Source organism: Triturus cristatus, chromosome 2_1 (genome assembly GCF_964204655.1).
Source record: "Triturus cristatus chromosome 2_1, aTriCri1.1, whole genome shotgun sequence".
Classification (NCBI taxonomy): domain Eukaryota; kingdom Metazoa; phylum Chordata; class Amphibia; order Caudata; family Salamandridae; genus Triturus; species Triturus cristatus.
Window position 1 is genome coordinate 992674289 of NC_140581.1, and position 1153433 is coordinate 993827721.

At 45.0% G+C, this 1153433-nt stretch overlaps 2 protein-coding genes, 1 long non-coding RNA gene and 1 other non-coding gene across 5 annotated transcripts; 3 read left to right on the forward strand and 1 right to left on the reverse strand.

The window, feature by feature from the left end:
* The first annotated feature begins 77077 nt into the window (after window positions 1-77077).
* Window positions 77078-581918, forward strand: MLLT3 (MLLT3 super elongation complex subunit). 2 transcript variants are annotated; one of them, XM_085634429.1, is made up of 12 exons: window positions 77078-77545; window positions 78962-79142; window positions 228566-228717; window positions 308912-308994; window positions 364248-364391; window positions 376953-377555; window positions 507177-507249; window positions 524104-524230; window positions 524524-524620; window positions 559109-559180; window positions 560879-560950; window positions 579208-581918. In XM_085634429.1, exons 3-12 carry the CDS (start codon window positions 228660-228662, stop codon window positions 579337-579339), a joined length of 1461 nt encoding a protein of 486 aa, XP_085490555.1. In that variant the 5' UTR covers window positions 77078-77545; window positions 78962-79142; window positions 228566-228659; the 3' UTR covers window positions 579340-581918. The 2 variants fall into 2 exon arrangements, with proteins under 2 accessions (XP_085490555.1, XP_085490550.1); XM_085634424.1 differs by lacking the exon at window positions 228566-228717 and having other exon boundaries at window positions 77122-77545.
* On the forward strand, window positions 576666-576799 carry LOC146866199 (U12 minor spliceosomal RNA). The gene has a single exon (XR_014976827.1). It is a non-coding gene; the product is annotated as a U12 minor spliceosomal RNA (small nuclear RNA).
* A 367938-nt stretch (window positions 581919-949856) lies between the features above and the next one.
* LOC146866200 (uncharacterized) lies at window positions 949857-953279 on the reverse strand. The gene is made up of 3 exons (XR_014976770.1): window positions 953142-953279; window positions 952089-952254; window positions 949857-950844 (listed from the first exon to the last, which is right to left on the reverse strand). It is a non-coding gene; the product is annotated as an uncharacterized LOC146866200 (long non-coding RNA).
* Window positions 953280-1080829: 127550 nt separating this feature from the next.
* LOC146866201 (syncytin-B-like) lies at window positions 1080830-1081555 on the forward strand. Its single transcript, XM_085640467.1, has one exon. It carries the CDS (start codon window positions 1080830-1080832, stop codon window positions 1081553-1081555), a length of 726 nt encoding a protein of 241 aa, XP_085496593.1.
* Window positions 1081556-1153433: the final 71878 nt, after the last annotated feature.

Below are 1153433 nucleotides of genomic sequence, written 5' to 3' on the forward strand. Positions count from 1 at the left end.
CCTAAATAGTGATAGTGGAGCTGGCTCCTGGCCCGTGTTCTCGCAGTATTTTCCGTAGTCTCGACCTTGACACAAGGCAGCAGTGAATTCAAGAAAAGCTATATAGAGGGCCATTTTGTTAACTGTGTTGTACTTAAATATAATGTGTATCAATAAAAAATCAGGTCTATTGTGGAAAGATTGCCTCCGAAGCCATTTTGTAGCATGTTTAGAATGTTATCTTGCTTGATCTAGTCTTCAAATGCACCGAGTATCAACCTTGAATAGTTTTTACAGTCAATGTTGATTAGACTAATAGGTCCGTCGGGATTTTGGGTTTCTTCAGGCACCCTTTTTGTACACCGGGATGATTACACTATTTTCACAAGACAGTGAACAAGTAATGGACATACAAATGGCTGTAAATACTGTTGTTATAATTTTTGACCAATTTTGGGGGAATACTTAAAATTTTCAGAGATAGATAACAACCTTCTTCTGCAGAACAGCACTTCTATTGTTCCATTATGGTATGCAGGTGTTGCAGCGGAAGCAATAAACTGGTTTCTTCCAACACTGGGCACACACGAGTAACTGTTTTACTCAGATTTCTATATTTCACCTCAGAGGCGATGGTCCTCTGATGGATCTTTCTTTGCTGTAGTGCAGGGTGAGAAATCAGGATGTCCCACTGTCGGCCACACAATGAGGAACATTAATTGGTAGCCAACTCACAAATTGGTGATCAGATTAAAATATATAATTCCTAGAACCATGCTGTAAAAATAGATTATAGCATTTGGAAGACCCAACCTCCTAAAGAAGTTTAGTTTGACAAGAATGATACAAACCAAGCGGCCTGCTGTGGCTACACAGAACAAGAGCAAAGAAACCTAATGTTCTGAAAATAACCTATGACTCTCTCTATTAGGCATTTTAAAGTCAGATGAATGTAGTCACAGTTTCTGTAAAAAGAACATTAAGACAATAAAAAACTCAGACAAATTTAGATAATTTGATTATTATATTAAAGATCCAAAATCAATGCATATAAGTAACATTTTAAGAAGCTTAGTCATGAGTCTTACAGCTTGAAATATAAAATCACACATCTAGCCAAAGTAAATCTATTGCTGAATACAGGCATCCATAAAAGGATGATTCCAAACGTTAGAGATTCCTACCACCAACAAAGGCAGGAGGATGGTTCACAAGGGTTCTCTTAGCATGGGCAAGAGGATCAAGCTAAAGTTCACTACGGAAAAGTCCATGTGCATGGGCAAGTAGAATGGAGCATAAATCAGGAAAGTTCAAGTCTGGTCTCTTATCATATTGCTCCAAATCGTCCAACAGGCCTGACAAGCCACTCTAATATCCTCCAAGGCTTGTTGTCTTCTCGTGAGTCTGATCCACTTGGGCTGTCCAGTCAAGCCAGCACAGGTGCCCTACCAGTATGTCATGGTAGTACCTTCCAAATTGGTAATCGCAATTCCAAGGGTACCAGGGGGCCTAAGGCCCCCCTGATGCACCCCCCCAAAAGGTAAGTGTGCACATGTGGCGCACACACATGCCCTAAGTGCATGTGTGTGCGCCACATGTCACATTGAAAAATGCACTTTTGTGCATTTTTCAAAGATTTGCAAATTACCATCAACTCGGTAATTAGTGTTTCCTAAATGCAAAGTCGCATTTAGGAAAAGCTTGTTGCATCTCAAATAGGGAATCGCAATTTGCGATTCCCTAAATGCATTCCCAATTTAGGTAATCACAATAAATTGTGATTACCTCTATTGCGAATGCAAAAAGGTACATGTATCGGAAAAGGCCTTTTTCCGGTCGCAAATGGGCCAATTCTGCAAATCGGCCCGTTTGCGAATGGAAAAAAGATTAATGCATTTGGCCCTTAGTTCTCTGACGTAGGCCCAACAGAATTCCTCTAGCCAAGTAAAGAGCAGATTGGGGGACAAGTGACAGATTATTTAAACGAACTAAAGACATCCAGAATACCTTTATTTTCCAGAGATGTCCTTCTTATGGTTAAAAACAGAGAGATGAACCCAGTAATGTTCCTTGAGTTCAACATGAAAGTTAGTGTGAGGTCAACATGTTTCTTGCCTAGGTGTGAGATCAGTGGGAATTCATCAGGACCATGAAAAATGTAATTTCTAATCTACTATAGGTGAAGCTCTTATGCCATTATGGTGGTTATGAGGCCCGTATTTCTGCAAGGATGAGATCTAGTTTATCTGAGGTTTCGTGTTAGAGCCCATGGGGTGGGAGGATGTTGTAGGTACCCTTGAGGACCCTTAGTGTGCCATGATCTCCTCCAGTGCACCATAGCACAAAACTGCTGTTTCGTGATATGATGCACTGGAGGAGATCAGCTGCCCCCTTCTGCCCCATCCCAAAGTTCTTTGGGGGCTGTGGGGAGGTCCACTCACCACACCTTGGCTATGTGGATATACGGCCAAGATTCAGCACCCACGGGTCTCGCCCCCTGGGAGTTACATCATTCAGCACCCAATAGTGCTTTAAGAACATGAAGAGTCAATCCAAGCCTCTGTGGGCTCAGTAGTCCGAGTTACAGTGCGGTCTCCATCGCCGGAGCGCATCAGAGCTGTGGGCCCACTAGACACCCCTGTCAACCCCGTCACACTCAGCCTGACCTTCGAATTCCAACTCCCTTATGGATGACTCAGCGCCCGCAGCCTCCATCTTAAGGCGAGGCAGGCAGAGATCGCCTATTCAAGCTACCAGTCCGGAGGAATGGCTCAGTCGAACGGGGCCACGGCAGCAACTCACAAGGGCTCTCTGCCCCCCTGTGCTGCTCCAGCCCTTGGCCCTGCGATCCATGAGTGTGGAAGGGCAAAAGGCCGCTGGATTAGGCCCAAACTTGGTCCCAGTCTCTCCCGCTGTCGCCCTCCATCCTGTTGTAGTGAAATCCCTCTCTGGGCGGCAGGATGATGGATGCCAGGCTGCCCAATAGAGCTTCACAAAGTTGCAGCTGCCGTTATAAGCAGCTAGCCACGCCTCCCAACAGGAAACTGAGAACATACATTGATAACTCACTAATTCAATTGTAAACAGTTTTCTTTTAAACTTATTATTATGCCACCTTATATTTCACTTTGTTTAGCATTAATCTCGGAATAAAACATCAGAGTAATAACCTATGTTTTAAAAAACTATAGTTGTCCTTATTTTTCACAAAACATGTGTGCAACAATTTTACTCAAAAGTTCAGACTCGAAACAAAACTCTGAGTGTTCACCTACCCTGTTACCTTACAGTTGTAGATCTTCTAGTCAGATGTTCTAACCCCCAAAAAGGAAAAAATCTTGAAATGATATGTTTTCCATAATCCAGTTTTAGTCTTCAATACCATGTCTTTAAGAAAAACGAGAGTAAATAGAGAGGGGCCGTACAGCCAGGGGGGCAGGGCACCATACAAAACTATCAAGTCAAAAAATCTCCCCTTGGACACTTAATCAAAAGCTCATAGGATCACTCAATCACTCACCTATATTGTCTTCATACTGTACTCAATTGCACCCCCAATACAGGCAAAGTTAAATACCACAAACGTATCGGATTGCTAAGAGCTTTAATACCACGTATTCCAAAACCACATCTATTTCTTTATATAAATAGACATTTGCATACCACAACTCATCTAGTTATCACGTTAGTGTATCTGACTTATTATTGATTAAAAACACAATACAAATATTATAAACAGGCAAATAATTGAAAAACAAAAAATCATACAAAGGGAGAACACATAAGACAACCATGTATGTCTTTATCCACTGATAATCTGTTAGACTCATTATTCAAGACACATGATTTTCCCAAATGATCGTCATCTATTGCATCCAGATGTTCACCAGATTTAGTTCAAAGTGTACGTCCAAGGGTTTTGGTGGGTAACCAAACATTTGGCCACCTGTTAGACTCATTATTCAAGACACATGATTTTCCCAAATGATCGTCATCTGTTGCATCCAGATGTTCATCAGATTTAGTTCAAAGTGTACGTCGAAGTGTTTTGGTGGGTAACCAAACATTTGGCCACCTTCTTGAAGACAAATAGATATCTCCCACATATATGTATATAAAAGCAAATTACTCCTGTATAAAAATAAATCCACAAGTACCACAACAGTCAAAAACAGATTTTAAAAACAATAATATATATATATAAGATCCCGTGAGAGGTCAAAACGACTTTTTGCATCCCAAAAACCAGAGTGGCTCATCGTCTTACCTCACCGTGGTAGGATTTTCATTTGTGTGTGTATGTATATGTGTGTGTGTATGTATATATATGTATATCTTCCCCAGTAAAGTTCTACACAACCTTACACAAAAGTGGTAACTTTAATAACGTATTGGGGTCACCAATCATGTCAATTACAAATAGCAAATTAGCAATTACAAATAGCAATCATGCCCCACTATACACTAGCCTGTCCCATATGGTTCATTTATCCTCAGGCAATATCGTTACTCATACTACCACTCCTCATCACTCATTCATTGTGTGTCTATTATATGGTGATCTAACCCCAATCAGTTAGACTCACCAACCTTGTAATTCTCTATTTCGGGTTTGTTTAACTTTTTTCTTAAGTCCCGACAAAACCAAATAGATCCAAGTTTCTTACCGTTTTGAGATATTGAAAGTGCAGGAGGAATAAATTGCTAAGGAAAAGATAGACAACTTTTTGGGGGGTTTAGCATCCTATCCTCCTCTACTTTTTTTGTTATTCCACAGTATAACAATTCTATAGGTCTCCTCATATCCTACCTTGTCAGTATACTCAGTCCTCCACAATTTCCATTAGATTCAAAGGGCCTTGAGCATTTGATATATTACGATCACCCACAAGTGGATGGGGTTTCTGCCTGTTTAATCACTTTGCAGGCTTATAGGTTCCCCGTAACTAAATAGTTAATTTAAAAGAAAAGGATACCTATTAATATCTCAAAGGCCCTTAAAGTCTGCCAGCAGGTTACATGATCAAAACACTTAGCTTATTATTTAAAATATAGACACAGTCAGTATTTAGTGATGTATACTGGCTCTAATCCTCTCTAATTGCGATTGTGATGCTACGGATCTACTTGGACTACGTACCATTGGTCAGCCACCATTTAAATGGTACGGGACCGAGTACGTGATTAAATTCACCAGTTAATAACTAAACATGACATAAAGCCAATCTGTATGTGTATATACAGCAAGGCATATATCAAGCGCCATACAACTTCAACATCTTTATGATCATTCTGCCTACGGTTGCCCACCTCGCTTCCCAGGTTCAATCGGTACCCTAACAAGCACTTAGCCTCAGCGTCTTTTGTGTTTATTAATTAACTGATGAATTTAACCAGCTTTAAATGTACATAACCAGCTTTAAATGTACAGAACTCTATATCCTGCACAGGGCCTACCTCGCTCCCAATGCCTGCATCTCATATATCTGTCCACCACAAACCATTTGCCTTTGCTGCTGGGCAAACTCTGCCGACTGATCACATGTTTTGGAACTGTAGGTGCTATATAATTATTGGGACATGGTACTGTCAGACGTCTCATGGGCCGCAAGAGGCTTAAAACGGCGCACCACTGCCTACTTGGCCTGTTCTTTTTTTATTTTTTTTATTTATTTGTGCATTTTTCAAAGTAAGGAACAACATACAGTTATCCAAATCAAAGCATTGTTACAGCATAGGCATGTTATACAACTCATTAAGCATGACAAAGTATCACAGAACTCAATAGTGCAGGTATTCATAGACATGGCATTCATTAAAAGTGTACTTGGCCTGTACTTCCATCCAAACACAAAAAGCCACAACCCACTTCACGGACCTTGCCCTACTCTTGGCTGAACGAGCAGTGAAGAGCTGAAGTAATATGGTGGGCGCAGGCAGAGAGCATGACTCCCTAGGGAGGAGAAACGATGCCTGCAAAAATACCCCCTGGCGACTTGCGGGTCACAATCCTTCAGGACTTCACAGACCAAGCTAGATATGACACCTGACCACCGTAGCCTCCCCAACATACACACCCCTACCTCCATCATGCCTGACCTGATCCCTAACACCCTGCCACTACCCCAGGCGCTTCCCCCACACACCATTACTCAGAGATGAGATTAACGGGCCCAACCCCCGCTTAAACATATGAGTGTAACCTTTTCCCGTGGTGAGATGGAGGGGTTAATTCCTTTCTCCGAGTTCCTATTACATTTAGAAGAAGACGTGTTGCCTGATATTCTTCCAGATACTAGCTCACATACCTGCAACCTTCAGATACTGAGGGTTATCCTTCAATTCTCTTGTGCAATTGTCGTCACCCTTATTTCGCACCTATACTTATCCGATTGTACAATCACTGCCTGTTGACCATATCACGACTGTCGCTTGGCAACAACATTCCTTTAGATTGTGTTAACGCCAATAAAAACATATTTAAAATACTTGCTTGGTCACTGACATCCTACCATCTCTGTAGTAAAGATTACACCGATCAGGAATAATAACAGATCTTACCCTGTTTGTAACACAATACACACAAAATTCCTGACAACTGCTAGATACAATGAACTGCTTTCGCTGCTATGCGGATGGATACCTCCATGTCTAATTCCACAAAGAACACTCAGTGGGACCACTGTACTGCATACACTGACAGCTCACCATCCTTTTATGCATAGGTTCTGTATTTTGATACAAATGTATGTTTTTATTCCACATGTTTCTAATTACAGGAACCTGAGAACCTGACCAGGACTTTTCTGGCATGGTGCAAAGCCGTGCACTCTTCATAATTTCTTGAATAGTACGCAGAGGGTGGCTAAAGCGTTTGATATAATGCAGTCTCTTTGAAAAGCTCTGGAAATTAAACGTCTTGGCATCTAAGGCTATCAGCAACACTTTTTTCTGCATGTCTGGAACATCATCTTTCTTATTCGCATCATTCCTCAAACAACAAACTTAGGCTTCACAGCACTCCTGGATCATCAGATATAGTTGGCTTCAAATCAAATTATTCACATTTCCCATATTAGGTTTGGGAGCAGGGCTTTGTCTTCATCTGACTTGCATACTATAGTAGCTAGTTGTACTTTTAGTATTCTAACCTATGCCTCTAAAGAAAGGTTGGTATGGAATACACAAAGCATCACTGTCTTTAAGATATCTTGGGGTGCGCAGCCAAGATGGCGGGCTGATAGGACGTGCCTTGTGGTCCTTCCGATTTGGCCCCGGCGGGCCCCTAAGTATTCCCGGACTACTCAACAGCAAATGCCCTGATAGGGTCTCTAAGCTTCGGGGAATCCAGCCTGCACGATCTGGAGTCGCAGACAGGGCTGCTGAGCATTTCATAGCCGTCCTGGGGTCGCAGCTGGGTGCAGAGGCTTGCGGTTAAAAGGAGACCACGGACTGTGTGAGGCGGGGTGTGGGACACCCTTCTAGTCTGGGCGTGTTCTGTTGGCCCTGCGGGATTCCGGGGCCCAGCACCAGAATTTCTTGAGCAGAACTACGCAACGAAGCTGAGAGCTGCAGGGCCCCTGTAATCGACAACTGGAGAGCGACGCAAGAATGTGGCTGCTTGGGTACTCTGCATCTGAGAAGGAGGCGTGGTCCAGGCTCGGCGATTCCCAGACATGAGAGAGGGGGCTGCGGCATTCGGACTCTCCTTTGGCAGCTCCTGGAGTATGTAGCGGCCCCCGGGGCTGCGATGCACGAAGGTGGCCTGGGACAGCCGGAATTAACAGGTGTCGGCGGAGAGCTCTGTGTGCCTGGGGCCGGGGCCGGGCTCGGACTGGGCAGCCACATGTGGGGACTGGAGGTGTTGGATTGCTGGGGACCCGGCCACGGGGATCACAGGCTGCCCTTTCTACGTAGCCTCGTAAGACAATAGTGAAAGGAAGGGCTCCCAGCCTGATGAGAGAACAGTGATCTGAAGCCCAGACAACGGCAGTGAGCCACCTCATCCATATACAAGGCAGAATGCTCATGGGGCCCAAGCTATATGCTGGCTGCCACAATTGAGAAAGACTGCAAGAGAGAGGGACTTCTGAGACTGTGGGATCACTGGGAGTTGGCAGGCGTTCTGTGGGGGTGCTTTGTGATTGAATCAGCCCCTCGTCCTCCACTCAAAGGACACACTATGGGGACTACGGCCTACCTTCGCTTGCCGTCCAACCCCCCCATCCCCCGTATTCACTGTATACAGTGAGAATAGATAGGGGAGAGATATTGAGAGCTCGGTGGCAGCCCGGCGGCTGGGGGATACTCGGCTGCTCTCTGGTGTGGTCTGAATGCGATTCTGAGTGGAGTAGCTGCGAGACGGCTGGACATCCCTGAGCGAGAGACCTGAGCCAGAACGACTGTTACTCTGTGAGCGCTTGCCCCCTGTGCACTCCTGTCAAGCTCCTTAAGCGAGTGCCAGGGGCTTATACCGACGTTCTCAACCCTAAAGTTGACAGCAGCGCACTGCAAAAAAGACTGCACACTCAAAGACAAGCTCCTAAAACCGGTTGAGCCCTTCCTGAAGGACCAGTCACAGACATCTATCTGGGCCCTATCCCAAGAGAAAGATGATGCGGAGGTCTCAGTGACCCGCGCCTATTTAGATGCACTTTTTGCCTCTCTCCGAGATGACTAATAGACTGTCAAGAAAGAGCTCTTCCACAAGCCTCAAGCAGTCTGGAAAGATGGAACCAAAATAGGGGACTGAGTCGACCTTTAGATGAATGTGAATCTACGAGAGACGGCGAGAGCGAACAGGTGCAATAGGAAATCATAAGACTCTCTGACCAACAACTGGAACTTCAAGCACACGCGGAGGACCTAGAAAATAGACCCCGGCGCAATAGCATTAGGATCCGCGGAGCATCCGTTGTGGCAGAGGGATAAAATATATTGAGCATATGTGATGACCCTCTTCTCCCAAATCCTAGGTGCCACGCAGGCTACAGACATCTGCTTAGACAGGGTCCATTGAGCAGGCCTGCCTTGGCCAGAGGTCTCTCACCCAATTGACATTTTGGCATGTGTTCACGACTTTCCCCTAAAAGAACAGATACTACACAAGTCCAGAGAAAAACAGCTGCTACAGTTCAGGAGCCACACGTTGCAGCTATACCAGGACCTCTCCATCATAACGCTCCAGAAAAGGAGGGAGTTTTGCCCAGTGACTGCCTTCTTACGTGATAATACCATTGCATACTCCTGGGGTCACCCCTTTCGCATGATCTTCAGATGGGAGGGAAAGCTCCTTCAACTTCGCTCTATCACGACGGCCTGCAAACTGCTTGTCACAAGCGATACCCTCCAGGGGTAATGAGTCACGATACTCGGGATTAGGTGGGTCTGGTTTCTTTATTGTTCCAAGGTACAAGACACACTATAGGGGGTTGCTACAACGTCTTCCTGCTTGGCTCGCCTTCTCTTGGTAGGTGTCCCACTGGCTTAGGTTCCTCTCCGATTCTCCAGGGCGATATACCAAAGAAAACAAAAAAAACACGGGAACACACGTGAGATGAAGGACCTTCTAATGGTAGTGAAGTAGGGTAAGGGGAGTGACGGGTCACCGGGGCTGCCACCACGTAGTACTCAAAAAAAAGAGAAAAAGAATCTTCGTAGGTGAAGGTGAAGGGACAAGCGTGAAAGAACGTTACCGGTGTCCAAACACTCATGCCTCTGTGACCACCCCAACTCAAGCCTACCCCGTCCCTCCCCGTGGAAAAGCAAAACCCAGGACTCGGTCCCGTACCTTTCCCAGCCACGCTCCTCCGGGAACGTGGCGGGGCGAGTCGCGTCTCCATTGGCCTCCTGGCTTCTTCGGAACCTCCTCCTCCGCTTCCTCGGTCCCTCCGCTCGTTTTCTCGCCGTCTCCTCCTCGTCCTTGCTCCTGTGTTTCCTCTCTCTCTCCGCTCCTGCTTCCTCCACCGGCTTTCGCGCTGTCTTGGTCTTCCGGGTTCTCTTTACAGGCCAACACGTCTCCGGATTGGACTGCTGTTGCTGACGTGGTTGTGACGGGCTCCTCCCACAGGGAAGTCCAGTTCGGGTTATAAAGGACCCGCTCTCGTCCTGTGGCCGGGGTGGAAACGAACAGACATTATCGTCTCCAGCCCGTTCCTCCTCCGGAGTGACCCCACGACAATTCCCTCCCCCTGGAGTACCCTGATCGGGGGAACAAGGGAAACGGGAGAGAAAGTCTGCATTACCCTGAAGCGCCCCTTTCCGATGCCTAACGTCTATTTGGAAAGGTTGTAAGGCCAGAAACCAGCGGAGAATGCGTTCATTATGGCCTCGGTTCCTTTATAGCCAGGTAAGGGGAGCGAGGTCTGTATACAATATGAAGGGTCTACCCTCTAAGTAGTATCGGAGTTTCTCAACCCCCCATTTAACCGCCAGACACTCCTTCTCTATGGTGGAATACGCTTGTTCTCTTGGGAATAGCTTTCTGCTGAGATAAAGAAGGGGACGCTCATGGCCATTCTTGTCCGGTTGTGACAGGACCGCCCCTATCCCTGTACCAGAGGCGTCTGTTTGTAAGACAAAGGTGTTGTTGAAGTCCGTGGTCACGAGCACAGGGGAGGTAGTTAACGCGTCTTTTAGGGCTTGAAAGGCCTGGGCTTCCCGATCGGAGGGGGCTTGTAATCTGGGAGATGTGTGTGTCTTACGTAATAGGTCTGTAAGGGGCCCTGCTATGGTAGCGAAGTGGGCAATAAATCTACGGTAATAACCGACTAAGCCTAAAAAAGCTCTTAAGTCACTCTTGGTTTTCGGATAGGGAACTGTAGGTGAGGGGCCAGGAGGATGTCCATGGCCCTTTGAAAGGTGGCCGGGGCTCCATGCAACCCAAAGGGAAGGACGGTAAAGTGGTAGTGGCCGGACGGGGTGGAAAAAGCAGTTTTTTCCTGGTCGGCTGGGGCCAGTGGTACCTGCCAATAGCCCTTGGTGAGGTCGATGGTGGTTATATATCTGGCCTCACCAAGGCGTTCTATGAGTTCATCTACCCGGGGAAGGGGATACGCGTCTTGCTTGGACACTCGGTTCACTGCCCTGAAGTCAATACAAAACCGGATGCTACCATCCGGCTTGGGTACCAGGACGACAGGAGAACACCAATTGCTGTGAGAGGGGACTATAACCCCTGAGGCCAACATCCTCGCGATTTCGTCTTGGAACGCGGTTCGTCGGGCTTCAGGTATTCGATACGGTGTTTTGCTTAACCACTACTCCGGGTGGGGTGGTTATGCAGTGTTCTGCCAGGGAGGTCTTTCCTGGCTGGTCAGAAAACACGTCTGAATATGTCAAAAGGAGGGAACGTATCTCCTCTTTTTGTATAGAAAGGAGATCAGGATTGATGGGGGTCTCCGCGACTGTGTGCGGTAGGGGGAAAACTGCGGACACCGTATGGTCTACGGACGGAGGGGGTCCCAACCATTTTTTGAGCAAATTGATATGGTACATTTATGTCCTGTTCCGGGTCATCTGTAAGATGTAAGTGGTTTTCCCTATCTTGCGGACTACTTTGAAAGGGCCTTGCCACTCCTTTTTCAATTTGTGGGTGGACGTGGGTAGTAGTACCAGCGTCCAGTCACCTACGCTCAATTCTCTCCACTTAGTACCCCGGTCGTAAAAGGTTTTTTGTTTGGTCTGTGATGCCAATAGCTGGGTATGGGCCAGTGTTCTCAATTTATGTAATCTGGTTTGCAACTGTCGGGTGTAGTCAAGGAGAGCTTCTGCCTCCTGGAGACCTTCACGCTCCCAACTATCTTTGGTGATCTCAAGTAAGGTTCGTGGTTTGCGGCCAAAGAGTAGCTCAAAAGAGGAGGTCCCCAAACTTGATTGTTTCTGACTACGGAGAACAAAGAGTGCTAGGGGGAGTAGTTGATCCCAATCCTTTCCATCCCCAGACAGAAGTTTTTTTAAGGTAAGTTTTAGACTACCATTATAGCGTTCGACTAGTCTGTCTGTCTGGGGGTGATAAACAGAGGTGGTTATATGTTTGATCTGCAATTGGTCGCAAACTTGTTTTAGTAGTCGTGATACAAAGGGTGTGCCTTGATCGGTGATGATCTCGCGGGGAAATCCCATACGGGAAAACACCTCTACGAGTCTTTGAGCTATGGCAGCAGAGGTGGCGGCTCGAAGGGGGAAAGCCTCAGGATATCTGGTGGCATAGTCAATCAACACCATAGCATACTGGTGTCCGCGTGCTGACTTGGGCAACGGACCGATAATGTCCATACCCAGTCTATCAAAGGGGGTGCCGATAATGGGCAAGGGGTGTAAGGGAACTGGAGGGGGAACATAGGGATTACGACGTTGGCAGATTTGACACTCCTGACAATACTTTTGGATTTGGGCATAGACCCCAGGCCAGAAGAAATGTTGTAAGATGGCCTGCCCGGTCTTTTCTGCTCCGGAGTGGCCCGCCAACAGGTGGGCGTGTGCAAAAAACAAGATCTGGTCCCAGAACTCCAGGGGGACCACTAGTTGGGGATCTGCGTCTTGTTTTGAGAGGTGATATAGCAGGCCATTTTTCTCAATAAAGGTGGGAAAGGTCTTGTGTAAGGGGTTCTGGGGGTCTCGGGCTTTTTGCCATGCGTGAGGGTGGCGTCATTCAACTGGGCCATCCTGAAATGGTTATCTCTCGCCCAGGGTTCGGGCGTAAGTAAGACATCATGTTTTGGAGGACCCAGGGCCGCGTGCATTAAGGGAGTAAAACACGGGGTGTCTATCCCTATGATTAGGGACTCCGGGAGGTTCTCCAATACCCCCACTACTACCTCCACCTGCAAATGTCCCTCAGTAGCTAATACCAGCCTAGTCAAAGGGTATTCCTTCACATCCCCATGTATGCACCGGATACGCACGGTTTTCCCAGGTAGAAGCCATGAAGGGTGTACCAGTTCTTTCTTCACGACCGAATGCCTGCATCCGGAGTCAAGGAGAGCCCTTACCACCCGCCCATCAAGAGTTACACTTGCGTAGAAGATCGGCCCAGTTTCTTGGGCGAAAAAGACAGAGCGGGGTGCATAGCTCACGTCCATTGGTTCTTCCTCCTTCTCTCTTTTCTTGCGACAGTACCGGGCAATATGTCCCCACTCCCCACAGTCATAACATTGGGGGCCCGAGTATGTCGGGTTTTCCGGTCGAGACATACGAGGACGGTTGTTTTCGGGTAGGGGTCGTGAGGGTTTTTTCTCTGGCTTTCCCGGGCCGGTTGGTCGAATGTGTCTCTCAGGTTCTTTTACAGGAGGTCGGCCTTGGGCCCTGGCGTATGAAGTCGCCATCTCAATGGCTTGTTCCAAAGTTAGTCCCGCGTGTTGCTTTAACCAGCGTTGGGTTGAATACGGGAGGGCCTCACGAAATTGCTCTAAATAGATCTTATTCATGACCTCTTCCATGTTGGCTTCATGTGGTTTAAGCCAGAGGTCAGCGGCTCCCTTTAGCTTGAAAAATAGTGTCTTTGGCAAATCACCTGGGGCACCACGTTCTTGGCGGAACTTTAACCTGTGGGTCTCGTCATCCACACCCAACCTATCCAGGACGTACTGTTTCACAACTTTCGAAGTTCAAAAAGAATGCCAAGGGGTCGTCTCCCGGTACGAATTTCTGCAGGGGGACCACTGTCCCGGGTGGATTGCTGGCCCTACCCTGTCCCAGGGTGACCAGAAGTTGGGCATGTCCCTCGGCGAGTTTTAATAGACTATCGGCTTGATTCTGGATTGCTGAAGTGAATACAGCACGATCCGCGTCGGCCTGACTAGAGGATTTCTCCACTGCCCACTCGAGTTTGGCCTGGCCCTCCTTCATCTGATGGATAAGGGCTTCCATCCTGTTTCGGATGTAAGGTGTTACCTGCTCCTATCTGGCTCGCCACTTGTCACAAGCGATACCCTCCAGGGGTAATGAGTCACGATACTCGGGATTAGGTGGGTCTGGTTTCTTTATTGTTCCAAGGTACAAGACACACTATAGGGGGTTGCTACAACGTCTTCCTGCTTGGCTCGCCTTCTCTTGGTAGGTGTCCCACTGGCTTAGGTTCCTTTCCGACTCTCCAGGGCGATATACCAAAGAAAACAAAAAAAACACGGGAACACACGTGAGATGAAGGACCTTCTAATGGTAGTGAAGTAGGGTAAGGGGAGTGAAGGGTCACCGGGGCTGCCACCACGTAGTACTAAAAAAAAATAGAAAAAGAATCTTCGTAGGTGAAGGTGAAGGGACAAGCGTGAAAGAACGTTACCGGTGTCCAAACACTCACGCCTCTGTGACCACCCCAACTCAAGCCTACCCCGTCCCTCCCCGTGGAAAAGCAAAACCCAGGACTCGGTCCCGTACCTTTCCCAGCCACGCTCCTCCGGGAACGTGGCGGGGCGAGTCGCGTCTCCGTTGGCCTCCTGGCTTCTTCGGATCCTCGTCCTCCGCTTCCTCGTTTTCTCGCCATCTCCTCCTCGTCCTTGCTCCTGTGCTTCCTCTCTCTCTCTCCGCTCCTGCTTCCTCCACCGGCTTTCGCGCTGTCTTGGTCTTCCGGGTTCTCTTTACAGGCCAACACGTCTCCGGATTGGACTGCTGTTGCTGACGTGGTTGTGACGGGCTCCTCCCACAGGGAAGTCCAGTTCGGGTTAAAGGGCCCGCTCTCGTCCTGTGGCCGGGGTGGAAACGAACAGACATTATCGTCTCCAGCCCGTTCCTCCTCCGGAGTGACCCTGCGACACTGCTACAAATAGAGAATACAGAGGGGACTCCTACCGGATCAGACACCAGAGAGTGGAAGACCAACAGGCGCCCATGCTGATGACGGAGCGTATCCTGCTCCGGGGTCTCCAGACCTGACTCTGTCACAATTGCTCAAGAGCGACAGGCGGTCCTGAAAAAACTATCTGAAGACTCAGGAACATGTCTGTCACTGTCAGGGCCCTTATTTGTGTTTTAGATTCCGACGGGGGTTGTCTGCCTGGGTCGGGGAGGTTTGGGAGCTTGTTCTTTAGAGGTATGAAGACCATAGTACCCATTCATTCTATTTCCACTGGACATGCTCAGTGTTTTCTCCGTCCCAGGGACATTGACTTGGTTAATTTTTTTGTTGTTTTTACTTTTTATATGGGGGTGCTCACAAAGACAATACATTCATTATGCGTGCTATCTACATTGGAGGGTAGGGGGATCTCCACTAAATTCATCGTGTGGAGTGATTCGAGGCCCATGGTCAGGGAGCACATGAACCCTACGGATATCTCACTCTAATGACACACAAGAAACTGAGGGTCGTCACTCGTAATGTGAAGGGACTCAAAAACCCAGTCAAGAGTTGGGCCATAGTCTCCTATTTGGATTGGATGAACATTGATATATACTTACTTCAGGACACACACCTGGTGGTGAGAGATTGGTATCACCCTAAGACCAAGAGCTTCCCTCAACAATATTTTTCCTCCATTTCGAAACAAATGACTGGGGTATCAAATCTGGTGGCTTGGTCCTTCCGGGAGAAAATGGGACCCACAATTGCAGAATTTAGAGGCAGATTGCTTGTCCACCGGGAACAGCTGAGTCCCCATTCGTTAAAAATAGGATCCTTAAATGCACCCAATTAGGGACCGAAAGGGTTTCTGTGGAGGGCAATGGCCGAAACTATGACAGCACTTGATAGGTTGGTCCTGCTTTGGGGCGACCTAAATCTGTTTTTTCTTAAAGATTTGGCTCGTTCGTGTGCAGGGATGGGTGGGTGGGAGTGGTATCATCAGATTGCACCCTCTTGTTGCAAGAGATCAGGTTGAGGGATCGGTAGTGTCATCCGCAAACGTGGGACTACACCTTTTTATTCACACGCACATAGATCCTATGCCCGTCATGATCATTTTCAGGGCTTTAGCGATCATCACCTAGCGGATTCGTCCTTTGAAATAGAACCCCGATTGCTCTCAGACCTCTCTGCTGTTTCTTTAGATATCAAACTGCTACAGGCAGACGGTAGCCCCTGGCCATTGCATCTCAGGGAAACCCTCCTGAAGAGACCAGCGGTGGTCCAGCAGATACAGAAGAAAACTACTGACTATCTTAGTGTCAATGATGGCTCAGACATTCCTGTTCGCTGGTGTAGGATGCTTTGTAAGCCGTTATCAGGGGAGAATTTAAAGCGATATCTACGGCAGATAATAAAATGCAAAGAGACAAAAGATGGCAACTACAACAATAGGTACAGGAGTTGGAGCGAATTCACCATCCTACTGGTGCCCCATGAATCTGCGTAATTTTGAAGCGGCAAGGAAACAACTGGCAGGGCTCGATCCCGATGGGGCTGTGTATTTGTTACTTTGCCTAAAGCACACTTTCTATGTGGGGGGAATAAATGTGGAAGGCTGCTGGCTAACAAACTACAGGTGTAGACTCCCTATTAACGAATAAGGGAGCTTTTATAGAGGGTGATGGTCCCATCACTTCTACCTTCTGTGATTTTTATAAAGACATTTATTCGGAGCAAGCTCTGCTTGTGGAGAACCCTACCCTCTACCTCCAGCGTTCGAGCACAACTCGCCTGACTGGGGACCAGGCATCTGAACTAGACATTCCGATCCAAATACAAGTAATTTCGATCATATCGAGACAAAAGCTTCTAAAATCCCAAGGACCAGACGTTCAAGCGATCTTTTACAAAACCTTCTGTGCTTTTCTAGCCCTCCTCTTCACTATGCTCTTTAACTCGATCATAGGACCTCACAGGACCTGGCACAGTTCCACCCTCAATAATGGAGGCGTTGATCATGGTCATCCCCAAGCCTGGCAAAGACAAGCGCCAATAGGCGTATAGGCGTATTTCGCTGATGAATGTCGACGCCAAACTGTTTACTGGTATTCTGGCAGCTCGCCTTACCCCCCCTAATGCTGGGACTGGTAGCGCCAGACGAGGCGGGCTTTATCTCTAAGAGGCATTGCGCTGATAACACCAAGAGGATCCTTCATCTCATAGATAAAGCTAGCTGCACCAATAGAGAGATCATGTTAGTCTTTATCAACGCCGAGAAGGCGTTTGATCGCGTCCACTGGCCCTTTCTGGCTAGGGTGCTGGCTCACTTTGGTTTTGGGGAGAAGTTTTGCTCCTGGATACTGAGCAATTATGGGAATCCAAGGGCGACAGTCAGGTTTAATGGCAGCGATTTCCTATATGCTGGGGCACAAGACAGGGGTGCCCACTATAGCCCCTGTTATTTGCGCTCTAAATGGAGCCATTCACCCAGAGGGTAAGAGATCACCCCAAGATCACCAGGGTAAGATTTGGTGGGTAGGAATACCTCATAAGCTGATATGCTGACTATGTTATAGTAGTGCTAGACAACCCCAGTGAGGCATTGCTGTTCTTCATAGAGGAGACGAGAGTTTAGGGAGGCTTCGGGCTTCCGCATGAATCTCAATAAATCTCAGGCCCTTAATCTCTCAGTTCCATTCAGGACTGTGGCTCATCTAGCCCAAGAATAGCCCTTACAATGGACAACTGGCTCTATTCCCTATCTGGAATCAACACTGGAGGTTATTACCAAACTCAGTTACCAAGCCCTTTTTCAGCAGGTGAGGGCTAACCTGGCCCGCTGGAAGCTATAGCCCCTTTCCTTACTCGTTCGTGTTGCAGCCCAGAAAATGACTGTTCTATTGAGGATTCTTTTCCTATTTCAAACCCTTCCTCCGCAGCCTCCCTCCAGGACGATACAATCCTTGCAAGAAGCCATACTGCACTTTGTTTGGGTGGATAGACATCCCTGTATGAGACGGGAGCCTAGCTGGCGCACTCCAGCCGAGGAGGGACTGGGGATTCCATGTTTGATCCATTATTACCACGTGACACAGCTCCCATATTTAGTCGACTGGTCTAGGGTGGAATCAGAGAAGCCCTGGTTATTCATGGACCGGGCAGTTCCTGGCACTTCGCTATGGAAAATCCGGTTCTTGCCGCAAACACATAGGCTGTCTGGCCTTTATATATCCGATCACTAGATTGACCCTGAAGGTTTGGGTGGATAAGTGGTGTGTAAGAGACTCTCATCATTCCCCTCCCCTCTAACTCTGGTGTTGGGAAATCTAGACATCACACCGGGACTGGACAGCGCCTAGTTCCGGGAGTGGCAGGGCACTGTCTGTCACTCTATTGGGCAACTTTTTTTGAATGAGGAGGGACCCATCTCATTTGATAGACTGCGGGAGGATTTCGCTTTTCCAGAGAGGGAGAGGTTCCACTACTCACAGATTAGGCATAGGCTCATGCAAAAAAAGCAGCACAAAGACACGTAAGGAACTTCAAAAGATGGCTCCCCATCAAACACACGGACAAAAACCTTATTACAAAGTTGTATAGCATGCTGCTCAGAGAGGAACTGGGAGCGAGTTCCGGGCACAGATCCCCTGGCTGGAGGAGCTGGTTTGACAACTGACCCCCTAAGAATGGCAGGACATATATTCTAGGGAACGACACGGAACCCGCAATACAGCCAGCATAGAAACCGCCACTACAATTGTTACCTGTTGGTACTTGACCCCCGCTTGCATAGAAGCAACTAGGCATGCAGGGCTGAATGCTGGAGGTGATGTGGATCCCCTGGAACACTTCTACATATTCTATGGGAATGCCCCAAGCTAGCACGATTTTGGTAAGAGATTGTAACTGATGTAGATACACATTGTAACACCCAACTCCCCCGATTTCCAGCCTACACCATTCTGGGGCTACGCAAATGCACTTATATACCAACTCAAATCCATCATGAGGCTGCCACATTAGTTTAGCAATTGGGGCGGCACATCAGGCAATTCTGGCACATTGGGGAACAGAGAGGCAACTGACACACCTGGAATGGCTCCATCGTATCTGGCATGTGCATGGGATGGAGAAACTTACTTTGACAATAACCATGCAGAGGGGACTCCTACTGGCAGCTGTGGCAACCATACAGAGCGCTTCTCTCTCAGGAATTTGTAGAACTGATCTGTCCCCGCTATCTGAGACTGCTCCGGTTGCTGGAGCAAGAGCCGGCAACGAAAGAGGAGACCCCCTCAATGCTGTTTACCACTTTTCTATTGCTCTTATCTCTAATGCCTGTGACTTTGTTGTGAGCACATCTGGAGGAGAGGGTGGGGAGGGAGGTTTGTTGTGGGAGTTAAGTTGTTGCATTATTGTCATAAGAAACACCATCAAGAGTGCTACAGCGGCCACACTGGTTGCTCATGTTATGCTCATGTTTTGCAACAATAAAAACAAGTTTGAAACATAAAAGATAGATATCTTGTTAAGATTCCTGGTCCCTAAGGGAGTGGCATGGCCCTAGGCACTCAACCATAGAAGTGGTGTAAAAACATGATCTCCAGATTGCTCAATTGCTTCTATTGTCACTCATCCCGACGCTCAAATATCCAAGGTGTCCACTTGAATGGAAGGGAATTTTCATTGCACTCACAGTAATGACCCTGATGCACAAATCTGCCCACTACTTAGCTGCATTTCTCTATTTAAGGGTAAGAACTTCCTGATATCAGTGATTCATTTACCAATCCTTTAAGCCAAGGCATTTTGTGTAGAGGGGGCCTTTGTACTTTGAAAGTGGCCCAAGGCCTCCTATTCTGCAATTCTCTTTCTCGTTACAAAATTGATATTACTTGATAAGTTCTTAAGCGAATGATGTGTTCTTGATTCATCCTCTCCCCACTACTACACAGAGCTCAGATCTTGTGCAATGGCCTTTAATTAATTAGCCTTTGTGCAATTTCATAAATTGGCAACTATTTTCTTGTTTACTCTTTGTTGTTTATTAGCTGGATGCTGTGCTCTTCACACAGGCCAAAGGCAGATTCAGCGAGGTAGATCACATGCTTGCTTCAAATAGTTTACCTGCCTGACTTTTTCGATGTCTTCTCGGCCGTAGGCCACCATGGCCCTGTTCTCCAAGTTCAAGAATGTAGGCTCATGCACACCTTCAGATTTGTTCTCGGTGTGGTGTTTACACTAGCTGGCTATTTCACCTCTTCCTTGTTTACCTGCTCGTGGCTGCATGCTTATCTGTAGTCCAGATCCGGGTCTTCCGTTGTCTGAGATAAGGGCAACTATTTCTGGAAGCCACAATCTCACCCCACATTGGAATATATGGTAGGCAAGTGCTCTGGAGAATCTGCCACCTTCGCAGGAAGGAAAATCCAAAGGCGCAAATAAACGTCCTTGTTAATGGAGTCTTCACAAGGATGGAAGAAACAGGAGTCAAAAGTTCAGGTAAGGAAGTCCCAAGATTGAAGAGTCTGATCAGTAAGAGGAAGGATCGTGGAAACAAATGACGGAACACTGCTTTGTAGCAACGCACACACCAATGAGACTCAGGTCTTTAAATAGTAAACGAACAGGATAAGGAGATAACAGCAAACACCACATGAAAGAAAACATAATGGATTGGGAATGACAGGACGAAATCAAGGGAGAAACAGCCATGGTGGAAAAGAAAAGAGAACAAAAATCTGAAGTGATCTAGCCGCGGAGTCGCTTTAAAAGACAGCTCCAAGCCTTCAGGCAGGTGACTGCCATTTTGGAGTTGAAGACAGAAGGAGCAGCAGCCAAGAGCATGAGAGGAAACGGACCCAGGTGTGAGACTCTCCCAGCCCACAGCTGTGGGCTTCGTACTAAGTCTTGTGGGCCCCAAGAACCGCAGAATCCCACAAAGTACCTCAGTTCTCTGGTAACCAAGGGGCCTAGTGTCAAGGGCGCTAACCTGTATGTTCATCTGAATGGCTGGAATGATGGCCAATCACTCCCCCAAACAAGGTATGCCCAACCTCTGGATCACAGTGAGAATGTCACAGCACGTGCTTTATGTTCGTCCTGTACACCACCATTGTCCTCAGTACCTTTATTGTGACTGCCCCGCGCCCCCGCTGCCCTCCCTTTGGCGCATTATTTATACAACATTATATCTGACCCCTAAGCACGCCCTCCACATCCCTTGAAATGCCAGTATCTTTAGATTCTTTCTTCTAAAATAGCACAGTCATTCCCCCTCTTCATATCCAGAATGACCTCCTTTAATTCCTGCAACAATGGTGACGTGATATCTCGCCCGCCTACTTTCGGTGGCCATCTTGGGGCGTGGTCTATAAAGACCGCACCATAGGCCTCAACACTCACTTGGCTTTGAAGACCTACCTGTAGAAGGTTCTCTGGTCCCCGCCCCCCGACGATTCTGCATCCCCAGTGGCCCGATCTCGACCTGCTGCATCTTCTGACTCCACCAGCGGCTCTCTGCCTCTTGAAGAAAAGATAAGTGATTAGTCAAGCATCAGGGTTCGTGCTTGGCGCATCGCATCACTACAAAGTCAGTGCTCTGCACCTTTAGAATATTGCATAGTAGAATACAAGCAAATAGCAATTGGATCACACAGCGGACTGATTACAGAAAAGACTTTGAGCAGTCATTGAACATAGTCATTTCCAAACTATGACAGAATAGGTTTTATGCATCACAGAACGCTCTAACTTATTAGCAAATAGGTTTTGGGTCACAGAGTGATTTCACCAATGAGAAAATAGGTTCTGTTGAACATTGAGTACCTTTATGCCCACTGAATAATAACCTATGATGCAATAGGTTTGATCCCTTTCGACGTGATTTAAACCAGTGTTGATGGTGAGTGTTGTGGATAACCGTGGGTAGACCAAGTGTATGATGGTGGATTACAATATATTACATTTAGCTTGTATGTAATACTATTGTCCTTTTATCTCCTGCAAAGGTGCATATCCCTCGACAGCAGCCGAGGTGTAGCATTTCCAAGCCAGACCATGACACAAAGCAGGTGGTTAGGTAACAATTCATACAGCAGACCGGTGGATTCTAACCTCTTCTTCCGTTTCTCCAACTTCCATTTCCCTCTTCCCCTGAAGGCTGATCACCCGCACTTGTGCCTATTCGAGAGCCTGAACGTGAGTTGGAGGTTTGCTCTTCTTTCCAGCGGAACCTCGATTTCAGGTGAGTAGTTCCTGGTGCATGACAGAGAACAGCGATTCAAAACATATCTGGGTATGAGTGGTGGGGTGATGAAGGTGATTTTCAGAATTCTGATTCTTTTGATCGGGGAGATGTTTGGTCCTGGCAGTTGTAAATACTATGTCAGGACCGTAGGCAACGATTACGCAGTTCTTTCTTCACTTTATTACTGTCTGCAGTCATATTAAGAACTATGGGCTAGATGAACGACCATTTGTTTTGCGACTCACAAATTGGGAAAAATTGTGAGTCACCTAAGCAAATGTACAACAGTGTCAGAGACACTGTTAGCGATTCCCAATGGGGTCGCAAAATGCGAGGCTCATGAATATTAATGAGCCACTCGCAATTTGCAGTCAAAACATTCACACATAGGGCTGCGAGACACACTTAGGAAGGGATGTCCTTGGAACGCCCCTTCCTAATTGCGAGTCGCTAAACATTATTTTGCGAGTCGCAATTTTTTGGGACTCTCAAAATAGTGTTTGTACATGGCCCACAGTGATTTTGCATGCGCAAATGGGTTGCAAACCCGTTTGCGCATTCAAAATCAAGTCGTACATCTAGCCCTATAACCACAAAACGAACTACATTTCCCATGAACCATTGGGAAAAGCAAAGAACTTGAATCCAGCCAATCAGCAGTCAGGATCTTCCTATATACTCCTGTGGAGACGCTCCTGCCTCCTCTTTCTTTGGTGCTTCAGCAGCCAACAGATAAATGTTACCGGCCTTAGTGCCAATTGTTTTGTGATTTCTTGTATGCTGTGCAATGCTGGGGCTTAACGTTGGTGCTCAGTCACTGTATTCTTTACAGTGCGGCTGCGGAAATGCTTAGACGCTCTTTCGCGGCCGCCGCAGTGTAAGATTGTACCATAGTGAGGCAGAAGGGGGCTCCAGGCGTGGTGTGGTCCACCGACCGCTAGAGGGCGCCACAACCCTGATTACATCGCGCCCAGCGCATCTGATAAAGACATCTAGCCGCAGATTCCTTACCTCTGACCCTCCAGGCATAAGGCTGTATCCGGAACATTTTTCTTAGCAGTATCCTACGCTCCGGTAGGTGACGTCATTCGACTCCGCGTGACAGCTTCTTCGTCGTGTTTGTCGTCATCGTGACATCCGCATTGTTCATATAACCTCCACTCTGGCGCTCTAATGTCCGTTCTTTTCTTTCCACGCCAGCCAGCGCCAATCCGTTTGACAGAATTTTTTCGCCTCTTTTGTGGACTTCGTTGGTGTGTTTAGGTATGTCGAGCAAGCAGGCTTCGGAGTTCAAGCCATGTGGCGCCTGTCACAGCGCTATGTCGGCCACGGACCCCCATTTAGTATGTCACTGGTGCCTGGACCGCAACCACGACTCAAAGTCACTCTCCAACTGCTGGGCCATGGTGCCGAAGGCTTTGAGGGAGCGGTCCCTAAAGTTACTTACGGTCCAGCACCGCAGAGGTCACCTTGTCGGTCTCGATCCCGGCCCAGGTCTCGGTTGAGAGGAAGGTCCAAGCACCGCTCCAGTGAATCGAAATCCTCTTCGTCAACGTTGTTGAAGTCAGGTAAGAGGCAGCACAAGAAGTCGAAGGTCGAATTGTGTAATTGATATCCTGATACTAATGCCATTGTTTCTATGCATGAGGTTCACCTCTATATTGGTATATTTAGCCATGGCCTCCTGGATCGGAATTGTACATCTGTTTTCCGAGGGGCAGATTAATCTAAACAAGAATGAAGGCTAGGATTGTCAGCTTTTGTCGCAGGAAGAAGGAGAAGGAAGGAGCGTCTTCACAGGAGTATAAAGGGAGATCCTGACTGCTGTTTGGCTGGACTCAAGTTTTTTTCTCAGAGGTTTATGAGAAATGTAGTTTGTTTTGTTATTATGGTTCTTAATATGGCTGCTGTCAGTAATAAAGTGAAGAAAGAACAGCGTGTGCTTAATAGAATTGAGACTTTCTGTTATGATAGCCAGGAAACGTGTCATTCACCCTTCTTGTTATTCACCAAATTCCTCTTTCATCGCTTAATAAACTTCAGAACTTCTCTCTCCAATAGAAATTTCAGTTTGGTCCGTTGATTTCTGGCCTTCTTCTGAAGGATTGCCAAAATAAGAATTCTCACTCTTTTCCTCCAGTGGAGCCTCTTGCTATTTGTAGCTCTTTTCTTAGCTGAGTTGGTTTGAGTTAAAAAAATCATGCAAGACCCCTTACTCACTTGCCTGCTATGTGGACTTTTCTTTATCAACTTGTCACTTGAGTGCACTTCCTTGGTGCAAGTTCATTGTTCAGCACTGCTGTCATAATAGCTGGTTCACAGGGATGAATGGGGTGTTTTCATGTTAATGTGTCTGCTACTTGCAGATTGTATGCCAACCAGTTACTTGTGACATTTCTGCCCATTCTTATTTTGACCTCCTGCTCAGCCCATGCCCACTGCTACCTTTAATAGCACGGTGAGCTCACCATCAGGGGAGTCACAATCATTAGCTGGTGTTCTTCAAGTTTGTTCCCCTGTGTCACCAAATCCACTGCCATATTGGCCCACCCCATGTGGGCTGACTCAAGTTCATCTGTTCTTCAGCTTGCAAGCAGCAACTGTGCCACACAGCACTTCATTGCTTTATTCATTTTGACATTTAGCGCAATGTGTTTCATCAACCAGTTCTTTCTTTGCTAGTACAACCACAGTCTCTTCTGACAACTTTATTGTCTATCCTAACAGCAGTAGGCCATCTTGCTACCATAATAGTAACACCTTTGCATTTATCACAGCCTTTAACTGCACTTGTTTCAACAACACCTCTTCAACTGTGACTTCTTTTATGTCCGAGACAGGCACATCTGTTAACTCTGTTGTCTTCGTAGTCATCTCTATCACAAATAAATATTATAATAAATTACTGCTTAATCTTGCTCCAGCGGTGAGGGTATAGTGAAACAGCGCACTAGTTGATTAAATACATTGAAAAAATGTTGGTGCTCCCTCTTCGTGGTTCACCGCATAACAACCACCCTAAATTGCACAATAATCTTCAAAGAGGAGGAGCGCCAATATTTGATTGAGTAACAATTAGAAGTTGTGATCCATATAATAATAAGTCCTCAAACAATTTAATTCCATTAGAAAGATCCTCTTCTTTATTTGATGATCCAACAAAAGTTCATTAGAAACATATTCTAGAAGGTTTTTCTCGACCAAAATTTACATTCCAATATTTGGATCATGTGAGAAGTTGGCCTGGCATATGCTGTTCCTAGCTATAGGGACACCTTGCACCAGTCCAATTCGACTCTTATTGATGATAGGTTTAAGACAACCTTTAAAGAAAGCTATCCTTGTGGTAGCTGTGGAGAGCAGCCTTCAGGCTAAGTCTTGAAGAAGTGTTAAGCTTATTGTTTTACCATAATAACCTCTTGAATAACCAAATGAAAGAGTAGCCCACACAGGTGTATATATATATAAAATATATGTATTTATTCTAGACAGAATCCCACAGTCGCTTTATGTGACTAGTGGCAAAGTTACACTTCAACAAGCATTTATAAACACAATAAATAGCACAGAAATCAATGGGCCCCAGGGGGGGACCAAGCCATATATCAAAAAAGTGGTATAAGAACCACGACAATTCTACAGGCAATGCCTAGGGCATTCAGGATCGCTTGCTCCTTCAGAATCCACCCACAGTTACGAGGAAGGGGACCCACGGGAGACGCGTGCAGTGCAAAGAGCTGCTATCGGGATCTCAGTGGTAGCCTATGGAGAATGTCGCGGTTGGAAATAAACAGTTTAAAAATACTTCTAGCAGGAGTACAAAGTTAAAACTTTAGACTTAAGCTTTTGAGATGCCCCCAACCACGAGAGTACCGAGGTACCACTGTTACCTGCCCCAGGGAAGCCGGGTGCATAGGTCGTTTCTGCTGTCGGGTCGCGGGCTGATTTTCAATGGGAAAATAGTCAAAAGTTCTGCTAGCCAAAAGCGTCGATGATGCCGTGAAGATCAAAGATGTGAAGAATGTAGAGAAGAACCTGAAAGCAGAGGGGACAGAGTCTGGGTCACGGCAAAGTGACCAGGGGGCTCAAAGCAAAGAGCCCTTCGATGTCGGGTGCTTCAGGTGGAAAGTGGTGTAGCTTGGATCTGCAGCCACGGGCTCCGGGAGGCTTCAAGGAAGGCCAGCTTCAGGAGGGTGACTGTCCCACGTCGGATGAGGGTCGCTGCGGTATTAGTGTCCGGAATGGATCCACTAAGCCTTGGCAACCGCAACCCATGAAGAATGAACAAATCTGCTACAGTGCAGACCCACAAGGTCTGGGAGAGGTCTCCTTCAAGGAGACTGTAGAGCAGGTCTGGAGCAACCAGGGGAACTCTTGTTTTCAAAGATAGACTTCCGCTAGGGCCCACAAGTTGAGAGACAAGGGACCGCGGGAGGCGGCAATTTGGCGTGCGTAAAAGGGCACCCACGGGCCACCGGAGGGGGCTAGGGTGCTGGTCTTTGGCACAATTGCTGTAGAGTGGTTGGCTCAAAAACGGACCAAAGCACAACTTCCCCACTAGTCAGGGTCGTGTACTATGCAAGAGGTGGCCGGTGTCCTGGGGTATTGGGGATCTCGGCACCCACGCGGTCCACGGTGCCCAAACTCGTTGAGCACACTCACTGGTCTCTGGGATGCGCTGGAAACCCACCTCAAGGGTGCTGGAAGTCGTCGAAGTCCGTTGGAGCAGCGATGTTCCAACCGGGTCACTTGCAGTGTTTCAGGTGCCTGCCAAGCAGGGGGATAACTCCTTTATCCCAAGGGAGATTTCTTCAGTCAGCTGGGCAGCAGCTCGTCGAAGGTCGGTTCTGTGAAGTTCCAAATTAATCTGAGGCTCCGGGGCCACGTTATTCACCTTTATCCCCAAGATTAGGGGAGTGTCCAGAGTAGTGTCCACCAATGAGTGGTGAGGCGGGAAAGGGTGGCTACACCCTCTCCCCTTTGTGTGTTTCCCGCCTGGGTGAGGGGCAGGATGCCCCTGAACCGGTTCCAAGCGGTGTATGCAGAATTAGGTCTCTGCAGCTGCCTACGTGTTGGTGCACCCACCCTGTTCCAATCCACATCATCCTGTCTGGGGAGATGCTAGCACCTCCCTGCCACAGGAGCCCTATTGTCCAGCCAGCAACAGCCAGCCAGGGTCGTGTAGGTGGCGGGCAGTAGCCATTTTGTGTAACTTGTGCACTTTTAAATTGGTGTCTAAATTCTACCGCTTTTCCCATATCGCCCCTCTAGCAGGGGGTAGTCGTACCCTCATGCCCATGGCTGGACTGGGGGTATGATTCCTACATGTTTGACACCAAACACGATATGGTTCTGTGTAGCCATTCTCGAGTTATTGCGGTATTGCGATAGACTTATAATGCGGTTAAGAGTATATGGTATGGCTACACTACAAACAACCCAGTAACGATTTTACGAAGGTTGCAGAGAGTATATAGTATATATAAGTATATAAAAGAAGCTTGTAAAGCGCTCGAATACCTGAGGTGTCTTGGCGCTGTGGTGTGTATGGTCGGCAGAAGAACAAGATTAGTGCTAGATCTGGAAAAGGTGATGTTTCAACCTCTTTCTAAAAAGGGCATAATTGGGTTGCAGTCGCATCTCCACCGGCAGGTGATTCCATAGTCTTGCTGCACACGTGCCAAAGGAGCGACCGCCCCATCTTGCAAATTTAAATCTGGAGGTGCAGATAAAACCTAGATTAGCAGACCGCAAAGCACGAGGCGGAAGGTAGGGTCTGAATCTGTCACTTCCGTCGTTCGCGCCACCTCCAAAATGGGCCCGGTGAACTAGACAGAGAGCCTTAAACTCGATCCTCTGTTGGATCGGAAGCCAGTGCAAAGATTTCCTGCCTTCGGAGTTTGGGGAACCCCTAGGCAGATTCAGAATGACCTGAACCGCAGCATTTTGCAAGGACTGGATTTTTCCCACCTGAAACTTATCAATCCCCAAAAGCATGGCGTTGCAATAGTTTAGTTTAGACATAAATAAAGCAGCCATCACAGTCTTCTGGAGCGCCAAAGGGATGTACAGAAGAATTTTTCGCAGGGTTTTTAAAAGAAAGAAACATGATGAAGTTAGGCTGTTGACCTGGGCAGACATATCTAGTTTATCATCGAAAAGCACACCCAGGTTCCTTACCTTAGTGACCAGGAGGGGACACTGCCCAGCCTCCGCAGGCCACCAGAGGGAATTCCAAATTGAAGGACCTTTCCCAAACTCCATCATTTCAGTCTTGTCAGTATTAATTTTTAAAAAGCTCAGGCGCATCCAGTTCATCACGTCGACCAAACAAGTGTGAAACTTAGCCGCTGTTTGGTCAGGGTGATCCACAGTTGATATCACTAACTGTGAATCGTCTGCATATGACACCAGCATAAAGCCATGTTTCCTGACCAAACTAGCCAGCGGTCTGACATAAATGTTGAAAAGGGTCGGAGACAGGGCCGACCCTTGTGGGACCCCGCAAGGTAGGGAAAAATTGGCCGAATGTAGTCCGGCCCATTGTAAGCTTTGTGTACGATTGTTCAAAAAAGACTTAAGAAGGGCCAAAGCCCGGTCCACAATCCCAACCCCCTTTAGACGCTGCAGCAACACCTCATGGTTGCCAGTATCGAACGCAGCGGACAGATCCAGAAGGACGAGCACCGCTCGTCCCCCTCCATCCACTGCTGCTCGAATGCCGTCAGCTGCGGTCAAAAGAGTCGATTCCGTGGAATGTCTAGGTCGAAAGCCATGCTGAGACCTATCCAGTATGGCATTCTTATCCAGATACTCCATCAGACTCTGGTTAATGGCCTTCTCAGCAATCTTAGCCACAAGAGGAAGGCCAGAGATAGGACGGTAGCTAGCAAATTCAGAAGGGTCGAGCGTGGACTTCTTCAGAAGGGGTTTTACACTCGCTGTTTTCCAAGTGCCTGGATAAGATCCAGCGGCTAGTACCTGATTAATCAAAGCTGTGAGAGTGGGTATGATCTTATCGGCAGCCTGATGTAGAATATAGGGAGGGCAAGGCTCTGAGGCGGCTCCCGATTTCAAGGAGCCTAATATTGTCTTAAGCTGGTCTCTAGATAAGGGAGGAATATCTGACAGGCTGCAACTAAGTGTCCCCTGTGAAGGAGACGAGAATGCCACAGTTTTTAACAGATCGTCATAGATGGTGGTAACCTTGGTCTGAAAGAAATTGGCCAGCTGATCACAGAACAACTGATCCGGACAAAACCGGTTTGTCTGCTGGGGATTCGCCAAAAACGCTACCGTTTTAAATAGTTCCCTAGATGAATGCCCTGCCTCCGAGATTTTCCGAGAGAAATAATCCCTATTAGCATTCTGGATGGCAAGCTTATAGTTGGATAGCGCCTGACAGTAACCTTGCTTGCAAATCCTGTCATAGCTTACTCTCCATAACCGTTCCTGCCGCCTACATTCCACCTTGAGACGTTTCAACTCCGGCCCATACCAAAGAGCACCAGGTGGACGTCGGTTCTGGGTGGCTACCTGGAGAGGGGCGACCTGGTTAACAGCATTAGTAATCCAGTCCGTAAATTGAGCAGTAGCTGTGTCATTATTAGTGTCAAGGGTGGGGGGGTAACCCAGCGCCTCGGAAAGAGATGAGTGTGTAACTTTGCTCCATCTTCTAAACATAATCCTGATAGGTCTCTGCGGACCCCCAGTGGGTCTGGTCTTAACACCCACACTGAAAAACACAGCCCGATGGTCAGTCCATGGGAGAGCTTCCGTCCTAAGATATAGGAAGTCTGGATGGCTGGAGAATAAACCATCTAGCTTGTGTCCCCCAATGTGGGTTGGATCGAAAACCAGCTGCTGGAGCCCATATCCCTCCATACTATCAAGCAATCTAGCAGTATCCGAATTTTCCTTGGCCTCCAGATGGAAATTTATGTCCCCAAGGATAATATAAGACTCAAACTTAGTGCAGGACTCTAAGTATTTTTGCAATGCACCCAGAAATGCGGCCCGTGGGCCAGGTGGTCTATAGACCAGAAGCCCATTGGAGACAGTTGTGTCCTTTAAAAATATACTGAACTGTACTGCTTCTGCGTACAAATTTTCAACCGCCTCGATCTGTACCTTCAGATGATCTCTATAGATAATAGCTAGGCCGCCCCCTCTGCCATCCTGTCTGTCCAGACATTGTAACGCATAGCCTGGGGGCAGAGCCATATTCCAGTCAGGACAGGAGGCCACATTGGTCCATGTTTCCGTGATAAAAGCAAAATCAGGAGAATGAGCCGTCAACAACAATTCCAATTCTACTTTATGCTTGGTCATGGAACGTGCATTTAGGAGAAGACCCAACAAGTGGTTCCCTAAATTTGCTGGAAGAGCTGGGATTGGGGGTAGAGTCTGCATGTTATAAGGATCAGCCTGCGGTCCAACCCCCGCCCTCTTCCATTCCCCAGTCCTACGGGAGGTGATACTCAGGTCTGCTCCATCATTAATGGCCTCCTTGGCCACAGAGTAACAACACCCTGGGCACACATACTTATGTATATCATCATGCCAAAGCAGAGGGGCACACTGAGTATGTGTCCTCACCTTTAAATCCAGCAACATCCCGCGAGTGTACTGTAAAACATGCTTAACGACCAAAGGCCTGGCTTCTGGCGTGTCCCGGGCGCAGACGGGCTTACCTTTGACGCGCCTTTGGCGCGCTGCCGGCACGTTTGCTGCGCGCTTGCGCCAGCGTGCATAATATAGGCAGCAGAGGCTGGTAACTAGACTGCTAACTTCCCCGGAAGGAGGTGGGCGGGCCCGCTCGCACGGACGGGCCCCGCGCACCAGAGGAGTGGAGCCGGGAGAAGTGCTCCGAGGGACAGAGGTGAAAAAACGGTACGTTTTAAAAGCCCAGAGTCTTTACAAACAGTATCTGCAATGTTAAAAACTTAACTAAAGATTAAAACAGCACACTCCAGTCACGTTAGCAATATAAATAAAGTGGTCACACAGCTGTTAAGAGAATTTCAGGGAGCACATTTCGCAGCCCGTACCCCACTCTCAAATGCTTTCTGCTGCTCTCAACACACGCTGCGCGCTTGCGCCAGCGTGCGTAATATAGGCAGCAGAGGCTGGTAACTAGACTGCTAACTTCCCCGGAAGGAGGTGGGCAGGCCCGCTCGCACGGACGGTCCCCGTGCACCAGAGGAGTGGAGCCGGGAGAAGTGCTCCGAGGGACAGAGGTGAAAAAAACGGTACGTTTTAAAAGCCCAGAGTCTTTACAAACAGTATCTGCAATGTTAAAAACTTAACTAAAGATTAAAACAGCACACTCCAGTCACGTTAGCAATATAAATAAAGTGGTCACACAGCTGTTCAGAGAATTTCAGGGAGCACATTTCGCAGCCCGTACCCCACTCTCAAATGCTCTCTGCTGCTCTCAACACACGCTGCGCGCTTGCGCCAGCGTGCGTAATATAGGCAGCAGAGGCTGGTAACTAGACTGCTAATGTAGGGGTCATGTAGGGGTCCCCCCTCACACATACCTCAGCACCCTGCCTTGTAGGATTTACCAAGGCCTGCTATAGGGGTGACCTATGAGAGTATATGTGTTGTAATGTGGTGGGATATAGGATACCTATACCCCTGTAAGGGGTGCTAGCACCACCTTACCCAGACTACAGTAGTGGTCTGGTGGTGTCAGTTTGTATGGCTGTCCCAGGGTTGCACAATAAGTGCTGCAGCCCTGGTAGGCCTACTGAGGGACCCATGCCCTGGGTACCTAGGGTACCATCTACAAGGGACTGTCAGGGCATCCTCAGCATCCAATTAGTTTGTACCTAGGGTACTTCACATCAGTTTTAGGGAGAAAGCAGATAGGCTGGGGTCCTGGATAGCAGGATCCCAGCCAGACTAGTCAAAAACCACTCAAATACCAGGCAAAAAGTTGGGGGCAACCATTAGTCAGATTCCACCTTCCTACAGATCAGATTACACTTTTTATGTCCGCTGACGCGTTGCGTCCTAAACGGACATCATCAGGGCAAAATTTATATTCAAATTGGCGGTATTTATCGGGGCGCGCTGATGGTGAACACACACGGAATGATGGAATTGTTGTTTTAAAAATTGAATAAGAGGACAGTTTAAGAATTGACGAAGTGAAGTTGGAATTGGGATATTGATTATTTCGCTTGAAGATATATACTTAAGGAACTGAATGCTGGACTAATTATATGAATATAAATTTTGCCCTGATGATGTCCGTTTAGGACGAAACGCGTCGGCTGACATAAAAAGTGTAATCTGATCCAAATATTGGAATGTAAATTTTGGTCGACAAAAACCTTCTGGAATAAGTTTCTATTGAACTTTTGTTGGATCATCAAATCATCAGGTCCCCAGGGACTATCTTTTTTTGGGGGGATCCGCCCCCCGGCAAAGGGCTAATCCTCCCCCACCCCCGGGCCCCAACAGATAAGAGGTGTTTAATTGCCCTGGTGGGAGGAGCGTAAAGCCCACTAGACACCTGGGAGTGTTTTATTACTACAATCTTTACCCCCCTCTGGGTACTGAAACATCCCCATATTTTTGGCCCGAAGGGAAATTTTGATTTTGGATGCTTTTTTATGCACATGAGTGGCAGAGTCCCAATATCGTCCTACTTCTTTGCTCAAAGGCTGCACTTTTTCGAGCTCGGGTCAGCTGCCACCTGGGGAAACCTACCAAACCCAGACATTTCTGAAAACTAGAAATCCTGGGGGAGTCTAGGATGGTATGCCTCGTTTGGATCCCACAAGATCCCAAAAGGTTTGTTTTACCCACAATGCCCTGCAAACCACAATTTTTGGTTAAAATTGCACATTTCCCATGCATTTCTGTGACATAAACTTTTGGAATCAGCAGGAATCCACAAAACTTCTACCACCCAGTGATCCACCACATGGCCTGATAAAAATGCTGCCCCACTTGTGGGCCTTGGCTTAGCGCCCTGAACAGACACAAATCAAACCAGGATCAATGAGAGTTGCTCCCCGAGATTCCTATTGACCGGGGTTTGATGTTTACCTGACACTTCCACTTGGCCCAGCCACACAAGTGAGATGACATTTTTGTGGGATCCACATGAATCATACCACCCTGGACTCCCCTGGGTGTCTAGTTTTCAGAAATGTTTAGGTTTGGCAGGTTTCCTGTCGATCCCAGGCCAACAAATGCCACTACCCCATTGCCAAATCAGATCATTTTTGTGACAGGAAATGTTGATGGCTCTACATTGTATTTTGCGGCCTTTCCTGTCCCACACAAGTGAGATACCATTAGTGTGTTTTTTAGTCGAATTTTGAGGTTTGCAAGGGATTCTGGGTAAAGCAACCTCATGAGAATCACGCAAGTCACCCCATTGTGGATTCCCCTAGGTGTCTATTTTTCAAAAATGTACAGCTTTGCTAGGTTTTGTTGCGCGAAAACTGAAATAAAGAAAGAGAAGACTTCTTTTGGCAAGACAAAGGTAGATTTACTCATCTCTGCCGGGAGAACAGCTGCCCTCGCAGAGGTAAACAGCTGAACTCAATTTGCTGTTTGCAGGCAGATGGTTATATAATTCAACATGTGATGACCTAAACACAGTTATCTAAAAAGCCAATAACAGGTCAAAGAATACCTTTCTAAATCATAAACTGCTACATCAACATCACATCACCTGTGTCCTTTAAACTATTAACCTTTCTTCGACATTCTCTAATCAGAAGTCTAACATGCTTTGAAAAAACATTAACTTCCCCTCAAGTGTGTGTGCTCGTTTACTACTCTGCCCCCAGTACGTCTTATCTGACTCGGTATACTCTTAACTGAAGTTACCTTTCACCAATTTTCTCACCAATATTCTCCAGGTCATGTTTCCATTATCTAGGAGAATGAGATATGTCATGTGCTTCTGTGCTGTGATCATAAACACTTCAAGGCTTCTTTAAACACATGTTTCCATTTAACTGAAACTTGCTGATTGTGCATTCTAATTTCTAGTGAATTCTCATCTATTTTGCCTCGCTGTAAAGCTGAGGCCTGGACTGTTCTTTAACCACGGATAGTTCTGCATCACTTTCTACTGATTTCTGTTGTAGTGAGATTTCTTAGTGTTTCATTTTCTCCTTAACATTCTCCACTCTAGTTGATATTTCAACTACTGTCTCTAATCATGGATCTGCACTTGGTAACAAATGATATGTATTGCCCTGAGGATCTACTATTTGCGTAGGTGGCCTAACTGTGAACATCCCTCCCACCTTTGTACTCATCTTCTTACAACAAGCTATAACTAATTGACTACCACAACATGGCAAGAGAAATGTCAATAAAGCATTAAACATTCTGACATCCAGAATGGTAGCCAACTAAAACACTCTTTAAACCATTCTTCTGGGGCACCTCCTTTATCCACCATTTTCCTTTGCAGATTGTGCAAAGTTTGCATGGCTACCGACAATGTTCCATTTGCCGCATCATTTGATGGTACGCCAACACAACAAGCAGTTCCTATCTTGGTGCATACTCCTCCTTCCATGCACATCATAAGATCAAGTACATAACAGGGCTGCATTATCATCATTCTTATGGCACACAACTCTTCATGGCATTGAATCCGTTTATAGTGGCATTAATCGCTTTCAGGAGTTTCCATCTAGTTATTTGTAACCATCAACCAGGTGCTTTTGCCTGAATGAATGGTAGAACACTTCAAAAGAACAACTTAGCATCATTGAACAACCAGTGTTTTCAGGGAACATCTTCCCAAGTGGTAGTACCATAATATTCTGCAGCTCTTCTCCAGTGATAATATAGTATAGTTGTTAAATGGCTCATAGGGTGATCATGTAGTCTTGAGATGTTAATTCACGGAATGACCAAGGCTGGTGTATGCAAAGTAACCAAGGAACAGAGGCCATTCCATTTAGGTGGCATTTGGGTTTATAACAGTTCTCTGCACTGACAATAATAGTCCATGAGGCTGGAGGTGCCCTCCTGCATGTCGCCGTTATCTATCGTGGTATTGCAGTTGATATTTTTCCCTACATTGTCGGTGCCATTTCTTCCGAAACATAAAGAAAAAGACATTAATCTCATGATTGTTTGCAGGCTCACTGTACTATCCATCCAAGTGTATTGCGCATTATTATCATCTCATACAGGTGCACACTTACCTACCGCATCCTGTCTAATATCAGTATCATTCCACAGGGATATGGCCCTACTCAATATCAGAATGCCATTGATTAGGGGCATAAACTGATCCAGTAATTCTGATTCGTGGCCTACGAACACAATCCGGGGATAAGGGGTTTACTAAGTAACTATCACATTTGGTGGGCGGGCGTGTCACTCCTAAAAAGCCTAAACCTAGAACCATTTCTATCCATTCTGCACTGTTAGGGCGACCTATTTTCTGTATTCATGCTATTTCATCCTAATGTCCTGCCTATCAGTAAGGTTATATAATACTTCTACATAGGGGTTGTATTTTGTGGTATTAACTAACAAATGTGATACCCTAACGTGTCTGCTGCATTCAGGACTTATTCCTACAGTGATAGAGGTGTAAGAGACATAAAGCTGTTTTAGGGGGTTCTTGTTTAGTCAAGTGTAATCTAGCTGATCCTGTGACGTGAGGTATCAATGAGCAAACAAAATATGATTTGTTGGTGCTTTCTAATCCTATTTCTCACATATGTTGATACCACATGTTACCGAACAGACTAGCATGAATATCATGAGACATATTGGCGCTGCGGCCAGGGCGACTTACTCTGGAATCGGGGGATCACGGTTCGATCCCTGGTGTCGGCGGCAGATCAGCCCAGCACCATGTGACTCTGGGCAATAGCTTGCTTAATCTTCCCAACGGCCCCCAGCGCCTAGAGACCCTTACGGGTGATTGTTCGCGCTTTACAAATGTGGATTATTATTATTATTATTACAAGTAGACAGTTTTCTTTGCAGGTGTGTGATATAGTAAGTAGAGCTTAAACATGCATCACTATATAAGAAAGCAACAACAGCGATAACAGTTTCAAAAGACAAAAAAGAAAACAAAAATGCATAACTTTCCATTTGTGAAATTCAAACATTGTCCCAAAACAGAGGTGGATGGGGGATCTTTACAGTCACAATCTTCTTCCACTCATCTTTTTCCATTTATTTCACTGGCAGTGCTTGGCGTGAAGCAGGGTTCATCTAAACATCTAATAGGTGAATCCATGGGTTTCTGCTGTTGACTTTGATGGCAGTAGGAGTGCTCGTCGTCACAGATAAAGGCCATCGAGCTTGGGATCTTTCCATTTCTGAACAAAGTTCCTGACAAAAACTTGATCTCTGATTTGCACAGCTGGGAGGTCGACCTCGGCACATGGCGCACTTCTCCTGTCTTCTGGTTGCCTGTTTGGAAATGAACTTTGCAGACTTCGTTAATTCAGAGAGATAGACATGCATTTCATCATTCAAAATTTCAGCTGTACTTTTTCCCCTGCACCTTATATCTAGTGCCAGGTATTTGCGTATTCATGAATCTTCCTGTCACTGTCTTATTGGAAGTTAGGTGGTGATCGGAACTAGGTGTGTTACCTAAGGGAGAATAGTGCTAATGGTAAACAATACAACTAAGTTTTGTGCAACGTGGCGCATAGCTTGCTCATCTTATTTTTCAGCAAGCCATAAAGGCGCTCAACTATGCTATTACTCTGGGGATGACAAACAGAAGATAATTTATGTTTTATCCATAGCATTGTTGTGAGATGTTTAAAAATAGCATTGACAAAGTGTGTGCCATTATCAAATATTATCCTGTCTGGAATTACACAACGGGGAATCACCACACCAATCGGAAAAGTAGCAGCTGCCTTAGCATCACAGTGGACACAAGATCCTGCTACAACCCCTCGAGGGAAAAAGGACAAACCACAACTAAGAGGTAATGAAAGTTGCTGCATCAATAGATCATGTTGATAAAATCAATGTGAAGAGCCTTAAAAAGACCTTGTGGTCGTGGTATGGTAGAATTTATTATCTTTAATGTGGGGTTTGGAGAAAATTGTTGGCAAATAGTACGATTAGGAATGTAAATAGTAAGAATATCATGCAAGTTAGGAACAAACCAATCTTGTATTTGCATAGACAAGTAATCTCTCGAGACGTGAGCTGAAAACGGCAATTGATCAAGAGGTAACCTGAGTAAAGCCTGAGGCATCACTGGTTTACCTGTAGATATTTGTCTATAGATCAAATCATCCCCTGACTGGGAGCACCCTCTACTCTCCCATAATTGTTTCTAATGTAATGGAGCAACTTCCTGTAGTTCTGTAAGATGTCAATGTGCTGTCTCAGCATAATGAGATGCAATAGTTTCTGTGGTAGTGTTTGACTCAAGCTCACGCCGGGAGGCAGCCTGGGCCACTAAAACCAGAATATGTTGTGAACCTGTTGGCACAGATGGGGATGTGAGCCTAGCTGCGTCTTTAAGTGCCCAATCTGCTAATGCATTTCCCCAATAAATCAATCAGGGTTTTGTATAGCGCAGCTACTCACCCATGAAGGTCTCAAGGCACTGGGGGGAGGGGCTGCTGGTCAGACTGGGTGGAGGATCAATCGAAAAACCAGGTATTGAGGTCCTTCTTGAATTGGGTCAGTGACGCAGATTGCCTGAGGTGGAGGGGCAGAGTGTTCCAGGTCTTGGTGGTGAGGTAGGAAAATGACCTTCCTCCGGTTTGGGTCTTGTGGATCCTGGGGACGGAGTCAAGGGCGAGTTGAGAGGATCTTAGTTGTCTGGCAGGTACGTGGAATGTGAGGCAGTGGTCCAGGTATGCTGGTCCTTTGTCGTGTAGAGCTTTGTAGGCGTGAGTGAGGAGCTTGAAAGTGATTCTCTTGTTGACTGGGAGCCAGTGTAGTTGTAGGAGGTGTTGTGTAGTGTGGCTGTGGCTGGTGATGTCGAGTACCAGTCTGACTACGGCATTTTGGACGTTCTGTAGTTACTTGAGCTGTTTCTGGGTGACGCCGGCATGGAGTGCATTGTCTTAGTCGAGTCTGCTGGTGATGAGTGCGTGGGTGACCGTCTTTCTGGATTCTGTGGGGATCCAACTGAATGTCTTTCAAAGCAGGTAGAGCGTGTGGAAGCAGGCTGAGGAAACTGCATTTATTTATTTGTCTTGTTAAGCACCCGAATCACCCCCGAAGGGGTATCCTCTTGCTATGGGAGTGCTACAGAGTCACAAAGGGGTTCAGAAGATTTCGGTTTTAAGAAACCTGCGAATTGCAGATAGTTGGTGTATTCGCGGAGGTGTAAGGGAAGTTGATTCCAGTAAAAGGAGGCTAAATGATAGAAGGCTTTCCCACCTATGCGAGATTTCTTTACACGAGGTACCATGAGGAGCGATTTAGAGCCAGAACGGAGAGTTTTGGAAGGCTGGTATCATATGAGTCTATCTGCGAGATAGCTGGGGGCGTTGCCGTGTACTGCCTTGTGCACTATGCAGCAGGTCTTAAAATGGATCCGCTTGGGGACGGGCAGAAGGTGTAGTCCCAGGAGCAGCGGCAAGGAGGCGGTCCTGGCAGGAGCATTGAAAACTAGGCGGGCCGCGGTGTTTTGGATCAACTGGAGTCTGTTAAGAGAGGATTCGTTGGCTGAGATCAGACGGCATTGCAATAGTCAAGATGACTTGTTACCAGTGCCTGAAGGAGTGTTTTCCGGACTGTCATAGGGAGGAAAGGGAAGACCTTCCTCAAAAGACTTAATGTGTGTAAGCAGGAACTCGCGGTGGTTGTGACTTGCTCTTTCATTGTGAGTTTCTGGTCAGGATGTACTCCTGAGTTTTTCACCACTGCTTTTGGGGCCGGTGCAGGACCCAGGTTGGTGGGCCACCACTCCGGGGACCAAAGTAGAGGCACATCTCCAAAAAGCATAATTTCAGTTTTACTAGCATTCAGTTGAAGGAGGTTGTTCCTCATCCAGTCCGAGATGGCTGTCATACCTTCAGAGAAGGCTGACTGGGTATTCGTGGAGTTTTTGTCAAATGCCATTAGGAGCTGGGTATCATCAGCATATGAAATTAGGATGAAGCCCAGTTCCCTAAGTAGATCTGCAAGGGAAGCCACATAAATGTTAAACAGTGAGGAACTAAGGCAGGATCCCTGGGGCACACCTTTAGTCAGCTCTGATGTTGGAGAGCGAAAGGTGCCGAGATTGACAGTTTGGGTACGATGGGTTAGGAAGTTTGACAGCCACTGAAAGGCAAGACTTTGGATTTCAACGTTTGTTAATTTAGTTAGCAGGATGGAATGGGATACCGTGCCAAATGCTGCTGACAGATCCAGAAGCACCAATAATGCTGCCTGTCCATTATCCAGGAAGTGCCTAAGTTTGTCTGTGACTGCAATAAGTGCTGACTCCATACTAAATCTGGGACGAAACCCAGGCTGCGAGGGGTTGAGGCCTCCTGTTACTTCCATATAGTCTGAGAGGTATTTATCAATATGTTTCTCCAAAGGTTTGCTCAGATATGTTAGCAGGGAGATAGAACGGTAGTTTGACAAGTCTTCCAGAGGAGCATTAGGTTTCCTTCTGATAGAAATTATTTGGGCAGCCTTCCATTCGGAAGGTAATTTGCATTTGTTCAGGGTGGAGTTCAGGATGGAGCAGATCGTGGGTGCCAGCTGTGTGTGAAGTAGCGAGGATACTTTAGCAGGTAGGATATCCTGAGCGGATCCAGATTTTACAGTTTTCATTAGGGACTCCACCGTGTTAGTTGGTGGTGGGAAGCGGTCCAAGGAATGTGCAGTGTGGGAGAGTGAGGTAAAGAGCGTGATGATATCTTTGTGAGGGTCCTTATCTTTGGTGATACTGTCGTAAATACTTTCAATCTTCTGAGTGAAGTGGTTAGCCAGTTTGTCACAGAGGTCTTGTGTTGGAGTTACTCCGATATTACAGGCCTTAGGGTTTGTGAAAGAGTTAAGAATGCAGTAGAATTCTTTAGAAGATTTTCCTGCCTAATTAAGTTGTGACTCAATGTGAGTTTTGCGTGCCTTCTTTAGATTTTTATGGTATAGAGCCAGAAGGCTCTTGTAGGCTTCTTTATCAGTAGTATCATGGGAAAGGCGCCTTTCTAGCTTTATGCAAAGGCTTTTTCCTTTCCGTAAATTGGGAGAGAACCATGTTGCCTGTGATCTGCCGGACTTGGTAGGGTAGGGTTTTAGTGGGACCAGTTGGTCTAATGTTGTGTTAACTATATTGTTATAGATGGCCAAGTCCTCCTCAATATTATTTAGTGTTAAGTTAATATTGGTAGGTAGGGCATTTGCGAAGCGGTCGGGCGTGATTTTATGCCATTGTCTTCGCAAGCTCTGGGAAGGTATAGTAGGAGTGGAGGTGACCTTTACCTCTTTTATATGAAAGCGAAGTAGGGATTTGTCAGTTCATGGTGAGCGATGAGTCCAGTTTGATACCAAGGCTGCGTGCCTGATCCGTCGGGGTAGGGGGAGATCCCAGAGCAGCTATCCACCAGGAGTCATACCAAGCTGAAGTGGTGGATACCAGGATGAGTACTTCGGTCTTGTCCAAGTTGAGCTTGAGGTAGCTATCTTTCATCCAGGTAGCAATGGCCTTCATTTATTTATTTATTTATTTATTTAAAACATTTATATAGCGCAACTGTCACCTGGCAGGTATCCTGGCGCTGAGAGATTACTCCTAAGATGAAAAGAGACGGGAGACTGGGGAGGGGTTGTGAGGGATTTAGGGGAAGAGCCAAGTTTTAATCCGCTTTCTGAATGGAAGGAGTTGTGAAATTTGGCGGATATCGACCGGCAAACTATTCCAGAGTTTAGCGGCGGCCACTCTGAAGGATCTTCCCCCAGTCCTTACCTTGTTAAATCTGGGTACCCTCACAAGGCAGGCTGAGGCGGATCGGAGAGTTCTGGTGGGGGTGTACCAGGAAAACATTTTTTGTAGGGATCTGGGGCCAGTTCCGTGTAGTGCTTTGAAGACAAGGCAGAGTGCTTTAAAGGCTATTCGCTGCTTCAAAGGGAGCCAATGTAGCTCAGCTAAGGCTGCTGTGGCCGAGGATCTCCTGGTCCATCCGAGGGCTAGTTTGGCTGCGGCCGACTGGACTCTTTGGAGTCTGTCCAGTAGCACAGCTGGGGACTCGAGCAGAAGTGCATTGCAATAGTCAAGGCGACTAAGGATAGTGCACCTGACTATTAGTGCTTGAGCCTGTGCGGGGAGTAGTGGCATGATTTTGCGTAAAGAACGCAGTAGGGCCGAGCAGGTGGAGACTGTTTTGGTTACCTGCGTTTCCATGCTGAGTTTGTTGTTTAGCATAACACCCAGATTGCGGACACTAGTGACCGGCTGTGGTTTTTCTGGGGTTTCCGGGGGCCAGAATTCCGTGGGGAATAGGCGAGGAATCCGGCTCCCAGTGCAGAACAGTACCTCGGTCTTGGAGGAATTGAATTGCAGGGAATTATTGTGCAGCCAGCCGGCTGTGTCTCTTAAGCAGTCGTGGAACGATTCCATGGGAATTGAGTCTTCCCCCTCCCAGGAGAGGATAAGCTGGGTGTCGTCCGCATAGTTTATAGTTTTCAGTCTGTGGGATTTAATCAGGGTGATTAGTGGTTTCAGATAAACATTAAAAAGGATCGGGCTGATGGACGAACCCTGGGGCACCCCGTGAGGTACTGGGGAAAAGGCGGATTGACACCGCCTGTTTCCTATCTCGCAGGTATGAGTGGAACGAGAGCAAGGCGGTGCCGTCGACCTCTGCCTATCTGAGCCTCTTTAGCAGAATTACATGGTTGACCGTATCGAATGCGGCAGACAGGTCCAATAAGATCAAGGCCACTGCGTGGCCCCTGTCTGCACGCATACGAAGTTCTTCCATGGCTGCAAGCACAGCCGTTTCGGTACCATGGGCTGGGCGAAATCCGAATTGGAAGTCGTCCAGAATGTGATTCTGCTCTAGATGTGTCGATAGACAGGAGCTAACCCAGCGTTCCACAACTTTCGCCGGAAAGGGTAGGAGCGATATAGGCCGAAAGTTAGATAGACACTCGGGGTTCAATGAGGGTTTCTTTAGCAGCGGGGTGATGAGTGCTTGCTTCCAGGGGGTAGGGACAAATCCACAACACAGGGATTGGTTGCAGATCCTACGGAGGGTGCGGAAGAGTTCAGTTCCACACGCTTTCCATGTTTTTGGTGGCAACGGGTCGAGGGGGGACCCAGAGGTGATTCCGTGTGCCATTCTCTCGAAGTCTGCTTCCGAGATAGGGGGGAGAGTCTGCAAACATTCCCTGGGTAGGAGTCCTGGGCTCAACGGATCGAGGTAAGTCGTGGCTGCCCCGGGGGAGTTGAGATTATCTTGCGAAGGGGGAATGGCAAGATTGTGGATGATGGTCTCAATTTTGTCCTTAAAGAACTGTGCGAGATTATCACAGAGGGTCTGTGTGGGGGGGATGGTTTTTTTGGCACAGTCGGGGTGGATAAGGTTGTCGAGGATCTGGAAGATGCTTTTGGAGCTATTTGCGGCATTGACTATGGTGGAGCAGTAGTAGGTGGATTTGCTCTCAGCGATGGCAGATTTATATTCCAGGAGCTTGTTTTTCCAGATAATTTTGTTTGTGTCGCAATAGCCTTGTCTCCACTTCCTCTCAGCCTGTTTACAGGCTAATTTGAGGGTTTTCAGGGAGTCATTATACCATGGGGCAGATGCTCTGCCTTTAGGTTTGCATCTTTTTAATGGAGCTATGGAGTCCGTAGTGGATAATATCCTCGTGTAGAAGGCTCTGTAGTTGTCTTCAACCGAGTTGATAGGGGAGAAGCTGTCTTCCACTTCCACTGTGGAAGTCGGTTCTGGCGGTTGTGGGTTCATGGTGAGGAAGAGTATTAGCTGGGTGTTGTAGAGTATGAGACGATATTGAGTCCGTGGCTTCTTACGATGGCTGTGAGGGGCGCCATGTAGATGTTGAAGAGGGTGGGGTTCAGGGACGAACACTGGGGCACTTCACAGCTGATCTCTGTGAGTTCTGAGAGGAACGGTAATAGTCTGACTCACTGGGTTCGGCTGGTGAGGAAGGAGTGGATCCAGTCCAGAGCTTTGTTGCGGATGCCAGCATCGTGGAGTCTCGTGATTAGGGTGCGGTGGGAGACGGTGTCGAATAGCAGCCGAGAGGTCTAGTAGGATAAGGGCTCTGGTCTCGCCCCAGTCAAGGAGGGAGCGGATGTCGTTGGTGGCGGCGAGGAGAGTGGTCTCCATGCTGTGGTTCCCGACTGCCACTACTTGTGGTGAATGCAAAAACAACAATTGATGGACAGAATGCAGAACAATGTCATACATTCACCCCAGTACAGAGATCTGGGCCTAAATCCATCGTTTTGTTGCTCACCATGCCATTCCAGTTTGAACCCAGCCATATGCAAATCAGTCTTGACCCTGTGCCTCATGGGAACAGTCCAGCCCGAACTGCCAAGCCAGGTCCTCCCTGGACTGGAACAAGCATCCTAGGACCGGCTTCGGGGTATCACCCCTCTTCAGCCATGATAGCTTGATTCCAGTGGCATGGAGAGCACGGGACTCACGTCTGAGCATACCCGTCCCACTCGGGGTGACAAATGCAAAAACAACAATTGATGGACAGAATGCAGAACAATGTCATATATTCACCCCAGTACAGAGATCTGGGCCTAAATCCGTTTTTTTGCTCACCATGCCATTCCAGTTTGAACCCAGCCATATGCAAATCAGTCTTGACCCTGTGCCTCATGGGAACAGTCTAGCCCGAACTGCCAAGCCAAGTCCTCCCTGGACTGGAAACAAGCATCCTAGGACCGGTTTCGGGGTTTCACTCTTCTTCAACCAGGATAACTTGATTCCAGTGGCATGGAGAACACGGGACTCACGTCTGAGCATACCCGTCCCACTCAAGGTGACAAATGCAAAAACAATTGATGGACAGAATGCAGAAAAATGTCATACATTCACCCCAGTACAGAGATCTGGGCCTAAATCCGTTTTTTTGCTCACCATGCCATTCCAGTTTGAACCCAGCCATATGCAAATCAGTCTTGACCCTGTGCCTCATGGGAACAGTCCAGCCTGAACTGCCAAGCCAGGTACTCCCTGGACTGGAAACAAGCATCCTAGGACCGGTTTCGGGGTTTCACCCCTCTTCAGCCAGGATAACTTGATTCCAGTGGCATGGAGAGCACGGGACTCACGTCTGAGCATACCCGTCCCACTCGGGGTGACAAATGCAAAAACAACAATTGATGGATAGAATGCAGAACAATGTCATACATTCGCCCCAGTACAGAGATCTGGGCCTAAATCCAGCGTTTTTGTGCTCACCATGCCATTCCAGTTTGAACCCAGCAATATGCAAATCAGTCTTGACCCTGTGCCTCATGGGAACAGTCCAGCCCGAACTGCCAAGCCAGGTCCTCCCTGGACTGGAAACAAGCATCCTAGGACCGGTTTCAGGGTTTCACCCCTCTTCAGCCAGTATAGCTTGATTCCAGTGGCATGGAGAGCATGGGACTCACGTCTGAGCAAACCCGTCCCACTCGGCGAGGAGAGCGGGCTCCATGCTGTGGTTGCTTCAGAAGCCGGATTGAGACACAAAATCCTGTCCATTTGTATGTGCCTCACACTTCCCGACTGCCACTGCTTGTGGTAAGGCAAGTTGCTCTATTAAAGTCTCTAATAGACTCCTATGCATGACAGGACTCCTGTCAGATTTGAGTAAGCCTCTTCTGCTCCATCTCATGATGCTTGAATGTACTGTGGTAGTTATGTAAGCCAAATCCGAATAGATAGTCATAACTTTTCTTATTCCTTGTATGAGAGCCACTATCAAGATTATCAGTTCTACTGCTTGTGCAGAAAAATGTTCTAGCAGCGTTAGCTTCTCAACTATATGAAGCGTGTCTAAGGAATTGTGCCGCTGTGCTCTGACCAATGCTGCACCTGTGTCTTATTCCTGTGTCCTGGTCAATGATAGAGGAGCCATCAACAAAATATGCAATGCTGCTGGGAATAGGATCCTCTGTTGCTTGGCTACATTCATTAGGGATGTATGTTGCAGAATCATGTGCATCATCCTCAGAGTCCAATATAGGATGAGCAAATGAATTTGACACTTTACAAACTTCAAAGATGGGACTGACAGTATTACCTCGTATCCTGACACACTCTATGTAGTTAAGGTAGTCTTAGCCTTCTTAATCATAGCAAATGCTGCATGTTCTGCATAGAGCATCAGAGGTGCCCCCATGACAATGGTGGTGCCTTTCTCTACTGCAAAGGCTGCAGTGGTGAGAGCATGCTCACAGGGGTGATGGCCTTTCATTACTGAGTCCAACAGACCAAACAAGTATGCAATGGGTTTGTGTCCTAAAGGATATTTTTGTGTAAGGACAGCCTTCATCACTTCATCATTGCTATGACAAAAGAGGTAAAACTCTTTAGTATAATCAGGAGTCCCCAAAAAGGTGGCGTTTGTTATCTTAGTTTTCAACTTTTTGAAGTTTTCCCTTACTTCTGGTGTCCATGTTATCTAATCATATCTGAGTTTTGCCTGTTTAATAGAGGTCAGCAGGAGTGCTATTAAAGTGCTGTAATCAAAGACCCATCGCCTCACATAATTACAGAGTACAAAAAAAGTCTGCATTCCCTTAACAGTCTCTGGCTCAGTCATTTTGCTTATAGATGCTGCTCTTTCATGAGTTACTTGTCGAGCAGAAGCAGACAGTAATTGCCCTAGATAATGGACCTTCTGTTGGCAATACTGAACTTTATCTTTCTCCACTCTATCTCCTCTCTGTGTAAGAGTAACCAGAGGAGACACAGTATTTCTCCTACACTGTTGTTCTGTGGGTCTGCAGACTAATGTCATCAACATATTTTAACAACGTTTTTTCACATTGAAAGTTTGACAGATTATTTTTCACCACCCTGTTGAAAAGGCTAGAGGATTCACATTATTCTTGAGGCAAAAAAGAATACAAATACTAAGTGTTGCAAGAGGAGAACGCTGTCATATAATGACTGTCTGGATGAAGACGGATGCTGAAGAAAACATTCTTAAGATCTATGACAGAGAAGAGTTTTGCATGCTTACGAATGTTTTTGAAAATAACGGATGGGTTGGGAACGATTGGGAATTCTGGTACCACTACATCGTTAAGGGGGCGCAGGTCTTGAACCATATGCCAAGCATTACCCATAGATTTCTTAACCGGGTGTTACAAGGAGACTTCCCAGGGTAAATTACTCGGTGTTCTAATAACGCCTGTATAGTGGGGGTAATGCCCTCATCTGCTTCTTTGGAAAGGGGATACTGTCTCACCTTAGGTAGTATAGCACCATCTTTTAATGTTATTCTGAATGGGGTGGGGGTGCAAATTATATCGACATCATGGGGTCCCTTGGGGCACAGAGTATCCGGTGCTTGGGAAAGATCTGCATCCCTAACAGAATGAAAGGCTCTACCTGGTGTGGGCGTGCTTACTTCAACCACTCTCCTTAGTGCTATGTCATCCTGCAAAACTATGACCGTTTTCTTAGGATCATCATCAAACAACTGATCACCCAGTATTTCCCTAACTGTTTTACCTAGCTAAATGAATATAACACATGCCTAAAGGACATGGTTATAATCGAAGACAGTCAGAGCACCATAGCTCAGTTTTATTTTAAGGCCTCTATTTGTAATATCAACTCACCATGAGGTATCCAAGAATTTTGCCACTGTCATCATAAAAGGAACTCCTTTTCGTTTCTGCTATTATTGTATATATCGCTGTGGGAAATGCCTCTATGTCAGCAGGTCAAGCTCTGATTTGGTCTCCAGTAGAAAAATCTACTGTTACAGCCATGATCTGGGAAGGAGGGACTCCAGGGTTACAATAACCCATAGTACCATCAGGCTCAAAATGGATAGTCATGATTAGTTTAGCAATAAGATCTCTCCTCAATATATTTGCTGGGGCAGCTGGAGAAAATAATAAACAGCCAACAATAAACCTCCCTCTTATCTCCATCTCCACTTGTTTAGCAAACGGAATCCTCATTACCGCCCCAGAGAATCCTTGTGTGTCCATTGATCTGTTCGAAATTGGAAGATCTCCCTCTCGGATTCAAAATCGGGTTGCTCCCGTATCTATGAGGAATGCACACCTCTTATTATTTATAGCTACCGTCACTGTGGGTTCCTCACAGGGATGGAAGAGCATCACCCCACTGCTCTTTGAGCAGGAAAACAAAAATTATAATAACGTAGTTCTTATGATTTTATTTCTTGCAGGTCCGGGGCTGGGTTAGGGCGGGGGGGCTGGAGGCACAGGCGAGGAGTGGTTTGCACACTTCAAGAGCCCATTACTGCTTGGCTGGTCGTCTTGACCTGGCCAGTCATGCGCACTTTGCATGTTGCTTCATGGGTGCTTCCTGATTCCGGGACTCGAGAAGCGGAGGAGAGATGCAACCGGCAGGAACAGGTAAGTGGTATTTTTTTTGTTTTTTTATTGTCCCCTGCCTCTCCACCCTCATTCTCTGCCAGCCGCTACTGGCTCATCATCTGGCCTGTGCATCACTGACAATACTGGACACATGGGACTACTCTGTAAGCACCTTCATTGCGTATAACCTTCGACATAATTTGTTTGTAAGGGGTTTCCTTCTCTCACAATTACACCTCCCTTTCCACTTTGGGGTGAAGCCACCATTGGGGGGCTTAGTAGCTTTGCTGTGGCGGCATCTGTTGCACCTGAGGCATTACTGCATGCTGTGTATTTTGCTATTGTGCTTTGTCTCAGGTAAATATAATATTTGCGGGTATAACTGGTTACATTACTGCATTGCCTGACTGGTTGTAAACCCCTGTCCTTCCACCTTGTTCATCCCATCTCTTGGTCCTACAATCTTTCATAAAATATCCATATCTGTGACTATAATGACATGTCTGATCGATCCTCTGGGGGCCTGTCCTGCCTCTTCCTATACCTCCTCGTCCCCCTCAACTACGTCCTTGTCTCCTGCACTATCCTGCTGTCCTGGGTACTTTTGTTGGTCGGTCCTGGGACCGGTCCCACAGACATCACCTTCATATTAGTAGTGGCTGCTACTACAGCCCTTTGGTTTCTCCCTTCTTTGTCAACCTTTGCTGCACCAACTTGGCTGCTGCTTTTTTCATTACCTCCTGCTTGTTCCTCTCTTTCTCTTGTTTCTTTTTACAAAAATGTATTATGTGTGTCAGTATCTCAGTCCAGTGTTTGACCTTCAATGCCTCTATATTGGCGAGATTATCCTGCACGTCGGAGGGTAAATCCTTTACTACAATATAGAACAACACAGTATTTGCCCCTGTTATTTCCCTGCCCTGGCCTACTTCTTGAGTCCATTTCTCTGTCATCCTGCTGTGAAATGGAGCAGGGTTCTTATTCAGCTGCATTGATTGAGCCATGAGAGACCCAATGTCTGGCCTACTGGGATACATTTTCCCTAGCTGGTCCCAGGCTACTGTCCGTACTGAATTAAATGAAGACCCATCATACCTGGTTTCAGTAAGGGTGACATTTCTCACTCTAGTCTTATCAAAGACCGTATCTGTCTCAGCTCCTATAAGAGAGGTAAGTAGACACCTTATGTCCCCTATTGCCTGCAGTTTGTTTGTGAAAGATCCTAATCCATTTCCCTGCTCCCTCTGTAAGAGGTGTTAACATCTTTTTGAAGTTTTCTTTATCCCTTTGTGGCCAGAAAATATAATGAGGTGCCAAAGGTCCCTTACGTATTAGGGGCACCTGGTGAAGGAATGTTGGGGGTTATGCACTCTGGCATACTTTTGCCCTACGCGTGGACCCTTATGCATATAAGGGTAATCCCAATCTGGATCCTCCTCACCATGGTGTATGCAGTTTTCAGTGTTTGCCATGTCACGTGGCTCTAAGGACACTTCTCATGGTCATGGACTCATCTGCGGGGCTAAACCTCCAGTCCATCCTGCTAAGTTGTCCACATAGGGTATGACGTTATACCAACTGTTTTCCCCTTTGGCAGTTACCTCATTGGGGGTGAGGTCAGTGCAGGGTAGAAGCGATTGAACACTCCTCTGTTATATCGGTCTATCGCGTAACATCAAGCCCCCAGTACCCTCTTAAGATCCCATCCTGGGCTATGTCTAACCATGTGTTCCTGGAAACCGTAACTGCTCAAGCTCTTTGGCTTGGGGTCTCCTAGTATTAAAGAAAGTGCTCTCCTTCTCTAGTGATTTTCGTTAGCATATCAATGCGACTGGGTGACCCCATCGATCCCTCCATATGGTTATGGTCGATGAGGGGTCTTTCTCGAGTGATATTGTTATAAGTAGATAAATAATTAAACTTGTGGGGTTGGATATAATTGTCTCACAAAAAATGTGGTTTATGGCATTATTTGCTCATGCAAAAAAACTGTATATTGGAAAAACAAATCAGGAAATACGCCAAAGAATAGTCCAACATAAATCACGGATTTGGAAGAAAATAACAACTGCACCCTTATTGAATCCCTTATGGAGAAGGGGCACACAGGAAATGATTTGAAATGGACAGTGACACTGAAAGAACTGTAGTCCAAAAAAAAGCCTATATTATTTTATGATTTAATACTACAATAAAAGGCCTTAATAAAATGTCAGAAGTCCAAGGCTCTGAACAACAACATGGCTCTGAGAGGAACGACATCTGCTTCGAAAAAACTATGTGTTACATCAGGCATTGTGGAGATATCCTCAAGATTAGAAAAATGAAAGTGCTTGAATTATTTCAAACATTGCAATGAAATTGTATTTTAGCATAAAAAAGGTCCAATAAAGAGATAACGAAGAAGCCATATCAACATTTTCAACTTGCAACTTTAAGGAATTGACAAATGTAAATAGCAGTCCATAACTGCCTCATTTAAACAACACTTACCAACATGCATTGGAAAACACCTCTATTGTGTAAATTGTTCCAAACATTGAAAAATAATTTCTTACACATAAAAGGAAAAAGGTCCATGATCGCATCTAGTATAAAAGAAACAACCAAGTCAAGCGTGAAAAACTGGCAATCGACAACATTAAATTGCAAAAACAATTAATTGGGATATGTTATTGGCTTCTCACTACTGACGAAGGCGATGAAAAGAAGAAATGGTGGCACAGACAATGTACGCGTGTAAAAGTGGAGAAGAAACCTTTACGAGTTCGGCCAGCATTTATGAGACGGTGACAAGCAACAACAAGGTATTTACAAAGTAGCTGACGCCTCCACGCTAGGCAGGAACAAACGAGTGAAGAATTTCCCGTTTTTAACTTTCAGATTGCAACAAAGTACCAAGCAATTTCAATGTGAAAAATGCATCCAGCTGTTAGAAGCGCTCACAGTAGAATCGATTGAAAATCTAAAGCGAACTTATAGGCAAGTAGCTAAATAGAAATGAGTAATTGAAGAACAGAGTGAGTGCTGGAGTCAAAAAGGAAACCGCTAAAAAGTTCACAAATTCGTTTTTCAACAACAAAGAAACTTAACTCGGGCTAACACCACCATATCAGGAATTTAATTGTACAGCAGTGTTCAATCTCAACAAGAGAAATAAGGTATGATGAGGTCTGCAGGCTATATTAAAAAAGCAATGAGTCGCTGGAACACAAAAAACAAAGAGCTCAAGGTAAATTTGAAATTCAACCTGTAAAGGTTTCACTACCCTTACTTTTTATTATTCTATTTTAATTTACAATTTTTTAAAAACAGGTCTTGGTCCTGAAGAGACCTCAAACTGAAAGGGCTTGAACGCGTCAACTTTCAACCACATTAAGGGAGTTGTTGGAATTAAATCTAGTCTTCCTTTTTAGGCAACCAAGAGACAGAGATATGTGCCCGGGCATTCATGAGTCATAGAACAGTTACATTTCTATATATGCACCGAGTACTCTTTTAATCTTGCCACCTCTCCTACTGAATAAAGTATGTTTGGGCAGAAGAGCTAAGCAATTCTAACTCACTTCACTTTTTTGTTCACTTTATTCCTGATCGCTACTGCTAAAACCAGTTGGTCAACCTCCAGGTGGAAGAAAGCATACTACCAAAAGAGACCCAATGATGATGCTTTCACGTCCTTAGAGAAGCAGAGGATCAAGATGTACCGCTCTTTCGCTCCTGCACGTGAATGAGGGTTTCCTAAGTTGGTTACCCACGCCTGACCCTGGGATTCCAGGTACAAGTGATCTATTCTCCCCTTGATTGTTTACCTCTGACAGGAAACTGAATAGATCATAGCTTTTTTCTCCCCCTGTTGATTACATAATGTTCTCTGGTGTAACCAGAACACTTCCTTTCTGCTTTTCCCAAGATGACAAATCATCTCCAGTCTTTTTAAAATCCTCATTCTTTTCTCGAGGTACTGGCCATCGGGCTATACCCACAGCCCTATCTACATCATCATTCCTCCTTGCATCATCTGCATCTCTCCGTTGTAGGGTAAACACCCACTCTTTAACTATTTTTCCTGTTAGATGTCTGTTTTGTAACAGGTGTGTCATTGCTGATGAAACGAGCTACTGGTCGTCACTGTCCTTTGGACCTGACCCTTTGTCTCCACCCTCACTTGATCTAAATGTAGTGTAAACTGTGCTTCCAATTGTCCTAAAATCTGAGAGTCCCTCATCCTTGTTTGTTGTCTGGGAGTGTGGAAATGTAGAATCTGAATTCTCTTGTTTTTTAATTAAGCCGTGCCTCATCCATTTTCACCCCTGCCCTGCTTTCAGCCTGACTCTATCCTTGACACCGCACCTGCATAAACATTGTTAAAAGAGTCAGCGCAAAAGAACAGCTGGTTTTTTAAACAATGGTAAAGCCTTAGATAAAGTTTGTTCAGATAGCCTATCTTGTTGTGCAGCTTCAGGACGCGACAGTTACACAAGGCACCAAGGCTGTTGATTCTTACCGATTGTCTCATTTGTGTGTTTTCCCCAAAAATCTATTTACCTCTGGGCGTCCCTTGTCTGTGATCTTTGCTATAAAAACCCATGTAACCATCATTCAATGTACTCTCTCCTTGAGTATCTCTATGGTGCTTGTCGGACGGAGCCCCATTCATGAATGCTTAATAAAGGACCTATGGTTTGAACTTCGCTCCAGTGTTGATTCCTCCTTACTTGTTAAGAACCCGTGGACGAAGTGGAGACCCTGCACCAGCGGATTATTAATGATCTGCTCCACAAATTGCCGTCCAAACGTGGAGCCCCATCAAGGGCTTGCAGTCAGACCAGGGGAGGAGATCGGGTTGGTAAGACGAACTTCGCTGAGGGGCGCCCCACCTGAAGAGACTAGTGTTGCTCGTGATCCAAGGTGATATTTCAGCTCTCCGACTCTGATCTTCCTGGCGGCTGCTGGCCTTGACTGGGGCCTTCGGACAGTCATTTTTGGATCAGGGAGGATCGACAGGTGGGAGTCGAAGACTACACATAAGGTAAATCTGTATTGAACCGGTTCATTTGGTTAGGATTTATTTTGTATCTGCCTTGGCATTTGTCTGGTATCCGTTCGGAAATCTGTTTGGAATTTTGAAACGTAGACTCTGTTTTGGAACTTGCTATTTCTTTTGATTAACATTTTTCCTTACAGGTAATGTGAGAATATTTTTTATTTCTATCTGTTTATAAGTTTATTTACATCTTGTATAACATGGCTGTGATTAGCACTCTTTGGAAGTTTTGTTGTTGCTGCTGCGATAAGCAGAGTATTTTGGAAGCAAGTCAGCCGGCGCCACCAGAAGGTACGCCGAATTTTGAGATGTACATCAAATATGGTATTTGACCCATCATGTATAATGCATTGTGGAACAAATATACAAAAGGGGATCCCCAGTTGCAATGGCCATTAGAGGGAACAATGGACCCTCACAAACTTGAGTATTTAGAGAAGCGATTGGTTTTAAAGAAAGTTAGGCCAGCTATGTTTGACAGTTTGCGTATGTGGAGGAAAGAAGTGAAGGAGCGGCAGCTTAAGGCAGAGAAGGTACAAAGGAAACAGGAAAGGAAGACAGAGTATCAGAAGAATAAGGAATTGAAGGATAAGGAAGTTCAGGAGAAAAAGGAATGTTTAGATAGAGAGCATAGATTATTAAAATCTAAGGAATATATAGTTAGAGCGACATTAGCAGTTCAGGTCCACCAAGAAGATGTGGATTCAGATATTGATGGATTATTGATTGAACGACCCCCGTTCCCATATGTACCTTTAACACCTCTTTCCCCTGGACCACTCAATGTCGTTCCCCCTGTACCTCTGGCTCCCCCTCCTTTGCCCACGGTTGCCAGCTCCCTATTTTCCAACCAGTACCGGTACATTTTTTACCCCCTCCATCCCAGGCCACTGCGCCCCCATCCCAGGCCTCTGCGCCTCCACCTCAGGCCACTGCACCTGAAATGACTGATGATCCCATACTTCCTGTATCTGTCTCCACCCCTCGAGTTCTTTGTTCTACTTTACCTCAGTTTCGTCAGGATGCGATGAGGTTGATGGTATTAATTGGTTAAGTGATCTAGAAATGGATAGGAGAAATGATAGATCAGATACAGGATTTTTTCTGAGGGTGGGCTTTCTCATCAACTTATGGTTCAATGGGAGATGACTACAGGACAGAATGGTCCTGACGATGTTAGAGTTATTAATCAACAGTGTCAGATAGGAGCCTTCCCTTTAAGTAGAGTTAACACTGCCATAGCAACGATAATTGGATACCGTAATGAACTCTCTTCCTCTCCTCGAATAAGACCCATGAGGGAAGCTGCGCCATAGTTCATTCCTGGAAGAGGGAATGCAGACAATGATGACCCAAATAGCGCTGATGCTAGAGCCCATTTTTTGTATAATTGGATATATACGCTCTGGAAAAGGACGGATGTACTCACTTTAAAAGCCTCCTTACCAGACATACGGAAAAATCCTAGAAGATTTTATGATGATGTACAGGCAGCCATTGATTCTTGTATCATGACCTTAGCAGATATTGATATGTTTTTTGGTATGATCCTGCCACCAGATAAGTGGCGACTTACCCGGAAACAGGATCATGCTGTTGACTTGGGAGGAGATTGGGCTGCCATAATAGCAGCTGATAGGGATAGGAAACCTGGTCAGAAACCTAGTCAGCTCATACTGGATCTTCCTGGTAACATACTTACTTATATAAAAACAATGGTTCCAGCTAGGAAAATAGACTGGGCATTCCTTACTGCTGGTAAACAAAAACAGGGAGAGGCCATCCCTGATTTCTTTATTCGTTTTGAGGAAGTGTTCCATGATTTTAGTGGGCAAGATACATCTACACCTACGGGTGCACATTTATTTGTAGATCGATTTGTGGGAAATTTACTTCCTCAGATATCGCTTCGCTTAAAGAATTCTGAGAGTACATGGGCTTCAGTGACTCCAAAAGCTATATTAGATATGGCTCAGTATTCTCAGAATCGGGTGACCACTGACCAAGATCGAAAAGGAGGGAAACTAAAAGAATTGAAAACTAAGGTAATGATGGTTCAGGCCTGTGGACCCCAAGGTCGAGGCCGTGGCCAAAATTATGGTCAGAATTATAGACAAGCACCTCCAGTGGGGCCACCGCGTAGACAAACTCCACTAGGGCTGGATCAATGTGCTTATTGCAAGGAGAAAGAACATTGGCGTTCTGAATGTGCTGTTTTAGCTGCTGGTGGAAGAGGAAGGGGACAAGTGAATAGTAATCGAGGGACTACAGCTCCCCGACAGCAGCCACTGCCGATTCAAGATCCAGAGAGAAATAGGTCAGGAAATTATTTTGATCAATGAAATAATCAATATTCTATGGAGGATTGGGAATCAGAGGAAACTGTGGGAACCCATTTTGCCTAGGACAGCGTAGGACAAGGAGGACCAGTTGAGATACCTGTAGATCAGTCAGGGCCCTATATAACAGCCACTATACTTGGGCAGGATCAGACATTTTTAGTGGATACAGGGGCAACACGTAGTGCGATATCTCAGAAACTGGTCCCTGGGACACCCTTGTCTGGCCAAGTGATCACATCGATAGGGTTTGATGAAACACCAACTCCTAGCCCTGTGTCTCAAAAACTTATTTTGCAGGTTGAGAATTTCATCACTACAGCCCCCTTTTTACTTCCCCCCACATGCTCCAGATAATCTGATGGGACTTGATCTTTTGAAATATTTCCATGCTACTATACATTGTTCCCCATCTGGAGTACGTGTCATTTTTGGGAAAAGAACATTGCCTAAACAAAATAATTTTTCTTCATGTTCAGATCTTCAGTCTGTCCCTGCATGTGTTTGGGCTACTGCTTACACAGATGTTGGAAGAATGGACATTTCCCCAGTACACATACAGGTTCGGGAGGATGCTTCCTTACCAAGGGTCCCGCAATATAAAATATCAAAAGAAGGTGAGGATGCATTGATATCTATCATTGACGACATGATACGTACAGGAGTTGTTACGGAAGTTTCCTCTAATGTATGCAATAGCCCCATTCTCCCCATTCTAAAACTGGGCGATGGAAGAGGGGATAAGATTTACAGATTTGTGATTGATTTAAGAGAAGTCAATAAAATAGTGATCCCTCAATATCCTGTTGTCTCTGATATTACGACTTTGTTGACATTAATCCCACCGACAGCCACTGTATTTTCCGTTATCGACCTCATGAATGACTTTGTCTCTATTCCTATACATGAAAACAGTAGATATCTTTTGGGGTTTTCATAACGGGCCGCTCATTTAGATTTTGTAGGGCTCCACAAGGCTATTCAGAAATTTCTAGCATTTACAGTCAGGCACTTAAGCGACAGTTAGATGAACTACTTTTGCCACCAGGAGTTACACTTGTGCAATATGTCGATGACATTTTGCTAGCCGCAGACACAGTTGAGCATTGTAAAGAGGCCACTCTCTCTCTCTTGCATCACCTTGCTGTTAAGGGACATAACGTCTCTAAGAATAAGCTTGCAATATTGCCAGTCTGAGGTCACTTATTTGGGCCGTCTCTTGTCTAAGGAAGGCCGTACTCTGACTAAAGATGGTATTCAAACTATCCTAAAAAATCCTATTCCAAGTACTCAAAAGGAAGCCATGGCACTTATTGTTATTACTTCCTGCTGAAGACAGTGGATCCCGAACTTCTCACTTATCATCAAACCTTTTTTGTCCCTTGTTACTAAAGACATTCCCTCTCCTCTACCATGGACATCTGAATGTCAGGAAGCATAGCAGCAGCTTCGTGCATCCCTTTGTTCAGATCCAGTGTTAGGCACTCCAGACTATGCAAAGCCTTTCATACTATATGTACACGAGAGAGAAGGATGTGCATTGTCAGTTTTGACACAACCATATGGTAATAAGCATCGTCCATGTTCTCAGCTGTATTAGACCCAGTGGCCAGAGGACTCCCAGGTTGTCTCAGAGCGGTTGCCACCACAGCGATTTCTATACGACAATCTGAGGGAATAGTGTTGAGTAACAAGCTTATGGTCATGGTACCACATTCTGTGGATGCACTCCTGAATCAGACTAAGACACAACACTTGACGAGCGCTAGACTCACAGGATATGAACTTACTCTTTTGGCACCTCATATCACACTCAAGAGATGTTTGACATTAATCCCAGCTACATTGTTACCTTTGCTATCTGAACAAACTCAAGATTTACACAACTGCATTTTCTTCACAGAAGAACAGACTAAGGGAAGAATAGATCTAAAGGATACACCTTTGTTAGACCCTGAGGGAGAACTATGGGTGGATGGCTCTTGTTTAAGACTACCTGATGGCACTACCTCTGCATCCTATGCCATAACTACATTATAGACTGTGGTAGAAACAGCACGTATCCCACAAACATCTGCCCAAGCAGCTGAACTCATTGCGCTTTTGAGGGCTTGCGAACTCAGTCAGAGATTTAGAGTAAATATTTATACGGACAGCCAGTATGCATTTGGTGTGGCACACAACTTTGGCAAGCTCTGGAAGGAACGGGTATTCCTAACCTCCCATGGTTCTAAAATACAACATGGCAAATTGGTAAATAGTCTTCTTACTGCCTTGACATTGCCAAAGAGTGTAGTCATTATCAAATGTAGTGCCCACAAGAAAGTTACAGATAAGGTGGGACAAGGAAATGCTTTTGTTGACGAAGGTGCACGAGAGACTGCAAGTGCACTCGCAAGTAAAATGTATGTATTATGATCTCAAGCTGAAAGATGGGAAAACATGTATACAGAGATTAAGGTCATACAGCAGTCAGCCACTGAACAAGAAAGGGCAGAATGGCAAAAGGAAGGAGAGTTAGATGATGCGGGATGTTGGACCTCAAAAGATATGTCAAAATGGAAATTGCCCTATGCCTATGTATTGCCTTTTGTGACTATGGCTCATGGACCTGCTCACGTTAGTGCCAAAAACACCATCTCCCAAATAGAACAGGTTTGATATAATAAGCACATTTGGAAAACGGCTAAGCGTTTGGTTAAGCACTGCATGATCTGTTTACAGCACAATCCTGGGAAGGGAGTATCAAGCCCTACTGGTGGATTTTCCCCACCTCAGGTTCCTTTCGAAGCACTCCAAATGGACTACATACAGTTAGAGCGCTGTAACAATTTAAAGTATGTACTAGTTGTGGGTTGTTCCTTTAGTAAGTGGGTAGAAGCCTATACCACCAAAGACAACACAGCCTTGACAACAGCCCAAATTTTGTTAAAGGAGTTCTTCCCCCGTTTTGGAACTTGTAGAGTTTTATGGAGCGACAACGGCCCCCACTTTACTGGCTAGATAATAGAATACCTAATGAAAGGTTTAGGGGTAAAGCAGAAGTTTCATGCTGCTAATTATCACCAGGCAGCTGGTCTGGTAGAAAGGTACAATGCCACCTTGAAGTTAAAGCTAGCAAAAATACAAGCAACAACAGGCCTTAATTGGCCAGATGCCTTGCCTTTAGCTTTATCTGTTCATTCATCCCACATAGTAAGATTGGACTTTCTCCCTATGAGTTTTTGGTAGACCTATGAATGTATGGAGACCTCCAAGACCAAATATAATCAAAGAAATACAGTACCCTGTTTTTGAGTGATTATCTTAAAACTTGACTGAAAAACTGTCTCTGATTCATCAGCAGGTGCATGAAGCTATTCCAGACAAGTCAGAGGGTCCGGCTCATGGTCTTCAACCTGGGGACTTTGTCCTTGTGAAGAATTTCCAGCGTTCTAAGAATTTGGAGCCTCGCTGGAAGAATCAAGAGCAGATCCTGCTTGCGACTCGAACTGCTGTCCGTGTTACCAACAGACGCCACTGGATTAATGCGGGGCACTGCAAGCGAATCCCAGCAGCTGTTCTCCAGCCAGAAAGCAGAAACGATCTGAAAGATATATTACAGACTCAGAAAAGTGTTGCTCCTCTAATGAAGATACTTTGTTTCCTGCTCAAACTACGCCTTCAGCAACAAGGTACGATTTACAACCAAGGAAGGGAAGGAGCAGATAGAGATAGCGGAGGACTGATTTCAATTAGTGGAACAGTTAGGCTGTGACACGGTAGGATCACCACATCGGCTGAACTAGGTTCGGAGGAGATTGTGATACGTGTTCAGTATTGCCTGGATCTCTCTCCGACCTGTGGTTGTATTGATACCGAGAAGTAGAGATGCAGAAATTGGGATCTAAGTTGCAGTTGCGAAGCAAAGACAAGACTCTGTGTATGGTGACTCTGATCATATTATTTACACCGAATGTCCTACCTCAATAATACTTTCATACAAATGCTACATCATATCCACAATGCTACGAAGATTACCAACTGCTGGGTATGTATAATGATGCCAGCTCATCAGAAGAAGGGAGGAACACCTTTTATCCCCTTGCCATTTTCACATGATGGCTCCTGTAGAGCCTGGTTTGCATTGTTGTGGGCCTCTGAAATTAGTCAAAAGGTTTTTGCTGATGTAGGAAGACTCAATGCCCAGCTAAACAAGGTTTGTTACCCCGATGAAGAAGGAGATCCCCAAGCCAAAGGAACTGTATGGGAAATGGAGTATATCGCAGAGGGGATTCCTCCACCAGATATGTCTTCCCCAACACTCGAACAGCCTAGGGTAATGGGCCTCCTGTTATCGCTGTAACCAGAGCCCGAGCAGAACTTTGTGTGAGCAGTATTGGCAGTATTCCCGTGGGAAAAAGTGACTGTACCACTGTTATGAAAATTACTGGAACGAACATTAGCACCTTTTTATCTTCCCATAACACTTACTTCATTTGTGGAAACAAGGGTTATTATCATCTACCACTCAGTTGGTCCGGCATCTGTTATGTGTCCTTTTTGCTTCACCCTGTGTTCTTAGCACCTGCCTCTTATCACAAAGGCCAGAAATTGTGTAATGACATTTCTTTAAATAGATTCAAAAGGACCATAAATAATGATGAAGTAGATCAGACTGATACAGCCTTGCAGTAGTACGTTGATTTTAATGTGGGACTCTTTTTCTTTGTTGGTGCAGCCCTAAACAGTAGAAAGATTAGATGCCTGACCCAAGTGGTAGAAGCAGTGACTAATCAGACAGCAATGGCTCTAGGGAATATTACAGAAGAGCTCCAAATTACAAGGATTGTAACTCTTCAAAATAGAACGGTTCTGATGTAGTGCTCGCCGATCGTGGTGGAGCATGTCCCATCATCGGTAGTAGCTGTTGCATGTTCATTCCTGACCACGCCCCTTCTGTCTATAACGCCATTTCCAAATTACATAAAATAGCTGCAGAAAAACATCAAGACCAAGGAACATGGTCCTGGTCTGAGTGGTTACAGGGACTTATCTCCACTTGGGGTTGGAAATTATTAATGGGAATAGTAATTATAGGAGCAATCTTTCTAACTTGCTGCTGCTGCATTCAATGTGCCCCTATGATATGCACCACTTGTATAAATGCTTGCAATAGTATTAAACCTTTCCCAGTTAATGTTCATGAATTGAATCGAGAAATGATTATGCACACTGAAATTTACGAACTCATTAATATTAATATACACGATTAATATATCTACCTGTAAAATAGATTCAGCACAGCTGAAAAGGAAGCACTGTGGAAGTGTAAAATCTGAATTCTCTTGTTTTTTAAGTAAGCTGTGCCTCATCCATTTTCACCCCTGCCCTGCTTTCAGCCTGATTCTATCCTTGACACCACACCTGCATAAACATTGGTAAAGAATCTAGATTAGGACAATGTAGGCTGCATAAACATGCAGAGTCAGCGCAAAAGAACAGCTGGTGTCTGCACGGGGTTTTTTAAACAATGGTAAAGCCTTAGATAAAGTTTGTTCAGATAGCCTATCTTGTGCAGCTTCAGGAACGACAGTTACACAAGGCACCAAGGCTGTTGATTCTTACCGATTGTCTCATTTGTGTGTTTTTCCCAAAGCTCTATTTACCTCTGGGCGTCCCTTGTCTGTGAACTTTGCTATAAAAACCCATGTAACCATCGTTTAGTGTGCTCTCTCCTCGAGTATCTCTATGGTGCTTGTCGGACGGAGCCCCATTCATGAATGCCTGATAAATGACCTATTGTTTGAACTTCACTCCAGTGTCAATTCCTCCTTACTTGTTAAGAACCTGTGGACGAAGTGGTGACCCTGCACCAGCGGATTATTATTAATCTGCTCCACAGGAGTACTCATGTGTTTCATCTTTAGTGTCTGTAGGGTAGGGCAACACTAGGGGGTCTCTTTGAAGATAGTGTAGGGGTCTCAAACTCTGGATTCTCGAATCCCACTGCGGCTTTCTGTAACTGTGCTAGTGGATACATGCCGGGTGCCTTTTGGAGAGATATTTATAGGTTCATATGGAGATGGGAGTGCAGACAGGGTACAAGATATGTTGGTATTTGAAGAGTCTTTAGACATTTTTCACACAAAAAACTCACCACAAGGCTAAGGTGACTTCTCGCTTCTGCAACTTGACTTCTGTGTATTTACTTTTAAATGTCCCTTCCTTTGGCCAGAGGTACTTGTGTCTCTGGGTAGCTTTAAACCATTCTTTACAATGTTCCTGTAACCTTTTCTGATCACCTGGAAGGTCCTTTCCATATTTTCTGAAGGAGTCTACATAATCCCCCGTATTTCTGCCAACTTTTTATAGTCTATCTTTTTATCTGTCCACTCAAAAACTTATTTTCTTAGGTTTGTACACTTTTTCTCTCAAAATAAGGAATCCATCAATTTGCAACATTATAAAACAACATTACTCTGTGGCCACATTTCTACTTATATGTACATACATACATACATTCATCATCAACATATTTAAAATATAAACACTTTAACTATTTCTAAAATCAATCACAGTTCTTTACTCTAAACCTGTGGTACTCAGAGAGTACGGCCCGTGGGCCGCCAGCTGCCCGGAAGAGCTTTTTTATGGCCCCCTTCTTGCTGGGGCAAGCTCAACACAGCTGCTACATAGCGGGACCCTCTCCCCCACGGCTTTCATTAAAGACAAAAGAGGGCCGTTCAAGCTTGGCGACAGCAACATTACCGCACATGCTCCAGTGACTCTCTTTTGTTTGTACTGAAAGCCTTAGTGAAACACGCGGTGGGAAGCAAAGGGTCTTTAAAGGTCAGCAGTTACAGATTCACAGCTAACCTTTAAGGAGCCTTTCAGCAAACTTCCTTCTACCTCTGCCAAGGATGTACCCCCACCCCCCCCCCCGCAGTCTTCATTGCCCATGCCACTGCAGCCTGCTCTCTATAAGGCCTGTAGATGCCTTTGCCGCAGCCTGCCCTCCTCAGGTCAGTGTGTGAACTGTTTTTTAAAAAACTTTTTGTGGGCTTGTTTTACAGTCTACTGGTCCTGGTTTTACTGTTAATTACCCAATATTAAAAATAACATTGCGTGCAGCAAGCTTAAATCCATGCAGTCTTCCACACCTTACAAAAAAACATATACAGCATGTCGTTACAAAATAAAAACTGTCACAAACTGGTGACATGGGCCACGTTTTTAGTTTTCTAGTATACTAAAGGGGGCACTTTTATATTGATACCGGGGCCTATTTTGTGCCCCCCATGTCACTTCATGTCTCTGTTTTTTTATAGGGTAAAATCAGACTATATGTCTCTGTTCACAGGTGAGCTGCATCCCTCTTGTTTTTGCCTGTCTGTTTACAGGTGAATGCTGGCTCACCTGTAACTGCATGTGTGTTATTGGTGAACATTACTCATCTATCATTGCATTTAAACCTCTATCAAAGAGTGCTGTACCAAAGGTAAGTACATGGTTTATTTATATATGATGTTAAAGTGTTTCTTCAGTTTAATTGCAGTTCTGGCTTGCAATTTACAAACATGGCCCACTTTTTTTTTTTACTTATCTAATTCACAAATGAGGGCCACTTTTTTTTGTGCACGGTCTATTTTCTGTCCCAGTCTAACGCTGCAAATTAAAAAGGAATGCTGATAATAATGAGGGTGACATAATTACCGTGTTTAGGCCTCTGCAGAGCCTTATAACTAGTGGTGTTATCCTCGAGATGGGGGGGCATCCTTGTGGAGCACTACCAGTAATTGCCTTGACCCCAACCCCCTGCATCACCACCAGCTGCAGTCAATACGTTTTGTTTTACAAAAGACACCCAGCCTGGGAACAGCTGTGTTATTTCTTGAGATTGTATTCACTCTAAAATTCCCTGTGTTTCATTTTTTTTACTAGGATGTTGTGTTTCTGTAGGTAAATTCATGCAGTATATTAATTTTGTGTTCCATACTGTGAAAGAGTTGCCTTCATATCTGTGTGCGCTCACGTTGGGTGCAGGTGTTTATAACAGTAAACAGTTGAACTGTGCAGTTCAGGCCTAAGGCAAAGCAATCAGTTAAACCTGTGCTGTATTGGGCCTGTACTGAGTATCTGGGTAATATTTCGAAAAGGTGGTGAATTATTTTTTTTTACTCAAATAACCCCACTCCCCACCCGCAGGCCCATTGGGGCGGCCCTCTGCCACAAACCAGAATGTACCTTTGGCGCCCGAGAAAATGTTTGTGAGTACCCATGCTCTAAACTATATACTAAGTCGGTCGCCACTGGTCGCTTCCCTCTACACTCAAGTGAGGATAGCCCTCAAACCATGCTCCTCATAGGCCATGGAATGACTTCCAGACATTAGGTCTGGGACAGTGATTTAAGTGTTCAATTCTTACTGGATATAAAGTTTAGCAACATCGGTCTTTCAACCATCCCTCTATGTCAAAATTTTGGAACACATATTGGACTCTCAACTTCGAATCACCCACATTTGCCCACTTCCAACTTTATATTGGGAAAAACTTGCTACTGACTAAGTAGAACCTTAACCTAACATTGTGCAGTGTTCATACACAATCTTGCATGTGATAACCCTATATACATTTCATCCATTGCCATAGAAACAAATCATATAATATACAGACATGGAACAGAGTCTTAATTGTTCTCACCTTAAATACAACAACTCCAGGTTCTACCCGCCCCGTGAATAGGCAGAACTTTAGGAAACACTGTGTCTCCTAACCTTGTCAAAAGTGCGCAATTGTCTATGCAGCCAAGGTAGGCGGTATTCCAGTGGCAGCAGTCGGTTGAGGATAAATGGGACTCCCGGCTTGGCTTGCTAACTATTGCAGAAAAACTGAAATAAAGTAAGACAAGTCTTCTTTTGGCTAGGCAAAAGTAGGTTTGGGTTATCTTGGATGGAAGAACTGCTGCCCTCACATAGGAAAACAGCTGAACTCAATTTGCTGCTCGCAGGCAAGTGCTTATATAATTCTAAAAGTGATGACCTAAACACAATCATCTAAAAAGCCAATAACAGGTAAAAGAATGTATTAGTAAATCATAAACTATTACATAAACATCAGATCACCTGTGTCCTTTAAACTCGAAGCCTTTCCTCTACTGTCTCTTATTGTAAGTCTAACAAGCTTTGATGAAACAATAACTTACCCTCGAGCAGGTGCACGTGTTTATTTCTCTGCTCCCAAGACTTCTTATCTGACTCTGTGTACTCTTAACAGAAGTTACCTTTCACCTATATTCTGCAGGTTACGTTTTCATTAACTAGGAGAATGGGATACATGCCTGTGTGCTGTGTTCTTAAACTGCTCAAGGCTTGTTTAAACATGTTTTCTATTTAACTGGAACTTGCTAATTGTGCATTCTAATTTCTAGTGAACTCTCATCTATTTTGTATTGCTGTGAAGCTTAGGCCTGAACTGTTCTTTAACCACGTATAGTTCTGCAACTTGCTCTACTGATGTCTGCTGTAGTGAGAATTCTTTGTGTTTCAGTTTTCCTATTTGCCAGCTGAGCTAGGGCCCAAAATTCACAGCTACCCACTTTGCAAATAACGGGTCAGTTTTGAGTGGAAAAATGTGATGTATCCATGTTGTGTTTTGGGCCATTTCCTGTTGCAGGCACTAGGCTCATCTGCACAAGTGAGGTACCATATTTATCAGAAGACATGTAGTAGCATAGAATATTAAAATATGTATTATTACTAATTGGATTTTTCTGCATTTGTGCCTTCCAAATGTAAGCCAGTGTGTATGAAATTAGACATTTTGAAAAATACCCTCTAAATCATATGCTCATATTGTGGAAAAGTGTAAATTCTATGTTAGCATAAGTGGCCGCCATTTTGACTGTCACGTTCATTTTGTTTCTGTCGTATTCATTGTACTCTCTGCAGTTCGCCTTTTCACCCAGCCTGTGTCCTTAACTTTAGCTGACCTCTCTGACATGGTCAATCTGATGTACGTGCTGGGGGGCTGAAGCTGCCGGTGCACCTGGTCTCAGATGTTATCAAATGATTGCTTATTGCCGCCATAAACATTCCTTACTCCCCCTCCTCATCTCCTGACCACCTGGTCCCCCATCTGCTCTTGTTTGCCTATAGCTATTTCCGTGCTTAAACTTGTTTCTTCCAGTTTTCCTTCCCATGCAATTACACTGCAACAAACAGTATATAAGGGTGAGGGTTTTTTCATTCAATGTACTTCCTCCCACAACACTTGAACACTTAAGGGTGTTGTTTGGACGCGGTCCCGCTCATGTGTGTTTAATAAACTTGGTTTGTTGTACTTCACTCCAGTGCCGATCTCTCTTTTGTTAGTCTTTGGACCCGTGGACGAGAGGGTGACCCTGCACCAGTGTGCCCTCACGGGGGTACATTTTCACAATTGGCACCCAGCACGCGGGGCCCCATCGGTGACGCAGCCGCCTGAAGGAGTGGTCTTGACGGAAGATCGAAATTATCACTGAGGACGCGCACTGCATGAGAAGACCTTTGTCTTTGCAGCCAACGTGAACTTTCCGGTTTTCCTGACTTGACCCTCCGGGTGGTGACCGGTCTCGACTGGGGCTTCTTTGGCGAATTTGGAGTGACCATTAGGTCAACCAGAGATCGGTAGGTGGGAATGGAAGACTTCTGTTTGGTAAGGTCTTGATTGCTTGGTTTGGTTTTGGTATTCATTCTTTGCAAAGACTGAAGGCAGGTATTGTGGAGATTTTTCTCCTTATGAAGCTTGTTTGGATAGTAATATTTGACATATATTTGTTAAAACATGCCTGCTGTTAGTAAACTTCGTAAGTGGTGCTGCTGTTGCAGTACCAGAAATGTTTTGGAACAAAGTCAGCCGGCTCCTCCAGAAGGGACGCCGAATAGAGATATGTGTATAAAATATGGTATTTGTCCCATAATGTATGGCTCATTGTGGAACAAATACACAAAGAAAGAACCCGACCTACAGTGGCCAGTAAATGGGTCATTTGATTTTAAGAAGGTTCAGTACCTTGAACAGTGTTTGCTTAAAAGAAAGAGTAGGCAGGATATGTTTGATTGTTTGCGTATGTGGGATAAGGAAGTGTGAGAGAGAGCAAGGAAAGTGGAAACTATAGCAAAGAAAGAACAGCGGAAGACGATATATCACCAATGTGTTGAATTAAAAGATAAGGAAATGCAGGAAGGAATAGAAAAGAAAGATAGAGAACGCCAATTGCAGGTAAATGGCCAGTACCCTATTAGACGTCCTGTCTATCCAATACTTGATACGCTTCATGATGATTTCATCATACTAGAGCGACCCCCGCCCCCGTATAAATCCCCTGTTCCGAGCGCTCCTGAGGGTGGTGCTCCTGATGAGCAGCTCTCCCCCTCAAGAGATATGGACAAAGATCAGCGATACATGCGGCAGACTCGCTCTACTCTGTCTAGTGAAGATAAAGATAAATTGAAGGGCAGTGCTACAGAGGAATCTCGTCGGACTACTACAGCGACGATCCTCACAACTTCAGTTCAGGCTTGAGAAGACGCAAAACAGTTATATTTTTTTTTTTTTTTTTTTTTTTTTAAAAACCTTTATTTGTGCATATTAAAAGAACAAATACGGGCCTACAACCATCAGGCCGGCCACAAAACGGTTAAGCACTGAGACAAACATTACATCCCCTGTGCATCAATGGTCAAGATTAGCAACGATTCAGGAGTTATACGCTGGAGAGATCCTTGACACCAGGGGAAGGAGAAGTAAAGGTTAATTTTAAGGTTTTCAAAATAATTTTATCGAGGAAAAAAGTCAGTAGAGGATAGAACCAAGGAGATTCGAGTCCGCAAGATGGCTTCATCACACAGGAGAGCAGCAGCATCATTAGAAACGGCCATAGAAAATCTCAGACAGTGAGGCGTTGCAGTTATATAACAGGATAGTCACATTAGTAAATACGCACCCCTCCAAAGCCGCCCCCACTCAATCCACCCCACACCCGGACCCCGAATCGGAAACAAGGATAGCGCAGAGACATAGAAGAAAAAGGCCCATAGAACTAAAAAGAAACAGTTAATTACCCCCCCACCCTACACCAATGCGGAGGCTACGGCCTGCCCCCCCCCAGCATAGTGCCTGTCGCCCAATGAACCCGAAATATAGACAAGAGAGAAAGTAGGAATAAAGGAAAGAAAATAAGAAAACAAAGAAGAAAGCGGGGAGGAGCCCACGTAACCTCGGAGCGCCCGAAACCACCGGCCAACTACGTCTCCACACACTGAGAACCCACTACACCCAAAGGCGGTCGTGTGAAGATAACGTATCACCACAATATAAGGAAGGCAGACAAATCGCGACGAGTGCGCACAACCTATGCAGACAGTTCCAGTCCCAGTCCAGCCCATCCGTGAAACCATGGTGATAGAAAGCAATCTAGCCCTGGCCCGATCGCGGGCGTAAGATTAGACTAGCCCCCACATGAAGGCCCCGCAGCCCGTGCAAACAAAGACAATATGGCCGCTTGGGAGAAGATGGAGAAGTAGAGTCACAAAATGGCCGCCGATCATCTATTGAGGTCCCCTTGTGCACCATATAAAATCCAGACCTGGCCTGTAAAGTACAGGAGTTCCACATAAAAGAAGCCGTAGGCCACCGTGAACAGTTCCTCGAGGACGTCAGGTGTCGCTCAGCTGGATACTCTTGCGGGCGCGGTGAGGCAGGCAACAACAAAGCAGGCAGCAATGAACGGGGAAACAAAGTGTCCACAATTGAGCAGGAGATCGATTGATCCTGGGTGCCGGGAAAGCCAGATGCAGACACCAGTGCAGCACGGTTATACCCAGTCGTTGCGTCCCCGCAAGAGGACAGAAGCACTGGCAGACCCACATCTTGTTGAGAACAAACGGGGCGCTCACGACCCGCAGCCGACAGTATGGAGTCGAACCGCTCACTCAGCGTTTGCAAGCCAACACACAATTGCAGACGAAAGTCCCGCAGGGCAGCCAGAACGGAGCCGCATGTCAGCGGAAGCTGCGCCCCCACATCGGCAGCAATCCGGGACGGCACTGTGGAGCTGGAGTCCGGTAGAGGGAGGGCGAAGCAGGCAGCGGGCGAGACCGGAGCATCACCCCCCAGCAGCGAGCAGGCAATCAACGCCATGTTTTACCGCTGAACGGTACAGTGGCCAGGGGGGGGTCGTAACAAGGAGGCAATTCCCCGCAGGTCTGCGCCGCATCAGGTGAAAGCCAACAGTCGCTTCCCCTCTCTCGGACTCTCTTTGCAGCCGACTAGGCAATAGAAGAAGGGGGTCTGCAGCCTTCCACAGCGCGGGCCACAGAGCGGGGCAGGAGACCCGCCACACCGGGGCTTACCCTATAGCTCCAGCCCGTCAGGTGAAAGGTGAAGGAGGTGTCCGGGCGTCTCTCCCCCGGCTCGTCTGGCGACAGTCCGTGGTGTGAGGCGGGATCGGGGCCGCGGGGCTCTGATTTGCGCCGGGGGTCCAGTGACTGCGGAGCTTCCAGGGGGCCGACCAAGGCCACAATGGAGCAGGGGTCCAGCGCGGAGAACAAAGGCACCAAGAGCTCCGGCATCCGGGCGGGCTCAGACTCCGGGAAAGCGGCGGCGCGGTCAGCGCGTCGTCGCGCACGTTGCACCTCGAAAATCGGCGAGGATAGGAATCAGGATGATAGTCCGAGGCCAAGGGCCGGCGGAGCCGGGCGCTCAAGCGTCTGCTCCGGTCGCCATCTTGGCTCCTCCCCAGTTATATTTTTTTTAAAACTTCTGTTGGGATGTATTATATAATTGGCAACATATCTCTGACGAACCAGGCCCCAAAGACTTGAATGCAGATTATAAGCAGTTAGGAGATGGGATTTACCCTTTCAAAAACATACCTGATACAATTAGACGAGTGGTTAAACTACAGGATGACACATTAAAACTGCAAAAGGAGAAAGAATTAGCTAGAAAGTGTAAAGTCGTAGAAACAGAATAGTCTCAGACAGAGAAAACAGATGTTCTGGTGGATGAGGACAATCCTAGTAGTAGTAAAATTGATATGAGACCAATGCGTGAACCCGCACCCCTGTATGTTCCCCCGAAGGGTGCGGGAACTAATGATGATAAGACTGCCGATGATGCAAAGGGATATTTCATATATAATTGGGTCTACACTCCTTGGAGTAGAGCAGATGTTATGGCCCTTAAGACTGCCGTGCCTGACCCCCGGAAAAACCCTGCTGCCTTCTATGAGGAGGTGGAAGGAACTATCAGCTCTTGCACTATGACCTTAGCGGATATAGATATGTTCTTTGGGCTTATTTTGCCCCCCTGATATGTGGAGAACAATACGTAAAATTATAGACGCTGTGGCATTTGGTGACACCTGGGAAAAATTTGAAGAAATAGATGCGGACAGGGAATCTGCCCAGAAGCCCCAACTGGAGATATTAAATCTTCCTAAAGCTATTATGACTAAATTGAAGACTCTCATACCCCCTAAGAAAATAGATTGAACTACGTATGGTTCCTGTAAACAGAAAAAGGATGAGTCTGTTTCTGATTTCTTTTCAAGATTTGAGGAGACATTTCATGATTTTATTGACCAGTCGTTGGCTGACGAGACTGGCAAACACTTGTTTGTTGACAAATTTGTTGCTAATATTTTACCAGAAATATCTAGTCTCCTCAAGGCCAGTGAAAGTTCTTGGACCACGTCCTCCCCAGTTTCCCTTCTGACAATGGCATAATATAATGAGCGACAGGAACAGGAAGCGAAGGGAAGGGAGGATAAAAGGGTTAAGGATTTAAAAACAAAGGTTATGATGGCTCAGGCGTATGGTCCACCATTTAGGAGAGGTGGAGGAGGTGGACGTGCAATGCATACACCCGGAGCACTCCCTCTCCTTCGGGCAAATTTGTCTCCTGATCAGTGTGCCTATTGTAAGGAGACTGGGCACTGGCGTTCAGAGTGCCCCCTTTTACAGGGCCAACAATACCAGCGAGGAAGGGGAAGTATGAGAGGGCGTCTAGGGAATGTAGGAAGCAGGGGAGGTGCAAGTGCTCGCCCCCGGTTTGAGGCAGTCGAACAAGGACCGAATTACCCTAACACTTTTAACAAACAACATCAGTACCAAATGACTGACTATTCTGCTGACACACCCACAGATTCTGATTATGCATAGGGATGCCTAGGATGGGGTGTGGGACCGGTTGAGGTGCCAGTAGATCAAATGGGTCCCTATGTTGACGCAAATGTCTTGGGATCTACTGCTTGATTTCTGGTTGATACAGGGGCTACCCGTAGTGCCCTGTATAAAAGACTGGTTCCTAGGGCTCCCCTGTCTGGCACATTGATAACATCTATAGGGTTCAATGGAACACCTACACCTAGCCCACTATCACAGCCACTTGAATTCGGACTAGATAGATTCACTGCAACATGTCCATTCTTGCTCTCCCCTAACACTCCAGATAACATTGTAGGTATCGATATGCTAAAATATTTTCGTGCTACGATACACTGTTCCCCATAAGGTGTACGTGTTATCCTTAATTACAACTATTCAATAGTTGATAGATCTTGCATTATCAATGAGGACGTCGCTCTAGCATCCCTACCTTTCACTCTTTGGGCTAGATTGGACACTGATGTGGGTCAAATGGTTATTCCACCTGTACAAATTCAAGTGAGAGAGGGTGCCTCCTTGCCTCGTTTGCCCCAATATAAGATATCTTGAGAGTACGAGGAAGCATTAGCAGGTATTATTCAGGATTTGATTAAAGTAGATGTAGTGGAAAAGGTTCCCTATAATACCTGCAATAGCCCTATCCTTCCTATTTTGAAAAAGGGCAATGATGCTAAGATTTACAGGTTCATTATTGATTTGCGTGAGGTTAATAAAATAGTGGTGCCCCAATATCCGGTAGTTTGTGACATAACAACCCGCCTCACTATGGTCCATCCCACTGCCACCACATTCTCCGTGATTGATTTGAAAAATGCGTTCTTCTCAATACCCATTCACCCGGACAGCCGTTATCTATTTGGATTCACACTGAAAAACAGATCATTCAGGTTCTGTAGAGCTCCACAAGGCTATACAGAAAGTCCCAGTATTTACAGTCCAGCATTAAAGACACAACTTGATTCCTTTCCTGTACCAAAAGGGGTGGTTCTGATTCAGTATGTGGATGATATTCTACTTGCTGCAGGCACTCCTGAGCTATGTGAAGAAGCTACATTCTTACTGTTATTTCTTGCATCACATAATCACAAAGTAGCTAGAAAGAAATTGCAATACTGTAGACAGCTGGTTACCTATTTAGGTCACCTCCTGTCTAAGGAGGGACGTGCGCTCACACCAGATCGCATTCGGACCATTCTAGACACTCTTGTACCCCGTACTCAAAAAGATGTCCGTGCATTGATTGGCCTTACTCACAAGATGATGGACGGAATGTTGCACATTGGCAAAACATTCACCCCCAGTCACAGATCAGATTTGATTGGCCTTACTTCCTTTTGTAGGCAGTGGATCCCCTGTTTTTTGCATATTATCAAAACCTCTGTTAGCCCTTTTGACCAAAGACACCCTGATGCCCCTCCCATGGACTGCTGAGTGCCAGAGCACCTTCCAACAGTTACGTCAAGCTTTGTGCTCTGACCAGTATTAGGTACCCCAGATTAAACTAAATCTTTCACACTCTACGTACATGAAAGGGAAGGTTGTGCCCTCTCGGTCTTAGCACAGATGCACGGTGACAAACAATGCCCATGTGCATATTTTTCAGCTGTTCTCGACCCAGTCGCTCGCGCGCTGCCTGGATGTTTCCGAGCAGTGGCAGCAACGGCTGTATCCATACGCCAGAGTGAAGGAATAGTTCTATCACACAAATTGCTTGTGTTAGTGCCCCATTCAGTTGATGCGTTGCTAAACCAAACAAAGACGCAGCATTTGACTAGTGCTCGCTTGACAGGATACAAATTGACACTTTTGGCCCCCCATATCCCGCTAAAAAGATGTTTTGACACTAAATCCTGCCACATTACTGCCATTACCATCCACTCAGCCTCAGTCACAAGAGTCACATGATTGCATATTTCTCACTGAAGAACAAACAAAAGGTCGAGTTGACCTGCAAGACACTTCCTTCTCCATTACAGATGGGGAGTTATGGGTTAATGGGTCATGTTTGAAATTGCCCGATGGCTCTACATCTGCTGCCTATGCTATTACGACACTCCAGACAATAGTTGAGACAGCTTGTATCCCACAGAAATCAGCTCAAGCAGCTGAATTGATCGCTCTAACCAGAGCATATGAGCTTAGTACAGACCTGATTGTCAATGTCTACACTGATATTCAGTATGTTTTCGGGGTAGCGCACAATTTTGGCCGCCTGTGGAAAGAAGGTGGTTTTCTCACTTCACATGGAACACAGATAGTGCATGGAGAACTAGTGTACAATCTTCTTACCGCCTTAACCTATCCTAAGAAAATAGCTATTGTCTAGTGTAGCGCACACAAGAAGGTGACAGACAAAATAGGAGCAGATAATGCCTTTGCAGATTGTACAGCCTGTGAGACTGCAACGCAACAAAGCACCACGTCTATATATGTGGTTATATCACAAGCTGAGCGTTGGCATGATGCTAGACAGGAAGTGTTGGATATGCAACAATCTGCCTCCTTCGATGAATTAGACCAATGGTCTAAGGAGGGAGCATTGGACGATGAGGGCTGTTGGAGGAGCAAAGATATGACTAAATGGAAGTTGTCCACTGCATAACTATATCCTCTGATTCATATGGCACATGGTCCAGCCCATGTTGCTGCATCTTCAATAGCAAAGCAGCTTATGCAAGTCTGGGACCATCCTGACATTGCTGCTACCGCTAAGAAGATAGTCCTGTTTTGCCTGGTTTGCCTCAGTACAATCCTGGGAAGGGAACTCAAACTCCAGCAGGGGGGTTGCGACACCATCGGCACCCTTTGAGGTCCTTCAGATGGACTACATCCAGTTTTAGCGCTGCAATAACCTTAAATATGTCTTAGTAGTAGTTTGCGCCTTCAGCAAATGGGTGGAGACCTATGCTGCGAAAGACAATACAGCCCTTTCAACTGCGAAAATACTCCTGAAGGAATTCTTCCCTCGATTCGGTGCTTGGCGAATTTTATGGAGTGATAATGGGCCTCATTTCATTGGACAGGTTGTAGAGTATGCTATAAAAGGGCTAAGGGTCAAGCAGAAGTTCCATGCTGCTTTTCATCCACAGGCAGCAGGCTTGGCGGAACGTTATAACTCCACATTGAAACTGAAATTGGCAAATATACAGGCTTCCAATTGTTTGAAATGGCCTGATGCTTTGCCCTTAGCGCTGCTTCCCATCAGATCAATACCTCATACACTCTCTAGGCTTACCCCATATGAGGTTGTGTTTGGCAGGCCCATGAATATTTGGAGGATTCCTAAGCCTCGACCTATACATGAGGTGCCTCACACATTAATGAGTGATTATCTCTCAGTTAACTGACAGTTTCCTTTCCATTCATCAGCAGGTTCGAGAAGCTTTCCCGGACAAGTCACAAGGTGACAGACATGACTTGCGCCCAGGTGACCATGTGATGGTCAAACTATTTCCGCGAACGAATTGTTTAGAACCTCGCTCGAGGGGCCCGGAACAGGTCCTCCTCGCCACCCGAACCGCAGTCCGAGTGACCAACAAGAAAAACTGGATACATGCTAGCCACTGCAAGAAGGTTCCACACACCTTAGTGGACCCGGCTGCATTAAAGGATCATCGAGACATTTTGGTCACAGACATAGGACGAGCTGCATCACCTGAAAGAACTGAGGACGTTTTTACGGATCACACTATGCCCGGTACATCCAGGTACCTACTCCAACCCAGGAAGGAAGGCGCTCCAGTGCAAAACAAGACAAGTGAAGCCATTGTCCTGAGTGGTTAAGTCTGACTACAAAGGGGGGTCTGCCTATTAGTGGCCACTCGTCTCAACGTCAGTGAAGAAACCAATGTCCACTTAGGACTCTTAGGGCGCTCCCTTTCTTGTTGTTTGCCAAAAGATGATCCCCCCTAAGGCGAAGAAGAGGATTGCTGCAACAATGTGTAATGGCTGTACACTTTGCATCCTTCGTTTGACTTTGAATGCTGCTCTTATCGCTATTATAATGTGGGTAGTGGAGGAAGTAATGCCTGGGGCTTCCTTGCTCAACATTACTGCTACATCGCCTACTACAAAGGAACACCATCATTTTGATTTGCCACAACATGAACAGGGGTTCCGGCAAAATCTGAGAAACAATTCCTTTCTTCAAATGTTGCATCAGACATACCAGCTAAGCAATGCTACTAACTGTTGGGTTTGTGGCAAGATTTCTCTTCATCAGAACATGAAAGGAATCCTGTTGCCACCACTGCCATTTTCGCACAATGGCTCATGCCAAGCTTGGTTTGAGCTTCTATATGCTTCCTACAAGTTTAACCTCAGAAACATGGGATGTGGGCGACCTCAACGCCAAACTGAATAAAGTATACTATCCCAATGAAGATGGGGACCCACAAGCAAAGGGGACCGTCTTGGAAATGGAAGAATATAGTAGAGGAAATGCAGCAACAAAATGCAGCTAAAGGAAATGGGCCACCTGTTATCTCTGTTGTTCTGACTACTGGCCCCCTCTGTGTACAGAGTACAGGCAATGTGCTAATGGGTCACAGTAACTGTACTACAGTGTTGCAAATTTCTACAAGGGGCCGAAGCAGCTTCCTTGCATCACGTCATACTTATTTTGTTTGTGGAGCTAATGCATTCTACTTCCTACCTTCAGGCTGGTCTGATACCTGTTACATAGCCTTCCTTTTACCACCTGTGTTTCTAGCTCCCCCAACATACCACCAAGATTTGCAATTGTTCAATCACCACATTGGTAGTAGGGGAAAACGTGTCATCGATGTCTCTGTAGTTGATCAGACAGAGACCACATGGGAACAATATACAGACTTTAATAAAGGATTTTTCTTCTTCGTTGGCCCAGTACAAAACAGCAAGCTGGTCCGTCGCCTCACTCGTACAATGGAGACAGCGATTAATCAGACAACTGCGGCCTTAGGAAACTTGATGGAAGAACAAGCATCGATCAGCATGGTCACTTTACAGAATAGACTTGTTTTAGATGTTGTTCTAGCTGACCGAGGTGGAGCATGCCATGTCATCGGATCCAGCTGCTGTGTTTTCACACCGGACAATTCACCATTCTGTCTATGTGGCCATCTCCAAACTACACAAGATAGCCACCAAAATACATCAAGACCCAGGAACATGGACTTGGACTGGGTGGTTTTGGGACTTACTTTCCGTTTGGGGTTTGAAAGTATTATCAGTCCTGTTCATATTAATAGCTATTATCTTCTCTTGTTGTTTGTGTATTAATTGTGGACCTATGCTCTGTTCACTCTGTACTTCTGCCTGTATACCATCTAAAGTGAATGTCCAAAATGTAAATGCCCGTTTAGCAGTGGAACGAGAAACAACAAGACTAATGGTAATAGCTGTTGAGGGTGTACGCTATGCCCCTTAGAAGGGACAAAAACTGTCTTAGCTTATGCTAAAAGGGTCAGCTGTGGAAAAGTGTAAATTCTATGTTAGCAGAATCTGCAGCCATTTTGACTGTTGCGTCCATTTAGTTTCTGTCGTATTCATTTTACTCTCTGCAGTTCACCTTTTCACCCAGCCTGTGTCCTTAACTTTAGCTGACCTCTCTGACATGGTCAATCTGATATATGTGCTGGGGGGCTGCAGCTGTCGGTGCACCTGGTCTCATATGTTATCAAATGATTGCTTATTGCTGCCATAACATTCCTTACTCCTCCTCCTCATCGCCTGACCAACTGGTTACCCATCTGCTCTTGTTTGCCTATAACTATTTCCGTGCTTAAACTTGTTTCTTCCAGTTTTCCTTCCTGTGCGATTACACTGCAACAAACAGTATATAAGGGTGATCTTTTTTGCATTCAATATACTTCCTCCCACAACACTTGAGGGTGTTGTTCGGACGCAGTCCCGCTCAAGAGTGTTTAATAAACTTGGTTTGTTTTATTTCACTCCAGTGCCGATCTCTCTTTTGTTAGTCTTTGGACCCACGGATGAGAGGGTGACCCTGCACCAGTGTGCCCTCATGGGGGTACATTTCCACAATACGGGTACCCAGAAATTCAGAGATGTACAAATAACCACTGTTCCTGCACTCCATATCTTGTGCCAATTTCAGAAATTCATAAGATTCCTTGATACCAGTTTTTCTCTCTACATATTTCACCATATAAATAGGTCTATACTCAGTACACAATGAAAAGCCATTGTATGGTGCAGCTAAGTTGTTGGCACTGGGTACCTCGGGTTCTTGGAGAACTTACAAACCCTATATGTCCCCACAACCAAAAGGGTCTAGCAAACGTAATGGTACATTGCTTTTGTAAATTGTCTATTTTGACAAACAGTTACAGAATGAAAATATTATCACAAATAGCTATTTTTTCCTTCTCTTTTTCAATATTTCTTTTTTTCAACATTTAGTTTCTTTGGGAAAACCTTGAGGGATCTATACATAACACCCCTTGCTGAATTCAGAATTTTGTCTACTTTTCAGAAATGTAGAGGTTCCCTGGCTGGATCCCCCATGGGTTTCACACTGGTTTGCACCACAAACTGGAAGTAGGTTGAAAGCGCAAAAAAATACATACAAAAAACGGACTACTTCTTTGAAAAATGGCAAAACTGTGGTAAAAAAATTGACTTTTTGATTCAGCACTGCATGTTCCTGAAACTAGGAAGGTGGGGACTTTAGTACATCAAATCGCTCGTTTATGCTATTTTCATGAGAAAAAAACAGACACTTTTATTCAGAACACTTTTTTCTTATTTTTCTTCAAAAACTCAAAACGTAGCTATATTTTGGCTATTGTATCGTTCCCTCCAGAGGATTCTGAGAGGTAAGGAAAAATAGTCCTAACCCTGGGTATGAGCAGAAGCACACTGACCCTCTGCAGGCAGTGTAACTCTCGCTCGTCTCCCTGCCCCTCCTCTTACTGCTGGTCAGCCAGTGGAGGCGGTGGCTGCTGTAATTGGCTGGGACCGGTGTGTGCCCTGCTCGTTCATTGGCTTGATCGTTTCACCTTGCTTAGCTCTCTCTCCTCGCCCCGTGTCAGGCCGGCGTAGAGCGCGCATGCGCCCGTTGTGGCTGGGGCTGAGGCTGGAGTTGAATGAGAGGTGCAGGGAACACCGGCACTGGAGACAGCGGCGCTGCATCCGCACCGTGGCCTCGGACCGGCAGGAGCCCCGCAGCTGCATTGGCGCCCCTTCACAAGCGGCAGGAGCCGTCACCCGTGCTGGACACAAGGAGAAACAAAGCACCTCAAACTAGCGCCAGGCACCGGCGACTGGAGGGACCCGGCACCGAGTAGGGAGGGCATCCGTAGGCGCCAGGCTTCTGCAACGGACGCAAGGAGCGAGAGGAGCCACGCAGCGGCAGGCTGGATGATGCCCGCCAGCATGCCGAAGCTCCGCTCTGAGGGGCAGCAGTGAGGCGCCGGCAGCGCTTGCACCTTCCACTGCACAGAGCGGGGCCGCGGCCACAGCATGGTGAGTGTCGTCCTGGCGCTGCCACCGGGCACTGCGAGCCAAGAGCCCACTCTCCGGGGAGGGGCGAGCATAGGGGAGCGCGAGAAAGGTGGGCCACACGTTCTTGGCTCGTGAGGGGGAAGGAATTACAGACGGCAATTATATGGTGCATTTCTGCGCTGAAAGGAGGTGCATGCTACGTGCCTCCCCGGGCTGGTCTACGGAGGTGGCTCGCGGCTCCATATGGTTCGTCGCTTCTAAGCATATTATGCGCTGCTCTATGCGAAGCTGCCTCTCGAGCCGGACTGATGTGCGCCGCTGCCGGAGCTTGGCTCTCTCTCCTGGCTGGTGAGCTGCGGTCTCTGCTCCCTTTCCTTGGTCGCCGCTGTCAGCGCCTGCTCACACCTCACCAGGGCTCTGCGGGGTAACTTCCCCGTCTTAATATGTGTGTTTTCACAAGCGGAGGGGTTCTCCGTCTTCATGCAGCGTTAGGGTTTTCTGAGGCTGGCCTTGCTGTTGCCGAGTAAGAACAGTATTCTGGTAGTTTTGTGTTAACCACCTTTGAGGATTCATTGTCTTCGATGCCTTTGGTATTCTTTCAAAAAGATTTCCAAGTGCTTCTAACTGGATTTTGTTGGATGTAATGTTTTTTTCTGTGGGTCATGGTTCTGCTGTCATTAAAGTTGAACTTTTCGTGGGGTTTGTGTTTTGTTGGAAGTAGTGATTCAATTGACTTTAACAATGTTTTGCATGCAAAAACTGGGTTTTCATTGTTATACCCCTTTGCAGTGTCTATTATCGAGCTTTGTTAATGGGTTAGTAATTGAGCAGTTAGTTGCATTTGGGGTTTCTTTGGAGTGGGGGCAAACTGATTTAGGATTGCTGCCTATCGTGTTTGGTTTTCTTTGAAGTAGTAGTTCAGCTGTTGGCGGCTTTGGATATAATTTCATGCTGGTTGTTTGTCTTTCTTTCCTCGCGTTCTCTTTGGAGTGTTGGGAACAGTGGTCTAGTTGCCTGATGACTGGAATTTTTGGGTGATCTTGCTATAGGTGTAGGAAAACAACGTGGTTTTCTGAATAGTTGCGACCGGTTCATTTGCCCCTTTTGCATGTTTTGGCTGAATGGAGTATCTGGCATGTGGGTGTGTGAAATGTTTGTGAGGAAATACAATTTGTATTTCGGATCTGCTAATTTATGTTGAATGGCTATTAGTTTCAGTTGGTATTTCTATATACCAAGGTTTCCTCCTCCCCCCCCCCCCCCCCCTTTTTTTTTTCTTCTTCGGCCACATATACATGCTCTGGTCACTAGTAGGCCACCACTTGTTAGAGTAGGAGCCGGGGAGAGTGACACTAGTTTGGGGATTCTTGTGGTTCTTTGGGGATGCATGGACGTACTGTGCTGATAAGGCTTCACCTTGTCCATCCCTGCCCACAGTGTGCCGTTCAGGTGAAGCTGGAACTGGGGCACCGCGCCCAAGTGCGTAAGAAGCCCACCCTGGAGGGATTTACTCACGATTGGATGGTGTTCGTCAGGGGTCCGGAGCACAGCAACATACAACACTTTGTGGAGAAAGTCGTTTTTCACCTGCACGAGAGCTTTCCCAGGCCCAAGAGGGGTAAGAGTTTGTTGAAAGCTGATTTCTAGCTGTTAACTGCACATGCATGTCATCATCTTCCACGTATAGGCTGATGTGGCATACGGGCATTCATTTGTTGTGGAAACTTCTGCTCGAGTTTCAGCCTTGTGACGTAGGGGCTGTTTGTTTTATGTGGAAACAAATCTAAGCAAAGGGCACATGTTCTGATGTTTCTTAATTATTTCCAATTTAGAACTTTAGTTGCATAAAGGAGAACCGTGCACTAGATTTACCAACGAGCAGCAGCAGCATACCCTTGAAGATTTGCTCCCGGGTAATATCGGTCCTGTTTGATGTAGTGTATTAACATGTGTTTTTCAGACCTAGCAACTAATCGTACTGCTTCTTGAGTCACACACTGTGGAATATATAGTGAGTCCCAAGCATGGTCAACACTGTTTTGTTGCTGTGGGTGCAGCGTTCTGTGCCAATATTAAGCACTATTGAAGTGGTGACAGAACTACCTTATATACTATATGTAATGCAAATCCCCCTCCAATTTTTTTGGCCAGATTACAAGATCTAATAGAGGGCTTTATATGGGCGGGTAAGAAACCAAGGATGGCCACACATTGGCCTATTGTATTCCTGAAACAAGCGGTCTTGGCACCCTGAAGCTAACTAATTAATACCTGGTGGCTCAAACTTGCTATGTTGTGGAAGTGAATAGGGCTGAATCTGAGAAATACTGGTGTTTCACAGGCCAATTAATAGGGGGTATTCATGTCTGGAATGTGACATGGCTTCTTAAGAAACACAGGGTGTTTGGCCTCACTTTGTCCCTGGTCATACGGGCCACAGTTGCCTGTGACTGGTGGCACTGGCGATAGGACTCACAACAGTCACATTTAAAATCTCTTATTAATAATTCTGACTTTATGCCAGAGCTAACAAGAGAATTTTATTGGGAATGTCAAATAGGCTACATAAGAGTCTGAATTTCTTTTGATCTTAAAGGGCTGTGACCAAATCATAAAGGATTATAGGATGACAGAGGAAGAAAGAGTTTATCTCTAGTTATGACACTGGGGAGCACACCAAAACTAAACAATGAACACCTATTATCTGAAATATGAGTTCATCTTACTTGCTCCAGCAGCAGGCAGATACCCGTCACAGATAAAATGGGAAGCAAGAGTAGATCGACCTATGGTTAAGTAAGGGATGGAGTGATGTACATGGGAGAACTCAGATATTGAGTCGTAGCATAGCAGATAGTCCTTGATAACAAATCACCTCTTTCTGGTACCCTTACACTGGAATGGATCCATGCATGGAAATCCTCTTCGCACCCTGCTAGAGAAGTGTGAGGGGCAGGCACACTGCTACACCTACTCTGGCACTGCCCTAAGTTGAAAACCTATTCAAAGACGTTCCATTGTGCCTAAAGTGGAGAGACTGCAGGGGGTCCACAAGCACATAACTGTGGGAACTCAGCTCTTTTCGTAGTTGCTAGGAGTTCTTGAGCCTGTAGTTGGCTAATTTGGAATCCTCATCCTAATGCTCTACTGTGGTATCAGTTGCGGATTGTGATGTAAATGTTGAGTCCCCCTCACCCACGCCAGAGAACGGTTGTAGGCAGGAGAATGTGTATTTTGAAATTAACAGTATTGTACCATAAAGCGGTGACAGAGGGAAAAAGAGTTGATGAGCAAAAATGGGGCCAGAAAAATGATCATTATTAAATAGAATGATCTTCTCCTTGTCTGGCAGCGTTGGCTTGCGAAGTTTGAACGTGATGGAGTGTAAGTAACTGTGAGCCAGCCCAATTTCCTGAGGGGCGTTTTCATTCCACAAGAACGTTTGGAAAAAGAAAATGACAAAAAGGTGCATTTTACAGTCCAGTTTTATCCATAGCTTCTAAAAGAATAGTATTGAAGTACTACTTCAATTGTGTGGTGTGCTAGGCAAGATTTACCCTCCAGGGTGTGAGAACTCTTCCCCCGAAGAACTCTTTGAAAAAACGTTCACAAAATTGTGGCTGTTTCAACATGATTTACTCAGATATTTAGAAAAAAGCTGTACGTATTACATGCGGATAAATAAAATGATTATGCAATTTTCAAAATGTATAGAACATCAGTCTCAACGTTATTCACCCACATTTCCTCGTCTATGTAGATTCTCAATCGTGCTAAGACCGATTAATATGTTTTCGAAGGGAGAAGGCTGTACATTTAAATTATGCAAACATCACATCCGCAGACTGTAGAAAGCAGACCATGGCACGTTCTAAAGGCTCATAAAAGCAATGGTACTCCTTAGTTATATAGAACTTACAGGATCAGATAGCAGACAGGTTAAACCAGTCTTGCTGCATAATCCCCAGACAGTGATATAGAAAGGTTTATCACTATATACACAATGAAATGCTACACACAAGTCATGAAATAAAAGGCAAAGTTGTAAGTACTCACTAGTGTCAAGGAGATAACAAGCACTCACAAAGCCAATAGGCCTGTCCTTGGCATGCCTGCTGGGGGGGGGGGGGCGGTGGGTGGGTGTTGTGCAGTTTTTTTTGCAGACCACTGCAATGTAAAAGTAATAAAAGGAAAAATCCTGCGGTCTTTAATGTAGCCCACGTGTTTGCCCAAAAAAAGACCCAGAAAAAATAAACCATTGCAAGATTATATTTAAAAAAAAATGAAATGAACAGAAATTGATTTACCGGCCCTTGCACTAAGTGGACAAACTTTTAGGAGGATGTGCACACGTGCAAGAGCAAAATGCCATTGCTTACAGTCGAGAGAGCCAGCGGCTGAAGTGGGCTGCTCCATTGCCATTTGTTATCTTGTGCAGAAGCAAAATGTGTATTGTACTTGAACAAATCAATTGGGGAAGTGGGCCATCCAAAAGCCCCCCTATAATTGTCTCTGTATGTTTCTGTGTGTATTTTGAGATAGATCATATTTTAGAAAACATGAGTTTGGCTAGGCAGCTAAAGCAGTATCTGGGCCAGGCCTAAAAGGCAGGAGTATTCACCCAGACTAAACATGAATGTATATCTCTAATACCTGTGTTAAATGTATTATTGAAATGAAGCAATTTTATTCAAAACGTTAGCTTCCCAGTTTCTGAAAACGTAGTCTTTTCACAAGGAAATAAAAAGTTTAATTTTGGATAAACAAGCTTAAATTTCCTAAACAGCATCCTAGAGAATCTCAGCTTTTCTTTTCTAACTTCATGTAGGCTACCAAACATTAGATTGTCACCCTCACTACGTTTTGCATGTACTACTTTCAAACATGCAAAGATTTTGTCTTTTCTGTCCATTTGTCATTAATGTGCAATACTAGGGTTTTCCGCCACATGGGAGGGTTTTTTCCACGATTATGTTGGGACAGTCAGATTTACTTCATGGAGGGACACCATTTTGCCAGGACCATTGTCATGCAATTGATAGGCACAAAAGTGTTAACACCGCTCACATGTCTAGGATGGCAATCGCAATGGCCAGGATAGCCAGAATGCTGCCAGGAATGTCCACAGTACGGGTTAATATGCTACAATTGGCTACGGTATTCTTTGTGATCTGTCCATCTCTCATTAATTCTTAACTCCTCCCCTCATTGGATGACCATTTGAAGGCTCTGCCAAAGGACGGAGGACACGGGCATCTGATGGCTCTGCTGTAGTCAGCCTTAGGTTTACAAAACGTGATGGACTCGACCACTGGTAATTTATTCTGGGCCATATCCAATTCTATTGTTAATTTGAACTCCATGCAACCTCAGTTTGGACACCGGTATATGCAAATCAGTCTAAACCCTGCTCCAGCGGGAACAGTCCAGCCTGAACTGCCAAGCCAGGTCCTCCCTAAACCAGAACACAAGCAACCCAGGGCTGGTTTTGGCCTAGTTATTGGCTCATCAGCCGGGTATAGCTTGGTTCCAGTGATGTAGTGTGCACGGGACCCACGTCTGGGCAAACCTGTCCCATATAGGACGACATACTAAAGTATACAAATAGTGATGGCTGGAATGCTTAAATTAATCTTAGTCACTGGTAATTACTTGAGCTGCATCACAATCCATCGTTGTTTTGCATACTATGGCACTTCAGTTTTGGACCCAGCTGTATGCAAATCAGTCTCGACTCTGCTCCAATGGGAACAGTGCAGTCCGAACTGTCAAGCCAGGTACTCCCTGAAACAGAACACACACAACCCTGACTGCTGTTGTCTGAGCGAACACTTTCTTATCCTGATATCAAGAAAGCCTAACACTTTAGCAAGGTCTTACTGCTCTCACCAGTGCCTCACAGATGTGCACTTGACACACAAGATTGTAGGGCAGTTGAAGGCAGTGGCCCACTCATGGCCATTATGTGTCTGTACACTGCTCTGCTGCACTTTAAAAAAAAAAACATTTAAAAAAACACATTTTATTGTGTTTACAGCCGAATACAGTTTGAAACGCTCAATCTCTGGGGGCGATTGCCGTACGTTACACCACATATAATTGATATTGACATCTGATTTATATTCCCAACAAATGAAATTTATATAATAAAATAGAACATAAACGTTTTGAAGCCAAACCCTGTGTGCTGCACCTGTGCTACCATCAATCGTGTTTGACATGTAGCTGCAATGTTAACGCATGGATAGAACTCCCATACCCACTATTATCTAGCTTTCTGCTGTACCAATGTTGATGCATGTGTTCCTGTCGGGATTATGGGCTCTAAACGTAAGCCCTGGTAATCGGCCCATCTCTTCCAGATTTTGGGACGTTTCTGCGGGCATCCCCTAGCCTTAAACACCGGCGCTCAGCGGCACTTTTACTGCTTCCTTGATTATATGGTTGGGCTTTGATACAAATAGCATTGTGGGTGAGCCTCTACTATCATTTGATGGTATGATAGTATAGTGTGAATAGGTGGCTTAAGGCGTATGATAGGCTGGAAGCAAGAGTTAAAACAAGCATTTACAATGCAATGGTCTCGGCATTGTTAAAGTTAGAGCTATTGGCATTGCTCATGACATTATTTTTTGTTTGTTTTTTGTTTTTAAAACTTTTAAAGAAACGGCATTGTTATTTACAATGTCAATAGCTTAATCACTCTCACAGCAATGAAAGAAAGGAGAAGAGAAAAAATAACGGATCGCCTTCTCAGAAAGTTAAAATGTATAATTTAATTTGTGGAAACGTTGAGCCCAACAATACAGTTTAGAGGAAAAGTAAAACCCAGATGGTATTGCTAATGGATTAACAAGTGCATAAGAAAGAATAACAGTATGTTGCTTAGGGTGGTTCAAGCATGGTTCAGCAAAACAAACTGGAGAGGAAATTGCACCTAAACACAAACAAGGAAAACACGGATAGAGAAGCAGAGCCCGGGGGTAAGGCAAGCCCGGCAACGTATGGGAGGAGTGGCTGAATGCCAGGCTAGTCCGGAGAGATGAAGCAACTTCGCAACACACAAAATAAAGGATTGCTCCCTGCTCACTAACAAAACACGCTTGCAAAAAGGCAATACGGGGGCGACTGGTCTAGCTATGTTATAGGTATGGAAAAGGTAGGAACGGCAACAAGAATGGGAGAGAAGTGATGATTTTTTGGGCAGCCCAAGTTCCAGTGAAGTACCACAAATAAGTACATTTAGTAAGGCCATTCTGGGTGAGAGAGCACGGAATCTAGAGTGGTACGTGGGAATGGGTGGACAAGCGCAAGAAACTGAAGAGTTCAAAGGAGGCTACAAAATAGTCATAACAGGGTGCGAGCTGCAGTGATTAGGCTTGATGACAGGAGAGGTAAACAGCGGTCGGAAGGGGGCTAGTTGCTGGCTGGGACTGAGCAGCATACACATGAGGGGGTCAATTAGTTGATACGGTGAAATTTAGTATGACAAAACACCGAGAGAAGAACAGGGGGTGCAGATAGAGATGCTAGGAGGGAGCACAAGAGAATACACGTGGGAATATAGGATGATAACAGGGAAGCATGTGCAAGGAAGGAAGCATGCACGCAAAACAAAACGGACGGAGAAAATGCATGAGGACACAAGGAGTGAGCATGCACAGTGCAAATGTGCAGGAGGGCATGATAATAAGGGAGTGCACGTTGTGATCACACAGAAGAGCTTCCAGATGTACATATGGGGGCGGGAGGGTGTTCATGAGACGGGAGAGCATGAAGAGAGGAGCAATACACAAGGGAAATAAAAAATAGCACTGAGAGGGCGGGATCCAATGCATTGGATGAAACAGATGAGCAAGGAGAAATCGTCTAAAGGAAAGGGCGCATTTAGGACTGACGAGAACGTGAACATAGGGCAGAAGGAGTGGGTATAAATACACATGGGGCAATGGATGACATGCACTAGAACCGAGATAGTCAGCAGAGAACATGCATACAGTATACATGCATTGGGCGACATAGAAGGATGAAGGCGAGGGCAACCTCAAGCCCATTTTGTTGGGTGACAGCAGCGCGAGAAAGGGTTGTAGGGTCACAGTAACACAGTAATGCATCATCCCCAGTCTGACTCTGCGGGCAGCCCAGACCCTCCTTTACCTGATCATCGAACCTGTTCATCACGGCCTGCACCCACTCCATCGGCTTGTGAGCCGCCATGTCCGGGCGCCCACCCGCCCTCCGTGCTGCTGTGGCCGCGCTTCCTGTCCGTGCTCAGCGCTATTCCGGGGGCCGCGACTCTCTAAGCCTCCTCCGCCTCCGTGCTTAAGACAAGTGAGATGTGACTAGAATGCGCGCCGACTAAAGCCATTGTCTGTATAACAAGCAAAAACCCAGTCTGCTCATTAATTTGTAAAAGAAAAAGACGATCCGAAAGTAGTGTTGGCTGGCCCAATTTGTACTGAAGAACGACTCGGTATAAAATATTCGTCTGCGTTTCGCTTGCTGTGGTGTTTTCCTTGCTCTCTCAACTTTAGTTTCGGACACTAATGCCCCGCGCGACGTTAATAAACACTGACAGCGTCACTGTGGGCCCCTTTCCATCTCCGTGACACGGAGTCGGCCATTACGCAGTGACTCTCTGAGCCGCTTTAACGACACAAGGCGTCTCCGATTGCTAATTCCCAGGCCAAAGGTTCGGAAGGGCGCTCGCAGGCAGGAAGGTCGCCAGTTCAGGGCTCACTGCTTTCCTCCAGAGTAGACCAGAATGAAAGTATTGTTCACAAAACGGTCATGCGAGTCACATATTCATACATGCCAATTTGGAGGCCAGTGCCCTTAAAAATAAACTCTGCTCCTCACGGCTGAATTAATATTTGGCATACAGAGTTTTTGTAAATAATTGCTTCATACACAACTGTAGGAAATTATATTGGAAGTGACGATTCACTTCCGATGAACTTAGAGTGTATGTGTCGATTTTAGAGAATTTCAAACATCTGTTTGCATAACTGGGAAGTGAGAATATCAATATTTCCTTGTTTTACCTGTCAAGATAATGTGCTCCAGAAATTATTTTACCATCGCACACAGAATTAAAAATAAATGTAAGTCAACTTGTTAATTGGAGTAAAAATAAGCGGTAAGAGTCTATGTGGATCTTAAACCAGGTAAAACATTAAAACTCTTCGGTTCCCATGACACATTCCAAGATGAAATGAAGCTGAAAGGATGCCAGGTTAGCGCACGCGTGGACTTATAACATTCACATTTTTAAAATAAAAGAGTAACACTTTTAAGTGGACTTTGCGGATTTTGTGAACAAAAAGTGTTTGTAGAATGCAACATATTGGGGGATCAACTCTTTCAGGTTTCTGATGTTTGCCTGCTAAACCGACCTCCGTCTATTACCTCGGTTGGTTAGTACACAATTGATGAAGTGAGACACCTACCTTCAAAGAACAGAAAGCGAGAGACTGTATAAACACACTAACGCAACCACAAAGCATACTTTCAAAACATTTTATTTATAAACAATATGCTGATTTTTTTATTTTATTTTAAACACGGGGAGAGGACAAGCACACCACTGCCTTTCTCCGAGGCGAAGCAGAAATGCCTCGGAGAAACGCAGTGTCGTTTTCGGATTCGGGGGCGTGTTTTGCTGTTCTCCTCTTGCCATTGGCTGGAGGAGATAATTAGACTTTCTGCAAAAAACACGCCCCCCGATCCGAAAAGGACGGGCCCTGATCGGAGTGATGGGACCTCTTCTCCAATGGCTGGCCAGCATTGAAGAGGCCAGCCAATGGAGAACAGGGGAGAAGAGTGGCGGGTTCAAGCCCCTCTTCTCCAGGTCATTAAATCTCGGATCGAGACTGCGCAAGCGCAGCCTTCGAGCCGAGACCTAAACAAGAGGGAAGGAAGCAGCAATTGGAGATTGTTTTGACAAGATGACAAACCCGGGACTTAAAGACACTTAAACATCATTGTAGATGGTTAAAGGATGAGCTAGCCCATAGAGCCCCTCCGTAGATTCTTGACTTTCATGCTAACTTTACCTGTCTAATAAATTTACCTCTGGACTCTGAGCTGCTGGTGGCAGGGAGCATCGAGGGAAGCATTTCTCTCAATTCTATAGGTGCTTGGGAACTAAGTGGCACGAGGCTTCAGGGTTTAAGGGGAACCATCCACACCTGCAAATTCCATGCCCTGACACTTGTCCTAAACTAGGTCTCTAGAGCTTAAAACCTCACCCTGGGTTGCTGTTCTAGAGAGGTCACTTTGATGTTGGTCGAACGTGGGATTGAGCTTGTATTTGGGAATCTTGGAGGACATTGGCTTTATAGCGTTGCCTTTTTCTCTTCAAGATTCTGAAACCATGTGAATGAGACAAAATTGCTGATCCTGTTTAATAGTAACAGAAAAGCTTGACTTTTAAAGATGGCTCTCATGCTCAATATGCCTCTTGCTCCCATTCTTCTAAAACATTTGTCAGCGTTTTTCGGCATTAAAATGGGCAGTTGATGGATCGGGGCTATGTGTTTGGTCTTTAAAGACGACAGCCCTAAAGACAAATTCGTAGAAACCCAGCAAATTCACATATGGAAATCCAAACTGGACAGTGCACTCCAGACATGGTTGAAAGTACAAACCATGAAGGTTTATTTAAAATGTAAGAATCATTACAGAATGGCAAAGATAATGGTTAATCAAGTCAAAATGCGTAAAATGCAAATAAATGTAAATCAGGAAGATGACCCCTGATCTAATTAATTACCAGAAACGAATACGTTCTAGCAGATGGCATATAATGAGTCCGAGCATTCGTCATAAGGACTGCTCAGTTTAGTTGGAGAGAAGGAACATGAAAAATATTTTAAGTACGGACCAGCAGTAAACGGGCTTACATGTAGTCTGCTGTTAATGAGACTGGGAAGGAACCTTAAGAAAATAATCTGTGTGCTAAAGGCTTGAGGTGACATCTGCTGTTAAGGATTATAACCCAAATGGAGAGTTTTTATACTTTTTTTAGGCAGAGAACTCGTACAGTCACAGTCCTGTGGAGCAAGAGATACATTATTTTGTCCAATGGCAAAACAGAAAACACATCACATGGTACAATGATTTTCGCTCTAGTACTAATAAACAGTCCTGTATTACATCACATAAGAGAAAACAAAGGCACATTTAAATTATACACACAACCTCCGCTAGCCAGAGGAAGTGGCCTTCAATCGAATACCATTAAACTTTCCTCTCCTTCAGCAGCATTATGCACACATGAAGAAACAGTGCAAGAAAGACCATAAAGCGAACTGAATTTCGTACAATTAATTAAATCCCGATTCGTCTCATTTAAGGCTCTCGGTGCACATTCAGAGTCAGAGAGAACAGTTGGTGTTTTGACACTGCCCATCACACACGTTTGACAGTGCAATGGAAACTCGACTAGACCCACTTGTGTCAACTTATAAAACGTTGCTCTCTTTAACGCAGTAAAAACATTGTATTCACAGCTCTCCATTATTAATTAAAAATGGAGACTTATTCATTGTAAAAGCTGCTTTCACTCTACCAAATACCGCTTGGGGCGAAACCTGTCTACAGTTACTCTTGTGAATAAGCCACCACTCACAGCTTCTGCTCACATATCCTTTGTGGTGGGGCATTCGCCTTGTGTTTCGTGTTTTGAACCATGAGGAGCAGGATTTATGACCGCAGAGCCGTACAGTAGCAGAATGGCTGAGGGGCAGGGTTCTGGTTTTCAAGGAATGCAGCATGTGGCAGGGCAGGTAATTGTACTGACGTTTTGGGTTTAGATGAAAAGGAGTGTATCAGTGTTGTGGTGAGTGATTGGCATATGGGTGGAGGAAGCTGAGAGACCTCTGCTTCCTTTTGAGAAGGTAGCAGTGGTAATTTGGTGTTACAGGTACAGGAATAGCGCCGAATATGTACGCCCTTGGTAGGCATACGTGGAGGGAAAAGTATGTTATGGCAAAATAATTTTTATACTCTGTTTATAGCGTATTTTGGCATGGCAAATATAGTATGGTAAAGTACACATACAGACAAACCAATGCATGAAAGCAGTGTGTTAGCCACACCCAAACGCTACTGATAATTGTATTTGATCCAACCAAACACTAGATAGTCAAATGTTTAGGGTATTACCTGCTGTCATGAGGCTACTGCAGTTTAGCACAGGACTTCAAAACTGCAGGCCTGCAGTATGATGTCCTTTGTTATTGTTTTATATTGTGCTTCATTCTGTCATAACATTTGATTAGGTAGCTAGATTACAATATCGGAACAACCACTGGCAAAACCAATAGGTTTCTTCTTTGAAAGGCCTAAACGTACCCATAGATTGTTCCAGTGCTTGTTGCAGATGATTAATAGTACTGTCAAAAAAAGCGAAAATATCTGGTCCTGGCATGTTGACATATTTGTGTGCGTGCGTCGCTACTGGGGCCATAATGGCTTTTGTTTTATTTGAAATTTACCTTTCCAAGATGGCAGATGCTCTTCTTGGAGCCGTTAGTTTATAGAATAAAAGGTGTATGAAATTGTACTGTAGTGAAAGATGCTGCCTGATAATAAATTGCAGCAGCCGGGCCCTCGGAAAGAGCAAAAAATAAGAAAAGTAAAAATAGTGAGGTAGGGGAGCAAACTTGATGACGATTGATAGAGGAGATAGGGGGAGACGGTTGAGAGGGGCAAAAAAGCAGAGCGGGAAGAGCTGGGGAAATAGTGGACAGAGCCAACACACAGAGAGCCGGGGTGTGAGGATGTAAGTGGGGAAGCACACATGAAAGCTAGAAAACGCAATGACACCTTTTGGAGTGCTGAAAGCAAAAGACAAGCCTTGGCTTTGCGTTTGTCTCTCCTTTGTGACCTATTGGCTTTGCCAATGGTTGTTACACAGGCTAAACAAAAACATTTTAAAGTGGACAGGAAGTAAAGGGAGGGTAGGGAACATGGAAGCAACACAGCGGAGGGTGCGGGAATGGATGCTACGCGGAGAAGCACACTGGTGCGCACAACAGGAAGGGGGCAGGGAGAAGCACACCGGGACAGGCAGCAACATGAGGGTGGAGAGAAGTACTCGAGGAAGACTGCTCAAAAACACAGGCACTCTCTGAGTGCTTACACAAAAAGAAATACGTTTCCTGAAATCTAGCACAGACGCCAGGCACAAACCCACATTATAAAGAGGCAGTTCTGCATCGGAGGGACTGACACATGATTGACAAGCCGAGACATAAATTTGATTCCGGCAGTTGGAAGTGACAAGGAAAGATAAGCAATGGGCGTTCTCTAAGCCCCTCTGTTTTCATGGTAAGGCACTAAATGCCTTGCAACAGACAGCGCATGTGCTGTCTAGGAGGCTCAACCTAAAAACAAGTGCCATGGAGCTCAACCATGAAAGGATCCAAGTCATCCAATTAAAAGTATGGCAAAGAAGCTAAGCTCCAAATAAAAAGCAAGTAAATGACATTGACAAGAAGGAGACCCAATGATAAGCATACGCTGACCCAAAGCCCATGCTTTGTATTAGTATTATGCACAATTGGTATTCGACAACCTACCGCTTTTGGCAAGAACTACAAATCACTCAAGATGCTAACATATAATCTGTATGAAACATTAGAGTTCATAAATAAACATCTGTGGAAGTATAAGTAAATAAGAATCATTTATGTTGTTATAAAGAGATATTAAATTTAATTTCACATCTTCAGTAGCCTATATATTAATAGACCTAACTTATGAACGTTTCTTAGTGTTCCACGTGCCATATAGTGGGCATGCTGGGCTGGTACATTCTTGCATTGCTCAAGCACAGCGGTTTCAAAAGAATCTGGAGCAGCTACCTTTAGACTGTGCCTACCAGACCATGCAAAAGACCTATTGTGGGCTTACCATAAAATGATAGGAGCTTACAGCCCACCCGTTATTTATTGGTTGGTTTTATCTTTCATTGTCGCTTGCTTTTTATTCAGTGGTTCTCCTTATCCCAGCTTGTCCCTAAAGTGTTGGTCCTTCCTCCCATTGAGCATAACCTCTTAACCATGTATCTGATTGGCTGGCTTCTACCCTTCCACTGCTCACTTTTAGCAAACATTTTTCCATTTTGGCTAAGCACTCCACAAGAGTGCATTTGTTTTTCGGCTCTTTCCTTCTCTCACGTGTACTCCCCCGTCCCCCACCTCCATGCTCGCTGTTTCTCGCTTGTGTACTTTTCCTCTCCTTCCCTTGTGCTCAATGTTCCCGCGCTCGTGTGCTTCTCTCCCGCTCCTCATATTGCTGTCACTTCTGTGTGCTGATTGCTCTCCTGTGTGCTTCACCCCTTCCCAGAGCTCTGTCAATTGTTCTCTTTCCTGCCCCATGCTCTGTTTCTTCTCTCCATGCCTTCTTAGCCACCTGTCCTCCATGCTGGTTTCTCCCTCATGCGTTTCCCCCCTCCTCGTTCCCACCCCATTCACTCCTCCGTATCCTCCCCACACTCCACTAGTCTATCACACTGATAAAACTTTTTTAGGTCTCGGCTAGCGAAGGCTGCGCTTGCGCAGTCTCGCTCGTGAGATTTAATGACTTGGAGTAGTGGGGCTTGAACCCGCCCCTCTTCTCTCCTCTTCTCCATTCGCTTTCCTCTTAAATGCTGGGCAGCCATTGGAGAAGAGCTTTGTTTCTCCAAACAAGCCCCGTCTTTTTCGGATTCGTGGGCGTGTTTTTTCGATTCTTTCTCTCCTCTGGAATGTAAACATTCCAGCCAATGGCAAGAGGAGAGAAAGAAAAACACGCCCCCGAATCCGAAAATGCCGCTCCGTTTCTCCGAGGCATTTCTGCTTGACCTCGGAGAAACATGGTTACAAAGTCGGCGGGGTCCTGGGGTCGGTGTAAGCCATGCTGCTGTCTGTGGGGCACGATTTCTTTTTCAAGCGCAGTAAACGCTAACAATGTTGCAAATTAAAAGACCAATTTAGAACGGAGCAGTCCAATAGTCGTTCCCAGGGGGCGTGGTCTCGATGCGACCCAGTCTTGTCTCTGCCTATTGTAGGCGCGCCTGCGCTGGGAGGGTGGCGGCTATTTTGTTTTGCCCGCGCTTCTGATTCCATTCGCTCCAGCGGGCGGGAGATTGAATGAGCGGTGTAGCTACTATAGCCGGGTAGAGGAGCCGTCAAGCACCGCCGCAGCGCGCCCATCGGAGCACGGGGTGTCCCCCCCTCCCCCTCGCACCCTACCCTTCCAGGCAGTATGGCGAGCCGCAGCAGCACCCTGAGCCGCAGCAGCACCCCGAGCCGCGGTGCCGGGCCCGGCACCCCCTCTCACCCACCCGCATTACCCGCTTGCAGGAGAAAGAGGAGCTGCGGCACCTCAACGGCCGCCTGGCTGTGTATATCGACCGCGTGCGCTCCCTGGAGCTGGAGAACGACCGGCTCATGGTCAAGATCTCGGAGAAGGAAGAGGTCACCACGCGGGAGGTGAGCAGGGCGTAACTGGGTGTAGGGCAGGTTGTAACGATCCCTATGGAGGCAGCATCATCAATAGGTGCCTTTCACTGGAAGGGTGAGCTTCCAAAGCTCGCTGGATCTGACTTTTGCAATGCATTATTTTTGTATAATTTATATATAGGTGTCATGCCAAAGGATGCTATAGGGTAAAGCATGAATCTTTTATTTAGGGCCGTAGTTTAGGCATACTCTGGGAGAAGTAATTTAGCAACATTAAAATAACGGAGTACATTCAGTGTGTCCTTTGACAGGATCAGTTCTATTTGTTTTTGGGGAAGGAGTAGCAGATGAACCATGTATCTTTATTTGAGGCGTCCCGGGTGACATTTAACCAGGGTCCTCCTTTCGTTGTTTAAGATTGTGAAGAGGTGGGTGTGGCATGTGGAGTTCATGATATTTTGCGTTACTCTTTATGGCACACCTCGGTTCGACCGCCTTCAGCAGTGCTGACAGTAACATATTTAAGCGAGATTAAATCTGAAGGCGCCAGTTATTACAGTAACGACCATCCCAGAACTGAGCCGTTCATGTGTGCTTAACTGCTAGTCTCTAGTCTTAAAGTTTCAAGTTTGGTTAATTATTTAGTTCAACGTTGCAGTTCCCGGAGTGACAAATTGTATGGCAAAAAATAAGATTGATCGCTTTGAACTACGCGTGCTGGTTTAACAGGTGCTTGTTACATTGTCATCAAAGCACGCTGCACTATGTATACATTCGGATGAAGGTTGTAATAATTTGAGATACTCTGGGAAGTGGCGACTATTGGCTTTTTTCATTGGTTTTCTGAGCCTCCCTAATTGCACCAGAGTTCATTTGTTAAAGTAGCTTCCCCTGGATCCATTCATGTATCAAGCCCTGATTTGTCTGCATTCGCTTTGGTCACGTGGGGGCATACCTACAACCCTTTTGTAAAATGCAATTGAAAGTCTTCGCAAGAACGATTAGCTCGGATTTGATTGGCTAGCCTCGAATCCCGTCCCTCTTTAAACATTTAGGTTTTGATTGCCAAGTTGTGCATTGCAACCGTAGCTTTATGGCTTTTGTTTTAACTTTTTACATGCATCTATCTGTCGGGTCTGACGTGAGTGGGTGACTCTGTGTGTGGGTGGGTGGCTCTTTTTGTAGCTGGCTCTAAGCGTGGTGGCTCTGTCTGTGTGTGGGTAACTGTGTGTGTGTGTGTGTAGGTGGCTCTGTGGGTGGCTCTATTTTTGTGTGGGTTGCTCTGTGTGTGGGGCTCTGTGTGTGTGTGTGGGGCTCTGTGTGGGGGGCTCTGTGTGTGGGTGCAAATGCAATAGGTCTCGCATTTGAGTGATTAAGCTATTGACATTGTAAATAACAATGCCGTTTCTTTAAATGTTTTAAAAACAAAAATAATGTCATGAGCAATGCCAATAGCTCTAACTTTAACAATGCCGAGACCATTGCATTGTAAATGCTTGTTTTTATTACTGATCCATGAGGTATCCACTATGTGTAATGATGTCATCATGCATGCACTTGCAAGTGGAATAACCCCTCCAAACGAGTTTGTTTCATTTCTTTTTTTAGTTCCCTTTTATTTTTTTTATATTTAAAGAACCTGCACAGCATCGGAGGAAAAAACAATGTTGTAAAGCATCACCAAAAGACATTCGCAAAACCAGTAGGTTCCAAAGGCGAGACTTATTGGCATTGCTATTGCTTCTCTTCTTTGGAAGGCTGCTGTATTGAGGAGACGAGTAGATCATAAACCAGTGTCTAATCTTTTGTGTGCAGTTGTTTCTACTAACAGCAACTAAGCAGATCTTGGGTGTCAAACGGCCCTAGTTCTAACAATGTACATAGTGCGCTGTGGTTCACCCCTTTGAACAATTGACTTTTTTTTGACTAGCCCCTTTACGCCTCGGCTGCAGACTTTTTCACTCACGTCTTGACTGTCCGCAGTGGAGTCCTACTCTCTCCTCTAAGAGAAAGTAGTGTAACCATCCCTCTGTACTGAGTGTTTGGATTGAACTGCAAGATGGTGTACTCCCACAAGCCTCTCTACTGTGCTAATGCAGTGTGTGTGAGCACATTAAACCAAGTCCTGTTGGCTTTGCTTTTGCAAGTACTAGTCTAAGCCTTGGCTTTGCCTAGAGAATTTTACGTTATTCTCTTAAATATACCTTGTCTTGCATCATTGTCCAAATTTTTGAGCCGCCGTCAGTTTTTTCTGCGGCACTATAATTTTCTCCATGTTATTGGCGATTTAGGTATAGAGTACCTCCTGAGTGAGATTGGCATGTAATAGGAAGGAAATCGCAGGTTTGCTCAATTTATGCTACAGCTTTTTGTTCACGTGCCACCATGGGCACAATGGAAACGCTCTTTGATGTTTGATTAGGATTGAAAAAGAAGCAGTGAAAGGTCTTTCCAGACTTGGAACTGCGCGCCCTCAATTGTTAACCTTTTCCTCTCAAATGCCCTTGTTTTGGGGGATTAGTGGTGATAACACAGCACACACAATTGGAGCGATTGTTTGGCAGAGGCCTTGCTCGTCCAGTCGACACACTGGTTGAAGCTATCGTGCCTTTGATCTGCTATCTTTATTGCCATCGAACTATTGCTGTGACTTAGAAATAAATTCGGGTACCGGTTTTAGCCTCAATTGGGTGACTATATTAACCCAGCCGACTCCTTTCTATGAACTACTGTCAATTAACAGTGCTGCCTGTTTGCTGTTGGTTCGTAGGTACAACTATCCCAGAATACATAGCGCCAGTATCATTACCCATTGTGCCTCAGTTCTCGGCTTTTCGTGCTTGCACAGGTGTTTGTTACTCAAAAGGAATATGTGCATAACCTCTTTCTTTTTTTTATTAATGATTGTTTTTCCTGAGTTGGTATGCACTTAGTCCATTTTCCTACATTTCTGCCTGACTTAGACTGCTGTTCTTTTGTGCTCTGGTTTTGACCCACAATACGTTCAGAACAAGGTGTCTGTTTTTCTGTTTTTGTTGTACTTGATAGGCTATTCTTTTTGCTTTGTTTTTTGTTTGTATTTTTCTATCCCCTTTTTATGTTTCATTTATTTTGTGTAGTCTCACTTAGATACTACCCAGGTGTGTGTCCCTGTTATTCTAGGCCAGTGGCTAATGTTTTGGGAGAAAACTCCATAAACAAGGAGCGAGCATTGCAGGCTTGTGCTAGCCTCTGATTTGTGTCCATTGATTTGAATTACCAGATGTTCCTGATCAGCTGACCGTAAGGCTCAATTAGGGAACTGCAGCTTGGCATTCATTTTCAAGGCACCAGAACTCCATGTCGTGATGGCACTTGAGGACCACACTGACCAACTCAAAAGTCGACCTGCGTTCTACCAGAAGCCAAAATAGTGAACATCTGCACTCTTGTATAGAATTCCATAGGATTAGTTTCCTTGACGGCAAACATCAACTTGGCTGCAGTTTTCTGTACTGGCTGTAGCTTTTGGATTTAGTAGTTGATTAGCACAATCTTAAAAGAATCAAGTGATGCAGATGTGAGGGAATATGGTTAGAACGTTGGTGCAGTTAACACAGCTTGAAAGTTGCCCCTGGAAAACAATAGTTTATTTGTAAATTTCAGTCGAGATCCTAAGAGATTACATTTTTGGGGCAAACAGCACAATGTGAGCAACGTGAGAGGAGGAGAACATGCTGCCTTATTCAACAATAGATTAAGGGATCTTGGAGAGGCTATAAATAAAACCTCTTCTGTTGACACTTAGATTAATACTGTGTCTGTCTAGTCATGCTCTACCTTTACAGGTTGAGAGCCTCTTCCAAAGGGGTCCTGTGAAGCCACTCGTGCACAGATAAATCTGTCTTGTTAGCATAAAATTGTGAACAGATCCCTTGATCCCCTAACACGTTCATGAGCGTCTCACATTGGTTATTACAAAACTATCAAGGATCACAGAAGAGAACCCCACTGTATAGTTTTTTTTAATTTAAATCTTTTTATTGGGTTTTAGACATAAACCTTCATCAATAATCCCACAGTATAATCTTGACCCACTCATGCACTGTGTCACATACTTCTGATTAAACCAGGCCTTCATGTTGAGGACACTGTTCACACTGGCAAAATTACACATTCAATGCCAGCATAATCAAGAGACAAGTTCCATTGTCAGCCTTCCCCTAGAACTACAGCCCAGGCTGTAATATCTATATCTCCATCCCATGTTGGGACCCAACTCCAGATTGTTGACTGCTCTTTAAACCCTCTCTAAATAAAATTCTGAAGTTTCTTTATCATCCCTTTCTTCATAACTCTTTGAGAAGTCCAGAAGGCTAAAACAGTTCCTATGAGGAATATGAAAAGTAGGGGGTTACTCTGAATTTTTAAGCTTGAAGGACCCTAGTCCCGAGTTACAGAAGAGATGGATGACTTTGGCAACAAAAGATGCCGTAGTATCAGGCTGCTCGCTTGTCAGTGCGAGTAGGAAGTCTTAAGTGAAGAAGGTAAGTTTAACAGAAATTAGAAAATATCCTGCTTTCTTCAACGAAAACTAGCTGGAAACGGAATTTACTCATCTGTTACAGATAAGCGGCCTGTGCCTTCCTCCCAGTAAGCATTGCTGATTTTAACTTGTTTCAAATTTTTAAAAAATGAGTTCAAAGCTTCAGCGAAATTCTTGAGATGTTGTAGCCTCTGGCATACTGCAAGCTGAGGAAAGTTTTTAATTATACAAAAAATAATCTCTTGATTTATTCACTGCAATGATCATCTTCTCTGGTAAGAAGCTATTTGCTTAAAATGTTGAATTCTTGTAGCAAATTTGGGCCACTCACAGTTAATGACTTCGCAGGGATGCTGGGAGAGGAAATGAAGATGGCTGCATCTCTCTTCTATTACTACCAAATCATGAATAAACCAGGGAGCGCTCTGGTCTGGTGGTATGTGTCTTACGCCATAATCCATGTCTTTGTACTCCTGCTCCCAATACAATTGTTCTGCCTTTGAGTACAGAACTTTTGCACCCTTTATTCTAGTGTATATTTTTTGCACCTATTGTAGGCTTCATTGGTGGTCACCTGGGAATGTGTTCCCCGTCACTGCTGGCTGTGGAGTATCACCACGGGGTTCATAATTCTAGATGTTGATTTCAAGGCCATTCCCCACCCTACGCATATGTGATTGGGATGCGTGTGCTGTTACCTTTGTTCTTGCGGTGAGATGTGCCTTAGAAAATGTGTCAGCTGACATCATTTTCCCATTGTCCAGGAAAGGATGGTTGCTCCGAGGACCATTTTTAAAAAGAACTCAAATGTTTCTATTGTAGATGGAATTACATGGTTACTAAGTCTTTTTATGGTGAGTTCTTAAGTTGTTTACTGGGATGCTAGTGTTAAACTATCTTACTAAGTGGCTTGACCAGGAAACCAGAAAGGTCTTAGCCAGTTATAGATCTCTGTTTATGAACAGTATGTGGTCAGTGCCATTTATTATGGAAAGGGAAAGAGGTAGGTGAGCATGCAAATCCCTTGGGCAAAGAACACTGGTGAATGCAACAGTGTCTGTGTTGGTGGTTCAATCCTATTAAACACTGAATTGCCAACCACCAAAGTGTTATTCAGTTGTCAAGTTGCAGTTCAGGATATTAGAGTAGGTCTCTGTGCTGGATTACGTTGGGCCCTATGAGTGGTAGTGTACCAGGGATCTAATCTCCAGCGACTTGTTTGCTATGCTTTCGCATACTGTAGCCTGAGTCTGATTGTTCTCTCCATTGTCACATTATTTCATTTTGGGGGGCCTCACAGAGACCAACTGGTGGGTGTGGGGGTCCCTAGATCCTTTATATGATACAGTAAATGTTTCTTAGTTTAGCTGTTCCTGATTTGGCATGTTGAGTTAATGATCAGATTTGTGGGTGAACCATTGCTCGTGATATGGATTGCGCTATCGACCTGATAATAGCTTATTTAAACAAAACATTAACAAGATGGAGAAGCAGGAATTGTGTTTACCAAATAAGTGTGTTTAGCTGAATAAATAGTTATTTGTGCTACCGGTACAGTTACAGGGTATACATAAATATAGTTGGGAGAACGTAACGTTTGGGAGAGTACATGCTGGTAAGCCATCCTTAAGACCGTTATTTGTTGATAGCCACTACAAAATAAATATTTAAAGTGCATGAAACCCCGTAGCTCTGCGGGAGAAAGAGTAGTACAACAATAACTGTAGGTTGTTCCAGGGAGCAATCCGTTGTAAGAATATGATGGAAAATGGAGAATTAATTAACATTCAAATGGTGGTCAAATTCCTTTCTAAACTTTTCAGTTTAAAGTGTCCTGGGAGAAGCAGAATTGTTATGCAGCGGTGACGTGAAATGTGCAGCCATTGCTTTGGAGCCTAGAGGCCCAACCACTACGATACCACCTACAGTCAGGGGTGGTTCATGGTGCCCCCTCCCCTCTTCTTCACAGTCCTGAGGAAGACCCCGCCGTAAGGGATTAAGCAACCTACATTTCTTCAGGGGTCGAAACATCGACTTTGTAACTTGTCACATGCCAGTTTGATCAACAGCGATTTCTCACTGTGATATTGAACTTTCAATCATGGCTATACATGTTTTTCATCTTTTTAATTGTGAGGCTTAAGGATAAGCCGTTCTTCAATGTAAATAATTGTGTGATGAGTATAATGTCACTATCTTTTCTTTACACTTCTTCAGCCCTCACTTGATGCACAATACCTCTCTCCCCCAGTCTCTTTATTTGTCCCCATGTGGGGCACTTGTTTTTGGTATATTCCTTGATTTATTCGCTGACTCATAAGCAGTTGCAATGTTCAATGTGATTAAATAACACTGGACTTAATATTTACAACATATTGGTTTATTTATGCTTACTGTGTTCTCAACGGTGTGTTGTGTTGATTAGTGTTCTACTGGGACCAATTCTATATTGTATTATTTTGATCAGCACACTAATTATTTGTTGACAAGAAATCCATTTAGCTCTGCGTTGCATATTTTTATATTTGCACCTGTGAAAATGCTGCAATCATTCACCACTTGTGAATAACCCACAGCATATTTAGATAACCCATTTGGAAATAAATGTATGTCAACTGATGGATACAAAATGGTATGGTCCGAAAACTATAGAAATGGGCATTGTGAGGCGCAATACTGGCATGTTGTTGCTGGCTGTTATTCGTTGCAGAATTCGTGATACCAAATATATTGTTTTATTTTTCCTCAGGAGCTCCCCTTATTTGTGTCAGCAAATCTGTCCTCATAAATGTTATTTTGGGCTTTCTTCAGTACAAAGTAGACCACAGTGTTTACATTTTAGCTGTATATTGACGTGTTCCCACTTTTGGTAGACATGGCTCGTACGTTTTTGGTGGTGTATCTTTGTCTTAGCTGCAATGTGCTTCTCGTTGACAGCTTTGACTGTCCCTTGTATAATGTGATTCTAGTTTCTATAGCATATCTTATACAGTTCAGTACCTGTCTTTTCTTGCCCTTTGGACTCTGGTATGGTCCATGTACGCCAGTCTATTTCTATTGAGAGGTGTAGACCTGAGAGGTGGTCGAAAGTTGTCAAATTTTGAAATCTGGTTTGCATCAAACCTTGCTCTGCTTTCAAGAGGTTCCTAAACTAAGATCTGTCAACCAACTAGTCCATACCAGTAGAAGACGATCGAGTCGTTCCCTCTCCTTATCATGCCACAGAAACAATGTATCTCGACTAGCAGAGAAATAAGACTTGCTCTGCTGCTCAGAGTTGAAAACCTGATTGACCCTTTCCCCAGACCTAGTGGTCACATGGCAATCCTCTTTTAGGTAGTAAGTGCTCAGCCGCGCCGTTTAATGGGGAGGAAAAAATGAAATTGCGGAGCATGCTCCCCCCCCCCACCCCTCCCCGTTATTCGTGGTAGTTTTAGAAATCCTGGGAACTTCTGTGTTTGGCCCTGCAGGCCCGACTTGTGAAAACTGTTGGTGCTTCCTACGGAGCCAGCCTGCAGTAAATTATCGGGCTTCGCGGGGAAGCGTGTATGGACAATGTCCACATTGTGTGCGAGCTCTTTCATGTGCTGTCATTCGGCACCTTTGTGCGCGCTTTTCAGCGGCATTTCACGTACGTCTCTTAAGCGCATTTCTGTTCCATATTTTCCCTATCACAGGTTTCCTCGTGCGCGTCTGTAAGAGAAGGTGCGGGAGCTGGATCCTCCTCCGCGTCACGGGTTGTGAAACAATGGAGCATCTTGCAGTCCGTGCTGCAAGACAGGGGAGGGTGCGCGTGACCCTTCCAGAAGCAGCATTGGCCCATCCAGGCCGTGTGCAGTAACTGAAACAACCCCCTTCTTGGAACTAACTATACAGCCTATGCTCGTGGCGTGGGCCTTCAGCAGGCAGCTCTGATAGAAATCAGTGCGTCACCGTGAACAGCCCGCTGAGGAGAACCACAGCGAAAAGTGTCTACCCCCACACCCCACCCCACAAAGAAGATATTGTGCAGAAATTAGACCCCGTCGGAGTGAAACAAAAATTACTACGTGCTGCGTTATAATTAAACCTGTGTTATGTGGCAGTACTCGTTGTTCGTTCCGCGCACATCATTCGTTTTCTCTCGCCTCGGGGAAATTGAGTTCAGCCCCGGTGACAGCTTCCAGGCGCGGAGGAGGCTGCAGAGGGAGGCTGCAGAGGGAGGCTTGTGTTTTGTTAGTTAACTTGTATGTGCATAATGGCTGGCTGAAATGTTGACTGTTTGATATATTTTTTGTTTAAAAAGAAGGTGGGAGGATAGGGCTAGTGTTTAGTTTTTTTTTTTTTTTACTTTATTTGTATTAAATATTTAGTTGGTAGGCTGCTGTATCGTGATAAGGCCTTGTGGATAAACGCACGTTTCCATCGATCAGGCCAGGATAGGCCTCGTATTGTGATTGAACACAATTCCGAAGGGCTCCTTCTCGTCTTTATTCTAACAGTTGAAATTTCTAGGTATGTGCCTGCTCAGGTTCCTAACTTTTTGGATTTTTTTTGTGTGCTCTGCGTGGCAATGGGTCAATAAGCCTTTTAACCTTGTAAAGATAGTTGAGTCATGTCCAACCACTGTTACTACATCATCTATAATTTAGGTCATAGTAAAAAAATATATATATTGTGCCAATTGAACTCCTAACCAAAGCACCATGGTAGTTGTTGCAAAATAGTGCACACAGCACATCAAATATTTTCGAACAGTTATTGCTAATGGAAACATATATTAATAATATCCCTTAAGAATACCAAGGCTGGTCTCTCCTTTTACTGCCCTACGCTGATGCAGGTTCCTACTGATTAAACTGATTCATGGAGTCATGGCAGCGCTGCAGGGGCATTCATAATACAGTCATTTTGTACTTAAATTTGTCATTGGAAAGGGCTTAACAATTATTTAAATTAGGACGTAAAGCGTCAGAAGAGCTTTTGCTTATGTTTTTAGCGGGTTGCTGGTTCGTGGAACATTTTAAAAGTACACTTGGGCTTTTGAACATGAGGACCAGAGGCTGAACCCAGGACTTCAGTTATTTGATTCTGGGAAAACCATTTATTTACCCCATGCTTAAACATATTTGTGTAACATGCAAGTGCAAAGATGTGACACCTAATTGTGTAACTTCAGGATTTAAATCTCAAATAGTTTATAGTGCTCTGAGGCTCCCAGCAAGGTTTGCACTATATAAATACTTCATTACGTTCTTTGAAGACAACAGTTGGCTGTCAGGAGAAGATTCTGACCAGATTATGGTGGTGCAGCAATGTTATCGATCTGACTTTTGAGTTTTGCCATTGGACGGTCGCGCATTACCAAGCAGTGCGTACTCCACTAGATGATAGGAAGGGGTGGGAGCACACTGCTTCACCTCCCAGCACAGTTGGCCCATTAGCATTCTGGTCAATGCAGTTCATGGTACATGCTTACTTCAAATTTCACTGGAGTATTCCACCAAAGTTGGTGCAGGTTAGTGCTGTAAATCTGTAGACACGTGTTTCTTGGATATCATCCGTCATCAGTACAGATAATAACAAATTTAATTTAGGGTTGCTGAGCAGGCTGCCACAATCTTTTCAGGTCTCAGTACCTCTCACAGGTGCACTCCACTACATGATATGATATCTTGTCAGTAATTACAAGAGAAGTGAAGTAAAACCTCCTTCCATTTTTCGGGTAGTGTTTTTTTTTTTTTTTTTTTTGCGCTTTAGCCTCATTTGTCTCAGGCTTTCTGAATTCTTGACCTGTGTTAGAAGTTGGTCAAGAGGTGTGCTGAGTTTACATTGTCCTCCCCAAAAAGAAAGAGTTCTCTTAAAGACTCTTTAAAAAGTGTGCGGGGAGTGGGGTGGCGATAGAGGTGTGTGTGTGTTTGTGGGGGGGGGTCATCCTCCTTAGGAATTATGCATTAATTTAAAGACCGTTTATTAAATATAGATAACCTTGATGGGGAAAACATGCCAGCATTCGCCGGTTTGTTAGGAAAATTGCAATATATGTGAATTAGATTGTTACTCTCAATTTAATTTTAGGTGACTACGGTTAGAAAATGTTAGCAGTTCAGAGACATTTGAAAGCATGTTTTCCGACCTGATCGAAATTTTGTAGAAGATTTCAACTAAAAAGCAAATAATGTTTAATTTTTCTGTGTTTAAAATGGGCAGTTTGCCATGGTTTTATTGGGACTATCATGACATAATAGTGATTTAAAATAGTTTGACAAATTGCAGATTCTTCTGTAACAGCAGTGATGAACAAGTGGTGTTTATACTAATGAGTCACCTATAGTATAGCTAAGTGGTGGGACAATATTATGGACACATGTCTTTGCAGGTAAATCGGTCTACCCTGTAGAACCATGACCTGGGCGAAATGTTGCCATGTTCACACCTGAATGGTGAACTAACACGAGAGAAAGTAGATTGAGGTTTCACGTGATCAGAGTGCTTCCAATTTACCATATCCTATCGGGGTTTGTTTTATTCAGGTTTTTTGTTCTGGGTTTGCCAGTCTGTTAAACATTCTTGGTAAGAGATTTTGTTTTTTGCAGACCTGCTCGCTCCCACTATCCCAGAACAAATCCATACTGGTTTGTTTCGGATTTATAAAGCACTGCTTACTAACCAGCAAACTGAAAGATACTCACAAGAAAACCGTTTTAAAAACGTTGGGAGGAGGGCCCCCTGTCTTATTAAGTAGTTCTCATGCCAAAGTAATCAGTTCCCTTTTATAGTTTGTTAATAAAACTTTCTAGTAATAATATCAAATACGTTTGTGTACTCCACTCGTTGCCTCCATGGTGTGGTATCCCCTGTCATATATACTTTGGCTCTCAGTGTCTAGGCATTTTTAAAGTCCAGCGCTGCTCATTTAATGTCAAGCCTGGAGGCTAGCATTATATCTTTTTATTACCAGCTCCTTGCAGCACTTTAAAGCAGACAACACTGACATCGAAATTCCAGAATCTTGCTATTCTCATGCTGGCAAGTTGCTCGTGAAGATAAAGGTGACCTATTATTATTCTCTCCGTTTCGGGCACTTACGACAAAAGCTTTATCTAATTGAACATGTAGGAAATACCCTTCCAGGAGGTCTGAGTGGAACACTGCATCTGTCCTTGCTTCATACTGGTGTGGGAATGACTCAAAACCTTAACTTTTACCCAATTATTTTTTACTGTGCTGTAAGTAGTTTGCGCCTTGAAGACCTCCTTAAACAAAAAACCTCTGCAGGACTTTAAAGCAGTTAATTTACACAGGGCTGATGTTTCCGGTCTTAACCTTACTACCATTGCTGTTAAATGCTTTGTCATTCCTAGAGACCATCATTGGAAGAGTTGTTTCAAGAGTGTTGATTTCCCCACTGAAGGAAACTTCGACACCACGGGGGAAAGGGTCTAGCTAGATATACTGACATAATCTGGTCAGTTCAGAATTTATTCCAATGTCCTATGTTGATTGCTCTGTTGGTCCTTCAAATATCAGTGATTGTAATGATGTAACTGTACTTTAAAAAATAATAAAGACAGTAAAAAAAAAAAAAAGTACATTTCCGAAAGTAAAAAGAAAAAGAAGATATCCACGGTTATTGTAAACCATTAGGACTGTTCGATTTAAATGTCACTGAGAAGACAACACTGTTGGGTTTCAAAATCCCATTCGTAAATTCGTTGCAGTACCTGTGAAACTCTGCACCTTTAACACCTGTAAATTTGCAAGTCATTACCATAAACAACTATAGAGTTGAATGTATTTGGAAAGGTGTTGGATACCTGGGTTGGGCAGGTTAACAAGACTGCCTCAGGTGGGGTTAACGAAGGGCTGTTATGCTGCAAGCAAAGACCAGTGTAGAACTGACAAAAGCTTTGTGGATCCAAAATCAGCAATGTATGCTATCTGTAGCACCAGCTTGATGTACTCTGTCAGTAGAGGTGAATGAGCGATGACCTTGCCAGATTGTGATCCATTTATGTTCAGCAGCAAACTAAGCCTGGCTAAAAGTTTGACTGCCCAGATGAAATTATATCTGCTGTCAGAGCAAGCAAGCATCTGAGCCATTGATGTATCCCAAAACCATCCTTATTCAATGAGCATTTGGTGCATTGTAAGCTGTGAACTTATGACCGAGCATGCCACAAGTCCATGCAAAAATACAGGAGTGTTACTTATGATGGCACTCGATAGAACGGAGTGCTGTAGAAATGCTTAAGCAATAATCTTTAATTTGTAGTGTGAGAAAAAACCTTTCAGTAAATGAGGTGGAGTGTAAACCATTGATTAAGCAAAGAAGCCACGAGAAACCCATACTTGGTTGAGGCATGGCTCACTGTTAAATTGTATTAATGTAAAATATTTTTAATTATAAAGGGTGATGAGTGGAGTGGTCAGTTAGACATGGGGTGAAGGTGAAGACGAGAGTGCAGATTTATTCATTTAAACAGTACTTGTTCAAACAAAGTACACCAAGCAGGTTACAGTGGGCCACTTGTTCGGTGTTACGGATTAGGGAAAAGGCAATGCTATTATTGCCCTCTGGTTTGAAGGAACATTTCTGCCCTCGTTAACCTTTTTCCTTTGGCAAGATTTGTTGTGGCTCTGGAAAGAGATAAAGTAGTTTATCGGTTATAAAGGCCCTTTGAAGGAAATCGTGTGTAGTACATGTGATTATGACTATTATTGGGATCAAAAGAATTCCCTGCCATTCAGGAGCTCACCAAGTTGAACAGTCTTCCGACAGATGTTAGACAAATGAGTGTCCATTTCCTTTGTAGGCTGGGCTGCTAAGACGGCTCAATACATCCACTGCAGAGTTCTGGTGGGCTTATTCAGCAGTTGTTGCTTCCTTTGCGTTTGATGTAGAGATAGATTATTAGTTCCTTTTGATGAGTCGGTTCATAAAGTGTGCTTCCTGCATCTGCTTATGTTTTTTTTTTAATATATTTGTATCTTACTAGAGTTTCCTCTTCCGAACACCATTCCCTAAGTGTCTTGAACTCACAAAGTTGAGTTAGTTGTACTGCACTGGTAGCCCACTCGATTTGTGAAGCCTCTTCATGCAGCGCTATAAAGATTCAACTTAAACAACTACCACATTTTCACTGTGGAATTAAACCTGTATATATCATGTTTTCTATGTAAAACCTGAAGTTACTGTTTTACAGCTGTTTTTCTTTATTCGTTTATTACCTTTTCTTTACTTATTGCATTTCTGGTTTTCTAAATGGAAAAATAACCAGATTAGCAAGCATTTAGTATTTTGTGAATAGCACATTTTGTACAGTTGGCACGTTTTACTCGCATTGAAAGGTTAGTTTCCAATTCCCTGATGAGTTGAGGTGCTAATTGAGTGGGATAGTAGCGGAGGAGGCTTTTTAGTTTTTCAAATGTTCCAGGAGCAGGAGAGTTGCTTAGGCTTGAGGGTGCGGTATTTTCAACTTGCAGTTATGAATCACTTTTATCTGAGTTGTGCAGTCCTTCCTTTCTAAAAGCAGAACCTGTACTTTTTCCAATGAACTATGTTCACCTAAGTATGAGGTCACATTAACCATTACGAACAAGGATGCATTTTAACTTTTCATGAGTTGTTTGTTCCTTATGCTATCACCTTGTTGTAGATTTTTCGATCATTGCTTGTATGAATCATTCTAAAGTGTTTTTTTATAGATATTTAGGACTGTCAAATTAGGGAGTATTCCAGGAGCCGTGGGAGAAAATCTGCTTCTAAATAAATATATATTGGCTTGTCTACTACCTGTTTAATTTGGTACTGGTGTAGCTTAATTGTGGTGCGGTTTCATACAACAAATTGACGCATCTTTCTGATTAGGGATTTAGAGTATTGGGCATCGAAGGTTAGTCAACTAAAGTTGTTTGTACGGGTGTGTAAGGCTAGAGTTTTCTTATGCAACTTAATCAAGCTTTTTTTTTTTTTTTTCTAAAAACTTTCACTATCTTTTTCAACTTCCTAACTTTCTAATAATCATTGAAATACAAACAGCAAAGGGATCATTGGAATAAAAAACATTTTTAGGTGGAGAATTCCTTTGAAATAATGTTTTTGTTTTGTAGAAAACCTCTCGAGTAAGAACGTACTTTCTTAGTTATTTGTGTCTGTGGAGCTGCACAGGAGCTAGTTACATTGTGTCAAGCCACAAGGCCTGTAATGTCACCTTCAAATGCAAAGTGATTTTGGCTGCTTGTGACTCCAAATTACAGTTGGGTAGAGCCTGAGAAACTAGTAGGGTGTGCTGCGCTCTCCTGCCCTGACAGGGGTACCTTTTGAGGCCTCTGTAAGAGAAAATGTCCCATTGTAGTGCTTGCTTAAAGCCTTAACCTATTTACAGCCAGCTCCATTAGAACTATGGGCAGTGGACTCTCATTTTTATGGACCAAAATTGTTGAGCTGCCCCATTCAGTATAGAAAATAAATGACCAGCAAACTTTGATACAGAACCACATATGAACTGCTGGGGTTCCTTTTGACAGAGATGAAAGAATTACTCTATCAAATGAGTAGGGCGGTGTGGCTGTGAGAGCAGGTGGAGGTATGTCATCGCACAGGGTTATTGAGTTCCGGCCCAGGTGCCATCATTTAGATCTAACTGGCCGACAATTAATATACATTCTTAGATTTTGGAGTACAAAGAGTGCATTGGGGGGGGGTGGGTCTTCAAGCTTACTAGGAGCCATCCACCCAGTTTTAGCTATGAAAGCATCATGGTGCATTTAAGAGGAATAACGATCTGTGGTCTTTTTACCACATAGGTAAGACTAAAGTTACTTTTTTATGTTTTGATAATGTCTTTAGTTAGGTTGAGAGGGTTGACTGTATTTATAATATTTGTAAAGTATCTCGTTCAGTTGTCCATATTGAGACACTAAAGCAATTGATGGTAAGTGTTGAATACAAAATCAGAAATCATCCACTGAAATGGCTAATCCTGAAACAGAGCTTCTTATAGTATGCAGGTCCGTGCAGACTCTGTGGCAGTAGAGAAGGTCCTACCAACCACCACTCAACCTGCCATATCAGTCAATCTCTGCCATTACCGGGAGGCTGCGGGAATAGGAGAAAAAAAGCACACAGATTGCATTTTATTCTCCCTCTGCCAGGTTGCTCGTCCACTTCAACCCAGAAGAGAAAGGTCAGGTCTGCTTACAGATGCTCACCCCTTCCTGTCTGTAGCACGCAACTGGTGGCTGAGCATATTTCATGTTTGATCCGTCCACACCGGCACATGGTGCCCCTGGGAGCATCTCTAGCATTTTGTCTACATTTTGTTTTGTTTTTGAATTTACTAATTAAATATTAGAGGTTTTCAGAAATATCCATCTGGACTATAGCAGAATAGGTGAATCTGCACTACTACTTTATGCCTTTTTCTATTTCGAGTTTTATATAGAGCTAGCTAGACCCGAAGGTATCCGAGCTCTTAACATGTTATGAGAATACATATAACATTGAATTACATGGGAGATTCATGAAGGTCGAAATAGTCATAAAAAGTATAGGAAACATTTCATTAAAGTATTAAAACGTAAAAACGCAGATGTCAATAACCATACCGCAATAAGATAATGGTGATAAGAATGAATGAAACATTGAATTGGTCAGACGTCCGTCTTGAGGTCTAGTTGATGCAGGTTGGGTCTTTAGGAATACTCGATCAGTTCACGTATGTGCTGCTGTAGTTAAGCAGTAGAGATTTGAGGTCCTGCTTGAAACTGATGAGGGTGCAGCGGAGATGTTTGAGGAGAGAGTTTCAAATCCTAGAGGCATTTCCTGAGAAAGTGCAGCTGAAAGGATTTCTTCTTCAGCTTTGGAGGCATAAGAAGAAGAGAGTTGGAGCTTCGTAGAGCCCTGCTTCTTCCTGCTCTTGAGAGTTTGGTTTCTAGGTATCCAGGGTTTGTTGTATGAAGGGCTATGCGTGCGGTACAGACTGTCTTGAGGATGCACCTTCTTTCAGTGGAAGCCAATTGAGACTTAGGAGCGCAGGTGAGATGTGAACAAACGGTTTAATTCCTGTGAAGATTCTGGCTGCTGCATTAAGGACTGCTCTTAGGGGGGCAAGGTGAGTTTTAGGAGTTACTGTGATGATGGCGTTACCATAGTCGTTTTTATAGGACTAATGATTGTATTACTGTTTCAAGATAATCAAGGGAATGAACGGTTTGATTTTCTTGGGGTGTTGTAGTGTGAAAAGGCGCCCCTTTACCTGATTTATTGATGTGCTCCTTCATTGACATGTTTGTTATCCAGGGTGACACCCAAGGACTTTACAGAGTTAGATAGAGGACAGTATAGATTGTCCAGATTCTTGAGTCAGTCTTGTATTTGTTTGGGTTTGTTTTTTGGGAAGATGAGTAGCAGATCAGTTTTATCGGGGTTGAGCTTTAGATAGTTATTGTTTAGCCTTGATTGTATTTTGATAAGTGTCATCCAGATGCCCGATGTTGTTAGGTGATCTAATTTCATAGTAGAGTTGCGTGTCATAAGCGTAAAGGTTGTACTTGACACCTGCTTGATTCAGAATAATTGTGAGGGGTTCCATGAAGAAAGTAAAGCGGGCAGGGAGAGGAGTGATCCTTGGGGCACCCCTTTGGAACTGGTGCAGGCTTTGAGAGGCAGCTTTTGATTTTTATTTGTTGCGTACGGTGCTGTAGATAGGATCGGTGTAGGTTCGGTGCTGTAGATGGTCCTAATTTAACTGATTTAGGACTGTGCTGTTGATGCCAGTGCAGTTCTTGAGTATCTTGTGTAAAGCAGGGTGGTTTACTGTATCAAATGCCGCAGATACATCGAAGAGGATTAGGAGGCAGGAGTAGCCTCCATCTAAGGATCTATGAATATCGTCTTTTATATTTAGCGGGGCAGTTGTGCTGAAGCCTGATTGGAATGTGTCATGGAGGTTGAATTCATCTATGTGTTGGTTGAGTTGTAGCAGGACACACTTTTCAATATCTGTGGTTAGGAAAGGAAGGTTGTTGATAGGTCTGAGGTTTTTGAGGTCATTAGGGTCCGCCTTGGCGTTTTGAGAATGGGTGCGACTTCTCCTAGTTAGAGGGAGTCTGTTACTGAGCCAGATGAAAGAGAGACGATGATTTTGGTCCAAAACGGGAAGATGTGGTTTTATGTTCTGTACTAGGGTGGAGGGGTGGGTATCAGCAGTGTGGGATGTGAGCTTCATATGTGCGATTATATTTAAGATTTCCCCCTTCTGTCATAGGTCTAAAGTCTGTTCATTTAGCATTGTTTTTCAGGGGAAGGTGATCATAGTTGAGTTTGTTTTTTGGGGGGCATTCCAGACTTTAGCTTGATCTTGAGGGCAAGTTTCACGTTTGGCCTGAGTGACAGTAGGACAGATGGGCTGGGTTTGCCAACTTGTGTCTTGGATAAGAGAGTGTTCAATTTTTGCAACTTTGTCAGTAAAAAAGTTGGCTATATCGTCACAGCGTTCATTGGTGGCTGTTATTTTGTGTTTGGGGGCCAGGGTAGTTTGTTTGATTATATTAAAGAGCTCCCTAGGTCTATTTTTCGAACGGTCAAGTTGGTTATGAAAGAATGTGGCTTTTTCCCTAAATGTGTTTTTTGTAGGAGAGCCGTTTGGATCTTAGGAGTGAGTGCCGAAGGGTGGTTCTGTCTCCAATGTCTTATGGTCTCTCAGTTGTCTCCTCTCGATTCAGATCACTATTGTACCAGTATATAGGTTAGATTTTTCTGGATCGCTTTAGTTTAAGCTGTGCCATTTGATCAAGAATATCTGTCATTGCTGAGCTGTAGTTCACAATAAGATCATCTACTCTGGGAGGGAGGGGTTGTATATGTAATTGGGCACTGATCTTTGATTCCAGCTCTGTTAGTGGGAATTGTTTGATGTACTTTGACCAGTGTTTAGTCTTTGTGGATGGGGCCGGGTCGGATATGGGGAGGTCCATTAGGCTGAACAGTATTAAATGGTAGTCTGACCAGTAGATAGGCATGATGGATCGAAGAGAAGCAAGATCACTTCTGGTAATAATCACATCTAAAGTAGAGCCTTTGTTGTGGGTCGGCTTGCTGCAGAGTTGCATGAGGTTTATTTCTATAAGGTTTATACTGTGGCGTTTTCAGTGTCTCTCCACTGCAGGTTGGAATCTCCTCGGAACACTTAATTGGTGTTGATTAGGGGGAACCGTGTTATTAGGTCGGTTAGTTCTATTGTGAAGAGTATTCGTCACCAGGTGGGTGATAGATGGCGTGGAGTTTGGTACGCGTGTTGCCTTTCATTGTGAGTTCAGTTCCAAGGTATTCTAAGGTTGAATACCAAATGGTCTCAAGGGTGTTGAGCTGACTTTCTTCTCTGTGAATGATAGATAGCCTAACACTAATTTGACCTGGCTGGTCATGTCTGAGGATGGAGCAGCCTGGTGGAATGATGAAGTCTAGTATATGGTTTGAGTGATCATTAAACCAGATTTCCGTAAGGAAGGCAATGTAAATTCCTTCAGCAAGACAATATATGTATCAATCTAGTCCAAATTAACAGTTGTTTTACATAATGCACAGGCTTCATCGTATTCGTTCTTAAAATGCAATTTCGTTATTCATAATCTTCGATTTAAAAATAAAAAAAAATAAAACTCTTCCTCTGCGAGTAGCCAAAGCTTTTCGTCCTAGAAGGACTTCTTCAGGGCTACAAGGCACAAAAAATACAATTTTAAAAACAATACGAAAGATACTTGTACATAATAGAAACAAGCATTTGCAATGCAATAGGTCTCGCGTTTACGAGAGTTTGAGCTATTATCATTGTAAATGACAATGTCTTTTATTTATTTGTTTTTAAAACAGATAAATAAAAGGCATTGTCATTTACAATGCCAATAGCTTAAACTCTCACAAATGCGAGTCCTATTGCATTGCAAATGCATTTGGCGCCCGTGCTGTAAATCTTTTTTTTTTTTTTAAAGCGTTAGGAGAGGGCATGTGCTGCCTGCAACAGCAGCATTGTAGTGTTAAGTCATGATGGAGTCAACATCAATGAACACATAAGTAATGTTACTCAACTGAAAAGGAAACAATATAGGGGAAAGGGAAACCAATAAGGTCAAACCACACCGCTATAGCTCTAGTGCCAGCAGTTTGAGTAAGTGTAAATGGTTGTGCGCAGAGTGGGAGGTTAAAGTACCAGGTGTAAGTCAGTTGGAGAGTGTTGCGAGCAATGGCCCCCAAGCAGTTTGGGGGGCTCAGGGGCTTAATGTCCTAATTGACCCCAAGTTATCTCTGATGGCCCAGATTTCTGCAGTATCCAAATGCCTGATTTTATCATCTCTTCATCTTTAAACATGCCCTGATCTTCTTGAGTTTGGCCAAGACGCTATTGGTCTTTAGTGGATTTGTGTACCCATGCCTATACTTTCTAATTCCTTTTGCCAAGAGCTTCTGAAAACGCTTTGCATCTGCTACATCATATCCAGACATCTACAGCCTGGAGTGGTGGTGAGCTTGAAGATGTCTTGTTGCATCTCAGGGAGACTTAGATGACAATATGTGTTGGTTTCTAGTAAGGAAGAGGGTATCTTTTAGAGGTTTTTTTGTTGAACCCTCTCTTTTTTGCTAGTAAACATCACAAGTATAGATCTAGGGTAACTTGCATTCTGCTTAACTTTTCTAAGAAGTTTCCTGAGACAAACAGCTAGGTGGTAAGCATCTTTTCTTTTCTAATGAGCATAGTTTTTTTTTTGATAAACAAGTTTTTATTGTTTTAAACAGTACAACAACAGAAACAGTCTGGTATTCCGAAGCAGTACCACACAGCAATACATTAGGAAGCACCCCCCGTTCCCCCCCGCCCCCAGAAGCCCCCCTCCACCCCCCGAACCGCCCTACTAAAGTATGTTGCCTAGCCATTTCCCCCAAACTTTCCGGTATTTCTTGGGGCATCCTCGTGCCCGATAGAGAGTCCGCTCCTGCGCCGCGCACCAGTCCACCCCAGCTCCCCATTTAGCCACACTTGGCGGCAACGGCTGCTTCCATGCCGCTGCAATGTCGCGCTTGGCCACCATCAAGGCCGTCATGAGAAACAGCTGCTCTGAACGCGTGCCATCTAAGCCATCTGTGATGCCCAGCAGCGAGTGTCGGGGGTCGTGTGGCACCTCCCACCCCAGGACCTCCGTAAGCTCGGTTTCAATGCCTCTCCAGAACCCCTCCAGGGCAGGGCAGGACCACACCATATGCAGGAAGTCTGCCGGCTCGGAACCACATCGGGGGCAGGCCGCGTCCCCGGAGAGGCCCGCACGGTGAAGGCGAGCCGGTGTGAGGTATGCCGCATGGAGATAATAGATTTGGATGAGTCGCAGCTTAGCGGAGGCTGTCACCAAGCGGGGGGCCATAAGGGCGTCCCGCCAGTCGGCCTCATCCAGGGGACCCACCCATCCCTCCCAGCGCTCCTTAAGACCCGCAAGGGATGTAGGGGTGCAATTGACGAGGGAGCGGTACATCCTGGAAATGCCCCCCCTCCCCAGGTTGCCCAGCAGGACCTGAGCCTCCGGGGGGCTGTGGTCTGGCAGCCGGACGTCCAGTGGGGTGTAGGTGCGTATGGCGTGGCGCAGCTGGAGGTATCTATAAAATTGAGAGGAGTGAAGGGAAAAACGTGCCTGCAGCTCTGAAAAGGAACACATCCGCCCCCCCCCGCCAGACGTCCCCCAGTTGGGAAATGCCGATGAGGTCCCAGGATTTGAAGCCTTCCAGCTTTGTGACCTCCTGCAACCACGTCCCGTGCCACAGGGGAGTGACCCGGGTCAACCGTCCCGTCCATCGGGTGAGGCGGAGCGCCGCTCGCCAGGACAGGAATAAAGCCCTGGTGATGTCCGGGCAAGAGGCAGGGATGGGGGCGCCGTACAGGCGATCTTGGATATCGGAGAAACCCAAGCCGTTAAGTTCCACCCTGTAGGCCGGGTCGGACCAACCCCCTCCAAACCAGTCGTGAATGACCAGGAGGCGGGTGGCCATGTAGTAGAGGTAAAGATCAGACATGCCCAGGCCCCCGTCAAAGGTGGGTATGCGGCACGTCGACAGAGCTAGCCGTCGCCTCCCCTCGCCCCAGAGAAATCTCGTCGCCATCCCGTCTAGTTCGCGGAACCATGGTCGCGGAAAGGAGAGGGGGGCGTTTTGCAATACGTACAGAAACCGGGGAAGGATCATCATTTTGTAGAGGGCGACCCTCCCTAGTGGGTTAAGGGGCAGCTGTTGCCATCGCGCCAGGTCGACCTTGGCTCTCTTGACCAGGGGGGCGACGTAGAGCGCCCAGCTCAGCTCCGGGAGGAGGGAGACCCAGATGCCCAGGTACTGAAATGATAAGCGGCGCAGAGGGATGGTCTCCTGCCAGTCAAAGCATTCCCTGGAGGGGTGCAACGGAACCAGGACCGACTTCCGCGGGTTGAGGGAGAGACCCGACGCCCGACCGAAACGGCTCAGAATGGATAGTGCCGCGGTCCGGAGCGCGCTGGGTCCCCAAGGTATAGTAGGACATCATCCGCATAGAGGGCGATTTTGTCGGCTTCCAGGCCAGGCCATTCCCACCCCCGAAGGAGGGGGTTAGATCTAATCAGGGCGGCCAGAGGCTCCATCGCCAGAGCGAAGAGAAGGGGCGACAGTGGGCAACCCTGCCTCGTCCCCCGGCCGATCCGAAAGGGCCTTGACAACGCACCATTAACCAATACTCTGGCACGGGGCCGGGCATAGAGCACTCGCACCATCCCCACGAACCGAGGGCCAAAGCCCATGCGGGACAGGACGTCGAAGAGGTAAGTCCACCCCACCGAATCGAAAGCCTTTTCGAAGTCGACGAGGAGTAGAGCGAGGTACGGGGTCAGACGCTGGCGGTGGGCCAAGGCCACATGGAGACGGCGCAGACAGTGGCGCGTGCCCCGAGCGGGCATGAAGCCACATTGATCCGGGTGGACCAAGGTAGACAACAGGGGCCTAAGCCGCTGGGCCAAGACCGCCGCATAGAGCTTCACATCGGTGTTGATGAGCGAAATTGGGCGGTAGGCAGCTCTATCGGTGGACGGCGGCGTGGATTTGGGCAAAACCACAATCGTGGCCAGGTCAGACTCCGGGGGGAAGGAACCCCTCTCAAGCGCCTCCGCATAGTGAGCTCTCAGCCGCGGGACCAGGGTGTCCCTATAGGCCGCAAAGAATTCCTGAGGAAAGCCGTCCGGGCCTGGTGTCTTCCCCGCTGACGTACGCCCGATTGCCTCCCCGATTTCTTCGACGGAGATGGGGGCCTCCAGGCTCTCCATTTCGTCCGGCCGAAGCCGGGCCAAGCAGGCGTTCCCGGGCGCGAGCAGGGCGTCCAGAGAAAGGTCCGGCGCTCGGTAGAGCTGAGAATAGAACTGGGCAAATGCCGCTGCCATCGCCACGGAGGAGGACTGGAGCACCCCCGACGAGTCGGTAATCGCCGGAATGATGCGCGACGCCCTGGGGTAAGTGGCCAGGCGGTGCAACAGTGCGCCGTTCTTGTCCCCCCAGCCATACACCCTCGCTACCGAGGACTGCCAAAGAAGCTTGGCCGCCTCGAGGGACCGCTGACAAATCTCCTGACGAAGGAGCCGCAACTGTCGGTCCACCGCCGGGTCGTCGTGCTCGGAGAGCGACTGCTCCAGCCGCAGCGCCCGGGCTTCGCAAGCAGTGAGCTGCCGCAGCTGTGTCTGGCGGTGCCGCACCACATGTGCCTTGGCCGCCCCCCTGATGGTTGCCTTGCAAGCCTCCCAGAGGGTGCCCGCCGACGAAACGGAGCCCTCATTGGCACCGTAATAATGAGTAAGCTCAGTGCCAACCGCCTCCCGCAATGTCTTATCCTGGAGGAACCAGGCGCTGAACCTCCACACCGGCCTAGCCGCGTGAGGCGGGGGGCCCAGACCCAGGAGGACTGGTGAGTGATCCGAAATGCCCCTGGGAAGGATGCGGGCATCCTGGACGCTTCCGCACTCGGTGGGAGGGACAAAAATCACATCAATACGGGCGTGAGAGTGGTGGGCGGCTGAAGTGTGGGTGTATTGACGATCGTGAGGATGCCAGAGCCTCCAGGCGTCGCAGAGGCCCTGGGCCTCCGCCCATCCCGCCAGCTGTCTCGCCCGCGCGGCGCGGGAATCCGAAATCGGTCCCGACGAATCCAGCTGTGGGGCCAGGACCGCGTTAAAGTCGCCCCCAAGCACGGTAGTGCCCACGGGGAGAAAGTCCAACAACGAGGCAGCGTGGGATAAAGCCTGCGACAATCCCGAGGGAGGCACATAGAGCGAAAGGAAGCTGACCGGGCGACCCTCCAGTGTACCACAAATAGCAATCCCGATTCCATGGGGCGCACGGGCCACCCTCTGAAGGACGAAGGGGAAGGAACGACGCAGCAGGACCGCCACCCCGCGGGAACCACGGGAAAACCCCGAGTGCCACACCCGGTCGTACCCGTAACGCGCCAAGAAAGGGCATTTTTCCCCAAGGAGATGGGTCTCCTGAAGGAGGAGGACATCGGCCCCAACGCGCTGAGCATACTTAAGGACCGCCGTGCGCTTAAGCCTATCCAGCAGGCCGTTCACATTCCAGGACAGGATACGCAGCTGCGCCCTGGGGGCTACGTCAGCCATAGATACAACGGGCGCAATGGGACGCCGCAGGGTCGGAGCCACCCCAGGGGAGCCAGGAGGACCTCATGCCGCACCGGCGCGCAGGGGCCAGGACCCATGGGGAAGGCAGGGGACAGGCAATAGGGGGCCAGGGGCGCCAGGCTGGGAGCGGGTGGCAGCAGACAGTGTGTGTGAGCCAGCGCGGAGCGCTGCAGTGACGCCCGCGGGAGGAAGCCAAGGGGCGCCAAGACGGGAGCGGGCAGCAGCAGGTCGTGTGTGTGAGCAAGCGCGGAGCTTTGCGGTAACGTTCGCAGGAAGCAGCGATGCGGCGCACCCAGGAAAAACCAGACACAAACGAAGAGGACCACCCTCCCTAGGAGGAACATCCAACAAAACATCCAACAAAACCCACCCCCCAACCCCCCACCCTACACTTCGAGAACTGAAGCATCTGTCGCCCTAACTTCAACAACTATTACAAAAGCCCCAAGCGAAACGCTCGGGTGTCAAGAGCGTGGTGGACCCCTCCAGAAGTACGGATGCAAGTGTTCCGGCCTAGACTACTACCCCTGAGCGGAGATCCGCGGAGTCCAGGACCGTGGCGGAGGCCTCAGCCGCGGGACCGGGCCGCCAGAGCTGCTGCCAAGACAGAAGACCACCCAGAGTCAAATGGCCGGGCTGCGGGAGAGATCAGAAAGGTCCACAGGCGCGATGAGGGGGGTCAGGGACGGGTCCGGCGGGCGCGGTGACCGGCTCCGGAGGCCCCCAGCCGCCTGAGAGGATGTCCCGGATGAGGCAGACGAGTCCCTCGGCCTCCTGCCCGACATGCTCGTGGAGCGAGGCCCAGCTGCCAACCCCCCCCGGGGCCGCCGGGACTGTGTGCGTCTCCTGCGGCGTGGGCGAGGAGGTCTGGTTGTATCCAGGTCCGAAGGCCTCCGAGCCGGGGACGCCCGCCCAGATTGGCGCAGGGGTCGTTCCTCAGTGAGCCAAGTCCAGGCCGCCCGGGGAGTGTCGAAAAACAGGGTCTTATCCTGAAAGACCACGCGGAGGCGGGCCGGGAATTGAAGTTGGTAGCGAAGACCCAAGGAGCGCATCTTATGTTTCACCTCCAGGTATGAGCGGCATTGCTCTTGAACCTCCCGGGTGTAGTCGGGGAAAACCATGATGGCGTGGTTATTGAAGGACAGAGGAGACTGCACTCGCGCCTCCTTCAGAATAGCATCTCTGTCTCTGAAATTGAGGATCCGCAGGATGAAGGGGCGCGGTGGGGCCCCCACCGGAGGTTTGGCGGCCAGCGACCGGTGCGCTCTTTCCACTACGAACCAGGTGGACAAGCTGGCCGCCGGCATCCAGGACTTGAACCACTTCTCTAGAAAGTCGTCGGTGCGGCCAGATTCGACCCCCTCCGGAAAGCCCACCAGGCGGAGGTTGTTGCGGCGGGCCCGGTTTTCGGCATCCTCCGCCCGCCGGTGCAGTTCCTTGGAATGGGTCGTGAGCTCCCGGACCTGATCCTGGAGCTGCCGGATGTCGTCCTCCGCGGTCGAAATTCGGGACTCCGTCTCGGTGATGCGGGCCGTGGCATTGCGGAGATCTTGTCGTAGGAGCGCCACGTCCACCTTCACCTCCCCGACCATCCCCTCCAAGGACGTGCGGGAGGCGGTGATGGCCTGCAGAATGGCGGCAAGGTCCGTGCCGGGAGTCGGCGCCGCCTCCCCCCCAACACCCGGGGGCTCGGAGGTCGTGAAACGGTCAATCTTGGTCTGGTGGGGCGCGGCCGCCGTCTTGGCACCCCTTTCCTTGCCCATGACTGCCCTCGGGGCACGTGCGCCGGTGCCCAGGCGCTGTGTGGCTCGTCGTCCCAGTGTCCCAACAGCCAGCTGGTGCGGATTCGAGGGGCAGGAGCGGTGCCCTCCTCCCGCTGCGACGGGCCAAGAGACCACCGGGGGTGCCGCAGCCCCGCGTAAAGGTGATCCGGCGTGGTCTAGTCCCACCGTTCTCTCAGGCACAGGGCCCGTGTCCAATCAAGCCCCCACAGCGGCCACCCGGGCATACTATGGCGGCGCTCCCCGCCGCGATCTGCAACTGAACCCCCCCCAAGGAGGGGGGAGGAAATAGGGGGCCCTCTCTGCCCAGGCGGCGACGGGGGGGGGGGCACACGGACCCTCGTGTGGCGATGGGCCCCCGCCGCCGACGCCAGTACCTGTTGTGGGTGCTACACGCTGTCTGCGCCAGTTCTAGGCCACCACAAGGAAGGAATCCAGGCCCGGCCCCACGGGGCCGCTTACTCAGGTGCGCGCCTCTCTCCTCGGATCGGCGTTGTCTCGGGGTCCCTGCAGGGCTCAGGAGTCCCGTGGGCACAGCATGCACCCCTCCAAACCGGGATCAGGGATCAGCAGCTCCGGACAGGACCGGGACCCTCTTCTGCGGGTCCCGCGCTGTAAGACCAGTCGCCGCCGGCCACACGGCCCGTGCCTCCCTCGGGCGCCGCGGTCTCGCGTAGCCCCCGGCGCCGGCCTCAGATCCAGCCAGCCGCGTCCCTCGCGGCCGCTAAGCGAAAGTCGGCAAAACTCGGGCCAGGGAGCATGTAGACGGCCAAGAATGTCACCGATGGTAGAGCCCCGGTCCCGCAGAAGATGGGGACCTCCGGGGCGCTGCTAGGTCAGCGGAACACGGAGAAAGGCCGGATGCGAGGGGTCGAGCATCGGGAGCCTCACATCAGTGCGGCCATCTTGCAGTGCGCCACCTAGCGCTCTCCTAATGAGCATAGTTAAGAACTAACCTTCTCGTCTTGAACTGAGGAACCTTACTACCCTCCTTAGCTGTTGTAAACAGTTGAAAACACTATTGCTTAGGGCTCTGGTGGTGGTTTGGTTAAAGCTTTGTATATAATCGCATCTGTTACAGCACCGAGAGACCCTCCTATCAGGGTGTACCTGGCGCTGAATTGCAAACTGGAATGGAATAAGGGCCAAATCAAGGGCCGTAAACAGGTATGTTTAAACAGTGCACTAGCATATTAGAATTTAGCAGCTAAATTGATTTTTTTCCGTTAGTGTAGATTTACCACATATATTCACTCATTGTTTTTTTTAATGGTTTGTTTATGTGCTGCACAGCATATGCAGATAAAGCACAAAAGATTCACTGCACTTTAATTTTCACTGCAAAACAAATTTGTATTTCTGTTGCCATCTCCCAGCCCCCTTCTGCCTCCTCATGCCAATTTACCACTGGACAACAGACACGCAACAGTTGGCTCACTCTATGGCGATCTCTCATTAAGTGTTATTTTTCTGAGAAACTGTAATCTTAAATATGTGCGTCAAGAAAATCGATAATACTGGTAACATTGACCCAGATGATGGCATAGATGCTTTTTTCTAAAACTCTTTTCGCTGAGTCTGACAGTGAAAATTTTGCTAACGTGCAAACACGGAAAAAACACGACTACCTTTTCCCTTTAATGCAAAACTTCCTGATCTTTTTAATATTTAAGAATTCTTTACAAGTGATACTTGTGGCTACTGTTCTAGTTTAGGAATCTATGTAGTAAAATGCTTCGATAGAACATTGTTCACATTATTTTACCTTTTCTTAATATCTGATCGTTTTGTGGATGTACTTTCATTTATTTTCAGTCTTTAATAATTTAGAAAATGAGTGAGTTTTCATACTGTATCAAATAGATGTGCACAAAAAGGTTTGTGCATTTAGTTACTATTCATTTTTATCGTTACCGATTCTTAATTTGTAGTATTACAACTCCATTGGCATCCAGCCTATGGTCTGACTGATTTGCTTAGTACATACAACATGTGGAAGTTTCTTCGAACTGAACAGCCCTATCACTTTAAACGTGACCTCCTCACAGAGCAGAATTGTTGAAATATGAAAGTGCAAAATAAAGTGCTGATCTTTGTGTAGCAGATATTTAAAGTAGACTGTATCAGCTTTGGGCTATTTAAGGGGCCAGGCCCGTTTTTTGAGCTCTGATCCTTGGCCTTTAGTCGGAACTAAAAGAGGCTTTCTTTTGTTGCAGTTTGATAATTGTGTTCACAGAAACAGCAAAGGCTCCCTACAGAAGGCGTTCAAATGTGAGAGATTAGCGCACTCTTTAATTCTCACCTTGGTCCACAGCACTACACAGGCAATTTGAGCTGGGTTGAATTTACGCTGCTTCTCCTATTACAGATGACCATTGTAAAAACTCCTAATTACTTTGTTTCCAACTGCTAGGAGACTTTTTTTTCCCCTTCAAGTATGATTTTGTGCAGGCAAGTCTTTTCACAAGGCACCGCTCCGTGGTATTACTCCGGTGGCATAATAGGGTGGTGCCCCCGACTGCCCCGCCCAGTAGAGACAAGGAAATGTTAGCAGATACAAAAGTAATCTCCCAGATCACAAATTACCCAGGGCAGTATAGGCATCTGAACATGGCCTGTGTCGGATTTCGTAGGCCTCTCGCCTGCGGTTCGGTTTGGTTTCCTTTTTCAGTGCAGCTGAAGCTTTTTGATCCTCAAATTTAGTTCATGTTGTTACTTAAGCCTCTGCTAATCCTTGGTTGCTTGCTGTGGCTGGCTGCTTGTTAGCATCTATGAATAGAGGGAGATGGCCCGCTGTTTAACACGCTTCAATTTGCGCACCTACAAAGTCACAGGTTCAGATTTCGACAGTTTCCACCTTTAATCCTTCTGAAGTCGACACAATTGACATTTTGTAGGGTAGTAATAATTCTGTAACAATATTTGTCAAGTGCATGAATACTCAGGAGTGAGTATTAGGCTTAATTCTAAATATTGTGCAGATTTCCATACATGTTGCAATAATTAAGTGATGGAAGAGGAGCTCTTTCTGAGCACCACATAAGTTGATAAAAGCGACACCTTTCTGAAACACCTACCACTGCTCATCTGATGAAAGCTCCAAAAGGAACGTGTGGAGCATTGCCTGAGTTTTGAATTTTAATAGCAGCTCAGATGGGTTTCAGGCAGGGTGAGCATCTGCGCAGTACACCTTTTTAGGTCGAGCCTGGGCAGCACATGCGCTGCTGTGCGAGGCATGCTGTATTCGACTATGGCCTTGAAGCCCTGCCCATATTTTTCATTGGCTTGTGTCATTGTCATTTCTAAATGCTGGTTTCTGATTTGTTAATAGGCTTGTTAGTCCCTCCTTAGTACCGCCTTTTCTTCATTTGTAACCTCCCATGAAGACTGTCCCTTTTATTTCAGTTGTTACATGGTATGTTTAATTATTCCGGAAGCACTATTTTCTTTAATGAGTTTCTCTTACAGCAACATGACATGCTTTCCTGCAACATACAGCGTGTCATGTGTGCTTTCCCTCTCCAAGCAGCCTCTTCTTTTAAATTAAATGGGTCCCGCATTTACAAGAATTTGAGCCATTGTAAATGACAATGCCTTTTATTTATGAGTTAATTATCAAGCAGATAATTATAAGGCATTGTCCTTTACAAATCTTAATAGCTTAAACTCTCGCAAATGCGAGACCTATTGCATTGCAAATTCTTGTTATGTAAACACCTGAACCCGGCAGCCCAGTCTCTGAGTGACTCACTCCTATCGCCTACAAACAAATGCAGCAAAGGGGGGTGAGGAAAGGTGTGTGTTTAAAAAAATGGCTTAAGGGCACAAGCTGTTGTGAGTTTTGTGTACAATAAGTGTGATGAAGGCTGAGACCTTGACAGTCTGGACTCACAAATTATAACTGAAAGGAGATGTGAGTGATGGGGACAGAGGCCCTGCATATTTCAGTTAGCTTGCACTTGAATAGTGAAAATAAATACAGCGAGTGTAGTTTGATGCATGGTGTTTGGGCATTAACCAAAAAACATGATTTTCACTATTATTTTTGCAGATTTTACCTCCCTTTCCTACAAAAATGTAAATGCTTATGTAGCAGTCCATGTTTTTACCTATATTTGTACTGCCCAGCTTATAGTCTATTACACTGAAATCCACATACAGACGAGTCTTTCTAAAAGTGCAACACCTGTGTTTAAAAATACATGTACAACATAACACAGTCCCAGGCTTATTGAATCTCTGTAACACAGATCAACATCTCACATTGATAATTTGTTCCCAAAGCGCTTTTAACAGACAACTCGCATAATTTTTAAATACCTAATTTAAAAAAAAATGAAGTGAGGAAACTGATGGTAAACTTCACAATGAGCATCTTAAGAAATGGCAACTATCTCTTGTCTGTAATCAACCTGGGAGGTGGGTACGAAGCAGCAGTGGATTTTCCTTGCACACAACCAATCTGAGTAGTCTCTAATGAAAGATTCAGACTGCGTGCTTCCAACAATGTTTGCACTTCTATATCCTTCTCGGATGCCATTTTGGAAACTAACATGTACTGTAGCGTAGGAAATTAATGGGATCTTGCATAGCATCTTTGCAAGTGAAATCCCTGAAATGCTCGTTTAGGAGGTGGACCAGGGCATGTGGCTGTTTCCCATGCCGAATCCAAACAGGGTGGTGTTGGAGCAGTGTCTCCCGTTGTGGATCACCAGGATTCCATGTTATTGCTTATGGGAAGGGTAATTATTTGTGTTTTGATTCTCTTTTCAAGATCATCCACCACGAGATTGGTACTTTGAGTGCAATTAATGATTGAATGGCTCCATTAATTTTTTTTTTTTAAATCCCTTGCCTCCAGTATGCTAATTCTGTTGAACGGTTTCATGTTAGCCAGGCTTGTTCATTTAAAAAAAAATATCTTTATTGGTATTTTCTGATTTTATCATAACTGACATATTTTTTTATACATCTTTTTCAGTTGTCCATCACGAAGTTACAGAGCTCAAGTGATTTACAATAGTGCAGCTGACAACAAGCATCAAGCTAATGTTAACACTTTGTTCCTGCTTACAGACATATACATTATTTTTGGGTACACATGAAGTCTCAGTGTGCTATTGTTCGCACATGTTGCAGCATCGTGGTTGTTATATTTGATGCAAGGCCATACACAGCATAACCGGGTCATATCTTGTCTGGGCTAGTACCATAATATCCAATATATAGTCTATTCCATCACATTATAACAACCTATCGGTCAAACTTGAACAACATTATGAATACAATCGTGTAAATCAGTGTATGATAAGAGGTCACGTGTAGATACCAATAAGATCTTTTTTTTTTCTCCAAATAAACATATATTCAAAACTCAAACTTACAACACTGCAAACTGCCATCCAAACTATGTGAGTCGAGTCGCTGTTACATGTCGTAGCATGACAATGTATTGTCTACACACCAATGTCTAATGGCTCACCTAGCCAGGGGCCAAATAAAGGTATCTGTGTGTAACTATGAAACCAAAATGGAGCACCCCTTCCCGGCAGCGCGCGGGGCTCCGGTAATCACTAGTAGTGTATCGGGATTTCCTGGATAGGTGACTGTATGGCAGGGTACAGCAACGTCTTGTAATCAGATCACTGGGCACTACCATGTCTATTGTAAATCAACGGGTTGCACCTCCTCTTCGTTCACTGCGGCACCACTTTGAAGAGCCACTAGCATAATGTCACAGCCCTGCGCCATAGGATATTTGCGAAGCCCTGCCGTCTCCTCCGTGTGTAGCGCCGTGCTCTCCGCCGTGCCCATATTACAAGTGAGTGCTTCCAACCCGCAACCTCTGGTGGATCCGCACGTTTCCATCTTTTCGTTACTAACCTTTTCACCGTGATTAAACCTAGATCTGGGAATCTCGAGGTGATCTTATTTTTTTGGGATCTGGCATAGAGTCCCAGTAAACAAATCTCCCAGGACAGTGGCAGGGGCGTGTCTGTACATGAGGCTAGTGATGTGACTACCTCTTGCCAGTAGTGCCGCAGGGATGCGCACGCCCAGAGCATTTGTAGCAAATCTGCATCTAACTGCTGACAGCGCGGGCATGTAGAGGTGGTAGTGTGAAAATATCTATTTATCTTGTCCGGCAAGAGATATCCCTTTGTATGATGTATGTCTGTAAAAGTATGAATCTGGAGTTCCTTTGTATGTGTCTGGAGCTTGCTAGCACAGCTTCCCATTCTTTGTCAATCCATGGCCGGCCTCTGTCTCCCAATTAACTCTGAGCCGTGACATTGGCTTGAGAGTGTGTGTAAGGAGCGCTTCCACTAACCAATGCACCACGTGGGAGCCCGCCCCCATAACGTGTAGATATTAAAGTAGCAGATGTGTTGGTGGTTCCGTTGTCCAATCCCCCCAGGCGTCTGATAGTGCTTTCAGAAGGGAGGCGTGTAAGAGAAATTTGCCTACTGGCAACTCAGCATCCTCAGCTAGTGTCGCAAACAGCAATAGCGTTCCGTCACTATAAAGATAACCCAGTGTGGCTACTCCTGCGGCATGCCAAGTCGACAGAGCTGCTTCTGCTGTATCTAGCCTGCCCCGTGGCGTATTGAGTAGTGGCAGGACAGGGGCATATGCGAGGGTCGCGCGAGTAATATATAAGCTCCTCTTATAACAACGCAACGCCAAACCCACATGTAGTTTTTCTGGCCCTAGAAGTTTCGCAACAGGGTGAAACAGATGGCAGATCTGAGAGCGGGTCCAGAGCTGTGCCGCAGTCGCTGTGTCCTCCAAACCCCGACCATCAAGCCATTTAGTCGCCCATTGGAGTTGAGCAGCCAAGTAATACAGTTCCATGTTAGGGACAGCCAACCCGCCCGATCAGTGGGAGCGTACAGTTTCCACAGAGCTACTCGCGGTCTCCCGTTAGTCCATATGAAATCCCGTAACAGCCGCTCTAATTCTCAAAAGAGCTTAGGCGGAACATAGAGTGGGAGATTTGAAAAATAGTACAGCAGCTTGGGCAACACAATCATTTTCACCAGAGCGATGCGGCTCATGACATTTAGAGGAAGTGTCTTCCAGAATCGCATTTGAGCCCGGAGGGCCGAGATTGCTCTTGTCAAATTACCCTCAAATAAATCGTCAGGCATCCGATCTATAAATATCCCGAGGTATCTAAATGTGGTGGGGTACCATGTGAGTGGTGAGTCATTGAGGACCACGGCTTCTTCTGCAACGTCAGTGCTGAAGGGATAAATCCCTTACTTGGCCCAATTAACCCGGAGTCCAGATATTTCCTCAAAGGTTCCGAGTATATCTGCAATGGACGTCGGGATCGCGGTAACATCCAGAAGGTATAACAGATCTGCGTATAGGGAAATGGCGTGTAGCCCATCCCCTAACTGTATGCCCCATGCCTTCCCATCCCTCCGGAGCATCATCGCTAATGGCTCCATTGCCAGGGAAAACAGCAACGGGGACAAGGGGCAACCCCGACGCATCCCACGTCTTACCCTGATTGGGTCTCAGATCAGCCTACCGGTGCGGACTCGAGCAGTAGGCCGTTGATACAATAGATGGACAATATTTAGAAACTTATCACCCAGTTCAAATTTGCTTAAGACTGCCGCCAGATAAGGGCACTCCAGAGAGTCAAAAGCCTTCTCCAGATCAAGCACCAGGCAGCCTGATCTGGGCCATCTGTGTTGCATAGCGCTGTATCCTAAAAAATCTACGAATGTTAAGGGAGGTACACCGTGCTGGAACAAAGCCATTTTGGTCCGGATGTACCAATGTTTTCTCTACGGGAGAGAGGCGCTTAGCCAATAGCGATGCAAAAACTTTGTAATCGGTATTGAGGAGTGCTAATGGGCGATAGGAGCCCATGAGGTCGGGGTTTTTATCAGGCTTAAGGAGGGAAACAAGCAGGGCCCCGTTTTTGTGTATTTGTAAGGGTGGAACCATCTAGCGCAGTTTCGTACACTTTCAATAACTGTGGTATCAAAATGTAAGCGTATGCTTTGTAAAATTCAGTAGGGAGACCATCGGGTCCTGGCGTTTTTCCGTTGGACAGTGAAAAAATGCTATCACGGAGCTCCTCTGAGTGGAGAGGAGCATTTAGGTCCTCGCATTGGGTGTTTATCGGCTTCAGTCGATCCGGGTCTCCCAGGTAGGCTTGCAGCTCTAGGAGAGTGGCTCGCACGTGCAATTTATATAAGCTCTGATAATGCATGATGGATGCGTCATGAATGTCATGTTGTGTATAAACAACTCCCCCGCTCGCCGTCCTCACCGATCGGCGCAGACGAGTCATTTTGGCGAATGAGCCACGCAAGTAATTTGCCTGCCTTATCGCCCATTTGGTGCGTCCACGCCGAGTGAGCAGCACAATTTAGACACTTTAACTTCTCCAACAAGCACTTGTGTTCCATTGTGCTTGCGGCCAGCTGCCCTCGAGCACCATCTGTGGCAACTTGTTCATTAGTAGCCAGTTGCTTCTCTAACGTGTTAAAAGCTCCCTCTCCAGTTGCACACGTATGCCTGCCTGTGCCCCCAGACAGTGCCCTCTGACGACCACCTTAAAGGCGTCCCACTCCACCAGTGGCGAAGTAGCCGTGCCCGCATTTTCATCAAAATATTGTGCTATCGTAGTGGCCAGTAAATCACGGAAAGATGCATCTAATAAGGCATCTGGCTGAAGGCGCCACACAGGGATTGGCGGCATCTCAGCCTCCCATCGTAACTCAATCAAATGTGGGTTGTGATCAGAGTGTGTGCGTCCTAGGTATGAGGTGTTGGAAATATGTGGGAGGAGGTCATTGGACACCATGAACCGGTCTAGGCGCACATGTAGCTTATGGGCTCCAGAATAGTAGGAGTATACCCTGTCTAGTGGGTTCCTGAACCGCCACACATCAGTGAAGTGCCATTGCTCTGCCCAGTTCGTTGAAGCTTTTGCAGCTGCACGAGCAAGGGAGGAAAGGAGCAATCTAAGGAGACATCCAGCACACAGTTATAATCCCCGCCTAAAATCTTGGGTGTGTTGTGCCATGTTGAGAGTTTTTGCGAGGTCTGGTCCAGGTAGGCAGCATGTTCAGTATTGGGCGTATATAGTTGAGGCCAATACTACTGGTTTGCCGTCCAGCACCCCCGAATCATGACATATCTGCCCTCCGCATCAACTATTGTATCTGGCACCCGAAATGGAGTAACTGGTCTCAACCATATGAGGGCCCCACGTGCATAAGCAGAGTAGCCAGTCGCATACAATTGCCCTCCATCGTCTGTGAAGGCGAGTGACTTCTGTGTGGGATAGGTGTGTCTCCTGAAGAAGTGCAATTTGTATGTGATGCCGCTTTAAATAGGAATATATAAGATAGCGAAGCTTCAGACTGTGGATTCCCCTCACGTTCCACGTTCCTATCCTAACAGGTGCCATATCTTATGCGTGTCAGATGTACCAGTAGCTCCCTCCAGCTCAAGGACCGGGGGCGTTGGTGAATATAAGTGACCCATGCTTATACACATTAATGTATGAGGATTACCGTTACAGCAATCATAACCTCGCTCAATATTGATGGCATAAAAAACATAAAAACAACTTACAATAAAGAATACCATGGGAGCAATTCTACAACAGGCAGTTGCTCAAACTATTAATACAATAGCACACAAATAACGTCTGGGGGAGACTATAGCACACAGCAAAATGGAGGCTTGCAGTGACCAATCACAGATGAAGATAATATCGTTCCTGACAGTTAGGCCCAATTCTGGCTAGTCACAGATATAGTCAGAACAGTTATTCGTTTGATATACATAATATTTCCATATAAGGAGGGATCTATGAGGGGAGCTCAACGACGGGTCCAGCCCTGTGGTAGATCAACTACACCACCCCCGACTACCCCACATTAACCCCACAATGCATTAATAGAAGACATAATCTCTTATACTTGCGTGTCCAACAGGGTTTAGTATCAAGTGGCCGAGGAAGAAAAGGAAACACAGATTTGCATTTGATGCATTTCTAAACTATATCATCTGAGGTCTGTGGAGTAACATGCGGAAGTGCACAAGAGTCCTGGGACACATGGATATTGTTCGACAGATCATCCTCGCTGGGCGGCCCTTGCATGTCAGAGACGGAATTGGTGTCTTCAGCCGGTGAGACACTAATGTTCGCCACAGCTTGCATTGCTTCCAGTTCTCCACTTAGTATCAGTTCGGGTGATGGGCCATTTGCCTGCAAAGTCGGGGATTGTGATTTCCGTCGTCGTCTTCGGTGTCGTCGCAGAGGGTCTTCCGCCATTGTCTCCGTCCGCCCCGGATGTGATGAACCACGAGCGTCCAACCATTCCTCCTCACTCTCCGGGGTGGTGAAAAAGTGAGCTTTACCATTCGCATTGACTCTCAGCTTTGCAGGAAACAATAGAGAGTATTTTAGATCATTCTGTCGCAGGCATCGCTTCACTGCAAGTTATGAATGCCGCTGCCTTTGTACTTGGAGGGTGTAATCTGGGAAGATCATCACTTTGTTGTTCTCTACCTGTATGTCTTGCAATTTCCGGGTTTCCTGTAGCACTGCGTCTGTCTCTGTAGTTTAACAATCTAATTAGTAGTGGCCTCGGATTTGGGCCCGGGGGCGGGGGTCTGGTAGGTACTCTGAGCGCTCTCGACAACGAAGTGTGGGGACAGGGTTTCTACTGGCAGCAGCATTCGGATCCAGTCTTCTACATAATGTACTGCGTTCCTCCCCTCAATTCCCTCCGGAAGGCCCACGACGCATAAGTTGTTGCGGCGGGCCCTGCTTTCTGCATCCTCTGCTCTGTCTTCCAAGAATTCCACTCTGTTGAGCAGATCGCGAATGTGTGTCTCAGCCGTGGACACCCGTCGTGTGATCTCCGCAATGTTCCCTTCTGCTGCTGCAGTTTGAGCCACGAGCTTTAGGTGATCAACATGCAGCAGCATGAGAACTAGTGCCAACTTGTCTATTTTACCTTCCAAGGAGGTGCGTGTTTCGTTCATTGTCTCTCTCCGCTTCTCCACTGCCGCCAACACTGCGTCAAGTTTGTGCGACATGGAATCTGTCGCCTCCGCGCTTGCCATCTTATCCGCCTGCGCACGGGTCTGAGGATGATCGGCCGCTGCACCCCTGGTGCCATTCTTTGTACGCCCCCGCGACATGGGGTAACAAGCAGTGAAGACTAGGCTGGACCCAATGCTGCTTCAATACGCCGGAGATATCTATCCAGGACCTCCCCTGCCAACAGCTTCCATCCAGGCCCAGCGCAAACCAGACTGGGCAGACGCGGCACACCCGCCCTTTTTACTTCAAACTCCGTCTTCTAGACACTGGGATAACCAGTCTTGTCCCGCAAGTGTTCAGCACAGCAACACGATCGCAAGGGTCCAGGCGCGGCAAGCGTATCGCACATCAGTGTTTGTCTGTCCCGGGGCCGTGTCCTGCCTGTTAACAGGCGCCGGAATGAAGAGCACGGGATATGGTGGATTGCTTTAATTTAGAACTCCCAGGGTTTAAGCAGCACTAGTCTGGTGCATGGGTCGTTTGTGCAAAATCTTTATGTTCTCCATGCAGAAATAATAGCACTGCAAAGCTTTCCAGGCGGCCCGGCCACCACTTTGCAGCTGGCCCTTGATGACACGCAACAGTATGGGCAGCGTGGGATGTAGTAGTCACACCCTAAAGGTCCCGCATTTCCACCCCGTAGTATCCTAAAGCATGTTGATGATACAATGTGAATAGAGAGCTGCAGACCGGGCCCTCCTGTGCAGGGGGCGGGGTCCTTACTTTGGTAGATGGGCCTCATTCTCCACATCTTGCTGCATTAATTTCTCTCGCGCCGTCTCCTGCCAAGACGGGTCCCCGTTGTGGGCCCGGAGTCCCCACCGAGGGCCGCATTGTAGATCGATGCCTGGGCGCCCACCTGGGTCTGGAGAGCAGGATAAATCCCCGTCTCCGCCCGCCGCTAAACAGGCAACTGCGCAGCTCTTCTGCCGCCCGCTGCGCTCTCGGTGTAGTTTACCGGTGCGCACAGATGCGTCAGCCTCCTACCTCCACATCGGCCCAGCCAGGTCCGATGCAGGCTTTTTTTGACCGCTAGCCAGACTGTTGAAAGAGGGTTCTTTTGTAGAAATGATGGTTCTTGAACGAAGGTTAGGTTTGAAGACCTTTATTGGTTACATGCGTGATAGGTAGCACAACCCACAACCGCTCATCCTGGTGTTCCCGCTGCAACTGTCAAATTAGCAGAAGCACAAGAACTCCAGAATGAATGGCGTATCAAATAACAATAGCGCACAAGGGCAGGCGCGCGGACCTGACAAGTTGTCCTTAAAGAAATAAGGACAACTTGTGACTATAACATCACCCTCTTTTTTTTGACAGAAAAGGAGCATTATTAGCAAGCACTGAGAAAGTCAAATTTAACAAAACGCACAGAGCAGACAAAGGCAATGAAGAGAGAACAGAAATGAGCATTGGAACAGAAGTTGCATATGATGAAAATAATAGTCTATGAGAATGAATGGAGAAAGGCAGGAAGGACAGCAGGAAAGATAAATACAAACACCTCATGCACCTTTCTCACAAAAGATAAGCACCCACTCCCTCACACAATTAAATAAAACAACAACCCAAGTACAAACATAGTGAGAGCTGGCCAGGCTAACAAGAGTAAAGTACAGGGTTGAAGCAATCAGTTGAAGAAGTGATATGATGAAAGAAGTACAGGGAGCAGTAAAAGAGTGAAGGATAGGTGTAGACCGAAAAAGCTAAATGAATTAATGTACTGCAATAGTAAGAAAAATAGTAAAACCGCAAAACACTGAAGAGTAAATGACGAATCCACAAGAGAATGCAACGGTCATTGTAAGTGACAAACCCACAGAAAGTGGAACGGTCAACCTACTGGTAAATTTTAGAATACATTCTAAGTGACGAATCCACGTAAAGTGGAACGGTCAAACAACTTGTACCACATGAAACAATATGTAAAATGCGCAAGTGTGGTTGTACCACATTAAACAATATGTAAAATGCGCAGATGTGGTGTAAAATACCTCTGAAGTGTGAACATGGCACACTGAACAAAACAAAATGGACGTGAAGTACCTATGAAGTGTGGACATGGCACACTGAACAAAACAAAAATGTACATGTGAATTACCTATGAAGTGTGGACATGGCACACTGAACAAAGCAAATATAAAGTACCTATGAAGTGTGGACATGGCACACTGAACTCATTGTATATGAAATTATAAAAACTGCAATATTTACGTAGGTGTGGCATTTGGCATATAATGCCAGACAGTATAATGTAACACCGTAGAACTACACCAATTGCAAGCTGGATGTAAAGGTGTGACAATCACACGGCAGCAGGAACAAACTGAGCATGCAAATCATGAAATTACTTATTACAAATATGAACGTAAAGGTATTCAGGAAATACTTTTATTAAATATAACTGCTAAGAATATCAGTCGCATGGAGAATACCTAAAGAAGATTGTGATAAAAAATAAAGTGATCAGATCCACATGTACAATTAGGCTCATTCAATAAAAGAATTATACGGAATACAAAGGAAAGAAGAAAAACTGTCCCCAAGAAAACAATAATTTAAAATAATTAAAGTGGTCACCGTAGTCTTACTGGATAATTCACCCCGTCTGCTGAATAACAATGTCTCACGTTGTAGCTGAAGAATAAGGTTGCTAGGAGACATCCATAAAATGCGAAGATCGGGGAGTGCTGAAAACAGTTATATCTGCCTCAATTATTAAAGAAGAAGATGGAGGCACGCAGTTGATGTAGGGCAGAAGAAAACTTGGAGAAAGTAGTTCTCAGTAACTTTAATGCAATGCGTGGTTGGTAAAACGTGGTTGGCAGGAGACGCGGTGAAAGATGAACTTGAGGAGACAGCGTGGTTCCAGTGCAGAGTTGCGGAGAAAAGCCAAGATGGCAGCACGTACAGCACGCAGTGCCGGATGGCTCACGGGACGCTGAATCAGCTGGGTGTCCTTCAGCAGCAATAAGAAATGAGTCACAGACGTCACAGTGGAGCGAAGCAGGCAGCATGAGAAAGGTAACGCTGTGTGTGCTGAGAGGGTTCACGTGGTGTGAAGCTCGTGGAATGTTTGAAAGTAACCAAACCAACTGCCAAGGTGTAACGGCAGACAATTGATTCACCGAAATACCAAAATAAAGTGCCCACACCCACCACACAACGTGCAAACTCAGACTCCGGTGCTCCAAAACGTACATCTTCTCAGGAAAGGTGCTGCACCACACATGAGAAGTCATTGTGGCAGTCACTCTTGGGAGGAGGATAAGCTCACCTGTGGTGTGACTCCTGCTGGAACTAATCACAAGGTTGAGGTCTAATGGGCTAGACTAGTTCACTGCCTCGCTGCCGATAATGCGGAAAGCGTAGCGTAATGTCTCTCGAATTACGCGGACAGCAAGGACATAAGTGCCTGAACTCTGTCAAAGTGCAGTGGCAGGCAAACGGGAGGGCAGTTTTAAGAAAACTTGCATACTCGAGTTGGAGCGATAAATGAAGTGGTGTAACAATGCGAAATCGATAGTCATACGAAAAGTTCTTGAATGGTTTTCTTAGTTACAATCCTTAAGGTTGCTAGAAGTACGTAGCTTGAAGTACATTGCTTGAAATTGTTTGCTTTGAGCGTTGGAGTCGGTCGGTGGGTTGTGATGATAAGTGGGATACCAGGGTTTTTAAATGTGCAGCTCAAAGTTAAGAAAGGCTTTACCTTGGTAAGTTGTTTAGTTTCCAAATTTTCCGTGATAAAATAGATGGGAAGGGAAGGTTCTTTCCTCAGAATCGTCGCCAAATGTTGAAAGAGGGTACTTGTGTAGAAATGATGGTTCTTGAACGAAGGTTAGGTTTGAAGACCTTTATTGGTTACATGCGTGATAGGTAGCACAACCCACAACTGCTCATCCTGGTGTTCCCGCTGCAACTGTCAAACTAGCAAAAGCACAAGAACTCCAGAATGAATGACGTATCAAGTTGTCCTTATTTCTTTAAGGACAACTTGTCAGTTCTGCGCGCCTGCCCTCGTGCGCTATTGTTATTTGATACGCCATTCATTCTGGAGTTCTTGTGCTTCTGCTAGTTTGACAGAGTTGCAGCGGGAACACCAGGATGAGCGATTGTGGGTTGTGCTACCTATCACGCATGTAACCAATAAAGGTCTTCAAACCTAACCTTCGTTCAAGAACCATCATTTCTACACAAGAACCCTCTTTCAACACAGAGATTTTCTCGGCGCACGATGAGGCCTGAGGGGCGGGGCCAATCCACAGTTTCGCTCTGGGTGACCCGGAGCCTCTGTCAGCCAAGGTTCATGCGGCAACGCCCGCTGCTGAAATACGGGAATAACGTTGAACTGCTACCATACCGGAGCTCCGAGGTCCCCTCCTGGGCAGCACAAGTGTATCGCTTCCTCCGCTTCTCAGCCGTGTGCGGATATTTGCAGCCAGAAATTGGAACCAAGGACGGAGCTGTACAGCAGCACGTCCGGCTCCATTGCTGGCTAAGCCACGCCCCTGTTAGCCAGGCATGTTCATGGCATGTATCATTTCTGTTCCATATCAATGATCGAGTCAGCGCAGTTACAAACAACTGCTTCTCCTGAGCCTCTGTGTCATGTCCTCTCTAAGTTGCCTTAAGTGTCTGTGAGCGACTACTTTATGATCAAGGGGACCCAGCCATCGTCCATTCCCAAATACTGAATTCCTGGACCCCGAATTTTTCAGATCTTTCCTGGGAGACGGCCAGATAAGCGAAGGTTTGTTCAAGTGTAGTGAGTGAGGACTGAAGGTGCGTAATTTTGTTAAGGAACGTGGGGAATGTTAAATGTGCTGCTACGTTTTTCAGTTGCATCAAAGGCCTCGTTGATGAAAGGAGTTGGGAGTCGCCGGCACGTGTGTTCATTTCTCTCTGGCAGACGTCTGAGGCGCCATGTTCTCTGTCTTGTTTCAGTGACGTGCTCATCTGGAGAGGTCGGAGGCCCCCGCAAAATTGGTTATCGGTGGGATGCCGGCTTCGCGTTGCCTGGGTACTTATGTCTATAAAAACCTGCTAAATCAATGTTGAAGTGTTCAAGTTGTCAGTATCGTTCTATGATTAATTGCCTCCCTCGTGGATTCTTCCGAAGGTGTTAATTTTGTAATGGTAATGGGCTTGGAGTGCCAATCAGATGTGATTGATTGCATCCCTCAGTGCCGGCTGCGCTATGCCTTTTATTTTCACCTTGTAGTAGGCTGAGCTCACGTTAAGACTAATATTGGAGTGCATTTGAAGAGTGTTTTTTGTTATTTTATTCGTTTTTTCCGGATTTAAACCATTGCTGTGAAGATTTCTTTCCAGCAGGTAGCAACTGTGCAATATAAAGTAACTTTAATATTACACCTCCCTGTTTTAGTTAATGTTATGTGCATTTTTATACTGCAATTCTACCATTTATATAGTTTAGAAGTGCTTTCGGAGTCTGGGCACACTTTACTGCTGTGACTGGAGTAGAAGTACACTGGGGTCGTACCACTTGATTGTGTGTTGTAGTCTGTAAAGGTGAATCATGTTGGATAATGGCTGGCCAGGTTAGGATGATGTGGTGTTTAGTACTCGATTATATTGAAAAATGTCTGGTTAAATCATGATGTATTGCACTGCAGTACTTGTATAGAGCTTTCTTACCACTGAGAGGCTTAAAGCGTTTCTTGGTGGTAGAGTAAGACACAACTACTTTTGTTGTGTGGCTGGTAGTATTTTTTAATTTAGTACTTTAAATTGGACGTCATGTGTGATGCTCCAAACTTGTTATGGCAAACTTGTATTTGCTATTTGCACTTAAGCATGGTGTGAAGTGGAAAATTTAGTAAGGGATAGTGACATTTGCATATACTTACCAAACATGCAGTCTTCTGGTAACGAGGTAAGTTAATTTGCGAAACAGACTAGAAACATCCAAAATGATAAAAGGTGCAATGCAAGTAGTCGGCAGACACCACTTAGGTCTGGAATTAATGTCGCTTACCCAGAAGCATCAAAGGTGTAATACAAAAATAATCATCAACACTGTAGTTCTAGGACTTTGGCGTTCATCCAGTTGCGGAGAGTTGTAAGTCACAGGAGTGGTTGCTTCTAGGCAACCAACGAGCAGAGGCGAATAATGGTAGTCTTGTGGATGGAAGTTGTATTTAGATTTAAGGGGATAAAAGATGATTCAAAAGGTATTTAAGGTAGCAAGCATAATGGTGACTAGTGCAGCAGTTTTGGTCCTATGGGTCCTGCTTGACCTACAATTGGAAGATGCCATAGGATTGTGCACATAAGCTGTTGTCTCTCATCTCTAGCGGGATGAGTCATGGAAGCTGAACTTCATTGAAGGCTTGAACATGTCTAGTTCCTATTGTAAAACTGAGAGAAGGTAATCTGTTTGACCCATCAGCTAGGGCACACTGTCGCAGTGGAGAGCTTAAGAATGGCTTAGGGCAAACTTTCAGAGAGAAAAGTTGGGAAAAATAAGCATAGGAATAGAAGCATAATGCAAATGGTACAAGTATCATTCAAACAGGAGGCCATGCTACAAACCACCCGTAGTAAGCTAGCTTTAAACAAGCATTACATTTGGCTAGCTTACCACAGTGTACAAGAAACAGGTTGGTGTTTGTCATGCAAAGGGCAAGATGGCCATCACGGTAGTGGTCAGTGATAAGTAGTTCTGTGTGGCCCTGATGACGTTTTCCATACCCAGAGTCACCTGAATTTCTTTCAGAGCGATGTAGTAGATGTGGTAAGAGTGTATTTTGAAAATTTGTAAATCAACATCTTGGTGATTGTGATCTCTCCTAGACTAATAATGATGTGAAATGTTTAGTCCTGCTGGCCGTGACTACATCTGATCTGTGTTTTTGTATGCGCCTTTGTTTCAGCCTGTTGGTGTGTGTGTCTGTCTATTGCTCAGTTTCATGTGTCTGTTAATTTCGGAGGCATTGTTGATAGTTATGTGGCTTTTGATGCAACGTTGTGCTCACATGGCTGTGATATGTTCATGTGAATAACTTGTGAATGGAAGGTGTTGGGACTAGAGTGTCCCCTGCATGGAGTACGGTTATTTTCCCCTACATGGAGTACAATTTAGTTTCCTGGCTCTAAGTGCCCAATTGAGTGTATCTAGTATCCTGGTCTTCAGGTCTTGCTTGAGACTGCCAATGTGCTATTGATTTGAGACATTCTGTTTACTTACAGGGGTGGTTAGAGCCCATCCATTGCTTACCATAGTTTGGCTTCATCATCACTCTTATTTCCTTTCTTCATTTTGGCCAGAGCATGCCTGCTTCACTTTCCCTTTGTGTGTTTGTTTCTCCCCTGAGGCATAACCCAAGTACTGCTCCCGTGTCCAGCGCTCTCCCACTGCTAGTGCTTTTGGGGCAACTTTTTTGTTTTAGTTGCAATCACTGCTTAAGAGTGCATATGTTTGCAGGTTGTCTCTCCCCTCTCATCCTGCTTTTCATTGCCTCTTGCCTCCTCCCACCCCATTGATACTTCCTTCCTCTCAGTCCTGCTTTGTTGCTTGCTCCCTCACTCCCTGTTTCGCATTTTTGCTTGGCCCTAGCAAGCAACCAACCATTCCTCCCTCATTGTTGCTTGTGTGTTGTTGCTTGCTCACTCCCATCCCACATTATTGCTTGCCTGCATTATTGCTTCACCCTCCCTGCGTTGTTTTGCCTGGTCCTGTTTTCCCCTCCCACGTTGTTGCTTGTCCCCTCCCAGCCTGTTGCTCCCCTCCCACCCTCACTGCATTGTTTTCACCCTCCCTGCGTTGTTTTGCTTGCCCCTTCCCACCATCCCCTTCCTCTGTTGCTTACTCCCTCCTGCCCTCCCCTCTTCCATTGTTGCTTACCGGAGTTGTTGCTCTCCAAGTCCCACGCTCCTGAGTTGTTGCTCTCCCCATCCCTGTATTTTTGCTTCCTGTCTCCCGTCCATCCATTAAAAGGAAGCATTGGCAAACCTAATAGTAAGAGTCTATGCTACCAATTGGCTTTGCGCAGCTGAAAGCGTAAACAAAAATACACCATGAAGCACCTCGGTGTTTTAATTTTTTGTATTTATTGCTAGCAGGGCTGAAGGCATCTACAGCCTGTGTTGCGCAGCCTCTCTCCCTTCCTAGTTGCCTCACACCCTGCCCTCCTACCAGCAATTTTTTAAGAGGCCCTATGACACGGCTGCATTGGATGCGTCATAGCATTTTTTGAAAACTTTCAGCCATGCTGCACAGCAGCCATGCTGTTGTGCTACACGGCTAAAAACAAAGCCAATAAGTGTCACATTAGCGAGACCTGTGCTTGTAGATTTTTGATTCCGACTTCATGCTAATCTAGCATACATGCAGAGGTCTAGGCCTGTCCCTTGACACTCGCTCACCCTTACAGCAAATCATATGTTATGTACTTGATGGTGTTCAATATTATAACTACTATACTGTTCTTCGTTATGGTTGGTGAGTTTTATATGAGAAAGGAGGTTCATCAGATGCAAAAAATCTAAATCGTTACTGTTAATGGCTATTTAATATTGCACATATGTTAACATGCACAGATAATGCAGTGCACGTGCCACTGTACTAAACTCCATCATGTGTGCTTGATAATGGAAACTAAATGGTTTTATATTTTTATCCCCATAATGTTTTATCAGTTTCATGAGCCTCTTTAATCTTGAATTTAAATATTCTTAATTTCTTTTTTTTTATTCATTTCTGCATGCCAACATTGTTGCAACACTAGTTTACACACACCTTTAGAAAAAAATGGCACAGTGCATTACCTCTGAAGTAAGCCATGATGCACATGCTAGAAGGCTTTTGATATGAATTGTCGCTTTTTGTCTCCTTTTAAAGATGGCTCATATTACATCACTTGCATCCACCTAGTTTTTAGTATGTGTATGTAAGTATATATGTGTTTGTGTGTGCGCGCATGTATGTAGTATCAAATCTGCCATGTTTGAATGAATATACATGTTGAATATTGTAGAAATTTGCATAATGATAAAAACGTAATGGCAGTTCAAATTATTACCAAAGAAAAAATTATTACCATATTTCAATTGCATAGAACTCAAATCACTTGAAAAACAGGCAACCAAAAAATTAATTGTTTGGTTGTGCACAACAGCAGTCTTAGAACTGCAGGCTATTTAATCTTGAACACTAACGTGTGTGATTTTTGTGTATGTATGTGTGTGTGTGTGTGTATGTATATATATATATATATATATATATATATATATATATATATATATATATATATAAAATATATATATTACCTACTGGCGGTCGCCAGTAGGTAGTTCTAGTTAGGACCCCTTTTCCATAGGAAATCCGCAACATTCTATTTTGAATAACTTTGGCGCCGGTCGACGAATCCTCGCGAATTTCTCAAAATAGGTGGGGCGCTACGCTCCGCTCCTACCCTGAAAGTCTCGGGGGGATTCGTCAAGCGGGGGCTGAGATAAAAGGGGGGTCCCAAAACGCATTTTTCCCATGCATTTTTCCATAGGACCTTTAGACAGGGCTACAGCCCGAACGGCTGAACAGAATTACTAGAAATTTGGCAGAGAGGTAGTCCTCAGGTCAAGGAAGTGCCTTTTGTAGGTTTGGTGTAAATCTGTTCAGTAGATTCTGAGAAAATAGCCTTTAAATCAATATATATATCTGAGCCAGCTTACGGTACGCTTACCGTAAGCTTACCGTACGGTGGCGTGCGCAAGCGCGATTCTGATTGGCTGTTACATCTAAGTAAACATTCGAATCGGTCGAAACCAGGAAGCGGCGGCCGCCATTTTCTCTCTCGCACTCTGAGGGGGGGGCTGTAAATAAAGGCAAAAAACATATAAAGGGGCTGTTTAGACAGCGCCCATGCACATAGCCATGTTAGTTGAGTCCTCAAAGGCCAAAAACGGTAAATTTTTATTTTTTGAAAATTTCGCCGATTACGCTTACCGTACGCGTACGGTGCGCTTACGCTAAAAATTTTAATTAAAAAAAAAAACACTCTCTGTGCATGGCATATTATTGTCATCACTTACAAATTAAATTTAACAGATTACCTATCACAAGGAAGCGCATAATATGTCCTCCATGTGCGCACGGTGCGTAACGTGGGCACGCGATGCTTGTAGAGCACTGCGTGCCCACCTTGCGTGTATGGCACTAACTGCGTAAACCGTGCGAAGCGCACCGTGCGCGCACGGAACGAACTGCGTTAAGTGGGCGTGCACGCCACGAATGGCGTAAAGTAACTTAGCATTTAAAAAACCGTACAAATTCACGGAAAAAACCATAGGTTTCACACACGTTATAGTTAGGAATTAGCATTTAAAAAACCTTGCAAATTCACTGAAAAAACCATAGGTTTCAGACATGTTATAGTTAGTGGAAATTTTACTGATAAAAAACCAATGAAATTCCCCCGTTATAGTTAGTGCAGGCAACTATAACTCACGCGACCGCAATCTTCTGCTGATGACATATGTGTCTTTATGAAAAAAAAATATTTCTAATATATGTATAGCTAAAAATTTATGGAAGAAGACCTGGGCAAATAAGTGTCTAAATACAGTATTAGCATCAGCAGAAGATTGCGGTCGCGTGAGTTATAGTTGCCTGCACTAACTATAACGGGGGAATTTCATTGGTTTTTTATCAGTAAAATTTCCGCTAACTATAACATGTCTGAAACCTATGGTTTTTTCAGTGAATTTATATATATATATACACACACACATTCAGTTGGAAGTTTGTTCCAGAAACTTCCAACACCACACCCACTCCCCTCATTATTTCTTCTGATTCCCTGGGAGAAGGAGCTGAGCAGCTTTTCCAGTACTTGAGAATGGCAGAGCAGCAGTCATCTTCTGGGAGTGAGCAGGAGACCCTTGTGCCACAGAGACAGAGGAAACAGACAGTGTCTTTTATAGGGCATTTTTTTACATTTCCAGAGCGGCAGAAGAAGGTGAATGCTCCGAAAGTCACCTGCACTATTTGTTGTGTTGTCTTATCAAGAGGACATCCTAAAAAGAAATACTCTTTTAGTTTTTTCACTATGATCAGGCACGTTAAAGGAGTACATCCTGTGGCTTATGCTCGAGCTGCTAGAGACAACCCTCCAGCAGCTCAGCCGAGCACATCCGCAGCAGCTCAGCCGAGCACATCATCGGCAGCTCAGCCGAGCACTTCATCTGCGGCGGCAGCTTCACCTGCTTCTGTTCCTCTGGATATACACTCTCTGTTCAAGAGGGTGCATATACGGTGCAATGCGTGCAATGCTCTTCTCTCTTATGGTGACACCAGCATTCCCCTAATAGAGAGCAAGATACAGCCGCACACATGCGGCACCCCATAATTTGTTTCATTTTTTTGTTCCTCAATTAACACAACAGCTCTTTTTAGAGCCACCTAACATCTAAACACTTAAATTTGATTTTTAATTCTATTTTTTTAATGATTTTTTTCCGCTGTGCGCGCACCGTGCGACGGTGCGCGCACCTCGCGATTTTTTTGAAATTTTTTAAAATGTTTTTTTCACCCTTCGGGGTCCTTCAGGGACCCCCTGACAAAAGCTAGAGGGTCAGGAACTCTGTACCCTGCCCCCTTTTCACGTTCTCCACCTTTCTTTTTCACTGCCACACACAAAATGGCATCCGACACTTCCTGATTTCGACCGATTCGAATGTTGACTGACATCTAACCACCAATCAGAATTACGCTTACGCACGGCAATGTGCGCGCACGGTGCACGCTTATATATTTTTATGTACTTTTAACTGCAATTTTCTCAGGAACTACTGAACAGATTGACGCCATATATGCAAAAGGCACATCCCTGACCTGAGGACTACCTCTTTGCCAAATTTCAAGTAATTCTGTTCAGCCGTTAGGGCTGTACCTTCGACTAAAGGTCCTATGGGAAAATGCATGGGGAAAACGCGTTTTGGGACCCCCCTTTTTTCTCAGCCCCCGCTTGGCGAATCACCCCTAGACTTTCAGGGTAGGGGCTGAGCAGAGCGCCCCATTAGTTATGAAAATTTCGCGAGGATTCGTCAACCGGCGCCAAAGTTATTCAAAATAGAATTTTTAGATTTCTTATGGAAACTCGGTCCTAACTATCTACTGGCGACCGCCAATAGAATATATATGTATGTATATGTATATATATATATATATATATATATATATATATATATATATATATATATATATATATATATATATATATATATATATATATATATATATATATATATATATATATATATATATATATATATATATATATATATATATATATATATATATATATATATATATATACACACACACACGCGTCGCCTCGCGCTGCTACAAGAAGGAACCGCACTCCAGGTTTCTTTGAGCGATATTTTTATTTAAGACTGATGTGTTTCGACCTTCCCGGTCTTCATCTGAGTCAGTCCTCACACGGACGTGCTCTACTTTTGTCAAAAACAGTGATTAGAAAATCATAGGCATAGAAGACAGACCTGGTGGGAGAGAGAATTAATGCATTCTCAAGGAGAAAACAGACTGCTTTTTCGCAAGATCATACATACAATCAATTTAATGGCAATATTCTACGGAGTGTCTGAGAAAATGCCACAATTCATAATTACACCATTTAGGACATATTAAACCTTAGAAAATGATGGTTAATAGTTCATTAGTGCCAATGATGGCCAGTGCCATGTCCATAAACAGTCTTTCCCTGTTAATTCCAACTGGTCAAAGATATTCACATTCTCTATTTCATATGGCAATTTCGAAGTTAGCAGTACTGTGTAACATCGCTCAGTGGCGGATCCACTCCTGTGGTACAAGCTGTATCCCACAAGGTAATTATCTTCCTATGAGCTACTCAACTTATAATAAGCAAATAGTGCAACAAATAGAAGGAAAAGATGAAAAAAACTGTCTAACAAAAAATAAAGCATCCCTATATTTTCTGTACATATGTTGCAGAAACTCCTAAAATCATGATGCAGATGTAAGAAGTTGGCCTAGTATATGCTGCCCACTAGTTATAGTGGGCACCTTGCACCAGTCCAAACGACCCTTATTGATGATTAGGTTAAAGACAACCTTTATTGAGAGCTATCCTAGTGGTAGCTATGGAGAGCAGCCTTCGGGCTAAGTCTCGAAGGAATGTAAAGCAGCTTGGTTTACCAGATTATAAACCACCTGAATGACCAAATGAAAGGAGAACCACACAAGGTATATACAAAATATATGTATTTATTTCTAAACCCTCTCTACTAACCTCTTTATAAGATTAGAGAACAAGGCACACAATATTAATACAGTGGAACGACAGTAAATATCACAATACACAGTGGGCCCCAGGGTGAGACCAAACCATATATTAAGAAAGTGGAGGAGGAGCCTAGCGCGCAACCAAGATGGACGCGTAGGCACAGGGCTCCCGGGACCCTCGCGGCCTCCCACGTCTATCCTGGCTATAATCCGGTTATTCTGAAGGAATATTACTGGTGAACCGAAGCGGAGGTGATTCCCGTTTTCGGGACTTAAATCGGACTTTGGGAACTCGACTTATCCTGTACTCCAGAAAGAGGCCTGCTCCGTGGCGCCACCCCGGACTTGGGTTGGCACTGTCCCCGAGCTCCAATCGAACAACAACGGCGCTGGGGTCTTGGGCGGGCGTCCCCCCCTGTTTTCACTTTCGTTTTTGACTTTCCTCTACGAGTCTGGTGGCGGGCGCTCGCAGTCGCTCGGCGTTGGGACCGAGCTGTAGCGGTCGAGTGGCGTTGACAAGGAGGCTGTCCATCAGTCAGGTGGACTCCCCAGGGTGATTGCTGCGCCTAACAGGTATACTGGATCTGCTCTCCCTGCTGAGTGATGACGACCCGGCTGGACGGCGACAAGCACAAGTCTAGAGCTCCCCGGAGGGGTAGCTACGTGCAAGCGAACAACATGGACCGCTATGCCCAGCAGAAGGGATCTCCCGGATCGAGTGGACTTTCAGATGCAGCCAAGGAGGGCCCGTCACCCTCCACGGAATTGACACTACAGGATGTCATGGGTGCCATCGACGCCATGAAGGCCTCGGTCGGCCAGCAATTTGACTCGCTGGCCCACAAGCTGGACACCGTGTTGATCGATATCAACTTACTTAAGGCTGATCTGTCGAACTAGTGAAGGTCAAATCACTCGATCTCACGTCATCTGGCCTCAAGACGGATGTCTCGGAACTGCAGACGGAGATCTGTAGTTTGCGGGCCCTCAGCGACCTCTCTGCCAAGAGACTGGAGGATTTTGAAAGCAGGGCCCGGCGGAATAACGTACGCATCATCGCATTATCTAGATTGGACTATGTGCTGATGCCGGCCGCCCAAGCCCAAATGATCGGGGAGGTCAGACATCTGGCCCGTGGCATCTCTGACCATTCCCCGGTCCTGCTCCACTTAGATGTGGCCATGGGGGCAGAGGGGAGGGTGGCCCCGATTAATCCCTGGTATTTGCATGACCCCACAACTCGTGCCCTTTTGGTTAAGTCTCTGGACCGTTATTTTGAGGAAAATCAGGGTTCAGTCTCATCGGCCGTAACGTTGTGGGAGGCTTTCAAGGTGGTCATCCGTGGGCAGGCCCTATCTTTGATCTCCCATGCTAAGAGGCGTAAAACTGAGGAGGTGGTACGCCTGGAGTCGGACATAACTGACTTGGAAGAAGATCTCGGGCGGGGGGGTCACGCGGGACAAACTCCATACCCTTTGCCTGAAACAAGCGGATTACAGGGCGTTGGTTACAGATGCTGCCAAGCTCGCTAGTAGGGAGCAACAGGGGCGCCTGTATGATGTTGGTGACAAGGCTGGAAGGTTGATTGCATGGCTTGAGAGGAGAGAGCGAGTGAGTCGTGTGGTCCCGGTGATTGTGCGTGCTGATGGTGTGAGTGTTACGGATCCGAGGGAGATTGTGAGCTGCTTTGCGGACCATTTGCGGGACGTCTACTCTCCGGTCTCGGAGAGGCCAGAAGACGACTCTTGTCAATTGCTGCGAGATATTGCATTGCCGTGCCTTTCGGTCAATGATAAAGAACTGCTGGACGTGGCGCTTACAGACGATGAGAGCATTGGCGATTCGCTCGGTCCGTTCAGGAAAGGCTCTCGGCCCCAACGGCCTTCCGATCGAGCTTTACAAGCTTCGTCCAGATAGGTTGGCACCCCATCTCCGCGAGATGTTTCTTGCATCCCGAGAGGCCGGCGCCCTGCCGCGTGATCAATGTCTAGCGACCATTGTGGTGCTCCATAAAGAGGGCAAGCCGCGTGATTGCTCTGCGTCTTATAGGCCCATCTCACTCCTAAACGCTGAACCTAAGATTCTCGCTAAAGTGCTCGCTAATCGTCTGATTAAAGTAATCGGTGACCTGGTACATCCGGACCAGTGTGGTTTTATTCCGCATCGCAACACCGCGCTGAAACTGCGGCGCCTCCATGGAGTCTTCGCGAGAGTTGACTCTATTCGGGAGCCTGCCATTTTGGCGTCACTGGACGCCACGATGGCGTTTGATACGCTGGAATGGCCGTATCTCTGGGCGGCGCTGGCTAGGTTTGGTTTTGGACCTGGGTTCATCGGATGGGTGAAGTTGTTATACGTGGAACCACTGGCGCAGGTGGTGGTGAATGGTAGAGTCTCTGCCCCCTTTTTGCTTGGCAGGGGCACGCGGCAGGGTTGCCCCCTGTCCCCGCTTCTTTTTGCTCTTGCGTTGGAGCCCCTGGCGGCGTGGCTCCGGTGGGAACCCTCCATGACGGGTATTCGGTGGACACCGACGTTTGAGGATCGCGTATCACTCTACGCAGATGATATTTTGCTCTATCTCACCTCCCCGCGGAAATCGTTATTAGTGCTATTTGATGTACTGAACTCCTTTGGTCGCAATTCAGGGCTTGTCATTAATTGGGTGAAATCCTGTGTTTATGTGCTGGTTGGCGACCCCCCTCTTCTCCCGCGTGGCTGTCCAATTCAGATTTCACATTCTGGATTTAAATATCTAGGTATCCACGTGTCCCTCGATCCGGCGGTCCGTTATGCTCTGAATCTGTTGCCCCCGCTCCAGCGGCTGCGGGCCGATGTAGCTCGTTGGCGTAGGCTCCCGCTATCGCCGCTTGGCCGGGCAGCCTTATTCAAAATGATGTCTCTTCCAAGCTTTCTGTATGCATTGCAGAATACGCTGGACGTGGTGCCCGCCCGATACTTTAGTGAGGTAGAGAGCTTACAGAGGCAGCTAGTTTGGGATGGGAGGCCGCGCATTGCTCTCGCTAAACTGACCCTACCGTGGTATGACGGTGGCATAGCTCTCCCTGATATTAGACGATATTATTGGGCGTCCCAGTTGGTGGCGGTGAATCATGGGACATACGGCCCGGCGGTGAACCCCGCGTACGAGATGGATAAGCTACTGTTGCCGGGCAGAGATTTCAATAGGGCGCTTTATTCTACGAAGGGAAGTACTAAATTGACCGGTCCTACGAAAAATGCGGTGCGCGCCTGGCACTGCGCCACCGCTGCTACGGGATGGACGGGCCGTCTGTCTCGTGCGACTCCACTGTATGCGTCGGATGCGTTGGGAGGTTTATGGCGTTCGAAAGGCTTTGAGAAGTGGGATTTGATCGGAATTAGTCGTGTGGGGGATCTTTGGACTAAGGGCGCTTTTAAATCGTTTGAAGCTCTTCAGACGGAATATAAGCTGAGCGATAGGGAGTTCTTTCGTTATGCGCAGATGCGCCATGCGCTGCTTTCTGCTTTCCCGAATCCTGCAGCTATCCCCGAAGCCTCCCCGTTGGAAGATCGTGTGCTTGATGGTTACCTGCCAGATAGTACTATCTCCCTGATCTACAAAAAACTGATTAATACTCGAGCGGACCTCCTCACGCATTAGCGAGAGGTCTGGGTCGCTGATGGCCTAGAGTTGGATGATGAGGACTGGGTTGCGGCCGTAGCCTCACCGAGGGAGGTTGCTATACCGGCTCGCCTTCGATTTGTGCAGTTGGAGATACTACATAGGGTCTATGTCACCGGTCCCCGCTTGCTTCGCATGGGTTACACAGATGATGGTTTATGTCGGCGTGGTTGTGGCTTGCTTGGTACTTTTCTTCATATTCTGTGGGAGTGCCCGAAGGTGATACGTTTCTGGACTGGTGTACATGCAGTGATGGAGGAGGTTACGGGTGTGGCACTGCTCCCTGAGGCTTGGCGATGTGTGTTGAATGTATGGGAACCGACTGACTGCGATGTGGCACAAGAACGCTGGGTGACTTTGGGCAACATGATCGCTAAAAGGGACATTGCGCAGCTCTGGGGATCCGGTCGGCCCCCCACAGTTGCGAAATGGAAAGAAAACATGGATTGGTGCATGTTCCGAGAGAAGACGGTTTACGTGGCCAGGGGCAAACCTAGGGCATGGAGTAAGATGTGGGGTCCCTGGAATTCCTATCGGGGGAATATCTGCGCCCCCCCCCTTGGTGATTGCACCAGACGTAACGATGTCCCCTTGACTTTGATGTTCCTGGTCGCTTTGCGGGATTGATGACCGATCCTCTCCCGGCCCCCCCTGCCCCTTTTTCACACGAATAACTGTGTAATTGGCTGCGTTGTCGCTGTTGTCCCCCGCCCATGAGAGAGCAAGTCCCTGTTAATGGAGTTCTTCTGCCTGGTATAAGTTTCTTTTTGTTGTTTTTCTATATAAAATAGTTAATAAGAAACCTTTCTGTAGTGTTATGTTCAGTTGTGGGCGGCTGCAGCCGTTATGCGTGCGGCTCGCTCCGGCTCTTATGACTGCTGTATTATTGTCTTACATTAGCGGCCGGCCCATGCGGTTGTAGGCCCATGACAGTGAATATTCGATGTGCAAATAAAGGTTTTAAAAAAAAAAAAAAAAGGAAAGTGGTGTAACAACCACGACTTGATTAGACACCGTGCCAAGAGCACGTAGAATCACTGGGACCCCAAGGAACCACCCACGGTAGTGACACAGGGGACCCACGGGGGATGCGTGCAGTGTGAGAACACAGGCACGAGCTCCGTACAATCCTATGGTAAAAGCGCGGTTGGAATTTTAAAGATTAAGGACACTTAGGAGTGGACTTTGAGCAAACCCTTTCAAACTTAGAATGTTCTAAGGCCAGCACCCATGTGAGCACTGGTGTACTCGTGTTACCTAACCCAGGGAAGCCGGGTGCATAGGTGTCAAATGGTGTCGGAACTCTTCGTCGTTTTAAATGGCGTGATACTGCAAAGTGCTTCTGCCGGGAAGATGAGAAGTGTCCGGTGTGATCAAAGCCAGGATCGGAGCTGAGAAGAACCAAAAAGCACAGGGGACAGAGTCTGGGTCACTTCAGGGTAACCAGGGGATCAGTAGACGAATGTCCACCGATGTCTGGTGTTTCAGGTGAGATGAGGTGAAGCTTGACTTTGCAGCCACGGTGACCAGGAGACGACGACGACCAAAGTCTGCAGGTGAGCTTGCCCACGAAGGATGTCGAGTGCTGGGGGTGGGGTCAGTGTCCGGATTGGAGGCCAACAAGCCTTGGCAACTGCAACCCACGCAGTCAGAGAAAAGATGCTTCGGTGAAGGACCAGCAAGATCCTGGAGACTCTCCAAGTGATGGAGAGTTAGGGCATGTCTAGAGCAACCAGGAAAGCCCACTGAAAGTTAAAGTTCCCTTCTCAGGGACCCACAGGTCGACGGACCAGGGATCGCGAAGGGACTTCGAGGGTAATCACAAAATACCAGCCCATGAAACGCTTGTGGAGTGTAGGCTGGTAATCTTTGGTAGATTCACTGCTCGGGGTCTGGACTACAAGTAGCCCAAAGCACAGCCTCGGGGATCGTCAAAAAGCATACGCTGCTGCAAATGTGCACGGTGTCCAGGGGTACGGGTTGCACGGTCCCCACGAGGGCTGCGGGTCTCGGGTTTGCTGAGAGCACTAGTCGACCTCGGGGAAGCTTGGGAACCCACCTCCTGTGTTGCAAAATCTTCGGAGTCCTTCAGGAGCTGCGTAAATGCAAACCGGTCAGATGCGTTTCAGGTGCCTGCCTTGCAGGGGAGTAACTCCTTTGCTCAAGGGGAGATTCTTTGGTCATCCAACGTAGTGTAGATAGTTGAAGTACTTGGTTTCTGTAGCAGTGTTTCGTCCAGGTAAATCTAAAGTCCTGTAGCCAGGGGTTTCTACATTCTACCCTAGGAAAGGGTGGGACAAACTCTGGGGACCCACCTATGGGAGGTTCAGGACAGAGGGGTGGCTATACCCATGTCCTTTGTCCAGTTTCACGCCAAAGCAGGAGCAAATGGCTCCTGCATCCGGTTTGAGCTGGACTATGCACAGGGACACCACATGTGTCCCCAGTGCAGACTTCAAAGCACTTTGAGTGCACCCACCCAGCCCCAATACACTAAAGCCTGTCTGGGAGGTGGTCACACCTTCCTGTGATAGGAAACCTATTGTCAAGCCTTCCCCTGCTCGAGCTTGGCTCAGCAGCAGGAGGGCAGACTCGTGTCTGTGGCTGGCAGCGTCCATTTTGTGATGCCAGGGTCTGTGAAGTTGGTACTGGGTGTACCGGTGCGGTCATATTTCTCCCTCTAATCGGGTGGAATTATACCTCCCACACCAGTTACTGGTGTGGAGGTATGATTCCAAGGTGTTTGACCCCAAACACATGTTTCCATGCAGCCGTTTTAAAGTTAGCATTTACCGCAAGGTTATAATGCACTTGGGTATATATGGTTGGCTGCATCACAAACCACCCCGGAATATAGGTTCCAAAAGCTTCAGAGGGGCTCTCCTCATGCATGGGCACCCTCTCACATGAAACCCAGCACCCTGCCTTCAGGATTGATAAGGCCTGCCATAGGGTGACTCTTGGGTTTATATGTGGAGTGATATAGGATAGATATAGTGAACCTATATCTAAGTAAGGGGTGCATGCACCACCTTACACAGGCTGCTGTAGCAGACCTGTTGTGTCATTTTGAATGGCCTCCCATGGCTGGCATAATACATGCTGCAGTCCCTGAGAGGCCTCTGGGGTACCTATGTCCTGGGTACATAGTATACCATATACTAGGGACTGATAAGAGCACCCCAAAATCCAATCTGGAGTGTACCCAAAGTACATGATAAACCAATTTAGGGAGAAAGCAGATAGACTGGGGTCCTAATTAGCAGGATCCCACTCAAACTAAGTCGAAAACCAGCAAAACACCAGGCAAAAAGAGGGGGGTAACCATGCAGTCAGATTCCACCTTCCTACAGAAGACACCTGAAATCCCAAGAGGGGATGTTCTCCACAGATATGGCTACCCTAGGTGAACATGGAATTCCTCATCGTGGTTGAGGCCACCAGGGTACTTGCTTCCTAAATCGATGATGTAATCCGACTCCATTCATCTCCCCCTCTTGCGTGACCTGGAATCCTGTCAATACCAAAAAACAACATTTTAGACGATATATTGGCAACAGACCCATGTGTCAATTCACAATGTTTTGCCAGTGAGTATGTCATATCCTTATTCCTAACCGCCCGGATATGTTCAAGATCTCGGGTTTTCACTGGCAAGATAGTGCTGCCCACATACCTGAGACCACACATGCATACCAGGACATACACAACATAATTGCTATAGCAATTCATAAATCTATGTATCTTGGATGTTCTACCTGTGGGGAGCAAGTACTGTTTGATATTAGTGCTGTTGGTACACGCCTTGCAGTGCCCGCACTTAAAGAATCCCGGGAGTTCCCTCAACCAGGACCCTGTTTGGTTAGGATTTTTGCTTAGATAGCGATGAACCAAGATGTCCGTCAGGGAGCTGCATTTGCGGTACGTGATGTGCGGGCTTGGACTTGCCAATCTGCCAATAGTCAAGTCAGACCTCACTAGGTGCCAATGCTTCCTCACTATGCTGTGAATAGCCTTGGACTAATGGCTGAAAGTGGTGATCAATCTCACTTTATTTTTCTTAGTCTCTTTGGGTTTGGTTGTTAATAGACTATTTCTGTCTACGCTACAAGCTTTTTCTATGGCTGCTCCGATGGTTCTTCCGGCATAGCCCCTAGATCTAAAACGGCCAACCATAGTGTTCTCTCTTCTGTGTATGCTTCCCTTATGTTGCAATTCCTTTTTGCTCTTAAAAGTTCCCTGTAGGGGATACTTCGTTTAAGATTGTCCGGATGGTAACTCCGGGCATGCAAGATGCTGTTGCCAGCTGTTTCTTTCCTATATAGTCTGGTGGTGGTCGCTTCATCTCTTACCTCAATTTGTACATCCAGAAACTCTTTGGTATCTCTGTGAGTCTTGCTAGTGAATTTTAAGTTCAGATCATTGTTGGCTATACTCACCAAGAAATAATTCAATGATCCCAGTGGACCGTCCCAGATGAGAAATATATCATCTATGTAACGAGTCTACAGGATCAGATGCCCAAGCCATTCTTCGTGTCTTTCATTCCAGATGTGCTCTGTCTCCCACCACCCCATGAACATGCAGGCATAGCTGGGAGCAAAGCAACTGCCAATCGCGGTCCCAGTGACTTGCTTATACCACTGTTCCTCAAAAAGAAAAAAGGTATGTTCCAAACAGAACTGCAACATTTCAATTAAAGCGATACCAAAGGGGATGATGGACGGAGCGTTTGAGCAAATCAAACACTCACCCCCATTTAACTGATCTGGGTTTAATCCATCATCATTCTTTAGCTCACTCCACCATCCCAGTTCAGACATGGCCATAATATGCAAATCAGTCTGACCCTGTGCCTCATGCGAACAGTCCAGCCCGAACTGCCAAGCCATGTCTTCCCTGGACCGGAAACAAGCATCCTGGGACCGGTTTCGGGTTCATAACCCTCATCAGCCAGGCTATCTTGAATCCAGTGTTTTTGCATTTGTCACCCGAGTGGGACGGGTATGCCCAGACGTGGGTCCCGTGCTCTCCATGCCACTGGAATCAAGCTATCCTGGCTGAAGAGGGAGGAAACCCCGAAACCGGTCCTAGGATGCTTGTTTCCAGTCCAGGGAGGACCTGGCCTGGCAGTTCGGGCTGGACTGTTCCCATGAGGCACAGGGTCCAGACTGATTTGCATATGGCTGGGTTCAAACTGGAACGACATGGCGAGCAAAAAAACGATGGATTTAGGCCTAGATCTCTGTACTGGAGTGAATGTATGACATTGTTCTGCATTCTGTCCATCAACTGTTGTTTTTGCATATTTCAATTAAAATCATGGAGTGACCATACTAGGCTAGTGGCCTATCCTTGAAAAAGTACTTGCATGCTTCAAGGCCTAGTTCATGTTCAATACAGATGTATAGTGCCACCACATCCTCAGTTGCAAAAATGTATGTGTCTTTCCTCGGGATATCCTACATTTTGCAGATAAAATCCATACTACCCCTACAGTACAAAGGGAGATTGACAACATAGGGGCATAGGAAATGATCAAGGTAAATGGATGACTTTTCAAGCAGACTGTTTGCTGATATAATGGGTCTGCCAGGTGGATCTGTAGGGTGCTTATGAACCTTAAGTAACATATAGAACACAGGCGTGCCAGGAATTTTCACCATAATGAACTCCAGCTCATTGGTATTGAGCATTACTTTTTGGTGCCATTCGCTCGAGATTGTGGTAAATGATTGTTCTGTTGTACTGGGCAACATTGGATCTCAGGTAGTTCCCAGAGTACTCTAGTTGCTGCTTTGCCTCAGCCCTGTATTTTCCAAGATCCCACTAGACAACATTTCCTCTTTTGTCGGAGGGTTTAATTACAAAGGTTTCTGAGCGACGCAAGGCCTTTTCTCTGCCCCTCCGTTAGATTACCAGCAACTTGATTCTTGTCGTCTTTCCATATTTCCATGAGGTCATGTAAAATAACCTTATGGAAGGTGTCAATATTGTCATGTAGGGTCACCGGATTAAACCTGGATTTAGGTTTGAAATCATTTCTACTTCTCTGGTCTGTCGCTATGCCCATGTTACTGGGCAGTTTACTGTCACTTTCCCAGTCCTTCATCCCAATGGCCCAATGGTCATTTCTCTCACAGATGCCAGGGTCTCAATGTCCCCAATTGATAATACATCTGCCACTGGATCAGGCATAGCCTCCACAGCCTCCCTTACATTCCCTCTTTCATTCCTAAGGGCATGTACTTTGAGGAGTTTCAATTTTTTCACAAACAAGATGTCAATGTGTGTGTGTGAGTATTTAACGTTTGCTATGGGACTGAAGGACCGACCCATTTCTAGAACAGACCATTCATCGTGTGTTAGTGTATGTGAGGATAGATTAACTATGGTCTCGCCCATCATTGCTTGTTCCGTTTGCTCTGCCATGTTCCTCTCCCACGTGGATTCTCTGTGTCTTTGTCCTGTACCTCCTCGCCTTGTTTTTCTCCTACGTTTTCTCCTATTCATGGCTTCTTTTTCATAGTCTGATTGGGCATCTGAGCTGGAGTCTGAGCTTGCAATCTCCTGTTGCCTCAGTGATTCCATGCGCCTGAAGTCCCTTCTGGGCCCATCATACTTCTTCCAGAAAGTGAGTATCCAGCCCATTGCATATTCACTTTTTTCCCAGATCAATTTCCACCGTTTCTTGTTTTTGATGCCTTCTTCATACTTCGCTAGCTTCCCTTCCATTTCAGTGGCGGTTTCTCTTTGAGGGCGTCGGGGCTCCTCCCCAGGTACATTTTTTCATTTGCAAGAGAAGAATAGAGATCACATTTATTTAATAAAAAAAAAAATCCAGAAGAACACAGGGCACGGTCTCAGAGTCTGCAGTAGTCTGCCCACTCACCAATACCTCCGTGCCAGCTCCGCTGTTCACACTACGTCACATCACGTGACTGAGTGATTGCTTTGCTGCTCCCGGGCCCAAAGGAGCCTGCTATGTGTTTTCCGGGCCGACAACCTCACAGCCCTGAAGGCTGTGATGTCATCAGCTCGGCAAAGACCTAGCTGCAAGGCCCAGTCTCCACCCCCTGATGGCGTGGAGGTCAAGTTAGCCCCGGGCGTTTTTAATACAAGCCCGGGATCGCTAACTCTCCACGTCAATCAGAGAGTGGAGGAGAGCTTGCCATGGTGTCACCCCACCCCTTCCCAACTCGTCACAGGGCGTGGTGGGACCCACCCTGTGACGAGTTGGGAAAGGGTGTGGCAGGCGGGCAGCCAAGGAGTCGAGTGACCGTCTGCGCAGGCTCAGACTGCTTCCCGCGCGCGTGAGTCGGCAGTTGGAGGAGTGGCAGCCATTTTATCCAGACGGACGGTCACAGACTGCATTAGAGCGGAGCGGAAAGCCGGGGTCGAGGAGCCTCAGTCAGTCTGTCCTGAAGGAAGCGGACCGGTCGTGCCCTGCAGCAGCAGCTAGTCCATATGGTTGCAGGCTGCCAGGTTGCTGTCCGGAGTAGACTTGTGAACTCGGGCAGTTCACCAGGTAAGGCCCCCAGGCGGGCAGTTTTTAACTTATAGGCCTGCGTGTGTTAGTCTACTCTCTCTGATGGTGGAGCGGAGGAATAAGGGGAGATAGTTTGGCTTATTATGTAATCTTTCTTATCTGTGGCAATAGTGTTAGTACAGGCCAGCCGCGCCAGAACAGATAATGCAGTGCGCGCAATTCACTTCAGACATTTGCTGCACTCCGTCCTACGAACGTCCTCGACGGGTATTTATCCTTCAGCGAGAGAACAATGAGTGAAGAGAATGTAAACGAAATGTAAACCACGACGCAATGCGAATTTAATTACGGACATCCCATTTCAGAAGCCAGCCTACAAGATGGAGGGTAAAAAATGAGCAAACTTTTGTTTTCAACTTTCCATCGGGAGCAAGACAGAATTTTAAGCAACTGGGTGTTGAGTATTTATTACTCCAAGGAAGCAGGCAGACATTGTGTGACAGGCCTGCATTAGATAAAGAATGATCCGCGATAACACAGATGGCCGGTTTGAAATTAGCAATCACGGCCATTGAACTTGCTTGGAAAATATAATTGTTGTTCTTTCAACACATGCTGTATGGGGAAGTCTGAAAATAAATAGAGATACGAGCAGTGAAGGTGATCGACTGAATGTGAAATTGCCAGAGAAAATGAATTTGTGAAAGCAGTTGGCGATGATTGAGTAGACTTTGACACACAGAAATATTGTTCTTAAAGACAATCTGCCGATAGTCCATTAGTTCTTTTGGGAATGCGGCCCATTAACTGTTATATTTATTAAGCTGAACGCAGTGGTGATACTAGAAAATATTATACCACAAACTGCATATTCATACTGTGCTAAGTTAGCGTGCCATTGGCTCTCCCGGGACCTACAAAGGTTATGCTAATGAAGCGAACACCGAGAGCGCTAAGGAAGGGATTCGGAAAGGAGCACTTCCTTTTTCGATCGTGCTGGAGACGGGCACTTTTCAGGACACTAAATTAACATTTGACCATTTTGTAATTACTTTAAATGCACCTGGCCAGTTGCTTTTTATTTCGACACTAACTCTGTGCAGGCGAAAACAAAGAGAAGGATTTCCTTACCTGGATTGTAATGAGACTTTTGCCTGCATTATGGGAATTGTATTTTCAATAGACTGGTCATGTAACACCCAGGTGTTCACCCATATGTTCGCATGTGCATCAAGCTACTTATGTGATTAACACCGATCCACCCTAATATGCACATACAGTCAGCCAACAGTCTCTTTAACTATGTATTCCTCTTAACAGCCATCAGAGCATCCTTTGACAACCACATGTGTTTGCATGTTGCCTTTTATGTATTGTCTCACTGCATATCTCTCTACAGTAGCATCCCTTCTTCCAACTAAACTGCGCTCAGAAAAGGCCCACTAATCTCCAAACTACAAGTGGCAGGGCATGTGCTGGGTGTATTAAAAGATTAGATAGATAGGTTTGATGTTATTTAAGGTGTTGTGCTTGAGCCTCATTGCAGTTCCTGTTGAAAGAGTTGGGCGGTCTCTGTCTAAACGTACATTAGTTGAATTTCTGGAAGCATGCTGATGAGCATGTATGTGCACCTCATGCCACCTTCACAAATGCCAAATTGTGCATTTTTAACACTACAAGTTGGTGGTAATTTGCGATTTCTTGACCTAAATTCGCAAGTCCAAAATGCTACATACATAGCATTTAAGGAATCACAAAATTGTGATTCCTTAAATGCTAAAGCAAAATAAGGAATCGCACATTTTTGCGATTCCTTATTGTGCGAATTGTTGTTGCATGCCAAAACGTGCAAAAAGATCGTTTGCGGTTCACAAACGCCAGAATTCTGCGAATTCCGGCATTTGCGAATTGCAAACTGCTTGATACATCTAGGCCATGGTTTTTAACTTAGTGAAACTGTTCATTTTGTGATAGGTGTATGTTAATGGAAAACACGATAGGGAAGAAGCTACTACTGAAAATGATCCAGACAGCTTTAAAGCAGTATTGAATGTGATGACATGGAAATTGTTGAATATACTTTAGTATGTGACTGCAGTACACTGATGTAATGAAACCTAAAGAGGCCTCATGCAAGGTGCATTAAGCATGCCTGCGCCCCCAGGATATTCCTATTTTCAACTGTTTTTTCACCGTCTGAGTATATACAGGACTGTAGGTTTCAATTGTGGTGCAGGTCCACCATGTCTCAGGAGAAGTGCCACAGAGCACTACTCCGTGACTGCCTATATTATTTCATATGCTTCCACCACAGACCCCAACGTCAATGTACATGAAACCTATAAGAATGCATTTAACCCTATATTACTGAGAAACCTACACACCGCAGTCCCTGTGGCGTTGAGGCATCTGGTTTTGATGCAAATGTGAAATTAACAGCTGCTTTCAAATTGTTCAAGCTGTTCAGTGGTTTCTGCTGTGTATCCAGTGGACCCTATTCTCAAAGCTTACGTCCTTTTTACCTTTTCACAGGTACCAGGGAGGAAATCAGCAGATAGTTTAACAGGCAGCGGAGAGTAAACCAGCAGAAGGCTTTTCAACAGGCACCAGAGAAAATCAACAGATAGTTTGACAAGCACCAGGGAGGAAATCAACAGATAGTTCGACAAGCACCAGGCAGAGGAAAACAACAGATAGTTTATCAAAGAAACTACAGGCAGCAGAGTGGAAAGCAGCAGAAAGCTTTTCAACAGGCACCAGAGAAAAACAGATAGCTTGACAAGCACCAGGGAGGAAATCAACAGATAGTTCGACAAGCACCTGGCAGAGGAAATCAACAGATAGTTTATCAAAGAAACTACAGGCAGCAGAGAGGAAACCAGCAGAAAGCTTTTCAACAGGTACCAGAGAAAATCAACAGATAGCTTGACAAGCACCAGGGAGGAAATCAACAGATAGTTTATCAAAAGAAACTACAGGTCAGGCAGCAGAGAGGAAACCGGCAGAAAGGTTTTCTACAGGCACCAACAGGAAATCAAGAGATAGTTTGATAAGCACAAGGAAAGTGGGTGTCCTCTGTTAGGTGATACATCTATAATCTAGTTTAGGCTTTCTTTGAACTGTTCATTTTATTGTTTGTCAAAATGAACACAGTTGACAGTTTACTCACAAAACCATTTTTGGGAATGACACACGAAGATAAACTTCGGGTGAAAGGACTTGGGCCTGATAAACCTGAAATAAACATTGAACAGTCTACAAAAGACCGGGGCAGGGGTTACACACGTAGATTTACACGGAGCTGGTTTGATAAAATGGAGTGGTTAACTGCCAGCTCTTCTAAGAATGCCTTGTTCTGTTTCCCCTGCTTGCTCTTTGGGGGTGAAGTTAGCTGGACTAAAACAGGAGTTACTGACCTTAAACATCTGGCAGAAAAAATAAAGAGGCATGATTCCAGTGAAGCCCACTTGACCAATGTATTAAAGTTGTCTTTGTTTGGAAAATCAAATATTGCACTACAGTTAAATGAAGCCTACCGCAACGGGGTAATCAAACACAATGAGGAGGTTGATAAGAATCGTTATATATTATCCAAACTGATTGACTGTGTAAAATTTTGTGGAGCTTTTGAATTGGCATTGCGCGGCCACGATGAAACTGAACATTCCCAAAATCCTGGCGTCTTCAAAGGGCTGGTTGATTTTGTATCCAGTATAGACAGTGCAATGGAAGCGCACTTAAAAAGTGCAACTGTATTTAAAGGCACTTCCAAGACAATCCAGAATGAGTTGCTTGACTGTATGCTGGAGGTAACAAAAGAAACTATTGTACAGCAAATAAGAAGCACTGATTACGTAGCTATCCAGGCCGATGATACAACTGATGTCTCTACCAAGACGCAGTCAGTACTTGTTTTCCGCTACATTGATGGCAATTCCAAGGTAGTAGAAAGATTTTGGTGCTTTTCGAATCTTAAAGATTCAACTGCAGATACAATTTCAGCATCTATTCTTAATGAACTTGAACATATTTTCCCAGAGCACAGTGGTAAAGGGAAGCTAATTGCTCAGAGCTATGATGGTGCCAGTGTCATGCGTGGTGCCTCTGGTGGAGTTCAAAAAAAGATCAGAGACATCTATCCAAATGCGCACTATGTCCATTGCTATGCCCACCAACTAAATCTAATCATGGAACAGGCTGCTTCAAAAATAACCAGATGCAGAATTTTCTTTAAAGAGTTGGGTGGTATTACTGCTTTTTTTTCCCGTTCGCCAAAACGGACTGAAGTGCTTCAACAGATAGTGGCAAAAAGAATACCGAGAGGGTCTGCAACTCGCTGGAACTTCAACATCCGAGCTGTCAATATAATTCACGAACACAGGGGTGACCTTTTAGAATGCATGAAATCTATTACAGAAGACCATACATTTGATTCCACTTCGGTGTGTGAAGCTAAGGGCTTTACCAGGACTCTGGAAGACAGGGAGTTTCTATTTTTTCTTTATTTGTTCCACGATATAATGCCACACGTCAATTTGTTGTATGAGCAATTACAAAAACGAGACATTGATACTGTATCTGCCCAAAAAAACACTTCAGCCTTTATGATCAGCATCAACAAAGTACGAGAATCCATTGATAATTTGGACTCTGAATTGCCAGATGATTCTCGATTTACAAACCGCAAACTACAGATAAACACCTTGAATCAGGAAGGAAAGGAAGTATGCGACATTATTGTGGTGCATGCCAAGGAGCGCTTTGCATTTACAAGGCATCTAGTCAGTGCAACACTACTGGATAGTGGCCTGTTTCAAAAACATAGCAAAAATTTTCCTACTGCCGCACTTAATGAAACAGTGGAGGCATATCCAATGCTAATTAAGTCACGATTGCGCACTGAACTATCAATCCTGTATGGAAGACAGGACTTTCAGCAGGCTACCGGTGGTGCCATGGCTTTATATATATTCTTATGTCAAAACAACTTGCATACTTCTTTTTGTGAGACTCTTAAATTGCTGAGAATTGTCATTACGACACCTATGACAACATCTGAGGCTGAAAGATGCTTTTCCACACTGAAAAGGATAAAAACATTTTTAAGGAACACAATGACCCAAGCTCGACTTAATGCATTGGCCATGCTGTCAATGGAAAAAGAACTAATAAATCAGATTCCAGATTTTAACAAGAGAACGATTGAAAGGTTTGCTCACATTAAAGAACGGCGTGCAAACTTTCTGTACAAATAGAAACCATAGAAATGCATGTGGTGCTGTGAATCATTGGTGCTAACAAATATAGTTTTTGTTTACTTCTTTGTATTGCAAGCAGCCATTCAAGTATACTGCAGGTCCAGGAACCTATGAAAGCAAATGCACCAAGTGTTAAATTTATGTTTCAGTACCTTGCATGACTTGAGAGTAATTCAGACATATCATTATAAAGCCACATAAGCTTAGTGTTGTTTCAGGGTATTAGTTAATGCATCTCTCTCTCAACCTTTTTACAAAGTTCCCCAGCAAACATGACCCAGTTTTGTGAATATCCTACACTCTGGCAAGCTTTGCATTAACTTTCAAACTATAGCCTGACACACTGATACCATGCTCCTTCCATTACATGCTTAAAGATGGTGCATACTGGGCTACAGTCAGTCTTGTAAGAATTTCAGGATATTGTTTATTGGTTTCATCTTTATAATCAGTCCTGATCCTGGTATTATAGTCAGTCCTGAATACAGTCTCGTTTTACAAACTTTTGCTGTAATGCAGTGCCCTTTAGGAATAACAATTGTCTTCTGGCTATTCGTTAGATGAAGCTGTAGTTTGTTTGCTCTTTTCCTAATTGCAAACTGATACACTGTAGTGTTGCTGTGTGGTAGAGGCCTGTAGAATCCTGGACGTATATTTTTTTAACGATCTCTACCACTGACCATCATGGACTGATACTGAGTGGATTTGTTAATAATATTACTTCATTTATAATGATAGGGTTCATTTCTGAACTGAAGAGCATACTAGATTTGACACTATTGCATATCTTTAGATCTACTCATGACTCATTACCTCATACTTAATACTCAACACACCATAAAAAAATTCAATTATTTTAAGGCGGCAGCACTTCATGTTCATCAACTCCATTACTTTAGCAGAATCTGATGCGAATTGCCATCTGCAGTGATGCAACATCTGTAAGGGAGCACATATTTGCATGCAAGGAGTCTGAATGTTGGCTCATTTCACTTTCATAAATGATATAACCATGTTTGTTTTCTTGTTGGAACATATAGAGTTATCTACTAGTAATATTTTGTTGGTGGCCTCATGGGTGTAAAATAATATAAATGTGTGAACCCATACAACTTTGAGAAAGTTATGTTTCTTCCATGCACCAATGCATATTTCATGTAAATATACAAGTTTTTTTAAGTACTGGTTCACCAGACACTTTAGCAGTGATGTACAAAGTATTTAAATTTAAAGTATATAAAACATACTTCTTGTACTATTAAACCTTCTCTACACAAAGGTTTTGGTCATCTTCCTGCTCCTTATAAATTTTTTTGAAAGGATTTTACCATGCTTGATTGTTTAAATGTAAATCTATATAAAGCATTCTAAATTACTGTTTGAACAATTGGCTTTGGGGTGAGGGATATTTACGTTTCGTCTTTCAACTGTAAAGCTAGCCGGCTCAAAGTTTGGTTGACAGTCTATAAGATTGGATTATTTTTTTCTTCAAATGAATATTTCTATCTGTAGCCAATTATATCATATGAAGATTTCATTCACCTCCTGTGTACTTGGCTTTGAACAAATGATTCATAAAGGAAACAGACAAGCACAGGTAGGGGAAACATTTTATGTGTTGCATGCATGTATATATTTTATCTCTGTATGCTTATGTGTTTTTTGTTTATACATGGTGCCTTTATGCATGCTATTGAGTTCCAAAAAATGAACACTAACCAATATGAGATTCAATTCTATATGGAAAAAGAAGGCATTTTACTCTGATGGGCTACCTTGAATGCAATTTTATCTCAAGTAGCCACTTGGTCAGTAGACAGATCCAACCTATTTATGCAACATTGTTAAAATTAATTGTGGTTTATTGCAATTTAGAATGGTTTATTCATGAGGCCTTGGAACTGATGATAGTTTTAGGGGAGGCAGTGGCCTGTTTCTGTTAAGCACAATGGCTTCCGAAAGTCTTGAAAATCCACCATTTGGCTGCTAATTTTTCAAAATTTTCTCGGGGGGGGGGAACCCCCCCGAACCCTCCGTAGGTGGTTCGGGCTCGCTCGCTGCGCTCGCTCGCGCGCCATTCGACACCCAAAATTTTCAGCCCCACCACTTTAAAATCTCACCAGCCGCCACTGTTCCATTTCCTTTAGGCATTTCTCTATTTCATCTCTGGAGGCGTGCTTATCCAGTGTCTCCTTTAGTTTTTTGATTTCTGCCCCTACTTGGTCCAATTCCACTGCTGCATACTTTCATAATAGGCCAAGCATCTGTCTGCATGTGGATGCCATTAGTAGGGACCATTCCTCCAAGAGCTTTGGGCTGGGGTTCTGGTACGTTGGTATTATCAGGATTCTTAAGCCCCTTGTTACCCTACCAACCTCTATATAGTTATTCAAGGAGATGACCTCCCAGCTCCTGTTCACCTCTTTCCTGCACAATCTCTCGTACATGAACAGGTCTTGCTTCAAATGATTGTGCCCCTCCTTTGTCGCCAGAAGCCTCCACTGTCGCTGCGTTCTCTGGGCGATTGTCTGCCTTGCTAAATAAGCTTTTTGCAACCTAAAGTCTCTTCCGGATTGCTTCACACATTGTCTGATTGCCGCTGTATTTTTAATAGGGATAAAAAGTATCTTTTGGAATCTTTACCCTTATCGCTGATGAAAAACCTCCTGCCGCTTGACGAGAAACACACGCTTGTGTTCAATGCCAGCAGTAGCACTTCTGCCGTTCACAGATTGCCCTCTGTTTCCTAGTTACCGTGGTGTCTCTACGGCTGCGAGGCCTCTCTCTGTCCCATTCCTGGGGTTACGTTTAGCCTCTCAGTCCCGAGTAGACGTCTTAAGCACTTCCACAAGTAAGCCCCATACGAGGGGATCCACGGTTACAATAGCGGTGGGAGCCGGGTAAAGATGGGGCATTGCAAACCGCTCCTGCTGTTCTTCCGGCCTCTTGCACCATTTGTCCTCCTTAGTAAACCGTATGACTCATGTTGTTATTTGTTATAATTCTGGGAATTGTGTGCCTCCTTTTACAGGTAGCCCACACAGATTATCACCAATTGTGTCATCCTCTCTTGTAGTATGCATGCGTGTTATATAGGTTCTGTCATGTTTACATGTGTACATTGGCTGTTGTAGTCTGATAGCTTAGTATTCTTCTATCTACAGAGCTTATTTGCCTTATAATGTAGGTCCCACCGTATATATTTAGGATCCCAATTGTTTTCAGCTGTTTAATGTTTTCAGACCCGTACTTTAAATTGTCTGCTAATGCTGTCCAGATATCTTAATTTGCATTCGCAGTCCACAACATGTCCCACAAAACTTCTGTTTCACTTAATGAATTGGTTAATTTTATGTGCCCCTCCCAATTATAATATAAATATTTTTTCCTCTTAACAAATTGGAAGCTATTTCAATCATTGCAGCTGTGAAAGCCAGATGGTTTGCTGGACAACCACTTGCCTCTCTTCAGTTTTGGGTGATGATACAAACCAAGTTTCAGATTGTGTTTACTTTGAGTTAGATGATTTTAGGTTTGACAGATAATTAGTTTGCCTACTTCATCAATCAGGCTACCTGTAAAAAACAAAAATAAAGTGGGCAGTGTGTCTGTAGACTTTATAAATGTCATTACTTAAGATGTTGTATTTGTAGTCAAAACAGAGGAACATTTAGTAATGGTTTTAGTTTTAACTTTCAGCGTGTCCTCTTTTTTTTGATTTTTAAAAAAAACTTTTTGTTCAAACAATCTTCACTGTATCCCCCTCACTGAAAATTGGTGTTTAATGTGTACTACAGCCTCAACAAATACCTTTTGTTCACTGCTGTTACATCTAATAATTACCATCTTACCATATACAACAGTTTAATTGATGGTATAATTGGCCATTGTGTTTAAAAAATGAATTCTTGGATACAATTATATTCACTATTTCTGGTAAATGGCTTACCTTTCTTGATGTCAAAAATCATTTTAAGACCGTCCGACCAAATTCCTTGCGACTGCAAGCACATAGACTTGTTTCATCCTAAGTTACAAATGACATAATTTGTTTGTCGCATGTGATATCCTCTAGTTTGTTCAAGATACCCTATCACATGTGAAAGATGGTAAATTGCATGCATAAATCTGTAAGTATTTATCCACATATTACGATCCACATATTACAGTGTGTTCTGTGGGAGAGTTTATACCTGATATAGTGGGTCTAAAACTGCTTTTTATGGACTTTTGGCTAAATGTATGTACATGTTTATATTTGATTACTTTCAAGCAAGTGTCTATATTAATTATCTGAAATGAGTGCCCTTTCCTTCCAATCCATTAATCCCATGTTTTATATAATTTGTAGATTCCCTAGCTGGAAATTAAGACCTATGAAATCTCAATTGTTGTATTAGGCATGTGATTATTGTACATATAATAACGGTTGGATAAACCAAAATTAAAAATAACTAACCCTTTGTCATCTTCCACGATAACCTTCTGCAGAACTCCACTATATAAGACATTTTGTAATATCATGCAATTAACATTGGCTGGTATAATGGTCATGTTTGGATTATTGGTAAAACGTCAATGGACAAATGCATGCCATTCATAGGGTAAAACAGTGAATTTCCTTTGTAAAAAGAACAATTCATGCTAATATTAAACCAAAAGTGGTCTAATCTCTTATTTTTTTTAATTTATATTATTAAATCGGTATACATTGACATTGGGCTTTAAAGTATAGATGTTCTATAAGTTTTGTTATAGTGCTGAAGAAGTTCCTGAAAGGGGAACAAAACTCTGACTTTTTTGTGGTATCTTTAATATAATGAAAAGAGTTAAGAAGTGCTTGAAGGCAACCAGAACTATCTGTTCATTTACTTAGGAGTTTGAACAGTTAACAAACCGTTTATGCTAAATGTGTGATATTGACATTTGAGAGTGCATTCCTGTTCTTATTGAAACACTAAATTGTGTTACTATATGTTTGTGTAGTATGTAGTTCAAATATGCATTACAGTACTCTTCTTTCTTGAAAGTCGAGCACTCGTACATTTATTTATACACTGCTGTGACTGTTGGGCTCGACCACCTCCACACTACCTCATTGAGAAGCCTGGGACTGCTTGCCATTGTCACCACTGAGAGTCCAATGCTGGAGATGTTGTACCTGGCCAATTTGAAGGACCTTGTTTTACCACCACTCCTAGGTGTATTTCAGACACACATGATGCCAGTCCAGAATGAACGCTAAAGTTGGTGCAATGCTGTGAAACTTGGGTTACAGAAAGGTTCCATAGCAGATGATTATTTGAGGGCACATCAGAGTCCTACATTGGCGACCAGTCCCCAACCCTCACCTAGGCAGGGTACAGATGTGAAGGCCATGATCCCAAAAGACATCCTAGTTCCTTCATCCACCCATGTTATTAGTCCTGCATCTCCCCTCGATTTTCAGGCAGATCGCTGAGCACAGCCCCGCGACCACAGAATGTTACAAAAATGAGGCCCCTCCATGGACCAAGGCAAGATACTTCATGTTTTCTTCTCTGGTGTTTGCAGTGTGAGTTGTCTGGCCCTGGTGTATTGCAGACTGGGACTTTATTTGCTGTTCCAAAGAACTGTACTGCCATGACTCCAGCTTCCTCTGCAATTGTATGCCTGAGGTTACATACAATGAAGCTGCTTCCTCAGACTGCACAGCTATTCCTCCTACAATACTGTAACTGCTGCTTCAGGTCTCCGCTAACGGGGCCTTCCCTTAGAAGACCAGGAAATGCTAAATGCCTTAAATACCTTTAGGCAAGACCCAGATCTGAGCAAAACACAAATGTTGATGGGTGGAATGCTTGTAAAAGTTGTAACCTGTAGAATTTGCTCAGACTGCATTTCAGTCCATTGTTTCTTGCCCACCTTGTAACTTAAGGGAGAGACTAGCCAAATGCAAACCAACCATAGTCCTGCGCCAACCCCAACTGATAAGGTGGGGTCTTGTCTCATTCGGATCTGAAGCAACCCTAGATAGGTTTTGACCTAGTTGGCTTCATCAGTAAGGTATAGTTGAGTATATGTAACAGCGAGCATGTGAGCCACGTCTGGGCATACCAGCAGCAGGTGAAACACTGGGAAAAATACAAGGCGGATTAATGGAATGCTGTGCCACAGCAATCAAGCTATTGACATCTTGGAAATAGACAACATACCCATAACCAACATCATGTGACCACAGTTGTCAAACTATTATGCAAATGTAATCCGCACATGTAATTAGTTTGCACTGACGAAGTGCTTTACGGGGGATGATAAAGGAGTGGGTTTGACGGTTAACCTTTGTAGCACCGAGTTTTGCAGGCCGCAAACACTAAAAAGTGCTTCTTTCACTTCTGATTAGTAACAGCAGCTAGCAATGATGTCATCTAACAGTGTGCCAGAAATACGTCATTGTATGAATGCTGCTGGATCCTTCCTGCCTATTGATGCCAGTATGTATGGAATAGGAGCTGTCTTACCTCGACAGTGGAAAACAGGCGTTGAATGTGGCGAGTGCTTCAGAGACTGAACAGCTTAGAACGCAGATGCGCAGTTATTGAAAAACAACTTCTGGCTGGACTATGGGATGTAGAATATTTTGGAAATTATATTTGGGCAAGTTAGCTTGTCAGAAGGGTTTGATCAAGCAGATTCAATCTCACGTACTGTGCCCCATTACTTTATTTTCCACTTCTAATTTACTCCGCGGTTGGATCATTTAACTCCACCTTACATACTTTTAAACTTGGTCCTCCGATAGACCTTTTTGTGTTGCACTGAGGGGAAGAGAGTTGGCATTCTCGTCCAGTCAAATGATTAACAGTGCAGCTACTTGGCTACACAATGAGGACGAGGAATCTGTAGTTAATCCAGTTTTTGTTTTGCAAGTTAGTAATCAGATTCAAATAAATCGCTCTCACTATGACTGTATGAATACAGTATTGCAACGGGGAGGCCTAGCCACCTAAATAAATTCAAGCAAACGAGAATCAGTCATGCAAGCAGCTTCGTAGCCGATCTACAAAACAATAACATTAGAATCTGATGCTCAGAATATGGTCTAGCTTGTTCTTTCTTAGACATTAGCAACTTAAATCTCTTAAAGATAAGTTAAGGCACATAATTCTTCAAAGTATAAACCTACAAAAGACCATAAGAATTTCGGCTCAAGAAGTATTAGCAATAGCATTTCAGAAGCTGTCAAGAGTCTCCAAAGTATCAGGAAAACTGTTGGTCTAAACAGTACTTGGGGAATTTAACATGGCATGGAAAATGTCTGCGAGAGTTTGTTTAAAGGGGCCAAAGGATCTGGGGCTTTGGGAAAAGTTCTGGCTCAGGTTTGGAGTCTGAAGGAAACTCTGGAAAAGACCAGAGAAAGTTCAGCATGCAGTCTCAAAAGAAGGTCCAAAGTCATCTGCCCATCATCTCTCGTCTGTGATCAACCGCATCTCTCTATCTTGTTCCAGGACAGTCGATATTATCATTCACACGGTATATTGTTAACTCCCATTTTGGTACGTCATCAGTAGTAGTTCATTGTAATTGTTTGAAAAGTTCATATAGTCTCCATATAGTATATTCTGCAACAGTGGAAAAAGGTCGCACACTAGACATGAGGACACCATTTCAGTAAAATAAAGTAGTGTTACCCCACTGGGGTTCGTCCCCTATTGCACTGCCTTGTGTCCCTATAAAAGGGATTGTATCAAGTTCATTACTGTAAATCACGAGTCGTTGATCAAAGTTCAATCTGTATTTATTTTTCAATTGTGGTATTGGGTATTCTTCATCCCACCAAACATTGGTTTTTAAATTTTCATCCTAATTAAAAATCAATGTTTCTTATTCTTGAAATCGGGTATAAAGCTACAGTGATAAAACGAACACAAACGTATTTAACAGCATAGCCATAGGGCCCCCCCTTCCTGGAAACCGTGTCCTAGTCCTCCTCTTCAAGAAGGGAGATGGGGGCTGTCCGACAAACTATAGACCCATCTCCCTTCTGGATACAACGGCAAAATTAATGGGCCGGCTATTATTAGCCAGACTGGAGGCATGGGCACTGGAACGAAACATCTTAATGCAGGCACAATATGGCTTCCAGAAGGGAAAGGGGACGGTGGACCAATGTCTTAATCTTTCGCTGTGTTAATGAATTGATACCTTTCCAAAATATTCTCTTTAAATCCTAGGTATACATTCTAAGTGAGTAATCATAGTAGTAATAAAATAGAGACTCTGCATCAGCAGTATCAGGCGCAACGTGTGAGAATCTTAAAGGCACATAACTTTCATGCGCATGTTCATTTGGTGTGTCATGAATCGGTCAATTTTTGACTTTTTGTGACTTGTAAAGAGTGGGCAACTTTACTCTGCACCATTCCCCCTTCTGATGGTGAATCAAGCCATAACATCAATCTCCTGTCAGATGTTCAGATTACAGCTTTGTTGTCTGTCGTTTTTCTTCTTGATTCCTCCAGACATTTCTTGTCATCATAAAGATTACTTTGTCTCTCTTCTAATTCTAGATCTGTTCTCTTCCTCTTCACTCCCTTCTTCACTTGTGCACGCCTGCACACTTTCAGTACTAGAAACAAAAGGAATCTACAAAGAACGATTATCACTAAAGGCCACATGTATCAAGCATTTTTGCATTCGCAAATGGGCCAATTCTCAGAATCAGCCTGTTTGAGAATGCAAAAAATTATTATCACATGTATCAAACACGGTTTTGCAATTCGGTAACCTGTTAATGAATCACGAATGGGTTTGCGATTTGGTATTTTGAAGGGTCTTGTTTAGGGCTTCCCTTCCAAATACTGAATCTCTGCGGTGTGTATGAATGTTTTGGGACCGGGAATGCGGTTGCAAAACATTCACATTTTACCACTAACTTCAAGTTGGTGGTAACCCATTCGCACATGGGAAGGGGTCCCCAAGGGACCCCATCCCCTTTGGTAATGGTTGCAAAAACAGTTTTTAGAGCGCGGCCTACTCGTAAAAAATGAAAAGAAAACTTTTAATTTTTATTTTTTAAACACTACCTATTTTCCTTTAAGGCTGCATTAAAAATAAAGGATAGCTTTATTTAAAAGCAATCGCAGACATCGGGGTCTGCTGACCCCAGTAAGCTACCATCCATGTGAATTTAGTTATTACTAGGGGGTTGCAAATTGCGACCTTCCTCATTAATAATATTGAGGTAGGTCGATTTGTGACCCCCTACGAATCGCTATATGAAACTCTTTCATACTTTTGTGATTGCGGTTTTCTGCTAATTGCAATTAGGTAATCGCTATTAGGTAATCGCTATTAGGTAATCGCTATTACAAATGTTGATACATGTGACCCATAGGGTCTTGAGATGCTTCCAACTAGTCCACTTCCTAAGTTACCAAACCATCTACCTCTAGTGGAAAGTACATTCCCTATGGCTCCACAGGCACCTATTGCTTTTAACCCTTTCAAATTCTGGTCAGTAATGTTACTCATGTATTTCTTCAGGCCCTTACTCCTGTCTGAGATGTAAATACAACATTGTTGAACCTTTAACATCCAGCAGACTCCACCCTCCTTCGCGAGAAGGATGTCTAAAGCAAGTCAGTTCTGCAAAATCATCTATCTGATAGCAACCATTTCTGTATCGGCAACTAGTAACCCCACAGCTGTACTACTAGACAGCTTAACTGCAGTAGAAAGTTTTCTAATCTTGTGAGAATGAAGTATCACTCCTACAGTTGGAATCAAGGCACCAAAAAATATCACTATTATTTCACTGGCACCCACATACCTCTTAGTTCTCAACTTTCTTCCCCCCTTTGGGATCTGTAATTTGGTCCACATGATACATTTTTGGAAATACTCTCAAATAACTCATGCCGTATGATCTCTTGGTTAACTTGTAAAATGCACTTTTCCCACAAACGTAATAAACTCCAGGGAACACAGGGTCTCCTCCATCCAAATATAATCTCCAATTTCCTTGAACTTCAAAAGTGTGATCACATTCACTCATTCAAAGTTTACATCAGTTGTGGATTTTCTAATATTGAATCATAAGCTCCCTTTATGTTGCAAGTCTAATGCAAGTGCAGCCATATTTGCTACTTTTCGGTGTTCACTGTCTTCTTTTGTCCAAGGTGGAACTTTAGAATTGTTTGCAGCTTTGCTAACAGGTCTCTCCTCCAGTCTTCTACTGAATCAATAAACTTCTTTTCTACACTAGTGATGGAACAGGTTACATTGTGTCAGTGTGCTTTAGTGTCTAGGGATTTAGTGGGCTTAAAGAAGAAGTGTCCCATTATCTCCGCATTCTTGGTGTCTATTCAGGAATACTGGAAATGACCTTTCCCGTAAAATAGATTTGTCAACAGACTACAAGTAACTCCATATTTTAAGGGAATGTGATGATATGCAATCCCTGCAGTAACTGAGGCACGTAATGGCATACAAACGTAGCAATCCCTAGCATCCGTGGTGTCAACATATCCATACAATAGTTTAATGCACACATTCAGTTAATCTCCTCTAAAAGCACCCATGTGTAAGCTTTTATCATTTAAGGTGGTCAAACTACTACTATTAGTGCGATTAGGCTTTTTGGGCTGTGGTAGTACCTGTAGGCTCATCAGGAATGTGGTACAGCAGACTAAGAATTATAACCAGAATACCTAATACTATAGTGGCAACAGCAAATACAACTACACACGTTTGCTTCTAAGGGAATTTGCAACAGGCTCCATTAGTTCTTCAGTGAAAGACCATTGGCGTTAGAAGATTGCAGCACTATATTTTCTTGCAGTTCCTTCTTTCACTAGGCACAAGCAGTAATGCATAGTTCAAATGCGTCTTTGAAAAATCAAAGTGAAATCCTTTTAGTAAATGCACAGTTCGAAATCACTAATGATCACTTTCAGAACAAGTTGAGTTAGTCATTTGAGTGGCAATGCAATTTCAAATCTCAATTCAGCCACAAAGTTAAATTCTAGAAGGTTCAGGTGGATGTAAATGTTTTATAGCAAAAGGTTTAAAACACTCTCTCCCTATCATTGGCTGCCATGTAAGTAAATTTGTGGGGAGAAGTACCTCTTGCAGGGTACTCTAGCTCTTTTCTATCTTCTCGCTGTTGGTTCTTTGCCTTCACTGTCACTTTGGATGGATTTGCCAGTGTCCGCGGTATGGTGCTGGGCACTTGTACTTCGGTTAGACAGCATCTTCCTCTTTCCTGTCTTCTGGGCCACCGGTCTCCTGGCACTACTCGCATTACTTATTCAGTTCAAAACTCTTTATTCAGCCGATCCAGCCATAAAAGACAAAATTAAAACAGAAATAAAACAAATGGAAATCCAACATAGATTAAAATCATCAATTAATACACAATTGAAACGGCATAGCTCCTTGGTCAGCTATTAACATCCGTCAATAAAATAGACTCCTTGGTGTTTATTTAATTTTTAAATACATAGGTCATAAGGGCTCTAAAATTCCAATAACCGTAATAATGAGAAATTGGCTACACAAATGACCGTGATAAAAGAAGGTGATTTCCTTGACCTGGGGGTAATATTAGCCGTCATTTGATCTCCTGGCTCTTATAGCAGATTTTAAAAAAGACATTACACTAAAGCAAATGCTGGGAGCATTCGGCAATTGTAAATGATATAAGGCACGGGTACTCACAGTACGGCCCGCGGGCCGCTGGCGGCCCGCCCGGCCTTCATTGGCAGCCCGCGGTCCGTTGTCATTGAAGGATTCTTTACCGGACGCCATTTGTCCGTAATCTTAACCGGGCACCGATCGCACCGGCACAGCTTCCACCCACCTCCCTTGACTCCGATGCTGTTGAGGTCGGATGTGACAGACTCCGATGCAGCACCAAAGCTCAGATACCAGCAGCATTAGAGACGCACAGCGGGATGGCAACCTTCACACCTCAGCCCTTGATGAGCTGTTAAGAGGTGCTTGAAGGTGACTGAGCGGGAGGGGCTGACGCTTCAGGAGCAAGGACATCTATTCAGCCCTGAATGTGTCATGTCTCTGCAATTTAGAGGGGCCTCACACATTCCCTTTCTGCCCAGGGCCCCAAACATCCTAGAGCAGGCCTGGACTACCCCGAGGCAGCACGTTTCTAGTGTGAATCGTCCTCAAAATGTCAATGATCTGGTGAGTTACAAACATCAGCCATAAGGTGGTTTTCTGACTAAATCTGTGAATTACTTGTATTGCCAACATCTCGAAGTTGCACAACCATCCTCACACCGAAACAGAATGTTTCTAGCCGCAGAGGGCAAGAGAGAGACAGATACGTATCTACTTCCTGCTCATTTCGGACAAAGCACTCGTCACTGACGGTCAACTGTAGACGGACAGATGCACACCACGCTTCTCTCCACTGTGGATAAGTGGCTTCACAGGATTTTTAATGTATGAAGGAATAATTTACGGCTGGCACATTGAAGTATGAAATATGTGATTGCAGATCTATTTCAATTTAGAGGGGCCTCACACATTCCCTTTCTGCCCAGGGCCCCAAACATCCTAGAGCAGGCCCGGATTACCCCGAGGCAGCACGTGTTTATCTTCACAGAGCTTAATTACTGTCACTAAATTGTAAGCAAACCTCCGTTCTTCAAACATGCAGTCAATAATATAATAAAATAAAGAAATGGCACAATCACACCCACACTGATTAACAAAGTATGGCGGCCAATCAGTTAAATCAGTTCTCTTGAAGTATCTCCTTTAAGTACTGTACATCACAGTGGGGGATGGCAAAACTTACATTTTAGAAAGAGAGCCTGTCTTCTCGTTGTTTGTCCAGGAGTGGGTGAGGAGCCCTGCCCCACCCTGAAACCAAGATACTAGAATACTGCATGCCCACCCTGGTGGATCCTGTTCCCCCTCCTGTGATGGCTCCTGTCCCCCCTGTGGTGGATCCTTTCTCCGCCCTGGGTGGCTTCTGTCCCAGTCCTGGAATGGCTCCTGCATCGAGGGTGAAGTTCTTGATGGGCCTCTTCTCAAAAGGCTCAGCTCAAAATTAATATGAAAAGTTGAGCGAGTGAGTAAGTGAAGGGATGGGTGGATGGCTGGATGAATTGGTGAAAGGGTGAATGGATGAAGGAACGATTGAATAGATGGATAATGAGAGGCTGGATGGATTAATGAGAGAGTGGAAGGATGGATGAGAGGAAAGGTAAATAGCTGGATGAATGGCTTGAAGGGTAGCTGGATGGGTAAAAGGGTGGATGGATGAGTGAAAGGATGGATGAGTGAAAGGATGGATGAGTGTAAAGGTGGATGATGAGTGAGTGGGTGGATGAGTGAAATGATGGATGGATTGATGAATTGATAAGGGTGAATGGATGGACGGATGAGAGAAAGGGTGGATGTAAGGATGGATGAGTGAGTGAAAGGGTAGGTGGACAAAAGGATGAATAGATGAGTGAAGGAGTGAAAAGATAAATGGATGAGAGAAAGGATGGATGAGTGATAGGGTCAATGGATGGATTCATGAGTGGATGAGTAGATGGGTGGGTGGAAGGAAGGATGGCTAAGTGAAAGGGTCGATAGAGAGAGAAAGGGAGGATGGATGGATGACTGAAAGGGTGGATGGGTGGAAGAAAACTAATCGGTGACATGAAATGTAAAATAAGTTCGTAGTGTTTGTCTTTAACATATCTATTTTTGGGACTCTGAAGCCTGTGCTGCACTGGGCATGTGCTGAATATCCGGTTACTGCAAATTGCCATGCAATCCCACTTAAGATTGCTATTGTTTATAAAAACATTATAAACATGTGCTCCATGTAGTTACATCTGCTTTGGAAATACAGCATTGTCTAGTAATGTTTTGAAACGGCATACACAGGTCCATGAACTCTAGATACAGGGGGCAGGCAGCGCTATGCCAAAGTGTATTTATGCATAATTAATTCATTAAACTCTGGTACAAACACTGCTCAGTTGATCCTAAACCACTACTAAACCCATGCTGAAAGTGAAAAAGAATATAATGCTTTGCAGCCACCTCCACAAGACGGGTATATATTAATCTCTCAATTTTAAGAGTGCTGTCGATCAGTGAGCTAGGCCTATAGCACCTGGGGGCCATGCGGTCCAGTCCCCCCTTTTAAAAATAGGCACAATGGCCGATAGAAACCGGGATCTCCTTATGTGAGTCTTAAGTGAACTATTAAAAGCATTTGTAAACAACGGTCCCCATAATTCTTTATTACTCTTTAACAAATCGATTGGCCACCAAACAGGACTCGTCAAACAACTGTGGCGCATCCATGGCACCCTGTATGGGTTTGGGGAGAAACCTATTTGTGACCTAACAAACTATTATAGTGAGATAGCATAGAATCCTCACTGGTTTCTGCTAAACAGTTGAGAGATAATCCTTGGAGCAAACTCAGAATGATGACTAATGTGTCGGAGGGGTTTTTATGTTTCCAGGAAAGCCTCGAGCCATGACCTGAACAACTCACTGGGAGTCTCATTGGGATAACTTGGGCATCTACTTAAAGGTAGGTACCCCGAGATAGTGAGTGCGTTATGGGCCCCCGTCTGTCCACACGACTCCCTCACTGTTGAAGGAATGAAACGTTTTCAGGTACCAGAGATTTAATCAATAGTGGACGACCGTTACCTCTATAGTTGGGGGGGGGGGGGGGGGGGGGGGGCATGATCTTCACCAGAAAGTGCTTCCACCAAATTTACCAGATTCCGCATTGCTAAGTAACTAAACAACTCGCAGCCCCTCTCATCACGGATTTCTTCCTGGTCTTCTCTTACCGAGGGGCCTTCCTTCTGCAAAATGTTGCCTAGTTTGGCGGTAACATCTCCACATAGCAAGTACAGGGGTTGCATTGATGTTCTGCCTTGTGTGGTAACAAATTAGTAAGAAAATCCAACAATTGAGCCAGATGTATACACTTTAAGTTAACAAAGTAATTATTCTAAATAAAGAACTAAATAAAATGTAAAATGGGTGTCCCCATCTCTACGCTGTTAAATTTGAAAAGATGTGGTTCCAGTTTCAAAAGATTTGACATCCACACACAGATTTAGGTGGACCCAGACCGTAAGGACGCCCACTGCTCTCCCCTGGGGGGAGGGGGGGGGGGGGGAGCGATCGCTTGGCTTGATTAATAGGCATAACCTTCTAATGTAATTGGTCTGGTTGCATAGGTCTCCTACGGTGTCAAATTTGTTTATAAATGTCTGCCACTCTGGATAATTAACTTTCTCCTTGAGTCCTACAACATTCTGGCTCAAAAGGGAGAATAAACCATCACTGCGAGAGCTGTGGGAGGCACCAATCTGGCAAGGAATAGGTGCCTTATGTCCAGAATCAGATGCAAAAGATGAACCAGCGGTGTTAGTAAGCCAATTAGTTGAAGAGAGGGCATCAAAGTGGTTAGCCGTTGGAACGGAAAAGTTAGTGTAAGAACTTTTGCCACAATGTGCTGGACCTTGAGTAGAAATCTCAAGTGGCGGTCTCGGAGAAAGAGTCAACGGGACCAAAAAACTGCAGGGGCTGACCGTCACGGTGGGATCTGTAGAGAGATTGGGGATTTCAGTAGAGAAGTGCCTCAAACTGTTTGATAGATGGTTAACTTGCTTATAGAAAAACCCCAAAGGTACCAATTAATAGCACTCCTGGGGGTGGGCTGTGGACTTACCCATTATTAGTTAAAAAATTATTTAGGGTATCTGAAATTAACAATATCAGTCTTCAAATAGGGCATCTTTGGACCATTAAAATATCTTTAGCGTGCACTGTGAGAGAACCTTTGTCTCACTAACAAGTTTAGATTTTTTTTATATACAGGTCCTCCATTGATTCATGTTTGCCCCTCGATAGGGGTGGAACTCCCTTGAGTACTGCCACATAAGGGCAGGCCGCGGGTGGGAGGTTAATCACAACTCTGTTTGGTGCTTGGTTTAGGGTACTTGCTGTTGGTACCGATATTCAGGCGCAGTTCCGTGCTTGTAACAAGTGTGGTGTTAGATGAGGATTGTGGGGGGGGGGGTATGAGCCCTGGGCACTTCTAAAATGCCAATTAAAAAGGCTTATAAAAAAAAAAAGAGCCCTGGGCACTTCTTGTCTGTTTTAAGATGGATGAGCCACCATCGGCCACAGACACCAGATTTGAGGACTCTGCTACAGCTGTGGAATGAAAATGGGATGATACCGGGCACGAGGTTCCAGTTGATTGCAGGATATGAACTTTATGCGAGGAAATCGGGTGGGACGGAGACGCTAAGAGTTTAGATTGCTACGCATCTAGGCACGCAGCGATCTGGGTAAATTCCGCTTTTAGCGAGGTGCTAAGGTGAGTAAAATGGGCTTGAAGTAACTGTTCTGCACCCTTTTGGGATAAGCAAATGGTTTTATTTCTCAGTGAACAGCAATGTGCGCCAAAATGTGAGGGGCGAGGTCGCTGATTTGTCTTTCTCCTTGGTTTGGCAACTAGCCAGTGTAGAAGCCTGTATCAAAGAAGTGACTGTGTTATGAGGCTGTTTAGGGTGAGCTCTGCGCTTGGATTTCCTTGGAGTTGCGGGCGAATCAACCACAACCACACCCCTGGAGGCAAGATGGCTGTTTCCCATTGCTCGGCTCACAGACAGAGAAACTGCAATAGGGGAGTTGTAAGATGAGTCTGCAGCACTGAGGGTAGAAGCAGGTGTCGCAGAGGGAACAAGTGGTGAGCTAGTGCCCAAATCACCTGCATGACCACTGCTCGTTCAAACATCCAGTCGATTGATGTGCCCTAAGGGGGCGGAGTGGCGACTTGGCCATCACCAGTTATCATTTTTCCCCATGTTTAAGGGCAGACTGTAGATATGCAACAGTAAAGAGAAAGTAAAAGAGAGCTAAATCACACCTCTACTTTTGTTAGAGTACTCATGTTACTATTGCACTAGGCCCTTCGTTGGGGGTCTAAACCTAGCGTAGTCAACTACTGGATTTCACCTTTCGGAACCAACAGTTGACTCTCACAACCCCCTCAGAACAGACGAGTGCTGTCCCAGCAGCTTGGTTATCCCCAACAGCTCGAGTAACCTGTTCCTATTGTCTCACTGTAACCTCAGCACATCAGAGACTGGTGCTATTATTTCATCAAGCGGACACTGGACTCTGCGAGTTTTAGCAGCATGTATCCAGTTCAGGAGACCTCTACACTTTACAGCAGTAGTGGTAACCAGAGTCACTTGGTACGGTCCATGCCAATGCGGCTCCAAGCACGACTTGCGCTCGTGCTTCACCATTACCCAGTCACCAGGACTGAGGTCATAGCACTGCTCCTGAAGAAGTGGGTCATTCGCCTCTCCAACCAGGCGGGACACAGAACGCACCACGTCCGCCAATTCTTTAAAGTACTCCGGAATCATGTCATCTGTAATGTTCACAAGCACATTCGCAGGCACAGCTGATTGTCTCCTATCTCTCCCCATGATGATATCATGGGGCAATAATACTGTCTGGGGTACTTTGCAGACTCCTCAACACAAGAGGCAACGCATAAGGTCAGTTTAGAGACCTGGAAGCACACACTTTCGCCAACCTGGATTGCAATGTGCCATTCACTCGCTTGGCAATGCCGGAAGCCTCCGGGTGATAGCTGCAATGTTGCCTTTGCTCGACTTTTAATGCTGCGCACAACATCTTCAGAACCTCATTATTAAAATAAGTCCTTCGGTCTGACTCTAGAGAAGTCTGGAAACCAAAACACGGAATTCTCTTCCTCAACATAGTTCAGCTACTGTGAGACTGTCATTTCTCCTAGTCGGGTAAGCTTCTGCCTACCGGGAAAAGATGCTCACAATGACCAGGACATATCTCAGCCCATTAGAAATGGGTATCTCTATGAAATCCATCTGCATTCTGTTGAAGGAACCTCCATATCTCCCTATGTGACTCATGGTTACTGGTGTTTTCCTGCCAGCATTCTGTTGTTACAACAAACAAATGATGGACGGAATGCTGACAATGCAGACATTCTCCCCCAGTCAAGAGATCTGGGTTAAATCCATTGTTCTTTTGCCCACTACGCCACCCCAGTTTAGACATGCCCATATGCAAATCAGTCTTGACCCTGTGCCTCATGGGAACAGTCCAGCCCGAACTGCCAAGCCAGGTCTTCCCTGGACCGGAATCAAGCATCCTAGGACCGGTTTCTGGCTATCAGCCGTCATCAGCCAGGATAGCTTGACTCCAGTGGCGTAGTGAGCACGGGTCCCACGTCTGGGAATACCCATCCCACTTAGGGCGAAAAGGGCTTGGGGAACCTGCATCGAATGAGGGGGGCACATTGGGATTTTGTAATCTTTGCCTCTGTCACTGCTGTGCTATACTACTTCCTTGGACTGCACAAATCCACCATTCTGAACCCGATTTCCATCATTCACATTGCCTGTATTAAACAGACACTCGAGTTTCCAAAGCCCCAGCCTGCCGCAGATTTGGCAAGAGTTTGATTTCTTCAACGTCGGCACACCAACACCCATTCTCGGATCAATCTGCACAACGCTCCCTCTACCCTGTAGTGGGAAACCTCGCTGTTGGAAACCACTAACACCATGCATCTTTAGAATTTGCAGATATCCTCCTGCATAGTAGCATTATCAATGTAAGGCTGATTCTGACCTCTATATGCGTCCTTCATTTGTGCGATCATCAGCTTCTCCTTCAGCTTTTTATGTTTCCTTTCCAATTTGTCGCTGCAATACTTTGCATATCGCAGGATCTCATCAATGGGCTTGCTCTGCCAGCAAATCAAGTGCTGTTCAATTATTGAACTTACCTCCGTTCTCAACCCATGCACAAATCGGTAAATAAAATGTCACGTCTCCTTCTCTAAGATATTCTCTGTGCCACTGAACTGTTTAAATGGCTACTACAATCTTTCATAGTAGGCATGAATTGATTCTTTGATCTCCTGGGCCGTCTGGTCAGCTTTGACCCAGTCAACCTCTTTAGGAGAAATTTCCATTTCCAATTCGGTAATTAACTGATGATATTTCTTCATTACCAGTAAGTATGGATCTTGTGTACAAGGCTGACTAATCCGCTCCGAATCTGGCCAATCAGCTGCCACCTTACACTCCGTCCACAAGTCACTTGGAACAACAATCTCAAACAACATGTCTAAAACTTTCCACAAGACTGCCTAAAGTTACACAAATCTCTCAACCTGTCTGAAACATTCCACAGGATTTTCCCTCTATTTGGGGAAATCATTTGCAAATGAGGTAAGGTAATCTCTACACCATGACACAGTTCTATACCCTCAACCAGGGACCTCTCTCACCGGAAGTAGGTGTACATTTTCTTTGTCCTTCTCATTACCAGATGGAGGAATCTGTATCCTAACCTTCTTGGACTCCTTTTTTGTTTGGACCATCTACCTTCCCATTTATCAAGCTCATTCCACTCTTCATGACATAGGGTATTAATTCTATAATCTTCAGTTTCATTCCGGGCTGGCGCATGTTAAGTGTCTTGATCACTAAAGTCAAACCTGTAGCTTATCTGTAATACTTAAAACCTCTGGATAGCTATCCCATGTTTCTGTTCTAGTTCTGAAAGACGGTCATGAGCTTTTCCTGCATGCCTGGTAATGTCTTTGCATAAGAACTATAGTTCATCCTCTTTGTAAACCTCTAATCGGTTCGAACTAAGGGTGCCAGCTATCAGTTCCTCCAAGTCAATTTTCAGTCTGGTCACATCTATAACCCTATCTCTCTCTCTGGAGTTTGAACAGTATTGTCATTTGCAGCGGCATTCCCACTAGTCGTCTGGGTATCCTCACTTTTTTGAGCCAGTCCTCAAATTCTCACGTGGAAATACCTGGTTGGTTAGCTGGAGTATTCAGAATTATTGCCACTATTCAAAGTAGGCGGTGAGTGCAAAAGGGACATGTCTGAAGTGGCTGTTCCCATAGGTACTTCTGTCCTCAGGGAAACTATGATTCACCATTGGTGGGGCAGTTGAATTAGACATGAAAAAGGGTGATGGTCTCTGGGAAAATCTTCGAGGCAAGTCCATCCATATCTGGTTAGAAAAAGACATTGTATTGGAAACCCATGAAGTGTTTCCTTGTATCAGAAACTAGTGAGTCTGTGGAACTTGTCTTGGCACTGAGCTTGTTGAAGTGTCTGTTACAGTGGTTGTCCCAGTAGGAACAGCCAAAGTTTGCATAGCAGTTCCTGTGGATCCGCGCTTATACAAAGGAACCACAGATCCTGTAGTGACAGGAACCGTCATAGCCTCTGGAGTGTTTAAAGCATGTGATATGGAAGGAAATGTTGCTACTGAACTCTCTTCTGGTAGGTTTAGGTTTGAAGTTAATGGTGCAGAAGGCACATCAAAAACATCAACTGGTATGTTACTTGCTCCAGCAGGTGATCCTTCGTTGTATGGAGGTGGAAGATTTAGTAATAATTCAGTCACAAAATCCTCATCAAATTCACTGTCACTTTCCTCAGGAGTTCTCTTTTCCTTGTGCTTTCCCTTCTCCTCCTCTGTTGTCCGTACAGGATATAATAGAAATTCCCTCTTATGTCAGCCCTCCAAGCTTTCTGTTGAGCATCCCACTTAGCATACGCACAAGTGCGTATGGCTCTCTTGACTCAACTGACATTTTTCTCTCTCCTTGAGATGCACAGTATGTTTCCAAGCATTAAGTACTCCAAATTGGATAGGTCTAGGAGGCGGTTACATTTCATATAACTTTCTCCTTGAATTCTCTGTCCCACAGCAGGGAAACTGCAATACCCCATCTTGCTCAGTGATTTTATGCCATTACGAGAGCCAAAGACGTATTAAATATTTTATCGGTCGCCATATCGTGAACTGGTGTACCCTCAGGTGGTGTTTCCTCTCCTTCTCTAATGGGCACAGTCACATCTCCCCTTACTACATGCTTTAGGGCTTTTAGAAATGTCATTTCAATTCAATTTAGTAAGTCATTCACAAATGACTTTTCGTGGAAACCAGGAATTGAATTTTTCCTACAGTTCTCCTGTCCCTCGATCACAACCAATACCAGGGTGACTCTGACATATTCAACCAATTCCACTGTGACTCTACACTAACCGACCTATACCAGTGCAGCACACTGATGTCAATCTCACTCCCTGCACCTGCTCACCCTCCTTTACAATTTTCTGCCCACTTGCGTTTTCTAAGCAATTAACACAATACAATGCAAGCAACTTGAACAACTAAATCGGTCTGCTCCACTAATAAAAGGAAAGATTTCCATACAGTCAAGATAATTCGGAACTACACGTTTCAATTTAATCTAGCACTCCCCTCGAGGGAGACTTCGAACAGCGGGATGTTGCTCAGATTGATACAGTTATTGCCTGTGCACTGAGATCAATTATACCAACCGCTTCTCACAACCACCAAAGAACAAGTCCCTGTTTTAAGATGCTGTCGACTTATCACAACAGACACCACAACACAGCAGACCACTACACCCAGTGTCTTCTACACTGAGGTCACCTCGTAGGTGTGCATATATATCTATATCCCGGGATCTTAGGCCATGAGGACCCAATAACCACTTCAACTTCTTTGCATCAGGCACCACACTTGTGCATCAAATTAAACCATCTTCCCATTACACCATACATACATTAAACAAACGTCAATCTAAGCATAAGCAATTGTAACGCACAACAATATTGATACTCACACTCCTCTGCTGCTACAAGTTGTCTCCACTCTGTGTTACTCCATTAATCCTCCGACCGAACCATGGGCATTGGGTTTGGACTGGGCTTAGGCAATTTCTAGATCGATTTCCATCATGTCAGTGAATAGAACCATCCTCTGCTACCAGATTTGATTTAGTGAATTCAATCTTGCGTACTTGTCCGATTACTTTATTTTCCACTTACCTTCACCTTACTTGCCAACTTGGTCTACCGATGGACCTTTTTGTGTTGCACTGAGGGGAAAGTGTTAGCATTCTCATCTGATCAATTAATTAACAGTGCAACCACTTGGCTATACAAGGAGGACCAGGAATCGGTAGCAAATTCACTAGGTTTTATTACAAGTTAGATATCCGATTTAAATAAATCACTGGATATTAGTCTGTACAAATAAACCATCAGAACAGAGAGGCTTAGCCTCCTAAAGAAATGTAAGCAAACAAGAGTCAGGCACCCAAGCAACTCTGTAGCTGCTATACAAACAATAACATTAGAAACTGATGCTCAGAATATAGTCTAGCTTGTTCTTTCTTAAGCATTAGCAATTTAAATCTTTCAAAGACCATTTAAAGCACATAATTCTTCACAGCACAACCCTACAAAAAACTAAGAATTTTGGCACAAGAAGTATTAGCATTTCAGGAGCCTCCAAGGTATCTTGAAAGTGTTGGTCTAAGCTACACTTGGGAATTTACCGTAGCATGAGAAAGGTCGATAATATTTTGTTTAAAGGGGCCAAGGGATCTGGGGCTTTGGCAAAAGTTCTGGTTCAGGTAGGAATCTAAAGGAAACTCTGGAAACCACCAGGGAAAGTTTTGCATATGGTCTCTAAAAGTCCAAAGCCATCTGCCCATCATATCTCGTCTGTGATCAACCACATCGCTCTTTCTTGCTCCAAGGTAGTAGATATTATAATTCACAGGCTACATAGTTAACTCCCGTTTTGATAGGTCATCAATAGTAGATTGTTTCAAAAGTTAATATCGTTTTCATGTAGTATATTCTGCAACAGTGGAAAAAGATCCCACACCAGACATGGGAACTCCATCTCAGTCCCATGCTCGCCATTGAGCACAACAGTCCATTGTTTACAGAGTCTTTGAATTCCATTCCCTGACATGTATCCAATATTGCTACAAGAAATGTCTTGATTCAAACAGTTAGTGAGAACTCCTGCAAAGTAAGCAAGTCAGCAAAATTGCAAAAGCAAATGAATTCTCATGGAAACAAATTTTAAGCCTTTAGTATAATGTGGCCACTTGAAATACTAAATCTATAGTGCACCCTTATATATGTGTGTGCATAGTACACCCTTCTATGTGTGTGTACATTTAAAACACCTATGCAACATGGTAATCCTTTTTAATACTTTAGCCTAATAATTCACGTAGTAAGCAATGAAACTGCTTAACAGTAAGTATACTTGTGAACTGCATTCAAGTGTACATACGTGTGATATTAATGTATACATTGACAAAAAGTTAACATTCGACCTAATTAGGTGTAAGGCACATTTAAAGCTAAGACTGACATTTCTATGAATGAATAGATTTCCATAATATTCTCTTTAAAGCCTCAGTATATATCAAGTGAGTAATTATAGCATTCTAAAAATGAATACTCTGCATCCTCAGTATCAGGTGCAACATGTGTGAGAATCATACAGACACAACTCTCATGATCTCTGCATGATCCTTTGGTGTCATGAATCGGTCTTCTCTTTTTATGTGACTTGTAAAGAGTGGACAACTTTACTCTGCACCAGGATCATAAACCATTGGTGGGAATTTGCTCCTCTGATGGAGTGTGAAGTCCCACTGCACAGATTTCTTCGTTGTCATCCATACTGCAGGAATATTGTTTTACAGTGAAGTATGTTTCAGGGAAAAAATTTAATTGCAGCCTGTTTGCCAAGGCTTCCTACTGATGATGATGCGAAAAGACGGGAGTGGCAATGTCAAGTTTACATGATAACTGTAGAAAGTGTGATTGCTGAATGTTTCAGTGGGAGAACAGAAAATAAATTCAGAGAAGCTGACTAGAAAGATTTTTTTTTAAAAGAATACAATATTTTTCTGTGATTATTGAAAACCAATACAATACAAAACATTTTTCTTGTTGACTAGGAGCAAAGTAAAAGTGCCATGGTTTGTGAATAAAGTGTCGTACAAGTGCAGTAGCAGCATACTGCAAGCTCCCTGATCCGGTGTGAATTCAATGAATGATATTGACCAATTTCCTGATAAAAAAAATAATAATAATAAGTTGCATTAAAACAGTGAAATCCTGCTGCATTGCAGGATTTTAGTCCCAATCTCTTAAAAGCTTCGATTGAAAAAAAAAAGTTGTCCTTTGCCAAGAAAATTTAGGATAGAAGCAAAAGTGTGCTAGACTTTCTTTGTAATAGCTATAAAATCTACAGGTAAAATGGAGCCTTTTGTATTGCCATTTTTTTTTAATTTCCCTGGCATCAAACAGACCAAAGAGTAATTGTAGAAAATTAATTCTTAGGACCCAGAGAATGATAAACACATGAATACGAGGAGAAACCACTTTTGCATAATTATCTTTAAGCAAAAAAGCATGATCGCAAGAGCTGCATTTTTTTTTAAGGTCTCTTGCATGTGAGAGAGAGAGCGAAAATATGTTTATTTAATAAGCTCTTTAAAGTGGGTTTAGAAGTAGCCTGATCCCGTCTGTCCTTTCCATTTTCAATATTCATTCAACATTTTGGCTATTCAGTGTCATGTTGTACTGTTTTGTTTTGGGCAATCAAACTCTTGGTGAAAAATACCTCTAAGAATATTTGACTCTGGTATTTTCATGTTAAACCAGTATATAACCAGGGCACCATTTGCTCTTAATTAATCTATCTAAATGCAAAACTAAGTTGTGCAGGCTTGCCGATTGTGGGGTTCTGAAGAGCTTGCTCTATATTATCCCAAGCATTGTTTTTTTTCTCAAAAAACTTCCGTCCCGTAAGGTAACTCTTGAATATGTTTAGCTTTATTGATGTTTGAGCGGCATAACGGATGTTCCATCTAGATTTTTAGATTGTTTTAGCAGAACAGATCGCAGTGATATGGCTTTTTTTTTTAACCTTGCACAAATGTGCTCTGTGGTTGCCTTTTGTATGCAAGGTATCATCAAGGTAAGTGTAGAAGTCTCACACAAACATTGGAGCTTAAGAGGGAAAATAGGGTAAAACTTGAACACTCTTCAAAATAGGACTCTACACTCCTTTAAAAATGCCAAGTGACAACATAAACTGAGCTCATGTACCAAGTAAAGGGAAATATTTATTTCAGCAAGTGCCCATATATAAAATGGCAATAATGCATATATAAAATAAATGCATATAGTAAATGTATATACACAAGAAAAAATGCACAGAACGATAACTGTATGTACACAAAAATACATGCATAGAAAGAGGACTACGTGTACACAAGAATGAGAAATGAAAACTTGGAATACTTCACTGGCTGTCTTGTCTTGCATCATCGTACCACCACGATTGGGGAACCCGTTGACAGTCTCAGCAGGAGCTTTTCAGCCGGGCAAGGGCTTTAGGCAGTGCGTCCACTCCCAAAGAGAGTTCCTGTCCAAACGCCAAGAGGTCTCTCTCTTTATAATCTTACTAACATAGAGAGAGGCTTCTAGAAGCTCCCCCTCCCGTCATCTGCACTGTAGGTGCTGGCTGCACACTCTGCGTCTAGGTCTCTCAACAGAGCTGGCCAGGCTCCTATGAGAGCTGAGGCAGAATTCTTCACTTTCTTATCCTTGGGCATTGTACGCAGCCCACACTTGTTTGTTGTAGCAGCTTATCTCTCCAGCTCAGTTAAGTGAAAAGCATAAACATTTCTGTGTGCGTGCAAGTAACCCGGGGCCTGCCAGCGTTCGCAGCTTAAAGGCAGGGTCAGACGGGCATAAGATTAAACCGTGCTCACAAAATTTAAAATAAAACATGGAATCAATGGTCAACACATGATCTCACAATATATAAATGTCTGTAGCATTACACCACTAGACTGTTAACTCAGCAGACGCCATCTTGAAATCAAGAAAAAAAAAAAGTAAAGATGGCTACTTGTAAGTGACCGGTAATGAAAACCCCAAAACATGGCTATGGTGATCATTTCCCCATTGACAGATTGCGTCTGAGGCAGCAGTCGATCATAGTGACATCCCAAAAGAGAATGCCCACTCATCACAACAAATCAAATAGCGGAGATGAAACCTGCCATCACAGCCTATGAAGAAGTAGAAAGACACAAATGTCTAAAGCACACCTAGACCAAGCACCATATTGTGAGTTTGATAAAGGCGCCTAAACATACAGGTAATGCCCTGGGGGCATACAGCTTCTCATCTTATTTACACTAATACATTATGAAATCAGAACATTTTTTAGGTACAGTAATCCTCCTACCAGAGTTTAACACATTTTCAATATTAGCAGATCTATGAGTTTCATTGGATTGTGAATTGTCGTCCTGTGAAACGGGTGATCAAAAATCTTTCAAAACACTATAGCCACCACCCTCCTGTGATACATCATCACGTAAAACATTTCCACTTTCTACAACATTATTGCCTGTCTCATTACATACAGTACACCTTTCTTTTGAAAATATTTGTAAGGAAAATCAAAATACAATTGACTATCATCAGTTAGTGTCACACTTTTATCTTTCCAGAATTTCTCCTGGTCAGCAGTTTTAACAAAACAGCATTGTTACTCCACCATCCTTTATTTGTAAGCAATACTGCACTATTTGAGACCTTCATTACTTGTACAGGTGAAGAGTACACGGAATTTGTAATACTGTATTTTTCTAGATTTGGGTGTAAGAATATTGTTTACCTCTACCACGCAATAAATAAAAAGGGGAAAATCCAGTTTTATTTATTATTATAGTAACTATTCACCTTCTCAAAAATAAAATCACAAATGCACAAATAAGAAGCAATAGCCATTTGTATTCTTTCCTTAAGAAATCTATTGACCCTTTCAACTTGGCCATTACAAGAAGGATATAGAGAGGTGTTTTTTCCTGTTTGATACAATTGTAGTGCTAGAGGCACTCTTGTGGTTTGACACCCAGTGATGACCTTTGACTATCATCATTTTAATTGACTTTGATGTGTTATTTTATCCTAGCCTGGGTGTACGATGTCCTGCATATGCCTTGTTTCTCTGAAAGGTTTCTTTCTTGTAATCTTGCAGTCTTTCAGTGGGTGCTGTCTATATACATTTGCATTTGGCATCTGGAAAAGCCTTTCTGTTAGGGAGCATTGTAAAATAAAACCCCAATCCTTATTCTATAAATAGTCTTTGCATTTTGTAAAATAAAACCCTCTTCTAGGTGTTGTTGTGTGTTACGTTTTGCTTCACCGTGTTTGAACCACCGTATGGGAGAGTCTGTATTATCTGAAAGGCGGAGCAAGACATACCATTTAAAGCCAAACATTTTGACATTTTTACTGACACCAATTGTGTGCCATTGTCTGACACTAAAATATTGGGTAACCCTATAATGTCAATTTTTTATTTTAATTTAAGAACTACATCCGCTGTTAGATTAGAACTTAAATCATAGTGAATCTACTTAAAATATTAGTCAGTGAGAACAACTAAACGTTTGCCTGCTTCCAAAATATTGAATGGACCACACAAATCTATGGCCACTTTGGACCAAGGTCCACTTGGTATGTCTACCAAATGCATTTCATTTTAGTTACTCTTGCAGTGTTTGCCAAATTTTACACCCTGTGCACAATTGTCAATGAAAATATCCACATCAGAACCTATTCCCGGCCACCAATAATAGTTGTGAACCAACTTCTTTGTGGCAGTAACCCCAGGGTGACACTTATAAGCTAAAACCAAAAGCTTACTACGCAATTGTTGTGGTGGTACAAACAAATCATGTCTCAATAAAAATTCACATTAATTTGTTAATTCATTAGCTACTGGAAAGTAACTCTAAAATGCTGTATCAAAATTTCTGATCTGTGGCCAATCCCCAATTACATATCTCATTACCTGTTGAATGGTCACATCAGATTTTTGCATGTAATGTTGATAAAACCTTGTTCAGAATTTCATTGTGCTCCTCAATACTCTTTGCATGTATTAAGATATTGTTGTGGAGCTTCTGAACTCCTTGTAAGTTAATAAACATAACATCCATCAATGTTTGAAAACACTTGCAGCAGAAGCTAACCCAAATGGTAGTCAGACATATCTGTAGACACCAAAAGGTGTTTTGAAAGTAGTGTAGTCTTTAGACTCACTAATCGTACTTGATGATATGCTGACTTAAGATCTATTAACGAAAAATATTTGGAACCAATAGTAGCTTCTAACATTTCCTGTATTTTTTGTTTTGGGCGATAGGCCACATTAATATTTTTGTTAAGTTATCTCAAATCAGCATAAAGCCTAATTTCACCAGACTTTTTCTTAGTAATATCAGCAGCCGATAACCCATTCGGATGAGTCTGTGGGTTCTGTAATACCCTCTTTGCATAATTTCTCCAATAGACTTTTCAATTCTCCCTTAACAGATAGTGGTACAGATCTTACTTAATGTATAGCTTTTTCCTTTAACTTTATAGCATTTTCAACCCCTTTCACACAACCTATGTGGTCTGCATTAACTTTTTTTATTGTCTTTAAGTATTAGATCAATACATCTTTCAGTATCATAAGGAACACAAGATATTGGTAAGTCTCCAAGCACTATAGGCTCCGGTGTGTCAGGTTTGAGAATTATACCCAGCCTTCCCAAATCTCTCCACCCAACTATGGTTCTGCCTTTTTCTGTAGCATAAATATTTGTTTCAATTTTTCTACCCTTAAATTCTAAAGTGTCTTCAAAGTATCCGAACATATTTGTCATATTCACCTAAAGCTTTTGCATTAATATCCGCTTTTTTTACTCCACATTTCTCTATAAATTATAAAACATTTGATCTGCTAAAATAGTAATGGCTGACCAGCCCTAATATCCAAATCTACCTTACCAATATGTACTGTTCTTCATGGTCCCTTGAGTTTACCAGAAACCTCTTCCACAGTGAGAACAATGTTCGAACACATTTCATCATTGAAATCATCCACAGAGTTTACTTTGACATTTGAAAAAGTTTTACTTTTTATATTTTTACAAACATCACTAAAGTGTCCAACTTTACTACACTTAAGCATTTCTTAACAACCGTGGGGCGTCTCAGATATACTGCCAAATGTTTTTTAGTACCACATCTATAACAGATGAGGTTTTTTTTATTACTATATTTCCTACATGTTTTCTCAAAAGATGTATCATTGCCCTTCTCACTATCACACTTTTTTATCACTAACCGCATGTACAGTAGATGTATGTGTACTATCATTCGCTAATGCCTTAGATGATATCATTGATCGTTCAATATACTTGGCAATGTCTGTGACTTCTTGCAATGTTGGATTTCTGCAAGCCAACAACCTTTCTTGTATCTTCAAATGTCAATGAAAAAACAAATTGATCCCTTATGTAGAGATCCTTCGTGCCTTTGTAATCGCATGAGGCCGCAAGAACCCTTAAGGCAGCTAGCTATACACTCTTCTATATTTTCCTGTTCCGATTGTTTGCACATGCAAGAACTGTCTATCCACCATAAGATTAGGTTCTTCAGTAAACTTTTTCCATGTGTTTTACTGCTTCACCAGTTTTTCCATTTCAAAATGGGATTCCATTGATTGTTAAGAAATAGAGCTCGTTGGTTGATGGCATTCACTTATGCCATTGTGAACTAGCAGGATGTTTTACTGTGTGCCTCTGCCTATCAAAAAAACCCAAAATACTTGTTTGGTTAAAAAAAAATACAATGTGTGTTTGTAAATACTGTTAAGTCAGCACAAAATTAGCTTGCTGGTCACTGTGCAGGATCAGGCAAAGATTCAGATAGCCAACACTTCAATAGTGTGCTGATCACTGAAAAGTTCTGGAATGTATCCAAAAGGTGGCAGTGTTAAACATGATTCTCCTTTGACCAAGAAGACTTTGGTCCTGTGTTTATTTTGGAGATTTTGTTTGCAGTGCCCTTCTTCACTTTTAATTATTCCACATTATCAAAGCACTTTTAATTACCCGTTTTGATGGAGAAAGGTTTGCCAACATTGCTTGAATTCTACACTTGCGCTCCCTTGCATGGAGTTTATGAAGTTGCAACTCATGAAATTTCAGCATACGCTGATGCAATATTCAGCAAGGCTTGAGAAATTAAGTTAGATTAGGCCTCAATGCAGCCAAATTCTTCGTATGTGCCCAATCCAAGATGGCGGCATGCAGTATGACGCTAGTCACATTGATTTTCAATGTTCTCCGATAATCCTCCTGCCTAATATGGCGCACCAGTCGCATTTGCTGGCCTGATCAGCGCGTCATGGGAATCGTATGCAACAGCTGTGGCTGTTCAAAATATGCGCCGTTAACGCCCGTATGATTAACATTATGCAGTAACTCAATTTTTGCCCAAAATACCTGCTTTAGTTGTGCAGGCAGATTTCAACATCCGGAACATGTACTCCCTCACCAGGTAAATTTCAAAGCATTCCTCACAGTCGTACTTCACCGTCCATTTATTGTAGTGGACCATCCAAATCTTCTGTTTGTCTAATTGTCGCCAAATTGTTGTATTCAAAAGTCACATTTATCTTCTTTATTTTGTAAGTACAGCATAAGTGGGCCCACTTACAAACAACCGTGAGCATGACAAGCCTCAAGGAGTCTTCCTCGCAAAGCCCACAACATTCTTATGCCATTTAAATGCTCAATAAACATTCTATTTATTACGTGTGGCATCAAGTGGTTACTGATGGGACTATGACCTCGAGGCATGAGTTTGTGTGAGCGTATGAGTGACAGTAAGTGTGTAACATGTTTTATTGTATGAAGATTGTGTAAATGATTGGATGATTTAATGTATGAATGTAATGTATATAGTTCACACACTGCACTAACCAGCACAACAGTTAGTATGAAGAATGGGTTAAATGCAATGTCCTCGAAGTGTATTCATAGAGAAAGTGTAACAAAAACGGTCTGTCTGATGGATGCATACCGAGGCCTATTGTTTAGTCACCTCTGCATTGGCAACAGCTCTTGCTATATTAAAAAAAGATTTGTCTTGGCTTGTGCTCATTAACCCTGCGCTCTGGAAGCGAGCGCTTTTTTTTTAAATGTTTTTCCAAGATGAGTAGTACATACGATAAGCTAATGAGGTGAAAAGCTTACATGCGGATTTTTTTTTTTTTCTTTTTTTTTTCCTATTCCGTAGCAACAATTGCAGGACACCAAAAGCAAAACGTTCGGGTAAAGTCATCAAATCGAATTCCTTGCCTTTTGATTTTGGCCTTCATATCGCATTTCTTTTCTCTGTATTTTCCTTAGCCTCTGCGAATGTCATAGGGGAGTTGAGCACCCTCCCCTTTCTAACACCAAAGGTCTTCCTTTTAAACTTTAATCCTGATTGGCATGGAATTCCTGCTCTGGGAAATGCAGCCTGCTGATAATCACATTCATGTTGTGTAATGTCAATTGTGATAACTGTTCAGGGGAGTTTTAGTCATCTGTGGGACACTCTGTGTTGAGGAAATAAATCATTGTATGCAGCCATTTTGACTGCCAAGTTTCCATTCCCTGAGCAGGTAGTGAAGTTGCCATTTTACCCGTAGGCTGTGTCAGCAACCACGTACTCAACATATAACTTAATAAATACACTCTGACCGTTTACGATACATATAAAACTATTAACTGACAAACTTGAGAACAATTGCCTTCAATTATTAAACTTCAAAGCAAGCAGTTTTAATAGCTTGAATCTTATTTAGCGCACAATTAGAATACGTTTCGCTAAATATTTCCCGGATTCAGTGTTTCAAGTAATGCCTGCATCTATGCCATCCCCACTGTGCATAAAATGAATCCTGCTGCAATTCAGTCTAGCGTGTGTGTATATATGCACAAATATCTATATATATCATATATATATATCAAAGCTCCTGTGTCCTGATATATATATATTCAATCACTTATTTTTCCAGCATATAAACCGTGGATACCGTGAACAAGCCGCAAGGCGAAACGCGTCAGTGTGGGAGCAAAACCTTGCCATTAAATTGAGTGAAGCAGCCTTGGGTGTCCTGGAGTATTCTTTATATGCTGGAAGAATAAGTGATTGAATTTATAAGGGCTGCCGGGCCCTATCCAGGACCGCCACGTATGGAAGCTTCATACGTATGTGTGTGTATATATGTGCGTGTATATATGTGTGTGTGTGTGTGTATGTGTGTATGTGTGTGTGTGTGTGTGTGTGTGTGTGTGTGTGTGTGTGTATATATTCGGACATACATAGCGGTATAGTTGATTTGTTCATCCGGTGCTCGACTTTTCCCCTCTTGCTGCCTTTCATTTGCCCTTGGCTTTGCTGAGCTTCGAGTCCTGTGTAATAATTACCGCTAAGTTTCAATATGTTGCTGTGCCTGCGCGGTGATCCGCTCACTCCTTGATGAGGAACGAATGCTACGTAAACCCTTCCAGCCGGGGAAACAATGAATACATTATGCAGCCCTCAGAGTGAAATTAGAAGGGTCTGGCTGCCGGGGCCCGGTGCAGCCATTATATCACATCCTCCTGCGTTTGATATTCCAGCGAGCGGCACCCCACAACAGCTGCTCTAGATTTTGCCTCTGCCCTTGCATGAAAACAAATATTGAAGATATTAGTTTTGGATACTATGCTGTGCTTTGATTAGATACTTGCTGGTTCCGATTATGTTTTTTCTTACTACAAGACTGCGCTGTGTCAAACCTGCTGCAAAGGAAAAAGCAGGTTTCTGAATTTGTGGCGTTAGTTTGAATGTTTAGAACTTTCCTCGGGGGTCTCGAGACCATCAACGTGCCATTATAACAGTAAATCGCACCTGTTAATTTTAAGTGCGTCTGAAGCTGTAGACATTACCTCCACAGGTTATTTTTTGTAAAATTTGCTAGTTTATTAACTGTTATTACACAAGAGCTTCGAACGGAAAGGAAATGAGAATTCCTGTACAATTTTAAATTCTGAAATTAAATGTTGAATTTTTAAGTGTGCATTAATGTGGTTGTTAGCAGTTTTCAGCCTGTTTCTAAACACACACAAAGCTGGTAGCTACACAGACGGGTGCACATGAGATGAATTGCCTAGCCCCCCCCCCCCCCCAAATGGTTATCCGCGGAATCCCATGTCTCCTGTATCTGCGCTGTAACCACACCTCCACATCAGGCCCCGATTGGAAGCACAAGCCAGTGGCTGGGTATTTACATTGATGTATTTCTTTTGAGTATGATGGTGCATGTTCTGGTGATGGTGTTTGGATAAACGCCCACGTTTCATCCACGCAATTTCTTGTTTTTTTAGTTTGAAATTTTGTTATGGGTAATGTGCACACCAGCTATTTTATTGGTAGCCTTTTAAGCTAGCCACTTTATGAATCCCCACTTTTAAACCTAAACTGTTAGGAGATTTTTCTGGGTTTTGCATCCCCTTCTTTCCTTATCCAACCTAGAAACTCCTTGTGCATAGAAACAACGCTCAACTAATCCTAAAATGAGATAGTTGGAAGAGTTTGAGAACAGCTGTAGGCCATTCACTGGAGTCAGAGAGCCGGCTATCATTTACTTGGAGCTGCATTTTTTTAAAATGTAATCCTTGAGTTGTACTTCTCCAGTGTGGCTTTTTGTGTCTGTGCTCATTTATGAATCCAGAATTGACCTTGGGTGCACTGCAGATGCGCCTGGAATAGTTTGTTGGGCATAGTATCTGTATTTCACGATTAGAGTTGCTTTGGGAATTTTAGATGATAGTCAGATAGCAGTCTGGAAAATGGTTAATGCTTTATTTAATTCTTTTATTATCCTCATATTCAAGTTTGTTCCATTCCCCCACCGTTTCATTACACAGATGTCTATGCACAAAATAGTTCTGTATAATAATTTATCATACTGGGTGGTATGATTTGAGCCCAGCAGCTTTCCTTAGTATAAAACCTAAAGAAGTCTTTTGCTACCATCTAGATAATTAGATTTTATTCCCTTTTGTCCAACATGCCATTCAAACAAGGTCCTGATATTAAAATGAAGGTTAAGCTAAAGAATGCAGAGTATATGAAAATATTCTAATATTGGAAGCTTCATTGAAAACAGTGGAATGACAGAGGGACCATAAGGGGTTGGTATTAAGATTTCTGCTCCAACATTCGTTTTTCTGTTTCCTTTTGTTTAATTTAAAGTGCACACCCTGAGTGGGTGGTATGTTTTAATTGCAATATAGCCCTTTAGCCTCTAACTAAATTGGTTATTAAAGCCAGTCCTGCGTTACCATTATAGGCCCTCACCCTAGACTCCCACCTTCGATTCTGTCCGTGACTCGAGAGTGTGTCTTTTAAGAACTGTGATATTAATGTCTGTGGCAACAAATCTTAGTGAATTATTAAACGTTTGTTATCCTGAATGTCATTCAGAAATATTTAATCCAGCTGACCACCCCAGAATGTTCAAACTGCTTTCCACTTGGTTTGTCCTCTGTACCTCATCCTGTTCACTGAGGAAAACAAGCCAGCTTGTTTATGATGGTAATGATGACATACTAGCATCTGTCTTGGGAATGCAAGTTTTATCTTCATAAGATTGTTTGTTTTAACAGCAACTTGGAAGATGTATCACTCTTATATTTAATACTTGGGAATGCTCAAGTCGTAAGTACTTGTTTCAGTATTATTTGTAGAGTTAAAAAGCATAGTATTTGGCGAACGGCTTGCTCTGCTCCACAGTTTTGTAGGTGTTAAAACCAAATTGATTTATTTTTACTCTTTAGTCATATGATGTGGTAAGAATAAAGATTGGCAGCCTCATATGTTTATTAGTAAAAACCAAATCTTGAACCAGTCATCCTTTGCTGTGATTCTGCTACAGAACAAATTTGGGAACCACCATGTAGAGATGGTCCTAAAGGCTGACGGCTATACAATCTTCCATATAATGGCATGTGGAAGGTCAAGAAATATCTAAAACATATGACAATATTGAAAGCTGAAAATACTTTATTTCTTTAAAACACCTTTGTTGAGATTTGACCCAGGGCGAATTAAAGAATACTAATAAGCAGTAAAAGGGATATTGGAACAGCGTATATGTAGGCAAATCACAATCCGGTCTTTGCACAATTAATTATATCGCTAGGTGGAGGGCTGTGTCCTCTGACTGCAGAAGATTGATGACCAATATTGCAGCAAATGATAATCGGTGGCATATGAACATATTCTATGTAATCTATGGTGTTTTGATGTGTTGCAGTCAATGGTTTTAAACCCTTGATGTCTGAGAGGGAGAGAGCAATGATCAAAGCAGAGATCTCCCACGTAAGAAATCATATTGGTATGAAATGATTAACTGGGAAGGAGTAGAAGATAATTGGTGGAGGGTCCATTATCTTTCCCCCCAACATACAGCCTCACTGGGGAGCTGTGTTGTATATTCACGGTGGCCACGGAGTAGCATTTTCACAGTGGTCTAACCTGTGTAGCCAGGTCCCATAGTAGTCTGTCACTGGTTAGGAGATCTTCTTACCGTGCGCAATTACCCATACCCACCAAGTACATCTGAATAGTTAGTTTTCTTGTTTCCAGTGAGATGTTTAAGTGTAATTGCTACAATAAGTCTAGCAATAACTGATCTCTGATAGAAAGGAGGTGTGTCTGTGTGGGTAGCTTTGGAGCTCGGGCAGAAAAGTACTAGGTTATGTACAAGCAGCATTGGTAGATTAGTTGTTAATTTTCATTCTATTTAAAGTAACCGTTTTGTATTAATAAAGTTTGTGTAGCAAATATTCTTAACTTTTCTATCAGTGCCATCACAGTGAGGCTGGATGGACCATTAATTGGCGCATTTTCTTTAGAGCCAAAGTGACTTCCAACTGTGATAAATTAGGACTGAAGTTGTCAGAGGCCTTAAAGGGAGACTCGCATCAGTTTTTCTTTTTAAGGGGGAAATATGGAGTTTATACAGGGCTTTGTTCCATTTAATAATTATATTCGTTGCATTGGGTCTAGTGTTGATTAAAAATGGTGTTTATATTCAACGCCACATTACCTTGCATATTAAACTTCATTAGGATATAGCTGGTGTCAGGAATTCACAGCTCTTTTTCTTCTTAACAGCCTGAAAATACACTGTTAAGCTGCCTAATGAGTATTAATTTTAGCACCTTCCTTATACCACCCTAGATTAAGCTTGGTTTTGGTTTCCGATGAAGCATTTATCCTCCTTAGAGATCACACATATGCCAAGTAACCAGTTCTCTAAAAATGGCTGGGCCCATAACCTAATTGTAGTGAAATTTCAAAGGGTGCATTATTTTTATCAGTTTTTCATAAAATTGCATTGTAGATGATGTTGATGGTATTCATCCAAAAACTTTTAGATCATTAACACTGCTGCAGGCCCGCTGAATTTGTTATTTTCATTTGAATATGCAATTTTTATTGTTTTATTTGGAAAGTAAAGACTATTTAAGCTACACTATAGTGTGTCTTAAACTTAAGTGTTAAGTAAAATTGCAAAGGTAAAGCCCCATTTTGGAAATGATAGGGAGTGGCAAAGAGACAAAAAAGCGGGTGAGTGAAATAGTGCAGGAATTTGCATTTTTATGTTTTCATATTTTCTTTTTTGATTGTGGTTTCATTTTTATTGTATTTACTCGTACGGATACTCTCTCAAAACTCTAAGATTAATCATTGTTGATACTATGGACTTGACTATGTATTTTTTTTTTTTTTTAACATTTGTTGAAACAATAAAAAGAAATATAGAGGTTTTACCATAATGAGCTGTAGTGGTATTATGAAGAGTTAACTTGAAGACCTATACCATAGAGTATATAATTCCAATTTACTTCCATTTATGACTGATGTTCTCCAGGTCGTTGGTAGTACTTCATCAGCACATTTTTCAAGAAAGCTCTCTAGACGATGGGGCAGATGGATGCCCTCAAATGTTGGAGTCTGACCAGTCAGTGCCATGGACCATAAAGTTGGTGCCTAGATCTTGACATTGTCGCAGTGCTTTTGCCAGTCTGATCTGCGGAGGCTGGCTAAGGAAGGAGGGATCCATGTTCCTTGTCCGGGGGGGTTGGGCTTTGAGATGGTGCAGATTTCTGCCCTGGCACTGAAATGATCTGACAGATGAGGGTAGAAATGATGGTAATGTGGTAGTAGTAATCCCGATCGTCATTTCGGTGTGATCGGCCTACGTGAGGGCCGGGGAGATCCATCTAGGAGTTGTGGCTAAAAAGGAGATGGCAGAATTAAATGGCTTCGAGGTTAAAGTCACAGTGAACTTTGTTAAAAGGGTTGCTTCAGCCTGAAGGCTGGAGAAGTTGTATTGTGTTTAGGACTGGGAGGTTTAGGTTTGGGATGCAATTCGCCATGAATGATGGTGCATTTCGCAAACTTTGATTTAGAACATTAAAGGAGGTTTTTTCCCCATAGGATTATGTGGATTATTGTACACTGTAGCCCAGGCCCTGAATGAGGAGGGCAGCTGCTGCAGCAGAATCTCTTCTCCTTCTGCCTGGGTGTGACGTGTGTTGAGCACCCCAGTGTGTACTTCAGATGCTTCCTGTTGTCGGTGCAGTTGTGTGTGGCGCATATTCAGTGGGTTCGGCTTGTGCCTGTAAGCCCTGTTCATAATGCAGTTTTGCTTTACAATTTTGGTAGACACATGACATAGATTTAGCTTCTTTTCTGCCCCCATGCGTCGGTCTGAATATACCGTAGTAGCCATCCTTTTTACGGAACTTTGGCTTTTGTACTGCATTGTTCATTTTTCTCTAATAATTACAGTTGCCTCTTGCTGTTCGTGTTCTTCCAGACTATTGTGCGCCCTTTCTCAAAGTTCCCCTGCGCCTCTCTCGGTGCCTGCTGTTCCCAGAGCCGGTAGGGTCGGCTCCGTGGTAAGCTTCCCTCCCTCAGGCTGCAGACAACAGTTTTCGGAAGTCAGCACTTGAGTGAAGAAAGGTTTTCTTGTCCAGTGGTTTTCAAAGAGAGTGGCCAGACCGAAACGCTGTATTGTGTCCTCACGGGGCACGCGGGTACAAAGAGCTACAAGGAAAGCGAAATAGCACCGCTGTAAAGTCAAATCCCCAGAGAGTTGTCGAAGTATGTTGAACACACAGCAAAACGAATAAGTTATTATTTCTTTGTGTTCCGTGGCATGTTAACACTCAAATGAAACATGGTTTTTGTGTTTCGTTTTCATTTTAAACGTGCAGTAGCAGTTTGTGGTTGCACATGGGAACAGTGGTTTTACATTAACAGTATCGGCAATAACACGCAAAAGACGTGGTAGGAACAAATGCAAAATTCAGCTTTGACCAGCTATTGGCTGTTGAATTCTAGTGCGGCTCGCCCACAAAGCAACCGTGGACGCCGTTTACTTTACATTACATCAGACACCGGAGCAAGACTATAGAAAACAGAAAGCTGGGCTGCTCTCGGAGGGGGGAGGGTCGGATTTTCGGGACAAACTGTGTAAAAAGGAGGGGGGGGAGGGGGGGCTAAATTGACCAGTTTGAGTTGCACCTTCTTTGACTATCGAGCACACACGTTAACTAATTGTACAAGTCACTTGTGATAATGGCTTGTACTAGTATGAGACCTGACGGTGTCCTTCATAACAAGCAAAAGAGCCTATACACGAATTGTGTTCAGGGTACTGGGGTTTGGACCGAGTTGCATTGTATAATGTATACAGCGATTGATCCAATGCTTGGGGACTTAATAGGGTACAGAGCTCCCAAGTGTCACGGTCCGTGGTGGGACGTTCAGGTTTTTGTTTTGGATTCTGGCATTTAAAATCTGGGTTGGATAAACAGGACTACATGTACCAGAATGCAAATTAAATAACAGTGTGCGCATGCGCTGCACACGGAGAGGACTGGGGACTTGAACGCTCTGTGGGAAGGTGCCAGTTCACAGATGAGAACGAGGCGCAGTAGTATACGAGAGTTCGAGACAGTGTGAGTGAGGTGTCTGAGGGCTTGAACTGTGTCTACTGTCGCTATACATGCAAACACCATAAGTTAGAGACGTGAGGAAGGTATTTTCTAACAGTTTCATCACCTTCCACAGACCTGTTTACACTGTACTGAGCAGTTAAAGGTATTTTATCCTGCTACGTTAAGTAAGGTTGCGAATATGATGTAGGAAAGACACGGGTTCCTTGTTGAATCAAAGGAAAGCTGTCTGGGTTATTTATTCCAAACATTCAGAAACGTTGTCCGTTTCCCTAGTAATTTCTGGCACGTGATATTTGGTTGCACTTTAACCAACTGTTCATCTAATGAATAATTTGTGCGTAGCTGTTAATAGTTTCTGTTTTAAACCTATCTCTTTTTGCGACACCTCAGGTTTTCGTTTCATATTCAAAGACCTAACGATAGCCATTGACCCAGAAATAAGTTTACCTTTCTTTTTCGCCCCAAATAAAAGGAGCGACTCGGGTGAGTTTCGGAATTGGCGGAGGATGTGACTGATATTGTGGGTTGAACGGTGTATGGAATAAGTAGACTGTGACACGTACAGCACGTATGCAGTCACTTCCCTTTGTTCTCACGTCGCTTCCTGTCTTCTCTGGTCCACTCTTCCTTCCTCCCTTAGTCTTTCCTCCTGTATGCTTTCTAGACAAGAGTCAAAGTTTGGTAAAAACAGCATTTGTCCAGCCCTGAGCACTCTGGGCAGACCTCCTCCTGAATGGACGAATATTTTGTTTACGTTTGTCTCTGGACCCAAATGTCGTTCTATGAACATTCGCCCATTTCATAACAGTAGTAGTCATCGTTGGTGTTTTCAAGGCAGCATGTGGCTGCGTGGTGACTTTTATTATTTTATGTCACTGTCTGGTGCACACATGCCTTTCCTGTTTATATTCTGCAGTAAAGAGCTGGCAGCCTACCAAAAAGCACCTTACGTTATTTGACCATAATAGTCGTCCGTCTTATTACTTGGAGTTAAGGGTTTCAGCCATCCTTTAAAAAAAAAAAAAAAGCTTCTGGTGCTTGCACTGGGTTAAAGTGCATAGATTGCATTGGTGGGCAAATGCAAGCTGGGGGTTGCAAGGAGGTGTATCCTTTGACATGGAGGCCCATGCGTAGTGTCTTATCTTTATTATTATTTTTATAGTTTTTAGAGATTTCGGGGGGGGCGGGGGGCGGTCAGGGGGAGCTACCTTAATCTGGTAAGGGGCACTGTGGCAAGTAGTGGTGGAACAACCCAATTATGGTTGCACGCCCAGTAATTTTAATATTCACGTAGATCTGAGAGTTACGGGTTCGGATCACCGCAAAGTCAGTTCAGCCATCTATGCTTATGGGGGTAAGTACATTGAGCGCCATTACAGCGACTTAGAGTAACACCATATATTTAATATGCAGAAAAGTGCTGCAGTGTGTTATTAAAAAGGCACTAGAGTTACCGTTTTTATTCTCCTCAGATCCCACTTAACCCACAACGTATCGGTTATCTAGTGCTTAATTTGTAATTAATAAAGTGCCAGGGCCCAAGTTATTGCTCACGAAGCCACTGCAGGGGACACATTTCCTTTCCGTTGTGCCATATAAGTTAGTTTGTGTGCCTGAATTCTGTCTGTGTTTAGGCTGTCTGCAGATGCTGTACTGTAGGAACCTTTGAAGCCTCCTGGGCAGGTTGTTGATATCAAAGGGCCCTAGGAATGTGACTGTAATTGTTTTATAACTCGCCAGAAATCAGACACCCTTGTGTTGGTAGCTCCCAAAATGGCTGGGATTTGACAATTTGTTGCTGTTTATGCCCTGCTGTAAAAAGGGAGAATAAAGGGACAAGTTAAAAGGCGGGTTTTGGAAACAGGAACTGAGCTATAAATGCAAATTGCTCTTGTGGTTACTCAAAGGGGGGTAAGAATGCATGGAGCGTCGAGGAAGCGTTTTATTATAGTCCCCTTAACAAGGATCGGCCTGCTTTCACAAGCACTTTAATGTGTTGCTCACACGGTTAGAGCCTTTTTTAAAAGCATTTTCTTCGAGTGCTGCCCGCCTGGAAAGAAAAGGAAAAAAAATAGCTACATGTCCGTCCTCTATTTACCCTTTCCTCATGATAAAATATGCGCTGTTAAAGCATATGTCCCTGCTCAAAACAGTTCAAAGGAATATGAAGGACATATTAGCTATCAGCTGTGAGGGCTTTACCAGTCATTATAACAAATGGAATAGGGCATTTAACACCGGTATTAGGCCCCAGGCGTCTTTGAGAGCAGAATGCCTCACTTTACACATACACAGGAAGGTGGAATAGGGGAAGCGAGAAGTTTTACCCCAGCCCCTTGTATGTCCCTTTTAGAGTCCTTGTCAGTGGAGCTTCTGAGGGGGCTGTTTTGCTGCTTTGGAGCAGGGGTGCCTGCTCTGAGCACTGTCGGGACTGGCTATGCAGTCAACCCATGTGTCCAATATCCAAAAACCTGTTGCTTATAACAAAGGAAGAGTGTATAAACCTTTACAAATATTTTATGGAGACCAATCTCATAATATCCCATCAGATCTTAGAAGTGCTTTTTGGGGGTCACAGGCCTGAAGACTCCCCCAAACCATTCACGCGCACACATACAGGCAAACAAGCGTTCAACTAGAATGGCAAACACTCACATATTCGTGCGCGCAAACAAGCACATACACACGCCACTCATAACCTAGATTCATAGCACACATTCACCCCCCTCCAACCCATATCCTTCAGACTCCCACCGGCGCACCACATGCCCCACTTTTCACACTCACAAAGCTGCCACTCGAATTGAAATTCACACCTCATCCGTCTGTCTCACAGCACACTAACATGACACTCCTGTCACACACACCAGCGCACGGTACTCGAATGGCAAAACACTTGCACGCTGCATTACACTCAGAGCGCACACCAGGGTCACGTCGCACGCACACAAAGAAATGCACTACATATACAGTCGCCCTTACTGGTAACACAACACGTGCACCAGTGAACTCTGCTGGCCTTTGCTGCCCTTTTGGCTGTGCAACAGTTGGCAGTCGAATTTGGCTATCAACGGCTTTGTTAAAGAAGCCTTAATCCGTACTCTGAAGAAGTCACATTGTATACTTTTGTGTTCTCTTTCCCAGCTATTGCAATAGCCTATCTTCTTCAGATGTTGGCGGCGTTAAAGTTACAAAATCTTAGCAAACCAGGTTATTTTGTTCAGCTTTATTAGTCTTGCCAGGAGGGGGGAGGTGCAGTAGAAACTTGTATCCGACGTTTCTATTTAGGCAGGCCGATCAGCAAACTAACGAGTAGTGTGTGACGAAACGGTTTATTAAGGTTGGGGAGCAACACCCTGGCTTTGGAACTATGGTAGTCTTTACCTCTGACCTCTAGGGTTAAAAAAAAAAAAACCTCCTCATTTGCCCATTCTTAGATTGCTGGTAATTCTGGAGATAAAAACGAGGCCCAAAAACCAGGGTGTGATTGGTCCTCTACCTTGCCATGCCCGTCCAGCTTAGCTTGAAGCATTAGAGATGAGTACACCTTTTGAGGAGCGTGAAACACAAAGCTGGAAGGCAACTTCATGATTGTGTTCAGCTGCCTATTCGTTTGATATTGCATCTCTCTCTCTCTCGCTCTCTCTAATGGGGTCCAAGGACCCTGACGTTGCAATTGAGGACATGAGGCACTGTGATCAAACCCCAGTTACACAGCATGCAAAGTCTTCTTTGTAGTATTGGAGTATGCTATGGTAAATAATTTGTAAAACACAAGGATCGCTCATAGGCTTCTGAAGCACTTGAAGATGGGTTGGAAAAAGGAGTGCAATCTTTAGGGAAAGAGACAGATTTCCCCCTGCATGGAGGTAATATTTTTAATTGCATAGTCACATTTAATAGTTCGATTTGTATTTACAAGGTTTCTAGTTTGTTGTAGAAACGTAAGAAAAGCTCTACTAAAAGTAATGTCTTAGCAGCTATTACAAACTAAAGACGATCTTCTTAGTTCCGCAATTTGAAGACCAAGAAATAGAATGAGTGTTTTCAAAGTCTTACTCCGTGGCTGTCTAAAGTTCTTTATTGAGGTATCGGTGTGCTCTGCTGGCAACAAGCTCTCAGACATTTTCTTTCATAGATGGTGCAGCGTAGGCATTAGCTTTTATGTGAAGTGGACCAGACTTGAAGTACATTCCATGTTGAGCTGGCAGCCGATGCACTGTGTCACTGGCTGGTGAAAGAGGATCATGTTTCCACAGAATCTGTCGCCTCTTTGCAAAACCATCCCGTGCTGTCTAAAGCCTCTTAGTATTTTTTTCTGGGAATCCTAGTTAAGACAGTGTTGCAGAAGTCCAGACGAAATAGACATTTACCACTGCAATTTGGTGCTAGTATGACAGGTAGCATAGAAGACGTGCAATTCCACAAAGCTGGGGGGAAAATCTGACAAACTACTGTCGCTCTAGGAACAAAAGAAAATTCTGCATCCATAAAAACGTGGAAATTGAGTACTTAAACTGGTGTAGGGCTCCTCCAATGTAGATACACGTTTCTAAACAGGCAGGCTAATAGACCGTGGTCTAAGACAATATCACAGGACCAAGAACATTCAAGTTCCCGGTTGTCCAGAACCAAGACTGCTTGCTTTTGTGTTCTTGAAAGGTACGGTTGGCCTGTGACAAGTGTTTGTTTGATATTCACCTTTCCTACAAGGGAGAGACGAAAATGAGCCTGGATCCCTTATGCTTTGAAACTGTCAGGATCTTAACTTTGCTCTGCTGCTACTTGTTTTGCACAGTTAACTGACTGACACCTTTTTACCCGTTTTTAATTAAATACTGATTTTATGCATGAATTGTATTGTTCTAGAATTGAATTTGAATTGAAACTCTGTCAATTGATTAGTTGTGTTTTGGAATTGAACCCTTAATTAGGAAAAGCCCTCTGATCAACACCTCCATTTTGTTTTTACTGTGCGGTCTAGTTGTCAAATCTGCCGACTACAAAACAGGACGCTGCGCCAGCGCGCCATAGGCGCGCCTAAGGCAAGCCCATCAGCGTCCTGGAGGAGGCCGGAGTCGGAAATGCTGCTGGTTATTCTCGCTCACGCAAGGATATGGTGTTTTACAACATGTCAGACCTCCTAGATATTGGGAAACGGGGGAGATGCTATGCTCCTAAAAGTATTAGGATGACTGCGAACATACTCTTATGTACCCTGTGTAACGGGATAGCTGATCCTTCAAACAGTAAACATAATGGAGGAAGTGTAACTAAGAAGAGTAATGGTATAGTCTTGGACCGGGATTTACGAGATAACGGCCTTCTGAAGGTCCTACTCTTGAACACTGGCTCTATTTAAAAAAAAAATATGAAGCTCAATTATATGACCTCCTACTTGAGTCCGACCCCGATTTAATGTTTGTGACTGAGACATGGTTTAATGGGGGCTCAAACCCCACGATTGCGGGGGCTATCCCGCCTGACTATCGGATTATAAGGAAGGATCGGCCAGTGGGTAGAGGGGGCGGAATTGGCATAATTAAAAAAAAAAAAAAACATTCTCATGCTCTATTCTACCCGTGCAGGATATTGAGGTTGCTGAAAGCCTGAGTTTTCTGTTTACCGCTTCTGACCATCAATCAAGTGCTGGTATCCTTATTTATAGGCCACCTGGTCCTGCAGGCAAGTTTGCCGAGTCACTCAGTCAAGCCATCTCTCCAATTTCTACCAAATATAGGCATTGCCTATTAGGAGATTTTAATATTCACATGGACGATCCATCTGATTCTGAGGCTTTAAGGCTGCTGGAATCTTTAGAGATTTTTGATTTGTTCCCCTATAATTATCTCCCTACCCATGAAAAGGGTCATATCTTAGATCAGATATTCTCCAACGTTAGAGTTGAAACAGATACTCCACTACCGTTGGTGTGGTCTTATCATTTTCTTCTGAGTTTTAAAATCCATAAGACTCTACCCTATCCTCAATCTATGGATAAGCCCCGCCCTTACACCTAAGACTCTTCAGCCAGGTCACTCCTAACAACATGAGGGCAGCTATGGGTCAGTACCCGATTTCCTTTAGCGGCGATCCTGAGATCAACGCTCTTAGTCTGGAGAAGTGGCTCGAAGATCGTGCATCTGAGTTGGCACCCCTCACTACTCATAAAGCTAAATCTGTTCACCCCTCCGCACCGTGGTTTACAGAAACCCTTAGGAAGAGCAGGAGTGCCTGCAAACGACTAGAGCGAGTGCTGTGTTACAAGTTTAACTCTGAGGACAAAGCCATCTATAAACAAGCTCTGATTGCCTATTACAATAATGTGCGTACTGTAAAGAAAAATTTCTTCACCTCTAAAATCAAGGGTGCGGCTAACCAGAGCAAAGACCTTTTTAAAATTGTCAAGGACTTTTCATCCCCCACTTCCGTTTAGGTTCATCAGATGGCTAGCTTTTTCCATGATAAGATCTGTTTGATACAATCATTTGTTTCTACGGACACACTTAAAATCCATGTGGCATGGGGTGCTGACCCCTCGCCCTCTAGGGTTGGTTACTCAATCACCCAATTTCCCCCCATTTCTTTAGAAAATCCCTTGATCATGGCAACACTGAAGTCGGGCTCCCCCTCAGACCCGTGTCCTGCAAAAACTGAATATTGCGGCGACTATAAATCCTGCTGTTAATTTAGTTTGGAATACTTCGCTGGAAAAGGGAACAGTACCCAACTGCTGGAACAAGGCAGAAATCATTCCACTCTTAAAGTAATCTACGGCTGGTCCTGCCGTTGCCTCCAACTATAGGCCCATATCTTTGCTGCCTTTTTTCTCAAAAGTTCTTGAAAAGTACGTTAATTCAGTAGTAACGGAATATGTGGAAGTGAACCATGTTCTCCATGATAGTCCGGCTTTAGAGCCTTCCTCAGTACTGAAATAGCGCTGCTGGAAGTTTCTGAAATTATCAAAACACAGCTGGATAAAGGGGGCAGCGCTGTGGTGATATTATTGGACCTGTCTGCGGCCTTTGATACCGTGCCCCATGACCGGCTCCTGCGAAGGTTGATGGAGTTTGGTATTGGGGGCACGGTATACAAATGGTTTGCCTCCTTTCTGAGCGAGCGGCAGCAGGAAATCTGGTCCACTCCCCTATCAGCCGTAATTCCACCTATGAAGGTGGGTGTCCCACAGGGTGCAATTCTGAGCCCAAAGCTCTTTAACATTTATATGGCCCCCTTGCTCTGCTAGCAGAGTCGCACGGTGCGAAGATTATTTCTTACGCCAGTGATACACAACTGTTGTACACGTGAGACAAAGGGTCGAACTTCAGAGGGAATGAGATTAACAGATGTTTGACAGAGGTCTTTTCTTGGATGTGACTCGGCCAACAGAAGTGCAACCCGGAAACATCTGAAATGACCTTTTTTGGTTGCCCTCCATGTGAGGATTGGAGCCTATGGTGGCCCCGTGACATGTCTCCTCCCTCTGCTCCAGTTAGTACGGTAAAGAACTTGGGGAGTTAAACTGGATGCTAGTTTAGCGATAAAGACTCAAATTCAAACCGTTCCTGGCACATGTTTTGGTCTGCTATAAATGGTAAAAAACTTTCTCCCTCTGCTACCGGTTGAATACCGGAAAACCGCAGTGCAAGCCCTAATTTCATCCAGGTTGGACTATGTGAATGTCCTGTATCTGGGTTTACCAGAATATCTACTCAATCGACTGCAGGTTAAACCGAACGCCACAGCAGGGCTAGTCTTATGGTAAATCCCATAATGCATAGGTCACCCCACCTGAAGGCATTGCACTGGCTCACGGTCAGAAAGAGGATCCAGTTAAAGGCTCTAGTGCTGGCCTATCGAGCATTCCATGGTTCGGGTGCCGTTTATCTGAGAAGGAGGGTCTTGAGGTCCTCAGGGCGGTCCCTCATGTTCAGCCCCAAGTTTGCCCGTTCCTGGGCGGGGGAACACTCCTTTCAGGTTCTAGCGGCACGTCTGTGGAATGATCTGCCTCTGCATCTCAGACAGGCCCAGGACTTTCTGCTTTTTAGGAGACAACTAAAAACTTGGTTGTTTCAGCAATAGCACTCTGGTAGGCAAGGTGGAGCTCATTCTGTTTCGGTTTCTGGTGGTTTAAGCGCCGGGACACTCTGTGAGTAGCCGTGCGCTTTATAAATAGCCATTTTCATTTCATTTCATCCTAATGTTCTGTAGGGTTTGTTCAGACAGGGCAACCATGTTTCAGCTAAACCGGGATGATTTTGGTAAAAAAAAAAGTGTCCCTTAAAAAATGTAGCGCTTCTGTTTTATTACTTTGCAGTGAGACGGACACCCAACAGCAATTTGTTAGTCTTCCTTAAATTTCTTGTAGAAACACAGTGTAAAACCTCCCTTTGTCTACTAAGGGAAAAGTTCTTTTGAAAAGTGTGATTTAGTTGTCCTATTCTAGGAGAGTGACCAGCAGATGTTTGGCAATAGACAGGAAAGCGGTGGGCACAAAGTGCATATTTTAAGCACTATTCTTTAATTCAGAACACTTGTGGACTACTGGAATATCGTTCCAGACCCATTGCCTAAGGAAAAGGTAGGCGATAAATGCTCCTGGGACTCTGTAAGACTGAAGTTCGTCTTGTTTAGTGAGGTGAGCTCAGTTGTTGCAGTGTCAGCAGTTGTAGTCCAAGATCCGTGTAGGCCCAATTAGAGGGGTTGCCACAAGGAGATGTCCTTTGCCTCTGACACACAATTGCAAAGTGATAGCATGGAATAGCGAGTGGTTCTTTTTTTTATATTGTACTCCCAATTCCCTGAAAGGCAATTTATCAATCGCCACCAGTTCAGTAGAAGAGCTGACCTCTGGTCACAATCATGTCAGACCATATTACCCTGGTGTCCTGTCACAGTTAACATCAAGGAAGGGGGCCTGAAGGGCGTTCAGTTTTGGAAAAACAAAGGAAAGCCATGCTGCCAAAAAGTACATAATAAAAGGTCTGCAACTGGGTTTGGGGGTTGGAGGAGCTTGTTTAGGGAGGCTGTTTGGGAGGGTGGTGAGGGCGAGCAAGATCACGAGTAGGCAGAAGTCTGTATTCGAGAACTGATTACTGCGTGGGTGAGTGGAGGATACACAGAGACCTTTGAAGGGTATTGTGTAGGCGTTGGTGCCAGAAGCAAGACAGGCAACTGGAATAGAGGCAGTAACCCAAAAAACGAGGCTATATGGACAGGAGTAGATCCACACACGTAAAGAAAAAAGGGACACCCATGTGACACAAAAGCTTGGTGAAAGAGCAGCAGATGCTAGCTATTTACAGTACTCGAATGGCTGTGTGAAATTTAGTTTGGGCAGGTATAACTCTGGGTTCTCCAAACTTTCCTTAATTAAAGCTACTAATGTTCAATTAAATGCCTCCCGAGCTAATAGTGTTGGTAGAGAAGTAATAGCAATCACATAAGACAAGGTTACATTTGTGGCCACTATATGCAAGAATACCAGCAGTGATCAACTCAGTGCATCAGGCCAGGTTGCCAGCAGTGTTGTAAAAGAAAAAAAGGCTTTGGCAATGTGAAATGCCTCTACAAGGGTAACACATAACAGCCATCGCTGGAATGCCACTAGCACCAAGTCAATAATATTAGTAAAACGTGCTCCACAACACTGTTTGATTTTTATCACCCAAATATCCGCTTTGAGTTCATATTGGAAATACAACCATTTCCCCCAAACATCAACTTATGAGTTCTGCAAACACACATTTCCAGCTTGAATACATGCTTTATAGTTTTACAGTGCATATATTAATTCAGTCAGTCAAAAGCTTCCAATTTGGTTCACTGGGCTGCACTCACGGGTGCTACCCGCAGGTGGCTGGAGAGCTACCAGTAACTCACAGGCTACTCGTTGGAGAAGCATGGTAGAACTAGAGTTTGTCAAACAGTAAGAGCAGGTGACGTGCTGTCCGCCTCCGCCCTATGTTTCTTGAAGTTGTGCCATTGGCTGCCTACCGTTTGGATTTTACTAGCAACGTTAACAAAGGGCAATTAAAAAGTTTTAGCCTCGGGCATACATGAGTAACCATTCTCTTCTAACCACAATCCTACTTTTGCAAAATAGCAATGCAAGGGGAAACACACCTGAAAGAACAGACATTCCTGACTAATTCGGTTATAGTTGGTGTGCAAATAAGGTAGCAACACAATCTTCATTATACAGTGCTTAATACTACAGGTTTGTAACGGGTCTTACTACTATCCAATGCACTGGCCATTAAAGAAGTATGACAAACTGAGTTTGCTCTTGTGGGTTTCAAACGTGTGAAATGCAGGACACTCCACACACTCACTTCTCTGAGTTACTCTGCTTTCTGTCATATGTTTGTCATTATTCTGTTTTTATGTGAAACAATCAGATGTTGAATGTTGGCACTACATAGAATCCAAGAAACCTAATTATAACCCCAAACAAGCTCATTCATTTATAGGTGTCCGCTGGAGCTCTTTCACATAGAAGGAAGTTTGCCAGATCATATTGGAAGATAGACTGTGGAATTTGCCAGCTGTGGTCCAGCATTGCCAGCCTTTTGACGGTATCAGTCTGTTAAAAGATTTCATATTTTCCCTAAAGGCCAGCAGGTCTCGATCTGGGAGATGTAGTCTAGCAACTAAGTTGGTTACTGTTGTATCACCTGGGCTCTAATTCTGGTTTACCCAGTTGACCACTTTGTGTGATCTTGTGCAGATAACTTCAGCTTTGTGTACCTTGATTTCCTTGGAAAATGTATATATGTGTATGTATGTATGTGTGTGTGTGTGTGTGTGTGTGAATCCATGTATGTGCAGGGATGCAGGATTCACCTCTCACAGGAAGAGTGCTGCCTATTGTTTGCATAGAGTACATACAAAGATGGCTGAGGAAATTATCAGTTGCAGGCCTTTGTGAAAAAGTGCCATCCTTTAGATATTTCCCTGATTGGCTCCAGTCTACACATGGTGCGAGTTTGACATGATGGATGTTCTTGATGACTTAAGAACGGGGGGCGGGTGTATGGTGTTGGAGCGTGAGTACTCCTCTTTTTGGACTTAGCTGCTTTTTTGACACCGTAGACCCCTCTCTTCTTGCTAGTCTTTGGTAGTGCTGGACTCGAGATCCAGCTTTAGAATGGACTGGTTTCAGTTCTACCTGAAGGATAGGTGCCAGGTGGTGGATGGTGTATATGCTATTTTACTATCAATCATCCATGCTGAACCTGGAGCAGTCTTTTAACATTTTCACAATATTTTCTGAACTTCTTTGATACACTTACCAGCTTACCAAGATGACACCTAGCTAGTAATTTAGATGTTAACTACAACTGTTGATGGTAAACAACATTTTGGTAGTTGACTAATGTACGGGGGCAAATTCCCTAAAACTAACATTTTGCTGTTGTGTAATGGGCAGCAGGGCTGCTGCTTTGTCACTGTGAGGTGTATGGTGGGTAGAAATTGATTCATTATACCTCCCACTGCATAAGGCAAGAATCTTAATAGTTAATACCGAACTTTCAATAACCGTACACTTTTCAGGTGTAATTTTGGAAAGCTCTCTTTTTCATGCATGCATATGGTCAAAAATATATTTAATTTACTGAGCTTACCCTACCAAGCACAGTGCCTGGTGGTTGTACTCCTATCTTGACTGGACTAGGTAAATGGATTTTGCTAGAATATCTTGATATACCTTTTTTAAAATCTTCGAGTGCAAAATACAGCGCACATTCCATGATGGGACTGAAATGGGGCAAGAGCCTGCATCCCCAACTTTTCTTTTTGTGCATTGACTGCGAGAGTAAGAGTAAAATTCCTTTTTTTACCTTGTACATAGGTGGCCAAATTGCTCAGCTCACTGATCCTACACCGAATTTAGTGAACATCACCTAATCCTTAAATGTTGAAAACTGATCTCTTTCCCAGGTCACATTTTAGTACTTTTTTGTGGGCATGTCTTTGAGGAACTATCTCCTGAGCAAAGAGACCTTCACAAGGCATGTGTTGCCTCAAAGTAACCACTAAAATAATATAGCTGAGAAATGTCTCAAAATACAGCCCTTTTAAAATGTTTCTTAAACACCTCTTTGTATACATATTTTTAAAAAAATTGTATATCACTGATAGTTGCACCAGAGTTCTAGGGAGGGAACACAAAACAGGTAGGTGAACAGTCTTGTGTTGATTACAGTCCAGACAGTTGTAGGGCGGTTTGATGTGAGGGAGAATTGAGGTCTGAATCAGAACTTTTTCCCAAGATGCAGATATTTTACACAAAATGAAGTTGCTCAATGGTGAGTGAGAAGAAGGAAGGTGATTGTTAGTATTACAAGGGGGTTCCAGCCAGGTGTTCTCTTATTCATTTGTATATATTTGTTGTATATATTGTATATTGGCACTCCACTCTCGCCCCTTTTTGATCTCTTCACAAGCACTTTTCTAATCACCTTCCTTCTCAGTCAGGCGTAAGCAACTTCATTTTGTGTAAGATATCTGCATAAATGCCTTTGGTATTTAAATTTATGATAAAACTATGATTTTTTTCTCACATTTTTGAGTGTTATTAATTTTTGGGTACTAAACATTCCTGTCTGAACCAATTGTGCTTTGTACCATTTCATACCCCGGTCCTACGGCTTTTGGGGTTTCCCCATTGTTTTGTAATGGACTCTGGCTGAGGAGCAACAATTCAATCCAGTCCAAGGCCAAATCTGATACCGCTACCAGTTCTTTAAGCCTTTGTAATAGTATGCTGTGGTCCACCCTGTCATATGCTGCCCAGAGATTCTGGAGAATTAAAGCCTCTTCTTTGTCTTCGTCAAGGGCGATGAGAAACTCTTCTCTAATATCTACCAAAATTGATTCTATGTCTGATTGAGGTATTCTTTATGAGGTTCTTTTGAAGGCCCTTGTGGAGTGTTCTGGTTACTTGTCTTTCCAAGATTTTGATGTATGGGAGTTTAAAAATTAGTAGTTAATAAGAAATTGCGGGCTGGTGTTGGCTCCTTCTGGAGTGTGGTGATGTTTGAGTGTTTCAGCATATCACGGTCCATGCTGCTGAGAGCGGAGGCATTAATTACTTTTATGACATCTGCTATGGGAGTTGAGAATCCTTTTTTTTTCTTGACTGTTGTGTGTGTGTGTGTGTTTAGAGGATAGATTTTCTATATCTTTGCTAGAATAGCAACTTCCTTCTCTGTTTTGGAATTGAAGGAGGGCTGAGAGGATTGTTATGGAGATTGATCAGAACGTTGTACTATACAGTACTGTTAGTAATGGTTTCCCAGATGTTTGATTTTTATTTGAAGAAATTAATTAGGTCTTCTCAGTGTTTGAGTGAGCACAGTTTTTTGTTACTTCAGAGTACGTTATTTCTTGGATATTCTGATAATTTCCTTTGTTTGATTAGGAACTTCAACAATTTGTTTAGAAACGTAAACTTACTTCTGCAGGTTTTTTTTACCAGCTTTTTTTGTATCTCCTCTGATTCCTACATCTGGCATTGCTACCCTTTGACATGAAGATGTACATATTACATTTATGTATCACACTACCTTTTAATTTTGGTCATCTCGTAAGAGTGCCACCTGAAAGCAGAAGCTTTCGATTTTTTTTTCTAAAACCTGAGGAGCCATCTCGTCCATCAAGTTCTGGCCTTCTACTTAGACCTCAATTTTTTTTATTGTGTTCTCATGTGCTTTCTTTGTTGCTCTTTGCTGTTGTTGCTGAAGTGGCTGACGTGCCAGATTTTGTGGGGGCAGGACTGCAAGCTTCAGCCTGCACCAGCACACTTGAGGCCAGAAAGCAGGGTCCTGAAATTTGCACCAGTCGGGCGCATAAACAACGGATCTTTCACCCGCTGCGCAGGTTACTCCCAGGCAAATACCGGGCCAAAAGCAGGCCTGTTTGAGCCCAGAAGAGGCTGGGCTGGACTGGGCCATAGCCCTTGGTTTTGCGGCTAGGGGAATTGTAATTTTGGACTACAAGCCTGTAATGTGCGTGACCTACAACTTTAATCGGCTGTAATTGTCTATTAAAAGCATCCTAGCTTATCTAGTTTTCTGCCCGCCAGCGTTGTTGGATGGCTAAGCGAAAGCTAGGTCCTAACATGGAGGGAACCACTGACAAAAAAAAGATCAGTACACTAGATTGGTATATTAAAAAGGTTTGAAGATTCCCTGGCTTAAATATCTCAAGATGGAACTGACAAATCTGTGAAGGCCATCCCTCTTCTCTAATCCAACCACAATGACTATATCAGATATAGTCTGGGCTAAAGCATTTTTTTAAAGCATTGAGGCACTGCCAAAGGGAGGAACCTGAAATCTCAAAAACTACTATTAGGGAGTATGTTATGTTACAAACCTCACCAGCCTTGGGGCCGTACGTATCTTGAGCGGGTGGATAATACTGGGGCAGATTGCTCTTAATTTGGTTTCGACAAGGCTTCATGAGATGGCCCCTCGGTCTCCCCCTTGGGCAGTTTGATCCATCTAGAGTTTTAATATGTCCATCAGATGAAGTCTCCCCTCAGTCTGCTACATTTTTGGGGGGTCAATTTTACTCTGTTTTACTAAAATAAAATGTAATTCCATTCATAAGGGAATGGGGTATTAAGAGATGTGGAGCATCCCAGGTCTATTTGCAACAACTAAACTCCCCTTCCAGCTTTGTTAATTTTTGTTATGTTTTTTTATAGAAAGTTACGTTAATAAAGGACAACTTACGTTATTCTAATTATTAGCAATTTTGGTACATGTTGAGAATGCTCTTTTCTTTATGAAATGTTTATATGTGGGCATCATGAATTTTTATGCTCTTCCACTGTTTATTTATCATCTTTTTATGTGGCTTGGTTAACTATCTCTTTTCTCCATATATATATTTTTTATCTGCCCTTATTCTGTCAGGCAGTAAACAGAAAAAAGGCCCTGACTAGGCTTGGTCTTACTTATGCTGCTGGAATATTGAGGCCTTTTACAATTTACTCTATATCGAGCTTGTTTTGTCTGGCCTCACTGTTTTTATATGCTGTATTTTGCACAATTAAACAAAATGTATATATCATTGATGTGATATTCGACACAATTTTATGGTTACTTTTGCAGCCGAAATAACGTTTTTTGACTAACTGGCTAAACATGTGACTCTTTTTAGCGTTAACAAAATCTGTTTGCTTTTAAGGAGTTTAGTGGCTGAATAAAGTGTAGCCTGTCTGTGTGGAATCTGAGGTGCTGTTTGAGGTGTTCAGGGTTAGAAACACAGACACTGGACCACAGAAAATTAAACACACTAAAAAATAGAACTTTTATTGGGAGACAGGTGAACAAACATATTGTAGAAGCAAACATGAACATACCAGCCTTTTCTGGTGCAAAATAAGACCCCAAAGGTTTTTATAACTCTTTGGCACTTGGTGAAATACTTTTCTATGAGTTTGGCCTGGCCATTGTTAGCAGAGTTGGCTTTTTTTGGGTGCACTCTAGGTTCTCTACACTAATCAGGCCGTACCTACTGCAAGAGTTTTTTTCCTTGCAGTTGATACAGTTTTCTGGTATGTGTGCAGGAAGCCCTGCCAATAACCAGGTCCTTGGATTGGTCCTTCTCCTGATCTTCTAACCCCTGTAGGTAAATCTGTGCTTAACGTACTGTCGCAAAAAGCTGGCCTAAAGCAAGTGACTAGTTCCGAAATTACACACCAAGCAAAACTGGAACATAATTCTACTCAATGTTATTGTATGGTTGGGTACCACAGGGTACACTCAGTTTTTTTTAGTTTAGTTAACTGGTCACTGATATTTAATGAGCCAATGTCTCACAGTGAGTCCACCTGGGTTTCCAAACGGGGCCCTCCAATGTCTTTGAGTTTCTCTTTTTTGGTAAAGGTATATTATTTATTTTAATCAACTATATGATCGTGGAAGGACCACAAAGCAATAGAATCAAATGTAAATATAATTTTGCACACAAACCGAAGCGTTTATCCTGTATATTTTACATACATATTAAGATTGAAAAGGGGATCCTGTTCAGGTTTGTGAAACACAAGAGGTCTGTGACCCAACTAATATCTCCATTCTTTTCGAGAAGTTATCCGACATCTTGCACTACTCTTAAAAGTCATTGTGTACTTTATCATCTGTCCGCACCATTCTCACCTGGATCTACTCCGCTAGAAGTCACCAAGACGTCCTGGTACCACTACCGCAAGGAGGGGCTCTGTGGTCATCCAGTGGATTATTATAATCCTGCAATTGGCTAGTAATAATAACAAATAAGAGCATGTAGAAATTGTTCCCTTAAACTTTGGATGTAATCCTAATATGCAATAGTGTATGGATTTAGTGCCTCTGCCACCCCTCACCAGTGTTCGCTGACCACCGGGCAAGCCTAAATCATATGTAGGTGGGCGCCCCATTCAGTCAACATTGGGGACATTCATCCATCCATGTTGAATATATTTTGCTGAGTGTTTGCGGTGTAATGTAGGGCTAATGTGGTATCTTAAATTGGACTCGACTGAAGTGGGCGTCACTGGATACTATTTTATGATACGTGAATACTTTGGCCCAGTCTGAATAGGTTTAGTGGGGTAGCCAGGTCACATTCCCACCAGCCTTGGACGGCCAGTGGTCCCGTCACTCTGATTTGTAACAGAGCCCTATTATAATAGAGACACCTGCCTACTACCCTCTATAACTTTGGTGTTTGTTTGAAGTGCAGCAGATACCAGGGGGTCGTCGCAGGAAACTCGCCCAACATGGCTATGCTGTGGCAGCCGTCTTTGGGAAGGTAAAAATCAAGCCAGGTCCCACTGAGAATTTCTGCCTTGCCTTTTCTAAGTTGATAACTATCCCACCACCATAGAACTCACCTAGTTAGCTACATGCTCCGTCAATCCACCTCACCTTCTCTGCCACCGATTTCAGCTTATGAAAAGCTGGATAGCTCCATATCTCTGCACTGACTGAAAGGGTTCCCTCCCACCACGTATCTACAGAAATGTCTGAGTTTTTAAAATTTCTTATTGGGATCAAAGTTGTGTGTCTTCTCTCAATACTCTGCTCACGGGGGTGACCGAACTTTAAGGGCTTTTATCTGTGGATACGTTGATTGCTTTCAAGATTTTCCAGTGTGGTGGCATCCACTGGTCCTAGGGCATGCACTGACTCCCATGGCCTTTACAGTTTCCACTGGCAGCTGGACTTCAGGAGGTATTTCTGGAACAGTAAGGGTTAGAAAAGATGATACCTATAGTTACGGAATTGGCACGACCATCTTCAGCCTACAGAACCTACGCCCTCATTGAGATTGTGAAGGTGGAAGAGTTCCTAGCCTCTCTGGTACAGCACTGAGCAGATACACCTAGGTGTGCAGGCTCATCCACTCAGTGTTGTAAAGACTTCTCTTCCACTCCGCAGCCTTGATAACTTTTGCCCTTGTTCATTCTCCTGTGCAGTGGTGATCTTTTAGCACCTGGGTGATCTTGGTGCCTTGAGGTGTGCTCAGTGCAAAACCTCCAATCGGCTGCTATTTGTGCAGATCTCCCTGGGATCAGAGCGATTATCTTGGCTCCACAATCCAGGTACCCTTGAAAGCGGAGTTCAGCTGTCTTTATGGGTCGCAGCAGCATGAATCCAGTCTTGGGCTCAGTCTGGAGATACAGGAGCAATCCTGCAGAGGTTTAGTTCTTAACAACATTTTTGCTTTGCACTGGTGTTCAGAGTTCCATGAGTTTTAAACGTGCAAATCATGGACAATTTACTGGCTCAAGGATAACAGTATCTATCTTACTCTGGTGGCTAAGGGCGGAAGCTTTGTTTCAGAGGCCACCGTTTTTTAAAGTTCAGACACTTAACTCTCATCATTGCGAAGTGCGTCTTCCCTTTGTGTTCTGTTTTTCTGGGCCTTTAGGATTAGGAGTCACAAGTAGGACCAGGTTGAACTGGTCAAGGAGAGACTGACAAAGGTAGATAGGGCCAAGCACAGGTTAGCCTTGCTAGATGACCGATAGCAAGTCACTGAAAAGGCATGGGTTTCATTAGAGTAGGAGAAATCCTCCTTTTACAAAGGAATGGCATGGCAGACTCCCCCGCCCTCCCACCACACCCACAAGGTAGAATACGTATCAAGGAGGGGCCTTGGGGAGGTGTATTCGCAAGCTAGCACATCCTCCCAAATGAATGGCAACATGCAAGAAAAAGGTCAGCATTTTGAGCAGTGTGCAAACTGGGTCCAAGTGGAGCGTGCCAATGATTCAGTATGTAAAACACACTGTGGTATGTGGCTCCTGACGTGCCTTTGCATGGAGTTGTGGTTAATGGGTGGAATGTAAGTTGAAGGAGGAACAGCAGTTGAATGGAGGACCAGAGGGAGATGAAATCTACTTACCGATTAGCTGTTTTGTTGATTGACACTGTAATCAAGTAAAGGTTACGTTACAGATTGAATTGTTGACCGAGCGTTCTTTACCACACAACCCAACTATAAACACAGCTTCCACGTATGTGTCACACATAAAGGCATTGGAACTCAGTTAAGGAAACAGGATAGACATTTAACTCTGGCAAATAAACCTTTTACTGGGGAGCACAAAAGCTTCCCCCCCCCCCTCCCCACCCCCCCCCCCCCCCCCCCCCCCTGCAGGGGTACAGGTAAAAAGGACTTTACACTTGGACTAGTAGACCATTCCAATAGAGACAGTCACCATATAACCTCCCTGAATGCCATGTAGCCACTCTGGCTCAGAACAGGATTATCTTGCTTGTCTCTTTGTAATTGGAACCAGGCTCTTATGTCACACACTACGTTTAAAAGGAAGACGCTGGTCTAGTAAAGAAAAAAAAAAGCAGAGCAGAGCGGCACAGATTTTTCAAGTCGTGTGTAGGGCTTTCACCTCAACATAAAGGGGGAGAGGAACCAGCAGTATTGTGGAAACCATAGGGAAGGGAATCTGTCATTGATGCTTTAGCTAGGTCAACAGCAGATCTGTCTGAATAAAGAAGAAAGTTTGATTGATATCCTCGGATATAAAAATTATGCTGACTCAGCCTCCCATCCTTCCAAGTTTGATAAGTTTAGTATGATTAAATTGTGTAAATAATGGTAATAGCTATTATGTATGGGTCTTGGAATAACAGAAGTACTGTATGAAGCACTATATAAAACAAGCATTGGCAAAGCCAGTAGATCTCGCCTATGCGAGACCTTTTGGCTATGCCAATGCCTTTAGCCTCTGTTATACAACAGCATGGCTGCACAGCATAGCTAAAAGTAAAGTTAGTCTCCTTGTTACGTTGTTGGGAGGTGTTTTCCTAACTGTGATGCCCTAGTACTCCCCTGCTATGCCTATAAGCTTTGGCCGCCTTACTACTATATATGAAATATGCAACTTCCCATTAGCTGTGGGGACCACTGTCGATGTAATGTACTGGAATATTGTGGCCTTGCTGTGTTCAAGGCATCATGGCCTTCCTTGTTGTCTCTGTACTAAAAAATTAGCAATAAAGAGATGTTTGACAAAAAATTAAAGTTCGAAAAAAAGCACTACGGCACGGCCAGCTTGGACACCATGTCATAGTGCTTTTTGTGGGGGGAGGGGAGGGACAGGCTAGCAAAGACAGGGGAAGGAGTCAGGGGATGGGCACTCAACGACAATAGAGAGGGGCAGGGTATGAGGCCAGCATCAACGAGGTGTCGGTGGGAGAAGTAACACAGAGAAGGGGTGGGAGAGAAGGGGAAGCGGCACCATGGCCAAGGGTGAGTGTGAAGGGAAGAAGAAATAGTACCTTGATCACACAGCGAGCAGCGGGTGGACACTAATCAAGAGAAAACAATCGGTGCTTAGTTCATGCTCCACAGAAAGAAAAGAAAGTGACATCTGACGTAGACTGGCCAATTAGGAGACTGGAAAGAAGAATGACAAAGCTAACGAATGGCAAGCAATGGGTGGACTCCAAGCCTTTTATTGTAAACAATTCCCCTCGCACTGACAGTGCATGCTGACACCTAAAAACTTTTTTTTTTAATAGAAAAGTTCTAAGACTGCCCTATAGATAGCAACTTCCTCGCCTCCTACGCAAAAGGGCTTTTGAACTAGTCTAAAACTAGCACCATCACGGGTGTAGCTTCCATTAGGGCAGCAGGTGCAGCAACACCAGGACCCAGAGACCTGCAGGCCCCAATAAACACCAATTTTGCTGTAGTTCAAACAGTGGTCAGTGGGTGTATTTCTTTCTTTGCACCAGGTCCCATGACACACTGGCTATGCCTCTGTACCATCACTAAAAATGTACTCAATTTTTACTTTGTGTATTCGGTTTTTATATTAGCTGTAAGTGAAACCAAAGAACACATACATTTAATGAATACCATCCTTACACCGGATTACTAAATCCTACAGTTTTATAAACCAAAAAGGCTTAGCAGTGTCAAAGCCTTCATCCGTCATTTACCTTTAGATCGTCTAAGGGGCTCAATGCTCTTCCTTTTTTGCAAAACATTTCATAAGCGTGGTGCTGCCAAGGCGTTCGCCTTGAATGGCGGAAACATCTTTTGAAGCACCATATATACACATGTAACAAGGTACTCAAATGGTTTGTATAATTTGTTTTAAAATGTGTCGCCTAGTGAGCTACTAATTGGATACGACTGGCCCATGATAATCCCTATTTGTTGATATTTTTTAAGTGTCGGTCGGTCAGTCCGTTAGTGACGGGCTGATCGTGAGAGAGCCCGTGCCGTGCTGGCACCCAGGAGGTGTCTGGTTGTCAAGTTCACCCGTGCCCTGACGCAGGCTTCTGCCATAGGCCATGCTTTCAAGCGATTGCATCATTGAACAGCTCTTGTTTTTCTTCCTCGTGGAAATTCGATGTCATATTTTTGATTTCAGAGAGGAAAAGGTCAGTGGAGAAACCGATGAAGTCATTCATGCAGTAATATTGAAAGGTGATCACCATGACATGCCCTGACTCCTGATAGTGGGGATAACTTTGTGAATGTCACTTTTACCTCTCTAGTTATTTGAAAGCCACGATTTCCCCCCGATGGATTTTTTGGTCATACTGCTGCTTTTACATCAGGTTGCATTTATTTGTCCCCTGTCATGCTAATATATTCTCGTCAGACTTGTCTTCCAGTCGCAGATGGCATGTTTGGTTTAACGCAGAATTTCACCTGATGCTTTTAAAGGCTGTCATCACTGTATGTAGTTGCCCCTTTTCTATTTTGGTGGAGATATGCTTCAGCCGAGTGTTTTCCAGGCTATAGACGCTCAAGTTTCCAGGCTATAATTCTCAAACTTGTTCAAGCTGTAGATGTTTTAATCTAAAAACGTTGAAGGGTTCAATCAAAACAAGATTTCACCGTCCCTTAAAGTTATTTTTGGTGTGCGATGAAATTAAAATATTCTTTTTCAATATTGTATTTTTCTGCTCTTATCAGCTGACAGTTCCCCACATTGTACAACATAAAAAAGGGTGTTTTTCAACTGCTACCTAGATGTTTTGTGTCAGCCTTGCATCAAGCTGAGGAGGTGCATCTAGAAAGGTAAAAGATTTGAGTTGGACATTTCTGTGCAACAGAAGTGTATATTACGTCATCGCCAGGTGCTCAGTGTTGGGTATCCTGAACAAGAGGTCATCGTGTGTGAGGAGGCGGGGCATCATGAGATCTGGGCTTTGAGCAATTTATGGACAAGTGGGTAATGGTTGGTGGACATCAGGGTCAGTGAGACCACATTCTGCAGTTTACCTCCAATGTCATGGAAGCTAAGAGACCACCCTAGAACAGTGCTATTTGCCCAGTCTGTACATTCGATGGAAACACCAAGAATACTGATCCCTTTCTGGCGTGCTATTGTGCCAAATGCTCAATGTGAATGCACACTGAAACGAACAGCAGATTGGAATGGATTTTATGATGGTACATGAAGCACACCAGCAAACCAAATTGTTGGGCCCCATGAGGTGCAGTTTTGACTTGCAGAAATTGAGAGTAGCTGATGTGAGCCCCCAGTAAGTATTTCCCAACTTCTAGGATCTCTGAATCAGTGGTGACTACTCCTTGGGGGGGCATCATTTGCCCACTGACTCTCACCCAGTGTCGTAGCAAGGTCAGGTGGTATCCGGTGCAGAAAATTTCTGTTCACCCCCAGCTTGACAAAATGACAAAAATGTGTTTAAAACACATTTATGCAATTTTGTCACCCCCTCTACGATTTCTTGTCACCCCGGCTTGCCAAAATGGCAAAAATGTGTTTAAAATATTTTTGCAATTTTGTCACCCCCCCTCAGTGATGACACCCGGGGCGGTCCGCACCCACTGCACCCCCCTTCCTACGCGACTGCTCTCACCTCGTAGGGGATTGGCTTTCCTTGAAAGCATAAGCCCAGTAGTCAACTGGATTACTTTATAATCCGTTCCTGGTTTACAGCTTCCCTTTATTTAAGTGATAACTCCACTACGTCTAGACTAGGCCGCTGGCTTAAGGCATTGTCATCACGATTGCATTAGGTGACTCCTTGAAACGTCATTTGTGTCCCTCACCTCTGGGAGGGAGATCCAGTTAGCAAAATGTAATTTCTAAAGGGTACCCATTGAACAGTTTTGCATGGAATACGTTGGCACGCAAATCGCGCATCACTCTTGATATGCTGCATATGAAGAGCTCTTGGTTGGACATCCTAGTTACTGTTGTCTTCCTGCGGTTCTGCCGCTGGTGCCTGTTGACTGGCTGGAGCACAAGAATCCACCTCTAGCTTGGACATTGCGCCCTGGCTTCAGATGAACATAAGTCATTCTCTTTACAAACCAGGAAAACTAAGCTGCTGGTTAGATTCTCTTAGAGAAAAAAAATATTTATCAGTCGTGGGATGTAAATACATTTATGGTGGCTTTTTCGTTGTTAAAAAACTCGGAATGCAGCTCAATTATTAGATATGATAAAAAGAAACACAGCACCCCCTGCAGTAAATTCACTTTTTACTCTTTAAGGAGGCACCTACACTGATCAGAGCTTGATGCCTTCATTATAATATAATATTATCCAGCAAATATGACCATGCGTTTGATCAATAATAGATTACATCACAGTTTATTAATGTGGGAGACATTGGTTTGTCGAGTGCACGATCTTTATTCTATGATCTCTCACCTACTCTTGCAATGATTAGGTCAAGTAGCATAAGTGTTGGTTTAATTGCTTCATGGGAATAATACAATAAGATTTATCATCCTCCTATAAAGACATAGGCCTAATACTCAGAATTAAGATGTATCCACATCCGCATAACAAGCTCACTTTAGTTGAATCTGCCCCTGTTACAAGGAGTTGTTATCCCCTCACCTCATAATCCAAATGTATGCACGCTCAGACCTACAGGGTCACACATACCAGTCGGTCACATCTTTTGACTCAGTCTGCGCCTGGTCATTGAATTTCCACAAAAACATATAACTGGTCAGCAGATGCTGTCATGTGGGCACCTCCATGTGTATTAGTTGTGGGACAAAGGAAGGAGTAGGGAACCTGCATCCTTTGTGCCATTCGCTGAGGTGTAACCGAAGGCATAGGTGGCAAACAGAATTTGTTTGCAACCTGGAAGGGTACATTTAGTTTGTTGCAATGTATAATTACTATTTAAGGGGTACTATTTAACCTGAAGCAGGAAAGCTATTATTGTTTCCCAGGTGTCAAGTATTTCCAGTGTGAAGAAAAGCACTCCATCATTTCAGTCAAAAAGACATCCGTGATCGCCAGCCTGGCAGAAGACTCAAACCTGGCAACATTCTGTGTGCTTGTGCTAGGTACAGCTCTGCTGGTTTAATAACCTTAAACGTATACATGCGCGAAATGCAACTGATTTGAAACTTTGTAACTGGTGCTCACGTAAAACGCTCTAGTACCTTTGGGTTAAGTTTGCACCATATAAAACTGCAAAAAAACAATCTAGATAAACAGTTTATTAGCAGGCAGAATACTTCGGGCTTCTAATATAGCCCTCTAAAATTTGCCTTATAAGCAAGTATAAAATGATAATCCAGGGTGAGAGATGTGGAAGAGCAGAAGAAAGCTGTTCAACGCTAGGTGATCCAATGGAGTTGCTAGTCGGCGGCACAGATTTGGCTCGAGAGGGTGGCTAATGGCAACTCGTCAGACCAAGTTCCATTGAAACAGACAAACTGATCACTGTATACATCTTTCACCTTGTACCCAAACTAGGTGACGTGGTAAAAGCTTTAGGTGGCAAGTTCGATAGCAAGCAGTTTGTTTGACTCCTCTTTTAGAGGTTGACAAAGACGCTTTGTTAATGTAGGCATGGATCTCAAAAACCATTATTTATACTCCACTCTAGTGTAGGGATTTGTTGGATGTGGCACCAGGTTAAGTCGTTTCCACGCCTGTTCAATATTAATGATCATGCTCAATCATTCATATCTTGAAGCTGACAAATGTTTTTCCTTTACTGACCCAATAATCACTTCATCTGTTTGATTACTGACAGGCAATCAGAATTTTCAGTCATTCTCAATCTGTTTCATCACAAAGTGATTATCCCTAGTGTATTTCGAGCCCGATGTGGCTTTTTTTCATGGGATAGCAATCGATATTCACACTCTACTTAAAATTAATGAAATGCTGTAAATCAGAAACAAATGTTAATTCATACAGTCAACAGGACTTATGGAAATAAAACTGTGCTTCATGTCGTACCTCTACATTTCTTGCACATTATTGTTAAAATAATCTCTTACATCTGAGTTAATATAGCCGGAGAGTCTGCCATAGCAAGCTCTACCGTCCATTAATGGCCCACTCCAGCGTCGTCTCTGGCCTCTAACAAGGGAGCGGGTCTTTATTGGCCAGTAGAGCCCGCTACAGAGGGCTCTAAGGCTATTAGAACATTCCGCCCCTAGAGGACAGAATGTTCTAATTTGGATAACAAAGGCCTCACAGAGCCCAAGGGGATGTAATTCCCCTTGGGCTCCGAGAGGCCTTTTGTTCACAGCAACAGATGTGAGCAAATATTAGAATGTTGGAGCTCCGGGCTTCTACCCCCCATTAGAAGCCTGGCGCACTCCATTGTTTTCAATGGAGCTCCCAAAATTCCAATGTTCTAATGCAAGTCTTAGATTGCCACATGTGTTCAGTCCTCATGATCGATTAACAAGCAAACTATAGTACAATCTCTTACTATATGTATGCTCTTCAGACTGTAAACTTTGGCATCTTTTGAAGAACAGTTATTGTTAATACATTAGAATGTGAACTGCTCAACCGTAAGGGTACCTACCCAAAGTCTCCTCGATTTTATTAACTACCTAGTGAACAGTTGCTGGCATTGTCTGGGGCTCACGCTTGTAGTGCCTTTGGAGGCTCTGGGCTGCCTCCATTGTCTGGTGCATTGAAGAAGGTCGGCCAAGGGCTAGATGGCCCTGACGTGCTGGGGCTGTCTAATGCCATATGGCCTGCAGGTGTGTTACACCCTTGGCTGGTGTCTTTGCAACTGATGCCGCATCACTGCATCTCCATGTTGCTCATGCCTCACTCGCTGTAAACGCCATATCACGCTAATGCCCCATTCTTGTAACTGGCTGCTGTAATTTCTCTACAACCTAATAGATATTATGTTCACACTATAAACAGATCGTGAATAAGGCTGATGAAAACCTCTGGTCTTGTCAGGCTATATTCTTGCTCGTAGAAAGCAAACGAAAGGTCTGCTCAGTTGTTGATTGTTGTCTTTGTGATCGCTCCAGTATGAGTGCGAACAAAGACCTAGGCTGAAAGTCCCTGGTGGTGAACAGTCCGCAACATAATGGTCAAAGACTCCTTTCATAGTGTAGACAACACATCCTATTTTCCTCACAGTCAAAAACATCTGATGCCTCTTGTAATTTAGTAATTCATATGAAAAGCACTTTACCTGTTTACACAGGTTAAAAAGTGATGCATGTAGTGCTTATGAAAATGAACTTTGTTTTTACTTTTGAGGTTTGGCTTTAAGCCCTATTTTTAACCTTCAATGTATTCAGTCGGTTCAAGTGTCTTTATATGCCGGGAAAGCCTGCTGCTGCCTTACAAATCGCAACAAGCATTTGCAATGCAATAGTTCTCGCATTTGCGGGATTTTAAGCTATTGACATTGTAAATGACAATGCCTTTTTAAAATCTGTTTAGCTAATTACTACATAAATAAAAGGCATTGTCATTTACAATGCCAATAGCTCAAACTCTTGTACATGCGAGACCTATTTCACTTCAAAGAAGCTGCGGCCATTGTCCTAGGCTGCTTGAAAAATGAAAGCGCTCATATTGCGCTGAATGTTGCAGGAAAGCATGTCGTGCCTGCAGTATGAGAAACTCATTAAAGAAAATAGTACTTGCAGACTAAATAAGAAATATCATTTAACAAGTCAAAGGGCCAGTCCTCATAGGAGGTTACAAATGAAGACAAGGCGGTACTAAGGAGGGACTAACAAGGAATCAGAAGCCGGCATTTATGGAGGACATTGACACAAGTCAATGACAAATCTGGGCGGAGAGAGGGCGGAACGTCAAGTCCATACTCTAATACAGCATGCCTCGCAGAGCAGCGCATGCGCTGCTCAGGCTCGACCTAAAAAGCAAGCCAATAAAATCTATTGACTGACACATCAGTTGTGCAAAATTATGTTCATCAAATGTAACATAACAGAAGTGTGTGTGTGTATGTATATGTATATGTGTTTATATATGTATATATACATATGTATGTATATATATATATATATATATATGTATGTATATATCTGTCTTAAGTTGGCGGTGACAAATTTTCCTTCAGGTTGCGGTCAGCCAATCAAATCACATTCCTCCACCCACTCCCTCCCCTTTTCTCCGCCTCGGTTGAGGGATCACCCCCAAAGCTTTCCAGAAAGGAGCAGAGGTGGATGAAACTTTCTTTTGGAAAGTTTTGTTAAGATTAGTCAAACTGCACCAAAGGTATTAGCAAACCAAAAAATCAATTTCCTATGGAAACATGGTCCTAACTTCAACTACCCAGTGGCAAATGGCTACTGGGTAATATATATGTTAGCCGGGGGAAATGGTTAATAGGACGTCATAGATATGTGAAAATGTAAGTTAAAACATTTTATACAAACTTGCAAAACCACTGAAATTCACCAGTGATAGTTTTCTAAAGTAACAGGAACTCCTGCCCTAAGTCGCACCCTTATAAAGGATGTCGTTTCAGATGTTGCAGTGATGTTATCGATGTCATAGAACGTCTCATGAGTGATGTAATATGTGAGGGAATTAGCAGTGAATGGCGGGGGTCCGACTTATAGTTACTTTAGAGCACAATTTCTAGTTACTTGCGATATCTGTAAATGATAACTTTCAGTGCTTCTGTTTGTTTAAAATGATATGTTTTAACGGACATTTTCAAATGACTGTAACGTCCCTTTAACCTTTGTTCTTGTTTAGTGAATTTCTAGGTTTTTTAAAAATGTAAGTCACTTATATAAAAGGCTGGCCTGTTGGTTTTCTCCAGGGATCATTGCAATGTCTGTCAAACATTTAAATAAAGTATGTATAGTCAAAACAACATAAAACAAGTGTCCGATTTTATTTTACGCTCTTCACGCCACATAAGACGCACCACCAACCACAAGGGGACCCTCCATTCCCGAGATGAAGAACAAAAACTCCAACTCAGGGAAGGCTTAAAAAAATCTAATCAAATTTTCATGGGGTCATGTTCTCTTACCCAAGGAAATATAGGGTGATTTAAAAAATGTTTTGCGGGGGTTGCTACACTCCCTGCAGCCCACCACAACACTTAATAGAATGTGCAGTAGGTGACCCTGCCCAAATTGGGGCATCAACTTACATCGAAATATATTTAAATTAGCCCAAGAAGGGCATTATGTGGCACCCTTTCCCAGAGAATATTAGATGAGCATCTTCGATTGCTCAGTATTTTTTCTGCCTTTTTAGTATTATTTTTGTGGGTGACCTGGTACACCCACCACTTTATACTTTCTGTTGGGGCCAGCGGGACATGGCCACATTTTGGTTCTGGTGTTCCCCAGTGTACACCCAGGACATCCACATCTCATAAATCTGTTGGGAGGTTACGGGGGAGCCCCAAGGCTTCTGTGGTGGGGTCCCCGGTGCCCATTATGTGCACCGACCTATCTTAAATCTCTTGGGGGCTGCAGGCAGAGTCCCAGGGCGCTCGTGGCCTTTGCCGGCTCCCTGGCCAGCACCCATTCTGGGTGATGCCGGCTACAAGTATGTTGTTACCCTGCTGGATCAATGTTTGCTCCTGTCCCAGCAGGAGTGTCACTGATTCTGCCAGAAGTGGGAGCCATACTTGAATCCCATGGGGATGGGGTCCCTGGGGCTGTAGTGCGGCTCTAGGAGCCCTCCCCCCCCCCCCCCCCAAACAAAAATACACCGGAGAATGAGCTCACCAGGACCTCGCTAAGGCTCAGGGTGGTGGCACTCATGCCCTCCCAAAAATTTAAAAATAGGCCCTAGGGGATAGGGTCAGCTGGGCCTCTCTGCAGCTCTGGGAGAGGGGCTACACACCCTCTCCCCTAAAAAAAAAAAACTAAGATGGCATCAGCCGTGATATCAATGCGGTTATTGAACATGTTATGAGAGATATAATATGTGAGGTTATAAGCAGTGTGCATGGCAAGGGTGCATGTTTCCCTATTAGCAGTAAGGTGTTTCAGTTGAAAAGCAAAACTACAGATCCTTTTGAGTTTTGAGCGTGTTGCGGCTGTGGCTTGATATGGGATATCACTGTGTATGCCAAACCTGGTCTTTGCTGCCAGAGAGTTGCAGGAATATCTGAAGCAGAACCTTCAGGAAGAGCCACTTCTCTGCAGCATTGACCATTGGTGGCAAAGATAGGTTGGCATCCAAGTTGACTTTGTTTTCAGCGTGGTTGGGAAAGGAATACCTTTGCAGATCCCTGGCCACAGTACTGTGTTGTGAAATGGATTTCTGTATCATCTGCAAATATCTGCCTGCTGAATTTGTACCTGCTAAGCTGGACTGCATGGAATGCTTTTAGGGGCTGTATGGAGAATGTGTCACAGTATGGCCTTGAGTGGCCTCCAGTTGATCAGGGTCACATGAATGGCGCAAGTTTCACCTGATTGATTGCGAGAGGGCCGGCATCATTAGAACCGCTGGAAAGTCGTTGCTTCAATGCCTGCCAGGACTTACAGCGGTAGAGGAGGGTGCTGTGGTCCTAGTACTGCTAATATGTCAAGTCGAACTAAAGGACAAGTATGACCCAGTTTTCTGGAGGTGGGCACCACTTTGTAGATGTTTTAATGACTCTTCTGGTTTCCTTTGAAGCCGTATTTTTATCAACAAGAAAAAGGGGGGCGGCGCTCATATAAAAGAAGAGTTTGGATTTAACAATTTTGGTGAAGTAAGGTTTCGGAAATTGTTCTCTAGTTTATTTTGCCTCAGAGTCCTCACAATAGGTATTGTAGATTTTCCTGGTGTTTGTCTTTAAGCTTCTGCGAAATCACCCCTTCTTGGAAAGAAACTGGAAGTGATTGTGGCATTAGGGTTAGGATGTCTCAGTATGTGGGAGTGGTAATGATGTTCACACAGTGTTTAAAGCATACCTGGACCCGACCTCTGTTTGGCCTTATTTGAAGGCTTCCAGTGGGGAGTACAAATGCCTTGACGACAAGAATAAATACAAATATACCTTGTTAGTTGTACAAGTGTACTTTAATGAGGAAAGGAGTGGGGGGTGGGATAAATAAAGTGTGTCTGATTAAAACCTTGTAAACAGTGGAGGAGAAACATCAGTTTGGAAAGATATCTTTTATGTAGGGCCTGGAATCCAGTTGAGAGGGTTTGTATATTTTTAAATAACAGGTGTTACTAATAACCCCCCTCAGAGCTACTCAATTTATCTTCCTTCACAGGGTAATATGATGAGACGGCCCTGCTGGACATCAAGCCAGTGATTTGCACGATGTACACAGATTTCAGCGGGGAGCTCTTACATCGCTGAGCTAAATGACTGTCAAGAACGAGTGTGGTTTTCACTACTTAAAGCTTCTTGAATCCAATGATGGTAAATGAAAATTCCTTACTGTTGTCACGAGTAAATCAAGTTTCAGCAGTGTAACAAACATTACCCATTTTCTGACTTTAAGTTCATAAAATCATCTGAATTCACACTAATCTGATCCAGTCCGACTTCCCGAGTTTCATTCCCAGTTCGGTTATGAATTTGGATTACCCCTTCGCATTACCACCTACAGACGAGAAAGGTCTAGCAAATGTCATGAGGGACTGGGTGCCACAGTAGTCCTCTTGACCTCACCTACAAACATGTTTCCAGTGTACCATACAGAAGCAGAGCAACACAAACTCCCCCCCCCCCCCCCCGCCCCCCCCCCCTACGGACACGCAGCTATTACCTGTTGAAATGTTGTTACCAAATGTAATACACTGCAAATTGTACCTGATTGTTGTACACCATATATGATAACGTAAAAATCCAATAAAAAGGTTTTTTTTCAAAAAGCCGAGCCAGTCCGAGCCTATTCCCAAGTGCTCACCAAGTGCTGTCTTTGAAGGTGATTAAAGTCCACCTGACTTTTCTAGTTATTTTAATCCATAATCAATTAAAGCACATCACATATATCCATAAATTCCTTAGGAAACCAAGCGTGGTTTTATTGTCAATCAAATTTCTTCTAGCTCAGTGGACCTCAGATCTGGGTTGTACCCCTGTTGACAGCCAGGAGGAACAGTTAAACAGCAGACACCTTGAATTGTTTTACATGAAGATCAAGTATTTATTTGAAAAATAGCTGTGCTCAAACACACGTCAATTGTGCAGATATAAATTGAAATATAAAGATATAAATTGAGCAGTCCCAAAGTAATCTGGCTTATATTTGAATCTCCCCTTCATTGCTGATGGCCATATTGAAGTTCATCAGTGTCGTTCTGCTCTTAAAACCAGAACACTGGATTTTGAGATGGCGCTTGAAACCATAGATGGATGTCCTGCTGCAATTATTTGTGTGTACCTATAAAGTACCAGCTCTGTGGGTTGTTAACATCTTAACAGTCAACAGTGGTTAATTTGTGCCAGTGGTTGAATTTGGCGGGGCACCTGCGCTCATTTTTTGGAACCTGGACTTATGTTTAATGATTACACCTTGACCCAGAGAAAAGCAAAAAAGGTTGAGTGGAGAAGGAAGTGTGAGATTAAGAGAACCGGGACACACGGAGAAAACCGGGATAGAGAAAACAATGCAAGTATATGGAGCTAGGAAGTGTAAGGCGATGGCTTAGTAAGAGGCACTACTCCTTTACCTAAATGTAAATCTCTCTTACAGGTGAAAAATGCATTTGTGGGATCTTTAGGTGACACGGAGGCGTGCAAAACGTTGGTGAATCAAACCCCGGCGTCGCAAGCAAAAGCTCTGATTGTCTTAATCCTGGAGGAGGTGTCTTAAAGCCAAACACTGAGAACCCTCCAGCGATGTGCCACATTAACAGATGCATTCCGTCTTATTTTGAGTGCATCTGTGCAAGGGGGACACAGATGTAATGCAGATGGGAGGCAGCTACCATAAACTAGAGGTGGGTGAGCCACCCTAATCCCGAGTCAGGCTCTAGCTCCGCTCGAGATCCTCTTGGGCTGGGCCCCCAAGCGAGCTTTCATGTAACTTCTGTCTGCCACCTATGCCCTTCCCCCTGGCTCCAGAGTTATAAGCCAAGCAATCAATAACCTTTCATGTAAAACGGGCAAGAAAAAAAGACACTTGTTTAGTAGTTGAACTGTACAATGTGGAACTAGAAAATCTGCGAATAATGTCGGCTACGCTGCTTCATAAAATTGTGTGATCCTTGACATGTTTTTTTATTTAACCAAGTACGTCATTGCACTGATATAACCAGGTGTACTAAGATGGAACGCTTTCACACATTAAACACACATGTTTATGTTTGAAGAAGCTTTTCCATATTATAACATGATGGTTGTTGTATTCTTTACATGACAAACATTTTCAGGGCTCGCTCGGTTCGTTTGGGCTCATAGAGGGTTGTCGAAAACTTTTCTTGGCTCTCCCTGTTTGTTTGACTCGCCCACATCTACCATGAAAAGTTGAGTGTTTGCTGTTTGCAGTAAGGGTTGTTATTTTTTAAGTATTACATGCACTTCCTGATTGCAGAAACTGTGAAATGGTATTATCAAATGTTATCTGTGCGGTCATTACATTTGTTTCTTTGTTGTTTTTGCACTATTGCCCTCGGAGGTTGGGCTCATAGCATAACTCCGATGTTCCCTGCCCGTTCTAGGTGCGGAGACTGAATGGCCATTGTCAAACCTCGAACCGTAATATGGCTGTGAATAAATTGTGTATTTTTACCGCTGCCACCTTCGGTGATTCTGGAAAGTGTTAGCTGAGGTCCCACCTCCCTGAGGTACTTCACTTCTATCTCCGGCACACAGGCCCCCCGGTTTAGCTAACAAGAGGACTCTTTTAGTCCGAGTCCCTCCGCCCCCACCCCGTCCCTCCTTGTTACTTCACCCGGCCACAAGTGCACAAACACGCCAAGTAATTCACCAAAAAAGCGAAAGAGAAGCATGTGTTCAAGGCGACCTTGGCACCGACGAGCCTTTCTTTAGGGATTTGACAGAAATGGTTTGCAGGCCATAAAAACAAGAAGCATGTGTAGCCGGGGTTCGGTTACATCCGAGAGCCGGAATGAAAACAAGGGCTTTACGTTTCACGTTAAAGGAACGCGAGTCTCGGCAGCAAAATGAGCGTTTGCTTGTTCATGGTCCGGTCAGGTAGTTTTATCGCCCTCTTGTTCTTCGTCTTGCCCCCCCCTCGCGACGGTCATCCGTCAGCGGACCCCTGAGTCTTGCCAGTAGGGTCACCAACTGACGTGGGTGCAAATTCAGGACGGTGAGTGTAAAAATTCAGGACAAAAAGCCAAAATTCAGGACAAAAGGTAAGTTTTACAGACACATCAGAGGAGGTTGCGGAATAGTATGTAAGTAAGTAAATAGAAAGCCACTTAAGTACAAGTGAAAATAAGTTTAAATTAGGTTGAGACAATTGTGCATTTCATGGTTTTTCATTATGCGCGCAGCTTTGAGCAAATGTGCGCCCACCCCACCTTTCCAGCCTCCCAGGGAAACTCCTAATGTCCGATCTGGCCAGTCCGGCCTTGCAGCCACACTCCAATGGTGCCCCTCATCTTCACAAAGACCCTCTCTCATATGTATTTAATTTCTTTTATAGTGCTACTCATCCCAAGTTAGTAGGACAGGGTGTCGGAGTGCTTTACATCACACACCTATTATAAAGAGACAAAGACTGATATAAATGTGAAGGTCAATGTATAGGAAATGTTACTTAAGATAATGAGGGTTACAAGGTGTAATCATTCTTTCATCATTCAGTCTTTCACCATTCATTCTGTCCTTCCATCTGTGTACCCAGCCATATCAATATTCAACCATTTGCAAACCTATCCATCTATCCTTCCATCCATCCATCGACTCATCTATCCCTCCATCCACCCTATCACTCATCAGTCCCTCAATTCATCCTTTCACCCTATCCATCCATCCACTCTTCCTCTCATCCATCCTGCCATTTAACCTTTCACCCATCCAGCCATCCTTTCAATTACTCATTCATCTACCTAATCACTCATCCTTTCACCCATTCAGTCATCCATCCTCCCTTTCTCTATCCATCCCCCTTTGACTTAGTCATCCATCCATCTACTCATCCACTCATGAATCCATCCATTGACCCTCACTCAGCCATACTTTCACTCATCCATCCACCCTTTCTCTCATCCATCCACCCTTTCACACCTTCACTCATCCATCCTTTCATCCATCAACCCTTTCGCACATCCACCCATCCATCCATTGATCAATCCTCCCATAAGTTCACTCCTCCATCCATCCACTCATCCATTCATGTACCCGTCCATCTACCCTTCCGCCCATACATCCATGTATTTACCTTCTCTCATCCATCCGCCCACTCACTCATCCGTCCATCCTTTCTCTCATTATCCATCCATTCACCCTTTCATTCACCCTTTCACTAATCCATCAGCCATCCACCCATCCCTTCACTTACTCGCTTTTACATATTAATTAAGAGCTGAGCCTTTGTCTGCTGAGTTGCCGACAGAAGAGGCCCATCAAGGACTTTACCCCTGCTGTAGTTCCTAAAGCAAGGGATGGGGCGGGGAGGGCTCAATCTGTCCCTGTACATAGGAAATCTGTAAAAGTTGAAGTCCTGAGTCCTGCATGATGTATAGTGCCACTGTGACATGGTGGTGTTTCCAGGGCTTTAAGTGGGATAAAAAACTGGGGGGACACTCCAAAGGGGGTGTTCGGTGTGATTAAGAACATAGCTTAAAACACCTAAGCTAAAAATCTGTGCTTAGCATAGTGTGCCGCCCAACTGGTAATTTGATGCTTCTGTCATTGCATCCCATATATAACACAACGCGTAGCGTTACACCTACAAGCCAGAACTATTGGCTTTATCAATGGTTGTCAGTTGCATAAAATAAAAAGGTAGCAACTATTGCTTTGTTGAATAGAACACTAAAATGATGAGACAGTGAATGACTCATAACCTTTTTTTATTAACTTGTTTCACCAGCTTCTTTTCATGAACTGGATTCTCACCTAGCAGCATGGGTGTTTTTGTGCATTTCTTCCACCTGACAATGTCCTGCCCTAGACCGAGACTGCAGGAGACCCACCACTCGCAGGAACAGCCCAGACTGGCCCATTGTTATTCTGTATGTGGAAATCAGCCCCCATGACAATGGGGGGGGGTGGGGCTGCTCTTGTGCTCAGTGGAGTGTCAGGTGCCCCATCGGGGAGCTGAGGCTTCTGGCAGGGGAACAGTGATGTTACCCCATGTCCAAAATTACGGACAAAAGGTGTCCGTAAAAGGGATCGTCACGGTCAACGGACGTGAGATCCAAATTACGTACAGTCTGTGAAATCTACGGATGGTTAGTCACCCTACTTGCCAGCAGGCGCGCAACTCCTATTGGGCTAAACGGACTTTAAGAATCCCCTCCCTCCAGGGCAGTTGTCGTGGGCTGAGGCCATCAACTTGGTCTGGCCAAGTCAGTCAAGGTAAAGTGTTCTCTGCTGACCAGGGCTGGCTTTAGCGCTCGGGCGCCCAGTGCGACTATCTTTTTTGGCACATCCCTGATATGACCTCCTCCTCGGATTCCCTCACTTCCACCTGGGCAAAAGTGTCCCTCATCTTTCAATAGTCCCTCTCTCAAATAATTTTTTTTCAAGCACTATTAAAAGCTGGCTTTACTATTTCCAATCACTCAGTTAGCCACATAAAATGCAGATCTGTTATTTGCGGCAGGTACATTAACCCTCTGTGCTACTTTATGGCGAGTCAAAACTGCCACTAGACAAAACTCTGATCTCTCTCTGTAACAAGAACATTAATCACAAGAATTATCTTCACGTTTTCACCACTGTATGAAAGCTGGGAGCACAAGGAACTCTGCAGCAGGTGCTTTTAAATCGTAGGCTATTGCTAAACACAGGCCCCCCTGAGGTCAGTGCACCCCTCCAGGTCAGCGCCCAGGGCGGCTGCACCAGTGGCACCGCCCTAAAGCAGTCTCTGCTGCTGACCTCTTAAATATGTTTACAGCGGGACAGATTATTTTTTGTTCGTTTTCCTCACTAAAGGTGCCCCTGTTGTCCGGGCCTCCCTGCCTAATCGTTTCTCTTTCAAAGTAAATGTCTATGGCACAGGTGTGAACACGGCAGCAGGGGATGAAAGCTGCTATGGGATCCCAACCCCAAAAAGACAGCAGGGTTGCACTGTAACACTCAGAACAACGAGAGGGAGTCAATAATCACCATCACAATGCTAATAAAGTTCAGACACTTATATGGTTAAAAAAAGGATTGATATTAGGACAGTACATGACATTGAAACACTGATATTAGAAGAACATCTTGTTCGAGGCATATGAGCTTCAGATTGTATACTTTTGCATAGATCGCCATCTGGTGTTGGGCTCGAATGTTTGCACTTTGTTTTTGTCTTGGAAGAAGTCTGTGTAGTCATGAGGTAGGTGACTCCTCCCTAGGACGATAATGTGCATGTGCATAGACTCCATCCTTGGATTGTTTTTGTCCACCATCGGGTTCGAATGTACATTGCTGCGCTCCCGGTCAACATCGGTTTCGAATCCCCCTTCGACACGCAATTCTCTCCACTCGACGGTATTGTCTCGATCGCGTTTCCCTTTTTGACACGAATCTTCAGAACAAACTTCTCGACTTCCATCTTCGACGCGGGCCGTTGGGCATCGCCGCGCCGACCACGCCTGCAGTCAATGGAAAGGACTCCCTTCAAAAAATGCCGCGGGTGTGTTGCTAAGTTCCCACACAGAGACTTGCACGAGGTGTGCAATCTCTGCCTCTCCCCGGAGCACGAAGAAAAGAACTGCAAGGCCTGTGCATCATTCAAGTCGGAGAAAAACATCTGTGATCGTTGGGCTCAATGTCACGAAATGTCTCGCGGAAGCAGCTTGATTCCGGACATCTTTGGAGCAGATCCCGAAATCCAGCCGGAACAATCGGGTGACGAAGACGACATCTACGTCTCCGAAGCTGATGACTCTGACGCTAAAGAGGAGACAGTCACCCTGGCTCAGCGGTCCGGGAGTACTGACCCTCTCGCCCAAAACAAACCGAAGGCCCCGGTAACACCCTCGCCCTCTGGCTCTGGTCGACACCGACAACATACTTCAGACGCCCAGCCTTGGGTCTGGTTCTGAAACAGAAACATAAGCCTTCCGACTCGAGCTCGAGTCAACCCCATTCCGGCGCCGGGAAGTCCTCCCTGGCACTGAAGCCACAAAGCAAAGCTTCTTCGTCGACGTCAAAGCTCTCGGTGTCAAAGCATACCAAAGATAAAGACTTGGGACCGACGAAATCTTCGGAGCCGAAAAAGGCTCCGGACTCCTAAAAGTCATCGGAGCCAAAAAAGGCCTCGGAGTTCAAAAGGTCGTCCCAGCTGAAAAAGCAGCGGAGCCGATAAAAGCCTCTGAGCAGAAAAAAAATACTTACAGACTCCGTCCAAGGAAGGCTCCGTTCCGAAATCTTCGGCACCGAACAAGGACAATTTGCCCACTCAGTCTGATTTTTCGGACCCAAAACAATAACTTTGTTTATTGATCCAAACACGGGCAAACTAGTCGCCAGGCCTTCAAAAAAGAGGAAACTGGACACTTCAGAGGACCTTTCAATACCTCCTAAGAAACAGGTCATGGGCACTAACACCGCCCCACCTCCTTCTCCTCCTCCAGTTAATCCACACCTATTGATTTCTCCACCACACTCCCCACAACCTATAGTTTCACCTCAGACATCAGATACTGACGATGACGTAGGTGGGGATACAGATCCACAGGGGGATGATGATGATAATGATGATTCACGTACCATCCCACATAACGTAGACCCTTGGGAGGACTACAATACAGACCCCGACCCACATAATGACCCGGATGTCTATTCATCTAAGCAGTCACCACCAGATGACAACAGTGGGTTCGCGCAACTAATCACCAGAGCTGCCCAATACCATGGAGTCCCCTTACACTCTGACCCCTTAGATGAAAATCTCTTGCTAGAAACCTTTGCACCCTCACAAAAAACAAGAAGCACCTTGCCATTGTTAAAAGGCTTGATAAAACATGCCCCAGAAGTTTTTAAGGACCCAGTCAGAGCCAGGGTTCTCAACCCCAGGGTGGATAAAAAATGCAAGGCAGCTCCCAGTGACCCAATTTATATTAAAAGTCAGATCCCCTTGCATTCCCTTGTGGTAACTAATGCATGCAAGTGGGCAAATTTACAGGGTATAGGCGACACCCCACCTCCTGATAAGGAATCCAAATTCATTGACGCATCAGGGAAACGTATCGCTTCACAGGCTGCAAACCATTGGCGCATCGCCAATGCCCAAGCTTTATTGGCCAGATACAACAGAGCCCACTATGACGAGCTTGAAAAGCTCATGGAACACCTTCCTGACCAGTACAAGCAAAAGGCTAACAACCTTATCCAAGAGGGCAAATTAATTACCAACACCTCAATAAAATGTGCGTTGGATGCGGCCGATACCGCATCTCGCGCAATTAATACTAGTGTCTTGTTGCGCAGACACGCCTGGCTCCGGATTTCCGGATTCAAGCAGGAGTTCAAACTGCTATTTTAAACCAGTCGTTTGATCAGGAACATCTTTTCGGGCTTACAGTGCCCTTCCCCTAGAGGCTCTTTTCGCCGCTCTTTCTACAGAGCCGGCTCAAAAACCACGGGTTCAGAACAGCCCTCTACCTCCTGCAAAAGCCCCACTCAACCATCCGCCAAAGGATGCTTTCGCGGAGGATACAGAGGCAACAATAATAAAGGAAGAGGTCGCGGCAACAACAACCGCACCTCCCCTACCACTAAACAGTGACTTTCCCCCCGATCATCCCACTCCTGTCGGGGGACGTCTTTCACAGTTCCTACCTGTCTGGAATTCCATCACAACAGACAAGTGGGTAAGACAAATTATCTAGTATGGTTATTGTCTGGAACTCACTTCTACCCCCCTAAACATTCCTCCCAAATAGCACCCGATGTCCTCAGAACATCTAACACTTCTCAAACAGGAGGTTCTATTTCTATTACAAAAGCACGCAATAGAACCAGTCCCCTTGCCTCATCAAGGCACAGGGGTTTACTCCCTCTACTTCCTAATTAAAAAAGGACGGCTCTCTCAGGCCCATATTGGACCTCAGGCCTCTAAACCTCTCAGTCATACCACTTTCACATGGTCACTCTACAACAGGTGCTTCCACTACTTCAACAGGACGACTTACTCTCCATTCTGGATCTAAAGGACGCCTACTTCCATATTCCCATTCACCTTTCTCACAGGAAATATCTCAGGTTTGTGATAGATGGTCAACACTACCAATTCAAAATCCTCCCGTTCGGCGTCACTACAGCACCCAGAGTCTTCACCAAATGCCTCGCAGTAGTTGCAGCCCACTTAAGGAGACAGCTCATTCATGTCTTACCTTTTATGGACGACTGACTCATAAAAGCCAAATCACACAGCAGCTGTGTACAACACAAACACAAGACAATTTAACTGCTTCACAGCTTGGGATTCACAATAAACCTCGCCAAATCCCATTTCCAACCGTCCAACATACAAAAATACCTAGGGGCTACAATAGACACTTCAATAGCTCTAGCATACCCCAATCCAATCAGGATAAGTGCCATACAGGCTGTAATCCAAAAATTTCAGCCTCAACACTCACTACCAGCGCAAGTGTTCATGCAGTTAACTGGGATGATGTCCTCCTGCATTCTCCTCATCCCTTATGCAAGACTCCAAATGCGTCCATTACAGGAATGTTTGGCGCGTCCGTGGAACCAGGCTCAAGGTTAGCTAACAGATCTGGTGTTGGTGGACGGCTGCACCCATTGCTCTCTGCAGTGGTGGAACACACAAAACCTTTCCAAAGGGCGGTCGTTCCGCGACCTGGTTCCACAGACTGTGCTAACAGCAGACGCGTCGCTCACCGGCTGGGGAGCTCCTCTGCAAACCCATACCATCCAGGGCATATGGACCCCCCCAACAAAGGCAATTCCACATAAACTACCTGGAATTGTTAGCAATCTTCCTAACGTTAATCTTTTCAACTCCACCTCCTAGGCAAAGCTGTCCTGGTCCGTACAGACAACATGACACCTATGTACTACATACAGAAACAGGGGGGGAAACGCACTCTCCATGGGCCATTCCGCAAAACCTATATCTGCTTGAAGAACACCTCCCAGGTGTAGACAATCCGATAGCAGATCTGCTCAGTCGTCAGACACAGCAGATCCACGAAAGGGAACTTCATCCTCAAGTTCTTCTTTCATTCTTTCGCATGTGGAGCCACCCAGATATAGACCTGTTCGAGACCCATCAAAACGCAACCCATCAAAATGCAACCCATTAAAACGCAACCCATTGTCCAAAGGCAATGCGCTATGGATGAACTGGTCAGGCAAATTTGCTTACACTTTTCCGCCTCTCCCACTCATTCCGTTAGTGGTTCAGAAACCGCATTCCCTCACAATAATCCTAGTTGCTCCAACAAAGGCCCGACAACCATGGCTCACAACCCTATTGGAACTATCAGTAGCTCCTCATCAAAACTCCGTCTCTCACCCAAGCTTCTCACTTAGAATCATGGAGAGATAAGACATCCAGATCCCAATCAACTCAACCTTGCGATCTGGCACCTGAGGTCATAGAGTTTGGGTACCTAAATCTTCTGCCAGACTGTATGAATATCATTAAAGAAGCTAGACTCCCTACCACCAGAGCATGCTATGCAGCAAAATGGAAACGATTTGCCATTTATTGCACAAACAACAAAATCAATCCACTAGATGCTTCTATTCAGAACATTATCTGCTACCTCTTGCATCTACAACAATGTAACCTAGCATATACATCTATTAGTCTGCATCTAGCGGCCATAGCAGCCTATCTCCAAAACAGACCACATTTGTCATTGTTTCGAGTGACCGTTATCAAAGCTTTTATGGAAGGACTTAAGAGAATAATCCCACAGAGAGTCCCGCCCTCTTCAGTGTGGAACCTAAATATGGTTCTTACCAGATTCATGGGTCCCCCTTTTGAACCTCTCCACAAATGCGAACTACAGTTCCTCTCTTGGAAGGTAGCTTTTTTGGTTCCTATCACATCTCTCAGGAGAGTTAGTGAACTCCAGGCATTAACCATAGTACACCCATTTTTACAAATCCATCATAACAAAGTGGTTTTTAGGACTAACTCTACATTTTTACCCAAAGTCGTATCTGCCTTCAATCTCAACCAATCTGTTGAACTCCCAGTGTTTTTCCCTCAACCAGACTCAGTGGCAGAACAAGCTCTTCACACGTTAGACGTTAAAAGAGCAATACTCTACTACATTGAAAGGACAAAATCCTTTAGAAAGACCAAACCACTCTTTGTGGCTTTCTCCCCACCTCATAAAGGCAATCCCATCTCAAAGGCAGGAATTGCAAGGTGGATTGTTAAATGCATCCAAATACGCTATATCTAAGCCAAACACGCACTAACCCTTCCCTCTAGAGCTCATTCAACACGCAAACTAGGGGCTTCTTTGGCATTCTTAGGGAACATTCCCCGAGATGACATCTGCAAAGCAGCAACTTGGGCTACACCACACACACCTTCACAAAACACTATTGTGTAGATGTGCAGGCAAAACAACAAGCTAGTGTGGGCCAGTCTGTATTAAGAACACTTTTTCAAACCACTGCCACAGATGCAGGTAGCCAACGCTAAGGAGGTAACTGCTGTATAGTCTATGCAAAAGTATACAATTTGCAGCTCATATTCCTCGAACCGAAAATGCTATTTGCCAGTATGCATCTTTTACTGGCATGTAGAGCTGCAGATTCGTATACGCCCACCCGCCTCCCCGGATACCTCTATCTGTTCCAGTACTATCTTACTTAGATACATTACACATGGACATCTCTTTCTACTTCTTACTACTCCATCGTAACCCTGTGTGGCAAAAACAGTCCAGGGATGGAGTCGATGCTCATGCGCACTATCTTCCTAGGGAGGAGTCCCCTACCTCGTGACTACAAAAACTTCTTCCAAGACCAAAACAAAGTGCAAGCATCCGAGCCCAACACCAGATGGCGATATATGCATAAGTATACGAATCTGCAGCTCTATGTGCCAAGAACAGATGCATACTGGTAAGTAGCATTTTCCTTTCTTTTTTTTTTCAGTTGTGAGTTAATTACACCTAACTAAGGATACAGTATCCTGACATAAGAGTTTTAAACACTATATAAATGCAAACCAAAACATGCACAAATATGCATCTTTGTATAGCTAGGAATATCTGCCTTCTACAGTGAACTAAAGTTCCAGCTCCAATTCCAGCAGTGGCATCTCCACTTTTCATCCTTCATGGACTAATACCATGGCAAAGACTACGGACCATTATGGTCCTGCAAAACTGTAAAATATCCTGTATTAATTACTACGCAGAACGCAATATATTCATAAAATGAAAAAAAACAGGTTTAGAAAATTAAGGCTGCATACTACAACACTTGCAAAAAAAAAAGTCGCAAAAGTACTAAAAGGAATCAGTTACATTACTGTTCAAAGTCCTCTCCAATTATCTCAACTGCTCCCGAATAATGGATAGAATGATGTCATGTGTTTGGAGTAGTGGTGGATATTCCGAACTAGATAAAGGGTTCTGTGTTTCTGTTCAAAAGTACCTTAATTGATGCACTTAGAAATTGTTACAATATATACTTATGTGCTATAGTGTGCACTTTTGTACCTTTAACTATGGTTTAAAGCTTTAAAATAAGTGACTTTCAGTGATTAAGGCCCATATTAAAATTGCACCAGTTAATTCTGTTATGTGTGTTAACTCCTGTTAAATCTGCAGGTTATGCCACATTGTTTTGAGCAAAACTAATAATTGGTGCTATTTATTGCACATGATAAATTCAGACTCCTGAGGTCTTAAATTTTGTCAAGTGAGGAGTCCTTTTCATCCAGGGTATTTTGTAATCAAAACGTAGGTCGAATTTGAATATCCATGTTTCCATATTTGTTTAGGAGCGGAAGTGAGCAATACTGCTTTTCCTGAACGGCCATAGCTTTTTGATGGTGTGTTTACTTTGTATGTGTTTAGTTTTGCAGCGTGAATCTTTCTGGATTCACTATGGTGTGCATTATTCCGCGGTCTAGTGGTTGGGTCCGGAATCGTAGTATTTTTGTATCTTTTTTCATTTTTTTTTTCGTGGCCCTGTTGGGCGTCGACGTCTCACCATTTGGTGTCCTCCCGTGATGTCGGCGTGCTTCCTCCGGAAGCTCCCACCTTTGGGCGCCATCTTCAGATTCTTTTTTCCGCCGTTGGGTCTGGATCGTCTCGAGGAGTTCCAGAATGTTTTGGAAAGAAGAGAAAATCAAGCAGAAAACGCCAAAAGTTGGAGTTTTTCATCGCACGACAGTAGCACAGAGCCGGTATGACGAAGAGGGTGAGACAGATTAAAAACTTCGACGTCCAATGGAGAATGCGTGCACAGGGGGCAACCTCTGCCTGCCAATCGACCACGAAAGCAAGGATTGCAACGCCTGCTCGGCATTTACCCCCAAGACCCTTAGAGTGAGAGAGAGACAGAGGAGTGCCAGTATTGTAAAAATGCACATTTCTTCTGTGAATAGAAATTCACTGATAGTATATTCTTTTGTGCAATTGTACATTTGATAGGCTCCAATATACTTTGTTAAACTGTTCATTGCTTATAATGAATCTGTATTCTCTTTTCCCAATGTACTTTCAATTGAACAAATGAACATTTGATTAGAATGAGATTGAACTGTAACAATTTACATTGTGTTGTGGTTGCTTTATTTTATAGTGTTCTACATTTGATAGGGCTCTGGTGAGCTTATTAGCGGATGGGTAACAAGCAAACCAAAGGTGTGCTTTGCTGGAAATTGTGGATTTATAGGGTGACCTGAATATAAAAAGAATTGCTGTCAGCCTGTGTACTCCTGGGCTGATGGTGTTATGATGCAGCAAATATCTAGCTGTCCTTAAGGTCGGAGTGAAGCGAAGATGAGTGAGAAATTATGCATACCACTGTTGTGCATGTTGGTGGGTTTATAGTCTGCGGCTGTCAAATAAAGGGATCCACCCTCGTGAAAAAATAGGGTACTGTTCTTCCAAACCAGTGTGTCTCCTAAAATGACGGAAAGCACACAGCTTTGTTAAAATACCCCTCACCCACCAAAAGAGCCCTTAGTGGCATGCTTTATCATCTGGGTCTTCCGGTCCCGCTGCAGGACAAGGCATGCGGTGACCTACAAATACGTGGGAGCACTGATTTTTACCACCACTATGTGTGGTGTAGGAGTGTGATTGGAAGGGTCAAGAGTGAGTGAAGGTGATGTATGATTAAAAAAATATTTGGCTCTACGGAAAAATAATTTAATGTTTCTTTGAGCTGATATTATTAAAAGTGGGGAATAAGATGTGTGCTTTCCATCTTTTTAGGAGACACACTTGTTTGGAAGAACACTACCCTATTTTTTCGCGATGGTGGATCCCTTTGTTTGACAGCTATTGACTACAGGAGGACGTATCCACCTCTCGTGCTCCTTCAAGCACTACCTTTACTCCCTTTTTGATTTTTGTGTTTATAGTGTGACCTTGGAGGAGACGTTTTGATGTGAGGCATGGTAAGCAGAGGCGTGCTCTTACCATCCTGCAGCAATATTGCAGATACACTTACACTTGCTGTGAAGCCAAGATGAGTGAGATATGCTAATATCTACTATCAGCATCAAGGTGACTGATTTAGCTCTTTTAAACTGTTAAGGTGTAGTGCTGCTTTGTAGTATGGATGTCACCTGTTACTTGATGGTTGCCACAAAGTTGTGTCTGCCAGTTAAGATAATCTTTTGATCTGAGAATGAAGGGTGCTGTGGGACTTACTTCTGAAATAGTACTCCAGTCATTCAGTTTTCATGACAAATTGGTCTGTAAGGGCCTCACACAGGGTGGTAGAGTATTCTCTGCAGGAGTGTACGCAGTGTTAAGGACTTATGAGAGGAACCCGTTTTCAAGCTTTTGGGCAAAGTACTGTGGTGCTGACAAAAATCCCACTACCTCTGTCGATAGGTAGAGTGCACGCACTCGCTCTCACACTCGCTCGCTCTCTCTCTCGCTATCTCTCTCGCTATCTCTCGGAAGGTAGAAGAGACATCGGCATAAATGGTCTGCTTCTTGGGTTCAACAAAGAGGTTGACAATCTAGGTAGTGAAATGTGATTCTTAGTCACAAAGAAATATATGTGTATGTATATTTTTTTATCTATCCAAATCCTTTAATCCATCATACTTCAAGCAAAGCAGGTACAGACTCCATTACAGTGTAAATAATTGCTTTATTTGTCTTCTATCTATATCCTTGGCTAAATGCCATCATCCATTTTATATATATATATATATATATATATATATATATCTCCTGCCAGTATAGACAGAGTTCTTAACAGCGTAGTCGTTCCGCATATTATTATCAGCTTCTCCCACTTGTCTCCGTTTATGATGGCAATTTACTTTTCTACTCGGAAACACCTGAATTGTGAAAACAAGAATATCAAATTACCAGGGAGAAGGACTCACGGTGACTGCTTCATGCTGCTAAAACTCACGTCCGTGTGTCCAGTGCAGCCAGACTCGACAAGCAGTAGTAAGGTCCCATGACACCACCGCTTCCTCGGCCAGTGCCATTTGCGGTGTCCAGCTCCATCGGAAGGGTAGTTTTGTATAGTTAATTTCCCATATTCAAGTGCATACCCAATAAGTGTTAAGAAAAGGGCATCTTCTATTTTTACAATTTTTTAACTTTAAAAGAAGCACCAATATGGCGCATGACAAGTCGAAGAAGGCAGCTAGACTGCCGAAACGCGTCCCTGTGGTGTTTGTGTGTGTGATGCAGCCTATGCAATAAACAGGAGAACACCCATGACTACGAGTGCCGGTTCCTTAATCATAGAAGGTTGGGGAAAATATTTTTCACATTTTCAGCGCTAGCGCCAATTCTTGTGCACCACCAGCGATCAGGCAGCACACCAGTTTACCGCAATTTGGATTTCGGAGATATATTTATATATATATAATATATAATATAATATATATATATATATATATCTGATGTGCAGCAATGACAGATTAATAACCACAACTAAGTAGTGAATATTGAATCTTTCTTACTTAACTCAATGGCGGATGCACTGTAATGTGCTCCACACTGTCAGTGAGCAAGGGACCCCCTCTGAAAGACGAATGAGGTCTGGGAGTAAGAGGGGAACTGAACCGACCAAAATGAATAAAAAAACACTCCCCAATGACCTATATTTCTTTTGCAAGAGATAGAATCTGGTATGGGTATCAATATGTCCAAAACATCAAATATTTATAACATTACAACAACATATTTAATTTTATGAAGTCATATTTATTATTTTTATTAACTTTATTTTTCCTTTTTTACCAGTGCATTAAATGCCATTTTTTTTAAATAGATAAACTTTTTTTTTTGCTTTTTCATAATAAGGTATGTACATGTAGACAATCATGCAAAGTTAAATACAATATTGTTGACCCCCAATTAAATAACAAATCTTCTTTTCAACTCATACATTCCTCTCAATCGTTCACACTCATACTAGACACTTATACACATCTGGATTTAAAGGGAAATGCAAGATGTAAACCATTTCCACCAAGATGAAAAAAACAATAAGGTCTGGACACAAGGTCGACACGTGTTTCAGTGAGTTAACACAAAACGTGAACCACCTTCTTCAGGACCTTGTCCAAATCTGGCACAGTGTCACACAGGCTAATAAACAGGGTGAACCGTTCGGATGTTCTATGATAACTGAGGTATCCGTGGTGTTTCTCGAATCTGCAGTTGTTAAGTTGTCACTTTCAGTAGTTATTTCTATATCGCTGTCTTCTGTCAGCTTACAGGCGGTGTGGAAAACTTCTGCTGGCTGTGAAGAGTTTTGGTTCAAAATCCTCCGCATGTAAGATGCTGTCAAATTCTTATACAAGCAGGATAGAATTACTGCAACCCTCCGTTACCTCTGTTTCTTAGGGCACTCTCGAACGCCACGTTAATCAATTAAAGCGGCCTTGCCGACTTGAAAGAGGTAGAATCAATTGTTCTGCCCTTAGAACTGCTTTAACTCCACTAGATGGCGTCCATGCGTCTCCGTTAGTTGCAGCGAGACAGGTTAATTCTCCCTGAAATAAATTTGTCTACATGTACATACATTATTTTTATCTATTCTGTTACCATGATCATGGTGTGGAACCCCGCAGTTCCAGGAGAGTCTAAGACTGTGTTAAAGGTAAGGAAGCACAGACAAAGTGCAATACGAAGGATTCTGCTAACATGAGGTAACAGAAAAAGATCTGTAGGAAATGGCAATCTTTTGTGGGGTGTACCCCCAAACATTTACGCAGTCTGATTTTGCGGACTGTCAAACTATTTGCCCTATACTCCTGCTAAATAGTGCCTGTGCTTCGTTTTTAAGCATGATAACATTGATATGCTCCTATCTGGCATTTTTAAATTGCCTACAAGTCCCTAGTACATGGTACACAGTGTACCCAGGGCCTGTTAGTTAAATGTCATAAGTGAACTGCTGCACCTATTGTACCATCCATTACTGTGACAATATAAAACATGGCTTCAGGCATACCAATTTTGTGTGACTAAAGCAGCTTTTAAGTTGTAATTTGACTTGTCAAAACAAACCCTATCAACAGGTCTACACTTAAAAAAAAAAATGACTGTCACTGCTAAGTTGGCCTCATTGCCCATAAGACAAGGTGCATGGTAATTAAAAGTAAGACATGTAGAAATGTAATGTTAAACATACCCCTTCCAGTAAAAAAAAGCCCCATAAGCTATTTTCACTGTAGCAAGACTGGTTTTTCCATAGAAAAATACTGGAATGTAATATTAAATATAATCGTTATTACGGGATAGGAAACAGATGGCAGTATTATTCTTAGACTCTTTGTAATATTTAGTAAAATACACAATTCACTGGTTTGAAGTGGTCACAGAGGAGAGGGTGCTTATGTTTCTGTCGACATCTCTGTTGGGGGGGGATATAGGCTCTACTCAAGGGAAGAAGGGTTTCACCATCTTGGATTTACACAAAGAGTAGCACTGTGGGATTGTTTGTTGTAGGACACAGAGGAAATGCTGCATAAGTGGGTAGGCTTACCATTGGAACGTTAATCCTATTGTTTATGGAGGGGCTAGGAGTCACCCCTACCACAGGCTAGTGTTGGACATAAATTTGGCACCCACAGTACTCTTCGCTAAACACTACTGGGAACCTGGAAAATCAAAAAAGGATTGAACCTGCTGTCTGAGAGCCGAGAAGAGGCCTCACAGTTTGGACCTGCTTTTCTTTATGTACCCAAGACAAATAAGAGAAGTCCAAAGGTTATACGGCTGATCTCCTATTCAAGCTACAGGGACACAACAAACTACAAGATGCAAGAGGTGTTGCCTTCAACTGCTCAGCTGACCAACTTCAACTTGACCTGCCCTGGACCCCGCTGGTTGTTCCAGCTGGAGTAAGTTTTGACCGCCAAGTGCTATTACTGAAATCATGGAACTTGTCAAAGTGTATTCCTCCTGTCGTTCCAAGAAACCTGGGACTTGAAAACTTTTTAACTCCAAAGACCTCGGGAGGACTGGGACAAACCTGCAGATCCAACTCAGGTGTGTTACCACTGGGCTGAAGATTCAGGTTTCCCTGCTCAGAACTTTTTCATAGCAGGAAATATGACTCCGAGCGACCTCACGGAGAAGGTATCTGGCTTCATGAATCCCTCTTCAGCTACAGCCTATTGCCCTACTCTGCTGGAGGAGTCTGCGCTTCAAAAAAGAGAGTAAATGTCGAAATCTTCACTGGGCCAAGGTGCCAAAACGATCTGTCTGGTGAGGAACCTTCTTTGGGCGTGAAATTTGAATTCCTCCCGCTCCGAGCTTCTCCGCCAAAAGTCAAAGGCTTCACCAGAACCTCGACCAACAACTAGGCAAACTCTTGGCTCCCACCTCGACCACAGCCTGCTGCCTTCACCGCTGAAGATATAGCACTTCCATTTCAGAGACTGAAGGTAAAACGTCTGACTGCGTCATACCTGGATTCTGTAGCCAACCCACGCTCATCACATTTGGCCTCAAACCTCACCTAAGTTCCGGTCCACCCTGACCATTTGACCACAGTTTGCACTTAGCACTTCATGCCGCTATTTTGATTTAAGGCTTTAAAAATTCATGTCCCTCGTTCCTCTAATTGGACTTTTTGTTTGTCTTTATCTTAAGCCAAATGAGATATCAAGGAAGCAGGAATGTGATGGTTTAGTGTGATTAAACTTAGTGTTTGAATGTCTGTGGAGGGTATTTTTGGTCTTTATTATTGTGAAACTGATACTGGTGTGCAGGTTAACATTGAAAGAGCTGAAGTGGTGGTCTCTTCAGATGACGGGAGGATTTAATTTCCAGTCACCATGTAGAGTCCTGGTGAGGAAATGATAACATCCAGAGTGTGGCCACCTGAGTGCGTTTTTGAAGAGACAATTGTGAAGAAGTTAAGAATCTTGGGTTTGACAGGGTTGTTGATGTTTGGGCGAGTTTTGATTGTTTAAACTAGATGCTCAAAGTTCCCCGGATGCAGAGGTTCTTGTGGGATTGAGTAGGGATGAGGAAAGGAGGAAGGAACCTTGTGGACAGAGAGTCTTCCCCAAGACATTGTTGTTGGCCTGTTGCAACATAAATAACTTGTATTTGTACAGCACACTTTCACCCCAACAGGGTATATTGGCACTGAATAACAGATGTTTATTGTTACCCAACTCAATGGTGCTCATTTTATCGACCTCAGATGGATGAAAGGCTGAGTGGACCCGCTGGGATTTGAACCTGTGACCATGAGGTTGAGCACAGGTCCCTGCAGTGGATGCATTAATCCACTGAGCCACCAGACCCGGTGATGGATGCAATACTTGAATTAATCTCCGCCATCCTAATCCATAATTTTTCGCTCACGATACCACCTAAGTTTGGACCCAGCCATATGGAAATCACCCTTGACGCTGCCACTCACTGGAACAGTCCAGCCCCAACTGCCAGGCCAGGTCCTCCCTGAACTGAAAAAGAAGCAACCTAGGACCAGTTTCGCCCTTATCATGGACTCATTAGCTATGTATAGTTTGATTCCAGTGTCGGTGTGCACAGGACCCACGTCTGGGCATACCAGTCATACCTAGGGTGGCAACTACAACGTGTTGGATGGGATGCTTGAATTAATCTCAGCCAGTGGCAATCGCTTGGGCTGCATCCCAATCCATCACTTTTCACCCACCGTGCCCCAGTCATATGCAAATCACCCTTGACCCTGCTCCTCATGGGAATAATCCAGCCCAGTCAGGCCAGGTCCTACCTGAACCGAAACACAAGCAACCAGAACTAATTTCACCCTTCGCCAAGACGTTGTTGTCCCGGGCACAGCATCTCGCTGTTCATAGGCATCTTGCCAAAAGGCAGACCTCTCATAATAGTTATGTTTAGCTAAAGAGGTATTGGGAGGAATAGTGTGAGCGAGAGGCTGGCTTCCCTGAGGACAGAGGCTAATAGGGTTAGAAATGTATCTATTGTTTTAAGGGGGTGAGGGTTGAAAGGTTGGGCTCGCAGGAGAGGAAATGCTTGAAGTGGACATTACTCAGTGTAGGTATTTTCCCTGTCTTTGAGTAATTGCTTCTTTTTTGCGATAAGCCATAGCTATACCTCTGAAGAAATGAGGATGAGATTATATTTGTATGCACTATTGCTTAATATTTTCATGAAAGGTATTGCTACCTAACAATTTGATCGCACTAGTATTTTAAGGGTGTGTTCCAAGTGCATCAGCACTATCGACAGAGTACATGCCTTCATTTCAAATGAGGAAATTCTTTTGCCTCTGCACCTGTGCCATAATATAGATGCGGGCGCATAGTAAGCGGTCAAGAGGCGCACAGTCCGTGCGCCCCCTGATGACATCCCTATGGAGGGTGGAGAGGGTGCCCTATGTACCCCCAGACACCCACTTGCATATACTGGGGACCTCCAGCTGTTGTTTTTGGGGGCTTCTTCAGAAAAAGATGTTTGTAACTTGAGTTTTTATTTTAATGGATAGACACAGCTGTAGCTATCACACAGGAGAAGTACCATGAAATGATTGAACGACTCTCCAACCAAATGCACTTTACATTAACACTGAACACTCCGCAAGGAGACGTGAGTCCCCTGAGAAGATGTAACATGCTGGGCCCTATTTGTGATGTCTGGAGTGTCTTCTGCTACCTATCACTATAAATAGCAAATTAAATTATCGCATCCAGTTAAATGCAGAAAACGTGCACAAATTGAATATGCAGTCTTCAAACAGTCTCCGGTCATTCCACTGTAGCACTTTGAGCTGCCTTGCAGACATACAGGCCAAGTGGGATTTAGTGTTGCCACAAAAGAAATATGCAATTTCGTATTTTAGCATTACACATTCTTTGCTATCCATCTGCTGGGCGCAGAAATGCTTGCTAATGTGAACTCTTAGTAAAAGATGGTGGAGAAGCAGTAATCCCAGTGTGGCCGGTGGAGGGTAATACTGAAGAGTGTTAATACATGCAGTACATGACACGCTGTACCAGCCTAGAAAAATTGGTGAAGCACTGTTTGTGCCACCTTTTAGAGACCCAAGTAAACTAATGAAAGCAGGCCTGCTATTGCAGACTGTAGGAGCAGCTCAAACTACTCGAAATTTTCCCTCGTCATGTGCTGCAAAGTCAGTGCACCATTTGTAATATTTGCCAGTCACCCCTGAGGAAGGACTCCTGAACCCAGGAGGCAGGGTTCATTTTACTAAAGGTGAGGATGAATCAGACCAAGCTCATGTTTCCACATAATGGCCTTTACCTTGAAGTGCTACTAAAAGTGATAAACGGTCCATAGAATAACATGGGCTGCCACCTGGACAAACTTGAGGTTGTCAGCTACATTAGAGTGCTGCTAAAACATGTCATATTTTGTATCAAACAACGTGCTTCATCACCCCTGACACAGATCTCATGTTGAGAACGATGTGGCATGCACCCAGGTGGCCACCTTAGAGGTTGCCCACCGGTTGCCCCAGCATTTCATGTGCTATGGCTGCAGCCAAGAAAGGAATCTGACACCCTGCCAGGAGGTGTGAACTCTCCCTGGAGTCCGAAACAATGGCCTGGACGGAAAGGTAGTCACACCTCCCTCACAGGATGGCTAGTGAAGTGGTACATCAATGTGGTGAGCTTCAAAGTCTTCATCGCCTTTGTTATGCAACCAGGCTGCCTTGCATAGGAGAAAACCTTCTTCCCCCAGGCACATTTGCACCTGGGCAGGTGGGAAAATTAGGTATTCAGGAGGTGTACACCCCCAGAAATCTAGCCACACCTCTAGGGTAGGCTATCTGGTCTGTACAGCTAAGTGTTCTGCCATGTTTTAAAAGTGGCAGAATAGAGGGTTCTGGGTTGAAAAGATGACAAACACCTCAAATGTGGTCCCCTCAGAGGTGGATTAGCTGCTGGGGCTTGTAGCTCATTGGACGCTTGCACCCACAGCCCTTTGCCCCTGATTCTAGGATTTAAGAGCTACCCCTGTCACCAGAACCTAATTTCTGATCTGACTTGCAACAAAGGACACAAGAAGAGACCCGAGTCTACCACAACAGGAGCTGCACTAACCAAAGGTGTGATACTCTGCACCTGTGGCAACTTTTGTGGAACTGCATGGCTGTGACTCGTCCTGGACACTGCAGGTAAAAACAAGGTACCAGAACCAAGAATTGGTGGCCATCGGGCCCTCTGAGGGTTCGTCCAAAAGTGGAAAGTCCAGTGCACTGTGGGAAACCTAGTCCTGACCTTGGCATGTTTCAAATGGCTACCGTTTTTCCGCAGACACTAAAATAACTTAATGCTTACCATACTGCTGCCAAGGCTTGTTGGTTGCCAGTCTGGCAACCACCACCGTTACTCAACGCTGCACCTGGAGGGAACCCTGCAAAACCTTTATTGACGGCAGCATTGGCTTTGTTGACTTTTTGAGCCCAGTTCCCCACCAGCACAGTGTAAGCAGTAACACCAGCTCTCCTGCGGCTCCCTTTTCAGCACCAAGGAAAGTCAGGACAATTCTGCACCCGGGCTTCTCGAGCTAGGTAAAATCGGACTGTCGTGACTTGGTCCTGGGATACACCTCACCTTTACACTCCTTGGGTTCCACACAACTCGACCTGCAAGCGACCGATCAGTACTAGTGCTTTTACGCGTTGACTGCAATTATAACGTTTTGCATTACTGATTTCATTTTGCTTCCAAAATCCTTATCTCTGGTTATAGTTATCCGATTGAGTTTGTTTTTATGTCTAAATTTATATTTTAAAAAATCTGCTTTATTTTTATAAATAGTCGTGTCATGTACTTATCGTCCGTCCACTTTGGTACTCTGAAATGCTTAACACATGTTCCTCTAGTAGAGCCTGACTGCTTTTTGCCACCCTACCAGGACTGAGCTAAGGATTTGATTATGAATCCAAGGACCATCTTTAGGGTATTGTATTGCACGATGAAGCCAAACCAGCATTATCACATAATACTCCACCTTCCTACACCCAGGATAGCAACACATTTAGTAATGGGGAAAAATAGGTGGTCAAAACATTATTTCTACAAATGACTTCACCCTAGTAGTGAAACGGATGCCATGTGCATCAGCTCTATATTCGAACTAATTTCCTGTGGCATGCATATCTGAGTTAAGGCTCTAGAGCAGCCTGTTGCCGTAGGACCCATGGGCTCCCAAGACGAAAACTGGGGCTCGTAATTTTTTTGTACAGGAGCCAGTAGAGCTTCAAGCTCAACTCCTTGCTCCCTTTATGGCTTGTGTGTAGTAGATCTTTTGAAGAACACCTGAAAAAAATAATAAAATATTTGATTTATGAGAGTTTTCTCTGAACTGCTTCCTTGTGACTGCCCGAGAAATTAACAGGACACACTTACATTGAATAGGTGGTCTCCAAGTGTGACCTGTGTGTTAATTCCCTCAGTTTTAGGCCAAAAAAGGCGGGAATATTAGGGATTCCGTATTAAATAAATTATTTTTGCAGTAACATTCTACTAGTATTTAATTTATTGCCCCGTCTAGCAAACTATTTTACATTTGGTGAATATTGTGCGGTCTAGTTGTGAATTAATAATTGTATCAATTGCAAGAAAAGGAAGTACCAGCTGCTTGTTTTCTCTCACTTAAAATAACAGTCCATTACCTTTAAAAAAAAAAAAAAAAAAATGTGTAGACTGAGTGGAAGGTAGGTAGGACTAGTCAATGACATGTAAGGTAGAACTGAAAATGTGACTGATTCTACCTAGCCACTGGCAGTTCCCTGTACAAGTCCAATTCTGTAATCTTGTGTTTACCTTCCAAAGATATTGGAATGAGATGGGGTATAAAGCCTACCTTTATGGTGGCTCTGTAGCAGTCACTTTTGCAGCAAAAAACATCACACAACTCTAATAATGTTGAATTTACATTAAAGGTGAAAAAGGGCGCAAGGGAGGAGAATTTACTAAAAGTGTAATTCTTTAAACCTTGTATTTTTGTTTAAATTGTGTCCTTATTTCGCCTACAACTCTCCATATAGTTGAACGTGACAATGTGGTGGGACATTGAGAGTTGTCTTTGCGTGGTCATGGAGATAAGTGTTGATAAACGTAGGACAAGAGTGTTTGGAGAGAGACAACTTACAGAGAAAGTATGGATGTGGGCAAGCATATCCTTAGGTGGTGACAGATGATAGGGTAGGATAGAGGTTAGGGAGAGAACTGATCTGTAACTTCAAATAAGGAAAGGATCAAAGCGGGTGCTGAGAGTGAAGGGGATTAGTCAGTGAGTTATAGACATAACATTTTACCCGGGTAAACTGAAAATAAATGCAGCAAAAATTAGGACAAACTCACATAAGATGCCTATGTGCAATTATTTTCTAATTTATACTCACCTGACATTGGTGGCTCTAGAAAATATGTATTGGCGCCTAGATTATTTGCTTTGGTATTATTAGCTCTTGTGGCAAATATTTTCCTGGAGTCCATCCTTAATTGAAATGTATGCTGTTTGTATTTTACACTTTTCATATTTGATATTTTTATTAGTGTCTTAATATTGATTCAGAAAGCAGCCAAAGAATATTGTACCATTTTGAAAACAAAACAAATAGAAAAAGAATAGTGTTTGTCCATATTAACATGAAGTAGTATTTGACTTTTGCTTCTAGCACCATAATATAAGGAACAAACTAAACACTCCTGACATATAGTTTGACATCTAGTGAAGAGATGGAACAAGGACTTTAAGAAACCTAACAAAATGATATGTCTGATACAAGACGACTTCATGAATGCGTGATATGCTGAGGAGTAGAAACGGGTCCAGCCAAGTCAGGACATCTCTCCTGTAAGACCTACAATCCAATTGCACCACAAGAACTTTAAGTGTCACTTCCAAATCACTTTATGCCCTACTCCCTTTTTTCCTCCTGAGCCCTTTCCCAAAGCGAGATGCTGGTTCTAAAGGTGGAAACACTGAATTTTTGCTCCAAGCGTAACTCATAATTGCTGAAGATCACAACTGTTCTATTCTCAAATCTAGTAGGCCCTTTCTCTATTCCTGCATATTCTTGCTCCTCTGTGTCATATTAAGAACTAGTTCAGGGAAGTTTATGTCCCTATGACCTCGATCATAATTTTTTTTGTTGCCTCTTGCTGTCTTCAAAGTTGGTTCCCGTTTCCCTTCTGCCTGTAGTTAAGCTGAAGTGGCTCCCAAACCATCATCCCCCTCACCCTAACCGGACAGTTTCACCCCCTTCCTAAGTTTCGTGGATTGCGCATCAGTTTCTGGATTCACCCCCAAAGAAAGAAAGCCCTTGATAATCTCTTTAAGACTTAAAACCTCATCCTTCTCTTTGGCGCTAAACGTGTTGGGCCTCATGAAACATTTTATTTCATTTATTTTTCTTCTATCCCTAATTAACCTCAGCTGCCGATACCAAAATCTCTTAGGTCCTCCCATGGATCTTGTTCTGTGCTGAAAGGGACCGGAGTGCTTAGGGGATGAACAATTATCATCTGAGGACCTGTAGGAGTAAGATCTTTATCATTCAACATTAAGAGTGAGCTGCCAAGTAAATCCACCTCTAGTTTAATTAACCACCAACTCAATTTGAACTTGGCCACAAACAAATTATGAGATCGACTCAGCAGAGTAAATTTATCTTAAATATCTTAAATTGTATTTTCTATTAAGATTCAAATAATTAGCACATAACATGGGCTTAAAATAGATCAGATTTAATAAGCATTTGCAAGCTCTGCAAGATCCAGATATGAGGGAACTAATCTTCAGCCGTAGGAAATGTTATCCTTAGGAAAATGAATTCGTAGGGAAATCAGTTGTCTCACATACCAACCCTATTAGGAAAGTTCAGTGAGTGTCCAGTTCATATATTACGGACAGAATAGTCTGCCTCTGTCTGCACTGCAGCGTCAATACCACAGTTGCTCTTACGCGAACCCCTTCAGCCGAAAAGGTTCCACTACGCTAGCATACCAGCCAGCAGCAAATCGCAGTAATTCGTCATAGTTTGCGTTGTTTCTGGAAGTCCCAAAAAGTCTCTGTACTGCAAGATGGGTAGAAGGGGAAAAACCCCTTAGTTCAAAATGTAGGCAATTCTACTCCATCAATTGCAGGTTTACACCCCTTGACATCACCAAATTTGTCGGACTACTCTGCCCCATTGGTTGCTCACTATAGGATGAGATTATGTAGCATGTAATAAATATACAGACCCGGAAGAATTAAGTAATCCATTACTGACCATTTCCTTAGAGCCACTGTAGTTTAGTCATTTGGTTATTTTTTTTTTGCATTTAGAAAGTAGGCGATTCAATGCTCTCATCTCTTGTCAGTCCATTCTCAAGCGTTTGCTCTAGTTTGTAACACTTTTGTTACAAGTCTAGTCAAGCAATCTAAAATCGTCAAAGAAGGCAAGTGAGTGTTAAAACATGTTGCAACTTTACGGAAAGTTCCCGTAGGCTTCAGACTATTCAATACATAAGTTCATACTAGGAGAGGAAGCAAAGTTTGAGGCCTTCATGAAATACAGCTCATGCACGATTAAATTATGCTAAAATATGAATCTTGCATTACACAGAATAGTGCATTAATTTCTTCAAATAAACATATTAATATCACTTTATTAAGAATTGCAATTAGTTGATGTAACTATAAGGTACCCATAATTTGTTTTAGTATTCACCATCATTTCACATATAATTTAATCCCCTTTGCACTTAAGATGTTATTACAGCATACAAGGTTTAAAGGTGCATCAATGATAAACTTTTACGAAAGGCAATCATCATAACATAACCTCGTGTAGCATCTACTTTTCTTGTCAATGCCAGTACTCCCATATATACATTCTAATAGTGTTATCCGTAACACATGAAGTATTTTATTATCACATAGAAGTATTCTGTATTATCGTTTATCATTTTACCTAAGCATAAGTACACATGCAGCTTAAATGTCCATTTTAACAGCTACTTATTGACTGTTGTGTTATCAGAAAACTACTGTGAGAAGTTGGCCTGATGTATGATGTCACTAGTTCTAGTGTACACCTTATATCAGTCCAAACAACCCTTATGGTGATTGGTTGTAAAGTCAACCTTATAGACCAGCTATCCTAGTGGTAGCATGGACAAGAGCAGTCTTAGGCTAAACTCTGAATGGCATGTGAAGCCAGCTGTGATACCATATATAATCCCTTGAATACCAAATGAAAGGACACCACAACAGATATATATCAAAATAAAGTGTATTTATTCTAGACAACCCTCAGCACTCTTTATGAGATTAGAGGTAAGTACAACACAGTCTTATTTAAGCATACATTAAGTCACACAGGTAAGTAATACAGTTAGGCCCTAGGGGCCACGCAAACCATATACTAAGTAAGTGGTATAAGGACCACTGTCACGGGAATAGGATAGGCCTAGGCCTAGGGAATCGCTGGGGCTACACTATACTACCAAAGGTTAGGAAGTGGGAGGCCCACAGGATTCAGGTGCAGAGTGGAAACACTCACGCGTAATGCGTATAATCGATAGAAATAGTACAGTTTTGAATTAAATAGATTTAGGACACTTCCGGAGTAGCTAGGAAGTCGAGACTGGAAAACTAGACACTAGGATAGTCACTACCCTGATGAGCACCGGAGTACCCAAGTTACCTAGCCCACAGGCTGCGGGTGCATAGGTGTGAAGTTGCGTCGGGTTTCGTCGTCGACTCCTATGGATGCCTGAAGAAAGATGCTGACAGGCAGTCAGTGAAGAGTGTCCGGTGGATCCCAAGGCTGGGATCAGGAAGAAAGGATACCTGCAAGCAGAGGGGACAGAGTCAAGGTCACTAGCCAGTGACCACGTGGAACCAGGAAGGAACCAGGCGATGTCGTTAAGATTGCAGGTGAAGGGGAAGCTTGTCGCTGCAGCCACGAGGACCAGGGAACGTCGAGGACGACCAGGACCAGGAGGCGAGCTGTCCCACGAAGGCTCTTGCTGTCGGCGGCGTCGAAGTTGGACTAGGACTCACCAAGCCTTGGCAAGCGGAACCCTCGAAGAACGGAGGACTTGCTTCTGGTGCAGACCAGGAAGGTCTGGGGTGCTTCTCTTTTTCAAAGAAGCGGGAGCCAGTCTGGAGGAGCCAAACCAGCGCTGAAGATTTCAGGGTGCGTCGTCTCAAAGGCCACTAGCCAGCGGGCAAGCAACCGGACAGACGCGGCAAGCAGGAAAATGCAGAAGGGCCCCACGCAGGACTCGTGGAGTGTGGGGGGCTGATCTTTGGTGCAGATGGTGCTTGGGGCTTCTCAATCCCCGGTGCACAACTTCGAGGGTGCCTCAGAAGCTGCGCTTGAAGATACTAGCCACTTTTCCCAGGTAGCCGGTCCCACGTCTCTCGTCGCCTCCACGGATCTCAGCGCGGCTGTGGATGTGGATCAGGGTCGGAGAAGTCTGGAAGTCAAGGCTCTGGTCAGGCTCTGCAGTCGGTCCCTCGTAGAAGTTTAGCAAAGCAAAGGGTAGTCTCTTGATGGTGCCTGTTTGCACAGGGTAGCCACTCCTTGGCCACAAGGGAGATTCTTCAGTCTTCTTCTTTCGTCGAATGTCGAAGGTCCAGAGTTTCTGTTCAAGTTGCAGGTTCAGGATAATCTAATCTCCTGGGGCCCAGCTACCACTCTTATACTAATCTGGGGGGCTGGGTTACCTGCTAGGTCACGCCTTATGGGTGGGACCTGGGAGGGGGGTGGTTACACCCCCTTCCCTTTGTCCAGTTTCACGCCAGGACTGGGGCTGGAGTGCCCCAGCACCGGTTTGAACTGGACTATGCATGGGACACCTTGTGTGCCCCAGGCATGTCTCATTCCTTTCAGCCCTCCCTGCCCCAATACACTAAAGTCTGTCTGGGGAGGTGCTAGCACCTCCCCAAGCAGGAAACCTATTGTCCAAGCCTCCCTTGCCGGGATCACTCCCAGCAGCAGGAGGTCAGACTCGTGTCTGTGGCAGCAGCATCCATTTTGTGATGCTGAGGCTTTGGTTAGAGTTAAACAGCAAAGTAGGATTTTAACATGTCTCTCCCTCTAGAAGGGGGGAATAATATCCTCATCACCAGAAATGGTATGGGGGTATTATTCGAAAGTGTTAGACACCTTACACGACATGTTTTGATAAAGCCAAACCATAGATAGTTACCATAACCGTTTAAGATTATAAGGCACTTTAAGAGTATATGGTAGGCTATATCATAGAACAGCTATAAAGACATGGTTCCAAAAGCTGCAGACGGGCTCAGCTCATGCTAGAGCACCATCTCACATGTTACCAAGCACTCTGCCTCCAGGATTGTTAAGGCCTGCCATAGGAGTGGCTGATTGGTACACATGTGTCTATTTTAAGGGTAGGTATAGGAATACTACACCTAAGCAAGGGGTGATTATACGACCTTGCCCCAGCTGAGTGATCAGCCAGTTGTGTCTGATTGGAAGGCCAGACCAGGGGTGGCATAATACATGCTGCAGCCCCTGGGAGGCCTAGGGTACACCTATGCCCTGGGTACCTAGGGTACACTGTACAGGGTCCAATAAGGTGATCCTTACCAATTGGTTATGTACCTAGGGTACATGGAGTCCATTTTAAAGAGAGAGCAGACAGCCTGATACCCTGAATGGCAGGATCTCAGGCCAACTAAGTCGAAAAACCAGCTAGACACTAGGCAAAAAGTTGGGGGTAACCATAGTCAGATATCCATCTTCCTACAACTACTTCTAACATTGTGCATACTGTGCATGCTTTTACGATGCAGTATCCAAATCAGAACTTCATTGCATGTAGTTTTTTAGAAAACTGAAGCCTAATTCAGTTTGTCGTTTTAATGTAAAATTGTTTCATAAACCATTTCCATGTACAATTGTCAAATAGATGAAAGGTAATGTCTCTGCTCTATCGCTCCACTGGCCAGTGATTATGAAGTAATGTCAGACGTTCAAGTATTTTAATGTTTTCCTCGAGTCTGACAAGTTACTGTACAGCATATTAACTCAAAGTTCTGGGTAGTGTCATCTTCCAGCAAGCAGATAGCACTTTCTTTTTGTCACCTTTGCTTTTAATGGCTGCACCCTTGTTCTCCATTTTGAATTCTCAAAATATCGATTTTTCCATATTATTGATCTTGGCAATCATTTTTCTCATAAATGGCATAAATCTGCCATAATCTCTTCCCCGTTTTTATTCTCTCAAAGTAACATACCTGGGACAATGGGCATTTCTGACATAACTGTTTTGGGGGACAAATGACTTGGGGAGTTTTGAGATGATTGTCAAGCCCTTCGAGGGTTACTCTTTTTGAGGTTTCTCATTTGTTAGTCAGACAGTAAATCTAATCCGAAATGGGATCATATATTATCGCCAGTAGGGTTGGAGAAGGGAGGGTTGACAGTGTGGTATTTCTCAGATGCTGTTTCACACTGCGGCTTGCCAACCTCTGCCCCATCCACAACATTTGGCATCCTGCTCTCTAATGCAGTCCCATCTTAGGAACTGGAGGCAAGAGATTTCTACTTTGCATGGATAAGATGCGTGTTTCCCAGCTGAGTCGCATGCGGGCTCTGGAGGTGAACCACTGTAGCTGGCATTTCAGCAGGGGTTCTACATGAATGCTTTCTGTGTACTGATGTAGATGGACACCTCCATCTTGAGCAGGGCTACATTCTGCATTGTTAAGAGTGGCGCACTACAGCTTCTCGCAAGAAGCTTATAGGGTAAACAGGTTTTCTAATATCTCTTTACCTGTCATGCCTTATCTGGATGCAGGGGAGACGTGGGCAGGAGCTGGTTGTAAATGGAGCTCCGATATCGGCAGCCATCTTGCAGCTCCTTTGATTACACTGGTCTTGCTGTATTTCACTGTGTAATTAGATAGTTGGTTTTTCTTCAGACTTAATTTGAAATTGCACCTAATTGTTTGTGATTTGAATGCCCCTAGAAAACTAAAGATGTGAAGGTTTTCATTTTTTTGTTCGTTTTTTAGTCAATCCGAACCCAAACATAAGAGCTGGATGACATTTCCTTATGTCAGTATGACACCTCTTTTGCATGATAGGCATATATGTTGGTGAAGCTTAATTCTACAAGGTCGCTGAGACATACTGAGAAGCAGTCCCCCATCACTCAAATGAGAAGTGTCAGTATGAAGCTGCAAGGTCGCAACACGCAGTAATGCAGCAGAGGCACGTCTGGCCTAAAGGAGCTGGGAAACACTGGTTAGAACTTGCTGTCATCATGTAGAAGAGATGTGGCTGAGTGTCACTGCGTTCACTTCACCCACAACTGAAGTTCTGATGCAGCTTCGCCAGTGCCACCAGAAGAGCTGTGGCTGGTTCTTCCTATTAACAAGTACCAGGCCCTTACTCATAGACGCCAGTGTGTCTGCAATCCTTGTGTGTGCCTCCACGGACCTCGCAGCAACACCGCCATTTAAAAAAAAAAAAATCTTTATAAGTTTCACAACAATAAAATGTACATTACAAGACTGTTCTGCTCGAGACAAGTTATACAATTGTGGTCCATGCCCGTACATAATTAATGACTAACAAAATAACTGTGTCTACTTGAGTCCTGGTCCAGTTGGGAGAGAGCCTACCTTCATCTTATGAACAAAGATAGTACTTGGTAGTGGGAATGTCTATTCACTTCCCCCTACCATGCTTACGGCTGGGGAATCTAGTCCACTCTGTGAGTTTTTGGACGTCTGTGCAAGCAAGTAAGATCGAAAAGGCTGCCATATATCCAGTGGTCTGGGTGTTGGGGGTTGCAGCTGGGCATACAGATCGCTGTCTATGATGCAGTAGGTCATGCTGAGTAGCCAGCTCTTCGGCGTTGGTGAGTGTTGAACATCCCCCTCCCCCCCCCCTGTAATGTGACCTCTTAGCCAATAATAAGCAACACCGCCGTTTAAACGAAAGTGGATTGGATTAGCCCACTCACTCTACAGATAGATCACATTTACATTGAACTCCGGCTTTTAATACAGAAACAACCTCATGGACATAAGTTCAAAAGGGTGTTATTGTATGGTTCTCCAAAACAACTTTGGAAGGGAACATTAGAACCCTGTGTTCAGTTTTGTTGATCTTCTGGCACATCCCTGCCTTAAGCAAACATTTCTTAATGTAGCACGTCAGGCATAGTCCAGTTACAGTGCCCGGGCTCTCGAGTTCTTAAGGTGGCAGAAGTTGAGCTGCAGGCGTCAAAGGAGAGTCATCAATTGCTCTGAGCTCAGGGCTTGTCATGTGATCGAACTCTACTTTTTTTGCCTTCTTAAAAGGTGAAAAGTTATGTTCTGCGTTAAAACGACCCTGTTTCACAACAAAGTGAAGAGGATAAAAATGGTTGTGTGAGGGTTCTATTTGCAGTGTTAACACAGGAAGTCACTTTTCTTCTTCATCTGGAAGTTGTAGTGTTCTAGTTTCGGGTCTTCAGTAAGTCTATAGCTCCGTCTTATAGATATTAACATCTTTACTAGAACACTGGAATTGTGAGGGCTCCACTGAAGACAGTGGTGTGGCTCAGGGCCAATCACGACTGGTACAGAATTTCTGCTCTAACATTACAATGTTTTCTCTTTGTTTATCCCTTTTTGATTTAAACAAATCTACCCTCGGTTAGTAGAATTTGTTAGTCTTACTGCTCTTCTGCATCGGGGTATACCGGGTGTTGAAGGCCCTCTCCCTCTTTATAGGTCTTCGTCAGTGGCTCGGGCCTATAACTCTGGTTTAAGGCCTTTAACTACTGGATTAGCCTGAGGCAGAAGGGCTGTAAGGACATATTAGTTATCTCTTGGGAACAGATCGATAGTAACGGGTTTGTTTAGGTATTGATCTTCCACCAGCAATAAACATCTTAGTCTCATACATCTATGGTGATCCAGGCAATATCGACATGCATTTAGACATAGCACAGCCTACACAGACAACACCTTAAGACAGTTGACTTTTTTCATCTTTCTAGCAAACCCAGTTTCATTGAAAACGCTCCCTTTCTTTGTGGAACAAGTTTAATTTCCATCCTTCTACCTAGACTGGTAAACCACCACAATGTTGACCTTTGCACTATATCACCCCTTTATTACAGAAACCTATCCAGTTTTTTTGTTTACGGGGTGGTGACGGTTAACTGCCTCAGTCGGTCCCTTGACAGAACATCTATGTCTACAGCAGTGATGGATTTACATATAGTATTCAAACGTAGCACATTCCTAATTGACAGAAGGTATCTCACCTTTTCTCTGCAGATAGAATTGTGTTTTGTGTACAAAGTATCAGTTCTTATATTGTGATCTCACAAGCAGTTTCCAGAGAAAAAGAAACACATTTTTTTCATGGTTTTCTAATTTTCTGTGGCAGATCAGTGAAATAGGCCACAAAAGGTTTTGCAAGTCCGTCCCTTCAAGACGTTTCTACATCAAACCGGTCTATTTTGAACACCTGGAAGTATCCTACAAACCTCTCAAACAAGTACGTTATCTATACCTTTTCTACTGGAGTATTTAAATGCGAAATTCTCTGGTAGAAAAGGTACAAATAGCGTTGTTCTTGTTTATAAGTGTTGTATGATACTTCCATGTATTCAAAATGGACAGATTTGCTGTAGAAAATTCAAGGTGAAGGTATATGCTTGGAAAACAATTTTGTGGTTTATTATTCTTTTCGTTTTTTTCATAAAATATTTCTATAGTTTTCTGAAAACTAGCAGCACTATCTTAATAGAACATGCCATGGTAGGATGCTTATGTTAAAATACTCACCCTAAAGCTTGGAACTTTACCTTGGCCTCTGCTCCTTCATCCCCTTCCAGTTCCGACTACACATCCCAAATCTTGTGGTATTTACGTGGGCAGCTAGGGACTTTATATACTGTTCATTCAGCTGTAGCACAAATATCCATCTCACATCTCCATTCATAAAGTTCAGAGGTATCGGAGGTGACCCAGTGTCTGACAATTGCTAGTTTTCCAATCAATAGGCCCATTGCTACAAAACGATGGGTCCCGGTAGTGTACGCTCCCTCCTGCTCAGTGCACCAAATAGCATATGTTAGGGGCAGGGGATAGGGAGTAGCCTACAACCTCACAAGTTAGCGTAGACAGCCGACTAGTAGCAGGCAACCTCGGGGCACCTTCATATTGTATGGAAAAAAAATTGCTTGTTCATTGCAGCGTGGACAGGAAGAGTCTTTTTGTTTACCTATATGCCAAAACTTAGTGGGATCCTAATAAATTAAATGGAAGTACTTAAACTGCAACAATCTCAGTTGGTCGAAAATGGCCAGAGCTCTGGCCTCCATCTTAGTTTCATCCTAATTGTTAGCCTATAGTGGACTAACATCTGTTTGCCTTCAACTGTAAGAAAGGGTGTGGGTAGAGAATTACTAATGATCTATAGGTACGTGATCTACCTTTCACTGTGGTTCCATGACAATTTTAGGTTCAAACGGACTGAACTCTGGGAGCGTATGCACTCGATGATATGGCTAAATGGCTCGCAGGAGTTAGATGCAACCAAAGAAATTGGTTGTAACGTATATGTAAGGTGTTTTCTACAGTTACAATGTCCTTCCTCCCAGACGTCCTTGACCCTCAGGATGCCTCTTAAGGTCCAAAGACCTGAGGCAGCCATGTACCCTGCCACAGGTAGGTTTTTCTCGAAATATTCATGAACCTCCAATATGTTTTAAGGATTTGTGCCAGCATGCAGGAGTTTATCATTCTTCAGTGTTATATTGGTAGTGAAGCTTATGGATCCAGAGGGGGCAGAGGGCAACTGTGTGTATGTTTGGGAAACGGTAGAAGCACCAGGTATGTTCGGGGTGGGGAGAGTGTGTGCATGTTTTGGGGAATGGAAAAGTGTGTGTGTGGTGGTGTGTATGTGTGTGGTAGATGTGTATATTTTTGGTGGTAGAGGTTTGTGTGCGTGTATATACACACACACTGGAAACACCAAAGGTTACAGAGAGGTTATAGTTAGGCTCAGGTTTCAATCGTACAAAACCAGTAAAATTCAGCAGTTGTAGTTAGTTGAGCTAACTATAACTTAGGCCCCTGAAATGCACTACTTATGATCTCACATTACATCACATGAAATGGTCAGTGGCACTAATGACATCAACCACAGAACCACTTTCACACCAATACAACCCCTCATACATCCACCCACACACCCACACACCCTCTCAACCACTCATACCCATTCACTGACCCATACATCCACCCACACACTCACTCGTCCATGGAACTACTCGCACACCCACTCACACATACAGCCACTCACACATACAGCCACTCAGACATACAGCCACTCAGACAGCCACTCAGACAGCCACTCAGCTACTCACACAGCCACTCAGCTACTCACACAGCCAGTCACACGGCCTAACATTCACCCATATATCTACTTACACACCCATTTATCCACCCATACAGCCAGTCACACACCCACTCACCCATACAACCAATCACTCATCCGTGATGTCATCAGTGATGTCACTGACCATGTCGTGAGTGGGGTACTATGTGAGGGCATAAGCAGTGCATTCTGTGGGCGCGAGTTATAGTTGGCTCAGCTAACTAAAACTGCTGAATTTCACTGTTTTTTTTATGAGAGAAATCTGAGCCTAACTAAAACGTCCCTGTAACCTTTGTTTTTTTTCAGGGAATTTCTATGTTTTTTTAAAGTAGTACTCGCGTTTGCAGAGTGGTAGAGAAAGGAGGCTTGTCCTCTGACCTGCTCTAAGGAATATTGCTGTGTAGGCCTTACAGGAAGTACTAGGCGGGCTTTTTGGCCCAGAAGGACCCTCAGCAACCAAGGGGACTTAATCCCCAACCAGCAGTGTGCCAGGAGGCGTGTTTGTGGAGTGGTGGAGAAAGGGTGCATGGTCTGGCAACCTCTTAGCAATCCCGCAGTGTGGGACTTACTGGCGGTATCTGAAAGAAACACGTTAGTTAGATTCCTCACCTTAGAATATCCCCAGGCGTCAGGCTGGACCCGGAAAGTTTTTCGTCAGCAATACCCCTGCGCATTGCTAGGCGTCATCTGCGGCTCCGCGTCCATCGTCGGCGTTGTGATGACGTCGTTGGAGTACTTAGACGCCGCCCTCGCGCGCTGATGTCAGTTCTTGTTCTTCTTTTTTCCGCGCCAGACAGCGCCTATCCGGGAAGAGCTTACCCCTTAGTCATTTTTTGACTAAACTTTTTTGACTCTTTTGGTCTCTTGTCGACTTGACTCTGGTGCCGGTAGGATACCCTGCGACTCCTGTCACCGACTGATGTCAGTTACGGACCATCATTGCCGGTGCCTGTTCTGCTTGGGGGCCGACCACACTTCCGAGTCGTGCCTCGACTGCCGGGCCCTCACTTCGAAGGCTAGGCGGGAGCGGTCCCGCAAGCTCCTGGAATACCGGCAGTCTGCTCCGTGCTGTTCACCGTCCCGGTCGAGGAGGAGGTTGAGGGACTGATCGCGGAGCTGCAGTCACCACCACTCGTCCGGTTCAAAGTCTTCGGGTAAGTGGAAGCATGGTAAGAAGTCCAAGAGGCGACATCGCTCTTCGGGCTCCCCTCGCCGGTCGCGCGACTCGGCTGAGGGCTTGGGTGGTACCACCCACGCGGCTCCATCGGAGCCGCAGGAGTCGCGTCCGTCCCCATACCTGCCGGTCCCTGGGACCGACGCGACTCCGGCGGAGATCCGTGCCTTCCTCTCGGCCATGAGAGACCTGGCTCTGCCGTAGACGCCTGCCGGCGCGCCTTCGGGCCCCACGGGGTCGACTGGGGGGGCCTAGCGGGCCGGCCTGGATCCCAGGAGATGCCGGTCGACCTCACGATCCCTCCGCCAGCGTCGCCTCCGGTACCACCTCCGGCGCTGCCTTCGGACGACGCCGTTCCCCAGTTCAGCCCCGGTCCGGGCCCGATGTCGGAGCGGCGCCGCCCAACGCCGCGTCCGACGCCGATGGGTGGCAATCTCATCTTTCGCCTGGCTCCGATCGTTCCACCTGTCTACCATGAATCGGATGACGGTGACGACTGGGAGGGGTCCTAGGACCCTCTGGCCTTGTAGGCCAACTTATCACAGGACTGGGCAGATGAGCTGGGGGATGCCAGTGGTCTGGACACCTCCCCTGACAATGGCTTCATCTCTCCTCCGACTGTGGCTTCGGAGGAGGGTGCTGCATTTTCCGTGGTGCTGTGCAAGACGGCCGAAGCCCTTGGGCTGGAGTTGCCTGCTGTGGTCGTGAGGACCAACCTCCTCACTGAAGTGCTCCAACCGTCAGCAAGCTCCTCGGAGCCTCTGTTGCAGTTTAATGAGGCACTTGTGGACGTTCTGAAGGGCACTTGGTCCAAGCCCTCCACAGTACCTCCTGTGGATCGGAACGCGGCCCAATGCCACCGCCCTGCACCGGGCGACCCCAGCTTTCTGTCCCAACACCCCACGCCCGAGAGTCTGGTTATCCAGGCCTCTACTTCCCAGTCCTCCTTCCCGTCCGATCCCCCGGATCGGGAATCCAAGAGGCTTGAACAGTTGGGTAAGAAGCTGTTCTCTTCCCTTAGTTTGGGACTGCGGTCTTTGAATACCGCTTGCCTCTTGGACCGTTAATTTCACTCCCTGTGGGATACGGTGGAGGCCGTGCTGCCCCAGTGTCCGGAGGAGGCCCGGACATGGCTCGCCCAGGCTCTTGCCGACGGGCGGGATGCAGCGCGACATGCTATCCGATGTGGACTAGACACTACGGACTCGCTGGGTAGGGCGATGTCAACCACGGTGGCTCTTCGCCGCCACGCCTGGCTGCGGTCCACGTCTTTCTCAGGGGATGTCCAGAGCACCCTCATGGATATGCCCTTTGATGGCAGTCGCCTTTTTGGCGAAAAGGCGGATAGTGCGCTGGTGCGCTTCAAGGACTCCCGGGCTATGGCCAAGTCCTTGGGCCTCTCGGCCCGCGCCCGCAAACTTCCACCTTTCGTGGCCAAGGAAGGGGCGCCCCCTCACGTCCGCCTAGCCACCGACCGCAGACCTTACCTGCACGCGGTCGCGGACGTGGTTTCCGCCGAGGCGGTACTGGAGGACGACGCGGTCAGTCCACATCCACCCCGGCAGCATCCGCCTCAAAGCCCTCCTAGTCCGTGCTTTCAGGCCCATTCCACGCCAGTGGGAGGCAGAGTTCGCCATCACCTGCTCCACTGGCGTTCCATCACGTCGGACAGGTGCTGCAAATCGTCCGAAGGGGCTACTCCCTCCCCTTCAAGACGACCCCTCCAGCCATGCCACTGCTGGACCACTGTATGTCGGGGGATCACTTGAATCTTCTGCGGGAGGAAGTTACGGCCCTCTTGGCCAATGGGGCCATCGAGCGCGTACCTGGTCCAGAAGAAGGTCGTGGTTGCTATTCCCACTACTTTCTGGTTCCCAAGAAGGGCAAAGGGGGCCTGCGCCCTATCTTGGACCTCAGGAGTGTTAACATCTTCCGGAAGGAACGGTTCAAGATGCTCACTTTAGCTCAGGTTCTGGCTGCCCTCGACCCTGGAGGCTGGATGGTAGCGTTGGACGCTTATTTTCACATTCCTGTCCTGCCGGCCCACCGGCGTTACCTGCGGTTCACGGTGGGCCAGGAGCACTTTCAGTTTACCGTGCTCTCCTTCGGCCTCACCAGTGCCCCTCGGGTGTTCACGAAAGTGATGGCGGTGGGCGCAGCTCATCTGCGCAGATCAGGGGTTCCAGTCTTCCCCTATCTCGACGACTGGTTGTTGAAGGCGGGCTCACCCCAGGCAGTCGTCTCCCAACTCCAGACTACGGCCGACCTCCTGCATTCGCTGGGGTTCACCATCAATGTGCCGAAGTCGCATCTGAGTCCCTCTCAGAAGCTCCTCTTCATCGGAGCGGTTCTGGACTCGGATCAGTTCCGGGCTTGTCCTCCGGAACAGCGGGTCCGGGATATTCAGGCCCTGATTCCCATCTTCCGGCCTCTACCCTGGGTTTCGGTCAGGTTGGTGCTGCGGCTTCTGGGTCTGATGTCCTCCTGCATCCTGTTGGTGCATTACGCCAGGTGGCGGATGCGGGCACTGTAGTGGGACCTGAAGTTTCAGTGGGCCCAGCATCGGGGCAACCTGTCCGACCGTGTCTTGATCTCGGAGGGCACTGCAAAGGGGCCACATGGGAGAGGTGGAAATCAGAGGCCTCTGGTCTCCGGCGGAGTCCCGACTCCATATCAACCTATTGGAGCTGCGGGCGATCCAGCTTGCACTGAAGGCATTCCTTCCCTCTGTTCGGGGAAGTGTAGTGCAGGTGTTCACGGACAACACCACCGCCATGTGGTATTGCAACAAACAGGGCGGGGTGGGGTCGTGGACTTTTTGTCAGGAGGCTCTGCGCCTCTGGACATGGCTGGAACATCAGGGCATCACCCTGGTGGTTCAACATCTGGCGGGCTCTCTGAACGCCAGAGCAGACAAACTCAGCCGCCGGTGCATGATGGATCACGAATGGCGTCTGAACTCCGAAGTGGCGCAAGGCCTCTTTCGGAAGTGGGGAGAGCCTTGGTTAGATCTATTCGCCACCGAAGAGAACGCGCAATGTCAGCAGTTCTGCGCATTGGAGTTTCCAAGGCGGCACTCGCTCGGGGACACCTTTCGTCGCGAGTGGAATTGCGGTCTGTTTTACGCCTTTCCGCCTATACCACTCCTGCCCATAGTGCTGAAGATCAGGCGCGACCGGGCCCAAGTCATCCTTGTGGCTCCGGATTGGGTAAGAAGGTACTGGTATCCCGAGCTACTCAGTCTGTCCATCGATCCCCCCGATCCGTCTGCCTCTTCAGGAGGACCTTCTGTCGCAGCAGCAGGGGACGGTCCTCCACCCGAACCTGTCCAGTCCCCACCTCCATGCGTGGAGATTGAGCGGCGGCAGTTGATGCCATTTGACTTCCCTCCTGAAGTCTGTGATGTTATTCTGGCAGCCAGGCGTCCCTCCACAAAATCGGTATACGCCTGCAGGTGGAACAAATTTGTGACATGGTGCACAGCAAAGGCTGTGGATCCCCTTTCCGCCCCTCTTTCTGAGGTTCTCCTCTTTCTTCTTTCTTTGGCACAGCAGGGCTCTGCTCTGGGCACCCTGAAAGGTTATCTTTCTGCTATCTCTGCTTTCCTACGGCTTCCTGATCAGCCTTCTCTTTTCAAATCCCCTGTTGTCTCTCGCTTTCTTAAGGGCATTACTCACATTTTTCCGCCTGTTCCTTTTGTAATGCCTCAGTGGGATTTGAATCTGGTCTTGACGTTTCTGAAGTGCGCTCCCTTTGAGCCACTTCATAATTGTCCCCTTCGTCTCTTGATGCTTAAGACTGCTTTCCTGGTAGCCATCACCTCTGCTAGAAGGGTGAGTGAGCTCCAGACTCTCTCCTCTAAGCCTCCTTTCCTTTCTGTCCATCCGGACAAGGTTGTTCTCAGAACTTGTCCTTCTTTCCTTCCTAAGGTTGTGACTGCCTTTCACATTGGGCAGTCTGTCACGTTGCCCACCTTCTTTCCGTCTCCGCATCCCTCAAAAGAGGAAGAGCGGCTCCACCGTCTGAACCCAAAACGGGCGCTGTGCTTCTATTTGGATCGCACCAAGCAGTTACGGGTGGACAACCAACTCTTTGTAGGCTATGTGGACGCTAAGAATGGACGGGCGGTGCACAAACGGACCATCTCTCGATGGGTCTTTTTGTGTATCAAGACATGTTACTCCTTAGCTAAAAAGGAACCTCCTGTAGGGCTGAGAGCCCATTCTACTCGGGCCACTGCGGCTTCCACTGCATTGGGACGGGGAGTACCCTTGCAAGACATCTGTCATCGCTGCACACATTTGCTAAGCATTATTGCCTGGATAGCCAAGTCCGGAGAGACGGCTTCTTTGGCCGTTCTGTTCTCCAGGACTTTCTGGTGTGATCTTGGTTCACAGACCCACCACCGGCGTTGGTATTGCTGGGGTATCTATTCGAAGGTGAGGAATCTAACTAATGTGTTTCATTCAAATGAACAAGATACTTACCTTCGGTAATGATGTATCTGTAAGAAACATTAGTTAGATTCCTCACCGACCCACCCATCCTCCCCGTTCTGCGAATCGATATCTAGCGTTGAGGTTATCCCTTTCAGGGCCCTAGAATTTTTTGGCACCAGTGTCGGTCTCTTGCATGGCTCTGCGTTCCTGGCGCGGAAAGCTACGTACAAGAACTGACGTCAGCTCGCGAGGGCGGCGTCTAAGTACTCCGACGTCATCCTGGCGCACGACGCTGACGACGGACGCGGAGCCACAGACGACGCCAAGCGACGCGCAGGGGTATTGCTGACGAAAAACTTTCCGGATCCAGCCTGACGCCTGGGGATTTTCTAAGGTGAGGAATCTAACTAACTAATGTTTCTTACAGATACATCATTACCGAAGGTAAGTAACTTGTTCATTAGGAAGGGTTCTTCTCCGCCAAGGACCCTTTGGGGGCAAGGGAACTCCATCCCCAACCAGCAGCTCATCAGGAGGTGTGTTTGCTGAGTGGTGGAGAAAAGGGGCCGAGGCCTCCGAGTTGCCAGTTTTTTTCGGGTTTTTTTTGGGGGGGGGGGGGGGGGAGTGGGGCCGCATATCGCCCCTTCCCTGGGCCTAGTACCAATCCTTCTTCCCCCGTCCACAAACACGTGTAGTCCCTAATCCAATTTATCTTCTCCCCCAGTCCTTTCTGATCTCCCCAAGCCTGCTTGGACTGTTATGCAGTGGACTTCCTGTCCTGCCTAGAAGACGCCCAAGGTTGACTAACCATAATGTATTATTCCTCACTGGAGAGTGCCTAAAGACCTTCTGAGGTAAGTATTGAAATGCACAGGGCTCATCTGATTCTTTCTCTACTGAGCCCTCTTCCTCTCACGATCCCATCAGGGCCGTTGCAGGATTGCACTAAGCGTTTACAAGCTACAATCATAAGGCAGCATTGACTCCAGAAGGATCCTGTATTCTCTGATTTCCCCCCCCCCCCCCCACTCCCACCCGCCCCCCATCGCCCCCCTTAACAAAAGAAAGAACCACCCGCTTCTAAGTTTCCTTATTTGGCTACTTTAACCTTTAAATGATCATTTGAGACGTTGAGAGTTGGGGGTGGTAGGCCATAAGCTCAAAGTCATTAAAAAAGCGAGCAACTGTTCTTTGCGTTATATTGGCCAGATGTAAACTGTGTGCTTGTGGCCCAAAAACTGTTTTTTACATGTACGCTATGCTGGCTAACAATGAGGACTAATAAGTTGACAGTTACTCTGCCCGTTCTATATCCCCAGCCTCTCCCACAGGAGCCAAACCATAGTTTATATTATAGATGTGTAAGATTGTGAGCCAATGTTCAACTGTTTTCTCTCTCATGTCCATGCTTCTTGGTGTTAAACAGTAGTGTTTTCAAGTGAACGTTGGGGATTTTTAGGGTGACTGACCCTTCAGAATCATAGTTTATACTAGTTTTCATTTTTTCCAGTAGTGTTCTCAAGTGAACGTTGTATTTTTTGGGGGGTGACTGTCCCTTCAAAATCATAGTTGATACTAGTTTTCCTTTTTTCTTTTCTCATTTGGCCCACAGAGAAACAAAAGCTGCCTTAAGTGAGCAATCCTATTGCTAGAAAAACAAAGTGCTTGGCAGAACTTCAAACAATGTCTCACTAAGTAGCTTTCTGAACGGGAGTGTCTTTGGCAGAGGAGTGTGCGGCGTTAATACTGTACTCTGGGGAAGAGAACAAGTCGAAGATAAACACTGCTGTCTCTCAAAAAAAATAATTGTATTAGCAGTTAGAAATTGTTTTGATGAGAACATTTCAACTAGCTGTTCCTAAACTTGATATTTTTCCTTAGCAGAACTTGATTGGATTTACGCCCTTGCATTCATACTGCAGTCATTTCGTTCAGGGCAGTTCAATCATTGTATTTTCCCAATTTGCTTAATATGTCCGAACTTCATTCCATGAACAGTAAGCATGACATGAGGGTAAAACTAAACTCAAGGGATTTTTGGGGCTTTTATTTTTGTCTGATGTTGGTGTGCTCAGGGTTACTACTTTATTTTTTATTTGATGCTTTGTATATCACTGACCACCCTTGGTGCAGTGACAGTTGAATATAGTCTTATGTAACACGGTTTCTTACACTTATAGATGTTTTCATGGTTACTGAAGGTGGAAACTGTATTTGACATTCTTTTGATATTATTTTTTCTGGTAGGAAATTGGGCAGGCTTGTACTCAGAAGTTATTCATTAGTGAAAACAGTGATCTGTTTAAGATGATTTTTTTCCTCCAAACCTTTCTGGAAAGAGATGTACGAGGTCATTACTCTGAGTGCTTGCGGAATGCTCTTCCCGATTCTTGGTGCCTCGTCAGAAAAAGATTGACCGACAGCTTTTTGTTTATTTAATTTTAGAATTACAACCATAGAATTTCTTTGTTCCTTGAATTTGTTTTTCCCTAGGGCATTTTTTTGCTGGACGAAAGAAAGAAAACGCAACTATGGTGGCAATATAGTTTAAAGTTTAATATAAAGCGTGCAGAAGGTCAATCAGCTCCGTAGAACTGGAATCTGAGCTTCAACTTGCAATGTGGCAGTCTGTTTCTTTTACGCACTTGTGCCTACAAATGTGTCATACATTTGCATATTTAATAAAGCATTTACTTATTATATCAAAAGTAATACTTTCTGCAAAACCAGCTAATTGCATGTTTATTGAATGCGACTTGTGCACGTGTTGTTCATTACACTTCTACACCACCGCTTGTACTACTGGTTGTCCTTGGCTGGTCTCTTTGAAGCCTAGAAATGCCCTACGTCCTACATGTCTACTGCTCCTTGAGGCCTAATCCCCCACCAATCCTGTGCCCCTGTGCCCCTGTGCATCTGTACACAACTTTCTGCTAATACTTGCATTGACATGAGTGGGCCTTTGTGAGAAGTTGGCCTGGTATATGATGTTCACTAGTTAAAGTGACCACCTTGTACCATGCCAAGCAACCCTTATGGTGTGGTTGTAAGTCAACCTTTTCGGACTAGCTGCCCTAGTGGTAGCGTAGGCTAAGCAGTCTTTGAGGCTAAACTCGTGAAGCGTGTTAACCCAGCGGTTTTACCAAATGCAACCCCCTTTTATACCAATGAAAGGACACCACACAGATATATATTCAAAATATATATGTATTTATTTCTCAAAGTAACCCCTAGTCTCTTTATGAGCACAGGAGCACAAATCGTCAAACAAGATTACAGTAGAATACACAGAAGTTGCACTTTATATGGATAGGCCCTGGTGGCCACTCGAACCATATACTAAAATAGTGGTATAAGTACCACGAACAGAAAAGGGAAAAGGCCTAGGGCCTCTAGAATCAATGGGCCTACAAGGAGCTAACTTCAGTTAGTGACCAGGAGGTCCACGGGTGGCGTGTGCAGAGCAAATAGTCCCACGCGTGCGTAAAAAGTACAAAGTTACTGCAAAGAGGATCTTCCGGATGGACTAGGAACTCAAGATTTGGAACACAGGCACTAGAGATGTAATACTACACTTGGGCACAGGTGTGCCAGCTTTACCTCACCCACAGGAAGCGGGTGCATAGGCCTCGAAGTGCGTCAGGTTTCTTCTATCTGTTCCGTGGAGCTTGAAGACAAAGATGCTGCAGGCGGTCGGTCCGGGAGAGATGCGGTGGATCCAAGAGTGGATCGGAGTTGTTGAAGACCTGTAAGCAGAGGGGACAGTGTTCAGTCACTAGCCAGTGACCAGCGTGGCACCAGGTGGGTACCAGGCAATGTCGGGTGCAAACAGGAAGAAAGGTGTAGCTTGTTTCTGCAGCCACGTGGTCCCTGGAGGTCGACGAGGAGTCGGTTCACGAGCTGTCCCACGCAGGCTCTCGCTGTCGGCGGTGTCGGCGACTTGATCGAAGCAAACAAGCCTTGGCAAAAGCAATTGTTGTAGGAGATGAAATAAGCTGATGGTTCTGACCAGCAAGGTCAGAGGGACTGCTCCTTTGGAGGGGAGCAAGGGCCAGTCTGGAGCAACCAGACCAGTGGTGTATTTCGTAAAGTTCGTCGCCAAGATGGCTACTAGCCAGCGGGCCAGCAACCGGTTAGGCGCGTCGAGTGGCAAAATGCAGAAGGGCCCCACGCAGATCGTGGAGATGCTGGAGGGCTCACCTTTGGTGCAGATGCTGCTCGAGGGTTGGGCTTCTCAGATCCCAAAGCACAACTTGGAGGGAGCCTCGGTTGTTGCACTTGTCAGCTTGTCGTGGTCGTTTCAAGATGGCTGGCTCCACGTGTCTCGGTGCCTCCACGGGTCTCCTCTTTTCAGGGACTGTGGATCGGGCGGTGAGAGGTCTGGAGGTCCAGGTCTTGTCAGTCTCTGGGCTCGGGCTCCGGCGGGAGGCGGCGGCAAAGCAGACGTTGATTCGCTGGATGGTGCTTGCGTTAGCAAGGTGGTCGCTCCCTGACCACAGGGGAGATTTCCTTCAGTCTTCTGTGCAGCAGAATGTCGAAGTTCCCGTCTTCTTCTTAGTTTCAAGTTGATTCCAGGATGTCTGAAGTCTTAGGACACAGCTCCTACCTTTAAGCGGATTCTAGGGGCCGGACTACCTGCTAGGTCCCTCCCTAAGGGTGGGACCAGGAAGGGGGGTGGTTACACCCCCAATCCTTTGTCCAGCTCGCCCCAGGCCCGGGACTGGTGTGCCCCAGGACCGGTTTGAACTGGCATATGCACCGAGGCTCCTTGTGAGCCACAGGCATGTCTGGTTTCTTTCAAGCCCTACCTGACCAATACACAAAATCCTGTCTGGGGTGGTGCATGCACCTCCCCTGGCAGGAAACCCTTTGTCCACACCTCCCAAGCTGGAAGGTCTCCCAGCAGCAGGAGGGCAGACTTGTGTCTGTGGTGGCAGCATCCATTTTGTGGAGCTGAGGCTATGTCTGATTTTACCCGGGTTTCAGGTACTGTCCATGTCGTGTCCCTCTAGAAGGGTGGAATGCGAACCCCGTCGCCAGAATTGGCGAGGGGTTAGTATTCCAATTCGTATGACACCTTACTCGACATGTTTTGATAAAGCCAAACCAAAGTTAGCATTTAACCGCGAGGTTCATAATGCACTTAAGAGTATATGGTATGACGATATCTGGAAACAGTAGAAGGAAGTTGTTCCGACCACTGCAGACCGGCTCAGCTCATGCCAGAGCACCATCTCACATGGAACCAAGCACTCTGCCTTCAGGATTGTTAAGGCCTGCCATAGGAGTGACTTATAGGTTAACATGTGTCCCATTTAAGGTTAGGTATAGGTATACTACACCTAAGTAAGAGGTGATTACACCAACTTACCCCAGCTGAGTGATCAGCCAGTTGTGTCAAATTGTTAGGCCAAGCCTGGGGTGGCATAATACATGCTTCAGCTCCTGGCAGGCCTTGGGTACACCAATGCCCTGGGTACCTAGTGTACACTGGTACAGGGGCTGAAAGGGTGATCCACTTCCAATTGGTTATGCACCTAGGGTGCATAGTTTTAATTTAGTAGAGAGAACAGCAGGCTGGGGTCTGATTGGCAGGCCCACAGCCTCAATATGTCAAAAACCAGTGAAGCAAAAATTTGGGGTGACCATAGGATAGCAGACCCTACTCTCCTACAGCCTTCTTCATTTTCTACATTTATTAGAACATTCCCTCTTTGGTTGATTTTTCAACTATTTCTTCACGTTCCATTTTTACTTGGAGTTATTAAGGTTTATACATTGTCCTCAACGTCCTGCATTTTATTGACCAACTTATTAGTAAACATCAACTTAACTTCTGATTAACCCTTTTGCAACATCCTGTCACTATCTGGATAACAAAGAACATCAAGAGCAATATCCCAAGAACAGGCAACAAGGCCTTAAATAGTCCTGACATCCAGGGTGGTTCCCAAGTGAAACCACCCTACAAACCATTCTTTGGCGCACCCCCTTCGTCCACCATTTTCTTTTGCAAAGGATGCAGAACTTGTATGGCCTCTGTGAGTGTTCCGTTGTTGGCGTCATTGGCTGATATATACCTACAACAGACCGTTTGAATCTTGACACATACTCCTTAGATAACCGTCCTTAAGTCCAACACATATCTATGCTGCATAATCATTACTCTAATTGCTCTCTACTCTTTCTTGGTCGCGTGGCGCAGTCTTTAGTGGCATTAATGGACTTCATTAACTCCCTACGGGTTATCTGAAGCCAACGTGCAGTTGCTTTTGCTTTGATGAATGGAAGGATGCTTCAGAAGATTTGCGCATCATTAAACAGCCTGTATTCTTGCAGGACATCTTCCCAGGCTGTAGTACCTTAATACTCTGCTGCTCTCTTCCTCCTATGATGGTGCAGCAAGGTCTTTGGATGGCTTATGTGATGATCATGCAGTTCTGAGATATTGACTCCTGGAATCACCAGGGAGGGAGTGTGCACAGTGACCGAAGAGGAGATTCCTTGCCATCTTTGAGGAAGTCTCGTATACAGCCTCTCACCACTGTTCCAGTAAAAATCCATTAGACTGGAAGTGCCCCATTGCATGTTGGCATATCTTGTAACATTGCTTTTGATCTTTCTCACACAGACCGTTCCATTTCCCCAGAAACAAAGAAGAAAAGAATGGGTTTTCTACCTGCTCAAAGAATTGTAGGCATTTCTATTCAAGGTAGTCTAGATATATTCTCATCCCACACTGCCTGATACCTTTGTCTTGTGCTATTATCAGTCTGGTTACACTTCCATACAGAAAAGGCCCTGTACCCAAATGTAGTTTAATGGTGCCAATGACCATGAACGTATGCTGACCCATTTACTTTGAAATATGGCCTTTCCATACAATCGTGGGGCTGTGGGTTAGCGGAGTAATTCTTGCCGAAAAGCGTAGGTCGGGATACCCCTAAAAATTCCTGCTGTAATATTTGAGCTCCAAGTTGTATCGTCGTACCTCATAATCCCCATCTTAGCCATTGCATCTAACGTCCCTACTAGCTCTTTGCGGTCTTTTGGGACATTCATTACATCTGCTAACTATTTTTCATATTGCGTGATGTTTACTAGGAATGTTCCCTGTTTGACCTGCAGTGGTTGCATCTGCGCTCTTATTCTACAAAGGAAAAGATTTAACAGACACATGGTAATATTTGGGGGTACCTATGTGGACAAGTGTAACCTATTTAAGTCGGTGGTGTGTGGAATTCTAAGAGCAAACAAAGCAAGAAGAATTAGAAGTTTGCATACTTACCTCTGTAATATGCTGATCCCACGTATTATTTAATAAGCCGGCATGAATACTATGGCATATATTTTTCTGTTTAGGTTCTGCTCGCTGCAAGCGCGTAATGCTATTACATAATTCCATACATGAAGTAAAATACTATCTCAATGTAGCCACCGGCATAAGAAGACCTAACAATAAATTTCAAACATCAATACATAACTGTTCGCTAGTAGTCGACAAAATACTCCACTTGCGCTTTGAAAGGAGACATTGTTACTATTGTGTCTTGCTTTCCCCCTCTTGTTTCGTTTCTGTCTGTAAAAGTGTCTGAGGCAAGGCGGGGTCTAGGCACCCATTCTTTATATGGGTCTGTAAAAAACTGTGGATTAATAAGTCCAAGTATGATAAAGCAATTTGTCTTCAAATGTACGTTTTTTCCCCTTCTTTTTGCTTCTTACCATTTAGGATTAAAATTAAGACGCTCCCCTAACAAATCGTAAGGAGAGGTTTGATATTTGCAATAATCCACTTGGTTTGCACTGGGGTTAAATTTAGTTTAAATTTGATTTCACACCATTATACAACAGTAGCAAGAGTTCTGTTTGGTCCTGACGAAAGCCTGATTAATAGTCCTCATCGGCTGAAACATGTTGACCTAATTTTTTGGACTTATGCAGTTATTGTGTCAAAACTGCGTCTACACTGTTTTTAACTGTTGCTACATGGATAGACATTAATAAATAGTTTTTCTTTCCATTGGGCATTTTTAACATCACTCTCTTTAAAAATGTATTGTTTTTTGCACCGCTTTTTGTCACCATTGTGTATGTTTGTCAGCCACACTATCACTGGATAGACACCTCCTCTCAAGATGTATAGAGATGCTCGGACTGATTGCAGCCTTGTTCGTTCTGATGGCTCAGACAGGGCTATCGAATCCCAAACGATGTGGGCTGCTATTTTGGTGGCTGATGGGACTCACGTTTCATGTGTAGACAATTTACATGTATGAATTGCTTGATCTTTTTTGATTTGACCCTAGATTTCTTTGTTGTGGTATTAGTCTGTGATTTCCTGCCTTAAACTTTCAATGCAGTGGGGGTATTCATTTTCACCATGAAGGGGTGGCTGTACTTTGGATCCTTCCGTTGTTGGACAAACGTCTGCACATAGACTTGTTGGCCCATGGATATTGGACTGGTCTGCTGGGCTAAGGTGGTCTTTTCTGTTCGCAATACCCATTTAGAGAAGAACTTGACCGATTTCATTAACTCAGGCAAATAACTAATTTCATCCTCTAAAACTTTAGCTGTCTTATGGGGGTTTTGTCTTTTGCCTCACTATCGTTAAAGGGGTGGGCATGGGACGTCCTGTCATTATTTAATGTGGTGTTAATGGTGATTGCTTCCTGGCTGATTTCTGAGGGCCAGTGGTAGGCAGTAAAGCCATTTCTTTTGTAGAGTAACACATTATTTGCTTATTTTAGTCTCAAAGAGGCTGTTTAGGTGTTCCACTATTTCATTACTGCGGAGGTGATAAACAGATGTCAGTTTGCTTTATTTCTAAGGCGGTGCAAATGTGTTGAAATATTGCATTGACAAAATGGGGTCAGTTAGAGCAGATCGCTTCTGTCGTGTCCCATCTCGGTATCAACTCTCTTCTCAATAAATTGGCTGCTGCTTTAAAATCAATATGTACACAGGGTCCTGCCTCAATCCATTGTGAGACTGGACAAACAACTACTATAAGAGACCTGTAATTGTTGCATCTCTCTATCATGTCAACAAAATCTAAGTGTAGATTTTTAAATGGACCTGTTGGGCGTGGTATCGTTGAGGGGATTACGTTTAAGGTTGGCTTGGTGCTATACTGTTGTAATATGGCGCATTCTGCAATATACATAGGGATACTTTTAAATAGTTGTAGAATAAGCCAATCTACCTGCAATGTCACAGGAAGATACTCTTTTGTGGTGTGTGCTGGGAGGTGTAGTTGCTCTAGAAGCATGTACAACAGAGCTTGTGGCATTACTGGCTTGCCTGTAAACGAAAATTGTTGGTGACTGAATGCAAGCATGCTGTTCCCACAACTCCCTTTCATGAAGTAATGCTTGTTCTTGCAATTCACACAAATGTAATTTTGCTGTCTCTGTATATGTTATGTATTGCTGTTTCATATTTGTTATGTCTCTGTATATGGGGGTGGTAATCCTGCTGCCTGCTTGTCATCATACCGAACGTGTGTTCATCAGATTGATTGTAATTAGGGGGCGCTTAAACTGCTTCTTTTGCTGCCTAATCTGCTACAGCATTACCCCTAGAGATAAGGTCCTGCTGATTGGTGTGTGCTGCCCACTTTATCACTGCTACTTTAGATGGAAATTTCAAAGCTTTTAGTAACTGTGCCAGTAAATCTTTATGCATCACAGAGGATCCATGAGATTTAAGAAAGCCCCTCCTTTCCTATCTGTGAATTTCTAGAATGTACAGAGGTGGTGACATATGCTGAATCTGAATAAATTGTGACCTTTAGTCCTTCAGCTCGCTGCAGTGCTTTAATGATGGCCTCGATCTAATTCAGCCACCTTTTTGGTCGTAATTACTACAAGAAAGAATTAAAAAGTAATTGAAAAGTGTGATAAAAGAGCCTGAGACCGAGCTTTATAAAGTTCTGTCCTAAAATGTCAAAATTAATCCGAAATATCTAGAAAAATTAGACCCAGCACATTATGTATAACTGGTACTCTACACCAAACAAGCTAAGGCGATTGTATAGACCAGACTTCTCCAACCTGTACCTCTCCAGATACCTGTAAGTGGCTCACCTGTGTGCAGCCCACCCTACTAAATTAGAAGCTTTTGCTTGGCTGGATTACTATATGTATGCCAGAATTGAAAAGTATGTATTGGAGATGAAAATATGTATATTTTCAGCACTCATAAGCTGATGTTTGGAGAAAAATGGTTGGATATTCAAAACATATTTAAAGCTGATATTCGAGTTTTAAATCATGTGACATTAGGGAGATAAATTGTACCTATTATTACCTTGTGCCTGATGCACTGATGTGTTCACATCCAACAATCTTGTAAATGATTGTCACTAATGTAATCTTGTCTGACGAGGTCACGATTACCACACTATTGATTGATTGATTGATTGAAGCTTTATTTCGATATAAAAACATATCATAAAAGCAATACATTACATCAATAGAAAAAAAACAGTTTAACAAAGCACAGTATAAAAGCCTACAGAATCAACAGTGGCATTTAAAAAAAAAAGTAAAATGGTAGCCAAATTTTAAGAGCCAGTACAGGCCGAAGCACATTACTGTATCAACTGTTTCTTTGCAGTTCTTATCCTCCAAGCCCAGCCCAGAAATTTAGCCATACAGCAGGCAAAAAAGGGACGGGCATCTGAACGCAATATGCGTAAGGCTTCTAAATGTGATCTTGTGCCCAGACTCCTACATAGGGGCTTCAACCATCTCAACCTAGGCACAGCATAAGCATGGCACTCAAACAACAGATGAGCTATGGACTCAACCCTTGAGTCACAGAAGGGGCAATAAGGTATAGTTTGAAATGGAGGTTTCCAGGTGGAAGTTAACAATCCTAAGGGAAGTACACCCACCCTAAATTTAAAATACAATGCTCTGTCGCCCGAGTTATGGATTAAGACCAGATAAGGTTCTCTAAGGGGGAGTTCCTTAACTATCAGGAACTGGGCAACAGATTTACAATGTTTAGGGTTGCACAATCTCTCGTTATCCACCCAAAACCAATAAGCCTTCTTTAGCATTTGTTTTGAAGGTGTTGTTCTGTTGACCCAAGCGTCTCCTAAACCCAACTCATAAAGAAGTCGCTTAACCTCCCTGAGCCAGGTTACCTTATGCCAGCCTGATAGGGATAAGAGTTCGCTTAGGGCATCTGCATAACTACTCAGTTCAGGGACGTTCCATATCCTGGCCCATAATAAAAGGGGGCGTAGCCTAGCTTGCTTGCAAATTGGGCGTGTACCTGCATCTAGCAAGAGGGGGATTGTAGGGGTACTGTGGGGTAACTTCATAAGATCTTTATGGAAGTTGTTTTCGAGGTGGGATAAGATGTCGACTCTCTGTATGCCCCACAATTCCGCGCCATACAATGCTGCACTCACCACCCTTGCCCTGTAAATGTCTAGTAGTGCCCCAATAGGTTTTAAGGATGAGGCACGATGTTCTTTGAGCAGGGCCCCTGCAACCCTCTTATGGGTCAGAAACACCTTTTGGTGGTGCCCCTTCCAACTCATATTGTCACAGAGTCGAATGCCTAGGTAGTCAAATTCTTTGACTTTTTCGAGTGGAACAGAGTCTAAAACAGGAGGGACAACAGATTTCCTGGGGGGGTTAAGAACAAGGAATTTGGTCTTGCTTATATTTATGGACAGGCCCTTGATGTCACAGAAGGCCTTGAAACTAGAAAGCAACTTTTGGATACCTGCTGGTGATTTTGAAATTAGGAGGGTATCATCCGCAAATAGGAGCGTAGGAACTTTCCTGCCAGCCAGGGATGGTGCATCTGACGGGTGTTGAAGCAGATGCTCCACCACTCCGTTAACATAGAGAGAAAACAGAGTGGGGGCAAGCACACACCCCTGGCGGACGCCCCTATCTACGGGAATACGAGATGTTTTTTCCCCCCTGGGTACCCCATCTAATCTGAGCAAAGTTGCTTTCATGAAATTTTATGAGCAAAGCCAACAAGTAAGGGGGTATGCCCAACCTATCGAGGACATTCCACAATTGGGCTCGTGGGACCAGGTCGAAGGCAGTTCGCAAGTCTATAAAGACTAGATACAAGCTGCCCCCACCCAGCACAACCACTTTCCAATATATCATTAGAAGGCGAAATGTCTGCTCGATGGTGCCTATCCCTGTTCTAAAACCTGCCTGGAAATCTGACAGAACCTGGTTTTCTTCGGCCCACTGCAAGATCCTACCTAGTACCACTTTGCCCGCAACCTTTTGTGTTGAGTCAAGCAGACTAATAGGGCGATAGTTAGCTGGGTCGTCCCGGCAGCCTTTCTTAAAAATAGGGACGACCTCAGCGCCCCTCCATGAGTCAGGGAGAGAACCTCCCAGCAGAGCCTCATTCAAGAGTGAGGCAATTAGTCTACTCCACAGTGATGGGTATTTCTTCAACAGGTCACCCGGAATTCCATCAGGACCTGCAGCCTTATTAGATACAATACAGCTGATTGCCCTTTCAACTTCCTCAGTGCTGAAGGGGCAGTCGTTAAATGAAATCTCGGCTGGAAAACTGGCAAGAAGACCCATGCTAAGTTGGGGAGCCCCCCGTGGAACAGAATACAGTTTGGAAAAGTGGGAAAACCAGACATCACCAGGGATATTACAGGTAAACTGAAGATCAAGAGGTTTGTCCCTGGCTCTCAACAGATCCCAAAACCCCTTGGAATCTTTCCTGGTACTTGCCTCCACTAGATCCCGCCAAAAACTGTATTCATGAGCCTCCTTAGCCTCAGCTACAACTTTTTTGTAAAGTTTCCTCGCAAGTCTGATATTGCCTGGATCCTTGCTTTTCACTGCGGAAATGAGTTCCCCCTTAGCAACCCGACATTTGGAGGAATACCACTTATCTCTTGCCCTAGAAGCACCTTTCACAGCAACCCTCGCGCTGGTTTGGGATATAATAAACAGATCGCTTAATGCCACAATGGTTTCTGTGAATATCGGTAAAACAATTTGGCTGGTGACATCTAAGGCATCGAGGCGCGACCCCATCGCTAACATGATGGTCCCTGCCTGAGCCATCCTTTCCTCATCCGCCGCTGCTTTAGCCCACTTTAGGCGCCTGCCACAGTTTGAAGGTACAAGTTCATGGGAGGTTTTCCACTTGTGGGGAAACTTGGCTAGGTTCCCGACCTGCCAAGGCGGAGTCAGGGTTAGAGAGAGAGGATTGTGGTCACTATCACAAGACGCTATAACCTCCATGTCATAGTGGAATGACCACAGATTGTAATTCAGCATGATATAGTCTATTCTGGAGGTATGTCCCATCCTGTTGTAGGTATGCGCACCCATAAGATCCGATTTGGATCGTCCATTAGTTGGTCTTAGGTCGTGTTCCAAGCAGAGTGCATTGATGTCTATCGCACTCTGCGTCCATTTAGGAATCGGGTCTAGGGTCAGGGTGGGGATACCTCTCCTTGTGTCCTCATCCCAAGTGTCCAGAATGTCCTCCCTAGCCAATGGTTCAAAGCAGCAGTTGAAGTCGCCTGCAAGAAGAACGTAAGAATCAATGCTGCAGGCGGCTAGATCACTGTTTAAACCTGTAGAGGATAGAGATGATGCCCCACCCCTGGCCCCCCTTAGATAGAGGTTAAAAACTTCTAACTTCCTTCCCCCTGGGCATAGTATAGTTATCCTCTGAAGGTCAGGAGAATGAGTGGACTTTTGGCTTACACTTAAACCTAGTGCGATATTGACCCATATAAGAAGGGTACCAGACGGGCGACCTTTGCATCCATGTTGTTGGGAAGCTGGGACGAAGTAGGTCGTGAAGCCTACTCTGTGCCTGGGTTCTAGGCACCAGGTTTCCTGCAAGAAACAGATGTTATAAGGGTCCAAAAAGGCGTTCCATTCGGGAATTTCAAAGTTGCGGGCAAGCCCTGCCACATTCCAACTTATGATCTTTAACAAGGGTTCGGCTGGGGTAATCTGCCTTGAAGGGTTAACAGGTATAGCCAGATTGAGCACAGGTCCTGCTACCCCCGCAGCTGTTCTATTTAACCTATGCAGTGGCTCAATCTGGTGATGGTAGGGAGCCATTGCTGCATCGGTCAACTTCCTATCTGTTGGGACATTCTGAGTAGGTGGCAAGGGAATCCTACGAGGAGAGTCCAGTCGTTCCACTACGACTTGGGAGCCTAAAGTGCATGACGTGTTCAATCCCCCCTCTGTAGGTAAAGCAAATGGCATTCCCTCTGGGCCTAGGGAGCTAACAGAAGGTTCAATCAACACAGGAAAAGATTCTGTGAGCCCTAGGACCTGTGGTGAAGGTGCTTGGATAGCAGATTGCCTTGGGAGTCAATCTACCTCCTCAAGACCACCAAACCTATTCGAGGTTGGGAGGTCATTCCAGTTTAAGGGGAAATCTTGGTGGATATTAGGATGACTCCTCCAAGTGTGATGGTGTACTAATGACCAGTCCTCTTCCCGTGTATGTCTAGGGCGTGGTGGATAAAAGAAGGACAGAGGCCTAGGTATAACAAGAGAACCTTCACCGATGGGCCAAGAACAGATGTGGTGTGCCATGTGAGGGTCCTCAAAGGTCACCACTATACAGTCCCCGGAACTGGTTTTCCTTGTGGGACCCACCCAGGGGATTCTACGTACCATCAGAACTCTGCTTCTCTGGCCATTGGGAATTGGTCTATTCACATTAAGCCAATGCATTATCTTATTCTTCAGAGACCAGTGGTTCTCGTATTGTCCGTTTCCAATCTGGGGGACACCCGTCAACACAACCACATAATCATTGGCCTCTGGAGGGAGATCGATATAGCCCCCTCTAAAATTGTTCTTAACAGGAGGGCCCTGGGTTGGTTGGTACGCCACTTCACTGGGAGGGGGTCTATGGTTGAGGGGTGGGGTGCTTGGGAGCCTTAAGTTTGGGGGCGGTGGTAATATGATCCACACCCACGGTCCGCGGTTTGGGAACCGGCCGTACAAAAGCTGGTACTGGAGGGGGGGGGTTGCGGGGCTTGTGAAATTAGGACTTGAGGTGGTGGGTCAACTACAGGAAAGCCCTGATTTTCTAGACTTCTCAGGCCGAGAGTGGCCAGGGCAATAATGCTCTTTTCCATCTCAAGCAAGTTATTCTCAATGCGTGAGAGTCTAAGATCAAGGGGGGAGAGAAGTTTCTTAAGAGTTTCCCAAACTAAACCTAGAAATTCCCCTTCATTCCTTTCCAGACCCTCTACGTGTAAGCCCTCATCCTCTGCCATGATGGTGGAAGAAGCAGTGGCTGTCCCCTCTTTGGCTCCCTCACATTGTGGTTGTTCCCTGGAAACACACCCTCCTATAGCATTGGATACCGGTACACTAATCAATTTCAGCTGTTGTGCAACCGCATTTTTAGCCTTCTTACGACAGTAAGCAGACCAAGAATTGCATTTTCTTTTAGGTTGTTTATCTTTACTAGTGATACACCTAGGTGAACATTACAGGGGTGGGGTAATTAAAACTAACATCCTGCTTGAGAGAAATGGTAGGTAGGTTCACTACACTTTCCTGAGTCGGAGGCTCTAAAGTAGGGGAAAATGGGGGAAGAGTCGGGGTGTGGTGAACATCAACCTGCGTGACTACACAATGGGGAATGGCTGGACGCTCCGGGGTAACCGCGGTGGCTATGTGGCCCAAGGAGGATTTTTTTGAGAGTTCGATTACCTGGGACAGTCTTCTGGTGGCTGCCAATTCCAGGGAGACACGAGTCTGAAGTTGAGAAATTTCATGGTCTATGGCTATATTGGTACGGGTGATGAAATCATCCATGGGGCCATTGATTGGAGGGCCACCCTTAGCGGCCTTGCTCCGTGTTAACCTGGTGCACATAACTTAACAACAAGGGCAACCCCCTGGCTTAACAGTGGGGATAAAATGATAGAATGGTTTGTCAATTTAGGCTTAGACGAGGAAATGTTGGAAAAAGAACGAAAGAAGGTGGCCCAGTCCAGTCCTCGCAGACCTCGAACGGCCTCAAACGGCCCGCTCTTAGCCCGGTCGTCGCTCCCGCTCGCTCCCGCGCAGCGGTGACTCCAGCTGGTTATCTAGGGGTGGGGCAGGGCTGGGGGCGTGGCCGGCAGGGAGAGCAGCCACAGGTGTGACACGCAGGGACTCCTGGGCAATGGAGTCCCTGCTGGGCTGCTCGCAGCCCTGCCGGTTCACAAGGGCTCAGTTCTTTTTCAGCTCGCCTCCCCACAGTGACTCCTAGCGCAGCGGGACCCGCGCAGCGGGTCCGGCAAGATACAAGTTCCTCCCCTCAGCACGGGGCACAATCCAACGACGGCAGGCAAAGACTCCATATCGCCCGGGCAGCAACTGCAAGCAGCAAGGTTTCCCGCAGTGTTACTAACACAGGCTGCTTTTACAGTGTCGGGGGGCGTGGCCGGCAGGGAGAGCGGCCACAGGTGTGACACGCAGGTACTCCTGGGCAATGGAGTCCCTGCTGGGCTGTTTGCAGCCCTGCCGGTTCACGAGGGCTCAGTTCTTTTTCAGCGCGCCTCCCCACAGTGACTCCTAGCGCAGCGGGACCCGCGCAGCGGGTCCGGCAAGATGCAAGTTCCTCCCCTCAGCACGGGGCACAATCCAACGACGGCAGGCAAAGACTCCAGATCGTCCGGGCAGCAACAGCAAGCAGCAAGGTTTCCCCTATTAATAGTAGCTCACTATAATATCCATGAAGTATATGTAGCTCTGATTATTGAAAAGTTGGAGACCCCTCGTATTGACCGAGATGATAAATGTTTGAGGAAATGTGTACAGAACTGAGGAATGTTAAAAACCTGGTGATCATGCACTTGCGTCATATATAGAGTACGTTCCCCATACTGAACGTTCCTCGGGAATGCTACTAGGAATACATTCTAACTCTTTGAGCCTATTGAACTGACAGGACATTAATAGTGTAAGTGTTATTGGCGGCAAACAATAGCAGCAGACTGGAAAAAAGCAATATCACCAATGATTGATAACTGGACACAAAGGAATTGGACGATAACTGCTATGTACATGTTGGCAGTGGATTTCAGGAACGAAAGACGACAATTCCATATATTTTGGGAAAGGCTGATAGCCTATTTACGTCAAGGGACAACTAGCATGAAATGACCCAAAAAGGTACTATTGGTGCAGTTTACCAGAAATTTCTTGCAGCTGTTAGTGATGACAGCTCACAGATCGCTACCAAATACAGGAGTCAATGGGTACGTTAATCCTAGTAGTAGCCTCTGTCAATTTGAAATTACAACAGCATCGGACCGTCTTTATGCTGTTCTACACGCCGGAGCTTCTCTCTAAATGGGCTACATCTCGATATTCTGTTAAGTCATTCTGGCCAAAATGTCAACTTTTTACTGCAGATTTAAGGTACATGTTTGACTGCCCTAGGCGTAGTATATTCTGGAGTGAGGTCTCCTCTATTCTCATTCCACACCATGGCTGTCTCTCAGTTTACTGAAAAGGAAATATTCCTTGGGATTAAATGTGAAGTAGCTAGTTATGAGGGTTTGCTAGCCACTATTATAATTGCATGTATGGCCAGAGCCTGGATCAATAATGTTAGCCCAAATGTCAATGAAGCTTGGGCTTTACTCAGACTTGTGAATGAGATGGAACTAGCTTTGACTAAGGACAGAGGCCCCGTTCTTGACTTAAATTAAAAAGGATCTGGTCTAGTCTTCAATGGGACTAATGTTGCACTGTCACTTTATCATATAACCCTTGTTACTGTTCCCCTTTAAATTGTAATTCTAAACTGAAAATAGCTGCCATTTCTCACTTGTTTGTTTTCTTTTTCTTTTTTTCCTTCTTTTGTCTCTCTTCTGGCTACAATGGAATAACTGACTGCTTTGGAATCATGTGATTTTTTTTTTTTTGAAAACCTTTATTAACCATAGTTGCATCAATTAGCAATGTACAGTTCTGCGCCAGAGCATCAGGTCGGCAATGTTCGAACACATGCAGTCAAATGATTAAACACAGCCGTTTAGCCGACAACCCGGAGGTCCGGCGGCGGAGTTCAGTTGAACATAGATAGAGGATTCGGGTGTGTGCATTGCGTATAAGCGAAGCGATGGTGCTTTTCTGGTATGTATCGCGTCGTTTCTCAGCTAAAGCGCATTGTCTGCGTGTGAGGGGGGCGCTGTGTAGCAGCCCGCTGCGCAGCATTGTCAGCTAGCCCCTAGGGTCACAGGAGGATGTGTGCTGGGTGCTGGGTTGTCTGTCAAGTGCCCTGAGTTGTGGGCATTGGAGTCCCGGTGGCCCGCGTGGAGCGTGGGTTGGAGCGCGACAAGGAGGTTGCAGCATAGCTCGCAAGGATGCACGTGGCGACCGTTGTTGTGATGGAAAACGTGCTCTGCTAGGGAGCGTAGCCAGTCGCCGAGCTGTTCCCCGGGTGTGCAACATAAACTTAGGGATCAAGGCCAGGGTCGAAAACTCGGGTGGGGGCTAGAATAAGAGGGGTGAGGGGGGGGGGGGGGGAAAGTGGAGATCCGCTTGCAGCAGTGTGTGAGGAGATAGGGGCTGTCCAGCGGGGCGAAACCGGGCCGCCCGGGGAGCGCGTCGAGCGGCTGGTCGCGGGGGGGGGGGGGTCACTAGTGTGCGCGCCCTCTCGAGCAGCAGCGGCGGTAAGTCCCGCGCGCGCGCCATGACACAGCGCAGGAAATATCCGACATTGGTAGCCTGTCGCGCAGTACACGAGATGTGCCAGGGGAATAAACAGACCGAGAGGGCCGGGAGCTATCCCCGCCAGGGTCTCAGATATGTCGCCATCGAGCTAATAGTGTATCGGTGCCCACCTAGTGTTTAGGTTATCCCACGGGTTCGGCAGGCCGTCTGAAAGGTGGCAAGGAGGCCATCCCAAAGGTGGGCGATGGGGTACTGCCTGAGTCCCGCAGTTTCCTCACGGAGGAGCACTGCACTTTCCGCCTGCGCCCAGTTGACGAAGGATGCCCTCCAGTGCCTGATGTGCGGAGGGGCCGTCGCCTTCCAATGCTTGGTGAGCAAGCGTTTGGCCGTAACAAGCCCCATGTCCCAGAAGCGTGCCTGTACTCTATTCGCTTTTGTGCGCTTGTACAGGCCCAAGATACATGCCTCCCACGTGCGTGGCAGCCGTCCATCCGCACCGCGCTCTATCAGTGACAGCACGTCGCTCCAATATGTCCGCACGTCAGCGCAATGCCAGAGCATGTGCAAAAGGTCCGCTCCTGGTGACGAGCACCGTGGGCAGGCGGCATCTGTCCGCGAGAAATATCTATTGATCTTCTCAGGAGTGAGATACGCTCGCTGTAGTATGTAATATTGTATGAGTTTGAAGCGGGGGTTGCGTGGAACATTAGTCGGGCTGGCCAGTATCATCGCCCATTCTTTATCCGTCCAGTCTCTGCCCCTGTCCGTCGCCCAGCGCTCCCGTAGTATCGAGGTGGACAGTCGCGAATGTGCGAGGAGTGCCTGCACCCGCCAGTGTATGACATGTGCGCCGTTTCCCATAATATGTAGATATTGGATGAAGGTATGTGTCGGCAGCTCTGTCGTCATGTCACCCCAAGAAGCCGAGAGCGTCTGCATGAGGGAGGCATGCAGGAGGAACTGTCCTGCCGGGAGCGCCGTGCCGTCAGCCAGGGCGGCAAACGTCAGCAAGTCGCCATCCTCATACAGGTCACCTAGCGTATCTACACCTGCCTGTTCCCACCCTGCCAAATGGGCCTCCGTGAGGGGTCCCGTCGGGCCAGGCATGCCCAATAACGGTAACTCCGGAGCGTACGGTGTGGTCGCGCGTGTGAGGCGAAGGCACCTCTGGAAACACCTGCGTGCCACCGCCAGGTAAACCTGGGAGGGGCAGGGCGCGCGAGTCAGCGGATGAAACAGCGTGTGGACTTGCGTCCGCGTCCAGGCAGCCACACACGAGGCAGTGTCCTCTAGTTGCTTGCCGCTCAGCCATCCCGCCACCCATTGCATCTGCGCTGCTAGATAATATAGCTCCATATTGGGGACCGCTAGGCCCCCAGAGTCAGTGGGCATGTACATTTTGGCCAGTGCTACCCGCGGCCTCCCCTTGTTCCAGATGAGGTTGCGCAGCAATACCTCCAGGTCGCGGAATAATTTGGCGGGCACATACAAGGGCAGGTTTGCGAAGTAGTACAATAGGCGGGGCAGCACTATCATTTTAGTCAGTGCTACCCTGCTAGGCACGCTGAGGGGCAGGGTGTTCCAGTAGCTAACCTGCGTACGCACGGATGTGATCGCTCTGAGGAGATTCCCATCTAGGACGTCCGCCGGGGATCTGTAGATCCGTATCCCCAGGTAGCGGAAGGTGGTGGGGTACCACCGCAGCCTGTCCCCCCCCCAGTCGGACGTCGCACTCAGGTGTCTCCGGGCCAAAGGGGTAGGCTCCCGACTTGGCCCAGTTAACCCTCAGGCCCGACAGTGCCTCGAAGGTGCGGAATACGTCAGCGAGGGAAGCAGGGATGGCGGTCATGTCTCTGACGTATAGCAGCAGGTCATCTGCGTATAGGGACACCGTGTGTAGGCCATCCGGCAATGGGATTCCCCATTCCAGTCCGTGTGCCCGAAGTGTCGCAGCCAGGGGTTCCATTGCCAGTGCAAATAGCAACGGTGACAACGGGCAACCCTGGCGGGTGCCTCTGCGGACCCGGATGGCGGCCGAGAGGATGCGGCCCGTGCGGACCCGGACGGTCGGCTCACTGTAAAGCAGGGCGATCATGGCGTTATAGCCCCCCCCCAGCTGGTATTTCTCCGTTACTGCCCTCAGGTACGGCCACTCAACGGAATCGAAGGCTTTCTCCAAGTCCAGTATAAGGCATCCCGCCCTTGGCCACTGCTGCGTGGCGTATTCCTGGTGCTTTGGAATCATGTGATGTGAACATTTCTAACCTTTGTATGAAACTTATGTTCTACCTATTTTGCTTCTCTTTGATTTGTACTGTATTGTGTCATACTAATGGCAAATAATAAAAAAAAGAATTGACCCAAAAAGATGCAGGTGCTGACTTCCAACTGCGTATTTGGAGAGGAAGAGTTGGTTTTGTATTATTGTTGGTAGAATCGTTTAAGAATGCTGGGTGAAGAGTTAGTCTCTCTAGAATTTGAAAGAGGTCGGAAAGGTTGTATACTTTGAATCTCTCTTATGTTTGCAAGCCTTAGTATACACTTAAACGTTCCATTGGGAGCGGAAAGGGCAGGAAGGTTAGGTTAGGGAACTCGGGTGTATGTATGTGTTAGAAGGTGGTTCTGACACTATGGGCCGCCTGCATTTTTTGATTTTTGAGCACCTAATTGTTGAGCTTTTACTGTGGGGGAGCCTCATAAGTTGGGACTTACCCACAGTGAACTCAGGATGTAAGAGACTGCATGGGTATTTTACTGGTGTTCCCCTGGCTTGACCAGGTCACTGCACAGCAGCTGGAGTAAGGGACACCGGGCTGGTTACATGCAGACACATGTGTACATGCGTGTGCACACGTGTACGGGCTGCGCAGGGGAGATTCCTAGCGTGCGCAGTCCAGGAGCAGCTACAAAGTGAATGGTGTGGCAGGACTTATGCCGTATTGGGTGGTGATATGGAATAGGCTTTATACGCTGCAAAGAAACATGCCAGGGAAAGTCAGTGTGTTTTACTGTGTTTTCACTTCATTATTTCCCTAAGGGAATGTGGGGCCCATGGCTAAATTAACTTCTACAAGGCCTACAGTTTCCAGACATGCACTAAAGTCCATTGTATTGGAGTTGAAAAGAAGTATTCTGCAGAGTCCAAAGTCATATTTGTACTGCTTTTGGGTCATCCAGAACTGTCATATTTCTGTGAGCCAGCCAGGACTAGACCCAGGCTGAAGGCTGACCTCAGCTGGATGGATTGATAACCTTTCTTCCACAAGCTAGGGCCACCTCTCCACGAAGAGAAGATGGGAGGGGCTACAGGCTCATCAATTAGCAGCTGTCACTGGGTGCCAGGCACCAGGCTGCACCAAGGAGGGAAGACAGCGTGGGGGATGAGGCTTCAGACATGTGGCCAGAAACCCTGGACGACACCATTTTGAACCAGCTCAGAGGCTGGACAAGAAGGAGGGAGCAGGGGCAGGGACGTGATGTGTCGCTGTTTGATAGGACCAACAGAGACTTCCTGCCAGTCCCCTACTCAACTTTTAAAAAGTGCTTGCACAGGAAGAGAAGGTCTCTCTGGGGTGTGGTCTGCTGAGGCTGAAGGTGCTGGAGCCTGGCACAATGGGCAGTTGGAAGGAGAGACCCCCTGACTGCCCCAGGACCCTATCAGCACCAGAAGAAGAGCCCAGGACTGGTGCACAGAAGCAGGGGTCTCTGCACAGGGAGAAGAAAGGCCCAGAAGGAGAGCCTGGCAAAAGGCTGGCGCAGGGAGCCAGTGATGACAGCACACTGCTGAATCTACCCCCTCAGAGTCCCAGAGGGCAGAGGAGAGTGTTCCCAGTGGCGGGGGCTGGTAAAGAGGAGCATGAAGCGCCCCATAATGCCTCGCCAGGCATTTGGAAATCTGCCGTTTTGGTGCTTTGTGGCCCCCAGAGGAGGGGGGGGTCACCCTCACTTGTGAAAAGGTGCTGGGGGAGCTGCTGGCGAGGCCCAGTCTTCCTACCCGCCCCCCCCAGCACGAAGAAATCTGCCATTTTGGTGCCTGGTGGCCCTCAGAGGAGGGGTCACCCTCACGTGTGAAAAGGGGTGCAGGGGGGCTGCAGGAGCACCGCAGTCTCCCCCAGCATAAAGAAGAACAGTCCACCCCTAAGTTTCACGGGGCATCTGAAAGAATAACCTCTCTAGGGCTCAGCCAGCCTTTAACACCTTCTAGGCTGGAACTTATGTTCTACAGCTGAGGGTGTACTATGAAGTGCATCACGGAGTGAAGGGCTGAGTTGGGGGATGTCTGGAGAAGGGCATCCCCTGGAGGTGAAGTGGTGTAATTGCACCGAAATGCATTTACTATTGGTTATGTCTTTTTAGGTGGACTGAAAGTCACAGGTGTAAAGTGAAGTACCTGTGTAAGGTGATGTTAAGCTAAATGGAGTTATGTTGCTGGACCTTCCTGCTAGGGGGTCTGGCTGTATTTACGTAATCTAATGCTTTTACCTGGGATTCCTTTTAAAGTGAAGAGGCACACTGCAGGAGAAGTGTAGTTGCCAGGAGTACTTCTTTTGAAGGGACTGTAAGTCACATGTGTAAGGAGATGTCATAAGCCAAGTGGGGTTATGTTGCCAGACAGTCCTGCTAGGGTGTCTGGCTGTATATGCGCAATCCTGTGATTTCATCTGTGATGCCCTTAGGGTCTGTAATTGCAATGCATTCAAATGATCAACCAAGGTGATGAGTACTGTCATTCTAAAGTGTGCGTAAACATGGATTCTTGCTGCTGCGCGTAGGTGAAGACCCCAGACTGCTAGCCCGTTAGATATAGAGGTGCATACTTTATGGTCAGTAGTAGATGCTCAGTCAGGGTCATGTGTCACCAAGGCAGGTTTACCCCTTTTTAATGCTTGTTGAGGTAATGGGGTGGGTCGCCACTGGGATGGTGCCAGTGCGCAGGGCCCTCGCTCCAGGTTATGTTCAACTATCTGCATTGGGGGCAAGTTGATGTGCATACATGAGAGTGGTGGTACTAGACCCCCCCCCCCCCCTTGCGGGAGGGGTGGAGATGTTGTGCAGTGTCACAAAGTAATTCCAACAGCTTATGTATATTTGTAAATTGATGCATAGTATTGAGTGGTGTGTGTGTTTAATAAATGTACTCTTACTTTTATAAAGCAAAGTACAGACTGGACAATCAATTATTGAGTGTTATTTTTGTGCACCTGCAAATGGCGATTACTAGCCCACACCACCTCCCTAGAGTAAGCCTCAGACTGCTCTGCAACGCTACCCTCTGAGAGTCAGGCGCTACAATTGGGTGTTTGGTTCCCAGTGAAGGACAAATGTAGTGATGTTATTTGTGCAGGCCTCACAGATGCTGCCTCGTTTTCCAACAGTATGGATATGTCAGTGGTCAATGGGAGTACAGTTATATACCACCTGTTAGTTGTTAACCTATTTCAAACTAATACAGATATCTTAAAAACAGTGATTTATGTGAAACACTGCAATAAAAGTGTTTAGAGGAGAGTACAGGCCTGGGCGGAAGGACCACTGGTCATTCTGGCCTGATTTCCACCACCCACCCTCATCGATTGATCCCTCAGCCTATGAGGTTTCATTGTAAATTATGTTTGATTATTGTATAAATATATTTTAGCCTTCTAGTAAATGCTGTGATGGACTGTTTTTGAGGTGATGTGTAGGGATTTATTTATGCAATTGTTTCTCCCACAAGTGGGTGTGTAGGTTAGTCATTTTTGTCTCTTAAAAGCATTGCACTTTTTTTTCAAAAGATAGCAAATTGTAGGAGTGATGAATCCTACTGTTTTTAGATCTGGGGTTTGCCAGCCTCATTTCCGCCATTGGCTTGAGGGTTTGGCAATCACATCTTGGGATCTCCCAGTCGTGTTTTTGTCCTTCACCTAATGCTATTGGCTGTTTGGGTGCATCTCTCCATCTCTACTCAACTGCTCACATCTGACTGCATGAGAGACTACTTTGCAACTCATCCTTCTGTCTTCCTATATTAAGTACTTTAATCCCATTACGTGGTTCACGCATATAGTAGCCTAAAACTTTGATATTGCATCGTAATATGCGGGTCGGCTTCCTTTCCGAACGCCTCATTACGATGGAGGCGGTCAGAAAGGAATCCGAATGGTCATTCCGAATGGCTTCCGACGGGCTCAGAGTCAGTCAGGCAGTCTGAATGTGGCCAGTATTCTCACGGATGGCTCTTTCCGCCCCTGGGATTACAATGTCTGGTTTCAGCAGCCTTTCCGTGCCGGGTCTTCAGACACAGAAAGGCTGTCTGAACTCGACTTTGGAGGCCCCCAGCAGGGCCTCCTTGGGTGTACGGCCTCAGATTGGAGGCCGAAGGTGCCCCCCCTGTTGATCCTTGCACCCCGTGGCAGGCACCTTCAGGTGCCTGCCACGGGGTGCAGGGATGAACTGCACCTCCTATTTTCAATAGAAGCATGCATTCTGACCGGAATACAGGCTCCCATTGTAAAGTATTGGAATGCGATTGAACAGTGTTCAGTCACATCCTAGTCAGTCGGTGGGTCCCATGACCGAGACTATGTCTGGCAGAGGTAGCTCCACCCGACATCGTAATAGAACCCTTAGTGTGGTTTAGATAGGTAGTACTCTGAAATATTCTTATCTGCTGCATTTGATGAAGTATTGCTTAATCCCATAGATTTAGATTGAGAATCAGACGGCAGTAGCAGTGTCTCAAGCTAATATGCGTATATTGGATGCATTAGCATAATAAACCTGGACTTTTTGACTTCTCTAGTGCTTGTTAGGTGTTGTATATGTATTGCGTGTCTTCTTACCTTTCCATTTCCGCTGCTTCAGAGCTCTCATATGTATATAACTTCCCTCCACAAAAGTGTCTGCCTTATAATATAAAGGTTTTGTGCCCCGATTTGTGTTCCAGATTATGACTATACATATTTTGCACCCCTTGATCAGTGGGCTCTAGTAGTAAGTCATGGCCTTCTCTACCAGCAGTTTTAGACTGAAGGCGCATCGAATAAGCCTGTTCACTTTCCATTGCAGCTGTCAGAAACCCTGTTCTCCTGAATCCCCTCCCTCCCATCCATCTCTCAAAATTCAATTAACTTGTGATGGTTTCGTTCCATAAATGAAAGTGCTGATCGCCCTGGTTAGAACAATTTATGCAAACTATGCATACTAAATTAGTCCATGAAGGCTCGTATGGATTGTTCTGTAGCATATCAAGGCATGACCTTGAGAGTCGTAAGGGCAGATGCTGACCCAAGCATCTGCTACAGTGATCTTTTGTAGCATGGCCAGGTGTACAGCAGCTTCTGTACGGCTATAAATTCAAAACAATGTATTCTTTAGCTTTGCAGAGAAGAAGGGAATCATTGCAGTCACCAAACTTCCTTTGCTGTTGTCGTTTGCTTTGAGTTTCCCTCTCAGGTGACATTCTAAAGGATCTTCTGAAATTGGTTAATGCATGATGACATTGGGTTGGCCTGTCTTGTAGCAGGATCTTGGCTTTGTCTGAGGCATCAGCAATTGGAGCGAAAGACTGTATTGTAGAAACGGCCTTGATGAACCAGTTGACCTGCTGTTGGCTTATGACATCGTGGCAGTAGGACATGGCGCATCTGTTATGTAATGGTAGACGTGACTTAAATAATTACTAGTAAGTGTCTTATTGGAAATTGAGGGCTTTCCTACTTTTGATAAGCCCAAATGGATTTTTTTGTCAGATAGGTTTCTATTTATTGGTTTTGTTTTGCATGGTTGCAAATCGATGGTTGCAGTGTAGCTTCTAGAAAGCATGTTTTGGTGTAGTGCATAAGGAACAGAAGTGTTCTCCATTCATGTTGTAATAGGCATACATGCATTATTCCAAGAGGAATGTAGTGTGTGAGCTTTAGAAATGTAAAAAACAGTAGTTACTGTGGGACTCACTGAATTGGTAGAGCTGGGCGAGCCAACAAATTAATAGGGAGAGTAGAGCCGAGACAGCTCATGCAGGAGGTGAGCCAGAAAATAATTGCTATGTAAATCACACAGCAAACATCCAAATAAAATATGGTAAAGTCTCTAAAAAATGTTTTAAAAAATCTATTTCTTTAACATGTGGAAGCTTTAACGTTAATAAGGCACATTAAGCACTGCACTGAGAAGTACTTACTAACTTGATAGTTTTGTTCAACGTGTAGGCTGAACTCACATATTGGAAACTGCTTTCATATGCAACAATAATTGAGAACAAAGAATTTAGGTGAAATGAGAATTTAGGTGAAATGAAGTATCTGCTTAATATCACACAATTTAAGCGGAGAAGCTGCAATTTATCCAGGTTTTCTGGTTTTACTTTGAACAAATCAGCCAGGCAATCGGCCTCTATTTATTTTTCTTTACTTTAGAGCTTTTTTGTACCTCCTAGTTCATTTTCTCCAGTTTTTAAATACAGCACAAATTCAACGCAAGCTCAAATTAAATGTGGCCAGAATCAACAAATTTTGAACCAACGCCAAGACCATAAACTGGCTCTCCAATTCCAGAGTTGGCAGCTCTGACAGTAATGCCACATCTAGGTAGAAGGAGGGAGGCAGGCAAAAGCCACATGAAAGCACGGCTCGTTATGGGCTCATGGTTCCAACAGGACCTTGAGCTGAGCCAGGCTTCAGGCTCATGCCTGGCTTGAACTTTCAGTGGCTAGCCCAGCTCTATCAATTGGTCTTATGTTCCAGGAAACTACCAGGTCTTTGTTACCATTTAATTTCTAGGCAATTGCTGATTATCCTTATTTTCTTTTTAAGGCTGTTGGTCAAGTCACAGTTACTGAATGAACAGTATTCACAATTAGAAGTGAGCTGACCAATGGCTTAGAATATTAGGATAAAATAATCACTGTAACAGATTTCTTCATAGCACACAGGAAAGGAATATGCAGCTGTTTTTATTTTACCCTACAATTTGCTTTTTCAATAATCTTTTGAAGTATTCCCAAAACTGGCTATGATTAAACTGTAGTTTCCAGTTGTGTGGCTAGTACGATCGTGTTGTAGTATAAATTGCAGAAATCCTATTAAGTGGTTCACGCTTATAGTAGCCGAACACTTTGGTAATGTAGTGTAATAAAATATATTTTATTGAGTTCCACTGAAACAACATGCAGAAAAAAGCATGCAATATTCACTGGTAAGTCTGAAACTTGAAAAAATACTTTAAGCATGTCTTTTGTGGTTATGGATTGGAATTATCCCAGAAATGTCTAGTTCACCTGCCACTTCAGTGCCCCTTTTGACATTTTAGTGCTGGTTAGATAGGTAGTAATTTGAAATTTTCATATCTGATGCATTTGATGAAAGTATTGTTTAATCCCATATAATGAGAATCGGTGGGCATTAGCAGTGTTTGAGGGCAATTTTCTTCAAGTTAGTCAACTTAAGTTTATATTAAAATCAGTAAATTGCAACAGTAACTCATCTGGCCGCATTGTCAGCACAAAGGTACTAAACTGGGCTTTTTTTCATCGCTAGTGCATTCACCATTAAGAAATTATGTTCACCTCATGGGGGAAGGTCACAAAGCGTACCTCATAAGGAAACAGCAGTGAGTTTCTCTTAGCAGACTCCCATCTTCCTCCAGAATCAAAGATTGAAGAAGTCTGTGGGTGGGTGCATTTGAAATATAGTTCAAAGGAAACCGAATATAAACTTTAATTTCCATTGTTTGGAAGTGTAATTTGGCCCTCCTGAATATGGATCAAGATCCCCCAGTAACATGCTTTTGTGTTAATCATCTGTTGCACATAAGATATTTCAGCTTGTAGTGTAAGTGGCTCTGAGACTTTAAGGAGTAATGTTTCATAGCTATGACTATGAAATGCAAAACTTTACATTGTAAATGCAAGTAAACGGGTGATCCGTGTGCTTTGAGCTAGAGAAGATAGCAAGCTATTTGATATGCTGATCTTTGAGCGGTTGTAGTTAAAGTGCCTCTTGTGATTATAATTGCTAGCAGCCAAGGCTCAGACTCTTGTGCTTTGTTTTACAGTGTACCCTAGTAAAAAAGGAATGCAATTTATAGGAAATCCTCCCAATAATGGATTTGTCTAAAGTTCTTGAAAAGGCTTTGAAGAATGTTCCAGCAGTTTAGAATTGTTTACCCTGCTATCCCTGCACAGCCTGTTCCCATCCTGAAACGTTGACATGATCATCATTCGGCACTCTGCCTTCTTCGCTGAACTTTCTACCCCAGTGCCTTATCCTGGCCTTCCAAAACTCCTCCCTAGTCACCCTGCACGACCCACCTGGCTGGTCTTCTTATGACAATGACGGTATGAGTCTGTTCCAAGCGGATGAAAACTTGAAAATGAGCTGAACTGCAGCAGTTGAATATCGGCTTGCCCAATTGTGGCAAATTTACCTTGATTCTTTTGCAGCTTTAAGAGGTACACCATCCTCTGTGTAGAACAAATGTATCCTGGGGAGCTGCTCAGATGGCAGGTGCTTGGTTAGTTAATATGGTAGTGTTTGCCTCTCATGGAATGGTCTCTCCTGGCACGCAGTATATTTTGGAAAATTTGTTCGCTGTAGTATGCTGGGAGTATACCACTGAAATGGTACGAATCTGTCCGGTTGCCTCGATGACTAGTGTTTTATTTGCTCTCAATTCTTCATAGAGCCCACGCACAGAAGGTAGGTTAGACGCTGCAGTCACACACGGTTTTCTTTTTTCTCTTTGAGCACAGACCCAGATTAGGTTTGGGTTTTGTCTATCCCTAGTACTGTAGCTCAACCATTGACCATGGTAAACAAACTTGAATAAATATCACAACATTTTCAGCTCTCTGGCACATATCCGACAGGCCACAACAGTTTCCGCCTTTAAAACTGTCTAAGAACACCTCTCACCAAAGGAGGGAGCATAATGTGCACCCTCATATTGTACTTGGACTGATAGTGCCATCCCTGCAGTATAGGTTCAATCTCAATGAACAACCTACATTGTTCTTAACATGTATTTGCTTGTTCGTTGTTTTTCTATTTCATATTGTAAAGCGCTCTGGTTCTTGACACTGTCAAAGTGCAAAAATAAATAAGCATTCACTTTTAAATTCAGATTCCAGTATGGATAGTCTAATAATAATTCGTAACTCTTCGATTTGCTTGTAAGATTTAAATTCTTGGAAGCTTTCCAGAACGTGGTTATATTTCTATAACTTTTATGCAACAAAAACTGTGGTTTATGTAGAAATACCTACTGAAAATTAATAATTAATAATGAGATCACTGGAATTTTGAGAGCTTTATGTACAACAATGGAATGGGTCAGGGCCAGTATTAGCTGTTCGAATCCTTAAGCGCCAACCTTCCAATGTTTGTCTTTCTAGTTCTCCTTTTTAATGTAGAACATTGTATTCTTTGTGGATATGTGACGATACAATATGATCATTTAGATCACAGTACGTTACATCGCAGTTATTACAACGCAAGTCGTTAATGCGACTTGCGCTAGAGGTGCTGGATTTAGGAATAGTATGATTTACTATTCCAACTCCAGTGTGTGTAACAGTAGGGAAGGTGTTGGAATAGTAAATCATACTATTCCTTAGTGTAGAGCGCCATCCACCGCAAGTCGTAACGACCGTGATGTAAATGTATCGCAGTGTAATGACCGCGTTGTAAAGGTTGTTACCCATTCTTCGTGAATGGAGTGTCCTAATAGGATTATAGCCCTTCTGCCTTGGGCTATACCTTTTGTTGAAGGCTGTCTTCCTCTTTATAGGTGCTAACCTGCAGCACAGGCAAATACCCCAAATTCAGGGCCTTTAACAACCAGCATAACCCTTGGCAGCGGGCTATACTGCCATAAAATAAATCCACAGATTAAATAGCTTCTGCCTTGGGTCACAAAACTAGTATTTGCTTGCTTGTTGTGTATATTGGGCCATACATATTGAAAACCCAAACTCTGAGGATTTTGGGTTAGGATTTGAACTGAAGTAGCATTTGAGCTCATGAGAAAATTTAGTACTAGCTTTAAAGTTGATGCAGTGCTCCACAATTTAATCACGTTGTTATGTGTTATTGTGTTGTATCATATCATATTGTGTTAGTTATATAGTGCTTCATACCCATCATTACTGCAGTGTACTTTTGGGTCACTTGCTTTATATATCACTTTATGAACTAGACTCTGGTTCACTATGTGGAATGCAGTTCTTTTATTAATACATGTCAGTAATCTCTAAAGGAGGGCTACGCAACAGTGTGTGCCCCTGCCCCGAGTCCTGACAGATTTTTCATGTTACTCCATGACCGTGTAAATGATTCGCTTTTATACGCATCGAACACATTTTTATCCAGTGTGGCTATCTTGAAAAGCTGGCACAACTCATGAATCTGAAAACAAAATAGGACCCCCCATTGCACAGATTTTTTTGTTCAGTTTTGTTTTTATAATATTACATTTTAAAAAGCAGATTTTGCTATATCTTAGAGCGAGTGCCACCTGGCTAACAGCTATCTGCTGTAACCTATTGTTGTTGTTGGTGCATCTTCCTCATTACTGTCCTGTCCCTTGCTGCTCAGCCATGAGTGATGTCACTTGGAATGTTGTGTGTGTGGGACTGGAGGAGTTGGCAGTTGGAAGAGATGGGCTGAGCAGCAGGGAGGCTGCTCCTGGTGGGGCTCATATAGGGACTTAGCAGAGGCCTTACAGGAGTTTTACTTGGACTTTGTAACTTAAGGAATAAACCTATAACCTGTTCTAAGTGACCTGTCTACGAGACATCCTTCATCATTACACTGGCGACGACTGGAAAGAACTTACGTGTGTGCTTCTATGGACTATGGTTTCTGACGCTTAAAGGATTTTTCAAGAGAAAAGGAAGGAACTTCAAGTGAATTTAAGTGCGGGTTTTTGAGGAACCTGTGTGTTACTGGAGGAAAATACTAGTACTGGAACTGAGGATGTGTATAAGGAAATTTAACTGGAACTGGAACTAGCTGTGCATTTTAGATAGTTAACATTTAAGAGCCCCACCAGTGACCTTTTCACCGGTCGCCCTACTGTTCAATTGCTAGTTCCTGTTGCCTGCCTACGAGAACCCTGAGGATCGATGGGGTGTTTGACAGCTTTAATCTGAGACAAGGCTGAGGACTAGCGTGAAAATCGGCAGCGTAAAAATCACAAGAGTTGAAGAGTTGGATGTCATTCTCCCGCTGCGAGTGCCTGGTTTAAAGTTGCGGCTTTTGTGCAGTGATTCCTGCTATGTGATGTGACATAAGACACGGAGACATGAACACGGAGGTGCACCCTGGTGAGGCGTACATCTTCTTCAAATGCAACCTTGTCCGGTGGTTTACTATTTATTCTAGAGGCTGCTGAGGTGACAATGCTTATAATGTGAACCTCGGTGCTCCAGTGGAAAGTGTGCGACGCGTTGTGAAGTAAATCAGCACTGCTGGTGTGAGTATTGTATTTCGGATTGACACTGCCTATGCCTTTGAGGTATTTACAGCAACAAATTGTGTGACCCTGGGCACATTTGAGGTCTTGCAACTTTGGGCGGTTTAACCGTTTACCTCAAGTTCAAATTCAGAAGTATCGGCGTGTGTCTTTTACCTTAGTCTTTGTGTGGCGCGTGGCTCCTGTAGGATCTTTGAGTGACGTCAATTGCAGTACGGAGCTCTTTGGCTGCTTATGAACGCATTGCAGTTTGGATGTGCTGTGAGCCTTCCGGCACGACGTGATGGGCGTGGCGCCATTTTGTGTTTACATTCGTGGAGCTGACGGAACATGTTTCTCAGAGCTAACTGCATGAATAGTGTACATACACTATCCTGGTACTATACATTGTACAAGCTGAAAATGCTCATATTTTACCAACCACGCATCGTCTTCTCGGTGCAGGAAAAGATTTTGGATACCTTTTCGAGCAGTATTACAACCGTGGAAATGTACTTTCTTCACGTCGTGGGATCCTCGTGTATTCGTTTTTTTGTTTTTTTTTGATCTAGTTTGGTTTGATGTAGTCATGCTTCACGATCTACGGGCAGGGTGACATCTGGGTCCATGTTCAGATATTTATGGGACATTTTGCAACAGCTCTACGGTAAGACTGTTCTTGTGCTCACTTAGAAGCAGCTGTGGTTGTAATATTCAGTGCAATAGAGTATTCTTGTTTACGTAGATTGTGTACTAATGTTATATGATGCCACAGTTTTGCTTGTGCTGGAATTACTAAGTTCTAAACTACTAATGCCATTTCTGGAGTTGAGTTTTTTTTTGTTTTTTTTAGGGAGGTATTGCCCCTATAGGGAGGTGTTTTTTTTTCCCCCCTATTACAGTATTTGAAATTTTGGAGTTTCATAGGGAAAGTTTTTCCTTATTACAGTGTTCTGAGTCTCATAGGGAGGTGTGTTTTCCCTATTACAATATTAGATGAGTCTTTGGGAGGTGTTTTCCCCTATAGGGAGGTGTTTTTCCCCTATTACAGTGTTCAGAGTATCATAGGGAGGTGTATTTTCCCTATTACAGTGGTCAGAGTATCATAGGGAGGTGTTTTTCCCCTATTACAGTGTTCAGAGTATCATAGGGAGGTGTATTTTCCCTATTACAGTGGTCAGAGTATCATAGGGAGGTGTATTTTCCCTATTACAAGTTCAGTGAGTCTTTGGGAGGTGTTTTCCCCTATAGGGAGGTGTTTTTCCCCTATTACAGTGTTCAGAGTATCATAGGGAGGTGTTTTTCCCCTATTAGAGTGTTCAGAGTATCATAGGGAGGTGTTTTTCCCCTATTACAGTGTTCAGAGTATCATAGGGAGGTGTATTTTCCCTATTACAGTGGTCAGAGTATCATAGGGAGGTGTATTTTCCCTATTACAAGTTCAGTGAGTCTTTGGGAGGTGTTTTCCCCTATAGGGAGGTGTTTTTTTTTTCCCCTATTACTAAGTTTTGGAGTCATAGGGAGGTGCGTTTCCCTATTACAATATTCGATGAGTCTTTGGGAGGTGTTTTCCCTATTACAATGCTCTGTATGTCTTAGGGAGGGGTATTCCTCTGTGGGGAGGTGTGTTTACCCTATTATTGTTAATTTGTTGGTGGTGAGTACCCATCTAATTAGTTTCCCTAGGGAGGGGGATGGGGCTCATTGTATTTTCTAGCGAGTATTTTCTAATTTGGGTGCCTTATGTATTTTCAATTGCTTGTTGTATCTCTTTATGAATTCTTTCAAGATGTGTATTTTTGTTTATGCAAACGAAGTTATTTTGTGCCATCCTGACTAAATGCATTTATATCTTTTGCTTAGTTTTTCTAAGGAAGGGAGATGTGCTGTAACCTATTGTTGTTGTTGGTGCATCTTCCTCATTACTGTCCTGTCCCTTGCTGCTCAGCCATGAGTGATGTCACTTGGAATGTTGTGTGTGTGGGACTGGAGGAGTTGGCAGTTGGAAGAGATGGGCTGAGCAGCAGGGAGGCTGCTCCTGGTGGGGCTCATATAGGGACTTAGCAGAGGCCTTACAGGAGTTTTACTTGGACTTTGTAACTTAAGGAATAAACCTATAACCTGTTCTAAGTGACCTGTCTACGAGACATCCTTCATCATTACACTATCCTAAGAACTTTTATAGAATTCTGAGTTTGGCAGGTTTAGAACTTTATTAAAATGTCACATTCTTTGGATTCGTAAGTTGCTTTATGGCACATGACCTTGAAGTTGATTTACTTCGTGTGAGAGGATGAAAAACACACTCTTGCTGACATGACTTTGCAAATCAGTAGCATTTGAGACTTGGTCGGAGCTAAATTAGTTAATGTTTACATTGATCTGAAGGGAGACTTGGGCAGCACCATTTATTGCACAGGGGTTTTAATTGTTTCGGCCAGGTTATTTCTGGGCATAAATATTCAGGATTGCATCCCCACCTGGGTAAACAGTGTGTTAATTGGCCTTCCACATTTCCAATAGCTTTTGCTCTCGGCTGATAATTTCCACACCTGCACTGTCAAAGGTCATTGGAGCAGTATAAACAAGGCCTCTCAACCTGACTGACCTTTCAGTGGCGGCAAATATCAGTTGGCGGAGCAGCCGGAAATACTAATGCTCAGTGTGACACGCCTTAACAAGAGTATGGTGCCACTGTGAACCTCCACATGTTAAGATTTATTTTTAAAAATCAGTCTTGGGCGAACTTTAAAATGTAATGCAGTTCTCGAATTCGATTTTATTAAAAAGTAGGCTTAATTATTGTTTACTTCATAAGTTAAGTAAAATACATTTTTCCTTCTAAATGTAGAAATAAATCGAAAATATACTGGCATGTAAGAAGACTAAAACGGGTTTAACTTTAGTCTGTTTCAAAGCAAATAGAACTTATAAATCAAGCTACCCTTACTAAGTCTCAAAGCCAGGCGAGCTAAATTTTAAATAAATACCAGCGGGTATGTATTCTTTTTTTATTGAAAGTTGTCTACAGGCTAGAGAGCCAGGGCAAGCTCAAACATGGCTCGAATCAGAGGCCTGGATGAACTTATTCCCTCTCCACTCTCCCTTCCATTATGCAACTCCTTAAAAAATGAAAAGTCAAACAACATCCTGCATATTGGAGAACTCCTGTAACACAGTATGATCATAAATAAAATTGGAACTTTATTTTTATCCTTTACAGAACTCATAGTTTTAATTAAATGCAGAACAAGAATGAGAAACTAGGGACTGAAGTCATACCCGACATCATCTCATGGGCTCAGCTTAAGCTTTGAAAGTAAGGTCAAGCCAAATTTATAGCTGGGGTCTGCTCTCCTTGATGATTTGGTGGCTTGCCCACCTCTACATTTAACTAATTGTGCTATATTTTCAGATGTGCAGTGTGTAACATATTTATTACCATTGTGTGTGGGAAGGGGCAATGATCATTAATGATCCTAAAAAATGTTAATAAGTATATTATACTATACGCCTCTACATATATGGTTTATGGCATTTGTTTTCATGGTTCTTTGTTTTAACAAAAGGTATTTAACCAACACCAGGATGCCAGGGGTTAATTTTGTGCAGGATGGTAAATTCGAATTGAAGAGATCTTGTGACTATTGGGCAAAAAGTTTTTGTGTTAGGTTATTGTTGCATGCAACCTGTCAGGCAAAATAAATTGGTATTATCATGTAAAATTTGCTGCACTGTGGTAATAAACCCGAATGCGACCTTTGCACTATAGTGATACATTTGCAATTAGTACTGTTACTCTAAACAATATATGCTTTTAGGCCACATTTATTTTCACTGCCATGACGTAAATACTCACACACACGCATACGCACACAATAACCACACATTTTTTTTTCTTAATCTTCTCATACAGGCACAGTTCTGACAAGTGAAATTTATTTTGCTTGCTTTCACTTACTAGAAGTAAATTCTGTACACACTCTTTGGCTGCAGTAGTAATAGTGTATGCGGCCTGTCCACACTGACAAAGCTGGAAAGTGGCAGGTGCCCACATGTTCTATCAGTTCAGCAGACGTGGCAAGCTTGTATGTTTCATAGAAAGCTATCCACTGTCGAAGAACTTGAGAAGCCCCATTTTTCTCCCTTTAAGGCGCTGAGGGAAATTTGATACCCGTTCTGCACAGTTGACACATTTTATGGAGATCGGGTATTGATGGTCAAGGCCCAGCTGTTGGTCTTTTTATCTGATTGAATGACTAGTGTAGTCAGGAGACATTGTTCTCTACAGGGGAGAGATGAACCCCAAAAATCTGAGTACCGGAATTAAATCTGTAGCTTTTTCTACATTTGACTGCTTACTTGAGACTAATTTAAACCCTTGACAGGGTTAAGAAAATTACTTACACTGAATACATATCTCGTTATGTTCTTTAAAATTGAAACTATGGCTGGAATAGCTATTTATCTTATTGAGCATTTTCCAGTAGGCCTGAAGAAGTTGGAGCCTAGTTATACCACAGTGGAAGGGAGTATAAAGAGAGAGTGTAAGCGACGGAGAAATCGAGCTGAAGAGAGATGGTAAAAAGTGTCTGGTTTGAACATACGTTTGCTGGCTGTTTTTGATTGCTGGCCGGCCCTGGAGAACCATTATTTGTATGCAAGTCTAAAAAGATTTGGAATGGTGCGTTAGGACGACTACGGGTAATAAGTCGATATCTGGGTACCTAATGAGGAAAGCAGGTGTGGTTGCATTTGTTGCAAGATATGTTAAGCTAGTTGAAGCTGATGGTCGGCGCCAATGCCTGGAGTGAACATTTTTTTCCAGTTTGGCGAGAATATTGTTAGGAACTCTTTTTAGTTTAAACCAGAGTTCTTTACATATTTATACCTTTGCAAATAATTTTGGCTTGTAGCTTGTTGATACTTTGTAACTATTACTTGCGAAACTACTACAAAGGAGACAGGCCTGGAGATGATTTTCTCGTTTTTAGGAAACGGGATATTTAGTGACAGAATTGGTTTGAATTTCATTATTAAGGTGTTTATGTAAAATATACCTGAGTAGTAGTGTAGCACTAGCAGCAGGTCAAACACCCCTCTACCAGTTTAGAATCGCCCTGTTCCAGATGTTGCAAGTGGAGAATTCCTATGTACCACAGCAGATTTTTTGGGATATATCAAACGGCATTAATGTTGTGAAGAGTAAGGAACTTGAGAAGAAAATCCTCTGTAATGTACTGTAGACAATGACCATTCCCCAATTTTAGCAACACACAAAAGCATGAGTTCAGTCGCTATCTTAATGTAAAACCTTGGAACAGCACTATGCACCGGCAATAATTTTCTGGTCTAAATAGTTGGTTCAAGGATTAACAAAAAGATAGTTTAAAATGTAGATTGGAAGCCCTTATCAGTGTTGGTAATAGAAATAAATGGTGGTCCACATATTTAAATTGGACCAAAGGGAATCACCAAAAGAGGAAATAATACAATATTATCTGGCTCATTCTGGACTAAAAGGAAATTCAAGTAATCATTTTTTGATAATCTTCTACACCAGTGGTTCTTAACCTGTGATACGGGGACCCCTGTGGTCTCTGCAAGGCCTTCTCAAAGGGTCCGTGACTGCCTAGAAAATTAAATAATATTAACAGATTAACAAAGTGTATCTAAATAAAGAAGCAAAATTTGCAATAGAACATTTGAAAACATTCGGTAAATGTGACGGAATTTGAAATTGGAATCTTAAAATCAAGGTATAGTAGACCTCAGATTGCTTCATGAGAGCAGTGCAAGCACATCAAACAGAATTTAGTATGAATAGTGAGTATTCTCAATAGAATTTTTAGAAAAGCTTAAAAATTTCCATTCAGATTTAGATTTTTTAAAATATTTGTTTGAGAATTGAGTAAAATATTTGATAATTTGTATATTTGTTTGATGAATGCTCGTTTCTGTATCCTTTTATGTATTGTTTTGCTGTTCAAATTATTGAAAATGTTTAGGCCGGGGAACACTGCTTCCAGTAACTACTCAGTGGGGGTCCCCAGATTCTAATAATGAGTTAACACCGCCCCCTCCCGCCAACCCCCTGGGTTCCAGTAATGAGTATTTGTGGGTCTACAGAAGTCTAAAGTTTGAAAACATTGAGCCACACAGCACCTGTGCAGCCTGTTTACAAGCTTTTTTGGGACAGAATACATGCACAGGCTGAAACAGCTATGCATACTGGGGTCACACATTTTAAAATTTTTTGTAAATTCCAAGCAAAGGTTCAATCTAACTTAGTATACAGACCAGCAGCTTTTAGTTTCCATGTGATTTACGTTAGGGAAAATTTGACACAGGCATTTCTCCCTGATTAATGCTCTTCAATCCAGACATGCTGATCTACTTTGATAATAGTGAAGATGGAAGTTTAAATAATAGTAGACCATATCAAAGGTACAGCGTAGAGTTAACAAAAAAAGTACAAATTTCACAGTGTGTCTTAGGAAAGAAACATACCAGATACATTCTATCTTATCCGATCTTTCAGCTTTGAAGAAAGATCTTGATGTGTTCACCCAGACACACTGGTTTGTTTGTGATATCGTCTTGCTTTGAATAAGAATACGTGGTTTTTCATAAATCCTAGTATACATAAACTGTATAAGGACCATAGATATTTGTACCAAATTTATAACAATGCCAGAGGTTTTCATTGCTGGGTATTATCTTACATCGCCTTGTTTGTGTCTTCACAGTGTGTAAGGATCCTCCATACAAAGTGGAAGAATCTGGTTATGCTGGCTTCATTCTGCCAATTGAAGTATACTTCAGGAATAAGGTAGGCAGTCTTATGCTTTCTTTTCAACTATATTAAAACCATTTTCTCTTAAATTTCTAAAGGTAGCAATTTGTTTTAATTTATCCCTCTTTTTTCTTCTTTAAGTTACCTTTTTTATTTATTCATTTTTTTGCAAATTGTATTGGAATTAAATGAATGTAATAAACTGTGCTGTACATCTTAAAATTGTAGGTATGCTTTCCTGATATTATAATCCAATTCTCAAATAGGTAACTGATGTATCACAGAATTGTGAATGTTATAGCAGTATGGCACATGGCAGCCAGAAATCTAACATATAAAATAAACAATATACAGATAGTCCTGCAATAATACAGACAAGTTGAACTATTCTAAAAACTCCTAAATAGATTTGTAACTAGAGTAGTATGATATGGCAAAGTTAGATTAGACTAACAAACATAACCAGCATTGGCATAGCCAATAGGTCTCGCCTTTGGGACCTTATAAGTGTTTAGCCATGCAACAGTTGCATAACTAAATACTTATAAGGTCCCAAAAGCGAGACCTATTGGCTATGCAAAGCGGCCGTGAAAGTGAAAGTGATCGCGATCACGATCAAACATCAAAGCGGCCCTGCGGCAGCGAAAGTGAAAGTAATCGCGGTAAAGCGTGGCGCGCGTGCCCGCGCACATGCACTGTAGCTCTAGGCTGGCCTGGTAGCACTTTTTGGAGCCCTCTCAATAAGTCTCGCCAGATCAGCGCATGCGCTGGGTCAGGCCAGACCTAAAAAGCGAAGTACAGTATGCTGGACTACTTTTAGCAAGAGTGAGGAGATGGTTGTACAGCTTTTGGTATATGTCTGAGGTGCAAAGATTATGTAGGTTTGTTTCTTTGCCATGTGTTACTGAAGATCCGACTAACAATTTACCAAATAGATAATTAGGCATTTGGAGCCATAGGCAAGAGTAAGTCAAGGGAGAGCAGATCATGCCCATCACAGCTAGGCAAATCTCGAATAACATTACCAGGTACGCAGACCACTATGGTATTGGGTGCGCTTTCATTCTGCATTGCCTCTTTAATGATCTTAGGTGTTTAGGATTAAAAGGGGTGCATTGGGTGCATTAAATCCCCTTCACCTTCTTGACATGCCAACATCTATCACTGAGGAGATGCCCTAACTTCGCTCACTTGCTGGAGTTCAGAACAGACCATGAACATTTAGGGCTCCTGTTTGGGCCAGGGTACTAGAGACTTGAGACAAATGCTGGATTCTATATGTACAACCATTGATCTCATGATAGAGATTGATGGCTATCTGAATTCACATTTTGGTCCCATTTAGTTGAGTTTGTGCTTTAATTTGGACATTGCCTCAATAAGAGTTTGTAGATTTTAAAGACAAGTTAATTTCTGTAACCCCCCCCCCCCCCCCGTCTGATTGGTGAATAGGCCCTGTGTGGCTTTGAGAGGCTTTCAGGTTTAACAATCTGTAGAAGTCTGTAGGTTGTATTTTCTTGATGCTTTTAATCCCCTACAATGAACTTTTCAGTATCTTGCTAACCATCCCAAAATATAGTGTACCACCTCAATTAAAATCTTTTTTTCTCCTACCATAACGAGATTATGGGAAGAGCAACAATTTGTTATTTTTTCAATAAATGAATGAAGTTGCTTTCAGCATCCAATAGGTTCAGTCAAAGTAGAGATAGCTCACTTTCTATCTGTATAGGGATTTTTTTTGTCTTTTATCACCCAAAGTGCACTTTTCCAAATTAAGTAGGCGGATTGATATTCATAGAGGTTTTCTAGATTTATCCTGTCCAGTTCTTCCTTCGCCTTGTTTTACTCGGAGATTCTGGGATTCCTCATATTCCAAAGAAATGAGGTGATTGCTGCATCATCTGGTTTGAAGACCTCATTAGAGAAGCAGGTGTTGAAGTAACTGTCTAAATTATCATTTGGATTCTTTCCCCCAAGGTTAGATATTTAGGTGCCCAGGAATCCATTGACTTTGGAATTTTTTTATTTTTCTTAGTCAAGGTAGATTATTGCATATCATAATTAACCTCTTCGACGCCGATGACGGAACGGTTCCGTCATGCACGTCGGTTGGGCTGTGCTTATGACGGAACCGTTCCGTCATGGCCCCGCCCGCGCTCAGAACTTTCAGCACCGCGCGGGAATCCGCGCAGCGCTGAAGAGGTTAAACCACATCCCAAGGTGTTTGAAGTAGAACGGTTGCCAGTGTATGCAAGTGTTGCCTACTACATCTGGGGTGTATAGAGTTTTAAGGCATGAATATCCAATTTGACTCTTCCTGGAGTATATTCCGAAATTGTCGGCAGATGTCAAGTAACACAGGCATAGAAGGTTGAGCATCATCTGTAAACACCTGCATGTCAATAACATAACCTGCATTTTTGTAGCCTGGTGTCCAGATTTAATTGCCAATTGGCGAATATGTGCTTCATTTTGAGGCTGACATGGATTTGATTGTGAACATGAACATTTATGAAAAGCAGGCAACCCTCCCTTGCGCTTTTCCCCAGGTCATATGGTTCTGATAAGTACCGGTCACTCACATTGGTTCTCAGGTTGCTGTATCTAGCCATAGCCTTAGTCATTTTAGTATTTTGAATTGATTTTGCACTGAATGTAGGAAGATTTGTATTAACTTGTCAAAGGCATTCTACTCTTTTTAAAAAAAATGTATTATTGTTTTTTTATTGTGCAGAGCCAAAAAGGAAATAGTCATTATTTACACATCACAAAAAATGTTGCACTGTAAACAAATCGCATCCTGATTAAGCACATAATAAATACATATAGCAACCAAAAAAAAAAGAAAAAAGACCCCATTATCAAATTAACAATCAGCAAAATAATCCCAGACCATCACATTTCTTAGTTGCCCCCACCGCTTAGCATAAGCTTCTTCAAAACATTTTGTACGTTTCATTTTACTCAACCATTTCTCAAATAACGGTATTTCCAATGATCTCCAGTTTTGTAAAATCAATGAACGGGCAACCAACATAGCGATAGCAAGAAAACGTCCCCGAAATTCGGAGAGTATAACCTCCTTACTCCCTATGCCGAACATAGCAGCTTCTACTGAAGGTTTATAAATTTTCCTAATCGCGCCACTAATGTATGCAAATATTTTTTCCCAAAAAACCTTTAACTTGGGACAGGAAAAAAAAATGTCGCCAACCTCCTGCTGTTTAAGTACCACAGCGAAAGCAACTATTTATCACCTCTGGATACATTTTATTTAGTGCTTCTGGAGTATAATATACCATCCAGGTGGCAAAAAATGCAATTCTTTTATAATTAGCAGCTCTCAAAAACGTATTCCCTAAAGATGAGATCTTTTGCCATTCCCGATAAGAAAAAACACATTGAGTATGAGCTTCGACTTTCTCCAACATCTTTAGTACCAAAGGAGATTCATCTTGATAATTCAATAAACTATACCAATTGCCCACTCCAGATAATCTGGCAACATATAGTGCGGAAGCAATTTTACCAGGAGGGATGTTAAAAATAAAATTATACTTTTTAAAGAAATTAATAATTTGGATGAATTCAAAAAAAGGTTTATTGGGACCCAGACTTCTAGCCTGAACTTCTTCCCAGGTAATCAACCTGCCCTGAATGCCCAATTGATTCAAAACCCACAAACCAGAATCGTTCAATTTTTTCAATTGAGTAGAGTGAATATATAAACCTAGATCTCGACACACAATTAATTTTAACGAAAAGATCGCCGAGAGATCCTTTTGTTTAAAAACGATACGCAATCGATTTGAAAAATCTAATAATGTTTTATATCGAGTTCTCTGTGGGAGTTTCGAAGTCTTTAAAAAGTTGAGTTCCGGCCTCTTGGATCATCTTGCTGATAAAAAAAATTATCGACCTGATAAGGTTTAGACAACAAACATGGCATTCTACTCATCTGTTAAGAAAGCAGTCATGAGGCTGTCCATAAATTGTGCCTTTTCAGTGAAGTGGCAAAGAAACATTGTGTCACTTCAATAATTCCTCTCCTGAAGCTTGTCTGTGATGGGAAAGAGTGGATTATCACCTTTTAAATTCTGCAGGCTGGAATTTTAACATGACATCGTTTTTACAATTGCAATTAAGTAAGGATATTGGCTTGTAACATTTGTATTACGACTATAATGGCTTCAGCAACTGAACTAGTGACTTAACCGGATGAGGTAAAGCTGTGAAATGAGTCTAACCCAGTAGGAGATTGTCTATGTAGGTCTTTTAGGAGAGGCAGTTAATCCACGTGGTCATTGTGATGTTTTTTCGGGCAAGACCAAGATAGCCATAGTTTCTGAAATGTTTTTGTTGGTTTATCTAACTGAGGTCCATCTTTCTCGAACCGTGATGAAAGGTCAGGCCTTTCAATATATTGACTCTACAGATGAACCAAATTCTAGTGTTTCAAGACAGTTAGGCATAGTAGTTCTGGAAGATCAAATCTATTTCACTGTATTTTGTGTGAACTTTTCTTGTATATATTTGATGGTGGTAACATGGGATTTTTGCCTTGGTATGTGTTTTTTGATTTTCGAATGGTTAGTCAAATAACTGCATTCCTTCATTGTATCCAGTTGTATTTATATTTAATGTTTTTGAGCTGGTTCGCCATTGACAGACTTAGACTGTATATGCTGTGATTCCAATTATATTGTTTCATGCTTCTAGTTTAACAATGTAACATGGTTGCTTTTATTTGTATATGACATAATGATAATTACTGTACTTCTCAAAGGATTTTAAGGCATCCCACATGATTTGCGCAGAGGAGCTCCTCTTTATTTTCGTCTACGATTGGGAAAATGTGGGATTTTTTGTAAGGAACAAAGGTAATTTAGTAGCTCTTAGTCTACCAATTTCTTGTTTTGAGGAGGAGATCACCCAGGGGTTATAACGCAGACATTGGCTTATTCTGAGGCTAGCATAGGTTCGTTATCTGTAGTGAGCCCCATCCACCAATATTGTAGATTTTTCAGTCCTCCTCTAGCCCAAAGTCAACTAAAAAGTAGCTCAAATTTAGCTCAGCAGTGCCGCTCCAAGGAAGGAGGGGAAAGGGCACTGTGATGCAGACCGGAATGAGCACTGGTGACTGTCCTGGCATACACCTGAATACGTTACTTGCTCCAAGACTATTTAGACTGGCAAACATGTGAGTGACAGCAGCATCTGGTGCAAATGAGGCCATGGTCATGATACCTATGTGTTGGTTTGGCTTCCTGCCTCGGATATGCATGACATTTTTGAAGTAGCTTGGTTGGTGACACAACCAATTTTGGCAGGCGATTCCCGACATTATTAAACCGTATCATGGTAAGTTACCTTTCAGCAGTCCCCGTTTAAAACAAACCAGATAAACGTGATTGGGTATTTAACAACTTAATGTTTACATATTTAGGCTCTGTCGGTGGCACCCTTCTTCCACGTGCAACAATCTAGCAAGCTGTCAGCCTCTTAGCTTAATGACCTCGACAAGCATGATTTTCACATATTGATGAGCAGCAGATCATGAGTTCCAGCTCGGCAGGGCAAAAAAGTTGAGGACTTCAAGTTTAGTTATAGCAACATGTTGCATCTACAGCACTGCATGAAAAAGATGATTTAACTTGGATTGTTCATAGACGCTACTGTTAATGTAGGTGAATAGGGCAACCGGATTAGCTCAGAGTTATCTGTGTAAATGTGCGTGACAAATTTGATTATTTTTTTTAAGTGCTTCAGTCGCACTTCTCAAGGGGTTGGCTCTGAGCTCCTGGCCAGTGCATGCATTGGCTAGAGCAGCAAAGACTTCGCCTGTCTCCAGCTGCCATTTATACCTAGTTTGTATGTTAACTGAAAGTCGACTCTAACCCAATGACCTAAAAGTATTTAAAAAAAATATATATATATTTTTAACTCCTGTACCGGAATGACGACACAGCAGTCTCCAACATGTAAAGTACACATTTTTATTTTCCTTTTGCTTGGGGCCGTGACGCTTTTCGGCAGGATCCCCTGCCTTGACCACACAAGGAGTAATTTTACTGAAACGCTTTTTAAAACAGTGATAACATCACATGGACTAGAGGACATGGACAAAATACTACACTCCTATGTATTTCACATTGTTCACAAGATGCATTTAAATTGAATTTACTTGAGTTGCATATTTTTCTGAATTCTTTTTCTTTAATTGCATTTTTTGTTAGTTTTGTTTTTCTATTTTTATGATTTTCCTGTGCAATGAGTATTTTCTTTTTCTTTTTTGTATTAAACTTTATTGTACCACTTGCTGAAACACCCACGAGCCCGTGAATGCTACCAGGTTGATCTTAGTGCTTATTTTGCGGTCGGTTATTGTTTGCTACTTTATCTCTTATATACAGCATGAAGCTGGTAATGATGTATATATACATGTACAAAATGGAAGTGTGCAGATATGCAATAGCAGTTTAAAAGATTGTACAAAATTCGCAGTAGCAGCAGATATGACGGGATTTGACATCAAATTAGCTGCATATTATTTTTTGTAACTTATAGGTGATGACATGTGCAAGTGCTTTCCTATAAGTGTGCAAATTGTGCAATTGCAGCCCATATAAATGTATGTGCAAAGTTGTAATAGCAGCCATAAATGCATAATTGCAAAAAACACTTTGGTTATGTGCAAAATTATTTGTAACTTCTAGACGTTGAAATGTGCAAGTGCTTTCCTGTAAGTGTGCAAATTGTGCAATAGCAGCCCATAAATATGTGCACATTTGCCATAGTAGCCATAAATGCAAAGTTGTAAAACACTTACATTATGTGCAAACTTGCAAATAGCAGCTCTTAACATCCTCGCAGGACGAATGCACTAATATAACAGTTGCTTCCATAAAAACAATTATATAATTAATCCAAAAACCGGCTCAAACATCCTATACATTTATGATTAAAACCTGATTTCTGATCTTTAACCACACGTAATCTCTCCTTGTGTCCCTTCCCTGATATGGGGACTGTGACAAAATACCATTTTAATTGATTATCCTCCTAAGCGCACATTCATTGAGTTGTTGGTACACATAAAAGTCTAATTCCATTGCTTAAAAATACTTTTTCAAGCCATTAAAAGATATAACCCGGGGGCATGGCTTGGGCGTGCATGGAGTGAGACGTGTGTCATAGAGTCTCTGCTCCAGCGCTTCCCGAATAAGCCTTTTCCCCGTCCACCGGGATCACCCTGCCACCTGTGGAGCCCTGATTTCTCTGGGGGTACCTGCTGCTACCATCTGCCGCTGCGGGGGCTGCCTGGGGACCCTGTCTGGCGACGTTCTTGCTCAGCGACTATCCGCTCTGCTCCCGCCACCATTTTGTCTGCTGGCTGCGGTGGAGCCTCGGGCGGTGCCTTCCCTTGCTGCCCCGGCATACCGCTCACGCTCCGGAGAGGTTTTGAGGGTCCAGACCTTCCCTGCACTATCTGGAGCCCTGTGTGCAGCCTGCTCTCCCCAACTGGACCCTGACGCTTGCGAGGGAAGGCGGTGACCGTTCCTGTGGCCTGCCGAGCCTCGCTGCATGGGAGATCGGCCCCATCGAGGAGCACTACGGACGAGGAGGACTTCACTGCTCTGCCCTTGGGCAGGAGGTACCGGGACGGGGGGTGCGCCATTGCAGGTGCGCTCGGCCTGGGTGACTTTCAGTGTGTTCCCCGGTGCTGACTCTTGTCATCCTCTGCGGCCTGCACTCCCCCAGCCGCGACGCTGATGCCCCTGCCTGTCCCCTTGGCTGTGGAGGTCAGCTTGCCTGGGGACCTACGCTGTGGCAGCTTCCCCTCTGCTCGCTCGCCTTGGCCTCTCCTGCTCTCTGGACCCTACTCTGCCACGCTCCTGCTTCCCGTGGGCCCTGGGGACCCTTTGATTCCTGCTGGGAACTGCTCTACATCCAGTGAGGCCTTGCTTCCTCCTAGAGACATTCTCCTTGGCCTGGTGACCCCCTTACCGGCCCATTCAGCCTCATCTCTGTGGATTTGGGGGACCACCCAAAAGTGCAGGGTCCACCCTTCGTCCACGGGTCCGGGATACAAACTGAGACCAACACTGGAGCGCCGAGAGAAAGGATATTTATTACAATATCATGAGATGGAGAGAGAGCATCGGCAACAGACACCCGCAGCTTGTCTGACGCGGCAATCTGCGGAGTGCTTTGCTTCTGCACCTTATATACCCTCCTCTCCACCCTGTGCGTGCTAGGTGAACAATAACAAACACCAATAATTTACAGACAAGCAATGGTCCGTTATGATACAATCAGCAGGTGGTGGCTGTTTGGCCCCTGCAGGGCATAGGTGAAAAAGGCATGATTATGTCAAACAAAGGTTAATCTGATAAGTCCACAGATGGTAATAGTGAAGCCCCTGCAGGGTGTAAGCTAAAAGCATGTTTATACGATAAGTAAAGTTCGATCGGATAAGTCCGTAGATGGTAGTTGTTGGACCCTTGCAGGGCACAGGCGAGAGGAATGATTACTCAGCAAGCAGAGGTCAATCTGATAGGCCAGCAGATGGAATCTGTTGGACGCCTGGAGGGCATAGTGTGCAGCGTGAGGACGATAAACATCTAAGAAACTTGCTGTCCGACTGATTGAGCATGGGCTGGTCAGTTTGTGGCAGGTCAAAGCACGAACAGGGTGTGAGCATCCGTGCAGGAATGTGGGAGGTCAGAAGTGAAGCTCCAGAGTGATCGTGAAAGAGAGCAAAGGTCAGTCATGAAGGGTATAGCACAAAATGGAGTGAATGGCAAGATAACAGACCTACTTTTCCACAGTCCCTCCTTTTGCCATAAGCGAAACCAATTTTTTTTTAGTCAATTACAATGTTCATCAATAGCTGTGTCTCACGTTCAGTCCTTATTTTATCGTTCTTGAACTGTGCATTTACGGGGACTGACTTGATAGCATTTGCTCAGAGGCCACAAAGTGGGGGACCACATTGAAGGCAAAGACAACGTAAGAGAACCAGGGCAAGAGGTATCAGGATGATCATTAGAACCTTCCATCCCCATGTCAGCAGAAGTTGCCATATCCATGAGTCTGTATCTTGATGGAGGTCAGAGGCTATTCGATGGAGTGCGGAAATAGCTTCGTAGACAGATGATGAATGATCCGAAACATACACACAGCAGCTGGTGCTGATGATGCGACATGCTCCTCCGCGGTCAGCTGGAATGACATCAAGGACCATGCGATTTTGTAGAGTGACGAGGCGTTCCGCTTGGAGCTCCGCAGTGTAGTTGGCTAAAATACCAGCTGTGATGACGGTGGCTTCCATGACTCTGGTGAGGTGGCGAATGGCTCCGCTGTTTGCTATTGGTCCCCAGAAGGGAAGGATGCCCTTCATGGCATCCAGGAATTGTTGAGAGGTTGTGTCTGTTTGTTCACACACATCGTTGCTGCGGTGGGCGCGATGATGAAGAGGAGAAACATTGTAGACGGGGGAAGGAGGAAAGCTATGTAACATGTGCCTCCCCAGTTCTCGTGAAGCCAAGTGTATGCCTTTGTTCCACACACGAAGTAGGTGTGTGGGGAGGCAACAAGGGGCTGTGGAGATGTCGCATTCAGAGTTGTCACGGCACAAGAGCTCTCCCCAACGTACTCAATACCTAAGCCTCTGATCCACATTAGTCCAGGAATGCGAACAACAGCTAGCGGTGGGGTCCGCTTAGCGGGTGTCCTTGCTTTGAAGCTGGAGAAGCGTATTCTACTGGTAGTCGAATACCAGCATTTCCTCCTTCTCATCCTCAACCATGCGTGTAGAATTGTTCTTTGGACAAACAGGATTGCCCGTTTTGTTCTGCCAGAACTCATCTTGCAATTGTTGGAGAGTGATGTCGGCAAGGCCGCTGGACCGATGGGCGTCTATGTTGAGCGACATCCAGGCAGCGCAAGAGGCGTGTATAGAGTAAGGGAGGAACAGTATGTTGTTCTCCGTGGAGTGGGGCAGGAGACCACAGACCCAACAGTTTGTTTTATTCAATAACTCATTATGTTGATTCAACATTTGGATGAAGGTGTTCCAAAACTCTTGTCGCCTATTTTGGAGATAAGGGGACAAGGAGACATGGGAGTGTTCAGGAGGCGTGGCATCAGTGGGCAATATGGTATCCTTGGCTGGTGCCCCTTCCTCTATGATCCAGAAGAGGATGGCAAAGATAATAGTGAGGAGGAGGACTGTCGTCAAAGCTATTAACCTGTTATTGTGCAGTTTGTTACATAGTGCTATCTTCTTGTTGGAAAGTTCCATGGTTTCGTTGTTTGTCATAATCAGTCTTCTTTTGGGCTGTACAGCTGTTTGAGAGAAAAGGTGAGCCCTACGCGTCGCCGGTATCTTGTGGTTGCTTCTCCTGGCTAGACTTCTCAGTACCCCGCTACCTGGAGTACCAATCCACCCTTCCAGATAATGCTACCACCCTGCGACTTTTGGCTCACCTCCCTGTCTGGTCGCTGGAGCTCCAGAGACCATGTGTGGGCGGAGGTCGTATCTTTCTTTAGTTGGCACGGTGTTATCATTGAATAATTCCAATTCAGGGAGACCACACACAGGGCGGTCGCACGTTAAAACTTCCTTGTAGGTGGACAAGGTAGGATCAGTTTGAGTGATGAGGTCGAGGGTCTTTTTCGCGTAGGCATGCCCCACCACCGTCCGTTCAACTTCCTCGTCGGGACCCCTCAACCTGGCAGCCGCGTCGCTGATCGTGCCCAACCTTGGGTGCCAATTGTGGATTTGGGTTTTTTTTGGGGGACCACCCAAAGGTGCAGGGTCCACCCTTCGTCCACGGGTCCGGGATACAAACTGAGACCAACACTGGAGCGCCGAGAGAAAGGATATTTATTGCAATATCATGAGATAGAGAGAGAGCATTGGCAACATACACCCGCAGCTTGTCTGAGGAGGCAATCTCCTGAGTGCTTTGCTTCTGCACCTTATATACCCTTCATACCCACCCTGTGCGTGCTAGGTGAACAATAACAAACACCAATAATTTACAGACAAGCAATGGTCAGTTATGATACAATCAGCAGGTGGTGGCTGTTTGGCCCCTGCAGGGCATAAGTGAAAAAGGCATGATTATATGTCAAACAAAGGTTAATCTGATAAGTCCACAGATGGTAGCGGTGAGGCCCCTGCAGGGTGTAGCCGAAAAGCATGTTTATATGATAAGTAAAGTTCGATCAGATAAGTCCGTAGATGGTAGTTGTTGGACCCCTGCAGGGCACAGGCGAGAGGAATGATTACACAGCAAGCAGAGGTCAATCTGATAGGCCTGCAGATGGAAGCTGTTGGACGCCTGCAGGGCATAGTGTGCAGGGTGAGGACGATAAACATCTAGGAAACACCCTGTCCGACTGGTTGTGCATGGGCTGGTCAGTTTGTGGCAGGTGAAAGCCCGAACAGGGTGTGAGCGTCCGTGTAGGAATGTGGGAGGTCAAAAGTGGAGCTCCAGAGTGATCGTGAAAGAGAGAGAAGGTCAGTCATGAAGGGTATAGCACAAAATGGCGGAGTGAATGGCAAGATAACAGACCTACTTTTCCACATCTCAGCCTGGCGACTTCCATGCTGCTCTGGGCCTGCACCCTGCCTTGGGATTTACCTCTACCTCGCTGGCTCTGTTTGGCTGCTCCTTGGTCACCTCACGTCTGCCTCCAGGGACACCTCTGCCTGTGCTTGTTTACCACCTTGCCGGCCCTATACACCTGTGAGCTACTGGCCCCGGTTTTCTCCCTGGGAGCCGGGGACCATGCCGTCTCTGTGCCACGCAACCCTCTGCTGCCTTGCTGGTCTCCCTCAGTTCTTCCCTGGTCTGCTCCCAGGTTCGACTGTGGTTCTCTCCCTGGCACAGAGCCCCCAGCTTCTCCGTCCTTTGCAGATATGCCTCCTAAGCATGGGGGCGCTAAGGATCCCGACGCTGCAACCCGGTGTCCTCCTTGTGGTCTAAAACACTTCCCAATACGCAGGAGGATCCTGCTTCTCCCTTGGCGTCCTCTGCGTTGCCTTCCTCTGGGGTGCCCATCACCCAGGCCTATATGTCGACATTCCTGCAGGAAATCAAGTCTGAAATTTGCTCCCTCCGCCAGGACTTCAAGGCTGGTTTACAGGATATTCGCAGAGAGGTTACTGAGGTTGGCGATAGGGTTGATGGCCTGGAATGAACAATGGACGCTAGGACGGAGGACATTGATGGACTCTGGGGAAAAAAGTGTCTGAACTTGAAGACCAGAATATCACCCTTCAGCTGAAGCAGGAGGACCTGGAAAAATGCAGTATGCGGAACAACCTCCGCATCTGAGGTGTCCCATTGGGAACAGAGGGGAAGGACATATTGACATACACGGCGGACCTCCTTCATGACATTGTGAAGGCGAGGGTTCCTCCCCGCCTATGTTCGATAGAGCCCATCAGATATCTGGACCTCGCAATAACCCTCATTTTGTCCCAGACATCATAACGCGGGTCCACTTCTTTGCTGACAAGGAAGCTATCCTCTGCAAAGTACAGGGAGTTCAAACGGTCTCCTACAATGGACTCTCTATCCAGGACCTCACAACTTCTACGCTCAGACGGAGGAAAGGCTTCAAACCCGTGACGGACAAACTAAGTGATCTTGAAGTTAAATATCAATGAGGCCACCCTTTTGCTTTGATGTTCTCTTGGGTGGGTAGGAGGCGGATTGTCCGATCCCTGCAGGAGGCGCAGCATCTCCTCCATCTTCCTGTTGACTCAGAGAGCGATGACCTTCCGCCCCCTAGTACACGTCTGTTACAAAGTAACTTCTCCCCACGAAGAAAGATACAGATGCTTGGAAAGTGAGTTCAAGTAGATTTATTCCAAGTTGTAAGTAAACAGCTCATCCACCCAACCGTCAGCAAGTTAATCACCACACTGACTCTAACATTCTACTCTCTATCATACAGTCACTTAACATTCTAGAACACTAGAGAACCCACAGAGATGCAGTGACATGTAACCAAGAAAAGAAGAAAGCCTTTACAACATATCTCCCTCCTTTACCCAACACAGAAGAGAACAACAACAAAATGATATCCCAAACATAACACATTACATAACATAATCATTCAAGTAAGACGGAGTGCGTGAAACCCTGTTGGGCCTCATAGTCGCCTCCAGAGTCACTTCTCCCTTTTTGACAACATGAGAGGAGTTTAAAACCTTTGCATTACATGGAGCAACATGTCCCAGATTCCACACCCTATGATCGGAGGTTCTTATAGCATTGTCAAAAACTCTTGTAACTCTTATAGGCTTTGAGAATTTGGAACCAGAGACACAAAACCCTGGTCTTTTGATCCGAACAAAATCACCAACCTCAACCTTTGTGGACTTAACAGCGTGACGCTTGTCATAGTTCTCTTTACTCTTTAAACATTTCAAATCTTCTTTCTCTTGCCATGAAGTAGAATCTAACCTTACACCTTTATCAGAAAGAAACCTGTTCACCCAGGGAGGTTCTAAAAAAGTATCAGGATTCCTTCCCCGAAACAACAGAAAAGGAGACTTGCCTGTAGTGGTATGGGGTGCAAAACGATACACACAAACTCGTTTCAAAACTTCATCCTTCCAATTGAGCCCACTTAATTTGGCTAGGGACACAGTTTCTTTTAAAACCCTATTGAAGCGTTCAACAGTGCCATTGGATTCAGGGTGATACAAAGCACACTTTTTATGGGTAATGCCACAATTACTGAGAAAAGACTCCATATCACTCGAGACAAGTTGTACCCCATTGTCTGTGAGTAAGGTTTCAGGAATTCCTTCTTTAGCAATGAGATCTTTAAGACAATTAATAATAGTGCTGGTGTTAACATTCTTTACAAAAAAAAATTCCGGCCACCTTGAAAATAGATCGATGACAACAACAATAAAAGTGTCAGACCCATCGCCATGAATCGGACCTAAAATGTCAAGGGCAATGTCCTTCCAGGGACCAGTAGGACGAGATCTCTTCTCCATAGGTTGTATCCTAGTCTTCAAACTCTTTTCGCTAAGGGAACACTGGACACACTCTCTAACTAAATGTTCTATTTGAGAGTCAAGCCCTGGCCACCAGTAACTGGAGCGTACTCTCTCTTTGGTTTTGGAGATGCCTAAATGTGCCTCATGTGGTAGATCTAATATTTCCTTCCTCAGGGATACCGGAGGAACTAGCCTATGACCTCTCAGCAAAAATCCTTCACAGCAGGAGAGTTGGTCCTTAACTGACCAAGTCTTTCACCGAGACACCGCCTTGTTCTCTATAACTCCAACCATCACAAATAAGTTTCAAAACATGTTGGATTATGGTATCATTCTTGCAGGCATCCAACCAACGCTCTTGAGAGATTACATTGTAATCCACCCCACAAACAAAATCATGAGGATGACCAAATGACGGATCACCATTCTCACCAGATACGTCAGATTGGTTAGTAGGAACTAGCCTTGACAGAGTATCTGCTACAAAATTATCAGAGCCAGGAACATGTTTGACAATAAAATCAAACCCCTGCAAACCAACAATCCATTTTGAGATCCTAGGAGATATGGAGTCAATGCCCTTGTTCGTCAACACCTCACAAAGAGGTTTGTGATCAGTTCTCACAACAAAAGAAGTACCCCACAGGAACTTTTTCAATTTCTTGATTGCCCAGTGTACCGCAAGAGCTTCACGTTCAATCACTGAGTATCGACATTCCGCACCCTTCAAACACCTAGAAATGAACATGATAGTGTTGTCGGGGGATGTACCACCTTGATACAAGACTGCACCAATCCCTTTTAAACTTGCATCGGTTGAAATAATGGAGCTTTTGTTCGGATCAAAATTCCGGAGATTTGGTGCATTCTGTAATCTGAGCTTTATGTCATTAAACTCCTTATTGCAAAGTTCATCCCAAACAAACTTTTTACCCTTTTTTAGCAGACTTCTCATGTTGAAAGTGGCTTCAGCAAAATTCTTAATGAACTTGTTGTAGTACTCAGCCATCCCAAGAAAACGCATGAGTTCCTCTTTAGAAGAGGGAGCCATTAAACCTTTGATGGTGTTCACCAGATCAGTTTTAGGAACTACACCATCAGCACTGATGGTATGTCCTAAATAATCAATTTTGCTAAGACCAAATTTACATTTTTCTCGTTTAATAGTCAAGTTGTGTGTAGTGAGTCTGTCTAACACTTGCCTGACCCTCTTGCCATGTTCAGTTACATCTGAACCGTATACCAAAATGTCATCCTGGTATACACAGACCCCAGAGATGTTAACTAAGACCTTTTCCATGACACGCTGGAAGACTGAGGCAGCAGAAACTAAACCAAACGGGAGTCTTATGAACCTAAATGTTCCAAAGGGGGTGACGAAAGCTGTTAAATCCCTTGAGGATTCATCAAGTAGAATTTGGTGGTATGCCGAAGTAAGATCGATAGAACTGAAAATCTTAGCGTCACCTACCATGCTCAACAACTCGGATATGTTTGGCAGAGGATACCTGTCCACAAGTACACACTTGTTGAGTTGTCTGAGATCAATACAAAGTCTCAGGGATCCGTCAGCCTTCCTGGCGGCCACTACCGGAGCTAACCATGATGTCCCCTCTACTTCCTCAATGATGCCCTGGGACTTAAGCTTGTTTAATTCCTTAAGCATGTCTTCCCTGACAGTAAAAGGAACATTGCGCACCTTACTAGATACAGGAACTGAACCCGGAGATAACTTAATTTTGTGACAATAGCCCTTAAGACAGCCTAATTTGTCCCCGAACACCTGTGGATATTCTCTTATCCACAAAAAAAAAGTAGAACCAAACGGATTTAAATGTCAGAGAGGTTGGAGGGGCAAAACAGTAGAATCAAACGGATCTAGATGTTAGAGACACACGGAGGTCCCCTTTTAAGTCAATAAATTAAAGCGCGGTGAGGCCACGATGCAGAGCCGAAGTTGAATAGTTTGTCACCAGTTTCTTTGAGATAAGTATTAAATAAGGAACATTCCCACCTGAAAGTTTAGTCCTGTTCACAGCAAACGAAACAGATAGGTCTTGAAGAAGTAGATGAGGGTTGGAGTTGAGCTGATGATGATCCCACTCTCGTCGCCAGTGTTACAAAGTAACTTCTCCCCACGAAGAAAGATACAGATGCTTGGAAAGTGAGTTCAAGTAGATTTATTCCAAGTTGTAAGTAAACAGCTCATCCACCCAACCGTCAGCAAGTTAATCACCACACTGACTCTAACATTCTACTCTCTATCATACAGTCACTTAACATTCTAGAACACTAGAGAACCCACAGAGATGCAGTGACATGTAACCAAGAAAAGAAGAAAGCCTTTACAACATACTATGGGCTCCCTTCGGCCGGAATAGTCCACTGTTCCTCCTCCAGGCGCCTCTCCAGAGATCTTGAATTGTCTGAAGCTAAACAAGGGGCCATTAATCAAGTTCGTTCCCCGAGTACCTCCCCGTCTCTCACGAACTAGTGGTCTCTTACATTGCGACATGCCTGACTGTGTTTCCACCTTGCGCCTCGCCCTTGGGGTCCCCCGACTAGGACCTGGTGGCTGGGCTTCCTTGTGCTTTTCTTCAATCTATGCACGGGATGCTGCCGGTGGAGGGTCTCTACCTCGTGTGCACACGCCACCCCCCCTCTTTGGAGTCCTATAGGTGAGTGACTTCTCCATGATGGTCTGCCTTCGGTATCCCGTACTATCCCGAATAGACTCTACATTGCATTGGCCCAGTTGGCCTGTTTATTCTTCATTTCTTTTCTTCTCTCTCTCTCCTCTTTTCTGCTCCCCTTTACAATGCTGTCTCCGAATGCGCCTTCCCTGATGACTGAGCTGCAGTATTTCGTTAAGGTCGCAGATAGGACCTATTGGTCACTATATGGGGTCGGTTGGGCCTTCGCCCCTATGCCTGCTTTATGTTCACTGCCGCTGCCCTCGTCGCCCTGCTTCCACCCCTCTTCTGCGCGACTCGGGGGGGCTATGGGTCTCCCAGGTCTGGGGTCTGTCTCCTTTAGCTCCCTGGGCATATCCCTGGCTGGAATGTGGTCTTGTTCCTTCCTGCGCATTTTTGATGCTGAAGCGCGCTGCCCCCCCTCTCTCACACTGAAACACACCGTCACATTCCTTTCCCTTAATGTGAAGGGCCTCAACTCTCCCTCTAAGTGTCGGCAAGTTTGGCGTTCTCTATCTCAGCACGATCCTGATGTTTTTTTTTTTCAGGAGACTCATCTGCTTTCCTCTGACACTCACCTTATGTCCCACCGCAAATACCCCACCCAATTTTGGGCGAGTTCCCCTACTAAGACTGGTGGGGTGGCGAATCTTTTTAAGCCTGGCTGACGAGCGACCTCCTCCCAATGCATAGCTGACGGTGACGGGAGATTTCTCAAGATTGACATGGTTTGGGGTCGGGGCTCCTGCACTTTTGCTAATATGTACGCCCCCAATCAGAAGCAGGATGTATACTTGCGACAGCATTTAGGGCCGTTATTACGTTCGGTCTCTACCCCTATTGTCCTTGGAGGCGATTTTAATCTGGTTTGAGATCCCGAGCGGGATCACACTGCGCAGGCGCACCATGTCTCTGGGGCGATGTCGGCGCTATTGAAAAATGCCATTACTGACCTTGGTTTGGTTGATGCCTGGTGGTATCTCCATCCGGACTCCCAGGATTATTCTTTTGATTCTCACGTCCATTGTTCCTATTCGCGGATTGATCACTTCTTCCTTCTTCCTCTCGCTTTCCCTGACCCGCGACCTTTGTACGGCGGACATCTCTATCTCTGATCATGCGCATGTTTTGCCTACGCTTCAACCTCCCACTATCCGATATGACCCCCTTCCACGATGGCGGTTGCCCCACCATGCTCTCCGAGACCCGGTGGACGTGGCGGACATCGTAAGGAGATGGAATCTTTCTTTGCGACTAATACTCTTGACGATACGCCTAAGGATGTTCATTGGGACGCCTTCAAGGTTACTGTTCGGGGGTTATCACCTCCATATCCATTGCCCGGACCAGTGAGGCCCGTTTAGTGGAAACCACTCTTTCCCGCGATATTAAAGATCTGGAAAGCGAGGACCATGCCTCTCCTTCTCTTGCGAAAAAAAGGCCGACTGGCTGCCCTTCGCGGTCAACTACGCTTGCACCGTACTAATAAGGCTGAACGGCGGCTTGTCAATCTTCAGCAAAAATTCTACGTCGGGGGTTGTAAGGTTGGAGTGTGTTTAGCGGGCTGAGGTTGCTCGTTCTCACATTTCCAAGCTCACGCGTCCTGATGGCTCTTGGGCCACCTCGTAGATGGACAAGGGTTGTACCCTCATGGCCTTTTATAAGTATCTTTGTGCTCCTGCTCCTTGCCCCCTGGAGGCAGTTGAGAAGTTACTTGTTGCCTGCCCTGGGACCCTATCGACCATTATTTCAAGGGGTTACTTGATGAACCGATCACCCATGGGGAAATTGCTAAGTCACTGAAGCAGCTACCGAAGGGCTAGACGCCGGGTCCGGTCTGTCCTCCGCATACTTTTTACCGGATCTTTTATCAGCAATTATGAGATCATCTGCTTTCTCTTTAATAGTTTTACGGATCGTACGGGCGGAAATCGTGCTGGTCCCTAAGCCTGGAAAGGACCCGACCCTGGCGACTTCCTTCCGCCCCCATTGCCTTGTTAAATACTGACGCCAAACTCTTCACAAAAATTTTAGCCAACGGTTGGAACCCCACCTTCCGGGGCTCATTGACCCTGATCAGGTGGGTTTTGTCTGCCACCGACAGGGTGCCGATAATATTCGGCATCTTGCCCACCTGGTGGGAAAGTCACGTATCAGGACATCCCTGCTTGTCTGGTCTCTCTTGACGCCGAGAAGGCGTTTGACCACGTGGACTGGGGCTTCCTTCGGGCAGTTCTTCGTAAGATCGGCCTGGGACCGGGCTTCATTTCTAAATTGATGGCCTCTTATGCCAAATCTACCACTTGTATACGTTTTAACGGCTCTACCACCGCCCCTATTTCTATTCACCGGGGCACACGCCAGAGGTGTCCGCTTTCTCCCCTTTTCGCGCTCGCTGTTGAGCCCCTGGCTATCGCCATCCGCCTCCATCAGGATATGGGGGGTTCGGAGCATAAGGATTCTCTCTTTTCTGATGACTTGCTGCTATCCCTGTCCTCTCCGTCGTCTTTCCTTCCTGCCGTGTCCGAGGTCTTGGACTCCTTTGAGGCTGCTTCGGGTTATCGAATTAATCTGGAGAAATCCCATGCTCTTAATCTCACACTATCTGCATCGGAGGTCCAGCGCTTGCGGGACCTACTCTCAGTGCAGTGGACTGATGAGTCGATTCAGTACTTGGGCTTAGACTTAAGGGACCTCCTCGAATTGGCCTAGATTCCGCAACTCTGTTTGTGAGGAAATGCGACATGAGGAAATGTAACGGTGGGAGGGTCTTCCTTAGGCATGGCTGGCCGTCTTCATGCCGTTAAGATGTCCCTTCTCCCTAAAATCCTCTACTTGTTCCAGTCTCTCCCTACACCAATCCTGCATACGGATATTCATGCCCTGCAACGTGAATTTACTAAGTTCATATGGGGGAAGTCGCGTCCCCGCTTCTCCCACAGGATACTCCTACTTCCCAGATCTTGGGGTGGCCTGGCCTGTCCTAACTTGCTGGAATACTACTGGGCCTGCCACCTCCGTTTTATATCGGAGTGGATCGTTCCTGAAAGCGAGAAACATTGGTTCCATATGGACGGTGCCGTGGCTTGTAGACCGCTCTGGGACCTCGCCTGGCTTCCGCGTGAGGCGCGCTGATGCAGTGCGTACTTGGCGATGCCAACGAGAACGGTCTTGGAGATATGGCCTCACAACCTTCCCTTCCCCTAACACCCCGTTCACACGCAATCCTGCGTTCCCCCCTGCTCTTCAGCCATCGGGCCTTTGAGGCTTGGACTATAGAGGGTCGACGTGTTCTCCAGGGCTTATTTCAGGGCTCTTCTCTTCGCTCTTTTAACCAATGTTAACAATTCTTCCGCCTAACTGACAATGCGCACTTACAGTACTGCCAAGCAGGTCACTGGCTGTCTTCTCCCGTGTACTCTCAGGAAGTGACTCTGCAACTCACCCCCTTTGAATCCCTGGTCCGTAGATTTGACGGACCTAAAGGCCTCATTTCTAAAACCTATTCGGTCCTACAACACTCTGGGCATCTACCACTCCATGGTTATCAAACTCGCTGGGCCTCTGACTTGACTGCTGATGTCTCCCCTGAGGAATGGGACTGCCCTCTGGAAGGACATTCCTAAGGTATACCGTAGCATTCCTTAGCACAAATCCGCCTACAAACTAATGACTCGGTCGTATTATACTGCTACTCGCCTCCCCAGATGTTCCCGGACACTTCTCCGACCTGTTGGAGATGCCAGACTGATAGAGGGGATTTTTTGCCTATGTGGTGGTTTTGCTCTGAACTCACTGTGTTCTGGAACGAGGTCCTTAGCCACATTAAGGAGGTGGTGGGTTTCCCGATCCCTGCTGCCCCGTTCCTGGTGCTCCTGAGCATTCGACCCAACATGCTAAAAGCCATGACCCCGTCCCTCTGGCACCTCATCCTTCACTTACTAGGTGCAGGGGAACAGACCATTGCCTTCTGCTGGAAGCGGCCCCACCCCTGCCTATTGCTGCATGGTTTCTCAGACTATGGGACGTCCTCTCCCTGGAGCTGCTTACTGCCCGTCTTACTCATACTGACACATGCTTTGATTGCGTCTGGCATCCCCTCGTGCACCACATTACTAAAACCGAACATTCCCGTCTGATGCCTCCTAGATTGCGGGCTCTACAACTGTTTGATGATCCCTTGGAGCCTTATTCTAGAGGCAAGAGGGCAGACTCCTCAGAGTAGTCCGCGACACCTGCTGGGCGGGCCCCCCGAGCCCTGGGATCACCGTCTTCGACTCTGGTTCTTGGCTTCGTTCCCTCCCCCCTCCCTCCCCTGGCGCATCCGCTTCTTTCCGTCCCTCTCTTCTTTGTCCTCGCCTTCTTCTGTTCCCTCTCCTCCCTTTCTTTCTCTCTCCTTTCTCTTCTTCGTCTCCCTCTTTCTTTTTCTTGTTCTATGATAGTTCTTATTTTTGCCACAAAATGTAATGATGATGTTGCAATGTGACCTGTGCCTTTCGAGTGGCGGGGGCCCTGTTTTGCCTAACTTTTGTTAACTTTGTTTCATTGTACGCTTCCTTGAGTACAGCTGGGGTCCTTCCATGTTAGTCAATCTCGTCCTCGCTGGACCTTGGTCTCTTGGTCCCCTACATGGCCTCTCCCTGAGAACTGAAAGAGAACCCTCCCCAGAAGACTGACATTTAAGTTTTGGACTTTCGCTATGTCCCACTCCCATATGTGATGCCACTTCTCGAACTTTATATCTTCTTTTTTTTTTAATTGCCGGGGCTTCAAACTGAGGGTTTAGCTTGATGTTTATTTGATATTCCCCTGCCCCTCCACTTTGTTCCCTGTGGCGTGCACAATTTTCTATTTGCTTCTGTTCAATAAACAGATATTACATTAAAAAAAAATATAGCCCAGGTAAATCCCTCCAAGGTGGCATCTTTGTCGTAATTTCAGGATTTGACTCATATAGTGTGTTGTTCATCATTCTCCTTGTATTTATCATGTCATCTCTCTTCCTTTTACTTTATTAAGGTCTCTATTCTACTCCATTCCTACTATTTCTCATCATAAGTGTACAAATAAATCCTCGGCAGTTTAAACCATTTGGGGTTTTTGAGTCCAACATTAAAATGTATCGGGACTCTAGTTGTCTTAATTTTCTTTCTTGTTTTTTTTTTTTTCCCCCCCCACTCCTCCTCTTTGGGACCGAATCCATTACAAAATAAGTTAGTTCCACACTTCTTCCACCATGTTTTTCATTAATGTGGCCAGCAAACAGATAGGCTTGATCCTTATTGCTGATTGCTCTAAACACGGTCATCCACCAGAATACAATTTATTCTCAGATTGTTTTGTTGTGAAAAAGATTAAAAATGTAACTCCTTACTTGTGGGTTCTGCACACATCGTTCAGATCTGTAGTTTGGAATATAGATTTTGCATTTGTTTGAGACTGAGAAATGTAATATAGGCCGTCAAGAATTCCATCCATAGGAAGGGTGATGTTCTAAAATAATGCTGTCTTCTGAGTTCACCTAAAAAAAACAACCAGTGGATTAATTTGTAAGGGTGTATGTGTTCATGACTTTCACATATTTGTTTCTACGTAAACCAATGAGTACCCCTCTGTCCTAGTCTGCTCTTGACATAATGATGGTCCATTTTGATTATTTTTTTTTTTTTAAATCGAAGTTGCATCTCAGTTTTCAGGTCTCGCCTACGCAGCACGCAAACGTTGCTTAGGGAACCTTTTGGAATCGCTCAGGACTTTACTTGAAACTCGTGCATATTTTGCATTGGTTTCTATTGGCACTCGTGCATGTTTTGCGTTTTCACTTGCGGGAGAGAGCACTGGTGCCATCTGTGAGCAATTATCACGCTTGCGCTTTTGAAACAGATGGCGCCCCTGCTAGCTCACGCAAGGTAAATGCTGTGCGAGTCTCGCCCTCGTCTGAAACCTTGCTTTTCTGTCCCGTCATGGTCCACAGGACCAAGCAACATTGAGACAATTGCAGAGCCTTTTTTCTATCCCGTCGCGGTCCCCGGCCTGAACAATGGGATTGCGCCGAGATTTTACATATCTCAATCTGCATTTTAACGTTTTTTTATTTACTTAAGGTTAATTGTGCCTTTCTTTTATTATTTTACTTTAAGGCAATCTGGTTTTTGTCGTTTCACGCGTTGGCAATTAGTTCCTTGCATCCTTCTACACCTTGCTTGCGCCTCGCGCTCCGATGCAGGGCCTGCGGCAGCTCTGCATTTCCCTAAACAACCAAGAAGTTAAGTCTGAACTGAGCTGGCCCAGTGGAATGAAGAGCACACTACATAATTAAAAGCTAGTCTCTGGCCTGATGGAAAAAAGGTAACTCCAGCAGCGTGCGCACACGCTAGTACAACGAAATGTGAATAATTGAGCATGCATTGCCCCGTCAGGAAGGTTAGGGGGGCGAGTCAGTGTGAGACTTCGTTGCTATGATTTTCTTGCGGTGCCGGTGATAAAATGGCGCCCACCAGGCAAGAAAGCAAACCACTGAGCTGTGCGGCAGGTTGCATCACTCAACACAACAGCTCATGCAACGTCTCCCTGGTACCAACTTGCAATACATTTTTCAATAGTCCGTTTAAATAATAGAAGGCCTGACTGGTGACAACAGTAATGAAAAATGAAATGTGTTGTGCACTGAAAAAAGAAAGAACCTTATGCGGTAATGTAAAATTTTCTTGCTCAATACAGAACTTTTTTTTTTTTTTTTTAAATAACCCACCAAATGTCTCTTCATCTGGTTTACTTATCTTGATTTTTACCTGGTACGCACAGTTTTTACACCCATCTGTTTGCGGGAGCACATTTTGTTTGTGGCTTGAAATTTGATCACATGCTTAATTGAAAACAAAATAAAACATGAAAACAATCCCTGCAGTGCACCAACTCTACACAAAGTCGTGCACGGCCTCATTTCAGACACAAAATGTTCTTTTGAGCAGACTAATCAGTGACGAGCTCCGCCGTATATATGCAGATCATGATGAAAGTACCAAAAATAACATAGGAACTAACCAGAGAGCAGGTAACAGGCTGATTACAGCTAACAACAATGTTGTTACCACATTGACGCGATGTTCCACTACCCAGACGTCCGATTTCTGCACCTGGCCTGTGTCTTTCTAAAATCTCTCAATACTTGTGTTTTTTTCGTGCTTGTCTTTTGTCTGTTGCAGCTGGGGTGGGAAATGTGGTGCGTTTGTCGGTGTATAGGGTAAAAATCACAGTAGTTCATAGGTTCTTGTAATGACATTTAATTTCTTTTACTGCTCATTTTACTGGTTATATCCACGTTTTTTTGCTATTTAGTATTTTTATCGAACAGTAATATTCCATCACTAGAGGTGGGCAAGCCACTAAAAAGCTTGAACTAGGCTCGAGCCAGAAGTGTGGTTTGGCTTAGCTCGAGATCCTCCTAGAACCACAAGCCCAACAAGCATTGGTATAGCCAATAGGTTTCGCTTTTGGGACCTTAGAAGTATTTAGTTATGCAGCACAAAATCCTTGGTGCAACATCAACTGTTGCATGGCTAAACACTTATAAGGTCCCAAAGGCGAGACCTATTGGCTATGCCAATGCTTGTTATTACTTTGGTCTTTTGAGCAAGTATCATTGCCTGAGATTCCTCACAACCAAGGCTACAATTAGAGAAATGTTTGATTTCAGCAGCAGGATAATGCTACCTTTAAATCTGCTGTAATAGTCAAGATGTTTTCTTTCTCTTGACTTGGTTGTTTAGCCCTTTTAGTGTTGAGAGATTATATTTTTTATCAACTCCATAGCAGCCTGATGTGTTATGTGGTTTTGCATCGTAAATCTTTTGGGGAATTTGCATGCTTTGCTTATTCCGCCATCTAGTTGTTGGAATTTGTTTTTCTTTCCGTGAGCTTTTTTGGCCATCATTTTGTGGTATGTCCACCCCCTCGCCTCATGACTTTAGGCATGTGCTCATAAAGCTTCAGTGCGTGGTCGCCATCTTCAGATTTTTCTGGGTCAGGAAGCAAAGATTGGAGCTAAAGGATTGGCGAATATATTTTGGGAGAATTCTCAATGAAACCGTGATCAGAACAGATCAACAGCAGATGTCACTGAAAAACATGCGTGACACAAAGAGAAGCCGACTGCAGGGTTAGGGAATGTTCAACCAGGGGACTGGAACAGTTAAGGTACATAAATGGAGACCACGCCCCATAGGCTCCGCACCAAAGTGCGAGCACAGTTCTCACAAAAGGACGGCCACAAAGTTTGCAGCTTCTGCCTGCCCAGGAACTGCAGCACTTGAGGCAGCAGTGTTCGCACGGAGTTTTAACTGAAGACCCTCAGGACCAGGAAAAACGAGCATTTGCAACGCAAGTTTGGCCGCGATTTGGAAAGCAACAGGAATTAGGGCGCTAGGATTTCAGGAATACAATTTATCAGACTAGTTGAGTGATCATGTTAATTTGAGAGTTCAAATTGGAACAAGTGTCACAGGGTATTTGTGGCTCATTGTAGTTGGCAGCCTTGACATTGACAAAGATGAGCAATGTATAGTTTGTCTCCTATACGGTTGGCTCCTGCTCCTGAGAATGAGTCAAACTGAAATTGAATCTATTGAAGCATCTTAGAACACTGTTTGGTGCTGCTTTGTGTGCAAATATGTATGTAACGATTTCGAAAGTGTGAACCTAGTTATGATACAGCTGAAGTCGGTAGACCTAGAGGGGTACAATATAGGTATTCCAGGAGAGGTTGTGAGGGTAGGGTGAGCCTGGGCGGCTAGGGGGTCAAGGAGTGACAAGATTTGCATATGATTGGCCCCATTCTTTGAAACAATAACCTATATGATGGAATTCTATCCTGATAAATTTTCAGTGCTCAATATTTATTCAAGCATTCCTACAAAGCACTTTCTTTATTGCATAGGACATACAAAAATGACACTGGGTTGTCCACATGTCAATGGTTTGGTGCATATGATTAAAAAAAAGATGATTAAGGAACCACCTGCTTGTCTCCAGCTGTTACCTGTGTTACGTCTGCGCAGGGCTCTTTCCAGACCCCTGGCTTCCAACCTACCTGACAGGACACTCACGTGGTGCTCTACAGTGTGCCTGGCTCCTCACAGGGAAACATCAGAGAAGCGGAAAAGCCTGGGACAAACTGGGGCAGCCTGTGGAAAAACAGACCATGGCCACACGGCCGGGTCCCTTTTTTTGAAAGGATCCTGCCGGGTAAAGTTTTAAAAAATTATTATTATAAATGTAGTGCGGTGTCCCTGAAGCAGGTGCCGCGCTCCACAACAAACTTTAAAAAATAAAATTTAAACTGAGCGCAGTGTCCCGAAGGCAGACGCCGCACTCAGCATGCAAATCCAACAAAAAAAGTGCGCTCAAACCAATCACAACGCTGCATTGTAGAGTTGGGATTGGCTTAGTGGTGGGAGCCCCGGGTGCATGCTGCCTGTTCCAACCTGGAGTTGGACACAGGCGAGCAGAATAGAAGACGCTAGATCCGGTCGCGGCAAGGTACTTTTTTTTTTTTAAAGCAGCCTGCCAACCCCTTCCCGCTCCTGCCCCCCATCTGCTAGCTGTGCTGGCCGCCCCATGCCTTGTAGGAAACAAACAAATAAAAACTGAAATGATCTGAAAGGAAAATGCAGAACGATCAGTAAACATGTAATCAAATAAGTACATGATCCCCATTGGCAACTAAAAGAAAAAGATAACAATTCCCAACCAGCCCTGTCACTGTATTAGGAGGTGCCCGAACCAGTAGGTGAATCAACCTGCTCTTCACCTCAGGTCACTTCCCTAATGGACCAGATATATCCTATGTCTTCAGGGGACTTTACAGTTTGGTGGCAGACCCTGCTTGCACCTGCTCATTACCATGTTCTTTTCTCAAGCTGTTAACTGGACTCTTCTGTGAAGTCTCCTTAGTTACTGTGATGAAGACTAAAAAGGTTTCATGCAAGAGGATATCATTGGTTATCTCTGGCTCCACAATGGCAGAAGGAGGAGTGCGCCCTTGATTCTGGATCTCTTGGAAATCAGAAAGAATACATGGACACCTTTCTGACAAGCTGCTTAGGTTATCAGCCCGTGTGTAAAGTTAACGTTGTCTCCCAGTGACCCACATATTTAACTGGAGGTGCCGCAGGTTAAACAGTTTTTATTGTTTATCTATTTATTACGTTTTTTGGATGTTTTTTTCTTTTTTCGTGGCAGGTCTCTTTAAAATCACTTCGAAGTACCATTTTGATGATGCATTTTGAATTTAATTATTTTAGTTCACTTACCATAGTTAACTTTCGCCATTAACCAGGTGATAAAACATTTCTTTCTAGTGTCGGTGTGAAAATTTTCACCTAGAGCAGAAATATATTTAGAGAGCAGAAATAGTCTTACTATCACCATAGTATATATTCTGCTCAATTTTATTTGTTTATATTAAGATGCATCCTATCAAAATATAAATTGGTAGGATTTTGACGTTAGATACAAAGTACTCAAGAATCCAAAATAAATAGTACACCAGTCAGTGCCTGTTTTAATATATCTCACTTTGTTCACCAAACGAGTTACTTTCTGTGGTACCATAGAGCGTGGCTTCCCACTCTACAACATAGTAGAGGTTAGTACACAGCGGTGGAACCATTCAAATTATACTGAAAAGAAGCCAAGGAATGTCGTCAAAACCAGAAAACCAAATATAAAAGAATTTAGTTAGTTAAAGCAAGAGCCAAGAAAAGAGGAGAAATGCGGCACCATAGATAAGATACCCAGCCTGAAAGGCATACTTGTAAATAACCAATTTGATTTAACGTTTTAGTTGTTCTGGGCAAACGTCAGGAAATGCTCCATTCCTTCAGAAGGCTCTAAGGGCCCTTAAAATGTGACATGCCAGACCACTGAGAAGGACAGAGCTAGAACCTTTCCACTTGTGATAGTGTGACAGTCATTTTGAAATCCCTACACAAGAATGTCAAATGCTGCTTTATGTAGGCATGGCTCCTCCACAATGGCGGAGGAGCATCGTCCCACTGTCTGAGCCAGCAGCTGAAAAGTAAAACAATATTTTAATAAGGTTTTACTTTTCAGCTGCTGGCTCTGAGCCAACGCTGTAGGGAGGGATGGGGTCGGGGCCATGGGAGAGGGGAGGAGAACTGGTTCCGGCACTGTAAATGTGCATGTGTTTGTCCAGCCATCTCAGGCTGGCCAAACACACATGCGCACTTAAGATCCTCCAACCTGGCTGTATTGAACAGCTGGGCTGGAGAAACGTCCTTAGCGGAGCGTCAAAGCAGTCCGCTCAGGCCAATCCCTACACTGCTCTCATTGCGTGAGAGCAGCGCAGGGATTGCACAGGTAGTCTGATGAAGAAAGTAAGAAGAATATCACCGAGGCCCGATGCAGGAGGGGGGCCCCAGCTTCAGGTAAGTCTTTTTTTAATTTTTTTAAATTATTATTAAACCCCGTGTTTAAACATGCCACGCTCCCCTCCACCCCACCCACCTGTCCTACCACTTTTTGTACATGGCAGCCGCCACTGGCATTTGTTAAACGTTAAAACAGGAGGTGTTGGTTCTTGTTGAGATGCTGTTGATGTAGCAGTATTTTTAAAGACTCTAGTATTGAGAGCCACATTTCCTGTAAACCTGTTGTGTACCCTGTTTGTTTTTAAACATCTTTGTCAAACTAGCTGTTTCTCTCTCACTGCCGTTTCCAGCTGCAGGACCTTTAACACAGATCTCTCAGCATATCACACCCACATCAAAAAGTGCATTATTACTGACCATGTTGAACGGTAAAAAATGTGTTCTGTTAAGTTAGCCTCTACTTCTCTTCCATTTTGTCTACCCGCCCCCATTTTGTGTTTCTGCGGGGACCTTTTGCAAAGTCAGAAGTTACATGTTCACTGAAAGCTGATTGTACTGATAATACTTATATGCCAGAGTAGAGGCCCTGCCCTGCCCTAAGGCTCCGAGCACTCAGATGTTCCTATCTAGAATTGGCGCCGGCAACGTGGGCCCCATTGAAGACCGCAGCTGGACCAGAAGGAGGTCGCTTTGACAAGACAAACACCAAGGGGCGCCCGCAGAGGAGACTTGGTTCTCGTGGCTGAGGTGACTTTCAGCTAATCAACCTGACCTTCGTGGCGGCTGCGTGTCTCAACTGGGGCTCTTCAGTTGGCATTTTGGAGGTGATCTATTGATCTGAGGATCAGCAGGTGGGAGTTGGAGAATTGCGATCAGGTAGGATCGAAATGGCTGTCTTTGTTGGTTTTGGCTTGATAAAAGCATATATTTCAATCAAAGTAAAGGGAGATAGAAGAAGATATGATCCATTCACCTTCTGGCGAGTAGTTTTTTAATAAAAAAAAAAACCTGAAAAATGACTATCAATAGCTAAATATGAACACACATGCAGTTTTTTGAAAAGATTTGCCATTTTTATATTTGCCTTTGTTTATCTCCCAAAACGAGTTACTTTACCAGCTGCGTGCTCGAACACCACTTGCTTTTTAAATTATTTTCTGATTTATTTTTTCCTAATGAGGCCAGATTCAATAATACTGCTTCTTCTTTTTTTTTTTTTTTTTTTTTTTTTTTTTGCAAATGCAAGCACTTTAATATTGTGGAAAGATATACATGCAACATACACTTACCTAGCTACACAATTTCATTATCATGTAATTAGACCATTGTGTTGGGTACACTGATGTGAACATGATGGGCCAACCATGGAAACTGTGTTGCTGTCTATCGCTGTTGCATTTCTTCTGTGGCACTCCACAAATGTGCTTATGTGGATGCGTTTTCTATTTTTTTTTTTTGAAAAACCTTTATTGACGTTTCAATCATTTACACGTATGGGCCTACAACCCCCCGGGGCCGGCCGCTAAGCAATCAGAACAATAAAAGCACGTGTAAACACAGGCGGCACCTCGGAGAGCAAAGTCTACAATACAGTATAGTCCGGCCAATGAGCCGCTCAGGTAGGACACCAGGAGAGAAAAGGTTTTTCATTTTATAATAAAACAAAACAGTAGGATCAGGTGCCAAACAGTTTCCCAACAGCGATAAGGGCTAGGATAAGAGACGCAAGCAGCAATACATTGAATCAATGGCGCAGACACGGGAAAGTACGGATAGGGAGAAATATCAAAGATAGTTGCGCCTACAGGTCCCCGTACCTAAAGCCCAGCGAACCCCCCGGAAACTGTGGCACACATTAAGAGCAAGCGATTCACGATAAGAGAGGTGTACCGCGCTGATCCCAGAAAAACAAGCAAAAAGAAACAGAGAAGAAAAAGGAGGCCATGGAAAAAGAGATAAAGACTAAAGAGTCCCCTCCCCCATCCCCCCACCCTGCACCTCTGCGAATGAGTATGGCCCCACCCCCCAGCAGTGTGCCTGTCGCCCTGAAACTAGACCCGAAATATAGAAGAGACAGGGAAAAAAGGAGTAAGAAAGAGCCCCCCCAGACGGGGGGGCGGAAGAAATGTAATAAAACTGGAGGAGGGCCTTCAAAACATACCCCCGGCTTCTCCCTCCCGCACGGTGAAGTCTCCCCACGGCAAACAGTTAGCAGCACCAAGTTGATCATATCAAAAAAAGGGGGGGGGGAGTGGGGAGCATTATGCACCAACTATGCGAATAACCATGAGAGCACGCAACCATGAGTCCGCCTGTCTACTAGGTGACCACTCCCGAAGGATCAGCCTCAGCCTTGACCGCTCTTTGCAATTCTGCCCATGCCTGCCCCTCGACCCAGCACCATGTCCGATGTCCCAAGGTACAGGAGTGTCCAAAAACAGTCGGGAAGCGACACACACGTGTGGGGTGGAAGTCTCTGAGCATCAGCACGGACCGCTTCATGGGGGGGCGTCTTTTCCAGTGCTGCCCCAGGATTTACACTGCACACAAGGTCCAGACAGGCTGAAGCAGTCGAATGAGACACACGCTGCCGGAATCGTCCCTGGGCCGCCAGAGACCGCGCACGGGACAAGGCCTCCATCTTCCGCTCAGGTCCAATACCTCCGGAGCAGATCAAGCCCACAGTTAGCCGACCACACGGTAGCATACTGTCCGGAGTGTCCGGCTGTACACTAATCGCGGGGGGGGCCGCAACATCTTCCTCCTGTGTGCAGTGTGGAAAGCCACTGTGTACTGGTGGACCAGCATGCCGCCACTGTCCCAACGCTGATACCACACCATCTAGCTTCCTCCCCAGGACCCCGGCGCCATGATCCAAGGAGTAATGAAGGGCACCAAGGGCCTCCAGGAGGTCGCCGTACCCCAGGGCAGCTCTCTCCGATCGCTCTGCCACACTCCCGACCGTCACACACCCCCAGTCCCGCTGCGTCCCAGCGGACAGGATGGTAGGCTGCATAGTGACAAAATGGCCGCTGGGAAGGCCCGACTCGTATTGGGGCCAGGACCCCGGGACCAATGCCTCAAGGTCCACGTCGCTGAAGACAAGGATCCTGGGGGAGGAACAGATGCAACCGTTGCGCGGTCACGGGCAATAGTCGTCTCCGCCACGGACCATCTCCCGCTAAAAGCCGGGAGCAGCCCGCAAGGATCAGGGCGAACCAGGGACGGCGCCCGGGCAGCTCACAGTCAAAGGCAGGGGCAAACACCACAGAATCCGAGAATCGCACACCCGGGCATGTCCTCGGTCCGCAGCGCTCAGCAGGGGGGGAGCGACCACAGCAAAATGCAGGCCGAGGGGAGCAACACTCCGGCGGACCGACTCCACCCAGTCACCACAGGCCGCTGTTGTTAAACTGCCGCCCGGCCAAGGCGTCCACTCGAGGTCCCGGCTTCGGGACCGCACGGGCCGCAAATTTCAATCGCTGATTTCTCCGGCGGTACTGCAGTCAGAAACCTCAGGATCACACGATCGGTTGCCACTTTCGTTTGCAAACACGATCGCGTAGCGCAGAATAAGGATCTCATGCAGGATATCCGTGCGGGATGCGGAGGTTCACGGAGCCGGGAATCTACGCTGCCGTCCCGGTCGCCATCTTGGCTCCTCCTCCAATACTGCTTCTTCTTAACTTGTTTTATTAGCGAACTGAATATTACAACATCGCCTTTTTTTGTTTGTGACTGGGTGCCCTGCCTAATCGGCAAGGACGCTTATGTTCCTTATTTCTTTCTCCTATCCTTCTCTCTCCACCACAGGTAAACAACTAGAGTTCTACAGAATGACATTTGAACTCCATAATTGATTTTGGGTAATACCCCTTTATCTTCCAACCCACTCAAACACCATTAAGGTCCTGACGTAAGCCCCCCGACCCTTCGGGGCGAATTAAGGGCTGAAACATGTCGACCCAGCACTTGGACTGAATGTGCAGTGGACTCATTATATGCCCTTTCTGCACACTCCTCCTTTCGTTTTTATTCTTTACCTAGCTCCAGACAAAATAAAATAATTGAGTCTAGGTAGCTTGAGGAATTTCTTTTTTAATAACTTTATTTCACCGATCACGAGCACTTCACTATTGTTTTTATCTCTGATCACTACTGTCAATATCCAGTGGTTCCCTCCGGGTGGAGGCAGCACAAAACAAAACCCAATGATGAGCTGTCACGTTTTCAGTAAAATTAGGCGGAGAATCAAGATATACCGCCTCACGAACCGCTTAAACGTGAATGAGGGTTTTCTGAAGGAATAGTTGTAAAATCGCATAACCCTGGAAAAGCAGGTACAAGTGATTCGTTCTTTTTTTGATTGATAAAAGCATATGCAAATGTTTTTAGACAGGTAATGTGAGAATTGTTTCTCATTTCTTGGTTTTTGGTATGAGAGTCACTTGACAACATTGTTAAGAAGAAATTTGGTAAACATGCCTGTTTTGAGTACACTTTGTGCATTTGAATTATGAAATGTACATTAAATACGGTATTTCTTCCATACTGTTTAGCACATTGTGGAACAAATATATGAAGGCAGATGGCAGTTTACAGTGGCCACTTAATGGTACCTTTGGTTTAAATAAACTGCAATGTGTAGAAGAGCAGCTCTTTAAGAGAAAAAGTAGGCAGAGTACGTTTGATGCCGTAGGATTATGGAGAAAACAAATTAAACCGAAACCGATTAAAGAAGATGAGGATAGGAAGAAATTTGAAGAACAGACTATTGTACAGAAAGTTAAAGAATTACAATTAAAAGCACAAGAAGAGAGTGTAGAAAGTGATGAGAGAAGGGTTAAAATTTAAATGCAAAAAGTATATGTGGCCAGGGCACTCCCTGGTTGCCTGAAGGCCGTGGCAGCAACTGCCATTTCAATCAGACAATCGGCAGAACTTGTACAGGATCATAAATTGACGGTTTTTGTTTCCTATTCAGTTGATGTATTATTGAATCAGACTAAGATGCAACATTTGAGTGCTCGTTTTACTGGGTACAAACTCACTTTGTTAGCACCACACATTACACTTAAACACTGCCTGATCTTGAATCCAGCCACTTTGTTGCCATTGCCCTCTGAGCAGTCCCGTGATATACGTGATTGTATTTTTACCACTGAAGAACAAACAAAGGGTCGAGTGGACCTGACTGACATGCCCCTGCCTGATGCTCAGGGTGAATTGTATGTAGATGGGTCTTGTTTTAAGCTACCCGATGGCACCATGACTGCAGCGTATGCTATTACCACACTGCATACAATTGTGGAGACAACATGGAGAGTTATTTCAAAATGTTCTGACTGCATTTACGCTACCAAAGCGAGTGGCTATTGTCAAGTGTAGTGCACACCAGAAAGTAGTAGATGATATTAATTGTCAGATTCCTGATGATGATGTCCATTTTAAAATGGCCCAACAAGAGACAGTTATAGCAGAAATGACAGTTGAAAAATTACCTTTTGATTTGAAAGAAATAAACATAGACAAAGAAAGATGTCGGATTAATAAAACCTGCAGAACACGTCTTACTCAAATTAGAACTAAATAACGTGTTCAAGATCACCGTCGGTTGCAGAGGTTTTACTAATAATTGGAGATAAACTGAGTAAAGGATTTTTGATGGAATTGATTGGAAGTTTATGTAACTGTCTGATCACTGGTTCACAGAAACTAAATGAAAAGAACAGAATAATGCAGGAGAGTAGCAGTATAACTTTTCTAGGTTGTCCTATGGTACCGAATCCAGCCAATATATTTGTTTTACATTCCATGTGCTGAAGAATGGCTTACTGTTATTGATTTTTGTCAAGTTCATGTCACAGTGCTATTGCATGAGAATAGTCAGGAATACTGTCAAAAAGAAGATGAGTGTCTGGGACACAGAATATAAAAAGGAGCTAGAAAGGTGTCACCAAAGAGTGTAAAAATAATTCTCCAGATGAATCTACCTCAAATTCAGAAAGAAGTCAGGATGTTTTTGGGGAATGGTTGGCTGCTGTAGTGAGTGGTTACCAAACCTTTTCTTAGTGGCTAAGCCTTTACTGAGGCTGACACACAAGGATGTGTCTGATCCGCTTCCATTGGACAACAGTTGCATAAAAGCATCCCTAGAGTTGAAAGAGAAAGTGTCGCGCCCCAGCACTAGGAGTGCAGGTTCATTTAAAAGAAAATGCACCATTTGGCAGTGAGAGGGAGGGCTGTGCGCTCTCAGTGCCTGTTCAAAAACATGAATGTGTTCAAAGGTCTGTGACGTATTTCCCAATGACCCTTGACCCCAACGTCACAGAAATGCCCAGCTGCCTTAATTTAGTAGCTATGGTAAAGATCAGTCTCAAAAAGAGTGAGAAAATAATGATAAAATGTCCAATTGCTAAAAAGGTTCCTTCCTTTGTAAAGTTGTTTTGGGAAAATATTATGACCAAGAAATGTCTGAATTCAAGTGTATTGGGCTTACAGCCAACAAATGAAATTGGTTGTGATGAAACTGAACCTGAATGTCTATGTGTCATGAATCTATGCATAAAGCCAAGGTTAAACTTTAAGGATGAACGTCTGATTGAGCCCAACAATTTCCATTTTGTAGCTTGTCCATGTTTGAAAGGTAACAATGACAGATTAGGAGCAGCACATGCTGTGCTCCCTATACATTATGTTGTTAAAGCTTCATGGTTTTCAGTAGTTACCTTAGCCCAAAATTCGAAATTGATTGCCCTTACCATAACATGCAGTATAACTGCTCAAATGGGAGTCATTATTGTCATGGGAGAGACAAATGCTAATTCAGTTGTACAATATTGTGTCCTGTTAGCATATACATTCAATGGAATTTTCACAGGTGAATCTGAAAAGGATACTGTTTATTTAATGCTGACACTTGTAAACAACTAAAAGAGGTACAAGAAAATATTTTAGAAGCAGAACAACAAGGATGTATCAGAGCAGAATCTGAGAAAAATGATAACTGTATAGTACAAAATGTGTTATTGCCAGTTTCTCTGAAATCAGATCATAATGAGGTCTCAAAGATGATGTGTACAGAACCACAGATTGGACAAAGATTGGATTGTAGCTACCTGCCTGAAGTTTCAAGCACAGTAAAGCAACACAAAGACAGCACAGAGTTACACTTTGAAAAAGACTGTTTCCGTATCACTGAAGTGGCTTGAATATGTACATCCAAATGCACTTGTGAAAAACACTGATGAAGAGACTAGCCATTGCTGTGAAGGTCTGGCTGATGTGGAGCGTGCAGTTTCTCACCAGATTGCAGCCGCTACACAAGATGTGCATATTGGTTGGTGCCAAAACTTTAATCTGAGAGATGCTGTGAAATGGAAAAGGCCTGTTCCAAATGATCCTGGCAAAGACTGTTGTGAAATGTGGTGCCTTCCAAATTGGGTGCATGTCTCTCACACACCAAGTCCCCATGTCCCCCTGATAAAACTGCTCCTCTTCAAGAAAAGATGCCAGCAGTGGTCAAAAGCCAGCAGAAGAGGGTCAGTCAAGCTGTAAGGGAACACACACAGTCTGAAACAGCACTAAACCAAACTGCAATAGAAAATTAAAAAGTGAAAACTGACTCGTTGGAAAGCGGTGTCAAAGGGGTGAATGAGTCAGGTGCAGCCTCTGAAGGAAAGATTAGTGCTGTGGGCCTACGAGTGGACGTAGAAAAAAGCTGGCTGAAAGGGTATTCAAAATGTCTACAGTGTTCCCTTGAAAAATCATTTGCACCCATAGCTGAAACGTCTGAAACTGATCAAAGTGAAAATAAAAGTGAAAGGCTTGGATTGAAAACGTGCAAAGGATTGATGGCGCTCTGTCAGAGTTTCTCGGCACCTGAGTGGTCAAATTGCATGGAAAAAGTGCAGAATGCCACATTGAATGAACAGTGTAATGCGAGGTTTGTACTGTATGAGCCACCCCGATGACAAGCTGATAACAAAGAGTCGAGAAATGCTGAAATAAATAACTGAAAACTGTCAAGAGCTGAAGGGGAAAGAATCTTTGAATGCAAAAAAATAAGAGGATTCGTAGTGCAGAAAACTGCTGATACTATCCGTGTGTACATTACTTTGCTCTGTCCAGGGTTGAAAATAGATTTTGAACTTTCTACCAGTTGACCCAGAAATATTTCTTTAAAAATGCAATCTATTTAAGATCCTTCAGGCTGTTGCAGATTAACTTGTGGATGACCTTTCCTGAAGTACTTGTTGTACTGACTTTTCATTGCTACAGTCATTTTGAACTGCAAAGTTTCAATGATCTTGTTCAGCTCCTGTCATAGAGCCTGTTTAAGTGAAACTGTGTTTGTTTGCCCAAAGGATTGCTTTTTCCTTTATTGACTATGTATCAAATTCAGAGTAACATTTGAGAAAGAACATTTATGATCTGAGTTGGTAAAAATGATAAGACTATACAGTGAGAGACATTGTTGACTTCGATATCATGGAGGAAGATCGTCTGGACACTACGAAGAAAAAGATAAAATTTAAATAGACATTTGTTTGGCAGCAAGTTTAATTAGTATTATAGGTATTTGTGCGATAGCTTGGTTTCTTCATATGAAATTTCATGTGAATATGCTTGTACGCCCAACACCTACACCGCCTGAACATTATTAGTTTACCCTTTAACTGTTAGATGAGAAACATAGGTTTTCTTACCAGAACAAATCATTTATTCGTATGTTGCATTACACGCATAGTATTGCTAATATTTCTGATTGTTGGGTTTGTGGATTGTTGCCTGCACACCAGGAAAAAGGGGTATTGCCTTGCATACCACTCCCATTCTCCGACAATGGCTCTTTCACGGCTTGGTTTGGAGTCTTGTGGGCAGCACATGCTAATAAGATTTTTAGCTTTGATATAGGAGGTCTTAATAAAGTGCTAAATATAGCATGTTATCCAGATGATGATGGTAACCCACAGGCAAAAGGATTAGGTTTAGAAGCGGAGGAATATGGTGCCCATGGTGATTATATCACTAAGTACGTTAATTTGTTCTCTTTTATGCTTTCTGTATTCATGAAGATTTATGTATCTGGAATATATATCTTTTATTATTTAATTAGACAAAATGTATTTTGTAGAGGCTAAAAGGTGGGACTGTTAAACAGTAAAAAATGTATTCTGTTAAGTTAGCCTCTACTGCTCTTCCATTTGGTCTACCAGCCCCCATTTTGTGTTTCTGCGGGGACCTTTTGCAAAGTCAGAATTTACATGTTCACTGAAAGCTGGTTGTACTGATAATACTTACGTGCCAGAATAGAGGCCCTGCCGAAAGGCCCCGACCACGCAGATGTTCCTATCTACAACCACTCTTTCCATCTTGACAATAGCTTGGACATTTCAGTATTAAATCAACTTTTAACTCTGAGCACTTTGAAAAATCATGTTTTACAAACACACCTGCATAGCAGGTTATCGTATTACATATAGAAATCCTGTTTATAATGATATTACCATGTTGGATGTTGATGTTTAAAAAGTATGAGCTAAATATCAAAGTGATTTATATGAAACCTTGTACTGAATCATAGTTGTAATTTGAAAGATATAGAAGCTGCAAAGTTCAGAAAACTGCATTTTCTGTCTCTTAAATGGAGTTCTCTGTCCAGCAGTATGTAGTTTGTGTTCAAATAACATTTAATGCATAGTCATTGGATTTTTAGGAGTTCCTAACACACAAAGGTATCGATTTGTGAGAGGGAAAAACTGGGGGAAAAATACCTTGCCACAAATTTTCATTACTTATATAAACCAAGAAGCAACCTTTATTCAGCAGGCAATTGTTTATAGAATGCATTTCATTATACAAAATTTCATCAGCTCTGCTGAAAAAATGTATCCATAAATGTAGCAATTTTTAAACAACTGATTTAGCCAAGTAGTACTTCTCTAGTTTGTTTGCAGAAGAGAGAATTTGTCATGTTTTCGATAAGCAACTTTGCATTTTTCAAAAATCTATTTAGCCATAGAGTATTACTAGGAGGACCTTGTCCTCAAGTGGCATTTTTATTGGAGAAAATATTATTCTTAAATGTAACTTTTATTTTTTTTAAACTTCAATAGGTTTCGTTAATTGGTCTGTTTTTTGACAGGGTATAGGCAATATATGTGTAAAGACGAACGCTAAGCATGATTGACCATGTACTGTCTAATTCTTAGAAACATGCTAATAACTTTCAAGACTTACTGATGAATAACTTTGAATTCTTATTGGCTTTATGCTTCCTCCTTTATTAGTTTCCCATTTCTTTGTCTTCCTTTTCTGGTTGTCAGGTGTTCGGTCCACCATTATTTATTCCTGTGTTATAGAGTATAGCTTACATATTTCCTTTTTTCATGTAGGGCATGTGGTATGATTATAGTAGGTGCTTTATTGTAGGTTTGTTTCATCAGTCAGATTTAACATAATACTCCTCCCACTTGGAATCTACTTAACTAGGTTGTCATTGTACCATTTACATGAAGTCATGTCAATCAAGAGGGAGGGACCAGGAGCTGTTGAAGGTCCTGTCACCTGTGCTCCTAACGCTAAATAAATATTCATACAAATATATGGAGCCTGGTCCTGAAGTGGGAAATTCAGGGAACGTAAGGTTGGAAAATCAGTTGATTCCGGGAAGTCTTCCTCTTTGGAAGATAAAGACCTCGCAAACCAAAATGGGTGTCATGCTTCATCATTGGGCTTTTGCTCCTCGTGGGGCCAGCGCTGCAATGCTCCACGGGTCCCGCAAGAGGACTCTTTGTCAGAGAACTTCACTTTTTTCTGTTTTGATGAGTGCAAGATTGTGAAAGTAGGGTAGTGTGTGAGATAGTGGGTTAAAACTCCCTATGGTGTGTAATATAATCTTTATTCAGGTAGCACCCTTGCTAGGGGTAAAAACAGTGATGTTAGTACTATCATTAGGAAACTTATGAACCCTGACAATTCCATAGTGTTTAATACTGTTTTTTTTTATTATTTCGATCGATATGTTTCATGCCTTTTTAGTCCCAACAGGATCCGTAGCGTTTCTTCAGGACCAGATTTTTACCTTACAAACTTGCGGGATTTGCTTCTAAGGATTAGGAAAAACAATTATGGGTTCACTAAACCTATGTGTATGCTGAATCTAAATCTTTAAATCCAACCCATCTGGTGTTACAGTAATTGCCCCTTAAACCGAGGCAGCGAACAGCATCCTAGCTGCGGTATTTTGTCCTACGCAGATTCTCGTCTAGGACCTACCCGCTCTGCCCTTCTGTAGGTCTACAGACTGGCAGAGCGGGTAGGTCCTGTGTGCAAATCAACGTAGAATTATGAGGCAATTACCAGAACACTGCCCAGCAATATGCTTGACTGGACCACCGCGGTCCCGCCAAGCATTTTAAGAGTTTTCTCTCCCCCACGGTTTTCATGGCGGTACCACCGCCCAGGTGCCTCACGCCATGTGGATGCATGCAGGGGGGCACAATATATGTATGCATGCACCCTAATTCCTGCACGACATGGACTTCATAGTCCATGCCGTGCAGGAACCGTTTTTAGTGTTCCCATTGCGGTGCCTACTTTCTGAGAAACCGTTGTGGGAATGCCAAAAAAGTCTGCCAGACAGGAGGGAACTCCTAATCTGGCGGGTGGCCCGACCACGGCTTTGGCGCAGCGAGAGCGCGGCGGTGGCGTACTGCCCGCTTTCGCTGCACCAAAAGTCGTAATTGGGCCCTATTTGTGGAGAGAGAGGTTTACATTGATTAGGTCCAGGCAGTCAAATGAGAGCCACAAAAAATATCCTTGTAATGTGTTGGCACCAATTTCCCTTACAGCACTTACTTTGTCAAGGATAAGATGGCCCTAAATTATAAGCCGTTCTTTCTCCCTACTGGTGCTTGAGGGTGTTTTTAAAACTGCTCTTGGAGTGAGTTCTACTTCTACATCTGGCATCATGTGTTATAATTTTATTTCAATTCAATTTTATTTAAATATGATTTTGGAACTCCTTGGAGATCCACATATTACAAAATAACAGCCAAAATATAATAAAATGAGTCCACATATAATCGACTTTTTCTAGCAAAAAATGTACAGATTATCATACCGTTCATCTAATACAATTCTAAAAAACATTTGAAAAAGTTAAAAATTCTGTTACAGAAAATTTCGTTTGGGGGACTGAAGATAGCATCTATCAGAGATCTTGCGGATAAAATACCAAACTGAATACATACAGGCTTTACCCACAGACGACGGTGGGCCATTAATGCTGGACAGACTAGCAGGACATGTATAGAGTCTTGGACTGAGATATTGCAAAGGTTACATATATTAGATATACCATGCCATTTGGCCAACAGCTTATTCAGTGGAAGGAGATCCTGCCTAAGAAGCAGCCAAAAACGGCGCAAACCGTGGGGTATATTCCAGGAGGCGTAAGGTTGTATTTGTTTAAACAAATAGGAATCAACAGCTTGAGTGGCCCCCTTCTTTTGTACAATCAAGTTACGATCCCTTTCGTAGCTTAGCTTCCATGTGGCTTGTTTTAATGTAAATTTTAATTGTTGCATAGAAAGGTCTAAAAGAGTGGCTTCCTCTAAGTCCAAGAGTGTAATGGCCTTCCTATAATTCTTTATAAGAATCGAATGCTCTTTTAGTGGGCCCATCAACTCTTTTGTGATTAGGGATCTTAGTGTGGCTGGCTTTCCTTTGACCAAACAGATAACCCAGCGAATGACTCCTGCCAGACCCTGTGCCCAGCTACTTCTTAGACCGAATTCTAAACGAAGGGCTGCTGCACTGCAACTATTATTAACTGAAGTTAAGCTTCTCAAGAGGGAACCCTCGATAATGTCCAAAAAACCCCATTCGACTAGGTCGATGAGTTCTATGCCGTAAAGCAAAGTTGGGGGGACTTTTGCCCGGAAAGCCTCCAGCAAATAACCAAAGTGTCTTTTACCGGTTGATTTGTATAAGGCTCTTAACCCATTTCCCTACGACTTTGCCTTGCGGGAACTATTTTCTATATGGGATTTGTTGCTCAAGTTGCTATTTACAACCTTACCCAAAAATACGTATGATTTTACTCTTTCTAGTTTTTGGCCTCCCAGCTCCCAGCTAATGTGTTCCAACTTCAGTTTTTTTCGCCCCTCCATACACATTACCTTGCTTTTGGAAATGTTTATTTTCAGGAAATGGTTTTCGGAGAATGCGTATAATGAATGCAGACGGTTGTTAAGGCCTTTTGGAGTAAGGTCTAGGATTAATATATCGTCCGCATACATTAAACAAGAGATATATCTGTCTCCCAGACGTGGGGCAATTCCTTCACATGCAGATATGATAAGGGGGAGATCACTAACGTAAAGGGAAAACAAAAGAGGAGCTAAAAGACAGCCCTGTTTAAGGCCATTTGCCGATGGAATAAGCTGGGATAAGCCCCTTTCACCCCCCAATAGCACTCTGCACCACGTGTTATCGTGCAAATCTTGTACCAAGCATAAGAGTCTATGAGGCATTCCCAGGGCATGTAGCTTTCTCCACAGTACTTGTCGGTCGACCTTATCAAAGGCCGTGGAGAAATCTATGAATGCCGCATAGACTCTCCCCTTTCTGGCTCCAATATATTTATCGGTTATTACCTGGAGGGCTGTTAAGTTGTCCATGGTACTGTGGTTTTTCCTGAAACCTGTCTGCTCGAGAGAAAGAATATTTAAATGCTCCACCCAATCATTTATTCGTTTGAGCAGACATCTTGTAAAAACTTTGCCGATTGCATCCAACAGTGCAATCTGGCGGTAATTCTGAGGGGATAAACGATCTCCCTTTTTAAACAATGGTACAAGGATACTTCCCTTCCAAGAGGGTAAAACCTTCCCTCTAGATAAACAAATATTGAAAATTGGACAGAGTAGCATACTCCATTTAGCCCTGTTCTGTTTTAGTACATTAATGGGCAATTCATCCGGGCCCATAGCCCCGGAGTGCCTCATTTCTCCAATAGCTAAGTCTATGTCCTTTTCTGTAAATGGCTCTAAAGACAAGCTCATTTCGTTTGGCCGTACTTGCGAGGTCACCGTATTATTGCTTGCATAAAGATTAGAGACAAAATCCCTCCATATTTGTTCCTCAATAGGGATGGGTAAAGGGCTTATTCTTAGTCCGCACCCCTCACCTATAAGGGACCAAAATTGCCTCATTTCCCCGTTAATAGCAGCTTCTCTTATTTTTACCCAGATAGCATCCTCTTTTTCTTTGCGTAATGTGGTTAATAGCCTTCTCCGTTTCCTTTTTAACATTGTTATTTTTTGTGCTATAACAACAGATCTATTTAAATATTGGGCCCTTACTCATTTATTAATTTCTATGTTAAGCAGTCTCAGAGGGCTAGTAAATATTCCAAAGGACTTTTTCCTATTGAGCTTTTTTGCCCCTGTTATCACTGACTTCAAGAACAGAGAGAAATTTTCAATTTCAGAGCCATACCAGGAAGGAAGCTCAGATATTGCTACATCGAGCATTTCTTCCAAATTTCGACACGCCCTTGCGTTCCAGTAGCACCTTCCTGATTTGGAACCGAAATTTGTTTGATCACTATTCAGAAACCACTGATCACATTTAGATGGCTTTACATTCATCGAGATGGAGAGGATTCTGTGATCACTTAACGGTGTATCAATAATATCGAGATCCTTCAATAACTCGAATGATTGGAACCCCATTATTACGTAATCAAGAATCGATTCCCCTTGGTAGGATTTGTGCGTGAACTTAGCCGGGGAATCCGAGGGGAGTCTCCCATTTGCAATAATCCCATCCATTTCTGCCAACTCATTTAGTAAAAGTTTGCCACGTTTATTTGTTTTTATATTTTCAGGAAACGCTGCCCGAGGAATATGGAGAGTTTCTTCTCTAAGTTTATCACAGAATAAGTTTATGCTTGAGTTGGAGATCTTGCAATTCAGGTCCCCGACTAAAATTATAGCCGCCGTTGGATCTTTCTCCCTGATACTCTGGCTATGCAAGAAAACCTTTTTTAAGATTGCATTAAAACCAGCTTCCGGTGGTATATAGACATTTATCAGAACCAGACGATTGCCAGTTTTAGGATTGCCAGACTCAAATAAGGTTACTACTTGGAAGAGTTTACTCGGATCCATATAGTGCACATAGTTCCAATTTATTCGGTTCGATAAGAGGCAGGCTATCCCCCCACTGGCATGTCCTTTTTTATTCGGGGTGGCGCTACCTTCCAATACATAATAATCTTTCCATATTTGAATTTTATCGGTACACCATGTCTCCTGGAGGCATATTATATTTGCCTCCAGGGACAAAAGGAATGCCGTTTTCTCTGGACTGTTTTTTAAACCGGCTGCATTCCAGGATATTATAAATAATTCTTTGCTAAAGATGCAAATTAGATAGTTGTTTATTTAGGGCTCTTTCTGCAAGAACTCTGGGAAGCCAATTCCATTGAACATTTTCCTCTCCGATATCAGATTGATAAGGTGGCAAGGTAGGGTTAGCATAGGATACTAAACGAGAATCCTTAGACTTGCATATTTTTAACTGTGTAAGCTCACCCACCTTATTTATACTACCTGTTGCTGCTTGCAACAGAGAAAAGGGGGGCTTCTGGCGAGTTTGGGATTTAAGGATATTGTTTTGTCTAGTATGCCCCAACACCGGGATTACATCTATTCCTCTGCTCTGCAGATCTTCTGAGCGTTGCAGAATTAGATTGGCTACTAACTTGGAGTGGAACTTCACCCTAGTTATCATCCCCACTTCTGATTTTAATAATTGTACCCTATCTAGATCGGCTGATTGTATTAGTTTCAAGTTAGCAGATTCTTGAAAATATTTAAGCAAGAGGGATCTGTTCAGAATGCATTCAGCATTAAAAAGGGGAGAAAATTCTACCCATACGGTATCTATGCTTTTCTCCTTAGACTCTATTAACGGGACACCTCTTGCAACTACTCCCAAGAAAGGTGTTGCTAGGGGGTTAAGTATTGGAGCTACTTGGCCGGAGGGGTTTTGCTCCTGTCCTGAAAATGTTGGATTTTTTGACCCAATTATATCCCTATTGATGGTAACTTGTTGGAAGAGGATATTTGTGTCAATTGTTGATGATGGGGAGGGGGAGGGAAGTAGATAATAATGCTGGAGTAGCCAAGGGCGGAGGCACAATATTTTCTTTAATGATCTTATTTTCAGGGTTATTATCCTTTTCAGCTACCACCTGAGTTTGATATACCTCCTTGTGTAAGGGGGAATTAAGATGTTTTCTAAAGAGGATTTTCCTCCGCCTATTTTTTTCTATCCGTCTCAATAGTTTCCTCTTATTATTTCCGTTCTTTTTTATTATCACTGACTTCCCTTTATTACCATTCCCTACCGGAGTGGCGTCCACCTCTCTATCTCCTTCTCCCTGTTGCTTCTTAAAAATAGGAAAAAGGTCATTCCCAGTTTTTGGAGGGAGTTCCCCACAAAATTTAATTTCTGAATCATTAACTAAAGAACAATTTAGGGTGGGGGATGGCTGGGTAGCACTTGTTTTTACATCCTCATATACTCTATTTGGAACATTATTAACTACAGATAATTGATCTTTTATTCCTACCTCATCTGATACTACAGAGGAGGACTGCTTCTTTTGGACTGCATCCTTCTCTTTTTGAGTGCCCAATAAAACTTTCAAAATTTGGGTCACTCTATCAAGTACACAGTCGGATCCCCCCACAAATTTTTCCAATAATTGTAAAATGGACGACAATAAGTGTTCTAATATATGGAGGGAATCAGAAATGGGTTTGTCTGTCCCCTGACATTGTAGTGCATTTATCCCAATCAGATTTAAATTGGGGCTTATGGAAAAATTTGAGTGTGAGGACTTGGAAGGGGTACTACTGTAAAGATGCAAGCCAGCATGGGTCGATGTTACCGGGGTTTTTAAGTCCATCTCGGCTTTGACCAGGTCAGTCTCTATGTACCTTTGACATAGGTCTTTGTCAAGGACCATTGGAGACAGACCATTGTTGAAAGAATCTTTTGTTGGTGATATATTTACTGTATGATGGGCCTCTTCGTGTGAAGTTTTCTCTATATGCAAGTTATCTTGTTCTATGTTTTTCTTTGTTTTTATGACTACTTCTGGTATCAGTTCAATAATATTTTTCATTGTAGAGAATAGGGGAGGAGAAAAACCACACTCAGAGGACAAAGGTGCTACTTTTGTTACTACTGAACTATTATCCACAATTACCTTTTTATTTTCAGGCATCTCTCTCGAAGTATTGGGTAATATGTCTGAATGGATAGCTCCAGAGTCCTTAATATCCTCCGACATATTGTCCGCCACTATAGCTTTATTCTTACCCCTTTCCCAAAGATTAAAAAGCTGGCAAGTGCTTTTCAAATTAGTGGCTTGGCTGAGCTTATTTCGGAGGGGATTCGATCTGGTTTTTGAGCCTGATCTTCCTACCAGTATTCTCCCAGACCTTAATTTCTTTGTCATCATCACAAACAAACAATGAGAAACGATAAAAAGTGTAGGGGAAATTACTATTTAGTGCATCTAGGCTGAAATACTTGGCAGTTTTCTCTAAGGTATAAATTTAATGAACTAATCCTAGGCCTGATAATCTATGTCTACAGAACCTCTCAGATTGTTGTAAACATTCTAAAACATTTCTCAGATGGGGCGAGGAGGTCACAAGACAGGTGGGGGTACTCTGGCCGAACAGTATGCGGATAGACAGATGTTAGGGGACTGGCCTAGCCTAGCCTTCTCGTGCCTCTGAGGGCCTCAGAGGGCCCGCCCTTGTCCCGGGCTTCTCCCGGGCGCTTCCCGCGCGCTCCCGCGCAGCGGAGCAGTGACCCGTTTGATATAGATTGGGTGTAGAGGGGGCGTGGCCTACAGGGAGAGCGTCACCAGGTGGATTGGGTGAAGGAAACAGCAGGGACTCTTGGAAGTTGGAGTCCTGCAGTATTCTCGCTCGCAGCCCTGTCTACCAAAAGCCCTCAGTGCGATGTGTCCAGGCTTCAGCAAACCACAGCACCGTGAAGCGGGTCCGGCGAAAGGTAGCGCCTTACAAAGCGCTAGCTGTGAGCCTCAAGACGCTTCCTCAATCCTCCAACGTCAGGATCAAACTCCAGCACAGCAAGTAGCAATGGAAAGGTAACCGCCGAGGTTCAAAGTCCAGAATCTTTTCACTGATTGCAAGGGGGCGTGGCCTACAGGGAGAGCGTCACCAGGTGTGTTATAATGCATGCTGTGTAAAATGAGGGAGCAATTTATGAAATGTAAATAGTGCCTAATGGATGGAGTGACTTTCTCAAACCATGTGAAAAAAATCACTGATAATTACTGGTAACAATGATAGTAAAGAAAGGATGTCCATGCCACTACTTGTCCAGAAAAACACAACCAGTGCCATTAGAGTGACATAATAGAGACACTCGAAATAAGGACAGTACACTTTATAGAGTGGGAACTCATTGGTTAAAATGACAGTTATTTTCAAAGATGTTGTAAAGCATCAGGCTGATTCTATACGATTTAATCCCTGAGTATTGGTGTTAAGTCTGTAAATCTACCTCTGTTCTCGATCTGGGATGATGTTCTTTGACTTATGGTATTGAGCTAGAACCCAGGATTAATCTGTCCGTATAGATCATTTTCAGTGTAACCTGCATTAAGAAAGTGGAAAGTGAGGCATGTCCTCGTTTTCTTAAACCACACATTGCTGCTTTTATGTTCACTTTTTATTTTTACTTTCCTTGTATTTACAACATGCTTCAACCATATCAGTACGTTATCAATTAGCTAACATGTCCTGATGTGCGAGTAGTGTGTTTGAGGGACCATGGAAAGGGTAGCCCAGCATCTATGCTTTTAGTTGGTATTGTGAGATGACACACTACAATTCCCACAGGGAAAATGTTCCTTTACTGTTGGGAGATTCCAGGGAGTGGACTGGTTCCTGCGTTCTGGATGGTTAGCATGATATGTACAAAGGTCTTACAGGTTAGAACTTCCTCTGTAAGTAATTTTGGTATATGGTGTATTCTATATTGAAACATAAATCAGTCTATCTTTTGTTCGTTTAGGTTTATTTCTAGTAGTGATTCTCAATTCTTGCTTTGGGACCTTTTTCTAGATTTGTCAGTAATTTCTCGAGGGTAGTTGCGGTTGTAAAGTTTTTATGTCAGCCTGTCAGTCATAGAGAGGAGCAATTGCAATGTAAGCAAAATAATTGGCAGATGAGTAAATGTTCCCAAGGGGTCTAGCGGGGAAAACTGTCAAAGGACAGAAGGTTGTTTTTGTCCCTCTATTTCCATTATACACCTTTTTCGAGGTATCCATGCTTGCTGAAGATACTATGACCAAGCAAAGTCAATTGTTTGTAAGGTAGTGTATGTCAATTTAATGAATTGGTTTTGAGGATTAATCCAGTGTAGCAATTCCTTGACTTAACTTGAGTACATTTCAAATGAATAAATAAGGACAATTTATTTGCATGATTAATTTGCTCTTGAAACTAAATTGCTGCATTGAATAGAATTCTGTTCATTTAGAATTCGCTAAACTAGGCCCTAACTCCATTTTGAAATGTAAAGCATGACCCAGATTTTCATACTTACTGTTTCCACACGCGGCAAAATGTGCCCTGAAAATTATTAAACTTAATATGTATTGTGATTATGCCATCAACTGATTTTGTAAGCTCTAGAGGAGGCTTTACTCTCAAAAGCTACCATTCAAGGTTGTTCCTGTTCTTCCTGATTAAAGCCTATTCATTTTATAGGTCTGACATTGTTTTATGTGTAACAAAATTGGTACTGTCACATCCAATAACTTAAGGAAACTGGTGACTAATTATTAATTTGCAGGGGTGATATGAGGCATTGTTGCATTTTATTCTGCATTGTAACTTGCTCAGCCTAATATTCTTTTGATTTCCTCACAACTGTATCATCATTTTACTGTGTATTTTGCTATAAAAGAGTTAATTTTGGATATGAGCCTTGTCTGGTGTTCCCCAGATAGCAGTCCCATGCTAGTCTTTCACATTCTTAGTATTTAGAATAATTGTAATATTTCCTTTGAGGTGTGCTTTTATCTCGGACCTCCTTCTGCATTTGAGTGAGCTTTATACTAATTCCCTGTCAATGAGATTTTGATTTTGATTGATAAACCATATTTGTTGCCTTCTGTATGATCTTAATCTTTATTAAACCTTCATGGTTTCAAACTTATGTTCTGTTTAAAGAAGGCTTATTTCACTGATTACGCTATTTAATTTATTGGCAATTCAAATCTTTGCTGTGACATATTTGCTGTGGATTTTATTTACTCTGATGATGATAACCCTCTACCAGGACTACATCAGGGCATGGTGTAGACAAATCGATGTGCTGTGGCAAGGTAACAGACAAAAAGCAGAGGAATTCTTACATTTAATTAACACCCGAAATCAATGCCTCAAATTGACTCAAGTAACGCACACACTCTGCCCAAACACACACATAATTGTAGTGGTTAAAACGGGCCTGATGATGAAGCATGCCGCAAAGAGAGGGTGACAGCTGCTTTATCTTGCCAGAGGGAACTGGAAATAAACATTATACCAACATAAAACTGATTGCTTTAGCCTATGCTTACTATTTGTGTAAATAGAAAAATACAAAATCATAATTTTAAAAATAAAAAATGCATATTTTTGGCCTCTAAAATGACTGAAGCAGGCATTTGTGAGGATTTTTTTCGGAGCTGAAAATAACTTTAAGTAATGCACTCTGAAATCTAGAGAGAGGCAGAGCTCGAGAGAGGGAACGGGACAGAGAGGGATTGAGAGAGAGAGAGAGAACTAAAGTCTTAGAATTGTATGCCCAAATTCACACCTAGATGGCTAAACATTGTCTCAGCCCAAATACAGCCAAAAACAGAATATCTATTGGTAGGAACAGACTGATGTATGAGAGAGAACCATGCCAAATGTAAGAATTCCCTGGTTGCGGGCTCAAATTAATGTCAGCACGTTTTTCAAAACTTAGAGTAGTATTCGATGCCATTAGGTCTATGAACAGTGAGTAATCTTCTCACCCTACTTTTATAATAAACTGCTTAAAAAAACAAGCTTAGGCAAAGCCAATAGCACTTGCCTATGCAACAGCTGTTTGCTTTCCCAATGTGTTTAAGCCATGTTGGAAACCAATGTGGCTGCTGTTCAGCATGAATAAAAGTTAGTGGCATAGAGGAGCGTGTAGTGTCATAGACTGAAGTACATTGTTGTAGACTGGAATGGATTAGAGTAGGGAGTCGTAGAGCTGAAGGGCACATAGTGATTTAGAGGGGCGTTGAGTGGTGTAGAGGAGCATAAAGTAGTGTAGAAGGGCGTAGAAGGACGTATAGTGGAGTGTTCTGCTTTCCGAAGTCTGATCTATTTGTACAGTTAATTTATGGAATTTAAATGTTATGTGCTAGGAAACATAGCATCCTACAGCCTTTCCTTTCACATCTCCAGTACCCAGCAAGATTATCACATAAATATTCTCATTTTGCAGTCAGAGGAAGAAATGTAAACACCAACCTCCCTCGGAAGACAAAGCTTAACATTGACCTCTGACTTGGACTGCACAGCAAATGTGACAAGATAAAAACTAAATTTAAAGGCCTGTTTATTCTTCATTCCCTCCTGGACTCTAGCATGGTTATTTTAGGAGTGCTTCAGCACCCCTCAATTCCTTAGTTGAAGCACCTATGTGATGGGTGTTAAATTGCGGAACAGGATTGTGTAAATTACGCTATTCCTAAAGAGCACTGACCAAAATAAACCAGCTCGTATACAGAACATTGTTCCACACAGGCATTTGAGATGGATGAACTGGTAGCGGCAGAAACAAATAGAAAGTCAAGCAGAAAGAAAGGAGGCAGGAAACCTTTTCAAAGAAATACAGCACCTTTACTGCTGTGAACTAGCATCTAAGGGAGACAACTTAAAGCACGTATTCTTATGGAGTGCCTCGCTAAAAAAAGAAAAAAAGAGTTCCCAGAAAGGGAGTACTCGTGGAAAAATACGAGGAGCCTGTCTGAGAGGTGGCAAACAGGCTATGCTCCATGGGAGGGACAAAGACTTGATTAATAGCCTAAAACAAATAAAGCCAGCAAATGTAAAGAAAGCACATGCGGATTACAAAACACTAAGCCAATGGTAATCAATAGGCGGAATGCATTCCTAGAGAAAATTTCATCATGTCCCTAATATGTCTTTGCCAATAGACAGCTTCGCTGTCTGGTAGGCTTCAACCTAAACAGCATATATTTTTTTTTCCTTTTTTTTGGTAAAAAGAAACCTTTATTTGACTTCAAAGAGTTACAGACATGGGCCTACAACCACTTGGGCCGGCCGCTAAGTAGTACGAGAAGAGTTAGTTCATCGGTATACAGACATGTCAAGCAAACGATCCCGTTAGTCCGTCCGCACTCTAAGTGAAGGCTGCAGTTGTATTCGAATACCAATATCAAAACAGCTTCAATTTTTAATTTAAAACTAATAAACATTTCACACGAACAAGGCAATAAGAATCATAAGTATCAGGACGTGCTCCCCGGGGTAGGAAAGTCCTCCTCATATAGTAATCGTGAATGGTATGCGACAGAGGAGGGGGGGGGGGGGCGGGAGTGGAGAAAAAGTCAAACTGTAACATACTCGTGCCATAGCAAAATAGGAATGTTCAGCTAGGGGGACAAAGGAGCATCCAATACTATCGCAAGAGGAGGGGCGCAGATGTCTCCGCGATAAGAATTCCACGGACCCCACACCTTAGACCATTTCCTGGGCTTGCCTCTCGCCACATACACCGTCTTTTTTCTAAACATGCACCAGTCCATATTCTCCTTCCATACCGAGAGCGTGGGTGACCTCTGAGAACCCCATAACTGTGCGATGTCGCGTTTAGCCACCATATTCCCCAGAGTTGCCCACTGCGTCTGCGCCACATCATAATCATTTGGCTCCCACACGTTCAGCAGACACCTTCTAGCTTCTGGTAACAGAGTGACGTAGGTAACCTCTTCCATTACCGTATGCACCCGACTCCAAAAGCGAGCCACCTCAGGGCATTCCCATATGACGTGAAGGAAAGTACCCAGCAAACCACAGCCACGCTTACACAGACCATCCACGGAGAGACCCATGCGCATCAGGCGGGGTCCAGTGATATACACTCTGTGGAGTATCTTCAATTGTACGAGCCGAAGGCGAGCCGGAATTGCCGCCTCCCTCGGGGAGGCCACCGCCGATACCCAGTCCTCATCGTCTAATACCAAACCATCAGCTACCCAGACCTCCCTCAGGTGGGTCAACAGGTCCGCCCGGTCGTTGATAAGCTTTTTATAAATCAAGGAGATTGTGCTGTCAGGCACGTAGCCATCTAGCACCCTGTCCTCCAATGGGGAATATTCCGGGATAGCAGTAGCATCAGGAAAAACCGAACACAGCGTATGGTGGACCTGCGCATACCAGAAGTACTCCCTATCGTTCAGCTTATATTCCGCTTTCAGCATGTCAAACGTTTTAAACTTCCCTTTCACCCAAAAGTCACTCACCTTACATATGCCAATCATATCCCATTTCTCAAATCCTTTTGTTTTCCACAAACAGCCCAGCCTTTCTGAGGCATACAGCGGGGTCGCTCGAGTCAGGCGGTCCTTCCATCCCATCGCAGCATTCGCAGCATGCCACACACGTACGGCTATCTTTTTTGGGCCTGTCAACTGGACACCAGGAGACTTCGAGTAAAGTGCCCTATTGTAATCCCCACCAGGCAATAACATTTTATCCATCGCAAACGCCGGGTTCAGGGCCGTGATTCACCGCCGCCAGTTGGGACGCCCAATAATATCGCTTGATATCGGGGAGTGCAATACCCCCATCATACCAAGGGAGTGTCAATTCTGTGAGAGCGATTCGCTATCGCCCGTCCCAGAACAATTGCCTCTGCAAACTCTCCGCCTCACGGAAATAGCGGGCCGGTATAACGTCAAGCGTGTTTTGTAGGGCGTACAGGAATCGTGGTAGTGACATCATTTTAAACAAAGCCGCACGTCCGAGCGGTGAGAGCGGAAGCCGTCACCAACCCAAAACGTCGGCCTTTAGTCGCTGAAGTGGGGGGAGCAAGTTCCGCTCATAACGGGCCACAGGGTCTAATGTTATGAAGACTCCCAAATATTTTAACCCCGATTGCGAAATCTGGATAGGGAGCCACGCGGGAGGAGAGGAGCATCACCCGAGAGTACGTAGACGCATGACTTAGTCCAGTTAATGACCAAGCCGGAGTTACGACCAAACGAGGTTAGAGCATCGACTAATACAACTAAAGACTGCCGGGGAGATGTGAGGTACAGGAGAATGTCATCCGCGTAAAGAGAGATGCGGTCCTCAAATTCAGGCGTCCACCGAATGCCCCGCAATGAGGGTTCCCATCGCAGCATACATTTTTAAATATGTTTTATTGATTTATTTTTCTCCCTTTAAACAGAAGAAAAAAAATTTAATTGGGGGATCGCAGCAATTACATTCATCACATGGTCTGACTGTCATCTAACAGAACGATTCCATAGTAGTAAAACAAAGCACTAGGGAGTGAAACTGCGCATTATATATTCTGATTTCCCCACCTACCTATTCAAACGACCAATAGTACAGTAAGAAATGCTGAGAAGTAGTCGGGCATCCTTCCGGGGAAGGTCCAACATTTTAACTTCTCTTTGAAATTCCTGTACTTCATACGCTGATTTCTCTTCATTCATAGACCAGTAAAACTCCCTTCTCCCACATGTTTAATATGGTTGTTTTAGACCGTGCCCATTCATCGGCAGTGTTCCCGTGAGCCAACATAAGACCTAAAGATTAGAGGCTCAGTTTTTATTTGGGCATGAACAACTCTTTTTATCCTCAAATCCCCAAAAGTGTCATGTATGGCAACTGCAAAGTGTAAGTCCTCCCTAACAGACATGTTCCTCATGCATCCCATCTCTGAACATGTTAAAACATGCTACATTCTCAAATCACATGCTACCTGTGAAGGTATACTCTGTGTAGGATCTTACCTTGAATTAGTCTGAAATTGGATTATATGGGTGCATCTTTAGCATATGAGTGTGTTGAACCAGTCATCAGTAAAGGGGCCCGAATTCACCTTACAACTGGTTTTTACCCCCAGCAAGGTGTCTGGCATAGTATTAAGGAGAGTCTTAATACTGCCATACTGCACAGTTCCTCCATTAGTAACTTGGCCTCAAATGGAATGTGGTCTTGTGTGTTGTCCCAGTCAAACCTTCAGTGCTGCTGATCATGGTTAACCTGGAGATAGCACAGCTGTTCTTTTTGAGAGCAGCTTAATTTGGCCGCATTTTGGAAACATTTCAGCATGCTAGTCCTGTTTTATGACACCTTGGCTGTACTCGTCATGTCCCAGGTTCTTTGAAAGCTCAAATTCAAGATCTTCCCTAATGTATTTCTTGCTCATATACAGGTTCTTTTAGCTATTTAGTTGTTCCACCCTACTAATTTTGCTTAAGAACCTGGGACCTTAAGAACTGTAGATGTTGTCTGAGGCAGGTCATTTATTTGCTTCTTTCTGCAGGGGTAGTTAAGGGTAATTCACACATTGGCCTGCACACAAGCATATTCCTGCCAAGCAGGTATTGCACTGTGTAGACATGCCAAATGGTGTGGCAGGCACAGAGGTTCCAGCCCATCCATTACTCTCGGGCATATGCCCTAAAATGTGTAACTCTCCCACCTCCCCTTTCACTGTGGCTGTCCTGAAGCAGGCACAGGCTGCAGCAGGGGAAATTGCATGCGGACAAGAAAAAAAATTATCCTGTCTTCATTGTGGCCCTTGCAGTCCACTGTTCATGGACTCCAGGAGCCATGGAGATCAGATTTAGAATTCAGTCCCTAACTTAATATGGAGCGGTATGGATTCTTTATGGCCTGTACATATTGTGAATATGGGTTTGGGATCTTAGACACCAGGAGACACCAGTCTCATGGGTTCTAGTGTGTAATATCGTGGAGTCCTGGCCTGAAACTGTAGGTAAGCCTGCAGGTTCCAGTTGATAACAGGGTCTTGGAGGCAAATTGCCTCTCTTAGCCTGGCAGTCACATGTTCATGAATTGGATCCAGTGTCCTGGAGGGGTTGAAAGCATAGTTATCACAATACAAACGTTAAACCAGTTATCACAATACTAAACATATTTATCGAAGTACTAGAAGGAAATAGCAATACAATGAATGCTGATATGTCTGCATAATGTACGTTGAACAGGATAGACCCAGATGCATGGAGTTACAGGTATGGGCATGCTTGTCTCTGTTTAAGGAATGTTGTGAAGTATTTAGGCTTAAGGTTATTCAAATCCATTGTGGGTTTGTGTCATCGGAGGCTGTTCCTGACTTGGGCACCCTTGAAGAATTTAAAGGGCATCGACTAGAGTCCTGGTTTTCCCCTCTTAATCTTCCAGAATGTTGGAAGAGCAGATGTACCAACATCCTGAAGGGGCTGTTTATGGGGGAGGAGGTTTCTACCTGCTTGTTCCCAGCTGGTGGAGCACAATATACAGGGTGGTACAAGTCCTTGCAAAGATTACAATGTGGCCTACATATTTTGAATGGCCAAGTCCCTTCAGATCATTCCAGTTATGGATGGTCTAAAGCGTCCTGGGAATTGTAGTCTTGTTTTGCTGCTATTGAACTAACACCTGAAATTAATGATTAGTAGATGAAGGATTCAGGACTGGATACAGAGTCTGTAATGCCATGGAGTGAGATGGCCAACCTGTATTTATTTTGTCTGCTTGACATAAATAGAGTGGTTCCCTTTTTTGGTGAGGGAGTTTTTACCTATGTTTTATCGGGGGGGGGGGGGGGGGGGTACATAGAAATTTGGAAAATCAGTCATTCTGTTTCCAGTTTTTATCTATAGAGTGCCCTGGGTCATGATAGTATTTTCTCCGCATCTCTCAGTTATTCTGCTTGACAGAATTTGACTGATAAACCATTCTGCGTCTTTACACACATTAACGCGAGTTAATATTTGAATTCCCATTGGCTATTTTTACTCCCTAGGAAGAGCCCAAGAAGGTCCGCTTTGACTATGACCTCTTCCTGCACCTGGAGGGCCACCCACCTGTGAACCACCTTCGCTGCGAGAAGCTCACCTTCAACAACCCCACGGAGGAGTTCAGACGGAAGCTGCTGAAAGCAGGCGGGGTGAGTGGGCGCCATGTTGGAATCTCTGACGGTTGACAAGCTTACTTATTATGACTGCCGCCTTTCTGATTGTCATAAAGACTTTAAGCGCGAAATTTCGTCTAGCTTTTGAGCGACATGCAAAGTGTTCATTGTTTGAAAGGCAGCAGGTGAGCAAACAAGAGGTCACTTTTCAACCAGCCTAATCCCAAAGCACATTTCAAGCCAGAAGGTTTGGCGTCGGCCTCTAAGGTCGAGCAGCTAAAACGTTTTTTTTTTTTGTTTAAAGGCAATCGGTTCCATTCGTTACGTCCGTAAAAAAATGAATGCAGATTGCCTCAGTAATTTCCGTATGAGTTTGAAATTCACATTGTGCGAAAATATTAAGCATATAATGTGCTCTGGTGTTTTTGACAACAGATATATAAATGCACTTTTTTTTGTTTTTTTGCTGGAGGCATCAGTTATACGTAGAAATGCAGACACTACAGTGGGTTAGTTGTTGGCACTAAAAATAATGAATGAAGGTACTGGTTTTCTTAAAATATCCCACAGATAGATGGATGGATGGATTTTAGTAGTGTTAAAATTGCCCACAGGGTCAGTATTCAAAAACAATAGATTGCTGCAAGCCTTACCCATGAATGTATTTGATTCTAAATAAGAAAATACAATGGAGCTGAAGTTAGTCACATTTTGCCAGCAGTTTTTAACTCTACTGGCTTTGTTTTATTTGTAAATTGCTATTTAATCCGGTATGTTTTAAATATTTACTGATCACATATAAGTTGGAAATTTCACCCTTTTCTGAATGCAATCCAGAATTATCTTTAGAAAAGTGAAAAGACTTGAGCAGACTCCACGAATCAAGACTGATGGTTCTCGCTACCTTATAAAGGGTCTGTGTTTTCATTGCTGTCACACTCATTCATCTGTTCATCAAGATCCTTTATTTTATTAACGAGAAGAGGCAAAATATCAATGTTGCCGCATGGTCAAGATTCATATATGTTCATTTATAAGCTGTCCTAGGAGGCTTATGAGGAAGTAGGAGGGAAGAGAGGGTGTTTGTTGCCTTAGAAAAGTTCATAGGTGGAAATGGTCTTTCTTGAAGAAGCCTCCTGGGTATTGTGAATCTCGCTAGTTATCTGCCACACGCTATTTATTGCTGCAAAGAGTCAACCATGGTCAAGGCACTGGCAAGGGTAGTGGGCTCTTTTAGAAGAATGTAGTGTGTAGAAGTACTGATTAGGATGCATGCAAGGCATTTCTGCATCCAGAATGAATGTTTTGTATAATGTGGTCCTGCAAACTGGATTGTCTCAAGATGCTTCCAAACTGGAGAATATGCATGTGGGCTTAACATTTTTTTTTTTTTAGATTTTTCTTGAAAGTGAGAGTTCTTATTGTCTTTGATCTAAAGGAAATAAATAATGCATTTGATAGTTAGGCCCTTAAACTTAGAGGTGTAAGTCTTCTTTAGTGCTGCAGCTCGTTTGGAGGAACTGGTGCAGGTTTTGTTTAGAAGAGGGAGAGGGTGGGAGCACACTGCCTCACATCCCACCACTTAATTTGCCCCAATGCATCATGGTAAATGCAGCGCATGATAACACTTCAGTAGTAGTCTTTAATTTTTCACCCTTGTTGGTGCAGCGTGTGCTGTGTAACTCAAGACAGTTGTTTCTTGACTCATTCCTTCATCAATAGAGAGCAAAAAGTCGTTTTGGGGGTTATGGAAATGCTGCCCAAAGTCTTCTCCGGTGTCTGTACCACTCACTGGGTGCAGGTGCATCAGCATAAGCTAGTCAGTTCAGTAGCTCAAGGGAGACTTTTCAAACAAAGAGGGTGGGTGCTCCCACTCTCTTTCTGCTTTGTTTAGAAGAGTGCAGACAGTGAGCTTTTGATGGATGCATTTGTGCATAACACAATAGTTGACCAAATATGAAAAGGGCATTGACTGGCAGCAAATGCAGTCTTTATAAATTAGTATCTCCCTCCATCAAGCAAATACTCCCAGGAATCCATAAGTGACAGCCCAAGCTAGTAACTATGATGATTTTCAATCAATCAATAATACTTTATTTCGACCTGTTTCGGCCATAAAAGCAGCATGTAAAAACACAGTACATTAAAATACACAATGGAAAACAACAATACTAAAATTCAGAGCTGATAAACCCTAATTTGTCTAGGCACTGTTTCGAATTATAAAACTCCTTTTTATCCAGAATGCATGGAGATACTTCGAAAGTGCAAACACAATATGACCTGCTGTATTCGATTTAAAGATTCTAAGTGCATCTGCATATTTGCGGAAGCCCAGGTTCCTACAGATCGGTACAATCCAGTACTTCCGGGCTTTACTGTACATAGGACAGAAGAATAAGATGTGACAATCATTCTCTATGTCCGTGCCGCAGCCTGGGCATTTGGAAACCCCGGTACTAGACCACTTGTTTTTAAGGCATGCTAGAGGGAGGCAACCAAACCTCCATTGAATATATAGCTTTCTGGCCAGTACAGGGTAAATTACATTCAAATAATCCTCAAAAGAGTATACAGTTTTTATCTCTAAGAATGAATTTACCATAGAACCATTACATGAGTCATGCAACCATGCACTAGTACATCTAGATCTATAAGACTGGGTAAACAGTTTCCCCGAGATCTCACTGCAGGCAGTTGCTGGCTGATGCCACATGTCTGCAAGGCCCATTGTCACTAGTTCATGTTTGACATAAGAGAGCCAGGGAATGTGCACAGCTTTACTCAAATTTAGTACTTCCTGAAGTTCAGTTCAGTTCTGTATTGTATAAGTTCAGGGGTTAGCCATAATCTCCTCAAATCTAAGGGGTTTTATAGATAGTTCCTCCTTAATTGGGAATAAACCCAAATCGAGCCTTAAAGGAATAAGAGGAGTGCTTTGTGGGAGCAAAAGCAGCTGCCTCAAGAATCTATTCTCCGCTTTGGTTATTTCGGGACTCACAACATGCCCCCATAATTCCCCACCATACAGAGCCGCTGCTCTTGCCCTGGATTTATAGATTTCAAGCCCTGGGCTTATGGGCCTATATGTTGAGGCATTATTCATTTTCAATATTCCGCCCGCTTTTTGGGTCAGTTTAAGCTGTGATTTTAAGAGATGGGGAGCCCAGGAAAGGTTTTCGCTCAGTGTGACACCTAGATATTGGAAGGTCTGCACTCTTTCTAAAGAGACTGTATCCAAAGTAGGAGGGGGTCTGGTGCATGGAGAGGGATTAAAAATCATAAATTTAGTTTTGTCTACGTTGATCTGTAGACCATGATCGATACAAAATTTGTGAAAACCATCCAGTATGCGCTGTATTTCCATGGGTGACTTAGATAGTAAAAGAGTGTCGTCGGCAAACATTATAGCCGCGACTTTCTTGCCTGCCAACCTAGGTGCGTCGTTGTTTAGTACTGCATCCAGGCAGGATATCAACCCATTCACATATAGGCAAAACAGGGTAGGGGCAAGGACACACCCTTGCCTAACTCCCTTGTTTACCGGAAACCTCGCAGACAAAACTCCTCCCCTCGCACACCTGACCTGTGCAAAATTCTGTGTATGCAATCTCACTAGTATTTCCAATAGTGCATTGGGGACTCCCAAGTCCCGGAGAACAGCCCAAAGTTTCCCCCTTGGCACGGTGTCGAATGCTGAACGGAGATCAACAAACACCATATAGAGGCTGCCACCCTCTATTATGACAGTCTTCCAATACAACATAACTAAGCGGAAAATCTGATCCGTAGTAGATGTTTTGCTCCTGAAACCAGCCTGGTAAGGTGACAGAATTTCATTCTCATTGATCCACTCTTGCAAACGATCTAGAATAAGTCGTGCAAATATTTTTTGGGGGACATCAATGAGACTGATGGGTCTGTAATTTACTGGGAGCAAGGGTGATCCCTTTTTGAAAATGGGTATAATTTCAGCTCCCAACCATGAGCCTGGAACTTCTGCACCTCGCAAGATAGTATTAAATAAAGCGCACAGGTACGGGGCCCAAATCATTGGTTGTTCCTTGAACATATCACCAGGAAGTTTATCTATTCCTGGTGCTTTGCCCCACATCAGTTTTCCCAAGGCAATGGTGATATCCTCATGAGTAAATTCCAGAACCTCATCCTCATCGTCTCCAGGTGTGGGTGATTGTATGGGCAGAACATCTAGATCGGAAGTTACTGCATAAAGAGACTTAAAATGGGATTCCCAAACCCCTGGATTTAGGTTTACTTCTATTGCATTGCGGGGTTCAGCAGACCCTGTGTTCACAATTGCCCAGAATCTCCGCGATTCCTTGTTAGTAAGTGCAGAGGCAAGATTGTGCCAACGCTCCCAGTCCCAGGCAATTTTTGCCTGTTCCATTACTTCCTTGTAGGAACGTCTAAGAGCACGAATAATTGTGCTATCAGTACCATCCTTGATTGCATTTAGCAGTTTAGTTTTTGACTTCCTGCACGCAGCATTATACCAGGAGGAAGGGCGGGGCACCATAGGTTTGTTAGTTGTTACAATTGGATTAAGAGTATCAGCTAACGAATCCACCAGATCCTGGTGAAGAGTAAGCAAGTTCACAGATGGAACAGGATACTCTCCTGCAGTCCAAATGTCCCTTGCCATAGTGAGGAAGGGGAGAATGGTTGAATATAGGCTGGAAAGTGCATCCCTCTTCTCTCGCAATTTCGCCCATTTCACACGCCGCCTATTGGTGGATAAAACAAGGCCAGGGTCAATTGGCACTTCAGTTGGTCTCCTTGAGACATGGGGGGGGATTCCATCTTTAACACCAGGGCGTTATGATCACTATCCGTCCTGGACAATACCTCCAGATCCACAATCTTAGGCCAAAGCCTGGTCTCGACCATGACATAGTCTAGGTGGGATTCGTGGTCTTTTTTGTTATACGTACACCTAGAAGGGATATCCGAAGGTTTTCTGCCATTGACCGCCCTAACCGAATTGTGGAGGGTAAGGGACATAATCTGTGTGGCTAGTGGAGACCAAGCCTTTGCAGAAGCAGAATTACAGGGAGGGATTCCCCAGAACTCATCCCCTTCCATCAGGGTCCCCTCGTTCACCCCATTTAAGGGCTCATAGTGGCAGTTGAAATCGCCTGCAATTATATACTGAGTTTCCCGATTCAGGGAGTCGAGAAAAACTGATAGTTCCCTAATAGTGTTTGATTCCTTTGCCAGTGTGGTAGGGCGGGAGTAGACATTAATTAGTGCTAATTTAAAGGAGGATGGCCATGTCATTAAGACACATAAAATGTCGTCTGAGTTGGTCTGAATTGATTCCGCTTTGCAGCCCAGGTGGATACCAACCCACGTGGTCAGGCCGCTGGAAGGCCGACCAATGCCTCCCCAACGCGCCAGGATATTAAAGGCCACAAACCCCAATCTGTGGGCTCCCTCCCTAGCCCAAGTCTCTTGAAATAAAATCACATCGAAAGTATCTACAAAAGTGCCCCATTCAGGGCACTTAAGTTTGGTACTTAATCCCGCCACGTTCCAGGAAGTTATAGTCATGTGCTGGACGTGACTCATGGATGAAGGTAAGAGATCAGGCGAGTGGGATAAACTCTCCTGTTGGTTGGGTTCAGTGGGGTGCGCGGGAGCAGTACTAGCATTAACTAGTTTTACTGGGAGATGTTGCTCACTAATACTGCAGCCGGTTCTCACTGGGAAGGAGCCAGTACTGGTCCCTGCAAGGTGGGAAGGAAGCTCCCAATTGCAGGAAAGCATGTTACCTTCACGAGTTACCTCTTTCTGATTGGAGTCCTGGATTCCATCTGTCGCCCTAACCAGTCAGTCAACCTGATCTAAATGGCTGAACCTGTTATAAAGGGGGATGGGAGGGCGAGGCAAGGTATAAGCATCTCGCCTTGTTTTCCCACCACGCCCCCAACGGGAGTAGGGTACATGGATCCATTCGATTTCCTGCCGGATCAGAGATTCACTAGGGTAGAAAGATGTGAGTGGACATACTGCAATTTTAGTTTGAGTGGGAAGATCCCCACCTGCAGATATACTCCACTGTTCTAGGATCCCTGAAGTTGACTATAACGCAGTCACCTTGAAGAGTTTTGGGGGTGTGTCCTATCCAACCCACCCTTCTGACCATGATGATCTCACTTCTGACGTGAGGGGGCAGGGGCCTATGGGTGCACAACCATTGCATCGTCTTGTTCTTTAGAGAATTAAAATCCTCCGTAGTAACTTCACTAATTTCAGGAACCCCTGTGAGTATGACCACATAGGGGCATGCTTCAGGAGGTAAATCAATTGTCGTAGTGGGCCCAGGTACCTCTCCCATGCCTCCCCTCCTTGTCGGTCTTCCATTAACACTACCTTTTGTCGCAAGAACCAATTCTGGAATATTGGGAACTGGGTGTTGAATATCAGAGAGCCTGTCTTTGTGTTGTAATGGGGGGGGGTTGGAAATATTAGCAGGAGCTGCCTGAACTGTTACAGGGGGGTTGATCAGTGGCTGGGTGTTTGAACAATTGGAAGAAGCAGCATGCGTTATCCCATCCGTCCTACTATTGAGGGTGCAATGGCAGGAGCATTGCAAATGTGTATTATTAAAAGCGTTACCAAATGCACCCTTAATATGAGTCTCAAGCTGTGCCAGGTGGGTTGCTATACTGTCTAACCTTTTTTCCAGGGGATCTAGTAAGGTATGCAACAATGAATTTAGTTGCAAAATTGTTACAGCCCCATCAGCTTGAAGCGAGGTGTTAGGAGGGGCACTTACATCATCCGTTAGAGGAGTAGAATCTAGGTGCGGGATACAGGGCTCAGAGTCTTCAGTGAGCATAGTGGGAGCCACAGTGGTTATATTTTCCCGACGTTTTGTAGTTTTAGTTCCCCCGGGGTTGGTTCTTTTCCCACTAGGAGCTTTGGACTTAGTTTTGGGAAGCATCACCAGAGTTTTATCCTTCTTGTTTCGCAGGGTTGGACCTGAGCTCAGCGGTGGAGGGGATCTGGCTTTCGGTGATGTTAGCAAGTCATCACAGCTCGTAGTATCACTTTGTGGTGTGTCATCTATGAATTGGGTCAGTGGTAGTGTAGATGGTTTGACACCTGTGCAGTTGGAAGTACCCTCCATAGCTCGGGGGGTGCAGGCAGAAGCTAAAAGACCCAGGGATGAACGTCTAGCCAGTGCGAGTTCCTGCGAAACTCTACGTTCCATGAGAACAATGCCCTGGTCTATCACTGAATTAGCTCTGATTATAAAATTGTCTAGAGTGCCCGTAAGATTATCATTATGAGCAAGGTTCCTGCCCACTTTGGTTGCCATTACGCTTAAAACAGAGTATATGACAAAATAGCGTTAGAGCGCCCACAGCTATGTCAAACAATAGCCTAACACCCGCTATACCCTGTCGGCCAACAAAATGCAAACAATGTATATATTAAGCCCAGTTAGAACCTACACGTAAGTCCGTGGATGAAAGGGAGGTGGCCCGGTCCGGACTCACTCGGGCTCGAACGGGCTACAACGGGCCCGCCCTTGGCCCGGGCTTCGCACCGCGCTTCGTTCCGCGCGCGTTCCGCTAGCGCGGAGAGAGTGGGCCGTATTTGTCCGGAGAGCACAGGAAGGGGGAGGGCCAGGGAAGAGGACCCAGCTGCGCCGATGTTGCTCCAGGCGCTGGAAAGCTGGTCCTCGCAGTCCCGCCCTCCCTGGAAACGGTAGTTCAATTGAGGCGTGAAGGCAGCAACGATGGGTCGGCCAGAGCACCGGGGCACACAGCGTCCTCCCAGCAGCGTTTCAGGGCAAGCTAGTAACTATGATGATTTTATTATTAATCCTAAAACTGATTGACCCACTGTGTTGCCAGTCAGTATAAGGCATTTCAGGGTTACGGAGATGGAATCAAATGGTTTCTTTCTTACTCTGTTTGGCTGGGATTTTGATGATCACCTGGAGGTGGGAGACATGGGTTTTCAGTAGTTCAATGTTGGGTGGTGGGGCATACTCAGGAAGGGAATTAGTCATTCCCACTACAGCTGGACGAAGCTCTTTAGGGGAGGCAGGATATGTATGTCCATCAAAAATAATTATTGATGGACAGAATGTTGAACAATGTCAAACATATACCCCAGTGAAGAGATCTGGGCCTAAATCCATAGTTTGTTTGCTCCCCATTGCATTCCAGTTGAGACCCAGCCATATGCAAATCAGTATTGACCCTGCTCCCCATGGGAACATTCCATCCTGAACTGTCAGGCCAGGTCTCCCTGGACTGGAAACAAGCATCCTGGCACCGGTTTGAGGTTTCACCCCTCATCAGCCAGGCTAGCTTGACTCTAGTGGCATGGAGAGCATGGGACCCAAGTCTGGGTATACTGTCCCATTCGGGGTGACAAATGCAAAGAGAAGAATTGATAGACACAATGTTGAACAGTGTCATACATTCACGCCAGTGCAGAGATCTGGACATACATTTTGCTTCCCATGCCATTCCAGTTTAGACCCAGCCATATGAAAATTCAGTCTTGACCCTGCTCTCCATGGGAACAGTCCAGCCCGAACTGCCAGTCAGGGTCCCTCCCTGGTCCAGAAACATGAACCCTCAGACCGGTTCCGGGGTTTTACCCCTCATCAGCCAGGCTAGCTTGACTCCAGTGCCATGGAGAGCACATGACCCATGTTTGGAGCTGGTTCAAGACTGGCTGATGGGGGGCAGGGGTGGGGGGGGGTGGGGGGGCGGGGGGTGGGGGACCCTGAAACCGGTCCCAGGAGGCTTGTTTACAGTCAAGAAAGGACCTGACTGTTCTCATGCGGAGCAGGGTCGAAACTGATTTGCATATGGCTGGGTTTGAACTGGGGTGGCATAGTGAGCAAAAGAACAATGGATTCAACCCAGATCTCTTGACTAGGGGTGAGTGGTTGAAAAGTTTCAGCACACGTCCAACATCTTGTTGTGTTTGCTATGTTCACTCTAAGTGGCCAAGGGTATGCCCAGATGTGGGTCCCTTGCTAGCTGTGCCACTAGATTCAAGCAAGCCTGGCTGAGGGGTGAAATCCTGAAGCCAGTCCCAGGATGCTTATTTTCGGTCTAGGGAGGACATGGCCTGCAAATTCGGGCTGAACTGTTCCCATGAGGAGCAGGGTCAAGACTGCTTTGCATATGGCTGGGTTTTAACTGGGGTGGCATAGTGAGCAAAAGAATAATGGATTCAGCCAAGATCTTTTGTGAGTGATTGATTGAAAAGTTTCAGCACTCTGTCCATCATCTTGTTTGTCTGTATGAATATGTGCATATGACTACCGACTGGATATGTAGTCATATGCAGATGTTTATAGAAGGTAAGCAACCTTGTTTGAGTTAGTCCTACCTGCTACAGGACATTCAAAATTGGATCAATTGCAACTTTCTCCAACGTGAACAGTAAAAATATCAGCTGATTATTTATGGCATTTAGAGACAACCACCCCTCCTCCTTGTGGTCTTAGGGAAAACCTGGATATCTTTGGGCTAAAACGTACCCCGGCAGATGAACTTAAAAGCTTAGGATTTCTATTTGATACAGAAACTTCCCTTAAATCGCAGATTCATATAGTTGTCATAAACATTCGTTTACAGTATCAATAGACTCACACTGGGGTTGGCACTCTTATCTTTGAAGAATTGAACATCAGTGGTCTGAGATGCTATAAAGACCAGACTACTATAATACTATATTCAGGTCCTCTTAAAACCTTATTGATGGACTGCAGAGCGTAGAAAATGCAACCTTTACAGTCATGTTTGGGTTAACAAGATGTGATCCTATATCTGGAGTCCGTTAACTTAGCTTATTTCCGATGCTGAATTGATTCACGGTTAAAACCTTGTGTATAGTATAGAAGAACCTTTATCACAGGCTCCCAGCTACCTGGCTTCTAAAACTGCTTAGCAATTCACTACAGATGATTTACCTAGCGATCACCAAGAGAGTCTAGCAATCTCAAACAAATATTTCCACAATTGGAGGTTCTCCCTCTGTTCAGGCCACTTTGGTATAGAATTTTCCTTTGGGTTGCTCTTTGGTACCCTTGGCATTGTCTGTCATCCTTGGTATCTGGTTTCATGGGTGCAGCAACATGGCCTGAAAAGGCCCTGTTTACTCTCTTTAGCGTCCCTCCTTGTGATTTGCTTCTGTCTCCCTAACAAATAAGAAGCTGTTGAGGGCTAAGGCTGCAATGTCATTCATCAGTTGTCAAAGAGTGCATGATATCACTTCTGCTACCACTGGCATTTTAGTGACTCTGCGTTGTTGGACATTGACTCAGTGGAAGACCGCTTTGTATTAAAATGACTACTGTTGTCTGGGAAATGTTTAGGGGCAACACAAACGTTTTTGGGACTCCGACTACTTCGAAATTAAGGAACATACATATGTCACTTGATTTTGTTTTGTTGAATTGATTCAGTGATTTATCAGAAAACATCTTCCTGATTCCCATAAGTTGGTAATGTATCAGTAGAGATCTTCATAATGTCTGCCACTAGTTGATTCAGGACTATTATTCATTATAGAGTCTAATTGCATGTGCGGCTTGTTTCATGAGTGATCATGAAATTGCTCCATTCAACTAAAGAGCAATTTACTAATCCCAGGGTGGATTCAATTACGCCAAATTGCTTTCTCGTGTAAGCAGGACTCGCCTATGAAGCAGCTGTCACCGGAATTGCAACAGTCCTGTTACACTGTGCAACTTCCACCAGTCCCCACTTCGAATTGTTTGAAAACCGCTCCACAGCCTTTCTTGAGTTTTTGCGAATTCTTTTCGTATGGGTTCTTGTAGAAGGTAGGAGGAACAAAAGAGTATTAGCGCTCAAACATAAATGTTTGAATGGCAGACAAATATTTATCAGAAGGGTTTTCAGGTAGGTCACGGGTTGAAGAGCTTTATTTTCTTTCGTTTTGTGGGACTGAAACTGCATAGCCCTTTAAAATCTCATGAATCCCATTGTGACCATTCTTCATGTGACGTTTATAGCTACCTGTGTTACAATATTTCGTTTAACTTTATTTATTGTTTGGACTTTTATGTATGTTCCTCTTCTCCAACACCGTATGGCGGACCCATGTGTATTTTTATTTTCCCCGGCGTATTAATTTACAAAAAGCAATGGCATAGTTAATTTGTGAAGTTATGTTTAAAAATCAGCTGATGAACTAAAACACCTTAGTGAAAGCATACTGATTTCCTGGTACAAATTCTGTTTGTCCCCCTCCCCTGCAAGCGTGACCCAGTGCTACCTTGTTTTCTATTAATGGAACATAAGTGACAATGGCTAGTGATATCAACATCCAGTGGTGCTGACTGAGAATTGCAATTTCTGAAGGTTCAGTCCATTGCCTTTCCCCAAATCCCCTTCTCCGGCCTTTGCCCTCTGCCCCCTTCCATGACTGCAGCAAGGATAGCAAAACAGAAGGCTAAAAGAAATGGGATGGCCTTCAAACTTGTGTTATGGAACTGCTATTATTTTTATCACCACCATCCATGCAGCTCATGAACTCCCTCAAGGAACCCGTTCACACAATCAAAGTGGGTAAAGTACACCATTCACTGAATAAATTCTCAAAATAAGTAGTCAATGGTTCTTCTATTATGGGTGTAGAATAAAAGGTCTGTACGCTAAACAATGTGTAGGAACTACAGTGGTCTTTTGGGATGTCTTGGCCAACGGTAGGGGGAGGCGAGGGACTAGCAAAGAGTGCTTGAAAAATCGGGAGTAGGCAGTGTTGCAAAGCCTTCCACAAAGTCTAAGTAAGGACTTTATTTATTACACTACTTTACGTTTTTGTTGGCTCTGACTTGCTTGTGTTTCTTCTGGAGTTAAATACGTTGCTGTGCTTTACATGTCTATTTTTCCTCTCCTTCCTGTCTTTTTCCTTAAATTTAATAACTTCCTCTGCTACATATGGTAAATCTTCCTCTCTCCTTTTTCTCTTCTTTATTATTTTGCTTGTTAGTTTCTTCTTGGGTTAAATATGTTGCCGTGCTTTACATATCTGATTTCCCTCTCCTTCCTGCCTTTTCTTTACATTTCATTATGTCCTCTCCTACACAAGTTAAACCGTTTTCCCTCCTTTTTCCTGTTCTCTTTTTAAACACAAAAATATTTTGAGTTTTATACATACATATCCAACAAAACAAACCCAACCCCCTCTGTAAGAAGCAAGCAGTTGAGAACATAAAGAATGGTAACCAAACCTCGTCCCTGGGGCCTGAACCTTGTCTGTTCTCTTCCACGTTTGTTCTCGTGCTATCTTGTTCTCTCTTTGTTTAAATCTTGGACTCTAAGAATTAACACACGAAAGCAGCAATTTTAAAAGTCATATTTGATTGCTTCTTTTGTAATTTTAGGGCTTGAGCTGTTGCTGTAAAGTAAAAATGCACAATTTAAAACAATTTCTAGACAAACAATCAGAAAAAATGTCTAACCTTGGATTCTGCCAACTGTTGCTTTTAACAGTTGTAGTAGAGCAGCTATATTAATGTCTATGTAGATGTGGTTGGTAATTATTCAACGTATGTTTGTAATTGTTTTGCAGGACCCAAATCGAAATATTTCCAGTGCTAGTAATAACAACAACCATCACCATCACCACAATTCATCAAAGCCTCACAAGCTAACAAAGGAGCATAAAGACAGACCGAAAGATACAAAAGAACATAAAAGTGCCTTCAAAGAACTTTCCAGGGAACACAACAAATCTTCCAAAGAATTCGCCAAGAAACCCAAAGAAAATAAACCACTCAGAGATGACAAAATCATTCCTAAAATGGCATTTAAGGAACCCAAACCAATGTCAAAACAACCCCGATCCGATAATAACAACATTCTAACTGTAACAAGTGTACAGCTACAAGATAAGAAGGCCATAGGCAAGAGGCCCAACATGGACTCTGATGAACTTGCAGCCAAGAAAAAGAAAAAAATCTCAGAGACTTCATCCAGTTTTTCGAATGCTCCAGTTTTGATACTTTCTTCTTCAGACAAGAAGCATCCGAAAGATAAATCTCTCTTTAAGGCTGGGAAAGTGAAAATTGAAAATGAGCCGTTGGAAAAGCAAAAGCCTTGTTTGCCGCCATTTGAGGATATGGTGGACCCCAATGACTCCGATATGGAAGATAACATGTCGTCCAAATCGGAGGTAAGCTTTTGGAGAGTCTCACCTTTTTAAAAGGGTTTTGTTGGATTTAAAATTGATTAAGCTCTTGCTTATCTTGATAATGAGTGATGACTGGTTTGAGATATAGGAACCTGTAGTGTATTGTAGACGAAAGGTGAACTAGCCCCTTCACAATATGCGATGGAGGTCTAGCTTTCAGCTGCTTAGAAGATTACACTGTCTGTGCTTGTAGAATGCACTGATTGTGTCATGAGTTATCAAGTGGCAAGGTATGGATTTTCATCTCTCTAAAGATCTGAATTTGGAGTTGTATGCTTCATATTCAGTGAAAAACTGTTGGGTTATGATGCAAGGTGCTAAACCTTCAGTAGGCTTTGTTGACTGGAGTATCCCTGTAACATTTAGTGCACTTTGTCTTTATCAAAATGTCACTCTTGTTACTAGATCAGCCCTTGTAAGCCGTTTAATGTATTGTACATTTTCCCCAAACAAATTGGTTGCTAAATGGTCATTTTGTTTGTCACTGTGGCCTTTGAGATGAACCTTCAAGTGTAGAACCCATTTATGATGGGAACGTCTACTTTCAGATTTTCGGCTGTTAAGTTTTTCCTTAATGTATTTATTTTTAGGACCTTCGTACAGAGGTTATGTAGTTAAACTGTCACAATGTTTTGGTAACTTTTTTTCTGTTAAGCTTGCTTTCGGAAATGAGCATTTTTAAAAAGGAAATGTGTATGTGAGGAACTGTGTTTTTTGCGTTCTGCTAGAGCTTTACATAATTGACTATCTTTTTGGTGTCCTTTTTAGGTCTCGCCTAGCGAAAGCAGCGCATGCGTAGCTCTCGCTATTGCGAGTTCCTTTTGGAACCTATTCTGCGAAGGGCTTGCGTGCACGCGTCTGCATGGACAAACATGGCTGTTCTTGGCATTTGTCCATAGCAGACAGCATGCGCGTGTCCGTAGGGACTGTGGACAGCCCGACTCCATTTTGCATTTTGGTGTCCTAGCAACGGAAATGCTTTTTCCTGTACGGCGTGTGAGTGCTCGCCCCCCTGGACCATCCCCCTGACCCTCCGTCTCTCCTCTCCCCGATTCCTGCCTCTGACACTCTGTCCAGTACCTGGCAGTGTTTGTGAGTGTTAATGCACGCCCCCTGTGCCCTCCTCCTGGTGTGCACGCCCCCGGGCCCCCCTCCTGCTCACCCCTGACCCTCCGTCACTCCTCTCCCCGCCTCTTTCCTGTGAGCTCACTTCCTGCAGCTCGGGGCTATTTCTAGTGAAGACTGTGCATGTGCCGAGCTGGGCGACTCTTGTGAGTGCGTGTGCACCAGCAGGTAGGGTGCGTGTGCTGCAGGTGGGGTGTACGGGTGCTGCAGGTAGGGCGTGCAAGCAGGGGCGGGGGGTGCAGTGTGCACCCATGGGCTCATGGTACCCCTGGGCATTGCTCCTACGTGGGGGGGGTTTGAGGGGCATGAGGGCCATCACAGAGCTGGGGGCGGGGGCTGTGGTGCCCCTCATGCATGCACACTGATCGACGTGTCCCTCGAGGCCGAGCGGGGACAGGGGTGGGGCGGGGCATACCTCGTGCACTGCGCGAGGGGGTGGGGCCCTGGAACACAACGTAAGAGCCCCTGTCGTGCAGACATGGGGTTCGACCCCTCACACATTAAATCACTGAAGGCTCGCTTGCACATGGAGCTGTGGGCCTTAACTCTTGTAAAAGGGTTGGGTGGGAGGGCTTCACTCTTGTGACAGCTGGAGGGCTTCACTCTTGTCGCAAGATGTGGGCTTCACTCTTGTGACAGATGGAAGGCTGTGGGCTTCACTCGTGTGAAAGCTGGAGAGCTGTAGGCTTCACTCTTACTAGGGACTAAGTTGTACAAAGAGTATTTTTTTCACAAGCGCAAGATCTGTGGTGCGTAAATTGACAGGGTCTGCCTTTCCATAAGCCAAATTTGAAATGTGATGGGGCACCAAGTACCCTTGCCAGGTATGCGAGCATGCATTAATGAAGGTGAATTAAAAGTGATATTGTGAGTCGCGAATGGCTTCGCGACTCAGGTCAATATTGCAATAAATTGCAAATCACAACAAGCATTGAAAATGCAATAGGTCTCGCCTTTAATTAAGTTAAAGCCATTTGCTTTGCTAATGGTATTGTATAGCAAAGCAAATGGCTTTAACTTAGTTAAAGGCGAGACCTATTGCATTTTCAATGCTTGTTAAAGTGTGCCACGCTTGCTTGTAAGCCTGCAGGGCACCGATATTTTGAAATCCTTTCAAAAGACTGATTGGAAATAAAGAAAGGCTGCAGAACTTGAGTTCATTTGCAAAACATTTTGAGGGTCTAGTTCTAAACATGGCAGTAAAGCAGAGCTTGTTGTACCTTTCAACGTTTGCATATGTTAGATTTATTGATCCAGAGAGTGTGTATTCTGGCTTTCTCTGACCACTTCTGAGCATTAAATACACACAGAAATAGTCTCACCCTGTAATGACAAGATCACAGCAAAGCCTGTCTAATAAACAATGATTTAGTAGAACGTTGGGAATCGGCCAGCCGTTTACAATGTTCCCTTTGCTGGCTATTTAAAGTTACTGGCCTGCAAAGTGAGCATCCTGTGGCTGGCCAAGCACCAACCCGCCTCTCCTCTATGCTATGGGCATATGGGGAATGCTGCAGGAGCACAGGCAGCCTCTCGCCCAAGAGTTTGGGTGTAAAGAAAACTGTCCATCCTCAAGCAGTAATCCTTTAGCCTTCTACAGCAACAGATTTGGCTTCTCCCCTTTGTTTTTGCTGAAGGCAAGCCCAATCAGGTAAAGGGAAATAGACAAAAAAAACTTTGTTCTATCTTTTGAAGGGTATTGGATGAGAATATGTGGAGACCTCGTCTTAGGTCTGTGTTTGGTTGCTGGAGTTTGATACTCTTTAAACCCCACAGGATACCAAAAGGGAAAACGTCACTACCTCCTTGGGTGATGGGGAGGTAGGCCTGCAGAATGCTACGGTGCCTGCAGGTGGCTAATTGTTTTTTTTTGCTCTTATATGGTAGTGGCTGCATGTGAATTCATAAAAGGAGTTCAGGAGCTTATTATTATTGTTGTATAGTAGCTACACATTTTAATAGTCTCACAGACACGTCTCTTTAGTCCTGCAATAGTCCTGTATTGTCTCCTAGAAGCAAGCTAAATCCCACCTGACTCCAGTAGAACCACAGAGAATGGCATACCAGAACAGCCTAAGCATTTATGGTTCTATCGGTTCTTAAAGCTACAACACTAAACAAATGGTTTTTAGACCGTTTTAAATTATACGTTTTATGCTGAGAGACCTCTAAATTAAAGTTCAGTCGTTTTACACCAGATTTGTGGGTAATAGTTGATACTTGTTTATCTAAATTATTTTGCTTTATCAATGTGTTCCATGTACATCCCTAAATACCAGACTCCATCCGCACACTATTTGGTTGTGCTCTATTCTTGCCGCTGTGGACATTCTTTATGCATGGCTTCTTTAATGTTTTCGGTTTGCTCAAGGAACTGACCCAATTCCAATGGCAAATAGATTTTAGCCATAATGGGATACAGATTTGAGCCATAATGAGATCAATTAGTTAACATCTACCTAAAAAGGAATGCTTACACCCTGAGTCACTTGGAAAGCCAAATAGACTGTGTGCGAATGCCTAGTGGTAAATAGGACTGTGTTCATGAATACAGAACTGCATTACTGTGCTTAAGTTATGTTTGCATTTCCTAAAAGAAAACATTTATTTGCCTAATATTATAAATGTTTTCCTAATTTCGACCTCTTACTAGTTACATTGGGCTAACTCACTGTACTTCCCAACTATAAGCGGCTAAGAAGAGGGGGGGGGGGGGGTTGTACTTTGCAGACGCATATATACAGCATTACTTCTGTACGGGTATCTTGATTTAATCTCTTTTGCAATTTTTTATAGTTTTATAAAGCCAAAACCTTTATCGCCGTGGTGTATGTCTCCGTTAGCTGTTCACTGTTTGGTGCAGCTCAATGTCTGTTTAGTTGTGAAGTTGTTTCTCGGTCTCATATTTTTAACTGTTGACATTTTCTTGAGTTAGGTGTCAAAACGTTCATTTTGCAGTTTTTAGACTTAACAAAAAAAATGTCATCTATGAATGCTGTTTTAGAAATCGTACTGTAGGTAAAGGTGTCAAAATAAAAAAATAATGTTAGTTGCTTGGTTATTGGGTACATGACTGAGCTGCTTCCTGAGCTGATGCTCTGCTTCCTGAGCTCTGTTTGGTGGGTTTCATTTGGTTCGTATCTGTTATTTGCTAGCACTTTAAGTATGGCCCCACGGACCGCTTGTAACATTTAAGGCCTGCATGGCCTGACTGACCTTTATGCAGTGGCGGCTCCTCCGCTTAAGGCTAAGGCAAAGGAGCGTTGCCCCACTACTTTTAAGAAGTGTAACAAAGGAAAAATAAAATGATAGTAACTGAACTTTATTACCATTTTATTTGTTCTTGCTGCGGGGGGGTTTCATTACAGACTGTTTTTAGAACATGCCCTGGCTCTCTCTGTTCCTGGCTGAGCGTCGAACCACGACGCTCAGATCAGTCACAACACTGCATTTCAGCGTTGTGATTGCGTTGTGATTGGTCAGGGGAACCGGGTGGTTCCTGGTTCCCAAGTGCTGACGGAGGAGAGGTGTATGTTGCTGTGTGTGAAAATCGGACGCCAAACTATTTTATCTTATCCTCCGCAGCCTCATCAGTTTTCGTGGCGTTCTCTTCCGATACTATTGAGTAATATGACAAACTTCTTAGGTTTGCTCTGGTCACCAACATTTACGGCTGCACCCTCTCAAGAATGTCCAAAAACTCACCTTTCGACGTATATTGCTCATATGGACATTTCACCATACTGTGCATGCTTCTATGAAACAGGAGTTGTATTTTGCCCTCCCAAATTGCAATTTTTGCTCCTAGCTAAACGGTTTGTAATGTTACTTATAGTGCAATTTATTTGCGACACAAGTTTGAATGCTTGTCAGGACAGGGGGACAGTGGAGTACTAAGGCAGCCATGGCGGTCCTACTTCAGTTGTATTTCGATCATCATAAGCCCAGATGTTTTTCTGTGGTGAAGCCTCTGTCCTGATTCCCAGCCTGCTTTATTCATGCAGCAGTTAAGGCTTTCCGAGAGCTCTTGTCTGAGCGTTTCTGCCCTGATTCGCGGCGCTCCGTGATATACTAGTAATGAGACATCTACTGTCCAAGCTTACATCATGCAAAATGATATCCGCATTGGATCAAGCTGAGGTGGTGGATGAGATGGACAGAAGTGGGTGAAATATTGAGAGAAGAAGCAAATTAAGTAGTACATCTGCTGGGCTTTATTGGGTAGTCAGAGGGCAGAGTCGATTGTGGATGCAGATAGGCAGCTGTGTTTAGTTTGAGTCCTGCAAATGGGGTAGGAGGGGGCTATGTAAGAGTGACGGTGGATGGGAACTTTGGTTTTTGATGGAGACATGGGTTAGGAAGCGAGGGGAGACAAAGGAAAATATGGAGAGTAGAGATGTGTAGGATGGGGAGCTCTGAAAGTTGGATGTCAAGGGGAAGTGTTCTGGGAGGTTGGTTGGCTGAGCTTAGCTAACTCTGCCACCAGGGCCTCCTGCAGCGGAAGCGCAAGGTAGTTGGGGAACAGACTTGTCTTGCCTGCAGACTTGTATCATTTTTATAGCAGAGAAATTAAAAATGAGACTGGCTTCCATCAATTCCTCAACACAAGAATTGCATAACACATGTATCCCCTTGCCTCTCCGTGCTACCTTGTCACTTCAGGTCCAATTTTTCTACCAATGCTTCATTACCTTGTGCTACGTGTAGAAAGCTGCATGCCCCTGTTGGATTTCTTCTATAATGTTGCAAGGATGCATGCATGTGTGTTTGTTTGAATGTGTATCAGTGTGGATATGTGTTTGGTTGACCGTGTACCTATTATGGCGTATCTTTGTGTTTTTGTGAAGGTGATCGACTGTATGAGATCGTTTTGGGTCAAAATAAGTTTCCCAGCTACATAATGGCTACCCTGAAACTTATGGGGTTTAGTATCGAACATCTTGTATCTGAAAGAAACACGTTAGTTAGATTCCTCACCTTAGAATATCCCCAGGCGTCAGGCTGGATCCGGAAAGATTTTTCGTCAGCAATACCCCTTGCGCGTCGCTAGGCGTCGTCTGCGGCTCCGCGTCCGTCGGCGTCGTGATGACGTCGTCGGAGTACTTAGATGCCGCCCTCGCGCACTGACGTCAGTTCTTCTTTTTTCCACGCCAGACAGCGCCGATCCGGGAAGAGCTTACTCCTTTTAGTCACTTTTTGACTAAACGTTTTGGACTCTTTTGTCTTATCTCGACTCGATACTGGTGCCGGTAGGATGCCTGGTTTCAAAGCCTGTGACTCCTGTCATCGACTGATGTCGGTAACGGACCACCACCGCTGGTGCCTTTACTGCCTTGGGGCCAACCACGATGCGGAGTCGTTCCTCGACTGCCAGGCCTTGACCTCGAATGCTAGGCGGGAGCGGTCCCGCAAGCTTCTCGAGCTCCGGCACTCGGCTCCGCGCCGTTCACGGTCCCGGTCGCGGAGCCGCAGCCATAATCACCGCTCGTCGGGTTCCAAGTCTTCGGGTAAGTCGAAGCATAGTAAGAAGTCCAAGAGACGACATCGCTCTTCGGACTCCCCTCGCCGGTCGAGCGACTCGGTCGAGGGTCCTGGTGGAACCACCCCTGCGGCTCCGTCGGAGCTGCAGGAGACACGTCCGTCCCCATACCTGCCGGTCCCTGGGACTGACGCGACTCCGACGGAGATCAGCGCCTTTCTCTCGGCCATGAGGGGCCTGGCTCCGCCGTCGACACCTGCCGGCGTGCCTTCGGGCCCCGTGGGCTCATCTGGGAGGCCTAGCGAGCCGGCTGCTCCGGCCCCGGCGTTGACTTCGGTCCCAACGCCGCAGGTCCCCGCGGGATCCAGGCCTGGATATCAGTCGGTGCCGGTCGACCTCACGACCCCTCCTCCGCCGACACCGTTGCCACCCCCGGCACTGTCTCTGGACGACGCCGTTCCCCAGTTCAGTCCCGGTCCGGGCCCAGCGCCGGTGCGGCGCCGCATCAAACAGGTGACCATTTTATCTTCAGCCCGGCTCCGATTATGCCACCTGTTTACCAGGAATCGGATGACGATGGCGACTGGGAGGGGTCTGATGACCCTCTGACCCGCCAGGGTCAGTTATCACAGGACTGGGCAGATGAGCTGGGGATGCCAGTGGCCTTGACACCTCCCCTGACACTGGCTTCATCTCTCCTCCGACTGTGGCGTTGCGTAGGGCGGCCGAAGCCCTTGGGCTGGAGCTCCCTACTGTGGCCGTGAGGACTAACCTCCTCACTGAAGTGCTCCAACCGTCAGCAAGCTCCTCGGAGCCTCTACTGCCGTTTAGCGAAGCACTGATGGACGTTCTGAAGGGCACCTGGTCCAAGCCTTCCACAGTGCCTTTTGTGGACCGGAACGTGGCCCGGCACTACCGCCCTACACCGGGCGACCCCAGTTTCCTGTCCCAACACCCCACGCCTGAGAGCCTGGTTATCCAGGCCTCTACTTCCCAGACCTCCGTCCCGTCCGCTCCCCGGATCGGGAATCCAAGAGACTGGAGCAGTTTGGTAAAAAGTTGTTCTCCTCCCTTAGTTTAGGGCTGCGGTCTATTAACACCGCTTGTCTCTTGGACCGTTACTCCCACTCTCTGTGGGATACGGTGGAGGACGTGCTGCCCCTGTGTCTGGAGGAGGCCCGGGCGCGGCTCGCCCAGGCTCTTGCCGAGGGGCGGGATGCAGCGTGGTATGCTATTTGATGTGGTTTGGACACGACGGACTCGCTAGGCAGGGCAATGTCGTCCACGGTGGCGCTTCGTCGTCGCGCCTGGCTGCGGTCCACGACTTTTTCCGGGGATGTCCAGAGCACCATCATGGACATGCCCTTTGATTGCAGTCGCCTCTTTGGCGACAAAGCGGACAGTGCCCTGGAGCGGTTTAAGGACTCCAGGGGTACCGCCATGTCCTTGGGTCTCTCGGCCCCGCGTCCACACACTTCCGCTTTTCGCCCCTTTTGTGGCCAAGGAAGGGGTGCCCCCTCACGTCCGCCTAGCCACAGGCCGCAGAACAAACCCCCACGCGGTCATGGACGGGGATTCAGCAGAGGCGGTACTGGGGGGACAACGTGCCGGTCCATCCACATCCACCCCAGCAGCATTTGCCTCAAAGCCCTCCTAGTCCGTGCTTTCAGGCCCATTCCACGCCAGTGGGAGGCAGAGTTCGCCATCACCTGCTCCACTGGCATTCCATCACTTCGGACAGGTGGGTGCTGCAAATCGTCCGAAGGGGCTACTCCCTCCCCTTCGGGACGACCCCTCCAGCCATGCCACCGCAATGCCACCACATGTCTGGGGATCACTTGAATCTTCTACATGAGGAAGTTGCGGCCCTCTTGGCCAAAGGGGCCGTCGAGCGCGTTCCTGGTCCAGAAGTAGGCCGTGGTTGTTATTCCCACTACTTCCTGGTTCCCAAGAAGGGCAAAGGGGGCCTACGCCCTATCTTGGACCTCAGGAGCGTCAACGCTTTCCTCCGGAAGGAGAGGTTCAAGATGCTCACCTTAGCTCAGGTTCTGGCTGCCCTAGACCCTGGAGACTGGATGGTAGCGTTGGACTTGCAGGACGCTTATTTCCACATCCCCGTCCTGCCGGCCCACCGGCATTACTGCAGCTCACGGTGGGTCAGGAGCATTTTCAGTTTACCGTGCTCCTCTTCGGCCTCACCAGTGCCCCTCGGGTGTTCACGAAAGTGATGGCGGTGGTCGCAGCTCATCTGCGCAGATCAGGGGTTCCAGTCTTCCCCTATCTCGACGACTGGTTGTTGAATGCGGGCTCGCCCCAGCAAGTCGTCTCCCACCTCCAGACTACGGCTGACCACCTGCATTTGCTGGGGTTCTCCATCAATGTGCCGAAGTCGCATCTGAGTCCCTCCCAAACGCTCCTCTTCATCGGGGCGGTTCTGGACTCGGCACAGTTCCGGGCTTATCCTCCAGAACAGCGGGTCCGGGATATTCAGGCTCTGCTTCCCATCTTTCGGCCTCTAACCCGGGTTTCGGTCAGGTTGGTGCTGCGGCTTCTGGGGCTGATGGCCTCCTGCATCCTGTTAGTGCATCACGCCAGGTGGCGACTGCGGTCTCTGCAGTGGGACCTGAAGTTTCAGTGGGCCCAGCATCGGGGCAACCTGTCCGACCAGGTCTTGATCTCGGAGGGCACTGCAAGACATTTGCAGTGGTGGCTCACAGACCGCGATTGTGTCAGAGGCAGATCCCTCTCCCTACCCCACCCGGAGCACGTAGTGACGGATACGTCCCTCCTCGGATGGGGGGGCCACATGGGGGAGGCGGAGATCAGAGGACTCTGGTCTCCGGCGGAGTCTCGGCTCCATATCAACCTTTTGGAGCGGAGAGCGATCCGACTTGCACTGAAGGCATTCCTTCCCGTTGTCCGGGAAAGTGTAGTGCAGGAGTTCATGGACATCACCACCGCCATGTGGTATTGCAATAAACAGGGCGGGGTGGGGTCATGGACCCTTTGTCAGGAGGCTCTGCGCCTCTGGACATGGCTGGAACATCAGGGCATCACCCTGGTGGTTCAACATCTGGCGGTCTCTTTGAACGCCAGAGCAGACGAACTCAGCCGCCGGTGCATGATGGATCACGAATGGTGTCTCAACTCGGACGTGGCGCAAGGCCTCTTTCGGCAGTGGGGAGAGCCTTGGTTAGATCTATTCGCCACCGAAGAGAACGCGCAATGTCAGCAGTTCTGCGCGTTGGAAATTTCCAAGGCGGCACTCGCTCGGGGATGCTTTTCATCGCGAGTGGAGTAGCGGTCTGTTGTACGCCTTTCCGCCTATACCACTTCTGCCCAGAGTGCTGAAGAAGATCAGGCGCGACCGGGCCCAAGTCATCTTGGTGGCCCCGGATTGGGCACGAAGGTACTGATATTCCCGAGCTACTCAGTCAGTCAATCGATCCCCCGATACGACTGCCTCTTCTGGAGGACCTTCTGTCGCAGCAGCAGGGGACGGTCCTCCACCCGAACCTGTCCAGTCTCCACCTCCATGCGTGGAGATTGAGCGGCGACAGTTGATGCCATTTGACTTGCCTCCTGAAGTCTGCGATGTGATTCTGGCAGCCAGGCGTCCTTCCACTAAAACGGTATACGCCTGTAGGTGGAATAAATTAGTGGCATGGTGCACTGCAAAGGCTGTGGATCCCCTTTCCGCCCCTCTTTCTGAGGTTCTTCTCTTCCTTCTTTCTTTGGCCCAGCAGGGCTCTGCTCCGGGCACTCTTAAAGGTTATCTTTCTGCTATCTCTGCCTTCCTCCGGCTTCCTGATCAGCCTTCTCTTTTCAAATCCCCTGTTGTTTCTCAATTCCTTAAGGGCATTACTCACATGTTTCCTCCTGTCCCTTTCGTAATGCCTTTTAATCTTGTCTTGCCATATCTGATGTGCGCTCCCTTTGAGCCACTTCATAATTGTCCTCTTCGTCTGTTGACGCTTGAGACTGCTTTTCTGGTAGCCATCACCTCTGCTAGAAGGGTGAGTGAGCTCCAGGCCCTGTCTTCTAAGCCTCCTTTCCTTTCTATCCATCCGGACAAGGTTGTGCTCCGCACTCGCCCTTCCTTCCTTCCTTCCTTCCTTCCTTCCTTCCTTCCTTCCTTCCTAAGGTTGTAACTGCCTTTCACATCGGGCAATCTGTTACGCTGCCCACCTTCTTTCCGCCTCCGCATCCCTCGAAAGAGCAAGAGAGGCTCCACCGTCTGGACCCAAAACGTGCGCTCTCCTATCTGGACTGCACAAAACAGTTCCGGGTGGATGACCAACTCTTCGTTGGCTACGTGGGCGGGCGGTGCACAAGCGGACCATCCCTCGGTGGGTCGTTTTGTGCATCAAAGCTTGTTACTCCTTAGCTAAAAGGGAACCTCCTGTTGGGCTGAGGGCCCATTCCACTCGGGCCATGGATGTGACGACTGCCCTGTGTCGGGGAGTCCCCTTGCAGGACATCTGTCAGGCAGCAACGTGGGCCTCGCTGAACACGTTTGCCAAGCATTATTGCCTGGACAGCCAAGTCCAGAGAGACTGCTTCTTTGGCCGTTCTGTTCTCCAGGACTTTCTGGTGTGATCTTGGTTCGCAGACCCACCACCGGGGTTGGTATTGCTGGGGTATCTATTCTAAGGTGAGGAATCTAACTAACGTGTTTCTTTCAGATGAACAAGCTACTTACCTTCGGTAACGATGTATCTGTAAGAAACATTAGTTAGTTAGATTCCTCACCGACCCACCCATCCTCCCCATTCTGCGAACCGACATCTAGGGTTAAGGTTATCCTTTTCAGGGCCCTAGACTGTTTTGGCACCAGTGTCGGTCTCTTGTATGGCTCTGCGTTCCCGGCGCAAAAAGCTATGTACAAGAACTGACGTCAGCGCGCGAGGGCGGCGTCTAAGTACTCCGACGTCATTCCGGCGCACGACGCCGACGACGGACGCGGAGCCGCAGACGACGCCTAGCGACGCGCAAGGGGTATTGCTGACGAAAAATCTTTCCGGATCCAGCCTGACGCCTGGGGATATTCTAAGGTGACGAATCTTATTAACTAATGTTTCTTACAGATACATCGTTACCGAAGGTAAGTAACTTGTTCATCTGTAAGAATCATTAGTTAGTTAGATTCCTCACCGACCAACCCATCGTCCCTGTTCTGTCTGCCCCTCTGCAGCAGAAACCAAGACAAAGAGCGTGTTCTCGACCGCCGCCACTCAACGCCTCAAAGTACCTCTGCACCCACGCTCCACAGCCAGAGTCCAAGGGAGGTGTTGGTGCCAACGGGATGCCCAGACTCGTAGGAGCTAAACCCACCCTTGTGTTTGCAAAGACTGGACTTCCAGTCACCACCTGCAGCCTCTTACTGCAGGCTCCGACTCCAGCACTGAATCCGATGCCAAAAGACACCACTGCACCCGAGCCTCACAGCCCGAGGAGAAGTGGACCAATGGTGTCCCTATGTGCCCTAGCAGCTCAAGGGTCGAGTCCCCCTTTGGGTTCCCCCTGACTGGTACCACAGTCCCAGCTTGCAGCCTCTTTCTGACTGAACCGTTCTGCAACTAAATGAATAAGACACCCGACGCCGTAACACACCTCTGCACCCGGACGCCCCAGAGCATCCCAAGGTAACCTGTTGGTGTGACCTTGTCCCGTACTCACCTTAAGTGCAGAAGAACAGTCCGTAAGTTGCTGTTAAGTGCCTAAATGCAGTACATGTTTTCCCCCATAAGATAACATTACTGCTCTCAAAAATTGCACTGTCAGCTTTTGAAAACTGCAAAAAATCATAACTGAAAGTACTTACCAAATTTCGTTTATCTTGGTATCTAAATTCTTATAAAGTTATGTTATTGTTATAAATTGGTGTTGGAATTCTTTGAGTGTGTCTCACTACCTTTTTGTGTGCAATAAATGCTGAGCACTACCCTCTGATATGCCTAACTATTCGCCCACACCAGCACAAAAGACTGTATTTGGGGTGTCATTTGTGTGTAATTCCTTTGGGGTTTGCCTGGACTCTTTGCATACTATACCTCTTTTTGGTTCACTATATAAAGAGCCAGCTTCCTATAATGATGGAATGGCAAATTTTGCTGATTCCAGGTTACATTGAAACTAGGTTGCATTGAGGGCCATCTCTGATTTTCATCAGCCTTGAAGGGTATTGTGATCCTGAGCAGTCAACCCCTGAAACAGTCAACCGTTTTAACTATATGAAAAACACCAGAAACGTTTTTGGAAGCCCAGGCATAATTGAGCAGCTCCATTTGCCTAATTCAGCAGACCTTTAATTCACAGAATATAAAAAAAAATACTACACAGTTGAATGTGTAATGGAAAGGATTTCCTAAAGGGAGAGAAAAATACAGATTGAGAAATGGGCTATGAAATTAAACAGGTGAAAGAAATCCAAAAAAGTAAAAGGAATGTTAATTGGAAGGGCTGTGGATATATATTATCCTGTGGATGCGGATTCCCCCCTCCCGATCGGTATGGCGGACGGTCCGACGAAGCGGCTGCTTCCTCTATTTGACCTGGGACAGTTTGGTGAGAGTTCTGTCCTGGTCCATTTGGTCCCTGTTGGAAAGTTTAGGTTCAGCTCCAGTTCCTTGTTTGAATGGAAGTTCATGGGTACAAGAGTTTAATTGCTGACTTAAACTATGATCTTTTACTCCTTTTGACTTCATTTTACATCATTGTTAAGAATAGATTCGAATTGCTCACACCATAGATAATCCAGTCTTTTGATAATAGTAGCTTTTGATAAGCTTTTCTTTTGAGGAATTTCAAATCTGGCAGCACAGCCATTCCAGGACCCACCATTTCTGATAGCCGTGATAGAACCTTTTAAACAGTGTCTCCCCTCTCCTTCCATTTCTCTGCTTTTGTTATGACCTTATTTGATTTCAGTTTAATTAGATAACGAAGGGCCTGTTTATATATTTGAATATGCTAATGCAGAGATACTCTAATGATTTCATTCCACCTGTGTGAAGCATGCGCCACTTTAGAAATTAGTTGGCTTACTTGGCATTATCTTTATAGTGGAACTAGATCATAATGGCTTGTGAAAACTACACTGTAGTTCCGTTACACAAGACAATTTATGGGACCACAAATGAAAACATAGGCTTTGAGAAAGAAGATGATCAGTTCCTTGGAAAAATGCGTAAAGAAGCATTTTGGAATAAAAGCAACATCCTGGAATTAAATGAAACTACCACAAAATATTCTGAAGTGGATTGTATGCTGCCCAAAAAGTACTTCAGTATTGAGCCTTTGAACTAGCTCAATTATAAAATAGCATACAAGTGACATAGAAAACATCACCCTGGTTTTGTCCAGCACAGGTGTGACTGTTTTTCAGCTTTTTTCCCTTCACAACATTTAATATACTACATCATATTTGAATAAATGCTATACATGTAGTCGAACAAGCGAGGATATCCCTAGGGTTAATTTATAAACAGCCATGGAGACGATCCCAGATGTATTTAACATCTGGTTATGAGTGATATTACTAGAATCTCTAGTTTTTATTCTTTTTTACTTTAGAACTACGTCTACTTAAAACTGATACAACACTTAAGCCTATAATTTGTTTTTCATTTGGGTCCGACACCTACTTAAATTTTAATGACCTCGTAGAAGATTGTAAACAACGCGTTTTCATTCCACATAATTTATCCAATCAAGTGTCCTACATTCTCCAAGAAAAATGTGTTGTACAAATCCTAATATTGGTGGCACACCTTTTCCTTAATATGATTTTTTTTGCTCCTCTCTGTGTTGGACACCTGTCCTTGCTCCCTATGTTTGCTTCACATATGCTACCAAGTCTGTTTCTTATGAATTGTTGTCGCTCTCTCAAGTACCATCCTAAAGATAACACTGAAGTGCTGTCTGGGGAGTTCAAGTGTTTGGGACACACGTGGAGCATAAAAGCATTCCTTCTGTTTGTTATCCGGTCGCTTCCTCCCTGCCCCTGGTTTATTTAGAAACAGTCGGGAGCCGGGTCATAAACACCCGGCTGTTGAGGAAGTATCCACCGGTCGCTCGTGGTGATCTGCGGGAGAGAGGAGGCCTCTTGGTTTTTAAAGTCTCTTCTCCCACTGCGCTACGAGGCTGTAAAAAGTATGAGTATGGCAGGCATGCAGCTGAAGTGTCCGCCTTAATTGTCAATTTCCAAAGCCTGAATAGGTTGGCTGCTTGATTGCCATTCTACATGTATAAAGATGCCACACTTTTCAAACAAAACATTTACATACTGGGGCCTTGCTGAAATGCAATATGCTAATCAACACTGCAAATTGATTTGTATTGTGAATGTAGCGCGTTATTAAATATTTTCAATCACCTGATTCAAAACCTTTACTATTAACTTAGTACATATATATGAAAACGTATTTGTGTATATATTTATGCCAGACCATTTTTAGCGCTTTACCTTCTGCAAATTTCGGGCCGCATAAAGCACTATAGGATTATTCGAAGTTCACAACTGAGGCTGGTCAACTAATCAATACATTAATTGAACGTGAAGCACATTAGGCTCCACAAGGAAAGACAGCGAATGATTACGTTTTCAAGCCATAAAGTTTTATTAAAGGTTGAAAGTTTTCCAGAAGAAAAAGTTGTCCAGCTAGTGTCAATCCAGTGCTTAATTTGAGCTGGTGGTTTCCGGTGCTTGGCATCCACACTTACTAATATTTGTCGGCCAAGCCATTCTTATAGCTTTAGGGCCTGGATTCGTCTAAATAATTGTTTTAGTGCTGGTAGGGACAATTGGTTGTGCAAGCTCTAATGGCCTCCTGACGAGGGCCTTGGCACTTACATTTTTACAGATTATGCTCTGTATTCAATCGGTAATCAATATATGAATGTGTCAGTTATTATAAAGTTCATATAAAAGTCCTAAAAGAAAGAAGACAAACTAGCCTGGAGCCGCCTAAAAGGGAGGGGTTAAAAAAAAGTCAGTTCTTCCATATAGTACTCTTAATCTTATTCTGCTCTAAACTGCTTGGGAAAACGGACTGGCTCATAATCTATTATGCACTACACTTAAATCACACAATTCTAACATTTGCTACACCTTACCAATACACCTTACCAATACAGCTTCTTTGAACGTTCTTCAAAACTGCATTATCTTTAATAATATGAGATACAGGGATAAGCCTCTTCCCAGAGGTTGTATCTTTGAGTATTCTACTCATTAAAACATCCCATAATTATCTTAGTGAAAAGAAAACCTTTAACAGGGAAAGAAATAAAAGAACATTGCATTCAATAATTAGGACCCCAGCTTGTTCTGAAAATAAAAGCACACACTTCACAAAGTAAGAGTATACTAAGCCTTACACAACATTGGCCCCAGGCACCTCAACAACTGCATAAACCTCCACAAACCTAGCAGACACCTCCACGCGGCTGAATTCCTACCCGCATAGCCCCCTTCCACCCCCACCGCATACGCACACAGATCTGGTTGTCGTGCCTTCTCCTAGCTCACTCCTAAAGCCTGGAATGACCTGCCTTTGCACATCAAAATCTGTTCCTCAGTTCTTGAATTCCGCAAGGCACTAAGGACCTGGCTCTTCACTTAGCCCGGACCCTGGCTCGGCCCATAGAGCTTTTGCTTCAGCAACGGGATACCATTCGGTGTGAGTAGTGCACTATACAAATACACATAATAAAGCAAAATGGCAACCAACGTCGGCCTTTTTAAAATGCAGGCATACATTACCTATAGTCCATCTAAATATAGTTATTAACATTTGCGTGTTTGTGTTAATGTCAACTTAATGCCAAAACATCGGTTTTAAAAACCCCTTTCAATCCCCCCTTCTGATTCTTGGAATCACCACAAACCACGCTTTCATCAAATGAAATCTCAAATTGTTGACTTTCACAGCTTGTCTGGACTCTTCCAAACCATTTAACTCATAATTAACTTTGTCTTGAATGCCCTTGAGTTAAAGTCCTTCTTGCTTAGCTTTTTTCTTCCTTTCGATTTGAGCTGCTGCTTATCTCTTGTAATTTGACCCACCCCTTGATGGAATCATTATTATCCAAATTATAAAAAGAAATCTGCATACCACACACATCATAATTAGTATCAGGGCTAGTATTGCCCTCGGTATTCCTCTGCCAATACCGCTGAACCACTCACCAATCTTGGAAAATCCTTTCCCTATTGCTTCTCAGACAGTTGTCTCCTCCAAATACTTAATCTCATGAGAAATGTCAGTCATATTAATAATGAATTCATCATTCAATTTACTTGTATCAGTTACATAAGTGCATCATTGGTGAGCGCGAAGCATGCTGCAGAGTTTATTGTGGTTAAGGCGGGGAAGACTTAAGCCTGATTACTAGAAAAATGATTTACCAAGTTTAACAGCTTTCTGAACTTCAGGTTAAGTATTAGGTGAGGAGTAGGTGGTGGTAAGTTACACCAGCTGCTGTGGACAGAGGTACATACATACATTCCAATTCTTTGCATTGATAACTTTAAAATACTCCTGTAACAATCTAAAATAACTATTGCATCAAAAATTCCCTTCAGAATCATCTTAGTGTAATATATTATATTAAATCTACATTGCTTATCTGAATAAGCCTGGTTAGTTTGAGTTTTGCTTGAAACCAGCTTGACAGAAGAGTTGAGTTTTACAAGTATGCCAATTGTTAATATGAATACAGCAAATACCAACTACTTTCAAAACTCTACAACTTTTCTGTGTGGTTGACACCATGGTTTCTCTGAATTCAGATCAAAGGCAAAAGAAAAATCAAAAATCTACTTTGTTGACTCTACTGTGCAAATCTTTCTGTTATTTTCTGTGTAAATCTGTTAGTTTGAGTTGACTTTAGGATTAGAAACCTACAGTCTTCAACTGGATACTTAAAGGGAAACTCTAGTCCTGTACTGTATACCTACTGGAACCTAATATCGTCACCTGTGTACCTAAGGTGTAAAACCTGAAATCTCAACATCCCAACGTATGTCTCTTGAATTTATGAGCTAAAAATATAATTCAACCTTTAATCATGGTAGCAGCATCGATGATTCTCAGTTTCATGAGCTCTCAGATCGGGCTTGCTTTTTACAAAATAGGTCCAATGTCTTTGATTTTGTATTCTTTATACTTTTGATCACCTGACTTCTGGTTGTTAGCTCTCACTCACGCTCTGCTGAATCAGTTCTATTTCTTCTCTAATCATTTCTGGGATGTTCTCTTTTGACAATCATGGTAAACTTCATCATTTTCAGTCACCCTCTCAAAGGGGTAAAAGAGTAGAGGAGTTTAAAACATTAGATATCCTATGCGAGACATTTTCTGCTTCTAAATTCACTTGTTTAAGTACGCCTCCTGTTTGTCATGTGCTAAATTTGAGTGTGGGCCAGTAACATCTCAACTGGAGGTGGAGCCATCACATAAGCGAATACCCCAAAACTTTGTATTCATACTCATGGACACTGACGCCCAATGCAGCTAGTGATTTAAGACATGACATCCAGAAAATGCCCCAGCCACTGGATTGAATGTGGCAGAGAAAGAAGCTATGGGTCGTTGTCCTTACCGGTGGGTCTGTCAACACAGGCAAGGCACACCCTTCACTCATGGCTGTACAATACAAAATCCTCATAATCAGGCTTTCCAAGTGCTGGTGCATGGCATAGTTTCTCGCCGAGCTCTAGGTAGGCACTCATGCATTCGTAGGCCCAAGGTAGCAGATCAGATAAACTGCATGCCTGATGATCACAAATGTGCTCCATCCGTGACCATTCACAGGAAGACAGAACATCCAATATTGAAATGGGGTGATGGAATTGGAAAGGGCAAAAGAGTAACTATATGTAGGTAAGTCATCCTTTGTAAATGCAAGAATAATATTTTTTCTAACCCACTGACAATGCCTTTAGACTATGTATAGGAGTTGACAACTGAAGAAGTCTTCGATAAAATAAGTGATTTTACTTGTGTATAGAGATGCTGTCTGTATAGCTTAAATTACTTGAAAGGCCAGATGGATGCTTGGTTGCCACAAATTATAAAGATTTGGAGGTGCGAATTTTTCATGGTTTGCCTTCTCCCACATTTGAAAGAAGGCCAACCCTCGAGCTTGCCTCTCATGCCATATATGTGGTAAAATGCATTACAGCCTCCTCTAAAATTTAGGAACGCTAAGTAATCTTAACCTGTTCCCTACAATGAACGCTTTGTGAATGTTCTTGTTTATGCTAATTCTTCGGAGGAGGACTGGGTTAGAGAAAGTGAGTGTGTCTCTGTGGTGGATTTACCATGTCAGAGTTTGGGTGGTGCCTCCCTAGCAATATTTTTTTGTAATTCAGTCTTTTTTGCTGTGTATCAACGAAGACCATCTCTAGACAGATGGGAAAAAAACTTCGACATGTGTGAGAGGAAGAACGGTACATTACACAAACAGTCTTTGCATTTATGAGCAGTATGGGGCTTGACTTCTTAAGCCTCAGTTCTCTATCAGAGTGCTGTACACTGAGCCCCAATATACAACTTGTCACACACTCGATGTGAGTGACACTCGCAAACCTGCCAATTGTCCCTTTATCTGCCTACCTCATGCTAATTCGCAATATTTCAAGCCCTGCACTCTCAACCACGTTGAGTGTGATCAAATGGTCTGATATGTGGAAATATTTAAGGAGCCCATCCGTGGTAATTGCTGGTTTGTAGGCATGAGTCTGTAAAAATCCAACAAAAATGCCAACTTTGTGTGTGTGTGTGTGTGTGTGAGAGAGAGTGCGCTTTTCATCCTTCAGGTCGCAGTGTCGCTCCCTAGTGACCTCATGATGTGGCCCTAAGTATCTCAGATGACTCCCACAAACATCTATTGTCCTCTGGCATATGGGTGGCAGTTATGGGATAGTTGACCCTACCCCTAGAGTAATGGTCACCCAATTTGGCCTGTTGTAAGCCTCCTTTACATGATGGTGCTTATGTCTGAAATAAGGCTGACCTTGACATAGTGGTAATAATCTTTTGTATAGTGTTTTGAATCGTTGGTGTGATGCTCAACCCAGCATAATGCTGTTCCTGGCATATTTGAGATAATTGTTCATATATTGTAAGCATCCTTAGCTGTATCATTCCAATCCAAGACTCACTCTGGCTCTGGAATAATGGTGGTAATGTGTGAGGTAATTTGGGACATCTTTGTGTAATAGTGCCTCATGTGGCATAATGGTGATCATGTTTGTGAACATTAGTGGCATTATGCCTACCCCTGACATAATTCTCCTCATTCTTTGCATATTGTAGGCATCATTTTCATTTTGGAGTCCACTCGGAAATAAGAATGGCTGTGGCATAATGATTCCCATCCATGATTTATAGGCAACCTTCTTGGCAGGAATGGCCATTCTTAGCCCTAATGGACATCAAATGGACATCTCGAGCATCTAATGGACATCTCAGGCATGTGATCGTGATGGCAAAGCATTAAAGATTGGACCTGTTCACGCATGTTAGCTGCATATGTTCCTAATAAAAATGGAAAGTGGATTTTCAATGAACTCTTGGTATTTCAGCACAATGTGTTTTAAGGGCAAGCTATTGTTTGGATACATTATGTTTATTTATCCACAATGAGGAGATTGTATTTGACAACAAAATGTTTGTATTTAAGAAACTAGCAATATATTTAAAACAAAATTGTTGCATTATCCAATATATTTTAAAATGTATGTTGAGTTGAGAGGTTTATTGGCGATTTGGGTTTCATTGGTGTCAGGCAGCACCTGCTGCTGTGGTTGACATTTCATGATTTTTGTGGAAGAGTTTAATCATCTTTAATTGACAAACCTGTTGGACATTACTACTACTAGTGTACGAGGCATGAGTATTGAAGATTTCTCTGTCCTGTCTTCTGTCTGAGTAAGCAAGATCTCTGTAACCTGGCTGTTGTATCTATGTTTAAGATATTTCTTACTGTGCTATCTATGACCTGTGATTGTGAGATCTATGTAACCTATGATTTCCGCGCTACCAAGTTAAATCTCAGTTATAGCATATAGAGAGGAGAATCTTAGAGTTAAAAGGTGAAAAAGTGAAAGATGGTTAACTGCACAAGTGAATTGCCAGATCTTTGGATTGGGCAGTTTTTACGAAAATGTGAGTGACACAAACGCTCTCTTGCCATGATCATTTCGCTTGTGGTAGAGTTCAGGGAGTGCCTGGCCTAACAGTTTAGGCTGGACTGTTCCCATTGGAGTAGGGTCAACACTGATTTGGATATGACTAGGTCGAACTGAGGTGGCATGGTATGCAAAGTAACGATTGGGATGCTATCCTGAGTAATTACCAATGACTGAGTGAGATTAATTCAAGCATTCCAGCCATCACCTTATTGTATACTTGTGTGAAGCTCTAGGTGGGACGAGTATGCCCAGACGTGGGTCCCTTGTACACCATCACTGGAACCAAGCTGACCTTAAGGGCAAAACCTACCTTGGGTTGTATGTATTCCGGTTCAGAGTGGGCCTGGTATTTCAGGCTCTATTGTCCCCATTGGAGCAGGCTCAAGACTGATTTGCAAATGGCTGTGTGCAAACTGAGGTGGCATTGTATGCAAAGTAATGATTGGGATGCTTTCCAGAGAAATTGCCAGTGGCCGAGATTAATTCAAGCATTCGATTCATCATTTTTATGTACACACCATAATTCCCAAATACTCTTGGGGAAGTTGAACCCACAACACTGCCAATGGAAGTGTTTTTTGAATGGCACACCACAAAAGCATTACAAAGATTGAGTGCAGGCTAGGAACCTTTGGTTTGTTAGCAAGTGTGTGTAAAAATGTTGCATTAAAATGCACTATTTAGCCTCATGTGTTTGAATGAACACCCCCACCCTCCAACAACCCTGTTGAAGATGGAAGTTGGGCTAATATTGCTGAGTGCAAATCTTTCAAAGTTTACCAGGCGCTCCTCGTGTGAGTGCAGCCATCCCACCAGTGTTTATACTGCGCTGTGTTTGTACATCTAAGGCCTGCACACAAAACTTACTATCAGGATATCACCGTCCACTGATGCACTTCGATCCTGAGGTGACCCTTTTAACCTGACAGGATCCTCTGGTTTGGAGCTGTGAAGGAGTAGTGGGTTCCAAACATCTTAAGTGCTGGCCCTCTGAAGTTGGTACTTTAAAAACCTAAGACAGCCATTGCAACATCCTATCATTATTTCCAAATTTGTGTTTTCTCTCACCAGTAGAACCGGCTGCTAGAACTTTGAGAAACTGCATTCATTTGCTTCACTTGATCACCCTCTGACCTGCCAGCGGAAGAGGCATAATCGTCCAAAAGTAAGGGTTGTGTGCAGCTCATCCCAGTTACTGTGCTGCGTTAGCCTTTGACTAGTCAGTCCAACCGCAACAGATTGGTGTGAATGACTATAGTAAACCTACAGTTTACAGATAAGTGAGAGAACCTTTCCTGGTCAGACATACCAGGATCTCCACTCCACCAGCATTAAACTAATGCCCAAGCATAGCTATTTCTTGGAGAGTGTCCGCCTGATTACCTTTCCACAGATTTCCTAAAGCTATCCGAGTGTCTGTGTGATGACTTTAGCAGATGAGAGCACCCCTAGGATGACTACCTTGATATCTGGGCAGGAACCTCTTCGCCTGCAGCACTTGTCATCTTGCCCAGTCCTTGCGCTTTACAATTTTTTTTTATTTGAAACTTTATTGCAGGTTACACATTTTACACAGCTACATGCCTACAACCCTGAGGCCGGCAGCATAAGGCACCTTACAGTTGAAATGTCATAACACAGCTTTTATGCCGACATCCCAAAGGCCCGGCAGCGATTTAGGACGCTTCGTGTTAATGTTGCATTAGTTGGGGGAAAAACTGCATGTAATACCAAAAGTGTACGACCTCGTGAACCAACAATAAAAACATTTGTAACCCCCCCCCCCCCCCTCACCCCACCTGTCATTTCCACAAGCTAACAAATTAGCACCTACACACCTGGTGACGTCTCAAGTGCTCCTATGGCGTGTCTCAGTTGTAACAGGCCATATACCCCGCCAGCGGCAAACAGCCCCCTGCAGCGTTGAGCATAACTCCATCTGCACAAAAATATGGTAAGGACAAGCAATCCCGCCAATGTGTAAAAAGACTGCCGCCCAGAATTGCGCTATTGTTCTGCAGTTCCATGCCAGATGTGTAAATGTAGCTTCAGGAGCACCGCATCTCCAGCATTTCGTATCCGGATGCAGTCCCATGCGGTGTAATTGAGGTGGTGTGCGATATACTCTATGCAAGAAGTTAAAGTGTACAAGTCGCAATCTATAATTTGGCGATAGGTGCTCCAGCTGGGAACAGCAGAATTGCCACTGTTTATCTGTGATAGATATGTCAGCCTCCCTTTCCCAATCCGCTTTAGTTGTGGTGAGGATAATAGGGGAGTCCTTTTGTGTTATACTATAAATGTGCGTGATCAATTTGCGGGGAGGTGGGTTAGACAATACAATACGCTGGTAGTGTGGGAGGCTCCTGCGGAAAGTCTGTATATCTAGCCCTACATGCCGCTCTGAGTTGATAATACAATAGCATGTCTAATGCTGTGGGTGTCTGCGATTTACACATCTGCTGAAGTGACATGAAGGTGGCCTCAGGGTACAGATCGCCGCCCTTCACCAAATCATGTGCCATTGCCCTCATAGTGGTAGCTTTGTCCGTTAGTGGCACTAGTAGTGGATTTCCCCCTTGGGGCATGGATGGTGCATATAGTTCCTTCTGACCTGCCCTCTTTGCTATTCCTTTCCATGCCCAACGAGTTTCCACAGTGTCTATTTCTAAATGAGGCCGCTTATACGGTTTGTAAACCGCCGCGTTGAGTGGGATAGGAGCAACACGATCTATTTCTATTGCCGCATGGGGCTGGAACGGAGTTGGGTGGTGCCAGAAGTACAAATATTGTGCCTGCGTGCTATATGCATAAAGCTCAGTCTGGAGCACCCAAGCCTCCCATAGCAAATGGCAGTGTCAGTAGGTTCCATGAAACACGGGGTTGTTTACCCGCCCATACTAATTCGAGGACGAGAGAACGGAGCCTTTAAAAAAAACAAAAAAAAAAAAAAAAAATTTGGCTAGGATCACTATTTTTGTAATCACTATATGCCCATGTCAAGGATAGTGGCAGTTGTTTCCATCTGTGTATTTTGCTTTCTATCCAATCAATCACGCATCCATAGTTGGCTAGCCATATTTCTTGTAAAGACCTGCTGACTCTGATACACAAATATCTCGTGGTATCCTCGGCCCAATGTATCGGAAATTCTATATCGAATGGAGCAGTGTCATCCGTGAGTGGGAACAACACGGATTTAGTCCAATTAAGCTGTATCCCTGTTAGCCCTCCATATCGAACCAATTCCCTCATAACCACGTTGAATTTGTCACTTGGGTTAACCAAATATATAGCCGTATCGTCGGCGTACATTGATACCAGAAGACCTCTAGAGGTAAATCCTATACTCCTTTGCGTGTGGTGCTGACTGAGTCTGGCTGCCAATGGTTCAGTGGCTATAGCAAATAATAATGGTGATAGAGGGCAGCCCTGTCTCGTCCCTCTCGTGATTTCAAAAGATTCCGACACCTGCCCATACACCCTGACTCTCACCATCGGTTTTGTGTATATTATTTGCATCTGCTTAATAAATAAGAGGCTGAGTCCCATTTTGGGCAGTAGGATAAAAAGAAAATTCCATTCTAAGGAATCAAAAGCTTTTGTGGCGTCCAGTAACGCAGCTATTGCCTGTACGTTTGGGGCCAAATAATGCAGGAGCCCGAAGATAGTTCTCAAATTGTGGGCGGTCGATCGCCCTGGTATAAACCCAGGTTGATCTGGCAGCTCAATCTGCGGGAGCATCGGTTGCAGTCTATTCGCTATTAATTTGGGAAATATCTTAGCATCCAAGTTAATTAATGACCGGCAACGATAGGATTCTGGTTGAGTGGGGTCTTTATCAGGTTTCAGTAGGGTAATTATAATTGCCTCATGTAAGGTGGGGGGGGCGTACCCGTTTCCATAGCCTCCAGATAGACCTGTAATGACCAGGGAGCAAGGACGTCAACATATTCCTAGTAGAATGCAGCGGTAAGCCCGTCCGCTCCCGGGGCTTTGTCCGCCGGCATGCCATTTATTACTTGCCTAATATCCTCCACCGTTATTGGCAGTTCCATGTTTTCTCGGGCCCTATTATTGAACCATGCTAGCGCAACGGTATCTAGGTAGTCAGTAACGTCTGTCTGGGATGGATTAGTTTGGGATGTGTATAGCCGTTGATAAGTGGGTCATGGTGTGCAGTATTTCCGGCGGTGTTCTGACCACTTCTCCTCTGTCTGTGTGAAGTGCGGTAATGTAATCAGTACCCCTCGGGGATCTGAGTAGACTAGTACCAGTGTTTTCCCAGCTCGTTCCCCCTCCCCATAGCGCCTCGCCTGTGTGACATTGTTTCCCTTTCTGACTCTTGCTGAAATTCCGTCAGTTTGGTCCTGATTTGGGCCGTAATTACCGGGGCGGGACTTATTAGTAACGATTGTTCTAACTCTTTGAGTTTGCGCTCTAACCTGTGTAGTGTATTGCGAATGTCCTTAAGAACCCCTGTTTTGAGCGCTATGCAGTTTCCCCTCGTAACCACTTTGAACGCTTCCCAGAGTACACCCGGAGAATCCACCGTTCCCTCATTCAGTGTGAAGTATTCGACAATTTTTTCACGTAACTCCTCACGGAATACCTGGTCCAAAAGTGCACTAGATGGGAATCTCCATGTAAATGGTTTTGTATGGCGCAGGTATTTGTAATTTTATCTGCGTGGGCGCGTGATCAGAAAATGTACGTGGGTGATGCCCGGCTTCCAGAACCCAGGCGTGTATGTCCTTGGATACTAACCAGTAATCCAGTCTGGACCATGTGTTCCGATGTGTCACACAGGTACCCTCCCTAGCCGTTGGGCATAAAGTTCTCCAGGTGTCCACCAGTTGAAGGTCTGTGATAATGTCGGACAACATACCTGCTGCTTTTGGGTGGTGTTCACGATACGTCTGTCTACTGTGGCCGAGAGCACAACATTAAAATCACACCCCCCACATCACCGTCATGTTACCTAGTGTCTGTATTTTCTGCCAAACGTGCTGGAAAAAATCAGGGCAGTCAGAATTCGGACCATAAGTGTTGATTAGCACTGCTGGGGTATTGTATGATGTGCCTTGTAGTATAATATTCCGTCCTTCCTTGTCTATTGTCGTGTGATGTGTTTTCCATTGTAGCCCCTTGTGTATGAGGATTGCGACACCCCTGGAGTAGTTCGAGTAGCCAGCTTCCACCACTTCCCCTCCATCTATTGTGTTTCTTGTAGCAAACAGATGTCCACCCCATGCCTCGTGAGATAAGAGTGGATCAATCTGGTCTTCCTGCTATCATTTAAGCATCTAACATTCCATGAAAGACATGCGAGGGCCGCCATTGCAGCGGCGTGGAAGAGTTATAGACCCAGACCTTTGGTCCGCCACTAATGCTTGATGTGTATACTGAGGTCAGTGACAGGGCGGAGCAATGCGTGAAGCTATAGTTTACGAAATGATTCACGGGTGTGATTAAACAGGTGCTGTGCCAATGCTGTTGTAACATACAACCTAATGGACTTGTGCAACAAAATACAGGCCATGACAGGTCTACATAACAGAACTTGTACCCCACCCACACCAACCCCCCAATTAGGTTGTGTCATTACCTCTCCCTTCCCCATTAACTGTAAACAAACCGGCCACAGTAGTGAACATGAGGGAATCATCCCATGGGGTCAAGTGGGGCTGCCAGCAATACTCCCCTGCACTCTTGGCAGGGTGGCCGAGGACACGACGTGCTAACATGAAACATTGAACCACCCATTACTAAATCACAATAGTTACTGTGCAGGAGAAAACATCACCAGCCCCCCAGTAACTGGCTCAAAAACGCTTGTTCAGTTTAGCAACTCCAGTAGATAAGCAACAGTCCACATGACCACTATAGCCCAAATGTGACACTTATCTGTGTCGCCAGAGTGCAGGTCGTAGGCCATCAGTCATTGTCGCTCAGATTGTTCTCGGCCTGTGCGTCGCCTTTCGGTGCACGTTGTTTTTGCTCCTTTGCCATCTGTTTCGCGTATGCCAAGGCAGCTTTAGCCTCCGTGAAAAATGTGGGTTTGCCATGTCCTTGTATCTGTAGCTTCTCAGGATATATCTGAGCATATTTGGTGCCATGTTGTTGAAAGATTTTTTTTCTGCAGGTATTAACTCTCTTCGGGCTGCCTAAACTTGCAGTGTGAAATCCGGATACAGTGCGATGTTATTATCTTTGTATTGGATATCTCCTTTCTCTCTATCCAACCTGAGTATCGTGTACCGCTCTCTATAGTTTAAAACTTTTGCCAGTATTGGTCTTGCCGGTGCGCCCGGTCGCGGTCTGGGGCCCAATGTTCTGTGTGCTCGTTCAATTAAAAACATCGCGGACAGGTCAGGCCCGAAGAGATCTGTCATCATTGTCTCTACGTACTTCTCCATATTTTGGATGTCCATTGATTCCGCAATTCCCGTGATTCTTATGTTTCTCCTCGACCTAGCTTCCAAATCCTCATTCTTTTGTCTAATAGCATGCAGTACCCCATCCATTTTCCACAGTTTCTTGTCCATGTCCGTCTGCCCTTCCTCCGTCTCTGTCACTCTTGTTTCCAGCACACTCATGCGGCCCTCCTGTTTGCCCCTTCGTTGCGTTATCCTGTCCATCCTCTCCGCAAGTGAGTCCATTTTCAAATCCAATCCTTGGAGGCTTGTTTTCAGATCTCTAGACATCACTTGAATGTCCTCTTCAGGTGGGTGGCCAGCGGCCCCCTCTTCGGCCGAATCCTGTTGACCAGTGTCACCGTCAGCCGCTTTGTTAGTCCTCCTGTCGAATGTTATCTTGGGTTGGCGCGTGTCCGGCTTCCCCATTGTGGCGAGCTGCTACGGCCTTGTCGCAAAACGCGTAGCAGACGTCTTAAACTGTTGCTCTCTGCACCCGTGCCCGGCACCCCACAGAGAACACCACTTGTCGATACGTTGCCACCCAAGGATTCACTGCTATCTCCAACTCCACGGTTAGCAGATCGTTCCCGTCAATATGAGTGCAAGAGCTGTGGGCCGCGCTGCCTAGTATTGCCTGTCCCCCATCACCAGTAGCCGCACCCTGCGAATGCTCGAGCGGCCGCATCCTCTGAACTTGCCGCGAGCAGAGGCACTAGAAGTTTTTATTGCAGTGACTCTGATATAACTGGGCAGCACCCCCGTAGTGGCATCAAGCACCAGCTGTATTGTAGCAAAACCGCGGGACTGGCAGAAGCAGTCGCACCCGACATTTGAGGTAGTCAGCCGTCTCCCGCCGCCAGCGCCTGCTTGTCTCCTCCTACGGAACGTGATCCTGGAGCCCCACTGTGGCACAGCATGCAGATTGTGGTCCCAGGTGCGTGTGGCCGTAGTGACGCGCAAGCTGCCACCCCGATATCTATCTCACCAGCCGCCTGTCGACTCCCAACAGTTTGCGCTCCCTGCCCCGGCAGCAGGGGCAAGCGTCCGTCAGTGCACACAAGTCCACAGACAACCCAACGCCAAGCAGTCAGCCCAACCAAGCAGCGACCCACGCCAGCTCTACACACGTCGCGGCAATCCCTGCTGCTTGTCGCTGTATTCTCGTGCAATTCACCGGCCCCACGACTGCAGCCTTTGTTTCAAGACATGGATATCACAGCTTTAATACTTGGCCACAGTTGTGTAACAGTTCCTTATTACGAACCCTTGCAGCACGTGTCACGATCGTGGGCCCCAAGCCGATCGGGCTCGCAGTCCTCGTGTGCGCCTAACAAATGTGAATGCGACTGGATGTCCCTGCATGTCCCGAAGCAGCCATGAGTCAGATGAAATCTCTCCTCTGCAGGATCGTACAAATCTAGGGGGCACCTTTGCATGTAGAGCGACACAGTTTACGTAGGTCGCACACTAGTTGCGGTGCGTGTCCCCAGTCGCTGCCACAGCGATAAATGGCGGACGATAGTTCCGCCAGCTACAGGCACTTCCAGTCCCCGCTTTCCATCGGGCCGCCCGTGAGACTAGGGTCGCCGCCCGCCCACTCAGAGACTCACTGTTATAAGTCCTGGTGGGTCGCTCCAGTGCACCGCGTGAGCTCTGCAACAGTGCCACTCTTGCTGACACCTCTCTCCCGGTTCCTGTGCTTCGCTCTCAGGGGTGGCGCCAACTTGAGGCCCCAGCTCCAGCGTGGCCGACTCCCAGGCGGGCCTCTTCCTTCTGCGGTTTTCTCGCCTGATAACTTCGCACGAGCCTGGAAGCATGCCACCGCACTGCCAGCTGATTCTGGCAGTATTACCTTATGAGTGGCACTCTAGCCTGCATAGCATGAATGGATTTTTTACGTATTTATGGAGCTCGGCCGGCAGAGCCGCTCTAATGTGCGGCCATTTCGCTGCACAGCGAAGGCACGCCCCCCCCCCCCCCCTGCACTTTACAATTGCCAGATAACCTATGTTGATACACGAGTGTTCACAGCCTCTTGCCAGTGCTCTGACCACATTGAAGGTCTTGACACACTTTTTCACGTTTCCCTGACCACCGAGATAGACCTCTGGTATGAAGACCTACAATCTTGTACTTGTATTATGTAAGACCTAAGCCACTTTCTTTGTAGCTTTCAGATTTCGTGGCAAGGCCCTACTTGCAAGGCAACAATACTAGCGTTGACAACAAAACAATATTGATGTCTAGCTGCACCAAGAACCTGCTGCTGTTCTCCGAGCCACGGTCACTCAGGACCTGAAGAACCCAGATCAATATTTGACCTCTAGGTTTCCCCTTCAGTGAGACGTGATGCACTATTTTACAGTAATGTCTGTCAGCTGACTTTCTCCTCCAATTTTAATACCTGGGGAGCCCAAAAACTCTCGTAAGGGAAGAGACCCACTGAAGCCCACTGTCGCTGTTTTTCTAATTACGAAAGCCCCCATTGAAATAGTAGGAGAATCCAGGACAGAGAATGAACTATCCAGGGTGTGGACTGCTACTGAGAAACATTATGCAGTGTAATTTACAATGAAGGTCGTAGAATGTATTGATTTTCAAGAACATGGAACATTTGGACCAGAATGATGTAGAATACCTATGGATATCATTGGACCAGTTTCCCTTGGCCCGCTGTCCTCCAGTTCTCCCTTTCTGTCTTTGTTCTACCTTTGAAACAATTTCAGTAAGATCGCTTTTGTTGCAAGTGCACCCCTTCTTCTGTATTTTAGTTAAGTTGTGGGCTAAGATCTATTGCATGTGTTAAGTCGATAACTATAGCTGGACAATGTACATCTGTATTTTAATAATACTTGTTCTTTGCTGTTGCCAAAAATCTAATAGTTCCGGCCAGTGATTTTAGGCTTTGGTTGCTCGACCGCTGCTACCAACCTCTGACTAGGAAGCTAAGACTTTTATAAGCTGCTTTCCTGGTGCTTGTCGACCAGGAAAGGGCGCATGCAGAACCATCCTTGGAATTGCTCAGCATCCCTTCCACGAGCTGGTGGCTGTCGTTTTAGCACCTACCACAATAAGAACATCAGTGTGTGTCAAGGTTTAATGCAATCGGATGCTTATTAACTTGTATGAGTAACATTCTTGTAAAGTTATGTCTGTTTAAATTGTTCCATCGCCAATTCCATGTATGACTGACCCCTGATTGAGAGCTGCTTGGAACTGTTTTAGATACAGATCTGTGTACCAGAGGGGTCAGCAGTCATTTAGGTAATGTAACGTCTAGTATTTCCAGTGGTGAGACATCTCTCAAAGGTGTAGAGTAGACACTTATTTGAAGATAGTGTAATATGGTTCCTTTAGGAGACTGAACCATGAGAGGCTGGTGGAACAAAGCAGATTTAGAAAAGCCAAGTCCTTGAAAATGTCATCTAAGAAATGTCAATCTACCTACCCTGCTCACTGCTGGTGGTCTCCTCAAAGCTTCTCTTGACATTCTTAAAAGCATCCTTTCGTAAGGTGCCGAAAGGTCACATGGTGACCAGCATTAGCTCCTTTTCTCTGCTCACTCTCCTTTCCACTTTATACTTTTGCAATTTTAGTCCTATGTCACTCTGTTTATCCCTTTATCGCGCTATTTAGGTATATAATCCAGGCAGAATCTCTAGATAAGCACATCTCTCTAAACAAAAAAAATGCTTTTTTTATAGCTTAACTGAGATTGAACTCTGTATCATCTTACTTGCCTTTGACGCAACTAGTTCTTAGACAAAGATCTCGTAATAGAGGGCTGGATTGTACCTGTTGTTCCTGTTTTTATTCCATGAATGGCCTGTTCATACCTTTTAAACACAGCATGTGATCTTTTATGAAAACATCTATTCTCCGTGTTTACTTAATTGTTGATAGTTGGAAAAGTTTTTCTTGTGAAATGCTCTTGCTTTCTTTAATTGAAAGTTTAAACTGAGTGAAGAGCAGGCTCGACAGCACTGACCTAGGTGACCTTCAAACATCTTCCTACACAAGTCTTCTTTTCTTATTGGTCACACTTGAAATGTAGCATTTGTTTAATATGGGTCCTTTCTTAGCAAGCATGTGTAATGAGTTGTTTTGAAAAGGAGCATTTTTTTTAAATTTCTATACTAGTTTTTTATTTTTTGTTTTATTGAGCATCTTATTTATATTTTAATGATTTTAAATAATTAAACCGTTAACATTTTTACGTGAGTTAGGAGTAGGCAGCAGACTTGAAACCAGTAAATACACGACATAAAAACGGTGACCGTGCTAATGCCGCTATTCAGGGTTGTAAACTTACTGCTAAGCATTTCAGGGTAAATATTAATGCATATGTCTTTTGACATGGAGGAACAAGTCAAATGGAAAATCATGAAGGCCAGTAGTGGGTCTTGCCCCATGGTGCAGGATATTCCTGCTCAATCAAAGCCTACTGACCAAGTGCAGGACCCTTTCTCCGGCTTACTTCAGTGGTGTATTAGTTAGTGGCCCCTGAGGACTCTAGGCTACCAAACTATTTGTTCTTACGGAAACTACTTTTTGGTTCTTAGAGGGGTATTTCTGAGGTTGCGTCATATGGGAAGTGGCATGAACAAAACATAAACAGGACTATAAGGGTCATATTCATTGTCTGCATCTTCTACTTGCTGCCCTCCATTAGTCCCTTAGCAGCAGATAGACCGTAATGGTGTTAAAATGTCAACCCAAGAGGAAGGTTCAAGGGCTTCATGAGGTCACCTCCACTGCCCTTGGTAGTTTGGTGATGTCCATGGTGAACTCCTATGGGAAGAAAAAAAAAGCAAATTCCTCACTCCAACTGTGCAGCCTCTATCAGACACTTTTGAAAATTTCTAAAGAGCTACATACCTCTTATTTTGACTGAACATATTGTTGCAGTGGCCATTTTGCTTTGTATAGGGTCCTCCAGCATACTGGTTTCTGTGAAACATAAGGTGAAATCGGTGTGGCATCAAGTATGTTGGGTGGAGGTAGTTAAATTGGGTAAAGCGGAATTGGGGCTTTGGAGATATCTTTTTGACCTGTTGCAGGGCCTTCACCCATGCTTTGTCTGTCAGTGGTTGTGGGAGGACTGCAGTCCGTTTGGCCCTAACCCCCTCGTGTGGTCCAATCGGAGTAGAGTTAAGAGCGGTTTAAAGCACAGTGATAGCTCTGCGTGCCTCTTTGTGCGTCAAGAGTGTGTGCGTAGGACAGGGGATTGGGACGGTTCGGTCACATCTGGTCTCCACGTGGTATGTATTACGTGTTGTAGTGCGTGATATAGCAGGAATTGTTTTGCTGTTAGCCCATAAGTGTCCATGGTGTCTTGCAAGGGCATAAGGGTACCATCGTCCTAAAAGTCTCCCATGCAGTTTATACCCGCCTTTCTCCAGGGTGCCAGGTCACATTTATGGAGCGCCTGTTGGAATGCTGAGTGCGGCCACACTGGTATCAGTGGAGAGTACGGTGTATGGGGTGCCCTTGTATATACAAACCTCTGCTAACTAAGGTGCACCACCTTCATCTTGAGTGTCTCGGTTCGAGGTGGTTCAGAAGGTCTGAAAGTCAAGTGTATAGCGGGGTGGTCCCCAGTACCTTGTGCACAGTCTTCTTTTCAGGGCAGGCGGTATCACTCGGCCACTGCATCGCCACTGTAGCTGCCCTGCTGCGTAGTATAGTTCATAGTTGGGGGCTCCAAGGCCCCTTTTGGTCAGAGGTCGCTGTAGTGTGGAGAGTGCCAAACTCCGCTTGTGTGGGCCCCATGTAAATTCAGGAAGGAGACCATGCAGTTCCTGGAAAAAGCTCTTGGGTAGGTGTATTGGTAGTGCCTTAAAGAAATGGAGGAGACTGGGCAGCATTAGCATCTTGGCAATTGCTATCCGTCCTATTGGGGACAGCAGTAGGGACCCCCAAAAAGGAGAGGGATTTACAAATCGAGGCGAGTGCTTTGTCTTTATTGCCTTCTGTAAGTTTGATGTAGTTTTGGTAGACCAGTACATCTAAGTACTTAACTGACTCAAAGCATTACTCAAGGTGTGTACTCTGCAAGTCCCCTCTGTCAGCGTCTGGGATCGGGAGAGGAGAAACGGGCATGATTTGGTCCAGTTCACCCGGAGGCCGGATATCAGGGAGGCAGCATAGAGCGAGACAACATGCTGTACACCTTAAGTAAAGATACCCCATTGGTGAGCTCATAATCCCAGGCTGCAAACCAGTGGCTCCATGGCCAAGGCGAAGATCAGAGGTGACAGAGGGTACCCCTTTGTACAGCTAAGCTTTTAGAAATTAATTGTCCTGTTCTGACCAGAGTAGTTGGGTTTTTGTAGAGGGTGCAAATCCACCCAAGGTATCCCGGTCCAAATCCCATTTTGTCATTTGGTTATCAGATATTCCCACCCCAAGGTATTAAAAGCTTTTTCGATATCCAACTATATCACCACCATAGTCTGTGCCCGTGTTGATGGGGTCCCAATGAGGAGCAACAATATATGGATGTTCAAGAAGGTACTACGTCATGGTATAAATCCGGATTTATCATTGTGAACAAGGGTTTTAATCACTGGGAGGAGCCTATCGGCCAGCACTTTTCCTAAAATCTTGTAATATAAGTTGAGGCGCGACAACGGAAGGTGAGCTTGGACATCCAGTGGGTCATGACCTGGTTTGGGAAGGACCATATCAACTCAACTCGGAGTTAGTCCAGGAGTTGGCTAAAAGTACGAGCCTCGTTATACATTTCTAAAAGATGTTGGGCGAGCTGGGCACTAAAGGTGGTGTAGTATTCAGTCAGGAGGACGTTAGTGCCCAGTGTCTTGCTTCACACAATCTGAGCAATGGCTGTTCACATTTCCTCTAATTGAAGGGATACCTCTTGTTTGGCATGTTGCAATGGGTTCAATGTGGGTAGTGGTAAGTTTCAAAAGAGCCGTTCCAGTTGGTCTGGCCTCAGCAGCTGCATATAGTGTTTGGTAATAGAGTTGAAGTCCAACTGGGCATTAACCACCGTGCCATCCTCCAGTTTGATGGCTCCTATTGGTGCCCTCTGTTGGTCCTCTTTCACCAGCCAGGTCAGTAACCTGCCCGACAGATCATTGTCTGCATTTAGATTTGTGACCCGCCTCCTATAGTCATGTCTATTCAGCCTCTTCTCCGCTTCTCTGAGCTTGGATCACAATTATTGAAGCCGCTCGGTATCGGCGGTCCGCCTGGCTGCCTCTGACTCAAGGAGATGTAGGTCACTTTCTGTCAGTAGTTTATTAGTCAGATTCAGGCAGACCCCCCATTTGGTGGCGATACATTGACCACGTATGACCACCTTTGGTCATCCCGCTCCAGGGCCCTAGTGGGGGTAGTGCCCTTATTGCTATCAAAGTAGTAGGTGATAGAAGTAATTATCGTTTCCCGAAAGGGTGGGTCACCTAGAGCTTCCATTTGTAGCTTCCATTTGGGTGTGCCGGGGCGTTGCTTCCCACATAGAAGTGTCAGTTGTAAGGGCCCATGTGTGATAATTTGCCGGCCAAATTCTCGGTTAACAATCTGGGTGTCTTGAGGAGTGCTACAAGGGAAGAGGTCCACGCTAGTGTGTATCCCATGGACCAGGAAATAGTAGGAGAACTGTGTCCTGGAGTGTGACTAAGACACCATGAATCATGTTTACGCATGCATGTTATCTATTCCTGAAAAAGGTGAGATATGCGGGTGCATGGGGCACCAGCGAGAGGTGGAATGGACCAGTCTTGTGTAATGTCTGGAACACAATTGAGGTCGCCTCCCCAAATAATCTGGGCATGTGGGTCTGCAAATAGTGCCATCGTAAGTGTGTCAAAAAAGTCCACTTGGTTGGCGTTGGGTGCATGGACACCCACCAATGTTAACAGGGTCCCGTTTAGGTGGCCCTCCACAATCACATATCGTCCTCCTCCATCTATCCAACTTGTATGCCCACATAGGGAACCCCCTGGCTACCCATATCAGTACTCCCCGAGCATAGGCGAATGCCATGATACCGTATACCTGACCCCTCAATTTAGATAGAAGTTTACGTAGTTCTGTGAGTGTCATATGTGTTTACTGGAGGATTGCAAAGTGGACATTCCGGCACCTGAGATAGGCATACACTCAATACCATTTTGTGGGGGTTGCCATGCCGCATATTGTACAACATATTGTAACTTGGGGTGAAAGCATGTGTTTGTGTAGTCATGGTATCGGACCACAGATCGATATATTCATCTTCCTCCCCCTCCGCAGGCATCGCTTCGACTACCTTCAAGATGTGTCTGAGTGTGTGGTGCCCAAAAAGCACCTATGGTTTGAAGATTAGATGTATGAGACTCTTTAAATCGTACAAAAACTCAACTATGCCTAAAACCAAACATCCAACAAAAGTAAACACAAATATACACCAAAAGATAAAACATATCCTGTTTGGTGTCCCCACTGTGCGTGGTACCACGATGAGCAGGGATTCTTCAGCGAAATGCGGGCCCTCCCACATTGAATGGACAGGCATCCAGTTCCTAAGGGTTGGTGTGCATTGTGCAGGTAAAGCCATCCATCTGCTACTGGTCTGGGCAATGTCTATGTCCTTTATAAATCATCTGCTGATCTCCGAGTCAGTTTCGGGGCCCTGAGCGGGTTACCAGTAGAGGATTACGACAGGCTAGTGTTTGATCCAGCCTCTGAAGTTCGGTCGAGTTGTAGTGCCTCATATGGGTTGTGACTATGATGCAGTGCCTCCGCCACTGCCTGTTCCAGTTCCAGAGCCACTTATTCTCGGTTTGGGCAACCTTCAGTTTTTCTGCATCTCGGGTGGGGATTCAGCCACGTAGTTGTAGCTGTGTTGTCAGTGGGTGCAGAAATTAAGCCCTTGGTGTGTAGCCATTTCCACACATCTTCAGCAAAGGAGAAGCTGGTGGCCACTCCATCTATCACCTTGAGTTTCGCTGACTATAACATTGCATATTTTAGGTTCAGCTCCAGGAGTTGCTGCTTGATCGCTGCGTAGGTACTACAGAGCAGTTGGACTCGATAAAGTCTGGATGCGCTGTAGTAGTATGATTCTCAAAGCACCAAGCTTCCTTTTCTCCTGATCAGCTGTAGTACTAGATCCCTGTTCCTGAAGATAAGAAGCAGGCAATAACAGGTAACGCTCGATCCAGCCCCTGCTGAGGGTCTGTCCCGGGATGCGATGTACACATTTTATCGAGTACAATTTTGGTGTTCTACTATTTAGCACTGTGTCTAACAGCCAGTGCTGAACAAAGAGTTCCATACTCTGCCCTTCACAACGTTCGGGGAAAACCATAAAGCAAATGTTGCGATGAGAGAGGCCTTTCGCATCCTCTGCTCTCCTTTGTAGGGATGCCATTTCATTCTGCATTTTCTCTGGTCTGGAGTTAAAGCGGTGTAGGGCGGACTGAGGTTAGCGAGCATTCCGTTGCCTCCACCTTCTCCACCAGCTTGCAATGGTCAGTCCGAGTGAGCAAAGTCGACTCCAATTGTGTCAGTGGCCCAAGAGAGTTCTCTGAGGGAGCAGTCATTACTGCACCATTGGTTGGGGCAGACGGGAGCCCTGTACAGGGCTTCGGTTTCACCATCCTGAGCTCCAGAGGCGGTGTGTGGTGTAGTAAATATTCCCCCGCCTTATTTGTTGTTCTTCTAGTCCCCTAGGTAAGCGGATTAATTATATATTGCCAGTACAGCCACTCTCAAAGAGCACCTGGTCACAGTGTCATGCAGTCCAAGTAATGCACCTGGGAGTGTGGAATCCATGACTGAAGTATATGTCGAGGCCTGCGCATTCGTATTCCCACTGCCAGCTCCCAACGGACAGCTCAATCAATATGTGGTGATTCAGGTCTCCACAATTCAGAAGAAAACAGGATGTCCTAGTTGCCCCCCTTTGGTTAGGGTGTCTTGGCGGCCTCCTGGTGGTGTATCGTGGTCTCCAATCACAGAGGGATGGTCATCATCAATGGGCAAACATCAGGAACCAAGCAGGTAGATTTGCCAGGGAATTTCCGTGTCTCATAAGAAGGGGATCTTACTGGAGGGCCGCCGCCTCCGATTGCCGGCACACAGTTAGTGGAGCCGTGAGGTCGCCCTTCCACAGGCTTTTCAGCCGCGCACAGTCGCGGCAGTCTGTTGTGTGTAGTCTGCTGGGCGCTCCACCTGCGTTTTGGATGTTGGCCACCCAGGAATCGTGATCAAGGACCATGTTACTGCCTCAGTCCATGCCCAATCCTGGGGCAACTTGTCGTTGATCCCTCGGGGCACCCTAATGTCCTGTGGCAATCAGTCACGGGTTCGGATGCCGCAGTATATTGTAGGATTTTACGGAAGCCCTGACGGAACTCGCTAAAGTGAGTCTAGCCTCATTGTCATCTTGGCCACACCCCCTTTCAAAACATCCTCAATATTTTTGGACATTCTTTTTTTTATTTTATTTGCTATGTGACTTAAATCGTAAACCATCCAACAGACAGAAATTTTTGGGAATTGTTAACTTTGGGTATTCGTTTCTACATGGCAATCCCTGTAGTTTCCCATTTGGGGCTTTCTGATTGTAAACGGTTTCTGTCTTTTCGTCCTTGTTATGCATTAATTGTTAAATGCAGCACATGACAAGGACAGTTTTTGTAATGGTTTGTAAGTGAGACATACAAAAGCCCTTCTTTGAGGGCTAAAGCCAATCTCTACACATCCCTTCATCTGCAATCATATTAAGGGACGTGTTGCCATTCAACTTAAACCATGTGTTTCTTTAAATTGGCTACTAGCATGCTTTTCAGTGTGAGGTTACGCTTAGTACGGAGATTGTGACAGTTAGCATCATTGAATATTAACTAAGCGTAGTGGCTTAGTTGATAGGTAGGGGTGCTTTTGTATCCCGCTGTAAGTGACCGCATTCTTCACAGTGTTCACAGCGCTTGGAATGTGGCTTTATATAGGTGGTTGGACCTGCAGCGTCCTAACAATCTGTATTGCTTGTCACTGTCTTACATCTGTATGGAGGTACATGGAAATATTGCTAGGAATAAGTCTACAAATTAACAAATGGATGGCTTCCAAATTAATTGTATGGTGTCCTCTATCGTAGGTATGGATGTAGAATCAAGAAATATTATCTTGCAGCCTTTGCTGGACCCACGTTTTGGAACAGCCCCTTTTGAATTTACACACCACTATTCCTTGGTGTTTAGAAGTTTTTGTTAGACTACTGATTAGGCATCCATTGTAGGTCCATAAGGACTGTTGCAGCGTGAAGCGTGCATAAAATATTTATTTTGTATACTTACTCTCCTTACTCCTCTAACTATCCTTGACCTGTTACTATTAGACCGTGTGAAGAGTTTCCATTACCATAGAGGCAATGATATTCTGATTAATCTTTCTCCACCGATAGGATGGGTGGAAATTAGTGTGACCAAACCCACGTTGGCCGTGCAATGAGGACCATTAATTGATAGCCAACTTACAAATTTGAAATTGGATTTAGATACACCACGCTCAAGACCAAACTATAGAAATAAAGAATAGCAACTGCAAAACCCAACCTCCTAAAGGAGTTGTCGAGTGAGGGTTATGCAAACCAAAAGCTCTGCAATAGCAGCACAGAATAAAAGAAGTAAAACCTGATGTTCTGATAGAGCTTGTTGATTCTCCCCACAACACATTTAAAACAGAATCACAGTTTAAATGTAAGAACCAACAAGACTCAATATTAGACTCCGACAAATTTAGATTAATTTGGTTATTGTATTAAAGAATCAAAACTCATTAACATAAGTAATTTCTTAAGGAATTTGGTCAAGAATACGACAGCTTACTTTAAAGCACCAAATATTTATGCAAGTCTTTATTGAGTGGTTCTAAAGTTCCATTTGCAGAGTTAGAGTTCTGCTACCATCAAGGCAGAAGGATTGTTTACATATCTAACAGCTCAGGTCTACAGGAAAAAGGGGAAAGGTTTAGACATAGTTTATTAAGGGCCAGTTCCATTAGGTTAAAGTTAAGATATAATGGGGAATTGAAATGGTTCGGCAAAGAAGGTCTTAGGCCATCGGCAACAGTTTATAGCATCGACATACAGTCCAAAGTAAAAGGTCGATTTGCATAGCATCCATATCTCAAGTAGGAAAAATCAGAATGGTGGTTATTGCCAAGAAGCAAAAAAAATCAAGGGTTTCTTCTTTTATAGACTTTTTAGCAATGTCCAGTGGTGTGGTATGACACCACCATTGAAAGATATCACATGTCCATAGTGGCAGAGTGCCACCTAAGGCATTTGTAACATCGAGATGGTTTCCCATGCTAGTCATGAGAAACAAAAATTTTAGAGTCCTCACAGGCCTAACACTAGTAGAAAAGAATTGCAAAGTTGTGACTTATTGCCATAGCTGAAATTCTATTCCCACAGGATATTGCACTCTCAACGTTGAAGAAACATTCAAGAATATCAGGGTGTAGTCATGCACAGGACAAATGAGTAGCATTTCACTTGCATACGACAATCCATTGTATTGAATCGGAGGAAGGTCCGCACTAGAGAAAAAGCATTTTGAAAAGGTCTTTAAGTTAGCATTGCACATTTTTAAGAAGTGAGCTCTGACTTTACCTCAAATATAATGAAATTAAATCAATTCAAATGAGGAATGCATATAGAACTTCCACAAAACAATTTTTACAGGGAAATGACCTACAGAAATACCCTACTACCACAACTTTTTACAATATTTATATAAATGCACGTTTTTCAAATTTCATTTTAGAAGATTTGTTTCTGATATTTCATAAACTATAGAGTCTGTAGTATGTTGCAAAACATTAAGCTTGCACTTCATTGCTACACATTTTTGCACCAACTTTTCTGACTGGTTCAATCTCAGCAAAAAGCATGAAAAGCATTCACATAGCATCATAATTTTCATTAATACGTTAATAAGCAACACATGCATACAAAATTAATTATCGCAACTCGTTTATATGTATTAATGTTTTCTTTTCTTATAAATGTGTTTTTTCTTCATCTCACGTTTTAAAACACGATTTCAGGATGCTTTTACTACACTTGTCTGTTTTATGTCACTGTGTCTAGTGTGTACTTTCAACCTTTCGAGTCTTCTATGAATAAACATCTCGTGTATTATGATTTTTAAAATCTTGCTGGATGAGGACCAGATCCAGGATGGATTTTCAGGACCACCTCTGACAGCGCAAATCAGATTCCTTCACATTTATTGTACGTAGATTTTATCTTATGTGGGTATATTGAATCATACATACACCTCCTAGACCAGTGGTTGAAGAACCCGGTTTATTCAAACGAGCCTTTTTAATGATTTTTCATTCAAATTCATGTGGTGTAGCTTGAAACCATTTCCTCTCTTGGCTCCACTGTTTTTCATGTCTTCAGGTTGTGTAGGTTTGCCAGCTCTGGCAGTTGGTGTGCTGCTGGCCTCTGGGAGACACCGCAGGGATCTGGCTCAATTACCTGTCTCGCCTTCCAGCCCAGTTGTGCTCTGTTTTGATCTCATTATTGGCATTATTTGAGGTAGGCACTGCTCTGAGACAAGATCCTGATTGTGGTATTGGTGAACCCAAGACAAGAGTGACGCCAAAACAGAAACCTTAATAAAAAACAAATCATTCCCTGGGGACATGTAGAAAAAGCTGTCTGGAGGCAGAAAGGGGTTTGTGAAAGAAATTCAGCAGACTGATGTGACATGAATGCCCTGCTGCGCCGAAGATTATGCATGTGCTTTTTAGATTCCAGGACTTTTCTTTACTAAATGTTTCAGGATGAGGTAAAACACCCAAACACAATCCTCAAATTCGATCTCCATGGGGAGCAAAGTTATCTCTGCAAAGGCAGAGCAGGGTAGAAAGTTATGATGATAAAAGGTGTATTCTGTGTTTGTTTCAATGTTTCGGACACTGGCGTAACGAAAGTTGAAGGGGGTCCCCCTCCAAGGTAAATGAAGGAGCCCCCCTCTGCGTATTTAATATGGAGATCTCAGGCCTGAGTACGGAGCTGAGGGGACCCCTGCAGCTCGGCCCCCCGCGCTGCGGGGGCCTGTGTTACGCCCCTGGTTTCGATTTTTATTTTGTCATTTGTATGTAGGTTTAATTCAGTTTAAAACTAGCAGTAAACAAAGATTTTTTTCGTTCACCTTGAATGAAACAAATACATTGCAAAGTGATATTCAGTGTGGGCACACTGGACACTAGACCTTCGCTTTGGCCCCAATCGCAGGCTCTTTATTTATATTTTATTATTCTTTTATTTGATTCCAGAATTAACTATACTTATTCCCTTTTTTGAAAATATGTATTGTTTTTTAAATTGAATCCGGCAGAATTGGTGCACTTCTGCCAGTTAAGCCTTACAGTTAGTTCCAGAGAAAATGGCTTGCAGCGATAATTGTTGGATCCAATTTATTTCTGGCCCATGCAGTCTTTTTTTTGTGCTCCAACAATATACATTCCGTGGAAATGCTGTTAATCTGCAGGGCAGACCTCTGTCTGACCGCACAAGCATTGATAGTATGTTACGATTTCGCCAACCATCATTTTGTTTCTGCGTTTGGATTTTACCAGTGCATTTATTGTAAGTCTATTTCATAAACCTATTATTGGTGTGCCACAAATTCTGTTTTGCTACAACATGAACTTCCGATTATTCCTTTTGTAGACCACTAATGAGGTTTCTACATTTTTGCAGTTCGGTTAGAAAATTCCTAGATGCAAATAGTTTTTTTTGTCATGTAACCGCTATATGGATATGAAGGATACCATGGGTGAGAGGGATGGAGAATGAATACTTCATTTTAGGTTAGATGTTTAAAACTGAGATGACTGCACCAAACGGGTAAAGCGATCACTGCATCACAAATGCAGGAAGGTGCAAGAAAATAATATATTTTTTGTTCGACAGTCTTGAGACCCTGCTGTCCAACCTCTACCAGAAAAGCTTTGAGTAGTAGTATTAAAGTTGAAATGTGTATGTTCTGTTCAGTAGTATCATTAGTGTTCTCAGTGGCAGAAGAACCCTTCCCTAAATTCTGATTCTTAATGGCTAGGAACCTACACAACATAATGGCAATTGAAAGTACATGATGAAGCCCAAGTTGCTCAATTGTATGCTTCTCGGAGAAGGTGCCCTTTCCCTGTCTAACAATGGAAAACGCCATGCCCTGAATTAAACCTCCTTGCCCAGCTGGAAGCGCAACCTCAGCCATCACACAAGCCATGGCAACAATAGCACAAATCAAGCCACCATTGGAAGCCTGGATGCCCAAATAGTGACAGTCTATCTGTTGGAAGAGACTTGACCTGTCCAAATAAATATTGCATCGTATATATATAGGGCTGAGGTAAAAGCCACACTGGCAACACCTTTGGGGTGAAGGACGTGTTTACTCTGCCCAACAGTGCTTCTGGTATAATCACCAAAAATGTATCTTTCCTAATCTGCCTTTTACTGTAATTGTAACTGGAAAAAACACTTTCATGGTTGGGAACCTAAGATCCTTCGAAACAGGAAGTTAAGGGCATGTTGCTGAAGAGCCTTCAACACTAAGAGCAAATCACAAGTGCTGTTTGAGTACTGGCTGGTATAACACGCTTGAGTGTGGCTTGTGCTGTCTGTCTTGTTCTTCTGAAAAATCCTTTTTCGTGGCCCACTAAATACCGAATTGACAATGACCGAGAACCTCATAGAAAACTCAAGATAGGAGAGGTAGGTCTTGTCCTGGACACAAAGATTGAAGGGAATGCCAGTGCTTTATAAATTGTCAGGTCCCTAATCGCTACAGACTCATAAGTTCCACCTCTTGGTCAAATATTTCATTGGGCCAAGGGCATGATTTCACAAAGCATCAGGAAGTAAAGGAGACTTGTGAAAATTTAATGTTCCATATTGGAGTTTGCCATCCTCCAGAAGAGAGAAAGAAACCCTTGCCCAGGCAGAAGTGGACCATTTGAATGACATTTGCCAGCATCTCATTGCTCTCATTCTCAAAACCAGATGAATGAGCATAGATGGAATGCATACATTCAGGTCTTCCGCAATGTTTCTTTTAGGGAATCTACTCCAGGGTCCCCTGGATATCTACTCTCGAAGCAACATACTAAGGGATGACTGTTTTGAGCTGGTGCAAATTGACCTATTCATGGTTGACTGCATCTCAATGTATTTGAAGAATGATTTTGGGCTGGAATGATTGAATCTGGAAGAAGGGGAAGATGCTGATTAAACTTATCAGTCCATACATTGTCCACTTACTTGATATAAGATGTGGATTCCCCGTGAAGGTTTTTTTCAGTAACATGCTTATATTTTTAAAACAGCCAGCCCTTGAATTCTGCTTTCACACCTGCTGATATGTTTGTCAGTCGTCGGTTTTCACCAACCAACTCTTTACACCTCACCCTTGTGTACCATTACTAGAGAATTTCCTGAGCAACTCATTCAAACAGTTTATCCCCATGTATTCTTCCTTGCATTTCCTCCTTTTTTTTTACCTCAGTTCATTGTGATGTTGTCTGTGTCTCGATTGTACAGCAGCACTCCGTTATATACCCAGATTTTCTATCCATAAATATCCATACATTTTTACAGTTTTGTGACTGGACAAGTGGTAGAAACCTCTTGAGGTCCATGAATACTCCTGCCAGTTTGCTCCAGTAGGATGATTTCCCGGTTTCTTCTTGGACAACAGGCCATGAACCTCGAGAAGCTCATGTTTTACCCACCCCTCCCCTCCCCCCCCCTTTCAGATTGAGCCTACCTGACCGCACAGCTATCTGTTTGGAAAAGATCTATTGTTGGTTAATCAAGAACTTACTGGTGCTTAAAGGCCACCTATTGCTTAGTGTAGGTTGTCTTCATTTTTCACTCCCATTTACTTGCTACTTATTCCATGGGTTGCTTTATGTATTTGTAAAGCCCCTCCCATTGTTCCTTTAATTATGTCCTTCCACTGTTAACTTTTAGGTAACAATTTTTTTTCTTGCTTAAGAACTCCACAGTACTGCATGTTTTCCAACTGTATCCCTTATGTGCTTCTGCCCCACCTCTATGCTGCTTTCTCTCACAAAGCAGCTTTTTCTCGCGTATGTGTGCTTCTCTTCCTCCACCCCAGTGTTGCTCTTTTGCCCATATGCTTCTGTGGTTCTCTCCCTCTTGTGCTTCTCCCCTACTTTCCCCTTCCCCTCTGCCTACTCTTCCGTTCCCCTCAACACCAGCATTACTTTTTTTTTCTTTTTTTCCTTCTTAATTTGCACTTTAGTGCTAACAAAATATTATTTTATTCATTAGTCCAAGTGGCTCTCACCATCTTATCTCATTAAATAAAAAATCAAAGCAAATGGCACCCACGTCATTAGCTAGTGCGCACGTGCCTTACAATGCATGCACAAGTCAGTGAAAATATGAACTTCCATGGACCCTTGTTTTTTTGTTTTTCATTTTGGCGATGCTGCATGGTCCCACTACTGTGCAACGCACTGCCAAAAGCAATTTGCATAGCCAGACGCTCCCAACAGCGAAACTCATTGGCTTTTCTATTGCTTGCTTTCACTGCATCCATATTGATGGGCGGTAAAGTCTGTAAATTTGGTGGGGATGTTTCGTAGCTTGAGGAGCTCTTTTTAGATTAATTGCATAGGAAATGAACTAGGCAAGCTCGCTAAAACCCCAGTTCTCTGTAGGGCTCTTCCACGCTGCATGCGCATTACCTCCTTTCCCCAATATTTTAACAATCACATGTCTGCTTACTGCCCAACGCTAAATGGCATTTATTGTGTTGTGTGCAGCCAATTGGGTCACTCGAGTTTAATGAGTGCAGCAGCTGGTACCATTTTACAGCTGAGTGAGAGCTCTATATAGCTATTGCTGGGCAGTGCTTCTCTCCAGTGGAGAGATAAGCAGAAGATTGGGCCCTTTGAAGCTTGACAAGTAAAGAGTGGCCAAGCCCACCCTGAAGGGAAAGATCTGGGAAATACTTATATAGAAGACACCGATTTAAAAAAAAGAAAAAAGAAAAAAAACACCCCTTAAAATTGACTATTATAGTACAGAGGTGGTTGCTTCTTAGAAAACGAGGGGGTCTGACAGCGTTATCATCAAGCAAATGACACAGGATGGGGTGAGACCCCCCTATGAAATTGAGTTTTACTTTATTTTATTGCCGTAAGAGTTGTTAAAAAGTAGGTAAGCAGACATTCTGGGGGAACAGTTTCCCATTTTAATTCCGTGAACAAGAGACCTTGCCATTCCTGAGGAAATGAGCCACCAAAGTAGAATCCTTCACTTCTATTTCCTGAGGAGAGATGCCTATCATAGTTCCCATAGTAATCTGCAAAGCCTTCAGACCGAGCCTCACTGCATGACTTGAACGGAGTAGCATCATCCTGTCCAAGTCTGTTCATTATTGCAGAATTACTACCTTCTTGTTAGGTGGAAAGAGACCTATCTGTGCAGGCATGATGCCTCTGTTCTTGGAAATCACATATTTTCCACAACGCTTGCTGGAGCAGCTGTCAGTACGGATGTAAATATGCAGTTTTTTTTAGATTCCTCTCTAGTTTTCTCCTGCCACTCCCTCTTCATGCTAATAGAAGAGAGACATCAAATTAAGCTTCAGTGGCATATTGTTGGGCCACGAGCAGCCAAAGTTGTTCCAATACCACCTGTATCCACATTTTAAGCGATAATGTCTGTGTTGAGTTAGCTTACTGCCTGATTGTATCATCCTGGCGGCATCTTCTGAGTACCCACGGCAAAATACAAAAGAGACCTTCAAACCATATTGTCATAGGAAATTGTTTTGGTTATGAAACACTCTCTTGCTCAGCAGAGTGGGGTTTAGCAGGATGGTAAGTGGACTCTGCTTTATAGTGCAATGTCACAATTTCTAGTGCCCCGTGATACTGTTTGAAGTTCATCACCTTGTAATGGATTGACCTAGAGAAGAGGGTGCTCTTTTGAAGTATTACATTTTAGACCCTCTGCCTCAATCTGCGTTCATACTCGTATTGTAATTGTGGTAAATAATCCCTATCCTGAAAGTTTTTCTCTTAATTTGGTGTTTATTTTGAGGCTTCATCATTGGCTGTTTCTTCTTGATCTTCTTCTCCATGTGCTATGTCTTTAGGATAACCAGTATTTAGTTTGGGGTTACCATTTGGGAGTTCGCTCTGCTTGGTGCTGGTCTTGAATCCAGTCACCAACATGTTCAACTTGGCGGGGATGGGGCTATGCGTTGAATCATTTGTGCTCTCTTTGGGTTTATTTGTCAGTGTCCCCAGGCTCCCTTGGTACTCTACTGATGTGAAGAGGTCTAGACCTGAGCATGTGGTGCACCCCATGTGGTGCATGCACTATGTCACTGTTAACTGTTAGAATTCCATGTGACCTTTTGTCTCTTTCCTTGCTGCACCACCCTAGATGGCATTGACTAAACTATGAATCTGAACTAGTAACACAGCTGGGTTTGTTATCCAATTCTGAGCTTGATGTCCGTAGGAAATGCAGAGGCCTATAGGGAGTAAACTACACTTGTTCAACTGATAACGAGAAGTTAATTCCCAGGCGGTGATGTTAATATTACTAGAAATGCATGCATTGTTACTGTCCTTTATACTTCCTGGACATCATGTCTGTGTGCTCTGTATGATTTTGTCGTTTGAGTTGATGTAAGATGCTGTGGTAATGGATGGTTGATGAGGTATGATCTGGCAGCAATAGTATATTTAAGGTATGTGCAGTGGAGCTAGTTATGCGATGTATTGGGTGGTGAGTAGTTATGTAGTATTTGGAAATGGTGTAATATGGTGCTGTACATTTGGATGTGCTGTTATATCATTTGGTTTGGATAGTGTGGTTTGTGTTGTCTGGTACAATGATGGATTGTGATGTTTGGGTTGCTGTTGTAAGTGTCTTAGTGTGGAGTGTAGTAGCGTAGAGTGGCATGGAGTAGCGCAGAGTGGTATGCAGTGGCATAGAGTAGTACAGTTGTGGGTGTGAGTGAGTTATACAAGGAGCTAAACTTCAAATCAATGCAAAGATATGAGGCATAAATGGGATGTATGGCTGAAAAGCAACGGAAATTAGGTGTGTGGCAGCAAACATTATGAATGTGTTAAGGTGTTTGTGTGGAATTTATGCAATATAACGACTTAATCCAACCCACTCAAATGTAATTTTATTTGAGCTGTTCAAATAAGTGAAAAGGTACAGGCATAGGTAAAAAATGTCCAGAAATGCGATTTGAAAACCGAATGAATGATGAAAGCCGCACAAGAACTGGAAACAGAGGAGGTGTCCAGAAACGCATACGTGTACTATAAGCAGTATAAAAATATAAAAAAAGAAAAATGTATATAAAAAGTACATCAGTGAAACAAATATTTCCTGAATCACAGTTCGAGCAGTGGGCAGGCTCTAATTGAAATAAATCAATCTTGGTCCATACTCCACACAGAGAAAAGGAAGTGATGCTCGGCGCTTTCTCTCCAATTAGAAGGCATCAAAGAGTGACAGTCATGCCAAATAATAAGCAATGGATCAGCTCCAAGCCCTTTACAGTAACAGAACTCCTCCCAGCAGACCGGCAAGACCTTCAAAAGCTCTTTAAAAGGCTTATATTTGCCGTATTACAAATAAAATCTCAGCTCAAGATCAAATTACAGAAAGAAATTCCCTGATACGGTTTGCAGTTTGTCTGTGTTTGAGGATCATGAAAATGTTTTCACAGTGAAAAGAAAAAATTTGTATGGACAGTAGTAACCTGGAGAACTTTTTCAAACTTCTTGGAAGGGAGCAGATTTGGACTTCACAAAAAGTGCAAGCAAAAGGACAACTTTGCTTAAGCACCGCTGTATTACTTGTTGGATAGTTCTGAGTAGTATTGTGTTTTTGTCTGGGCAGTTGAGATTTGGCCCCAAGGGCTCTATTGTTTCACTTTTTATTCTTTGATAGCATCTATTACCTAACATGTTAGATTAAGGTGTGCATGTTGTCGGTGGTATAGCGGAGTATTGTAAACTGTGATATGGGTTGTTATAATATAGTGACAGTAAGAATATTTCAAAAGTGTTTTGTTGTTTTTGTGGTTATATGATTGTTTTTCATGGGGTCCGAGGTTTGTACATTGTTTTGTGTAGTGCTGCAGGCGAGGATAACAATGCCATCTGTTTACCTCGGATGGTGAAATACGCGGGCGGCGCTTCATGAAGAAACGGCTCCTAAAACTGAATACAGATCGTAACAACAATTCTACTAAACGGGCACATAAGAGCCCACAATACAAAGCTCTTTTAAAAGTTTAAAGATCATTTTTAAAGCGCCGCCATCACCAAAATACGTGTTCCGTAAGACTCCGTTCCGCATTTTGGAAAATGGCAAAATAATGATCTCAAGTTAAAGTGGCACAGACACCGTCGTGCAAGATACCCTTCACAAGCTCTCTTGTGTTCTAGGTCCTGAGGAGAACCCCGCCCAAGGTCTAATAGGGGTTCGAAATGTGTTGACCTGTTTTCCCTGTCCAAACAAGTGAATTAGAAAATTGAATATCAGGCTAAGCTTCTTTTATGTTCCCTTGTGCTAAAAGAGTCTGAATCTGTGTCGATATTATCACCGTGGTTACCTGAATATTACACAGTTTGGCCAGTGCCTTTAATGCGGTTGTGTTTTCTCTAAAAACTCAAAAATTGGTTTCTAAATATTTTTCCAACCCTCTCTTTTGGGTTTCGTTTCTCTCCTATTTTTCACCTTATTTGTGTTGTTTGTTCATGTGTTAAAAGTTTGAAACCTGAGCTTGCTCATGTATTAAGTTTCTTTTCTCCCCTTTTTCCTGTGAAATGTGATGTCTAGTGTTGTATCAGGTATGTGATTCAAGATTAATGTTATATGTGTGTGGAATTTTATGTGGTCTGCAAACAATCGTTTAATTGTTCATTGAATTAGTAATATGAACTGATAAAGTTTTGATGAAATTGAGTACACAAACTTTTTTCCAAATAAAAATGTGTTGTTTCAGTCGGGCAGTAGAACGTCATGAATGAACCCCTAAGGAATAGATGTTCATGCATAATAAATGAGTTCTTGGAGAAATCAATATCCAAGCAAGGGGAAGTCCTAAAGGCTTAAGAGTCTGGTTTTTCAAGAACTCGTGATGTAGATGAACGGATGTAGGTGGCCTTGCCTGTATTTGGTTAGCATGGATAATGCCTATATAAGGGTAGGATTTCTATGCCTAAATATGGGCAATGCGAATTGTGCCTATATAAGGGCATAAATCGGGAAACCTATATACGGTATCTTATTCAACACCCAACAACTGTATAAAGAAAACTAATGAGGCTTGGAAGACCTTACCTGGGTCACCAGATTAAAAGGGAGCTTTTGTAATGCCCCCTTGGGAAGTACTTGACTTTCCGTTCCCGCTGTAGACCAAAGAAAACCCGACGTCCTGCACTTCGATCTATGCACGTGGAGTAACACATTCACCAACCTCTCCTGGTTTCATAGATAGCATATATGCAAATGTGCGCAGTATCATTTCTATTTATACCCTTCTTTAGTGTGGGGAGGAGCTATAACTCACAAGAGGCACGATGCCCTCGTTCTCTCAACAACTGTAATAAATAGTTTATTGCACATCGGATATATGCAATGTTGGATTTTTAATGTATATTTGCTTTAAAACAATGGAATTAACCAAAACTAGGATGCAAAGGAGGTCGCATTTGTACAATAAGGTAAAATCACATCGAAGAAACCTTGTAAATATTGGGCGAGTTGTTTTGCTTTGTAAAGGCATTGTAAGGCCCAACAGTGTTTTCCCATGTCAGTTTCACTTTACTGTGCTAATTATATGAAATGTGACCTTTTCACTGTAGTAATAAACGTGCTCAACATTATTGAGCTACGTTTTTGCCATGGCGTCAGCATGTTTATGTGCATATATATGTGAGGGAAGGGTCGTGATTTACAAGTAGAGAAGCCTCGAGTGGGGGCATGCTGCCCCTCCTCTCTGAGTGGTGATAAAGCATATTACTCTCAGCTCATCTGCATGTGTGGTGTATGCCATGCTGTTCCTTCGTGGGCTAATTACCTTCGCAGCAGAGCCAAAGCGCAATCTCATTGCATTGGCATTCAGGGTTGAGCAGTGATCATCAGCAAATAATCCCGGTCGGGTCGTTGCACCACTGCTACAGTAATTACGGGATTTGATAGTATTTATTACTGCACTTACTCCAGATGACTTGTTATTGGGTCACATGTATTTTCGCAGACGTGGCATATTTATACACACATATTTTCTGTACCATTTACTAAAATAAGATGTTAAGGGCAGAAGAAAGCAAAGCATTTGTTCTAGGTTGGCTTGAGTCAAGGGTGCACACCCATGTTTTTTAATGGGGATGCTATATTCCCTATGGAGAGAAGCGTCTCAAAAAAGTACAGAATAGACTGTAATCAAAAACCTTAACTGACAAATAATTCGTCTATTGATTTAATTTTCTGTTTAATATTTCGGGGACTTCCTGGAAGTATACTGAAGTCCAAGTTTATCTTTGAGCTTTTGTGAATAATAACATCGCTTTACAGCTTTGACTACCCCACTATCACTCTTTCAAAGTGATGTAAATGTCAGATACAACCCGATTCATCTTTTTCAGCAGTCCGTATTTCCACTAGGGTTGTGTTTTTGTGAGAAGTTAATTTTCGTAATTACACTTACCTGTTTTGAGTTTGACAAAACATTTATATACATGAAATGTGTCAAGATGAAGCAAGTACGATCTTCCCATTTCAAAAGTACAAGGTCGCTAGGGTGCTTCCTGAATGATACGAACCATCATCAGATTGTAAACCTTGTTTTTTCCCTTATAAAATCTCGCGACTCCGTCTCCAATCGATTGTATTACAATTGTAATTGCATTTATATAGCGCTTACTACCCCTGACGAGGCATCAAAGCGCTTTTTCAGCGAGTAGCACGCTACTCCGGAACCCATTAAAGATGTGTTGAATTAGTATAATGAAATATGAAAGTAATTTGAGTGGTGGATATGCAAGTCAGTTATTTGGATTGAGAAGAGTAGCAGAGGGATAGAAGAGGGACAAATGTTTGCATATATATATATAGCGCTTGGTACCTCTGATGGGGCGTTGAAGCGCTTTTCCGGCGAGTAGCACGCTGCTCCGGAACTTTAGTATAGTGAAATATGAAAGTAATTTGAATGGTGGATGTTAGTTATTTTGATTGATAAGGATAGTGGAGGGATAGAAGAGGGAACAAAGGTTTGTATTTTATGTAGTGCTTGCTACCCCTAATAGGATTGTCTTTTCAGAATTTTAAAAAGTAAATTTTTTTGGCATGTGGAAGCTTTCGCACAAACACCACTTAAGCAAAATTTAAATTCCGCTGCTGTAATTCGCATCATTTTGGAAAATATTGCGACATGCTTGTTATACAAACTTACTGAATTTGCACCGTTTCGCCATCTCATCTAATTTATATTAGGCCTGGGCCAAAATTCCGTTCCGTTCGCGAAAATTGCGATAATTTGGCATTTTCGCGTTCTGCGGAAAGCGCGAAAATGTCAATTTCTGCATTCCGCAGCTTAGCGATAATTTGTTTCTTGCTCGCGCTGTAAAATAATACATTCTCGCGTGCGCGCGATCGCCTTACCTGAATCCCCGCATTCGCCGACAAGTTTTCCCGATCTGGTCGCGTTCTCCACGAGATGTTGGATTGTTGGTAGCCATTTGCGCTGTCTCGCGACAGTTCGCGCCCGAAGTAACGTCATGCGTCGCGCGATCACGTCTTTCTTCTCGCGATCATGCACCGCGAGACAAGTGAAAACAAGATGGCCACGCCCGCGAGCAACCGCTTGGATAAGTTGGCGAGCCGCGACCAAGCAGAAAATACCGCGAACGGGCGGGAAAAAAACTTCCGCATCTTCGCGATATTTCCGCGTGTTTGCGGAGATTTTTAACATTTTCGCGATAATTTGCGAAAGTGAACTTCGCAAATTCCGCCCACCCCTAATTTATATGCCATTTGCGGTAAAAATTTGACCGTGGCCATGCCATTCACAGTAAAAAAATAAAAAAAATAAAAATACCACAAATGTACAGGAACAACCGACTGTGAGCGGGTATTGTTGACTTTGCGTTTTTTTTTCTTTCTAGTATTTTAATGCAAAATAGGTTGGATGCATTTCACACTAAAATATTTCACGGAATTGGGGGGGGGGGGGGGGGGGATTACGCGTAATTTCCCCATAATTGCCAGGAGGCAAACTATTCGAATTTTGCATGTAGCACATGGGGCTGGGTAAATCTCAGATCACTGCAATATTATAAAGGAAACCCTTAGATTTCTCCTTGAAGAAAGCGGGAAGAAAATTAAACGCTGCGTGCAGAATCGAAGTTGCGTCTGAACTAGAAAATGGAATGTCCTTAGGGGGAACAGGCTTGCTGCGGCTTCTCCTGACCAGGCCTTCCTGCAATCTGATCGTTGTGTTCTTATAAAATATTTGAGTGGAGCAATGAATGTCACCACCTTTGTTTTGGAGTCGGGCTGCTGAACCCACAAGAAAGCCTGTTCTGGGAGATTACAGTCTTCATTATACTCGGCAGTGGTGTCGGTCTGTCACCCGAGATACAGGGATCTTTGCTGAAGAATAACAGTGCCTTCGCATGAGTAGAAACAAGCATTTGCAATGCAATAGGTCTCACATTTATGCAAGTTTGAGCTATCGGCATTGTAAATGGCAATGCCTTTTATTTATGTTTTGGTTTTTAAAACATAACTAAAAGGCATTGTCATTTACAATGCTAATAGCTTAAACTCTCGCAAATGTGAGACCTATTGCAATGCTTGTCTAAAGGACGACCCAGACACCAACCTATCAGCCTTCAGCGGTAAGACAACTGCAAACTCATCTCAAAAAGACATCTTGCACCTGGTCCTACAATCTTACCTCCGGAGATCTAAAACCCAAAGCTCTACCCCAACACTACCAGCCTGTGAACATATAGAAGTATGAACCCACCGGGTCAGGCATTGTCTCTTCTCTTGCAGAACTATTTCATAGACTCTCCTGTTAACTTATTCCCTCTCCTGCCACCTGCATTAGCTATCCAATCACACACATGATGCTAATGCGCTGTTCAGCAATAGCAAATAGGGAGCTGTTACCTACTCGTTATGACGGCCCGACTTTTCTGTCTCCTCATCCGCACTTTGAGGCGAATACAACAAACAGTTTAAGGAATAAACGTAACTTTCTCCGTCCAACTATTGATCTTCTGAAAAACACTCAAGTCATATTAGTAAACTCACCACATGCCACGTTTTTCTTGGGAAGAACCTAGAGAAAAATCATTAATACAAAATGTATTTTATAGCGAGGATTCGCACCGTCACACTTCGCCTTATATTTGGATGCTAAACAAAGGTTGGATCACTCGCACGCATAATACAACGGCGAACTTTAACCTTTTATTAGAGAATGCTGCTTGTAGGTGCAAAAAATAGAGGCTTCTTAGAAACACGACTCAATACCCATGAACTACAGTAGGGTTTGCCACTCCCTGGTTCCCTCCAATAGAGATGGAAAGGGGAAGCATGCCAAGACTCTTTTCAAAAGAGGGCAGGCAAGTCGGAATGCTGGCTGTTATGCCATGCCCCGACCCACAGAATCTATGGGAACCCAACAATGCGATTCTATACATGAGTCGGGGTTTGAGTTAGACGGGGAGACAAGGCCAGGGTAAAACCTTCATCATACACCCTGTATCAGAAAGATACAGGATCAGGGGAACCACTAAAATTGGTCTTTGAACAGAGGAGGCGTAAAGCCAGCAGGATGGACATGGATTGACTATCGGGACGACTCCTCCGTCCCACAGCACCATGTACTCACCGCTATGATGGGAGACTAGAAGAGATGGCAAGATTTCCGGCTAAGCCTTTCATATGGCAAGAGACCTCAGCTTCCAATAATGTACATCACGTTGAACTGCGGAGATGAGAGGCGTAGAGACATAAATGAAGCCATACAACTTCTACTTCTAACAGGATGCTCATGAAAAACAGAGAGCGGACAAAAGAAACAGTTTAAAAGATATTAATACCAGACATTTAAACCTCCTTGGCAAAAGGTAATATTACGAACAAAGGATTGCTCCCTGAAAAGAGTGAGCACCGAGAATGCTGTACTGTAAAAAGCCTGTGCAAGGCTCACGAAATCTCCAGTCCGGGTGGGCGGGGCCTAATGCTGACAGGGCGGACACCAACCCTGCTTCCACAGAAGCCGGACACAAAAGCAACGACAATAGATCTCGCCAAGGCGAAGCAGCGCATGCACTGCTTCGCAGGCGAGACCTAAAAAGGCGCGAGGGTGTTTGGAGACCTGTATTTTCAGAAGGCATGCACTGCACAGTGCCACCAGAGCTGTCACAAAGGAGAAGCAGCTGGAGCTTTCTGCCCCAGGCTCCTCTTTTTGCAGGCCCCTGTCGTTCTCTGCTAAATTTATTGGCATATCCCAAAATCTTACTGAGACTGCATTTGTGATATGACTTTGCATGACACGTAACACCAGCCACCACTAGATGAAACCATATACCAACACAGCCTCTAAATAAGTTCAAGAACTTGGTCTCCTTTTGACTGCAGATCTCATGTGCCAATGGGACCCCGCAGAACATTAGGGACCAGAGCCTTACAAAAGTTTCTGACAGTCTGATTGCCCCTTGACAACTTTTCAGTGCGTCTGGTATGATTGTGTTAATATGTACATTTCCAAAATGAACCCTCCACTATTAGCTGCTCAAGTAGTAGATAAATATTTGCAACTCTGTCCAAATCCTCGGTTATTTGTGTGTGCCACATAGGTTTAATTGTCATGATAGTGAGCAAATAGGATAAGGAACAGTGCAAACGTTAGTGTTGCCGTGCCCTACCATCCATTTTGGCTCTATTAATAGTCAATAGCCCATCAAGCCATGTTCACTTCTTCATTCCTGGTAGTTATGGATAATTTTGTCCCGCCACAGTTGAATCGAAGTAACAGGCCTTTCTGTAAACCAGCATAAAGCTACAATGTACTTCCACAGCCATACTCATTGGATCTCCAGCAGAGATCTGAGGGCGCTGGCTGAACCAGTCTATGCCTTGGGCCTTGCACTCGAAGCATCAGCAACCTAGAGCTACCCTTATCTACATGTGCTCATAGTCCTATCCACTTCCTCTCTGCAGACCTGGGGCCGTATTACACAAAGTGCCCCGAGTGTGCAACGGGCGTTTGCGCCCGCTTTGGGTCTCCCCGGAGCACTTTGGTATTACAGAAGGGACCTCAGACGCTTGTGCGGCCCCTTCTGTAATACCAATGGCGCTGGTGCAGATAAAGCGCTAGCGCGATCTTCAGAGGGTGTTCCCTCATCTGCATTGGGGACGTGCCCCATGCAAATGAGGGGATCCCTTTGCCTCTGCGCCTTTGCCATATTCAGACGTGGGCGCAGAGGCAAAGAAGCTTTCAGGAGGCGCACTCACAGTGCACCACCTAAAAGGTGGCACACTGTCCGTATGCTCCCCGAGTTGAAATCAGCCCTCTTGAGGGTGTGAAGGGGTCCCATGGACCCCACCAAACATCCCCTTGCAAGCAGGTGCAGTCACTGATTGCACCCGCCTGCAAGGGGATCTCTAATCCCCCTTCAGAGTGCAGGCATGTTGCTGCCTGAACTGTGAAAACATGGAGCGGCTTCAAAGCAACTGCTCCGTATTTCACTTAAATGCGCTGCCACCAGAGCAGCTCATTCTAAGTTATAGGGTGCACTTTCCCTGTTTGCGCCCAGGGCACCTGTTTTAAGGTGTGCCAGGGTGCAAACAGGGAAAGTGTGCCCTATATATAATGGGGCTTCCGGTGTTTAATGCGCATTAGTGGGCAGAATGGGGCTAGGGAATTAATAGGGGCCGTTTGGCAATATCCAAGAATACTGCAGCCATGAAGACCAAACTATGCAACAGAGTTGACTATATTATGCGGAAAGAAAAAACAATGACATACAGCTCCGTCTGTAGCTGTCATTTCACTATTTTGACACTAGCCCATCCTAATTATTAGTTTAACAACTGAATAAACCAATCAGCAACTGAAAAGTGACTGTTTCAAAAGTGTATGTCACTTCTGGTACCATAAGTCACGCTGTCATAAGCAACTTTTGACCTGCTTGAGGTAGAAATAAGACTTTTGGGGGGTAAAAAGATATAAATTATGAAGCAGATGGTATATTATGTGGTGAATATGGTGAATCAACAATTCGAAATAGAGTAATTGCAGAATCGCATAATTCCATTGACCCTTATGGTTGCAGCCAAATCCTCAACCAGCTTTTTTCTCACTTAACAGACCAGGCATGAGGCCTATAGGAAGGCTGGTTGCAAAGGTACCCTGCTTGGGCTGTATGCCTGACTTGAACATTTCAGAGAACTTAGATCACAGGTGATTAAATGCTCCCTGCTGACGTTTTCTGTTTTGTGCAGGACACAAATTCCTAGCAAGGTCAGCGTAAACTTCGTTCTTCTAAAGTCAGTAAATTGAGTACCATTGAATTGGATTAGAATACCTGTTGTATTCACTGAGTAGAGGTGGCTAAATTGAGGTGTGAATCACTATAAAAAATAAGTACAGGTTATTTATGATTAATGGAGCAGAACTCAAATGGGTTAGGTTTCACATTGTTTAATTTATGTATGAAGTAAGTGGCTCGTTTTTCTCTGTAGAACTTTGTGCTAGTTGGTAAGCCTTCTTCTTTACACTCCTACCTTATGCAGACAGTGGAACCAAGAGGCAGTCTTCACCGCAAAGTTCATCAGACCAAATCCCATCTTTTGCACGACTTGCCCCAACTGATAAAAAAAAAAAACTTTCCATCTCACGAGCCGAAATCCAGTTTGCTCATCGGATGCTAGGCTGGCTTGCGATCTGTAGTGTCCATAAGATTACATACTGCCACTACACAAAGCATCCGAATAGCCGAGTAGATAGTGGATCAATGCAGACACACGTTACGGTCATGGTGATGTTGCGTATTGACAAACTGTTTAGTGTTCACAGGCGGCAGTACACAAACTCTTTTGTTCACTATTATCGACCATTGTAAAGATATGGACTCCTACTGAAAAATAAATGGATGGTTGTGGCTGGGGCTTGGTGATTTTGAATGGGTAATGCTCAGTTTCCCCGATGAACATTGAAAATATTTGCACCTTCGCCAAAGTGGTTCAGCGAAGCAGAAGCTAATCTCTGTTTTGAACAAATAATTAACATTTGACATTATTATGAAGGTTTGTTGCCTGTGACGCTGTTCGTCACTCGTGATACCTTTGTTGCGCTCGGCTAATATTTACTGATTCGTAGGGGCCGCCTCCAGGGTGTTGTGAGCTATAGTCTGAGTGGTAAAGAGGAGTGTGTGTGTTGTCACTGGTTTGTTGTACTGCTGCTTAATCTGTGTTTTAGTAGGACTGCATGATTGATTGTATAATGTAGGTCTGTAGAATGCCGTCATATCCTACCTCCTCCACAGACATTGGCTGGGAAGGGAATGTGAGACAGGCTCGTTGCTCTTTGTAACTGGCTCTAGCACTAACTGAGTAGTTTCATTGTTGGCTAGTTTCCATGCAGCTTTTCGTTTGTTATAATGTGGCTAGATGTGTGGAGCACACATGGTGCTGGTCGGATGGCCCTGCGTTGTTCCAGTTGTATCTATAGTCTGTGGTTCACTGGAACCCTGCACAAGAAGATTTCTCCCTTTAGAATCTTTAAGTTGTACAAGAACCGCTTGCAATTTCTGACTGAAGCTACACTTTAATTATGGATCATAATATTGTTTTTTTTGTGTTCTCTTCTAGTTTGATGTTACTTTTAAACTTGTGCTATTAAAATGGCCTGAACCAGGGCAGTTCATAAGTGACTGTTTAGTGGGCGATGCAGCAAGTCTTTGCGCCCTCAAATCTTGCCCGATTAAACTGTTGGCGAACTTACTTTACTGAGAGCTTCACGCTGTGTGCAACACCTGGTGCTTCGTTTTAAAGTGATCACTAACTTGTACTTGACGGTCAAGAAATTAAAAGAAAGGTCTTCCAGTTTTACTGGGAAGTGTTGGAAGGGTGTGGAATAGAAGATCAAGATCTGCACACATGGTGGTTCTGTCCCAAGCTGTGCCATTTTCGGAAGAAGTTCTGAGACATATCAGAAGAAAGTTTGGGTCCTCAAGACGCCCCTGTCTCTGTTCTTAAAGGCTTAAGATGTACCCTAGAAAATGTGTCCATATATGGTTGAATTATCGTGATCCATCGCCTTATGGCAGTCAAAAGAAAAATGAATTTCTGCTGGAAGAGAGTGTATCCGCCATCAGTCAAGTCATACTTTCAACCTAGTTGGAACATTTTGTTTTCTTAAATATTCCTGATTTTTATCAACAATGAGGTTGCGGTGTTTGGAAAGACTTTCCTCACACTTCTGAACTGTCTTCAGAGACGCGTACCAGAGTTGTGATACGTGAGGCATTGATGCTCTATTGGGATGAGTAAGACATTTGATTAGGGGTTCACCTGGCCTGGGCAAAAGGAGGTATAGATCCAGTGGCACTGGCCCTTTCCATGTCTCAGAGGCTCTACACTTGTCTGGATATGTTCTTTTTGTTTGGGGAAGCACATTAGAGGGGGATTTGATTTGTGATTACGTAAAAGCATCTGGTTTTGCTCTCGGTTAGGCAAAACTTCATTTCTTGAATGTTTTAAAAAAATCACTTTTACTAAAGGTTTATTTGCTTTTTATGTTTGATAATCTTACCTTAAAAATATAAATGCTAATCTGGTCTAAGTGATTTGACTCCAAAAACTCGTCACGCTGACTATTTTCTCTGGAAGAATAGTGAGTGTCTGGCCTTCTCATTTTCTAGATAGTTTTCATAAAATCGAATACATTGATCAAACATGCCAAAAACACTTCTCTTTTTATACCTCTCTAAAACTTTTGATTACATGTTTTTCCCCAAACCTGTTCATGTTCAGCCGTGGGTAATCTGCAGAGGCTGCTTTGTGCCAAAGTCAGATAGGACGGTTTTAGTCTGTTGTGCCAAGATCTTCCCTGCGAGATTCATTCTAATTAAACTTTCATCTTCTTTGCCCATTATGATTACTCTTCATCGTCACTGAAGGTCCCAATCGATTAGTGGCTGCCTTGTTTTATTAACGTTTTTTACAGGGCTTAAATTCAGATCGTTTTTAACCTGATTCATAAAGGTTTGTACAATAACGCAATCCTCCATTATCTCACCAAAGGCTCGCCCTCTTCTAACTCGCACAGGTCTCCAGTTCTCACATCACCAACAGTGAAAAACAATTTGTTTAAATCCAGAGACTGAAAGGTTCAAGATTTCTTATTTGAAGGAGATGGTCCTAATCATCTTCACAATAACGATCTATTGATCACACCAGTTCCTGCATGTGGCCTTCTTTCTGCTTGTGCACCTACTAATATAAACTTGTTTGGATGTGTTTTAACTATACAACTTTTATGAAACCTTACGATCCCATGTCCTTTGAAGCCTTTAGAACATCTTTGTTTTGGTGCCTTGTATTGTGCAGAATAAAATAAGGAGTTCCAATTTGCATAAAAGTGTTAAGTAAACCTCTTTAGATGTGGCTCCTGCAGTGGTGCAACCTTGAGCTTCCTTTCTAAGGATCACTTTGCTGATTGGGTGGTCCCTTCCCCATTATTCGTTTTTAGGTCTGGATTGACCTTTTGAGCTGTCTGCATGACCCATTGTTACCAATTTTTAATAGATGTAAAGAGTGGGCTTTTTCTCCTTTAACTGAATTACTGGCTGCTTAGTATATCATCACGCCTCCTAGGGTGCACTTGCATTGCAATGCATGAGGGATTATTTTACATCTCAGAAGTATACTGAATCATCTACCACTGCATTCTTTACTTAATAGAAACCTTAATTGCAGAAAATGTTTGTGTAAACTGCAGCTGGCTTATTAACTGTTTAGTCAGGACTTGAAAGTTTCCTTTGGGCAATCCATGCTGGTTAAAAGATATTGCCGACTTAACGCATTAAAACAATGTTGCTGTCTGATTTGGAGGATTCCACACTGTGCAGTTAAGATGCAACAGAACACACCTGTGATCTGACGGAACAAATTGTTAGCTCTCCAGAACTATAGAGAGGGTGGGTAAAAATGAGGATGTTTGATATGTACTTAATGCCGTTTTTAAACCATCTGCTATGTATAAAATGTGTGAAATTCAATAAAACTATTAGAAACTAAAAACACCAGTATATAGCTCATTACCCTTTCACCTTCCTTGTCTTCAGAAAGTGGAGAGTTACAGGTTTAATACGGAAAAGGCAGAGAAATAAGTTTATTTCAGTTAGGGTACTTAGCTGCGTTTTTATGAAGTATGGCGATTGCCTCATACATTAAGGATCTGTCTTATGTCCAAGCCTGATTGCCCTCTCTGAAACTGATAAAGGCAGGCTTTGTAAAAGGCAATCTTAGGACAATGGCAGAAGCAAGTATTGCTGGGAAACCAATAAACTATGTGAGCGGGTGGTAAAATTCTTAAGCATACTGAAGGAGCTGCTTAAAATAGGAGCTCGGGAAGTTTGTGGCTGGTCAGTCTGCTGCCCGGATGCCAAGGCTCCTTTAAGGGTGTGTTTGCACGGAAGAGGGATAGTCCTGATTGACTTGTTATTATTTTTAACCGGAACGGGTAGAAATGTTTCTAATTCTTTTTCTCATTGTGTTTTGTATTTTTTGACGGTTCTTAAGGGCTTCAAGAACTTTTACAATAAAGGTTACTTACAGTGAGGGCTGTGTTAAGTAATTGTATATTCTGTGCAGTAAAGAATACATGTAAACAATTGGGATACATCTAGGGTTTTCCAATAGTCAAACCTAAGGGAAATTAGACGAATAAGGGGCTAGATGTGTGTTTTGGGTATTTATGAAGCTCAAACTTTGCCAAAAAGGCAGCAGAATGCTGTTCAATGTCAAAGGTAAGCATACACTAGAGTGGTCAGAGGGGTAGCTAGTTATTGGATTGTTACTATGTGGTGAGCAACAATAGGTACTACTTACTGCAGTGTTTTTAACTTGGATAGCCTGTTTTGGTGAAGATCATGTAACATCGTCAAGAGGTGAAGCTTTGATTGGGATTTGGGCCTTCCCACAATACACAACTTGGCCTCAGCCTAGAAACAAGACAATGCGTGCAATATTCTTGTTTATACTCCCTTTCTACAAAGCTACACAAGTTTGGTTTTCTGTTTCAGAACCATTCAGTATCTGGGCAGAGGAAAGGGGTTTGTTGGGGCCTCCATGATTTCTGCAGGAGGCGTCAAGTGGCTGACTAAACCACTGATGGCCTAGTGTGCCCTGCCAGCATGACACTTTACATTTTGGAGTGGGCAGATGCGGTATTTACTGTTTCAGGCCCAATGCTACACGCTGTGAGAAATCATGCCTGCCTCTCTTTACCAAGGTTCTCTGGGGAAGTAATGGTAGCGGTCGTGTCTCGACCAGGTGAAGTATGTTTTTTTTGTTATGTTTTTTATAAAGCGCGTACATGACCATCTGGGTATCAGCGCTGCACATAGAGAGATCGGAAGAGGGTTACATTACAGACAGAATCCAAGTAATTTAAGATATGCTGTATATACATAGGTTTCCAGAGTAAGGTTCTTAACTATTGTGTACAATAAGTAATGGGGAGAATGATAGTTCCTAGCGAGTTATTGTGTATAAAGATCGAAGAGTAAAACAATTGTATAAAATAAGAATCGGGTGAATGTCCTTTTCAGAGTAGTTCCCTTAAGCCACATGTTTTTTCTAGAAGTATAGCTGTAACTACCTTCTTGAGCAGTCTGAATTGGGTAATTCTCGTTGAGGATGGACAGGAGTGCCATACTTTAGGAGCATATTAGGTGAAAGTGCTGCATGGAGTTTTCCTTTTTTGAATCTGGCTGGTTCGAGTATGAGGGATTTAGCACTTCCATATTCTCTTCCCCATCCTGAAAGCTTGATTCTGTTCCCCAAGTATTTTGGACCAGAATTGTGTAGAGCTTTGGGTTTTAAGCATGCAGTTTTCAGTTTAATGCTAGCTTCGACTGGGAGTCAGTTGTCGGCTCCGAGTGATGAGGAAATGCAATCATAAGGACGTGTGCCGGTTAACAGTCTTGCTGCTGCATTTATTGTCACATTTATTGGTCAAAGCTGGCTTTCAGTAGACCTACGAGTGTAGCATTCCCATAGTCTAGTGTAGAGAGCACTAGAGACTAAAACGCAATTTGTATGCCCTCAAGCAGTATGGAGGGTTTAAGTTTTCTTAGAATGTGAAGATGTAGTTTGGCACTCCTGGATGCAGCATGTATGTGGGCGTACATGTTTCGCTTTGAATCTAGTGTGATGCCTAGTGATTTTACAGATTCATTAATGGTTGGGGTGCAATTTAGCAAGTTATGGTTCCTCAGGATGTTGTCTAGTCTCTTGGTAGCCTCTCGAGAGGATAGTTTGATATATAGTTGAGTATCATCTGCATACATGTGGTACGATAGTTTGGATTGTATCAGGATTTCAGTGAGTGGTTCCATGTGAAGATTGAAGAGCATTTGTGAGATTATAGATCCTTGTGGAACACCCCTGTCAATGTCTGTTACATCAGATAGGGTGTTGTTTATTTTGACTCTTTGTTGTCTGTTCTGATAGGAGGTGAACCAGTGAAGGACAGCTCCGATGGGCCCATTCTGATTTCAAGATTTTCTCTGAGACAATTGTGACTGACCGTGTTGAACGCCGAAAATAAATCTAGAAGGATTTATTCTAGTCTAGTGAAGTCTGTATGTCATCTGGAATGTTCATCATGGTGACCTCAGTGTTGTGCCCCAGTCTAAACCCAGATTGGTGATGATCTAATGGGTCCAAATTCTTGATTGTGGGCTCTTTTTTCTTTCAATTTCGCCAGGAGAGACAGACTAGATACCGGTCAGAAGTTGTTAGTCTTTCCAATTGGAGCCCTTTTTAATACATTTTTTTAGTAGGCGGGGATACTTGGCCCATCTTCAGGTAATCTGGGAGGGATTCTTGTTAGAGAAATGCATTCACAATGTTGGTCCATAAGGGAGTAACAGATTGCTTGATCACTTTCAGTAGGTGTGAGGGAATGGGATCTTCAAAATGTGTGGTCCACGAGTCCATGAGTGGCTCCTCCTATCCAGGAGCTTTATAATAAATAGTTCAGAGATATGTCGGTGACGATGCCGAGCTCTGTACTCTCCGGCCTTTAGAGACTTCACAAACATGAACTCTTTATTATAAAGCTCCTGGATAGGAGGAGCCACTCATGGACTCGTGTGGTTTTATATATAATTGAGACAACGAACTGTTTGCTTCTTTACTTTGAGATGATCCATTATGTGCTTGCTTCCGCGTTGATGCTTAGGGCGGGTTGGAATGATACATTTTATGCTATAATCCACATATTGAGTCCGAAGCCAGATATTTCAGAGCCCTGACGAAGTTACCTCTGGCAATCGGGAACGAAACACGTTGGCTGTGTGCCAGTTTTTATGATTAATTGAATAAAAGAAGCAACTTTGGATAAAACTTGGCCTGATTGATTGACTTCAATTTGCGTGCACCTTCCTCATTTCTGAACAATTTGTCAATTTCTGCATCATTGGACGACAGATGCTGGAAGCGATTGCACCACCTCCAAATAGACTGAATATATGGGTTTGATGTGCTTAACCTTGGTCTGCCGTTTTCTCTTCTGTTGTTAATTGGTCAGTATATATGTTGTGTATTGTGAGAGTCGGGTTGGGGATTCTCTAGGTTGGGTACTTGCTAAGCTGGGAATAGAGTTGCTTATGGTTGCGATTTTATCTTTAAAGAAAGTTGGTTGTACCTCCATAAGTCAACTGGATACACCCTTTGGACTGCCTTGGTGTCTACCCTGGCATGGGCTCTGACATAGAAAGATGCATGGACACTAGGTGTATTGTAGGGTGGGGGGTATAACTTTACCTGCCCTGATGGGACCCCCTTTGCACTCTCCCAGCATACTACAATAGGCTGCTTTTACTCGAGCACCATTGTATAGTGTCTGAGGTTAAACTCTGCTTTTTTTTGTTTGTTTTTTGTTTACGTACTGTCATACTAGCCTCCTTGTGTGAAAACGTGATTCAATTCCTCATAAGGGATAATAAGCAGTATATAAATGCAATTTCAATAAAACAGTTTAACGTGGTAATGTTCCTCTGCCTATTAAAGGAAATTAAGTTCCTTGAAAGTATTTCATTTACTGTGTTTTTGTTAAAAATTGCCTCCAAACGTCTGGTCAGACTCTCGTTCCAATATTCACATTGACAGACCAATTTGTAGTTTAGCCTGTGAAAAACACGAGTACCCTTGAGGGTGGAGCCTTTTTGTTCCTTGAAGGATGCTTCGTCACATTGAAGTACCTCCACCAATGCATTGCATGGAGCTGCCCTTGCTTACAGACTTTGTTGGGAATGTGAAAGTGCCACAGCTGGACTGATGTTCCGTTCAGAGTAACAGACGTTGTCAGCTGGCGGGAATTTGCCTCACTGGCAATAGTATCTCGATTTGCTTTGTTGTATTTGTCAGGTACGCATTTTCCGTTAACGTTATTCTTTGTCAAGCCGTTTTGTCTCACCTGGGTTTGTGTCCCATTCGAATAGGGTATACAGACGGGGAACAAACCGCCCGGAGACCCTCCATTTTCCTCGACGGCCCCTTAGCCCCCCTGCAAGCATTGGAAATGACTTAAACAGTCCCAGGGTCTGTTACCACCACTGACCGTTGCTGAAGGACACCCTGCGAGCTAATTTTAGACCCATAAAAATCTATTTGCTGATCAGCAAAGCAGCTCTGGGTAGGGGCGGAAAGCCCCGGAGGATACAGGCCATAAATACCAAAGTCCTTGGGGTGAACAGCCTGTAAAGATGTCAGAAATTGGTGCTTAATGAACAAAGGAGCGCTCCTTCTTACAAGATGTGCGGCCCTCTGGGCAGTAAACCTGGTTCACGCACAGCTAGTTCTCATTTTCCTGCCTCAGGCCTTTTTGGTGGCGCTCCCCCCTCTTCCCCCCCACACTTTTCACTTTCTGCGAATAATTTGTCCTCTTTTCCAAATGAAGTATAATGTAAGCAGCGAGTTCCCGGTTGTGCTAGTGGGAAGGAGAGTCGAGGGCTTCCTTGTTTTGCAATCCTTGTTTACTCGTTGCAAAAGCCATGTGAACGTTAATAGCTTGTTGGCTGTTGGACCTACAAGAACAGGACATTTGTGATACTTTTTATTTTCACCATTGTCTCCCCCTCACCTCCCCCAAAAAAGAGAGAGCTGTGCATGGTGTTGTTCATGTATTCGAGTTCAAAACAACTACTAACGCTCGAAAGGTACATCCATTCACTCCCAGTAATAGTCCGGGTCTTCCCATGAGGTTACTGTCTGGGTTGTTTGCTCCTGTCCCCACACTTTCAAAGGCCCGTGCCAGCATTGCTTAAACATCGAGGAAACTTAAGCATTTGCAATGCAATCGGTCTCGCCTTTGGGACCTTATATGTATTTAGCTATGCAGCACATTAGCCAGGGTGCTGAAACATCTACTGTACTTTAACATGTAGGGAAAGTAAGCACCAAACTGCGTGACACGCCAGGTATGGGAACACATGGAGAGAAATATTGCCTGTCAGCGGGAAATGGTATAGTCCAAAGCTCTGTTTTTAATATAAAAGCAGGGCCTTCGGTTGTCATATCACTGAAAAAACAAGATTTGAAAAAAATATTATTGTATACGGGTGCTCGTGGAAGACAATTTCTATGGACTGGAATCTTGTGAATACTTAAGTGATTCTGGTATTTTAATGACCTCTGCTGGTCGTTTTCTATCAAGACGGTTAAATAGAGGCAGTTGAACAGAAAAAAAGTCCCTAAGCGGAAGCAGACTAGTCCTAGGGCTGATCTCCAGAGCCCACAAAGTACATACACATATAAGTATATACTAAAGTATATACAAGAGGTCTTGAATGCTCGACCTAAACAATGTATAGCAATGTCTCCACCAGGCTTGTAAAGCAGGACCCTGACAGCCCCTGCGCTGCAGAGGGCCCATCCCTTTTTGAAAGGACCCCCATTCAACTTAAACGCTGCTGAAGCCTCTGACAAACATGTTCTGACTGATGGGTGCTTGCACTGATGCTACCTCTTAGATAGGCAGGGAAAGACTGCACTGTGGTTTTTATTCTGACTCCCACTACTACTCACTGGCTGGATGTTCACTTAGCCATTTACTCTTAAAATTGTCTTCAGTGGTTCTGGTTTGCATCTGCACTACATATGACCTCTATATTGTATAAACAAATTGGTGTGTTGCATTTTTTTGCTTTTTATTTATTATTTAATTTTACTTATTTATAAAGCGCACACATCTCCAAGAGCCCATCGCGGCCCTTGAACCAAACAGAGAAACTCTGCAAATAAACGCCCTTTGAAGATGATACAACCAAGTCTTCACATGTTTGCAAAACACAATAAGATCCACCATGAGACGTATACCTAAAGGAAGAGAATTCCAATGAAGTGCGCCTAAATGGGCGAAATAACGGCCACCCAACCTAACTTTCCTAATCCGGGTAAAACTAATCGGGGCTTGCTGGGAAAAATGCAGCACTCTACTAGATTTATAGAAGCTCACCTTTCCGCTTGAAATAGCAGGTCCTGCTTCGTGAAGTGCCTTATGCACATAGCAAAGTATTTTAAACCTGGCTCTCTTCCGTCCTGGGAGCCAGTGTAACTGATTGATGCAGGCGGTGCTGAACTCCTCCTAGGGCTGTTGCATATTAGTCTAGCAACTTCATTCTGAATAAGCTGCAAACAACTGAAAAGATATTCATGAATACAAGGCATTGCCATAAATCCAGTCTGCTCAGAATGACCGCCTGAGTGACTGTCCTGTGCCAAACTAGAGGAATCCATCTAAATAGCCTCCTCAGCTTGCGTAAGAGCCCACAGCACTTTCCACACACTGGTTTTATCTGGTCATTCGCAGAAAGGGAATAATTTAATACGATTCCCAAATTATTAGTGGCTGCTGTATGCCTGGAAGCCACCCCAATGGAGGTAGGCCACCCGGTGTCATTCCAGAGTTTGTCTGGCCCTCCGAACAACAGGACTTTGTTTTTTTCTGCTTTCAGCTTCAAGCAATGAGGACGCATCCAGTAAGACGCATCCGAGAGACAGCCCAGAAGATTCTCACAAATTGGAGGGTTATTTTCATTGATGGTAATAATCTGGGTGTCATCCACGTAAAGAAAATGTCCTGTAGCCCCAAGATTTAACCTTGTTCGCCAAGGGGGCAACATAGACAATTAAACAAGGACGGGCTTAAAAATCACCCTTCTATAACTCCACACCTAATCTACAATGGGGGAGATATACATGTAGCAAAATAAAGAGAGTAAGATCTGCTCCAAACCACTGAAGAGTGGTGGAGTGCAAGCCTGCTTCATAGAGCCCACAAACTAGCTGGAAGTGAGAGACCGTATCGAAAGCAGCATACAGGTCTGATCGGATCAAGGCAACAGCTTTGCCTTGATCCGCAGCCGATCTAATTCTGTCAAACACCACCGGCAGGGTGGACTCCGTGTAATTATTTGCTCCAAAGCCTGTTTGGGAAGTGTCCAGAATGTTGCTGGCTTCCAGAAATCTCGTTAGGTGGATACTAACCATCTTTTCAACACCTTCGCCAAGTAAGGCAGGAGGGAGACGGGACGATAGTTGGAACATACACCGGCCTCTGCTCCAGCCTTTTTTAAGAGAAGCAGCACAAGAGCAGATTCCGAACAAAACAGGAAGTTTGCCTTCTCCAAAGATAGCCTAAATAACCAGGTGATAAAAGGACTAGGGACTGGGGCAAGTCTAGAGAAGATAAAATGGGTACAGGGATCCAGAGGAGATCCCAACATCACCTCCTCATCTTTTCCACTAATTCCTGGTTAATATCCTGGAATTCACCCCAGTGAATAGACGTTCAGGAGTGAGGAGCGATTTATTCCTGGAAGAACTCTGTCACATGGGATTGAGTCTCAAAAGCAAAGTGGATCTGATCAATCTTCTCATGGAAGAATTCAGCCAGATCGTCACAGCGCTGAACCAAAATATGAATATTTTGATTCACATCCGTGGGCTGAGATATTCCTTTGACTGTGTTATGGAGTTCCTTGGAGAAGCTACTATTCTCCTCTCGTCTTCACACAAAATAAGCTTATTTAACGATCATAAGCATGTTGTGACAAGATTTTAAGGCAGCTCTAAATGCTGTGTGATCCAGCGTGAATTTAAAAATCTGCCAACGGCACTCTAATGCCATACTCTCCCTCTAAATACTTCTAAGATAGCTTGTCAACCATCTCTCTGAAGGAGAGGATCTCAGCATCCGCCTCAATTTAAGAAGGGTACATCTATCGAGAGCCTCAACAATTGCAGTCTCCAAAGCAACAGGGAGATCAGAATTTAAAGCAGGAGCACAAAATTTGTCTGTGAACGACTTCAGAGAGACTTTACACCATGGCCTAGACCTCACTGGTGGAGTCTCATGCATGGCAAGAACACCACAAATCTAAATTTTAGTAAAAAATGATACGACCAACATACAGGATGAATAGAAATTATGGAGATGGAGCAGAGATTTGAGAACATTAGATCCAGAGTATGTCCTGCTCTATGGGTGGCACCTTTAATCGACTGAGTAAGCACCCCGTTCTACAGATTCCTACTATTTAAGTTGTCCTTTTCAAAGTTGCAATTAACATCTCCAATCAGGAGAAAATATTCATATTTTAGAACCAAAGAGCTAGTTCTGCCACTAAGGTCGCGCCATTTGGGCATTATGGCTGGGGGCGGTCTAGAGATGACAGATTCTCCCAAAGGCCCAGACGTCTTACCAGAGAGCTGAAATGGCAGCCTCTTACAGTCTACGATTGACGGTGTCTTAATTTCCGTACTCTCATAGCAACCCCTGAAAATGATTGCCACACCCCCCCCTGCCTGCCATCTCTGCTATGCATCAAGATCTTGAAGCCATTGGGTATTTTCAAAGCCATTTTAACCATGAAGTGATCGTTCAGCCTTGTCTCTGAGATTAACATAGGGTTAAGGTTGGAGCTGTGAATAATGTCCCAAATGGTGCTTAGGCAGGGGCTGTGCGTTAATATAAGCGCAGCTGATATAAGGATCAGCTCTTACAGCCCCCGGTCCTCACTCTTCCTTCACCACCCCAGAATGAGTGGAGGTGGGAACATAAGCACCATTTTTATGATCCAGATTAGTAGCCTTCTGAGGGTCCAAACATCCCCACTTACAGTTCAAACAAGAAAAAGGGTCAAAGTTAGTTCCAAACACACCTTTACAACAACCAGACAAATGCAGCCCCTGTGTTTTAGAGCAAGCAGCAGAGCACGAGAAAAAGTAACCATAACTTTCTTACCTTTAGTAAAAACAAACAGGGGTCATGGCGACTGACGACGGCCATGTGTGGACAGACGCAGACGGGCTTGCCTTTGGCACTACGTTTTGGCGGCTGCGCCGGCATCTGTACACATAGTTGGGGTCAACAACTAGATCGCTGACCAGGACGCACTTACTAGTCCAAGACTTTAAAAAGCCAAAATTTGCTATAGAAATTTCCACAAATTTCTTTGTTTAAGAACTACACTCCAGGGCTTGAGTCAGAGGGGAGAAGGGGCTGGTGAGTGGGTGGTTTGTTGTGTGTTAGGGATCCGCATGAAAGCTTCAAAATCTGGAATAGACACTAATACACCGCCCTAGGTATCTAGCAAGATATCCAGTGGAAAACTCACTACACACTTCTAGGTCATAGCTAGACTTCAAGCAAATGAATGCATGCAGGAAAAGAACAGGTGCTATGCATTATGATTTTGGAACTGCATCCCAGCGAGATCTGATGTACACCTTCCCTCCTCCCCTTCAGGAGGAAGTTAAAGACGACCCTCTTCAAAGAACATCTTGTTCAGAAGTAACTTGCGTACCCCCATTTTGGATTTGTACGAAGAAAGTCTTCCCATTACATAGAACTCGGTCTTGTCTTCACTTTGTGTCCACTTTCCAACACCCCTTTGCTTTATAGAGGAAATTGTGCTCTAACCTTCCGATACATGGATGAGTTCAGTTAGCCTGCAAACTGGTGCGAAACTCACCTAAAAGTTGAGAGCAGAACCAACCTTGATACAATGGTTAATCTATAAAAAAATTGTTAAACTGTTTAGAGTTAGTCAGATTAGCATAGGCAGAAGACCTACAAAGCACATGCTTTGGCCCTATTTGATGGTCAGATGGTTGAGTGGTGTTGCAGAAGCCAAGTGTTCTAAAAATGTATGTTATACTGTATTTCGTTGCTTCATCGTGTGGTAGACTTTAATTTGAAAAAGTCGTTTTTATCAAAGATATTGCACAATTATTTAATGTCTTTTGAGTAATGGCACTGGACTATTTAATAATTAGAAGTTGAAAACTCCATATGATGTCAACTAGATCCATTAAAAACTCATTTGTAACTGTTCATTGGAATTTTCAGCCACCACATTGATTTTATGTTTTGGGGTTCACAAAACAGTTGCCTGCTGTTCTTCTAAAAGATGCGGAATGCATTTCAAAATTCTTTAGTATTGATGTTAACCACACAAGATGGTAGACAAAAAAGTTTTAATTTCAAACTATTAAACATCGATACATAATCCGTTTTCAAAGGAGATGCAAGTTTGAACTGTAATGCATCCCGAGTACTGGTAATCTGTTTTGCAACCACATGTTTTCAGGAAATTAATGCAACTGTGTGACATTTGTGGATAAAGAAAAGGATCATGAGTAACATCTTTTACTAACGACGGACAGTAAAATCAAGTGTGGTCATATTATTTAGGACCACAAAACTTATCCAGATTGGTTCATTAGTGGTAAAACCATTGCTGCAGAATTTTGGCATTTGATCTTGCTTAGCAGGATTTGCATTGTGGCCCAATGCCGGACTTCCCAGATTAATTTGTTCTCTGTTTTACGTGAAGTTTGTTTTAATGGAAAGTCCCAACGATTAAAAGTGCCCATCATTTGTGCTGTTGCTTGAAGATGAAATACCTTGAAAAAACAAGAGATAAGAGGCGTTAGGCAAAACAGGAACAGTTCGTTTAAATGACCAATGCTGCCTGGAGCACAATCACAGGTATAGGGCCTGAGAACTGTCTCAATTTACAATTGGTCTAACACAGGTTTTTAGATAGTTCATTCAATGCAATAAAATCGTTCCGGCGATCCTTTTTGTGTAAGGAATGTGAACTTCTGTCTTTGGAGTCTTTTTTTCATGAGCCTGATGCAGTAAGGGTTTCTTTTTTTTTCCTTAGCGGGTGGTGGTATAAATCTGACCATTTTTCTCCAGGAAGGCGATAAGGGTCAAGGGGGTTGCGGGGGGTAGTTATGTGTGAACAAAGTCTGAGCCATCCAGCAATGAGCTGGGTGTAGGCAAACTCATCGCACTGCCAGTACATAATCGTCAGCGTGGTGGTGCCCTATTTCATATCTGGAAAGTGTAGTATCATGCCACAGTTTTCATTTCTGCCCAGTGGAAGCATTACTTTCTCTGAAATTTACTTTACCTCTGAAACATAAGGAATATAGTGTAAGTTTCCGTACAATTAGGGGTTGCCCCTTCCCCTCTAGCGAAGTGTATCCACCCACCTTGGTATCCCAGATGTCTTGACATGGGGTGTCTATGCTTTTGTTCAACCGTCTCCTACGAGACCCATGTCCATAGTATCATCGAGCTGGATGGCCCTATATAGGAATTCTATGTCGGGGGTCGCCTTGTTTTTAAAGAAGCCTGCCCCGATAGGCTAAGGGACACCCTAGGATCACACATGATTGCAGGAATGGATGTGTTTGTGCATTGAGTTGGGGGTTTTGCTACCTCCAAGAATCTTTTCAAACAGTATCCTCCTCTATGGTGCCCTTTTTGTCGCATCCTGTATAGCTCAGGTTGAATATCGCTAGGCTCGGTGAAAAGGTATAGAGCAGTCAGGTTGATCTCGTAACGGGTCAGTTTTACTAATATTCTTGTGGGGTTCTTCCGTGTTGAGCTAAATTTTGGCCCTGATTCTGCACAGGTATAAGTGGAGAAGCCATTTTGCTGTTCAGGGCATACCTCTTGGGACTAGTAAGGTCGATCTGTGCCTACTGCATGCGGTATCAGCAAACAGACGTAACGCGACCTGGCTGATGTCTTGGAGCCCTTGGCGGGCATGTGCTGATACCATGTGTTGTGTAAGAGGGCGCTGTGTAGTGCATGTGGAATGCTATTGTTGGGGTTAGCGTAATTATAAGTGACCTGGGAGAGATCCCTATGCAAGCGCTGTGATAGCTTCTGAACTCCATTTGGCAAGGCGGTTCTTTAGCAATGAATAAGTGCAGCGGCCCCCAGACTGGACAGAGGGTACGTAGAAGTGCAATAATACTTAACTTGTTACTGAACACTTGTAGTCTTGGTATGGATCCAGTGGAGATGTCTGTGGTCCTCTGGTGATTGGTGTTTTTCCTTCAACAATTTACTGAAAAAAAGTTCACAGTGCAGTTCATAATTTTGATTCGTACATGTTAGATCCGTGTTGGGGTGATGACATGCCAGCCGAAAGGTGGTGCACTTGGAGGTTCAATTGCAGACCTGTTGGATAAGTACTTGGATCATTTGTTAATTCACAAAAACATTGCATGCATGCCATTGTTAATGATTCTTTCTTCCCTGTTCCTGTATTTCCTTCAGAGGTGTGTTCTCCACACTCCATTTCTGCAAATTTTAGTGAGGCACCAAAAGTGACCTCGATTGTAGTATCTTTTTGATGATTAAACTTAAAGGTGGCTCATTGGTGATTAGACTAACTCATCTATTTTATGAGCCTTCGTACCTAACTGGGTGCTTGGGTTAGTGCGAAATGTATATGATGTGGTCTTGTGCGCATAGGGAGGATCATATCTGTTTGTTTTTAGGGTTTTATGGGCCCTGACAGGTTTCCTAGACCATGTCTCTCCTGGTGTGTATAGGGGCACCATTGATGCGGGCTGATTTGAACCTTAACATGCGCAGGACTGTGCGAGGAGAGGGCGTGTTACTGTTAAGGGGTTTGGTGGTTGAAACATGGCCAAGATCATGTGCGTCTCAGCATGTGGAGTGCAACATGCCCTTGCCATGTGGCGCCAGATATCTCGCCTTCACCCTTTCTCTAGAGGCATCTTTTTGTGCTAGCTTTGGGATCATATTGTTGTTTTTTTGGTGCTTCCCTAGATCTTGCGTGATCTGCTTTCTCACATATCAGTCAGAGAGTGTTGGAAAGTTGTTACGTGGCCCCCTTGTTCCCTTGATCATGCTGTCTTGTGGTGTCCGAGATAAGGACTCGCTGCTTTCTCCGGGTTGTGTTTGTGTGGCCTGGTGCATTGGTCAATTGCTAGGCCTCGTACGGTGGTAAGCGCCTTCTGCATTCTACTCCCGCCTGGAGTTGTGGACTTTGCAGAGTCCCCTCTTCCAGGCACCCCCTCTCCCTCTGACCATGTTGTTTAGTACATTTGGATCTGTGGTTCCTGGCTTGTTACTAGGGACTTCTAAGTAGTGGCCTGCCGCTGTCTGTATTTTGGAGAGGTATGGCATGGTGACCACACGTTGGAGATTTGAAAAACCCTAAGGAAAGAAAAGAAAACACAGCCGGGATCATAAGAACGTGGTGAGCCCGGGCTCGGGCTAAGAACACTCGCTGAATGTTGCCTAGGGATGATGACTGACCCGGGACTGCCTCACACTACTTAGATGTCTGGCGAACCTTTCGACTGACTTGACGCCAAGCAGACGCCTCACAACTTATTGGTTCTTGTGTGTGTGCTGTGAAGGTTATGGGATCTTCACTATCCCAGGAATAAGAAAATCTTGCCTCCCGTCACAGCTTTGTATTAGAACGCTATGAAGGAAACATAGGTCCCCCGGTCAAATGGCCTAGAATGGGGACCTTTCGAATTGGTAATTGGACCTATCCCATTGACTTTGGCTGCAGGGACCTGCGTGACTGCTTTTTAACTATACAATATCCCAACACCGTATTGGTGGTTTAACTAATCGCACATCAGTCTCTCAATAGTGTATGTCTCTCAGTTATTTTCAAAATTGCGCTGCCCCTCAAATTACGGAAAACATCCCACTACCAAGGATGTGAAATTAACGAGTATTCGTGAGAAGCTTGTTATTGTAATCTTTTGCTAGACAATTGTACCTCGGCACTTCAATAGTTATTGTATACAGTATATTTTTTTATCTTCATTAGTATTGCTAATTATAGAAATCACAATTTTTCCAATAGTTCTAAGTATTCACTCACAGGGAAAAATAGGTCAAATAATCACAGATATTATATGGCTTTGTATTTTTAATCCAAAATTTTCAAAGAAGCATATAGTCGATTAAACAAAGCAGCACATAATCAAGTAATAAAGAGTACATGGGAATCTTGTGCACTAATAACAATAATTTTGAACAAAAAGACATGGGTGCAGTTGTCAAATAGCACGGTCCTATTTCTGAAGCCTTCTAAGTAGTGGCGAATCGAAGCAGCCGACACGTGTTTCGTTACTTTGAGTAACTTTTTCATGGCTTGTTCAAAGTATATTTTCATTTTATCTTGTAACCAGGGGTTCTCAGGTGTTGAGTAAAGGCCGCAAAACAATGACATTTTAATCCTAAATGCTTGTAACTGCAGCATTCCAGACGGTGCGTATTTTAGGACTGTGCTATTTGACAACTACACCTATGTCTTTGTTCAAAATCATTGTTATAAGTGCACAAGATTCCCATGTACTCTTTATTACTTGATTATGTGCTGCTTTTTAACTACTTGGTGTGGGAGCCACCCTGCCCCCTTGTTAAACTGCCCTCCCCCTGGGGATGTGGCCAGCCTACCCCGTCCTGTGTCATCAGGAGCAGAGTGGGGCCTTGACTACCCCGCCGTGTGGGATTAGGAGCAGAGTGGGGCCTTGACTCCCGCACGCACCCTTAATGGTGAACGTTAGTGAGGATATCTGATCAACAAAACACATACAACAGCCCTTAATCACCCAGATGCAAGTCAAAATTTGTATTCTTAATGGCGTCTCAATGGTCCGTCTTTTGGTTTTTGTACAGTTAATTCTTGGGATGTGGGTGAATGGGTAGTATTTTACTCTGGGGTTTTAACATATTGCACATTTGGTTTCTGTGTTTGTGTAAAGGCATTACCTCCCCAGTTACCTCTCCCTCCGAGTCTGTGTCCCCGTTCCCTGTTGGGTTGAGTTCCCTGTCTGTGGTTGCTGTTGCTATGTGATTGTCCAATTACTTGATCCCTGTTGCGGTGGTGCAGTGACTGTCTGACCTTCCTGCGTCTGAATAAAAGGTGTGATCGGGTTTATCTGGCCTTGGTTTTGTGGATGAGGATTTTGTAGTGGCTGGCCCAGGCCCATTTATATCTGTCCGTGTTATGCGGTTAACCGGCATCTGTCTGCCAGGTGGCCCATCCTGAGGCTATAGTATCATTCCCTAGTGTCTGGTTGCTGCCAACCTCACCAGCCTCTGCCGCTATAGCTAGGTTGAAACCCTTTGGGGTTTTGCGATGGAGTTCCCTTTAAGACTGGTGCCACTTGCACTCTTGCGGCCAACATGGCCCCCTTGAGGGCGGTCTTTTTCAATTTGTGTTGGACCAATTTAGCAGTGTCTCTCTGGGCTTGCTTCTGTTTGGGGGTCGTTCCGTGGGTTGCCGAGCGGGGTGTGCGTGTCTGCCCACCTTATTAGCTATAAGTGTTTTTGTCCATTTAGCTACCTCAACTAGTTGCATGTGACGTGTCCACTGCTGAGCGAGTTCGTGATACCCAAGAATCCTCCCATGTATGTCTAGATTGCCTCAGTGAAGGTGGTATGGTTGGTAGGTGGTGTCTTTGCTGGTATACTTGTGATGAGGGGGTGTTTCCATTATACAGATCCTAGGGTGAGAGCCCCTAGGGAAAGGCAGGCCATGGTCGCATCCTTGGTAAACTGGATGGTCATTTTTAGTTTGGCGAGCAGATCTTGTCTAATAGATTAGTCAGGGATGAGGGGAGTATATAACTGTCCTCTTACTCGGTTCCCTCCTATCTTTAGTTCGAGAGTGTTTGTGAAGAGGGTACTTGAAACCGTGTCTGAAAACCCCTACTGTGGGGTCCTTCGATGAGGGGACCATTCCTTCTACCTTAGGCATGACTTTGCAGCCACTGTGTCTGTTGCAAGGTTTAGGGTGTATTGTTCACGAGTACCATTACCACTAGTTCTTCCTCTGGTCAGCTTGTGGTTAACAGTACGAGCCAGGTGTCATTGTGTGTCTCTTCTGCATTGGCTTCAGTTTTTCTCCCTTGGTTGACTGGGCAAGTCCTGTAGTCTCACCCTCGTCATCGGATCCTGTGGGACTGAGGCCCACTTCCTCAATCATGTTACCTCTATTTCTGTCTAGACCCGCTACAAACCTCCCATGCTCACCTAGACCAGTAAGGGCTGTGGTCTCACTGTTTCGGACATGGCGGGGGGGGGGGGTCGAATGTCTGGGAGCCCTCGCACCGGACTGGTGTTGTTGTGCCAGGACTGTTAATCTGTCATACCTGGGCCTAGCCATTTCTTGTTTGGTAGGAGACCCACCTGGTTTGCATGCGTTTTTTTTTTTTTTTTTTTAATAATTATTTTTATTAACCGTAGGAATCAAGTTCACAAGGCAAGAATACAATACGGTCAGGTTTCTGAATTAGACATGGTACTCATACTTTGTAAAAAAAAAACATAATACGTTGGTTACAGGTGATTTGTGCAATTACTATAATGGTTCATCTTGAGCTGGTAACAGTGGTGGGGTGCATATAGTCCCTCTATATTCATTCCAATCATTCCAGATGCGGGACCACTTTTTAGGACATCCCCAGACTACATAAACATATTTTTCCCGGAGCATGCACCAGTCCATGTCTTTCTTCCACGCACACACTGTTGGAGCCTGCGATGCCCTCCATTTCTGAGCTATGTTGCGTTTCGCTATCATCAGCCCCAATGTAACCCAGGTCATATGTATGTTGTTTAGGTCAGTGGGCTCCCATACATTCAGGAGGCATCTCTTAGCTTCCAATGGGAGAGTATGGTTTAACACTTCGCCCAAAACCTCATGTATTTTCTTCCAGTACCTCTGAACCAGGGGGCATTCCCATAGTATGTGCAGGAAGGTGCCTTCGTGTCCGCAGCCCCTTCGGTTTGCATGTGTTTTAATGGGGGTCTCCATAATAAGTTTGGTCCTTTAGAGGGCAAGATGCACCTTAGCTTCTTTGTTTTGGGGAATCTTTGGTTTTGATCTACTCACGGGGAAAATATACACGGGTTGCTGCTTCTAATTGCATAATTATAAGCTCAGTGCTCTTTACAGATGCATCAACAGTTCCGCATGGACATTTCATAAACACAAATAATGCATATGAAGGGTTGCAACAGAGAAAAAGTGTGATTGTCAAAGAAAAAAAAAAGTATCTGAACAATATTGTCTCTTTGCGTCAAATACAGTTTGTGAGAAATAACAGCACCTTCATATGAGACATTGGGTCATCAACAAAAACACAATACTTAAAACAAAACACAGTTTGCAGTAATCAACAGCACCACAACATCACATCTTTACCTTGCATCAATCTCAACAATGAAAAACTGACAGAAAAGACATAATTACTTTGTCAAAAGTCCCTTAGCCTCTCCTAGCGCATGCTATCCTGTTACCAAGGGAAGCTCTGCGAGGTACACAGGACTAAGTAAGCCTGATAGTCTGTCAATATCGGCTCCAGAACAAAGTTAATAACAATAGTAAGCAGAAAAAGAAATAACCAGAGGACCACAGCAGTGGCGTCACTAGGGTTGGTGTCACCCGGTGCGGGTAACTCATGGTGTCACCCCCTCACGACTTACCGCATGGACCTCCTCCACCCCGAGTCCGCCAGTGGACACAGTTGGGGAATAACGGGACCATACAGAATCCTTAGTAACGTTTGTAAATGTAGGTCCTATATTTACAAAATGTGCCTGTTAACAACAGTGTGATAATGATTCATTAATCCGGTTGTACAGTGGGCTACCTGCTAGTCAACAGTTTATTGGAATTTATAATATCATAGGTATGGTACTTTTTACTGGTGTGGTGTTCCCACTATCCAGCAACACGATATATCAGTGGTCGAAGTGGGGGAAAAAAAGTAGGGGAACTGTGGGCGGAGAATCAGAGGGCGGGAATAACCCAAGGATTGGATCAGTGGGCAGAGCCAGAGGCGTGGCCAGAATGCGCAAACATCCCAATTTTTTGTATTTGTTTGGTTTCACGGCCCAGTTTTATCAACCAATGGATACACATGATTATTTAAGGTTATAATGAGCTATTGACAGTAAAATGTGTTCACAAAGTGGGATATGCTTCTAATCACAGAATGTCCCCAAATACGATAAACTGTGGAAGCACAAGCCATTTGTCTCTGAGCCATGGAGTTTCTGTCATCAGCACTTCTCCCTTTACCAAAACAGCAGTTCAAACATGAATGGCTAAAAATCCTAGTTTGCAAATGTTTTCTAAATAATAATGGCTCTGCCATATTTGCCTCATAATGCAAGATCTGCAGCATGATCTCACCGTTTACACTAATAAATTGTTTGTTGCTCAAACGTATCAAAAGTTTATAAATGTGACTAGTGTTGCTGCGGAGTAGATGACAGTTAATAGCTCACTGTTCTATGTTAGGACTTGAACTTATAAACTGCAAGTAACAAAAGGATCTCTCTGACAAAAGCAGTAGCCCACTGGCCTATTTACATTATGTGCACTTTGTGATCTGCATGGTACATGTTCTTTGCAGCAGGTACATTAACCCTCTGAGCTACCTTTCCATGAGTCAAATCTTCCATTAGACAAAATTCCGATCTCTCTCTAGGAAGAACATTAATCACCAGAGTCATCATGACATTTTTATTGTTACCGAAAATTACTGGAGGCCAGGAAGGAGGCAGCAAGCGCTTTTAAAACCATAATATACTTGCAAAAATGATGCCTCCACCTAAAGTGAGCACCTGGTGCGGTCACACCAGTTGCACCGCCCTAGAGCTGGCCCTTCTCAAGGGTCCTGTGATCTCAGTGACGGGGTCACTGTTCTAGGGTGTACTGCTTCATAGGCCTGCCGCAAAACTGGAGGTGAACTTCAGTATGAATAGTGGTGGACAAGCCTTGAAGGTTAACCTACACTTGTCATGCTAGGGTCCACCTGCTGGTGCTACGACACCGGGGCTTCTAATGTCTTGCGAAGCCTTCTAAGGTCTAGCATGAGATAGGTCTCTCTCAGGAGAGTGGTCTGGCGGACTGGTTATTAAGGCTGAACCTGGTTCCCCAGTTCCAAATTCAGCAGCTCTGGCCATAGTGCCACATCCTCTCCCCAATGAACACCATACTGCCCCACTGAGAAAAACTCAGACTGCCTTCAACTACAACCCAATTGTTGCCAGCAATAAACACCTGGATGCGGCTCAATTTACATTACGCACTGCGCAAGAGCAATATGTGGCCTACAAAAAAAAAGTGACAGCATCCTGGAAAAAGCAAACAATCATAGGGAATGCAAAATTTTGCAAACCATGTGAAATGTAAGCAGGAGCAACATGGTTACCTTAACGCTTTTACACTCACTGTTCAGAAATCAGTGAGTGCTTTTGCCTGAAAAGTTAAGGACATGACAACAGGGCCCTGAATGGACCCATTTCAATGGCCATTGCTTATATCCTTACACAAAGTAAGCAGTATGGTAAAAAAAGACAACATCCCTAGATACAGAGCAGCAGTAAAAATGTTGTTTTTCACTCCTCACATTGCAGTACCTCCAGGATTGGTGCACTAGTTCCAAAGCCCAGGGAAAACAAAGCCAAGACAACAAAAATAGCGCTTCACTGGCAAACTCTGTAAAAGTGGCGCTAATGTGTTTGGGTGTGAATAAAATCAATCTGGACAGTTTGCTACCACTCTGTCTTACTTTATTTAGTTATTTATTTTTCATGTTTTTAAACTTTTATTCCCGATGCTGCATTTTGGAATTAATTGTCAGAAAAATACGACATTGATTTCCAGCAAAAGTGATTTTCTTTTTTGGATCCATTTCACAGGGAAGCAAATAAAAGAAAGGAGAGGAGACCGTGCGCACTGTGCACAGGCACGTCCTCTTCCTAAAAGGTTAGGTTGCTCTGCGCACACCGGCCCTGTTGGTGTCACCGCATTTGAGGGTGTCACCTGGTGCGGTCCGCACCCCCATAGAGACGCCGCTGGACCACTGGCCCTCTTGGCCAAACACAAGTTACATCTAATCAACCAGGTACAAATCTTTTCCCCTATGTGTCCGAATTGCACCATGTAGCAACCAACACCTCACTCCTTTCAGGTACCAACGTTAAGTAACCAGTGGCACTGAGAAAAACCTTTTATACTAAACAATTTGATTGAGGTGCCCACTCAGGATAACCTAACACAAAAATAGCAACCTGGAACCCATAAAGGTCTCTATAAATATTTACCTTTCTTAGCATGCGGACTATCGAAATAAAGCTGACTTCTGCTGGACGCCTCCGAGGCCGCCTTGCAATTAATTAGCCTGGACATACAAAATAGGTAATATGCCAGATTTCTTTTTACACTTCTCCCTAGTTTGCCATACGCCACATACTTTGCTACGGTTCTGATGTATTCTCATACCTCGGTGATGGCTGCTTCACGACGGACCTCCGCCCCGCGGATTCAGCAGAACTTCCAATCAATTGTGGTGTCTGTTCACCTGCTTTGTTGCGCAAATGTGAATCTGTCTGGGCGGGGTCCCCTTCCTGTGGCTGCAGTCATGTTCAAGCTGCCAATCGGCTCCGATGGTGGCTTGCCAAAATGTTGCTTGAACATGAAATACCTTGAGAAACCAAAAGATAAGAGGCATTTGGCAAAACAGGAACAGTTAATTTAATTAAACAATGCGGCCGGGAGCACAGTCGCAGGCATAGAGTGTGAGGACTATCTCAATTTACAATCTGTCTAACATAGGTTTTTATACAGTTCATTCAATGCAGTAAAATAGTTCTTGCAATCCTTTTTCGGTAAGGAATGTGGACCTCTGTCTTTAGAGTCCTAAATTAATGTATTGGATGAGAAATCCAGGTGTGCCTTGATGTTGCGTAGGCTCAATTCGTCCAGTGGGTAATGTGTCCAGATGTCCGGCATGGGGAGCGCGTGATCACAGACCGTACTGTGTGCTGTGTCCTAATTGACTATGTGTTCTTAACTTCATGTGGCATCTGACTTTATAGTGTTTTGTGGTTGCGTGCACTCCTCCAGTCTTGTGTGCTTTATTGGGGCCAATTTCCCTGGATAATTGTGATGTTGCCGTGCTGATCTGTGGGATTGATCTAGGATTTCCTATTCACCCATTTGTCTGCCGGCTACGTGCCACACCACCAGTGATCTGTAAATCAGTGACCTCAGGCTGGGTCTCAGGCCTGCCTAACCCGTGTTTCTGGGTCTGGTTTGACGTGGAGTTCACAACAAACACATTTGTCAATAACGATGCAATCGCGTTTTATACATAATTGTATTGTTGTTCCTATTGACATTAACTTTTTTTCAATATTAATAGTGCGAATACAGTTGTGAAGCCTATTCCTAGTCTTACTGTTTGAACAGGTAAACTACTTGTAATGAATAACACAGATTGCAGTATTTTGCTGTTATTTCTATTAAAGAAAATAAATATTTACGCAAGAATACACAATTCCATATAATAAAGTTTGTTAAACAAAACTATCATAAATGTTAAAGGCAGCCACAAAAAGTTGATTACCTGTCAGACTATATAAAAACTTTAAGCCCATCGCTTGTGCAGAAGCTTTCTCTGATAGATGCGGTTATGTAGTTTAGTTGGCAAATTAAGCCACAAACCTACCCCCAAATAAGTACTTACTGTTTCTTCAAGGTAATTCCCGAATTTCTGCTTAGTGATATAGTCTATTTTTTAAAATGTTATTAAAGATCAATGTCTTAGTCTGTTCTGTGTGCTCCCTAGCTTCTGAGAGTATGCCAGGACATTTCACATGTTTTAAAAATGTGGAAATGTGATAGCGTGGGCTTTGTTAGGGCAGCCTGATTTCATCGCCAGGCTCTGATGCTATCTTAAGCCAGGCCACTTTGAGCTATTTTACAAATCCTGTTATTTGTTCTTGGGCCTCATACGAAGAATGTGGAGAATTTTTTTAAGGACATGCTCCTTAACTCGTGTTTTTTTTTTTTTTTTTAAGAGAGACTGTAAGCCCAAGTTTTCGTTGGCAAGTCTTTTCATTCTTGACGGCTTTTCGTATAACTTCCACTGAAGCAATTCAAATTTACAGATTTTTATTTTCCAATTCTGGATGGAAGAATTGAAATGCCTTATCTAAAGAGAGCAGATGTGCAAACATTTTGAAAATCCCTGGAAAAGGAGCATGCTTTTTATTTTGCTCAGAATAATGGCATTTTTCTCATTGTTAGACAGCGGTGGTTAAAGGCTGTAAATCTGCCCTCCTTGTTCGAAAGGCACAATGCCTTGATTTATGGCGAGAACCCGCTTTCAGTTTTATGGATGGTATGTAGATGTAAGCAAACGTTAGCACAAAGTTAAAAAAAAAAAAAAAAAAGTTAATTTAGGTGGGAGTGAGATGTGGCATTATGCCTCGTGGTTAAAGTACGTTTTAAAAATGTTTTAACTGGCTTCAGGTTTTCGACATTTTAGCACCCATTATTTATTTAAAATTAAAAGTGAAGTTCAAGCAATAGATTCTCATTTTTTTTAATTCAATTTTTTATTTGAGGTTTGTGTGGCGTTTGGCTAAAACATGTTATCAGTAGGAATTCTACGATATTGTGTAGCAACAGGCTGCTCAGTTAGCATTCCTGTTGGTGCATGAAATGCAAGGTTTAACTTGGCCCTTGATCATCTTCGTGGTTGTGCCGTCATTCTTAGGCTTTCTTGTCCTTGTTTGAGGTTATTTTACTGACGTTGGTGTGTGTCTCTTTGCATGTGGTCTCGGCCCAGCCTATGCTGCCATTCTGTTTTCAGTCAACACAGCGAAAATGTGCTTTCATCTTCTCTCTGGCAGTTAGCCTGATGCTCTTTCTGAAGATTCTTTTAGAAGCTACTTGGCGTTAAAGGGGAAAAAAGGGTGAAAAACAAAAGTTAACCTCCCCTGCAAGTCGACTTGCTCAATAAAACTCAGTACCAGTCAATCTTTAATGTTTGACGTTTTACTTTCCACAGTTCACAAGTTGCTTTAGGGAGGGGCCAAGAATTGCCCAGTTAACCCTTGTGTTGAGAATTTAGTAGACTAGACCCTCTTTTGCTTTGTTATTGCCCTTTATTTATATAGTGCTTCATACTTGGTGTAGGTATCTAATCACTTTAGATAGGCACAGTAGGTATTAACCAGTAAAATTAGGACTCAATTGCTGTAGCTGTTACCCAATGAAATTTGTATTCAAATAATAAGCAGAGGACCTCATGGACTACTCGGAAAACGTTTACCGGATTATATCCTTTTCGAATGTCCGTCTGCTGGTCTCTTTATGTTGGCGGTTCTTTTTCCGCAGCTGCTTTCCCTCCGTTCTCTCTTCTCAAATGGTTAAATGTGGGTTTAAGATTTTGTAACAGTTGTCGCAATTCTGTGAAGTTGTGATCACGCAATACCAAGGCTACATCTTCAGTACAAACATAGTTTATTGGTTACATACAAGATCTCCGGTCAGGGCAGTCGGCGGCATACCCACCATTCCAGATCCTAGGTACTTCTCCGGTCCTTCCAATGTGTTATTGCATTCTGGATCACAGAATGCGATGACATCGGACACCACTAAACAGTCTTGGGAGGTGGGCCAAAATGTGCTATTTGCGACATTTGTGTGCAAGAATTGAGAACAATAGAATATTGTCAAGAAATGTTTGGCTGGTCTACCTAAAGGCAAAGTTACGTAGTTCATTCTTGATGGACATGTAGAGAACTATAAAAATAAATTAATAAATGTGTACCAAGTAGATATGTGAATAACTCGAACTCCAAATTTTCCACTTACAACATAGATTAGATTGGTCTATGAGTTTGTGGGAAGAAGCCACACATCCTAGACATTGAAGACTGGGTGTCCGCTTAGTAACTTTGTCTTACATGCACACTAATGGTGTCTTCAACTACAACACTCATCCACATACACAGTCTGCCTGTAAGAGGGCAAGGGTAGCAGTTGCACTATTAATGAGAACACACACTGTTCTCTGTGCCAGCAAAGCGTCTAGATGGCTACCTAATTTCCCTTTTGCCTGAGCCTGATAGAGGAAGGTAGGCTGCAGCCCTGGTCTCACTTCTCTTTTGTGCACTTTAGCTGCACTAAGTCTAGCCTGCTCCTGTCTTCCTAACTCCTTTTTGTGCTAGAAACAGGTGGTTCCTATGTATTCATCCCTTGCCTCTATAGGCAGAGTTACAGCCCCCAGCTACCCACCTCCTGAGTATTGAAAGACCATCTTTTGTATATTTATAAAATAGTTTATCGGGTAACAAATGAGAAATCAATATTTAAGGGCAAAATGAATGCGTTTTCAAAAATAAAATTAAGCTGTCGGTTGGGGATACATTGTGTGCGTTTCCAAAATATTTATAACGCCATTTGAGTGCTAATTTATTCCGAAGTTTAGACAATTGTCGCTCATGTTATAGTATCATGTAATTTGTAACGGAGAGCTCTTACCGGTTAATTAATGCATGCTATGCTTTATGTTGATAACTTTATGGGAGATTACTGTAGCAATCGTGTTACCAAACCAAAATATCCGCTGTCTGGCATTACATTTCTTTATTACGTTTTTCACAAACAGATCATGATGTATTAAGGTATATTACGAAAATCATTTACAACCACTGCCATCTGGCCGTTGGTTTTATACGGTACTTAAACCCATACATCGACATTAATACCTCTCGCAAACACCTCCAAGCATCCTTGGGGAAAGCCAGGTTCATTTGGCAGACCATAACTTAATTAAATATTTCTTTAGCACACCTTTGAACTTACTTGTTAATATTGTTTATTATGCAATTTCTTTGGATATCATGCGGCAAAATGATTAATGTGCCATATTTTCTTAATGGGAGAATTGGCCGCTTCGGTTTCAGTTGCATCGTTCAATATAATGCAGATCAGTTAAAAATATCAGCCTTTCTAGGAGCCAACTTTATTTATTTATGGAGAACATGCCATTTTTAGGTCTGGCGACGCACAGTCCTACTTTATCATCAGTTCATGATATACATACATGCATGCATGCCAACATATAGGAGCTTTCAGTCTGCCTTCTTCATTCATTGTTTTGGCCTGCTGTCATTCACATTTTATTTCCACTAACTGTAGCACATAGCACGGATCAGTGGCTCAACCTACGTAATAACCTACATAATCTATTTGTAGTGGCGGCTCCTCCACTAAGGCGGAGCAGCGTTTCCCACTGACTGCAATAGGAAAAATAAAATGATAATAACATATCGTTATTGTGATTTTATTTTTTCTATTGAAGCGAATGGCTCTCGGGTTGGGGCTGGCCACAACAGGGAGAGGAGTGGTCTGCGCTCCCTTAAGTGTGAATGACTGCTTGGCTGGCCCTCTTGAACCCGCCCAACAGTCCTACACTTTGCATGTTCCTCCCCAGCCTGGTGAGGAACATGTAAAGCCTCACAGTCCCCATCTCAGACCAATCACAACGCTGCCTTGCAGAGTTGTGATTGGCTATGGGGAGCCTGGGAGCCCTGATGCCTTCTGCTCCTTCCTGAAGCCAACGGAGACATGAAGAAGAGGATGAAGAAGAGGTTGCCGCAGCCGGCCCAGGTAGGTTTTTCTTAAATTTGTTTTTTCTGTTCCGCACTCAACATCCGCCCCCGCCTCCCCACGCTCCTGATCGGTAGCAGTCGCTACTGTCTATTTGGTGTATTGCAGAAAGACTGTAGCATTATGCTGGATAACGTGCGCAGCCTCCTGAAATCGAGTGCACTTCTGTGCCCGGGATGGTGTGCCTGGACCGCTGGGTCACTGATTTATTTAAATCGTTTTTATATATGTAAGGTTTTTTTCCACAATTCTTACGTTTGGAAAAAATGAATTGCACGCTTTCTGTGGCCCAACGTATTGTCTTTGTCAGTGCATGCTTAGTATTTAATGACACTGACCTAACAAAGATAAGTTCTGGGGGGCAGACTGTTATTTATCTGAAACCCTACATCTTTCACCACGCAACAGAAATGTTTGGGTAAGCTCACTAACTTTAGGTCTAAATGATGCACAGAAGAACTGGAAATTTTAGACAAAGAACAAATACATAATTTTCCTCTGTCATTCTCAGGAGTTGGAGGAATAAAGTGATTAGCAAACTATAAACACTTGAGAATTCATGTTATGTTAATTCGGATCTTTTATGTTAATTCGGATCTTTTATAGCGCACGGCTACTTCGAAGAGTGTCCCGGCGCTTTGACAAAAACCCGAGAAGTGAGGCCAGGGCAGATGAGAGCAGACAGAAGGATTACTGGGCAAAGAGCCATGACTTCAGCTCCTTCCTGAAAGTCAATAAATTATTGGCTTTCCTCAAGGAGACCGGCAAAGAGTTCCAGCGTTGAGGCGCCAGAAGACAGAAGGAACGGCCTCCAACTCTAGCCAGTCTGATGGAAGGGACAGAGGCCATGGACAAAGATGTAGATCTCAAAGTTCTGCTAGGAACATAGAAAGCCAAGCGCTTCCTGATGTATTTGGGCCCTACCTGATGAAGTGCTTTGAAGGCAAGGGTTAATGCCTTAAAGGTGATCCTTTTAGACATAGGGAGCCAATGCAGACTTTTTAGTAGGTCAGAAGCTCTCGCTCTCCGCTGAAGACCATAAATGGCTCTTGCAGCGGAATTCTGCACAATCTGCAGACGTGAAAGGAGAAATTTAGGCAGTCCCAGATAGAGCACATTCGCATAGTCAAGGCGAGAGCCTATCAGGGCCTGCACAGTGATCTTTCTATGCTGCAAGGACAACAGCGGAAAAACTTGCGCAACATCTTCAAGATGCCGAAACATTTTCCCGCAAGCCCAAGGATCGGAGGTCTGAAGGAAAGACCATCATCAATCTGAAAACCAAGATTTTTAGCCTTAGACAAAACATCTGCCGGTGGAAACATATCGGGGGGGCCACCAAGCCTTCCATCTGGGGTCAGGGGAACACCCAAAGAATAGCAGTTCCGATTTATCGGAATTACATTTAAGACTGTGCTGTTGAAACCAGTCAAAAACAGCCCCCAAGCAATCTCTGATCCGCAGGCCGTCAAAGTCTGAGCCCTTAGCACAGGTAAAGAGGAGCTGGGTGTCGTCAGCGTAGGATATGATCTGGGCACCAAACGATTCCGCCACTGCCACCAGAGGAGCCATATAGATATTAAAAAGGGTGGGGCTTAAGATGGAACCCTGAGGCACCCCAACCTCCAATGGCGGCATCTCGGCGGAAAAAGGTGGCGCCCAGACCGTTTGCCGGCGGCCGGTCAGAAATGACTTAAACCAGTTCAACACCGTTCCCCGCAATCCGATCTCCCAGAGTCTTGAAAGGAGACCGTCATGGGAAACGGTGTCAAAGGCCGCCGACAGATCCAGCATTACCAGGATGGCCTTTCCTCCAGTGTCTAATACCTCCCTGATGGCATCGGTGATTTCAAGAACAGCGGTCTCCGTGCTCATATTCGTACGAAAACCCGATTGAGTATCGTGCAAGATATTATTGCTCTCGATGAAGGTGGAAAGGGAGGCATGCACATGCTTCTCAACCACCTTTGCCAGAGCAGGGAGGAGGGAGATAGGCCTATAATTGGAGTGAATTAGTGGGCCCAGATTGGGCTTCTTAACTAGCGGCAGGATCAAGGCGTGCTTCCAGCTTGGGGGACAACTCCCGTGCTCAGGGACCTATTGAGCACCGGGTTGAGCAAGGGGTTCAAGGCAGGTGCTACTCGCCCAAGACATTTTGCAGGGCAAGGATCCTGCGGGGAGCCAGATTTCAGCTGAGTAAGGAGATCGAGAGAGGCTGAAGATGATAGAAGTGGAAATTCAGAGAGAGAAGGACCTTCCACCACCCCAGATGGAAGCAGGGCCGGCCTAGTCTCAGGTGTAGATACAAGACTCATAGGGGAAAAAGTATCTTGTATAGATTTGATTTTAGTGGTAAAAAAGATTGCGAGCTGGCCAACCCAGAATTCAGTATGGGAATGTGAGGGCAGAATCGAAGTAGGGGAGACAAACTCCTTCACGATGCGAAAGATTTCCTTACTAGTATTCTCAGCATAGTCAATCCTTCTTTCAAAATAGGCTTTTTTTCCAGCCATAATATGGCTGTGATAAAGCCTAATAGCTTCCCTATATTTAGTCTTATCCATGGGATCATAAAGGCGACGCCATGCCCTTTCGGCTTTCTTACACTCTCGTCGCATCTCACCGAGAGAGGGAGTAAACCATGGGGCAGAAGCGCGCCGGCAGAATTTGCTGGGAGTTTTCCCAGGAGCTAGCTCCTCAAATCTGTCTACAAGCCACCTCTGTAGCAGATCCAGATCCTTCTCTAGACTGCCGGATAGCTGACAGGGGAGGAGGGAGAGAGCAAGTGTCAGCATTTCAGAGGACACCCGGTGAAATGCCCGTGCTGTCCTTCTGGAGGCTTCCAACGATCTTATGGAAGTCACGGTGGTAGAGGCGATATGAAAATTTATTAAAAAGTGGTCGGACCACAATACCGGGGCCGGGGGAAGCATGTTAATCAATGTGGTAGAGAAAACTTGTTCGAGGATATGACCTTTGTTGTGTGTGGGAGCAGAGATGTACGGTGACAAACCCAAAGGGGCTGTAATACCCCACAATTTAACAACGTCTGTATCGTTGCGCATGTCCATGTGGAGATTAAAATCTCCCAACAGTATGCAGTGTTCAGATTTTCGGCAGAGTACGGAAAGCGCAGTCTGCAATTCCTCGAAAAAAAGACCTAACGGTCCCGGAGCTCTATATATTAAAAGCCCGACACAGGCTTGGTGAGGGGACAAGGACAGGGTGAAACCGAGGGACTCACATCCCGCGATATTCTCAATCGGAAAAGTCGCACAGGAAAAGCGCCTGTCAACCACCATGGCCACCCCGCCACCTCTACCTGCAACCCTGTCTGTCCTGATGATGATGTAATCCGCCGGAACGGCATTGGCTAGATCAGGGCCAGAGCTCTCCCCCAGCCAGGTCTCAGTTAGAAAAAGGCAGAGCGGCGTAGACTCCGATAGCAGGTTGTAAATATCCAAAGAATGTCTGCTAAGGGACCTGGTATTAAGGAGAAAGCATGAGTGGTGAGTGGGCAGTATCGCGGGAGAAACTGCGTTGGGTCCGGTCAGACGCCACATCCGGGACAGCTCTTCAATGCCCGCCTACCAGGAAAGACGCAGCGGCAGTTAGCCGCCTTGCCCCGAAAAGAGAGGAGCTCAGCAGAAGAGTAGACGTGCATGGTGTCAAAAAGCAGAGCACACCCAAGGAGCAGAAATGCCAACGTCCGCAACCGTCCGCAATCCGGGACGCTGACGGGCGCAGACGGGCTTTCCTTAGGCGCTCCTTCGGCGCGAAATAGGCGCGCCCACCACGCGCGACCGCTGCGCGGAAAACAAAACGCCTCAAATTTATAGTCGTGCAGGTGGGATGGAAGTAGAGCCGCAACGCTGGTCCGCCGACCGGCATGCTCAAACTTCTCCCAAGATGGCCACTGTTTCTATCCCCAAATACCCAGCTGCACCTCGTATGCCAGACTGGGAAGGGATGGGAGAGAAAAGCAAGTCCCCCCACGGCGCTGTTGCCACCCAGCACATGCGGAGAAGACCAGAAACAGAAAGAGCCAAGATAGCGTGGAGAATGCACCCGGCTTTCCGCCTCAGGTGCAGAAACAGAAAAGGAGTCAGTAGGAAAAAACAGGGTCAGGTAAGCAACAAACACAGCCTGTTCTAGTTAAAAGTACACACACAATAAGCGGTGCAAGCGCTAGCAGTCAGCGCGATGGTTCAAGGAGCAACACCGGGTGAGAGCGCTGAAACGCGCTAGCAGTCGGCGCAAGGAATAAAAATTAAAAAATTACACAACGCGCTGGCACACAGCGTGACATGCAATCGATTAAAAAAAAAAAAAAAAAGAATGCTCCAGGTGATTTTTTGGATTTTTAGGAGTGCTACAACACATCAGACCCCAAAAGCACCGCCTCAGGTTTCAGCGTGATAGGGTAGAACAAACTGACCCAGCGCGAACTACAGCTCAAATTTATAGTCGTGCAGGTGGGATGGAAGTAGAGCCGCAACGCTGGTCCGCCGACCGGCGTGCTCAAACTCCTCCCAAGATGGCCACTGTTTCTATCCCCAAATACCCAGCGGCACCTCGTATGCCAGACTGGGAAGGGATGGGAGAGAAAAGCAAGTCCCCCCACGGCGCTGTTGCCACCCAGCACACGCGGAGAAGACCAGAAACAGAAAGAGCCAAGATAGCGTGGAGAATGCACGAGGTACAATTAATTCGAAAAAGTTATGATCAGCTGTAACCATGTAGGTTAGAATCTACAAGCCTCATTGACCACAGCTCAAAAATGTCTGTCTTTATACGTATACCAAATTCATTACCAATTCCACATACTGTAGCTCTGTCATTTACCTACTACCCTTCAATATGTGTAGCACTGATCAAACCACACATATAGTTGTAAATTAATTCTGCTGAAAAGTTTTAAAAGAATGTGATTGGGTTGTGTGTTAGGTGTCATTCTTGACCACATTTCATAGATTTCCTTTGACCTTAAAGTAAGATATACCAACGTAAGTGGATAAAACTGACAGATGGTTTGTGTTTGGAACATAGCTGTGAAAGTAAAAAACATGGCTGTCAGAGACACAGGTTTTTAGGTGGGTTCCCTTATCCTTTTCCAACAATAGAGCTCACCCTAGTAATATGAACCATATTTTAGATGGCTTTATTTGGAGCCAGTCTAGTGTATTGCATGTACAAAACTATAATAGCAGACACTAAAATACTTGTGGAGATTATAATGTGCAAAGAGTAAAGACAACATAATACATTAAAATAATTTACGTTATATTCAATCTTAGCTAAAGTGTTTGCCATTGTGAGGAGTGCACATTATTAATTGCATACGTGAATGTCTAGGGCAAACAACCTGGAATTGCCTGCAAAGCCTTTTTAATTTTTTCGTTTCGAGAATCCTGTATCCTCTCAATCTGCAGTCCAGTAGCCGCTGCTCGCAATCAGCAGCAGTGGGGCAGCGAGGGGGGTATAAGGGAAAATACAAAAATTAGGACAGAAAACAAAATTACAAATATAAAACTTTACTTACCTGCCGCTGCGGTCGCCGCATTGCTCCTCTCCCGATCCTCAACTTCAGGGATGGAGCATACTGCGCAGGCTCCCAGGTGGCAATCCTGATGCTGCTTTCATGCTGTGAATACCATACCCAGCATGAGAGCAGCGCCAGAATTGGTCTGAGCAACCTGGTTTGCCGATCAGACAGCGCCTGGGAGCCTGTGGCTTTTCTCCACCCGCTGTACAACACAGCCGGGTGGAGAAATGTTAAGTGTGTATAACGGCTTGGCCAAACCATCATACACACTTAGTAGTTCCCATCTCCCCTCCTCCCCACTGTTGCACATAGAGTGCATGACCCAGCCCTCGCTGGCAGACTGCAGGTAAGAAGAAAAATAAAATGATAAAATTGGTTTTAGCCTTGGAAACAGTTATGTGAGGTGGGGTGGCAGAGTGGGCTAAAAAACGGTGATGGATTAAACCCAGATCAGTTGACTGGGGGGGAGTGCTTGCAATGTTCAACACTCCGTCCATCATTTCCTTTGGTTTTTGCTTTGTTCGCCATAAGTTGGCAGGGTATGCTCAGACGTGAGTCCCTTGCTCACTTTGCCACTGGATTCAAGCAAGCCTGGCTGAAGACGGCTGAAATGCCAGAAACCGGTCCTAGGAAGCTTGTTTCCGGTCCAGGGAAGACATGGCTTGGCAGTTCGGGCTGGACTGTTCCCATGAGGCACAGGGTCAGACTGATTTGCATATGTCCATGTCTGAACTGGGGTGGCAGAGTGGGCTAAAGAACGGTGATGGATTAAACCCAGATCAGTTGACTGGGGGTGAGTGCTTGCAATGTTCAACACTCCGTCCATCATTTCCTTTGGTTTTTCCCTCAAAGTTTCCCAGTTCGTAATTAACATAAAAAGGCGTGAGGCTCACATTTTCCACTGCCAAAGGCCTTTAGTGTACCTGCAAAATATAACCTAAACCAGTTGTTAGGGGTGCTCCTTTTCCCTTTTATTTGCTAACAAAGACAGACAACCAACTTGTAGGTTTCCTCACTAGACGCAGTCTGTGTAATTGTTAGTTTTCTTGGGCACTTGTCTAGCACACAGTTTTTTACTGGCATTGACTTGGAATCAGTTTGATCAGCCCTGTATGTTTCTGCTTGTGTTACTGGGCTACCATCACAGACAGAAGGAGTGTGGTTTGAGCTTGGATTGTGTATTTACTACACGTATTGTATTCCGACCCAATTCTTGGTTAAGGAGGTTTGTTCTAATAATTGTGCTCTAGTTGTTTGTGTTAAAGACTTGAAGCCTTTTCCAGTTGTGGGGGCATGTTTATTGATGGACCTGCCCATTTCGCATCATTTTGATATGTCAGATAGGTCTTTAATGAAACTTGTTGGGAACTCCAAAGTCAACTGTATAGCATTTCATGCTCCTTTGGATGTGAATTATGTAAAATGTGTGTTTTTTCTAGTTTGGCTGGTGGCATATCTTGATGAGGATTGCTGTTGAGTTACATTTATAACCAGCTACATGCCATCTATGTGCTGCATTGTGTCACTGTGTATGCAGGGTCTTCTGTCTACAGGGTTATGTTGAAGGCACTGCAAAATGGTCAGACCACATGATAGGTAAAGGAGGATCCACCACCAAATTACTCAAATTAGAAAAAATAGGATCAAAAGTATAACCGCCTCTGTGTGTATGAGAGGAAACTGATTGAAATAGCTGAAAACCATTCAAATCTGCATTTAATGAGGCTACCACAGAACACCCTCTATCTTCAGTGACGATTAAGGTCACCAACCACCATACAATTAGCATAATGCAGAATTAGGGGAGAAAGAGCCTCAGTCAATGATGTAACAAAACTAGTGGCTGGCCCTGGTGGGCGATAAATGAGAGCCCCAAATAATATAAAACTGCTAACACAGGATAAGGAGGAAAGAGCTGCCTCATATCCAACTATGTCTAACTCAGTAAACGTACAGGAAAAATACTGGTCATAAATAATGGTGATACCCCCACCACGTTGACCTCGCCTATCAAGTCTAGTTATACCATAGCCCGGAGGAATAGTTAAAAGAATGTGTTGCTCCACGTACTTTGTAAGCCATGTTTCAGTTATAAAGATAGCGAGTGGCACATGATCTATTATGAAGTCCGACACTCAAATTTCGTGTTTAACCAATGAGGGACATTTCAGAGAGAAAAATTAAAGCCGACGATGAAGCCTGTGATGCCCCCTCACTTTAAGGGCAGAGGCAGACTTGGTCAGGGGCACATTCCCACAAGCATCACACGGTAACACAGCACCAAGCAAATCCAGTTTAAGCTGAGAGGCGTGGGAAGGTGTTCTAGCTAGGTCCTTAAGTTGAGAAGAAAAGTCCTCCGAGCTGGTATGTCAAAACCAGGTATCCTGGCCCCGGGCGGCATCCAGGCGCAGATGTGCTTGCCTTCGGCGAACCCGCTGAGCATGTCCGCAGTATTTCAGACATTTATAGGAGAAAAACTTCATTCTAAACACTAGAGCGCACCACAAACAAAATGGCTGCTCACAGTGGAACAAGCAATGAAATACGAGAACTGCTAGTAAAAGCAGTCAGAACATGGGACCTCTGCCATCCCCATTGACCACTGATCTATCTCCTATTTTCGTCTGAGAAGCCTTTTTATAAATTCTAACTCTAAATGTAACAGTACTATTTAAAATGTAAGTGGGTGTGATTTTTCTTCTGAAAAAATGTATTACTCCTTTGGTTAAAAAGTTTGCTGTGTACAGAGGGTAGTACAATATAAAAACGTCCTATCTTTCGTAAACAAAGTTTCAATCCTTTTCAGGAAACCGAGGCAAGAATTAGGCTTATCTTTTCTTCTCTTTATTAACGGCAGCCATGTAAAACAGAAATAAAACTACAAATTCCATGAACACTTGGAATAAACTTCATCAAAGTCCAACGAATCAGGGTGCCCTTGACCCCATTATTGTCCCATGTCAGTATTCCATCTTTTTTCTTTGTGTGATGATTAGCTGGTAGTTAACCATTAATCCTACTTGCCTGAATCATTCCCTCTGCCATTTACAAAATCCCATGTAACTGTAAAGAAATTACTTATGTTCCGTATGACTCATTTCACACCATGGGCGCCTAGTCGGTCTGCAACCCCGGGGGATAATAATCACCTCTGTGAACATGATAGAATTGAAACGTTCCATTACCAAAAGCTAGGGAATTTTATATTCTATGTCTGGACCAGAGCTCAAAGCTTATTCACCACTTTGGATACCATGTTCTAAAGCGGTTCAAAGCTCTTGAAAATGAGGTCTGATGACCGATCCACTGCATTCATGATATCCTCCTAGCGAGTTCCCAAGTAGAAAGCTTTAGATGCCATAGCTCCTCTAGTGGAGTGGGCCCCAAATTTCTGAGTGTTGATGCCTGCTTCCTTCATGGCCCAACTGACCCATCTAGTGATGGTGTGCGTGGAAACCGCTTTGTGTGGCTTTGTAAAGGCAATAATAAGTTTTCGTTCTCCGGGGGGGACGGAGTTCATCACTCATGGACTCATAAGACTTAATGCATCTCACTACACATAACTTTGGAGAGTCTGGAAATGCTGAACAAGATATCACCTTGGAATTGGTTTTTGTTCTCCTTGAGATATGAACGGTAACACCTTCTGGAGTAAACACTTGTCCCATTATGTTCTAATACCTGACGTCAGATCCTCGTTTACAGCAGATCAGGAATAGTAAAGGTGCTAATTTAGCTGACAGTTGCTTTCGCAAAAGTTATTTATTACTTGTTCAAGAGAGAAAAAGTTGAAGTACATTCACGTCCCAAAGGAGCGAGTAGTGTGGCTCTGGGGGAATGGACAGCCGTACTCCTCTCAGGAGTAACCGGGTCAACAGGTGCTCACCCATAGGATGTCTATTGATCGGGGAAGGGGCCCGTGGATATCACTGACAGAAAGGTATTGATCGTCCTATAAGCCATGCCATCTGATGCTAAGGAGGCTAGAAAATTCAGGACATAGACAATAGTGGTCTCCACGGGATCCAAGTGTCGTTGTGGACACCAACCCATCCATCATGACTAAGCTGATCAAATATTTTAATCGTGTTAACTGTCCGTGCCTTGGAGAGAAGGTCTGCAGCTTGGAGTGAAAGTCCCAGGACATGCCATAATCTCCGGTAAACTTCCATGCTATAGGGCTGCAGTGAACCCTCCTGGACTAGATATTGGAGATTCCCGGAGGAAAGCTGGGAACAGGGGTAGCTGGATTGGAGAATCCCAAGAAAGTTCCGTCAGAAACGTAAACCACACCTGAGACCTCCAAAAGGGAGTGATCGCCACCACATCTGCCCACTGTCGTTGGACTTGGGTGGATAGTTGCATTATCATTGAGGAGGGGGGAAAACGCATAACCACTTTACGTCTCCCAACATTGCTGGAACAAATCTGTCACCTGAACCGAGGGGTCCGGCCTCCAGCTGAAATATTTGTCCACCTGGCGGTCCAGCCTGGACACAAGGAGGTCCACTGAGAAGGGACCCAGTCGGGAATCCAGCGACTTAAAGATGGACGATCCAGTTTCCAACAGCTGAGCTCTCTTGGGTATCGGGACTGCCAGTCCACAACCTGATTTCCCGAGCCCGGAAGATGTTCCGCTGTGATTGAGATCTGGTTCTCCAGGCAATATTCCCAGAAGCTTCTGGCCATATTCGATAGAGGTTTGGAGTGTCCCCCTGCAAAGATGGTTGATTTAAATTTCTGCTGCCACATTGTCCATCTTGAGGAGGACATTGCATTGTATTAGTTCCTTTGCCCAACATTTGACTGCAAATGAGCCAACTGTCCACTCCAAACAATTGATGTGCAGAGAGCTCTCTTATTATGAAATGTTTTTCTTGATGAGAATTCTCTACATTATGCCCCCCTAGCCCATTCCGCTGGCATCGGACTCAAATATCAAGTCTGGTCGAGACCCGAAGATGGCTTCCATGTGGGCTAGCCACCATTAAATCTCCTCCTTTGCGCCGTCGAACACGGGTATGCACTCTGAAAACTTGAGCCGTTGAAGGGCCCGGCAATGTAAGGGGCCGGGAAATATGGCTTGGATGTATGAGGAGAGAAGCCAGACCTCCCTTGCGATCTGTCTGAGTGATGTGACTGGTCTTGCTAGGGTGTGAATTAATGTGTGGCTGATCTTGGCTTCCTTCCTGGAGGAAAGCCTCAGGGTGGCTTGAATGGATTCTACTACGAAGCCCAGGAACACAATGGATTGTGTTGCAGATAAAACAGAATGTTTCTCGTTAATGAGAAAGCCCAGGGTTTTCAAGAGAGGGACTGCCCACTGGAGGTGGATCCGCAGGGTCGTCTGGTTCTGGTTTATCAACAGAATATTGTCTAGTTAGACAAACAGGCGAACTCCTCTGGCCTGGAGGTGCTCCATCAAGCGGCTGAAGGATGTTGGTGAAACACCTTGGAGCTGAGGATAAGCTAAAAGGGAGTGTTGTGAACTTGTAAGTGGCCTGGAGCCATTGAAATTAGAGGACACGTCGGTGAGGAGAAAATATCGTGACCGTAACTTACATGTCTTTTAGATGCAGACGTACCAATCAATCATTGGGCAGAAGATGATCATGGAGGAGATCAATGCACTCCATTTTGAAGTGGTGATAAACCAGCCACTCCCTGAATTGTTTGAGGTTGAAAACTAGGTGCTTCCCACTATCTCTTTTGTCCACCACAAATTGCTGCGAAAGCCATGGAGATGTGGGTTTGTCTGGACAATGGCTCCTTCGTACAAGAGATCTTGAACCTCAGCTTCAACCCTAGATGATTCCTCTGTGGAAAAGTGAGGCCATGCTTGAACCCTGGATTGAACGGGGAAGTCGTAAAAGTGTATCTGGAACCCCCGAATGATCTGTAAGACCCAAGTATCAGGCAGCAGGGATTTCCAGTTCTGTACAAAGTGTGCCAACCTGCCACATGTTAAAGAGATTACACTCACCGTGAGAGGTTCCCTGCTGGTGTCTACCTCTACATCGTCTTCTGGAGCCTCAGTGTCTGGGGTATCCATGGGTGGGATAGATCTCTCCTGAACCTGGTCTGGTCGTAATAGTTCCCTCCTCTAGAGGCTGTGCCCCGAAAAGAGGCCTGCTGTTGCCCAAGAGGCTGTGCCCCGAAAAGAGGCCTGCTGTTGCCCACTGTCAGCTGAGCGCCCCCATCCACTGCTGGCCCCGGTCAAAACCCCAGGGGCAAAAAATCTTCTTAATTGACAGCATCTAGGGTGGCTAGATTGCCTAGTTTGGAGGCAATTTTGATCAACAGAGACGGCACATTTGGCAGTGCTAAGGTAATTATTGTTTTCTGCATCCATCCTGTCAGAACCTCGGGGGATACAGTGGTGTGACACAGGCCCCGGGGGACCCCGAGCTCCAGGGGGTCCCAACAGGACAGTACCCTGGCCTGAGAGCTCCTGAGTGAGTCTGGAGGAGGGCCCCTCCATGTACTTGGTAGTGGGACCCTCACGTTTCGTTACGCCACTGGGGGGATATAAGGGAGCCGGAGGCCTTGGCTTCCTCCGCCATGTCCCAAGGGGCCGTCTCGTCAAAAAGCTTGTCTTGACAGGACCACCAGGACTGATTGCCTTTTTTTAGGGTCGTGGATGTACTTGGCAAGGAAGGTCACCATGTACAGATCTATCTCCCGCATAAGGGCCGCTTTGTCTGCCAAGGATTGGCAGGAGCATTCTGCCATGAGGTGGCTGCATACTTTTTTATCCAGAGACTTTTGTAGTCTCTCTGCAACATATGTGCTACTTTGTCCGCAGGAACTCAGTCAGATGAGCAGGGATGTAGGAGATCATCTGGGTCAAGCAATTTGGAATCTGGACCGGGTGTGGATCGATCGCTGTCAGACGACTTGGGGTCCGATTGGGGGTGCCATGGTCTATCTGGCTCCATGTTATCCCTTGCTGGCTTCAACGAATTATGGTCGAGGAAAGCGCGCTTAAAGCGGGCAAAGGCGTCTAAATCTACCCAGGCGCGCTTCTTGCCAGAAGGCTGCTACGTCTCTGGTATGCCCGTTGGCTTAAGGGGGAAAGGCCCCTAGGTTCTACCCTCGGATCGAGGGGTTAGAGGTACTGCACTGCAAGGTTCAATGTTTTTTTTGTTTTAGCCATGTCATGGCTTCCGAGACTGCCCTATGAATTGAGGCGCCCATGACTTCGCAGAAGTCATCAATGGAGAGGTAAGTGATTGCCTCCTCCTCCGTAGAGGAGTCGTGTATCTCCTGCATGGTATCGGCACAATATGGTTTGGACAACCCAAGGTAAGGGAGAGGCCTTTATTTCACAGAGCGAAAAACAGTAGCTGTAGGTTGGGTATGTGTAACAGCAGATCTGTTGCTGTGGTATGGAATGATTATCAGGAATTTTTACTGAGTTTTTGAGATTGAATGTTTTTTTATTTAGGCCTGGGCGACGGGTCCGATAAATCCCAATAAGCGTTATTGAGGAGAGTGAAGGCGCCTCACGCGTGTTTCAACAGGATGTCAACTACCTCGAATACGGGCTCCACTGCGCACGGTTAACCAAGGTCAGTGACCTAATACGAACTCCGACTGGGGTGTGAGACGCGCACAAGTGCAAGAAATACTGTCTTTAACCAGCGAAATATCAGCACCTGTGGGGCGTAGCACTCCAAGCCTTGAGGCTAGAAACAAAGCAGAGACCTGCTGTGAGTCCGATCACTGACCTCTGTGGAATGCAATCGGAACGGCAGACACACTTGCCCAGGAGAAGTCTCCTGAGAAACGTGCGGAGGCCCCTTGCAGTCGGAGGACTGCACTGCACAGCCCCCACCCATCTCTAAGCCCGACACATCTCTGAGACACCCTCACTGCGTATAAGTGAGCGCATTTCAGTCAACCCTGAAAGGGAAAGGCAGATGTTACAGGGAAAGTACATAACATTTACACAAGGCAAAGAAATAAGTGGACAAAAAGCCTGGCACTTAACTGATGGCTGCAAGGAGCAGCGAGCAAAGAGGAAGGAGATACTGACATGGGACTATAATGGGGTTAAGAGCACACTGATTGATTGGAGTGCTCATGGGATTTGTAGTTTTATTGCTATTTTACATGGCTGTTGTTAATAAAGAAATTATAAGCATAATCCTCTCCTCTGGTCCTGACCTAGTATTAATAGGATGTTTTTTTTTTTTTTTTTTTATTTATTTTTTTTAAGTTCAAGAAAATCTTATTGCAAAGAAAGGGGTGTCATTACAAGATATACATTTGTCAAAATCATGTCACCACAATGCAAATAAACTATAGTAAAAGTATACAAATAATTGGACTTATTAATAAAAGAAAAAAGAGCAAAACTAAATATGTAACACAAAAATAACAATATAATGTACAAGATCTAGGAATAATCAGGGGATTCAAGGAGGTTTAAGAACTTCTTGCTGAGGTAGTTGAAGTTGGAAACAACGTTTGGCACTGGCTTCGATATACAATGTAACTGGCGACCATAGATCTAAGCGTTTTGTTGCCATTTGTATAGGAAAGCCAAAGGAGGTGTCCAACCTGTGATTATGGCATATCCTGTACCACCAAGCCTTGTAAGAAATGTTTGTGGAGTCTTTCCAATTTGCAGTAATTTGTTGAAAAGCAACCGCTAATAAGTCAATTTTGGTATTGAGTGTAACATTATCCCAAATGGACGATAGACTTCCCAGAAAAACATGAGTAAAAGAAAGAGGAAACTTAGTTGCAAAAATTAGATTAACTTGAGTCCAAGCTTGTTCCCAGAAAGCATGAACGTTTGGGCATGAAAGTAACATATGAAAAAAATCAGCGTTTGGAGCGGAACATGTCCAGCAGGTATCCGGGACACTTGTGAACTTTTTGCTTAAGACTTTCGGTGTAAGTAAGAGTCGATTATAAATAAAGAACAATGTTTGCGTTGTATTGGCTGCTCTAGAAGACTTACAAAGTTTGGTCCATAGATTTGTCCATATAGATACTGGCCATGATACCCCAAAATCGTATTCCCAGGCCACCTCCGTTTTTGACTTCTGTCTAAGTATGTTGGTATCATACAAATAACGGTACAAAGTAGAGGCTCTGAATGAAGTTTGCAGCAAAGTGGGGATTTGTGAGGAAGCATCCAAGCCAGTAGGGGACGTCTGGGTAGTAGACAATTGAGAATAGATGTCCATCACTGTCTTCTTGAGTAGGGTATATTTATGTTCAAATGAGCTAGGTAAATTAAATGATTGACTAAGTGAAGCAAAGGATAAGAAGTCTGATTGTGAGAACAACTGATGTATCCAAATAAGACCACTTTGCCTCCAAGTTTTCCAATAAAAGGGTCTGTTTTTAATGAGTACGTTTTTATTGTGCCAAATTGTTGAATTGAGAAACGAGTCCACAGTGATAGGAATTGAAGTAGGAGAAAGTTCAAGAAGTTTGGAAGTTAGTTTAATTATAGGAGTAGAAAGGGACTGTGGTTTGCCTGAGAAAGAGAGAAGGGGAACAGGAAAAGACGCTCAACTGAGGTCCACAAAGGTTCATTATCTATAGAGTCAAGCAGCCAATGGGAAGCTTGGCGCAAAAGGAATGCTTTGTGATGTATATGAAAATCTGGAAGGTTAACTCCACCCTCTGTTTTAGGTCTTGATAATCTTAATAGTGACATACATGATTTCTTGTGTTGCCATAGGAAGGAAGAGAGAATAGAATTAATCTTCTTGAACCTTTTAGTGGATACAGGGACTGGTATGTTGGAGATAGTATACATAATTATAGGAGATAACATCATTTTTATTGTATCTAAACGGCCCCACCAAGATAAGTAAAGTGGATGCCATTTAGTAGTTAAGTCTGAATTTTTTTGTATGCATTTATTCATGCATAATGAAATTGTGTCCAGGATTGAAGAAGTAATGTGTAGGCCTAAATATTTAATGTGTTGAGGACTCCAAGTGAAATTGGAAGCAATAAAGTCTGATTTAAAGGTATATTTGGTTAAGGGCAAAACCTCACATTTGTCGTTCAATTTATAACCAGAAATGAGGGAATATGAACGTACTTCTTCTAAGAAGGTAGGAATAGAGTCAGCTGGTCTGGACATGAAAAGTAAAATATCATCAGCATAGGCCGCAAGTTTAATGTGAGCCTGTAAAGTTTGGAAGCCATGCAAATTTGGGTTTTGACGCAACTTTGAAAGGAAAGGTTCCAAGGCCAAATTAAATAAAAAGGGAGAAAGAGGACGGCCTTGACGTACCCCTCTGCCTAGATGATCAAAAAATGGGGAAATCAAACCATTAGCACACACTGCAGCACAGGGATTAGAGTATAAAAGGGAGATCAATTATATGAATTTAGGGCCAAAACCAAACCATCTAAGAGCGTAGAACAAATAAGTCCACCCCACTCTATCTAATGCCTTTTCGGCATCTAAGGCGATTGCTGCAAGGGGTTGCTGTACGTGGGTAGATTTGGACAAAACATTAAACAAGAGTCGCGTGTTATCTGTTATGAATCGCCCTTTAACAAATCCAGATTGTTCTTTGTCTAACAAATTTGGTAAAAAGGAATCGAGACGTATAGCTAACGCTTTGGAGAAAATTTCATAGTCCATGTTGACTAAGGATATGGGTCTATAATTATACAATGTTTGGGATCCTTGCCGTCTTTGGGAATGAAAAAGACACACAATTGATGGACGGAATGCAGAACAAATCAAAACATTCATCCCCAGTCAAGAGATCTGGGTTAAATCCATCATTCTTTTGGTCACCATGCCACCCCAGTTTAGACCTGGCCATATTCAAATCAGTCTTGACCTTGTGCCTCATGGGAACAGTCCAGCTCGAACTGCCAAGCCAGGTCCTCCCTGGACCGGAAACAAGCATCCTAGGACCGGTTTCAGGGTTTCACCCCTCTTCAGCCAGGATAGCTTGATTCCAGTGTCACAATGATCCCAGGACCCACGTCTGGGCATACCTGGCACACTTAGGGCGAGAAAGCAAAAGAGACACAATTGATGGACGGAATGCAGAACAAATCAAAACATTCACCCCCAGTCAAGAGATCTGGGTTAAATCCATCATCCTTTTGCTCACCATGCCACCCCAGTCTAGACCTGGCCAGAATGCAGAACAATGTCATACATGGACTGTTCCCATGAGGCACAGGGTCAAGACTGATTTGCAAATGGCTGGGTTCAAACTGGAATGGCATGGTGAGCAACAAAACAATGGATTTAGGCCCAGATCTCTGTACTGGGGTGAATGTATGACATTGTTCTGCATTCTGTCCATCAACTGTTGTTTTTGCATTTGTCACCCCGAGTGGGACGGGTATGCTCAGACGTGAGTCCCGTGCTCTCCATGCCACTGCTGGAATCAAGCTATCTTGGCTGAAGAGGGGTGAAACCCCGAAACCGGTCCTAGGATGCTTGTTTCCAGTCCAGGGAGGACCTGGCCTGGCAGTTCAGGCTGGACTGTTCCCATTGGGCACAGGGTCAAGACTGATTTGCATATGGCTGGGTCCAAACTGGAATGGCATGGTGAGCAAAAAAACGATGGATTTAGGCCCAGATCCCTGTACTGGGCTGAATGTATGACATTGTTCTGCATTCTGTCCATCAATAGTTTTTTGTCTTTGGGAATGAGGCAGATATGTGCTTCTGAGAAAGATCTGGAGGAATTTTTCAAGGAGCAAAAATAATTTATTAGAGAATGTAATTTGGCTATTAAGAGTTTGGAAAAGTGGGTGTAGAATTCGACAGTAAAGCCATCCGGACCTGGTGCTTTGTCCTTTTTAAGGTGTTGGAGTGCCTTTAAGAGTTCTTGCTGTGATATATCTGACTCTAAGAGGGTCAAATCTGAAGAATTGTGTTGGAATTTCTGAATGTTAGAAAAGAAAAGAGACAAAGTGTTCTGTGGTTTGTATTTCAGGTGTGTATAGTGATTTATAGAAGAGAGAAAATTTGTTTAAAATGTCATTGTCCTTAAATTTTAAGGCATGGGTTTCGTCATAAATAAATTCAATGTTTAATTTATTCTGTCGGACTTTTAAATAGTTGTCCAATATTTTCCCAGCTTTATTTTTTCCTCCATAGAATTCTTCGCTTGATTTTAGTAAATATATTGAGGCGTCATTGGTTGATTTTTTTTTTTGTTGAATTGTAATTTTGCATTTATAAGCGCATTTAAAGATTCCTGCGAGTGAGAGGTATAATTAGAGTGTTCCAGTTGCTTGATATCTTTAAACAAATTGCTAGTAAGTTTACGTGCAATTTTTCGTTTTTTGGCTACAAAATTAATAATGAAACACCTTGCGGAAGCTTTAAAAGCGTCCCAAATAGTTGAGAATGGCAGAGACTCCGTATAATTTATCCTGAAATATTCATCAAAAAAGGCATTATAGGAAGCAGTAAACTCTGGATTTAAAAGGAGAGCGTTATTAAAATGCCATCTTCGCGAACCGGTAGGTTAAGGTAAAATGTCGAGACAAATTAAAACGGGGGCATGAGCTGATAACAGAATGGGGCCAATTTCTGCATTTGTGAGGGGTTGCGAGATATTGTGAGAAACAAAAATGTAATCAAGTCTTGACTAAGTTTGATGAGTTGGAGCGTAGAACGAATATTCTCTAAAAGTTGGATCACATAATCGCCAGGCGTCAAGGAGTTTGTTGAGTGATAGCATGGTAAAAGCCTTATGAGGTTTATTGGGAACATAGGGAAACCTAGAATTCCTGTCCGTGAACGGTTCTAAAAATTTGATTACAATCCCCAGCTAATCTGAAATTGTCCTCTATACAGTGGGTGATTTGCTTGGCAAATGTTGAAGTGTCGCCAGAGGTAGGAGCATAGACATTGAGTAAAGAAACTGGAACACCTTTTAGTGACATTTTAACATTTATCCATCTACCCTCTGTATCCGATTCCTGTGATAACAATGTAACTGGGAGTGATTTACGACATAGTATCATTATCCCATTATGTTTACCGTCACCTTGAGAAAAGAAAACTTCTCCAACCCAACCCTTTTTTAGTTTTAAAGACTCGGGATCTTTGAGGTGCGTTTCCTGCAAAAAATAATATCCGCCTGTAACTTTGCCAAATGAGATAAAACCCTCTGTCTTTTGATGGGAGAGTTTAAACCCCTAACATTCCATGAAATCAATCTTAAAGACATGGGCAAAAACAGTATTGAATAAAGAGTGTACGGCATAAGTCCAAATCGTTAAGCCAGAAACTAAAAATATCCATGAAGAGAAGGAAGCCAATAGGTAGTACTTTCACAGAGCGAAAAAGAGTATTAAAAGCAAACAATTTAAGATAAAAGTGAGAATCCAGTGTGTTAATAAAGAGAAAAATTAGTAAAGAAGTAGATAAGTAAAAAATATTAAGTATGTAATGACGAAAGAAGATATAAGTCTGGGAGAAGATGGAAGAATAGAAATGTATATGACACTAAAATAGAAAATGGGAAAAGATTTTAGAGCATAACAAAAAACAAAAGACATAACAAATAACGTACCTACAGAAGGGAAACATAAATGCGAGGGTAGGTGGAACCACATGGAACAGACGAAAACATCCAGCAAGGATAAACCAAGCCAAGGGAAGAACACGCCATATCGTAATCTTAACTATGGAAGCGAAGAAAAAGAGAGAAAACATCAAAAAAAGAAGATGAGACAAATATTTTAAATTTACGAGACAATCAGCCAAATATGTAAATTACGGAAGTTAAATTGTATTGACTAAACTTTTAAAGGCAACCATCAACTATGAATGCATAAAATGTAAACCTTAACTGAGACCAATACATGAGCAGAAAATATAAACCATATGTAGATTGGGAAAAAGTCCAGTAACACGCGAGGAGGAAGGTCTTGAAGAATCCATTAGATCAAGCTTATTCGCGTTGATGAAGCTTCGCAGACGGGTCGGGTCCTCATAAGATGTAGTTCTGTTATTGTATGTGACCTTAAAGATACATGGATGGAAAAGACCGTATCTAGCTCCCATGGCACGGAGATCTGGCCGTATGTCGAGGAAGGCTTTGCGTCTAGCTGTCGTTGCTTTTGAGTAATCTTGCGCAAAAAATAATGTTGAACTAGACCAGGATATCTGTTGTATGGCTTTGGCCGCTGCTAGGACTTTTAGTAGATCTGTGTACTCTAAGAAATAAAGAATGACTCCTCTAGGTCTCTGTGAGGATGAAGAGTTAGTAGAAATGCGTCCCAATCTGTGAGCGCGCTGGATATTCAAGTTGGAGTCCTCTGGTAAATGGAGTATCTTTGGGAGGAAGGATTTGAAGAAAGCAATAGGGTCCGCACCTTTGACCCCTTCATTCAATCCATAAATACGTAAGTTATTCCTCCGATTACGATTTTCTAAGTCTTCAACCTGCTTCTGAAGTGTTAAGACTTGCGTGTGCATGAGGGACACATTTTTAGTGGTGTCTTCGAAGACAGACATTTTGCTCTACTGCTGTAAGTCTAGTGTCAAGTTGTAACCAATTGTCAGACAAAGTTTGTAGCTTGGAATTAGTCTCTTCCATAAAGGGTCTAAGTGCTCTGATTTCCTGTAGCAGCATTTCCATTGCAACTGGGGTGGCTGGTTTAGGAGGCGAAGGAGGGACCCGTTTCAAGCGTTTCACGTTGGATTTTCCTGATGTAGCTCGTACAGGATCCATTGTTGCGTTGCTGTCTTCTGTCATATGAAGCCGAGAATTTTCCAGTTTAGAAAACTCTGATTTTTTTTTTTTGTTGAGTTTTTGATAAAAATACATTTTGGTTTTGATGCAGTGAAAAAAGATCCCTTTGTTCTGCCCATCAAGTTGTGGAATAGACAAAATGGGAGGTTTTGAAGGAATGTGAAAGCTGTGACGTGAAGATATCAAAACTTGATGTAACAACGCCGACCTGTTAGAAGAGCCATCCAGAAAAGTAGCGCAACTGAAATTTTTTCGAGTCGTTCAGTGGCCCAAACGAGAATTAGCAATGTTACATATTAGTATTCGTTGTGGCTTTTTGTTGTGAGGATATCTTCTCACTATCTGAAAAAATTCCTTTCTCCCCAATCCGTACTGGTGCATTAGATATGTCCCTAGAAATGGTGAACAAAAGGAGAAGGAAAATACTTTTGAAAAACATGCACTTCTGATAATTCCTCAGAGAATTGTTGTGGCAGAGACATGAATAGCGCTCAAAGTGGATGTCGTATCCATAAAGAATCAAAAACGGTGAAATAATGGGAAAAAATAGATTGGCCGCACCCTTACAAAGTGCTACTAAATATGAGCATTAAGCGTTGAGCACTATGCTGAATTTGGAGGCACCATTGAGAAAGTAATTTCCGCCGCATCTGAAGCAAAGTAAACGCTCATGGCGGTAAATGCTAGACAAAATGGTGGCCGCGCTATCGCGAATCCGCCTCAGAGCGTTTACCTTGAAATGGTGTCGTCCACAGTCCCAGGAGTCTGTAAAAAGGCTTACAGCATCTTCACAAGCCGTTCATATGCAGGCTCCGTCGAGTATCTTCGTGCTGAAAATCCTTAAAGCTAGTCTTCTCAGGCTCGGGGCGGGAGCCTCACTGAAGTGCCGCCATGCCTGTCGGGCGCCAAGCAACGCCCCCTAATAGGATGGTTTTCAATTTAACTTTAATAACTAAAGTATGATGGTCATGGAGATGACCACCAGAAGCTGCGCTATTTGCCAATGGGAAATTGTTTGGCTGATTGTCAGTCGAGGATTTTCTCAAAGAGGAATATCATGTTAAAATTCTTGTTTTATCCTTCAGTTTTGGAGGGATGTAGAGAAGCCCACTACATTTATTGTACTCACCCTCCAACAGAAGTATTTGCAGTTTCAGGCTCGATACTAATCCTACCCCTGTCAAACTCTAAGTGCCCCTTTGCCTGAAGGTGCTGTATGGGACACATTTTCCAGAGGCTTGCTTCCTGAAGAATTCAGCTGCAAAGTATTGTCAAAATGAGGATCCAACACAGGATCAGGACTGTTTCTCATTTGTTAGTATTAGATGTGGCACAATTGAACCACAATAACAGCACAATTTCATGAAGTGTCTTCATGCAGTTCCTTAATTCAGCTGTGCCTGAGTATCCATAAAATGTATGGACAAGGTAAAAGACAGATAGTGGAGATGAACCTAGGCAATAGAAAACAAAGTTAGAAAGACCTATATATTTAGTTTATTTTGTTTTAACTAACAAGCAAACTTCATGACTGCTTCATTCAGCAATATTTATTGAACGTAGTAAGTGTCAAGTTAGCTCACCAAGGATGAATAAATTCAGTTTATTCTCTCATTGGACGAACCTGTTAGCTACTATAGATTATTCGCTTTTTAGTAGCAGCCCTTTGCCACATTTCCCCACATGTTCACAGCTTGCATTATTGTGATCTTATCAAGTCATGTTGAACAACTGCTGCTGTTAATTCCAAGTCCTGATGATGACCCACAGATTGTTCTACCAGGATCAAAACAGCAGCACTATATAAGTAAGCATTTCCACCCCACATGCCATTGATTGGTTTCTGTGATTGCTCACTTTTATAGTTCCCTATGCACATAATGTTTGTTTCCCGCCAGTAATAAATAGTCCTACATGCCCAGTCATCACTGTTCACGCTTCTTGCACAAGCACGTTTTATGTGCACTGCACCGCCCTCTCACTAATAAAACTGAATTGTTAGAGTAAAGCGTCTTGTAAATTTGATGTCACTAACAAAATTAATTAAAAAATTAAGACAACCTGTGTACTCCTCATATCAATGTACGGAACTATTCTGTTTTATGCAAGTCTTAATATGAAATGATGTCAGGCCTTTTGTCTCACAGACAGATTTAATGGGAAAAAATATTCCCACATTAAGTATCCACCGGATACACCTAATAGTTCTTGCATTTCAAATTTTGAGAGTAATTTATCTTATCAAAAACACTGTTTTTGGGTAGTAATATTTAAAAGTAACTTTTAAAGCTCCATATATGACACAGTGCATCAAAAATGAGACCTTTGAAGAGTTTGTTGGATGGGGTCTTTTACAATTTATTATGTATCTGTCTTCCCCTATGAGTTGGGCGTCTTCATGTAAGACGACGCTTTGGGATGTTATGCTATCTCTCCCCTCGGGCAGGACATTCCTAAGGGGAGACTTTAATGATATTCTGGGTCGCCTGATGCCCTGCGTGCCCCTGGAGTCGAGATTAGAGAGGGGAGAAGGCTGCGCAGCTGGGTACTGGGCCTTGACTTATGTGATGCCTGGAAGTTATGAAACCCCAACGTTCAGGAATACACACCTCAACAGCTCATGACTCCCTATACTGTATTGACCATATTTTGTTACTGGCTTCGGATCTCTTTCACATATGGGGCTCTTGTATCCTGGCCCGAGGCCTTTCGGATCACTCCCCAGTGCTGCTTCAGTTGGCAGATAAACAAGGGGAGGGGAGAAACAAACGTGGTACCTTAACGCCTGGTTTCTTCATGATAGGTTTTTCACCCAGACCTTGCAGCCCCAACTGAAGGATTTACAGAGTTTTAATCAGGGAACGGTAGTGTCACCAAGGACACTGTGGCAAGCGTGCAAGGCCACTATGTGAGGTAACGTGCGCTCTTATATCAGGGGCCGCTCCTGCAAGACTCAGAAATAAGTGATCCAATTGGAAAGGTCCATTCCAACTTCAGAGAATAGGAACCAAGGTAATCAAAACCAAATTGCTAGGCCAGCTCCTCGCAGTGGAGAGGGCAATCCTGCGTCAACTTTGCTTGGACAAAGCCTGCTGACACTGGGAGACTTTAACCAGGTGTGATTATGAGTGGAGTGGTAAATCTGACAAAGTAATTCACTGGCTAACTACTAAAGACTGGAATCTAGGGTATTCTGGTGGGGGCGTACGTTACCTTTGCCATGAAGGGCTCTGACCGCCTCCTAATTTGGGACTTACTATGCTCTCCGAAGCGGGAAACAACTACTACGGTCATTGCTGATATTCCCCTAGCCAGACTTGCCTTCTTAGAGCAGGAGACCTTTACTCAGCAGTTGACTATCGAGGAGGTTAACAAGGGCCTAACAGAGCTCAATACAGGTGAAAACCCATGGCCCCAACGGGTTCCCGATCTAATTTTACCATAAAATGCGTCCCATCATAACACCTCTTGTCTTGGCTATGTATCTTGAAGCTATCGACGGTGGCATTTCCCCACTGAGACACACCTAGCCCCCATCGTGGTGAGACTTTTTCTCTTTTAAGAGGGAACTCAAAACATTTCTCTTCCCTAGGTCTGATTAATTTCTTTGACTGCTCTGTGTGGTGTTGGTATAATTGTCTGAAGCGCCAGGATACCCTTCGGGTGACAGTCTGCGCTATACAAATACGCCATACATACATACATACATACATGTTGAAACCTGGCTAGCTGTCAGACCGGTGCGGATCCTACAGGCTCATCTCCCTCATCAATGCGGAGGTCAAACTATTTGCCAAAATGTTCGCTCAACAGTTCACCCATGTCCTGACCCAGCTGGTTCACCCAGACCAGTGCAACTTTATCCCCCACCGTGGCACAAGACACTGCATTAGGAGGGTCATCTTGCCTTGGCTCGCTTATAATTGTTCCACTGCGCTACCCCCCCTGCTACTTCTTGACTTTTAAGAGACCGGTGACTCATTGGACTGGTCCTTCTTACAGCCTAAAATGGACTTTGGAGCTCGATTCCATTCTTATATCTGAGTCTTATATTCTGAACCGTAGGAGCAAGTGCTGATAAACGTGGTGTTATCCCTCAGGTTTCTGGTTAGAAGAGGCAAGAGACAGGCTTGCTCCCCGTCACCCCTGCTCTTTGCCCTGGAAATTGAACCATTAGCAGCATGGATATGGTGCGATGCGTACGCCTGGGAGTTTAACTTGGGGGTGGCCCTAGAAGACAGGATAGCATTTTACGCGGATGACGTCCTCCTGTTTATGGCCCATCTGGCAGAGACCAGACCATGCTCTCTCCATTTTGGACACCTTTGGCTCCACCACCGTATTAAAGGTGAACTGGTCTAAATCAACACTGATCCCTCTACCACGTGACGGGAGATGAAAGCTGGCATCCAAACCTCCCTATAAAGCACCTTCGGCTGACAGGGGATCCAAATGTGTTTGGAACCAGACCTGGTGTTCGCGCTTTAACCTCAGACTCTAAGCCCTGCGGGTCAGACAGACCTTGATAGGTGGACCAAGCTACCACTCAGTGCGTTTGGGAGGGTGAGCCAGTATAAAAGGATGAACCTCCCACACCTATTGTATACCCTCCAGAATTACCCTTTCTCTACTCTAAACAACTGGCTGGCCGCTACCAGTGCTAATGCCCGGCACTTCATATGTGCGGGTAAGCATCCCAGGATCTTCTTTGCCCAGAGTGTCAGATTGACATTCAACTGTGGCTTGGCAATGGCTTACATTTATCTCAACTACTGGGACACACATCCATTGGTTGTGAACTATTTGGTGAATGGAGGATGGGCGGACCTAGCCTTCAGAATGTAAATCTCACTAAATAGTCTAGACAACCTCATGGGCCTGTTATATGGGAATCCTGTACCGCGGTCCCTCCCGGAGGTGATGAGGGTGGTACTCCAGACCTGGAGTGCTGCACTGCATTGGATGGACTGGCACCGCAAGGTTTCGCTAGATACGCCACTCTGAACTGGCGGTTGGTTGAGCCAGGTGTCCTGGCTGGAAGGCTTTAGGGACTGGGATAGAATAGGTGTGTCGAATCGGGCGATGTGTGGAGAGTGGTCACATGAAAACCTTTGCTACTCTTCATACTGAATTCTCTCTCCACAAGTCTCAATTCTACCATTATCTTCAGCTCAGGCATTGCATGGTCGGCCACCAAGGAGCCCTGCCGGAGCACCCGGAAAACAAAACCATGAAGGCTTGGCTACTCCTATGGCCAGTAGGGAAAGGGGGCATTTCAAAGTTGTATAGAGCCCTGGTCAATCACTCTCCACGTAATCTTTCACATCTGAGACCTTGTGGTAGGGCTGGGTGGATCCTATGGCACATACGGAATAGACTGAAGCCTGAATGGCACCACGTACCTTGGCAGTATCGGCCAGACTACGCCTCATCCAAATACATTTTTGACACTGCACATATTGAACACCCAGACAGCTGTGGAAGGCAAAAAGACTCCCTGATCCTATCTACTCTAGATGTCATGACAGCGTGGGGGAATTCTTCCCTATAGTGTGAAGATGCCCTCCTATTCTTCAATACTGGCTAGCCATCTTCTGAACTCTTATTGATGTCCTGGTTCAATGGATCAAGGCCTTGCCTAGAATTGCTCTCGAGGGGATCCTGGAAAATTTGGAGGGACCCAGGAGCAAAGGAATCCTTGGGAATGGGTACGGTCTTAGCAGCGAGAGACATAGTAAAAATACTGGTAGAGGCTGACGGACCCCCCGCTAAGATAATCGAGAACAGGTTTTGACCATTGTGCAAAGCTGGAGGAACCTTATCTATATTGCAAGGGGGTGCCCAGAGAAACTCACCAGGGTGTGGAGTAAGTGGTGGTACTATTATGGACTCGAAAGGAATTCTAAGTAGGAGAGGCGGGAGGGGACCGAAGGCACACAGTGATTATCACGGTACGTTGCTGCAGGTTACCTGCGTGTACGAGCGAAAGGTGTGTTTTTCTTTTGTTTTTGGTGAGAATCTAATGTTCTTACCCCCCCCCCCCCCCCTTTTTTTTTTCTTTTTCTAAGAGAAGCCTGACCTGTTGAGATTGGCCTCGCATGAGTGCTTTTGAATACACATAATCAACATGTTTAGAGTATGGAGGAGATTCTTTTCTTACGCGAGTATGAATCAAAAATGTAAGTCCAGGAAGAAACTAAACAAGCATTGGCATAGCCAATAGGTCTCGCCTTTGGGACCTTATAAGTGTTTAGCCATGCAACAGTTGCATAACTAAATACTTATAAGGTCCCAAAAGCGAGACCTATTGGCTAGGGAAAGTGATCACGATCGCGATCAAACATCAAAGGGGCCGTGGGGCCGCGAAAGTGAAAGTAATAGCGGTAAAAGTGGCGCGCGCGCCCGCGCACATGCACTGTAGCTCTAGGCTGGCCTGGAAGCACTTTTTGGAGCCGTCTCAATAAGTCTCGCCAGACCAGCGCATGCGCTGGGTCAGGCGAGACCTAATAAACGGGTTTTATCATATTGAGGTGTCAAGTCTTCATAATATGGCAATGTGGGTTTTGAGTTTTCTCAGTGTTGTTTTTGGCATAGCGGTAGGAAACACCTAAGGGTATCAGTGTGCTTTACAGTGACTTCAAACTTAAGTAAATGCAGTTCTGTACTCTGATGCTTAGTCCTGTTCCCCACAAGCGACATTGAGATTTCATCCATAAACATGCATGATTAGAGATCATGGTGTTTCACCACGCCAAGTACTGAACTTTACAAGTGTACATGGCAGTGTTGAACTTGCCGCAACTTAGTTGTACTGAGTGTTCAGTGACTAAGAAAAGACAACTTCAGAGCTTGTGAATCATTTGTTATCAAGTTCAAGACCTCATCCTCTCCTCAACAATTACAGTTGCTATGTGTTCGAAGCCTTATGGGATGATGAGCCTATCTGATTTAGTATTAAAGGACAAATTGAAGGATATATAGACCGCTTAATGTGGTTTTCTTCTCTGAAAGGGACTTGGCGTTAGATAGGTTGCTGGGAGAGTGATTTGTGGAAAATATCTCAAAGAAGTCTTGCAGCACTTAGTTTTACATCTAGCCTCAGATGAGCAGGCTAGCGCTCTTCTTTTCTAACTGAACCTGAGCTCCCCATGTCTCGGGGGTTGGAAATGGTAGTTTATATGCATCATTTTCACTGTAGACGGATGCAGGAAAGATACAAAAATTTCCAACCTCCTCTAGTAATCCCTAGTGTAAATTCAGAGAGCCTTCAAAATATTCACTGTTTGAAAGTTGGGTAAACTTTTAATTTTAATTTAATGAAAGGAATTGGTCCCGTTTAAATACTTTTTATTGCTTGTGAACATAATACAGCTGCCATTACAGGAGGGTGTTTCTTTAGTGATGTATGGGAAAAACACCCCATGATCTCTTCCCTCAGTATTACGATCACATTCTATGGGGATTGTAATACGGCGGACGGGATATCCGTTTGTGACGGCGTATTCCCTCAGCTGACTTGTAAATCAGGCTCTTGGTGTTTTACTTGTACCTAGGTTGGTTCTTGGTTGAATTCATTTTAGTCTGTTCTTCATGCAGTTGAAAGCTGTATTATGTTTAGGTGATGCTTTTCTTCTAAGGGGCGTGGTAGTCATGGAGGCAGTAGTCAACTCTTAAACTGTCAACAGTTGCATGGTGGAAGAGCCTTCACATGTGAGCAGAGATGCTTTAAGAAAACCACCATCCACTATTTTCATTTGGAGTTGGCCCAAACCCTTGGTGTGCTTCAACTGCTGTGTGTCCTCTCTGCTAAGGTAAGACCTCATTGAAGAATTTGAACACAAATGTATAGGTATGTCCCAGTGCTTAGCTCCTGCGTGAGGCTTCGGGGGAGCTTTAGCCAAGAAAAGTGAATGTTTCTTGAAATTACTTTTTTCTGTACATTATTTTCCTAGGACCATGACAAAACGTTTTGCTAAAGCCATTTTCTAGAGCTGGCAGTCAGTTACATTTCCTGTTGGTGTTAATTGGTCTCAGCCTATCTCCTGAACCCTTATACCATTGCCCGGCGCTATTGACATTGTGCACTCTTGCTCTGCTCTAGGTTTTAGGAGCTTAGAATGTTTTACATCCGTCAGTTGGGTTGGGCTCTCAGCAGGGGTGCTTCTCAAAACTCTTACTGTGGGAGAACCAAGGAGGACTTCGCTTTTAAGCCGCCTGTGGATTATGTCATGAGCATTTACCCCATGTCGGCTGCCAGGCTGTATATGGGCAATTCGTTTTTTGTTCCCTGGGGAAGGTACCACACGGAGTGGTTAACTCTTTTCTCTAGTACATTAATCAACCTGATTTCTGCCTGCAACCCCCGCTAAGCGATTCTCACCATGGCTACCAAACCAGTGATAATAGGTAACTAGTGTGCGAGTCTCCACTAAGGTTAATGTCTCCGGCTCTCTTAACCTACTAACCACAGCTCCCAGTGGGAGCTCGTATCTGAAGACAAATCCAGGCCAAATGTTTACTTATTTCCCCAGAGGGTTTCCTTTTAAATAGTTCTATGGACCATTACTCCTGATCAGTGGCAAAGTGGGGAACGACGTAATATTGAGCAGATTTCTAACATTGTCAAGAGCGAGAGCAGTTAAGTGGACTAAGAGGTCATTTCACAATGATATTTTAAGATAAGCTTCGAAATAGGTTTTGACGTTGCCAGAGCTCCAAGTATCTAACACACCCAGACATGACGTGTCAAGTAATAAACCATCAAGACCCTCCCCCCAATAGCCTTTCAAGTGCACCCACTGGGGGTAGGGACGTTTGTATGATCATCACTTGAGCGGGACACTGCCCTGGCTGAAGTCTTTATCATCGTGCTCGCCACATCAAGATTAATTGGGAAAACATTGCAGCTGTGACCAATGCGCATTATGCCTCGAGTTCTCTTCTCACACGTCAGACGGTCCTTTCGTTCCCAACATGGCGTCTTCAAACAAGGCTGCGACAGCCTATTATGTAGACAAAACAGGCCTGGTTCTGTCAGTGTGCCCCATTGGAAATGGATCATGTCACTTTTCTTTTAGCCCTTTTACAGCGTTGCTAAGCAGTGTTCACCTTTCAGCTCGCACAAACGAAGTGTTAAAGCAGCTCGTGTAACGGTCCAATAAGTCGGCCACTGTTAGTGAAATATATTGAACGTGCATAATTGTTTCAGTGGCCACGTCGGCGGCATAAAACACCTCAAGTCGTCTTCGACGAGCTAATAGATCTCCCAGCATATAAAGCCTTCCGTGAGTTATCCCTCGTCCTGCACAGTTGGGTTAGTTAGTATCTTTAGAGGCGCCAAAGCAGAAAGACTAAAACAGGCGGCGTTGGCAACGCCAATTAGATGGATTTTCCACGAGGAAGGTGATTTATAGGTGTTCAAAATGGAAGTAAGTGGGGCTTGCATATATTTAGGAAGAATATTTTTTTCCTTTTGACTCAGGTTTGCTTATGATGATCTTTGTTGCTCCTCTAGAAAGTTTTGCATATTATATGGGTGTGCCCCACTCCAGAGGCAGAAATATGGCATGCAGCTTTTTCTTAAACGTGAGTGGTTAGATGATGAAAATGCATACAGCACCAATGTTATTTTTTATTTTGGCGGTTGTACCACTGTTCCTTTTAGGGCAAACGCGGAACATCCAGAAACTTTCCTTTGGGGTGATTGGAATGTCTGTCATATATACACGCACTAACCCTCGACATGTGGGCCCACCTGCACCTTTAAATGTTAAGTTCTTATTTACTGGCTTTTGATTCAGGCTTGCAGCTCGACCATAAGCATAATACTGTTGAAGGGAATCTACCTGTTACCTCGCAAGCTAACCCACTTCCGCACAGTAGGCGTGTGCTACTGCTGGGTTTTAGAGACGTTCCTTGTTACCACACTTAAACTGGAATGGGATAGATTCTCAAAATCTGCCTCACGTTTGGTGTCAAGTGTTTGAACCAAATCCCTTCCTCTACCAAGGAAGAGATGCAGTGAAGTCAAAATGTTTGGCCCCACATACAACACTTCCCCAGTTAATAATCTCAACTATGTAAAGCCTTCTATTCATCAGCCATGGGGCAATTATTTCTTAATGAAAATATCTCTATTTCCAAGCCTCCTCCACTCTGGAGCACTCTAATGGCCAGCATCACGCGCAAACCAGTTCTTCAGATAAAGCTCTCCATTCTAACATCACTCTAACTCTCATTTTATCACTCTTTCTTCTGCTGCAGGGCTCTGAAGTGAACTAACAAGGGTGTGATTGCTTGTCACACCAACATAAATAAGTTAGCTTTTCGTGTAATTTGATACCTTGAATGCCTTTTTCAGTCTCTTGAACCTCACTTCGCCTCATGGTTTTTTGGATTGTGTTAATGAGTGACTTTAATTAAATACGTTTTAAATCCAAATCTAAAAATTCTTACTTCAAATCATATATTTTTTTTTTCCTTTTATTAGCCCCTCATTTTAATTCCTGTTGGTAGAAATTGTGGTCCTGTCTGGAAGACCAGTGTTTGGACCCAGCAAGTGTAAAGACTTATGTATCCAATGATTTGTATCCCGCAGGACAGTAATGGCCAAAGGTCAAGTGTCAGAGGGTAGTGATCACTTCTTAGCGTCAGTTTGACAGCTCATTTGCAGTACTGGTTCTTTATGTATGAGACACTCCTCTGGCTTTATCTGACTGGGGTTAAGCCTAGAAGGCTTAGTATATCTTCTAGCAGAGAGTTGGCCTTCTGAGCTGATTTAGGCCCCTCCAATAAAACATGAGTTAAGGAAGTGTATGCCTATAGATCGACGGCCAACATCTGGGTAGTTTTTTAGGACTTGGTACAGGCCGCTCAAGTCGACTGTTAACTGACCTGTTGTTTCAAATAGACAGCATATGTTTAGAGTGAGCTTTGGGGCAGTCCCTTGCTCATGGTTGGATGGCTTTCTTGTCATGCCACCTCTTGTAGAAGTCCCACCCATTTGCATTTCGGTCTTGGTGTTCTCATTGCATGCATTGTATACTTGCACTTCTGAATTGAGGGAAGTGTTTTTTTTTTTTTAATATTGAGCACTCCCAATTTATTAAAAACGGCCACCTTCTGTCACAATGCATGCATTCGCATCGCTGCAATCCTGTAATAGGTTTTCTTTAATAGAAAAACATATTCCAAGATTTCCTGTCACACGTGTGTGTGTGTGTGTGAAGGGCTGAGAAAAATCTATTGGCAGCGCCAATAGCTTAGCCTTTTTAGAGCCGTGATCTCTTGACTTTGCCATTGTCTTTTTTTAGGTCTCGGCTGGCGTTTGAGCGCGCATGTGCTCCTCGCCTCGAGACTTGTAGTAATCAGCTTAGTTTGGAGAAGAGGACTAGAGGCGAGCCCCTCATTTTCATTGGGTAGCGTCAGCGTTTATGTTAAACGCTGGCTTCCCATTGAAAAGTAGGGTTGTAGGTTGCCTCCTTTTGGCTTTTTGTTCCGGCCTACCTGGACGGGCTCTCCTGCTTTCTTTCTGGCGTAAAAGGTTTGTTATCTTTATGGGGCCATGTGTTTAAACACATGGCCCCATAAAGACAAGAGATCCTCTTTCACTTTATGGGACCGCACCGCGCATGGTGTTATTACTTCCCTTAGTCTCCTTTTTTTTGGTTCTCCTGGGTGTTCTCAATTTCCTTTGCCTTGTCCCTTATTCTTTATCAATTGTTTCTCTTTCTTTATCTCTTTTGTTTTCTGTTCCCTCCCCTTCGTCTGTTCTTTCCAGTCTACTTGGTTTGTAGTCTGTGTTTTTAGCTAAAAGAGAGCGCTCCGCTGTCCGCTCCAGACAATGTACATGACTGATCGGCTGTGGTGTATGGTGATAATGTGAAACCACAAAAGGCAGGTGTGCCTCGCGCGCTGGTGCGTCCCACAGGCAGGAAGCGATACTATACATGGTGCATGCCATAGTAACATGGTAACGTAGTAACGTGACATGGGTCTGGCGGCTGCCGCTCTTCCACAGCCTCTATTTAGGAGAGTCCAGCTGCTCGAGACCTCTTACTGCAAACCGCCACTACCGTGCACCCTTTGTGGTGCCAGATTTTTCACAACCTATAGCAAGAGTTCTTTTCAAGAATATCATGTTAGGTTTCACAAAAAACATAAGAAACAATTTGTTGACATGCCGAACAATTAGCCCTAAGGGTGTAAAGATGCTGTGGGCCGTCTGGAAGATCTAGCGAGATATTGCCCAGAGTCACACGTTGCTGGGCTAAACCGTCGCCGGGGATCGAACCATGAGCCTCGCTATTCCGGAGCGAGCCGTCCTGGCCGCTGCGCCATCACCATTAATGGTTAACATCTATTGTTGTTGGATAGAGATTACTGCCCTGTTGCGGGGCGCCGACGCGCACCTTCAACAGGTAGAACGCTACATCTTGTGGGGTGCCGGGTCGTAGTGTGTTGTGATCCAATTTGGGATTCATTTTGGTACGGTGCGGAAGTGACTGGAGAGGTGACCTCGTCTTGCAGAGAGAATCGGCGCGATAGAAGAAGTGTACGAGACAGGCGCGGGAAATAGAAGTGTAATTAGCTGATAATGGTCATACTTTATATTTTTTGAGTTTATTCCATAGACTATTCTAGGTGCCCGCCCGCAGACTCCAGGCACAAGTGGAAGGAGAAGCATATCTACTGTGTATAGAGCTGGTCCTTGTCATATAGATTAAATCTTCGAGAGAAATTACATTCTAGACATGGCTAATCGCAGTCATCACGATATGACGATAACATCAGTGATGGAAAACACCCTTTCTGTAGAAAGACGTTTATTCGAAAATATGAACATTTTCAAGAAAAAGGCTGTATTGAAATTAATAGCTATATTATAGGCAAAAAGACTGATGTAAACTACTTTGAAGGTGCTATATTTTTTGGCCTGCACTAGTCTGCAACAGGTGCTTTTTAGCACCAACTGCATTTTACGGGGATCAGTTTTATGATGCAATAACTTTAATCAATGCTCTTCTTTGGTACATCAGAAAGAATACAGGTATTGATTGTTGCTGCTACTAAACAACATCGACCACCACAAAAGGAAATGGAGAAAAAAAAGAGTACAAAAAACAAACTAATAATAATAATTGCGATATTATTTTTTATGTCCTGTTGGGGGGGGGGGGGTCAGGCATGTGGTGACCCTTAACTGCAGATATCAGACCACGATAATCCTACAGAGAGAACAATTGCTCCGTGAAGTCATTCAGGCACAATACTTCCATAGTTAACACAGCCTAAGACACTCCTTGCCCAGAGATGGCAGTCAAGCAGTAGAGGACAGACCAGTCCTACAGAGACTACAAGAAATATCTCCAACATTGTGTCATTAAAATAATGTGGGACCACACTTACACCCTCATGAGTGTCTTATTTGCTGCTTGATGGCACCAGGAAAAGGGTGAGGAATGGATACTTAAAACCACTAATTAATCCTAGAAGCAGAGGTCCACAAAATCAGACATCTTTTGGAAGGTGCTTTAGAAGCCCTGTGGCAAAACCCTGAGTGGGACAAACCAGGTAATCTTGCCTACTGACTTTTCATCTTCATTGGGTAGCCTCTGCACCTTGTCTCGGTCTTCCAGACATGAAAAAGTTTCAAACTTTCAGAGCTTGTAGCAATATTTCTACATCTTGTATCCTGGTGCTCCAAATGTTTCCAAAGTTTCAAGAACTTTTCATTAAATATCCTGGTAATAGGCTCAGATGGAAGAAAGGTCTTTCCCACTTTTAGCCAGATCGATTACCGAAAACCCACCTCCAACTGGTCTTGCTGACTTTCTTGTCTAAAGCTATAGCTGCCTCTGTTTATTGGATTACCCCCAATGTGCTTCATAGGGAAACGTAAATCCACAGTGGGCAGGTATCCTCCAAAGAGAACCTGGTCCCTTTTAGCGTTGAGGAATTATCAGAGGGACCTTTTGTGACAATGAGAAGCACTTTTCCGATTCAGTGATTCAAATGAAAGCAGGAGCCTCAGCATTTCTCCAGGCAGATAGGAATTCTTCCAATCAGCCATCTTCTTGGTCCAAGCAGCACTCTGACTTGAGCTTGATGGGAGGAGTCTGAATGTTAACATAACACTGCATGCTAGAATTCTCATCCTCATCCATTCTTTCTGTAGAATATGGGCCAGTTCCCAGACCCCAACATTGACACATTGTAAACATATTCGAACCTTGCCTTTTCCACAGTTTAACAAAATGTTGAAACAAAGTCTTGACTAAGTCTCTCCTAGCTCCCTCAAAAGCAAACCTTTTCTAAACCTTCCTGCATCAAACCTACAATCCTTTCTAGGTACCACTGCCTCCCCCTTAATGAGAGCCAGGGTTCGCGATCTCTCTCGGTGAATCTTGAGCTTCAAAGGGTGTCATTTCCTCCTTGTTGCCAAATAGCAAGTCTTTGTGATGGCAGGCCAGTGACAGTGTCAAACGATTCACTGGAGGTTTTTGAATCACACAGCACAGATGCCAGGTAGTCCTTTATCTGAGCAGGCTTTGATGAGTGATAATTTTCCAATGCTATTTATTTATGTGTTTTCAAAGCCAACACATAAATAGAAGGTATTGTCATTTAACAATGCCAATAGCACAAACTCTTGTAAATGCCCCCCTCCCATTTCACTTGCGTGCATTTTTAAAATAAATGCTTACTTGTCTTGATGGCAGCTGCATTTTCCCAATGAACAGCCCCGGGCAAACAGCTGCTCTGATGGACGAACAGATGCTTTGCAGCTCATGTGGCGACCCGCGCACAACAAGACGCGCGGCCACTAATATTTAATGAATTTTAAAAAACTAGTTGGGTAGTCCGTGTGCAACAAGACGCGAGGCCGCAATGATTTATTGTTAAAAAAAAAGTTGGGCGACCCGCACGCAACAAGACGCCCGGGTGCCATTATTGAATGTTTGTCAATAGGTCTCGCCTTTCATTAAGTTAGTCATTTACTTTGCTATACAATACCATTAGCAAAGCAATGGCTTTAACTTAATCAAAGGCGAGACCTATTGCATTTTCAATGCTTGTGTTTTTTTTGTTTTAGTGATTCTGGTATAGGCAATAACTGCCTCTTCGAAAAGTTGGGTAGGACCACCTGGTGGCTTTCCTGTTTCACCACAAATCCATTTATGGACTTCTCAATTACCTGTCTGCAAATGACAGATTCTGACTTTATGTTTATTTTTGATATCACCAAGTATCTTTGTTTCAATAAATAATTTATTACGGTAATAATGAAGTTCCATACTAAAACTAAAAAAAATATAGAATAAAAACACACCAACCAACGTGTTTAGAAGTAGAAATTGCATTGGCATTATTTAAGACTATAAGTGTAATCAATTCAAGCGTTTGTATTTGGTGTGAGTACCAATGACTTGAAAGACAGGGTTCATAACTGTGTAAATACATACTCTGGCTAGTTTTATAATTTAAATGGCTTTACTAATAATCTGATGAAGATATATTTCAACTCTCTTCCGCTTCATTTACAAGTGTTGTAACGTGCACATTAATATAATGCTTCTTGAAGCTAAGCACCTGGCTTTTAATGTTGCCAGTTTTCATACCCCTAATAAATATTGTGGTGCTTTAAAAATAAATCCGTCACTCCCAACTATGGCACATTGTGCATACTGGGGGACCGCTGCACAGAGGCACAATCAAAAACCAGGAACTCTGTTTTCTCGAGTGAAGTTTTAATAATTGTAGGTCATCTCTGGGTCCGGGACCTCATAAAAATGTAAAGTCACAGAAGTACCAGGCCTATCACCACTCAGTTAAATAAAATATTATATATATCCTTAACACAGGTAAAGAACTGAAGCTAAACGGGGATAGCTGTTGCCACAGGAAGAGGGTTCATAGGTGCTAGAAAACGTTAAGCTCAATGAGGACCTCTGTGGAACACCCAGGCCACTGGTCGAAATGCGGATTGGTATGTAGGGGTAAAGGTCACCAGCGGTCTTCTAAGTCGGAAATGAGTATATCCATTCCAGTAGTACCCTTAGCAGGCAATCTGTTGGTTAGAATGTGGTCCACTGTGTTGAAGGTCACAGAGAAGTCCTAAAGGATTAAGTTGATAGAACCACCTTGATCCAAGATCACATGGATCTCATCAAAAGCAGATGCCAGAACAGTTTCTGTCTAATGAGCCAGAAGGAAGGCGGATTGAGCGGTTAACCATATAATGATCAGTCACTTTAGTTCACTGCAGTACTGAAGTGTTAGTCATTGGCTTGTTGGTGCAGCCAGTGCTCTGTATTTCTGGAAGCTTGTTTCTGGATTTATCAGTCATCCATAGTGTAGCGCCAATTTGGGTTTTGCTTGGAAGTGCTTTTCGGTGTCTCAGATTAAGTCGTACTTCTAGAGTGCAGGTGCATCAGCAGCATACAGGAATCTGAGGAAATCCAGATCACAACACTAGTTGAAGAGGCGATGTCCCCCGCAGCTGTCTCTTCACCTAACTCCCTGAGAAGTAAGCTGTCATAATGTGATACATGAGGACAGTGGTCTAAGAAAGCTGAAATGGGCTGGGCTTTACCAGAGTGTGAAACTAGAGGCAGGGTAAGACATTAAACAGCACTTGGTTCGTGTTGCTTATAGTAGGTGACCTTTGGCATATCCTCATGGCAACAATGGTGTAGGAAGAAGGACCTACCACCTAGAAAAATTGGTGAAATGGTTTGTCAGATCTCAGATAATTGTGGTAAAGTGCTCTGACACCAGAAGGATGGCTAGTCATTTTTGTGGGTAATCAATGTGGAGGGTGGGCACAACATTTGTCCACTGGGGTTTACAACTTGGAAGAAGCACCTTCCTATTTTACAAGATGTGCAACTTGTTTGTGAAAACGTTTAGAGGAGAATTGATATGCTGTGAGAATTCAACAAATTGAAGTTAAAAGTGGCATAAGTCGAGAGAGAAAAAACATGATTCGGTAATGCTTCAGCAAAACGCTAGTCCCTCGCCCATGGCCTATGTAACCAATACCAAAGGGAAGTAGTCATGCATAGAGCCACAGGATATGTAAGGGAAAAATTAACTTTCTTAATAGAGTCCTCAATAAGGGAGAACAGTTCCATATTCATTCATGATTAAGCAAAACATAATGGAACATCTAAAGTGTGGAGAAAGCCCAAATAAACCAACAGATTTGCCAATGACAAAGGGGTACATCATACAGAAAAAAAGCTAGTTTAAAACTTTTTGGTAGGCTTCTCAATGCCGAAAAGTTTGTTTATAAAGGATGGAAAAATGTCCAGCTCCACGAAAATGGAGACAATAAATCAGATCATAGGAATAGAGATGTATTGGCACCCAGTGAGGGCAAGGACTGTAAAAGCTCCACGAAAATGGAGACAATAAATCAGATCATAGGAACAGAGCTGTATTGGCACCCAGTGAGGGCAAGGACTGTAAAAAACAGCTTGAACTGCCGACCAGGATACATAATGTAAAGACTTAAGGTTTGAGATGGGAAGGATCTGCAGCAGGAAAAAAAACATAATCACCAAGAGAACAAAGATCTCCAGAAAAACGAAGAATAGACTTGTTACACAAGGGAATAGGCTAGGGTGTAACTTAAGATTGCAAGGTATTAGAAAAGTTCAAAAAATACAGACAAAGGTATGTTCCACATCAAAACAGCTCCCCAACTAAACCCTGGTGTAATCTGTCCTTAGAAGGAACTTCAACTGTACCAAAGGAGATGCCTGACCTAATCGAGGATTCCTGTGGAGTCCAAACTTTGAACAAAATTCCTTCAGACAATCCTATCACATTTTTAGCAATCATGTAGCAAATTTCAAAGGGAAAGGTATTTTTCTTCCATATGATCTTGTCCAAACTAAAGTTAATAACAAGGGTTCTGAACCGTAAGTCTATCTTTATGTTTACAGAAGAATACCACAAAGACCAGACCTGATAGATGCAACAGTAATGCAAAAGACTAGAGTGAAGACCAAGGAGACATTATCATGAAGAAGTCACTGGCGATTTTCAGCAATCAAGATATAGAAACCCAGGATTAGATGTTAAAGAGCAACACTGAATGATTAAAGTTAATTTTTATAGTTATTCAATGGCTGATCGCTTCTCTCACGCTACATATGTTCTTGCCAATGCTGCCAGACGCCCGGTGATTCTGCTTATGTAACCTTGGAAACTAATGACTAGACTTTAGGCCGCTGTGTGCAAGCTTTTGGGCACAGTTCCCATTCACTACTCTGGATGTATTGTAAAGCATGCATTCTCGATCTCCGAGCCTTGGTCTCCATCGAAGGCACACAGTGGATGAAGGCAGCCCACATATAGGCTTTCTGTACACCTCTGAAGTCCACAAGAGTCTCAGCCACAGTTCAAGCTACTAACACAGAGGTAAAGTCTATCCAGGCTATGCACGCAACTGTCTAGCCAATGCCTATCTAGCCTACTCATGCAAGTCCAATCAAGAATGTCTAGGTTGAACTTGTTTATGATTAATTGCCAATAAACAAATCCAAAAAAAGAATGTCTAGGTTGGACATGTAGTGGCGCTCTGGACATTAAGTGCGAAAAAATGGAATCTGAGTGACATCATATAGACAGAAGTGCTTCTCGAGTTGCCTTTAATGTCACTCTGGACCTCTCAGTTTAAAACATCCATGATATTCACAATTTACCCTTCTATAATTTTGTTATGTATGGCCCCCAAAATTATCTGCCCCTGCTGTCCGCTGCTACGAAGAGGTAAAGGAGCGATGAGGGAGTCATACTTGACATCGCCGCTCCTCCCGGTCCCAAATATGCACAAATAAGTACCTGGCCTCTGGCCACCCAGCCTCAACACTCACTCTTACCACCCACCAAGCTTTCTTTCCCTGGCACTCTCCTCTCGAATGCGTGCTCTCTGCATCGGGTCAGAGAGCCAGCACTACACTGAGAGCCTTGTCAAAACAACCTGAAATCTTTGTGACAAAGCAACAACTTTTGTTTCCCACTGTTGCAACTCCATTACAGCGAAGAACTAGATTTAGAATCTGGTGTTTAAGAAACTGACTCAGTTAGAGCTATACGTAAAATTGTATGCAGTCTATACAGCCTCCAAGAGGCTTTGGTTCTTGTCTTGCAGCTGTTGGTTTCTTGGGTTCAGGAGCCTTCAGTCATTGCCATGAGACATTTACAATCGCAACTTGCATCAGCCCACAGAAGCATTTCAGTCTCCCCATTTTGTTTTAGTTAGTTTGATGTATCCTACCATCTTCATTGAAATACGCAGAGGCTTTATTTTAAACATCTGAAAGGTACATTCTGATTCATCACTCAATTCTTCATCTCAATATGCATTGTATGCACAAAACAGTACTTTTTTTTATGATTTACACTGCAGAAAGCATTTTATTGTTTTTGCCCATGCTAGTGTGAGTGTCGCCACTGTTGGCTTTGCCATTTCTTGTTTTCCTTAGGATGGGAAATATGGTTTGCACCACGCTTAATTTCCCTGGCCAGTAGAGCCCGTGAATGTCCATGCCATAGGTTACAACAACAGGTGTGTGGTGCAGGAAGATGGGATATCGGGAGAGACAAAGGGACTAGAAAATTAAGCACAATTCGTGGAGGGCTGGTGCTGGTTGTGTATAGATTATCAGAACACCATGTCAGCACGTCCATTACTTTGGAAATGCATATAACCCTGCTTCATTTTTTCTAACTTATCTTGTTCTAATACCAGGCATTCCTCACATTAAGCACCTTTCTTCCTTTGTCATTGATTACTTAAAATATCTCCACATGACTATTTTTCCTATGGAGAGGCACTTCTTTCTTTTACAGCTGACCCACCACTCCCCACCCATGTTGTACAAAGTGAATGTCTCATAGTAATCTACATCTGCCGAATTGAGGATATTTTGCAGGACGTCCCGCAAAAGTTCTACAGAGTATACCCATTTCTAGGTCCTGCAGTGCCCCTCCTCAGTGTGCTCTGACTAATATGGATTCACAACCTGTTTTTTATGCCAATACCCGCTGGGCCCTATATTTTCCCTGGGGGTCATTCTACCGTACAAGCTGTTGCGACTATTCTATGGCGGCAAGCAGGTGTATGCTCTATCACCTGTCAGAAAGGGCTTCATAGAAGATAGGAGGCAAGAGAACATCCCCTCTCCCACCAGCCTGGTCTTACTCACACACATCTGCCCGCCTTACGAGGGGACATGGAAACCTACCTTAAGGGACTGTAATAGCTTTATACCCATTGGATCATGTATTTAACTCCTCCTTCTATCTCTGCCTGCGATTTGTGATTGTGTGTCTTGCAAGTATCCAAATCAAGCCTGGTTTTATTTTCCAACACATTAGAGAACATATAAATATGCTGAAAGGTCAGTCCATGAATCCCCTGGATTTATATGCATGTGTTTATTTAATTTGTTTGTGTGTTGTAGAAGTTGAATGGTACCATAAGGTGACCTAGCTTCTATATAGATGGATTCCATGCACAGGGAAAGTAATAGGTGAAAAGAGCCTTGTTTGAAGCACAGAAGGAATCCTGCACCTTATGTGCTTCCGGTATTCTTTTTCCTATTTCCTTATTCAAGTGTCACACCACAGATGGGATTACCACCTTGCTAGATGTCCTCCGCGCCCCATGTTTCCTGCCCTCTCCTTTTCTGTTACAAGCCATGGTTCACAAGTTGTAGTCCAGACGTTCCAATGTCCGCAGATCGAGGGCAAACAACCTAGAAAATATCAGGTTGTGAACCAAAAGCTTCTAAAACTGAAACATGGAGTCCTGGACACTTGCAGGCAGGAGGCAACACTAACTGTGGCACTTGAAGAGTCAGAGGTGGATTCTGAGTTAGGTCTAGCATGTCAGTACAGGCAGGGGATGGTAGTCTAGAAAGGGTCTTGCTAGTTGTTAGGTCGAGCCTGAGCAGCGCTTGCGCTGCTCTGCGGCATGCTGTATTGAAGTATGGCATACAAGCTTCACCCATTTCGCCACACACCTTTTTAATAGGCTCCTGTTACTGTCCTTGCCGAATGGTTGCTTTACATTTGTTAATAGGCTTGTTAGTCCCTCCTTGGTACCGCCTTGTCTGCATTTGTTACCTCCCATAACGACTGGACCTTTTACTTGTCTTGTTACACGGTCTGTTTTATAAGTCGGTGAGCACTATTTTGTCTAATGAATAATGGGGACAATGGTGGGCACTTCTCGTATGGAGTGATATGCATGCTTTAACTTTAAAAATAGCTGCTCCCACAGCACTCACTGGACAGTGGCGGCTGCTTCATGTTTTTAAAACTTTTAAGCTGAACGCGGCGCCCGCTTCAGTGACACTGCGCTTCCTTTCAGTTTAAAAAAAACAAAAAAACTTTAATGCTTAGCGCAGCGCCCGATTCAGGGACACCGCGTTCTCAGTAATGCAATAGTTGTGGCACTTTCCAGCCTTTGACATATTGGTATTGTAAATGACAGTGCCCTTTATTATTGTAGGTTTAACACATAAATAAAAGGCATTGTCATCTAAAGTGCCAATAGCTCAAAATCTCGCAAATGTGAAACCTATTGCATTGCAAATGCTCGTTGTTGTCTTTCTGTTGTAGCACATTTTAGCCGAAATTGAATGCACCAGCGTGAACGGTGCGCTGTTGAGGTGGGCTCCCCTGAGCATTAGGGGATCTCCAAGGAACGCCTATCAGTAAGAAGCTTGGTGCAATTATGTGTCTGCCAAAGTGGAGAATGGCGTATTTTTTGGTCCAGGCGAGTTGCCTAATTATCCCGTCTGGAGTCGGATTTAGCAGACTCTGTGGGGATTGAACATAGACACCATGTGGAGGCTAGTGGCATAGGTGCGCAGGGGGCATCCATTATTCGGAAGTTGTTTTCTGAACATGTGTCTGCGCCAGTCTCTCAGTGAATGGACTCAGACGGCTCTTATTAGTTTGTATTTCTTTTTTTGACTGTTGCCTTTTTTTTCTAAATGTTTTGCTGCGTTTTGTAGATCGCTCTCATATAAAGAGCACGTTCATGTTTCAAACAACTTCATTTTCCAGTAATGTTTTTTTCTTACCTTATTATATTGTACAGTACCTTTAATAGTTAAGGGTGCAGTCCTGTACAGACCTGCTGCCAACGAATGTTAGTGTCAAATACAAAATGTTGGCAGTCGGTCTCTTAAGAGACAAGCTATTTTGCAAACCACTCAAGCCTTTGTTTGCAGCGATATTTCTTGATATTCTGGCTCCATTTCCTTAATTTATTATACATATGCATTCTCTCGAGATCACAAGCATACAAATGGATACCGCTGACTTTATCCAGGCATTGCAGGATCTGCTGATGTGCTTAGAAATCATTGGTTCAGCTGATAAAATCACCAGAGTAGGGAAAACAGTCCTGTGTTTGGAGCTTGTTTTGTTCAAATAGGTTTTTATTAAATTAGAAGAATAAAGACGACACAACCTTAAGCATTTAAAGATCTCCGATATAATCGTTTATTACTTTCGAGTATTACTCCGAGTAGAGGCAAAGCCTAAACGGTTTCATTACAATTAAAGGAAGGGTCTATCATAACTTGAGATGGAAGGTTGGTGCTCTAGAATATTGACTGGGCTGATTTTGCTGAGAGTACGAAGCTTTTTTAAAATCTCAAGTGCCCTTTGCTGGCAGCATCCCTCAGCTAAAGAAATATCATTCTGTCGAATTGAAATTGAATTTCATTTCTTGTGTGATGATTTAAGAATTAAATGCTTCTCTGTGTAAAGTCTTGTCTTTCAAGCAATTGAAATGTCACTGTTGTCGTACCTTCAATATATCCGGGGGAGGTAAGTACCTGTGCCACATCCGGAGAGCACCGTCAGTGGCTGGCGGTTACTTTGCATTTGTCGGTAGCGTTTTAATACCATTTTCTTTTTATTTTCAGTCTAACCAGCCCAGTCCTGCCAGTTCCAGCTCCAGTTCCGAGTCGAGTTTTGCTCCTTCACAGAACAGACAAGGTAATGCACATGTTTTACAGGGAAAACAATAGCAAGGAGAACAAAAGGGCTTCTCATTTTATATTTGGCCTTATAATCTGAACATATGCTTGGTACGAAATTAGAGGATAGAAAAAAAGAAATGTTTTCTGAACGAAGGGACATACTCCACGTGCAAAGGGCTCATGAGATGCAACCGATAGAGGATAGGAGGGAAATATTTCTGAAATGGAAAGTGTAGCAATCCTTCAGCCTTCATAATATGCGATTTATCCATGTTAGCAAAAGGCTAGGAGCCCACATGCCTTCGCCCTAGAATAATTTTGTTCAATCATAGTTGGGACGAACAATCGCATGACTCCAGGTGAGCTCATGTGTGAGAGAGACAGTTTAGATTTTTTTTTATATAACGCACATTAGGTTTTCATTGTAAATATTCTTACACAGGTTGGCCCTCCAGCTCCTTGTACGTCCTGATGAAGACTCACATTTAAGGTTAATAGATACCTTCTCACTTTTGGGCAAACCGTCAACAATCTGATTTACTTAGCCTAGACAGCACTATTTGCCTCAGAGAAGTAGTCTATGGATTCAAACACACATCACTTGTACATGGATATCAATCTTGTTCTATCCATTGCTGACAGGCTACATGCGGTTGGGTATGTGCACTGTTAGTGTATTTTTATATATAGTTAAATAATCACACACATCTGTCACTTATGCATGAGCACATTTCTCACACCTTTTTTGCACTTTTTGGAGCAAACATTATTTCTTGAATTTAAAAAAAAATCTATTGAATTAATTGTATTCTGGGTTATATTTTTGTCTCCTCTCTCACATTTCCTCGTTTTTAAAATCACTTTTAGGGTCATTACACTATATAAGCAATACTGTGTAATATATTTGAATTTGTTTTATTTTATGTAAGTTTCCCGTTGGGACCATTTTGTTTTTTGTATCGTACCATTACACCTCAGACAGGAAGCAGTAATATGGCCATCATACTTGGTACTCCTCAAGTAGGAACAGTCCAGAGTGAACTGCCAAGCAAGGTCCCCTCTGAGCAGGAGTACAATCAACCCCACACTAGTTTCAGCCTTCCTATGACTCGTCAATCAGGTATAGCTTAAGTCCAGTGCCCATCTAGTTGAATCACAGCATGCCTTTTAAGTAGTTTCGCCAGCTATAGGAGGCCGCCAGTTATGTGAAGAAGACCATTTTGTTTGGATCAGCATCTTCTTTAGTAGTAGTCAAGTATGTCCTTTGTTTATAGGATATGCAACAAAGCCTTGTTCAAGGGAGCCATTGTGATCTTGAACCAGAAAGGAAGCTGCTAATTCATGTAGGTTTGTAGAGGAAAATAAGACTCATTTCTGCAGTCATTTCTTTGAAGGTATGCATGGTTATGAGTTTGAGAGCTCGCCATCTGGAGGCGTAGAGTTTGTCAGAAATTGGGTGTTTCAAGATGATAGGAGGGTGTTGGTCATAGATTTTGTGAGAAAAATATTAAGAAAATTCCTCGAAAGTGGATTAATTGATCTGGACTTGCAAGAGGGAAAAAGCGACTCTCAAATTCTGTCCACTTACAAAAAGTTGCATCTTGGTGGTAGGACTATGGTAGACAATTTCGAACTCATAAAAAATCACGACTTAGTGATGCTTAGCAAAGCTTTTATTTTTATGGGGTTCTGGTTAAGGATAGTTATAGCCACTTATTTTGACTTTGAAATCCTACTAGGTTGCCAGAATACTTTCCAAGTGCATCACCCTGTGTTTTACACTGAAAGTTTTGATCTATTATGATAACTTTTCAGACTCTAAAGACACCTGTCGGCATTTTACAAAAGTGGTGTACCTCTTTAGCTGTCTTGCCAGCCTCACGTATTCACCAACAATAATAGAAATGCAAATGCACTCGCGCACACACACACGTACACATTCAAATACATATATATATATATATATATATATATATATATATATATATATATATATATATATATAATATAATCTACTGGCGGTCTCCATTAGGTAGTTATAGTTAGGACCTTGGTTCTAGTAAAAAAGCGTTTTTTCTTTTGCCAATATCTTTGGCGCCGTTTGGCGAATCTTCGCGAAATTTTCAAAACTAATGGTTCACTCAGGCTCGCTCCTGTCCTGAAAGTTTCGGGGTGATTCGTCCAGCAGGGGCCGAGAATAAAGGGGGACCCCACATGTTTTCCCCGTGTTAATTTCCATAGGAAATTTTGGAAAAGGCTACAGCCCGAACTGCTGAATGGAATTACACCAAATTTGGCAAAAAGGTAGCTCTTGGTTCCGAAAGCGACTTTAAAAAAAAAATATCGTGTACATCCGTTCAGTAGTTCCTGAGAAATAATTAAAAAAAAATCGATATCTGAGCACCAAGGAGGGTTCGTGAACCCTCCCGAGCGCGAGCTTCATTCTGATTGGCTGCCAACACTCAAAACCAGAATGTGTTGGCAGCCATCTTGTGCATAGGTAACCGAGTTACATGAAACAAGTTAAAGATAAAAATCAAGAAAAGGGGGCAGGGTAGAAACACCCTGAACCCCTAGGCCTACTCATGGGGTCCCACAAGGACCCCCAGATCCAAAAAAACATTTATAAAAAAATCAGCCGAATTTGCGCTGGGTGCGTAAATCCAGTCGAAAAAACAAAAAGAACCAAAGCGCAGGCTCCCGTGCTTAGTTATCTATAAGCCCCCGGTTGGGCCAGGTCCCGGAGCAATGCGCCAATAATAAGCGGGGGTCCCGGGGACCGCCACCTCCCCAGGGCTTAGTTTATTATGTGTGAGGGGGCACGCCCCCCCCCCCCCGCCCTGGGGATCGCCACTTCTCCGGGGCTTTTTTATTAAACTGTGTGGGGAGTCTCCTCCCCCCCCCCCCCCCCCACGCTGCCCCGGGAACCGCCACCTCCCCGGGGCATTGGTAATTAAAAGAGGGGGGGCCATGGCTAACAGCCGATCGGAATGGCCACGCTCTGAGGCGGCTCTACTATCCTCGCCGTCTTTCTTCTATTATCCGGCCTGAAATAGTCATCGAAGTGAGGGGTACAGATCCCAAGGACACCAGCGCGGATTACATCGGGCGGCCCAAAACCCGCCTATAGGAGGGCGGCGGCACGCGGTAAACCCCCCCTCCCCCTCTGGCTCCTTCAATATTTGAGGCCCCGGTCTGAGGCCTAGTGGCATGGGGACCCCCCCCCCATCACCACCACCGAGGTCCCGGGATTTCTATCACCCCAAGCCATTACCTACCTGAGCTACACTGTCCGGCAGTTGTGTCACGGTGTAACTGAAGACCTGCACATTTGCTACCAGCCCAAATTAAGCGTGGCCCCGAGAGTTGAGGATACAAGCTTGCAAGGGCACACTATAGAGACTCCATGGGGGGACACCAGTGCTCACCCTACATCAAGCCTACCTCACTGTACATCACGAGTGCCCCCACCTTCGCGTACAAGATACGTCACTCCCCCCTCTATTGACCAACAGCCAGCTGGAAGTTCCAGAAGCAAGACTTAGTGGCGCTCATCTACCGGAATATACCACTGTTTTGTTAACCGGGAAAACCAACAGGCCGACGGGGAGGGATTCAGGAATCCCCCCTTCCCTGGGCAGGCGGCGGCGAGTACTGATACCAGATCCACATAGTGAGCGATCACACCCCGTAATGACCAGTGGCAGGGGACCTAAAACTCAGGCCCAAAAGACGCTCTTCACGTTCGCGTGGGGGAAAACAGGTGATGAGTCCGACATTGTTGCCAAAGGAGGGGTAAACGACCCACATCCCAAGTCTCATCAGCATGACTCTACCCTCCAGGACGTTATGGAGGCCATTGCGGGAGTCCGGACATTCCTCTAGTCCCGGATTGACACCATCAATGTAGAGATCTCCCTCATCAGAGCGGACCTACGTAAAATGGATGTCAGGGTAAAAGATGTGGAAGACGCCACTGTTACTTTAACATCTGACACGGACCTCCTCAAACAACAAGTAGCTCAACTCCGAGACCAGTAGGCGAAAATGGAAGCCCTCCTTGACGATTATGAAGGAAGGGCGCTAAGAAACAACATACGCATACTGGTGGTCCCGGAGCGGGGAGAGGGGCCCACAGCGGACCTCTTTGTGGAAGACCTGGTCATGAAGTGCACTCCCAACGACGCAGCTTCCTGGCGGTCAAGAAGGCGCTATGGGACAAGGAAATCAAGTATTCCATGCTCTTCCCGGGTTGAATCGGAGGGCAAGACCTGGTTCTTTGCCTCCCCAGAAGACACTTGGGACTGGCTGGAGGGGTGGCGCAGGTTGGGGAGACAGAACTGAGGCAGGCACGACAGGACCAGAGGCGGTCCACCGGACAGAGGAGCGGAGCATTGTGAGGAACCGGCTCAGGGGGAGAACACCTCGGACTCGAAAGGATAGGAGACAGGACAGTACTCCTTGCTGCAACCCAAAGGACACTTGGGACCTTTATGAGCAAAGTAAGGTTTGGTGGGCGGTGGGGTGTATGGTGGGGGCCCCTGGTTGATTAAAAGAGAGATTATCATGGCCGACCTGGGCGGCATCACTGGCATTCTAAGAAAGTCCACTTGAAGCACTGAGTGGTTCACGAGGATTTATCTGATTTTTGTGTGACATGTATCCATCCTTCAGTCACGCCTAGGGTGGGAAGGCTATACACCAGGCACCCACATATGGGAGGGGGGCGTCAGGCACTCTGCCATGTTGGGGGGTGGGTAGTTTGAAATCCACTGGCAGGGGGGCAGGGCAGGACTGCGGGGGGAGGGGTGGACGGAGGGTTAAGGTTTTTGTTAATGTTAAATGTTTTGCTGCAAAGAGAACTTTATTTGGCTTAATAAGTTGTGACCATTCTCAAGTGATGTTATACACGAGATGTGCGGTCGTTCGATCCCCCACATCGGGTATCCAGCCCCCACTGAAACAATTGTTTGCCCTGGCGGACCGGGCTTCCCTCCCCCTTAGGAAGGGGTACCGACTGCACCCCTGTGACTACACTATTACTCCACACTGACTACTATCACTAACATAACACTTTCCGCCCTGACGAATGTTAACGGGCTAGGGTATAAAATAAAGAGGGGCGTAGTGTTACAGTACTTAAAGAGATACGATTCAGATATAGTCCTGCTGCAAGAACCCTATCTTATAGGTAATAGCTGCAAGGCCGTCAGCAGGTAGGGTTATAAGCTATTGGCACACGCGGGATTTACTTCCAGCTCAAGGGGGACTGGTATCCTAGTGCGCAAGAACCTTGCTCTTCCACCCTCCCGTATCTGGGCGGACCCACAGGGTAGATTCGCTGTTCTGGAGGCTATTTGGGAGGGGAAGGCATTGAATATCATCTCGGTGTATCTCCCTCCCGTATTGGGAAAAGAAGCGCTTAGTGACTTAGGTAAAATATTGTTGGAACTGCCGGATGGCACCCTGATAATGGGGCGGGGCCTTTAACTTGACTATGGCCGATAAAGTAGATAGATATCCCCAGTGACCGAATGCTAGACCAAACACTCTTATGGCGGTGTTCACTCAGGCCATGGGACTTGCGGACATATGGCGCTCACTGCAACCACAAATGACGTATTACACCTACTACTCCAATGCGCATAAGAGCATGTCCCGTATAGACTACTTTCTTACACTTCTGACGGATGTAAGCCAATTTCAGAATCCCCGCGGGCTTCCGCGCTGAATCTCGGACCATTCCCCGGTGTGGGTCGAGCTTATCTTCCCCTGCCCAAAACAACGTAGCTCTATAGTGATAAATCCGTGGCTTCTTAAGATACCTGATGTAAAGGAACGACTACTTCACAGAAAATCTTGGGTCGGTGGAGTCAGTGCAGACGATCTGGGAGGCGTATAAAGCAATGTTGAAGGGCCATGCATTAGCGTTAAAAATGGGCTATATCCGACATCACAACGAGCACATTCTTGAAATGGAAAACGACTTACAACAGCTAGTCACTCCATAACTCACCCTGTGATACCACAGCGCACCGCCTGAAGACTAAACGTCTTGAGTATAAATCCCTTTTGCGAGAAAAGGCAAGTGCGCGACTACTGTCCACACGTCATTGAGTGTATGAGATGGGGGGGAAAGGGCAGGTAGGATGCTGGCCTGGCTAGTGCGGAGAGAGCAGGCACACAGATGGGTGCCAGAACAATCTACTGACACGGGCGCGAGAATATCTGACCCACAGGAAATTACCGATACTTTCGCAAGTCATTTAGAGAGGGTATATACACCCTCTACCATTACACGTCGGAAGACTCCCGGCAACTATTGATTGATAGTAATCTGCCCTCCCTGTCGGAAACTGAAAAGGCCGATCTGGAGCGGATATCACAAACGAGGAACTCTGCAAAGCCATTTATAGTGTTCACTCAGGGAAAGCGATGGGACCTAACGGTATCCCGATAGAGTACCTCAAATCCGTGGCGGTAAAGGCAGCCCCCCATTTCAACCTTATGTATTCGGAAAGCCTGGAGAAGGGCATATTACCACCAGATCAAAGATTAGCATCTATGGTAGTTATACGGAAGCCCGGGAAGGCGGCGGATTGCTGCGGAACGTATAGACCAATCTCATTAATAAATGCAGAGGCCAAGATCCTTGCAAAATTATTGGCCTCCCACCTGAAGGCTGTGTTGCCCTCCCTGGTCCACGCTGACCAATCTGGTTTCGTACCCGGACGGAACACAGTGTTGAATATTCGTAGAGTGAATAATGTGCTTGCGAGACAACCCTATTTGGAAGAAGATGCAGTGATTATGTCCCTGGATACCTCTATGGCATTTGATTCAATAGAATGGCAATACCTTTTCAAAGTGCTCGCACGCTTTGGTTTTGGCCCCAAGTTTTTAGCCTGGGTTCGCTTGCTGTATACTGACCTGCGGGGACAGGTGCGGGTTAAAAATCATACCTCTAGGGAATTCCAGTTACGCCGGGGAAATAGAGCTGCCCCCTATCCCCTCTGCTGTTCGCACTTGTTCTTGAACCGCTGGAGGAATGGGTAAGACGAGATGTCACTCTACGAGGTCTAAAATGGGACGATGACACGGAGGATAGAATATCATTATATGCAGACGATATCCTAATTTATTTAGCTTCCCCATACGCCTTGATCCACAACCTACTCAACATCTTTACATACTTCGGAAAATACTCCAGCTATGCCATTAATTGGGCAAAATCAATACTCTGTTCTCCACGGCCCCACGCCTAGACTACCTAAAGGATGCAACGTAGAAGTGACTAGGGATGGCTTTACATATTTAGGGATCTTCATCACCGCAGACCCCAAAACCTTTCACGATAAAAATCTAGCCGCCACCCTGCAGAGATTTAAGGAAGATGTCAGACGTTGGAGATCGTTGCCTCTCTCGTTATTGGGTCGTGCGGCCCGGTTTAAAATGCTAGCACTACCAAGGTTCCTCTATTCACTCCATACCTGCCCATAACCTATCCCGGACTCCTATTTTGTTAGTGTGGAGGCGGAGGTCTGGACACTGTTGTGGGATGTAGGGATGCCACGTATTGCCCTAGGTAAACTGACATCGCACTCCCAGATCTACGTCTTTATTATTGGCCATCACAATTAGTGGCAACTAACTACTGGCTGTACAGCCCCCCATCGAATCCGGCATACCACCTAGAGAGATACCAGACTGGCCGGGAGGGGTATCTAGGAGCCCTATATACCAAACCCTGCAAGGGGAGATATCTTGGTCCAATGGCTCATACGATCTCTGTCTGGCGGTTGGCTAACAAACGCTTGGGCTGGCAGGGAAGATTGACGAAGGCCACGCCTCTATGGTCCTCTCAACAATTGGGTTTATTGTGCCACCAGGTAGGGTTCGACAGATGGGCTACGATAGGGATCTCCATGGTTGGGGACCTTCTACAGAAAGGGAAATTACTCCTATTTAAGGAACTACAAGTGAAACCCGAACTGGCACCCAAAGAGATTTTCAGATACCTACAAATCCAACATGCGCTTAACACAGCGTTAACAGACCTGACGAGTGTCCCGGACTCGTCCCCTCTGGAAGACCGACTTCTCTCTGAGCCCCTCCCTACTAAGGCCATTTCCCTTACTTATCGTAAGCTGTGTAATAACTTACCAGATCCCGTCCTTACTCTTAGAGATAGATGGCAATTACATTTAGGACAACTTTATGATGAGGACTGGCAGACAGCCCTGCTGTCCCATAGGGATCTGTGATTGACCAACTCTTCAGACTGATTCAATTGAAGGTCCTACATAGGACATACCTTCCCGGGTCGATATTAGCTAAGATAGGGACTCGACAAGATGCGCTTTGCTTGCGTGGCTGCAACCAAATTGACACATTTTATCACATATTATGGGACTGCCCATACATATACGGCACATCTGGGAATGAGCTACAAATAAGATGCAGGTAGCACTTGGAAAACCACTCGTGCTGACACCCCCACTGGGAATCCTGAACGTTTGGAGACAACTGATCTCACAGACATTGAACAACAATTCACCACCCTAGGATACACCCTGGTTAAGAGAGCCATTGATATGAATTGGGGGGCTGCTGACAAGCCGTTGTTTGGTTGGGTGGCGGAAATGGACAACTGTATGGTTGCCAAAAAATAATTCTATAAAGCTAGAGGGTGTCCTAAGAAGTGGGCTAAAAATTGGGGGGCCTGGAATGCATTTCACCAACTGTAGAACTTGAAATGTCACAAAGAAAATCACGACAATGTAATGACTGATTGTATTTTTTTTTTTTTTTTTGAAACCGTTTATTACAAAATTAAAAAAATATACAAAGATGGGCCTACAACCTTCAGGCCGGCCGCTAGCAAGCAAGAGGAGCATGTGATACAAACAATAGCGCGCATGCCGCGGCAAAGGGAAATGCACAGGAGTTAGAAGCGGTGGTAGCCACACCATCCGGGCCCACATAACGGTTTCATTTTAATATAAATAACAACAAAAGAACAAATCCACAAGGCAACCCACAATCGGAAACAGCAGCATGTGCTCCCCTAGCGGGGGGGACCCTACCAATCCATAGGAGTAGCAAGGGGGGGAGAAAAAGGTCAAGACTGGGATTAGGTGGACTCAGTGCCCGGGACCGGGGAGATAAACTGGCTAAGGGGATGGGGCCGGTGACGGATCGGGCAATAACGGCGGGGTACAGATTCCCCCGCGGTAGGCGTTCCAGGGGCCCCATACGTTCACCCATGTCCCAGGCTTACCTCTCGCAACATACACCACCTTTTCCCGAAACATGCACCAATCCATGTTATCCTTCCATGCCGAGACAGTCGGCGACCTCTGGGAACCCCACAGTTGAGCAATGTCGCGTTTGGCCACCATATATCCCAGAGTCACCCACCGCGTCTGCGGCACCGAGTAGTCGGTTGGCTCCCACACATTCAACAGGCATCTCCTCGCTTCGGGCAGCAGCGACACACGCGTAACCACCCGCAGGACCTCATGCACACCACGCCAGAATCGCTCCACCTCCGGGCATTCCCACAAAATATGGAAAAAGGTCCCCAAAGAACCACACCCACGCTTACACAACCAGTCTACAGCATATCCCATACGCAGTAGCCTTGGCCCCGTGACATAGACCCTATGGAGTATCTTGAGCTGGACGAAGCGAAGGCGGGCCGGTACGGCCACCTCTTTCGGGGAGGCCACCGCCGATACCCAGTCCTCGTCATCCAGCTCCAATCCATCGGCCACCCATGCCTCACGAAGGTTAGTCGGCAGTCCCGAGCGGTCATTGATAAGTTTTTTATAGATCAATGAAATCGTGCTGTCCGGTACATGTCCATCTAGCACTCTATCCTCCAGAGGGGAATACTCCGGGATGGAGGCAACGTCCGGGAATACGGAGCATAGCGCATGATGGATCTGCATATACCGAAAGTACTCCCTGTCCTGCAACTGGAATTCTGTCCGTAGCATCTCGAACGTTTTGAATCCCCCCCTCGTCCAGAGATCACCCACCCTGCTGATGCCTATCATGTCCCACTTTTCAAAGCCCTTCGAGGTCCACAGGGAGCCCAACTGCTCAGATGCGTATAGTGGCGACGCCCGGGTCAAACGACCTTTCCACCCCATCGCCACATTAGCCGCGTGCCACACTCGTACCATGACACGCGTGGGGCCCGTCGGACGTGCGTCAAGCGAGCTGGAGTAAAGCGCTCGGTTATAATCACCACCCGGCAGTAACATCTTATCCATTTCAAAGGCCGGGTTTAGAGCGGGCCCGTACAGGCCGTGATTAATCGCAGCCAGCTGGGAGGCCCAATAATACCGTTTGATATCCGGGAGGGCGATCCCCCCGTCATACCACGGGAGCGTCAGCTTCGCCAGGGCGATACGCGGTCTACCTTCCCAGAACAGTCGGCGCTGCAAACTCTCCACCTCGCGAAAGTAGCGCGCCGGGACGACGTCCATTGTGTTCTGCAGAGCGTACAGGAAACGCGGCAGCGACATCATCTTAAACAATGCCGCCCGGCCGAGCGGCGAGAGCGGCAAGCGCCTCCAACGCGCAACATCCTCCTTCAGGCGCTGGAGGGGGGGAAGCAAGTTCTGACTATATCGGGCCTCCGCGTCCAGGGTAATGAAGACACCCAGGTACCGGAATCCCCACGGGGCGATCTGGATAGGACAGCCCCGCGGAAGGATAGGGTCCTCCCCAGAGAGGACATAGACGCACGATTTAGCCCAGTTGATGACAAGGCCGGAGTTAAGACCAAATGAATGCAACACATCAACCAGCACTATCAGTGATTTACTTCGCGAGCGTCGCCCAAATATAAGGCCATTCAAGCGTGTCAAACGCCATAGTGGCGTCCAAGGACGCCAAAATGGCCGGCTCTCGTATGAACGGGACACGTGCGAGCACCCCATGCAAACGCCGCAGGTTAAGCGCTGTATTGCGATGAGGGATGAAGCCGGACTGATCCTGGTGAATCAAGTCACACACTACGCCGACCAGCCGATTGGCCAACACCTTGGCGAGGATTTTGGGCTCTGCATTCAATGACTGATTGTATTGTTGCTTATTATACAGCATCTTTCTCTTTTAAACGATGCAGTGTATACTATTAAGCTCTGTAAATGGCGAATGTTTCATTCTCAATAAAACAAAATGTATGAAAAAAATAAAAGCGGGGGGGCTTGCGGCCCCCCCAAGCCCCGGGGACCGCCACCTCCCTGGGGCTTTATTCTAATAAGGTGGGGGGCCTCGCAGGCCCCTCCCCCCCCAAGCCCTGGGGACCACCACCTCCCTGGGACACTGTTCATTGAAATACAGGGGTCTGTTGTGGCACAGGGGACCACCAACTCCTCGGGCTATTTGCATGTTGCGAGGGGGGCGCATGGCCCCCCTCCTTGAGCCCTCAATGGCCCTGGGGACCGCCACCCCCCAGGGCCGGCTCCTGCAATGTCCCGGGGTGCCCACCCCGGGACATTGCTGTTTGGTATGGCAGGGCCATAGCAAACACTACTTTGCTTTGTTGAAGCGAGAGCTTTTGGGCAAGGGGAGCTGCATGTTAGCTGCTCCCCTTGCCCAAAAGCAATGGCGGCTCTTGCAGGAGGCGGGGAGCCGGCAGGGACTGTGGGGGCATTGGGGCTCCCCCCACGGTCCCCAACTTGAGGGACGGCCCGTGGGATGGGGTCCCCGGGGCCAGAAGTGGGCCAGGGGAGGGAGCCATGCGGCCCCCCCTCCCTAATTGAAAAATATTTTTTAAAAGAGGCCCGTCCCCAGGGGATGGGTTCCCAGGTGCCAGAAGTGGCCCAGGGGAGGGGGGCCTTGCGCCCCTCTCCCTTATTAAAAAGTATTTTTTTAAAAAGAGGCCAAGCCCTGGGGATTGGGTCTCCAGGGCCAGAAGTGGCCCGGGAGGGGGGCCACTTGGCCCGGCTCACCTTTGCTTAAAAAAAACGAAAGGCTGGCCCCGGGAATGGGATCCCCTGGGTCATAATTGGCCTGAGGAGGGGGGCCACAAGGCCCGGGGGATGGGGTACCAGGGTCCGAAATTGGCCTCGGGAGGGGGGCCACTTGGCCCCTTCCCTTTTAAAATAAAAAATGTGGCAGGCCCTGGATGGTGGGGTCCCCACGGCCCCAAAAACATTGGAAGGGGGGTGGGGGGCAGCACAGTCCACCTTCTTAAAAAAAAATAAAAAAAAAAAAAAAAAAATTTAAAAAAAACGGGCATCTCGCCGAAGGCCCCGCCCCTTCCCTGCACTACTCTCCAAACGCGCCTAAGTTGTGGAATTAAGTCCCCTTTTTACTCCACTCTTGGCGCACTGCTGGTCGGGCGATGAGGTCCTCTTGTGTCCTGAGGACCTCGGGACACAAGTGGACTTCATCCCCTGAGCAGCAGTGCGCCAGGAGGCGCGTTTGCAGAGTGGTGTAAAAAGGGGCGTGGCCTCGGACCACTCTCTGCAGTTCAGCTGTGTGGGGCTTACTGGAGGTACCTGGTGGGCTAGTTGGCCCCCAGGGACCCTCCTGTGGAAAGGGGACTTCATCCCCCAACCAAGAGCGCACCAGGAGGCGCGTTTGCAGAGTGGTGGAGAAAGGGGCGTGGCCTCTGTCCACCTCTCAACAATCCCACTGTGTGGGGCTTACTGGAGGTAAGAGGTAGGTTAGTTGGCCCCTAAGGACCCCCAGCAGTAAAGGGGACTTCAATCCCCATCCAAGAGCGCGCCAGGGAGCGTGTTTGCAGAGTGGTGGGCAAAGGGAGCGTGGCCTTGTTTGAGAACTTAGGAATCCTTCTGTGTGGTACTTAGTGGAGGTAATAGGAGGGGTAGTTGGCACCCAAGGATGTCCTTGGGGGCCAAGTACCCCTCTTGTTACCTGCAGTAAGTCCCACACAGTAGGATTGCTAAGATGTCTTCAGAGGCCACGCCCCCTTTCTCCACCACTCTGGCAGACTACGGGATGGGGGATAAAGTTCACTTTACTTCTGAGGGACTTTGGGGGCCAAGAAGTCCTGTAAGTCCTACGCAGCGGAATTCCTGAGCGCTGGTCGGAGGCCCAGCACCCTTTCTCTACCACTCTGCAAATGCGACTACTAGTTAAAGAAGCATCTTTCTGCACCTCTAACTTAGAGGTAGTTTTAACCCCCCTGCCCTATTTATGTACTAGGGCCTTACAGGGGAGAGATCATGCCAATCACAGGGGTACCCCAACCCATAGTGTACCTTAGTGTATGTAGGTGTTTTCACTGTATTCAAAGTGTCTTTTAGCATTGCACTGGCTCTAGGCCTGGTTAGTCAGACTCAGTTACCACCAGAACCCGTCAGCAAACAGTTGGGGGCACAGGATGACTTTACAACAAGGCCTCTTTCTGCCCCTCTATTGCCTCTTTCTGCTTTTCGCTTGCTTCTTTCTGCGCCTTTCTTCCTCTTTCTGCATATGTCCTACCTATGTAGGCATAGTTTGAAATTAGCATTTTAAAAAAACCTTTGAAATTCACTGAAAAAAACATTGGTTTCAGGGACGTTATAGTTAGTTGGACATTTCACTCGTACAAAACCAGAGAAATTCAGCCGGTCTAGTTAGTTGAGCAAAATCCTGCCCCCGCAACGCACTGCTGATTATGTCACATATTACATCACTCATGACATGGTCAGTGACATCACTGATTACATCTCAAATTACATCACAGATGAAATCACTGATGACATCATCCATGTGATAATCTGATGCACGTCCTCACACCTTTGATACACCCACTCTAAAATACAGACTACCATTTTCAAAACAATACACACCAATACCAGTTACTACATACCAACTCACTGATTCCTAGGTCTACACACACATCCACTCATTCACCCATACAGTCACTCATACATGCAGTCACTCATCAATACAGCACTATCATTTGCACTCTTATACCTATACAGACACACACACACCGCCACTCATCCATAGTTACTCACACATCGTCAGTCATGCAAAGAATCAATCAGACTCCCATTGACTCACCTATGCAGTTATACACACACCGCCTCACTTATTCATATAGATACTAACACATACTTACTCTCTTATATAATCACTGATACAAGCACACACTCATCCATACAGCCTCTCTCACAATCACTCACTCTCACATAGTCATTTATATACTCCAACACTCACATATACTGCCTTCCATATATGTAGTTACTCACACATGTATCACCCCTACACACACTCACCCTACCCATACAGCCCTGCACAGATGCACTCTTGAACCATACACCCAGTGAATCACCAACTCAGACATCTATGCACAGTCACACACACCCCCAACCCAGTGAAATGTCCAACCAACTATAACGTTACCCACCACCACCACCTCATCAGGACCGCCAAGAGGACCTCCTTCAAAGACCGCCCCGACAACAACGCACACAACAGCAAGGAGCTCTTCAACGTCGTGAAGGAACTCTCCAACCCCATCTCCAACACCAACGACATCCCACTGTCACAAGCCCTGTGCGACTCCCTCGCCACCTTCTTCGACCACAAGATCGCCGACATCCACGAGAGTTTCAACCCACGGATGACCCTAACCAGCCACAACATGCCGGAACTACCTCACCTCACCGCACCGACCACGACCCCCTGACAACCTGGACCAACGTGAGCATCGAAGACCGAATCAAGACCATGGGTACAATCCACTCCGGCTCACCGTCTGCCCCTTTTCCACACCACATCTTCAACAAAGCCGGCAGCTCCGTCGCACCCCACCTGCGCAACATCATCAACCTCTCCTTTGAGACCGCGACCTTCCCTGAAAGCTGGAAACACGCCGAGATCAACGCCCTACTGAAGAAACCCAAGGCGGACCCGAGCGAACTGAAAAACGTCCGGCCCATCTCCCTGCTTCCGTTCCCAGCTAAGGTAATCGAGAAGATAGTCAACATCCAGCTCACCCGCTACCTCGAAGACAACAGCATCCTGGACCACTCCCAGTCAGGCTTCCGCAGCAACCACAGCACCGAGACCGCCCTCATCGCCGCCACAGACGACATCAGGACCCTACTGGACAACGGCGAGACGACAGCCCTCATCCTCCTGGACCTCTCTGCCGCCTTCGACACCGTCTGCCACTGCACACTACGCACACGACTCCACGACGCAGAGATCCGAGACAAGGCCCTGGACTGGACCTCCTCCTTCCTCTCCGGCAGAACCCAGAGTGTCTGCCTCCCCCCGTTCCGATCCAAAGCCTCCGAGATCATCTGCGGCGTCCCGCAGGGATCCTCCCACAGCCCGACGCTGTTCAACGTCTACATGGCGCCTCTCGCGCGCATCGCCCGACATCACGACCTCAACATAATCTCCTACGCCGACGACACGGAACTGATCCTCTCTCTCACCAAGGACCCCCTCACCGCCAAATCCAACCTCCACCAGGGAATGAAGGCCATCGCCGACTGGATGGAGGATAGCCGCCATAAACTGAACACAGACAAGATGGAGATCCTCATCCTCGGGCCCAACCCCTCAGCTTGGGACGACTGCTGGTGGCCCGCATCACTGGGGACACCCCCCGCACCCACCAACCACGCACGCAATCTCGACTCGAAACTCACCATGACCAAACAAGTCAACGCTGTCTCCTCCTCCTGCTTCAACACCCTTCGTATGCTCAGAAAAATCTACAGATGGATCCCGACAGACACAAGGAAAACAGTCACCCAGGCCCTAGTCAGCAGCAGACTCTACTACGGAAACGCCCTCTATGCCGGAGCCCCGACCAAGCTCATCATCCGACTACAAAGAATCCAGAATGCCTCTGCACGCCTGATCCTCGACGTCCCGCGCCGCGACCACATCACCCCCCACCTGAGGAACCTTTCATTGGCTCCCTATCGACAAAAGAATCTCCTTCAAGCTCCTGATGCACGCATACAAGGCACTCCACAAGACGGCCCAGCCTATCTGAACAGTCGACTCTCCTTCTACGTACCCAACAGGAAACTCCGCTCCGCAGACATCTCCCTGGCTACCATCCCACGCATCCGTAGAACCACAGCCGGAGGCAAATCCTTCTCCCACCGCGCCGCCAAGACCTGGAACACCCACCCCCCTCATCCTACTACAAACTAAAGACCTTCTAACCTTAAGGAGACAACTCAAGACCTGGCTGTTCGACCAGTAGCAACAGCACCCCCCTTCCTCCCCTCCCTTCAGCGTCTTGAAACCCTTGCGGGTATGTAGTGCACTTTACAAATTATCTGATTGATTGATTGAACGTCCCTGAAACCTATGGTTTTTTCAGTGTGTGTGTGTGTGTGTGTGTGTGTGTGTGTATGTATATATATATATATATATATATATATATATGTATGTATGTATATGTATATATATGTATATGTATGTATATGTATATATGTATATGTATGTATATGTATGTGTATATATATATATATATATATATATATATATATATATATATATATATATATATATATACACACACACACATATGCAGAGGGGCTTTCGGTCAGCTCTATTTATTCAGTCCACCTCATCTATTAGCTGTTTTGCACAGTGAGTGATTTTCTTGATAACATGTGCACAGCTGCCTAAAAAGAAGTGATCCTCCGCACTAGGGCTACTCCTTTTATATTGATTACATTTGTTTTTTATATTTTTATATATTCCATACAAAAAATATATTTAAAAAATTGCAACGCTTCCCATGTCCAGACTTGTCTTTTTTAGTTTGTTCTACATCTTGTAATTTACAAAACTTGATGCTAAATTGTTCATTTAAATCTGTTTAATTTCACAAATCATTTGTTTTCTTGTTCTTTGTTAGCACCATTAAGGCCCGTCATGAAAGACTTGCACTCCGATGACAATGAAGACGAATCAGACGAGGGCGAGGATCATGAATCTGAACCAGAGAAGCCAGTGCACGCTCAAGGCGGGAGCAGAGGGCGGCGGTAAATTTGTTATTAAAAGAACATTGAAACTGTTAATTTTTTTTTTTGTAGAAAAAATGGCCATGAAGAAATATTGAAAAATACCACTTCATAGTGTGCTTTAGTGAAGCCTATCTCTTATAAAGGAACATAATCAATTTGTTTACTTATTCAGACAATGAATAATCAGTATTTGCTTGGTTTTAATAGTTTCTTGCTTGCCTGTGGGGTTCCATGAGTTCATGGCTGTGCAGTGACTATGTCAGTAACTGTATTGAGGTTGATATTCTATATATTTTTTTTATTATTTTCAGAGTCAGCTTGAGTGACGGCAGTGATAGTGAAGGTAGCTCGAGCTCCTCACCATTACGGAATGAGCTGCCTCCTGTATTAAAACCTAATAAAAACCAGGTAATGTAAGAGTCTAGAAATCGTATGTGAGAGTGTGCTCTCTTGCCTGCTTGCAATGATCTCTCTCTCTCCCTCTCTCTATATATATATATATATATATATATATTTATATATATATATTTATTTATTTATTTATTATCTACTGGCGGTCGCCAGTAGATAGTTATAGTTAGGACCGTGTATCCATAGGAAATCCGCAACATTCTATTTGGAATAACTTTGGCGCCGGTTGACGAATCCTCGCGAAATTTTCAAAATAGGTGGGGCGCTCCGCTCCTACCCTGAAAGTCTCGGGGGGGATTCGTCAAGAGGGGGCTGAGAAAAAAGGGGGGTCCCAAAACGCGTTTTCCCCATGCAGTTTTCCATAGGGACCTTTAGTCCAAGGTACAGCCCGAACGGCTGAACAGAATTACTTGAAATTTGGCAGAGAGGTAGTCCTCAGGTCAGGGATGTGCCTTTTGCAGGTCTGGTGTCAATCTGTTCAGTAGTTAGTGAGAAAATCAAAAGTAAAATCATATATATATGTGGGCGGAGCCTAACCACACATCTCATCCTGAGATCTGATTGGCTGTCAGCACTTCATCCAAGAAGTGTTGACAGCCATCTTGGGACCAATATACATGATAGCACCTCATTAAAAAGCATTGCAGTTAATAGAAGGTTTTAAGGCTTTAGTTACATTATAAATCATTTGTTGATGGTACCATACTCATTTTAGGAATTGTGGTATGTTCTAAGGGGATTTCACCATGTGAAAAAGCCTTCTGCTGGGATATCATGATTGAGAGAAAAATATTTTCTCATGCTTTTCCCACAGAGGTTTGGAAGGTGATCTATAAGCTAAACTGAGAGCTTATTTTCTGTAAATTCACATTATCTTTCTCAGTCATGTGAGAATGAAGTCTGACATTCTCAGTAAAACATGTACATCCAACAAGGGCAGAGACTGTCAGTTGATTCCTTTGTGTTCTACTGCAGCTTCCCAGAGTGTTCCAAAGAACAACTAGAGCGCTAACAGTCCTACTTATGATAAATGTATGGCACACCTGAAGCCATCTTGCTTGGATTAAAGTGGTAACTCTTAAAACATTTAATTTAAAAAGGAACAAAATGAGGGGGTTCATTTTTCCATGAAAAAGTATGATTAGTGCTGCAGAAAGAAAAATTAGGGCACATTTTGAGTGACTTCTCAAATCCTCTTCTATTTCATTAAAACATTCTGACATGCAGACTGAAACATGCACTTTCAATACCAGCAGCAGTTTTCCCTGGTGAGCAGTAGCTTTACTACAGTGATCTAATGAGCAAAAAGAGTGCTAACATTCTGAATTTATGGCAAATGTGTGACACATCTGAATGCCTTTGGAATCAAAGTAAAAAACTGAAAGTATTTCCTACTGAGGAGACTGCAGTAAATGAGGAAATTAGGAAACTTCATAACAAATAAGTCTGCCAAGATGGCCACCAGAGACAAAAGAGCCCAAATGTAGCCCAAATATCACCCAGATGTAGCCCACGTATAGCCCAATGACAGAATGTCCCAGAGTGTTCTTAAAAGCAACTAGAGCGCTCACTGTCTTCATTATGACAAAAGTATGGCACACCTGAAGCCATCTTGATTGGAATAAACTGGTAACACTTAAAACATTTAATTTAACAAGGAACACAATGAGGGGGTTCATTTTGCCATAGAAATTATGATTAATGCTGAAGAAAGAAAATAAGGGCACATTTTGAGTGACTTCTCAAATCCTCTTCTATTTCATTAAAAAATTCTGACATGCAGACTGAAACATGCACTTTTAATACCAGGAGCAGACTTCCATGGTGAACAGTAGTTTTACTACAGTGATCTAATGAGCAACTAGAGTGCTAACATTCAGAATTTATGGCAAATGTGTGACATATCTGAATACCTTCATGATGGAATCAAAGTAAAAAAATGAAAGCATTTCCTACTGAGGAGACTGCAGTACATGAGGAAATTAGGAAACTTCATAACAAATAAATCTCCCAAGATGGCCACCGGAGACAAAAGAGCCCAAATGTAGCCCAAAATCACCCAGATGTAGCCCAAATATAGCCCAATGACAGAAGTGTGCAAAACACGTATTTTGTGTTTTTGCAGTGTTATATAGTGCAGACTTGTCAATCAATCAATCAATCAAAGACATTTATAGAGCGCACTACTCACCCGGAGGGTCTCAAGGCGCTTGGGGGGGGGGGGGGGGGGGGGGTGCCGCTACTGCTCGAACAGCCAGGTCTTGAGCTTCTTCCTGAAGGAGAGGTGGTCTTGGGTCAGGCGCAGGTCGGTCGGGAGGGAGTTCCAGGTCTTGGCGGCCAGGTAGGAGAAGGACCTTCCTCCTGTTGTCGCTCTTCGGATGCGGGGGACGACGGCGAGGGCGTGACTGGTTGATCGGAGATGGCGTTTGGGAGCGTAGAAGTTGAGGCGGTTGTTGAGGTAGCTCGGGCCTTGATCGTGTAGGGCTTTGTTTGCGTGGGTGAGGAGATGGAAGGTGATTCTCTTGTTGACGGGGAGCCAGTGCAGGTCTCTCAGGTGTCCGGAGATGTGGCTGTGTCGGGGGATGTCGAGGATGAGTCTGGCTGAGGCGTTCTGGATCCGCTGGAGTCTCTTCTGGAGCTTGGCGGTGGTACCAGCGTAGAGGGCGTTGCCGTAGTCCAGTCGGCTGGTGACGAGGGCCTGGGTGACCGTCTTCCTGGTCTCTGTGGGGATCCACCGGAAGATCTTACGTAGCATGCGCAGGATGTTGAAGCAAGACGAGGAGACGGCGTTGACTTGTCTGGTCATGGAGAGGGAGGTGTCCAGGATGAAGCCCAGGTTGCGTGCGTGGTCTGTCGGTTTGGGTGCGGTGCCCAGGGCGGGGGGCCACCAGGAGTCGTCCCAGGCGGAGGGCGAGGAGCCCTGGATGAGGACTTCCGTCTTGTCGGAGTTCAGTTTCAGGCGGCTGGTCGTCATCCACTCGGCTACGTCTTTCATCCCATCGTGAAGGTTGGCTCTGGCGGCGGCGGGGTCGTTGGTCAGGGAGAGGATCAGCTGGGTGTCCGCGTAGGAGATGATGTTGAGGTTGTGTTGGCGTGCGATGGCCGCAAGGGGGCTCATGTAGATGTTGAAGAGGGTGGGGCTGAGCGAGGAGCCCTGAGGAACGCCGCAGATGACTTCCGTGGCTGCAGATCTGAACGGAGGTAGGCGGACTCTCTGTGTCCTTCCAGCGAGGAAGGAGATGATCCACTCCAGTGCCTTCTCCTGGATTCCGATGTTGCTGAGGCGCTGCACTAGGGTGCGGTGGCAAACCGTGTCGAACGCCGCGGAGAGGTCTAGGAGGATGAGGGCCGCTGTCTCACCGTTGTCCAGCAGGGCTCGGATGTCATCGGTGGCAGCGATGAGGGCGGTCTCGGTGCTGTGGTTGGCTCGGAAGCCAGACTGTGAGGGGTCGAGGGATCCATTCGTCTCGAGGAAGGCGGCCAGCTGCTTGTTGACGGTCTTCTCGGTGACTTTGGCAGGGAACGGGAGGAGCGAGATGGGGCGGTAATTCTTGAGTTCGGTGGGGTCCGCTGTTGGTTTCTTTAGTAGAGCGCTGAGTTCGGCGTGCTTCCAGCTCTCAGGGAAGGTGGCGGTGTCGAAGGAGGTGTTGATGATGACCGCGTCGGCCTTGTTGAAGACGTGGTGGGGGCAGGGGTCGGTCGGAGATCCGGAGTGGATAGAGTTCATCGTGCAGATGGTGTCTTCTGTGTTGTTCTGGGTCCAGGCGCTGAGGGTGGTGGTGGGGGGCGTTGGTGCGGTCGTTGGGAGCGTTGTTTGTGGGCTGAAGCTGTTGTGTATGTCAGCGATCTTGTTGTGGAAGTAGGAGGCGAGGGAGTTGCAGAGGTCTTGCGACGGGGTGATGTCATTGTTTCCGGCGTTGGGGTTGGAGAGCTCTTTCACGATGTTGAAGAGTTCCTTGCAGTTGTGTGCGTTGTTGTCCAGCCGGTCCTTGAATGCTGTTTTCTTGGTGGCGTGGATCAGTTGATGGTGCTTCCGGGTGGCGAGCTTGAGGGTGGTCATGTTGTCCGGTGTTGGCTCCCTTCTCCAGGCTTTCTCGAGGTCTCGGCAGTTCTTCTTGGAGCTCTTGAGTTCGTCGGTGAACCATGGGGCCTTCTTGCTGCCGGGTCTGCTCGGCGGGGTCCTCAGTGGGGCGAGGTCGTCTGCGCAGTTGCTGATCCACTTCGTGAGGTTGTCGGCGGCCTGGCTGGGGTTCGCTGAGCTGGCGGGAGGGTGCTGGCTCAGGGAAGCGGCGAGCTGGTCTGCTGTGATCTTGTTCCAGTTTCTTCGAGCAACCTGTTGCTGGTGGTGGTGGATCGTGGATCTTCTGAAGGTGAAGTGGACGCAGCTGTGGTCCGTCCAGTGGAGTCCGGTATTGGAGTGCTTTACATGAGCATTGGTTACATCACACAAGAACAAATAAATTTTGGTTGTAGACATGGGGAGACTAAGTGATTTGACCAGAATCACAGAATGTCGAGCTGAAGCAGAAACTCCAACCTGGTTCCCCCATTGCAAAGTCTGCAGTTCTGGAAGTAACACCACATCCTCTCCCCTAAGTGCAACATTTAATCAAGTGGTCAACTGGATAAAAAAACATAAAGGTAACAAATAATTTAAAAGTGCTTTCTCGCTATTTGAAAACTCAGAAAATATGTCCTAATTTTAGTTTTTTAGAGCACTAACCATAATTTTGATGCCAATAAGACCCTCTCATATATGTAATTTCTAAAGGAAATGCTCTAGGTATTACAGTTTTGATTACATCAAGATGACGTCAGGCGTTCCACACTTTTGTAATAAATATAGAATGTTAGCAATCTAGTTGTTCATTAGGATACTGTTGAGAGGCAGAGGCCAGGGGCACGGACTCTGAAAATTGAAGGCAGGTAGGAGGGTGCAAAGGCAACAATTTAACCACACTGAGCAGGCAGGAAGGGCCGTGGCAGCACAACAGACTATGGAGGGCAGTGGAAAGGGGGGCAGGGGCAACAAACCAACAATACAGGACTTGCAAGAGAGGCTGTGGCAATGTAATAGACCATTGTGGGCAGAAGGAAGAAGCAATGGTAGGACAACCATACTTGCCAACAGACCCGATTCAGCCAGGAAACGTCCAATGTTTTTAAGCTCAAATGGGCTTTATTTGATCTGTCTCCTGTCTACAATCTCCTCTTTTTCAATGCAACTCAAAGGGGAAAATCAATACCCCAGTTTTTTTTCAAAATCTCCCTCTTACCAAGTTCAAAATGTTCGCAAGTATGGTACATTGGATCATGGAAGGAAATGGGGTAGGGACATGGACTTGGATAACAGAGGACAGGAGGGACATGGAGAGGTGCACCAAACTGACCCTGCAGGGCAGGCATCAGGGTTTGCAGCAGCACAATACACCACACAGGGCATGCGGGACGGGAGTGCAGCACAACAATCCATAGAAAGCAAGAGGGAGGGGACAGGACCATGCACATGGACAACAGAGAACAGAGGGGCAAGAGGCAGGACCATAATGGACAGACAGGAGAGAAAGCTGCAGCATAACAGACCATAAAGGGCAGGAGGGATGGATCAGGGGCATTACAATGGAACAGACAAGCCAGGAGGGAGGGAGTAGGGGTCTGCACATGTAAACAGAGGGCTGGGGGCAAGGGGGCAGGACAGGAGCAGCAAGATAGCCATGGAGGTCAGGCAGGATGGGCACTAGAAGCAAGACACACCATGAAGAGCAACAGTGAGACTGTGATGGCATACACACAGACCATGGAGGGAAGGTGGGAGGGGTTCAGGGGCAGCTAACTGACCACACAGGGAAGGTGGGAGGGGCCATGGCAGCACAGAAGACCATGCATGGCAAGTGGGAGGGTTAGTGGTAGCACAATGGCTATGATGGGCAAGAAGGAGGGTGCAGGGGCATGCACAAAGGACGATGGAGGATAGAAGGGAGGGTCAGGACCTGTGCACAGACAAGAAAGTTCAGGGGAAGGGGCCTCACAACAGACCGCACGGGGCAGGCAGGAGGAGCAGTTGCAGCACAACAGACCAGGAAGGGCAGAAGGGTGTGGCAGTACAATGGACCATGTAGGACAGGAGGAAGAGGATAGGGGCATGGCATGTGGACAGGCAGGGTGGAGGTGGCAGGGACAGGTTACAGTCATCTGACAATGCTAGGCAGGTGGGAGGGGAGTGGCAGCTCAACAGAACACTCAGAGTAGATAGGAGTGGCAGGTCCATGGGACATGGTGGGCAAAAAGGATGGAGCAGGGGCATGCACAAAGACATCGGAGGGCAGGGGGAAGGAGAATAGGGGCAGCAAGCTGAGCACAGAGTTTAAGCAGGAGGTCAATGATGGGGCATAGAATTGGGCAATGGAGGGCAGGAGGAGTGGACTGGTGCATCATACTAAATTGAGGGCAGTGGCAGCACATCAGACCATGCATGGCAGGAGGCTAGTCCATTCACACAACAGAGGATAGGGAGGAGGGGGATGGGGCAGCAAGCTAACTGTTCAGAGAAGGCGGGTATTAGGAACTTTATTGTTTTTAAAACGTGTGTCTGTGCGAACTACTTAAAATATGAACAAGTATGCAGCATAATCTCACTTTTATTCAGGAAGAAGAGGACGTTTGTGACTGTGACTCCGGGCTCACTTGGCAGAAACACCCCCTGACCCTCCACCCCCTATCGCAAAATGTAATGCCCGTGAAAAGGGTAGGTGAACACAGTGTTATATAGAACATAGTCCTGAAAGCATGATTGAAAATGAAGACTAGATATAGTGTATGGTATAAACTATGCACCAAAAAGTGTGATATAAGATGAACCGGGCGTGAAATATAATATGCAATACATTGTGCGCAATGACGGATTCATTGGAGAGCGCGAGATAGCACAGGCACTAGCGCGTGCTATGCGATATGCGCCTTGGAGTGTAATATGCACAGGGCAGTGTTGTGTAACCTAACTAGTCTCTAAAGTTGTAATATAAAATATGTGCTGGGGAGTGTAATGTTGCATATGCACTGTGACAAAGATATGGATCCCAGATTGTAATATGTATGGCATAGCACTGTGCGTTATAACATAGGCATCGAGGAAGGCACGTTAGATGGGGCAATATAACCCGTGCGAAGACAAGTGTGGCATGACATATTCACGGGGTGGTGTTACAGTGCACATGGGCTAGAGAGTGTCATAGCATATGCACTAGCTAGTGGAATACAACACAGAGGTGTGTGGCACTCAGCAGGCAATGGTGGGTGTAACACAGCATTGGGCTCTGCCAGGAGCGCGCTGTGACTCTCAAGTGATGTTCGTCCCCTTTCCAGAGAGTAAAATAAAAAGTATTACACATCCGGCAGTGGATGTGTGTTTTATTAACCGTGAGGGGGGTTTCTTGCATAGTTTTGGTCAAATTTTTGTCGAATCCCCTTTGAATGGCTTGGTGTGCATGTGTATTAAATGTGCCCGTCAATAGCTACCCATGTTTGTATAAATAAACGACAAGGGTGTTGTTAGACCTGTCAGCCCTTTGGCAGTTCCCTCCTCATTTTATTATTTTTATCCCTTGTCCCCTTCTCATTTTTTCTGTCTACCAAGCTTTTAGGGGTGCTGATGTAGAGGTTCTGGGTGTCTTTTCCACATCAGGTGTGGGAAAGGCGCAAGGTGCTCCCCTGAGGTAGATAGTTGAGGTAGGTAGGATTCACAAAATGGTGGCTCCAACTGTCACCTCAGCACCCGGGCCATGACTGCCATGGGAGGTTCCAGAACCTTCTGGACCCCTCTGGCAAGTCCAGGCCAAGGTGACAAATAGAGGTGACAGGAGGGCGGCCATTTTAGAATCAAGTGGGCTGTGGAGTCATTCAGGAGTGAGGCGCTCGTGTGAGGAGGTGGATGTACTCAGAGGGGAACGGACAGGTCCACGGGTCTGCACTGAGTCCTATCCTAGTAACGCCACCCCTACTCTTGTGACCGGTCCCTGAATGCAGGCAGTGAACTGTTGGAACAGCGTAATTCTAGAATTCCTAAGAAAAGTGGCCTGAACCCTTGAAGGAGGTCCAGGATCCCTAAATGCGACCAGCCCTATCCTCATCTCTTCTTGGGTGAAGTTTGACTGGCGGTGGCGATACCCCCTCATCTCGAGCTGAAGAGGCGAGCCCCCCCCCCAGGAGATAAGAGAACTCTAAAGTCCGGACAAGCTGCACCGGAGAATTCTGGGCACCCGTAATTCGGGGCCCCCCTTCAACCCCCCCTAACCGAGTCCCTACCTGAAGTGGATTCTGCTGTCCCTGAAGAGCACTGAGGGCTCTTGTTGGCCGCTGGTGGTGGCTCGCTGCTGGCAAGAGCGGCGTGGAAAGGCTTGGGGAGAGGAGGCTGGTGAGGAGTCGTCTGAGGGAGGTGAAGGACGCGACAGGCTTGGAGGCCGTCCTGCTCGTATCACGTGAGAGGGGCCGAGAGGCCGCTCCTCTCTGTTGCCGGAAGCCGAGGTAGGCCGCGCCCCCAAGACACGCTGACTCCTGAGGCGGCGGCTGTATCCTGCCATTGAAACCGGGACGACCCGAGTCTTCCCAGTCTGCGGAGAATGTGAGGCCCGTGGCAGGGGGAAAGCGTTGGAAGAGGGGTTTAAGAGGATTTCCCGTCTGGCGCTGTGAGTACTGGCCCACACCCAAGTCATTCGGTTCCGGTTACCACTGAACCGGTCAGCAGAAGACCTCCGTGGCTGCACAGTAAGAGGGGTTAAAGAAGGGGAGGTGGGAGAGAACCCCGGAGGGCGCCCAAGAGCACACAGCGGCGGCCAAGCTGCGCTGCCTTGAGGTACCCGAGTGACAGTCTCTGAGAGACCTGGGTACGAGACTGATTTGTTTGTAAACGAGACTGTCCTCCGTGAGGGGAGGGGGGAAGGCGAAGAAACAGATATCCATCATAGGGTTGAGAAAAGCAGTCTCCACACTGGTAATCACCGGGGCTCATGTACAGTGTTGAAATGTAATCATTTATTGGCTAAATAGCAAATAGTCAAGTGTAGATTGTTAGAGGTAACCCATTTATTGCTAGCAACAGGGAGTATCCAACGCGGCAATTAAACAGAGGAGATTGGGAGTTGACCAAGTTCTCTATTGAAGTTGTAGAAATTATAGATGTGGTGCGGAGCGCTCCCTGTAGGAATGTAACCTAGATCTTCTGTATCGGGGCGGGAGGAGAAGCTCAGGGGGTGTTTCTGTAATCGCTTTATAAGATGTAACGTTGGGATGGAACTGTCATTTTAAGTGCAAATGTAATGTTTTACTTTGTCTTGGGAAACTGAGTATTTCCGTAAAAGAAGTAAATTGGAAGGATTCGAGTAAACGTTAAAATATAATCAGTGTGGTGTCCTTTTTGAGTGGTGTCACGCTGGATTGCGGACTGAGGAGGATGCAAGCACGAAACGCCATGTTGAGAGGAACGCCTGTTAATGGAAGTCATGCTACCCCTAGGACATAAGTCCAAAAGGTGTCTACCGGGATTAGGCACGGTAGGGCATCAGACATGTCAGAGCTTCACTAGTGGTGTAAATACATTCCACGTGGATTCATTGTATGCATAGTCGCCTTTTAATGAATATCACGCAAATCGTCATGGTGATAGGTACGTACGGTTTGTCCAGCATGTCCTAGGTGTGTCTATAAATATATATATTTTTAAAATAATAAAAAACAGTTGCCGGCCCTGGGGATTGGGGTCAAAAAATATAATTAGGAGACAGGCCCTGGGGGATGGAATAATCGGGGCCAATAAATTAGAATAAGAAGGGGAACCACACAGCCCCCTTCTTAAAAAATTAATATAAATAAAAGACTGACATCGTGCCGGAGGCCACGCCCCCTCCTTGCAGCACTCTGCAAACGCGCCCCCTGGCGAATTGTAAGTTGGGGAATTAATTCCTCTTCAATACTGAGGGTCCCTGAGGGCTAACTAGCCCACCAAGTGCTTCCAGTAAGCGCCACTGAGCTGCATTGCAGAGAGGGGGTCCAGGCCGTGCCACTTTTTACACCTCTCTGCAACGCAGCTCTGTGGCACTTACTGGAGGTACCTAGTGGGCTAGTTGGACCCTAGGGACCCTTAGGATTCAAATGAACTTAATCTCCCAACTAAAAACGGACACAGGGCGTGTTTACACAGTGGTGAAGGGAGGGGACGGGGCCTGAGTTAACGTGTGCAAAAACGCCCTGTGGCCTGTTTTAAGAGGTAGTTTTAATTCCTTCTGCCCTATTATATACTAGGGGCTTACAGAGGAGGTCATGCTAATCACAGGGGGACCCCAACGCATAATGTTCCCTAGTGTATGTAGGTGTTTTCACTGTATTATAAGTGTCTTTTAACATAGCACTGACTCTAGGACTGGTTAGTCAGACTCAGTTACCACCAGTATCCGTCTGAAAAAGTTGAGGGTACAGGATGATTTTGCAACAAGGCTTCTTTCTGCTCTTCTTTTTGTTCTTTCTGCACGTTATCCTTCTTCCTGCACTTTTCTTCGTCTTTGAGGACTTCTGTTGCTTCTTTCTGCACTTCTTTTTTTTCTTTCTGTGCATTTTTCTTCTTTCTTCACATGTCCTATCTCTGTAGGCATAGTTAGAAATTAGCATTTAAAAAACCTTTGAAATTCACAGAAAAAACCATAGGTTTCAGGCACGTTATAGTTAGGAATTAGCATTTAAAAAACCTCAGAAATTCACTGAAAAAACCATAGGTTTCAGGGGTGTTGTAGTTAGCTGGACTTTTCACTTGTACAAAACCATTGAAATTCTCCCGTTATAGTTAGTTCAGCTAACTATAACTCGCGCGCCCGCAATGCACTGCTGATGACGTCACATATTACATCACTCATGACATGGTCAGTGACATCACTGATGACATCTCAAATGACATCACTGATGACATCATCCAGTGAATGTGTGTTTTTCTGAAAATTAAATATGTTTTATATATGTATCTCAAGGTCGATGGAAGAATAAATGGGTATATTACTGTCTAAATGGATGATTTCTTTTTGAAAAATTGATTGTGTAACTGACTGATTAAGTGTATCATAGTGAATACATGGCTTAGTGAGTAATGTTTAAATATGTAAATATCTGTATCAGTCTCTCACTTTGTGTACAAGTGGCTGCATGGGTTGGTGAGTAGCTACATGGGTGTCTATAAAGGTTATTAGTTGGTCTTTTGAGTATCAGTCTGAGTGTCTGCATGGTTCGGTGGGGGGTATTACGTAGTGCATAGTTGCATGAATGAGTGACTCACTGTTTGTATGTGTTGAAGACAGCATGTGTGCAGGACTGTATGGGTGGATGAGTGTGTGTATGGGTGTGTTAGTGAGTGAATGACTGTCTCAGTAGTGTCTTTATGAGTAACTACATATGTTTTAAACTAGTATATGTGACTATTGGTGTATATAAGTGAGTATATGTGAGAGTGAGAGATTGAAAGAGTTCCTGTATGAATAAGTATGTGTTTCTATAAGTGATTGTTTAAAAGACTAAGTATGTGTAAGTATCCGTAGAAGTAAGTGTGGTGGTGTGTGTATAACTGTATATGCAAGTAAATGTATGTTTGATTCTTTATTAGCATGAGTGACTGTGTGTGAGTAACTCTGTGGATGAGTGGCATTGTGTAACAGGATGTATAGGTGTATGAGTACATATGATGAGTGAGTACATGTATGAGTGAATGTATAGGACTGTTGGTGAATGAGTGGATGTGTATGTGGATCTTAGAATTACTGAAGAGGTTGTTGTAACTGGTATTGGTATGTCCATTGTTTTGAAAATTGTAGTCTCTATTTTTGAATGTGTGTATCAAAGGTTATATTAGGGTGAGAGGAGGTCTGCCACTCTATCACAAGGATGATGTCATCAGTGATGTCATCAGTGATGTCATTTGAGATGTCATCAGTGATGTCATGAGTGATGTCACTGACCATGTCATGAGTGATGTAATATGTGACGTCATCAGCAGTGCATTGCGGGCGCGCGAGTTATTGTTAGCTGAACTAACTATAACGGGGGAATTTCAATGGTTTTGTACAAGTGAAAAGTCCAGCTAACTACAACACCCCTGAAACCTATGGTTTTTTCAGTGAATTTCTGAGGTTTTTTAAATGCTAATTCCTAACTATAACGTGCCTGAAACCTATGGTTTTTTCTGTGAGATATATATATATCCATAGAAGCTCCACACAACCCTGCGAATGTGATACCATCTCGCAGTGCGGGAAGGAAGCAGGCGACACAGCTCCCTATTTGTCAAAAACAATCATTTTTATTGTTTTTTCTCCATGATTAAAGTACAAGAGTGCAGACAGATCAGACCACTATGTTTCAGCCGTAGCCTTCAAAAGGGTCATAGGGGTGCAGAGCATACATTTAACAGGGAAACCCTTTCCCGACCACCATTGCATAAAAAAACCAACTAGACTATACTGCTACCACATTTTATAATTTCTTCACCCTCGTGTCACATTTCGTCTCTCATGATTTTCCATAGCATTCCAAAGGATGATGCTAATGATGCTATTGTGTTGGGAATCTCCCTTAAGGTAGTATACATTTGCGTGTTGGGTGTAGGTCTCTGACAAGTCCAAAGTTGTAATTGATGCCACATTGTCTATATTAAATGTACTGAGTTCGTTCGTACACTCCACTAACCCCAACTAGCATACATGCTCTCGGAATCTGCAACAGATTAATAGTTCATAATGTTAAAGTACCTACTGTAGAAGTAAGATCCCTACCAGTCTCACTGGTGCAGGGACACCCTTTGTCTACGGGTTTATTAAATGAGGATCGAAACGAGTGGGACAAAACACAAGTTAAATCTCATGAAATGGCTCTGTCATACAGACACTACAAGTGCCTGAGAGGGAACAAACTAAAACAGTCTGAGACCTGCTTTTTATACATTTTTATTCCCACAGATAAAATATGTATTATGGGATGCTAGAAAACTACTAAGCGTCGGACCGGTTATAGTCAATACAGTGTTACAATCACAATTACCTACAGAAATGGGACCAAAACGTTTTACACATAGGGGAGCTTGTGTGTCTGTTACTGTTATAATAGGGAATCCTTTCTCTTGTTTGGTTCGTGTCCTTGCAAAGACATATCTCGTGGCAGAGGTAACTCTAGCATATTCCTCAGTCTCCCATTCCGATCCCTTTGCTTGCGGATTACCATCATCGTCTGGATAACATACTAAATTCAATTTTTTTATTAAGACCCCCTTCATCAACACTAGAAACGCCCCTAATTTCTGCAGCCCACAAAAGTGCAAACCAAGCACAACAAGAACCATTGTGGGAGAATGGGAGCGGGATGAGAGGAGTTCCCACTACACTTTGGTGTGCTGGTAACAATCCGCAAACCCAACAATTAGAAATATTAATAATGCTATGAGTGTAATGTAACATTCAAATAAATGAATTACTTTTGTAGGAAAGTCTATGCCTTTCATCTAACGGTGATAGTATAAAATGGTAATGTTCAAACGGTGTGGGTGTTGGGAGGTACAAGCGTATGCACAGGATATTTCACATGTAAAAACCAAGCTATAACACAAATTCCTATAACACTAATTAAACTTATTGCTAAACAAATGGACATCCGTTTTCTTTTCTTCTCTCTCGACATGAGGTGTTGAATATCCTGGTGTTCTTCCTCCATATTTAGCGACCAAAAGCCAACAATGTTAACTGTATTGTCTCTTACACGTGGCACACAACGTTATAGTTTATGTCCAATGCATGTATCCGTCAATGGGGAATTTCAGAGAAAAAGTAAATATTTGAATCAAACACTTGTTCACCTCCAAACTAAAAAATAAAAAGAAAGAAAAATCGTTGAAGGCTTGCCGTTTAATGATGGCAATGAAAAAGGAAATCAATATAATAAGTACTCAAGAAAAATCGTCCCTAGTTCATCCCCTATAGCTTCAAGGATCGTTAGATATACTGCCTCTTTCAAAGGATGCTATTCGGTTCCCCTATAAAATCCTGTCCGGGGGGGATGGGGAGGCAGGGAGCTGAAGCTCTGGGCCAAGACAAACAATAGCTATCTTACTTCTGACCGGATTCCTGGACCAAGAAGTGGAAAGTTATGACTCTACTTCCAGTCCTGGGCAAAGTAAATTGATAAGCACTCGGATAGTGTCAGGGGTTCTCTGCACCAAAACCCCTCCAATTCTCTCCATTCAAATACTGTGGGACGGATGATTTTACCACAAATCAATTAGTAGTTAAAAAATGTGGGTTCTTCCATGGATTCAGGATATCCACGCCATAACCGCACTAAACCTAGTTCGGCTCCTTCTGCAGAACAGTCTCCTGCCAAGTAGGCTCTCTAACCGGAACAGACTCCCTGCACCCTCTTTTCAAAGTCTTCGCTCAGTGGATAACACAAGGTCTCAGATTGTACCTCTCTCTTCCAGCTGTCGTTGGATCAGTAAAAAGCAATTCTTCAGGTGTGGTTAAAATATTGATCCGTCTTTTCTTCATTGCTGAGAATATTGTGTGCAATTCCTGCGTTCTCAGATTCTGTAATCCGAGTCAGATCGGCTGGCACTTTTTTACAGTGTGAGCCATGGATCCAACTCCTTCTGTTCATAACTCGGACTGCTGTTCGTGTTGCCAAGAGGACCTGTTCCGGCCTCTTCCAGCGAGGTTCCAAGTTCTTCGAGCGCTGAAATTGTTTCGTTACAACCCAATCAACGGGTTGTAAAGAGTGCCCAGGACCTTCAGAATTGTCAGAAAGTGAGTCTCGCACCTGTTGGTGAATCAGAGATTGTCTGCAAGTTCCTTCATATATTCTAACAAAATAGGATACTCAAGTTCTCTCATTTTCTTAGGACGTGGGGACCCCATACATTAATTGGCCTCCCAAACACAACTTCATACGGCGTAAGGCCGGACTTACTATGTGCCACTGCTCGGGTGGACATAAGGGCTAATGGCAAGGCATCAGGCCATTTAAGCCCTATCGAGGCCTGCACCTTAACTAATTTAAGTTCCAGGGTCTCATTATAGCGTTCCACCAAACCGGCAGATTGTGGGTGATTAGCAGCATGAAATTTCTGACGTATGCCCAAACTTTCAGTAATCAATTTAATAACGTGCAATAAAATGAGGTCTATTATCACTCCATCCAATTCTGCAAATTCCGAACCTAGGGAAATATTCTTTCAAAAGGATCTTAGCTGTGGTGAGTGCAGTATTATCTTTCGTAGGATACGCCTCCAACCACTTACTAAAGGCACATACTATAACCAAGGTTTAGCAAACAATGAGGTAATCCAGTATCCCTCAGAACCTGGGCAGTGTTATGTCAAAGAAACAATGGTTCTGTTGGGTGAAAAAGAGATCTTTCTATACACATTGCATGAATCATACGTTATTCAAAAATTATTTCAATGAGTCCTAGGCAACACACACAACGAAGCAAATTCTAGGGTAGTTTGAGATTTTTATATAAATTGCGTCATTCATATATATACCCAAAAGTCATTTAAAGAGGCCATCAAGGTACACAGTGATAACAATTAGTGACAAGGTGACAAGTGGTGCTCAGTGATAAAGTGTGTAATATATACAATATGGTTTAAAAAGCTAGAAAGTTATTGGTGGCCAGAAAACAGGTATTTATGGTAGATCCGCGAACTAAATCAATTTGTTTTGCGCAGGGGATAGTGTCGACGTTTCAACCCTGGTACTGCACTACTATAAGGTCAGTGCGGGTCTTCATCAGGACAAGGACAAAAGGATGACGGCCTAAAATATGGTACAGGGTTGAGTGTGGTAGATTCGCACCTAAACCCTTCTAATAATAATAACGGGATCTGGACATCTGATTCAAATCTCAAGATGAATCCTAACGCTGCAGACGAGCCAGGACGTTTGCCTGCCTCCCGCAAAGTAACTTCTGATTAAGACAGAACGCTTGAAGCGCACGTATTAGTGACAGCCAGCTGCCTCAACATATTTATTGTATAAAGATTGGATTACTTTGCATAATGTCTCAATCCTGAGATATACATCGGATGCTTTGATTCCTCCGTGATCAGAAAGTTGTACAGAGTTAGCCGCCTTTACGTTATAACCAACAAGACACAATTTGAATGGTTTCATCTTGAGAAACATATGGGGTCAAATTAGAGGAAGTAAAACCAAAAGCCTGCTTCCTCTTGGAAACCATGCTCCCCACTAAAACTAGGAGCCAATTCCTTCCCATGCTTCCAAGTGTACTGGACCAGGGCAGGGAAGCTTTCAAGGAGCCAGCAACCTGCAGGTCTGTCACCCCTAGAACAGAGAAAAAATATAAACATTCCTCGAAGGATCCAGCATAAATCCAGGGATCCGTACCGGCCGACTCCATTATAACAGCGACAGCCAGAAAGAGGGCCAACATTCCCACAAACTCAGGGCCACCTCCAGACAAGAAGAGTAAGAGGATAGACGTCACAGGGAGGAAAATAGAGAGGAATGCAGCAATTCACTGGCGCATTGCGAACTCCAATGCCCTAATAAAAAGACATGCGTACCAACACTGGGAAGAGGTTGGACAGCTACTCAAACATCTCCCAGAACAATACCAGCAGAGGGCAACACACCTGGTGGAAGAAGGCCAGAACATGGCCAACACCTGCCTAAAATCAGCCCTGGTTGCGGCAGACCCATCCAGCAGGCTCATGATGATTGGAGTGACAGAAAGGAGGCATGCCTGGCTAAGGATTTCAGGTTTCAAACCGGAGGTCCAGAACAATATTCTGAACACAGCCTTCAATGGGGAACAACTGTTCGGCACACCAGTGGACGAGAAGCTGCAACAGCTCAAAAAGCAGAACGAAACTGTGAGGGCCATGGGAGCACTGCAGTTCAGAGGGATGAGAAGGGGCACCCCCTCAAGGAGACCGAACGGCAGAGGAGGAAACCAGCCGGGAACGTCGCACCAGACTTTCCAGCAAAGTTGTCAGAGTAACAACCAGACACAGCAAGGTCAGCAACAGCAAAACTGGCAGTACCAACCTAGGGGCCACTCCTTTCGGGGGCGACCGAACAGACGTGGACAAACAATAAGAGGGGGGCAGAAGCAATCCACCTCAAAGTGACTCCGCTGTACCGAACGTGCCCACCCACACCATCTCTACGGGGGCGGCACAACAAAAGGCTCACAAAACACAAACACACAAAGGAGAAAACAGCGAACATGTAACACCGGTAGGAGGGAGACTAAGACACTTCTTCCAGGAGTGGAAGAAGATAACAGACAAAAGGATACTAAACATCATACTGTTCGGATACTGTATAGAACTGGAAAAAAAGCCACCAAACAGGAGGCCAACCAACAAAACGCACACTGCAAAATAGCTTGCGCTCCTCCTGCAGGAAGCATAGTAACTCCTCCGCAAGGAGGCAATAGAAATAGTGCTGTTCAAAGAAAGAAACAAGGGAGTGTACTCCAACTACTTCCTCGTGCCAAAAGTGGACGAAACGTTAAGACCCATCCTGGACCTACGGTTCCTAAACCAATGCATAAAAACACAAAAAAGGGACGGGGATTTTATGTCCACTATAGACCTCAAGGATGCCTACCTACACATTCCTATGAACCGAAAACACAAACATCGCCTGAGATTTGCCATCAACAAAGCGCACTACCAGTTCACGGCCCTAGCCTTTGGACTAAAATCTGCACCAAGGGTCTTCACAAAATGCCTAGCTGCGGTAGCGGCGCACTTACGAAGACAGGGAATTCATGTATAGCCCTACCTAGACGATTGGTTGGTAAAGGCGAACACCTACAACCAATGCAAACTGCATGCTCAGCGGGTCACGCACACGCTGACAGAACTAGGATTTTCGATACACTGGGTGAAGTCCTCGATAGAACCAGAGCAGGTGAAGATCTTCCTGGGCGCACAGATCAACACCATTCAGGGCAGGGTGTTCCCCAGGGAGAAGAGAATCTTCACACTACTGAAGGAGAGGCGTCAGTACCGGAAGGGTCAACCTCTGACTGTGAGGACAGTGAGCAAACTCATGGGGATGATGGCGTCCTGCATTCACCTAGTCCCCAATATCCGACCCCACATGAGACCATTCCAGAAATGGCTACAGCACCAGTGGTCACAGGCAACAGGGAGGTGGGAGGATCTAGTGGTTGTAACGCACACAGTGCAAGAGGAGATCCCATGGTGGAACAAAGAGAACATAACAAAGGGGAAGCCATTTACACCACCAACTCCAACAGTGACCATCACAACAGTCGCATCCCAAATGGGATGGGGAGCGTACATGAACCAGCTCAAAGTGAGGGGTTTGTGGACACAAATGGATGCGATAAGACACATCAACTACCTGGAACTAAAGACCGTGTTCCTTGCCCTAAAAGCCTTCCAGAGACAACTGTACAGCCAGAGAGTGTTGATACAATCCAACAACACCACAACAATGTCCTACATCAACAAGCAGGGAGGCACAAAGTATGTGGCGCTATCAAAACTAGCGCAGGAGATTTGGATGTGGGCCATCCCACTACAAATAGACCTGGCGATACATCGACCAGGGAAGGAAAATTTGGAAGCAGACAGACTCAGCAGACAGACATCAGCATCCCACGAGGGGAGCTCAATACACAGGAAATGTAAAAACTATTCAAGAAGTGGGGGGGCCCCACAAATAGACCTGTTTGCAACACACCTGAATGCAAAATGCCCAAACTTCGCATCCAGACGGCCAGGGCAGCTATCTCTTACTAATGATGTGACCCGGTAAATCTAATATAAGCTGTGGTGGTTTCTGCCCCGCTTTCCTATCAATATCTGCCACTTGTAATTGTGCCCAAGCACCACCCCTCATGTTCCTGTTTGCGGACCATACGCCAAAGGTCAGGGACCAATATCAATCCAAAAAACATATCAATATCAACTAAAGTCATAACACAAGAAGTTACTGCAGTATTCAATTCATCATAAAATGCACTCTGTTTTTTTCTAGGGTCAGGCAAAGAAGTTTTAAGGGCCAATACGTCCGATCGCTTCCAAGGGGAATAAATCCATTGGAACTGGAACCCAGCCGCGTTAACACCCTGACCGTCACCTACGGCTGCTTGTAACACCGGGGTCGCTTCTCGCATAGGATAAGCTTTAGTCGAGGCCGACATGAGCCTCTTAAGTTTTCTTTTCTGAGTAAATATATCTTCTACTGCTACTTTTAAGGGAGCAGCGGTCAGCGCTCCTTCATTTGTCCTTTTACATATCTTAATCAATTCTCAAGGAGCTTCCTCATTCATATTAGTCCTCCAGTCCTCTATTTGTGCATTAGCCAATTCCCCTACAACATACTGCTGAGTCATTTGTGGGTATTGTGTCAAAATCGTAAAAACCTGGTCCAATCGTATATCGTCATCCCGGACCCATTCACAGGCCCTAACCAATAATACCACTTTGTCCTCTTCCGTAAGGATAGCTCAATTACGTCATTTAGGAGTTGGGGGTGTACAAACTACAGTCTTTCTATCAAGAACAGGGGTTGCAGCAGAGGCAGCAGGCAATGGAGGATACATCTGAAAGAAACACGTTAGTTAGATTCCTCACCTTAGAATATCCCCAGGCGTCAGACTGGATCCGGAAGATTTTTCGTCAGCAATACCCCTTGCGCGTCGCTAGGCGTCGTCTGCGGCTCCGCGTCCGTCGTCGGCGTCGTGCGCCGGGATGACGTCGTCGGAGTACTTAGACGCCGCCCTCGCGCGCTGACGTCAGTTCTTCTTTTTTCCGCGCCAGTAAGCGCAGATCCGGGAGAGCTACCCCTTTTAGTCTTTTTTGACTAAATCTTTTTGATCATTTTTGATCCTTGTCTGTCGACATCTGGTGCCGGTAGGATGCCTGGGTTCAAGGCTTGCGAAGATTGTCATCGACTGATGTCGGTGACCGATCACCACCGCCGGTGCCTCTACTGCTTAGGCCTCGACCACGACGCGGAGTCGTGCAACGACTGTCAGGCCCTGACTTCGAAGGCTAGGCGGGAGCGGTCCCGCAAGCTTCTCGAGCTTCGCCACTCGGCTCCGCGTCGTGCGCGATCCCGGTCCAGGAGGAGGTCCAAGGATCGCTCGCGGAGCCCTAGCCGACGCCACCATCGATCGTCGGGCTCCAAGTCGTCGGGTAAGTCCAAACACTCTAAGAAGTCCAAGCGGCGACATCGCTCTTCGGACTCCCCTCGCCGGTCGCGCGACTCGGCCGAGGGTCCAAGTGGTTCCACCCCCGCGGCTCCGGCGGAGCCGCAGGTGCCGCGTCCGCCCCCATACCTTCCGGTCCCTGGGGCTGACGCGGCGCCGGCGGAGATCAGTGCCTTCCTCTCGGCCATGAGGAGCCTGGCCCCGCCGTCGACGCCCGCTGGCGCGCCTTCGGGCCCTGCGGACTCGACTGGGCGACCTCGCGTGCCGGCGGCTCCGGCCCCGGCGCCGTCGACGACTCCGGTCTCGACGCCGCAGGTCCCCGCGGGGCCCTTGCCTGGGCCCCAGTCGACGCCGGTTGACCTTGTCACTCCTCCACCGGCGCCGACGCCTGAACCACCGACGCCGTCACCGGCGCCACCGACGCCGACGCCTGTGACGCCGACGCCCCGGTTTAGCCCTCATCCGGACCCGACGCCGGTACGGCGTCCGCCGACGCCGCATCCAACGCCGCTTGAGTCCTACCATCTCTACAGTCCGGTTCCGATCATTCCTCCTGTTTATCAGGAATCGGAAGAAGGGGGCGACTGGGAGGGGTTCGAGGACCCTCTGGCTGTTCAGTCACAGCTTTCTCAGGACTGGGCAGATGAACTGGGGGAGGCCAGCGGGCTGGACACCTCGCCAGACGCTGGATTCACTTCTCCTCCGACCGTGGCTTCGGAGGAGGGTGCAGCATTTTCTGTGGTGCTGCGCAAGGCGGCTGAGGCCCTTGGGCTCGAGTTGCCTGCCGTGGCTGTGAGGACCAACATCCTCACTGAGGTGCTTCAAACCTCAGCAAGCTCCACTGAGCCTCTGCTGCCGTTCAACGAGGCCCTCACTGACGTTCTGCAGGGCACCTGGTCCAAGCCCTCCACAGTTCCTCCTGTGGATAGGAACGTTGCCAGGCGCCACCGCCCTGCTCCGGGCGACCCCAGTTTCCTGTCCCAACACCCCACCCCCGAGAGTCTGGTTATCCAGGCCTCTACTTCCCAATCCTCCTTCCCGACCGCTCCGCCGGACCGGGATTCCAAGAGACTCGAGCAGTTTGGCAAGAAACTGTTCTCGTCCCTTAGTTTGGGCCTGCGGTCCTTAAATACCGCCTGTCTCTTGGACCGTTATTCCCATTCCCTGTGGGATACGGTGGAGGACGTGCTGCCCCTGTGTCCGGAGGAGGTCCGGACGCGTCTTACCCAGGCTTTGGCCGATGGGAGGGATGCAGCACGGCACGCCATAAGATGTGGGCTTGACACCACGGACTCGCTAGGTCGGGCGATTTCCACCACGGTGGCGCTCCGCCGCCACGCCTGGATGCGGTCCACGTCATTTTCCGGGGATGTCCAGAACACCCTCATGGACATGCCCTTTGATGGCACTCGCCTGTTTGGTGAGAAGGCGGACAGTGCGCTGAACCGCTTTAAGGACTCCCGGGCTACGGCCAAGTCCTTGGGCCTCTCGGCTCCGCGGGCGCACACCTCCGCTTTTCGCCCCTTTCGTGGCCAAGGAAGGGGCGCCTCCTCACGTCCGCAAAGCCACCAGCCGCAGAACCAACCTGCGCGCGGTCGCGGACGTGGCTTCCGCCGTGGCGGAAATGGAGGCCGACGTGGTCAGCCCACATCCACCCCGGCAGCATCCGCCTCAAAGCCTTCCTAGTCCGAGCTTTCAGGCCCATACCACGCCAGTGGGCGGCAGAGTTCGCCATCACCTGCTCCACTGGCGGTCCATAACATCGGACAGGTGGGTGCTGCAAATCGTCCGAAGGGGCTACTCCCTCCCCTTCGAGACGACCCCTCCAGCCATGCCACCGCAGCACCACCGTATCTCGGGGGATCATTTGGATCTTCTCCGCGAGGAAGTTTCGGCTCTCTTGGCCAAGGGGGCCGTCGAGCGCGTTCCGAGTCCAGAAGTAGGTCGTGGTTGTTATTCCCACTACTTTCTGGTTCCCAAGAAGGGCAAGGGGGGCCTGCGCCCTATCTTGGACCTCCGGAACGTCAATGCCTTCCTCCGAAAGGAAAGGTTCAAGATGCTAACGTTGGCTCAGGTTTTAGCTGCCCTAGACCCTGGAGACTGGATGGTAGCGTTGGACTTGCAGGACGCATATTTCCATATCCCCGTCCTGCCGGCCCACCGGTGTTACCTGCGGTTCACGGTGGGCCAAGAGCACTTTCAGTTTACCGTGCTCCCCTTCGGCCTCACCAGTGCCCCTCGGGTGTTCACGAAAGTGATGGCGGTGGTCGCAGCTCATCTGCGCAGATCAGGGGTCCCAGTCTTCCCCTATCTCGACGACTGGTTGTTGAAGGCGGGCTCGCCCCAGGCAGTCGTCTCCCACCTCCAGACTACGGCGGATCTCCTGCATTTGCTGGGGTTTTCCATCAACGTGCCGAAGTCACACTTGAGTCCCTCTCAGAAGCTCCTCTTCATCGGAGCGGTTCTCGATTCGGCGCAGTTCCGGGTCCATCCACCGGAACAGCGGGTCCGGGATATACAGGCCCTGATTCCCATCTTTCGGCCTCTATCCCGGGTTTCGGTCAGGCTAGTGTTGCGGCTTCTGGGGCTGATGGCCTCCTGCATCCTACTAGTGCATCACGCCAGGCGGCGCATGCGGGCTCTGCAGTGGGACCTGAAGTTTCAGTGGGCCCAGCATCACGGCAACCTGTCCGACCATGTCTTGATCTCGGAGGGTACTGCACAGCAGTTGCAGTGGTGGCTCACGGACCGCGAGTGGGTCAAGGGCAAGAGCCTCTCCCTTCCCCAACCGGAGCATGTCGTAGTGACGGATGCGTCCCTCCTGGGATGGGGTGGCCATATGGGAGAGGCGGAGATCAGAGGCCTCTGGTCTCCGGCGGAGTCTCGTCTCCACATCAACCTGTTGGAGTTGAGAGCGATCCGGCTTGCACTGAAAGCCTTCCTTCCCTCTGTCAGGGGCAGTGTCGTGCAGGTGTTCACGGACAACACCACCGCCATGTGGTACTGCAACAAACAGGGCGGGGTGGGGTCGTGGACCCTTTGTCAGGAGGCTCTGCGCCTCTGGACATGGCTGGAACACCAGGGCGTCACCCTGGTGGTTCAACATCTGGCGGGCTCTCTGAACGCCAGAGCAGACGAACTCAGCCGCCGGTGCATGATGGATCACGAATGGCGTCTGAACTCCGAAGTGGTGCAAGGCCTCTTTCAGCAGTGGGGAGAGCCTTGGTTAGATCTATTCGCCACCGAAGAGAACGCGCAATGTCAGCAGTTCTGCGCGTTGGAATTTCCAAGGCGGCACTCGCTCGGCGACGCTTTTCGTCACGAGTGGAATTGCGGTCTGTTGTACGCCTTTCCGCCTATACCACTTCTGCCCAGAGTGCTGAAGAAGATCAGGCGCGACCGGGCCCAAGTCATCTTGGTGGCTCCGGATTGGGCACGAAGATACTGGTATCCCGAGCTACTCAGTCTGTTGACCGATCCCCCGATACGTCTGCCCCTTCGGGAGGATCTTCTGTCGCAGCAGCAGGGGACGGTCCTCCACCCGAACCTGTCCAGCCTCCACCTCCATGCGTGGAGATTGAGCGGCGGCAGTTGATGCCATTTGACTTGCCTCCTGAAGTCTGTGATATCATTCTGGCAGCCAGGCGTCCCTCCACAAAGTCGGTATACGCCTGCCGGTGGAACAAATTTGTGGCATGGTGCACAGCAAAGGCTGTGGATCCCCTTTCCGCCCCTCTTTCTGAGGTTCTCCTCTTCCTTCTTTCTCTGGCCCGGCAGGGCTCTGCCCTGGGCACCCTGAAAGGTTATCTTGCTGCCATCTCCGCCTTCTTGCGGCTTCCTGATCAGCCTTCTCTTTTCAAGTCCCCTGTGGTTACACGCTTTCTCAAAGGCATTACACACACGTTCCCTCCTGTCCCTTTTGTAATGCCTCAGTGGGACTTGAATCTGGTTTTGACATTCCTGATGTGCGCTCCCTTCGAGCCTCTTCACAATTGCCCTCTTCGTCTTCTAACTCTAAAGACTGCTTTTCTGGTAGCCATCACCTCGGCTAGACGGGTGAGTGAGCTCCAGGCTTTATCTTCAAAGCCTCCTTTTCTATCTGTTCATCCGGACAAGGTTGTCCTTCGGCCTCGTCCCTCCTTTCTTCCTAAAGTGGTGACTCCATTTCACCTTGGGCAGTCTGTCACCTTGCCCACCTTCTTTCCGCCTCCGCATCCTTCCAAAGAGGAAGAGAGGCTCCACCGTCTGGACCCAAAACGTGCGCTCTCCTTTTATCTGGACCGCACAAAACAGTTCCGGGTGGACGACCAGCTTTTTGTTGGGTACGTGGGCGCTAAGAAGGGGAAATCTGTGCACAAACGAACCATCTCTCGGTGGGTCGTTTTGTGTATAAAAATCTGCTATTCCTTGGCTAAAAAGGACCCTCCTGTTGGGCTGCGCGCCCATTCTACTCGGGCCACGGCGGCTACTACTGCCTTGGGACGGGGAGTCCCTTTGCAGGACATCTGTCAGGCGGCGACGTGGGCTTCGCTACACACGTTTGCCAGGCATTATTGCCTTGACAGCCAAGTCCGGAGGGATGGCTTCTTTGGCCGTTCTGTCCTCCAGGACTTTCTGGTGTGATCTTGGTTCGCAGACCCACCACCGGGGATGGTATTGCTTGGGTATCTATTCTAAGGTGAGGAATCTAACTAACGTGTTTCTTTCAGATGAACAAGTTACTAACCTTCGGTAACGATGTATCTGTAAGAAACATTAGTTAGTTAGATTCCTCACCGACCCACCCATCCTCCCCGTTCTGCGAACTGACATCTAGGGTTAAGGTTGTCCTTTCAGGCCCCTAGATTTTATTTTTGGCACCAGTGTCGGTCTTTGCATGGCTCTGCGTTCCTGGCGCGGAAGGCTATGTACAAGAACTGACGTCAGCGCGCGAGGGCGGCGTCTAAGTACTCCGACGACGTCATCCCGGCGCACGACGCCGACGACGGACGCGGAGCCGCAGACGACGCCTAGCGACGCGCAAGGGGTATTGCTGACGAAAAATCTTCCGGATCCAGTCTGACGCCTGGGGATATTCTAAGGTGAGGAATCTAACTAACTAATGTTTCTTACAGATACATCGTTACCGAAGGTTAGTAACTTGTTCATTTGAACTACTGGAGGTAACTAGGGAGGCGCCGTCGGGGCTGCATTATTTCCAAAAGGATTCGGCGCATAAGGTCTGCAAAGCATTAATTCTAATTCTGAATCCTCCTCCTCTAAACCCTTAAGTCCTGTTTCTTCCTTAGTCACATATACTTTCTGCAATTGAAGTTTAAATCGTTTCTCATCACTCTACACTTTCTGCTTGCATTTTTAATTGTAGCTCTTTAATCTTCTGCACAATAGTCTGCTCTTCAGCTTTCTTCCTATCCTTTTCTTCGTTAATTTGTTTCTGTTTAATATATTTTTTCAATAATCCTAAAGTATCAAACATACACTGCCTACTTTTCTTTTTAAAAAGTTGCTCTTCTATATATTTCAATTTATTTGAATCAAAGGTACCATGAAGTGACCACTGTAAACTAGCATCGGCCTTTGTATATTTGTTCCATAATGCACTAAACAGTATGGGAGAAATACCGTATTTAATGTACATTTAATAATTCAGAGTGCCTTCTAAAGGTGCTGGCTGCCTTTCTTCTAAAACATGTTTTGTGTTGCAGCAACAACATAATGCACGAAGTGTGTTCAAAACAGGCATGTTTACCAAACACTTCTTAACAATAGCATTAAGAGACTCTTATACCAACCTAAAGATGAGAAAAAATTCTCACATTACCTGGCGTTTGCAAAGGCCTTTTTCCCAACAAAAAAGACAACCAATTCGATCCTACCTGATCGCAGTACTCCAACTCCCACCTGCCGATCTTCGGCTCAATAGATCACCTCCAAAATGCCAACCGAAGATCCCCTTTTGAGACACACAGCCGCCACAAAGGTCAGGTCGATAAGCTGAAAATCACCTTGGCCGCGAGAGAAAGTCTCAGTCAGCGGGTCCCCCTTCAGTGTTTCTGTCCTGTCGAAACTACCTCCTTCTGTGTCTTTAAATGGGGACCCACGTTGCCGGCACCAATTGTAGAAGTGAGATTCCTACCAGTCTCACTGGGGCAGGGACATCCTTTGTCTACAGGTTCAATAAATGAGGATCAAGACAGGAGTGGGACAAAACTCAAGTTTATTATATCTCAAGAGATGGTCATACAGACACTACAAGTGCCTGAGAGAGAACAAACTAGTACAGTCTGAGACCTGCCTTTTATATATTTTGGGTACCATAGAATTTAACCAAAAACCCCTTTGTCATGGTTACATCATACTTTTACATAACCCTCTTATGACATTTTTACATAATGCTTACACAACGCCCACATGCTGCACTGTAGAATCCTGATGAACCCCTACCCGCGTCACTTTCATAGATGGGCAAGGGAGGTTACAGGCGTTGGTGGGCTAACAGATTAGACATCTGAGCACGTAGGCCTTTTGGCAGGGCAGGGCTGCTTACTCTGACACGCGAACATTATCAGTATGACCAGCTTTCAGTGAACACGCAACTTCTAACTTAGAAAGTCCCCGTAAAAAAACTAAATGGGGCTGACAGGCAAAATGGTTGAAAGCAGAGGCTAAGTTAACAGAATATCATTTTTTATAGTTGAACACTACCATTTGGAACACTACCATTTGGAACACTTCCTTATCTTGGAGATGCTGCGTGTCTCAACAAGGTGTCCTGCGGGAAGCAATCTTCCTATGGCACCCTGGATGGTCTCAAGTGGAATCTCAAATGGAGAGGGATGGGTGCTATTGTAGTCAAAGGAGCTGGATGTGATGTGAGTATCAGTGTCATTGATGCGGATCTCACATAATCACATCTACCTCTGCCCTATTCGACAACAACTTAAAGGCACATGTTAGCAAATTCTATATAAAATGTAATACAGATGCGAGAAATAACCATCAATTTGCCAGGCAAAGTTGTTTTTAAGAGGTGTCATTAAACAAGAGTTGTTCTTCCTTATGAGTTGAAATTCCAATAACTCTCTAGCTGACTATTCTATAAATATATTCTGAATCACAGCCGGTGCCAAATATACAGCATATGCTCAAAGTACTGCAATGTCGTTGAAAGTTCTAATGCAAGATGCATCAATTAATATGCTAAAAACGAGGTTCCTGTGAAGTACAAGTGCATAACTAATGTCCTAACTTCATATCTACAGTATTGGTACACATTTTTGTTTAAACAAGATTATCAGTTTTGTGAATTGTCCATTTCAAAGCCCAGTAACGGCTTATTATCTAAGTGCTTGTGCAGAGTGTAAAATTGATAATACAAAGATCTAAAATTCAAGTGCTCCCTAATCATTCCAAAATAAATTTACGTAATAATATTGCCTCTGATTACATATAAGAGAGGCATTAATATTCATTTAAATATACTGGACCGGAGAGAATTGCTGTACATTTGATCAAGGAAGATCTCAAAATTCACCAAGTCCCAGTGGTGCCTCTGTACCCCAGGATTGCGGCGCGAGTACGGGCCAGTAAATCCAATGCAAAGCTTTGTCAATATCTAAATAAAGCACACGCACTCCAGCTAAAATTTTCCAGTGTAATTTAATGTGCTGGCAAACACACCCATTGCGTTTCGAGAACCACTGTTCTCTTGTTCACGAGTAAACACTTGCAAGTGAAGATGAGCATATAAACAGAAATAGCGTCATAAAAACAAACGACTGACTTTGGATGTTTCATAATCACATCAGTGCCATCTTTGAAAACGTTTGCAACCTTAGCAGTAGCCTAGAAATGTAATATCTTTTTGTATTTTGCACTTGTGTACATGAGAACTTTACTCAGTATGTCATTGGTGGCCAAGATATTACTACAATACTGCGTGTTGTAAATATCATACACATTAGACAATCACACCCAGGTGGGCCCAGATATTAGTACATATACAGTGAGTTGATAAAATGCTTCGAATCGCTCACAATATACCTCATATGCATAGACACTTTCGCCCAAGTGGGATTACTTTTCTGTGAATAAAGAATATTTTTATCATCAGTAACCGTGAATATACGTTCTCCTCTAGACCAACTTAAAGGCATCAAAACATCAAATCAGTTCTTAATAAAATTGAGAATAAACCGTGCACATATACAGTGCTACATGTTTAACTCCAAAGAGTACCCTAGTGGGTATTAATTTTAAATAAAATTAGAACAATGCCGCTGATCAAACTTAACACCATAGTCGGATACAGAAGAGGTTAGTGTAGCAGGCATAACCATGTTGTGAGTGGTAAAATTTACCTTTAAATAGTATACGCTCAAGCAACTGTTCAAATATCACCCATAAGTTAGAGTACATAACTCAAATGAGCGTCCCAATTAAGTCAAAAGAGTTCAAACTACAAGAAGAATTCTTACTTAACTTAAGCAGTCGCCTATTTGACTCCACCGTCTTCCGCAATACCACCTGCATGAAACATAGAAAATACGAATTTGAAATCTTAATATTAAAAATAAACAGAGGTCAACTGAAATGCCTAGTATACATACTCAACAAAGCATTTTAAACATAATAGAGATATTAGCCTAAATGCACGGCTAATTCCTCATCCATGTTGAGCCCTAGGGGGTGTACTGTGCGGAAGTTTATTAAATAGAGGGATTCCAACCTTCTGAGTGATAGCACTCCAATCACTGCCCCAGATGTTAAATGGGATCTGGTCAAACGCAAAGATTTGAAGTAAGCCTGTGTCGCTAGAGTGGCATTTACTTAAATGCCTTGTAAACAGGTATTGTTTATCGCAGCAGATGACGCTCGTGTTCCAATACACTTTTTTTTACCTTGTGAATAGTGCTGTAGATATAGTATAGGTTGCAAGGACATTTCAGGGCGTATATTGAATCAGAGTAGCACAATAAACACTTAAGGATCTTAAATGTCTGGGTGGCATTGGGTATAGTGGAGAAGTGTGGCTCAATGATTAGAGCGGCAGACCCTGATGCAGAGGTCTAGCCCGGGACCAGGGTTCAATTCCCCGCCTCGGCGGGTCTTGGGCTCAAAAATTCCACGGACCTGATAATTCTCGCCTCGGTGCCATTCCAATCATGGAGTCCCACTCTGCAACTCTGGGCAAAAGCTTGCTTAATCTCCACAACGGCCCCCACAACGCTAAGGATGCCTGGCCTCCACCTTGGGGGTGCCCAGGAGTGGACGCCTCACAGGGAAAGCCAGGATGGGTTCCACAGCGGTATTCGTACAAGCGCCTTGAGACCCTTGCGGGTGAGTAGTGCGCTATACAAGTATCAATTTACATTCAATTTACATATAGTAAATGATTGTACAGTTCTGCTCGATTTACATGCTTTGCAATTTTTGTATGTCACAAATCCAGCTATTCTTATTACTCTCCTCACATCCTGTTGACTAGAAATCATGTTTCTACATAACATGTCTTTAAGGAATTTACTGGTTTGCTACATAATTGGAGATAATGTCCTCTATGTGTTACACATGCCAATGTTTTTGTAATAGCCCTCTGACTTTATTGACATATTTGCTATAGGTGGTGATGAATCTAATAGGTTCATTTTCACTCGGAGTGTTACCACTGTAGGTGACAAGAGCATCTCTTTTCAATTTTCTCACCTTCACATCAGCTTTTGTAAGGGTCTCAGTACTGTATCCCCTTATGTAAAACCCTCCATTTTCTTTTCTGTCTCAAATTCGGCATTGTTACTACAGTTATGCCTGGCTCGTATTAATTCCCCGTAGGGAATGCTGTAGAGTAGACTACGTTCCTTGGGTAGTTGCTGGTAGCATGTAGGATGCTGTTGCCTGCAATCTCTTTACGGAATAGCTTAGTCTCGATCTGGGAGTTGTTGATCATGAGTTTTAAATCAAGAAATTCAAGAGTATTTTCATGAATATTACACGAGAAACTCCGGTTCAGATAATTTTTGTTACGTTCCTCAACAAATTGGAGAGCAAGCTGTTTGGACCCTTTCCAGATGATGAAAATATCATCAATGTAGCTGGCCCAGAGCACTACATGTTCTTCAAAAAGATGGATGTTAGCCATGGTTCGCTCCTCCCACCTGTCCATGTAGAGGCATGCGTAGCTAGGAGCGAAGCAACTTCCCGTCACAGTGCCCTGGGTCTGCCGATGGTGCTTATTATCAAGCATGAAAAAGCACTGACTACATTCTCAAAGCACACAAACTGCAGCTTGACGAAATCGTTAAAATATTCTTTGTTTTTTGACAAGGCTTTTTTATTTTTTTTTGAGTGATGCAATCTTTGAATTTTTGGGGTTATTGACGAAGCAGTCTCATTTTCTTTCTGCTATCCACAGGGCTGACGTACAGAATAAGCTTGATTTCCATTCTCAATAGTATTTCCAGCCATAGGCTCTGTCCACTGTTTGTTCTGTAGAATGTAGTTAAAAAACCTCTGATGCTTTTACTAGAAGATAATCTAACTATTTCCTGTCAAACAACTTTATGAAATATGAATGTAGGTGCTATAAATATATTTAAACTTGGGTGTGCAAGATGTGTGAAGAAATTATCCTGAAGATGTTTTTATTTTAGTCTCACTCTTTACATGCATTTCAAAGAGCACGCCTCTAAGAAATGCATGCCAGCAGCCCTCCTCTCCTGAAAAATGTTAAACCTTTCCTACCTTAGTCTGCTCTAGATCAACATTGCAAGCTTTTATCCTCTCCCAGCTAGACAGAGGCAAAGATCTGCTCAACCAGTCTGTTCTATCATCATAATGCCACCCGAAAAGGGCTTTCTGCTTGCTGCTACTCGTCTAGTTAAGGTCCCTAAAACATTCAACTGCATTGTCCCAACTCAGCAGGAACTTCACTGACTCTTCCTCCTGGCATAGATCATCTTCAACAGAAGCTGTAGAAATAACATCCAAACACACCTGGCAACAATATTGCTGTCCCTGCTGAACAGTGACACACAAGCAGTCAGAATATTGCCACAGTGGAGGCGAGGAAAATACTTTAAAGCAGGCTTTCTCCACGTTCGCTTTCAGGATCTGGAAGACCATCTCCATCACTTTAGAAACCTCTTTACACAAAGCTGCCACCTGTCCCAATGGCTTCCCCTCCTCTCCTCTCTCTTCCTATTCTTATTACTGTGCATTCGACCCTCACCCTTCTGTTAATTACTCTTTTGCTTCCCTGCTAGATTTGTGCTGTACAAGTACCGTTTCATACATACATATGTCTAAAAAAAATATGAAATTCTAAATCATATTTAAAAATGCAACATTAAGAAAAACATGCCTTCCCTGTTCTTGATAAAATTTCAGAACGTTAGCCTTTGTAATGGCACTGCATTATGATATGTTCCGACTTTGGGCAAAGGGGGAGTTTCAAGAGGAAAGGGATGATAGTCTTATAAATAGTCTCACCCCCCCCCCCCCCCCCCCCCCAGGAAGAAGCCATTACATTATTGTGCAGTCTCCCACTTTTCTCTCCCCAGTCTCACATATGTTGGCAGGTCAGAGAGAAAGGCTGTGAGAGGCAGAAAGGACGAAGCTGCAGAGAGACAAACACTTATGACAAGGAAATCCAGACTTTTATAGACAATAACAGGAAGTAGAGAGCATAAGGAGAAACATTTAGCCGATGTTGAAAGATAGAATCTACATTAAATTAAATGAAAGGTAAATCTTCTAATCGGTTCCCAGGCACAGGCTAGATCAGTGGTCTCCAACCTTTTCTGTAATAAGAGAGAAAATGCAACTGGAGAGTTAACTTTCTTTATATCCATTACACAAAACTCATCATTTTAATTTCCTCCCAAGTCAAAGTGTCTTTACAAACAGCAGGCCTATTACTCCCAGTGGCCTGTAGACATAATGCCAGATTTATAACAGAAAAATAGTCTTTTGTTTACATGTGACAAATTTAAAGCAAATAAACATGCTTCATAAATCATTAGGGCTTAATTTAAAGTAGAGAAAAACACTTAAGACAATGATTCCTAGAAAAACTTTTCTTCACTTAAATTTCTCCCACTGAAAGAAATATGACTATATTTTCCAGTTATAAATATGGCACAGTGTCTACAAGCCACTGGGAGCAAGATGTCTGTTGTTTGTAAATGTGACATTTTAAAAAGGGAGAAATTAAATTGAAGAGTTAACTTAATCATTAAGTTAACTCTTAGTTTTAATTTTCTCTGATTTAAAAGTATTAAAAAATTTCATTTTATTCTCATGCTCCAATATTGGGTTGAGAACGACTTTTATTCAAGAGTTAAATACCCCAGTGCTTCAGTTCTGAACCTCTGACACATATGGGTCATAAATCTGAGTGGAGCACTGCTCAATATCAGGCTCTGATAATAATGTAAAGAAAACAGAATAGGACACGTTACCACGCAAACTTTTACAACGCATGCCTTTACAACGCGGTTTTTACATTGCAACATCCATTACAACACATGATTTTACAACGCCTGCCATCACATCGCATTTTTAGAAACTACACTTACAACGCATTCCATTACAACGCATTCCATTACAACGCATAATACTTTAAGGGCAACAGAAGTGAACGTGTTGGATAGTGTAGGGGTAAAAATTACCATTCCCACTCCAGTGAGTGCAACAGTAGGGTACGCGTTGGATAGTGTAGGGGTAAAAATTGCTATTCCCACTTCAGTGATTACAACAGTAGGGTAAGTGTTGGCTAGTGTAGGGGTAAAAATTACTATTTTCCATTACTTACCTTATAATGCGTTGTAATGGCATGCATTGTAGTGGCATGCGTTGTAGTGGCATGCGTTGTAGTGACATGCATTGTAATTGCTGCGTTGTAATGGCATGCGATGTAAAGGATGTTGCGTTGTAATGACTGCGTTGTAAAGGTAGTGCATTGTAATGACTGCATTGTAATGGTTGTTTCCCAGTAAACCTAGCCTTTTCTTAACCTTAAAAGGAAAACTCAACACTTATTTATTGCAGTTCTTAGCTAAAAATAAACTTCAAGCTGGGAGCTACTCTTAAGGTTTCTGCGAGCTACGGGTAGCTCGCGGTCGACTGGTTGGAGACACCTGGGCTAGATATTGACACTCTTATAGAGCCCTGCAGTAGTAAAGTTACTGCATAGTATTACTGTGAGGTTGGGGTTAAGGCACTAAAAATGAGGAGCAGCATGCGAAGTTCGTTTTGTAGGTTTTTCCACTTTACCACCTGAATTTTAGTTTTGGATCTCAGTCACAGAATTCTTGTGATTTAACACTGTATTAAAACAAATTTTAAGGTTGGCAGCAACGGCAGAAACGTGCAGTACTTGGATGCATCATGTTTCTGGCGTCAGTCCGTACCTCTAAAGACTGTAAGGGAGCTAACATTTTTAAGTAACGATGCTCCTTCTCTTTAAGCTTGGTCATATGCTCCAGGAGAATCCAGAACAGAATAAATGTTATCATTATTTTTATATTTATGCAGTACCATTGCCTTTCCAATATTATTCGACAGTACGGAAAGTAATTATTATACATGAGATTCTGTAATCCCCATATAAATGCCAGTCTCTGATTTCTTTATCATCTGCGACTTGTGAGGCACCCATTCGCCGATTATAAAGAAAAGGCATCAGAACTTTACTATTATAAGTTATTACAGTTGCGTTCTGACTTCACAATGCCTGAAAGCAGCTGTTTAAACCAAGGGAAACCGAATGTTGCCTCTTTGTCTTCTGATGTATTTTGTAGCTCATAATGACAAGCAGAGAGAACATGTTTATTTTTTGGACTCATTAGATAGAAAAAAGCTAGAATTTTTCTGCATGTTTCTACACATTCCTAGCTAGTGCAGCTTTTTATTTTTTTTAATTAAATTGACTTAATGAACTGGTAATAATATCTGTTTGCAGCAAATAAATAACAGGTTTTTGTGTTTAATTTTGGACTAGAGGTTTTATTTGTATTCATGTTTGCAAACACACTCAATCACTCTTTCATGTGAAAGAGTTATGCACCAAGGTTTTTAAGTGGTTTGTGGGAAAGGTGAGGGTGTGACCATGTATTATACAAGATAAAGTACCCCCTGGTGTACATAATAAGGATATTGCATGTCACCGTGGTGTTCCATAACTCGGCCTCCGGTAATGTCTACAGTAAAGCCAAATTAAAGTTGTGCTAAACATTTTTTTCTTTCATACCCCAGATTGTAGAAGTTAAAAGCCCAATTAAGCAGGCCATGTCTGAAAAGCCATTAAAGAATGGGGAGTGTGACAAGGTAAGGAGTTTTTTTTCTACTACCTAATAAGTTATTTTATCAAAATGAACTGGCTGGAATCCTTTATCAAATGACCTTTTTTCAGAGCATAGCTAGATCACTCCATTGGCGTACTAATAATTTCACTTTCACATGCATTATCAGGCTTTCTGCAGTGCTATGCTAGCTTTGCATAGCTCAGCACTACGAAAAGCCTTTCATTTGACCTTTGCCCTATGTGCAAATGGGATGCAAAGAGGATCAAAGGGCTTACCTCATTAACATTAGATCAGCAGTGTCTCATTGCACTAACTACAAATGAAGCCATGGAAGTATGCAGTGTTCTGCAGATGTCCATTTTAGGTTTTGTTTTAAGGGGCAAGTCACAATGCTGGTAAAAGTGGTACATTGCGAAAGGTACCCCTGGACCTTAGTCTGTTGCTTGCTTCAGTTGATGCTGGCACCTTGAACATGCTCAATGGAAAGTGTTGGAACTGAACAGTTTACACTTTGTGAATGATTTTGCCTACACTTGGCTTTCAGTACTGGGCTTTGGCTTAGTAGGTGTACATGTAGACCTATTGTGTGTTTCCTGCATGGCCCATTTTGCACAAGTTATTATTTGACATGCTTGTTTTTGTAGCACGTTGCATTTTCACGCAGAACTTGCACATGTTTTCGTATTTTGTTCTTTTCCTGGGATTTAGCTTGAACACACTAGAAAAGGTCACCCAACAATGGCCCTTTTTATTTTCTCTGGTCTGACACTAGCACCTAGACATAACAAGAGAAAGCAGCTGCTGTTTGTGAGCATGCATGTCTTGCCCTATAAGTGAGGACAAGGTTTCTGAAAAACACACACTGAACAAAGGTCTTGAGGCAAAAGTTTTGCACCAGCTGAGATGTAGAATATCCATCTATATGCTAAGGTGGGGGGCCCACCACTAATCCCATAGATCTGTAATACATAATCCTTTAGCTTCCATGGAAAAGGGCCGGGGTTTAGGCTAATCTGTCTTATAATATGACAGGGCTTTTATGGTATATGGGTCATTAACCATGCTAATGATATTTGTGGTATGCATCTGTTTTCTGATTGTGGCGCAAATGCTGCATCTTGGAGCACGACAGTTTAAATAAATATTATAAACTTCCTTTGTGTCTCTTGTTTATCTTTTTTTACGAGTGAGTGAGCGAAAGGATGTGTCCTGTTACCGCGATCCCTGAGAGGGTTGATATTGTTGTGTTCTAGGATGCCAACTCACTTATTTTTCTGGAAAGGTTAGGTGGGCAAGTGAGGCACTATAGCTTTTCAGACTCTGGCTCATAGATACTGAGGTGGTATAGTAACCCAGTTCCTACATGCTGATTTCCTGTTGTCCCGAGCATAGTTCTGTTCCTGAACAGAATCCCTGCAACAGGCCTATGTGCTTTGTCAGCTGAAATAAGGGTGTGCCCGTTTGATGCACTTTTTCCTTTGCGACTCGAAATATGTTCATCAAATTTATAATAATATATTGTTGCGTATTGAAATGCACATTTGTACGTTGCAAATGGGCAGATTACATAGATAAAGGCAGCTGCATTGCTCAATAATTATTTGCGAATTAATGACCATTTTTATGTGTAATGTAAGTACCCAAATCACTCAAGAAAATGCATTTGGTTAAGTATGCTTTGAAAGTTAGGATCTTTAACGTATTTGTTTTCAAATTTCAGGCGTATCTAGATGAGCTAGTTGAGCTACATAGAAGATTAATGACTCTAAGGGAAAGACATGTACTTCAACAGGTGAGCAAAAACTATTCGAGAAAGCCCATGCCACTTTTACTGTCAACAGACTGTAGTGTTTGTTGTCATACAGTGACACTGTAAGTACCAAGAACCTTGTATTCCTGCTAAAAATAAATATACACACATTTGTGTATCATATAGCGTTTTACTCTTTACCCTTGCTTCACCATAACGTTACATATATTACTTTGTCCCCTACTGTTAGAGTACACTCTGAGTTGCAGTTACCAAAGCAGTTATGTTCATATTATGCTGTTATTTTATATATAACCACGCCCATCCTTCAGGCTTCATGGTGCTATGAAGATTTCTAGTAAATACAAGATGATATGCAGAATAGGAAGACAGATGCAAGCCAGATTTCCTTATGAAAAGGTTTTGAGTTATGAAACTTGTGTTTTTAGTGGTGTAATGTAGAAGATGAGTGGTAGGGAGTGCACTGTATTTATAGGAACGTGGTGTTTGGCCTAACCACATAGCACCATTGATCCATGGGTGCTGCAGGCCAGTAGGAGATGCAGGCCACCTTAAGTTCTACTGTCTTCTTCACTGGGAGCCAGTGCCTGTGACCCTGTCAGAGTAGATACATGTTACTTCGAGTAGAGTTGAAGCCTCTATAGGCAAGGCGAGGTACGTCTTGGAGGGGAACTGATCCAAAATGGCAGGTACACCAACAGCCACATATGGAAACAATCTCCACCGAAACCTTAGATGACGTTTATTCATTTTTACCCCTGACTAGATACGGCCCTTACTGAAAGATCTTTGTCAAAAATAACTCCTAAATGATGCACCTGGTGATCAGGGACTGTGCAGGACCTTAGTTCATTAGGTCAGGTTTTTGATGGGTTCGATTTTAGTCTATTCTGTATCAGCTATTTGGGAACTGTTATTAAAATTGCCACATGTGGATTTATGTTCTATTCTTTTTACCCAAATTGTCCAAATGCTGTGATTTTGTAGCAGATTTTTCACTATTATAAAAAAAAAGTTTGCATGATGAAACAATGACATTCTTCATTTGGGAGTTTGAACATTAACAGGTTTGCAACCTTAATTACTTCAGATTCACATTCTTCATGTTTCCATATTCCTCCATGTGGAAAAACTCAACATAAGATAGTTATTTTCACTGCTTGTGAAGTGGTGCAGCTCCATTGGCAGTTTTAAGTGGTTTCCTTAAGATTTCTTACTGATGTAGCACAGGAGGTGTTTGGTGTTTCGTTTACCATACCCCTCCTCTTTGTCAACTGATAAGTGCATTATGTAACAAAATGTTTTCCAGGACCTAGATCGTATTTTTCCCGCAGATCCACATTTGTTCAGCATCTCATTATCGAAGAAGTAGCCCCATGTGGTTATGCCTGCCTAAGGCCAAGGACGAACGTTGTGATTGTTTCATGCTAGCGCAGCTCGGTGCTGACCCCAGTGATATTTTTGGGGTATAAAGAAAGGGTTAAGCTCTCGGTAGTTTGTATGTATATGTGTAAATAATTTCTGCTGGCAGTTGCCAGTAGGTAGCTATAGTTAGGACCTAGTTTCGATCGGAAAATAGTTTCGATCGGAAAATCATGTTCGAGGCATATGAGCTTGCAGATTGTATATTTTTGCATAGATTGCCATCTGGTGTTGGGTTTGGATGTTTGCAGTTTGCTTTTGTCTTGGAAGAAGTCTTTGTAGTCACGAGGTAGGTGACTCCTCCCTAGGACGATAGTGCGCATGGGCATCGGCTCCATCCTTGGATTGTTTTCTCCGCCATCGGGTTCATATGTTCATTGCTGCGCTCCGGGTCGATATCGTTTTCGAATCCCCCTTCGACGCACAATTCTCTCCACTCGACGGTATTGTTTCGATCGCGTTTCCAACGGGTACTGGTTCAGAACCTGATTATTTCTTTCTCAATCAAGTGATTTTGTACTAGACTTTTATAAATGTACCTCTGTAAGTTTTTATCAAACATATATATGTATTTCTGAAATTATTTGTTTTGTTTATATATTTTTCTCGCTAATCGTGTAAACTATTTTATACAAAAAGATAATACCAATGGGGGCTGTCTGACAAAGAAAAAACAATAACAAATACACAGACAATTCAATGGGTGACTGTGGTGACATAGTGCAAATGTGTGACCTTTCAAATTCAAACATTAAACAAGACAATAACATAAATTCTCCATCCTTTTCAGGTCTTTTACTTTAGCTAGTCCTATTTTTTTAAACAACTGCTATAGTGAGCCACGACATGAGATGGTTGTACATCGACGTTTCGACCCTGTGTATATATGTGTGTGTTTATAGGGTCTTCTTCAGGACAAAAGAAGGAAGTGCGACAGCCCTTGGTGGTTGGGAATTCACAAGATTAAATCTACTAACGCCTCTCTTAGGGTCAGTTGTGCCCCCTGCAAGATTGTCTGGCACAACAATGGTCCCAAACGAAGGACAGTTTAAAGGATCTAGTGTTGACTTTGACCACGGTCCATCGGTCCTTGCAATGATGGAGCACAGACCATCTTCTCAAGCAAGGGCAGCCGACAAAAGTCCGCAAGTGACCGTGCCCACCGATGCATCACTCCTAGGGTGGATTGCACACTGAGAAGACATGAAGGTGTAGGGTGCATACACCACTCAACAGCAAACGTTGCATGTCTGTGTACTAGAACTCACAGCAATTCAGTTAGCACTGAAAGCCTTCATCACCAATGTAACTGGGAAAGTTGTTCTTCTCAGAACAGACAGTATGGCAGCAATGTATTACATACAGAAGCAGGGGGGACACCCATTCGATACAGTTGTCTCACTTAGTGCTGGAAATTTGGCATTGGACTCTCCACCATCACATTCTCCTTTTGACAGTAGATCTCCCAGTAGTGGACAATTATATGGCACACGTGTTCAGCAGGACACAGCAACAAGTCCACGAGTGGTAACTTCACCCCCAAGTCCTCCAACGCTACTTCCACCGTTAGGGGGGGGTATGTCTGGCATGGACCTGCTCGCCACAGCTGAAAGCACAAAATACCAAAGCTTCGCCTCCTGGCACCATCACCCACAATCCATAGACCATGCACTGCGGCTGAATTATCAGGGATATTTGCCGACGCTATTCGACCTCTCCCACTGATTCTTTTCTTGTAAGTAAACTCAGACATCTCTCACAATGATACTAGTGGCTCCCACCTTGGAGTGACAACCCTGGGACACAACACTTCAACAATTGTTCCTAGTACACCATGAGAGGCTTCACAACGCTCCAAATCTTCTAACAAACAGCGAGGGTAGTGTCAGGCTTTCCAACTCCAAACAACTAAACCTCACAATTTGGCTCCTGAAGTTATAGAATTTGGATAGTTACAGCTGACTCCAGAGTGTATGGACATTCTTATTAGAGGCAAAGCATCCATCAACTAGAGCCTGCTATTCAGCTAAATGGAAAAGGTTTGTCCATTACTGTATGGCTCAATACATAGACCCTTGTGCTCCCACAGTTCAACAGATAGTATGTTATCGGCTGCACCTAAAAAAATCAAGGCTAGCATACACTTCCATACGACTGCACCTTGCTGCAATTGCAGCATACCTGCAAAATCAGAAGCACCAGTCCTTTTTCTGCATACTGTTCTTTAAAGCTTTCATAGAATTAAATATGGTACTTACCAGAATAACGTCCACGCGTTTTGTGCCATGGCATTTCTAATCTCTACAGTTCCTGTCGTGTTAGGTTGCTTTTCTAGTAGCTATCACATCATTAAGAAGGTTAGTGAGTTGTAGGCCCTCACAATAAAAACAAGCATTGGCATAGCCAATAGGTCTCGCCTTTGGGACCTTATAAGTGTTTAGCTATGCAACACTTGCATAACTAAATACTTATAAGGTCCCAAAAGCGAGACCTATTGGCTATGCAAAGCGGCCCTGCGGCCGCTAAAGTGAAAAATCTCGGTAAAAGTGGCGCGCGTGCCCGCGCACATGCACTGTAGCTCTAGGCTGGCCTGGTAGCACTTTTTGGAGCCCTCTCAATAAGTCTCGCCAGACCAGCGCATGCGCTGGGTCCGGCGAGACCTAAAAATAAACGTGCTTTCAAGTTTCCCAAGACAAGGTACGACTACAGATGAATCCAAAGTTTTTTCCAAAGTCCTATCCCTTTTTCACTTGCATCAAACCCTTGACCTTTCAGTGTTTTTTCAAAAACCAGAGGCAATTTCAGAAAGGGCACTTCACACACTTGATGTTTAAAGGGCATTAATGTGTTTAATTAGTAGGGTTACATCTTTTAGTAAAACACAAGAGGGATTTGTTGTTTTCTCCAACCTTAGAAAAAGAAACACAATTTCGAAAGCAGGAATTGTGAGATGGATTGTAAAATGCATACAGATATGTTACATAAAAGCCAAACATACATTACCATCAGTTCTGCAAGCACATTCTATTAGAAGGAAAGGCCTTTTTAGGGAACATTCATTTAGCTGACATTTGTAAACTCTGCTACATGGACTAATCCACATACTTTTACTAAACACTATTGCGTGGAGCTAATCACAAAAGGAAGAGGGAGCACTCACGCACACAAATAGCAAGATACATTGTGGTAAATGCAGTGCATGCTAACACTCGCTTCTGTTGAAAGTCTTTAGTATTCACCATTGTTGGTGCATCCAGTGCTATTTATCTCTGGACACGCGTTTCAGGATTGTTGTCCTTCAGTAGAGAGTAACTAGTGAAATGTGGGGGTGCTGGCAATGCTGCTCAGTATTTTCAGGTATAGTACCACTCCCAGAGCACAGGTGCATCCCAGTTCTCATCTGCCCAATAACAGGAGTCAATCACAAAAGGATGAGTGAGCGCACTGCTTGGCATGCCAACACACAATTAGCCTAGTTTCACTGAAGTAAATGCAGTGCATGACCACACTCACTTCAGTTAAAAAGTGTTTAGTATTCACCATTGTTGGTGCTACATTTCCAACACCCCAAAACAACATGTTGCTCTTTACTGATGAAGGAATGAATCCAGAAACAGGTGTCTAGAGTTACGTAGCACATGCTACACCAATAATTGTGAAAAATTAAAGGCTACTACTGAAGTAAGAGTTGTCATGCACTGCATTTACCATGATGCGTTGGAGAAAATTGAGTGAAGACTTCCTTGAGCGATTGAGCTGACGAGCTTGTGTTGATGCACCTGCACCCATTGTGTGGTACAGAGACCTGAGAAAACTTTGGGCAGCATTTACAGCACTCCCAATTTGACTTGTTGCTCTCTACCGATAAAGGAATTAACCCAGTAATACATGTTCAGAGTTACACAGCACAGGCTGCACAAACAAGGGTGAAAAATTAAAGACTGCTGCTTTAACGTTATCATGCACTGCATTTACCATGATGCATTGGGGAAAATTGAGATTTGGAATGTGAGGCATTGTACTCCTACCCTCTTAATATGGTGTGGATGTCCAAGCAAGACAAAAAGCTCTTGTTGGTTAGTGTTAAGAACTTTATTCCACACATCTGCACCCTCTGCCACCGCTGGGGGCAAACTGCTTTTCAGTCATGTGTATCTTTATCCAACATATGCTACAAATGGAGTATGTAACTTACCTTGAACACATCTATTCTTATCGTGTAGTACTGCAGATTCACTTACATCCTACTACCTCCCGAACAGGCATTCTCTGATGTCAAATTTTATGTATAAACGTGCTATATCCAAGGATGTAGATATATTTTAGCCTTACACATAGAATTCTTAATCCTTTATCTTCACAAATTCCATCCTTACTCGCATGATGGTGGGGAAAAAATTAGCAATCTAACAATGGAGCCGTTGAGCATGCCCATTCAATCGAAGAGGATGATTCTCAATGTCTTGCCACCAACAAGTTGCAAAGTCCGAGCCCAACACTAGATGCAAGGAGTGTGCATAGCTTGTGAATCTGCAGCACTACACACTACGAATCAATGCTTACAAGGTAAGTAACATATTCCGACAACATTTCATCAGTCATAAGCATGTTTGCTGGGGGAATTTTAAAAATTGCGACTCTGTCCATAGGTGATACACCAAAAACTGAGTAATTGTCTTGCTGTTGATACTGCCCCTCTCAAATTCCCGTCTTCCAAGTCGCTCTCACAGTAGAAATTTTTTACCTCAAAATATTTTATGGTCTCCGTTCTCCATTGCAAACCTGCTGCAGGCAACAACTGGCACTTTGAATTCGTAAAGCAATTTCATCAAAAGAATAACAAAAAGTAATATAAGCAGTGGAAAATGAATAAAACGCTATAAACCAGGGTGTAAACAGAAAGATTGTTCTTGAGCAGGGAGCAGCAGGTCATCTTAGTTAAGTAGATGATTAAAAGACTAAAGGCTAGAGGCAGGATGGATAGAGGCCAGAAAAGTATACCAACAATTAGGTTGCCACATGAGAAGAATCAAAAAGGAGATAGCGCACACTGAAGACAGAAGGTAGTTCGTAGGTAATGGCAAATGTGAGAATGGTGTAGTGAGGCGTGTGTACTCTGACAGAGCAGTTTTTATTCTGACTATACAGAGGATAGAATGAACGAGTAGGAGGATCAATCAAAGAGCAGGAGCCCAACGGGGAAAAGATAACAGTATAGAACTGATAGAGACGTCTAGCCACAGATTCCTTACCTTTGAATTATCCGCAAGCGCCAGACTGGATTCGGAAACTTTTCTAGAGCAGTACCTCTGCGCGTTGATACATGGTGTTGAGTAACTCTGTAGGGGCATCTTCCACTGGAAGTGACGTCAACCGAGTCCATATAAGCTCCCCCCTGGTGCGCTGACGTCAGTTTTTCTTTTCATGCTTCCAACAAGGATCCAAAGAGCGGTTCCTCTTTCTGTTTTCTGGCCTATCTCGACATTTTTTGTCGAAAAAACTGTGTGCTTTTTTCTAAATGTCCTCAGGGTTCAAACCCTGTGGTCCTGTGGACGGCAGATGTCGGACACAGACCCTCATATATATGTATGTGGTGTCTTGGCGAACACCATGACTCCAAGGAGTGAGACTCCTGTCGCCAATTTTGGCCGAAGGCACTGCAGGAACTTCGCATGAAACTCTTGGCGGCGTGGTTGTCACAGGCTCCACGTCGTTCATGGTCTCCTTGTTACAAGTAATGCTTGAGAGACGGCTCCAGAAGTCCTTCCCGTGGGTGTTCATCGACCTCGATGTCCAAAGGTAAGTTGCAACATAAGCAGACGAAATCGCGGTGTTCCCCAGCTTCGCCGCATACGTGCAGCGTCTCTGAAGCTCCTCCCTGTCCTCCGAGTGAGGAGTCTGGCAAGTCTACCTCTTGCCTCCCAGTATGCCATGGAGCAGGGGCGACTCTTTAATAATAATAACTCCTATTTGGAAAGCGCAAACATTTCACCCCTTAAGGTTTCAAGGTTCTGGGGGCCGTTGGTGACATTAAGTGAGCTATTGCCCAGAGTCACATGAGGCTAAGCTGCACAGCTGCCGGGTATCAAACGGTGAGCCCCGCACTCTGGAGTCAGCCGCTCTAGCTGCTGCGCCACACTTCTCCCACCAGACCAGATGCTGGAGTATTATTTCTCCCTTCATGCAGTCTTTGGGTCTCCTCTTCCCTCTGGTGCACTTTTCAGCCCCAAGGAGGTCAGAGGAGCTTTGACTGACTCCACGCCGGTGCGGTCCCTCTCGGCTTCAGTTAGGCCCTCTGAATCTGTAGTCTGATCTGTGTTGGCACCAGTGCACAGCCCTTCGGGGTTGCCACCTGTGATGCCAATGTCTGATCAGCCAGCTCTGATGTCGGCAGCGTCTATCGACGCTACGTCATCTCTCCGATGCCGAGGTGGCAACACATCGACATCGGGCAGTGTCGGGGGTACAGTTCACCTCGGACAATTTTCCTTCTTCAGGGTAGGAGCCCCCTACAGTTTTTCCTGCAGGTGAATAGGTTTTTGGAGAGGAAGGAGAATTAATGGGGTTTATTCAACCCATGACAGATACTGTTCAGCCTCTCTTGAGGTTAGTTGGCTATCTGAGCTGGGTGAGGCTAGTGGCCTTGAGTCCTCCCCATCCTCAGGCTTGTTTTCTCCTCCCGGCCTGGCTACAGAGGTTAGCTCAGCTTTTGCTGAGCTTCTGAGGAGGGTAGCTACAGTGAAGCCCTATATGATATTTTGTTGGGATCTTGGGCTAAACTTGGTACGGGGGACCCAGTGGACTGGTCTATAGATCATAGACACTGTCCTGCCCCCAGAGACCTGGCCTGCCTTCTACAGCAGCCAACTCCACACAGCTTTGTGGTTCAGGCTGCTACAATCTCCCCTGACAGTGCTCTTCCTAACGTCCCACCAGACAGGGAGTACAAGACTCACAATACTTTGGGTCGACATGTTTCTTCTGCCACCAGGTCAGCCTTACAGTCACTTAATACCAGTTGTGTTCTGAGTCGATTTTCTCACTCGTTGTGGGATACGGTCTCACGCCTTTCTCCTTGCTTCCGGGTGAGACTTGTAAAGATCTTAACCAGTTACTCCATGATTGCCAACAAGCAGCTAAATTGATGATTTGATGTGGCATGGATATCATTGATTCTGTTTGGCAAGCCATGGCTCTTTCAGTATCATTTCGCCGTCATGCCTGGCTAGGCAACTCCGGTTTTACAGAGGCGGTTCAATCCACATTGGTAGACATGTCTGTAGATGGTGTACATCTGTTTAATGCTCATGCAGATTCTGCCTTACAATGTTTTCGGGACAGTCGGGGTGGAACAGAATCTTAAACTCTGTATCCAAAGTATGTGTTGGGGCTGAAGATACACATGCTGTGCCTACTCCTGCCATCTAGTGTGGAGCTCAGACTCTACAAGTTGTTTTTCCTCAAGGAAGTTTCATGATCAACGTTGTGCGTAGTTTCTCCTCCCTCTCGAGGTATTGCACATGTAAATGCTCTTTTGTTAGAAAGTTTATTTCCACCATTGAGCTCGGATGGACTGTGTCTGAGCTCGGCAGCATTTAATGCCCACGCAGCACCTGGTCAACAAAAAAACGCATCCGAAGATCCAGTAGATGACCCTCACATAGTCTAGGAGCCGGGGGACATTACTTGGCGCCCAGTACACACACACACACTTGTCAAGAATGACTGTCTCCGGGTGATGGAGATGAACAAGGACCTCGTCTGATTGTGCCCTCGGTGCCGGGCCAAATACACACTGATACACACAAGGTTTGTCATTTATGCCCTTATCTGGAGTATAAGGAGGACGAGTGCGTGCTTGCACATTATTAAAATGCAAGAAAAGTCTGTGGACCCTTTTGGATCGATGCCTGGCACATACCATGGAACTGGCAGCTGAGGCAGAGTTCTCTCACGACGGGGAATGGGAAGCTGATGCTCCGGTCGAAGGTGGGGTGGTGATCGCCACCCCCACTACATCTCTTCCGATTCATCCCCTGTGGAAGAACATGCTCTGGTGCACGAAGAGTGGTCCACATTGCTAGGGCTCATCTCTGATTCTGGGCAGAGGACCAGGACAACACCACGTACCGTCAATACAGTCGACCCCCCATGTAAAGAAAATCTTACTCCTCTCCACATATGCCTCCGTGCCATGATGCGCCCCAGCCCTCGTGCTCAGGCCGACGCCGTGAGCACTCCTCGGAGCCGAGAAGGGGCGAGAATGTTCTCAATCAGGCTAACAGGTCACAGCATAAGTCGAGGTCGACTGAGATACCAGCATCTAAGCATCAGTTGGCACCAACTGACACACTGGTACCAAAGCATAAATCGGCACCGGCAAGTACATCAGCACCAAAAAATGCAAAGCAGGCTGTGAACAGAGAAAATCATCGGATCTAAAGAAACGCTCAGGCTGAAGCTCATCGGAATCGAAGCAGATCTCTGTTCCAAGGACTGAAAAACCACAAACTCTTCTGACCAGAAGATAAGTCTCAGCTGTGGGGTTTCCAAGTCACACAAAGTTTCTGAGGACAAACCACTGGCTCGAAAGAAACAAAAGACTCATACGTAAGTGTAGAGTAAGTGTCAAATAAGGCATTGTCTTTGAGGGACTGCAACAATTTATGGCGGAAAGGCGTAAAGAAAATGCCAAGTGGCAGGCTCAGAATCGATCCTTGCCACATCCTCCACCAAAAGTGTCACAGGAACACAGGGCCACAAGTCAAATGTCTTTCAGCCCCCCCCCCTCCCCCCCCCCCCCCCCCCCCCCCCAAGAGTCACCACAAACGCAGGTACCCTCTCCACAAGAGAAGGAAGAGGGGGAAATACAGGACACAAACTCGCAAGGAACACATGCCACTGACCCTTGGGATGATTATGATGTGGTCCTGCTTGACCCAGATATGGTGCCGTCAATACCTACAAAAGCGTCCAGATGAGACCGCCTCATAACACAGTGTCATCCAAAGAGCGGCAGACTACCACAACCTCTCCATGCACACTACAGAGGAGCCAAATGACTTCCTAGTGGACACCTTCGAGTACAGAGTTCACAATTCAATATCTCCCAATGCTTGGCTCCATCATTAACGTATCCAAAGACATCTTCGAGGATCCAGTCAAATCCAGGGACCTAACTCCTCGCATAGAAAAGAAATGCAGGCCATCTCCAACTGACCTTATTTACATCCTACAGACTGAGAAAGCAAAAGAATTGATGTTGCGGGCAAAAGAGTAGCAGGAGGTCACGCAAAGCACTGGAAGATAGCTAATTCAGTTGACCTACTATAGGGCAACCTGGGATGAGATGCAAGATCTAATACAACTTCTCCCGGAAGAATACAAAAAACAAGGAGGACCTAATAAATGCGGGGGGATAAATATCAAATGTAACAATCAAATGTGCATTAGATGGAGCTATCACTACTGCAAGGGGCATCAATATATCAATCGTTCTCTGTAGGCATGCATGGCTATGCATATCTGTGTTCAAACCCAAGGTGCAGCAATATATTCTTAGTATCCCATTTGATGGGGAAAACCTCTTTGGTCCAGCTGTAAACACACAATTAGAGAAGCTAAAAAGACACTGATGCAGCCAAATCCATGGGTGCCTGACAAACAGCACCTCAGAAGCAATAGCCCTTTAACCGTTGTCATGGGCACAGGGCAGCAAAAGCCTCTACTCAAGAAAACACCACGTAGTGCCAGCAACAGCAATATTACTAGCTAGGGAGCGGACACTATCGTGGAGGATACAAAAACAAGGGCCGAGGTAAAGGTAGCCCCAAAAGGGGCACCTCTACACCGCCAGCTAATTGACTTGCCCATCCCCCACCACTAAACACCTGTCGGGGGGAAGGCTGTAACAATTCTGCGAGTTGTGCCCAAACACATCAGATCAGTGGGTACTAAAAATAATCAAGCCGGGATATTGCCTAGAATCAACTCAGCAACCACCAAATATCCCACCAAAACGGCAGACGCTAAATCGACAACATATGGATCTGCTAACAGGAGTAGTAAATGCATTGATATACAAAAAAAGGCCATAGAACCAGTCCCACTCAAACATCTAAACAAGAGTCTGCTCTCTTTATTTCCTCATACCAAAGAAAGATGGAACACTACGGCCTATTCTGGACCTGCTACCACTCAGCCGTTGCATACTATCCAAACACTTCCATATGATCATATCGCAAGATGCAATACCACTACTTCAAAAGGGCTACTTCATGACTGTATTAGACCTGAAGGTTCTAACTTCCACATTCCGATCCACCCAGCACACCGAAAATACCTTAGGTTTGTGGTAAGTGGACATCATTATCAATTCAAAGTGCTACCTTTCTGGGTGACAAAAGCCCCAAGGGTGTTTACAAAATGCTTAGCCATAGTAGCAGCAAAATTACAAAGAGAAAACATGCCTTTCCATATCTCGATGATTGGCAGATCAAGAGTCCAACCAACGATAAATGTCTAAAGGACACCCAAAAAATAATAGACCTACTTTACCAGTTGGAGTTTACTATCAGTGCAACAAAATTGCATCTTCAACCACTCCAGGCACAACCATACCTAGACGTGATACTCAACTCAGTATCAAGAAAAGCTTACCCCAATCCACGAAGGGTTCTCAATCTCCAAAAACAAAAGGGTCTTTTTCAGCCACCCCATCGCATACCAGTCACAACACTGATGTGCCTATTGGGAATGATGGCTGCATGCATAGCAATAGTCACACATTCAAGACTACACATGAGACCTCTCAAAGAGTGTTTTGCATCGTAGTGGTCATAAGCGATACTAAACATGGAAGTTGTAGTGTTGGTTTCACCCAAGGTCCATCAGGCACTACAATGGTGGAACACCTCAAACATACTGAAGGGAAGAGCCTTCAAGGACCCAATCCCGCAGATGACAGTTATAACCAATGCATCAGTCATGAGGTGGGGTACTCATATGGGGCATTGTGGTTCGGGGACACTGGACCTCACAACAACAGACAATGCACATCAACATGCTTGAGCTTCTAGCCATGTACATGGCTCTCAAAGAATTCCTAACAAACATAACAGGGAAAACTGTCCTTCTCTGAATAGACAATATGACTGCAATGTATTTGTTATATCCTGACTTCATGACTTCATTACTACAGTATTGCATTCAGAAACAAGGCGGGACCCATTCCATACAACTGTCACAAGTATCGCAGACCATATTGAAATGGGCAAACATACACAAAATTCTCATCCTGGCTCAATCTGTACCAGGGCAGGAAAACTCCATTGCAGACCTGCTCAGCAGGACACCGCAACAAGTTTACGAATGAGAAATACACACACAATTACTGCAACAACACTTCCCCCGGTGGGGAAGCCCCTGTAATAGACCTGTTCACCACTGCCAAAAACTCAAAATGCCAAAGCTTTGCATCCAGGTTCCCACACCCACTATCCAGAGGGACTGCTTTATGGATGAACTAGTCAGGGATATTTGTTTACTCTTTTTCTCCTCTCCCACTCATTCCATATGTGGTCAGAAAACTCAAACAGACTTTTTATGACCCTAATACTAATTGCTTCCACAGGGATCTGACAGCCATGTTAGACAACACTTCTCAAGTTATCCCTAGTACCTCACAAGAAACTGCCCAACTATCCAAACCTTCTCACTCACTGCAGGGGCAAGGTGAGTCATCCCAGTGCACAACATGTCAATCTTGTGATCTGTCTCCTGAGGTCATAGAATGTGCATACTTAAATCTCCCTCCAGAATGAATTTCTATTCTAAAGGAGGCCAAAAGACCAACCACAAGGGCTTGTTGCGCTGCAAAATGGAAATGTTTTGTTCACTACTGTGCATCCTTAAACATAGCCCATCTTCACTAACAGAACAGCCATTAGTCTGTTACTTATTACACTTACAAAGGGCAGATTTGTCATGTACCTCAATATGGTTGCATTTAGCAGCATTCCTATAAAACAGAACACCAGTCAATGCTCCATATTCCTGTCATTAAAGCCTTCATGGAAGGATTAGATAAGGTAGTTTCACCACATACACCTCCAGTACATATGTGGAACCTAAACATTGTACTAACACGCCGGCTTATGGGGCCACCATTTGAACCTCTGCATAATTGTCAAATACAATTTTTAACATGGAAGGTGGCTTTTCTTATAGCTAGAACATCTCTACGAAGGGTTAGCGAAATGCACAAGCTCACTGTGGCAGAACCATGCTTTCTAATGTTCCTGGACAAAGTGTGTTTACACACAAACCCAAAGTTCTTACCTAAGGTTATATCTCCTTTCCATTCAAATTAAACTCTAGAGTTACCTGTTTTCTTTCCAAAACCAGAGACAGTGGCAGAGTGTGCCTTGCATACACTTGATGTTAAAGGGGCACTTCTCTATTACTTGGAACGTACAAAACCCGTCAGGAAAACACAACTACTACTTGTTTTGTTTCGAAATCCACATAAAGGAAAGGCTGTTTCAAAAGCAGGACTTGCCAGATGGATTGTCAAATGCATCCAAATTTGTTATGCTAAAGCAAAACGAACATTAACAACTATGCCAAGGGCTCATTCAACAAGGAAAAAGGGAGCAGCCATGGCTTTCTTGGGAAATATCCCTCTTAGTGACATTTGCAAAGCAGCAACATGGATGAGTCCACATACATTTACTAAACATTAGTGTGTGGATGTTCAAGCAAGACAACAAGCTATAGTTCGACTAACAATCCTTCAAACATTATTTCAAACAAATACACCATCTCATGCCTAAAGCCACCGCGAGAGGGGTACTGCTTTACTGTCTATGCATAGCATGTGTATTTGTAGCGTGTATTGCTGAAGATTCACATGCACCTTCCTGCCTCCCCGGCAGGTATTAGATGGTGAGAAGAATACACACAAATACAGACTATATCCTCACTCCATATACAGCAAGGGGAAAAACATTATCTAATAAAGGAACCGTTGTACATGCGCGTGACCTTGAGGAGGAGGAGAAACGATTCACAACGCTGATCATAAACTTCCTCGAGGAAAAGCAACTTGAAGAGTCCGGGCCCAACATTCGACAGCAGGAGTTTGCAGAACATGTGAATCCGCAGCACTAAAGGCCACGAATAGATGCTTACAGAGTAAGTAAAATACTCCTTTTCGTACCATCGGTCTCTTATTCCTCCCGTACTAGGCTTGTACGGGGGAGTGGTCTTCTTGACTTCTTTCTCTTGAGCCGCTCTAGGGCACTGCCCATTGGATTTTTCTTTTTAGTCTCCACCTACAGGTGGCACCCGGTGAGGTGCTCCTGCCCTCTGCAGGTATGTTTTTTTATTACTTCTTGACCGGTTTTGGTTCACGTTATTTTGGACGTATATTACTTTGTGGCCCCATTGGGTTTCAACGCCTGTTTATGCAAGGTGTTCTTCTTTTCTGAAGATGATTTTCTACCTAAGTTATGATTCTACATAGAGTATTTTGCGTATTGTGCAGATGCACTGTTCCTTGTTCCCTGTCCAACATGGAACATCGTCTGTATGCCTTATAGGAATTCCTACATATGTTTCTGGCACTTTATATGTGCTTTTGGTAAGATAGTGTAAGAGGTTTCAACTTTGCCACCTCACCTTTCCCTGTTTTGTATTTATCTTCAAAAGCCAGTTTTTTTTTCCTCTATCTGGCGTCCTGTCTTTTCTTGTAGACGCAGGGGTCGGGGGCATAGTCTTTAGCCTACAGTGCATTGTCTGCTCCTTGCCTAGGCAGTGTTCCTCTTAAGTCTTTTTCATGTTCTAACTCTTGGTATGCATTGGCAAGAAGGGCTCCTGCCACCTATTTCTTTCAAGGTTCCTTGTGGAAGTACCTTGTACATACTTGACTATGGGTGGATTACTTTTCTCATCCTTTCTTTCCTGTGCCACTGCTTTGGCTGTCATTAATCTGCTTCTACCCTGCGGGAAGCTTTTGTTACTTTTTGTTTTTGGGAAATGCTTTGTACCTTGTTTGAAACATTTCAGTGACACTTCAGATACCAACCATAACATTTAATACTGATCTAGTTGTTCTTCAGATGTCACCTTCTACCATTTTTCAGGGTTAATAGCTGTTTTTCATCTTGCGTTTCTTCTTAAACATGTGTTCCTTGACCACCAACTCTCTTGGGTTTGGTTTGTAAGCGGTTTGGTGATCCTTTCGATTCTTTTCCTGAGAGTTTCTTTCAATTCTCACGAGTTATGTTAAGTTTCCAACCACTGGGTCTTTGTTATGCCTTGAACTAATGAGTAAGTAAAATAACAATCTTGGGTGACGCCAGGATCCTCACTCCTAATATAAGAATTGTTGAATGGGCACAGGTCGTCCCATGGAAATGGAGATTCCTTTTGCTTATGAACTTTTCGCTCTCTCCCTTCCCCTCTTTGGAAGAGGCATGGTTCTTTCTCTACAGCCGTGGTAAACTAAAGTTATTTAGCTGTGTTTAGCTTGCACCTTCTGGCCATTTTGGGGTTCAGTATCCCGTAAAGACATTTCTTTCCTGATCTCTCAGCACGCTGTATTTTACATTGTTCACGTGTTTCACTTGTGCCATTTAAAGTATTTCTTCATGAGCACAACGTGTTCACTTTGCACTTAGTACACAATTTTAAAGCATGATGGACGCTGCCTTATAATTTGTGTAGTTCAATGTGTATGCCTTTACCGTTCATACAACTGCATCTCATTTTCAAATTAGAACTCTGTGGTACTGTTTCCTTTGTAATTGACTAACCTCTAATTTCATACCCCCAAACCCCCCCCCCCCCCCCCCCAACCCCCTGTTGACATTGTTGCATACTACATTTACCCATTGCTCTGCTGGGGCTATGGGTTTCTCCTGTGGTTTATTATAAACCCTTAGTCCAGCATACCCTAAAGAAAAGGAACTCTGCTTTTCAAACTGGATATGCTTTCCTTACTAGTTGCCACAGTAGTGTTCACTGGTGTACACATATCTTGCAGTGCTCTAGTGTATAACCAGCAGTATACTGAATTCTACTTTTGTTCCAATTTTTCTTTGTTTTGCTATCAAAGCCGTGGAAGATTAGTAGCAAAAAGCCTTCTCTTCATTGTTCAGGTTGATGTCAACCAGTGTGTAGGTTAAAAAAGTAATTACATTTGTTGTAGGTTTGGAAGCATCTTTCCAAAAGTTGATAGAGGGCTGTCAATGTCCTTGCTGAACCTGTACTTCTAAACTAATATTGGTACCAAAACTTGTGATATACTATTTTACTGTTTGGAAAACAGCATCTTTCAGATTTGTGTTACTCATTAATTTCAGGAACAGTGATACAAATATTATTTCTTTGCGAGAAGCTTTTTAATCGTTCTATAGTGTAATATTTCATTTTTTTAATTACTTGTAAATGAGAGGCCTGTGAATTCGATTCACCCCGAAGATTGGCTACCTCATTGCTGTAATTTTCATTGGCGCTTTTAACTCAGCCGTTTGAATGTCCTGTTGTTGGATTTTCTTAGCAATGCCTGCCAGCTACGAATTTAACTCCATCCATCTAGCTTTAGTGGCAGCATTATCCACTGAATCTTGAATTAGAGCTAATGCTGGCATGATTTTAGCTAGAGAAATAGTGCCCCCTTGAACTGTATTAACCCACTTCTCAAGTTTCCATGCCGTCTGCATATGTTGTTGAGACTGATTTATACGATTACATTGTCTTTGTAATTTCAAGCACCAGAGATTCATTACTTTCACAGGGAATTGAGACCTTTACCATCAGTTTAAACACATCCTCATTCGTCACTTGAGGACAAATTTTAACAGCTCTCTTTTATCCTGCTCACAAATTTGGCGTTGAAGTTGATAATTCTGGCTTTTTTGACCTTGCTTCTAATTCCCCCTCTTGGAAAAGTATGAGTTAGAGTAAAGGTTCTACCTAATTTACCTGCTAAACCAGAGGCTATCTCAGGTGGTTCTGGCGATAAGTGAGCACTTTTCTAATAGCTGTAGGAGATATTAAATGATCTAAAATTTGGGGTAGTGTATTGAAGCGGTTTAGTTGTGATAGAAGTAGAAACTAGAGGTACAGTGGCTTGATTTACTGAGAATGAACTTCCCGCATCAGAATTGGTCCCATAGGTTCGAGTTTGAGGTCGGTGTGAAATCTGCGGTTTTCCTTTTTTATTTTTTATTGAAAGGTCTTACAGGTGCCAAATCCCTGTTAGCATTCTCTCCAACAGATTATCAGCCATATTGACTGCAGACAAGCTTAGCCCTCCCTTTAAATAATGTGTAATAGACCGATTAGCCTGTAGAGAGAGTGATCCTGATAGATTAAATCTACAGAAGAGGATACCAGTTGGGGCATACGTAAGAACCAGCATCTTCATTCCTGCTTTGAGATGTGGTGGAAAGATTACCAAAAGCTTTAGCTCCTGAACCTGTCATCTGTGCAAGACTCACCCGCTTTTTTGATCCCGTAGTCTACCTGTTTAGTTGTCCAGTGTGGTTGCTTGGTACACTTTACATATTATCCTCATCCCGACCTTTGATATTGGTTTTAATATAAACATTGGGTGTATTGCAGTGGATCTTTGTAAAGCCTTTTTTTAGGTTTCTCAGCCCCTGCATTGCTGTATTAAGAGAATTGCCTCAGTCAGCCTCCTTATTTGGGTGGGCAGTATGTATATTAATTAAAATACAATTTCTAAATCACTAAAAATATATGTATAATATATCTGTGTGTTTGTCATACAGTAAACATGCAATTAAAATTTACTTCAATTTAATTAAAAAAAACTTTTTTCTTTGCAGATTGTGAACCTTATAGAAGAAACTGGACACTTCCATATCACAAACACAACCTTTGACTTTGACCTTTGCTCATTAGACAAAACGACTGTCCGTAAGCTGCAGAGTTACCTGGAAACATCCGGTGTATCCTGAGGATACAGCATGCGGCTGTGGCATTGAAAAACATTAAATTAAATAATTCTACACGCACGCAAGGTTCAGGATGATGAACCAGTGCAAAGGGAAAGAAAGGAGCATTCCTCACCTTTACTTTTGTTTTAAAGCCGTTCTTCATCCCCAGGTACAGGAGATGAGCAGTGGCAAGACCTGTGAGCCTCCATTACATGGAAGAGACGTTCTGGGAGCGATTGCCTGGATAGCCTTGAAAGAGAAACTTTGGTTCAGTCAATGATTGTGTTTGCTGAGTATCCCCAGTGTATTTTTTACTCAGCTGGATGAAATGAATGCATGGTGACACACAACTGCCTTATTTACATACCTGATCTATTTATTATTGCATACATGTACTATTATGGAGGCACCGGCACTCCTAGATGTTACAAGCACTTGGGACACCGGTGATAGTCCTTTGAATTCCGCAATATCATGGCTTTCGCAGACTCAGAAACCCAAGCAGAGTTCAGATGTTCTTTGACGCCGGCGTCAGACTTAAGTCCCATTGCCATAATTGTGGCTTCAGGAAAATGGAGGAAGCCAGCTGGTGAGAAGCAGAACCACTTGTCCGAGTCTTTTCCCACTATCGACCCCAATGGATTCTCTTAAATTAGATCAAAACTTTCTCTCATACTATAAATTGGTATTGAACAACCATAAAGCGGAAAATGGCACCAAATGCAATGTTGTGACTTATTCTTGCCATAGTGGATGGACCAATCGGACCAAAAGTGAACTAAGTAATGCTGTATAATGTTCTGAATCCAACTTTGTTATGTCTTCATTATTCTTTTGTCTGTTTTATTTTGTGATATTGGGACAGAGATGTTGTGCAGGCGTATCAATAAACTAATTAGTAAGCCTGCATTCTAAAGTCAGACTTTAGAAAATCAATCTCAAGTTCCTTAATGTTAACTGCTTCTCGGCATTCCTTTATGGGTTTTTACCATAAAAAGAAAGGTAGACGAAGGCTCTTTGTGTATTGTCTATTGACAATTTAAAAATTTTAGGCCTGGGAAATCCAAATTGTTCATCATTGAAAACAGTTTTTGTACATGTTGTCAAGTCCTGATTTGATAGTTCTCAAGAGACATTAAATGCACAGTAAACCACTCTTGCTTCCAGAAGGCATTCCTGCAATACTGAAAATTGGTATGAGTTATGTAGGAAATATTCAGTACATCATTTCTGCTCTGCCTATTAAGAAATTTGAGAGCGCGGAGACCCTCAGTCCACAATTATCCTCATTGGGATTAGTTGCTGCCCATCCAACAAATAGCTGGATTAGTACGGGAGGTTGGACACCAAGACAGTGTCTTTTGTGTTATCCTTCTGTTTAAAGCTGTAGTAGTAACCTAAGTCACATTACACCTGATGTGAAATTTAGTGCACGCACTAGAGCACATCTAGCAACATCCTTTTTGTGAGGGTGGGACAGTTGAGGCACTCGGGTCCAAGATTCAAAACCTTCTGGTTCCCACCTGGGTTTCTTGAGAATTTTGTCTTGCTCGATTAGCTAATATTTCCTATAGAGGTGAGATCTTCTCTTATCCCTCTACAACTCCCATCAGTGCATATATGTCCGGACAGGCAATGTAAGTTACTTGTTGTTTTTGATGTGCTAAGGGAGTTTAAATGTATGTAGTGTTTAGCTGTTTTCTTTAGAGCCTGATCCAAATTGAATTTGCAGACTCCTGGTGCAAAATTTGTATATATTCCTTTACGTCCAAAGAAATTACTTGTTTCTTTTTTAACGTAGTTTAAGCATGGAAGGCCTCAGATGGCTTCCAGAAGAACAAGTGTACTTTCAGTAATGTTATGACTCTGAACGACGATTGGCATGAAACATACTTGAAACATTACCTTGTTTAGTCCTCTTCGCAATGTGCAATTATTGTCAAGCTAAACATCTCCAGACTGCGTTCTGACATTGGACGGTGACTGTGAGATGCGTTTGTTTTGGTGTTCTTGTTGTGTTACTGTTCTTTTGGATGTGTTTCTAAATTCGTCTTGGACAGTTTGTGTAGCTACAACGCGGTCCTTCTGAATCTGGGTTCATGTGTATTGCAGGTTGATCGAGCATAACCCTGTTTTCTCAGACATTTTTGTGGGAACTCGCATGATTTTGTATAGAGACTGAAAAATTACAAGTTGGAATGTTTTCTATGACTTATAAAGTGCAAGGGCTTATTGAATGAATGGCTTTGTACAAAAGGACTGAAAATGCGATTGCCAAAAAGGCATTGGCCGCTATGTTTGTGGGTGTCAGAAATGACAAAAATGTGATCCGTAAAGCGTAGGTACTGGAGAGCACCAGCTCTTGTGCAGATGACAAAAAAATAAAAAGCCCATCTCATGTTGCTTATTCATGGGCCTCTTAGAAGGCCGAGGACAGGTAAATTAGTTGGCTGTATTCTTTTAGGACCTTTTGAGGTTCACTGAAAAATTTAGGTTAAAATGAGTCACTACACATTGCACTCACATTAAAATAAGTTTTAAATTACCTTATTCCTCAGATTTTGTATGCCTAAACAAAATAAATCTTTTTGCAATTATGATCATGTTCCTTACTGGGTCTCTTTTGACATTGCACGTTTAATGTATTCTTTCTTTAGAAAAGTACTTGCCTGTTACCGCAAAGTAACCTACCACTGTCATCCCTTGTATCCCCCTTGATTCCGCCACATAAATGTTCAACGTTTTATATGTTGTAATCAGTTTTAGGGTCATGATTATAAAGGATGTTTTGCAGCGTGAATCTTTTCTGCATTCACTATACTGTACATTATTCCGCCATCTAGTGGTTGGGTCCGGAATTGTAGTATTTTTTCTCTTTTTTTTTTTTTTTTGTTGGTGGGCGTTGACGGCGTAGTACCATTTGATGTCCTTCTGTGACGTCGACGGCCTTCCTCCGGAAGCTCCCAACTTCGGTAGCCATCTTCAGATTCTTTTTTTCCGCCGTTTGGTCTGGATCGATATGGAGACGCTCCCAAGATTGGAGAGAAGAATCATGGAAAATCGGAGAGAAATCGCTAGAACGGTGTCTTCCACTTTCAACTTTAAATCTAAGACGACCGCAGTTCGACGAAGGGAAGAAATCAACAACTTCGTTGACGATCGGAGAATGCGCATGCACGGTTCTCCCTGGGTGCGGTAATGGACAAGACGCCGTTCAAGTTCTATAAGAACTGCCCCCACAAATACGCTCAAAAAGGTCAGCACCCGGTCTGTAACCTGTGCCTGCTGCTGGATGATCAAAGCGACGACTGTAACGCTTGCTTCATCTTCACCCCGAAGACGTTGAGGGTAAGAGAAAAGCAGTGACGAGCTGATTACAACATGCAAGGCCAAGGACCACCACCATCACTGAGAGACCTGGGGCTCTCCAGTGAGGAGAAAGATAACGTCGCCGAAGGACCAGAAGGCGACGAGGAAAGGGAAGTCGTGGTTGTGGAAGTCGAGAAGAAGACTTCGAAGGAGGTAAGAGTCATCGACCTAGAAAAAACTAGAAGAGTCTCGAAAATTAGACTCTAGACCTCCAAAGGCATACTCGGCGTCGAAGCATTCGGCGACCACAGTTGCTTCAAAACAAAAACAGACCGTAGGATCCTTGGACAAGGAATACGGAACGGCAAAGGTCCTCGAAAAAACAAAGACTTCGAAAGACAGTTTGGAAAAGGAAGCCTCGGCCTCGAAGAAGGTGAGACTGAATAAAAACCTCAACGGCCGGTTCGGTGGCGTCAGCCGAAAAAAGGAAAACGGAAAATCTCAAAGCCGCAACACAGAAGATTGAGAAAAAGAGAAGAAGGCTCAAAGCCGAAATGGTGAATATCCTTTAACGCAAAAAAGACTTTGACGAAAGCTTTGAATCAATTCAAGATACCGCCAAAAACAAGGGAAACTGAAGCCGAAAGGGTTGCCGAAGTACCAATACTACCCAGAACCCCCGAACTGATCGAAGAAGAAGAGGAAGGTTCATTTTTCTTTGGGGAAGACGTCGAGGAAGATGAACAAGCATACGCAGAATCGTCGAAGTCGGAGAATTGAGAGCACCAATGGCAAGATCTCAATGCCGAATCACCTGAGGAGGCCGTGGAATCGTATCCTTCGAGGCCTTCACCCCCAGATGACATTGGCATGTACAATTAGGTGATTAAAAAGGATGCAGAAACTTATGGGGTTCAGCTAGACGAAGAAAACCTCAGTCATGTTTTTTATTAGAGACTCTGATGCCTACACAATCAAGGAATCAATGTTGCCTAGTGTCTTAGACCAGGGGAAAGAGGCATTCAAAGAGCCTGCTACATGCAAGGCTATAACACCAAGGGCAGAGAAAAAATATAAACACTCCTCTAAAGACCCTATATACATTAGGGTATCAGTGCCAGCTGACTCTTTCTTGATTAAGAGCAAATGTACTTACTACAGTGGGGCCACCACCGGAAAAGGAAAGCAAGAGGATGGACCTCGTAGGAAGGAAGGTGGAGAAAAGTGCAGCTAATCAGTGGCGCATAGCAAATTCAAATGCACTGCTAAACATGCATGCATGCCAACATTGGGAAGAGGTAGGAGAACTGTTGCAAAACCTACCAGAACAATTCCAAAAGAGAGCTAGCCACCTGGAGGAAGAGGGTAAAAATATTGCTAATGCATGATTAAAATCAGCCCTTGATGCTGATGAAGCATCTAGCAGACAAATGATGGTTGGCATAACGGAAAAAAGGAACGCATGGCTTAGAATCTCAGGCTTCAAACCAGAGGTGCAAAGCAACATCATTAATTCACCATTGAATGGAGAACAATTGTTTGGGACGGTGGAGAATGAAAAGCTAAACCAATTAAAGAAGGACAATGAAACAGCTAGATCCATGGAGGCTCTGCAGTTCAGAGGCATGCGTAGAGGCACACCATCAAGACCACCAGCAAAAAGAGGTACACACCAACCTACTACCTCACATCAAGGTTACCAGCAGACATACCAAGCTGGAAGCCAGGGCACACAACAGGGTCAACAACAAAGCTGGCAATATCAAGGAAGAGGATCCTTTCAGGGAAAACATGCAATAGAACAGGTACTGCACGGAGCAAAGAACAGAGTATAATCAACATACTTCCTAATTCCAAAGGTGGATGGAACATTACGGCCAATATTAGACCTAAGGTTTCTAAACAAGTTTATAAAAACGTAAAGATTCAAAATGACTACACTACAGGAGGTGTTACCTCAGTTGCAGGGAAGTTTACATGGCAACAATAGACTTAAAGGATGCGTATTTACACATCCCAATAAACAGAAGACACAAATCGATGTTGAAATTGGTCGTGAACAAACAACACTACCAGTTCAAAGTACTTGCTTTCGGCCTAAAATCAGCACCAAGGGTGTTCACAAAGTTCCTGGCAGCAGTAGCAGCACATCTCAGAAGGCAAGGAGTTCATGTACCCCTACCTAGTCGACTGGTTAGTAAGAGCACATTCATACATCCTATGCAAACAGCATATACAACAAGTGATAGAGACACTAGTTCAACTGGGTTTCTCCATACACTGGGAAAAATCAATAGAACCAGAACGCAAGAAGGTGTTCTTGGGCGCAGAAATTAACACCGTGGTAGGGAAAGCATTCCCCAGTGAGAAAAGGAGATCAGCTCTATTGAAGGAGACTCATCTATACCAGAAGGGGCATCATCTGATAGTGAGGACAGTGGAAAAATTACTAGGAATGATAGTCTCATGCATTCATTTAGTTCCCAATATTCATCTGCTCATAAGACCATTTCAGGAATGGCTCCAAACACAATGGTCACAAGCTACAGGGAGTTTGGAGGATCTAGTGGTTGTCACAAACCGAGTTCATCAGGAGATTGCATGGTGGAACAAAACAAACATAGCACAGGGGAGACCTTTCACACCTCCAACAGTGACCATAACAACGGATGCATCCCTAGTAGGATGGGGAGCACACATGGACAATCTCACAGTAAGGGGATTGTGTAACACATCAATATCTTGGAACTAAAAACGGTGTTCTTAGCCTTAAAAGCCTTTCATAGAGAGCTATACGGGGACAAAGGTGTTGATACAAACCGACAACACCACAATTATGATTTACATAAACAAACAAGGAGGGACTCAGTCTGTAGCACTCAACTTTAGCTCAACAGATTTATAGATGGGCAATTCCAAAACAAAGACATTTTAGCAATAGATCTACCAGGGAAGGACAATCTAGAAGCAGACAGACTGAGCAGACAACATCATCCCACAAGTGGGAACTGAATCCGAAAGAAGTGCAAAGAATTTTCAAAAAGCGGGGAACACCACAAATAGACCTATTTGCAACACCCTCCAATGCAAAATGCCAAAACTTCGCATCCAGGCGACCTTGCAACCAGTCCCTAGGGAATGCACTATGGATAGGCTGGTCAGGGATATTTTCGTACGCTTTTGCCCCAATACCATTACTGAACAAAGTGATCAGTAAATGCAGAATCAGCAAAATGACAATGATTCTCATAGCACCACAACTAATGGAAATCTCACAAGGGACAATGCACAAACTTCCAAGAAGAAAGGATTTGCTAACAAAGCAGAACAGGAAAGTGCTTCATCCAGAACCAGAGAGCTTAGGCCTAGCGGCATGTGTCCTGAGGACCAGAAAGCAAAATGGCTGTTCTAAGAGAAGCTAGGAAACCAACAACTAGAAAATGTTATACAGCAAAATGGAAAAGGTACACCCAATGGTGTCTTCAAAGGCATCTTTCAAGAAAAATTGCAAAAGAAAGAACAGTACTAAAATACCTCACACGTTTACTACCAAGTAAATTATGTTTCACATCACTAAAAGTACATTTAGCAGCAATTGTGGCGTACACAAGAGGTGAAACAGGGAAGAGCTTCTTCGCCTCACATGTGGTCAAAAGGTTCCTGGAAGCTGCAAAGAGATCGCACCACCAAAAATGGTACCTGCACCAACTTGGAATCTGAACATAGTTCTAGCACAAATGATGAGAGCACCTTTCGAACCACTACACAAGGCAACGCTACAAATGCTTATAATGAAGACGGCATTTTTAGTGGCAATAACATCCTTACGTAGAGTTAGTGAATTGCAGGCACTAATGCTACAGGATCGATACTTCCAAATACATATTAACAGGATTGTCATGAGGACAGATCCGCAATTAATGCCAAAGGTGGTGTCAAGATTTCACATAAATCAGAGTATACAAATACCAAGTTTCTTTCAAAACCCTAAGAACCAAGCGGAAAGAGCTTTGCACACACATGACGCAAGAATAGCACGAAACAATACAGAAAGACGTAACAGCTATTTCTACCATTTGCAAAAAGTTTTCTTGAAAGACCAGTAACCAAGAGCACAATCACCAGATGGATAGCACAAGCCATACAATTGTGCCACAAACAAGCAGGACAACCTTTACAAGAAGCGTCACAGGCGCATTCAACTAGGGAAAAAGGAGCAACTATTGCATTTCTTGCTAACACACCAAGCCAAGACATTTGCATGGCGGCAACATGGTCTTCAGTACACACATTCACCAAACACTACTGTGCGGACATTCAAATGAACAAAGAAGCACAAGTAGGACAAAAGGTCTTACAGCATTTATTTACAAACCAAAGTTCATCTTCCACCCAGCCACCACAAGACTAGCAAACCGCTACAAAGTCTATGCACAGCATAGTGAATCCAGGAAAGATTCGCGCTGCAAAACGAATAGTTTAACTGTCGGTGTTGTTTTGCAGCTTGAAGGATTTTCTGGATTCACTAGCGAACCCACACTTCTCCGCCAAGGAAGAGAACTATGAGGAAAGAATAATAAAAAGAATTTAAAAAATCAGGAGATGGCTATCGAAGGTGGGAGCTTCCGGAGGAAGCCCGTCAACGTCACAGAAGGACACCAAATGGTACTACGTCGTCGATGCCCACCAACAACAACAAAAAAGGAGAAAAAATACTACAATTCCGGACTCAACCATTAGATGGTGGAATAATGCACAGCATAGCGAATCCAGAAAATTCTTCAAGCTGCAAAACTACACCACAGGTAAGAAACTATTAGATTCTGCAAAAGGTAAAAAGACACGTGGCAAATTTTACATTCTTCCTGAGAGATGTTGCTGAAAATGGATGCTTAGTCTGCTGGGAGCATATATGAGGCAAAAGCAAGCATATAGAGAAGTGGTACTGGTTTTTGTAAAGGAATCAAGCAAAGAATAGAAACTGCGAGAGAAATATGGCACAAAAGACAAGTACCAATACCTTTGCTAGTATGATCTGGAGATAAAGGAGATCCAATTTGAACATTACCCAAAAAATGTGTCTGAGATTCTGGTTACAAATCAGTTGCAAATGACGACCCCTTCTTTCCACTGACAACTCTTGGGACTGTCAAACTTTGTGGACTATTATTATAAAGCACAATACTTATTGAGGAGAACCTTCTTTAGTGCTGCTGGTCTTTAAGTTCAAGCTTTTGTGGTAACTCCATTGTCATTGTATGTTTTAGTTTAAGAACGTTACTATGCATAGTTGAATAGGCTCGGTTATGCACCATTCTATCTTACCACTGACAAACATTTTATTCAAAAGCACTCACATTTGCTAGTCTTGTCACCTGTATATGATTACATTACCGCACTACATTCCAATGACCATCACCATATGGAAGGGACACTTCAGAAATGCCTATAGGGAGGCCACTTTTGTATTAACCGTGCAGATATGATTAGAAACTATATGGACTAAAGTCTTAGACACCTGTGTTATTTCATCAACATGTTTTAGCTTCCCTCCCCCCCCCCCCACCCCCCACCCCCCCTCACATGCACACACACACCTGTGCCTGGTGCCTTCTGCAGCATCTGGCCTGGGTATAGTTAGCCACACCTACCTTTGGAGTGTGACTATACCCGCTGCTTTTGATTGCATACAACCAAAGGAGAAAAGCAAAGAACACACAGGAAAAAAGTGGCGCTTCTATTCAGTTATCCATTATTAGTGGCCCTTAACCTACAATTCTCTAAAAGTGGCTCTGAACTAGTCATTTTTTCCTTCTAGTCCTGCGGTCCCTTTCTGCTCTTTCTTCCACAGTACATAACCTGCAACAGATCCTAGGTACATTGACTAAACATCATTTGCTTGGCTGCAAGACCCTACACGCAGCATTGACCATGCTGGTGAATCATTCTGTGTATGGGTTTGTGCTACTTAATTTGTGAATGTGTCTTACTACAAAAAGTGCAATAACCTTTCTACGTTTACAAAGTGCTAAGGCAATGCCACGCGCATATCATTTATTTTGTTCTGTGGTACATTCTTTTTTTCCCTCCATTTAGGTGCTGTTGCACCACATAACTTCCAGCTATCCCTGGAGGGTGTTGCTTCTGCAGCTCTAGACTAAAATCAAAATTTGACTTAAAAAAAAGTCTGAACAGAAAACCCTTGACGATGACAATAAACAAAACAAAGGGGAATAAATATCACTCCTCCAGAACTGTAAAGAAGACTACAGGAAAGAAAGCCCTGAAAACCATGGTGTCTGCAAATCATCAAGAGTGGATAAGGAGAGCGACTTGACCCTGCCTAACGGATATTAACCCAAAACCTATTGGTCAAAATCCCATTGAAATTCATCAAGGTGCTGGAGACTCTCAAAAAAATGCATTAGATGCTGAAGTAGCAAAAGTATTGTAAAAGAAACCATCTTTTGTGGATTTCTTAACTTCTTTTGAGCCCAATAGGAATGAAAAGGCCTCAAGATAAATTTGAAGGCATCAAACAAAAGCAAAAGGAGTTTGAATTATTGGCCCTATACTTAAAGGGGCTATTATCAGCCTCAGGATGATGAGGAATATGTACACAACACAGATGCTGTACTGTACAAGAGGTGCTATAATGCTGTTCTATACGACCGTCTCCATATAACCATACACATATAACCAACAGAGTTTTTCCCTCTCATTCCCCGTGACTACCAGTTTTTCCCCTCCAAATGTCTCCTTTGCTCTGTGCTAACACCTGTATGTTAAGCAGCCATTTTGTGTTAACAAGTCAGTGAAACAGCCCCCCTCCCCCCGAGACAGCAGTACTCTTCTGTAAGTTGTTTAAACTGTGTTTAATAGGGACTGTGCACTTTGTCTTTTGGCCAGGAGAGGGAGTAACGCTTTATACAAATAGTGTTGTTAGAGGACAAGTTTGTTAGGGCTTACCTGCAGCAGTCCAAAGTGTGGATTGAGCCTGTCTGTCTCCAAGAAGATTTCTGAATAGAGGAGCAGCTTCCAACTCCTTGGCCAGCAAACCTTGTCTGAGGTAGCCGGGACCTTATATAGTCTGATATTGTTTGGTACATGTGTACACTTATTGGTGGTTGTAGCTGATGTTTCTGTGGGATTAGGGTTAGTGTCCTCATTGGTTGGGTATTTGAGGGTTCTGATTGGTTTCTGGGTCTGTGATTCAATCAATGTAGGGTTGGGACTAGGGCTAAGATTTCTATTGGAAGTAGGGACTAGGGCTTCCTGTGTTATTGGTTGTTGGGACTAGGGCTAGGGCTAGGCCTTTAATTGGAAGTTGCGATTAGGACTCCGGGTGTTATTAGTTGCCGGACTTCAGTCACCTTCAGCCACTCCACCGGACTTCACTGGACCGACCACAGCTGCGTCCATTTCAGCTTCAGAAAGAACACGGTCCACCATCACCCGAAGCAGGCTCCCCACAGAAACTGGAGCAAGATCACCGCCGACCAGCTCGCCACCTCCCTCAGCCAGAGCCCACCTGTCAGGACCACGGACCCTAACACAGCTGCCCTCGACCTCACGCAGTGGCTGACCTCCTGTGCCGACGACCTCGCGCCACTGAAGAACCCCCTCACCAGGCCCAGAAGCAAGAAGGCCCCCTGGTTCACCGACGAACTTAAGGACTCCAAGAAGGCCTGCCGCACCCTCGAGAAGGCCTGGCTCCTCAACAAGACCGCCGACAACAGAACAGCACTCAAACTCGCCACTCGCAGACATCACCAGCTCATCCGCACCACCAAGAAGAAATCTCTGCGGGAACGACTGGACAAGAACGCCCATGACAGCAAGGAGCTCTTCAACATTGTCAAGGAGTTCTCCAACCCCAGCACCGGCAACAACGACATCACTCCCTCACAGGACCTCTGAGACTCCCTCGCCTCGTACTTCCACCGCAAGATCGCCAACATCCACAACAGCTTCGACATTTCACCCCCGCACCCATCGGTCGTACCTTCGCACCCTGCCGCCACCCTCCAGACATGGACCGAGGTGACCCCCGAAGACACGTCACGCATGATGAACACCATCCACTCCGGATCTCCGACCGACCCGTGCCCCCATCATGTCTTCAACAAGGCAGCCTCTACCATCGCACCCCACCTCCGAGACATCATCAACACCTCCTTCAACACAGCAACCTTCCCGGAGAGCTGGAAGCACGCCGAACTCAGTGCTCTGCTGAAGAAACCAACAGCGGACCCGACCGACCTCAAGAACTTCCGCCCCATCTCGCTCCTTCCTTTCCCCGCCAAAGTCATCGAGAAGGTCGTCAACAAGCAACTGGCAGCCTTCCTCGAGACGAACGGATCCCTCGACCCATCACAGTCCGGATTCAGAGCCAACCACAGCACCGAGACCGCCCTCATCGCAGCCACCGACGACATCCGATCCCTGCTCGACAACGGCGTAACAGCGGCACTCATCCTCCTAGACCTCTCCGCAGCATTTGACACTGTCTGCCACCGCACACTAGTCCAACGCCTCAACGACACCGGCATCCAAGGGAAGGCTCTGGAATGGATCATCTCATACCTCTCCGGCAGAACACAGAGAGTACGCCTCCCTCCGTTCCGCTCCGAGGCCACCGAAGTCATCTGCGGCGTCCCGCAAGGATCGTCGCTCAGCCCCACTCTCTTCAACATCTACATGAAACCCCTCGCTGCCATCGCACGCCAACACAACCTCAACATCATTTCCTACGCCGATGACACCCAGCTAATTCTCTCCCTCTCCAGAGACCCCGACACCGCCAAAGCCAGCCTGCACGAAGGGATGACAGACGTCGCTGAATGGATGAACATCAGCCGCCTGAAACTGAACACGGACAAGACAGAAGTCCTCATCCTGGGACCATCACCCTCCGCATGGGACGACTCCTGGTGGCCCCCGGCACTAGGCACCGCACCTGAACCGACGGACCACGCACGCAACTTGGGCGTCATACTGGACTCCTCCCTATCGATGACCAGACAAGTCAACGCCGTCTCCTCAGCTTGCTTCCACAACATCCGCATGCTCCGAAAGATCTTCCGATGGATCCCGACCGAGACCAGGAAGACGGTCACCCACGCTCTCGTCACCAGCAGACTAGACTACGGAAACACCCTCTACGCCGGTACTACAGCCAAGCTTCAGAAAAGACTTCAGCGTATCCAGAACGCCTCCGCCCGACTCATCCTGGACGTCCCCCGACGCAGCCACATCTCGTGCCACCTGAGAGACCTGCACTGGCTCCCTGTCAACAAGAGGATCACGTTCAGACTCCTCACCCACGCACACAAGTCCCTCCACGACCTAGGCCCAGGGTACCTCAACAGCCGCCTCACCTTCTACACGCCCACCCGCCGGCTACGTTCCGCTAACCTCGCCCTCGCCGTCGTCCCTCGCATCCAGAGAGCCACCGCTGGAGGAAGGTCATTCTCCTACCTGGCAGCTAAGACTTGGAACTCCCTACCCGTCCACCTGCGGATGACCCAGGACCACCTGGCCTTCAGGAAACAGCTCAAGACCTGGCTGTTCGAGCAGTAGCAGACCCCCTTCCCCAAGCGCCTTGAGACCCTTACGGGTGAGTAGTGCGCGATATAAGTTCCATGATTGATTGATTGATTGATTAGGTGTAGGACTAAGAGTAGGGTTAGGCTTTCTATTGGAAGTAGGGACTAGGGCTTCCTGTGCCATTGGTTGCTTGGACTAGGGTTGGGACTACTGGTAGGGCTAGGGCCTCTATTGGACGTAGAAATCAGGGTTTTTGAAACTGATTGGGTGCTTGGACTAGGGCTAAGATTGGCTGTAAGGTCCTGGTCTCCTATTGGTTCTAGATTTTAGGGCTAGTGTTGTGATTTGATAGTGTTAGGGCTAGGGTCACCATTGGCTGAAGGGGTCACCTGACTACTAGGGCTATAAACGGCCAAGGCTTAGGGCATCTCAGCCTGGGCGTCGAGACTAAGGGTGGAGAGGACAAGGGTGAATGCCTGTTTGAGCCTGTTCAAGACTCATCGGGACCTGGGCCAGAAATGCTGCCCATTTTCCCATTCATTAAAATCCACCCTATGTATGTGTCCCTCTGTAAATAAGTTTTTATTTTCACTATAGATATGTACCTTTCTTTGTGTATTGCTTTGTATAAACATGTAGAATAATTATGTTAGAAAAACGAACAAAAAAACAACAACAAAAAAATAACGTCTTTGGTCTAAATGTACTTGCTTCCATTGTGCATCCATGTACCTCCATGTACTTGGATCTGTGTGTCTGCTACTTTTCTCCTGAAAAAGCATATCCAATGCACTACCCTATTTCTCATCCTGTATCTCTATCAATATCTTTATTCTGCATATACTTACCTCCTTTATGCACCTATATACTTTCAATGTACTTATGGATCTATATATTTATCACTTTGCTCTAATTTAGTATTTCCAATGCACTACCCTATTTCTCAGCCTATACTTCTTTCAGTATATCTTCTAGCCCAACTTTCTGACTCATCTCAAACTTCTTTCTACTGCTCTTTCCAATGCACTACCCTATCTCTCACCCTATACATCTATCATTATATCCTCTACACCCACTCTCTCATTTATCCCAAACACCATACCACTACTATGTTCCCCCAAAATAACCCTTTCTTAACTCTCTCCTACTCTACCGCTCCTTGCATCATCTGACACCTCTTTTACTATACCGATCCCCAAAACAAACCTTTCTAAACTCTTCCCTCTGACTCTTCCCCTCCAAAAACCCTTTTTACTCATCCAAAAGCCTCCTCCTACTGCTATAACCTAAAAAAAGAAATCCTTCACTCTTCTATCCCTCCACTATCCTTTTCAATCAAAATAACAGACTAACATGTTCACTTCTCTAATTCCATATTCCACTATACTAATTCACCACTAATCCTTTATGGGTTCCAGAGTAGCATGCTACTCGCCAACAAAGCATTTCAGCACCTCATCAGGGTTACAAACGCTATATAAATCCAAACTTTTTTCCCTTTTTTACCCCTCCCCAACCCTTCTCAATCCAAATAACTGACTAACATATCCACCACTCAAATTACTTTCATATTTCACCATACTAATTCACCACTTATCCTTTATGGGTTTCCGGAGTAGCGTGCTACTCCCCAAAAAAAGCGCTTCAACACCCCATCAGGGGTAAGAAATGCTATATAAATACAAACCTTTTTTTCCTCTTCTATCCTTCTGAATCCAAATAACTGACTAACATATCCACCACTTAAAATGTACTTGTATGTTTCACTATACTAATTCAACACTAATCCTCTATGGGTCCCGGAGTAGCGTGCTACTCGCCGAAAAGCGCTTTGACGCCTCGTCAGGGGTAGTAAGCACTATACAAATGCAATTACAATACAATAGACAATGGAGTATTCAAATGGGCCACTGACCCCTATGGTGTTGAAATGGAGGAAGATCAAGAGCATTCATGCTGCTTTATTGAAACACTAAGTCCTTTACAACGGATATCCATTTCTAGCCAGCAATGCCCACAATTCTGCAACAGATGTTTTAGAAACTAGCAACCACATAGATGGTGATGCCAAGAATATAAAGAAAGTATAAACTACCTCTGCAGGATCCTGCATACATTAAATGGCACGTAGAGGCAGGTAGATTAACTCGTGTTGACAACACATTGGAGAAATAAATACAATCACCACAAGTAGAAAAGATTAAAAAATCTACCAAAGGATAATCAGTTATGGGTTAAACCCCTTGTAAAGGAAGGCATAATTATAGCCAGTATAAGTTCATTGTTTGCGCTAGGTTCTGCAAACAGACAATAGTCACAGTACTATGCGGACATGCCTAGCAGAGGGTTTATTGTTTCAGGAATGAGGTTCATACAATAATTAATATGATCTTTACAGGAGAACATGTTTGGTACAACAGTAGATGAAATAAATGACTTAATTAAGAAAACTAGTGAGATTGGTAAAGTTGTGGGTCTTTGCAGACTAGAGGCTTATTTAGGTACATTAAAAGACAAGTGCTCTCAGGAAAGACAGCAATATACATCAGGTTTATAAAAAAGGTGCTGGATGGACGTTTGGGGACAAAATAAATAACAGCACAACTTAGCTAGGTAAGTTGTGCGCAGGTAGTTCTAGAAGCTAAGCGTTTATAGGCAACAGTAATGCAAACAAATTACTCCATTACTCCACCCTTCTAAAGTATAACACTAGTGGGTGTCAGACTAAGACCACATAGTTCATTGAAGGTTCATAACATGCCAATGGTATTAAGCCTGTTCACTTATGGTCACTACATAGTCCTTTCAAAACAATAATAAAATCCTGCAAGGATTAGCAAATACAAATTCTAAATCTGGAACCACTGGAGACCCTTATGAAAGATGTAATGCAGGAGGGACCACAAGAAAAAAAATACAGGAGCATATGGGTGTACTTCTTATCAAAACAAGATCTAACTGTTAGACCTATAATGGACCTGTGATTTGTTCATAAATATGTCTAGACAGAAATTTCAAATGACAGCTCTTCAAGATGTAGGGAAGAATGCGATCCACGGCTAGACGCGGACAGTCTCTGGGCCCTCCCGGAATGCACCTCAAGGCATCAACACACTAAGCCCCCCACTTTCTGTTTACCGCCCCATCGATGGGGAGGGGGGCTGCGACCTGGCGGACTCCTGTTTGTTGTTGTGTGCGGCTGCCCGATCCAATGATTTAACTCTAGATTTGACGAACAGGGTTCACGGTGGTATGCACAGACTGTGTCTTCCCCTGATTCTTTGGACCATTGAATGGAGCACTGTGGAGAGGGTGGCATCTCTGTCCTGTGGCCTGCTGTTTACCTGCACAGCAGTTGGGATGCGCCTAGCGGGTCTTCTAGTATACCTGCAGCAGTCTGATAGCTGCTATTGGACTGTGCTTGCTACTTTGTTGTCCGTGCAGCTACCAGACGGACTTTTGTGCAGACGGCCATGTTGCAACTTTTTGTGGAGGTTCAATCCCGGCAAGAACTGCATGTAAGGAACTGCGAGGCTGTTGATATTTGGCTATTCTTCATTGCTTTAACTCACCCTATACAGGCTGAAATGCAGACTAAGGGGACAGCAAAGGGGAATGCTGGGCGGCTTGTGGTAGCTGGTCCTCTAACTCTGCGAGGGCTTGGAAAGAAACAGCTTTTACTGAGCAAGTCTGCTACCTATAATGCTGAGGGCCAGAAGCTCTGCGTAATTTACTACTGCTGCTAGTGCTGCCCCGCGTACTTCGGGCTCTGGGGGGGGGGGGAGATCTGAACCATATTGGATCGGCTTGTAAGACTCTTGTAGCTGTATCTGATTTCCCCCAACCCACGTATGGCTTTTCCTGCTGTGTATTTGATGGGGACTGGGCACGGAGCAGCGATCACTCGATCTCGTAAGATTCTGGATTACTCCCTTCCTGCTGCTGTGAGGAGTAATGGGGAGTAAGGGGAATAAATCTGTGCCCCTTGTCACGTTTTGGTCTATGACTCCCCCCTTAGATGCCTGTAGTGGGAGCGGCTCGATTGAGCTATCAAGGAGCACTAGGTCTGCCCTTCCAATGCCTGATGCTTCTCCGGTGGTGCCTTGTCCTCGGAGCGGTGGAATCCTGACAGGTTTTGTGGGGGCTCAGCAAGAGGTGGCTGAAGAGGATATTGCAATGAAGGCCCTGCAGCTTGAGCCGGGAAATGCGCAGATCCGGATTGCACAATCTTCTCTGCTCGGGGAAATAATCACTTCGGGGGCATCAACCCCTCTGGTTCTGGGCAGCATGGGAGCAGAAATCCAGGAGGCCTTTTTCTCCGACGGTAGCTTGTCTCACACGGATGATCAATACCAAGCTCCCTGGCCCAAGCTCATAAGGAGATGTTCCCTGTCTTTAGGCACAGCAACGTCAGTTGATGCCCCAGCCGCTCCTTGCAGCTCAAGTGGTAGTGGGGGGTCTGCCAACTACTCAGTTGGAGGATATAGTTACAGGGGGCTCTTGACTCTGCTTCTCCACTAGGTGAGGAGGAGCTGCTTTGGGATCCTTACAGGACTGAACTAATGCCCCTGCAGGAAATATCATCTGACCAGGATGTTCCCACTGCAAAACAGGGAAAAATATAGCAAAGACTCTCTTGCTCTGAAAACAGCTCATTTAAAGACCCTGATAGATCTGAAATAGTTGTCAAAGAACACAAATATTATTTAAACTCACCTCAGTGGGGTGGAAATTGCCAAGGTCACCCTGCATACGGCAGTTGAAGAGAATCCATCATCTATCCCCTAGCACGAGTCTCAGCTCACCTTTCCTTCATCTAAGGTGTAAGGTTTGAAGAATAGGTCATGGGGAAATAACATGAGTTGGTGGCATCCCTGAGGGGGCCGAAGGAGACAACACTAGATACTATGTTGTTCATCTGTTCAGATAATCTTTTCCTGCATTAAGTGATTGGGATATGGATAGCATGATACAGAGGACACATCGCTTTCCATTTAGACCTCCTGGCGAGGGCTAGTCTTCCCACTACCCCTGCACTGTATAATTTATGTTGGCAATTTCTTACTGCTACAGAAGATCTACCAGGCAGCCTCACCTAAGTCACGGATCGGGCCTGAGGGATTGAATTTTTTGTCCGGTCTGACTTTTGCCATCAAACAGGTCTGACTTCTGTCATCATACAGTGGTAAGGTGCTGGCAGCTTCACGAGCATACTCACTCCCTACAGAAAATTGGGCAACAGTTTCTCTTACGGAGCCAGCAACGTTGCAGATTAGACTAGAAAGCCAAACCTGCTTCAGCTATGATGGTTTAAAGGTAGTGGAACTTTTAACCAAATGGCAGCCTAAGAAATGAACTTCTCTTTTTTTTTTATTTTTTTTTTTTCTTTCCTGCCTCTATGCAGGATGTTTCCCAGCACTGGTGTTTTTTTATTTTATTTTTTATAGATGACTGTTCTTCAAAAAAGAACTCAGTAAATAAGGGGGAGAAAATAATTTCATTTGTTCTTGTATGGTAGGAGCGCCTTCCTGACGGCTGGGTGGTATTACTCATTGGCTAAAAGTTGTGCTTGGATCATTGATGGGGGCTGGTTTTCTTTTAGGTTAAGTTTCACTCTGGGAGGGCTTGGCGGCTATCTGTGAACCTGAGCTGTCTAGGGCGTAGTGTGGGTTTTGTGGTTGATGGGCCTTCTTTTATGGCGCACAGCTTAGGGTGGGGTGGAGTGGACTCCACGTGTGAGATTAGGGGAGGAGGGGTGGGGGACGAGCTGGTGCAAGTTTGGGTTTCTGGTTTTGTATTTTGGTGTAGGACTTTGTAAGGGCTGGGGGTACAAATTGGGAAAAAAAAAGCAGGTGCTTGGGGGAAAATTAGAACAACTCATTTTGGGGATCAGTTTCAGGGTAAGGTTTGGCAGATGTGTGGTGTGCTCTGTGTGGTGTTGGTTTTGATCTGGCTTGATAATGGCTGGTGATAAGGGTCTTGGTCAGCATTATCATATTTTCTCCTGGTATATTAATTGGGTCAAAGCGCCTCATTAAGCGTAAGATAGCCAGGGAAGAATATCACACTCTCAAGCCACAAATTGTCTGTCTGCAGGAGACACATCTTTCCTCCGAACAAACGTAGCTGCTAAAGGAGTTTGGTTATCAAGTTCTATGCACTTTGTTTTACTTCAGCCAACAGGGGTGTTGCACTGCTCGTGCGGGACAGTAAATGAGTAGTGGTGAGGCAAAAGGTTGATTCTGGCAGACAGTGGCTTATTGCAACTATTTGGAAAGATAGTATGTGTTTTTACTATTTGTGTAGTTTATGACCAGAATGATGATGACCCAATGATGGCTGACTTCTTATTGGCAGAGCTCAACCTCTGGCTGTCACCCTTTGCCGTTTGTGGGGACTTTGTCACACTAGGTCTGGAAATAGATTCCTCACATCAGGGTATGGGTAATTCAAATGTGGCCTATTGGGGAAAGCAACGACTGGTTCATTGAAAGAACTTGTATTCTCATATCACTTGTTGATGTATGGCACCATGAGAGAGGTAACAAACCTGACTTTACTTTCTACTCTGCCACTCACAAACCTCTTTCGCGTATTGACATGCTCCTAGCTAGTTATTCTCTGATTTAGCATTTGGAGAGTCTGGTTAATCCAAGAATTAGATCTGATCACAATTTTCTATCTCCGTTTATCCAAGCAAGAGGCCTTTTCCATTCCCCGGCGTTGCGAGGGTGGACATTTGAATGGAAATTGCTCTTGGGATTATATACGCTCAATAAACGTGCTACTTCTGGAGTTATTGAGGGTTTTTGTAGGATAGGCAGCTATCATTGTCGTTTAGATGCGTTGAAGGCTTTCTGCCAGGGACTTACTCTGAAGTTTGTTGCTTATCAACAGAGGTCTGCTACTATTGGAGGAGACCCATATACATTCAATTCTTAACTCTATGGAGGATAGCCAGGGGTATAGTATAATCGCCAAGTTTGGGCCGCAGACGGAATTTCTTTCTGAGCAGGTGGCTATTCTGCAGGCTTCTCTCTGGAAGAGCATATGTGATAGGGCCATTAAAAGGTGCCAGGCAGCTGATAAGTTTTGAAAGCAGCGAAAAGATGGGCTGGCTGCTCTCCTTTAGAGTCAAGGATACCGCCAGCACTAATACGATTCAGTAGATTAGGAATGAAAAAGGGGGAGCTTGTAGTATTCTCTATCTAGAGGAGTGCTTTGCTTCTATGGAGGCTCTGCACCAAATTATAGGAGGGCATTTCCATCAGAAGCTGAATCACCTTCTGCAGGCTAGATTAGAAGGGCCCATAAAACTACACTGTCTGAGGTAGAAACAGCTAAGGGCAGGAACTCCAGTCCCGATCAACTTCCTTTAGGATTCTATGTGGTCTTCTCACACATTCTGGCAGCGGTCCTTCAGGATCTTTTTAATTTTCTTAATGTGCTGGATCAGGTCCTGGGGAGAGACTTAATATATATTTTTTTTAAATCTTTTTTATTAACATGCTCAGCATTTAGCAATCACTTAGGTTACATTGCAGCACAGTACAAGTTATGTTTCTGTTTTTTGGGTTTATAATAAACATTCTTGTAGACAAACGACCTCAGGACCAGAACCCCCCTCACCTATTCCCATTACATGCATCAGTCATCACTTGTCTCGGTATATATGCACCAGGGTTCCCATATTTTTGGGCATCCCATACTCTGATATACCGTGTGCTCTGCTCATTGACACCAATTGAAGTCTGCAATTCATTGTGACACCTCCGCTGGGGCCACTGCCCCCCAGTGCTTGGCGATATTCCTTTTTGCAATTACTGCAGTCAATTAAAAAAAAAAATCCATGTGGCTGGGCCACAACTGTTCATTTGAAATAAGCAGCAGGAACCATCTTGGGCCCTGATGGACAACGGAGAGACAGCGGCCCTCATCCTCCTAGACCTCTCCGCGGCATTCGACACTGTCTGCCACCGCACCCTAGTGCAGCGCCTCAGCAATGTCGGAATCCAGGAGAAGGCACTGGAATGGATCATCACCTTCCTCGACGGAAGGACACAGAGTCCGCCTACCACCGTACAAGTCGGAGGCCACCGAAGTCATCTGCGGCGTACCCCAAGGATCCTCACTCAGCCCCACCCTCTTCAACGTCTACATGAGCCCCCTCGCGGCCATCGCACGCCAACACAACCTCAACATCATCTCCTACGCCGACGACACCCAGCTGATCCTCTCCCTGACCAACGACCCCGCCGCCGGCAGAGCCAACCTCCACGAAGGGATGAAAGACGTAGCCGAGTGGATGATGACCAGCCGCCTGAAACTGAACTCAGACAAGACGGAAGTCCTCATCCTGGGCTCCTCGCCCTCCGCCTGGGACGACTCCTGGTGGCCCCCCGCCCTGGGCACCGCACCCAAACCGACAGACCACGCACGAAACCTGGGCTTCATCCTGGACTCCTCCCTCTCCATGACCAGACAAGTCAACGCCGTCTCCTCGTCCTGCTTCAACATCCTGCGCATGCTACGAAAGATCTTCCGGTGGATCCCCACCGAGACCAGGAAGACGGTCACCCAGGCCCTTGTCACCAGCCGACTGGACTACGGCAATGCCCTCTACGCCGGAACCACCGCCAAGCTCCAGAAGAGACTCCAGCGGGTCCAGAACGCCTCAGCCAGACTCATCCTCGACACCCCCCGAAGCAGCCACATCTCCGGACATCTGAGAGACCTGCACTGGCTCCCCGTCAACAAGAGAATCACCTTCCGTCTCCTCACCCACGCACACAAAGCCCTACACGACCAAGGCCCGAGCTACCTCAACAACCGCCTCAACTTCTACGCTCCCACGCGCTATCTCCGATCAACCAGCCACGCCCTCGCCGCCGTCCCCCGCATCCGAAGAGCGACAACTGGAGGAAGGTCCTTCTCCTACCTGGCCGCCAAGACCTGGAACTCCCTCCCGACCGACCTGCGCCTGACCCAAGACTACCGCCCCTTCAGGAAGAAGCTCAAGACCTGGCTGTTCGAGCAGTAGCGGCACCCCCCCCCCTAGCGCCTTGAGACCCTCCGGGTGAGTAGTGCGCTTTATAAATGGCTTGATTGATTGATTGATTGAGTAAGACCTCCGACCCCACAACTTCTGTCATGATGTCACCCACTTTCTTCCAAAACATTTGCAGCACTGGGCACTCCCACAACAGGTGAAAAAAGGAACCTGCCCGCATCGCCTCCGACATTGATTATTTTCTATATATCCCATGTGGTTTGTTGCCTCCCTGGAGTAATATACCCTATACAGGATTTTTAATTGGATAAGCCGGAAACGAGCATGGATCGTGACCTCTCGTGACATCTGTATTACATCACTCCATTCTTCCTCATCTATCGGTCCTAGGTCCTCCTACCATTGCGCTTTCAATGCCACCAAGGGCTCCGGAGAGTTATTGATAAGTTTTCAATATATACACGATATGGCTTTAGTGGTCAGCGGATCTGTCAGCAGCCTGTCCTCCAATGGAGATTAGGTCGTCCCCTCCTGTCTATAGGCTTTTAGGGCATGTTCCAATTTAATCTACCTCAACCATTCTCTCTGACTTAGTTTGTAGTCTTTTTGCAAGTCTGAGAATGTCACGTAGGGTCTACCTCTCCACACATCCCCCAATCGTTCCAAGCCCAGCAACCTCCATTTGTGGAAGCCCTGTAGGCCGCCGGGTCCTTCAAGTTGCTGACTTTCCCAGAGTGGTGTAATTTCTGTTAGAACCCTTTGCCACCCTAGGTGTTTGAGGGCAGCGTTCCATGCCTTTATGACTGTAAGTGTGTGTGGCGACAGAGCTTTGGCTTTCCCTGGATTGTAGAGGAGACGTGGATATCTTCCCTCTCCCAAGCTGTCTCTGTCAATGCCATATGCCGGGTCTACCCTTTCCCCAAACACCCATTCATTGACGCATACTAACTGAGAGGCCCAATAGTATAACCTAAAGTTTGGAACCCTAACCCCCCCTCATAAATCCCTTTCTGTAATTTCTTCAGAGCTATACGCGGTGGGCCGCCATTCCAAATTAAAGCTCTCAGCCTCCACCTGTGCAAAGAATGTATTTGCAGTCGCGAAAGGGGTGTTTTCTATGGTGTAAAGAAGTCGCGCGAGGTTCATCATTTTAAATAGGGCCCCTCGGCCCATTGAGGTCAGGGGCAGTTTTTTCCAGCACTCAGCGTCTGTTCTGAAGGAGGTCAGCGGCCGTTTGATGTTTCTCTAATAAAAATCATGTGAGCTCCTGGTGATATTAATTCCCAGGTATTTGAAGCCTTCGGTTTCGATGGGTATCACACATCTACTTGTATGTGTCGGGGTACCACCTGCCAGGGGGAAGAGCAAGGACTTATCCCAATTAATACGATAGCAGGCGTAATCACCGTAGATGCGGGCCTGGGCTTCCTGGCATACAGTAGTACATCGTCAGCGTATAATGATATGCGCTCCTCCGCAATGGGTATCCCCCAGATCAGCGGGTCGCAGCGAATCCACGCCGCCAGAGATTCAAGGGCCAGGGCGAAAAGGAGTGGGGACAGGGGGCATCCTTGTCTAGTTCCCTTCTGCAAAGTGAACGCTCGGGATAATGATGAGTTCACCCTCACCCGTGCAAGGGGCTGACTGTATAGAAGCCACACCCATTGTATAAAGTTGGGTCCAAAACCCAAGTGACCAGGTTCCAGTCGATGTTATCAAAGGCCATTTTGGCATCAAGGGACAGCAAAGCTGCCGGGTGTGAATCCGAAGAGACTTATATTGTTACCTTTCTAAAAAAGGGGAAGGCTCCTCCCCCTTGTGGCTTGCACCATCCAGTCTCTTTAAATAACACCGATTCTAAAATGTATATTCTCATCCTGGCCAATTGGCTATCCACAGTAATCTTAGGGCTGGTGGATTTACACCAGAATGGTTTCATTCCTGGATGTGACACAACTTCACATGCCAATACAGCCATTACAGCTGTGGAGTTTGCCATTGTGGATGGGAGCTCTGATGGTAAGATCATGTTAGATGCGGTGAAGGCCTTCGACCAGGTGTCTTGGCCATTCCTCTGGGTGGTCATGGAGTCTGTGGGACATGGCCCTCGCTTTATATCTAGAGTCTGTCAATTCTATGTTGGTCTGAATCCGCTGCACGGTATCTCTATCAGATCCTATTGAGATCTCTTGAGGTACCAGACAGGGCTGTCCCCTATCCCAGTAGCTGTTTGCAGTATATATCGAGCCATATATTCAGGCTCTTAAAGAGGTGGAGGATATCAATCCACTGCACATACATCGATTTTAGGTGAAAGTTTTCGCTTATGCATTTGTTGAAGTCTCGGGCTACAGCCTTAATCTCGACAAAACACAGGTCCTTTAAAATATTATCCCTCCTGCCTATGATGAGATGGATACATTTGGTCACTTATTTGTGACTTGAACTGACACTATGTATGAAGGATGTTATCGAATTATGGGTAACACTACTAACAGTCATTGTCTTTAATAATTGGAATTGTTGACATCACAACCTGATTGGTGGGTTCTAATCTTATTAAAATAATTATACCCCCCCAGGTACTTGTATATTTTGCGATGCATTCCTCTTTCTTGCCTTGTTTTTTCTTTAATAAGATTGAGGCATGCTGGCAGAAGTTTATCTTGAGCTGTAAGCTATAGCTCCTGCAACTGTACAAGGATAATGGTGGAATCTCTCTTCCTGCTTTGAGGTTTTATCATCTCACTTCATTTTTTTCTCAACTTCGTTTGGTTATGGATAAGGGATCATGGATGCAGGGTCGCATATTTGTAGATTACCTATCCCTGGGGACCCTATTGCCCCAGCCATTGGAATGACTGACACTGTCTACTTTAAAAGGACCTGGTTTAAGACTTTAGATGTGTTTTATATCATCTGGAGTTCTCTCAAAAAGTTTTTCCAGATGTCACCCTTTTTTAAGCGATGCACTTATTTAAGATTTTACCCTAATTTACCTCTTTATATTCATCATAGCTTCCGGGAGAGTTGGGAGGTGGCTAAACGTTTTACTTTGGGACAAATGTTCAAGCGGGGTGTATTTCTTCCTTTTGAGACTATGCAGCACCGGTGTTCGCTTCACCGTATTGTTTTTTTAGGTACTTGCAAATTTGAATTTCCAAAAGACAGCCAGCAGTGGTGTTTCTGGACGGCACCGGTCAAATTTCCCAGTCTTATAGTTCTCTTATGCCCACTCCTGGAGTTCTGACTGCCCACATAACTCAATCTTTGATAAATGTTTTCAAAATATTAGGAGGGCAAACTAATTTCCTTGTTCACATTGAACTTTCCAATTCAAATTGCATGTATCTGTAATCACTCATGTTTTCAAGTACTTTCTATATTTCATTTTTATATTTAATTTTTCGAATAATTTCCAGAAGTTGGTGTCTTTTTCCATAAAGTTCTTTTTTATTAAGTATACAATTCCAGGGGAGGAGCCAAGATGGCGGACAGACAGGACGTCTGAGCTCCCGGCTCCGCAGCCCGTCTGCTGTTTACATGACATCCTGATTTTTAATCCTGCCTACGGCACGAGCAAATGTACCCACGAATGCGCTGATACTTTCCGCATTCCTCCGATGTTCCCGCCGGCCTTTTTGATCGAGGATTCATAGAGTTTGCCGACCTTGGACTTTGCCCACGCATTCTGGCCCGACCACCACCGCCGGACACCGCTTATCACGTACGGGGAGACGACCTGGGGCTGGACCGGCGCCGGGGGAAATGTGACCGGACGTGGAGTGGGCGGCCTGGCGGAGCCCTCTTCGCGACGGAGAGAATTCCTGTACGATTGGGTCCGGGCTGGCGAATCTTCCTTTGTCCTCCTACCAGCGGTCAGAGCGGTGACCGTTTGAGAGCGCCCACCACCCACATTGCAGTACAGCCGAGGGCTCTCCCATCGTGTGAGCCCCGTATAGCGAGCAGCAACTCCTCTTGCCCTCACTATTGTTCCTCCGTCCTATGGAGTCGCCCTCGCCCCTCCGAGGCGGGCTGGCGGCGGCAATGGTGTCGGTGTCGGTCTGCTTCGCCGGAGGGGCGGAGGCCGCCATGTCCCTGACGCAGGCTTCACTGCCTGCTATCGAGCTGGAGGGTGTCCCGATGGCGCCTTTACATACAGTCGGCATGCTGCAGCAGGGAGCAGACCTGACCTATGGTGATATCCTTCTAGCCCTGGGGGACTTGCGGGCGACATGGTGCCAACGCACTCGAGAACTGGAGTGGAAGATCGATGCTGCTATGCCATCCAGGGAACTACTGCGGTTGTCTGACCCCCCTATGCCTCTCATTCCCTTCGAGGCGGATACAAATTGGCGGCAGGGGGATACTATGGATCGTCCTCTCCCTGGTTACAGTGTCGAGGGTTTTTCTAATGCTCAAGTTGCAGATACAAAGCTCCCTTCCACTTTACAAACTGAGACTCTGCCTCTGCGGGTGTTGCCGTGTCTGCCTCCACATCGCCGGAGTGTGTGCCGTTCGGTGGGGAAAACTGTGTTTGTCACTATCGATGTGGTGATGGTCTATGACTGGGAACTCTCGCTTCTTCTCCCTCTGCGTCTTCTTTGCCGTGAGCGGCCATCTTGCTCCTTTGTTCTGCCTGAGGTACACTCCCAGCGGCGGCCATGTTTGGTGGGGTCTCCGCGTTCAGGCCAGGGTTGATGTTGCCTCCCTTGATGATCCTGCTTGACCGCCTGGCATGACCCGGACTAGAATATTTGCTTATGTATCGGTTGTGCCGCATGTGTGTAAATTGCTACTGTTTACCGCGGGGGTGGATCTGTGGGGCCGCTCAGGATCGGGCCGGGGCTGGGCGATTTTCTTGAGTTTGCTGTACGTATTGGCGGGCGGGGACTAGGATGAGGCTGCTAATTATTTGCCTTGCTCGCATATCTGGAATGGAGTCTCCCCACCTGCCGCTTTGCTTGCTTCTTCAGTTGTGCTGATGATTATCAGGGTGGGGGATGCTTAATGGGCTGCGGTGACCGGGAGTATGTAACATTTCCTCCTCCTGCCTTCTCTGGGAGTCGGAGACTGGGAGGTTATTTCCCACTCTCCGGACTCTCTTTCCTACTTGGGGTTCATTTGGGGCGACAGGCATGCCTATTGGGGGGGGGTGGGCCATGGCCTTCCGCTGGTATGCAGGGTGGGGGATGGGATGTGTTTTATGTCTTTTTCGTCTCTATGGCCCTCTTTCTCTTTCTTTCTCCCTTCCTCTTTGGTTTCTTTTTCTTTTATGTTTCTTTGTTTCTTCGGGGTCGGGGTTCAGTGTTAGTAAGGAGCTTATTGTGTTTTATCATTCTGTGGTATAGTGTATGCTCTTAGTCCCTGGATGGTGGCCACCTGTCTCCTTACCAATGCCTTCCTATACAACGCTTCCTTCTGGGTGCTCCGTGAACGGTGATGTCTCTCCTGGTCAGTGATTAGCTTCGACTCCTTTCGAGGTACACTACGTTGTACTCGATAAAACCATAAAATTAAACCTTTTCTTATCCTGACATTATTGTTCTATGTTCTCCAATGTCATAGCGGCCGGCCCCGAGGGGTTGTAGGCAGACGCTGTGTATTGTGCATCTACCGAAATAAAGGTTTTTAAAAAAAAAAAAAAAAAAAAAAGTATACAATTCCATCACACTTAAAACAGACCAGCCAACGCGTTTCATCCCTTATAGGGACTTCATCAGGGCAAATTGATATATCCTCCTTCTCAAAATTCTTCTTTTCCATTCATTCCCCATTTAAATGTCTGGACTCCTTTCCAGCAGCCTTTCAGCTTGTGTATCCTAGTCCTATCTGGTCGATCAATGTGAACAAGGAAATTAGGTTCCCCCTAATATTATGAAAACACTTGAAAATTTGACATATCATGGATCTTTCCAAAGCACTTTTTTTTACAATTTATTTAATGAGCGCCTGAGAAGGGGAACATTAGTTTGTCCTGTAAGTTAATCTTTTCAGCTGAATCGGACCATCGGGTGGGTCTTTTTCAGCCAAGTGGGGATAAATTATTATTATTATCATCATTGCTTGTAAAGCGCAACTGACACCCTACGGGTAACCTGGCGCTGTTAAATGGAGTAGGTATTTGGGTTTAATAGTAATACCTTATGATATGAGGCTCAGTAATGTTCTCACTCCGTGTCCTAAATGTTTCACAAATTAAGGCCCACCACATCAAATGCGTTAATGATTTTTATTATACTCCCCATCGTTTATGGGTAATGAAGCTTAGAGGAAATGATCATTGTTTTTGATGTGGGGCGGAGGGGACTAACGCATTTCATGCCTTTGCCGCTTGTCCAGTCCTATGTAATAACTGGGTCTTTTTTGGTGGGGAAATTAACATTATTTCACACCTTGCTGTTGGGTGGGATCTGAAATTAATTATGTTGGGGCATCCACCCGTTATTTCTGAAAATGTTTAGGCACTGTATTTTTTCTCTGTCTTCCGCCAGACTTGTACTGCCACATTTCTGGCTTGCAAGTGTAGCCCCAAGTCCCTGGGTGTGGTGATTTTTTGAATCCTGTTTCTTGGAAATGTCTTTGTTAGAAAATTATATTGGTAGAAGAAGGCTGAGAAAGATTTGGGATTCAGTGTTGGATAAGTGAGATGGTGGCTGGCCAAGACAACAGGTATCGCCTCTGATGTTTTCTTTGCAGCACTTCCCTTATTATAATTATTATGTTTGCTTTTGGTATATTATTTGCACACCCCTATTTTCTACTGGTAAGCTGTTTTAATTGTTTTTTTTGGTATGGATTAGTTCCGCGAAATAAAAAATGAAAATAAACAACTCTTCAAGATGTAATAACTTGTAGCCTACCCTAGACTTGCCCCATACTTCCACATTCCCATGCACCCAGCAAGTGTCTCAAATTTGTTCTGAAAAGGACTTATCAATTCAAAAGGCTTTCTTCTGAAATAAAGTAGATGCCAAAAGAGTTCACAAAATATCTGTTGTGATGACATCCTGCAATAATTGATCGCAAACGCTAGACGTCACATGGTGGTCATGCAGGAATGGCTTTGGAGCTAATGGTAATAGGTGGTGGGAGGGAGTAGTGGTTGTAAAAGGATTTACAATGAACTAATGGTGGTGAGAGAGCAATAAAAGGAATGGACTTTTCGTGGCACAAGTTCCCAAGGGCTTGATAACCACAAACGCATCAAACAGCACTGGGGAGCATATTTCAGAAACCTGACTAATGAGTTACTGATCGACACAGGTTGCAATGTAACATTGTGATGCTATCTTAGTCATAGGGTGACATATCGTGGTCTGTGGCGTGGTGTACCTTTAGTCGGGTTTGCGGGGCACAGGGTGGGAGAGTACACCCTGTTACAACAGATGCTCTGTTTCCAGTCTAGATGTGAATTTCCACTGGAGGCAGAGATCCCCCTGCAGACCACTGCAATGCGTGACTGCACCAGCTACAAAGGAGTCCCTACGACCCAGTGCCAACTAACAAGAGGCGCCGTCAGGCCCAACACTTTGTGGCCCTCAATGTCCTCATGGCTTCTTTGCCTCTGTTCCTGAGTTTATAATATGGCCTTTCGCCATGCTATGTGCCTGTTCTTTCGTGCACCTAACCTCTGCTGCGCGTACTAGCCTCTGGGTTGGGCCCTGTGCCAACCTCCTTGTCACTGAATCAACTGCACAGGGCCTACAACAGGATATAGCTGTGCAGAGCCTCGCCTGTTTACAGACCTTGTACTAGCCTCTGTACTGGTAAACTAGCCATGTACGGCCTTTGTCTGTACCACATGGGTTCTGAGTCCTAGGCCTCGCTTTCATCTGGGAGCCTGTACCATCCCTTTTGCTAAGGAACTTGAAGTACACATCTTCTGGTGATGCACAGAAGCCTTTGGGCAGAGTGCACCAGCCCCATGGTCAAGAGTGCTCTCTGCATATGGTGTTTGACATGCATAGTTGCACTGTGGTGTTTTTTCTTTTAGTATTTGCAAAAAAAATCGATTTTTACTTAAGGTATATTTTGAAAAAAAAATCAGTTTAGCTGCGAATTCATAAGTATCGCAAGAAAAACTGGTGCTGCGCGGATAAACTTTACGGTTTATACAAAAATCTATCTCTAATAAAACATATTTCAAACATTACTGATATTATATACATTAAACCAATTATTCTGCGTAAAGTCCTGGTTTCAGGCCTTGTTTGGTGTCATTCAATTCAGCAATTTTGATTGTGGCAGCCATTACATGGTGCCAGGAACTGAGGGCTGTCTACATGGTTAAAAAAAAAAAAGTGTCTAGTGGAATGGGGGATTAAGCCCTCTCCACAAGTTGGACGTAGAGAGTCACAGAGGGGCAGATTTTCCCCCACAAAAAAGGCCCCATTTTTCTCATGGGTATGTGAATCTCTGCATGGATTTGTAGATCCTGCAAGCATGCATTTTTTAATGAATTCGTGGACCCTCAATGTTTTGAAGCTTTTCTAGCTATAGGTTTGCGAATCTTGTAAAAATTCTGACTGCAGAGTTAAAGTCAAGCCCTGTGCCAGCAGTCCACTGTGCACAGCCAAAAAGGTTGTTTGGTGGGAAGGGATTGTTTTTTCCAGAGTCTGGTCATTGCGCCGACTACCATGCACAGCGGAGGATGGGTGCTTGTGAGTTAGAGGCAGGTCCTTAGGTCAGACCATTTGTCCAGGAGTTGGGTGCATGGGTAGTTGGATGCAAGGCATGGTTGCGGGGTAACTCTGCGGACATCCCTCTCAGGGGCTTTGAATGTTGTGCTCTGTGTGGAGCTAGTGTGCAGGGCATCGCCAAAGGACATCTGCAGCAGATTTCACTGGCTGCTAAGATGGGTGGTGGTAATGTAAATTAAAAATATGGATGTTGGTTGTAGGATATACTATGAGAAACAAATTCACTGAAAAAACTTCATGGATAAGTGTTCGCTTCTTTCGCTCATAAGCAATCATGATATGTATTTTTTTTTTTAAATAAAAGCTCCATGCAAATACCTGAGTAAAAGTGATATTTTAATGAACCACTGAAATTGGGTAGCTATAGTCAACTGTGCAAATCATAATTTGCACACCACCATGTGTTGCACATGACCACACGCATGGAATCATTGATTACATTTCACATGACACCATGCACATCACTGATGATTTTATAGCATTACTGTTGTGGATATTTATAATATAACAACATGGTTTTAGTTTCTTTTTTCAACCCCTGTTGTCCATGGTCAAAGGCCAGGTACACTATATTCCAAGAAGGAGGGAGTGAGAAGTGATACAAGGTTCGCTCACCTTTCCAAACATCCAACTATTCAAAAACACCAGGAGTAAACCCCTACTGTGCTTAGACTATCTCTCTATACCTATATACGTATATGAGCATGGTCACAGACTCCAGTGTTAGATCGTTTTTCTCCACCATTGGATTTGGTCGTCATCCAGTGTGCTCCCAGTCTCAACGAGTATTTCAGTTCACATAGCGGCCCCAAATCGGCTGTCCTCCTCCTCGTAGTGAGAAGACTCTTCGTGCTTTTGAATGTGTGGTTCTGGTTCCATCCTTCGATCCCAACATCTATGAGCGATCGTGCCTCTTGGCCCTCAGGGTCCTTTAGCCCACGGCATGCCACTGACCAACTTTTCGAGGAATGAAGACACTCCTCAAGCGATGGAAAGGCGCCTGTCAAGAGGTGTCCCCAGTACCACTCTAAATATGCCTTGGCCAACCTTTATTGCCCTCTGCAACATGTGCCTCTCACTGGAACTCAATGAAATCCACTGTGACCGCTGCTCGGCGTTTCGCAGAAAATATGTTTTATGCCAGGGCTCTGATCGACAGTGGGCACACAGCTGGATGGCCCAGTCATCTTTGGAGACACCAGACATCTTTGGCAAGGCTTATACCCTGGGCGCTGATAAAGAAGAGGAGGTGGGTGAGTCACCAGAGCTCCCGGTCCTCAAATGCAGCCCCAAATACATCCGCTCTTTCGTCTTAAAGCCAGGAGAGGAGATTTTCTGGCAAGAGGATACTCCTTAGGATGCTGCAGCCACCTCGGTTGGCTCCAGACTGCATGGAAGGATCATACTGGCTAACACTATTCCTCATAAGTTGCAAATTTTAAGCTGAGCACTGCCCCTCAAGAGATCGGGCATCAAGCCCTTTCCTGAAACCGCCACCACCTTCTGGCGCACCACCATCCTCAAGCACTGGCTCAGACCAAGCCAAGGACTTATGGCTGAGGTGGGACTTGGCAAAGCCCTCCATCCTCGACCCCAAAGACTCCCGTCTGCATGTAGCTGGCCAACGATCATCAAAGTCAAGGCAACAACCGCCCTCAGAGCTGGAGCCATCATCGGCACTGAAACCATCATGGGCACCCCAGCCATCGTCTGCACCAGAGGAGCACCCCTTTCTCAAGAGACATCTGCATGAGTTGGATGCAAGTCAAAGAAAAATTGTCATCCACCCACGTACAGGCAAAATTGTGGCATTGGAAAAGATTCTGCCCAAGAAGCGCAAATTTGCTATCAAGGAAGCCCAGCCATTGGACACTCCTGGGCCTCTGGACCCCATGAGGTCCAGGGACAAATCTTCTACTACATTACCAGCTTCACCTCCACTACTCATCCTACACCCTCATCTCCTATGGTCTTTCCTCAAAGTTCCCAGGAGTCGTACTTTGGAAGCCCAGGCCCTTATTCACTGGCTGAAGATTTTGACCCAGTGCACCCTGGTGCTTTGGGAGACCCCTGTGAGGATTAAGATTTAGATCCCATCCCCCACAGAGACCCCGATGTAGAGCACATCCCTGTCAATGCCTAATCCCTAGATGATACTACGGCTTACCACAGCGTTATCTAACACATGGCTGTCTACCATAAGGTGGAAGTGTAAACAAACCCCGAGGAAGAGGACTTCCTGCTGGAGACAACACTCTCCAAAACAGAACATTCTGTTAGTAAATCCCAATGCTTAAGGAGCTAATTACATCAGCTCCTGACATCTTAAAGGAGTCAGTCCAATCTTGTGTGGTTACGCCACTCATTGATAAAAAGTGCAGACCAGCTCCTTCTGACCCAGTGTGCATCAGTGTTCATGTCCCACCTGACTCTCTAGTGGTCACCACCACTAGGCAAAGAGAATCTCCCCTGCCACTGGGGATGCTCTACCTCCTTGAAGAGATGAGTAAACAGATCAGTGCTGCTGGAAAGAGACTAGCGGTAGGAGCGGCCACCATTGTCACCGCCCCAATTCAGTGAGTAGGCCTTCACTCTAGGTCCGACAGAGCCCACTGGGAGGTGATGGAGGGGCTCTTGCAGCACCTCCCTGATCACTTTCATAAGAGGGAGAAGAGTTGGTTGAGGAAGGCAAGTCCATCTCTAATTCCAAGGTTAGGTCTGCTTTGGATGCGGCTGATAGCGCCGCAAGGGGAGTGAACACCTTGGTTACCCTACGGCACCACGCCTGGCTCCACGTGCCTGGCTTCAGGCCAGAGGTGCAATAGTACTTCAGCCTGCTGTTCGATGGGAAGCACCTCTTCGGACCCGAGGTTGAGAAGATGCTTAAAAAAATCAAGGCAATGGGCGCCTTCAGGCAGGGGCTCCTTTCGGAACCAACAGTCGAAAGGGGGCTGAAAAACAATCTCCCCAGCCCTACCAGTAGCCGCAATAGCACTGTTACCAGCATGATGATAGGGGCTTTGCACAAGGCTCCTTTAGAAGAAATAGTTCCATGAACAGAGGCCCTCAAGTAAAGGAGCCTCTACCTCTAAGAACTGACTTGCTTCACATCCCCCTTGATGAGACAACACCTGTTGAAGGAAGTCTTCAGGGGTTATTTCCATGCTGGGAGATCACCAAAGACCAGTGGATCTTATCTATCACCCAAGCAGCTATTGCCTAGAGGTTATTGCCACCTCAAACATTTTCGCTCGCACCCACACTTTCAATACCACTTACCCTGCTACACAAAAAGGTTCAGGCGATGCTGTCCAAATGGGTCATAGAACCAGTGCCCCGTCACTGCCAAGGCAAAGGCATCTACCCCCTATGTTTTCGCATTCCCAAGAAGGACCAGACCCTCAGGCCAATCCTCTATCCCCATCCTTTTAACAGATACATCCTGTCGGAGCACTTCCACATGGTTACACTACAGGATGTCATCCCCCTGCTCCAGCACGGTGACTTCATGGCCATCCTCGACCTGAAGGACATCTACTTTCACATCTCAATTCATCTAGCTTATCGGTGTCACCTCCACTTCAAGGTAACTAGTCATCACTACCAATTCAAAGTACTACCCTTAGGAGTCACACCAGCCTGAAGGTCTTCACAAAGTGCTTAGCAGTAGTAGCCGTATATGGTTTAACAATGATGGCCCCATAATTTTAGAGAACTTGGGTGTATACTATATTAGAAAAACAGTGGTTCGCTAGGTTTTTAGGATCAATTGTGTTTATTAGTAAAGCCAAACACATCATGACACAGCATGTCGCCTACAACCTCTCAGGGCCGGCGGTGTTCTAACTTCAGTACATATCTACTGCCTAAAACCTTGAGGGTGGCAGCGTGACCTTGGCTGAATTTTGTTTAAAATAAGAAATGACAAGAACACCCCTCCCTTCACACACCCATCCTTCCAAACTTTTGAAAGCTATGCAAGGGCGAGCATATGTTATATATTTTTTTTAAACTTTATTTTTTCAGTTTGTAACAACAACTGCGTGGGTGGACACTCATAAAAACAGCGTATAATCAACACGAGTATCATCCGTCTGTATATACCAGTGAGACAGGAATTCTCAACATCCATGATTTACAGTCACTATATTCATGCAATTACAGAATGAATATGTTCCAAAGAGGCGTATACTCTTATATTATAATGCGGCTCGGTCCTCTCCATTTGTCTCAATATCACTTGTGTTAGATTCACTCTGCACGTCTACGTTTACCACTGGGTTGAGTAACTCCATGCATAGTTCACTCCAACTACTAATATCATCCTCTAAATTTTCATCCTTTCTGTTCGCTTTCATATGTATCTCCTCTGCCAGAGACCACTCTCACACATCTGTCATCCAGCTCTCTATTGTTGGGGCGCAGTTACTCATCCAGATTATGGCTACCCTCGGTTGTGCCAATAAAATGGCCAGCTGCAGCAGTTTGTGCTATTTTATACTTCTTGGGTCTTGGAAATTGGCCTAATAGACAGTGAGTGGGGCACACCTCCACCCGCATACCAATACCTGCACACACTCTCAACCACACGTTCCCAGTACAGATACACATCCGCACATTCCCGTGCTAAATGCATAAAACCTGCTTATGCCCGTTACATCTGGAGCACTCATGAGAGCGACTTGGGTCAATACGATGTTGTCTCACTGGGGTCATGGAGTCTCGGCTGCAGAAAATTAAAATGTATTAGTTTTTAGACAGGTGTTACAGGATACCGTGCGTGTTAGGGAGAATGTCCTCGTTCAAGTCTTTTCTGCTTGGGTGCCTTCAAATCCTCATCTGATGCTGCGTCCGCCTTAAGAGGAGAGGCCTCTGTATCAGCCCTCATGGCATCAAGCGTTGCCCACTCCCACATGTGAGCAATACATCCAGTTGTTTCAGTCCTTTGCGGGACTTGTGGATACGCAGGCCAGGTTGCTCTGAACAGTTCCGTAAGGCCCGCATATTCCAAATATTGCCCTTGCCCCAGCCCAAACCCCATGCATGCTTGTTCAAAGGTGATAAAGGTGTCGTTTATATACAGATCCGCCTTCTCTCCAGGCCTGAAATGACATATTTACTACCATTTTTCGTACTGGGGCTAAAATACAAATACTTAATCCCTGGCGAAATGGCGCGTGTTTGAGCACTCACTCCACGAACGTTTGCCAAATAAATGCTGTCTGCTTAACGATATATGGCAAGTCCACGGAAGCTCCTGCTCCCGCCATCAAAATTGCACGTAGGCTTCCTGGCTGTTGTCTCCCGTTGAGTAAACTCTTCTCCCAATTATCACCCTTGTCTAGCCACCGAGCCGCATGCTGCAGCTATCCCGCATAATAGTATAGGTCTAATCGGGAGCCTCCACGCCTCCCCCTCATGAATCCTTGACCTGCAATGCCACCCTACTACGGTTCCCTGCCCAATATAGAGATATTATCAATGAGTTCAGTTGTCTGAAGGCTGTCATGGGTATACTGCACAAGGAATTTTGTAGGATATAGAGACACCGAGGCAATACCACCATTTTGGCCACAGCTACCCTCCCCATAACGGATAACTGAAGCGTATTCCAAAAGACCATGGAACGCTTCAGGGATTTAAACCTCCTATTCATATTTAGGTGTAGTACTTGTGCATCCCCGTGCGCTACCTGCATGCCCAAATATCGGAAGTGACGGGTTTCCCACCGTAACCCGAGCCTTGGCAGACCTTCTGGATTTTTCACTACCAGCCCTGCCAATGGGAAGATTAATGACATGCCTATTAAGTAGTAAACCTGAATAGTTGGCAAACTCGTCCAAGAGCTATAGGAGGTTGGGACCGCTTTACAGGGAGACACAACATAAAACAGCGCATCATCTGCATAAAGAGAAAGAGATACTAAATGGGTGCCATTCCCTATCCGTATTCCCCATTGTATAAGTTCCCTCCTGGCCCATACCGCCATAGGCTCAATGGCCTGAAAAACAGCAGTGGCAAGAGGGGGCATCCTTGACAGATGCCACGCTCCAGTCACCATTTTGCCGATCTGCTCTGTCCCAGCCACACCCGAACACTCTGCTCCGTATAAAGATATGTACTCACCTACGGAACCGCAGTCCGAACCCTGCCACCCTCAGCAGTTCCTGAAGGTAGCCCCAATCCACTGTATCGAAAGCTTTTTCAAGATCAATGGAAATCAGAGCCGCCACCTCTACAACAGCTTGCGTCTCTTTCATAAAGTGCACCAAGCGTCTAATGTTCATGGCCGTGTTGGAACCTGGTATAAACCCACATTGATCGTCATGGGCGAGGTTGTTCATGTGTTGGCACAGATGCTTGGCCAATATCTTGCATAGTATCTTGACATCGGTATTTATCATTGTCAGTGGGCGATACGCCGCAGGATCTTGATCATCTCCACCCGGCTTCAGGAGCATACAGATTTCTCCCTCGTGTATAGATGGGGGCAATAATCCACTCTCCAAGGCATCACTAAAGGTCTGCAGGAGAGGCTGCACCAATTTTGTTGGGTAAGCCTGATAAAACTCAATTGATAATCTATCCCCTCCCGGGATTTAGCTTTAGGTGTTTCAGCTACCACCGCTAGTATCTCCTCCACCGTTAATTGCTCCTCTAATTACTCCCGAGCTTCCAAGGGGAGCTTCCTCATTTGGAGCCCCTCCAGTAATGGAGTATAGTATTCCGCTCTAAGAACTGGGTCGGCCGTGTACACTTTCTGCAGGTGCTGCTGAAATTGTTCCAATATTTCAGCTCTAGAGTACACCAAGCCCCCCACCGCAGTACGTAAACACGTTATGGATGAGGGTGTTTGTTTCCTATGCAGAATCCAGGCCAACAGGTGGCCAGACTTATCCCCTTCCGCATGTAACCGCTGCCTATATCTGGTGAGAGTGCACGTATCTAATCTGTCTCAAGTGTCAGTAATCTGCTCACGCAATGTGCGTTCCCGCCTTTGGGTATCAGCCTGTCCTTAGGAACCTGCCTGAAGTGCAGCTAGTGCATCTTCCTGGTCTTACAACTCTTGCTGCAATTGCCTCCGCACTCCATACCCACCCCATGGACTACCGCCTTCATAACTTCCCATTCCATACCTCTGCTGCCTGTGGTGTTCCAGTTAAGGGAAATGTACTCTGCGAGCGATCGAGAAAGCAATTATCTGCCCTCCTGATCTTCTAGGAGATCGTATGGCATTCGCCAGTGACTTGGTCCCTGCTCTTTGACATTCCACTGTATACAAAGCACACCGGTGCATGGTCCGACAAGAATCAAGCTAAGTGGGTTATTTCGGCAGCCAGAAAGGTGGGCAATTCTGTCTAGCCTACTGTATTTGTTGTGTGTGGGTGTAAAGCATGTATATAACCTCTGCGTCGTTTGTTGTGTGCCATACATCGCGTAGCCCCAGATCCATCATCTTATTCTATAATTTTTTTGTCATACGCGGCTTAGTGCCCGCTCTGGGGGGTGCCGTTCCAGATCAGGATCTATGCTACAATTAAATCTCCCAACCATATGAGCGGAGCTTCCAGCTCTGCCGTAATTAGTTCTTGCAGTGCAGTCTGGCTCATCCATGTTCAGGGCATAAGTATTTAAAACGGCTATGTCTCTGCCATCCCGTTTTCTTCTCAATAGCACATATTGACCCCCCACATCGGCTTCCATGTACTGGTATGAATGGGGTACCCAGTCCACCCATATCAGGGTGCTCCTAGCGTAAGTAGAATAAGTGGAATGGAATACCTGACCCCACCACTTTTTCGCTACCCTCTCAGCCCCTGTGTCATCCAAATGAGTTTCTTGCAGACATGCAAACGTGGTTATCTTGTGTCTCTTGAGGAAGGAGAGGATTCTATGACATTTAGTACCAGTGCCTAGCCCCCTGGCATTCCAACTAAGAAACTCTACCTCCCGTGCCATTATAACCCTTTAACTTTTTCACCTTGTGTGTGCCACTGTGGCCACTGGTCAAACGTCCCAACCAACTCACTGTTATAACAAAGCATGCAACGGTCCATAAACGAGGACCCAAACCTACCCTCCCATGGACAATAGTTGGCAAACATCGCAGTCAACACTGCCCACCTCATGCTCGTGCCAGGACGTGCACAGCATCCCAATTAGCCCAACAGGGGCAACACATAACATTACGTCCCCAGTCTGCTCACCCATTACAGGTCAGCTATTGCACTTCAATTCTGGGGTACCGCATATAGGCACAGTCCCCATACTGACTGCCCATGTGCATCTCCCAGAATTCCCATACATACCCAATCACTCCAGTAGTGAGGCTGTCCAGCATTCACGTCAATCACATTGTCATTACCTTGGTTTCACTGCACACCAGTGTAGTCTGTAATTTCGGAAGCTAGTGTCCAACCCCTAATATCCCCGTGCTCAGAGGCCTCATCCATCAGTGTTCCAGGCACAGTGTCCATTGTCGGGCCCAAGACTTGAGTCCTCCGCTCTGGTTCAGCAGGAGTGTCCACCGGCGGAGAGTCCAGAGCACTTGCAGCCTCAGTGACATCCAGTTGCAGTGAGCCGTCCTTTCCCACTGTAATCTTATGCTCTGGTCGAGAATAAAGAAATCGGCTGAACAAACACTTTGTTCGTTGCCGAGGGCCTTTGCTCGAATAAGATAAGATAAGAGAATATCAGCCTAGCACATGAAGGAGATGCAGAAATGTCTGAGCAAAAATAATTGCCCATTAAGCAACAGATGCAGGAAAATGTGTAAGAGTCCCTCGGCACACCAACCCATAATCATAAAACACTACAAGGTCTCTCAAGATACAACGCAATTTACCTTCACACAAATCTACAGAAACCACTTCAAAACTAGACAATGAATATACTCTTTATTAAGTGCAGATAATTAAACACCAACAAAAATGAGACAATATATGAATGGTCTTCCCAGTTCTGTAGGAAAGGGCACCTTTCTAAAGAATGTGCAAAGAGTGGTAAGAAAATATTGATTTGAACTAAATAAATGCATTATTGTTAGAATTAATGCAAGGAAACAAACATTGCCAATTCCAAGATCCATTCAAACTGTATCATTCTGATCTTTGATTGTCATTATTCAACGTCTTTATAGATTTTGGGAGAGGTGTGAAGCTCTGCCACCCCACTCTGAAGTCTAGACCTCTGCTAGTATTGAAGGTTTGGAAAGGTCATTTTCAATTTCATTGTTCATGAATATGTATGCTGAATATATAGAATTCTATACAATATAGTGCTCAAAAGATGGAACCCTGAAAAATTCTGCAGGGTAAAAGGATCTTCTGTGACTTGGATGTGCTCATGTTAAAGAACTACTGTTGGTTTAATAAGTAGGAGTACCACCAATGAAGGATGTTGCCAGTCAGAACTTCAATGTGTGTATAAGGGTGGAATAATGATTTGAGATTTAGGAAGTTGAGAGGTCCACCCTTAGCAGGAGGCAGGGGTCTATTTTTGTTTGTGGTTAACAGGGCAGAGTCAATGATTTATATGCAGTTGTCGGGGCTGCAGCATGGTTCGAGCTGGATTGGTAGTCATCCAGGAAATGTCGGTGTTGATGGGATCTCGGAGGGGTTTGCAAACATCTTTTTCAATGATGAAGGGTAGGTGAGGGATGGGCTGGTAGTCGGTGAAGTCATCATGGTTTGGTATGGGTTTCTTCAGGAGTGGAAGGATCTGGCCTGATCTGAACTTCTGGTAAGAGGCCTTGAGTGAGGAAGGCACTGAAGACGGTGAGTAGGGGTGAGAGGGAGCTGTGCCAGAGAGGGCTTTGATTACAATGGTAAGACTTCATCTTCCTAGAAGGTGGCTACGAGGGAACTGAGGAAGTCAAAAGATTTGTAAGAGACAGGGATTTGAAGGATGAGCACCATCCCCACATTTATGCTGTCCAACAATCTACTGGAAAGTGGAAACTACACGACAATGAGGATGCAATATGTCTGTGTGGTTTATGTCCGAGTGTGATTGTAGAATGAGTAGCAAGGGTGGGGTAGGAACATGAGGATATGATATTTTACCTCGTTGGCGCCTGCTGAGGTTGCAGTGAAGCAGAGGCTCTAGCCTAAGGCCCTTCTGGGCTTAAAAGGCACAAATATCTCATGCTTATGCCTGCCATTATTAGGCCCAAACAATTAATGTCCTGTTTGTATTTGTTCTGCTGGGGACACCTGGGTGGTGGGAAGCCTCGAGGGGTCAACTGAAGTAGGGGAGAAGCCAAGTAGTTTCAAGTGAAACCGATGATCTCAGTCCTGTGAAGCTGGATTTTGGGGAAATGCAATGATTTCACTTCCTATAGGGGTGAATACTAGGAACTGCAGTGATGTCACTGCCAACAGAGGAGAATGTTTTGGAATAATGTCCGCTTGTCTGGCTTTTTCTTTTAAGGAAGGTTTGAGTGAGAAACAAATTATGTCACTTACTGTAAACAATGATCCTGGTAATTGCAGTAATGTCACTTCCATTAGAGTGGAGAACTGCAGTGATATCACGGTCTGTACAGATGAATGGATTATTTATACCTCCCTTCCTCCATATTTTTCAGCAGTACCTTTAGCGCTGGTAGGTTTCTATATTTGCTGTACTGAAGTTTTGGTAATTTAGAAGAGGCTCTTTCTTGATTACAATACCCATATTAATGTTCGTACATAAATGTTATTTTGATATTGAAAGATTTTTAAATTTTTTCTTGATAAACTATATTTACATTGTCCTAAGGTTAGCATAAACTGCTACTTTACTTGCATGGTAATTAAGGCTTCCCGTTTCTTGGTTTTACTGATTTTTACAGATACAGACAGAAAACCACACATTTTCCTGTCTGTATTTAATTTTAAAATATGGGTAAAAGCGGAAATTCAGTTGTTTTTAAGTGATTCTAAATGACTACCAGGCCAATAGCTGCGCACAGTGAGAGGTTAGGGGAATAGAAAAGAAAGCTATTTTAGTAATGAGGTTTAAAAAGCAGCAGGTAGGCCCCTAAAATTTCCATTTTATTATATAGGTTTATAGATTTTTCGTCTGTGATTTTTCATATCATTGAATGCTGTCTTTCATTCAACAAAGAGGATACATTTATCAGCTAAATAAATGTGGAAATATACTTGTTTCGGCTATATTTTTTCACAACCACCAAAATAAATATGGATAAAGGCAGATAAAACTGACAAAAAATAAATATGGATTAATGCAGACAGAAATGCAAAAAAAAAATATATATATACCATAAAATTAGGAGCCCTGATAGTAATACTAGAGCAAAAACAGTAATCTAGAACGTCTTCTTTCACATTGCAGATACAGTGCCAAATAATTGAGAATGGTGAAACAATTGCAAAACCGAATCAACATGGCTTTAATCCTAAACCAAGCAATATTGTGATGCGAATACCCCGACTGCGACTTGTTTTCCAGACTGTAAACCACAGAAAGCTTTTCAATTAAAATTCCTTTTCTGCTATGCAATGGACGAGGCATCAAAGCATGAGCCTCCGGCTCTACCTCACACCTTGCAAACAGGCAGACTGGCTGTCCCATTAACCTTCATCACTTACATTATAAAACACACATAAAACGAGAAGGTTCTTGTTCTGTTCGCTGCGCACAAATACCTGTAATGTACAGTGATTTGTGTTCTAAAGTCCATGGAAACCCAATTTATTCCGAGAAAGTCCGTTCCCCCAAAAAAACGCTGCTACTTTTTTTCCAAAGGGAATTCATGTGTGCGATCAAGATTAAAGTAAGTTAAAAATTCTGCAGTCTACTTGCAAAGCATAAACAACATTCATTTTAATTTATATCTTACTTAAAGCCTTGGTAAAGCATTAGTGTTGCTCGAAAAATTGCTGTTAATTATGATATTTTGAACTGACCAAAAAATAAAAACGAGATCGCTGTCGATAAGAAAATAATATATCGCCGTATATCATCCTTTTTTGTGTACATCATTCTAGGGTGTTCCACGTCACTGAGAAGAGATACTTTTAGCTTACAATGTTTTTAGGTCTCGCTTTAACCCTTCAGTGCCCATGACGAGATGGTCTCGTCATGGGCTGCAGTTGCGCTGTGCCCATGACGAGACCATCTCGTCATGCACCCCGCCCGCTAATAGAAAGCCCGGCACAGGGCGGGGAAAGGGCGGGGCACGCAAGAGGTTAAGAGTGCATGGGCCATCTGTTGTGAGACGTCATGTTATGTTAGTGTCATGTATAGAACGAACAATCACATAGCAGTTGTTTACAGTGGGCTTGGCGCTCGCCTGTTGCTTACCATTGGTTGGCTTCATTGTCACTCATTTACTTTCTTATCATGTGCCAGCTTCTGTAGGCTTGCCGTCCTCTCCTTGTATTTGGCTTTTTCTCGGGGGAGCACCGATGCATCACTTGTATCCTTCTACCTGCTCATTCTGCAGGTGCTACTTTTTTCTTAGTGTGCATGTTTTCCAGCTGTCTCCCTTGTGTACTTCTCTCCATTATGTGTTCCTCTTGCTCACCCTCCCTCAGTTCCCCATCTTGCTTACTACCTGCCCACCTTTGCTTGCTGCTTTTGTTTCACCATAACCACCTTGTCCATTTGCTACCCCAACCCCTCCCTTGCACCCTGATTGACTGTTTGCTTTTCCAGACTATACCACACACCCTCTGTTGTCTGTTTCCCCATACCCTGAGGCCTGCCTGTCCTCAGTTATCTGTGTGCTTTACCATCCCCTCTCACCTGTCCTCTGCTTTTCCGCAGCCCATACAGCCCATCCTCCATTGTAGGCTTGCATGCTAGTTGCCGCCTGCTTTCCCTCCATTGCCAGCTTGCATGCTTTCTACTCTAGCCACACCCACCTGCCCTCCATTGTTAGCTTGCTTCCCCATTACCTCCTGCCCACCTTTTGTTGTCTATTTACTTCCCCAGCGCCCCACCCGCCCTCGGTTGACCCTCACAGACACACCCCCTGCAGTTTAGCCACTCTGTACTAGTTACCCTGAGCTTTAGGTGCCTTCTTGTCTTAACATATGCTCGCCCTGGGGGCGTGGCCAATCAACGTGGCCGACAGGACATGAGCCTCTTGAGCTCACAGTCTACTTGCCCAGGAATCCTGTAAAAAACCCTACTTTCACAGACCATAATTAAGTGTTGCCGCAGCACACCGACCCCCTGCAGAAGCGGCGCTGATCCAGAGCATGGGACGACCGGCCATTGGCTGCGGCTGCTGAAGAGTACGAGAACGTGATGACGCGCGGTGGCCCGGGCCTGTGAGTGAGTGGCCAAGGCCTGGAGAAGACGCCGGTTATGGAAGGTACGGTGGCCCAGGCCAGGCATTGGGGTTAGGTCCTCATGTTCTTCCCCCACACCCTCCTACCGGAATCTGCGGCTTGCGGTTCCGGCGTGCCTTGTGGGTCGAGCCCCGGACTGGTCTCCTTAACAGCACCGCAGGTGGCGCCCGACCTGGGCCTGGACGTGTAAAATATTATTTTCCGGTCCCGGAGTGGAGTACAGCTCAAACTACCAGTTGCCAAGTAATACAAACACACACGGGGTTGCTTGCGCAGCGATCAAAATGGTCAACGACAAGGCATTGAAAGCGGCAGGTTCCAATACAATCACCCAATACACAACCCCGAGGCACCCCCCTCAGCTGCTGACCAGGCAAACTGGGGATACAGGTCCTGAAGAAGAAGGGGATCCTGAGCCTTCTAGAGCGGACTTTATGGCTACCATACAGGGGTCCAGGAAGGCACTGGAGGACCGCATTGAGACCGTCTCTATTGATGTCAACTTGCTACAGGCTGCCCTGCGGAAAGTGGCTGACAAGGTAACAGCCGAGGCAGACATAGTGGAGTTGTGAGGGGACATAGTGACACTCAAACAGCAAGTTGTCTAATGACAATGACCACAAATGCGCCGGAAAGGCGCGTTGAGGATGCAGAAGGGAGAGCTAGGCAAGCAAAATCCGCATGCTTGGAATCCTGGAAAAAGCTGAACAAGGGTAGGCCGAGAAATTCTTAGAACATTGGATCTGAACACAGCTCCAGCCTAAGGGTTTGTCTGCTTAGTTTGCGATTCAGGGGGCGCATAGGGCTCTAGTGCCGCCCCCAGGCACGGAGCCCCGTGCAGTGATAGCCAAAGTGCTCAACTACAGAGACAGAGGCTGCATTCTGCGAGCGGTGAGGTAACACCAGAACTTTCAGTATGAGAATAATATGTGTATCCAGACTACACAAGCCAGGTGCAGGAACTTGGGAAATCCTATTTGGGAGTCAAACGCAAGCTCCAGGAGTTAAAGTTAGACTACATGCTACTGTACCCAGCCAAATTAAAGGTTCTAACAGGGGGCAGGGCAGACTTCTTTGACTCCCCAGAGGAAGTCTGGGAGTGGCTGGAGGTGCACGGTGATGGTCTCCCGCTCCGGGAGCCATGAGGGCAGAAGCACAGTGGCCCAAGCTTAATTCTAATGAGACTGAGGTTCTTGTGCTTGGTGGTTCTTTATCCATTTTGCTATTGCCATGGAGACCATCTAAGCTAGGATATTGTCCTACCAAGTTGCATCTGTCTGGAATTTTGGTTGTGTTTGATCAAGTTCTGACCTAGCTCTAAGGTTTGATTTATCCATTTTAAAATATCATAGAGGATTCTCCTCTTTCTTCCTGCCAAGCCACGTTGTATACCCGTTGGTGGATCTCTTCCGAGTATGGCAATTCTTTGTACGTTGGCCTTCAGGGCTAATTCATCCATCGTTGCAACCAGTGCAAAATGTGGCTGTTTGGTTACTGCTTGGCCCCTAGTAAGGTTTTTTTATCTGTCAGTTTCTCTACCTCAGCAGCTCTCCTCCTCGTTATGCCTACTTCTATTTCTGTCTTTCTGCCTGTAACTGAATCCACTTGATCTGACCTGTTTACCTCTCTCTCTAATTCTGTTTATCTCACTCCATCTTCCTCTTTAACTTGCCTCCTTGCCCCTTTCTCTACCTCTCCTCTTTCTCTACAACACACTTTTCTCTACTTCATTTTTCTCTCTCTATTCCTATATTTTGTGGTACCTTATCTCTCTATACCTCTTCACAGGGGTGTAGCTTTACGGAGTTGTTTGGGGTGTTACACCCCCCTAATTGGTGTATTTCCTAATACAGTGGACCTTAATCTGTGGTCCAGGGAGCTCCGGTGGGTCCGTGACTGCTTACAAAATTAAATAATGCTGACAGATTAATAAAGTGTATATAAATACAATTGAAAATCTTTAAACGTTCTGTAAAAGGGAAGACATTTGAAATTGGAGGCTAAAAATTAACTTAGCATTCTCCGATTGATTCTTGAGAGCAGCCCAAGTGTATCAAACGGAACATAGTATGGACAATGAGTGGCCTTGGTTGAATTTAGAAAAGCTCCAACTTTATATTAATATTACAATTTTTACTTTGTTTATATTTGTTTGTAAATATATATCTCATCATTTGTGTATTTGTTCGATGAATGCTTGTTTCTGTATTTTGTGTGCATTGTTTTGCAATTCAAATCATCGAACATTCTTAGGTTGGGGTTCCCGGCTAACAGTAATGACTCCTGTGGGTTCCCGGATTCCAGTAATTACTCAGTGAGTGAGTGTCCCAGTGTGCTTTTGTGGGGGTCAACAAAAGTGAAAAGGTTAAGAGCAACTGCTCTAATAAATAGTTGGGTACAGGTGCTTTTAGTTGGGTACGGTGAGGTGTCTGTCAGATTTCACCTGGGATTTTTGCATACACACACACTCACACCCTCTCTCTCGTCTCTATTTTGAAGGTCTTAAAACATGTTGGTTATTTCACAAAATAATGAATTTCAAGTATCCCCAACAATCCCCACTCCTCTCTATTTGCACTGCCCTTTAAGCCTCCTCATGCCGTGCTTCTCACAGAATTTATTTTAACATGATATGCCAGGGTGATTGTTGGAAAATCTGAAGCAAACACTACTCCAGTCTTAGTGAGCAAACTACGCCCCTTCCACTTCAGTCACTAAATTACCTCCATGCATCACCTCTCCTTCTAACCCTCCTTCCCTCTCAACCTATTTCTATGCTGAACCCCAGGGGCCCAAAATTCGTCTTGCCGTTGGCCCCAGAAATCCCTCAAAATGGCTCTGTCTAGAACTGGAACACATAAAGTTTCTGTCTTCAAATTGTACATTGTGGCTGCTCTCTAAAGGAGTCTGTGGTACTTGTGTACTCTATAATTTTCAGTTATTCCAGGTATTAAAACCTAGAGTGTATGGAGCCACACTATAAAGTTTTATGAAGGGTACCATATCATTCCTGTAGCTTCAGATTTGACATATACTTAAGTCGTGGTAGAAAGACACCGAGCTTATTTTCACTGTCCGGTTTCTAAAATGTGGTGTATACTACTGGCGAAATGTCTGGTTACATTCACAAATATCTAATGTCTTTAAATTGTTAAATGCATCAGTATATTTCTTTAGTATCTTTGTGGAGAATTATATGTAAAAACCATATCAACATTCACACAAAAAACACTTGTGAGTTGTAGTCTTGTGACAAACCATTCACATTAACCAACGAGCACTTGCAAAGCCAATAGGTCTGGAATTTCTGCCAGCCATTTGGCTCCGTCAGTGCTCGGTTTATCATGCTTTTTGTAAAACTTTGTTGGTGGAGCTGTTGGGCCCTTTTTATTAGTAAAAAGAAACATTGGCTAAACATGAACATATGTTTTGGTCTTAAAAAAGCATACATTGCTGCAGTAGTCCCTGACACTGAAGGGGACTACGTTGTGTGTGTGCATGTGTACCTTGTGATAGAGCAGATTGCTGCCATTTACAGTGTAGGAAGCCAATGGCTGAAGTAGGGTGACCCATTAACCATGTGGTGTGTTGTAGTTGGTTATAACAAAAATGTGAATGCCACAAAAAAAGATCAATGGGTGAAGAGGGCGTCAGAAAGCCCCTAGCTAACGCCAGAGCTAAAAACTATTACTTCATTTTACAGCGTTTTTCATGGACCCAATAACTCAACAACCAGAATATCCCTTGTGACAGATTCTTTAATTGGTTGTTCCTAAGTAAGTACTATTATCTGTGTCCGCTGGTGGAAAAGGTGCACTAAATAGTTCCCTTAAAGGATTTTTCAGCCTCTATTGCCCAGCCCTTGTGCTGCTCCTGGTGTTTGGGTTCCTCAGTGGGTTGTCTGTCAGGATGGTCTGCTTCGACACACTATTTGGACAAGGAATTATTGGGATATTTGACAGGACTATGCAGGCCTATCATATGTCAGGTAGCAAACTGGTTTTTAAGTTTTTCTTATTTAATTGTGATATGGGCCATGTTTCTCGTTATGCTTTACTAATTCCTGTCCTTCCTCTAACAATGCTCTCGAAGAAACTATGCAACAGTTCTGAATTTATTTAAACATTGTTCGAATATTGGGTGTTCAAACATCTCAGAAAAGTAGATTAATATTCAGCGTGATACTTCGCATTTAGAGTGTTCAAAGAAATAAGAGACAGGGACAGTCTTATTAATAAAAAATAGAAAAATCATTTATTCAACTATGTACAATATAAAAACGTGTTCAATTACAGAATAAGAAGAGCTATCTAAAAGCTACTGCATGTATATAACTAATTTCATTTGAATGTCAATACCTTTCATCATCATTTTGCCTTTGATATGTATACGGAAATTACAGTGTGGTGTTTGTGTCATCATTAGATGCTTGAATATGATCAGGCAGATAATTGTCACACGGCCTGCAGAATGAACGTCGAGGTTTCGGTCTCTAAATGTCAGTAGTAAGTGTGACCATCATCAGGACAAGCTAGTATTTTCCATAACCGTGTACCCAACATTGGAACTTCATGAGTCAGCAACACTGCAATTTACTAGGTGGTCCCAGAACTACACATGTGATAAACATAGTTAATCCATATTAAGTGATGAGACTAGTGTAGACATCTGAACTCTTGCACAGCCAAGAAAATATGACTAAAGTGCCCATCCATGTCTGGTTTTGAAATAGACTTTCTTGTTTTCACAGTCCAGGCTCACAAGTAGCTACACTTCCATAAACTGAAGAAAATGCATGTAAATAAATCACATCCAGATGCCTTGGAGGGATGCCAACAACGATTCTGGGTGAGTCTCCATGATGAATCGGTGTTTTGTTGCATGGTTTGTGGTGTATCTGGAGCTGGATTTCTATGATTACTACCACGAAGTGCATCTGTGTCCACCCATCTAGAGTTAGGAGGTAATAGGGCATTCCCCCCAAATCAATTGGTGCCATGAAGGTTGAACTCTTGCTCATGTATAGGTAGGGGAGAAGTACTGTGTTTCCAAACGTGTCAGAAAGACCCTTCTCGGGGAGAATAGCACCGGAAGGGCCAGCCTATTTAAAACAGCTTCTCTGAATTCGTTCCACTAGGCTGTTTTCATGGCTTGGACCACCGTGTGCACCAAGGCAGTAAAGAACATGAAAAATGTTAAAATATCCCCCAGGCACTTGGAGAAAACACTCAACACTTCAGGGACATTACTGTTTTGTTATCCAATTAGTTGTGGAAAAAACAAATTGCCGACCTCTCAATTGTCCACTGTTGAACAAGTGGTGAAGTCTAAATTAGACAAGGTGGGCACAAAGTCTCTGCTACGGCGCTTCAGAAAGGCAGAGATAGGCACCATGTCCCTTTCTGACTATGCCCCAGTATCCAATACCATGAGCGTCGCAGGCAATAGAGCGCAGCCCGTTCCTTGGTGGCTCAGAGATAGGAGATTACATTGCGATACTCACAAACCAGCTGTCCAGCTAGCAGTTGTCCAATACCTTTCAGACAATGACACAGAAGAACTCTTAGGAAGATCTCTCTCTGGGTTGCCCTAAATTCCAGTTATCAGAGGGGAGTTACTAGCTAAATGGCCCAAGGAAGGTAAGGATAGGAAAGAGAAAAGAGACAACTTAGAGAAAACGATGAGGTACTAGAGGCAATCCATCAAATAACTGGTGCTCCTAGAGTGTAGTGTGCACGAACTTGCGCCCCACACAACTACAAAAACTTTATACAGATAGAGCCGAGTATGCTATGCTCAGTGTTGAAAGTAAATGATGGAAATTGCTCGCCCATAGGCTTTGTACCAAAGTCAATAAAGAAAGAATAGAATACTTAACAAACTAGCAGGGTTATAAGGTCCTGGGTAGCGATGAAATAGCTGCAGTATTCCTTGAGTACTACCAGGCACAGGATTCCATAAATACAAAGCTTGGACAGTACATTGATTAGAACCCAGTGTAACCAAACTAGCAACAGACCCAAAACCTTGACAAATCCATTACACTTAAGGAAGTCATCTCAGCCATTTGCAAAGACCAACTAATCTCCTGGTCCGATGGTGTTAAATCCTGCTTCTACAAAACTTTCTGCCAGATTCTAGGACCAGCGTTAACTAAGTCACTGGAATCTTTGGCCAATAGAGGCTCTCTTTCCCTATCCGTGCTAGGGGTATCCATAGCAGTCACACCCAAACTGAGCAACATAATGTGACTATCTGCCTTATTAACTTAGAATCATAGATCTTTGCTGGCAATTTAGGAACCATACATGTTTGGTCTGCTTGACCTGGACCTTGTGGATTTATCCCTGAGAAAATAAGTGCTGATAATACAAAAAGAATACTCCCACATCATAGATAACGTGCAAAAGCAGAACAAAATGCCCTACTTTTCACTTCTCATGTAGAGAAAGAATTTGACAGAGTACATTACCCTTATTTAATGAAGAGTCTCAAATGCTTCAGCCGCTGAACTTGATTTTGTTAATGGGTCTAATGTGGTTATTCTTCCCCCACGGCCTGAGTGTGGGTAAATGGGGTCCTCACGCACCCTTTTCTGATTCAGAGAGGAATGCAACAAGGCTGCCCCGTCTCCACTTTTATTTGCTCTGAATATGGAGCCCCTAGCTCAGAGGGATAATGGCATAATGAGAGGAGTAGCCATTGGACGAGAAACACACACAATAAGTCTATATGCCGTTGATGTAATTGTCATTCTCACAGACCCTATTACCATCACTGGTGGAAGAGATTAGCTGTTTTGGAGAAGTATCTGGATGCAAACTGAATCTGCAGAAGTCACAAATACTCAACCTCTCTGTCCCTTCGCAACACCGAGACACATTTTGCTGCCTATTTCCGATTACGTGGGCAAATTAAAAGGGATCTTACCTAGGCATACAAGTAGCCAGCACTTTAGCAATGTCCTCTGAATTATCAGATTCTTCTCCGATTGAGACATGAGCGCCTTACGTGGTCATGATACAAACTACCTTGGCTGGGAAGACTAGCTGCATTAAAGTGAACACTTTCCCAAAACTCTTATTCATGTTCCTGTCCCTTTTACTCCAACCATCTCTAAACGTGCTAAGAATGCTGCAAAGGGAGGTAAATAAATTTGCTTGGGGAGGTCAAAACCCATGAATGCCTCGCACATTAAGCTACGGATACCCAAAGGACAGAGGGCTGAGGATTACTAATGTCACACAATACCACCAAGCAGCGCAACTGATATATAGTGGTATGGGGCAGAGAGCATTCTGAAAACAAGCATTTGCAATGGAATTGGTCTCACATTTTTTAAAGTTAGAGCTATTGGCATTGTACCTGAAATAATAAGAGTCTGTCAGCAAAGTTAACCACTTGAAGGTCTCTGCGGTCCCAGAGGCAGCGGCCGAGAGTGTGATATTAATGTGGTGTACATGCTGAAAGTGCTTGTACGACCCAGAAGTGAAGTGGTGTTAAAGGGGCCATTCTAGCTATGTGAGATTGGGCAACCTATTGCAACGGGAAGGATAAATATAGATAATTAGCCTCAGTGATATTGAGGAGAGAAATAGACAGCGAGCGTGTCGCTGACAATAATGACCCAGAGAGAAGCTGTGAACAAAACATGCGTGAGCATCGCCAAAAGCGCCTCTGCTCCTGAGAAAAATGCGGTGTTTAGGAAGATGTGTGGATTAAAACAAGCATACATACTATTAATTTCCTAGAGAAACACAGCCTCAATTAGATAAAAAATTAATAAGAAGAGGTAATATATAACCCAGAAAACCAGACTCTGTGCCTTGCACAGAGTTATATTCAGTGGTGAAGTGCATCAGAGCTTCCGACTCCGGACCTGAGGATCAGTGTTCAAGCCTCAGTGTTGGCTCAACATCCTGCGAATCTGGGCAAATCACATAATCTCTCCGTGCCCGATATATATATAATTCTACAAATTTACACTTAAAAAAAGCAGCGATCTCGGAGGGGTGGTGGCACGGTCAAGCAGTGTTGTGGGAGAGGTGAGTGGGTGGGGAGAGATGGCACAAGGTGATTTCTTGTGAGACACAGTAATGTAAATTAAAGGTAAATTAAACAAAAGAAAAAAGGAGCAGCGACCTCTGAGAGGTGGTGGGGCCTGCGAGCAGTGCTGTGGGAGGGTTGAGGGGGAGACACGTGGATAACATGTCCCTTCAAAGCAGTGTTGTGGGAGGTGTGAGGAGGAGATCAAGGGAAGGCAAGCAAATGAAGCGACAGAAGTTTCATTGTACAAGTAAACAGAACAGTTAACGAGCGAAGAGGCACGCCAACTAAAAAGAGTTCTCTCTAAGTATACATAACCTGAACAATAAGAACACATGTAAGAGGGGCAGTCCTCATGGGAGGATAGAAAATTCCAAAAGGAAGGTCTACTAAGTGTATTCACCAATAATAGCCAGCATTTCTAAAGGATAGTAAGAGGATCTAATGAAAAAGATTTGCGTTTTTCCAAGCCCATATCCTAGGTACAGCATGTCTCGAAGAGACCGTGCAAGTGCTGCCTTGCCGAGACCTAAACACTGGTGATTGTTAGATCAACTATAAGCGGGAACGCACATTTGGAAGGTTCCCTGGTTCACCAGTCTTGGGGCCTGTATTTCTCGACCGTGAATAGGTTCACCCTAGTGGTATGGGATACAGTAGCTTACGCAAATAATATCTTACCCAGAATTTGCAACCACCCTCACTGTGAGCTGCTTTATCAAACGGCAGATCACAGAGTGTAACCGAATAGGTAATTTGTTCGGTACAAGATGACTCCTCCCCTTTAACCAATTGATGATTAACTAAGGCCATCGCAATCCTAACACATGCAGTACTTGCAGATTAGATACTGGGTGTCCAATACATAGATGAAGACCCTTGCAAGTAGGCCTCCAATAATTCTTGAGGCTTCTTCATAAGAGCAATGATGGACACCTACTCTCTGAAATATACACCTAGCTGTCACTGGCCACCACACAGGAAAAATCATCAGACTAAAAGATATGGGAAAAGGAACTGGGCCGCACTCTTACAAATAAGTCAGTCAGTCAATTACTTTATTCGATCAGTTAAAGATCAAAAAAAGAGACAATACAAACAGATAGTCACATTACATCAGATACAGGGCAAAAATTCATCAATTACAAAAATAATTATGAATCACATTTTCAGAATTTAAAAAGTTTGAAGAGAACATATTTCATAAGTTCAATTCTGGGTTAAAAAGATAAATAAGATACAAAGATAACATTTCAATTTAAAAGTCTAACAGGAATAGAATGCTCCATGACAAAAGACCACCATCCGTCACACCACGTCAGTTATGTTAAGACTGGGACGTACTCTGACACGCTTCTTATTAATGCGGAAAGCTGCAACCAAAAAATTTGCTACATAAAAAGCAGTAGTAACATTAGGCAGAATTTGCCCAAACAGAAGCGCTGGCCGAACCTGGACAAAACCAGCCCCTTTAAGTAAGGGTAACAGGTATTTTGTCCTAATCTGTGCATAATGTTCACAAAACATAATAAAATGTAGTGTGTCTTGACAGGAAAAATTATCACAATCACATGGGGTAGCATTATCAGGAGTAGCCCATGTAGGATAAAAACCTAGCACAAAATATATTAGATTTAAACGAAATTTAATTAGGAGAGACCTGTGAAGTGGGCTAGTTACAAATGCCAGGTAACGTTCAAGGCCAGGAACAGTTATTAACCCATAGTTCCTTCTCACTAGCGGCTTTTTTAGATCCAAGTCCTCCCTCTCGGCCATAAATCGTGTCAGTAGTGCAGTCTTGATCCCCAGAATGTCCTTCTTGTAAATACAGTCAGGGGAGTTAAATAGCTCTGGTCTGCCTACTATTGCCAGCATCTTTTTAACGTATACCAACCATGGGATTCTATGGGCTCTATCCAGGGCAAGGCAATCCTTGAGTATCAGGTGGGTTAGAGGAATTTCCTGGTTAAGCCAAGTTTTTAACCAACATATGACAGGAGCCACTTTGATTAAGTCAACAACAAACCCCATACCCAGTTCTGAGTGAATTGTAAAAGTGGGTGTGGACTGGGGAACAGACAGCAAATATCTAAATAACTTATTTTCCACCCTCTGTATGGTGTCGATGTTAGTGTAGCCCCAAATGGCAGAGCCATATGTTGCTATTGCCAAAGATTTAGCTTTATAAACTTTCAGTATGGCCTCCAGAGGGCAAGCTCCCAACCGTTTGGCAAAACCAAGTAAAGCTGCAGCCGATCTTGCCACAGAATTGCCTTTATGTTTATGTTGCGGGTCCCATGTGCCTTTCTCATCAAAAATGACCCCTAGCTAAGTAAAAATTGGGACCCTTTTGACCTCGTGGCCTAGACAAAAAAAGGATTTGGATTTCTTTTTCCTACTGGCCTGACCGGTGACCATAACCTGTGATTTTTGTGTATTAATTTTCAGGTCTAGTGAAGTCATAAAGTCACCGAAAGAGGCCAATAGTCTATCAAGGGCCACACCTGAACGCGCCAAAAGCACGGCGTCATCAGCGTATAGGAGGACTGGAATCTTAGTATCTCCTACACGTAGTACATCCGCCACTGCATTGGCCAGGGCTGGGTCCAAGGCGTTTATATATAGTGTAAAGAGGAGAGGTGCCAATATGCACCCCTGCCTGACACCCCTCTCTGACTTGAAGCAGCTGGTGCACCTTCCCCCTTGGGTGACTCTCACCGAGGCTAATAAGCCACGATGGGGATCTGCCAAAAATCCAACCAGAGGGGGATCAACCCCTATGTCCAAAAGAATACTCCACAATTTTGACCTGTTAACCAGGTCAAAAGCTGAGGAGAGGTCCATAAAGGCCATATATAGGGACCCCTCCTTTGCAATAGTATATTTGCAAATGAGTAAGTGGAGATTTCAGCATTGATCCTGCGTGCTCCTATTAGCCCTAAAACCGTATTGGGCGTCTGATAATATGCCACTACCCTCGAGCCAGGTGTTCAATCTGCCCAGAATGACTCTGCCTAAAATTTTGACGGCTGAATCAATTAGGGAAATGGGCCTATAACAGACCGGATCCTCCCTCTGGCCTTTTTTAAAAATTGGGATGATTATGGACTTTGCCCAAGACGCCGGGATATTCTTATTTCTAGCGGCGTTAAAGACGTTTGTTAGTATTTTGGCCCACAGTTTAGGAGCAGACCTATATAGATCTGCAGGAACACCATCAGGGCCTGGTGCCTTATTCTTAGATGTCTCAAGAATAGCCTTTTCTACATCCTCCTCCTTGAAGGCCAAGACTGGGCCAACCTGGTTCAAGGGTAACAGCCCCTCTAAATTCCCGGACGGGAATGAACTATAGATTTTTTCAAAGTGGGCTAACCACTGCTCGTCAGGAATGCTACAATCCATAGCCTGGCTCTCGCTACCGGAAAAGAAAGAATGATTTATAATTCCCCAAAATTTGGCGCTATCCCTTAAAGTATCCGGTGACAGTAAATTATTCCAGGCTTCTTCCTGAACCTCTTTTTTACGAGCTTTGATGGCCAGTTTATACTGTTTCCTCAAAGATGTAATCAGGGGTCTGTTTCTCGGTTTACCCTTTATTGCCTTCAAAAGAGCAGAATGAGCCTTGGTACAGTTAGTATCAAACCATTTTTTGCCTGATTGGCCACCTGACTTGAATTTAACCAGGAGGGCTGCATTTATATGTAGGCAAATGGTATTAAAGGCCTCAACTATCCTTGGGTTGGTATTAGCATGATCTAGACATATAGCCACCTCCGGTTCAACCTTAGACAGAACTTCTTGTAGAAAAGTGATCGGGGTCACGTGAGCCCATTTTAATCTCCTGCCCTGGTCTTTTGCTACAAGGGCTCTAATTCCGAGATTTCTTGAGTCTTTAAAGGCCAAGAACCCTTCCGAGGCGAACTCAGCTATCACAGGATTATGGTCACTGAATACGGAGTACTCAACCCTGTAATTTAAAATCAGGGGCAAAATCAAAGAAGAAAAAAAAATGTAATCGATGACTGAACCTAAATCAGTTCCTTTGAAAGTACACAGTCTCTGACCTTCCAAGCAGCAACCGGGTTCGGAGAGGTCTGCGGAAGCCAATAGGCTCTCCAAAGCCTTGCCTTGTTTAGTATGTTCAAAGTGTGTGGATGATGAATAGGGAGATCCATCATCATCATCCAAGATACAACCTAGGCTGCAGGGATGGATATTTAGGTCGCCCAGTAAGATGACCTCAAAGCTATTGTGTGACGCTCTGAATTTGTCCTGAACCTCCCCCAGAGATTCTAGATGCTGATTTGAGCTGACACTATCTTTGGAATTATAAAAATTAATCAGAAGCAAAGAAGGGGAGTTTGCTACCACTAGTTCTACAGCTAAGCAATGTTGGGAGCCAGATTCTACCTGTTTTGCCGATCCCTTTAGGTTCAATGAGACCAACAATGCAAGGCCCCCCTTTGCCCTCCGCGCCAAGCTAGGTATGGCTGGAATATAAAAATGAACATAACCATCCAAAAAAAGTTTATTCGCTGTGTCCCAGGTTTCCTGCAGGGCAATAATATCATGGGACGCAACGTAACCCACCAATAGCTCATTCTGGCTTTTGAGTCTAATGCCAGCAATGTTCCAGCTTAAGATTTTGCAGGACATTTTGTGGCTGGACTCATGCGGCTCTATAACTTCAGCTCCCTTTCCCTCAGATCTAACTATTAAATTATTTAGTGAGAGAGACGTGCTAGAAGAGGACCCCTCCAGCCCCGGTCAAGCTAAGTCATCCGGATGGTATGTGTTGTCAGTAAGCTCGGGGGGGAATGTAGCAGAGTTTGGGTTATTTCCCCTTCTTTCATGGTTTTGGGCAAGACTTCTAGAAGTGTTGGAGTAAAAATTATAAAAATACCATAAGTCATATACCCTTATTTCTGACCTGTCACGACTGGGTGGTTGATCACAGATAAAGCGCACCACACGGCTATCCTTAAAATTAATAATAATACAATCCCCTGGGACATTCTTTGGTCTGGAACCCACCCAGCTAACTCTTCTGGCAAAGAGAATCTTCCCGTCCAAAAAGTTTGGGATCGGTCTCTTTTGATTAAGCCAGAAAATTACTTTATTTTTGAGTTGTTGATAGGATTCCTCTGTGCCAATTTTGAGTTCCGGAACACCGGTCGAGACAACAACATATGGAATGGAGTCAGGGGGTAGATGGATATGAATATTGGAGGATTTAGTTGTTCTGTCCCCGCGGTCTAAGTTTAATCCTTTATGTGTACTCCTGCTAATAGATTTAATTCCTGATGAGTCCATTGAACCAACCCTGACCTGGCTAACGCCTTGAATAGTAGTATTATCTTTTGTCAGAATTCTAGGGGGAGATACCCTAGGATTCGCTATAGATGGTGCATCAGTGATGGAAGAAGAAAGTGACGGGGCAGGAAGAGTGGGATTAACCTTAATAGGATTGACACTGTCCTTGGTGGCTAATTTGATAACATTTTTTAGTGAGCAAAAATTATCTAGAATGGTTTGCTCAAGTGGATCGATTTTATCAGAGACCACCTTTACCCTTTCCAGGAATGGCAGTATTAGGGAACGGACTACTTGCTCAATCTGGGACGTCAGATCACTATATTGGGGCTGGCCTGGACACCTATTAGAAGTTTCATCCAGAAAAGAGTTGTCGACAACCTGGACCTCACCAGTCTCCAATGGTGAATATGTCGTGGTGTTAGAGTGCGTCGTGGTGTTAGAGTGCTTAGCCTGTCTTCCACCCTGAGTCAGACCATCTCTCTTCCTCTTACCAATTACACTTTTGACACCCTTTTTGCTAGCTCTTGTCTGTGGGTAAGTAGAAACAGGTTTAGAATGAGTAGGGACACTGATAAATAAGGGGGCAACCTCTCCCGAGCCATCATTTGGATCATTTCAGGCGGGTGAAGGAATGGTGCTGTCCCCTATGTTCCGCTGCTGCACAGCATCTCCCAAAACATGCATTACCGAGTCCCTAGGGGATTTTGCTGAGGCAAGTATTCCCATGGAAGAACGCCTAGCTTGAATTAACTCAGTGGATAGCCGACGCTCAGTGATTGCCAGTTCATGTTCTAAAACAGAGACAGCTCTTGTGATAAAATGGTCAAGTGTACCAGACACAGACCCACCTCCTCCCAAGCGCTTCCCCTTGCCTGCCATCATATACTGTGTACACCCCTGTAACAATGCAATCTCAAAACAATATTAGCAATGTGGTGTAACATTAAACTGAAAGTTAAGTCACAGTACAACTTTACAATAATCCAGACAAAGAGGCCACTAGCCTCGATTAACATATGCAGTGCACACTAATCATGTAACCAATCCAAACTAGAGGTGCAAATCTACTTTTCCAGCAGCTGCATGTGTGACAATGTTAGGGGGGTGGCCCAGTCCAGTCAGGTCCAGGCAGTGACGGGCAAGGACGGGCCCGCCCCTGGCACGGGCCTCGCCCGGTCGCGTCCCGCGCGCGACCCGCGCTGCGGGTCTGCAGCCAAGGCTATGAACCCTCCCCGGCGCTGCCTGATGACACAGTAGGCAGGCGCCCGGAAGAGGGAATGATGGGGGTGGTAGTTCTTAAGATGCGCCGCCGTTCCCCTCACGGCACCACAGAGACCAGAAAAAAGGATCCGGGTTGAAACGCCGTTCCCCTCACGGCTGGCGAGGTAGGATTCACCTTCCAAATGCAGGGCAAGAGCGTCCCGCGCTGCGGGTCTGCAGCCGAGGCTATGAACCCTCCCCGGCGCTGCCTGATGACACGGTAGGCAGGCGCCCGGAAGAGGGAATGATGGGGGTGGTAGTTCTTAAGATGCGCCGCCGTTCCCCTCATGGCACCGCAGAGACCAGAAAAAAGGATCCGGGTTGAAACGCCGTTCCCCTCACGGCTGGCGAGGTAGGATTCACCTTCCAAATGCAGGGCAAGAGCGACTCCTGTGAGTCAGTAAATAATCAAAGCATTACATCTTCATCCAGAGTACTCACACTTATAAGGATGTAGTAAGGTGGCATTTTCTTGTCGCAATTGCTTCTTGTGCTATGTCTCTGCAAACAGACCTGGGCACTGTTACACCGAAAGACAGAAACGTGTGCCCTTTGTTGACAGAAATATCGTTCCCCGGGTATCCAACGTAATACCAGCAATGCTTTCTGACTGTTGTAAGGCTTTATGAAGAAAGGACCTTACAAATAAGGAATGAGAGGTGTTTCAATTTCTCTTGTCTCACCCTTTTGACAAAAGCCGGGAGGACGAGGATGGGTGCAGGCAAATAGCAAGGGTAATCCCTTGACGAATGTGTGACTAAAGGGCGCCCCTCCATCACTCTTGAGTTGTAGTACACCCATCAGTGTGGGTGAGACAAGAGAAATTGAACCACAGGAAGGGCAAGTATCATCTTTGCCCCACTTGTACAGTGCATGACATAGGTGTGCACATGACTATCCAGGGAGGTGTTTACCCATTTCTTTTTTTTTTTTTTTTCTTTTTTTTTTAAAAACCTTTATTGACATTTCAACCAAAGACAAGTATGGGCCTACAACCCCCGGGGCCGGCCGCTAAGCAGTTGGATTAACAGAAAACAAATTTTAATCACAGGCAGCACCTCGGGGAGCAGAATCTCCATGCTAGTATACTCTTGGCCACTTAGCAGCCCAAGTAGGAAACCAGGATATAAAAGGTTTTCATTTTATAATAGAGGATGGAAGGATCAGGTGCCAAACAATTTCCCAGTAGCGAAAAATGGCGGGCAGAATAGTAAACATCAACAATAAACAGCAATCTATCAAGTCAATGGCGCTGAAACAGGAGGTTCAGGATGTGGAAGAATATCACGAGCCATGTGCGCCTGCAGTCCCCTGCCCTAAGACCCAGAAAGCACCACGGAAATTGAGGCACAAATGAAAAAGCAGTGTTTGACAGCGAAGGAAACCTACCGTACTGACCCCGGAAAAGAAAGACAAAGAAAGATAAGAGAAGAGAAAAGAGGCCATAGAAACAAAGTAAAAAAAACTAAAAAATCTCCTCCCCCAGCCCCCCACCCTGCACCTCTGCAGATGACTACGGCCCCCCCCCCCAGCAGTGTGCCTGTCGCCCCAGAACCAGACCCGAAATATAGAAGAAACAGAGAAAAAGGAGAAAGAAAAGAAACCCCACCTAACGGGGGAGTGGAGAGAGTATTAATAAACTGGAGGAGGGCCTTCAAACATGCCCCCGGCTTCTCCCTCCCGCACAATGTGTTCCTCCCCAAAGCAAACAGTAATCAACAAAAATTTTCCCATGTCAAAGAAAAATGGGGAGCGTTATGCACCTATCACACTATTAGTTATGCCGTGAGAGCACGCAACCCCTGTGCCCGCCCGCCTATCAGGTGACAACCTCTGAAGGATCAGTCTTATCCTTGGCCTCTCTTTGCGAATCCACCGATGCATACCCATCGACCCAGTGCCATGTCCAATGTTACGATGAAAAGGAGCGTCCAAGAAAGAACCGGAAGCGACACACACATGTAGGGTGGACGTCTCCGAATACCAACACAGTCATCATTATGGAGGATCATCTTTCCCAGTACTGCCCCAGGACATGCACTGCACACAAGGTCCAGGATGTAGGAATCAGCCAGAGCAGGCGACCATTGCTTGATTATTGCCTGAATCGTCGGAGGCTGTGCGTGGGACAAAGCCACCACCTTCTGCTCAAATCTAAAACCTCCGGAACAGACCCGACCTACAGCCAGCCGACCACACGTTGGCACATTGTCAGGAATTTCCAGCTTCCCCCTATTCACCGGGGCGGCCACGACACTGTCCTCCTGTGTGAAGTAAAACAAGTCCCTGGTTACCTGGGGACAGGCAGATCGCAACTGTTCCGACGCTGACGCAATACCATCAAGCTTTCTCCCCAGTACCCAGGCGCCGTGAACCAGGGTGGAACGAAGGGCACCGAGAGCTTCGAGAAGGTCACCGTACCCCAGCACAGCTCCTCGCGCCCGCTGCGCTACACTCCTCTTAGCCACACACTCCCAATCTTGCTGCGACCCAGTGTACAGGATGATAGAATCCATCCTATCAAGATGGCCGCAGGGTAGTTCCACCCCAGATTGGGACCGGGTCTCAGGCACAAGCGCATCAAGTTCCATGGTACTGCAAACAGGGTTCCGGGGGCAGGCAAAATATGTATCCGGTGTATGGTCACCCTGGACGAGCGCCCGCAAAAATCTGGGAGCAGCCCGCGAAAATCGGGACGAGTTACAGGCAGCGTCCGAGCAGCTCACTGGCGAGGGCTCAGGCAATTACCGAAGAATCTTGGAATTGCCACCTCGGGCATGCACTCGTTCCGCTACGCCCAGTGGTAGGAATGACCACGGCGAAATTCAGGCCAATATCCGCACCGCTCCGGTATTCCGACTCCACCCAGTCACCAATGGCCGCTGTTGTTGAACTGCCGCCCGGCCATGTTGTCCACTCGAGGTCCCGGTTCCAGGGTTGCACAGGCCGCAAACTTCAGGTGAACATTTCTCCGGCGGTACCGCCGCCAGAAACTTCAGAATCACGCGATCGGTTGCCGCTCTCAATCACCAACACGGGCATATAGCGCAGGCTAAGGATCTCATGCAGGATATCTGTGCGGGATGCGGAGGTTCACGGAGCCGAGAGCCTACGCTGCCGTCCCGATCGCCATCTTGGCTCCTCCGTTTACCCATTTCTTATTTTTTAGCTTTCCCCACCGTCTCCACTAATAAAGGGATACCTAGGAGAAGGTGAGGGATTTTTAATCTCTAGTTAAGCCACCTGTAACAGATACTTTCTTCCTTGTAACCACAGACTGGATACTTTATTGTGGTTTTGTGCTCCCTGACAGACATATATTTCCATTTCTTATTGGGATCATTAGGAGCTAAACAGGTAGCGCTTGCACTGTGCGTTGCATACCAAGTAATGCTCTTCCTTTGGAGTACCAATAAGATTCCTCACCATAGAAGCTGGTTGGACCGAATATGGGAACTGTTAGGTATAAAAAAAAAAGCGAACAATGTCCCTACAGTATAAAGTGACTCTTAGATACATGGTCCCCTTTACAGCTTTTCTCTCTGTAGAGTTTAAGGAACTGACTAGTCCTAAATACCTGAAAGTACTGTGAATTCTAGCTCAAATAACCTTGTATACAGCCTGAGGTAACTTTATTCACCTGGGAGATGGTGACAGGACCATACAATATAATAGAAGGAGAAATAGTATCCTTATATAAGTGGCATTCATAATTTGCTTAGGATCAAGACGTACATGTTTTTGTGGGATTGGAGACATGGTCGTCAATTCACCAAAATGCCTGAGGTATCAGAAGTGACATTGCACGCCATTTGACCTTTACTTTGACTCACACACACATGCTTACTCATACTAATAAATTCACCCTCTTGCGCACATAAACACACTCTTACCCGAAGCATGCATACAACATACATTTAACAGCATTCTTTTTTACTTACCTTGGCTTCCAGATAGGCTCATATTCCAGCTAATGTACTTCATTTTTTATTACACAAATAGCGAATAATATTATACACAATTTATATAATAAAAAAATTGACATAAACCAGGCAAGTGGAGCTCCAACTAGCGTCCACTAGGACGAGCTGCCCCTGTTTTTCAAGCACTGATTATTGCCACCGCTGAGGCCAGGGCTCGCAAAAGCAGTGCCAGGGGTAGCAAGCGGCAAGCCAGGGGTTGCAGCTGCGACCCTTGGCAATGCCTAAATGACGTCCATTCTTGGAGACAAGCTGGGATATGTTAATCCCATTTCATGCACACCTGAATGTGTCCAGCCTCTGGGTTGTAGGTGCATAAATCTGTTATGTCTTTACATTTGAACTTAATAGAAAGTGATTTGGTCGATAAATTAGGCACGGTGGCTGCTGCAGGTCAAGCTTTGGCTACAGAACCACAAAACAAATAAAGTAGTCCCTATCTGCTGGAACACGTGAGGAACATTACACACAGTCTTATTATCCCCTACTAACACTGCCACAAGTCCCACTCCATGTCCTTTCTTAAATGTTGCGTATCATAGGCCAAAAGGAATCCAAGTGGGACACACAAAGAATGGACCTACCTGCGGTCTTTCTCACTCGAATAAGCATCGCCTAGTCACATGTTTAACCAGTAACCCAAATCTTATGACTGCCCTACTTTGCCCCTAGTAGACTGGAAACGATCCTTCCATCTTCACCTCAAACCTCATTTTCCTCTTCTCTCTTTCTCCTATCTCTCTCCTACCACTAACCGCTCCTACTCCCACCCTACCACCTCCATGGTTGATCGGTTCTTTCATCATTTATCAAAAAACAAGAAATGCTTAAACATGCTCCACATGTTCATCACAAAAACTTGACTAGGTGATGACACAGCATGGATCTGCCATGTGACCATTCCACCTGATATTTAATCTCCAACTTAAATGGTCCCAAGTAGAAAAGAAGAGGCCTTGCAATTGTCTTCAAAAACACCTTAGGGACCACACGATCTCATGAGTATGACATGACCAAATGTAAACGTCTTTTCGTCTGTTACTCGCTCTCTGGTACATACACTTGAATATTATTGTTCATATTCGTACCTCCACTGAACAGACACAGCGCCTTGCTGGATAGTGGTTTGAAGGTCACAGTAAACTACATTAATCTATGAGTTCTGATAAACCTCAATATCATTGGTTCAATCGGCGGAACAAATCCACTTGTAAAACCTCTCCAAACTTGTCACTGAATCAACATATTCAGCACCACATACATTTGTCAAAAATTATACTCTGCTGGGACTTGTCACTGTAAGACCTGGGGTCTCCAGGCCCTAAGGGGGTAACGTGACACGAGCGGCTGGGCACCCAAAGGCTGGTGTGTAAAGCGACCATACAACACGCACATCCACTGAAGCAAGGAACGCACACAATAAGGGACGCCACACTGTAGAGATTTATGCAAATAACTCAAGTTTATCCAAGCAGTTCGAGATAAATGCAGTTCATGAGATCACAACGTAATTCATAAGATATAAATGCACTTCCTGAGATATAAATGCAGTTCCTGAGATATACATGCAGTTCCTGAGATATACATGCAGTTCCTGAGATATACATGCAGTTCATGATATATACATGCAGTTCATGAGATATACATGCAGTTCATGAGATATACATGCAGTTCATGAGATGACACATGCAGTTCATGAGATGACAATGGCAATTCACGTATGTCAGCGTTTAATCCGCCAGCACCATATTCGCCAGTCTGATATTCACCAGTATGGTCCCTGCAGGCTCTAGGCCACCCTTGTATATCTTACTCCCCGTGGTAGGGTTTGGGCATTGTAGCGCCACTCGTACTAACTGAGCCCTGGACTTCTGAGGAGAGCCTACGATCATACGCTCCTCGTAACCTCTAATTAGGGAATCCTTCAGGGCAGAGCATTAGAACATAGCGCCACTCGTAACCAGCACGCAGTGCATACTTCAGAGCAGAACATTAGAACATAGCGCCACTCGTAACCAGCACGCAGTGAATACTTCAGAGCAGAGCATTAGAGCATAGCGCTACTCGTAACCAGCACGGAGTGAATACTTCAGAGCAGAGCATTAGAACATAGCGCTACTCGTAACCAGCACGCAGTGCATACTTCAGAGAAGAACATTAGAACATAGCGCCACTCGTAACCAGCACGCAGTGAATACTTCAGAGCATTAGAGCATAGCGCTACTCGTAACCAGCACGCAGTGAATACTTCAGAGCAGAGCATTAGAACATAGCGCTACTCGTAACCAGCACGCAGTGAATACTTCAGCACAGAGCATTAGAACATAACGCTACTCGTAATCAGTAAGCAGTGAATACTTCCGCGCAGAGCATTTAGAACATAACGCTACTCGTAATCAGTAAGCAGTGAATACTTTAGAACGGAGCAGTTCACGGGGCACAACGATTCTTACGGAGCGCACCTCTCGCACTCCGGTGCAGTTCGTGGGGCACAACGCTCCTTGACAGTCTTGCAGAAAAGGGGGGCAATCCCTCGGAGGGGTCACAGTTCTGGGTTAACGGGGGACTCCCACGGAGGGGTCACAGTTCTGGGTTAACGGGGGACTCCCACGGAGGGGGAACCAGGGTCTCAGGGTGCGGTGCTGCTCCCGGTCGATAGGGGGCACACCGGGGTCCTTCCCAAGCCTCCCGGCTTACCTTGATCACGACGTCTTGCGGCGTCTAACCCAGCTCCGGCCTCCGCAGTTGCTCCTTCCACGACGGGGGCAGGCCACGGCCTCACGCACCTCTCTCAGCGGCAGCGACGGGGCCCCGGGCTTCTCCGCGGGCCTCGCCTCGATGAGGGGGCACACTTCAGGCTTCCGGGCCGCGACGGTGAGCGCACTCTAGCCCCCGCGACAGGGGGGGGGGGTTAAATTAAGCGGAGAGTTCCGCGCTCAACGGGGCTTGCTGCAAGGGATCCCAGGCCAGGACATGAAGCGCAGGGGTCACAGCGCTAATACCTGGTCGATCCCCAGCAATTCCACAATCCGCTTGGCATCTGGTTTCAGTGTCCAGTCTTGACACGAAGTCACAGCCTTCAGTTTCAGTATTCAGTTGCTCTTTCAAGTATTAATGGCGCAGATGTCTCTGGCGCCCTTGGGGGTTCTGTTCCTGGGGGGTAGGGAATGAGTTGGCGACTAGGTCCTTCCTAGTCAGGCTGGGCAGAGGTTCCCTGGGTCCTCCTACTGCTGGGCAAGATCAGTGGGTTTCACAGGATCCCTCACTTACTTAAGAGGCAGTACCTAAATCCTGTCACTCTCAGAGGCATAAGTCCCTGGCTAGGCCCTACCGCCTACACTCCTGCGTGGACTCTCCAGCTCTGCTTTGCCCCACTGGCCAACTAACTAGAAAAAGTTCCCCCCCTCACTTAAGTAGCCCTAGCTCAGGTGACCTCTAACCAAGGCGGCAAAAGTAAAACCACACCTCCCTTCTAGAAGGTTCCAGCACATTCCAGGAGTTTCCCATTCTACCTATGGGACAAAAAAGGCGGGCAGGTGTCGCAACATTGTTGTGGGGTTCCAGCCAGCTCCTGGCAGCTAGGGTGCTACTATGAAAGACCACTCTGCAGTAGCAGGGGTCTGTGGCAGCCATCTTGGGAGAAGGGAGCACCTGCACCTTAACACTGATTGGCAATGAAAAGGCGCCCGGAGACCTAAGTCCAACATCAAAATGAGGGTGGAAAAAATGAGGCACGATGAAAAATAGATGGGGAGACCACCCTAGGGCTGACAGGTCCAACAGTCACCATAACTGTAAATATCCCCATAATGTGGCACAACCATCACTTTTTCTCCTTCCTAGATAACCTTGCTAGACTATTTGCAACAGTAGTAGTTACACAATAACTCGTAGACAGCGAAAGAAACTCCATCTCAGCAGTTGGACCCACATCTCATCAGGACTCCTGCTGACAAACAAAAGAAGTGGAGGAGATCTACAACTGACTAGGTGTCAATGATCTAATACTTGAGAGGTCCTTGTGCTCTTGGCACAGAAAGAAGACCATGTTATTCAATGAAAAGAAAAAGCACAGAACTAAATACTCTTCCACAATGTGGAAAATCAGAGAGCAAAAATGAAAGAAAGACTCCTTCACCAGCACAACATAAACAAATATTTATTTTTGTCACTTTTTATCGATTTTGTTAAAAATACATTGCAGAAACATAAAGCTCATGGAATAGAGACCGAAAATGACATGCAAATAGAGAATGCGGAAGTCCCAGTGGGTGGCGGGAAGTGTTACATTACGTCGTGCTGGGAGGTCCATGGACCCTAGATTTTCTTCTCTTCTTTTCTCATAATCTCTCCATTTGTACACCGCTTGTTCTGCAATTATGCATTAGTCCACCCTCTCTGCCAGTCTCTCAGAGGAGGATCTGCCTACAAAAATGTCATTAATAAAGCAAAAATACTCTGTAGGGATCTTTAATTCAAAATGTCCTTTCATGCGGCTACACAGGCTCCTCTCGAAATTCCACAAGTATACAAAAAATATTACACACACAAGTCTCCTTCAGGGCCATTGCAAACAAAGAAACAAGAACACTACCCCATGAGTACCTAGATAGATAACGTTCAGCTCACTGAGATCCTTACCATCCAGACGAATGTTAGAGGCAGACCACTTTCCCTTGCCTCATTCAAACAACTCTTGGACAACAAAGTCAAGGAACTAGTCAAGGCAAGTATGTCATCAAGCTTTCTCAAAGGCATCTGACTTGTAACACGGCTGTTGCTACACCAGAAAACCTTCTGAGCAACTTATTAGCTCCAGGAACCTCCCCCATCTCCCCTCAAAAGACTTCTTACATCAGGAGTACATAAGTTAAAAGAACATTGACCCGGCAGAACCCCCACCTAGTAATTGAATCTGTTCATAGGAAAACTGATTGAAAGCACATTCTTCTCTGAGATCTGTGATTTGATAGACCAGAACAAACAAATCAGACAACCAAACCAGCTTCTGCCCCAATAGAGGCATCAAACCTGCTAGATGGCCATCCTGGATGATCTGAAAACTAAGGTGCAAAGAAAAGGGTTGGCCTTTCTAATATGGTTGGATCTGTTTACCAACTCTCTCAACCACCAGACTCTATAACTAACACTAAAGGAAACTGGCCCCTGCGGAACACTTCTAATGTGGGTCTCCACCTACCTTCAAGGGGGAGGGTACAGCATTGTCTAATTGTGCAGTTTTTCCCCGAGGCTCAGTCATCTCACATTTCCTGTTCAATTCTGCCTCACACTCCTACTGGATCTCATCTGTTGCTTCAACCTAACTTGCTACATCTAAGGTGATGACATGCAAATCATTATAAAGATTGAGTTCGATGTGCCAGATTTTACCACTGCCTTCATGCCATTAATGAATGAATAATATACAAACCACATAACAGTCAACTCTTCCAAAAACTGAGATTCTAACCTACGGAGAATGGAGGAACTAATATCCTCAACTACCTAAACCAAGTAACCTCACCATCCTCACCACATGGTGTAAGAAATCTTGTGGTGGATGTGGACACCAGCCTGTTTCTGAATCATCAAGTGAATCAAGGCACAAGAAATGTCTTCTGCAGAATTAGAACACTCTTCTCTCTGCAGGAACGGCAGCCACTATCACCCTTATTGTGTACGGAATAGGCTCACTCTTCTTCAAATATTGCAAAAGATCCAGGATTCAGCGGCAAGACATCTCCTATATCTGCGTCCATGGACAAACATCACACCAGTCATTTCACTCTATCGCTATAGCCAGAAGCTCTGAAGTCAAGGCTCTCTGAAGTGTCTAGTGAGCCATCCAATTTGTAGACTGTTCATCCAAGCTGTCTCCTGAGACGCACAGATAGAACACTCAATATCTACATGAGCCCCCTCGCCGCCATCGCACGCAGACACAACATCATCTCCTACGCCGACGACACCCAGCTGATACTCTCCCCCACCAAAGACCCAGCCACCGTCAAAACCAACCTCCAGGAAGGGATGAAAGACATCGCAGAATGGATGAAGCTCAGTCGCCTGAAGCTGAACTCAGACAAAACGGAAGTCCTCATCCTCGGACAATCCCCATCCGCCTGGGACAACTCCTGGTGGCCCACAGTGCTGGGCACCGCACTGACACCCACGAACCACGCATGCAACCTGGGATTCATCCTTGACTCCTCCCTCACAATGACCAAGCAAGTAAACGCCGTCTCATCCTCTTGCTTCAACACCCTGCGCATGCTCCGAAACATCTTCAGGTGGATCCCCACCGAAACCAGAAAGACCGTCACCCAGGCCCTCATCACCAGCCGACTGGACTACGGAAATGCGCTATACGCAGGAACCACTGCCAAACTTCAGAAACGACTCCAACGCATACAGAACGCCTCCGCACGACTCATCTTCGACATCCCTTGCCACAGCCACATATCCGCCTACCTGGGAAACCTGCACTGGCTCCCCGTCAGCAAGAGGGTCACGTCCAGGCTCCTCACCCACGCACACAAAGCGCTCCACGACATGGGCCCCGAATACCTCAACAGCCGCCTCTCGTTATACACCCCCACCCGCCAGCTCCGCTCCGCCAACCTCACCCTCGCCACCGTCCCACGGATACGCAGAACCACCACCGGAGAAAGATCGTTCTCCTACCTGGCAGCCAAAGCATTGGAACTTCCTCCCCGCACACCTACGACTGACACAGGACTATCTCACCTTCAGGAAACACCTCAAGACCTGGCTATTCGAGCAGTAGCAGCACCCCCCACCCCAGCGCCTTGAGACCCTCGCGGGTGAGTAGCACGCTATATAAATGTACTGATTGATTGATTGATTGATTCTAGGCTAGCATCTCGGCTGATCATCCCTTCGAACAAGAAGAAACACATCAGTGGAACCTCTTTCTCCTTACAAGGTGCACATTTATGAAACACCTTCCTAGCAAAAATAAGGATCACTCAAGATCAGCTGAAACTCAGGAAGGAAATAAAGACATTTTTCTTTTATAAGGAATAATGGACAGTCAAACTGAACAAAGAACACATTCCTATCCACACCAAGGAAAATTCATAAATCTGATAATTTAGGGCAAATCCCACCTAAGAGCTAGAGCTTCCTAATATAAACTAATATGCACAAGTTTATCTTTCTCTCACTCTACTTCCTTCCACTTCAAGCATAAGTGCATCTGCATGATTGCAGGCAGCCAGATCACAGCCACACAAGAAGTGCATTCACGTATTCATCACACATTCAATACCAAAACACTTCCTAAGTAGGTCACATCCATAACCCACACCATTCCAAACAAGCATAAATATCATGCATTTTCTCCTTAAATCATCCTCACATCACTACATGCCTTAGTGCAGTGACCTATGTCAGGGTAAGAGCACTACTCTGGTCAGCCATGCATGACAAAAAAAAGCTTTCTACATAGGCCACATTGAAATTCAACACTGTTGCAACCAAGGACTTCTCAATGGTATGGCATGCTTACCTGTCTATTAATCTGCTTCAATGACTCCTCAGTGGTAGGAAGTAATATATAAGTACAATTACAATACAATATTTATTTTATCTGCATCTGTGCTCTTTCACATTGAACAGAAGCACATAATCTAGGGATAAGGTTTTGAACTGTATTGTTCTGCAAAATTTATACAGTGCTTCATACTCCTCATAAGGCAACAGAGCACTCTGATTCACATAAGGTTGCCAGACGCCCTTTTGGAGTACATGGCTGACAGGAGATGGGCTGATGTTTCCCGTATGCGAAAAGTGATGAGCTAGGTACATGACAAGTGCTGTAATGATGATGTACTGAACTTGTAACCGTATTAGCATTAGGTATTCTAGAAAAGTGTGAGAAAAAACGTGGTTGCATACCTGCCATATTTTGGATAGTGATTTGTGCGATACAGTTGTGTGTAAAGTAGTTATGTTGACTAATTATCAAAACTACTGATTGTATCTTAATGCAGCACATGTGGTTGAGCTATAAAATACTGTGTTAAAGAATACATTACTCTCAATTTTCTAACCGTCATTGTTTAAGTCTTGCTAACCAGAAAACTCAAACTGGTAGATAAGACCTATTATGGGCATACCAAGAGCTTACAGTGGGCTTACAGCCCGCCCATAGCTTACCACTGAATGGCTTTGTCACTCTGATTTGCTTGCTTCTTATTCCATGCTTTTTATCCATCTTGTTCCATCCTGTGTTTGTTCCCCACCACCTCCTCCACAGCTCCCCCTGGAGCATAGACTATTTAACGTACTGTGGCTTGGCTGTCTTGTATCCTTCCACTGCTCACTTTTAGGGAACTACTTTCTTTTCTGTCTTGTCTACCAGAGAGTGCAAGTTGTCTGTTTCAAAAAGACCTGTTGTTAGGTTACAGTGGGCCTAGCCTGTCATTGCTTACTATTGGTTGTCTTTACTGTCAATCTTATTTGCTTGATTTTGATTTTTTATTAGTTGGTGTGAACTTTTCTTCATTTTCTTGTGCTTGCCACTTCCCAGAGGCCATGGCCTTATTAGCTGTAATCTTCGACAGCTTACTTTTAGGGTGATACTTTTTTCTATTTGGTTAAGCAGTCAATGAGAGTGCATGTGTTTTCCAGCTGTCTCCCTCGTGTTCTTATCTTCCACCTCTACCCTGATCTGTGTTGCTTTCTCTCTCTGATGTGCTTCTCCCTGGACCCCACCATGTTGCGCTCGCCCTAGTATTCTTCTCCCCTCTTGTATTGTTTTCTTCCCATATGCTTCTCCGCCGCTCCATGTTCTTCTCTCTAGTCTTCGTGCTTCTCTTCCAACCCTGTGCTCCACATTCCTTTCTCTCACCTGTGTTGATTCCCCCCCTTAGTGTTGCTCCCCACCTGCTTGTGCATGTTGATTCCACCCCGCACCCTCCATGTTGTTACAGCCCCCCTGGTGTTACTTTGGTCCCCATGTTGCTTCCCCCACCTGCTTTATAAAAAAAAAAGTATTTCTCTCCACTTAATTTTTCAATTTAATCATCCAACTTAGATCATTAAATAAAAAGGAAAAAAAAGTACCCACGTCATTTTGTAGATGGGAATGCTTGGTGCACACACCTACACAATGACATGGCTTGTCATAGCGCCTTTTTTTAGTTTCATTTTTAGCCATACCATACAACATCAGGGGTACTACAGCATTGCTAAAACCCCTGGCAAGGTCAATAATTCCCAAATGCAAGTGCTTTTGGTTTTGCCAATGCGTGTTCTTTTTGTTTAAGCACTCTAAGAGAGTGCATGTATTTTTAAGCTCTCTCCCTTGTGTATTTCTCCCACCCCCACCAAATATCTGCCCCCAAGGCCAATAGTGCTTTCTCTCTTATATGTTTCTCCCCATTGTTGCTTTCCCTCTTGTGCTGCTTATGCCCTCCCTCACCCACTCCCCATTGCATCCCCACCCCCCATTCCCTGTTAATGTGGTCTTTTTTTTTAAAATAGTATAATTTTTTTAGTTTTTGAGGACCAGACAGCAAATTGCTGTCTTCACCTCCCCTTTGAAATGGCACTTTCTTGCTACTTCTATTTCATTTTTAGGTCGAGCCTGGGCAGCACATGCGCTGCTCTGCGAGGCATGCTGTATTGGAGTATGGGCTTGAGGCTCCGCCCACTCTCCACCCATATTTTTCATTGGCTTGTGTCATTGTCCTTCGTAAATGCTGGCTTCTAATTTGTTAATGGACTGATTTGTTACTCCCTCCTTAGTACCGCCATGTCTTCATTTGTAACCTCCCATGAGGACTGGCCCTTTTATGTCTGTTGTTACACAGAAAGTCTTATTTAGTCTGTAAGCACTACTTTCTTTCATAAGTTTCTCCTATTGCAGGCACGACATGCTTTCCTGCAGCTTTCAGCGCGCCATGGCGCTTTCACTTTCCAAGCAGCCCTGGACACGCTTTCATGTTTTTAAAATTTAATTACTATGCTCCTCTTGTTATTTATTTATTCTTGCTGTCTTATTTATTTATTCTTGCCTCTGCTTCTACTATCAGTACTATATGTCCACAGACTCTGCACGCTGTCCCTTTACAGAGTCTACACTGCTCCTCAGCCTGGAAATGTAGCATTTTGTTCCTGTTCTTCATTCCCCGCGTTTATAGGAATGAGCACCGCAGCCAGCAGCAGTCACCCGTCCCTCCTGTCCTCTCCTCCCAGCTCAGCCTCCAGAGAGAGCATGCCCGACCGAGCTCCCTTCCCATGATGCCTCTGGCCTTACAGCAAGGGCTAGGCAGAGCGGGCACTTTCCCTCCCCATGGTCAGGCACACACTATTGGGACGGAGAGGGGGAGTTGGAAAAAACTGCTGCTGCCATTCTCCGGCTCAGAAGACCGCTTAATTGACCTCACAACAAATCCCCCTTTCTGGGTTTCTGCCTGGACAGGCTGGACATGTGCGACTCAACCCAGCCCCCACTGTAATGTAATGTAATGTAATAAACATTTCTAAAGTGCACGGCTAACTCAGAAGAGGTGTCCCTGTGCTATACAGCAGACTAACGAAAAGGTCGCCCATGAGGCTGTGTCTGAGTAAAGAGACAGGTTTTTTTTTTTTTTACAACAAACTTTATTGGCATTTTAAGGACACCGGGGAACTCTCCCCTATACATGGTACCAATACGGGTAGAAGAATAATGAGAATTGGCAAAGAGCCAGGTTTTTAAAGCCCTCCTGAACTCTGGTTCTGTTTTCATCAGGTGTAGGGGGGCTGGCATAGAGTTCCAGAGTTTTGTTATTTTTACCAAAAAAGACCTGCCACCTTGCCAGGCTTTAGAAAAGCGTGGATCCCAAAGACCGCAGGTGGTTGGATCTCAGAACCCATTCCTGGTGATATAAATGCAACCTCTGCCTGAGACATCTGGGGCATGTGTCCCTAGTGGCTCTAATCGCCAGTGTCAGTGACTAAAACTCTATCCTCCTGGTTACCGGGAGCCAGTGCAGTTGTCTCAAGTAAAGGGAGATATGATGCCAGAGGGGTACCCGCTGAATCAGCCTTTTCACAGAATTCTGAATTATTTGTAGCCTGCGAGTCAGGTAGGCAGGTAGCCCTATAAAGAGGCTGTTGGCATAGTCCAGCTGTGAGGTCACCAAAGCATTAACAGTAATCTTAAGACATTCCTCTGAGGGAAGCACAAACATTTCCTAATAGATCTCAGCCTACAGAAGCAAAAAGATGAGATGTGATGAGCCTGAGTCATAAATTATAGGTCCTTATCCAGCCCGATTCCCCAGTTTCTAGCAGAATCTGCCGGAATTGCGGGCGAATTCCGCTCCGTGGGCCACCAGAGATTAGATGAAGTGGGTGATGCCTGACTGAAGAACAAGACCTCAGTCTTGTCAACATTCAGTTTCTGGTAGTTCTCATTCATCCAGTGCGAGATATTTTTCAAGCATTCCTTGAAGTTATGAAAGGCAGCCACCGAATGTTCTTTAAAAGAGAACACCAGCTGCTTGTCGTCCACATAGGGTGTCCAGAGGAGCAAGGTAAATATTGAAGAGCAGCGGGCTCAGCGCCGAACGCTGAGGCACCCCACACACCAGAGGTTTCTGTGAAGATAGAAAAGGATGAAGAAACACCTGTTGGAATCGATTCTCCAGGAATGACCGCAGCCAGGACAATGCACACCCAATTGGCTCAGTATCCTAAGCAAGATCGGGTGTGCCACCATGTCGAATGATGCCGACAGGTCTAATAGTACTAGCATAGCAGATGAGCCCAGGTTCACAGACTCTCTCACTGATTCGGAGACTTCTAACAGAGCGGTCTCTGTGCAGTACCCAGCTCAGAAACCTGATTGAGAATCATGTAGAAGGCAGTTAGCTTCTATGAAACCTGCCAATTGCTTCTGAAACTCCTTCTCTAAAATCTTAGCAGGAGCTGGCAGCAGAGAAATAGGTCAAAAGTTACTGAGCACCCCAGGGTCAGCCACAGTTTTTATGTTTAGTAATGGCAACAGGAACGCCTGTTTTCATGTAGAGGAGTAGATGTCTGATTTCAGGGAGGAGTTCAAAATCTGATTTAATATGGGATTTAGCCAAGGAGCCAGCATACTAAAAAAATGGGCAGGGTATGGATCACCAGGGGAGCCCAACTTGCACTTTGATAGCTCCCTCAATGACTCATCGGTTCAAATAGAGAGGAATTCTGAAAAGGAAATGCGGGAAACGGAGGTCCGGGCTTGCCGGTGAACAGTAGGTTCCCTTTTCACAGGAAAAGTGGAATAGATATTATGGATCTTTTCCTCCAAAATATCCCACAGACTAGAGTAGAGATCAAGACGGGGGAAACGTGCTATCTATAGCTGTCGGATTCGTAAAGGTTTTTACAATCTTAGAGATTTCTTTGGCGGAGTTATCTAAATTCTTAATCCGATTTGCAAAGTATTCCCTCCTCTTATTCCGCTTTAGTCTGTGAAATTATTTCAGAGGCTCTTTATAGATACCTTTTGCTACAGGATTGTAGGCTTTTATCCAGTCCTGTTCAAGCTTTTTACAGAGGCTCTTCTCCATTCTTAGTTCAGCAGAGAACCAAGGGGCTGAAAGTTTAAGTTTATTGGATGTAGCTGGCTTTAGCGGGGCAACTGTGTCTAAGGCAGTCGTAACCCAGACATTACAGTAGGATGAATCGCTATCAGGATTCCCTGTCAAATGTGTCACAGATTCTTGAAGTGCAGGCCCAAGGGCTTCTTTGGTGACTTTCCTCCAGTTTCTCCTAGATGCCGTATTTATCCGGCATATAAAAGGCCTAGACTCTGAGCTGAGAGTAAAAGGTACGAAGAAGTGGTCCATCTAAGTCAGACACAAAGGAACCCCTACTCTAAGATTTTGGTCATTTGAAAAATCAAGTCCAACATGTGGCCCGCTCTATGGGTAGGTGTGGTAACCAGTTGCATGAGATTAAGGCCATCCAGTGTTTCCAGAAACTTGGTAGCCTGGGAGCAGCTGTGGTCATCGGCATATAGATTCAAATCTCCTAGAACTGTCAAATTAGCATATTGCAAAGATAGCTGAGCAATAGTATCCCAAAGATCTGGCAAACAGCTAAATGGGCTGTCTGGAAGCCTATATGATAGCAGCTCGGCCAAAAAGGAGGATGGTGAGATCTTGACACAGAAGGTCAAGCCTTCTATATTCCCAATATGGCCCAGCCTCTCGGTGGTGATCTCCCAGTTGTCCTTTAGGATGATTGCAACACTCCCCCTACCCTATTTCCACCTCGGTTAGCAAATACCATCCGAAAACGGAGGGGAACGGCTAGCATCAGGTCGGGGGTCATGCCCTCCTTTAGCTAGGAACATGAGATCCCATGAATTCTCAACTAGGGAAAGCCAGATGTCATCTGCATGTTTCGGGAGGGACCTGCAATTAATCAAGCATGCTCTGACTTTCAAACTATTAGCAATACGGGGACCTGAGGAGTCCGTGTTTCCTCCTTCCGGGTTCACACCAACATTCAACTTAAAACTGCATACTCTGCAGCAATAATCGACATCCTCCGTCCCCAAAACCAGCCTGACCTTACCAGAGAAAACGTCTTTATTCATAGACAAGAGCGAGTCTTTAGACCAATTAATGGTATAGGGGGGGTTTAAAAATTTGGGCAGCATGGCTGCCACGTTCCGGACGGGTACAGGCGGGCTTGCCTTTGGCACGCCAGCAGCATGCCTGCTGGGCGCCTCCGTGTCACTGCTCTCATTAAATACCCTATTGAGGGTCCGCTGCATGTCCGCGTCGTGGGTCTCATTACATAGGAGCTGGGCAGGCAGGCCAGAGAACTGGACCGCCAGCCTTGCAAAAATGGCGTTTTGCCAATGTCCCAGTTGAGAGGAGGAAAAATGGCACTTCCCTCGAGGCAAGAGCTTTGAAGGAGGCAGAAGCCCAGTCCCTCCCCGATGAGGTAAGGGAGACGATCACACAGTGCCCGTCATAAAGAAACTTTTTAAAAAACGAAAATCCTGTCACTGCACCCTGCAACACGCATCAGTGCTAATAAAAATAATTATTTTAAAAAACGAGGTTCTTACACACAATCTCAGCAAGCAGCTACAATAGTAAACTGATAAAGCCGGATTCTTATCTTATCTCACCATCACCAAGAATCCTCTCAGGTTTCCAGGATCTTTCTATCTGCTAGATAGTGTAAAGGGAAGAAAATCCAATTCTATCACATAATCAACCAAATTGATTTGAAACTCTAAAGGACCACTGACTCCGAAGTAACATTTTCGGGGTTTATTACAAAGCCAAAAATAATCGCACATACAAGTACCTCATCACGAGGTTAAGAAAATAAATGGGAACTAATACAAAAAATATCCTACGCAGGAGTCTCATCCGACTCAGAATAAGAAGAATAGTTAGCTCTAGAAGCATTAGGCAACCAATAACTGCTTCAATCTCTATATTAGAAGTCATTAACCTAAAAAGAAAAAGTAATTAATCTGTCCCTACACTAACTCTAGGATGACATCCCTACTTAGCATTTTTCCCCAGGCAAGAGAATAAAAAGTGTCAGTGGTGAAGACTTCCTTAGAAGTACTCACTCTGTATAAGTACGTAGCCAAAGCTATGGAGCTCGTTCTAAGATGCTCCTTCTAGCTCCTCACCTAATCCTCGACTGCTCCACCCCCGGGGCACTGTTCCTAATTCAAAATCCCAAAATCCTAGAACATGCCCTCGTCACACCTCTTCGACCAGGTCTTCCCCCCGGTACTTTTCCATCGAAACTCTTGCTTCATCCAAGATGGTTCGGACTGACCTTTGGTCCCAGGCACCTTCTACGCTGAAAGTATCATATCTGCATTCCAGTGTACTCCCATATTGGCTTCTCTTACCTTCCTAACTCCTAAAACAAAGGGTTAGTCTTCCTAACCAGCTAGGTGTCTTTGCACCTGCAACAGAAACATGGGAACGAGAAACTTTCCACTCCATGAGACTTACTAATCTTGCTGAAACCCAGAGCCTTTCCAAGGGAAACAATTTTTGGCCTACAATATTCAGCTAACATAAGAAAAAAATAGGCCTTTCTCTTAAACGTATATGAGATCAGGCCTTTACACTTTTAAACAAACATTTCTGGAATCATCTTATACGCATTGGTTTCATTACACTTCATTCATGAATAAGCAAAACTACACGTGCAGACTTTAATATGGTGCTCGTTAAACCTAATGCATCACATTATACGTGAACTAATTCATTATGCATTATCTAAAATACAATTTCAATTACACACTACATTGAGCTTCATAAATGATATGATTACATTTCTATTCGCACTATTATATGCTATTTTCGTACTACATTTCCAACTGCACATGTTAATGATTTTACTCTAAATATATGGGTGCGAACTATCGGTGATTATGATGCACCCCTACAATTTTCAGAATAACATGGTGCTCTATCAAAACTATGAGCAATCAGAGCGCCAGGCCCAAGTTAACCTATCGAGAGTTCACTAAGCTCATAACAAGCATTTGCAATGCACTAGATCTAGCATTTGCGAGAGTTTAAGCTATTTGCATTGTAAATGACAATGCCTTTTTAGTTATGTTTTAAAAAGTCTTGCAAAGGCGAGACCTAGTCGGATGCTTTTTATTCTTTGCGATCAACGTGAAATCAGTAAATAATAAAACATTGTGTTCGTCATTTTGTAGGGGCGTGCATGTGTAACAACGCATGCAAGAGAAAGTCATCCATCACACACGCACATGCCTACAAAATGATGTGACAGCTCTGTCCGCTTCATGAGGCCTTTGTTTTTTGCTTTTTGAGCCTTTTTCTTTTGACCATAGTTGCACAGCACCTTGCCGATGCAGTACACAATTGCTTTGGCAAAGCCAATACGTTCCAAAGGCATGACTTAATGGCTTTACCGGTGCTTGTTTCCAGTTAGCTTCCAGTTCACACATCCATTCAGAAGCATAGTTAGTATTATGCTTCTCTGAGTAAATCTCATTGAAAAATACATGGGGTGGTTAAGATACTTTGTGGATTTTTTAATATACAGAAAATCTTTCTCAGCTGCTAACATAAGGTGTAACGTCGGTTTTCAGTCTCAGCTGCAACCCAAGCTATTTTTGGGGTTACACTGGACACAGCAGAATGTACATAATAGCCATTCTGTTTGATTTTAACATAGTAAAATCTGAATGACCCAAAATCAGAATAGACCTAGTTAGTGATGAAAATCTCAAATTCTTACGGATATCAGTCATTTATGTGGCATGTCATGGATTACCAGATGTGCACCAGTGAATCTGAACATGTGCCTATTCTCTGCTGTTTGAATATAAGTACTGGTGGGCTTACGTCCAATGGGAATTGTAAGGCTGCTGTCTGTCGAAGCAGCCAGCGACATGGATCTTGGCTGCTGGGTGTTGGGGGCATGAGGGGGTGCAACCACACATGAATACCTTTCTTCTGATTACTGCAGCACCTAAATACCCCCTTGCACATACAATTGAGTTGTAGTTTTAGCGACTTGTATGCATTGAAAATTAACCGACTCCTCTCTTTTGGTTTTTAGTATCCTCTGGTTGTTTCATTTTGTCTTAGAGTGCACATTAATGAGTGCCATATTGCACCTTTATCTGTAGCGCCTGTATGAGGTATCGGCGAATACTCTGTTCGATTTTAGATCTTAGCTACAGACAGTTTTAACTGTATGATGACAAGATCGGTTTTCAATACATATAGGGGCATATTTACACGCCCCTTCCGCAGCCGGTGCGTCACTTTTTTTGACGCACGTGCGGCGCAGTGTGGTGCCCCATATTTGCAAGGCCACGTAAAGCCACCCTGCATGGCTTTACGTGGCCTTGTAAATATGGCCCCTTTTCACGCAGCACTGTGCGTGGAAGGGGGAGTGACATAGATGTTGCTGTGGGTGTTCCTACACAACACCCATGGATTCTGACGCATTCCCAGATTTACAACATTTCCCCATAGAAGGCTTAAGATTGAGAAATGCTTTTATTTCTCCTCGTTATTTCCTCTTTCTATTTCCTCTTTCTATGCAGCGTGCTGCATTCTGCAGCACACAAAAAAAGTGGAAAACGCCTCTTGTGATTGTTTTTCTGCATGAAGGTGTCCCTTCCTGCACAAAAAACAATCATCCCTGCAACGAAGGCACTCTCGCACTATAGTGCAAGGGTGTTGGCGCATGGCAGCCAATTGTATGCCAGCGCAGGGGAGAGCATAGGGATCCATCATTTTGTTGTAAATATGACACATCCATGTGCTTTGAATAACTGAGGTTATCCTATTCGGAAACAATCCCTCCTTTTGGACTCAAACCTGGTGACCTTCTTAATTTGGTCCCCTTCGAACCCCAGTACCAAAGGTTAAAAATCTAGGGATAGTGATTGACAATGAACTGAAACTGAAGGAACCAATCAGTACGGTTACCTCGGCCTCTGTTTGCTCCCCGATACTGGTTAAGAAAATCGAAAACTGCCTACCATTTGAACTCTTAAAAACAGAGGTCATTTCGCTTGTGCTGACAAGACTTGACTATTGCAACAGTCTTTACCTTAACATTTCGGTCGGTCTATTAAAAAAGCTTCAGACAATGCAGAACAAATAAGCGCACTTTCTTTTAAAAGTGCCTAAATTTGACTCATCAAAAGCATACTCCACTGGCTTCCAGTAAGACAGCATATCATCTTCGAAGCTCTATGAACAGCTCACAGGACCCTCTACGGGTATGGACCCGCCTACTTCAAAAAACATCTCTGGTGGTACACTCCCAGCAGGACCCTCTACTCAAGCACGGCCAAGAATTGTGCGGTTGCTCCATTCAGAAAAACTACATGGGTTGGAAAAAGTTTCTTCAGATCCACAGCCTTGCTCTGGAACTCTTTGCCTTTGGAACTTAAAACCTCGCCTTCCCTGCAAGCTTTCAGGAAGTCGTTGAAAACCTGACTTTTCGTTCAAAACTAGAAACATAATACCCGCACCCCTTGTCCCGCTGTGCAGTGCCAAGACGCCCCCGGGCAAAGGTTTGCGCTTAATTTCTCATTCAAAGTAACGCAGCACGGCACAGCCAAATGGCTTGTGGCACCTCCCTGCGTTACTTTCTTGTAAATAAGGCCCATAGAGTACGCTTTGAGACAGCCTCTTGCTTATGACTGGAGACGTCTTTGTCTATCTCTGTTTTCTCCTCTTGATCTGATGCTTTCCTCACTATTCATGGAATGGTAACAGTGGTGGCTGGCATATCCAGAGGGTAGTGAGGTGGGTGGGATAAAAGTAAATAAATATGTACAAAAATAATTACACTTAGCTTTTTGGTGAAATGTCCTCCTATCTCGAGGCAGGCAGGTTCCAACGAGAGTCCCAGGAAACTGCACTAATCATTCTTGGCACTGTTCTCATGAAGCATGAAAAGCGTCAGTATTGGAGGGAGCAGCCTCCTTTGGTGCTCCAGAGGACACTGGAGCCCTACGCTTTCTCTAACCCAGCTGTCATATACAGCTGAGTAAGAGAGGTTTAAAATGGGGATGGCTGGCTGGTCGTAGCAAGACGGCTGGCCAAAGAGTGCACTTTAAACTTAAAGTGCCCTGCCCATTACTGCTCTCTGCTGCTACGAGTCAGAAGCGAACCCGCTCTCGTCCTGACGTTCAGATCGGGATGGGGATTTTTAAAATAAAATGCTAATAAATAAACTTTATTACCATTTTATTTTTCATCTCTGTGGTCAATTTAATTAGTGGGGTGACGCTCCTCCGTCTTATCGGAGGAGCCGCCCCTGAATAGTAATTGTATTTATATAGCAGTTACTACCCCTGATGAGGCATCGATGTGTTTGTTTCACCTAGGAGCATTTCGGTCTGGTTGGTTGGTCTGTATCATTCTACTTCTGACCTTACCTGACATCGCTTGCATTCAGGCAACTCATTTTTTCTTTTACTTTATACACTCCATATGAGTTCATGTGTTTTCTTGCTCGCTTCACCGTGTGCTACTTCCCACTTTACTTTTCACACCCCATCGCTCGCTGTGTTCATTTCCCAACTGCCTCTTGTCTGTTGGGTCCCTCACACATCCCAGTCATTTTTTGTTTATTTTTCCACCCTGCGCCTACTCCTCTGTTAGCTGCCGCCTCCCTTGATGCTCCCTTCTTATGCCCTTCTGCCACTGCATTTGTTAAAAAGTTTTTATACCTGCTGCTCTTACAGCAGATGTCTATCTTAAAATGATTTTATGACCATTTCAAGATGGCAGCCCTTGAGGGTTTATGGTGGTGGTCACCTAGGAATAATAAGCTCATTCAAAGATGGCGTTCGTAGATACTTGTGCATCCACCACAGCAGTCTTTGGACTGGATTTGTTAAACTATTACACACTTTGAATGGCATTGATTAAAACATTAAAAAACACAGAAAGAAGGTGGCTCTGGATGCAAGTGAGCCCACGATGACCAACTTTAAATTCATTTGTACTGGTTTAGTAAATCCTGTTTCAAGAATGCCACCACAGCTGTCTGCGCAATCGAAGTAGCTTTGTAACCCTAAACTAAGCATTGCGAAAGCCAAAAGTTTTACTGCCGACTCCTAGTGGCTCTGCCAGTGCTACCTTAACAGTGGTTGCTGTATGAAAAGTCTGTTCTCTCTTGGAGTGCTTAATTAAATTGTGGTATCGTACTTAAAGCTGGTGTATCAAACTCAGTGGCGGCTCCTCCGCTAAGGCAGACGAGTGTTGCCCCACTGCTCCGCAGCAGTGAAGTAAAGGAAACATAAAATAATAACTTGTGTTATTATCATTTTATGTTTCCTTCTGCTGTAGCATTGCGTTTGGGGAGGGGCTGCTCTTACGACAAAGGGTTTGCCCACTCCTAAGTGCACATGACTGTTTGGCCGGCCAAACACTCATGCGCACTTCGCATCTTCTCCATGCAGCTTGCATTATAGCTTGCATTGAAAACATGCCCAGGCCCCCATTCCATGGCCGAGCGCCGATCCACGGCACTCATACATATCACAATGCTGCATTGCAGCATTGTGATTGGCTATCCAGAGGCTGGGAGCCGGGTGCTTCCTGCTGCTGTCTGCATCCTGCTGTGGGACCAGTGTCAGGAAGAAGAGGACGGAGGAGAGGCGGCAGCCGGCCATCACAGATAAGTGTTTTTTTTTCGGCCCTCACCCCTCTGCCAAATGCCCCTGCCTCACCACTCGGGTCCAGTAGCAGCCACTACTGATCAAACTTAAGATTTATGTACAGTTTGCAGCTCTTTGTATGTATCCTTCAGGGTTTAGTTGTCCTCTATATTTTTGATTTGTGTAAAGTACCTGCATTTTTCTTCAAACTGTGTAGGTAAATTGCAGAATTACCCCAGGATTTCACAAGTTAATGAGACTGTCTAGATGTGCAACATGCATCTGCTATTTTCTTTACTTAAGAACCATGCAATTGAGCATGTGCAAAAGCAACATTTTAAAGAATCTTCACAATATCTTGTTACATGTAATTTGAAATGCACCATTTATTCTGATTTAAAATTATTATTAAGGAGAGTCCATTTGTCACCCATCATACAATTTGCAAGCATTTGCAAAGCCGATAGGACGCCCCTATGGGAGAACTATTGTCTTTCTAATTTGTTGCTATATTGTATAGAAGCACAACTGCTGCTCAGCGTGGCTGAATACAAAAGTGATCTGATGCGCCCAGCAGTGACTGCGAAGGGCAATTAAATATTTTCTTGGTATGGGATTATTCCTACTTTCACACAATTTTTTAAAAATAATTATTTTACATCCAAGCTGAAATTCACTGTGTTGGCCCCGCATTAAGACAGTACCAAAGAGGTCATGCAAGGAGTGCCAATCCGTCTACATCTTTCTAGTATCTTGAAACCCATTGGCCTGACTTTTGGGTGTTTTTTTTTCTGGCGGGACTGAAGTGGGCAAGCAACAAAGGAGTAGAGGGTGGAAAGGGCAAGCAACAAGGCAGGTGGAGAGTGGGAGTGGGAAGGGCAGGACAAGCAAAAATGTGGGGGTGGGGAGGGAAAAAGGGCGTGTAATTAAAAGGAGAACAAGTACATCTGAAAGCAGCAAGCAATGGAAGGACACTGAGCAAGGGAAGCAGTACTTGGACCATGGTCCAGGGTAGGGACAAACACATGAATGGGAAGTGAAGCCGGCACTCGCTGATGAAAGAGAAGCAAGGAAACAAGGATGACCATGAAGTCAACCAATGGTAAGCAATGGACAGGCTCCAAGCCCCCATAAGTAAACAAAATGTCTTGCAGGCAACAGCGCATGTGCTGTCTCAGGCAAGACCTAAAGTATAGGATGTGCTGGGAGGGAGGTGGCAAACTGTCAGAGGTGAAGTTTACCACCAAACATACAGAAGGTCTTAAAATAACCAACAGTGCCACAAAGTATTTAGGAGCAGCAGGGCGAAGGCAGGAAGGTGTTTAATTATGGGGCAGGTATGCGTCAGGGAAACATCCTTTACCACACAGCCTTTCAAGTGCAGGGCCTTTACCACACAGTCTTTCACCACGCAGGTAAGCACCACACAGGAAAGTATTTGCACCTTTACCATGCAGTGCTTTACCACACAGGTAAGTTTTGTTTTCAAATAGAATACTTTTAATGTAATTTTTAAAAAGTGATTTATGGTTTATAAATTGATAGAGGTAAAGGGAGGAAAAGGTGAGTTTAGGGTTCAGGGGTGGGTAGAGATAAAGGAAGGTGAGGTTGACTTTAGGGTTCAGGGGTAGAGGTAAAGTGAGGTGAGGGTGACTTGAAGGGTCAGGGGTAGGTAGAGGTAAACGGAAACAAGGGTGACTTGAGGGATATGGGGTGGGTACAGGGCCGGACTGGCCGTAGCGAGCACCAGGCGTTTCACCGGTGGGCCGCCGGGTTGGGGGCTGGTTTTGAGTACCTGGGGTGGGTAGAGGTAAAGAGTGCTGGGGATGACTTGAGATTTCGGGGTGGGAAGAGGTAAAGGGAGGTGAGGGTGACTTGAAGGATATGGAGTGGGTAGAGGTAAAGGGAGCAGAGAGTTATTTTAGGGTTCAGGGGTGGGTAGAGGTAATAGGATGTTAGGGTGAATTGAGAGTTCAAGGGAGGGTAGAGGTACAGGGAAATGAGGTTGGCATGAGGGTTTGGGGTGGTAGCGGAAAAGGAGATGAGGATGGCTTTAGGGTTATTGGCTAGGTAGGGGTAAAGGGAAGTAAGGTTCATTTTAGGAACTCCGGGATGGGTAAAATTAAAGCGAGCCAAGGGGGATTTTAGGGTGTGGAGGTTGGTAGAGCTAAAGGGAAGTAAAGGTGAATTTAGGGTTTACATGGGTAGAGGTAAACCGAAGTAAGTGTGAATTTAGCATTCTTTGGTGTGTAGAGGTAAAGGGACATAACAGTGAATTTAGGCTTCAGGGGTGGGTAGAGGTTAAGTGTGGTTAGGGTGATTTTTGTGTTTAGCAGTGGGTTGACTTAAAGGGAGGTAAGGCTGATATTAAGGTCTAGGGGTGGGTACAGGAAAAGGGAGGCAAAGGTGATTTTAGTGGTTCAGGGTGGTTAGAGATGGTTAGAGGTAAATGTCAAAACATAAACGCTCTGAAATCACTGTGTGGTTGTAATGCACATAACATCCTCGAAGTTCTAAAAGGCGTACCCAACAAATAAGTAAAAGTGACACAGCGGCAAATGTAAATTCAGAAAAACACATTTTGTATGGAAACAGTTGTAAACAAAGGAAGTATGTTTACAGCGTCATCCTCAATTAGAGAGACAGGCGTATGTTTCGGGAATTGATCACTTGCCACAAAGATTCATTATTGCTAGTTATTTATGTTAAGCTCTTGTAAATTCCGGAGCTTCAAGTCTGATGTTTCAAGTTGTCTTAAAAGCGAAATAAAAAGTACTACAATCTTTGCACAAGCAGCATGGAAGGACGCTAATCAAGAAATCAATCTGTACTTGGTTCATGATCCAGGAACGAAAACAAACACACGGAGACGAGGAGAAGGTGACATGCGCTGACACAAGCTCACCAATATAAAGGAAGAAAATCAGATTGACAATGAAGCCAACCAATGGTAAGCAATGTTCAGGCTAAAAGCCCCTTTTTAGAGGTTTTCTATTTTTGAAGCATTAGATCGTCACCAGTGACAGTGCATGCACTGCCTCAGGTGAGACTTAACCCCTTGCGTGCGCACGACGTCTCCCGGCCGTCGTGCATTACGGCGGGCGTGTGCGCACAACGGCCGGGAGACGTCGCGTTCCCGAACGCCGTTTATTTCTCCCGCACAGCGGGGGAAATAAACCCGCACGCAAGGGGTTAAGAAGGGCTGTTTTGCTTTTCACAATTATTCAATGTGTTTTTTCAATGTACAAGCTCCTGCTAAAACATCCACATCTAGGCGCCTACAAACGTACGCTTTCAATCGGGCAAGTCACCTACCAAACAATCATATTCCATGTAAACAAATACTTAATATTTTACTTAGGATGAACTTACAATATACTCTTTTCTACATTCTCCAAAACACAAAGAACATCTATGTTGCAGAACATCAAAATATAAGCTACATATCGTTATGAATGTTTTCAATTTGTTTATCTTCAAATAAGGCAGGAAAATATGTACAAACTCCAACTTTTAATATCCCTCAAGCTGACATTTTTATTCTATTGTTACCACGTTTCAGAATTTAGCCCTGTTCAATCTCTCGTCTGTTTCGCTTCCATAATTGTTTCGTGAGTACTCTCTGATCATGATGCAAATTTCATTTTTAGGGTTTCCTCACTAGACAGTAAATTTTCTTTTGGCGAAAGACCTATTGTCAACTTACAGTGGGCTTAGATCCCACCTATTGGTTGGCATTATTGTCACTCTCATGTGCTTGCTTTTCATTCGTTAGCTTGTGGGGGCTTTCCTTCCTCTTCTGGTGTTTGTCCCTTTCCTGGAGCAGAGGACTCTTTATTTCCAGTTCTTGCCTTTCAGGCACTACTTTCTTCTTTTGTGTTAAGCACTTTGTGAGAGTGCTTATGTTTTCCAGCCATCTCCGTCATGTACTTCTCTTATCCCCTCTGCACTTCGTGTTGGTCTCTGTCACCCAAGTTTGGACTCGGTGGTCTTTACTCCTTTCTCCTGTATTGCTTTCTCTCTGTTTTTTATGAATGCTTTTATTGAGTTGAATACATAGAAACTTGAGAATACACTTAATATTCATAATGGCGCGGTTTTACAGATGAACCAGTTTCAATGGCTGACAGAGCCAATGGCATCCGCATATTTATTATTTATGAGGTTTTTACAATATCATAAGGGTTTGCAAGTTAGAAAGCCGCTCATTAAATGATGGTGTTTACAGTCAACCATCAACAAAAGCTGGTACAAAATCAGTAACATTAAACAGTGAACTGGTCTGGTCTCTTTTTAAGAGGAAACGGCCTTTACAACGCGGCTTCAAGCACGCGTTCCATTTCACAGTAAGCTAAACAATGCTTGCCTTAACCACACATATGCCAGACCACACAAATGCGTGGTTAAGGCAGTCGGCGTTCTAGCTTACTAAACGGGCAGGTAGAGGAGCCGTAAGGGAGAACCTGACTAGGGATGTGGCGAGGTAAGTTGGGCTAGGGCTGGGGGGGTAGATTTTAAGGGAAGTGGCTGGTTTTTAGGGCTCAGGGCAGGGGGGTGAGAGGGGTAGGGTTTAAGGTAGGAGGCAGAGTTTTAGGGCTCAGGGCAGGGGGAAGGGGCAGTTTTCAGGGCAGGGGTAGTTTTTAGGACTCCGGGCAGGAGGGCCGGTGTATGTTTAAGGTAGTGGGCAGAGTTTTAGAGCCCAGGTTTTAGGGGTGGGGTAGATTTTAGGGCTCGGACGCTGGTCAGGTTATAGGGCAGGGACCATGATTTTAGGAATCAAGGCTGAGGGGCTGAGGTGTAAACTTTACCACACATCCCTTTAGCAAACCTTTACCACGAAATTGCATGGTAAAGGCATGTGCGATAAAGGCACGAGTGGTAAAGGAATGCATTGTTTGGACACATTCGTTGTTGGGGCTGTGTGGTAGAGGTATGCCTGGGTCAGCCAAGCGTGCCTCTGTCATACAACCTTAAGGGGGAACGGCCTATAAAACGCAACTTCAAGCACGCGTTCCGTTTCACTGCAAGCTAAACCACGCTTGCCTTAACCACACATATGCCTGACCACGCAAATGCGCGGCTAAGGCAGTCTGCGTTCTAGCTTACTAAGCACCGGAACAGGAATCGGAAGGGAGGACCTACATGAAGGACGGGGACGTGGGGAGGTAAGTTGGGCTGGGGTGGTAAGTTTTAAGGGAGAGGGCCGGTTTTAGGGCTCAGGGCGGGAGGCGGGGGTTTTAAGGGAGGGGGTAGAGTTTTAGTGCTTAGGGTAGGAGGGCAGTTTTCAGGGCAGGGGTAGCAGTTTTTAGGTCTGAGGGAGGTCAGGGTAGGTTTTAAGGTAGGGGTAGCGTTTTAGGGCTCAGGGCAGGTGAAAGGGGCAGTTTTCAGGGCAGGGGGGACGTTTTTAGGGTTCAGGGCAGGGGGAGTCGGTATAGTTTAAGGTTACAGGGGTGAGGTTGATTTCAGGGCTTGGAGGCATCGGGTTATAGAGCAGAGGCTAGGATTTTAGGACACACGGCGGAGGGGCTAGGGTGGGAACTTTACCACACCTCCCTTTATCAAACATCCCTTTACCACGAAAATGCGTGGTAAAGGAATGCGTTGTTTAGATGCATTTGTTGTTGGGGCTACGTGGTAGCGGCACGCGTGGTTCAGCCATGTGTGCCTCTGTTATACAACCCTCGTGTTCTGCTTGGGTCTTCGGATCAGACAGAACCCGCTCAACAGAGCCTCCCTGACCCAAACCAGAACGTTACCCCCTCCCTAGGGCCTATTTACACCTAAATAACCACATATATATGTACCACCTAAGGACAGGGAATTCCTATTATATATATATATATATATCAAGACCTCTTATAATACAAGTGGCAGCCTCGCGGTTCTAAGTGGACCCAGGACTTCCTGCCCAGACGGCAGCTCCAGCCTCGCGGTCCCAAACGGACCCAGGACTTCCTGCCCAGACGGCAGCCTCAGACAAGTAGCAGCCTCGCGGTCCCAAACGGACCCAGGACTTCCTGCCCAGACGGCAGCCTCAGACAAGTGGCAGCCTCGCGGTCTCAAACAGACCCAGGACTTCCTGCCCAGACGGCAGCTCCAGCCTCGCGGTCCCAAACGGACCCAGGACTTCCTGCCCAGACGGCAGCCTCAGACAAGTAGCAGCCTCGCGGTCCCAAACGGACCCAGGACTTCCTGCCCAGACGGCAGCCTCAGACAAGTGGCAGCCTCGCGGTCTCAAACAGACCCAGGACTTCCTGCCCAGACGGCAGCTCCAGCCTCGCGGTCCCAAACGGACCCAGGACTTCCTGCCCAGACGGCAGCCTCAGACAAGTGGCTGCCTCGCGGTCTCAAACAGACCCAGGACTTCCTGCCCAGCCGGCAGCCTTAGCACGAGCTCATCCTATTATTACCATGACATACGACAGGGGAATCAGTGTTACTATATATCAGATCACACAAAGATCGCTAGTTGAGCACAACCTGTTCTCCAGTTCGAGGGACTCCCTTCTCCCTTATCCAGTTACCACTTACCTGATCAGGGTTAGCATCTGTTCATTTCAAGTCACAACTGATTAGAAGAATAGGCTACCCTCTTATACAAGAACACGCAGCAAATGTTGATTCACTACAAACTATATACTTTATTTAGTTACTACATACACACTCACAGAACATAGTATATATATATATATATATCATAACCTGCAAAGAAAAGCGAAAGATTAAGTTGTACACTCTAGTAAAAAGGGGTCGACATCACCTTGGTCGTATGTAGCCTGCACTCAATGGTCATCTAGGTTCCCTTCTCGTCTGTGCCTCGGCTTCGCCTGGAAGTCACACCTCCGCAGTCACGGATCTACTCCCTTCTCTCTCTCCGAGTCACTGGGACCTCTTCCTCATCGGCTACTCTCTTCTCTTTGGAATATCTATTTCTTGGTTTTTCTTCACCTTCCAGTTCGTCATCTGTCTTCCCTGAAATAAGTAGTAGCTTTTCTGCTAACGGCCAGGTGCCGCTTACGGACTACAAGCAAGTGCCAGTATCTGCCTCAGACTTTCACTAATATGGAGGTGCATTCTCTCATGGAAAATTCCAGCCCGTAACCTACCGCCCACCGAATTCTTGTACCTCCCCGTGCCAAGGACACGTTCCCAGCCGGCCGGCCTGATGTAGTGTCTTCGGCATGAAGAAAAATACAATCCTTCGATAAGGGCCGGCCTGAACCGGTTCTCTCCAAGCGAATAACACCTCATAACTAAAACATCACCCTCGACCTAGAAGCTTCCCAAGCTGCCGGGGCAGAAAGAAAGATGGAGTCTCTCCCGTTTGAGGCCTACCAGGCCTGAATTTAGCACGGCTCCATGAAATACCCTCACTACAGGACAGGTTATCCCTAATACTAACAAATCTATCCCCTAGGCTATGTATGTAAGCCCTGATCTATGGGGAAGAGCACCGGATCATGTCAAAGTGCCTAGTAAATAGGCTCCATTCACTACTCTAACCCTTAGACTTGGATGGAAAGAGACTGAAGTCACACTAGTCACCCGTTAACACAAGGAAAGGCCGGGAAAATCGAGCAGTACATTTCACCCTTGACTTCAGTCTATTATACATTCATTAAATGGAGCTAACATCTGTGGAAGAATAATATGAAACAAAGCTAACTGATCTACGTCTAGTACCAAGTGTGCAGAATTGAAGTAATGAAGGAATACACTGAATGAAGCAACAGAGAGCAATCAAAACAGCGACAGCAATCCGAATGCCACCTAATGTTTGGCGTAACATGTGTATATCCGGTAACCAATTAAAGAGCCAGTCAAACCAGCCCTGATCAATGTGTTTTCTAACTTCTTCCGTCAAGTCATGCAACTTATCCAGGTGTGCACGAATGGATTGTGTATGATCAGATAAGTTAAAACAGCAGAGGCCTTCAAAGTCCGAGCAATCATGTCCATGTTTAAGCAAAAGATAATCAATGGCTGCTCTATTTTGCAAAATGGCCCTACGTTCACCCTGGGCGTCTAATAGCAAGTCAGACAAGACTGTAGAAGTATGATTAATAGATTTCACCATCCAGCAAGCCATTTTCCCAATGGATTTGGCATTATAAACCGCCAAAGCAGGAACACCAATAATTGAAACAGCTAGGCTAAGATATTCAGACTTGGAATATAAATGCAAAGATGAGTCACAATCCTTCTGTAACATCACAGTATCTCGAAGCACACGAGAGTTGGCATTCGGGTGTGACGAAAACATTAGCAAACTGAGTCTCGTAATGGCACAAGGGCCTCCGGAAATGTTTGCAGGGACATATGGCCAGGAAGTATTACCACATGAGAAAAGCCATCCGGCAGGTAGTAACATCGCACGATAGTGACTGGGGGTAACTACCAAACTATTGCAAGTCATATTGTTCTGAACTGAAACACATGTGGTTGGTGTCCTTTGAAAGCACAAAGTGCGTTCATGAGACGTAAATGAAGTGGCGCCTTTTAGTTTTAGGCGCAGACATTCAGAGATTGCACTAGGATTACATGTAAGAAAGAAGCATAGATCACCTCGTGTGATATTATACGTAATTATTTGGGACTGGATGGGGAGTTGCTCATTCGGCAATTCAGTGCACAAGGGGCAATATACATGAGTAGCAAAATCACCCAGGAGAATATTGGGACGAGCCTTCGAAACATTAAAAATATGAACTAAAGTCTCCAATGAGGCGGGGACAGCAACTAGACAAGTCGCCAGAATGTCACGTACAGATCTCATCGGTGTCAAACAGAAGTGAGGGGCATCAGTCACTCTCTTGGCCAGTAGTGTCCAAAAGTTCGATGATGAATCCCACGCATTGAAGGAACGCAACACTCGGGTTCTCAGTTCATCCCGGGTTGACGGAATCCCTTCTCTCTCGTTGAACCATCCCAAAAGGAGTCCAGTTCCGACACATCCTGCAGCAACAGTCCAAAGAATGATCTGAAAGAGAACCAAATACAGGCATTAATCATTCTCGTAAATAACATTTATCAGCCGGGACCGCTTCCCAGCTATCTTTCCCTGGCCTCATAACCAAAATGGTATTGTCCTGACCGGTGGCAATGACCTCTGCTTGTTCAGGGGGACTCTTAGGCGACTGCACCCAAACCCTGGCCCCAGGGTTATCCGTAGAGCCAAAACCTTTCTGGCCTCGTACAGTTAGCAAAGTTGGGGCAGTGCCTTTCAGTATTTCACCACTGAAAACAGGCATAATGAGTAATTGAGCCACTCGGTCAGTGCGGTGTATCAGTAAGTCAACCTCACTGCTATTTAGCAGAAGTACCTTAATCTCTCTCTGATAGTCACTGTCAATTACACCTCCAAGCACCTGGATGCCTTTTACAGCCAGCCCCGATCTAGGGGCGATCAATCCAAAATTCCCAGGTGGTATATGAATACCAACACCGGTAGCAATGATGACCCGATTCTTACTTTCTAGAACGGTGTCATCCATGGCATGCAAGTCTAAACCTGCGGACCCTGGGGTCGCTCTGCATGGAGCCAGAGCTCCGGGAGTAATTTCCCAATACATCACAGTTTCTCTGATTTCATTAGGCATAGTCTGAACATTCGGGGGAAACAAACGCATAAGTGGAGATTCAGCATTTAAAAAAGGACGATTATTCAAAATCAATAGTGCTTGGGGTAGAAAGTCTCGCCAGTTTTTATACTTGTCATCTGTTAACTTGCGCAATTGGTCCTTTAACAGGCCATTCAATCTTTCCACCAGGCCCGAGGCCTGCGGGTAATAGGGTATATGGAATATCCATTCAATATTATTTTCCGCACAGAATTCCTGTACCAATCTTCCACGAAAATGGGATGCATTATCAGATTGAATTTGGAATGGCACACCATAATACATCATAATCAATTCTAATGTTTTGATGGTATTCAATTGGGTAGCTTGCTTACATGGGAGGGCTACCAGCAAGCCACTATATGTATCGACAATTGTACAAACATATTGACAATTCCTACTCATGGGAAGTGGACCGATGTAATCAATCTGCCAAATTTGAGCGGGCAGTTTCCCGCGATGTAAATGACCTTTAACAATTTGGGGTACCTTACGCTGTCTGATATGTTGACAAACGGGACAATGTAAAATAACATTTTTAATTAGATCTAGTGGAATATAAATTCCTCGATCAGCAGCCCACCTGCTAGTGGCCTTCTCTCCAAAATGTCCTGCCTTGTTTCTGCCACAAACTCCAATTTGCATAAGGGCCCTGTACAGACACATTCAAATCCACATCACCATCACGTACAGGCCATAAATCCATAGCATGTTGAATTGCCTCTTTTGCCAGGCTAAACGCATCTTGCTGTGGCTTATCCCATTCAAATACATTCCTTTTACGTGTAACCCGGTACAAGGGGGCCAATATTTGACTCAAATGAGGAATATGCTGGCGCCAAAAACCAAATAAACCAATGAAGCTTTGGGCTTCCTTCCTATTCCTCGGAACTGAAAAATCAAGAATCTTCTGTTTAACTTGAGGGATCACTTCACGGTGCCCCTCATGCCAATTAATACCCAAAAATTTTACAGCCTGGGACGGACCTTGTAATTTATCCGGATTGATCTCCCAACCTTTCTCACGCAGACACTCAATGACTCTGTCTAATTGTGTCTGAACTTCCTCTTGTGTTTCGCCTTGGATCAAAACATCATCAATATAATGACATATCTGAATTTGGGGATGAACCGGTACCTCAGCCAAATGCTCTGCCACCAGCCGGTGACATATAGTAGGACTATGCACATAGCCCTGAGGAAGACTTCTAAACGTCATCTGACGCCCGTTCCACGTAAAACTGAACTGTTCCTGACACTCAGGGGCAATTGGAATAGAAAAGAAAGCATTAGCAATATCAATGGACGCATACCATGTACCTGGATGTTTTTGGATTCTTTCAATTAGGGTAATAACATCCGGTACTGCGACAGCCAAAGAGGGCGTGTGTTTGTTCAATTCTCGATAATCAACAGTCATGCGCCAAGAATTATCACTCTTACGCACCGGCCAAACAGGATTATTCCAAGCAGAAGTAACTGGAGTTATAACACCTGCATCCACCAACTCCTGAATAGTGGTACTAATCTCCTCATGACCACCTGGAATACGATACTGCTTCTGACAAACCACTTTGGTCGCCTGGGGAACTTGTATGGGGGGCATTCTTAAACGACCAACCCGTATAGGTCTGGACGATATATAATGCGTCGTTCCAAATTGGTAACACCCATCATCAAGATGCAACGTCATTCCTTTCAAAATGTCAATTCCAATTATGAATTCTAAGAGTGGCACCACTAATACAGAATATTATTTTCTAGGGATTCTACCTATTCTCATTTCAAGCAAAGTTTGAACTGCAGGGGTTTCTTTTCCACCTAATCCGGTAATAGTAAAAGGCTGACCTGTAAACTTCTTTGATTTTCCATGAATAAGAGTGGCCTCCGCTCCTGTATCTACCAATGCTCGGGCCCTTTGGATATTACGATGTCTCCAATAAATATCAATATCTACATAGGGTCTATTATCTCTATGAGCCCATCTGTGTACCGGAGCTTGACCTATTTCCTAGTCATTCTTACTGCATTCTGTGTACCAGGACAAATCAGGATAAAGACTCTCACGTTTCTTAGGTATCGGTACCTCCTGTTCATATCCATTCCCCGTACGGAACGGATTCGAGTCTTCAGTATTGTACCGCGGGTTACGATCAACCAAACTGTGACGATCCTCTCTCCTCCTCAACTCAGGAGATTGATCCCTATCATCTCTACGCCTGCTGTAAGCATAATCATTTCTCCCCCTTTCCCTTTCCCCCTCTCTCTCCCCGTCTCTCTCTCGACGGGGACACACATCACGTACAGAACGCCGATCATCACGACGATCAGAGCGCCCACGGCGGTCATCATCACCGCTACCGTCAGAACAACCACGATCACACTCAGTCGTCCGAACACGCCGGGCGCCCTCCTTTCGATCCAAGCCCCGTTTGCGAAACAACTCCCACAAACGAGCAGTAGTCTCACCATCAATGTCTTCCCGACGCACACCATCAGCCAAAAGACCAGAAAAGATATCACGTCTAGTAAATTTATTTTCACCAGGAGTACGAGTGTCAGACCGGGACTGACGTTCAGGTTTAAACCATTCACCCAACTCACCGAGTTGGCGCACCGATTCCAACACCGTAGATAACACATTACCAGTCTGGTTAATCAATAAAGTCATCATGACCTGCTTATAGGCGACAGGAGAAGAACGAATAATACGATTCCGCACAGAAGACGTCAACATCCCATCAAGCAACCTGTCAGCAGTACCCAGAAAAATAGCCGTTTTCATCACCTCCTCCTTAAGACGTTGCGCAGCATCACGCAAGGTATACCACGGCTTGTCATTGACAGGCCAGTCAGATTCAGTAGGATATTTTATATTACAACCCTCAGTCGCCAATTGGAGTAAAGAAATTTGACCACCACCACTATAGTTACGAAAATGATCCTGCACAGTAGAATCCAAACTCAAAGAACAAAATTTCAAACAATCGCCAGTATCCAGCATAATACCAGCAGCGCCCAGTTCATAAAGGCGCACCATCCATGTCAGTAAGGTCTCACCAGCCCGCTGCCGAAATCGCTGCAAAATATCACTAATTTCTTGTTGAGTAAAGTCTTCTAAACAGTCTAAAGAAACACCCTGCGGAGCATTGGGAGACTGCTGCAACTTCCGACGAAAAACTGGATGCGCAGAGACCGCAGGACGAGCATCACAAGGAACCCGATCAGTGCTCGTAGAGGGACAATCAGTGTAAGGGGCATCGATCCCACCCGAAGAACGAGCACCATCACATGGTACACCTTCCGAGGTGCGGGAAGTAGACTTACATTCATGACGGGAACGAGAGGACTCGCGCTTGACAGACTCCTCACCCGAGGAACAAGAGGCACTCGAGTTCCAGATATTACCATCCCATTCATCAGGATTCCAATCTAGTCCAGCTTTCGCCACGACTAGACGCACCTTTCGCGTCGAAACCCGACCGCGCCTGTTTTTGTATTTATAACGAGCAATCCGCACAGCCGCCCTTTTGGCAATCGTTTGGTAAGTGTCAAGTTTGTCAGAAAGCAACTTATTTTGACACCGCAACAAAGTATGAGAATTCTGAACCTCAACAAAGTGTGCTTCCACATCCTTAAGAGAGATCTGTAATTTCAATAATCTCTCATGCAGAATCCGATACGCAGACAGAAGAACCCAACCTCTGCGCCCCAAAACGGGAATCTCCTCACCCTTCAATACAGGTGCCTTCTGCAAACAAGCAATCACATTAGCCGGTTCCGCCGACTCCAAAGAAGAATTCCAATTTTCACTCAAACCAGTAGAGTCAGCCCACTCACGGGCTAAGGCTCCATAAGGTGTTGAATCCCATCCGGGAATATCAACGGGCAACTTAAAAGTAGATTTAGATTTTTTAGAAAACATCGTGAGAAAAAAAAAGAAATGGAGAGGAAAGAAAGGAAGAGAAAAAAAAAAAAACAATACACGCAAATATATAAAAAGAGAATGCAAAGAGAACCACGCACGCGCCGAAAGCAAACACAAGACAATCACAACGCACACAGGTTTCGTAAACGGTTCGTGACGCCAAATGTTCTGCTTGGGTCTTCGGATCAGACAGAACCCGCTCAACAGAGCCTCCCTGACCCAAACCAGAACGTTTCCCCCTCCCTAGGGCCTATTTACACCTAAATAACCACATATATATGTACCACCTAAGGACAGGGAATTCCTATTATATATATATATATCAAGACCTCTTATAATACAAGTGGCAGCCTCGCGGTTCTAAGTGGACCCAGGACTTCCTGCCCAGACGGCAGCTCCAGCCTCGCGGTCCCAAACGGACCCAGGACTTCCTGCCCAGACGGCAGCCTCAGACAAGTAGCAGCCTCGCGGTCCCAAACGGACCCAGGACTTCCTGCCCAGACGGCAGCTCCAGCCTCGCGGTCCCAAACGGACCCAGGACTTCCTGCCCAGACGGCAGCCTCAGACAAGTAGCAGCCTCGCGGTCCCAAACGGACCCAGGACTTCCTGCCCAGACGGCAGCCTCAGACAAGTGGCAGCCTCGCGGTCTCAAACAGACCCAGGACTTCCTGCCCAGACGGCAGCTCCAGCCTCGCGGTCCCAAACGGACCCAGGACTTCCTGCCCAGACGGCAGCCTCAGACAAGTGGCAGCCTCGCGGTCTCAAACAGACCCAGGACTTCCTGCCCAGCCGGCAGCCTTAGCACGAGCTCATCCTATTATTACCATGACATACGACAGGGGAATCAGTGTTACTATATATCAGATCACACAAAGATCGCTAGTTGAGCACAACCTGTTCTCCAGTTCGAGGGACTCCCTTCTCCCTTATCCAGTTACCACTTACCTGATCAGGGTTAGCATCTGTTCATTTCAAGTCACAACTGATTAGAAGAATAGGCTACCCTCTTATACAAGAACACGCAGCAAATGTTGATTCACTACAAACTATATACTTTATTTAGTTACTACATACACACTCACAGAACATAGTATATATATATATATATCATAACCTGCAAAGAAAAGCGAAAGATTAAGTTGTACACTCTAGTAAAAAGGGGTCGACATCACCTTGGTCGTATGTAGCCTGCACTCAATGGTCATCTAGGTTCCCTTCTCGTCTGTGCCTCGGCTTCGCCTGGAAGTCACACCTCCGCAGTCACGGATCTACTCCCTTCTCTCTCTCCGAGTCACTGGGACCTCTTCCTCATCGGCTACTCTCTTCTCTTTGGAATATCTATTTCTTGGTTTTTCTTCACCTTCCAGTTCGTCATCTGTCTTCCCTGAAATAAGTAGTAGCTTTTCTGCTAACGGCCAGGTGCCGCTTACGGACTACAAGCAAGTGCCAGTATCTGCCTCAGACTTTCACTAATATGGAGGTGCATTCTCTCATGGAAAATTCCAGCCCGTAACCTACCGCCCACCGAATTCTTGTACCTCCCCGTGCCAAGGACACGTTCCCAGCCGGCCGGCCTGATGTAGTGTCTTCGGCATGAAGAAAAATACAATCCTTCGATAAGGGCCGGCCTGAACCGGTTCTCTCCAAGCGAATAACACCTCATAACTAAAACATCACCCTCGACCTAGAAGCTTCCCAAGCTGCCGGGGCAGAAAGAAAGATGGAGTCTCTCCCGTTTGAGGCCTACCAGGCCTGAATTTAGCACGGCTCCATGAAATACCCTCACTACAGGACAGGTTATCCCTAATACTAACGAATCTATCCCCTAGGCTATGTATGTAAGCCCTGATCTATGGGGAAGAGCACCGGATCATGTCAAAGTGCCTAGTAAATAGGCTCCATTCACTACTCTAACCCTTAGACTTGGATGGAAAGAGACTGAAGTCACACTAGTCACCCGTTAACACAAGGAAAGGCCGGGAAAATCGAGCAGTACACCTCGTTAAGCAATCACTGAAAATCTCTAGTGTCAACCTCCTCTGTAACTGGCATACTAGTATCAAGGGTGTCTCACCAGTTGGTGGCTTGGCGTCCGTATCTTTGTTGCAATACCGAAATAAGCACCCTAAAGTGTCATATCTCTGAGGTGGGGGCCCCCCTGCACTGCTTTCTCACTGTGTGCTTCTCCCCCGTCCGCTACATGGTGCTGTAGCTCGCCTGTTGCTTCTCCCCAACCACTGCCCTCCTTTTTGTTTCTCCCCACCTGCCGTCTTTGTAATGTTTCCCTCCACCCACGCCCTCTGTGTTGCTCCACCTCCAGTGGTTGGAAAAAACCAATTAAAAAAAGCTTTTGTTGTACTTTTTTAAAATGTACCGGTCCAACTTGTAAATTTAAAAAAAGTGATAACATTATTTAGTAAGCGCATACATACATGGTGCGCACACCTACAAAATGACATGGCCGCCCTGTCATCGTGTCTTTTTTTTTCTCCAGGGATTCTGTGCAGCATGACTAAAAAGCATTGGTAAAGACAATGGGTGCCAATGCCAATGTTTGTTAACACAGGTTTCGTAGTTATGCTCGATCTTCCGTGAGGCTTGTGAAATCCTTCGTTGCCTTCTCATCCATTAGGAGGATGCTAGATAGAAAAGGTTTCATTTTACACGCCAATGAGATACCCCTCCTGTAAAAGATCGCCACCTCCTTCACTCAGAGTCCAAGCAAGATGCATTTTACAAGGCCTGTCTCACATGTAAGTCATTCTTAATTATTTCATTCTATTTCGCGCATGGTCATGTTTTTTAACTTAATATTCAATTTTTCCCTAATTAGTAGAGAAATATCTTACAGAATGTAAAAGTACCCCACTGGGAAATTCGGCTGCTTCTAGAGCAGTGTGATAAATTGTCACTTGGGCCAAAGTGAGAAATGTAATTGCAGCATAGCTCAGTAACTACAGTACTTAAAATCTCAGTAAAGGAGATGAATTTAACAAAGCCTGCATGTAAAGATCTTATTTAGGTTTCAGAAGTATGGCAAACAAAATATATGGTGTTTAATTTAAGAGGCTTTTGCTCAGCCTCCTTGTGCTCTAGATCTTACAGCCATTGACTTGAGATATTGTCAATCTCATCTTGGATCAGCCCCCGGGAGTGTTTTAGTCTCTTCATTTTTCTATTTATTGTTTGGGTGTTTCCTTACTTTGAATGCATGAAGTACTATTTCGAATCAATAATCAGGATTGCTTTATTTTCTTTAGCATCTATTTATCAGACGCTTTTGTTCATTTGCACTCCTCAGTGCTGCCACGCCCCTCACTGACTGATTATTCGGGTAGCAGCCATCTTGGTATGGTATTCTAGACAAGTGAATACTTTCCTACCATTTGTCAGACCTCGTGAGGCTTGAGGTTGTTTGTCTCTGATGTCCAACGGTCTTTCTTTCTATGGCTCTGCAAATTGGACCAAATAAAACCCTTTCAGCACTTCACTGCAGGGGCAATGATGGCACGCAGTCGCAGGCTTCTCAGGGAGGCAGTATGAGGAGCAAGAACTCAGAACTCAACAATCAACCAACAGATACAGTAAGGTAATGTCCAGCCAAGTACTAATCTTTATGACAAAGAAAGTACTTTTAAACTCACAGCTAAACAAAATACTGTACAATTCGATGGGTGCAACAAGCTGGGTTGCAGAATGCTGAGTTCTATCAGTGAAGCCCAACTCACAAGAAAGGGGGAGGAGGGTGTGACCTTACTTCGACCTCCTTTGGTTAAACCTCTTTACACATAGAGAAGTAAGGCCTATACAATCACAATTTTTAGAGAAGAAATGCAAAGTATAGCAAAGTACAGTGCTTTGTAAAAACTGCCCTCACCCACAACAAGTTGTGGCATGCTTCATCATAGGGCTGCTACAACACTTCTGATCAGACCAATGATAGAGGTGAAGCAATAGGGTGGGGAAGACAATATAAACTCACAGAAAAGGAAAAGGATCCCGGAAAAAATTAGTACAGATCAAGAAATCTAAAACTAACTAAGGTATATCCTCATAATAATTTTATTTCTGGATACCCTTGTCAGGATTAAAAGGTATCTCTCTACCAATGGATGGTGGTGAGGTGAGTGCATTAGGCACCCATCACCCCTCCGTTCTGCAAAAAGGTCGACATGTTTCTACCGGATTGCGTGTCTCTACCGGTTTTCGTCAGGACCGTCGGAACCCTGTACCAAATCCTTTTCTCTCTATATACAAATCGTATAGCTTGTTACTACACTTGTTACTAGTACAAGTGGGTGTTGTAATCTTACTCCTGTTCGGACATGTAAATGAAGAGAAAGAATACGTATCAGTGAAGCCCTACAACTCATCCACCCGGTAACTTCCCTCTTTCCTCCTCCTGACCAAGATTCCTGCTATTACAGTCCCCACTCTTCTATAGATTTGGGCAGATGTAGGCTCAGGTGCAGCTATCTCACATGTTCTCAATGTCTTAATAATGCATCTCAGTTTAACAATGCATTGTTCCTTTAGCATCAAACAATAGTCTCCAGTGGGCACAGGCTCATGCTTTACCTCTAAGTTGCTTTCAACAACCCTGGGCATGGTACGGGTGCTGTTGCACCATCTCACCTTTGCAGTGTAGACTGCCCATTGTGAAGCTGCGGTGGCAGACTTCCTGGATGCTGAATTTGAAGGGATAGGTGTTCCTGGCAGTGCCCGTCTCTGCAGCTGTGGCCTTCTTCATCCGCTGCAGCCACATGCTCAACAGAGGTAGTCGCAGCCTCCAGGACTAATCTTCTAGCTGTAATATCTTCAGGCAGTATATTATAATTCATATCTCCAGCAGAACACAGCAATACTTCAGCAAGTGGTGTCTCAAGAATCAATACTCTCACCAACTCTCTTCAGCATCTACATGAAACCCTTGCACTTGCCCAGAAACACTCCGTCATCAACTATCACTTTTATGTAGTTGAGAAGCTGCTCGTCATAAAAATCATAGTCCCAAAAGATATACAGAACATAGCCAAAGTTCTCAATGAGATACAAACTTGGATGCCAACAAACCATCTGAAAATCTAAAATAGAATTTCTTCTCATTGCACCCCCTGACTGCAACTTCCTAGTCAAAATCTGAGCTAACAAAGTCCACTCCTTGGCAATAAACTCACTATTGTTGACTCTTTAAAATCACTGGAATTTACTCTTGACAAACACCCACCAGGAACACATCAAATATATTGCCATAGGAGCCTAATAACAATTTAGATTCCTCAGAGGTATCAAACAATGCAGGTTTCAAACACATGGTCCAGGCAATAGTCATGTTGAGACTGGACTATGGAAACTCTATACTAGTAGGAATTGCGATAATTCACTCCGCTCCCATTAAAGCAATCCTCCATATGAACATTCTATTGCATATCTCCTGCCCTTTTCTCATTAAACTGGCACCCCATCCAAGCAAGGAATACCTTCAAGCTACCCTGCATCACCTACAGGGCAGATCATGAGGGCACACCAAACTATCTCCATAGCAGATTTTGAATCTCAGATGAACAGCAGCGATTAAGAAGCTCAGTTAACCTATTGCTCGAGATCCCAGCTGTGAACAAATTCAAAACTTTGAAGCAATCCTTCACCAGAAGTTCTACTACAATATGAAATTGTTCACCTATTGGATATCAAGGTAATACAATCATACAATATATTTGCAAAGGAACTGAAAATAATGTTATTCAGAGAACACTTTGGTCGCGAGGCGACATATCTGACCACATTAGTAGAAGGTGTGACAATCCCAAGTGACACCTTGATTATAATGGGATCATGATTGAGGCAAATCTGTATGGTAGCCTCCTTCTGCACCAAACTCATGGATCCTTCAATCGATGATAACTCAGTGACGCTGTTAATCCTTACCTACCTATTGATCCTTTACCTAATTTGTCTCTGTTATTACCAAATTCTCTGTTGTTTTAAAGTGCTGTGACAGCTTTTGGTCTAGTATGTACTTTGTAAAACGGGAAACATCCTTTCATACAAAGCCAGAATCGCGCTGTGCCTTTATAGCGCAGGCAATAGAACGAATGCGTCAATACCACGCATTCGTTTAGCACGCAAGTCGTTACAACGACTTGCTTTAGAGGGACACATTGGGAGAGTGGTGTTGGATTTAAAGTCCAACACCTTCCCTACTGTTGCGCAGACTGGAGTTGGATTGGTAAATGATGCCAATACAAAGTCCAGTGCCCCCCTAAGGCAAGTTGTTGTAATGACTTACGTGCAAAAGGATGGCGTCGTAACGACGTGTTTGTTCTAATGCCGGCGTTGAAAGGCATGCATGCTAAACACATGCGTGATTACGTCATACAACCGATCTCAGTGTCACACATGACCTGAGTGGGGTTCTCATCACATGATTCCCCATTGATGGAGCTGCAACTGCAGAGAACAGTGAGGGGACATCAGAACTCTTCACTGTTGGCTGCACAGAGCAGTGGATCATGGCTACATAATGAGGACATGCTGGTTTAAGTAAAGTGTGCAATTATCTGGGCAAAAAGGAACATTGGATACTGATACCAATTTGAGATTGTACTGTACCCTTACTGACCTTTGAGAGCTGACTGCACATTGCTCTGTGTATTTGAACTCTGTTTTGGCCTCAGCTTGATTAAAACCAATTACCAGATTGACATTTTAATTCCAAGTCCAATTGTTATAGACAATTGAGACATCTGATATTTTACTGCTTCCACGAGACCACATTGGCTACTTCTATTGTGTTCGTTTATTGTGTTGTTGCTGAAACTCGTGTGCAGATGATCAAGTATATTCATTCTTCCATTCCTTCTACAATCTTCTGAAGTGCATTCCATTTAGTGGAATATCTAGTATGAGATGTCCCTAGTAAACACTGAGGAATTGGAATGCTATGAGTGAACTCCACAGAGGGAGCTTTCTTTCCTCAAATACTGTCAAGGAAGAAAAAGCCTTGGAAAATGTATATTACTACATACATTAGCTAACACTACCATTTGTCTAAATCTATGGTTGTGCATAGGGTTACGCAGCCTGAACAATATGATCTGGATAGGTTGCCATCCTGTCCCAAACACCCATATGATTTCTACGCTTACATTGGCAGCCATTTTTGAATCCTTGATCTGGCAATGCATATCATCAGGTGGTACTGGAGGAGGGATCTAAACATTCGACAGCATCTGTGATCCTACAAGGCATGTTCCTGTACAAGCCTTTTGGCTTTGCCATCGCAGTGTTTATTTTCCAAAGTATAATTAATGAGATGTTAGTAGGCTGAGTCTTTCATGATGATTCTGGGAGGGGATCTTTTTTTTTGCATCGCTGTGTCTGACCGCATCCCCACAAATGTATATAATGTATGCATTGAAGTCGGGGTGCTGGCACAGTTAGTATCACATTGTAATATTCCATATCTAGAAGTTGGATAGTTTCAGTAGTATGTATTATGCAATTATTGTAAAAAAGGCAAACTAGAATATGCAGTGAGACTGCTGGTTGTATTCTTTTATTTCTAAGTTGACATACAGAGGTTTACAGCCAACACGTTTCTCTCCACATCATCGCTCACAGGCCTGGGGATTTTGCAAGGCATGCAATCACTGTTGCTTATGTTTTGAAGATCATGCATTTCCTTAAAATTTTTATGATTTTTTAGCTGGAGTGTCTGTGGTCCTCATAATTATTGTAGCATTTTCTAATACCTTACTGTTGTACTGGTTCTCTGCTGTAAGCTCAATGCATCTGCTTGCGGTCTGGAGCAATTGTGCCCTGAATGGCAACTAAGAATTAAAAGTTGATGGTGATCCTTAAGCCAGGGCACCCGCTGTACCGCTGTTCTTCTTATCGCCTCATGTCCCTCTTGAATACCAAGGTCAAAATCATTGCGAAGCCCCTACCAGAGCACCTGGTGGGAGTGGTGCCTTCTCCGGTCAGTCCGGACCAGGCGGGGTTTATGCGGTATAGGGGAACTGGACACAATATCCGCCTCCTCACCTACGCTTTAGCATTGGCAGATGCTTTATACAGGCGAGCGGTGGTGCTCCCAGCAGATATCAAAAAAGCCTTTGACTCTATGGATTGGGAATATTTTTTTCTCCTGCTGAAAAGCCTCAATTTTACTCTGAAATTCATACAAAATGTATGAAATTTCTATATGGGTCTCTCTATCTGAGTCTGAGTGGGACAGGAGGTGTCAGAGCCCTTCTGGATTCATAGGGGAATTAGACATGGATGCCCTCTTCCCTCTCTACAGCTATACAGCCCCTTGTGGGATGGGTTTGTTTTAACGCTCAGATTAGGGAAATCAAGTGGGCGGTGGGCCTTTCTGACCGGATTGCCCTCTATGCAGATAATGGCCTCTTGTTCTTAACAAACCCATAGGACTCTGGCCCAGGGGCTTGTCTTCGGGGAGAAGTCTAGCCTTCACATAAAGGCATCCAAGTCAGTCTTATTCTCAGCTAACACTTACCCACAAGACCTAGGGTGGACGTTGAGTCTCCGGATAGAAACACAGAGCTTCAGATATCTGCAGGTCTTCATCACATTTGCACCTAAGCTCGCCTGGGAGAGGTACATCACACCCTTAATGAAGTGGCTCACGACTGATCTACGGACATGGATCTCACTCCCTATGTTGCTCCTCAGCTGATCGTCCAACTTCAAGATGGTGTTGTTGCCACTGTTTCTGTATCACCTACAGAATAATGCTTACTCACTTATCTCACCATCTTTCTTCCACAAAATTATTTCTCTTATTTGTAGCTTCCTACGGAAGGAAGGCATTCTGCGTATAGCTCTGGCAAGTGCTTTAAAGCTACATTTGGAGGTGGGGTAGCAGCCACAGACATAGAGTCGAATTATATGGCCTCTCTCCTATTAATAGTGAATGAATGGTGGTGCAATTCTCTGGGGACCTGGCATATGCTTCAGAGAAATGGGCTCTCGAGGGAGTGTCAATCCCCCACGAGTTGTATGGGGGGGGCGATGTGCCCCCCTCTCTCGCTGGCAACCAAAGTGATGCTTAATCTGTGGAGAAGTGCTCTGAGACGGCTGATTGGCATAACAATCTAATGGAGCAGTTACCTTTGTGGGAGGGCACAGTCCTTGGGCAGGTAGCTAACTTGCATGGGTTTAGCAAATGAAACACCACTGGTATTTCGACACTGGGAGATGTGATGGAGGGGACAGTCCACAAGTCCTACAAGACATTGCAGGAGGAATTAGGGCTACATTGCAGCCAATTCTACCAGGACCTGCAGCTCAGGCATGACCTGTCCCCTTACATTTCTGTGCTGGAGGCTCTTCCAGAGTTTAACCCGCTTGAGGCGAAGTTGCTCCTGGGGGAATTGGGAGAACATAAAGTGACACAGATCTATTGGAAAATAATTAGCAATATCCGGAATCATTTGGCTCACTATGAGCCGCCTGGGAGAGTGACCTGGCTTGATCACTGACGAGGAGTGGGCAGAGGCCAGGGCTGCCCCATGACACTCAGCGATTTCTTTCCAACAGTGCCTTATAGAGCTGAAGCTTCTCCACAGAGCCTATCTTACCAGACATAGACTGTGGAAGATGGGTGGATTGCCTCCCCGGCCTGTCTCAGGTGTGAGGCACCCAGTGGTGACCTCCTACATACAACTTGGAGTTGCCCACGCCTATCGCGCTACTGGACCAGGGGCTCTCTTGTCTTGGGTCGGTACTGGGGTGGACGATACCATAAAACCCCAAATTGGTTTTATTACATGTAAATCCTGAGTTAGTTGCGACCAGGCACAAACAAACACTGCTTTGGCTGGGGCTAACAGTGGCCGTAAGAAACATTACATGCGAGTGGAGAGAGGTGAGGCTCCCTCTAATAGGTGAGTGGAAGAGTGGGCTTGATCATTGCATGAACATGGAAAGACCGGTATATGAGGCCATAGGGTGCCCCCAGAAGTACACAAAGATATGGGGAGACTGGGCGTGATACAGAGGGATTGGCCCCCTCCCGCGGTTCACTAGGGCAGATCTATTGGAGTCTGGAATTCGCATGTATGCGGGGTAAGGAGTGTCAGGGCAGGAAAGGGCTGGGGCAGATGGGCCTGGGTCAGTGAGTCACCATGCATATAGGCCTGATGGGAGGAGGAGGGTGGTGGGAGGAGGGGAGGATTGTCGATTATGTGCCTTGTTTTCTTGGTTGTTTTCAATGTTCACATTTTATTTCTCTTGTTACACTGAGATGTACCTTAAAAAATGCTTAAACTGAGTCTTACAAAAAAAAAAAATACAACGAGCTGTGTCACTGTGTAACTTTGGAATTGTCACCTCTTTACAAGAATCACTTGATATTTACTACTGAAATTATCCAATTCTCAGCTATGTAATACTAAAATGTGATCATTATTATGCCTGCAACTCTACATCAATTCATTGCTGGCCAGCTAGAGGAAAGGCACTTACGAGGAGAGTTGAAGTCTTTTGCTAAGGTTCTAGGAGGAATTGCGTGGGAAAATTACATTCTGATGAATTGTGATACCATAGTTCAGCCCTTCGAGTTGATGAAGAAAATGATTGTACAAATTCACGAAGGTCAAACTGTGCTGATCAGTACTAAAAGGAGAGTTTGGGAATTTTTCTGGACACCAGATTTGGATGAGATTGTGGATATATGGGCGAGGATGTCTGCTGAACCTTATGTGACAATTCCCATTCCAGTGGGCTGTAATATGCTGTATCTTTCAGCCATTGTAAGTATTCATGTGGAATGCTGCACTTATAAGATTCTAAGTGACATAGTGTTGTTCTGAAGACTGCTTATTGAGAATGTTTGGATTCAAGATAAAGCAGTTGGATGGACTGCAGCTGAGTTGGCAGGCTGAGGTGTAAAGGATCTACTTAAATAAATAACTTTGGATTATCTCAACTGGATTGGAGTGATCATTACATGGGCCTTTCTGAAAGTCCCTGGTGGAAACCTGGAATAGATCTGGTTGAACCATTTTGTGTACTCACAAAAAGAGGTGTTTATGCCATACTTTTAGGTGCTTTTATGTTGAAAGGCCAGAGCTGAAAATAGTGCAACATATGACATCTTGTTCACTAATTAATTTCTTGGAGAATGTTTTTGCAGAGAGATTTTGCCAGAAAGTTTTGTTTCAGACAATCATCCATAGTTTCCAAGTTCTGTGTTCTCTGAGTATCTGGTAAACTATGGTGTGCATCACAAGGATAGCAGTCTGTCATGCAGAGACCAATAGATTGTTAGAGTACTTTAATCAAGTTGCCAAAGAATTTTTGCATCTGACATTCAATGGAGGGATCAGTTGGAATCAGGCTTTGTAAGCCACGCTTCTTTCCTACAGAAATACACCTAATTCCATGAGTGGTTATTTTCCATTTGAGTTTTAGAGGTAAAAAACTAGGTTCATGGAGGGGTCCTTGATGGCTAGAGGCTAAATTAAGAATGAATTATATTTCTGGGGTGACTGAGAGGGACATTTGCCAAGATGCGATGTTAAAGAGATGACGAGTAGAAAAGGAAAATGGAACAATGTGTTACAAAGATGGGGAAAGGTTTGCATTGTACGATTTGTGAAGTACATAGGGTGAGAAACAAGTTGTCTGATAAGCATGGGAATGTGGGTTCAAGGTGGTCTGAATATTTAAGAGTACCTCAAATGCTAAAGGGTGGGTTAAGGATTGAACGCGGTGCAGTATGGGACCTGAACAGAGCATCAATATTTAGTGGCTCCAGGGTTCAAGGTGGTCTGAATATTTCGGAGTCACTTAAAGTACTAAAGTGTAAGGGTTGAAAGTAGCACAGTATGGAACTTGAACAAAGCGTCAGTAATGGCTAAGATGACTAGTATTTTGGTGAAAAGAATGACTCTTGCTTTGATGTTGGGTTTCCCATATGTTCGAGCTCAGTTCCATGACTGGGCTTTGGGAGATTTCGGATTATTTGAGTGAATGTGTTGATTCAGGTAAAGAGAAAAGTACCACGGAGAGTTCTTCAAGTCCATTAGCTTGCAGATACCACTGCAGGATTTTGCCCAAACTCGAATTATCAGCCTCATCTGGTACTGGAATTAGCACAAGAAACAGGGTGTGTCCCATGTCAACATGAATGTTATTCACTGACAAAATGCTTTTATTAAATAATGTGCAATGCTTATGTTTAAGTAAAACTATACAAAATTTGTAGTAGGTAGTCATAATCAAATGTTATAGACCTGCAAATGAATAAACGTGCTGATTTAAGTGAGCCTAATTGACGATGTCATGTTGACTGCAACATAATGCATAAACACTGAGAGGCCTGTTTTCCACATTGAATAGTTTGTGTGAGATGTTTTTCTTTTCTTTACTGCAGATGCCTTATACTATGCTATATAAAACATATATATATATATATATATATTCACTGAAAAAACCATAGGTTTCACACATGTTATAGTTAGCGGAAATTTTACTGATAAAAAACCAGTGAAATTGCCCCGTTATAGTTAGTGCTGGCAACTATAACTCACGCGACCGCAATCCTCTGCTGATGCTAATACTGTATTTAGACACTTATTTGCCCATTTCTTCTTCCATACATTTTTAGCTATACATATATTACAAATATTTTTTTTTCATAAAGACACATATGTCATCAGCAGAAGATTGCGGTCGCGTGAGTTATAGTTGCCAGCACTAACTATAACGGGGCAATTTCACTGTTTTTTTATCAGTAAAATTTCCGCTAACTATAACATGTGTGAAACCTATGGTTTTTTCAGTGAATTTGCAAGGTTTTTTAAATGCTAATTCCTAACTATAACGTGTGTGAAACCTATGGTTTTTTCAGTGAATTTGTACGGTTTTTTAAATGCTAAGTTACTTTACGCCATTCGAGGCGTGCGCGCCCACTTAACGCAGTTCGTTCCGTGCACGGTTTTTATCAACTTTAATAAGCCCTGTACATTTGGTGGCCTTCGGCCACCAAAAGCACAGGGGGTGGGGTCAATGTGGATAGTGTTTTTTTTATTTTGATTTTATAATTTCATGTTGCCAAAATTTAGTTTTTTTTACCTATTAATAAGCCCTGTACATTTGGTGGCCTACGGCCACCAAAAGCACAGGGGGTGGGGTAAGTGTGGATAGTGTTTTTTTAATTTTTATTTTTTTACCGTACGCTTACGGTAAGCGTACGGTAAGCGTACTCTGCGAAATTGCCGAAAAAAAAATAAAACCGTTTTTGCTCTTGGGGGATGTTTGGGGACTCCCTCAACATGACTATGTGGGAGGGAGTTGTCAAAACAGCCCCGTAACATGTTTTTGGCCATCTTGTTTGATAAACAACACTCAGTGCGAGAGACAAAATGGCGGCCGCCGCTTCCTGGTTTCGGCCGATTCGAATGTTTACTAAGATCTAAGAGCCAATCAGAATCGCGCTCGCGCACGCCACCGTACACTTACGGTAAGCGTACGGTAAGCGTACCGTAAGCGGGCTCAGATATATATATTGATTTAAAGGCTATTTTCTCAGAATCTACTGAACAGATTTACACCAAACCTACAAAAGGCACTTCCTTGACCTAGGGACTACCTCTCTGCCAAATTTCTAGTAATTCTGTTCAGCCGTTCGGGCTGTAGCTCGTTCTAAAGGTCCTATGGAAAAATGCATGGGAAAAACGCGTTTTGGGACCCCCCTTTTATCTCAGCCCCCGCTTGACGAATCCCCCCGAGACTTTCAGGGTAGGAGCGGAGCGTAGCGCCCCACCTATTTTGAGAAATTCGCGAGGATTCATCGACCGGCGCCAAAGTTATTCAAAATAGAATGTTGAGGTTTTCCTATGGAAAAGGGGTCCTAACTATAACTACCTACTGGCGACCGCCAGTAGGTAATATATATATATATATATATATATATATATATATATATATATATATTTTCAATTCCAGTTGCAAAGTAAAGCGCGCTCTCGGTAAGGGTATATCAAACAGCGATCTTTATTCCAACGTTACGCGTTTCGAGAGTGAACTCTCTTGATCACACGTTGAACGCTTGTGACACTGTGCATTACATACAAACCAAGGGCTCAACATAGAGAAAGGACTCACAGTTAGAAAGTACCTCTCTATGCGAGTGGCCGCCATATTGTAACGTATAGTAACGTATAGGACGAGTCATATTCACATCATATAAGTGTTCAAATCATAAATGAAATCTGTAATAAAGGGTACTTGCATATATATAGAATATCAGCGCCAAGTGGCAGGCAGATCTGCTAATCACATATCTTTACAAAGTCACAAAATAATAACAGTAATCTGTAACGACATGCCTTAATGCAGCCTAGATGTCTCTGGTATTTGTTAGTGCAGAAGCATATTGGCGCCAAGTGGCGTACAGACCTGATGGAAACAGGCTAATGGGAACAGATAATATTGTGTGCGACAACCTGCATCTGAGCGCAGTGGAGGCATCTATCTACATAATGTTGAACATTACCAACGTAAATTCCCGGTGGTTGCATTATTAGAAATGCTACTTGCGCCATAGTGGCGTTATAATCGGGTACCTCGAGCATGCGACAATGAGGCGTAATACTTCTAAAAGGATCCAATCGCAAAGGTGAGTAATAGGCAAACTTATACAGTGAGGAACTATAGTGACATAATAATAAAATTGTGAAAGTTCTTATCTAGTTTCTTCATCGGTGCTCTCCTTGAGACATTGAAGAAAAGGGTAGGTGGCCCGTGATTGTGCTTGTGTTGCTATGTTGGGCCCCTTCCTTTCCTCCTGCAAGGAAAGAGAAAGATTCAATTAAAATTAGAGCACGCCTATGTTCCAAGGCCATAAAATCACAAACTCACAAAGTATACATTTATGTACAGTAACTTAAACACCATGAATTGAACACAATGAGTCATAAGCCCACATCTTCACAGTTACTCTTCTATCAAATGAGTCGCCATCTCCTCATCCTGGTTGTGTCCCTTAGGCTGCTTGGTTTCGAGGTCTAGGATCCATTTGGACTCCTTTCTCCTGTGTGCCAATTCCCTATTTCCCCCTCTGTGTTTGGCAGTTATCTGTTCTATTACAAAATACCTCAGCAAGCTGCTGTTGGATAGATGGAATTCCGCAAAGTGGCGTGCCACTGGGTATTGGGGATCTTTGTTAGTAATGGCTCTCAGGTGTTCTAAGACCCTCTTTTTTGCCGTCAAAGTGGTGCTCCCTACATATCTTTTGTTGCAGGGACACTCCAGAATGTAGATGGCATATGATGTGGTACATGTCAGGAACTGCATTATTTTAAATTTTTCACTTTTTGTATGGTATACTGAATTCCTGTACCAACCACCGGGAATTTACGTTGGTAATGTTCAACATTATGTAGATAGATGCCTCCACTGCGCTCAGATGCAGGTTGTCGCACACAATATTATCTGTTCCCATTAGCCTGTTTCCATCAGGTCTGTACGCCACTTGGCGCCAATATGCTTCTGCACTAACAAATACCAGAGACATCTAGGCTGCATTAAGGCATGTCGTTACAGATTACTGTTATTATTTTGCGACTTTGTAAAGATATGTGATTAGCAGATCTGCCTGCCACTTGGCGCTGATATTCTATATATATGCAAGTACCCTTTATTACAGATTTCATTTATGATTTGAACAGTTATATGATGTGAATATGACTCGTCCTATACTTTACTATACGATACAATATGGCGGCCACTCGCACAGAGAGGTACTTTCTAACTGTGAGTCCTTTCTCTATGTTGAGCCCTTGGTTTGTATGTAATGCACTGTGTCACAAGCGTTCAACGTGTGATCAAGAGAGTTCACTCTTGAAACGCGTAACGTTGGAATAAAGATCGCTGTTTGATATACCCTTACCGAGAGCGCGCTTTACTTTGCAACTGGAATTGAAAACTTTAAGCTCTGGCTCTACCGGCCTCGCGCGATATATATATATATATATATATATATATATATATATATATATATATCCATCCTTCCTTCTGTTAGCTGGCGAATAGACACTTGTTTGTATTAGACTACTGATAGTGAGTTCTCCCTGCGAGGAGAGGAGGCAACAGGAAGGATGATTCATGGAAAGAACTGTCAGGGCTTGAAAATATCAATGATGTAACTTTGGGAGGTTTAATGTCTAAAAGCCTATTGTACCACGGTGTGAAAGTGGAGAGTTTACTTATTCTCAGGAGTTTACTGAAATTCTATTGATGAGGAAGAAGGAAGAAAATAATGTTGCAGCATAGCATTTGTCTGTTTATATCAGTATGTGTTCCTACTCTAGAATCAGGATTCCGTCCCTACTCTCTGACTAGAGACTTGCCTTTGAGTTTCTGGAACTTACTTAGATGTTGCTGAATTGCCTGCTGGTATCTTGGAGCTGAGAAAACTTTCCAGCTTATTGAGCAAACGCATCATGCTTACGCATACATCGTCTCATCAGAGCTCTTCATTGAGTTTCTGAACCGACACCTTTTCCACGTACTATGCCAACTTATTTAGAATTAGAGAATTTTCCTTTATAGAACACCCTTGCTGTATTATAACTATGGCCCACATGCATCAAAGCAAAAACCGGTCGCAAACGGGCAGATTCTCAGAATCTGCCCCTTTGCGACCGGTATTTTTGCATTTGGGATGCATCACCCAAATGCAAAAATCACAATTTAAGTAATCTCTAAATTGCGATTACTTAAATTGCGATTGCTTTTAAGGAATCTCAAATTGAGATTCCTTAAATGCAATGCATTAAAGTAAAAAAATTAGCGATTTCGCTAATAGGTGGAGAAAATTACCATGAAGTTGAACTTCATGGTAATTTGCAAAAACGTTGAAAAAAAATAAAGTGCATTTTTCAAAGTTCCATTTTACACACACATGCCCTTGGGGCATGTGTGTGTGCAAGATGTGCTCATATGCAGATTTCAGGGGTGCAACAGGGTGTCCTTTTGACACCTTGACACCCTTGAAATTGCATGAGCAATTTGCGATTCTCTAATTGAGAATCGCAAATTGAGAAGGTCTTCCCATTCATTCCTATGGGCCTCTAGGCCCATAGGAATGAATGGGGAGGTATTCCTTAATTGCGAGTCGCAATCTGCGAGTCGCAATTAAGGAATGTTTAGAAATCGCTATTTTTTAAGCGATTTCTACATGCATAGCCTTTTGCTATTCCTTATTAGCGAATCCTTATTTTTCGCTAATAAGGAATCGCAAATGGCATTGTTGATGCATGTGCCAGTTAATTAATTGTGATTCTAATGAACATTTTGTTTTATTTTATAATCAAATATTGACTGATGGATTATACAAACTTCTAATGCTGACACCAATAAAATAATACCTAATGAATAAACAGATGAAATACTGAATGAATTGAACATACAACTCTTTAACTCATAATAATTCTCTTTATTGACTGAGCCAAAAGTCTTTAATGATTTATTGCTATGTAGATGATTGTTCCTCACTTCTCCATGTCGACGAACAAAGGTACACATGACCAGTGGCAGGGGTTATTTAATGATTATATGCAAAGGTTGAAATAGCAAAAACCCCTCTCCCTCAAGTGGTAGCGAGAGGACGGTTTATGTCACAGGAGAAAAGAGCAGAAATTATTTGCCCCAATTTAGAATTACCCATGTCCCTTACACCCAAAGCCTGAATTTGAAGACTGAAGGAGTTTGCGGGTTTGATGGCTAGTGCAGTGGTGGAGGTGTGAGTATCAATAGGGTTATGTATTACAATTGCCTTAGTAAGAGTCTGTCATTATGTTGACGTTGTGTGTTTTGTTTTCTTGTAAAGTCAATAGAATAGTAGCGTTTATGCTTAGATGTTGAGAAATTGAAATTGTTATTGGACTCAAAGTAGTCCAAGATCCCGGTATAGTTGAAATGATGGTGTTTTTTTGTCTGCTAAGGTTTTGTGGTACAGATTCGTTAGGTACCATTTACTGCACAATTGAGATAGAGACTATAACAATTTGTTGTGAGTGTATTAACATTGATTGGTGTTAGTGGAACCTGTTGTGCAAAGGGAAAACTATATCAGTAGGGTTATTTCCCGCTGGTCAATATTTCATTTGTGTGTGTTTGTGTGTGTGTGTGTAGGAAAGTTGGAGGGAGCTAAAACCTTATTACCGATTGTTTCTTCTATGAATGTTCTACTTTTAATTCTTTCGTGGAGCGAACAAGTTATTTGTTTATTGTGCTTGCTTAGAGTTGCAGAATTTTGTGTAGAAGAAAATTGTAAAGGAAGGTGAACCGCTGTAAGGAGAGAAGAGTTACATTAGCGAGTGCCACGCTGAGATAGGCCAGTTGGTGTGAAGAGAAGAGCTGCAATAAAATTGGTTGACAAGTCTTCAAGTATTAAGTTGTAACAGGCTTGTGAAAGAAAATTGTGACAGGATTGGAGGAAAGTATTGACATATGTGGAATTGTGAACTGGAAAAAAACATTGACATTTTCTGAATTTGGTTAGTGATAATTTATTGTTAATCTCCTGCAATTATGAAATGTTTCAAAGCTCTTACAGATTCGTTGAGGGGTGATGTGCGAGTCCCAGTCAGAAAGGTGAAAAGGCACCACCAAAAGGTACAGCAGCTCATTATATGCCAACAAATGTAGGGCTTCATATATGTTTGTTGCTTCGTCAATGGTGCAAGATCACTGAAAATTAAGGGCTGTTTAAATTTCCACAATACAGTACTTTTGATTTAAAGATTATTGAAAACTTAAGAGAAAAGTTATATGAAATAAAAGCCACCTCCTATGCATACACAGTATGAAGCATTGAATGCTTAGGAATGAGCAGCTCATGCCAAGGAGAAAGAAAGGTACCAGAATAGAGCAAAGAGAGCAGTGCACATTAATGTTGAGGTATTTTTGGGGCATGAGGTTAATTTTTAGGGCTCAGGACTGGGGTAAAAGGGACAAGTTAGAGGGCAGGGGGCAGTTTTAGACCTCAGGGCGGGGGTGAGCAGGGTTGGAGTAGTTTAGGGATGTAGGGAACACGTTTTAGGGATCAGGGTGAGGAGCCTGGGGTCGGGATAGTTTTTGGAGCGGGGTTTAATTTTTAGTGCTCAGGGCAGAGAGAAAAGGGGGCAGGGGTATGTTCTTTAGCATGCATGTCCATTTACCCATCATGTCTTTACCACGCAATTGCCTGGAAAAGGCATGCGTGGTAAAGACGCGGTCGTGGTAGAGACCGCGTGGTACAGGCATGTGTTGTACCATCTTACAACCCTCAACTCTACACCACTCCACTCTGCACCACTCTACGCCACTCTACTCTACGCCACTGCACTCTACACCACTATACTCTATGCCACTCTGCTCTGCACCACTCCACTCTACTATGCACCACTCTAATCTACAAAGCTGTATTCTACGCCGCTGAATTCAATGCCACTGCACTCTACGCCTCTATACTCAGCAACATTCTATGCCACTCTACTCTAAGCCACTGCATCTATGCCACTACACTCTACGCCACTCTACTATGCACCACTCTAATCTACAACGCTGCATTCTACGCTGCTGAATTTAATGCCACTGTACTCTGTCACTATACTCTGCAACACTCTATGCCAATCCACTCTACACTAGTCCACTCTACTCTATGCCACTCTACCCGACTCCACACCATACCACTCCAATACACGACACTTTCTGCCACTCCACTCTCTGCCACTCTTTGCCATTCCACTCTACGACTCTACACGTGACCCTCCTCTGCACCACTAACTTTTAGCCATGCTGAACAGCTGCCACGCTAGTGTACAACATGGCTAAAACACACTGGCAAAGCCAATAGCTCTTGCATAGGTGAGACCTATTGGCTTCGCCAATGCTTGTTGCTAGGGATTGGCAGCTAACCACAGCCTCTGTGGGAAATGTAAACCTTTCTGAATCCGGCGGGGAGGGAAAGGTGGAAGGGCACTTTAGGTGAGAGACGCTGCTCAGAGGAACAAAAACGGTATTCTATTCTCGGAATCACATTCTTAAACAAGTAGGAGCACGGAAAGAGATTAGGTTCAAACCACTAGAATGACGTATCAAAGGCAGAGGCAGATATGTCCGAGGGGCTGCGCGGAGAGCGCGGCCTGTGCAAGTAAAATGGCTCTTACGCTGATATGGATGTCAAGGCGGACATTGTTTGCACATGTGGTTTGTGTCACTGAGCCCGTGTGGGTGGTCCGCGCAAAGCCTGAAGGTAGCTAGCCCCTGTTTCATGCCTGCGGTTCAAGCAGTAGAGGAGAAATGTCATGACAGGCCCAGTCAGAATTAGTTAGGCTTCCTGCAGGGCAAATCTTTTCATATGAGTTTAATCGTATATGCTTCCTTCTAAGTAACAAACATGCTCATAAAATGGGCTAACAGCAATCTTTCATGGCACTAGCCTGATCAAACCCCCATAGAATTTGCACAAATGTCTGTGGTTTCGAATAGATTGTTTTCTCATCCCTAAGCCCAACATTTCCAAAATAAAAATGTTTTTTTAATTTTAAATTTAAAAAAAATCATTGACGTGCAATGTTTCTGCCGCACTTTATCACTTATGCATGGCCAATCTGTTATTTTCACATACATTTGATGCATAGTTACGACATCAGTATAGTTACACTATACTTATATGTTCATGGTATATAAGAAAGCTTCACACACCGCCTGTGCTTTTGCACAGGACTATTTAGCACAATCATTCATCTGCAGACCTTGTCGCCCACTTGATCAGCTGGATGAATGATTAGGAAGTACTTACAAAGTTTTTCCCAAAAATATTTTATTACATTTTTAGAAAGTACAGAGAACAATAAATGTTTGCAAATCATTCAAATATTAAAGGCCCAATAAAGCGTAACAATGCCACACAAATTAAGTGATATCAAAAGGGTTCACACAAATGTATACAAGTAGGATGTTGATCAAAGGATGCCATAAGGCCAATTTTGAGAAACAAAGGGGCATATTTACAAAGAAATGGTGGAGCACGGTGTTGTGGCTAGTTTCGCAACACCACGTTCCGCCATTTCCAAAACGCAGGGATGCACCGTATTTACAATACGACGCACCCCTGTGTTTTCCCTAGCTCTAAAACTAGCTTCCTAGTGCCAACACGGACACCCTTGCGCAACAGTGCAAGTGTGTCTGCGTTGCAGGGAATGATTGTTTATCTGCAGGTGTCCCTTCTTGCAATAATTAATGTTATGATATGTTATGTTAATTGAATTTGTAGAGCGCGACGGTTACCAAAAGGTGTCCTGGTGCTATACACTGCCAGTACGTTAGCAGGAAGAAGGTCAATGAGAGAACAACCAGGTCCTCAGTCCCTTTCTAAAGGAGAGGAGGTCTGCAGCATTCCTCAGGTGGAACAGCAGATCGTTCCAGGCCTTGGATGTGCAGGTAATAAAAATCCTTCATCCCCAGCTGATTTTTTTAACGGTAGGGATTTGAACATTTTTTGCTCCTGTCGACCGAAGGGTCCTAGCGGGAGCATACCATTTGAACCTGTGCCTCAAATGGTCAGGGCCAGCGGCGTCACTAGGGTTGGTGTCACCCAGTGCGGGTAACTCATGGTGTCACCCCCTCACGACTTGGGCACCCGGTGCTCACGAGAACCCGGAAAGAAACTGCAGGGAACAGGATCTGGCAGAGGTGCCCCTCTGCAAATGAAAGAGCAGGCGGATCCGGCTGTTCGAGGGCGCCAACGTGTGCCAATGTCCTGACGTTGTTAGCTCCAGGAATAATTATGAAGTATAAGTGTGCGTGTGCGCGCGGCTGCAGGCAGGGTAAAGTAGATCTACTATAAACAGGTTAAACTTTGGGTGTCAATTCATCCTCTCCCAATGCTTGTCTGCCACAAACACCCCATTAGTTACCTCACCTCTGCCTTAACGCAGTATTCCGTGAAGCCTCGCTTGTTCAGGCGGCACCTGGTCCTGGCGATCGTACTCCTCCTTCACCCGGCGAGACATGGTCCACAGCAGAAACATCCGTACACACAGACTGTGCATGCGCTGACTTTGCCTCGAATGTGCATGTGTTTGATCCTAGTGACAGAGTTTGTTCACTCAGGACTGTGTCTGTGTTGTTGTTGAGCTGCCACACGCTACCTGAACGGATTTCTTGCTTTCTGCATGCTTTTCTTTTTTTTCCGTAATAAATACAGCGTTTTTTTATGGTTTGATTTGACAGCGGGGCTGCCACCAAATATGGGGCTAACACTTGGGATAAGACGTTTGGGGTCACTGGGGAAGGGTGCGCACCTGGAAGAGGCTCGCAGGTCCGGGGACAGGGGGAGGCTCATGGGAAACAGGTAAGGAGCTTTGAAAGTGTGGGGAGGGACTGACGGTGTCACCCCATGTGATGGTGTCACTCGGTACAGTCCTCACCCCCCGCACCCACCTAATGACACCACTGGTCAGGGCCTATTCCATTAAGGGCCTTGAAGGCTATGCAGAGGTCCTTAAAGTGTACCCTTTGTTTCACAGGAAGCCAGTGTAGCCGAGTTAATTCATTTTCACAGAGACAAATTTGGGTGTGCCTGAAAGCAGCCTGGCTGCAGCATTTTGGGCTTTCTGAAGTCTATTAATCTGCTGGTTTTGGGCGTTCAGATAGATGCTATTGCAGTAATCCAGACGTGCCATTACAAGTACCGTAACCACTGTCCTGAGATTTCCTTCTGAAAGATAAGGTTTTATTTTCCTTAGGATTCGCAGTATCAGGAAACAAGCGGATACCACGGTGCTTATATGATCACTAAATTTCAGTCTGTTGTCTACTATTACCCCTAAGTTTTTTGCTTTCAAAGTAGGGGTAGGGCAGTTCCCCAGATCTGATGGCCACCAGTCAGGTCTCCATACATGAGGATTGTTTCCAAATACAATTACCTCGGTTTTGCTAGAATTAAATTTTAAACAGTTTGTCGACATCCATCCTGCTATATCCTTCATACAATCATGAAAGCATTCTCCTGTTTCTTTTTCCTTTCCATCTTTAAGGGATAACACTATTTGAGTGTCATCAGCGTACGAGGTCAATTGGAAACCGAAGGATCTAATCAAGGCCGCCAGAGATATCACATAAATGTTAAAAAGCGTAGGGCTTCGTGACGACCCCAAAATAATGGTGTTTTGCTCTTTCTATGTGTGGCGCAGAATGCAGCACACATAGAAAAAGCATAAAAAAGGTGAAATAAAAGTATTTCTCCTCGTTGCGCCATTCTAACGCCTCCTATTGCAGAGCGTTTGTTTTTGGTACTCCTCAGATTTACAGATCCTTGTGAATCTGGGGCAGCATCAAAAAGCAATGTAGTTTTGCGGGGGAACGCCCACAGCAACACCCATTGCACGTCTCTTTCACATAGATACCTGTGTGAAAGGGGACCATATTTACAAAGCGCCGTTAAACCACAAAAAGTGGCCAAATGGCACTGTGTAAATATGGCGCAGGGCATTGCGCCACTGGAACGTTGGTAAAAGTGACGTTCCGGTGGCGCAATCTCCTTGTAAATATGCCACAAAGCATATTATCTGTGGGCGGTTTTTAGGCTCTCTTATGTCATGGGTTTTATGATTTTACTGTTCTCAGAAGGACACACGATTAAGTGAACATGATTACAGTTAAGCAGTGTCTTTAAGTTTCCCCAGTCACCTGCTTCAATCCGCTCGCTTTGGTTTGCTTCAGTATACGGTTAATAAGGTACTTTGATTTCAAACTCTGTGACATGATGCAACCAAGAGGGCTACCTACAAGTGTTTTGGGAAAGATGATTTCATTCCCAACGCTCCCTTCTCATTCCCTCCCGTGCATTCTCTCTTTTTCACTCACTTGGGGGCATATTTACATGGGCATTGCGCCACCAGAATGTCACTTTGAAGGACGTTCCTGTGGCACAATGCCCTGCTCCATATTTACAAAGTGTTGTTGAGCCCCTCTTTGTGGCTTAACGCTGCTTTGTAATTATGGTACCCTTTCATGCAGGTATCTGCGTGAAAGGGGTGTGCAATGGGTGTTGCAGTGGGTGTTCCAACGCAAAACCCATTGATTTTTGACACTGCCCCAGATTTATAAGGATCTGGCAGCACCAAAAACGAATGCTATGCAATAGGAGGCATTAGAATGCCGCAAGGAGGAGAATTACTTTTATTTGTCCTCGTTTTTGCTTTTTCTAGCACACCTAGAAAGAGCAAAACGCCATAAAGAATTGTTTATGTGCAGGAAGGTGTCCCTTCCTGCACATTAACAATCATTAAATAATGACAATTGGCTACTTCTATGTGAAGTAACAAATCGCCATTATTGATGTGCTAGAAGGGACACCTTCCTGCACATAGACAATCGTTCCCTGCAATGCATGCACCCTTGTATTATGGTGCAAGGGTGCCTGCATCGGCACTAAACAGCTAATTTTACCGCCAGCACTAGGGAAAACACAAGAGTGCACCCTATTGTTGTAAATACGGCGCATCCCTGCATTTTGGAATGTTGGAGCACAGTACTGCCAATTTTGGCAAAGCTCAGCGCGCCAACATTTCTTTGTACATATGCCTCCTAGTCTCTCCTTTTCGTCTCTTATTTCTCTCTTAAGCACTCGGGTGCATTTACGACCCAGTATGCAAACAACAGGACATAACAAAACATAACATGATGTCTGAGATATCATGACTGGTTTGCAGTAAATGCATTAACCCTTAGATTTATCTTTCAGACAGGCTCTCATATATAATGGCAGTTCAGAATGGTTTTTACTCAAAGTAATTTCAGGCATCACCGCCATATGTTGCTTCTTCGCACCATTCAATAAGCATTGAGTATAAGCCCAAACTTGCTGAAGGAGAAACTTTCAATAAGGCAGAACCACCCTCGCCCAACCCCCCATAACTTATGTTGAGTCGTGCACAAGGTTTGATTTGAAATACAGTATATTAATTCAAAACTATTGCTTTATAGCTGAGCAAATGACAGACTACCCCCCTTGGCCAAGAGACCCACCCTTAAAGAAGAAGCCAAAAATGAAATGGAAAAGTAGTAGGAAAAGTCCAACTAGCTGCTCTACCTACGTCCAAAAGAGGACATCTTCGGCTGAATCCGGGAAGCAGCCATGCCAGTGGTAGAGCCACCATGTTTAAAAAGAGGAAGAGACCCAGTCTCAGTATAAACTCAGATTATCTCTGACCTAATAACGTCTAGCAACAAAATGTTTGAAACAAGTATGTCCAGACCAAGAGAGTCAGAACGTCTAAAAGAGGACCATCTTCATGAACATCCAGACATCAAGCCTTCTTCATGAGCATCGAATATCCAGATCCACGTCATCTTCTGATACTCCAGGGAGAGTGACTCCCTTGTTTCATTGAAAAGTCCATGAGGCCAAAAAATGAGGGACCAGGACATAAAATCAAAAGGTTTAACATTACACTAAGATGAGGAACAGAACACTTCATAAGGATCCCAATCTTCACGACCTCGTCAAGTAGACTAGAAAAGTCACTTTTTGACTAAATCCAGACCATGTCCATTGTCAATCTTAGAACCAGGAATTGATTGAGGAGCCGAAGAACGTCTCCCCTTTCCTCCGCTACACTTCCACTACTGAACCATGAACAATAGCTCTTACTTCTTCATGGAAGTGAGAGAGAGCAAGAGAGCAGTGCCAAAAGGGAGACCTGGGTCATAACAGCAATCATGATCTGGAGTGGGATCTGCACCTTCTCTTCTTTGTTGTACTTTTTTAATCTACTTTTGACATGTTTAACAGTTTGAAGAACCAGCAAAAAACAATCTACCTACTCTAAATGCTCCAGGTCTTCTTGAATGCCGAACCAGAAGTTAACTGCCTTCTGCATCCTTTCTTACCTGTTGCCCCTATATACTTCCGCATGACCTGGGGGGCACATGGAGTAGAGACGCTACCAAAGACATGGACCTGGCATTTTTCATTCATTAATTTCCTTTATCAATTGGGAGACTTTAAGACGGTGGAGACATTGGTGTGTAGGAAGGTACCCTCTTTTTAGAGATTTCCTACTGGGGACAGTCAGTAATTTACGTCTTTCATAATACACTCTGTGGAGTATTTTGAGTTGTAAGAGGCGGAGAGGCTCAGAGCCTCATCCCAGCCTGGGTTATCTATCATTCCCTTCTGCCTTTAAGCTTCCGCAGGTTCTTCGTTGTGTTGTTTGGTAGGGTTCTGTATGGCTGAGGTATTACACCCCGTAGACCTAAGTCTTGAAAATCCTATTCTCTAATGGCGTTTCCTCTGGCATGTCTGTCCAGTCAGTTCTGTGAGTTGTTAGTGCATGTTTGAGCTGGGGAGATTTGATGTGCTCTGTCAGCTGTTGTCCAATTCCTCCACTGACTAGTCGTATTTCTTGATGCCCTCAGGTCCCAGGATGTTTCATGGTGTCTACTTGCTAATTGGGCCCCATTTGCCAGAACACTGAAATCATGTAACATCAACCATTACTTCTCCCACCCATATACGAGTTCCCTTGGACTGCCTGCCCCTCTTACCCAACGCTACTGTGGCTGTCCCCTCATGGCTTGTGGAAGAGGTCACAGTGGCCTTCTTTTGAATATGTACTGTAAGCCGGTTTTGTTTCTCATGGCTACTCTAGTTTGCTTGCTAGTTTCTAACTGGGCATAAATGCCCAATTGTTGATTGCAACCAGTTGCGTGGCCCGATATTAGTATTTGAGGTTTGGTAGGGAGATATGTCTATGGGGGCCCAGGGACACTTCCCCTCCCTGTGGGGGGTGAAAAGCTCAGACTGGTTCCTAGTAAGATCTCCAGCAGGCCCTCGCCACGGTTCAAATCCACCAACTTGTGGTGTTACAAAGTGCCAGGGTTGGGGGTTTTGCAGCCCCCTTAAGAAGCTCTACCCAGGCTCCAGTGAGAGCTTTGGGAGGGCCTGTCTGCTAGCTAGGGGCATGAGCCCTGCAGCCATTGGCCTATGGTATCCCTTCATACCCAGTCTTCCTCCTGGGTGCAAGCAGAACGTTATGGCCATTTGAATGCATGATACTACCAGATGCCTAGACTTTGAGGTTGGTCATCTGGTCACGTGAAATAGGAAATTAATTAAATTATCAGATGACCGCAAAGACGTACCTTCCATTGGTGCAGCAGGTGCAGTGGCACTTGGGCCAAGAGACTTGAAGGGCACATTCAACCGTGATTATTGATGTATTTCAGAGTTCAAACAGTGACCTCTGGCCCATTTCCCTTATTGCACTAGGGCCCATGATACACTGACGATTCCAATCGATGACGGTACTGCTCTGAAAGCCCCTATGAGGTCTCATTTGAAGCTTTTAGCCCCAGATGCTCCAGGAGGTCGGATACATTAACGCTAACACCCCTCTCTGTCACCCAGGGAACACAGACTATGAGAAAGTCCTGTTATCTTCCTCTCAATCATAAGGGATAGAGTGCTGTGTCAGTTTGTTATCTTCTCGTTCTCTCCTGTTGGTACAAGGACCATGGATGTCTTATTCCATAGCCTTAAGAGCCCGGGTCTTCGGATAGCTTTCAGCCCTACTCAGAAGCACAGTCCAGCGGTGGTCCTACCATGAGCCAGTATTTCCTGAGTGCAAGCAAGGACACAAAGCAGAAATCCCGGGCAGGATGGCCTGCTCGGGGATGGCCTACCCACTATCGTACTCTGATTGAGTTTACATTCTTAGTCCATTTAGGGATTTACTCTTTGGCCAGCCTCAGCTGTTGCTTGAAGTGAAAACCTTCAACCCTGCAGGGGACTGTCTGACTCAAAGGTGTGCCTGAGAGAGGTCATTTGATGCCTTTGCGATCAGCACAGAAAAGGCTGATCAGCCCTGCAGCTCCCAGTGGTCTGAACCGATGAATGGGTTCAGGACTCTGTTACTTGTCTCGTGTTCAGGCTTCCCATTCACTCCTCTGCTTCCCCTGTCTCAAAACTCTTCACTGGTTGCAATTGCAAAATGTACTATCTGCAAATACATGTGTTTGACCTTCAAAGATGACCATTAAATGGGACCTATTTGCGTTCCTCAAAAGCTGCTTCACTACTTACCCAGTCACTCTCTTAGGTCATGTAATGCTTGGCTCCTAACTGTCCGTACGGTGACCACTCTCGTGCTGGCAGCTGTGCCTTTTCTGTTCACACAGCCAAGCAATGAAGCATATTGCCAGACCACCTAGGGGCTCTAGACCAACTACTCTCATTCTGAAGTCCTGAAAACCTGGCTTTTTGCTCCAAAATTGCCAACTTCACTTTTTAGGCTCTCCCTTTCCTTTTATATATCTTAGCTCCAGGACTTCTTTTAGATAATTGCACACTTTACAAAACAGAATAGAATAGAAAAGATGGTGCAAGCTCTGGATGCTGCCTGGTGGTCTAGGCCCTGTATGCCATACTGTTGCCCTTCTTCACCTAGAGTGTTTGTGCTGCATCTCGGAATGCCCATTCCATCCCTTTTACCCCGGCTTGTGGCGAGGCCAGAATGCTGTGTTTTGCTCAGAGTGTGCCTTGGCCAGCTGCTCCGTTATATAATAGAGGGACAGGTCAGATCTTCTGTCTACCTGGCCCCTGCAGGGAGCTAAGGCTAGCAAAGGTCAGTTTGGTATGGGTATGCAGCTTCCTCCTCCCCCAGTAGGTGCCACTAACTTGTTGATCCTTCCAATATCATGGTGCCTATGGGTAACAGTGAACTAGGTTTCAATTCTGGAGTGAGAACATGAGAAATGCCTACCACAGCCAAAGAAGGCTATCACCCACTCCTGATCCAGTGGCATTAGTCCCCTGACCCACTGCGCAGCTTTCGAGAGTCTTAGGGGGGCATGTAATATTAAGGAATTTATTTACAGAAGATCGTCACAATGTTTGAAGCCTGTGCCTTAATTTCAACACTGAAAATCTCATCTGGCCTCGACACAGAAAGGATTGACAGAATGATAGCTCTTTCTGGATTCTGCAAGGTTATTCTTGGTTGGTGGAGTGATTTGTCTTGTTAATTTGGATAACAAACACAACTCCTCTATGCTAACTAATTAAATGACCAGCAGTGGTTTCATTCAAGTTCTTGGCTGGACAAGTGTTGTTTAGCCACATAAAATCGAGTAACAACAGGTCTGTGATGCCATTAGATGTCTTTTGCTGAAGACACTGAAAGATCGGCATTTACCTATTTTTCACTGACAGGTGCAGGTAACCTGCTTAATGTTAGGGTTTGCAATTATTTCCTATGAACAACGAATTCCCAGTAAGTGTGAGACATCAGCTTGCATTGATCAAGTTCTTGCCCCGTGTACACACTGCATTTTGCTACTGCTAATTGGATGATTGGTTGAGGTTCTTGGCCCTGCCAGGGTCAACAATGGCCCTGCTGAAAGACTAGGAAGTCTTAAGAATGATTCCATAAGTGAGCCTGCAAAAGCATCATTAATGCCTGATCGACGGCGCATGTCTGACATTTGCTGTCTTTTGCCGATGGAACCCAAGCACAAAGACTAACCCTCTCCTTAAATGCCATTTGGCACAGTGGCCTGTAGCTGCTGGTTTATGGGTGTAGACTGGACGCGGGAAGGACTCCTCCATGGCAGTCCCAATGGAATCCCAAGGACCTGGGTGCACAGCCTGGTGCTGTCCTTTGCAGGGGTGAACTTGGCATAACATTCTGGGTGTATGGGAGTCCTGGCTGCTGGACCTGGGAGGGGCCCGATGCAACAGAAAGCTCTCATGAGACAGAACCTATGCTAACCCTGCACAATCCTAGAGAACTGAATTGCACGGCCTCCCTAGGCTTGGCCTAAGATTCCCTCCTACCTGGGCAGTCTGCATCTGATGACCGCATGTGTAGGTTTTGGGCACTCAAGTAGCAGCCTTCTAGGTGGCAGGCATCTTGGAGTGGAAGAATCCGGGCCATGAAGGAACCCCAACTACTCAAGATGGGGATGCCATGTGTGGAAAAAGCTCTGGAGTGAACCTCAGTGTTCACAAGTGAGTTGCTTGGAGAGGTCGGAAGGGGAGCTGCCTTAGCCACTTAGGCATCCACTTATACACTCCTGGAGGTCATCTCCTGAATTGCTTTGACAGCGGGGGATAGTTAGTAGCTCTCCACTGGCATCTTCTCTGGTTATAGGGTCAGGCTTAGGCCACTGCTTAGGCAGGGAACTCTCAATATGCAGGGATCAAACCCTGTATTCTTCCAGCTGCAGCTGATGTGTTGCCAGGGCTATCCTCCCTTGTTGCCAGGTACCTGGTGCCTGGTCCTGTCTGACCGGCTAGAATTTGAAGACTTGTGTGGTCCCCTCTGGGCATACGTGCACACCAGTTGAGGGCATCTCTGCCTACCTGGTGCCATGGGATAAGACTCCCGGACTGAATGCCTGGAAACTTTTATTTTAATTGTTGAGGCAGGTACCCAGAGGGGAAGCCTGATGTAGTGTTGAGCCAACGTTCCAAGTAGGTGGCAGACAGGTGTTGCTATCTACCTCCTGCTTCTCCTGCACCCACAGGTATGTGAACATTACGAAAGTTGCCTCTGATTCTTCGAAGTGCAACACTTGGTTCATGTCTCAATGAAGAATGCATCTAGCTTTGAGAATTAGTGTCAACAGAAGGACGCACTTACCATTGACACTTAGAATGCACCTTGTGGTGCCACGTTACTCCTGGAGATACCCTTCTAAGGGAATTTGAATGTCAGTCACCCTGGGTCTCTCCTATGACATGGCGTGGTCTGTTACAGGGGTTCCTTCCATCATAGCCCCAAGGTGAAACCTTGGTCCCAAGTTGCAGGACTGCTGGTCCTGTTGCAATGATGCATGCTGGTATGCCTGGTCTCTCTCTCGTGGCGTCTGGCTGAAGAGGGATGAGACATGAGTGAAGAGGAAAGATAATCCCCACCCAGCACTGCACATGGGAAATAATTGGAACAGAGAACCAACTCTCTGGCATTACTCAGGTAACCCTTCTGATCAACGCTCACTCCACGAACAGTGTAGGCTGGTAGTGGCCCCTAGTGCAACGGGACAGGGTATCTCGGTATTGGATTGCTTGGAAACATGGGTACAAGACTAACAGCCAACAAGAACTATATGGGAAAGTTAAACTTTAAAGATGGAGTTCAAGAGTGTGGGAGATCATCAAGAGGCAAATGGACAGGGGTCAATGAATTTCGCACAGAGGATTCGTGACAATAGGAAGATTGTTTGCCTGGGTGGGTGCATCCCCTCCATGGTATCCATTTCCTCTGTGACTCGCCACCAGCTCCAGGTCAGCTGGTAAGGTTTTAAGAAGGGGTAGGTGGCTCTTCAATCTGGCAGAGAGTAATTTTGCCCTCTGTCAAGAGCAATGATGCAGATTGACGCCCCTCTGCGCCCTCCTCCGACAATCACCTTTTATCTCTTCGGCCCACCAAGGTGAGGACAGGCCCCCTTGCTCCTGGCACAACTGTTGACTAGGATGAACTGCTCGTAATGTGCCCCGACTCTGTTGTTCCTTACTAAAACTGCTTTATGTAAACCCCATTTGTATCTGCTAAAGCAAATAATTAGCAGCCTTGGGGCTGAAAAGATCCCAACTTATTCAATAATTTTGAAAGGGTAAAAATCCTGACTCTTTGGTGTGGGGTCAGGGGAGACATCCATTACATCGTGGTCTTCACACCGCGATACGTTTACAACGCAGGCATTACAACGCAAGTCGTTACAACAACTTGTGCTGGATGGCACTATACACTAAGGAATAGTATGATTTACTATTCCAACACCTTCCCTACTGTTACGGCACAAAGGGCTCTGTGGGATAAACCGAATTCTGGATTAAGATGCCCAATTCTGATGCTTATCAGACCTCATAAAAGGTGTTGGTTGATACAGACGATACAATGGTGGCCATTAAATTTGAAAAACACAAAAAAACAAATCACCTGCCAGACAACCTGATTCTGGGTCAAGACTTTGTAAGTAGAGTAGCAACTACCCTGCTTTGATCTATTGAATGTCATCCTCTGAGCCAAGCTTAGTGTATGAGGGCATCAAACCCAGTGCCCTTCTCCCTTTGGTGGGAGGGACACGGTGGTGGTGGCCCAGTGGAGACCACCTTCACAGGTCTTGTAGCCCGTGACCCTCCCCTTTTCCCCTGCGCATTAGAGTGCAGGTTTGCGGCCATACACCCTGCAGATCAACTCAATGACCAAACGGCCCAAGTGGGTACAAATGGAGCCATATGAAAGCAAGCTGGTTGTTGGCTCTACAGTCTTGTACCTCCTGGCTGCCTACTCCAGTGAGCCTGGGCCTTCTGACTGAAAGCTCCATTGGGCCTTGGCCTCCTGGCCACCAGTTCCAGTGGGGCTGAAACATCTGTTAGTGGCTGGCCTGGGACATCTAGTTGATTTTTGGCCAGATCTACCTGATCGGCAGCAGGCAGATCAGATGGCTATAAGGCTGGCCTGCATCGCTAACTCCAATTTGCCCCTCCTCTCAGGCAACAAAAGCCCTCACTTTGTATAGGTTTAATAGTCAAGGTATTATGGCTTCCTCGGTAAGCCCAGTTTCTGCAGGGAGTATTACCCACCTTAGCTAATCATGCCTTGGTTACAGGAAGGTGGATCCCTAGGAAACCAGTGGCCATCCCAGTAGGCCCAGGGGGTGCAAATCACTAAAGTAAGTCTCAATGAAAGGTCAGTGAAGCCTGAGTCAATGCCTGAAGCCTGTCACCCCAGTCCAGAGCCACCTTCTTTACCAAAGCATGGTGACACCAGACTCAGAGAACTCTGGTGCTCTTCTGGTGCATAAGGTTCAGACAAGACCACAGTTTGAACCTCTGTGAAGCCTCAGTGAATGTCTGAATCCAGCCCCAACCATCACTCTCCCTCCCCCAGGCCCGAACTTGAGGCACTGTCTGCTCCTGGTCAACCCACTCGATGAGGCCCAGATAAGAGGTTGTGAAGCTCACTTGAATGCCTGAGTCTCGCCAGCCCCCGGGTTTGCAATATTTGTACACCTATGACTGGTGAAGCTTCCCAGATTTGAAATAACATTTTTGACCAAAACTTCACTTTATTTGCCCTGCTTACCATTCATTCCCAAGGCAGATCGGGCAACTGCCAAATAGGGGAGTCAAACTCCTAGTCCTGCTTATGAACCACGTTGTACGCAAATGTCACCAGCCAAACTGGTTTAATTAATTTTGCACACCCCTAGTCAAGATGCAAAATTTCACCATCCACATAACCCAAGCCTCTCCTCACCTGATCGTGGGCTGTGGTCGACTCTGCCAATTCCTTTGAGTAGCTGTCACATCATACTCGCGTAAAAATATATTTACTGCCTTCATGCCTAGACTGGTGCAGGAGAGTTAGTGGTGGAGACTGGTGTCCTCCTCCCAAGAGTGAACCATAAGACTAGGGGATCCTAATAGGTGGAGCTGTAGGCCAGCAGAATGCAGAAAAGTGGGGGAGAGAAGATGCAAGCGCACCAAGGGGGAAAGGTGTGGTTTTATTCAGGGCAAATAGTAGTTGTTAGCAGCCTGGGAACAGACAGTCATCACCCCATAACCCCAGATGGATCTACCAATGGAGTTTCTTACCATTCCCCTCAGCTGGCTGTAGATAATGAGCCCTATGAGGCCATCTGTCCCATGCTCATGCAATGGAAACCGCTTACCATCTGTCTCCCACTTTACCTCTCACCGCATGACAAACAGGATTTGGCCATGTTCACAGCAGCAAACCCCCAATGGGTGTCTCAGCAGGAGCAATAGACTGAAATAATACCCTAGTGGGTGGCAGACATGCTTTCTCATCCAGAAAGTCCTAGGTCTCTCTTCTGAGACTGCCAGTAAATGAGGCAGTTGTAAAACCAGTTTATGTGGTGGTCACAAGCCAATTAAAACTGGCCTAATAGAATGCTCTCCTGCCATACCAATCTTCAAAGCATGATCAGATGGTACTGTGTTCACTGTGGTGAACACTCTTGATAAAAGTCTATAGTTCAGCATAATATTTGCTGCACCTACTGCTGATTTTCAAACAAAAGCTATTTTGTGTCTATGTAAAATCAGCAGCAGAACCTGCAAAGCTATTTCACAGGAGGCATTTTTGTGATTTTCATGTAAAGAATTAAACCATGTCATGAAATATTTACAAATAACCACTAAATGTTTAACCTTTAGCCAGAGCTTAATTTGGGCCGGTTGTTTCTGGTGCTCAGCACCTGCACTTAATTGTCAACACCAGCACTTAATGGTCAACACCGGCACTTATGACAGCTGTCACAAGGCGGTGCAGTTTGTGTAATTTAGAGATGAGCAGAACAACAGTTGTTTATTAATTTAAAATATACATTAAACGCAACTAAAGCGTACTGCCTAAGCCATTCTTATAGCTTTGGGGGCCTAAAACAGAATGATTTGTCACACTTGTAGCAGCGTGATGGTTAGTAGTTGTGTTGGTACAGTCATTGTTGGCGCTGGCAGGGCAATGGGTGGAGCAAGCAACGATGACTTCCTGCGGAAGGCCCTGGCACTTATTTTTGTACAAATTAAACACTGCCTTTAGCAAATTACTGACACATCAGTAGTGGCATTGGTGAAGAGTAGAAGCTCAATCACATCACCTAGCAATAACTCCTTTGTCCTGCTCTGGGAGTAAAATAGTGGTAACCATCATCATCAAAATATCTTTATTCGGATATAAAAAAATCCAAGAAAAGAACAAAATGGATACACATATTACAACATAATATTACATACAACTTCGCATATTAAAATTCATTAAGACAGTGAAAATAATACAGAGATAGGGCGGTTCTAAATGTCTTGTTAATAGTTTTAAAAACTAGTTTATACAAAGCGACTGGCTGGCTCTACGATCATCAATTATTCATTAATAAAGTGCAGGGTGCAAGAGCTATATAGCGCAAAGAAGAAAAACCATTGACCAGGATAAAATATACGATCATAGAAGCTTAAAACACGAGTGTAAAAAATGTTAACATTAAAAATACCATATAACATCCCTGGTACGATAAATCATCCAGTGCGTCATTTGCATACTTCTTTGGTATTATTACTGTTTTCTGCATGGTGCGGATTAAATAACATGAGGCGAGACGCCACCTCCTTTATACTGACAACGAGGTAACTTATGTCTCGCATCTCGATTTCCTCGATTTTACAGCAAGTCTTAAAAAGTTCACAGTACAAAACAGTGTAAGAGGTTCCGCAGAAAGTTTTAAATATAACAGAGCTACCCTGACGTGGGTGAATTTATTCGCTTTTAGGATGGGTTTTAAAAAGATATCCCGCGGGAAATCATATAGGGGACAAAAGAATACAAAGTGAAGAGTGTCCTGTGGAGATACCAGATCGCAGCCACAGGGACCCTTTGAACCAATATCTTTTGTAAATCCCGCGGGAACAGCTAAAATGTGGTGTAAAAGGTCCAGTCTAAATCTGGTCATTAAAAATCTATCATTTTTGTTATAAATTTGCGCCAAATAAGGTTCTATGCCAGCAACGGATTTCGTAAGTATATATGCACGCACTGAGCCTTTCAATAATTCACTATCTTCTCTATGGCAAGCTACCCGCCTCAAGTATTCTGCTTTTATGAGTGTTTTTGATTGGGGCGTCATAGAGGAGGGTTCATCAAAACATCTTACATAGCCCAGCCACTTCAGCTTATCCTTCACGAATTTTAGCCATGGAATCTTGTGACTTTTTTCCCTTCTAATACAATCTGTAATTATATCTCTGCTGAAGCTAGCGTCAGGATTAGTCCAAATTTTAATCCAACACATTAATGGTTTTAGGCTTATTCTATCAGAGATGTAAGGGAGCCCTAACTCTTCATGTATGATATAGGCCGGGATACTTTGTGGTACTTGCAAAATCCTTCTAAGAAACTTATTTTCCTCCTGTTGAATCGTAGAGGTGTTTCTAGTACCCCAGACCTCGCTCCCATACATAATCTTAGAACAACAGATTGAGTTGTATAAATTCAATAATTCGTTCGGGGACCAGTGGCCTAACCTTGTGACGCGTGACATAATTGAACCCATTATGTTTGTGTGCTGTTTACACTTTTCTGTGACTAGTGGCGTGAATTTTAAGTGTTTGTCAAAAATGATTCCCAGATAGTTAAAAACCTCAACCTTCTCGAGCTTATGGCCCCCGATTTTGAAACTGAAGTTCCTCTTTGGTCTTTTTCCAGCTTCCATGATATAGGATTTTGTTAGGTTGGCAGATAAGTCTAGGTGTGCCATGAACCGACAGAAGCCGTCAATGAGGGCCTGCAGACCCCTCCCTGTTCGTGCGAGGAGTACTGCATCGTCCGCATATAGCAGGACAGGTATACTTCTGTTGGCTACTCTAGGGCAGTCCACCCCCAATTCTACTAGGGCTTTATCCAAGCCATTTATGTATATCGTAAATAAAAAGGGCGCTAAAATACAACCCTGTCTCACCCCCCCAGTGCAAGCAAAATGATCAGTTAAATTCCCTTCATTGCTGTATCTGATCCGGGCAGTTGTGTCCCTGTGTAGAGTTTTTAAAATAAAAATCAGACTAGGGTCCACCCCAAGCAACTTTAAAATCTCCCATAATTTTTCCCGGTTGACCCGGTCAAAAGCTGCCGTTAGGTCCATGAAAGCAAGATAAACTGTCCCATCATCGGCAAGAGTATACTTGGCCACCAGGTTATAAAGGTTGAGACATTGGTCTGAAGTAGAGCGACCCGTTCTAAAACCGTACTGGGTATCTGTGATGATCTTGTTTTCCTCAGCCCAGTCCATCAGACGGTTTAGAATTACCTTCCCTAAAACTTTTGCTGAGACATCGATTAGTGAAATCGGGCGGTAACATTGAGGATCGCTTTTATTCCCTTTTTAAAGAGGGGAACGATTGTGGCAGTCGACCAAGACCTGGGCATACCCCTTTCCACTGCTGTATTAAAAACTCTAGTGAGTATAGGGGCCCATAGGTCAACCTGGGATAAGAATAGATCAGGAGGAATCCCGTCTGGGCCCGGGGCCTTATTCTTTGTCAGGGCTTGAATTCCAATTTTAATTTCGTCCACTGAGAACTGAACCCATGAACTTGGCAACGCGCCTGCATCAGAGATGTAATGAGTCAAGGTGCTGCCCTGATTATACAATTTTTTGAAGTGGGAGACCCACGCTTCCGGCAAGATATTGCAGGAGACCTTCGCACTGTTTGGGGGCTGAAAACTAGGATCGTTAATCACCCTCCAAAACCGTGACATATCTCTCATTTCGGCTGCCTCCCTTAAATTCGCCCAAGCTTCATAGTGGATAGATTTTTTCCTCTTTTTTATGGCCATTTTGTAGTTGGCCCTACATTCCACTATCATATTCCTGTCCTTCGGGACCTGGTTAAGTGCCCGTTTAAGTTCTTTTTGGGCTCTGGAGCATGCTTTGTCAAACCATTTCGGTGTGAGATTGGGCGGTGCTTGTGATTTAATCCTCAATAGTCTGTCAATATCCCTTGCCATGCTTTCAAATGCGTTTATCAAATCTTGGCCTCTGATATCTTGGTTTAGGCACAACCATATCCCGCTTTCTGGCTTTGCGAGAAGTTTTTTATAGAATGCTTCCCCATCGGTGTTAGACCAACGTAGTCGCCTACCCTGATCAGTTGCTTCCAAATTTCCCCTCAACGTCCGGGGCATTAACTGCACGGAATCATCAGCGTCCATCAATGATAACACCAGTGGGTTATGATCACTGAAGATACTGATTTCTATGTTAAAATCTATGATCCTACTTTTAAACTCATAAGAAATAAAGATAAAATCTATAATAGTTTCTTTACCCCTGCCTTTAAACGTGGGATTTATGATGTTCGGGAGCCTGGGCTTAATCAGGTCCATTGTAGGGACGAGATTATATATCCCCAGAATCATGCTTAATTCACTGCCTTCCTGCGTGTGTTCAAGGTGCCAGTCATCGGTGGAAGGACAAGAATTCCATGTTCCCCCGAACCATTTCAGATATGGGCATGGGTGACAATTAAAATCTCCCACCAAAATTATGTTTGGGGGATGCTTTCCCCTAGAATGCAAGTCAGCCAGTCTATCCTTCAGGTCAGCCAACCTCTGCATTGATTGGCCCGCATTATAAAAATTTATCAAAGCAAACTTAGTCCCCTTGTTACTATAACTAAGACCCTGAGTATATTCCGAGTTCCAGCCCAAGTCTTCCCATGTCCCTTGTAGCGTCAGAGATACATACGTTATTAGTCCTCCTTTCGCTCTTCCCATCACGGATTTTTGGGCGGGCACAAAAAACATTTTGTACCCATCTAGATGGGGGGCATTACTATCCAATTCCCATGTTTCTTGTAAACAAATAATGTGAAACTTTTTGCTGTACTCCAACCATTCCTTGGTTCTTAGTTTGGGAGAGATTCCGGCAATGTTCCACGATACTACCCTAAGTTCCCCGTTCCCCGGGGTGGTCACAGTCCATACTTGGGAATATTGAGTTTGGGATCCCCCTTCTCCTGAGCTAATCTGATCTGCTTCGGGACTAGTCGCTAATTGAGTTGTTACAACCTCATTTTGGGGGATTTCGGGAAGAGGGCTATTTCCTATGGAGCCCACATTCTCCCCAGGCATAATGTTGTCTGGAGGCGATGGGTTTACCGGTATTTCTACTTGAGTCTGTCAATCTAGTTCATCCATCACTGCCGCATCAGACAATGGATTGAACCTATTGGAGACTGACCCCAGTCTAAATGATCTTGATAGCGGGACTTCCACTCTACTGCGTGGCCCCTGACGCGGTACTTTTGCCTGGTCCCTATAGAAAAAATTTAGAGGGAGCATTTTAATAGACGACCCACTATCAAAAGCCACATAACTATAACCCAACAGTTCTTTTACCAGCTCTCGGTGTCTGAAATTGACAATGACGCAGTCTCCGGCAAACTTCTTTCTTGAGGTACCAATCCAAGCTACCCTCCTTGCCATGAGAATATGCGTTCTCCACTGCATAGATTCCTTCGCATTTTTATGCAACCAGTGACTGACCTTGTTTATCAAGGAAACTGTAGATTCTTCTCTTTCCCCGTTATGGGCCGGTACCCCTGCTAAAACTATTGTGTAGGGGCAACATGCCGGAGGCAAATCTAGCGTCTGGAGGCCCGGCGAGCTCAGCACCTGGGCGTTATGGAAACCGGTGGCTGCTAACTGGGCTTTTGTACTAGACTCTTGTTGGGTGCTTACAGGGGCCTGGACCGGGTGTGTGACACTATCATCGCTCACATTGCGATCAACCCTCGGCTTTGACCCTGCTCGTTCCGGGTCGGATACAATCTCTTGCCCATCCGGTATCGAGATTTGATGGGGGACTGGGAGAACACGTTTATCCATCTCCAACAACCTATTGACCTTTTCCTCGATTTTCTTTATATCTTCTACCAGGGGGGCCAAGTGTTTAAGGAAAAGGGCTTCCAACTTGGAATCGAGTGTTTTCATTATCTCCTGTGACCAGTCCATTCTGTTTACAGGGGAGCTAAAATGACCTTGTGAACAAGCTGGCCTATTGCTTTCATCCTCAACTATTATAGGGTCTATTTTGGAACCACCTTTTTTTGTATTTGGATCATTTTTATTTTTACTTGTCCCCTTATTCTGTGGCCTGATTGAGGACTTCAAACTCACAATAGTGGCGCTTTCTGGGGGGGGGGTCTGGCGTTATTAAGGCTTTTTTTGAACGGGTGACTACTACCCTTTCTTTCTCCACTAGGGCGTTAAGATCCCTCTCACCCCCGGGAGTAATCGCATTTTGTTCTTGGGCATCCACCTGTGCTCCCCCAGGTCCGCTAACCTCCAGTTCTACCGCGGGACCCACCACTGACGGTAGCTCGTCACCACCGTCACTTTGCCTATTTGTATAAACTTGTGCTAATGTAACGCCCTGGGTTTTACTAGACAAAGAAGGACCCTGACCTGCCGCTGTACTCGCTCCCGGTGTGACACATTCCGCTATTGTCCCCAATGAAGAGCGTTTATGTGCCAGTAAGGAATCAAGGGACAATCTACGCTCCGTCAGCTGTATCTCGTGTGTCAGCAGTGATTCCGCCCGTGTAATGAATGCATCTAATGTGCCCCTAACTCCCGTCCCAGGTCTAATTGGTGTTTTTCTGGTTTTCCCCATATTCTCAAACTGACGATTTGAGGCTGACCCGGGAGAGAAAGACCACAAAATGCTAACTTGCCCACTGCAGTGAGAAATTGCCCTACGCTGTGACCCGCAGGCGGTGGCTGCAGTAATACGTTACAAAACAGGACGAAATGTTATGCCCCCAGCTATGGTGCTTCATACAACTAACAGTATGGAATCTACGCACCCCTCCCAGACTTAGCTTAGCGTTCACAGAAGTCTTTCAATGGTAGTGGAACGATGACCAGCTTGGACAGACGAGCCAAAAAGGATGGCCCAGCCCAGCCTCCTCTGGCCTCGGACGGCCGCAGACGGCCCCGCCCTTGTCCCGGGCTTCTCCCGGCGCCGCCCGCGCGCGTCCCGCGAGGCGGGAGACCAGGTTTGATTTTAAGCGCCACTGAGCGTGAGCTGGCGGTGTACGGCGTCCGGCCGCTAAGGCTCCTGGGTAGTGTAGTCTCCCCACACAGCGGCCGCGCCCTCAGGTGTCACGGGGCTGCAGGCGGCGGGGGAGACCGGCGATGAGCCCTGGGATTCTTTAGCGACTCGGCCAGGGACCACAGGGCCAACAAAGCAGGTAATTTCCCCGTGCTCCTCACAGGGTTGTTGTCGAGGCTCCCACTCGGCCGAAGACCAGGTTTGAATTTAAGCACCACTGAGCGCGAGCTGGCGGTGTACGGCGTCCGGCCGCTAAGGCTCCTGGGTAGTGTAGTCTCCCCACACAGCGGCCGCGCCCTCAGGTGTCACGGGGCTGCAGGCGGCGGGGGAGACCGGCGATGAGCCCAGGGATTCTTTAGCGACTCGGCCAGGGACCACAGGGCCAACAAAGCAGGTAATTTCCCCGTGCTCCTCACAGGGTTGTTGTCGAGGCTCCCACTCGGCCGAAGACCAGGTTTGAATTTAAGCGCCACTGAGCGCGAGCTGGCGGTGTACGGCGTCCGGCTGCTAAGGCTCCTGGGTAGTGTAGTCTCCCCACACAGCGGCCGCGCCCTCAGGTGTCACGGGGCTGCAGGCGGCGGGGGAGACCGGCGATGAGCCCAGGGATTCTTTAGCGACTCGGCCAGGGACCACAGGGCCAACAAAGCAGGTAATTTCCCCGTGCTCCTCACAGGGTTGTTGTCGAGGCTCCCACTCGGCCGAAGACCAGGTTTGAATTTAAGCGCCACTGAGCGCGAGCTGGCGGTGTACGGCGTCCGGCCGCTAAGGCTCCTGGGTAGTGTAGTCTCCCCACACAGCGGCCGCGCCCTCAGGTGTCACGGGGCTGCAGGCGGCGGGGGAGACCGGCGATGAGCCCAGGGATTCTTTAGCGACTCGGCCAGGGACCACAGGGCCAACAAAGCAGGTAATTTCCCCGTGCTCCTCACAGGGTTGTTGTCGAGGCTCCCACTTAAACCCATTTAATCCATAGGGTCCAAGCTGAGCTGCCACCTCAAGTCCAAAAGGAAGCTCATCCTGGAGTCACTTTGAAGCCATCTGACAACCTCAGCCTCCAGTAATCTCGGCTATTTCTGTAACAATCCATCCAGGTCGTCCAAAGCATTCCTGAAGTGTGTCTACAGGGGGAAATATTTAAACAAGATGGCTCTAAAGTCTTAAAAGTAACTACTCTGAGCACGGTATTCTGATTTTTTCAATTCAAAGCACGAGTTGATCATGAACTACTGTGTGATGCGATAACCTCAGAGTGGGATTGTATTGCTCTAGGATGATCCCATGATGATTTCAGGATGGGAGGGTATCACTGCAGTATGATTGATTGATGACTTTGTGATGCATCTGTATCACTCCAAGATTACCCCATTATGTCTTGAGGATGGGAGTGAATTACTGTAGTATGTTTGTTTGATGACCTCTAGATGGGTTTGTATTACTCTAGCATGATCCCAAGATGATTTCAGGATGGGAGGGTATCACTGCAGGATGATTGTTTGATGACTTCAGGATGGGTTTATATTACTCAAAGATAACCCCATGATGTCTTGAAGATGGGAGTGAATTACTGTAGTATGTTTGTTTGATGACCTCTAGATGGGTTTGTATTACTCTAGCATGATCTTTCAGGATGGGAGGGTATCACTGCAGGATGATTGTTTGATGACTTCAGGATGGGTTTATATTACTCAAAGATAACCCCATGATGTCTTGAAGATGGAAGTGAATTACTGTAGTATGTTTGTTTGATGACTTATAAATGGGTTTGTATTACTCTAGGATGATCTCATGATGATTTCAGGATGGGAGGGTATTACTGCAGGATGATTGTTTGATGACATCTGAAAGAAACACGTTAGTGATAAATTCCTTACCTTGGAATTACCAGGCGTCAGACTGGATCCAGAAAGTTTTCGTCAGCAGTACCTCTGCGCGTCGGATGGTGGCGTTGTGCGGCTCCGTGTCCGTTGTTGGCGTCGTGGTCGCCGAGATGACATTGCAGCAGCTACTTAGATGCCGCCCTCGCGCGCTGATGTCAGTTATTTCTTTTTACGCGCAAGCAAGCAAGCGCAGATCAGGAGAGAGCGGTATCCCCAGTCACTTTTTGACTGAGTTTTTTCAAGGCCTTTTGTCTCTATTTTTTGAGTCAATCGACTCCTGGTGCAGTAGGGATGCCCGGCTTCAAGTCTTCCAGAGACTGTCATCGCATGATGTCGGTGACGGACCCACACCGCGTGTGTCTTTACTCCCTGGGGCGTGACCACGACCCCAAGTCGTGCTCCGACTGCCGGGCCATGGCGCCAAAGACTTTGCGGGAGCGATCCCGAAAGTTGCTTAAAGTCTGGCAGTCAGCTCCATGACACTCAAGGTCCCGGTCCCGTGGGAGATCAAGGGAACGGTCGCGGAGCCACCACCATCGTTCATCGAGTTCGAAGTCTTCGCACTCTGGGTCACGTAAGACGAAGCGTTCCAAGAAGTCGAAGAAGCGCCATCGCTCTCCGACTTCCCCTCGCCCGTTGCGCGGTGCGGCTGAGGGTGCGGGTGGTGCCTCCCCCGCTGCTCCGGCAGGGCCTACGCAGTCGCCGTCAGCCTACCCGCCCTTCTGGGGTCCGTCGGCGACTCCGGCCCAGCTGCAGGAATTTCTGTCAGCCATGGCTCGCCTCTTTGGGCTTTTGGGCCCCGCCGGTGCACCTTTGAGCCCTGCGGGCCCTACTGGGGGTCCTAGCCGTATACTGTCAGCGGCTCCGGCATCGCTGTCGGCTCCAGCCCCGGTGCTGCAGGGCCCCCATGGATCCAAGCCTGGATCCTGGTTGATGCCTGTTGACCTTGTGACACCTCCACCGACGTCGACCCCACCGGCACCACCTCCGATGTCGCCTGGCTCACCGGACGGCGTCGCTCCCGGTTTCAGCCCCGATGTGTATACAACGCCGGAACAGCGTCGCTCGACGCAGATTCCGACGCTGATGGGGGATTTCTATCCTTATGTCCAGCCTGCTTATTTTAGGCCTGTTTATTAGCCTTCGGAAGAAGGGGAGAACTGGGAGGGGTCTGAGAACCCTCTCACAGCACAATGTGATTTTGACCTGGACTGGGCAGAGGAGTTGGGGGATGCCAGAGGGCTTGATACCTCTCCTGACCTTGGCATGCTGTCTCCTCCTACTGTGGCTACGGAGGAGGGTGCAACTTACACAGTGGTGTTGCATAGGGCGGCTGAGGCCCTTCACCTTGAGCTCCCTAGAGTGGCCGCCAGGACTAACCTCCTGACATAAGTGCTTCAGCCGGCGGCTACCTCTTCGGAGCCACTGCTGCCTTTTAACGATGCACTTTGGGACGTTCTTTTGGGCACCTGGTCCAGGCTCAACACAGGGGCCCTGTGGATAGGAACGTGGCCCGACTCCATAGCCCGGCCCCGGGTGACCCCATTTTCCTTTCCCAACACCCCACCCCTGACAGCTTGGTTGTTCAAGCCTCTGCGTCCCCGAGCGCATTCCCTACCCCACCGGACAGGGAATCCAAGAAACTGGAGCAATTTGGTAAGAAGATTTTTTCTTCTGCCAGTTCAGGCCTGCGGGCTGTGAACACCGCATGCCTCTTGGGCCGTTATTCCCACTCTGTGTGGGATACGGTGGCGCAAGTGCTGCCTCAATGTGCTATTGCTGAAGGGAGGGATGCAGCCAAGTTCACTATTCGTTGTGGCCTTGACACCGCCGACTCGCTGGGCAGGGCGATTTCCACGACGGTGGCGCTCCGTCGCCACACCTGGCTGAGGACAACTGTTTTTTCTGGGGCTGTCCAGAACACTTTGATGGACATGCCCTTTTATGGCATTCACCTTTTCGGGAACAAAGCAGATAGTGCGTTGGAGCGCTGTAAGGACCTGCGCGCTACGGCCAAGTCCCTGGGCCTTTCCACCACGCACCCTCCTCCGCCTTCTGCTTTTCGCTCCTTTCGTGGCCATGGATGGGGCACCCCAAAACATTTGTTTCAGAGCCACAGGCCTGCGCAGCAACGGTCACAGCGCGGCCGCCGACGTGGGACCCGCCGAGCCGGGTCAGGGGGCCAGCGGACGGGTCGGTCCACCTCCACCCCAGCCGCCACTGCCTCCCTACCTACCTAGTCCAGTTTTTCAGGCCCATCACACGCCAGTGGGCGGCAGGATTCGCCTTCACCTCCCTCACTGGCGCACCATCACTTCGGACAGGTGGGTTTTACAAATAGTCCGAAGGGGCTACTCCCTCCCCTTCAAGACTACCCCTCCAGCCATGGCCATGCCACCCCAGTACCACCGCATGTTGGGGGATCACTTGGCACTTCTTCAACTGGAAGTCGCGGCCCTCTTGGCCAAGGGGGCCATCGAGCGCGTTCCCGAGCCAGAAATAGGACGTGGTTGTTACTCCCACTACTTTCTGGTACCCAAGAAGGACAAGGGCCTGCGTCCTATCTTGGACCTCAGGGACATCATTCGCTTCCTCCGAAGGAGAAGTTCAAGATGTTGACTCTCGCTCAGGTCTTGTCTGCCCTCGACTTTGGAGACTTGATGGTAGCGTTGGACCTACAGGACACATACTTCCATATTCCGGTCCTGCAGGCCTACCGGCGTTCCCTGCGGTTTATTGTAGGCCACGAGCACTTTCAGTTTACTGTGCTCCCCTTTGGCCTTACCAGCGCCGCTCGGGTGTTCACGAAGGTGATGGCGGTGGTCGCAGCTCATCTGCGCAAATCAGGGGTTCCAGTCATCCCCTATCTCGACGACTGACTGTTGAAGGCAGGCTCGCCTGGACAGTTGTCTCCCACCTCCAGACTACGGCCGACCTCCTGCATTTGCAGGGGTTCTCCATCAATGTGCTGAAGTCGCACCCGATTCCCTCTCAGAAGCTCTTTTTCATCAGAGCGGTTCTGAATATGATGCATTTTCGGGTCTATCCTCCCGAACGGTGAGTCCAGGATATTCAGGCTCTGATTCCGATCATTCAGCCTCTATCCTTGGGTTTCGTTCAGGATGACCCTGAGGCTGCTGGGCCTCATGGCCTCCTGCAGGTTGATCATGCCAGATGGCATATGCGGGATCTGCAGTGGGACCTGAAGTTCCAGTGGGTGCAGCATCAGGGGAACCTGTCTGATTACGTCCAGATCTCGGAGGGCACTGCACAACAATTGCAGTGGTGGCTCACGACCCGCCATTTGGTCAATGGCAGATCCCTCTCCCTTCCCCAACCGGAGTACACAGTGGTGTCGGATGTGTCCCTCCTGGGATTGGGCGGCCACATGGGAGAGGCAAGATCAGAAGCCTCTAGTCTCCAGCGGAGACTAGGCTCCATATCAATCTTTTGGAGCTTTGGGCGATCCGACTTGCACTGAAGGCATTCCTTCCCTCTGTTCGGGGGAGTGTAGTGCAGGTGTTCACAGACAACACCACCGCCATGTGGTATTGCAACAAACAGGGTGGGGTGAGGTCGTGGACCCTATGTCAGGAAGGCCCTCCGCCTCTGGACATGGCTGGAACACCAGGGCATTTCCCTGGTGGTTTAACACCTGGCAGGTTCACTGAACGCCAGGGCGGACAAACTCAGCCGGTGGGGCATGATGGATCACGAATGACGCCTTCACTCGGAGGTGGCGCAAAGTCTCTTTCAACAGTGAGGAGAGCCTTGGTTAGATCTATTCGCCACTGAAGAGAACGCGCAATGTCAGCAGTTCTGCGCGTTGGAATTTCCAAGGTGGCACTCGCAAGGCGATGCTTTTCTACGCGAGTGGAGTTGCGGTCTGTTGTACGCCTTTGCACCTATACCACTTCTGCCCAGAGTGCTGAAGAAGATCAGGCGCGACTGGGCTCAAGTCATTCTTGTGGCTCCGGACTGGGTTCGAAGAGTTTGGTATCACGAGCTACTCAGTATGACCATCGATTCCCCGGATCCGACTGCCTCTTCGGGAGGATCTGTTGCAGCAGCAGGGGACGGTCCTCCACCCAAACTTGTCCAGTCTCCACCTCCTTGCGTAGAGCTTGAGCGGTGGCAGTTGATTCCTTTTGACTTGCCTCCTGAAATCTGTGATGTCATTCTGGCAGCCAGGTGTATCTCCACTAAGTTGGTATACGTCTGCAGGTGGAACAAGTTTGTGGCATGGTGTACAGCAAAGGCTCTGGATCCCCTTTCTGCCCCTCTTTCAGAAGTCCTACTGTTCCTTCTTTCTTTAGCCCACCAGGGTTCTGCTCTGGGCACTATCAAGGGCTACCTTTCTGCTATGTCAGCCTTTTTTAGGCTTCCTGATCAGCCCTCTCTTTTCAAGTCCCCTGTGGTAAATAGATTCCTCAAAGGCATTACTCACCTTTTCCCTCCTATTCCCTTCGTAATGCCACAGTGGGACTTGAACCTGGCTCTCACATATTTAATGTGCGCTCCCTTTGAGCCTCTTCACAACTGTCCTCTTTGTCTGTTAACTTTGAAGACTGCTTTCCTGGTTGCCCTCACCTCTGCTAGGAGAGTGATTGAGCTCCTGGCTCTTTCTTGCAAACCTCCTTTTCTGTCTGTCCATCCGGACAAGGTTGTGCACAGGACACATCCATGCTTTTCACATCGGGCAGACCATCCCTTTGCCCACCTTCTTTCTGCCTCCGCATCCTTCCAGAGAGGAAAAGAGGCTCCACCGTCTGGACCCAAAACGTGCGCTCTCATTTTACCTGAATCGCACAAAACAGTTCCGGGTGGATGACCAGCTCTTTGTTGGCTACGTAGGTGCCAAAAAAGGTTGGGCCGTGCACAAGCGGACTATCTCCCGATGGGTCATCTTGTGTATTAAAGCCTGTTATTCTCTGACGAAAAAGGAGCCTCCGGTGGGGCTGCGCGCCCATTCCATCAGGGCGACGGCTGTCACTACTGCGTTGGGACGTGGTGTCCCCTTACAAGACATCTGTCAGGCAGGTACGTGGGCCTCGTTGCACACTTTTACTAAGCACTATTGCCTGGACAGCTAAGTCCGGAGAGATGGCTTTTTGGGCTGTTCTGTTCTGCAGGACTTCCTGGTGTGATTTTGGTTCGCAGACCCACCACCGGGGTTGGTCTAGCTGGGGTATCTATTCTAAGGTAAGGAATCTATCACTAACGTGTTTCTTTCAGATGTACAAGTTACTTACCTTCGGTAACGATGTATCTGTAAGAAACATTAGTTAGTGATAGATTCCTTACCGCCCCACCCATCCTCCCCGTTCTGCGGACTGATTTCTAGGGTTAAGTTCATCCCATTCAGGGCCCTAGTTTCAGTGCACCAGTGGTCAGTATCTTGCATGGCTCTGCATTCCTGGTGCGGAAAGTCGTGTACAGAACTGACGTCAGCACGCGAGAGCGGCGTCTAAGTAGCTTCCGCAACGTCATCTCTGTGACCACGACGCCAACAATGGACGCGTAGCCGCATGACGCCCCCTTCCGACGCGCAGGGGTACGGCTGACGAAAACTTTCCAGATCCAGTCTGACGCCTGGGGGCAATTCTAAGGTAAGGAATCTATCACTAATGTTTCTTACCATTGTTACCGAAGGTAAGTAACTTGTACTTCAGGATTGGTTTATATTACTCCAAGATAACCCCATTCTGTCTTGAGGATGTTAGTGAATTACTGTAGTATGATTGTTTGATGACTTCTAGATGTGTTTGTATTACTTTAGGATGATCCCATGATGATTCCAGGATGGGAGGGTATCACTGCAGGATGATTTATTGTTTTATGAGTTTAGGATGGGTTTATATCACTCCAACATAATTCCATAATCTCTTGAGGATACAGCTGTATTATTTCACAGGGATTCCTCTTCACAAAACAACAAACATGTTTCCAAGTGCTTTGGATACAGCTCCAATCTCCATAAATGTGGCCATGTTTAGTGATTTACGAAAGTGAGTGCAAGCACCTGAGGAATCGAGGCACAAATATGACAGACCTAAAACCATGACTGTGGATTGTCCGCAGATTGGAAAACCAGCGGTTCTGCACATACGGAATATTGTTTTTTTCTTTTAACGGAGATAACATTTTGCTTATGAGGGACCCCTTTACATTTGCCTACACCGTCTGAAAATGAACAGCTGTATGAAGAGCTGTCCCACACACATTCCGCCTCTTTTGCCTCTATGTTTTAGTTTTTCTTTAGATATTTGATAACAATCGTACCATGTCAATTTAGACAAGTGAGCACTGTACAAAAACATCAAAAACAAATACAAAATAAAGTGTAATGTAAAAATAAAAGAACAGGGTGTTTTTAAACCAATAGCCATTGATTACATCACCACTACACAATAACACAGTGTAAGAATCAAGAATTAAGAGGATGTTTAGGTGAGCAGTCAGTGTGAGAATAGGCATTGCGAATATTTGTAAATATGAACAAGCATTGGCATAGCCAATAGGTCTTGCCTTTGGGACCTTATTTTTTTTTTTTAAACGCACTTTATTGAGTTTTTATGCAAACATCCACGAAGTCACTCACAATATTCAACAGCATAATCCCTGAGAAGTAATCAACAACCCCCCACCAATGACACAGCGCATAATACAAGGATGTACAAGTCGTTCCAGAGCTGTGCGCCAAATAAACCAAAAATCTCCCAACTAAACCCTATCACTAACCACCATGAAAAATTAAAAGTCCCTCCCCCTCCCGCACTCCCCACCAGCAACGCAGAAATCCGTGTCTGTCCTCATGCATCTCATACGTCGAGGAATAACTATGTGTCAAGCTGTGTGACGATCCCTTCTTGTTCCGGGGCTATCTCCCCATCCAAGGCCTGCTCCTCGCTATCATCCTGCGGCTCATAATCTCGTAGTGCCTGCACTAGTGCCTCCCATGCAGCTGCCGCCTCTAGTGCCTTATCATCGTTACGCCTGCGCGCCATCTGATAGCGCAGTGCACCCTCGCTGGAGGCCCATTTGAGGAATTCACCCTTCCACCTTTTACTGGTGAGACCCACTGTCGCTTTCCAGCGTTTCGTAATTTCTCGCTGTGCCAATATAAGTCCCATATCTATGAACTTGCTCGTAATCTTATTCTTGGGCGTGTGTGGGAACCAGTGCAGTACACTAACGTGCCATATCAAACCCCAATCGCCTCTCTGTCCCCTCATTCAGAGTATCCCGCACCTCCTTCCAGTAAAGACCCATCGCTGGGCAAGACCACAACATGTGCTCCAGTTCCACCCCCACCCTCGTGCATCTGGGACATGCCGCCTCTTGGACCTTAAAGTATTTCTGTATTTTGCTAGGCGTCAAATACGCTCTGTGGAGGATATAGAAGTGCATGAGCTGAAACCGTGCATTCCTCGTGCTCTTCCAGGCCCGTTGCATGATCTGAGCCCAGGCCGCCTCAGGGATATCTTTACCTAGATCAGTTTCCCATTTCCCCTTCAAGTCCGCCAGAGGCGGCAGGTTCTCAAGGAGCATTCTAGAGTAGAGACACGTGACCGCTTTGAAGGTCCCTGCCGCCATCATGGTGTACTGGCAGGCCATCGACACCTTTGGCTCCATCAGCCCCTCCCTCCAATGTGCCTGTATCGCTCGGGTCAGCGCTGCGTGCAACAAGAAGCTCCCCCTCGGCAAATCAAATTTCTCCTGGGGAGCGTGGAATGGTAGCAGAATCCCGTCTTCATATAGATCCTCCACCACCTGCAGTCCCGCGTCTTCCCAGAGCTGTAATGGCGACCAATCTCTGCCGTACGGTAAGGCCGTCAGCATCCCTATCGGTATCTCCGGCGCATACGGATGTAACACTCCCGCCCTGCGTTGAGACCGATTCCAGCAGAGTTTGAAAGTCATCTCCTCTGTGAGGAGGTCCCTAGGCTCCAGTTTCTGCTGCAAGGCGATGTAGGAAAGGACATGGCGCGTCGTTCCCCCCCCCCCCTCCCAGCTTCCGGACCTCGGAATACCCGCGCTACGTTTTGGGTTGCCTTTGGGACCTTATAAGCGTTTGCCATGCAACAGTTAATGTTGCAGTAAGGATATTGTGCTGCATAACTAAATACTTTTTTAACGGTATACAGTAAGACTTCTAAGGGAGTTTGGGGCGTGGGAAGTAGGAATTGTGTTGATCATTAAGCCCTATTAGAATAAAGTTATTTGGGGGCGACAGGCGCTCTGCAATGTTGGGGGGTGGGCAGTTTCAAGTCGACCATGCAGGGAAGTAGGGAGGGGGATTTTACAGCGGGAATGTTTTTTAATATTTTTGTTGCCCAGTTAGTGAGCGGATTTTTCTGCAGACACTGTTTCTATGCACTGACGCACCATGCCTTCTTGCTTTTAGCAGCCTGGATCAGAAAAGACCTGTTGGTAAAGGGCATGCAATGGGAAGGGCAATGGGAAGACAAAATATTGTATGCTGACAATATCCTGCGGTATGTGACTGACCTGAAAATGATCCAGGTCCGATTGATGCATGTCATCACCATCTTAAGTAGATACTCAGGCTATACTATTAATTAGCAAACATCCATGCAATACCCCCTTGAGGGGCCCAGTGCCTCCGCTGCCGCCGGACTGTGCGGTGACAGTAGATCTGGTGGAATTCAGATACATAGGGATTTATGTCACTCGGAACCCCGTACTTATTCAATAGACAAACCTGTCACCGGTGGCAGGAGTTGAGGATACGATAAACTGAAATTTCAGCCAGTAAGAGCTGCTAGAAGGCTTTCAAGGTGGAGCTAGAAGAAAAAATACAGACCTCAGAGCGTTTACTCTTAGATTTCTGTACTGTACTGAGACCTCTAAAGGACATCAAAAGCTTTTGTAAATTCTAGTTAATACTACAATTACGACTAAACTTAATCAAGTTTCCTGCATATGGGCTGCCACACTTTTGAAGTTGTTTTGAGAGAAATAAAATATCGCCAACATCCATCGAGGTTCAAGATCATAAGGAAAATAGGGTTTAAAATTAATTTACGAGGAAATGGCTCACCTATTTTCAGTGCCAAATAGCACTTGCAAGGAAATATTGCCGGTTGGTGGGAAAAATTTGCCATGGTGTTTATTTGTAAAGCAAAAAAATCCGCGATCTCGGGGAAGGCCAATAATTGGGATCAACGAGAGACTTTGCTCAACTAATAAAAACCACACCCACACCTATTAAAAACGTCAAGAATAATACAGATATATAATATGAATCAGGGAAAATATTGAATGGCTGTGATGTGTGAACTTTTATATTAGGCTGCAATACCTCCATGAGACTGACTGTTCGGATCGAGTTTCAGATACTGACGCTTACTTAATGTGCTTAATTTGAGCCAGTGGTTGGGAACTGGCACCTATTGTCCCTCATCAGGCATTTTTCAAGAGCAAGAGGGAGAAAAACAAACAAAGGTTGAAAGAAGGAGGAAGAGAAAGACGGTAAAACAGGCACAAAGCGAGAAAGCAGGAACCCGCAAGAGTGAAATAAAGGGGCAGGGAGTGTCTGACAGCGGATTTAAGAGGCCTGAGGTGGATTCAGGACTAATCAGTTTTGGTGTTTGGCGCAATGACATTTAATAGCGCCGGTCGCAGGTGTCTTAGGACATTTGGGCATCGGCACTCTTTATTTTACAAATTAAGCATTGCTCTTACCTAGATGAAGGATGTTCGTAAATCAGGTATTACAAATTCACAGACCTCCTGGGTTACTAGAACCGAACGACTACCATAGATATGGAAGAGAAAGATGGAAAGAGTTCTTCTAATGCATGGAGAGAACATTATGGCAGAGGTCATTCTGCTGGATGATTCTCCACCAGCAGAGAATCCTGCAAGTGAAAATGTACTACTTCCTCCATCTTATGATGATTGTCTGTCCCAAACCAACCCTACAGCAGGCTCGGACACTATCCCTGGACGAAACTGAATAAACAAGGTGGCCAATTACATTGTGCATTATACAGATCGACCCACTGCAATTCTGCTTTGAGATTTGTGGATTGCATAGTTGACACTAGTGCCAGTTACGTTTTGCACCACAATTTGGACCGACCAACCGGTGCTAAATGGAGTTTGCACCAGTCAGCCAGCAGGAATGTTGCTCTTGCACTTGTTTGACAATTTGACAGTGCAAAATGTGCCATGCACGGTGAGAGGCTGGTTCTTCACGAAATGGTAGGGTATTCTCACCCGAGCAATGAATGACTGAATGATTATATATATATATATATGTATATACATACACACACACATACAAACACACACACACACTCTCTCTCTCTCTCTCTCTCTCTCTCTCTCTCTCTCTCTCTCTCTCTCACTCACTCACTCACTCACTCACTCACTCACTCACTCACTCACTCACTCACTCACTCACTCCAAAAACATTTAAGCAATTGCTTTACATCCAACACATATAGCTCTTGACGGAAAAATGGAAAATGCTTTCCATAAAATATGCATGGAAAGAAATATTCAAAATTTTGCATCAAAACGAAACTGCCACCAGTGCAATATATGTATCCCAGCAGCAGTGCAATCCGTTTTTCTGTGGTGAGCTTTGAACAGTGGAGAGCTAACCTAGTGGGAAATTGAAAATAGATATAATCAAATACAAAGTTACTTTGTTTTTGTCAATATTTACTCGTGTATAGGTCAAAGTATTCGCGTGAATTGTGTTTCTTTTGTCTGTGGGCGGTGCCTGTTTAAGAGATCAGACGGGGCTGTAAAGGTAGGGTAAACACAGAAGAGAACAAGTGGGAGGTGTGGGGGGTTTTCAAAGCCCACATTCGTGCTTGTGGCACGCTCTGCCTAAAATGAGGGTGATGCTTGATTTAATCTCAGACATTGGTAGGTTCTTTGAGTGCACTCAATTGCATTTGTTTTAGCATGCCTTGCCTAGCAGCCTTGGTCCTGCTTCACTAGCCATAATCCAGCACAAGCTGCTAGGCCATGTCTACTGGGCCGAAACACTAGCCACTCCAGACCAGTTTCGGCCTTGTTGGGGCCTTACCGCTGAGGTGCAGCTTAAATCTCATTGCAGACTCAAGGTCCCTGTCAGCCTTCGTGGCTCGCAATACTCGTGGGGGGGGGGGGGTCATGCGGGAGTGAGGTGGGTTGGGACAGTGGCAGGGGGGTTAAAATTAAAAGGAAAAGAAAACTTACCTGACCAGATTTGCGCCGTCTCTGCTCCTGGGCTGGGGTCCCTCCCTCCCCTCCTGTAAGCCAATCACAACGCTGCAATGGCAGCGTTGTGATTGGTGTGGAGTCCCGGATGGCACCCAGCCAGGCACCAGTAGGGAGGCCATTTTTGCAGCCTACATAGAGAAAATGTAGAGTGTGCATGACTCCTTTGGTCAGCCCCAGGGCCAGAGTGCAAGCCACTCCTCCCCGACCTGCCCACCCGCCTGCCCCCCAACCAGGCATACACTCAAACCCGCCCCCAACCTAGCATACCACTGCCGTCTGCTTTCTTGCAGCGCGAGAAGCAGAAAATAAAATGGTATTTAAAATACCATTTTATTTTCTGCTTCTCGCACTACGACAAAGCAGTGGGGTGGCGCTCCAACACTCTAATGGAGCGGCCGCCACTGCCTGTCAGTAGTGGCAAAATGAGACTAACGCAATTTGCTTAGGATGTGGCTCAGAGTAAACAGAAGAAAAACATACATTGTGTACTTTTCTTTAGCTGAATGGGCTTCCTTTCATCAGAACTAGGGATGAAAACCAGGCAGGAATCTGAGTACTGGCAGCTTTTTAAGAAGAGGTGCAGGAAGCGTTGCAGGAGGATGGAGGCCATTCACGTGAAAGGCTGCCTAGGTTCCCACAGCGCTCCAACATTTTGGGAGCTTTTTTGGGGCTGCTAATGGCCTAATTGCCCTCACCTGCAATAATGCCTGCGGCTCATGCTAATAACTACGGGAAGGAAAATTAACCGCCATTATTACCCGCCCACTCGCTTATTAGTAGGACTAGGTGTTATAAAGATTAAAGTAATGGAGACATTATTATTATTTTTTTCAGTTTAAATAACGCGAACTGGCCCCCGAGGTATTGGAGCGCTTTACATGAGCAACAGTTACATTACACAATGACACATTCATTTTTGGCTAACACTGGGGGGGGGGGGCTTATTTATGAGCCCTTTGCGCCGCCGTTGCGTCACTATTAGTGATGCTGCGGCAGCTTAAAAAATGTGCCATGTTGCGCCATATTTACAAAGTGACGCATCTAAGCAGATGCGTCACTTTGTAAACCCCTGCACTACATTATACCTGTGTCAGGTATAATGTATGCAGGGTGGGCGTTCCCCCCGCAAAAAAGGGTCGTAAAAGTGTTGCAGTGAAACCTATGACGTATCTGTAAATCCTTGTGACATAGAGCACCCTACTGTAAATACAGTGCATCCATGGTGTCACAAGGAGGGTGCACTGAAAAGTGTTGCATCGCTGTTTTCACAATCGCGCCTTATTTTGTAAATAAGGTGCCATGTGGCGCATTTTTTGCACCGCCGCAGCATCACAAAAAGTGACGCAACAGCAGTGCAAAGGGCTCATAAATAAGCCCCTAAGTGATTTGCCCAGAATCACAGGATATTGAGCCGACGTCGTGACTTGAACCTGGATTACCCAGCTTAAAGGTCGGCAGGTGTGGCTGTTACGCCACACCCCACCCACTTCTCCAATCTTATCCGAGAGGATACAACTTGCTTTACCAAAAATCCTTCCTTTTCAACCTGAATACCTCCTCAATGGGCAGCCAAGTTATGCCTTCTGGAACTGAATGTGAGGTGACTTTGAAGCTCTTCCAAAACATTCATACTGTTTTCTTTTTTCTTTCAGGGCATCCAAGAAGTTTGCAAATGTGCCAGACTCCTGACAACAAGTATAAATTGTGGCAATGCCACAGACAACTGAAATTAAACTTCCGTACGTTCACAGGCCGTTAATAACAGATGAAGAGATTCCATTTTAAACTGACGAAGCCGAAGGCCTTTCCCTACCGCATCCTAGCATAAGCCACAAGTTTGAAATGGAAACTGAAAAGAGGGTGCAGACGAAACACCTTACAGACGAATGTTTGAAAAGTGAAGTTAAAAACCAGCATAGAAACAGCTGCTGCTGTGGTCAGGCTGTCTGTAGATACACTGCCATGCACTCCCCTTACCTCTGTTGAAGGCCTATGGGAAGATGCCACGAGAAAAACAGACCAAAACTCAAATGAACTGGATTCAAGCTAGCCCGGCTGATGAGGGGTGTTACCCCGAAACCGGTCGCAGGATGCTTGTTTCTGGTCCAGGGAAGACCTGGCTTGGCAGTTCGGGCTGGGCTGGTTCCATGAGGTACAGGGTCAAGACTGATTTGCATATGGCTGGGTCTGAACTGGGGTGGCAAAGAAAGCTAAAAAACAATGATGTATTCAAACCAGATCTGTGACTGGTGTGAGTGCCTGAAAAGTTTCAGCGCTCTGTCCATCATCTCCTTGTGTTTGCTTTATTCGTCCTAATTTGGCAGGGTATGTCCAGACGTGGGTCCCTTGCTCACTTTGCCACTGGATTTAAGCTAGCTTGGCTGATGAGGGGTGTCACCCCGAAACCAGACCCAGGATGCTTATTTCTGGTCAAGGGAAGACCTGGCTTGGCATTTTGGGCTGGACTATTCCCATAAGCACAGGGTCAAGACTGATTTGCATATAGCTGGGTCTTAACTGGGGTAGCAAAATGGGCTACGATGATGGATTCAAGCAAGATCTGTGACTGGGGGTGAGTGTCTGAAAACTGTCAGCTCTCCGTCCATCCTCTCCTTGTGTTTGATAATGGAAAAACACAACACAAATACATAACAGCAAAAAACACAACATAATACTTTACCTCTACAACCATGATAAAATGCAACACATATGCACACATATTCTCACCTATGCACACGCATTCACATATTAGCACATACATAAATCTACTTTTATGATACTATGGTAAAGGATATTTGCCTCAAGCTCTACCTTTCATACTACCAAGGAAATACAATAGTGCCAGTGTACAATGTTTTGTGATCTGGTCCAGGGTTTCTTGGACATTGCTGAGGGCTCATCGAAGGCCTTCTGGAAGAGTCAAATTATATGCCAAGGTTCTTCAGCCTAAGTGCCCTGGGATATTAAAGGACCAGCTGTGGGTGCCTTGTAATCTACAAGGCCCTCTGATAGAGAGCTGGCGGTCTCCAAGGGCTGTACGCAGGTGACTGAGGATCCGTATGGAATCTTTGAACCTTAATGAGAGAATACTGGTGATGTTTAAGTACCAGAGTTAGGTGTCTGAAACTGGGCCATTTATGGTTTAACTCTTTTTATTGAGAAACTGGGCCATTTAAAGGAGAGGCAACTAGCTTTTTATTATGGCCTATGCTGCAGAACAGTATAGAGGTATAACATGAGAACCCTCTACATGTGTCAGTACTGGGATGCCAGTTAACCGTGTAGGTTAGGCCAGTTAATGTCTCATCAGCAGCTCACAGCACAGCTCAGGATAGAGGTAGGTTGACTAAGGTGTGCCTGAGGTCAGGGATGCCAGTACTCAGTTTCCTGCCCAGCATTGTCAAGGTTCCTTATCCATGACCTAGCACACCATCGGTCAACAGTGCTAGGACCCACATACCATTCTTATACATCTATGAGCCTTCAAACTTGGCATGCAGCAGCCAAGCTAATCAGGTGCATATGTCCACATTAACCGCTTCAGTGCCCATGACGAGATGGTCTCGTCATGGAGCGCGGTTGCGCTGTGCCCATGACGAGACTATCTCGTCATGAACCCCGCCCGCTAATGCAACGCCCGGCACAGGGCGGGGAAAGGGCGTGGCACTGAAGAGGTTAAGGCGCTCAACCTCCTCCCCCCCCATCCTGATCTCTTACATCTATTCACCCACTCTTCTTTAGTTTTATCTCCCCTTTTTCATCCTACTCTTTCTCACAACCATCTCCTCTCTTACTTCCTTCTATTTCCCTCTCCACCACACACGACCATTGCACATATTTTAGTCACTATTTTTCTGTACCACTTATCTCTTGGAGTAGTGCCACATTCCATAGTTGTATTGGTAATATGACATGCCCTGTTGGCGCAAAGCTTGCCACTACTTAGTATTCCCATGCCTAGAAATTGTACCTCAACTCTCCTCCTTCTTACAACCATGCTATCTTTCTCACACATCCTCTCTTGAAACTTTTCTATTCTCCAACCTGCTCTCTTCTTAGTCTTAGTTTGCTCACACCCTCTCCTCTAACATTCTTCTCATTCCCTCTCTTACCCTCTAACACTTTTCTTTCACATGCACCATCCTTATCTTTTTACACTTTTCTCTCTTCCTCGCACTTTTTTCTAGCCTTCATCACACACATACACACACACACCTGTTTCTTTCCTTTGCTCTAATTTCACCATCTTCCTTCCTTTAACACAACTTCCATTTACCTATTCTCTACTCTCATGTTCTTCTCACACCCTTCTTTCTTTAATATGCTCCTGTCCCCGATCCCTTCTCTTACCAACCTAGTGTCTCACAACTCCTTTCTCATACTCACCTTTTACTAAATTTCTCTCTTCTCACACACAACCCCCTTCTCAAATACTTTTATTCCCTTGGAAACATTTGTCACACACCTTCTGTCTCCCTGATCCCTCAGAGGCTTTTACCTAAATCAGAGCCTGTTTGCCATCTTTCGCAGCCATTCTTGTTCTCATCTGTTTCTTTCTATATAACTGGGATACACACATTCCATGCATGGCTGTGCTTCTTATGCCATCATTAGTGTCCGAGTTGAATGACAATTTTGAAACTTTCACTGGTGAAAACAAATCAGAGCTCAATGATTAAGGCAACAGCATCTGTGAGGCCCTGTTGAGTATGTTTGTGGAGAAAATCGTGTGCAAAACTGTAGACTTAAATCAATTAAATGATCACTTCAATTTGAAGCATGGGTATTTAGTTGTAAAAAAGAAGCCAAATAAATGTTTGGGGCCATTTAGAAACTGCCGTCCACTGTTGATTCTTTAGTGTTCTATTTGGTGAAGAGGTTTACTCAGTGCTTGAAGTGGAAAAATAGATGTGCAGGTACTCTGTAACAGAGTACCTGCCTTTTATCTGAGAAGTGCCGATACTCTCCAGTTAAAAGTATTATGTCTGTCTTGAGAAGTGCTGGTACTCTCTCTCAAAATAAAAAAGTGCTGGTACTCAGTACCTGATAGTACCGGCTTGTTTAAAGCACTGGGTTTATTTATACAGCTTAAGTTTATTTGGTCATTGTTATTTGGAGCAACCCAGACACCTCCAAAGAAACTAAGGGGCACATGTACGAGGAAGTGGCGGAGTGAGTTGTTAGCCATCATGGTTTAATGCCTCACTCCGCCACTTCTGAAACGCAAGGCTGCACCATATTTACAAGGATATGGTGCGGCCTTGTGTTTCCCCCTGCGCAGGTGCTACACTTAGCAGTGTAGCGCCAACACAGGCACCCTTGCACTATGGTGCAAGGGTGTCTGCGTGCAGGGAAGGATTGTTTATGTGTAGGAAGGTGTCCCTTCCTGCACATAAACAATCCTAAAATGCCATTTTTGATCACTTTTATGTGTGCTGCTTTATGCAGCACCTATGAAAGTCACAAAATGTCATTGTTTTACAGATTGTTTATATACCGGAAGGAGGACCTTCCTGTACATAAACAATCCATGGCACTTTGCTTTTTCCATGTGTGCTGCACAAGGTAGCACACATGGAAAAGGCAACAAGCATTGGCATAGCCAATAGGTCTCGCTTTTGGGACCTTATAAGTATTTAGTTATGCAGCACAATATCCTTGGTGCAACAACAACTGTTGCATGGCAAAACACTTATAAGGTCCCAAAGGTGAGACCTATTGGCTATGCCAATGCTTGTTGCTGTTTTTGTGGTACTGCAATATATAGGGATGTTATTTGTCACTGTTTACAGTTTGGATTAGATCATTGATGACACTATTGTTCATAGGATCACGATGTCTCTAGTGACAACTTGCTGCCCAGGTCGTGCTGAGGGGTTCCTTTTCTGGTGGTTCTGCTGTCCTGATCGAGCCGAAGGTCCTGCTGAAGTTGTCTTCTCCCTTTGTGTGTGTGGTTGTGGGTGTGTGTGTGTGTGTGTGGTTGTGGGTGTGGTTGTGTGTGTGGTTGTGTGGTTGGTTGTGGTTGGTTGTGTGTGTGTAGGGTTGTGTGTGGGGTTGTGTGTGGGGTTGTGTGTGTGGTTGTGTGTATGTGTTGTGTGTGTGGTTGTGTGTGTGTGTTTGTGTGTGGTTGTGTGTGTGTGTGGTTGTGTGTGTGTGTGTGGTTGTGTGTGTGCAGTTGTGTGTGTGGTTGTGTGTGCTTGTGGTTGTGTGTGCTTGTGGTTGTGTGTGCTTGTGGTTGTGTGTGTGTGGTTGGGTGTAGTTGTGTGTGTAGTTGTGTGTGTGGTTGTGTGTGTGTGGTTGTGTGGTTGGTTGTGTGTGTGGTTGTGTGGTTGGTTGTGTGTGTGGTTGTGTGTGTGTGTTGTGTGTGTATGTGTTGTGTGTGAGTGTGTGTGTGGTTGTGTGTGTATCTGTTGTGTGTGAGTGTGTGTGGTTGTGTGTGTGTGTGGTTGTTTGTGTTTATGTGTGTGTGGTTGTGTGTGTGTGTGGTTGTGTGAAGGGCATAGAACAATCAGAATGACCTATTTGTCAGATATGATGGACTGACACCCAAATGTCTGACCATGCCTCATACGGGTTTGTTTGTATCCCGCTAACGGCAAACTAAAAGGTGAACGCAAGCTTGTCGCCAGCCAGCAGCACTTTGAAAACTCACCTACTAAAGTCTCTCTGAGCAGCGCATGTGCGCTGACTGAGCGAGACCTAAAAACGAGGAGGAATAATGTATTTTTCCTCGTTTCGCCAAGTTAAGACCAGGTTTTCTCTTGTCTTCATTTTGGCGCTGCCTCCTATGTACGCTGCCCTTGTACATAGGGGGCAGCGTCAAAATCAATGGGTGTTGCGATGGAACGCCCACCGCAACACCCACTGCCCACCCCTTTCACACTAGCCATAGCGTGAAAGGGGGCCAAATTTACAAGTCACCGTTAAGCCTTGTTAAGTGGCTTAACACTGCCTTCTAAGTAATGCTAAGCCCCTATCGCCACCACAACATCGGAAAAAGTGACGTTGTGGTGGCGATAGGGGCTTGTACATATGCCCCCATGTTTTGAATGCGCGCAAGCTATGAGATCCATGACGGGAGTACGCCGGGCGAGCACAGACAAAAAAGTAGCCCATTCCCTTTAAAGTCAGAGAGACAATAGAACAGAGACTTTGCTTCCTGTGACATCATTTCCTATGACGTCATTCCATGTGACCTGATTTCCTAAACTAATTAGTTCCCCCACTATATTTATGAGGATTTGTGCACTGGGCGGAAATGTTTTAATGCTGTACTGGAGTGATCAGAGAGAGTGACTATGCATGGGCAGAGTGTATTGAGTGGTACTGTGTGCAATTAAAAAGGCAACTCCCCCATTAGCCTCGTTTGCACCCGCTGCTTTGAAGACAAGGAGTGAATCATGCAATTTGTGCTCCCAACCAATACATTCTTCTAGAATGGCAATGTCATGCCGACTTCTAGAGCTTATCCCACATAACGCTACAGACACAAAGAGGATTCCGCCTGGCTTTTAACTACCTTAAGAAGCATTTGCAATGCAATAGGTCTTGCATTTGTTAAAGTTTGAGCTGTTGACTTTGAAAATTACAATGTTTTTTACTTTTGTTTTTTTATTTGCAGTGTAGTAAATATATTCGCATAGCGCAATTGCTATTGGTATAAAAAAGCAAAAGTTAAAAACATTGTTATTTTTAATGCCAACAGCTCTAACTTTAAGAAATGCGAGAAGTATTGCATTGCAAATGCTTGTAGAAAGGTACTGATAGGAAGAAGAGAAACAGGAGCGAGCTTAAGGTGTAAGGCAAAAACCGAGAGGGTTATAAGATAACGAGTTAAAGGCGGCTAGGGAAAAGAACGACGGGTAAAGAAGATAGTGATGAGTAGAGACCAGGGAAAAGAGAAGATAGGAGATCAAAACAATAAAGAAATGGGAAGGAGACGGAAGTGAGAGAGAGGGAAAGGGAAAGTGAAAGAAAAAATGGTATGAACGAAAAGGAGAAAATAAACAGGTGGAGGAATTAGTGGAATTTAGTACTCTCTTGCCAGATCTTTCCAGCAGAGGTTAATGATGGCAAAAGTATCCTGTCTTGATAGAGAGCGATGAATTATGAGCAAAAAATAGAGTTTTTACATCTGTACTGCAGAGTTCTGATATAGTATGATTAGATAATTTACTATGCTTACTCCATTCTTTGCATAATGGGAACAAGGGGCTTGTGCCTGGCCCTACACACAGTAGCCTTCACCACAGTGTGAACAAATATTAAGTTCAAATATTAAACATGTGATGGTTATTGTATAGCTTCAGTAAAATCGTTTATGCCTGAAATAAATAGGCCAAATTGCTTTTCAACCATTGTTTGTCAGTTGGTGTGTGTACTTTTATAGGTTGACATCAAAAGCTTGACTACTACTCGCTTGACACAAGGATTTCTTGTCATCTCTACATTGTGCAGGGATTATCACGTTTCTCTACATGCCCATGAGGTTTGAATCCATTTCAACATGTGGATTTTTGTTAATAATATTGGACATGTTTTAGGATTTGTAGACATTTGTAGTGAAGCACTGAGTGGCTTTTAGACTTTGTTACATAAAGCGGTTGGTTATGGTGCCAACCCAAGACAGTTTTTTTGCTTTTCTACCAGAGTTGAACGTTTCTAGATTTTTTTCACACTCAAGATTTTTTTTTAGATGCGTTTTCTTTTTATCTGTATGTACATGAAGGAGGCTCAGCACTTACACTTCTTGTAAATATGCCTTTTTTCAATCACACCATGTTGTCTTCTATTGTTTTGGTGCTTTCGTTTGTATTTCCATCGCTCTTGACTCATAATATGTTTAGCTAGCAGTATCAGCTTCATGGGTCTGAGAATATGCTGACATTAGGTAGTTATTTAGCACACGCACCTAAAAATGTCTCTATAACTTGAAATACTGCTAATATTTTTGTACGTTAGGCCACACTAAGAGACATAGACGAGACACGTTTGTGGCAATTCCTTAGTGGTGTGTCATCCTTATTTTAAATGTGATAGATTTTACCTCCAAAGAAACATATAAAGGGCTCCTTTCTGAGTGTGGGTTAATGCCTGCAATGCCCTTTACAGAGAGGCACAATGACGCAAGAGTGGTGGCTGCTTGTTGCCTACTGCAGAGAGATTATTAGAAATGGGTTTCAACACACTTGCATGCCAGTATTTGAAAGTAGTTCTATTGTGCATGGAATTATGCACTGGTGTTTAAAATACTCGCTTTCTTTGCAGTAAACAGGGTGGCATTTGTCAATGGCGTCATGTTATTTCTAGTAATTGTGGTGAGGGTCCGCATTGTAGGCCTGTGCCCAGCCCTGGTGTGTGTCACCCCCGAGGGCGATATATGTCCACCCCTAGTGTGTCACACCCACAAGGACGATATATGCCCAGCCCTGGTGTATCACACCCATTAGGATGATATATGCCCACTACTGGTGTGTCACGCCCATTAGAACGATATATGCACACCCCTTGTGTGTCACGCCTACGAAGACGATATATGTCCACCTCTAGTGTGTCACCCCCACAAGCACGTTATGTCCACCCCTCAGCGTGTTCACAACCTGGAGGAGACGGGTCGGCCCCTTTAGCAGATATCTGATGGTGATGGATTGAAACTAAAACCACCCCGAGGCAGGCGGGGACGCCCCCATCTTTATTCGTATTATCTCTAGAGATGCAGCATATGTACAGATGGCTGAGTCCTTGTTTCTGAAAAGAAATGGTAAGTAAACGAGTTCTCATTTCCATTTGCCTATCTTCGCTTTGAAGGACACTTTCCAAAAGCTCCAGCTACGGCAAATAATCTGCAACTACAAAACATAACGATATTTGAAATATTTATAAAAATGAAATGAGTAATATGGTTTTGGTAAAATTAAATTCATGTGTTAAATCCGTGGGTGCCTGGGTCCCTAATGACAGCCAAGTCATTCAAGCTGGTATTAGTAGAGCACGTTTTTACGCTAGGGGGCTATGTGGAGCTATTATTTTAGTGTAATTGCATTTGTAGAGCGCTGACTACCCTAACGAGGTGCTAAACAGTTCAGGGCGAGGCAGCAACCTGCTCCGGAACACACGGTAGTGGTTAATCCAGTGGTTTTAGTTAGGCTAGTTTTGAGCTTTCAAGGAAACCATTGCAGTATCCACGTGTTACAAACGAGTTAGCGATTTATCCCATCTGACTTTGCGAACCGATTTCATTTCTGTTATTTTGAGTGTTTTGCAATTCCAATGCCTCCTCGGACATAGTACGCGCTATATCAGCGCTATATCAATTACTCAGTGTTCTGATGCGGTGGAGCAGAGGGGGGTAAAGCGGGGGCAGGCGTGTCCCAAGCCTTTGAACACCATCACCCGCCCAGAAGTGGTTGCCATGTAAATGTGCAGATAACTTCACCACCTAGTTTATTGAATTACTAATCAGCACCTCAGTCAGATGCACCCTCCGGCCCTTTACGTTTTGGTCCACGTCAGAGGAGGGTGGCAGCAGGACAAACTCCTGGGTGAGGCTGATTTGGATGGTGAAGGAGACGCCCGTGCAGGGTAGCAGGGGCAGCGGCGAAGGCCCGGGTTCCAGGCCGGCAGTGGGCATCACCAGGTGTAAAAACACAGAGCAATAAAAGGACCCGTGGCATGCCAAGACCAGGCAATGGAGAGGATCCCAGGAAGATCAGCCGAGGAGCCTAATGCAAACAAGTGCCGACACGCCCACCGCCTCACGAGAAGGGAGAAGGGAAGAGACGCAGCGCGCATGACGAGGAACAGACGTCGAGTCCAGTCTGGGTTGGCGGGACCTAAGGGAGACAGGGCGGTCACTAACCCCATTTTCAAAAGCAACCCGACGACAATAGATCTTGCAGAGCTAGCAGCGCATGCGCTGCGACGCTAGGCGAGACCTAAAAAACAAGGGTTAAAATACAAATGGGTTCACATCAAGTGACCATCTGTAGTCAATGAAAGCCCTCACCGAAGCCTGGGAGTTCTTAGGCCTGAGCTTGCTCTATTTGCACAACTGATGAACTGGGAGTGGTGTTAATCCCTTTACGGATTTTGGTACTCCAAGTCCCAACATGCACCACTTCCACATTTAATTTTATCACACGTGCACAATACTCTTCCCTATTTATACTCATAAAACTGCTTCAGGAACCCTAGAACCACTGGCATCACTCCGCATGGCCTTCAGAAATTAAGAAAGTAGATGGAGTCAGAGGTTAATTTCGTTTTGGGGAAAGACTGGCTGGACCATTAACAATGGGAAAAAATGGTTTTAAAGAGCAATTTAAAACGATTTTTTGTGCTGTTAATTTACAAATGCTGAAAGTAGGAACATGTCCAGACAATTCCCAGAAACGAAAACAGCTCCCACTTGCTGTGAAATCGGCCCCAACCTTACTATAAAACAGAAATGCCTCATAGATCCAATTCTCTGCCCCTCATGTACAAGAAAGTGCGCAGCGCGGCACCACAAGCCCTTTGGCTGCGCCACGCTGCAACACTTTCAAAGCAAAGGGATGCATTATATCTACAAGGATATGACAGATCCTGTTCCATGTCCCTGCGCTGGTGCACAATTAGCTGCCATGTGCTGATGCAGGCACCCTTGCACCATGGTGCAAGGATGCCTGCGTCACAGGGATGATTGTTTATGTGCAGGAAGGTGTCCCTTCCTGCACATAAACAATCTGAAATGGCGTATTTCAACTTCTGTGGATGCTGCATTAGCACATATAGAACAGGTAAAACATATTTTTTTTTAATGGACACCTTCCTGCACATAAACATTCAAAAGAGGTGATTTCCTAGTTTTATGTATGCTGCAGAAGGGGGCTGTATTTACAAGGATAGGAAAAGCCATGCAGGGTGGCATTTCCTGTCCTTGTAAATATGGGGCAGAAAAATGCACCGCCGTGGATCATAGAAAGTGACACACCAGCGGCGCAAGGGGCTTGTAAGTAAGCCCCCCTGTGTCCACCTGCTCAACACTAGACTTCACACTCGTCTCTCTCTCAATGTTCCATCAGGTCTCCTCATTCCGTCTAGGGGACAGAGGGGATCGTAATCACCGGCCGCAGGAGGTGCTACTTCTAGCAGCTGCACCCCCATTAAAACGCTCTTCAGAAGTACCACACACTCCAGCTACACGCCCAATTTCAGGAGAGTTAAAACTGCACTAACAAACACAGGGGAGGTGTTCCAATCAGCTAAGGATTTATTATCACAAATACAAGACTCACTTACAAGCAGTTACATCAATAGATGGGAAAGCTTTACTGCAAACCTTTCTCCAGGGGGCAGCCAAAACAAGATTGCACCAAATTAACAGAGAAGCAGGATGGAATCAATTGAAGCAACTCAAAAAGGATGTTAAACTACACGCAGAGATCACTGAGACACAGTCCGGGGGACTCCCATCTCGAACTATTACTCCGCCAACAGCGAAGTTTGCTAAACAAATTAAAATGGAACATCAACAGAACTCGGGAAGATGAGTTCTGGGTAAAATCATTCTCGGATATTAAATCAAAAAGCAGTATCTGCTTCTGGGGCATGGTGAAAAAACCGATGTGTCAATCCACTGGGGCATTGTTTCTTACATCTCGGAAGAGATTTGGGCAGACTTTCTGAGGGCACACTTCAATCATCAATCTACGAGTCAGCCTGCAAACTTGGCAACAGAAGGTATCTTGGCTAAAGACCTTCAGCACAGTGGCACCCCCGCAACAATTGGCAATAATCAGCCGTCTCTAGGCAATCCACAAAATCACAATCAAGCGCCAAATCGCTAAAAGCAGGAGAGAAGGAGCCCCAGGACCAAATGGTATTCTGCCCGCCCTTTTCTAACAACATGTGGACTACTGGGCAGGGATCCTAGACCCTTTTTTCTGTGAAATCCGATTACTGGGGACACGCCCTGCCTCCCAGAAAGGCTCAGGTATTTCTCCAATACACAAAGGCGCAGATGAATGCTCACCAAAAAATTATCGCCCTGATTGACAATGAGGCAAAATACTTTGCTGACACTCTTCTCGTGGAACTCGAAGACTGCATCATTTCATTCAACCACACTGGATTCTCCAAAGCCACAGGTACAACAACCAACATCCTAGTCATGGCAATGCTAATAGATACGGTGAGGTCGTCTAAGCAGCCACTCCATCTCTGTTTCATAGACTTTAGATCAGCATTTGACTGGAACAACCAACGATCTCTGCTAGATATGCTAATCCTACTTCATACAGAAATGCGGGTGAGGGCACACACCTCTCCATGTGAATTCCAACTGCCAAAGGGCTCAGACAGGGGTGTGTGCTCGTCCCCACACTCTTGAACCTTTACATGGCGGACAAGATGCAGATACTCAACTCCTGCAATTTGCATGCTCCCAGGCTGGGGTATACGGCACTTTACAGCAGCCTGAATGCAGATGTTGTGGTCCTTGTCAGCCACACACTGGTGGGCCCGCAATATCTCCTTAGCGCAATGCAGGCATACACAGCAGACAATTTCCTGGAAGTAAACTTTGAGAAGACAAAAACAATGTCCATCAACTGGGGCAGAAAAAAAACCCAGTCTGGCATCTGGGGAATACACAAATACAAACTGCAGCAGAGTATCAATACCTAGGCATAATTATCGATAATGGATGCCAATTTGTTAAACAGCTAGAGGCTATCAGGAGGAAAGGACTGGTATGGTACTGGCAGTGTTGCTGAGGAACTTAAAATAGAAACTTACAGGCCTGGTACTAATGCCACTCCTCCAGGTAGCCCAATCTAAAATACTACCCACAATCCCTTATGGAAGTGAAGCCATGAGAGGTAGAGATTCCAACACTCTGGACAGCACTTTAGTCAAGGCCTACAGAATCATTTTCAACATTCCAAACTACTCCTCAACAGCACAGATCCGGCTGGAGGTTGCCCTAACTAAACAGTCTTTGGCAAGGCAAGGAGCATTTATAGTCTGCTGGCATAAGATCAGGCAAGCCGCTGCCAACACTCTGAACCACCTGCTCTGGAAAGAACTGCAAGACAGAAATACATCGCCTGCCAGAAGCTTCCTCCAGGATTTTCTTGTAAACACCAGGCTGTCCCAGCTTTGGGTCATGCAGTTTTGAAAAAAGCTTCTGGAAATCAATCAAAAACCCTCTCTTTGGCTGAGAACAAGGCTACATTCTCAGGCCAAAGTCACGCCTGGATGACAATTAAGGGCTACCACATACTCGCTCCTCAAAAATACTTCAGCCCAGGCTACTCCAGGAATATAAAAGAAAAATTCTTGGAATAGCAACTGGGCCTGCTCCCATCTGCACTGCATCTCCCACCACGGCAGAGGAAGCAAACATCAACATGCTACCCCTTGTGCAGTAAAAGGTAGAGGAGGACCTGCCACACTTGCTCTGCATCTGTAACAATCTGAAAGACGAAAGGACTCAACTGCTTAAAATGCAGTTCAATTCAAGAGAGATCCGCACGCGGAGACAGGCAGTGCTGGCCTGTTTTAAATTAGAGGACCCACTGTTTAAGTGTAGGCTGGTAACGTTTCTTGCTCTTGTTGAAAAGAAAATGCCAAAACGCCAGCCCACACACAGCACCTTCAGCATTCACGAACGCCACAGAAACGAGCAGCCTCCAACCCACAACACTGAACTTGGCTCATAAGCACTGCACTTTACTCTCCATGATTGGATTTATAAAACACAAATCTCTCCATGGAAATGACCCTTCTATAAATGGATACAATGCACTCTGTTCTATAAATGGATACAATGCACTCTGTACCGCCCCAGGTTCACCAAACCAGGAAGACCCGACACCCAGGCAAATTGATACCCCTGGCGTATAGGAATATTTTTTACAACTCAGCTTGCACACAGGTCCATTTATTCATTGATCAACAAACGTCAGCTATAAGTGCCATTGCAAAATTTCACTATGCAAATAATGAATTACTTACTTACTGGTAGCTCCAGTACGATCCTCTTTAGGATGCCCTGTTCCAACATGGCTTAAATAATTGGCATTATACCACTTATCGCTTTTGGTGGAAGTTGTTTTGGGGCATCTGCGTCTTGCTTTAATGTAATTTTTAAGGGTTTTGAATTTTTGATCAATACAATTTTTTCCCTTGTAAATTTCCACAGTTCGTCCTTCACTGTTTCTTTTAGATCAAGTGGTAATTCTTCCCCCATGAGGACTGGATATAACCGGACCACTAATTATTGGGCCTTTATTTTAAACTCTGCATCAGCTGCTTAGATTTAATTTCAACACCTCAAAGCATGAAATTGAGTTTGTAAAGCAAATCCCTTCCCAGTAGGATCACAGGACTCGAATCACAAATTAAACAATTGTGATTTTCTCTGTTGGAGCCTATTTTTACAGGAATGGGGACCAAGACTTTGTTTGTGAACTGCTGATTCGTAATATCTCCAACTTAGATCTCTTTTCCCAAGAGGGGCATGTGTAGGATCTCAACTGTTCCAACGGTCGAATGTGTACCTCTAGTATCAATCAAGAATGATACACGGTGGCCATTCACCTCACCTTCTAGTTATGGGCCACTCTTGCCTACCACTGGAGTTGCACCAAGCATTCAGCCCTAGTTCACCCCCCAGTGGGTGTACCATTGGTCTGGGTTTTCTCTCAAATTTAAGAGACTGTTTGTGAAATAGAAAGGATCTGCGCAAGTTCACAGGACTTGCACAGATGCTCCTTCCTGTACTTCTCTCAAAGGGTACTCCTGTGCTATTGCACCTTCAGTTGTCTAATTTTTCTCGTTCTCTGGCGCTGGCCTTTGCTTTCTCACTTTTGACCTTTGTTTCTTTATCCATTGCTTCTGTAATTTTTCTAAATCTCCCCATTCTCCTATACAATACACCAATTCCTTGACCTGAGTTTTCAAGCCTTGTAGTTTCATTGCCTTTAAATCCTTGTCACTTACTGTCATTCTGAAACTCTTTTGTAGCTTCTGTCTTTGTGACAAATCAAATCCGCACTCTTCAGCCAGTGCCTCCATCTTTGTACACGCTTTGCCTGCAACTCTAGAAGCTTCCTTGCTCATACACACCAATCCACTCTCGCTAAAGTGCTTCAGAAAATCTGTGTCAAGATTTCCCTTTACTATCCCCTCAAACTCAGGGCCTGATTTAGATCTCAGCAGATGGGTTACTCTGTCACAACGGTAACGGATATCCTGTCCGCCGAAATATAAATCCCATAGGATATTATTGTACTGTATTGTAATTGCATTTATATACCGCTTACTACCCCTGACGAGGCGTCGAAGTGCTTTTTGGCGAGTAGCACGCTACTCCGTAACCCATAAAGGATTAGTGTTGAATTAGTAGAGTGAAATATGAGAGTAATTTGAGTGGGTGATAGGTTAGTCAGTTATTTGGATTCAGAAGAATAGCAGAAGGATTGAAGAGGGAAAAAGGTTTACATTTATATAGCGCTTGTTACCCCTGATGGGATGTTGAAGCGCTTTTTTCGGCTACTCCTGAACCCATTAAGGATTAGTGGTGATTTGGTATAGTGAAATATGAAAGTAATTTGAGTGGTGGATATTAGTCAGTTATTTGGATTGAGAAGGATAGGAGAGGGATAGAAGAGGGAAAAAGGTTTACATTTATATATTTTATTTTACAGGTTTCATATAGCGCTGGCTAGACCCAGAGGTATCAGAGCGCTCTACAAGAGTACGAAGATATGGCAAAAACAATATATAAAACAAAACATGGAATACAAGCAAGGAATAAAAGAGAAACTGCATGAAATATACACATCAGATAAACAGGTAGATAGTGCAAAAAGCTATACAAGTCAGCAAAACAGATAGGTAGTACACTAGCTATATACATATATAACATGGAGATTGGAGATCAAGTGCAGGGCGCATGTTAAGACCCCCAATATTTATTGAAGAGGTGCATTTTGAGGTCATTTTTAAAGCTGATATAGGAAGGGTTGCATCACAGGTATTTTGGGAGGGCATTCCAGATGATAGGGGCATTTCAGGAGAAGGAGCGGGATTGTGTGGATTTCTTTTTATGCAGGGGTGGGATTAGGAGGAGAGTGTTGGTGCTTCTCTGGGTTTGTGCGGTGCCCGCTTTGCAGAGTTTCTTAGAGAGGTACTGCGGTGTATTTTGATAGAGGACTGTGTGTAATGCATGCAGTTTTGTAGATGGATCTACCTTCGATAGGGACCCATTTAAGAGATCTGAGAGCCGGGGCGATATGGTCGAAACGTTTGCCGGCGGTGATGAGCCGGTATATAGAGCTTGTTACCCCCGTTGGGATGTTGAAGCAGTTTTTTGACGAGTAGCACGCTACTCCGGAACCCATTAAAGGATTTGTGGTAAATTAGTATAGTAAAATATTAAAGTAATTTGAGTGGAGGCTATGTTATTCAGTTATTTGGATTGAGAAGGGTAGCGGAGTGATAGAAGAGGGGAAAAGGGTTTGCACAGATATAGCGCTTGTAACCCCTGATGGGGTGTTGAAGCGCTTTTTCGGCGAGTAGCACGCTGCTCTGGAACACATAAATGATTAGTGGTGAATTAGTATAGTCAAATATGAAATTTGAAAAGTGGACATGTTAGTCTGCTATTTTGATTGAAAAGGATAGTGGAGGGATAGAAGAGTGAAGGATTTAGACTTTTCTTTGGAGGTCATAGCAGTAGTGGGAGTGTTAAATGGTAAAATATGTATTCTGTTAAGTTAGCCTCCGCTCTCCCCCATTTTGTCTGTGCACACTCATTTTGTGTTTCTGTGGGGACTTTTTGCAAAGTCAGGAGTTACGTGTTCACTGAAAAACTGGTTGTGCTAATAATACTTGAGTGCCAGAGTAGAGCCCTGCCCTGCCGAAAGGCCTGAGCACACAGATGTTTAATCTATAAGCCCACCAACGCCTGTAACCTCCCTTGCCTATCTACAAAGATGACGTGGGTGGGGGTTTATCAGGAGTTAGCAGTCTGCATTTCATCATGATGAAGTGGTTTCCAATGTGTTTCATGAGGCACCAAACTGTATAAATTCCGTGTTTGAACTTGTGCTTGTCAGGTCCCTCCCTCAGGCACTTGCAGTGCTCGAATGATGGAACTCCTCTCATGAGTATTATAAACTTGTATTTTGTTTCCACTCCAGTGTTGATGCTCATTTGTGAACCCGTAGACAGGCTGTCCCTGCACCAGTGAGACTGATCGAAATCTCACTTCTACAATTGGCGCTTAACGTGGGGCCCCATTGAAGACCGCAGCTGGACCAGGTGGAGGTCTTTTTGACGAGACAGAAACGCCGGGGCGCCCCGCAAAAAGAGACTTGTTCTTGAGGCCAAAGGTGTTTTCAGCGAATCGACCTGACCTTCATGATGGCTGTGTATCTCAACTGGGGCTCTTCGGTTGGCATTATGGAGGTAATCTATTGATCTGAGGATCGGCTGGTGGGAGTCGGAGTATTGCCATCAGGTAGGATCGAAATGGTTGTCTTTATTGGTTTTGGTTTGATAAAATATTTGCAAATGTTTTAGACAGGTAATGTGAGAAATTGTTCTCGTTTCTTGGTTTTGGTATAAAAGTCTCTTGACAATATTGTTTAGAAGAAATTGGTAAAACATGCCTGTTTGGAGTACACTTCGTGCATTGTGTTGTTGTTGCAACAAAAATAGACTTTCGGAAGAAAGACAGCCAGCGCCTATAGAAGGGACTCCGAATTATGAAATGTACATTAAAGATGGTATTTCTTCCATACTGTTTAGCACATTGTGGAACAAATATACGAAGGCAGATGCCAGTTTACAGTGGCCACTTAATGGTACCTTTGCCTCAAATAAATTGCAATATGTAGAAGAGCAGCTCGTTAAAAGAAAATGTAGGCAGAGTATGTTTGATGCCGCAGGGTTATGGAGAAACATGGATATAAAATGGAGACCTCGTGACTGATGCTGTGGTCGTGAAAATCAAACCACTTACTATGATACTCTCACACCTGTATCTGAATTCAGATGTGATTAGCATGGATACAAAACTGAGGCATCTCAGGTGACACTCAACACAGTTTTGAACAGTTTGCTGTCAGTTCCTGTGGATGAAATGAGAAATGTGCAGAAATCTTTCTTTTTGTTAACCTGATGTTTTTGTTTCAGCACTGTATTATAAAATTATTATTGGTTATGCAAGGTCTGCAGTGTTAAGCCACAAGGGTACAAACAACGCCCATGTGCATACTTTTCTGCAGTTCTGGACCCCGTGGCCAGGGCACTCCCTGGTTGCTTGAAGGCTGTGTCAGCAACTGCCATTTCAATCAGACAATCAGCAGGACTTGTACTGGACCACAAACTGACGGTTTTTGTTCCCCATTCAGTTGGTGTATTATTGAATCAGACTAAGACACAACATTTGACGAGTGCCCAGCTTACTGGGTATAAACTCACTTTGTTAGCACCACACATTACGCTTAAACGCTGTCTGACCTTGAATTCAGCTACCTTGTTGCCATTGCCCTCTGAGCAACCTAGTGATATACATGACTGTATTTTTACCACTGAAGAACAAACGAAGGGTCGAGTGGACCTTACTGATATGCCCCTGCCTGATGCTCAGGGTGAATTGTATGTAGATGGATCTTGTTTTCATCTACCTGAGGACACCACGACTGCAGCTTATGCTATCACAACATTACACACAGTTGTGGAGACAGCTCAAATCCCCTATAAGTCCGCACCAGCAGCTGAACTTATTGCGCTCCTGAGAGCTTGCGAGCTTAGTCAAGGACTGTCTGTGAATATTTATACAGATAGCCAATATGTCTTTGGAGTCGCACATAATTTCAGGCGTTTGTGGCAGGAAAGGTTTTTTTTTTGACATCACACGGTTCATGACTACAGTATGGAGAGTTAGTTCAAAACTTGCTGACTGCATTAACATTACCAAAGCGAGTGGCTATTGTCAAATGTAGTACACACCAGAAAGTAGATGATGTAGGAAGAGGCAATGCTTTTGCAAACACCACAGAAAAAGAAACAGCACGTAGCCAACAGAGAAAATGTATAATGTACATGAAGAGGTATCCAACAGATGACAACAAAAGAGGAAGTGGAACAATGGGAAAAGACAGGAATATTGGATAGTGAAAACTGTTGGAGGAAAGGGCCAGATGGTGACAGGTGGAAAATTGCTGAGTTGCTATGTTTTACCGTTTGCCACTATGGCGCACGGTCCAGCACATGTCAGCGCCAAAAGCATAGCTGCACAACTAGAGCAGGTATGGGAACATCCAGACATAAAAAAGACAACTGAACATTATGTTAAACATTGTATGATTTGTTTGCAACATAATCCGGGGAAAGGAGTAGATACCCCAAAAGGAGGGTTTTACCCACCCAGTGCGCCATTTGAAGTTCTGCAGATGGATTTTGTAGAGTTTGAAAGATGCAACAACCTAAAATATGTTTTAGAAATAGTATGTGCTTTTGGTAAGTGGGTAGAGGCCTATCCTACAAAAGATAATACTGCACTCACTACAGCTAAGATATTACTGAAAGAATATTTTCCGAGATTTGGAATTTGTAGAATTTTGTGGCGTGATAATGGACCTCATTTTATTGGGTAGGTTATCAAGTTGATTACTGAAAGTCTAGGCATATGTCAGGAGTTCCATGCTGCTAATCATCCACAATCAGCAGGATTAGTGGAACGTCATAATGTAACCCTGAAACTTAAGTTGGCCACGGTGTAGGCGTTTACGGGACTTACATGGCCTGACGCTTTGCCATTAGCACTCATGTCGACTCATGCAGTGGCACACAATAGAACGGGCCTTACGCCCTATGAAGTTGTTTTCGGGAGGCCAATGAATGTATGGGGTCCTCCACGACCTAAGAAAATGAGAGAACTTGAGCATCCTATTTTGTTAGACTATATGTGAGAACTGACAGACAATCTTTCTTTGATTTACCAACAGATACGTAGTACTGTACCTGATAATTCTGCTGGTCCTGGGCATCTGCTGCGGCCCGGTGAATGGGTTCTAACTAGAAATCTTCTGCGCTCAAAGAATCTGGAGCCACGCTGGAAGGGGACTGAGCAAGTCTTATTGACCACACGGACAGCAGTTCGAGTCACTAACAGAAAGAATTAGGTGCATGCCACCCATTGTAAGAAAGTGCCAGCAGATCTGCTTCAGACAACGGAAACTGAGAACGCAGGAATTGCACACAACATTCTCAGTAATGAGGAAAAGACGGACCATCACTTTGCCACACCTGAGGAACTTCTCTTTACGGATCCAACAGTAGCTGGAATAGAGAGGTGCAATCTGAGACCTCGTGCTACCAACTGAATAAAGACTTTGAGAAAAAAGGGTCCGGCGAGTCTAGTCCGGTTAGAGGGCCTACTTGTTGGGATACTCTGTGTTATGGAAGCAGCTGAACTAGGTTCAGCTGCGGTTTGTGACCTGAGCATCCTGCATCCGTGAGATACCCTGATTCTCAACATTATCACTTCTACATTTGTGGTATCCGTCCTGCAGCATCTGAATGGAAAGAATAAGAGGATTCACAGTGCAGAAAACAACTGACACTATTGATGTTTGCATTCCAATACTCTGTTCAAGATTGGAAATAGAATCTAAAATTTCCACTAGTTGGCTCAGAAATCCAGTGAAAAGTAAAATAGCTTTTGTTTGTTTAGGACCACTGCTCCAGTTCCCTTATTGGTCCCCGACAGGGTATTATAGAGGACCAGAGTTGTATTCTTTGAAAAAAGCAATCTATTCAACGATCCTTCAGGCTGTTGCAGATGAACTTGTGGATGACCTTTCCTGAAATACTTATTGTACTGGCCTTTTGCTGCTACGGTCATATTTGAACTGCAAAGTTTCAACGATCTTTTTCAGCTCCTGGCGTGGATCCTGTTAAAGTGAAATTGTGTTCGTTTGCCCAAATGATTGCTTTTTCCTTTTTTGACTATGTATCGAATTTAGAGTAACATTTGAGAAAGAACATTTATGAACTGAGTTGGAAAAAACCATAAGAGACTATACAGTGAGAGATATTGTTGACTTCGATATTGCGAATGCCTATCATGGAGTAAGATCGTCTGGACGTTCAACACGCTACGGAGAAAAGATCAAATCTAAATGGACATTTATTTGTTTGGCAGCAAGTTTATTTAATGTTATAGGTGTTTGTGTAATAGCTTGGTTTTTACATGTGAAATTTCCTATGCATATGCTTGTACGCCCAACACCTATACCGCCTGAACAATATTATTTTACTCTTTCACCATTAGATGAGAAACATAGGCTTTCTTACAAGAACAATTCATTTATTTTAATTTTGCATTATACCTATAGCATTACTAATATTTCTAATTGTTGGGTTTGTGGATTGTTACCTCCACACCAGGGTGCAGGGGGAACTCCACTCATACCACTTCCATTCTCCCACAACGACTCTTGCACGGCTTGGTTCTGAGTCTTATAGGCAGCACATGTTAATAAGATTTTTAGCTTTGATGTTGGAGGTCTTAATAAGTAGCTAAATACGGCATGTTATCCAGATGACGATGGTAACCCGCAGGCAAAAGGATCAGATTTAGAAGTAGAAGAATACAGTGGTCATAATGATTACGCCACTAAGTATGTTTTTACTCCACGGAAAATAAGAATAAAATTGGAGCAAGGGTTGCCGGTTATAACAGTAACAGAAGCATGACCCCTCTCTCTATAAGAAGTATAGGTCCTATTCCTGTAGAAAAAAGTAACTGCAGTACCATTTTGAAGTTGACAAGTCCCAATCACAGTAGTTTTCTAGCATCCCATAATACTTATTTTATTTGTGGGAATTAGGGTTATTTCTATTTACCACAAGGGTGGTCAGGGATATGCTATGTATCTTTTCTCCTCCCTCCTGTTTATTTGGCTTCAGTCTCTTACCACAAAACTCAATCACTGCCTCACAATTCTTTCCCAGTTAGGACCAAGAGAATGATAGATATCAAAGCAGTGGATCAGACTGATACATCATTGCAGAAATATATAGATGTGAATTTAGGTATCTTTTCTTTTGTTGGTCCGCCCCTCAATAGCAGGAACATACGAAGACTCACAAGAGTAGTTGAAGCAGTAGTTAATCAGACCACAGCAGCTCTAGGTAACATCACAGAGGAACTTCAGGCGGCAAGACTCGTAGTTTTGCAGAACCACATGGTTCTAGATGTTATCTTTACGGATCATGGTGGTGCATGCCGAATCATAGGAGCTAGTTGCTGTGTGTACATTCCTGATAACACACCTTCCGTTTATCAGGCCATCTCCAAGTTACATAAGATAGCAACTGAAATACCCCAAAACACTGGAACATGGACCTGGTCTGGTTGGTTCTGGGGCACTATTACGTCATGGGAATGGAAATTACTTATTACAGTAGCTTGTGTAGTAGGTACTATTCTAGGCTGTTGTATTTGCATCCAGTGTATACCTGTAATATGTCCCCTCTGCACTTCTTTATGCATGTCTTGTATCCCTAAGAAAGAAAAAGTTCATGATATTAATGAGAAGCTTATGCGCCAGCAACAAATAGATGATCATATGAGCATAGATATGAGAAGTCTGAACGATGATGATGGAGTACTTTAAGCTGTTGTAGTATAACACACTGATTTAGCCTATTATCATTTATGTTTTCTGTATTTATGAAGCTTATTGTACCTGAAATATATATATTTTTATTATTCAATTAGACAAAATTTGCTTAGCAGAGGCTAAAAGGAGGGACTGTTAAACAGTAAAAAATTTATTCTGTTAAGTTAGCCTCCGCTCTCCCCCATTTTGTCTGTGAACACCCATTTTGTGTTTCTGTGGGGACTTTTTTGCAAAGTCAGGAGTTACGTGTTCACTGAAAAGCTGGTTGTGCTGATAATACTTGTGTGCCAGAGTAGAGGCCCTGCCCTGCCGACAGGCCAGAGCAAATAGATGTTTAATCTATAAGCCCACCAACGTCTGTAACCTCCCTTGCCTATCTACAAAGATGACGTGGGTGGGGGTTTATCAGGAGTTAGCAGTCTGCATTTCATCATGACAAAGTGGTTTCCAATGTGTTTCACGAGGCATTAAACTGTATAAATGCCGTGTTTGAACTTGTGCTTGTCAGTTCCCTCCCTCGGGCACTTGCAGTGTCTAAATGATGGGACTCCTCTCATGAGTGTAATAAACGTATATTTTGTTTCCACTCCAGTGTTGATCCTCATTTGTAAACCCGTAGACAGAGGGTGTCCCTGCACCAGTGAGACTGATAGAAATCTCACTTCTACAGGAGGCTTAGGATGAGTAAAAAGGGATGTGGGGGGGAAGAGTCAGAGGGAAGAATTTATAAAGGCTTGTTTTGGGGATCGGTATAGTAAAAGAGGTGTCAGATGGTGCAAGGAGGGGTGGAGTAGGGGAGAGTCTAGAAAAGGTTATTTTGGGGATCATAGTAGTGGTATGGGGTTTGGGATGAATGAGAGAGTGGATATAGAGGATATATTGATAGAGGGTGAGAAATAGGGTATTGGAAAGAGTAGTAGAAAGAGGTCATTGGAAAGAGTAGTAGAAAGAGGTTTGAGATGAGTCAGAGAGTTGAGGTAGAAGATATATTGAGCGAGGTATAGGGTGAGAAATAGGGTAGTGCATTGGATATGTTGAATTAGAATAAAGTAATAAATATATAGATCCATAAGTACATGGACAGTATATAGATGCATAAAGGAAGCAAGTATATGTAGATTAAAGGTATTGATAGAAGTATAGGGTGAGAAGTAGGGTAGTGCATTGAATATGCTTATTTTTGGGGGGGACAAAAGTAATTAATATATAGCTCCAAGTACATGGAAGGTAAATAAATGCATAAAGGAAGTAAGTATATGTAGATTAAAGATGCATTCGATAAACTCTGGTTTTCATTCAGCCAGCCCTGGATCCAGGTACCTAGAGACAAACTCGGCACGCTTTGCACCAGACACATGGAAGAAGGACTAAAGCTCTGAGTTATGGATAATAATCAGTTTTGAATGATATATTATCAACTGGAGGACTCCATTAATAATGTATACTAGTAAAAACGTGGTAAAAATGCGTTGAACTCAACAGAGGCTAAAAGGAATATAGAGGGATGGGCGGTAACTGGTTTTAGGCCTCTAAAAAAGAAGCATTGTTACCCTCACCACCACTAGCGTTTTGCACTTTATTGACCTTGTAATGATCAAAGGCTAAGCAGGTCCAGTGGGACTTCAATATGTGACTTCCCGACTAACCAAACAACAGCAGCAGACAGGGTGCCCACTCAGCAAGATGGCCTACTGTGCATCCCTCTGAGGACTATGATTTGGAGCATCTTGGCACTTAAGCCTTCGCTGGTAGCCCCACCAGCTTTGCTCTCCGAGGGACCACTGAGCTGGGATAGCCATGTAACACTCTGTTTTGACCTAGCAAATCAGCACAGTCTGTAGCCTTCAGTATTGGTTTGTTTTACAAATGCACAAAGTAACAAACGTTTCTAAACTGAAGGCCCTGGGCTGGAAACCGTGTGCTGCCCAATAAAAAAACAACTGACTTAAGTATCATAATACAAAGAATAATAAAATCTAAGCCCCAGACCCGAAAACCTACAGTTGTATTTAAAGATTGCCTCATGGTCACCACACTTAGGTATGTGCTGAGATCCCACACCTCACCCAAGAGAAAAGCAGGTTTCATTCACCCTGTGACCTGCGCTTCAGACGCTTACCTGCAGCAGCTTCTCTTCAGCTGGGGTCACCTCAGCCATCTTGACAAACACTACCTCCAGGGTCAAGTTGTCCTTCTCTGCTGAATCCATCCTCAGTGGGATCATGCGGATCAGGGCCTTCTGGGAGGCTACGTGTTCTGACTTCTCGGCTGCTTCCAGCGCCAAACCTGTGTGCCCAAGTCCTGCCTGCAGAGTCTCCATCAGCAACCAGGGCCAGAGGATTACCAGCTGCCGATGCAACTTCTATGGGATTTATATTTTCGCTGACTGGATATCCGTGACCGTTTTGAGAAGTAACCCGTCTGCTGAGATCCAAATCATGCGCTCAGTCTTCAACTGCATAACATTAATCTTTTGGAGACATTTCTGCTAGTATGGGTGAAAATTTGTGGGCTGAAGTTGCAGATGTCCCATCAATGAACTCTCCCTCTGGGGTCCCTAATAATGTAGGAACACCTACATTTGCTGTGGTCTATGAGGTGCCTGAAATTATTTGCATCAGGGAGATGCCTGTACTTGCTGGAATCAGGGGAGTGCTCAGTGCCGTGGATGTCAGGCTTGTGCTTGAAACTACTGGTGTTGAAGAGCACCAGCATCTACATATTATCAGGGGTGCACTTGCTTCTTCAGGGAGATTCGTCTCCGCTACTGCCTTTGGAAGGTTATGTCGGTGCTGCTCTGTGGGTGGAACAAAATTGTATGGGAACGGCCCTGACCTCAACAAATCATCCGAAAATTCATTGTTCTCCTCACTCTCAGCCCCTGTGTCATTTGCCCGCTTTTTGGGGTTTGGATTTCTCCGGTTCTGAAATTATTTAACTCTCATCACACTGCATTTCCAAACAATTGCAAATTTAGTTTCTTGTCTGAATCTTATAATTCTTACACTAGGTCTTGCTTGGGGTTGCATCTCATACATTCTGTTCCTCATGTTTTCAAATACTTCCTTTATGGAAAGTGACAGGTACAGGGAACTGCATGTGTGTGTATTTATTCCATTGTTTAAGCCACATGCATGGATATAACCCTTTTTTTGCTGCCTTCTCTTTGGTAGATGTACCCTTGGGTGGCAACTTCTCTTCTTTGCACAAGAGACTTTGGGGGTTTCAAAGAAAGATTCCCCGTCTTTTGCGAGTTGTCTATAAATACTAGAGTTAACCAATCTTCATGCAACCTTTTTGTAACGATGAATCAATCTCACAGTGGCATCTAAAACCTTACAGCCAATCTAAGTGAGGCTTCTGCAAAGGTTCAATCGCAGCGCAGCTCTCAACACCAACTGACTTATCCCAGCGTGACACTCAATGACACAACAACACAGCAGAATTTTCTATAATTGAATCTTAATGAATTTATATGAACAACTGTTGTCTGTTTCACCTAAATGGCAAATGAAATCACAAATCAAGGATGCACACAAAGGAAATCACAATTCAAAGATGAAGATTGAGCTTTTCAAGGCACTCACAATCATACAGCAGCAAACTCTCACCCTATTGGAGCTTGCTTCAAACTGGTATATTTACTCCTGTGCACCAAAGAATAAACAGATAGTGATCCAGATTAATACGCATGTACACAGTTTGATACACTATGAAATTGAGAAGTTGGCCCTAGATTGACCGCACTAGTGCTAGTGTATACAGTTTTCAGCAGTAGTGCTCAACCTGTTGCAGTCTCACTGCTCGGGAAGCACTATACATACAACAAGTCCAAGCAATCCAAAAGTTCATAATGCAATTGTCTTCGCTTGATCCATATAAGGGGAGGGAGCCATAACGTGATTTTTTTTTAGAAAAAAGTCTTTATTTGTATTTCATCAATATTTCGCACTTACGCCGAGCCCAGACAATAAGTTTCGTCCTGTGAAGGACTTCATCAGGGTTTGCATAAATATATGAAGCATTCAGGAATGGGTTAGGCTAGTCCTTGTGTGGCTCAAAACGATCAGTTTCTCCCTAGCGGAATCTGCAGAATAATGTTGAAATGCATGCGATGTGTTGGTATTGAATAATGGATCAAACGAAGACAATTATATTATGAACTTTTGGATTGCTCTTAAATGTTGGAACTAAACTGATGTGAAATACATTAAGTGCTCCCTCCTTAATCAAGTTCTGCACACAGTTTGAAATTACATCCCTCTCTTTATGTGCCTAATAGCGCTTCACAGTACAAATCTCTACTTTTTAGCAGACAATTTCAACAAAACAACTACAACTCAGATTCACGGATTTTGACGAGTCCACATATTGAAACCACAGCTGTATTTTACAATTCGGATTAAGCACAGCAAACATAAGAGAAATCACACAGCACGAGCCCTCTGAGTCGCTTCTCAAATAGGGCCTTCAAAAGGAAAAACATCAAAATGACAATACATGCAGTATCCACAAATCCACAAATCAAAGCCATATATTAGGTAGACTAAAATTCTGACCAATTCATGACATCACACACTCTCCCAAACTGCAAGTCCCAACACGCACCACTTCAGGTTTCGTTTCCTCACAATCTCACATGATCACAATACTTTCCCTATTCAAATGGACAAAACTGCTTCAGGAACCCTGAAATCACTGCCATCTCCCCACATGGCCTTCAGGAATCAGAAATGCAGATCAAATCATGGGTCAATTTAGTCTCAGGGCAGGACCAGCTGAACCATAAAGGTACAGTTGTCGGACTGTAAGTCAAATTTACCTATGCAGGTCTAATCGGAATTGAACCGGTCCAGTCCAAAATATCCTCTGTTACCAGAATTTTGACGTTTCGCTCCACTGTTCTCTATTTGCGCAACTGATGGACCTGGAGCGATGGTAAAACATTTACAGATGTTTGGTGCTCCTTGCTGAACCTGTGTCTCATTAATACATTCTAAATGATAAAATCAATTGATCATACAGACCTACAAAAACCTTAAAGATTTATTTTCAGATTTTAAATCATACAGAAATCAATTAAAATAGTCAGAACCAATGAATCAATAAATCAAAGCGCAACGTTTTGTTAAAGTACAGAATCAATTAAAGAACTCAGTAAAGTTCAGGCCTGCAAAATACAAAGTATAAAATGGGAAAGCAATCCGGTATGGATTCCCCTCCAAGAGGCAGTAAGGAAAGGCTCAACACACATCAAAAAACAGCACACTTTTATAGGGTCCTAAACAAAGGTTTCATGCATTTACTACAGTTGTACATGGTTCTCACACATAAGATCAATCAGAACTAAGCAGAGTGAAACAGTTGTAAGAGAATACATTTAGAACATTTATCAAAATTCTACAACATGGAGCTTCTCAATAGACACTACCTGTACTAGCACAAATACTGTTACAATATGTGTAATTCTGCTAAAACAGGTGCAATCTTGAACAGGAGCAGTTGTACTAAAGCAACAGTTTAATATTCATGTGAAGATTGTTGTTTTATCTGTGAAAAGCTGAAGCAAACAAAAAGTGGTGGATGAGATGCTTGAATTAATCTCAGCCTTTTGTAATTACTCAGGGCCACATCCCAGTCCATGGTTACATCTAGTTGATGAGCCCATTACAAGGGCCAAACTGGTCACAAGTTGCTTGTGTTCTGGTTCAGGGAGGACTTGGCTTGGCATTTTGGGCCAGACTGTTCCCAATGGAGCAGGGTGGAGACTGATTTTCATATTGGTGGGTCCAAACTGAGATGACAGGGCGTGGAAAATAATAATGTGGCTCAAGAAGTTACCAGAGGCAGAGGTTAATTTAAGCATTCCATCCATCATGTTTTGTATGCTTTAGTTTATCTGTGAGAAGGATATGCAAACATATTTTTACTGAGACATGAAAGTACAAGTCTATCCATGTGATACTGGTCACTTGGCAGTAAATGTCCAATACAAGATGGAGTATGAAGCCTAAGAACTTTATGTTAGCCAGACTTCGTGTTTCCTTAGTAAAATGCCTTAAATTTCAGAAAAAACAACTCTATCAACCCCCTTCTGATAATTCACTAGAATCATCACAATTGGCCCATCTAAACAGATTCACATAATAGTAGTCATCAGCTTTAGATTTTTTTGTCCAGATTCCTCCAACTCCCTCATCTCGTCATTAGCCCAACTCTGGATCGTCCCCAGTCTAATATCAGGGTCTGCCAGGACAAGCGAGCAGAGGTCAGGCTAGTAGACACCCCAAATGGCAAAGAATCTAGCAAGATTAGAGTAATAAGTCCATGCCACGGAACTTTAGGGAGGACTTATCCAAAGCAAGGGGGCTGTGTAAAAGCACACAATTACAGAAGGCGTGCCAACCCAACCTGGACCAATCAATTGAAAACGTTTAGGGCGAAAGCACTTCCTGCACTGCGGAGCAAGGGTCTGACATACCCTTCAAAACGAATAAAATAAATGTAAAAGGCCAGGAGCAACTGAGAAGTAGGTGGGGGAAACCCTGGTGTCTGGGGATCGGAAGCAGCACAAAAGTGAGAGAGCTAAATAACACAGGCACTCCCATGTAGTGCTGAAAGAAAAAGATTGCATTTGTTCCTTAAATGTGAGCAGTGGAAGGATACAAGGCATCTAATCAAAGGCATAGTCCAGAAGCTATATTCCAGGGGATGGTCAAACAGAAGAGGAAGGCAAACGTATAAGCAGCAAGCTTGCAGCAGTGGCAATAAATCCCACCAATGTCAAGCAATGATCGGGCTCTAAGCTCACAGTGAGTTTTGGGTAAGCCCACAATAGAGCTTTTTCAAATCAGACCGCTTTTGCTGTTTGGTAGATGAGAACTAAAAATGCATTCACTCTTAAAAATCTCATGGCCACATCATGATTGGGCTACAAATCGCGTTTTGGGGCTTGAGCTCCTATTTGTGCCAGAAAAGGTATCATGTAGATAGGCAAAACGCATTGGTTTGCTACAGTGGTGTTTTACCATGGAAGAAGATACCTGGGGTCTTGTTTTGCTCAATGTGACAGACATTCAAACTTGGCTTTTTCTTCCCATGACTTGATCAAGGCTATAATCTTGAGTGAATGTCTAGATTTGGATCCTAGCTGTATCCCATGTTTCATTCAGAAGATGTACATCCTTGAGAATGCAGAAGAGTTTCTTCCCCATACATTAAGGATTAATGCTGCTTTGGCCATCCTGATTAGTCCTATGTTAGTAAATCCAGAAAACTGTACTGCCTTAGATCCAGTAAATAAAGACATTGATCATGCAATGAAAACGTCTTATGTCGGAAATAACTTGGCAGTAAGGGCAGGAAAATACGCTGTCTATACATCTCAGTCTCTGGTTAAAGACTTTGAAAATTTGGCAGGAGCCATGCAGGAGTGAGACGATTGTTCTGGCTTATTGACTAAATTGGAACATTATCTTTCAGGTATATCATATAATACCATACCTGCCAACTCATGATATTGGCTCCCATCACACGGTCTCCTAGTGAGAAGCCCATATCACATGGTGGCAGGAAAACAAGCTGAAAACTAATAGTGGTTTGTCGGATCGTTTTCTATGGCTTTGAACTACCGAAGTCCCATCTTTAAACTCAAGTTGCAGTCAGATTTTGTGCATTCCAGTGGTTTAGGTATTTGATTGGTTCTGTATATCTGTGGTTTGGACACAGGCTGCTCCAGTCATGGTCTTTGTCATTAAGGTGAGCAGGGAGGTGAGGTAGAACTGGGTTTCTCCTATCAGGGGAACTAAAGATATGCGGGATGTTAAACTTAGCAACTGCTTAACCAGCAGGGGTTGCTCTTCCAAAGAAAAAGGTCCGGGAAAGGGCAGAGGGAAACTCCCTGACTTCCAAGGCACCCATTGTCTTCTCTCCTAAACACCTGCCAGTATGTTTGAAAGGTCCCTACAATTGATATTGGCTGCCTGGACTCTTTCTCTCTTTTTCGCTTCCTCCATCTTATGTACCCCTGGATTAGTCCACATCTGAAATGGAAGCCACTGCGGCCATGGCCACACATACACCATGCATACTTGTACCTGTTACTCACATATAAGCACATACACATGCCGAAAGTTGTTCACAAGGATAGGTGAGGGCCTGATTATAGGAAATGTCAGACAACTGATAAAGGTGGGACATGCCGATAGGCCCTCACTCCAGGCGACGGGTAAAACGGCTTGCCCTGCTTACTAAAATCAGTATCGCTGCCACCATTGTCAGTCCTCTACAGCCCAGCGAGGTGACAGTAGGCACACTTGTTCCAGGAGGGTGCCCATGGTCGGGGTCTCATTCCTCGTCAAAACAGCTCTTAGCATGCTTGCATGATTGTCGTGTATACTGAGGTGAGGTTCAAGACAATAAATCTTGCTATAGTGAACTTGGGACATGTGGTATGCTATCCAGAGGCAGGCAGAGGGACGTTTATTTGTCGCAAGCAGACGGTCACTTTAGAAAAAAAGCCATTCTTCCAATTGGAGGTTGTTGGAATCAATTTGATTGAACCACCTGGAATTTTACACCCTTTCTGTTCTAGTCCAGACCGGCAATATGAGAGTAATGTCATACATAAACAGGTGGAGAAAACTCGATCTCTGACTCTGTTGAAGGTTGCAGGCTTCATTTTTCGGTGGAGTCACCTTTGTAAAGGATTCATATTTTGGGAATTCTGAATATAGTGATGACCAACTTAGCAGGAGTTTTTCTTCCTCCTAGGAGTATCGCCTGAGCCTTCAGTTATTTGTGACCCTGTGTCAAAAATGGGGTAAGCCCGATTTTTATTTGTTTGTAAAACAAGAGAATGTCCTTTTCAAACATTTTGCTCCATTGATCGGTAGTAAAGACCTTGGAGGATAGATTATCTTTTTCCCATGGTTAAATGGTCTATTTTACTCCATTCTGCCATTTCCTCAGATTTTGACGGCATTGATTTAAGTAAGAACTGAGGAGGCCTCAGTCATCTTGATTGCTCCAGTTTGTCCCGCTCTTTGTGGCTTTTTCTTCTGATTTTGATTATAGCTTTTTCAGAATGTGTGTTGCTGATATTTTCTTCTTCTCTAGTCATTCCAGTCTTGCCTCAGGAATCTTTGGTTTGACTCCAATTACCATCCTACTGATTACAAAGGAAAGATTTTCCCAGCGATTTAGCCATTTCTCTGCAGGCATCTAGTTGGAAATCAGCCCTAAAATCATATATCTGCATCATTTTGAATCATTTAGGTCATGGTGCGAAACTAGTGGCAGTAATCATTTGAGAGAACAGGTCAATATTTTGTCTTGGGGTTCTGCTAGGTATGACAGTTGTGAGGGTTCAGTGGGCCTCAATTAAGGCTTTTAGGGAATCTTGAGAGGGGGGTAATGATTGGGAGTCCTTTGCATTACGTCTTTCCACAGGGCTTTCTAATGCCCGTCCCCCTATAGATCTTAGATTCCTAGATGGCATCCATTATTGTTTCTGAAAGTTTTAAAGAGCCTAAAATATCTAATCATTCATGTCTTTTCTGGTGGAAAATAACTCTGCCAAAAGATTGGGGGAATTAGGCTCACTTTCTTGCAGGCATCATTTTCTCAGCAATTTTCACTGATAGGATACTCTTAAGATTGAGGCCTTAGTCTTAAGATTGAGGCCTTGTTTTTTTTCTAAGATTTGATCTCCTTTTCATTTGGATCACGAGATTAGTTTACCTAAATGACCATCTCCTTCTACAGAGGAAGTTGATCTCCATACCTTAAATGTCAAGAAAGCACTTTTAATTTACCTTGACAGAGTATCCTTCTTCCATCAATTAGATGCACTTCTTTAGATCTCGCCTACCAGAGAGCTTTTAGCTGTTGTTTCCAAAAGGCCTCTTGTGGACCATACCAAAAACTTACAGCGGGCTCAGAGCCCACACCTTGTATACCGTTTGTTATGTTAGTTTTATGGTCACAGTCACTTGTTTGCTTGTCATTTGCTTGCCATTTGCTTGTCATTTGATTACTCCCCCCTCCCTGGAGCATACCCTTTTTACTGTCCTTTTGATTGGCTGATGTGTATCCTTCCTCTACTTATATTTATGGAACTACTTATTTTCCTTTCCATAGAGTGAATTTGTTTCTTGCTCTTTCTCTGCCCTCACATACCTGCTTCCCTTTACTCCCCTTTCACCTGTCTTTTAACCTTGTCTCCATTGCTGGCCTACCCCCTGCAGTCGTTGAAATAAATGTTGTAATTTAATTTGACTTTTTTGCATGCCTCCATTGCTCCCTCACCCCCAATCCACCATGCTGATCACCTTAATCACTCCCACCCACTCAATAGTTACTCCCACAACCCTCACAGTCATTACCATATTTGTGTAAAGTTTTTTGAGGGGTCTGACAGCTGCCATTTACTGCAGGTCCACTTCAGAGTCTGAAAAGCGATTTTGCGCAAATAATCTTTTTTTAATTCACCAATAGGCGTCTGCCATCTTAGATCAATACATTTAAAAAAAAGAAAATAGTGCCCATGGCCTTCTGTAGGCAAATACATGCTTTGTGATGCAAGCGAAGGTATACGTCATCACACATTTGCATGCTTAAGGTTTCATCTTTTTATCTCTTTTTTTAGCTAATGCTGCACAGCATCTATTTAAGAAAGTGGAGTATTATGTAGTGTGGAGGTTAGTCCTCCCCATGTAATACTATCACAATACCATAAAGATGATCCTTGGACTCACACTAATAAATCCTTAGCTCAGTTCTGGTAAAGTGGCAAAGAGCAGTCAGGCTTTACTAGAAGAACATGTTTTCAGCATTTCAGAGTAGCAATATGGACAATAGGTAAGTAACATGGAGCTTGAAAGAAATCCGACACCAATTTATAAAAAGTAAGTGTATTTTTATCCTAATTTAGACACCAAAACAATCGGAATTGCATGTATAAAACTGGAGTTAAAAGTTTTAGAAGTAATATAAAAGCAATGAAAGATAATACTGTGAAAATGTAACATTGCGGTCAATGGGCGAGAGCACTAGTGACAATCGGGATGAATTAGCAATACATCTAAGAACTGCAGGAATGGAAGAGACGATATGTAAATAATAATCTAGGAAAAATTGAGGAATAGGGAAGGACCAACGAAAGCTCACACCGAAATGCGCTTGTTTGTTACATTTTATGTGCGCGTATAAATCCATAGCAAGCATTTACCCAACGCGAGTGCTGGTCCTTTCTCTTTGGAGTGGGAGCGTGAGATTAAAGCGGCTCTGACGCCGCAGGACCAGGAGCTCCCGTGAAAGAGTGCGGAGACTACTTGGCAAAAGTGTGGAGCTAGAATATGTGTGTAGATATATATATATGTCACCAACAGATTTATCAGAGTGTTGCGTTGCCCTTGTGTCATGCGAGGTAACGCAAGGGCAACACAACACTAAAGCCAGGTTTACCAAGCAATGCAAGGCAACCTTGTGGGGCCCTGTGGGGCATGCTAAATCTAGAGTAACGCAAGGCATATCAAGTCGCTGCCTTGAGTTACTCTGCGCCAGGGATATGCTCAATGGGTGGATCATGGGTGTTCCCACGCATCCACCCATGGATTCTGGTGCATTCTCCCAGGTTTATTTCTCAATGTTATTTCTTCTTTCTAGATGGGCTGCATTCTGAAGCACACATGGAAAGAAGAAAAGCCTCAGTGGATTGTTTTTGGGCCGGTAGGCGTCCCTTGTACCATGGAGCAAGGGTGACTATGTTCACTGGCGTAACGAAACTTGAGGGGGCCTCCCTGCAAGGTACGTGGAAGGGCTCTCTAGCCAGAGTCTTGTGCTGAGGGGGCCCTCTGGAGGTTGGGGGCCCCCACGCACCGCGGGGGCTGCGGGGGCCTGTGTTACGCCACTGACTATATTGGCACTAGGCAGCAGATTGTGGGCCAGCGCAAGGCGAGGACAAGAATGTGCCATAATATGTTAAATATGGCGCATTCCTGCCCTCTCCCTCTCACACAGTGCAGCGCTGCAAGGTGTTTTGCTGGGTTGTGTGAAGGTTTGATCATTCTGGCCCTGGGTTTTTTGTTCACCTATTTGCTCTAAAACCATGATGCGGCAAGGAAAATGCAACCCCCTCCATCTCATCAGATAACTCACCAGACACTGCCATCCGACCGCTTTGGGGTTAAAGGTTAAGTGGACAGTCAGCCACATTGAGAACATTCTGAAGCCAGACAGCTAAAATATTGTTCGAACTGATGGAAGTGACAAAAATACAAATATTTGGGAAACGTAGTACGTGAAAATTCCATAAGTCCAGCCAAGTCGTTGTACATAAGGAAAGGAAAATAAAAGAGGCAGCGTGCACGCTCTTGCATTAGTGCCTTCCATGAAAGGCTGATTAATGACCCCGGGGTTGCAGGTTGAATAAGCACGGCTTCCAATTAGCAGGGCGGACAAAGCCCCTGTAAACATAGCAAGGAATGTCATCCCTTTGTCTGGGGTGCCCCTTTAAGTGGGGTCCTCCGCGCAGACAACTTCCACAGGGAATGGTGAAGGGGAGCCAGAGAGCGCGGATCTTTACTTTCTTTGCGGAAGAAAAAAGCAAAATTGTGTTCCACGTTTCTGGGGAATGGGATCACTGGAGATCTGAAAATGTGTGGGTTAAAAAAAAGCTTTAGGGCAAGCCTGTGACAGACTGTCGCCATGCTCTTTGTTTCAGTGACAATGAGGGCGAGCAGCCTGATTTGTATTGGTTTGGTGACCAACTGCTGTTCTTAAACTGGCGTGAAATAAACATTAGTACTAATAATTATTTCATTGTTCTAGCACTTCTATCCAAATCGCTGCATAATTGTTAATTAACGGTACAAAATCACACAGCACAAATAAATAACTGTATAATTCAAAATGCATTGACATATCAAGTAAATGAACATTGTTTCGGTCAAACGTTAAGCACAGGAAGCATAGACGCACACTGATTAGGTAAGAGAAGAAGATTCCAGAACCTCACTGCCCGCTTGGTACCTCTCGCGTCTTTCCTGGGGATTTATTTAATTATTTATGCATTTTTATATAACTTGGACATTACCCAGAGGTGTCAGAGCGCTTTACAATAGAGTGAAGCACATGACATGAGAAATTCAGAGTAGCAGGGTAGTAAGTGACAATACATGTATCTACTACGGTTACTCATGGTGAGAGTTACGTTCTTACAAATTACATATACGTTACAGAATACATATTTAGTAAAGTTAGAACGATTAAGGTTACAGAAATACACGTTATATATTTACAAACAGTGCCCCTGCTCCCAGATCCAGGCCCTCCCCTAAAAGGCCTAATTGTGGCAGCTGTTTTGGATGCAAACTTGTCATCGGTATCGCAGGTGACCAATTGTCTAAATACGCACCCATGGAGCGGGTCTGGCACCTGCACTCTAGCTCTTGTAAGATTAAAAGAATGTCTCGGGGGTCAACACTAATCGGTCTAAAACCTATGTCTTCCCAGTGGTTCTTGATGGCAGAAAGCAGCCCTTGAGGAATTTTGCGTTTCAATGTAACCCTCACACTTTTGAATATCTCGGAGTAAAATATCTACCATGATGCTTAAGACCACCGGGATGGCGACCTAGCAGTGACATTGCGGCCATTAAAAAACAATGTGACTTTTTGGCAATCTTTACACCTACCGACCGTGGCCAGGCTATCCCCTGCTAAAGTGATTATGCTGCACAGACTCCTTTATGTTTTTTCACAAATTTGCCAGTCTGGGTTCCACGCCGCTTTACACAACTTAATTTGCAACCTGGGCTTAGTACATGGGGCCATCAGTCACTTGAGAACATGGTTTCTTAAAGGTAAGGACCGGAAGCAAGGAGCCTTGCCTATGATGAAGCAGGATTTTTCAAAAACAAACCTGCTCGAATTGACACTCCCGTAATACATACTAACAGTGTGCAGTGAAAAAATTAACATACAAATCACATGAACATGGGTAAGCCGCTTTGCGCATGTGTGCACTAATGTGAACTAATGCATGAAAGAACTAGGCCGCATTTTACATTTGCGTTTCGAAAGAAACAAAATTAGTGCATGTCCAGGCCGTATTTCGTATTTTTTGCATCTTGCTTTAAAACAATAATAAATAATGCCGCTTTGCAATAAGCCTCTGCCAGGAAAATATTAACCGGGAATAGTGCAAAGGTGGGTGGTGAACAGTGAAAAGTGCATTTCCATGTAATTAATAAATGTATATGTTTCATTCACTATAGTGAGCCGAATGGGCCTGCAGTTCTCTTAAGTTGTCCGGAAAGATGAGGGGCTGGAACATGCGCAAGACAGAAATGCAGAGCGCTGCGGATGAGGCACCCAGGTCCAAGGTTGTCCAGCTCAAAGGACATTGTTCGCCTGCCAAAATGATGAGACTGGCAGTGCGACCCAAGACTCCTTCCGCGAATGTGCCTGAGAAATATAGGTGTGAAAATATTAAATTGTAACAAGAACAGAATTGAATAAACTGGTCAAATATGATGTAATGTGAAAAGATGTAGAACAGCGAGCAAGTAAAAAATATGAATGAAATCACGGTGGTGTGTTGTACCACCTCCAAAATCGTTCAAATGAAAGTCAAATTCCGTGAAATGTTTCAACTAATGTGGGTTGGACATGTAGGTTTTAGGGTATAACTGTGGTGCCTTTGGGGGTGTGGTTTAGCATTGTTAGCTTGGCTGAGGTCGTGTGCAGAGGAGAGAGGGGTTTTTTCGTCGCTGTCCGGCGGTTTGCAGAGAGGCCTAGCTATCCCTGTCCCTGTCCTATTCCTGATTCCTGGAAAACTGTGTCCCCTGACTCTATTCAGGAGACCCCTACCATTCCTTTGGCCAGCATAATTATTTGTAAGTGTATTTTTGTCTCTGAAACTTATGTCTCTTCATCTATCCATTCTGTCATATCTATATTGTTTCGCATTATTTTGCTGAAACTTATGTCTCTTCATCTATCCACTCCGTCATATGTATATTGTTTTGCATTATTTTGCTGAAACGTATCTCTTCATCTATCCACTCTGTCATGTGTATATTGTTTCGCATTATTTTGCTGAAACTTATGTCTCTTCATCTATCCACTCCTTCATTTGCATATCATTTTGATTCTTTGTTTGCAATGTAACCTGTATGCGATGAGCATTTATTATTCACAAAACATGAGATAAATTGTATTAATCTTACTGAGAGTCCGTGATTATTTGTTAGATAGATAGATACATTGTACTATTATTACCATCAACTTCTCAACTAATTGGTCCATCGACCGTGAGGAAAGAGAGTTGATTTGCAGGTTTAGTTATGTATTTAGAAATGTTAAACATGAATCTGTAAAGTAAACAACTTTTCACGTCATTAAAACTTGACCCCCAGCGCAACAGGGATTTGTGAGTTGGGTGAATGTGTATGGGGCATTTGTATGAAATAATCAAGGAGTATCGATCCCTTATAAAGTGTAGCGCTGGATCAGTTTTCTGGTAGCAGAGGACGGTTTAATTATTGATTAGTTTGGTAATAATTATTGATTATAATTTCTTAACAAGAAAAGTCAGTGTTTTGTTCTATGTTGTCTAGAAGTACAGGTACGGAGGTATCTGCGAAATCCCGGGAATGGAAATTAGCCTGGTGTAGGCAGAAGAAGAGTGTGGATAAAGAAATCACACTACAGAAGGATTTACTGTACGGTGGAAGGCTGTAGGTGTTTTATTTAGGGACTATTTCATATGTGAGTAGAGTATCTGGAATAGTGAAGGGTCCACTTCTGAAAATCTGGCCTTATCCCCAGAGGAGTACCAAGACCACTTTTTACACCAAAAAGTCCTCTTGTGAAACTAAGTCCACCTGTAGCTTATTTGAGAAGTAAAATAACGCTGGTCGTTGTTCTTACTCGAAGTGAAAAAATCTCGTTTTGAAGTGAAAACTATCTTTTTATTAGTGGAACAGACAAGGTAGCATTGTTTTATGTTGTTTCTAACAAGAATTTGATTGAGAGAACTTAGAAATACATTGCTGTATTATTTTATAAAGGGAGGGTCAGTAGCAGGAGTAATACAGACGTCAGAAAAAGCCGCGCTGGCATTGGTCAGGCGACGAGCGTGAAGTAAGCTCCTGATTGGCCGGTTGGTGTGAGCCGCGCTAGTATTGGTTGAGATAGCAGATATGTAGAGAACAGTGATTGGACGGGTGGTGTGAGTCACACTGGTATTGGACGAGAAATGACAAATAGAATAAGTTGAAATATGGAAAGGTTTCCTTGTTTATTTTGCTGCGATACATTAGCCTAAAGAGTCCGAAAATGAAGATGCTTAAGAAAATTAAGAATTTCTTTAAAAAGGACAAACCAATAGTGACTAGAGAGCGAATTCCTATTCCACCACCAAGAGCGCCTGTTGCTTGTATGATGTTAGAGCGAGGATACCATATGTGTACTTGGTTAGAGAATTGGGTGGAACACACAAAGGATGATGTGTTATAGCTTTCCCACAGCATGGTTCATTCAATATAAGGATTTTGCAGAATTTGAGAAATCAAATGAGTTCACTAGAGCCAAATCCCAGACCTACACAGTATGAAGCGTTAGAGGAATGGGAAGTAGAAGCATTCGAAAGAGAGAAATATCGAGGTGGTAGGAGATACAGAAATGTAATTACTAGATATCCTTTTGCGAGAAGAGAAGATAAAATGAAAAGATGGAGGAGAGCTGTGATAACTGAGGGTTTGTACCCAGTTTTAGTTGCTGAAGATCAGACAGGAGGCAAATGTAAAGAGAAAAAGAAAAATATAGAGACTTCAAGTTTCAGATATGATCCAAACGATTCTGATGATGAATTGTTAGAGGACATTATGACTAAAAGACCTCCGCCATATCAAGAAAATTCAGATGAGGTGACTCCGAGTGCACCACAAATGGGAACTCCATTAACTCCACAAGTTACAGAAATAGCTAGAGTAGTAAGAGAAAAGCAAATGGACATATATAAGGCAGGAGATCCAGAAAATAAATCAGTTGAGTCTAAATGCAGAAGCATTGACGGTACCGGTAACAATTGGTCCCGTAGTTCCATTGTATGGAGAAAACCAGAATATATCAAAAGTACATACATTGGCAGTTCCAAGGAGTAGCGTCAGGAGTGGAATGCTGACGGTAGCGGATGAGGATGGACAGGATAACTCGAATACTACATTGTTAGATCTTCTGGTTTGTGATATGATAACAGAAACTCCTAGAAGAATTATACAAATAGATCTAAGGAGAATAGGGCCGAATGTCATTCCAGCAACAGTGAGTTCAGCAGGACCTTCACCAGAAGAATTAAATGATTGGATACAGAGAATGGAAAGGCGAAAACTGCAACCACAGAGTATAAATGTGAGTCAATTGAAAGTAAATTTTGAGGAGATGATTATTGGTACAATAAGTCCAGACAGACTAGGGACTTACTGTGATGAAGAACTGTTGTTTTTGTGTAAGAGTATTACTTGGAGAGCGAGAAATCTTCATGAGAAGATAGCAGAGGCTGCTAGTGAATATGGGATAGACATAGAGAAGTCAAAGGTATTGCAAAAATCATACAGATTAGCTTTTACTGAAAAGGATTTAGAGAGTTTGAATGTGTCTGGAAAAAGATTATAAATAAAGGAGTTGATGAATATTCTGAAAAAATGGGGAGACGTAGAACAGTGGAAAGGTAGATGGATGAAAAAGAAAGAAGAGGCAGCTGAAAAGGGAGCATTAATGTTTCCGTTGAGAGAGACAGAGCAAGCTGAAAGAGCGTGTTCAATGAGAGAAGTTCCAGGCAGTGGATATGTTCTCGTTCCTTGAAGTAAGACAGGATATATTATCCTTTACGATTGATTTTCCCAGGTTAAGAGAGAAATCAGTTAAGTGGTACAAACAGATAGAGAGGTTTGTGAAAGAATCAAAGGTTTTGTTAAAAGATTTAGATGGTTTGTTTGAGATTGTGGTTCCAGCTGATTTATGGACGGAGTTTAAAATCACTGTTGTTTGGCCAAGAGAGGACTATCCTAGAGATCATAAAACAGGTGCACCATCTGACGAGGTAATGAAAAGTATAATCAGGTAATCAAATTTTTTAAAGGAAAATTTCCCCTAAGGAAACAGATTGGGTCAAGATTGACAGAACGACCCAAGAACCAAAAGAGTCAGTACATGATTACTATGAAAGGTTCTTGCAGGTATTTAAACAGTACAGTGGGTTTGAGAATATTGGAGACAAGGATATGGGACATTTGTGTATCGATTTGTGTTTGGAATGATACCGGAAATTAGTAACAAGATTCAGCAACATTTAATCTGCTGGTAAAGCAAGACAATCGATGAAATTTTGAGGTATGCAAAGTATTGTAGTGACGATATTGAATCGAGACATTAAAAGTTAAAAGAGAAAATGATGTGGGCACAAGTGAAGGTAGCAGAGCAGCAAGAAACAAACAATGGTCCTCAAGCAGGTAATCAGATGAATGGCCAGAAACAAAATGGTCAGGTACCCAGTGGAGGTGGAGGTAAAATGAGTAAAGAAGAGTCTAAGAAGAAATGTCATTGTCATGCGTGCGGAAAGTATGGACATTGGAAGAACGAGTGAAGATTCGCTCAAAAGAATAATGGGTTAATCAAAATTTAAATCCACAGATGCAGAATGAGCTGGTTGTGAATCAACAGCAGCAGGTAGCAGGTAGTTGCTCCACAGTTACAGGTGCCACAAGCTCCTATGCCAAATAATGCGAATGCTTAAGAGCAGAGGTACAGTGCAAACACTGGATTTCATGGGAGTGATCAAGTTGGTAAGAATCAAAATGTGCAAATGGTTCCGCAATACTGGTTGCAGTGCAATGAGAGTGATTCAGACTCATCTCAATGACGGTGCCTGAGGAGGGATGAAGAGTGCGTACTTGGCGCATCTTTAGCGGTAGATCAGTCAGGTCCATTTGTTGATGGAAAAGTGGAAGGTAATGATAATACATTCCTAGTGGACATTGGTACAACCCGTTCTACTGTGAGAGCAGCAGAAATTCCAAACCTACCCCTCTCGGGAGAAACTATCCAAGTTGTAGGAGTCTCGAATAAGCATATTAGAACCCCAGTCATAAAACCAATAGAAGTTCATATTGGGAGTTTCAGAGACATGCATCGTTTTGTGGTATGTGACTCGAGCCCAGTAAATCTCTTGGGAGGAGATCTACTGTGCAAAATGAATTGTAACATCTATTGTAAGCCAGATGGTATTGTGTTTCAAACACCTGATGAGGATGTCGAATTCAAAATGATGTTAGCGAAGCAAGGGACCGAAGTGGATGAGTTGTTTTCACTTCTCACAGAAGAGAGTTTGCCTGAAGAATTAAAAAGTACAGTAAGGTCGGATGTATGGGATTTTACAGGAAAGGAGATTGGCCTAACGACAAATGTAGATCCAATTCATATTACAGTGAAAGATGGTGCAATATAGCCAAACACTCCTCAGTACAAGATGAGTCCAGAAGTAATTGCAGGAGTCACTCCTGTAATTGATCAAATGATTGAACGGGGAATATTAAAGGAAATATTGAGCAGTCCTTGTAATTCCACTATTATAGGTATTAAGCAGCCCAGTGGAAAATATAGAATAGTGCAGGATTTAAGGAAAATAAATAAAATTCTCGTACCCTGTTGTCCAGTAGTGCCACATCCAGCAGGGATCTTTACCAAATTCCTTGTGATGCTGAATGGAACACAGTGATTGATTTGTGCCAAGCCTTTTTCTCGATTCCTTTACACCCGGAAAGCCAATATCTTTTTGCATTCCAGTTCGGAGACCGTGTTTTGGCATGGTGCTGAGTTCCTCAAGGTTACACAGAGAGTCCTTCGGTTTTTTATCAGATTCTGAAAAGATGTCTGGAGACTTTAGTCATGCCAGAAAATTCCGTTTTGGTTCAGTATATTGATGATGTCTTGGTGGCATCAAAGACACGAGAGGCATGTGTAACAGATACCATTGCATTACTGAACCATTTGGCAGAAGTAGGTCACAAAATGTCACCAGTAAAATTGCAATTTTGTAAACAGGAAGTCCAGTACCTAGGACACAAAATAGAAAAATGAGTCAGAAAGGTGACACCAGAAAGAATTTGTGTGACTAAACAAATGAGCCCACCTACCACTCAGAAAGAAGTCCGAATGTTTTTGGGAATGGTTGGATACTGTAGGCAATGGATCAGTAGTTTCTCACTGATTGCAAAACCTCTAAAGAGGTTGACACAAAAAGATGTGAAAGATCCGATTGTGCTGGATGATGAAAGTATGGAAGCTTTTACTAAACTGCGAAACAGTCTTTGTCGAGCACCTGCATTGGGAATGCCAGATTCCGCAAAGGATTTTGCATTATACTGTTGTGAAAGAGATGGGTGTGCACTTTCAGTTTTAACCCAAACTAGGCACTTGCTCTCCCACGGTCTGCTGTTGCACGTTGGACTTGGAAAAATCCTCCTTTAACTGCGCTCAGTGTAACTACTCTATTCCCATGATGCGGAAACGGGTTCCTCAAGCTCGGTTACCTGCTAAACCGTTGCTTTCGCCCAGTCCAAAGGCAGCTCTAGTAAACTGCCGCTCCCTGCCCGCGCACTCAGCAGACATATGGCTCTTGCTGGATACTCATAAATGGGACGTACTTTTCCTTACAGAAACGTGGCTTAAAGATTCCTCTAAACCAGACATATATTTGGCCATTCCCACTGGCTATCGCCTGCTGGGAGTTAATCGTGCCAACTCCAAATCTGGAGGAGGCCTTGCTGTTATTGCTAAGTCCCACTTTATTATTAACATAAATAAAATTCCCAACCTGGGGCTCATTGAAGCTATGTATCTCACAATAATGGACTCCGCCTCTATAATCTTTGCTGGCATCCTGGTTTATAACCCTCCCTCCGCTTCTTCCGCATCCCTCAGCACCCTGCTACACTCAATTGCAGATTTTTCCCTTAAACACTCGTATTTTACAGTGTTGGGAGATTTCAATCTCCACGTTGACAATCCAGCTTGCACCCAAGCCTCATCTCTGCTCGAAACTTTACAGGGCTTGACCCTGTCTCAGCTTATAGAGGGTCCGACCCATAAAGCAGGTCATACACTTGATCTTATTTTTTCGAACCACCCTGGCATCTCCTCTCTCCCCTCTGTACCCCTCACGTGGACAGACCACTTCCTCCTCCCTTTTGAATTCAACTTCCCCTCCCTGCCCCCCCCCCCTACTCCATGAACAGAGAAATAGGACGCAAATGGTCCAAAGTTACCAGTGAGGCCATTAAGACCTGTTTGGACTATCATTTTAATCCATTGGAAGACCTGGACAAGGAAACAGCGAGATTTAACTCTGCCCTCTCTTCTGCATTAGATAGTATTTCCCCCCTGGTCCCTTTGACTTCTTTTAGATCTCGCCCATCTGCTCCCTGGTTCTCCTCCACACTGAGAGAGGAAAAGAGCAGATGCAAACAGTTGGAACGAAAATGGCGCAAGTCCTACGACCCTATCAGCAAATCAGCCTATAAAACTGCATTAAATAAATTTAAAAAACTTAAGAGGTCCACAATGAGAGCTTACTTTTCTAAACTTATCCAACAGGCGGAGAATTCCTCAAAAACCCTCTTCACTATCGTTAAGGATTTTGTGAATCCGCCTGCCCTGAAAGCCCAATCCTCTCCCACACAGGGTCTCTGCAACGGACTATCCGATTTTTTCCAGGAAAAAATCATCAAACTATCAGCTTCCTTTGAGCCCGTACCTTCCAGCCCCCAGCTGGGTCCATCAGACACCCAGCTCTGCTCTTTTAATTCCTTTGCTGAGCCGACCTCAGATTTAACCCTGTCACTTTTAAACCAGGTGAAGACTGGATCTCCTTTGGACCCAGTTCCGGCGAAAGTGATTGTCAATCTAGCCCCTGTTTTAATCAACCCTCTCCTCGCTATATGGAACTCTTCTTTGAATCATGGCCATTTCCCTTCAGTTTGGAAACAAGCCAGGCTGCTTCCTATTCTAAAGAAACCAGATGCAGATCCTTCCCAATTTAGCAATTACCGTCCTATCTCCCTTCTACCTAAACCTGCTAAAATTCTGGAGAAAGTGGTCCAGAAACAACTGGCCCTTTATCTAGAAACTAACCAACTGCTGCATGATTCACAGTCCGGTTTTAGAACGGGATACAGTACTGAGACTGCTTTGTTAGAGGTATCGGAGACGATTAGGGAATCGGTGGACAGAGGCGAGGAGGCCATGCTGGTCCTCCTGGACCTGTCCGCCGCATTCGATACTGTGTCTCATGATATCCTGGTGACTAGGTTGCAGCAGTTGGGGATCGGAGGCACAGCCCTGGCCTGGATCAAATCATTTCTCACAGGGAGATCTCAAAGGGTACTTCTCCGTCCTTTTGAGTCAGAAGACAAACCCCTTCTTTGCGGGGTGCCTCAGGGCTCTGCCTTGAGCCCTCTTTTGTTTAACACGTATGTGGGCCCTCTTGCCAGGGTAGTCGAATCGTGGGGAGTCAGGGTGGTCTCTTATGCTGATGATACCCAGCTTATTTTTTCTTTCAGAGACCATTCTGAGTCGCATTTTTCCAACTTTCGAAACTGCCTTGACAACATCTGCTCCTGGATGGCTTCCAATCATCTGGCCCTTAATACAGACAAAACCGAGGTGCTTTTCTTTAGTCAGAAACCAGCCCCCCCAGCCAACCTGTGGTGGCCTACGGTGCTGAACCCCCCCCCCCCCAATCCAGTAGAGTCAGCCCGTAATCTCGGCTTCCTTTTCGATAACACCTTGTCTTGCAAAGCCCGGGTTAACAAAGTCACCGCAGCTTGCTTTGGCAAACTGCGCATGATTAGGAAGATCTTCCCTTACCTTCCCCAGACTTCCCGTAAAACTATTGTCCATGCTCTCATTACGGCACATTTGGACTACGCCAACAGCCTATATGCTGGAGCCCCCCTCTATCTCATTGACCGATTACAAATCGTTCAAAATGCGGCTGCCAGGCTTATTGGAAACATCCCTGCCCGCAACTCAGTCAAAGCATATCGGAAAGATTTACACTGGCTCCCTATCGCTTGTAGAGTTCAGTTTAAAATCCTTACCCTTGCCTTTCGAGCCATTCACGGAACTGGTCCATCCTACCTGAGCCAAAGACTCAAACTATCGAAGTCTGATAGAAACCTAAGGTCCAATAATCTACGTCTACTGGTTGTTCCCAGATTCAGGCTAGCCCGGAGCGGTGGCAGAACGTTCGGTGTGACGGCGGCTAAATTCTGGAACGACCTCTCTCTGGACCTTAGGTTTATCGAGTCTGAGCAGATCTTCAGACGCAAATTAAAAACTTGGCTGTTTACCCTACCTTGAGTAGGAGGGCTTCTGCTACACTGGGCTGGAGGGCAGGACCCGGGATGCCTCCTCTGGTGATATTCTTGCTCTCTCAGCGCCGGGACACCCCCGACGGGGGTAGCTGCGCGCTTTATAAGCTTCTTAAATAAATAAATAATAAATAAAAACATGGAATGGCACGAGGTCCAGTAGCATATTTTTCTGCTTCTTTGGATTCTGTAGCCGCAGCGTTGCCAGGCTGTTTGAAAGCAGTAGCTGTTACTTGTGTGAGTCTGGAACAGAGTGAAGTGATTGTGATGGGACATCCAGTCAAGGTCTATGTGCCACATTCAGTTGAAATCCTTTTGACCCGCACCAGGACACAGTACATGACCTGTAGTCGCCTGACTAGGTACGAAAGAGTGATTTTGGGTGCTGAAAATGTGACCGTGGTGAGGTGCACAATTGTAAATCCGGCAACCCTATTGCCTAATTCATATTGTAAGGAAGTGAGAGGGACAGCGGATCATAATTGTTTGGATGTGACAGAACTGTGCACAAAACCCAGGCCGGACATGGAGGACGTTCCTTTAGATGAATCAGACTGTGTGATGTTTGTTGATGGATCATGTTTAAGAAACGAGAAAGGTGAACTGTGTACTGCCTATGTTGTTTGCACCATAGCGGGAGTTCTAGAAGCATCCTGTCTAAAAGGGGTAAACTCTGCCCAAATTGCTGAATTGATAGCTCTGATTAGAGCGTTCTAAATTGTCAAAAGCCTGTGGGTAACCACCATATTTACTGATAGTCATTATGGTTTCAGGGTTGTCCACGATTTCGGTCAGCTATGGATGCTCAGGGGATTTCTGACTTCTTCAGGTTCCCCTATAATGAACAGCAAAACTGTAAAAGATTTATTGGATGCTTTACAATTGCCCAGAAGGATTGCAGTGGTCAAATGTTCTGCACATAAATCAGGGGATTATTATGTGAGGAAGGGCAATAGATATGCGGATCAAGTAGCGCGGATGGATGGAGAGAGAAAATACCAATTGCCATCTTATGTTTTCTTCTTCATTTGAAACTTGGGATGAGATTAGACAGTTACAGGAGGAAGCAAGTGATGAGGAAAAAGAGATCTGGAAAAATTCAGGCTGCAGAAGGAGAGCAGAGGATGAAGTGTGGGTCTATTTAGATGAAAGACCAGTCATGCCAGATAGTTTACTATCCCAAATGGCAAGGGTATACCATGGAATTGCACATGTTGGAAGAGATGCAATGATCAGGCTCTTCAAGCAGTCATGGTATGACCCAAAGTTCAGGGTCATTGCAGAGAGTCTTTGCCAGAGGTGCATCACATGTCAGCAACAAAATCCTGGCAGGAAAACAGTTGTTAGTTGGGGACGGATTGGGAAAGCAGCAGGTCCATTCACCCAACTCCAGTTGGATTTTATCGAGCTCCCCCGTGCAACGGGCTGAAATATGTGTTGGTTGCTGTTTGTTTGTTCTCTTGCTGGGTGGAAGCCTATCCAACGAGAAGCAACGACATTCTAACTGTCGCAAAGCTACTTTTAAGAGAACTGATCCCTAGATTTGTATTTCCAGTCACTTAAGAAACAGATAGAGGGACACATTTCAACAATGAGATAATTCGGATGATTTGTGCAGCATTACAGATTGAACAGAAGCTGCATTGTGCCTATTGACCCACAGCATCTGGAGTGGTTGAGCAGATCAATGGCACAATAAAATCTAGATTAGGAAAAGTGTGTGCATCCACAACACTGAGATGGCCTGATGCTTTACTCCTTGTATTGATGAGTCTTAGAAGCATTCCTGACAAAAAGACGGGATTGAGCCCACATGAAATCCTGATGGGAAGAGCAATGAGACAAGCACATGTACCAGCGAACAAACTGATGAATATATTTGATGATCTAGTGCTTGATTATTGCAGAGGATTGGCTGATCTGGTGCGTTCTGTGTCTCACCAGGTTGGAGAAAATGCCACTAAAACACAGCCGAATCCAGCTCATGATCTGAGTCCTGTAGAGTGGGTTCTCGTCAAGAAACATGTGAGGAAATCGTGTTTAGAACCCAGGTGGAACGGACCTCACCAGGTGATACTGGTGACGACAACAGCAGTGAAGTGTGGTGGTTTGCCAAACTGGATTCACAAGAGCCATACCAGACGATTCTCAAGTCCACTTGAAAGACAAGAAGGGCAGCAACTGGTAAACCGAAGACAATGGCCAGAGGCTGAAGGGTGCAAAGCTGAAGAATCTAGAGTGACAGATTCTGAAGAACAAACTGATGATGAACAGCCAAGCACACGTTAAGTAGAGTGGGCACCAGCTACTGGGTCCCGTGAGTCTGCTGTTGAACAAGAAGAAAGCGAGTCTGCTGTTGAACCAAAAGTAAGAGAGATTACTGTTGAATCTGAAGAAAGAGAAGTTACCGAAAGTTAAGAAGAAGAACAGATACGATATAGGCCAAATAAAGGAACCTGTGAACCAGATGAAAAAGGTGAAAAAGTAGTTCAAACTAAGATGCCGCGCAAAGGTGACAATTGACCAAGTGGAGTAAAAAGACTGAAATACATTCTTGTGAGAAGAAAGTCAAAGAGAAGACCAGAGCAAATTAATGAGGTCTCAAGTCAAACAGACTAAGAAGAGTCAAGAGAAGATTCAGTACGAAAAACAAGGAGAGTAAGAATTCCAAGCAAGAAATACACAGCACCGGAATGGACCAACGTTATCTTGGAAGAAATTGAAAGCTCAGATCCAAGTGAAGAAAAAGACAGTGCTGACACTGAGCAAGTTGATGAAAGCAAATTGAAACCACCTGAAAAGAACTGTGAAAGATTTAAGGTGCCACTTTGCCAGACAAAATGAATTGAATGACACAAAAGACTTAAAAGAAAAGACTTAAAAGAAAAGGTGTAAAGAAGAAAGCCTTTAAGTGTAGGATTACACTATTTTTAGAATTGTTTTTGAATAAGTTTAGAGTTTTTATAGATTTATATTTTTATATTTTTTGGTAGAATACAAAATGGCTGAAGCAAAAGTGACTGAACATTCAAAATATAGTCTAAAACGTAGATGTATTAAAGCTTGATTATGTACTCTCTTTTTACAAACATTTATGTGGATATTATTAACTGTCATTGTACCTATTCTAATGGTAACCAGTAACGGAAACAATACTAATGATGCAATAAGTGAAAGAGTGAACGAAGTTACTAAAGAACCCTTAATACTAACATAGAACAAATAGATGGAAACATTCTCCATCATGATAAATCAATTAGTGATTTCTCGTTAAATATTTTTACTAAATTGTTGAATGAATATGTTAATACAGTAAATGTGAGTGACTGTTATGTGTGCACGCAATTACCTTCATCTGTCTCAGAGGGGGTGACCTATCATCACCTACCTTTAACATATGGTGTGTCTTGCAGTGTCTTAACCAGTCTGTTTTACGTGATGGGGAAGCTGGAGTGTCATTATTCCAATATAGATTTAGTATTTTCAGAAATACCTATTATAAAGGAGCTAAACAAGGTTTTAAGGAAGAGGTGTGGCGCAGCCGCCAGGGTGCCTGACTCCAGACCACAGGGTTCATGGTTCGATCCCCAGCTATGGCGGCAGGTTAGCCCAGCACCATGTGACTCGGGGCAATAGCACGTGTAATCTTCCCGACAGCCCCCAGCGCCGGGACACCTCTTCGGAGGTAGCTGTGCGCTTTACAAATGCTGGCATTTGATGGTATTAGAAGTAGTAAAAATGCACGGTATATGGGAGAATTTTTCCATATTACTAAGACACTAGATATAGAATATGCTTATAAAAACAATCTAACATGTGGTTTGCGGGTTGAAGAAAAGGTATTCATAGACATCGTAGAATACAGAAGAGAAAGTTTCCAAAGGAAAGCTGCTGAACAGAAGTCACAGGTACCACCATGGGCATTTATAGAGGGAAACTATGAGAAAGGGGAAACATATGCTGCAATGTCCCTGGACTGGTATCAGAAAGGGAAAATCTGTTTGCTTAAATGAAAACTAACTATAATAATTATTTTATTGGTTCTAGTGAATGTGAGCATACTTACCAAATCACTGGAGGTTGGGGATTGAAGGGTGGAACTGATCCTGTTTTCCCGGCAGTCTATTATGTGTGTGGTAAGAAAGCCTATTACAGGTTGCCTGCACATTGGTATAGTAGCTGTTAGTTTTGCAATTGTTTTCCCGAAAGTCTACCATGTAGACAAAAATAACAACAGAATCAATTAAATAAAACAAGGACTAACACGTATTAAGAGAGCGAGTTTTTCAGAAATAGGTGATATTTTTGGTGCACTGTTACCATCAGTCGGAGTCCTTCTGAATTCACACAAATTCGAAAATTGTCCACAGTGGTTGATCGTTTATCGACAGATACTGCTGGTGGGTTCTTGATGATTGACACCGAAATGGTTGCAATCAGATCAATGGTTTTGCAAAATCAACTTGCCCTTGATATCTTATTGGCAAAAGAGGGTGGAGTCTGTGGCATGTTGAAAATTCAACACTGCTGCACTTATATCCCTGACAAAAGTAAAGGAATTGAGGGATGTATAAAGAATATTAGGAAATTACATGAGGATTTGACCCAACTGGAGGTTGACGGTCTCTGGGAGAGACTTGGTAAGAGTTTCTCTTCTGTAGGTAAATGGTTTTCTATTTTTGGAAGTAGTTTATTAGGAAAAATAATAATGCTGATCATTTCAGTAGCTAGAGTAGCCTTAGCAATAACAACAATATATAAGTGTTGTAAATGTGGAAGAAAAGAAATGACAGAATCCAATAACTAACGAAAAGCAAGAAAAAGGAAACAAGATGAGATAGAACTAGAAGAAATGAAAGGAGATTACTATGATGAGATAAAAGATTTAGATGCGAGATTAATGAAAAGAGAAAAGAGTACTGATATTTAGATAAATAAAGATGGCACTTGGTATGGTGGTTATTTAATGATGATTCCAGAAAGCCATCAGAGGGGGGATTGATGGAGCAGGATTTTTCGAAAAGAAACCTGCTCGAATTGACCCTCCAGTAATACATACTAACAGTGTGCAGTGGAAAAATCAACATACAAATCACATGAACATTGGGAAACCGCTTTGCGCATGTGTGCACTAATGTGAACTAATGCATGAAAAGAACTAGGCCACATTTTACATTTGCATTTTGAAAGAAACAAAATTAGTGCATGTTCAGGCCGTATTTCACAATTTTGCTTTAAAACAATAATAAATAATGCCACTTTGCAATAAGCTTCTGCTAGGAAAATATTAACCGGAAATAGTGCAAAAGTAGGTGGTGAACAGTGAAAAGTGCATTTCCATGTAATTAATAAATGTATATGTTTAATTTGCTATAGTGAGCCGAATGGGCCTGCAGTTCTCTTAAGTTGTCCTGATAGATGAGGGGTTGGAACATGAGCGAGACAGAAGCGCTGAGCGCTGTGGATGAGGCTCCAAGGTTGTCCAGCTCAAAGGACATTTTTCGCCTGCCAAAATGATAAGACTGGCGGTGGGACCCAAGACTCCTTCCACGGATGTGCCTGAGAAATATATGTGTGAAAATATTAAATTGTAACAAGAGCATAATGGAATAAACTGGTCAAATATGATGTAATGTGAAAAGATGTAGAACAACGAGCATGTCAAAAATACAAATGAAATCACGGTGATGTGATGTACCACCTCCAAAATCGGCCAAAAGAAAGTCAAATTCAGTGAAGTGTTTCAACTGATGTGGGTTGGACATGTAGGTTTTAGGGTATAACTGGGGTGCCTTTGGGGGTGTAGTTTAGCATCGTTAGCTTGGCTCAGGTCGAGTGCAGAGGAGAGAGGGTTTTTTTTGTCGCTGTCCGGCGGTTTGCAGAGAGGCCTAGCTGTTCTTGTCCCAGTCCCTATTCCTGAGTCCTGGAAATCTTTGCCCCCTGACTCTATTCAGGAAATCCATACCACTCCTGTGCACTTTGCATAATTATTTGCAAGTGTATTTTTGTCTCTCAAACGTATGTCTCTTCATCTATCCACTCCGTCATATGTATATTGTTTCGCATTATTTTGCTGAAACTTATGTCTCTTCATCTATCCACTCTGTCATATGTATATTGTTATGCATTATTTTGCTGAAACTTATGCCTCTTCATCTATCCACTCCGTCATATGTATATTGTTTCGCATTATTTTACTGAAACTTATGTCTCTTCATCTATCCTCTCCTTCATTTGCATATCGTTTTGATGAGTATGACATTATTTGCAATTTGTTGATTGATTTTTCTCTCCCCTTGTGAGATTCTTTGTTTGCATTGTAACCTGTATGCGATGTGCATTTATTATTCACAAAATATGAGATAAACTTTATTAATCTTACAGAGAGTCCATGATTATTTGATAGATAGATAGATAGATTGTACTATTATTACCATCAACTTCTCAACTAATTGGTCCATCGACCGAGAGGAAAGAGAGTTGATTTACAGGTTTAGTTATGTATTTAGAAATGTTCAACATGAATCTGTGACGGAAACAACTTTTCAAGTCATTAAATCTTGACCCCCAGCGCAACAGGGATTTGTGAGCTGGGTGAATGTGTATGGGCATTTGTATGAAATAATCAATGAGTATCTATCCCTGATAAAGTGTAGCGCTGGATTATATACATGCACCAATTTGACAACTCTCCCATCAAGGCTTCTCGTAGAAGTGATGAAGAAGAGCGCCTTCAATGATAATACATTTAAAGTAAGCAATCTCAGGGCAGGGACTCCAGGACGTTGTGTAGTATGTGACAGTGGCTATTAGTTCCAGGGAGAACAACCAGGCCCAGGTGGGACAGGAAGGGGCATAGCTTGAAGGTTTGAGGTTTGACACCCCAAAGTGCATTTTTGGCTTGGTAGTTGAGTCTAGGAGCCCTGAGTTGGGTTTGCTATATCTTTGTTGGTTTTTCTTGTCACTCTCATTTCGCTAAGAGGTTTTAACCTGTTTAGTTTTTGGAGCTGAAACCTAAAACTGATTCACCAAAGAAATATAAAATGTACACCCATAGAAGTACTCCTTGAATGGGTGCACATTTTCTAGTTTTTTGCATTCACAAATATTGGCAGTAGTATGCTTGGAAAGCTGCGCCAGTCTCATGTTTTCAATCATCTGTTAGCACTCCTACATCCAAAAGGTGATGAGATAAACGCTTGCAATTAGTCTAACCAATGGCAATTGCTTGGGGCAGCAATCAGACCCTTCCTTTTTGGCCCACTGTGCCACTCTAGACAAAGGCTCACCTAATGCAAATTAGTATTCACCCTGTTTCTCATGGAAATAGTCAATGGCGAACCTTGGTCATCTCACCAATCCTCCCTGCAGCCCACTGTTTTTTTAGTTAGGAGATTTGAGAGTTACACCTCCCAAATCTCACTGAATAAGCTATGCCTGCTGGGACAGGGACCGACAGCAAGTCGAGCTGAAGATACTCAAGCGCCCTATCACTGAGGGTGGTCTGGGTGCCCCAGATTATGAACTCTGTCACCTGGCAGCACAGCGGCCATGGCTTGTGTGATGGCTGGACAGAGAGAGGTGGGCAAAACTAGGGCAGCTTGGTGGAGGCCCAAATCAGGGGGCTTTGGTAGCTATCTTGATGGGCTGAATGATTTGGAGACGGAACTGCATGCTGTTTCTCTCTATAGCTGTGAAGTACTGGACCTGTGGTGTTAGGCGGGGTTGACCTTCCATGGGTGGAATTGTTATTTCTTTGAAGACACGCCATTTATTATGGTGGACTGAAGCTGGGATTGTAACAGTGGGGGATTGTTATTAACCCTGGGCGTAGTTCGCGTAGTCGCGCTTCGCGAAGCTTCGCGAAGATGTCATTGCACTACGCGACCTTCGCGAAGCTTCGCGAGCTTGCGTAGTTGCTTGTGGCAACCTGTTCGCGATGGCTTTTTCTTGTTCGCGAGCGCGGTAAGCATGTTCGGGGAACTGTTTGCATGCTCAGGGGATATATCTCGCGATCTTACCCATGCGGTCGCCAATGGGCGCGGCCATCTTGTTTTTCTATAGTCCCGCTCGCTCGCGATGCCTTATTTCCTGTTCCGGGTCGCGGATAGCGTGTTCGCGATGTGCATTGACGTGTTCGGGAGCGCATTTTACTTGTTCGCGATAAATAGTACATGTTCGCGAGAAATATCACGCGAACTTACCCACGCGGTCGTGAATGGGCGCGGCCATCTTGTTTTTCACTCTATGCCAAGTTTCTGGGCCTACTTTTGTATCCTCCCTTTATCATAGCAATCCTTTGTCTTTAAAGCCTTTTTTCTGACTTTTTTTAGTTATTATCTATCTCTCTGTTTGCCTCAGTTTATATTTGGCATTTTATTTCTACTTTTACTGTGTTTTTGTTACTTTTATAAAGTTCTTTCTATCTTCTTCCCCCTAACTTTTTTTCCCCTTCGGACTTCTCTTTTCCGCCTCCCACCCACCCCAGAACCATGGCCAAGGGCACACCAAGTCCCAAGGGCAAGGGACCTGCAGGCGCAGAGAAGCGCCGCCTGCCTTGCGGCAGAATGCGTCCTGCAGGGGTGCAGGCCCGGCAACTGTTTGGGGAGGAGGAGGTGGCGGCTCTTGTTTTCTTTATCCAGCGCCTCCTCCCCTTGACCTTGGCAGCAGGCGGCAGGCCCGGCTCCGGGTACGCTACCCAGGAGCGGCACCGTCGGTGGGCGAAGGTGCGCCGGGCCGTGTTCCGGTGCACTGGGATCCGGCGCACCCACAATCAGCTAGCTCACCGGTGGTCCGACATCCTGGACCGGGAGCAGGACCTGTTGGACCTGCTAGGTGTCGAGGTCATCGGGCTTGGTGAGTAACTGATTGTGTATATTAAATTAGATGAACAACAAGATTACTGCTGCGTGCCAAGCGTTGCTGGTAAATTACGTTTCAAAAAGCAAAATGTTCTTTGATTTAAGGACCCAGGTGCACGGTGGTACTCTTACTTTGTTTGCAACGTAGTTTGCGCTAGCTTGTGCTGATGCTGATTATGTAAGAGTTTACTTTACAGAACTGAAGTTAGGTAATGCGATTTGCTAGAGAGACTCTAGTCCTTCCATTGTCCTACTGTGAAATAGTGGTGGATGGATATTGGATACTAGGTTTAGTTTGTTAGTAGTAGTTACTAATTGTTTTATGCGGTCTGCGTGACGCATCCTCTGTCACTGAGTGCTGCTTACCCCAGTCCTCCGTCGAACCTTTTGTACTTTGTTTAGTGAGTGGTAGGCTTAGCATGGTCAGTCAGTAGCAGAACTAGATCAGCATTATGCAACCAACCCACAATTTGTTGTATGTATGCACTAATGTATGCAACTATGCATGTGTCCTCCATCTCATCTATGCATTTGATGGCTGAAAAAAATTGAAGTGCAGACTTAGTGAACAATTGGCCCGTCTGGAATAGGTGGTGTAGGTCAGGTGGTACTTACTAGGCTTTGTTAGTATTTGGAATCAGAATGATCAAGGAACACTGGAGTGTTCATAAATAAGTAGACGATCCGTAAATGCACTAGGAAGCAGCCAGTAGTCGATCCATCTGATTAGATAGGTCAATTTTCTTGCACTTGTTGTTTCCTAAAATGTTCTTTGACTTATTGTTTTTCCAAATGATTTATTATTTTTCTCACAGCACTCCTTAATGTTGGTCTCTTTCTTTATTATATTTTACATGATCATCAGCACCACCCAGGGGCAAGAAGACGGGGTCGGAGTCGGCGGGGGAACCCCAGGACCTCTCCTCTACTGAGGCTCCTGCAGCTGGCCCCAGTAAGTCCTCCATTGGTTAGATTGACATTTATATTTCCCTAAATGTTATGTTACTGGATCTTTTTTTTCCCAAACTCTAAATTATGGTTCCACTTTCTGAATCTCTTTTTTACAAAAGCTTACTTCTTTGACCTTGACTATCTGTTTACTAATTCTGTTTATCCCTGCCTCGAAGTTGCTTCTAACTCCCTCTGCTATGACTCTCTGTGCTACTAATACTACTACTACTATTACTATTATTACTCTGTGTGTAGCGAAGCTTGCACAGTTGCCCACTCTTTAATAGAAGGTTTTCTTTGCAATAATAAAACTCTGATTGACCAATAGCTCTAGCCACTGGGTCCTGTCCTTTGGGTTGTCCTCTTCAAGTCTTCTCAATGTTGAGGCTTTGACAATTACCACAAACAAAATGCCCAACCAGATATTTGACTAGTATTTTTGATCGGATAGTACATGATACTACTATTGTCTAGGATTCTGCAGAGCCACATACAGAACTATGCACAACAAAATAGGATGGTGCTGATGGGAGGTTGGATCTTACTGATCACACCTCAGTCCGAAGAACCCAGGATCCCCTAACCGACTAGCTATAGTGTCTCACATTAGGGTCCCACTCCCGACCCCCCCACGAAGACGATACACAATGTTGATGATGACTGAGACAGAGACAACCCAGAACATAATAACAAACACCATTTTGCTCACACACTTGTGTAAGTCCACTCCACCACACCAAATACCACAGAGTCTATGTGTAAGTTCAAAAGGTTTATTTGAAACAAGTATCAAACTCTGTACATCGTTAATATGAAATTTAATTTACGACAGCCATAGTCAATAAGCCAGCAAAAAGCCTAACATTAAAACAGTAAACATTTACAAGTGCATGATTGACAACAAGAACAAGAGCCAAGATCTTTTTAATTCTGGAAGATCCCTCACCGTAGAACGTAGAAATACTGGTTACATCATCTTGCATCCAATATGCTCTGTAAATCTCTGGTTTGTAGAAGGGAATGTTCCGCCTATGATATATGAGAAAAACGCTGCAAGTTAGCCGTTAGATAGTATACTGGTGAATGCTAGCATTTTGCAGTCATGCCAAAAAGTGTAACATGTATGTGTGATGGCTAAGCAATATAAACTAAACAAAGTCAATAAGTTGTTTTTTTTTCGACCTCTTCACTTGTACGCAACAGTCAAGCGGCCTTAAAGGCATCTACTGCACATGTCAATAAGCTGGCAGGTATAATATGCACCAAAAGAGTAGTAGTCGACATGATGAATCTAAAAGGGTTACTCATGGCTCAGGCTAACTTTCAAAAGAGTAGAGAAGGACTAGATGACCCTAGGAAGTGGAACCATATCCTACTAGTGTCTGTCTACTGACTGTACTTACTGTCTAGTGCTGATGTATGTTGCATCGCATTAACTTTTTTTTCAGTGTTCCAAGTGAACACTTAAAATAGGGGGAGGTTTACAGGCATCTAAAAAATTTGTGATGCTTTTTTCTAGGCACACTACCATCCACCAGTGCCGTCGGGGCCAGCGATGCGGCCATTCCGGAGGGGGCAGGCGAACTGGCGGCACCTGCAGGAGACACAGGGCCCAGGGGGGATCCAGCAGCAGTGGCCGGCGGCGGTAAGTTATATTCATTACTTCTTTACATTACAGCTAGATGGAACTGTGTTCACTATTTCACTGTACTGTGCGACTTATTATACAACGGTTGAAGAAGACACCCTTTACGTAGCATTACCAGCGTGAGTAGAGTAACCAATGGGCTCTTCTATTTGACTCCAAAATCAGCTGTGAATGTTTTATGGAGAAGACAAACTCAGATCAGATGACCTTCATGGATGTGTTGAACATAGAGGGAAAGCACTAAGGGTGGAAGGACGGGCGAGATAAACAATATGACTGACCGGCAGAGAAGGATATGTTGTTGGAAGCATGTATAGGAGTCTGATAGTAATAAGATCAGATGCATGGGTTGTTGAAGGATGGGTGGAAGGTGAAAGAATGCCTGCCTGGGTGGGCGACACAGTATGGGTGGATAGTACTAGATAGCAAGAATCAGCGGTGTTTTTGGTTCAAACTCAAAGCCAAGGCAAGGAAGGAAGGAGCAGAAGCATGGGTGTTTGTTGGTGAAACCAACTAAGGTTTGTTAAGAGATATATACAAAAGGATAGACGTTTACTTTAATGGATGTATGCCTGGATGTACTATCACCAAGAGACAGTATAGGTGGAAAGTGTCACTGGAGATTCTTACTTTGAAGAAAATGTAACAGAAACTGCGCGACAGTAGCAAAGCCTAGAGGAATCAAGGTAGTATTATGAGCATACAGTACACTTGCAGTAGTGTGCAAGCACGTCATATTATCAAGCGGAAACCCCTTCCTCCCACTCTGGGGACCACTCCCTACCTATTATTATTAATGTATTTTCGATTGGGGCAGCCAGCCTGCAAAGGGTGGCCTATCTGTTGTTTAATGTTTATGTATATTGGTTACACAATCAATGAAAGCAAAGTACCCTCTGCAGTAGCGGTTGGTGGTGGGATTGTTGGCGGGCGGTGACATGGGGAGGGGACGGGTGGGTGGCACTGGCGAGTAAACTGTGTATTACTGTTACGGCCAAATACAGGTAATCAACATAAAAATAAATAAAACTATTTTCAAGGTGCGCACTGCACCGCCGAATGCGATGCAGTGTGTGCTACTGTGTGCAGCAATGTTTTTTTTTTTATGTATTCTTTAATTACCTGTGAATGTCCTTAATCCATCGTTTACTATCCCCACCCTGCACCTTCCCACGTCACCGACCGGCAGCACTCCCACCACCGACCGCTACCGACCTGATGTCGTATATCGTATTAGCACTAGCAGCATCTATAATATGAATATAAGCAATGATCGTTGGATCCGATAAATAAATAATCAGCCTTTTTGTAGTACCCATGGCAGGGTGTAAGTGAAATTGTGCATGCCATTTGCCCTCATGTAACAGAGTATGACCAGTGCCAACGGCCGTAAGGCGTCAGACAAAAAGATGAGCTTCCCCACCTGCAGACAGTAGTAGTAAATAAAACTAACGTGAGTCTGCATCATGTGGCTCATATCTGTTTCTCTTGGGTGCAAGCTTAGCTGATGGACCTGGCATGCCGCCTACAACAAGGTTATGTAATTGGGCTAAACTACAGATAAGAACAGCACGACTGGTGTACCGGAGTACATACATAGTACGATTATATTTATAAATAATGTCTGAAACGGTCACAAATGTTAGAGTCCAAGGAAGTAGGATTAGAGATACTTACCCCAGCACCAAATCCCAAATGTTATGAACTGTGCTTGCTAGTGATACTGTGACACTATGTGTTGAATGATTTTAGTGTTCCTGTTTTGCTAAGAGTATTGGCTCCAACATGTTCTTTTTTTTTCTTGATATAGATGATACTCCTTCCACTAAACCATCAAGGAAGGAGTTGGCTGCTAGGGCCCGGCGCCGGAAACTGGAGGCCATCTGCGAGCATTATCGCCGGCTGGTGGCTCAGGAGGAGGAGGAGGAGGAGGCGGCTGCAGCTGCAGCCTCCTCCAATGCCCCGGGCCCCAGTCAGGCCCGGCCTCCACTTTCACGGCGCCGTGGTCCGGCATTCGCCCGCCGCCGCGCCTCTATTTCCAGCACTGCTGCCCCCCACCCTGGATGTAACTGTAGGGCATTTCGCCGCCAGCTGCTCCGCCGGATGGCCCGCTTGGAGGAGAACATGGAGGAGCGGGTAAAGATCCTGGTGGACAAACATCTTAAGGCCCGCCGACAATAGAGGACCTCGTCGTTTGCCCCTTTTTTAATTCCTTTTGTTGGTGGGTGGGTTTGTGGGCGTTGGGGATTTCTACAGACATTGGGACTTTGGACTTTCGTTTCGTTGGGGTTAGGGAGGGGGGTGGGTTAGGTCAGAGCGGGATAGTTTATTTTTGTTAGGGGACATTAAAAATATACTTACTATTTATTTATACGATGTTAATGTTTTTTGTGGTGGGTTACAGTTTGCCGAATTCAATGTAAGTTACATGGTTGTTTACTTTGTTTCCGTGCTGCTGCATGCCCACAGCCAGTGTTTGATTTAAAAGATCTGCCGATTTTGTAACACACAAACCGATAGATGCAGTACCCCTCACTGAGTTATTTTTAATTGTCATAATAGTACTGTCAGTCTCTCCTCCTAGTCCATACCTCCCACCAAACTTATCTTACCTGTGATTGATGATGAAGTTCGGCACACTGATGGCTGCATGGTTGGTTTCCCAAATTGACGGAGTAGATGCCATTATTGTGGTGGTAGTAGTAGACACTGGCAATAGCGTTTGAAAAAAGAAAGAGAAAGTCACTTGACTGAGACTCTGGGAGGAGGAGTGGAACAGAACACAAAGTAAACTACAGCATGGGTGGTCAAGCAGAAGAAGATCCTTGCCCTGCCTTAGTTGAAATTCAATTAGTGTTGCTTTCACCACATCTGCCCCAGCAAGCGTGTGATCAATTGGTGTACATAGTCATCACATCACACCTCAATATAAATCACACAGCCCGGGGGAAGAGGGTTAGGGATTGATGATTGGTTGGGAAGTGGGGTTTTGGGAAAGGTTTGAGAAAGAAAAACAGACAATATGCATGGACACAACAAAAGTAAAACACAATCTTGTAAGACGACCATGATCCATTATCAAGGAAATCAAAGTATGAAGTGAGAGAAAGCAAATGCATGCATGCTGAGGAGGATAACTTGATGGTTAATGATAATGAGTTGTACTATAACTACTATGACCCAATGAGACAGTACAGTCAGGGACGAAATTGAAATTTGCCTTGCCTGTCTGACGCCCTCAGAGCTCAGACCGAACCCAATTACATGCTGTACCGGGCTTACTTTTATTTTTCAAGCTAGCTAAGGAAACTAAAAAAAAGTTGGATCAATTAACAAACAAACCACAACACACAGTCGTAATGATTAAAGAGAAAAAAGCAAGCAAATAAATGTAAAGACGAATGATGATACTAAAGTTACTGTATTATCCTGGTCCAAATGTGGAGTTGCATCATTCTCGTCATTCTTCTTGGTCCTCCCTCCCATGGACACTCCGCACATCAATCTTGGGTATCACTGCCTGCCCGATGCGGATTGGTAAGGTACGTGTGAGTCGTTTCTCCCACTGTAGCACAGGGAAAAGGCCGGCCTGTAAGTGTAGATGGAAAAACAAACGGGGTATTGAAAAATTACAGCCTTTACAACAATAAACTCAATTACAGTGGAGTGCAAGACAACACTCTGGAGAGAACACTTTCAGACTGAGGCAGCTTGGATAGGCTACATAGTGTGTCTACTCTACAGCATTAAGGTACAACAACAACGGGACAGGATTCAGGAGCCAGCACAGCCACAGGACAGGAGAACCGCGGCACAGGCCAGGCACCCTACCCCTTACTTACATTTTGACCGAGCCAGAGAAATGTCATATGCACTGCAGCAACCTAGAATTTTCCCAATGAAGTGACTAAATCAATGCGCCACAGTCCGTCATACCACTACACTCTACTCCAGTCCACACCACTACACGGACATCTAGCCTAGGTCTGCTGTGGTTCTTGTTCAAACTTTTTACCTTTTATGTCAGCCCATGAAACGCCTGATGCGGATTGGTAAGGTACGTGTGAGTCGTTTCTCCCACTGTAGCACAGGGTAAAGGCCGGCCTGTAAGTGTAGATGGAAAAACAAACGGGGTATTAAAAAATTACAGCCTTTACAACAATAAACTCAATTACAGTGGAGTGCAAGACAACACTCTGGAGAGAACACTTTCAGACTCAGGCAGCTTGGATAGGCTACATAGTGTGTCTACTCTACAGCATTAAGGTACAACAACAACGGGACAGGATTCAGGAACCAGCACAGCCACAGAACAGGAGAACCGCGGCACAGGCCAGGCACCCTACCCCTTACTTACATTTTGACCGAGCCAGAGAAATGTCATATGCACTGCAGCAACCTAGAATTTTCCCAATGAAGTGACTAAATCAATGCGCCACAGTCCGTCATACCACTACACTCTACTCCAGTCCACACCACTACACGGACATCTAGCCTAGGTCTGCTGTGGTTCTTGTTCAAACTTTTTACCTTTTATGTCAGCCCATGAAACGCAGTTATTCCATCAATTTTCTCCAATCCAACTGACTGTGTGCAAAGATAGTATGCTCAGCATCCTCAATGATGGTGACCGTGTGGTACGTATTCTCCAACACCAACTCAGTCTGTAGTGACTGATTAAGTTTAAAATATATTCCATATTACCAAATTGCAACGGATATTGGCCGGCACCTGCAGTGGTAGGAGTACAATGTGGTCATTATTAAACAACAAGGAAACATTAACTGTCACCACACCTGAGTCACTTTTACTTTGTCGATAAACTAGTATAGTTCTACTTCATGGCATGCACAATTCTTCGTAGTCAGCCAGCATCCAACGCAATGCATGCCACCATCATTCACAATAATCACTCATTACCTGTCTTGGTGTTCTCTTTGACTGTCTAATCTGATGCCTGCCTAGCCTTCTGCCAGTCAGTGATGAGTTTCTTTCGGATTGGAAACAAAATGGAATATAGGTGGAGTCACGTTTCACTTCTTATGGAGGGACTGTTAGAGGCAACCTGTATTGTACTATTCTCCATCTCCATCCAATGTCTGACTTGCTTGAAATGTACTTAGGGAGAGTAAGGAACATGGAGCAGAACCCTGAGGAGTGGAGTGGACAGTTATGCACAGACGTGCAACTCCAATAGGGAAATAAAAAGAGGAGACTGTTGATGGCTTTGTTGTGAATGTAGATTTTGAACCAGAAAAACAGATACACACAGTCACACACAAATAAAGGAAGGGAGAACAATTTGAAAGCCTAGTTGTCAGGGAAGAGGAGCTCGTCCTCAAACTCTGGTGGTTCGGACAGCAGTACGTCTAACAATCCACTACTTATGTCATCAAAGTCGCTCTCCTCTTCCTCCTGTGATTCACGTATTTTGTACTCTGGTGGTATAAAGTGTTGATTCATTTTGATCATGGTTAACCTCTCAACACTTTTGGGCGAGAGACTGGTCCTTTTGACAGTAACAATGGCACCAGCAGCACTGAAAACACGCTCTGAAGAGACACTTGCAACAGGGCAAGCCACATACTTTATCGCCAGCCTGCTGAGCACTGGCCATTGGCTTCTTTTCCCATACCAATACACCAATGGGCTTTGCTCCATGTAGACCTCTGTTGTGTCATCTAGATAGGCCTGAACCATCTGCTCAATGTTCAGGGGTGCTCCGAATTCCTGGGCCTCTTTTGCCTTTGCATCAGTCATTGATGTGCAATACCCTTTCCGTAGAAACCAATCACCTGCCGTTTTTGTAAATGTGCCTGATGATCCTGTTGGTGCTGTTGATGTTATTGCTGCTGGCAGTGTTGACTGCTGGGAGGCAAACGCACTGCTCTTAGCTTCTGAAGTAGAACTTCGTTCTGGGTGCCCTGCAGTACTTTTTCTGCCCTGGAGGGGCAGGCCTTTAATGAAGATCCTTTCGTTTTCAAACTCAGTGGCTTCCTCAGCTATCAAAGTTTTGTACTGGGCAACATTCACTTCTGAAAAAGGAATTACTTCATTACTGCGCAGCAATAATTTGTAACGTGGATCCAAAATTGAGGCAGTAATGTAATGTGGATCTGACAGAATGTTATTTTGAATCCTTGTATTGTGAGATAAGCGAGCGGATAAGGTGTCTGCCAAAGAATGTGCGTCTACTTTGTCATCCACATCTGCGTACATTTCTGCCACCTCCTTCAGCTGTTGCTCTAGCATGTACAACAATGGGATAGCTTGGCCCATAGTACAGTCCTCCCGGCTCACTTCACGGGTGAAGACCTCAAAAGGAAGTAGCATCTCTGTCAGGCTTTTGACAAGGTCCCATTGGGCCATCTCAACTCTCATGCCTTTCACTGTAGGATCCCCTGAGCTTTTCATGATATAAGCATTAAGTGGTATGTACTGCTCAAACAGACGCTCAAGCATGTAATACGTTGAGTTCCAACGTGTTGGCACCTCTTGGATGAGTGCTTTGACTGGCATTTTATGCTCACGTTGAATCACCCTCAGCTCCTTCCGGGCTTTAAAAGAATGGTTGAAATGTGTGCATATTCTTCTGCAGGTGGTCAGTAAGCTGCTGACTTTGCTTTCATTTTTCAGAAAGTCTTGCACAACAATGTTAATGCAGTGTGCCAAACATGGCACCCTGAAATACCCACCATCTTTCATGGCCCGAACTACATTACTGCCATTGTCCGTGGCAACAAAACCAATGGTAAGACCTCTTGGTCGCAGCCACTCAAACACCTTGCTGTTAAACTCATCCAAAATGTTAGCAGCAGTATGAGATTTCTCCATTGCAAACATGGCTACAGTTGCATGTTTGCGAGTGTCTTTAAAAATCTCAGCGGTGTCAACAACGCCGTCAGATATCTTATCTTTAACACCCGAAAAAGAGACCCAGTGTGCAGTGATGCACATGTAATCAGTGGCTTGGCAACTGGTCCACATGTCTGTTGTCAGGTGTATACTCTGAACAGCACTCTTTTTTAAGGCTTTTCCATGCAATTCCAGCACGTCGTGATGTAGTGCTGGAACAGCAACTCTTGCAAAATAGTAGCGGCTGGGAACTTTCCATTTTGGGCAGATGGTGGTCACAAACTCAAGAAAACCCACCCCTTCAACAAAAGAAAAAGGGAGAAGGTCCAGTGCTAACATTTTTGCCAGCTTAGCATTGTACAAACGTGCTATTGGGTGATTGCGTTCGTACTGCCCCTCCGGCCTACTAAACATGCTAAGAATGGTAGGCTGCATGGTATTCCTTCCTGTGGTCGACGTCGCACTTTTTGGCCCAGCAGTACTCCTTGGTGTCTCAGGCTGGCTCTTACTCTTGTGCCAATGAGATGTGGCTGAGGATGTGGGCGTTACCACTGCAGTGCTGGGGACAGGGCTACTTTGTGTACCACTAGCACAGAGAATGTCTCCCTCTTCTTCCTGTTCCACCGTGAGCGGACTTTCTACTCGTTTATGCCCAACAGCAATGGTTCCAGTTTTGATGAGCCTAAGGTGCTCCTCCCACTGGATTGCGTGGTGTTTTTTCAGATGGGTCATTTGGCCTCCGGTACCATAGTTTGTACCAAGCTTTCCACAGCTAACACAGGAATGACAAACGGAGCATACAGCAATGTTCTCCTCCTTTGGGCTAACCGTAAAGTAGTCCCACACTGGGGAGCTTAACTTTTGTCTCCTGCTGGAGGTGCCACTCCCACTTCCAATGCCGGATGAACTGGAGGGTGTGTGTTGAATTTGACTCTGTGCAGGACCACTACCTACTTCTGCTGAGGTGGTGCTTGTTGTGCTGGATGTAGGACGCTGCCGGCCCTTTGCTAATGTAAATATGGAAGCTGGAGGTCGTGTTGGTGTTACCTGTGTTGGAGGTATGCGTGCTACATCCCTCGCATCCATTTTGGATAATGTAAAAATGTTGCTCTCCATCTCCTCAGGCCCGGGAGTGATGTTTGTGATGACTGGCTCATCATCATCATCATCATCAACCTGCTCTTCTACATCAACATCCATAAGTGTAAGGCTTTCTGGAACCTTCCTTTTGCCATGCCTGCTCTTGTGATGTGTTTCCCTCTCAGACTCAGTTTGTGGCTTCCAAGTGACATCTAGATCATCAGAAGGGGGGCTTGGTGAAGAACTTGATGTACTAACCCTCCTTTTCCTTGCTGGGGATTTAAAAGCCAATGCAACTTCTAAAGGAGTGGCTTCCTCTTCTTCCTCTGCATGAGGCTCAATTTCCTGAACTGCCCCTACTTCGGGAGGAACAGCTACTATTGCGGGCGGTGGCTGCGGCTGCGGCTGTTGACCACTTATCTGCTGTGTTGATGATGTTCCCTCCTGCGTTGATTGTGTACTACTTTGAGATAGCGATAAGTTTAGTTCAGGCTCAGCATCACTGCTTTCTACCATAAGGCTGGCTACCTCTTCCACACTCATCTGCTTGGGCATGGGTTGGTGGGTTGGGCCCACTGATGTGGAGGTGCTGCCCCCAGTTTGCCCCCCCGACACCGCTGCTGCAGGCCTCATTTTTGGTGAACCAAAAAAGGTTTTGGGAGGCACACCAGACTTAAGTGACACTTCCTTCTTCTTCTGTTCCTTCTTCTCCATTGCAACTTTCTTGGTACCGGAGGACCTGCTACCTGCTTTCTTTGGGGGCATCTTCAACAGATGTCAAAACAGCACTCAGTTGCACAAGTTGCAGAGATGCCTGGTCAGGTCACTGACACGTCACGTTGTGTACACTACAGCAGCAGGACGTCGGTCTGGCACCACAACAGTGGATGATGATGACACACCTCTGTCTTTTGTGCACCTAAAAGCAAAAAGCCAGAAGAACATCAGTCAAAATAGCCATAATATAATATATAACTTATTAGTGTCTCATGGGTGGTCATCACAATTATTACATTTCATGAAGTCAGTGAACAACATCAACAGTATAGCCAGCCATTAAGAGACTGACAAGGCCAGGGATCCTGTTGTATTTGTACTGTGTAGTGTACACTTAGGAAGAAGAATAGCAAGGAACAAAAACCCGCCGTGATGATTGCTGAGTTGTACCCCTGGGCCTACTGTACGACTAGGCCACAAGTTTGGACGCCTATGGCAAAGGCCCAATGCATGCCTTCCTAAAATGGCCGCCACACACATGCCCAGCCCACCCACTACAATAACACAAAAAAAGTGATTGCAAAGGACAGGAAGAGGAAGTTGTAGTGTCCGCGGAACTTAATCCCTCTCATAAAAATGTTTTCCAGACAAATAACAGCTTCTCCCTGCTCCAAACCTACAGCTCAATGACAGCCTGAGGAGTTTTTTGTGCAGAAATGCACAAAAAAGCGTTTTCGAGAAGGGTCTATGTTGCTCGCGAGATATTGTTTGCCAGATTGCAAAAGCTGCGTGTTCGGGATCGCGAACTGTACAAAAAGGCTTTCTCGCGTGCGCGAACACGCATATTGCGAGCGCAAAAATGACGAAAACTGTAAGTCCGCGTTGTCGCGCTGTGCAGAGTTACCGAAAGTTCGCGAGCTGAATCCCTTGCCTTACATGCAGGCCAAAAATAGCCCAATTTGTTTAGCACACACCCAAAAAATGCTATTGCACCCCAAACACACCTTTTGCAATAAAATCCAAAGCCATCCATGGAGTAAAGGAAAATCACCAGACAACACCAACTGTACATTTAAATCACGCACCACAGGTTGGAGGCTGACTACCTCTGGGCCTAGTGGAAGACTACTAGGCCACAAGCTTGGAACCGGATGGCAAAAGCAAGCACACTGCTTGGATGGCTTCACAAAATGGCCGCCACAAACCCACAACAACCACAAGAAATGGGAGACAGTCAATGGACGCCTATGGCAAAGGCCCAATGCATGCCTTCCTAAAATGGCCGCCACACACATGCCCAGCCCACCCACCACAATAACACAAAAAAAGTGATTGCAAAGGACAGGAAGAGGAAGTTGTAGTGTCCGCGGAACTTAATCCCTCTCATAAAAATGTTTTCCAGACAAATAACAGCTTCTCCCTGCTCCAAACCTACAGCTCAATGACAGCCTGAGGAGTTTTTTGTGCAGAAATGCACAAAAAAGCGTTTTCGAGAAGGGTCTATGTTGCTCGCGAGATATTGTTTGCCAGATTGCAAAAGCTGCCTGTTCGGGATCGCGAACTGTACAAAAAGGCTTTCTCGCGTGCGCGAACACGCATATTGCGAGCGCAAAAATGACGAAAACTGTAAGTCCGCGTTGTCGCGCTGTGCAGAGTTACCGAAAGTTCGCGAGCTGAATCCCTTGCCTTACATGCAGGCCAAAAATAGCCCAATTTGTTTAGCACACACCCAAAAAATGCTATTGCACCCCAAACACACCTTTTGCAATAAAATCCAAAGCCATCCATGGAGTAAAGGAAAATCACCAGACAACACCAACTGTACATTTAAATCACGCACCACAGGTTGGAGGCTGACTACCTCTGGGCCTAGTGGAAGACTACTAGGCCACAAGCACACACATCCAACAAAGGTAAATCACACACACACACCAACAGTGAAATACACCACAGCCACGTTTAGCATTTCAATCCTATGCCATCCATGCCCTACATGATGTAAAAATTCTACAGACACCACAAAACATGGACCCATGGGTACCCTACTGGCTGAAATTGCAGAGAAAAACAACTAGGCCCCTATTGAAAGTAGTACAGGCCACCCACCACAACAATAATTTTTAAAAACAATAAAAATCCCAGAAAAATGTAGGTACAAACAAGCCCCAATGAAACAAACACACCAATTCTCCAACTTACTTGTAGTAAATTAAATCTCAAATCAAAAATTCCTCAAATAAATCCAAAAAATGGTATGATGCAGCAGACAGACACAAAAAGTGATCCTTCCAGCTCCAAATCCAAATGAAAGTGAACAACACATGCACAAAGCACGTGGGAGGAGCCTGCTGGACAGGAACAGGAAGTTGTAGACTCAGGGGCACTTCCTTCCTCTTGAAAAAAAAGTGTTAAAAAAATTAAAGGACTCTTTCTTACACAAAAGACTACAGCAAGATCACAATCTGAGGAGTTTTCTGAGCAAAATGATCATTTTAGAGAAGGTTTTATGAAGCTCGCGAGATATTCTTTGCCAGATTGCAGTTTTTCCATGTTCGGGATCGCGATCTTACCAAAACAGCCGCCGGAAGTCAGCTCGCGTGCACCAATGACGTGTTCGGGGTCGCACACACTCGCGGGCTTGGGCAGCCATAGTACAAATCTCGTGGCGCTCGCAAACAGACAGAAAAGCAAGTTGGCGATCGCAGAATCAAGGTAAGACGTTACTGCGCGCGCGAGAATGAATATTGAGCGCGCGAGGAAGCAAATTTACTACGCTACGCGCTAGATTGCGTAGCAATCTGCAACTTCGCGCTCTACGCGAAGCGCGAAGTTACCTAAACTTCGCAAGCTCCGCGAACGGAGCGTAGTTCAACGCCCAGGCTTAATTGTTATTCCTCAGGCAAAATCATTCCCTTAGAAGCATTAATAAATGATTAGGGTTTGGCCCGTGGACAATTCCTGATTTATGGCTTGATGCGAACCTTTGGACGTTTATGGCGCCCGGTTGGCATAGAGCCTCAACTCCATGCTTTGTTGCAAATCCTGCTGACAATGGGAGCAGGCTGTAATTTAATAACCTGGTTCTATAAATCCTTTAGTGGAATGGTGAGAAACCCCCTTGACTATGCTAGGACCCGATGGGAACAGTGCTTTGGGATGGACTTAGATGATAAGGACTGGATGAAAATGTGTTATACATAAAAAACTTCAAGGCTTAAGCACAGAAAGTTTAATTATCTTCATCAGACAAACGTATCCCCCTCCCGGATTAGCGGGATATTCAGGCGCGTTCCTAAAACTTGCCCTCTCTGTATTCCAACATCAGCAGACTTTCTCCACATAGTCTGGAGCTGCCCTCAAATGGTTATCTTCTGGGAGCAGCTCACACAACACCTGGGGGAGATGTTGAACAAGGAATTTCCAAGTAAACCAAAGGCTTACCTCCTGGGCCTGATTCCAAGGACCAAACCTAAAAAGGGGGTAATACATTCCTTGACTTGGTCCTAGCATTGGATAAACATATGGGGGCAGATTTACAAGCCCCCTACGCCACCAGTACGTCACTTTTTGTGACGCACTGGTGGCGTATTTTACTGCTCCATATTTGCAAGGACAGGAAAAGCCACCCTGCGTGACTTTTCCTGTCCTTGTAAATATGGCCCCTTTACACGCAGCACTTTGCGTGAAAGGGGCGTTCCATGGGTGTTGCTGTGGGTGTTCTCATGGAACCCGAGGAATCGTAAATCTGGAAATGCGTGTGAATGCTACATCTCCCCAGGGGAGGCGTAGGGAGGCACAACGAGGAGAAATGTTTTCATTTCTCCTCGTTTTTTCCTCTATCAATGCGTGCTGCATTCTACAGCACGCATTGAAAGAGGAAAAAGCCTGAAGTGATTGTTTTTGTGTAGGAAGGTACCCCTTCCTGCACAAAAACAATCTCCCCACGTCGCAGGCATCCTTGCACCATGGTGCAAGGGTGCCTGCGCCAGCGCTTGGCAGCTGATTGTACGCCAGCGCAGGGGGAAGCACAGAGATGCAACATATCATTGTAAATATGTTGCATCCCTGCTGTTTGGAAGTGCAGCAGAGTGGCCCAGCCAAAGGGCTTGCGTTGCCATGCTGCAGCACTTCCTCGTAAATCTGCCCCATGGTTGCCATGACCTGTAAGTCGAGAGGGGGCCTGTCTATGTTAAATGGATACATAACGTAGAACACTGAGCGAGGACAGAAGAGGAGGCCTTAAGAAGGGAAGAGGCGAATGGTCTGCATGAACACACAATATCAGTTTCATAGAGGATGTTATTTCGTCTTTGATGGAATATGATAGATCTGTGGTAACATAACTTGGACCTTGATCATACACTGCATACCCTTTGGCAGTCTTGTCACAAACCAAGATGTTATGCCCCCCTGAGTGTATCCCCATGGTGGGGCAATGGAGGCCCTGTAGGGCCCCCTTTGTTCCGGCACTGTCAGCTTTTTCATGGCGGGGAAGGAACTCGTAATATGCTCAGGGGGACTGCGCCAGTCCCGCTCAGCATGTTACATTGCGGCGCAGCTCTGTCACCTCCAGGGAATGACTGTTCCCTGTTGTAGCCGTTAATCCTCCACCGCGATGACTTTTAATGTCGTAATGCGGTGGACGGACCACCACCAGCGCTAGTGCGACAGTCGTAAGACCGCCACACTTGTAATCAGACCCTAAATGCAGTATGATGGTCAAGCTTGAAAGAGTGCAGAGTGACGTGGCCTATCTCAGCTCTTGTCTGAGGCGCGCTGCCAACATCTCACCACACCATTGTCAATCAACTGACTTCCGATCAAACTTCAAATTTAAAACCTTTAGCCAATTTCCTACATTCCTAACCATTTAGCTTTCATATATTTCTATCGAGTTTAAAAGTCCTTTTAGCTAGCAACAAAAATAGCATTGTACACTATATATTTGTTACGTTTTCCGTGTGTGGAAAGAGATTTGACTTTAGGCCAGAGCTGTCAACTTTCGAACTGAGGCATCAGGTTCGAGACCCGGCGTCGGCTCTACATCTTGTGATTCTGAGAAAATCCCTTAATCTCCCCGTGACTCTAGAAAATGAATCTGACCTTCTGGAATGTAGCAGGCGCGCATATAAAGCGCTCCAATGCTTTTGGGCAGAATTCGCGCTACATAAAACTGCAACAACAACATGTGCGCGTGCCAGCCTCTGCAGCATCGTCGGTGCAATCCTTTGTTTTCCCTCCTACTGGAACGAGAGTGGAGGCACCCTTCATAAAACAAAGACTCCAACGTGTACTCTGAGTGACAATTCAGAGGAGGCGAACAGACAGACACTGCGATGTTTTAGGGCAACTGGCTTTTAGGGAAGCTTTAATCCTGTGGTAAAATCAATTTTCTTGAATTCTTCGACTGACCCATTAGTCTGCACCAACAGCTGTGAGGGGGGTTTCCTTCGTGAATCAGTGATTGGCTATGCTATACTATCCCTAGCATGGAGTAAACAGTTTAATTGTAGTAAATTAGCAGAGGTTTAATGGCAGTAGAGCGCTCCATGCATTGGCCACGGGTCGCACCAGGGTCGTGGATTAATTCCACCACGACTTGGACCCGTGTTGAGTGAACACGGCATCATTTCCAGACTCCTCGAACACACAAAAATCGATAGCAGCGTACCCTTTAAATCACATACGCGTCCGCTCATATTTGGAGTGAACGTTTGTGCCTTTTGTTTTTGCTTCAGCATTGGCGACTGTTGGCCTTATTTAGAGTTAGATGGAGAAGGCACTCACCCAAAAATGTGGTAGAGTAGCCTGCTGCCAGACTCTGGGATTCCCCAGCTCTCTTCAGATTGGGGGGGACTCTGCATGTTTCCGACGGAGGAGCCTACTCGGAATCCGCTGCCAGTGCTTAATTTGAGCGGCGGTTTCTGGTGTTCAGCACCAGCACTTATCATCAATGCTGGCGCTTTTCATGAGCACCAGGCTGGACTTTAAGTGGGCCGGGTCTGTCCAGGTCTGAGCACCAGCAGTTATTTTCAGGGGGCCTCGAAACGGGTCTCTATCGGGCTCTATTTTCGGGCCTCGCAGAGGTAGTCCGTTTTCTTTCTTTTTTTTCTTGCACCAAACTTATTTTGCTCTAGTTGGAATTGCCAGGCTAGATCCTGAGGCCGCTGACCTTTGTGCACGCTGTAGATCAGGTGCGCAACGGCCATTGGACTGAAAGGGCTTCAGACTACCCCCCCCCCCCCCTCGTGTGTGGCAGCCCCGGCTAAGACAGCTTCCCCGGGCACACACACAGCCACGTCTGAGTACTTCACAGGTCTTTTAAAAGACCATATATATGTTAACGAGGCTTTGTTGTTTTCCGCCCCTCCATGTACAGAGTTTGAATTCTCATGCGCACTTATTTTATCATGGTTGTTACTGCTGTCTCAGATAGACGGAAGTCTCTTGGGTGAAGGAGGAGTAATGAATCAAATCTTTGCCTTCACCTTAAGCTGTAAACAGTGTGCTCTGCGTATTTCATTATTTTGCTCCCTCTTTTCATCTTTAACTAAGCAAGGTTTGGGCTCTTTTTCACCTTTTTGATTCTTTTATTTTACTTTATTTTCTCCTTTGATTTATTTCCTCTTCTTCGATTAATTTTCTGTCCAGTTCTTTCTATCACCTTTGAACGACTTTCTCTCCAGTTTTTGTTTGTTCTTTCTATTCTTTTTTTTTTTTAACTTATCTCTTATTTTAATCTTCTGTTGTTGTCACCTTTGATTCTTTTCCTATTAATTTATTTTTCAGCCCTTAGAATCGGTTGTTATCCAGGTCTTTTTCTGTTCTTTGATTCTCTTTTAGCCCTTGGATTTGTTTTGTTTCCTTTGCTTCTCGGTCTTTCCACGCTTATTTTGTTCCTTTCAGTTCTTTCACTGTCCATTGATTTTTTATCGCACTTATTAACTCCCTCAATTGATATTTCTGCGGGGTTTATGTTTCTGTAAACACTACTATTGTTGTGTTTTAGAAAAACGGCGTCGCATGCTATCCCTTTGTGTTACTAGCCAACACTTTACCTTTTTTTTATTCCCAGACAGCCAGCTCTAGGGAAAATCTGAAGTGTTGAAGATGGGAAAGAAGAACGAAATGGCAAAGCAAAATCCACACTTTGCTCTTTGCAGACAACACTTTCAAAAACAGAGCAGGTGCAAGGAAATAACATAAAGAAAGCCCATTGATTTTCAAGAGCAATATTCTGCGATCAGGCACCTAAACACAACAGATTAATCATTCGTACAATTGGCACAGCATCCAGTCAGGTTTGCTCCTTAGCAGGATATCAACGAATGCTGCTTAGATATAGGAGTCGTTACCATGACTTACTGTGATATCAATGGCAGAAAGAGTGGCCCAAGAGATCAGAAAAAATCCCCTTGCATGCCATGGTCGCTACTGCATGACGGTGGAAGATTATAGTTCCGAACAAATTTTAGTAATTACCAGCCCTCTCTTTCAAAACGTAAGAACACCTCTGAAATGCCCCACACTCTGCACTGCACCACAGGCAGGTCAGTCAGTCTAATAGACGTGCAGATGTTGTACTCGTCAGTTTCTTCAACCTGGAGGATTTCACTGTTTGACTTAAAACATAATAATTTTGAGGAGTTATGCTGGTTGGTATAAATGAAATCGATACCCATTTCTGGTGTGTCCTTTCTTTCTGCGACATGCTTCCACCAACCATCTGGAGGACACTTAAAGTGAAGACATGTTTAAAGTCAGGGATGTGGCCAGAGTAAAATGTGCTAGTCATTTATGTCAAATGAATGCATCAAGTTCTTTTTAGCAACAAGTTAGAGGGCACACAGATCAGTAAGAACAGGGCTTTAAGTGGGCCGGGTCTCTCCGGGTCTGAGCACCGGCCATACGTATCTTTATTTAGATCATGCCCCTACTTGGATAGGCCACACCCCTTTTTACGAGGTTTGCCCCGCCCCTTTTAGAGCACCCCCAGTTTTTTCCCCCCACTTAAAGCCCTGGCACCAGGTAAGGACACATACATTTACAGAGAGAAAATAGTGCTATGCCCAGAACCACAGGATGTTGAGTCAACGACAAGCATCGAGCCTCTGGTCCCTCCCCCTCGGAGGTTGGCAGCTCTTGCCATTACGCTACGTCCTCTATCCACTTTCGTGGTTAGTAATTGGTTATGTTTTAGACGGCTCTAACAGGGGAAGTGGCTGGTGTAAGCTGCCACCCAGGGCACAAGTTCTAAAAGAAAGAAGTGGGGGGACGCTGACGTCACGACAGGAAGTGACGTCACGAAAGGTGGCTTGCACTATCAGACTCATTGCCTCCCCTCGCTCACCCCTTAGATGCGATTGCATCAGAGAAGCCAGCGCGTGAGCAGCATTCTGAATGAGCTCCGATCTTGCCCCAGGGAGGCCAAAGAGTGAATGTGTGGCTCCATTTGCTCCAGTTATCGAGCTCCCGGTAAAATAAGTGGGGGGACGCCGTCCACCCGCGTGGTACCCCGACTCGAGCCCTGCTGCCACCTGACGAGAACCCCAGCACTTAATTTTCTTTTTGGTGTGCAAATTGCCTACTGCCGCTGGTAAAACCTTTGACTTGGAGCCTGACTGACTTTGGGCTGCCACTCAATGGACGTCAGACCTCCCTGTTGAGGGAGGACGTTCTGACGTAATATTTCCCGCTTCGAGGCTGCCAGGGAATGGCTGGTGGTTCCGACCAGAAAATAATAATAATTGTCACGAGAGCGGATTGAAGATGGCACCCTCGGCGTAAAGGTTCACAGCCTTCGGCATGGGCAACTTGGCAGCAGCTCCACTGGAGGCACAGAGCTCTCTGCCTCTCTTTCAGGGATCTCTAAATGTGGCAGCACTCACCGAGCAGCAGAGGACACCTATCCGCCGATCTGTTGTCCCGTCATATAAATAATGTCTGCAAACCTCAATGTCGTATCTTTCAATTACACTGTAGAGTCTGCTATCAGGATATTAATGCCCGAGCAGATGACAACACAAGCCTTTTCAGAGTTTAGGGTCACATGGAAGCGTGGAAGTGCAGAGCCTAAATTCCTGCCTTTGTAAACCTAGAATCATAGCTTTGAATCCTGTTCTCTGCACTCGAGCAAGCATTGTGTGATTCTGAGCAAATAACACAACCTTCTTATTCTTTTCTTTTTGTTCTAAATATGTGATTATTTTCTCAATAACAGAGAGAAACAGAAAACATGCAATACATGCATGTATATATAAGGCCCACTGGAAAACAGTTGTGACAAAGATGATATTCGTTGATATCCCCCATTTCCCTGAGCAAATTGGTGGAGTTGTCAAACATAATCAAATATAAGCACAGTGATGGCAACAATGTCTCCGTCCAACTTCTGCATGTAATAGCAGGAAAATGAGATTGGGTGCAATTAGATGGACCCCTATTAAGTTTGGCTGTTGGTGAGGTTCTAGTGGGCATAGTCAATGGAAATCAGTGAAACAAAGGGGAAAGAGAAAAAGCGAATAGAAGTGGGGGACGCCCTGAGGGGGTCAGCCAATATGAAAGGACAGAATGTGCCAGCTTATGATCGAAGGTAGGAGCGGAGTGAAACAAGAGGTTGTTAGTTGGCGGACATAAACTTATCAAGTGTGAGCCAAATGGATTGAGTGGAGACAGGATTCCTCGACGAGAGCGCCATGGTTTTATGTGTGCCTTTGAGATACATGACCTATGTCCACCATATATGGAATGAGTCGTTATTCAAAGCCTTTCACTCTAATAAGATGACCTCAATCGCCCATGTTCAAAAAAGATCTAGTAGCGCTAAATATTTGTCAGAAAGGTCTAATGGGGAAGTTGATGCCTGTGGCCCTAAGAGTATAAAAGGTAGGGTTACAGGGAAGGCCACATTGGAGGTAGCCTTGAGACACCTATGAATATCAATCCAGTATGCAGATAGCCATTTGGATGTTAGAAACGTGTTCAGAGTCCCCAGATCAGGGCCGGGCTGGCCGTAGCGGGCATCTGGCATTTTCCCGGGAGGTTGGAAGGGCGGGCCCGTTTTGCAGCAGGGGGGGCTTTTTTTTGTTACTGGGAGCTGGTTTTGCAGCGGTGCTTCATACTTGCACCTCCCCAAACCCCTCCTCCGCCCTCCCCCTCCTCTCAGGGGCCGGTCCTTCAAAATTGCCCGGGCTGCTTTAGGTTCCCAGTCCGGCCTTGCCACAGATGCTTCACTACAAGACCAGCAAAGGTCAGAGCCAATTAATTTATATTTGAATAGTCTGAACAGGGTCTAATAAAGGAAGTGTGAGGCAAAAAAATTGTGTCTTGGCCAATGATGGAATCAATTTATTTCTCGTGTTAAATGAAAAAGAGGTGCTGTGCTATCCTGTAGTGTCTTATTGTAAGCACCTGTTCCCATCTCGCCATCAGATCCTGATTCTTGTAATCTGGTCTCAAATGGCTCTCAGACACAGGTTCGAACTGGGACAGAAATAGCCAGGGCACCAAAATAAAAGTGGCCGCATTATTGAACTAGAAAGCTAAAATAAGTGTCCCATGTTTGCAAATTGGGGCAGTTTTGAACTTGTAAAGACACCATGCATAAGTGTTTTACAAGGAATGGAAGAATGCATGGATTTGAGGTTGCTGCAGGCAATGTTTATTTTAATATTAGGGAAATCAACTGTAAAAACTGGCCCAGTAGACTAGAAAAAGCAAAAATATTGGTTCTGTTGGGAGTACGCTTAGTTTGAATGACATTAAATGTTTTTAGATAGCTATTGAAATTTGTGCTTAATCACTTTCATATACACACACACATAGAGATCATTAATTTGAAAAAACTGAGAGATAAGTTTCCTTTTTAAACTATATTTGAATCCACATGTAAATTATTGCTGTACAGGACTGACCAAAAAACATATAAATCACAACATATATAATGACCAACAATGCATAATAACATGACAATTAACAGACATTACATCAAACTGAATATACACAAATTTAAACAATTATGTGTTTTAAATGAAGTTGATCCAAAGTAAATTGCATATAACACCACAACATATATCTTCTATTTTTCAAATGATGAAATTGCATGGACCAATCTGATGAACAACGTCGACGTTTCGACCCTAGATTAATGTGTAAGTTTGTACGCATCAGTGGCGGGTCTTCCTCAGGACAATAGTCTAAATGTCTGCCTGTAATGACAAAACGTATAATCACAAGGTCTGTATGTGTGTGATTTGTATTAAAACTAGAGCACGTGTGAAACTCAGGCTCACCTGAAGGCTCGGAAAATTAATCAATCCTAATATCACATATGGTAAATTCAATGGACTTCGATCTTCGTCTGTTCAATATTTACTCTAGAATGAATAATGAATAATAACCATTTTGTATGATCTGTATGGTATTCACAACCAATATTGTGCATGCCTAGCATCAACCACATACCTTAGAGATTGAAATGTCACAAGTCGTTGGACGGTGCCGTCAAACCGATCACCGAAATCTAAACACGGGGAGAAAACGGACTGAAATGAGTCGCTATTCCCTTAATATATAGTGACCTCATAGGTAAAACTCACAAGTTTCACCCCAGTAGAGTTCAACTAGTCACCAGACCGTAATCGAAAATTCCTTTAAAGATCAGACACTAATGGTGTGCGCGTCTATATCACCCCCGATAAACAACTATAAAGTCGTTAACAAAATCACAGCCTTAATCCTGAAAGAGGCCGTTCTTACCGTTGTATTAAGGCAAGTCGGCTTGTAAACGATAATCACATGTTTTTAAGTAATGGAAGCTCAAGTCTGCATTCAAACGTTAGACTACGAGTACATCTACGATACACTCTTCAACGGGCTATGTGTCATACCAGCCCTGTACTCAAAACAACACACTTGATTACTCACTCGGAGCGCAATAAATCAGCTTCCAGTTCTCGACAAGCCGGACAAGAAATGTTCGAACGCGAGAAAAGGAACCAGCCGTTTTTATACGTGTGCGTAGCCAAAGCGTCGGCTACTAGTAAAACATGACATGGATTTTCATGTCTTGGTTTAAACTGATATCACATCCCGATAGTCTGGGTTATTGTCAGAACGTTTCATAAAGAATCTCGATGACACAATTATATTCTCCCCCAATGTATGTGGAGATGTATTTATTAAATGAGGGAACCAACTATATACACCCTTTGTCATTGCAAAGTTCATATTGCAGTGAAATCCGAAATAGGCATATGTATGGCTTTATGCTAATCCTGCATACCGTTAAAATAAAGCAAGTCGGCATATAAATGATTTAGACAGTGACCACCTGTTTTTAAGCAATAGAAACTCAAGTCTACATTTAAATGCTAGACTAGGAGTACATATACGGTAAACTACCCCACGGGCTATGTGTCATACCAGCCCTATATTCAAAACAGCATGCTTGATTACTCACTCGGAGCGCAGTAAATTAGCTTCCAGTTCTCAACACGCCGGACAAAAAATGTTCGAACGCGAGAAAACGATTCAGCCGTTTTTATTCGTGTGCGTAGCCAAGGCCTCGGCTACTCCTAAAACATGCCATGGATTTCCGTTTCTTGATTTAAAGTGATCGTAAAGCCATGTGACATCCCGATAGCTTGGGTTATTGTCAGAACGCTCCTAGAACCATGACTGTTTACAACGTTAGCCCTTGCAAAGTTCATAGTACAGTGAATGAGGCATACGCATGGCTTTATGCTAATCCTGCATACTAAGGACGCAGGCAACTGGAAGTTATAATTCACAGTGGCGCATAGTAATATCTATTTCTATATATAAAAATATATGCAACAACTATCACAGACCACTAAATGAAGGGCCCTGTCAATCAGATTCATCCATGCTTACACAAATATATTTGTATGGTTTAACATATCTTGTAAAGAGGTAATCATCACGATACTCAGTAAGGTTGGTTACAACTTAAGCAAATCAAATATTAGATTACAGATAAGGCCTCAGTTGTATTTGGGTAGGGCTCAAGTGTCAACATAAATTATATATGAAAGGTTCGTATCAGATGCACAGGTTACATTTCAAAATGAGTTGAGAACCCCAACATCAAGACTATATCCATTACAGCTTGCTCATCTGAATGTAGGTCTCCTCGTGTTCATTAAGACCATGATTAACAGTTTCGAGGACATGTATCCAACGACATTCCTTATAGTTAAGGGAGCCCGCAACGCTACCGCCTCTCTGGTGTATAACAATTTTTACAATCACCCACCACTCAATTTGTTCATGAGTATGGCCTAGCCTGGAGTAATGTTCTACAAGGGGAGCTCCCTGTGTCTTGCATTTTACTCTGCTTACATGTTGAAGAATTCTATTCTTCACTTTTTGGGTCGTTTGTCCTACATAGATTAATCTACACGGGCATCTGATTGCATAAATTACATTTTGGCTATTACAGTTTGTAAATTGTTCAAGGCCATATGTTTTGCCCCGATGCACAAAGTTATTTCCAGATATGGTGTATTGACAAGCTTTGCAATGACTACATCTATGATGTCCAGTTATGGGTGGTAGATTGAATTGTGATCTAATATCTGGTTGGGACGGTGGTTCTAAATATGACGACACCACATGGTCTTTAACGTTCTTAGCACGTTTAAATGCAAATAAAGGTGGTTTGGGCATTTTGATTTCAGGACCCACCAGGTTCCAATATTTTCTGATCACCTTTTTTATCTCGTTACTGCGGGTGTTAAAGGTGGTAACGCATACTAGCTTGTCCATTTCTTGGTTCTTCGGTAATATCTCAAGTAAGGTTTCCAACAACAGAACGTTAAAGACCATGTGGTGTCGTCATATTTAGAACCACCGTCCCAACCAGATATTAGATCACAATTCAATCTACCACCCATAACTGGACATCATAGATGTAGTCATTGCAAAGCTTGTCAATACACCATATCTGGAAATAACTTTGTGCATCGGGGCAAAACATATGGCCTTGAACAATTTACAAACTGTAATAGCCAAAATGTAATTTATGCAATCAGATGCCCGTGTAGATTAATCTATGTAGGACAAACGACCCAAAAAGTGAAGAATAGAATTCTTCAACATGTAAGCAGAGTAAAATGCAAGACACAGGGAGCTCCCCTTGTAGAACATTACTCCAGGCTAGGCCATACTCATGAACAAATTGAGTGGTGGGTGATTGAAAAAATTGTTATACACCAGAGAGGCGGTAGCGTTGCGGGCTCCCTTAACTATAAGGAATGTCGTTGGATACATGTCCTCGAAACTGTTAATCATGGTCTTAATGAACACGAGGAGACCTACATTCAGATGAGCAAGCTGTAATGGATATAGTCTTGATGTTGGGGTTCTCAACTCATTTTGAAATGTAACCTGTGCATCTGATACGAACCTTTCATATATAATTTATGTTGACACTTGAGCCCTACCCAAATACAACTGAGGCCTTATCTGTAATCTAATATTTGATTTGCTTAAGTTGTAACCAACCTTACTGAGTATCGTGATGATTACCTCTTTACAAGATATGTTAAACCATACAAATATATTTGTGTAAGCATGGATGAATCTGATTGACAGGGCCCTTCATTTAGTGGTCTGTGATAGTTGTTGCATATATTTTTATATATAGAAATAGATATTACTATGCGCCACTGTGAATTATAACTTCCAGTTGCCTGCGTCCTTAGTATGCAGGATTAGCATAAAGCCATGCGTATGCCTCATTCACTGTACTATGAACTTTGCAAGGGCTAACGTTGTAAACAGTCATGGTTCTAGGAGCGTTCTGACAATAACCCAAGCTATCGGGATGTCACATGGCTTTACGATCACTTTAAATCAAGAAACGGAAATCCATGGCATGTTTTAGGAGTAGCCGAGGCCTTGGCTACGCACACGAATAAAAACGGCTGGATCGTTTTCTCGCGTTCGAACATTTTTTGTCCGGCGTGTTGAGAACTGGAAGCTAATTTACTGCGCTCCGAGTGAGTAATCAAGCATGCTGTTTTGAATATAGGGCTGGTATGACACATAGCCCGTGGGGTAGTTTACCGTAGATGTACTCCTAGTGTGGTAAATATTTCGTTACCGGTACTATTTTTTATGCGGTAAAGTCTGTCTAAGAATAACTCAGTAAAATGAGAGGCAGAATCCGTGGTATTAGAGGGTTTAAAAAGGCTTTATTCCTATACAAAGGAACACAATTCGAATTGTGGGCCTTCTATTCCATCACCACGAAAGTTCAGGAAGGAAGGAACATATATTATTGATAGTTAAGCGGTTTTATAGAAAATGCATTACAGTGAAACAGATGCAAGAGGCGTGACAGCTGATAACTCAGATAAACTGTACATACGTAACTAAACATGGGTGTAACTAAAATACGTCATTTAAACATGATGTTACAAGTGGGTGGATCCATAAAAGAATCCTGCAATGTCAGCAGAAATATGTGGCAGAGATGCGCGCGCAGCTGCATGACGTGTGATTGACGTGCAACTAGAGGGTGAAGGAGACTTGACATTTAGCTCTACATGTGGAGACAGAAGTCTGGGGTTATGTCAACCTAATTCCAAATCATATCTAATATCCTATGTTTAAAGAACTGTGTTATCCAAAAGGAAAGGTTTCTTAGGATAGAATCTTATTCTATACTGACTATACTGACTATTAGTGCGTGTACAAGCGTCTAAGTGTCTACACTAGATGCGAGGGGGTAGGAATATTCCATGGTAACGGAGCTATGAATTACTTGCATGAGGACAGCGAAGCCTGGCCCTTTGCACGGTAACTGGAAGAATGTTTACCTAAACTACTAGACAGGAATGCATCGGATGAGGAAAGCGAAGGAGATAATCTCGAAGGTGAAATACAGTTTTTGGCAGGCAATATGGTGGATCAGGCACCGTTAGCCGCGCAGGGAGTAGGACAAAGTTCATGGTCACGGATGCAGGCTCAGACTGGAGCTTTCAGAGGCAGAAGGCAGGAAAAGGCTTGATGACAGAATTCGGGCCTACTCGCCTGAATCTGTGAAATGTGGAAAGTGAACCACATAAAGTCGGTGGCCTTTCATACTTAGGAATGGAATATCTGACCCATTCATGGCGGATCTGAAAGAGGACATGTTGACGGTGGACGCACATATATTTGCGTCTTCAGAACTGGAGCAGGAGGGAACATACATGTACTTGTAGCATGCACATGGAGCCGTTGGGGTCTACGATAGGGGACATAACTGATCACAAAATTCATATTTCCTCATTCCCTCCTTGTCCCCTTCGGACCCTTAGGAGATATCGATCTTCATCAATCCATCGATCTGTTCATATAGCATCATTTGTTCTTCTTTCTTCTTCCGGGATCTCGAGCGAAAACTTGGATGTGGGATACACGAGGTGGCACACAGACCACAAATCGCTGGCCCACATTGTAGACATAAGCAGCAACTGAATAGTATAAGAAAGCCAATACCTAGGAAGGATAGTATTCTCCATCCCCAGGCTGACAACACGCCCCAGAACCAACCGGACCAAGTCCAGGTGCCTGGACTCTGGTGTATCTGGCTTACAATCTTATGAAGGCGGGTAATGGCTTTATATACTGACGGTGAATTTTCTGGTATGAAAATGCAACAACTTGATCCGATGACCCTACAAGCTCCGCCCCTATCGGCCAGGATGACGTCAAGGACAAGACGATTTTGAAGCACAACAATCCGCATAGCAGACTGTTCTTCTGTTAAATTGCCTAAGGCGGAAATAGTTTCGTTCACTACTGCTTCAAGGGTTCTGGTTAATCTACGTATCAGCTTACTATTAGTGACTGTACCTATATAGGGAAAGAAACCTTTATTGAAATCTGTGTATTTCTCCCATGCTGTTTCAGTGTAATCGACAATTGGGAGATCTCTCTGCCGTCTATTGTGTACTAAATGGGTATTTCTGTGATAATCAGGAGGAGCTAAGAAAACAGGTGGCAGAAGGAATGCTATGTAACAGGTACCATCCCAATCTAAAGGTAGACATATATATGCGGTCTGGCCACATATGAAGTAGGAATGACGAGAAGCTCTAAATGTAGACTTGCCTTGATCACTGAATTTTATTACAGTGGTGCATTTACTATGGCCCATATGTATGGAACCATTCTTTCTTATACATAATTCCCCTTTTACTGGGAATACTGACATGGCGGGCAAGATTGGTGTAGCTTCAGATTCAACGTTCAGGATCATGAGGTTAAGTGTAAAATTACCTAATCCATATACTTCATTTTCTAGATCAGTTCCTGTTCTTTTGGGAAGTCCCTCATTGTTAGGGTAGCAGACTTTAAGTAAAGCTAGGTTCAGGTTTCCCCATACCCAGTTGTCTTGATAAACTGCGGAATTTGAATCTAGGGTATTAATCAAACTAAACCATGCTCCACAGGAGCCATTGTGTGTGAACGGATAGGGAAAGAGGGGCAAGACTCCCTTATAGTTCTGATAGGGAGGGAGTCGGCCACATATCCAACAATTTGTGGCATTGCTGGTTTGATGGGAATGATGTAACATACTAATAAAAGTGTTGTTGCGCAGCGCAAATCTATATGACAACTCATGCGGAGGAAATTCGCTAAAAGAATGTTCTGCAGTTATATTATAAGCATGCTTAGGAATAGGGTAATACATGTGAAATAGGATGCTGACAATGATGATCAAAAGACTTAGAAAAAACAAAATTAATAATGTTACTGTACAATGACTACGAAATGATTTACAATACGCTTGCTTCTTGAGCAGCATTTGATTATTTCTTTCTCTATTCCGGTCCAGAGGATACATGTCAGAGACAAATTCAACCGATTCACCTTGGAGAGGACTTAAACAATCAAATTGTCTGACTTAGTAGACCTCAATTTTAGTTTATAGATTTCTGAGTTCGATTGCTCAACCAAGGGGAGCTTTGAGTCTGTCTTTGAGGAAATACAGGGTTTAGTCTCTATATTGGATGGTAGTCCATAAAATTTCTTGATATGACTCGAGTGCAACCATCCTTTTCTTCCCTCGATTTTCACGGCTGTCCTTGTGGTAAGTAAAACTAACTTCGGTGACTTCCACCTAGGATCCAGTTGGGTCTTCCGGTCAAAGTTCCTGACCAGCACCAGATCCCCAGGAACCACGTCATGGGGCTTCACCTCAGTATTATCGGGAAAAGCTGCGGATACCTGTGAACGACAAGATTGTAGTGCAGACATCAAGGAAGCCAGGTAATCTGTCAGCATATTACAGTCAACGTCAGTGATTTTACGAGGTATAGGCGTCCCCCACATATTTGGTGGTCTACCGAAGATCACCTCATACGGGGATAGCCCTGTTCGAGAATGTGCTACCATTCTCATGTAAAAGAGCGCAACTGGTAAGGCTACTATCCAATCGACTCCTTTTTCTCTACATATTTTGGACAATCTAATTTTCAAAGTTTGATTATGGCGTTCTACGAGACCTGCTGCCTCGGGATGTCGGACACAGTGAAATTTCCATTGGTATCCTAATAGAAGGGAAACGTGTTTCATTAGTTCGGATGAGAACGGCTGGCCGTTATCTGAGTAGACAACACGTGGTAAACCGTACCGTGGGAAGAATTCTCGAACTAACTGTTTGGCAGTAGTCGGGGCAGTGTAATCTGAAACCGGGTATGCTTCTGTCCAACGGGAAAGAGCACAGACAACTACGAGAACATATTTGAATCCTCGACATCGTTCCATCTGGATATAATCCATCTGGAGGACTTCAAAAGCATGATCGGGAGTTTGGAATCCACCCTGTTCTACGGGGATGCTTTTACCTGGATTAAACTGACAACATATCATACAGGTACGAACTTTTTGTTTCGCTGCGGCTCGCAAGTGTTTGTTGAACCAAATGTGTTGAATGCTGTCTAGCATAGCTTTTTCTCCTAGGTGCGCTGGACTATGTATAGTGTTAATGATGACTTGGACCATTGAGTCGGGAAGAAACCATATAGATTTTTCCTTCGTCATCCATCCTTGATCTGTTTGGATCCCTCCTAATTCAGTCCATTTCTTTATTTCTTCTGGTGTAGCGTGTGTCTGTATGTCAATTACATCAAGGGCAGGATCCTTAACTGTCATGCAATGTGTTGGTGTCGGAACTATTGTCTTTGTCATGTAGGTTGTGAGAGTCTGATTCTGAGCAGTCTGTTTAGCTGTTCTGTCAGCTAGGTCATTACCCTGAGAAATGATATCGGTAACTTTTGTATGGGCTTTGCATTTCATAATCGATATTGTAGTAGGTAGATGAATCGCATCTAATAGGGCTTGAATGAGGGGTCCGTGTTGAATGTGGGCACCGTGAGAAGTTAAATAACCTCTCTCTCGCCACAGTACGCCGAAGTCATGGACGACTCCGAATGCATAACGTGAATCTGTGTATATGTTGACTTTTTTATTTGTGGCTTGAATACAGGCTTGTGTCAGAGCGGTGAGCTCTGCTGCTTGGGCTGACAAAGTGTTAATACAATTTGTTTCAATGACTTCAGTGTCTGTTGTGACTGCGTAAGCGGCCACTAGCTCTCCTGTACTTGTTCTCATACATGACCCATCTACATACAATGTCAAGTCCGGATCTGATAAAGGGATGTCTGTCAAGTCTTGTCTGGGTTTCGTCGTGATAGTAATAACTTCAACACAATCATGTGCCAATGGGTCTGTTCCGCTCACTGGTAACAGTGTGGCAGGATTTAACGTATTACAACGTCTGATTTCTATATGTGGCTGAAACAATGTCAGTTCGTAACCAGTGAGTCTCGCTATAGTCAAGTGTTGTGTCTGTGTGCGGTTCAAGAGAACCTCTACTGCGTGTGGTACTTGTACTGTCAGTTGGTGTCCTAACACTATGGCATCGCTTTGTCTGATTGCTAAAGCTGTTGCTGCCACTGATTTCAGGCACGCAGGAAGAGCCTGAGCTACTGGATCTAATGTACTAGAGAAATAAGCACATGGTTTGTGTGATCCTGCTTGTTCCTGAGTGAGTACTGACAAGGCAGTACCTTCGCGTTCTGTAACGAAGAGTGTAAACTGTTTACTGTAACATGGTGTTGCTAGGACAGGTGCTTGGCATAAAGCTTTCTTTAAGCTTTCAAAGGCGTGTGTATGTTCTTGAGTCCAAGGGAGGACAGTCGATGTGGCTGCCTCCTGTGTTGTCAACTGGATGAGTGGTTTTGCTAGAAATGCATATTGAGGGATCCACTGCCTACAGTATGAAGTGAGGCCTATAAAAGCCCGTACCTCCTTTTGTGTCTTGGGTGGTGGCATGTTAGCGATAAACTGGATGCGGTCGGATGTAAGCTGCCTTCCCTCCTTGGACAGCGAGTGCCCAAGGTAAACAACTCGCTGGACACAGAATTGCAGCTTAGAAGGGGACACCTTGTGCCCCTTGTCGGCCAGGAATTTTAAAACCGTCAGTGACGCTTTTTCACATTCAAGTTCGCTTCGGGCGGTGATCAGTAGATCATCGACATATTGAAGCAAGGCAGTGTTAACTGGCATGTGGATACTGTCAAGTTCTCGTTTCAGTGCTTGGCTATAGATGCTGGGGCTTTCTGTAAATCCTTGAGGTGCGCGTGTGAATTTAAAACTTCGTCCATTTAAACTAAATCCGAATAAATATTGACTTTCCGGATCAATTGGGACACTAAAGAAAGCATTCTTGAGATCAATTACAGTGAAGAACGTTGCTTCTGAGTCAATAGCTGTGAGTAATGAAGAGATATCTGGGACCACGGGGTATTGTGGCACAATACATTTATTTAATTCGCGCAGATCAATAACTAATCGATATACTGGTGGAGCTTTTGGATCCATTCTTTTAAGAATCGGAATTATCGGAGAATTACATACATTGGAGTCTGTTTCGACAACCACTCCTTGTGCAATGAGCTCGTCAATGATTTGCAGCAAAGCCACTACAGCATCTGGTGGTAACTTGTATTGTCGTATTCGTGGTAGTACTATTCCTGATTTCAGTGTAACTCGATATGGTGTAATGTTCATGCAACCAACATCAGTGGGGCCTTGTGCCCATAAGTGTGTAGGTAAATTCTGCAGTCGGTGATCCATGTCTCTGGATACGTAGTGACCTTTAAAGTCACGTAAAAATAGTCGTACTCCTTCCGGAGAACAACATATTATGGCTCCTAGAGCTTTCAACGTTTTTATACCTAACAAGTTTTCTGGACATGATTTAGTAAGCAATAAATCTGTAGTACGTGTCAATGGACCAATCGTAAGTGGAAGAGGTTGTGTTACATCATTAATTATAGGTTTTCCTGAGAATCCAAGGGAAATATTCTGTGAGCCTGAGAGGGGTGCCCCTGGGACTTCACTGTGTCTTATAGTTGTTCTGCTTGCCCCTGTATCAAGTAAAAACTTTCTGTCTTCCCCTAATAGTTCACTATGTACATAAGGTCCCTCTTGGTCTACAGGAACCTCAATAAGGGGTAAGCCAACTTCCCTCTCTAGGCTATTTCATGTGTATCGCTGATAATCGGGATAATCTGCTTGTGCATACTGATACATCTGTTGTGTCGTTGCTTGTGTTGCAGCAATAGGCTGCGCTTGTGGTGGTACTACAATCTGTTGTGGAGCTGCCTGTTGCGGAGCTGACCTAGGTTGTGCCTGCTGAGGCGTCTGTTGTTGATTCTGATCCTGTCTAGATGGACGTGGTCTCTCATGTGTTCTACCTGTAGCAATATTATGTTTCAGGACTGGACAATCGTGTATATAATGACCTGGTTGTTTACAATATTTGCATGTCCCTTTCGCAGGGCCTGCGGAATCACCCTTTTGATGACTATCAGCTGGAACTGACTGTGCAACAAGCATTTTCATTTTCGTATCTTTCATCCGTCTTTGTTCGTGTTCTTCTCTAATTCTATTGTGATGATATTGTAACATCTGTAGCATCTGTGATGGGGTATTACCTTGCCAGGTACTTTCGAATTTCAATACTCTATTCTTGACTTGTAGCAGAGAATTTTCAACTAATTTTGTCACAAACAGATGTGGATATGACTCACTACTGGCTTTTATGCCACTATTTATACTAAAACATTTTTCAAATCGGGAATAAAAATCACTAGTGTCTTCATCTGGTTTTTGTTTACAGGCTGAGATTGCACCCCAGTCTTCCTTTTTCGTAGTTAATAAACGTGGCAATACCTGTATTAGTAATCCTGCTAGTGCTGTAGTCTTATCCCCAAGCCCTGCTCCTGCAGCTCGGGCCTTTTCTTCGTTTTCTAATGCTGTCCAATCTATCTTTTGGTCTCCTACCTCCCATTCTTTTTCTTTGAGTTTTTCATAAACACCTGCAGGTAATAGGACTTTCAATATTTTCATAATATCGGGGTAGGTATACTCTCCCATGAGTAACATGTCTTTTATCTCACGGTGGAAACCTGCTGGATCTTTGTCATGACTGGGTACTACTTTCTTCATTTCTAATAATTCCAGTTTAGTTATAGGCGTGTATACAAACACACGTGTGAAATTATCGTCGGCACCTCTGATCGGGTGCACTTCGCGTAACGGGTTCTGTCTATCTATGTGATACATTTTTCTTCCCATTATGGGAACTGAGACGTGTTCTGGGCATACGAAATTTAAATATTGGTTTCGGGATTCTAGTATTTCCTTAATTAAATCAGTACCTGACCCTCTCCATATGTTCGTGAGCAGTTCTGTCAATATGTCAGGTAAGGGTCCTGGATCGGAGTGTTGGCCTTTATATAATATAAGGAGGTGTTGAATCATGTATATACTAGCTAAACGCTGTTCATATGGGTCTAGATTCAGAAACGTGTGTGCAAGTACATCATCATTGTATTCGCCGGGACTGTCAGCCCACTGTACTGCTGACCTGGCTAATTCTTGTTCGTCCATGGAATCGAGCACGTGGTACCCCCTTTGATCTCGGAGTAATTTTTCAGCGGCTTGGAATAAGTGTTCAGGGGATTTTGTATTTAGCATAGGGTTTGGACAATGTCTATTATATTTTGGACGTATTGGACGTATTGGGTCGTTAAAACCTCTGGTATTATTATGGGGTCTTCCTTTACTTACATAAGCTATCGTGTCTACTTGCTCTGATTCTTGCTCCTCCTCCTCTCTGTTTAGATCAGCGGCGTCTACCTCTAATCTTTCTTCGTGTATTCGTTCTACCTCTTTGCGGATCTTTCGGTACATAGCTACTATACATAACTGTTTATCATGTCTTCCTTCTGATATATTCCGGCCCCAAGTGACAAGTGTTTGCATTTCTTCCGGATTTACCCCAGGCCGGTCTTGATTTCTAATTACACAGTTTATGAGGAAACGTAACAGTTGTCCCTGTACCTCCGCTTTCTGGTACTCCATGGCTCTACTAATACTTTCAGGACCTCGCCCTGACTGGACAAAGTGATATATATTTTCTAAATGTGTATCCATTCCTGGTAACTTCGTTAAATATATTGCAGCTCGTCGGATACGTAATGATGACAGCAGCATTTCGTCCCGTTTACCGGGCACAGGATCATATCTACAATCTACTAGAAGTTCCTTAAGCATGTCAGGGGTGGCTAGTTTGGGTGTACGTTGGAGGGCTAAATCTCTAAGGGAAAATTTATTTCCTCTGGGTGGCGTAGAAAAAATGTCTGTCGTACCTCCTGTAGCACCGTCTGGGGTGCTGGACGTGAAAGGATTTGTTGAGGGTGAGACAGCAACCGTCGTTGTGGGAAAAGCTGTAGAAACAGATGTGCTTGTCGGAATGTGTGTCGAAGCGCGTTGTTGCGGAGGTACAGACGAATGTTCTTGGCGATGAGCGTCATCGGCAAGCGGTCTATGTGGTGCGGTATTAGCATACTCGGGAGCTGCGTCATCTAAATAGCGGGAAAGGAAAACATCTTCTGCGGTTCTGGGGTGCCCCTTTGGAGGTGCTTTTATCGGAAACAATGGAGTTGGCAAGTCTTTTGGTATTTCCGGAGTAGCCTTAGGTAACCCTTCGGCCAGAAGTGGATACATACCATTCATAAGGGCGTTTCTTTGTCTATCTTCTTGTTCTGATTTTACTCGGGTACCTTCCTCAAGTAATAGATTTTCTCGGACTTTATTTGAATTCTCCTTACCTTTCTCTTCCTGTCGGTGTGCTTTTTCTGTACGTCTATATGATTCTTTACGCCATAACTCAATGGCATCTTTCTGTGACTGTCTGGCTTTCTTTTTCCATAATTCTTCTTCTACTCTCATGATGCAATCTGCATCCCAGGTCCCCGCTGCGGGCCATCTCTGACTCTCTGGTAATTCTTTGGTGTAATCTACCCATAAATCAAGAAATAATACAGCATCTAGGCCATGCTTATGATACATAAAGTATCCTGGAGTATCCCTAGGTGGAATGGGAACAGCTTCTTCGAGTACACCTTTTCTAGTTTTGATCTGTCTTAGTTTCGAAAAGAGCGGCATTTTTAGATCTTGTTTCTAGAACACAATTTATACGAGAAAACACAATAATGAACAGTCATTCATACCACAATATATAGAACGTATTTAAAACATTTAACGCTTAACAGGTTTACGAACAATGATAACTAATAAGAAACTAGTTACTGACATTATACTGACACTGGATAATATTTATTTATATGCACAACATACTATATTACTATATATACTGCTAAACAGTACAGATACACTGCAAAAACAGTGCAGACCGGATTTGTGTACCCAAACCCGTCTTGACCGGCACAGACTATGTGCACGTTAAATGCCTCCCCGGTAATGGTACTCACCGGGTAGCTCGGAACGGAAGGCCTCGGAACGGAACTTGAAACTGGACCGGACTGGATTCGACACGACTGGACTCGGAACTTCGGAACCTGGCGGGTCTCTGTATACCTCGGATCTTGCTCTCTCAGCTAGGCTCTGGTCGGGATACTTCGCACTTCTCACCGCCTCGTCTGGGTGTTGATCGCAGCCTCAGTCGTCCCCGCTTGGCCGGAAGGAGACACAGGAAATCCTGCAGATACGCATTTTTGTTGTCCGTTCAGCTGTGGCAGGAGACCGGGCCTGCAACGCACCGCCGGCGCGTGAGATGAGAAAGTGTCCCTATTCGGGCGCCAATTTATGTGGTAAATATTTCGTTACCGGTACTATTTTTTATGCGGTAAAGTCTGTCTAAGAATAACTCAGTAAAATGAGAGGCAGAATCCGTGGTATTAGAGGGTTTAAAAAGGCTTTATTCCTATACAAAGGAACACAATTCGAATTGTGGGCCTTCTATTCCATCACCACGAAAGTTCAGGAAGGAAGGAACATATATTATTGATAGTTAAGCGGTTTTATAGAAAATGCATTACAGTGAAACAGATGCAAGAGGCGTGACAGCTGATAACTCAGATAAACTGTACATACGTAACTAAACATGGGTGTAACTAAAATACGTCATTTAAACATGATGTTACAAGTGGGTGGATCCATAAAAGAATCCTGCAATGTCAGCAGAAATATGTGGCAGAGATGCGCGCGCAGCTGCATGACGTGTGATTGACGTGCAACTAGAGGGTGAAGGAGACTTGACATTTAGCTCTACATGTGGAGACAGAAGTCTGGGGTTATGTCAACCTAATTCCAAATCATATCTAATATCCTATGTTTAAAGAACTGTGTTATCCAAAAGGAAAGGTTTCTTAGGATAGAATCTTATTCTATACTGACTATACTGACTATTAGTGCGTGTACAAGCGTCTAAGTGTCTACACTAGATGCGAGGGGGTAGGAATATTCCATGGTAACGGAGCTATGAATTACTTGCATGAGGACAGCGAAGCCTGGCCCTTTGCACGGTAACTGGAAGAATGTTTACCTAAACTACTAGACAGGAATGCATCGGATGAGGAAAGCGAAGGAGATAATCTCGAAGGTGAAATACAGTTTTTGGCAGGCAATATGGTGGATCAGGCACCGTTAGCCGCGCAGGGAGTAGGACAAAGTTCATGGTCACGGATGCAGGCTCAGACTGGAGCTTTCAGAGGCAGAAGGCAGGAAAAGGCTTGATGACAGAATTCGGGCCTACTCGCCTGAATCTGTGAAATGTGGAAAGTGAACCACATAAAGTCGGTGGCCTTTCATACTTAGGAATGGAATATCTGACCCATTCATGGCGGATCTGAAAGAGGACATGTTGACGGTGGACGCAAATATATTTGCGTCTTCAGAACTGGAGCAGGAGGGAACATACATGTACTTGTAGCATGCACATGGAGCCGTTGGGGTCTACGATAGGGGACATAACTGATCACAAAATTCATATTTCCTCACTAGTCTAACATTTAAATGTAGACTTGAGTTTCTAGTGCTTAAAAACAGGTGGTCACTGTCTAAATCATTTATATGCCGACTTGCTTTATTTTAACGGTATGCAGGATTAGCATAAAGCCATACATATGCCTATTTCGGATTTCACTGCAATATGAACTTTGCAATGACAAAGGGTGTATATAGTTGGTTCCCTCATTTAATCAATACATCTCCACATACATTGGGGGAGAATATCGAGATTCTTTATGAAACGTTCTGACAATAACCCAGACTATCGGGATGTGATATCAGTTTAAACCAAGACATGAAAATCCATGTCATGTTTTACTAGTAGCCGACGCTTTGGCTACGCACACGTATAAAAACGGCTGGTTCCTTTTCTCGCGTTCGAACATTTCTTGTCCGGCTTGTCGAGAACTGGAAGCTGATTTATTGCGCTCCGAGTGAGTAATCAAGTGTGTTGTTTTGAGTACAGGGCTGGTATGACACATAGCCCGTTGAAGAGTGTATCGTAGATGTACTCGTAGTCTAACGTTTGAATGCAGACTTGAGCTTCCATTACTTAAAAACATGTGATTATCGTTTACAAGCCGACTTGCCTTAATACAACGGTAAGAACGGCCTCTTTCAGGATTAAGGCTGTGATTTTGTTAACGACTTTATAGTTGTTTATCGGGGGTGATATAGACGCGCACACCATTAATGTCTGATCTTTAAAGGAATTTTCGATTACGGTCTGGTGACTAGTTGAACTCTACTGGGGTGAAACTTGTGAGTTTTAACTATGAGGTCACTATATATTAAGGGAATAGCGACTCATTTCAGTCCGTTTTCTCCCCGTGTTTAGATTTCGGTGATCGGTTTGACGGCACCGTCCCACGACTTGTGACATTTCAATCTCTAAGGTATGTGGTTGATGCTAGGCATGCACAATATTGGTTGTGAATACCATACAGATCATACAAAATGGTTATTATTCATTATTCATTCTAGAGTAAATATTGAACAGACGAAGATCGAAGTCCATTGAATTTACCATATGTGACATTAGGATTGATTAATTTTCCGAGCCTTCAGGTGAGCCTGAGTTTCACACGTGCTCTAGTTTTAATACAAATCACACACATACAGACCTTGTGATTATACGTTTTGTCATTACAGGCTGACATTTAGACTATTGTCCTGAGGAAGACCCGCCACTGATGCGTACAAACTTACACATTAATCTAGGGTCGAAACGTCGACGTTGTTCATCAGATTGGTCCATGCAATTTCATCATTTGAAAAATAGAAGATATATGTTGTGGTGTTATATGCAATTTACTTTGGATCAACTTCATTTAAAACACATAATTGTTTAAATTTGTGTATATTCAGTTTGATGTAATGTCTGTTAATTGTCATGTTATTATGCATTGTTGGTCATTATATATGTCGTGATTTATATGTTTTTTGGTCAGTCCTGTACAGCAATAATTTACATGTGGATTCAAATATAGTTTAAAAAGGAAACTTATCTCTCAGTTTTTTCAAATTAATGATCTCTATGTGTGTGTGTATGAAAGTGATTAAGCACAAATTTCAATAGCTATCTAAAAACATTTAATGTCATTCAAACTAAGCGTACTCCCAACAGAACCAATATTTTTGCTTTATGTACACACCCAGGTTCTGAGGGTCACTGGGTTACCCCATTACTCTTAATGGCCAGTAGACTAGAAAGAAGACCCCATGAACAGCCAAAAAGCCAGTCCATGCACTAACCTGTCAGATCAGCCTGTTGGGCACTGCCTGACTGCCCTATAGGCCAGTCCAACCCTGCCCTTACACTATCCTGGTGAATGTACGCCACCACATGTCTGGGGTGCACCTGCCACAATCATTTAATTTGTAAGTGCTCTACAGATATTGAAGATATGTCTGAACTATGTACAATTCTTCCCCTGAAAAATGAAAACAATTTGTAGATAAGAAATCTATAATTGCAGAAATTCATACCCAACACACCTTAATGTGCACTTAACAGAAAATTAATGCTTAGTTACTGTACGCAGTAGGCTCTGGGCTCCAGTGTGCCATATAAAAATACCTCAGGTTCATTTACTTATTAAATTTCATTACTCACTATTATAGTTTCTTTATCCAAAATCACAACTTTTTTGTACTGGTTCTTTTACATTCTCATCTTGTGTAGCACCCTGCCTTCAACCAGTCTGACTGGAACTTAATTCATAGCTGTAATTTCAGAGCTTTGTATGTGTCCGGGCGGGGGAGGCGGGGGTTAGGGGACGACAGGCACTTGGTTTGACACACATGGAAGCTGCCCTAATACTCTTCTGTCTATAAGTGGCATTTAAAAGTGACAGTCCGCTCATAAAAGCATGTGTTCAGTCCTTCCCAACATTTATGGACAGGGCAGTGTTCTTTCTTTCCCAGCCCTGAAAAAGTCCTATTTATTCACAAAACACCACCTCACAGTGACACCTCTAACCTTGAGTTTTGCTTACTTAATTTGAGGATAAAGAGTGGACACATCCAAGGCTCATCATTTTCTTTGCCTTAAAGCGATAGGTCCGCTGTTGACTACGGGGTGTGTAATTATCTACAATTTACGTACTAACATGGGACGCTGAGTTAAATTCTGAATCAACAAAGCATCGGGGATGCAGACATAATTTAGTCTGTCCAGTGCCGGCTCGCTGCTTATATGCTATTATTTTCCATTTGCTCTAGCCACCCTAGTCAAACACAGCTTCCTTGATGATGACACTTTTGTTTCCAACAACTATTGGTGAGGCACCAAGGGGACACTAATACAATAGGTGTCACATATGATACATAAAAAACATGTTAACAAATCCTTTGCGAGATTAGTAGAGTCTGAATGTGCAGAAGATGGATAACTCCACCCCTGCTCCTCAAATACGTTTTTAAAATTCTAGAACCACATTGGGCAAGACGGAAGTTACTATTCCATGTAATCAGCAATAAATGTCTTTTTTCTGTTTTTCTGTCTTCCACAGTTATAAGCAGAGTCTGCATCTATAACACAACATCAGAGATTGAGCAATTGAGCTCACTGACGAAGACTGGTAAGTGAATCTACATACACACGCAGAGCGATCCAAAAACAAGTTGCTCTCACACCGGTCCTGATGAAGGCCCCACGACCCACATGGGTGACCTAGGGCCGAAACATGTCGAACTACCACGATCAACCGCTAGGTGCTGTGGATCGCTAACATGTCCACCAAAGCACAATTTTTAATACTTTTTTTAATGTTATCCCTTTGCTGACCAATAAAATACTTCATACGGGAATGAAGGTAATTATAACTCTCACTCTTTTCACTATCCACCTATCACTCACGGCTGTCGTAAACCAGATCGTCTCCTTCCTGGTGGAGGATAGCAGATCATCTGGAGAACTGAGCACTCAGGTGATGACGCTGCTCACCTAACTGGAGGAGCGGAGAATCAACATATGCCGCGCCCTTTGTTAGTGTGAATGAGGTTCTCCTTGATGAATACATAGAGACTCTGGAAAACTAACACTCATGATTCATTGCTTTTGATTGTGACTCATACATTGAACACCACAGTACCTACATGTACATGTGCCTTTGGCAGATCCCTTTTTCTGTAGAATTCTGAGGACCGTAACCTGCTTCTCTCAAGCACAGCAAACTTCAAACTCATGGCTCTGACCATAACATAACTTTCTGTGTATTTGTAAAGCACACATTCACCCAGAAGGGTTTCTTGGTGCTGAATAACAGATATTTATTATTACACAACTGAATGGTACTCTTTTTATCGACCTCAGAAGGATGAACAGGAGAATGGACCTGCTGGGATTTGAACCTGTGACCATGAGGTCATAACAACTCCCAACTAAGCAACCAGACTAGGGTAACTAGGCCCCCAGACCCAGGTAACTAAGCCACCGGACCCGTAAAACCCTTTGTTTTCTGAATCTCTGTAACTTTTTGTTACCCTATTTTTCCATCAATCTTTCTTTTCCTTCAGATTAAGGAAGTTTATGCAGCAGCAAGCCTCCTCTAAGTCATATATTTTGTTTCACTGACCATTTGCAGGAGCTGTACTGGATCACATCTGTGTCTCTTGTTAGGGGGGTTTGTCATTTCCTGCATGTCTGTGCTGTGTGTTGCACCTTCTCTATGGGATCCTCCGGAACCACCTGGCTTACAGACAGAGTTAGGGTGCACCAATCCCACATGTGATGTTAGGTTTCATCATTATGCCACCAGGCAAGAAAGAAGTACTCTTGGTGCCTGTGAAATAGTAAGGTATCAGAGCACCTGAGCGTGGAGGTCGCCCCCTTGCAGGGCCTAGGCTCTGTGAGCTGTCCGAGCAACTCTCAGAAGATGAAAGAACCTAGCTTCCAGACCATTTGATACCGAACAGCTTGTTTCACCTGGATCCTGTTATCATGCTCCAGGAAAATAGCTTGATGCACCAGTAGCTGAGGGTCCCTTGCAGATCAAACCCTATCTTGCTCAGGGCACTTTACTGAAATCTTTATTTGAGCCCAACTTCTTGCCTGTGCGAGGGCGTCCCAAGAATGCTGTAGCCCTGCTGAGCTAAACAAGTTCCTCAGTGAGAGCTGTAGGCCTGTCTGACACTGATAACAAGAGCAAGTCTTCCTCCTTCTGTGCTGACCAGGCAATCAGGGGCCTTCCTTGGAATTTGGAGGACAGGGTACTCCGTCACAAACATCGTGGATATACCATCCGTCAGATAATAAGTGCCTCGTGTTCGTTAGTACTCTAAATATGGCGATCAGGGGTTGCTGGGCTCAAATTAAGAAGAGCACTTTACCCCTCATGTCCTGGTGTTGCCTTTACTATTGCACACTAAATACACGCCTATAACACTTAAACATCATGGTAGCAAATATGAGCAGTCCAAGACTTAATTAGGGAGGAGGTGAGGGGGAGAACCTGAGAACTCAGTAAAGCATACAAGAGCAATTAAGAAATAATTCAGCTAATAAATTATTGCCCAGCTAGTGCTTTTACTCATAAAAAAAGTAATTTACTTTCAGCATACAATGCAATAGTTCATAAAAGTTAACTGACAACAATACTTTACTCAGTTACCAAGAGAGTGTTATCACTGCATGGATGGACCAGTCAGTTTTAGCTCATGCCTTATGTGATGTATCATGCGGATACAGCAGTGCAAGATCGGGCACATTGCTCTAGTGGAAAGCAGTGAGCAAGAATCTGCTGACAGCACAGGTTGATCGCCCCCTCCCGCTCACAAGGAGAGGTTGTTGGTCCAAATGCAAATTATTCCAAAATTAGTTGGTTCTCCTGCAATGTTGCACTTTGGCATTGGAGCTTTGATCATCCTTCGTGGGCTGGACCTGTTTCTCTGACTGGCCACTCCCAATGGTGTGTGGCCCCACACTGCCCACTAGGAGAAGCTTTCCTAACTTGGCAGATAGGGCTGAAGGTAGTAGGACCAGCCTCACCAATTTTAAAACTGGATTTTGACCCATTCCTATTCTAGAGCAAATAGGCATAACGATGTTCTTCACTCTAAGAAGAGTAATGCTGACTGGGCGTTATGCATAACAGAATAATGATATAATTGAGGTTATGCAAGATGTTCTTCAAGTAGCATTGTGACCAATCATTCGGTGGTCTGTTGATTTGGATCAAAAATTAAATACTTACAAAAGTTAAGTCTATATGTTTCAAAGTAAAATGTAATTGAGACAGGGTCCAGCTATTGGCCTTTGGTGCATCAGATTACTTTTGATCACACAACAAACACAGTTGAATAGATATTTAGTGCTAATTTGGAAAAAATGCACACATGATCTAAATGTTAAGAATAAAACATGCCCCCACGTATACAGAAAACATTGGCACAGTGGAGGTGCCTTGCAGATTGAAAGGGTGAACCCATTATATAGAGTCTGCATATGCCCTAATTGTTTATTTTATGTTTTCAATTTTATTTACCACAGTCTTGACCCAAAAGATTTAGAGGGCTTCACAACTGAGTAGGAAGTACTTATAGGATAACAATTAACATACCACATAAGAGTGACACCAAGAAAACAGATAAAGCCAACAGTTTGTATCCAGATACACAGCACCAGTCAAGAAATAATTGGATCGCAATCCTCATAAAACAAACTCTAAGCATCAGGAAAACAGCCAGAGCTAACAGTTCATACTAGGATTCAAGTTAACAGAGGAGATGAGGAGCAACAATGCTATCTTCATCCAAAGTGTCTGTCAAAGAATGAGATTTTGAGTTCACTTTTGAACGTAGTTACACTGGAGGTTGTGCGAAGGGCTGGTGGCAGGGAGTTCCTAATCCTTGATTCACTGCTTAGAAATGCCTGTTTCATATAGCATTCTTACTCGAAAGTCAGAGGTTCGTGCAGGAGGTATTCAATGTTTTTTGATCCTTGTTGGGTGGCGCAAATGTTCCCAACCAGGTATGAGGGTGTGGAGTTGTGGAGGACTTTCTTAGTGATGAATGTAGTCTTAAATTGGGCTAATGCTTTGATGGGTGGCCACTAAAGTGTACGAAAGATTAGCAAGGTGTGTGCCTCCATCTCCCTCCCATGAACACTGAGGGGCCGATTCCGATCCGGGTCGAAAGGGCACCGAACGCGATCCGGCTGGACAAACTACGAGCCGTACGCGTGTTTTCCGCCCAACTCGTACAGCTGTACGAGCGAGCAAGTACGATGCGAGCTACGTGAAATTCACCGACCGAGTCATTTCCAGGTCCGAACCGCTCCGTACGTCTCGGCCATAAGCTAACCGTGGCGTGCAATGGATGCGATTTACGACCGAGCCAGTACGATGCACGCGTCGGACAGCCGGTGCGAGCCGGAGTGTCCGGCTCGCAAAATGTCCGGGAAGTTGGCTTTGGGGGTCCGCATCAGACCCCCTGTCACCCGCAGCCCTACGACTCAGACACAGGGGGAGACCCAAGGGTCCCCCCAACACAGGCATGTACGGTGCGAATGGCACTGACGCGTACCCACTGTAGGGGGCGCCCTTGTGCGAGACATACCCATTCAATCAATGGGAGCCCATGTACGCATCGTACGACCGGCTCCCATTGACTTCCATGGGAGTCCGGCTGAACTGAGTCCGGCAGCATACGGCCGCATCGTACTCGCTTGGTCGGACTGCAGGACTCCGGCTCGATCGAAAAACACTCCAGATCCGGCTCGGTCGGAGAGCTTTCCGTCCCGGATCGCAATCGGCCCCAAAATGTGTATAGGAAGGAGGGACAAAGAGTGTGCAGAGTCATAGAAATTTGGGGTAAAAGAAAAAGTGTGCAGCAAATAACTGTGCGGGAGGAATGGAGTCTGGAGGAAGTAGGCATATATTAATGTTACAAAAGAACAAGGTCAACTTGCATACCCGAGATTGTTTCTTTATGGGCTTTGCACTTGTTTACATATTCCAGCCAGTCTCCTGATCTATTTCTAAAATTCACACAGTCTTTGTTCAGACCACACTCTGTAATACAGAGTCTCTTCAGCTTTCTAAGATCCTTGAGTGTGACCTAGCATGGCAGCTCTGTGCTGGTCAACTAGTCTAAGATCTTTTTACGCGGAGCATTACAACATTCATGGTCATAACTCTGTTGACAATGTTGATTATGATATTTCACCTATTCACCCATCTTTCATGAGATCACGGATTATTTTGCCTTGAATCTCTCCAACAACACTGGAAGAATGGCCCCAGAAAAAACAAAATGGAGTTGCTAACCGAAAGCTTTGTGGTTTATGATGATCTACACTGGGTCAGCGTGGTTTGGGTGATGCAAAATATTTTCACTGGATTTTAAGGGAAAGACCTCTTAAACATCTCGTCCTGCTCTCTCACAATCTCCCTTCTTTGGGCTTGACTGTCAGCTCTTTACATGAAGGTTAAGAAGGAGATGCTGAGGCCGGATTGCCAGGGTTCTCACTTGAAACCATTGGCTAAAAAATGCATAGGTTGTGTGTATTCCCTCCTGGACATTCAACATAACAGCTCTCATTAAAACGTGTGACTCCTGGCTCCTTTTCTGTATTAATGGGTTCCTTATAAAAAGCATTATCAGATAAAAATGATTTATCGCCCTATAAGATTTAGGCCTTCCAGTCATCCATCCCTTTTAATTCTTTTATGGTTTACCAAGCATAGCTTTTATTTATGCTCACTTTTCTCAAAGACGTCCTTGTAAACATTTTCTTTCTATATCATACAGACAGACGTGCTGGCCGATACCTCTGAATAATCGACGAAATGTCTCAGGGGCACTCCCCCCAATTTCCTGTACCCACTTCGCACTATACATCTATAAATCATTTAGTAAGGTGATAGTGGTATGCAACGTGTGCCCTATGCGATTCTGATACTTCTAAGGGAGCCAAAGGTAATATCTCAGGAGAATATCCAAAAAGTGCCTATTCAGCTCTAGCCCAGTCTTAGCAGTAGCGGAAGCAACCTATTGCTGTGCTCAGTAAATTTGTGCTGCCAAGAGATAATATTCAATATGATGAAAGCCCAGTCTGTCATCAGCCAACACCTGGGAGATTGTTGTCTTATTAACTCTCTCCCTCTTCCCATTTCATAACAAGGATTTCGCCTTTCCATGTATATTCTTGGAATCGAGAAAAGAAAAGAATGGGCTACATAGAAGAGTCTAGCAAAGAAGTTCATCTTCAGCATGCTGAAGTCCCAAACAACAAATTCTCCAATCTACCCCAGCTATAGAAATCCTTAAACAAAACCTCCAGCAAATCTGGAAGATAAGAATTATAGATATCTGTGTTCCACAAAGGTAAATAAACCTCTTGATATTTTATAGGGTTCAATGTCCATAGCAAATGATGATGCTGAACAACTGAGGCCCCTCTGTGTCATCCACATTGGTGCCTATTACAATGGATTTAGTGGAATTGATTGTAAATTCTGAGACAGATGAGAACTCCTCCAGCAATGTAAGTCAGACCAACAACAACCTCTCTGGGTCCGACAAAAAGCAAAAGATGTTGTGGGTGAACAACTCTGCATTTTGATGTCCCTACCTAATTCTGATACAGCTAATACATTGCGCTGCATATATTTTTTGTAAACGTGGTTTAAGAGAAATAGCGAACAATGGGTAAGCTGGAAAGCTCTGAAAAGTCCCTTTCCTAGTCAATTTAGGTAACAAAAGACAATTGATTTTTATTCTCATCTGTAGTCACAGGAAAATGGCCTTAATGTTTTTTCTCAATTCTTCCCCAGACCAGTCCGTTTTGTCAAGGACTTTAAGCAACTACACTGAAGCCTATCAAATGTTTTCAGCATCAAGAGAAAGCACAATCATAGTAAAACGGGTGTGTCCTGCTTAAGGGTAAAGGCAGTCTACTACTGTTGAAAGCGGTCACACTTCTGGCAGGGGCGGCTCCTCCACTAGGGCAGAGGAGTGTCGCCCCACTGCTTTCTCGCAGTGGGAGAAAGCCCCCCAAAAAATGGTAATAACTAAACGTTATTACCATTTTATGTTTGCTTTGCGCAGTGTGGGCGGGTGGGCGGGTGGGGCTGCTCTGGTCTTTGAGCAGGGCAGGGTAGGAGTGGTTTGGCCACTCCTGAGTGCGCAAAGACTGTTTGGTCCGCCCACTCGGGCTGCCCAAACCAGTCATGCGCACTCTGCCCTTCTCATGGAGAACATGGCCAACTCATTAGCCCCTGGCTGGGCGGCGTCCCGACCAATCACAACGCTGCTTGCAGCATTGTAATTGGCTTAGGGGAGGGAGCCTGGCTGCCTGCTTCCTGTTCCTGTTGGAGGCAGGAGAGCAGGAACCGAGAAGACGTGGGACCCGGCGCGGCGGAAAGGTGCGTTTAATATATATATATATTTTTAATTTCCCCACGACACCCGCTGCAAATCCTCCCCCCCCCCCCCCCCCACGAGCCCTCGCGCCCACCCTGCCACCAGAGCGCTGTTGACTTCTGGTGAAACACACCTGATATGGTGAAAAAACACAGGGCCTGAACCCATACACCTTGGACACCAGTACTGTGGTATAAATCTTACTGTTCCACTTCAGAAGGGCTATTGGCCTGTAAAATGCACATTATCAGTGATTCTTGTCTGGCGTCAGCAGAATGGTCAGTGTCAAACCCAACTTCACCTTGTCAAGAAGTAACTGAACACCATAGTCAGAGGTTCCACCAAAAGATTAGCATATTCCTAAAAAACAGGAGCCTGGAAAGCCACCTAGGCCTGTGATCTAGACTTTGGGAAGAGTCTCAGTTGCACATTGAACCTCATCAAGGAGAATCCAGGGCTCCTGATAATCCCAGCACAAGGCGAGGGAACATGACAATCTAACTGAAATGCACCCTGCTCTGGTGAAGCATCCATTTGTGAAGTAATTAAAAACTAATAATACACTATGAAATGGTCCATAATGCCATTGTAGGTCACATGAACCATGCCTTCATTATCTTTTATTTTTGAGATGTGATTACAAGTCTGTTTTTCAGATTTTATAAGCCAGTAACCTACCTGCTTTATCAATATTTCTGTTGGGCATAAATAAGTTTGCATGCTATGTCTTTCGTTAAGATGGCCTCCAATTGCCCCTCACTGTACACAGATTGTGACACATCTCTCCTGTGTGTTATTGTAAATTCTTGGGTACATTCTTCTAAGCTGCGCTGGTACTTTTGCTACAGCGACATGAAGTGAGTCATGTGAGTGATGGGCTCGCCTCAAAAAACAGCCCTAACCGCATCCCATACCATGTCCTGTGACAACTCTCCAGTGGCATTCTTGTTAAAGTATTGTCTAAGGCAGTCACCATATATTCTCTCAAAGTCGTATCATGAAATGTGATTTAATTATTGAGGCATACCTTTTGGCCTGGGGAGGGAACCACCAAGGCACATTTCTTATCATGCATTATCTGTCAGATAATATCTATGTTTCTTTTGCAGATGACAAAACTCTTGCAAAGGCTCACCTAGCAACTTGCAGAAGTCAGTCTAGAATGGGACATATGTGCATTTGAACAAAGGAGTAATCATTCTCTTTCATATGCTCGATCTGCCATATATGTATTAAATCTCCATCTCAAATTCCTTCCTGAATGACTGGCGGAGAATCTCCACAACCATGCTAAATGACGATAGGACAGGGGGCATGTCTTGGCTTGATGGTCGCCCGGTAGCATTTCTCCGGTGCTCCCACAGGCGAAGCAATTATCAGTCATAATCCTGCATCATATAGACCAAAAGTACTTCCATTGGCTGGTGTTAATCCCCTTACCCCAGCTGGTGCATCCACTTTTCCTGCCAAGATTGAATTGCCCGAGTCCCAGTGCAGCGGAGATCCAGACCTGAGGGTGGGGACCACATGGTCAATACTGGGCTCCGGAATTTCAGACATGCCTGGAGCCCTTGATCGGCAGGCACCTGGGGCTTATTGTAGCCGCCTGGGTCGGGCAGCTGCCTGCTGTGTGACTCTGTGGCCCCCGGTGCAAGGGGAGCAGTGGATATTCGGGCATGGCCCGTGCGCAGCAGGCCTGAGGCCAAGGCTGCTGGGGCAGCCGGTACAGGTGGGTGAGACCGCATGTGTGCCTCACTGGGACTGGGCTGCATGCATATATCGGAGCCAGGCCCCAGGGAGTAGATTGACTGCAATATTGTTATGGCACTGGATATTGGGTCAGGCCGGGTAGGCCCTGTCACAAGGGATGAGAGCTCCCACATATGGGCCCCGGGAGACAAAGAATGCTTCAAACTCAAGGCCAGAACTAACACCAAGGATAATCACAGCAGAAACAAAGGGTAAAGAGTCAGAATATCGAGTAGGAAATGTCGACTTGCACTAATATTGAGTGCAAAATATCGAGATACATAAATATCGACTGCAAGAATATCGTGGTCAAGAATATCGAGTTCCAGGTAAGAAATATCGTTTACTAAAATATCAAAGTTATTAATATCGTTTGCAAAATATAGTTGTAAAAATATAGTTTTTTTAGTTAGTGTTATGTATTTTAGTATGTTTTTTAAATGTATGTGCTCTATTTTAATATATGTAAAATTTTTAGAAGTTATTAATTTTATTTTAATTACATTTTGCGTTTTAGTTCCGTAGCGGGTTGTGGGTTTATAGAAGATTAATAAATTGATTGGTAAATATGTTAATTGTGTCATTTTTCTTGGAGCGGGTTGTGGTTTTATATGGGAATAGGGTGGGAAGTAATTTAATTATAATTAATGTATTAATATTTTTAATTAATAAATATTTATTTATTTTATATTTTGTATTGTTAATTGTAGGAATTAATTTATTCATTTTTTTTTACATTGGTTGTTAATTATGAATTAATTGGTAATTATGTTAATTGTGTCATTTTTTTAGGAGCGGGTTGTGGGTTGATAGGGGAGAAGGGTGGAAAGTAATGTAATTATAATTAATGTATTAATATTTTTTATCAATTAATATTTATTTATTTTATATTTTATATTGTTAACTGTTGGAATTAATGTATTATTAATTATTTATTTATTGGTTGTTAAATATTATTAATTAATTGGTAATTATGTTAATTGTGTTATTTTTTTAGGGGCAGGTTGTGGGTTGATAGGGGAGTAGGGTGGGAAGTAATTTAATTTTAATACATGTATTAATATTTTTAATATAATAGTCAATTAATTTTCTTTTATAGTGTTAATTGTGTGAATTAATTTTTTAATAATTAATTATATTTTGCTTGTTAATTGTTATTAATTAATTATTTGTTAATTATGTTAATTGTGTCATGTTTTACGAAATTGGTGGTGGCATTTATAGGGGAATATGGTGGGAGGTAATTTATTTATAATTAACTAATTATTTGTAAATTAATGCTAATTAATGAATTCATATTTAAATATGCCAATTTTGTAATAGTTTTGATGTGTGAGTTGTGGGGTTATAGTGGTAAATGGTGGAAAGTAATTAAAAAAAAATAATGATTTGTTGCTAATTCATATTCATTTCTTAGTAAAAAATTAGTTATGGAAATTGTGTAAATATTTTTAGGTGTGTGTTTTGGTGTTTATTGGGGTAGAGGGTGGAACGTACTTTAGTTTAAATTAATTAATCATTAATAATCATTTATTAATTGATAAATATTTTTGGTAATTGTTTAGTTTTTATTTTGTTGGGGGATTTAGGTTCAATATCGGTAACATTTGGGGGTCGATTCCGATCCTGTTTTTTTTTTCCCGTACGACTCGTATCCGTAATTTTTTTTACGTACGAATCGTACAAGTCCCGTACAAACGGCGAAGTACGATTTGTACGTGGAAAATACATACGAATCGCCTCTGGAAAAGTATACGAGACGTCCCCGGACAGTTTTACTTACAAATCGTAAAACTGAAGTCCGAGCGCGCAAGTACGATCCGTACCGCCCGTCCGAAAACACAAGCGCATGGAAAAGGCTCCGTACGGAGCGAACTTTGTATGAGCCCTACCCCGAGTACACTTGTGCCCGGGGTACGAGCCGTACGGCCACCCCCAGCCTCCCACCCCTCCCGCGTACGTCCGCACCATACCCCCCACCCCCTCGTATGTACGGCGCGTACCCCCCACCCCCCGTATGTACGGCGCGTACCCCCGACCCCCGTATGTACGGCACGTACCCCCACCCCCGTATGTATGGCGCGTACCCCCCACCCCCTGTATGTACGGCGCGTACCCCCCACCCCCGTATGTACGGCGCGTACCCCCCACCCCCTGTATGTACGGCGCGTACTCCCCACCCCCCGTATGTACGGTGCGTACCCCCCACCCGCGTATGTCCGCACCGTACCCCAGGCGTACCCCCATCCACGTATGTCCGCACCGTACCCCAATCCGCGCGTATGTACGGACCGTACATACGCGAGGATTGGGGTACGCCTGGGACACAGTGCGAACATACGCGTGTGGGGGGTACGCCTGGGGTACGGTGCGAACATACACGGGTGGGGGGTACACCTGGGGTATGGTGCGAACATACGCGGGTTGGGGGTACACGCCGTACATACGGGGGTGGGGGGTACGTGCCGTACATACGGGGGGTGGGGGTTAAGCACCGTACATACGGGGGGTGGGGGGTACGCACCATACATACGGGGGGTGGGGGGTACAGGCCATACATATGCCATGTTGGGGTACGCACCGTACATGATGACACGTACGATTTGGGTGATGGCGTGTACGTCGTGTAGCGGGCCCCCTTTTCCTCGTGCATCGCGCCCCCTTTTCCTCGTGCATCGCAGCGTACTTCGCTTTCCCGGCACTTTTTGGCTCCCGTAAAAATATAGCCGTGCGGAGTGCTTTAGGTACGAATCGTACTTGCTGGTCCGTAAAACGCTGCCTGACTCCGTGCGGACGTCGCGTACGCGCTGTCCAGGATCGGAATTGTATGTATTTTTTAGCCGTACGGTGTTTTGTACGATTCGTAATGGTATTTCTGTACGAATCGTACTTGCTGGTTTGTACGGTGGAATTCCCGGGTATGAGTCGTACGGAGAAAACGCTCCATACGACCATTTGTACCCGGGTTTTACAGGATCGTAATCGGCACCTTGGTTTGTACATGAATTTTTACATTTTTAAATGTGTTTTAAACTCATCAATATTTGTTTAATTGATAATTAATTGTGATAATTATGGAGGTACACTTTTTTGTTTAATTTAGATGTATGTTGTAAATTGTGTGGTGTTATAGGGTAGGAAAATAAATATTACATTTATGTAAATTTAATTTTTTGGATTAAGATTAATTTCTATTACAAAAGATTTATTTGTTTGTAAATTGTTTGTTACATTTAAAAAAGTAATATTTTTATATTTATTTTAGATTTTTGCTACATTAAAATATTTTTATATGTATTGTTAATTTTAATATTTTTATATATGTTTTGTTTTTAGGTTTTTAATATATTTGGTATTGTAGTTGATATTTTGTTTCTTTTAAAATTAGAATTTTGTTCTGTGAGAATAATAATTTATACTCCTACGCTGTCCAACACTTTCCCTACTGTTGCACTTGCTGGAGTGGGAATAGTAATTTGTACCCCTCCGCTATACAACACTTTCCCTACTGTTGCACTCCCTGGAGTGGAATTAGTCATTTTATCCCCTTAGCTATCAAACACTTTCCCTACTGTTGCACTCATTGGAGTGGGAATATTACATTATTCCCCTCCACTATCCAACACTTTCCCTACTGTTGCACTCACTGGAGTGGGAACAGTAATTTTTACCCTTCCGATATCCAACCCTTTCCCTACTGTTGCACTGGCTGGAGTGGGAATCGTAATTTTTATCACTCCGCTATCCAACACTTTCCCTACTGTTGCACTCCCTGGAGTGGAAATAGTCATTTTATCCCTTAGCTATCAAACACTTTCCCTACTGTTGCACTCATTGGAGTGGGAATATTACATTATTCCCCTCCACTATCCAACACTTTCCCTACTGTTGTACTTACTGGAGTGAGAATAGTAATTTTTACCCTTCCGATATCCAACACTTTCCCTACTGTTGCACTGGCTGGAGTGGGAATCGTAATTTTTATCACTCCGCTATCCAACACTTTCCCTACTGTTGCACTCCCTGGAGTGGAAATAGTCATTTTATCCCCTTAGCTATCAAACACTTTCCCTACTGTTGCACTCATTGGAGTGGGAATATTACATTATTCCCCTCCACTATCCAACACTTTCCCTACTGTTGCACTCACTGGAGTGGGAATAGTATTTTTTACCTTTCCGATATCCAACACTTTCCCTACTGTTGCACTGGCTGGAGTGGGAATCGTAATTTTTTATCACTCCGCTATCCAACACTTTCCCTACTGTTGCACTTGCTGGAGTGGGAATAGTCAATTATTTCCCTCTGCTACCCAACACTTTCCCTACTGTTGCACTCACCTGAATGGGAATAGTAATCTTTATCCCTATGCTATCCAACACTTTCCCTACTGTTGCACTTGCTGGAGTGGGAATAGTAATTTTTTACCCTCTGCTATCCAACAATTTCCCGACTGTTGCACGTGCTGAAGTGGGAATAGTAAATTATTCCCCTCCGCTATCCAACACTTTCCCTACTGTTGCACTCGCTGCAGTGGGAATAGTAATTTTTTACCCTCCGCTATCTAACACTTTCCCTACTGTTGCACTCCTTGGAGTGGGAATAGTAAATTATTCCTCTCCGCTATCCAACACTTTCCCTACTGTTGCACTTGCTTGAGTGGGAATAGTAAATTATTCCCCTCCGTTAGCCAAGACTTTCCCTACTGTTGCACTCGCAGGAGTGGGAACAGTAATTTTATACACTACGCTATCCAACACTTTCCCTACTGTTACACTCACTGGAGTGGGAATAGTAATTTTTACCCCTCCGCTATCCAACACTTTCTCTACTGTTGCATTTGCTGGAGTGGGAATAGTAATATTTACCCCTCAGCTCTCCAACGCTTTCTCTACTGTTGCACTCAATGTAGTGCAAAATGTAGGTTTAAAAATATTACATATTTTAATATTTTAATTTATAATATATTGTTTTTATTTATTGATTTTTATGTTACAGGTGTATGTATATATATATTTATTTATAAGTTTTAATATATTTATAACATTTTAAAATTCATTAAATTATTATTTATTAATTGTTTTTAAGTAAATATATATGCATTACATTTTATATATGTATTTTTTAAATTACATTTATTTATAATAATTGTTAACATTTACAAATAAATCTAAAGAATGTTTTTTAAGTTAAATGTATTAGTTAATTTATTTTACATTATTTTATATATATATAAAAAACAATATTTTCTACATCGATATTTTTGATAACAATATTCTTTTCCCAATATTTTTGTACTTACCATTATGAAGAAAGGAAGTCGATATTCTTGACAACGATATCTATGTCCCGATAGTCTGGTAACTCAATATTGTGGTCGTCGATATTCTGTCAGTGATCCGAAACAAAGAAGAGTGAGCCTGTAGATGTCGGTTCTTAGGGGCCACAGAGACTGCCCCCGGTGCTGGCTGCAGCCCAGTGACCCTGGAAGGCTATTTCGGGACTGGTGGGAAAAACCCAGTACATTAAATTCTGCCATGGGGAGTGACCCAACCCAGATTGATGTGGAGGTCCTCTGGCCTTCCCCACAGTGACAGGGTGAACGCTTGCGATCCCTGCAAGGGGAATAGAATGAGTGCGCTCATCCACCGGTGACTCATACATGCAGTAGGACAAGGTTGGACACCACACCCCTGGGTGTAGCCTGCGGGTCTGCATTATAGGACCCAGTAGAGGCCTGCTTGGCTGTGGACAGCTAGACGGATCCACTGACAGTGTTAGACACTGTCATCCAGGCTGTTGCCCCATACCCTGCCCGGAAGAAGTGATACACCCTGAACTACCTTGCCTGCGGAGCTCTGGTCCTGAGGTTGGGACTCTTGGAGTTCCTCGGTGGGTCCCTGCCAGGCTCTGGGCTGTGGCCAAGAATTATGAATATCAGACGGAGCAATTTTTTGTTTTACAGAGTTTTATATAGTGCAAACTTGACCGGGTATCGGGTATCAGAGCGCTTAACATAGCACCAGTTACGTTACATGAGGACACATTCATTTTTGTTAGCCATTCTCCTTGTTTGAGGAAACAAAATGGCGAAAGATAAGCCTGCTAAAAATATCCAGACCAATTACTCCCACCTCCCTGCTGCCTCTGGAGGGCGCTGTAGGAAAGCAGTCAAAACAGGCCTTCCCAAAAGACTCCCCACAGAGGCAGATATCATGGCAGAAATAAAGGTGTCCCGAGAGGTCATGCTAGTGAAGATTGACACTGTGGCACTTGAGGTGGGCTTACTTCTTGTGGAGAGGTGTGGCTCACTAGTTAGAGGCGGCAGACCCGTAAGAAGAGAATCGTCCAGGGACCTGGGTTCAATTCCCGACGCGGCAGGGTCGTGGACCAGGGTCAAAACGGACTCGATAATTCTCGCCTCGGTACCTACTCTAACCAGGAACACACTCGGCAACTCTGGGCATTAAGCTTGCCTCATCTCTACAACGGCCCCCACAGACGCCGGGGATGCCTGGTTTCACCTTGGAGATACCCAGAAAGGGACCATCTCACACGGATAGCCAGGACGGGTTCCCCAGCGGTCTACAGCACCGGGACGCCCCGTTGCTGGGGTAGCTGTGCGCTTTACAAGTCTACAACATTAACATTTTTTTAACTTCGTGCTAACTTCCTTAAAATTTCATAGAGGGTTACTGAGGCGGTGGGGCACATCACGGAGCCCCAGCAAGAAGTGGAGACACTGAAGAAAATGGTGTCTGAGCTCCAGACACTCACATCACACATGGAAGACAGGATAGAGGATGCAGAGGGACACTCCAGGAAGAACAACCTCAGCTTTGTAAGTTTCCCCGAAGGGGGTAGGGCAAGTCTGTAGATCTGTACCTTGAAGATTGGATCATGACAGCCCTGAAGCCTAGACAGGTCTGTAATTTTTTCACCATTGAAAGGGCCCACCGAGCACTGACACTGAAACCTAAACCGGAGGTGCCGCCACATTCAATAAATGCTTGCCTGTTTAACTTCAGAAACAGAGATGTGTTACTACAACATGTGAGGTCCAGGGGGGCCTCCCAATATGAGAACAAGACCATCATGATCTTCCCAGATTATACCTGGAGGGTCCAGGACCTCCGCAGACAAAACATGCCTACCAAGAAGCATCTGTATGAGCATACCTCCTCTAAAGCCTTATGTTTCTTATGAAACGTAGGGTACAGTATGAGTGAAAAGTACTCTTCTTTGGCACCCCTGGGGAAGCCAACGGTTGGCTGAACACGTTGGGTAGGGTCCCCCATAAACATTCATTGAACAATAGAGTCTGGAAATTCTTGACCTGGAATGTGCAGGGACTGGGCCAACATGAGAAAAGACAAAGATGGTACTCCTACCTCAGGCGCTATGGAGTGTCTGTGGCATTCTTGCATGGGGAGACTGCTTCATACACTTGAGCCTACGGTGGCGGGGACAGGTCTTTGCGACCTCTGATTCCAGTTACGCTTGGGGGTCCTGCCATGGGTGGCACCTTGAGTCCTTCTTGTGACCAATGGAATCCAACTGGATTTGCAGTGGAGATATGTAATTGTTTTAGGAGCGCTGAAAGCAAGAGACATATGCTTGGTGAATGTGTATGCTCCCAATGTGGATGATGCAAACTTCTTTGGGTCAGTAATGAGTGCAGCTACAGACCATAGCAGCTCAGAGGTCCTTCTGGCTGGGGACCTAAATTGTGCGCTGGATAGTGGTTTGGATCGTCTCCCTCCGAGGATGGACACCAAACATGCAATGACGAGTGCTCTTAGAGAGATTATGACTGGTATTGGCCTACAGGATGTGTGATATTCCCGAGGGACAGAGTGTACTCCTGCTTTGTACCCACCACTGGGATGCATAGTCATCTCCACTACTGTTTATTGTCCGGTGCCTTGCCCCAATTTGCAGAGGATGACTCCTGCTGTGCACAATACCTCTCAGACCATTCACCTTTACTGGTATCTTTTAAGATGTTCAGGGAGGCCCCCAGGGTACCCCTGTGAAGGATGGGGACGGAGGCCTTGTCGTATACGGAGTTTGCAAGTGCGGTGTTGGAGGGCCTAGAGCAGTATGATGCCTTCTTGGGTGGCACTGAGTTCATCTCAAACCCCCCACATTTGGGTGAGTCTCTCTTTGTCCGGGCCATGCCAGCTATTGGCGTAGCATAAGAAGTTATGCCACAAGCCTCACTGTAGAGCTTCCATCATTCCATACATCAGCAACGCATCACCAGCAGTGGCTTCCTCGATCTCAAGCAGGATCAATGCTCTTGGGCAGACCCCTTGAGACACCATGTGGATGTACTCCTTTGTTGCCCAACCTCTTCTTCAGCCTCTCCTGCAGCTTAGGGTAGATGGCGTGCAAGGGAGTCTGCTGTGTTTTTTAACCCTTGCTGGTAAACCACTTTAAAGCACTAATGCTTCAACTGGATGGCTCAGCATTCGATGCGAGGTGGTGGATGGGGTGCCATGCCTCGGAACAGTGGGACTAGTGGCTGCTGATCCGTGGCTATACTGAAGGGATAAGTGAAAATGTCTGCATTCCCATTTGATAGCCAGGGCTTCGCTTTCAATTTGGGCACATCTTGCTTCAGGTGGCGTGAGTGCTTTACTGGCAAATGCTAGCGACGCCCATCTTCCCGGCCCTACATCCTGGGTGGGTACTGCTCCCAGGCCTACTGGGCTTGCTTCGATGATCAACTCAGTTCTCCTTTTCTTCTGCTTCAGGAGAGCTGTTTTTACCCTCTGGAAGGCTTCTTTCTCGCTTGGGCCCCACCCCCAACAATCAATCGCCTTTGATAGAGCCCTCCAGGGTTCAGCTATCATCGCTAAGTTGTGGATAAATCTTCCACAATACTTGACCATGCCTAAGAAACTGTGCACCTCTGAGGCATTGGTCGGTGCTGGAGCCCGTTTGATGGCTTGCGATTTCCTGGGGTCAACCTGCACATTTTTCTAGATTAGAATATCATCACTTATGTTCATGACGCCTTGCAACCCTGATAGTGGCATCGTGCAACACTTCCACCGCTGAGGAAAAGCCGAAATTAAATTGTTTGTATCTGCTTAATCCAAGGTGTGTGAAAAACGTTGTTATGAACTGGCTTTCCTCTCATAGTTGCTGTTGGTGGTATCCTGCATTGAAATCTAATTTTGAGAACCACCTGGCTCCATTTAGATCAGCGATAATATTGTCCATTGTGAGCGTAATGTGCCTTTCCCCTTTTATGGCCTTATTCAGGAGGTGCATGTCAATGCACAAATGCACTTTGCCAGGCTGTTTTGGCTATAACCATAGGGAACATCCAGGTCGTTGGTCCAGATACTTTCTCGATTACTAATAGGCTTTCAAGTTTGTGTAATTCCTGCTCAGCCAGTGGTCTCAGGTGAAACAGCACACGTCGATAGAGAAGAGCTATGGGCTTGACTGACTTATCGATTTGTAGTTTGACTGGCAGGGTTCTCAGGTATCCCAGGCCATTGAATAGTTGGGGAAATTGCCTTAATAGTTCATCGACTTGATAGGCTTTTACATTTCAGGTGAACAATTCCAGCCCTAAATCCTCCATGGTATGACTTCCTAGTAAGGTGCCAGCTTCTCTGTCAACCACATGGAACATGGTCAGGATTTCTTGATTGTTTGATCGCATGTATACTGTCATGCGTTCTTTGAGGCGCAGCTGGGACTGATCCCCATATCTAAATATCCTGGTGTGGGACAGGGATAATGTGGACTTCCGACAGAGGCATTGATAGGGCTGTATGCCCATCACATTTACTGACACCCCTGTGTCTATGAGGGCCATGACCTCTGCTCCAGCAATCTCTACTACACATGTGCATTGTAGCCTTCTGTGTCTTTTCACATCTCCTGTAAATGAGATGAGGAAGATTCCTCTTCGTCCTCCGATGTCAAGTCGTCTAGCTGGTGCCTGCTCCTCTGAGGGCGCTGACAGTTCCTTGAGGCTTTGGGTCAGTTAGTGACAGCTTCCGCACAGCTTTTATCAGAATCCTTCTCCTGCGGGAACCACTTCCTTTTTCAGCACCTCGACACACTATTACAAAGTGATTGATCTTACCGCAGTTTGAACAGGTGCCTTCTTGAGCTGGACAGGCCTCTAGGGGCTTTCGTCACGACCACAGTATTTGCAATGTGTCCATGTCAGCGGGGGAGCTGGTACTCTGGGCCTGTTTGTCTTCCCTCTCATGTACACTGCATTGGCTCGCTCTAGCTTCACGTTGGGGGCCTTTTCCGGTGTCTGAGTTATTCCACTGTCTATTTTGGTGGCCCCGGCCATAGACAGGTCATGAGATCTGCCATGATGAGGATATCATCTAGACTAATGTTCGGTTGTCTCAGGATTAGGCCTCAAATTGTCTTATTCCGGCACCCTTGGATGATCTGTGCCCTTATTTCTTTTAGCTGGTTATCAGCTGTGCCCATTCTGGCCAATTCGTGGAGGCATGCATAAAAAGCGTCAATGGACACCCTCTCTCTGGTGAGTTTGGCTAAGTTTAAATCGTTCAAAATCTGGGTTTAGTTGCGGATCCAAATGCTCTTTGAGGACCCTCACCGATGTATCGTAATCATTCGCTGCGTCAGTGTTTGGGAGGTGTTCTAAACTTGTAGATATCTTCCCCCATGTAGTGCAGCGGCAGGAAGTACTTGACTGCTCCATCAGTTTCTCGGGTGGCTATAAAATAATTGTGCAGCCTCCCCACCCAAGTTTTCCATTGGGGTGCAGCCATAGCAGGGTCGACCAGCTCACTGAAGGGTTGCAGTACACCTACCAGCGCGTGCTATTGGTGGATGTGGCCCTGCCGTGTCCCTTGTGGGGTTGTCGCATTAGCATAATTTGCAACGGCTGTGTCAGAACACTGTGTTGGCTCCCCACTCCCTCAGACACTTTAAGGCGTTGCCAATGTGCTGGGGTGACCTGATCACACCCACGGCCTACATCGCGTCACAGTCATACACTGACATCAATGACCCACGCAGTGTAACAGTGTGGGCGAAGACCCCTTTATTATACAGCCTCTGGCCACACCTGGCCAGAAGATGTAGAACATCCACAGTGAGTCACCATGGAAGAGTCCAGGTGGCTTACTACAGTTAGGGGCAGTCACCATTCAACTCAGCATCATGATTTTAGGAAAGCATATGACGTCCATATTTACAATTAGAGGGACACACACGTCTATAAAGTGTGTTTATGTAACTTTAAGCCCTGACGCACTGCGCACAGACTCAAGACGAGCGAAGCCTCTTTAATGGTCTCCAAGGGTTCAACGTTTCTCAGCTTCAAACGTCCGTTCAGACACTGTTTATATCTGGGCTTGTGTAAGAGCTCTGGTATGTGTTGCCCACTTAACAAGATAATCAACTGAATATGAGTCTGTTTTGAGTTGTTGCACATGGTGCACGCCTGGAATAAAGTTATCCGTCTATTTTAGTTTATCAATCTGCCATTTGTCTTTTTCTTTGTTATTCTCCCTGTTTCTCCAAATTTTTGTCTCCCTTTCATTTGTCACTTCTCTTTATTTTGTTGCCCTCCATGCACGTCTGACCTTTTCATTCTCTTCCGTCCTTTCACTATGTTAGTCATTTGACTCCCATTCTTCTCCGTGTGTCTGATTTGAAGGGTGCTTTGCAAACGTAATCTCATTTAGGTGCACAAAAACATTGGGGCGGATTTACATTCCCCCTGCGCCACCGGTACATCACCTTTTGTGTCGCACCGGTGGCGCATGTTACTGCTCCATATTTACAAGGACAGGAAAAGCCACCCTGCGTGACTTTTCCTGTCCTTGTAAATGTGGCCCCTTTGCACACAGCACTTTGCGTGAAAGCGGTGTTCCCACTCAACACCCATGGAACCAGACACATTTCCAGATTTACGAGAAATCGTAAATCTGGAAAGGCGTGTCAATGCTACGTAGGGAGGCGCAACGAGGAGAAATTTCTCCTTGTTTTCTTTTCCTCTTTCTATGCGTGCTCCATTCTGCAGCACGCATAGAAAGAGGAAATCACCACAAATTATTGTTTTTGTTCAAACAATCATTGAAACAATGACGTTTTTAAACTTCTATGTGTGCTAATGCAGTACACATAGCAGTTGATAAACGGCATTTCAGATTGTTTTTGTGCAGGAAGGGAACCCTTCCTGAACAAAAACAATCTCCCCACAACGCAGGCATCCTTGCACCATGGTGCAAGGGTGCCTGTGCCGGCGCATGGCAGCAGTTTGTGTGCCAGCGCAGGGGGAAGCAGAGAGATGCGATATATTGTTGTAAATATGTCGCATTCCTGTGCTTTGAAAGTGACTCAGTGTGGCCAGCCAAATGGCTTGCAGAACGCATTGAGTCACTTTCTTGTAAATCTGCCCCAATGTTTGTGGGAACAAAATCACAATCAAAATGTAAGTGTCAGAACTATGGTGACTTTGCACTGGTAAGTGGGATTTTCACACATGGAAATTCTGCAAAAATATGGAATTTCCGTTCAACCAAACCTGCTCATAGGGGCAGGTTTGTTGGGTGTTTCTGGATAGGTCCCTCAACAAAAATTAGTGGGAAAGCCTACAACTTGAATTGTTTTGGGTAATCCCACCCAGGAACACGCACAAACATGCATGATTTTCGTTGGTTCACCAAATAATTGCACACAGTTTCTCATACTAAAAAAGCCTTCAAATTGCTCTTGTTCAGAACAAGGGTAATGGAGAAAACATATTGGCACTGGTCAGGGCCGGCTTTAGGGCAGTGCGACTGGTGCGGCCGCACTGGGCGCTGACCTGCGGAGGGAGGCGCTGTGCTTAACGATATCTTATGATAGGAGAGATGAGGGGTACTTTTGTAGCTGGTTGGGAGAGAATCCAAGGAGGCGGTCATGGGACGTGGGGGAGCCAAAAGTGGTTGTCGCACCGGGCTCCACCAGCGCTAAAGCGGGCCCTGGCAAATGGACGTTAGTGTCACATTTCTGCAGGTGGAAACATCAAACTGTCAAAATTCAATATGAGAAAATAATTTTGCAAGTGATATCTCTAGGGAATCTGCCACCATCGCCGGTTTCCTGGAGTATTACAGGAATTATTTCCTGATGTACAAAAAAACCCCTAAAATTTACTTCAAACATGGGGATAATTTTCCCGTGATACAGTCCTGAATTTTTTTCTTATACATTTTGTGAATCAGACCCAGAATATTTGCCTTTTTGCCTCTGTTTTTTCTTAATGAACGTGTTGTGTCCCTCTGACTGTCTTTTCTCTCTACAATTTTGTCTTTGTTTCTTTCTCTCAAACCTGCCTCTGTGTCTTTGATTCTGTTTCACCAAATATTGTTCTGTCTGTCAGCTGATATGCTGGGTAGTAGTTATGCCAGTTTATACACTTGGCACTCTCTGTATGGTGACCTTCCCTATCTGTCTTTCCATTTCTGTCTGTCCTTCTACCCTACCTATCTGTCTCCCATGTCTTCCTGACAGCTCTGTCTCTCCGACTTCCCTCTCTATACACTCGCCTATTGGCCTTGTCGTCCACCTGCCTGTTTGTCCATTTTCCCTGGCTATTTGCCTACCCACATGGCCTGTCTGTCTGACTGCCTTATCTGTTTGGCTACCTTACCTGTCTATCTGTCTGACTGCGCTGTCTGTATACTCACTCATGCATCCATCCATCTATCCATTCATCTTGTCTGGCAGATGGTGAGAAATGCATCTCTCTACTAGTAACACCCAGTATGATGTGATATGCTGCTTCTTCAATGCCTGGTCAGGGTTAGTATGCACTATAGAAATCCAATTTCAATGTATTTCTGCCCCTCCCATTTTATTATTATTATTATGAAACGCTTGTAGAGCCAGAAGGTAGCTCAGCGCTAGTAGTGTCACACAGAACAACAATGAAAATGGCCAATTGGTTACCGCACAATGTTCTGGTACAGCCAGGTTTTAAGTAGCTTCCGGAAAGGGATATGTTGTGTCACTGAGTTAAGATGAAGCGGGAGGCCATTCCAGAGCTTAGTGGTATTGTATGAGAAGGAACGGCCTCCGTATCTTTCCTTTTTAGGTCAAGCCTAGCGCAGTGCGCATGCGTTGCTCTAGGAGATGACCCTTTGGAATCGGTCTGCACTTTTCTAACACTCATGCGTGTGGCAGCATCCACCTTGCGGAACCGAGCAGCGCGCACAGGGGCCATCTGTTTCTAATTAGCGTGGCTGTGCTTGTTTACATTTGCCTATCTCGCGGTCGCTTTCACTTTCATGTCGTGCTTGTTCCTGTGTGTTTTTCGTTAGTCATTTATGTACATTTTCCACTTTCCCTCCCAGATTACAATCATCTTTATATTTTGTTTTCCCTTCTTTCCTTTTGTGAATGTCTAGTTTTTTGTTTATTTCTATAAATATGTGTATGTGTGTATCTCTTACCCCCCCCATTTCAAAGTGCATGCGATTTTGAAAGACAACATAAAACCGAGGCCGATGAAGTCAATGCTTGGGATCACAATGCGTGTTCAAGTGTAGACGCTAGGACTAGAAGTCAGGTTTGTTTACATCCTAGGCGCATCTCTTTCCTAATGGTGCAGCAGCCCGCCACAGTCACTGGTGCACTAGGACTTTAGCCCCAGTAATATTTCAGCTGAGTAAGTGTCAACGCCTGGACTATGCCCTGTAACAGAAGCACCATTTTCATTATCTCATTGCAGGCTTGTTCAGTAGCTGCTGCTAAGTTTTGTGAACACAGGAGGGGTGGGGGCTGCAGGTTGTGCTATGACATAGGGCCCACATCCCATAGGTGCTTTGAGTCTAGTGTGCACTAAAGATTTTAGTAAGGCTGTACTTTCAGAGGACCGTAAATGTTTGCCCACTCTAACATAGGCAGGTGAGCCATAATCTCTGCCCTTTCACTACTTCGTTGGTTAACATGTAATTTCTTCTAAAGCCTGAAAATCACAATCTGAAACTTGATTTATTTAATGTTTACATTAAGCAACCCGTTGTGTTGTGTGTAATACCTTCCTCGAGTCCTGGTTTTTCGGGAAACACAGTGCTGCATTCTTTGAATCGTAGTTTTTAGGTCGAGCCTGTGCTCCCCATATTGCGGTTTAACTTTAATGGCGACCACACCCCTTTATTTAGATACGGCTCATCTAAAGAAAGGGGCGCAGCTGACATTAAAGTTAAAGTGCCACATTTATAATGCAATAGGTGTCGCATTTACGAAACTCTCATAAATGCGAGACCTATTGCATTGCAAATGCTTGTTTATTCAGGGTACTAAGGCCAAGAATAAGTTGGCTGATCGTAAGCTTTTTCTAGGGCGATAAAAAGAGATCAAGGAGTGATTGATTGGGGGACCTTTGCCCCAGAGTGTCTTGTGAGCAATACATAAGGATTTAAACTTTATTCTTTCAGTAATCGGCAGCCAATGTAGGGTATTCAGTGCTTTTTGGCCGATTGGGTTCTGGGAATATTAAGTAGCATCCGAGCCACACATTTTGTATTATTTACAGCTTTCTTGTAGTCGTCTTTGGGGCCCCCAGGTAGACGGAGTTTCCGTAGTCCAGGCCAGATAGAACCAGGGCCTGGACCATCAGTCTCCTAGCAGTGGGAGAAAGAAGAGGTAGAATTTTATGAAGTATTGCATATGGCTGCCATCTTCACTACTCGATGGTCAAATTTAAAGGATTTGTCTAGCCACATACCAAGACTTTTGATCATCGGCTTAGGCGCAGGTGCGGATTCCACACAGTTTGGCCATGCCAATTCAGGCTCTGGGGTAAGGGTATTGCCCAAGAGCATAAGCTCTGTTTTGTCTCCGTTAAGCTTGAAACAGGATTATTTCATCCATTTTGCCATGTTTCCTAGACATAAATCAGGGGAAGGTTGATTGTTCGAAGTGTGATTTAAAAAGAGAACCAGTTGAGTATCATCCGCATATGTGACTATGTTGATCCCATCAGGTAAAACAATATCCGCAAGAGTCTTCATGTATACATTAAACAAAGTAGGGCTCAGTGACGAGCCCTGCGTCACGCCACATCTAAGCGGCAAGCTGTCGGAGACGTTACCTCCTTCGAAAACCTGCAAGGTCCTGCCTTTCAAGGAGGACTGTATCCAGGTGATTGCGCTTCCCGTAATCCTGACATTCCTGAGTCTTCTTATAATAATGGCGTCGTTTCCCGTAACAAATGTGGAACACATATCAAGAAGAATAATAGCAACTGATTCTCCTTAATCGAAGAGTTTCTTGGACTCCTCGACCACAGTGAGAAGAGCCGTTTCCGTGCCATGTAAAGGTCGAAATCCCGTTTGGGTGGAGTGAAGTAAATTGCAATTTTCTAGGAACTCTGATAAAGTCAAATTGACATATTTTTGCTAGGATTATTACTTATCCCAGGAAGGAGGGAGATAGAACAAAAATTGCCTAGGATCTCTGGATCTTAATTGGGCTTTCTTAATAGAGCCTTGACCATGGCACATTTCCAAGGTAAGGGAACTTGGCCAGTGAAAATAGAGAGATTAATAGGCCAAGTAAAATTAGGAGCACTACTTCAGCATCCTTAATTAAAAAGCGTGGGGATGCCAGACCAGAAGGGGAGCCTGATTTTACTTGAGATAAAATTTCTAAAAGCTTGTTCAAAATCAAGATGGGAAATTCCTCCACCAGATGCTCAGCATAAGGTGGATGATTGTCCTCAATAGAAGGGCTGCCAGAGGAAAAGGAGTAAGGAATTTTATCGTAGATATCTTGGGTTTTTTAATGAAAAAATTCTGCAAGTTCATTATTGCCATATGTGGCATCTGTTGCTATATCTGGAAACAGGGACTCAAGTAAGCTTTTAGCAATTCAATAGAATTCCCGAGGGGAGTTAGCTGAAAGGTTGAATTTTTCATCAAAATAAAGTGCTTGTGCTTTTTTTTATTTCAGCCTGATAAGGTTTTATGGTTTTTCTATATTCCTGTTTGATTGATTCATTATAATCTGTTCTCCATTTCCTTTCTGCTTTTTTACAGTTTTGTTTCAGCTTCCGAAGCTTATGGGAGTACCAAGGTGAAGTTTTCTCTTTAGCTCGCTTGTTACCAATTTTCTTAGGAATGACTTGTTCCAGAGAAGACTCAATTCAATGAGTACATGTTTAGTTGGCTAACATAAGGTTAGAGTCTAAGATAGGATTAGTGTTTTTTGGGAGCTAGGATCCATCGTTCCAATGGTAGCTTAGACCAGGTACGTTCTAAACTGCTAGTAGTTCTCAGATGGAAGGGTTGTATCTCCCTATCCCAGATAACTGGGATCAAATAATGATCAGACCAAGGCACTGGAATAGGATCTGAAACTCTTAATTTTTCATCATTGGAGAAAATAGGATCAAGTAGATGTCCTTTACAATGTGTGAGGCCTATTACTTTTTGTATTAGCTGAATAGCTGATAAATCTTGAAGAAGCTCGGAGGCTTACGCGCTGAGTGGCTCATCGAGATGTAGATTAAAGTCCCCTAATAAGGAGAAGTTGGAGGAGGTGCAGGCCAGATTAGCGGCGATTTCAGGGAGAGATTTAAGAAATTGTCCACAGACTCCTGGTGGTCTATATATTAGAATCCCCGAAAAGGTGCAGGTAGGGGTGAAAGTGATTATCTGTACAACATCGGGCCGGATTCCTTGTGTAGCCATGTTTCCATTAGAAATATGGTGTCAGGCTGTTCCTCTTCTAGAAAAAGGAAAAGTTCAGAAGAGTGTTTTGATAGTGACCTGCAGTTGATTAAAACATTTTATAAGAGCAAAAGGTTTTGGGTTTAGGTCGAATACTTGGGACAGAAAGAGGACTGAAAGAGCAGTGAGTATATGAAGAATCACCGTTGGTTAGACAATTAGACTGTGAACATTATCCTTTGCATGGTCTCCGCAGCGCTAAGAGCTGGGGAGAAGTGTATGTTATTTTACTTACTTGGGGAGTACCAGGCTTCCTGGTCAGACTCAGACGGGCGCAGATGGGCGCAGACGGGCTTGCCTTTGGTGCGCAGGCAGCGTGCCCGCTGTGCGCGTTCGCACAGTGGATCTCATTTAATAGAGGAGAAACAGAAACACTGGATCTCTAACCAAAATGGTGCTTCCAAATGTCCCAAAGTGATCAAAGTGCAATATGGCAGTTAAAAACAGTAAAAACAAACAGATTGGTTTTCAATAATAATTCAAATATGTTTTAGCACCACAGATTCAACAACAGATTAGACAGTTGCTTCTGACTCCCGTTACCGCCCGAAAAAGTGGTTCAGTGCGATGCTGACCGCGCGTCCGCACAGCAAGTCTCATTTAATAGACGAGACCCAGAAGCACTGGATCGCTAACCAAAATGACGCCTCCAAATGTCCCAAAGTGATCAAAGTGCAGTATGGCAGTTAAAAACAGTAAAAACTAACAGATCGGTTTTCAATAGTAATTCAAATATGTTTAAGCACCACAGATTCAACAACAGATTAGACAGTTGCTTCTGACTCCCATTCCCCGACAAAAAAGTGGTTCTGTTCAACGCTAACCGCGCGTCTGCACAGCGGGTCTCATTTAATAGAAGAGACCCAAAAACACTGGAGCGCTAACCAGAATGGTGCCTCCAAATGCCCCAAAGTGATCAAAGTGCAGTATGGCAGTTAAAAAAACAAAAACAAACAGATCGGTTTTCAATATTAATTCAAATATGTTTTAGCACCACAGATTCAACAACAGATTGAACAGTTGCTTCTGACTGTGGTGTTGCAGTCTAGTGCTCGGCAACCACGTGACCAGCGCGGTGCCTCATGGAAGAGGAGGGGGCGCGCAGGAGAAAACAGGGGACTGTGGGGAGTGTACGCATGGCACTCCCTCTCTACAATAAACTTCTCTTGCAAACACCTACGGCCTCCGTGATTCTTTACGAGAGAGTCTACTTTTACACCACAGACTTGCGACGAGCTCGAACTGACACTGCCAATACAACTGCTTCCAGCTCCGCCTCGCATGGCGCACACGGCCTTGAGACTGATCCATGCGACAAGGTGAGGGAGAGATCAAAGCTGGCAATGAGCCTGTGGCTGTGCTTCGATTGCAGCCTCCTGCTACCCTGGACTGGAGGTACGATTTCAGCACGAGTGCAATCGCGCGCCCTGACACCTACCACTGCATGAGGCGCCACAGCTCTGCAACTGCCAAAAGTGCTTCAGGCAGCCATCTTGCGTGCCCGAGGGACGTGCACACGCAAGGTACTCCAGACACACCCTGCAGCTACGGTGCGACCCAGGCCTAATACTCCTGCATCACCTGTGATAGAGGGCTTCTCCGCTGCCTCCAAGCCACCTTCTCCCACTGCGTGTCCTGCACCTGGAATCTCAGTGACACGCACACTTGCATTAGTCCAGGCAGTTATCATCTGCACCTTCCCCGCAAAGGACAGGGCAAAGGTCGAGGTGTCTCTGGACAACCACTACCGCCCAGGGCCTCTGTCAGAAACCCGTTGGTGTCTGATTGTGCAGCACACAGGTGTAACCCTACTCACCTCCGCAACGGCCCACTACTGCCAGCCGTGCAACCCCATTGAAGACCTTCCAAAGCGAGAACTCTCCAGTACATCACAATGTGTGCCCAGACCTTCTCATTAACCAATCCAGTACTGTTTCTCCCGAAGCCGGGTGAGCCGGCCATGAAATGAGCAGATTGGAAGGGGTACTTCCTCAACTACTTGTCCGCACTGGAAGATGAAGGAGAAGAAGCGTGCTCCAGCAAACGCAGAGAGAAAATACTGCTGCACAATCTGGGACCGGAAGGGCTATGAGTTTATGAGAACATGGTTAAGAAACCGACAGCGGTGACAGATGAAGATGTATTCCAAATTGCACTAGATGATTTAGACAGTCATTACCAACCTGTCAATTGCACGGCCATAGACAGATACAATTTCTTCCAACGGAAACAAAGCGACACAGAGACGGTGGAGGATTATGTCGCAGCACTAAAAAAACTAGCCGTGAATTGCAAATTTGTTCGTCTGCATGATGACTTAGCGCGTGATCAGATAATAATGCACACGGTCAACACCAGCGTGCAGGAAAAGTTGTGGGTGAGTGGGGAGGCGCCCCTTCATGAAATCATAGCGATCGTTAAAAAGGCCGAATTGTCCAAAAGATGGGCAGTAGCTGCCAAGAAGGACAGTGATAATAAACCCACAGTGTGCAAAGTAAGTGACAAGAAAACTCCCAATGACAAGCCAGCCCCCGCCATGGGGTACAGGTATGGCGACGGCCCACAAAGAACTCGGCAGGGCCCAACCGGTCTCCCCCTGAAAAGAAAAGTTCCTGCTACAGATGCGGCAGCCAGACGCACATGGCCAATGACAAACGATGCCCTGCCTTCCACGTAAAGTGCTCCTTCTGTGGGGTGATGGGACATTTCGGCAAAGTCTGCAGACGGAGACCCAGCAGTACCTCTGTCAAATGTGTCATGTATGACTCGGAACTCGAAGTGGGGGAGGGGGATGGTGACGATGACTGCATCTTGTGCATAGATGAACAAGTGTTAGGAATAGATTGCTACACCAGAAAGAAACCAGCCTGTCTCTTGACCATAGGGGGAGTGCAGATATCCATGGTAGCAGATTCAGGGTCCCCATTCACGATTATACAAAGGGACATATGGGACAGGGACTTTACCAACACCATAGGGCACCACCTACACCCTACAGACGTACATCCCGTCACCTTCACAGGGGAAAGGATCCCCATGGTAGGGTTCAGACAACTACAATTCGTATTCAAGGGGTGAGAGACCACAGGCAAATTGTATGTGGCAGAAACAGGTCCCTCGGTCCTCGGATGCGCCGACCAAGGAGCGCTAGGCATCTAACCCAACCCCGGCAGAGAAACACAAGTGCTAATGACGGACGACCCCTCCCAGACCTGACATAGCCACTCTGCACAAAGAATTCTCCGATGTCTTTGGCGGGACCATTGGGCAACTGTCGAAGTTCACGCACAAAATCCAGCTGAAAGACTGCGCAGTACCAGTTGGCCACAAAGTATGAAACATCCCTTTCAACTGCAGGGAAGCCATCCAAATTGAATTACAGTGCCTGGAAGACAACGGAATCATAGAACACATCGAAAGCGCCGAATAGTTGGCGTCCCTGGTCGTGGCACGAAAACCGAATGGAAAGGTGCACCTTTGCATTGACCTTCGAGAATTAAACAAGAACATAATAGTTGACAAGTTCCCACTGCCACGAATCAACCATGTGTTGACCCAAACCAAAGGAATCAAGTGGTTTTCGACCATAGATCTCACAGCCGCATACCATTAAATTTTGCTTCACCCCTCGTCCAGGAAGTTGACCTCCTTCATTACCCCATTCGGCTGCTACCAATTTCAGCAACTGCACTTCGGGCTGACTTCCGCTGCGTCGGTATTTCAGAAACTGATGCATAAGTTGTTCAAAGACTGCGGCAACGTCTTATACTTCCAGGAAGACATACTCGTAATGGGCAGAACCAAGATGAAGCACGACGCGAAACTTCAAGCGGTCTTACGGACTCTCTCGGCTAATGGCCTCACCGCTGAACTGGAGAAATGCAGGTTTGGTCTACGCACTGTTACGTACCTGGGGCATGAGATTCGCGAAAATGGAATATCTCCGAAGAAAGCCAACGTGGAAGCCATCAAGTCGGCGCCCAGACCTCGAACCAGAGACGAAGTACGCTCTGTCCTTGGATTAGCAGAATATTAGTCAGGAACTTCGCAACCAAGACTCACAATCTGTGCCAGCTCCTGAAGGAGAAGAACGCGTTCAGCTGGAGGATGGAATCGGACCTGGAACTTGAGACAATCAAAAAAGACATCTGTGAGGCCGTTCCACTGCAAGGGTTCGACAGCTCTGTCCCCAGCATCTTGACAACAGATGCCAGCTAGAAGGGATTAGGGGCAGGCTTGTCGCAACGTTTCACGGACGGCACGGAAATCACCATAGGTTTCGCATCCCGCTCCCTCGCTCCCAACGAGGAGAAGTTCAGTGCCATAGAAAAAGAAATGCTGGCTTCCATCTGGGCCATGGAAAAGTTTCGGCAATATCTCTGGGGCTCCAAGTTCACACTCCGTACAGACCACAAGCCACTGATCAAAGTCCTCACGTCCTGCGGGCATACCAAAGCCACCCCGCGCATCGCCAAAATGAAACTCCGGCTCCTGGATTTCGTCTATGATGTGGAATACTTGCCAGGCCACAAGAACAAAGTGACGGACTTTCTCAGCCGTTCTGCTGCAATGGAGGCTGCACCACGCACCAACAGATGGGAAGAGTACCAAGTAGCACTTACGGCAGACCAAGAGACCATCATCAGCACGCAGGATTGGAAAACAGCCTACGAAAATGATCTGGATCTCTCCAAAGTGAAGACCTTTGTCACTCAGGGCTGGCCCAAAAAGAAGCACTTGAAGGACGATTTCCGGAAGTATTGGGAAGTGCGCGATGAATTGTCCCTCAGCAACAACGCTACGTTACTACTCAGAGGAGACATGGTTGTTCCCCCCGAAGGATTTGCTGGACCGCATCCTCAGCATACTGCACAAAGGCCTTCTTGGCATTGTCAAATCTAAGAGGAGGATGAAACAGTCATACTGGTGGCCAGCGGTGGACAGCTCCGTGGAAAGATACGTACGAGCATGCCAGCATTGCGCTAACGCAGACAAATCACAGACGATGCTGAGACCCCCTATGGGTGAGTTCACCACGCCCACCAACCCATGGGACGAGTTATCAGTGGACATATTGACCCTATCCTGGACTCGTGAGGGGTACCCAAATATGTCATAGTCCTCGTCGACAGATGCTTCAAATGGCCAGAGGTGGACATCTGCGACAAGGTGGTCAACGATGCCGTCATTACGTTCCTGACCAACACCTTCTTGAGGGAAGGAATTCCGAGAGTCCTCACAAGTGACAATGGTCACCAGTTCACCTTAGAGAAGTGGATTGCCTTCCTCTGGAGAAATGGTATCCAGAACAAACACAGGCCAGGGTATCACCCCGCAGGTAACGGCCAAGCTGAACCGTTCAACCGAGTAATCATGGGCTCGGGCCAAGCGGCCATCAGTGCGGGCAAGAACTGGAAAACAGAAATCAAAAACACGGTGTGGGCCTATCGTATCACGCCCACCCTCACAGGATACAGCCCGTTCAGGATACTGCGAGGAAGGGAACCGTTTAGGAGAGACAACCTAGTGTGGATGGATATGAAACTTCAAAGCAGATGGTCACGAGCAGTGGTCAGAAGCAATATACAGAAAGCTCAAAAGATCTACAAAGACAACTATGCCAGAAAGCATGGAGTACGAGAGGGCTCCTTAGCAATGGGAGACTGGGTCAGGGTGAAACTGGCCCACTTAGGAAAGAAAGGTGACAGCAAATTCAGCAAGCCCCTACAAATCCGAGAACTCTATTCCCATTCGGCACTATTGAGCGATGGCAAAATATGGTCTCACAGCAGAATGGCGAAGTGTAACAAAGTTTTACAGTGGCAAACCAACGGCGTCCCCTCAACGGCAAGATCTCAAGGAATGGACTCTGATCTCGACGACGACACCTCACCTAGCGGCGCCAGGACTGGTGGCCCGAAGTGGGGGACAGGTGGCAATACCGAGACCACAGGAGAGAGGAATAACAATGCCTCCGCACAGCACACTCCACCTCAGGAGCCTAGTCACACAGACAACCCAGATATTAGGCAATGGGCATCCACCTCACACAACAGTGGCAAGGAAGAGAGTACCACGAAAACCAGTTCACATGTGAGGGAAACACACGAGGAGCAGGTCTTTTTTTTTACATGCACCCGCACAGGCAGGATAGTGGTGCGACCAAAGAGATACAACAAATTTACCACGTTGATATGTTCTGGGTATTACCTCACCCACTACCGCTTAGCAGCCTCAGGCAGGGGCACATACATATATCTGTCTCTCTCTCCCCCTCTTCCTCTCTGTCTCTCTCTCTCTCTCTCACCCTCTGCTACACCCGCCATGCAGTGCTGCATGTTTCGCTAGACGCAGTAGCAATGTTTACCTACGGGGCTCCTCCGTTGAGTGACCAGCGCGGTGCCTCATGGGAGAGGAGGGGGCACACAGGAGAAAACGGGGGACTGCGGGGAGTGTACTCATGGCTCTCCCTCTCTACACTAAACCTCTCTTGCCAACACCTACGGCCTTCGTGATTCTTTACAAGGGGGTCTACTTTGACACCACACTGACTCCTGTTCCCCGCCAAAAAAGTGGTTCTGTGCTACGCTAACAGCGAGTCCGCACAGCAGGTCTCATTTAATAGAGGAGACCCAGAAACACTGGAGTGCCTATCAAAATGGCGCCTCCAAATGTCCCAAAGTGATCAAAGTGCGGTATGGCAGTTAATACAGTAAAAACAAACAGATCGGTTTTCCATAATAATTGAAACATCTTTTAGCACCACAGATTCAACAACAGATTAAATAGTTGCTTCTGACTTCTGTTCCTGAATGAAAAAGTAGTTCTGTTCGATGCATCTATAGCTCAGGTCCAGTTAACTCTTGCGGTATTTCACCAGGTCTGTATTTAAAGTTGAATTACAGCCCATGGGGTGGCTGAGAGTGAGTGACAAGAAGCATTTGTTTATGTGTGCCTTGTATCTATTGTTTTCATGGTCTCTTCAGTAAGTCCCTCTTAGACAACAAAATTACCCTGGTCATTGTTTCTTGATTTCCCTGCAGTCAAAGCTCTGTGAAGCATTCATGCCCACCAACACTGCACTGAAGACAAGGATGTGCAGCGTGGTACCTTGCTTCCTTCGTTCGAGTGCTAGGAATGTGCAACAACCTTTATTCATAACAATGCCCATGTCATGGGCTAGATCAGAGAATCTTAAGAGATCGAGGGGGTGGGAAGGGTACATTTCTCCACCTTACGAAAACCACAAAGTCAAAACTGCTTGGTGCGTAACAGGGAGACCAAAAAAAACTTGCCACAGAAGTCACTGTATGAAGGGATGGGGTTCTCTCTTAACAAAATAATGAGAAAGATGTGATCGGCCAGACAACCAAGGCAACTCAGGTACACGGTCATCGGGATCAACATGACTCTTGGAACAACATCAGTCTAATCTAGTCTTTTCTCGCTAATCAACATCTTCTTCGCGGCCATTACTATTGACTTCCATACGGAGGGTTTCCGAGTGATCCCTCAAAGTTTAGCAGTTCTGAGTTACCACAAAATGCTGCGAGGTCTGAGAAACTGCTTTCAGGTTAGGTTTTAAATCTTTGAAGAATGACACATTTCAAGTGACAGTCTCACCCTCTCTCTGCTACCACCAAGGATCTTGTATCTTGGTCACTCTCCAACAGGATGGCTCAAATGGCAAGCAAAATTTTGAACTAGTGTGGCAGCCTGTGAAAGGCACCTGGTCTCCCACCCTGATTTCCATGTGGCAGGCTCGGTGGCAGGCAATTGTACTGTCATTTTTTATTTGATAGTGTTCCAGGTTGGCAGCTGCATCATGCCATGATGGATGATGGGGTCTTCTATAGCATGCTCCACACATAGTTGAACTGGTCTACAGCCAGTGGTCTGGTGTGATGTTAGAAAATAATCTTATGGCAAGGTATATATGGCTTTTTCTATTATCTGGTTTGCTACATTGAACATCTTAATGGTTTTATTAATAGTTTGCATATATCTCTGAGCCTGTCCATTGGGTGGAGGCCAGTATAGTGAAATCTTGATATGCTTTAGCTCAAGGCGGTTAAGTAATAGGCATACTGTTGCCCTTAAAACAGAGCCCACTGCCTGTCCATAGTTTCTGAATTAGGCCATATGTGGCTAGTATCTTCCCCCAACTTGGTGATGACGTCTTCTGCCAATGTCATGGTGAGAACTTAGACCTAAGCATATTTAGAGTCGTCATTAATGACTATCATAAAATGTCTCTCACCTGGTAGACTGCCAAAATCTGTACTGTTTCAAATCCATGACTACTGTAAATCTCCTCTGTTATAGTTGGTTCTGGGTGGGTTGGATGTACCCACCTCCTGAGAGGTTGCATATTCTTTCAGCATTGTCTCTACTGGGTAATTAAGATGTGGGTACTACACTTTATTGCATATCCTGACTTTAGTTTTGACGATGCCTTGATGGCTGACATTTACTAGCTTTAGATTCCTGTCTTGTAAGGTTAGCGGGACAGCCTGGTGGTTTTTTCTGAACAAATAGCCATCCTGTGTAACTGCCAGCTTTTGTCTTAAAAGGTGCTCTTATATAAATATATGTTTGGTTTATATTGTGCGCTTTGGGTGGTTTTGTAGGAGACATTTGCAGTACCCACTCAGCATGGCTTGGATCGCCAGTTGCAGAAAAACATAATTTGCTGAAGCTTTAGACATGTTCGCACATATTCTACCAGCTGGATTGCAATTTGAGTCTCTTCCGGTATAGCTGACAGGAGAGTTTTTTTACTACGTACCATAGGTTTGGTAGATTTTAGGCTAGTTCAGGTGTTTTATGGTTTTTATAGTTAGAAGCAGTTATTTTATGTTTATGTTGATTTATTCCTGTTAAAGATAGTGTTTGTTTAAAGAGCTATTTAAGGAGTATGTTATAGTTAGATTATTTTTATAATGTTGAATTGAAATTGTATTTTATTTACGTTTTTTTGTCAATATGTATATTTTGGCTGGGGATGGGAATCTACTTGTTGCTTTCATTCTATGACAGATGAAGGCCACAATCAGTATTTTTTTTTTCTTGAGCCCTAGCCCACCCCACCTTTTTTCGAGTCTGAAGTCACTTTAAATTATTGCATTTTTTAGAAGGAGAGAGAGACCTCGGTCAATGCCACACAGAGCTCTCTCTGCGATCAACTAAAAATGGTTATAGCAGTACTTATTTGTAAAATAAAAAAAAGTGCCAGGGCCCTCGTTGGTAGGCCATTGCAAATTGCACCACCCATTACCCCTGCCAGCGCAATCAATGACAGTACCAACACAACTACTAACCATCACAGTCCTGGAAGTGTGACAGTCCACACTATTCCAGTCCCCCAAAGATATAAGAATAACTTGGCGGCAGGTATTAGTCCTTTTTAATGTATATCGAATTAGTAAACAACGGCTGTTGTGCTCATCTTTGAATCAGACAAACAGCGCCACCATATGGCAGACTGTCATAAGTGAAACACACCAAAATGGCCTGAGGAGGTTTAACGACCTGTAGGGGGCGACTCCCCTCGTATCAAATATAGCAACACAAACAAGCCACCTTGGTCAGAATTGTGAGAGCGGAGTGCAGGGGAGTCCCTTTTTAAAGGACAAATTCCCTCACCCACCCGTAAGTGGCATGCTTCATCATTGGGAACCTCCTCGCACTGCGAACCTAGTCGCAGTGTGGGCTTCAAACCCGTCACTGTGAGGGAGGAGCTAAGGGATGTTTTATTTGTGATAGTAGGGAGGTATACTAAAACCTTCAGATGAGCCAGGCGTGGAGGGAGTATGTGAAGAGAGTGACAGTGAAAATAACACTGACTACCTAGTATGTTAAAGGTTAATTTTGATGGAACACCCAGGGGTCAGGATTAAAAGATATATATGGGCCAAAACTCATCACTGGAATCACTATAAATGCTTGCCTCAGGCTGTGCACCTGTGCACCTATTCTGCCCTCTTCTTTTAATGTCTTCTTTACCATTTTGTTATTTGATAATACAAGGTATATTCTAACTTCCTCAATCATATGTCTTCTCCAGGCCTACTGTTCGGCATCCCATTTTGCATCCATCCAACTATGAACTGTTCATTTAGCTTGAGTCTGATATTTCTTTTTGTCCTTTGCATGTACACACGCTCCCATACATTTAAAATCTCTTACTGTGCTGGTCTAGGTGGGGGCTTCATGTCATACAATACTCCCCTCACATTCTCTATTATTTTCAAGTTAAAGGTACCATATCTAGAAAATTGCAAGGATCCTTCTTTCTGAGTGATCTTGTTCCAGTGTTTAAGCCAAATACATATGTGGAGCCCTACATTTGTCGTCATGTAATGAACGAGCATGCCCTCAGAAGGAGCTTCCTTGCCGTCCCAGACCTTTACATCACTTCTTAGGAAATCTCGCAACATCTTAAAGCATTTAATTTTTACTTTGTGTTCGGTGTGTCAAAATCAACAACTTCAATTTAAACTGCAGCAGTTCTGAGCGGATCACAATGTAATGTGTAGTAACATCACTGTCCAATTTTCAGGGTGGCACACTCTATGCTGACCTTTCACAACGCTGCACCTGCTGACACAATGGCCAATGTCAGCGTGGCACACTCACCAACCGACCAATCCCAGCACAGCACCTAATGACATAGCTTGCAGCACCTTGCATCAGCTCTTTCTCCTTCACAAGTAGCTTTGCACAAGCAATATTTCACAATCGCAAAAATGAAAAACAATGAATTCTTGTCAGTTCCACTAAAGTAATTTAAAGTTATCACTCACTTAAGTGGATAAATAGGGAATAACGCTTTCCAGACATTATCACACACCAACAAGTGAAATCTCGACTAGCAAGAGAGCACCCTGACAAGTGCTGTTTTCTCCTCTGTGCAAAAGGATTCACCAATACCAATCACAATTAGTACATTCCAACAACAGTACACTATCTCAGTTGGGCGGCCAATGTTACCCCCTGGACCTACACAACAAAATTAAACATACAAGTTAATCCACAACATACTTAATATCTATTCCGTGATCTTAGACTACGATGAGTCTGACAACCAACTTCAACTTCTTAGCATCAAACGCGTTTGCATTTACCTGAACAATCAATGTAAACAAAGAGGCACATTAATTCCACACAGTGAGATTTTAAATCTGGTATTCTCCAAATCTCACCCCATACAAACTTTTTCTGTGAGTCAACAGATATTGGACCAGTACTGCTCTTGTTTTGGGGGGTTGGGGGTTCTCGCTCCTAATGTGCTATATGCACTAATAATCAAGCATGTGTCTGTTGCAAGAAATGTATGTGTGTCTCTGAAGATTCCCTGCAAAAGAACTGCACATTGGAGTTGTATATTCATTGTTCTGTACAATATCAACAATCAAGAGGTCCTCCCATCAGCCACCGCTGCACCACTGAGGAGCTCCTGGCCCTGAACCCTGAATACTATAACGGCAACTGCTTCTCATCCTCCACATGATCAACCAAAGGACAATTCACATTCTGCCACTGCTGCTTTTCATGCAACATAGGACCACCTGCCAGCACCGTGCCCCTCACTGCTTCCACAAAGAGCACAACGAACAACCAAGACCCACTCCGATGAATCTTGCTCAACGCTCGCTTCCTCCGCAAAAACACCATGGAAATTTGGGACACCATCACCACCCTTTCCCTGGACATTGACTTTATCACCGAAACATGGTTCAACCCCGACAGCTACAAAATGATACTCCGGGACCACACCAACAAACACGGAGGGGGCATCACCATCATCTTCAAGGAAACCATCCGATGCACCCCTACTGACAAAGACCCAATGACTTTCATGGAACATCTCAAATTTCAAATACAGACAGACGGCATGACAATAATAAGAGGCACTCTTGCCTACAGATCCCCGACCAGCTTTCTGCAATGCCATCTCCAACCTCATAACGCCCCAGCCGTAGACTCCCACTGCTATGTCCTACTTGGTGATCTCAACTTTAACGTCGACGACCCCAACAACGCCATCTCCACCACCCTCCTCGAGAACCTAAAGAACATTGGCCTCACCCAACTGGTCACCGAACCAACGCACAAAGCCGGCCACACACTCAACGCCATCTTCTCCTCCAGCGATAGAATCAAATTCACCCATGTCACAGAACTCACCTGAACAGACCACGCCATCATCCACTTCACAATCGCCATCTCACAGCACACCAGCACCAAGCACTACCGCTCCTCCCACTGCAGCTGGTGCAAAGTGACCGAGACCCAGTGGAAGCAGGCCCTCAACACCACTCACCCCGAAATGTCAGCAGACATCGACCAGGCCATCCAGAACTTCACCACCTGGATTACCAAATGTGCCAACAGAGTCACTCACTAAAATCAACAAAAGCCAACAAGACTACCAAACAAGCCAGTTGGAACAACCCAGAGCTGAGATCAACCAAGCGTCAATGCTATAGACTCAAGAGGTGGTGGCGTGTAACCAGAGACCCCTCCGCCAGAGCTGTCCACAAGGCAGCCCTCAGCAACTACCACTGGTGCACCAAGGAAGTCAAGAGAGCAATGATCTCTGGCCGGATCAATAACGCAGCCAACCACATGAAGGAGCTCGCCAAGATAATCAAGGAATTCTACAACCGGTCAGTCATAGATAACACCATCCACCCCTCCCTGGAACGCTGCAACACCTTCTTGGACTACTTCCACAGCACGATTGCCACAATCTATAACAACTTCAACCCCCACCTCACCTCTCTCAGCCTCGACAACCTCAGCCAACCAGCAAACACCAGCCGAATGATCACAAACTGGTCTCCGCTCACCACCCTGACTACAACAGCCATTAGGCCATCCATCCACTCCGGGGTGCGCACCGACACCTGCCCCCACCATCTCTTAAACCTTGGAACCAACGCAATCAGCACAGAACTCACCAGCATCCTCAAAACCTCCATCTCCACCACAACCTTCACAGACAGCTGGAAACACGCTGAAATGAAACCTCTCCAAAAGAAACCCTCGGTTGAGCCCAGCGACCTCAAGAATTACTGACGATCTCTATACTCCCCAACCCAGGAAAGGTTCTCGAGAAAGTCATCAACCAACAGCTCACCGAACACTTCGAACACAACCACCTACTCGACAACTCACAGTCAGGACTCTGCACCAATCACAGCACTGAGACTGCACTGATCGCCACCACAGATGACATTAGAACCTCCATCGACTATGGAGAAACGGTGGCCCTGATCCTCCTCGACCTCTCAGCAGCATTCAACTGCATCTCCTGTCACACCTTCATTGACAGACTCCACAGCGTAGGCATCCAGCAGAATGCCCTCAAATGGATCGCCTCTTTTCTGGCATGACACACACAGAGCATCTGACTGCCTCCCTTCGACTCCGCCCCCAAGAACGTCATCTGCTGCGTACCCCAAAGGTAATCTCTGAACCCCACCCTCTTCAACATCTACATGACCCCCCTCACAGACATTGTTAGATCCCACAGACTCAACATAATCTCCTACGTAAACAACACACTTCTAATCCTCTCGTGCTCTGAAAACCCCTGCAATGCCAGAACCAACTTCTGCAATGCAATGACTAGCATAGCAGAATGGAGGAGAGACAACTGCCTTAAACTCAACTCGGACAAAACTCAAGTTCTGGTCTTTGGGAAGAACACCTCTGCTTGGGAACACACCTGGTGGCCAGCAGAACTCGGACCAACACCCACACTGACAGACCATGAGCGCAACCTGGGTATCCTTATCGACACCCAACTAACCATGAAACGCCAAGTTGACGCAGTTGCCTCCTCCTGCTTCACACTATCCGCATGCTCCGCAGGATCTTCAGGTGTATCCCACTCAACACCAGAAAGACCGTCACTAAGGCACTCGTCACCAGCCGCCTTGACTATAGCAACGCCCTTCATGCTGGAATTTCCACCCTTCTCCGCAGAAGACTTCAGACCATACAGAACATAGCAGCCAGACTGTTCCTGGACCTCCCCAAATTGACCAACATCACTCCCCACCTCAGAAACTTCCACTAGCTCCCCGTCCAGAAGAGATGCCAGTTCAAGATCCTCACACACGCCTACAAAGCCCTACTCAACCAAGGACCATCCTACATCAACCACTGACTGAACTTCCATCAGCCCACAAGACACCCTCGCTCCACTTCACTTGCCCTCGCACACACCCCTCGCATCCGCACTGTCAGGGGCCGCTCATTTTCTTACATCGCCGCCAATACTTGGAAGGGCCTGCCCCTCAACCTCCGGACAGCACCCACCCTGGAAGTCTTCAGGAAAAGACTCAAGACCTGGCTTTACGACTGTGCTCTGGCATCCTCAGCACCCGGATACCCCTCGGAGTGACAGTGCAGCACTTAATAAAAATTGATTGATTGTTGTGGACATGATTCTTTAAATCCCTAGTAATAGACTTCACATCTGGGATTTTTACCTTTGTGATCAATTTGATCTTGTAATCTGACATGATATAGCATGTATATTATATCTGCCAGCTATAGTGCAAAGAGCATGTCAAGGTAGGCTTTTATGATTGTTATGAAAGGATCTAAGATGAAAAAAGATGAAAGGAATCAAGTTGAAAGAAAGAAGTAAAGAATGAAAGAGAAGCAAAATAACAAAGTGTAAAAGGAGAAAAACGAAAATGATGAGTTAAAGAAAGATATAAGAAAGTAAGGCTAAAAAGGAAGAAAAAATGAAAGGAATAAAGACTTGAAGATGAAAGAATGAATGAAAGTCCAGAACATAGGAAGAATTACTGTAAGTAAAGGAGTAAAGGCAACGGAAAGAGGTAGCAAATGAAAGCATAAAAGAAAGAAATTAGTTAAGAGGAAAATAGAAAAAATGTGGAAACAAAGATGGAGACAAGGAAAGAAAGAGACAAGGAAATAAGGGAGGAAATATAAAAGAAGAAAATAAACAAAAAAGAAGACAGAATGAATTACTGAAAGGGCTAAAGAGTACAACAAGCCTTGGCAAAGCCAATAAGTCTTGCTATGCAGGAGCTATTGGCTTTGTCAATGTCTTTTAGCTACCTTGTACAGCAGCGCAGCTCTTGTGCAGCATGGCTGAAAGTTAGAAAAGAAAAGCACTATGATGCAGCCAGTGCTGACCACAAGGGGCAGTGATCCGTTTTGGTAGTTTGGAAATATTCTCTGCCTTCAGAAAACAAAGGGGCATATTTACAATAACCGTCGGAACGCGCAGTTGCATCAAAGTTAGTGGTGAAGCACTCCAACGTTTCCAAAACACAGAGATGTGCCATATTAACAATAAAATGGACGCCCCTGTGTGTTCATTAGCTCTGGCGCTAAAAGTAGCTGGCTAGCACCAACACAGGCACCTTTGCACCATAGTGCAAAGGTGTCTGCGATTGCAGAGAATTATTGTTTAGGTGCAGGACGGTGTCCCTTCCTGTACATAAACAATCCATAATGGTGATTTGTTACTTCTATGTGTGCTGCATTCTGCATTATTTAATGAATGTTTATTTGTAGGAAGGGACACCTTCTTGCACATTAACAACCATTAAAGGTGTTTTGCTCTTTCTATATGTGCTTCAGAATGCAGCACACATAAAAAAAGCAAAAATGTGGAGAAATAAAAGTATTTCTCCTTGTTTCGCTATTCTAATGCCTGCTCTTTCATGGTGTTCATTTTTGGCGCTGCCTCAGATTTACAGATCCTTGTAAATCTGGGGCAGCGTCAAAAAGCAATGGTTCTTGCAGTGGAACGTCCACAGAAATGCCCATTGCATGCCCCTTTCATTCCAAGTGATGCGTGTAAAGGGGCCATATTTTTACAAGGTGACGCTAAGCCACAAAAAGTAGCTAAAAGTGATGTTCTGGTAGCGCAATCCCCTTGTAAATATACCCCAAAATGTTTTCAGGAACAAATGATAATAACATCTTGTGAACAAATGTAAACTAACAATACAATAAAATACACATTTATGCATCAATTTTTTTTAAACGGGAAAGGAGATGTGAGCCAAAGGCCGAGGGGGCAGAACAAAACCCAAATTAAGCAATAATACAAAAAATGATAACCGCCATCCATTAACGGGTGCAAGGACTGCAATCGTCCTAAAGGGTTTTGAAGCTGTCAAAAGTGAGAAGGCTCATGGCTTGTCTGTAATGTTTGAAACTCACAAATACATAAAAGGCATTAAAGGAAAACAACTCACTTGTTTAATTATCTTACCTACAAGCTCAGGTTGGCTGTGTTGGCCCTGCATGAAGACAGCCTGAAAAGGCCGTGCACAGCAGGTGGCACAGCTCCCTCTGCATTTTTTTATTATTTTGGAACCCACTAGTGCAAGTTTGGGGTGTTTTTTCTGGAGTAGTAAGGGTGACTTTAGTGTACAGGGTTGGGTGGAGGTAAACGGGGTAAGGGTGATTTTAGGTTCAGGCATGGGTAGAAGTAAAGAGAGGTATGGGTGATTTTGGGGGGCATGGATGAGCAGAGGTAAAGGAAGGTATGGGTGATTCTAGGATTCAGGGGTGGGTAGAGGCAAAGGGATGTATGAGTGATTTTAGGGACCTGAGATGGGTAGTGGTAAAGGGAGATACGGATGATTTGAGGGTTTAAGGGTGGATAGAGGTAAAAAGAGGTAAGGGTGAATTTAGGGTTTAGGAGTGGGTAGAGGTAAAGGGAGGTAAGGGTGATATTAGGGTTCAAGGGTGGGTAGCGGTAAAGAGAGCGAAGGGTAATTTAGGGCTTATGGGTAGGTAGAGGTAAGGGGAGGTAAGGGTAAGTTTAGAGTTCAGGGGGGATTTTAGGGTTCTGGGTGGGTAGAGGTAAAGGGGGGTATGAGTGGATTTAGGGCCTAGGGTTTGGTAGAGGTGAAGAGGTATAAGGTTACTTATTTGCATGCTGTGCAGAAATACCTGTAAGATATTAAGTAACTTACACATATAAAGTTCTCACCAATTTGTAATCAAATTGTCTTGCAAGAAACAAAAAAGTACCACAACCCAGCGCAAGCAGCGTGGAACACTAATAAATAAATTAATCTGTACCTGGTCCATGCTCCAGAAAAGATTCAAACTCAGGAAGACAAACTGAAGCTCACCAATGAGAAGCAAGAAAGTGAGTGAAAATGAAAAACAACCAATGGTAAGTGAGACTAGAGTTAAAAAGTGAAAGAGAAAGAGAAAAAATGTTGCTGTTTTGCTTTTCATAAACATGCTTCTGCTGTGGTGCTTCAAAGGAAATAGGGTGGGTGAACTGCTACCATGTGGGCGAAGACAACTCCTTCTCCACCATAATGGCCTTGCTGAGTGTAGCATCCTCCCCAGCCCGGGAGTATTCAAAATATCACTCCACACACGGAGCTCAGTATTACACGTCTTTATTCGTCAGTGTTAACTGAACGTACTACGTCATTAATTTTCTCAACCACACCCAATCACTTATGCCACTATTCTACAGAGTTCGTCAGGGACCTGAGGGGTCCCGCTATCTCTAACACATACAACATTACATCTCCCCCCTTATTAAATAAAAAGTTCAAAAAATACATATATACGTCACAACTCCACAATGAGTCATCGAGGTTCTTGAATCAATCTTTCAGATCTCGTTGCGTGATGCTGAGGAGGCATAGGAGAGGCATCCGTCGTAGGCACAGGTGACACAGACAGAGATGTAGTCATGATAGGCATTTATATAGTAGTTTACAGAAATCAGCCCCATGTCAGCAGCAGAACTGAAACATGCACTCAATGAAGTGCCTTGAAAGTCATGAATTGGTGCTTGTACTTTTCTCTTTTATGCTTCATAGGGCATGTTTAAGAGGAAGTGGCGGAGCGTGGCGTTAGCCATCTTAGCTTAATGCCGTCACACCGCCACTTCCAAAGCGCAGGGCTGAACAGTATTTACAAAGATACAGTGCAGCCCTGTGTTTCCCCCTGCCCTGGTGCTAATTTTAGCTGCCTAGCACCAACGCAGATACCCTTGCACCATAGTACAAGGGTGCCTGCGTTGTAGGGGAAGATTGTTTATGTGCAGGAAGGTCTCCCTTCCTGCACGTAATCAATCTGAAAAGGCATTTTGAATCCTCTATATGTGCTGCTTAATGCAGCACACATAGAAGTTGTAAAATGTCATTTTTTAAAATAGATTTTTTATGTGCAGGAAGGGTTAAGTGGCTTAACGCTGCCGTGAATAAGGTGACATTGTGGTGGCGATATGGGCTTGTATATATGCCCCATAGTTTAAAAAAAGAAACCTTGACTTTACAGTGGCGTCGAAGCAGCCCATGTATACACTTTGGTTTCTGATGGGGTTAAATGGGGCACTGGAAACAGTTTGTTGTACTTTTACACTAGCATAATGTTTATCGATGTGCCGCTGTCTATGATAAAAGATATGGAGCACAACATTCACATTCAGTGTGATTTCTGGGACAGTGTCCAAGTGTATTTCGCGCTTTGACTTGTAGATCTCTCTTCGACTGGCATTCTTCCTTGCAAGAAGGTAATCTACATGTGCACGTTGTCCAGTGGTCGACATTGACATCGCACACCCATCTCCCTCACTGTCGCTTGTCAATGCCGAACTTTTAGATGAGAAATGTAATGACAATTGATGTCGTTCAGTTTCTATTTGCCTCAACTGATGTTGCCGTTTGGCCTTATGGGCATGGTTGAAAAGTCTCTGGAACCTTCTGGCTTACAATTTGTTGTATAGATGTGATGCACTTGATCTTTACATCACTTTGCAAATCGTTACAAAACAGTTCCCTTTCCTTCAGCTTTTGCATATCTGTCCAATGCGGGATATTTACCTTCATATTGAAAGGAAAATCCACATGGAAAACACAATTTCTTTTTCTCTGTAGAGATTACTTTATGGCCTTCTACCTTGTGTTTCAGCTTTCTTTTCACACTCACGCGGCTTGTCTGTCAGCTCTTTCTTCCGCTCTAGCAGCCATGAGTACTTGCTCCAAGTTGAGTGTCTTTTTTAGCATTCGTTGTTTGAAGTAATCCGAGAGATAACCATCTATTACTCAGAGACGTATGGACTCTTCATCGTTGAACCCGTTGAACTTGCAATGCTTGATGAGCTAATCAAGTCTTTCTACAAACTCATCCATCATTTCACCAGCTTTCTGCCTTTCTTGGTTGAAAATGTTCCTTTCATAGTTGACATTTGGCATTGGATTTAACCTGGTGTTTAACTCCTTTTTGATTTGACGGTAAATCACTTCATCACCATGTGGTTATCACTTCTTTTACTCCTTGACCTTCCAAGTTCTTTAAATATTTAATGATCTTTTTGTCATTTTCTTCTTCCAGCGCATCAATGAAATCATCAAATGTTTTGATCCAGGCTGTCCATCTGTTGCCAATATTCTGCTTTTTAGTGGTATTGAACAAAGGTGGTGGTTTTTAAGAAGGCGGCAGTCATTGAAAAAGAGCTTCACTATTGTGACCGCATCCCATGACCTTTCAGTGGGTCCACTAGCCTCGTAAGCACAACCTCTGTGCTTCTGCTTGGGTTGCGGTGCCTGGTGCTGCTGAGGTTGGATGGCTCTCTCTACTCCAGTTCTGGTAAGTGTAATCATCTTCTCTATATCTGGTTAGCGCTGTCTCTAATGTTTCTCTGTGTTTATCTGCTTCTACTCACAGCGCTCTCTTTCAGCTGACTGTTGCACTTTCTGTACTTGGTTGTCACTGCCTTCGGCGTTTTCATACTGTAAGAATTATGGCTCTGTGTTATGCTGTGGCGCAGTATCTCTTGTCTTGACTATACCAACAAATTTCTAGCTGACGACAAACACATTTTCTGTAAGGCCTTCACCATTTCACAGGCCTTGCACTGGCTGGAGTGGTGCTTTGACTCCACATACACCATCGATTTTCGCTTTGACTAAGGCACATGTGGCACGCACAAGAAGTTTGCTGGATTACAGCAAACTCTCCGAGGGAACGCTCGGCTCTTCGGGTTGCGGGGTTTACGTAATCCCCCTACCTCATCGCCACTTGTAGCATCCTTCCCAGCCCGGGAGCATGCAAATGATCACAAAACACACAGAGCTTAGTATTACACGTCTTTATTCTCCAGAGTGTAACCGTTAACTGAATGTGTTACGTCATGAATTTTCTTAACCACACACTTAACCAGACACTTTTTATTTTCAGGTCAGGCAGCCAGGAGCTAGACATGCGCTAAATGAGCAGACTCCCGGCAGCCCGTGCTAAACTTTGTTGGGCTGAGGATGTTACAGCTCCTATGGGCATTACCTCCTCAGGTCAGCAAAGGTCCTCAAAGCCCTCCCCCTCATGATGCCTCATACCTGGGCGCTTCGGGACCCAGGGCCGAGTGTCGGTCACTGACACCTCGTCACAGACTGGTTTGGTTCAGCAGTCTCTCTGACAGCACCCTACCCTGTGACGAGGTAGGGTGCTGCCTCCCCTCAGTGGCTGGTCAGCCAATAAGGGTAGACAGCAGTCCCAACCATCCTGGCACCTCCGAGGCTTCACTCCCCGAAAGCTGCAGCAGGTAAGTGCTGTTTTCTATTGACTGGTGCATGCGTGTATGAAAGAATGTATGTGTATTTGTGAGTGAGTGTTGTGAATGGGTGTGTCTGCATGTGAATGCATGGGTGTGAGATTGAATGTGTGTGTGCGCCCCCTCCTCTCAGTTGTACTTACCGTCCACCACTGGTTCTTCACATTGTAAAGTTTTTTCTCTTTCTGCTCAATGGTATTAACAGTGCTTAATTTTGCTGGTGGTTGCAGGTGGAGAGCACCAACATTGATTTATGAGGACTAGGATTTGTTTTTCACGATCAGACATTGACCCAGAGAGACAGGCAGGAGAAAGGATCAAAAAAGAGGAAGAAAAAGATAGGAAAACATTAACAAAGGGAGGTGGCCGCGATGAAAATGAGCCTGTAAGAGTGGTATAAAAAGACCGGAAGTTTAGGGTAGTGGAAGAAAGAAACAAGATGTGGATTTAAGACTAGGCAGCCGTGGTATTCCAGAAACCATCATTCAGCTGTGCAAGTGATAGGCTCCGAAAAAATAAGTTGGGCCCCTCCACAAATCATTTTACAAATTAAACACCGACTCTGAAGTGAACTAGCACTATGCAAAATTTATAAATAAATAAATGTTACCACCACTGCATTTTAATGTATGGAAGTCTGTGACCACAACTCATCTGTCCCTCTAACTTGTTCCATTCTCATGTCTTTCCAAACATATTCTCTGGCTACTGATAGGTTGATGAAGAAGCGAAGGTCATGCTAAGTGATGCTGAGCAAAGTGTTCCCTGGTGGGGGCTCGGCTGAAGACGGGGATCATGGGGAGAACGGTGTGTAATGATGGAATATCTAACTTTAGAGGTATGTGGTGTCGGGGGTCCTGTGCATGAATCAGAGATTAAAACCCTACCCTTGGATTTATTGGGAGCCGGCCCTACAAAAACGGTCACTAGTAACACAACTTGGAGTGCGTGCAAGTGATCATTAGCGATAGTAGTATCTATGGGTAACAGCCACACATGCATGCCAGCAGATTCTTCCAAGGGCTCAAAAGGATTTTCTGTGGTGCCATCCACATTCAAGCACGTGTTAGGTGTCAGGACCACTGGATCCCGCCTCCTCTTTTATTTCTGGTTTCTATTGTTCACTGTATCCATGCAGGGGGGTAACGCAGGTCCCTGCAGTCCTTGTGGTGAAGGGGGGCCCCGACCCTTCAGGGGGCCCATTCAGCCCAAGGCAATGAATATCTGTGAGATATGGGAGACTCAGGGGGCCCTCTCCACATTCTGCAGGGGGCACCATCATTTTGCGTTATGCCACTGTATCCATGGAAATGTGTTTAACAATGTCTGGGGGTTTCAAGTGTGAAACACGTTTCCTGGCTACGTTTGTGCACACAAAAGTCCTTGCACTAAACCTGGTGGCCACACGCTAGTGATGTCATGCAGTCTTTGGAGACACCATGCCCCCTTCTTGCTCTGATCATATCCCTATTAGATCCTCGTCAGATTACAACCCAATAATACGTAACTCGATGGCCTGACAGAAAGATTGCTTGTTTTTATTTCCTGAGCTGATGAGTGCTTCGTGTAATGCATTGCTGCATATTACCCTCCGATATGTTCAATGGGATTTACTGCACGTCAAAGCTAAAGCCGCCAGCTTCAGTCTAGTCTTTCTGATTTAGTGATCTACGGGCCAGAGACCAATAAATTCTTTCTTGGATCACTTTCAGAGCCAGGTAATTGAACAAAGTAGGTCTGGTACACTATCTCACTCCATTTGCATCACAGCCTGTAGAATCATTACACGTTCAGAATAATGTGAACCAGTGGGCTCTCTTCCATAAGAGCCCTCGCTCCAGTGAAACCACATCCCAGGAGCCTCTCCGGAGGCAGTGGAATGGAGTCAGTGGTTGGTTCCCCGCCTTTCAATCCCACGGCTGCCGCTGAAATAGGATTAGAGCTTTGTTCATATTGCATTTGGAATGGAATGTCTTCTACAAATGATTTATTGACCCACCATGCCTAAATCAGACCTCTTCCTCTGTTGTGCAAATCAACTCGCCAGCCATCTAGCCTATAGACTCCGATGCAGAGGCCTGTACCATGGAGAAGCCACACCAATTCAGATCGTGGTCAGTTGTGAGACTGAGGACTAACAAGGCTACCTCCTAGCTCTTGTTAACGTGTGTTTTGGCGTATATTATATTTATATGTAAACGTGATGGGGCAGGTCCAATTATAAACTTAGGAATGTATTGTACATAGCACTCCCTTAGCATCTTCAGACTTAACTGAGTCTCGAAAAATGGGCAATGCACTGTAGTAGATGTGGTGTTTTTGTTGGGGTTACTTCTGGTGCCACTCTTGTCTGGTTGATGGGAAACTGGATTGAACTTTGGCATCATTTCTAGCCCACATTGCAGCTCTGTCTGGAACTGAATCTACCAGAGGCAGCTAACCGTACTCTGATCTGTGCCAGGTGCCCCATGACTCTCTGCTTAATATTCTCCATTGCAAGATGGCTTCCGGGCTGGGCAAAGCTACTTGACCTCAACTGATCATGTTATAATTTACCCCCCGCATCTCTTCTCCAACAAAGTCTACTGCAACAATCCCTGAAAGAAATCCTAGCGGATAAAAAAAACAGAACCTCCCACCTTCTAGGTGGTCCAACATATTTGATATAATAGGAGAGATTCCCCATTTCCTCAGTGTTTGAAAGCCAACATGATGTGTCATGGATCCAGTGTTCCTTGAACTCCCCTTGCTGAGAAAAACGCAACTCATTTGACAGGGTCTAAACATTGATTCATACATACAAAGAATGTCATATTCTTCCACAGGTTTGCTTTGAGTCCAGCTCTTTGAGTAACACTCCTAGGGGATAAGTTTAGGGATCGATTTAGGGGAGATGAGTCCAATGCAGCCTTATCGGACCAGATCTGAATCTACCACAGTTAGGTACTCGCGGAAATGATTCAAGCTGTGTCGTACCTGCTTCTCAGGTGGTACCTGCTTTTCAGGTGTGAGGCCTAGCACCTGCATCTTGCAGATTTAGCTTGTGTGTCATGGTGAGCCATCCAGAGTATCCCAGCTGTGTTAATAGCTGCTTTCCTACCTGGTACCTTCCTCCCCCTAGTTGATTTAGTGTTGTGCGGGACACTGCATGCGTCTGGGTCAGCTATGATGGTTACTACCATCTCTTACCTATAGTTGATGACATGGGCTGCTTGGATTCCCAATCTGTGACTATTGAGTTCTTATTTGCAATCAGACTAATTGGACAGCACTCACCTCAGATCAACTTAAGGGACTGACCAGGTGGCCTGAAACCACAAAGTTATGGCCCTAAGTGTTTATCCACACAAGCTGCCTGCTTGTTGTGCTGTTCAGCATCCATCACCCGTTGTTGATATCCATATGCACCCCATTCCTGTCCATTGGAGAGATGGAGACATATTTACCAAAGGTGCACTGTAGAGCTCCTCAGGGCAGACCTAGTGCACATCTGTCCAATTCTTTGATTACCGCAATGTGCGCTCCAACCTTTCGGGGGCAGCTTCTTAGGCAGGCTCCATACCAAGGCAAAACACTAACAATTGCCTCATGAATAGTGACAACCAGGCCCTGCCTTCCTGCTGCCAAAACAAATTCACATTTATTACACAACTACGTGGCAATGTGTGGCAATGCCATCTAATGGGCCGTACAGGAGCTTGTACCCAGTCACTCATTAGGGCACAAACATGGAACTGGTACCAGCATATCTTAAGCCATTCACTCTGTTAGTAGGGACAACTGCAATATAATAATCACTTATTTAATTCTAATAACATGGTAATGTAGTTGCTGCTGTTTCATGTGGGTAATGGGTGAGTAATGGGTAAACTGGAGATGACTAATACATTACAGGAATGAATGATGCCTGGGAGTGTTCAGTAATATGGTGGTGTGGCAGCGAGCTGTGCTGTGTGAAACTCCTGCGTATCTGTAGGCGCGCTGTCGTCGGTTGTATGTGAGTTCATAGAAGAAAAAAATCAAAAGTGCCAGTTCTGGGAAACCATTTTAGCAATAACAGTTTAATCATTTTTTTTATTTTCATTTGACGTACACAATGACAATTACATACTCGGAGATAGGAGAAGGAATGAGAAAAAGGATTGGAAAATGCAATCATCGGAGAATTGGACGTGGACTGGGTACAGTAAGCAACCCGGTTGCACAGGCTGACTATCGACCATAATTTGTCTCACGGCAGGGATTTTGAAAGTGTAACTACCACTTCGAGTGGGGTATGCTTTTGAAGTGCCAGTCCCGGGTTTGCCACACATGTAGTCTCTTTGGTGAAGTAAGTAAAAAGCCATTGGCGTCTATCATCTTCTCAGGACGGGAGGCAGGTCACTCTTCCCACAACCCAGTGTGATACGTTTTGTGTCCATGTCCCAACTGGGAATATTTACCCTAATTCAAGAGTTGAGGTGCCGGGACTAGTCATTGGTGCCACCTACCTTCTCACAAAGCCAGTGGAGGCTTTTACGCAGTTGGGCGTCCCGAGGCTTCTCATCCACTCTTTTAAGTACATTGGGGAAGATGACACTTTTGTACTTGGACATGCTCTGTATCTTTATGTCTTTGATTGAAGGAATATAGAATATTGTTGAAAAAAGGACAAATAAAGCACGATTGGAGCACTGCCCTGTTAGGAGGAGAGCCTTCACTCACCCGAAGGTGACATGCTTCATCATTGGGTTCCCTCCTCACACTGGGACCGCAAGGAACCCAGTGTGGGCTACTACTCCCCATGGGGAGAAGCAAAGGTGTTTTGTAATAAAGATGAGATATGTCAATGTATAGGAGTGAGGGGCAGAGTGCAAGATAAGTGAAAAAGAGTAATCTAAAACTATTTCATGGTGGGCGAAAATTGTCCTTTATTCTGGTGCCCCCATTGGATAGAGCTAAACACTGAATGGATAGGAGTTGCTATAATTACCCTAACCTATGTGGTCAACATGTTTCTGCCAAGTGAGACTTGAAAAAGTCCAAAGCATTTGTCAGGACCAGGATTTGTATGTCACTCTGTTATTCTGTTAAAAAAATCATTAAATACTAGCCATACAATCAGCTTGGTGGCTATTCTTGTGGGATGTCACAGCTGTAGGGCCCACTTAGAACGCCTGAGCGTGTGTAAAATCTCCGCTCAACCATCATCAGTCCCCATTTCACATGGCAACAGCAGTGACAGCTTCCCTCCCTGACAGAGAATTTATAACCCCTAGGGTCAGATTTCTATTCTGGTGGACGGGGTATTCTCTATTGGCCTGGCGTTGGACTTTACGTCCGCCAGGCCAAGAATACTCTGCCGGCCAGATTTATAAACGACCACCTAGCGGGTGCTCATTTATAAAGGCATTGGCAGAAACCGCTGTCATAGTGGTTCTTGTCAATGCATTTTACTGTTTGCTGCAGGGCTGTGTTGGAAGGACGGAGCCCTGCCACAAACAGTATTCATTCTTCTTTTCAAAATGAAAATCATGAAACAGGAATTTCTTTTTGAAAAGAAAAAAAAGTAATGCTCCCCTCACCATGGAAGTCTTCTCCCATGGTGGGGGGAACATTATACTTTTTTGACTGTTCCTTACCCCCAGGTTTTACCTGGCAGTAAGGAACAGTAAAAATGACTACGGGTACGATTTAATTGCTGGCGGACGGAGTATTCGGCCTTTTTTCTGGCATAGGACTTTACGTCCGCCAGGCTGGCACTACCCCATCTGCCATATTTATAAATTACCGCCTAGCTAGTGTGTGGAGTTTGCCTACTCCACGTTCCGCGGAGAACGCGGTGTAGGCAAGACCCCGCACACTCCGCGGCGGAGCGGAGTTGGCCTGCCCGCGCCTCCCACCGCCCTATTATTAACAATTGCTAAAGTTGTTTTTTTTTAAACTTTAAAGTACCTTACCTGCGGCGTCTGCGGCGTACCCGGCTGGCCTCCTCCTCTCTTCATCTCGTTCGCGGTGAAAACTGCGCATGCGCCCGCGCATGCGCATTTCTTGCGAGTAATAATGTGCTTACCCACTAAATACAATTACGGATTATTTTGGATTCCTATAATCAGATTTTATTATTTTGATTATCTATGAATTTAAACTCATGTAGCTTTATTCTTTAATGAACGACAGTATCATAGGGTATATTTCCAGGCAGCTCCATATCTCACCTTTTGCCAGACCAGCCTTGAAATAGATTAAATATTCGCTGTTGCAATATATCGCTGGGTTAGGCTGCTATTAATGTGTGAGTAAGGTATAGTATCTCCTTATTCTGCAAATGTAAATATTTCTATCACTCACTAGGTTTAAGCTTCACTATACAGGTTAATACAGCTTGAGAAAAATAAAGTGAACTCCTAAGTATATAACAGGAAAGCTAACACTTGTGTATGTGCTCACAATGAACCCTTTTGCCTAATTAATTCAACTAGCAAGTCCTTATTTAAAATATTATCTTCCACGTCTATGCACCTCTAACCTGCGGGGCAGGACAGATATGTATGGGAAGAGTCGGTCTAAGAGGCATGCTTAGACCCAATATAGGTCCATCACCCTGACTGGTGAAGCTATCATTTGTTGTTCCTAAGTGAACTACAGGTGCACCTTTAATGTTGTTATATGGAGTTTGAGAGAAAAAGGACACACATTGTCATTATGTATAGTCATGAAACATTTCTTTGACCAATGTTCTCATTTAGGGGGAGAAGTGGGATTTCCGTAAAACTGTGGTCTTCCGCCCCCCCCCCCCCACCCAGCAGTTTACCCACCCCAAGGAGAGCTGAGGGTTCCGCCAGGTCACTGTCAGCGGAGCCTCGGCTGTCACCACCGACGGTATTGATTAAAAAACTGCTAATTTAAAAGGATTGATAACTCGATTCAGATTTGGCTTGGAATAGAGTTCATAGTAGGTCGAAAAGGGACCAGACTATTGGTGTCATATGACATAGCACACATTTCCGTGTGACTTCTTAAGACAATTTGAGGGCTGTCATAGCCAGGGCTGTGGATCCTAAAAAAGACACAAATGCCCAGATATTGAGCGCATTCATAGAGAATGGGGATTTGAGTGACTTTATAAGATCCATACTAACCTTTTCACTCAATTTGTGAATGAGGACCTCATTGATTTGTTTGAAGCCTGGAGCCAATCAAACCAATGTTCTAAGCTGTTACAATGTATCACGCAGAGGCATAATTTTGGGGAACACACTAGAGCTGGATTCATTGTGATATTAAAGTCTTCTGTACTTTTTGGATTTTACCCTATCGCTTGGCAAGAGCATGCATTGTGCAATGCATTTTTTGTTGCCATGTCAGGCGGCCTGGAGCCAATAAGAAAACAGGTTTTAGTCAGGGTCTAGATTCTTAGCGATATGAAATAAATATTTGAAGAATATGACAAGGCAGGAAGGTGTGTGACTTGGCATCGCTGCAAAAAAAGCAATGGTATATGCAGGATAAACTATAGAGATGAAGGTGGCGAAAGACAAAGAGTGCCCAGTATCAGGCATGGTAACTTAGGGAGGATGCTGCTGCAGGACTAGGGTGCGAAACAGAGCCAGTCACTCTCAAGAACCTACTTGTTAGATTCAGCAGCACAGTCTGACCTGCAGAGAGAGAAGCGTTTTTCTTGTTATGTACCCTTTGGCTCACCTCTGGTAACATTGCCCGAGCAGCAGGTTTATGTAGGTTGTGATGCAAGCAGACCTTCCCCTAGAGCAGAGGTTCTTAATCTTTTGACCTCTGAGGACACCCACTTAATCATTACTGGAACCCTTGGACCCTCACCGTATCTGGGGACCCATGCTGATTCACTGCTGGAAGCCAGGGTCTCCGACCTAAGCATTTTTGATGATTTGACCCACAAAACAATACACAATAAACAGAGAAACAAGCGTTCATCAAACAAACACAAATGCTAAAATATTTTATGTAATTCACAAACAAATATAAAAAAATTACCAAAGGTTTAATTTTAATAGGGAGGTTGGAATGTTTCTTAATTCAATTGAGACCTCTCATCGTCCATACTATATTCTGTTTTATGCACTTGCACTACTCCCACAAGTCAATCTCAGGATACTAACTTAATTTACAGCGTCTAATTTCAAACTTCTTCACATAGCAAAACGTTTTAAAAATGTCAATTTTACATACTGCTTCTTTATTTATGTACACTTTATTAATTATTTAATTTTCTAGGCAGTAGGCTTTACGGACCTCCAGCGGTCTCCGAACCACAGGTTAAGAACCACTGATCTACACAATAGTAAAGTTAAAAGATTTAGGGCCTCATGTAGGTAGCATACCAGTTACCACTTCTAAAATACCGAACGTTACCGAATCGGTATTTTAGAAGTGGTAACTCGTATGTAGGTAATGAGTCGGTATTTTTTACCGATTCGTTACAATTCGGTAATTACCGAATCGGTATTTACCGATTCGGTAATGAGGCATACCTTCCCATTGATGGGAAGGTATGCCTCAATACCGAATCGGTAAATACCGATTCGGTAATGGGGGGAACACATGCAAGGGTGGCAGGGTGTCACATTGACACCCTGTTGCACCCCTGATTCGGCCATGTGTGCACATGTGGCACACATACATGCCCTAAGGGCATGTATGTATGCCACATTGCACACCGCTACGCGCTTCAAAATGCCTATACACATCCATTAATTATTTACCACCAACTATTAGTTGGTGGTAAATACCGACTCTTAAACACACCCACACATTCCCCCTACATCTCGATTTTGGATTCGAAATTTACCGATTCGGTAAACTTACCGAATCGGGAAAGTTACCGATTCGATAAAATTACCGATTCGGTATTATTACCGAATCGGTAATTTTACCGATTCGGTAAATTCCGAAACCAAAAATTGTCCCCCTACATACCAATAGCCAAAATACCGGTCGGTAACGGTATAATTACCGAAAATCGGCCGTTACCGACCGGTATTTGGCTACCTACATGAGGCCCTTAATGAGCTTTGAGGCACCAAACAAAATTTTGTATAAAATAATCTTTAGCTAAGCTTCTGCAACAAATCTATTAAAATCGGCTCAGAGCATCATTTGTTGTGCTTAAAAGTGGCATCCAAAGGGAACAAGGGGCGTTGTTAGTTTTCAGAGTGTGCAGAACAGGGTAAAGGCCGTAGGCTAAAAAGATGCAACCAAAGAAAGTTATGTGGGTACTTTGCTGAACCTGTTTCCGAGAAGTATGGTGAGTCATGTTGAAACCTCAGCATGTGACAAACGTGGGAAACAGAGGACCAAGATGTTTTGTTCTGCAGTGGTCATGATGGGTGTGTATCAGCAATGAAGGTCCCCGACAAGTGGTTGGATCTTCTGAGTATTGCCGATGACAGTCACACCAAGATGGATACAAAGATTCAGCTCAGTGAGCCAGACAGTTTGCAGTTTCCTGGTGAGGTGATGTCAAACTTTGGTGCAGCGCCTGATTGCCAAGGAATTTAGGAACACTATATTTAAGTTGGTGCATGCTTTTGCTGCTTTTTGCAAATATTGGCCTAACTTCATAGCTATAGGTGTCAGGCCAGACTTAGCAGACACTGGCCTTTACCTAAGCTGTTGCATGGCTTTCCTGACACCACTTAACGATTTTTTAGTGTTTTGTAGATGCGTCACAGCCACCAAAACTTGGTGATGTCCCATCCTCGTACATAGATTATATACAGAAGTATACATTCTAAATAGGGAGGACGTGACAGCTGCCATTATTTTTGTAGATGTCCTGCATCTGCCAAACACTCAATAACATCCTTAGTCTGCTCTCACCAATCACCAATTTCCCTCCAAGGATTCCCATGGCATAGGCAGGACAGGTTAAGTCCACACAGAATTCCTGTAGGCAGTAGAGTGTGTGGCAGGCCATGCCTTCCAGCAGTCTACCTTGTCCTCTTCAGTCCTTCAGGAGAGCCGTTCTTATAGTAGAGTTTTTGCCTTTTTCTTCCTTCAAGGATCTTGCCAGGGGGTTCTCAAGGGAGCAGACGCATACCATTGGTGGAAAGCGATGCCCCAATCAGACCAAAACTGTCTCACCAAATAGTGTGCATTTCTACGTGATGCAGTTCCTCCTCTTATAACATTCTTCTAGTTGAAACATTCCAGAGGCGTTTGGCCTAACCCCAATTCAAAATTTACCTGACAAAGTGCCCAAGTTGAGAGCTGTTCCAACTGTAATCATTTTCCCCCCATATTTGCTTAACCCAGCACAAACAAAATCTTTCTGTTTCCTGGCCAACAACTACCAACCCCAAAGTCTCTCTGAACCCCTAACATGAAAATGCAAAGCATTTCATATTCACCCATCTTCACAGGAGGTGACATCAATGGATTTCCCATCATCCATCTACACAGGAAATTACATCATTGTACTTCCCTTTATCTATCTGCACAGGGGGTGACATCTCTGTTTTCCCGTCAAAGCTGTCTTTAAAAGAAGAAGCCAAACAAGAGAACTACATTTCCCATCATCCATCTGCACAGGAAGTGACATCACTGGTTTTCCCATCCGACATCTGCACCGAAAATGTAATCACTGGTTTCCAGCCTACTGCACCCTGTGCTCCTCCACCCACCCAGGACCTAATTAATAGCAGCGCAGACACACACTGTGGTAAATATTTAAATTACCGGTACTATTTTTTATGCGGAAAAGTCTAGTAAGAATAACTCAGTCAAAATAAGAGGCAGAATCCGTGGTATTAGAGGTTCTGAAAAGAACGTCATTTAAAATGATGTCACAGGTGGGTGGATCCATAAGAGAATCCTGCAGTGTCAGCAGAAATATTTGGCAGAGATGCGCGCACAGCCGCATGACGTGTGATTGACGTGCAACTAGAGGGTGAAGGGGAATTTGACATTTAGCTCTACATGTGGAGACAGAAGTCTGGGGGGGTCAGGTCAACCTAATCCCAAATCGTATCTAATATCTTTGTTTAGGGAACTGTTTTATCCAAAAGGAAAGGTCTCTCGGACGGAATCTACTCTATACTGACTGTTAGTGCATGTACAAGCGTCTATGTGTCTACATGAGATGCGAGGGGGCAGGAATCTTCCATGGTAACAGGGGCTATGAATTACTTGCATAAAGACAGCGAGGCCGAGCTCTTTGCTCGGTAGCTGGAAGGATGTTTACCTAAACTACTAGACAGGAATGCATTGGATGAGGAGCGGAGCAGATAACTTGAAGGCTGAATACAGTTTTTGGCAGGCAACAGGCCGCGTCAGGCACCGTTAGCCGCGCAGGGAGTAGGACAAAGTTCAGGGATACGGATGCAGGTCCAGGCCGGAGCATTTCAGAGGTAGAAGCAGGAAAAAGGCTTGATGACAGAATTCAGGGCCTACTCGCCTGAACTGTAAAATGTGAAAAGTGAACCATATAAAGTCGGTGGCCAATCATACTTAGGAATGGAATATTCGACCCATTCATGGCGGATCTGAAAGAGGACAGGTTAACGTTGGACGCACATGTATTTGCGTCTTCATAGCTGGAACTGGAGGGAACATACATGTACTTGTAGCATGTACATGGAGCCGTTGGGGTCTAAGATAGGGGACACAATTGACCATAAAAATTCATATTTCCTCAACACAGCAGACATACCGCTTGTTGGAGCCGGCCTCGTGGCGTGGTCCTGTTCCCCCTCGCCAAGCCGCACGAGGTCCCCTGCACCTCGGGGCTCCTCCATTTTGGATTGTACGTGACTCTGCGCACCAGCCTACGTGACCCCGCTCAACCCGGCCTCGGCCCCCAGCAAGCCCCGACATCAAGGCACCAACAACTGGCCAGGGGGTACCACGTGAACACTTCCCCACTCCCGGCGGAGGGCAGTATCGATGGGACCCCCAACCGTCCTCCCACACCTAGGTGCGATCGCCCCACAGCTCTCCTGGGCCTGGCGCCTCTCCTGCTGAGCGTCTGGCCGCTCCCGACCCGGCCTCTCCGCCCCCCCGGGCGCAAGGGTCCGGACATCAAGGGCTCCAGACCTATATCTGGGGCGACCCTGCAACAGGACAGCAGTTGTATCCCGGAGTCAAGAGCCCTGCTGATCGGATCGCGGCTGACCCTACGGAGAAAAGACTCATCCTGGAACCACGCTCTGAGCCCTGCTGACTACGTCGCGGCTCCACCGTGCTTAAAGACCTTCACGAACCTTTGGGGCCCTGCTGATGCTGTCGCGGCCCGACCTTGTTGAACTTACCACCAGAGCCCAGCTGACCTCGTCGCGGCTCGACCGAAGCGGACCTACCACCGGAGCCCTGCTGACTGTGTCGCGGCTCGACCCAAGCGGAACTACCACCGGAGCCCTGCAGACACCGTCGCGGCTCTCCACGTCCGAGCTGCTTTGAGACCAGCACCTGCCGCTCCGATCCCCGGAGCCACCTTCGGCCTAACTCAAGGTCTGGCGCAGAGCTTCCCCGTACCAGGCTGGTACTAAGACTGTCCCGCTACCCTGTCCCTACAAAGACATTGAGACTCTTTCTGGATCTCTCGATCCCCCTGTAAATATTTCGAATATACTGCTATTGATAAAGTACCTAGATAAGCAACTGATACAGAGTCCTGTGTGGTGGTGTTACTGGGCCTAGTACGATCATAGGAGAAAGACCTCTCCTAGGAGGCTTCTCAGCGGCGCTCGGCTATAACTTTGCGGGAGGAAGGTGCCCCGGAGTGGCCCCCCTGACCCCCCGGTGGTCCTCCCTCCAACATTTGGTGGCCAGCGACGGGATCCGAGCCAGACGCAATCGTACAGGCAAGTAACGCACCCGCTGCCTAACCAGACGGAAAAAGAAAGAGAACCATGAGCAGCCAAGAAACAACCGTGGCCGCAACCTTCCAGCAAGAGAGGTTGGAAGAATACACCCACAAAGAATTGAAACAATTCTGCAAGGACAAAGGGATCCCAACCACAGGATTGGGCACCAAGGAAGAAATGCAGAAAGCCCTGAAAGCCTGGGCAGAATCCGAGGCCACTCCACCCCAAGGCGACGGGACCTCGGCCCGGGACGAAAACCTGCCGCCGACCATGACCCCGGCAGATGGGGGACGAAGCATCCCGGAAGCCGGCCTATCCCACGAAGAAATGCAAGAACGGGAGAGGGTCCGGACACACGAATTGGAACTCGCACGACTCCGGCTGGACGGTGAACTCCTGCTGGCGGAGAAAAGGTTGGCCTTGGAGCAACTACGGCTGCAGGAGGAAATCGAAGAAAAGAAACGGCATCGAGAACTAGAAGAGAAACGGCTAACCCTCGAGCACGAGAGGGGCCTCAAGGAACTCGAACTGAAATCCAAAACGGGGGAGACCAGCACCCCTGGATCCCGGGACGCTCTGCCAAAGGTTCATATCCCCAAGGATGTCGTCAAGGAGTACTATAAAAACGACGACATCCAGCAATGGTTCCGAGCATACGAGGTAGCCATGACCTCCCATCGGGTACCCCGGAAGGATTGGGGTGCCGGCCTATGGGGGAGGTTCCTCAGCGAGGGCCGGGATACCCTGCTGCAACTCCCCGACGCAGTGATGACCTCGTACGACCACATGAAAGAGGCCCTACTCACCCGCTACGGACTATCAGCCGAGATGTACCGGCAGAGCTTCCGGGACTGCAAGAAGCTCCCCGGTACCACATGGGTCGAATACGTGGACTTCTTCAGCAGAGCCTTTGAAGGGTGGATAAGAGGGAGCAAGGTCACCTCGTACAGCGAACTGTTCGACCTCATTGTCTGGGAGCACCTCGCCGACAACTGCTTTGTCGAACTAAGCCAACACCTCCTTGACAGCAAAATGACCGAGCCCCGGAAGCTCGCCGCCGAAGCCGACCGATGGGTCAACACCCGGGTCCCCCGGAACCCCGTGGGGGACTACCAACGGAGTCCCACGGGACCTCCTCGCCAGCGGGGCGGAGGAGGAGGGTCCCACCGCAGTCGAGAATTTCCGGCCGGGCCGCCCCGAAGCCCACCACGAGGCCAAGCCGCCAACCACACGTCCCCGACCCTGGTCCGTAGGGGGACCCCCATCGCCAGGCCTGGACCCCGACCAACAGTGACCTGCTTCAGCTGCCAACAGACAGGCCACTATGCGAGCGACCCGGCCTGCCCCGTGATCCGACGAAACGGGACCGCTGGGCCCCCTCCCTGACAAATAGCCGCCGCAGCCCTGGGGGAAGAAGAAGAAGAAGAAGAGGAAAACCGCAACGTCGGGTCCCCCGAGTGGGAACCGGCTGCCATGTCACTCGTATGCCTGGGCACCCGAGAAATGGTGCCCCGAGCCCCCATCCCAAGCAACACCCAGAAGTACCAGCAGTGGGTCACCATCAATGGGCAACGGGCCGAAGCCCTCCGTGACACTGGGGCTAGTGTGACCGCTGTCCGCTGCCACCTGGTGACCCCCGAACAGATCCTGCCGCATGTCCTATGCCCTGTCCGGACCGCGGACAACACCGAAAGCATGTGCCGGATGGCCCGGATCCCCTTCGAGTGGGGAGGAGTGTCAGGCACCCTGAAAGTAACTGTCCGCGACGACGCTCCAGTGGACTGCCTCCTGGGGAACGACCTGGAGAGCTCCCCCTGGGCCCAGGTGGAGCGCCAAGAGCATCTGGGGATGCTAGGGCTGCCCGAATGGGCCTGCGCCACCACCCGGTCCATGACCGCCCAACCAGCCGCTGCAGCGGCCCCCGTCGAGCCTGCGGGTCCAGAACTGCCACCCTCCTCCGGCACGGAGGAGCCTGACGATGAGGCCGGGCCATCCGAACTTTCCCCCGACAAGGCCGCCTCCCTCAGCGAGATCCCCGAGCTGGCCCAGTGGCGCCACGACGGGGGCCCCACCCGCGAACAGTTCCAACAAGAACAGAAGGCCTGCCCGTCCCTCGAGGGGGCCCGACAGCAAGCGGCCGCCCAGGCCACAGGGGACCCCACGGGAACCCACTGGATCTATTGGGACAATGACTTGTTATATAGCGAACAGAAAGTCGCCGAACTAGGAGCCGGCCGTGTGTTGGTGGTTCCCCTCCGATTCCGAGAGTTCCTCCTGAACCTGGCGCATGACGTGCCCCTCGCCGGACACCTCGGGCGAGACAAGACCTACAGCCGCTTGGTGACCCATTTTTATTGGCCCCGAATGCGGAGAGACGTGGACCACCACTGCCGGTCCTGCCAGACCTGCCAAGCCAGCGGGAAGACTGGGGTCGAGTCAAGGCCCCCCTCCAACCATTTCCAGCCGTCCACACCCCGTTCGAACGGGTAGAGATCGACATCGTGGGGCCCCTCGACCCCCGAACCGCCCTGGCAAAAGCCAACCACGAAGCCAGCCAAGAAGACATGAAGCGCTGGTATGACGAAAATGCCTCGACCATCGAGTTCGAGCCGGGCCAGCAAGTCTGGGTCATGTCACCCGTGGACCCCTGCGCCCTTCAGGACAAATGGACCGGGCCCTTCAAGGTGGTTGAGAAGAAGAGCCCCGTCACCTACTTGGTCGACATGGAGTCCCCAAGGAACCCCCTCCGGGTCCTACACGCTACCCGGCTCAAGCCACACTTTGCCCGAACCGAACTAAGCCTGCTGCTGGCTACCGACGATGGGGGTGAAAGCGACTCCGAGCCCCTACCCGACCCCCTGGGGTCCTCGGACCAAGACGGCTCCATGGAGGGCGTCAAACTCTCCACCACCCTGACCCCAGAACAGCACCATGACTGCCGGCAGCTGCTGCAACCCTTCGCTGCCCTCTTCTCTCTCACGCCCGGGGTGACCCCCTGGTGCGTCCACGACGTGGATACCGGGGACAACCCCCCTGTGCGACACCGCGCCTACAGAGTGCCCGACCGGGTCCGAGCCTGCATACAAACGGAGGTCTCCAAGATGCTCGCCCTCGGAGTCATCGAGCCATCCGACAGCCCTTGGGCCAGCCCTGTGGTCTTGGTGCCGAAGGCCGCCGCCCCCGGCACCCCCCGGAACTCAGATTTTGTGTGGACTACAGGGGCCTAAACGCAGTCACCAAGACCGATGCCCACCCCCTGCCACGGGCAGACGAGCTGATCGACCGCTTAGGGGCCGCCCGCTACCTAAGCACTTTTGATCTCACCGCTGGGTACTGGCAGATCAGGATCACCCCCGGCGCCCAGGAACGATCCGCCTTCTCCACCCCCGATGGGCACTACCACTTTCGGGTGATGCCCTTCGGTATGAAGAACGCGCCAGCGACCTTCCGGAGACTGGTGAACAAGGTCCTGGCCGGACTAGAAGCCTTCAGCACGGCCTACTTAGACGACATTACAGTCTTCAGCAACCCCTGGGCCGCGCACCTAGGACACCTCAGAGAAGTCCTGGCCGCTCTCCAAAGGGCCGGGCTCACGATTAAGGCCAGCAAGTGCCAGATCGGTCAAGGATCAGTGACCTATCTGGGCCATCAGGTGGGGAGTGGCCAGGTGGCACCCCTCCAGTTGAAGGTCGATGCCATCCAGACGTGGGAGCCCCCCACCACCCAAACAGCTGTCCGGGCCTTCTTAGGCCTCACAGGCTACCACCGGCAATTTATCAAAGACGATGGCAGTATTGTGGGCCCCCTCACGGAGCTCACTTCCAAAAAGCAGCCCAAAACGGTGCACTGGACACCCCGCTGTCAGACCGCGTTTGAAACCCTCAAGGCGGCAATGTGCGCTGCCCCTGTACTACAGGCCCCTGACTACGGCAAGGAATTCATGGTTCAGACAGATGCCTCGGAGTACGGGGTTGGGGCGGTCCTCTCCCAGATGGACACCGAGGGTCTCGACAGACCTGTGGCCTTCATCAGCCGCCGACTGCTGCCCCGAGAACAGAGGTGGAGCACCATCGAGCGGGAGGCCTTCGCTGTGGTATGGGCTCTCAAAAAGCTCTGGCCCTACCTTTTCGGCACCCACTTCTGAGTCCAGACTGACCACCGGCCCCTGCGGTGGCTAATGCAGATGCGGGGCGAGAACCCCAAATTGTTGCGATGGTCCATCTCGCTGCAAGGGATGGACTTCACCGTAGAGACCGGCCCGGCAACGACCACGCCAATGCCGACGGCCTATCCAGATTCTTCCGCCTCGGCGAGGAGAACCCCCAAGGAGATGGGTGACTCTCCCTGCCTTCAGCTGGGGGGGACGCTTGTTGGAGCCGGCTTCGTGGCGTGGTCCTGTTCCCCCTCGCCAAGCCGCACGAGGTCCCCTGCACCTCGGGGCCCCTCCATTTTGGATTGTACGTGACTCTGCGCACCAGCCTACGTGACCCCGCTCAACCCGGCCTCGGCCCCCAGCAAGCCCCGACATCAAGGCACCAACAACTGGCCAGGGGGTACCACGTGAACACTTCCCCACTCCCGGCGGAGGGCAGTATCGATGGGACCCCCAACCGTCCTCCCACACCTAGGTGCGATCGCCCCACAGCTCTCCTGGGCCTGGCGCCTCTCCTGCTGAGCGTCTGGCCGCTCCCGACCCGGCCTCTCCGCCCCCCCGGGCGCAAGGGTCCGGACATCAAGGGCTCCAGACCTATATCTGGGGCGACTCTGCAACAGGACAGCAGTTGTATACCGGAGTCAAGAGCCCTGCTGATCGGATCGCGGCTGACCCTACGGAGAAAAGACTCATCCTGGAACCACGCTCTGAGCCCTGCTGACTACGTCGCGGCTCCACCGTGCTTAAAGACCTTCACAAACCTTTGGGGCCCTGCTGGCACAGTTGCGGCCTGACCTTGTTGAACTTACCATCAGAGCCCAGCTGACCTCGTCGCGGCTCGACCGATGCGGACCTACCACCGGAGCCCTGCTGACTGTGTCGCAGCTCGACCCAAGCGGGACTACCACCCGAGCCCTGCAGACACCGTCGCGGCTCTCCACGTCCGAGCTGCTTTGAGACCAGCACCTGCCGCTCCGATCCCCGGAGCCACCTTCGGCCTAACTCAAGGTCTGGCGCAGAGCTTCCCCGTACCAGGCTGGTACTAAGACTGTCCCGCTACCCTGTCCCTACAAAGACATTGAGACTCTTTCTGGATCTCCCGATCCCCCTGTAAATATTTCAAATATACTGCTATTGATAAAGTACCTAGATAAGCAACTGATACGGAGTCCTGTGTGGTGGTGTTACTGGGCCTAGTACGATCATAGGAGAAAGACCTCTCCTAGGAGGCTTCTCAGCGGCGCTCGGCTAGAACTTTGCGGGAGGAAGGTGCCCCGGAGTGGCCCCCCTGACCCCCCGGTGGTCCTCCCTCCAACACCGCTGGTGTGCTAAAATGAAGCCCCTCTGTGCCTGGAATCTTCCCCACTCCAAGAACCCTGGTTCTCCCCCTACCCACTGCTACTCTGCCATAGTCCTTCATGCTCTCAACCCCGGCCGTCACTTGTCGCACTTCTGCCAACCTGCACCCCACAACACAGAAGGAGCATTCACATGAGCCTCCTGCAAGTTCTCGTGCACTTTCCCACACCCTACACCCACCTCTCCGGCACCAATAGCAGCCAGCAATTGCTTACACTAACCAGTCACCCTCTCCCACAGATCAAACACCACCCACACAACATGCCACACTTGCATGCAGGCTCCCCAACATCTGCTATTCGTGCTGCCAACATCACACCCTCACAAGACCTCTGCAACAAGTTCTCAGAATTCTGTAACAAAATCACCTTCATATACAACAAGAAACTTCGGCCCTCAAATGGACCCTGTCACAATCACAACTCAACTTCTCATCACAGTTGAAGAACGAAACCTGAACTCGTGGTCTGCCATCATCACCGTCGAGGTCGCTGCTATCTTGCAGACCAACCACTCACGCTCATCAGACCCTTGCCCCAAGCATGCCTTCACCGAAGGACTCCTACCGATCAGTGAAGCCCTAATACCCATCTTCAATGCCTTCACAGACTCAACCACATTCCCAGACATCTGGAAATATATCACCATCATGCCCCTGCTCAAGAAACCCTCTCCTTACCCAGCCACATTTTCAAACTACAGACCCATCTTCCTCCAATAATAATCAGCAAAGGTCTTAAAGGAACTATTCAACTGAAGTCTCACTGACCACTTTAGCATCCACCAGCTCCTCGATGCCACATAGTCCAGATTCAGGCCCAACCACAGTACACAAACAGCACCCATTGCCGCCACTGACAACATCCACATTATCCTTGACAAAGAAGACACAGCAGCCCTCAGTCTTCTGGACCTCTCTCAGGGCAGCTCCTAAGCTATGGCGTAGGAGAGCCGCCCCACTGCGTTGAAGCAGTGCAACGTAATGGAAAAATAAAATGATAATAACTTTGAGTTATTATCATTTTATGTTTCCATGCTGCTTTGCGGGTGGGTGGGGCTCCTCTGCTCTCGGAGCAGGGCAGGGCAGGACAGGGAAGGAATGGTTTGCCCTCTCCTAAGTGCACAGTGACTGTTTGGTTGGCCCTCTCAAGCGCACTTTTCCCGTTCTTCATGCAGGCTGTATTACAGCCTGTGTGGAGAATATGCCCAGGCCCCCATTTCCTGGTTGAGCATCAAACCAGGATGCTCAAAACAAAACCAATCATAACACTGCATTGCAGCATTGTACTTGGTCATGGGAGCCTTTTCTGTGTTTCCTGTGCCTCGCACAATAGGAGCAGAGAAGTAGGACCTGCGCGGCAGAGTAAATGTTTCTTTCTTTCTTTCTTTCTTTACACCCCCCCCCCCTTGTGACCCAACCCCCACACCCAACCATGCTGGCCATCACTGACTTCTCTGCAGCATTTGACACAGTCTCACACCCCATCCTCATCAGGCACCTGCATGAGAATGACATCCAAGGACCTGCTTTCCACTAGATCTGCTCCTTCTTAATGGATAGAACCCAAGCTGTCAGCCTGGCACCTAACTCCTTGTTAGCCCACAAACTCATCTGTGGAATGCTTCAAGGTTCATCGCTCCCCTCACCCTCTCAACGCATACAAGATCCCTCTGGCCAATGTCATCTGTTCACACAACCGCAACATTCTCACCTATGCCGACGAATACAACTCATACTATTCCTCTCAGACAAGACCACCAACACAAAAAAAAAGTTCACCACCTGCATGACTGAAGTTGCTAACTGGATGAAAGCCAACTGTCTCAAGCTGAACGACAACAAAACAGAAGTAGTGATTCTCAGCAAGAACACTTCACATGGGACTGGTGGCTATCTGAACTCGAATCCACACCAACACCCAGAACCCACACTAGGAACCTTGGAACAATCATCAACAGTAAACTGGACATTATAGCACAAGGCAACGTCATCACTGCATCATGCCTCCACATCCTGAATATGCTGTAGAAGATCTTCAAATGGCTCCCAAACAACACTATAAAAAGCTGTAACCCACATCCCTAGTCACCAGCAAGTTGGACATAGGAACACCCTCTTTGCCTGGATCACCAAGCAATTCACTAGAAGACTACAAACCATCCAGAACCCAGCAGCCAGACTCATCATCAACCTCATATCCAGAACTCACATCACACCACACCTCAGGAAACTACACTGTCTATGAATACACAAACATCCTCACACACATTCTAGGCGCTAGACAACTCAGGCCCCACCTCCCTGAACAGTCGCATCTCCTTCCACCAACCTCCCCTCCGCACTACTCCTACTCACACACATCTGAGAATGCTCGGGCCGTTTTTTCAATTTGAACTCTGGTCAATGGACCGTTGTAGTAGCCTGAGAAGAAGAGGGGTTAACAGCAGTTAAAACTTGAGATACAGTGTGATCATTAGGACCATACAATAACAGTCAGAATCAGTAACTTGAAGTTAAAAGATTTATTACAAACTCAAATCCAAACTAATACAAATCAATCTCAATATAGAACATACTGTAAAAGTAGAGAATCATCAAAGGTAGAGCAAAACGTCTAACAATATAGGTCCTCAACAACAGAACATATAGGTATCTCAGTAGCAGCGATGCAAAATATAAGAAAAAGAACTTAATGGCTGGATGAAGAATTCCGATCCTTCTACCCATACATGGAAAAAATTTGCAGCATCTAATAAATCCTACTCTAATCTATGGATGGGAAAACTCCTATTGAAGCCAGGCAACAGCCAGGCAACAAGAAAGGTGTCAGCATCCGAACCTCTGTAGAAGTTTGATAAGTAAGGAGTCATGCATGTCAATAGAGGTTTGTACCTCTCTAAGTCTAAGGGGGTTCTGACTAAACCCAAGCTGGGTTTACTAATTGAGATGCACAAAGAACATTCGAGAAAACATGACCTCATTCACATCATAATATGTTTTTCAGTTCCCAGAAAAGAACTTGGCACATTGAACACTACTTCCATATTCCAGTCTTCGCTTCCAAAGCATCCTTGGGTTCCTCCTTTTGGCTGATAGTACCAACTGGTATCACTCCCTTTGCTCCCTCAATTAAAGCATTTGACTTTGCCAGCTCTCCCTCGCCTCACTATCCTGAAATACAATGTGCCTTTCACTAACTAATGAATGCCTAGGTCTGTTGAAGTGGTTAATTAGTTGAGGTAGTTACTCTTATCCTGTTAACCAACTGAAACTATTAACATGTAGTTTGATTTGGAGTCAATAGTAATACTGTTCATGTTAATTTTTGTGTTGATTTGGCTTAATATTCATTCTCCCCAGTTAATTTTTCATTGCCAAAATGTTGTGTCTTGTGAAATTAGATACAAAAAAAGAAGTGCTTTCCATTATTCGTAGATACAAGTTACTTGTTAAAACAATAAAGTAGTTTGTTCCACTGGTACTACCAAAGGACTGGACATTTTACCAAGAACCACAGGACATGAATTAAACTGGAATATGTCAATTGAGCCTCCCTATCCTGCTACCACAACATTTAATACCTCTCGATGTTTACCTCTTCCTCTCCAGCAGGCTGCTGTTCAACAGAAAGCCTAGAGGATGCTATCCAGCACTCGCACCCTGCACACGACACCCCAGTTAGGGAGGTAAAGCACCCAGTTCAGGCTCCTCTGGGGACTGAGCTTGAGATCGCTAGAGGGTGACCACACAAGCTACCTCCAATGTTGGAAACCAGGAACCGTGATGCTGAGACGCAGGACATGCCAGATGCCAAGGTAACAAACCTAATGGAAACAGCAGAGCTGAAAAGCCAAGTGAGAGGAGGTGTGGAGTGAGTAGGAGCAGCAAGAGTTCCCAACTGAGGGTGACGCATGGCGCCAACACTTAGTCATGGTGTCTGTTTGATATATCTGCAAAGTTCTTCAGACGACTCCTGCCTGAACATACAGATACTTTTGGTGACACAGCCCAGGGCTACAATTTCAAATGTGTAATATGACAACAAGTTGATGACTTTCTCAGGGGACTTTAAACTCTACAAAAGGTTTCACCCTTCAATTTCAATAACAAATTTTGCACTACTAATATGCTTTTCACAAATGCTGCTATCAATTTGCCCCTTGACCACCCATAACAATCTTTGATTTGTAGAATTATTGACTTGAGTATCATGGAAGGATTTGGCCACACATCCGCATAGCCAATGGGTGTCAGTCCCTGACGTAAATAGATAAACCATTAACATTTGTTTTTTTTTATGTGACAATTTTTGCAATAGCACACTCCTCAGAAATGCTAAAGGTTTTTATTTCTCTAATTTTATCATGGTCAAACTCAAAGTAAAAAAGTAAAGTGGGCACACCATTGGGGAACCTTAGTAGGAACTTTGGGGTGAATTTTCAACTGATGACAGTTTGGGCTGCACACAAGCCCACAGAGTTCTGAGCCATATGTTGCAACTTTCTCAGCCTTTACATTATAGGCTTTTACTGAGAGGCTGATTCAGTGGCGCTCAAACCTGGAAGAGACATACTTTACAACTTCTCTGTGGGACAAACCTAAAACAATCTTGTCATTTTACTTCTGCTGTTTCATCCTCAAGCTCCTCACGCACGCCTACAAAGCTCTCCACAACGCCGGACCTGCATACCTCAACCACCACCTCTCCTTCTATACTCCCATTAGACATCTCCGCTCCGCCCCCTGGCCACCACCCCACGGATCTGCAAGACCATGGCTGGAGGAAGATCCTTCTCCTACCTTACTGCGAAGACCTTGAACTCCTTGCCTCAGAACCTCGGGCAATCACCATCACTGTTGTAATTCAGGAAAGACCTTAAGACCTGGCTCTTCTACTGAACCGCAGACCCAGTCTCCTCTCAGCGCATCACAGAGGCATACCTTGAGATACTTGAAATCCTGTACCCGTTCAAGGTTAGAAAAGTCTAGTGTGATTTGAAAACACTGTGTGGGTTGAAAGCCTAGTACGCTGTTTCTGCTTTATTGATAATCAACCCCCTTTTAGAGCCAAACATAGAGAACTTTCTTAGCAATTTGGATAAGACCACTGGGGTCTTCAAAAATATTGTTGTACCATCTGGAGAGAGCATAGGGGTCAAAGGTACACCACCAAGAATAAGGATGTCAAAAGGCTCAAATCGCAGAAATTTCTCAAGATCATTTATGTTGAATCAAAAAAAGACTATGGGCTAACACAAGGCAATGGTGGATAGCCTGATGAACTCAGAATCTCTAATTTCTCTACTAGTGTCCACTGTACCATTATGTAATTGCTAGTATATAATGTCTTAATTGCAATCAGCAGTTCCTCTGATCCCATCTTTAAGGTTTTATTTCTAATGCTTTCTTAATAAAGTTTCAATCATGCTATAATAACAGTACCAAATGTATATGAGGGCATGACAATGTGATACAACATGCCCTCTACAGAAAAAACAACTGAGCATTGCAGTACAGTCTACAATATCTCTACATGGCTTACACCGGTTTGGGCAAACACATTAGCTATGATTCAAAATTGGTGAAACCATGGAGTCTGCCTGGGATATTTATGTAGTGCGTTGTGTGCCATGGGTGGGGTGGGAAGGACCATCTGTGCTGGGGGCCACCTGACAGAGGCGTGGCAAGGATAGAGGGAGATGCGGGGTATGTTAATGTAAAGGAGGACAGCAGCATGTGAACAGCGGGGGAGGTTGCTCGGGCGAGATTGGGTCGAGCCCTGCGTCTATCCTGATAACGTGTACACGGTGGGAAGTGGGTCTTGTGCAAGTATCTTACTGTAACAGCACATCACTGGACAAAGGGACCAGCGGTAGAAGCATGAACATGAGTCTGTGTAGTAATGAAATTCCATGGGTAGAGGAGAAGTAGTAGACATAGCTGAGTAGTGTCTTTGTAAGTTATTTATTAACTTCAAAACTTCAGTGGTAGCAGCCACACCAGGAGCAGCCTCCCTGCTGCTCAGCCCATCTTCAACTGTCAACCCTCACACATGGAACCCAAGCATTCCACTCATGTCCATCACATCAACATTCCAAACAGAACACCCACACTGGCTGAGCAGCTAGGAACCGGTTAACAGGGAACATTATAAACTCAACAGGAAGATACCACAGTCTGGTTGCTAACCAGAACGGTGTAGCTCTGGGCAGACGTGTGCATTGTTTTGCCTCTACATGTAGTAGAAAAGTGTCCCAACACTTCCCACCCATACATGAGTCCCCTCGCATGCGGAGTACCGTGAGGGTGTTGGTTTCAGCACATGTCCATTACAGTAGCGTGGCCAGCAAACATCCCATTTTTAAGTTTGACATGGGTTACACTATCAAATGCATTTTTAAAGTCAAAACAGATCACTTTTTAGGTCTCGCCTAGCGTGGTTGCGCACATGCGTAGCTCACTCGGCGAGATTTAATGTTTATGAGTAGCTTCAGTAAAGGGCTTTAAGCCCCGCCCCTCTTTTCCATTGGCTGGCGTCACCGTTTATGCTAAACGATGGCCATTGGAAAAGAGCTTTCCATGTTGCCTCCCTTTGGCTTTTTCAGACCGCCCACTTGGACGGGCTCGCCTGCTTTCCGTGGGTCGCAAAAGGTTTCTTATCTTTATGGGGCCATGTGTTTAAATAGAAAACACAGCAATGGGGGAGGGTCCAAGGGAGAAAAGTTTATAGACCTGCAAGATAGTAATACCCCAATCAAGTTTACTACAAAACACAAAGAACTATCTTGGGTCTAAGAGTGAACAATGATCACAAGTGACAGAGGTTAGTTACTCCCACTAGGAAAAATCCCTTTATAGGACTGGAACCCTCACTCACCCTAGGTGTCATGCTTCATCATTTAGTTCTTTCTCCCGATGGAAAAACCGAGTTCCACTGAGGGCTACAACCCCCTCACTGTGAGGGAGGAGTCCAGGGATGTTATATGTAAAGATGAGGCTGTATACAAAGGAGATCCTTTTTAGTCCCTTAAGCGGTGAGTGGAGTGAGAAAACAGGGGATTTTTCCTAGTGGGAGTTTACCGTAACTAACCTCTGTCACTTGTGATCATTGTTCACTCTTAGACCCAAGATAATTCTTTCTGTTTTGTAGCCATGTGTTTAAACACATGGCCCCATAAAGACAAGAGATCGGCCGCAGCGCGGCCCCCGCACTTGTTTAAGTTGCAGTCTGTGGTAGGATGATGTGTAATCCAGAAGACGACTGTCTTTACAGACTAGTTTAGTGCAGACTAGTTTAAACAGTGGCAAGTCTATGATAAATAGCGCAAGTACCATCTTGAACGTCTTCGAAGGCTTTAATAGCCTGCAAGTTGGTGTTGATCAGTGTTTCTCAAGTGCATATACTCCCTGTAAATTTTCGGTGAGGAGAATTTTCTTTTTTTTTTTTTGCAACTAGTCCCATTTTAGAATTTTAATGTGCTGGGTTCTCTTCCACTTTGCTGCGCCTGCCTTCTGTAGCCGCCGACACTGTTGTAAGTACTTCCGTGTTTGCAGGCCTGTGCCGCTCACCGCTTGAACAGCCCAGCTCGGCAGTGCAATTTATCTCTAGGCCTTCGCCGCCTATTGATGGGGCTGCGAGTGCAGTACGACTCCGCTGCTGGCTGGGAGCTACCTCTTGCGCTCCTCACACCCAGCAGTGAGTTTACCCTGGGGGCTGACATGTTGTGTATAAGTCTGAATTCCCCCTCAACCTTTTTGGGCACCACCCCCAATGGGTAGCAGACAAAATTCTCAACAGGGACAGACTCAAATGGGCCCGCTACTCTACCTAGGCGCAGTTCCTTGTCAATTTTTGTGGAAACTATACCGGGATTGGACCGCGCCGAGAGTTGGTTCTTGCACTCTGGTGATCCCGCATAACCTAGTGCTGGTATCCTGAAACCATACCTGGAACCATCCAAAAGAGTTCTTGCAGTAAGAAGGCAGGGATACTTGTTGAGCCATGGTGTCAATGCCGTTACATCAATGGGAGACCGAGATTTGAGTGGGGTCACCCCTTCACTCCTGTTTTTTCCTACCATTGTCTTTTGATTTTTTGAGACATTTGGACTCTGGGTGAGATGGGTTGGCACAAATGGAACATGCATGTTTGAACCTGCACGTTCCTGGTGATCTGGTGCAAGTTCGTCTATTAAAATCCCAGCATGTCCCCTTCCTCCTCCCGCTGCCGTTTGAATTATTGGTGGAACTCGTGCTACCCTGTGACCGAAAGGAATGAAATGGCTGAAACGGCTGCGGGGACTGTCTCTTTGTATTATTATGTCCTTCCCCACCAAATAGATCCAACCATGCTACTGTGTCAATGCGGTCCCATAACAGCGACGGGTCAAATGCCTTAGCCATCCAGAAATTGTTGTCATAACATCCCCCCCCCCCCCCACCCTGCGAATTCATCATAAGCCAGAACTATCCTGTTTTGGTAGCATGCCATCTGTGCCTGCAAATTGGGGAAACGCTCTGCCGTCACTGGAAAAAGCTCTGATCCAGTGAATTAAGTTTTCTTCCACCCTGTATTTCAGCATTTGACTGGCCCATTCCCTAGGGAGCATATAATCTTTATTTTTTCTTGCTTCCTCCCTTTCTCTTTCGCAAATCAGTAATGAGAACATATTGACATATTCGCCAGCCCAAATTCTGTTTTATACCTCCTGTGAAACATGTCTGCCTAAAAGTTCCCGTTCTGAGGGGGACTCACCCACGTCCAGCATTGGCAATGTCGGCAGCTTACCTGCTGTGGTGGCCCCAGCTGCCTCCTGCTGCTTCCCCGCTGCCGCACTGGAAACTGACAATCCCTTGTTCTCCAGTGTGCTGGTACCACCCCCTGAAAAGATAGGCAAAGGTGCAGCTGGCCCTTCGACATTTTTTACCTCAGGCACCGTATGAAACTGAGACACTATTCGTTTGGCTTCTGCCAGTGCATCAATACCCGAATCTTTAGCCCCACCGTTGCAGCGAGGATGCCTGCCTTCCCCAACCATGGCAATACTGCTGCCAAATGTGAAGCAATGTCTTGTGGGATCTCCCGCCCCCCCCGGCGGTGCCTCGCCTGCTGGCATGGGCTGGACAACAGGAGCCAGGACCCCTGGGACAGTTGGAGCCACTCCTGTGGGCGCGGGTTGGGGCATTGGAGTCACAGGGTGGGCTGGTAGTGGTTTCGGGGTAGCCGGCGCCACTGGAGGGGCTAGTGTTGGCACTAGGACGGGCGGTGTTACAGGAGGAGCTGGTACTGGGACCGGGGCGGCCGGTGGCATAGGAGTGTCCGGTATTGGGACCAGGGGCGGGTGCTGGGGCATGAGGGACCTCGCCCTGAGGCACAAGTGGTACTTGAGGAACCTGGGGGATGGGTGCAGCAGGTTTGTCACCCCTGGGAAACTGGGGGATGGGTGCAGCAGATTCTACCCCCACCCGCTTTTTTGCTCCAACTCTTTTTGTGATTGGGGGAAAAGCTGCCTTTAGGGGCACATTGCTGCGCCTAGCCCTCTCCTCTAGCCCCTCTTGACCCTCCACCTTTTCCCTAAGATTAGCAAGGTCATGACCCAGCTCATCCACCTTTTTCATCATTTCCTCCATCAGCCTCTCCATACGAGAGCGCTGGTCCCCCCTCTTCGCCTTTCCCGCCATTATTCGCCCACACTCCAACCAGTACTTCTGACCCGCTGTACAATGTCCCCACACACCAGACTAATGAATGAGGACTTTTAGGAAAAAATGGCAAAACAGTCACACAACTTTGACAGTAAGGGTATCAAAGCCCTTATCCTGATGTTCACTGAGACAGACTAAAGTAAAATCAACCTTCAAGAGAGCACACTACCGTGATAGTAAGGGTCTCAGCACGTAATCATTCAATAATAATGCTATTCCACTGCCCGTTGCCACATAATAAAGTTCTTATTATCATGCAGTCTCTCTTTTCCTTTGGTAGGCAAGACAAATTTCAAGTGCAATCAGTTTAAATGCGCACCTACAATGCTTGCTCCAGTAATGCAATAAAGTTGCCCACCCACATTGAGGGATACAACCTCCCCTGCCACTCTGTGCGCGCTATGGCGCTGACGCTCAGTGACCCGAATTTAACTAATTTGGGACATATCGACAGAAATTGCAGGCACAACTGGAAGAAAAAAGGGGCAGCACAGCAAGACGTTAAACGCGCTTTACAGCATCGCCGCGCGGTAACCCAAATTAACTGTTAAATCACAACTTGATTGTAACTTCACAACCGCGCGTTACAGAGCCGACGCGCGGTGACCAAAATCAATTGCGGGCAGTAACAAGGCCTGACGTGCACCGCAAGGCCCACTACAGGAGATAATAAAATCGGAGGGGTGTGCGCTCTCGTATGCTTCCAGCGCCACCTCCACCCTGTTTCTGTTCCGTTTCAGGGGCCTACGCGACCCGGAGCTCGCTACCGATCCCGTCAGTGTCCACGTCCGCTCTCTCACAATCCTCGACCAGCCGGCACACGACCTCCTCAGCACACGACCTCCTCAGCACGCGACCTCCAGCATGCGACATCCCGCTCTCCGCCGCCGTCACCACTGTAGCCGAAATCGACGCGGGTAATCCCTTGCCACGACACCACTCTGTCGATACTTGTAGAGTCACGGTCAGCAGCCAGCAATACCTGAAAGATAAAAGTAAAACAAAGTTACAGCCTCCTAGCGAGGCTGGGGGCAGGCTGGGGAGCAAGGAGTGAAGAGACAGACTCCTGTGTTCCTCAGCCTTTTATCTGTTTAAGGTGGCCAGGCCTGTTCTAACTGGCCCGATGTTGCCCAGTCGTGTGACACCCCCGGGCCGGGACCTATGGTGGAGGAGGCGTGCCTGTCGCGTCACTAATGTGCGCAACAGGCTTGTCACCTGATCCAGAGGGGGCCGGCTCAACCGCCATACTTTTGGCGTGGCCGATGCCGGCCCCGCCGTTCTCTTCGCCGCCTATTGATGCGGCTGCGAGTGCAGTGCGACTCCGCTGCTGACTGGGAGCTACCTCTTGCGCTCCTCACACCCAGCAGCTCTCGGTTTAGCAGTATTGAACCGACATCGGGAGGATGGTACCTTGTGTTGGCCATGTCGGCATTTGTATTGATGATCGTCCATGCAGCAAGCCTTTAATCTATTAGCCCTGGACTTTAGTGCCATCATTTTGAGAATGCCAAATTTTATTTTGTGAAAGCACGAGTAGAGGTTATAGAATTTGTAGTGTGTTTACTACTACAGTTTTATGATTTTAGGTGTTTAGGTGGGAAAGTCTAGCTTCGGCAGGGATATTGTACACACGTAAAACAACAGTTTCCCAGCACTGCTGCTTCCGTGATGTAGTGGGAGCTTGAACAAAGTGGTCTTTTGTTAAGTACGGCGTTTCAATGTAATTCAAAGGTGCAGGCTATTATGTGCTGTTAGGAGTATTATCGTGGTTAGCCCTCCTGGCTGACTTGGAGGTGCTTTGAAGTGACATATCTACTATAAACACGCCACCCTCTCCAGCGCACTGCAACTCCTACTGATTACATAACTGCACTGTGATTCATGGATGGAAAAGATTTCACCAATCGAAAAACGGCCACTCAGTTCAGGTCAAACATAATTATTTTGGCATACCACACTCATACATACATTATTCAAAGATATCGAGTATAACTCTCCTTCATCCTAATAAAAAAAAAAACATTTCTTAACCAAATATTGAATACACGCTATTAATCGATCACTAAAAGCCATGAAACATCAATCGCAATTCTGTGGCCGCCTTTGGGAGGGGCTGTCTCAGGATTTCTGGTTGTCCTTCACCTATACGCCCTCTGCAAACGGGTCACCTGCAGTGAGCTGTAGCGGGCTTTGCACAAAGTACCTGGGGCCAGATGTATCAAAGGGTTTTACCCATTCTGTGTCTATGGGAAAATGTGTTCATACATATGGCCCCTAACCCCTTCCCTATAGCAATGAATCAGGCTGATGTACTTACAGCACACGTAAACGTAAAAAGGCTAGCGTGCACTTGTTATGGGTAATAATTTACCTACCCCACTAACTTTCAGTTGATACGGAATGGTCCAGTGGGGCCTGCTACCTGGGTGTCTCGTGATTTTGTTTTTCCTTCATGGATTGGCGAATACGATATCGCTCATTTGTTCCCTTTAATATTGCATTGGTGCATGTAGGTTGAATGTATTACCCACCCACATACTGCTAACAGAAGGTACTATGGGCTAGGTGTAGGGGTTAGCTTGAAGATAGATTTAGCCCTTGTCGCGACTGTTCCACCTGCACAGTCTATCAATTTATTAGTGATGAGGTACATTCCATTATTTGTACAGTAGTTACACCCCACAGTGCATTTCTTAGTGGCTGCTTTTTGATTGAAAATGAAAAGCATGCATTATGGCCTCTGCAGCGCTGAAACTCTTTTAGTGTTGTTGCCAGCCTGAACTTATCCACTTGACAGGTCGATTATAGCCTGTGTTTTTGATGTGACTGTTCTAGGCATTGGTTCATAGTATCCCGGCCACTTGCACGTTGGAGAGTCTCAGGCCTGTCATACTTTCTGTTTCCGAGGATTCCTGTCGAGTTCAAGTAGTAATTTATTGAGCATATTTCTTGTTATCTCAAAGTCGATGAGTGTGTTGCATGCTTCTAAAGAACACATCAATTGATCGAGTTAACAGACAATAGGAGCCCGGAGAATAACAAGCAAAAACAACAACCTGCTTGAAACTATTGATCTCTTACAGTGGCTGCTGACACATCGCTGCTGACACGCCGCTGCTGACAACACTGCTGACACACCACTGCTGACACACCACTGCTCACACGCCACTGCTGACACGCCACTGCTGACACCACGCTGCTGACACCACGCTGCTGACACCCCGCTGCTGACACGCCGCTGCAGACACCACTGCTGACACACCACTGCTGACACACCACTGCTGACATGCCGCTGCAGATACGCCGCTGCTGACACCACTGTTGACACACCACTGTTGACACACCACTGCTGACACACCGCTGCTGACACACCACTGCTGCAACAACGCTGCTGACACACCGCTGCTGACACACCACAGCTGACAGGCCGCTGCTGGAACCACTGCTGACACACCGCTGCTGACACACCACTGCTGACATGTCACTGCTGACACACCACTGCTGACAGGTGAACAACCATTACAACGCACTGCCATTACAACGAAACTGTTACAACGCAAATGCTGTGACAACGCATGCCCATTACAACGCAAGTCTTTACATCGACTTGCACTAGATGGCGTGCTAACATTAAAAATAGTGTAGTTTACTATCCAAACACCTTCCCTACTGCAACGTGGACTGGAGTTAGAATAGTAAATTACCCTTTTTTAATGTTAGCACGCCATCTACTGCAAGTCGATGTAAAGACTTGCGTTGTAAAGACTTGCGTTGTCACAGCATTTGCGTTGTAAAAAATTTGTTGTAACAGCATGCATTGTAAAAGCATGCGTTGTAACATCATACATCCCTGCTGACACGCCGCTGCTGACACACCGCTGCTGACACGCCGCTGCTGACACACTACTGCTGACACACCACTGCTGACACACCGCTGCTGACACACCGCTGCTGACACGCCGCTGCTGACACCACTGCTGACACCACTGCTGACACATCACTGCTGACACATCACTGCTGACACGCCGCTCCTGACACGCCGCTGCTGACACGCCGCTGCTAACACGCCGCTGCAGACACCACTGCTGACACACCACTGCTGACACAACACTGCTGACATGCCGCTGCTGGGCAGCATTAAATGCAGACAAATTTGGAAGAGGTGGGCATGCACAGCACAGACCCACGTAATCTGAAGGAGTCAGGGCAAGGAGAACGGTGCAAGAAGCTGCCAGCACAGCTACGATAGGAGGAATATTAGACAGGTGCATGAAAGACAAGGACGAAATCCATTTGATCCCAAAACGGAGTCACGCGGGCAGGGGAGAAGAAGGTGGGTGCAACTAAAAGAAGTGGAGTAGGAGGAGGCAAGAGCTCTTATGTAAAGAAACAACTAGGTCCGTAGAGCAGATGGACGACAAGGGGTGCTACCGGGTGGACGAGGCTTTACAGAGCAGATTAAGGCTGCTCGGCCCTCACTAAGGATAGTCGCAGGTGCAGGTAGAAGCAATGTTAGGCAAGGATTGTAGAGGGAGAGTTACACGAATAGAACAAGCATTGAAAATGCAATAGGTTTTGCCTTTAATTAAGTTAAAGCCATTTGCTTTGCTAATGGTAATGTATAGCAAAGCAAATGGCTTTAACTTAATGAAAGGCGAGACCTATTGCATTTTTAATGCTTGTTTAGGTCTGGTATTAGGCAAGACCTTTTGATTTAAAAACAAAAATATGTACATTATACTTACTTTTTTTTTTTGATAAACAAATTTTTATTGTGTTTTGCGGCATAAAAGACAGTATCAAGAGTAAGATACAGCAGTGCATTGAACAAGGCATCAGTAACTGCATTTGGATAAGCATCAATAAACCATTGCAAAGACCCTCCCACCCTCTCCCATCCTCCGTCCCCCCCCCCGCGCCCCCACCCTTCAAATCGTGCCCCCCAGCCACTTCCCCCATATCCTGCGGAATTTTTTGGGGCAGCCTCGCGCAGCGCACAACGACCGCTCCTGGGCCGCACACCAGTCCACCCCTCTACTCCAGGTAGCCACTCTGGGTGGGTCCGGTTGTGACCATACTGCCGCTATGTCTCTCTTAGCCACCATAAGGGCAGTGGTGAGGAAGTACTTTTCGTTACGGGATCCGTCGATCCCATCCATGATGCCCAGCAGGGCCATTCTAGGCTCATGGGGAACCTCCCAGCCCAAGACCTCCGCTAGCTCAGTTTCAATCGCTGCCCAGTAATCGTGTAGACGGGAACAAGACCACACCATGTGGAAAAAATCTGCCGGAGCCACCCCACACCGGGTGCAGGAGGCGTCCACGCGGAGACCCGCCCGGTACAGGCGGTCTGGGGTCAGATAGGCGGTGTGTAGGTAGTAGATTTGGATGAGCCGCAGCCTAGCGGAGGTGGTAAGCGACCGAGGGCCCATAAGGGCGTCCCTCCAGTCCGCCTCGTCCAGGGGTCCCACCCAGGCCTCCCATCGCTGTTTGAGCCCGCTCCAGTCCACCGGGGAATTGTTAATCAGGGATTTGTAAATGCGGGATATACCCCCCTTTCCCAGATACCCCAGCATCACCTGAGCTTCAGGTGGGCTATGGGGAGGCAGTCTGGAGTCTAGAGGGACGTGAGCCCGGACCGCGTGGCGCAGTTGAAGGTAGCGGTAGAACTGGGAGGGCCGCAGCGAGAAGCGGGTCTGAAGCTCTTGGAAGGAACACATGCGGCTCCCACGCCATAAGTCGCCCAGACAGGAGATACCAAGAAGATCCCACTGCCGAAAGCCCGCCAATCCCACCACCTCCCGCAGCCAGGTCCCGTGCCAAAGCGGAGTGAGTTGCGTGGACGTCCCCGACCATCTAGTGTGCCGCAGTGCCGCGCGCCACGCGAGGAAAGGAGCCCGCACGACGTCGGGGAGTGATAGGGGGACCGTTGTGCCATAGAGCATGTTTTGGATGGAGGAGAACCCAAGGCCTTGCACCTCGAGACGGTAAGCCGGGTCGCCCCAGCCTCCCGAGAACCAGTCGTGGATCACCAGTAACTGGGTGGCCAGGTAATAAAGATATAGATTGGTCATGCTCAGACCGCCATCATAGGAGGGGACCCTGCATCGATCCAAGGCCAGCCGAGGCCTACCGCCGCCCCAAAGGAATTTGGTCACCATTTTATCCAGGTCTCGGAACCACGGGCGCGGAAAAGGGCATGGAGTATTTTGTAGTATGTAAAGAAATTTGGGGAGGATCATCATCTTGTATAGAGCGACTCTCCCTAGCGGATTCAACGGGAGGGACTGCCACCGGAGCATGTCTGACCTGGTTTTGTTGACTACCGGAGCCACATTAAGGGCCCAGCATAGTTCCGGAAGGAGGGTGACCCAAATCCCCAGGTATTTAAAGGAGAGTCTCCGGAGGGGGATGTCCGACTGCCAGTCGAAGCATTCCCGCGACGGGTGTAGCGGGACTAGGACGGATTTTTTGGGGTTCAGGTGAAGACCCGACGCTTGGCCAAATCGATGGAGGATCCGACGGACCCGGGGACCCGAGGTCGCCGGGTCCGAGAGATAGAGGAGGACGTCGTCCGCGTATAGGGCGATTTTGTCGGGGGCCACATCCGGCCATTCCCAGCCTCGAAGAACAGGATCCGCGCGAATCAGCACCGCCAGGGGTTCCATCGCCAGAGCGAAAAGGAGGGGCGAGAGCGGACAACCCTGGCGCGTCCCCCGGCCTATGGGAAATGGGCGAGAAAGTGCCCCATTGACCAACACACGGGCCCGCGGGCGCGCATAGAGGACCATTACCATGGCTCGGAACCGGGGGCCGAAGCCCATACGCTCCAGGACCTCACCCAAGTACGCCCATCCCACGGAATCAAAGGCTTTTTCAAAGTCGACCAAGAGGAGGGCCAGATAGGGGGAAAGGCGGCCGCGGTGCGCCATCGCGAGGTGGAGGCGCCGTAGACAGTGTCTGGTCCCCCGCTCCGGCATAAAGCAACATTGGTCCGGATGGACCAGGGAGGCGAGCGATGGGCGTAACCGTTGCGCCAGGACCGTGGCATAGATTTTGAGTTCTGTGTTAATAAGGGATATCGGCCGGTAGTCGGAGCAGGACCGCGAGGGAGGCTGTGTCTTGGGGAGTACAACTATGGTTGCTGTATCCGTTTCGGGCCGGAACGAGCCCGTCTCCACCACGGCCGCAAAGAGGTCTCGAAGCCTCGGGGCCAATGTCTCACGGTAGTGAGCGTAGTATTCCTGGGGGAATCCGTCAGGTCCCGGGGTCTTCCCGGGTGCCAGGCGGCCGATCGCTTCTTCAATCTCCTGTAGCTCGATCGGCGAATCCAGGGTCTCGGAAATCTCAGGCTGCAGCCGCGCAAGTGTCGCCCCGTTTGTTCCCAGTAGCTCATTCAGGGAGAGCGTGGGCGGTCGGAGACGGTACAGCCGGGAATAGTAGTCAGCGAATGCCTGGGCTATCGCCACTGAGACCGTGTGGACTCCACCCGCGGGGTCCGCGATGGCTGGAATGATCCTGCCCGCCCGGGGATAGGTCGCCAGGCGGTGGAGAAGAGTGCCGTTTTTGTCTCCCCAACCGTACACCCGGGCCACCGAGGAGCGCCATAGGATCTTCGCCGCTTCCAGGGAGTGCAGACGAATCTCTTCCCGCAGGAAGGCCAAGCGACGAGACCGTGCGGCATCGGCTAAGTTACCCAGACTACGCTCCAGTTCTAAGGCCTGGGCCTCACAGTCCGCGAGCTTCTGGGATTGAGCCCGTCGTTGACGTTGCAGGTGCCCTTTAGCGGCGCCCCGAACAGTCGCCTTGCCAGCCTCCCAGAGGACAGCGGGGGAGACGACAGAGCCGTCATTATGAGAGTAGTAGTCGACTATCTCGCCCCCGACCGCCCTCCGAAAAGCCTTGTCGTGAAGGAACCAAGCGTTCAGACGCCATATCGGACGGGCAGAAAGGGGGGGGGGACCGAGAGCGAGGAGCACCGGCGAGTGGTCCGAAAGGCCCCTCGGAAGAATGCGTGCGTCCCGCACCCCCACGCAGTCGGTAGAGGGCACAAAGATGAGGTCGATCCGGGCGTGGGAGTGATGGGCCGCCGACGTGTGGGTGTATTGGCGCTCCTGCGGGTGCCAGATCCTCCAGACATCGCAGAGGCCCTGGGATTCCGCCCAAGAGGAGAGTTGTTTTGCGCGGGCGACGCGGGTCGAAGAGACCGGACCCGTCGAGTCCATATGGGGCGAGTAGACAGCGTTAAAGTCCCCGCCGAGTATCAGGGCCCCTGCAGGAAGTGTCGGGAGGATATCCGCTGCGTGGGAAAGGGCTGACGGCAGGAGGGACGGTGCTGCGTAGAGGGACATCAGGGTAAGGGGTCGGCCCTCCAGAGTGCCACACACCACCAGTAGCATACCCTGTGGGTCTAAAAGCACCCGAGTCAGGACAAAGGGAAAAGACTTGCGAAGCAATATGGCCACCCCCCGGGATCCCCGAGCAAAACCTGAGTGCCATACCCTGTCATAGCCGTAACGGCCAAGGAAGGGGCAGTTGTTACCCAACAAGTGAGTCTCCTGGAGGAGGAGTACATCGATCTCTGCCCGTTGTGCATATTTGAGGACCGCCATGCGTTTGAAACGGTCCAGGAGGCCATTGACGTTCCAGGAAAGTATGCGCATGGCGGCCCTAGGGACAGGTGGGTCAGCCATAATCAAGGACAGAAGAATGAGCCAGTGGAGGCGCGTCCGAGTAGGTGCCCAGAGAGGAGGGACAGCGGAGCGCCGGGTGAGAGAGCGGGATAGACAGTACATGATACCTTAGCACAACAGATAAGGGGGAGTCACCCCCCAACAAATTCTCCCCAACGAGGAAGAAGCAACCCCAAACCAACCCCAACCCCCCACCCCCCGCCCTATACTTCGAAAACGGAAGCATCTGTCGCCCGAACCAAATGGAAGAACCACCAAACTAAAACGCTTGGGCTTGAGCGCTAGTGGACCCCTGATACATCAAAAGTAAAGCCTGATTTACCTGCCCTGGCCTAGAGCAACACTGACAGCGGGACGTTCCACCCCCGCCCAAACATTTCCCACCCCTCCCACCCCAAAGGTAAGCAAAGAAAGTCAGATGGTAGGGCTGCGAGAGAGGTCCGAAGTGTCCGCCAATTCAACCGGGTGGGTTGCAGGGCCTGTAAGCCGAGGTGACGCGGCCCGCCGCCCATCCGCCACGGGACTGGCGTGCGCGGCTGAGGAGGCCGATGAGGTTCTCGATCTCTGGCTTGGCCGGCCCCCAGAGCGCGTGGTGATCGCCTCCCCCGTTGTGCACTCCCGGGGCAATGTCCGATGCCGCCGACGGGTCTTCGATGTCCGGGGTCTCCCCCGTCTCCCCCGAGGACCCAGAGGCGATCCGCGCCCAGAATGCTGCAAGGGGTGCTCCTCCGCCAACCAGGTCCAGGCCGCCCGCGGGGTATCGAAGAAGAGAGTCTTTTGCTGGAAGATGACCCGGAGGCGGGCTGGGAATTGGAGCTGGTATTGGAGTCCCAGGGAGCGCAGTTTTTGTTTCACTTCGATGTAGGAGCGGCGCAGCTCCTGGACTTCGCGAGTGTAGTCCGGGAAGACCATGATTTTGTGGTTCTGATAGTGGAGGGCATCCCTGCGCCGGGCTTCACGGAGAATGGCATCGCGGTCACGGAAGTTCAAGAGCTTTAGGATGAACGGCCGGGGTGGAGCCCCTAGGGGCCTGGGGGCCAGGGAGCGGTGGGCTCTCTCCACCACGAACGAAGCCGATAGGCTGTCCTCCGGCATCCAGGATCGGAACCAGCGCTCCATGAAATCGTCCGCCCGGCCCGATTCAACTCCTTCCGGGAAACCCACCAAGCGCAGGTTGCTGCGTCGGGCGCGATTTTCCGCATCCTCGACCCGGCGGTGCAACTCCTTGGAGTGGGTGGTCAACTCCCGAACCTGGTCTTGCAGCTGGCGGATGTCGTCCTCGGCCGTGGATATCCGGGACTCAGCTTCTGAAATGCGGGCGGTGGCGTTCCTCAGATCTTGCCGGAGAAGAGCAACGTCCACTTTGACCTCACCCACCATGCCCTCGAGCGAGGCGCGGGACGAGTTGATGGCCTGCAGGATGGCAGCCAGGTCTGCAGCAGGGGCCGGGGCCTGTTCGCCCGTGGGGCCGGGCCCCTTGTCGGAGGTTGTGAATTTGTCCATCCTGGTTTGGGTGGCCCCGGACACCGGCTTGGCGGCTCTGTCCTTACCCATTTCTGGGCCGTCCGTCAGCGAAGGAGGGCAACTAGCCGGTGACAGGCCCGTGGGACGGCAGCGGGCAGCTGGGCCGCCGCGGGACAAACAGGAGGCTCGTCCGGGAGGGCCACCGGCCGGGAACGGCCTGGAAGTACCAGCCTCAGCGGTCAAGCCCTGCCGGGCAGCTCAGCAAAGCGGGATCCAGCAATGTAGGTCTCAGTGCCAGGCCCCCGGCCGTCGCCCGGGCCCCCCAGCCGGCCGCCGCAGGGCCGCAACCTCCGGCGCAGCCCAGGTCTCCAAGGGAACAATTAGCCGGGTCTCCCCTCAGTGCCCAGGAGGGGCAAAGTGTCACTCGTCAGGGTCCGCAGCCGGGATTCCAAGCGATGGAGGGGGGGGGGGAGAGGAGGGGGGGGACAGCACATACACCCCCTCCGACCGCCGGTATGCGGCCCGAATCCGCGAGGGCCCCCCGCACCCGGAGTCTGCAGCCGGTCTGGGATCGATGGAGCCGGTTCCGCGCCGCCACCAGGAGGAGAGGGGAGGGAGAAGGGGGGGGGAGCCAGGGGCCCCCGGCCGCCGATACACGGCCCGATGGGGGGGGGCTCCCCCGGACAGCCAACCCCGCAGTTGCCCCGATGCAGCGGTCGCGGCCAGCCCCACTCACCGCCTGATTCGCCGCTCTGCGTCACGCGGGGGGGTCCGATCCAGCACCCCCGGGGCTCCGGAGGGCGTCAGCAAAGCAGGGCAGCACCGGGCCAGTGTCAGCAGCCCCCGCGGGAGCCCCGCGGCCACCGCGGCCCTCAGCCAGCAATTTTAGGCCTGCTCCCCTCGTGGGCGCCGCGGGCTAAATTTCTTCAGCGTGGCCGCGCCGCGGTTCCACAGCCGCCACTGCACGCCGTCGGTCGGGCTCCGCGACGGCTAGGGAGGCTCCCAGAGCCCGCAGCGCCCCCAGATTCGGTACGGGGCGGCAGGGCAGCTTCACGGACCCCCGCACTCCGAGGGAGCCGGCCAGGGCAGTCCAGGAAAGGAGGAAGCCGGATTTGCGGGGACCGATGCCGGGAGCCTTAGTGAAAGGCGGCCATGCCGGTCAGGCGCCACCTAGCGCTCTCACATTATACTTACTTAAAGAGCTTGAAGCCAGCTTTCTTCATCCATTGGTCTGTTCGTGTGTCATTCACGTTTGCTTCTGCCCTTTAGAGCATATAGCATGGACCAGGGGGTTAGCCCACTTCAGCCACTGGATAGCTTCATTTTGAGTGACTGCATTTTGCTGTTTCACAAGGAGCACATCTGAACACAAGCTAGTTCCCTGCGGGGCCAATTGTTTTGTTGTTCATGTATTACTTTGATGTTGCCTTTGTGTGTAGTGTCTAATGTGACAGCAGGATGCTTTATATCAGATGTGAGCACAAGCCATTTCCACACATAATCAATCCCTTTCTCTTGCCAGTGAAGTTGTAAATTCCTATTGGGAAAGTCCTTTGTTTACCTGACTTTCTCAGATAAACAAAAGATATTCCAAAAGGAATTTTACACCATAACAGATTGCGTCCATTTGAAAACGTTCTGTATTAAGTTTTGAAAAGCTTCAATATTATTCATTTGAATTCATAAGTGGATTCTCTCCTCAATATCACTAATGGTTCTTTAGTAAACTTTGCCCAGGAAGAATGCCTTTATCATGTTTAGTCTGCCGCTATTGTTTGCTTTATTTCTTCTTCCTTTCTTTCCATGTTTCTTTCATTCTTTCATTCCTCTTTCCATTTTTCTTTCATTCCCTCTTTCTTTCTTTCCTTTCTTCATTCATTCTTTCATTCCTTCTTTCTTTCCTTTTTTTTCATTCTTTCTTTCTTTCCTTTTTCCTTTCATTCCATCTTTCTTCCTTTTTTTCTTCCATTTTGTCTTTCCTTCTTTCTTGCTTTCCTTTTTTCTTTCATTTCTAATTTTCTTTTTTCTTTCATTCTTTCTTTCCTTTTTGCTTTCCTTTTTTTTTAAATTCCTTCTTTCATTCGTTTTGGCTTTGTTCTTTCTTTCCATTTACCTTTCATTCCTTCTTTTGTGCTTTCCTTTTTTATTCCTTCATTCTTTTTTTCTTGCTTTCCCTTTTTCTTTCATTTCTTATTTCTTAGTTTCCATTTTTCTTTCATTTTTCAGTACTTCTATTCCTTCCTTCTTGATTTTTTCTTTCATTTCTTCTTTCCTTCTTTTCTTCATTCTTGCGTTCTTCCTCTGTTACCTTCTTCATTCCCTCTTTCTTTCTTATTTTAATTCCTTTGTCCTTCTTTTGTATGTACATTCCTGCTTTATTGCTTTCATTTTTTCATTTCTTTTTTCCTTCTTTCATTTCTTCCTCTCTTCTTTCCTCCTTGTCTCTGGCCTTCTTTCTTGCTTTAATTTCTCTCTTTTTTCTTTTTCTCTTTTTCTTTCTTTCTCTTTTTTATTCCTTCTTTCTTATTGTTATTCCTTCTTTCATGGTTTCTGTCTTTTTAGTCTTTGTTCTTTCTTTCTTCACTTCTTTATTTTCTTCTTTCTAGTCATTCATTTTAATTTCCTTCTTTCTTTCCTCCTTCTTTCCTTCATTCGTTCTTGTCTTCTTTCATTCTTTCGTTATTTCCATCTTTCTTTCCGTCTTTATTTCTGTCCTTTCTTTTTCTTTCTTTCCTGTTTTTTCCTCCTACCTTCCTTTCTTTCCCAAAGGAAAGAGGCTGGCAGCATAGAGCATAATGAATGGCTTTTTTTGGTCTGTGTTAGCTAAGATCTTTTGATTTTACTACAATTATGTGTATGACAAAGTTACTTATAGGGATGTTCAGCCTCACTTTATCAATTTGTGTCTGGTTGTGTCATACACATTTTTCACCAACCCACTGATGCAGGCATCAAGGGGCAACTTGTCAGCCCACTCCAGCCACTGGCTGACTTTACTATGAGTTAGGCCATGCTGTTCTTTCTCAAGGAGCACCTTCACACACAAAGTCGTTCCCTTCAGTGTCAGGGAGTACTCTGGTAATTTGTGCTTTTAGTGACTAAACAATATCTTTGCCTTAGGTAAATGATTTTTTTTAGATTGGCAAATGCCTGGCAGCTTCCCAAACTAAACATTTGCAAAAGCCATGACGAAAACAAAACAGGAATTGCCAAAAAGCTGACGGATGACGCCAGACCTATTGGCTTTGCCAATGCGTGTTCTCAGGCTGGTATATTTTGTAACTAAGAGAAGCAAAGATAAAACTTGGTCACAGGTACCCGTATTTACCTGAAACCCTGCTTGAACAGATAAAATGGCCATGCCAGATTCAATCCAAATTTTGATGGCAATTTCTTCCTGTAAATCCATTTAGGCTGAATCCATCAGCTGCTGTAAGATTTTGGCAGCCTTTCTTGAGAACCAAATTTTAGACACGCAGTTTGCATTTGATTTAAAATCTTTGAGTCAAATGGACCACCTACCCCATTTGTGATCTATATTTTGTTTGAAAGGGTAAGCACAAGCAATGTTGATGAATATTGCAGCTCTTGTGTCGAGAACTCTTTGTTCAGTCTGAGATAAGACCTGTCCTACTGGGGACTATTGTGTGTTCGAGTAAAGTGGAATTTTTGTTAAGGGCAGAAAGAACACCTGCCCCTTTGAGAACTATTGTGTGTTCAGCTCTGGAGAGTGTTTTGTTTGGAACTGCCCCTTTAGAATCGGTGCTCAGGATATGGAGAACAACTGTCCCAAAAGGCACCATTTAATTTCAGGCCTGGGAGCATCTCACCTTACAGTAACATTATTTAGGCCTGGCTAAAACCCAGGGTCCGAGATCTCGTTCATGCCCAGAACCTTATCACCAATAGTAGCAATCATTCCCACGTTTGATGAAAGCAGTACTTTCTCAGAAAACATCATTGTGCCAAATTATTCCGTCAGCGATCTTCCACCTCCTCTCCTAAACAAACAGAGGTCTTGTGCAGGCATCCAAACGTCCCCAAGCTGTACAACGGTGCGAAATTCGACCAGAAATCTAACTCGATTATTTTCTGCATTAGATTTACGCAGCCTCCGTCGCACAATGGGCCTAAACGCACCACTGATCTCGCGCTAAACTCAAGACGCCTACGTACTGTCAGTGGTGGCTGCATTATCTATCACAGTACGTTCCCAGTAACGCACACCGCCGTCTCACATTAACGCGAGCCTCGCGCACAGCGCTCGAGCGCTGGATGCGCTGTTTTAATTGGTCGACGTTCTGGCTCTCGCCATCGTGCTTTTAGTATGTGGTTGGGAAAATGAGCCTATATCTACCATCCCTTTACTGTGACTTAATCACCCACAAGGCCCCGCGAAGCCAACTGAGAAGTTGGACAAACCTGGGCAAGGAAAACGTGCAACTTGAGCAAAAATCAATCACTTAAAAAAAATGTCAGACAATTTAAAATAACCCAATCCCGTTTTTTTAAATCAGTGGCATTACTGATTTCAAAACAATAGACATTTGTTCATCGGAATGTGTGCGGGATTCACGTCTTTCACTGCCGCAGGAATCTGAACAGCTGTGACTTTCCTTCCTCCAGATGGTAACACCGGTAATGTTACACCGCAGTAATAACACATAGCGTGCCTGCCCTTACACAAGAGTAATTAGGCAGTCGGGCTATTAGCGTCGCTTTATACGTTAGTCACATGTTTCATTTGTGTACATTGCACCACACTAAAATGTGGAAACACGTGCGCCTCGGGTTACATAGGCGACCATAATGTAAATGCGCCGTGCAGCTCAGCCAGGGTCAGGGCCTGACACAGCCCCACCTGTCTGAGGACAGAAAAGTTATTCACTTCCCCGTGGAACCGCTGGAGCGGTGAATGGCGGAACAAAGCTTCGCTGGAGCAGTACACGAATGCCAACAAAACACATCCATTCCCTGGGGCAGTCTATTCAGGTGAGGTAGAAAGGACCTGACCCGAGGCAGCAATGAAAGAGGCCTGGGCTATCTGGGTTGGCAAACAGGCTGCAGCAAAGATAGAGTCCACGTTGTTCATTTTGAAATGCTAATGCCATGCAAAATATGCAGACTTCATTAAGCTTTCATGTGAACGAAACCCAAACAGGAGCTGCGAATGAGCTGGTAAGACAGATGGACACCGAGTAACCAAAAATACACCTCTACATTGTTCTGAGGGGGGCCAGAGAGAGATGGATGAGTAGATTAGCTCAACTTTAGGTAGTGCTGTACATCCAAGCCAACATTGTTGTGTTACTGCTGACCTCTGATAGCTTGTCTTTTCTTATCATGGAGGGTTTTCCCTCCATTGTATTTCCTTCAGTTGGAATGAGATCAGTTTTACTTTTACTATTGAAGACATCCCACAACTGCATGCCCAGGCCAGGGCCAGCTTGGGTCAACACATATTCTCAGATCTCCTCGCCAACTCGTCTAACTGACATGCCCACACTGCCATCTTGAGTGACTTCAACCCTCTGCCCCCAGAAAACTTAAGCTCATAAATAACACAAGAGGGACCATGTTCAACTTCATTGACACACTCAGTGGGGTACAGGAGGAAACACAACCAACACACTTCAGAGGCCACATCCTCAAGTATGTTTTCTCAACATCACCAACAATCCAATGCAAACCACCCATACCCCTGGACTGGACCAATCACTTTACCATCACTATCTCCCTCCTCAACGCCCTAGCAACAAACCAAGGTCAACACAAATGAGAAGACCAACCCTTCAGATCCTTCAAAGACTTCTTTTTTGAAAACCTGATGCTTGAACTAATTTCTCACCCTATCAACTCCATGTCTGATGCCAACACCCTTCTGAACAACTTCAACACTGTATTTGTAAAGATATGTGAACATCCACACCCCAATAAAACAAGCAAGTGTAAGCCAAATCCTTAAGCACCCTGGCCCTCTAAAGTCCTTACTGACAATAAACAATTGTTCCACATACAGGTAAGAAAATAGAAGAAAAACACAGTTTTCTTTGACCTCATGATTCTGAAGCTTTGCTGCATAATACTCGTATAGCTCCTCACATCAGCCAAAGCAAAGTACTTTCCCAGCACCGTCAATAAACCCACCAAGTGAAGCCAAACCTAGCACTGCATCAATCCCTGCCAGACCTTCCTATTCCTAACTGCAAAGAAAAGTGCAATCCTATCAACCTCTTTAGTGAAAAAATGCAGGTCTGACAGCACATTGACAACACAAAACTTGCATCATCTCTTATGCCCGCCCCTTCAAGTAGAAGCATGCAATGGACAGCCTTCAATGCTCTCTCTTGCAGATCTCACTGACATACCCAACTCCCTCATTGCCACTTCTTATGAAGATGATGTCTTTCCCTTGTCCTTCCATCAAAGCTCTCTCTGGCGAATGCTCTATCACTGCTACTCACCATTGTAAATACCTCCATCACTTAAGGCATCTTCTCAGGAGCTTTCAAGGCAGGCCAGATTCTCCCACATGTAAAGAAACCTATGCTAGACTCGGATTACCTCACCAACTACTGGCCCATCACTCACCTACCATTTATCAGCAAATCATTGAAAAGCAGTCTATGGTCAACTCCAAGATAAAATTAATGATAACCGTCTTCTAGCAGTCTGGTTTCAGATCACGCTGCAGCACAGAGACGGCTATCTTATATATCGTAGACGGTGCCCTACTGACCACAGATAAGGACGACCCTGCCGCCTGATATTGCTGGACCAAAATCAGCTGCCATTGACACAGTCGACCGTCCAACCCTCATAAGCACCTTGAAGTATCGAATGGGATTCACTGTCCTTCACTGGTTCTCCTCCTACCTTTCCAAACGACACCAGTTCATTCACATGGGCTGATTCAGGTCCCAAAAGACCCCTATCACCTGAGGAGTCCCCCGGGGTTCCACATTGTCCCCTGTCATCTTAAACTTCTGTATGGAGCCACATTGTGCTCTACTTACAGATACTAGCATCAAGATTCACCAACATGCTGAAAATACACAACTCTATTTAAAACTCTCATCTGTCTCAGACATTGAAAACTTCACACACTGACTGCATATTATACACACCAGGATGTCAGCACCTACCTGAAGCTCAACCAAGACAGAATTCCTGTTATTTCGCAATAACAGCAAATGAGAAACAATAAAACCTGGCTCAATGATAGGAACCATGACAGATTTGAAACACAACTTTCACCGAATGCCAAGTCACTTTGATTCACCTTGGACACCAACCTCACAGTCCAGGAAAACATTGCTCTAAAATCCAAGGTTCTCTCTTCTAAACAAAGTGAAACCGTTTGTTCCAGAAAGTGACTTCAGCACTGCTGTTCAAGGTCTTGTACTCTTGTATCTGGATGGTGGTAATGCCCTGCTGCATGGTCCCAGAGTCCACACTGGAACTCCTTTAGGGACTCCTACACACTGCAGTACATCTCATTCAGGGCCTGGAGGAATATGATCACAGCACCCCCATCCTGATGGAACTCCATTGTCTCCCCATGCCTGCCCGCACCATCTTCAAAACCAGATGCATCATTTTCAAAGCAGACACAATAAAATGATGAACCAAGTGCTGAATCATTTCAGGCACCCCCAGTCACAAATCTGGGTTGAATCCATCATTGTTCTTCTGTCCACTAAGCCACCCCAGTTTGAACCCAACCATTGGGGTATCACCCCTCATCAGCCATGTTAGCTTGAATCCAGTGGCAAAGTGAGCAAGCCTGGCTGATGAGGGGTGATACCCCAAAAGCTGGTCCCAGGATGCTTGTCTCCGTTCCAGGGAGGAACTGGCTTGGCAGTTCAGGCTGGACTATTCCTATGGGGAGTTGGGTTAAGACTGATTTGCATATGGCTGGGTTCAAACTGGGGTGACATGGCAAGCAAAATAACGATGAATTAAACCCAGATCTGTGACTGGCGGTGAGTGATTGAAAAGTTTCAGCCCTTCGTCCATCATCTCATTGTGGGTGTAACCACGTATCACCCATGGATTTTGATGCTGGCCCAGATTTACAAAATCAAGTAAACCTGGGGCAGTACCAAAACTTTATGCCTCCCCAAACCAGGCGTAACAAGGAGAAATGTATCCATTTCACCTCTTTTTTTCCTCTTTCCACGTGTGTTGCATTCTGCAGCACACATAGAACGAGGAAAACGCCTCCATGGATTATTTTTGTGCATAAAGGTGCCCCTTTCTGCACAAAAACATTTCTGCCAACAATGCAGCTAGGCACTAAATTGTGTGCCGGCGCTGACTGAAAAGACAGAAATGCGCTGTGCTGCCCTGTGCCAAAAACTCGTAAATGAGGCCCCAAGAGTACAATCCCTGCTGTACATCTTCACCACAGTTTCTGGCAGTGCAAAGTGACTCCAACAAGAAGAAAGATGTGCTCACTGCAAAAGAGCCAGTCATGAGTAAGTCCTGATCTATAAAGGTGGTGGTTGGTGTACAACAGTTTGTCACCTCTAGAAACTCTCAGAAAGGAAGTCTGTTTACCAAGTTTCATAGTAAACATACCAATGTCTGAAGACAAGTTTGACTGCATTATTTTAGCTATACAAGAGGCTAGAACAGCGATTGAGCAGGAAATCGATAATGTCACATACGAAGTACACCTACTGAGGGTGGATCACACTAGACTGGTGGACAGAGTCAGCGGTACCAAAACTAAAGTCTCTAAGGTGACTCTTGGTGTGGTGAAGCAGCAACTGCAGGCTGTAGATGCTGAGCGGCACTCAAGGTAGAACAATGACTTACTTCTGGGAATGCCTGAGAAAGTTGAGAAATCCTTGGTGGAACAATTCCTAGAGGATTGATACTGAAAGCTATGATCCCCATAGGCATGCCAAAGTTCTCAGTGGTAGAAAGGGCAAACAGAGCAATGGTACCTCCACCCCACCTTGGCACCAGGCTGCCACTGATAATAACCAGACTGCTTAGTTATAGAGATCAGAATAATGTTTTTGTAGAAAGCATGGCAGTTGTGGGCCTATCAAGTACAAGAACGCCACAGTGCACATGGTCCAAGGCTATACCCCGTCAGTCCAGAATGTGTGCAAACCATTCCTGGAAGTAACAAGCATTGGCATAGCCAATAGGTTTCGCCTTTGGGATCTTATACGTTTTTAGTTATGTTTTATATTATTGTATATGAAAGCTTTAACACATTTATTTAAATCAAAAGTTTCTTTTTTAGGTCTCACCTACGCAGCGCACATGCGCTGCGTGGGAGGACCTTTAGCCGTCGCTCTGCTCTTTTTGGAAGCACATACTCGTGCTTGTGGTGGCATCCACCTTGCGGGAGCGCGCCACATGCACGAGTATGTGCTTCCAAAAAAAACCGACTGCGTGCACACGCACGCACCACTCCCGGGCCAGCAAACACACGATTGAAGTGCCAGCAGTGTGTTTTGCTTTTACTGTGACAAGCACGCGTGTGCTTCAAAATAGCAGCATTACTTATTCACTCGTGCACGGCTATCCCTCACTTTGTGTTTTGCTTTCACTTTCTCTCGCTATTTTTTAAATTGTATTATTCCCCTCCTTATTCACTCTATTTGGCTCGCAATTTGTCTCTTGCTTTTCTTTCTTTATTTTTATTCTCCCACAGGACAAGGCAACATTGGCTGTTACTTTTTTCACATCACTTTTTACTCTCTCTCTCACCCACTCTCTTTTTCTCTCTTTTTCTCTCTCTCTCTCCCCCTCTCTAATTCTCTCTCTCCTTCATTCTCTCTCCTCTCTCTCTCTCTCTCCCCCTTTCTCTCTCTCTCTTTACCTCCCCTTCATTCACTCTCTCTCCCCAACGTTCTCTCTCTCTCTCCCCTTCATTCTCTCTCCTCTCACTCTCTCTCCTCTCTCACTCACTCTCCCACTTGAGCGCCATCTGCCACTTTCTCGCAATTGTTTAATTTTTTTTATTCTCCTCCTTATTAACTCTATTTAACTCGCAATTTGTCTCTTGCTTTTTAAAAAAAATGTTATTCTCCCACAGGACAAGGCAACATTGGCTGTTACTTTTTCACATCACTTCTTCCCTCTCTCTCTTTCTCTCTCCCCCACTCTCTTTTTCTCTCTCTCTCTCTCTCTCTCCCTCTCCCTCTCTCTCTCTCTCTCTCTCTCTCTCTCCCTCCGTCTCTAATTCTCTCTCTCCTTCATTCTCTCTCCTCTCTCTCTCTCTCCCGCTTCATTCTCTCTCTCTCCCCCTTTATCTCTCTCTTTCTCTCCCCTTCCTTCACTCTCTCTCCCCTTCTTTCTCTCTCTCTCCCCTTCATTCTCTCTCCTCTCGCTCTCTCTTCTCTCTCACTCACCCACTTGAGCTGCATCTGCCACTTTCTCTCGCTATTTTTTAAATTGTTTTTATTCTCCTCCTTATTCACTCTATTTAGCTCGCAATTTGTCTCTTGCTTTTAAAAAAAATAATATTCTCCCACAGGACAAGGCAACATTGGCTGTTACTTTTTTTACATCACTTCTTCCCTCTCTCTCTCTCTCCCCACACTCTCTTTTTCTCTCTTTCTCTCTCTCCCCTCTCTAATTCTCTCTCTCCTTCATTCTCTCTCCTATCTCTCTCTCCCCTTCATTCTCTCTCTCTCTATCTTTCTCTCCCCTTCATTCACTCTCTCTCCCCTTCTTTCTCTCTCTCCCTCTCCCCCCTTCATTCTCTCTCCTCTCGCTCTCTCTTCTCTCTCACTCACTCTCCCACTTGAGCTCCATCTGCCACTTTCTCTCGCTATTTATTTAATTTTTTTATTCCCCTCCTTATTCACTCTATTTGGCTCGCAATTTTTCTCATGCTTTTTAAAAAAAAATGTATTCTCCCACAGGACAAGGCAACATTGGCTGTTACTTTTTCCACATCACTTCTTCCCTCTCTCTCTCTCTACTCCCTCTCTCTTTTCCTCTCTTTCTCTCTCTCTCTCTCTCCCTCTCTAATTCTCTCTCTCCTTCATTCCCTCTCCTCTCTCTCTCTCCCCCTTCATTCTCTCTCTCTCCCTCCTTTCTCTCTCTTTCTCTCCCCTTCATTCACTCTCTCTCCCCTTTTTCTCTCTCTCTCTCTCTCTCTCTCTCCCCTTCATTCACTCTCCTCTCGCTCTCTCTTTTCTCTCACTCACACTTGAGCTCCATCTGCCACTTTCTCTCGCTATTTATTTAATTTTTTTATTCCCCCCCTTATTCATTCTATTTGGTTCGCAATTTGTCTCTTTCTTTCTTTTATTTATTTATTTCTCCCACAGGACAAGGCAACATTGGCTGTTACTTTTTCCACATCACTTCTTCCCTCTCTCTCTCTCTCTCCCCCACTCTCTTTTTCTCTATTTCTCTCTCCCCCTCTCTAATTCTCTCTCTCCTTCATTCTCCTCTCTCTCTCTCACTCCCCCTTTATTCTCTCTCTCTCTCCCCCTTTCTCTCTCTCCCCTCCTTCATTCACTCTCTCTCCCCTTCTTTCTCTCTCTCTCGCCCCTTCATTCTCTCTCCTCGCGCTCTCTCTTCTCTCTCTCCCACTTGAGCTCCATCTGCCACTTTCTCTCGCTATTTTTTAATTTTTTTATTCCCCTACTTACTCACTCTGTTTGTCTCGCAATTTCTCTTGCTTTTTTATTTTTTTTATTCTCCCACAGGACAAGGCAACATTGGTTGTTACTTTTTTTGCATCACTTCTTCCCTCTCTCTCTCTCTCTCTCTCTCTCTCCACTCTCTCTCTCTCTCTCTCTCTCTCTCTCTCTCTAATTCTTTCTCTCCTTCATTCTCTATCCTCTCTCTCCCCCTTCATTCTCTCTCTCTCTCCCCACTTTCTCTCTCTCTCTCCTTTCTCTCTCTCTCTTTCCCTCCCCTTCATTCACACTCTCTCCCTTCTCTCTCTCTCCCCTTCATTCTCTCTCCTCTCGCTCTCTCTTCTCTCTCACCCACTCTCCCACTTGAGCTCCATCTGCCATTCCTTCTTCCATTCTTTCTCTCTCATATTCGCTCCGCCACTCTCCTCCTCTTTGGCCTGCAGGTTGTAAAAATCTACACAGCACACAAGGAGCCTCTCGTGCGGTCTCATTAGAGTGCTGTGTAGTCATAACATATAACTTAAAGTTTGTGTCTTTTGCTCAAATCACTAAACTATTTATCAAGCTTTTCCATGCCTATCTATTTTCACACATTATTTGTTACAAGGATGCATTTTAAGACAGCAGCATTAGTTATTCCCTCGTGCACGGCTATCTCCTGAATCTAGCAGCTGTGACAGTTTTCTCATCACTTTTTCCCTCGTGCTCTCTCTTGCTTCCTTTTTTTTATCATTCACTCTGTGTTTTGCTTTTACCTTTTCAAGCTATTTGTCTTATATTTTTATTTGGTGCCTTATTAACTCTATTTCGCTCGCACTCTGTCTCTTGCTTTTAAAAAAAAAAGTATTCTCCCACAGGACAAGGCAACATTGGCTGTTTCATTTTTCGCATCACTTTTTCCATTGTGCACTCTCTCTCGTTTTCTCTTTTAGCATTCACTTTGTGTTTTGCTTTCACTTTCATTCGCTATTTAAAAAAAAAAAATGATTCCCCTCCTTATTCACTCTATTTGGCTCGCAATTTGTCTCTTGCTTTTTTAATTTTTTTTATCCTCCCACAGGACAAGGCAACATTGGCTGTTACTTTTTTCGCATCACTTCTTCCCTCTCTCTCTCTCTCCCCACTCTCTTTATCTCTCTCTCTCTCCCCTCTCTAATTCTCTCTCTCCTTCATTCTCTCTCCCCTCTCTCTCACTCGCTCCCCCTTCATTTTCTCTCTCTCTCTCCCCCTTTCTCTCTCTATCTTTCTCTCCCCTACTAGCCACTATATATTCTACTATTTACTGTCCTTCTACAGATTTAATATAGTATGCTTTCTTCTCTAATATCATCAATTAAAAAAAACAACAAATGTTTATTGAAAAAAATGTATTTTTTATATATGCCTTCAATGGTTCTACTTTTATTGACACATTCATTAAGTTCACAAACGGTAATATAAGCAGCTTTAGATTCCTTCAACTCTTACACTAAAGGCTACTCTCCATAACTAACACTAGCATAGCTTTCAAAAAATGTTTTCTTTATCCTATTCATCAATAAAGGTTCTTTAAACAAGTGCAAAGTGCACACTATCATTTGTGGTCAACATATACCAGGCCAACCTCTCACATTTATCAATAAGGGTTCTTTAATCAAGTGCAAACTGCACACTATAATTTAAGGTCAACATATACCAGGCCAACCTCTCACATTTATAACAATACAAATTAGCATTACAAAAACCATTCATTAAAAACACTCTCTAAAACATTCACATAGCCAATAGGTCTCGCCTTTAGGACCTTACAACTGTTTCATGATACAACAGTTCATAATATTGCAACAACAATATTAAACTGCATAACTAAATAATTATAATATCCCAAAAGCAAAACAGATTGCCATATGCAATAAGACCTAACTATTGTTTAGTTATCCAAAACAATATCCTTAGTGCAAAAACAACAACTGTACATTGCTAAAAACGTATAAGATCCCAAAGGCGAGACCTATTGGCTTTGAGAATGCTTGTTATTTTAGTGTTAAAGTATTATATAGCGCCTGCAACAGCCGGAGCTATATTAGCAATTTACAAATAGTTGCTCGGAAAGTTACAACTAATTTACGTCGCACAACAGTTAAAAAGGTCACAACAGAATGCATAAGCAAAGTAAGAGAGCCCACGATATCCCTAGTGGAGGGGGTGATGCCACAGTACAGGTCAGAGCAAAAGCGTAAGCAAAGTAAAACAAGAAGGCAGGCACACATCTGTAAGAAGCCCGGGGACAAACTGTGTGGGTTTGCAGTCGGACTTTGACGTCTGGAAGATAACGCAATGTGACGGTGCCTGCACTTGTGAAACATAGTGGTGAGTGTGAACTGATAAACACGGTCACTCTGTGTGCATCGGTGAAACACAGCGAATGTGCACTAGTAAAACAAAGCGATGAGTGTGAACTGACAGGGCTTAAGTGGTAGTCACAATTACTGTTCTTGTTAATTAGCACATGCATAGCTCCCAGTTTGCCACTTGGATGTCATCGCAGCACCGTGTAACCTCTGCAAGCTGGCAAGCAATCGCCATCGCCACCGTAGGAGGGAATGAAATATCCGAGGGGGCACCCAATGATCGCAGCCATGATGGAACAGGCAGAGTAAAGCGGAGTCTGTTGCACTGTCCTGGTTGGCAGCAGCAGAACTCGTGAAAACCAGAGGCAAGGAAGCACAATCACCAGCTGAGCTCCAGTGGCGCTGCCAACATTCAAGGGAAGCAGAGCGCGTATTTACTGTTGGAAGTCACTCCGAAAAGTGAGTTCAACCATTTATAACTTACAGGCTGAGCCCCATGGAGGCCAGGGCTCCCCAGAAGAATGAGATATCTATGATCACAGGAGCTATGCTGCAGTGCTCGAAGAAGAGATCTTCTGAGAAATGTGAGCTGCCAGCCACGCCCTAGACCCTGAGATAAGGAGAGAGAGAGAGAGAGAGGGAGAGAGTGAGAGAGAGTGAGGGAGAGAGAGAGAGTGAGGGAGAGAGAGAGGGGGAGCAAGAGAGTGAGGGGGAGCAAGAGAGTGAGGGGGAAAGAGAGAGCGAGAGAGTGAGGGGGGAGAGAGAAAAAGAGACGATTTAGCTCGCCATTCGCATCATATGAAATACAAGTATTTTGTAAAACATATGGCCCCTGCGCGCGCCGCTGCTTCCGAACCGGCCTGAAAGTGAAAGTGACCGTGAGCAGAGAAATGTAAACAAGCACGCGCGTGAAAGCTGATTAAAAAAACAGATGGCCCCTGCGCGCGCCACTGCTCGCTCCCGCAAGGTGGATGCCGCCATGCACGAGTGTGTGCAAAAGAGCTGACCAATTTCTAAAGGCCTTCTCCTAGGGCAGCGCATGCGCGCTGCCTAGGCGAGACCTAAAAAGGAGAATGTGGGCCTCAGGGTTAAAATACAGGCTTCTATTTTGACCAAAGTTTAAGATGATAGCTGGAAGCAATTCTCATTCCTTGACAGACACAAAAGGAAATGGTTGGATAAAATCACTACCACACGAGAGGAGTTGCAGTGGGGAACCAATCGATGGAAAGGAGGAGAAACAGTGAAATGAAACCCATGGAAGAAAGCTGTTAGCTGCACTGCTGCACAGGGGGTGAAGAACAAAGCATCAATGTTGGACAGTATTTGGAGAGCGAGACGTGATCGACAATGAAATGTTGAAAGTGAAGCTCATACAAGTACTGAAAGGTCTTTCTGTGATCAGAATTGTAGTTGAAAGCATACTAGGTTAACCCTGAGTTACATCAGTGATGGCTTATATCATCGCTTAGAACACAAAAGGTTTCTCTATGGCCAGATATAAACACACAAAAATGGGGGAATTTGCGGCATCAATGGCACCAATCAAATGTGGGTATTGCATGGGCTTGTGAAGGAACATTAAGAACGAGAAATAAAAAGTTAATTTTTTTCTATCTTTCTCCCACCCCCCACCCTTTTTTTCTTCTTAACTTGGAGTACAGTGTTGGGTTAGGTAATCATCCTGAATCCCTTCCTTATATCAAATATTAGTAATATAACCTGAGGGAGAGGATTGATTGGGTTTCGGAGATGAAGTTCTATGATGATATATCTGACTTCAGCTTTGGACTTTGCCCTACTGGGTGCCTTTGAGTTCCAAAGGGTAGACTAAGTGGGATATTTAGAGTTTTGCAGATAATTGTGGCGAAGTATCTGTCCATCAAGCTGGCGGTCCACCTGATGTATTTAGAGTAGGGTGAACTGGTGTAGCCCTCACTGGCTCCACTGGTGGAAACCGCACATTGACGGCCTGACGGACATTGGGTTGTAGCTGTAAATACCTCACAAAGTCCACCCTATTTAGGGTAGACTTTCTGACATACCTTTTTCCTGTTCAATACTATCAGGGAAAGTGGTGGAGGGGATTATGTTATCTGACCCTCTGGCAGATGACAGTCTACCTACTACAACTGTAAGTAACCCTATAAATCTCAAAGCAAAAGAAATCAGCCACAAAAGCGTGAGATCAGAGTTCGGGACTCTTTGTTCCAGGATCCTCAGAGCATGAAATCCTTGGGGATGAAAATGACTAATCCCCTTAATCAATTACTCAGAAAGTCTACCTGTGAGAAATTTGCAGTGCTCATGATTGCCACACAGCCTTTAAATTTACAATTGAGGCACATTTTTGGGACGGTGGCTTTTCAAACAATCACGTGTTACTCTTTCATGACTGCACATACAGGATGGTAGGGAAATGTGTGCTGTTCTGGCATGATTTATACAGCTCTGGCCAAAATGAATGAATAGAGACAAGATCCTTTTTAGCTGATCTCAGCAGGTTCCATGCAGCTTTTATCATAGGAAAGTGTTCTACAACCTTTGCTGATATTCCAGTTGATGAGTGGCCCCTCACCAGATTTCCAAGCATACCTACTTTTTGTAATGCTTGATCTTCCCAGGTGCATTTGAGTGCTGGGCTTCTCTGGATAAAAAACCTAAAAAGAGCTCAACTTTAATAAACACAAAATGTTTTCAGAAAACTGGGTGCACTATGAATTCTTAATTCTAGTTGGTTAGACTTGTGCTGCATCATATATAGCCAGGCGCAAGTACTAAGACTGTGTGCAGATGGCGCTTGCACCCTTTTTAGCACTTGCCTCCATCAGGAGTCACTCAAGTTGGGCTCACTTTTGTGTTTTTGCAGGTAATTATTACTAGGGCCAACCAGGGGCAGTATTACTGATGACTGCGCTAGCGCTAATTGTCGCCGTGCACCAGAGTATGCTTGTGTTTATGTGCGTTTGCGCCTGTGCGCTAATACAATATGCGCACGGAGACAAACGCACATAAACACAGAGTTCAAAGCCTTCTCCAAGATCACAGCGCGTTACAGACCGATCCTCTGGCATGCAATCGGGCGCATATTCTGGCGCACAGCGACAATGTGTGCCGGCGCAGTCATCTGTAATGCAGCCCCAGATAGCAATTGTCCATGCAAAGCAGTGCAATGGGAGCAATACTGCACACAAACCAGGTGCTAATACGTTACTGCCCACTATTTAGAGAACAGGTATTAATTGGTGCGAAAGAAAGCACCTGATACCAATTTGAATGCTACGTTTCTGTATCAATTAATACCAAATGGGTTTAAATGATCTGGTAAATATTTCCATTGCAACAGTCGAGGCCACAACTCACTAGAAGAACAGAGATTAAGGAACACAAATGCTTAGCTGTGTGGATAGATACACTGAACCACCCCTATTGTGATTAGTCTCTTGTATGCTTGCAACTATCGATTTGACCTGCCCACAATATGCCTTATTACAAGCAGAAGCCGTCAGATATTTAGGCATGCGCAACATGTTCCAATCGAGCAATCATCAGTTCAGTGGTAGCTCCTCCGCAAAGGCGAAGGAGCGTCGCCCCACTGAAGAGGTCAAAGAGGGAAAAACAAAATGAGAATAACTCATTGTTATCATCATTTTATTTTTCCTGTTGCTCAGCTGGTTAGGGGCGGGGCGGGGCTGCTCTGCTCACAGGGCAGGAGAGGAGTAGTTTGCCCACTCCAAGTGCGCAGTATGCTTCTGCCGGCCGTGCCGGGCCGGTCAAACCGTCATGCGCACTTTACATGTTCTCCATGCAGGCTGTATTACAGCCTGCATGGAGAACATGCGCAGCCTCCCATTCTATGGCTGAGTGCCAATCCACCGCGCTCAGACCAATCACAACCCTGCATTGCAGCATTGTGATTGTCTATTGGGAGGCTGAGAGCCGGGTGCTTCCTGCCCTGGAAGTGAGCGAAGAGGTAGAGGAGGAGGCCACGATGGTGGCAACAGACAGGTAAGTGTTCCATTTTTTTTTCTTCATAACCCCCCTCCCACCTTGGCCCCGTGAAACGCCCCCCTCGCGCCGTTAAATACCAGCCACCACACAATCATTTTGGAAAAGTCTTCAATATTAATGCATGTACTTGCAATGACTCGGATAGCAAGGATTAAGGAGACAGTGGCTGTTTCGGTAGTTCAGAGTCCTTGACCTGGGGTAGGCGGACCCATGGGGCTCTGTGACAAAAACTCAGGGGTCCACGACTGCTTAGAAAATAATGTAGTATTAGCAGATCAATAAAGCACATATACATAAAAAGCAACATTGAAAATAGAACGTTTTAAAACGTTCTGTAATTGTAAAGGAATTTTAAATTGGGAGTTAAGAATTACATTGGTATCCTTATCTTGATTCGTGGGAGCAGCGCAAACACCGCAAATGGAATCTAGTATAGACGACTGGAGGCCTCAATTTAAGCAGCCAATGTGGCAACAAGAAAGAGCATGCATTAGGAGCGAATAAAGAATACTTGCTTCATCTTTTAGAAATACAACTATAGTTTGAAAGTTTCCATTAACATTCGAATTACAATTTTCGCATATATGTTTGCGAATTAAAAGCAGCGTCCGGTGGAGTTAAGTGCGGTGGGGCGGGGCAAGGGGGGATGACGACGGACGACAGGATAGCGATAAATAAATAAATGAATCGTGTTCTGTCATCTGTCGACATCCCCCTGGCCTCGCCACACCGCACTTACCTGCACCGGCCGCTGCTGGAATTAAATACAATATTTCAGACTTTGTGCAGCTGTTACATGTATACTTGTTTCTGTATTTTTGTGTATTGTTTTGAAGGTCCAATCATAGAAATTGCGTAGAAGTAGGTCCCCTGCTTCCAGAAGTGATTTAGTGGGGGTCAAAAAGTTAAGAACCGCTGCTCTAGTTCAATGTTATAACGCTTGCCCACAGCCACACCTTTATTGCGTGTACGAATTAATGTTCCCAGTGCTGAAGACCTGTACAAAAACATGGCAGCTGGTTGTCAGCCATTTTCTATAAAATCCAAACTAGATTGTCTTTCCATCAGCAGTCTGATTGAGTAAGGTCAGGAACTGAAGAACTTGGCAGGGCGTTTAAAATAGAGTTTACCGTTTATCAAAATATCTAGATTTCTTACAAAGTATTTTTCACTGATAGCCCAGACGACGTTCCTCAGAAGCACTTAAATCTCACTTGGAAAAAACAAGAATGAAAAAGAGAAAACGTGCAGCCCAGTCTCAGTGGATTAACTGTAAGCCATTTTGCTCTGCCTGCAAGGGCGATGAAACGGAGCCTTTCACAGCCTGCGACATCAGCAGGACATCCTGTTTCAGTTTAGAAAAAGCCCCCTCGTGCCCCCTCCACCCGCCAATAAAACAAAGAAACCTGAGAAATAATCTTCGACAGAGGAGCCAGCTCAGGTCTTGATTGTCAGACTGGCCTGCAGCCAAGTGAAATGTGCCAAAAAACGAAGATGGAAGTAGGCCCGGAGAGAAGCTCGACGGCGGTTAAGTAAGCCCTAAAAGAAAAGCCATTAAACCAAAATAACAAAAAAAGGGTCTCATTTGTTCAAGCTTTCATTCATTACATAAAATACCTGAGGTCTGGGAATCCATCCTGCAGGCTGATCATAAACTGCCAGTGGTGCCCACGCCACAAAATACATGTGATGGGGGTTATTGTGTTAGCGGACTTTGTTGTGCAGGCGGCGTATTGTGCCTCACCGAGGCAATTCACAATGAAGTTCGACAACCTTACCCCAAATCACACTGTGCACTTGCCTTATGGGAGTGGATCACCTGCACCCTTCCTTGCAGCATAGGGATCATTCACCCTAGGATCTATAATCTTTGGGGGACATTGAAACAATGGCCCCCATTAGATGAAGGTAGGTGAGCCTAGTGACCAAGGAAGGCAGGGAATGCAAATTTGCCTTGAGTTAGTGAAAGTCAATCTTATAGGTGGAAAGTATTATTTAGTAAATGTGGTACAAGTTGAGTCAAAATGGTGGTGAGTGTGACGGCCAGGGGCGTAACAAAGGCACCCGCAGCCCCACTGGTACGGAGGTGGGGGGGCAGGCTTTCCCATACTGGAGGTGGCCCCCTCAGGCCCTACTGATGTGAGTGGGAGGGGCCCCTTCAGTGTTTCTTGCAGGGGCGCCCTTTCATGTTTTGTTACGCCACTGGTGAAGGCTTGTGTGAAGAAGTAGCCCATACATGCTAATCATTTAAAATATGAGCAAAGGTAAGCATGTAACCAGTCATTTTTGTGAACGGCAGATTCCCATCTGTAGATACACAGGGCCACATGTATCATTATTTCAAATAGCGATTACCTAATTGCGATTCTCTGCGAATCACAATTAGGTAATCGCTACTACAAATGTATGAAACTCCAAGAGTTTCATTTAACGTTTCCTAATGGGTCGCAAATCGATCTACCTCATTAATACTAACGAGGCTGGTCGCAATTTGCAGCCCATTAGGAACCGCTAAAATCACAGGGATAGTGGCCTGCTGGGGTCGGCAAACCATCATGTCAATGATTGCTTTTACATAAAGCAATACATTTTTTAAATGCAGCCCATTTTCCTCAAAGGAAAACTGGTTGCGTTTAAAAAAGAAACATGAAAAGTTTTCTTTCCATTTTTCAAAAGCAGACAATGGTCCATGGGACCACTGCCTGCTAAAAACATTTTTATGAACAATCACAAAGGGGTCCTTTAGGGAGCCCTTCCTGTTTGCGAATGGGTTACCACTAAATGCAAATGTTTTCGATCACATTACCGTCGCAAAACATTCCTACATACTGCTGCGATTCATTATTTGGAAGGGACGCTCTAAACACGCTCCTTCCTAATACCAAATCGGTATGTATTTGCAATTCCAAATTGCGATTCGGTAAGATGTTACCGAATTGCAAATTCATACTTACCAAAATGCATTTTACAGGTCGCACATGGCCCCATTCTACAAACCGGGCCGTTTGCGACCAGTAAAATGCATGATACATGTGGCGCACAGTGAGCCAAATTCCATTTCACCACCGTAGGTTCACAGTAAATTGCTTTCAATTCCCAAAAGTGTTACAGCCTGTATAAGTTTCTAAATAGAGAGCTTTTCTTGGCAGCACAGGGATCCCTGTTGTTAAGTCGAACAGGCGATAAACACCACCCACTGATAAGAGGTCTAGAAATCCGCACAGAGTCAATCACAACACAGGGTGCAAAATAGACCAATTCCATAGTAATATGTCCCAAAACAAAATGGTGAGGCGTTGGTTCTCAGAAAGGTTTGTTAGCTCTCAGCCATCCTCATCGCCAGAATTAGACGACACGTGCTTCTGTCATTTCACTGTATTTAATATGTTGTGTATTACAATCATCTACCTCATCCACCAAACAGCTACTAAACTCATAGCTATCCAGCATTTATCTGACTACTAAGCATTCCAAGAATACAGCAAGTCCCCCAAGCTTCCAAATGAACCAAAGTTCCAAACACAATTAAGGATACATTAGAAAAACCTAAAAGGCCTGGAGTGCTACAGCTTGCGAGCCTTAAAAGTACAGGTAAGGCTGAGATTGCTTCATATTGGCCTGGACAGCGGTGAGTGGAAAAACACACATTACAAGAATTCCAACATGCTCAAACATTTCATCACTTCCTTGTAACAAGTAAAAAGACACATGATGCTGAGTGTGGTGACAAAACTTAAGCATTTGTTGGACAATGTCCCAAATGTACGTCATTATAGATTTGGTTGAACTTTCCAGATTAGCAGTTTAAATCTTTCTTAATCGAATTTTCACTTACTCGACTGGACAAAAGGAGACTAACCTATTTGCACACACATAAAAGGGGTAGTGCATACTGGGAGATAGATTATTCACTACCAGGGGCCTTCCTGAAAATCTCCAAATTAATGCAAGGTAGCTGGTCTGCATTTGGAGAAAGGACACGGGTCAAGTATATCTCATCTAAAATATTCTACAGGTACAGTCACTTAAAAATATGGAACATAGAAGGCCACTCAACATATATTTTTCAAAATGATAGGCATATTTACAAGCCCCTATCGCAATAAAACGCCATGTTTCTGGACGTTGTAGTGGCGATAGGGGCTTTGCCTTATTCACAAGGCGGCTTTAAGCCACTTAACATGGCTTAACGCCGCCTTGTGAATAGGGCCCACTTTCATGCTATACTTGGCGTGAAGGGGGTGGGCAATGGGTATTGCGATGGGCGTTCCACCGCAACACCCATAGATTTTGACGCTGCCCCATATTTACAAGGGAGGCATAAATATGGAGTAGCGCTAAAATTAAGACCAGGGAAAACATGGTCTTAAACAGGCGCAATGAGGAGACATTTTTAATTTCTCCTCGTTTTTGCTGTTTCTATGTGTGCTGTGTTGTACAGCACACATGGAAACAGCTAAAAGCCATTGGTTGTTTATTGGAAGGTGACCCTTTCTGCACCTAAACAATCAATAAAAAAATGACATTTTGCAACTTCCATGTGTGCTGCATGAAGCAGCACACATACAAGTTACAAAACACAATTTAAAGATTGTTTATGTGCAGGAAGGGAGACTTTCTGCACATAAACAATATACCCCTCAACACAGACACCCTTGCACTATTGTGCAAGGGTGCCTGCGTTGGCGCTAGGCTGCTAAATTTAGCTTCAGTGCAGGGGGAAATGCAGGGCTGCACCATATTGGTGTAAATATGGTATAGACCTGCATTTCAGAACAGTGGCAGAGCGCGGCGTTAAGCCAAGGAGGCTAACACCGCGCTCCGCCACTTCATAGTAACTATACCCCTTAGAGCCTTATTTAGTGCTCTGTGTATGCCGGACAACCACCATATAGTGGCAGATGTCCTGTACCTCTTATTAGAGGAAGAGAGGGCCTATATATATCAAACAGGGCAGAGTGGACAAGCACAACTTTTTGGTGGCTGGTGCAATTTGGCAAACTCTTTCAAGAAACACCAAGCTGCTCATACTTTTGATCATATACTAGAGTCATTTTCTTAGCTGGTGATATGGGCTATTTTTGTTACAGGCGTTTGTAAACCTTTTTTTAGAAAATCACAATTTGGATGACCATTAATATGAGTGTAGTTAAAACAAGTTTACTTTGATCTGTAGAAGTGTGTTTATTAATGTAGTTTATTTGTGCTACATTTTCCCAAAATTCTCATATTAGTTAACATGGATGCTGTTTTCATGCTGCTCATTTCACTCCTGCTCTTCCTCCTCCCATCTCGTTCTGTCTTCTCTTGCTACAGGATCTGCAGAGCAAGAGACATGCTGAGGTAATTGTATTTTGTCTGATGGGTATGGATTGTGAATACACTTTCTATTGTTCCTAACTATGGGAACTGTTCAAGGGTCTGACATCCTTTTTTATAGATTCCCTCACTACCACACTCCAATAGTGCCTCTCATCTCTTCATAGCCCCTCTCTTAAATGCATTTTGTGTTTTATAGCGCTGCTCTTACCAGTGTAGGGTGTCAGAGCCCTTTACATCACACACACACACACACACTATACAGAGACAATGAATCATACGTGTATAACTTAGTCTATAGGAAAATTTACATGAGACCAAATGAGGATTACAAGGTGTAGGAAGCGCATGTCATCCATACTAATAGGCAGTATATTTTAAGAGTGTTTGGTCCGTAGAAGCACAAACTCGGGATTTAAAATGTACCAGAGTTATGGGGATTGGCTTTACTAATTTACTAATAAAATGTCCATCTGTCGTTGACCAGATGGACACTTTATGAGCAGCAGACATGACGAGGAAGATAATTATGGGAACAGGAAGCCATTCTTTGATATGAATTACTCTTCACTGAGATTAACACAATTCAGAACAGGATTTGATCTTCAGTCATAATCCTGATTTGGAAGTAACAATTAACCCTGATAAAGTCCCCATGGGACGATGGGACGAAACACGTTGGCTGAGCTGAGTGGACTGCTTCTGATAAATATAATTGCTTGAATAAAAATTGGATTCAAAGAGACACACAAGACTACTGAGTGACTACCTTAAGTGGGGACCTTAATGAACTATTGGAGAAGCATTACTATTTGTGGAATTGCTGAAAGAATAATTACAGATTGACTTTAAACGCTCCTTTTCTTTTGAGGTTTTGAATTTGTATTCATGTGGCTTAGGAGCAGTGGGGCCACATAAAGCTGAGTGTTTTTGTGTAGTAATAAAACTATCTAAATAACACGCCAGTGTGTCCTTTTCGAGCCCACATCCTCGGTGTGCCTTCCTTTTGGACTGATTGGTTAGTCAGTCAGGGAGCTGTGCTGGAACTGGGGAGACGTCACAACAAAGCTTTGTTGCCATTGGTTGGCTGCTGACAAACTCACACTGTGACAGGTTGACCTTTGACAGAGCCGCACTTTCATTGGTTTGTTTTGATTTGGAGAGGATTTTGAGATCATTTTAAGTAACAATAATTGGAAACGTATTGAAAAATCCCAAAGTTTCTGTGTACCTCCTATAGAGGGTCAGAAAGTACTTGAAGAGGACCCACATGCATAGAAGATGATGACAGGCATTGGGTTTTACAAAGGTACCTGTATTTCCGAATGGCATGATTATATTGCTTCTAATATATATTTGCAGTTTACTCTAGAGGGTATTCTTGATACTTAAAAGTTAGATTTCATAGACAAATCATGGATGACATGAAGCCGATGCCCAGACCCACACAGTTTGAGGAGTTAAATAAATGGGATCGAATGGCTGCGGAAAAAGAGAGGAATAAAATGAAAAGGCAGTTGTAAGGTTCATTTAGATAGTGGCGTGTGAGCAAGTGAGGTCGGCAAGAGAAATGTTGGAGAGAGTATATGATGGTAATGTAAGAGTCTATCCTGCCTTAATTAAAGGAACAAATGACAAAGACAAAAACAGGCAAGGGAGAGAAGCAGATGACTCTGATGAGGAGCATAATTTCATAAGTTGACTTTTGAATTCCAGATCTCCTCCATACACAGTAAAAGCAACAGAGACAGCTTGCACTTGTTCTGGATCTGACACAGGGGCTAAAGGAGGTAGTTGTCCATTTGTATAAGTTCCTACTACTTCTGTAGTGGTACCGAATGCACTGACTGACACAGTGATGACAGCATTGCCCAGTGCAAGTGGATATACACAGACTGATGCGCAGATTCAATCTGCCACACCAGTAAGGATAGTGGTAGTTGAAGAGACTCCTAGAGAAATGAATATTGACATTTTAGAATTGAATTGGTGAAATGTTACAAGTAGACATTGATTTGAACAGGCTGATGAAATTAGATATTCCGTTATAGAAGCAGCCAGTATTGATGAGATGTTGAAGTTAGCTAAGTATATAAGTGATGACTTTAATGAAAAGCAGAAAAAGATCAAGGAGAAGTTGACGATTGCCCATGCAAAGCAGTTTGCAAGAGGCAGTATTGTCAGAATCCAAACTAAATTTGTGGGAAGGTTATTACACAAATGTAGAAAAATGTGAATGTCCCAAATATGGAAAGTTCTGAGCAGGGAGTACAGAGTCAGAAATAATTTTGAATGCCGATGACTTCAGCCCCAGTGATGAAGCAAACAATGAGAAACAAGAAGCCTTGTAGAGCAGGGTACAAGCAGAACCTATTGATTCTGAATGATGTTTTGGCCGGGAACCATTCACAATGTAAGTGCCTGAGGGAGGAGGAGGATTACCTGATTGGAGCAGTCCTAGAGGTGGCCATATGTTGAGAGAGAAGTCAATGACCATCTAGTTTCATTTTTGATTGTTCTGTGGGCTACCTGTGCTATAGTTTATTCTGTGGCAGTCACAAACCTAGCACTCTTGAGAAGAGAAGTCCACGTTGTAGGGATCAGCAATAAACATATTGTTAAAACAGATTACAGCCAATGGTCCTGTTACAATTGGTCTAATGGAGAACAAGCACCAGTTAATTTTGTGAAAGTCAAGTCCTGTCCTCCGAACATACTGGGAAGGGTTGTGCTTTGCAAAATAAATTGTGTGATTCAAGAGTTCAAATATTCCCAGTTTTAACTAAAGAAGACCTGCCTCTGGATTTAAGACATACTGTCAAAGAGGAGGCATGGGATTTTAGTGGGAAAGAGATAGGATTGATTAAAAGATCATGGCAGTTGTCAGGAACCCAAGATTACAGATAGGTTTAATTGCGCATCGAAGACTCAAAGTTTGTACACCCCGAGCAATGGAAGGTACATGGGTGGAGCTGACTCGGAAATGGCGCCAGAAAAGGCCACCAGAACCGAGTAGCTGTTAGCGTTCTAGTGTTTTTTGCAGAGAACGCGCTGGAATCCTAGGTGAGGCTTGCGCTGCCTAGGAACGGCGCACTTCACCAAGAATTCTAGAGAGTCAGGTGCGCATTCCAGTGTGCGCTGACTAAAAGTGTTTTCAGTTTTCGCTCGAAGGCTCTTCAGAATCTACCTGAAGGGTTTTCGGAAGTCAGTAGATACAAGTTCGAAATCCGAGTTCCATGAAGAAAAGTGACTTTTGAGGAGAACAGCAAATCTTAGTTTGTGAAGATTTCGCACCGAGTCTTCAGGGAGAGGAAGCAGCGTCAACAGGAGCATCTGAAGGAAGAACAAGAAAAATGAAGCTAAGTTAACGAGTGTATATTTGTCACGTCAGAGAACTGAAGTAGATTCCTGCAAGCAATAGAGTCATAGAACTTACTGTGAGGAAAGGGGCTTTACTGTAATTCTTCACAGAGGTAACGAGGAGTACGGCAAGTCCTGAAAAAAGCCGAAGAGAGAATTGCAATATAGGTTAGAACTCTTGAGTAACTACAAATAATAGAATAAGATAAAACCATACTTACCACAGAAACAAGCCGTCGAACAGTAGCTAAGTACAGAGAATAAAATACCACCACGAAAAGAGAAGAAAGCATTAAACACACAGATGAATAATTACCAATAGGAAAAGACCTCAAACCCAGTAAGTAGAATACCAAATTAAATAGATAACATCAAGTTTAAAAAGGAAGCAGAAGTTCTTAACAGATAAATGTAACTATGTTACAGGTGTGCAAAAAAAGAAAGAAAAAGAAGCTGAGAATTAAGGCAGATACAAAGGAAGATAAAAATAGGAAAGTAAGTAAGAAGTTCAGAGAGAAAGATTCATATGAGGCAGATAAACCTTGAGTTCTAGCTATTTCCTTTTAATTGCAGACGAAGAATATAGTGAAGGAAATAAAAGCACACACAGAAAAGAAATAGAAGAGAAGCAAAGTTCTGAAATTGGCATGGTAAGGAAATAAGGCAATAGGGGTTAAGAGATAAGAGAGGTTAAGGACTAAAGGCTTATGATAACAATAACTCTTGTCTACAGGTTATCTCTTCAGCAAAAGAAGTCTGCTGGACGGACTCCTGAAGGAAGCCACAGAACAGTCTCTTCTCTCTTTTGTTATTTTATCCACTTTCCCCCTTCCCTCTAGATAGCCACTCTAGAGACTTGTTACACTAAGCTCTGGATGGCTGTCGGGGTGGATTTCGGAACTAGCATCTCTGTTCCTGTGTAAGTTTTGGTACCGTAATTAGAGTCTGACAGCAGTTAAAATAATTATACGGCCACATGCAGTATTTCCTAGAACTAGATAATACAGGCTCCACATAGAGGCATAAGTAGGAATGAAACCAGTGATTGAAAAGATGATTGATATGGCAAGGTACCTGGTAGTCCTTATAACTCTCCTGTGATGGAAATTAAAAGGCTGAATAGCAAATGGAGAATTGTACAAGATCTCCAAAAGGCTAACAAGATTGCTGTGCCATGTTGTCCTGTGGTACCAAATCCAGCAGTAATTTTGTTGCAAATTCCATCAGATGCTGAATGGTAAACAATTATTGACTTATGCTAAGCATTGATCTTGATTCTTCTCCATTAGGAAAGCCATTTTGTGTTGCGTTCCAATCTGATAATACTGTTTTTGTGTGGTTTAGAATATCACAAGTGTATACAGAAAGTTCTTAGATTTTTAGCCAAATCCCGAAGAAAAATCTGGAGAGTTTGATGTTGCCATACTATTTACTCTTAGTGCAATATATTGTTGGTCTGTTGATCGCATCCAAGACAGAGGAGAACAGTAAATCTGATACAATTGCCATGTTAAATCATCTAGTTGAGAATGGACATAAGTGTCCACTAGAAACAGGGGTACCCCGATTTGGATAATAAGGAGAGCAAAAGGGGAAATAAGCACATCAACAACTAAAGTGAAAATGCTCTACCTTAATGTATATGGATGGATCAAAGAGATCTCTCTGATTAAACAGCCAAATCAGCCACCATTGGGAGAAGAACACAAACACATGAATGGCAATAAGGGGTTGATGATAATATTATTATATTTTTATTTTTTTGATACAAAAGTTCGATTAGTGAATCTACAAATAACTCATAGGTTAGAAATAAACAATACAAAAAGTATGATGATTGATAGTGATATATACACAAAATAATCAAAAAATGGGCCCCCGTCAGGGATTGAAGAGAGTATATGTACAATTAAATCACAATCATATAGTCAGGCATACTATACATTCATACACAGTCAATCTAAAAGGGTAAAACATACATTTACTCTTCTTAAAAGATAAGAGAAAAAAGGTGAGCAGAGGGAATATCTCCTCGTAATGTAAGGGTGTCTCGGAGTTAGACCCCGCTGGGTAATTAAAGGGGAATGCGCCAAATCAAAAACAGCAGGACACGCCGACGCGCGTTTCGGTGCAATCACCCACTTAATTGGGTGCCACCTTCTTCAGGGCGTTTTCTTTAGTTTCAGGGGGCCCAACTCGAGTTAGAACGAAACCTCAAGGATGGTAGGAATCGGTAGCAACAGACGCGAGGGATAGTTCCACTTGAGATGGGTATCCTTTCAATTTAGGCGGCCGGGTTAATCATAGGAAAAATCTTCGGAGTTCAAAGATATTCCACAAGGTAAGTTGAAAGCGGTAATTGGCTAAGTAGATACCTGCAAGGTTAAGAATACAAGCTAAATAGTGCTAATGATGATGTCGGCTCAAGAAGTGCAGAGCATCAATTCACAGTTGTAAATGAAAAGCGTGAACTAAATGAAGTGTGGCTAAGTGGGAAGAGATGCTAAACTAGGAAATTCGTTGAGTGCTGATGGTTTAAAAATGATAATGATGAGACCAATTAGTCTTACCTAGAGGTAAATATAACAATAATTGAGAGGCGGCTGTGTGCTCAATGATAAAAATTCTTGAATCCTGAGGGGAATGTCCCCTCGTGTTTGGAGGTCGGCTCCGAGAAATCCGGAGATAGCTGGAGAAAATGCATAAACACGAAATAATTGCTTAATTAATTAAATTCGAGAAAAACAGAAGAATTACAGATTAGGGTTAACTGAACAGAGAAGATAGATTGCCAAAACGCTAAATAGAATAATTAAGCAGTTTCGTAGTACCTTGTGGGAGGACGTACGATGTTCAACGGGCAATGATAATCGTGTTCGGGTCACAGTGGAATTGATACATAGAAAAAACCGGGAGGCGGCCACTCAATAGCAGATGGTGTTAGTTATCAAGAACGATGAAGCTGTCACAGAAAATAAAAAGAAAAAGATATAAAAGAGACATAATTGAAAAGAACCTCGATAACGGGAAAGACTTATACAAGGTAAACACGGGTGAGGTGATGGACTGTATAGCAGAATGCGAAGTTAAAAACAGCCCAAAATGATAAAGAAAACGACTACGCTTATAATTATGTACCTGGATGTAAGCTTCATGATGTCCAGAGCCGACGAGAGGCACACGGGCCGAGGTTCAAGTGGAAAAGTTACCGTAGTCGGGAACCGCGGGAAACGCAGATCACAACGTCAGAACTTTAAATATACCCGTCGGCCAATCACAGGACAGCAGCGCCTAGACGTGCATGGGCCAATCGGAGGAAAGCATTTACAATGCCGAAATGGGTGAAAGCTTTAACTCAATCGACAAGAATACAAAAGTCAAAGGAGAGGATGTTTAGAATGAATTCACAAGGGCGAATTATAACCCTACTTGCGGAGGTAAACACATAGAGATTGATCCTTCAGAGAAAGTGCCGATAAATCTGTTTCTGCATAGGCAAAGGCGCGATAATCGAACTATGATGGAGAAATAGTCTGAGGTGGCGCATAATACATGAACCATATTGCGTAAAGCCAAAATTTGCACAAAATAACATCACAGGGGAGGAACAGCGGGATGGAATTATAAAAATTAGCACAGAATTGCCACGCTGGAGAGAAACAAATAGATGGATTTATAAAATTGCGTTTTCCCATGGAAGGGATTCATTCAGGCCGTTTTTCTGGGAGTCTAGAAGAAAAATCCAAAAAACCTCCTGTTTTTTACGGATATTGGTGATATTGGCGCCCTTATGGCACTGTATTTTTTCCAGAATTGCATAGCGTAAGTCGCTTTCATTGTGGTTGGCCTCTTTCCAATGGGAAACGAGTGGGGCGGAGAGATTGTTTCGTCTGATGTTTGATTTGTGCTCTCCAATACGTATCCTGCATTCCCTATCCGTTTCCCCAACATAGGGTAATTCACACGGGCACAGGATAACGTAAATACAATTGGTGGTACGGCAGTTGGTCATTTCTCCCAATTCAACTGAACGATGGCGGAAGTTGATCCTATCGCCTACCATGGTGTTCGCACATGCATGGCATGTTCCACATTTGTGGTGGCCACGGACAGGTCGGTTGCCCGTGAAGGATCGCTGTACAAGTGATGGCTTAGGGCTGTTGTATTTGGCCTTAACCAACAGGTTCCTCAAATTTTTATTGTGTCTAAAGGCAAATAGTGGTTTGGGAATCCTGGGTAAGTTGGCATCAAGATTGAGTAGATGCCATTGGGAATTTACAATATGTTGGATTTTGTTGTTGAATACCGAATGTTTGGTGATACAGATCAGTTGTTCTGTTTGTTTTTTCTCTTTAGGGGTAAACAAAGTGTCTCGGTTGTAGTAGCGTGCTCGTTTGAAGGCATCGCGTACTACTTTCTTAGGGTATCCTCTTTGGATAAATTTAAGTTTCATGGCTTCTGAGTGATGAAGATAGTCTTGAACAGAAGTACAATTTCTGCGCAACCGAAGAAACTGACCAAATGGAATGCTGTTCTTTTGGCTGGACGGATGGAAACTGTCGAAGTGAAGGAGGGTGTTCCTAGATGTGGGTTTGGTGAAAAGTGTGACATTAAGTTGGGCATTTTCATGTTTGACTTCCGAAGATTTTTCCTATGATTAACCCGGCCGCCTAAATTGAAAGGATACCCATCTCAAGTGGAACTATCCCTCGCGTCTGTTGCTACCGATTCCTACCATCCTTGAGGTTTCGTTCTAACTCGAGTTGGGCCCCCTGAAACTAAAGAAAACGCCCTGAAGAAGGTGGCACCCTATTAAGTGGGTGATTGCACCGAAACGCGCGTCGGCGTGTCCTGCTGTTTTTGATTTGGCGCATTCCCCTTTAATTACCCAGCGGGGTCTAACTCCGAGACACCCTTACATTACGAGGAGATATTCCCTCTGCTCACCTTTTTTCTCTTATCTTTTAAGAAGAGTAAATGTATGTTTTACCCTTTTAGATTGACTGTGTATGAATGTATAGTATGCCTGACTATATGATTGTGATTTAATTGTACATATACTCTCTTCAATCCCTGACGGGGGCCCATTTTTTGATTATTTTGTGTATATATCACTATCAATCATCATACTTTTTGTATTGTTTATTTCTAACCTATGAGTTATTTGTAGATTCACTAATCGAACTTTTGTATCAAAAAAATAAAAATATAATAATATTATCATCAACCCCTTATTGCCATTCATGTGTTTGTGTTCTTCTCCCAATGGTGGCTGATTTGGCTGTTTAATCAGAGAGATCTCTTTGATCCATCCGTATACATTAAGGTAGAGCATTTTCACTTTAGTTGTTGATGAGAATGGACATAAGGTCTCTCCCATCTAAAATGTATGATTGTAAAAAGGAAGTAATTGACCATGGACACCATATTAAAAAATTCTCTAAAAAATGTTTCAGCAAATCTGAAAATGAGCTTGCTGACCACTCAGGGGGAGGTTTGGATGTTTCTTGGAATTGGTGGATATTGTCGTCACTGAATACCAAACGTTTCCTATATTCAAAAACCTTTAGGAAGGTTGACATGTAGTGCCATACAAGATCTGGTACCATTTGACAAAGAATGCTTTGATGCATTTGAGAAATTGAAAGAGAATTTGTGTAATGCGCCCGCATTCTTAACATTTTCTCTTTTATGAGATAAGTGGATGTGCACTTTTGATTCTTATACAGAAACATTGTGGTCGCATGAGCCCAGTGGCTTACTTGTCAGCTGTATTAGATCCAGTAGTTGTAGATCTTCCAGGTTGTTTGAAATTAGTTTCCGCTGTTTGCATCGCTACTGAACAAAGTGAAGGAATAGTTATGGGGCATATTTTGATGGTATATGTCCCACATTCAGTGGAAATTCTTTTGACCAGAACAAGGACATAGCATATAACAAACAGCAGGCTGACTCATTATGAACAAGTTATGCTTGCAGCAGAGAACATCACTATTAGGAGGCGTAGTACCTTAAGTCCAGCTTCACTCCTTTCTATTTCAGACACGAGTTGTCAAGACACATAAAATTATTAGCCTGACCACAACTACATTGAGATTACTGAGTTATGTACAAGACCAAGACCCGAGAGACACCTTTGGAAATGACCGATCTGACATTCAGTTATTTACAAAACCAAGACCGGACATTAAAGAGACACCTTTGCAAATGACTGATCTTACATTGTTGATGGTTCTTGTTTGAGAGACCATTGTGGAGCATTGAGAGCTGCCTATGCAGTATGTTCCATTTCTGAAACATTGGAAGCATCTTCTCTGCCACACTTAACTTCAGCACAAGTGGCAGAATTAGTTGCATTGACAGGAGCTTACTGCTTGTCAGAGAATTTGGATATGACAATTTAAACAGAGATCCAGTATGGTTTTGGGGTTGTGCATGACTTTCGTCAGCTGTGGTCAAAGAGGGGTATTATGACATCTTTAGGAGCTTCAATAAAGAATAGTGTATACATATTAATTTGTTGAAAGCAATCCAGAAGCCAAAGGAAATTGCTGTGGTCAAGTCTGTTGACCATAAAACTAGAAAGGGCTTGGTCACATTTTGAAATAAATATGCGGGACAGATAGCAACTTATTGTACTTTACAGGATGAGACAGTTGTGCAAGAGTGTGAAAATGATGAATCAAAGTAAATATAGTACAACATTCAGAAGATGTAAATTGTTTCTTTATGAATCCAATCCAAACTTCTTTGAGTGAATTGAGAGCTCTCTAAGAGGAAGTCCCAGATGAAGAGAAAAAGAGATGGGGAAAATTGGGTTACAAGAGAAATGATCAGGATCTATTTGTTAATGCTGAGGGTAAATATGTCCTTTCAGATACAATATCATACCCTATGTTTAAATATTTTCATAATAGAACAAATGCACGGAGAGATAGCTTAGTGTGAATATTAAAAAAAAATAAAGGGAGAATACAGGATTCAGAAATGTTGCTGATGATGTTTGTAGAAGGTATGTGGTGTGCCAGTTAAAAAACAGGGAAAAAATACTGTGACTACTATATTGAAAAATCAGAGGACCCATTTACAAGACTCCAAGGAGACTTTATTGAGATGCTAAATCACAATGGATTAAAGTACACCTTAGTAGTTGTCTGCTTGTTTTATAAATGGGTTGAGACTTATCTGAGCTAGCCTTACAGTTGCCAAATCATTGTTGAGGGAATTGATACTGAGATTTGGCCTTCCCACTTCTATTCAGACAGATCGTGGTGCTCATTTCCAGAATGCTATTTTGCGCATAATCTGCACAACCTTTAAGATCAACCAGAGGTTCCATTGTAGTTATCACCCACAATCTTCACAAGTTGTAGAGAGGGAAAAGGAACTCTCAAAAACAAACTCACAAAAGTTTGTGTTTCTACTGGTTTGAAATGATCAGATGCTCTTCCTTTTGATGAGTATGAGAAGTACTTCTGACAGAAAGCCTGGTTTGTTTCTGCATGAGATTATCATGGGAAGAGCAATGAGACTTTCCTATGTTCCTTCAGCTACAAAAGTTTCAATAACTGATGACATTGTGCAAGATCACTGCAAAGGTCTGGCTGATATTGTGAAATCTGTCTCTCAGGTGAATGTGGCAACAGAAGGCACAAAGAATATTCCTTGCCATAACCTGAACCCAGTAGATTGGATACAGTTCAGAAAAATGTCAGAAAGAACTGCCTTGAGGAGAGGTCTCAAAGACCCTTCCAAATAATCCTGACAACGAAAATTGTGGTCAAGTGTGCTGGAGTGCTGCAGTGTATCCACGCTGCTCAAACAAAGAAAGTGAAAGCAGGAGAAGCAGCGGAAGAGTCAACTGAGGAAACAGATATAAGTTCATAGAACCAAGTACAAATTCATGCTCAAAGCCAAGCTCAACTTTACAGTGTTGTTCCAGAAGGGGTGACATCGAGGACAACTAACAAAATTAGGTGGTGAAATTTCAGGTTAGTGAAAGCTCTGACGAAGAATCTGAAATTCCTGAAATCTAGTTTCAAAGCAGGGATCAAGTAAATGGCTTTTTACAGTGCACAAGACAAAAGCATGAGTAGCAGCAGGAAGAAGTAGTAAGAAAATGAAGTCCACAGTGAACAAAACAGACAAAGTTCATCAAACTTCAAGTTCAGGCTCAAGTTTGAGTTAAGGTTCCTTGGAGAATAAAGCGACTCTGACAAAGACTGTTGCTAAACGTAGAATAACTGAAGAAGACATTCCAAGGAAAAGAACTTACAAAAGAAAAAAACTGTGAACCAGAAGATAAACCTGTGAGATAAACAGACTCTGAAACTGGTGGCAGTGAATCACCAGTGGCCAAAAGATCAACAAGAAGGAGAGTGCCAAATAAGACTCAGAAAAAGAAAATGAAACAGTGCTGAATAACTATAAGTCAGTGAATCAAGGCCAGTACAAGTTTGAGAGTGAATCAGGGAGTTAATTTGAAACAGAAGAAGAACCACTTTGAAGAAATGAAAGAAACTTCTGAGAAAAAAAGATTTAGAGACAGTTGCTGAACAAAAAAGAATATTGAAACTTAAACTGAAATGCACTTTTAAAAAGAAACTGAGAAGAATATTTAGAATTTTTGATTTTGATTATTTTTATAATAAAACAAGAAGAAAAGAAGAAATATATTATTGTTTTAAAGAACATTTCGTTGATTTAAAATTGTCACCACTTAAAGTTTTTTCTTAAATAGAAGATCGAGTATAGCAAATGCTGTCAAATTGTAGGGTCAGTATTATAATAATATTAATAGCTTCAGTGGGACTGTTGTTGTGCTTACTTACTTCGGTAGGATTATGTTTCATAGTATGTAGTTTACTGCTATTGAAAATTAACTAAAACACGATGTACTAGTGCACAGAGAAAATGTAGTTTGTGGTTTTAAGGATAATATTTACACTAAAATGATAAGAGAATATGTCAACATAATGATTGCTAGTGTGCTTTTTGTATGTGCCTACCTTCCTACTTCAGCAGAGGAGGGGACGACATCTGTGCAGCTACTGATTTCGCACACACTTTCATGTAAGGTTATTTTGCTATATTTAATAATGATAATTTTCTTTCTTCCTATTTGACTAATTTAATTTTTCTGTAAAAGGTCATCTATTACAGAAGATGATAGAGAAATTAAATATAACACATTTTTGAAGTGATTGCAAAAACATGTATAAAACTACTAATCAAGGTTATGTGTGTATTTTGATTAGTGAAGAGCATGATTTCATTAGAGCATACAATGAGAGAAGAGTAAATATTGTGAGGCATTGAGAGGAACAGAAGGTTACATTAGCAGATAAAAGAAGAAAAGGAACTCAGGTTGCCAAGGTCGTATCCTAGATTGAGAGTGGAACAAGAATGAAAAGGTGAGTTGTGTATGGTTAGGTGTAGTCCTTTGATAGGAGGAAAGGCTGAATTTCTAGGGGAGAGTGTCTGCGGCAGAACTTATGAAGTAAGTGGAAACTATTTTGAGTGTGGACAGCCACTTTTGAGGAGAATTTAATATATGTGTGGCCAGCCTGCTCATGTTAACATGCCAAGAAATTGGGTTGGGTCATTGTATTTAGCTTTCATGTTTACTATGGTTTATCATATGAATGAAATAGATAGTGAACATAGTACGAAAAGGATGGGATGTAGTTTTGGACAAGTTGTTTTAGATATTTTGGGTGCTATAATTCCTTCTTTAGGTGTAGCAATAAATGATGTGAAAATTGGTCAATTGTCAAATAAGCTTATTTAAGTGACAATAATTTCTTAATTACTATTGGGCAGTCTAAGTAATTTGACCTATGGATTCTAATAATTATATCAAAAACTACTCAAGATATCTATAAATCCGGTTTTGTTTTTATTTTATTTTCTTTTATTGCCAACAATAGTGTCCATATCCAACTCATTCAATGATTACAAAAGATATTCAGCCATTGAAACAATTATACACTCTTATCCTCATATCTTTTTTTAACAGAAAAAAAACACTGATGGCCCACATCTTCTTTTGTGCAGGGTCAAGCTTGTGGCCCATCCACATATGTATCCAATTACCAAAACAATCTAATATCCAGAACCTATATATTGTTATGCTTAGATTGATGTTTTTGTGACAATTCTTTTAAATTTCTTGTGGACTCTTTTCAGGAAAAATTCCTCCTTCCCAGAAGAATTTAAAAGAATGTGTGATGCATTCCGCATCACACATCGAAAAAGTTAAATGTCTTTAAGGAGTGTTTTAGTTCAGGAACGGAAGGGTTTTGGCAAGGTTGGTGAATGATTAGGTAATATGGGTCGGAATACTTTAAGATTAATACTAACACTTGTAATAATCGTGATGATTTGTGCAATAATTCTGTTTCTTTTGCTAAAATGTTCTGAGTGTATGATTAGTAGATGTAAAAACAAAGGTAAAGTTGAAAATATGTTGTTGAAAAGAAAGAAATTCATCGAAATGGAAATAGATAATAATAGGTTCATGTCTACAACCAGATGAAGATTGCAGAGTAGAATTCCAGAAAGCAACTGAAAATTATGACAATTTTGGCTGAATACTTTCCTGATTAATAAAGTTGTATTTGTGTGTTTTTAGTGATTATAGAATAATAAGAGGGGGGATTTGTAAAGGTTCTTTTTTTCAGCATCATTTTGTGTGACAGTATTGAAAACGTATGATTTGTATGACAGATTTGAGGCGCAAATGTTGAACTAATATCTTTGTACTTGATACTAATTTAATATGGTGTGCAGAAGTGTGTTTATTGATGTAGTTTAGTTGTGTCACATTTTTATAAAATATCCATATTAGTTAACATGGATGCTATTTTGATGCTGCTCGTTTCACTCCTGCTCTTCCCCTTCCATCTCATTTCCCTGCGATGTCTTCTAATAACATGTTTCCCTTTGCGCCCACATCAGTAATACGGTGTTGGCGCAGAGGCAAAGTGATTACCTAATTTTTATAGAGCCCACTCCCTCATTTAAATGAGGGAATGCTCTTTCACGATTACATGCCCACCAATGCTATCAATATTACAGAAGGGGCTACACAAGCATCTGCGGCCCCTTCTGTAATACCAAACTGTTCCAGGGGCACACAAAGAGGGCACATATGCCTGTTCCACACAGGGGTACTTTTCGTAATATGGCCCTTGGTCTACTTTTCATGGAGATCACCGCCTCTTGGCCTCCTAGTTGCCTTTCACGGCCTCTCCCACGGAAGCTGTGTTTTATGATGCCTGTAAAAACTGTACAGGAATAAGTCCTATACCATTGCTTAGACAAAGTATATTTGTTTATCTTGCATTTTCTAAATCACATCTCAAGCACATGGTGCAAGCAAAGAGCAGTACACAAAATTACATGGTGATTCATCGCATGCTTTACAGTCACCACCCGACTCAAAGTCGACGCCTGAAGTGAGGTGCTGAACCTGGAAACATTTTGAACAATTACAAAGACAGAAGGGCAAACAGTACAACCAGGAGGTAGTGGTTATTGATATGCCTATTTACAGTGGGCACCAATGAGTTAATATGTCAAAGGATAGATTATAACAACAATACTGCATCAATACGTTTTAATCCAGTCTCTCCCTACAGAGAAGGCTATAAAGCAGCCTTTCTTTCAAACCTTATCTGGAGCCCAGGATGCTTACCTTGCCTTGATGCCCGCCTTAAAGCGCTATCTTCTGGTCTTTTGTGAGCCTTGGAGAAGCTGGTTATAGATTCCTGTCAGTGGGCACCTTGGATCTAGCTGAGTGCTCAGTGAACATCTGAGGAGCTTGTATCTAAGCAGTTATTTCCCAGCTAGCCACCAACACCCAGATAGGAGCCCAGGCCTGGCAGCCCTTGTGCAGGATTTATTTAATTATTTAAAGTCCTTCCTGGCCCAAGCAGGAACATTAAGGTGACAAAAGCACAGACGTTGGGCTGCATAGCATTCCTACCGAGGCTCTTTTTGCATGTGAGGTCCCTTGGGATTGTATAATAACAATACCATGCATGCGACACAATAAATAACACCAACACCCTGTGGATAAAATATGTTGAATGTTTATTGCTTACACAGTTTGGGTTAGCTTATGGGCAATTCTGGTGTTGACGGTGAGTTTATTGAACAGCTGACACCCATCCTGAGAAAACTAGAGCTGTCCTGTTGGTGGTCTCAATAACAATGTGCTTAGATTCTTTATAGCTTGTTCATTATAAGTAATTCACTTAAAGTGGGTTGCCACTCTGCTCTTTACTTTTGCGAGATACTTCTGACAAGTCAGACCAAGAGCCCGGCCCATCTCCACAGTTGCTCAGGGTTTCAACTGTGCCTTGAGGTATTAAGGAGCACCATCACACATCCCAAGCCCTGCTGTAAAGATTTCAAATTACCTGAGGAATTCCCGCCTGGCTCCAGGATCCCCTATCTGGAGGATCCGTTTAGTTGTTTAAAGCTTTAAGATCACCCTGTAACTCCGCTAAGCCTCGGGTTAGCATCTTGCGATACCTGAGAAACCCCACCTGTGCTCACTTCACATCTCCATTACGTACAGCTAGCTCCTTTCCAACACATCCCTAATGTTAAGCAAGAAAATGTCTGTGCCAGTATTGGACAGGTGTACCGTATTTGATAAAAAATTACTGCTCAGATGCCTGCTCAAAAGGCTATGACTGATGAAGCCCAATTCACACTTCTTTGCAGATTTCTGTAGTGACAGCTTAACTCTTAGCCATGACATTTCAATAGCTGCAGGTGATTTAGCCTCCCGCCACAACCTGCTTGGATGATTTCAGAACATACTGTTTAGCTGCTTCCCACTAGGGTATCCATGCTGGCAAGACCCTATCTCATGGCCTGCAAAAGTGGTCTCCTCCGATAGAAGGTCAAATAATTTCCTCCCAGATGGATTATCAGTATGTCTGCTGTACATCCTCTCTTCCCCAATAGCTGGGGAAAATTAGGTTCGAGCATGGTCCATCTCATTCCTGGGCTTCCCATCCAGTCAATTGAATGTTACTGAAGCCGTTGTTCCACATCCTTTCTCTGGCCTTCTGTGCTGCTCTGGCCACAAAGGAGTGACCCATCATTCACATTGTTTGAACTCCTGAAGAAAACAAGAAGGTATGCATTACCACACACTTTATTAACATCTATAATTACACTTAGTTCCTGACCAGGCATTGCACTACTATTAGCTATGGATAACCACAACAGAAACAAAGCGGTGAGAAGCCCTCTCTACCTACTGCTGTCCTATGTTGACTGCTACCATCCTATCTAACAGGAGAGCAACATTAGGATGCTGTCCCCTCTATGTCGCCCTCCATGCAACGTGGCAAGCTGCAGTCCAGATGATAGTATTGCTTAACAAGCATTTACAATGCAACGGTCTCGGCATTGTTAAAGTTAGAGCTATTGGCATTGCTCATGACATTTTTTTTGTTTATGTTTTTGTTTTTAAAACATGTAGAGAAACTGCATTGTTGTTTACAATGTCAATAGCTTAATCAGTGTGTGTGTAGGTGGCTCTGTGTGTGGGTGCAAATGCAATAGGTCTCGCATTTGAGAGTGATTAAGCTATTGATATTGTAAATAACAATGACGTTTCTTTAAATGTTTTAAAAACAAAAACATAAACAAAAATAATGTCATGAGCAATGCCAATAGCTCTAACTTTACCAATGCCGAGACCATTGCATTGTAAATGCTTGTTAACACTAGTGTTTGGCTCTTAATGACCATACAAGAGTGTTTCCTATTAATGAAAGTAGTTTCCTCAGACATTAATGTTCAGTTCAAGGACAGCATGTTGCACGTTTTGAATAGGATAGTCACATTTTACTTGTCACCCAACATTACCAGGCTATAGTTTTCTAACAACCTTAGATGTTCACTCGCCATCCCTAAAAGGAACTATAATTCTGCCTCTGGGATACATACCATGGGGCTTTACACACCCAAAAATAATTAAAACTATTGTGCAATGTAAGGTTTGGATGCATCTTAGAAGACAAACCACTTCTCAAACGAAAAATGCTTAAATATTTCAGGGGAAAAAATCTTTTACTGAAGGTATGCCGAGAAAAAAAAAATAATCATAACGCAACATATATCAAAACTTGGGAACTTAAAGGTATATTTCGCGCCATTTACTGCATGGAGAAAATGTTCACACAGACGACGGCCCGATGCCATAAAGAAAGGCAAATAACAAACACGTTAACACAAGTCACACGTGCGCTGAGCGAAAGGGGCTTTAACACAAACTCGTTGCACAGAAGGTTTTTAAAAACGAAAACAACATTAAGAGACTTGGCAAGGACCACGCCCTAACCAAATGAAACTTACCAAGTGTTTCCACCAGCTTCAGCATCACTCCCCCGATGTGCACCTCCCCCGTGACCCTGAGGGTGACATCCCGATTGCGGTCCGTCACCAGGACACTTAATTCCCACGTCCCATCCGCATAGCAGCCATCTGGCATCCTTATGCCGTCCAGGGCCATGATTCCTTCCTGTCAGTGGGGTAGAGGAAATGGCATTAGCTGCAGCGCATGCTCCGCTCCAGAACTGTACAGACACACACAGAGGCCCCCTCAAGCACAGTATTTCCAACTCCCGAGCCTAGATCCCAGCACGTTCAGATGTAATCGATGCCTGTTCCGTTATACGAAGCACGTAGATGCGGCTGGCCCAAACAGACGCAACATGCAGCGCTCATCAAAATCAGCCGATTGCAATCGAGCAAATGGCATTAATGCAGTGCAGGCTGGAGGGAGAGTCGCGTGGGCTTAATTTATGTAAGGGGCGTGTCCATGTGATGGCTGATGTCATAATTACTCAAATGCAAACAGGATTTGGGGCAGATCGTTAAACTAGGGATTTTGTTAAACTATATGTGCTTTTCAATTACAATAAAAGTAGTTGAGCAAATACCGCTGTGCGCAAATATTTTAAAACTAGCCAAATGGGTGGGGAAAGTGTGACCAAATAATCATGGGCTTGATTAAACAGCACACACTATGCAATTATTTACTATACCAAAAGAGCAACTTTTTGCCCAAATAAAATGCAGGTCTAGGACACGTGTCCTGACAGCACCGCTCCTCGCGTCCTGCCACTAAGGACACCCGAAGCTGATTGGCAGGGTACAGTGAGGAGAAACCGCCCTTTAGCGGCAACCTTCACTTTCGTTAAATAAAAACCGTTGTTCACCTGTTCCAGTGCCAAACAAAGCCGCCCGACAGGTTTTACTTATAGAAAACGGGACCTGGAATTAAAGGAAAACTTCCCAGCTGGAGCAAGTGCGCACTCTCGGGGCTAGCAGCTAGAAAACCCCCCCAGCCTGAGCGGACCCCAAGGGGCGCCCGGCCTCTGGCGCCGGCCCCAGCCTTGGACTCACTTTCAGCGGGGCGAGTCCGTCAGCGACAAGCGGACCCCAATATGGAACCGTCCGTCAAGGGGGGGAGAAAGGGATCAACTGCCTCAACGTTCCACACTTGAAGCCGCCCGGCCCGGCTCACACACCCCTTAGAGGTGACTCTTTCCTTCGGCTGGCGTTAATGGAGTCCCGGGCACCCCTTCTCACAGGCGATAACGTCACGCTCTCGGCTCGCTCAATCTGGCTTCCCTTTCATGGACAGTCGAGTCACCACTCCCCCTCTCCTCCTCCCCCCGTGCTTCCCAACTCTCCCTGGCTGCCTCCCTCCCTCTCCCTGCGTCCGCAGGGCCCAAGGCGGCAGCAGGAGAGAGAGCGAAAAAAACACAGAACTACTGCTGCCGAGCGGAGTTACAAATCCGCTAGGCCGCGGGATGGGGTGGGCGTTCGGGGACCCGAGGGGTTAGGAAGAGCGCTGGCAACAATAACAAGAAAGGGGGAGAGAAAGAAACACGACAGAAAAAGAGAGAGAGAGAGACAACTGCCTTTCTCCGAGGCAGAGCAGAAATGCCTCGGAGAAACGCAGCGTCCTTTTCGGATTCGGGGGCGTGTTTTGCTGTTATCTCCTCCAGCCATTGGCTGGAGGAGATAATTAGGCTTTCTGCAAAAAACACGCCCCCCCGATCCGAAAAGGACGGGGCATGATCGGAGTGACGGGACCTCTTCTCCAATGGCTGGCCAGCATTGAAGAGGCCAGCCAATGGAGAACAGGGGAGAAGAGGGGCGGGTTCAAGCCCCTCTTCTCCAAAACATTAAATCTCTCGACTTCCGGTTCTGCCTTCGGCAGACCGGATGGTCCCGAGACCTAAAAAACACCAGGGATCTGATTGTGCAACACAGTTGAATGAAAATCATGTTCTTTCTATGGAAGGGAATGTGTGCTGTTCCTACAATTAGAAAGCACGCTTTACAAAGTGAATGAAATCTATGCACTGTTATCAGAAGCTATTTTACCAAACTCAATAATATGCCTTTTTGACCCAAGAAGATTGAGGAGGAATGAAACCTGAACATGTGACCTCCTGGTTAAACAGTTTTCTTCAGCAAATTTCGTAACCCACTGATCTGTCCTAATTCTGGCACCTGGTGAAATGGGAATTTCAAAACAAACTTTTTACCAACTGATTCAACTTGTCAGGTGGCTAACTGTTGCCTGTGCACCTCATTAGGTTGTGTAAATGACGGTGAAAAATTGCCTCAGCCAAGGTGCAATCCTGTGTATTACAGACAACTTTCCTCCAAGGTGCGATTTAGTGACAAATGTAAAATTGTTTTGTGAACTCAATTGTAGCCGCATACCACAACCACTCAAAAGGTGTTGTACTTGATTCCCAAAGGGGGAGGTCTTCCCGTAGGAAATCGTCCGTCCGCCGTTGCGAGGGGGCAGATGGGGGTTTAATCAGGCAGTTGTCCTGACAGTACTGCCTGCAGCCAATCACAGAGGTTTGCAAACTGTGACCTGCTCAGGTAATATTCATAAGCAGGTTTTGTGAAGGCCTGTGAACGGGCAATTTGCAATGCGACTTATTGGTACCTAGGGCTCATTGCAAATTACATTCCCATTCGCCCACCAGTTGGTGCTCAAATTGCACATCGGTGGCTTTACGAATTAGAATAGTACATCAGGCACATAGTTAGGTAATCACGATTGAGCCATAAATCACTTGCTTGTTTGTTATTATTCTTTCTTCCTTGCCTGTCCTTGCTTACCTTTTGTCACTTGTGACCTGTTGGTCTTCGACAGTGATTCCTTTGAATATTCTGGCTTTACCTTTCATGGCCAGTTGGATTTTGCTCTCTGTAATGCTTGGTTGGAGACCAGCAGACTCTTTGCCTTTGAGCCAATAAAGTCCTAGGTTCATGAAAGTACTCTGTTTCCATGACTCTTGACTACTCCTTCACTTATGCACTACAGAGGGATTGAAGTAGCTTGTAGATATAAAGGTGCTACTAGGTCTGGTTGCAATTGTGCTCTTCAGGATTTTCCTAGGAGTGAGCTGTGGATGATGGATCGATACCTGGAGGGTGCATCATTTTCAGGTCTCGCCTGACCCAGCGCATCCGCTGGTCTGGCGAGACTTATTGAGAGGGCTCCAAAAAGTGCTACCAGGCCAGCCTAGAGCTACAGTGCATGTGCGCGGGCGCGCGCGCGGTGCCTTGCCGCAATTACTTTCACTTTTGCGGCCGCTTTTATGTTTGATCGCTTGGCATAGCTAATAGGTCTCGCTTTTGGGACCTTATAAGTATTTAGTTATGCAACTGTTGCATGGCTAAACACTTATAAGGTCCCAAAGGCGAGACCTATTGGCTATGCCAATGCTTGTTGAAGTTGGGTTTTTGAGAAGAGGCTGCCACATATGACTTCTCTTTAGAGAGGGGTGAAGAAGCGGGTGCAGAGGAAGGCATTACAAATGTTTATGATGGCTTCTAAAAGGGGCACAATTTCCCAGTTTATGTGAAGATAATGTCATCATTGTGTAGTAACTTGTAGGCCAGCGGTCAGACAGTGTAGGGTTGGAGGGAGAGTCAGAATGGGATTAGGAGATGTATATTTTTTAAGTATTTATGTTTATGGTGTTGATGTTATGCGTGATAGTGTCGATTTTATTAATTAAACATTTATTGACACAAGGGAATTTTTGGGCTGTATGAAGGAAAAGAATTGCCACTCTCTTTGAAAGGTGCATCACACACCATCGAACATTTTATTTTACATTAATAAATTACCACTGCCTTTACTCCTGCAAATACCAGCTCTCCCGGCTGCTGCTCTCCCTGGTGCCTCTTAAATTGGTGCTACCCTCTACTAAAGAGTTTTGTTGTCTGACAAAGTCATATATTTAGTGGTTTTTCAATGTGACGTGCTATTAGCTCCATCTGGTCTACATAACAGCAGAGCCTGTGAATGCTGGCGCTCCTATGTAAATATACGAGCCCATTAGAGCTCTCTCCTGATATGCCCTTCTATATAAAACACAACAGCAGCGTTCCCTTTTATGAACCAGGCCAAGACACGCAGAAGGAGCGCTGTGAAAGCCATTTATGAGGCTTGATTCCAACATCTCACCAAGATGTGTTAGCTTAATCCATCTTAAAACAATTGTCGAAATTGACATTGAAGCATCAGCAGCAATGACTGTGTAATTAGAGCAATTAATGGGTCAGGAGCTAAGTGTTTTAGCCGATGACAGATAGAGACATTGGATAATGTAGACTTTGCTGTTCAAAAATACCATGCTGCTGATTAATAGGAGCTCAGTCTTTTCTCGCCTGCTGTCTGGGCAGCAGATTTTGTTAGGCCTTGCTTTGCATGCCAGTGCAGCTACTCTAGAGTGCAAGCTGGTGTTTGTAATGTAGGCTGGCATAAAGCTGGCATTAAAAGGCGTGCACAGCTTGGAAATCTCACACAAATGATCTGGGGTCTATGCAAAGGGGGAGCCATCTTTTTACTATACAGCCTTGCCCGAGATCCATTGCAATTAGTATTGTGAAATTAAGTTCATTGTGCATGGCATATACATTTTTTCAGATGCTTACAGATTCTGAATCGGCGCTAAACGTGATTGCCGAGGGAACTAACCGAGGCGTAAATAAAGGTCTAATTTCCTACACTTTTATTGCCTTTTTTTGATTGAGCGCAGATCTATGTTGTCAGCCCTACCAAGTACCACGCATCAGCTGTTGGTCCACATCACCGCACTCAATTGTAAAGTCACGCATAATACATCATATGCAGCGCGAAGTGTGTTCTGGTGGCAGAAATCATGCACAAACGGCACCACGCGGTTCGCATGGGCACGGCCATCTTGTTTTTTGCTCTGTTTATGGTGATGGGCCTACGTTTTAATCGTTCTTTAATCCCCCCCCTATCAAACGTGCGTTTTTTTGTGAGTTTTTAAATTTTTTCAGTTTTTGCTTTACTTTCTTATTTTTTTTATTCCTTCCTTCCATGGCAGTGCCAGGCTCCCCCGAACCACCCGCCATGCCAGCCGCCTATCTTGTGGTCGGTACGATTGCGAAGGGGTACAGTCCCATGACATTCTTTCAGAGATGGAGGTGGCTGCGCTAGTTTTTTTATGTGCAGCACCACCTCCCCTCCACCCTGACAGCAGGCGGCAGGCCTGGCAGTGGGTATGGCCTCCGGGAGCATCAAAAGTGGTGGGGGAGGGTGTGCTGGGTTGTGCAGGGCTGTGCGCCGCAGCTCTGTGGTAGTGCACACCCAACAACAGCAGACGTAGCGATAGGCCTACATCCTGAACACAGACAAGGACCTGCTGGGTGTGGAGGTTGCAGGGCTCGGTGAGTAACTATTTATTTGTTGTGTTCTTTTTATGCTAAAATTTTGTTTTGCCAAAAAGAATGCTGCTAACAGTCAGAGTTAAGTTAAGTTTATGTTACAAATAATATGTGGCCTAGCCAGGTGGTTGGTGCTACCTAATTGTACTCATTGGCGCTCGCTTGGGCTGATTATTTAAGAAGTGATGCAAAGACTCCTCTGTCTTCCTGTCTCTATGATAGTGGTAGTTAATAATATTAGTGAGTTAGCATTCTCCCACTTCTCCGTGCCTTTCTTGTAGCTTGTACTGTCCCAAGCAATCTCCCAGTGATGTGTACGCATGCATGCATCTATGCATTGACAACAATGCAAACTGAGTTGACCTGTCAAAGGGTGTTGAGATTGAGAATGAGATGAGAAGCACAGATCAATGTATTAGGAGTTCCAAAATGTAGAATTTGGAATGAATAGGGTTAGGTTTGGAAAATTAGGAATAGGTCCACTCGATATTACTACTATAGGCAATCTGCTTTTTCGAAAACTATAATGTTACTGCGTTTACCTGTCAAAATATTTTTGGGGAGATTAACTGTACCACTAATCTTTTTTATTTCATCTTCTTTATTTCTTACATCAGCATCCAGGGGCAAGAAGCGAGCCACAGAGGGGTTGAGGAAGCTGGGGGTGCCTCGACAAGCGCTGTTTACGATGGATTTGCTGGCTCCAGTAAGTCCTCCTATTAATAGAAATATTATTTCCCCAGCTTTTACCACTCAACATTTAGACTAATTTTTCATTTGTATTGTTTTTACTGTGCCTGTCTCCTATGTTTTTGCCAACTCCTCTTCATTCTATCCAATGTTGGTAATTTCTTCTTATCCCAGCATTATCATATTTACTTATTTTCTATATTATAAGTTTCTGTACTTGAATTCAAACTGTCTGTACTAGTCTGTCTGCAGCTTTGTTTCTTCTGCTTTTTAGTAAGCTTTGCCTCTCCCCTTATATATCTTGTGGACTGGTACAGTATGACTCGGGGAACTCATTTTAGGTCAGGCACTATGAAGATTGGATGCCCAAGTAAGGTATTCTGCACTTTTGTTGATAAGGCTTGAGTGGCCATGGTCAGGGTGGACCCCTCAATGTTCAACATTTATTAACCACAGTAACTTACTACTAGCCAAAGGTTAGGCACATGGTGGTGATCGGCGACACCCCACTATTCTGTAGCAAAATGTCTACTACTTACCCGGCCTAATCTGATATAACTTACTCTGCAGTAGAGTAAACTAAGTTTCCTTTCCTAAGCGAATGTATTTGTTGGAAATAATTAGTGTGATGGAGGGTGAGGCAAGGGGGTAAAGTGGAACTAAGGGGCATATTTACAATAGAAGGGAAAAGCGTGGCATTAAGCAAACTTGGCTAACGCCACGCTTCTCCATTCTGAAAACACAGGGATGCGCTGTATTCATAAGAATGCTGCGCACCCCTGCGTTTCCCCGCGCGCTGGCGCTGAGTTCAGCTGCCTAGCGCTAGCGTAAGCACCCTTGCACCCTAGTGCAAGGGATTCTGCGTTGGGGGAAATGATTGATTATGTGCAGGACGGTCTCCCTTCCTGCATATAAACAATCATTCATGGCGTTTTGAAGCATGTATGTGTGCTACTTAATGCAGCACACATAGAAGTTGCAAAACATCATATTTGTTTGATTGTTTATGTGCAGAAAGTGTCACCTTCCTGTACATAAACAATCACAGGCAATTTGCTGTTTCTATGTGTGCTGCACAAGCAGCACATACGGAAAGTGCAAAAACTAGGAGAAATAAAGCATTTCTCCTCATTTTGCCTGTTTAAGACCAGGTTTTCCCTGGTCTTAATTTTGGCGCTGCCTTCTATTTACGCTGCCCTTGTAAATAGGAGGCAGCGTCAAAATCAATGGGTGTTGCGGTGGAACGCCCACCACAACTCCTATTGCTCTCCCCTTTTACGCTAAATACAGTGTGAAAGGGTGCCTTATTTACAAGGCAGAGTTAAGCCACATTAAGTGGCTTAACACTGCCTTTAAAATAAGGCGAGGCCCCTATCGCCATCACAACGTCACTGAAAGTGATATTGTGATGGGGATAGGGGCTTGTAAATATGCCCCTAAATGCCTTGACTTTTGTGGATGGGATAGTCTGAGATGAACGTGCCAAATATAATCTATATCCCGTTCCTTAAACCTTTCCCTGTACTGCAGTGCATCGTTTTTCCCACCGCCTACTTACGGCAGACAAGATATCCTCATGATTTTTTATACGTGATGTGTATCATTCATTATTATTCATCTGCCTTGTAGCCAGGGTAAAATTGAAAAGCATTTTGAAGTTGAGCAGGGCCATTGCAATAAGATAATTGTCCATTACAGCTGCAGACTGCAGAGAGTAGCAAAGTACGACAATTAACAATTAGGGCACCAGCTAGAATGCCTCCACTACCTTGGTACAACAAGAATGCCTTACTCATTAATAAGAGGTAATTTATTTTTTCAACACAAAGTTTCGTTTTTACTAGGAAATCCTTGTAAAGAAAAAAAAACTTTTTTAAAAGTGGTGTGCTAATTATTCTGCCTTAATTCCTTTCAGACAGTTAGTGCATTTGCCATTTGCCTTTAGTTTTATGTGAGGCATGTGTGGGTAATGGCTGTAACTCTAATCACATCAAAATCAAATGGCCCTAGGGGACCAGCAATGTACTGCTACTGTGCCACTATATAATTTTAAACAAGTGCTTTCAACAGAGCATTGTTTACAATTTGTCTTTTTTCTTTCTTGATATAACTACTCCTGCTGCTCTTCCTTCAAGGCAGGATATAGCAGCCCAGCTGCAGCAGCAGAAGCTAAAGGTCATATGGGCCAAATATCAGCAGCAGAGGAGGCGGAGGCAGAGGCAACTGCCCAGGCCCTTAGACAGCACCTTCAGCTTCCCAACAACAACAAAGCAGGTGCCGCAGTTTGGCCTCCGCCCATCATACCACCACTGTTGCCCCCACTTGATTACAGACCACACTTTCCAGCGCTGCATCCTCCTGAGGCTGGTGTGCATCGAAGGCAGGCAGGCAAGAATGGAGGGGCACCTGTAAAAGACTCTGGCCAGTATCTAGTGTCCTCCTCTTTATCCCCTTTTTAAATATTTGTTTTGGTGGGAGGGACATGTTTTGGGTAGAGAGGATGGGAATGATGGGAGTGAGATTGGGAATTTTATTTGGACTTTTTGTTGTACACTGGTTGGGGATGAGAAGATTTGTTTGGGGAAATGGGTGGGCCAGTTGTAGGTGGAAGGGGTGGGTTTTATTATGTTGTTAAAAAGGGAAATACATATGTATTTTACTTTATTTATGCCTCTAATCTTTTTGTGGGTTTCTTTGCACTGCTGCCTTTTTGCGCAGCCTGTTTTTAAAATCTGCTTTAAAAAGTGCATAACAATTAGTTATATGGTACCCTTGTCCTACTACTCTATAGTCTCTGCAGTCTGCAACTATATTGAGCAATGGGGGCAGGGGTATTTCCAAATTCCATATATTACCATATAACCTACAACAACGCTCCATAGTTCTCTTACCTGAGTAGATGAAGCGAGGGCTGTTACCTCTCTCAGTTGTCTTACTGCAGGGTTTCCCAAGGTGCCATCTTATGGTGGTGGTGGTAGTAACAGGGTAGCACACTAACAGGGAAGGAATCAAAAGTGATGTTCCACTCACAACTAGGTGAAGTCCAACTGCAGGCTTAATCAGAAGGATTCTTCATTGCAGGCAACTAAATTCAAATAAAAGCACTGTATTAATGGGTTATTATATTGTAGCTTTACAAAGAACTGGGACCAAACTACTACACAAGAAAGAATACCGGATAGTGATAATATAACAACAAATAGCAATAGTAACTTCTGAGCAATGGTGAACTAGTATTTTAATTAAAACTAATGTTACGAAATCCTCGAGTCAATAAGTAGACTCAAAGCCTGGAGTGAACAAGGTTAAGTCTTTACGCAACACAATACCTGAATGATGATGCTAATGAACGATGTTCTTCTATATCTAAAATATGGAGCACGTTTTATGTATGGGTTAGGTAAAAGAAGATTCTGCACTGTTGGTGTTGCTTTCACCACATCCGCCCCACCAAGTGTGTGATCAATTTATGATGTAATTTAAGTCACACCTCAATAAATCACACAGCCCAGGGGAAGAGGGTTAGGGGTTTGATGAATGAATGGGAAAGGGGATTTGGAGAAAGGTGTGACAAAGACAAACACTACACAAGAACAATATTCATCTGGGCAATGAGCAGCACATCATCGCCATCAATCTGTTATGGAAGGAAATGAAGGAATGAATGTGACTCTGTACAGTTAAATGCATTACAAACAGTCCATCAGACCCAGAGACCCAAGTTATTAAATATATCTAAATGTTCTGTCACCTAGGTTTGAAAAATAGTAAATACTAATTATGGAGGCGTGAAGCGAACCCACACAGTTCTAAAAAATGATTCTTAAAAGGAAAATGATGCTGGATTGCCAAATTGGGCGGTTCATTTGCATTCTTCTTGGATTGTCTGTCAACCTTGGGTGCCTGGCTGAAGCAGTCTGGTAAGGTAAGCATGAGTGTTATGGTGCTTTTGCCTTTTGTGCAGGAGAAGAGAAGCCCTGCGGATTGCAAAATAGAAACAATATTGTAGAGTCAAGGAGACGGACATAAGGTAAGCTTCAGGTGGAGTGTACATAGAAGACTCAGAGTCAGAGCAAGAGCATAGTCCACTGCAATCATTCCGTTTATGACTCATGTGTGATCAATTAAGTGAGAGCAATTACAAAAACAAACAATCACAAACAAGTGGTTGCATGTACCAGGCTGGTCAAATTTGCAACTGTCATTTTGCCTAGCATGTGCATAATGTGATAATGTGACATCATTACATGTCTGTCTCCAGTTACCTACACCAACAGATGCCCCCACCCAACCACATAGTTTCAAATTTGAGCAAGCCAGCACACACACTCGGCGGCATTGCATTTCCCAAATCAATGCACCTCTCACCAGTCCACAGAGTTGAGTAAGTTTCTTAGAATCATCATCACCATGTTGGTTTCCCTGAAGTAGCTGATAACTTCCTCCTTCTGGCAGTTGTTGAGGTAGTCCCGCCCTGAGTGCTTCCATCATCCTCCTGACCCCTAGTAACGAATATGTCCATCTCCGTTCCGATTCCCAGCCCAAATGAGAGAGATTGACCTGTAGTGAAATGCTGTTGATGAAGAACAAGAGAAACATTAAGTAAATTATTTGTGTAGATTTTTATTTGTTTGCTAAACAAACTGGTCTGATCTTTGAGGAGTGTGAACTGGAACAAAGCAGTGTGGACCTGGTAAACAAATCTCACTAAGTGTCAAAGGGGAAGGAAACATCACCTTCAGGAAAAACAAATTCACCTATTAGGCCACCAACATTGTAAATCATCACAAGCACAATCAAGCTTACAAATTATATTCACCCATCCTCACTGTCTGCCACCACATGAATCATCTCAACACTCACAATGACTCATATATCACTCATTGGTGCATTACTTACCTGTTCCAAGTCAAGCAAGGTGGTGCATTGCTGATCTTCTTTGATTCAAGCAACACACATTGACCCGTCTTCTAAATCAAATATTCTGGGACAGTCCTGTTAGGGAATGAAAAAAAGGATAGACACAGGATGGAGGCAGGCATTGTCTCTCCAATGTCCTTGAAGGGATTGGTGGGGGAGGCTTCGTCACTGCACACTGGTCCAACTTCAATCCGGCCATACATGTGTCTTAAATGGTGGGGCTGCATTAGACAGTCAGACACAAACAAAACAATATATTGTTTCCATAGCTATATCCTTTTTTTTTGTCAAAGCAGTTTGGCGACAGAAAGTTCTGTGGTGGTCCAGGCCTACTTAGTAGTCAGGGAAGTCAAGTTTGCCCTCAAACACAGGTGGTTCATCTAGAAGTTGGTCAGCTAACACACCACCATGAGCTGAGTCTGCCCAATCACCCTCATCCTCCTCCTGCCATACTCCAGGTATGGTGTAATTCGGTGGCATAAAGTGCTGATTAACTTTGATTGTGGTTAATCTTTCCATATTTTGGGGCGAGAGACTGGTCCTGCTCACTGTGACAACTTTACCAGCTGCACTAAACACATGCTCAGCAGACACACTGGAAACCAGATAAGCCAGAAACGTTATTGCTAGCCTGTTGAACACTGGCCATTGATGCCTCTTCCCATACAAATAAACCAATGGGTTTTGATCCAGATAGACATCTGTTGGGTCATCCAGATAGGCCTGGACCATCCTCTCAATATTATCATTGATGCTCCAACTTGCTCGACATCTTTTGCCTTGGTCTCTGAACTGGACTTAAGCCCTGCCTTTAGAAACCAATCAAATGCAGATTTTGGGGCCTATGCTCCTGTTCCTGGTATTGTTGCTGTGCGGATGGTAAGGCTCTGGTCAGGCTCTTGCTGGAGACACCATTTTTAAAGGCAAGCTCGTCTAACAGCGAGAAGGATGGTACGGATCGATGGTAAAAGGTGGAGCCTTAATAGGGATTCTCTGCAGCAGGGCAAAATGCTGAGAGGAACTTGTGCCAAACCCCGGCATCCGACTCTGTACCCCACCCCCTTCACTTCTTTTTATTTATTTCTTAATTTCAGCAAACTGAGCACTGCCACGGAGTATTAAAAGTATGCAACGAGTACTGAGGAGTACACCAGAGTACTGGAAAAACCAAACTGAATTCCAAAGAACCGAGGATTGTCTCAGTATTCCAGAGTACGATAAAATATCACTAGAGTACCAGAGGTTAAGGCTACAATAGAATGCCGCTGAGTATCTCGGCGTGCTATCCTGTACCACAGAGTGCATGTATGGCGAGTAATACCAAGCACGCAGAGTGCCACTAAGGACCAGGAAGTAGCTCTGACTGGCACGAGGCACCACACAAGAGCGTAGTTAGAGGAGGCGGCTGTAGAACCGCGTCCGATCACCTGCTCACTGAAGCCGAGGCCGCAAGTATCGGCTCTCACTCATTCTGCGCGACAGGTTCCTTCTCTCCCCCCCTCGATTTTTCATCTCCTTCTCTCCCTACTCTCTGTTTTTCTTTCTTTCTTCCTCTTGTCCCTGTCTTCTCTCTTTCAGGTTTTGATTTTAATACCCATGCTCTATTCCTCACTCTCTTCTTTCCTCTTTAATCTCCCACAACTTCTACTTCCCTTTCCCTTTTTACAAGTCTCCCTGTCTAACTCTCGCCCTCATTCCGCCTGTTTCTTTTCTGACTTTGGTATTACATGCTTCATTTCTTACAATCTCATTGACTCTTCTTTTTTTTACTCTCCATCCATTTCTGTCTTTCTTTTCCTCGCCCCTTTGTCTTCCTTGCACTACCATTTTCTGGTTTAACTGTTTCCGTTTCTCTGTCTTTGCATTGCATCTCGCCTGTTTCCAAAAAAGAAAGTAAAGGATGGGACATCGTGAAAACAAGCGTTTAAAGACAACTTAAATTTTAAGACATTTAACTTCCTGTGCTCTGCATAGGTAAGGGGCGGTTGTTGTGTTTGTCGACCTACGCAGCTTTGCATAACATAACAGGTACAAATGACTAAAGGTTCGACTCCAGACCTTGATACATAGACAATTGTATGCAGCAAGCATTCTTTTTCGGTAGCGCCTAGGTCACATTAAACCTGATAATTCCAATACGAGCCAGAGCTGCTCTGACATGGCCATCAACAGTCTAGGCTTTGTGGTACTTAAATGACCACGCGCTTGATAATGCAGATGCGTCCTTCTGCTATTTAACAAACGCATTGGCATTTAAGATAAAATATCGTATAATTACAACAAATTTTACGTAGGCAAAAGACTCAGGGAAGGGTCTGTTCAGGGAGATAGAGGGAAGGGGAAACAAACAGTGCTTCCCCAGTAATTAAAGGCCATAGTCTGATGCCGCGGGTAAAAGATCCAATACCGGTGGGCGTGGCTAAAAGGTGACAGGGTGGCAACAACGAGGGATTGACATGTCTTCAGTGAAATCATTGCACTGCCTTTGGCATAATTTGTGATGCCAAACAACGCGCACAAATGAAAGCTGAAGGCGTAGATGGGACACATCTTCGGAATCCGTATTGATTCCAAGAAGCCCTCTGCATGGCAGAGCAGCTCATGCGCTGCTTTCGCCAGGCCGAGACCTAAAAAGAGACACACCAGGAAAAAAAGAGATGATGACAAAAAAATCACAAAAAGGAAGACAGACAAGCAGGAGTAACAAAGTAAAAAGAAAAGGGAGGGGGTACATGGAAGGCAGACGAGTGAGGGAAGAGTAGAGAGAGTGGGGGTTGTACAAAGGGTAACGAAAGGTTTAAAAAACTGGGAGAAAGAACACAAGTAAGAAGGGCAGAGAGGTTGGAGGGAGCAGTGAGAAGTAGAAAGTAAAGAGAAGATGGACCGGCAGACGGACTCGGTTAAAAAAAGACACCCTAAATCTCCCATCCTTTTTCCTTTTCTTACGATTTTCTTAACCAACCCCTGCCTCCCACCCCACGTCCCATCCTTTACTTTCTTTCTTGGAAACAGGCGAGATAGCAATGCAAAGACAGAGAAATGGAAACAGTTAAACCAGAAAATGGTAGTGCAAGGAAGACAAAGGGGCGAGGAAAAGAAAGACAGAAATGGATGGAGAGTAAAAAAAAAGAAGAGTCAATGAGATTGTAAGAAATGAAGCATGTAATACCAAAGTCAGAAAAGAAACAGGCGGAATGAGGGCGAGAGTTAGACAGGGAGACTTGTAAAAAGGGAAGGGGAAGTAGAAGTTGTGGGAGGAAAGGTAGATTAAAGAGGAAAGAAGAGAGTGAGGAAAAGAGCATGGGTATTAAAATCGAAACCTGAAAGAGAGAAGACAGGGACAAGAGGAAGAAAGAAAGAAAAACAGAGAGCAGGGAGAGAAGGAGATGAAAAATCGAGGTGGGGAGAGAAGGAACCCGTCACGCAGAATGAGTGAGAGCCGATACTTGCGGCCTCGGCTTCAGTGAGCAGGTGATCGGACGCGGTTCTACAGCCGCCTCCTCTAACTACGCTCTTGCGTGGTGCCTCGTGCCAGTCAGAGCTACTTCCCGGTCCTTAGTGGCACTCTGCGTGCTTGGTATTACTCGCCATACATGCACTCTGTGGTACAGGATAGCACGCCGAGATACACAGCGGCATTCTATTGTAGCCTTAACCTCTGGTACTCTAGTGATACTTTATCGTACTCTGGAATACTGAGACAATCCTCGGTTCTTTGGAATTCAGTTTGGTTTTTACAGTACTCTGGTGTACTCCTCAGTACTCGTTGCATACTTTTAATACTCCGTGGCAGTGCTCAGTTTGCTGAAATTAAGAAATAAATAAAAAGAAGTGAAGGGGGTGGGGTACAGAGTCGGATGCCGGGGTTGCTGAATACAAATACCTAGTTTTCATTCAATCTCACGCCTTTTCTACCCCCACCGTGCACATCCTTTTTCTTTATCTCACTCTTGCAGGTTCTTATTCAGCCCGCATTCTCTTTGCCACTTTCCCTACCCTTCTCTTCCTTTTCTGATGTATCTCTTTTGCTCTGAATCATAGTCTGATGAGGCAAAATAAGTCCTAGTTGCCACAATCAGTGCCGGGGCTCACCACGTGCAACCACCGGCACAAATTAAGGCCCACCTGTATTAAGTTATAGGACTCTAGTATTTCGTAACACCAGCAAGTTCTCAGTAGTACTCTGGATTCTTCGGAGCTGTTTCTGGGTGCATATTGGTACTAATACTATGTGGTATCCCGTGACTTCCTCTGGTACTCCAGGTACTCAGTGGTACTTTTTATACTTATATGACGCTCTCCGGTACTTACTACAAGTCTGACACTATTGTGTGGTACTGTCACTTTGGAGTCATCTGTGATATTCCGTATTTATTTCTAGGCCTGGGCCAAATTCTTCTTATGCCGGAGTAATTTCGGTAATTTTACATTACTGTTTTGATGCGAAATTACAGAAATTTACATAAATACGTGCATTCACTTTATTATAGGAATCTGGCACAAAATCCTACCCAAGGTGCAGAGCAAAAACAGACTTTGATAGCGCAAGCAGCTGCTGGTGTCCGAGTTTTGTTGCATTTAGCGCTATTTTCTTAGCACAAAATGCATTCACGGGTCCATTTTGGACACGGGGTGCATTTTGCAATTGGTAAATAGCATAGAACGATGGGTTGCGCTCCTGGCGTATTTCCTCATGTTAGCGAGTTATCCACCCTAGTTGTTCCCGCGGCTCCGCTGTTCTCTGTGCTGCTTGGCGCAACTTTGGGGTAAACTGCAGTATTACTTGAATCTCTCGAGATCACATCACACACCAGACCTCTGGCTTCACAAATGACAATTTTGGCCTGTATAAACGTACATTTCACCTCATAACACAGCATGTCATGTGTATAGCACAGCATCGTCATGGAGTATACACAGCATAATACTGCCTATCGAGGCCTAGTGTAACCTGGGGTTAGCTGACGTAATGTAAAACAAGAGGTGTGAGCGTACACTGCGAGGCAGGAGCAGCAATGGAAAGATGTGTGTACTGTACGCTGGGAGACAGATGCTGAGGTGGACAGACACGGGTTACACTGCGAGGCAGGAGTAGTGGACAGACCTGGGTTACACTGCGAAGCAGGACATGGGTTACACTGGGAGGCAGGAGTAGTGGGCAGACATGAGTGTACACTGCGAGGCAGGAGTAGTGGGCAGACATGGGTTACACTGTGAGGCAGAGGCCGAGGGGAACAGACACGGATTACACTGTGAGGTAGGAGTAGTGGACAGACCTGGGTTACACTGCGAGGCAGGACATGGGCTACACTGCGAGGCAGGAGTAGTGGGCAGACGTGAGTGTACACTGCGAGGCAGGAGTAGTGGGCAGACATGAGTGTACACTGGGAGACAGAGGCCGAGGGGAACAGACATGGGTTACACTGCGAGGCAGGAGTAGTGGACAGACGTGGGTTACACTATTTAACAAATGCATTGGCATTTAAGATAAAATGGCACATAATTACAACAGCTTATACGTAGGCAAAAGACACAGGGAAGGGTCTGCTCGGGGAGACAGAGGGAAGGGGAAACAAATAGTGCTTCCCCAGTAATTAAGTCTAACGCCGTGGGTAAAAGATCCAATCCCGCTAGACGTGGCTAAAAGGAGACAGGGTGGCAACGATGAGGGACTGACATGCCTTTGGTGCAATCATTGCACTGCGTTTGGCATAATTTGTGACGCCAAAGGAGGTGCACGAATGAAAGCTGAAGGCAGAGATGGGACATGGCTTCGGAATACATATTGATTCCAACAAGCCTCTGCATGGCAGAGCAGCGCATGCGCTGCTTTCGCCAGGCTGAGACATAAAAAGGAAGGAGGTCCAGCGTTAACATTTTAGCTAGCTTCCCGTTGCACAAACGTGCGTTGGCTGGTTGCGTTCGGTATTACCCCTCCTGCCTAAACATGCATGGAACAGTAGCCTGGATTTTTTTCTTTTTTGGTGCCACTGACTCAGGCGACTTGTTAAGAGAAGAAGGTGGTAGACTCAATGTGCGTCTCAGCGGGGCAGTCACTTTATGCTCTTGCCTTGGTGTCTCAACCTGACTCTGAGTCTTGAGCCATTGTAATGTTGCTGATGTGAGCGATACTACTGCACTGCTGGGGACAGAGCTGATTTGCATAACAAAAATGTCACCATCTTCTTCATCTTCACCTTCCATCGTGATCGGATCAGATTCAGATTCCCTGCTCTCACCACGTTCACCAACACCACTTCCCAGCAGCCTGCATGGTGTTTTCTCAAATGGGTTGTTTGGCCTCTGGTACCACAATTTGTACCAAGCTTACCTCGACTAACACTTGCCTTGCAAAGGTAGCATATGGCAATGTTGCCTCCTGTTCACTAACCATAAAGAAGTCCCAGACTGGGGAGGTCCATTTTCTGACACTGGTGCCACTGCCAATGTCTGAAGAAGTAGTGGTAGGTGGGTGTTTTGACGTTTGCCTCTCTGCAGTGCCTACTTCTACTGAGATGGTTGTGTTTGCAGGTCGCAGGGGCCTTGCAAATATGGAAGCTGGCGGCGGTGGTATCTGTGCCACATCCTTCAGAGCAGGTTGAGATGGGGTAATGTCGGTCTCCTTTGGGGCTGGGCTGGGTTGTCGCCATCCTCCTCTTTTTCATCCATTACTCTAAGGCTTTCAGGAACCTTCCATCTCCCTTTCCTCTCCTGGCGTGTCTCAGACTGAGGCAGGATCCAAGTGGAGTCTGATCATCAGAAGGGGAGCATGGAGAATAAGATGGGTGAGTACCCTTCCTTTTTCTTGCTGGAGATCTAGAAGACAATGGATCACCTGAAAGGGGCGCTTATTCTACTTCCTTATCATGAAGCTTAATCTCCTGAAGTGCTCCTACTTTGAGAGGAACTATTATTGCTGGCTGCGGCTGTTGTTGTCCACTTAAATGAGTTTCCGGCAGCGATTGGGTACTACTTTGCAAAAGAACTGCAAATCAATGTCACTGCTCGTTGGTGTTGCAGTGATTAGAGTGGCTGCCTCTGTACCAGACATGGGCTTGTGCCTAGGTTGGGGTGGGGCCATTGAGGCGGGTGTGCTGCTCCCAGCTTGCTCCCTGGAGGCTGATGCACCAGGCACATGTCGTTGCCCGAAAAAGGTCTTGAGTGACATACCGGTGGTGATAAGCTCCTTCTTCTCACTGGCCGCTTTCTTGGTAGCTCTTTTCTTTCGGACCATCTTGAAGCTGTCCGTTGACAGTGTCACTTAGCTTCACAAGTTGATGAGATGTGAGTACTGACGTCATGTGTTGTGTGGTTACGCATCACGTGCACAAGCCTTCTGTCTGGCAGTACTGTGGGTGATGTCTCTTCTCTTGTGCACCTAAAAGCAAACAACCAAGAAAATCATTAGTGAAATGTGGCATTGTTGCAGGTTCAACTAGTAGTACAAACAATATAATTTAGTGTGGTTACTTAAGTTATAAATAATAACAACAATACAGTGTATCCATTCAAAAGTAAAACCAAACCAGCAAAAAGTTTCATTTACAATCAGGAAGGATAAGAAAGAGCAACAACATACAGATATAACTGTGTTTATGTGCATCAAGTTGGGAATGTGATGTGGCACTCAGGGAGGTGCAGGTGACAATGGAATAATCCTTAGAAATTGAATGCTGTTGTGCGATTGTGTGCATATGCAGACAGGGGGTTAATGGATGTTGGGAAAATGTGATACAGAAAATTACACAAGAAACAAATTATATCCAAAAACATTTTAAACAAATACAAAAAAGAAGAAAAAGAAATTAAAAAATGGCAAACAAAAATGTAAAGAATACATTCAGGCCTATGGCAAAAGCACACTGACTGGCTTCACAAAATGGCCGCCAGCCACATAGTCAAACAACAACAACCAGCAAGGAGACATGGCCACAACAAAGAACACAAGCAGGCCTAGGGCAAAAGCACACTGACTGGCTACACTGAGTGTAGGCCAGCTACATGGTCAAACAACAACAACCAGAAAGGAGGCATGGCCACAACAATGAACACATGCAGGCCTATTGCGAAAGCACACTGGCTGCCTACACAAAATGGCCACCAGCCACATAGTCAAACAACAACAACCAGCGAGGAGGCATGGATACAACAAAGAACACATGCAGGCCTATGGCAAAAGCACACTGGCTGGTAGTGGCTATACAAAATGGGCACCAACCACACGGTCAAACAACAAGCAAGGAGGCATGGAAAACAAAGAACCCATGCAGGACTATGGACACTGACTATATAAAATGTCCCTTGGCCACGTGGCATGGGGAACTAAGACAAATGGTGGCAGTAGCAAACACACTCACTCACTGACCAGACAAAGGAGGTATGGTAGCACAGGAAAAAACAGCATTAATTCAGCAATGCCAAAAACAAAATGTAACTGGTCTACAACATTTTACAACAACACACAGCCTCCAAAGGCATCATATATATTACCCCACTTATACACTGCTTGCAGAAAAAAGCTTGAATCACCCCCCCAAATTTTTTTTTTTTAATTTAATCCAATGCCATCCATGGCCTAAATGATATTTCCATTCAACAGATACCACAGAAACATTTGTTTCATGCACCCATGACTCGTACTTGGGCTACTGGCTGGAAGTCCCATAGGCAGACTAGGCCACATAGTGAATTAAATTAATATTGCAAATGTATTAAAAAAACATGGAGAAAATGTACTGAACTGTGCAACATTTTTCCTTTATGAAAGAAGAAAAATTACATGCAAAAAAAAATAGGCCCCTACTGAAACTGCAGGCCACCCACCACAATACATTTTAAAAGTCAAATAAGAGTAAAAATAACTCTGGGGGCATGCCCTCTATCAAACAAACTATTTTGAAAAACAATAGGTCCTTCACAAACAATTCAGAATAGGAGAAATAAATATAGACCAGAATCGGCTCTATATAAATATGCAATGTCGAGCCGGACACTTGAATTTATTAATCAAAGTAATGAATGATTAGACATAAAGACAGATATTGAGTGGGACACAGTCCTGCGTCCTTCAACAAACAACACAATTACGGGTTTTTCAGGCTAAAGAGAGAAGCTTATCGCCGATAAAGAATGAAAGGGCAAGCTTTCAAGACGGTAAACAATCATACATAAGTTTTTAACACATGTGTTTAACATGCATGTTTGTACAACAAGTCGACGACGTTTCGATCTATTCAAGCAATACGTAGATCATCATCAGGACTAATTAAATGACAATCCTGAGAGTGCACTTCCTGAAAAAAATGAAAAGGGCAAGAGTTGAGGCAGAAAGGAGACATCCATTAGAATCAGGACATAGATACAAAGTATACTTAATAATGTCAGTTGTAATAATGCAAGCAGTATCAGAAGCGAATTCCCAAACAGGAATAGCTAATGCAGGCGAAAAAGGTCCAAAATCCACATGATATGACAAAAAATATTTTTTTTTAAAAAGAATTAGTAAATGCAAGACATTCAAAAATTGCCAAGGTGCATTTAGCCGAGTGATGAAGGTGAGAAGGGTTGACCGACAGCATAATGTGTAGTAACACATGGACGTGAGAACCCGGAGTAATTGATGTCTATTAGAAGGTGAAAATTCGGTGCGCGATAGGCGGCGTGAAGAAGAATTAGCTCAATCAATGCTAACCCCGTGTTTAAGGGGGCTGTAAGCGTAACTCACCCCGGTGGGTAACTACTGGTTGCCAATGAAAAAAGGTACGTGGAAATCAACGTGCAAAAGGATTGACATAATACTGACCACGCGAATAGACGGGCATGTGCGTTGCTTCCAACCAGGGAACGGGAGGTAACCGGGTAGGGTTGCTTCAAGGGAGTCCAGCGACAATATGGGGGATCCAAGGATTATGCGTACGCTGGGGCTTAGGAGGGAGGAAACGGAGGGTTAAGGGATTGGCGAGTGAGCCGCGGCGGTTAAGCAAGGGTAATTGCCTCAACTCGGACGCCCAGTACCTTGTTAACGGCGCCAGTTCCCGCCACGCTATTCTCTGAATTGTGGCAACATTCACGGATTCTAGGTGAGTCATTGGCAATTACCCTTGCTTAACCGCCGCGGCTCACTCGCCAATCCCTTAACCCTCCGTTTCCTCCCTCCAAGCCCCAGCGTACACATAATCCTTGGATCCCCCTTATTACCTCCTGTTCCCTGGTTGGAAGCAACACACATGCCCGTCTATTCGCGTGGTCAGTATTATGTCAATCCTTTTGCACGTTGATTTCCACGTACCTTTTTTCATTGGCAACCAGTAGTTACCCACCGGGTTAAGTTACGCTTACAGCCCCCTTAAACACGGGGTTAGCATTGATTGAGCTAATTCTTCTTCACGCCGCCTATCGCGCACCGAATTTTCACCTTCTAATAGACATCAATTACTCCGGGTTCTCACGTCCATGTGTTACTACACATTATGCTGTCGGTCAACCCTTCTCACCTTCATCACTCGGCTAAATGCACCTTAGCATTTTTCACTCTGAATGTCTTGCATTTACTAATTCTTTTAAAAAAAAAATATTTTTTGTCATATCATGTGGATTTTGGACATTTTTCACCTGCATTAGCTATTCCTGTTTGGGAATTCGCTTCTGATACTACTTGCATTATTACAACTGACATTATTAAGTATACTTTGTATCTATGTCCTGATTCTAATGGATGTCTCCTTTCTGCCTCAACTCTTGCCCTTTTCATTTTTTTCAGGAAGTGCACTCTCAGGCTTGTCATTTAATTAGTCCTGATGATGATCTATGTATTGCTTGAATAGTTAGAAACGTCGTCGACTTGTTGTACAAACATGCATGTAAAACACATGTGTTAAAAACTTGTGCATGATTGTTTACCGTCTTGAAAGCTTGCCCTTTCATTCTTTATCGGCGATAAGCTTCTCTCTTTAGCCTGAAAAATGTCTTTTAAGTGTGATTGTCCGTAATTGTGTTGTTTGTTGAAGGACGCAGGACTGTGTCCCACTCAATATCTGTCTGTATGTCTAATCATTCATTACTTTGATTATTAAATTCAAGTGTCCGGCTGGACATTGCATATTTATATAGAGCCGATTCTGGTCTATATTTATTTCTCCTATTCTGAATTGTTTTTGAAGGACCTATTGTTTTTCAAAATAGTAAGTACCCCAGGTCCTTCTTACCTTAGGGGTTTCCTCTTGTTCTGTATTAATACTGTATCAAACAAACGACACCCTTATATAACAGTTTTTAAACTTACTTGTGATATCACAAAAACAAAATCCTCAAATCCAATGGCATATATGCAACAGACAAACAGAGTGATCCTTCCAGCTCCAAATCCAAAGGAAAAGTGACCAGGAGGTGGACAAAGCACTGGGAGTAGCATGCTGGACAGGAACAGGAAGTTGCAGTCTCTGGGGCACTTCCTCCTTGTTGACAAAAAATGTTTTTTAAAAAGGACCCCTCATTCAAAAAACCAATGTGAACGGTCCATTTGTGAAGTTTATTAACTCCAAATTGCCTTTTCAGGAGATTTAGCTGCTTCTCTTGGAGAGAATCTTCTCCAGGTGGCAGCCCCGGTGACTCGCGCTCAATCGCGCCTGCCTACGTCACAAAAGAAGCACTGGAAGTCGCTGACGCGGCCTAAAGCTGCTTTAGAAGCTGAAAAATCTTGCGGGAGCTTGTGGGCGGCTAACAAATCTCGTGGCCGCTCACGAGCGCCTGGCAAGTCTCATCGTGCTCTCTGTGCGCACAAAATAACGTAATAAGAGCTAACTGAAAAAAATTCCACTTTGTGTGGAGTTTAGCAGTAATTCTGCAGAACGTGGAGTTTCTGAATTCCGTGAGTGGAGCAGAATTTTACACCCGGGCCTAGTTTTAATGAGACTGTCCCTTTGCAGGCAGCTGCACCCCTGCGTCGGCAGACCTGTCTCTCCTGATAGATTATCAGTAGGCAGTCCAAACTGCTTACCTGAGGGAGAGAGACAAGGAGGGGGTGCCAAAAGTGCAGGGGTGGCAGAGACTGGTGGGAAGAGGGGAGGTGGAGAAGCAAAGAAGGACAAGCGACAGAGAGAGGCAGGGAGACAAGGAGGAGAGAGACTGCTGAGTGGAGACAGAAACAGGCAGAGAGAAAACAGAAACGAGCACAGATGAGCGACATGAGAGAAGCAGGAAAAAAGGAAAAGCAAAATGGTAGAGTTTGAGAGTGGTAGGTTGAGAAACATGAGAGAATAATAAAGAGAGAGGAATACCGGTTGGGAGGGAGAGAGAATTAGGCAGAGTGTAGACAGACAGGAAGAGAGAGTTACCCTGGGTTTGACGACAAAGGTTGGTACAGGTAGAGTGAGGCGAGGAGAAGAGGTCAACAGAGAATGGTGGTACATGGGAGGTAGGGGGCAAGTAGAGGAAGGTATAAGGTAGGAGACAGACACAGTAAGGGAGAGACAGTGGGGACCGAGACTAACAGGTTCCCGAAAGATAAAGGCAAATAAGGAGAGAGACACATGAGATTAAGACATTCAGAAAAGACAAACAGGCAGAAAAGGTGAGAGCTGCGAGGGGGGCATACTAAATATACAGAAAGGGGTGGCTTGAAGGAAGAGACGAGGCAAACAGGGAGCCACACACACCTAGAGTGAGAGAAAGCCTGGCAGGCAGGGGAGGGAGAGACAGACGAGGAAGTGGGTCAGGACAGTTACAGAAAGGGCAGGGACAGATCAGAGGAGAGGAGAGTCATAAGGGACTCCTTCAAGCGGGTGTGGGGGTCAGATAGAGTGAGGGAGAGAGCCAGCAGACAAGACAAGAAAGGGAAGGGCATGCACAAGGGAGGCAGAAGGTGAATATTGACAGGCATAGATGCAATAGTCAGGGACAGAGAGAAGTGTGCATAGAGAGTGAGAGAGAGTGGGAGGGAGGGTTTGGAGAGAGGCATGTTGTCCAACAAGGGCAAAGAGAGACAAGCTTAAAGTTAAAGAGAGGCAGACACACATGCTGATAGTGAGGGGTTTATAGACAGGCAGAGTGCGAACAGGCAAAGAACACACAGAAACAGAGGGAAAGAGATGCAGGCAGATAGAATGGCAGTGAATGAAGAGGTGTTAACAGAGAGATGGCGCAGAAGAGGGACGCTGGTGCACAGAACAGGACACAGAGGAGCAGTAGACATGCAGGAAGAAACACAAAACAAGCAGAGAGGCAGTCACTGACTGGAGGGAGGTTTAGAAAAAGACAGACAGAAGAGAGAAAGGGATAAGCGGGAAGAGAGAAAGACAATGGAGGAGATTTACGTTTTCTATTGGTGGAAAGGAAATGCAGAGATATGAATGTGAGAGAGAAAGGGAGAAGAGTGAAAATGTGAAGAGAGGATACACACAAGGAAGGAAAGATGGTAGTAAGAGTCGGATTAAAAGGGAAAAAGCAGATGGCAGAGAAAAGGAGAGGAGGAAGAGATGGAGAGGACAGGAAAGTGGGGATTGAGAAAGAGAGATGGATACTGAGTGAGGCAGAGAGTGGGACAGGCAGGTGGAGAGAGAGAGAGGAGCGGAGGAACAAAGACAGGAGGCGGAGAGGTGATCTGGAGGCAGAGAGCGCGAGAGGCCGGTAGGAAGGGAGAGATGCAGCCAGTGGTCCTGTGCAATCTGTGTGCAGTCTGCCTTGGGTTGTGTGCAGAAACAGTCTAATGGGAGCGGAGCCTGATTAGGTTGCAAGTAATGCTCAAGCAGGACACGGAGCATACGCAGTACAGCGAGGTCCAGATCACCAAAGAAAATAAAAAAATATGAATACTGAGTTTGTATTTCGTAGATAAGTATGAGCACGAGAGGCTGGTAGGGAGGGAGAGATGCAGCCACTGGCCCTGTGCTCATAGTGTGAAGTCTGCCTGGGGTTGTGTGCAGAAAGTGTCTAATGGAAGCGGTGGAAACAGGGCCTGATTAGTTTGCAAGTGATGCACATGGAGCATGCGCAGTACAGCAAGGTCCGGCTCGCTGATGAATATCAAAAATACGAATGCCTAGTTAGTAATTCTTAGAAAAGTACTACAGCGCGCATCCACGCGGTAGTCACAGTGATGCCTTTCAATTATACCTAAAAGTGTTGCGTGTCTGCGTAATATTACTTATCTGTAACCTGTTGTGTCAAACGAACGGGACTCCGAAGAGCGACTCACACAGGACTGCTTCGTCGAGGTGAGATGGGATTAAAAGCGACAACTTCAGCAGGACGACATTCAAAGTTGCAACAAAGGCTAAATTACAAAAAGTAGTGCGGTGAAAGTAAACATATGGCTGATAGTGAAAGAATCCATGTAACAGGTTGAGTCTCCAAGGCGGAAACAAAACAGCCAAAAGGTGGGACAAATGTAAACTTCATCAACGAAAACAAGGGAATTTCGAAAAGCAGAGGAAGGAACCAATGAAAAGCGATGGGTGTGCTGAAAGCCCATAGAGAAGATACAGCCTAGTATGGTTTATTCTGTTTAAAAAAAATTGATAGACCAATGTTTTTCAAATTTATAAAATACTAATTGATGAGTTTTTGGTATTTGTATTTTGTTGTCACAGTAGAAAATTGTGAGAAACAATACCTACTTGCAATTCATTCATTCATAAACAAGCATTTGATTGTTTACATTTTTAAATATATGATGGAAGGAAATAAATGAATAAATACAGAAGAGAACTACAACACCAGTCTTTGACTTTGTTAGTTTTGCTTTTATTAAACAAAATAACCTAAAACAATATGAAAACCAAAAAGCAAACAAAAAATGAAAAAGTCATCCATGGTGAATGAAACCGTTATTGAAGAGCCAGAAGTGTTTGAAGTCCATTGCCCAAAATACAACTGGCATCAGAAAGGTAAATGTGTCCAGAAAATAGTCCACAGAGAGAATGGTAGTCACACACTGGAGGAAATTAGGTCCTGCGTCTCTTGATGGTGGTGGTGGTCTTGCCATCCTCTCTTGGTGCTCCAGATGAACGTGTGCTCCTGTGGGGGGCTGGTGGATCCACAGTTACAAGGACTGAGGTGAGTGCAGGTGTTGCCTCTTGTAGCACGACCTCCTTTTCTGTGGCTAAGGCAGTTGTAGTTGGCCCAGATGTTGTTGTACCACAGAAAGGGAAAGATGGTGCTTGAAAAGCTCAGCACATATGGGTGTAAATGTCATGCAGAACCCCAGTCAGGGAGCCCAAATTGGAGTTCAGATTCTCCATCTGTACAGTAAGATCGGCGTGATATTGGTTTGGACACAGGAAGTAGAGGTACTCATGAGCGGAAGTGTTGCAACAGCTGAGGTGGGAGGTGTAAGTATGGGCCGACTGAGACTCACTGGAACCGTCTCCCCAGGCAGATCAGATGGAACAGGCTGCTTCTCTTCATCCTGAATTTCAGGAGTGGAGTCCTCCCTGGAGGTTTGATCCTGGGCTGGAGTTGAGGTTTCCTCAGTGAAATATGTTTGGCCACATGCTCTGGCTGTTGGACCAATTATGAATGTCATAAAATGAATACATTGTAAAAGTGTGGATTACCTATCCAATGAGTTTTAAGCAAAACATGGAGCAACCTGAAAGGGAAAAGGAATTCAATATCATGATTATACCTTTCAGTGGTATTGCAATTATTTACACAAACATTTTCAATTTCAGACAAAGTTACTTCAAATAAACAGGTAAGAAGATCTCCTGAAATAAAAAAAAGAAATTAATAACTATACATGAAATGTTCCAACCATTCAACACAACACAGTAGAGGGGAGAAATTTGAAATTAACCATTCCAAGGCCTAGCAGGCTAAAGAACACACATTTACACAACTTAGAAGGATGTTTAGCATTAGTCATCATATAAACAGTTCAGAGTACATTTTTCACATATACCACTTATATTCGGCATACAAATTTACATAGCTTACAATTTTTAGGTCAACAAACTTTGATTTGTGAAACTGATGACATCAGTTCAATTACATGACAGGAAAGGGACACCATACACAATTTAACACAAACAATTTTCAAAAGAGAGCATTAAATAGAGATTGATCAATAAATGACACTTTACCCATGTGCAAATATGATAGAAAAGGGAGAATGAGCAGAATTACATTGCAATATTAGTTTCAGACAGCAGAAACAAGGCATCGTGGTAGTTGTAGTTATTTCAATGTAACATATACAACCCTAGCAGAATTGCAACTTGAACATACCTTGTAAAATCTGCAGTAAAAAAGAGAACAGACATTTATCATATGAAACACATATATGTTATTTGTTATTTGGTGTACAAACACTTACAAGCACCACAATATCATGTGGAATGTAATGGAGCTTGAAACCTGTGATCTTAAATACAACACAATGCATACAAGCAAACAAGAAGTTACTGATATATTTCGGTTTCCATGTAAAATTAATTTGCTGAACACATTAGCAACAGCTAACTTCAAAGCAAACTGGACATTTAGGGTTTGTTTCACATTGAAATGTATAACTTACTAGTCTCCACTCCACCAGGGATTTCTGTCAAGCTTTCAGGATGTAGGATCTGCAAGACCTTTTTCTCCCAGAAAAAGACTTGTAAGGGGGCTGGGAGAACAACACCAGCCCTCTGGGCCTCCAGGTGATGTTGGAGGCCAGTGAACACACTCTCCCCCCACAGGTTGTTTCACCGCTTCCTAATTTCCTCCTGTGTGCGAATATTGTTTCACTCAGTCAACTATTCTGGCACACATTTGCCTTTTCTGAGATATGGCTATAGTTTGGACGTCGGCTCCAAACAATTGTGGCTCTACGCTTATAATTTCATCCACCATGACTGACAATTTTCCTCCTGTAAAACTGTGATTTCTCTGCCTCGCCATTATAAATTAATTAAATTAAATGAATTTATGAACCCACAAGTAAAATAAAATGTAAAATGCTAAGGAAACAGAGGGAGCTAATAAAAACCTGAATACTCTGATAGAACTTCTACTGTCAGTCTGAACATTTCGTACAGGGTTGAACAATATGGTGCACTGTTTTTATGGGAGCCCTCTGAGAGGTGCTATAATTTGTGTGATCAAATACAAATCAAGGTTCCTCACAAGTATCAGATTTCTGATACTCGTTCTCGTTCCATTCAGGGCTCAACTGACAAGCAGTACGAGACAGAAGGGCAATCTGATCGCAGACAAGAAAGTACGTGAAACCGAAGAGGGATTCACAATGCTGGTCTGGTCTGACGTGAAGATAAAGAAGGAGGAAAAACATCCTCAATTTAAGCCCCGATTTCAGATACAGAAAGTTGCAGCTATAACCGCCTAGAATGCCACAAACACTGAGAAATCTCAATCCTGAACAGGAGTTGAGCAGTGGCTCTCCTCGATAATGAGGCAGAAGTCACTATAGTGCGCCAGAATCCCCAGGAGGTTTTGGCAGTGAGAGCAACAGAAAACTTTGTTACCGTTGAAACCCCAACATCCCCACATGGAGAGGATGTAATAATTCCTTAATTTTCTGCTCTTGTCTCTGATGAAGTCAAACAAGCCTATGCAGTAGAATGGGTTCTTGCACAATCCCCAGCTTTATATCGCAATCATGTCGGCTGGGATAAGGAGACTTCTTATCATATAATACCCATACGGTCAAGTCCAAAAGTGTAACCACAATCCCCTATCAAATGAGATGCTAAAACACCTATTAGAGAAATATTCTTCCAATTGGAGTACGCTGGAGTAATTGAAACCTGTGTCGGTCAAATGAAAAACACTCTTTTTCCTGTTTTGAAACTGGATCATTCATATCACATAATCTTAGAATACAGACATTTCATACACGCACTTTTGCAATACAACATACAGACAGTATGATATTCATTAATAATATAGTCCATAAAAAATACAAAACAACCTTGGATATTTCCAATGGACTTTTTGGACAAAATCTAGCCGCCGAAAGCAGAGGTTGGACTGCATTCTCAGCGATTGACATTCAACGTCGCTTTGCTCGACTAGCCATGAGATATAAAAACAGTCCAGGACTGTTTGTTGCCCATGTAGTGTCAATTCTACATGATATTAACCGAGACACATTGTCCTATGTGGATGATAGCTTCCTGATGGACGATTAGTTAAACCCACATTTAGCCAGAGTAGATCATATAATATTAGGATTTGTTGAAATTGGCTACAAGTTCAACTTTAAGAAATCTACTATAGCATTTCTAAGTATCCTTTTCTTGGGATATGAGCTTACTAGCGAGAGGAAAAGTCTTGCCTCTCACTTTTTGGAGAAATGTGCACAACTGCAACCTCCAAACACTTTAAAGAAATTACAGTTCTTGTTAGGATTCCTTAATTTTGGCAGATCTTACACACCTCTTTATGCACTAAATCACTATGTGAATTAATTAATCCTGATTTTTCTAGTTCTCATTGGACATCAGAACATACGGACAAACTTAGATCACTACAATATGACTTACTGGCAACATGTCATTTACATAAAACGTATAAATACCACAAACCTGGTCCTCCGTATTTTAGAGGGTGCAATTTGATTTACCTATGTAACTTTCAACAAGGGTGAAACAGTGCTGATTGCATATAAATCACATTTATATTCCAGTGTGGAAGTGCGTTTTGCATCCACTGCAAAAGTACTGGCTGTAGTGCAGATGGCTATTCTTAAGGAGCAGCCACTGGCACAAGGGAAACACATCATTGTCGTTACTCCAATTCCAGCCTTAGAGGCTAGCGTTCCTCACGTTTAAGCCCTCAATCCTAGATGGATACAGTAGGCATCATACTTTACAGCTGTTGATGTTAATTTTGTCTTTCACCCGTCTTTACAGACACAAGAATTTCTATTCTATGAGCATGTCTATCCCATGCCTAGCACTGTTTTACTATTTTGAACAGTATAAATATAATATAATTTATACTGTTGGTTCAGCCCAGCCTACTTTAGGCACCAAGCACCAATATTCAGCGGCATGCCTCACTGTTCTTGGTTTTATGTTGGATGGAAAATTCCAACCACAAAAAACTCACGCTCTGTCCTTAGGGGACTGCACTGCGGAGTTGGCTGATCCTCAATTTTCCACACTTATACTGTGCGATTCATATTACTGTGTCCAGTCCTTTAATGATAACTTTACATTATTGGATCCAAAATGGATTCAAAGATTCTAAAGGTGACACAATCAAGCATAAATCGCTTTGGATGAAAGTGGTAGATCTTAAAGATGGGTTGCACTGACTCTCGTCATTCATATATTGAGTCATCAGCATGTGGGAACACACGTTTTAAGGAATTCTCTGGCTGATGGAGCGGCCAAATCTGCAGTTGCGACTGTTACTGTTGCTCCAATTACTCGTTCTAGAATGAGGGTAGATAATGACATATTGACTGCTGTTAATGCTAACAAAAATGGCACCCTTACCTAAGAGCTTTCCATCTAAATGTACATACCACTTAAGTGAACAAAATATTCCTTTTGTAACTATTCCAGGGGTTGGTGATCATTTGATCTAGAAGGCTAGCTTTAGTGATAACTCTGCATGAAGGTGTTGGTTCTGCACATGCGGGTGTGTTGCAAACACAATTTCATTGCTACAGCAATATTATTGGTGGTACAGCTTATATGAAATGGACAAAAAATATGACCTTTGTTGTGGCATTTGTTAACAAATTAAATCTTCCACTGTGACGCGCCCACCGCAGACACACCGGTTGTTTTCCAACAAGCACTCAGCTGTATGTATTTAGACCATTGTGGTTCTCTTATTTCATATAGTGCGTTTAAATTTATCCTAGTTGCAGTTGAATCTTGCTCAAGATTCCTTTGAGTTTGGTCACAGCATTTGGCTGATGGTCACACTGTTATTAAAAATATGCAAGTCTTTATCTGAACATATGTATGCAGTACATTCCACTCGGACCAGGGCCCGGTTTTTGCCTTCAATGTGTATCGGGTGTACATGTGCATTATTCTTCTCCATATTGGCCCGAGGGCAATTCTGTTGTGGAGAGGATGAACTGTGATTTAAACCAGTCCTTAACAGCTAGAGTATTAGGTACAGGGCTTTGTTGAATACACCACCTATATGCGGACATTGTGGCTGCAGCCACGCCCTTTGACATAAATGATCATTGTGCTGTCTTACAGGATCTCAAAACTTCTGTGACAACCAATCTAACGAGCAGTTGAAGACGTCTGCCTCTGCGAGAATTAATGAGACACCAGAACCTTCCGGCTGGATTCCAAAGATTGGGGATCTCATGCGAGAGAAGGTGGTTGTGAATAAGGAATTTGGTCCATCATACCATGCTCCTGTGCCAGTCCTTGGTATTCAAGTTACAAGAACTGTAATTTTGCCACAACTTCCTGGTTCCACAGACAACCGTATTGTCTCCATTGATCACATCAAATTACAGCATGTGGCTGATTCTAAACAGTAGGCCACGAGGAGTCCTTGGTAATTACCTATGTCTTTTCACTAACATACAGGATATTGCCCTACAGCTTGTGAGCACCACCATTTCTATTTCTCCTCAGCTTGGGGGAGTAGAGAATGAATGTCAGTTAATTCCCAAAACCGCTAGAAATTCCAGCCACACAACTGAAGTGAGTACTGCTCATACTACTACGTCTTCTGCAGCTGATGCCATTTATACAGATCCACAGCTTTTGGATTTGTCCGGTCCTGTTACTGCACCTGTGGCAACAGTTTTTCAACGAACTGCTTCTGGGTATTATGTGGATCGAGATGATTTTTCTTCTGGCTCCTTTGACAGTTCCTCTGTTATGGACACTCCTCCTACACAGATTTGTGTTTTCTTTTCATAACTGAAACACATTTATCTGGTTCCTCCTTGGATATATGTTTGGATAACAGTTTCCCTTGGTTTTTCTGTTCCTGTGGATTGGATTTTTGACCGTTTTGTTCTTGCTGTTTAATAGCCATCTTCCAGAACACTCTGCCATCATCACTCATCTTCACATAAGCTAAAAAGAGACTTGTCCCTTGTGAACATTTCAGCCGTTCAAGTAACTGATGGATTTGGTTGGGATAAAGTACCTTATGATATATTCAGTCCTACGAAAATTCTGAAGATACTTTATGCATTTAGGGTTTCTATGGCTGATGTAATTGTACCTGTCTTACATTCTGATGATTGGGATGTTGAAACTGCGAACTCCATGCTCTTAGAGCTGGAATACTACACTGTTTTTGATTCAGAAGATCTATATTTAAATTCTGCAAATTATGGTGAAATGTTCTGTTACTATCATTATGGGCATCACTATTTACATTGAGCTAGTGTTCAACACACACTTTTAAATTACACACAATGGGAACACTGCCCTACTTCCTCCAAGGGAGCTCAAAAACAAATTGGGATAAATTCACATATTTTTCAGGATATGATACATGAGACCCAACATCATATTATTACAATCTTGTCCCTACATCACAAAAGAAATATATGCTTACACAAACTAAGCTAATATATACAGACTCATTTGTTACCCAATTAGCTGTAAAGGCTACAATTATTGGAAGGATACCATTGACATGAAATCAGTTTGGGGTACCAATGCCTGGCAAGTTCTTGTGACGGAAACCGTGTTTCAAGCTTGTTTAATTCCAGCACAAATTATGTTTTTGAATGATACATTTCAGCAGATTGACATGAATGCCCAAAATATTCCTTCCATTGTCAACTTTGAAAAGAGGCAACATTTGACAAATTAAACTGAAGAACAGCTCAATAGTATATTGAAGAATGGTATATTTAACTCCACACTTTCAGGTCCTCATGGTTAGAGTTTTGTGACCAGCAGACACAAATGGTTGTTATACTCGTTTTTTAAATTCCACACCGGGTTTTAAGACAAGCAGACCTGACCCCCGCTATTCCTACTCTCAAAACTTAGGAACAGTCATCGCCTATTTGGTGGGGAAATTGTGTCAACAATGGTTGAAACGTTCCACGCTGTCTGTGGTAAAACAACATCTTTCTCTCCTGTCGGAAGACATGGACCTATCTGATTTCTTATTGGGGCCTAAGTCTACACATTCTAAAAGATTTATTTATGCCATATATAATGAAATTTGGAAATTATCACAAATGGAAGCTGCTGCACCCTTAAGACAAAGTGAACAATAGAATGATGGATGAAGTGCTTGCTGTTGCTAATAATAGTATTAATACATTGTCTTCTAGCAGTTATAATTTAAATAACATTGTGTCATCTATTATTGATATCATGCAAAGTGACATGCCTTCATTGTATCATGGGCAAAAGTCAGCTTAGATCTATCATGCAGTTTAGCTGGACTCTCCAAATTCTTAAGAATTGTTGCATCCCATGGTGTTACTTTAATTCAAGTCATCTATTCTTGACTTTCAATCTGCCACGTAAACAAAGACTCATGGCTAAAAAAGATGCCACATACACCATGTTACTTCTCAAGAAGTTAGAACAGCTCCCGTTCACAATAGCAAAAACACTCTCCACTGTCTGGTTAATACATGGGGTAATATCTTTGTCAATTTCAACATTTCAGTTCACAGCTTGCATGAAACATTTCCCTGTCTGTAGATATGAACCCTTAGGAGGCAGCTTCATTCATGAGTTATGGTCAATCCCATTTTCCTATCATTGTGAATGAACAAACAAAGAGGTCGTCCTTACTGGAAAGGAATGCAACTCTTCTGTCGGAGACTCACTTGCTTGTAAACACGTTACCATTCATTGTTTTTTTTTAAACATATTTTTATTGGCATTTAAAGGTTACAGTGACAAAGTACGTTTGAATACAGAAAATTGGATTGTACTACACTCTGTTTACCAGATGATACAACTTTAGTCGTACTCTGAGTAGTCCATTGTTCAGGCAACCGTGGGGCACCAAGATCAGTGATTGCCATCTAAAACTGGGGTACCAAACTGGGAAGGTGGGTGTGCAGTTCTGGGAACTGTTGTCAGATAATGGTTCGGGCGATGCATGTAGATTGATCAGAGCAGTTGTACATAATTCGGGAGCGCGGGAGACAGCTAGACTGGGGCATTCTGACATCTGACCGACAGGTGCGGTGTGAGGTGTAGTACTATGCACTAGTGATTCTGCGGAGACGCCATGTGTGGAGATCTGGAGTGTGTACAGGGAGGCTGGTCTGACGTTTGCAGAGTTACGGATACGTCTGTGCCTTGATCTGAGTCGTCGGGGGGCGGGGACTGTTTAAATTGGTGCAATAATAGGGCCCACTCCATGGAGATAGGAAGTTTGCATGTAGGGGGGCGTCCTATTTCCTCCTCCCAAATGGTCCGTAGAGACTCTAGGGGTCTATATGCGAGCTCCCTTATGGCTTTATAGAGCCATGTCGTTAGGTGTCGTCCCGCCCCCATATATAGGATTGTGTGGATGACCGGATGTGTGGGTGGTTTCCCATCGATAAATCATGATATCGACGATAACTCTCAAGTAGTTGGCGATGAAGTAAAAACTGGCCAGGGGGGAGATCGTGATCGTCTATGAGGTTTTGGAATGGCCTTAGTTGTCCATCCTCGAACAGCGACTCTGCTTCGATAACACGGCAGGCCGTCCATGTGTGTAGCATGTTGGGTGTGTAATAGTGTTCGTGTTTGGGCCACCCAACCAGTGGTAGCAACCAGGAGTATGGGGGCTTCCGCAGTGATATCCGATGTATTCTTTGCATGCACTTGCGGGCCATCGCTACTTGTAGGGGGTAGGTCCGTCTTGGTGAGGTGCCTGGCACTAATAGGCGGCATAGTTCCGGGATGGGTACCCGGTCGGTTACAGTGTACGTCTCGCCTAAGTGTCTGCCTGCCGTCCAGTAGGATAACCACTGCAGTTGTGCCGCCAGGAAATATGATTTGAAGGACGGGGCACCTAACCCTCCTTGCGTAGTGGGTAGTTTTAGCTTTGCCAGTGCTATCCTGTGCCTACCCTTTCCCCATATGAGTGAGCCTAGGAGTATGTCTAGGTCTCTGAAAAAGGTCCTGGGTGGGATCACCGGCAGATTCGGGAAATGGTACAGGAGCCTCTGGACTAATATTATTTTTGCGAGAGCCACCCGTCCGATTGGGGCTAGCGGGAGATTCCGCCAAAATCCAACCGCCGACCTGATTCCAGCCAATGCCCTACGGTGATTGCCCTCGAAGATGTCGGCTGGGGAGTGATAGAGTCGGACCCCGAGGTATCGGGGGACCTCTGCGGACCAGGCCACTTGCCGGTCCTCTATCCAGATGTCCCGGGGGGGAAGATTCGGATGTAATGGGTATACCGTAGATTTATCCCAATTCACTCGCAGCCCTGAGATGTCAGCAAATTCTGTGAGCGTTGCCCAAATGGGTGTGAGGTCTGCAGTGATGTCACGAACGTACAGAAGAAGGTCGTCGGCGTACATAGATACACTGTGTACGGCATCCGCTATGGGAATGCCCCAGTGTTGTCCCTCCTGGCGCAGCCGTACAGCCAAAGGTTTCACCGCGAGGGCGAAGAGCAGAGGCGAAAGTGGGCAGCCCTGCCTCGTTCCCCTGTGCACCTCGAATTCCGGCGAGATGTACCGCCCGATGCGAACGCGCTAGGTGTGTTTGGTGTATAGGAGTCGTGTGTACCCCAGAAGGGTGGGACCCAGTCCTGCTCGTTTTAGGACCGAGAACAGGAACTGCCACACAAGGGTATCAAAGGCCTTCTCCAGGTCAAGGATGAGGCAGGCCACACGAGGATATGCGTCATCGACTTGATCCTGAACATGGAACAGCCGGCGTATATTTTGGGATGAGTTCCTGCCTGGGATGAAACCGCATTGGTCCGGATGTACCAGCGAATGTATAATTTGTGAGTACCTGTCCGCCAGTATCTTTCCCAGAATCTTACAGTCGGCGGACAGAAGTGTGATGGGACGATAGGAGGCCATTTGCTGAGGGTCGCGGTGTGGTTTCAGGAAAGTCACAATAACAGACTCCCAAAGGGATCTTGGCAATTCTCCCGCCTTCAGTGCAGCCGCGAACATTGCCAACAATCGGGGGACCAATAAAGGGGAGAAGGTGGCATAATATTCTAGAGGGAATCCAATGAGTCCCGGGGCCTTGTTACGGGCTAGGGCACGTAGGGCTTGAACGATGTCGGTAGAGTGTATCGTCGCATCCAGTGTTGTCCTGTCTGCCTCCGCGATTTTGGGGAGTGTCAGGGGGGCAAGAAACTGGTCAAGTATGCCCTGCTCGGTCAGTTCAGGATTATGATAAACCGCCGAGTAATATTGGCGAAAGACCGCAAGGATCTCATCCTGAGACCGCACAAGATTTCCGAGGGGGTCCATTATTTCCGTTATGGGCCACACGTCGGTGTCCTGTTTGGCTAACCATGCCAGCAGTGTACCGGCTTTATCCCATTCTTTATGCATCCGGGCCGCGTAAGTTCTAAAATGATAAAGCCGGAGGTCAGCGCAGGCTGCTTGGTATTCTGTCTTGGCGTTCGCCACTAACGTCGCCGTTTCAACTGAGGTATCGTCCCGTTTAGTGGCAGTAGGCAATCTGTTGTTCAGATTTAAAGAGAGCCTGTTCTAGAGTCCGTTTCACCCGGCCCGTTGTTTAATACATTCTCCCCAGGCCACTACTTTGAAAGCGTCCCACTCCACTAATGTCGAGGACGCCGTCCCTGTGTTATTGGCGAAGTAGTCCTGAATACTTTGCCCCTGTTCGTGCTTTAAGGCTTGATCTGTGAGGCAGTCCTGTGGTAGGCGCCAGGTAGGGACTGGGGGGTGTGGGGGTCTCCAACTGAGTCGCAGTATATGGGCGTCATGGTCTAAAATAATCCTACCCAGGTAATCCGAGTTGCAGATTTTGGATAATATCGTCGTCGAACATAGGAATCTATCTAAACCACGGTTTCTCATAGTACGGTTCGCGGGCCGCCAGCGGCCCGGCAAGCCTTCCTTGGCGGCCCGCGGACCTTACAGACATCCTACCTGTGTTTAAAAAAAAAAAAAATAGTGTTAGCAAACACTGCCGGGGCAGCAACCTGGACTCTGAGACTCTGCTCTGTGGGGGCCGGGGGATTTCAGTGATTGTCAAAGTGGAGATGCAGGGGCCTAAGAGGTGAAATACAACAAAGCTTATTAGCATGTAAATGGTCTTTTAAAGACCTGTGAAGTACTCGGTGCGGCTGTGTGTGCGCGCTGGGAAGCTATCTCAGTGCGGCTGTGTGTGCGTGCTGGGAAGCTGTCTCAGCCCGGCCTGAAGACTGACACACACACGGGGTGAGATAACATAGGGTGACGGAGGGAGGGAGAGGGAGGGAAACAGAGGGAGAGGGAGGGAAACAGAGGTTGACAGAGGGTGACAGAGAGAGGGAGACAGAGAGGCGCAGTCTGGGGGAGACAGAGGGAGGGAGACAGTGGGAGAGGGAGGGAGGCAGAGAGAGGGAGAGGAAGGGAGGCAGAGAGAGGGAGAGGAAGGGAGACAGGGAGAGGGAGGCAGAGAGGGAGGGAGACGGAGGGTGACAGAGGGAGGGAGGGAGAGGGAGACAGAGGGAGAGAGACAGAGGGAGGGAGACAGAGGGAGACAGGGGGAGACAGAAGGAGGGAGAGAGACAGGGAGAGAAACAGGGAGAGATAGAGGGAGGGAGACAGAGAAAGAGAGACGGAGGGAGGGAGACAGGGAGGGAGGGAGACGGAGGGAGACGGAGGGAGGGAGGGAGACGGAGAGAGACGGAGGGAGACAGAGGGAGACGGAGGGAGACGGCGTGAGAGAGACAGAGGGAGATGGAGGGAGACAGGGAGGGAGACGGAAGGTGACAGAGGGAGGGAGGGAGACAGAGGGAGGGAGAGGGAGACAGACAGGGAGGGAGACAGAGGGAGAGAGACAGAGGGAGAGAGACAGAGGGAGAGGGAGGGAGACGGGGGAGGGAGAGAGACAGGGAGAAATAGAGAGAGGCAGAGAGAGAGACAGAGGGAGGGAGACAGAGAGAGACGGAGGGAGGGAGACGGAGGGAGGGAGACGGAGGGAGGGAGAGGGAGACGGAGGGAAAGGGGGGGAGACAGATGGAGAGAGACAGTGGGAGAGGGAGGGAGACAGGGAGGGAGACGGAGGGTGACAGAGGGAGGGAGACACAGGGAGGGAGAGGGAGACAGGGAGGGAGACAGAGGGAGAGAGACAGAGGGAGGGAGACAGAGAGACAGGGAGAGATAGAAGGAGGGAGACAGAGAGAGAGACAGAGGGAGGGAGACGGAGGAAGGGAGACGGAAGGAGAGGGAGGGAGACGGAGGGAGAGAGACAGAGGGAGAGGGAGGGAGACAGAGGGAGAGAAACAGAGGGAGAGGGAGGGAGACAGAGGGAGAGAGACGGGGGAGAGGGAGGGAGACAGAGGAAGAGAGACAGAGGAAGAGGGAGGGAGAGGGAGAGAGGGAGAGGGAGAGGGAGGGAGACAGGGAAGGGAGATCAAGGGTGACAGAGGGAGGGAGGGAGATAGAGGGAGGGAGAGGGAGACAGGGAGGGAGACAGAGGGAGAGAGACAGCGGGAGACTGAGGGAGGGAGAGAGACAGGGAGAGAGACAGAAAGAGAGACGGAGGGAGGGAGACGGATGGAGGGAGGGAGACAGAGGGAGGGAGGGAGATGGAGGGAGACAGAGGGAGGGAGACGGAAGGAGGGAGAGGGAGGGAGGGAGACAGAGGGAAACAGAGGGAGGGAGGGAGACGGAGAGAGGGAGACAGAGGGAGGGAGGGAGATGGAGGGGGACAGAGGGAGGGGGGAGACGGAGGAAGAGGGAGGGAGACGGAGGGAGAGAGACAGAGGGAGAGGGAGGGAGACAGGGGGAGGGAGAGGGAGACAGGGAGAGAGACAGAGGGAGGGAGACAGAGGGAGGGAGACAGAGGGAGGGAGACAGAGGGAGACAGAGGGGGAGAAAGAGAGGGAAACAGAGAGGGAGAGAGAGAGGGAGACAGAGGGAGGGCGACAGAGGGAGGGTGACAGAGGGTCGGCGACAGAGGGGGAGACAGAGGGAGGAGGGAGACAGAGGGAGGAGGGAGACAGAGGGAGGAGGGCGATGGAGGGAGGGAGACAGGGAGAGAGACAGGGAGAGAGAGACAGGAAGAGAGAGACAGGGGGAGAGAGAGAGGGAGAGGGAGGGGGAGGTAGGGAGAGGGAGGGAGAGGGAGGGAGAGGGAGGGAGGGAGATAGAGGGAGGGAGAGGGAGACAGGGAGGGAGACAGAGGGAGAGAGACAGCGGGAGACTGAGGGAGGGAGAGAGACAGGGAGAGAGACAGAAAGAGAGATGGAGGGAGGGAGACGGATGGAGGGAGGGAGAGGGAGGGAGATGGAGGGAGGGAGACGGAGGGAGGGAGATGGAGGGAGACAGAGGGAGGGAGACGGAAGGAGGGAGAGGGAGGGAGGGAGACAGAGGGAGACAGAGGGAGGGAGGGAGACGGAGAGAGGGAGACGGAGGGAGGGAGGGAGATGGAGGGGGACAGAGGGAGGGGGGAGACGGAGGAAGAGGGAGGGAGACGGAGGGAGAGAGACAGAGGGAGAGGGAGGGAGACAGGGGGAGGGAGAGGGAGACAGGGAGGGAGACAGAGGGAGGGAGACAGAGGGAGGGAGACAGAGGGAGGGAGACAGAGGGAGGGAGACAGAGGGAGACAGAGGGGGAGAAAGAGAGGGAAACAGAGAGGGAGAGAGAGAGGGAGACAGAGGGAGGGCGACAGAGGGAGGGCGACAGAGGGTGGGCGACAGAGGGGGAGACAGAGAGGGAGGAGGGAGACAGAGGGAGGAGGGAGACAGAGGGAGGAGGGCGATGGAGGGAGGGAGACAGGGAGAGAGACAGGGAGAGAGAGACAGGAAGAGAGAGACAGGGGGAGAGAGAGAGAGTGAGGGAGAGGGAGGGGAAGGTAGGGAGAGGGAGGGAGAGGGAGGGAGAGGGAGGGGGAGAGAAGGAGGGAGAGGGGAGGGAGGGGGAGGGAGAGGGGAGGGAGGGGAGAGGGAGAGGGAGAAAGAAAGAGAGATGTGTGTATGCCGGGTCTGGTGGCTCAGTGGATGAAGGCGTCTGCTGCAGGGACCTGTGTTCAACCTCATGGTCACAAGCCCCGCCCCTCCCCCTCTGACCACGCCCCCACCGGTGCGGCCCTCTGCCACAAACCACACTGTAAATTTGGCCCCCGAGAGAAAGTTTGTGAGTACCCATGATCTAAACGGACCCGCAGATTATGTGGGATAGAGTGGAATGAGTACAGTCGTGTCTGTGGATTTTGCAGTCTCCAAGCGTCTGTGAGTGCCCATTGTGTGACCCTAGCCTTAAACCGTTCAGTTTGCCTATATGAGGAGGAATTCGTGGGTGGGGGGCGGAACCGGTCCAAAATGTTGTCTAATATGCAGTTGTAATCCCCTCCCAGGATCAATGGAATGGGGGCGAATTGGGCCAGAACCTTTGTAAGGCGGTCCCATAATTTGTCCTGCTCGATGTTCGGGGTGTATATGCTACCCAGTAATACTGACTGCCCATCCAGGAGTCCCTCTAACAGGGCGTATCTACCTTCCTTGTCTACCACCCGCTGGATTTCCTGAAATGGACTGTCGGGACGGACCCAAATCAGTGCCCCGCGAGCGTATGCCGAATATGACGTAGCGCAAAGGATGCTGCGCCATTTAGGTGCACATGCATCAACCTTCCGAAAAGCGAGTCCTTATTAGCGAGAAATAAAGAATCGCTAATAAGGATTCGCCTTCCGGGATGCATGTACAGATTCGGTATAATTTAGCGTTTCCTTAAAAATCGCTAAAAATCAACGAAAACACAATAGCGATTCCTTAAAATAAAGAATAGCAATTTCCAAAATCGGTATTACCGAATTCGGTATTAGCGAGTTCGGTAATAGCGATTTCGCAAAAAACGGGTCGCACAAGAAACGGGCTGATGACATCACAACCAGGAAGTCATCCAGCCCATCCCTCATTCACTGCCCTGAGGAGCTCCCAGGAGGAGGCAGAGCATACAAGCTGAGCCAAGAGACTTCACCCTTTGAACCCATACACACTACCTACATCTAGGATGGACAAGGATGCACCTACCACTTCAGACACGCCCAGGAAGAGGAAGAGAAAGTTCTCTGACAGGGAACTTGAGCATCTGATCGAGGGGGTGAGCAGCAAGCATGATAAGCTGTTTGGGAAGCTGTCACTCAAGGTGCCCGAAGCAGAGAAGCGGAAGATTTGGCTTCGCATTAGGGAGAGGGTGAATGCTGTCGTAGTGACGCACCGCAGCATCGACGACCTTAAGAAGAGGTGGTATGACCTCAGGAAGAGGGCAAAGGAGCGCATTGCCGAAAGGGTCAAGGAAGCAGCTGGCACAGGAGGGGGGCCATCCAGAGTACCTGCCAACACTGCCCTGGAGGAGCTTGTTGAGGGGACCATTGAGCCAGAGGCAGTCGTCAGAGTAACCCAGATGGACACCTCCGGCGCAGCAACCACAGAACAAGGTAAGATGCATGCCTGCGCCTATACGCTGCGTATTGTATACCCATCCCCTCAGGTCAATCACAGTATGCAGGGAGAAGTGCATAACACATATGCCCTCACAGTAGTATTGCATCATGGGAGTCGTAGTCATGTTAGGCAAGTGTGCATGTAGGATCACCAATGCACAATAAATTAGATCAGCAGTACAGGCCCAACAGAGTGTCAAAAAATGTAATTTATTGTAGGAAATAAATGCGGAATGACAAACAGATGTAGTCACAAAATAAACTAACAATGCACTGTTTCACACACAGATGCATCTCCAGTGGACTCTGATGACAGTGAGCGCCTCATCATCTCCGAGACACCGGCAGATACCGATGGCGAGACTCCGCAGGAAGGTCAATCCACACCACCACCACCGACAATACCACCACCACCACCACCGACAACACCACCAAGACGCAGGGCACATGTCCCCTCCCTGCAGGTGATGGATACTGACCCGAGTCCAGCACCCACAAGTGCCCACAGTCAGACACGTGTCACACTGCCAGCCCCACCACCAGCACGTGGCCGAGTAACACAGCGGCGCAGGTCCATGCGCAGTACTGCCGAACGACCCGAACAGCCAAGGAACATCTATGGTGGTGTAGAGGCCCAGATGCTGCGTGTTCAGCGCCTGCAGGGGAGACACATGGGAACAATGAACCTCTACATCTCCAAACTGGCAAAACACATGTGCACTCTGACAGACGCTGTGCGGCACATGACCACAATTGTGGCTGAGGGCAATCGGGACATCAGTCAAAACCTACAGGAGCTCACCCGTGCCATCCGAGCAGGACAACACAGCGAGCGCAGGAGGCATAGGCAGAACTTGCTCCGTACCACTGCATCTACCAGGGCCATCACAAAGCTCTGCAATAGCACTGCAGTTTTGTCCCGCCGCTCCGTGTCACTGCAGGTGGACCTCTGCCATTACTGTGGGGATGTGGCGAAGGCCTTAGGCCATGTGACCACTGCAGTGGAACACTTGCAGTCAGGGACATTCAGTGGCAGCACCTTGGGAAGGGAGGAGGGCAGTGAGGCCGCATCTAGTGTGAGCAGCGTGTCGGTGCCGGAGACTTGCAACAGGAGGCGCAGTACGCGCTGCTCCATAGCCACAGACACACAGCGTGGTGAGGTAGAGGAGACACGCGACAGGAGGCTGGGGGTACATGGAAAGCGGCACTAGACATTCAGTCCTGCATCTCTGTCCATGGTGGTGTAACCATGGGCCACTTGAATTTAGCGTTAGCACTCCCGTGATGCCAACGGTAATGTTTTTCACCACAATGTGTGGAAGCACTGTAATTTTGTCTAGTCATGTTACATCACTTTCACAAGTGCTCATGTGAAGTTAACAGTAGCACTCCAAAATATATAGTCATGGCTCATTCTTACCTGGCTCTGAAATGATGTCGTGTGATGTATGTCCGCCTCCTTTGACCTTCAGCTGTGTTTGGCACGTGTGACTGTCGGTGTTGTGCGGGTGGTTGGTCATCCCGATAGTTGTCATTTCTGTCCACCTCTATGGGTATCCCCCTTCTGGTTGCAATGTTGTGCAGCATGGCACATACTGCTACGATCCTGCAGCAGGTGTCTGGTTTATATTGCAAAGCACCACCAGTCTTATGTAAGATCCGGAAGCGACTCTTCAGGATCCCGAATGTTCTCTCAATCACATTTCTTGTGCTAATATGTGCCGCGTTGTAGCGTTGCTCCTGTGGTGTTGCTGGGTTGATGTAGGGGGTGAGGATATATTCCCGCATGGCGTATGCACTGTCACCTACAGGGGGGAAGCAAAGGGTTAGCGGCAGTAATGATGACACATGTGTGATACTGATGTAATGAATAGGTATGAGTATGTACCAAGCAGGAGTCCCTCTCCGAATTCTCCATTGAGCAGACGCCTGTGGATGCCACTGTGTCTGAATATATATCAGTCGTGTGTGCTCCCTGGAAATTGTGCCACTATGTCCGTGATGATGTGCTTGGCATCGCACACGACCTGCACATTGATGGAGTGATAGGACTTCCTGTTACGGAAGATGTACTCATTGGCTGAGGGGGGACAGATGGGGACATGCGTGCAGTCAATGCATCCTATGACATGTGGGAATTGGGCCACCTGGTAGAAATCCTGTTTGGTGTGGTCCATCTGCTGTGGGGTTGTGGGGAAGCTGATGTGGGTATGTATCATTGTCAGCATGGCATCAATGAATTTACCGAAGAAGCGTGAAAGTGCGCTTTGTGATACGCCTCCCGCTACCGCTATGACCCCCTGGAAACTTCCAGATGCCAGTAGGTGCAGGCTGCATAGGACCTGGACGTGCGCAGGAATGGCATTGGTCCTACGTGTCTGGTGCTGCAGTAGTGGTTCCAGGTCAGCAATTAGGCGCATTATCATGGCACGATTGAGACGGTACTTGTCATATACTTCATCCTCATTTTGGCCCAGCAATGTAATGCGCACTCTGAATACCCTCTCCTGGATCCTCCTCCTGCGCTGTGCTGCTGCATTTATTCTCATCCTCCTTGCAAGCACGTAGAGGGCTGCCATTTTGTAAAAGGAAATGGGGTCACCAGGCCCATTTTTGAAGGCTTTCGGATTGTTTACACCTGTGGTACACTTTTACTTTTTTTTTTTTTTTTTTGGTGTGTCTGCAACTTTACCTCCTGGTTCTGATTCCCCTTATTCTGCTCTTACTTAGCGATTTTGAAGCTTTTCGGTATTAGCGATTTTTGATGCATTCTTTAGCGATTCTTTATTTGCTAATCGCTAATGCCAGGCGCAATTTGTGTTTTCGCTATTACCGATTCTTTATTTTGCGATTCTTTAATTTAACGGGGATTATTTTTGCGATTCTTTATTTTTTTGCTATTGGGGTTGATGCATTGGAATTGGTTGTTTGGCACTCGCTAATGGACGATTTTAGCGATTCTGTATTTTTGCGAGGAGATTTTTCCTTGATGCATGTGCCAGTATGTTTGTAGTTTGCCTATCTCAGCTGTGGTAAGGTGCGTCTCCTGTAGAAACACGATCCGAGCATTCTGGCGCTTTGCATAGGAATATATAGCGTAATGTTTGCTCGGCAGTGTTCTGCATTGTCATAGCCATGTATGGACGGTATCACGCGCTTATGTGGCCAGTGTCTGCCAGAGCATAGTGACCAGTGACTCCCGGGTAGCATGAAGCCCCTATGTGATGTATGCTGTGGCCTGTGCGTACAGTTTGGGTACCCTGTTATGTAGAATTCCATGGGGAGATGGGGCGCTTCTGAACAGGGGTGATAAACAGTGGGGTCGGGAAACAGTTCCAATACAGAGGACCTATCGTTGGTGACGATGCGTCCAAACCGGCTCCCTCGAAAGGAAAAAGGGAGGGAGTACAACATTATATAATGCAATGGGGGTGGCCGTGCATACGTGCTGGGCTAGGCGCTGATCGGGCCTTAGTAAGATTATTGTGCGTCGCCTGAGGTGTGTCAGGACATGTCAATGTGGTATGGGCTCGACGGGCGAGCCTGGGTGAAGCAAGTCCATGCTGTGTTCTCCGTAGGACCATCTCATGACGAGAGGATGGGCGATTGACCATCCAGCATGGCATCCGCTGTCTGGGGGGTGACTAGAGGAGGCTTGATTGAGTCTGCTCCTGACAGTGTTCCGTCACTGTCGTCTTCTCCCTCCGATGAGAATATGTGCGGGGCCGGTCTATGTCTTCCGTGAGAGGAGAGGCCTGCAGGTCAATCACCGTCTGCAATGCCTCCTGTCGTTCCTTCATTATTTGCTCTAGGTCCGGAGAATCCTGTGTGCCAGCAACTTTGTTCGTCCCACCATGGTTCTGCTTCGGGGTGCGTATTCTGGAGCGTGGCACTTTGAAAGAGGATCCTCGTGCCGCCTCTGTTTTGAGCTGCTGCGCACAGTGTTGTTCCACCCATTCGTGCGTTTCTTCGGCATTTGCGAAAAAGATAGCGGAGCCATTATGGAGAACCCTGAGGCGGGCTGGGAAGAGCAGAGAGTATTGGATATTGCTCGCTCTTAAGTGCCGCTTTACCTCCAGAAACGAAGATCTTTTTTGCTGCACCGCTCGCGCATAAACAGGGAAAATCATTATCTGTTCATTGTCCACCCATAGGGGGGGGCCGCTTGTCTGGCTGTCCGTAGCACCGCATCCCGTTCTCGGAAGTGTAGGAACTTTGCCAGCAATGGCCTGGGAGCGGATCCGGTGGCGGTTTGCGGGCTGATATTCTGTGGGCGCGTTCGATGGAGAAGAATGCTGTGAGGTCGGCCGCGGGGGTGAACGTTTTCACCCAGGCTTCTAGGTACTCCAACGGGTGTGCTCCTTCAATTCCCTCCGGAACACCCAGCACGCGGATGTTGCAGCACCTCGAGCGTCCCTCTAAATCATCCGCGCGTTCTTCCACGGTGGATAGGCGACCCAGGACTTCCTGCAGCGTCTTCTGATGCGCCTTAACAGTGGGCTGCATGTCGGCCAGTGTCTTCTCGCCGTCCCTCACTTTGTCTGCCAGTTTGCGGTGGTCGTCTCGGATAAGGCTGATATCCGTCGCAAGGGTGCCAAGTCGTTCTCCATGGATAGCCGAGAAAGTTCAATGGCGGTTAAGACCTTGTCCAGTTTGGCCGAGATCGACATGTCGGGTGGGGGCGCTGTAGTTGTGACCCATGCCTGGGTCTTTGGCATGTTCTCCGGGGCAGTCTCAGGGACCGTGGTGTGCTGTGTCGCTCTTGGTTTCCCCAATGTGGTGGCCGAAAAGGCGGTGCCCCCTGTGTGTATGTGGAAATGTTGGGTTGGATAGTCCTGCCGGAGAAAGGGCGTCCTCCCAGCAAAAGACGGAGCTCACTCACTCACTCAGTGGACTTCCGAATGTATGGGGTGGACCCTCACTCTGTTCACCTCGACGGTGAGCTTCCCTCTCCGCTGCAGCGGGGGAGAGGTGGGCACCACAGGGACCGGTGTGGTGCAGCCTGCACGTTGTCGCGGAGAAAAAGGTCCCAGCGGGCACTCCCCAGGGGCTTAAGGTTGGGATGGGCAGGAGTGCAGGGTTGCGTCTTCAGGGCCCGGTGGCCACCATCACGTGTGCATTATGTTCTAGCTGCCGGTAGATGGATGAATCCTCCTGCAGGGCCCCCGGTGGCCTAGTTGCCTGGTCGTGTGCCTCTTCAATGCTCCGGCGGAGAGGTCAAGGTCGAAAGAGTCAGGACCGTGGGGCCGCTATTTTAAGGTCAGGCAACCGCTATCGTGTGTACAGGGGGGGTTCTCTGTGCTTGTGTCCCTGAACACGCTCAAGCCGCCTCTCACCTCCGTCCCGATGATGTTGCACGCCCTCAGGATTCTGTGGAGATGCTGATGCAGCTCCGTCGACCGCTCCCCACCTCTGGCGCTATGTTGAGGTCAGGCAGCGATAACCGAATGGGGGCAATTTCATGCTTCACAGCGGCCATCGGTCTCTCCCTTGTCTGGCGGCGCAGCAACCTCGCTCGATCGGCGAAGTCCCAGGGCTGTGAAGTGGCGGAGCAGAAGCTATGGCGGCCCAGGTGGCAGCTGTCCCCGACCGCCCGCCTCTGTGTGGGGTGTCCGGAGGCTCGCGGGAAGCAGCTGCAGCCTCAGAGGGTCCCCGCACCGCCACTGTGGCTGTGTTCGTGTGGCTATGCGCCCCTCGTGATGCAGGGCACGGGGTTCTGGTCCGGGCTCACAGGGTCCGCGCTTGCGCTCGCGCTCTGGCGGGTGCCATCTTGCTGCCGAACCCCACACCGGCCACTTCTCGCCGTTCCGCAGTCGGGAGTGCACCCAGGTGTAGCTTCGTCGCACCTCCTAGCGCTGCATGCGCTCCGGTACCCGACTGGTGTCAGCACGGGTCGGGGCGACGCTAGAAAACGGCCAGTCTGGGGGCCCGATCGCGGAGCCTCAGCAGGCCCTGTCCGCCATTGTGGGCTGCTTGGCCACGCCCCCCCAACACTTTACCATTCATAGTGAATGCAATGCATCTCTAGCGAATTTGGCCAGTTTTCTAAAAGGAATCCCAGCCCCTTCAATTCTACTCCTCGTTACAGTCCTTTCAAATGAAAGCTACTTAATGTTAGGTGACCAGGAGTGCTGCGGAATGAAGGCCGAAATCCGATATATTTCATTAGTCTCCCAGTTTGTGACCTGCCATAATAACATGCTCTTCCCCCTCACTCAAGGGGGTTTTGATAGCTCATTGTGGCCTTCCATTCCAACTTTGAAGGCAGATTTTAACAAGCTAAGCAGATTCAAAGCACTATTGTTTGAAAAAGATGTAGCATTAACATCTACTTGAGATATTTTTGAATTGCAGGTTGCAAGGACATCCAGTAAAATACAGTGCTTGTTAAACACCAATCTCCCATTACATTTTGGTGAGCTAGTCCACTGCATATTTACTGCGAGCAATACTGCCGGTATAGCACACTTTTTGAAAGTTATTGGGACTGGCTTGCTCAGTTCCTTCTAGAAAATCATTGAAGTTATACCAGCTTTTATGCATTCCCTTTTTTCAAATGTATTCAGGGGCATCTCATTGGTGCTATTCCTCATTTGAAGCATTTTGGTTTTATTTTTGCTACTCTGCAATGGATGTTCCATTTCGAAGCCCACCACTAATGCAATTGGCACCGGTACAGCTGTGCCGTGAGCAAATATTACGATTCTTTGGCTCCCCTATTCTCCAGGAACTGAACACTAACTGGTCATTGTCACTTCGACCCACCTGGTTTACCTGCATACAACCTGTGTTTCATTGTTTGTGATGCCCCTTTGATTGCGCACTGGATATTTATCCAGCTCTTCAAATGCTGGTTGCCCTGCACATGAACCTGTTGATGAGTCCTGTAACAATCTATTTTCTGAGTTGTCCCATGAACATGCGGCTGCTTCAAGGTACTTGGTATGAGCCACTCTCTCCAGGGGAGATGGGTGCTTCAGCACCAGGATTACCAAATTCTGGCTCTAATAATACAGATGCAGGACAGCAGGCTGCTTCCTCAGCATCGGCTGATAATGTGGATCATATCAATTCTTTTGAGCTTTTAAATTGTGCACCTGCGGAATCATCGTCTGGCGAGACGGAATCCGTTCTGAATTCACTAAACATTGATCTTATGAAAGATATCTCAGATACTTTTCCAAATGTACATGTTACATTTTTTATTATGATTTAAAATGTTTTGTACAGCGTGCTTATAAACATGGCTTTAAATTTACTTTTCTTGGCCTCTGCTTTTTTTTTTAGTACTTTGTTAGTCGCTAAGTTACTTTCCCGACCAAGACGGTGGTGTAGTAAGTTCCCTTCTGTACCTACATTGATTCTCCCTTAATTCTGCTTATTACACATTTTTGGCTGCCTTTTGCTTCGTACAGCCACACATAATACATTTGTTTTTGTGCCACAATATTATTTTAGAAATACGTTGCACATGTTATTTGTTATGTAGTTCTCCTTCTCGGAAATCAGTCTGAACATTTCGTACCAGGTCGGATAACATAGTGCACTGTTTTTATGTGATCTGTCAGCAATATCTCCAAATGTTTTAGACACAACACAAAAGCACAGCTACTTTTTCCCAACATGGCACTTCTTATCATATAAACCGAGACTTACCTTTTTGAAAACAGAGAAGAGAATTCTTGCAGAGGGACAGGTCATGGAACGGGTGCCTCAGCCTCGCGCAAACTGAGTTTACACTAACTATACGTACCAGCTAACTGCAAAATGCCAGATGTGGGGTCCGGTACAAATTTCACAGATCACCGATATATCCCTTTGCTCACGTAGTGAGGGTAGGCTCAGATAGATATATAACTTACCATGTTAGGGCTTTACATTGTGTACAGTTTGTTAGTGATGTTGATTAATTTGCTTAGTGTATATGTTTTCTAATTGTTCTTTTTGCATTTGTCACCCCAAGTGGGACAGGTATGCCCAGACGTGGGTCCCGTGTTCACCATGCCACTGGAGTCAAGCTATCCTGGCTGATGAGGGGTGAAACCCCAAAACTGGTCTTAGGATGCTTGTTTCCAGTCCAGGGAGAACCTAGCCTGGCAGTTCAAGCTGGACTGTTCCCATTGGGTGCAGGGTCAAGACTGATTTGCACATGGCTGGGTTCAAACTGGAATGCATGGGGAGCAACAAAATGATGGATTTAGGCCCAGATCTCTGTACTGGGGTGAATGTATGACACTGTTCTGCATTCTGTCCATCAATTGTTCTTTTTGCGTTTGTTTTCTAATTGCAGCACCCTTGCTTCACAATAGAGCATGATAGTTTCAATAAATATTGTAAACGTTCCTCGTGTATTTATTTTGTTTATTATGGACATGCATGAGTGAGAAGCAAAAGGTGATGATCTGTTTCCACGCTTCCCTTGGGGACTGGAGTGTTGTGTTCTAGGTTGCCAAAATGACCTGCTACTCTGCGAAGTTTAGGAGTTCAGGTGAGGCACTGTGAGCTAGCCAGGAAATTTGGGCTGACAGGCACTGATGTGGCAGAGAGATACAGTCCCTGCATTCTGACGTTCTTATGTTATAAGTCACAGTTCTGCCCAAGCAGAATCCCTGCAACATAGTGTGTTTTATAGTGTGGTATGCAGGTGCAAACAATTAGGCAAAACACATCAGGTGTGTGATGCTAGCATCCATTCCTACAGCCACAGGAATAATCTAATGTTGATAGCATCCCATGACGAAATCATTCCATCGGCAACCCGTCAATAGAACACTGCCAGCACAATTGTAAAATCTAAATTGGCTCGGCGCAATACCACCACCCTGATGGTGACGGATTAATGTTAGCCAGCAGAGAAGTCCATCGCATCGCTAGCGGTAAACAGTTTACACAACAGAAAACACTCTGTTGATGCAGATAGAGTTTCAGCGTGCATACATCTAAATAGGGCAGGTGGGATTCCGTCAGCTTGATGGAGTACTTGGAAACTCTGTCGCGGAGTGACGACTGTTGTCCTGCCAAGATCTAAATCAGGCCCTTAGTCTTGGAACAGTGTGCTGTACACACTAGGCACCAGCAACAGGCAGAGATCTTAGGTTGGCATAGAGCTGTATACAAATGCACAACATAATAAAGCATAACCTAGCATGCTCTCCTTTTGTTAATATTGAAAAACATGATGTCAATGTATGCATAATATATGTACGTATAACAACAAACTCGCATCGCTGTTGTCAAATCCACTTGATATGACCCCCCCATCAACCCCGAGTCAAATATACGTGGTCAGGAAAGCCCTGTGACCTAGGCCTGAAACAACTGATTGACAGATCACAGGTGGGGTGACACGCAACCCTCAGACAAACGCGCAAACAGAAAAACCCAGATTGATCCCATAGATAGGCAGCAACACCACAATGGTCTTAGGAGATTGGCCCCAATATAACTTGTTTGGCCAAAGGGGCTCACGTTCCCAACATACCATAAGGTCAGATGCCACACTAAGTTAGAAACACTCAGCCAATCATAAACCTGCATGCACACTACACTGAGTGATCATGCGCTCCCCCTGTCGGACATCTGAACACATACCCACTGGACCCACATTGTGTCCACACAAGGTCGTGACCCACCTGCACTTCTTATCAAATGAACACATTTATGCCCATGTGACTAGGCTCAGATTCCTGTTCAAAAAGAATGTACAAATTACTTTATGACACTTTGTGAAATGTAGAAAAGGATGACCAAAACTAATGTACTTTGAGACAGTCTTTAGACTGCAACTCTGTTGCCTGTTCTTCCGGCTGCTTTTTTAATTAAACCAACTGTTCCTGTTTTGCCAAACGCCTCTTGTCTTTAATTGTTTCAAGGTCAATTCACATTCGAGCAACACTTTCAATGCTCAGATATTCTACAGTATCTTATTCACTGAATGACACATTTTAGTCACTGGCCACCTGGGCTTATTTGTTGGTCAACTTTCTTAAGGTGCAGGTAACTCTGTGCATGTCAAAAGAAGCACCTTTAAAGTTGGTGGTGAAACATGTACACTTTTGTTTGCACCATATTTCGTATTCTTCTGTGGTGTTATTTATCTTACTGCTCCTTCCTATTCCTTGGTCACTCCATCATTCAGAGTCCTTTCCATATGTTTCATTTTAATTTTTGTATGATGTGGTGCCAAACAAAATAAACAAACATCGATCAAGTTGCCTTGCTGTTCTGAATTCTTGCCCATCCACAATTACTCTATCACATTAGTGGATCAACCTCCTCTTTCACTGTTTAGCTTTCTTCATTCATTGGTCACATCAGGCTGTCTCATTCACTGGTATGGCATCTAAATAAACAGATGTTGAGAAGGGCTTTTCTCATTCAAAAGTTTACCTTCACTTAAGTACTAATTTTTTTTTATGTTGCAAGCTTTGAACACTTCAAACAGTTTCCCTGGTAGGGCTGCATTAATATGAATGTAAATATATGCTCAAGAAAAGGGAACACTCTCTCCAACTCTTAGCCACACAATCAAAACAAAGATATATAAAGAGGGAAACCAAAGCATTACTGTGCTTCATATCATCCAATATCAATATTGAATTCAGAGACCAAAATCCTGGCAACGATATTGGCTTATCCATAAACACTGATCAGGATTTATGCCTAACTGCTCCACCAGACTTATCCTCTGGATGATTAAAGTAAAGAGCTCAAAGGATCCCTTTGCCATACTGCAACTGGATGCTGAAAAGGCATTTCACTCCATCAATGGCCATATCTCTTTTAAGTACTGAGTTTGACCCTTGTTTCTGCAGATGGGTGACTCTCCTGTATTAGACCCTGACAGCAGTTATCAAGGTGAATGAGGTAATGCCATCCTCATTCCTGCTAGAAAGGGGGAACCCAATAAAGTTGCCCTCTCTCTGTACCTCTTTGCCTTGTGTTTAGAGCCGGTGGTGTGCTGGGTTAGGTTGAGTGATAATTTTGAAGGGTTTTCTGCAGGAGTTGATGTGTCTGGGAGAAAATCTTGCTGTATGCAAATGACATCCTCTTATATGCAGCAAATACTAATTAAACTATATCAGTAATGTTCTCGCTGTAATTAAAGCTACAACGGGTACAAAATATCGTGGGTAAAGACAGTTATCTGTACAATTTGCAGTTGGTAAATGGGAGAAGAATTACCTGATGACATAAAAGTTCCCAAATATGGGTTCAAATACTTAGTGATAAATATAACACCACACACAGATTGATTCCTAATAAGGAACATTGAGACATGGCTAAGCGAGTTTAAAAGAGACGTATATATGTGGCAAACCCTTCCATTAATAATAATATGATGGGTGGTCATTTTTAAAATATTCACTTTCCCCAAACTTCTATATGTGATGCAGAATACCCTGTTCTCAATAGTGGAAATGTTTTCCACAGACTTCATAGGCCAATGTGCGCTATACTTTGGGATGGGTGTGCTGTTTAGAACCACATACAATGGCAGATTACTCAAGAATGTATTATTGGCATTCACTGCTTCACTGTTTCAACTAATGGATGACTGGATGGAAACCCAGAAACACAACACCATTGTAAGATTGGAGAGGCATTTAATGGCAGCACCAGCCTAGCTACACTTTACCTACAGGGGTTACCTACAGGGGTAAGGGGAGGAGAACCTTTAACCTCAACACAAATGGCTTTGAAAGCCTTGGATTATCCGTAGATGATCACACGTGGATGGAGTGTGTAAGGTGGATAACTGATGCAGCTCACTGAGTGCAATATGGACAGCCTACATTTGTTTCGTCTCCTGTTCATGTGCCTCCAGGACCTTTCAGTGGGGAATGCCCAAGGTTTTACACCAGAGCAGGTTCCTTTGAGGGTTGCATACTGTAAGCTGAATGTAGGTGGTGGCCGCAGCAGAAGGCAAGTGGTATCCTTCTCAAAAGCTCCTCTAAGGAAGGAGACTACCTTTTGTTTTTTGGATGGATATTTGAACTGTGAATAATGCATTGAACTTGGCAGTGGTCTGCTGCCCAAATGGCCGAACTTTGACTCATAAGCTGGATCTCTGCTTCAGCTTTTAAATACTTCATTAATGCAGTCCTACTCTTGTGCTTTCAGAAAGTGATGGTGAGTGCAACCCATTTCCTTTCACAATATGGTGTTGAACGCAATTTGCTTTTGGCTGGAAACAAGCCAGACAGCCCTATTGAAGCCTTGCAGGCCTGTCCTGATGCCGCTAACCTTGACTACATGGAAGCTACCAGCTGCACAAGGAGTTCACAGACATGGGCATAGTGCCTGCAAACCCTTAGTGCCCTCACTAGACTTGAAGGAAGGTTGCCTCAAGTAACAACCAAAAAAGGTGTAAATAGGCTGCAAGTCTACTCTGCCTTGTGAGCATTCTCCTACCGGATCACCAGTTTTGTTTTTATATTTCTCTGAGCTTGTCCTTGTGGGCAGAGTTTAAGTACCTACCTGCTAGCCTTTTCAGAAGAGCCCAATTAGTTCCTTTGGATGCAATTGTCCTGATGGTTTCACACACCATTGTCACCAGACCATGAGGTTGGGTGATATAAACATTTTAAGGGACCAATAGCATATAACTCTAAACTGGAAGATAGGTTAAAATGCCAAACAAAACAATTTGTTTTTCTGACTCCCAGACACTTCATATTCAGCTGCAAAGTTACTTTAGCAGTATTTTCCAATTGCAACTGTAGGTTATGTGAACCCTTACCAAAGTAAACCAGCTGCATCTGGAGTTGTTTGTGTAAAGTGCAGACATTCATTTTTGAAGCAGGTCCTATTTCCATGGCAGAAGCTGCTTCAGGGTAAAATAAAAGAAGCAGCAATGGCACACCCACCTAGCCCTGCTGGAATGGGGGACCAGTCCGCTCTTTCACATTTTCCAAAGACAGACCGCAAAACGAGGACCATTCTTTGGAATAAAATATGTAAGAAAATCTTCATTTTCTGCATGGTCTCCCTGGATTTTTCACCGTTTGCTGCACTGTACACATTTTCTGGCTTTAGAATACTTTGTACTTTACTCCTGCTAACCAGTATTAAAGTGCCTGTGTTCCCCCTTTTCAACATGGTCAAACTGGCATACTCCTAATTGCTATATTTAACATCCCTATAATTTCCTAGTGCATCCACTGCAATGTAAGTGCAAAAATGGCTTCAGGCCTACCATTGTAGCCTGACTGTAGCAGTGTAAAAACTGCAATTCGACTCGTCAAAATAAACCCTTTGACAAGTCAATACCTCCCATTTAAATATTATTTAGCCATCCTTATGTTGGCCTTGTAGCTCTCAAAGTAGTGTGCATGGCAGTTAAAAGTAGGACAAGAGGAAATATCAAATTAACATGTCCTTAGAGTGACTAGCACAGAAAAGCAATTTTCACTGTAGGGAGGCTGGCTGGCCTGTGGACAAAACCGGAGTGCAGATTAAAATACTAATACTGTATCTTGGGAAAGGGACTAGCTAGAAAAATAATTAAACAACTATTTTTAATAGGTATTAAAAACCAACTCAATGGTAAAGCTGAATTTTTTATAAATATTAAGGAAAAGTAACTTTTAGTGAGTTACCTTCCCCGCCTGACGTTCCTGGACTTGTTCTCTGACTTTTCCCAGCCAATGATTAGCTTTTAAATAATTAAGTGTAAAATGCTTCCCAGGAGAAAACACTAGGCTGGTCTGAGTTCGCAGTTTACTTCAAAAAGACCTGACATACTCAGAACAGTGAATTGTAATTCAAAGACCAAGGGCGCATGCTCATCAAAAAGCTACCCTTACAGGACAGGACAACCATTACTTGCCTATATGTCCCACTGTTCAAAATTTCAACTAAAAACCGTCATGTACCACAGTACCCAACAAGCCTTTAAAGAGGACAACCTACCACCACAAAAACCATAGAACCTTATGTGAAAAATGTGTGAAAAGGTCGGAAAGTACCTCACGTTAGTATCACCAAGGGGGGCTGCTGGCATATGTTTACCAATGTGCCCACACTATCATCATCGGTAACTTTCCTGACGAAACAATAGGTGAAAGTAAAGAAATTCCTTCGAGGTGAGAAATCAAAGAAACAAAATTAGTGAAAGATGACACTGCTAGTTTAAAAATCACTGAGTGCCCACCAGGTCCCAAAAACAATAAAGTGAGGAGATGCAATCCTCAAAGTTAAAATGGGGTACCGATCACTTGCACGGGAAATTTTTATTATATGCAGCGAGCGTCCTTAAATAAAAACTGCATTTATTTGGCCATTCACAAATATAGAGGCCAACATGTTTTGTTGCCTACTTTCAATACAGCAACTTCGTCAGGGCTGATATGGGACCATTCATCACCTCACTTGTTGGTCGCTCGGACTGCGTGGCTGCTATAGTTTTTCGTACCTGCACGCCACAGCCGTGGGCTCTGCGCCAAAAGGTCGCGTCCCCACTCATAACTGCTTACGTTAGGCTCACTGCATCCGCCGCGTCTTCAATCGCTTCGTGCTCCGTCGCGTAAATGATCTGAGTTCGCAGTCTGAACCTTACACTATATGCAGGGTAGGAGCAATGGGCCTTCTTTTGATAGCACAGTGTCAAGTCCTGCTTGACAAGTCTGCTGAGCCACATGTAACACTTTGAAATAAGAGAATAGGATGCCAAGACAGTTCTTGTGTATCCATTGTCTGGTTGCTGAAAGACCTTTCTTAGTCCTACTGCACTTCTTTATTTACATTTAACACTTGGAGCACACTTGAAAGGAAGGTAACAAGATGTCAAGGTGTCAAGACAAATGTCGTATATCCACTGTCTGGCTGCTGAAGGACCCTACATTGTCCTACCAGACTTCTGCCTGTTGGCTTTTTATATAACACTTGGGCACACTTGAAGGGAAGGGAACAGGATGCCAAGACAAAACTTGCTTGTTCACTGTCTGTTTGCTGAATAACCCTGCCTTTGACATATGAGACATCTGTATCTGGGATTATTGTGGGTCCAGTGGCTGCTTCAAATTACATTTTAGTGTTAGATGTGGGAGGGCACTAGGATTACCATTGTAAATCAGCACACACACCCCAGCCCTCAGAGCCCATGTTTAGAGTGGCCAAAGACTTTCGCCATCTTGAAACTTCCCCTGGGAACTTTTACCATATTGGTTAGGACATATCCAGGAGTCATTCCCACCCTCTACCCAGTGCCAGGCATTTGGGTGTCATTTTGTATATGAAATGTTACTCTATTTTCCTTATTTGGGTTGGGATTGTTATTGATTTAGCATTTCTACATTATTACTGTGTTGGTATTGCATACATATTTTACACATTGCTCGAAATTAAGCCTGTGCTCTGTTGCATAACTAACAGATGGTTAAGCTCAGGTTAATTTAGTGACTTTGAAAGTTCAGACTAACAAGGGTTGCAATCATTCCTTGAGATAGGTAGGGCCTCCCCCCAAATAATATCCAGTTTCTTACTATATATGGAGAATTTCAAAATGCATGTTGATGAAACCCAACTCCATTTTAGGCTGGGGAACGACTCTGAAAACCAGAGTAACATCTCATCTTTTTACACCACATCTTCCAATGGATGAAGGAACGTTTCCCCTGTATGAACAGAACTAAAACCAAAAGCCTGGGAGATGTTAATAAGTGAACCAACTTCTTGCCCTTCGTCTAAACCCCCTAAGTCTAGTAAACAATCTTCAACAACTTCATCTAAAGACACTGTGGGCACTATTTGATTGTGAGTTCACCTTCATGCCCCAAGTTAAGGAGTGGTTAAAGGGGTCATCTTGCAACTCTCTATCTTTTTCCTGAAACATTTCTACCCTTCTATAAACCAACCACAAAGTAGAGCTCACAAAAGCATCTTTCATGAGGTGCCTGGCATACTGTAATATCATCTATTCGGTACTGCCTAGGAAACTCACCATCGGGCTTCAGAGCAATTCAGAAACTACAAAACCAGACAGCGAGAGACTGTGCCTGAAACTTTAAAAGCATGAACACATCATACCAGCACTGAAAGTGTTTCACTTGGTTTCCAGCGTTGGCGCTAGGCAGCACACAGAGAGCCAGCGCAAGGAGAGGAGAAATGCTCCATATCTTTGTAAATACATAACTTTTCTGCTCCTTCCCTTTCACACAATGCAATGCGGCAACTTTGTTAGTAAATATTCCCCAGAATTCACAAAAGGAATTCAGGAGTACTCTTGAGAAAAGTGCAACAGTAGCTGCTTCCCAGAAGTACTTGGTAAACCTTTCCAAATTTAAAAAAAATGCAAATTTACTCCAAACCTGCAGGAATAGTTTTAGGATTTTTTGTGTGGCTCATGCTAGTTAAGATAATTTTTAACATGCACTTTAATATATGCACAATTATTAGCCAACTCTCAAACCCTACAAAGATTATGCAAAGATTTACACATACGCGTGTGACTTCGCCAATGTGTACATTCACACACACACAAATAATGTTCACAGTTCATTTGCACTGTAAGTGATCTGGTGAACTGTTCTTGAATGTATCCTGAATTATGTACGCAAGCATTTTGTGGCCTTCGAATTCGGAGTCCAAATACAGTTCAACAAGCTTCCCTCTTTTTTTGGCAGTTTTATATAGCAGAACTGGACCCAAATGTATTGGAGTGCTTTACATGAGCACCAGTTACGTTGCACAAGGATACATTCATTTTTGGTAGGCACCGGCAGATGAAGTGATTTGCCCAGAATCACAGGATGTTAAGCGGACGCCCAGACTCAAACCGGGTTCCCCAGTTCCAAAATCAGCAGCTCTGACCATTAAGCCACATGCTCTCCACCACCCCCCCTTTCTTACTACGATGTCACCTGGTTCTCATGTAAAGCGCTCTGATGCCCTTGGGCAAAGTAGGCTCCACATACAACTGTAAAAAATTTCAATAAAATAAAAACTTTTGTTTCCTTGCTTTGAGAAAACCTCTGTTATGTTCCACAAAATAATTTATTTAGGACACCTTTATTGTGATGATGATTCGGTGGTGGTCCAAGTACTTCCCCCTGGATATTTGATCCAGAGGCAAGATCGTGAATTAAATAGAGGAGGTGGCCTGGCCATTATTTATAAAGATAAATTCAATTGTCGTATAACGACAGGTCTGATTCCTGATTGTGAAAGTCTCTCTTTTGCACTTGGTTTCTCCCATACTTGTTACTCTTCTGGGGTCTTAATTTATCAGCCTCCAGGAGCTATTGGTCACTTCAGTAGAGACCTACCTGAGCTAATAGCTAAGTCAGTCAGCTCTCTTCCCAATTTTTCCGTATTAGGTGATTTGAATATCCATTTTGATGATATTTCTTCACCTGTTGCTGAGGAAGTAACTGACAGCTTGGGTGCTCTCTTACTTAATTTGTAAGTGACTGGCCCCACCCATCAAAAAGGCCATCTACTTGACCCTATCTTTTCCAACATTAACAACCTTGCTGTTGAAAAGCCAATCCCGATACCTTGGTCAGATCACTATATGATATCTTTTTCAGGGACCCCTCTAGTTAATAGTCTGCCAATGGAAACGGTTAAAAAGTTGAGTCGCAACTGGGCCAAACTTCCTACTGAGTCCTGGGCGCTAATTCTTAGTAACACCAGACCCGTGTTTGAGGATGACCCAGAATCCGCCAACAACAAGTTTATTAACCGGCTTGAATCCTCCTGAGACTTGGTGGACCCCAAAAAATGGATGACCAATAAGAAAGGTTCTAATAGAATAGCATGGTACACTCCTAGGCTTAGAGAGTCAAAGCAAAAATGTAAACGCTTGGAGAGAAGTTGGAGGAAATATTTCTCCACCGCTAAGAAGATCAAATACAGAGAGGCTACTAAAGCATACAAGGCAGAAATTAGAAGTGCTCAATCCCTGTACTACGAAAAAAGGATTATTTTAGCCTCCAACTCCCCTCGCGAAATTTTTCAGATTGCAAAATCTCTTCTTAACCCCCCTCCTCCATCCTTGCCCTATGATGATATTTTAGGAAGCTGCAACAATCTGGCAGAATTCTTTTTATTTTAATTCAAGATATTTATTTGGCATTTTCCCCGACTCCAGCATTTCAAAACGCCTCCCCTGTGGATAACCAGCCAATAACGCCTGATTGTTCCTTAGCTGTAATTCCTCCCATGGACATGAAATCCCTAAAAAACGTTCTCAACAAATTGAAATCTGGTTCCCCTAGAGATGTGGCCCCCCCCCCCGTTCTAAACCAGGCCTTCGATACAGTTTCCTCAACCATTTTGGACCTCATTAACATCTCACTCTCCTCTGGGCTCGTTCCCTCTCTTTGGAAACGGGCCATGGTCAAAGCTCTTCTCAAAAAAATGAGTTTGGATCCAGAAGTATTCGCGAATTACTGGCCGATTTCGCTTCTGCCAGGTATTGCAAAAATTGCTGAAAAGTATGTTAACACCATTCTCTCCACTTTTTTGGAGAAGATTGACTGCTTTCATCCCTCACAAACCGGTTTTAGACCCCAACAGGGCACGGAGACCGCCCTGCTGGTAGTAGTTGAAGAAGCCAGAAAAATTATAGATGTCGGTGGCTCTGCAGTAATTGTCCTCCTTGACCTTAGCGCGGCCTTCGACACGGTTAATCATCAACTACTGATTGTGAGACTTAGAGAGGTAGGAGTGACTGGAACGACACTTAAGTGGTTAGAGTCCTTTTTGGATGCCAGATCATTTCACATTTTTGAGGATAACTCTATCTCTAAAAGTATGCCTCTGAGATGTGGGGTCCCCCAGGGTTCTTCCCTGAGCCCCACGCTCTCTAATATTTATATGAGCCCCCTGGCCGAGGTTGTCAAGCCCTTTGGCATACAGATTGTAACCTATGCGGACGACACTCAACTGATTGTCTCCCAAAACCAATCTGAGAATGCGGAAACCAATCTGGCCGGCTGTCTGGAAAGGGTGTCCGCATGGATGGAAGGCTCATATTGAAAACTTAATGGGGCTAAAACTGAGCTGATGTTCTTGGGCAAACCCTCCCCCCTGAACTCCAGCTCTCTTTGGCCTAGGTGCTTGGGCATCATGCCTCCCCCAAAGATCAAATCAAAAGCCTTGGTGTTTGGCTTGACCATAATCTAAACTTGAAGGAGCAAGCACGGAAGGTAGAAGGGACCTGTTATGGAATACTGAAGATGATAAGGAAAATCCTCACCCTGCTGCCTTTCAATGCTCGGAGACTGTTGGTTCAAGCACTGATACTTTCACGACTTGACTACGCCAACGCTCTCTATTTAGGCTCCCCGTGCTCAACGATTAAAAAATTACAGACTGTACAAAAATGTGTAGCACGCCTCCTCATGCAGATCTCTAACAGGGAATCCACAAAATCATCAATCGCCTCTCTCCATTGGCTACCGGTTGCAGAAAGATTTCAGTTTAAAGCTCTATGTATCGTCCATAAAACTTAAACTTCCAAGGGTCCACCGATTCCCCGGTCTATCATCTCTCCCTACTGTCCCAATAGGTCCTTGCATGCTGGGAATAAACACCTGGCAGCAGTTCCCAGGATAAACAGATCTCGGAGCTGGGGACGACTGTTTTCATACAACGCGTCGAAACGTTGGAACCAGCTACCTAATTATATCCGCCTTGAGGATGATTGCTTGTCCTTTCGAAGACTGCTTAAAACCTTTCTGTTTCCTTGATATTTGGTGCTAGTTTTATGATGACTCTGCTCCTAGTGCTGGGATGCCTTCTGGTAGCCATGCGCTTTAGAAATGCAAATTCATTCATTCATGATGATGAGATCTTTGTAGAGCGTGATAAATACCCTGGGGTGTCAAGGCGCTGCCTTTGCTACAATCAGTACAGAGGAAGTAAAACAATTAAACCAAGAACAACCAAGTTTTGATGCGCTTTATTTGAACACCAGTTACATCACACTAGGACACATTCATTTTTGAGAGGTATGGGGAGATGAAGTGATTTGTCCGGAATCACAGGATGCTGAGTAGATGCCGAGGCTCGAACCCGGGTCCCCAGCTCCAAAGGCGTCAGTTGTGGCTGTTAAGACTCTGTTGCCCTGCGTAAGTGCACGTTCAAGCTTCCCTGATGTAAACTCGCAGGTTGCCGGATTCTGGGTGGCAAACTCTGAAACAGACCGGCATACAAATTAAGTTGAGGGAAATTATACCAATTTAGAACAAAAGCAAACTGACTTCAAAGGGAGAGAGCCGAAGGGAATCTAGATTCTCCCAGACAAGGTTTTTTTTTGCCAGAGATATGAGTGTAAAAAATAATCTACGAACCAGGAGCTGTTGTTATCAGGCCTCCGCTGCACCCCCCACCCTTTGATACAGAGAATTGGCTTTTGGAACTAATCACGATAAAAAAGATACGCAGCGCTTTAATTTGCCATTGGACGAGGACTGCTGCAAGCCACGCTTTGTTCTCGCTGATATTTCTCAGCCGCTCACTGAGGCGTGAGCCCGCCGCGTCTGGACCCGTTTACAGCCCAAAAATAAAAGTGAGGGTAGGTTGGGCGGATGGGAGAAGGGCTGGGAGGTGAAAGCAGCCCTGGAAAGTGCTTTAACAAGCACAGCAGGCGTGTCTGACCCTCTGTGGAGCCCTTGAGTCTGACACAAAATCTTTTATTTTAAATGTAGGCAAATCTTTTATTTTATAATAAACTTTCCATAACGTATTGGATAAAAAGTCACGCTCTTACAGAACCGTAACTATTGTCCCCGAGAACCACATTCCCTGGTGCCTTTTTTTTTTTAAAAAGGGGAAGAGGGTTTGCAACCCCCCTCTCAAAGCCATGCTAAATAAGATTATCTAATTCACACTATAAACCTTCAGGTATTATATTCTCAAGCAAAAAACCTGGCTTGGAACCATCTCAATGAAAAATACCTGGACGAATTCCCAAGGCACAAATATATAAATATAAATATTGCCCAGGTAAGATCAATACTTTAAGTAGGATGATAGGAGTGAGGCCTCTAAAAGGGGAATGTCCAAAGATGCGTACTTAGGATATATTTCCAAGAGGCATGACCTGTGTCATTAAGGACGTGGCTTAAAATATGAAAACTAAAATCCAGTGCGTCATACAGTGACCAGCATGTGGATATCTCTGAGTTTTCTGTTATTGCATCCAGACATAACACACCAAATGGCACACACCTAAAACAAGACAGACCTATTGGCTTTGCCAATGCTTGTCTGCAGTATCAATCACATGAATAAGAAGGTTTTTGGTCATAATTTGAATAAAAAATGTTCAATTTTTAACACATGATTCTGCAATTTAAATGTTACTAGGGTGTGTGGAAGGGTGATTTGCTTAAGAGTGTCTCAATCCCACCTCTTTCCTCTGCAGTCTCTCACAAAGTAAGGACTTAATCCCCTATTCTCCCCACATCTTTCCTTCTATGCTTTGCATACTTCGCACGTCATGTCTTTTCTCTCAGGTTTGTTCTTCCCACTCACTCCATCTGCATGTACGTCCGTTCATCTCCACTTCACCAACCGCCCAAACACAAAACCCACACACTCACCTGTAAGCACTACATTTTCTTTCCCTTTAGCACTGCCAGTATTTCACTAGCCGTGTACTCCCTTCACACACTTTCCCATAGAATCACAGTTCCAAATAGCATATATGTGACTACTGCTGCGTGCGGTCTCTAGTGGAACCAAGGACTGGATGCCATGAAGTCTGAACACCTTTGTGACTCACTGGCGTAACAAAGGCACCCGCAGCCCCTGCAGTGCAGGGTGCCCCTCTCAGCACAATACGCTGGCCTGAGGGAGTCAGAGGGGGCCTCTCCTTGTACTTTGCAGGAGTGCCACCTCAACTTTTGTTACACCACTGGGCAGCACTGTGCGAAACAAGCACTTCCTTCAGCCTCAGGTCCAAAGCTCTCACTAGTACACTGTCATGAACACCCATCCACAGCCTGAACTCAGCCAGACAGCTGAAGGAAACTCAATTCATGGAATGCACTATACAACAGTACTACTGAACAAACAAAACACTACAGAAACACAAGCAACCTTAAGAGTTGGTAAAGTCATTGTTGAGAAACAGATCTGTATTTTTTGCCTGTAAAGGTGAGGATATTGATATACAGCCCATTAGTGAGCCATTTCAAAGTCAGTTTGCACTTATTACTGGGTCCGTGACCCAGCACAACCTGGCCCACTTAAAGCCCTGGATAAGAATCAAAAATCACTGAGCCCAGAACTCTAAACTGGAGGAGGGACTTCCTTAGAAAATCCTGAGATGCTGCCAAAATACGGTACCTGACGGTTCACCTGGTCACTGGTTACCACAGGGTACACCTCTCATCAATAGATGTCAAACTGAGAAGATAGTATGGTGCACAGAAAACAGTTTTTGGTCTTAGGAAGTTGGGACCTAAGGAAGAGAGAGCCACTGAAAATCAATCTAAATTAAGGGTGAAATTAGGGCAACCGTTTTGAAGGCATCTTTATGGTCACTGAACAAATACTCGATGTGGTTCTTGGCCTTCACCCCTAAATTTCGCATGGATAAGCATTCTTGTTCACCTCAGAACCAGCTTCAATATTCGTGTGATGACACAACAGGAGGCTTCTTCTCTGGCTGTCACTGGAAGTTCTGCACAATTAACATATACTTACATATGTTGTACAGATAAACAGTCTACACTCTGGTAAAATGTACTCCCAATCAGTCAACAAACATTGCTTTGAATCCTGCTCAACCTAAGTGACAGTAGTAACATTACCCCTGCTAAATAGTAAATTCTGTGCAATCATTTGAAATATCAACCTTAAAGATACTACTCTTTCTCCGGAATTAAGCTAATAAAGGGCACTAGTTCACACATGCATGCCTCCTTTCTATTTCAATGGCTTTGGTGCAGCAGCATTAGAAAGTAATAATTTTTCTTGTTTGTTCTTGCTTTGTAAACTCTTCAATTTGTTCATATGAGGGAGAGGAGTTGGCCTAACGGCTAAGGCGGTCGACCATAATTCGGAAGAACCGGGTTCGCAGTCTCATGCAATGACGCTGAACATCCTGTGATTCTCGGCAAATCGTTTTTTGACAGTGAAAAGACGTGGAAGGAGGGCTGCATGCCCGGTATACGTTGCGAAAGTTACTGAGGTCGACATTGACAAATACACAGTTTAAAGGTATATGTCATATAATACCAGTTCTATCCAGGATCTATTATGAAAAACGCACAGAAAGAGCACCTTCTAGTCTACCCACCCTGAGAAGTGAGAACATTCTTATGGCATAACGGAATACTGAAGAGCCCTGAAGAAGTCCTTTAATAGGACGAAACGCGTTGGCTACTTGTGAAGAAAAAGCATAAAGAATAAAGAAACGTGAATAATCTCACCTGGTGGAATTGATTTTGTGTCGTTAAATGTGTGCGGATCAAACCAATTTTGTAAATTCTGGGCAAATCACTTAATCTCCCCGTGCCTTACAAAAATTAATGTGTCCTCATGTAACACCACTGGTGCTATGTAAAGCGCTCTGATACCCGATACCGGGTCAAGTGCGCTATATGAAACTTTGTTTTAAAAAAAAAAAGTGCTATTATCATGCATGGATGTAGTATATGGGTTGGTATATTTGTGTGCATGGGTTATTCCTGACACAGGAGAAGGGCTCCACCTTATGAGTGTGCATATTCTGGAGTTGAAGTGATCAGGTGAACTGGGAGATCAGACTGGGAAGCCATGGTGGATGGGGCTGTACGACTAAGCCTACATTTGAAGTGTATATCTCATCATTGCAATGTTAGCAATGAGTCATCACAAATACAGAAGAAAAGCCATGCCAGTCAAGATTGTAACTGTAGTGGGGATTTCCTTTAATTTTCACCAGTCACTTGTCAACGTTTGCAGCAAAAATACCCACTGGCGACTTACGACCACTAAGCTATTCACTTTATACACCTATCACATGGACGGGCAGGGACTTGAAAAACACTAAAATAAGACTTTGATTCACATTAGCTGTGGTAGCTGAATGAGGAGCATAAGATGCAAAGCACATACTGTACTTCTTTAGCCTTGTAACTGTCCAGAGCACAAGTCTGACCAATGTCCATTCCTTCAATTCCTAGTACAAGTTACTTGCAGTGGTAATGCAACTGTAGGGTTTATACAGAATGTATGAATTGTTGAGTTAAAATCTGCAAACATTTAAATTGTATGCTTCAGACAAGAAGCATACATAGTTTTTCTCCTGTTATGTTATGTTGTGTTTTGTTATGTTATGTTGAATAGCGGGGCTAATCACCAGTGAGAGTATCCATGTGCTTTGCATGTGCCTGGGCGTCTGTCTCCCTGGTGAGTTTATTCGAAGACCCAGGTTTACATCTTCTTGCAGAACTCAAGAAGTGATGAGGAGGCTCTGATGTGAAGTGGGAGGTTGTTCCATGGTTTGGGGGAGATGTAAGAGAGCTTTGGTTTTGTGGATGCAGAATATATGTGCTAGTAAGAGTTCATCTAAGTGGAGGTGCCTGGGAGGTTGTTGGAAGTGTATACCGTTGTTGAGGTAGGCTGGAACAATTTTGTCTAGTGCTTTGTATGTAAGAAGTTTTCACTGCACATGTTTGTGGAGCCAGAGTAGCTTTCTTAGGTGTGGGGTGATGTGTGTGTGGCAAGGTAGGTTGAGGATGAGTCTTGCTGTGGGGTTTTGGATGGTTTCAAGTCTGTTCAGAAGCTTCCTGGAGATTCCTGTGTAGAGTGCATTGCTGTATTCAAGTTTGCTGGTATTCAGGGCATCTGTGACCATTTTCCTAGTGTTCTCTGGTAGCCACTTGAAGATTTTTCACAGCATCCTAAGGGTGTAGACGCAGGTGGAGATCACTGCACCCACCTGGGCTGTCATGTTGAGCTTGTTGTCGAGGATGGCTCCTAAAGTTGGGTGGTGGAGGTAAGTGTGGGGCTAAGGTCTGATGGTCACGAGGTAGAGTCCCAAGTAGAGGTTTTCCTTCCTAAGATCACCACTTCAGTTTTGTCTGTGTTGAGTTTGAGGGTAAATCTGTTGCAACAGCTGTATATGGGGCGGCGATCTGGGGCATGGTGGATGTCCAGGAGATACAGCGTGTGGATGATACATTTATGAAAAATCTTTTAGTGCGTCCACACAGCTGTTCTAGTGCCGTGTATCATGAAGAGCTAGGTTTACCCTACATTACTGATAAGCTCAAGATAGCCTAATGCTGCTCTGGCATTCAATCTGGTTAAGGGAAACTGCTCCATTAAATCAGTGTGTGCTGGAGGATTGTCTAAAATTACAATGTGCCCTAGAAATCCCATGGATATTACATATCAAACTAACCCTAGAGGACACAGGTCTTCCCAAACTTTTCAGCTCATCCACTTCATATCAATCATGTAGCAAGTCTAAGCTGATGCAGACATTTCTAGCCAAGGGTGCCCTCAATAGCTCGGAGTTGAATGAAAATAAATATGCACTTATTTAATATAAGTTTATTACATCCTATGAAGGGCTGCAACCATATTTGTGTGTAATCCTGAATCTGCAGCATCACTTTGTGTTCACTAAATTGCACTTTAATTATGTACCTTTAATGCTGTGTTACCTTCCTATAGGCTCCTCTGAGAAGGAGTTAGACCCTTGTCTATGTGATGGTACCTCCCCTCAAATGATCTTGCATATTATGCTCTTCTGTGCATTGTATGAGACAGCCAAAGAATTTTTTTATTGTAACCCTTTTGAGAAGATATAGGGGTATATTCACAAGAACGTGTGATAACTACCGCAAGAGTAGCGTAACGCAACTTTCAATATCGCAGCTCATCGTGGGAAAATAACCCTGTGTCAACGTGGATTCCACAACAAGGTGGTACCATGCGATAGACACCAGATAACGTGTCAAATATCAGCGTCAAAATCGATGCCACGCCACAAAAATGCGAAACGCGAACGATCATGCGATGAGGACAATCGTGGTGCACAAATCAGCGAAGACCAGCCACAGGCCTGCAAATCCCATGCGTCTGGTGGGAAAATGCACTATAAAAGAAAGGAAAAAAAAAACCAAAACCAATTCAAACTGATTAGCACCATGGATGCACCCGGACCCAGTGCAGAGGACAAGCCCGACACCACAAGCCCCACAGAGGACCAGCCAGGAACCCTGCGTTCGTGGAAGGGCAAGGACAAGAGGAAGAGGAAGACAGGGTTCAGTCCGCAGGAAGACCGGATCCTCGTCACGGAGGTGACCGAACACCATCAACAACCGTTCGGCACCTCCACTGGTAACCCAAACCGAAATATTGCAGGCCATCGTAACCAACGTCAATGCAGTCGGAGTGTCCAGGAGGTCACTGGAGGAGGTCAAGAGGCGCTGGCATGATCTGAAAAGGCAGACCAAACATAAGCTCGCCGACAACAGGGAGGCAGCAACTGCGACTGGAGGTGGGCCTCCTGCGACACAGGAGGAGCTGGATGAGCTGGAGCAAATGGTGGCCACAGTCAGCAGTGAGGAGACGGTGGAAGGACTGGGGGGCCTGGACACAGCACAATACGACCTGACACAACAGCAACAGGGTGAGTAACGACCAGGGACGGGGGGAGATGGGCACAATGGCACATATGCACAAGTCTGCGTAGCACACTGCACACCCACAATGACCGTGGAACATGTCCCTGATTGTCTTGGCACACTGCAGCACACATAGAAATGCCAAGTAGGCCCCCATCCACAACATGCACAGAGGGGCCCCCCATCACCAATATCACCACCGACCCATGCACATGTGCCAAATCCAGCAAAGCAGCGGCTCTGTGTCCCACACTGACTATGCAAGTAACACTGCATGTCCGATAGCATGGCAGCAGTAAAAAAAATTACATGGCCCACGAATCGACATGGAGGTAGCCCAGTGCGGATCACATCTGTAAAGGAGCAGGTCACACCCTGACATGTCCACGTGCACCCACAACCTATGCCTTACAAAACAAGCAGCAGACAAACAATGCACCAGGCCACAAAATCTGTCCGAGAGCACATATGACCCAAGTCAAAAGCAAATCAGGCCCAGAAAAGCACACAAATCAAAGGCACTCTGCCTTAAAGGGAGAAGGCCACACGAAATCAGAGCTGCAGGGGCAACTCCCCCACAATGCAGCACACACACATAGCAATCACAGGACATCAGCAACGACGGCAATGTGGTACAATGTGCAACACCACAGGACAGAGCCCACAACAGGTTCCGCTCGTGCGTAGTATCAGTCCACTCACATCTAGCATTGCCTGATACAGGGTGATGATAATGAACGGGTACCACCACACATCTGTCATGTATTGGGAAAACACACTGACTGCCATCGAATAGCCAGCTCCCCCAAAACATGCAGTCTGAATGTAAACATATGCAAATCATGTGCAACCCTGTTAACCTGCATCTCCCCTTAACATTGCAGAGGGACAATCAACACTTACTGCAGAGCAGAACACAAACCCCATCATTGATGATGTAGTGGACAACCTGCACATATGTCAAGATACCCTCCAACGGATACTGAACAGCCTCTGCACCCCACCCCCAGGAGCAGGGCAGGCCAGCTGCCTCGATGTGACCCCACCACCTGCACAGACCACACAGCAGGAAACACACACCACCACAGCTGTCTCCCAGGACCCCCCTGACCAATACATGGAGCGCATACAACGTGTGTGGTCTTCCCAGGTGGAGTGGGCTGACCAGCTGCGGGTGGGTTTCGAGCTCATGGCAGTCAAACTCGATGCCATACGTGGGTGTCTGAGTCCCATCATGGACCATGTACAGTCCCTATCGGACACCCCCTGTCCGCACCATGCTCCATCACAGACCTTGGCTGACCTCGCTGGTGCCATGAATTGTACATAAGAACTGTGTGAGCAGACAGGCACCAGCCATGACAGCACAGAGTTGGGACAGATGCGGAGGTCAACGGAGACCATGGAGCGGATGCAGGCTGGAAGGATGTCTGACACGGATGGACACCAGCGAGTAGTAGCTGGGGACTTCAATGCCCTGCAGTATTTCATCTTGCCATTGCTGCCACTGAGCCGTTCCCAGATGACTGCATCAGGAACATCGACACTCACAGCTCCGAGCCCTTATGTGTCCGTGGCACACAGTGATGCTGCCGCATCACCTTCGCAGTCTGATGTATCAGTGGCACACAATGATGCAGCCATCACCCCGCCACACACACCGGACACAGAACCAGTATCAGGGGAGAAAGAAGGGGATGTGAACTACTGTGTGGGGGAAGGAGGCAGTAGCAGCCATCACCACCGTATGGCCTGTCCCTGCCTGGTTATGACCTATGCATCATGGCCTGGAAAACACCTCATAGTGACCCCGGAACACTCTGCGACTTTCACCCGGACCCCTACACGGACTACCATCTCTTCACCCCTGGCCAATTACACAGCCATCCTGCTGCTGACTGCACCCTCCCTCTTTCCAATCACTGTGCAATCCCCAAAGGACTCTGGTTGGCACACCAATGGGCTTCCATGTGATGTGGGCTGTGATGGCCATGTACAGCCCCAGCTCACCTGAATGTGAATAAAACATTCTAAATCACACAGATGTGTCATCACAATGTTCACTCACGTGTGGAGGTATGGCTGGATGTAGGTACAATGATTGCACATGAAGGTCCACCCTGGTAACTGACATCTATGCGCATGTGTATCCCTGAGACACATGGCCAATTGGATGACTGTGAAGGTGAGTACTAGCTGTGTCCCCATTGCACATAAACAACAATTTCACAACCCCCAACGTAGGCACACGTCCATGTATTGAGTTGGGCTGTGTGTAGGACTGACCCAAACGAAAGCAGGCAGGAGTGGTGTCCTACAGCACATGTGACACCAGAGGTTCACGTTGCATACCTACTCACACACATCTGTGTGGACAAATTCTGTTGTGATATATGACATTGCTCCACATGGTCAGGGGTTGGACACCATACTCACATTGCTGAAGTCACGTAAGTGCACATGGCGACCAGCATCTATCCAATAACAAGGTCTGGCTCACAGAGGTGGAGCTTGCCAAAGGGACACCCCCCCATTGCACATGTGTCAGTCAGTTCCTCCCTGTGTAGGGACAATGCTCATTGTGGTGCAAGAGTGGACAATCCAAACAACACACCTTTAAACACCAGTGGAGTTGCATAGACTTTATTGGCATGTGCGTGTCAGTACGGACGAGGCAAGGGCCACAAAAGGCAGGGACATGCTTAAGACACTTACACGCAGCATGGATACATGTCGAAGTTCAGAAAATTGTGGGTCTAAAATGGGCAACATTTATCACGGATGGCAACGCTCCCAACCCACCTTGTCTTGCTGGATGAGTCTTGTGTTGTTTTGCGTCTGCCCATTGCCCCGTGTGAGGGGGCATAACTCACTGGCCATGGGATCTGCATAGTGCTCTGTCTCCAGAGTGTGCTGATTGTCTGCTCTGCTTACAGTGATCAGGTGTGAGGGTCCGACAGGTTCACATGTCATGCTACATTGCCATGTGTGTGCTATCCCCCAGCAGTGTGTCAGAATTGGCAAAGTTGCCAAATGACGCTGCGTTGCACCGGGCATGGACCTGCATCACCTTGAATAGGTGTGTGTGGGCACACATGTTGTTCTATGCACTTGTATCCAGAGCCCAGATGAAGGCAGACGTATCCTCGGTTGTGGTGGGAGGTGTGAGCTATCCCCACGATGCAACAAGTTGTTGGGACATGTGCTGTGGGTGCCAATCGGATGTGGCTGCAGGAACGTGGTTACTCGTCCATGAATGCCCGTGCAGCTTCATGTGCAATGTGTTCCAATAGTATGTCGTCGTCGTGATCAAGGAACCCCAGGGTGAGCCAATCCATTAAGTGGTCCGGGCAGATGCGCTCAGCCCACGCCGTTTCACCAATCTGCAACAAAGCCAAATAGGGGAGCGCCTCGATGTGGTCACTGCACACGAGGAATTGTGCAACCTCCTATGCACAACTACCAATACATACGCAGTATGTCAAGGCATCCCATGAACGGCTGTCTCGGTTACACTCCTGTTCGTGATCCAACAGGGGGCGCAGACACAAGTCATAGTCCAATTAATCAACAGCCGTGTTGGATAGGCAGACATCCATGGGACACTCGAATGTGCATGTTCGGCCGTGGACGTAGGCAATGCGGAAGCTGAGCCGGTAACTGATCCGCAGCACTACCAGTGGCACTGCGCCCAGTAAATGCAGTATACGTGCACTGCACTGTTCCACGTGACGGGGGTTGTGCATGTGCCCGGTATAGCCTGCTATTGCATTGGTGCGTCTCGTGGAACGGGCACTCTTCTGAACTGCAGCAGTTGTGTGGAGGATATGCCACAGCTCTGAGCAATGATTTGGTTGTGTGTGCAAAGTTGGGGAGAGTGGGTTGCTGTTTCCGTGAGTGTCAAGGGCATGCCATGCGGGGGTACCACAGGCAGGGGCTTCTCTGTGTGGGGTGTGGATCAGTCGGATAGTTCATTTGGGGAATGCGTGGTGTGGGAGTCATCCCCGTCTGCCATGGCATCTCTCTAATGGTGTTCCAGGTGCGTTCTGGACCAAGGTCAGAGGTGCAAGTGTCCTCCCGCCTTCTTCATTGGAACAATGGAGCTTTCATCCCTGATGTTTGTCTGACTACTACTTGCGTTTTGGGAATGTGATGTGGCTTTGGCGCTGAGATTGGGACAGGGCCTTGGGCTCATAGTGTACGGATGGCGATACACACACATATGTTGGCATGTGGAGACAGATGCCCGAGGGGCCTTGCGCTGCTTGTGCAATCTCACTCCGTCTCTCTCCCTCGCTCTCTCCCTCTCTTTCCTTTGTTGGGCGCATGGCACACCTTCTTCTCTTGGATTTGGTCTTCCAGGCTGTGTGCTACAGATTGTCCAGTGAGGAGCCGCTAGGACTCATCCTACGGGTTGTCTGGGCTTCTGTTTGTATGGTGTTTTGTGTTGGTGATTGCATTGCTGTTTGACTGAGTCTCCATTTCCTGGCCACGCATGTCTGTTGATTTTCCTGCTTGTGCGACATCAGGCAAAATGTTTGTATTGGGATTCGTGGTGTTGGTGTGCAGTTTCTTGGTCTGGGGTTGGGGTGGTCCTGGGGGGGGGGGGTGTTGCAGGCCTGGGTGTGGTGTCGTTGGGTGTTGTGGCCCTCTTGGGTGTCCGGGCCGCATGATGGGTGGCTCCATGGTTTCTGTCGCCCTTCGGGTGGGGCCCTGGGCTGGTCTCCCTTTTGTGGAGCAGGCTGCTGTCCGACTTTACACCAGGTCAGAGCAGGTGTAGATTTCCTGGTGCTAATGCGCCTTATCGCCTGTTTTGTGTTTTTATTGCCGATGTGGCTGGTCGTTGAGAATGTTGTGGTGTGATGTTGTCACGGATTTTGGCACGGGAACGCCCACTCTGCATCTCATTAGCGATAGTTGTGCGGGTCCTCTGTGGCGATGTTTTTTGCAGCTGCTATCGCGGGTAAACTGGTGCTATGGGCTGTTTACACCAGCTTGTGAATGGGGAGGTATTTGTATCGCAACTTTGGCTGCGATAAAGTGCCGTTGACTCGGCGATAGTTTCTTGTGAATATGCCCCTTAGTCTTAGACAGTATGGGCCCTTTGGTTTGTCACACTGTCGCACTGTTACTATGGCAATGTTTAACGATAAGAAGAACTCCCGGGCTATGAAGGGATAGTAGCAGGGTTGGCAGCTGCGACTGTATTCAAGCACATTTTGTACTTCAAGGATACACGCACCTTATGATATTGTACAGAATGTATTTGAGGACCTTTTTCTGGTGTCACTCTTATTATTGATTTGATTCTGCAGAGAGTGTTGCAGGTTTTACAAGTAGTTTATGTTATAATTTGAAATGCAATATGTTATCGATTTTTAACACTGTATTTTTATATCGAAATGTTTTTAAATCATATTTTAAATGTCTGTTTCTTTTTTTTATATGTACTTTTAAGCTACGCAATTGTAATGAATAACGTTGATATTGATTTACTGATTGAGTTTGAGGCAGTTGGATTTCGTCCAGGTGGCTACTGAGGATATTCAGGTAGAGAAGCTGTTTTTTGTTGTGGGGGTTTTGTCCAACAGAGAGAGTATTAGTTGGGTGTTGTCTATGTAGGAAAATTTGTTGATGGTATGTGATCTGATGAGGTCATCCAGAGGGGTCATGTAGATGTTGAATAAAGCTGAACTGAGGGAGAATCCTTGGGGGACTCCACAGATGAGAATCCTGTTTATTCTTAATATTGCAAGAACATTTAATTATTAACTTGTATGGTCCAATAAAGAGTGTATGGTGTTTGGAAGTCCAGTACACAATGGAGCCTCCAGAATCCAAGTATCACATACATGATAGCTGTATCACAACCCTTCACTTTAACACCAACAGAGGAGAACCTGTGATGAGCTCAATTTAGTGGAAAGGATGCTATCTAAATTGTAAATCCTGTATAGATAATAGTGCACTTACTCCAGGAAGGGAAGAATAAAATCCTATTGTACTGTTATTGACCTCAAGATCTTCATTTGTATAATGAAACCACTTATACATAATGTGACAAGGACATTACTCACAATGGTCTGTGCTCCATGCTCATGTCTGCACATTTGCAGTCTATCAGGTTACAGGTTGCTGATGCTCCCTGCTTCTAACAAACTGCTGATGAATCACAGCTGTTGCTGGATTTTCTCCACTTTGCTGAGTCATTGCACGATGCAGATTTCTCCTCACAATGCAAATCGAGCACACTCTCCTTACTTCAGGGTACTTCCCACTTCACATCCTCTAGGAGTGGGAAGTGAGCCTCACTGGGTATAACATTTTTATCACCCTCCAGCTGTGCAAACCGGTAAGATTACGCACTAGGCCCCCTAATCAGTTACCATGACAATGACACTGGGCATTTTAGAAGTGAAGAAGAGGTTTGAGTCAGCATAGTGCTGGCAGCCAGGCAGTGAGCTGCATGCCAGTTATGTTCTAGGCTGCCATCCTCAAAACTGCATTATAAAGCTGAATTTGATCTATGCTTTAAGAATGTAGTTAAGAGAAAGTAAGGAAGATGAGTGGGATGAGCATTGGATGGTAAAAGCACTGGAGGTGGATGAAGGTGATGGTGTGTTAACCAAGGATACATCATTAGAATCATATGAGAATGACACTATTTTGAAGGGTGTTGGGTTGTTTGTGAAAAGGGGATAGCCAACTAAAGAATTGACAGGCTCCGAAGTAATACCATTCTGGGAGTCTCAGAATGCACTTGGCGAGGAAGATCTCTATTTAATGCAAGGATAAAAGGTAGTTCCTTCACTGGATTTGAGGAAATTAACCATTCACTTATGCCATGAAAATCATGTGGGAGTATAAAGGAAAAAGAGAACTGTTAAGGATTTGTATTGGTGGCTGTGTGTGGATATTTTTAAATAGAGAGAAAAGTAAGCCAGCGTATGGAATTTGTTAGAGGAGAAAAGACTCAGACAACCTTGAATCCACCACTTTGACCATGAGCAAGCCCAAATATGCGGTGGGAAAGCTTGATGAGTCGACACCGAGACTGGGATATAATTGTTAGAGCTTTTATGAGGGAACGATTTCTCATTAGTCTATCAATGGACAATCACCCTCAACTTAAACAATGTCAGTATATATCAACCCCTAGGTAATGGAGCTGCTGAGCAGTTCAAGAGGACTTTTACGGGCATGATATAGATAGATGTAGTGTGTGGTAAAGTAACTGTTTCTGAATTAAAGAAAATGTTGTGGGCGTATCACTCACTTTTGCAGGATGCAACAGAGCAATTCTATTTTTCTACCATGAGATGATGTGTTCCATGTTCAAAGGTCAATCCTGGAAGTAAACAAGCTGCCTTCAGTTCTGATGCAGTCAAACAATGGATTTGTATGTCTCTGCAATGCTATAAAACATTATATGAAAGCAAACAGGATGTCAGACATGTGAACATCCGTGAATGGCATTGGGTATGTGTCAAAAGTGGTATAAGTAGCAAAAAGTGCTAACAAGTTTATAAACTTAGGAAGATTGTTAAGGCTTTGAAGAAGGCTGTAAAGTTAAATGATGGAAAAGTGTGGATTACTTTTTCAAGGAATGAAAATATCAGGGTAAACAGGCAAAGAGGAGTTACTGGTGCTGGAAGATAAGGAGGGAACTTGTTTAGGTGTGCTTATCGACTAGTTTGGGAAGACTGCAGATGAATGTGTTTCTGAACATTCTGAGTCTTGAGTGAACAATGGTACAAGTGACAAGCATTGGCGAAGCTAATAGGTCTCGCCTATGCAAGAGCGATTGGCTTTGGCAATATGTTTATCCATGTTATACGTAAATATCAATGGGGAGGGAATGAGAAGCAGTGATCCATCCGGCTTCCAATGGTAATGCAAAGAATCAAGTACTGGGAGAATGGATCACTTGTCGTGTGCTATCAGGGTCTAAGATCTTAGGAGTCTGTGTAAGAAAACCCTCATATGAGTACACAGGTCGGTGGCGGTGTATCTTGATTCTCCGCCTTCGTGTACTGTCACAGCATCTTCATTGGGTTTCTTTTTGTTAGTATGCTGTCCTCCACCTGGAGGTAGACCAACTGATATTACAGTAGCGTCCAGGTATCAAAAAGGAGAGGGATGTGCAAAGTGCTCATAAGTGGTGAGGTTAAAATTCCCTACTCCACTCTAAAAGCTGCAAAAAATTTTAATGAGAATACGAGTGAAGTGGGAAATTAAAATAAAGGTGATGTTGTGATAGACAGAGTTAATAGTCTATTACATCAGTGAATAAGGTCTGTGAATAAGGTCAACATGTTTCAGCCTTCTCGTGTATTCTTGAGGCTTTCGTCAGGACCAAAAAGTGAAAAGGGGGCTCGTTCTGCCGCCTTTTGTTATGTGATCAGGTGATCACAATTATATTAATTCCTTTGGAGAGTTGTTGACTCTTGCCCAATGTCTTGTATGAGCTTCCTCGGGACTTCAGAGATCAAGAAACCTGTTCCGGTTCTTCATCACGCATTGCTTGTGCTGATTCTGATCGCCGTGTCCCGGGACACGGCGATCAGAGTCAGCACAAGCAATGCGTGATGAAGAACCGGAACAGGTTTCTTGATCTCTGAAGTCCCGAGGAAGCTCATACAAGACATTGGGCAAGAGTCAACAACTCTCCAAAGGAATTAATATAATTGTGATCACCTGATCACATAACAAAAGGCGGCAGAACGAGCCACCTTTTCACTTTTTGGTCCTGACGAAAGCCTCAAGAATACACGAGAAGGCTGAAACATGTTGACCTTATTCACAGACCTTATTCACTGATGTAATAGACTATTAACTCTGTCTATCACAACATCACCTTTATTTTAATTTCCCACTTCACTCGTATTCTCATTAAAAAATTTTGCAGCTTTTAGAGTGGAGTAGGGAATTTTAACCTCACCACTTATGAGCACTTTGCACATCCCTCTCCTTTTTGATACCTGGACGCTACTGTAATATCAGTTGGTCTACCTCCAGGTGGAGGACAGCATACTAACAAAAAGAAACCCAATGAAGATGCTGTGACAGTACACGAAGGCGGAGAATCAAGATACACCGCCACCGACCTGTGTACTCATATGAGGGTTTTCTTACACAGACTCCTAAGATCTTAGACCCTGATAGCACAGGACAAGTGATCCATTCTCCCAGTACTTGATTCTTTGTATCCATGTTATACACCAGTTTGGCTGCTTTTCAGCATGGCTAAAAGTTAGTGGCGTGAAGTGGGGTAGATTGGAGTGGGGTAGATTGGGGTATAGTGAAATGGGGTAGAGTGTAGTAGGACTGAGTGGGGTGGATTGGAGTAGATTGGAGTAGATTGGTGTGGAATGGAGTGGGATAGCTTGGAGTAGGGGAGTTGGGTAGAATAGCGTGGTAGATTGGATTGGACTCGATTAGAATGCAGTTGGATAGAGTTGGGTGGGTAGATTAGGATGGGCTGGGGGTAGATTGGAGTGGTGTAGATTGGAGTGGGGTAGATTGGAGGGGAGTGGGGTGGGCTAGATTGAAGTTGGGTGGGGTGGATTGGGGTGGAGTGGTTTAGATTGGAGTGGAGTGGGGTAGATTTGAGTAGAGGGTGATAAATTGGATTGGAGTAGCTTGGGTTAGATTGGAATGGGGCAGGCTGAATGGGGTAGATTGGCGTAGGGTAGTTTTTAGTGGAACTAGGTAGGGCAGAATGGGGTGTAGTGAAGTGGGTTAGATTGGACTGGAGTAGAGTAGCTTTGAGTGGCATTTGGAAAATTGAAGTGGAATGGAGTGTGGTAGATTGGGGTAGAGTGGGGTGGCATAGATTGGGGTAGAGTGGAGTGGGGTAGATTGGAGTAGGGTTGAGTGGAGTTGGATACATTGGAGTGGAGTCGAAATTGTAGTGGAGTGATATAGCCTGGAAAAGAGTGGAGTGGAGTGGGGTACAATGGAGAAGAGTGGGTGGGGTAGATTGGAGTGTAGTGGAGTGCAGTAGATTAGGGTGGAGTGGAGTGTGGTAGATTGTGTGGATTGAAGTGGGTAGAATAGGTGGATTAGAGTAGGGTAGACTGTAATGGAGTGGGGTAGTTTGGATTGGGGTAGATTGGAGTGAGGTAGATTGAAGAGGGATGATTGGAGTGGAGTAGATTGGAGTGGTGTAGAGAGGAGTGGGGTAGATCTGGGTAGAGTGGAGTAGGCTGGAGTGGAGTGGAGTAGATAGGGGTAGATTGGAGTGGGGTAGATTGGGTTAGGGGAGATTGGGAAGGGGTAGATTTGAGTAGGATATATTGGGGTGGAGTGGGGTGGGCTAGTTGGGTGGATTGGGGTGGGGTGGGTTGGATTGGAGTGGAGGGGGGAGATTTGAGTGGAGTGTGGTAGACTGGAGTGGGGTAGATTGGAGTGGAGTGGGATAGATTTGAGTGGAATGGAATGGAGTGTGGCAAAGTGGCATGGGATAGATTGGGTGGATTGAAGTGTGGTAGACTGGAGTGGCATGGGGTAGATTGTGGAAGATTGGAGTGTGGCAGATTATGGTGGAGTGGGTAAGATTACAGTGGAGGGGAGTTGGCTAGATTGCAGTGGAGTTTGAAGTGGGGTAAATTGGCGTGGGTAGATTGGGTGGATTGAACTGTGGTAGATTGGAGTGGAATGGGGTTGATTATGAAAGATTGGAGTGTGGTAGATTGTAGTGGAGTGGGGTAGATTACAGTGGAGGGGTGTTGGCTAGAATGCAATGGAGTATGGAATGAGGTAAATTGGAATGAGTGGGGTAAATTGAACTAGGGTGGATTGGAGTGGAGTTGGGCTGATTGGAGTGGAGTAGGTTGGACTTGGGTACATCAGAGTAGGGTGGATTGGGGTAGATTGGAGTGGATTGCAGTGGAGTGGGTTAGACTGTGGTAGGTTGGAGCAGACTATGTTGATTTGAGTGGAGTGGGGTAGATTGGGGTGAAGTGGGGTAGAATGGAGTGGGGTGGGGTTAATTGGGTTAGATTGAGTAGAGTGGGGTAGATTAGAGTGGAAGGGAGTAGATTGGAGTGGGGTAGATCGTAGTGGAGTGGGAAGGATTGGGATAGAGTGTGGTAGATTGGAATGGGGTTGGTTAGATAGGGGTGGGTATATTGGTGTGCAGTAGATGGGAGTGAGGTAGATTGGAGTGGGATAAATTGGGAGGAGTGGAGTGGGGTGGATAGGAGTGGAGTATGTTGGAGTAGATTGTAGCGAAGTGGAGTGGGGTGGAGTAGATTCTGGTACATTGGAGTAGAGTGGGATATATTGGAGTGGGGTAAAGTGGAATGGGGTAGATGGAGTGGAGTGGAGGAACCGAGAGTGGAGTGGTGTGTAGTGTTGTGGAGTGAAGTTGAGTGACATAGCGTGTTAGAGAGTGTCTTAGAGTGGAGGGGTGTAGATTGGAATGGCATGTTGTAGAGTGGAGTGGTGTGGCATTAACCCCTTAACCACGGCGCAAATTCTCCCGCGGTGCGGGAGAATTAAAGAGCGGGCACGGCTGCTACGGCCAACCGACATGCGCAGCACCAGGGAGGTAGTGCTTGCGTCGGCCATAGGCCGACGCAAGCACCAAACGGGTTAAGTGTAAGGGCATAGAGTGGAGCAGCTTAAAGTGGAGTATGCATGGTGTGGTAGCACACTGCTATTACAGACAAAACATTTTCAATTGAAATGACCATTAAATTTGTGCCGAAATACAGTTTTATTGTACACAAACGATGTGTGAAAATGTCATCACCTAGTGTTTCGATGTGTTTTGATTGTATTCAAATATTTGCTTCCACTGCACTTTAAAACTGTAAAAACAAATGTGCTTCATTTGTACTAATTCTGATATATTCTGAAACATTAGCACAGTTCATTTTTTTGTTAATGTAGATTGGTAGAAAAAACGAATTCCTACCCCTCTCATTTATACATGGGTACTCAGCAGGATTGTCACATACATTCTCTCACTTTGAAGTCAGGGAAAGAAAAGTAAGCACCAAGCTCTCTCCAAAGACAGAGCTTGACCTTTGACCTCTGTCTTTGCATGCACAGCACGTGACAAGATAAGAACAAGATTGAAAGACCTGATTACAGAAAGCGAGTTCATGGAAGAATGCAGTAACAAGGTTTGGGCAACAAGAGGGTCGAACTCAAACTGGGCAGCCTAAAACAAATAAAGCCAGCAAATAGAAAGCCAGAAAACGTGAGTTACAAAGCCAATGGTAAGCAACGGGCAGAATGCATTCCTAGGTCAGCTTTCTGAATGTCCCCATGAAGCCTTTAGCAAACCAGACAGCTGGGTTGTCTGGTAGGCTTTGACCTAAAAATGAGTTGATTGACTTCCAAGTAGAAGAGAATGATCCTAGGAAGAAGCAGCAAACTGCTGATGAAGTTGCAGGATTATGCATGGACATGTTAGCAATCATCTTCCCTGTTCTGTGTCATTGTATGGCTTCCAAGATCATTTAGTTATATAACCTTTTTAGTTCCTTTGTGATCTTATGTTGATATGTGCAGATACTGTATTTTTCATTCATGCACGAAATGTTACATGTCTCTCTCTCTCCTCTTGTTGACTATTTAACTCTGCTTTTTAGACAGAGAAAGATTCCTCTGCATGTCTATGGAAAGCGTCCCACTCTGCCCTGAGTAAACCATAGCAAGAAGTAGTGTTTTTACCCCTGCCTTGATACACATTACGATCATGTATGCGTGCTGGGGCTTGTTTTTACAAGGAATGAGACCCGTAGTGGGGATCTGTGGACTGAGGGACACACCATGTACATCATCCTTGCACATTTCATCAATCAAATTCAATTAACAGTGCAACCCATTTGGCTATACAATAAGGACAAGGAATCAGTGACTATAGTCAAGACAGTTTATAACAAGTTAGCAGTCAAGATAAGGTACACAAATCTTAGCACCATGCTATAAAGATACAGAATAACAACTGTAAAACCCAAACTCCCAAAGACGTTTGGGCGTACCAGTAGGAGACAAACAAGAAGTTCAGTAACAGCAATAAAAAAGATCAATAACAAAACTTGGTGCTCAGAGAGGAGATTCTGATTCTCTCTTATATAAATGAGTAAAATCTAGACTCGTTTGAGTTAAAGCCCAAACTAAGAAGATGGTTCGATAGTCTAAAAAGATCTCAAAGTTCAGGGAATGCAGAAAAAAAGGAAAATTAGTGAAAGTTCAGGAAGCAAGGGAAGGTGTCAACATCTCACAAGCTCAGTCAACAGTCTTCTTGGGTCAGGGGAATTGAGTATTAGCCTTAGCCTAAGCCATACTCAGCAAAAATCAAAGGGAATAAGCATAGAGCTCTAAACCTCTCTCAAAGTCCAAGGAAAACTGATGGTCATTGTTGGAAACGGCCCTTTCTGCAGGGTTATCCCCAAACTTTTTGCTTCTTCCTCCTTTATTTTTCCTGACCCGTGGTTGTTGGCAATAGGACTCTGGGCACTTTACCACTGCTGATCAGTGCTAAAGTGCATATGCTCTCTGTATAAATTGTTATATTGATTGGTTATCCATGATTGGCATATTTGTTTCACCTGTTAGCCCCTAGTAAAGTGCACTGCGTGTGCCAGGGCTGGTGATTCAAATGCTACTAGTGGGCTGCAGCACTGATTGTGCCACCCACAGGAGTAGCGCTAAAATGATGTCTTAGGCCTGCTTGCAGTGCCTATGTGCAGTCCAGGACTGCCATGTCGACCTGGCCAGTGCACCCACTGACCAGGCCTTATCCTTCCCTTTCTGTACATGCCAGGCATCCCTATGGTGGCCCTAGGTACCCCCCCTGGGCTGGGTGCAGTGTATCTGAAAGGTAGGGCATGTACTGAGGTGTGTAACATGCCCTGGTAGTGAATTACAGCCATTTTCGTTTTTCACTGCTGAGAGGCTATCTTGCCCATAGGATAGAATGGGGAAGGCTGTTTACATGCCTATCTTACCATAAGGGCGAGATAGAAAATCCAAGTTTGGTATCTCTGTGTTCAGAATTTAAGTTATACATCTTTTTAGCAAGATGGTTTTTAAATTCACTGTGTGAGAATAGCACTTTTTAGAAAGTAGCTATTCTCCTGTTTAACCTTCCTGTGTGCCTGTGTGCTGGTTGGCTGACTGGTGTCATGTGATGGGCCAGGTGGCTCCAGGAGCCTGGATGAGTCAGCAGCAGGGTGAATAGGGAGATCTGCTTTAGATGGGTGGGAGGAGTAGTCCCTGGGTTTGAATAGGGCTGCCCCTGCCAGCACAAAGCTGGCTCCACCCCCTGCTGGCCAGGCTGAGGACTCTTCCTCTGCTGGCACAAAGAAGGCTCCACCTCCTGCTGAGCGTCTAACGACTCTGCCCCTCACTCTGAAAGGAACCAGGTGCTCCAGAGCAGAGCACACCCAGGAACCGGTTTGAGCAGGGGAATCCCCCCACTGGAACAAAGAGAGACAAAGACTTGGAGGGGTATAAGAAGAGGACCCCAGACACCTAAACTTTAGATCACTTTGGAACTAAGAAGAAACCTCTGCCAAGGAGAAAGCTGAAAAGAACTGAAGAGGAGAAGACTGCCTGCTTGCTGTTTTGCTTTGCTGCCAAGGAGAGGGGAAGGACTTTGCTGTGTCCCCTTCTTTTGATTCTGATCTCCAAGGGCCTGAGAAGAGCTGGCTCCCTGTTAAGAAGTCCCAGGAACAATAGGACTTCACCACCAGCTCCCCTGGAACTCTGCTGAGAGAGTTCTGACCTGCCTTGGAGTGTTTGCCCAGTCTTGGGGCCTCAGGAGGTCGTTTTGCTGTGTTTGGGAACTGGGAAGCAGAAGCGTGAAAAAGAGTAACTGGTACCCAACGCATCATCCGATTGCGTGTCGCAAGAACGAGGGTGCGAGGAAAATTTCATCGCGGCACCATCGCAACACGCAGGGTCCCCGCATCGCCGAGTGCATCGAGCATCGTCCCAAAGCGTGAAGATTCCTGACATTGCGAGGGTCGTCGCAGAACCAGTTTGCGAGCCGCACCACTGCCGGTGCCTGAAAGTCTCCAGTCATCGTGTGCGTCGACGCAGAGTCCCGTTCCGTGGCGCATCGAGAGTTGTGGCGCCGGAAGTCAACGCTGCGCCGCGCATCGTGCCACATCGAAGAGTGTCGCATCGAACCTGTGCGTGAAGCTCCCCCCTAAGAAACCTACGCAACGAAAGCCAAAGTCATCGCATCCTCCCCCTACGGATCGGAGCCGGCGCATCCACCTCTGCTGCGTGAAGCAGGGCTGCTGCAAAGCCTCCCCAGGATCTCAGGAGTATCGCATCGCCTTTGCCATCTTCCTTGTTATAGCTTTTGGGAACCTTATCGCAACTACAGGTACTGTTGGGCACGAGAGTGTCGCATTTTGTGCATTGAGAGTCGCATTGTGCAAGGCACTGACTTTTACATCCTGGAGTACTTTCTGCAAACTCTTGAACTATCTTTAAAGTAACCTTTTTGAATTATATGTTGGTTTGTCTGTAGTATTTGGTCTTGTGAAGTTTTTAGTAAAGATACCTTATTTTTCTAAAACTGGTGTGGAGTAAATCTGTGGTGTTTTCACTGTGTTACTGTGAGTGTTGGTACAAATCCTTTACACATTGCCTTTGATAGCCTAGACTGCTCAGGCCAAGCTACCTAGAGGGTGAGCCGGGGTTCTCTTAACAGTGTATCCCCCTTTCCCTGACTAGAAGCAAGGGTCCCTACTTGGACAGTGGTACCTACCCTGCCAATAGAGACCCCCAGATCTAACAGTCATCTCAGACAATGCAGACCAGGCTTCTCCTATGAGTAGCTCATGAGCAACTGTTGGCTCTCCAGCTACCTGGAAGCAGCTCTCCTGTGTGCACACAACATACTAAATTAGAAACTTTAGTTGGGTTGAATTAACAAATGTTTGCGATGAAAATGTGCGTGTTTTCAGAACTCATAAGCTGATGTTTGGGGTAAAATGAATTCCCAAAACATATTTAAAGCTTATATTTGATTGATAAATCATGTAATATTACTATTATTACCCTCATGACTGGGCCATTGCAACTATTACTGCCCAGTATTACCCATGTGAAGGAATTCCAAATTGAAAAAACCTTTTTACATTAGTGCTGGCAACTCTGCATGATGCACTGAGGTGATCACTGCTGGTAATTTTGCTTAGGGTGTCCATTAAAGTAGTCTTATCTTATGTGGTCACTATTACACCACTAATATTAGAAGCTCTGGATCACTTTCATTGAACATAAATAGCTCTAGTAAAGAAAAGTTTGGATCCCCTGGTGTAGACTCTAGTTAATTGCACCAGAATCTCGCAGGTAATACCCCTTTATTCGTATCATCAGGGGTTCCATTATCCTTTTCCTTTTTCATGTTGTAAGCTGCAACATTTACAAAATGTCCTATACTGAACTTGGGAACTACATCATTCTTGGTTGCCTAAGCCATGTTGCAACAGTACTGAATAGGATTCCTCATTTAAAGCTATGGATCGCCATGCTCCTAGTCAAGGGTTTCTTCTCAGGCTCTCTCTGTATCGCTAGTACAGTGTTGTATCTATTCCCAAACTAATAATCTATGTAAACTCACCTGCAAAGGGAAAGACATGCAAGCAGAAATGGAAAAACAGTATTTTATGCAGAGTGAAAAAGAGGCCTAATCGGGAAAACTTTAGAACATTAAATCAGTGGTGCACATTTAATGTGCATGTGCGCTTTCAAACACAAATTAATATAACTTGCCAGTACATTAGATTCATATTACATGTGGCATACAATAAAATCTTTAATACGCATGTGTAAGTATGGCTCAGTGTGGGGGAGGGGGAATCGGATCGGACATCACTTGCATGAAGAAGATCCTGCTCAGAAGCAAGACCTGTGATGGGCTCAGATGTGGTGAGCAGGCAACACTAGTGCAACACAGTGTGGGACCCCCATCAAGATGTAGATTGTGAGATCTGGGGTCTGGACATGTCTTGCCTGCAATAGCTACAGCAACCTCTGTTGATTGAGGTTGTTCTTGAACTCAACCAAAGGTGAGTTTCTCTTGGAAGAGTTGTGGCAATATTGTGCTTAAGTGCTATGACAAGGTGCGAGTTTCCAAAGCAGTCAGACTCTCAAGAATCTATATGTGTCAAAGAAAAGTTAAGACAAGCCTGAAAAAGGTCACCACTGTAACTAGGGCATGCACCTGTACATCTGGGTCGAGGGGTTGCAATATGGCCCAAGAAAAACTCAAACAGCAAGATGCCTGAGATTGTGAGGGCCATTGCCTACAGCACACCATCAACAGGCTTGTACTGGTCCTCCCACTACTTACTCAAAGGTTGTGGACACTTGCACTCCTCACAGACTTTGTCTGCTGGACCAGTGTAAGAGGCACAAAACAAGCCATGCGTTGCCCACTGCCCAAATCAGGCTTGCCTCCACTGACAATGACACAGAAGATACGGCCTTATGAATAAACTGCATGAATTTACCAGAATAGTAGTTTATGTAAACTTGACCCCTGAACAAGTGGCTCATGTTGGGAAGAGAAAAGCCAGTTACTGTGTGTACACTATGTAGCTAGATCGGTTCCCCACCTGATATCACTGAGATCCCCCTTTCACAGGGTTCCTGGCAAGACATTTTACCTTCTGAGACTATCCCTGTAATCCCCGTAGGTACTTTTCCCATTAGAACCAAGAAGTGCCCTTTATCAATTATGTGTAGTAGTTCTAGTTGTATGTAGGACAGTGTAATACAATATTTTTCTTTTGATAAATCAAAGTAATAACTGGACAACAATATATTAACTTTTATTTGCTGTTTGTTGATTTATGAGTCTCCATCAATTCTCCGAGTAATCCTCGGACTGCCCGCCCACACATCACAAAAATCAAATGCTAAAGCAGTGTACTTGGTACCCAGTTTTGGATCAACGATATGGACATCTGTGGTAATCGGTCCTGAATCTCACTATCTGGCCCACTAACCTGTGACTGGCCTGGGACGCCTGTAATCTTTGTACAGCTACCTTTTTGCTTCTTTGTGCTTCCCGATTTTTTTAAATGTTTGGTGGGGAGAGAATGGCGGCACAAGAGTCAGCATCTTTTTTTGGTATATGTTGCTCAGGGTACACCTTAAGGTCCTCCGCCTTTAGATTCTTCTTCAACTTTAGAAGAGTGTTCCGGTTAGGAATGTTAGGCTTGAAGTGGTCAGTTGAACTAGGAGCCTGGACCGGGAAGCTGTGCTGGCCAGTGTTCTAACAATAAACTTTTCTGTGACTTGATATGGCAGTCGTGAAGCAAAAAGTTGACCACTCTTTGCACGTCACTAAAACCTAAATCCGACTGACACCTGACACACAAAATGAAAGTGCACTTTGCACATGAGTCTTATGTGTCTTAATGATTCTTGCACATGTTGCACCTGACACTGCTGATGCAGTCTTTACTATAGAATTTATAGATCTCACATTGAATGTTTTAGTACTGTCAAAAAAACGCACTAACTTAGAACCCATTTTCATTAAATTAGAAATGTTTTAAATGAATTATTTAGAAAATAATTACTTAATGTGGATTAATAAAGTGACTGACATGTATTAATAAATCTATATACTCCGTTGCAACTAAAAGGATTTACAACTGTAATGAGTGCTATAATGAAAAGTGAAGCATTTCTAACGTGTAGTTTACTCTAAAACCATCCTCTTTATTTCATTGCTGAAGCCTTCTACACACGATTCATAAACGTGTGCTAATTTGTCTAGTTACCGGCTAGAAATGTTGTTTTTAGCATTAAAGGATCCTTATGTGTGTAGGGTATTAGAATAAGTTGAACAATAAAGTTTCATCAATGTATGCATTAATGTTACATGTATGTACTTTCAAACATAGTTCCTAGTTATACTCGATGTTATGCAGTTTCATTGCTTGCCATATGATTTATGCAACTTGTACTAAAAGTGCTAAAGAAATTTTATATACGTATATGTTTAAATGTGCACACACATTAAATGTGCATTATTGATTTAATGTCTTAAGTCTGCAGTTTTACTTGAAAGGCCTGAATCTTTGTCCCATGAGAACCTACTTTCGCCCTATCTCGCTCCTTCCATTCCCTGCCAAAGTCATCGAGAAGGTCGTCAACAAGCAGCTGGCCGCCTTCCTCGAGACGAACGGATCCCTCGACCCATCGCAATCCGGATTCAGAGCCAACCACAGCACCGAGACCGCCCTCATCGCAGCCACCGACGACATCCGAGCCCTGCTCGACAAAGGTGAAACAGCGGCACTCATCCTCCTTGACCTCTCCGCAGCATTTGACACTGTCTGCCACCGCACCCTAGTCCAACGCCTCAACGACACCGGCATCCAGGGGATTGCTCTGGAATGGATCATCTCATACCTCTCCGGCGGAACACAGAGAGTACGCCTCCCTCCGTTCCGCTCTGAGGCCACCGAAGTCATCTGCGGCGTCCCGCAAGGATCATCGCTCAGCCCCACTCTCTTCAACATCTACATGAAACCTCTCGCTGCCATCGCACGCCAACACAACCTCAACATCATTTCCTACGCCGATGACACCCAGCTGATTCTCTCCCTCACCAGAGACCCCGACACCGCCAAAGCCGACCTACACGAAGGGATGAAAGATGTCGCCGAATGGATGAACATCAGCCGCCTGAAGTTGAACACGGACAAGACAGAAGTCCTCATCCTGGGACCGTCGCCCTCCGCATGGGACGACTCCTGGTGGCCCCCGGCCCTGGGCACCGCACCCAAGCCAACGGACCACGCACGCAACTTGGGCGTCATCCTGGACTCCTCCCTATCGATGACCAGACAAGTCAACGCCGTCTCCTCATCTTGCTTCCACAACCTCCGCATGCTCCGCAAGATCTTCAGATGGATCCCGACCGAGACCAGGAAGACTGTCACCCAGGCCCTCGTCACCAGCAGACTAGACTACGGAAACACCCTCTACGCCGGTACAACAGCCAAGCTTCAGAAAAGACTTCAGCGTATCCAGAACGCCTCCGCCCGTCTCATCCTGGACGCCTCCCGACGCAGCCACATCTCGAGCCACCTGAGAGACCTGCACTGGCTCCCTGTCAACAAGAGGATCACGTTCAGACTCCTCACCCACGCACACAAATCCCTCCACGACCTGGGCCCAAGGTACCTCAACGACCGCCTGACCTTCTACACGCCCACCCGACAGCTACGATCCGCGAACCTCGCCCTCGCCGTCATCCCACGCATCCAGAGAGCCACCGCCGGAGGAAGATCCTTCTCCTACCTGGCGGCTAAGACATGGAACTCCCTGCCCGTCCACCTGCGGCTGACCCAGGACCACCTCGCCTTCAGGAAACAGCTCAAGACCTGGCTGTTCGAGCAGTAGCAGACCCCCTCCCCCAAGCGCCTTGAGACCCTTCCGGGTGAATAGTGCGCGATATAAATTCCATGATTGATTGATTGATTGCTCCTGTACTTTTGCGGACTTGCTTTGCTAGTTTAGAATAGATACATTACTTGTAACAGCAATAAATACATGTCTGGGAACAAATTTCACTGACAAGCACATGGGAAACCTGTAGACAGACAATGGGCTATTATACTCAACCCTGAGTGTGTGACCAAGACTGAATTCCCATGTCCAGTGTGGGATTTTTCTCTACTGTTGCAGTATGTACCATGTGTATCCACACAGACATTGAAAACAAATACAGTGGACTTCTATTGATGATGCATCCAAAGGGCAGATGCCGACGGACTCTATTGATTTTACCTTATTGTTGCCCTGGCTGAGGGTAACAAGAAGGCAGATGACTTCGGACTTTCTAGCAGACGGCATGCTGAACTCCTAAACTGAACCCCTTTCTGCACACTCTATGTAGAACCTTCCTTGGACTCCGACCTGAACCACTTACTAAATCCTATTGCCCTTTGAATGGATTTTTGGAGACCTTTCCCTATGTCCCGATAATTTCCCGAAGTGTGAATTAGATCAACACTTCTTTCCGACCCATTGAAGACTCCTGACCGAGCTTCCGCAATTCTATTGCTAATACGACTCGTACTCATTTGCCTGATCCCTCTAATTTTCTACAGAGTTGTCTGTATTTCTGAACTTTGAGAATTCACATGCCTTAACCTGTGTTTGAAAGATTTGGACTGCTGATGCATAGTAAGGACCAGTTTAGACTGTATTCAGAGCATCAGATCCATATGCTGTGTTTTTGCATTGCGGCTGCAGAGCTCTTGTATGTCTGATTCTTGCTCGCCTAAACTTTTTCAGGAGGCTTGGCCTTACTTTTGCTTTATTATACCTACATAGTCTGACCTTAAGTGATTTATTTGAATCTGATCGCTAGCTTGTAATAAACAGTCTTGAACTTGGCTACCAATTCCTGGTTGGAATTATGTAGCCAAATTGGTTGCACTGTCAATTGCATTTGATCAGACAAGTAATGCTAACCCGACAAGTAATTCTAACTCTTTTCCCCCTCAGTGCTACAAGAAAGGTCCAGGAGGACCAAGTTAGCAAGTAAGTAAGTGATAGTAAATGATCCAGTAAAGGAGGTAAACCCGCAGGACCAGCTGGGCACAGAAATGCAGTATCAAATGTCCAGGATCAGCAGTCTCCGATTACAACCGTCTACTAAAATAGAAAATATTTTCCTTCTTGAAGAGAAATTACATTTTTTTTTAAATACAAGTTCCTGAGGTATGCAACAGAAAAGAAGGGAATGTGTTTCTGCCAAAGAAGTTTCAAGAGCCAACTGGCTCCACTGAGCTCCAGCAAACAGCTCAGCCTTTTCACCCTCCCCCTCCCTTGCACCCCCTTTCTGTCACCGACCGAGCCGCCGGTCTTGATTTGTCAGGTGTAAAAGCAGCACGCGGTGGCACAGTTGCGCGAGATGAAAGACGCTCCAGTTTGTTTAATGATGCTCGACCATTTGCTGCCGGGGATTCCGATCCAAGACCTCTGACCCCGTGACCTCTGCGTGGAAAGATAACGTGAGCGCGGGCGTCAGACGCACATTCACAAAGGAGCCTGTACGTGTCGCTGCTTGTTAACACAGGGGGCCTACGGAGAGAATGAAAGCGACAGCTAGAGCATATGTGCACGGTGAACGTCCTCTGTGATGTGTGCCCAGCCAAGGATAGAAAAGATTCCGTCCTTTGTTAACAGGCTAGCTTTGTGCAGCTATTGTCGGTCTGCCAACGCTGACTCTTCGGCTCTTGTGAGAGTGCGCGGTGGCTGCGGGAAGATGAAAGGCGGAATTCAGCCCGTGTGAAGAAGCGGCCCAGAACCGAAGGAGGCAGATGATTTGAGTAAAGAAGAGAAAGAGTGAATCCCTTTAAACTAGAAACTCTCCAAACAAAGCGAATGATCCTACGTGCAGCTGCCGCTGGCAGTCGGCCACCCCAGCTCCTGCACGAGAAGAAAGTTAAATAAAAAAGCACTGCTTGAAAGAAGCAAAACTAGCATAGCAGATTTTTCACGATTAGCACTTTCTGCCTAAAAATTAGAGCAGCGGTGACACCACCGATTACAGTTCAGGGCAAGCAGTGGAAAGAGGTCATTCGATGCATCTTCTGCATCGTGAACACGTACAGTTTCTTTACAATAATGTGCACGTAGTGCTGGGTGCGTGCGAAACCGAGGATATTGCGGTGGTTGGTTTCCTGTGTTATGACAGATTTTTACAGAACAGTACCGGTAACCATGGTGACAGAATATGTGGGTATGTCCAGATACACTAACACAATTGCATCAGTTAATTGGTACTCTCTGTCAATCACAGCTGTAAAGGCACCCTCTTTATGGTAATTTGACAGGTATAAAATAACTCCATGTAGCTCAGGAATGTGAATTACCGGCTCCTCTAAGCAAAATCCGCGCAGCTCTCCACAAAGAGCGGGGAAAGGATGTGGTCGGACGGCTAGAGCTGCTGACTTTGGTGCTGGAAACCAAGGTTCGAATCCTGTGATTCTGGGCAAATCACTTTATCTCCCTGTGCCTACCACAAAAAAAAAAATGAATGTGTCCTTGTGTAAAGTAACCTGTCCTCATGTAAAGCGCTCCAATACCTTCGGTTCGAGTTCGCGCTATATAAATCTGCAACAACAAAAAAGAATCCCCTTTTCGACCATCAGGAGGCCTTAAGAAAGAAAATACATGCTCGCTATTCAGCCCTCGCCTCTAGTAGGCCTGTTTCCTTGCACACAACCCTTGTTTATTATTTATTTCTGGCCACCTATAGCGCAGACTCCACCAATCATCGTTTCAGAGAAATGTGCATAAGATAACGTAATAAGAGAAAGAATATGGCGATGCAATGGAAGGAGCCAAGTCCAGTAATAGTACAGTGTGCTACAATAACAGGGATAGAACAAGAATTGAAATGGAAGAGTTAGAACATTAGCATATAGGAAGTAAGCCAATACAGAAGGGTACCATCAAGATACAGACGTTTGTACCAGAGGGATAAACAAGGTGAGTCTCTGAGTACAGTTAAGCAAGCACCATATTTATTTCACAAAGCTGAGCCTCACCCGTTCATCAGAGAGGATAAATAAGGCATGGTTATATAGGGAAATTAACAGAAGTTACTATAGACAGCAGAAAGAAAAGTAATTTAAAGTCATATGGAGAGGTTTCTAAATTAGCGTGTTTTTATGTGGTATTTAAAATAAAAGCAGAGAAAAGGAGAGCTTTTTGGGTATGTACTGTAAGAGCGTTCCAGATTGTGGGAGCATCGTCCAAGAAGGATCTATTCCAGGTGCACTTCTGCTTGAAATATGGGGTGTAAAGAGATCTTATATTTTAGTGTCACAGGTGCTGTGAGTCTCCAGACATGGATAGCTTTTCAGTGAAATGCCTGGAAGTGGTAAGGTTTAAAGACTGGAACCAAGCTGTTCTCGGCTGACGAGTCCATAACTATGGCAAAACCAGTCCTGAGTTGCTTGTGTTCTGGTTCAGGGTGGAACAGGCCTTGCAGTTCGGGCTAGACTGTTCTGATTGGAGCAGGATCAAGTCTGATTTGCATAAAGCGGAGTCCAAACTGAGGGGACATGGTGGGCAAAATAACGATGGATTAGAATAGCGACACAAGTAAATACCAGTGGCTGAGATTAATTCAAGCATTCCATCCATCAATTTGTTGTGTACTTTAGTGTGTCACCCTAAGTGGGATGGGTATGACCAGATGTAGGTTTCATGCACACTGTGTCACAGGACCATTTTCTACACAGCTAATCAGCCCATAACTAGGGCAAAACCACTCCTGGGTTTCTTGTTTTCTGGTTCAAGAAGGACCTGGCTTGGCAGTTCAGGCTGGACTGTTCTGATTGGAGCAGGGTCAAGATTGATTTGCATAAAGCTGGATTTAATCTGAGGTGACATGGTGTGCAAAATAATGGATTGGGTTGTGGACCGAATAATTACCAGTGGCTGAGATTAATTCAAGCATTCCATCCATCACTTTTTTGTATACTTTAGTGTGTTGCCCTAAGTGGGATGAGTATGCCCATACATGTGTCCCGTGCACACTGTGTCATGGGAACCAAGCTATACCCAGCTGATGAGCCCATAACTGGGGCAAAAGTGGTCCTAGGTTTCTCGTATTTTAGTTCAAGGAGGACCGGTCTTGGCAGTCCGTCTGGACTGTTCTGATTGGATCTGGGAGAAGAATGATTTGTGTAAAGCTGGGTCCAAACTGAGGTGACATGGTGTGCAAAAAAAAATGGATTGGGATGCAGCCACATGTAATTAACTGTGGCTGAGATGAATTCAAGCATTCCATCGATCAGTTTTTTTGTACACTTCGATGTAAGGAAATCAGTTCTCGCTGCGGACCTAGCATCAGTGCATAACCATTTACAGAAAGTAAAAACTGGGGTGTTCTTTTCGCATAATTTGGGTTGGTCAGAAATCTTACTGCAGTATTGTAGGATAGCTGTAAGTAGAACCCGTCTCATGGCAAAACCATGGACAAAATGAGAATTTACCAGAGCTTTCTGTTGTTACTTTAAAGCCTTGTGCAGAAAGAATATGCTTCTGTGTTTTAGCTTCTGGAGTTGAAGGCTTTCAGTGAGGAAGAATCCACAGGATTTGGCAGTGCTGGCAGGTTTTAAAATGATGGCAACTTTCTAAATTGTTATCTTCTAGAATTATCTTCTGTTATAGTTAGTTTTGAGGGACAGTAAAAGAAATCCACTCTTCGAGAATTTAATTTTAGGAATAGGAGAATTCAGCATAAGGTACATTTGTGTCTTATTGGTATACCAGACAAAAGTCATACCAAGAGTTTTAAGAAGGTCTACAAGTGGTTCATTGCCAGCAGAGATCCCTGAGGTACATGATATGGCATAGTTGCGCTCACATGTAATGTGTGCAAACAATTTCTGTACCTTTCCACCAAAACCCAAATTGCTTTTGAGAATGTTTGAAAGGGGGTGGTGGGCAAAGGTATCAAACACTGCCGTAAAATCCAGTAGAATGAGAAGGCAAGAGCCTGTTAACAAAATTACAGAGAGTGTCATCTGATTTTCTTTTTAAATAATTTTTTTTATTATTTGCCATTTCCATCTCAACATCTTCTTCCTCACATTTGTGGCATTCAATACACAGATATAATTTGCCCTCCCCTTTACCCGTACATAGTTGTCATATTGTGCAACCACAAGAGTTTACATTATTACCCATACTCTCGTTACCTACCCTCCGCAAACTCTTGTCCTTCAGCACCCCCTAATATCTACTTCCCCTAGCTTTCCCCAACACCAAAACTACTATCCCCCCCATCCCTACCCTCCCCACCAGTGTGCTCCCCCAGCAGTTGTTAATCTCAACAGAGAGTGTCTTCTGATAGTACGAGTATCACAGATTCTGTGCTTCAGCCAGCCCTGAGACCAGATTTAACACGCCAAGGAGTTCTGGGATGTGTTTTTAATTGTAATACAGAAAATATTTCAGTGCTCTTAGAGAGGGACAGACTACCAAAGATGGGGTGGTTGTTCTCAACCATAGAAAGTTCCACATTCTGTTTTTTGGGAATTTGCTTGATTTTTGCAGGCTTGAGGTAATGCACTATGAAACTATTTTGGATTTAGGAATTTGATGAAACCAACCAGTGTGGGAGCAATATCTGGGCTAGTTTTTTGGCAAGAGTAGGCATGAAGGAATCTCAGGAGTACGTACAGGGCTTGGTGTCAAAGACGGCTGACAGAAGGCCTTCTTCAGAATTTACAGAAGGAATTTCCCATAATAATTATTTGGAGTCAGTTTGAGATGCAGTTGTATTAGCTAATTCCTCCTAGATTTATTTATTTATTTTTTATTATTTTGTACCCAAAGATTACATTTACATGTCATGGCAAATTCATCATAGAAAAAAAAAAAGAATTACAATCCAGCTTTTTATAATACATTGACAAAATCTGCAAAACAAAGATATGAGATAAATTCATGATCTCTTAATGCGATTCATAAAAAAGAAGAGAGCCAGCATGAGAGAAAATGAAGAAAAAGAATATGTAAGAAGAGAGAGAGAAAAAAAAAGAAAAAGATTATTTTTTTTTTTTTAAAGGAAGAGGCAAACAGAACAAGAAGAAGGAGCAAAAAACATTCCCCAAGTCTTCTGTTTAACTTTCCTTATCCTAGTTTACCCTATCCATCCTGCAATTGGAGCCCACTTTTTTTGCCCAAATTCTCGTCTCCTGCGTCCTTTCAACCTATATACTGAAGATTCAATATTGTATATAGCTAGAACCCTTGACCGCCAGTTTATAAAAGTGGGAGGGTCAGGGCTGTCCACTGAGAGGTAATACATAATCTCACTATTGCCATAGCAATGAACACGAACCCTGTCTCGGGCCTTGATCTTATATTTCCTCCTGTATTGTATTCTGTGCCCAGGATTACTAGATCAGGTGTTATTACTACCAGAATACCTAAAACTGTATTCAGAAAAAATTCAATATCCTGTAAAAACTTTGCTAAATTAGGACATGAGTAAAACATGTGCAGGGTGTCCGCAGCCTGTAAACCACATCTACTGCATTTACCTCCCCGTGCCCCCTCCCATTTTGCAACCTTCGCAGGAGTGTAATATAAATCGAAAATGGACATATAATGTTGTGACCTAAGACTTCCTGTTAATAGAACATGGCTAGATAATTCAAGAGAGTCTTCTATGTATATCCCCTCCTTCCCAAACTTTCTCTCCCACTTAGTTTTCGGACTACATAAATCATCAGGAAGAGCTTCCAGTAATATTTGATACATTTTCCCAATTCGAGACCTGTTCCTTATTTTTTCCACCAGACATATTTTTCCAAAATTTACAGCTTTTCCTTGGGTATTTTTCCCCAAAAAGCTCTGAATCTGTAAAAATTTGAAAAAGTCTCTTCTGCCTAACCCAAATTTCTCTTGTAAAAACGTAAATGCAGCTATTTGATCTCCCTCACATATATCCCCCTAACCCTCACTCCAGCGCTCCCCCATTTAAAAGTGGTTTGATCTTAAAAAATTAATGGCAAGATACTGCAGGCCGAAAATGGAGTATACGCATTTATTATTTGGCACCTTCAATCTGCGCCGCACCTTTCTCCAGATAGAATAAGCAGCCTTAATTGCTTTAAATATGTTTTTTTATAGTAACTGGGCTCTAGATTCTTGACTAAGCACTGGATTGCTTCATCGCCCAGTGCAATTTCATAGATCGTTGGTCTTACAGCCAAAGGAATTTCAACTTTAGCTCCAACCACTAAAATCCCCATATGCTGCAGCAGGGACGCCCAATGATAAAAAAGGAAATTAGGTACGCCCCACCCCCCTCGCGATCTTGGGAATGTCATCCATTTAGCCGCCCTTCTCGCTCTATGATATTCCCACAAGAACCTGGAACACACCCTTTCTACTTTTGCTAAACAAGACGTTGAAAACTCCAGAGGGATAGTCCTAAACAGATATAAAAATTTGGGGAAGACCAGCATTTTTATGACATTGGTCCGCCCATGTAAAGATAAATATAAATGATACAACCTCTCCAGTGTCTTATTAACCGAGTCGGTCATAGGCACAATATTTAGCTCCGGTATTCGTTCTACGATTGCTGAAATCTTAACCCCCAGGTACATTGCTTCCGGCATAATTGAGAGATCTGGAGGAAGCATGGTATTAGAGTGAAGAATCTGAGTCTTGTTGATGTTTAGCTTATACCCTGAAAGGAACCCGAATTGCTCCACCAAGGCCTTCACTTCTGGGAAAGTCGTTGTAATATCATTAGTAAGTACCGCAATATCGTCTGAGTACGCCAGTGTCTTATACTTCAATGTTATTCACCTTCACTGACTTCATGTTCGTATTCAACTCTAATTTATTGAGCAAGGGATCAATGTAAAGCGCAAACAGCAGGGGAGAGCATGGGCACTCCTGCCTTGTGCCTCTACTTATACTAACTAATTTCGATTCCTGCCCTGATATATGAATCTCCGCTACAGGTGAAAGATAAAGTGCCTGTACTGCTTGTATAAATTCGAGACAGAACCCCTTCCAGTGCAAGACAGACCACAAGAACCGCCAGGAGACCCTGTCGAACGCCTTCTCTGCGTCCAACAGGGCCACCCCCAGCGGAGACTTCGTGACTTGAGCCCAGTCAAGAAGAGCGATCACACGTCTGACATGATAAGTCGTATCCCGACCTGGGATAAATTCATGCTGGCGAATAGAGACCCAAGGGGTGATTATCTTCCCCAATCTAGTAGCTATTATTTTTTAATAGATCGTGTTGTCCGAATTGATGAGAGATAGGCCTGTACGATGATGGGCTAAGTTCAGGTTTACCTTTCTTTTTGAATACTACTATAGTATTCTTCCACCAAGAATCAGGACTTTGGCCACTTAGAGCCGGCTGAAACAAAGATAACCATATCTGGTAGAAGAGCTTGATGGAATGTTCTAAAAAATTCCAGAGGAATACTATCTGGGCCCGCCGCTTTGCCTGCCGACAAAGAGATTATAGCACTTTCAGCCTCTTCCCAGGTAATAGGAGTTGCAAGAATCTCTCTCTCTCATGAACTTTATTTCGGCCCCAAAGGCCATAAAAGCAGCATAGATTATTACAAGTCACAATTTTAAGATATCTGAGTCAAATCACAATTATGAAATATAATATAAAAACAATCAAGAGTTACAAAAATATATTAGAACTTACAGATTAATTGCAGAATTTCCTGCGTTTTATCCACATAGCGTTTAGAAACCGGGAGACTGCAAAAACAATTGGAGGGTGAGTGTCATACTTCAAGACTCTCAAAGCTTTTTCGCACTCTCTAAATCCCAGGTTACTACATATGGGCTTAACCCAACGTTTTCTTTTTCGGTGGTAAGTAGGACAGAAAAAGAAAACATGTTTTAAACCCACAGGCCGGGCAAACAGTGATTTTATTAGCATCCCACCTGGAGGTGAAAGACCTAAGCGGTAAACTGCCCATTCTCAATTGGAAATACAACTTCCTGGCAGCCGGGGGGGGAGATCAGATCTAAAAATGCCTCTCTCCTGTAGTTATCTTTGAATTGGAGAAACTGAGCAGTCAACCTGCCAGTACCAGAGCTCTCATGCAGGCGCGAGAGGTGGAAGTTTCTAAACTGTACAACCAGTTTTGCCTTCGAAAAGGCCAAACATGAAGCCTCCGGAGAGGCCCATAAATCAGGAAGGCCAATCTTGGCACAAATATCCCTAACAAATCTCAACCAAGAAATGTTCTTGTTTTTAATTAGGGGCCACACCCCCTTAAGTTCTTCTCGGTAAGAGCCCAACTCTGCATTAGACCAGAGTCTCTTCCAGTATATCAATGGGCGCAGTGTCACCACCTCTTCCATGGGTATCAACCCAAAATCCAACCTAATAGGGAATAACGGAGAGCTAGGGGGCAAACCCAGCAGGCTCCTCATAAAGGAGTTTTCTGTCCCTATCAGGCTATGGATTCTGGAATGTCCCCATAATTCTGCTCCATAAATGGAGGCTGCTCTTGCTTGGGTCTTGAAGATTTCTATTGCTGGTGCTACTGGCTTAGAAACCGAGCCTCTAAAAAGTTTGGAAATTCCTCCTGTAGTTTGGGAAAGTTTTAATACGGAGTTAGCGATTTGACCCCCCCACCCAAAATCTTCTTGTAATATGATCCCCAGATATCCGAACATTTTTACCCGCTCAAGGGGAATACCATTCAGCACTGGGTTTGGGCGTGTGTGCTTGGGGGGGTTGAGAATCATGAATTTCGTTTTCGCTAAATTAATCTCCAGACCTCTTTCACCACAGAAATCCACAAAACCATCCAGAATACGCTGGATGCCAGTTGATGTTCGCGACAACAACAAAGTGTCGTCAGCGAACATCAACGCTGGCACCATACCCGTAGCAAGTCTTGGGACATCCGTGTCCTTGATACCTTCCAGATGTTTTATGAGCCCGATAATATATAGACAGAATAGCGTGGGTGCTAACACGCATCCTTGACGGACTCCACGGTTAACAGGGAAACGATCGGACAACTCTCTATGTTTCCCACATCTGACCTGGGCGAAGTTTTCTGTGTGGAGTCTTCTCAGGGCGTCCAAAAGATATAGAGGAACATTAAGTGCCCGGAGAACTCTCCACAAGTTTTCACGCGGTACCAGGTCAAATGCCGACCTCAGGTCGACAAAAATGAGGTAGAGGCTGCCACCCTCTAAGCTCACGGTCTTCCAATGTAAGACCTGAAGTCGGAATATCTGGTCGACGGTGGAGATGCCCTTTCTGAAACCCGCCTGCAGGATGCTTAGTATATTATTTTCTGTCTCCCACGTCTGTAATCTCACCAAAATTATACGCCCAAACAGCTTCTGAGTAATATCCATTAAGCTGATGGGCCTATAATTTGAGGGTTGCAAAGGGCAGCCTTTTTTGTATATTGGCACAATCTCCGCACCACGCCAAGACTCTGGGGGCTCCGCGCCCGACAGAATAGAGTTAAACAGAGTGCAGAGATACGGTGCCCATATCTTAGGTTCCGACCGATAAAGGTCGCCAGGGATTTTGTCCAGTCCCGGTGCTTTATTGGGTATCAGCAGATGTATTGCGGTTTCTACCTCCTTTATCGTTATCGCCGGGGCATCCTCAACTCGACACACTGATCTGGGGGGAGAGGTAACTGTAGATATTAAACTGTGGTTTGTGCCTAAGTAAAGGCCCCCATAATGATCTTCCCATGCTGCTGGGGCTATATTAGGGAATGTAGTGGTTCCTGGTTCTTTACTGCCGTTGCTAACGATAGACTAGAATCCTTTAAAGTCCTTGGACTGCAAAGTTAGTCTTAGCTCCTCCCACATGTCATCCTCCCAGGACATTCTTGCCCTTTCCAATGTTTGTTTATATTGTGCCCTGAGTGTTTTGATCCTGTCTTTGTCCATGGCCTTAATAGCCATGATCAAATCATACTTTGACTTCCTACACTCAGCAGTGTACCACATTTGCCTTTTGGCCGAATAGGCCCTCGCATTCCCAATCGGACAAAACACATCCGAAAGTTTGGTTACCAACTGAAAATGAATGTCTACAGGCCTGGTCTCCGTCTCTGTGGAAATACAATTAAGCCCTGCTTCGGCCATTCCACTAAGATGGGGCAGAGCAAGACTATAGATTTCTGCCATTTTATTTGGGCAAGGAGCAATGCAGGGCCATCTTACTCTGCGTCTGTTGTTATGCAGGATAAGAGGTTGTGCTATGGGAGATACAGCGGTATCATAACTACTCATGCCCCAGCTACCAGGTTTTAGTGTCATAACTAAGGCGTTATGATCGCTGTCATCCCGTTCTGACACCCTGAAATCGAGCACCTTATCCCACGATCTTGCTTCAATAAGGATATAATCTAGAATAGAAGTATGCCCAACTCTATTGAAGGTGGCACGTCCAGGTCTATCGGAATCAAATCTGCCATTGCATGCCCTCAAAGATAAAGAGAGAGTAAGTGCAAAGATCTGAAGAACCAAGGGAGTCCAGACTTTGACCGTAGGGATCATGGGATCGGGAATATTCCGGTATGCATTTTCCGCAGTTGGATCATCTAAGTCCAACACACTAAGTGGTTCATATTGGCAATTAAAATCGCCACCCACTATCACGGAATATCCAGGGTCCAAGGACAAAATATATTTGTTTAGATGTTCTATAACCTTAGATTCCCGACCACCCTGGGAGGGTCTAGAGTAGACATTCAGGAGTGCCAGGTAATTATTTTCGGGCAACTCAAGGAGGACACATTGAATGTCATCTGAGCTAGTTTGGAGCTGCCTTGCTATGGCACCCAGGTGCAGGGCCACCCAGGTGCTAAGGCCCCCTGATGGTCTCCCCCTGCCACTTGTTACTGCAAGTGTATTAAAAGACACAAAACCAGCCCTATGGAAATTTTCAAGAGCCCATGTCTCTTGCATTAAACAGACGTCAAAAGTATCTATGAAGGTGCCCCAGTCGTCACATATCAATTTGCTCTTAAGGCCTGCCACGTTCCATGAGAGCAAACCGATACTCGACTTTGATTTACTTATGACCGGGATCAAGTCACCAGCAAGTCTATTAGTGGTTGGTGAGATAATTACACTGTCCGGGATTTCCTGCACGCACCCATTTGCCAACCCATCCAATACTGCCAGCCCCCCCAACACTGAAGATATGTGTGACTCGCTAGGGGGACTCTTAGAGGTTTTCCGTGATACAACCTCCAAAACATCCAAACTGTGCAATGTTTCTGGTGACTCCAGGTGGGAAGAGTTACGTTTCCGATCCAAGGAACCTGTGTTGGTGACAGGTAACCCTTTCTTTTCCCCGGTCGAAACAGTCGGGACACTATAGCTTGTACGTCAATCCACCTGATCAAGGACACTGAATCTGTTGTTATGGTGAAATGCTTCGAGCGGGGGCGGGCAAGATTGAGCATAGACTTGATTTACATTAAAAGGGCAAAGGAGAGGTCCAACCTTGCCAGTTCTAGAACTATCCACCCAGCCCCTGCGGGAAGCATCAAACCCAAAATTCGGAGGTCCCGGGTAAAAGTAAGTGAGTGGGAGAGCTTTTATAGCTGATTGGGGACTAACAAAACTACCAGAGTGCATTGTACAAATGTGCCTAACTGTACTAGGATCTCTAAAATTAATTACAATGCAGTCGCCCAGAGTGTCCTTAACTCTTGGGCCTACCCAATTTATCCGCCTTGTGAATAGTATCTCGCTTCTGCACTGGTTCGGAAGGGGTTTGTTGCAATTTAACCAATGCATGCATTTATTTTTTAGTTCGAAAAAAGCCTCCCTAGATCCATGGTTCAGAGTGGGGACTCCTACGAGAACCACCACATATGGTACGGATTCAGGTGGGAGATCCAGGCAAGGTAGCTTAGAATCGAGGAAATGCCCTGCCTGCTTATGGGAGGTGGGGTCAGGTTCTCTCGACTCAAGCAATAAGTTAGCAGTAACATGACTCACCCCACTCCTTAGATTCCCTGCTAAAGTTGGTGGGATAGGGTCATTGGGTTCTACTTGCGTGTCGATGCCCAGTCCGTTACCTTGCGGAATAAGTTGTTCCGTTATATCTATCAATGCATTAGGTGGATTGAGAACAGAGCAATTTGCCTCAACTGAGACTTCTTTTGTCCCCCCCCCATCCCTTGTCTCCTTCGCCCCAGGCAATACGGCAAACATCGATTCGAAATTAGAAAGTCTTTTTTCTATAGAGTCAAGTCTGTATACAAATAGGGCGACAAGTCGAAGTAAGTAACTGTTCCATTTTTGACCAAAAGTCTGTGCCGAGTGCTGGACCCGTCATGCCCTCAAAACCTTCAGCCCTCAGGTCTGTGTTGGCCACGGGCTCAGAGTTTCCGACGTTTGCCCGTTTTTGGATTTTGGATCTTTTATTGGACAGAACTGTGCCGCCCCGCTTACGTCTCACAGCCTGTTCTATCGGTTTGGCGTGGGTTTCCTCGATACGAATGGGTAAGCCGGATCTAGTTGTTCCTACAATGTTCACAAGTGAGGGAAAATCCGGCCCATTAGAGTCACCACATTCGGATAGGCTGCAGGCATTGCTATTTGCTATTGTAGCAGCATTCCCGTCATCTCTCCAAACCAATGGGTTTATATCCAAAGCTGGAGTAGGCAAATTAGTGACTACAGGTGACTTTACTAGGGCAATATTGCCCAATGAAGAGCGTTTGGTAAACTCTTGGTCGAGGGAGAGTCTTTTTTCCGTTAGCTCGATTTCCTTCTGTAAAACCGAGGTGGCCCTAGTGATGAAGTTATCCAGAGTTCCAGCCACTCCGGACCCACAGAGAGACTTCCGACCCCTCCTCATACCTGCGGTAGCCATTACCTGCTGTTGGTGAATAATATGGGAGCAATAACAGACAAATTTGCCTAATAGGCCTCTCGCGCACTATCACTCACCATCCAGTGCGGGAAGAACAAACGGTAACTTCAATCACGTAGTGGTGACCTAGAGTGCCAAGAGATTTGCCCCGTCCCGTCCTCAGGCGTACTCTGACGGGCTCAGACGGGCCTGCCCTTTGCCCAGGCTTCGCCCGCGCTGCGTCCCGCGCTGCGTCCCGCGCTGCGTGAATACACCCACGGGATTAAGTCTCTTCACGGGAGGCGGAGTCAGGAGGAAGAGGCAGCAGCAGGAAGGTGGAGGGCTGCTGGACCTCGCAGTCCTCAGGTCAGGGCTCCATTGCGGCAAAAACAGGCTCCCGAGCGGCTCCCGCGAAGCGGGGGCCGCGAGGCTTGAAATAGTGTCCAAGGGCGGAGTCAGGAGGAAGAGGCAGCAGCAGGAAGGTGGAGGGCTGCTGGACCTCGCAGTCCTCAGGTCAGGGCTCCTTTGCGGCAAAAACAGGCTCCCGCGAAGCGGGGGCTGCGAGGCTTGAAATAGTTTCCAAGGGCGGAGTCAGGAGGAAGAGGCAGAAGCAGGAAGGTGGAGGGCTGCTGGACCTCGCAGTCCTCAGGTCAGGGCTCCTTTGCGGCAAAAACAGGCTCCCGAGCGGCAAGAATTATATTTTGTTCCCCAGTTACCTTCGTTGTTTCGAGATCTACAAAGACCTATTCAGAATATAGTTGCTGATAGAAATTCTGAAATACCTCTAAAACTCTTATTGGAGAATCCTGAATCTGGCTCAAATGATCTTTGATCCTACAGATTCTATTCACCACTTGTCTCTGCTGTAAGCGCTTCGCCAAAACCCTTCCAGTATGTTCCCCTAGTTCGTATGGTTCAGGCTTATACTGTACATACTTGGTAGCAAGCTCTTCCCTGAAATACTGATACACTCTGGAGTTCAGAATAGCTATTCACTGATGGCACTCTTCTATATCTTGCCCAGCCCCTATTATCTTCATAAATTCAATCTCGGCCAAACAGAGCTGTTCGACCCAACCACTGATCTTCTCCTGAATAGCCTTTTGCCGATAAATAGAGAAGCTGAGGGTCTCCCCACGCACAGCTGCTTTGAACGCATCCCAGGGTACAGTTTCTGGGGCTGTGTTCCTATTTATATTAAAGAATTCCATGATCCACTTAGCCATATGCTCACAATACGCCTGATTGAGCAGCAATTTCCTTTCAAAAGACCACGTCCTCTAAACTCTAGAAATGCTGCTTAGTGGCAACCCTGCCACTAGCAGATTATGGTCTGAAATAATCCTCGGGGAGATCTCAATACTAACTTTCTCCGCAATTTGGTGTGATATAAAAAAATAATCCAGACGGACTAATTTGTTATGGGGGGCTGAATAGAAAGTAAACCCAGGAGTCCCTTGTCTATGCCTGAACCAGACATCAGCTAATCCATGTTCCCTGACTAAGCCTTGGAGAGCCTTGAAAGTCCTGATCTTCCTTCCTTGATATGGAGAATTACCAAGAAGATTAAAATTGCTATCCATATGAATGTTAAAATTTCCACAAAGTATTACTGGATATCTCCATAAAGCCAGCTCGATATTTAAATGATCTAGAATCTCCGGATCGTCCAAATTTGATACGTATACTGAACAAATTGAGAATGGGGTGTCCTTTATTACAAGTTCCAGAATCACCCATCACCCCCATTTATCCTCCCTAATTCATCTACAGATTCCAATGCCTCTCTTTGCTAGAATGGCCACCCCCCTTGTTGTAGTGCCTTGGCGAGTACATGCCAGCAAGTCAAAACCCTGATCCCTCAAACAGCCATGTTTACTCCACGGGATATGAGTTTATTGCAAACATAGTAGATCTGTGTGCATAAATTGTATAATCTTGGCTGATACATCTCTTTTTTTCCGATCGTTTAAGCCACATATATTCAGTGAGCAGATGCGGATTTTACCCCTTATCCTCATCATCCTTATAGAAGATAAATTCTTTACACAAACGAGTGAAGCAGTTCAGACAAAGCAGATATACTCCACACAACACACCAAGAAATACTCTAATTTTTACAAAGATGAACATGCCATGACAGTATGTGAAAAACACTGACTGTGCAACCCCCTACCCGTCCTAACCATACCACCCACCCACCCTCCCCCACCTACACCCCCACCTACCTTCCTCTCCGCCCCCCTCCCTTCTGCCCACCTCATGAGGCATAGGGACCAACGGTCCCTGGTGATGAAGAGCTGTGCCACCCCCCCCCTCCTCTAGGCTTTCCCTAACCTCCCCAATAGACCACAGAGAGTTACAGATATACAAGGGGAAAAAAAAACAAGAACAAGAAAGATCCTCAGAGAAAAAAACAAAAGACCCGATTCAAGTATTGATCAAGCACCAAATAGTTATCCCCTGAGCAGTCAGAGCAAAAGTGGATTGCTTGCTTAAGACTCCAGCCTATATTGATTGCATATATTCTTTTGCTAAAATCTCAGAGAAGAAAAATTGCGTCTGTAGCTGAAACACTACTTTCAGTTTGGCAGGATTGAGCAAAAAGACTTGTGCCCCCTTTGCCTGAAATAACAGGATCAATTGGCGCAGCTGCCATCTTTTCTGCACCGTCACCTGACAAAAATCGGGTCTTACAAAAAAATCACATCCATTTCCTTTCTTTTTCTGTCCAGTCTAGCTAAATCATACAGTGCCTCTCGGGCCAGAAAATGATTCAAGCAGATAAGAAGAGCACGTGGCCTGTCAATGCCCTGTCCCCTTTTTTTTGTTGATTAAAGGGAAACCGAGGAGCTCTTTGCAGTTCAGCTTTCCAGTCCCATTGCCGAATTTAAGGAAATGCCTCCTCGAAAAGCTTCGATCTCAAACTGCCGAACGTCAGACCCCTCCTTGCTCTCAGGGATACCCAGGATCCGTAAATTATTCCTCCTGGATCGATTCTCAAGATCAGTTAGTTTCCATAGCGTATCCTCTTTCAGGGCTTTCGGGGACTCAGTGATGGTTTTTTGAGCAGCCAGCTCATCCTCAAGTTTAACTATTCTAGACCCTGCCTCACTGATCCTAACAGCAAAATCGGAACAAGTCTTAGCCACCCTGCGTATAGAGTTTTTTGTAATTTTCGGCACGCACCTTGAGTGCGCAGACTCTCCCGAGTCTCCTCACGATGGGCCATAATAGACTGATAAATCGCAGATAATGTAATTTCATCAGGGTTCCCTGGGTTTACCCTTGGAGTTTCGATTGCCGCCCCTTCAGCAACTACTTTGCTCCCATCCAGTTTGGGCGAGAATGAATAATCCCATGTCATGGAGCTATTTAAGTCTAGGATCTTATCTGGTGCGGCAACACCTTATTCCCTTTGCTTGCCAACCGTTCTTGGGATGGGCGGAGATTTATCTCCTGTCTCTTCCTCTTCCCATCGCAAGCTACTGGCATCGCTTTCGTCTTCAGCCCAATCTTTTCCAAGACTCTCATCCCCCGAGCAGTTAGAATGGTCTGACATAGAAAAGAATTTATCTCCTGAATCCCCCTCTTTTACAAAACTTAACCCTGAGGGTTCTCTTTGAAACTCCTTCTCTTCCTTTCCCAGACCATCGAATTTCATACTGCAATTGGTCCCATCCATCTGGCTCTTTGCAGTTTTTTTCCAGACCACTAACTTGGGGGACTACAGTTCCCATAAGGCCATTTCCTTGTTGCTTAGCAGATATTCCATTCACAGCACCCAACAATCCGACATCAGTAATCAGGAGCTCTTGGCTATCTCCATGACCATTAATGTCAGTGGAGTGGTCTTTATGTTCACATACCCCCCTTCCATGTTCTCCATACTCAATTCATTTAGATCAACCGGGGAAGAGTAAACAGTACCTTGAATGAGCCTTTGAGTTAGACCTTCCTGTGGTATTATAATTGTCCCAGATATGGCCAGCGGGGTTGTAGATTTGCCATCAGCGTTTTGTCCCGCAGACCGATCGTCCGTCGCCTTATTCCTCCCAGCTTGTGCCTTAAATAATGCGGGAACCATCTGGCACCCCTGGACCGAGCCTCCTCCCCTGCCTGCTTGGTCCCCAGTTCCAGCGGATCCCATGACTCAGATACACGCACCCGTGGGAGACCGGTGTGCTCCATCATCCGCCGCCGCACCATCCTGAGCAGATTTCCCAGGGCTCCCGGTACCTACGTGTGGTCCACGGATCCTTGTGTCTCTAAGAGACAACTTGGGCAGCATCACAGTAATTGGACAAGAAATTGCAGCAACGGCCACCGCGGGAAAAAGAGAGCCAACGCAAGCCAATCTTGCAGGTAAAGGTAGTCCACAGACCCAGGGCCACGAACGCCAGATCATGCCAGGAAAGAGCAGCTACTTGTTTCTGCGTTCCCTACTTGTTTCCTTGCATTCCTTCAATCAGGTACGAGGGGGGGTAGAGGTCAGCCAGGAGAGGATAGTATAGCCAGCTCACTCGGCCGACAGCACGGCCGCCATCTTGCCTCCCGTTTAGAAGCGTTTTTTTTTTAGATTTGACTATTTTTGTTTGAATTAGAGCTCTTCTCTAATCTGGGTGATCTTGTTAGAGAACAGGAACCAAATTCATAGGATCTGAGTTGCCATTTTGCGAATCATTTCGGGGTCATATGGCAAACAGGGTGTTCTGGGCACTAATTATGACAGTTGAGGCCTTTTATCTCTGTTGCCCATGGGCAATGCTACTAATAATGGTCCCAAAGCTGACCAGTAAATACACCCCTTTAGCAGTTGACTCTTAGGATAGTGAAGTCAATCAGTCTAAGACTTACTAAGGAAGGTGGTGTGAGTCAGCACAACATAACAACACTTAATTAATCAATGTCCACCCAGTACTTGATCTTAATAAGAGAAGCACATTATTGCAATAAAAATAGACAAAGTCCTCGTTGCTAATCTGCTCCTTCATCATTCTGATTGTTTACACCATATCCTTCATGGGACTCACACTTTCACATGTGATCCTGTGACCCAAATAATTCACTTCCTTCATCTTGAATCTACATGTTGCTGCCTTCAGAGTGCAAACCGGACTCCATTAACATCTTTAAAATCTTCTAAAGTCCCCCATGATGCTCCTCTACTGTTTCACCAAACATCAACAAATTATCTTTACCCACTCCTGGTAGCCTTTTAAAAATCGAGTTTGTAGCCCTCTGAAAAAAACGATGCTGCAGATACCAGTCTGAATGGCATTCTTCAAATTTGAAGGCCCCCATGGCTGTAATTTTGAATGTTACAACCTGAGAAGGTTCCTCCAGAATGATCTGGAGGAAAGTGGACATCATCTCTTCAGGGCCCTCAGATCAATACATTAGCAAATTCCCTCATCAGCCTTCTTGGCCATTACTATGGGTGCCAGCCATCCTGTCACCTGCACTGATTTTATTATCTCCATCTTTCACACCCATCCAACTCTTGTCTTACTAAACCCTGTACACTCAAATATAACTGCCTCACCCTAGAGGATACTGGAACAGCATCTTTTTTTCTCATGCTTGTAACTTTGCGGACAACCAAGCTGCTCTCAAAACAGGTAATTGAACTCAGATTGAAAATCCATGGCCCCTTTTTTTACCACTACTACTTGTACTTGTGGTATGGCATTGGATTCAACCTTATGCTGACCATCCACTGGTGTGCTCATCCGAATATATCATCCACTCTGTGGGACAGATACTCTTTGTAAATTGTAAATGTTTCTCTTAATCCAAACAGACCTCAAACTATCCCAACATCTTTATGGGATTGCATCCATAAACCCAGATTTGATATATATGTTCTTCAACTTTTTCCCTTTCCAAAAACAATTCTCAAAGGGGTGTATGGAACGAATTGCCAAACTTCTCCTTTACTGCCATCCCATCCACTCACAAAACTTCTGAGTGATGCTTCAAAGTCTCGCTACACACCTGAAATACAATATAATCACAGATCTCTTTCACTTACTTGCACACTTTCTTTCTCTGTCTACTCCTACATCACCTGAAGAAATGTCTTTACTTACCATAATGATTGTATATGTTGCTCCAAGTAGGACAATCTTTGAAGCTGGTTGTGTGCCCTACATTCCCACATGAAAGCACTCTCCTTTGAACTCACCAATGCTAACCCCAAACTCACTTTTCCTCCTCACAACACATAGTTTGTCTTCCAAATCAAGTTTAGAAAACTCAGCCACATCATTCACCTCTCTTGTCCCACTTTATTTACTTTCACATTTCACCATATGCTCTACCCTCTTCGTTCTTCGCTACCAAAATGACCTCCTTTAACATCGGCTCATTCTTCATCCATAACTCTTCCAGATTTTTATCACTGTTTCACCTCATGACAAACTGATCATGTATTCACACCTCAGTTGTTCCTCCATGTTTGCAACTCTGAGACTGCTTTCAAAAACTTGTATCATAGTCTTCCGTGGACCTATACTTGTCCGAAATAGTATCTCTCAAGAATCATACTCACGCATGGCGAATAATGTTGATACAATTGTTTTATAGAATCTCTTATTTATTCAATACTCTTTCTTTTTCTACATACAAATCTGGCAGGTTCTGTAGAACCTCCTACCCTTCTGCCGCTAACCTATAAAGAAGAGCATGTTTCCTCTTCACACTGAGGTTCTTACCACTGTCCCTTGCATAGTTTGTAAACACTTGTTTTTCAATTTACTCCTATAGATTACCGGTTCCCCAGGAGAAGGAAGACAAAATTGTGGTGAGGTGACTTTCTGCATTATAGACACACAATCTCCCTTACAAAATGGCAATGAAGCTCATCACACTGTACACTAACAAAAGTACAGAAGGAACTTCCTTTATCACTTGCATGGTGGTCCTCTACAACCAGGTAATAGTTTGTGTTTGTACCCAAAAATATTCTTAAACCTGGGGTGTGTCTATCATTGTGTAGGACCAGACACATTTGAATTAATGTTCTAACAAGTGAGGGCAACATTACTTAGAATCAGTGGTGTGCCTGTCACTGTGTCGCAACAGACCTCTAGAACATCTGCCTTTGTGGCATGATTTCCTTCTGCATGCCTCCCTTGTGGTCCGACTCGAGACTGCTCTGGAGTACACTCTCTTTTTCCTCCAGGTCCTAAATTTCAGTCAAGCAATGCGGCTGCTGCTTACGACTTCACCATTCTTGTAAAGCTATCCTTTCAATAGAATTTTGGGCTTTTCTAACTGTTGGGAGTATCCGCCTAGCCGGGCACGTCATTCCTCTGTGGTGCTAACAACCAGACCTCTTCTGATGGCAGCTGAACTTAAAAACCACTGTGCTTGAAATACACACTTCCAGGAATGCATTCAACTGTACATTGAATGTGAAAGCGCATTGCTGTGCTGTCTCACTGACTGTTGAGCTTGCGGTCATTATGCAAGCAGTTCTCTTAGGGGCATTACCCTAAAACACAAGATCCAGGAGAGGCTATTGCATGTCACCCTTTTCAGTGCTTGCCACACTGTAAATTAACTTCTTCAGGTTCAATGAAATCCCGGATAAACTCTGCCATCCTTCAGGTTTATAAGTTCTCCTCAATGGCTGCATGATTTATGGGTTTCACTGCACCTGCATCCCATCCTTGTTGCCAGTGTGGTAACTCAAGATCCCTTCCAACAAATCAATGAGAACACACAGGTAAGTTGGGGAAGATTTATTGTGCACCAAGTTCACAGCAGAAGCCTGCAATTGACCGGTATGAAACCCTGAGTCCCTTTCACATCTACATGCAAAAAATGTTGGGAATAACTGACTTCCATGATAATGTCAATAGTTAGGTGAGGGGCCGGTTGAAATCATTTTGCCTTATTTGTTTCAATTATGAGAACATAATGTAAGGTTCAAAATCTTATGGGACTTCAAAGAGTCCACATTTATGCAGAGATAATGCAGGTCAGGTCATAGAGACTTAAAAGAAATACAAATGGATATCAAACAATCAAGGATACTTTAGAGGCCACAAATGTGATTGTAGTGTACACCTCCAGAGCATCCAGAAAGTTTAAATTGAGGAGGAGCTTCGCGCGCATCCAAGATGGTCGCGTGAGCACAGGGCTCCCCGGACCCTTGCCGCTCCTCGCAACTTATCCTGACATTATCCTGGTTTTTTGGACGGATTCTGGAAGATGAACCTTGGCTGAATCCATAACTCTTTTCAAACCGTAAATCGGACCTGGGAGCCCTGAAATACAGCGTCTTGCACTTTGGAGGCCCACCTGGAAGCTGTGCCCGGTGCTTTGGTGAACTGTGGGGCCGGGGAGTAGTTGAACAACAACGGCATTGGAGCCTTGCCAATGACCGTGCCCCCACTTTCAGTTTCGCTTTTGCACTTTTGCATGGCCTGATCGAGGAGCTACTTCGCTCGGCTGGGGCGTCCTCCGGCCTTTGCTCTGGACTGATTTGTGCCTTTTTCTCGAACGCTTCCGAGTGGGCTCTCGGACAGTCTGTGTCTGATCTGCTGGCACCCCTTTGCTATCGGTCCGGGCGGACCCCACCGGTGAGCATCGCTCAAGATGGCGGGCAAGGGGGATCCCGAGAAACGGAGGACCAAGACATCCCAGCGTGGGGGACCAGTCCAGAGTAACATCATGGATCGTTATACCTAGGGTAAAGGATCCCCCGGGCCAGCAACTGCCGTCACGGAGGACTCCGGTGGGGGCCCGTCCGTCCCCACGGAATTGTCGCTGCAGGACGTTATGGGCGCCATCAACGGCATAAGGGAGACCATCGCCCAACAGTACGAGGCTCTGGCCCGTAAAATCGACACGGTTGCCATTGATGTCACATTAATTCGGGCGGATCTCTCTAAGACTAACGAGAGGGTTCAATCGCTGGACTTGAGGACATCCACTCTTGTTACGGATGTATCAGACCTCCAGGCAACTCTTGGCGATCTAAAGTCTGCAAACGACACAATGTCCCGGCGGCTGGAGGATTTCGAAGGTCGGGCACGACGCAACAATATCCGTGTCATAGGTGTACCGGAGACTTCCGACAATCGTCCGGTGGACCTCATGGTCGAAGATCTCATCCTTACTCATCTTGCTCCTTCAGGCCTGAGCAAGTTCTTCGCCGTGGAGCGTGCCCATCGTGTCCCGGGCGGTAGGCCTCGACCAGGAGCTCCCCCGAGGCCTATCATTGCAAAACTTTTTCATTACAGAGATCAGGATGCGATCCTGCAGGCCTCGAGGGTGCACGGCCCAATTAAATATGAGAATTCCTCCGTTAACTTCTTCCCGGACTTCAAACAACTCGTTCAGAAACAGAGAATGGGCTTTCAGGGGGTGAAGCGCCGTCTTAAAGATCTGGAAATCAAATACTCTATGCTTTTCCCTGCCAGGCTTCGTGTGGAATATGAAGATCGGACTATCTTTTTTGAACGCCCTGACACCGTGAGTGACTGGTTGGATTCCCTGCCGGACCGGGGCGAACGACCCGGGCGTACTGGCGGTGCCGAGGGCGGTGGGCCTCTGCAGGAATGATTCTTGGTCCTCCACTTTGACATTTCCTTCTGCGCTCAGCCAGGTTCTACTTCAATTGTATATTTTGTCTATTAATGTTTTGTCTGGGTGCGGGCCGGGACGGGTCCCTTTCCTCCTCTAGGGTCTTTTTGTAGCATGGGATTGTTAGGGCGACAGGCACACTGCAAGTTGGGGGGGCTGTATAGTCCGCAGGGGTGCAGGGTGGGGGGAGTTGCAATGGTATGGGGGTGGGAGGGTGGCAGTGGTTGTTGGGTGGTGTGTTTTTTCTTTTCAAGGCGGTGTGTTTGTTTCCATTTAGTTTCAGGTGTCTGGCCGCGTGCCCGGGGACTCCAGCTTCTTGTGTTGGGATGGTGGGGGACGGGTTGAAACTGATGTCTTGGAACGTCAACGGATTGGGGGACCGTATCAAACGTGGGGTTGTGTTGCAATATTTGCGTCGATTGGCCCCTGATGTGGTATTTCTTCAAGAGACGCACTTGGTGGGCAATGTATGTCATGCTATGAACAGGGGGGGCTACCGACTGGTTGCACACTCTGGCTTCACCACTGGATCCAGAGGGGTGGGCATCTTGCTGCGATCTTCCCTCCCGCTTGAGATCGACAAAGTCACTCTTGATGATAGAGGGCGCTATGCGTCCTTGACTGGACGGTGGGAGGGGCAGACTCTTTCCTTGGTTTCGGTCTATGTTCCCCCGGGCCTCCAGACCTCCACTTTCTCTGATGTGGGTCGTATGTTACTTGACCTTCCTGATAGTCTCTTGCTTGTGGGTGGGGATTTTAATTTCGTGATTTCTGGCGAGTTGGATCGTTACCCTCCCAGAGCCCTCTCTGCCGCCCAGGCGTGGCTCGGCGGGTTCTTGGACACTTTCGGTCTAGTGGACTGCTGGAGGTTGATACATCCGACACAGAGTCAGTACACATTCCACTCCGGGGCCCACGGGAGTCTCTCCAGACTAGATTATTTTCTTATGCCCGCGGCCCAGACCACCCGGGTCCGGGAGGTTAAGCACCTGGCCCGGGGCATTTCCGATCATTCCCCATTGTGGCTCCTCTTCGATACCGGGATGCGATCCGCTGGGCGGATCGCCCCCATTAACCCATGGTACTTGCGTGACCCCAAGATTCGCAAGGGTCTCATTAAGTCGCTTGATCAGTATTTTCTTGAGAATGAGGGGTCCGTCTTGTCCTCAGTGTCCCTGTGGGAGGCTTTCAAAACGGTTCTTCGCGGACACGCCCTATCCCTGATCGTGGAGGCCAAGAAAGCTAAGAACGGGGAGGTGGTTGCGTTGGAGGCTGAGATATCGGGGTTGGAGGCTGCCTTGGAGACGGGTGTCACTCAGGACGGGCTCCACGCCCTCAGCCTGAAGCAGTTCGAATATAAGTCCCTTGTTACAGATGCTGCTCGGACAATGTATAGGGAACAGCAGGGTAGCCTGTATGATGCTGGGGATAAGGCGGGTAAATTGATTGCTTGGCTTGATAAGAAGGAGAGAGTGAATCGAGTGGTCCCCGTGCTTCAGACGTCAGAGGGAGTGAGTGTGACTGACCCTGGTGAGATTGTGGAGTGTTTTGTAGACTACTTCTGTGCTGTGTACTCCCCGGTGTCGGCTAGAGATGAGGCTGACTCTCGTCACTTGTTGAAGGATATTGCTTTGCCCTGCTTGTCGGTGTATGAGCGTGAGCAGATGGATGCCCCACTATCGGTCGACGAGATTGCTACCGCGATTCGCTCCCTTCGCTCAGGCAAGGCTATGGGCCCCAACGGACTTCCGATTGAACTCTATAAACTGCAACCGGATAAAATTGCGCCATTTCTCCGTCGTATGTTCTCGGAGTCGCTTGAACTTGGTTCTCTCCCTGATGACCAACGTCTGGCCACTATAGTCGTGATTCCCAAGGACGGTAAGCCTCGGGACCGTTGCGCCTCGTACAGGCCTATTTCTCTGTTGAACGCAGAGCCGAAAATCCTTGCCAAGGTTCTTGCGAACCGCCTGCTTACTGTTATTTGCGATCTGGTGCATCCGGACCAATCCGGTTTTATCCCGCACCGGAATACGGCCCTTAACTTGCGGCGCCTACATGGCGTACTTGCAAGGGCGGAATATCTTTCAGAGCCGGCCATCTTGGTTTCCTTGGACGCCACGATGGCCTTTGATACGATAGAATGGCCGTATCTTTGGGCCACCCTGGCAAAGTTTGGCTTCGGGGCGGGATTTATTAATTGGGTTAAACTCTTATACGCTGCTCCGCTGGCACAGGTGGTCGTTAATGGGAGGGTTTCCCGGCCTTTCGTTCTTGGGAGGGGCACTAGGCAGGGGTGTCCGTTGTCTCCCCTGCTCTTCGCGTTGGCTTTGGAACCGCTCGCTGCTTGGCTTAGTTGGGAACCGTCGATAAGAGGGATCCAGTGGGCCCCTGGCTTCGAGGATCGTGTTTCGTTGTACGCGGACGACATTCTCTTGTACCTCACCTCACCACGTAAGTCACTCAATGTGCTCTTTGACATCCTCACTTCCTTCGGCAAGAACTCTGGTTTGATCATTAACTGGTCCAAATCTTGTGTCTATGCTATATCCGGTGGCTTTCCGCTCTTGCCTTCTCGTTTTCCCATTAAGGCGTCCCACTCCGGCTTTACGTACCTGGGGGTGTACGTCTCATTGGACCCGGCGGTCCGCTACGAGCGTAATCTCCTCTCTCCACTTCGGAGATTGAGGTTAGACGTGGCCAATTGGCGTCAGCTTCCCTTGTCTCCCCTCGGTCGTGCGGCACTTTTTAAAATGATGTCTCTTCCCCGATTCCTTTACGTACTTCAGAACTCCTTTGATATTATTCCGGCAGCCTACTTCCGGGAAGTGGAGAGCTTACAAAGGAGACTTGTTTGGGACGGTCGTGCACGTATTGCTCTTGCAAAACTGACTCTCCCCTGGTACGACGGGGGCATCGCGCTCCCGGACATCAGGAGGTACTATTGGGCTTCCCAGCTATCTGCTATTAACCATGCAACGTACGCACCTGGTCCTAATCCGGCTTTCGAAATGGATAGATTTTTGTTGCCTGGCGGCAACTTTAACAGAGCGCTTTACTCTCGATCGGCTGGGAGGAACTTAACCGGTCCCACTAAGATTGCAGTACGCTTGTGGGAGACTGCGAATGTGGCCATGGGCTGGAATGATCGTTTGACGGGTGCGACCCCCTTGTTTGCATCTGAAAGATTGGGAAGCCTTTGGATGACGAAGGGATTTGAGCGTTGGGACACGATTGGCATCAGCAGAGTAGGTGACCTTTGGGTGAAGGGTGCGGTCAAATCCTTCGCTGCGCTGCAGAGTGAGTACGAATTGAGTGAGAGGGAGTTCTTTCGGTACGTTCAGGTTCGGCACGCTTTGCTCTCGGCCGTCGGGGCTGAGACTGCAGTCCCTGTGTCTTTGCCACTCGAGGACCGCATACTCGACGGTCACTTGCCCGACAGTACTATTTCCCTTATCTATAAAAAACTAATAAACGTTCGGGTGGATCTCCTCGTGCGTCTTCGGGAGGCGTGGATCCGGGATGGGGTGGAACTGGACGATGAGGATTAGCAGTCTGCGCTGTCCTCCCCTAAGGAGGTGGCCATACCCGCGCGTCTCCGTCTTGTCCAGCTTAAAATTCTCCATCGTGTTTACGTGACGGGCCCTCGTTTAGTTCTGATGGGTTTTTCTGAAGACGGGCTCTGTAGGCGCGGCTGTGGGCTCAGCGCCACTTTTCTCCATGTTCTTTGGGAGTGCGGTGAGGTGGCGGAGTATTGGCGCCGGGTGCATGCTGTCATGGAATGTGTCACTGGGGTCGCTCTGTTGCCTGAGGTTCGCCGATGTTTGCTGAACGTGTGGGAGCCTAATGACTATAATGCGGCTCAGACTCGGTGGGCGGCCCTTGGGAACATGGTTGCTAAGAGGGACATTGCACAGCTTTGGGGTTCCCGGCGGCCTCCCACTGTGTCAGTATGGAAGGAGAACATGGATTGGTGCATGTGCAGAGAGAAGACTGTGTATGTGGCTCGGGGTAAGCCGGGGGCGTGGGGTAGAATTTGGGGCCAGTGGAACGCGTACCGAGGGAACATCTGCACACCCCCCCTCGTGGACACATCTGATGCTGCCTTGTCCCCCTGCTCCTGAGGTTCCCGGACTATTGCATTTCACCTGTAGATGGTTGTGGCTCTCCCGTCGCCCCCACCTCCCCCCTTGATCATCCTCATTGACCACCCGAGGGTGGAGTAGGTACTGTGTGATCCCCCGGCCGTGGTTAGACGCCCTTTTTTCGATGGTTTCCGCCTTGCTTTTTGGTGTTCTTTTGTTTTTCTTTTTTATGTTTGTATTTCTAAAAGTTATGTATCCTGACAACCTCTGAGGTGCACTCGGTAATTTGTTAATTCGGCTGAGCCCCAGGGGGCCTATTTCTTCCTTGATGATGTCGAACATGTATATATTAGCGGCCGGCCCTGGTGGTTGTAGGCCCATGTTTGTATTGAGTTTTTATGTGCAATAAAATTTAATTAAAAAAAAAAAAAAAAAAAAGAAAGTTTAAATTCTGGGGAAACAGCACATTACTCCAGCAGTATAGATCTGCTCACTAAGCATTTGACAGATTAGTGACTTATCCACGGATGAAGCTTGCAGTGGGACATTTTGAGACATAACCACTGTTTTTGCTATACATAATTCTACAACTTTTGAATAGCAATTGCTCCCTATTTGTTGAATATGTGGATGTAATTTGCATAGAGCATTGTTTTTAAAGTCAATTAGCAAATGTATCTTGGATCTAAATGTAGGGGTGCACAATGGATGAGGAAATCCATTGGAAAGGCTAGTGGACATCCACAACAATATGAATTTGTGGGTTTTCATTTCCTTCGCAAAAACAACAGTTGATGGACAGAATGCAGAACAATGTCATACATTCACCCCAGAACAGAGATCTGGGCCTAAATCCATCGTTTTTTTGCTCACCATGCCATTCCAGTTTGAACCCAGCCATATGCAAATCAGTCTTGACCCTGGGCCTCATGGGAACAGTCCAGCCCGAACTGCCAAGCCAGGTCCTCCCTAGACTGGAAACAAGCATCCTAGGACCGGTTTCGGGGTTTCACCCCTCTTCAGCCAGGATAGCTTGATTCCAGTGGCATGGAGAGCAAGGGACCCATGTCTGGGCATACCTTCCCACTCGGGGTGACAAATGCAAAAACAACAGTTGATGGACAGAATGCAGAACAATGTCATACATTCACCCCAGTACAGAGATCTGGGCCTAAATCCATCGTTTTTTTGCTCACCATGCCGTTCCAGTTTGAACCCAGCCATATACAAATCAGTCTTGACCCTGTGCCTCATGGGAACAGTCCAGCCTGAACTGCCAAGCCAGGTCCTCCCTGGACTGGAAACAAGCATCCTAGGACCGGTTTCGGGGTTTCACCCCTCTTCCGCCAGGATAGCTTGATTCCAGTGGCATGGAGAGCAAGGGACCCACGTCTGGGCATACCCTTCCCACTCGGGTGACAAATGCAAAAACAACAGTTGATGGACAAAATGCAGAACAATGTCATACATTCACCCCAGTACAGAGATCTGGGCCTAAATCCATCGTTTTTTTGCTCACCATGCCGTTCCAGTTTGAACCCAACCATATGCAAATCAGTCTTGACCCTGGGCCTCATGGGAACAGTCCAGCCCGAACTGCCAAGCCAGGTCCTCCCTAGACTGGAAACAAGCATCCTAGGACCGGTTTCGGGGTTTCACCCCTCTTCAGCCAGGATAGCTTGATTCCAGTGGCATGGAGAGCAAGGGACCCATGGCTGGGCATACCTTCCCACTCGGGGTGACAAATGCAAAAACAACAGTTGATGGACAGAATGCAGAACAATGTCATACATTCACCCCAGTACAAAGATCTGGGCCTAAATCCATCGTTTTTTTGCTCACCATGCCGTTCCAGTTTGAACCCAGCCATATACAAATCAGTCTTGACCCTGTGCCTCATGGGAACAGTCCAGCCCGAACTGCCAAGCCAGGTCCTCCCTGGACTGCAAACAAGCATCCTAGGACCGGTTTCGGGGTTTCACCCCTCTTCAGCCAGGATAGCTTGATTCCAGTGGCATGGAGAGCAAGGGACCCACGTCTGGGCATACCCTTCCCACTCGGGTGACAAATGCAAAAACAACAGTTGATGGACAAAATGCAGAACAATGTCATACATTCACCCCAGTACAGAGATCTGGGCCTAAATCCATCGTTTTTTTGCTCACTATGCCGTTCCAGTTTGAACCCAGCCATATGCAAATCAGTCTTGACCCTGTGCCTCATGGAAACAGTCCAGCCCGAACTGCCAAGCCCGGTCCTCCCTGGACTGGAAACAAGCATCCTAGGACCGGTTTCGGGGTTTCACCCCACTTGAGCCAGGATAGCTTGATTCCAGTGGCATGGAGAGCAAGGGACCCCGTCTAGTCAGACCCTTCCCACTCGGGGTGAAAAATCCACTACCTCTCTTCTTAGTTTGAAACACCTTTGTGTACCCCTTCACTTAAACTTAGTAAAGTTGTCAATTCAAAGTACTGTCAATTTTTCACTTTAGTGACTTCCATCTGGATGCTTGTTTTGTGAAACAGGATCCGGGAGTTACATATAGTAATGATATGTTGCAGAGTTAGGCTAAAACAAGATGCTCAAAAAGTGTAGTGAATTTGGCTCAGATTGTCTCTCACTTTCTGTGTAGTTTTGCCACATGATTGTGTGCTTCGCTCTCTTCCCTTGTTGGAATAGTTTTTATTTTTTTAGGACTAGACTTATTGCTAACAGTCACAGTGATTGTCCTCAACAAGGGTGGGGGTGTTAGGGAATTTGTTGCTTTGATATTCTCGGGAGTCACAATTTCTGAGCACCTTACTTTGTTGTAAGTAAAAATGTTGTTCACTAAATATCGTGCTGCAAAAAAAGCATGCAGTAAAAATATTGATGAACAAAATTATGTGAAAATGTGTATATATATATGTATATCTATATATTTTTTTTACACAAACACACTAATCCTGACCAAAGACCCAAGAGAGGAGGTACGCATGCCGGCAGAGCTCTTGGCTGACAAATTCCTCAAAATCCCCGCAAAACGGAATCAGGTACTCTCAAGACAACAACGCCAGCCCACTCTCTCTACCCAATTGTGAGGAGTTTGCTTCCTTCTTCGCCTCCAAGACAGAAACCATTAAATCAGACTTACTCAAGGACCTTAGATCCTTATCAGATTTGACTAAGAGCCCCTCAATCCCCCTGGATGGTGCTTTAGCTAATATCCGCCCATTATTTAAACTAAAAAACAATGCAAATTGGTTCCATTTTGACATTTACTCTGAAGACTCCATATTAAAAACACTCAACACTCTGAAGCCCTCCAATCACTTCACGGACCCGCTCCCTGCGAACTACCTAAAAGACTTCATCCCTCTCCTACTACCCAGCTGGACTAAGATCATTAACACTTCCCTCCTTCAAGGCTCCATCCCTGACATCCTGAAAACTTGGCAGGTCTCACCTATCCTTAAGAAAACCACGGCTGACCCCTCGGACCCCAACAACTATCGTTCGATTTCTAATATACCTATGTTGGCCAAACTCCTGGAAAGATGTGTTAACGTACAGCTGAACAGTCACATTGATCGATACAACTTGCTGAACCAATTTCAATCAGGCTTCAGAGCAGGTCACAGCACCGAATCAGCCATGGCTCATGTTGTAGACGACGCGATCAAAATCCTAGACCAAAATGAAGCTTGTCTACTAATCCTCCTCGACCTGTCATCAGCTTTTGACACCGTCAAACACGACAACCTTCTTGACCTCCTAAAACACAGAATGGGAATATCTGGAAATGTACTGAACTGGTTCACCTCCTTCCTCCAAAATAGATCCCAAAGATTCAAGGTCAACCAATCCCTGTCCAACCCTATGCCAGTCACATTAGGAGTACCTCAAGGCTCCTCTCTCTCACCCACCTTGTTCAACCTCTTCATGGAACCTCTCACAGATCTTCTAAGCCTCACCAAGATACACTTCCACATGTACGCAGACGACACACAAATATACATCAAGATACACTCACTAGAGGACATCAAATCGCTCAACACCACACTTCAAAAAACCCAAACATGGCTGGCAGAAAACCATCTGAAACTTAATTCTCTCAAAACGGAATTCCTTTTAATCGCCCCCCCTAACAAAACCCACACTATCCTGGACTGGATGAAGCACCTAACAGCTCTAAACGGTCACACGCTCATAGTCGACTCAGCGAAATCTCTGGGGATAATGCTAGACAGCAACTTAAAGATGCAGAAACACATTAGCACCGCAACTAAAGGAGCTAACTTCCAACTAAAGACCCTAAGAAAACTGAAACCCTTTCTGCCTGCACACGATTTCAAACAAGCAGGTCAAGCCCTAGTAATTCCCCGCGTGGAATATGGAGCAGTTACCCTATGCGGCCTCCCAAGATCCTCAACAGCACCGTTAAGAGCCACGATCAACTCAGCTGCGAGACTCATCACAGGATCAAAAAGAAACACTCACATCTCCCCTGACTTGAGAGCCATCAACTGGCTTCCATTTGAAGCCAGAATTCACCTAAAAATTGCCTGCATGACACACAAGGCCCTCTACCACAAAACCCCACAATACCTAGCACAGAAACTGGTTCTCTCTGCAGGCAACAGAGCCTCTAGGAGTGCCAAAACCCTTCTCCTTCAACCTCAACGTTTTGCCAAGAAAAAAACTTATAACCGTTCCTTCTCGGGTATGGCTCATAAGATATGGAACGCTTTGCCCAGTGAAACAAGAATGAACCCTTCCACTTCATCCTTCAAAAGAGAAGTGAAAGCTATCTTCATGGCTAAATTCACTTGAACTCTATATCTATTCATTGTGATTTTGTCTTATTGTCTTTTGTCTATGTACACTATACTTTGCCTCCTTCCATCCTGTAAAGCGCTCTGATACTCGCAAGAGTCTTGTTCGCGTTATATAAAACCTTCAAAATAAAAATAAATAAATAAAAAAGACACGACTGGATGTAAAGTTCAGGAATATTTATTCTGCTTCTTCGCTATGCGTTTCGGCTGAGAACACCCTTGTTCACACGTAAGAAGCAAAGTACACACAGAGTCTATATACAAATGCCAAGACAGTTCGGAAGGACACAACAGCCAAGGGGAATAGAGGAGATATGGCGGCCATCTTACAATATCTACAAGATGTACAGTTGTCATAGTATATAGGGTCAATGCTTGTGACCTTCATTACGTAATTGTTGATAAAACGTATGATTGTGAATATTCTTAGTCAAAGTAAATACCATATTGACATCATGTGATACACACACAGTATGAAATGAATGGTAAACGACAAACATTTTCACAATTATACAATCCTCACATGACAGTGGTACTGTCTGGTATGTATGGCGGCCATCTTGGAATAGCAGTTTAACCTTTTCCTTATCTTAAGATTTTCCTTATGTTTATGAACCTTGGGTAAAAGGGACAGCACAGGGAGAATGGGATGATCCTTTTTAAGGTAACAGCACTCCCCCCCACTCTAAAATCCCTTTGTCCCTCTGTTCTTAAGTTTGTCCCAAATCTCTTCTACACTCTGAGAATAAACCTCTCTGTTGACCACTGTATAGAACCTGACATCCGTCAGTTGGCGTAATGCTGACAGATATCAGGTTCTATACAGTGGTCTATACCAAAGGTTCATAAAGATAAGGAAAACCCACCTGGTAGACCGATTGTATCATCCAAAGGTGTTAAAAGCAAAACGACAATCGTGAACATTGCCTGCGCCATCTTGTCTGGTGGAAATTTCTATCTGCACATAAGCTACAGTCATTTTAATCTATCACAGCCATTTTGTACTCTGTTGGTCACCTTTGTTTCACCCTGCCCTTACAAGCATCCCTCTGACCCTCTGACCGACCTGGTATGTGTGCTGGGGGCTATAAACTCTATTGCCACAACAAACCTCAGCACCACTTGCTGCCACAAACTCGTTTTTCCTCTCATCTCTGTTTACAGGCAAACATTAGAATTAGCTCTCCACAAAAAAAAACTAGACCAGCCATGTTTGACAGTTTTGGTTTATGGCGAAAAGAGGCAGCTCAAAGAAAGAAAAGAGACGAAGCTAGGCAAAATAAAGAAACGCGAAAATCAGCTTACCAAGCCTGTAAAAAGTTAGAAGAAAAACTAAAAGAAAAAGAAATCGATAAAAAGGAACAGGAATCAAACATATCAGGTCAATGCCCTGTTAGAACGCCCTCAACTCTTTACCCTGAGTTACTGGCAAAACAAAGGGTAGATGATGATTTATTGTTAGGTCCCCCAATCATATACATGCCACCCCCTTACGCCCCTACTCATCACATAGTACAACGCCAGGACCCCCAAAGCATAGCCGGAGGTGGCATGGCCGCCTCAGTCTCCACCGCCTCTGCTCCCACCGAGTCACCCACGCCAAATGCCTCATCAAAGGATACAGTAGTAGAGGTAGGATCAAAAGAAAAAGGAGCGCCCGGGGTCCCGCGATTAAGTACAAATGAGCGAGCAGGCATTGATAAAATAGTTAAATCCCTCATAGATAGGAAGGAGACAGAGGATTATGTAACTAGCATATGCAACTCCTATGTTGAAAATCACAAACGATACTTTATTGTACGTCTCTGTTACCACACTCTTACTGCATATGAAGAGAAATACCAAGATGTAGGGCCCGAGCGACTAGTAGCTCTCTATAGGAAAGTAGACACCGGAGATGAAGGCGACAACGATGTTACAAAACTCTTTTCATCCACACTGGAAGTATTCCGTCACCTTGTGCAACAAGGATGGATAGATAAGGATAGGACGTCTAAGATAGCAGGACCCCCGGTGGAAAAACCAGATAGCATGATGCCGATAAAAGAAGCTGCCCCATATTGGGTACCTCCTAGAGGACAAGGGACTCATGACGATATGAACCATCAAGACGCTAGAGGAAGGGTGGTCTACAATTGGGTGTATCAGCCATGGGACAGACAGGACATTTTGACGTTCCGTAAATCTTTACCGGATTTATGAAAAAACCCCACCGCCTTTTACACCGAGCTAGGTACCGCTCTGGGATCAACAATAATGACACTTGCCGACATAGACTTGTTTTTCGGGTTATGTTTGCCAGCAGATGTGTGGAAACAGATTAGGAAAATAGACCATACCGAACTGCTTGGTCATACCTGGGAACAACTAAACACACTAGATAAATAGCGGAACCCTGGTTAAAAACCGGTTAAAGCAATATTGGACATCCCTGACAAAATAGTGCAGAAAGTGAAAACGCTGATCCCAGAGAAAAAGATAGACTGGTCCATAGTAACCGCGTGCCGCCAGAAACCACAAGAGGATGTCTCAGAGTATTTCACCAGATTTGAAACGGTGTTCTCCGATTACTGTGGACAAGACATGTCCACCGCAACCGGACACCACTTATTTGTGCAGAACTACGTCAAAGGACTACTGCTAGATGTATCCCAGAAATTACAAGCCCGCGAAAGTAGTTGGGCAGCTTCTAAACCGGCGGCCATTCTCCAAATGGCCCAGTGCTATGAGCATCAGAGAAACGAAAATGACAGGGCTACAGAAAGGAAAAAGAAGGACTTGAAGGAAAGGGTGATGCTAGCACAACTCCAGGGGGCGACTACAGGAAGGGAGCAATATAGGGGAGGATACCAGCAGAATACCCCTAGAGTACAGCCACCTAGAAACAATTCATTGACATCATATGTGGGACGCCAAGACCTAGGACAGGATCAATGTGCATTTTGCAAAGAATATGGACACTGGAAAACCCAATGCCCAGCTTTGTTAGGAGCTGGTAGGGGCAGGAGGGCGAGGGAAATAGCAAGTGGACAGAGAGGAAGAGGACATGGGAGAGGGTACGCGAGTGAAGCAAACGAGAAAAGGCCAGGAAGAGTGAACGCATTTGACCATCCCAAACAGAATCAGTACCAACAGACAGATTATGACAATACGTACAACTTTGCATAGGACAGCCAGGGGCAAGGGAGGGATCCAGTCGAGCTCTATGTTGATCATCAAGGCCCTTATGTTACCGCTGAGGTCCTGGGCACAAAGTCGCCATTTTTGGTAGACACAGGAGCAACACGTAGTGCACTATCCAAACGACTGATTCCAAGGGCACCCTTGTCAGGCTCACATGTGACCTCAATAGGATTTGACGGTACGCCCACCACCAACCCTTTGTCCCGACCGATCCCTTTTAACCTTGACAACAATAGTGTCGAAACGACATTCCTCCTCTCTTCTAACACCCCAGACGCCATTATGGGTCTCGACCTTTTGAAAAACTTCCATGCGACTATCAGATGCTCACCAGATGGAGTGCGTGTCATCCTGTATGACAACCCTCAGCGCCATAGAGAGAACCCTTCTCGGCACATGTTTCCCATCTCCGAGACTGACGCATCCCTACTGGACACTTTGCCATCACACTTATGGGCTAAAGCTGATTCAGACGTAGGACGAATGATGATTGACCCAGTACACGTAACAATACGACAGGATGCAACCCTACCGAAAGTACAGCAGTACAAAATATCGCCAGAGGGTGAGAAGGCACTGACAGAGATCATACACTCTTTGGTAGAGGCAGGGGTGGTAGAGGAAGTAGTGAGCAACGTTTGTAACAGTCCCATACTACCGATTGTAAAGAGACAGGGAGAGGGAGACGGAAAAGCCTACCGCTTCATCATTGACCTGCGGGAGATAAACAAAATCGTAGTGCCACAATACCCAGTAGTTTCCGACATCACGACAATTTTGACTTTAATCCCCTCCGCTGCCACCACCTTCACTGTAATTGACCTCAAAAATGCATTCTTTTCCATACCTATACACGAGGACAGCCGCTATCTATTTGGATTCACCCTAAACTCCAGTTCGTACAGGTTTTGCAGAGCACCTCAGGGGTACACTGAGAGCCCAAGCATCTATAGCCAGGCGCTTAAAAGACAGTTGGACGCCATACAATTGCCAGATGGAGTGGCACTAATACAATATGTAGATGAGATCCTTCTAGCAGCAGACACCATACCAATAGCCATCACAGCCACCATCAAACTACTCCATTTTCTTCCTGAGAATGGTAACAAGGTCTCCCGAAAGAAATTGCAGTTCTGTAAATCACAAGTTACCTATTTGGGTCACCTTTTATCAAAAGAAGGGAACAAACTCATGCCTTACAGGATCCAGGCAATTCTAGACACCCCTGTCCCCAAAGATCAGAAGCAAGTCCGCTCTTTGATAGGTCTCACCTCATTTTGCCGACAGTGGTTACCGAACTTTAGCCTCATTGTCAAACCCCTTCTCTCCCTCCTGGCTAAAGACATCCCCTTGCCTCTCCCCTGGACCCCCGAATGCCAGTCAGCCTTTAAAGAACTACGCAATGCTCTTTGTTCAGCGCCTGTCCTAGGAACCCCAGATTACTCCAAACCATTCTTCCTCTACACGCACGAGAGGGAGGGATGTGCATTGTCTGTCCTAACACAATCAATTGGTCACAAACAACGCCCTTGTGCATATTTCTCTGCCACCCTCGATCCAGTAGCTAGAGCGCTGCCAGCGTGCCTGCACGCTGTGGCAGCTGCAGCAGTATCGATACACCAGAGCGAAGGAATAGTGCTCTCCAATCCAGTCACTGATTTAGTACCCCATGCAGTCGACACACTACTAAACCAGACCAAAACACTTGACTAGCGTCCGACTGACAGGATATGAGTTGACCCTGCTAGCACCGCACATTATTCTAAAGCGATGCACCACCCTCAATCCAGCCACACTGTTACCCCTACCCGAAAATGATCCTAGCGTGACTCCACTACACGACTGTGTGACACTAACCGATGAACAAACAAAGAGTAGAATAGATCTCAGAGACACTGCCTTTCTAGAACCAGATGGAGACCTATGGGTGGATGGTTCATGCATCAAACTCCCCGACGGCACCACATCAGCTGCATACGCTGTCACCATAGCCCGAACCGTTCTGGAAACAGCCCGTATTCCCCAACGTTCAGCCCAGGCTGCAGAACTCATTGCCCTCACACGAGAATGTATCCTAGCGACTGACAAGACAGTTAACATATACACCGACAGCCAATATGCCTTCGGGGTGGTTCACCATTTTGGGATCTTATGGAAAGAAAGAGGGTTCCTGACTTCACACAGTACACCCATCCTGCATGGAGAATTAGTCTCCGCCTTGACGCAAGCAGTCCTCCTCCCCAAGAAGTTAGCAGTGATAAAATGCCAAGCACATAGGAAAGTGACTGATCTCATTGGACAGGGAAATGCACTAGCAGACGTTACTGCCCGAGCCACGGCAGGAGACAGAACTACGACACAAATGTATGTGACCAGGTCACAAGCTGAACAATGGACTGACGCTAGGACCACTGTAAGGGACATACAGACTACAGGCACACAAGATGAATTGACAGAGTGGGAAAAGGTGGGACTAAAAGAGGAGGAAGATTGCTGGAGAACTAAAGACAGAAATAAATGGCTGTTACCCAATGCCTACCTCATCCCCATATTGACCATGGCACATTTACCAGCACACATAGGCTCCACCCCCATGATTGAACTAATCACCAGAGTATGGCATAATGTCAAGATAGCAGAATCTGCAAAACGCCTAGTACAACAATGTATAGTCTGCCTACAACACGACCCAGGGAAGGGGAGAGTAGTACCACGGGGAGGGTTTGGAGTCCCTGACCACCCCTTTGAAGTGCTTCAAATGGATTACATCCAACTAGAGAGATGCCATGGTCTAAAATTTGTCCTGGTGGTTGTGTGCGCTTTTAGCAAATGGGTGGAGGCATATCCCACCCGCGACAATACCGCCTTAGCCACTGCAAAAGTATTGCTGAAAGAATTCTTCCCCCGATACGGCCTTTGCAGAATTTTATGGAGCGACAACGGCCCCCACTCACTTCGTAGCCGAGGTGATACAGAACATACTGAGAGGGTTGGGGGTAAAACAAAAGTTCCATGCCGTCTTCCACCCCCAATCAGCGGGCCTGGTAGAGAGACACAATGCAACATTGAAGCTAAAACTAGCCAAAATAGTTGCCACGACCGGGTTGAAATGGCCCGACGCCCTTTCATTGGCATTGCTATCAATGCGCTCCACCCCAACCACACACTGACCCCGTATAAGGTGGTCTTCGGCAGGCCTATGAACATTTGGGCGGCACCAAGACCCACCTCCATTAACGATGTCCCGAACATATTAATGTTGGATTATTTGCATAAATTGACAAACGAGCTAACAATTATCCACCAACAGGTGCAGCAAGCCTTGCCTGACGTATCCATGGGCCCGGGACATGAAATAAAGCCAGGCAACCATGTGATTCGCAACTTCCAAAGAACGAAGAATCTGGAGCCTAGGTGGACGGGCCCCTGGCAAGTCCTGATCACCACCCGAACTGCCCTCCGAGTGGAAGGAAAACAAAACTGGCTGCACGCTCATCATTGCAAGCGAGTCCCTCCAACCCTGGCAACCTGTGAAGGGGTGGAGGTGCAAGAGGAAGTACTCGTGAAGAACCGACCAGCTCTGAGTTGCTACCCACAAGAAGACACCCTCGAACTATCAGAATTTCTCGACCCCACGGTGCCATCCAAGAAAGGGTACAACCTAAGATCGACGAAAGGAGGGAGCTCCAACGACCAGGCCACTAACTGAGTCAAGGTCTCAGATCGGTAGCACAGTCAAATAACGCTACCAGGAAGGCGCCAGACAAAAGTCTGTGGTCCTACCAGTTGTTGAGCTCCCCAAAGATGATGGAAGAAACTGAACACCTGCAAAGCCACCGCAAAGACACCAAGACTGCTAACCTGCACAGCACAAAGACAATTGCACTTGTAGCCGCATTTCTCACCTGTCTCCTGCTAATGGTCGCACTCTGGATCATTGAAGAGAATGCACCTGCATACAGAACATTGTCACCCACCATGCAACCAATCACCAAGAAAGAACACTACCTGGTATCACTACCGCCACATCTCCGAGAACGACGAAAAGAATTCTGGAATAATTATTTCGCGCAGATGTTGCACCAGCACAATCTTGCCACCAATGCTAGCAACTGTTGGGTCTGTGGGCTGTTACCACATGCCACTGAACATTCCATCCCTCTCATCCATTCGCCCTTTTCTATTCACGGATCTTGCCTTGCCTGGATGATGCTCCTACAAGAAAGTTACAAAGACAATGCCACTTCCGATGAAACAATCGCCCAGTTCCACAACGAGTTCTGGCGAAACAAAACAGGAAGATCAGCCGCCCCCTTCTGCCCTCACACCTTCAATGCGACATTTCCGATGAATGTCCCCTCCAAAGAACGAGTGGAAATGCAAGTGTTCAATAATCCTAACAGAGCCACCTGTTTTTTTCCTACCTGAAGAAAAGAACTGCTGCAACACTGACTGTGGCCCTATCTGTGGTGAACGTCTCTGGCCTTTTATGCATTGAAGGCCGTGGGACTAAGAATGTGGGTAACAGCACCTGTAGCATTGTAAGGACTTTGAACACTGCCAACCCTCCAGCGCTTGTTGCATCACCCAATATGTACTTTGTTTGTGGAACCAAAGCCTTCACCTGGCTCCCAAGAAACTGGAGGGGCACGTGCTACATCGCCTTTGTTTTGCTACCAACAGCCCATGCAGAGCATCATCGAGAAAAGCGTTCTAAAGACACAGTTCAAGCGGACTCTGCCTCATCACAGTTCCTCGACGCAGCAAAAGGGCTCATCCCGCTATGGGGTCCGATGGCAAACAGCCGAGCCATCAGACATCTGTCCCAAGCGGTAGAGACCGCCCTGAACGTCACTGCTGGCATCCTCACCAACAACACTGCTGAGCTCCAAGCGGTCCGTCTGGTTACCCTGCAAAATCGCATGGTCCTGGACGGGGTACTGGCGGACCGTGGAGGAGCATGCCGCATAATCGGTGCCAGCTGCTGTGTATACATTCCTGATAATTCACCTTCTGTCTATGAAGCAATCGAACATCTCCATAGACTGTCTTCAGAAATTCATCAGGGATCAGATACTTGGACAATTGGAAGTAGGCTTTGGGGCATCTTAAAGGAGTGGGGTTGGAAATTATCAATGATTCTCTTGGTCCCAGTATCGACAATATGTGGTTGTTGTTTGGGTATACACTGTATATCACCTTTGTGTTCTCTTTGCATAACTACCTTGCACCCTAAGACTATGGACACTCGGCTAACAAAAATGAGAGTAATGTATGATCAAGAGATACAGGACATTATGGAGATCGAAATAGACTGAAAAGCTGGCTAGGTATGTTCAAAGGGGCCACTGTTAAAAGCAAAACGACAATCGTGAACATTGCCTGTGCCATCTTGTCTGGTGGAAATTTCTATGTGCACATAAGCTACTGTCATTTTAATCTATCACAGCCATTTTGTACTCTGTTGGTCACCTTTGTTTCACCTGCCCTTACTAGCATCCTTCTGACCCTCTGACCGACCTGGTATGTGTGCTGGGGGCTATAAACTCTATTGCCACAACAAACCTCAGCGCCACTTGCTGCCACCAACTCGTTTTTCCTTTCATCTCTGTTTACAGGCAAACCTTTGGACACTCTACTCCTCACTGCACCTAGTTACACAAACAGGTTCCAAACACCAAAAAGACTCTTGCAACATGATTTATTGCACTGTAAACAGCAAGACTTGTTTTTACCAACAATGGGACCTGTTTTTATCAACAGAACGGACTCTTAGATCTGTCCGGTCTCACATGTTTTAGACCCTGAAGCAAGGTCCAGCTGCAAGATAAGATTGTCTGTTTGACCTGGGTGGGAAGAGAATTACTGTTGAGCTTGTGTGACAACCTGCCCGGGGCGGGGACTCCAAGCTTGTGTAACCATGTTGATGAAACAAATGCATTGTGTCAAACCTGTATAAAAGGAAGAGCCAAAGGAGTTAACTGCAGAACACCTCCCTTAGACATCCTGGTGTCTGCAGTTGACGTGATCTCCTCATGAGAAATAAACCTTTTTCTTTTCTTCCAGTTTCCAGCGCTTGCGTCATTATTTTGATAGCGAACCCAACGTGAATTAGAGGTGGAACCCTGCACCAGGCAGCATTGATGGTCTTAGGAGACTCGCTGCCTTTCACAAATGGAGTACCACTGTAAACATCTCCAAATATGTGGATTATTTCTTACGCAAATTTGTGAGCAATCTTCCTTCATATGTGAAGGATACCAAAGATTTCCTAGGCAAACAGGAAGGCACCCACTGGGAAAAAGTCTTCCTGTTGGTTACCATAGATATAAATTCACTTTACACCATCATCGACCATGACCAGGGTATCCAGGCCTGCCAATATTTATTGCAGGAAATATAAACAACAATATCTCAACAGGATTCAGTAGAAATAAATACACTTGTATGTACACGACATTACAGGCAGAGAACAAAAGAGAGAGACTCCAGATTAATCGTTGAATGTGCTCAAGGCATCATATATTTTGAAAAAAAGGGGATACACACGACAGTTATCACAGCACTGTTAGGCTTGAATGCAAAGGCATCCCTAGAAAACTAAGTGCACATTGTGCTTGTGACAGGACGTGACTGCGCAAGTGACTAAGTGTGGAACACAGCTCTAGGTGCAAAGTGAAAGGTGAGACAATATATACAGGATAGTTGGTTCAACACAATGATTTCTTGGGAGAGTTAGATACGATTTAGAACGATTTCATGAACCAAAGAAGGATGTGCGCCATAAATTGCACTGGTGTGGGAAGGTCGACGGCATTTCAATCCTATTGAATTAGGATCATCATCAGGACCGGGTAGCCAAGATAGAGTGTGCTGTGTGGACAAAAGGTAAGTATCAGAGCGGCTGTGGGCAGGGAATACATAAGGAAGGGGAGTGGGGGTAGGGGGCTAAACTGCCTACCTGTGGCACAAGGCGAAGTAGACCCAGGGGTAGAGGGGTTAATTCCTGGGAAGAGGAGGCAGCGTCGAGGGACGTCTGCAGAAGATTTAGGTACTTGGGAGTAGAATCTGGGGAGAGAGGCAAGGGGAGTGAGATAAAAAACCGCAGGCAAGTGTGCGCGCAGCGGTAGGAGGAACAGCGGCGATGGAGGAGACTCACCGCCCCGTAAAAGAATGAGGGAGGCAGGGTCGGAGCCCCGATCCACTGTAAGGGTGACCGGTGTTGATTCCTGGTAAAAAGGGGGGGTTGAAGGAGTTAAGGATCTGCAAAATATGGCAAGTATTGAGGCACAGGAATCCGGATTGAAAGGTTGCATCGGCTTACCTATTTCATGACGGGCATGGCAGGAAACGAATCCTCGGAAGGCTGGGGGGTGAGTAACACCGGGCCGCCACAGACGTGTGCGGGTTCTACGGTGTCTCGTGGGCAAGTAGGAGAGGCTACGTTAAAAGCGGCAATCAGTCCTGGAGAAAGCGTCAAGAATTGACGTTCCCAGGTGCTGATAGGTTGTCAGGGTGGTGGGAGGGGCGTCGTTAAGGATGCTAAGCGGCCGTAAGATCGGCACGCAAGGGGAAGTGAATGAAACCGGTCGTGTTCAGGGGCAATTGCTGGAAGCTTGTTACGATTGTGAGACAAAAGAATCAAATAGATAATAGTAAGTTGTCTAAAAGGGATTTGATGTAAACGTTGTCAAAGGTGGGTTTCCGGGTGATGAATAAATGCATGGGAACATTTGAAGTGATTTGTGACTTAGTACAAATGACATTTTATACATACTTCGTTTAAAAACAACATGGTACAATTTCAATCTGCAATGGAAAAATGAATTGTAATAGTTAATTCATTTCGGCAATAGGTAGATTACTATTTCAGACGGTTGACACATGGACGGCAGTCCAGGAGCATGGATGGCATGGAATTAATGGGAAGGTGGGACGCTTAGTGCGCAGGTCTGAGGCAAGGAAAGTTAGATCAGGCCGCAAAGGAACGTGCTAGCGGAAGGAACAAAGAGTCAGGGGAGCAAGTAAGGTTGGGAAATCACAATTGGATTGTGCTGTTCCACACGTCAATCGTGTTCAGGACCTGGCTTACTGAGTTGCAGCGTGAGATCCATTTGCATTCATGCTTGTTGAGTAAGGTTTGTAAATTGCCACTCCTAAGTGGAAGTAGAGGTTGGTCAATCACTTGCCAGACAATGTCAAGTTCGCTGTGTTTTTTTCAAGGTAGTGTGCAACCAGGGGGGCTGTCAAGACTTTGCAGTGTATTCTGCTCTTGTGTTGGATGATTCTTTGCTTAACCATCTCAGTAGTCTGTCCGATATAGGTAAGGTTGCAAGGACATTGGATAGCGTAGATCACATTCTGGGAACAGCATTTAGTGAAAGTCTTCAAGGTGTATGATTTGTTGTTGTACCTGAATTCCTTTGTGTTGGATGTGAGTTTGCAGACACTACATGACTGGCACCTGTGGTGATCGATCACGGGTGGTAACCCCCAGGCGGCAGTGATGGAGTTGGTCTGGGGGAGTTTTGCGCGGCCAGGTAATGTCGTGGAATAGATGGTTTGACAGGTTGTTACCACATTGAAAAGAAAAGAGTGGTGGTTCCTGGAATGATTTGTTGGTTTGCAATATGGTCCAGTTCCTCATGATGATCTTCTTTACTTGGTGACTGCAGGGGCTGAATTTGGTCACAAGTGGAATCTTGGAATTAGTCTTTCTAGGTTGGGGTGTGAGGAGGACGTCTCGATGGCAATACCAGGCTCTTTTGCGGGCACGTGAAATCAATCTTAGTGGATATCCCCTGGAGATCAGTTTCTCACGAAGGACATTAGATTCCCTCCAGATTCCATCCACTTTCAACACATTCGAATTGAACAAAAAAAGCACCAAAATCCACAGGAACATTAAATACTACACCGTAGAAAAAACCTATCCTTATCTGAGGGACCATAACACACCTTACAACCCCCCAAGAACACGCAACTGGGGCAGATTTCGCAAAAATCAACAAATCACTTTCTCTGACTCTTCCAACACATCTATTGAAGCCTCTGACTGCAACGACGGACCAAGTACCTCCAGGAACACCAACACACCTCCACACTTGTTACCCACTGTTTTTTTAGAACAGGTCTGCAGATGCACCCAGAACCGTCCCTGGGGACGCAACAACTACCAGAATCAATACTCCGGGGAAAGACAAACAAGAAACAAGTTCTACCGATGGGGACCCCAACAGTGACGACCATCACGCACTCCCACAGTGACACCGCCCCAGACCCAGACCCTACCACCGCCAATCTTAACCTCAACTCTCAACTGATACCCATATTCAACCTTTCCAACCACACTCTTTCCAGTGATGAAACTAAACTCCTCAGCAGAGGCCTTAGCTTCGTTCCAACTGAACGCAGCAATTTCTTCGAGCTCCAAACTCAGCTACTACAGTTCTTTCGACGCATTACACTCCGACATTTCTTCCCGGACAAGCCTGAATCCATCTCCTCAAACAAACCACGCTTCCATCCACCTTCCTCTTTCAACCCACCATCAACCACCATGCCTCCTGAGATACTCTCTTTTGAACGTTTGGTCCTACGCGAAGCCCTGGATGTCCAGCAACAATTTGAATATGTCCCCTATAATCTACCACTTGCAGAAAAACAGGCACTGCTCAGCCTCAAAGAAAGAATGGACTTAATCATCAAAGCGGCAGATAAGGGTGGCGGGATCGTTGTCATGGACAGTGACAAATACGACCTCAAGATCAAAAGACAGCTGTCGAACGTCCTGCATTACCGCAAACTCACCAAAGATTCCCTACCTGACCTGCGGAACAAAATCCAACGCGTCACAAGTGAAGCACAAGCCAGGAACATCATTTCCCCTAAGAAATTCTCTTTTCTCAACAACTTACACCCCGAACACCTGTGATCTACATCTTACTCAAGGTTCACAAGGATATCAACAATCCACCCGGGAGGCCGATTGTATCCGGTTGTGGGTCAGTTTTGGAACCACTAGGAAAATATATTGATGCAGTCTTCAAAGAATGTGTTCCGCTGATGGATACCTTCATATGAGATAGCATGGATCTCATCAAAATCATCGAGGATAGACCCTACGATATTGTAACAGAACTTATGGCTGGACTAGACATAGAGTCCCTATACACAAACATTCCTCACGATGAGGGTCTCCTAGTCATTAAAGAACTACTTTAAGACAGACCAAGACCCACCTTAATTCCCACTGATTTCATCATGGATCTATTACGCATTGCCCTGGAAACAACTACTTCCTCTACCAAGATTCATTCTACCTACAAATCAAAGGTGTATTCATGGGAGCTTGTTTCGCCCCGAATTTTGCTATCCTGTTTGTACACAAGCTGGAAAAATGTCACATACTTACCCCGACCAACCCATTCAGGACACAAATTTCCCTATGGCGATGCTATATTGATGACGTCCTCCTACTTTGGAAAGGCACCCCTGATAAATTGACTTCCTTTGTTCTCTGGCTAAACCAATCCCAACCTCACCTCAAGTTCACTTACGATTCAAGACCCAATGACCTACCATTTCTGGACATTACCATCCATGCTGAAGAAGGAAAGATCGGTACCATGCTCTACCGAAAACCAACTGAACGAAACACTCTACTGCTCTACTCCAGTTACCACCCTCGCGGACTGAGGGATGGCTTACCATACCGTCAATTTTTGCGCATCCGTAGAAATTGGAAATGGCGCAAAGACTATTTCAGGGAATCTGACGTCCTTCGTGAGAAACTGATCGCCAGGGGATATCCACCAAGATTGATTTCACGTGCCCGCAAAAGAGCCTGGTATTGCCATCGAGACGTCCTCCTCACACCCCAACCTAGAAAGACTAATTCCAGGAATCCACTTGTGACCACATTCAGCCCCTGCAGTCACCAAGTAAAGAAGATCATCATGAGGAACTAGACCATATTGCGAACCAACAAATCATTCCAGGAACCACTACTCTTTTCTTTTCAACGTGGTAACAATCTGTCAAACCATCTAGTCCACGCCATTACCTGGCCCGCAAAACCCCCCCAGACTAACTCCATCACTGCCGCCTGGGGGTTACCACCCGTGATCGACCACCACGGATGCCAGTCATGTAGCGTCTGCGAACTCACGTCCAACACAAAGTAATTCAGGTACAACCACAAATCATACACCTTGAAGACTTTCACCAACTGCCGATTCCCAGAATGTGATCTACGCTATCCAATGTCCTTGCAACCTTACCTATATATGACAGACTACTCATTTGGTTAAGCAAAGAATCATCCAACACAAGAGCAGAATACACTGCAGAGTCTTGACAGCCCCCCTGGTTGCACACTACCTTGAAAAAAACCACAGCGAACTTGACATTGTCTGACAAGTGATTGACCAACCTCTACTTCCACTTAGGGGTGGCAATTTACAAACCTTACTCAACAAGAGTGTATGCAAATGGATCACACATGCAACTCAGTAAGCCAGGTCCTAAACACGATTGACAAGTGGAACAGCACAATCCAATTGTGATTTCCCTACCTTATTTGCTCCCCTGACTCTTTGTTCCTTCCGCTAGCACGTTCCTTTGCGGCCTGATCTAACTTTCCTTGCCTCAGACCTGCGCACTAAGCGTCCCACCTTCCCATTAATTCCATGCCATCCATGCTCCTGGACTGCCGTCCATGTGTCAACCATTCATGTCAACCGTCTGAAATAGTAATCTACCTATTGCCGAAATGAATTAACTATTACAATTTATTTTTCCATTGCCGATTGAAATTGGACGAGGTTTTTTTTAAACGAAGTATGTATAAAATGTCATTTGTACTAAGTCACGAATCACTTCAAATTTTCCAATGTATTTATTCATCACCCGGAAACCCACCTTTGACAACGTTTACATCAAATCCCTTATAGACAACTCACTACTATCTGTTTGATTCTTTTGTCTCACAATCGTAACAAGCTTCCAGCAATTGCCCCTGAGCTCGACCGGTTTCATTCCGAAACCCTTGCTTTACACATAGTGGCTCTTCAGTTCCCCTTGCGTGCCGATCTGACGGCCGCTTAGCGTCTTTAACGACGCCCCTCCCACCACCCTGACTACCTATCAGCACCCGGGAACGTCAATTCTTGACGCTTTCTCCGGGATTGATTGCCGCTTTTAACGTAGCCTTTCCTACTTGCCCACGAGACACCGTAGAACCCGCACACGTCTGTGGCAGCCCGGCGTTACTCACCCTCCAGCCTTCCGAGGATTCGTTTCCTGCCACGCCCGTCATTAAATAGGTAAGCCGGTGCAACCTTTCAATATGGATTCCTGTGCCTCAATACTTGCCATATTTTGCAGATCCTTAACTCCTTCAACCCCCCTTTTTACTAGGAATCAACACCGGTCACCCTTGCAGTGGATCGGTGCTCCGACCCTGCCTCCCTCATTCTTTTACGGGGCGTTGAGTCTCCCCCATCGCCTCTGTTCCTCCTACCGCTGCGCGCACTTTTGCCTGCGGTTTTTTATCTCACTCCCCTTGCCTCTCTCCCCAGATTCTACTCCCGAATACCGATATCTTCTGCAGACGTCCATCGACGCTGCCTCCTCTTCCCAGGACTTAATCCCTCTACCCCTGGGTCCACTTTGCCTTGTGCCACAGGTAGGCAGTTTAGCCCCCTAGCCCCACTCCCCTTCCTTATGTTTTCCCCGCCCACAGCCGCTCTGATACTTACCTTTTGTCCACACAGCACACTCTATCTTGGCTACCCGGTCCTGATGATGATCCTAATTCAATAGCATCGAAACGCCGTCGACCTTCCCACACCAGTGCAATTTATGGCGCACATCCTTCTTTGGTTCATGAAATTGTTCTAAATGGTATCTAACTCTACCAAGAAATCAATGTGTTGAACCAACTATCCTGTATATATTGTATCTCACCTTTCACTTTGCGCCTAGCGCTGTGTTCCACACTTTGTCACTTGCGCCGTCGCGTCCTGTCACGAGCACAATGTGCACTTAGTTTTCTAGGGTTACCTTTGCATTCATGCCTAACAGTGCTGTTATAACTGCCGTGTTTATCCCCTTTTTTTCAAAATATATGATGCCTTGAACACATTCAACGATTAATCTGGAGTCTCTCTCTTTTGTCCTCTGCCTGTAATGTCGTGTACATACAAGTGTATTTATTTCTACTGAATCCGGTTGAGATATTGTTGTTTATTTTTCTTGTACTCACCCAGATCTCAACTCGGTCTATGGGTTATACTCCTGTGGCTTATTACAATATTTCTTGCAGAGCAGACACATAAGGTACAAAGCGCAAACCACCATGATACTAGAGATGTTCAAATTTTGTCTCACCAACAACATCTTTTTATTTGATGGGACAGTATATAAACAGGTCCTGGGGACCGAAATGGGGACTTCTTTTGCCCCTAGCTTTGCCAACCTCTTTCTAGGCCATTGGGAGGAAGATATTTTCATTGACAACCCTAACTTCCCTGCGGTAGAGCAAGTCATGTTATGGCTTCACTATATCAACAACATCTTCATGGTGTGGAAGGGAAGTGAAGATGAGGTCAATAGATTCATTGACAAACTAAACATGAATACCCGTAAGATCATCCTCACCAGAACAGTCAACAGAAACAAAGTGGAATTCCTAGATGTTAAAATTGAGATTCAGGGAGACACTATCCATACTAAGCTGTTTCGTAAAGAGACAGCAGGCAGCACCTTGCTTCATGCTCTCAGCAGCCACCCGGACCTCCTGAAATGGAGTATACCATACGGGGAACTGTTGAGAGCAAAACGCAACTGCAGCTCCAACTCAGCATTTTTGGAAGAAATGCAAATCATGACCACAAGGTTTAGGGAAAGGGGATATCTCCAATGGGTACTCAATAAGGCTTTCAAAAAAGTGGAACAGGTAAAAAGAAGGGACACACTCTTTGCTCAACAAGATAGGGAAACCAAAGATGTTGACCAGGAGAACAATAAACAAATACACTTTAGGACAACTTTCTGCACCTAGCCATTGGCACAGCCTCTTGAATTGCATTTGCAAATTTTTCCACCATATTTTTGACTCCAAAAAATTTTTCCAACGCATTTTGCACTTGGTTCATAATCCAGCTTGGGTCTGGCTGAGGGCCCTTCGTCAGGGAAAACTGAAAATGACAATTGAACATGCTTTAATATTCAATCCGCCAATACATGTAAACAAATCTAATGTTTCACATTGCACCACTCTTCTTAATCTCGACAATTCATTAAAAATAATAAATGCATTATTTTCTCACTAAACAGAACCTGCCCCTAGTGTCTCAGCCAGACCCAAGCTCTTCGCTTAAGCGATGACAAATATAACTTCCGGACCCTCAGTGACTAATAACCATACTTCCCCCCCCACTGCTGAAGCTTCCATCTCATATTTGTCATCGCTTAAGCGAAGAGCTTGAGTCTGGCTGAGACACTGAAGGGGGGGGGGGGGTTCTATTTAGTGAGAAAAGAATGCATTTATTATTTTTTATGAATTATCGTGATTAAGAAGAGTGGTGCAGTGTGAAACATTAGATTTGTTTACATGTATTGGCGGATGGAATCTTAAAGCATGTTCAATTGTCATTTTCAGTTTTCTCTGACGAAGGGCCCTAGAGGCCCGAAATGCATTGGATGTTAATAAACTGCTATTGATCAATCTGGCTTTAGTCGTGTTCTTGAGGAGAGGCTCGGATGGCCCGGCAGGAGCATTAGAAACTTGGAAAAGGGCTGTTCCTTGAATGCGGAATAGAATTATTTCAAGCGAAAATGTGGATTATGAACCAAGTGCAAAATGCGTTGGAAAATAATTTTGGAGTAAAAAATATGGTGAAAAAATTTGCAAATGCAATTTAAGAGGCTAGGAGCAGAAAGTTGTCCTAAAGTATATTTGTTTAGTTTCATACGTGCTGTTTGGGCTGGGCACGATGCCAATGAGCACGCAATGTTTAATGTCTGTAGTTTAAAAATTGGAGAAACTTACTGTAAGCAGAGGTGTGCAACCCGTACAAATATGATGTTTATGACCAGGAGAACAATACCATGATCATTCTTACTTACAATAAGAGTGCCAAGGGTATCAAACAATTCTCACCAAACACTGGGACATACTCATGAGCGACCCCACCTTTGGACACCTAGTCAAGGAAAGACCCAGTATTATATACAGGAAAGGTTACAGTCTTAGAGACAAACTGGTCCACAGTGATGTCACCCTTTACAGTACCACTAGGGATCAAGGGCTGATTGGTTTCTTTCCCTGTGGTCACTGTATCGCATGCAAAAACAGCTATATAAAGTAAGAACTCACCACTGACAAACGGTTCAACAAAAAGATCACACAATTTCTAACATGTAGCAGCTCGTATATTGTGTATGTACTTGAATGTCCGTGTAAACTCAGATACATTGGCAGTACCATTCAACCTGCCAAAAATGTGTATTAGAACACATGAGAGGTATCACAAATGTTGATCCACAATACCCAGTGGCACGGCATTTTCAGGAACACCACTATTTAAACAGTGCTTTATTGAGTTACTGTGCCATTGAACATATCCCTAGACCACATAGAGGTGGTGATAGAACACTGAAACGTAGACAACGCAAATCCAAATGTATTTTTGAATTTAAAACTAAGAGCCCAGGAGTACTTAACCTTGATGAAGAGTTGGGAATCCATCTGTATGAAACATGAATTGTTCAAACATCCGTGTGTTTAACCTTTACCTCCTTTGCTTCTAAGAATTGCAGTACTATCAGTACATTTGTTTTTAATCGCATGCTATTATGAAGATGCACAGTTCACTTAGTGGTTTTAATGCATTTTTTTTGTCTTTCCTTTGTTTTGTCAATACAGGAGGAAAGGAAGGGACCCACTCTACCTCGGTAGTTCCACATCACGGGTACCCTACCCTTTTCTTCAGAGGCACGTGGCGGTAACAAGTCACTTCAGTCAAGAGTGTACACCCGTGGTTTGATTTTGTCTATTCACTTCTTTCTCCTCCTTGAGTACAGTTTGACCATGTTATGAAGTTGGGGCACTGTTCCGTGTGTAGCTGTGATTTTCAGACCATTATTAGGGCTCTTATCATATATGGTTTTAGCATTCTGCAGAATATTCTGCATACCAGTTGCCCGTTATTTGTAGTACAGTATTTACACCCAATGCGTTTGTAACCATTATGCCTGGCCCTACTTTCAGCTACTCTTGATGTTTAGATGCTAACACGGTAGCACATTTGGGCACTGGCCCGTCATTAAATCTATAGTTTGAGGAGTGAGTTTGCTTTTCCTTTCCACTATTTTCATGTTTATGAGTATATCAAATACAAGTTTTCTTATCTGAATACGCAACCTGTTTTTTGGTTCATCCCATACCCGTGGCATGTGCCATTCTATTCAACATGCCATTCCAACTGGGCTGGGACCCACATATGGGTGTGTTACTAGCCACTTTGTTACACCTGGTACTTACGTTTCTGGTACAGTGGACTCTACAAACTAGTGTAGTAGACCGATGTTATCTGTATGATTTTGTCCGGCACGTAGAACACATGTTCTCACCCGCACTCCCAATCATTCATTCATGTAGGATATCGAGGTTAAACTGCCATTCCAAGATGGCCACCATACAAACCAGACAGTCCCATTGTCATGTGAGGATCGTAAAATTGTGAAAATGTTTGTTGTTTACCATTCATTTCATTCTGTGTGTGTACCATATGATGTCAATATGGTATTTACTGTGACTAAGAATATTCACAATCAAATGTTTTATCTACAATTATGTAATGAAGGTCACAAGAATTGATTCTATATACTATGACAAATGTACATCTTGTAGACATTGTAAGATGGCCGCCATATCTCGACTATTCCCCTTGGTTGTTGTGTCCTTCTTCACTTTCTTGGTATTTGTATATCGCCTGTGTGTACTTTGCTTCTTATGTGTAAACAGGGCTGTTCTCAGCCAAAACTCATAGCGAAGAAGCGGAATAAACATTCCTGAATTTTACATCCAGTCGTGTCTTGAGAGTATGTGATTCTGTTTTGCGGGAATTTTGTGTGTGTGTGTGTGTGTATTATCTACTGGCGGTCGCCAGTAGATAGTTATAGTTAGGACCGTGTTTCCATAGGAAATCCGCAACATTCTATTTGGAATAACTTTGGCGCCGATTGACAAATCCTTGCGAAATTCTCAAAATAGGTGGGGCGCTCCGCTCCAACCCTGAAAGTCTCGGGGGGATTCGTCAAGCGGGGGCTGAGAAAAAGGGGGGGTCCCAAAACGTGTTTTCCCCATGCATTTTTCCATAGGACCTTTAGTCCGAGCTACAGCCCGAACGGCTGAACAGAATTACTTGAAATTTGCCAGAGAGGTAGCCCTCAGGTCAGGGATGTGCCTTTTGAAGGTCTCGTGTAAATCTGTTCAGTATTTGCTGAGAAAATAGCAATTAAATCAATATATATATCTATAGGCGCGCTCCGAGCGCGTACCGTAAGCTTACCGTACGCGCACGCTGCCGTGCGCGAGCGCGATTCTGATTGGTTGTTAGATCTTAGCAAACATTCGAATCGGTCGAAACCAGGAAGTGTCTGCCGCCATTTTGTCTCTCGCACTCTGAGGGGGTGAAAAATAAAGGTGGATAACGTGAAAAGGGGGCAGGGTGGACAGTTCCTGACCCCCTAGCCTTTGTCAGGGGGTCCCAGAAGGACCCCCAAGGGCAAAATTTTTTTTTATTTTTTGTTCGAAAATTCGCCGAATGCGCGTAGCGTACGCGCACGGCGTAAACGGAAAAATTCCGCGAACTTCGCGTAACGATTACGCGTACCGTACGCGCACGGTAAAAAAAAAAATTTCAAAAAGGAGAGGTTAAAAAAAAATAACAAAAATTGTGAGGTAAGGTTGGCTCTTAAAAGAGCCGTTGTGTTAATACAGGGATAGAGGAAAGAAAGAATGGGAATATTATGAACGTCTACAAACGTGCTGGTCTATCTTATTGTTAATAAGGGAAACACTGGTCTCCCCAAAAACAATCAGACCACAACACGTTGTACACCTCATTGAAACCCTCCGAAATCGAGGGTTAATGTCCAGAGGAGCTGAAGAAGGTGATGCTTCCACCTCAGAGGAAGGGCTCAGCTGAGCTGCCGATGATGTACTCGGCTGAGCTTCTGAGGTTGGGCTCTGGTGACTTACTGAAGAGTTTTCTCCAGTATGTCGAGCAAAGGTCCTGGGATGTTTATCCCTAAGGTGTCTCATCATAGAGTGATTTCCAAAGGAATACTTCTTCCTTGGATTTCCTCTAGATAAAACACGGTCACAAAGTGTGCAAGTGACCAATGGAGCATTGACCTTTTTCTGCCCCTCTGGAAAAGTAAAATACTCCCACACAAAAGAATCCTTTTGTTTCCTCCTTCTCTGCCATTGTATCTCAATGTCAATTCAGCTCCTTCTCCTAGGGGATCTCAAGCAGTAATGAGGGGAATGGGTGTGGTGTGGGAAGTTTCTGGAACTGAAAGTAGTTTAAACCAATGAAAAGTGTTCTTTGTGGATCATATGACCTACCGTGCGCGCTCCGTAAGCTTACGCTACGCGCTCCGTAAGCTTACGCTAAGCGCTCGTAAACAAGTACGCATGCGCAAACGTGACGTGATGTAATATCTGACGTCATCAGCAGAGGATTGTGGTCGCGTGAGTTATAGTTGCCTGCACTAACTATAATGGGGGAATTTCATTGGTTTTTCACGAGTGAAATGTCCACCTAACTATAACATGTGTGAAACCTATGGTTTTTTCAGTGAATTTGCAAGGTTTTTTAAATGCTAATTCCTAACTATGACGTGTGTGAAACCTATGTTTTTTTCAGTGAATATATATATATATATATATACATACATATATACTACATATATTACCTAGTGGCTGTCGCCACTGGGTAGATATGGTTAGGTCAGCTGTTCAATAGGAAAAGCATTTTTTTTTGTTGCTAATATCATTGGCCCTGTTTGACGAATCTCCACAAAACCTTCCATAAAGGTGTTACTTTTTGACTAGTTTGTGCATGGAAAGTTATGGGGTGATCCGTTAAGAGGGGGGTGAAGAAAAAAGGGGGGCCCAAAACACAAAATTCCAATGCATTTTCTACAGGCTTCTTTAATAAGCGCTACCGCAAAAACTGCTAAACGGAATTACTCAAATTTTGGCAAGATGATAGATCTTGATCCACAGTTTGTGCTTTTTGTGATTTGTTGCAAATTATTTCAGTAGTTTTTTAGAAATTAAGGGTAATTAAAATTTGTACATTTGGACAGTTGGGTCTGCGAGCGGCTTGAGAGACTCTTGTAGGAGTCCCTATTTAAAATACAGTGATGTCACTTGATGTAATGAGTGATGTCACTGACCATGTCATGAGTGATGTAATATGTGAGGTCATAAGCAGTGCATTGCGGGGGTGGAGTTATAGTTAGCTCAGATAACTATAACTGCTGAATTTCTCTGGTTTTGTACGAGTGAAATGTCAGCATAACTATAACGTCCATGTAACCTTTGCTTTTTTTTCAGTGAATATATATATATATATATATATATATATATATATATATATATATATATATATATATATATATATATATATATATATATTCAAACCACCTCCAATTTCACTACCGAAATCTGACTCCGACACTTGGGTGAGCTTCACCATCCAGCTTCAGTTTATTATCTTCAGATAACTATAACTCGCGCGACCGCCACTCTATCACAAGGATGATGTCATCAGTGATGTCATGAGTGATGTCACTGACCATGTCATGAGTGATGTAATATGTGACGTCATCAGCAGTGCATTGCGGGCGCGCGAGTTATAGTTATCTGAACTAACTATAACGGGGGAATTTCATTGGTTTTTTACGAGTGAAATATCCACCTAACTATAACATGTGTGAAACCTATGGTTTTTAAGTGAATTTGCAAGGTTTTTTAAATGCTAATTCCTAACTATAATGTGTATGAAACCTATGGTTTTTTCAGTGAATATATATATATATACAGATGTATTTCATGAAGCTGTGATCCATGATGTCTTAAAACTTGCACAGAAGGTACCAATGAGAAAGAACTTATCTAGAGAACAATGGGAAGCCATCAGTACCTTACAAAAAATATTGTTTTGATGAGTAGAGACACAAATACATCCAGGAAGCCCTTAGACACGTAAATAACACCACCTGTTATGAGCGGGTTGACAAGTCTTATTTGAATAACTTGCACAGTAGGTATTTTAACCTACTGAAAGGGTGATTTGACAACCAACTTCTTAGTTGGGATGAACGCCGTTCCTCAGAAACGAGGCACCTATGACACCCACCTTCTATCTCTTACCAAAAGTACATAAAGGTAAGGTTGACCCCCCAGGATGCCCCATTGTGTCCTAAAGAAAAGCCTATTGGAAAATACATCAATTTTTGTAGATCATTTCTTATTTTCTTATGTCAAGGACTTGAATTCTTATGTGAGAGACACAAAGAATTTTCTACAGAAAATACAAAATCTACATTGGGGACAGGAACATTGGATGGTCTGCCTTGATGTGGAAAGTCTTTATACCAGCATAAGACACACTGATGGTTTGAGAGCATGTCAATATTTTCTTAGATCACGGAATATACATCTTTTGGAACACAAACATATGATTCTCTAAATCATTGAGATCTGCCTTACTGAAAATCTATTTATGTTCAACAATGTGTGGTACAAACAAATACAGGGCACTTTGATGGGCACCTGCGTCACCCCAGCTTTGGTTGGGTGGTGGGAAAAGCAAGTGCTCTGGAGTGATGAAATGGAACCACGAACGGAGAAAGTCCGTTTGTGGCTGAGGTATATAGATGATGTGTTTTTTGTATGGGAGGGGGGTGAGTGTGATCTTAAAGCGTTTGTGGTCAAACTTAACAGCAACAACATCAATCTGAAATTTACCATGCAATACAGCCAGGACACAATAGATTTCATTGATTTGAAATTAACATAAAAAGAGGACAGACTCTCTACCGATCTGTTTAGGAAGCAGACAGCAGGAAATTCTATTCTCCATGCTGCCAGCTGCCACCCATCGAACTTCAGATGGAGCATCCCCTACGGTGAGCTCCTCAGAGGAAAACGAACAGTGGTTCCGAAGCTACCAATAAAACAACTGAGCGAGAGATTGTTAGAAATGGGATTTCTGGTTGGCTAGGGCATGCGCCTAAGCCAGGCAGAAACCACCACTCTAATCAGGGCAAGGGAGTTACACACCAAAGATAACCCCTGCTCACCCCCTTGGTAGCTTGGCAGAGCAGTCAGGCTTATCCCAGAGGCAATGTGTAAAGCGTTTGCGCAACACACTCACACATCAGTGACACACTAGGCACACCACAAAAGAAACTCCACACAATGTTATGTAAAAATAGCCTTTGTATTATCCATAAAACATATTAGAACATAATCACATATATACACTGTGCCACCAGGGACAAGTTATCACTTTATATGGATTGCATAAATCACTTAGGCTAATCGGGCCACTGTCATCAACAGCAAAGTTAGGGACCAGTAGCTACTGGTAGGCGTACACTTAGCATAAAACCTTATGTAAACACATCATCCCCTGTGCACCAGAGTAAACACTTGTAGCGTACACATATTAGGGAAATCCCATCCCATCAAATATGCCTACCACCATTACACAAATCACTTGTGCCACTAGGCACTTGTCATCAAAATGTGTAAATCACAAAACATATAAAGCATTTTGCATCAGCTTAGGCCATAAGCACCTAACTCCCCTTGCTATTGGCAGCTGTAATAACCATCATAGCGCACTAAAGTGGGTATTTGTAGGGTGCACACGTCAATCTCATTAGCCAAGTAGGCAGTGTCACCCCTACCACAGTGAACACATTCATACACTGGTAGGGGTAGCTCACCTCCCCTGCACCCTCCACGCTGCTCCTGAAAAAGGGAGGGCTAAACAGTGGACAGATCCACTAGCCCAGCAGAGGGTTACCCGGAAGAATTGACTTGGTATAAGGCTGCCTGCTCTTGGCAGCGTAAGAATCAAGATGCTGGCAGCTTCCAGTGAGCGTGGCCCGGGGGCCCTATACGGCTGGTGCGGCAGGGCGGAGCTCTCAATCCAGGGCCACATTGGCTTGCACGGGGTTGAAGCTGGAAGCACACTGGTTTGAGCTCCCTAAGCGCATGCTGGCAATGCTGGGAACTCCGGGCAGCACGCCTCCCATGCAGTGTTGGGGACATTTGCTTCAGGAGGAAGGGAGAGCATCCTTGTTGCTCTCTATTTCTTGGTGCAGCGTCCTGCTGGGTGGGGCTGCGTGTTCCTCCCTCGGGCATCAGCCGGCTTCTACAAGTTACCTGGGCAATGCCGGGGGCTCGTTCGCACCTGCTTCGATGACAGGCGGACGCACCTGAGACTCCCAGCTCTATACCACCCCAGGGAGAGAATTGGCCAGCAAGCTTTTTATTTTAATTAAATCCCACAGAGGCTCCCAACCACTGGAGCACACGTAAGCTCTCCCAATAAGGGAAACTGCCTGGGCTAAAGCGCTCACCACGTTCTCCCATTTCAGACAAGTTGGGAAATACAGCGCTCACCACACGCTCCAAAGGAGCAATTATAAAGCGCTCCTCAATACTTTTTATCTGAATACAGTGTATAGAACAGTCGTTCAACAGGACCCCTCGTCAAAGCTTCCTCACTTGAATCCGGCCCTCGCTAAGCACTAAGTAGCCCAAGCATTGCAGTGCAGATCCCCAGTCCTGAGAGATCCCTGGGGCAGAGGACAGGGCCCAGGCAGGCCAGCTCGCAGAGTCCCCTAGCAGAGGGCCAGCCTTCTCAGCCACCCAGAAGGCAGTCCCAGGCGGCGGTACCTCCTGGCACCCAGCAGTCCTCTGGCAGTATCTCCTCTCCAAGTTCCAAGTAAGCCCAACACATAGGGTCACAGCCCCAATATTTATATGTCTCAAGTCTTTGTTCTGCCCTGCCGCAGGGCCTTGGCCCTAGTCCAAACCAGTTCTGGGGGGCACTTATGAAGTGCACAACAGTCCCCATTGTTAGTGTAGGCTCTGTCCCCAGACACACCACAGCGGGGCGGAGCCAGCATTGTGGAAGGCAGACACAGTCCTATTCAGGTCCAGGTGCTACTCTTCCCACTACTCCAAATGCAGATCAGGCTCATTCAGCCTAGCGCTGACTCACCCAGGCCCTATGGGGCCACTGCACCTCCCCAGCCCCTGTCATCCAGTGCCAGATGTTCAATACACAACAGGCAGGCACAAGGACACATAGCACACAGAAATGCCCACTTCTAAAAGTGGCATCTCTAAAATAGTGATAATAAATCTGTGAACACCATTATGCAGCATATATTACCACTATTCCACTGTTCAGGAATTACCATTGATATATATATCAGGGAATCCCCAATGTATTCCTATGAGAGGGCAGCCTCACAGCAGTGAGAAACCAAATAGGCTGTTTGTCACTACCAGGACATACCACACAGTTAAGGCACATGTCCTACCTTTTACCTATAGCGCACCCTGCCCATAGGGCTAGCTAGGGCCTACCTTAGGGCTGACTGATATGTAGTAAATGGGGAGTCACAGACGTGGCAACCACTTTATGTGCCACGTCAAAGCGGCAGTAAATTGCGCACGCAGGCCCAGCAATGGCAGAGGCCTAAGACAGGTTTTAAAGACTACTTTGGTGGGTGGCGCAAGCAGTGCTGCAAGCCCACCAGTAGCAATTAATTTACTTGCCCTGGGTATATGAGATACCAATTTACAAGGGACTGATAGGTAAATTAAATACGCCAAACAGGTGTAGACCAATCTTACCAAGTTTACCATAGAGAGCACATGCACTTTAACACTGAACAGCAGTGATAATGTGCCCAGAGTCCTAAAACCACCAACACCAGGTCAGAAAAAATACCAGGAGGAAGGCAAAAAGTTCTGGGATGACCCTGCAAAAAGGGCCAAGTCCAACAGAGATGCTTAAGAGATTCAGAGATAGAGGATACTCCCAGAAAACATTGATGAAAGGGGTAACTAAGGCAGATAAAATAAAGCATGACAAAGCTCTTTTTCAACCTCTCAAATTGAAACAAGGGACAGAAGACCATGGAGGACCTTAAGATTCATAACTAGATACAATACCCAATCAGGAGACTTCAAGACGAATCCTGAGGAAAAGGTGGGATATTTTAACGCAAGATCCCATACTGGGAAAGAAACTGGGAGGGCACCATCAGTCGCATACCAAAAGAATCTATTCCTTAAGGAGTTACTTGTCAATAGTCACTTGACACCCCATAAGACCAATTGGTTAGATCGAGATGGTGGTTTTCACAAATGTAACAAATGTAAGGCCTGTAGCCACAGTGAGAATGTCAAGGAGGTCACACTACAGAGAGTGAGAAAAAAGTGTAGTATCCCCAGAACTGATTTTATTGTTTATGCAGTAACCTGCCTATGCGACAAGTGGTATATCGGGTCCACTACCTTCCCAGTGAAAAAACACATCCTTGAACACTGAAGGGCCATAACTAACAGAGATTTTAGTTAGAGCACAGCCAAACATTTCCATGAAGCACATAATGGGGATTGGATCCTAGCCAAGTACTTCGGCTTGGATACAGTCCCTAAACACCCAAGGAAAGGGAACCGCCTCCAAGCGTCACACAGGTTGGAGTCACGGGTTATCCTTCAGGCAGGTAGCATGTTTCCCATTGGCATGAATAATGATGAGGAATTGTATTCACATCCCTAGGCCGCACTCAATAAGTTTCTGGAGTTTTTAATGTTGAGTCTTTCTAGCCCCCTTTTTATTCTCTTTTATATCCTTTTCCCTTTGACTGTTTGATCTATCTACCACAAGCAATGCCGAACACACAATGACATAATTATTTTGAGCAGTACTATGATGGTAAAAATAAATTTTGATAGTTGTTTATAATTATCCTTAGGGGTCTTTATAATGTTTGATTTGCACATCTAATGATCTTGTATAGTACAATCAATTGCTAATACAATCTTCGCTTTTATTTTTGACAGAACGAGCATGATGAAGCAGATTCAATAGAAAATTAGCCACCTCTTGGGAGTTAAGAGCACTGGAGATTTGGGGATGTTCTGTGCAATAGTAACCTCTCCTTATCAGCATTTAATTATGGTAATAGGGTGTTGAGTCACCAATATTTTGATGTTGTATCGGTTATGAATTATGTTACTGATAGAGCTAGATTTCATCAAGATTAAGCATCGCCCTGTTTTGTGTTTCAGACAGACTGCATTAAAATGGCACGCAGATTTTGGTGCAAGTGAAAACACATGGCACATGAAGCATGAAATGAGGCCTAGTCAAATGCTTTTTAAAAGTGGCACTTTTGGTGCATGCAAAGTGAAAGACATGAAATGAGGCCTGGTCAAAATGCTTTCAGTCTGAAATGCTTTAATTTAAAACCATGCTCAAGTGATAAAACAAGGGTGGTAAACATGTGTTTAGTTTAGATTTAACCTCACTATAGAATGTACATTTAATTTAGAGAATGGTTTTTTTGAACTTTTAAAGTAGCCCATAATTGTGCTGAATTAACGTGTTTTTGCAGTGTAGAAAACTCGTGATTTCAGTTTCTTCTTTAGCTTTGAAGATAAGATCCACACTCCCTGTTCCCATCTCACGAGACTTTGGCTTTGTTGCATATTTAGACAATACATATTCAGTTCATAACACATCTTCTTATAATGTGTATTAATTAATCAACCATGCACCAACACGTGGGGCAAATGCATTTTGCATAAAAAGCCATTTAAAACATTAGAGCATAATGCTATGTGTATGTATTAATTGTTTACGCTATGAAAAATTGCACTAGATCATGTTTATGCTATGTTGTACATTGCACATTTTTTGCATGTTGTGCACAAATGATCGAAAAGTTGCTTTAAACTAAAAGCTTTTTCTAGGTAATAACTAATACAGGGTATTAGTATGGGGGAGGTAAACATAATGGGCTTTATTTAATAAATTAATATTCTTTTGTGTTTGTTTTGTTTTTGGGCCCACAATAAAATGGCTGCCTAGGAATCCAGCATGGCTGAGAATTGTTAGCAGTGTGCTGAATAAGAGATGCATGCGTAGAAGATTATGCCAGCTGCATGAACTGCCAAGTGCTTCAAGTGAAGACACATGGGTCAAGGCCACAATGAACTGTACACTCCTGTCATCGTGCCAATGTAACAGTGTTTGTGGGAGAGTTTCATCCTTGCGTGCGATGTGAAAGCGAGAAGGATATAGACTGATACATTTTTTTCCTATTAAATGTTGCAATATTGTATAATTATTGATGGTGATACATATTACTGTATTAAGCCGTAACGCTTCCTTTGTTAAAACCGGTATGAGATGGATTGGCAATGAGAACAGGATGATGAGACCCTCATGTCACCTACGCTAACCAATCACAGTGCGAGTTTCTACTGAAACTGCAACATTATTAGTGTAGTCAGCCTAGAGTTAGAGTATAAATAATGACCCCTTAGGGGGCGTGTCGGACTAGAAGAGATAGGAGGAGAGAGAAGAGGGAGCAGATGAGACCAGACATCATTTGGGTTAGGTACGTGAATGTCGCGGGTGCAGCCTGGGAGGAGATTGCGTCCAAGGAGACACAGAGGGAGGAGGGAGACTTGCTCGTTTTTTTTTTCAGAGAGGCATAGGATAGCCTTGCACTTCATATTTTTGGCAAGGCAGATCACATTCCTCTGTGGTCTTGTGAAGGGAGGGCAGCCTCTCTGTGTGAGACACAGAGAGACAGATGAACAGACCAGGGCAGAGAGAGCAGCTGATGGAACAGGTTTAGATTTAGATGCTAAAACTCTAAGTTTATTCTTTGACTAACTAATTAGTTTTGAAAAGATTTATTTGTCTTATGCATTTATTTCTGTTTATGGGAGATTTTTGCCAATTATTAATTATTGATTAGCCTTGCAAAACTCTTTCTTGAATTATATTTTCCTGAATTCTTTAAATAATTCTGACTGACATTTGATGCCTCATTCCCACCCTTTATGGAATGCCTTGTATTCAGTCTGTAATATATTCTGTATTAATTCTATTTTTCCTATTTTCAATTCTGTAACCTGATTGATATTTGACTAATGAATAAAGGATCAGAGAACTTTAACTTTTAACTAGAAAATAAAACCCTTAAAAAATATTCACAACTTTCTTTATTGGCTTAAATATTAATTGCATTTTGATTTTTTATGGTTATGTAAAGTCTCCTGAAGGTGATACACAGTGGCAAAGGTCCAGCACCTTTATAGCAGTAAACTAGAGGTAAATGAGGTTCTGCATTGAGAAATTACCGTGAAATTACCGCTGGATCAGTTTCTGGTAGCAGAGGTAAGGTTAACACCATCACCAAAAGGAGCATAGTTTAGTTTAAGGCCTAAATAGCGCTAGAAAATAATTGCCCAAGTTAGATAAATGTCCAGATTCTCAAAAGAAAGTCATGATTCCAATGCTCATAACCTGAAGACTGGCAAAGCAGTACTGGAAGGTGATGCAAGAAGGTGAATGCTGGAATGGTGTGAGTATCAATAGGGTTGTGAAATGTTGTTAATGTGCTAGAAGGTATGTTTTGTTTTTGAAGTGATGGAAAATAGTAAGGGTTTTGACTGTTGGTGAACATTTTGATCATTTTTGACTTGATGGTTTTATTGATTATATTGGTAATTTCATAGGACAGAACTTTCGATTATTGATTATATGTTCTTAACATGAAAAGTTAGTGCCTTGTTATATGTTGTCTGGAAACACAGGTACAGTGATACCTGAAATCCCGGGAAGGAATAGCGGGTGGTAAATGGAAGCCAAACTGCTCTGAGGTTACTCGTCGGTTGGAATAACACTGAGAAACTATGCAGGGCTGGCAGTGTTAAAGTAGGGACTATTTTCTGTGTAAAAGTGAGAGTGATTGATAGCAAAGAGTTCGCTGGTGAAACTTTGGTGTTATATCACCTAGAAAGGGTAACACTGAAGGAGTAGCAGGTTCTTCCGAGCTTGAGTGACAGCAAAGAGTTCGCTGGTGAAACTTTGGTCTTACATAATCTAGAAAGGGTAACACCGAAGGAGTAACAGGTTCTTCTGAGCTTGAGTGAAGGGTAAGCGGAAGGGATTTACTCACAGTGTTTGAAGAGTAAACGGAAGTTCTTACTTTGTGAAGAGTAAGCAGAATGTGTTACTCGCAGTGAAAATAAATCTACCCTTTGTTTAGTGGAACAGACACAGTAGCAAATGTTTTTATGTTGTTACTAACAACATTTTGATTAAGAACTCAGAAAAATATTGCAGTAAGATATTGTTTGAGAGGGTCAGTAGTAGGAGTTAAACTGACAGAAATTAAAACTGACAGCATTAGAGAAAAGAAATTGCATTGAACTATTGCAGAAATGAAAATGTTTGAAGGTTTAAAGAAACAGTTTGGAGGTAAAGTGAAAAATGTGTTTTTAATTGGTGATTCTCCTAAAGGAACACCTGTGCATTTTATGTCTACCAATTTGGGATAAAATTCATGTATGCGGGTTAACCAATGGTACAAGATTACTGAAAAAGAAGGTCCTTTGAGGTATCCAAAAGATGGTACTTTTGAATTGCAAATTATTGACAAATTAAGGGAAGTGTTATGTGAAATAAAGACACCATCTAGAGTTGCACAATTTGAGGCTTTAAGCATGTGGGAAAAGGCAGCAAGAGACAAAGCAAGTGAGGATAAAAAGGTAAAGCACCAGATACAGGAGAAGGGAATTAAAGATGACAAAAAGCTTCAAATAAATAATGATTCAAAGGATTAAATAATGGATGCATTGTTATCTAAGTGTCCGCCACTCTATGTGGTTCCCATTAAAAATACTGAAAATAGTGTACCAGTAAGTACTACAGTGGCTACTGCTTCTGTTAAACAGAGAGAAACACAGATTTAGAGAACTGTGCAGACATTTCAGATTGACCCACTATCTGTTGATTCAGCACTGACAGTGATATCTCAGGTGTTACTGCTTCAAATGTGACTGATTCAGTCCAAATATTACAAACTACAGATGCACAGGCAGTGCCTAGAAAAATTGTGACTGTCCCAATTAATATGGTCCCTACTCAAAAGGTTCAAAGAGCTGCAGAAGGAGTAATTAAGTCGGGGTTTATTTCAGAATATCAGAATTCACAGATTATTGAACAGAAACTACCCCAGACAGTCCAAGCACTGAAAGGTGGGGGAAAAATAGTCTTTACAACATCTGCAGCCCAGGATAAAATGAATATATTTGAAGATGGGATTTTTCAAACCTGCTTTGAGGAAGCAGCAGTGATTAAAAATATAGAGAGTATAGGGGAACAAATTAACCCACACCCTGGAAAAGAGAACCAGCTTAGTGTTTTAAATTCAGCATTTGAACATGAAGAAATTAACAGTCCCTGACATTTAAATCATGAAAATGTGAACCAGTGTCAGGAGAAAGAATTAATTTCCCTGAGTACCTGAGGAAGGAAACAGCTACATGTGCATGATAGACTGACCGATTTGGCTCAAATATAGGAAATTGATGTTTCAGGAAGTTTTCCATTTCAGAAAAGTTTCAGGGTACATATGAATGATGAAGCAAATGAAAACATGTGCTCTTCAAGAATGCAATTGCACATTGCAGAAATAATAAAATATATTTTCAAATGCAATGGGTTTGAGAAATTAAGAGACAAATGGGCAAGAAAACATGAGAAGAAAAAGAAAGCACCAGACCTAGCAAGGAAACTGGATAAGAAAAAGAAACCACCAGACCTTGTTGAGGAAAATAATAAACAGTATGAGGGAGAAGCTTTTGCTTACTCATTGAGAGGCAAGATGGCGGCCGATCCGTTGGCCGAGTGAGCTGGGTTTACACTCCCCCGCGGTGAATTTCCCCTACTGATTATGCCGTGACAAGTATTCTGCTTAGAGAGGCAAGATGGCGGCCGATCCGTTGGCCGAGTGAGCTGGGTTTACACTCCCCCGTGGTGAATTTCCCCTACTGACTATGCCGTGACAAGTATTCTGCTTAGAAGGCGTACCTGGATACTGTAGATCTTGAGAGGACAAAAAAATAGCGCTCAGTTGGTGCTGGCCCGACGATGAAAATACTTACTGCGGCGCTCACAGCTACTTGGCTCCGCAGAGGGTTTTGGCGTTTTCAACCGCCACACCGGGACTACTTATTCTCCATATTTACGCTGACGTCCTGCGGCTCCCTCCAGATCAACGCTGAAATGCCACCGAAGGTTGCTCCAAAGGTCTCGGTGAAGAACCTGAAGCCCCGCGGTGGCGCCAAACCGGCAGTGAATGCCGACTCCATGACTGGCGGGCAAGCATCAGCAGTAAGCACAGGGTTGAATAATGCCTCTGACCCCGGTTTGTCACCCCGCACCAAAGCCCCTGCAAGCAGGAGTTCCTTACCTGTTACCTCTCCACCCGCTGTTAGACACACGGCCCCTTTGTTTACCAAACGTGCAACGAAGGCTTCAACACAGCTTCGGGACAAAGTAGCTGATAGCGGGGCTCAACAGAATTCAGATGCCGTCCTCTGCCTCACAGAAGTAAATAATTTGACGGACATGACTGAAGTGACTCACGGTAATCACTTGATGACAAGAAATGTATTAGTCGCTGGGGTCGAGGCTCCAAATGTGGTGGCTGGTGTCTCAGGATGCATTCTGGGACCTGTAGTCCTACCATCTAAGCCTAATGAAGTTCTGAAATCATTGGCAGTTCAGGATGGTTTAGGCATGGATCAAACTGGTTGTAACGCAGATAACGATTTATTAGATAACTTCTTTTCTTTATCGGATGAATCCAACACATCTGAAGAAGATGAGCTCAGTAAGGATTGGGCAGAATACGCGCTGGGAGGAGAAGACGATGCCCGATCCACGTATACGACTCCCGGAACTGTTCGCAGAAATAATAAAAGTGGGGTAGGGAAGAATCTGGGGGGTATTCTACCCGATAATAACCCTGATATTCTGGGGGAGAATCTAGCATGGGATTATTCTTTCTCCGCAGTGAACCCTTCCCACCTAAGCCAAGAAGTAGACCCTGAGAGCTCCACTACGCTTAAACCATCTGATACTCCTAAACCCATCACACTGGAAATGATTTATGAGACAATGGTCTCACACAGAGCGGAGACTCGGCTAGAGAACGCCAGAACACAAAGCGCCTGTCGTAAATTACAAAATGCCATCAGACGTATCAACAAGTCAAGCGCTGAGATAGGCATCAGAGTTAATGAGACTGAAAATCGTATCTCCGCTCTGGAAGATGCATTGTCGACGCAGAAAGATATGGTGACTGCTTTAAAAAACCAGAAAGATGATGCCACCTGGAAATTATCTGATCTCGAAAATCAAATGCGATGGAATAATTTACGTGTGCTTGGTGTTCCGGAGGGGGCGGAGCGGGATGATCCGAGACAATTTATTATTCAAATGTTTACCGAGGCTTTTCCGGAGCTTTCCCAATGGGACTGGGGGACTCAGATTCAGAGAGCTCACCGATTTCCTATCTATAAAAAGCAGCAAGCTACCCAGTCAGGTTCGGATCCTATATATCCTCGTGCCATTTTGATCTCTATGAACAATTTTTTAGCAAGAGAAGCTGTTTATGATCTAGCTCGCCCCAACCGTAAGAGACTGGCTAAGGGGATCCACTTCTTTGTCAGACCAGATTTTTCCCATGAAACAGTCTCTCGCCGATGGCACTTGCGCCAATTAATACCTATGTTTCAAGCAAAGGGCGCGCAGGCGTTTTTAATGAATCCTGCTAAGTTAAAGGTGGTGGCGCAGGGTCAAAACAAGTTTTTTCTTTCTGAAATAGCAGCCAAGGAATTTTTGCAGCAATTGGTGCCTTTGGGCTGAAGATAGTAATGTGATTGAGATGGCAACTTATATCTAGTAGTCACTTTGGGCTCTTGTGTTTTTAGGGTATGGGGGAACCGCGGGTGAGTGCTTCCAGCTCCCCATCACCAGGACCACGGTCCTATTGTCTCATCATTGGGTGGGTAGGGTGGGAGGGGGGAGGTCGGAGGTTGGGGTGGGGGGTACTGTAGGAGGGGGGAAGTTTGGGTTGAGGGTGGGAGTGAAGGGAGGAATGGGGGGGAAAAAAAAATATGGTCCGCAACCATCTATTACTTCTGAATGCTTTGTCGTTTGAGATTGGATCTATTAAAGGGCTCTTAGATTCTCAACTTAATGGCTAATCTGAATTTAAAAATCGCCACGTATAATGTTTGTGGCCTTAATAGTTATGAAAAACGAAGGAAGATGCAAATGGAGCTGAAACTTATTAATCCTGATATCGTGTGTATTCAGGAAACACATATTTCGTGGTCGGTACGCCAGAAGCTAGATGATTTGGGGTATGCTATGCTGGTTGCCTCTAAACAATCTGACACAACGCGGGGGGTGGCCATTTTGGCTCGCCCTTCTATAATTAAAACTGAGCGCACTTCGGCAGACATACATGGCAGATGGGCTATTCTTGACTGTTTAATTGGAGATAAGCGATTTACCCTTTGTACTATTTATGGCTCTAACTCTGACGATGCAAATATCTTTGATTTCCTAAATGGTGAGCTTGCTCTATGGCCTTCACCAGTTGTGTGTTGTGGGGATCTTAACATCCATCTAGATAGTGATTGGGCAGGCCCCTCCTCTGTCCCATATTGGGGTCGTAAACCCAAGGTATTTCAGGCTTTAAAGAATTTGATGGCTGATCATGGCCTGGTTGATGGGTGGAATTTTTTACACCCACAGACACCTGGCTATACTTTTTTTTCTTCACCACATACTAAGTTTTTTCGGTTGGATTATTTTTTTATTCCCGCTGCTTGGGCCTCCTGCTGCCAAATCCAAGTTCACCCTAGACTCCTATCTGATCATGCCCCCGTAACCATCTCCCTTTCTAATGTCGCTACCACACGATACAATAACCTTTGATAGGAAGCTTTTGCTTGATACTTCTTTTGTGTCTTATATGAAAAAGTGGATCCCAGACTTTTTCCATCGTAACCACGGCTCAGCAGAACCCGCGGTAGTCTGGGACTCCTTTAAGGCTTGCTTCAGAGGTGAGGTCCTTAGCTTTGCTTTACATTCTCAAAGATTGCGGAAACAAAATTTGATGCAGTTACATACTCACCTACGGAATGCGGAACTGGATCTTATAACTCAACTACAGGCAGCCATAGATCCTAAGGATAGCCTTGATAAATTAGCTCGCTGCAAAGCTGAGATTAATCTTGTTTGGGCCCAGGAGATCTCGCTCAAATATCATCTTTACAGGAAACAGATGTATGAGTATGGAGAAACTGTAGGGAGATGCTTAGCTCAAAGGATTCGTGCAAAAAAACAAATGTCTAATATTAAATCTATTTATAATGATCAACAGGTATTAGTTCAAGAACCCGTGGCTATTATGAAAGTCTTTCATCAATTTTACTCTGACTTGTATAGCCAGCCGGATGCTTATGATTTTCCACCTGATCTTGGGCTTTCAACTTTAGAATGGGACAGACTTGACCCTGCTGTGGCAGAAAGATTGGATCTCCCTTTTTCTGATGAGGAAATTGAGCGTGCAGTGTTTAAACTACCCTCTGGTAAGGCAGCCGGTCCCGATTCCCTTCCATCAGAGATTTATAAAACTTTCTTTCAAGAACTTCGTCCTGATCTGCTGAATACCTTTCAGGCAGCTAGGTTGGGCACCCCACCCGAATCATGGGCTGCTGCTCATATAGTGATATTTCCGAAGAAGGGGAAACCCCCAGATCAACCAGGGTCATATCGCCCGATATCGCTGCTCAACTGTGATGGTAAATTATATGCTAAATTGTTAGCAAACCGTATGGCCCCTCTTGTGGCGGGGCTGGTATCATCACAACAACATGGCTTTGTGCCGGGACGTGGGACGGTAGATCATGTTAACAGGGTCATTGCACTTCTCGACGCCGCGCAGGCTGAGTCCAGATTTCTGGGTCTTGCCCTGCTCGACGCCGAGAAGGCTTTTGACCGTGTGTCCTGGAGGTTTGTATGGGAGGTTATGGCTCGCTTGGGATTTAGCTCTGGCTTTCTTCGGGCTCTTCAGATATTTTATCAGTCCCCTACCGCAAGGATCTGCGCCATGGGTTTCAAATCAGAGGAGGTTCAGATCAGTAGAGGGACTCGACAAGGTTGTCCTTGTTCCCCCATTCTTTTTGCTTTTTATATTAATCCCTTTATTAAAATGCTTGAGCTTAGCTCACAAATTCCCCCTTTCATAGCTCACGGCGTGAAGTATAATGTTCTCTCGTACGCGGATGATATTGCTGTTATTACATCTGATTTGAATATGGCTTTACCCTCTATAGAACTGTTAGCGGAATCTTTTGTGAAATATTCTGGGTATAAACTTAACAAAGCTAAAACACAATGTTTGTACACAGATCAGACTCTAGTTCTTGATAATAGGATTATGGAAGAAGTGGTTTACTTGGGTATCAAGATCAGGTCTAACTTGGAGGAGCTTGTTAATTCCAACTGGATTGAGATACTGGATAAATCTAAACAAGCATTGGAGTCATGGCAGAGTCTCCATCTAACTCTGGTTGGCAGAGTTAATTTACTTAAAATGATTATATTACCTAGAGTACTTTATTTTTTTCGGGCTGTTCCCTTATTAATCCCCAGATGCCAAATTCGCCAATTACAATCAATCTGCGAAAAATATCTATGGGCTCCAGGTAAAATTCGTAGAGCTTCACGTTTTATGACGCTCCCCCTTGACCGCGGTGGTTGGGGAGTACCGGACTTTGCCCTATATCAGATGTCATGTTTACTTTTAAGGATGCGTACTCTCCTGACTGGAGAGGAAATATCCAATATGGCAGAAAGTCCCTCAATCTACCACATCACTCTTGGTGCATCTGCAAAAAATTGTTTGATTTCCAATTTTGATAGTAGCTATTACAAACGCACACGGTTTTAAACTATTATTTCTGCTTTTAATGCATGGAAATGTGTTAGGAAAATGTGTAATATACCCAAATTTACGATATATACTCCACTTAGGGCTCCATATTTATTGCCGTCAATTTTTGGTGACGCAGTTGCACGATACTGGTATTCTAAAGGCATTATATGTCTAGGTGACTTTGTCTCTGCTGACGGTGTCCTTCTTTCTTTTGATTCACTTAGATTGCAATTTGATTTAGCTAATAATCAATTTTTTAAATATTTACAGATTCGCGATTTCCTACACAAACGCACCATGCCGCTGTCTCCTATTCGTATTATTGATGCTATCAGACTGCAACCACCTATTGGAACTATCTATAAACACCTATTAGCACACCGTATAGATGACATTGATAAAACTAATGAGATATGGTCATGCCGGCTATCATCCGCATCCATTAATATTCAAGAATCTATTAAAATGGCCCATATGATTTTCTTTTCTGCGTCACTAAAAGCACAACTATACAAAACTATTTTTAATTTATATCACACTCCGGCGGTGATGATGAAATGGGGTAGCTCTTCCTTATATTCTAATTCTGGTGAATGTTTTCGTTGTAAAACTGGTGAAGCTGACGTAGTGCATGTATTTTAAGCTTGTCCTTCTTTAACACCTTTTTTTAACCAAATTTCAAACTTTTTGGGTTATGTCCTTGGCAAACCTGTTGTACTTTCATCAAACTTAATTCTATTGGGTATTGGTGAGGAAGCCACCCTTGGGCATCCTCTTTTTGAGTTTCGTTTTTTTCTTTTTATTATTGCAGCTATGATTCGTTTGTCAATAGCAACAGCTTGGCTGCAACCACAAGCTCCGAGCTTCGATATATGGTGATCTAAGTTATTTAATTTGTACAATATCGAAACCAGTATATACATGTTAAAAAAACCTCGTAAAAGACTCTTAGGTCTTACTATTTGGCGTCCTTTAAAAAATTACTTTGATGTATAACTTGCATGATTAGATCCATCAGAACGAACGATACATGTGATTTAATTTGTTTTAGGTTTGTTGATATATTGTAAAGGTTGGCTTGTGGAACATTAATAAAACAAATTTAAAAAAAAAAAAAAGAGAGAAAAGGTTGAAGAAGTGCATGTTCATGTGCCATGGAAGAAAAGTGAACTTGCAGCATTTCTGAACACATTCCTAAAATTGACAGACAAACCTATGCTGTGGTACCCACAAGGTGATGGACTTGTTGAATATTTAAAAGAGTTGTGCATTCATTTGGAAATGTTCTTTGACATTGCCATGCAGACTGAATTGTGGTTTGAATATAAAGTTGCTGTGCAAAGGCCAGGTGAGGAGACAATGAAAAAGATTTGCATGAATGCACCATCATTTTCTGTTGTTATGGAGAAAAACGTAGCAGTGATTACTTTCCTGAAGTGCAGAGTGCCAGCAAAGGATGTTGATTGGGTACAGATTAAAAGAACACAGGATGCAAGTAAAGGTGTTTTGGTTTGTGCAAATTCAGGTATGGATGTTTCACTGCTGGAATCTTTATAACAGATTTGAGCATTGGAAGAAGAAATGAAAATGTAAAAATGATGCAGCAAGTGGAAATGCGCAAACACAGAAAGAAATGCAGGTGCAAAATGTGCCAGTCAAGCAAATGCAAATGTCAGTTCAGAAACAGGTACCAATGGCAGGAATTTTTCAAGCTCAGATGCTTCCACAAAATATGGAAAATGCTAAAATCAATTTAAATAAGTTGTCCAGAGCAAATGTGAATTCTTTCCAGAAACAAAATCAGAACCCATTTCAACAGGTTGCTGTATTTGAAAATTCAATCCTAACAATTCTGAATTTACCAAGTCCATTGTGAAAACAGTGGAAGGTCCAGACTTAGTTGTAGGAATTTTAAAAAGAGAATTTACAAACCCAGTTTTAGAAGAATTTGCACCAAAAATAGGCCCATTTGAGGAAAGTTACCAATTTGTTGTTCGTGACTCAGGCCTGGCAGGAAAACAGTTGTTTTGCAAATTAAACAGCACAGATTACTGTACACCAGATAATGTAAATTTTCAGATTCCTGATGAGGATGTACATTTTAAAATGGCCCAACAAGAGGCAGCTGTAGCATTGTTTTCAGAAAGGACAGTTGAAAAATTACTTTCTGATTTGAAAGAAATAATAAACACAGAAATAAGAGAGTTCACAGAGAAAGATTTCAGATTAATAAAATGTGCAGAACGTCTTATTCAAATTAGAATCAGGTGACATGTATTCAAGATCGCAATCAGTTGCAGAAGTGTTACCACTAATTGGAGATAAGCTGAGTAAAGGATATTTTTTTTAAACAAATTTTTATTTATCAAATGACACACATGGAGCAGGGCTCTGAACCCCAGAGTCATCCGCACAATCATTACACAACATCCTCACATTGATTTTTTTTTCCCGTCAATAAAAGGACAAGGATAAAGAAAGGGCAGTACAAATGAAAATATACCTCCAAGAAAACCCCCCCAAAACAGCCCCCCCCCCCCCATAGTCGCAATAATTGCCCCCCGCCACAACCTAGTCGTGACCCTACCCCATTAACACTCGCAACCGTACACATAAAGATTGTAAGCACCTCGCGCACCAGTTGAAAGACATTAGACAGGATTCAAGGGCCCCCCCCTGCATTAACCGGCGCCAGCAGCAGACCCCGATAGTCAGTCCACCGCTTCCAAATATTTAAATGTTTCTGCGGGCAGCCCCGCGCCATAAAGATCGTGAGTTCCAAGCCCATACAGAAGTCCAAGACCCTCTTCCAGACTGACACCGAGGGTGGCATCGGAGCCTTTCACACCTTAGCAATATCTATTTTTGCCAAAGTAAACCCCAACAGCATAAGGTGTCGTTTATAAATATTGCCCCCGATCCCCTCCATAATATGCAGCAGTAGCATCAGCTTCGGTGACAGGGACAGACCCAGCACCTCAGAGACAGGGGACCACTCCCCTCCAGAACCGTGCCAGAGACAGACAGTGCCAGATTGTATACATCAGGGTCCCCTCCTCCCTCTCACACCAAAGGCACAGCGGGGAGGCCACCAGACCTGCCCTCCACAACCGGGCCTGCGTAAAGTAGACCCGGTGAAGGTAATTAAATTGGACGAGACATAGGCGCACCGCAATGGCCCCCCTGTGGGTAGTCCAGGGCCTCTGTCCAGTCCTCCTCATCCAGCGATCCAACCTCCCCGTCCCAGGCCACCCTGAGCTTCTGCAGTATGGGGGAGCAATAAGTAACCAGGGACTGATATATCTTGGATATTTTATGGTCCTGTAGGTCCCCCATAAATACCTTTGCTTCCACCGGGCTGAACTCCGCCAGCGACTCCAGTTCCACTAAACTAGGGGAGAGGACATGGCGAAACTGGAGGTACCTGTAGAACTGGGAACGAGGCATTTGAAATTCTTGTTGTAAGTCCTGAAATGACTTCAGCATAAGCCCCCTCATAACATTCCCCAGGGTAGAAATACCAACGTTATCCCACCCATGAAACCCCGACAGGGTAACCAGTTGTGGCAGGCGGACATTATTTCACAAGGGGGTTTCCCAGGTCAGCGTACCCCACCACCCCATATGCTGCAGGGCCTGTTGCCAAATTTGGAAAACCACCTGAGTTGCTGACGGCAGGGCTCTACGCATTGGCGCGGAGTATAGAATAGTATGGAGGGAGGAGTCCCCCATCAGGCGCCTCTCCACTGCATAGGCCGGATCATCCCTGCCCCCATACCACCATTCGTTCAGGATGAGCAGGTGTGAAGCCATATAGTAGGACAGTATGTCAGAGGTCGCCAGGCCTCCACAATACGTAGAAAGGAAGCATGTACGCAGTGCGACCCTCACCATGCCTCCCGCCCATAGAAATTGGCCCAGCATTGAATTAACCTGCCGGAACCATCTAGGGGAAACTGGGTAGGGATGACTCTGCAGTTGGTAGAGCAGGTGGGGGAGCGGTACCATCTTGAAGATGGCCGACCGTCCATATATAGACAACGGCATACGAGGCGTAATGGAAAATAGCCCCACGCTTAATTTTATCAAGGGCTCCCCTGATGTTCCAGCTTACCACCCTGAGGGTCTCAGAGGAGATCCGGGCATCACTAGGTGGATTGGCCATGGAGATCCTCGATGGACAAGGCGGGTGCAGAGGAATATGTGTAGCGTGAGCATAGAGGCCTAACAGTACGACAGTACGGTGCGACTTGTGGACCAAAACAAAAGCAAACCCAAGACCGACCCAGCAAACCCCCCCACCCTATACTTCAACAACGATGAAGCATCTGTCGTGGTAGGTGCCGCCTGCAGACCCCAACAGGGAGTCCCGGCACACCTCAACCAATGGATCCCCAAGTACAACCCGAATTAGGCAGGCACTCTCTCCGCCGGGAAACCAACAGAGAAGCCGGCCCTCGCTGAGTCGCCTCCGATCCAGACTGCAATGTCTAAGGCACCAAGGACTGCAGACACCCCCAGCAAACAGGAGCCAGATGCAGGCTGCCAGGAGGCCGATCCAGCCTGGGAGGATGCACTGCAGTAGCGACATTGACGGTTAGATCTGGAACGCCTGCACTCCTTAGGCTTCGGATGGGGTTGCTTATGAGCTGCCTCACTGGATGTGGAGTCCGACTCCCGCCGAGGTGGTGTATGAGGACTCAGCCGGACCGTCTCATCAGTCCATAGAAACACCTCCTCCGGTGTCTCGAAGAAGTGCGTCCGGGAGCGGTATACCACACGCAGGCGGGCCGGGTACAGCAGGGAGTAAGGAGGTTTGAGTTCTCGAAGCCGGGCCTTGGCTGCTAGGAAAAACTGCCTCCGCTGCTGGACCATTTTCGTGTAATCTGGAAAAATCAGTATGCGTGTATTGTTTAAAAGCAACGGTTCTTTAGCCCTGACCTGCTTGAGGATAGCGTCCCAATCGTGGTAATTCAATAGCCGTGCAATGACCGGCCTCGAGCGGGCTCCCGGTGGGGGTTTTTGCATGAGAACCCTGTGAGCACGCTCTATCACAAAACAGCGAGACAGGGACTCTGGGGGGGAGACAACTTTCCAGCCATGTCGTAAAGAACAGTTCCATGTTCCCTCCTCACATCCCCCCGGAAAACCAATGAAGCGGAGGTTATTTCGCCAGGCCCGACCTTCCGTATCTTCTACGCGTATTGCCGGGCCCCGCTGGGTGGTTTCAAGAGTGGCCACTCGTTGCCGCAGGCCGGCCACCTCATCTTCCACCCCCAGAGACCCGCGTCTCGGCTTCCGTAATACAGGCTACAGCATTCCGCAGGTCTTGACGGAGGAGCATGACATCGGAGCCGACCGCTCCGATTTTAGCATCGAGGACATCTCTGGACTGCGTAATAGCGGCCATTAGCGCAGCATTATCCGGCCCCTCCGAACTAGTCCCCTGCGCACCTCCAGCTACTGCTGCGACAGCTCCCAGGCCTGTGAATTTTTCCAGCGTACCCTGCTTGGACGAGCCACCTCCCATCTTATCTCGCGTCATCATGTCCACCAGGCCCTCCGATGTACAAGCCGCTCGGCACTAATCCGCCCGGCCGCTTCCCACCGGCCACACCAGTCCACCTCCGTGAGTGGATCATGCTGTCCTCCTATGCTTGCAGTGGGTGCACTGGAACCCCCAGATATAAGGCGGCGCAGGGCGGAGAGTGCCGCGACACCACCACGCCAAGTACCGTGCGACCCGACCCGGCCGCCGAATGTGGTACCCCCACCAGATGCAAGGGCAGGCGTCTTATGGAGGGGGCGCCCCAGAAGCGGCTGTCTGGACACCCGCAATGAGAGCGACCCCCCGGGTGGAAGGCCGTCTCGCCACAGGCAGGCCCTGCCACTAGATGAAGGCCTCCCGCCTCTGACGCAGTGCGTAGGCTCCGACCGGTCCCGGCATGACCCAGGGCTTTCGATGTTTTTCCCTGCCGTGTCCTGGAACACGGGGCCACTGTTCGGCACCACCACCAACCACAGCAGTCATTCCAGGAAAGGAGTTAGGGCAAGCTCGGCCCCCCAGGCAGTCAGCTGTGTAGCGGCACTGGCCCAAGCTCACTAGCAGGGCAATCAAAACCGCCACGCCCAGCACCCCCGCGGCCCGATTAGACTGCCGAGCACCCGATGTCGCAGCCTCCCGCGGCCCGACAGTGCCGCCGACTGGCCCACCTCAGGCCCAATGATACAGCAGGTGGGGTGGGGGGCGGCCTTGCGCTCATGCCGCATAGATGTCCAGGAGTCCCCAACACAGCCCGATCCCCTCACCGTCTATCTGCAGTCGCAGGGACAGCCCTCTCCATACGCCGAACTCCGCTGTACACTGTGGAGCCGATCTTCATCGCCCAGGCCGCAGCCTAGACTGCCACCTCCACGGCTCCCCTTACAAGGGTTCAAGCTCAAACGGGCACGGCACACAGCCGAAGGTTGCGCCCCTCCAGGTACACGATTTCAGGCGCAAATAGGATCGGAGGGAAGTATAATTGCAGGATAAATGATCAGGCTTGACCGAGCTCACCTAGCACACATCCACCATCTTGGCTGCCAGGCCACGCCCTCCGAGTAAAGGATTTTTGATGGAGTTAATTGGAAGTTTATGTAACTTTCTGATCACAGGTCCACAGAAACCAAATGAAAAGAACAGATTAGTGCAGGAGATTAATAGCATAATTTTTCCATGTTGTCCTGTGGTACCAAATCCAGCCAATATATTTTTTCACATTCCATGTGCTGAAGAATGGCTTACTGTTATTGATTTTTGTCAAATTTATGTCACAGTGCCATTGCATGAGAATAGTCAGGAGTACTGTCAAAAAGATGAATGTCTGGGACACATAATTGGAAAGGGAAGTAGAAAGGTGTCTCCAGAGAGAGTGGAAATAATTCACCAGATGAATCCACCTCAAATTCAGAAAGAAATCAAGATGTTTTTGGGAATGGTTAGGTGCTGTAGAGAGTGGTTATTAAACCTTTTCCTAGTGGTTAAGCCGTTACTGAGGCTGACATACAAGGATGTGTCTGATCCGCTTCCATTGGACAACAATTGCACAAGAGCATTCCTAGAGTTGAAAGACAAAAAGTGTTGTGCCCGGCACTGGGAATGCAAGTTTATTTAAAAGAAAATACACCAATTTGCAGTGAGAGGAAGGGCTGCGCTCTCTCAGTGCTTGTTCAAAAACATGAATGTGTTCAAAGGTCTGTGACATATTTTCCCAATGACCTTTGACCCCAACATCATTTAAACTGATTATGAGTGTCTAGATGTCATGAAAATATGCATAAAGCCAATATCAGACTTTAAGGATGAACGTCTGATGTTTGCAAGGTAATAATGACACATTAAGAGCAGCACATGCTGTGCTCCTTATACATTATGTTGTCAAAGCTTCATGGTTTTCAGTAGTTACCTCGGCCCAAAATTCAAAATTGATTGCCCTTACCATAACATGCAGTATATCTGCTCAAATGGGAGTCACTGTTGTCATGGGAGAGAGAAATGCTAATTCAGTTGCACAAAATTGTGTTCTGTAGCATATACATTCAATGGAATCTTCACAGGTGAATTAATAGAGGCTCAAGAAAATGTTTCAGAAACAGAACAACAAGGTTGTATCAGAATACATTTTAAGAAAAATGACAACTGCATAGTAGCAAATGTGTTATTGCAAAAACTAATTCCCAGGTATAGATTGCCAGTCTCTCTGAAATCAGATCATAATGAGGTCTCAAAGATGATGTGTGCAGAACCACAGATTTGACAAGGATTAGATTGTAGCTATGTGCCTGAAGTTTCAAGCATAACAAAGACAGCACAGAGTTACACTTTGCAAAAGACTGTGTTTCAGCATCACTGAAGTAGATTGAAAATGTATATGCAAATGCACTTTTGAAAACAACAGATGAAAAGACTAGCCATTACTGTGAAGGTCTGGTTGATGTGGAGCGTGCAGTTTCTCCCCAGATTGCAGCTGCTACACAAGATCTGCATAACAAATGGTGCCAAAACTTTGATCTGAGAGATGCTGTGAAATGGAAAGGCCTGTTCCAAATGACCCTGGCAAAGACTGTCGTGAAATGTGGTGGCCTTCCAAATTGGGTGCATGCCTCTCTCACACGTATGATGCTGTGTCCCCCTGATAAAACAGCTCCTCTTCAAGAAGAGATGCCAGCAGTGGTCAAAAGCCCACAGAAGAGGGTCAGTCAAGCTGTAAGGGAACACACAGAGTCTGAAGCAGCACTAGAGAAAACTGAAGTGGCACTGGAAAAGCAAAAAATGGAAACTGACTCAGATGAAAGCGGTGTCAAAAGGGTGAAAGAGTTAGATGCAGCCTCTGAAGAAGAAATTACTGCTGTGGGCCTACGAGTGGAGGTAAGAAAAAGCTGGCTGAAAGGGTATACAAAACGTCTGCAGTGGTCCTTTGAAAAATCATTTGCACCAATAACTGAAACATCTGAATCTGATCAAAGTGAAAATAAAAGTGAAAGGCTTGGATTGAAAAAGTGCAAAGAATTGATGGTGCTCTGTCAGAGTTTCTTGGCACCTGAGTGGTCAGATTGCATGGAAAAAGTACAGAATGCCACACTGTATGAGCCACCCTGATGGCAAGCTGATGACAAAGAGCAAAGAAATGCTGAAACAATAACTGGGAATTGTCAAGAGCTGAAGAGAAAAGAATCTTTGAATGATGAAAGAAAAAGAAGTAAAGAAGAAAAGAAAATAGAAAAGAGAACTGTTCTGTTGAATTTTCCTTTTATTATTTTAGTTACTTATATTAGAGAAGACTAACAGTTACAAGAAGCTACTTAAGAACTCTGCACTAAACATTTGAGCTTGGCTATATATGATCTGATTACAGACAAAACTTGTGTTGCCTTAGAAATAGAGGTAAAATTATTATATGCTCAGCTTTTGTAATATTAACTAATTTTAGTAGGAGTTTTTTCCTTATATATCCGTGTGAAATGTGTGCTAATGAAATTACCATGTCTACATACAGTAAAGATGAGTAGTAATATTTTAGATAGAGAAAAACATATATTTGGCTTAACATGATGAAAATAAATAAGTGTGATGATTTACAAAGCATTTGAGGTATCATGATTTGTTATCATAAAGGGTGAGTTGATAGAGCTAGATTTCATCAAGATTAAGCATCGCTCGGTTTTGTGTTTCAGACAGACTGCGTTTAAAATGGCACGCAGATTTTGGTGCAAGTGAAAACACATGGCACATGAAGTATGAAATGAGGCCTAGTCAAATGCTCTTTAAAAGTGGCACTTTTGGTGCATGCAAAGTGAAAGACATGAAATGAGGCCTTGTCAAAATGCTTTCAGTCTGAAATGCTTTCATTTAAAACCATGCTCAATTGATAAAACAAGGGTGGTAAACGTGTTTAGTTTAGATTTAACCTCAATAAAGAATGTACATTTAATTTAGAGAATGATTTTTTTGAACTTTTAAAGTAGCACAAAATTGTGCTGAATTAACATGTGTTTTTTCAGTGTAGAAAACTCGTGATTTCAGTTTCCTCTTTAGCTTTGAAGATAAGATCTACACTCCCTGTTCCCGTCTCAAGAGACTTTGGCTTTGTTGCATATTTAGACAATACATATTCAGTTCATAACACATCTTCTTATAATGTGTATTAAGTAATCAACCATGCACCAACACTACACGTGGGGCAAACGTATTTTTCATGAAAAGCTATTTAAAACATTAGAGCATATTACTATGAGTATGTATTAATTGTTTGCGATTTGAAAATTTGCACTAGAGCATGTTTACGCTATGTTGTACATTGCACAGTTTTTGCATGTTGTGCACAAATGATGGAAAAGTTGCTTTAAACTAATAGCTTTTGCTAGGTAATAACTAATACAGGTTATTAGTATGGGGGAGGTAAACATAATGAGTTTGTTTTGTTTTTGGGCCCACAATAAAATAGCTGCCTAGGAATCCATCATGGCTGAGAATTGTTAGCAGTGTGCTGAATGAGAGACGCATGCACAGAAGATTATGCCAGCTGCATGAACTGCCAAGTGCTTTAAGTGAAGACACATGGGTCAAGGCCACAATGAACGGTACACTCCTCTCTTCGTGCCAATGTACCAGTGTTTGTGGGAGAGTATCATCCCTGCGTGCGATGTGAAAGTGAGAAGGAAATAGACTGATACATTTTTGTCCTATTAAGGTGCCGATTCGGATCTTGGAGAAACCGGGTACGAACCGTCAGTCGGAGCGTTTTCTCCGTCCGACTCGTACCCGGTAAATAAACATTACAAACATGGAAGTACGATTCCCACGGAAACACCATTTCCGTACAAATCGTAAAAAACATCGACCGACGAAAATATACATACGAATGTGATCCGGGAATGCTCCGACGTGACGTCGGGACGCATTCAGGCTGCAGTTCACGAACCAGGAAGTACGATCCACACCTACGTCACCCCGCACGGATTATATTTTCCGGCTGCCAAAAACTGCCGGGAAATCAGGACGACGCGCACAAGGAGCACCTGTACGCGACGGACAGCCATGGACCCGAACCTACGTGTCATCCCAGCCCTCATAGCAGTCCACCTGCTCTACAGGCACCGACGCAGACACCGCAGAAGGTCAGAATAACACCCAGGGGCAAAGAGGGGGGCAGGGGCAGGACACATAACCCCCACACAAGTCACAAATCACACATGCCCTGGACATACCTGACCTGCAGGACCTGGTCACCTCGAGGGGGTGGGGGCGTGTCCAGCAACGCAAGCGTCCGCCACAACGGAAGTGGATGTTGACGCGAACCGGCAACACAACAATACCGGTACGTACCGTCCCCAGGCCTTAAGAGCGTGGGTACGTGCCGTACCACGCCCACCACTACGTCACCCCAACAATGGTGGTACGGCCCGTACCCACGTACTAAAGGCCTGGGGACGGGCCGTACCAGCATTGTTGGGGTGATGTAGGGGTACGCGTGGTACGACCCGTATCCACGCTCTGAAGGGCTGGGGACGGTGCGTACCCCTACGGCACCCCATTAGGGGTCTGCACCGTACCCAGGCCCTCAGAGCGTTGGTACGAGTCGTACCACGCGTACCCCCACATCACCCCAACAATGCTGGTACGGCCCGTACCCAGGCCTTTAGTACGTGGGTACGGGCCGTACCGCCATTGTTGGGGTGACGTAGTGGTGGGCGTGGTACGGCCCGTACCCACGCTCATAAGGCCTGGGAACGGTACGTACCCAGGCCTGCAAACCGTGGGTACGGGAATGTACGGAGCGTACCCCCACCCGTGTATGAATGGAGCGTACCCACACCCCACCAGTGTATGTACGGAGCGTACCCACACCCGTGTATGAATGGAGCGCACCCCCACCCGTGTATGTACGGACCGTACCCCCACCCGTGTATGCATGGAGCGTACCCACACCCCACCAGTGTATGTACGGAGCGTACCCACACCCGTGTATGAATGGAGCGTACCCACACCCCACCCGTGTATGAATGGAGCGTACCCCCACCCGAGTATGAATGGAGCGTACCCCCACCCCACCAGTGTATGTACGGACCGTACCCCCACCCCACCAGTGTATGTACGGACCGTACCCCCACCCGTGTATGCATGCAGCGTACCAACTCCCCACCCGTGTATGTATGGAGCGCACCCCCACCCGTGTATGAATGGAGCGTACCCCCACCCGAGTATGAATGGAGCGTACCCCCACCCCACCAGTGTATGTACGGACCGTACCCCCACCCCACCAGTGTATGTACGGACCGTACCCCCACCCGTGTATGCATGCAGCGTACCAACTCCCCACCCGTGTATGTACGGAGCGCACCCCCACCCGTGTATGAATGGAGCGTACCCCCACCCGTGTATGAATGGAGCGTACCCACACACCACCAGTGTATGTACGGAGCGTACCCAAACCCGTGTATGAATGGAGCGCACCCACACCCGTGTATGAATGGAGCGTACCCACATCCGTGTATGTCCCGACCGTACATGCCCAGACATAGGAGGGGTGTGTGCAGAGTCCTCCCAGCAGTGCCCAGACACAGGAGGGGTGTGTGCAGAGTCCTCCCAGCAGTGCCCAGACACAGGAGGGGTGTGTGCAGAGTCCTCCCAGCAGTGCCCAGACACAGGAGGGGTGTGTGCCTATCACTCCCAGCAGTGCCCAGACACAGGAGGGGTGTGTGCAGAGTCCTCCCAGCAGTGCCCAGACACAGGAGGGGTGGGTGCCTATCGCTCCCAGCAGTGCCCAGACATAGGAGGGGCGTGTGCAGAGTCCTCCCAGCAGTGCCCAGACACAGGAGGGGTGTGTGCAGAGTCCTCCCAGTAGTGCCCAGACATAGGAGGGGTGTGTGCAGAGTCCTCCCAGCAGTGCCCAGACACAGGAGGGGTGTGTGCAGAGTCCTCCCAGCAGTGCCCAGACACAGGAGGGGTGTGTGCAGAGTCCTCCCAGCAGTGCCCAGACACAGGAGGGGTGTGTGCCTATCACTCCCAGCAGTGCCCAGACATAGGAGGGGTGTGTGCAGAGTCCTCCCAGCAGTGCCCAGACACAGGAGGGGTGTGTGCAGAGTCCTCCTAGCAGTGCCCAGACATAGGAGGGGTGTGTGCAGAGTCCTCACAGCAGTGCCCATACATAGGAGGGGTGTGTGCAGAGTCCTTCCAGCAGTGCCCAGACACAGGAGGGGTGGGTGCAGAGTCCCCCCAGCTGTGCCCATGGAAAGAAAGAGGTTGAGTACACACAGATACAATGGCCACAATTGTCAGTCAGGTGCTCAAAGACCCAGCAGAACACAAAACACATGTGTGCGAGGCTGGGAGTACACACATGCATAGTGCGGAAAAGGGAACATGTACACATGAAGTCCTGTCAATATACTCCACTCACAAGTACAGTGACCCCCAAGGATGACACAAATGATGCAGGTGGAGACCTTGGCCAGCATGCATGGCCAAAGTTGAAGGGGTCCGTCACACACCCAGCAAATGTAGACACAGCACTGCACAAATGTCTTCACAACACCCTGCAGGGAAGATGTCAGGGTCCACAGAGGAAGGTACACACCTTGGGACAATGTCACCATGCAGTAACAGCTTACCTGAGCAAAGTTTGATAGCAAATACCGTGTGATGGCACACAGATAACAGGGTCCACCCCACGAACAGCACACTACAACATATCCCAGACACCTAACACATTATCGCCACCCCAAATCATGGAGCAGCACCACCAACAACAATGCCAGAAAAGCAGTAGTGTGCCAAGGAAAATAAAATAGCTTTATTCAGCAATGTTCTAAAATGAATTGTACGAAGAGTTCAAAATGCACAAGGCCCATAGGGCAGTCCATAGTTCCAATCCAGGTGGGGGACACATTGGGATGCGTGTCCCCTAGCTTGCCTGCACAGTTCAGACTACCTTGTCATCCACAGGGGGGCATCATGTGGGGGGGAAGGACCAGGCACCGCAGGGACAGGAGGGGCAAGGGTAGGTGTTGTGGGTGCAGGGACGGACGACTCCAACACAGGGGGTGGGGCAGCGCCAAAGGTGGATTGGAGCACGGCGCTGCACACTACTGCCAGGTTGCCCAGCGTCTCCCCTGCACCCGAAGGAACCACAGGCCCCAAGGAGGGGGTCGCAGGGATGGGTCGCAGCGCTACCCGGGGAGGGTGTGGACAGGGGGGGGGACTCAAGCACCCTGACCGGGGACTCCTTTGACCGCTTGCGGGGTGGTGTCACTTTGGGGCTCAGGGACAGAGCGGCCATGAAGGAGTCTTTGGTGGAATCCTGGCCAGGAGAGCTGAGGGAAGTGGATTTGGAGGGTGGTGGTCGTGAGGAATGTGGACTCCCACTCTGGCTGCGTGTCTTCCGTTTCCCCCCCGACCCAGTGGGTGTGCCTACTTCACCCTGTGTGTGCGTGCCAGGAGGTGTGCGCTTTGCCTTCCCTGGTGGTGTGGTGCCTGTGTCTGGTGGTGTGCGTACATGGCTACGTCTGGGTGTGCTTTGGACAGGCATGGGAGTGGGAAGTGTGGATGGTTCAGGGGTAGGGGGGGATGTAGCGCTGCAGGAGACCCACTGCTGCAGTCAGTGTCAAGTCTATGGACCTCAGCAAGTTGCGTTGGTCAGACTGCGCAGCTGAAATGCCTCCATCTGGTTGAGCACTCGGCTGTGGCCATTGAGGACATTAGTCAACAAAAAAATGCCAGTACTGCACTTCAATTCAATAGTTTCTGCTAATTGAGTAACAATCCTCAATTCGGAAAGACCAATCTTTTAGTCTGGTTTCTTATGAACATTTCTTTTTATTTTGGATTTTATTCCTAAAGTTTTTTTCTATTTTTTGTTGGACCTTTTTTAAACAAAAATTATTTCACAACAAATAGAGACTTGAAAGGTATATACAAAAAACATCCAATATATACAAAGACATCAAAAAATGTCACAACTCACATATAATGTATATCACTTTACAAAATATTTAGTGGACACATTAAACATTCAAAGGACAACATTAAGTGCACTTAGAGACATGAACATACAAGACTAAACAAATTGACGACACATTAACAAATACAGCCTGTTCAGAAACAAGTGTAAACGCCCTGTGTTAAATAAAGTTTTTTGAGAACAGGTGCGGATACTAGTGATTAGTACAAAATTTGTTTGTTCATATTTTCATATAATAGACCATCAGATAATTCAATTTTTAAGTTGTAATCCTGGGGAGATTGGTCTATTTGAGAGAACGGAGGTAAAGAGAACAGGGGTCGACGCGTTTCGAATCCCTTATGTAGCAGGGATTCTCATCAGGACCGTGAAGATTCAATCTACAGAAAAAATAATAAAAACATTCTGTCAGTCATACTCACAACACTCGACTTCAATCAATCACGCACACTCTCAGATCATACCTGTATTTATGATTCAGTGGTCGGTCTCCCAACAAAGTGTCTAATCGTGTAGCTGTAATGTTAAGAATTCAATGGGCATAATTAGTGTTGGTTAGCCAGTAAAAGGGAAACAATGATGACGTTCGTTAATCTGGGTACTTACATAGAGATGCGGTATGACCGCGTGGTCAGTTACTTATTGTCAGTTTCTTCAAACAATTCTGTAATGAAGAAAATAAGAAATGTCCTATTTACTTTGGCGAAAAAAGGGGGCACGCAGATGCTCATATTTAAAATGACCGGCTTAGTGGGGCGGGTGTAATCGAGCTCTTAAGTTTGTTAGCACGCAGCAAGCCTGATTTCTAGGTGAGGGTGTGCCAATAAATGGAGTGGTTTGGCGTTCGGTAGCGTTCATTTAGGAAGAATGTAGAATTCACTTAGGCACTTCTGCGTTCTGTAATTCGATGGTGTGTCTATGCTCGTGTTAAATGACAGATTTCGTCAGGCGGCATTCCAAGTGCACGGATGGGTTGAAGCTTTTCAGCTGCGCGCTAAGGAAATCTTACCGGTATTAGTTTCTCAAGTCTCCTCCATACGCGTCTACGTCCATCACTGAGGCGCGTTTGTGATTATCCCGGTTGACCCGGTTGTATAAGTGATTGGAGCCTGCTGCTAAGGCTTCTGGGAATCGTAGTTTGAAGTTTTGAACATGTTGTGCTGATTGCAATATTTGTTATGGGATATGTAAAAGTGTGGTTTAGTCCGTTTTTGGTGGCAGGATATGCCGATTCCGTAGGTCTGGAAGTTTTTTGAAAAAACTTGACAGCTGTTACTTAGCAACCCGTGTAAGTGCATTGTAGATCGATTGTCTAGTGGTGGAATATGTCATTGCTGTCCAATGTATCCATGAATTCTTGCCACAGTAGATGTAAAATGGAGGGAGAGAGAAAAAACCACTATGTTCATAAGTTATAAAGTTCCGACATTTCGTTCAAGCCCTGAGTGGCCGAGTTGAATTTTAGGATCAGCATTGCTTCTCGTTGCTTTAGTTTGGTCTCTAGATCTCCGCCCCTCTGGTCATGCTCTAACTTCGAAATGACGGTCCATCTGAAGTCAAGGTCTCCCCAGGATTACAACTTAAAAATTGAATTATCTGATGGTCTATTATATGAAAATATGAACAAACAAATTTTGTACTAATCACTAGTATCCGCACCTGTTCTCAAAAAACTTTATTTAACACAGGGCGTTTACACTTGTTTCTGAACAGGCTGTATTTGTTAATGTGTCGTCAATTTGTTTAGTCTTGTATGTTCATGTCTCTAAGTGCACTTAATGTTGTCCTTTGAATGTTTAATGTGTCCACTAAATATTTTGTAAAGTGATATACATTATATGTGAGTTGTGACATTTTTTGATGTCTTTGTATATATTGGATGTTTTTTGTATATACCTTTCAAGTCTCTATTTGTTGTGAAATAATTTTTGTTTAAAAAAGGTCCAACAAAAAATAGAAAAAAACTTTAGGAATAAAATCCAAAATAAAAAGAAATGTTCATAAGAAACCAGACTAAAAGATTGGTCTTTCCGAATTGAGGATTGTTACTCAATTAGCAGAAACTATTGAATTGAAGTGCAGTACTGGCATTTTTTTGTTGACTCTTGTATTGGCGCAGCCTTACTGCGTTGGAGCCAGAACCCCTATTGTTGCCACATTGAGGACATTAAGCATCGCAGTCTGACCAACCTGCAACTGCCGCAGGATGTCCACAGACTCGGCATTGGTGGCAGCAGTGGAGACAGGGGCAGGGGGTGCGGTGCCTGGCAAGAAGGAGACACGTGGTGACCTAGCACGGCGGGAAGGGACACGAGCAAGTGGGAGGCCGGTGATCGGAATGGAGGGGGCGGGTAGTGATGGAGTGCTGGTGTCAGCTGTGGGAGCAGCCTCCGCCCCCTCGGAGTGCTCAGCCTTGGACCCGTCTGCGTCATAGTCGGTGGTGGTTTGACTGGACAGGTCCTCCGCTGCACTCCCGCCGGCCTCCGTGCCACTCGATGTGCCAGACAACTCAGCACTGCTGGCATTGGTGCTCGCTCCCTCCTCACGGTCCGTGCCAGTGTCTCCCTCGTAGTCCCCCGACGATGCTGTGGGCAAGGTGAAGAGACAGGAGAAATCAGACACCTGTATACATATGTCACATGAGTCAACTCTACATAGGTCACAGTGCATAGCCTGAAAAGCAACAAGAGTAACATCTACAATACAAGGTACATATGTAGTCCCTGCAAAACACAGTTTGTTGACCCACCATGCCACTGTTAAAATATGGAGAGCATGACACAATAGCAAATAACTTGATATCAAATTGTACAGAGGAGCCAGGCTCTGGGGACAACCTAGCACAGCATCAGCGACACACAGCGTAGCCAAGAAAGGGATGAGCAGGAACCATGTCTAGCAACTCTTGGGACATGCTGCAAAGGTAATACTGAAAACCATGGTCAACATGACTGGGGCACTGCACCTTGAGTGTTTGGCCACACAAACATCACACACTGGCCAGACCGAGCAAGGAGACTTCAGGTTTGGACATGTAGGCCTTGCCCGCACCAACCCCCCCCCCCCCCACCTGAGACAATGTGATTGAGACAGAGGAAGTACTTACACCTCTTAGTCTGGGATGAAAACACATGGCCTGCAATTAATCCTGATCGCACACAAACTACCCCTGGTGCGCCTGTCCACATATATCACTGACAAACAACCATCATCAGATAGTTGTACCAAGACACACAGGCACTGGCCCCTGTGAGTATGCACCAGCTAAATTAGGTCACCCTGTACAGTGGACACATGTAGCACAGTATACGTGAATACAAATGAGGCCAGGGTACTATGCCACAGGGCCCAAACTATGCTGAAGACACAAAGAATGTCCACATTGTCTGATGACACACATGATACCTAGGAAAAGGTGCCCCAGGGGACTGTAGTGGCCACACTACTCCATGGCCCTGGATGGATATGACTGGAACACAAGCCACCATCCCTGCACTATGCACATCTCACACTCAAGCACATCATGTCAGAGGGCACAACATTTGACATGCAGGCAGTAAGGCAGTACACATGAAACACACACTCCCATGTCGGGACTCAGCATCAGTGCCAACTAACATGGACCCCACAATGACAGAACTGGCCAGGGCACAGGCAACGTGCAAAAACCTGTTACACACCACCCCCACACATGATGCTGCAAGCATTGGGCACTTGGAGTAACTGCCAGCCTAGATGACCTTGTGCAAGAGTGACTACACACAGACCAGGGAACACATGGCAAGGAGGGGAAGGGAGGAAGAACAGCACCGCTTTACTTTGGGGAACAGGATATGCACTGCACATTTAAACCCTGGCAGTGTATCCATGCAATTGCGCACTTCCAAAAGCTGGTCACACACAACAAACACACATGTACCTACCCCCTTCCTGCTGCTGCTTCTCCGCTAGGCGCCTATCCAAGTCAGGGAAGACCACTGCCAGCACACGCTTCTGGATGTGGGTCAGACGGCGGCGCCCACGGTTTTTGTGGCTCACAGGTGAGTCCCCCAGCAGGACCCGTGCGATCCTCCGCGTCCAGCACCGGATGTCCTGCCAGCGTTTCCTCACCTGGGCTAGGCGCCGCTTCCGACCATCCGTCCTCCTCACGGCACTGACGGCTTGCTTCCAGATCTCCCCCTTGGCACAGACGCCTACCTGTGAGGATGCAAAAGTGACAATACATCAATCCACCTTATCAATGATACAGAGACACACATATTACAAATCATGCATGTTTGAACTGGCCACAGTATGCAGCCAACTCATTGCACCTTTGTCATAGTGACATCATCCTCCTGGGAATGGGCAAATGCAGTAGGTACCATTGAAAGTACACAGGTGGCATGAGGGGTGCAACACAATCAATGATGCAGGCTCACACTGTGCATCCCAAGCTACAACAGGAATCTGAACAGTACCCCTAAGCAGTCACATGCCCCAGCCCACTTACGCTACCTCAGCAGAGTACACAGACACACACAGGCACTGAACAATCACCTGGCATTGGCAACTGCCGCTACAAACCTCACTCTGCACATGTGCCACTAGACTGGGGGTGTCACAGATGTGGGGCTGTCTCAGCACGGCAGACATCCAGCACAGCTCCCTGCTCACATCAGATGGGCAGGGTGTATCCATCCCACATGCAGCTGGGGTGCAACACTCCACATATGCACACACCCACATGACAGGGGACTCACACACACACACCAATGTCCAGGGGATGAACACATCATTTGGACACTCTCACCACAGGTACACTGAACAGACACACATCTGTGGGTCCTGCCACCTGTCACCCTGGGGGGAGCACAGACTCACATCAGGACTGTAGGAACAACATTTCCAGGAGGATTAGGCAGTCCGAAAGCGGCATGCACCATGCAGTGATCGTCACAGTAAGCACCATGCTAGTGCGTTGTGCACACAGGAACTACAGCATGCTCTGCATGGGAGACATGAGCCCCCCCCCCCCCCCCGGGAACCACTATGAAGAACCCTGCATGTCTGTCACACTTGGACACAATGCCAGAAATCACAGTAAAAAAAAAGGGGCCCAGTTTAAGCTAGTGGGGTCTGCACTCACCTGCTCCCCTGGTCGACCATACAGCATGGTGTACTGTGGGAGGATCACATCCACCAACGCCATATTCTCCTCCATGGTGAATGGCTGGGCCCTCTCCACAGACCTGGACATGGTGCCAGAGGAATGACAAGCAGCAGCAGTGTTGTGGAATTCAGGGATGTGCAGGCAAGTGCTCTCTCAAGGGACCTGGTTGTCCTTATATCTTACTTGCTGGCCTGTTTCATTTACAGGAGTACAGAGTGATTGGCTCAGTCACATTTGCATCCTACGTGTCCTCCAATCAATTTAAAACTACCCCAGTGACAGGCTTTGCATGGTTTTAAAATTGAGCATGATGTAATGTCAACAACCACATTGCAACAAAGTATATTGTCTCCAACCAACTTCTGCTGGCCACATGATGCAAAATTCAAACCTGAAACTCGGTCTCCATGACAACCAGCATGCATTTAGGCCCCTATACTTGTCCCTCATGTGTCCCCTATGGCAATCCTATGTCACAACACAGGTACGGTGCGTCCCACAGCCCTAGGGCACCCCAAATGCATTGCAACGGACCGTACACGCGTGTATACGGTCACCATCACAATGGAGTGCTGGCGAATGCGTACACCATAGTGATACGGACTGTACACGCGTGTGTAGGGTCCCTATCACTATGGTGGTGCTGGCGTATGCGTACGCCATAGTGATAGGGACCGTACACACGCGTGTGTATGGTCCGGACTACTATGGCGTACACGTACGCGAGCACCCCCATAGTGATAGGGACCGTACTATGGCGTACACGTACGCGAGCACCCCCATAGTGATAGGGACCGTACGGTCCCTATCACTATGGGGGTGCTCGCGTACGTGTACGCCATAGTAGTCCGGACCATACACACACGTGTGTACGGTCCCTATCACTATGGGGGTGCTCGTGTACATGTACGCCATAGTAGTCCGGACCGTACACACGCGTGTACGGTCCGTATCACTATGGCGTACGTATACGCCAGCACCACCATAGTGATAGGGACCGTACACACGCTTGTACGGTCCGTATCACTATGGCGTACGCATACGCCAGCACCACCATAGTGATAGGGACCCCACACACGCCCTCGGAGCGTATGTACGGTGGGATTCACACCTGACAGTGGTGACAGGCGGCACACAGGAATGAATTGAGCTGTCATACATGGCCAAGGCTGGACATCAAGGCATCGTCTGTGCAGTACTACATGTGTTGGGCACAGGTGGGTCAGGCTGTGATGTGGCACCATACTCCTGAGGTATGAAGCTAATTACAGTATGATGGACTGTGTACACATGTCACGTGTGATGGTGCCCTATGTGCCACACATCCCCTTCACTCCTTTGACATGTGTGCATGTAGTACTGACTTGGTGGGCCATGCGTCACTGGCATGGCACAGTCACCGACACCCGCAAATGTCACCTGATGCCAGGTACACGGAATGTTACCCCTGACAAGTGAATGCCCGCGTTGCACGCTGTAGCTATGTCATGTGTGTGTCATGTGTTCCCATAGGTTTGCTGTAGGTGTTTGGTCAAATTCATCTGCTGTTGCTGCAACCAACATGTGTCTGTGTGTAGATGGGCATGGCACACTGTTACGCACACCAGCACACATGTGTAATCCGACGTTAGGTGTGTATGTAGGCATCGACATGGAGTTCCAAAACAAGGACATATCTGCATACTCTCAATGATCAGTCTTGACATGTAATCCTTCATGGCAAGGTGTGTGGTCTGTCCTTATTCTATGACATGTGACCTGTGCCTCTAGTGTTCCGCAACCTGTCTGTGCAATAAACATCCTTCCTCTGCACATATTTGGATGTCTGTAACTCCCGTAATGCGTCTGCCTGCTCACTTACACTGGCCCACAGCTAGTTTCATGGCATGGCATATTGAGGTTGAGAATCAACGTTTGTAGCTGGCTCTTGGTAGGAGTGTCACATGCCTGGCATACGTGTCCAGGGCATATTGCACAGACCTGACTCTGTATGTAGCATATGTGTATTGCCTGTTGAGCATGTGCTCTGTACATTGACATTGGTGGTGTACTGTACTCACTCTTCGCTGTCCCTTCTAATTCACTGCAGGGCTCCGCCTCTCCTTCGACCAATTCCGGACTTGGCTGACATGCGGGAAAATGACTGTATACGCCGCTACCGCTTCCCCCAACGCTTGATTGAGGACCTGACGACACGGATGGCACCACACCTCCAACCGCTACACAGGTATCCTACTGCACAGACACCCAAGATGAAGGTGATGGCAGCCCTACATTTCTTGGCCACGGTTACCTTTCAACATACCATTGCCCATGTCGGTGGCATGTCCCAAACCATGTTCAGCCGTGTTCTGCATGATTTTTTAGAGGCCATGTTGGAGCACCTGGATGAGTGGATGTATGTTGTTACAACGCATGCACTTACAACGCATTTTTTACAACGCAACATCCACTACAACGCATTCCATTACATAGCATGACACTACAACGCATTTTTAAAAACTACCTTTACAACGCATTCCATTACATCGCATACTACCTTTACAACGCATACCATTACAACGCATAATATTAAATTGCATTTAAGGTAAGTATTGGATAGTATAGGGGTAAAAATTACTATTCTAACTCCAGGGGGTGCAACAGTAGGGTAAGTGTTGGATTGCGTTGTAATGGTATGCGTTGTAAAGGTAGTATGCGATGTAATGGAATGCGTTGTAAAGGTAGTTTTTAAACATGCGTTGTAGTGTCATGCGATGTAATGGAATGCGTTGTAGTGGATGTTGCGTTGTAAAAATTTTGTTGTAAGTGTAGTGCGTTGTAATAGTTGCGTTGTAACAGTTGTTCACCGGATGAGTTCATTAAATTCCCAACTCCTGAGCAGTTGACAGCTGTCAAGCGTGAGTTCTATGCCCTGGGAGGGATGCCCCATGTCATTGGGTCCATAGATGGAACACATGTGGCTTTGGTACCACCACAGGCACAGGAGGTAGCCTTCCGTAACCGCAAGCATTACCACTCCATTAATGCCCTTGCGGTGTGTCTTGCCAACATGGTGATTTCACATGTCTGTGTTCGTTTTCCAGGATCAGCACACGATGCGTACATCATGAGGCGTAGCAGGGTGCCTGAAATGATGCTGCAGCTGCGCAACGAACGAGCATGTATTGTTGGTGGGTATACTCTGGCAGTCCTGTATTTAACGTCATCTTCCTGTTTTACTGCTCCTCCTGACCCACTCTTGTCCATGATGTTTCCATGTAGGGGACGCTGGCTATCCCAACATGCCATGGCTGATCACACCTCTCCGCAACCCCAGCACAGCTGCCGATCACCGCTACAGCAACGCCCATGGGCGGACCAGGCGAGTGATAGAGAGGACGTTTGGCCTCCTGAAGAGCCGATTCCGTTGCCTCCACAAGACCGGTGGCGCACTCCCATATGCACCGGTGAAGGTCTGCAAGATATTCCTCGTGTGCTGCATGCTGCACAACATGGCAGTGGAGAAAGCTGTGCCACTCATCCTGGATTCAGATGAGCAGGACCATCCACCCGTGGAGGATGAAGGGCTTGGGCACGAGGCAAGTGATGTGGAGGAGGAGGAGGCGGTAGAGGACATGCGGAGTCGGCTCATACGCGACTTCTTTGCTTAGTGGTGAGTTCCAGTGTCTGAGTGTGCACGCATTGGGCTGTGTGTGGCAAGTGTTGCAATGTGTGTGTCCATCTGCATGTCTTCCAAGTGAGTCAGAGGTGTGTTTGGATGTGTCACTCGAGTGATGGTGCAATAGAAGAATGTTTTTCCAGAGTCATCATTGTCACCTAGCATGTTGACAACCTAATACGTGTCGAGTACATGCACATGCATGCGGATGTGCTTCTTTTGGCTGACTTCTGGTGTGTCTCCCATCCACAGGTACTTGCGCATGCTGTCTGCTGGTGGCATTGTTGTGCTCCTGCTATTCCTCATGAACACAGCAACATGTGCTGAATCAGCGTTACATGCACGGACAAGTTCGAAAATCTCCTTCGGGTAAGGGATGCAGCACGCCTTTTTGGAAGTGGTATTTGTTTTGAATGTGTGTGCACTGCTCCTGTTCATGTTTGGATACTTTACATACATGTAGAATCACCATGGGGCACATGACCTGGAGCAAAATTCACCTGAATTGATGGTCAGACTTGGTGACAGTCATCTGTAATGGTATTGTGATGGAGCCATCAATGTGTGTAACACTGGCCTCGGAAACATACGGGTTGCACCGGGTTGACATGGTGTGTGAATTCCCCATTAGGGGCTCAATGGTGTATAGCAGGCTCTCCGTGAGCAGCAGGGGGTGTTTAGCTGTAACCCGTCACTTGTGTGCCAGTGCCATGGATTTCCAGCATCTGTGGTGGTAAGGGGGGTGCCAGTGTTGGTCCCACGTGTTCATCCACATGACCTGTGTATGTGTTGACAGAGTTGCATTAGCATTCCGACACACATGAGTAATAAAGGTGGCCCTCTGCCTCCAAGGTGCCTCATCTCTGTCAATGGTGGTCTGTTGCCACTGTGCATGCGGCATGTCTGGCATTGTTCTCAGAAATGGTGCATATGAGTCTATGTGCAGAGTAGCAAGATGCAAGCTGTTTGTCAGGGATTAGATTCTGTATTGCGCATGATGTCCATGGCTGTGTAGGTATTGTGGCATGTCAGTCTCCACGACGGCCACAGTGCTGCATGTGAATCCATTGCGTGTGTGTGTGCCATGTTGAACCAGACATTCCTTCATTGACATACACCTTTTGCATAGTTCCTTCCTGAGATCCTTGTCTTTGTGTGCTACTTGTGGCATTGTTTCCTTGACATGGCACATGCTGCTGCAGGCCCTGCAGCAAGGGCACCCAGTGTCCACGCAAACGAGCTGGTGTTCATCATGGATTGCTTGCTGACATGTGCTATGCTGATCAGCAGCATCTGTGCCTCATGCGGCAGCACACTCTGCATTATGCACAAGATCCCCAGTTCCATCCACCTCGAGGCAAGAGGGAGACCATCCCCCAGGTCAACTACGACATCCGTGTCTAATCCTACCCTGCACTCTACGGACATGTGCGTTAGAAATCCCATGATACTTGTCCACATCCAGGGTGCATCTGTACAGCTCTGCTACTACATCCGGCGACCAGGCCACATCAACGTCAAACAGAGATGGGGGGAGTGGATCACTGCCAGCTGCAGGATGACCTTCTCAATCCACGCACACACTCAGGATGCAGCCCACAACCACAACACAACCTTGTGGCACTGTGATCCAACACCCAATTGCGCCAACTCCATGCATCCAACCTTGGCTGGCCCACCATTCTCCACATCCACCTGACTCAAGCATGCAAGACATGGTGTTGCCACGTGTCTACACATACCTGGGACTCCCACCCCAGGACACTCCACATGATCCCTGACTTCTGCGCATGACTGTTGCTCTTCTAAATAGGTCTGTAGGCACAGTTGTGCGGGCACCCCCTCAGCTGGTTGGGCCGATCACGGGTGAGTATGGTGCTCCATGTCTGTCTTGGATGGTACATTGTGACCCATGTGTGTCCTGTGCCAGACTCAGACCCCAGGGTATGGATGTTTGGAGTTACTTCAGAAATCAGGCATGGTTTGACTTTACAACACACACATGTAGTGGAATAATGCTAAATGACGGCATCATCTTGTGATTGTGATGAATTTTATTAGTGCTGGGGTACGTGTTGGGGGGGTGACAAGAGGTGCTTGGCGGGAGTGTAGAATCCAAAGTTCGCAGGGGGAGTTGGTGTCCTTGCCATTGAAAGTCATCAGAGTCTGTGCCACAGTCTTTGTCAACATTGGTCAGACAGTGACCAGCAAGGCCATGTAGCAGAGAATGTCCTTTGCTGCTGTGCTGCTGTTGGGCCAGAGGGCCAGGTGCCAGGCCAGGTGACCTGGGAGATGGTGATGTTCCGCTGACTCTCACGGTCTTTTTCGTGGACAACCCACCTTCCTGCGGGGACCCTCAGAAGCATGCCTTGACGATGCAAGAGACGCTCCGTCAGATGAATCCTCCTCCTCCTCCCTCCCTGTTTCTGGTGCTGCTCTACGCCTGGTGGCACAGGGAGGGTTTGCCAGGCTTTGGGCGATCTGACGGAGGGATTGGCTCACGTCCCTGTGCACCGCCAGGAGCACTGCCAGTCTTGCCTCCATCCTGGCATGATGCTCAACCTGCAGGGTCTTCATCTCATTGAGGGTCCCCACTACCTGGGCGATGCCTCTGGAGTCACGCCGGTATGCGTCCAGGATGTTTCTGACGTGTGCCATAGCCGGGTCCTGAGCCAACTGGGCAGGTTCGTGCCTCCGCCGTCCTCCACTCCCACCACCCCTGCCCACTTGCGCCTGGCCTGCCGTTGTGGGCACATCGGGTCTCCGGGACCCCTGAGGGATGGCATTTGCGGTGTCGCCTGCCTCTTCCTGGGTGCCCGGAGAACCTTGTCCCTCCTGGACAGACTGGCTGTGTTGTTGTGTGCGGGGAGGGGTCCTGGGTGTCTCCTGGGATGTGGCAGGAATGGGGGTGGTGGTTGGCACAGTTGTACCTGACGCAGGTGCTGCAGGTGGTTGGACACTAGAGGGGCCAGGTTGGTCTGGGTCATCCACGGAGTGGTGAGAGTCGTCGCTGCCGGTGGGGTCCTCTTCACGCAGAGCCTGGTCCTGTGAGTATTCCCCCCCAGTGTTGGGGGGAGATCGATGACGTTGACCTGTGTGTGAGAGAGACAGTGTTAATTGTGTTACATGCGACATCCATGTTTCATTCTTTTTTGATTTGGCACAGTTCCTCTGGGTGGTTGGATTTGGCTAGCATTCCTCACACAGTGCACTTGTGCATGGGTATGTCCCTTAGCCACAGCTTTCGACACTTTACCTATGTGTGACACAATCTTAGTTGATGCATATTTTGGGAACGCAGTCAGCAGTGTAGTGAGCGGGCGTAGCAAGCCATGCAGAGCCGCCTTACGTGTTGCACTGTACGTGGCCAAATGGTGTTTTTTCGATGCTATTTGAGAATGCAGGTAGGTAACTTAACAATTTGTGACAGGGTTCTGACGAACACAGTGGGTAGGTATACTGGGTGTAAGGTTCTGTTTGGGCCTGCAGCACGGATGTACTCGTGCACAGATTGACACATGGCCTAGTGTTTATCAAAGGTTGAAGGGGGGGTTCACGCACTGCCAAACCTTGTCTACATGCACACAGTCCACCTGCTGACGAGCGGACATGGCCACACCACCCAAGGGTGATTTGGTCTCCCTCTGTCTCCCTTTCTCCCTCCGTCAGCCTCTTCCCTCTGTCCGTCTCCCTTTCTCCCTCCCTCTGTCAGCCTCCTCCCTCTGTGCGTCTCCCTCTGTCTCCCTTTCTCCCTCCCTCTGTCAGCCTTCTCCCTCTGTCCGTATCCCTTTCTCCCTCCCTCTGTCAGCCTCCTCCCTCTGTCCATCTCCCCCTATCTCCCTTTCTACCTCCCTCTATCAGCCTCCTCCCTCTGTCCGTCTCCCTTTCTCCCTCCCTCTCTCAGCCTCCTCCCTCTGTCCGTCTCCCTCTATCTCCCTCCCTCTATCAGCCTCCTCCCTCTGTCCATCTCCCTCTATCTCCCTTTCTCCCTCCCTCTCTCAGCCTCCTCCCTCTGTCCGTCTCCCTCTATCTCCCTCCCTCTATCAGCCTCTTCCCTCTGTCCGTCTCCCTCTATCTCCCTTTCTCCCTCCCTCTATCAGCCTCCTCCCTCTGTCCGTCTCCCTTTCTCCCTCCCTCTATCAGCCTCCTCCCTCTCTCCGTCTCCCTCTATCTCCCTTTCTCCCTCCCTCTATCAGCCTCCTCCATCTGTCCGTCTCCCTTTCTCCCTCCCTCTCTCAGCCTCCTCCCTCTGTCCGTCTCCCTCTATCTCCCTCCCTCTATCAGCCTCCTCCCTCTGTCCGTCTCCCTCTATCTCCCTTTTTTCCCTCCCTCTATCAGCCTCCTCCCTCTGTCCGTCTCCCTTTCTCCCTCCCTCTCTCAGCCTCCTCCCTCTGTCCGTCTCCCTCTATCTCCCTCCCTCTATCAGCCTCCTCCCTCTGTCCGTCTCCCTCTATCTCCCTTTCTCCCTCCCTCTATCAGCCTCCTCCCTCTGTCCATCTCCCTTTCTCCCTCCCTCTATCAGCCTCCTCCCTCTGTCCGTCTCCCTCTATCTCCCTTTCTCCCTCCCTCTGTCAGCCTCCTCCCTCTGTGCGTCTCCCTCTGTCTCCCCTTCTCCCTCCCTCTGTCAGCCTCCTCCCTCCCTCTGTCTGTCTCCCTGTGTCCCCCTCTGTCTCTGTCCCTCTCTCTGCCCCTCTCCCTCCCTCTGTGTGTCACCCTCTGTCACCTCAGCCCAGCTTCCTGGGCACACACAGTTTGCAGGTCTTGCAAAGGCCATTGGCTTGTTCATGTGGGTTTGTTTCTTCTCTGCCGGCACCCATTGGGCGGAGTGTCTGAGTCTGCGCTGCTGCTGTGGCGGTGTGTGCTGACACTCTTTCAGTGTGCTGCGTCTTCATTGGCTGCTGTTATGGGCAAATTGTGCCTTCATACCCATGTCGTCCTGCAACGCGGCCACCATTAGCAGGCAAAACAGTACTGTGTGGGGACACACTGTTTGTATGGCTGTGCCCTAAGCCATATGGGCTGAGGGCATTGTTGTGTGCTTCAGAGTTGCTCTATGTTAGTTTTGAGGCCCACCCTCCCGGCATCAGGGACATCCTGTCTTGTGTTGGTGTTTTGTGTGGCCTGTGACTTGGCATGGCCTTGCTTGGGGCATGGGGCATGGAGGCGCTAGTGGCATGTGTGTGTTTTTGGAGTGTGGTTGTGTCCGGTGCTGGCTTTGGGGGGGGGTTGCGTGCATGATTGGTATTTGGGTTGTATATGGCGTTCCCCCCATGTGAGGTGAGTTGTTTGTGTACTCACCAGGCTCTCGGACTCCTTCTAGTCCGTCTACTCCCAACGGCGGCAGCGTGGCCATCACCTTCTCCTCCCAGGGATGGTAGTGTACCGGTCTGCGGGCCGGCCCTCCTCCAGTGATGTTGGCCTGATTGTGCTCGTCCATCATTTTGCGGCGGACCGTCCTCCGCAGATCGTACCACCTGGCTTGGCACTCATGCCTGGTCCTTCTGGTGGCCCCAACAGCATTCACGGAATTGACTATCCTCTCTCACATGGCAGATTTTTCTGATATGCTGGTCCGTCTGACCAATGTTCCAAAGAGCTGTGGCTCGACTCTGATGATTTCGTCGACAAGGGCCTCCAGCTCGTCCTTTGTGAACTTTGGATTCTTGTTGGTGGGCATGGTGTGGGGTGTGGGTGTGGATGGTTGTGGGGGTGGGGGTGTGGATGGGTGTGGATGGTTGTGGGTGTGCAGGTGTGTGTGTGTGTGTGAATGTGATGAGGGTGTGTTTGTGATGGTGGTTGTGTGAAGGAGTGCAAGTGTAAGGTGCATTGATGGTTGAAGTATGGTGCAGTGCGTTGTCTCTGGGGTCTGGCAGCAGTGGATCTGTTGCAAAGGATCATGGTTTGTGTGTGTTGGGGCCTTTTTATTGGTCCATTTGTGGGTGTGGCTGTGTTTGAACTTTGGGTGGGTGTGTTATAAGGAGTGGTAGTGGTTTGGGCCTCTGTTTATCTGTTTGTCAGTTGCAGGTCAGTATATAGGATGTATTTGGCCTTGTTGGATATGTTTTGTGGTCTTGTGTGCCTCGAATTGACTCTCCTTGTGTTTTTTTGGTTTGTCCTGGTTCAGTAGGAGTGTTTTTAGCGTCTGTACGGTGCGTACATGGGCCATGTTGTTGTACAGTGCTGTCCTTTGCTATGGCTTAGTACGACTCGTACATGCCCGATGTTGGGTGAGGGTGCTGGTGTGTGGGCCTGGGGTAGGGTGCGTACGAACACGGGCAGGGTGTTGGTCTGCACCGTCCATCGGTGGTGGTGTTTCGCACCGTACATACAGGGGGGGCTGGGTGTAGGGTCCGTACATACACGGGTGGGGAGTTGGTACGCTCCATGCATACACGGGTGGGGGTACGGTCCATACATACACTGGTGGGGTGGGGGTACGGTCCGTACATACACGGGTGGGGAGTTGGTACGCTGCATGCATACAGGGGTGGGGGTACGGTCCGTACATACACTGGTGGGGTGGGGGTACGGTCCGTTAATACACGGGTGGGGAGTTGGTACGCTCCATGCATATACAGGTGGGGGTACGGTCCGTACATACACGGGTGGGGTGGGGGTACAGTCCGTACATACTAGGGTGGGGAGTTGGTACGCTGCATGCATACACAGGTGGGGGTACGGTCCGTACATACACTGGTGGGGTGGGGGTACGGTCCGTACATACATGGGTGGGGAGTTGGTACGCTCCATGCATACACGGGTGGGGGTACGGTCCATACATGCACGGGTGGGGTGGGGGTACGGTCCGTACATACACAGGTGGGGTGGGGGTATGGTCCGTACATACACGGGTGGGGAGTTGGTACGCTCCATGCATACACGGGTGGGGGTACGGTCCGTACATACACGGGTGGGGTGGGGGTACGGTCCATACATACACGGGTCGGGGTACGGTCCGTACATACACGGGTGGGGAGTTGGTACGCTCCATGCATACACTGTTGGGGGTTCGGCGCGTACATCCGCGGCAGGGGGGCGTTTTGCGCGTACATGCGGGGTCAGTGGTGGGGTGTTCGGCGCGTGTGCGGGCACGTGTCTCCATGCTTGCTATGGGATTTCGGTCCGTACGGTGTTATTTCCATACAGTTGTGAAATCAAAAGGACGGGAGTGATCGTATTTGCGCGGTCGGACTTCAGTTTTCCGATTCGTACGGTAAATCGTCCGGGGATGTGTCGGACACAATTTCCGACCCGAGGACGTGTGGGGAAATTTTCCCGATGTGATTCGTATGGAGTTTTTCCCATGCGAATCGTACTTGGCAGTTTGTACGCTACTTGTACGATTCGGACCGAAAAAAGTCCAGATTCAATTCGGACGGGGGAAATTTTTCCAGGATCCGAATCGGCACCTAAATGTTGCAATATTGTATAATTATTGATGCTGATACATATGACTGTATTAAGCATTAACGCTTCCTTTGTTAAAACCGGTATCCGTTGGATTTGCAATGAGAACAGGATGATGAGACCCTCATGTCACCTATGCTAACCAATCACAGTGCGAGTTTCTACTGAAACTGCAACATTATTAGTGTAGTCAGCCAAGAATTAGAGTATAAATAATGACCCCTTATGGGGCGTGTCGGACTAGAAGAGATAGGAGGAGAGAGGAGAGGGAGCATATGAGACCAAACATCATTTGGGTTAGGTACGTGAACGTCGCGGATGCAGCCTGGGAGGAGATTGCGTCCGAGGAGACACAGAGGGAGGAGGGTGACTTGCTCATGTTTTTTTTCAGAGAGGCATAGGCTAGCCTTGCAGGTCATATGTTTGGCAAAGCAGATCACATTCATCTGTGATCTTGTGAAGGGATGGCAGCCTCTCTGTGTGAGACACAGAGAGACAGATGGACAGACCAGGGCAGAGAGAATAGCTGATGGAACAGGTTTAGATTTAGATGCTAAAACTCTAAGTTATGCTTTGACTAACTAACTAGTTTTGAAAAGATGTATTTGTCTTATGCATTTATTTCTCTTTATGGGAGATTTTTGCCAATTATCAATTATTGATTAGCCTTGCAAAACTCACTCTTGAATTATATTTTCCTGAACTCTTTAAAGAATTCTGACTGACATTTGATGCATCATTCCCTTCCTTTATGGAATGCCTTGTATTCAGTCTGTAGTATGTTCTGTATTAATTCTATTTTTCCTTTTTTCAATTCTGTAACCTGATTGATATTTGACTAATGAATAAAGGGTCAGAGAACTTTAACTTTTAACTAGAAAATAAAACCCTTTAAAAATATTCACAACTCTCTTTATTGGTTTGAATATTGATTGCATTTTGATTTTTCATTTTTATGTAGTCTCCTGAAGGTCCATTGCCTTTAAAGCGGTAAACTAGAGGTAAACGAGGTTTTGCATTGAGAAATTACTGTGAAATTACCGCTAGATCATTACTATAACATGATATGTCCACCTTGTTGAAATCAAGGGTATAAAGACAGACCAAACACCTCCTTCTCGCTTAGAAATGGTCTCCTAACACACCTTACATAGTAAGGGTACTAAACCCGGACAGCAGCTCACTTGATTTATCTCACCTTGCTAACGAGAAAATGCATTGACAGATCAGATGTTATGTTTTTCAAATCATAATTTGACCAGATACGATTTATACATTCCATTGTCCTTAGTATTTAAAGAAACATTGCTCTGAGCTAATTGATTTTGTTGCTTATAATATTTTTTACTGAATCTACTTCCTTGTTTCTCTTTAATTACGATTGGGAGCAGTGTTACACCGTTTTGGTCATAGTAGTTTTTATTTTGTAAATTTACGCCTCACTTCTGTGAATTGTAACAGTGCATTGGGGTTAAATGTGTATTTTTTGTAATGACATTAATTTTGTAGTCTTTTTTCCATTGTATTTTTCACGTTGCGTCGTGCCAGACGCTTGGACTATATGTGAATCCAGTACTCTGTGTGTGGTCATGTGACCAAGACACAGTGAGAGGTCGAAACTTGTGTTTCTTTGCCTATAAAGTAACTATTTGTTTGCATCCCGGAGTGGCTCATTTCCTTACTGTGAATCGGTAGGATTTTCGTCTGTATATATATATATATATTTATATAGACTGAGGAAGGCTGCCACGTCAGCTGAAACGTGTCTTTTTGCTGGGTCGGAGGAGGCTTATCTAATAAAAAACCCTAACCGATATAACCCTCATGTACATGCTCTTTTCCAGAAGTGGAGCAGAGGTTTTTCTTGTGTATATATATATATATATATATATATATATATATATATTCAGTGAAAAAACCATAGGTTTCACACACGTTATAGTTAGGAATTAGCATTTAAAAAACCTTAGAAATTCAGTGAAAAAACCATAGGTTTCACACATGTTATAGTTAGCTGGACATTTTACTCGTAAAAAACCAATGAAATTCCCCCGTTATAGTTAGTTCAGCTAACTATAACTCGCGCGCCCGCAATGCACTGCTGATGACGTCACATATTACATCACTCATGACATGGTCAGTGACATCACTCATGACATCACTGATGACATCTCAAATGACATCACTGATGACCTCACTGATGACATCATCCTTGTGATAGAGTGGCAGACCTCCTCTTCCCCTAATAAAACCTTTGATACACACAATCAAAAATAGAGACTAAAATTTACAAAACAATGGACATACCAATAACAGTTACAACAACCTCTTCAGTAATTCTAAGATCCACATACACATCCACTCATTCACCAACAGTCCAATACAGTCACTCATACATGTACTCACTTATCATATGTACTCATACACCTATATATCCTATTACACAACGCCACTCATCCATAGAGCTACTCACACACATAGTCACTCATGCCAATAAAGAATCAAACATCCATTTACTTGCATATACAGTTAAACACACACCACCACACTTACTTCTACGGAAACTTACACATACTTAGTCTTTTTAACAATCACTTATAGAAACACATACTTATTCATACAGGAACTCTTTCAATCTCTCACTCTCACATATACTCACATATATAAACCAATAGTCACATATACTAGTTTTAAACATATGTAGTTACTCATAAAGACACTATTGAGACAGTCATTCACTCACTAACACACCCATACACACACTCATCCACCCATGCAGTCCTGCACACATGCTCTGTTCAACACATACAAACAGTGAGTCACTCATTCATGCACCTATGCACTACGTCATACCCCCCACCGAACCATGCAGACACTCATACTGATACTCAAAAAACCAACTAATAACCTATATAGACACCCATGTAGCTACTCTCAAACCCATGCAGCCACTTATACACAAAGTGAGAGACTGATACAGATATTTATATATTTAAACATTACTCACTAAGCCATGTATTCACTATGATACACTTAATCAGTCAGTTACACAATCAATTTTTCAAAAAGAAATCATCCATTTAGACAGTAATATACCCATTTATTCTTCCATCGACCTTGAGATATACATATATAAAACATATTTAATTTTCAGAAAAACACACATTCACTGGATGATGTCATCAGTGAGGTCATCAGTGATGTCATTTGAGATGTCATCAGTGATGTCATGAGTGATGTCACTGACCATGTCATGAGTGATGTAATATGTGACGTCATCAGCAGTGCATTGCGGGCGCGCGAGTTATAGTTAGCTGAACTAACTATAACGGGGGAATTTCATTGGTTTTTTACGAGTAAAATGTCCAGCTAACTATAACATGTGTGAAACCTATGGTTTTTTCACTGAATTTCTAAGGTTTTTTAAATGCTAATTCCTAACTATAACGTGTGTGAAACCTATGGTTTTTTCACTGAATTTCTATGGTTTTTTAAATGCTAAGTCCTAACTATAACGTATGTGAAACCCATGGTTTTTTCAGTGAATTTGCAAGGTTTTTTAAATGCTAATTGTTTTTTTTTCTTCTATTTTTTTTAACATATTTTTATTTTATTTTTCTTACCTTTTATAAAGACTATGGTTAAATTTTTAAAATTCTTTAATATGTTTTTTTTTTTATATTTTTTTAAAAATAAACATGTAAAATTTATTTGCAGTACTTTTTTTCTATTTTTTTAATTATTTTTTTAGTACGCGTACCGTAAGCTCACGGTAAGCGTACGGTTTACGCTACGTCCGTAATTTATCCACGCTGCTTGCGTATAGTTACGCAATTTGCGTAGCCGCGCGTACTCCGCGTGGGACGCGTACGCGTGTGCGCTACACGCGCACGTTACGCGGAAGTGTCGGGTAGTGTCTGTTATGCGCATGCGCGCAAGCGCGAGTCTTTTTTACGCGCATGCGCACTTTTGCCGTAAGCGTACCGTAAGCGTACCGTAAGCGTACGGTAGGTCATGTGATCATGAAACACAACTTTTGATTGGTTGAAACTACTTTCAGTTCTAGAACTCTCCTACACCACACCCATTCCCCTCATTTCTGCTTGTGATCCCTTAGGAGAAGGAGCTGGTTTGTCTTTGGGATACGATGGCAGAACAGCAGAGCTCTTCTGAGAGTGAGGCTAGCACTAGCAGCACTGTCTTGAGGCAGAGATCGAGGAAACAAAAGCCCTCTTATGTATGGGATTATTTTACTTTTCCTGAAGGCCAGCAAAAGGTGAATGCACCCTTAGTAACTTGCAGGCTGTGTCAGCGTGTACTTTCTAGAGGTAATCCTGACAGGAAGTATTCCTTTGGGAATCACACCATGAAGAGACACCTCAAGGATGTACACAAAAGGACACATGGTCATCTTTTTGGAGGTAACTCTTCAGAAAGACAAGCAAGTACATCCACAGCAGCTCAGCCTGGACCATCATCTGCAGAGCTGACTCCTTCTTCTGCAGGTCAGGTGAGCCCTTCATCTGTGGGGGGAGCATCTCCTTTTGCTGGCCCTCTGGAAATTAACCCTCGGTTTGCGAGGGTTGAAGTACGGTGCGCCACTTGTCACGATCTAATTGCTTATAGGGAGACCAGTGTTTCCCTAGTGAACAGTAAAATAGATCAGCACACTTGTCGTACCGTCTAATATTCCCAATCTTTCTTTCCTCTGTCCCTGCATGAACACAACGGCTCTTTTAAGAGCCAACCTTACCTTTCATCTATTTTTTATATATGTTTTTTAAAACTTTTTTTTTTTTTTACCGTACGCGTACGGTACGCGTAATTTTTTTTTTTTTTTTTTTTAAAAACACTAAAAATCAATTATCACATTACAAGGTCCTTGAGAGACTACAATTATTATTATTGACTTACCATACTCACTCAAAAAAATATTTATTCATTTGTTTTTTTTAAAAATAGCTTTAAAAATGGTTCTAGTTTTCAAAAATTTTCTATATGAATCTGAAAAAAAAGAAAAAAGTATTAATATTTTTAAAACATTTTATAATACAGTACACATATTTACATTTTTTTCCCAAAAATATTTTTGCCTTATTTTTGCTGTTTTCAGAATATATTGCATTTCACTATAAATTGTGAAAGCAATTGCATTCATCATTTTACAGCGGGCAAAAAAAAATAACAATCACAAAGATTGTAATAAAAAAGCCCAGAATCTCTTTTTACTTAAACTTAACATTATAGAAATGCATAATATTCTAAAAAAATATCATATAATACCAATAGTTATTTCTTTAAAATACCGTCTGATATGTTTGTTTCAGAAGTATAATCACAATATTATATATCAAATAACTCCACAATACATCTGATTCCATTTACTTTAGGGCAAATAGTAATTTTAAAATTTTGTTTGGAATAAATTTCCAACAGTAATCAAATAAAATTCTAAAGTTTAATTTGTCCAGATCTCACTGATTCTCTGTTACATTTTGGTTCACGAAAATTTTTGGAATAATTTATTAAGTCCACAATAGAATTGGTTACTTTTCCGCATGGCCAAATAGTAATTTTTTAAATCATTTTTGAAAAAAATTCCAATGGCAGTCCAATAACATTCCAAAATTTAAGTTGTGCAGATGTTACCGATTATCTCTAAATTATTGGTTTTTCAAAGTTTCATTAAAAATTAAAAAAGTCCACATTACAATTGGTTATCTTTCCATTAGGCCAAATGATAATTTAAAAAATCATTTTTCTACAAAATTGTAATGGTAATGCAGTAAAATGGTAAAATTATTTTGTCCAGATCTTGCCAAATCTGTCTAAAATTTAGGTTTCAGGAAGATTAGATAGGAATTTGCTAAATCAAAAGGCAAACGTTGTTTGAAAATCAATTGGGAATCATTACACAGTGTCCAACCTTTTTCACATTTAAGATAAACTGTGTAATGTCCAGAAGTAACAGTAGGTCCATCATGGAAAATTATTGCAACAGTTACAAAAGTTTTTCCTGAAATTGATAATTGCTGTCCTGTAAACTTCTTTATTAAAGTATCCAATTTTGAACCATCAGCTCTACATCGTTGCATCATTAAAATTACATACTGTCCGTATTCCTTTAAAATTAATGTTGAAAACATGTCAGATTTACACTCACCACATTTCATGCTATGATTAGCATCTTTAACTAATTTTGCAAAAGTAACTGTTTTACTTTCTGGCAATGTCAAATAAATAAACCTTTCATTATCAACATTAGAACCACATATATTATAACAATTATCACAACTATGTTCCCATTTATAAGAGAGACCAAAAAAAATGTCAATGGGAACTCCTTCTTCTTCCACTACCTGAAGAAAATACATCAAAAATTCCTGTACGTCTTGCTGTACATTTTGAGAAAACTGTGTTCGTCCTGAACATACATCTAAAAGTTTTCTAATTTCAGTGGCACTTTCTATTTGAGTTTTATCTTTACTCAGCTTTTGAAAAAGGAGACTCAGCTCTGAACAGAATCTTTTTCCCTGATTTACTATTATCTGCTCTTGCAAACTTTCCAGATAAAATGCAACATTCAGCACTACATTTGCGTAGCAGTTGACACCAGAGCTATTTTCAAAATGACATCCTACAACCTGTTCTTCATTTTCCTTTTTCTTTTTGCTTGCAATTACATCACTCCTCTTTTTTTTCCTCTTCTCTACATCTTCATTACAGATATTGTCATTTTTTCTTTTACGAGAAACTACACGTTTCTCTAACACAGGATACTGACCTAAATGAGGAGCATAGCTTCTTCTTAATCTATTATACTCCTTTACACAGTTTGTATCAGCACTAACTTTTGAGTCATCAAAGTCTATCATGAATAAACCTGATAATATTTTCACTCGTGACAAAGCAACATATGCCATACCTTCTTTGAACACAGTTGAACCAATGTTCACAAATGCACAATCTACAGTCAATCCTTGAGACTTGTGAATAGTTACAGCATATGCTAGAGAAAACGGAAACTGCTTCCTACGTACATATAAGTCTTTCACAAGCATGAAACGAACTGTACAACGACAAATATCTTTAACTTCTTCTATCTGATCAAATTTTATTTTTAAACATTCAATTCCTTCTTTTTTCTGATAATTAATAAAACCCACAACTCTTCCCATAGCTCCATTAACTAAACCTTTTTCAACATCTAAATTTCTTCTTAAAAATACTCTACAGTTCATGCAAACATATAGATTTTTTTCTAATCCAGCTGTTTTGGAGGTGTTCTTCTCTAGTGAGTCCAATTTATTTTTCATTTTGCCTGTTACTGTGACAGTAATTCTTCCATCCTCAATTTTGTCCACTGCTTCCAATTTCCTGATCTCTTCCTTTTCCAATTTCAAAAGCTCCTCATTGAATATTGAGCATTCACGTAGAGTTGGCATTAAGCAGATGACGCTTTTGTTTTCTGCAATGTTCTTGTATATCTTCTCTGCAACTATTTCTTCCTTTGGAAATAAATTATGTAGCAGCCGACTCTGTAATGCTTTTTTGCCAACTTCTGTGAGTAGTCCAATTCTGATATCCTTCAGAATACTTCCATATTCTTCATCGCTTGCTTGCCTCATATTAGTAGTAAGTTCCTTGTACTCAAAGAAGGACCAAATATTTGTATTTCCGATGCTTCCCAATGACTTCTTTGTGTCTTCATGTGTGACAGTACTAAACACTGGTTGTCCTTTAACTGGAGTAAGTTGCAAAAGATCTCCAAAAACTATGACGTGTTTTCCACCAAATAACATGTCATAGTCTGTCTTCAAAATTTGCTGCATTCTTAAATGCACAAAGGCAAGCATTAAGTTTGATACCATGCTCACCTCATCAATAATGAGAACTTGCATCTTCTTCAATACTCTTGAAACTTCCAAGGATGCTTCTCCAGTTAGCTTGTTGAATTGTATTTTGTTCTCATGCTCCACTGGTAACATTAGCAAATGATGTAAAGTGATTCCTTTTATGTTATATGCTGCTAACCCAGTTGGAGCAGTAACCACACAAGACAAAGTAGAATCCGTTTTTTGCTTTAGGTAGCTTCTGATGACTTTTATTAGGAAACTTTTTCCAGTTCCAGCTTGTCCGCTTACATACATCCTGATTGGATGAAATGATGTGCATGAGCACTCTTTTTTTTATGTAGAAATCCGTGATCAATTTTGTTTTTGATCTCTTCATAAATTTGTTGCTGCTCTTGATTCAGTTGTCTTTCCAAATTTTCTAAGTCTATAAATTCTTCTTGAGCTTGATTCATAGCCGTTTCCACTTCATTCATGGCTATTGATGCTTCATTTTCAACGATTGGTTGTCCTAGGGGATCTTGACTGAGTGTTCCTGAACTTTGGCTGTCCTGAGAACTGTCTCTAGCTATTTCTGCTGCAATTGTAGTTTCCTGTTCAATTTCTTCATTTAACATTTGCAGATAAGTTGAGAATGTACTGCATTTTATGCTGTCTTTGCAAGCATTAAAAGAATCTTCATAGCTTTGAAATTCTCCCAGTAGTTCATCCTCTGTACGCCATGGTTTAAACAACTGTAAAAGAGCCAAGTAGTAAAATTCCTTCTTGTCAGTAGTGTCACAACTCAGCTTCCGGTGATTTATCAAACTTCCTTTTGTTTGCTTCACCAAACATCCTTCTTCACCAACGACTTTATATTTTCCATTGTTGATGTCTTCTGCAGCTTTCCGTGAATAAATGTAGTTCTGCAACACTTCATAGAGACACATGTTCTCCAGATGATGACTTCTCTTGGGATAATAAGTGTCCAACATGTTTGATTTCAAAATATCTGTACTTTCTGGGTCATTCTCGGCCAAATATTCAATTTCTCCTACAGATTTCAGTACCCGATTTCTCATTGCTGCAAGGCCTAAACTTGCCCAAATTATTCTTCTTGACTTCGAGTAGAGACTTGCAGAAGATAACCTATCTGAACATTCGTAGGATCCAATTTCTCGATGCGATAACATCTTCAAACTGAAACTGTACAGCTTCTTACTGACAGTCTTCTCGTGAGAAATCTCTTCCCACATTTCCTTCAATTCTGTTTTTTCTGATTTCGTAATGTAAGACGTTACATATCGAGCAACAGCAATGGAATTGTCAGCAACATACTGTATATCCATGTTAGCGTTCCACATGGATAAAATGACTGGGTTGTAGTCATTTATATTTTTTGATTCTTCTTTTCTTTTAAGGTTGTAGGTATTCTTTGGTGATTTTCTTGTGATAGTATGTCTCACAGCTGACATAAAACTGTTTACTCTTCCATTTGAAAGAACAGGTCTAGGAAATCCAAATCGACATTTAGTGTAGTATTTTTCTTTGCTCTTGTATTTCCGTCGACAGTATTTTCCACACCGATGACTTTGGAAACGTAAAACTTGCTCCTTTAACTTTTTCTCTTCTGTGCTTTTTGGTATAGCACATGTTGCATATTCTTCAATGTAAGATAACACTGCTTCATCAGTATCTGTTCCAAACTTTGGGGCATCCTTGATCCACAACAGCATATGAATATGAGGAGCACCTCTTGCCTGGTACTCTTTTCTCCAAAAGAAATCCACTACTTCTCCAAGAGGTGGATTTTTTTTATTGCAGATGAAGGACATCATAGCCTCAAATCTATGATTGAAATATCTGCAAACATTAACCGGATCCAATGAGCACAGTTCTCCTGCTGTCTTGTATTCGATGTTTTTAATGTTTGAATTGGCCTCTCGTAGAAAATCCAGTAAATCATCCCAAGCGTACTCGGCACAGCTTAGGGTAAGGAACCATGTTGGTGTTCCTAAATTCCGTAACATGCATTATAGTTCACCATGGCGTCGGTACCAATATTCATTTGTCCCACGCTGACAAGCCATCAGATTGATCAGTTGTGTTTCCAAATGATCATCTCGGTGCTGCACTTTCTCCATAAAATCCTTAGCAGACACATTTTGTAAATGTACTCCACTTTTTAAAATGTGATTTACTGCATAAGACAGTGCAGACAAGTCGCTTTCAAATAAAAGATGGAACAAATAAGGAATACTTTGTCGAAATCTGGGATCTTCAGCATATAGTCTTGTAGTCCGATACTCAGAAGCTGGAATCTGTTCTGGACGTTCATCGTATCGTCCTCCTTTTCCTTTAGGAAACAGCTGGGGAAAACATCGAGCTTCCAAGCTCTCCTCCCATACACTCACGGGAGTTCCTTTTGCTTTCTTCATCTGAAAGAGATCAATATTGTCTCCCATAACTTCTTTTGAATGAAGAGGATGTATGCTAAAATGTTCATAAATTTCTTCTTCCTTTGACTTGTCCACTTTTTCAATTTGTCCAGTTGGTGTTTCTGTGTCTTCTTGTAAATCTTCTTCTTCTTCTTCTTCTTCTATATAAATTGATTCATACCATTTGTTATTCCTTTTCAAATACAAATTTGCTTTTTGTACTTTCCGTACATCTACCAGCTCCTGCCAAATCTTCTTATTCTTTGTAGGTACACCATTAACCAGAATAATTAATGGTTCAGTTTCCAAAGTATCCGCATCAATAGTTTCCATATTTTTTTTCAAATCCAAGGGCAAATACACCACTCTACCTTTTAAACCTCTCAGTAAATCTGAAGGAGGTAATTTACCAGTTTTGGGCTCCATACGTACTATGGTCTGGAACGGATGAACACATTGAATGAGTATAGACTCATATGTATTTAATTCAGAAAGTTCAGCAGGAATAGCATCCAATTCTAAATTATTATGTACAGCTCTGGTCGGCATTCTATTTTCCTCTAACTTGTTGTAACAGTATTTACAAATACGCTGATCTTCACCCAATTCAAAACAATTTTCTAGAAATATATATGTGGCAAAATCCTTCCACTTATAATTATCTTCATTTTCACTCTTTCTGTAGAGATCAACATTCCTAGTTTGTTTTCTATAATGAGTTCTGCGGCAACAAATACAAGTAAAATTTGGTCTTTCATTAGAGACTATTGCAAATTTTGTTATGTGATCATTAAATGTGTTACTTACAGAGGGTTCTACATTCTCTTCCACTTCTACCTCATTTACTGTGTCCTTCTCTGCACTGTTTTGTTCAGGACCAAAGTAACAAAACTGAATTTCATCAACAACCTTCTCTACATCTGATACCGTTCCTCGGAACAGAGCCCTATTCAATTCATTTAACTTTATTGCTGGACTTTTGGCAAAATACAACCGTCTCACAAACTTTCTCATTTCAGTATGATGAACAGCCAGCATCCTAAAA

Coding starts and splice junctions, on each gene's coding strand:
- MLLT3 (XM_085634424.1), top strand. Junction 364,392..376,952: donor AGCTGCTGAAAGCAGGCGGG/GTGAGTGGGCGC, acceptor ATTGTTTTGCAG/GACCCAAATCGAAATATTTC. Junction 524,621..559,108: donor TAAAACCTAATAAAAACCAG/GTAATGTAAGAG, acceptor TTCATACCCCAG/ATTGTAGAAGTTAAAAGCCC.
- LOC146866201 (XM_085640467.1), top strand. CDS start 1,080,830: ATGTACTTTGTTTGTGGAACCAAAGCCTTCACCTGGCTCCCAAGAAAC.